Here is a 963,006-nt window from a genome sequence, read left to right on the forward strand (position 1 = left end):
GTGTCTGTTGTTATTTCTCCTCTTTCATTTCTGATTTTGTTTATTTGAGCTTTCTCTCTTTTTTTCTTTGTAAGACTGACTAGGGGTTTGTCAATTTTATTTATCTTCTCAAAGAACAAGCTCTTTGTTTCACTGATCCTTTCTATTGCCTTTTTTGTTTCAATAGCATTTATTTCTGCTCCAATTTTTATTATTTCTCTCCTTCTGCTGACTTTTGGCTTTGTTTATTCTTCTTTCTCTAATTCAGTTAGGTGTAATTTGAGGTTGCTTATTTGGGATTTTTCTTGTTTGTTAAGGTGTGCTTGTATTGTGATGAATTTCCCTCTTAATACACTTTTTGCTGTATCCCATATGAGTTGGTATGGCATGTTATCATTTTCATTTGCCTCCACATATTTTTTTATTTCTTCTTCAGTTTCTTCAATGATCCATTGCTTGTTCAATAGCATATTGTTTACTCTCCACATCTTTGTCCCTTTCTCAGCTTTTTTCTTGTAATTAATTTCTAGCTTTATAGCATTATGATCAGAGAAGATGCTTGTTATTATTTCAATTTTTTAAAATTTATAGAGGCTTGCCTTGTTTCCCAACTTATGGTCTTTCCTTGAGAATGTTCCATGTGCACTTGAGAAGAACGTGTATTCTGCTGGTTTTGGATGGAGTGTTCTATATATGTCTATTAAGTCCAACTATTTTAGCTTTTCATTTAATTCCACTGTTTCCTTGATGATCTTCTGTCTGGATGATCTGTCCAATGACGTGAGTGGGGTGTTGAGGTCCCCTACTATTATTGTGTTATTTTTAATATATTCTTTTGGGTTTGTTAATAGTTGCTTTATGAACTTTGGTTCTCCTGTGTTGGGTGCATAGATATTTATAAGTGTTATTTCTTCTTGATGTAGTATCCCTTTGATCATTATATACTGACCCTCTATGTCTCTCTTTACCTGCCTTATCTTGAAATCCACTTTGTCTGATAGAAGTATTGTGACACCTGCTTTCTTTTGTTTGCCATTAGCTTGGAGTATTGTCTTCCACCCCTTCACTCTGAGCCTGTGTTTGTCATTGGAGCTGAGGTTTGTTTCCTGGGGGCAACAGATTGTTGCATCTTGTTCTTTAATCCATCTTGCCACTCTGTGCCTTTTTATTGGTGAGTTCAATCCGTTTACATTGAGGGTGATTATTGATGCATGAGGGCTTAATGCTGTCATTTTGTCACTTGTTTTCCAGTTTTCCTGCATTACCTTTGTTTCTTGTCCTCTGTGTTTTGGCCTACCCATTGACATCTGCGGTTTCTTATTTCCTTACCTATTTTTTATGTCTCTGTTCTGTTTTTAAGGTTAGTGCCTACCCTGAAGTTTGTATTCAGAATCTCATCTATAACATAGTCCATTTTCTGGTGGCCTTTTATTTCCTTAGCCTAAACTGATTCAGTCCCTTTCCTCTTTCCCTCCTAAGTTATTATTGTCATCTCTTATTCCAACTTGTCTTGTGAGTTTGTGGTTAAAGTGATAAGACTGTCTTTGTTTTTGGTGTTTTCCTTCCCTTTATCCTAACGCTATAGTTGTATATTTGCTATCCTATTCTGATTCTATTTGTCTCCTTACTCTGTGTTTTGTGACCCCTTTCTCCCTTTTTTTCTTTTTTCAGGTATGAGGGCCTTCTTGAGGATTTCTTGGGGGGGGGGGGGTCTTGTGGCTACGAAGTCCCTTAGCTTTTATTTGTCTGGGAAAGATTTAATTTATCCCTCCTATCTGAAGGATATTTTTGCTGGATAGAGTATTCTTGGCTGAAGACTGTTATCTTTTAAGGTTTTGAATATGTCATTCTGATCTCTCCTAGCTTGTAAGGTTTCTGCAGAGAAATCTGCGGAAAGTCTAATAGGGGTTCCTTTGTAGGTTATTTTCTTCTGCCTTGCTGCCCTGAGTATTCTTTCTTTGTCACTCACTTTTGCCAGTTTTACTACTATATGCCTTGCAGTAGGTCTCTTTACATTGACATATCTAGGAGACCTGAAACCTTCCTCCACACATATTTCTCTCTCATTCTCTAGATTTTGGAAGTTCTCTGCTATTATTCCTTTGAGCACACTTTCTGCTCCATTCTCCTTTTCGTCGCCCTCAGGGATTCCAATTATTCTTATATTGCATTTCCTCATTGAGTCGGGTCTTTCTCAGAGATTTTCTTCATTCCTTTTTATTCTTAATTCTCTCTTTTCCTCTGTCTGGAGTCATTCAACCTATCTATCTTCAATTATGCTGCTTTGCTCCTCTATGGCATCTACACAGGCATTCATGGAATCTGTATTCTGTTTTATCTGATCCATTGTATTTTTCATCTCCAGTATTTCTGATTGGTTCTTCTTTATAGTTTCAATCTCTTTTGTGAAGTAACTCCAAAACTCGTTGACTTGTTTCTGTATATTTTCCTTTACCTCACTGAGTTTTTTGACTATAGCTATTCTGAATTCATTTTTGTCTAGTTTACTAATTTCTGAGTCCTCAGGGCATACTTCTGGGTGCTTGTTTTCCCTCTGGTCTGGAGCTTTTATGAATTCCCGGATGCTGGAAGATGGACTGCTCTTCCCCATTGTGATATTGTTTGGTTGTAGTTATAACCCATTGCCACTAGCTGGGGGTCGAGAGCTGCATATGCTGAGCCCTCTGCCTTCAGCCGAGATGGCCGGCACAGTGCGGGTTGGGGGAGCAAGGGGCCTCTTCTCTGGTGTGCAGACTCAGTTTGCTGACCAGCTCTCACTACCCGCTCTCCTGGGGTCTTGGCTTGCTGAGGTCACCCCACATGAAAGCTTTCACCCCATTAGAGGGCTTCCATCTGGGCTGCATGGCCCTGGGAGTCCTGGGTGATCCTGCAGAGGCTTGGCCCCTCCTCCGCTCCTTCCCTCACCCATGGCAGCGATCCCAGTCTCTAGGGGAGGGAGCAAAGATCTCTCTTACCCCGTTCCAGCTCCCCCGAGGGGGGCTCCAGCCTCTCTGCCCTCCATCATTTGGCTGCTGTGACTCTCTGAGGATTTCTGTGCTATTAGGATAATATTTGGTTGGAATATGGTTGTTCTTTTTTGTATGTTGGAGGGGAGAGAGTCCTGGGCAAGCTCACTCCGTCATGATGCTGACATCACCTCCTGCCAGTATTTTATTATTTTTGATGCTATTTTAAGTGGAATTCTTATTTTTCATTTTTGGATTGTCCATTGTTAATGTGTAAGAATATAATTGATTTTTATATGTTGATCTTGTATCCTGCCACTTTACTGGACTTGTTTATTACCTATATATATATGTCTATTTTTGTGTGTGTGGATTCGTTAGGATTTTCTATATACTAGATCATGTCTTATGTAAATATAGTTTTACTTCTTCTTTTCCAATCTAGATGCCTTTCATTCCTTTTCTTGTTTAATTGCCCTGACCAGAGTCCCCAGTCTAATATTGCGTGGGAGTGATGAGAGTAGACATCTTTGTCTTGTTCCTGACCCTAGGGATGAAAGCTTTCCGGGTTCCATTGTGAAGTGTGACATCAGCTGTGGAATTTTCATAGATGCCTCAGTCTACTGATTTGAATGTTAATCTCATCCAGAAACACCCTTACAGACACATCCAGAATAATGTTTGAACAAATGTCTGGGCATTCCATGGTCCAGACAAGTTGATACATAAAATTAACCATCACACCAGTTATCATTGTAACAACAAAGCAATTCAAATATATAAAAAGAAACAAACTAATCATCTTCCTTCCTTCCCTCTTATTTTCCTCACTCACCTTTTCCACAACATTCCCTTCTCCATCCCCAGGTAACCAGTGCTAAAAGCCACTTTTTAAAAAATATCTTTCCACAACTTTCTCTATGCGTTTACAAACACACATTTCTCTCTCTGTGTCTCTTTCATTCACACACACACACACACACACACACACACAAACTTACACACAGGATAACATTGTTTCTTTTCCCCAAAAAAGGAATCATACTGAATTTAGAAGTTTGCATCATGAAAACATTCATTACAACAGGGATGATAAAGAGTATATCTTTCTAGAAAAAGAATTTTGACATACCTCATTTTTCCTATTACATTCTTAGTATATAAAATACTATAACTTAGTTACAGGACACCCAACAGATAAATTCCTAAAAACTTAAAATTAATGAAAAGATTTCCAGATGGTTTTACAGACTCTCCATTCCTTCACCATTCTTAGATCTATGCACCATGTCCTTTCCATAGGATAAAGCAGGCTTTTTGCTTTATTCTTGCATGCTAATATCATCAGCTAATTATAGATAAGAAATTTAAAAACATATTTAATTTCCATGAAGTTCATTTTTTGCCATAATTACTAACAATATGAAGCAGGATCTAAAAATAGATTACCTGAATCAAAAGAATTCCAACTCTAAAAGAAAGCACACAATTAAAAATGATAAGGCTGTATAGTTAATTGTCCTATAGATGTCTAAAACTGATTAGGCATGGGGAAAAAAAATCTTACACCTTGAAAACAATCCCCTACAGCTAGACTTCACTCTCTCTACAAGCATTTCACTTGGCAAAATCCTACCCATCCACAATGCTGAACTCAGCTGTCACATTCTGTGGGATGCTTTCCTTCACCAGCCCTCCCACCACTAAATTAGTCACTTCCACATTGTGCTTCCATGACACTCTACTGATACTGACACTATCCCACTTTATCAGTTGGGTTTGAGTTTCTCTTGTCCTTGAAGTGTCAGCAAAATGTGGGGAAGTTCCATGGTGGTCCCTGCTCCCGTGAGCACACGTGAATAAACACACACACAACTATGCACAAACACTTACACATACGTAGAGCAAGATATGGAACTTATCTGTCAATCCCAATATTTTCTATCTTAATTCCTTCCATTATGCTTTTCCCTTAATTTATATATTTCTGCCTTCCTCAAAATGTATTTGTTCTTTTATAACTTCAGTAGAATGCTTTGTATATCTATTTTTCTTCCTTGTTTAATACAGAAAATATTTAAGGTTTCAAATTTGCTTCTAAGTAAAGTTTTGACAGAAAATTTAAAAATTTTATTATATGTCATTTTAGTTGTCATTACTGTCAAACAATTCTGTAATAGCTTTAATTTCTTCTTTGTGGAAAAAGGTCAAAGAAGAGGATATTTTTAATTATTTGCTTTTTGAGGTTGAAATGGTGGGGTTTTTGAGATTATGCAGTTATTACTCATTTCTGATTTTACTATATTTGGGTCAGAGAACATGGGCTGTACTACTTCTATATCTGGAATTCAATGTTTTGTCTGTAATCTATTTTGAGAGCCATTTAGAAATAGGTGACAAACTAAAAAGTTGGAAAATTTGATCCAGCAATTCCACACCTAAAATTTAGGTGTGAATGTAACTGAAACAATTCACAAAAATGAGTCTACAAGGATATTTATCCCAATGTTCTTTATTATAATAAAATTGGAACTCTTCTAAATATCTCACAATAGGAAACTGATTAAGTAAAGTATGATGCATTCATACTAAGGCACATACATGTAGTCATTAATGAAGATAATATAGATGAATATTTGCTAAGAGGGAAAAGTCACAATTTGTTCAAAAAATACAAGTTACACAACAATTAAAGTATAATCCTTTAAAAATATTTATGCATTTCTTTTTTATTGTTTGCTTCTTTATTTTTTATTATCTCTCCCATTTTAGTTTTTTTATTTTTAATTTTTCAGCTTTATTGAGGTATAACTGACAAATAAAATTGTAATATATTTAAAGTGTACAACATGGTAATTTGATATACATATACACTGTGAAAGGATCCCCACAATTGAGTTATTTAACACATCTGTCACCTTAAGTATTAACATTTTTTTTTTTTTTGGTGAGAACACAAGTTCTACTTTCTTAGCAAATTTCAATTATACAATACAGTGTTATCAACTATAGTCATGTTACACCTTAGCTCTTCAGACCTTATTTATTTTATAGTGAAAATTTTGTACACTTTTACCAACCCCTCCCCAGTTCCCCACCCCTCAGCCCCTGGCTACTGCCATTCTACTCTCTGTTTCTATGAATTTGATTTTTTTTTAAAGATTCCATAGTGTTGTCTTTCTCCCTCTGGTTTATTTCACTTAGCATAATTGCCTCAAGGTTGACCTATGTTGTTACAAATGGAAGGATTTCCTTCCTTAAGGCTGAATAAATATTCCATTGCATATACATACTACTTTTTTTTATCCATTCATCTATCAACAGACACTTAGGTTGTTTCCATACCTTGGCTGTTATGAATAATGCTGCAATGAACATTTGAATACGGATATCTCTTTGAGGTCATGATTTCATTTCCTTTGGATTTGTACCGAAAAATGGGATTGCTGGATCATACAATAGTTCTATTTTTAATTTCTTGAGGAACCTCCATACTGTTTTCCATAGTGGCTGCACCAGTTAACATTCCCACCAACGGTGCACAAGGGTTCCCCTTCCTCCACATCCTTGCCAGCATTTGGTATCTCTTGTCTTTTTGGTAATAGCCATTCTAACAGGTGTGAGGTGATATCTCACTGTGGTTTTGATTTGCACTTCCTTGATGATTAGTGATGTTCAGCACTTTTTCACGTACCTGTTGGCCATTTGTATGTCTTCTTTGGAAAAATGTCTATTGAGATCTTTGCCCATTTTTTAATTGGGTTATTTGATTTTTTGCTGAGTTGTATGAGTTACTTGTATATTTTGGATATTAACCCCTTATGGGATACATGGTTTGCAAATATTTTCTCCCATTCCTTAGGTTTCCTTTTCATTTTCTTGTTGATTTCCTTTGCTGTGCAGAAGCTTTTTAGCTTGACGTAGTCCCACTTGTTTATTTTTGCTTTAGCTGCCTTTGATTTGATGTCAAACCCAAAAAAGGATTGCCAAGACAGATATCAAGGAGCTTACCCCCTATGTTTTCTTCTTGGAGTTTTATGGTTTCAGGTCTTACATTTAAGTCTTTAACCTGTTTTGCGTTGATTTTTTTGTATGGTTTAAGATAGGGGTCCAGTTTCATTCTTTTGCTTGAGGTTGTCATTTTCCCAACACCACTTCCTGAAGAGACTGCAGTTTTTTCTTCTTTCTCAAGATTGCTTTGGTTATTTGGGGTCTTTTATGGTTCCATAGAACTTTTAGGATTTTTTTTCTATTTTTGTGAAAAATGCTATTGGAATTTTGATGGGGAATGCATTGAATCTGTAGATCACTTTGGGTAGTATGGATGTTTTAACAATATTAATTCTTTCAATCCATGAACACGGAATATCTTTCCATTTATTTGTGTCTTCTTCCATTTCTTTCATTAGTGATTTATATCTTTCAGTGTATAGATTTTCACCTCCTTGGTTAAATTTGTTCCTAAGTATCGCATCCTTCTTGATGCTATTGTAAATGGGACTGTTTTCTTAATTTCTCTTTCTGCTAGTTCGTTGTGTGTATAGAAATGCAAACTATTTTTGTATATTGATTTTATATCCTGAAACTTTACTGAATTCATTTATTCATTCTAACAGTTTTTTGGTGGAGTCTTTAGAGTTTCTTGTATATAATACCCTGTCACCAGCAAACAGAGACAATTTTACTTCTTCCTTTCTGATTTGGATGCCTTTTATTCCTTTTTCTTGAATAATTTTTAATTGTGTTAAGTATTTATCTCTAGCCTCTTAGCTTGGGGCTGCCCTTATACATTCTGCTCAGTAATGCAGGACCTGGGAGGCTGAAAACAACATCTCCCTGATGCTTGTGCAGGCTGGGACACCACCAACCAGGGAGCACTGGCGGGAGACTGGAAGGCAGGAGGGCTGTTTTCCAGCCTCTGCGGGCCTCCCTCCAGATGTCTTTAGGCCCCAGCCCCAGGGTGCCCTGTCAGGATCCAAAGCACTAGCTGTGAGGTTGCCCCTTGTCTAAGGTCCAATGCCAACCAAGAGGCATCCCTTCAAGCAGGGTTGCCAGGAGTCCTGTATTTAATGATTGTGTCCTGTGTCCCATACTGACACTGAGGACATTGTCACAGGGAAGTATAATTAAAGAAAGATGTAGGGAATTTACATAGTTATCATTTATTTCACATAAAGAATGAATAATTTTTTAGTATAAATGTGTCCCATGTGATATTTTTATTTCAATGTATGTATACATAAGCAATTAGAAATCATTCCAATTTAACTGGATTTCCTGTTTGTTAGCCCTTTTTTTTTTTGCTTGTTTGTTTTTTGTTGCTGATGGTAGTGATGATGGCGGTGGTGGTGGTGGTGATAGCGGTAGTGGTGGTGCTATGTGTGTATGTGTGCTACATCTGAAAACACTGCCTTCAAGGCTCTGAGCATCTGCTGTGAGTTACCTTTTCCGAGATCTGAGCACCAGCTGTGAGGCGTCCCCTCTCAAAGGTCTTGACCTTAGACATCTGAGCATGTGACCCACAGGGGGCCATCACAGCACCAGCCAGTGGTAGCCCCTCTTTCCAGCTCCTCTGTTCTGTAAACTTCTTTTTCCACTTTGTTTCCAGAGCCCTAGGGTGGTAGCTGCTTCTGGCAGTCCTCATTTCTAGATTACCTCAGTATTCTTTCTTTGCTCTTTCAGCCTTCCCACATATGTCTAACAATTTCTTTATTAAATCTCCTCTTTTGAAATATGTAGTATGGTTTCTGTTTGCCCAAAGTACTCCAATACATTGCTCAACCATGTGTTATTCCAACAAAAGGGTGTCCTCTTCCTGCTTACATTTTCCTCTGTGACTGCTCCTGGACTTCTGGGCGCCTAGTTGCTCAGCCAAGGCAGAGGGTAATACGGCAGCATGCAACTCATAAAGAGTTGAAGGCAGCTGAACCAACCAGGCTTATAGAGGCCATCAGGTCATCATTGGACAGAATGGGAGAGTAGGCCAAGAGCATGAGCTTTTTCAGCAACAGTGGCTGCTATATGTGTGGAAATAATTTCCAGCTGGGCATTCTGTCCTTTTGTGTGTTGGGTTCAAGTATAGATTCAGTGGGCTGTCACAGATAGACATGAAGGCCATATTAGTCAGCTGTTTTCCTCTAGATTTTGTCACTCCATAACTATTTCCACAGGGGGTGCCCCATATTGGTGTACCTTTATTAATTCAGTCTTTAGGGACGCAATGGCCTGACCAAATTGCTAGGTCACTAGTGATGTTTCTGTGTGTGTGTCAGCCATAGAAATATCTCAGATTACCTGCTCAGATCTCCTGCTACAGGTAGCACAATTGACTGACAATGCCAGTTTGCTGACCACCACTCTTCTACATCAGTCACACTTCCTCTGGGACACTTCCAGCCTGTGACTGACCATTATGGAGTATTAGTGCAGGCCAATGCTGTGGTTCTCTGGACTACTCTAATGGGGAGCTTTGGCTCAAGGATTCTCCATCAGCCTGGCTGAGACAGTCTCAGAGCTGCAATCTAGTCTGAGATTCTTCCTGCCCAATCTTCCTTCCTTCACCTTTTCTCTTCCCAACTGTCAGACCTGCATCATGGTCTGAACTCTCCTCACCTACTCTTACTCCTTCCCTTTTATCCTCACAGGCCCCACCTCCCAGCCTGGTACATTTCTCATGAATCTAATCCTATCTTGAGATTTGTTCTTGGAGGATCTTAACTGACACACTGTTTTAAGGTTGGGTTCCATCAGTCTTGGAGCAGTGTATCCTACAGCCAAAGAAGTACGGCCACCTGTTTAGCACGTCTAGTGCTGTAGGCCTCAGCAATTTACGGCTGTGGCACTCCATGGGATTTACCCACCTCAGAAGCAAGCTGTTTCATCAGTGAACCATGCTTTTTAGTCACATGTAAGTCTTGTCAAAGAGGCCCTCAGTGAGCTAACAGCGTAGGTTTAACAGTAGGCGGGTCTCTCTGTGTCTAATGTCTAATGTTAACTAAGGTATCAGGAACTAGGCGTGGGCCTTGGTTGGAGGTACTATTTCCATATAGCTACAGAACTCTCTGGGTATTTCAGTTCAGACAGTTCAGGACCCAAGGTAAGTTGAGAATGTCAGGTGGCAGAGTTATTTTCCTTTCAGTAACATTCTCTTCTTCCAAAATGGGTTATTTCAGGATTGGCAACAGAAAGAAGTCCATGTAGGCCTGGCTGACAAGAAAGTGGAGTCTCATTTCCAAAGTCTCCAATCCACCGTGAGATTGAACACTGAGATTTGTAATTCCCCAGATCTGAGGAGAGAGGAGGCTCTAGGACAAGGTTTGCTTTCAAAGCTCCTTGCCACAGGCATGCCCTCCTCAAATGTGGTTGATTATCTGGTATATAAAGTCTGTAGTAAAATTACTAGGTATGAATAGTGTTGGTTCCAAAATAGGCTAATCAAAAGTTGGGCCTCCATTCCTATCACTATCTGCTAGCCACACAGGAAGCTCCCAAGAAGGTCACATGAGTGGCAGAATCATTTCTTCTTCTTTTTTTCTCTTTCATAGCTTTATTGAGGTATAATTGATATACAAAAAAAATTGCACATATTTAATGTATACATTTTGATGAGTTTGGACATATACATACTCCCATGATACCATCACCACACTCAAAATAGTAAACATATCCATCACCTCCAAAAGTTTCCAAGCCAATCTATTATGGTCAACTTTTCCAAGAGGGGGTGCAATGGAATGCATGCAATACACTCAGTGCTTGTATCACCAATATAATGAAGGTTTGGCCCAAAGTAGCAGTTCTCACTATTTTAGCATTAGTTCAACTCACTAACAATGTACCACTGGGGAGTGTATAACAGTACTGCTTTCTTGGTTAGGTGAAGGCAAATGATACTGTCAATGCAAATAATCCATAACCAATCTATAAACCAAATTTGGGGTGAGTTTATTATGAGCCAGATCTGAGGACTAGCCCAGGTCCTTCCTTCCCCAAGGAAGGAAGGGCACCAAAGTAGTGGGATGTACAGAGTAGTTATATACTGTCAAATAGCATGTATCACATATGATTGGCATGTCCCTTTTACAATGGTCATGAGATTGCCTAGCCAGCACAGTGATTCACACAGCAGATAGCAGGTCTGCTGTCTTGAGCTGGGTGGTCACAGATTGGGTGCAACAATCAATCCCTAGCCTAGGGAGAGATGTTGTCCATGAAAATAATCCATGACCAATCTATAAGTGAAAATTTGGGTGACTTTATTCTGAGCCAAAATGTGAGGACCATGGCCCAGGGCCTTCCTTCCCCAAGGAAGAAAGGGCACCAAAGAAGTAGGGTGTACAGAGTGGTTATATACCCTCAAAGAGGATGTTTCACATATGATTGAAATGTCCCTTCTATAATAGTCACAAGACTGCTCTGTCGGCACAGCGATTGATGGACACAGCAGGTAGTAGGTCTGTTGTCTCCAGCTGGGTGGTCAAAGGTGAGCACAGCAATCAGTTCCTAGCCTAAGGAAAGATGCTTATCCTTAAGGAAATGCCAGTGTAGGGGGAAGTTGCATCTTTATCTTAAGGGCCTTTGTTCTTGCCAAAGGAAATGTTTAAAGCAGATATACAATGCATGCTCGATGGCCATGTCAGGCCCTTTTGGGAAAACAACGTCAGGCCAAATTAGGTTTACACCAAATGGCTTCCTCATGTACTCCAATATATCCTATTGCTTGCCAATTATTTATCAGCATCAGTCTGGGTCCTCTAATGAAACAGACAAAACTTTCAAAGGGACACAACTGGACAGAATTCAGTGAGGAGATTACTTACAGAGGTATGAGCAGGATGAGGGACCAAATAAGGGATGCTGAGGTGCCCAGGAATTAGTAACAGAGGGGAGCTGTTTACAACCTTGAAAGAGCAATGGAAGGGAAGAGTGTTACATGTACCTGGAGGAGCCAAAGATATGAAAGAGGGCACCAAAAGAAGCGGTCTCCACAGAGAAACACAGCATGATCAAAACCCCAGCTGGTGGCGATAAGTGCCCTAATTTCTCTTTTCTCTCCCCTTCCCAGTCTCCTGCTAGTGCTTCTCATTGGCTGAACCCAGCCAGAAGCCAGACGACAAGGGATCCCAGGAGAAGGAGTTCATAAGATCAGCCTCCCTGGGCACAGAGCAGAGCACAGGTCAGAGGCTGATTTTTCCCTTCTTCCTGGAGAGTAACCCCCACCCCGCCCCAGAAAGAAAAAAAGCATTAGCCCAACCAAGCCTGTATTCCAAGTGTCACTGGTTGAGCCACTCCTGTGATGTCTGTCATGCACAGGAACAACGGTGGACAAACTGACCTCTTTAAGCCTCAAAAGGACACAGCAAGACTCCAAACTCCAATGCTTCCCCCACCCAAAGGCCATTGAATTGGTGGATGGTGTTATTTGGTACCTCCTGGCCTCTTTTACACCTTGTATGAAAATACTGCATTTTCTCTGCCCCTGGTAGGAGTTATTGCTTCAAGGATGCAATATTGGCAAGCTTTGGGATTACAAGCCATTCTTGCCCACACCCTCAGTATTTGCCACTTTAGAAACAACCAACAGAGGACACTTTCAATGTACACAATGGGCAGGTCCACTCACCATGCACCCAGAAGGTTCATATCAATTATACAGGCTGCAGGAAAACAAGAAGCATGTTCCAGACAAAAGAAAACAACAGATAAACAAACATTTGTTTAGCAAATTCAGGAATATTTAAAGTCTCGCCTAAGGGCAGAGCAGGGACCCGAGTCCCAGAACCTAGTTTGTATGACTGCTGGAACTGTGTCTTTCCCTGTCTTACATCCATCCCAAGTTTTTCATCAGCCACTGGTTCGTCTGTGTTTTTGCTCCGTGGGAGCAGCCAAATCCAGTCCAGATTTTTGCATCAACCCATCAGGCTGGCTGCCTTTCTGAGCTGCCTGGCAGCCCCTAATCTCCACACATCCCTCTGATTGTATCTTTCTCCCTGCTTTCTTCTGAACTTTCCTGGGCTTTGCTGATGCAGGCCTCCTGTTGACCAATCACCAGTGGCCTTTAAGCCCCGGGTTTTTCTTTGGGTGACAGGCAATTGCCTGGGGGAATTGGTGTCTCGCAGTTCTACCCTGGTCCTCCCACCCCCTCATCTCCTGGGCTCCCAGATGCCCAGGCTGTCTCACCACAACTAGGAGAGCTGACCCCTTGAGAATCTGCTGAGAATGTTTCCCACCTCTGGGAGGCCCAATTGGACAAGGCCATGTCCAAAAACACTTAGCATGAGACTAAGTCGAGTGTGAGTGTCATGCAGCTACGCCTCAAGGGCCCAGGACACACAGCACCAATGCCAGGCAGCATAAATACAAAGTGTTGAGGGGGCTACAGGCAGAGAAGGAGAAGCGGGCACATAAGCCTCTCTCCCCATCTCTGACCCCATCCCAGCTCTTAGCTTTCATTGTCCCACTGAGAGGTGCACCTCGGCTGGGCAGAAGACTGCTCCATTAGGGTTTGGCCAGGAGGCAGGAGCAGGAAAAAGAGGCAAGTTTAGGCCTGAGCCTTTATTGGGGTTTCTACCGGGAAGGCAGGGCAAACAGCTTAGGATTGTCTAGTTTAAACAACACGTGGTGGGCTTTGGGTTATTGGGGTGTTTTCTGTGGCCTCGTTAACTGGCCCTGGGATGATTTAGGGCAGAGGAACTAGGAGGTTGGTGTGTGAGAGTTAGATAAAGGGGGCGGTTGCCTTGCATAAGAGAGGGCGCTCCCAAGGAAGGTGTTTGCTTTCTTCAGGAATTAGCTAGTGTAGGGAAGAAGACATTTCCTCTGCCCACTCTGGGCCCTTCTAAGTGGACAACGAATTAAATTCACATGAGACACAATAACAGGAGAAAATTAAACAAAGCTTGATAACACGTACACATGGGAGAGGCTCAGGAAAACTGAGCAACTCAGCAACTGGCCGAGGCTCCCTGTTTAAGTATCTTCAGCTACAGTCAAGGGGGACGTTTGGGGTAGTGGTTTGGGGCTTCAAAGGGGAGGAAGGCAACCCACATGGAAATGGAAAAGCAAATGTTTGGTAAAGAGAACTTTGATAAGAGTGGGCTTAGCAGGAATCCTTCCAGTCTACTGGAACCCAGAGTCATCTATGGTGATGACCTGTCCTGGGGACAGACCTTTATTTTAAATTTCTTTTAGGCAGTTGGGGGGAAACGTCAAATGTTCTTGCTTAGTTTGAGCCTTTATTATCTTCAGCTCGAAATAATCCGCATACCACAGTGGCTCATCTTGGGGCAGCCTGCCCTGAACCCCATCACTAGCTCAGAGGGCAGTCTTTCCCCTGCCAGCAAGATTTTCAGGATGTCAAAACATCATAAGACACAGAAAATAAAATACATGATTAATACAGTGGGGGAGGAATTATAAATCTTAGACAAAACCACTAATTTAAGGCATTAATGGTATTGTGAAGTGAGGAAACAGTGGTGTTTTGGGGGTGTTGCAGAGGGGTATCATTTCCGCTTTTCCAAATGGTTGGGAGGAAACTTTCTCCAGGGTGTGGAAAAGTTTGGAAAACAGTGATGGGTGTACGTATGGGTTTGAGAAATTAACATTTATTGAATAGCTAGACACTTTAATAAAGCTTCATTACCATCCATAAACCACCTTAGGGGAGGGATGGTTTTTAGAGATGAGTAAACAGGCTCACAGATTTTAGGCACAGTTCACTAATCTACCCTCTCACTTCTAGGCAAGTCAATGATAGATGTGTGAAGTTCAGATTGACTGGACTCCCCAGTGCCCCTTAAACCATACTGCCTCTGGAAAAGCAACAGAAAAGAAGAAATCAGGTAAGTGATGCATTCCCTAGCTCACAGTCCATGCCGCTTCTCCCATCCCCACTTTACTCCCACCTTGACAAAACTAAAGAGCAGCCAGCATTGTGCCTCAGTGACGTCCACTGGGGCTCTCAGCTCATCCTTTCACACCAGGAGTACTTAATCCTGTTGACAAAAATAATCCATAACCAATCTATAAGTGAAAATTTGGGTGAGTTTATTCTGAGCTAAAATGTGAGGACCATGGCTCAAGGCCTTCCTTCCCCAAGGAAGAAAGGGCACCAAAGAAGTGGGGTGTACAGAGTAGTTATATACCTCCCAAGAGGATGTTTCACATGTGATTGAAATGCCCCTTTTACAATAGTCACGTGACTGCTCTGTCAGCACAGTGACTGATGGACACAGCAGGTAGTAGGTCTGCTGTCTCAGTGGACACAGCACAGCAGGGTGGCAGGTCTGTTGTCTTGAGCAGGGTGGTCAAAGGTGAGCACAGCAATCAGTTCCTAGCCTAGGGAAAGATGCTTATCCTTAAGGAAATGCCAATATGGGGGGAAGTTGTACCTTTATCTTAAGGGCCTTTGTTCTTATCTTTGGGACATAGCAAATGTTTAAAGCAGATATACAATGCATGCTCGATGGCCACGTCAGGCCCTTTTGGAAAAACAACGTCAGGCCAAATTAGGTTTACACCAAATGGCTTCCTCATGTATTCCAATACATACTATTGCTTGTCACTTCTATTTGTCATTTTCCCCTTTTGATCTATAATCTTTTGATAGAAAGCATTGGTGATCAAATATTGTCCCTTGGTGCCAGGGTGGTTGCTGCCTGCCCTGGGTCCATCATGTCCCTCGGTGCTAGGCTTTTATCTCATTTATTTGCCCAGTTGTCCACGTTGGGGGGAAACTGTGGACAAGCAGAGAGGTATATATACTAACAGAGGAAGAATTTCATATGTTATATAATTTTCAATTAATTTAGGTTGTTGCACAAACATTGTATATGTGCTTTTCTATGACACTTCACATCTACATTGCATATGATCATAGAACAAGTACAGTAACAATGATAATAATTCAACATATTTGAAAACATTGGCTTAAAATGATTTTTTAGGCATAGTTCCTATCAGGAAAAGGAATTTGCCCAGGGTTATAAGATAGACCAACCATCTGGAGTCACCAAGCAACCATTACTCTAGTTTGTATGCCAGTCTTACAACACTGAGTAAAGAAAACAAGGAGTTTGAATATTATGACTAGTACAAGAACTCCAAGAAGTAATAGAAATAGGAATTGCAATCCAGATTGAAAAAGGGAACCAATAACGGAAGGGAGCCAACCAAACAAATCAAACTGGGTGTAGGATCGAATAAAGCATCCACCTGTTCTTTCATGTGCTTTAACAGAGATGACACATTGGAAGATTCATCATGTATAAAAGCACAGCATTCAGTCTGAATGATTGTATATGCACCACCTTGGGATGCAGTAAGCCCTTCTGTTTTGAAGGACACCCTTTCTCATTAAAGACATTTCAGTATTTAATAAGGCTATTCCTGCCTGACTATCCTTAAGGGCTTGTTGAGTAAATTTACTCAGGGCTTCCATATGTGGTAATGACATCTTTTAGCCCTAAAGAAGGAGCACATATAGCCACTTGGTGGCCATGCCATTGGAACACTGAACCAGCCCATCTGGCCTTAAAGAGAGGGAGGTTGGCAACAGGTTTTAACTCAGCCTGACTCCTTCCCTGCTTTTAAAGGAAACTCAGGGTGCAGTGTTTTAGCCATCAAGGCGGTAGCCAAGGCCAAAGATTTGTTCCACATAACCACTGAGTTCTATCAGGAGTCACTCAATAAATGCCTGGCCTTCAAGGCCAGTCTGTTCCAAATTAATCACTTTAAGTATGATAGTATTCCAAACAAATTATAAAATAGGTATACAGTTTAAGCCTAACAAAGTTTTAAACGATGAGAGATATGGTTGGGAATACAGGCCTGGTCCGGAGTCTTGGGACAGCTGTCTACAACAGATGCCGTCTTCTCCTCCGGGGTTGGTCCTTTTCAACAGGCCTGCAAAGAGTCTTTTATTTGATGTCTCTTTCAATAAATAAATTCTCCAGGTTATAGTCCATGATCCTTAAGTTCTAGGAGTTCCCTGTGAAAGAATCAGCTACCAATATTTTATATCTTTTAAGCACCTCAATGAGACCATGACAACAATGTAATATCTCCCTTAAGCAAAGCTGGTTCATATATTTCTTCATCTAATTTCATAGGCTGTTTTATTATTATTTCAAAAGGAGACAGCCGATGTTTACAAAAAGTATAGATCTAAGATTAAGGAGAACTAGCATAAGAGCTTTTGGCTGTGAGAGAGTAAATGCTTCTTAAAGCTTGTCAGTTAAGTTTTGGTTGTGCCATTAGTTCTTTCCACCAATCGTGAGGATTGAGGATGACAAGTGCAGTGGAAATGTTGCATTATTGGCCAAATATTACAAATAGATTTAACGAGTTCCCCAGTCACTGTGTAACTTGGTAGGAATTCCTCCAACAGGAATTATCCTTTTCAATAATAATCTCCCTAAAGCCATCACTCTTCTGCAAGGAAAAGGCTCAACATAATGTGAGAACATACAGATCATTACAAGATATATTTATCCTTTGGATGGTGGCATTTGGACGAAATCCAATTGTCATACCTCAAAGGGTCCCTTAGGAAGGGGAAAGTGGCCTCGTGACTCATGAAGTAGCTTCTCTGGATTATACTTTGGGTATATACCACAAGTACAGGCTATAGGAACCACTGTGGGAGAAAGTTTCCAACAGTATTGTTTTTCCCTTTGGTTGCAACCTCTCTCTCTATATATATTTTTCTTCTGTGGTGATTTCTTGAGCCTGTGAAAGGAAATCTTTTACTGGGTTAGCAGAGTTAATAGAAAGGCATTCTTGAGACTGGACAGCATATCCAGCTTGATAACATCCTTGCTCATCATTTAAGTAAGACCCATTTGTAAACCAAATTAAGTAATAGAATGCAGTCATGGTCTTCTCCCCTTGTGATGTTGGAAGCAAGGTAGCAGGGTTAAAATAGTGAATAATATTTACCTACACAATATAATATAACCTAAGAAAATTTATCATCATTTACTTGACAATGCTTCCTATGCAATTTAGCATACCAAGCAAGCCTAATTAGTATCCTTTATAGGAAGAGAGAACAAATGTCTTTGAGAAGTCCCACGGGCCCTCTGAAAGTTCTCAAAGAATGTCAAATAAAGACTTCATTTAGGATATGAATTATTGGGAGCTTGTCAAAAATATCAAAAGATTTTAAAACACTTATTTAAACAAGATCAAGAGTTTGCTGATCTTGTCATCTTGAAATAAGGGTCACTGAAACAATGCTTCATAATAACATTTAATCAAAGTGACAACAGAAACAGCAAAAAAAAAAAACGTTAATAGAGAGACCTCTGTCTTTTTGCACATAGGAAATTATCTTAACAACACATCAATCTTCTGTCCTTTAGGTAAACTTACTCAGAAGGAAAAACCTTTTATAACCTCTTTATCAAGAGCAGACTAAGAGTTTAAGAAAATTATCCTTTTAAGAGAGAAAGCCAAATTCTAATTTTTGTAAGTTTACTTTTTCATATTAAAACTCATTTACTTAATTAGATTCATTTAAATCTTAGCCAGCTTAACCATGTATAAAATTCCTCAGGGTTTTACTTCCACCAACTTTCTGTAACTTTCTTTTACATTCAGAATTTGTCCAATGTCTTTCTTTTTCCTTCCTAGTACTTTAGGACAAATTTATCTTTCTTAACCAACCAAACAAAATATTTTCATTCTTTATAACTTCTTTACTGAAAACTTACATCTTACTTTTCTTGAATAGAAATATGTTTTCTTATTAACTTCTAGTAGCTTTAATTACATATATTAGAATTCTTTAACCTTTAGAAACTTTAATTTTTAGTGAAAATTAAGAAGTAATTATAAACTTTCTTTAGCATTTTGTGGCTTGGCAAATTTATAAATACCTTTTATAGTTTCTAGAAACATGTTACTTCATAACTCAAGACATGTTTACCAATAGACCTAAACACCTTTTAGTTTTTCTGGTAATAAAAAGCCAAAAGTAGATAAACTTACATTTAGTAATTCATGTCCCATACTCTATCTTAGTTAGAGATGATCTAAATACTTAATGAATCTTTATCATTTAAATTAACCTAGCAAAACTTCAAAGTTTCAAGTTACCAAAGAGATTTTGGAAGCTATTTTAAGTACATACACCATGACACATAATTATTGTTAAAAGTTCACCCACCATTCATCTTTTTCACATCTATTCAGTTACTTGTTCCCAATAATCATTTAGATTGCCTATAAGGCTTCATGAGACATTAGACAAAATTAGCCATCATTTTAACTTATTATTTTTGTTAACCAGTTTTGTAAGAGGTAACACCAGCTTATCTGACCAATAAACATAGAATAAAGCTGCATGTCTGTATGACACCCAATGCTGATAGCTTTGTGCACATGCCTGTTTTAATAAAACCAACAAACTTAAACAAGCTTTTATTTACCAAAAATGACTTCATCTCACATTAACTTGAAAGACATTTGGATTAGTTCTATGTAGAAAAACCTTTTGTAAGTGCTTACTTTTAAGTCAATGGAATAGAGCTCTTTAGAAATTGTACCATCCGGAGGTTAAATACCACACATTTGTAACATACATATAGACACACGTACACAGACAGATACAACAAAGCTTTTCCTTAAATTTCTGAGTTAGGTGTTCTCATGGCAGACCACAGCAGAAAACTTGTTTTCCCAGTTTTTTCCTCTTTCGTTCTTTCTTTTGGCCTTAGCAATCTGGCTTGGGAATATCCCCTTTTGTTAAGCAATTGCAGTCACAGCACGAAACCAACCAGAGTTCGGAAGAGAGGCTGCCCATTCAGGAACTGATTGGGTGTTTTAGATGCTCAGTTTCCCACTTCTATTTTAATTGTTTTGCTACAAAGTCCGAACAACTTCTAAGTACAGTGTAACGGGTCAGAAAAGGTGCTGCTTGTGTGTTACTCACTACAGAAAGGTCGTAAATGCTCTCTTACCTGCCTTGGTTTCTCCCTCTGGCAGTCTAAAACTGCCATGGGGGCCCAGAGCATGGGTGACCAGCCCATTGTGCTTCCCTGGATGAGCCTGTAATTAATTACTGTGAACGAGAGTGGCGTTCCCTATGGGACCACTGCACATCATGGGGATTGATCCTCTGACACTCCCGCTGAGGTCTTCAGTCACCTAAGGATGCCTTTGGGCAGAAAAGGCCGGGAGGAGCTGGTGTCCCTTTTCTTCAGAGCTGAATACATTCAGTCTCTCATTTCCCTATCAAGCAATTTGTTCAGACTTTATAAACACAATTCTTTCCAATTTAAAGCCAAATTTAAAGGTCAGCCTGCCCATTCACTCCCAAGTTCTTCTAGGCTCCTCTGGCCTAGGAATTCCTCCTTGGTTCCTCTTACCTAGGGTATGTACTGGTACCCCTTAAGACACCTAGTCTTAAGACCTTAACCAGCTCATATAAACTCTTGGACCATCAACTTAAAATAAGGAGCTGCAGGTTTCAGGAGAACTCACCAGGGTCACCTGAAGAATGCAGTGATCCGGGGAGCTCAGTGGGCCCCTGTTGGTACCGAATGCTGGTTCAGTGTAGATTCCAGGTGTTCTCCAGTAGATTTCTCTGAAATCCTGCTGTGACTACACCAAGAAATGTCAATGAAAATAATCCATAATCAATCTATAAATGAAAATTTGGGTGACTTTACTCTGAGCAAAAATGTGAGGACCATGGCCCAGGGCCTTCATTCCCCAAGGAAGAAAGGGCACCAAAGAAGCGGGGTGTACAGAGTGGTTATATACCCTCAAAGAGGATGTTTCACATATGATTGAAATTCCCTTTTACAACAGTCTCAAGACTGCTCTGTTGGCACAGCGATTGATGGACACAGCAGGTAGTAGCTTTGTTGTCTTGGTGGATACAGCAGGGTGGCAAGTCTGTCCTCTTGAGCTGGGTAGTCAAAGGTGAGCACAGCAACCACTTCCTAGCCTAGAGAAAGATGCTTATCCTTAAGGAAATGCCAACCTGGGGGAAGTTGTACCTTTATCTTAAGGCCATTTGTTCTTGTCTTTGAGACATAGCAAATGTTTAAAGCAGATATACAATGCATGCTCAATGGCCACGTCAGGCCCTTTTGGAAAAACAAAGTCACGCCAAATTACGTTTACACCAAATGTCTTCCTCATTTACTCCAATATATCCTATCGCTTGCCATTTCTATTTGTCAATCCTCCTAGATTAAACTTTGGGGGTAAAAAAAATCTATTTACTATTCTCTTTGTATTGCTTTACTGAGCTGAAAAACAACCTGATGACTAAACTAAGTGAGAGCAGCTGACCCTTAGATCCAGACCCTGTGCACTTTTTACTTGGGGAGGGGGTCAAAATTGCGCCCTCTACCATCATTTCCCCAGTTTAGGAGAAGAGCCTTCCTCTGGCCCATTCCCAACTGGGCGCCTACAGAGTGCACAAGGCTCGGAGCCGCCCTGCTACGTGCAAGGGACACGCGAGGCAAGGGAGCCTGAAGCTGGGAAATGTGGGGTTGCTAATCGGAAATCAAAGAGAAGCGGTGGATTTGAGGGCCAAGGGCGGAAAGCACTCAGTGTGAGATTTGGGGCCAGGCTTCGAGGACATCGGGTGTAATATTTTGCATGAGGAGCTGGAAGGCCCAGGCAGAAGATCTGGGAACAAAGACTGGAAGGGGTCTGGGCTGGAGAGGTTTAGCGGCCGCAAAAAGAGCAAGAAGCTCGAGACACCCGAGGGGGAGCGAGCGCGGTGCGGCGAGCCCGGATCAGACACGGAGGACTCCGACCGCGCCGGCGCTGGCCCGGGGAGCGAGCGGGGCCTCCGGAGCCGTGCCCCACCCCTCGGCCCGCCCTGTGGGCGGGGCTCCCTGGCGGTTACAGAGCAAACCTGCGCGAGCGGCTCCGGCGGCGGCGGCGGCGGCGGCGGCGGCGCGGGCCGGGCGAGGCCGGGACGGTGGGCGAGGCCTCCGGAGCCGCCCTGTGGGCGGAGTGTCGGGGGCGGGGCCGGGACGGGGGGCGGGGCCTCAGGAGCCGCCCTGTGGGCGGAGTGTCGGGGGCGGGGCCGCGGGGGCGGGGCGAGGCAAGGCCTGGTCCCGGCCAGGCAAAATGGCGGCCGTGGAGGCCGAGTCGGCGCCGCTGACCCTAGAGTCGCTGCCCACCGACCCCCTGCTCCTCATCCTGTCCTTCCTGGACTACCGGGACCTAATCAAGTAATGGCACGCCGCGAGGGCAGGGGCGGGGTCACCGGGCGGGGAGGCAGAGGGACGGAGGCCCGGCTCGCCGACAGGACCCGCGCTCGCCTCAGCCGGGCCGCCCGCGCCGGGGCGAGACGCGCGGAGGGCCCGCCTGGAGGTCGCCCCGTCCAGGGCCCGGGCCTACGGGGCGCCGAGGCGCGCTCCAGGCCTCGGCAAGACCGGGTTGCCAGCGGGGAGCTCCGGCGGCCGCCGCCCCGGGGGAGCCGCTGTGCGGGCCGAGGCTTCTCCCTGCCGGGCCCGGGCTGCGGAGTCGGGCGCCCGAGAAAAGGAGCCAGCGCCCCTCGAGCCCCGGCGCGCCCTCCGCGGCGCCGACCTCAGGCGGGGCGGCTCGGCTCGGCTAGCGCTCGTCCGCACGGCGGCGTGTCGCGTTCGCAGTTCGGTCCTGACTTCCGGTGGTGCGGGCCGGGGGACCGTCTTCTCTCCTGTCCGCGTCGGGCTCCCGCGATGCCGGCGTCTGTTCCAAAAATAGACAGCGGTTGCTGGTCAGGGTGGTTATGTGCCGCGTTCCTTCAGCGCCTGGGACTGTCCGGGCTGGGGGAAGAAATGGCGCTGTTTACACCCTTGACAGCCAGTGGCCTGGCTCTGTCTTTCCTGTGCCACCATGTATCATTGCAGAGGAGGCGAAGGAGCCTCTTCAGGATGGGCAGGCCACATGGTTTCGTTCTGTATTTTTGGATTAACTGTTGGGTTCTAGCCGTTTACTGATTGTGCCCTGGGTTATCAGGGATCCTTTTAGAAATAGTCTTTTTGGAATTCCTGGTAGCTGGTGGTCGGCCTAGCTAAGTGGTGATAGAGGGATAACTCTAGTTTCCGGCTGCTCTCTATGTTAGTACCTGTAACACTTATTTTTCCAGAAAGTAAATTTTTCTCTACTCAGGCTTGTACTAAAGCAGAAGAATAAAGTTTATTTTTCCTTTGGAAAAGTCTATTCCAGCTGCAGAATGTTTTCATCTGAAATATTCTGTTGCTGTAGCCTCTTAGAAATCTAACACACACACACACACACACATCCTTTTGATCTGTGGGCTACGTTGCTACAGAATGATCTTTCTACGACAGATCTGGCTGTCATTCTCCTTAAAAACTTAGAATGCCCCTTGTTTACAGACTATACCCTGAACTCCTGGGAACATAGAAGGCCCTTATCACTTGGCACAGCCCACTCTAGCCAAGTCAGACCTCTGCCAGCAGACCACACACTTGTGGTTTTTTGTTCTGTGGCTTAAGCTCTTGACCTCCCTGGAGTGCCTTTCCCCCCTCTTCTCAACCTGACAAGATGGAATTCCTTTAGGACCCCCTCCCCTGAATCCTCTCCCTTCTTCCTTCCTTTGCAGAGTGTATTTACCATGCCAGATTGATTGTTCACTTTTTAAATGTAAAGCCTATCTTGTTTATCTTTGTATTCATTATTTATTCAACAGATTTTGTTTTGTTGAGCAACTTTTTTTTACCAGTCTGTGAAATGTTGGGGATACAAGGTGAATAAGACAGATAAGGCCTGTCTTGTGGAGCTTACAGTCTTAGTAGGCAAGATGGAAAACAGACAAGTGCATGGTTACAAGAGATGCTGTGTGCTATGAAGGAAGTGGACCAACTACTCTGTTAAGGAATGAGAGGGAGGGACAGTTAATTCACCTTGGAAGGAGGTGCCATATACGAAGGATGGTATGGAGCAGTTCTGGCAGAGGGAACAGTGTGCTCAGAAGCTGATTAGACAGTAACATGGCCTGCTATAGGAGGCCATGAAGAGCTGGAAGACTGGTGTTGCAGGAGGTAGGGAGTGACTCACAGGCCTAGTGGCCTGAGAAGAGACTCGTGAGATCAGGCAGGACTTTGCAAGCCAAGCCAAAGTGAAGAGACCAGGTTTTATTTTAAATGCTTTAGGTTGTAATCAAAGTTTTAAACAGAAGTGGCATGATTCCTCCATAAATGTTTGTGGAAGTGAACTGAGTTGAATACTGTGTTAGGGTTCTTGAGAGAAGCGGAAGCAATGGGGGCGTGTGTATGAGTATGACTTAGTGTAAGGTATTGGCTCATGAACCATGGAGGTTGAGAAGTCCTCCAATCTGCCGTCTGCAAGCTGGAGACACAAGATGCTGCTGGTACAGTCTGAAGGGCTGAGAGCTGAGAGCCACTGGTGTAGATGCCAGTCTAGCTCTGAAGGCCTGAGAACCAGGAACACCAAGGGCAGGAGAAGATCAACGTCTCAGCTAGTAGTTAGGCAGAGAGCAAATTCAACTTTTCCTCTGCCTTTTTGTTCTATTTAGGCCCTCAGTGGATTGGATGATACCCACCCACGTTGGGGAAGGTCATCTGACTTACTTAGTCCGCCAATTCAGATGCTAATCTTTTCCAAAAACATACGGACACACCCAGAAATAATGTTTAACCAACTTTCTGGGCATCTGAGGCCCAGGCAACTTGACATATAAAATTAACCATCACAAATACTGTCAAATCTTATCCACAAAAGAGTTGCCAGGTACTGCAACTTCTTTCCTATGCTATACAGCCCAGTGTTGCCAAGTGTCCTGCCCGTTGCTGAGCTCTGACGTTTTGGGTACATATTTGCCCAACTGGCTTGGATTGGATTGGATTCATCTGTTGGGGTCATTGTGCGATACCATCTGCATAGTTTGAATCTCCTCCACTCCACAGTGATTTCCTGTGTTCCGTTCATGCCTCACTCTCACTGTGTATCAGAATTACATGTGGCCCTTTTTAAACATCCACTTGCCTTTGGTATAGATCTTACCCCAAGCCCAGTGAGTCGGTCTCTAAAACAGTAGTTCTCATCCTAGATGTGCATCAGAATCACCCATGGGTGCTTATTCCAGAGATTCTTTTATGTTGTTTAACTCTTGGGACAGTGGAGAGAGAGGGATCAAGAAAAGAGAGAATGGACTCTGAATTCACAAAACTGGTGAGATTCCTGTGTTTGCAGATGTTAGTTTGGGCATCTCCTGGTTTGGCAGAAAACGATGAGGATGATGTTTCTGTGTAAAATCTAAAAATCAAACACTATTTTGTTCACCATCAGTTGATTTTTAACATGCCCCACTCATGGCCTTGACAAAGCCCATGTGTTTAAGATTCCCTCAATTGATTAACTATTGCCCAAGTGAGAGCTCTGAATAACTGCTTTCTGTAACTTGTGAGTCCTCTTCTGAAAGGAGAGAAATCCATTTTCCTAATCTTATGTTTGTTCTTTTTGAAACTGAATTATGTAGGGTAGGATTTACAGCATCGGAGCACTATTGTATTAGATATCTCTGTATAATCAGGAGAGTGTTTCTAAAATTCCATGTTTTTGAGCAGTTGATGCTAACTTGAATACCATGGATATTGAATCAGAACTGTTATGGATCTGATACCTTTTATAGGTGGGCTCTCCAGTAGTTGCTATAGATAAAAAGTGTTTTGGGCTGCAATATTTCTTTTCTTTAAGAAAAAATTAGAGCAAAACCCAAAAAAAGCCCTGTGTATTTAATATCAGATGTCTCACAGATCTTAAAAAACAAAAGAAAAACCAGTTTTTTAAACCTGAATAGAATTTCTTCTTGTAAGTAGAAATGATTACTGTCCCAGTAGTAAATGTAGGAAAGGTCTTTGATTTGAAATTCACTCCAGTGGTTTATATATTTTATAGACTTTCATATGAAAATTGCAATTTTAGAGGTTTGGGGTTTATTTGTGAACTCAGTTAAGATTTTACTACTCAACAAGGTACTTATACTAGCTAACATATTAAACAGGTTTTAGAAAATAGTGTTTTACAGTTATCAGGGTAGAAAGTAGAAAATAAGAAAAGCAAAAGGAATAAAACGGAACTATTTTCACCTTTATTTTTAAATTGGTTTCGTGTTTTCTTTTATATTAATTATGACTCTGGTTATTGCCAGTTGTTGCTATGTCAGTCGAAGACTTAGCCAGCTATCAAGCCATGATCCACTATGGAGAAGACATTGCAAAAAATACTGGCTGATATCTGAGTGAGTATTTGGGAACTATGTATTCTTGAAATTCAGCCCTTGGCTTTCTTCCATAACACTAGTCTGTCCTGATTTTCCTCTCTAACCCTTGTCTCTTTATCTCCTCTGATGGCTCTTCTTGTGCCTGCCAGTAAACGGTGGTGTCTCCAAGCTTCTGTCCTTTGCCCATTGCTCTTCTCCCTCTGTGAATTCTGCATGCACTGTTGCGGTTTATAGTGACTACTTGTATGCTCCTAACTCCCAAACCTGAATGTCCATCCCTGGCATCCCCACTGAGCTCTAGATGTGTTTGCACAGCTGTCTGCTGGACCTTTCCATTGGATGACCCACAAGCGTTCACTGAATTCAGTAAATCTTAATAAATTTGACAAAATAAAAGTGTAGATGACAGAAGGTGGGAGTTGGGAAAGGTGAAAGATAAGGGTAGGATTGCTAAGATCTTTTTCTTAGATTGAGAGGAGTCAGATAGTGACTGAAGTTAGTACAGTAAGAAGCAGAGGTTTAAGTATATTATCTAAAGTGCAAGCTACTCAGTAGAAGTAAAAATTAGTAACAGAGCTATCAAACATTGGAAGAAGGAAGAATAGGGAAGAGGGAATTCTAAGTATTCCTATATCCTGATCTTTTGCTTTGGGGTATCAGTGGATAGAAGTAAAATTGATAAATCAAGAACTAGAGGCATAAACATTTGGAATTATAGAGATAACTTTCAGAAGTAACTAAAGTTTCCTTTGAGGGGTTGGGCTTAGAATTGGAGACTAGTTTTTCATCATAAAATCTTTGGTATTTTTTGGTTTTGATAATATGTATATATATTATTTAGATTAATAAAAAGATACTTCCCTTCCACCACCACCCCCCCACAAAAAAACTACCCTGAATTGTTCTTTTCCCCATGCCTAAACATGATCCTCTTGCATTCCTAGTTTTCATGGCAGTCCCATCCACCAGGCATCCAAGCCAGAAACGGAAATCATCCTGGATCTCTCGCTTTCTCTCCCTCCATTCATTCAATTACCAAGCCTTTCTGATTTTAGCCTCTGTTTATTTCATGAATCTTCCTGCTCATTTCATCTAGCTACCACATTAGTTCAGTTCATCATCTCCTACCAAGACGACTGCAGAATGTTCCTAACTCATCTCTATGCCTCTGGTTTACACCCCTCCCAAACGACAACCACAGTTCTGCTCTTTCCACTCCCCTGTTAAAACCCTTCAGTGGCTCTCAATTCCCTACAGGATAAGGTCCAACTCCTTAGTATGTTCCCGTAAGGCCCTTTGTAGCTGCCTTATCCTGTGTCACTTCTGACTCTTAAATGTACACTTCATTGTTTCTCCCTGGTTTGACTATACATTTTTTGAAGGCAAAAAATGTGCCTTATTTTTAATGTCCTTAGTAGCTAAGTAAACACTCAGTAAATGTGGAATTGTACCAAATAGAAATGTTGAATCGTGTGATTACTTTGATCCTATAGAATTCTCTGGCTAATCCAATGTAGATAAATAAGATTAATATTATTATATTATTAGATTCTATATATTCTCTAAAATAGAACAACTACATACATGTTTTAAAATTTTATGATTGGTGTGTTTTTAGGAGTAAGTTGAAATTCATTCCCCATATACTATTCATATTATATTTTATTAAGGATTAGAAAACTTAGAAAGAAAATAAGTAGAAAGTAAGAAAATAAGTGACTCATAGTCCCACTATGCCAGCAATAACTCTTGTTAAATTTTTCGATGTATTACTTTTTGCTATCTAGTCTTCATTTGTGGCTAAAATAAATGAAAAGGAAGGCAAAAGTAACAACAAATTCCCAATAAAGTATGTTGGTAAGTGTCTAAAATATATGCTAATGTATTTTATAAAAATATACGGTATATTCATTTCAAAACATTTTTAATCTCAATGTTTTAATCTATTTAGGGAAGAGAAAACACAGAAGAATCAGTGTTGGAAATCTCTCTTCATTGATACTTACTCTGATGTAGGAAGATACATTGACCACTTTGCTGCTATTAAAAAGGCCTGGGATGATCTCAAGAAATATTTGGAACCCAGATGTCCTCGGATGGTTTTATCTCTGAAAGGTACTGGGAAAGCAGGGTCTCGCTTCCCCATTTTAGTTACTATAGTATAAATAGGTTAAATAACTTTGGGTCTCTATCATCTATGCTAGTCTGTACTAATCCAACATTATCCGTAAGTCACCATTCACATCTGAATGGTGTGAATCAGGAAGTAGAAAGCCTGTATTGCTAAAAGCACCCTTGCTCTGGTGCTTGCCCTCGTTTTGTCTACCTCAGGACCTACATGATTACTTATTAGAAGGGAAAGCAGAAATCTTTCTATCCTTATATTTGTTTTATATAAAGAAATTAGTAATGCTAAGATTGCTTGAGGATGACTCCTGTGATTTCTTTTAAAATAATTTTTTTTTTTAATTGAAAATCTGCCTGTTCTATCACCCCTCTTTCCTATTTTCGGTACATGTAAATGTTTGTTTGATGGTCTAATATTTGGAGAGACCAGATATTAAAGACCCAGGTCTTTAAGAGTGTAACAGCAGCAAAATAGAGTAAGGGGAACTTTCAGCCCTCTTTTCACGTTTACAGAATAGTGAAAACTAAGATTTGAACTGAGGTCTATTTGACCCCGGAATCCGCTCTTTCTACTACACTATTGTTGTCCAATTTGGAGAAGAAATATTAACAAGCTATTTCCCATCAAGTTGATTTGTTCATTTATGCCCAAGAAAGTACATAAATAGATTGTAAATATATTGCTACTTATCTGCTTTAGCTTCTAAATTTTTTCAAATTTCTCCACTAAAAGGAATTTTACACATTTGGTTTTGCTAAGCTGAAATTGGGATCATTTCTTCTCAAATGTATTCCTTTTGAACTAAGGTCTCTTTTGAAACAGCATTCTTTTTAAATTTTGTATTTGCACTGTGACTTCCCATGCAAATAGGAATTTCACACAAATCACGATTGCATGACCAGGTGCTTAAAACTGAATTGCTAGGAAGTAGAAGAAAGAATGGTAGATAGAGTAGAGCTTTGGGGGGAAGTACCCTTGATTAGTATTTTTGATAGCTTTTTTTCTTGTAAGAAAAGAATAATATTACCCACTTGGTATGTGTGGTTCAATAATTTCAAGAGGAAAATAATTCTGAGAATAAGTATTTGGTGGTGATAAGTAAAATAGGTAAGGGTTTACAATAGCTATAATTTATTAAACACAAAGCTAGGCACTAAGCTAAGCATTTTGTATTATTCCATTTAATTTGCCAAAATCCTATTAGGTGGGTAATTACTTTTCTCATTTTATAGGGGTGCTACCTAAGGCATGAAAAGCTAAGTAAGTTGTTTGCCATCGCAATGCAGAAGGCAAAGCCTTTTGTGAATAGAGGGCTGACACCAGAGCTATGGTCTTACCAGCAGTTGCAGGGAGAGAAGACCTATCTTACTTTGTTTAGAATGTCTGAGGACTCTCAGAGTTAGTCCAATATTAGGACATCTGGAATATGAGAATGTAGATGTGGTTCTCCTTTTAGGCACAGAGCTACTAAGAAAGGAAGAAACTAAGGATATGTAGCAGCTTCTTCCATTCTTTTTCTTTTCTCTTTTTTTTTGCACTCCATTTGGTATTCCCAGGCTCCTTGCTCACCGTTCTTTACCTAGTGGTTGGAGGTGAGGTCGTCAGAGTATTCCTTGATAGTCCCTCTTTTAGTCCCAGGTATCAGTTCACTGGGGGCTTTGCCATGAGTTGGAATAGGGTAAAGGCTCTTTGACGTTTAGAATGCTGGGGATTCTAGGAACACTAGGCCTATGAGTTTTAGGACTGAGTCAGGAACCTAGCTACTCAGCTATGGGCCACAGTCCCTGACTCAATTTCAAGGTTATAGAGATTGCAGATAGAAAGGAAATTCAGAAAGCAAATAGGCATTGGGCTTGGGGAAATTTTTACAAAGTACATTAAAATTATAGCACATTAATATATCTTCTACCAAACTATCTAATGGCATATATCATTGTATCTTCAAATTTCATATTTACTTGATGTGTTGGCTTAGAATTTTAGAGTTGAAAGGGAGCTGAGAGATTATTTAGTTGGCAAACTTTTTTTTAAATGAGCAGATAGGAAATATTTTGGTCTTTGAGGGACAAATGCTCTTTGTCACAACTATTCAACTCTGCTGTTGTTGTGGGAAAGCAGCTATAGATAATGCATAAACAAATGGGTGTGTCAGTGTTCCAAGAAAACCTGATTTACAGAAACAGGTGGCAGGCCAAGATTGGACCTCTGGGCTTTAGTTTGCTGACCCCTGATTTATACTTGCCCTCTCATTTTACAAGTAAAACAGCAGGCTCCGAGAGTTTAGGTGACTTATGTAAGATTCCATAACTAGTAAGTGACAGAGATGGAGCTATAATCTAGGTTTCTTAGCTCACAGTAATGTTTTCACTGCTTCCTGAGATAAGCAGGCCAGAGGGCACAGAAAATAAATGAACATTTCTTGAGTGCCAGTAAATAACTTCATTAAGCACATGAAGCTTATGTAATCCTCACTGTAATTCAGGTAGGTGGTATTAGCCTCCATTTCGCAAATGAGGACACAGGATTAAAGAGGTGAAATAACGTGCCAGAGATCACACAGCCAGTAAGTGGTGGAACTGAGTTTGCATCCAGTCTGTTTGGCTCCCAAATTCTGTTACAGTAGGATACCTTGCTACACCTTGATTTTCCTGTATTGTACACATATTATTTCCTTGTATTTCTCTTTTGCCAGGTTTGTTTGTTGTTGTTTTATCTTTTTTTTGTTCTAGCTATCTCCAAGAAATTCTTGGTTTCTTAATGTCCTATATTAAATGTCTAACATGTATCACTAACTATACAGATGTTAGTTTCCCTCCTTATCCAACTTCTGGTTTAGGCAGGTATTCAGCTTGTTTTCTTTTGTACTAAACTTTAATAATAAGCTTGTTGTTTTGAGTAATTTTAGATTATAGGAAAGTTGCACAGATAGTAGAGAGAGTTCCTGTACCCCCTCACCTGATACCACTGTCCCCTAATGTATTTCCCTGGGGGACATTTGTCAAAATTGAAGTCTCCATTGGCACGTTACTATTAACTAAACTCCCGACTTTATTTAGAATTCACCAGATTTTCCAATTAATGTCCTTTTTCAATTCCTGTATCCAATCCAGAATACCACATTGCATTTAGTTGTTGTGTCTCCTTACTGTCCTCTGGTCTGTGGCAGTTTCTCAGTCTTTCCTTATTTTTCATGACCTTGACAGTTGAGGGAATACTGGTGAAGTATTTTGTAGAATGTGCCTCAAACTGACTTTGAAGTACTAATGATTAGACTGGAGTAATGGGTTTTTAGAATGATTACCACAGAGATAAAGTGCCCCTCTCATGACATCATATCTGGGGGTATGTGATATCCACGTGCTGTCACTAGTGATGTTAACTGATGTACAGAAATGTGTGTAGATCCTAAGTGTACAACTCGGTGAATTATCACAACATGAACACGTCCATTATAACACCCTCCAGGTCAAGAAGTAGAATAGTTATCTGTACCTAGAGCCCTCCCTCTTTCTCAGAGGTAACCACTATCCTGATTGCTAATGCCACTGAGTTTTCTCTCTTTTTGAACTTTAAATTGCATGGTTAAGTATGTATTTTGTGTGATTATTTCTATTTTGTTTGTGAGATTCAGCTGTATTGTGTAACAGTAGTTGGTTCATTTTTGTTGCAGTATAGTACTCCATTAAATGAATAGACCACATTTTATAGATTCATTCTACTGTTGATGGATATTTGGGTTATTTATAGTTTTTGGTTATTACAAATAATCCTGTAAATCGTTTTTGGTGTACATATGAGTACATCAATTTCTATTGGGTAAATATCCAGCATTTAGTTTGCTGGTTTGTAGAGTATGCTTATATTAAATTTCAAAAGATACTATTAATTTTCCAAAGTCATTCAAGTGCTTTCTATTCCTACCAGCACTTTAATGTTGTCATTCTTTTTATTTCAGCCTTTCTAGTGAGTGCGTAGTAGTGGTTTTGTTTTGTATTTCCCTGAGGATATAGAACAATGACAGTTTTATTTCTAGCTTTCCAATCCTTATATGTCATCTATTTCTTTTTCTTGCTTTATTGCATTGGCTAGGGCCTTCAGTACAATGTTGGATAGAAATGATAGTAAACATCCTTGTCTTTCTGAGCACAGAGAGAAAGCTTTCAACATTTCTCCTTTAAAGATGATGTTTGCTGTGGGTTTTTTGTGGATACTCTTTATCAAATTGAAGAAAGTCACTTCTGATCCTAGTTTGGGAAGAGGATTTTTTTGTGTTTTAAATGGGTAGTTGAATTTTTCTCAAATGACTTTCCAGCCTTCTGATTATCATGTGATGTTTCTACTTCATTCTGTTAATGCGCTGAATTACATTGTTTGATTTTCTGAATGTTAAACAACTTTGCATTCCTGGAATAAACTTAATTTGGTTGTAATATATTATCCGCTTTATATATTGTTGGATTTGATTTGTTGGTATTTGATTGGGCTTTTTACATCTGTGTTCATGAGAGGGTTTGGCCTGTAATTCTCCTTTCTTGCAATGTTCTTGTCAGGTTTTGGTATCAAGATGATGCTGGCCTTGTAAAACAAGTTGGGAAGTGTTGCCTCTTTTTCTGTTCCCTGGAAGATTTATGTAAGCTTGGTCTTATTTCTTGCATAACTGATTAGTGGAATGCACCAGTGAAGCCTTTTAATCCTGGAGTTTTCATTGTGGGAAGGTTTTAAATTAAGGTTTCAATTTCTTTATTAAATATAAGACTATTCAGATTTTCTACTCATGTCAATTTTTACAAGTTGTGTTTTTCTGGGAAATATTCACTTCATCTGCATTTTCCAATTTATTGTGACAAAGTTTTTCATAATAGCCTCTTATCTTTGTAAAGCTTGTTGTATATGTAGTGATTTCACCTTTCCATTTCTGATATTTGTGGTTTCTCTCTTATTCTTGATCATTCTTGCTGGGTGGAGGCTAATCAATTTTATTAGTTTCTTCAAAGAATTGACTTCTGCCTTTGTCAATCTTCTCTATATTTGTTTCTTATTTCTTATTTCATTAATTTCTCTGATTTCTTCTCTTTGAATTTACTTACTATGGCTTTTTTCCTGGCTTGAGATAATTACTTAGATCATAAATTTTCAGCCTGTCTTGTTTTCTTCGAATGCATTTAGGGCTCTAAATTTCCCTCTAAAAATAGCTTTAGCTTTATCCCATGTATTTTTGTTAACATGCAGTTCAAAATATTTTTTGACTTCTTTTGATGTCTTCTTTGACCCTTGGGTTATATGGAAATGTATTGCTTTGGGGCTTTTTTATAGTCTTTTTCACATAATTTATGTAGGCATACCTCGGAGATATTGTGGTTCAGTTCCAGACCACTGCAATAAAGCACATATTGCAATAAAGCAAGTCACACAAATTTTTTGGTTTCCCAGTGCATGTAAAAGTTACATTTATACTATACTGTAGTCTGTTAAGTGTGTAATAGCATTATGTCTAAAAAAAATGTACATATCTTAATTTTAAAATACTTTATTGCTTAAAAATGGCATGAAGTGAGCAAATGCTGCTGGAAAAATGGTGCAAATAGACTTGCTTGACACAGGTTGCCACAAATCTTTAATTTGTATAATGTACAATAAAGCAAAGCATAATACAACGAGGTCTGCCTGTATTTTAATTCTGCTGTCATCAGAAAATACATAGTTCAGTCATTTAAAATTTGTTGTGATTTGTCCTGTGGTCCAGCATATAATCTATCTTGGTAAATGGTTCATGTACACTTAAAAGAATGTGTATTCTGCCATTATTGGATTCAGTACTATATATATAATTAGGCAAAAATTGTTCATCTTCTTCAAATCTTCGGCACTCTTACTGATTTTTTTTGTCTGCTTGTTCTGTTAGTTACTGAGAGAGGTATGTTAAAATTTCTCACTGTGGTAGACAGAATTCTGAGATAGCTCAGAAAATTCCCACCCTCACTGTACATCCATGGTATAATAATAGCCTCCCCAAGAGAAAGGAATAAAAGGAATCAAACAGGCAAGAAAGAAGTGAAACTCTTGCAGACAACATGATTTTATAAAAAGAAAACCCTAAAGAATCCATCGGAAAACTGTTAGAAATAATCAACAACTACAGCAAAGTTGCAGGGTACAAAATCAACTTACAAAAATCAGTTGCATTTCTATAATAATGAACTAACAGAAAGAGAAGTCAAGAATACAATCCCATTTACAGTTGCAACAAAAAGAGTAAAATACCTAGGAATAAATTTAACCAAGGAGGTGAAGGACCTATACAATGAAAGCTGTAAGACATTGCTGAAAGAAATTGATGACAACATAAAGAAATGGAAAGATATTCCATGCACATGGATTAGAAGAATAAACATAGTTAAAATGTCCATACTACCTAAAGCAATGTACAGATTCACTGCAATCCCAATCAGAATCCCAATGACATTCTTCATGGAAATAGAACAAAGAATCCTAAAATTCATGTGGGGCAACAAAAGACCGGAATAGCCAAAGCAATCCTGAGAAAAAAGAACAAAGCTGGAGGCATGAAAGTCCCTGACTTCAAAATATACACAAAGCCATAGTAATCAAAATAGCATGGTACTGGTACAAAAACACACACACAGATCCATGGAACGGAATTGAAAGCCCAGAAATAAGACCGTACATCTACAGACAGCTAATCTTCAACAAAGGAGCCAAGAACATACAATGGAGAAAGGAGAGTCTCTTCAATAAATGGTGCTGGGAAAACTGGACAGCCACATGCATAAGAATGAAAGTAGACCATTATCTTTCTCCATACACAAAAACAGACTCAAAATGGACCAAAGACTTGAAAGTAAGACCTGGAACCATAAAACTGCTGGAAGAAAATATAGGCAGTATATGTACATTTATACTGTGTGGTAGGATAGGGTAAGTTAGAGAGATTCTAAACATGAGTGTCTCTCCTGTTGGCCTTGAATAAGCAAGCTGGCATGTTGTGGAGAGGACCAAGGATAGAGAATAGCAGGTGCTTTCTACGAGCTGAGGGCCTCAGTTCTGTTACTGCAAGGAACTGAATTCTGCCAACAACCATTGATCTTGGAAGAGGACCTGAAGCATAAGATGACATAGCAGCTCCACTTGACATCATGATTTCAGCCTTGTGAGCCCTGAGCAGAGGATCCAATTCAGTCATGTCCAGACTTCTGACCTACAGAAACTGTGAAATAATAAATGAATATTGTTTTAAACTGCTAATATTTCAGGAATCAAAACCTAATACATCTCGTGGCCAAGTGGTTAAGTTCATGCACTCCACTTCGGTGGCCCAGGGTTTCGCTGGTTCAGATCCTGGGCGCAGATATAGCACCACTCCTCAGGCCATGTTGAGGCGGCGTCCCACATAGCACAGTCAGAGGCACTCCAACTAGAATACACAACTATGTACTCAGGGGCTTTGGGGAGAAGAAAACAAAAAAAGGAAGATTGACAATAAGTTTAAAAAAAAAAAGTAATAATACACTCCTATGACTGTAGATACATCTTTTTTCCATTTTGGTTCTGTCATTTAAAAAAATATATTTTGAAGCTGTTACTAAGTGCACAAAATTAGAATTATAATATCTGTGTAGTGAATTTAACCTTTTTGCCATATTAAAAGTTATCCATTACCTCTAATAATGCTGTTTGCCTTAAAGTCTGTTTTGTGTGATTTTAGTAGAGCTGTCCTAGCTTTGTTTTCTGAATCTTCATCTTTAGATATGTTTCTTATATGTGACAGTGTTCTGTTTTTTATCTGGTCAGTCAGCCTGTGTTTTAATTAAATTTAGCTTATTTATATGTAATGTAATTATGTATTTGAGTTTAAATATACCACCCATAAATAAGGCATATTTGTTTGGTATTATATAAAATGTATTTGGTATTAGATGATATTATATATAGATACCATAAATGTATGGTATATAAATATCATCATGTTTCTATTCATATTTTATTTGTCGCTCCTGAGCAGGTGTTCCTCTTTTGCATTCTTCTTAATTACCTTTTATTCCATACCCCTCTTTTAGTGATTACCCTAGAGATTAAAATAGACATCTTTGACTTAATTAAAGTCTTTTGTAAATTAGTATTTTTACCGCTTCTTGGACAATGAAAGAAACTTAGAATACCTTAATCACCTGCCTCCTGCCTTTTTTATTATAGTTTTTGTGATTAATTTTATTATGGTGTTGTGATCAATTTCCAACACAGTTTATGTCCCCTGGAAATATTATTATTTTATATATTCAACTTTATCTTAGATTTATCTTTTCTGGCTCCTCTTCATTTCTTGCTGTGTCTTTATGCTTCCATCTGTGATCATTTTTCTTCTGCCTTAAGAATTCCTTTTAGTACTTTTTTTAATTAGGGGCTACTATGGCTGAATTTTTTTTTCTAGAAATATATTTATTTCCTCTTCACTTTCAAAGTATATATTCACAGGATATAGAATCCTAGTCAGAAGTTATTCAGCACTTTGAAGATACCATTCTTCTGGCGTCTGTTGTTTCTGTTGAGAATTTAGCTGTCAATGTTCTCGTTCCTTTCAAGGTGATTAAGTACCCTCTCCGCGTCTCTGGCTGCTTTTAAGATTTCTCTTTGTCTTTGATTTTCAGCAATTTTCTAATGATATGTCTAAATATGATTTTCTTTGTAATTATTCTCTATGGGGTCTACAGTGTTTCTTGAATCTGTGGTTTGATGTTTTCATCAATTTTGGAAAATTCTCTTAGCCTTGTAGTACTGCTAAAAACTTTGCTCAGTTTCTTGGCCTCTCAGCCTAATGTTTGCTTTCAGAATTGGCAATTGCCTCAAAGACAAGGTGGCTCCAAAGGCCTGGCTCATCTCTCAGCTTCCCTGTTCTTCTGGATACCTCCAGTTCTCTGTCTTTGAGGTTCAAAAGCCTTGAAACCATTTTTCTGTTGTTCAGTTTTTCTAGTTGTTCTCAGTGAGAGTTTGGTCCAACAACCTGGTGGGCCATTGCTGGAAATGGATTTCTTCTCTTGGTATTTGGAGTTACTTCCTGCTTTTTAAAGTTAGAATATATAGCAAGCGTACAGATATGCAAAATGGAATTCAAGTTAATGGCTTTCTCACAACATGAGCCTACACGTATGTCCTGTATTTCCCATTAGGAGACTACAGTAAGACTCTTGAACAGGATCAGTTTTGAGAACTTCTGGGGAGTTTTTTTAAATAAAGACGTGTGTGTATATTAGATTAAGAAAAATAAGATATACCCTAAAGTTTGCATTGTAATGTGAAAAATTATTGTGGATCTCATAGGTGCCTACCTTTCCATATTTTACTTACTGCCAGCGTTTTTTCCCTGTTGAGAGGAAACTGAAGAATTTGCTTGCTCACTGCTTCAAATGTCAGGGCCAATCTACAGTGATGTGATGTTTCTCTGAATTTTCAGTTCATTTCCCTATATTCCAGCCATACATTTTGGACAGAATTCACTTGCTCTGATTGTTTCATTCCTTAGCAGATAGATTGTAGTTCTTCTTAGATTTAAGGCTTATTGTTTCTTTATGATTTGCTTTCCTTGTGCATTTGCAGAGGGTGCTCGAGAGGAAGACTTAGATGCTGTGGAAGCTCAGATTGGTTGCAAGCTTCCTGATGACTATCGATGTTCATATCGTATCCACAATGGGCAGAAGTTAGTGGTTCCCGGGTAAGATGATCACTGTTTTGGTTATTTTTAATGATACAAGTTATTTTCTAGAATGAAAATAAACAAATCGTATTTGTAGGTACTCTTAACTGATTAGAGTATAGGAATTCCTTCTTCCTCCTTGTAGCAATCTGTAAGACAAAAATCTATAGCTTGAATTTGATTTTACTAAAATAAATGTCTTGTAAAAATATTTCCACCAACACATCCTTGTAGTTAAAATGAAGTCTTGTTGTGGTGGGGGCTACAGGACATAAGTTAGTTGTGTGTGTGAGTATATTTTAATTAAAATTGTTCATAACCCTTGAAATATTTATCGTATTCCAGGCCAGGTAAATTGTTTTGAAGAGCTTGATGCAAATTCTGTTACCTTACATGTAAAAAGTAATAATTTGTTCAGCGCTGCATACACTAAAGAAAATATAGTTTTGTCCTTTTCAAGCTCAGCTTATAATTGAATGGCCTATTTTAAACTTAATCTTTTAAAAGATGAAGTATTCATTGTGGAACATTTTGGTAAAAGCAGACCATGCAGTAACTGCAAAATTCACTCACAGATTTAAAAGCTGTACACTTTGAATGGATCTACTCCTTTTGTACTTTTATGAAATTAAGCTATTTCAGAGACATTGCACTGGTGAAATAAGAATTTAGGAAGAATTTTGCGTTGTTCTTATTGGAACCTGGTGTCCCTTTGCGGAGAAACATATGAGGCTCTGTTATCATTTTAGATCAGGGCTGAGCAAGAACAGCAAGGCTCAGAGGTAATCATGCTGAGATTACAAGGTGTAGTATTCAGAATCAAATGTTGGGCAGTTAGGATTAGATAAACCTAAATTATTGGCTGCTTTTTTCTAGTCTGTTTTCTGTCGTACTGAAACTTGACAAAATTGAAAAACTTTCATATTTCAAGAGCAAACAGAAGAGAACTTTATTAAAAAGAGTTGCTCAGAACTGATATGACAAATAGGTCATGAATTTCACCCCAGGGATTTTTTTCTATCCACAGCCCAAACAGTGAGGTTTAAGGTCAGAATCTCATCAATGACTGGCCCCTGTATTGCTCCCGTGTGTGTACAGTGAGATGAATTTAGACCCTCACATCCCACGTTTATGAGAATTTGGACAAGGTTTAGGCTGATGTACATTTATATTGTCTGGTAGGATGGGGTAAGCTGAAGGTTGTATCAAAGTAAAGCTATCGGAATCTACCCCTTTAGACATCAAATTAGTCATACACATATATGTAGCAAAACACTGGCAAATCAGTAAATCATGGCAAGATAGATTCTTGAAAGCAATAAAAGTTTTTCTTTTAAAAAGGCTCACATTTAGACATTTTAGGCAGTTAGGCTTTTAATTTAAATCAGAATCTTTCCACTCAAGAACTTGAAGTTAATACAAAGAAATTGTAGTCTCTTTGGTACTCTTGGTTTAGAATTGACATGTTAATCAGTCTTTATAAAGTCAGTGTGAAATTATTATTCATCAAAAAGATGAAGCACAGCTGTTTGGTGCTGCAATTGATAAAATTTTTGAGTCTGTGTTCTCCTCAGGTTGTTGGGAAGCATGGCGCTGTCTAATCACTATCGTTCTGAGGATTTGTTAGACGTCGATACGGCTGCTGGAGGCTTCCAGCAGAGACAGGGACTGAAGTACTGCCTCCCTTTGACTTTCTGCATACATACTGGTTTGAGTCAGTACATAGCAGTAGAAGCCGCAGAGGGCCGAAACAAAAATGAAGTTTTCTACCAATGTCCAGTAAGTAGGAAGTGTGTTTTGTGTGGCCTTAAGATGTGGTTTGATGAGTGTATAAATGTGTGCATTAGGAATTTTCAGGGTTGTAGAATAGGTATAGAACATTATGCAGTTTAATGATAGACCCATCTAACTAGAGGGCTGATACTCGGACATAATGGCATGGAATGCCCAAAGACAATTTTACCAGTGGACAAGCAGTGCAAACTATTATACCTACAGAGGGAAAGCTGTGGTTTGTGTTAAGGCATTTTAAATATAAGGAAAACTAATGAGCTTTTGTTGAAGTAATTAATTGTAAGATATATTTCTAACTTAAAACATTTAGCTTGTAAACATTTGATTCAAGTTCTGAGTGCAGTAGTAACTTTTTAAACTCTTTCTTCACTAGGTATTTGAGTTAGCCAAAAACGTAGATCCTTTTTAGGAGGTTTTTGTTATGATTTTAATGTAATCACACAAACTGTGGTATTTGGTTTCATAGTTGTTTCTTCATTCTCAGTAATCCCTCAGTGGCAGAACTTCTGCTCTCCTATTTGCCTGGGTGTGAACTTTTAACTTAAAAGAGGAATTTAAAATAGGAAATACCTTTTATAGTTACCTGAGACATAAGACTCCATATGACATTTAAAATATTTAAAGAGCTTTCATAGCTTTTAATGTTTTTCTAAGCATTTTCACTTCTTTTATCTGATTTTTGACTTGATACCTCTGTAAGAGGATGGATGGTGGCTTAGTCTCTCCATTTACCAAGAGAAGTCGCTACCCTAGAACTGTTCAGGTCTCTTGACTGTGAATCCAAAGCCCTTTCTTCTAGGATATAGGACATATATCTTTTTACCTTAACTTCCTAATTGTTCTCTTGAAGGATAATTTTTTAGTTTATTATAAAAGTAATAGCATTATGTAAGTTTTAACTGTCGCTGAGAAGTGCCTGGCATTCTTTAAGGACTTTACAGAAAGACCCTAAATATAGAAAGCCTAAGAACAGGAACTGAAAAGTGTGAGGAATGTCCAGGTATTGGTTAGAGCACTGAAGTTAGTTGTACCTCTTTTGCTTTGTTCCAGGCAGGGATACAGACCATGAAGAATGAGAAATTAAGTAAAATGTATTTTTTTTAATTACAATATTCTTTTTTTCACCTAGGACCAAATGGCTCGGAACCCAGCTGCTATTGACATGTTTATTATAGGTAGGAGAAAAAGTTGTCTTCTTCCTGGTCAAAAAAGTTAAGTTGGTAAAAACTTTTCAGTTACTTGATCAGTTGGCAGTTTTATACTTGTATTTCTTAAGGCTTGCTGGTTTATAAAGTATGCATCTAGGCTCCCATTAGAATAGCCCTGTGCTTTGTGTGAATTCAGTTTGTATTTGGGAAAAGCCATGCCCTGTACAATCTTGTGCTCTTAGGACTCTGCTGTAGAATTGTGAAATGTATAGAATTTCTCTGAGGTTGTATATCGTTCCCTTACACACACATGCATTTTCCATCAATCATATTAATATATAATTAGCAATATAGATAGATGAAACAACTTCAAGCTTTTTCTCTCGGTGCCAATGCTATAGTAAAATACTGATAAGTCACACTAGAGGCCTTAAGCAGCAGTCTTCAGAGACCAGTGTAAACTGGGCTTCATCAACTCTTGGCACAGCTTGTTTTTCTTGGCCTTAAAAGGGTATTTCTCGGGATTTTGAGAAGAATTCAGTTTGCGTGTAAGTGCAGCTCACCCTTCTGCTATTCATCCAGTCTTGTTTTGCTTAGGTTTTGCTCACTTTAGAGAAGCTTCCTGACTCTCCATTCTGCTTTTTAAAGGCATTTCTGGCCCATATTAAAGATCCCTGTAAACCTATTAATAAACAGTGAAGGGACCTTGCATTTTATTATATCTCCTGAGTGCAACCTTGAGCAGAGTATAAGCCTCCATTTGTTCCATGCTGTGGTACGTTCCAGGGTTGTGGTATACTTTACAATATTAAGAAGCTCTTGCCCCTGTGTAGTAAGTTGTAAGAAATTTTTAAACCTAGTCCCTAGCTTTCAGCTCACCCTGATCCATGTGGTCTTTGGTTTCTAAGTTGAGCATCCACTGGGGGTGATGCCCTGCTCTTTGGCACCTTTGTGTGGCACACACTTTCAGAGAGGATTGTCATGGCTCTCGTCCAGTGGTGCTACTAATTCATACACTGAAGGCTGCCTGAGCTCTATGGTAGGGGCCCCCTAGGCTCTATAAGTTTCTTTTCTTAGTTTGGTGCTGGTCTGATGTGATGTGGAAGACCCCACCACTACAGCAGAGTGCTAAGACCTAACAATACTATTCTAGTAGCTGGGATTTCTCCTAGAATGAAAGAACAAAGCAAAAGATTTGAGATGCACTGAGAAGAGATGAGGTGGGAGGTTAGCGCTGGGAGGAAAGATGGGAAAGCAGCTTCCTTTAAGCTACCTTAATAAAACCCCAATGCTATCGAGAAACTCCAAGATATGGGCTTACTTTAAAAGGTAAACTTCCTTAGAACGTGTAAGTTACATCTTGATTCAGCTAAGTTTGACTTTCTTGGATTTTTGGTAAAACACAGGATGGAATCTCCTAGTGTTCAGTGGATTATTAATAGATATTTAAGAAAACCGGAATCTTTGTTCAGGTAAGTTTAATAGTAAAGGCTGCATAAAAAATTTTGTCCTCATTTTAAAGAACACACTTTGGTATGTATTGTAATAAAGTAAGGTACATTAAAATACACCATGCCAATTTTTTATTAAGTAAACCATAAGAAATTTATCTCTTCTTGTGTAACATTTATTCCATGAAATATACAAAATGATTTTTTAAAACTCTACAGGGAAATTAACTAATTCTAAAAACATAAAATTGGACTGTCTATGAATTTTAATGACATTATTCACGTGGCTCCTTACTATCTTGCTCAATGTGGATAGATGATTAGTGATCATTTGAATACAACAGCATTTAATAAATAAAGGGTCAGAATGAGCCATTAATAGACGTTGAGAAAAGAACCAATTGCTGTAGTTTACCTTCTCTCAGGATGCCTTTAAAATTTTAAAGCTGTATGCCCTCAGATCCAAACTCAAATTGTATCTACTATCATTCCCTAAATAGAATAATAAGCAAATACTATAAATTAGCATCTCACATTCAGTGTAGCAGAGTGCAGAAACTGGGTTAATAGAAACAAGATTACAAAGAAATTCGTTGAATAACTTTGATTATACGTATAGGCACCAAGATCTATTAACAATAGCTAAAGGGGGTCTGAGAAAATTGGTTTGTACTACCTAGAAGGGGCAAGCATAATTCGTGTAAATGCTTATTATTGATCCAGTCGATGGATGTATGGTTTGGACTGGTCTTGGAGCGGTCACCGAGAATAGGGAACCACTCTGCATTTGAATTTGCAGTGGTGCAGCTAGACTACTTGGGGATTGGCCTGATGCCCAGCACTCTACAGTGCCATACCGCTGTTAGATGTCCACACTGAGCCTGGCTTCTGCCAGGATTCTGTGTATGAGTCAGGGTATACCTGGACCAGGAGGTACCCTGATTATCTGAGGATAGGCACTGATATTTTTCCTGTAGTTTCTTCCTAGACATAAGTGTATCTCTTTTGTTCAATATATTCTAGAAATTATAGGAAGAAGGCTTTTCATTCTTGTACCAGAACAAAATAAAGTTTAAAAATCTATTATTTAATTATAAGTGTAAAAAGTAGTTTGAAGGTAGTTGGAGGATTACCTAGCAAGGTAGCTGGAAATAGATGGATAGAATTGAGTATAGGAATTAACCTGATAAGGGATTAGTAGAATTGAGAATAGAAATTAACCTGATAAAGGATTAGTAGAATTATATCCATAAATGTTTCTAGTTTTGGTCTCACATCTTAAGCATAAATTATCATTGTTTCCTTATTTCCTGTATAGAGTGTACAAAAACTATTTGTCCTTTTCTTTTTCTTTTTTCCCCTCTTCCTGGTTTATAGGTGCTACTTTTACTGACTGGTTTACTTCTTATGTCAACAATGTTGTATCAGGTGGCTTCCCTATCATCAGAGACCAAATTTTCAGGTATTTCACTTGGGACTTTTTGGATTTAAATGATTATAAATCAGAAAAAACCATCAGTTACAGATTATAGAGGTCAAGTTTCCAAGAAGGTTAATAATAGAATCTTTCATTATCTTAATTAAATCTCACTATTTTATTCTCACTTTAAAACTGCATCCAAACACTTGAACAGCTGGTATTTTTCTTATCTTGAAGAATTGAGAGAGAAAAAACTGATTTTGACTTAGAAGTTATGGCTTTATAGTATAGTTTCTTTTTATATATAGTTTCTTTTTGAGGGGGAAAAAAAGCTGTTTGCCAGTTAATAGATTTATTATGAATAGCAAGTCAGTAACTGTTAACTCCTGGCTAATATAACTTACTATCTCTAAGTCAAACATGCAGGTATTATAGATAGTATTAGAGGTAATATTTTGGCTCACAGTAGCCTGGTTCGCAGAAATGATAGATCAGTTATACATTAGAGGCCTCTAGAATAACATACTAACGCATTTTATTGATAGGATATTGCTGGGTGTTCAGATGTCCCAAAAGTTTCCTTAGCTCTGAAGACTGAGATAAGTTCTTTTTAGTTTCCAAGTTAATTACTGAATCGTTATCTGAACCACTGATTATTGAACTTTGACTGCTATCATTACTGATCCAGAGTCTTCAAGGTTTTCTAGTTTGTAATTTCTAGTTTTCTTCTAAGCTTAATAGGACTATACCTTTATATTATGATTTAAATTTTTAAATCAATTATTTAAATTTAAATTTTTGATCATAAAGTATAAGCTATTTTGCATTGTACCTGTAAATCTTTTATCTTACAAAATTGAAGTTAGTTAATTAAAACATGTTTAACGTTTTAAATTACCTAGATATATTCATGATCCAGAGTGTGTAGCAACAACTGGGGATATTACAGTTTCAGTTTCCACATCGTTTCTGCCAGAACTTAGCTCTGTCCATCCACCCCACTATTTCTTCACATACCGAATCAGGTGAGAATTGTAAATGGGGTCACCCTTCAGTAACAGTGGGATGTAGCCTGTGGATGTGTTGTTATTGCCCCATCAGATGTGACATATAAAACACATTTGGAAAGGCAGCTTCTTACTAAAGTGTGGAGGAAGGTGGATAACAAAAAGTTCTCAGTAATATAGTGTTTGTAAAATACCTTGAGTTTATATTAACCTCTAAGTTATCTAAGTTATTTCCTGCAAACATACTGTGTTTAAAGTATTGTGCCAGGTACTTTACAAGGTGGGCCACTAAGTTGTAATCATCATGAAAGCTCTATGTTAGAGTTGTAATGCAGTCTTAGAAGCTATCAGATTGCCCAAGATAAAACCATGCATTCCAAGTTTCATCTGGCCTGTCTATATTCAATTAAAAGTCTAATACATATTTATTGAGTACTGCCTCTATATCAGACATTGTGTTAAGCATTGGATTTAGTTAAATAAAAAACAAATTTTAAATTCACTTTAATTAGAAGTCCTCTGTGATAACTCATTGCCTTAAGGGATTCAGGATACTTTGTTTTTAGATATATTTTTATATATTTTATATGTTATACATATTTTTTAAATATATATCCATATTGGAAGTATTTTGGTAATGTATACTTACCAGGAAGCATCCTAGGATTTTATTATTATAAGCAGTCTCTGATATGTCCAATTACACATGTACAAATATTTGTTGTTTTAATTGTTTAATTCAGATTCTGCCTAGGATTAAGACATGCTTAAAATAAGAACACCTTCATGTGCTTATAGGGTACTCAAAATGAAAATAGGAGACAGCAAGATTCTTAAAGAAAGGGAGGACATAATAGTATTGGGAAATAGAGTCAAGGTAGTCAGTAACTGACTAGTGGCATTTTGCTTTGTACTTTCTAGAAGTTAATGGAAAAAAGGGAAATGAGTTGCATAGCCTTGTAGTGAAAAAAGACCATGAGTGTTTTAGAACAGAAGTTTTTCACAGCACTATATTCTAGAAAGCGTTTCCCACACTCATTTTCACTTGAACAGCAAAAGACTGTTGTCACCATTGTGTTTGTGAATTTTTATATTGCCCTTTCCATTGTTGATTCTCACTGAAAGTCAAGTGTGTAAATTGAGTGAAAGCATTTCTGTTGGGGAGTCAAGCTAATCAAGCCAATATCTTTGAGAACTTACAGAAAATAGATGATTAACACAGACTTTGGGTTGGACTTCTTAATTGCCTTTGGAAATTCCTTTCATAGTCTTAGCCCAGATACTATAGCTCTTAAGCAAAAGAAACAGATTTGTGTCTCTCCCGGTCCCTTCCCTTCCCCAGGATTGAGATGTCAAAGGATGCACTTCCAGAGAAGGCCTGTCAGTTGGACAGTCGCTATTGGAGAATAACAAATGCTAAAGGGGACGTGGAAGAAGTCCAAGGACCTGGAGTAGTCGGTATGTGATCCAAGATTTGGTTTTATATATCACTTGCCTCTAAGACATTTTGGAGATCGTTTATGTGATACACAGCTTGGAAAATGCATGATGCATGGTGCAGTCTTAGTGGATAAGACTGTACCTTTCAATAGCTGTGTTTACCATGTGAAAGATATCATAGATTCTGGGCTTCTAACTATAATACTTTGCTTCTTAAATATAATGTGTAAAAGTCATTACTCCGTTAGTTTAGTACCTTAAACATGAACTTTTCTAAAATTACAGCAATCTTAATTATTCAGGGATTGATTTACCACCCTGTGGATCACCTGGGTTCCTTGCTTTTCTTTCTTAAGTTCTTTATTTTTTTTAGTTGGATAATTTTCCTTAACATATTCTGTAGGGTTACAAGGCATAGGGCAGAAAGAGAAAATAAATTTCATATTAGTCATCTTTTTGAAATTTGGGGGGAATTGTTAATAGCCCAGATTTTTATTCCTGGATTTCAGTCATCTTTAGCTCTGATTACCATTGACATTCAGCTTTTTTAAAAATTATGATTATCTTAAGTTTCTGAACCCTCAGATTCTTCAGTTTTTGTATGTATGCTTCAGGAAAATATATTGTTTAAGCTATGTACGTCTGTTGTCAGTCCTAAGCATATCAGAATTTGGTTTAAAGTTGTTCTAATTCATTGCCACGAATAGACTTATGTTCTACGTGTTTATTTAAGGAATTTTTCCTGGATATATTTGAGGATCTAATGCTGAGCAGTTTTATGAAAGCTGTAATTCTGTTTCTCTTTCGTCCCTTGGTGTAAGACCTCTCCCCTGTGACTGCCATCTTGTCTGGGCTAAATGCTGAGGATGCATCGTCAGAGTTTTATGTTTTAGTCTCCTGCTGCTTTTCAACATTTAGAGTGCCCTTATCTCTGGACTGGTGTCCAACTGTGACACTTTTTTTTTTAAAAGATTGGCACCTGAGCTAACATCTGTTGCCAGTCTTCTTTTTTCTTTCCTTCTTCTTCTCCCCATAGCCCCCTCAGTACATAGTTATATATTCTAGTTGTGAGTGCCTCTGATTGTGCTATGTGGGACGCCGCCTCAGCGTGGCCTGATGAGCGGTACTGCGTCCGTACCCGGGATCCAAACCGGCAAAACCCTGGGCCGCCAAAGCAGAGTGCATGAACTTAACCCTTGGCCACAGGGCCAGCCTCCAACTGTGACACTTTTTATTATTCATGTCTTAAGGATGGTGTCTTCCATGCCTCAAAGTATTTTGAAAAAGAAAATATTCCTGTTTTGTTTTGTTTTAGTAGATATTCTCTCCCCTACACACATACTGTACAAAATTAGGAGAATATTAAAAAAAAAAAGTCAAGGGGCTGGCCCCGTGGCCGAGTGGTTGGGTTTGCGCGCTCCGCTGCAGGCGGCCCAGTGTTTCGTTGGTTCGAATCCTGGGCGCGGACATGGCACTGCTCGTCGGACCACGCTGGGGCAGTGTCCCACATGCCACAGCTGGAGGAACCCACAACGAAGAATGCACAGCTGTGTACCGGGGGGCTTTGGGGAGAAAAAGGAAAAAATAAAATCTTAAAAAAAAAAAAAAATTATTATAAAAAAACAAAAGTCAAGAGGAATAAAATACTCACTTATAATACTATCACTCTTAACATTTTGTTATATTTCCTTTTAGATTTTTTTTCTGATTGGGCATAGTTTGCATAATACCATAGAGGACCTGTCTTATTTGCTATAGTGAAGAACTAAATTTTATACTTTGGTTTGTTGTTACTGTTTTCTCCACAGGTGAATTTCCAATCATCAGCCCAGGTCGGGTGTATGAATATACAAGTTGTACCACATTTTCTACAACGTCAGGATATATGGAAGGATATTATACCTTCCATTTTCTTTACTTTAAAGACAAGATCTTTAATGTCGCCATTCCCCGATTCCATATGGCATGTCCGACATTCAGGGTGTCTATAGCCCGATTGGTGAGTTAAATTTTCCTCTAGGGCTGATTTACACGATTTTGTTGAATCTACTCCACGGAGGGACATTATTAATTAGCTAGACAAATGGTTTATAAATGGTTCCAGAGACCCCAAGTTTCTGAGGAAGTATCATGGGGAGCCATGTGAATATGTTGGGGGAGATGGACAATAAGTAAGCTAGACCCCACACACTTCAGTCAGAGTAACTCTGCTATTATCTGTTTTCTGTTTCTTTTTAATAGTTGTCATTTTTTTGAGCAGTTTTAGATTCACAGAAAATTGAGCAGAAGGTACAGAGATTTCCCAAATACTTCCTGTCCCCATGCATGCATAGACTCCCCCGTTATCAGTATCTCCCACCAAAGTGATACCTTTCTTACAAGTGATGAATCTACATTGACTCATCATAATCATCCAAAGTCCATAGTTTACATTAGGTTGACTCTTGGTGTTGTACATTTTGTGGGTTTGGACAAAGGTATGATGACATGTATCCACCATTATAGTATCATAGAGAGTAGTTACTGGTTTTAAAGGTTCAGCCTCTTTTCCATAGTTTCCAAAAACAGTTCTGTGGCCTAATGAGAAACATCACAGTTGACCAGTAAGAATAGGCTTTATTTTATTTCATTAAGGCTGGGAAAACAATTTCTTACAGTCTTTTTGCTGAAACTCCCAATTTTGTAAAATAATACAAATACCCTATAGAGTTCATTACAAAGAGGATTTAATGGGTAGACCTGTACTTTAGTAGTCTCTCTTTGAGATCATTTCCTAAGTCAAGTAGGTATATTTTTAAAATCTTGCTCTTAGGGTTACCTTATGACAAATGTAGCAGTACCCCAATCTTAGAGGCTATAAAATGACGGAAAAATGACTATAAAATGACTAAAGAGAACTATGAAACTCCAGTTATATAATAGGAATAAAATATGAATTTGGTACCCAGAATGTAATTGAATCCTAGGCACCAAATGTTCAGAAAGTGTCCTCTGACTCCTGGGATGACCCTGATGGGTGGGTCTAAAATAAGTCTGGGAAGATGGACTGATCTTAATCTGACCTAGAGTTGACACATTCCCAGCTCCAGTTTAGAAAGACTTGAGGCCATTGTGTTTGTGGTGTGTCTGGTGAAAAGGATCTACAGTCCAGGTTTGGAAGTGAAGTTAAGCTTCCCTTCCAGTGGGGGAATGCTTTCTACTGCATATTTCCGGTACTAGGAATCTGCTACTTCCTGTAACAGTCTTCCATTTTTCACTAACCAAGTTTCTGTAGGAGATCGGTATCATCTTACCCTTAGATGTGTGATGCAATTATCAGGGAACCCATCTGGGGCTGGAGTTCTCTTTGTGGGAAAGTTTTGAAATATGAATTTAATTTCTTTAATATTCATATTTTCTTCTTGTTTCACTTTTGTTAATTTGTATCTTTCAAGGAAAATGTTGAATTTATTGGCATGAATTCCTTCACAGTGTTCCCTTTATCCTTTTAATGCCTACAAGAACTATAGTCATATTGTCCTCTTTTGTTCTTCGTTTTGGTAATTTATATCTTCCCTTTTGTTGAGCTGGGGGGTTTCATTTAAAGAAACAACTTCTGGTTTCACTGATTTTTCTCTGTTTTCTCATTTCCTATTTCATTGATTTCTGCGGTCATCTTTATTTCTCTCTTCCTAGTTACTTGGGGTGTCATTTGCTTTTTTCCTAGCTTCTTAAGGTAGAAGTTGAGACCTTTCTTCTCTCTAAGCACTGTTTTAGCTGCATTGTACAAATTTTGATGTGTTGTGTTTTCATTAACATTTAGTTCAAAATAGTCTCAGATTTCCCTTGTAATTTAATTTTGACCTATGACTTTTCTAGAAATGTGTTAATTTCCAAACATGAGATTTTCCAGTTAACTTTTGGTTAGTGATTTCTAATTTTCTTAGGGTTAGAGAACTCAGTCTAATTTCAATCCTTTTAAACGTTTTATGGACCAGTATCATGGTCTGTCTTGGTAAATAATCCTTGTACATTTGAAAAGAATGTGTATTCTGTATTTGGGGGATTATTCTATAAATGACAGGTCAAATTGGTTGACTGTTTTTCAAGTCTTCTATAAATTTACTGACTTTTTTTTTTGTCTTTGTTCTCAGAAAGATGATTGTTGAAATCTCCAACTGTAATTACAGTTTTGTCGATTTCTCTTTTTAATTCTGTCCGATTTCCTACATGTATTTGAAGCTCTGTAATTATATGCAAATATACTTAGGATTGTTATGTCTTTTTAATGAAGTGCTTCTTTTATTGTCATGAAATCTCTATCTCTGATAATATTCCTTGTCCTAAAGTTGCTAATGTTCCTGACCTAAAGTATAAAGAATGTTGAAGTTTGTTTAGACAGACCGTTAAGGTACTGTTGGATCAGCGTGATACTGTTGAGGCCTGTTTTTATTGTTTGTTAGGATGGGTATAAAGTAGTTATTACTTAAGGAGTAGTTCTCAAACTTTTTGGTCTCATGACACCCTGAAGCTCTTAAAAGTTATAGAGGAATCCAAAGAACTCTTGCTTATGTGGGTTGTATCGATATTTATCATGTTAGAAATTAAAACTGAGACATTTTATAACATTTACTTATTCCTTTTTTAAAGTTTTAAAATTTATAATTTTAAATTACAATAATAAACTCATTACATGTTCAACCCTCTCTTACTTATGTTCTTACTTATTGAGAGTTTTAGTTTCCTCCTAACCACAAATAAGCATATAAAATCTTGACCTGCCTTGTGTAAAATGTTTTCTCTCTCAGGGATGAGCACTCAATAAAAAGAAATGAGAATTCTGGAATTTTTTCTAATCAACATGAAGAGGCAATGGGCATTGTGTTTGTATTGTGCTGTATCTGTATTGTACCTCTCCTGTTTAAATATTTGCTTTCTTGGTAAGGAAGCTGAATTGTTCTTTTTTGGCCTCTAACCATGTGATAATCATTGTACCTAATGCTTCCTTTTGTTTTATACTTTGAATGCCACTATTAAATACACTGTAGGTTGGTCTGAAGCCGTGTCTCAGCCTAGGTGGTTTGCTGTTTGCTTTGGGGCACTGAGAGGCTCCTGCTGCTGCTGCTTTCCCATGCTTCTCTGTGCGCCTCCCTCCATCTCTGGTTGGGTGTGGAGACTTCTGTCCAAGGGCACTGGCAGGCTCCCTCTTTAGCCACACTGATTTCTTTCACAGTTTTTCTTCTTCATTAAGATAATTGATAATCATACAACCTGGTTTAATGTTTTAGAATTTCCTAAGCCTTACCCATCTCCTCTGTTTGGACCTTCTACTGAATTATAGTCTTCATTCCTTAGATTAAAAAAAAAATCAAAAGATAAAAATAATGGAATATCTTATGTCATATTTATGTATATTTTCTCTGTTGTTATTGTTATAATAAATCCTAAGTGACACTTCCTTTGACAAATCCTAAACGACAGTTCTTTTCTCACATTAATTAATCTGCTTGCTCAACACATATTTACTGAGTACTTACCAGGTGGTGGGGAAAATGCACAAACAATACCATCAAAATCTCCCTTTGCTTTCAGGAATAGCCTGCAGCATGACAACTACAGTTAACAACACTGTATTGCACATTTGAAAGTTGCTAAGAGATTAAAGCTTCTAAGTTTTCATCAGAAGAAAAGAATTCTGTAACTGTGTGGTGATGGATATTAACTAGACTTAGTGTGGTGGTCATTTTGTAATAGATACAAATATCAAATCATTATGTTATACACCTGAAACTAATATCATGCCATATGCCAGTTACACTTCAATAAAAAAAAAGAAGAAAGTTGAGATAAAACAAAATCTCTGCCTTGGAATTTACATTCTAGTTGGAAGAGACAAAGTGTAGCAAATAAACACTGTATTTATGTCAAGTAGTAAGAAGTGCTCTGGAGAAAAATCAGAGTAAAGGGAATAAGAAGTATCCTATTGGGTTGTTCTGATATAAAGATGTTTCAGGGAAGGCCTCAATGACACCACAATTGAGACTTGAAAGAAGTAGAAGAAGCCAGGTGGATATGTGGGAGAAGGCTGTTCCAGGCAAAAGAATAGCAGGTACAGAGGCTCTGAAGCACGAATGTGCTTGGTCTGTTTGAAGAGCTGCAAGGAGGCCAGTGTAGCTGAGTACCATGACCAGGGGAGAGTGGTTAGAGATGAGATCAGAGGGGTCAGGGGTTAATGGACGTGTAATCCCATAAAAACCTTGTGGAAGGACTTTTGCTGACATCACATCCCAAGTTTCCCAAAACTTTCCATGTTACCAGCTAGGTCCTCCTTGCTGTTCAGAACTCTGTTCAATGCAGCAACTCCTCCCACTGAGTCTTCAAATGTATGAAAGAGAACATTGACAGCAGAGTGAGTCAAGACTTGATCAGACACTGTTTAAGCAGAATTAAAGTTTCCACAAGAGGTTCAGCATCACTACTGCCTTGAGAGCCTTCAACAAGTCAATTTCACAGTAGAGGCTACCAATGGCGGTTGAATTGAAATGATGTGTCTTTATAGTAGGAGCTCAATGGAAATCTATTAGCCCTCTTGTTGACAGTACATAAAAGTTACCAGTAGAGGTCATACCTTATTACTCTTTCACATCCTCTTTTCTGTAAGCATATAGATTAATAGATAATTGTTACTTAACACACTAATATGATAAATTCAGTAAAATTATGTATTGGGTTGTTAGGAATGATCTGTTTGCTCCCTTGTATGAATTATCAACTACCATGTAAAAAATAAATACTGTATTAATGAAATATATTTACCATTAAGACTACATTGACCATTTTTTATGCTTTTTTTGGTGAGGAAGATTGGCCTAACATCTGAGCTAACATCTGTTGCCAATCTTCCTTTTTATCTTTTTTCCTCCCTAAAGCCCAGTGCAGAGTTGTATATCCTAGTTCTAAGTCATTCTGGTTCTTCTTGTGGGACGACACCACAGCATGGCTCCATGAGCAGTATGTAGGTCTGTGCCCAGGATCCAAACTGGCGAACCCTGGGCTGCTGAAGCAGAACATGTGAACTTAACCACTTGGCCACGGGACCAGCCCCACATTGAGCATTGAGCATTTTTAAACATGTGATAGAATATACTCTCTAGAATCTTGCATTAGCATGTGCATTATGAAAATGCACTGTTCAGATCTATAAAAATTCATATTTGGCATGTCCAGTTGTTTAGATAAATGAGAATTTGCATTAAGTATAAAAAACTGATGAAGTTCTTATCAAAAGATTGTTTTCTCTTTCAAGGAAATGGGTCCTGATGAATATGAAGAGATGGAAGAGGAAGAAGAAGAGGAGGAGGAAGAAGACAATGATGATGATTCGGCAGATATGGATGAATCCGATGAAGATGATGAGGAAGAGAGACGGAGGAGAGTCTTTGATGTTCCCATTCGCAGACGCCGTTGCTCTCGCCTTTTTTAGCAAGCCTCTGCTGACGGAAGCACAGGGATGAATCCAGTTTGTTAAATAGATTTCTCAATAATGTAAATAACTAACTTGTTCTCAGCATATAGCAGGAAAGTTAGCATGAAACGTTGTTCGGGGCCCTGGGTTCTATGTGACACTACATTAGGAACTGGATGGTTTTGATTTGCTGTGTTTTTGAGGTAGAGGAGGAAATAAATGGGAAACTTTTTTTTCTCTTCTAGAAGTCATGGGGGAGTAGTTCTTTAGCTATGGATCAGATATTTCTTTGTTTTAAAATATTTTATACTTATAAAAATATGGAAATGGGAGGGAATTGTTTGGAATAAGGATTTAAAATGTAGCAGAAATACCTACACGAGGATAGAGAGAAACTCTGACTGATTCTGTGAAAAGACCTCTTGCAGTTGTGAGTTATTTAGAAATAAACAGAATTGGTAATTAGGTCAGTCCATTTAGTGATTCCTATATATTTTGTACTTGCAGGGAACTAATTGATTAAATAGCTTGAATGCTAGTTGTTTGTCCTTTCTTAGACAATTTGTCCTTGAATTTGAAGTCTTTATCATTACGACCTGGACCTCACATTTAGTCTTTAATTCTCCCAACCTTTAATTTAAAGTCTTCAGCACTATAACCTTTATCATATTGTTGTTCACAGATGCATCATTTTTGAAATGTAGTGTGTAAAAGTATGTATGGCCTTGTTTATTAACAAAAGCTTCTTCACAATGTCTCATGTAGTCTAAATTTGTAAATACTGCTTCTGTTTTGTTTCTCCTTTATACATTTGACTGTCTAACTTTGTGATAAGTGATGTGAATTTTATGTTAAGTATGTCTTCCTGAAACATGGATTTTTTTGTAATTAATTGAGAGTTTGGAATGAAATCTTCCCAATGTCAAAAACTCACATTTTAAAAACAAACTTTGGTTCCGATGCTGTATTGTGTGTAATTGCCTATTTTCCGTAAACTCATATGAAGAAGCCTTTGCTCTTAAGACTGAAGATGAGATTGAAACTCGTTGGCCTGTTGCCTGTTTAGTCATTTCCTGGCTTTGACTATACCCTGTCCTGTGTTCCACCTTCTGTTTTCCCCAGGAACAGTTCTTTTGTAGGGAAACTGTAGGAAGAGGGAGGTGCAAACAGGGTTAGTCAGCTGCCATCAGGGACCGCGAAGGCAAACTCACCCTTTCAAGCTGGCACATGTCAAAATGTTCTGAAATGGACTGAGAGATTTTCCTGCTTATCTTTTTTAATAGAGTGTTATCAGGGTACCAAATCCTTCTATTATGCCTGTCTCTCTCTTTTTTTTAAATCAACCCACTGATTTTTTGAAAAACAAACTTTCCTAATAAAACAATTTAAAACTAGTTAATGTTGGAAGTTAAAGCTGGGCCCAGGAATTCTTGCCATTTTTGGTATCTTTCTCTTTTCTGGAGGTCCTCTTCTCTCTCTCAGGTCCCAGAGTACCGATGCTGCCTCACATCTCCCTGCAGCTCCATCCAGTCCTTCCTCCTCAGGATGCTTCAGGCTGGCTTATCCTCTCATCAAAATCCACATTCTCTTAGAATAGTGAATGAATAACCTCTATTTCAGACCAGGGTGTGATTGATTAGTGATGTTTTATTTCAATGGCAAGAATGTGTATGCACACACAAAAGGGATCTAACAGATGGTCAGACTCTGCTTTTGGTGGAGTGAAGGCCATTTCTGGCTCTGAGGTCCCTTGAAAACACCATTTATCTTTTACTCATTTGTCCAGGATGAGACAGGTACCTAAATAAACAATGGCTTAAATAGCTTAGGGGTTATTTTTCTCTCATGAAAAGTCAGAGGTAACTAGTTCAGGGCTGATATGGTGGCCCAATAGTGTCAACATCTCAGACTCCTTCCATCTTCCTGTTCTGTCATCCTTAGCACGAGACTTTAACCTTAAAGGTCACCTCATGGTTGCAAGATGGCAGCTGCAGTCATATTGTATTCTGGGAAGGATGTTGAGAAAAGGAAAAAATTAAATAGAAAGTCAAACATAAGGCTGGAGAGGTAAACTAGCCAGCTTTCCAGCAGTGGTGTGGAGGATGGGCAGAGAAGGGGCAAGGCAGGCAGGAATTAGCCTGGTGTGAAGGAGTTGTAACAGCCCAAGGAAGACATGCTACAGGCCTGAATGAGGGCAGCAGTAGTAGGAGTAGAGTGAAGAGGGGATGAAATTGAGCTAAATGATAAAGTAGGCAGGAGATGGTGACTAGATGTGAGGGAGTGGAAGAAATCCAAGTTGATTCCTTGGTTTCTGGGTTCATTTATGAAAAAATAACTGCAGGAAACACCTTTGAACAATGGAGATGAATTCAGATTTGGACACATTTTAAGTTCAAGATGTCTGTAGGACATTTAGGTGGAGATGTCCGGCAATCAGTTGGGTATGAATATGAAGATCGAGGGAGTGGTCAGGACTGGAGAATAAAGATTGGCAAGTCATCTGCAAACATATATATCCCCAAGGTAAAGTGGATGTGCCACAGTCACCCGGGGAGCACACATAGCCGTGGTTCTCCGTCCAACCCTGCAACACCAGATTATGAGTGGTTAGGGGAAAAGATGAGAAGATGGTGTAAAAAGACCAGGCAGGGTTCTGCTCTGCTGTACATAGGGTCGCTAGGAGTCAGAATCACCTGGATGGCACTAACAACGAAGTGGAAAAGAAGCTCAAGACTGAAAGGTCAAGGAACTGGAAGCAAAACCAGAAGAGAATGATGTCTCAGAATCCAAGAGAGCTTCAAGCAGGGAACAGCTAATAGGATGCGTATAAGATAACGCATGTGAAAGAGCTCTGTAAAGAAGCCATCATAGGAAATACACTTGTTAGCTGTTTTAAGCAGACACACTTTAATCACAGCAAGTCCTTCTGATTTGAGACTCCCATCTGTACAGAGGAAAACCAAGATTTGGGCACCACCAAATGAGACTCATTCCCTGACATCCCCAAGCCATCAGAGGATCATGCTAGCAGGCACTTGTCATAACAGTTATCATATGATTTCTCCTCCTTGAATTTTATCCTATTCATTCTTCCCCTCCCGAGTCAGTGTAAGCAGTCCTGAGATGCAAGACCTTCTTATCCTGATACTCACAGGCTTATGGTCCCCCACGGAGGTCAACCTCTTGGAGAAAAACATATACTTTTGGCTTATTCCTCATGCGCCTTTCCATGGTGCTCTCCATTTGCGGAAGATTTGCCCTGAGCTAATATCCATGCCAACCTTCCTCCATTTTTTTAGTATGTGGGCCACCAGCACAGCATGGCCGCTAACAGAGCAGTGTAGGTCTGCGCCCAGAACCCAACCGGGCCTCCAAAGAAGAGTGGGCTGAATGTGACCACTAGGCCACTGCAGCTGGCCCTCCATGGCACTCTTAAAGCTGGTCTGCAGCAGACGGGACAGTGTCCAAGTGATAAAGGGGAACTTCAGATTACATCTTTACATAAAAATAATGGCGGCTCTGGTGCCAGACTGGCCAATGTAAGCTTTTAAACCCATAACAGAGTTTTATCTTGGTTCCAAACAAGTCACAAGCCATGGGTGTGTCTGTGGCTTAAGAGCAGAAAGGAGCCTCCTGCTGCAGCAGGAGTGCACAACTTGACCGGCCAGGTGGGAGCTTGGCATGGGCACAAAAAAGTTTTGAAAAACATTTTAATATAATTTATTTAAAAAATAAAGGAAAATCACAAGTCTTGGAGTTTCATATTGTTTTTGTTTCCCATAACAAACCGGAGGAGGACACCATAAACTTCCGTTGTCGAGGTTTTAAAGGTCTTACCTACTTCTGGCCACAGGTCTTCTTCCGAGCCTGGCCCGGGCAGAGTGGCCTCGCGCGCAGGGGCCACCCGGCTCCCTAACCAGGGCCCAGGGCTCGGGCACGTGCCCGCCCTGGTGACCTCGGGCGGAGACGACGGCGTGGGGCGAGGCCGAGCCTGGAAGGACCCGGCCCACAGTTCGGGGGGGTTCGGGGGTCGGAGCCCGCAGCCCCACGCCCAGCCCCGCCCAGCTGCGCCGCTGCCCTGGTTTCCGACGGAGAAACGGGGAGCGCCGCTCCTCCCAAACACCCCGAATTCCGCAGGCCGCGCCCTCCGTTCCCTCAGGAACCCGGACCTCCTTGACTTACCACGTGGTTACCTCCGATAAATCACCCTAACTGAAAATATCCTAAACTGAAAATGCATTTAATACGCCTAGCAGCCCGGACATCCCAGCTTAGCCTCCCCTGCCTTAATCTGCTCAGAGCCCTGACGTGTCTACAGCGGGGCAGTCATCGCTCGCAAAGCCTATTTTAGTATAAAATGCCAAGTATCTCATGTAATTTATTGAATACTGTACTGACAATGAAACACAGAGTGGCTGTCAGTGTGTCACTCATTCACCCTCGTGGTGACCCCAGTGATGTGGGCTGCTCCTGCCCAGCATCAGGGGACAGCTTGGCATGTGCTGCATCCCGCTGGTCCACGGAGAGAGCAGAATTCAAATTCCAGGTGCAACTTCTCTGAGCGCGGCAGGCCTCGGCACCATCGTCAGGACATCTGTCTTTTTCCTAGAGGTCTAAATTATGAACTTTAAAAAGCAGGGCCTGGTTGGAACTTTGACATTTTGTGTCCAATTTTGGTGTGAAGTTTTGTCTTCTTGGGCTGGAGGGGCCGCACTCTTCCCCAAGTCTGACAGCTGACTTTTGAAGAAACCTTACCTTGTGGTTTGTGCTGTTCAAGGAGAAGGAGGCTCTGCAGGCACCTGGAAGTGTGCCAGGTAACAGACTCCATTTCCTCTTTCTCTGACACCAGCAGCCTCAGGAAAATGGCTTCTCCTTGACAAATAGAAATGGCAAGCAATAGGATATATTGGAGTATATGAGGAAGCCATTTGGTGTAAACCTAATTCGGCCTGACTTTGTTTTCCCAAAAGGGCCTGACTGTGGCCGTTGAGCACACATTGTATATCTGCTTTAAAACATTTACTATGGCAAGAACAAATGGCCTGAAGATAAAGGTGCAACTTCCCCCCACATTAGCATTTCCTTAGGGATAAGCATCTTTCCTTAGGCTAGGAACTGACTGCTGCACTCACCTTTGACCACCCAGCTCAGAGACAACAGACCTGCCACCCTGCTGTGTCCACCGAGACAGCAGACCTCCCTGCTGTGTCCATCAATCGCCGTGCCAACAGAGCAGTCTTGTGACTATTGTAAAAGGGACATTTCAATCATATGTGAAATATCCTGTTTGGGGGTATATAACCACTCTGTGCACCCCACTTCTTTGGTGCTCTTTCTCCCTTTGGGAAGAAAGGCCCCGGGCCATGGTCCTCAGATTTTAGCTCAGAATAAACTCTCCCAAGTTTTCATTTATAGATTGGTTATGGATTATTTTCATCGACACCTGGTAGTGGGAACCCACAGTGAGCAGAACTGCTCTGTGACTCACCTGCAGTATTGTGTGACTTCCGAGACTGGGGTCTCCTCTCCGCCCTCGCAGTCCGTTTGTGAAGCAGTGAATGGACCCAGTGCACCACCAGAAGGCTCTAACTCAGAGGCTCCTAGGGTTTTCCTCCTGACCAGCACTTTCCTTCCTTCCTGTAGTACCCCATGTCCATTTTGAAAGAGCATCCTGCTGTGATCAGCTGATCCTTTTAAAAATCATGCTCTTACTTGGTGGTGACTTTGCTAAAGAGGTCAGGGGCCGCACCTGAGACCTGGCTGTGCACCTCTCTCAGCTGCATAATTCTCCTTCATTCTAAACAAAGCAGCCCGTAGTTTCGACAAACTCAGAGACACAGCCCACACCATATAAAGTTAGCTTGTGATGACAGACCCTTTTTGAAAAGGAGGGAGAGACTGCAAACACAGGAGAGGTGACCCAAAGATTACTGTGTGTTCAATTGTCAGGGAAATGTCTCTTTCCTACCACCTTGCCCTACCTTATCTAGCTTAATGTGTGTATTGGTGATGTGTCTGTGGGTGACTTTGCCCTGGGATCTACCTAGAATAAGCACAGTTTGAAGCTTGGCGTGCTTGAAGAGAAGTGCCAAATTCACGTTGTCTTGTCAAGTTCCTGTGACCCAATGTAGCGGTCCAGGGCCGGGACTTTGGCGTCAGACCAGGCTGTGACTCTTGGCTCTGCTGTTTACTGGCTGGGTAGTCAGAAACAAGCTATTTAACCTCATTTTCTTGGTGAAATAGTAGGCCTGACTTCATCGGGTGTTAGGACTACATGAGATAATTCATGGAAAGGGCTCCATTTGCCTCCTGATATTTGGAGAACAAATGGTGGCTGTTAATATTTCGGGCACCCTGGTGACCCCACGGCAACTTACTCCCAGTTCTCCAGGGAAGGCACACAGAGCTCAGAATGTTGATTGAGGAAGGTGGCAAAATTTCCCCAAATGTGGTTCTTTACTCTGGTGGGAAATATATCACCCCAAGGCAGGTAGGGAGTTGCCCCACTGTGGACCAAATATGCCTGAAGCTTGAGGTGTCTGTATTTTCAGAGCAGAAACAAGAAACTGTTGAACCTTGCTGTAAGGAAAGCATTGCATCATGCTGAGTGGCTTGGAAGATAAAAGCCCAAGTGAAAGGGATTTGAGGGTGAGGAGAGCAGGGGTGTGATGGAATTCATCTTGGACAGCAGGGACGAGCTCTTGAAAAGAAGTGCATTAAAAATTTTGAGCCAGCTCTTGAAGAACCTCAGCTGGACTCTCACAAGCCAAGCCAAGCCCAGAGCTGCTGGAGGCTTTCTAAGGGGAGGACGTTTTTACCGATGCCCCATGTCTTTGTGAAATATCTTTGTTAAACCAATAAGTGTGTAACCTCAAAGGGCAGGGCCGTGAGTAGGCTCTTTGAGGAGAGGCCCTCTTTGGTGAGCTAGGGACCTGGTGTCCTGGAACAAAATGCAGAGAAGGCCCTGTAGAGGAAGCTGCAGACCTATGTGGTTTAGAGAGTTCTGGGAGATTGTCTCTGGCAGCGGGACCTCAAGGTGGCTGGGAGGGGCTGTTCATTATGATGATGTCTTTCTGTTTGTCTCTCCCTGCTGATGTAATTACTTCTCTGAACTCAGTGACTGATCTCTGTCTAGGCAGCTCAGTGTGTCTAGGCAGCCATGTGCGTCCAAGGTGATAAGAAGGCAGAAGTCCAGGTCCCGGACACCCCTAGCCACAGGGTAACGTTAAGGTACTTGTGAGTTACCCGCCCCTGGTGAATGAAAGCAAGATCCACCCAGTGAGGCTCTGCAAGTGACCTGTTGCCTTGGGACAGGTAACTTCATCCCCTGGGGCCTCCATTAACCTCCTATAAAATGGGAACATTGGTTTTAATTTTGAGGACACTTCTAGCTTTAAAGTTCAGCAGCCTCTAAGGCCCTAGGCTCCCAGGAGCAGGAGCTATCCTCCCGGGCATCTGTAAATCTCGTGGAAATCCTGCTGGCGTAAAATCTCTTCCCTGGTAGCCTCAGCTTAACTCACTTATTTCAGAAGCTGAACTCACAAGAAGCCTGTCTGCCAGAGCGGTTAGCTGTGACTAAGAGCTGAGCCCCGGGTTTAAACGCTGCTCTGCCGCGTCCCAGTTCCGACACTGGCGCACATGCTAGTTTTCTATTGCTGCTGAAACAGGTCGCCACCAACTGAACGACTTAACACAGAGAACTTTATTAATCCTACAGTTCCGTTGGTCAGCAGTCTGACGTGGCTTCAGGGGTCAAATCAAGGTGGCAGCCGGGCTGTCCTCCTTGCTGGAGGCTCTGTGGGAGAATCCCTTTCCTTGCTCATTCAGGTTTTTGGCAAAACACGATCCTTGTGATGGGAAGACTGAGGTCCCATTTCCTCAGTGTCAGTTGAGGACCATTCTTGGCTTCGAGAGGGCACCTGTTTGCCTCGGCTGCGACCCCCTTCCTCTGTCTTCAAAATCAGCATGGTGGGCCCAGTCCATCTCACTCTGCGCGTCTCTGTCGCAGACTCTGCTGCCTTCCTCTTCCTCTGCAAGCCCCTGTGTGAATACATCGGGCCCACTGGGTAACGCAGAATAGTCTCTGTGCCCTTAATCTCATCTACAGAGTCACTCGCCATGTACGGTTGCCTGTACTCACAGCACCTGGGATTAGGACATGGCATCCTTAAAGGAAAGAGGTGCCCCTTATTCTTCCTACCGCAGCTGCTCCTCATCCCTCAGTTTCCTCTTCTGATAAATGGAGGCAGAGATTACATTTACTTTACAGCATGGTATGAAGATGAAATACAGGTGGCGTGTCAGAAGCACCTGGCATAGCAACTAGCCATAGTATTTGCTCACTAAGTGGAAGTGGATGCAGAAACAAGGGCCAGCCTCATGGCTGGCATTCAGGGACTATGGTCCCAGTGTAACTAAATGGGCCCCTAAAAGGAAAAGAGGCCTCTAATTATTTCATCAGAACTAACAGCTGCTTTACAGCCCTGTTGGGAGAAACATTTCCAAGCCTTCTAAAGGAGCCTCTGCCCTGTCCCAGGTCCCCCTGATCCGTGCTTCTCAGTGTGGGCCTGGTTACACATGCAGATTCTCGGGCCCTACCTCAGACCTGCTGCATCAGAACGTCTGGGGTGGAGCCCAGTGCTCTGTGTTTAGCACCTCTCCCGTGACTCTGATGCCCACTGAAGCTTAAGAGCCAGTCCTGTCTTTCCAGTCTTTAGCACTAGTTGGTGTCCACCTCACTAGATTGTGAGGCTCTTCAGAGGGGACCTCGCCTGGCTCAGCAGTTGGCAGCCCCACGCCCAGCACGGCCCCTGCCTGCGGTGGTTCACACATGGTGCTTGTGGAGATGGCTGGGGGTAGGCATTGAGGCTGAAGCTATTCTGAAATAGAAACATGCCCACCAGTGAATTCCTTAAGTTTATTTAAGTTATGTCATGAAATAATTGGTATGTTAAATGCTTTATGTTCAGATTTTTTTGGCTTATTTAGCTAGCTAGCTAGACAGGTAGAGAGAGGTAGATAGATGTTTGGGGGACTGGTTGCGGTTTGTGGGTGGACAGTAACATGTCTTTCTTTCCTACCTAGAATCATGAAATCCAGGCTCGCACTATCTATAAATTTGTTCCTCAAAACATTTTCAAGAACTTGATCGGGGATGCCTGTATTTCTAAATCACCTTGTGGCTTTTTAACTTCCCCTTACATCTCAGGCGGATGGCAAGGAATGTGTAATTGTCAGGTTGGTTTAATGGTAGAACAGGAGTCTTCAGGGCTTCAGAGGGCTTTTGTTTTAACCCCTTGCTGCCCACTGCAGGACTCTTTCTCAACATCTCTCATCTGTGCTGTCTCCTCTCTGAACATTTCCAAGTGATGGGGCGATTTGCACATTTCACGAGGCGACTTGCATTCCAGAGGTGCTGGCGCTTTGCACAGTGCCTGGCACATGGCGGGGAGAGGGGGCCCACTTTAGGGAGCCAAGAATGCCTCCCTCCTTGACTCTCATGCTGTCTTCGGAGATTACACAGAATAACCTCTTCCTTCCTGCCCCAGTGGCCCTATGTGAAGACAGTAACTGTCTCTGACTATACTTTTTCAAATAGAATAGCCCTGGTTTCTTCAACCATTTCTCCCAGCTTCTACAACTGTTTATTTTGCCATCATGATAACTGGAAGAAATTCATAAATCTGGCACCCAGAAGTAAAGATATTATTTCCCAGTTGGGAGTGAGCCCAGGACAGAGTACCCTGGACTGTGTGTGCCTTTGTCTGCTTGCTTTTCCTTAAACTGCCACGTGACGTTGTAGTCGATAGTGAACTTTAAACCCTCAGATCTTATTTTTATGTTTTATCATTCTATAACATTATTACCACTGCACAAATTAGGAATCAAAGTAAAATGTTGACTGTTTTAAGGTTATATAAATTGGCTGCAAAGGGGCGTTAGAACACAGGTCTCTCTCAGGACCACTAGAAAATCTCCCCAGCCTCGTTTTTACAAATGCAGGGTGGGACTAAAATAACTATTTTCAGACAGACTTAGGAGAATATACATACATGAAACATCTTTTACCTCAAAGTAGCCAATTTTGAGAGGTGGTGTGTATTTTTTATATCTAATCAGGTTGAGTAGTAGAAAAATAAAAAGTTAAGAAACTGCAAGTGAAATGATACTTAAATACATTAAAATAGTCTTCTGTCATGTTGAGAGCTCTTTCTATAAAAATGTTCATTGTCACGAAAATATATTTAAGGGGGCTGGCCCATGGCCTAGTGATTAAGTTCATGTGCTCCACTTCAGTGGCCTGGGTTTGCAGGTTCGGATCCCAGAAGCAGACCTACACCACTCATCAGTCATACTATGGTGGCAATGCACATACAGAATAGAGGAAGATTGGCACAGATGTTAGCTCAGGGCTAACCTTCTTCAAGCAAAAAAAGAGGAAGATTGGCAACAGATGTTAGCTCAGAGCCACTCTTCCTCAGCAAAAACAAGAGAGAAAGAAAGAAAGAAAGTAAAGAACATATATTTAAGCATAAATAAGCTGCTCATAATTCTACCATTCTGTTAACCACGTGTTCCAGAATGTTCAGAAATGTTGATACAGTACTCTAAGCATTTTTTGTATGTGTGTATGTATGTACATGTATTTTTTTTAAGAAAAATTAATAAAATTATAGCTACTTTTAAATTGGCTTTTTCTTAATCCATTGTGAACAGCCTTCCGTGTCTGTTATTCTTCATGGCTACATCATTCCCCACCATGGAATTGTACCAAAATTTACTTACCTTCTTGTTGGAGATGTATGTTGCCAAGTTTTCACTCTTTTAAAATGCTTATAAATCCTTGACTGTTTACTTATTTCTGTGATGAAAAGCCTATAAGGAGCACCTCTAAAGGAATTCCCTTCAGAGTCAACTGCAGAGCCACCCAAGGAAATCTGTCTGTCTTTCCTAAGGCTGACTTTGGGCTGTTATACAAGCTCCAGCATTTTCCAGTAGGCTCGCCCATCTTGCTCTGTGGACCTTTTTCAGAATGACTTTGGGCTGTTTCCAATAATTAAATCCACAGTGTCAGTGAGCCCTGATATGTTTAGAGAACAGTTAGAGTGGGGGCCTTCTGGTGACCTTGCATGTGAGTGTTTGGTTTGAGTGGATTGGAAAAGTCGTGGCAGTCCCTTTGATTTGTCCACCATCTGGTCTACCCTTGACTTCCAGTGTCATTTGTGTTTAAAATGGAGGGTGTTTTCGACCAGGAGGAAGAGTTTCAAACCATGAGTTTCAGTTTGTTTCTTTTCAAATTCTAAAACAGATTTGCCAAAAGATAGAGGATAGATGACTACTAATGTAATGTATGGATTTTTCCTGATATTTCTGATTATAAAAAGGGGTTTGGTTCATTATAGAATATTTGGGGAAAATATGGCAAAAAGTGAGGAGTTCTGGGAGCTGCCTGCCTCCTGTGTAGGGGCCTCAGATCAGGGCCTGCCTCTCCCTTTCCACTTGCATCAGCTCTCAGACCCAGGCCCTGTCTAACTTGAGTGTGTAAATCATCCTTTCTTCCCAGAAACCTCTGGGCGAAAGGAACCAAGCAGGCTGCCAGGCTGGGGCCTGGCTCACGCTGCCTGTGGAGACAGCTGTCAGTCCCTTCCCTTCACTCGTCTGGCTCCAGGCAGAGGGTGTCGCAGGGTGCTCAGAGTGCCAGCAGGAGGGCCCGGGGCCTCTTCCTGATCTACCAGGGTACAGAGACCTCAGTTCTCAATCTCTCAGAGTTAGGGAACAAGAAGAAAGTTCCCTGGAGAGTCAGGTGCTCAAACCCAGAGGGTCGACAAGCCTGTCTGATTTAGGGCAGGAGTCTGTGTGTGGCCGGGCGAGGGGGCCAGAGTGAGGTAGGAAGGGGTAACATCCACCACTTTCCCGTGACAGACTGTCCAGCACATACTCGTTTTACTTCACCTCATTCCTACAGTGCCAGGAAGCACCTGTGCACCTGCCTTTGTCACAGGTGAGAAAGTGAGGAAGCACCTGTGCACCTGCCTTTGTCACAGGTGAGAAAGTGAGGAAGCACCTGTGCACCTGCCTTTGTCACAGGTGAGAAAGTGAGGAAGCACCTGTGCACCTGCCTTTGTCACAGGTGAGACGATGAGGAGCAGCTGCCGAGGCAGAGCCACACCTACACCAAGTCTTCGCCCCTCCAGGGTCCACGCTCTTAGTCACTGCCTTGAGCAGTGGCCCGTCCTCTCCTTGCAGGGTGTCTGTGGGCAGCTAACCCCCCAGGAGGGTTAACACAGACACAGGGACATTGCTAGGCTGTCTGTTCAGAAGAAGCCAGCTGGAAGTGGGGGTTACTCAACTGCAGCAAGGCTAGGCCTTTCCTTCCTGGGTCCCGCTTGTCAGAAAGTCACCATCTTTTCCCCCAGGCGTGAGTCACTCCAGGCTTTCTCCTGTGGGCAATACTTGACCCTGCCCTTTCTGCTTCTCAACCCTCCCTGACCTTCATCAGCCAGTTCCTGAGCAGCAGATAACCTTCAAAGATGAAATAGGACATTCCTAACCTAGAGGAGGGTGAGGCCCACCCACCAAGAGCCCCATCTGTCTGCCAGGCAGGGGTCCTGGCCCGTGGGGTTCGGGAGAATAGTATGTGGAGCATCTTGGTTTGGAGGAGCTCTTGCCTCCTTGCTTCAGAATGGATTCAGGGACAGGGGGCAGTGGGCCAGGTAGCAGTCTTCTTAGATCTTCTGCTCATGGTTTGGACTTAGGTGAGTAAAAACCTCCATGGGGGTCTCCCCGTGGCCAAGTGGTTAAGTTTGCGTGCTCCGCTTCGGCAGCCCAGGGTTCACAGTTTCGGGTCCTGGGTGCGGACATGGCACCATTCATCAAGCCACGCTGTGGTGGCATCCCACAAAGAAGAACTAGAAGGACCTACAATTAGAATAATACAACTATGTACTGGGGCCTTGGGGAGGAAAAAAAAAAAAAGAAGATTGGCAACAGATGTTAGCTCAGGGCCAATCTTCCTCACCAAAAAGCATACCTTAAAAAAAAAAAAAAACGGGATAACTAAAATGTCGAGTTAAAAAAAAACCCCAAACCTCCCTGTGCCTTGGCTTCCTTAGCAGGTAAAAGGAGGCTGGAGGCGCTTCAGCCTCCCCCTCTTCTCCCCTGATGCTCACTGCTACACATCGAGGCATTAATGCAGTGGGAACTGGTCATCAAAGTTGCCTGGACCCCTCTTTACCTCCGCAGAGTGAACAAGGAGGTGTCCTCATCACACTTGCTAAGGGGAAGCCTGAGCTTCCAGGCCCGCTAAGCCTTTGCCTCCTGTTCTGCTGCTGAGTGCACGCCAGTGCCCCCAGAGTCACCCCTTTCTCTGACACACTTGGTGACTTGGCCCTCGAGGCCTGCTCAGCCAGCAGCTTGGGGTGGGGCCATCAGAGTAGGAGTAGTAGCGGCTGTAGGAAGTCCTTTTCTTATGTTCTCATTTGGCTGCAGAACATTCCTGGGGAAGACGGTGCTGTCTCCACTGCACAGGAGTGAGCCCAAGCTTGGAGGGACTGATTTAGTCCAGGGCACATGGCGACTGTGGGTGAGAGCTGGGGCTGCCCGGGCACAGTTGCCTCAGGGCCCAGCTGCCTGGATGTCCCACAGCTGCCTTCTCACGGGGACTGGCAGCATCTCTTCAGTAAGCTGAGGTCTCAGGGCAGGAGGGGCCCAGGCACTGCCCCACCTGAGAGCACCCCTGGGTTCGTGACCCTGGGTTCTAGCCTGGTAGGTGTCATGCTTTCTTGGCCTGCTGTCTCTGTCTCCGTGTTTCCTGAAGCCTCCTGGCCTCCCCGCTCCCGGTTTCTGAGACACCCGGCAGTAGTTTCTTGGTTCCTGAAGACCCTTTGTGTCCCTCCTTCCAGGCTCTGTGACAATCACAATGGGAAGCAAAGGAAGGTTCGTCCTGCTCGGGCTCCTGCTCATCCTGGGTGTCCTTTGCCGTTCAGGTGAGTGGGCCAGAGGGCTGTGGATCGGGACCATCTAGGCCACCTCGCCCACAAACTTCCTTTTTTTCAGGCCTCAGGAAGACTGAGCTGATGCCTCAGGCCTGGCTTTGGCTCTGTGCTTCCAGTGTTACAGGTGCAGTTAGCTGACAGCTCCTTCCTGAGTTACAGCCCATCCTGGGTCAAAGAGCTGCTTTTCAGGGTGAGGAGGGCACACTCGGCAACTTGAGTTTCACCTCACTCACCACAAGCTGCTGGACTCTCCCTGAATGCTGTCTGTAGAGTGCTGAGCTCAGTACTTCTGCCTGGGGCTCTCCATTGTGCTGACAAGGATGCTGATGACCACAGGCGTAGCGGCAGAAGCTGGTGCTTACAGCTTTTATGCGCCGATCGCCATCCTAAGCATCTCACGTGTATTTACTTATTTAATCCTCACATCAACCCTAAGGAGTAGGTACTCTTTTTTTATTACCATGTTGCAAATGATGAGACCAAGCCCCAAAGAAATTAAATAACTTGTCAAATATCACACAGAAGTGGTCCAGTTGGAATCTGAACCCAGACAGCCCGTCCCTGGTGTCTGCTCTTAACTCCTTCCCTGGGCTCCTCTTGGCCCCCGAGGGAGCTGTGTGTTCCTGAGTGTCACCTCTGCAGAACACGAGCACCCATGTGACTTGCCAAGTGTCATTTTCTGCCTGTGTCATGTTGGTGCTATGAATTTTTATTTTGTGGGGAGACAAAAGGAAGGAGCAAAGCAATGAGCAATAAAAAAGATAGCTGCCATGTGGAGCACGTCTTCTGCATTAGTAGCTGCCACGTAATTGAATGCTTATTATGTGCTAGGGAAACCCCACCTTATTTAATCCTTCCAGCCATCGCAGGAGGGGTCAGTGCTATTATGCCCATTTTATAGTTGAGGAAACTGGAAGAAAGAAACTAGACCAAGGACACATTTGAATACCCTCTCCCTTTCCGAGAAAAAAGAGAAGGTGGGCTCCCCGCCCGCCCCATCTCTGCTGATTCTGGCCAGTCGGCTGAAATGTGGGTCACCTATGTTACGACGCGGCTTTGCTGTCTCAGTGCTTCGACCCAGAGAGTTTCCTGCCATTAGTGTAGCCTGTTTCTACTCAATTCCTGGCGGTCTGCATCTGTTTACGGAGCAGGCTTGAGTTTGGGTTCATCAGCTGTTCTGTGACCAGTCTCGGGTGCACTTCAGCCCTTCCTCAGAGAGTCAGAGTGTGAAGCAGATCCCCTCCACCCTGGCTTAGTAGCTAGAAAAACAACAGTCACTGCTGACTTCTTGCTTGCCCCTGACCTGGATCCCCCCACAACTGGTGCTGTTTCCTTCTCTTTCCCATTCGGGACGATTGGAAGAACGCCATGGTTAAGCCAAGCTTGGGTTTCAGAACTGGCAGCCTGGGTTGCCATCCAAGCTCCCTCCCTTAGTAGTTCTGTGACTTTGGACAAGTTAGTTAATGTCTTCATCTTAGTTTTCTCTTGAAAAATGGGGATGGAGACCATGAGCCTACCTCTTGTAACAAGTCTATGAAGACTGAAAGCCTAGCACAGAGATGCACAGATATGGGGACACTGAATGAACCTGCGAGCTATGGCTGTTTCTGCCCCACAGAAGTTCAAGACGTGACCTTTGGTTCCTCTGTCTAAAGATTTGTCAGGACGCCAAATGAGCTCCGGCTCCAGCCAGGAGAAAATGCACTCCTGTGGCAACCTTTCCAAAGGGCCTCACAGACAGCCAGGCTGGAACAGCACCCCCTCTTCCGTGCTCTCCTCTCACGCATGTGTACACACATCTGGAGCAGGGACGAGGCTGTAGAATTTGCCTCTTTGTCCCTTCTTATTCTGGCTCCCCTCTCACGCAGACATGGCAAATGCTGGCAGGAGGAGAAGAGGCAGGGGCCAACCGAGCCCTGTCCCCAGGGAGGGGCTGACTCCGGCTCTGTGTTTGCAGCACTGTGGGTGTCTTTGGGAGAGTCACTGCACCTCTCCGGGCGTCTGCCTTGTCCTTTGTCTGCAGGGTAGGATTTTGGACTGATGTCTCAAGGGTTCGTCTATTAATCACGACCTGTAATGAGACTGTGTGCATTTTGCCTTTGGAAATGCCTTTTCACAGAGATGGGCACTGCCAAACACTGATCACTGGCCCATGAGAATGTGATTTAATAGAGAATATTCATTGCTGGGAAGGCATTGGTAGGATTCTGTTAGATTATCCTCTTGATAGTTTCCTTTTCATGCATCATTACATTGCAGATTAATCACTTCCAGGTGAAGGTAGAGAAAGCTTTTTGAAATATGGAAGTTACCTTTGCACTTGCACCGGGGCCCAAAAAATACCACAGGAACTGTAGTTTGAGCTTGGAAAATGTATCTGCTGTCGATGTATGTGGAAACGGCCACATGCTGTGCAGTACAGGCTCCTGCCCCCTGCTCATGGAGATGGTGGGCTTTCCTCCACTGCCAGGAGGGCGAGTCAGTGCTGTCTAGCAGGTCCTGACGGGCGTTCTTGCGATTCTAGGTCACAGCCTGGAGTGCTACTCATGTATCAATCCAGTTATATCCTGCGATATCAACATGACTTGTTCATATAATTTCGACGCATGTATCTTGGTCAAAGCCGGTAAGAGCCTCCCCCTTGCCTCCCCTCTAAGTTTAACGGGATGGTGAGAGCCTGGGAAAAGATGCATGACCCTCTCATTCTCAGTGGACTTGTAGTTAATAAGTCAGAGCTACCATTTCATAGCACTGGTTGCACGTGGCACTAAGCATTCGCCATGCATTTTTAACTTCACACTTCCCACCTACAATTTAGGGTAATCTTTTATTCTCGTTTGATAAATGAGGAAACTTGAGGTTCAGATTAAGCAAGAGACTAAGGTCAAGTAACCAACTCAGGGTCTTACGTGGGAATCCGTCTAATTCCAATGCTTGTGCTCGCTCCAGCTGCGCTGGCTCCCTCGCAGACTTCTGAGCACCTGAGCTTGTGGCTGGGAGGCAGGGATGAAGAAAGGAGGCGATTATGATGATGACAGAAGCCTGTTCAGCTATCACAAAGGACTTCATTTATACCTGTGTCTTATCCCGGGGGTACTCAATGCAGACAGAATCCTGAGGGGACTCGAGCTGAGGTCAAAGGGCAAGCAGGCAGGAAGGGGCCTGGAGGGAAAGGCGTTCCTGGGAGAGGCAACAGCAGGTTCCCGGCCCTCATGGCCTGGGTGGGGGGGGACACGCTAACATCGTCATGTTCTGTCGGATCTGCTTTTTCCAAATTGGTTAGACTGTGGAATCTCCATCTCCATAAATCCCATTAAAATAGGATTTAGGAAATGGTGGACAGAGGAGAGAAACCAGCGAAGCCTTGCCCTCGTCTTGCTGGGTGTGGCTCTGGATGGAATCCACGTGTGGGAATGATGCTGGTGAGCGAGGCTGTTTCAGGACCTCCTCAGTGGATGTGGTAAAACCCCAGACTTACAGCTCTAGCAGATAAAACTAAGAACACCCTTGAAGATATTTCACTCTAGTACCCTCTCCCACAAGCTCTCCCATATCAACAAACGAATGCTGAACATACAGGCAAGTGCATAAAGGCTTGGGAGACCCACAGGCTCCAAACAACCTGAGCGAAAGGAGGAGAAGGTTAATTTCCCCAGAAAGGAGAAATCCCTCAATAAGTAAGGACAAACTAGAGTTATCTTGTCTAAAAAATAGTAGTGTCTGATAATTTGATATAAATTCCTAGAATGCAGCTGAATTCCAAGCCCTACATTTGAGATCCTTGATCCTGTGGGGACAGTTCCTCTGCCACAACTAGAGGACCACATTAATGTGTTGTTAATGTAGAAAGTGTAGTGAGGCTCCAGAGAGAATGTTGTCACGCTCTCCACAAATATTTGAGCACCAATTACATGTGAGCACAGAGCCCTGGTTCCTAACCTTGCTCATCTGCGTCTCTTGGACCCCCACTACAAAAAGTATAGTTTCCAAATGAGAGAATAGAGGTGATAACACGTGTTGAAGAAGTATTAGATGAGCAATTAGGAGCTCTGCGCTCTGGGCTCTGTCCCGCCACCAGTAGGTTCTTTCTGCCTGTTTTTATTTATGAAGTGTCTGTGTTGGATGGTAGCGATGGGGAGAGGGAAAGAGGGAAGGAGACTAGAGCCAAAATCTTTTTTTCCGGCTCTCAAATCCCATTGTTTCTATCAGAATTATTAAACTTTTATTTTAATTTGTTCCAACTTTACTGAAGTATAATTGACTAATAAAAAGCGTATCTATTTAAAGAGTATAGCATGATGATTTGATACACATACATTCTGAACTGATTACCATAATCACTCTAATTAACATCTCCATCACCTCACATAGTTACCTTTTTTAATGTGATAGGAACACTTGAGATCTACTCTCTCAGCAAATTTTAAGTATACAATACAGCATTTTTAGCTATAGTCACCAAGCTGTACATTACGTCCCCAGAACTTACTTATTCATCTTATAAGGAATTATTAAGTTTTAAAAACGATTAATGCAAACAAGAAGACACCCCTATTAGAATGACCAAAATCCAAAACACTGACACCACCAAATGCTGACAAGGATGCAAAGCAACAAGAGTTCTCATTCACTGCTGGTGGGAACGCAAAACGGTGCAGTTTGGCAGTTTCCTAAAAAACTAAACACACTCTAACCATACATCCAGTGATTATGCTCCTTGGTATTTATCCAAATGAGTTGAAAACTTATGTCCACACAAAAACCACCCAGATGTTTACAGCAGCTTTATTCATAACTGCCAAAACTTGGAAGCAACCAAGACGTCCTTCAGTAGGTGAACGGATGGATAAACTGTGGAACATCGACAATGGACTAAAAGGAAATGAGCTATCAAGCCATGAAAAGACAGGGCAACCTTGAATACCTATTACTAAGTGAAAGGAACCAGTCTGAAAAGGCTACATACTGTATCATTCCCACTATATGACACTGTGGAAAAGGCACAACTATGGAGACAGTAATAAGGTCAGTGGTTCAGGGGCTGAGGGAGGAGGGATGCGTAGACGGGGCACAGGCTTTTAGGGCAGTGAAACTCCTCTGTGTGAGGTTGTAATGGTGCATACATGTGTGAAACCCCATAAAATGTTCAACACCTAGAGTGAACCCCAGTGTAAACCATGGGCTTTGGGGGATGATGATGAATCCGTGTAGACTCATCACTTGTAGGAAATGTTCCACACTGGTGAATAAAATCTATTTTTTAAAAAGGAAATATGAATTTTAAATATTTTTCTTATTCTCATGAATATAAGTCCCGAAACTTCAGCTAGACATGTGAAAACAGCAGTTTTTAAAATACAGACACTCTGACCTTACAGTCAGGCAGATATTAACAGAGCATCTCAGTCCCCCTCCAGCTCTGATGGACCTCGCCTGGGAGAGGCAGGGCACACTGTCATAATCATGAGTCAGGGGCCAGGCACTGCCTCAGAGAAATCATTTAACTACTCTGGCCACATTTTCCCCCTGGTTGTTGAATGGGAATAGCCATCTCTTGGAGCCAGTGGAGCAGTTAGAGGAGAAAATGGATGTGATAGTGCTGGGCAGATTACACCTGGAAGAGAGACACGGGGTATGTGTTAATTCAGCCACTATTTACTGGCGTGCTGGCCAGGTCCTGGAAGTACACAGCATGTACCTAGAATCTGGCAGAAGCCTCTGATGACAGTGCCAAGCGATCATTGCTGTCATGGCCCTCTGGATAAGGGGCACACTTACGGCTGCCTAGGACAGTTGGGGACTGTTGCTTGGTCAAGGTAGACTCAAGCCAAACCTTCAGAGAGAGTGGGGAGGATGTGCCAAGCAGAGAGAGAAGCTCCAACATTCCAGCGACTGTTTGGGGGGTTCTGATAGCAGCCTTGATGGGACGCTCACCATCATACGGTTGATATGCAAATAAGATGATTCAGGTAAAGCGCTTGGCTCACTGCAGGACACAGAGTAAGTGACTAATTAGAAGCAATTATTAATAAATTACTCTCTGCTCTCCCCAAGCTGTTAGGCTTCCATAATTAAAATTCTGGTAGCTTTAATGCCTTCCTGATTCCAATGCCTGATTAGTTAGCATTACACGAAGCAGGAACTCGTCCTATTCCCCAGCAATCCTCTGTACAGTAGGAGAAGCATCCACTGAAATACTCATGACCAAGCAAGTAGAGCCATGGGAACACTCTCTCTGACCTCTGCCACTGGACTGAACTTCGGTAAAACCCGGTGCAAACACCTATCCCCTCGAAGTGGGTGGGAGGGGTAAACCTGCAGTTAGGAACTTACAAGTTCTGTTCCAAGCTATACATGAAATTGAATAAATTAGTTATAAACCTTAAATAAGAAAATAGGCATCTGTATTTTTCTCTTTCCAGCACAGAAAATAAGAAAATCATTCCAGGGTAAGGACATACCTTCTCTATTTTTAAACCTCGAGCGTCTAGCATGCAATCTTGGCACATGGATAGTTATTTTTAGAGGGAAAATCTACCATAACTCCTCTCTCTCAACTAACATTTTCTTTTTAACTTAATATAATTTTTCTAAATATTAAAAAACAACTATAAGATACTTGGCATATATGTTTTGGGCCTTTATTTTCCTATGTGTGCAAAAACTGGGGCCATAATGGCATGTTCTTTTGGAAACTTTTCCTGTGTTACTAATTAGTCCAATGATTTTTTTTCTTTTTTTGAGTGAGGAAGATTGGTTCTGACCTTATATCTATTGCCGATCTTCCTCTTTTTGCTTGAGGAAGATTGTCCCTGAGCTAACATCTGTGCCAATCTTCTTCTGAGTTCTATGTGTGACACCTGCCACAGCATGGCTTCATGAGTGGTGTGTAGGTCCACACCCAGGATCCAAACCTGTGAACCCCAGGCTGCCGAAGCGGAGGGTGCGAACTTAGCCACTCTGCCACTGGGCTGGGCCCTAGTCCAGTGACTTTTAAATGAAGTTTAAAATATTTTAAAAATAAATGTATCTGATGGCTTTTTAAAAAAATCTCAATCCATGCAGAAATGTATAAATGGAAAATAGTCCTCTGAGAAGGTGACACTGTTAAATTACTTGGGAATCTTTCCAGAGAAAACGAATGCACTTACCACACACATACTAATCACCCCTTTTTCCCTCTTCTCTCCCCGCTTCCCCTCTGGTAACCACCAATCCAACCTCTGTCTCTATGTGTTTGTTTGTTGTTTTTATCTTCTACTTATGAGTGAGATCATATGGTATATGACTTTCTCCCTCTGACTTATTTCACTCAGCCTAATACCCTCAAGGTCCATCCATGTTTTCAAAAATGGCTGGATTTCATCATTTCTTATGGCTGAGTAGTATTGCATTGTGTATATATATCACATCTTCTTTATCCGTTTGTCCCTTCTTGGGCACCTAGGTTGCTTCCAAGTCTTGGCTATTGTGAATAATACGGCAATGAACACAGGGGTGCATATATATATTTACGCATTTGTGTTTTCATGTTCTTTGGATAAATACCCAGCAGCGGAATAGCTGGATTGCATGATAGTTCTATTCTTAATTTTCTGAGGAAACTCCATACTGTTTTCCAAAGCGGCTGCACCAGTTTGCACTCCCACCAGCAGTGTACTAGGGTTCCCTTCTCTCCACATCCTCTCCAACACTTCTTGTTTCCTGTCGTGTTAATTATAGTTGTCTTGTTAATTGTAGTTTTGATTTGTGATTCCCTGATAATTAGTGATGCTGAACATCTTTTCATGTGCCTTTTGGCCATCTGTATATCTTCTTTGGAGAAATGTCTGTTCAGATCTTTTACCCATTTTTTAATTGGGTTGTTAGTTTTTTTGTTGTTGAGATGTATGAGTTCTTTATATATTTTGGATATTAACCACTTATCAGATATATGGTTTGAAAATATCTTCTCCCAATTGTTTAGGTTGTCTTTTCATTTTGTTGATGGTTTTCCTTTGCTGTGCAGAAGCTTTTTAGTTTGATGTAGTCCCATTTGTTCATTTTTTTCTTTTCTTTCCCTTGCCTGGTCAGACATGGTACTTGAAAATATGCTGCTAAGACCGATGTCAAAGAGCGTACTGCCTATGTTTTCTTCTAGACGGTTCATGGTTTCAGGTCTTACATTCAAATCCTTAACACATTTTGAGTTAATTTTTGTGTATGGCATGAGATAATGGTCTACTTCATTCCTTTGCTTGTGGCTGTCCAGTTTTTCCAACACCATTTATTGAAGAGACTTTCCTTTCTCCATTTTATGTTCTTGGCTCCTTTGTCGAAAATTAGCTGTCCATAGATGTGTGGATTTATTTCTCGGCTCTCAATTCTGTTCCATCGATCTATGTGTCTGTTTTTGTACCAGTACCATGCTGTTTTGATTACTATGGCTTTGTAGTATATTTTGAAATCAGGGAGTACGATACCTCCAACTTCTTATTTTTTGTTACAATTGTTAATGGGATCATATTCTTAATTTCTCTTTCTGCTACTTCGTGGTTGGTGTATAGAAACAGAACTGATTTTCGTATGTTGAGTTTGTATCTTGCAACTTTATGGTATTCATTTATTATTTATAAAAGTTCTTCAGTGAATTCTTCAGGGTTTTCTATATGCAAAATCATGTCACCTGCAAAAAGCAACAGTTTCTCTCTTCCTTTCTAATTTGGATCGCTTTTACTCCTTTTTCTCGCCTGATTGCTCTGGCTAGGAGTTCCAGCACTATGTTAAATAAGAGTGGGGAAAGTGGACATCCTTGTCTGGTTCCCGTTCTTAGAGGCGTGGCTTTCAGTTTTTCTCCATTGAGAATGATATTAGCTGTGGGTTTGTCATATATGGCCTTTATTATGTTGAACTATTTTCCTTCGGTACCCACTTTATTCAGAATTTTTATCATAAATGGATGCTGTATCTTGTCAGATGCTTTCTCTGCATCTATTGAGCTGATCATGTGATTTTCATTCTTCATTTTGTTAATGTGATGTATCACGTTGATTGATTTGTGGATGTTGAACCATCCCTGCATCCCTGGAAAAAATCCCACTTGATCATGATGTATGATCTTTTTAAAGTATTGTTGTATTCGATTTGCTAGTATTTAGTTGAAGATTTTTGCATCAATGTTCATCAGTAATATTGGCCTGTAGTTTTCTTTTTGTGTGTTGTCCTTGTCTGGTTTTGGTATCAGGGTAATTTTGGCTTCACAGAATGAATTAAGAAGCCTTCCCTCCTCTTCAATTTTTGGGAGAGTTGGAGAAGGATAGGTATTAAGCCTTCTTTGAATGTTTGGTAGAATTCACCAAGGAAACCATCTGGTCCTGGACTTTTATTTTTGGAAGGTTTTTGATGACTGTTTCAATCTTCCTACCGGTGGTTGGTCTATTCAAATTCTCTGTTTCTTCTTGATTCAGTTTTAGAAGGTTGTATGATTCTAAGAATTTATCCTTTCTTCTAGATTATGCAATTCGTTGGTATATAGCTATTTGTAGTATTCTCTTATAATCTTTTGTATTTCTGGGGTGTCTGTTATAATTTCTCCTCTTTCATTTCTGACTTTATTTATTTGAGCCTTTATTTTTTTCTTGGTGAGTCTGGCTAAAGGTTTGTCAATTTTATCTTTTCCAAGAACCAGCTCTTAGTTTCATTGATTTTTAAAAAATGTTTAATGTCTCTTTTTCATTTATTTCTGCTCTGATTTTTTATTATTTCCTTCCTTCTACTGATTTGGGGCTTTGTTTGTTCTTCTTTTTCCAGTTCCTTTACATGCACTCTTAGATTGTTTATTTGAGATTTTTCTTGAGGTAGGCCTGTATTGCTAAAAACTTCCCTCTTAGAACTGCTTTTGCTCTATCCCATAAATTTTGGCATGTCATATTTTCATTTTCATTTGTCTCCAGGTATTTTTTGCTTTCTCCTTTAATTTCTTTGTTGACTCAGTCATTGTTCAGTACCATTTTATTTAGTCTCCACATATTTGGGGCTTTTCTGATTTTTTTCCTGTAGTTGATTTCTGGTTCTATACCACTGTGGTCAGAAAGGATCTGATCTTCTTAAATTTACTTTTTGATCTTAAATTTATTGAGACTTGTTTTGTGGCCTAATATGTGATCTATCCTGGAGAATGTTCCATGTGCATTTGAAAAGAATGTGTATTTTGTTGTTTTTGGATGGAATGTTCTATATATATCTACTAAGTCTGGTCTCATGTATCATTTAAGGCCAGTGTTTCCATTTTGCTCTTCTGTTTGGGTGATCTATCCATTGGTGTTAGCAGAGTGTTAAAGTCCCCTACTACCATTGTGTTACTGTCTATTTCTCCTTTTATGTCTGTTAATAATTGCTTTATATATTTAGGTGCTCCTATGTTGGGCGCATAGATATTTACAATTATTATATCCTCTTGTTGGATTGTTCCCTTTATCATTATGTAGTGCCCTTCTTTGTCACTTGTTACAGTTTTTGTTTTAAAGTCTATTTTGTCTGATGTAAGTATCGCTACCCCAGCTTTCTTTTCTTTGACATTTGCATGGAGTATCTTCTTCCATCCCTTCACTTTTAGTTTGTGAGTGTCTTGAGGTCTGCAGTGTGTCTCTTGTATGCAGCATATATATGGGTCTTGTTTTCTTATCCAATTGGCCACCCTATGGTATTTGGCTGGAGCACTTAGTCCATTGACATATTTAACATAGCAATTGATGTGAATGTTCTTAATGCCATTTTGTTACTTTTTTCTGGGTGTTTTAGTACTTCCTCTCCATTCCTTTCTTCTTTTCTTGCTCTCTTCCCTTGTGGTTTGATAGTTTTATTTAGTATTATGTTTGGTTTTCTTTCTCTTAATTTTTTGTGTATTTATTATAGGTTTCTGGTTTGTGATTACCATCATCTATAATAACCTATGTATATAGCAATCTATATTAAGTTGATGGTCTCTTTAGTTTGACCTCTTGCTAAAAGCTCTAATTTTAGTACTTTTGTCTTTTGACCTTCATATTATCTTCATAGGTGGTTGACCTGCTACCTTTACTGTATTTTTGCTTTTACCAGTGATTTTATTGTTTTATATATATATTATTTTCTTATTCCTATTTGTGGTCTTCCCTTTTCCATTTAAATAAGACTCTTTAGCATTTCTCGTAAGACTGATTTCTTGGTGATAAACTCCTTTAGTTTTGCTTGTCTTGGAAGCTCTTTCTCTCTCCTTCCATTCTGAATGATAACCTTGCTGGTTAGAGTATTCTCAGCTGTAGGTTTTTTCCTTTCAACACTTTAAATATATCATGCCACTCCCTTCTAGGCTGTAAGGTTTCTGCTAAGAAATCAGCTGATAGCCATATGGGGTTTCCTTTGTATGTAACTTATTGCCTTTCTCTTGCGGCTTTTAGGATTCTCTCTTTATCTTTAAATTTGCACATTTTAATTATAATGTGTCTTGGTTTGGGCCTCTTTGGGTTTATCTTGTTTGGTACTCTCCGTGCTTCCTGTCTGTTTCCTTCCTTAGGTTAGGAAAGTTTTCAGCTAGATACAATCAGAGAATAGATTCTCTGCCCCATTGTCTCTCTCTTCTCCTTCTGGGATACCTATAATACAAATGTTAGTTCCTTTGATGTTGTCCCAGAGGTCCCTTAGATTATTCTCATTCTTTGTAATTCTTTTTTCTTTTATCTGTTCAGCTTGGGTGATTTCTCTAGTCTTTTTTCCAGTTTGCTGATCCATTCTTCTGTATCATCTACTTGACTATTGAGTCCCTCTAGTGAATTTTTAATTTCCAGTATTGTGTTCTTCACTTCTGATTGATTCTTTTTTTATATTTTCCAGTTCTTTGTTGATGTTCTCACTGAGTTCATCCATTCTTCTCCCAAGATCAATGAGCATCCTTATGACTATTAGTTTGTATTCTTTGTCAGGTAGATTGTTTATCTCCCTTTCATTTATTTCTTTTTCTGAGGTTTAGTCCTATTCCCTGACTTGGAACATCTTCCTTTGTCTCCTAATTTTGCCCCTTTTTCTGTGCTAATATCTATGTACTGGGTGGGTCAGCTATATCTCTTGATCTTGGAGAGATGACCTTATGTAAGAGATGCCTTATGAGGCCCAGCAGTGTGCTCCCCTCTTGTCACCAGTTCCAAATGTTCCAGGAGTGCATTTTCAAATTTTGTGAGGAACTGCCAGACTTTTCCAAAGTATCTGCACCATTTTACCTTCACACCAGCAATGAATGAGGGCTCCAGTTTCTCCATATCCTTGCCAACATGTTATTTTCCAGTTTCTTGATTATAGCCATCCTAGTGCGTATGAAATAATCTTCATTGTGATTTGTATTCTCCTAATGACTAATGATATTGAGCATCTTTTTGTACACTTATTGGCCATTTGTATATCTTCTTTGGAGAAATATCAACACTGTTTGCCCATTTTTTATTTTATTTTATTTTATTTTATTTTTGGGGGTTTTTTTGGTTTGTTTGTTTTTGTTTTGTTTTGTTTTTGAGGAAGATTAGCCCTGAGCTAACTGCTGCCAATCCTCTTTTTGTTGAGGGATACTGGCCCTGAGCCAACATCCGTGCCCATCTTCCTCTACTTTATATGTGGGATGCCTACCACAGCATGGTGTGCCAAGCGGTGCCATGTCCACACCCAGGAACTGAACCGGCAAACCCCAGGCTGCCAAAGCAGAACGTGCTCACTTAACTGTTGTGTCACATTTTTCAATTAGGTTGTCTTTTTATTGTTGAGTTGTAAGAGTGTGTTATATATTCTGGATACTAGACTCTTATCAGATTTATGATTTGCAAGCATTTTCTCCCTTTTCGTGCATTGTGTTTTTATTTTTTTTTTTCTTGCAGGGGAAGATTTGCCCTAAGCTAATATCTGTTGCCAATCTTCCTCCTTTTTTCTTCTCCTCTCCCTACCTTAAACCCCAGTACATAGTTGTGTATAGTTGTAAGTTCTTCTGGTATTTCTATATGAGCCATTGCCACAGCATGGCAACTGACAGATGAGTGCTGAGGTTCTGTGCCTGGGAACTGAACCTGGGCCACTGAAGCAAAGCATGCCGAACTTTAACTGCTGGGCCATCAGGGTTGGCTGTCTTTTCATTTATTTTTTGATAGTGTCCTTTGAAGCAAAGAAGTTTTTAATTTTGATGAAGTTCAATTTATCTATTTTTCTGCATTTTTTTTTTAAACTCAGACTCTTTCCACATCAGCATGCACAGGCCTTATCTGCATAGACTTCCATTGTATGTAACTCTACCATAATTTCTTCAAATGATTTTTATTAATGGACTATTTGTCTTTTTGTCTTTTAGTTTCTTGATGTTAAGATATTACTATAGGGCCCATTCTTGAGCACATATCTTCTCCCCTTTTAGAAGTAACTTCATAGAGTAAATTCTAGAAGTGAGATCTGAATCACAGGGGGCATATGTTTGAAAATCTTGGTAAATCTCTAAAACATCAGTATGATTGCCTATTGTCTCCCATACGCACACAACTGTACTGACTCTGATGAGACTTTGGTTTTATGGCAAAGTTCCCCTCAGAGCTGTATTATCTTTTTCTTCATTGCTTCCCTTGACAACCCAACTGGGAGGCACGTTATTGCCCTGAGGTCTTCACTTCCACAGGATAAGTTCCGAGAAGTAGACCTGAGGGTTCTGAGGCAGCTACAGAGCTTTAGCCACTTGCTTGCTTATGGTTGCATGTCTCCCCCACAGAGGTAGGAAGACATTACTACCAGTGTTGGAGGATGGAAGACTGCGAGTGGGACTACATTTCCAGTGCCTTAGGGGAGACCAAGCTGACATACGAATGCTGCCAGAAGGACCTGTGTAACACGGAGAAGGAGGAGAGCGATACAAGCCACTTGTCTGGGAGAACAACTCTGCTGGCAACCCCACTGCTGGCAGCAGCCTGGAGCCTTTGTCTCTAACTCAGCACTGGAGGGCTTCTCTGGAACTCCCTGTTTCTTATAAATAAGATAGTCCTTATTTCCTTTGGTGCTGCGTTCCAAAGGCTTTATATTTTCCATCTGCATCCTGTTGGGAAAGACTGAAACTAGCTTGAGCAGCTTGGATAAGACAGGAGGGGCTCAGAGACTTTGAAGACCAGTCCTGTTTGCAGAGAAGACTCGTTCAAGGGAGAAGGTTAAGAGTGAAGCACACATGCTTTGAGCTAGGTTGTATGCTTCTTCCTCTGCTCTTTGCGGTGACAGCTTGAGTGGATTCTCTGCATCCTCAGTTGTTTCCCCGATTCTTGGTGTGGTTAGACAGGATATAATCAGTGATTTTTGGGAGTGGGGCAGGGAAGTTCTTTTCAACAGTCTCGCTCACAGGGAATGCTCTCATCCTCCCCCCTCATGGCCCCTGTGTTGCTGGGTAGGAACAATGAAGTTCCAGATGTGGCTGTCATCAGGGGCAATGAGATTCTCAATGCAGAGAGGCTGGAGTGACTGTCGTACTCTCAGCTGGAAGGTGTCTGGCAGCGAAGGAGGGAAGCTCTCCAGACAGCAGGGCATGGAAACACAGGGCTGTCTGTAGAGAAGTACCAGGGGCTGAAATCTGAGTTTCCCTCTGTCCCTAAATTTTATACTGGCTTTGCTATCTTTCACTAGAAAAACTTAACAGCATAAATTAATGATACATTAAACAGTCCCTCCCCTTTTTTAGTGGAATGGTAGGATAGCTCAGCTTTGTAACAAACAGTTAAAGACTGAGCTCTTATATGTTACGTGTAACTGGCAGTATTAAGTGTACTTAATTTAAATGTTACCGGTGGGGAGACTCTGCCTGTGTGCATGTGTGATGTACGAATGCCATGGGAAGAGCCTTTGGGGTTGCAGTCTGAGACCTCCAAATGCCCACATGAACAGCAGCTGGTCTGCAGGGATGTTTGACCTGCTGACATCCAGCTTGCTGCCTCCCAGCTAACTGGGCACAGACTGTGTAAAACACATTTGCAAGGGCTATTAGCATGATCACAAGTGTTGAGGCTTTCAGAAGCTCTACCAGTTTCCTAAAAAGTGACTCACCTTTTCAGGAGAGTAGAATTTTGCCTTTTTATTGTGGGTGTTGGTAAATAATCCTCAAGATCTGGTTGACTTAATGACATTTGTATTCTTATAATGTCAGCTGTATTTAATGGCATAGCCTGACTTTTGCAGATGAAAGTGGAATTTCTTGATTAACATTACTTTAAAACCCCTTGCTCATGCAATCTCTTAGACAAACTGGGATGAATGATGCCTTTTTGAAAATAAAATCTCATCAAATGAATGTGTGTGGTTATTGACCACAAGGATAACAGCATATGCAGCATGCCAATGGTAGCAACGAAGGAAGATGTCTTGGTCCAGACCAGTTTCCTCTGTGGATGCTATTACTTGAACATAGACAAATAGAGGCTTCCTCATCAAACCTAGCATTACCTGGTGCTCTGTGTTCCCTGTTGGTTCAATGTTTTTCCTTACATCATCTTTAAGTTCCAAGACAAAATCCTAGGTGTGACCCTGTCCTCAATAGGACTTTCTCTGCCCAAGGAAGTATTGACAATGTCCACAGTCGCTGGCAGAGCAAAGCAGTGCATTTCATATTGGGCTTTTTAGTTCGAAGGAACAAGAGCCAATTTTGACTCACTTAAACAGAAAATAAATTTTGAGGAACTTTGATAGGGGAATTCAACCAGACTACAAAATGCCAGGTCTTAGGCAGTTCCAGAAGTCTCTGTCAAGATTCAGATTCCAAGGTGAGACTGTCTGACTGCCATCTTGGGTCCTGTGCCACTTTTGGGCCAGAGTACATTGAGAAAGGGGTCATTCTCTAAAGCAGAATCTGGGTGCTGCTAAATGGGGAGATGGGGAGAGGGCTGCTAGGAGTTGAAATCAGCAAGAGTCATATAAATGACCTTAAGCTTCAAGGTTTCTTTCTGCACAAAGTTGCTATGACTCATGCTGTAGACTGTGGGTTGGGTTTCTGGACCCAAAGGTGATACTGCAAAGGCCAGATGAGTGGAGAGTCAGCAGCCTTCATGTGACTTTACAGGAAATTTCATATTGGGTTCAGTATTGGGAGGTGGTAACCCCATTGGATCTTCTCTTTTCGGGGATGAGCTATGGATGCAAGGTACCCCCAGTGGGTGGGTCAGTGGAACTCATAATTTGATTGTCCAACTTAGTCTTGGAAGTACTGAGCTTCCAGCTATGAGTATATTCCCCTGTGTCCTTGCAGTCAGCTCTGTGACTCAACATCAGGCAGTGTGTATCCTGATAAAATACAAGCCTGGCCAGCACACATGTTTTGGACTCTGAGCCTCCTAAGAGTGTGCGCCATGCTTTATATGTCTGGATCTTCAGAGGTGGCGTGAGTTATCCTGCACATCATAAGTCCCTTGTCAGTGTTCAAAGACTACTAGCTCACATTGATTTTGTTGCTGGCAAACAGACCTGAACCGGTGTTAGCAGTTCTCTCTAAGGATTCTTGATATGCTAAGAAGGCACAGAGGCAGTACAGACCTGACATTCACTGGATTGAGGGGTTCCTTCTGGTAAGAGATTCCAGGCTCTGATTTTACATGTATTTTCATCAGTAGTATCATCATCTCACTTTGCTTAAGAGGAAACTACATTTGGAGAAGTTAGCTTAACTGCCCACGGTCACCAAGGAAATATATTGGCAAGTCCAGGATTCACACTCAACTCCCCAAGTGGGCCCCTCGGCCACTGCCCATTTTGCACACTCCTTTGCACACTCCTTTGATGTACTTCCATCTGACTTTGGAAGGAAGCCCGGAACGAGACTCAGGTGATTTTTTGTTTGAAGATAGTGATTCCTACCTTTTCTTAGAACACAAGAAGGACAGTAGTTTTTTACTGGACAGTTAGGTTACCCAACAGTGTGAGCTTCACAGAACCTAGCCTTTCTGGAAACAGGAAATAATTTCAGAACACTGCGTTTGCCACAGTCTGTTTCCAAAAGCCCACTGCTTCCCGTAAATACTTTATTTCAGAAGAGTAGCAGTTAAGTGCGTGGATTTTGTAGTTGGGAACCTGGGTTCAGATCCTGTCTCCCCCACTAACTGACTAGGTCTCTGGACAAGTTTTTTGAACCTCTTTGAGCTCTGGCTTCTGCATCTACCTCAAAGAACTGTGAGGCTCGAGGTCACGCATTTGTGAAGTTTGGCAGGTAGGACGTGGGCACAAGTCCAGGGTGGTTACAGCTACAGGGGTCTAAGACTCTACAGTGACCCACATAGCTTTGGGTGAAACCCAATGGCTTCAACATAAGTAGAAACTGACCAGAGATCTTTCTAAATTACTTATAGGATTATTCACCATAAAATTTTTATTTATCTAAACTAAAGCTTCCTCTTTATACCCACTTATATTATTTAGGAGTAAGATAAATGATCACAAGACTTAACTTCTGGTGGGTGAGGATGTTCTCCTTTTCCCGGCGGCTATGGAGGCCTAGAGCCTCTGGGAGGGGAGAGTGACAGTATACACCCTGCAGAGGGCAAGTGCCTTGAACTGGAAACTCAAGGTTCCAATACTGTGCAGTGGAAAGCTGCTTTTCTGTGATCAGTTTCCCTTGGGTTGCTGTGCTTCCCATCCTGGCTGTTATTGGCTATATGCAAGTCAACAAACCCCAGTATGTCGATCCCATGTGCAATCAATGCTCATGGTGGCTCATCTAACCCCACTCAATCTGGCTGTGGTGTTTGCAGATTGTACATCAGGCAGCCTAGAGTGTCGATACTGATAAGATGTGGGGTCTTTACTGGAACGTAAGCAGCTGTCATGTGTTGGTGTGATACAGTGCTGTGACCAGAGCTAGAACTTAGCATTATAATTCATAAACTCTGTTAGTGTAGAAAAAATAGAACCTGGCACTAGATTCTTCCACAGAGAGTTTAGTGGTCACAACTTGAGGGCTCACTGTGTGCCTGCACTATCGTAAGTACTATCTATGTACAAGCTCACTTCACCTTTGCCAGTAACAGTGAATGGGTATTGTCTATACCCAAACCCATCAGAGTGTCTTCAAATTCCAGTCCAGGCCCATTCACCGACCAGGACAGGCAGCCCAGGCAGCTCTGCCCTGGGATCCGATAAGGTCTGTCCATGCCACAGATGCCTCTGCCCCTTCCCATTTCTTGAACTAGTTTGAGAAAATTTCCATTCTTTGCAACCAAACGTCCCTGACCAAGGTAACTACTAGTGTAAAGGACTAACTGACAATTGCTAACTAAACCACCCTTCTTAGGAGCTATAAGCAGCAGTTAAAAAACACTGAGGACTGGAATGGAAATAATGAATACATGATGTGAATACAGTAGCTTTGAGATTTTTTTTTTATTTAGGTTTACAATAAAATCTAACCACATCAGACCTTTACTTTAAATGCATACATTTGCAGCATAGTTGTAAAGGTCCTTTTTCATGCTTCTGTCACTGACTGGCTCTGAGGCCTCGAGCATACGACCTCATCACTCTGGGCCTCAACGTCATCATCAGTTGTAACGAGGGTACCTACCGGAAGGGACATTTGACTTGTAGCCAGTCGGCATCTGTTCCCCCTCCCTTCTGGTAACAGAACCATAATTTCCTTTTGGGGAACTACTTCTGCCCTTTAAGTACAGTCTTGGTGTGCCTGTTAATAAAGGCGACCTGCCCTCCTCTAGCCAAAAAGTGAGCATGTTTTCTCCTGGAATTTAAGTCTTGAACGGAGTTAGGCAAGGACTGAAAAAAATTTTTTGGTTGAAGCTGTGAGTGTCTCAGGAAGGCTACAAGTAACAAACAACTCATCTTTGAGTAGCTAAATCAGACAGAGTTCGGTCTTCTCACATAAACAGTCTGGAAGTCAGCAGCTGCTGGCATTGGTTCAGCTGTTCAACAATGTCTGGGCTGGTTTATTCATGATATTCATGGTCTTTCCCTCATGATCACAAAATGACTGCAGAAGTTCCAGTGTTGCATCCAGGTTCAAGGCGGGAAGAGGAGATGAAGGGAAAGCTTCAGTTGTTTCTGTCCTTCTTATAAGGAAAGTAAAATCTTTCCCAGAAAGCTCCCTTTGATCTTCTGGTCATATCTTCCAGCTGGAACTGTGTCTCATGGCCTCCCCAGCTGAAAGGGAGACTGGCAAAGCTCGGATTTAGTTTTTCTGGCCTATAGGGGACCGCAGCAAGGGAAAAAAGTTAAAAATAGTAATTGAGAATAGCAAGCCGAAGGCATCTGCCACCCCAGTGGCCACACTGAAGAGGCTATTGATTCCTTTCCATTACCTGGATCCCGAAAGTTGTCCTGGTCTCTGCACCTTCTAACCCTAATTCTTAAGCTTTCAATCCAGAAGCTATTGCATAGCCCTCTGTATAAATGCTCAGTATCAGCCTCTGTTGCTTGTGAACAGAAAATTCTGACAGACCGATCCTAAGTGTGACTGTCAGGACAATATGAGAACACACTATAGTAAGGGGGCACTCATTGGCAGCCACCCTTATTTCGCCCAAGGCGGCACTGCTAGCTGGTGCTGGCTGATGGGACTGGACTCGGCTCTCTCATCCTCCGAGGCCCTGCACTCTCCATTCCACTAAGCCGCCTCTCCGGCTGCAGTTTATTAAAAATGGACCCACTCTGCAGGTGCACAGGAGCACATCCACCACGGGAAACAGAAGTCAGGGCAGGCCTGCGGTGGCTCAGAAACTCTGAAACAGTGGGTGTTGTGAAGGGATGTGGGAACGCCTGGGCCCCCAGGGCAGACTAACACAATAGTTAATTCAGAGGAGTAACAAAGAAAAGACTGTTCCGTGCTTCCCCAAAGTAGCCAGACCCTTGAATTGTGGCACAAACAACATCCAGTTAGGGCTGGCCCCCTGCCATGAGGAGGATGGGAGACCGGAAGCCACAAAGGTGGCCTTGCCCTGAGAGGCCGAGGGAGGGAGGGGTGATGAGGGGAGCAGTGGAGACGGCCTGCCTGCCTGCAACGCCAGCTTAGTGCTAAGAGCCCAGGACCTCAGGCGAGTTTCTGAACCTCGTATGTCTCAGTGCCCTCATCTGGAAAATGGGGATAATAGCACCCACTGCTTAGGGTTGTTAGAAAAATGGAATGAATTAAGACGAGTGCCTGGCCCACAGTAGCATCTACTTATGTGTTTACCATCACTGTCCTCAGCAGGACGACAGGTAATCAGCTTCTAGGGTAGAAGAGCTTGCCAAATGGTCTGGAGTGGGTTTGGTTTTCTGGGAGGGACCCTTGCTCCGTTTTCCTCATAAATTCACCAGGGCTTAATGGTGCATTTAAGGAATCCATGTATCAGTGTAGAATAATCATAGCCAAGCTTCACTGAGCACCCACCATGTGCCCCAAGTACTGCTTATCCATGTTTTATCAAATACATCAACCCTGTGAAGTAGATATTGTCTTCATTTTATTGATCAGAAAACTGAGGTTCAGAGAGCTGACATGAGTTTCCCAGAGTCACAAAGAGTCCTGGATTCAAACTCGACACTTGTATTAATCTGTTCAGGCTGCTATAACAAAAATACCATAGATTGTTATTAAACAACATTTATTTCTCCCAGTTGTGAAGACTGGGAGGTCCAAGATGAAGGCTCCAGTACGTTTGGTGTCTGGTGAGAACCTGCTTTCTGGCTGATAGCCACCTTCTTGCTGTGTCCTCACGTGGCAGAAGGGGCGAGGGAGCTCTCTGGGGCCTCTTTCCTAAGGGCACTAATCCTATTCACAGGGGCTCTGTCCTCATGCCGTAATCACCTCCCAAAGGCCCCCACTTCCTAATACCCTCACGTTGCAGGTTAGGATTTCAACATATGAACTGGTGGATACACAAACTCCATATACACTCCATAACAATTCTGTTGTGTTCCAAGCCACAAGCACTACAAGTCCCTAAATGCCATCTGGAGTCAAGGCAGTCAGGCAGGCAAATCATGACACACCCCTAAGGAGGCTGAGAACCTGGCTAAGATGTGGTCGGCGGCAGTGTGTCTAGACACAGAGCTAAAGGGATGGAGGGGACATGGGGCTCCTGGGGAGCCCCTCCAGAAGAGGCTCTCTGTACCATCTCCAGCAGCCCGACGCCTGAGGGAACCAGGCAAACAACACCCCAGGTTCTCCCAGGACTTTCTGGCTACAGAGGGCTGTGGCAATGGAAATTATAAACCCAACTGGTGGGAGGCAGCCTAGGTTAAATAGAGAGTTTAAGTCGGAGCATCGGGAGGAACTTCCACCCCACTGTGTCATATTGCTTAAGATGACACTCCTGGCCCCTCTGTTCCTGAAAGTGGAGGACTGCCCTGATTGGCGAGTTCGAAGAAAGGACCAGAAAGAAGAAGGTCCTTGACCTGCTCTTCACAGTGCCAGTCAAGCCCTTTCCCTGTGGACAAGGGCTGTGGTCTTCCCACTGGGCCTTGTGCTGAGTGGGTAAGCTCAGTTCAGAAGTGTGATATTAGCAAGCCCAGCTGGCTACCAGACCTAAAGCAACATCCTCCAACTGACTTTCAACCTACAGAAACAGAAACCAGTTTAAGAGGCAAAGCATTTATTTGGGATCAAAGAATTGCAATTCAAGGAGCACAGATTCAGGTAGAAATCCAAACAGTGTCCCGATTACAAGCGAGGGGCTTAGGGTTTTTATGGGAAGAAGGGAGGATGATATGAGTTGTATTAAGGAAGAGTTCATTGGTAATGCTTGAGGTAAGGCTAGGTTTGTACTTCATAGACTGGCTTGAGATTCAGTCATCAGGCAAAAAGCTAGACTTGTACTTCATTGATTGGTTAGCAATCCAGTCATCAACAAAGTCCAGTTCCAACAGTTCTTACAGACAGGATAGTCTTGTCCTTACTGACTTCTTGGAATGTTGGCGGTTTGGTCCAGTTTGGAAGATAAAGAAAATAAGACGTTCAAAGCAATTCCCCTGAAATGGCTGCTCTGGCTCTATTTTAATACGGCTCCAGTCATCTCATCTTTCACATGTTACCCTTTTGATCAAGATCTTTCTCCGAAACATCACTGATTGAACCCTGAAAGGCATTGCTGATCGACTATCAGAAAGCATTGCTGATCAGTCATCAAAGCATCATTGGTCCCTCATCACCAGAAAGGCTCATTCCTCATTTGTCACGTCCCACATAGGAGGGCAAGTGGTTTTCTTAGGAGCCTTAGGCCACATTTGAGCAACAAGAGCTCCAGAGCAGAGGAAATCTCTGCCATCAGGTTCTTTGAGAGGTAAACATCTCCTGCGGTTCCTTGAAGTTTCTCATGTGAAGTCTCACAAGCCCTAGCAATCATTTCAGAGTGCTGAGTGACCACTATCCGAGAGGTGTTTTTATAACATTGAGCTGTGCAGAGGACACAAAATTTTACAACAATGAGAATTCCTATAATAACAAACAAGATGCTACGTACAAATTGGGGAATAGAACTGAACCAGGAGGAAATTCCTGAGGGCTGCAAGCTAAAGAGATGGAAGAAGCACAAGATGTCAGTGGGCACTGCATTTAAACATTTGGCTTGTGCACAAATTCAGTCCGGTTCTGTCCCTACCATGCCAGAGGTGTTCACCAAAGTGAAACGAGGTAGTTACAACAATTACAAGTGTTACCTCTTAAGTCTCTGGAGATTTGATGGGTTAGGGGGAAAGTTCTAGACACTTAGCACAATGAATTAGGGGACAAACAGTGGACAGATTGGTAATTAAATGTACTAAAGGATTCTCTAGATTCATGCACAGAATGAGGCTTCATGACAAACCCAAAAGTTAGAAAGATTTCCCCCTTTTGTAATAGATTGGGAGATGCAGAAGAAGAGTATTGTCTTTCCAAGAAAGAGAGAGAGAAAATAAGGTCAGAAGCAACAGTGAGTAAAAGGTGTACAGGCCTGGTTCAGTCATCTGGGGAAAGCTCTCTGCCTCAGATGTGCCTGCTTCTCTTCCTAGTCAATTTGATTTGGAGGACTCCGGCATTTGTAGAGGACCAGATGTCAGGTGGAGCCTTCTTTAGATGTGAAATGTACCACCAAGGTTCAATGCCTTCTAGTTCTGCAGCAGTGTCAGCGGTCAGGAGCACTTGGTAATGCCCTTTCCAATGGGGCTCAAGGGCTGTCCTTCTCTGATGATGCTTCCAGACTATCCAGTCAACAGACTCTAGACTGTGACCAACAAGATCCTTTAAATTGGAATCTGGGAAAGCTGCTTTAACCTATAGATGATAGGCTTGAGTATAAGACGTTAGAGACTTACAGTAGCTGGTCATACTAGCATAAGACAACAGGGGGTCACCAGAAAGTTGTGTACCAGCAGACACTGACCTGCCAGTGACCATCCCATGTGGAGTCCACGTTTTCCAGAGAGGTTACTGTGAATGGTTGGCAAGACCAAAAGCAATACCTTAGGCCAGGGAGTCCAGTATATAGGTATTTAACAAAACCTCAAAGACAATTAACAGGACTAGAATCCAAAATCTATAAAGATGCAACATAATTTTTCTCTTCACAATTACTCTCATTTTTTTAACCAAAGATAATCACAGTAAAACTAATTTGTTTATATTTAAAACTTGGCCTGTTTACTTCTATAAATGAAAATAAGAATACTCACTGAGAGTTTCTGAATTCTGGAGGGATCAGGCAGGGAGAAAAAGTAAATGTTTCATCTTTGTTCACAGAGGTATATCTTACTAAATTGTAGATAGTTTAAGACAACATGTTTTAAATCTGGAAAACAAAACACTAGAGCATCCTTCTCAGTTCGTGTAGTTCTGTGTAATTAATGCTGGTTCTTGACCTTTTGTTAGCAGTTTTATGAAGCCATCAGTCTCTCCATTAGAATGCTGTAATTTCTTACCCAGTTCAGATTTATGATCTGAAAGTTTACTGGAAACCTGTATTCTAGAGTAAGTGTCAGAGTCCTTTCCATAAATGTCTCTGAGGATGAAACATTTTCACAAAAGCATCAAAACACTTAAGTGGCATGGTTATAGATCTGGTTACAATGCAATTGACAAGGAAATTTGGTTATTTCTGTGACATATAACATTTTAAGATAATAACTAGAATTATAAATGATAATATTATACCAGGACATGTTAGAATTTTTTAAATTTCCAGTAATTTATAAAGCATTTATATTAATAATATTCACCTATACAACATAACCTAGAAAGATTTATCATCATTTATTTGGCAACTCTTCTCATGCAATTTAACATACCAAAGAAGCCTAATTAATTTAATATTTCCCCTTTTATAAGAAGAGAGAACAAACTCTTTGAGAAGTTCCAGGGATCCGCTGGAAATTCTCAGTTACTTTCAGGTCAAAAGAAAGACTTCATGCAGGACACAAAATCAATGTACAAAAATTGGTTGCATTTCTATACACTAACAACAAAGTTGCAGAAAGAGAAATTAAGAATACAATCCAATTTACAATTGCAACAAAAATAATAAAATGCCTAGGAATAAACTTAACCAAAGAGGTGAAAGATCTGTACACTTAAAACTATAAAACATTGTTGAAAGAAATAAAAGAAGACACAAAGAAATGGAAAGATATTTCATGCTCTTGGAATGGAAGAATTAACATCGTTAAAATGTCCATACCTCCTAAAGCAATCTATAGATTCAATGCAATCCCTATCAAAATTCCAACAACATTTTTCTCAAAAATAGAACAAAGAATCCTAAAATTTATATGGAACAAGAAAAGACCCCGAATAGACAAAGGATTCCTGAGAAAAAAGAACAAAGCTGGAGGTATCACACTCCCTGATTTCAAAATATACTACAAACCATAGTAATCAAAACAGCATAGTAGTGGCACAAAAACAGACACACAGATCAATGGAACAGAATCAAGAGCCCAGAAATAAACCCACACACTTATGGACAGCTAATATTTGACAAGGGAGCCAAGAGTACGATGGAGAAAGGAAATTCTCTTCAATAAATGGTGTTGGGAAAACTGGACAGCCACATGCAAAAGAATGAAGGCAGACCATTACCTTACACCATGGACAAAAATCAACTCAAAATGGATTAAAGACTTGAATGTAAGACCCAAAACCATGAAACTTCTAGAAGAAAACATAGGCAGTGCCCTCTTTGACATTGGCCTTAGCAGCATATTTTCAAGTACCATGTCTGACCAGGCAAGGGAAAGAAAAGAAAAAATGAACAAATGGGACTACATCAAACTAAAAAGCTTCTGCACAGCAAAGGAAACCATCAACAAAATGAAAGATAACCTAACAATTAGGAGAAGATATTTGCAAACCATATATCAGATAAGGGGTTAATATCCAAAATATACAAAGAACTCATACAGCTGAACAACAAGAAAACCAACAATCCAATTAAAAAATGGGCAAAGGACCTGAACAGAGATTTCTCCAAAAAAGATATACGCATGGCCAAAAGGCATATGAAAAGATGCTCAACATCTTTAGCTATCAGGGAAATGTAAGTCAAAACTACAATGAGGTATCACCTCACTCTGGTCAGAATGGCTATAATTAACAAGACAGGAAACTCCAAATGTTGGAGAGGATGTGGAGAGAAGGGAACCCTTGCATACTGCTGGTGGGAGTGCAAACTGGGGCAGCCACTATGGAAAGCAGTATGGAGTATCCTCAGAAAATTAAGAATAGATCTCCCGTATGATCCAGCTATCCCACTGCTGGGTATTTATCCAAAGAACTTGAAAACACAAAGGCATAAAGATACTTTCACCCCTATGTTCATTGCAGCATTATTCTCAATAGCCAAGACTTGGCAGCCAGCTAGGTGCCCATCAAGGGACAAATGGATAAAGAAGATGTGGTATTTATACATGATGGATTACTACTCAGCTATAAGAAATGATGAACTCTGGCCATTTGTGGCAACATGGATGGGCTTTGAGGGTATTATGCTGAGTGAAATAAGTCAGAGGGAGAAAGTCAAATACTGTATGATCTCACTCATAAGTAGAAGACAAAAACAACAACAAACAAACACATAGCAACAGAGATTGGATTGGCGGTTACCATAGGGGATGGGGGGAGGGCAAAAGGGGCAATTAGGTTCACATGTGAGGGGATGGACTATAATTAGTTTTTGGGTGGTGAACATGATGTAACCTACACTGAATTCAAAATATCTTATGATGTACATCCAAAAAATAAAAAGAAAGATTTCATTTAGAATTTGAATTTTGGGGAACTTTGTAAAAAATATCAAAAAATTTTAAAACATTTGGTCAAATAGAATCATAGGTCACTGTGAAACAATGCTTAGTTATTCATTTAGCCACAGTGACAACAGAAGATGTTAAAGGCAAACATAGAGAGTTAAATAGTTAAAAAGAAAAAATCACCTTACCTCTCATTAGAGAGACCTCAGCATTTTGAACATAGGAAATTATTTTGCCTAAACAAAATTTCTTCCTTTTAGGTAGACTTACTCAAAAATAAAGATGGGGCTGGCTTTGTGGCCAAGTGGTTAAGTTTGCGCGCTCTGCTGCAGTGGCCCAGGGTTCAGATCCTGGGCGCGGACATGGCACCACTCGTCAGGCCATGTTGAGATGGCGTCCCACATCCCACAACTAGAGGGACCTGCAACTAAGATATAAAACTATGTATAGGGGGTTTGGGAAGATAAAGCAGAAAAAAAAGAAAGAAGAAGATTGGCAATAGTTGTTAGCACAGGTACCAATCTTTAAAAAAAGAAAGAAAGAAAGAAAGCAAAACCTTTCATAATCTCTTTATCAAGAGCAGACTAAAAGTCCAAGGAAATTATCCTTTCAAGAGAGAGAAAAACAAATTCTAATTTTGCACCAGCTTACTTTTGATATTAAAACTTACTTAATTAACTTCATTTCAATCTTAGCCAACTTTTCTGTGCACAAAACTCTTTTCTCAGGGTTCCTCTTCCACAAACCTTCTATAACTTTCTTTTTTACATCCAGAATTTGTTCTTTCCTCTTCCCCATAACCAGTTTTACTTTAGGACAAATTTACTCTCTTAACAAAACAAACAAAAATATCTCCATTCCTTATACTTTCTTTGCTGAAAACATACATCTTACTTTCCTTGTATACAGAGATGTTTCCCCTATTAATTTTTAGTAGCTTTAATCACATATATTAATTTAGAATTCTTATCCCTTAGAAGGCTTAAATTTTAGCAAAAACTAAGAAGTAAGCAATTATGAGCTGTCTTTAACATTAGCATTCTATGGATTGGCAGACTTATAAATACTTTCTAGAAATACGGCCTTTCTCATAGAAAATTTCTCAGCATGACACAAAACACATTTAATAATAACCCCAAATATTTTAACTTTCTCTGTAATAAGAAGTCAAAAATAGATGAACCTATGTTTAGTAATTAATGTATAATATTTTATCTTATTTGGAAATAATCTAGATACTCAATAAATTTCAACCACTTAATTTAGCAAAACTCTAAGGTTTCAAGTTACCAAAACATTTCGAAGATATTTTTAAGTACATATACCAGATGTTAAAAAGTTCACCTAAAAACTCTTTAATCTTACTTACATCTCTTTAGTTTACTTGTTCCCAATAATTATGTTAAATATTATATTATGAAGTTTACTAAAACTTCGTGGGTCATTAGACAAAGTCAGGCATCAATTTTTTGCTGCCAAATTTTGTAACAGAGATAACATAAATTTGTTTGGTTCTGATAAAAGTAGATAGAACAAAAGTTTTACATTTAGTGCTTACAATTCTAAAGATAACAAACTTAAATTAGCTTTAATACTGAATATTTTCCTAGATCATGTGATCCTGAAATTCATTTGGGTTAACTTCTATAATATTTAGAAATAATTTATATAAGTGCTTATTTTAAGCCAACTAAACAGAGCTCTTTTAGAAATTATACCATCTAGAGGTAGAGAAATATCATATATATATATATATAGCACACACATATATAGACAAACGTTCATAGATACCCCATAGCTACCATGAATCAAGTACAGTAATACAAAGCTCACCAGTTATGAAAGAATAAGTGAATCCAAATTTTGTTTCTGCAGATGGAATAAATTAAGGTTATCTGCTTAGATGGCTAAAACTTTTTTCTACATTAGTAGAGAAGACGCTTAAGAGGGTAGATTTTGGAAAAGAGGGCTTCTATACAGATTGACTCTTTTTGTTTTTGTTATCTTTAGTCTCAGATGGTGATGGTCTAGTTAACAGTTCCCAGGGAGGTTACAAGCTTTTTGAGACAAATAAGGGAGGCTTTGGGGATTGGTGAAAGGGATGGGTGGAATCTGAACTGCCTCTAGAGACTCATTTCCAGTTTTGCAAAGATCTGTAAGATAAGGACAGTTGCTCTCAATTCCTCAGAAACTGGGTTGTAACTTAAGTGATATCATAGGTTGATCTACCCATCCGACTAAATCATCTCTTATTTACTTCTTTCCTTATGGGTACACAGGTTTATTTTAACTTAGGGAAGAAGGCCGATGAAAAAAGTCCTATCAGGCTCTGAATATCAGCTTCCAAGCTGGCAAAGTTCCTGATCATAAATTACTAAATCCTTTCAAATATCTTGTCAGGTTTCAGCCTGGACAAACAGTAAATATGTCTGACAGTATTAACCCATTATTTTTTTAATTTTAGTTTCCCCTTGACTATTTAAGGGATTATGTAGAAGTTACCAGAAAATCTCTCAGAGTCCCATTACCTCTGGGAGGCCTTCCTACGGGCCCTCTTTCACAGGTAGATATGAGGGTGTCTGCAAAGCCATCAACTTAACAGACTAGTGTGCAGTCTTTCTTTTGGGTAAATTTTACATCTTGACTTTTCATTAGCTTTTTGCAATGAAACTTTCAATAAGGCTGTTTGGGGATTTTGAAGCCTTTGCCTTTAAGTGCACTTCTTAAATGACCTTATATAATTGTAACGTTCCTTCTAATGCACAATGTAATTCTCCTGAGGCTGGAGGCAGTTTGGTAGAACCCTAGTCGCAAATGGAGTTCAATCCACATTCCTGTCCAGCCATATCTGACTACAAATGGAGTGCAACCTGCATTTCTGTTCAACCATATTTTGGGGCCCCCCACCTGATGGTTACCAAGCCAAGCTCTCAGAACATGAAACAAACTTAGTAAGAGTTTGATGTTCTTTGTAAATATTTACAGCTTCCGAGACCATAGCTTTAAGCAGGTGTGTTGGAAGATGGCACACTTGACTCCTTTGAAATTAAAGATTGCATTTAATTTGTCTGGTGCGTGGTTCTCAAATCTAGTGTGCAAAAAGACAAGTTTGGAAGCTCAATGGAGCCCCAAAGTGGCCACTGTAATTTTAAATCATCTTTAGTATTATTGGTCCACTGGAACAAAAATTTACAAGAGGAAGGACCATGGTTCTTAAACCTAAAACCAGCTGGGGTTCCTGAGGGAGGAACTTCTCAGGGAAACTTTAAGAATGAAGTCCCATGGTAAAGAAAAGTACGCAACTTAGAATGACAATAGGGTTTTTTATATGCACATTAACAGAGTTAGCTAAGCCTTGGGTCTCTTGGAGCCAAACTAATATGTAGAGGAGTGTGCAGTGGAGTTGGGGATTGTGTGATGTTTTTACAGTGTAACTCCTTGCACAGAAGTTTCCTTAAGGTTGGCAGGTGACCTAGGTGTCCATCTACCCCATTCGGTGACCAACTTATCCTATCATGGGAGGCTTCTTGCGGCAGTGAGCACTCTAATGGCTCTTCAATGCTCAACTCGTGTCCACCAATTTTGTGACTTTCACTTCCAAGCTGTCCCTTAGCAATAGCTTTAGCCTCATGTGCATATCAACCCACAGCAAAGTTTGTCTAAGCAGAAATTTTTACCAAGAGAATCCCTTCCAAAATTCAAAGTACTCACATATCAACCGAGGGAATCCTCTCCTGCAGCAAAATCACATCAGCACTGGAACCACTGCTTGCTTGAGAGAAACCTCTACTGCAAAGATGAAAGCCACTGCACCAATCCCAAAGAAAGACACTGACCTCAACCAAAGGGAAGGAGGTCCGAACCTGAGAGGTCCCACACTTGGAGGAGTTGTCCATGGAAGCAGCTGAGCACACAATGGGGCTTGTGTTGGTACCGAACTGGTTTCCAGGGGACACCGGTCTTCGAAGTTGAGATCACTTTAGGTCCCCCATCAATCTACAAAAACAGAAACCAGTTTAAGAGGCAAAGCATTTATTTGGGGTCAAAGGATTGCAATTCAGGGAGCACAGATTCGGGTAGAAACCCAAATAGTGTCCCAATTACAAGAGAAGGGCTTAGGGTTTTTATGGGAAAAAAGGTGGATGAGATGAGCTGTATTAAAGAAGAGTTCATAGGTGCTGGATGAGGGGAGGCTGGGTTTGTGCCTCACAGGTTGGCCTGAGGTTTGGTCATGAGGCAAACGGCTAGACTTGTACTTCATTGATTGGTTAGCAATTCAGTCATCAGCAAAGTCCAGTTCCAACAGTTCTTACAGACAGGATAGTCTTGTCCTTACTGACTTCTTAGAATGTTGGCGGTTTGGTCCAGTTTGGAAGATAAAAAAAACAAGACATTCAAGGCAATTCCTCTGAAATGGCTGCTCTGGCTCTATTTTAACAAGGCTCCAGTCGTGTCATCCTTCACATGACCTTTATCAGCAAAGAAGGACTCGTGTGTGTGTCTCTCTCAGTTGCTTCCAAATGCAGGCAGGGAGCAGGGGTGCTGAGAATTGAATCATTCAAGCCCCAAAAGTATGCCACTTAATGGGGAATCTGATTGGAGAGGCAGGTCATACAAGAGCTTTAGAGCCCATGTAGGAAATGTTCCATTTAAAATGGATGCAAGCCTGCTCTGTCTTTTCATCACCAACTTGAATTTCCCTGACATTTGTTTGCAGAAATTAACTGTAGGGTTTTGCCTTAACCACCATGGTTTGTTATTACCCTGTATGGACTTCATCTCTAGGCTGGGGTTTATCTCAGTGTTTGTTCACTGTGGCACCTGAGTTTTCCTGTGGTTGTTAAAGGAAACGACCTCTTTTCTAACCCACCTATAACTTCAAAATTGTGTTATAATTAAGCCATTGAGTATAAAATCTGTTCAGATTATCTTGGTGTTAAGGAAGAAAATCTGTAAGCCTTTTCTCCTTGAATGGATATATACAAGTAAAAACTTGTGATTATACTGCACCGTTTGAAAAACATAACGCAAAATCTCTTTCCCTTCTAAGGATCTTCAACATGTAATAACAAAAACTAACATTTGCTGAGCATCTACTATGGCCAGGTACCCAAACTGTCTCATTTAATCTTGCCAATCCAAGCAAGTACGTACCATTACTATCCCCAGTATACAGATGAAAAACTGAGATTCAGAAAGGTTCACTCACACAGCCAAGTACACAGTGGATCCAGGCCTTGGTCCCAGGTCTGAGTTCCAAATCCTGGCTCTTACTACTGCTATAGTTCTCTAATGGTGGAAACAATTTTCCTTTACTATCTTAGGTTTAGGGGCCGGGCCATGCCAATTAAACTGACAAAAGACAGATTCACAGGAGACAAGATGTATTATGCACACACCTGGGGCCCCCAGAAAAGAAGTGAAAACCCAAAGAAGTGGTTAGGCTTGAGAGCTTATGAACCATTTTAACAAAGGGTGATAAATTGTGGACAAGTGACAAGACGAAGGAAAAAGGCTTTGAGCTTCTATGGGTTGTAAATTGTGGGAAGGTAAGTATATGGGGGAAACTGACAGAAGATAAGGGTTGTTTAGTAAGGTTTGTTATGCAGACTCAAGCAGTGCCATCTCCAGATGAGTCATCTCCTTTTCCTGGTATAGGGGAGGGGAGGTGGGACACCGTCACAAAGAGAAATTTATGTTACCGTGACAAGGGGAAACGCACGCCCTGCTTTTGGGCAGAAAGGGGAAGGACAGAGTTCCTTCTGTGTCTGCTGTTTCTCCAGTTGCCTTCAACTTAAAACAATCCTTATGCCAAAATGGCATATTTTCAGTGGTATATTCTGATCCCCTTCAGTTCCCACAACACATAACACCTGCTTTAGTATGTTTTAAAACATAACAATATTTTTAAAGTTCCAAGACATTTGTTGAATCGTATTACATGCCCAGCATTACAGGACCCTCGGGCTGGATCCTTGCCCTCCAGGAACGCACAGCTAAGTGTGAGAAGAAAAATCTTCTCAGCTTCAGACAAGCCCCTTAGTGGGGATAGCTGCCCCTACACTTGGAAAGAGTTTCTAAGTCCACAAGTGCTTCACACACACCGTTCTGTCTTCTGTCTGATCATCACAACCATATGAGGTAGCCTGGTTCTCTTATCTCTATTTTACAAAAAACCATCTTACAGGTCAAGCAACTTGCCCAAAGCTTGGACATCTGACTCCGCTTTGCTGCTACACACACACACATACGCATGTGCGCACACACACCCCTATACGCAGTAGTCTCCCCTTATCCATGGTTTCACTTTCAGCAGTTTCAGTTACCCACAGTCAACCACAGACCAAAAATATTAAATGGAAAATTCCAGAAATAATTCATCAGTTTTAAATTACACCCCATTCTGAGTAGTATGATGAAATCTCTAGCTGTCTTGCTCGGTCCTGCCCAGGACGTGAGTCATTCCTTTGTCCAGTGTATCCGTGATGTACACGATACCCATCCATTAGTCACTTAGTAGCCCTCTTGATTACCAGATGAACTGTCACACTTTCACAGTGATCATGTTCAAGCAACCCTTATTTTACTTAATAATGGCCCCAAGCAGAAGAGTAGTGATGCTGACAATTCAGATATGCCAAAGAGAAGCCGTAAAGCACTTCCTTTAAGTGAAAAGGTGAAAGTCCTTGAGTGAATAATAAAAGAAAATAGTCACACACTGAGGTTGCTAAGATCTACAGTAACCTTTATTACAGTATATTGTTATCTCTTACTGTGCCTAATTTATAAATTGAACTTTATCATAGGTATGCATATAAAAGAAAAAGCATAGTGTATGGTTTGGTACTGTCTGTGGTTTCAGGCATCCACTGGGGGTCTTGGAACTTATCCCCCTAACATAACAGGGGGCTACTGTATAGGACAGGTAGATAGCCATATATAGATAGCATTTGCTAGCAAAGCTGGTCCTGACTCAGATCTTGACTGGCCAATAACGTAAACTGGCCCCCACCTATCTTTGTTCATTCCGTCAACCTCAAAAATAAACAGCCAGGTATTTTACCAGTGAAATGGGTAGCCAAAGGATTACAATTTGGGATATGCAAGCTTTGCATGCTTTGGCAGACCATAGGCAAATCCAATAATCAAAGAAGAAGGTTATTTTATGGGGAAAAGGAGGAAATTCAGAAGGGTTGTTTCGAAGGAAAGTCCATTGGAGAAAAGCAAGGTTCACAGTGGTGATGGTTTCCCATTGGCTGAGTTGCTGGGGTAGTCAATTTCTATCTGAGATGCAACATACATTTCTTCCTGTAATCAAGGATCCTTCCCTGCCGACTTCTTTCTGTTGGGGTCTGTAATTGACTGTCTTTCCTATAATTGACCTTGAGTGGTACTGTGTGGGAGCTCCCCCTGAAATGAGGTTTCCTTTACTAATTTTCACGATTACACCAATGATCATTAGGTGAGGTCTTTCCACGGAAATTTACCTCCCCTCACTCTAGGACTAACACAGACTACTCATGTAAACTTGCTGGGCATGTCCCTGGGACAGTACGTCCTCACTCAGAGAACAGGTGAGCTACTTAAAGTGGGTTCAGCAGGATTTCCTTTTGATGGTTAGTTTTCTTGCCTATTAGCTCCTGCTAATGAATGTGTTTGTAAGAGAACCAAACTGCATTTCACGGAAGATAGTCTGCTTCAGATCTATTACAAACCAATGCCAGCGTCCTTTTTTCCAGAATCTTCCACATCACTGGGAAATTTGGCAGAAGCATGGGTTGGCTCTAACTTCCGTTCCCAATCAACCCTCTTCTCTTTTGCCTGCCTCCCATTGTAGAGGATGAAAAGTCAGACACTCATTTCTCTAGACTTCTTTGCAGCGAGGGGTGACAAGGGAAGTCTGCTGGGGCAGGGGACAGGTTTGTAGGAATTACTTTTTTTCTCTCCATAAAAAGAGAGGCAGACTGAAGGAAGTTTTCTCCTGCGGTTCTGGCCAGGTCCCTGCTTCCTGCTTTTGGATGAGGTTATGATGAGATCTAAGAGCTGGAGCCAGGCTGGTGGAACCCAGGGGCAGTGGGAGGAGTCAAGGGCGGGACCAGCTCGGAGGCTAGAGGACCAGGGTGAGGTGAGGATGCTGCCGTCGAAGGGGCGGGGCGATCGCCTGGCGTAGCAGAAACCCCGGGCTCGTGCCCCCACCCCCGCCGCGGGCCTTTCACTCCAGGGGCGGGGCCCGCCGGCCTTTAGAACCCGCGCGCTTGGGCGGGGCCGGCCGAAGGGTGGGGCGCGCTCCCTCGGGGCGGGGCGGGTGGAACCTCGGAACCCCGGCGACTGCGCGGTGGGCGCGGGCTCCCGGCGCGGGGTTCCTCCCACGCAGCCTCCCATTCAAAAGATGCCGAAGGGGCGGCGCGGCAGCCAGAGCCCCACGATGAGCCAGCGGCCGGCCCCGCCCCTCTACTTCCCGTCCCTCTACGACCGCGGCGTCTCTTCGTCCCCGCTCAGCGACTTCAACATCTGGAAGAAGCTCTTCGTGCCGCTGAAGGCGGGCGGGGCACCAGCGGGCGGGGCGGCGGGGGGTCGGGCCCTGCCCCAGGCGGCCCCGGCCCCAGTGCCCCCGCCGCCGCCCGGCCTGGGCCCCCGCAGGGAGCGCCCCTGCCCCCCGCCCTGGCCCTCCGGCCTGGCCTCCATCCCCTACGAGCCTCTGCGCTTCTTCTACTCGCCGCCGCCGGGGCCCGAGGTGGCTGCCTCTGCTCTGGCCCCAGGCCCCACGACCCCTGGGCTGGCTTCTGCCTCCCACCCCGAGGAGCTGTGTGAGCTGGAGATCCGGATTAAGGAGCTGGAGCTGCTCACCATCACTGGGGACGGTTTCGACTCCCAGCGCTGTGCGTGACCTTGCTGAGCCCCCCCTGCCCTCCGCAGCCCACCCTCAGCCTGCCTTGGCTCCCTCCTTGGCCCCATGCCCCTCTTATCCCCTCCCCACAGTGTGGCCTCGGGCTCAGAGTCTAGCCCCTGGAAGTCCCAGATCCCAAGTGGATTCCCCCAGAACTCAGACTTCCCCATCCTGGATCTCAGCAACTCCTTCCTGCACAATAAATCCGAATCACGGACTGTTTGGTCCCACCATCCATGCTCCCTCCGTCCTCAGCCCTTTGGGTAATCTGGACTCAGCCTCCAAACCTGGAACTCCATCCACCACAACCCCATCCTGAACATGCCCCCTTCCTGCACAGCACTGCTCCCAACCGTGGGGCCTCCCACCAGACAGCCCCTATCACTGAAGGCCCGAGGCTTAGTGCTTACCTTAAACTGGGTCCTCCACGAAAGGAGGTGGAAGTAGGTCAGTCAGGATCAACCGGAGTGTCTAGGAGGAGGTGGGACTTGTGCAAGACCCAGGAGGCCCCAGGATGCTCGGTGAGGGGCTTGGGTGCCTCCACTCCTCAGCGCTGGAAGGTAGCCTCCCGGTGACCCTGGCTCTGCCCTGAGAGCCCTCTCACCAGGGTCCTGGCCTCTGCAGTCTTGGAACCTGGACCAGGGCAGATCAAGTGTGCTGATGTAGGCAGGATTCTTCTGGGATGCAAGCCGACTGACTCCTCCCTGTTGGAGAGTGAAATTGTTAGATCTGATTCTGCTCGCAGAAGGACCTATTGAACTGGAGAATGTTCAGTAGCCATAAGCTGTTCCGCAGACTTTGTCTTTGTTCTGGCTAAGGTCAGCAATTGACCACTGGAGGAGGCAGATGGTTCTGGAAAGACCATCCCTGCTAGTGTATAAAACAGGTTAAATTGACCCCCTGCCACACAGGGAAGGAGAGCGACCTAAATGCTTAGGTCCATGGTCCATAGGAATGGTCCCCAGTCCCGGTACCCAGTAATGTCCCCTTCCTCACAGCCATGGGAAGAAAACAAACCCTAGAAAACGCAGACTTTTCTAAGTCCTGGATTTCTATTCTCCACTTAAATGTGTTTTGGCTGTTAGGGTTTTTTGCCCATCTTGGATCATCATGGGTCTGGGGCTCATGCAGGGAGCACACAATCGCTTCCCAAAGCTTGCTTTGGAAGTGTTAGAAAAGGCCCTTATCTCTACCACAGCTAAGTTTGTTTTGCTCTCCTGCAGATAAATTCTTGAAGGCGCTGAAAGATGAGAAGTTACAAGGACTGAAGACCAGGCAGCCTGCAAAGAAGCCGGCCTCTCTCTCCTGAGGAGCTGCCCCCCAGAGCCTGGGCAGCCACCTCCTTCAGTGTTAGTGCTTAGACAATGTGTCCCGGTTGTTGTCATTTCAAAGATGGTTATTTTCTGTTCTGAATTTACTGCTGTTCTCCTTGCTCCCAGCATGGACTCCACATACAATGCCCACTTGAGTGGGAGGCTCCTGGAACCTGTCCTCTGTGTGCCGCTGCTGGGGGGCTCTCTTCTGGGATCTGGAAGCTGCTGCCCAGCTGGCATTCAGGGGCTCCAAAGACGAGGGAAGGGGACCCGAACACTGCCAAGTCAGGAGAGAATTGGGAATAACCAAGGGCAATATATATTTGGTTCTGTTTCCTGCTCAGAGAGGCACTTTGAGGCCTGGAACAATGGGTTGGTTTGTTTTCAAACACCTTTAGTCCCTGAAAGTGTTTTATTTTTTTAATGGTTTTGGACTACAAAACTCTTTTGATAATCTGATCAAAGCCATGGTCCTTCCTGGAAATTTATATATTCAGGAAATTTTTATTGACACTTTCCTAGGCTCTTGGGATTGGGAATGGAGGAGACACAGAAAATAAATAGTATAAATAAGTAAATCATAATATGATATCCTAGAAGCTGAAATGCTAAGGGGAAAATAAAAAGCGGATGGTGAGGCTGGTCAGGAGGCTCGGAGGAAAGCAGAGTGGCATTTCAAATAGGGTTTCTTGAAGAGGTAACATTTAACCAAGGTTTGAAGGAGGTTGACTATGTTAGCTACGTGGCACCCTGGGGGAATGTTCCAGGCAGAAGGGCCAGTGCACAGGCTGAAGGTGGGAGCATGTTAGGGTGTTTGAGGGTCAGCAAAGAGCCCAGCTGGCTGGAGCAGGAGGAGTGGGGGGAGAGGGGTAGGGATGAGTACAGAGAGGGCCATCCAGTGGGGCCTTGAAGCCACAGGAAGGGCTCCGGGCTGTACTCTGAGAGGGTGGGGAGCAGTTGGTTAGAGGGCCTTCAGAATCTGCTTGTGCTGCTGGGTTGAGAATAGACTAAGGAAGGAAGCAGGGAAAGCAGTTGGGAGGCTGTCATAATTAATAATCCAGCTGAACAAGAAGCCACAGCACAGCTGCCGCTCCTTGCCAGGTGAGAGGCAACTATGGGGCACCCGCCCCTATGATCACAACCCCGCTGCCCGGTGCTGGCTCTGTGGCAAGGAGGAGGAGCCAGAGCACAGTGACACAAGCACTCAAAGGATCTCAGGAAACAAATCTTCAATCAAGTATGACATTCTGATGCTTGGCGTCTAAACTTCCTCGTGCCCTCACTCTGCCAGCAGCAAGTGTAGAGCATAGCCAAAGAATTTGTGAAGTTTGGGCTTCTTGCAAAGCAGAATGAAAAGGAGTGACCAGCGATCAGGTGTCTTAGAAGCCAAGTGAAGAAGGTGCTCAGCTCTGACAAGTTGTGCTGATGGGCCAAGGAAGATGAGCCTGAGAATTCACTCTTGGGCTCAGTGCCATGGGTTTAGTGGTGGTGATCTTGTCAGAAGCACTTTGGATTCAGTGATGGAGTTAATGCCTGATGGAGTAGCTTTAAGAGAATGAGAGGAGATGAACTGGAGAAAGTGGGTGCAGATGACTCTTCAGAGGAGTTTAGCTATCAGGGAGAGCAGAGAACTAGAGCAGCAGACTTGAGAGAAGAGTTTATTAAGATGGGAGAAACGATGGCATGTTTGTCGTCTGATGGGGAATGACCCAGTAGAGGGAGAAAAAGTGATGATGTAGAAGAGAAACAAGCAATTGCTGGAATGGTGTCCTTCAGTGGCTGAGAGGGGTGAGATCTAGTTTACAGTAGAGGGATTGGCTTTAGATGGGAGCAGAGATGGTTCATCCGTAATAACAGAAGGTAACATCTGTGTTGTGAGGGTGCAGGTGCTGCTACTTGGGTAAATGGCGTGGTGGGCGCCCTGGAAGTTGCATACACATGCCCTGAAGTTTGTGCTGCCACCTCCAGCTTGAGGACACAAATGCACATGCTTGCAAGGCCCACTGGAGACCCTGGAAGTGAGAGCAGGGAGGAGGTGAGTGCAGGAACCAGGTGGAGAATGGCAAGCTGCACAGCTCATGCCTGACCACAAGGGCAGCTGATACCCAGTTCCAGTTGCTTGTTGCCCACGCGGGAGTATGACCACAGTGTCATGTGAGAGCTCCTATATGCTTGCCCAATAAAATAATGGCTGAACAGTCCTGTAGAGTTTGCAGTCTCTGCTCTTCCCATAGGCGTCCTCCCACCCTGGGCAGGGACTCCAGGCCCGTCTCCTCTTCCCAGGAAGAAGCCAGATTCCTGTTGTCCTAGGTTGGTTGTTACTAAAGAAGTTCCCTTGTTCTCCCAGAAAGCTTCAGGCTAGCAAGGCCAGCAAGGGGGCTGGAGAATTTTAATAAGAATAACTGAGAATAAGCCAGGCATCTCCTGGCACAGAGTCCAGATGGAGACGGAGATATCAGTGGGGGCCTGTTTCTTATTCCCTCCCCAGAGTCCTCCCCAGAGCCTGCACTCCCCCCACCAGTCCATGCTCATAAAATTGGACACCTGTGAAGTGCACATGGTGTGCTGGGCACAGAGGGAGGCAGTGGACATGAACAATCTCCTTTAATTCTCATACCACCTTCTGAAACAGATACTACCCTTAGCATGGTTTACAAACGAGGGAACAGAAGCTCCAAGAGGTGAAGTGACTTACCCACAGTCACAGGGCTAGGGAACAGCAGAGCCAGAGCTGGAACTGGCACCTCTCATGGTGCTCCTGCACTCTTCTGCTGGTGAGGCACAGATATGGGGGAAGCCCTAGGAGAGCCGTCAAAAGCAACATCTGGCTCAACACTGGTCTGGCACAATTTGGGAGTTGACTGGGTCATTTTCCACAACCTCTCAAGTGAGAGTGAGATTGACAGTATTATGGTACTACAGCCAAGGTCCCAGGCGTGCCCACGCCCAGCCCTGTCACCTGTCCCATCGTCCATGGCTTTGGTCACATGTCCTAGTATCAGGAGAGTGGGGGAGGTGGGTCATGTGATTGTCAGCCCCTCTAGAACAAAATGGAGTGGAAGAGGCTGTTCCCCAAAGAAAAGGATGCTTGGCAGATGAAAACAAGAGGGGTCCTGATGGAGAGAACACCATATGCAAGGAATAATGGATAAACATAGGGCATACTGGGGCTGGTTGGAGTCGCTCGTGAGCCAATTGTTAGATTCTCAGGAATTTTGTAAACTGGTTGTTAAATACAGCCATTACTAAAAATTAAACTATGTCAACTTACAGTTAAATTATATTTAAAACTAAGGTAATCAGTACTCAAACTCCACCATTCCTAATTATTTTGGTACATTTTACGATTGCCTGTGCTCTTGAGGTTATGTCTATTGTGTCATTTATGGTGGAAATACTTTATAATGGTGTGCTAGTGTGCATTACGTCCTAATAATGTCATGTTGGTATCTTGAAATTGGCCATGATGAGGGTGTTTACACCATGGAAATTGACAAATGTACAAATCCGGGCTGTTCCTGCCCACCCCCTCCACCAATGGTTGGTTGGTAGACATTTACTAGCACACCCCCAGATAAACGGGAGCCACAGCTCTGCTTGTTTGTAGCCGAGCTAACGGGAGGGCTGCTTTGAGCACCCAGAGTGGGGCTGCGGTGCAACGGTTCGACTGCCCTCAGTTATGGCGCGGGAGAGGTGGCGGAAATGAACCTGGCCGAGCCTGCCCTCGAAGGCTCCAGATGTGTCTTGGGGAGCACGTGTGTGTTGACTTTTACAATGTGGTAAGTCTTCCCCCGGTAACATGGGACCCAAGGAATGCCCTGAACCTTGACCCATCAGGTCAGCCACTTCTGCTTTCAGGAATTTAGGGTCGGGCGTGGACAGAGGTCACAGCCTGTGGTTTACTGCTTTAAGGCAGATGGAACGTGAAACCTGAGAGAGCACAAGACCAGCTATTTCTATCAGGGCTCCTTCCCCACAGAGCTGCCGGTCCTGAGAGAAACAGACATGTCAAGTGCGTTGGAAAAACCTCCCACTCCCTTATGCACGTCATCTGCGCCCCACTCTGTGGCCAACGGAGGCAGGTCGAATCCAGGGCCTGCAGGGGCCTGGCTTCTCGGAAGAGAAGGAGGAGAGATCTTGTCAACAATTTAAAACTTTTTGACTCATTGGAGGTGAGCACCCCATCGTCGGTGCCTCACGGCACGCTGGCCTTTTCCTTTCAACAGTGTCTTGATTCTGTCACCAGCAGACATGTGGCCTTTTGAAAGCTGCCTAGCCTCTCTGAGCCAGTTTGCTCATCTGTGAATGAAGGCACTACTCTCACAGGACGGTTGGGTTGGGGGACAACAAATAAGCTGATCGATATGAAAGAGCCCCAGTTGGGAGTCATTATTCTTCCTTCACAGTCCACCTAGGACACAGCCCTTCCTGCTGAACTTCGCTCCAGGGAGTGGTGGTGGCCACAGGATGTGAGCTGGAGGGAGGCCAAGCTGCAGGGAGGGAGAAGCCTGGAGTCTGTGGGCCCACACGGGTGCCGGGGCCAGGCGCAACTGGGAGGCAATCTGAGGAAGATGGTGATTCTCTTCCAGAAAGGCCACGCACCCTCCTCCCAGGCGGCACCCTCCACGTGCGATGAGGCTGACGGCCTGGCCTCTCATGGGCAGTGCCCCCAGAGAGGACTCTGGTCCTCACCAGTCCTTTCACCCCACCCACACCAGAGCGCCAGCACAAGGAGGAGTCTGTGCCATCGCTGGAGGAAAGGCAATGAGGAAGGGATCAGGAAAAGAATCAATGACACAAAGCCAGGAAATCACCTACTCCAGGGGCTCTTCTGGTTGGGGGAACAGAAGGCCACTCAAACTAGCTTACTTAAATAACAAGAGTGGCTGACAGTGGAGTTCTGTGGTTACAAGCAATAGAAACTAAGGTAAGAGAAATAAGAAAAGGAGGCATCCAGGTCTTTAGAAGGAAAGGAGTGAGGGGCCGCCGCTGGGAAACTCAGTCCAACTACTGCTCCTTGGAGGGAAAATGTGGCTGGCTCATCTGGGCTCCGTGTTGGGGAGGGTTGGCAGGGTCCTTTGACTGCAGCCGCACCAGATCCTCTTGGAACTGGGAACGGCTGCAGACCCAGACACTGAAGGTCCCTGCAGGGGCCTCATGCCAATTGGCACCAGGGTCCAGAAGCCACCTGGAGCCCAGGCTGCTGCCCTCCCAGCTTTGTCTTGCTCCACACACCGGCTGCACCCTCCTGTATTCTCCAGTCAGCTTCCTCATAACCCAGCTACTCAGTGACCCCCAGGAGCCACATCGGAGTCCATGTCCACATGGTCGCCCACAGTGAGCTCTTTCCCAGTTCCAGTTCCTAAGAGAAGAATGAGAGCGGCTTATCAGCTGGCTTTGAGTTACAAGTTGGGGGAGAGGAGAGGCAGAGCAGTAAAGGTCACAGACCCGATGAGTCAACTGGTGCCTGAGGGAGGACTGCTCTGGAAGGGACCCCAGGCAGGCAGGCAGTGGTTGCTAGCCATGCTAATGCACAGACAGAAAACCACTAACCCTTCTGTATCCTTGAGAAGGAGCTAAGGCTCCCATTCCTCTTCGGAGCTCAGAAATCATGAGAAGGGGGAAGTGAATGGCTGAGTGGGCATCCTTCTCCATTCCTGAAGCTTACCTCCCTGGGGTCCCAGCTTTGAGATTTATTCTCAAGCCATATGACCTACTTTCAGTTTGCCCAAAATCTCATGGGCTCTATCACCTCTGGGCCTTTGCTTTTGCTGTTCCCTCTTCTGGAACACTCTTCTTCACCCTTTGCTAACTAACATAGCTTCATTGCGTGAAGTCTCTGAAGTGGCACCCAATAAATTCCACCCATCCCAGCCTCCAAGGCTCCAAGTAAATTGAGAAATAAGACAAGGTTGGAAGATAGAGAATGAAAATCCTTATTCCTTATTCCTCATAGAAGCCAGTTTGGAGCATGAAGCTTGAGTGTGAGAGCCCGGTGGACTTGGAATTAGGCAGTCCTGCAGAGGTTGTCCCAGGTCACACTGGAGGAGCAGCGGAGAACGCTTGCTCCTGCAGGTGGCTCTCTCTAAAGAGGATGAAGGGCAGGCTGGGGTCACGCGTGCCCAGTTTCTTCTTCCCCAAGCTGCAAATCACATTAAGTCCTTCTCCCTGCCTGGGAACTGAGTGAGCAAAGGGGCAGAGAGAGGATGCACCTGCCATTGGAAAGAAACCAAAGCTGAGAAATGCTCCCCTCCCAACAGCTTGGATATCAACCTCCTCCAGGAAGCCTTCCCTGTGCTCTGCACCCAGGCTGGCTTACACGCCCCTTTTCTGAGCTCCCTGAGCCCTGCACCCAGCCTGGCTTACACGCCCACTTTCTGAGTTCCCTGAGCCCTGCACCCAGCCTGGCTTACACACCCCTGTTCTGAGCTCCCTGTGCTCTGCACACCCCCTCCCCTGGCACTCACCACCTAGATAATGATCACCCACCTCCCTAGCCCCACTCTGACCTCCTGGAAGGCAAGGGCTATGTCATCAACACCCTCAGCAGAGGTGTGCGCAAAGTTGACACTCCTCAGGGGCTTGGTGAGCACGCTGATGGCTGTGGACAGAGAGGGAAACCCAGCCCTCAGTCTCTTGCTCTGACTCAGAGTTCGGCCCATCGAAACATCAGTTTGCACAAAATCATAACAAAGGATGATCTAGATGTAACATCCTGGGGCCCTTCTGGGCCACGTGCCTATTGATGACAGGTTAGAGGGCACGAGATGCGTCCTGAGTTCACCAAGATCTAGGGACAGCTCTTAGCGATCCCCTCTTATCTGAGAGGCAGCATATAATGCTTAAGAGTGCTGGCTCTGGCCCACACTGCCTGGGCCAGATCCCAGCACACATCTGCTGTGTGGTTTTGGGAAAATTACTTAACCTCTCTGTACTTTAGTTTCCTCATCTGTACAATGAGGAACTTCATAGGTTGCTATGAAGTTTAAGTAAGTTAATATATATGAAGTGCTCGGAACAAGGCCTAGCTCAAGCAAGCACTCAATAAATGTTAGCATTCCATCTATCCACAAACTCCCTCGGGACTGTTAATCTCATCTCAGAGGTCATCTGAATGTAGTACGAACAGTCCGCCCCTCTGAAAACAGGGTCATAACTTAGGTCTGCATTCATTGACTCATTTGTTCATTTATTTATTCGTCTAATCGTTCTTTCAATAAAGCAGACTCAACTTCTCTGAGCCCTTTTTCTCATCTGGAAAATGCGCACAATAACGCCCTGCCTGGGCTTGTTCGAGGCAGCTGAGACCGGGGCGTGTGAGCTGCTCTCGCCGACACCAGCCCAGCAGTAGCTGGAAGGCTCTGCGGGGCAGGTCTGCGTGCGCTTCCGTCGCCAGCACCGAGTCCGCCCGCTTCTCTCGGGCTGGGATCCACTAGGTGGCAGCGCGGACTCGGCGGTGGGAGGACGCAGCCCTCCTTCTAGTCCTCTCACACCGGGGCTGACACTGTTCAGCACGTTCAGGATTGTCCAGGGGGAATCCAATTCGGAAGCCTGCAGGGAGGAGGAGAGCCCGCAGCCCTCGAGGCCCTCGGCGCAGAAATCGACCCGGCGCCGCGCCGGCCCTCCCGGGGCTGCAGGGCGCTGCCTGCGCGCCACGCCGTCCTCACACAGGGACACGCTCCTTTCAGAACCAGCTCAAGGGGGACAGTGCGGTTCATAGGAGCAGAAGAAGCTGGTCTGAACTCATCCGCACATGTTATCTGAATTGGTCCGCTCGGGCTGCCGTAACAAAATCCCACCGCCGGGGCCCTTAAACAGCGGGCGTTTATTTCTCACAGTTCTGAGCTGGGAGTCCAACATCAAGGTGCTGGCAGGTTCAGCTCCCGGTGAGGGCTCTCTTCCTAGCTTGGAGGGGGCCACCTTCTTGCTGTGTCCAGAAGGCAGAGAGAGCCCTCTGGGGTCTCCTTTTCCTCTTAGAGGGGCACTGATTCCATCAGGAGGGCCCCACCCTCATGACCTCCCAAAGGCCCTACTTCCAAATGCCAACACACTGGGGGTTAGGGTTTCAACATAGGAAGATATATGGCTATATATTCATCTTATCACATACTTACATAGTTATATATACTTATCTATGGACTATTGTCTATCTGTCTACTTAGTAACTTACTGTTATTCATTAATGGCTGGATGCCCTAGATCTACGTTGTCTGACAGGACTTTCTCCGGTGACAGAGATGTTGTCGATTTGTGCTGTTTACTATGGAAGCCATTAGCCAAATGTGGCAATTGAGACTTGATATGTGGCTAGTACAGCTGAGGAAATGAATTTTTAATTTTATCTTATTGCGAAAATTGGGGGTTTAATGTAGGCTTGTTTCCAGAGTTCAGTGATGCGGGAGCAGGTAAAAATGGTATCTCTTTATAAACGAAGAAAGTAAGGTGCAAAGTAGTGAAGCCATTGCCTGAGGTGACACCGTGGGTCAGCAACTGAGCCTGATGGCTCCTCCCAGGTGGCAGCTCCTTTCTCTGTGTAAGCCTCCAGGATTCTAGGTTCCCTTCTTGTCCCTCCTGGAGATCACTTGGGAAGAGTCACAGGGCAATGAGGACAGGCCCCTTGTCCAACATGTGACATGTGAATCTGCGTGAGTGTGTGCATATGCGTGTGTGTGACAGACCTCTGGCAGAGAGAAAGGCTGTGACCCTCTGCAGGGGAAAGAGGGTATTGTGTAAATCTGAATTGTTCACTGCACCCTTCCCCATCCATCCCAAAGAAAAAGTTTATTTTAGGTGCACTTCAAGGATTGATGTCATTTTATAGTTTGTCTTAGGAAACGAGCAAAGATGCTCTGATGGGAACACTGAAAGATGTCCTGGAGTCTGAGTATAAGAGAGGCCATGGGGTGTGGAGTGTCTGCTATAACATCCACCCGTGCCAGCTCTTGACAACCAGTTGTTGAGGGATTGCTCCGTGCCAGCTCCATGCTCTGCTCTCTACACACATTAATATCTGCAGTGCCTCCCCCCACGAGGAAGGCATCCTCACCCCCATTTTACAGGGGACCAAGCTGCTCCAAAGGCTGAGCACCTAAACTCTTAGCTCATTTTTGGGTGACTGTTTTCCAACTATTCTGTTCCGTGTTCCCCTTCAGCCCGCCTCCTCAGGCGGCTCAGGAGAGTGTTTGTGAGGGCTGACGTCATAACCGCAGGGAGTCTGGGCCACAGGATAAGCACGAGCACGTCTTCTCCTGCTTCCAGCACAGGCGAACTCCACTTCAACAACAGTGTCCCTGAGCAGGTACCAGAGGAGTCTCACAGAGTTTCCCAAACAGACTCTTCTTTTCCACTGACTTACCGTGTGATTCTGTAATGAGCTTCACTTCACACTCACAGAGCTGACAATCCTGGCCACCAGAACTTTAAATGCACCAAGCCCAGGCCTTTTGCAAGGAGCTGCTTGCTGGGACCAAGGTTGTGTGCCCTGGAAGAGTCTTGGTTGCTCAGAAGAATGACTCCCAGGAGTGATGGGGCTGTAACCAAAAGAATATGTGGCGTCTGTGGGAGATGACAACTGGTGCCAACTACTCTCACCTTGGCCAGGCAACGGAGGGCTTCCCTTTCACAGCACCATCCACCTCTCTTTGGTGTCCTGAGCTCGCCCTCTGTTCTGGGGGCTTATGGGTATCCTGGGCTGTTGAAAAGGGAGTTTGTCCACAGTGGAGGGCTGGAACAGGCTGAGCATAGGAGTCACTCCTTCTAGGTGGTCAGTGGGTAATGCATCTTCTCTGGCTAGATAGTGAGTTCCACTATGCTAGAAGTATTCAAGCAGAGACTAATAAATAACAATAATCCATCATGCTTGTAGAGTGCACGCAGTTGTAATCTGTAGTCATTCCTTCCAGCTCTGCAGTCAGTCACTTCATTGACTAGATCTGTGGAACTTGGTAAAAGAAATCATAACTAAACTGGAGTCGAGAAGGCCATTAGGGGGAGCTCTCACACCCTATCACATCCTCAATTACACTAACAGGTTGCTTGCATCTTGAGCAGGAACTAAAACTACTTTACTACTAAAGGAAGACTTCTCTCCCCACCCAGCAGCAGCCCAGCCAATGAGGAATGCCACAGCCCAGCCAATGAGGAACGCCACAGCCCAGCCAATGAGGAACGCCACAGCCCAGCCAATGAGGAACGCCACAGCCCAGCCAATGAGAAACGCCACAGCCCAGCCAATGAGGAACGCCGCAGCCCAGCCAATGAGGAACGCCGCAGCCCAGCCAATGAGGAACGCCACAGCCCAGCCAATGAGGAACGCCACAGCCCAGCCAATGAGGAACGCCACAGCCCAGCCAATGAGGAACGCCACAGCCCAGCCAATGAGGAACGCCGCAGCCCAGCCAATGAGGAATGCCACAGCCCAGCCAATGAGGAATGCCGCAGCCCAGCCAATGAGGAACGCCACAGCCCAGCCAATGAGGAACGCCACAGCCCAGCCAATGAGGAATGCCACAGCTCAGCCAATGAGAAACGTGGCAGCCCAGCCAATGAGAAATGCCGCAGCCGAGCCAATGAGAAACGCCACAGCCCAGCCAATGAGGAATGCCACAGCTCAGCCAATGAGAAACGTGGCAGCCCAGCCAATGAGAAATGCCGCAGCCCAGCTAATGAGAAATGCCATAGCTCAGCCAATGAGGAATGCCACAGCCCAGCCAATGAGAAATGCCGCAGCCCAGCCAATGAGAAATGCTGCAGCCCAGCCAATGAGAAGCCGTTGCCGCCCTGAACTGCTGCTCTCCCCAATGGCCTTTCCTTTAGAACAGCCCCCCCCTGCTCCCCGTTTTTCTCTATAGAAGCAGCTCTCCTCCTGCTTTTCTGGATTTGCCTCTGGTTTGCCCGTAGCATGCATGTCCTGAATTGCAGTTCTTTCGGCTGTTCCCAAATAAACTCATTTTGAGGATAAAAATAACAGGCAAATTTGCTTTTAAGTTGACAGATCTTATCTTCATTTCAGATTAGCTCAGAGAAGGGACATGACTTGCCCAAAGTAACACAACTAGAATGTGGTAAAGGTGAGGTTCAAATCTGGGTCTGGACAACCCCAAATCCTAAGACGGAGATCCTTTTAAAGTGCGGTAACAGTGGTCATGACATCAATTCGGAGCTACAGTAAAACGTTTCAAGCCCCAGACTGAAAAGATTTTGGTGCCCACTCACCTCATATGTAGTTTGAAATCAAGACAATCAATTCCCCCACTCCTACCCCATGGTGGCTACATTGCTTTTCTTCCTAAATATCAAATTATATTTAAAACCTCTCCATCTATCCTCCTTCTTTATCTCCCCCACCTCATTTTGAAAACCTGCCTAACTGAAGCCTTAATTTTGCTTAATCTTTGACCAGGTAAGCCAGCATCCTGTAACAGCGTATAGCGTTTATCCTGTATTGATTGCAGGGTGCAAAGCTGGATAACTTCCCCACTAGGATCTCTTCTAACTCTGAGAGTTTGGAGTCCTATAATTTGAAAAACAGCAAGATACATCAGTTCATCACATGGTGATTTCTAATATCCTCAGAATTTTTAAATGCTTGTTAAAGTCTTTTCCTTATAGGGAATGGGGAAGTATTAAGTAAGAGAAAAGACAAAATGTGAACACACATATCCACTAACACCTTGGAAAGAAAATTGCCAGTAAGACAATGTATTTTATTTCATAGGCAAATTTGTCAAGAAAAAAAATACAATTTCAACTAAGCTAAACAGACTAAGGCAGCAAAGAAATGGTATCCCTGCAAAGCTCTACCTGGTTCCCCTGTTTAGATGTGCTCCACAGATAGAGCACAATATTCCAGAGGTGGAATAAAAGCCAAAAACCATTCATTAATAATCCAGTGCAGTCTGAGTGGCACTTTATTGATATGAAAAATGCAAAATGAGAGTGTTCAGTGGACTGTGGTTTCATTCATAAAGTATATGGTTCCTAAAATTTTCATCTGGATTACATAGTGCAGTCCCCCGATCGGCCATTCCTTTCCTTATGCATCAGGCTCCTGATTTCATTGGGCGGTGACAGCTCTGAAACTTGGGTTTGTAACGCTTGTTGAATCTTGGTAGTTGGCAGTTTTGTTCTCTATCCCTGTGGGGATACGGTGAGCACCTTATTAACTGGAGGAGGAAAACTGTGTAGCATAATCAGAAGATGCAACTGCAGACTCTGTCCTCTTCTAAACCTAAAAGTTTCCAGAAAGAAGGGGACTTCGGTTTTCACTTGGCTGGCTCTCAAGAGAGAGAAAAGGCACTGAACAAATGGTGAGCGCTTCACATGTTGGGCTTTGTGTGTATCCGTCTTCCCAGACGATGAGCTCTGCGAGGGGCAGGCACTGTGTCCTGCTCGCTGCTGAGTCTCATGGCCTGGCGCCGTGTCTGGTGCACAGAGGTGCTCAGGGAATGTTTGCTCAGCCAGTGAAGGATTGAACGGATGCTATGTGAAGCTTCTATCAGTGATTCCTGTACAATTCCAGTTAAAGGAAAGATGAATGTTCATCAGGATAAAACCACATGCACACATGCATGCCCCTGGCAGAGACAGCGCTGCAGCCCTTCTCCAGGCCTCTGTCTGCTCAGTCACGGCATCTGGTTTCTGGTCTCGGTCTTGGGTTCTCTTTTACCTGGACCCATTCTAAAGAGTTAGTCCCTGGGGCACAGAAGGCTTGTTTGGGACCTACCATTTTAGAGACAAAACCTTAAATTAAAGAGAAGATCTTTCAGTCCTCCAAGCCACCAAATATTAATCCAAGAAGCAACTCAGTCAATTTGGCAGCCTTTGTTTTCAGTCTTAAGATTACCCAGGCCCTTTCTCTTGGTGCTGCCAAAACTTGACCTAGAAAATGGACTTTTCCAGGAGCACGCAAACAGCCTCCACCTTTGCCTCCACGAATGCTAGCAGAGTAGGATGAAGCATGAGAAATCCAGTCCAACATCTGGCTGACTGGTAGACCCTGTGTCCCAAATCCAGCTGTTTCAAATGTCCCATAGAGAAGACGTCTGGGTGGAGCCTGATTTTTGCACTAGTTGTGTTGGCATCGCTGGGCCTGTGGCCTCAAGGAGTATGGTTTACTCCGGCCCTGTGGGCCTCCCAAAGGCCTGCAGCCACCAAAGGCTGGGTGACAGAGTGGGCACCAGGGGCAAAAGCAAGCTGTTCAATATGTTCAGTGAAGACCCATCAGAGTCCAGAGCAAGCTCATGTAGCCCATTTCAGAGACCAGGTAACCTGAGTGCTTTTCCCTTCAGGAGTTTGCCAGAGCTCTTTGGCTTGGAGGAGAGGTTGGTAGTGGAACTGCTATGTCAATAAAACTTTTATTTTGATTCAAATGAATCAGATGGCCTCTCCCTAAATGTGGGTTTGTCCATGTGCAAACACAAACACTGAAACGTTGTTAAAATGAAGTGCCCAACTGCGCAAACCAGATTTCTGTCATAACCATACCTCCAAGAAGTCATAGAGAGACTCAAAGCAATCATGTTCCCCACTAACCATCTGTGTACATTTCATAGGTAATCAACCACTGGCATCACTCTCGCTAGTGTTTCTGTTACCTGGTTCTACAATCCTACCTGGGCACTTTGCTGGCTTCCAGTGGCCAGCAGAGCTCACAGGCTATACGCATGACATTGACTCAGAGAAGTATAGAGATCGTCCTTTGGAATAAGTTTGCTGTCCTATTTCTGATGGGGACCCATCAGGGAGGCCCGGGTTTGCCGTGTGTCTTTGCCAGCTCCCTGGGTCTGTGTCTGTCTGCCATTCCTGGACTGAAGTAGGCGTCACCACTTCCTTTCACTTGACAGTTTCATTTGTCCTGAAAGCTAAGAGCAGCCAGAGTTCAGGAGAAAAGAAAAAGAAAATGGAGGCGTAGGGAACCCCTCAGTTCCTGGGCCCACTGGTCCTATTCTCTGCAAAGGTCTCCACCCCAGGGTGAGCCCCAGAAAAGCATTTTCTGGTGGCTCCAAGTTTATTCCTCACCACTGCAGCAAGACAGTGGCTTTAGGGGTGTCTTTTGTGCATATTTGAGCCCTCTTTACAGAGGGGCAGAGAGAGGAGTAAGAAGTTGCTCCTTCAGTCTCTTCAGTACCTTCTGAGCACTTGCAGTCAGCTTCAGCAGATTCAGCTCCAGTGAGAAGCCACACTGTATTGCCACCCAAGTCTCAATGGATCCACAAAAGCCCCAGGGTCGTGGCTCTCCGTTATGGAGTAGGGACCTCCCAGAAACAGTCAGAGTTGGGGTTTGTTTGTCGATTTTTGTTCCAGGAGACAGACTTTCTTTCCTACCCTCTAAATCTCCTTGGCCTCAAGGCCATTTCTTACTCAGTATTCTGCTTTCTTAGACCTCTGCTTTTAATACACCCCCTTATGGACTCTCTGAGACTTGACCATTAAGTTTCAGCATCTGCTGCTAACAGACTCTGTTTGTAAGTATTTCCTACAGAGTCCAGTTGGTCTAGCCCCATGTGCCAAGCCACATTTTTTGTACCTGGTCAGCCTACGAATTTGTAGCTCCTAGGTTGGATGTCTCTTCTGTCCAATCAGCTTAGGCCAGAGGCAGAGTATGGAGCATAGTACATGTTCTCTGGTTAGGGCTGAACACAAGGCAAGCATCATAATTGCTGGACTAGCCCAGAATGGGAGAGGTAGGTGGTCTTGGGAGTTTGTGTCCTATATCAATGTCATCCCTGGGAGCCACTGACCTGGATGGGACTTCTTCATGCTCTGAGAAGGGCATATGAGCAGACATTGGCTTATTCTGCCTTGGGACACCATCTGTCCCAACAATACAGTCATGGATAGGCTTCTCTGGGGCCTATGGATAGCCAAGGGTGAGCTCTTTTTGGCTGATGAGCTCATGCTCCAGGTTGGGACAGCTTCTGAGACCACAAGGGGTCTGCCAGCCCCGCAAGTGTTCTTTAACAACCCGCTGTGGGTACTGCTGTGCAGCGGGGCTGTGAAGGGGATACCATCTCACCACCTGGAAGAGGCAGAATGAGAAGCAGGCAGTTTTTGGGGTATGAAAGGCTTTGTCATTTTATTCTACAATAAAAAATTCCAACAGCATATGAACACTCTGTTCTTGGCAGAGGCCAAGGATGTACAAAGTTAATTGGAAAGTGAAGCACTAAGTGACAAAAGCTACAGTCAAAGCTCCTGCTCAGTACTTGTCTTTGCCCAGAGCGTCTAACGTGCTCAGTGGGAGTCACCAGTCTGGGTTTTCCAGCTAGAGTGAAGCACGCACACAAGTGCTTCCACAGCCTCCAAACCACTGACAACAGCAAACACAGCTCCAGATGAGGCTGGCTTTTTGGGCAGTTCCAAACTTAAGAATGCCTTTATTTTTTTATTTTATAGAACAAATTAGTTCAGTGGATGGGAGAAGCTAAAATATTTTGCTAGATAAAACTGAATTATGAAGCTAAGACTTTAGTAAGAATACCTTCAAATATACTTTTCAAAGCATTATTAGAGACGTGATGCCACATGCTCCTCACAACCACAGGGAGGCAGGCAGGACAGACTCACAGGAGAGGGACTGGGGACTGGTTTAAAGTGAGTTGCTCAAGGCCTTGACTAGTTATGCCTTTTTCAAAATTTCCAGACCAAGCCAGCCCCATGGCCTAGTGGTTAAATTCGGCGTCCTTTGCTTCAGTGGCCTGGGTTTTGTTCCCGGGCGGGGACTTACACCACTCGTTTGTCAGTGGCTATGCTGTGGCCACGGTTCACATACAAACAGAGGAAGATTGGCAGTGGATGTTAGCTCAGGGCAACTCTTCCTCAGCAAAAAAATAAAAGAAAAATTTCCAGACCAATGAAACTCCCCTGATTTTCTTTGGTATAAACTTCTCTCCTCAGTTTGTGTGTGGGTTGGGGATGAGTTTAGACATAAGGTAGAGATGGGGGGAATAAGGCCACAGTTAATTTATGTAAAATACATTGATGGCCTCCCTCTATAATTTAAACAAGTCTGGTCAAGGTCAGAGAATGAAAATAATCAGTTTCTAGATTTCATTACATAATGGCTTTCACTAAAGTGTGGGTTTGACCTATGAGGACAAATTCTGCCACATTACAGATTTCCCTATATTTGAAACCTGCCTAATCCAAGCAACCTAATATCTTCTAAAAGAACTTGTTTCTGGCACTTTTAATTCTATTTCCTAAATAGCCCTTTTCAGAAACACCCTACATTTTAGCATTTATCACAGGCTGGGATTCTGTAACAGTTCACTTTAAGAAATCAAGAGACCTTTTAATTCTCAGGACACTAACATTATACTTGGAAGAGTAGGGCCACAATAAATCAATTTCACTTGAAACCAGTTTTGTTTCCAAAGACTGTTAGAGGCTCAGCAGCTTTCTCACCCATGCAGGTGCATGGCACTGAGCTACACCCAGAGTACCTAGCTGAGATAACGCATTTCAATTTACAAGTGTTTATTGTTTGCTGAGCAAGACGTTGTGCTAACTGGGCCTTGGTCATAAATCACTTCCTAGACCCAGCAGCGGCATCGATGGTACTGGTGTTGGAGTGGGAAAAGGTTGGGGCAGGTCTGGCCTGCCCTCCAGAGTTCCAAGCACACACGACCTTATCTGGTGCAAGTCAGAGGTGTCCTCCCCTCTCTGTGGCAGGGTCCATAGGGATTGCTCCCCTGCTGGCTGCTTCCTAGGAGTGCTGGTTAATTCCAGTCCATAGCAGGTTCCTTTTGAAGGTCCTGCCTGCTCATGCTCCCCGCTCTGGGTACTAGCCCCTCACAAAAGCCCTCACTGAAAGGGTGAGTTCCGAGGGTCATGCTTGTACTACATGACCTTGCCTCCCTGGTTACAGCTGTTTGGACAGCCACCTGGTGGCTCATCCACAGGTAGACAAACTGGACCAGTCAGATTCTCAAGAATTTGCCGTAAGGGGCACAGAGATGGTGGTCAGTGAGGGATGGGTACCAAAGAGGAATGGTTGTGGGGAGTGGGTACTGAGGTGGGTTCTCAGCTACATATACTCTAATGAGAAAACAGAGAAAGCTTAGGAGGCCAAGGGAAGGAAAGAACTTAGAAGAAATGCAGAGAGAAACAGAGATAAGAGTTCATGTGGGGCGAGAATGTGAGAAAGAGCAAGAGCGAGGACAGCTGTCTCCATCCCGTTCCCCACGGGAGCTGTTTTGTTTCTACGAAATGGCCTCTGTCTCTCAGTCAACCCCTAAACCAGAGCCAGTGGGAAGGGCTTCAAGTCCACGCAGAGTCAGACCACCTGCAAGGCTGGCTAAAGGGCAGGATTTAATGCCTAACACTTGGACCCGAGCCAGTCACTGCTCCCAGCTAAACCACTATCCTTCCCCAAGAGTGTTTGGCTGTCTTTTGTGAAAAAGTCCAAACTATTTTCTGGTGTGTGATAGAAGGAATAGATTAAGTTTAAATTCTGTTCTCAAACTTTTAAAATAGTATCTGTTATTTTATTCATTGAACTTTGAGTGCCTTGTGTTATATAGAAAAAAAGCAGCTTATTTATCTGTAATCAATATTGGAATCTTTTAATCCCTGTCTCTAATTTCTGCCTGTTAGAGAAGCATTTCTGATAGTCAGATATGTAAATTCCTCTCCTCCTCCATCTGTACTTTCTCTCAGAGTTTTTTTTTTTAGTCACAAATCTAACAACTTGCTATCCATTCTTCCCTTAAGATTGCTCAGAAATTACATGCCCTTCTGCTGAATTCTTAAATTAACAAACGCACAGTATCATTTATCCCAGGACCACAGAATTGATTCTTACATAATCCAGCCTGTTTTAGTCAGCTCAGGCCGCCATAACAAAGAGCCATAGACTGGGTGGCTTATAAACAACAGAAATTTATTTCTCACAGTTCTGGAGGCTGGCAGTCCGAGATCAGGTGCCAGCGTGGTTGGGTTCTGGTGAGGCTCTCTTGTGGGTTGCAGACTGCTGACTTATTATTTTATCCTCACACGGCAGAAAAGAAGGCAAGAGCGCTCTCTGGGGTCCCTTTTATAAAGGCACTAACCCCAACCATGAAGGCTCCCCTCATGACCTAAGCACCTCTCAAGTTCCCACCTCCTAATATCATCACCTTGGGGGTTAGGATTTCAACACATGCATTGGAGGGGGACGCAAACATTCAGTGCATAGTACACCCTGAAAGAGGCAACTTCCTGCTCCACAGGCAACAACTGCTGTCTCAGATCACAGGTACCAGAACACACAAAAGACTGTTAATTTCCTGCATCAACAGATTGCACCTCCACGCCCCAATGCAGAGAGCATGGAATCTGCTGCCTCACAACGACAGGCTGTCCTGGCCTCCCTCCCTGCCTGGATCCTGCAGCTTGAACAGCAGTGGAGAACACCATCCGCTTGATGGTAATCTCTAGAAAAAGCCAAACTGCATTTCTTTTCCTGAATGCAGAAAACTTACATCAAAACTAGTTCTGAAAAATGTTTATTATGCCACAAATGCATTGTCCTCTATATACTTTATCTGAAGTTCTTTATATATTCAATCATCTTTTTTCTTCACAAGAACATAGAGAACCCCTCATATGACCTTTGTCTACTTTTTAAACTTCCAGTACGGTTCAAGAAATGTGTGACGGACAAGCATGCAGGCAGCATGGTGACACCTGCTGGAGCATGATCCTTGGGCAGGTCACTCCACTTCTCTGAACTTTCACTCCATTCTCCAAGGTTGCCAAGGTCCTTTGTGGCTTCTTCAGCTGTCTGGAGGGTCGTGAGGATGCAGAACCTCTGGGATTTCATGGAACTCTACTTTCCCTTCCATGAGGCTCCTTGGACCCTCTGCCTTTTCTCAGAGTCAGCTGTCCGGGTATCTGCCACCTCCATAAGCTCAGGAGGCTCTTTCAGAGAAAAGACCACATCTTATTCACAGAAAAATCAAACCATGGTGGCTATCTCCCCATTGGTGGGAAAACATGAACAGATTGATTTCTTTTCAGCTTAAGGTTCTCTTCCCAGATACTCTCCTTAAACCTGTGGTGTCTGGTTTAAAGGAGTATCTGATTTGTTTCTCCATCTTCTTAGCAAGCTGGAGCTGTACCACTGCCTCCTGTAGGCTCATTCTCTCTAAGTCACTGAAACATCCAAGCTCAGACATTGTCTTTGAAGCACATATATTTTAATTACACTAAGGTCTTGAAACTTCATTTTCACGTAAAGTATTTCCAGGCGTTTACCAAGCAGACAAACTACTGGGTTGAGATCATTGCACTGATGAAGATTAATAGTACTGATAAGGCGGGACAATGTAGCTGACTTTATCGGACTCATATCATTTGCATGGAAAGGCTGAGTTTCTTTGGCTCTTTGTTCATTCAAGTGCATACCTATTTGGATAGACTTAGGCATTGTGTTAATCTGTCAATAAAATCTTGCACTGTCCACAGTGTTTTGCAAGCTGATCTAGGTTTTGGACTATGACAACTGGCCATTGGTAGAAATATACCATATATACACATGGAAATTACAAAAATACTTTTTATTTATAGCTGATTTTTTTCTTAAGTAACAAAAAACTAACACTATGAAAGATCAACCAGCATACCAAAAGGATACTACCTAATATCATCCAAACAAGAGACCAGTTTGGGGACTCCATGACACATCATCTCTGGAACATTCCTGAAAGGGCTGTTTGCCACTGGGAAATAAAAACAGCTTCTTGGAAAAGTCTGTGCTTTGACAGTTTGCATCTCCCATTCTAATCACTTCCATTCCTACTCTTCGCTCAGGCTTTAAATTTCTACCTTCTTCTCTCAGTAAAGACCAAAGAAACTCAGGAGGAGAATGGAAAGATGGGCTCAGAGGAAATGGAGGCAGCTGAAGCCAGACAGATCATGGGTGAAGGCAGCACAGGACCTTGCTCTCCAACAGACACCACTCAAGCCCCCAACACTGCGCACAGCTCCCAAAGCTGGGGAGGAACCAGAGTGTCCCCTCCCCTGGGGCTACCGGAAGGCAGCAGCTGTTTTGCTTTTGCATTGACAGTTCGCGGCTGGGGCCTCAGGGTTTTGAGGCCATGTCCACCCCCACGCCACGCCCACCATGGTGATGGGCAACACCACGGTCACAAGGTCAGCAGCTGTGTCATTTCAGCAAACGTTCTCTGTGTCCATTAACTACGGGGAGTGGGGAGGGAGGGGACCGGCGAACTCCATACACATTTTAAAATGTTATTTACATTTAAACATAAATCAATAGATTTTCTACATTCAGAAGCTTCTATAAACAGAGGCCTCAGCCTGGGGAGGCTGTGGATCCACCATGCCTGCTTCCAAGAGGCATCAATTACCATCTCCTTTTGTATCACTCAGCAGCACAAGCTGGACATCATTGTTGAAGAGACAGATTTTCTTGTAAACGTCGATGCATCTATTATCCCCCCAAAGAGAGAAGCTTCGTTTTCAGGCCACCTCCATTGCAGGGCAAAGAAAAACCTCCACAAATACCTGTTTGTCTTTTGTAGGGTCCTAAAAGCACTGCGCGCTGATCCTCTTTCAGTTGGAGGGTACTCTACAGCGCCTTCCAAACCTGCCAACACGAGCCCACCATTCCCTCTCATCTTGTCTCTTTCCGGGCCTTTGTTTAATTAATGAAAGAAAAAAGAGTTAGGACTATTTATAAGTGCGGGCACTGCCAGTATTGACTTTCATCCAATTCATTTGACTTTGAATATGAACTTTTAAAAGAAAAGGACTCAAGTTTCTTGGCTGGAGTCGGTGCCTCCCTTGCAGACTGGAGGTGGTTTTAACAGTTGCAGTCAGAGCTGGAGAAGGGCGAGTCCAGGCTGCAGCTCCATCGCACGCTTGCACTGCCCTCAACACACAAACAGTTAACGTGCAGAGGTCACCGCAGACAGAACTCTGTGCTCCCCATCCTGGTGTTTTATTAAAATGTGGCAGTGGACAGGAGTCTTCAGATGAGACAGCCTCTCGTGACTAAGGCTCCATAGGGAAACACGCCCACAGTTCAAACATTTAACACAACAGAATATCAAACGGATGGTCCCATGCAGCGACTTCTTGACCTGCAATCAGTTGAACAAGCCAAGAGGCATGTCATTCAAGATCTTTCCTGTTTCCCAGAAGCCCTACTGTTCACCTTTTCAGAAACTGAGGGTGAGACAGACTCATACATTGTCTGTGTCTCAAGTCCTGACACATTAGGCTTGAGAAACCCGCAGATGGCTTCCTCAGAGTGTGGAATTCCCTCAGGGCGAAGGCGTCAGACCTGGAACTCAAACATGTCTGTCTGTTTCTTGGCCAACTTGGCCACTTCTTCCCGGATGGCCTTCACGAGGGCCGCCGTGGAGATGTTGGTGAGTGGCGTCTCGGACGGGTCATTCTCTGCCAGGCTCTGCTGTGAGGCGGCCGCTGAGGGCGTCGGGGCCTGCTCCAGGCTGGGGTGCAGGCCGGTCGGCTGGCTGTACTGGCGGGGCAGCCTGGAGGGCGAGTTCTGCTGATACCGTGAGCGGGGGTAGGCCTCAATGTACCCTGGGAGGGGGACCTGCAGGGGAGGTCGGAGGAGAAGAGAACGGGGTTAGGAAGAGGCTCAAGCCACCGGACACACTTGATACTGGAAGCAGGAAGGCACTGAGGACAAGGAAAGAGATTCAGAAGAAAATGGAGGCCACGTACCATACAGTGCAGATACAGTCCCTGGATATGCTAGTTGGGTGATTAAATGGGGTTTCAAACCTTGCTGCCAACAGTTGGAACATCCCTGAGTCCACATCTGAACCCACCCGGCCAGCTTTCGAACGTAAGCACAGCTTAGCGAACAGTGTTGTTCTCTGTTGCCCTCAGGGGACTCAGGGGTTGACTGTTGACATGATCGCTGACCCTGAATGAGCCCTGGGCTGACGGCTTCCCACATGTGATCATATTTCACTCTCCAAGCAACAGCCTAGGAGCTATGTATTATTATTCTTATCTCACAGAAGAGGGAACTGAAGCAAAGAGTGCCACAGTCTCAGGTGACACAGGTAACAAGCCGCTGAGACACACTTCAAGCAGCTGTCTCCAAGGGCTGGGAGTCAGCCGCTGCACTAGAACATTTTCCATCTGGAATACAATCTTGGTTTCTCGAAAAATTCTTCTCTTTTCTTTAAAAGTGTAAGATGCACAGTTCTATGCTTAAATACACGGACACTTCTAGCACTAAAGACAGGTCACTGATTTGGGATTCGGGGTTGACTTTCCCAGAGAAACAGCACCACATGTGGGGATGCTGTCCTGGGTCGTCCACAAAGGCCTCTCTCTCCCAGAATGCGGGCAGGCGCGCTGCGGGATGAGTGCCCTGGAGCACACAGGATAAGCACAGGGTGCTGCAGCGAACGGGGCAGGCGGGTGGCGGGGAGGGCAGTTGGGTGGCTTTGGGGGACAAGCAGCTTCACTGGGTCTGGAAGGCTGTGGCCAGGGAGACCAGGTGGGAGGGTGTTCCAGGCGGGCGGAGGGAGGGAAGCAAACGCAAGGTCATGGGGTGCCTAGAGGATGGTGCACCCTGGGAGGCTGGGTGAGTTGGCTCCTACTAGAGAGGGTATGTGGGGTGTGGGAGAAGCTCAGGAAAGACAGACAGGCAGGGCCAGATCAGAAAGCTGCTGAATGCCAGGCTTCAGAGTTAGGTTTTCCATGGCACACTTCTGAGGACTGGAGCATGATCCCATTCCCTACGAGGTGCTCCCCTGGGCCTGGTAAGGGTGCAGTGGGATGGGCCTGGGTGATGATGCAGAAACTTTGTATGGGCGAATGTGTAGGAAGCAAGCAGCCCAAACCTCTCCCCGCCAGATGTTCCAACAACCCCTCCGGAGGGGACAGGTTTCTGAGACACAGCCCCGAGGGGCGCCAGGCAGAGAGAGGGAGGTCTGTATTCTAGAAAGGAGGCTCTGGAGGTGAGCCCTCAGGAGGGCGCGAGGAGATGGCTTCTGAGGATGCTGCAAGAGGCCAGGTGAGAGCTGGCGAGGACCCGTGAGAGGGAGGAAGGAATGAGATGGACGTCCCAAGTCTGGGCTTTATTTCCCCACAAGACCTGGTGAAGAAAGACCAACTGGCAGACAGGTGCTCATGGTGGGTCCCTGCCCACGAGGGCTGGCATATTTCACCTCATCGTAGAGGAAAACCACAGCTGGACTGTCCGAGTCCTTGGGCCTCAAGCGCTGGGAATACCCAGGTGATTGGGGTAACAGAGAGCCAAGGCCGGGACGTAGGACTTGCAGGTCAGGTCTCAGCTCAAACTTCCCTTCTGCCGGGAGACGCTCCCCAGCCCTGTCTCAGCAGGGCCCCCTGTGAGGGCCTCTGTGCATCTTCCCCAGCGTAACAGCCACCACTCGGATGTCATCGCCTGTCTCAGGCCATCGAGTTCCTGATGGCAGAACTGGGTGTCACTCGCCTAGTGCCGTGCAGCAGTGCCCAGAACTGCACACGGCACACAGTAGGGAGCCTCTCAGAGCCCAGGGCTCTGAAGAGCACGGTCTGAAATTGTCGAAGGCTGACGAGCCAGTGCCATCTGTTTGTGAGGGAAGCGACCACGTCTGCTTTCCCAGCATTTCAAGCTCAGCTGGAGCTGAGAGTCTGTGTCCAGCTCGGAGACCCCCCAGCTCTGCGGCCTCCAGCATCTTGGTGCTGGTGCTGGGACAGGCCAGGGACACGCGGCTCCCCTGGAGAGGCTGCAGGGCAATATGCAGAGAAGACGAGAAGCTCCCCCTCCCTACGGGGGACGCAGGCTGGAGCCATCACATCTTGCCAGCTAAAATCCAGGGCTGGTAAACAGCACTCCCTCCCCAGCCAGTGCCCATGGCAGGCATCACCTACAGACCACAGCACACTTTCCTGCTGGGCCTGGAAGCCCCTCCAACCGGCTCCATCCAGCACCACGGATGTCACCTCTCTGTCAACCCAGTCCCAGGTGATTTATCCAAGCCAGCTGCTTACATCTGAATACCCGGGATCAGGAAGGTCAGACACCCAAAGGAGCTGGGGCTCCTCCTCCTCACACGGGTGCGGAGGGTGCGCAATATCTCTGCCTGATGGAGGCTGCAGCAATCACCTTCCTCTTCAAAACAACCAATAGGAAACTAGCTTGCCCTCACACTGAGAGGACAAGCCCAGAATGACAGAGGCATCCTGTCGGGAAGGTGAGCTGTTGATTTGCTGGGTTCCTTCTCCTTCATATTTAAGGCAATACGAACCCAACGGCATCTGGATGTTGCCATAAGCCTGGCTAAGCTCTCGTCTGTAAGTGTCTTGAGGACAAGAGCCAGGGTTTGGGGAAATACCTCTGCTGACTCCTCAGAATACCCAGGGGGCTCTGCACCCAGAGGGTGAGCCCACACAGCTGCAGGTTTCCTGCCTCATTAGCACAAGTTAACTATCATCCACTTTCTGAAAAGTACACGTTGTGTTTAGACTTGAGTGGAATTAAGGAGTCAAATGAGCCCTGCCCTGATCAGCTCACACCAGTGATTTCAGCCGTCTAGATGGCTGAGCACAGCAAAGGGCACACAGCGGCCGTGGACAGCCCCCAGGCACCAAGAGGCCACACGAAGACAGCAGACCGATGGCAGGGCCCGCTGCTGCACTCCGGGGCTGACCTGTTCCAGCTCGGCAAACAACTCTGAGGATGTCAGACCACCTCATGTGCAGATGACAGCATATCAGGAAAAGCATATTTAGGGTGAGTATATCTCTGGAAGTGGGGACACTAACAGCAATATAAAGTGCCTGCTGGGAGCAAGCTCAGGGAAAGAAAAACCACACTGAGCCTTGTAATAACTCCAAACGCTATAGTAGTTTGGAGACGTTTGAGGTAGGTGCAATACTCCGACACAATGTCAGGACCCATCTCACAAGTGTCACGTTAGCATAGCGAGCCATAACGATGATACTGAATTATGTGTTAAGGACAAATTAAATTATGTTCCTCTTTTAAAGAAGGAGAGGAGAAGGATATAACTGACTCCAGAATTTTACTTATTTTTTTGCTGAGGAAGATTTGCCCTGAGCTAACATCTGTGCCAATCTTCCTCTATTTTGTATGTGGGATGCCACCACAGCATGGCTGCCGACAAGTGGTGTAGGTTCACACCTGGGATCCAAACCTGGGCTGCCGAAGCCAAGCGTGTCAAACTTAACCACCAGGCCATGGGGCTGGCCCCAATTCCACAATTTTTTTAAGGCAAGATGGCATATATTTTCAAATATTTTGGAAATTAAAGGGGTAAGCTGTGATCATCAGCAAAATTAATACATGTAGGATAGTTTTACCCCTGATGGTGTTGCTTAGATGTGACAGCACTGCAATAAGAATAGACACAAAAGCTAAGGTTGAGTTGAACTTGTAGGAATAGAAAGTATGGACCCCAGGGGTTTGGACAGAAAGAAAGATGATCCAGGTCTTGGGTGTCAACATGTTTCCTAAATCTAGGATGTGTTCCAAATGCTAAGACCAAACCCTAACACGGCAGACAGTACCAGGCCCCCTGTCTCAGCCTGCCTTTCTTATCCACGATGGACAATCTCATATCAAGAGCAGGGCAGCCCACTCCGGAGCCTTCACTGTGCTATTCTCGTTTGCGTGGTTTTTTCACTTAGCAGCCCTTAACCGGTGACTCAGAGGCAGGTTTGGGTGTGAACATCTGGGTCCACTGAGTTGCTGCCCTCTTTGGTCCAGGCTGAGCCAGGTCCACTGTGCCATATACTCCTACTTGTAATGAAGGAAGAAACCAGGGGCCAACGCAAGGCAGTGGTCGGGTAGAAGTCAGGCAGAAAGCCTCAGGATCCACCTGTGAGGTCATCCAGTTTGGGGGGTGAAGACTTCGTTTTCTGGTATTTCATCTAAAATGTTTACAGAATTTTAAAGCCAAAAAACACTCCAAATTTAGTAAAGGCTTTGGAGCCATCCAGACGCAGGTTTGAATTCTGGGCTTAGTGCCTTGCTAAAGCAGTGTGGCTTTAGACAAGCCATGTCACCGGCCGAGGCTTCCTTCTCCTCATCTGAGAAGGGGTGCATCCCGGGAACAACACCCACCCGACAGGATGTTGTGAAGACTGAATAAGATGACATAAATAAAACATTCAACATGGTGTCTGGTACATAGAAACACTCAAAAGATGGTAGTAGTTATTATAAAAATGTATTTGGTTAAGGTCAGCCTGCTAGGAGGAGGTAGAACCTGGACTAGAAGAGAGGTCTCAGGCTCCTCTGTCAAAGGACACCCGGCCTTGCCACATGGCTCCTGAAGTTGCAGGGGCTGAGATCACAGCACTCTCAGTGCTGGCCTCCCTGAAACTCGTCAAGCAGGTGGAGTGGTGAGGGAGTCAGCAGGGTCTCACCGAATCGGCCCACTGGCTTGGCAGCTCACTCTCCCCTGCATAGGACATCCAGGCCTGGCTCCTGTAGGACGGAGGAGGAGTCGGGATGAAGTAGCCGGTGAAGCCAGGTCTGTTGGCAGCCGGGATGGCGAACACTGCCGGCACCGTATTACCTGGCATGGAGGTGGATAGGTGAGATTAGGACAGCGCCCTGCCCACGGCCGACATCTGCACAAGGGCTGGGGGGTGAGGGGTGGGAAGCCAGCACTGGGGGAGGGGGAGGGGGAGGCAGCCACGTCCACCTGCAGCCCAGGCCCTGCTCACCTGCCCAGTCAGTAACAAGGCAACATGTGCTGTGACTCAGACCTAGCTTTCCAGAGAAGTGGTAACTCAACTCCCCTCACTCAGCCCTCTCGAAGTCTCTCATCCCCATTCCAACACCCCTGGCCTCTGGCAAGAGGAAAGGAGACCCTGTGTTCAGGTGTTTCCCTCCCAGGAGGATGAGTATTTTCAAAAAGCCAAGAAAAGGAGCCAAAAGGAGTGGATCCACTGTGGAACTCCTGTGAGGTGGGACACAGTGAGGGCTTTAATAAGTGTTGACACATGGGTGCTTGCAGTTTAAGCCGAAAAGGTATGGTTTGAATAAACTAAAAAACCAATTAGGGCATGTACACACCTCAATGTTCGCTTCAGTATTGCTTGTAAAATAGCAAAAAATTGCAAACTACCAATACCTCCCTCACCAGGGGAAAGGATAAACTGTGGCTTATAGTAGAATAGAAAACCGTGCGGCAGTTTAAAGGCGTGAACTAGATCTCTGCATGGAGCAACCTGCAGAAGTCTTGAAAACGCTGAGTCAAGAAAATAAAGTGCAGAAGGAAATGTATAGCTTGACATCACTTATGTAAATTTAAAACACATAAAGCATTAATATATACTGTTGTATATACATACATGTGTAGCAAAAAGTTAATAGGCACGACTCGAGGACCGTGATTACCTCTGGGGAGAAGGGGAATGCGATGGGGATGGACAGCTGTATCTGTAATGCTTTAAAGGTATTTGTAACTTAAAAAAACCCTGAAGTCTTGCAAAATGTCAACATATACCTCGACTGTAATATATCTTAATATTTTGCCAGATTTCAGATCTTTATAAGAAATAAAGCAGTAGCTTTTCTAGCAGGGCTCTTGAGGTCAAGGGGGACCCGCAAATGCAGCGGCTCTGACTGCATAGGGTGGAGGTGAGGTAGAGTGTGGATTTGGGGTGCAGGGCTGGGCCCATCCCCGCGGCTCCCTCTAGCTGTCCCCTTTGGCCCACCTGAGTAATTTAAAGCCGACTGGTCCAGCTGGGCCACGGACACGGGGCCTCGGGACACCTGCGTGAAGGCGGCGCTGTCATGCAGCTGGGCGGGCTCGGCCCCCACGGCCTCGGCCATCCTGGTCTTGCTGCCCACGTCCGAGGTGGACCTGCGCAGGGCACAGGGTTGCATCAGGGACCAGGTCCCCGCACGCGCCACCTGGGGACGCATGGCCTCCAAGCCCCCCGAGGGTGGAGGGGTCCTCAGGCCTGCATTCACCCCAGATAACAAAGGGGCCACGTGCCCAACTTGTAGCAGCCGGCCACCATGGTGGACAAGCTGGAACCACTTTAAGATATTCAAGGTCAGTGCTCCTCTGAGGGTGGCTCTTGCGTCCCTGGGGAGTATAACACTTAATTTCCACATAGAAATAAGCCAAGTAATTATCGCTGGGTGTGAGCTGGGGGTGGTTGACCTGGGAGGTGATGACATCATGATCAGCCAACGAGAAAGCTCTGTCTGGAGCGTGGTCGCTCCCCCTGCTGACACCAGGACTGGTGACCCCGCGAGGGCTGGGGACCATGGTCCCTGCTGCTATTGGCAGAGAGCAAGAGCAGGGCCCCAGCACTTTCTGGGCATTATGAATGAGAGACACAATTTTTCTTTTTTTGGTCTCAAGGTAAGCAGAAAATCCAGCCCATTTAACCATCATGTTTCCACTTAGTGCTCAGAAGGCCACATAAGAAGGGGGCAGCCTGTGCTGGGTGGCACCAGCCTCTCCCCTGTTATAAAGGGTACTGGCCAGTGTCTCTTCCCTGTCACAGAGGGACCTCAGGCCCTCCTAAAATTAAAATGGAGGAAAACTAAAGCAGCCACAGCAGGTGGCAGGCTGCCAGCCCACAGGGCCACCCCTCTGAGCAGAAGAGGGGCTGTCACAGTAAAAGTAGAATAGAGCCACAGCAAGGGGCCCAGATGGGGAGGCAGAGGTGTGTGTTCTAGCCCCTTCCCCTCTCTGAGCCTCAGTTTCCTCATCTGTAAAATGAAATGGGAGGATGACCCCATCTCAAAGGTCTAATGCTCTGGGTTTAGATGGAGGCCAGTGACCTCCTGATACTTGGCAAGGATGACAGATGGTGCAGAAGGACATGGGAGGGGACTGACAGTTGAGAGAAGAAGTGAAATAGATGCTGGCCTTTAGCCAATCTGCGGCAAACGGCTAATGTGACGTTCCTCCCATCCAGACCCATTAGAGCAACTGAGAAGCCCCTGCCCCTCCCCAGGGCGGGTAAACACAGAGGGTGTGAGGATCTGACCATACACGGGGGGTGCTGGATGCTCAGGAGTTGGGGGGGGGGTCTCCCTTCCTTTCTCCATCCTACCTCCTCCTCCCGCCTTCTCCCTCCCACAGCTCTGGCTTCCCCTGGCTCCCCACATGCTCTTCCAGGCATCTGCTACTCAGCCAGAAAACTCTTCCCAGGGAACCTTCTGGGTTCTGCCCTATACACTCAGCCCCCTTTGAGGAATCCCACAGCCTTTGAGACCGTTTAGGCCACTGCCCTCATTTTACAGATAAGGAAACAGGGACCAGACAGGGGAGCCAGCTTGCCTGGAGTTACACAGCAGGTTTCTGGCAGGTTGGATGGAACCCTGGTCTGCTGCTTCCCATCCACCCTGAGTTGGCCTGAGGTCAAGAGGTGGTGTCTATAGTAGCTTGGCATTCTGACCGCTGGAAATGAGGGCAGGGTCGTTTCTGAGGGCAACTCATCTTTCTTCACCATTTTCAGAAAGTCTAGACCTGTGGTCTACAGACAGGTTGTGACCCAAATGTTGTGGGGAGGCTGGGGTAGGAGGGCTGGGGCAGCGGGCACAGCTGTTTCTCCCAGCCGGGACACGCCAACTCTCCCAGTGCTCACGGCTTTTGTGTTTCTTGTGTATCTTTATTTAAAATGTGTGCTTTTGGTATCATTGCAGAGCAAAGAGAATGCTGAGCATTTGCTCACACTTGGCATATCTGATTCACGTGCTTTCAGCCTCCCCATCTTGGAAGTCAAGAGTTGGGGTGGGTGCCCAGACACACTACTCCCTGGCCTCTCGGACACCACCCTGTTATAGCAAAGGGACTTCTGGGTGCACCCACACGGCAGGAGGCACCCAGACTTGAGGTAGTCATTGCAGTGGCCCGAGCTGGAGTGACTTTTAGATGTTCATGGTCAGGATACAGGGCTCTCAGTAGATGGGGAAGTCCACCTTGGGTCTCTTCAACTGTGAGTTCTACAGGGCTTTCTATTTAAAATGACAAGAAAGTTGGTCAACTCTCTGAGGCCCCCACCTCCTTCATGGTACTCGGGGTGCCCCAGGCACATGGTTGTCTGTCCAGGTGATGCAGCCTGTGGGGTGGGGCACGAAGGAAGTCTGTCAGATCAGGGTACACTGGACCAAATCCTTCCAAAATATCCCAAACAAGGCAAAGAAAGGAATGTGTTACCGCCTGAGAGAAGCAACCGCGACAGGGCCAGTCCGGGGAGGTACAGGAGGAGGGGGAGAGCCCACGACCATTTCAGGAAGCTGGGAAAACCTGTAGGCCTGTGAAAGAGACAAGCAAATGGGGGGGGGGGGGGGGAGATGGGTTAAAACTCAGAGTTGATCAACACACAGGCTCTTCCTAACGAAAAGGAAGCAAACTTCCGAGAGTCAGACTTTCCTTCCCCCTTCAAACTTGGCCCTTCGATCTTCCTAACATGTTCCCAGCTGCGTCTGCTCTCTCATCTCCCATCACTGGCCCCTCTGCTTGGCCACTGCAGCCACAGTCCTTCAACTGTTGTTAGGCACACCAAGCTCTCTCCTGCCTCCGGCCTTCGGACAAACTGTTCCTTTCCCTGGGACGCTTTCCCCTGAGATGTCCCCAGGGCTCCCTCCTTTACTTCATCCATCCAGCCCCAGATTCCCTAGAGCCCCATGTTATCTGTCTCCATATCCTGCGCTATTTTTCATCATGGCAATTGTTACTTTGGTATTTTATTATATCAATGCCTGCTTATTATCTGCCACCTGCTAGACTGCAATGAGGCAGGGGCTTGGTTGTCAGCTACGTCCTCCTCAGGCCTGGAACAGCGCCTGGTATGTCACAGATGATCGATAAATATGAGAGGAATGAATGAATGAATTATTGGTTGCATTTCATGGAAAGCAGGTCTGGTGGGGGAAAGCAGTGGATCTGAAGTCAGGAGTTATGGGCGGAGGGCCTGCTTTGCTGATGAATAGACTTTCTGTCCCTAAGCAAGTCAGGTGACCTCTCTGGGCCTCAGTGTCCTCTTCTGAAATGGGGCAAGGATGCCTTGCTCAGAGGGGTGCTAAGAAGACCTGGCAATTCAGTATACGTGTAAGTATCTTGCAATCTATTCAAAGATAACACATTGGAACTGTTACAAAAGTGAAGACTTTAACCAACACATGAGGGGATAAGAGGAAAACGGTCAGAGACAGGACCAGAGAGCCAGGCCAGAGCCTTCTTTAGCTAGAAAAAATCTATACATGCTCTCTGGGAAGGCAAAGTTTAACTTGTGCTTCTCATTCATCTTTTTCTTTAGGTATCATGGCCTACCGATCTCTCGAGGAACAAGATGACAGGACTTTAAACCCAAAGGCAACAGGATAAAAAGCAGCAGTAGAGGGATTCCATAAATAGGATCCTTTAAACAGAATGAGGTTTCTCCCTCCTGCATCTGGCAGACCACACACTTGTAAGGGCTAACCCACTACATAACTAGATCCTGGATGAAGCATACCTTTTCATGCACTGGGGGAATTGCAAGATGTAAGGGAAATCTCAAAACCCCCCCACAAGCCCCACCCCACCACCCCACCCCCACCCCACACACCTCAGCAAACTAAATAAAACCATGAGCTGAAACCAGAGGTGGAACTAATGAGGAGTAAGCAAAGGGGGTGGGGTTGCCTGGAAGACAAATGCCATATTGGCCATCAATCAAGAGATCAAGCCTGGGATGGGGCAAGGCGAGGCAGGTGAACCCGAGACTCACTCACTGCCAGCCTGGAAGGGGCTGACAGTGGTCCTCCAGGCAGGAGGAGGCTGGTAGCGCTCAGGCGGAAGTGACTGTGGGTCCTCTTTGGGGGGAATATCTCTAAAGTAGGCTCTCGCGATCAGCACAGACTAAGATGAAGCAACCAGGAGCTCATAATCAAAGACCAGAAAACATGCATGAAAGTCAGAAAAAACAAACAACAGATTTAGACCTTTAGGGACTTGAGAGTTTGAAATTTCCAGATACAAAGCAGAACATAACAACAGAATAAATGTTTTTTAAAAAAAATTGACCAGACAGAGATACTATCAGGAATGATCTGGTAGATTTGAAAAAGAACAAACAGGACTTTTAGAAATGAAATGGAATTACTGAAACAGAACACTCAACATAGGTGAATTAAGTAACAGATTTGTCACAGATGAAGAGAGAGTTTATTAAAAACTAGAAAATGGAACTGAAGAAATTACTAAGAAGGAACGACTAAGAATTTTCCAGAATTGATAAAATCAATAAATTAATTGTTTTAGGAAGTACAATATATTCCAAGCAGAATAAGTAAAATAAAGAGAAGCCTAGACACCTTGTACGAAATGATAAAATATCAAAGCCAAAGAGAAGATCTTAACAGCAGCCAGAGAGAAAAGGCACTTGCAAAGGGATGGCAATTAGACTGGCAGATGACTTCTCAATAGCACCTGGAAGATCACAGAATGTGAAGTGCTCAGAGAAAATAACTATCAGCCTACAAGTATACCAGCAATACTAACTTTCCAGAACAAGAATGAAAGAAATCATTTGCCCAGATCTAGAGGTACCAACTACATCAATACGAAAAGCAGCACTACCATTCTGCATTTCCCCTTTGAGCATCAGTAGACTACGGATGCTAAGGGAGTATTTGGGGAGCCAAATCTTAAGCTCCAGTAGACCCTGAGCTCCTTGGGGTTCAGCAACCATCTCGTCCTGGTACTCCTACCTTACCAAGCAAAATGCTTTACACCCAGCAGTGCTAACTGACCATTTGCTGAATGAATGCTGAGTGAACCAGGAGCCAGGAGACCCCAGGCTCTCATCTTGATTCAGCCATTCATTCTCTGTGGACATGTCATTCAGTCTCTGCACCTCATTTTTTTGTTTTCTGTTTTCCTTGTGAAATAAGGCATTGGAGTAGCACACTGGCTTCCAAACAAACATTTCTCTAGCCATGAAACAATTTTGACGTAACCCAAATACATGACCAGATTAAAGCAGAGCTTCTCTGGTTGAAGCTGGGCGGGAGGGCAGCCCTCCCTTGCTTACCTACATGATGACACCCTGGGAACATCCCTGAACCGTAAGGTTTTGCAGAGAATTTGAAAATCATTGTCCTGGATGTCCTTCCAGCTTTGCATTCCATTATCATCAATAAACCAACAAGTAAGGACATGCCTTTCCCAAAATAGAGAAAGGGTTCATAGCCCTTCTTCTCTCTTCCGGCCTCTCACGGCACTCAGTAGAGGAGACAGACAACCTATTTTATCCCTGGTTCCTGGAAGGCTTATTCTGTGGTGAGCACAGTTTTCTAGCTAAGACAAAGCTTTCTATGCCTGTGTCTGCGCTGTAGCAGTTCACCAAAAGAGTTGATTAAAAGTTCTGAACTCTGGACAAGTATCAAACCAATTCCTTTCTTTGGAAGATTTTTCCAGGTACAAAACAAGACTGCACAGGAGATGAGCTCCTTTTGGGCTATAGCCTCAGGGCCCTGGGGCAGCCACAGGGGCTATAGACAAAGCAAAAAGGCAGCTTGTGCCCTGTGTTCGAGGGCTGAGGGAACCACACACAGTGTCTTCCTTCCTCCCCTGTGCAGGTTCCTCATGGTTCAAAGTCCTCCTGGTTTCGCCTTCTGGCTCCTTTCTCTTGTATTTGGAACCTGGGTTTCTGCTGGCTGCTTTGTGACTGGGATCCCACTGGAAGCCATTGCTCAAAACAGTTGCCTGGTTCCAAGTACCCAGTTCCAGGATAGTGGCTGCGAGCTGTCCAGCTTGGGGCCCAAGGACACCATCTTTTGGGATCCCTGCCCTCTGGCTAGGAAAGAGTTCAGAGACTAAGAACTGAAGGCAGTCTCTGTAAGCAGGTCTCAGATCTCTGAGGTGGAAAGAGCCAGGGTGTGACTAGAGGAGGACACTCTGGGCTCAGAAGTTGGGTTGTAAAGCAGAAGGAAAGAAGGTGGCCAGAGTTTTTTCAAAGTTCCAGTCCTGGTGTCCCTGGGTAGGGGTGAGGGGGGTGGGTCAGGGCCATCCTCTCTACCAATCCCAGTGGAGAATGGGCCCAAGTGAGACCCACTGTGTGCTGGTCCCTCCTTGTGCATGTGCATCCTTCAAGGAGGAGGAATCTGGTCAAGACCAACTTCAAAGGTAGCACCACAGAGGCAATAGGTCAAAGGGGGCAGCCTGAGGCTGAAGGAGCAGGTCGGGGGTCTCAGGCTTTGCCTTGGGGGAGGAAGGAGAATTGGCAGGACAATTCTTCCACGCTCATTGAAGGCCCTGTGCAGGGCCAGCAAGTCAGCCCTAGGTCAGAGTGGGGGCGCCCATGTTTCCATTCCTGCTGACATTCCTGAGAATGCTGCTCCAGTCAGAACACGCGTCCACTCAAGGCCACATGTAGCTATAAATAACTTTGCATCCCAGGGAAGGAAGTAGAATCTTCCAGAAGGATAGCTCTTATTTAGTTGAAAACAGTTCTTATTTAGCTAAAAACAGTTGCTTGGTAATTGAAAACTAATCCCGTGTTGAAAACCCAGTGCTTATCTTGATCTGTCAGGTCACCAAGAGCTACTGTTGACAGAGCAATACTGGAGGCTTCTGGGGCCTCGGGAATCATAGAAGCTTCAAGCTGGAAAGAGAGCAGGAGACACTGAGACCATACCCCTTACCTTAAGAGAGGGGGGTACTGAGCCCAGAGAGATAAACTGACTTGTCCAGAATCACACAGCTAGTTAGGGACACTGTCTCGCGACTCTGAGCTAAGTGTGGTGTGGCCCAGAGGGCATGGGTTTGGAGTCAGACAAAACTGAATTTGAATCCTGGCTTTGATCCTTACCAGCTGCTTGACCTCAAGCAACTTATCTTCTCTGTGCCTGCTTTCTCAGGTGATGAAAGGAACAGTATCATACCCCCACTCAAAGTCTGTGTGAAAGAATCATTTTGTGTGCCAGTGTAATGGCTGGCATACAACACAGATGCTCCATAAGTGACATTCCCTTCCTTCTCAGACAGGTAATATTTTGATATAGTCCTTGTAGTAACCAAGGCTTTCCCCCAGCACAGTTCCTTAAATCCAGGGCCTTCCCCCACCCCAAGCAGTGGAGGCACCCCACCTTCCTGCCCCAGGAAAGGAAGGCCACAGCCACTGAAGATGGCCCACTGATGGTCTGAGACGGGCCTCTGGGTCCTGCTTCACTCTAGGGGGCCGGGGAGGGGGATAAATATGAGGAAGCTGCTAGAGAGGACAGAGGGCCAGGGGTGTGTGTGTGTGTCTGCATGAGAGAGAGACAAAGGGAGAGGGAGACAGAGAGGAGAGACAGAGAGAGAGAGAGACAGACAGACAGACAGAGACAGGGAGAGAATGAGCACGTCAAGCCTGGGAAGGGGGAGGGGTCTGGAGAGGGCTTGTATGCGGGAGGACAAGGACACAGCTGTGCTCTACCTGGACTAACACGTGGAGACCAGATGGAAACAAGGGCTGCTTGGGGATGCCAGCCAGAGTCTTTAGATGAGGACAAACTGGGACCAGCACTGAAGCTTGTCTCCAGCCCCTCCCCATGCTTTTCACCAGGCATGTAGCCCCCACCCCCAAAAGAAGCTTAACCCAGGGATAGGGAGGGACACCCTGAACTGACCAAGACTGAACTTTTGGTTCATGGAGAAGATTATGTGTCTTGCACACCTGAGCTTGGGATAAGTATTCTCTAGACTTCCTCTCCTCCTTCCCTCTCTCCCTTCCCATGCAGCCTTCTTGTATAAACTAGTTTTTACTCATTTGAATGATTTGTCTAAGCTTAGAGGGGTATGCATTTGCCAGATGTTGGGTACTCAGTTGGTTTTCAAAGCCGATTTCTCAGGCAGTCCAGAGGTGAAGATCCCCACGCCCAGGCTGGCCCAGGTATGAAAGAGTGACCTACCTTCAAGGACTCCTGAGAGCTGGCTCATCCTCACCCACAGTGCCTGGGGCAGACCTTCTGGTGTTCCAGCTTCGCCAAACTGCCGATGACTTTTGTGCAACCAGAGGCAGAGGGAGCCCAATAATAATTGAATTTCCCACCCACCTGGCCAGATGGGAGCTCAGAGCAGATTCTAATGTATTTGGAGAAACACAAGAAATGTAACATTTCTTGAACCTAAGCATTGCGGTGGATGCAAACTCATACCCGCTATGTCTGCATATCTCATCATTAACAAAGGTTTAGGGAGGGGACTTTTTGTTTTGTTTTGTTTTTGAGAGGAGAGGAGGAAAAGAGACGGTAAAATTCTTAATTTCGTCCTAATAGTCTCCCTTACAAAGGGCAGTGAGAGGAATGGACGAAATCCCTGCAGACTAGGCAAGCTTCCTTATGAGGCCACACCTGAGGTTGGGAGATTGGAGCTCTCATCAGAGCCTGGAGGACATGCCCACGGCTCAGCTGGCCGGGCAGGAAAGCCCGTGGCTTGGAAGCTGACAGCTCTCGGGTCCAACCTCAGTCCCGCCCTGCCCGGCTGTGTAACCTTGGGCAAGCTTCTTTCCTTCTCCAGGCGTCGGTTTCCTCACTGAGTACAAGGAGATAGTAACACTGACCCCACAGCATGGTTGGTGGATTAGAAGAAAGAATGTCCACGTAGCACTGAGCTTGGCGTCTGGGACACAGTGGGAGCTCGCTAGATGGCAGCTGCTGTTGCTGTTATTACTATTACTGTCAGCTCCACACGTAAAGCCTCTAGTGGGGAGATGCTTTCCCTCTGCCCCCTTCCTCGGAATCCCCGACTCTGACACCAACAGGAAAGCTGTAGGATGTTTTCATTCCACCTGACACAGACCTACTACAGCTGCTAGCAAAACTGGACGGGTCATTCGGTGTTGAGTCCAATATCTTCACAGATTCAAGGGGTAAAATAGGATCAAGAGTCTCCTGAATTGCGCTGCAGAAATCCCAGGCTGCCGGCGGCCCCTGTCCTGTCATATGGACGCCAGCAGCCTGGCCGAGTGCATTCAGCTGCCCCATGGCAGAGCGCGACGTGCTTCCTTTCTGAAGCCGAAAAGTAATCATAGTTATCACTCTAAACTGCCACTTTTTCTGTTGATTTCCACATTATAATAGCACAAGGGGGGTTGGCAAGAACTTAGGTTAAGAATCATAATTTCTACTGCGCATCGTTACCTATTTTCTCCTTTCATAAAAATATGGCCCACGTGTTGTTGGCAAAAGGAAACCTTTGTAACAAAAGAACTGCCTTTGATATTCTTCTGGTTTGATGCCCATCTCTCTGTTGTATTATTTCTCAAGTCCTCCATTTGTTGCTGGCCTCATTTATTTATTTATTTATTTATTTATTTTCAGTGAGGAAGATTGGCCCTGAGCTAACATCTATAGCAGTCTTCCTCTATTTTGTACATAGGATGCTGCCACAGCGTGGCCTGATGAGAAGCGTGTAGTCCATGCCTGGGATCTGAACCTGTGAACCCCGGGCCGCCAAAGCAGTGTGTGAACTTAACCACTACATGACTGGGCCAGCCCCTGTGGCCTCATTTTTAAAGTATATAATGTTGATGTTTTTGCCCTTCCTGGTACAATTGCCAACCCTGAATTACAACAAACATACCATCTAAATTTTTATATGTCCCAAATGAAAGTTTTCGATGGCTTTGTTAAATTGAGGCATAATGGATTGGTTGTGGCATCTTCTTGCCTGTCCTTGGAAGACTCATCCTGGTTGTTTAGGTTTTTCTCTGTGAAACCCAGATCCCTTCACAGATTCCCAGAATCTAGCCTCTATACAGAGGGGTCTGTTTGTTCTGGAGGATCGTCTTGAAAGAAGTGAAGTTTCTCTGGGCTCTGGAGCATGCTCTTAAAAGAATGTAACAGAGCAGGAGGAAGAGAAGATGCTCAGAACTGTCAGGGAAAGGGACAGAACCAGTGGGGGAAAATGAAATGAGTCTCACTTCCTTTCAATGAGAAGGAGAATTTTTTATAGTAATGACTACCATCTATCGACTAATTCGATGTGCTGGGCACCAGATGAAGCCCTCTGACGAACGTCAGCTACCAGGGACTGGAGCCGCGAGGTGCCAGACAGGTGCTGAGGATTTTACATGGATTCTCATTTCTTCCTCACAGCAGCCCTGTTATCGCAACCACTTTATGGCTGAAGATTCTAAGACTCAGACTTATAGTCAGTGGCTGAGGTCACTTAGTGGCTGAGCACCACTGAACTGTGGGCTGAGGGGAAATCCAGGGCTGTGGCCAATGCACAAGATCAGGAAGGACGAGCCTGTGAAACTGAGTTGGTGTGAATCAACGTAGAATGGATCCAGGCAGCTTTTCCCAGGGACAGACACTTGAGAGGTGCTGATGAGTGTAGTGAGACTAGGGTGTCGTCTCAAGCTCAGAGAGAAAATCCCTTCTTCCCCCATAAAGTGGGTATCAATTTAATGGGCAATTAATAGAAAAGCGTAATTGTGGAAACTATAACATGAGTGTCATGGGAAAGTATTTTAAGGTGACAGATTTCTACTAATTGCCTATTAAATTGGTACCCTGATGGCAGAGGCAAACTCATCTTCCTGAGATCTGGGCATAGCCCCAAAGTTTCCTATTTTAGCTTAAAAATTATATTAAGAATTTTGCATTGCATTCCATCCATATCTCAGAAAATAGGATGCAAAAACGATTTCCCGTGTTCACCCTATTTCCTTTATTGACCACACTCTCTGGGTTTGTGTGTCACAGACGGAGAAAGATGACTTCCTTCTGATAACGTCTTACTTTCCCCAAATTTACTTCTACTTAATGAAAGACCATGATGACCAGCAAATGTAAGTGCTCTGGCCCAGGTGACCATCTGGCTTCTCACTGCAGGGTTGTAAGCTAGTGTTCATAAGAATAAAGCACCGTTGTGAGCTTAATCGGCATGCGTCAGACTCCCGGGGTCTGACCACTGTGGAGTGAATGCACAAAATGTAAATTCTGTACCTGCCAACCTATGGACACAGCCTTGCTGTGCTGATGACCCCACCTAAGCACAGCTGCCCCTGCACCAGAGGTTCAATGTGAAATAAACTTCCATATCTCCAGCTAAAGCTTAATCCACAGGGAAAGGTTAGGCTACAGACTGACACTGAAAGAGAGGGTACCGACAGAGAGAGGCTGAGCGGACCAGGAGCAATGTCAAGGGGAGCCATCCCAATGACATGGACGGGGGATCTGGAGCAAAGGAGAACAGTAAGGAAATTCACAATAGTGTGCACACTATGCAGTTATGCAGCATAACAGCAATTCATTAAGTGCCTGTGTCACATGGACTTTGGGGGGCGGCGGTATGAAGTTATCACAAGGCTTGACAAGCCCCGAGGTGTCCCAAATAGTCTACTGCAAATGAAGGGAATAATACAATGGAGAGGCAATGTACCAAAGCACAAGGCCAAACGGCATGCTGGTTAAGAGCACGGGCTCAGGCGCCAGGCTGCCTGGCCTGCGGCCCCAGCTCTGCCCCTTCCTGGCTGTGTGACTTGAACAAGCTGTGTAACCCCAGTTTCCTTATCTATAAAGTAGGGATAAAATATGTACCCTCTCAGAGGCTTGCAGCGAGGGCTAAATAAGTAAGCTAACATACACCTGACACCTGGATCAGTACCAACAACAGTGAGACAAGAAACGTCGGCTTTAATTACATAATTACATAGCACCATGGGGAGACGGCATGGACCACTGCAACGGTGGGATCTGTACATGCACAAAGCATTGTCTATTATGGCCTATGGCTTATAAAACTAGGTCCACCTTTTCAATAAGATATATATAGATGCTACAGTGATGAACGAAATGCAAACTAATTAAAATTGTTGTTTAAATCATGGAAGCTTTCAGTCACTGGGTGCCTTCTCAGATACTGAGGTGCAATCGCCACTAATGAAACGGTCACAACTGATGCTCCCGTGGCGTGGACCGTGTGCGTGGCACTCTTCTTGTACCTCACTCATATCTACCTGTTTAATCTTCACAACGACCTAGGAAGTAGGCTATTTTTCTTTATTTTACCTGCAGAGAATTGTAGTAATGTCCCCATTACAAGGCCAGTGAGCAGTAGGGCTGAGATTTCAAGTCCAGCCACCCGCTCCGGAGCCTCTGCTCTGAACCACCAGGAGACACTCCCCAACATACGGCTCTGTGATGAGTTTTGACATTAAAATGGTGGGTGGGAAACCACCAGTGCATGAAGAATGAGGTCAGCCCTTCACAGGAGGCACAGTGGGAAAGGAGCTTCACTCTGAAATGTGTTGTGGTTGGACGTAAGGGCTTCCGGTGCGCCTGGGCCCAGAGGACTGAGAGGCTTAGGCCTCGGATCATGGGTGGAAGATGCCATGAGAGCCCAGCAAAGTTTGTCTCCAAACCGCAAGGAGGCTCATCACTGGAAGCCCCGCTCTGAGACCCTGCGGGATGCCCCGGACAGGCTGACCAAGGATGGCCAGTGGCGGCGTGTCTGACTTACCGGCCGGGGCAGACTGTACTGGTACATTTCTGGGCGATAGGTTGGCACCCACTGCACCCCCGCCCTGGGCCGCGTCATGGTCCCTGGAGCGCTGGTCACCACCTCCGAGTAGGGCGGGTGCTGCGCGGAGCCGTAGACGTCCTGGTGCCGGCTCTGGCCCGCGTGGCCCGCGGACGCCAGGCTGAAGGCCTCCTCCAGCAGCATGTGCATCTGCTGCCTGACCTCGTCGATGGAGGGCTGGGAGCTGAGTGTGGAGGTCTCCGAGTGGCCTTTCATCTGCCTCGACCTGGCGTAGCCCCGGGGCTCATTAACTCTGTCGATGTTGGTTTCCTCTATGATTTCAGGCTCCGTCTGTGGGATCAAACAAATGCCCATTGATTTGTTAATTAACTTTCCTTCCCATTAATATTGTCTGCAATTGACTCTAAATTGTTCAGCTTGGATGGGTGATGTTCGATGTATGTGCTCATTATGTTATATCCTAGGGGCCCTATCCAGGATTTCACGCAACGGGCTAGTCAGCTAGCATTACAGGAGGAAGGCCACCTTCCAGCTCTCCATGCACACCTCAGTTCTCTGCAGCTTAAGCAATGCGGGGGCTTTGCTAAAGGGCGTAATGATCATGAGAAATGGCTCTTCATGGACGACATTAGTGGTATTCTCTGAAACCTCTTAGAGACATTCTCCACCTTTCTGCCTTTTAGGTAAAAGAATTTAGCACACCCTGCCGTCTACACTCCAGACTGCAGACTGACTCTCGATGGTCCCGTGTCCACCACTGGGAATTGCTGGTTGTCTCATGCCCGTCATCAGAGAGAGTAACAAAATTCTGCCTCTGCATCACTGATCTGAGTGTGCTGCACACTGAATTAGAAGCTCAGGGAAGGGCCCAGCAGTCTGTCCTTTAACAAGCCCTCCAGGAGATTCTGATGCCAGCTCGAGGTTGAGACCCACTAATGTAGAATGTTCTCCTGCCTTCCTCCTGTGAACCTTTCATTCAGGGAGTGGCTGCAGTACCTAAGCAGGTAGAGAGCTTCCAGAGCAGGCTGCATGGACTGTCTTACGTGTGCCTGCTAATGAACGCTTCCTTAATAAGTCTGCACGTGTGGAAGACGCTGCCATGAGACTTGCTTTTGTGATAACCTGATAGTGAGGCTGTGGGAGAGCAGGTAATCCGCATCCACTTCAAGTGTGTCCGTGGCTACCATCGTCTGCTGAAAGAACTCACGAATCTATGAGAATACACTGGCAAAGATCAGTTTGCCACCATGTTCTCCATCCATTACGTAAGTAACACACTGTCACTTTAGAACAATTAGAAAATACAAATAAGGAACAGGAAAAAGAAATCCAAAAATCTGTTAACATTTGGTGTACTTATCCCAGTCCCGGACCTGTCTGAGCGTGCGTGCACCCTCCAGCACGCCCACATGCCCATTTAGAAAGACTGACGCGTTGATAGTCTGGTTCCCAGTGCTTGTTATTAGTTTACCCAGAGTGAATATTCTCCTGTCTGGGCTCCACAACTGAACAGCTGTGTGACCTTGGGCAAAGTCTTAGCGTAGGTTCCCCCCAAAAGTAGAGCCTGAGACATATGTTTATATACAGATCATTTATTTTGGAAAATAATTCCAGGGAACAGGAGTGGGGGCTGAGGATAAGTAAATTGGGGAAGGAAGAAAAGCCAATCAAAGGAGGGGTACTAAATTAGAGACTGCTGTGGGCCAGTGAGGCTTGATCCCGCTGGGGACCCTCCAGGGAACTATGGTAGAATGTGCTTTAGGATCGTGTAATGAAGTTTTATCCCCCAGCCCTCGTCCCTCGTGAGTCAAGGGCTGCTCCAGAGACTGTCCTTGCACTCTGAGGTCTGTGCAGGTGCCAGAGGGCAGAAGGGCCTCCCACAGGTGTCCCGTGGAACAGAAGCAGAGAAGTCTTAGGGACTGTGACACAGTGAAGGTGCTGCTGCCCAGGGCACATGCTGCAGCAACAGCCGGAAAGAAAAAGGACAGGGCAGAAAAGAGGTTTCAACCAGGAAAGTTACTTAACTTTTCGATGGTCCGGTTTCCTCATCTGTAAAATGAGGATAATAAGACCTGCCTCCAAAGGCTTTATAAGGATTAAATAAGTGGATACATCTAAAGAGTTCCAAACAATAGCACATGGTGAAAACGCAACAGCAGTAGCTGCTGTCACTATCATCATCCTCATTGTTATTACTTGTGCTCATTCAACCACATGGATTTCTCACATAATTACGCTGCCTAAAACACTGGGAATCTAAGATGGAGCACAGCCAGAAAGCATCATCAGGGAACTCACTCATGAAGGGAAGCCCTTCCCTCCTTAAAACCTATTCACAAAAGTCAGAACTTTGTTATTTTTCATATTTTAAAATTTTATTTACTTTTCTTTAGTATTAAATTGGTACATGTACATTAGAGAGAAAATCAAAAATACAGAAAGCACAAGAAAGAAAGTAGACATTTCCTATAGCTTTATCACCCGGAGTTAGGGCTTGGCTATGGTAAAGACCAGAAGACGAGGTTCTCTCTCAACCTTCACTAGATTAATCAGCAAACAGTGGCAGTAAGCAGTCTAGAATACTATTTTTATGTTAACGCCAGCAAGGATAGATTATGGAGTAGAATGCAAAATTACCTCTGCGGTAATAAAAAAAGACCTCAAAGACATTTCATGCCTGGGTGCACACCCCCAAACCCTGGGCTGGGGGATGCCCCGGGGCTCTTGCGCATTGGGGTTCTTTAGGGAAAGGCTTGAGGTGGCTCTCTAGGGTAGTGAATGCAACTTTTGAAAGACGTTTTCTTCACAATGCATAGAACATCCTGAACAGAACTGCAAAGCCTGAGGGGACTTCAGGGGACAATCTGATTCAAGCTCTATTTTATAGGTGAGGAGGTGGAGGCAGAGGGAATGACTTACCCAAAGTCACCCAGAGGGGCAGTGGCAGAGCCTTGCTCCCCCAGCTCCTGTTCCTTGCATGTCCTGCTGCACCACATTGCCTCTGACATTTCCTCGTCATTGCTGGTTCCTACCCACACACGGCCCTCCCTCCCTACATCCCCAGGCTCCCTAAGTAATGGATGCTTAAAGCAAAGCTACTCCCAGGTGGAAGATTATCGGCACTGCACCCGCTATGATTTTTCCCACCCGTGAGCCACGCTATGCATTTCCATCATACTGGGAGATCTGTTATTATGTGAATTCATAATTGTGCCTCAAGCAGAGCAAAACTACACTTCTTAAAACAACATCCCACTCTCCCACTGGGCCAGGAGGCCTGGGGCAGGGCTGGGCGGGTTGGGGAGCTCTCAGGAAGGTTGGTGGGGAGGTGCTGTCTGCACCAGGAGGGTGGAGACTCGTTCTCTAGGCTCCCACTGCATCCGCCCGATGACGCCCCAGCAGGCACAAGCCCTGCTTCCCCCGGGTGTGCATGCTGCATGGGAGAGAGCGGCTCCCTTTCCCCGGGAGGCCCAGAGTCCTAACCCAAGGCTGACCTCCACGGGCTTGCTCAGGCCTCCTTCTAAAGAACTCCTGTTCTCCCACCGTTCTCACTCGGCTTTTCAGTCTCTCAACATCTACAGATGGAAACGCGACAAACTCTCATTCTTCCCTGGGCCCCCTCCTCACACTTGTATTTGCTTATTTAATGTCTCTCTTGCCCAAGTCTGGATGCTCCCTCAGCCCATCTCACCTCTGTCTCTCATGAGCTTAGTACAAGGCACCTGGCACTCAATAAAACTTAGTGAAATTGAATGAAAATACAAAAGTTCGTCTAATTGCCCATGCGGTGGAATTTGAGGTTAAGACAAAGGGCCCACAATCCCTAAAAATCTCCTCCAATGCTAATGAGCTGCATGACTAAGTCACATTAACTCCCTGAGACTCGGGCTCCCCATCCGTAAAATGGGACAGTTGAACTATGGTCTGGGAAGTCCCTTCTGGTTCTCACGTTTACTGTTTCTTGAACTCTGTCTGCTCTAGGAGGGCCCAGATTCCTCCACCACCATCATTCTTGGGGGAACCTGATGTCTACTCATGAAGGGAATCCCCCCGCCCTCTCCACCTTAAAACACATGAGCAGTGATACATTGGTTCTTTTACTTAACAGATATTATGGACTTCAACCCTGTGGCAGGCCCTGGGTTGCGAGTTGTGAATACAACAATTAATAAGATAGTGACCCAGCCCTCAAGGAGCTCCCAGTCTGTGGGAGGAGACAAAGCACAACGGCAGCATTGGTTACTCTCTCACCTGCCACACACTGTTCTAAGTGCTTTAGATACATTCACTCTTTTCCTTACAATAACCTACGAGGTAACAACTATGATTATCCTTATTTTACAGACAAAGAAACTGAGGCACTGAGAGATCAAATATGTTGCCCATTATTGGCGGAGCTGGGTTTTGAACCCAGACAATCTGATTCCAGCACCCAAGCTCTTCCCCCTGTACATATACACACAGATCTATTACCAGAGCACAGATATGGGCTCTGACAGAGGGATGAACAGACATCTGTGACCAGGAGGACAGACTATAAACTAGTTATTGAGATAATCTACCTCAGAGATCGCCATAGGGATGAAAAGTATCCATATGTAAATACAAAGTGCTCAGAAGAATGTCTAGCACAAAACATTTAATAGATGTTAGCTGCCTTCACTATTGTTATTTGCCTTCTCCCACAGACAGGGAGCTCCTTTAGAGCTGGGTCAGCGTCTTATCATTATATCCACAGCCTGCAATCCAGGGCCCAGCCCAAAGCTGAAACCAGTAATTGTCTATTAAGTGAAAGAACTTCACCAGCAGGTGCTCAGGTCTGCTTGAGGACCTGTGACATGCCAGCCCTGTGCTGGGTTTTCCATGTGTTATCTCACCATCCCCGAAGGCCATATGGTTGTACCTATTTTCCAGACAAGGTATACAATGTCTACTGGCTTAACTTGCCCCAAGTCCTTCTCCCTAACTTGCATGTTTCTGAAAATGTCTTTCGCTTTTATTTGACCAAAAGGGAGAGACAGGAGCAAAGACGAGCCTCCCAGAGTTGGCTGATGGCTGGCCTGGGTGCCACGGCAGGGCCGTAGCTGGGACAGGGAAGGTACTGCTAAATCTCTCTGACTTGGAGTTTACCATACTTGTTCCTTCAATCTCATGCTCCTGAGAAGCACTGGGGAACTATTTTTTTTTAACTATTTTTATAAATTAATGAAGATATACTTCAATAAAAATTCTAAAAAATTAATCAGGGAATATCTGTTCATGGTAGGAAATTAGAAAACAACAGATAAGCAAAAGGAAAAAAATTACAACCCACTCTCATCCCACCACCAGAAGTCACCACTGCCAACACTGTGACCTCACATGTCCCGCCAGACGTTCCCTATGCAGATGGAATAGGACGAAGGCCACAAATGCTGGAGCACAGCCAATGCTCTGCCCCTGCTCCCACCCTCGCCCACCTCCACCCCAGGCTACCAGAGAGAATGCTGGCTTGGCATATGGCAGCGTCTCCCTCATCCCCTTCTGAGGAGGACCCCCCATCGCCCCACAGATGCTCTGGCTCTGGTGATGGAGAACAGGAAGTGCGGGAGGGAGTGTGGCGGCAGGACGTCTTACTGGGATTTTGGAGAGAGGTGCAGAAGTGGCTACGGCATGTGAATGGGGGAGGAATTAAGGGAATTTTAAAACTATTACTGGACATGATATAATAGCCTTCATGTATATGAAAATATGAGTAAAAGAGTAGAGCATTTTAAACTTACTTTGTTGACATAGATCCTCTCAGACTGAGCCACGTGGGTCATGGTTTTATAAACAGAACACACACACACATTTATGTATGCATATAGTATAAGCACACATATGTAAGGTTTTTATAAAATGAGATTATATTACATATAATATTTTAAAACATTTTTTATAGCAATGTTGTAAATAAATGTCTCTGCCAATAAATATATGTATCACAGAGAATAACTTTAAATGACTTCATAGCATTCTGCTATACGGAGTTTTCAAACTATAGTTAACAGTCCACTATTTTAGGCAAACCACCAATATCTTACTATAGAAACAAATAAGTATTCTTATGATTAAAACTCTGTATATAACCATGGGTTCATTCCTAGGTTAAATTCCCAGAAGTGGAATTACTGGGTTAGAGGACATGTATATGTTTAAGATTCTGGACACTTATGGTATATCATAACTCAGCAGCAAAAGCCACAGGTATTTAGAAGAAATTAAGGCCATTCCTTCTCCACATCTGCACACCTAGGCCCTGGAGTGTGCGGTGCCCCGGGGAGCAGGCCCAGCAGTCCTGCACACCAGGACTCCCCACACTGGGGTGCAGTGTCCACGTGACTTCACCTTCGCTTTGAAACACCACCGGAACAAACTGGAAGGAAGTGACAGCCCTTCTGGGAACCCCAAATATCTTCTTTTCTGGAAAATATTCCAACACAGCTCAGTCTTATTGCCTAGTCCTGGAGTACATTCCGTAGTCCTAAGACTTCATCAAAATTAAAAACTAGCTTTTTATCAGACAAATAATGAAAAGAGAAGCTACAGATCAGGAGAAACTACTAGGATTTGTATCCAGAATTCCTACAAATGAATCACAGAAAGACAAACAATCAAATTTAAAAATTGAGGAAAATGCTTGAATAGATACCACAGAATAAGAAGATACCTAAGTGCCCAATAAACACGGGAAAAAGTGTTCAACTTCATCAGGGATTAGGGAAATGGCAACACTTCACATCCACGGAATGGCTAAAATTAACAAGATTAATGACAACAAGTGTTGGCAAGGTTGAGTAGAACTGGAACTGTCACACTGCTGGTGGGAGAGAAAAAGAGCACACATACTTTGTAAACTCGTTTGCAGTTTCTTAAAAAGTTAAACGATACCCACCCTATGATTCAGAAATTCTGCCCCTACGTATTCATCCAAGATAAATAAAAACATATTGTCTTAGTTTGTTCAGGCTTCCAGGAGAAAATACCACAGACTGGGAAGCTTATAAACAACAGGAATTTATTTCTCACAGTTCTGGAGGCTGGAAGTCCAAGATCAGGTGCCAGTCCCGCTGGGTGAGGGCCCTCTTCTGGGTTGCAGACCTCTCACTACGTTCTCACTTGGAGGAAGGGCCGAGGGAGCTCTGTGGAGTCTCTTTTATCAGGGCACTAATCCCATCCATGGGCTCCATCCTCACGACCTAATCAGCTCCCAAGGCCCCACCTCCTGATAGCACCACATTGGGGGTTAGGACTTAACACACGAATTTGGGGGGGCCATAAACATTCAGATCATAGCACATATGTTCACAAAATATTTAAGTGGAAATGTCTATAATAGTTTTTTCCTAATAGCTGCAAACTGGAAACAACCCAAATGTGCAGCAATAGGATGATGGATGACAAATAGTGGTCTGTTTATACAACGGAATACTACTCAGTAATAAAAAATATAAACTACTGATACATGCAACAACATAGATAAATTCTGAGTAAAAGACGTCAGACACAACAGAGTACATACTGAATAATTCTGGTTGAATAAAGTCAAGAGTACGTAAAACTATCATGACAGATATCAGAAGAGTGGCTGCCAGTTGGGGAGGATGCTGAGGACTGACTGAAAGGAGGAATGAGGGAACTTTCTGGAAGTGATGCAAATATTCTATATTTTGGTTGGATTGGTGGTTACAAGAGTACACACGGTTGTCAAAGCTCATCCAGTTGTACACTAAAGACCTACACATTTTATCATGCACAAATTTTGCCTTAATAAAACAAACAAAGTGGGCTCGTCAACATAGCTAGTTTGATGGGGATGGTCAGAGAAGGCCTCTCTGAAGAGATGACATTTTTGGAGCCTGAAGGAGGAGGGATTGGCCATGTGAAGGCAACAGGAAGCTTATGAAAAAGTCCTGAGATGGGGAAGAGCTTATTTTACTTGAGAAAGAGAAAGGTGGACTGTTATGGGCTCAATAGTGTCCCCACATCAAATACGTATACCACAGTTCTAAGTCCCAGGGCCTTAGAATGCAACTGTATTTGGAGAAGGGGTCTTCACCAAAGTAATTAAGTTAAAATGAAGTCATCAGAGTGGGCCCTAATTCAACTTGACTGGCGTTCTTACAAGAAGAGGAAACTTGGACACAGGCACGGGAAGAAGGAAGACGATGTGAAGACGGGGAGAAGCCGACCGTCTAGGAGCCGAGGAGAGAGGCCTGGAAGAGGTCTTCCCCTCCTGCCCCCCGAAGGAACCCACCCTGCCCACACGGGAAGTTTGATCTCAGACTTCTAGTCTTCAGAACTGTGAGAAAATAAGTTTCAGTTGTTTCCAATCATCAGGCCTGCGGTGCTTTGTTTCAGCAGCCCGAGCTGACTAACACACGGGCTGTGTGGCTGAAGATCCGTGTGTCAGGGACTGGAGAGCAGGCAGGGGCCAGGGCACAGAGGGTCTTGAAGGCCATGGTAAGGAGGCTAGACTGTTTCCAAGGGCAATAGAAAGCTCCTGAAGAGCTGGAGGCAGGGAGAAGCGTGACTGGGATTCACGGGAGGCCAGGTAGAAGGCTCTTGCAGGAGTCCAAGCGAGAGAAGACGGTAGGCGTTGGAGTAGAGTGATTATGGGCAAAGAAGATGTGGATGAGTTCACGATCTACTTTAGAAAAGAGCTGACAGGACTCACTGAGAGATGAGATGTGGGGATGAAGGAGAGGAAGGAGTCAAAGCTGAGACCTTTTACCAAGAAGGGGCATCCCGCTACAGGGGTCTCCTTGATCAACATCCCTGAGCTCCCCAAGCATGGGTTCCTCTAGGCCCTTCCACTTGCTGTTCCTTCTGCCCAAAAGCTCTTCCCAGGGGTTGGCCTGGCTGGCTCCCTCATTTCAGGCCTCTGCTCAAAAGCCCCTTCTCCAGAGAGCCCTAACCCGGCCAACCTATGAAGAGCACCTCCTGTTATTCTCCATTGCCTTCCCTGCTTTATGTTCCTCCGCAGCGTTTCTGACCTTGAGCTGTTCATCCAGGTCCTCAGGCATTGATGACCTGCCCCCCTTCTGGAACAGAAGCCCCACGAGGGCAGGGACTTTCTTTGCTACGTTTCCTGCTGCCTCCAGAATGGCAAACAGTAGGACTTTAATAAATACTTGTTGAATGAATGAACGGAAATTCATCTTAAAAGAGAGGCTGGAGAATTTCTGCTCACAAGTCTTCATCAGTAAAAGACATTTCCATGTGTCTAAAATGAATGAGATGATCTATTTAGAATGGAGGTGAAGAGGAGAGATGAAGGGCTCCGAAGGCCGTTTATTCCAGCCTTTCTTGAGTCATGAGCTCCAAAGTAGATAGATGTCTTACAAGCCCACACTGTCCAGGACACACAAGTGCGTGCAACATCACTTTGCCTCACCCAGCACTTCACTTCTGGAACACAAGAATTTGAAGGCTCTCTCTAGAATTCACCCCAAGGCCCAGATTACAACTCAGCGCAGATCACAGCTCCATCCAGCAAGGAGAACAGATTCTGAAAAGAATCTGCACCTTCACAGCAAGGGCCCAAAGACCAAGTGGGGGTTTCAGCAAGATACATTTCTGGGTCATCTGGTCATGACGCATTGATCTGGCTCCACGTCCATTTTTCTCTCCACCAAACAGGGTCCTTTGCACAACGCAAACAAGGCTGCCTCCCCCAATTAATGCCCGCCCTGCCTGTAGCAGCCCCACTGCAGGGGCTGCCTGCCACAGAGGAAGCAGAGACACGTTTACAAAGCTGCTTCTGGGAACCAGACTTCAGGAGTTTTCACGTCCCCTTGTGGGAGAAGATCACCAGGGCGTGGGGGCAATCTTCCTCCTGAGCCAAGATCTCAGAAGAGTCTCTGACAATAAACGGAGACTGGTACCCACCAGAATAGGTAGGTAGGTATAGGTAGACGGCCTCAAAATAATGATGTGATGACTTCTCTTCTGAAACAGGTGTGCAAATGGAATTTTCTTAAATTTCAGCAAAATTTCAAATTTCACTCTGGTTGCCTTCCAAAGGATGACCCAGAATCACTTCAAAGCTACAGGGCTATGAACACAGGCTGCTGCTTCTGTGGTTTAGATGAGTAGAAAAGACATTATAGGGTGTCTCCTGGATTTCTACGCAAAGAGGGACAGCCTTTTTCTTGTTACTCTTCCAAAGAGTGTCCCATGGTTACACAGAGATGATGGGGATGAACAGCCAAGGACAAAAGAAGGTGCTTCGAGGCCCTCAGTAAATGGACCAATCTCAGCAGTACTCGCTGCTCCCAAAGCAAAACCTCTTCGTCCTGGAGCAGGAGTCTTGGGCAGCGGCTCCATCCTCTTGTCTTTCTCCCCCGTAACAGCTGCTTTCCAAAGAACAGTGGAAATTCAACCGCAGAGCCAGTCACCAGATCCCATTTACCGAGTGACAGCCACTGGCCCCCCTGTGTTTGGCAAAGTGTGACCTTACAGGTCACCTTTGGAAGTCTGGCCTGTGTTGGGGCCGGGGGGAAGGTCTTGGGCGCCCTTTACAAAGCCCTTCTCCAGCCCCATCATGCTGAAGAGAAACACCCTTTGAAGAATACAATCTTCTTGTTGGTGTGTAATAAAATTCATAGCAGTGAGGGCTGTCTGAAGTGCTGGAAAGGAAAAGAAACAGAAAAGAGCATCCCACTCTCCCTCACAGTGCCTGTCAGCCCTGATTGCAACAGCTCCCGTGCTTTACCTGCACGAACTCGTTAATTCTCACAACAACCCCACAAGGCGGGGACCCTCGGTAGCCCCATTTTACAGATGGGGAAACTAAGCACAGACAGGTGAAGGAACTAGCTCAGATCCCCTGGCTAGTAAGAAGCTGAGCTGCAATCTGAAGGCAGCCTGGCTCCAGAGGCCATGAGCATGACCATCACACAGCACTTCTTATGAACACCGAGAACAGCTTACGAGCCAGTCGATGAATTAAAAACACCTTTTAAAAAGGAATCAACCTGAACACACACAGTGTAAACACAGAAGAACGGCTTTTTCTCACGGGAAGCTATTCTGCTTCTGGTTGTTGAGGTGCGTCCTCAGCTGCTTTTCCTCATCTTCTCAGCTGAGCCGGCACTGCAGGCAGCGAGGAGACTGCAAGCTGACACGATTCCATGACAAGACAGGCTCTCCCCACCACTGACTCACATCTGCTCTTTCTCCTTTCAGCTCTTGAAAATCCCAGACTCACAAAATCCCTCTTTGCCACTGTCTGCCTCCCACACAACCTCTGACTATAGCCAGGATTTCCCAAGCTCGTGTGAACAGTGGTCATTGGCCCATCACCTCCTTATCCTTCTCTTTATGGAGGGCCAACCAACAATGAAAGGCTGAAAATGGCGGAAGGAGTGACGGGGGTTTTGCTCCTTAAGAAGCCCAACTACGAGTATTCCTCAGGTAGTGGGTCCTGTGACAGACTCAGCATACAGCCACTCCTCGCCTGTGTCTCAGCCAGGGGTCTAGAGGCACTAAGCTGCCCCAGCTCCATTGGTGAGGTCCCACTGGGTAAGTCAATCAATGTAAGCCTCCCTACCCATCCCCATTGCTAAAGTGACTGATATAGGGGTGGGCACTTGACCTATGGCGGCTCAGTTAGGGTAAAATCCACAAAGTTTGTTCCATGGTTGGGAAAAGAGAAATTCTCTGTTGCATTGGTCAACGCAGGATGCAGATGTGAGGGCTGAGGCCACTGCAGCCATTTCCCACCAGAGACCACCAACCTGTGCATGAAGGTGCTGTGTGGAGGAGGACAGCGCTGCATAATGCAGAGAAACGGACTGGAGCCCCAATAAACCCTGCCCGACATACTGCACCCAATACAGTCCCTTAATGATTTCAGACAGTTTAAGTTAGGTTGCGTTTTCTGCTATTTTAGCTAAAGCACCCTATGATGATATGTGACATCCTATGATAACCACCATTTAGTCTAAACTTCAGATATACATTTGTCTACAGTTTTGATAAGCCAGTCAAATCAAACGTTTACATGGCTCAGAGTTATAAATCTGCCCCGTATTTTCAAGTCTCAGCTCAGGAGTCACTTCTTTGGTCAACAAACTTGTTTGTTCATTTGCTCAACAAACAGAGACCCTGCATCTCCGAGTGCTGAGGTTTCCAGGATGAATAAAACATGATTCTTGCCCTTGAGAAGTCGAATGGGGGAAACCACACAGGTAAACCCACAGATGGAAGACAGGGAGTGAGGGCTTTGATGGAGCAAGTCCCAGGTGCCACCGGAACACAAAGGACAGGCATCTAGGGTAGACCCAAGGGATGAGATCGAGGAAAAGATTCTGGGGGAGACATGTTTTTTTTCCCTAAAGATTTTATTTTTTTCCTTTTTCTCCCAAAGCCCCCCGGTACATAGTTGTGTATTTTTAGTTGTGCGTCCTTCTAGTTGTGGCATGTGGGATGCCACCTCAGCTTGGCTTGATGAGCCATGCCATGTCCGCACCCAGGATCCGAACCAGCGAACCCTCGGGCTGCCAAAGTGGAGCGCGAGAACTTAACCACTCTGCCACTGGCCGGCCCATGGGGGAGACATGTTTAAACTGAGTTCTGAAAGCACTGCCTGGATAAGTGGCTCTCAACTAGGAGCAGGTTTTCCCCCACGGGACATTTGGCAATGTCTGGAGACATTTTGGGTTGTCACAACTGGAAGGTGCTACTGGTTGCTAGTGGGTAGAGGCCAGGGATGCTGCTAAACATCCTACAATACACAGGACAGTCCTCCATACAAAGAATTATCCAGCCCCAAACGCCAACAGTGCTGAGGGTGAGAAACCTTGGCCTGCGTGGAGCAGGTGGGAAGGGAGGGATGAGCACGTGCAAAGACACAGAGATCTGAAACCCCATGACAAGTCTGGGAAGGGTGTGTAGGCTGGAGCCATGGGTGGATTAAGGAGTAGTGTGCATCAGCTAGAAGGGCTTTCCCAGGCCAGCCAGAGCAGATGAGTCCTGAGCCAGAAGCTCAGAGTTTGAGTCTTATCCCCAAAGCCAGGGGGAACTACTGAAGGATTTTAAACAAGGGTGTGTGTTTTAGAATGATTCCTCGGGCAGCTGTTTGGCATCTTCAGCAGTGGTGAGTAATGGGGACTAGGTGGGCAGCGGCTAAGAGACAGACAGCAACAGACCTTCAGGAGGACTCCCTGCTCCCATGCCAGTTCGCTGGCACAGCATGTTGCACGTGTCTCTACCTGTCTCCTCCACTAGCCTGGAGAAGCACCTGGGGCAAGCACTAGAGCTAACCCATCTCTCTCTTCTCCAGAAAGCATCACACAGGTGGTACAGTGGACTCCCATGTGGAGCTTGGATGGCATTAGATGCCAGCAGAGAAGGTAAAGGTCACGTAGAGTAAAACCTTTGAAGATCCCTTAAATTGTCCAAGTAGTATAGCATACGTGGCCCATGTATACAACCTTGTGGAATAATGTATAAAAAGAAATATATAATCTGAAATGTACAATATGAGCAAAAGAGATGCAAAAGCTAATTTTTTACAATATTTAAATGATTTTTTCCTTTGTCTTTCAGAGTCTGTATAGCTGACACACATGATGCAATGGTTGCGCTCAGCAAATGTTTGCCAGAGGAAATGAAATGCGAAGCAATTCCCAAGGACTGTTCTCACTTTTCCACTTGCCTCCAGCTCCTACAGGGGTTCAGAGGCTACAGGCAGGCCCAGGAGCGCCAGGGTTGGGAGGAACCAGTGTGGCGAGGACACTGTGCTGTGCTGCTCAGGACTGTGGGACTTATTCTGCCCCCGCTGGGCACACTGTGAGCTGCTAGCCCTGAGCTGTCAACTGGGAATTGCCCTTGCTCTCCTGGGCATTGGCGGGAGTCGGCAATGCCAATTCTCTCGCTGGCAACTGTCCTTGGCTAAAGAGAGCTGCTTCCCCCCAGGACACCCAGTGACTGGTCAATGCTGGAGTACAGAAGCCCAGGTGCTTCACACAATCTGGGGACAACTCCAAGGGGCTGTGTGAGCTACAGGGCTCCCCATGCGGTCAGCTGAGGCGTGGTAGTATCTGCACCATAGCCCAACTTTTAGCTCTGCCCAACCCTTCCTTTCCCCTGCAGACGTCCATCCCAAGAGCATGCTGGGGACCACAGCGTGCAACAAGTGGCTACCTAGTCAAGAAGCTAGGAGGTCTCAATGTCCAGGAGAAGCAGGAGAGCAGGTAGGTGCCACGAACAGGAGCAGGCAGTGTCCAGAGCACAGGGAATCAGAGAGAATGAGCAGGCAGATGGCACTTGAGCCTCACAATGGAAGAGAGTCGTCTGTCTCCTGCCCACTGGGCAACTGACTGCAGGGGAGGGAAGTCCTGGGCCTGCAGGGATGCCTGGCTCCCAGTGAAGTCACTAGGCCATCCTGAAACCTGGCGTGCTCCTCTCAAACCTACCAAGAGTCCACCTCCTGTCCCCCACTTGCCATGTGGCCTCCATCTTTGGGATTCACAAGTATCTTTCTGGGCAGCCACCAGCCTGGTGAGATGTGGATTAACCATAGGCTCCCTTCACCACCCAATCCTCAACCTCTTTGATCAGGGAGCCTGATTTCCCATGATCAGACATTTCCCTAGGATTAAAAGCCCCTATGAAAATACAATGTGCTATAAATTAACTTCGGATAACACATCAAGCCAGGGTTAATAGCTTAAACTATCTGGCAGAGGTAGGAAAAAGAAATGGAGGGCTGAGATGGCGACACCAGGTGAGACAGTTCTAGGTAGGAGGCTAAGGGGGTGATGGTGGTGGGGCGGGATCCACACAAGAGCACCCAGCACCACAGCAGGTTGCCTCTGAGGTGTAGGACAAAATCCCCAAATCCAAACATTTGCTTCCCAATGAAACCAAGAGTTGGCTGGACCTTACCTGGGATCATCATGCAGTGCCAGGGCATTCCCGTGCCTTCCTTGGTCTCCCACAATTATGCTGAAGCCATAAGATGCTCGGGGAGGGGCAGGAAGTGGGGGAGCAGGAGGGACTCTCACTAATAATATAGGATTTGCAAATTTACGTAGAGGGCCAGACTTGCTATCACAGGCAGTCGGGGGCTTTCCAGGCCATATTTCATTCTCCTGCAAATCGAACCCATCGAAACAACCGTTCTGAGTCTTTGGCCTCCTTCCAGTAACCACTGCTCACCTTGAACAAAGGCAGCTGGCTGCACTGCCGCTGAGAGAGGCCAGCAAACAAATACCCCATGACACAACAAGCCAGGCTTCGGCAGGGGCGGGGCTGTGCTGGGAGCGATGCTTCAGCCTCCCCTTTGCTGACTGTCCTCCACTAGTTCCCCGTCTGCTTCTCAGATGCTTCCTGCCTGGGAATCCTCTCATCCTGCTTTTACCTGGTGCCCGGGGTGGGGTGGTGGGCCGGGACTGGCAGCCTCTCTGCAGCGCGCATGCCGCGGTGCCCAGGCTGCCTGGCTAACACACGCTTCCCGGCCCTCCAGGAGGCAGCGACTGCGCCCAAGACCTAGGCTCTGTCAGTCAGATACCCTAGTGTGCACTTTGCACCGAAGAAGTGAGGCAGGCCTGTCCTCCTGCTCCTCAGCAGTTCCAGCTGCTCCCCGACATTCCTGCCGGGACAGAGCGGCAGCCCCTCCTCCAGCCGGCCCTGCAGTTTGGTTCTGTCTTTCCTGGAAAACTCCTCCAGCACCCCGATGATTTGGGGAGCACCTCATTCCTCGTAGTCATTTTTCATCTGTTTAAAATGGCTTGATGTTTTGCTTCTGGCAGCGGAGTCTCGCCTGCTACAGTACCGTTTCAGTGGATCTGCTTATCCTTCTCAGTTGTAAAATGACTTGGTTTCCGCCAATATTTGCTACCATTTCCTGGAAGAAGAGTGCCCCTGGAGCGAGAACTGATGACTGTGCCGGCTACAGCAGGCCTCCCCCTCGCCTCTTCTGAGATGCATCAATGCATCAGTCAGCCTTCAGAACATTTTCAAGCCCAGTGGCCACATTGAGGGTCTACCATGCATGCTGCCCATGCATTCATGGACATGCATGCATGCATGCGGGGTGGAAGCTCAGACAAGGCGCTGGAGAGAAGCCTAGGGAAGCAGCTCACCCAGGCCTCTGCTTTTGAGAGGTCAGCACTCATTTTCAAAGTCATAATTCGAACAATCCCTTTCAGAGTCTCCGTCACAGCCAAGGCACAAGCTGACCCGGTTCCTGGAGCAGACTTGTAAACGCCAAACACGAATCAAGGCTGAGGAGGAACGTCTTTATTTCTGAGGAATGGCTTGATTATTACTTGCCCTTTGAGGGCAAAGTCTGACCCATTATACACACATGGGGTTGATAATTGGGCTAATATAGGAAAAATTCCATAAAGACATGGGTCTTTATTTTGCCTGAGACTTCATATTTGGGGCATTTTCTATTCCCTTCCTCACTGTTTCATTATCTTCTGTATGACTTTCATTCGGAAAATAACATTTTAAAAATACTTTGAGGGGCTGGCCTCGTAGCCGAGTGGTTAAGTTCGTGCGCTCCACTTCAGCGGCCCAGGGTTTCGCCGGTTTGGATCCTGGGCGCGGACATGGCACCGCTTATCAGGCCATGCTGAGGCAGCGTCCCACATGCCACAGCTAGACGGACCCACAACTAAAAATACACAACTATGTGCCGGGGGACTTTGGGGAGAAGAAGAAAAAGAAGAAAAAAAGAAGATTGGCAACAGATGTTAGCTCAGGGCCAATCTTTAAAAAAAAAAACAACTTTGAAATAGACATATTTTTGCTTTTAAATATTAGGCTGACATATCTTTTCTACCCACTTTATGCACTGGGAGGGATTAATCTCAACACTAAAGTGAGTTTAATGACATGGTCTGGTCTTACAGGAGTGATCAATTTTGGACACCTTTCTAAAATCACACCTTCTTCCAAAAGGGCTGCCTCTTCCCAGGAAACTACCACTCACATGAGCCACAGCCACTGCCAGGAGTGTGTGAGTCCGTCAGCTGTCAGAGTGACCAAAAGGTTGAGAATTGTTGCTGCAAACACAGTGATTCCCAAACCCTGTGGAGCTAAGAGCCTCTCTTCTGCGGGCCCTGACACCTCCTCTCCCGAAGCAATCCCGGCTGCCGTCAGTCCTGGGCTAAGACTGGGCTGTGGAACGTGTGCTCCTTTGCTTATGTACTCATTCATTTATTTTTACATGCAGGCTTTTCTGTTGAGACTCTGAAACAGTCAACTTGTGAAAAATTCACGATTACATCAATCTCCCAATGCCTCTGTTTCTACCATATCACGGAGCAGTTCCCCCGGGGGCTTCCGTAGTCTGGCAGAAATGACTGGAAATTTTGGCCTGGCTTCAAGATCCCCAGACCCAGTAGGAAGAATGACATGTTTCCAACGGAGTGACCTATTCACTGCTGGGCTAATGGGTTCTTTTGCCAGGAGTGCCTGGGCATTTTTGGAAAATCAAGAGTTGAGAAAATAAATGCGTTGTTTAAAACTATGACTCTCTTCTTTCTCTACCGTATCTGTTGGTCCATATTTTCCTTGTGTGAGATTTCCACGCAAGAAATCTTGTGAGACCTGACATCTAGCCTCTCTGAGAGACCAGAAATACAGGACACGTATTACGTTATGTGAAGACAGATGTATAGTGGTGGGTGCACTGGAGTCAGGGAGTCAAATTACGTAACTGCTCTGTGCCTTGGTTTCCTCATCTATACAATGAGCATAATGAGAGGACCTACCAACTGGTGACTATGCAAATTCAATTCGACAACACACATAACAAAACCAGAACAGGACCTCGTCTATAGTGTGCAGTCAGTAAATGACAGCTACTTGTCACGTGACTAGAATAAAAGGCACAGGAAGAGACACAGGAAGCAATTTTATTCTTACAGTCAACAGTCTAAAGTCTTAAAATTGTTCCCAAGATGATCATCTTCTCTTAAGGAAACTCATATTTGCTTATGTTTTTAAGATCGTGTGCACTTCTCAAAGGAAAGTATATTTAAAGAAAATCTATTAGAATGAAGTAGGCTCCCCCTAAAGTAATCTGTAATTAGAATATTTATACACGTCTGTGAGAGGTGAGCAGCCTCCTTTTAAAAACCCTCTCTCTCCTTCTACTGTTCAGGGTGATTTACTAACACAACATTCCAAAAGTGGTGAGTGAGTATGACAAGTCACGGCATGGTTAAAAAAATCTGCAATGTGCCCTTTTCAAGACTAATAGGGAAACCTGTGGCCTATTTCCTCAAACTGTAAAAACGTCTGTGCCTAGAATCTCACAAGAAATCTATTCATACCAATCTTGAAATAAATTAAGAATCTCATCATACCTCAGGTATGCCGGAGCAGAAGAGAAAGTTCCCCAAACTACAAGCATCCGGGAAGAATATTCTCTAGTGGTGGAGAGATTAATCAGAAAACTCAAATGCCTGATTTTTAACCACAGGCCGATTATCAAATTGATGACCAAGTTTGGTATAAGAAATATTTCTATGAGGAAAAAAATTAACATTGAATAATTTCACCTGGAGGAAAAAAAATTTGCCCAAAGCATCTCAAATTTTATAAAACTAAACTATCAAATTGTTTTATATGAAAAAGGAAAAAGAAATAAAAGATAAGGCTATTACCACCAACACAATCAAGTTTAAATGAAAGGAAGGTAATTAGAAATTCAAATTAGGTAGAGTCTCTCTGTTTTTAATTGGACCATTAAAAATCCCACTTTAAGCTTTCATGGCAAACAATGACCAATCCTTAGGGGGAAAAACATCTCCTTGCTTCCAATTAGCATAGTATAGCAAAGAAACTGGCTGTCATTCAAATTACAACCTCAGAAATTATAACAAAAGTTTATCCAGACATGTTCAAATCATAACTCTTGTTACAAAAATGTTTTTATTTGTAATTAGAGAAACATTTTAGGAGAATGGGAAAGAAACTTTTTGTTTTTTGTGAGGAAGATTGGTCCTCAGCTAACATCTGTTGCCCATCTTCCTCTATTTTACATGGGATGCTGCCACAGCGTGGTTTGACGAGTGGTGCCTAGGTCTGCGCCGGGGATCTGAACTTGTGAGCCCTGGGCCGCCAAAGTGGAACACGTGACCTTAACCACTAGGCCACCAGGCTGGCCCCGGAAAGAAACATTCTTCATAAAACCTAAATGTATATTCAAGACCATTTGAAATTCTGGGGCAGGGTAAGCATTATGGACACCTCAGCATAGTATCCTTCATGGGTGCAGCTACATGTGACAGGATGTAAACAACTTTGCAGGAGGCACCAAATCGTAACTCATCATTTGGGGACGTCTGGTGGGTTTAGAAGAGTCCTGTGGTTTAGAGGCATCACTGCACGTTAAGCGTGTGCTTCATCATGTGAAATCACCGAATCGCTCTGTGGGACATCTCATTGTTTCCATGGCATATTGAGGAGTTATGAAACCAGGAACAAATCCAACTTCTCAACATTGCTATGGATTGAAAAGAAGCCTGCGTTCTAAGGCATTCTAACCCACAGCCATGGTTCCTACTGAGCTTCTAAGGACAGACGGAAAAAAATTAAGGATATTTAGAATCGCTGTTGAGTTTCAGGTCAATAATGTACTATTCATAAAATGGTTCCATTTAGAAATCAAGATCCTTTTAGCAGTAATTTGTCCCTCTGACAATTCCAAGTAGTCTTACTCTGCAAAACAGGTAATCAGGAATAATAAAATAGAAAACACTTTAGCACATTCTTAAATTCCACAAATATATAGTAAACTGAAACACTGTGGGATGCTCTATCCCTTTGTTTTCGGGGGAAAGCAAAGCTGGCATTCACCTTGGCCACCAGGGACTTACGTCGTATCCGCTGTTCCGGATCCCACGCCGGGGTCGCTCCCGAGTCACCAGAAGGTCCATCTCCGTTTCCCCCGGACTCGGGCTATTCAGAGACTGCCGGCTTCGGGAGACAGAGTTCTTCATCTGTTGCCTGAAGAAAATTCAACAACTGTTACGATGCAGCAATGCCCTGACAGATGGAATTCTCCACTGATCCAAACTGCAAGCAGCCAATGAGGGATTTGGGTTTGCCGTGCAAATCTCAGAATTGATGGCATTGTTCCCCGCCATCAGGGACCACGGAAATAGTGGAATAAAGATTTTTTTCTTTCCAGATGCTGTAACCATTTGGCTGAATTGTAAATGCTCTTTTCATATGGAAAGTAGGTAACCATAATCAATTGCAACCCTGAACCTCATCTAAAGTTCTGCTGACGGCAAGGCCAGGGGTTCTCCTTTGACCCCCTAAGACAGCTAACACTGGAGGAACAAACTTGCTCTTGTCGACTATTGACTCGGCAGCCTCCGGTACCTTGTAATCTTCCTGATTCCCACAGAGGGTTCCATGATGTGTTAATAAGCCCTGTGGCCAATGAGCAGCTTAATACTGTGGCTGCTCACAGACTTTCTCTTCTACCTTCACCACAGTGGATTCACTTCGGGGCTAAGAAGCCACAAAGCAAGAGGCAATTTGGGGCTCATCTGTTATTCTGTCCACTCGTCCGTTCATCCGTCCTTTGATCCATCCAATATCGACTGAGTGCCTACTATGCACCAAGCACTGTGGAGGATGACAAGGACCCACAGTGAGCAGGAGAGACATGGCCCTGCTCTCCTGGAGCTCACATCCTAGTGAGGGAGACAGACAAGTATGTGATAATTTCAGAGAGTGATAAGTGATATGAAGGAAAAGAGATATGACAGAGGTGACGAGGATGGGGGATGACTTTAGATCGATGGTCAGGGAAGGCCACTTTAGAGAGGTGACACTGTAGCTGAGACCTAAACAGAGCCAGCCACATGCTGGTCTGGACACAGAGCATGTCAGGCCCAGAGAGGAGCACATTCAAAGACTCCACTCAGGTCCCTCAGGAAATGCATACTTTTGTCACCACTGTCTTGTTTCCACTTGCCACTAGAGGAATCTTTTTGAGGAGGGAGAAAGAAACAGCAACACAGTGGGGGTTGTGGCTGTGGTTTTCTCCATCACCAGAGAGGACTCTTTTGAGTGGGGAGTGAGGCCAAGCAGGGCTGGTGACCCACAGGATCCTGCAGAATGATAAAGATGGGATAAAATCACTGGCTACCTCTCTCTTGTCCAGCAAGTTTCTCTCTGTAAATAACCTGCATTTCAGAGCAGCTATCTTCAGAGAACTCCCCAAACATCACCTATTTTATGTCTTGGTTCTAAGAGTCAACCCATTCATGGGTTAAAGGCAAAGAAGAGGTTATATTACTTATTCCTAGTGACTCTGTGGGAATCCAGAAACCTGGCAGGTACACATACTTTTCACGGTCACACACCCAGTTAGTCACAGCATTACAGTCACACACTGTTAGCCTAGAACAGACACTGGATTTCCTAAGGCAAAACACTACCCTTGAAATCAGCCTCAGGATAAAACAGACACTGAGACCTACTCCGTCACCATGAAGAGCTCACTCCTGTTTGTTTCTGTGCTCTCTGCTTGCCTGGTATCCATGATAACCCTCCTTTGGTAAGAGCACCATGATGTTCTTTGGGGGCTACCCTTCCTCCAGGGCTTGGCACGTGACTCAGGCTGGACAGTCACAGCCTCAAGGATTGGTCAATGCACCAGAGCCGCAATGATTGGTCAGAAGGTAGGCGCCTGAGTTGGTCCAATGAGACTGAATCTCAGGGCTTTTGCCAGAGCAACCAGGAAAGAGGCCTTCTCTTGGCATTGAGGCTTCTAAGAAGATAGGATATAAGCCTGGAGTTGCTGGCAGCCAGTTTGCCACTATGAGGCAAGAGCCCAAAGAGAGCGAGATAAATATGGAAGATACTATACAAACCCTTGGATCTAGTCATGCCTGAAGCCTCGACCTTTCGGTAATGTTCAATGATAAATTCCCTTTTTCTCTAACCAGTGTGTGCTGGATTTCCATCATTTGCAACCAAAAAGATTCTGACTCATATAGGAGCTTAAACCTAACAGTATAAGCTTCCTTTAGGAATGGAGCGCAACCTTGTGAGAGAGTCTGTTCTGAGTGATTCACACTTCAAGCCAGACCCCAAAGAATTCTCACCCTTGACCTAATTACAAATCATTTTTTGAAAAAGCAGACTGCACAGCTGTCCTGAGGTTGCCAATTAGCCCATTTAGAAAAGATTTATTAATAAAGGTGGTGGGGGAGTAAACACTAGGATTAGCAATTGACATCTAAGTGGGTTATTTTGGAAGTATCAGAAATACAACAGTGAGACTGTGAGACTGTGTAAGCCCTGTCAAGAATCATGACTGTGGGTGAGAGCTTAGAGCCTGGAGTGCACGCCTGTCTCCTTGTCCATCAGAGACAACGTTCCAACAGGATGCAAAGCTCAAAGTCTGCTGTTTAACGTGGATCTCAACTGACCAACATGTGCCTGGTGTGCAAGCAACCACTTAGAAATAAATCAAGCTCTCAGGTAGAGACATTACGTATTTTAATCAGAGTTCCATTAGGTATATTCATTTCTTGTTGGCTTTTTGCTATATTCTTTAAAACTTAATAAATTTTAAAACTTTCAAATTTGAAAAGTAAGTTTTTTACCCCTGAAAATATTGCTGGGTAGATAATGACAAATTTTATTTGGGCTTTTAGGGGCTTTTTACTCCCACTATAGGTTAAGAAAGCAATTCCCAAACTGTGTTCTGTGGAACCCTAGGGTTCCATAAAGATGGAATGGAGCCACTGAGAAGGAGGAAGAGGCCTCGTTTCCAGAAGAGCAACTTTGTCTTTAGGAGTTACGGCCGTAGGCTGGGCTCTCCAGTTTACTTGGGAGAGGGTTCCAGGATGCATAAGTTGGGAAGTGGGAAACTGAGGGAGGGAACGGAAGGAGGCCAATAAAGGGTGTGCTACAGAGCAGAGTAGTGTTTGGGGAAATAGGGCTCAAACTCACTGGAGGAGTACGGCAGACAGGTGTTTTCCCACATAATGGTCTGATTTTATGAAGATACAGCAAGACAAATAATCAGGAGACGCCCGCCAACAAAAAGAAAGCATGTTATACTCACAGATCCTGAGAGGAAGGGGTGCACCATGCCACAGAGCCACGAGGGAAGCACCAGGTTGGTCACCAGGCAGTGGGAGCAAGGGGGAAATGTGGGCAAGAGCCTTTATTGTGGTTTCCGTGGGAAGGAACGGGCAGGGCATGGTCAGCAGGCTTGGGATTGGGTTGTAGGAGAATTTCGCAGACTCTGGGGCACAGGGCAGTCCCTAGTTGTCTGGTACCTGGCCCTCAGGTGGTTAGGGCAGGGGGACGAGGGCCCAGAGTGTGAGAGCCCATGTAAAGGAAGTGGCTGGGGTGTGGCGCTGGCCTGTTTGGGTCCCATATGAAAGGTGCACTTGCAGGGGAGCCCTTTACTGTCTCTAGGAACTGGTGGCCCAGTCCTGGGAGGGACAGCTTCCTCGGGGTCAGCGAGGCCCCAGACATCAAATCATCAAACAGGGAATCTAGAAAATGTGATTATTACACAGCACAGCTTACACCTCGGAGCTCTCTCGTGGGGTGTTTATCCATCAGTTCCCATCTGTCACTGACTGAGGCTGCTCCAGAACGTCAAGCACCTGACACTTCTGCTCAGAGGCCACCAGGAAAAAGCCCTCAAGGCGGAGTCAGAGATGTCTGCAGTAAGCAGGACGCAGCTGCCCTCCACAGGAGCCGTGGGAGCCGAGGGTCCAGGCAGCCTCTGACAGTGTCGGCCTTTATATTATATACTTTGTATTTCTAGGTAAGAGTTGATAACATAAAAACAGGGGTGTTCTTCTGACCCTCAAGAAAAAATCTGTGAAAACTCTTAAAACATATGGGGATAAGTCAACATTTGGAATCTAAACTTTGTCTTTGATTTAATTTAGGTCTCAGGGGAAATTCTGGTTACTGATGCCAGCTCTGGACCAGAGAATGATGCCCTCACGTGTGCCTCGCGGTGCAAGGTCACCGAGAGCAGAAGCTCTGGAGAGTCGAACTGGCGGCAGCACACAGCAGGCTCTCTCTCCCCCGAGCTCACAGGTGGGCGCGGCAGCAGCCTCCGCAGCGCTGATAAGAACAGCACCTCAGTGCTCACTGCCTCCTGCCACGCTCCTTCTCTGTTAATCCTCCTCTCCACCCCACCTCCTGCTGATCTGGCCTCCATTCCTACGCCCACCTCATCCGGTTTGTGGGTATCCGTATTTTTCCCTTAACTGATCAAAAAAAATTTTAATATTATTTTTGGTGCTTTAGAATCATTCAGTCATTTCTTCAACAGATATTTACTGAGAATGGACTACACACTCACAGCATCAGCAGGTTGTCAGAGGGCCTTAAGAATCTGGCCCAAAGATATGCCCAGCTGTGGAGACGCATCTCTACAGGAAAAGCCTGTGCTCATTCTCCTTTCAGAAAGACTTAACTAAAATTTTTATTTATTCCTCCAATAACTTCCAAGCTGCACGTGATCTCTGACCCATTTTCCGAGTGTCAGCAGGGAACCTGGGAAAACAAGTCCCCTCATCAGTCTATCAGTCACCAACCCTGACGTGAAGAGCCAAAAGCTCAGAGGAAAAGCACCAGAATGCCCAGCCTCCCAGAAATCCCAATCTTTTCTTCTCTTTTTTCCACAGTTATCAACTTGGTGACACATACATTGTGACCCGTGTCACAGGGTGACGTTAGATCAACAGCTTGCCACACCCACCAGGCCTCAACAGAAGCATGGCAAATGAAGCGCTGGCTGCAATTCCCCCTTCTCTCTATTGAAAATAAATTATGTCCATTCATAAAGTTTAGCCCCATCTCCTGGTTTGACTTTGTGGCTTCCATCCACACCTGTCACATAGTCATTATTGCTTTTAATAAATCCCCACTCGGGCCAGGAACTGCCCTGTTTCTCCCCATGTGCGCAGGGCGCCTCTGCCAGGGCTGCAGGGCAGAGCACTAGCAGGCTCAGAGCCAAGGGGCTGTCACCAAGGAGAATGTGTATCTAAAGAGATGGTCTCAAACCATGAAAATGCTTCTGAGCAAGTGCTTCGGGGTGGGGAGGAAAAGAAGGAAGACGGGCACATCTAGCTTTGCTAACCGCTACCCCTTCACCCGGAAGGTGAGGTCACTCTGCTTAGTTAGCAACAAAGCTTCAAGGATGCCAATTCAAACCACGGGGCTGAGCCCCCGTTTTAGACTGTCACAGCCCATCACATTTCAAACACCCATTGCACTTGTGAGTAACAAACTTTTGGGGTGGTTATCTTTCTCTCCCATCAGACCTTAAGTTCCACAAGAGCAGTGACTGGGCTGTGATGTCCACCGTCAACGTCGACCGAGTTGAATGCGTGAATGAGAAGCAGCACAGGTGACTGTGAGAGCACCAGCACGGCACACACGCCTGACACGGAGTGGGCGATGGTAAACGTCAGCTCAACGAGCACAGCTACAGCAATGGACCCGCACGGAGCCCAGGAGGCCTTGGGGGAGCCCTCGCTGGAGCGGACTGAGAAGGGGAGGTGGCACACTGGCATTCCTGTGCAAGAGCCACTGAACAACTGAATCCTACCATGTCCCTTGATCTGGAAGTTGCATAACCAGGCAGGTGATAATTACATTTTTACCCAGCTCTGAAACAGCTACTGGTTTGAAAACATCGTTTAAGCTAAGGGCCAATTATGGTTGTTTACTCAAGTATTTTTTTAACGGCTTCAACTTTTTTCTCTTCCAGACTCATGAGGGAGCACCGGCTCGCACAGACCAGCATGGTCCAGAGGAGCAGCCTGCGAAGATCAGCCCTGAGGTCACAGGAAAGGACGGGGACCGCATCACGGGTACACCTCCGCCACATGCTGCTAACGGTACGGGACCCTCGGAGCACCCCTCGGAGACCGCACCTGCTTCTAGACTCAGCGAACGGGGCACAGAGGCCTGGGTCTGGGTCCAAAACGTGCTCGAGCTCCTTGGGGGATTTCTCGTACATCTTCTTTCTCTCCGGCTGAGCTCTGCTCGTCTCCGCCAGGGGGAAGTCGTAGTAGCCCTTCCTCTTGGCCTTGAGGCGCAGCTTGTTCCGATAGTGCTCGATGTCGGACTTCTGCTTCAGGGCTTTGTCCACCTGGGGAGAGAGAGAGGCTCAGGCCACCCCCGAACACGCACGCTGACAGTGGGAAGCTTGCACCAAGGGTCACAACTCCTGGAAAAGCCATCCTAGGCTTCACCCCGTCCTTGAGCCAGCCAGACCCACCTGTGCCCCCTTCCATGACCAGCCCACAACAGTGGGCCACAAACCGCGTGCAGCCCGGCCCTCCCTGAGTCAACTGAGACCTTCCATCAGGGCTTCCTTCCTGCTCGTCCACCCGAGTCTGCTCAGGCGGAGGCCTGACTCCATGCTTAGCTTTGTCGGGTGGGCCTTAATCCCGCCTAAACCCTTTCAGTTCTCCCATGTGGGAGCCTCTGACTGGGCAGGCCAGCTGGTTTTGGTGCCCCGACTCCAGCTCCAGCCCTGAGGAACCCCACGCCTCCGCTGGCTATTTAGCTGTGCCCAGCTGGTAAGACAGCCAGTTCCTGCAGAGGCTGAGTTGGGATTGATGGAGTGGGAAGGGGAGCCTCCAGACAGCCTGCTCCTGAGGTCTCTCCACTCTCTCACCTGCATTTGAGAGCTTATTTCTGTCAATCTTTAACTTTCTTGAGAGACAGGTAATTTTGAACCCTTGTATGGCCACTAATGGCAACCGGTTCTGGTTCTATAGGACAAAGCCAGTCTGGTCTGATAGAAAGGAACATGGCCAACATACCTGCTGGTCTGTCAAAGAAAGAAGCAGACGACTATGCTAAATAGATAAACAATGAGGATGCCACATCCACGAAGGGAGCTGCACAGTGAAATCTGCCTGCTACTTACTGGACGAGAGGGAGAAACACTACTGCTGTTTGTAATCAGCCGACTAGATTAACAGAACCATGTGTAGTGTTGTTGTTATGTTTTCTTTAAAGTAATTTCCTGTAATTCATAAAAGAAAAATTCACCCAGTGATAAGATATATAGCAACCTACAGTATGAGGCCAAAGTTTCGCTAACACAAGGCTGCATCTTAGATGCTTTATTTTTACAGCATTGGGAGAAACATAAACTGGGGGACATCTTTTTTTCTAACTTTTTCAAAGAGCTCCCCAACCCGGGCCCTAATGATATTTTTAAGCTGATAGCATTTCGCAAGTCTTCATACTTCCCTCACTCTGCTTGCCATTGAGGAAACTAGCAGAGAAGAAGCTGGCATGACATCTTCTGAGCCAGGAATCCCATTTCTGGAATCTCTCCCAAAGCAACATTCCAAGAGAGGTTCAAAGTGTGAGATGAAAGTTAACATCACCAGCAATCAGACATATCAGGATCGATCCCTTCCTGAGGCAGCGGCCACAAAAGGTCACACGGCTCCACAGTTACGCCAGAAACGTCAGCCTCGATCCAACCGCAAGGAAGCATCAGACAAGCCCGAACTGAGGGACATTCTCCATAGTCACTGTCAATCCTCTTCAAAAGAGTAATGATCATGAAAGACCAAGGAGGGTCACAAAGAATGTCTAAGGGACTGTCCCAGCCTGGAGGAGACTCAGGAGACAAGAAAATGCCATGTGGGATCCAGGACTGGATCCTGGAACAGGAAAAGGACATTAGCAGGAAAACCAGTGAAATTGAAATTAGGTCTGTAGATCAGTCAGTAGTGTGGTACCAATGTCCACTTCTTGGGTTTGATCGTTATTCTCTGGTATTTAAGCTGGTAACTTAGGGTTAGTGAGGTGAAGAGCATATGGGAACTCTTCTATTGCTGCAACCCTTCTGCAAGTCTAAACTTCTTTCAAAATAAAAAGTTTTTAAAAGTAACGTGAAATTATTCATTGTAGTGTTATTTATAATAGCCAAAACCAAAACTAAAACCAAAAAACACCTGGAAGGTTTGAACAACGGGAGATTAGTTTTCCAATCAATGGTATCCCTACTCAACCACGTCATTGACAACGACCTTCAGAAAGACAAGAACACACCAATGCTTCCGACACAAGATGTAAGCCTGCATATGATGAGATTCTCAGTACACGTGGGTTTGATCAAGAGCTTGAAGAGAAGGTGCAAAAACCAGATGATGTGTTAGGGTAGTGAAATTAGAGTGAGCTTTCCCTTAACGTCTGCACTTTCTATGTTGTTATTATGCTTTCTTTAAAATAATCTTTCAAAGAATTTTCCTGAACTCATAAAAGGAAAATTCATGGCTTCAGGGGTGCTTCTTAAACAAGCCACCCCTAAGAGAAGAGGGAAGAAAACTGTAAGATAATCCACCCTAAACGCCACAAAGCAGCAAGAGACAGAGAGCAGGTGGCACTCTTCTCCAACCCAAATGCCAGCAAGGGCCACTGCTCAACTACCAGCATGTGGTGAGCACCCACTCCCGACAGGGAAAATGCTTGTCTCTTCTCCTTCTGTGACAGGGTGGCAGGCCTGGCAAAAAAGGGAGTGGTATGTTGAATTTAGCCAAGATCTGGGTTCTGTCCCCAAGACATTCCTATCACCAAACTGGGATGAAAAGACCCAGGCACGGTAGCCATCATCTGAGTCTGTGCTGGCAGAGGGTCCTATCCAGAGCAGTTACTAGTGCATGAGTGAAAACACCAGAGGCCTCTAATCACTGGGTTGGCATGTCTGGTGGCAGAATTGTGCCTAAGGAAAGATTCAGTGGGTGTGATAACAGGTTCCCAAATTATACAGCCAAGCAGCATCAAGTCCATGATGAACGAATCCTTGCTCATTGACTGACTAATTGATAATAACAAGAACGTGTACACAATAAGTGTGCTAGGCGCTGTTCTAAGTCTTTTATGTATATTACATCACTTGAGCCTCACAATAGCCCATTTTACAGACGGGAGTACTGAGCACAGAGAAATGAACTAACCTGCCCCAAATCACACCAACAGGAAGTAGAAGAGCTGGGATTCAAATCCTGGCAGCATGGCTGAGAGTCCATACTCTTTTAAGCACATTGATATTTTTCTTTTCTTTGTTTTTTTGGGGGGATGATAATTTATCGGACTAAACATAAGATTAAAAAATTCTCATCAGCATTAAATACCCTATAAAATTCTCTGGAAGTATTTGAAAGCCTTTCTGAAACTAAGAAGAAGTACATTTGAAAAGAAGTTCTCTTTTTTCTCTTGCCATGGACTATGGAGTTCTAAAAACACCAATAAAAACACAATTTTGATATGCATTCATATCAAAATAAGACTTTTAGTTTGGACTATATCTACACTACCTTTAAGGGTATATTATACCTCAATAAGAGAACAAAATCTGCCCTTGTGAGGGTTAAGCCACCTCTCCAGCTGAAAGACCACAACAAAAAGTATATTTAAAATTTGGGCATGTTAACCATTATGATTTGATTAGCAACTCAACCTTTTTTAACTTAGGTATAATTGGCATATAACATTATATTAGTTTCAGGTGTACGACGTAAGGATTCGATATTTGTACACACTGAGAAATGACGACCACAGTAAGTCTAGTTACCACCTAGCACAATGCTGTTTTTCACTGATGGGTGACAGTAAGTCAGAGAGGGGGAGGGAACACTGGACAGGGAGCTGGGGGGCCTGAACATCATGCTGCCACCATGCCTGCAGTGTGACTTTGAGCAAGCCACTTGACCTCTCTGGCTTCAGCTTCTTTGTCTGAAAAATGAGGAGTTTGGCACAGATGTGCTCTGTAAGTCTACAACCAGTGAAGTTCTTCTTAAGAACTGACGAACCTCAACCCGTCACACCTTTAGGCCAGTTCAGTCCTTTTGTCCAGAAAGAAGAGGAGCTTCCTGAATCAGGTTTGTAAAAGGCCTTCATCCAAGGCCTGGATGGGGGGATGAGGACAAGCCCCTCATGTCCGTTTACAATGGCCAGGTGTACAAGGCCATGGCATGTTCCTTGAGGTGTGGTGGGAAAAGACTTTAAAACTTTGGAATTCTCCCACCCATTGCAGGTACCGATAGCAGAGTATAAACAAATGAAATGAACAATCGACACGACAGCTTGACAAGAGAGAAAAATTCGAGTAAGTATGTGTGTGCGCACACATGCAATGCAAGTGTTCACGTGCGGGTTCCATATGCACGTTCTTAAAGGTTCACAAACATCTTCAGCCCACCGACCATTCCGAAGATGGAGGAATGGCAGATAAGTGTTACCCAACTTGCTCTCCTGCTCTCCTGTAACTGCCACTATCTATCTATCTACCCATCTATCTATCCATCCATCCATCCATCCTTCTGTTTTTCTTTGGTGAAATCATCATTCTCCAGTGTATGTTACACATTTTTTTCACACTCTTAGGAGAATTGATTAACATCATGATATTCACTGATATCCTCCTGGAAGCAGACAAAGGGCTATTTCAAGCCAGCGAAAAGGAGCAAAGTCATTTGAAAGCTCATATAGTGGGCTACGTCCCTGTCCCCATGACAGTATCTTCTCTAGTTCCCCATCAGTTCCAGCCCCTCCCATGCCCACAACTGACAATCCATAATGAACAGTTTAAGAGTGGTATCAAGAAAGGCAGACAGCTGTGCTTGTGACAGGACGGGGAGGTAGAATTTCTGATACTTCCCTTCATAACCATTGTTTTTAAAAAGCCCCCTCTGGGCTCTCTAACAAAGGTGAAAAAATGCCCCCAAAGCATCATCCAACAAACTCGCTGAGGGCGACTTGTGTTCTGACTCATTCCACGAAGGCCTGCTCATGCAGAGGTGAGAATGACCGCTGCACCCTCTACTCTGGAGCCCTCTGGACCGCCCTGCCCCAGTGTTCCCAGGGCCTGCTCCTCAGTCCAGAGTCCCCGAGGTCTGGCTGCACCAGCTCTCCCAGCCCTGGGGCCTCCGGCGCTCACCTCCCCATTGAGGACTGCTGCCTCCTGGTTCCTGTCCGAAGAGGGGTGCACCACAGGGAGGGCTGTGGGCTTTATAGCAATGAGCTGCACAGATCCAGAAGACGTGTCAAAGGGCTCGGCAGCCGCCTTGCCGGAGTTGTCAAAAAGAACTGCTCCTTCCTCTTCATCGCTTGCTGGCACTAAAGCACAAGAGAAACACACAGATTGTATGGTCACAGGGGAGCCGCACGACCACGGGGAGATTTACGTAAGGCTCACAGCCCAGGTCAGTACTTCACTCAAAATGACCTCAGGAACAGCAGTGTCTGGTTCTGTGCTAGGACTCACTGTTGGCGAATTTCTTTTAAATTTAAGATCAAACTATTCATCCCTCCATTGCATGATCAATGAGTAAGAAAGAATTTTAAAGGTTTGAATTTAAACAGTAAAAACCATTTTTTCCAAACTGACAAAATGCTTTTGAAAAAAATAAATTTTTTCTCTATGTTTGAGTTGGAGATGGGAAAGGCACAATTTGGCCAAACCCGGCAACCATTCTTAAAATACGGGAATCAACAGAATAGCGGCATTCAGCTCAGTCTCTGCCACCACAGCTACTCATTTTTGCGTGATGTTGAGGTAACAAGTCTTCCCTGCTCAACTCGCCACAGGAAGTGCTGCTGACACTTGACTCTTTTTCTTTCTAAAGGCTGCTTCTCCAATGAGTTGGGTTTTAGTTTCTTTCATTTGTCTAAAACAAAAGAAAGCTAAGAAATAACACCCAGAGAAATGAATTTAGCTGCAGACAACTCCCCTAGCCAAAGAGAGTGATTTCCACCTACACTCTTTTAGACGAATTCTCCTCAGACAGATCATTCGGCTGTGGGCGCTGAAAGACACCGGCCCGCCTTGCGCTCCATCACTCAGCAGACGGAAGTGCCAGGGCCAGTGGTGTCTTGCTGATTTACTTGTTCTTAAAGCACAGTCCCATTAAGTGACTATAAGAGTGACAGCTTGTTGAGCACAGCTCGGTGAGAGAGAAATTAAGCCTGTTCAAACAACTAACCCAGTAGGCAATTTAGGAGCAAAATAGGTGTTATATAGAAAATGAATGGAATAGAAGTATACTCATCTTTCCTCCTGTCTGCTCAAAAGATTGGGATTTCTTTAAATTATCAAGAAACACATAGTTTGTATCATTCTGTCACTTATCATAAAGATTATCAGAAGATTTGTCAAATTAAGCCGAGTAAATTGTTATCGTACAAAGTGGCTAAAACACCTCAGAGTCTACCAATGGGTTACAATTAGAGTATTTTTTTGTTCTGTGGTCTTATTTGCAAATAGCAGGCCACCAAGCAGCCAGTGACAGAGGAGAATCTCTATTCAGACATGTTAAGCAGATGCACATATCTTTCTAGAGTGGAGTTTTGCTGGGTAACGTTCGCCTGGCCCCCAGTATCTCCCACCTGACATCTGCTATGAAAGCCACCTACGGTAGCCGCCTCCAAGATGGCCCCCAGTATCAGTAACTCTTCCTGCTGTTCACAGCCACAATGAATGGGACTGACCTGTGTAACCAACAGGACATTGCAAAAATGTTAGTGTGTTACTTCCAAGGCTGGGTCTTAAAAAAAATTGGCAACAGACGTTAGTTTAGGGTGAATCTTCCTCAGCAAAACAAAAATGAAAACAAACATCATGGCTTCTAGATTGCTCTTTCTTAGATTACTTACTCAGGGGAAAGCCAGCTGCCATGTTATGAGGACACTCAAGCAGCCGTATGGAGGGGTCCCTGGGGCAAGAAACTGAGACTCCTGCCAACAGCTATGTGAGTGAGCCACCTTGTAAGTGGGTTCTGTAGGACCGGTCAAGCCTCTAGACAACTACAGCCCAGGCCAACATCCTCTTCTTCTTCTTCTTTTTTTGTGGGTAAGATTGGCCCTGAGCCAAAATCTGTTGCCAATCTTCCTCATTTTTTGCTTGAGGAAGACTGTCCCTGAGCTAGTCCTCCTGTATTTTGTATGTGGGATGCTGCCACAGCATGGCTTGATGAGTGGTGTGTAGGTCCATGCCCAGGACCCAAACCTGCAAAGCCCAGGCAGCTGAAGCAGAGCATACAAACTTAACCATTACACTACCGGGCCAGCCCCAGGCCAACATCTTGACTGAGATCTCATGAGATACTCTTCAGCCAGAACCACTCACTAAGCCACTCCTGAACTGCTGACCCACAGACATTCTGTAAGATAATAAATGTAGGCTGTCATTTTGGTTGCTAGGTTTTGGGGTAATTTGTTACACAGTGATAAGTAACCAATACACCTCCTGAACAGCCTGCCTCATCCGCGCTTCCACGCTTGTCCTCCCACCCCAAATCCACACTCCACCAGCAGCCAGGGTGGATCATCTTTTCAAAAGGTGACCGGATCACAGTACTCCTCCAATCAGAACCCTCTGAGGGCTTCACCTCTCTCAGAAGAAAACCAGAGTCTTTACCACTGCTGACAAGGTCCTGTGTGATCTGGCCAGCCACCTTGCTGAGCTCACTTCCTGCCTCTCCCCTCATTCCCTCTGCTCCAGCTAGAACAGCCTCTTGAACGCACCAGGCTTGTTCCCGCCTCCTTTACTGCTTCTGAGCTGTGACACCCTTCCCCTCACTCTGTGGACAGGGTAAGGGGGGCATAACTCTAACGGGACAGCAAAAGGACACCCTGGAAATTGTAGAAACTACAGTTCTTTTTCATCCTGACTCTCAAAAAAGTCATATTCAGATTTGCACAATAATTCCCACAGGATCGTTTAAGAGAAAAATAATTAGTTATCCTCCTCTCAAAAAAGACTGTATGGAAAAATATATTAAAGGTGTTACATTAAAATGTCGTGTGAGTCCAGCAGGTTCATGGGAATATTTAACATGTAATTAGTATCCAAAGACAAAAGCACGGGAGAATGCTGAAGGAAAGGGCCACAGTTAAGCTGAGGAAGCGTCTTAGGTCCATCATTACAGTCCATGCCACGAAACAACCATCCCATATCTAGTTGTGTCTTATCTGCGTTTCTTTTTTTTACATTTAAGAAGTGGTTTTATTTATTTTTTATTTTTGTATGAGGTATAACTGACTTAAAACATTATATTATTTTCAGGTGTATAACGTAATGATTCAATATTTGTATATATTACGAAATGATCACCAGAAGTCTAGTTAATATCCATCACCACATATAGTTACAAATTTGTTTCTTGTGATGAAAACTTGTAAGATCTACTCTCTTAGCAACTTTCAAATATGCAGCACAGTCTTATTAACTGCAGCTGCCAGGCTGCACAGCATGTCAGTTTTAGCTTCTGTAAGCCAGCCTGGCAAGGGAGAGTTCATTTCTTCACATTTGACCTGGCACGGGGAGAAACCCCCCGTTTGAGGCAGAAAACGCTCTTAAACACAAGGCACTCTTTCTTGCTGGAACCTTTATTAAAGCTCAAAGACAAACAATCTGCAACCAGAACCACTGCCCTCTGGTGTCGCCTATCGAGTAATGAGCAAGTCTTCACTCTGGGAAGGCAAAGAAAGAGTGAAAATGGAACTTGTTTCTGAGCTAATACCTTTGACAAGTCCTCAAGGGCTCCTGCTAAGAAAGAAGTAATTCGCTCCTGAAACTCTCTGCTTCTTGCCCTCCTGCCTCACCTGCCCCAGAGATGAGGCGCCAGCCCTGCCTAGACGGGAGCCCCACCTGGGGTGCCTCCAGGACCGAGAGTGGTGGGTTTGCTCCTACAGGACTGAAGATGCAAACACAGATTATGTTCTCACCTTGAACTCAGTTTAAACTCTTTTCTGGAAAACACTCTTTCTAAGGTGACATTGGCTTGGTTCAGAAGTTTAAGTGTCCGTATTTGGTTGAGAAGATGCCAGACTGTTTTGCTTTCAAAATCCTAGCTCTCACACCTATCTTTCCCACTTAGATTTAAACATCATCTTGAAACAGAGTCTAAAATCGCCTCACAGCCACAATAACGTATGAAGCCACTGAGCCACAAGGACCCACACCAGCCATGTTGCTAGGGACAGTGTCTTTTCCTTTTAAAGTTCTTATTTTCACAAAAGTGGAAAATTAGAAGCCACAGACACAAGAACCTGGTGACAAACAGGAACAGCTTTAGAACAACAGCCTGATGCACTAATTAGCTTATTAGTCAACCTCAGTAACCCTAACCTCTAGAATGGATACGGAGCCATAAAACAACAGTATCTGAATATTCCATAGCTGGAGAACAATCTATTCTCAGAGGCCACATCCACACAATGAAGTGCTTTTTGCAAGCTGACAGTGTGATGGAAACACACCTTTCAGTTTTCTCCACAATTCCATTGTGTTATTTTCTTCCTTCCTTCCTTTGGTTCATCTTCGATTTCAACAAAACACATTGTTGATTTTTTTTGTGAACTCTAACCGAGTACTATGACACAGTGGAGCCCTCTGATAAAAAGGACGAGTGTGGGGGCCACTGAAGGACTGTCCCAGAATTCTGATGGGATTCATCATCCGGTGAATTTTACATTAAACAAGTTGGTCCCATCATTTCTATCTGAAAAATTCAAACTGAAACGTCACTAAATGGGAACTTGTGGTGAAACAGAAGCAACTAACCCTGAAAACTCACTGGTTTTACTTTTGGCAAAAATAAAAGGCAACGAAGCACAGTAATCTGGAGAAAGGATGGCGTTTTAGCAAAACAAACACATTTAAACCTCCACCTGGTACAGTAATTGCATTTTATTCATGCACCCAGCTGTTGTTATTTCTGAACCTGATATTTAAATAATCAAAGTGACCTAAACAGAATAAGGAGGTGGGCAGAGACGGGGGAGGAACAAGAACGGGCAGGTCAGCGGGAACATTTAGAGCCGGCCAGTGTCTCACCGGCCCGCGTGGGGAGGGGGTCTGGGGCTGGCTCTGCCCCCTCCTCTTCTACAGATTATGTACGGGGGAAGAGGAAAGGCATCGTCTTGTAAACGTGTATTTACTGACAGAGGAGTCTGTATATCGCACATTTTTAAGCAAGAAAAAGGGCACAGAACAATACGTGCATTGCAATACGACAAAAAACAAAGATGTGTGTGTGTTGTATGCACAGTACAAATGTCTGAGAAAGACACACACTGAGCTATTCAAGGTTGTGTGAGGACTGGGTGGGTGACGGGGCATCTCGGGGACAGTGGACTTTGACTTGACTTTATACATTTCCAGGAAGTATAGAAATGAAGGAAGGCGAGGGAGCAGGAGGAGTAGGCGGGGCATCTTGGTCGGGTAGGGCTGGCAGTCACAGCACTTACTTAAAACAGCTCTCCCCTAGGGCCTTCCAGTGTTGTCTCACTCTCTGCCCAATCTCCCTTAGCACTTTGCTCTGGGAAGAAAGAGAAGACAGAGCTCCTCTGGCCTTCTGGGAGCTGGCCTGGCAGAGAGCCGATGGCAGGATTTCTGCTGGTCCCAGGTAGGGGAGGTATTCCAGGAAAACCCCACATCTCGTCCCCTGGTTCTAGTGAAGCACATTCTCTGTGTTCCAGGGCGTGGGCAATTCAGGAGAAGAAAAAACTCAAGAATCAAACTGGTGTGACAGTTTAAACAAGGGCTTTATATAACAGCTAGAAATGTGAGCAGGACCACATTTTCCCTGCAGAAGACAAAGCTGTTGTGCCAGTCTTTCTTTTGGTCAGAAAAAAGAGATAAGTAAGTGACATTTGAAAACAAAAGAGTGCTCTTATGCTAGCTTCAAGAAAAGTCCCTGAACCATCCTTCATCAGATTCCTTTAGAAGGAAGCACGGTTAACCAGAGGGCCAGAGTGTTTGCCTCTTCACCTGGCATTTCTACAGGACTCCATCCATAATCCCCTAAAATCCACAAGGAATTTTCCCTGATCTGACTGGCAGCACTGGGTACTTCAACTGGGACCCCTGTCAGCCAGCATCATGCTCAGAAGGACCGAGTGGAGATGAGCTTCAGAACAAAGGATGGATCAGAAGGAGCAGGCTGCACAATGGTGTCTGACAACAACGTGCAATCTATAGTTGGTGCCGCAGTACAATAAGGTAACTCCAATGACTTACAAACAGACCCGACACCAACCCTTTACAGGGAGGGAGAGAAACTAAACAGTTAAGTTTCCCTGAGAATAAAGGCAGAAGCTTAGGCTGATTTTTATGATGACAGATTTATTACTGTGTTGTTTTTCCTGGGAGAGGTGGATTTCCAATATTTGGACTCACTGGCATAGACCTACCCACTGAAACTTATCAGGGGAGTCAGGGCAAGAAAATGAGGAGACCGTCCAAGAGAGCATCATTTCAGAGACCTGCCGCCCTAGTGGACCTGATGCTAGAAATCACATCAATTAACCCAAGAATTAGAAAAATGTCTAACCAAACATCAGTTCATTCATAGGGTTTTTCTTAGGCACTGCACAATTCCGTAAGAACAGGGGGCAGAGGGCATGAGACAGAATAATTCAGGGCAGAGGGTAAGGTGATACAACGAGAGGTAGGCAGGAGACTCCCGGTCTTTGGGGGTACAACAGAAGAACTGAGAGTTAAAGTACACTGACGTGGGTGAGTGTGCGCACGTGCATGTGTGTGATGGGCCCGGGGTGGTGCTTGGCAGGGGAGGCGCCTCACCATTTCTCTTCCGTGCCTCCTCCTTCGCCACTTTCTGCTGTGCCATCACAGTCTCGGGTGAGCGCCCCCCGGAGCTGGGCTTTCCTGATTCGCTGCTGCTGGCAGAGCCGTTCTCACTGGGCGACCTGCTGGAGTAACCATAGCAACAAGGAGCCGGTAAGTTTCGGCTGGAGCAGCCTCCTCTCAAGGTTATTTTATTTGCACAGTTTATGTCTATAGCCTTCCATTCTGGTTTTATCCACAAAGAAGAAAGGATACAGGAAAGAAAACAAGTCCACACTGCGGCACAGGTTCAGCAGCGGGCTGTTCTGAAGTGTGTTAGTAGCGCTGAGCTCTGCAGAGAGGTTCACGGGGCAGAGCCCTCAGTTCCCATCTCTCCCTCATTACCCTAGGGACCATGGAGACAGCAGCCATCGCATTTGTAAGCATGCCCTCTTTCTAAAGCACAGACCGTGGCTAGTGGCAGAGTGTCTGATTCACATGGCGTCTTCAGGAACATGCACGAAAGACAGTTCTCTTCAGCTGTTCTCTTCACAGAATATACCTTGACTACTAAAGGTTCAGTCACTCTGCCATTGAGTTCTTCTCTCTGCCTCTCTCTCTCTCTCTCTCTCTCTGACACACACACACACACACACACATGTGCACACTTTCTTTAACTGTGCTGTTAACTGCTTACATCTGAAACTACCAATTTCAGCTATCCATTCCTTCAGGAGATACTTTTTGTGCACCTGCTCTGTGCCAGGCCTGGTGCCAGGTATACCAGTGTGGAGGGATAAGATGACACCACCCATGCTCTCCAAGAGCTCCCAGACAGGACCACCCACCATGTGCCAAGGACCGTGCTGCACACTTTCAAAACTGTTAACGAATCAGCATCACGCCCACTGACTCAGACTGTCAGTCTTGTTTAGAAAGTGTGCAATGTGAGGCTCAAGGAGGTGGCGTGCTTTGTCCAGGGCAGAGTTGGGAAGTGGCAAATCAGCCCTGGAAGCCAGGGCTCACCCTGCAGGTAGGAGCTTTCCCCATGCGCCAGAGCACCTTGCTCTACCGTCCCTTGTGGGGCCCTCTTGGGCCAGGCCTTTCACAGGCCAACCCACAGGGCCCTCTCTCCTTCTCTCAGGCCAGACTCTAGTCTTCCAGAAATAACTCTGTGGAAACATGGGCTCTGGAAAGTGCCTGCTGGGGTCTGTGTTCCCTTGGGCCTCAGACTCGCCAGCCTGGGGTGGGCTGGCATAAAGGCCTTCTGCTCTCCCGCTGTGGGAGGCAATCAGGACCAAGACCCAGACGCCTCATCAAACCCCTTCTTCTTCTGTTGTCAGTTGTCCAAATTCATGGCAACCGGCCCCTACGACGGACAACTGACGGGAATACAATGCAGCACTTGGCCAGGAAGCACGCAGTTTCTTCAGTGGAAGCCGTGCGTCCTTGCGGATGATCCTTTTCTTCCCCCTCCCCCTTCTCCCTCTTCATCCTCTGCGAATTCTCCATTCTGTCTACTTTAGTGCCCTGTAGCACCCTAAAATCATGAACAATGAAAGCACCCACTCACAACCACAGCAATCAGCCAGGAACCTCCAGGGAACACTAAAGCCGGGGGGGACGGTCCTTGCCAAAGGTCCACAGACAAGTAGAAGCTTGGGAAATGCTGTTTATGGCATTCCTTCTTTGGATATTCCTAATGCATATTAGCAGACAAAGGCTCTGATCTTTCCTATCATAAAGGGACTTTAATCCAGCATTTTCCAATTTACTTGGCCACAAATCTCTTTCACCATAAAACCCTTTAACCTCCTATAAAACCAGTAACCTCCAAGAAAACTAGCAAGGCATTAATTTATTGACTGTAAGTTACTGACCAATAACTACGTGATCAAAGTGCTGGGTGTGCAAGTACACGTACACAGAGAAGACACAGGCCCTTTGATTGTTTTCAGAATCCCATAGCTAACGGCACTTGCTTTTCCAACTGGCTTTATTGGGACAAAGAAGCTTCCGTTGAGGTCCAGAAAGAAAGGAAATGGAAAGCCTTCTTGTAACCTATTTCACATCCATAAAACACTGAATGGTTTCTGCAGCATTTGCACACCTTTCCCTCATTTGATCCTGAAGCAATTTTCTGGCTATTCCTCTCACTCCAAGGAAAGGTGTAAATGAGACATTTCTCGAGAGAAAACCCAAAGCTACTTTACTCTTTGCATCAGACTTATGTTTACACGGAGTCATCAACTCAAAAATTCTGATCAAAACAGAGAGTGAGATAGGTGTGTATATGTGTCCACTCACGTGACAGTAACAAAAATGTTTCCGAAAGCAAGAAAGTGTCACCCGTGAGGTTGCAGTTTTAGGCTGTTGAACTCAATAGGCCCCATTCTGAGATACATGGGTGTCCACGGAGGCTGGAAGAACAATCTTGCAGGTGGGATTAATCCAATGCTGACCCGTTATGAATAATTGCTGCATTCGAATACCCATGCAAACAGCTGTCCCCATGAGGTTGATTCTCTCCTCACCCATTAACCGCAGTTGCGGGCCAACAAAATAGCATCACCCAGAGCCTTGGCTAGAGGAAAAGGACCCACAACACCCATCTGGTTGTCGCTAAGTGGCTGAATCCTCAGATTTCAGTTTTAAAACAACTTTTAAAAATTGAGATATTTTAATGACCACCAAATCACTGGTTTTCCTTATTTCTCACTTGCAAAACTTTCTGGATCATCTAACAGGTCCATTCTGAGAGATCATGCAGTCCACATTTAGCAGAAATGAGGAAGCTGATGTGGCAAGGTGGGGACGCCAGAAACAAAGATGCATAATGGGTTTGCTCTTGGGTTTGGCACCTTAAAATCCTCCCAAATGATCAGAGACTCCTGTGGTCAGCTGAACTTGAACAGAGGTGAGGTTTCTCCCACAGTTTTGGCAATGATATAGCCAGCCTTTAGTAAAATTATATTTATATGGTAAAATTGTGAAGCAAATGTAGAAATCATTCAGCAGTGTAGACATTGTTTTCTTTATCTATATTTGTTTCATAAACTATTATTTCTTAATAAAAATCTGGGGGTAAGTAATTGAATTTGATTAGCAGGAGTAGACCCCCTGCTAATCAAGAAGACAGCAGCAAACAGGACACAGGCAGAGACTTGAGAAGCACTTGCACTTTGGGCTTGTTTTCTCCCTGCCCTGGGAGCCCTGTAACCACCTGTGAGAAAGCCAGGGCTGGCCCACTGGAGAGGAGAGACCACATGCCAAGTGGCCTCAGTTACCTGGCCACCCCAGACAAGACTGTCATCAACAAGCAGCCCAGCTCACCTACCACCTGACTGCAGGTGCACCAGCGAGCCCACCCGAGATGAGCCGAGCCCAGCTCAGACCAGAAGAACCACTCAGCTGAGCTCAGCCCAAACTGCTGACCCAGCAAAAATCATGAGCTAAAGAAGTGGTTGCTTTAGGTTGCTAAGCTTTGGAGTGGTTTGTTACAGAGCAATAGATAAGAAATCCACACGCCCTCAACCTTCTTTCCTACACAAGCCAAATGCAACCCAGCTTCTCTGTACCTCTGTCTGAGGCACCAAGAGCTCCTGGGAAAAAAACAGGCTTGAAGCTTGACTCCAACACAAAACTGGTGTAATTGACAGGGACAACCCTTCCTTCCTCCTCCAACGACTCCTTTCTCTTCGCTTCTTGGATTCCACTCTTGCTTTGCGCTCCTCACGCCTTTCTTCCTGATGCTCTTCAGTCTCCTTTGCTGATTCTTTTTCGTCATCCAGACCTCTAATCATTGTGGTGTCCCAGGGGTCAGTTCTGGGATCTCATCTCTTCTCTATATTCTCCTGGGTGACCCCATCCAGTCTCACTTTTAAATAACTGGACACTAACAACTCCTACATTTATATTTCTACCCTGGTCCTCTCCTCTGAACTCCAGACTCGTATGGTTAGCTGAGTTCTCAACATCTCCACTTGCATGTCTAATGGGCATCTCAACATGCCCACATCCAGACTCTTGATGGTCCCCTGCAAACTCTTCTCCTCCAGTCTTCCCAACACAACAAACAGTAAATTCATCCCTCTCTATTTCCATACCCCACAGCAATCTATCAGCAAATCTTGTCAGCACTTCTTTCACAATCTCTAGAATCCGTCGCTTCTCACACCACCACCATGGTCTACACCGCCACCCCACCTGTACTGCTGTGGGAGCCTCCTAACAGTCTCCCTGTTTCTAGCTGCTTCTCTACAGTCTGTTTTCCACACAGCAGCAAAGTGAGCCTCAAAAACTGCAAGTCACATCATGTCACGGTTCTTCTCAAAACCCTGCAATGATTTCTACTCTGCATTCAAAATATAGTTCCAAGTCCTGACTTTGGTCTATAGCGCCTGACATGGTCAACTTCAAGTGACTTCGCTGACTCTTCTGCCACCACTGTCCTCCCTAGTTCACAGCAGGCTCTTTGACCTTCTTGCTCTTATTTACGTATGTCAAGAAGTTTCCTCCTCGGGCTTTGCACATACTGTTCATCTGCTTGGAACATTCTTCCCCTAGATAGTCTTGAGGCTCACACATCAGGTCAATCAGGTCTTCTCAAATGTCACTTTATCAGAGATGCCTCCCCTGACTTCCTGCTAAAATAGCGTCATGTGCCCCTCTGCACCTCTCTGTCCCCTTAGCATGCTTTGGTTTCCTTCTTCATACTCGTCACCACCTGACCTACTATATATCTGTTTCTCTGTTTGTTTATTGTCTCTCTCTCCTCATCAGACTGTCAGCACCATGAAAATAGGAACTTTGTCTTGTTCACTGCCGTATCCCCAGTGTCTGGTAAACAGTAAACAATCAAGAAATATCTGTTAGGTGAACGGAGGGAAAGAGGGAAGGACGTAGGGAGGACATAACTTTTCCAGCCTCCATTGTGGCCACAAGCAAGGGAAAAGGGGCTTGGCAATGGGAGTTGGTTTGGCCAGCCAACAGGGCTTGTCACGGGATCCATTACCTCTTTCTAAGGCTACTGCAAAGTCCTTATAGCAAGTCTCCTGGCCGCTAGCTAACCTCTCCCACCTATCATCCCCATTGCTACTGGAGTAGTCTTTCTAAAATACAGACTGGACATCACTATCTTCTTGAAGAACTTTTCGTGGCTTCCCATTGCTAGAGAATAAAAGTCAAATTCCCTGGCTTGGCAGTTAAGACCCTCCACAATTTTAATCTATCTTCTGGGTTCATCCTTCACTACATCACAACCAATGTGAACTCTAATCTCCAGGGATGCTCACTGTTAAGTAAGCATGGCTGTCCCCTGGCTCTTTCAGACTGGACGCCTTTATCTCTTCCTAGCTATGACATCCCGCTCACACTTCAAGGCCCAGCTAAAACACAACCTTCTCAGAGCAATGTCAGCATGATGGCAGAGTGAGCTCTCCCGGTAAACTCTCCCCTCTAAGATACAATGAAAGGACATTCATATTCCAACAGAGGACACCCACACAACACAAAAGACGTCTGAGATGCTCACACAGCCACATGTTGGATGGTGGAGGAGCTGGAGACCCCCACACCCCTGAGGAAGTGGATCAAGGTAAGAGAATGCTTCTCTTGCTCACGGAAGGACAGTAACCCAGGGATTACGTGCAGCCACAGGGAGGACAGCCGGGAGGGAGCAGTGGCCCTCCGAGGGAAGACCATAGATCCCTGAAGTCCCCACAGCCCAGAGAAAAGCCCATCACAGAGAGGACTAGCTATCGCAGGGGTATCTGCATCAAGCCAACTCCCCCGGAGAGCAGATAGACAGGGCAGAGTGAGAAACCCCCACAACTGCGCAGGAGAAGAAAGCACCCCTCCCCCCCACCTGCTGGCCCAGTGCCCCAGCCCAGCACCTTGGAGCTGTCCCCATGGTTCACAGCAGGCTCAGAATATGCAGCTCTTAACCCCCACCTAGTGACAAAAGGTGGAAGTGGCAATCAAATACCACCACAATGCAGAAGCACAAATCTATACCATCTAGCAGTATGTAAAAATAGATTAAATCTCCAGACCAGAAGGAAAATGACAAGTACCCAGAAATCAATCCTGAAGACACAGACCTCTATAACCTAAATGATAGAGAATTAAAAATAGCTATCATCAAAAAACTCAACAACTTTAAAGAGAATACAAATAGACAATTCAACGAGTTTAGTAGCTGCTTCACAAGAGATTAAAACTATAAAGAGGAAACAAGCAGAAATACTGGAGATGAAAAACACAATGGATGAGATGAAGCAGAATATAGATTCCCTGAAAAATAGAGCTGATATCATGGAGGAATGAATCAGCATGATCGAGGACAGAAATTTAGAAATGCTTCAGATGGAGGAGGGGAAAGAACTAAGACTAAAAAGAAATGAAGAAAGTCTCTGAGAATTATCTGACTTAATTAGGAAATGCAACGTAAGGATTATAGGTATTCAAGAGGGAGAAGAGAAGAAGAATGGAGGAGAAAGCTTGTTCAAAGAAATAACGGAGAACGCCCCAAACTTGGGGAAGGAGATGGAAATTCACATGAAAGAGGCCATCAGATCTCCTAACTTTGTCAATGCAAAAAGACCTGCTGAAAGGCATACAGTAGTAAAGCTGGCAAAAGTCAATGACAAAGAAAATATACTATGGGCAGTAAGGCAGAAGAAAATAACTTATAAAGCAACCCCTATCAGGCTTTCAGCAGATTTCTCAGCAGAAACTTTACAGGCTAAGAGAGAGTAGAATGATATATTCAAATCTTTGAAAGACAAAAACTTTCAGCCAAGAATACTCTATCCAGCAAAAATATCCTTCAGATATGATGGAGAAATACAAACGTTCCCAGATAAACAAAAGCTAAGGGAGTTCATCGCCACAAGACCCACTCTACAAGAAATCCTCAAGGAGACCCTCATACCTGAAAAAAAAAGAAGAAAGGTGTTATAAAGCCTTGAATAAGGAGATAAATAGGTAGACAAAATCAGAAAATTGGAGCTACCCAGCAGACCAGGTTAGCAAACACTCACGTAAAACATTAGAGATAAAGGGAAGGAAAACACCAAAAACAAAGACAATCTTGTCATTTTAACCACAAACTCACAACACAAGATGGAATAAGATGTAACAAAACCAACTTAGGAGGGGAAGACAAGAGGGACTGAGCAGGCTTAGTCTAAGGAGGTAAGAGGCCATCAGAAAATGGACTATCTCATCTATGAGATTTTGCATACAAACCTCATGGTAACCACTAAACAAAAAAGTAGATCAGAGTCACAAATAATAAATCAGGAGAAAACTAAGAAATCCAGCATAAAAAACTACCTAACTGAATTGGTAGTCCGAAATACACAGGATGAGAAACAAAGGAAATGCGGGAGAACTGGAAAACGAGTGATAAGATGGCAGCACTAAGCCCTCACATATCAATAATCACTTTAAATGTAAATGGACTGAACTCTCCAATAAAAAGACACAGAGAGGCGAGATGGACTAAAGAACAAGACCCAACAATAAGCTGCCTCCAGGAAACACATCTCAGCTCCAGTGACAAACACAGGCTCAGAGTGAAGGGGTGGCTAATGGCAAACAAAAGAAAGCAGGTGTTGCCATACTTACATCAGACAAAGCAGACTTCAAGATAAGACAGGTAAAGAGAGACAAAGAGGGGCAGTGTATAATATCAAAGGGACACTCCACCAAGGCAACATAGCACTTATAAATATCTATGCACCCAACACAGGAGCACCAAAGTTCATAAAGCAACTATTAACAAACCTAAAAGAAGACATTAATGATAACACAGTAATAGTAGGAGATCTCAACACTCCGTTTACATCAATGGATAGATCATCCAGACAGAAAATCAACAAGAAAACAGTGGAATTAAATGAAAAAGCTAGAGTAGTTTGACTTAATAGACATATATAGAACATTCCATCCAAAAACAGCAGAATACACGTTTTCTCGAGTGTGTGTGGAACATTCTCAAGGATAGACCATATGTTGGGAAACAAGGCAAGCCTTAATAAATTTAAGAAGATTGAAATAACAAGCATCTTTTCTGCCCACAATGCTATGAAACTAGAAAGTAACAACAAGAAAAAAGCTGAGAAACGGACAAAGATGTAGAGACTAAACAACAGGCTACTGAACAACCAATGGATGATTGAAGAAATTAAAGGAGAAATCAAAAAACACCTGGAGACAAATAAAAATGAAAACAATCCCATACCAACTCATATGAGATACAGCAAAAGTGGTCCTAAGAGGGAAATTCATTGCAATACAGGCTCACCTTAACAAACAAGAAAAATCCCCAATAAGCAATCTCAAACTACACATAATTGAATTATAAAAAGAAGAACAAACAAAGCCCAAAGTCAGCAGAAGAAGAAAAATAATAAAAATCAGAGCAGAAATAAATGCAATTGAAACAAAAAAGATGGTAGAAAGGATCAATGAAACAAGGAGCTGGTTCTTTGAGAAGATAAATGAAACTGACAAACCCCTAGCCAGACTTACAAAGAAAAAAAGAGAGAAAGCTCAGATAAATAAAATTAGAAATGAAAGAGGAGAAATCACAATGGATACCACAGAAATACAAACAATTATAAGAGAATACTATGAAAAGCTATATGCCAACAAATTGGATAATCTAGAAGAAATGGATAAATTCTTAGACTCTTACAAGCTCCCAAAACTGAATCAATAAGAAACAGATAATCTGAATAGAGCAATCACAAGGAAAGAGATTGAAACAGTAATCAAAAACATCCCAAAAAACAAAAGGCCAGGACCAGACGACTTCCCTGGTGAATTCTATCAAACATTCAAAGAGGATTTAATAGCTATCCTTCTCAAGCTATTCCAAAGATTTAGGGGAGATGGAACGCTTCCTAACGCATTCTACAAGGCCAACATCACCCTGATACCAAAGCCTAACAAGGACAACACAAAAAAGGAAAACTATAGGCCAATATCGGTGATGAACATAGATGCAAAAATTCTCAACAAAATATTGGCAACCTGAATACAGCAATACATCAAAAAGATCATACATCATGATCAAGTGAGATTTATACCAGGGACACAGGGATGGTTCAACATCTGCAAATCAATCAATGTGATATAACACATTAACAAAATAAAGAATAAAAACCACATGATCATCTCAATAGACACAGAGAAAACATTTGACAAGATCCAACAGCCATTTATGATAAAAACTCTTAACAAAATGGGGGTAGAAGGAAATTACCTCAACATAATAAAGGCCATGTATGACAAACCCACAGCCAACATCATACTCAATGGGGCAAAACTGAATGCCATCCCTCTGAGAACAGGAAGAAGACAAGAATACCCGCTATCACTACTCTTATTCAACATAGTACTGAAGGTTTTGGCCAGACAAATTAGGAAAGAAAAAGGAATCCAAAAGGAAACGAAGAAGTAAAACTCTTGCTGTTTGCAGACGACATGATCTTATACATAGAAAACTCTAAAGAATCCATTGGAAAACCATTAGAAATAATCAACAACTACATTAAAGTTGCAGGATACAAAATCAACTTAGAAAAATCAGTTGCATTTCTATAGTCAAATAATGAACTAACAGAACAAGGACTCAAGAATACAATCCCACTTACAACTGCAACACAAAGAATAAAATATCTAGGAACAAATTTAACCGAGGAGGTGAAAGACCTATACAATGAAAAGTATAAGACACTATTCAAAGAAATCGATGATGACATAAAGAAATGGAAAGATATTCCATGCACATGGATCCGAAGAATAAACATAGTTAAAACGCCCATACTACCCAAAGCAATCTACAGATTCAATGCAATCCCGATCCGAATCCCAATGAAATAGAACAAAGAATCCTAAAATTCATATGGGGCAACAAAAGACCCTGAATAGCTAAAGCAATCCTGAGAAAACAAAGCTGGAGGCATCACAATCCCTGACTTCAAAACGTACTACAAAGCCACAGTGATCAAAACAGCATGTTGCTGGTACAAAAACAGACACACAGATCAACGGAACAGAATTGAAAGCCCAGAAATAAAACTACACATCTATGGACAGCTAATCTTCCACAAAGGGGTTAAGAATGCACAATGGAGAAAAGATAGTCTCTTCAGTAAATGGTGTTGGGAAAACTGGCAGCGACATGCAAAATAATGAAAGTAGACCACTATCTTTCTGCATACACAAATATTAACTCAAATTGGATCAAAGACTTGAAGGTAAGACTTGAAACCATAAAACTTCTGGAAGAAAACATAGGTAGTATACTCTTTGACATCAATCTTAAAAGGATCTTATTGAATACCATGTCTTCTCAGAGAAGGGAAATAAAAGAAAAAATAAACAAGTGGGACTTCAAACTAAGGAGCTTACGCAAGGCAAAGGAAACCAGGATCAAAACAAAAAGACAATCCACCAACTGGGAGAAAATAATTGCAAATCATACATCTGACAAGGGGTTAATCTCCATAATATATAAAGAACTCACACAACTGAACAACAAAAAAACAAATAACCTCAAAAAATGGGCAGAGGAGATGAACAGACATTTCTGCAAAGAAGATATACATATGGGCAACAGGCACACGAAAAGATGTTCAACATCACTAATCATCAGAGAAACACAAATCAAAACTACACTAAGATAACACTTTACACCTGTTAGAATGACTATAATCACTAAGACAAAAAACAACAAATGTTGGAGAGGATGTGGAGAAGAGGGAACCCTCATTCACTGATGGTGGGAATGCAAACTGGTACAGCCACTATGGAAAACAGTATGGAGATTCCTTAAAAAACTAAAAATAGAGGGGCTGGCCCCGTGGCCAAGTGGTTAAGTTTGCGCGCTCTGCTGCAGGCGGCCCAGTGTTTCGTTGGTTCGAATCCTGGGGGCGGACATGGCACTGCTCATCAAACCACGCTGAGGCAGCGTCCCACATGCCACAACTAGAAGGACCCACAATGAAGAATATACAACTATGTACTGGGGGGCTTTGGGGAGAAAAAGGAAAAAAATAAAATCTTTAAAAAAGAAAAACTAAAAATAGAAATACCACACGACCCATCTATCCCACGACTGGGTATCTATCCAAAGAACTTGAAATCAACAATTCACAGAGATTTATGCGCCCCTATGTTCATTTCAGCACTCTTCACAATAGCCAAGATGTGGAAGCCACCCAAGTGCCCAGCGACTGATGACTGGACAAAGAAGATGTAGTATATACATACAATGGAGTACTACCCAGCCATAAAAGACAAAATTGTCCCATTTGCAACAACATGGATGGACCTTGAGGCTATGATGTTAAGCAAAATAAGCCAGACAGAGAAAGACAAAAACCGTATGATTTCACTCATATGTGGAAGATAAACAAACACACAGACAAAGAGAAGAGATCAGTGGTTACCAGCACTTATGTGGTGACAGACAAGAAATAATGTACAACTAAAATCTCACAATGTTATAAACTATTATGATCTCAATTAAAAAACAAAAACCACAAGCCCCCATGACACTCTCCCTCATCAGAGTCCCGTTCTTCTCCTCTCTCTCCCACCACACTTCGCCCGGGCTCCCTGTGGGCACCAGCATGTCCTGCGTGGTATTCCAGCTATTTCTCTCTCTGTCTTTCCATCATGAGATCCCTGGAGTCAGGAATCATTGTAAACCTTTTTATAATCCTCCCAAGGCCTGTCGAAGTGCTCTGCTTATAGTAAAAACTCAATAAATGACTTTCGTACCAGAACCATAAACTACTGAAAAATTACCAGACAAAATACAACCATAATGAACCAAAGGCACTGCTTTCACGATAACTTAGAGAATACAAGAGTGACGTCAGTGCCAAATTTGTTATAATAAACGGAAGAGACAAATTTCTCCTGTTGCAGCTGATCAGCAATATAAACCCTACAAAGGGCGTCTCACGAGAAACAGCCATTGTGATTCTTGTCTTCTCCCTTAGTCTCCTTTTCAAATAGTCAAAACGAGCATGAAGGGGAATCTTTAAAGGGAACAGTGGAATTAACACGAGGGCTTCGGCTGCTCCCGGCATCAGTGATGCCCCGGCTGACATGCACAGGCAGCAGTTGGCCCAGGCCTACCTCTTTCTGGTTTCAGTGGACTTGGCCGTCTTGATGGTGCTTCCGTCCTGGGCAACGTCCCTTTCCTGAGAGGCAGGAGCGTCTCTAATGGGCAGTGGGAGGACCACAGTTTCCTGAGTCACAGGGACGACCTCCTCGTCTGCCCCTTGCTGGCCCAGGTGCTGCTTGGCATAATCAAAGCCTTGCACAGGCTACAAAGAGGAAACAGATTTGCAGTCATATTTCTGGCAAAGTGTGACTCGAATGACGGCTTTTAGAGAAGACGGGCGGGAAAGTGCACGTGGCAGGACCATACTTAGCTTTCGGAAGAACAAGAGTTAACTCACATCTCCATCCTAATTTCTGTCTCTGCAAAAGCAGAATCCGTGTTAATTCCACCTAGCCATAGGATCTCCACAGATAAGATTTACTCAGAAAATTGAACAGTGTAAACAAGATGCAAATACATTTTTGAGAACAAACTTCTATCAAGAACTTTCTTTTCTTTTTCTCTTCTTTTTCAAGGATTTTAGATCACTAATTTTAAGTCACTGGATACTGCTTATTAGAAACTCGTAACTGCTATGTTAAACAGGTCCTGGATCATCTCTTGCCTGGAACTATTTTGTCATCCCTTAACTCCACGCTCACATAGCTTTATGTGTAACAAGAGGTATGTGACTTTGCCAAAACACTTGAACTCTGAACCTCAACTTTCTCATCTGAGAAATGAAGATAACCGTATCTTCTTTTCCCCACCGCCCTGTCTTAAAGGGAGTCACAGATCTGAAAGCAGAGGGAGAGGAACAGGCCACCACCTGTGAGACAGTATAGCCATTAATAATAAAACGGAGTTCCAGGAAGCACTCTTTAATCCAGACGCCACCCTGAAGCCGGCTAGCTCTCCTATAATTCATTACTGGGAAATTAACAAGGCTTTTATTGTACACCTCTGAAATCCCAGTGAACAGGGCAGCTGCAAGCAAAACCCAACAGACATCTATCAGTGGGGCAATAAAAACCAGGAGGCGTCTTCAAACAATTCCCGGGAGCATCTCTATTCTGCTTTACCCCCCAGCGCAGCACAAGACAGAGGTGAGGCAGGAAAAGGGGGGTGAAGAGAAGCAGCTCCAGAAGCAGACAGCCTGGGTTCAGACCCTGCCTCCACCACTTATCAGTTATGCAATTCTCTGCACGTGGGTCTCCTCACCTGTAAAAAGGAGATATCATCATGTAAACAGGATCAAATGTGCATGTATGTGAGAGTGATATTTAACCTCCTCAAAGGGATGCTGTGTGGATTAAGTAAGCAACTTCAAGTCCAGCATTCAGCTAACCTGGCACAGGGTAAGTGCTCCATCCATATGGGTTAACATGGTTTCCTTCCTACTAATCATAGTCCAGGCAAAACGGACGTCAGTGATTCTCTTCAAGAAAATTTGGAGATGAAACCCAAGCTCCACCATTTGGGTTCTATCAAAACTTGATAGGCTCCAAAGCACCTCCTTCAGCGGCGCTTTTAGTTCAGAAGTGTGACAGGAAGCCTCCTGCCAGACGCAACAGTCCAGGACTGTGGGCCGACCCTCCAGATCTCACTGCCGAGGCTCAGGAAAGGGGGAGTTTTATTGCTGAACCCAGCAGGGCTCCCTTATTTCAAGCAGTCTGTAGCTTTGCCATGGACGGTTCCCCCAGGCCCCTGGGAGGCTCACTCTGGGCACTGTGGTCACCACTGCCTCTTCTCTGAGCGCTGACCCTGACCCCATGGTAAGTGACGTTCCATGCGGCATCTGGGAACGTGTTTCTGAAATAGCGTCTGTTCATTTCCCTCCCCTAACGTGGTGAAGTAGAATGGCGCCTTCGGTAGATGACTAGATAATGTTCCTAGAATACCGAATCGTCTGCTCCTCCCACAACCAACTGGTCACCAAATGATTCAACTGAAATGTTTTTAGAAGCTGATCTTTTCTCTCCAGGCCCACTGTTTAATTGACTCCTGCCTTGGTCTTACTGCTTCCATTGGGTTCCTTTCCAGGCCCAGCCTTGACAAGCCTCCAAACTGGTCCCCCTTAAAACTACGTCAGGTCCTGTCACTCCCTCACTAAAAACGTTTCATGGCACCCACACTCTTTGGCAAGGCACTCGAGGCCTTCACATTCTGGCTGAACCCACGTGCCCAGCCTCGCCTCTTGTTGGTCCTGACAAGGGACTGGGAAATGCCATACCCGAGCCCCCCTCATCCTATTCAGTTTTGTTCCAGCCAGTTACTGAGCACTGGCCTGTGCCTGGACTGTGGCGGGTGCTGGACACACAGCTGAAGGAGAACCGCCCCCAGCCTCCAGGAGCTCACGGTCTCAGCTCCATCTGATACGACCGTCCAGACCGAACACATTACACCACTACGACCGTTCATCCTCACTGTAGTTCAAGGAGCAAGGGACGGCTACAATTCCCACTTTAAAGATGAAGAGCTGAGGTTTGGAGAGGTTAAGAACCCCAGGCTCACACAGCTGGTCTCTGGTGGAGCCAGGATCTGAACCCAGGACCGCGCAACCCGGAGCCAGAATGTCTAAGCAGCACTGGAGGATTCTTCCTGCGGCCTCGCCCCCCTGATGCAGCTGGCAGTCTTGATTGGGTGTCCCCACCACATCTGGCCAGGCCCCATGCAGAGACCCCTGGCCTGTCTGTGAGGAACTGGGAGTCTCCAACAGCAGCGAAGACTTCTAGGAACCTAGTGAGGGGCATGCTGGCTCTGCCCGCCCGCACACTCCCACACTCTCTGGACTGGGCCCTTCACCCTCGCACTGCGCCAGGGTCATCTGCTGGATGCCTTGGGGGACTGATGACGGGTGAGCAGAAAGAGAGACATTAGGGAATGACAAGCTCAGAAGGTGGCCACTGTTATTAGATTAATAATAACAATCTCTACATATGTTCAGGACTAACAGCCTGCAAAACAGACACCTCATTTCATCCTCACCAGGACCCTGTGAGGTAAGCAGGGCAAACATCAGAGTCTTCATTTTACAGGTAAGAAAACAAAAGCTCAGAGAGGTTCAGTGACTTGCCCAAAGTCACACAGCTAAGTGGTGAAAGACTCAAGACTAGCACCTCACTCTTCTGACTGACAGGGTGGTGGTTTTTTAACCTTCAAGTTGAAAACCACCCGAGATTAACTAATTGCCCATTGGACACACACTAGTGACCCCTGACACCATTAATACAACATCACAAAGTGTCTACAGAGTTATTTTAATGAGTTTTGTAAAATTATCAAATCAAAATAATCTCCAATAATTTCAAAAGTAGACACATTACCCAGATCTTTTAAGAAGAAAGCATGCATAATAATAAAGGCCAACTTGTATATAATATATTGTATTGAAGCCAACTTGTATATGATTTATTATGCACCAGGTACAACTCAAAGTAATTTACATGACTCACTTAATCCTCACAACGACCTATAACTGAGTCCTCTTATCCCCGCTTCACAGATGGGAAATTGAAGCACACAGAGGTCAAGTACAGGTCATACAGACAGTATGTGAGAAAGAGGAACCACGTGGGCATCTCAGGGGCGACTGGCCTGTCCTGAGCAGACTGCAGGCCCCAGCTTCGTCCTGCACCTGGACGTGGCCCTAACTTCTTCTAACAAGGGCGCTTGTTCCAGGGAGCCACACTCTCTTCAATTATATGAAGGAAAAAACTGGGAAAAGACTGGGAGCCCAGTGACAAAGAGTAAAGACGAGTGAACTAGGAAGAAACGGGGTGACAAGACATGGTACCTGGCCTGCCTCCTGCGTTGATCCTTTTCACAACATTCTACGTGCAGAAGCCCAGCCCAAACTGTGGCAGCAGGTTACGCCTGTGGCACCTAGCCTCTGAAGAACCCTGGCCTCAGCTCCCAGGACAGCCACATCCACCAGCTCTTAGCATGTCATCTATCACTGAGTCTCGGGGGGCAACCCCAGGAACGTCCTCTGGCTCTGCAGCCTGCATTCCACAGATGCGGCAATGACCCTGGAGACCAGGATGCCATCCTCTCGGCCTCTGGATTGGTGGCAAAGGCTGCCTTTCACCCCGCTTCACCCCTTGTCATTAAACGCACTCTGCCCCCACGCACAGATTGTGAGACGGGCTGCAGGCGGCTCTCTCCTCTTGGACACTGCAGCGTCCCTGGGTTGCCATGCAGAAGGACAGCAGTAGGAAAGAGGCAGTTCCACCCTCTGGTTTCCCGTGACGAAAGGGCTGTGGGAATCAGGGCACGAAGCCCAGCCTCACTGAGGGAGAAAACCACCAGCAGCACCGCACACAATGCTTCAATCATCTCGTGGAATGCAAACTTGCTCGATTTTCCACATCAGCCAGGTGTCTCTCCAAGCACCATGCACCGGGCAGGGACAGGAAAGGGCCTAGGAAAACCCACAAACATTAATCTGTTCCAGCCAGAAGCTTTCAAGCCAGACGGATGCTGAAACCATGTGCTGCCCAACTTCTCCTGGCAAATTAATAAAACTTTGGCTTAATCTCTAACACAAAGATGGCATTTACAACCTCAGTATGGCATGCTTTGCATTCCTGGACTCGGCTGCAATTAGACTCCAGTAATTACTTTTCTGTCTGAAAGGCTCAGGTTGTAACTAAGCTAAGCAGGGCTGGTGACCCACAGGATCCTGCAGAATGATAAAGATGGGATAAAATCACTGGCTACCTCTCATAGAAATGAAGCACCTCTTCCTGGAACCGCGTCACTGCTCACCGCCTGGGCACTCACCAACACCGCGCGGTGCCTGGGAAGTGGGTGCCTTCGTGTCAACAGACACACAACAACATTCTTTAGGGTTGGGCTCTTCAGCCTGTCTAATCAAGCTGCAGCTTTCCAACAGATGAATCAGTTCAATAAACAACGAACTCATTTGATTTCTTTCTCTGAAGTGAGGTGTGCTCACCCAGGAAGAACCAGGCAGGTGTGCCCCAGCAAGGACAATCTCCACGACATGCACTCCCACGGATAGGAAATTCCACTCGGTTCCATCCCCACGCAGGTAGACACAGCTCGGAAGGTCAGAGCTGGAAAAGGACTATACCTGCCAAATGTCAGGGTTCGGGAGGGTGCAGGAAGCAGAAAGAGCCCAAAGACTCAGATGTGGCCTGGGTAGCCCCTCTGTGGCTAGTTATTGACTTTGGACAAGTCCCGCTGTCTCTCTTTCCTTTGGGTTTCTGAGCAATGAAATGAAAATAATAAATCCCGCCTTGACGATGACCTACCTCATATGGCGGCTCTGACGAGCAAACGAGGCGGCAGACCCAGAAGAGCCTGGCAGATCGCGAGGCGTTATCTAAACCTCGGCACCACAGGTCATCACGCTTCCCTCAGGGAGTATCATGAGGGAGCGACGTCACTGGAAACCTAGCCTTTGGAATGTCCTCAGCCCATCCCCCTCCCAGGCCGGAGGTGGCTGCCGTGGACGTGTAGAGGCTGTGGAGACGGACGGGGCTCCCAGCCAGGCTTCAGCGGAGCCGCTGAACGGGGGTGTGACGGCTGCCCGACCAAGGCCCTGCAGCTTGCCCATCACGGCAGCCCTTGCAGATGAGCCATTCTGGCCAACGGAAGAAGGGACATTGTGAGGGTCTAATGTGCCCAGAAGAGGCCTGCAGTCGGGGCCAAGAGACTGGCTCCCCCGCCAGTTCTGCTCCTCACTAACTGTGAGCCTGAAAGAGGCCTGCAGCAGGGGCCAAGAGGCTGGCTCTCCCACCAGTTCTGCTCCTCACTAACTGTGAGCCTGAAAGAGGCCTGCAGCAGGGGCCAAGAGGCTGGCTCTCCCACCAGTTCTGCTCCTCACTAACTGTGAGCCTGAAAGAGTGACTTCTCTGTAAAAGGAGCTGTCAGCTTGGACGACCCTAAAGCCCCTTTCAGGTCTATCTAGCTCCTAGTTGTCTGTGCCTCAGTTTCCTCATCTGTAAAATAATGCACTCTCCCCAAGGCTGCTGTGAGGACTGAGTGAGAGGCTATCTGTAAAGCACTTACGGCAGAGTGAGCATGAGGTAGGCATCAGCCAGCAGGTCCTGACTATGAAAACAGAGGCTGCACGACAATGTGGGACACTCAACGCCACTAAACTGTGCACTTACAAAGGGTCAAGATGCAAGTTTTATGTTACGTATATTTTACCGTAATTTTTAAAAAGTCCAAATAAATTAAGGGTCTCCTTCAAAATGAGGGCTGGTGAGGATGTTTCTGACGGTAAGTGCAACGGCCTCAAAAGCCAAGAGAGGAAAGGCCTGGCCCCCGCTCCTCCCCTCACCGCTTCCCGAACCTTTGCTCGCTGAGGCAGGTTCATCACGGTGTCTGGCTTGAAGTCGCTCTTGTTTTTCCGGCAGAGCACAGCCGTGATGATGATGATGATGACCGTGACCACGGCGATGGGCGCCAGCACCGCAGCAATGATCCACAGGTTGTTGGGCGGATTCTTCACCACGGCTGTGGGAAAGAGCCAGAAGGAAGCACATGACAAGGAGCACTGGTAAGGGGAAAGCAGTCAGGACATAAGTCCCCAGTCCCAAGTCCTGAGCCTGTTACGGGGCTTGGGATCAGAAAGGCTCTTGCCTTGGGCAAGTTACTCAAGGTTTCTGAGTTTCCGTTTCCTCCTCTGTAAAATGGGGCTATCATTCTGTGGGCAGCAGAGAGACAAGGGATGTGTGGGGCCTTGGTGTGGCCCTACTAGGTGCCCAATAAATGCTGGCCTTCACTACTGGGAAGAGGAGGAGGAGGAGGATGGATCGTATGGATTTTCCTCACTGGGATGTCCGTGAGTCAAAGGAAAAGAAGAGAGAAGAAATCTGAGGATTAGAGCGGTGCTAGAGTCAGGAGACCAAGGCCACAGAGATTAAAGAGCCACTAAATATTGCAGTAAAGTCATCCTCTGAGTGAGAAATCACTAAACCGTAACCGAGTAGACGCATTCCCCCACCCCCAACCAAGCGGCTGGGTGGGGAAGTTTGGAAATGCCTCAGTCTAATCACAAGGGCCAGGCTGTTCTCAGGGCTGGAGTCAAGAGCAGCCTAAGCGACGGTCAGTAGGAAGAACATGTTCTTAGAACAGTAGGTGCCTCCAGCGGGGAGGGGCTGGAATTAATTAACCTGCAAAGGGCAACAGGTGATGGTCACACTCTACATCATGAGAGGGATCAGGGTTACACAGGTGCACACATTGTCAAAACTCATCAAATGGGATACATAAGATCCGTACATTTCACTGTATGCAAATTTTACCTTAAAACACCATAAACAAATACTGAACTCTAGGCAACGATACGCATGCTGAAGTGTTTAGGGTTGAAGTCTACTGATGTTTGCAACTTGCTTTGAAATGCATCAAAAAATAAGATGGATTGATGGATGAAGGGATAGAGAGATGAACAGATATGTGATAACGAAAATATAGTAAAAGGCTAATTGTGGAATCTAAGTGGTGGGAACATGGGTGTTCACTGTACAATTCTTTCAACTTTTTGTTAAGTTGGGTTAGGAAGATGTAAGAAAAAAAAGCTCTCGATATGAGATGAATGAGTCTCCCCCAGGATCACTGGCGAGGCAGCTTGGAAAACAGTCCCATCAAAGGACCAATGTGCTCTTAGAACTGGAGTAAAAAAAACAGTAACCAAAGCAATTGTCTGCAGGAAGAAAGAGTTACTGGGAAGGAGTAGGGTCTGCAGGAAATGTAGAAAGAGAACCACAGGGCAGGCAAAGACTCAGCCCTGCCAGGGGACAGGCCCAACTGGCAGACGTGGGTAACCTGATGGACGGCAGGTCTACCCTGGTGGACGCGATGGCTGCAACCAGGTGTTCCAGGTTGGTGACGGCGTCCGTTAACACCACCCAGGTTCTCTCCTCCCGCACTCCCCAGATGACCTCACAGACCAGTGGCTGTAAACACCATCTGTGCTGATGATGGTCACCTGAATGGCTCCCGCAGGACCTCCACCCTGACTCTACATCCCTATGTCCAACCGCCAACTCTAATCTCCAATTGGACAGTTCAAAGATGCTCAGTCCAATACGTTCAGAACCCAACTCTCAATTTCCCCCAGAACCTTTTCTTCCTGTGATATTCTCCACTCCAATAAACGGCAACTCCTTCCTTCCAGTTGCTCAGGCCAGTAACTTGGCCATCAATGCTGACCCTTCTCTTTTACTCTCACCCAACATCCTAATCATTAACAAGCCCTGTCATCTCCATCACTTTCCATCACGGCTGCTCCCACTGTGACCCAAGCTACCCACATCTCACCTGAATTCCTGCGATGGCCTTCTACCTTGCACCTGACTCCTATAGTCTACTTGTGACACACCAGCTGGAGTGATCCCTTAAGAACCCAGATCACAACACTCCTCTGCTCAAAACCCTTGGGAGGCTCTGAACCCACTCAGAGTAAGAGCCGGAGTCCCTATAATTTCTATGAGACCCTAAGGGATCTGCCCCTCTGACCACCTCAGTCATTTCTCTGGCCTTATAGCCCTCTGCTCCTCCTTTAACTCACTCACTTCCAGCCTACTGGCCTCCTACTGTGTTTCCAATATGCTGGACATGCTCCTGCCTCAGGGCCTTTGCACTGGCTTATTCCTCCATCTAGAATACTCTTCACCTACATGCCCACACGGCTTCCTCCCTCACTTGCCACAGGGCTCTGCACAAGTGTCACCATATCTGTGAGGCCTTCCCTGGACAATATAAAATAACAGCCTCTGACCTGGCACTCTCCATCCTGCTCATCCTACTTAATTCTCCTCTAAAGCAGTGCTTCTCTGACTTCAATGTGCACACCTGGGGATCTTGTTCAGATGCGGACTCTGATTCTGCGGGTCGAGATGGGGCCTCAGATTCTGTGCTTCTGCCCAGCTCCTGGGGTGGGGGGGACATGCAGCAGGCTCCAGGCCACCCTGGAGTGGCGAGGCTCTAAGGCACTTATCACCATCTGACGTGACACACGGTATGTACTTGTTCATCCTCTGTCACTCCTGCCCCTGCAGAGAATGGACACTCTGGGAGGCCAGGGAATGTTGTCTCTTGTTCACTGCTGCATCCACAGGCCTAGCATAGGGCCTTGCACACAGTAGGTGCTCAATTAAAAGCTGAATGCTATGCATTGCTTAACGATGGACAGGGATACGTTCTGAGAAATGCGTTGTCAGGCGATTTCCTTGTTGTGTGAATGAACATCATGGAGTGTGCTTACACAAACCTGGATGGTACAGCCTCCTACACACCTCAGCTAGATGGGACTAAGCTTATGGGACCACCATCGTATGTGTGCTCTATCGTGGACCAAAACGTCATCATGTGGCACATGACTGCACAAATGAACCAGCATTATGGCTGTTGCAATTTGGCTCCCCATAAAGGTTTCCACACAGGAGAGAGTAACGGAGAAGCCCCATCTCTGGTAGTTCTAGTCAATATTTTAAATTAACATACTGCCAATCTGGTTTATATAGCAATCTCTTGTAAGTCTGGTTAGCATAAGTTAGTCCTCCTGATCCTGCTGAATTCTTGGGGCCGGCAGACTCACAAAGTTGAGGACCAGACTCTGGAATATAAAGACCCCACTGGGAAGTGCTGCCTGGTGAGGACCTGCCTGAGGAGCCAGCTAGTCTCTCTCTGCCTTCAACCCCCCGTGACTTTTCTGGCCCCTTCCATCAGTCAGCACTTCATCTGGAGCAGTATTAGTACAAAATAACTCCTTTTCCATAATTTTTATCAATTGGTGTTTAATCGCATTATTAACTTCTGAAAACAGCTCATTAGGTAATGTGCCTCTGTTGACATTAAACATTTAATTGCTGCTGCTTTTAGTAATTTGGTATTTATACGTGAGTTTTATGCCATTAACATTTTTTAAGGCTTAGAGCTTCTGTAGAAAATAGCAATATGCCTCTTTTTGGCATTGCTGTTCTATCCTGATGGAGAAAAATGTAGAGTGTAACAGAACAAGATACTCTAAATATACGATTTTTTTCATTAGCAAGTATGAAATATTTCCACGTGTTCTGCTTCTCCTCAGCTTTATTGTTTGGTGCACGGGTTCCTCCCGGGGGAAGGAGGTAAAGTCCCTTCTCTTCTGTTTAAATGGGGAGAGAACAGATTTATCTTATGCCCATTAATAAAGTCGTTTAACAGTCAAAGAGACAGTCAAGTCAGGTCAGCTGACGTCATCCAGACCCGATATGTTCACTGGCATAATAATCCGAAACTACAAAGTCATGTAGGGAGGTGAAAGGAATGAATGGTTATTTAACTTGCAAGCATTTCAGTTGAGGAAGGACAGAAAAGGGGCCAGCAGGTTCCGGGAGTTCCCCGTGTGCTGGGCCTGGGGTAGGCCCTTTGCCCAGTATCATTCTTATCCCCAATTTGCAGATGAGCAAACAGCCCCAGGGGAGGTGAGATGTTTTTATGAAAAGTCCTTTCTCTGAAGTGCAAGCTTAAGTCAGTTCCTAGTTAACACATACGAATGGAAGCGTGGGTGCAAGAACACACACACACACGCATACACACACACGTATTTGTCAGACGGAATGAAGTCAAAGGGTCCACAGAATCTAAATTCAGAATATTCTCATGTGAAGCAAATGCTGAAAGGAGGAGGAATCCATTGAAAACACATTTCCAGCTCATTTTTGCAGCTGTCAAAACATCAAAGTTCGTAACGCGTATGAGTGGAGGCAGGCAGGGTCTAGCCTGGGTACCAGCAGTTGCTCAGTGCTCAGTCCACGTCACTGTCCTGCCCAAGCCCCTCAGGGCTCCCATCCCACCTGTGGGCAGCACGTGGGGATCCAGTGATGGGGGCCCCTCATCTGCACCTCTGACCTCATCGCCACCACTCTCCTCCATCAGTGACCTCCTCGCTGCGTCTCAAACCCTCCCCCTCCGCCTGGAACCTTGTCCCCAGATATCCTCGGGTGGTCCGTCAAAGGCTACTTCCTCAAAGATCCTCTTCTTGACCCCCAACAATTGAAAATTGCAGCCATTATCTCCTTGACGTCCCCCAGTCCTCCCCGCCTAATGTTTCCCCACGGCACTTACTAGCACCTAGCACACTGCCTAGTTATCTTGTTTACTGGACCTGCCCCCTCAGGAATGGAAGCTGCACACGGCGGGGGTCTGTCTGCTTTGCTCTCTGCTGTAGCTGCTGGACCTCCAGCGCCCGCAACAGTGCCAGGCGCATAGAAGGGGCTCAAAAATACCTGCTGAAATAACGAACGAGCATGAGTTCCCCTCATCAAAGAGCCCGTCTATCGCTTCTGCTAGTGGCGTTTTTTGAGATAAGTGTCTGATGGCCATGCAAGGTAAACCAATTCCTGCTCTGGTCCGCTTCTGCCTGGGGAGGGTCCTCCTGCTCATCCGCTGGATAACCACTCTGCAAGGCCTCTCATCCAGACCCCGCCAACGGAGCAGATGAAAACCTCCGCTAGAAGCGCAGTCGCCTTCTTTAGGAGTCGTTGCTGGCCCGCTGCCCAGAAGGCGCCGTGGGTCAGGAGGGCACTGCAGGAGGGCACTGCACACCGGCCCTGGAGCTGGGCACGCGGAAATCACGAGGACACACGGAACGCTAACACTCTCCCTTCAGAGGAAGAAGATGATTGTTCAGCGCTGTGACTCTATTCACAGTGCTCACCCTAGATTCACATTGCACGCTGCTTTCAAAACAATTAGGAGAAAACTGGATCCTCTCTTCACTGGCCTCGGCATTCTCCTGATCCGACCCCGGGAGAGAGGCGTTTCTCTACTCCCTCCCCGGACACTCGAAGTTTCCCAAACCTGCACCTACAGCGTTCTCACAATCTACAGTGTGAACTCTCCTGAGATCCAAGCTTGAATTCCCAAAAACCTTCCTAGCCTCAGCCCTCGAGATGCCAGCAACACCGCGACCCCCACTGCACCCTTAGTTCAGTACCACCTCAGGCGCAACACGGCCCAGACTGAATACATTCTCTTCTCCCTTCTAAAATGCTGCTCCTGTCGACCCCCTTTCTATCCTCATTAACAGCACCCTATTCTCTGTGTTATCTGGGTTCTTAGCCTTCAAGCCACCTTTCCTTCTTCACGCCCTCTCTCCGTCAGTCCTTCTACCTCGTGGATAAACGAGACATTCAGCTGCCGCTTCCCGGGCGCCCCAGGGTTGTGCCAAGCCCTTGACACACGATAATGACCTCTTGTAAGGCTCCAAGTAGCTCTATTAGGTCAGTGTTTTTATAGTACCATTTTACAGACAAGGAATACGAAGGTCAGAGAGGGTCATTAATTTGTCTCCAAGCTCCACAGCTGGAAAGTAGAAGAGCAGGGATGTGAATCCAGGTCCATCTCATTTCAGAGGCTCTGCTCTCACCTGCTTTGCTATGGTGACTTCTAACTGTGTGCCTCACTCAGGGCCTGGCAGAGGCATTTAGCAAAGGTCAGTCCTCTCCCTTCACAAGAACAGTGCCAGGCAGTAGCTGGAGCTGGATAGTCAAAGATGAATGAGATGGGGTACCTGCTTTGAAAGAGCTCATGAGGGGGACAGAGAGAAAACAGTTTGTTTGCCCACATGGTAAGGGCAATGGAAGCCCCTGGAACTAAGGCACCCACACCCCTGTGCTCTGCTTTCTCTCCCGGGGCAAAAGGATGAGCTGTCCCCGCTCCTGGCTGAGTGTGACCCCTGACTTGTGCCACTCCCTCATCCACTCAAGGACTTCACTCTTACAGTTCTCACGTCTCTCTTCAGCATTGTCAGTTTCTCCCTCTCTATTACAGTGAGCGAGTGACATTCAAACACGCCCCCCATCTCCCACGTGCCCCCAGCAACTGCACCATTCATCTTCTCCCCTTTGCTGTCACCACTTCCCCACCCCATCCTCTCCCCAGTCCAGTCCAGCCAAGCTGTCTCCTCACCTGTTCCTGGAAACCACTCCTGCCAAGGTCACCAACAACCTCCATTTTACCAAATTCAGTCAGTCTCCATCCTCACAGTACTTCGCCTCTCAAGAAGTAAGTCGATGCAGTAGCTCCCTCCCTTCCAGAACATTCACTTCTTTCGCTTATTTACAGACCCGGCTCTCCTGGGTTCCTCCCATCTCCCCACTGCTCCTCAGCGCCTTCTGCTGGTTGCAGTTCTTCCCTCATGGATTCCCCAGCGATACTCATGGCTCTTCTGCTTAATCTCACCCACTCCCTTAGCTCTCAGTGTCACCTCTGTTGATGACTCCTCAGTTTACATCTCCTGGGCTCTACAGGAGTGTCTAAGACATCTCAAACCTAACATGTCTAAAACCAAACTCTCAGTTCCATCTCCCCCATTCTCACTCCAGCTCCACTGAACCTCTCTATCTTTTGCATCTTCTGCATCTTGACAGATGACACCACAACCAGCACTCAAGCAAACATCTAGGAGTCACCCTCGAGTCTTCTGGCCCTCACCTCCTCCTGCCACACACAGAGTCCATTGTCTCGTCCCATCAGCTCTGTCTCCACAAATATCCCACATCCATCCACTTCTCTGAGTCCCCCGTCTAAACCTTCGCCTCTCGCCTGGGCACCTGCCACAGTTTCCACTCCTGTCTTCCACAATGTATTTCCTACCTGGAGAGAGGGAGAAAGAGCTGAAAATGGAACCCTGGGGAGCCCTCAGAAAGACGGTGCAGCAATACCAGTGAAGCAAGTAGCAGACCTGACCAGCGATGGGGCCAGAGCCCACAGGGAGGAGGGAGAAAGGCGCAAAGGGAGAGAATCTGAGTTAAAAATGGCATTTCAAAGATGAGATTGCAGAGGGTGACCATCACTTCCAGGGAAAGGCATGTCTGTGAGGATGTGCTGGCCGAGTGGAAGTGAAGCCACAACAACACGGAAGCCCGACTGCCCCCCGCCCCAGACAAAGGCAGAAGATGAGGAGGAGAGGAAAACTATGAGCCAGGTGTCAGGTTCGTAAGGAGTGTGGATACCAACTAGGAAATCAACAGGAAATGACCGCCCATGCCCTGTATGCTCAGCATGTTATCAAATCTTTCTTCCTCACAATCTGTCACCTTCATCACCTCCCCTCTCCCTCACTCTCTTTACAGCCTTGCTTGGGTCCCCAACACCTGGGCCACCAGAGCCTCCTCACCAGTCCTGCCTCCTCCTGTCCTGGACACTGCTGATAGATTAACCTCCCAAATCATGGGTAGTTCCAATACTACTACTCCCTGCTCGGAAATCTTCAGTCGCTCCCACAGCCCATCACATCACGCACAGCCTCCTCCCTCTGCCATCCCAGGCCTGCATCTCCCAAGGAGTCCCCCTTTCTGACCCCATCAACTCCTCCTCATGTTTCAGTCTGAACCCCTTGCTTTTCAAGCACACCTGGTACTTCTCACCTCCATTCTTTTTCTCATACTGCTCTGTCCTTCCAGAATATACACCTTCCTCTCCCTCTGTTGAAATCTTAGCATGTAGTACAGTTCAGAACACACATTTGGAGTCAGACAGATCCAGATTCAGATTTTGGCAAACTAGGCACCAGTTCTGCGATACCAAGCAAGTTACTTAAGTTTTCCAAGCCTTGGTTTCTTCATCTGTAATTTGGAGCTGAATGAAGTTGCCCAATGAGAGGAGAAAGTGAGAAAGTCTATGTAAAGAAATGAGCATATTAGCTGCCTCAGGGGAGGATATTCAGAGGCAGTTATTATTTTCACTACCCTTTCCTGTCCACTCTTCCAGACGCCCCTGCAGAGCAAGCTCTCCCTGCGCTGACTGGGCACCACATCGCCTCCTCACGGCACCGGCCCGTGGTCCACTCCTTCCCATCTGCACGGGCTCCCTCTCTGCTCCTGAAAGCCAGGGACCAAGTCTTGCCCACTCTGCATGTCCTCCAGCACCAAGCACTGTTCATATAGGTCTCTATAAATGCTTACTGAATCTACTCGTCTTTAACTCCCCAGCAGACAAATATAATCTGAGTTATGGTGATTTTTCCAGCTGTTCACTGGACTACACTGAGGAGGAAGAGCGGGTAGGACTCGGGGAAAATAATGTCATGATCCTCATCCTAACGTCCAAAACACACCCCTTAACCAAAGTCTATCAATTCAAAGAACACAGGAACAGCTGACTGATTTAAGAACCTTCTAGAACAAAATGTTTAGCTTTGGGTCTATTAATATCAGTTTGGGGAATCACTTTGATTTGCAGGAAACATTTAATGTTGGTAAAAATAGTGAATGGAAAGACTATGCCCTTACGGTCAGCTTGCAGAAGGACGACATGATGCAGGGTCAAGGCCATCCTTTGGGAGTCAATGGTGCTCAGGATCTTGGCAGCTGCGGTCCCCAGCAATGGCTTCCCGTTGTACAAGGTGTAGTAAGTCAGCTCCACTGGGTCCTTGGGTCCCGGAACCCGCTGCATCTTCACCATCTGTCAGAGCAAGAGAGGCTGTGTCACGGGCATCTTGCACAGAGCCTGCAATCACATGGGCAATCAGCAGGCTCCCTCCTGCCTGCTGACGCCTCCGTGGCTACATGGGCCCACAACAGCTATTCTAGACATCAACCTTCATGTACCTTCCTATCACCAACATCTCAAGATGCCCTGTGATCACTGGAGGGGGAGGCAGGGAGGAGAAAAAGATTTTGAAAATATGAACATCTGGAAAAACAGTTTGAGGCTGGAGAAGAGAATGCTGAAATGGTGATGTCTTCCAGCCTCCAGAGAACTCTGGCCTCATTTGAAAATAGGCCTCCACATTAATTCAGGGCATGTTAGGTTATTCTCAAACAAGATTTCTAATTTCAATTCCCGCAACTGTCAGAGAGGGAAAAAAATGAACTTATACGTCTGCAATTGAAAAGATCTCTAATAAAGGCAGTACTTGGAGACCCAAAGTTCTTTTTCTAAAAAAACCTTTGTTGCTTTCTCTCATTGTACAAGTTATATGCATTCACTACAGAAAATTTGAAAATACAGAAAGTCATCAAGAAGTGAAATAAAATGAAAACAATTTGTAATCCCTTCACTACAAACTAATTACTATTATCATTTTGGAGTATTTACTTCTATTGTTTGTTTCCCCACAAAAGCCTTTTATTTATTATTTTACAAAATAATTTTCATACACTATATATAGTATCATATTTTGCTATTTTTACTTGCATCCAGAAATGGCCTTAAATATAACAAAAGCATAAATGTTAGTTTCTACACAGCATTTCAGTGCACACCTCACAAACTTATTTAGCAAATCCTTTATTGTCAAACACTTACATTGTTACTCATTTTTGAGTATTATAACTAACAATTGATAACCATCATAAATACATAAAATGTAAATTTTAATACCCACATAATGTTCATACTGTATGCATGACTCATAAACTTAACTAACCCTTCATTTTTTAAGTTGTTGTCAACTTTTCACTATGACAATCAACAACTGATAAACATTATAGTATAGTGTAGTATAGTATTTTATAAAGTGTATATTATAGACTATGTGTCATATGATACTAAAGATATTACAAAACTGTTTATAGTAGCATTGTTCATAATGGCAAAAAACCAAAAACTCCAAAAGTCACAAAGAGTAGAATGGATAAAGGAGTTATGGTAGAGTCACACAATGAAATATTATAGGGTAGTTTAAGTGAACTATGGTTATTTATGTCAATATGGTGAACACAAAAGCCTGATGTTGAGCAAAAGAAACAAATCACAGAATATAAAATTCAAAAACAGGCAAAACTAAATGATGTATTGTTTAGGGATACACATGTGGATGGTGAAATCTATACAGAAAATACAGGCATGATTTAATACAAAATCCAAAAGCACACTCAACTCTGATGGAAAGGAAGGCAGTATGCATACTCAGAGAAGACACAGAAAAGGCTTCTGGGGTAAGGTAAGGGTAACGTTCTTTCCCTTTGGGTTGTGGGTTCCTTTTATTAGTGCTCTTTAGAACACATATTTTTACACTCCTTTGTTCATATGCTATATATAACAATTAAAAATAGATATTACTACAACCCAATAAGAAATGAGTTTTTAAAAGAACCTGACCAGACACTTCACAAAGGAAGATATCTAAATAGCCAATAAGCACAGGAAAATTCAAATTAAAACCACAAGGCACCACTATCACCCACCAGAATGCCCAAAGTGAGAAGGGCTGACAACACCACGTGCTGATGAGGACGTGAAGCAAGGGAACTCCACATCCGGCTGGTGGCGTGGAAAACGGTACACTTGGGAAAAAGGTCTGGCAGTTTCTCACAGAACTAACATACACCAACCCTACGAACAAGCAATTCCACTCCTACATAACCAAGAGAAATGAAAGCATATGGCCGTAAAAAGCCTTGTAGAAGAATGTTCATAGCAGCTCTGTTTATAATAGCTAAAAACTGGAACAAGCCCAGGTGTCCATCAACTGAAGAATGGACAAACTGTAGGGTATTCACACAAGGGAATAAGATTCTGCAATAAAAAGGAATTAACTACTGAATAACACAAAATGGACGAATCTCAAAAACACTACACTGAGTGAAAAAAGCTTCATATGAAAGAGAATATATAGAATAAAGGATTCCATTTATATGAGGTTCCAGAACAGTCCAAACTAATCTGTGGTACGGAAATGATATATGTTATCAAATATAAAACAGTATTAAAGTACATTGTTAATTGTAGAATCTAGATAGTGAGTACATGGGTGTTAGCTGTATAGTTTTTTTCAACTTTTCTGTGAGTTTGAAAATATTCATAATAAAACGTTGGGGAAATGTAGATATTACTAAAAACAAGGGTCTTGTGGACATTCGAATTTGGAAACCAGCAGGTTGAACAAAACTAAGATTTCTTTACTCAGGTCTTGTTAGAGGCTTTGAAAGATTCTTGGGAATCTTCAAGCCGGGGCTACAGGCTGCAGCCTCGCCCAAAGTGACCTGGGCAGAACCGCTTCGCCTCAGGGCACCTTATGGGGCCACTCTGCAGACACTCTCTGAGAAACACTGCTTCCACCCTTCCATCTTGGTGTGCAGCTCTGCCTCTTCGAAATGAATTTGCTGTGTTTGAAAGTGCCCAGGTCACTGCATCCTCCTCAACACTGGACGGGACCATTTTACTAAGCTTTGGAAGGTGAAAATGGCATTACTTTGATGACAAGTGAGTTAAACGTTTAAAAACGTTCATTGGTCATATATATTTCTTCTTTGAACTCAATTTCTCAGATATATCCACTAGAGAAATATCTTTAAATTCTAGACATCTAAATCTCCATATTCATGAAGGCAGCTCATCTTTTAAAATTATTTGATCCTAGAAGAAAGGCCTCTGGGTGGAAGGATGACGGAAGCTTTGTAGACTGAATTTTACTTGGGAAACTTGGGCGTGTCCTTCCTGCCCGCAGTGGGAGAGGAGGTCAGGAGAGGCAACAACCAGCCACGAGTGAATGAATTCACACATCTAACAACTTCACTCAATTTCAATTTAATAGCAAATTCTTCTTACCCAGATTTCTCCAAGGTAATGTCAGAAGGTGATCTACAGCCTCCGCGAATTAGGGATTTGCAGAAATAAACCCCTACTTGCTTCCCTCAGACTTTCCTGGTGACTCTGGGGGCCAAGCACACTGAGTCCTCAGAAGAAATGAGAGAGAGAACATCTCACTGGGCCCTTTCAACACACAGAATGTGTTAGATTTCCTAGGTTTATGAATAACACCGGGATCGTAGGGTGGTTCTTTCTCCTCCTTCAGCTAAGGCAAGTCCCGTTTCACTGTCCTCTGAGTCCAGCAACTTCCTTTCTGTTATTTGGAGAAGCCTGAATTATAGGGCTCACATGGACCCCACAGACGGGAATTCACAAACCTGGAATGTGAAATTAACCATCGCTTTTCCTCTTGATGAGGCTATCACAGACCAGAGAGACTTTTAGAAGCAAAACCTTCCAATAGAACCAAGGCCCAAAGTCACCAACTGTGAATGGGAGCCTGGAGCCCCCTCAGGGGCACAATGCTGACTCACTCAGGAAGGTGCGTTCCAGAAGATGAGTTGTTTGCACTTCTTTTTTTAAAAGATAAAAAAGATCTGTTGCTAGTCGTCTTCTTTTTTTTTCCTTCTTCTCCCCAAAGCCCCACAGTAACAGTTGTATACTCTAGTTGTAGGGCCTTCTGACTGTGCTATGTGGGATGCCGCCTCAGCTTGGCTTAGATGAACAGTGCTAGGTCCACGCCCAGGATCCGAACTGGTGAAACCCTGGGCCGCCGAAGTGGAGCACACAAACTTAACCACTCGGCCATGGAGCAGCCCCCGTTTGCACTTTCAAGATTGCCTGGGGACATGATCTGCAGGCAGATTGTGGTAACGTCCGTAATTTCCTTTAAGACGCTTCCTTGTAGGCAGTGTGATACTATGCACGTGTGTTTGGGTGAAGTTACACCCTAGATGTGGTCAATCGCCAATGAAGAGCTCACACCCCAGGGGCACCAGGCTGGATTCCAATTAGGAGGCCCACCTTCTAGAGAGAGTGACCAGGAGCATGCCTGTAATTTCATATCTCGCAAACAGAGCTTTGCCAATTAGCATAACAAACATTAGAAATGGGTTCTCATTGGTGAAATTAGTGGTATTCAACATATGTGGATTGGCTAAAACACACTAGAGACTCTCACTTTTGCTTGAACTGGATAAGGAACCTAGAGAGGCTGAGAGCCCCCACCTGGGGGACGGCTACTGTCTAGAAACAGACTCTAAGAAGAGTTGAGTGCTTGTAATTTATTTGTGAGGTACAAGGCACTGACAGGAGGATGAAGAGGTGACACAGGGGTGTGAAGGGAGCTAACGAGGGGCACATCAACAATCCAGTTACCACAGTGGGCAACTGAAGCTTAATCCTGTGGGAAAGCTCTGGAAATGATCTAAAACAGACATTTCAGAACTCTCCTAGCCAAGGGGCAAGGGAACTGGGGTATTTATAACCCCCACTGGTTAAGTCACAGGCACTTCTGGCCAGCCGTGGTACAGGCAAAGTGGGTTCTGGCATCTCAAGGGCAGTCCTCCAACATCGATTCCGAGGCGGCTGCTGGAAGTTCACTGTCATTCACAGAAAGGGTACGGGGGTTTGGGCAGAGCACCAACGGAGTCTGCTAGAGCTCCCAGCCCAAATCCCTGCGTGGTCGTGTGTCCGTTACAAACTCAGAGGGCTCTGTTGGTTAGAGCAGACTAAACGAGGCCTGAGAAGGCCTGAAAGCAGTGAGAGCTGGGACCTCATCGAGCCTACAGCCTAGGCTGGTGACTAGTTCGTGCCTGCAGACTGATAACTTCTTGTTTAATAAACATCTGTGTGTGTGAAGAATCTGTTCCCAGACCCCCTTTCCTTACAATCTAGTAGTGACTCTGTCGGGGGGTAGCTAACTCTCACCCTCCTTCAGGATTTTGATGGTTATGACCACCCATCCTCCCAAACCTAAGAGCCGTGTTGATTAAACAGCTCTGGCAGTTTGCACCACGGCTGCTCCTCTGCACACAGCACGATTCACTCAGTCTCAGGACGCACATTCCCACACATTTATCAGAAGACCCAGTGGCTTCACCCACACCCACCTGCACAGTGTAGCTTCCCAGGGTGGTGGCCCGTTTAAACCGCCGGCCTTGTTGCTGGGACATCATGAACAGCTGGGCCAGGCGCTGCTCCATGACCCGGGCGAAGCTCTGGTTGTGCATGCCCACCAGCGAACTGTCCACGCCCTGCAGCACTGTGGAAACAGAAGGCAGAGGGCTGCTCAGAGGACAGCCTCCCTACTGACTCAGAAGCCACAACCACCACCGGGCACTGAAGGACACCAGGCCTACCTCATGTCAGGGCCTGGCCCTTCTTCCCTCACTTACCTTACAGCAGCCCCAGGAGGCTGGAATCACTATCTACATGATACGGATGCTAGAAAGGTTAAGTGACTTGTCCAAGGTCACACAGCTGCTAAATACAAAGTCAGGGTTCACACCCAAGCCTGTGTGGCTCCAGAGCCTGCGCTCTCTCCTCCATGAGCTGTGACGTGTCTAACGCTGCTGGATTAGATCAAACCTTGCTGAAGATGGGATGTGTTGTTAAGAGTCCATGTGGGAACAGAGCATAGCTGCGGTTCCTGGCTCAGGGCTACCTTTATTTTATTTCTCCTTCTCAACGGCTTTGCTGAAGTCTCTGAGCTCATCCTGCAACCCAGACCCTCACACCTGGGCAAACCACCTGCTCCATGTCCTCACCCCTCCCTCCTCTGTGGGTCCTTTTGGGACCCACTCCTGGGGCTGCCCAGGGCCTCTCTGGAACTCTCCCACTTGAAAGCAGGACAGCGTAAGAGAGAGTGGGCTCTCAGCACTGGCACAGGCCATCTGTGGGACGTTAGGCAAACCACTGGCTCCCTGAGTCCTGTCCTCCTATCTGAAAAGGGAACAAGAAAGTCTACATCACAGCAAACGTGTTCCTAATGGGCTCTAAGGCTGAGAAGAAACAAGATGTCTAAAGCAGCTTAGCCCGGTGCCTGGTGGTGGAAGGTGAATGGAATTCCTCTCTTCCCACCCCTCCTCCACCACTGCACTTTGTCTACACCCAGGGCTATCTGTGGTCAGCAGGTGAGGTATTAATGGTGGAATTCCAGGCAAAGGCTAGCGCATGGAGGAGGATTTTAATGAACGCTACGGCCATCCGAGGATTACCATGGTCACTTACCATGGGGGCAACCGCCTTTCGCTGTCTATCCCAAAAGTCCAGTCCTTTCTCCAAGTCCCTTGGGAAGCACACTTCACCCCAAACACACAAACACTGCCTTCCAACATCATCCCTGAAATGAAAAATGCTAAAAACAATTCTCATCTTCCTAAAGGGACCACAGCTACATGGGCTGAGAATGTAATACAGGATTTTTCATTTGGTAAAGGGTGTTCTACCACAGTCCAGCCAAGGACCATTAATACCACCCATCTACCAGAATATGGAAACAGCTCGGATGAAAAGAATGTGCTGTTGTTATGATCACATTCCATACAGTGCCAGATCAAGCAACTGATGACAACAAGAGATAGAGAATGCTGTTTAAACCGATCAAGGGAGAAATAAAACCCACAGCAGAGTCTCAGAAATTACTTCCTTGAAGCCATAAATGCCAAGTAATCCCCATGGAGAGTATATAGCAGCTCTCCTTTTAGGGCCCTTGTGAGGGACTCTCAGCTCATCTGTCAGCAGCATTCCTGCAAACAAAGATAAAACTCTCCTGTGCTGTCCCCCCCCACGGCAGGTCCCAGAGAGGCCCCTCACAACCCTCCTGACATCACCTCCCTCGTGGCTCCAGAGAGTAGAGCCCACGTCCTTGCTGGTTCAAAGACCAGCTGCTGAAGGATCACCCTAAGTCGGCCTCTCCTGACCACTAGATGATAGAGGGGGGCACAGGACAGTCGAGGAGCGTCACCTTGGGGTACTTTATGGGAATCCCAGTGAGAATTAAGGGCCGACATGGAAGAAAGGGAACAGTGAAAGGCTCCAGGTGATGACAAAGTTCTGGAAATAGTGGTGACAACTGATAGCACTGTGAATGTACTTAATGCTACTGAATTGTACACTTAAAAATGGTTAAAATGGTAAATTGCCTATTACATGTATTCTACCACAATTTCAAAAATTGAAGGAAAAAAACCCTCACGTAAGGGCAGGAGGCTGTGGGCACCTGCCGCAGAGTCACAGCCCCATGTGCCTCATCACCCTACCTGCAAAGAGGATGTGTCCTTCTTAACAGGCAGCTGGGGGAGCTCTGGGGCTGGCACTAGGGGCCTGAGTTTGAATCCTGGCTCCCTCTTACTGAGTGTTCTTGGGCAAGTCACTTATTTCTTCTGAGCCCCTTATCTGAAAACACAGGGATCGTAACCCACTCCTTATTGTGTCCTTGTGAGGAACAAATACTGTATAAAAAGTGCTTCCAGCAGAGTGCCATAAGGCACTTGAGAGGATGCCCACAGTGGCAGCTGCCGTTGTTGCTCACATGTGCCCCCTTCTTTGCTAGACACACCCTGACTAGAGGGAGAAACCCCACGGAGAATATAGAATGTGTTGCAGGTCTGTGGCTCCTCGCCTGACACCTGAGAAGAGCAGCAGGCCCCAGGCTCCGGGCCCTCTCCGCCTGCCTGGAAGGGAGTGGTAAGGAACGTGTGCTCATGTCTCTCACAGCCACACAGAAAGTGGCACCGTAAGGGAGCTGGGACCCTGGCACAGGTGCCCAGGAGGAGAGCAGCCTCTTCGCACACCAGCCGGGGCCCCGGCCGCCCACCCTTGGCCATCACTGACTCAGCTTAGGGGAGGTGGGCAGGTCCCCAGTTGTGTTCAAAGGAACTTTGTCCAGAAGCTTGGGTGGTTGTTACATCACCGGTTTCTTATTCCTTCTTTATTCACAATTGCACTGGGCTCTAAACTTCCAACGATCAGGCCTGGTCAGCCTCCACGTATTCAAGCTGAACTGTTTTATTCATGGTTGAAGCCCACATATTCAGAGCCAAAAGAACCTGAATGCTCAGTTCAGATGTTCTCATTCTAAAGGTGACAGCGTGACACCCAGAGAGCCTGAACGACCTGCTCAAGGACACACCAGGTTAGTATGTAGCAAAGCTGAGACCAGAAGAAATTGTGGGATTGCTGGGCCTGGGGGATTTTGAGTCTGGTGGGTGAAATAAAGACAGATGAGTAACTCTAAGACGGGCGCTCGCCTGTGTCAGGCAGCAATACAAAGTGTGCGCATCTCTATCCTGCCTCACTCACACAACCAGGTTCCAGGACCCACGGGTAGCAAGGTGGCCCCTGGATTCTCCATAAAGAGGGACAGCAGGAGTCACCCTAAACCAGTGATTTCTCACCAAAGAGGGACCCACACTCAGGGAGGGGAGAAGTGTACAGTGTGCAAAAACATATTTAATATAAGTTTAGTTGGAAAACAGATGAGAACATGTCAGGGTTTTATAATACAATCTACAGAAAGGAAAGCTGCTCCAAATCCTCTTGGCTGCTAGCAATGAGCAGAAGACCAGGTGCTGTGATGAAGGTCTGGGAGGAACAGGCAGAGGGCTTATTCAAGGGGCTGTGGCTTTGAACAGACTGAACAAAGCTCTCTCCACCTCTCACTTCCCAATCTCCTATCCCTTCTGGAAGCAATAGCAAAAGCTGGGGGTGGCTGCCAGTGGGTGTAGAAAGTGGTCAGGAGCCAAAGGGAAGGGAGGAGGGTCATCCTGAGACGTGGTTCCTGCCCGGCCAAAGCACTAACCAACTGATCCAACGAGCCCCAAGCACACGGCCAGAGGCCACTGTTGACTCAGATGACCAAGAGCGCTAACAGCCCTAACAAGGGAGGGTTGCACAGGAGAGCAGGGAGGGCCTTAAGTCCCAGGAGAATCCTGAAAACAAGACCACGTGTGGAGCTTTTTATTACGGTTACGTTTCTAAGACACAGGCAGGACAAGATACAGGGACAGGAGGAAAGGATGAAAGAGGAGGTCGTCGAGGACAGCCGTGTTTCAGAGGGGATTTGTTACCGTTTCATGTAACCCTTCAAGTTGACAGAAGGGGAGAGATGTCTGCAAGTTAAAAAGCCGCATTCCTGGTGGAGGAAACGTGATTTTGTAAATGTTACATGTTGGCTGGTTTCAAAAATGTGTGGTGGCTTAGCATTGTCTCTCAGGCATAAACTAGTGGGGTTTTTTCCTTTTTAAACATATTTCTTGTTTAAAAAGAAAAAAAAACAAAAAAACCCACATCTCTTTAGTTTGCCTTCTTAGCAAGTAAAATAACCTCTGCCTATCCACGGCTCCGCAGAGAGACAGAAATGCAGTTTTTTGCAGCTGAGCAGAGGCTGCGAGCAGGCTGGCTCCTGAGCCAGGACTAGAGGCAGCAGCCCACCTGCTGCTTTTTTGGGATGGCGGGTGAGGGAGGAGACGGGGAGGGAAGGAGGAAGAAGGGAGGTTTCAGACGGGGCTGCTAGCCCAAGCCCATCTCCCACGACCTGCAGGATCTTCCGCCTTGTGATGAGCTGCATGTGTCCCCCCACGAGCTGCAGGCATCCCCCCCAAATCCACATGTTGGAGTCCTCACCCCAAGGACCTCAGAATGTGACCATATTTGGAGATAGGGCCTTAAAAGAGGTAATTAAGGTAAAATGAGGTCATTAGGGTGGGCCCTAATCCTGTATGACTGGTATCCTTATAAGAAGAGGACACTGGCATAGAGACACGTGAGGACATGGCGAGAAGATGGCTGTCGACAAGCCAAAGAGAGAGGCCTCAGGAGAAACCACCCCCGCCCACACTTTGGTGTTGGACTTCCAGCCTCCAGAAGTGTGAGGAGTCTAATTCCTGCTGTCGAAGCCCCCAGTCTGTGGTGCTGTTACGGCAGGCGAGCAAACTAACATGGTCCCCCTCCAGTGCCTCCCCTTTACAGCTGGGCTGGCCACTTTTTCTCCTACAAACATCTATCTTCTCTTTTTGCTCCAAACCCTTGCTTCTCTGATTTCCAGAGCTACTGTCTGGCTTCTGAAAAACACAAACAAGAACTTTTTTTGCTGTTTCATAAAGCTCAGCTGGGAAATGTCAAGGAGAAAGAAGAAAATGCCACCAAAACACCCTTTACTTCCCTCTGCCCTCACTCTCAGGACACCCTGGGCTGCACCAGGACGAGTGTGGGTGTGGGCCTTGTGCCGGGGAGAGAGAAAGGCATGCCCAGCATTCCTCTGACTTTCACTGGGGTTTCAGAGGGCAGTACAGAAAGCCCTCCTTAAACAGAGAGACAGCCACTCACAGGGACATGCCCCAGATGTCCGCAGGTTAACGCTGTCCCTTCTGATGGGTCCAGAGGCCACTGGATGGGACTCTCCAGGTAGGTGCTGTGACTTGTTTATTTAATATTCATCTCCAGTGTGATGTCTTTTCTTATCTCAGCTTATCCACCCACTTCTGGTCCTGTGGAATAACTCCTTGGCTTATAAGACAGGACCCAAGAAAAGACACTAATCCTATCACTGAAGGGCAGGCAGTTTTAAAAAACAAACCAACCTGTTAGGGTGAAAGGGGAAATAAAATATGAGATTACCTGTAATCACCCAGTAGTCTCTGGTTGTTTCCGATGTGTCAAGGTTGGGATATTCCAGTGCTGAAACAAACAAGAAACACGCCAAATTACTTTCACAGGTTTTCTGTGTAAATACTCTAAGGGGAATTGGACAGAGTGACAAAATAGCAAGCAGCTAAATACTGCTTTATCATCTTGGGACATACGGGCCAAAGCTATCTTGCTATTCAAAAACCAAAGGCTCAGGAAAGGGCTGACATTCAGACGACGTCTTCCAGGGTTGGGGGTCTCTGCTCTTCCAGTTTCTCCATCAAAACCTTCTCAAGTGGAGCATCTTCATTATCAAGACCTGCAGCTGGAAACTGCCCTAACTACAGCTTTCTCTTTAAAAATTATCCAACCATTGCTAGTATTTTTAGGAATAATGATCTCTTGAACAGATTTTGCCAAAGTCAAGGACTCAGTTTAGCAGCCGAAAGCTTGTAACGAACAGTCATTTCCTTACAGGTGCGGTGAGCATCAGAGTTAACACATGTAAAGGGTTTTGCCTGGGGCCTGGCTCACAGTAAGTGCTCAATAAATCTTAGTCCTTATCATTGTCATTATCAGAATATCAAGATGATGAGAGAAAATAAATTCTTCACATGCTGCCATGTGACATAACGTCATCTTTTGTGACATCATCTTTTCCATAAAATCCAGAGTCATCTTTCCTTACTACATGGAAATTCTCAAAAGCTTGCCATTAAATCAATGTTCAAAAAAATTTTGAGCGGCTGTGATGTGCTCAGTACATTCACACACATCATCTCATTTATTTACAATATCAAAAGCAACCATAGACGGAAACACAAATGAGATTCTAATGTGCTAAAAAAAAAAAAAAGCTTGCCTTGTGACCTCAAGAAACGTCCCCATGATCAAAATCAAGAGCACAAATCTTTACTTCCTTTTGGCTACCAGGGAAGTGTTGGGTACAAAATGTAGGCTGCTATCTTCAAAGGCTACGCCCGCTGCATGGTAAAGAGGGTCATGCAACTGAAGCATTAGAAGAAGATGAGGCCACAGGACTAGGGGACTTCATCAAGCGAAGTCACGATGCTGGTTGCAGATGAGCTGCATCATGATGTCTACGGCCGGGGCACGGGCTGAAGGCCAGGGAACACCTGCCGATGGCAGAAGCGGAGGAAACATAGCAACCCAGATTGCCCTGAGGGCAGACGCCCTCCCGGGCGGGACTGCAGGCCCAGAAGGAAGACTGCTTGGGTTCACACCCAGGTTCCATGTCTCCCCAGCTATGGAAGACTGGGAGTCTCTTGGAGCTTCAGTTTTCTCATCTGCAAAAACGGGGCTAATTTTGCACCTACCTTACAGGGTGGTTGTGAGGATTAAATGAGATAAGGGATATTTGAAGAGTAAAGGCACTTAAGTGTTTTTTTTTCAATGTGCAATAAACTTATCATCATTTCAATCCCCATTTACCACAAATTTCACTTGTTCTTTTATGACAAAAGAGTTAGTACGCGGCCTGGCACAATAGATGTTTGTTAAATGGGGAAAGGCCCTGGGAAAAATGGCAGAATCCCTGCACGGCATGGACATACTCACGTTCAGCAATGGTGAGCGGCGGGTAGGTGAGGTAGAACCCCACCAGCTCAGCCGAGAGCTGCCGGAGGAGGCTGCTGGCCACGGTGCCGTTGAGGATGGAGCTGCGGTTGCCCACCACATACACCAGGGTGACTGTCTGGGAGGCGTTGGATGTGCTCACAATCTGAATGGACACAGGAGGGAAGGGAGGGGAGACATGCCAGATAAGACGAGGGTCTGTTTCATGGAGGCCAGGGGAGAAGTTTCAGCAGAAGTCGAGGGTAGGAATGAAAGCAAGGAGGGAAAAGAGCAAGGAAGAGACAAGATTAACAACAGCCGTCATTTACTGATTGCTCCCTATGTGCCAGGCATCGTTATCTCATTTAATCCTCACCACAACCCTAGGAGGTGTATCCAGTTATGACTCCCTTTTACAAAGGAGGAAACTGACGCCCAGAATGATCAAGGGACTTCCCCAAGGTCACACAGCTAATAAGTGATGGAGCCAGGGTTCCAATCCAGGCAGCCTGGCTTCAGGTTTTAACCAGTGCATGGATCTTTTCCAGTGCCTAAAATGTCTCAGGTTACTTTCATGCTTCTGAAAATGTGAAATAGAGCATAGGAATGTTAAACTTAAGGAGAGCTAAACTGTTCAGACAGAGAACGCTTGAGTCAAACTTCTGGGGAATTTTAAAGTTGAAAGAACAGGCATATACACAGCTGATCACCACCCCAGTAAAGGACAGAGTGACTGAACCTAACGACAAAAGGAATTCGGAGATATAAAATAACTTCTTTAGAGAGCGATGACATTTCCTTGCAGTCTCCTAATTCAATATAGAATATGTAAATACTACTATGAGATGATGTGGTTTTCTTCTTGCATTTTGTCCAAGTCGGTTTTTTATTTACCGGAAAATGAGGTTCCCTGGGTCAATGTATGGATAAGAATATCCCACAGATGCTATTTGAAAAACAGATACAGAGGAAGGCATTCAACTTGGCGAGACAGTCTCTGTTGGGTTCCGGGCCAGGTGTCTGCCCCTCCCCCCTCTCCAGAATCGCTTGCACCCCCTCCCATGTCCTGCTCAGTGTCCCTGAGGCAGACCCTGTGCACCACCTCAGTGGGCTCCTTTGACCTCTGGCTTCAGCTAAAAGGAGGCTGGGAGGATGTGAGAGAGAGGGAGGACAGTGAAACCAGAGTTTTGGTGTCCAGGACTCCATCCCTGTGGGGACACAGTTCCTGTCAGCCATCTCTGGCTTCTGGCTTCCTATAACTGCTCCCACCTCTTACAGCCTTGGGAACCGCACTATCCCTGTGGTTCCCCCAGAGCCTGCCCACGCTTCTGCAAAGGGTCTGTGTTATTGGTCTTTCCTCCAATTACCATCATTTGAATGTGCCTTCTCTTCCTACAGGGACCTGACTGACACCCCGTCTTTCGCAGACCTTTGTGTGTTCAGACATAAATACCCCTGCAATTTTCCTTTTAAGTCTTATTTTTAAGAAGACTGCCATAAGAAGAGCTTCTTCACATTATTTCCTACTTTTTCCCATTAGTGGAATTTCCTTTTTAATTCTCTAACACAGAGCCTACAGTCCATGATTAATAACATACTGAGTCAATGTTTCTGGTCAACTCTTACTCTCCTCTCTGAAGTATTTTTGGAATATGGTTGAGCCACGGGTATTCAGGTCTCTTTTCCAGGGTATCAAAAAGAAAGGTGCTTCTCTCTAACAATTCAAAAGACCTCACTATAGTGCCCCCAAACAAATAATAACTAAAATAACTTTTCAACCTTTATCACGAACATTCTATCTTTTGTTTTTCAACAAAACTAAATCCCACTGTAGCAAGAAGCCTACAGAGCTTGCCGTATGGAGACCTCTATACACACTACACCCGTCCAGGTGAGGGATGGGAACCTCTATACACATTACACCCGACCAGGTGAGGAATGGGAACCTCTATACACAGTACATCTGTCCAGGTGAGGGATAGGAACTTCTATACACAGTACACCCGTCCAGGTGAGGGATGGGGACCTCTATACACACTACACCCATCCAGGTGAGGGATGGGGACCTCTATACACACTACACCCGACGAGGTGAGGGATAGGAACTTCTATACACAGTACACCTGTCCAGGTGAGGGATGGGAACTTCTATACACAGTACACCTGTCCAGGTGAGGGATGGGGACCTCTATACACACTACACCCGACGAGGTGAGGGATGGGAACTTCTATACACAGTACACCCGTCCAGGTGAGGGATGGGGACCTCTATACACACTACACCCGACCAGGTGAGGGATGGGGACCTCTATACACACTACACCCGTCCAGGTGAGGGATGGGGACCTCTATACACACTACACCCGACCAGGTGAGGGATGGGAACTTCTATACACAGTACACCCGACGAGGTGAGGGATGGGGACCTCTATACACACTACACCCATCCAGGTGAGGGATGGGGACCTCTATACACACTACACCCGTCCAGGTGAGGGATGGGAACTTCTATACACAGTACACCTGTCCAGGTGAGGGATGGGGACCTCTATACACACTACACCCGACCAGGTGAGGGATGGGGACCTCTATACACACTACACCCGTCCAGGTGAGGGATGGGGACCTCTATACACACTACACCTGTCCAGGTGAGGGATGGGAACTTCTATACACAGTACACCTGTCCAGGTGAGGGATGGGGACCTCTATACACACTACACCCGACCAGGTGAGGGATGGGGACCTCTATACACACTACACCCGACGAGGTGAGGGATGGGAACTTCTATACACAGTACACCTGTCCAGGTGAGGGATGGGGACCTCTATACACACTACACCCGACCAGGTGAGGGATGGGGACCTCTATACACACTACACCCGTCCAGGTGAGGGATGGGAACTTCTATACGCAGTACACCCGTCCAGGTGAGGGATGGGGACCTCTATACACACTACACCCGACCAGGTGAGGGATGGGGACCTCTATACACACTACACCCGTCCAGGTGAGGGATGGGGACCTCTATACACACTACACCCGACGAGGTGAGGGATGGGAACTTCTATACACAGTACACCTGTCCAGGTGAGGGATGGGGACCTCTATACACTCTACACCTGACCAGGTGAGGTACACTTTTTCTTCTTTAATTGTGGTAAAATACACAAAAATTTTACCATTTTAAGTGCACAGTTCAGTGGCTGTAAGTGCATTCACACCGTTGTGCCACCATAACCACTATCCATCTCCAGGACGTTTAATCATCCCTGACGAAAACTCTGAACCTACCAAACAACAACTCTCCACTCCTCCCTCCCCAGCCCCTGGCAACCACCATCCACTTTCTGTCTCTATGAATTTGACAAAACTAAATACCTTTTTTAAGTGGAATCATACAGTATTTGTCCTTTTATGACTGGCTTATTTCACTTAGCATAATGTCCCCAAGGTTCATCCATGTTGTAGCCTGTGTCAGAATGTCTCCTTTTTGAAGGATGAATAAATTCCATTGCATGTACATACACATTTACTTATCCATTCATCTGTGGATGGTCACTTGGGTTGCTTCCACCTTTTGGCTGTTGTGAATAGTGCTGCTCTGAGCATGAGTGTACAAAGATCTGTTCAAGTCCCTTCTTCCCATTCTTTTGGGTATATACCCAGAAATAGAATTGCTGGATCATATGGTAATTCTACATTTAATTTTTTCAGGAACCACCATACTGTTTTCCACAGCAGCTGCACCACTGGAGGTGCCCAAAGGTTCCAATTTCTCCACATCCTTACCAATACTGGTTATTTTCCATTTTCTATCACAGCCATCCTAATATATGTGAAGTGGTATCTCGTGGTTTTGATTTGAATTTCTCTAAAGATTAGTCATGTAGAGCATCTTTTCTCTTATTGGTCATTTGCATATATCTTTGGAGAAATGTCTATTCAAGATCTTTGCCCATTTCTTAATTGGGTTATTTGTTTTCTTTGTCTTTTTGGTTTTTTAAGATTTTTTAATTTGATTTTTGTTTCTGAGTTGTAGGAGTTCTTTACATATTCTAGATATTAACCCCTTATCAGATATACGATTTGCAAATATTTTCTCCCATTCTGTGTGTTGCCTTATGATTCTGTCCTTTGATCCACAAAAGTTTTCAATTTTGATGAAGTCCAGTTTATCTATTTTTTTCTTCTGTTGCCCATACTTTTGGCATATATCCAACAAATCATTGCCAAATTCAACATCATGACACTTTTCTCCTCTATTTTCTTCTAAGAGTCCTACAGGTTTAGCTCTTACATTTTGGTCTTTGATCCATTTTGAGTTAATTCTTGTATATGGTATTAGGTAAGGGTTCAACTTCATTATTTTGCTTGTGGATATCCAGTTTTCCCAGTACCACTGGTTAAAAAGACTGTCCCTTCCCCATTAAATGGTCTTGGTACTCTTGTCAAAAATCATTTGACCATATAAGTGAGGGTTTTTTTCTGGGCTCTCTGTTCTGTTCCATTGGTCTGGATGACTGTCTTAATGCCCTTACAATGCTGTTTTGATTATGGTAGCTTTGTATTAAGTTTTGAAATCAGGAAGCGTGAGACCTCCAAATTTGTCCTTCTTTTTCGAGATTGTTTTGGCTATTCGGGGTCCCTTGAAATTCCATATGAATTTTAGAATGGATTTTTCTATCTCTGGAAAAGACTGCCACCAGGATTTTGATAGGAATTGCATTGAATCTGTAGATCATTCTTGGTAATGTTGACATCTTAACAATACTAAGTCTCCCAACTCATGAGCACAGAATGTTCTTCCATTTACCTGTGTCATCTCTAATATACTCGTTTTTTTATAGCTAAGAAAAGTGTGACCATTCTTGGTGGCTGCTTAGCACTAGCTCAATAAATAAGAAGAGGTCCACAGGCCTGAGATCAAGGTCATGTCATTGTTCCCTGAAGGTCGTCCCCTGTCCCCAGCAGAAGCAGCCCCTGCAGGGGCACTTTCCCATCACCCCTTTACTCTGGACTCCTGCAGCTTCTGACCTCATCTCTCACTTCCCACTCACCCATGACATGCTTCATTTAGCTAATCAGACCTCTGAGGCTGACGAAATGGAAAGTCATTGTTTTGCCTACCTAGCATCCATTCTCCCTTCTGCTCTGACAGCACCACGATTCTCCTTGGGGAAACGCCTCTTCTCTCCCATCAGTTCACGTGCTTTGGGGAGGGCTGCCCCACCTAAGTTCCAGGAGTAGGCATCTGAGCCAGGCCTAGCAGATTGGGACATTTCATCTCCTTGGTCACAATTACCAGTCCAGAAATGGGCAAATGATTTAAGTGGGTCCAATGAGAGGTAATCCCAGGATTTTGACTGGAATGACACAAAGAAGGTACTTTGGTTCCACGGGACTGTGAACAATAAGGATGAGGCAAACCTGGAGGTGCCAGGGGCCACCCCATGGGGCCTGAGGATGATGCCAGTCCAAGGCAAGGCAAGCCAAGAGATGAAGAGAGACTTTCATGGAGAAGCCATGTAGGCACCTGGATTCAACTGTGCCTGAAGTAAATAAGCTGTGAATCTGTCAGTTACATGAGCCAATCACTTCCTCTTTTTGCTTAAGCTGTGTGAGCTTCAATTCTGTCCCTTACAATGAAAACAGTCCTAATTGAGTCCACTGTAATCTAGCCCCTAATAGTGATGCTATACAAACAAAAAAACTAGTAAGTCACTTTTTCAACAGCTCTCTAAACAAATTAATTAAATATTCACATGGTCTTATTCCACAAAGGATCCTGGGTGCCCAACAAATTATATTTAATACAACAAAATGGAAAGTAATTAATTAAAAAACAAGGACCTGGAAAAACAGATGAAAGACAACCCCAGGGGGATGGTTAGCAGGTGGGTATCATCTATGCATGACATAGGGGCTAGAGGGTTACAAAGTCCAGGCAACAAATCTGGTTCTGGGCTTCCTGTCAGCCAAGGCAAAAAAGAGAAATAAGGTTAATAAAACAATTCTCCCAATTATCCATTCATTCCAAGAGCTGCTGAAATGTTCAAGAGCATCTAAAATCTACTGAGATGCAATCTTTGAATTGCCTGTTATAGTTTTTTTCTAAGGAAGGTTTGTTACTTGCTTTACAAAGTTCCACCTCGTGGCCCATGACTGTGACACAGCACAAGGGCGGCTCCCCAGGGCCGAGGGCAGCTTATTGATCTGGGTGTCCTTCCCAGGGCCTGATAAATAGCAGGCGCTCAATAAGTCTATGCTTCCGGAACACAATTACAGCATACTCTGCTGCCAAGCTCCAACGAGACCTGTGCACCTGTGAAGATCACAGATCCAATCAGAAAGAAGATCTCGGACAAGGGAGCTGAGTCATACTCCCCACATGAACCTTATGTCTGTGAAATGTTTCAAGATCTTAGTTTACTATGAACCCAATCTTAAGGAGATACTTCCATGTGCACTTTGCATGAATCTAGAAAAGGAAAACTGCTCAAATTAAATTGCATGCTTTCTACATCATATTCGCTTTGCTGATAATTCACTTATGCTAACCGTCAATTTTAAAACCACTGGGTTTAACTGCAAAGGTTTTAGTTCTGTAAAAACAGAGACATTAGATAGTACACTTAATTTTAGAGAAATTTAGGGGCTGGAGGAGTATATCATTAAGAAGCATCTGTCTTTAGTGGGATGTTATCTATATAATTGCAAACAATGGGTCTGAGAAAGGCTTTTGGGGGCGCAGGTCTACTATAAGCCCAGGAAGCTGAAATACAGTGCACCAGAAGTGAGAATTCCTGGGAAAGAACTCATGTGTTTGCCATGTTTCATAGTACAGCATAGTGGGTAAGACTATGGGCTTTGCTTCAAGTCCTTGTTCCATTCTTTACCAACCATGTGACCTTCTGGAAGTTTCTGAACGTCTCCCTCAGTTCCCTCTTCTGTGAGATGGTGCTAATACCTCAGAGGGGTGTCTTGGCTGTTATGCAGCAAAACATCTGTAAAACACTTAGCACAGTCCTGACACACAGAAAGCCCTAAATATATATACACAGCGTGTGTGTGTGTGTGTGTGTGTGTGTGTGTGTTTAAAGTAAGGTGATTGCTCATGTGACTGTCTGGAAAATAACTCAATGCAAATCGCAGAACAGGCAAATCTTGGTGAGTTTAATTATTTAGAACTGATCATCTTAGAGTAGACATTGGGCATATATAGCATACCTAGTTCAATTTTTAAAATAATAAATGTGTCCAGAAGACCTGAGGAAGCTTCACATTTTATACTTATTTAAATATAAAATCCCAAACCACAGCAGGTGATAGTGACACAGCATCCTTCCTGTCATGGCCATCCCCCAGACATCCTCACCAGGAGGGACTGACTTGACTTCGTTGTCCCAGAGTGGCACCTCTGTCTACATCATATGCCTGAAGAGCATCAGGCAGCTGTGAAACGGGGAACGAAGTCGCTTCTTGCCCACACTTGCATTGCGGTTGGCCTCCATCAGCCACACGGCTGAAGTGCCCTCCTCCTCACCTGAATCGTCAGGTTGCTGTTGGTGTTTAGGACTTTCCTCTCGGCATCCTGGAAAGCCTTCTGCAGCCTCTGTTCCATTGTCTGAGCGAATCTGCAGGACTGTATGTTGTCAGACTGGCTCACAAACTGCAGCACTGGAAGGAGAGGAATGACAGCGCTCACCACAGTTCTGTGACCTGGCTCCTTGGCCTTAACAGCAGTCATGATATGAAACAACACAATTTTAGGTAAGAGAAATCAGGCAAATAAGGACAGACAGGTTTGGCTGTAGTTTTGAAAGTGGCTCTTAAAATGATTTATAACAAAATAATTAAAAGCACGACTGAACCTGAGATTCCCTCCGATGCAAAGGATTTTGTGGTGTCATTCAATCGGGATTTGTGGACATCTGCTCCAAGACTGATAAAAATACCCTAAGACAGACATGTCTTCTATTTCTTTGGAGGGAAAAATCTACTGAAATGCATTACTACGTTGACTGAGCCTTTCAATTCCAATGGTTTCTCCACTCTTGTGGTTTGGAAACCACAAGATCAGAAACACCAAAGAGCTTGAAAGAAAGACGCCAAGGCCTAAGCTCTGAGATGCTGATTCAGGTAAGTGGAACACGTTGCTCCAGGGCACAGATTTTGTGAATGCTCAACTCTCATCAGTATCCACTGGTAATACAGAAAAAACACAAAGTACAGTATTTGGTGCTTATAAAGTACTAATTATATAAACTTGGAAGGAAGACTTCTGTGAAGGAATATTTCTAATAAATCCAAGGTTGGAAGAGTCTAGGCTGATGTGCAGGGAACTCACATTTTTGGTTAGCAGGGTCCTTTGAGGAAGGTGCACAGGGACGTTAAGAGATGACGGAGCAGCTAGCAATGGAGTTTTTAAACAAGTGTGCTCCTCGAACATCCCTGATCCCAGAACAGACAGGAGCCCTCTCTTTCTGAGTTACTTGCCTGTTTTCAGCTGGAAGTAGCCTGCGGGCTGGGGGTTCCACGGGGAGGCGAGCCCTGCCACAGACTGCAGGTTTGGGGTGTGCTGCTTCAGATCTGCAGTGACGTTGCTGACCCCATAAACACCCAGCACTGCGATCACTGCGGCAGGCAAGTACACCAGCCTCCCTTTGGTAGCATAATAACCAACGGTGATGTTATGAGAATGTTCCAGAATGTCCACCTACAAGACAAATGGACCCACAGAACTCAGTGTTTATTTCCACAGTACGTTAAGCTCTTCTTGGTGTTTCTTAGAACTACAAATGTTATTTAGCATGGCTTGGCAATAGGATGTTCTCATTCAACAAATATTCTAACAATCCTATAAAGCATAGTGGATTGGCAAGTCTCAAAATATCAGAATACAATTTATATCGAACCTACAATTGTATACAAAATACAATTTATATCGGAATAGAATTAAATCTGTGGTCTCTATTTGGATTCCTTAAGCGCCCCTGTATAACCCTGTGAGCACCAAGCATCACTCAAGGAGGTGACAGGAGACGGTGGCAAGAGAGAGTTCCAGGGAACAGAATGCTGGGGAAAACAGCTTTATTATATTTCTCATCTTTTACGAAGATTAAAAGGCAGAACTGCTGGGCTAAGTGGGGGTACTTTCAGGAAAGGGGTCATGGAGCAAATGAGGTGAATTCCTCTCTCTAGAGGCTGAGTGAAGAATTGTTCAGACTTAACTCCATCCTTGGTTTGTGAGTTGGTTGGAGGCCAAGGCGGGATGGGCTGTAGAGAGTTTCTCTTTCAGTTGAGTCCTAAGGGATGCTGATAATCTGAGTTCTTTCTGACACAGCTGGAAGATTCTGAAGCTTTTCATTTTATTCTTATTTTGTTTTGCTCTCTTGGTGTTTTACATTAATAGTTCAGGGTGTTTTAAATACCCACTTCCCCCCTCTTACTCTTGAATCTCCATTACGAGTGGCACGAGTATTTGCCAAAGACACCAAGACCACTGGTTCTCCAACAGGCTGGATATTCTTTTGGCTCCTCCACACTGTGTGCTCTCCACAACTTTGTCTCCTACAGGTGATGTTCAGACGACTTTAGGTGAAACAAGAGATACTTCTGGAAGGAACGTGGACAGCACACTACTCCATTCCAATCCTTCTGCACGCCTCAAGGAGCAAGTCTCAGTTTGGGGATTATTTCAACACCTCTCTCATCCAGCCTGGGTGTCTAGTGGTTAAGATCCAGCGCTCTCACCACCTTGGCCCAGGTTTTTCCCCAGCTCAGGGACCCACACCACCTGTCTGTCGGGTGTCACACCATGGCGGCTGTCACACTGTGGTGGCTGTGTGTGGCTGTGATGCTGAAAGCTCTGCCACCAGGATTTCAAACTCCAGCAGTGTCACCCATGGTGGACAGGTTTCAGTGGAGCTTCCAGACTAAGAAAGACTAGGAAGAAGGACCTGACCACTCACTCGTGGAAAAATTGGCCATGAAAACTCTGTGAATAGCAGCAGAGCATTGTCCGATAGAGTGCTGGAAGGTGAGAGGATGGTGCAGCAAGACCTGGACAGGGTTCTGCTCCATTGTACACAGGGTCACTAGAAGTTGGAATTGACTCAATGGCACTAAAAAAAAAAATCTTGCTAATTGTATTTTAAACAAACAAACAAAGGGACACCAAGCTCAGCCATAGAGCCTCCTGCAAGGAACAATGTCTAGCTTAAATTTAACAAGATGTTCCTATTATTCTCATTTTTATGATTACTTTTTACTTGTGGCAAATAATCCTGATTTCCATTTAGGATGGCAATATCAAATATCCTTTCTAAAGAAATGTATTGAAGTTTAAAAAATGAGCTAATTTTTAAAAAACTAATATGTACTAACTGTCACAGTGGTCTGCGATGATATGCAGAAAAGGCAAAAACTGTGAAGGTAGTTTGCAAATGACCAAAGTTTAGTGAAAACTATCAGGCAACCAAATGGGAACATGCACACTTTCGACTTTCAAATAACGTTTCTGGTGCAGAAACCACAGATGCTTCTCATGGGATGCATTTCTTTCTTTCTTTTTTTTCCCTCAGAATTATATAAAAGAGGCTGACAGTGACCAATGAACTAGGTTCCCAAACCTCATTCCTTTTCTTGGGGGTGTGGGGACCACTAAGCTGCAGGCAGCTGGAGAACAAAGCTTCAAGGGAAGAGACAGAGCAACATTGCTAAGTGGGGCAGAGGGTCGTCCACTGGCTGCCAATCGCATTTACTGCTTTAAAACTTGGAGTCAAACCAAAAGAGCACAAAGCAAGGCCTCCATCGCGTGGACGATGCTAGCCATCGAAATCGGCTAGCAGTCATTAAACAGTACTTGGCATTAAAGCATTTGGAGAGAAAAAATGTTTACTTCCCCATCTGCGGCTGGCAATTTAAGCAAAGCTGGATTCAATTTACAAGTCAGAATAATTTTTAAATGTCCAGAAATAAATCACCAACTCTTTACAACGCTTAGGAAGAGAAAGGGAAAAGCAATGGGTGGTTTCTGGAGAATTACACTAACAATACTAAATACATTCCCCAAACAACAGGCTAAAGAGACAATTTAAAACAGTATATCCAGGCTTTAAAAAGAAAAAACATAGACATAAGGCCATTAGCCTCAATTTTCCGTCTCAAAATGTGACCTTTTTCTGCAGCCACCATGCATTAGCTATTAGCCAAAATGAGCAAGATCCTCCTTCTGGCCAGTGTGACTATGGAACCCAGGGAGGAGGAGAACGATCTGAAACCTACTTGGGACCCAGGAGGAAGACGTGCAGGGACTGGCTGATTACAAAACCAAGGGTCTTACGTGAGCCGAGACGTCACCCTGGTGGAAGGCCTTCCGCAAGGCCTGCGTGAGCCCTTTGGCTATATTGAGCTTTAAGGTTTCACTGCTCTGCACTCTCCTTTGGGTCAGAAAGAGAACTGTGGGGAGAAGAGAAGCGCGGCAATCAGCTGAGGCCACAGACCTTCCAATCACCCAGCCCCACCACCACCTTCTGCAGCTTCTGAGCGAAGCTGCTGAGCGCAGGTCCACCAACAACAGGGGGCCCTGGGGAAGCAGCTCTGTTGGGCCCACTCAAGGCCTAAGGAAAGAAGGCCTGGCCATTTGGGTGGCCCTAGTGGAGAGAGAGCTAGAATGCTGGTGGCACTTCATTTCTGACCAATGCTGCCTCTGACTTTGGAAGTTGGGCTCAGCGGTGCCTGCCCTGAGGGTCTGCATGCAAGGACATTCCCTAGGCAGCATTCCCAGAGGGCCTACCTAAGTGCAGGCCCTGAGCAGGTGCTGTGGCCTAAACAGCCCAGAATCAGGAAGGTGCAGTCCCCACCCCACAAGTGGGACAGAGACAGGGTTGGAGACCTGAGACAGAGAAGAGGCATCTGCGATTGCAGGTGATGGCGCTATTGGAGGGGAAGCCTAAGATGCTGCTGGAGGCCCCAGGAGAAGCATCCAGTCCCGACCTGGGCAAAGGGGTGGGGATCAGGGAAGGCTTCCTGGAGGAACTGAGCTTCCGCTGAGTCCTGAAGGATAATGGGAGTGAGCTGGCTAAGGTGGGAGGGACTGCCCCACCCACACCCACCAGAGGAAAGACAGTGCCAAACAGAGCGGAGGGAAGTGACTATTTCAGAACACAAGCTTAGGCTTGGTCCTGGGGCGACAGGAAGTGAAGGGTTTTAAGCAAAGGCATGCATTTCAGAAGGTTCCCTTGACTGCAGACTGGAGAACAGATTGGAGGGGGGAGTCCGGAGGCAGAGAGATAAATCTGGCTGTTGTTGCAGAAATTTAGGTGAGCGACGATGACAGTGTGAACGAGGGAAGAGGCGGTGGGGGTGGAGAGAAGGGGCACCTTCTCTCAGGAGGCAGAACTGAAAGGAACTGGTGACTGACTGGGGGTGGCTTGGGGTGAGGGGCTTGTGAAGAAGGGGCGGGGAGGATGTTCCAGACTTCTGCACCTAGCGGCTGGGGCCATCCGCCCCTCAGAGGAGGAAGCACAGATCTGGAGGGAGAGGAGGGGGAGTGGAAAACCAGATGGTATAATTTCTTGAGAAATAGAAAGAGACACTGTACTTTCTGCGATGCCTAGTTTCACAATTTCCCGTTTTAGAGTAGGCTATGTCTTGAGATATAATTTCACTTAATTCTTGGTGGGGTGAAGAGGAAGGCAGGATGCGAGCATCCAAGGCTGGCATGCTGTTTCCAGTAACGTGTCTAACGCTCTTCACGGCACACTGCCACGCGGCCCGAGCGCCATCCGTTTGGCCTGCCTGTTGCACTGGGAGGGGGGCTGCAAAGACAGCACCCAGCACCCAACTTTGTCAAGAAGGTCTCCTTGTTTTAAGACCAAAGGAGATCCCAGGCACCCACAGAGAGTACCGCGGCTGTACCTTTAGTATCTGCTGATTGAGAAAATATGAGACAAAAAGCCTTTCTGATTTCTGTGGTACCTCCCAAGATTTTGTATTTTACTAATCACATCCTTCACTCATGTGGGACATCACTGACTTGCTCTACAGGCAAAATTCGGTGTGCATTTGCTTTCTCAGAGTCACTGGCAGAACAGGTTTGCCAGGGCCTCTGATACCAGGACTGATCCCAGGACTAAAATCTGTGTCCCTTAACACTCTTTCCTCTGCTCCGTCACTGCATGAAGATCAGGGGTTCTCAGCCTCGGCATGGCTGGCACTTTGGGCTGGATTACTCTTTGTTGTGAGACTGTCCTGTGCCCTGCAGGATGTTTAGCAGCCTCCCTGGTCTCCGTCTCACTAGATGCCAGGTGCACCCTCCTTGTCCTCCAAGTTGTAGACACCCAAAAACGTCTCCAGACACGGCCAAACATCCCCAAGGGGGTGGGGAGGGCAGGGAGCAAGAGCACCCCTGGTGAGAATCACTGGTCTCAAAGAAATCTAATACTTCTTTTTCTCTGAGGCGGGGATGAGCTTGCTGCTCTTCAGTAAAATCAGGACGGCGGACTCTTACCTGTCTTCACCAGGAGCTTGCTGGACATCTGACACTCCAGGTTGGACACCACTCTGCCTGTCGTGACCACAGCAGTCGACACGGCGGGACGAGCAGCATCTGTGTTTTCTGCTGGCACAGGTGGCAGCCGCGTCGCCCTCACGGGTGCGGTAATGGACGTCAAGGCCGCTGGGCCTGTCAGCGGGCGTGTGGTGGACGCCCTGGGACTGTCTGGCTGGGCGGGGGTTGGGAGGCCTATGTGCATGGCTTGTGGTTTCCTGGGGAGGTGTGTTGTGGACAGGAGGCCAAAGGCAGTGCCCACATCCCCCTGCATGGCTGTGTGAGCACTCACAGGGGGTGCCGTTCTGGCAGACATGTAGGCTGCTGTGAACAAGAAGGCTGGATGGGCTGCCCCCAGTGTCACCTTTGGGCCAGATGCTGCAGTGTTGGTGACATTTTTAGCTAGAGCAGTGGTCAAACTGCTCTTGACTAATCCTGAGGCCACAGCTGAAGAGCTGCCGCCAGTACCCTTAGCAACTAGAGCTGCAGACATGGCCGGTGGGCTTGGTTTCCTCCAAAACAAGGTGGCTGCTGCTGCTGCTGTTGGTTCTGCCTTGGACGACACTGAGGAGTCCACTGCAAAGAGAGAAAAAGCAAAGTCTGTCATTGGCCCACAGTGCACAGGTCCCTTGTCATGGTGATGAATGGATGTAACTTATGGGTTTGCTCGGGTGAAAAGTCTCTGTGTTCTTGAATTTAGGCAAAACAGCCTTAGGCTCATTAAGTTGATTAACCATAATGAGAATGCCACTTATAGCAAAGCTACAGTTGGTAATAAGGACGCTTGAATTGTAAATACTTTCCAAAAAATCAACTCAGCAGAGAATCAAGGACATGCCTAGTGGGGCTGCTAACTCAGTCTCCATCCTGAAAGGGTGTGCCTGCTCCTTCTGAGCAAAGCGGGGTGCCTGTGTTGAGCTTGAAGATGCTTTGGCCATTGAAGCAGCCACACCTGTTTTTGAGTGCCAGGAAACAAACTACCTGCATTAGTGGCTGCACCTGTCCATTTCTCAGGGTGCTGAGAAGCCAGCAGTACTTTGGATGGGGTCCTGAATAAGGCGCTGGTTGAGAGAGGAGGAGACTCAGCAGCAGAGAGGTATCTCAGGATACTCTGGAATGGTGTGGAAGCATTTATCACAGGAGATGGATGGATGTCACTGGGAATTTGGGAATTTGTATCTATTCCACTGGAAAGCATGTCCTGCAAGCTAGCTGTGGAACTTAGACTTGCAGAAGTCAACAAGAGAGGCTGTGCTGGATGGGCAGGCAGCTGCAGGTGGTGGTGAGACACAGACCGTTGACTTGTAGATGGGTAATCTTCAACCTCAGCTGTTTGGAAATCTCCCAAATGGTTGTTATTGTTTATGGACAAGAAGTCTGTGTGGTTCCCAACCACAGCAACATCTGACTGTTGAAAGGGTTGGTTGGAGCTTGTGCCAAGGACGGGATCCCGAATGCCAAAGGCTTCTGCAGGTGGTAGATGCCCAGTGGTATCTTTGACAGCTTGAGATTTGATTGTACTGGCAGCTGACGTTAAACCGCTGGCAGCAGTAGTTGAAGCTGAATGAGTTTTCCAACTTGTGGAGTTAATTACGTGCTCATTTAAGTCATAATTCATTTGCTGCAGCAGGCCATACATTGTTGGTTCTGTGGGAAGGGATCCCGTTTCTGGAGAAAGAGAACTCCAGAAAACATCTATGATGGCTGTCTTTGTCCCGTCTCCTGTTGCTGAGAAATCATAGACCTCGCCAGAGGAGGGAAATGCTGTCACCTGTTTGGAAGCTGAAACTGGCAACTCAGAATGGCCCATCGCAGCTGTGAGAGTCTCTGGCTTGGTGCTGGAAAAGCTGGGAGATGGGGAAACAGTCTGGGAGGATCGTACAGAGGGGATGGAAGGTGGAGGTAATTGTGAAGGAAGGAGAAGCGTTCTTGGTGTTGTAACGACAGTCGATGGAACGTGATCAATGCTAAAAGTAGAAGTGAGTCTATTTACAGTGTGAAGACTGGGAATCTCCTTACTTAGATGCATCTGGAGAGCAACTGTCAAATTTGCCTCTTCATTTTTCTTTAGAACAGCTGTCAGGCCCTCTTCTTTGTGCGGGGGAAAAGTCCAAGCTGAAGGAAGAAGACCAGGAAATTTGCTTGAGAGCAGGAAGTCTGTAGCTGCAGCAGGAGGGATCCGGCGTCGCCCTCCTCTTGAGGAGTTGGCATTCGGGGCACGGCAGAGGGGGAGGCATGATTCTGTGCCTGCTGGAGGAGAGCCCGCGTGGCGGGAGGGTCTGCTGCCCAGCTGTCTGACAGCGGTGCAGGAACCGCCCCGGAAAGGCTGGCTTGCCCTTGGCTGGACGTGGTGAGAGGCGGAGAGAAAGGCACCACAGGGGAAAATGAGTGTCCTGCCGAAAGGGTGGGCCCTTCGGAATTCTCAGGAGCTGGGGACAGGAGTGGGGGCTTAGCAGAGTTGTCTGCAGTAGCAGGCACTGGCTTTCTGCTGGTCCTTTCTACTGCTGCAGACCCCACAGTCTGGGAAAGTGAAGGCCTGGCCTCTCGGATGGCTGCTGCTGCTCCATTCCTGAAAGCTGGCAAAGACACCCGTGTGTGCACTCTTTCAGCCACCTCAGCTTCCACTGGCGGGGCGGCTGCAGGACTGGAGGCGACTTTCAACACTGACCAGGAGGGGGTTTCACCCGGAAGCTGAAGACGTCCAGGCCGCAGGGGAGGGGGAGACAGATGGGCCAGCTGTGCCTCGGAGCTCAAAATCTCACATGTGGGGGAGCCTGCTGAGTGAGGACGCTCTGTGGGGAACGGCTCAGAGTACTGCTCTGTGGAGGATCCAGACAGACCTAGACGAGGCATGCCTAGCGAATGCCGGGCATTTCTGGACGGAGCATGGCTCATTTTCTCGGCAGATGGGCTTAAGGGATTAGCTCTGCTTTGACTTGAAGAGGAGTTAGTCAGGGCTGTTTGGGGGAATAAAGGCACTTTGGTGGGTCGCTCTGCTGGCTTAGAAAAGATGATGGAATGAGGTGAGACTGGAGCCAATGGGGAGGATGAAGCTGAGGGGAGCAGTGGGAGAACGTCTGACCTTGGGGAACGCTGTTTTGAAATGAAAGGAGTCCCTACCCACACTGGCTGAGAGAGGAGGACAGCGCTCAAGGCTGACACTGATGGGAGAGTGGACAACCCGGGGAGCATGCTGGTGTGGGGCAAACCTGACACGGCAGCTGCTTCTTTTCCCCCTTGAGGTCCTGGCTGGGCCAAAGACTCAGAGGAATCCTTGGGAGGCTTGAGGGAGGTGCTGTGTCCACTTCCTTGGTATGAGGGAGAAGGGAAGTCCCCGTGAGCCCTGGCTCTGCGCTGGGTCCCGGGCTCAGGTGCTCGGGTGAGCAGCAGCACGCTGGCGTTGTCAGGGGACGGTCCCAGCGCACTCCTGATCCTGTCCACTGCCGAGGAAGACTGGACTTCTGAGAAAGGCCATGTTGGTGACATCGGTAACAATTTCCCGTGAGGAAATGGCTCTGGGGTGGGGGTGACAGTGGCCTGTAGATTGTCTGTCCCTGTGAAACAAAAGATCAACCAGTCAGGCCTCAGATAACCGTTAAGTACCTGCTGTGGGAGGTCCTGGAGAGAAGGGGGAACAAGAGAGGGCCACGCGCTCAGACCTCACGGAACTTCTACCCCAGCACAGAAGACTCATTAACACACTCAAACAATGAGTTCAGTGATGATGACACGCAAACGCTGCAGCTAACCTCCAGGGCAGGGCTGGCGAGGAGTCTCTGAGGGATGGATGGTTAAGCAAAGACGGGGAAGACACCTTGTGTTTTAAATCGTTTTTCTGTACCACCCACAAGGGTTGCACTGTGAAAGCCACAGTCTGCATCAAAGAGGAACGTATCTTCCTGCCATGGCCAGCGACACCAAAATACACCTCATCCAAGAACCCAAAGTGGAGAATAAAAGGACTGTGTGTCTGAGGGAGATGTCTATTCAGGACCCGAAGGCATCTCAAGCAGAATGACTGGGGTCACCTATGTCTAGAAGATGGCACCCAGGAGACAAATTTATCTTGCTGGATTTAAAAGGATTTCTGACACTATCATTCATGCCATTCAAATAGCAAAGGGGATGTCTTTCAGATTAGGCTATTTCTGAAAGAAGAACTATTCACATCCCACCCAGGACTAGAGTCGCTGCTCACAAGGCCTGGTGGTGCTGAGAGCACCTGCAGAGATACAGACTGTTGAAGCTACAGTGAGAAACTGTGGGCAGAAAGGCAAGTGGACAGGACACAAAGTGGCGACCCCACCGGAAAGGAGGCAAGGGAACAACTGGTCAGAAAGCTGGAAATTTCACACTCAAGAAGAGAAACAGGAGCTGGCCCAGTGGTGTAGCGGTTAAGTCTGGCTCACTCTGCTTTGGCAGCCCAGGATTCACAGGTTGGAATCCTGGGCGTGGACCACTCGTCAGCCATGCTGTGGCAGCAACCCACATATAAAGTAGAGGAAGACTGGCACAGACGTTAGCTCAGGGCTAATCTTCCTCAAGCAGAAAAACAAAAAAAATCAAGAAAGATTGGCAACAGATATTAGCTCAGGGCTAATCTTCCTCACCAAAAAAAAAAAAAAAAAAGGAAGAAGAAGAAGAGAAACCACCACCTGCCTACTGATTCTCTGGTGTCCCTTCCCATGGTTCTGTGGTGTGGATGGTGTTGATGACCCCAGAGGTGGCTAGACGCCCTTAAATAATAATTCAAATTAAAAAGAAAGAAAAAGTACTTCTAGAACTTTCTACATTACTAGCTAAAAACATTAGAACCATCTGACAGAAACAAACAAGCCAAGAGTTTGAAGTCAGAAAATCTGGTTTGAAGTGGAGTACGGGGATGGAGGTGAAGATGGGTGAACGCACAGGAGCAAATCCGGATTCTAGAACAACCATTCTGGCTATGGGGTGAAGAATAGACTGGAAAGGGCAAGAGTGGATGACAGGAGGCCAGTGAGGAGACACCCACAGTGGTCCAGGCATGGGATGAAAGGAAAGTGGTAAAGAGGAGTTGAGCCATGGTAGCAGACTGAAATAGATCATCCTTCATGGTCCCTTTCAATTTTCAGAGTTCAGGATAATGCTTGTGTTTGTCCATGTTTAATGGCTGCAAATTCTCCTATATGCCTCCCGCTGAGAGGCGAGGGGTGTGTGCCCTCCCCTTGAACCTGAGCAGGCTTGAGACTGTTCAACCAATTAGACTCTGGCAGAAGTAACGCCATCGTCATGAAAGGCCAGGCAGCTTTCACTTGGTTTCTTGGAAGGCCTGCTCTCCATATGCTCCCTCCTGGAACCCAGCCTCCACTCTGTGAGCAGCCCAAGCCACATGGAGAAGCCACGTGTCAGCACTCCAGTCAAAAGTCCCAGCCGAGCCAAGCTTCCCAGTCAGCCCAGCCCAGGCAGCAGACAGCGAAGGAAGAGGCCTCTGGATAATTCGAGCCCCCAACCATTTGAAGCACCCCGGCTGTCTGGGTCTTCCCTCCTGAGCTCCCAGTCATCATGAAGCAGAGACAAGCAATCCCCACTGCGCTCTGTCTGAATCCCCGAACCCATGAGCATAACACAATGACAACACTGAGCCTGGGGAGTCTGCAGCGCAGCAGTGGTGACCGGCACAGGACAGGGCTGGGTGCCTCACTTCTGGGAAGTGAGTCTCTATAGCTTTAATTAGATTCTCAAAAGGATTCAGAAGAAGAAAAACAGTTAAGAACTCTTAATTTCAATGAAAACTTCTGTTTTATATGCAAGATTTAAAAATTATGTCAATGCTAATAAATAAAATATATCTATATTAATTAAAGTTGTGTCATAGAAGGGATAAGAAGGAAAGAAAAATTTTGAGGAGGGAAATGAGTGGTAGATGGTATTTATTAAGAAGAAAGTGAAGGTAATTGGGAGAAGCAAGGCAAAACCGAATTACAGAGAGCTTAAAACACACTCGAAGGAAAGCAATGAAGTAGAAGTTGATATAGGTGGTGTCTTGCACGGATGCTGAGGTATCCCCATGATCTTTGTCTCTTGGTAGTAACATCTTGGTGTGACCCTCTCCTCGAGTATGAGCAGAACCTGAGACTTGCTTCTAACGAGCAGAACATGGTAAAGGTGATGGCACGTCGCTCCTGTGCCTGTATCATCTTATCTAAGACTATCCCGCTGGCAGACTTGCTCTCCATCAAGGAGAGCCACACTGGGAAAGCCCACGTGGCAAAGATCTGTGGGTGGCTTCTAGAACTGCAGGCAGTCTCTAGGAACTACAAGTGGCTGCTCAGAGCTGAGAGTGGCCTCCAGCTGACAGCCAGCGAGAAGCCAGGGCCTTCAATACAGCAGCCACAAGGACATGAGTTCTGCCAACAACCTGAGTAAACTCGGAAGTGGATCCTTCCCAGGCACGCCTTCAGATGAGAACATGGCCCAGCTGCAGTGACGACTGCCACCTTGTGAGCCCTTGTGCAGAGGACCCTTGTGCAGAGAAGCTGCGCCCAACCTCTCGACCCTGAAAACTGAGATAGTAAGTGTATGTTGTTTTAAGATGTGAAGATAGCAACAGAAAACTAGTGCAGGTAGGAAGGACGGGGCTGTGGAAGCTGTATGGCGAAGCAGGAGTGCAGGAGGAAGGATGGAGCACAAGGCACCACAGCTGAAGAGTAGCAAGAGGGATGGTCAGAAGTGGCCATCAGGATAGGAAGAAAGTAGCAGAAGTTACTATGTTTGTTTGGAACATCACAGAGAACAAGCCGTGAAATTAAAACTCTAACACAGCACCTGGGACTCAGAGGAAGTTATCTAAAGAGAGAAACAAAGCCACAGAGGCAAACAGCAGACACATTAGAATGTTGCTATCAAACAGGTTGGACTCTTCTGTTTAAATCCGTTTTTTTCAAGGAAAAAACCCCCCACACCATTCTAATCAAATTACTGAGTTCTTGTTTTTCTCAATGAACTCCCATTGACTCTCCAATCTCTTCCCCCCCCCCCCAAAAACCCATAACTTTCTTCTACTTAGAATGACATGGATTATTCTTTGCTAACAAATACGGTAACGGTCTTCAAAAGATGCAAGAAAGCACATAAGTCCCACACACTAGAGAGGGAGACGAAAGACAGCGGAGTTTTCCTGCACACCCCCAGCCTGGCTATCCTTTCATTACAAATATCACCCACTCCAGGGACAAGAAGACAAGGTCTTCTCTTAGAAGACCGTGTTTCCCACAAAGGGACAGGTCATCTAAAGAATCTGAAAGGGAAGTAGCTTAAATAGTAAGGAGGTTTAAGGAGGCTCGGAGTGAAGAAAGATAGGGAGCAGATCCACACTTATGCTGGAAATGAGTGAAAGCAGGCAAGCTGAAGACCCTCAAAATAATGGAGACAAGTTAAAATGAGTCACCTCTTCCCTTCTCAAAGAAACAAGAACAGATAGTCATACAAACCCTCCTCAACAGACAGTTGACACACGTACTTAAACTAGGCTTGTTTGAGCCAGGTTTAAATAAAACTTCTCGGAGCTTCAGGAAGGTGGTAAGTCGCTCCCATCAGAACAGCACACTTAATAACAGCCTGAACAGATACGCACAAACGGGGACTATCGAATGCTTCTGCTGCCTGCTGAGTCTGCACAGAGTCCCATGAGAGCTCAACTCAGCCTTGAACCAAGAGGCAGGAAGCAGATCCACAGAGTAAGACATGAAGAGCTGAGACAGTGCTCGGCCAGGTTAGGATGCATAGAGTCTGTCACTGACTAGTGTCAAACACGGGGAGAAGTCTGTCCCTGGTTTCCCCAGGCCTTGGCGGCCACACAGCAACCCGGCAGCCTGAGGACGGCTGGGCCAGGCCTCCTTGCCCGAGGCACTCTGGGAACCCCGCCAGCAGCCACCCAGGGCCACCTCACGGAAGCCCAGAGGGACGCCAGGCTCCCCTGCCGCCTTCTCTCCACCCCGAGCCTCTCTTCAGTCCCTAGGGCGGTGTCAGTCCCCTGCTCATGGCTGTTTTCATCCCAGACCCCAAGTAAAGACCCTCCTTTTCCAAGCCATCAGCCTGCGCCTGAAGGCGTGTCTGCTTCAGGTCAGAGGGCCTCCAGGCTGCCCTGGATTGCTCCCCGATGCCTCCAAGTCCTCTCCAGCGCAGCTGTCCCTGCGGCCCCTCTCAGCAGGGTTGGACCCTTCCTTGCTGCTGGAGACCCCCGGCGAGGACAGGACAGCGTCCAGGCAACCTCGGGGAGGTGCGCGTTGTGTCACTGCCCACCAGCAGGCACGCTTCATCGCAGCCCTGGAAGGAAAGCAAACCTCCTCGCCAACAGCTCTTAAATGTAGGAAACGAATGCAACCAATTCATAAACATTAATAATTATCCCAAAATCCTCTTCCTTGTATGTCAGAGAAAAATATCTGCAGCTTTCTACCAGTCCCCAGAGTCAGACCACCTGGATTCAAATCCCACTCCTCCACTTGCTAGAAGTGTGACCTGGGACAAATTACTTAACCTCTCTGTCCCTCAGGCTCCTCCCTTGTAAAATGGGGACAATTACAGTACCTACCTCATGGTACCAAGACAAGGGCCGTGCAATTGGTTTTAAGAATTAAAATGAGGTGATGCACGTAAAGCACTTAGAACAGTGCGGGGCACACAGCGCCCAAAAATGCTAGCTAGTATTGGTATCGTGATGGTTATCATTATGTGTCCAGCCCAGCGTAGGTGTGGATGTACTCAGAGCACCCAGGTACTGCTTAGAACCGAGAAACGCCTGCAGATCATGCCTTGTCACAATCTCACACGTCTGCGGAACCCCTTAGAGTTTGCAAAATACTTTCACACCCTCGTCCTGCCTGTTCCTCACAGTACCTGTGAGGAAGAAGATAAAGGTTATGATCCCCACTTCATGATGAGGAACCCAGGGCCCAGGGAGGTCCAGTGCTGGCTTGGCCAGGATCACGCTGAGAGTTACCCTGTAGCCACGTATGATGCAAGCCCCTTGACCTCAGATCCAAGGCTCTCTATTCCACGCTGGAAGGAATAGGTCTTGCTCCATCCTCAGGTCTGGGGTGGGCTCCGTCCTCCCAGAGGGACCCCAACACACAGGAGACCACACAGTAGCTGCTTCTCTCTTCTGAGTTTGTTGATGAACTCCCTCTTTGGTGCTGCTTGGGCAAACATCACCCAGTGCAGCTCTAACTCACCGAGACCTGCGAGGCTTTGACTCCCAGAAGGCCAGAAGGTGGGGGGGGTTAAACACCATGCCATGCTGAAGCACCTGCTAAACACCCCCGCGCCCAGCAGTTCTGAAGTTTGGCGCCTGTACCTTCTTGCCTAAGACGGCTTCTCCCGGGACTTTTTAAAATGAAATGCGCCAGTTAACAGAATCAAATGGCTCTTCCTTGAAGTGATGCCAGCAAACAGAAGGTTCTGCTTACTGTCGAAGCATTTAACTTTCAAAGATCTTTCACAACTGTTTTCTTTTTTTAGAAAAAAGTTTATTGCTTTCAAATCCTTTGTGAAACAGGTTTAAAAGTAAAGTTGATTTTTCTCCTATTTTAACAGGATATAATTTCACTTTCATTTTTTAAAAGCTTGGTTTACATGATCATTACAGAAAATTTGGAAAAGTAGAACGAAAAGAAAGAGAATCTCATGCCTCCCTCAGCCGTCTCCACATGCACATCCCCCCACATCGAGAAAACCAGGATCCCGCTGGGGCAAATTGACCTCCGGACTGCATTCTAGGAAAGCTTTGACTTGCTCGCTTTTCAGACCTGTGAGCACACTGCAAGTGCAACTTTGCACCTGCTTTCTCTCTTTAACATTATATTAAAGCATTTTTCCATATTGGATAAGGCTGCATATTATTTCCACTAAGATGTGGTATTATAATTTGTTTAACCATAACCCCCCAACTGTTAAGATATAGGTTGTTTACAAATTTTCAGTATTGTAAATAAGGCTTCATCACCTCCTTCCAATTTTGTCGTCACAATCCCCGTGCAGCAGGTGGGACAGACACAGTGACCTCCCCTTATGAAGTAGGACCCTCGCACAGAGACCATCTGCACAAAGAAAGTACATCTGCAGGATTCTTTCCTCCCCTCACCCTGGCATCCTTCGGACCCTCTGGATGGGGTCATTCATAAGTTTAAAAACTTCATCCCACAAGATGGCCTACACTCAACCACAGAAAACACAAGCAGCCACCAACAACTGACCTTCCCAACCAGGACAATCCTATTAGCAAACCTTTCCAAATTTTCAGATTAGGTTTTACTCTTCATTCTAATAGCCCAAGAGGAGTTGAAAGCCTGGAGACACGGGATTCTGTACTAAAGAAAAGCGGCAACAGGGGCTTGGGGAGGGGCCAGAAGGGCCAGAAACAGGCGTTACCAGGCTTCTCGTCATGCGGAGAGGTTTCACTGTGAACCCTTCTAAGTGACAGTCCCATGACTAAGATGTCACTGTTCCCAAGTTCTATGGAGTACTTTTCCCTTTCTGCTTAGTATCATAGCTGATTACTCTCTTATTTGCTCAATCACTTAACATCTATCCCACAAACATATACTGAATGCTTTATCTGATAGTCACTCCCTTACCAAGTTAGCAAACCGAACCCTCCCTGGGAAGGTGTTCCTAGGTCCCAATTCAGAGTGTGGGTCTGGAGGTGGGGCAGCCGGTTCAGAGCCTGACGGCCTTGTCCCAACTGTGTGAACTTAGGCAAGTGCCCTACCTCTCTGTGCCTGTTTCCTTCTTTCTGAGATGAGGAGAGTAATAATCGCCGTCTGAGGCTTAAAGACAACAATCCGCATAGAGTATTTGGAACACATCCCGGGACACAGTCAGCAGCCAATACATGTTACTTATCATGATTATCATCAAAGTGCACAAAATCTAATTAAGAGGTTTCCGAGTCATATCTTTTTTCTAAACCATGATAAAAACAAATTCTTACATTCCCACTTGTGGTAAACTTATTCTATCTTCCTGGGAAGAGTTCACATTTCTTACAACGACTCTCTTTTCTTCAACCGTCGTTCTCCAGTGAGCACCTGGGCAGCCCAGCTGGCTTTCTTAGCATCGGTCAGACCACTGAGCTTCGCATTAGAGCTTCCCCTGAAGTCTGCCGATTCCCACGGTTACGCATGCGGTTTGGGAGATGACTTATTCAGCACAGTTGCAAAGTGAACACTTTCCCATTAAGATTCCTTACAAATCTAACTACAAGTATAGCTGAGACTCTGAGAGGAGAGAGCAGAGACAGAACAAGAGTTTCTCATACATATATGCTCATATTATACATATATATATACCCACACACACACACACACACACATATATGAGAATAATTTCAGAACCAAAATTAATCCAGAAATGCAAAACCTAAACAAATTAACATAATAAAAGGACCCACTTTTGAAAAAGACACTAGGCCTGGATATTCAGCTGTGCACTAGCTAACTCAAAAAAATAGGTAATTCTAATGTTTTAAACTAATTCAGGCCTTCAAAATATACGAAAACATCTCCTAATTTGTTTTATGAAACCAGTATTGCTTTAATATCAAAATCCAAATAGAGATACATTAAACAAATAAACAATGATCAAAAACACGTAAATGAATACTGGACAGCCAAGCAAAACTGTGTGTGTGTGTGTGTGTTGGGGGAGATTGCAATAAAAAACAGAAACCTACGTACACTCCAGGACCACATTTGTGCAATTACATAAAAATTACCCATGTGTGTGTATATATATAAAATAAATTATTTAATGTGTAAATTATTAATCAATAAATAATAAAAATGTTGTAAAGTCTGTGGCAGTCAACACAAACACATATACAAGCACATGCACAAAAGATACACACACAAGAGGAGCATGTAAGACTTTTCACTGCATTTAAGGACCAGACGGCACAATCCTAGGCCAAGCTCTAGACTCAGTGTCTTCCTCAAGTTCACATTTGCAGCCCCAACCTTCTTGCACCACCTACATTGTTGCTTATGATAGGCAGAGACCTTCCCATTCATTCTGCATCTCGGAGGATATTTTGTTAGATTGAAAAGAAAATAATCCTGTATTAGAGACATCCAGACAAACTGACATTCTCCGAAACTGCGAATAAGCGAACATAAGCATGTCCAACATCTGTTCCAGTAAACACGAGTCTCATGAGATGATTTGAGGCGAAAAAGATTTGTATTCAAAACAGCTCAGGGAATCTCTTATGGGAGATTCCCAGTAAAGACAAGTACACTAAAGTCTCTGAAAAGCTCTGTGATAAACGGAAGTACTGAGTAATCTAGAAAATACCAAACTAGTTGACTGCGGAACTCTTTCTTCTTTTTCTTTTTTGCACGATACCAGTAATATCCCAAGGAACCATGGCTCTGAAGAACACCTTGAGGGAATTCTAGCTTAAGATCACTCCAGAGTTGGAAGGTTTTGCCCCGGAGCAATTTCAGACGCAGAGGAAAACCAAAGAAGAAATGACGGGTGGACCAAGCCCTCGTGGAATCAGAAACCAAATTCTTCATCATCATCTAGCTGGTAAGTCCCGCTCCTGCGTGCTCGTTTCCCAGTATGCGTTACCAGACTCGTTCACGAACTCCTCTACAGATGCGCATCACTTGAGATGGCAGCAGGTGAGCCCCAGGGAACCTGACAAGAGCTGTGGCAGATGAGGAGGACCAGCGTCATTATACTGACCGGCTCTAACGCCTTCTTGGGGCACTAAGTTAATTTACGCAAAATGGTAATATCACTAACTTGATCATTTTTCCCCCCTGACTGGAGACATGAGGAAAATGCCCTGGAAAGGCTGTGCCATGCTTCACAGACACTGATGTTCTTCCCACGATTAGGTCCTAAAACCTGCAGGTATCTGTGCGGGGGCCCAAGAAGCCAAACATGTTGCCAGTGTTAATAACAAATATTACTAACTCTTAATTCATATTAATTGGTGACTGATTTAGGCATAAGTTTTACTACAGAAGTCTGACTTCATTACTATGAACATCACTATTGCAGGATTTGTTAATTCAGATTCTTATAAAAAGAAATTATCAAGCTTCTCTATTAGGACTGAATAATGATTAAACTAATTGCCACTAAGACAAAAAAAGATGCAACTTAGTCTAAGTAGACAATTTTCAAACCCTATTAGAAGCACCAAAACTCAACAAGAGAGCCAAGATGTTCAAATCATTGTTATTTATAGTTGATTTGCTTTACTGTTTACATATGTGGTCATATCAAGATAGCCTTTATTTTTAAAATTCTATAATTTAGACATTTCTAACTGAGACTACGTTTTCTCTCTTTTGGTATAAAATAGTAAGATCTATCTATATTAAGTTTAAACTTATTCCATCAACAAAAGTTCCATTTCTATCTTCCAAGGCCTCAGCTTACCAAGTGATAACCAAAACCACTAGACATAATTTTTCAGTATTGACAACAGATTTTCCTTTATCCTTCCAGTCTCCTCCAGGCCAGTCTGTGACTAGCGACAGCGTCTTGAGATGTCTGACCAAAACGAGGGGCGCCCACAAGAGGGAACTGAATGCTGGTGCTCTCTTCACTTGGCCTTCCTGGCACAGACGCCACTGACTGGGGAGAAGCCAGGACAGACGGCACACCAACTGATGGGAGTCAGGGAGGAGATGCCGTGTGCGTCTGCCTAACTGCCACATCCTTGAAGGGCCAGAGTCCACAGCAAAAGCATCCTACCATAGACATGAAACTTATCCTTTCCACATCCATCCAGTAAATCTGCTGAGGACCTGCTGCACGCCGGACAAGAGCATCTACTTAGTGTCTCCTGTAGCCCAGCATTCCTCTAAGTATGGACAAATAGTAACACATTCAATCCTCACAACACTCTATCAGGAAGATGCTTGTGATGGTTGACTGTGTGTCAATTTGACTGGGCCATGGGGGGCCCAGATGAAACAATATTTCTGGGTGTGTCTGGGAGGGTGTGTCTGGATGAGACTTGCATTTGGATTGGTGGACTCAGCACCGTGGACTGCCCTCTCCAAGGTGGGCGGCCTCCTCCAATCCCTTCAGGGATTACACAGAACAAACATCTGAGCGAGAGAGGATCTGTTCCCCTCCCACCTGTTGAGCTAGGACATGTGTCTCCTCCTGCCCCTGCACGGGGATTACACCACGGGCTCCCCTGCTTCTCAGGTCTTCAGATTTGGGCTGGAACTACAACACGGGTTTTCCAGGGTCTCCAGCTTGCCAGCTGCAGACAGTGGGACTTCTCAGCCTCCATAATCACGTGAGCCCAATCCTCACAATAAATCTCCTTTTGTGTGTGTATATATATCCCAGGCAGTGTGGCCCCAGAGACCATGTTCTTAACCACAGCTATATCCTGCCTTGATATAGAGCAGCACATAAGATGAGGCCCCACACCCCAACATGTATTCTTTAAGGAACTTGAAAAAGGCCCACCTTTCAAAGATCTCACTTTTTAAAAACAAATCGCTTAGCACAAGACTTCCAAACGCTAGTCCAAACTCCAATCCAATGCCTGGTTTTCACCCAACCAAGATGAAACAAGAGATATAGCTATAATTGTGTGTGTGTGTGTGTGCACGCGCGTTGTCACCAACTTTCTTGGTCTACAGTACAAGCCTCCATTTTTAGTGTCAAAATTCCTTTCTGTTCTAAATTATAATGACAGCAGGTGTAACCATTGTTTTGTTCATGCCCTTACTTGACAAAATTAAAAGTTAGCAAATCTAAACTGGGCTTCCAAAGTTCTTTTTACTAGTCCGTGAGCTCTCCAAGTCTGAAAATCAGTGATCTACTTTTTTTGAAGCAGACCTGAAGTTTCCTTTCATAGGGAAGTACCACTGAAACAGGCATTTCACACTTGTCACTGATGGAGTGGGGGAGCTGGGAGGAAATGTGAGCAGGGTCTGACCTCAGAGCAGGAGCAGCGGCCTCCACAGAACATTCTGACTCTAAGGGTTGGGAGGGGCCAGTCTGGACGACCAAGGCAAAACTCTCCCGTCCTCTGATGGCCCCAAAAGAAAGAGGAGCTCTCCTGAGATGAAGAGTTTATCCAGCTGGTTTTCCACACCTCCTGCTCCAGTACCATTATAAATGCACAGCTTGTTGAAGTTAAAAACACACACTATTATCCTCAAGATAAATAACAGACAATTCCAACTTCTACTCTGCATTGTTGACACTATTATTTCCACAGTAAATAATTGTTAGAGGCATTACTAGTGAAACAGTGGCATGAATTGTTGACTTCTTACAAATACCAAGAGAAATTAAATGTTTCTTGTGGCACTTGGTTGGGTTGTTAATTACTTGTAATTGAGCCTGAAATCCTGGCTCTTTTCAAAAATAAAAATAGTGACAAACATATGTCACTGTCGCATATAGAAATCAACATTTCTATTACATAGCCTTCATTAAAATCTATTTTCTCTCAAACTGGATTGAAATATTAAATAATTTAACCCTAAATCTCTTTGAGTAGGGTGAATTTGTTACGTTTTTATTCAGAATTCTGAGACTTTAACTGGTTATTTTTCATGCCAACCTCTATCATGTAATTCCCATTTTCAAACACCCAGTCTATTTAAGAATAGAAAAAGCACTACACATGTGGAAAAAAAGTAATTTAAATCAGTGCCAAAAGAACTATTGGGAAAAAATGAAATTTAATAAAAAAAGGTAAAGATTATTTTATAGCTTTAACTGCAACTTTAGAGCATTTTAACAGTGCTGAACAATGTAACTGACTTTATAATATCAAAACAGGTAGAAAGCAAAAGAATAACTTTATTCTGTGAATCCAAAAGTCAGAGATCTTCACAGCGCCTCAACTACAGCCACTAACTACGTACAGGACAAAGTCAGAGCCCAGACTGCTTGAAAAGCAATTAACAGAACAGATTAACGCAAAGCAGTCTCCAATACGTAGTCGGCTCTGCTGGGAGTCCATCCATCTCAGTGAACTCAAAGATAAAACGAGCATCATGGAAAGCTCGTGCTTGCCGAGGGAGCAGACACCTCAGGCGCAGGCCAGGAGACACGGGTCTGACCGCGGCTCTCCCGCCTGCTCCCTTTTAGACGTGAAGCAAATCACTGTGCCCAACTGGGGCCAGGTTCCTCTTCTGTCACATGAGACAGTAAAATGTAGTCATCTGTAAAAGCCCATTAATTATGGCATGAGTTAAACCAAAAAATCGTTTTTTAAATAGTTCTATCACCCTAGACACAGTTTAATCTTGCTCAACAAAAATTTTCTTTGCTCTAAAACCGCTCCTCTACCATCCAGCAATTTATAAAAGCCCCAGACCAGAAGGAAAACAATAAAAACATAGAATTAAGTCCTGAGGACTTGGAATTAGGTAAACTAAGTGATAATGAGTTCAGAGCAGCTATAATCAAAAAACTCAATGAGGTAGAGAGAAAGACAGAGAAACAAGCCAAGTTCTGGAGTTACTTCACAAAAGAGATTGAAATCATAAAGAAGAATCAAACAGAATTACTTGTGATGAAAAACACAATGGACCAGATAAAACAGAATACGGATTCCCTGAATGCCCGTGTAGACAACATAGAGGAGAAAATTAGCATAATCAAGGACAGACAGGCTGAATGGCGCCAGACAGAGGAAGAAAGAGAACTAAGAATTTTAAAAAATGAGGAAAATCTCCGAGAGATAATGGATTCAATGAGGAGTAAGAACATAAGGATTATAGGAATTCCTGAGAATATGGAAAAGGAAAATGGAGCAGAAAGTGTGCTTAACGAAATTATTGAAGAGAACTTCCCAAATCTAGGGATCGACAGAGAAATATGTGTAGAGGAGGGTTTTAGATCTCCTAGATTTGTCAATGTAAAAAGAGCTACCCCACGGCACATAGTAGTAAAGTTGGCAAAAAGGAAAGATAAGGAAAGAATACTCAGGGAAGTAAGAAAAAAAACGAGAATAACCTGTAAAGGAGCCCCTATCAGACTGTCAGCGGATTTCTCTACAGAAACCCTACAAGCTAGGAGAGAATGGAGTGACATATTCAAAGCTTTAAAGGATAAAAATCTTCAGCCAAGAATACTCTATCCAGCAAGAATTTCCTTCATATATGAGGTAGAAATTAAATCTTTTCCAGACAAACAAAAGTTAAGGGAATTTGTAACTAAAAGCCCTCCATTACAAGAAATCCTCAAGAAGGCTCTCATACCTGAAAAAAGAAAAAAGGGAGAAAGGGGACACAATACACAGACTAGGGAGATCGATGGATAGAACCAGAACAGGATAGCAAATATTCAATTATAGCATTAGGGTAAAGGTAAGGAAACTACCAAAACAAGGATGATCTTAGCACTCTAACTACCAATTAATAAGACGAGTTGGAATAAAAAAAATGAAAATAATTATTTAGGAGGGGAAGAGCAAAGGGTCTAAATCAGTACTGGTCAAGTAAGTAAGAGACCACCAGAGAATAGACTATATTATACACGAGATTCTAAATACAAACTTCAAGGTAGACACTAAAATAAAGTACTGAACAGAGTCATAAATCATAAATAAGGAAAAATCTAAGAAACCCAGAATAAGAAATTGCAGTATTAAATGGGTAGTCTAAAGCAAACAGGAAAAGAAACACAGGAAAACAAGATAATGAGCGACAGATTAACAGCATTAAGTCCACATGCATCAATAATCACTCTCAATGTGAACAGATTGAACTCTCCAACAAAAAGACACAGAGTGGCAAAATGGATTAAAGAACAAGATCCAACAATTTGTTGCCTCCAGGAAACACACCCCAGCCCCAAGGACAAACACAGACTCAGGGTGAAGGGGTGGAGGACAATACTTCAAGCAAATAGCAAGGAAAAAAAGGCAGGTGTTGCAATTCTCATATCAGACCAAGTGGATTTCAAAATAAGAGAGGTAAAGAGAGACACAGAGGGACAATATATAATGATCAAAGGGACACTTCATCAAGAAGAAATAACGCTTATAAATATCTATGCACCCAACACAGGAGCACCAAGATTCATAAAGCAACTATTAACAGACCTAAAGGAAGATGTTAGAAACAACACAATAATAGTAGGGAACCTCAACACCCCACTCACATCAATGGACAGATCATCCAGACAGAAAATCAACAAGGAAATAGTGGAGCTAAATGAAAAACTGGAACAATTGGACTTAATAGACATATATAGATCACTTCACCCTGAAAGAGCTGAATACACATTCTTCTCAAGTGCACATGGAACCTTCTCTAGGATAGACCATATGTTGGGAAACAAGGCAAGCCTCTACAAATTTAAAAAAATTGAAATAATAACAAGCATCTTCTCAGATCATAGTGCTATAAGGCTAGAAATTAATTACAAGAATAAAGCTGAGAAAGGCACAAAGATGTGGAGACTAAACAACACACTACTGAACAAGCAATGGATCATTGAAGAAATTAAAGAAGAAATAAAAAAATACCTGGAAACAAATGAAAATGATAGCATGCCATACCAACTCATATGGGATACAGCAAAAGCTGTATTAAGAGGAAAATTCATCGCAATACAGGCACATCTTAACAAACAAGAAAAATCCCAAATAAGCAACCTTAAAGCACACCTAACTGAACTAGAGAAAAAAGAAAAAATGAAGCCCAAAGTCAGCAGAAGGAGAGAAATAATAAAAATCAGAGCAGAAATAAATACTATTGAAATGAAAAAGGCAGTAGAAAGGGTCAATGAGACATAGAGCTGGTTTTTTGAGAAGATAAATAAAATTGACAAACCACTAGCCAGACTTACAAAGAAAAAAAGGGAGAAAGCTCAAATAAACAAAATCAGAAATGAGCGAGGAGAAATAACAACAGACTCTGCAGAAATACAACAGATTATAAGAGAATACTACAAAAAACTATATGCCAACAGAATGGATAACCTAGAGGAAATGGATAAATTCTTGGACTCCTACAATCTCCCAAAGCTCACTCAAGAAGAGGCAGACAATTTGAACAGACAAATCACAAGGAAAGAGACTGAAACAGCAATCAAAAACATCCCAAAGAATAAAACCCCAGGACCAGATGGCTTTCCTGGGGAATTCTACCAAACTTTCAGAGAGGATTTACTACCTATCCTTTTCAAGCTATTCCAAAAAATTAGGGAAGATGGAACACTTCCTAACACATTCTATGAGGCCAACATCACACTGATACCAAAACCTGACAAGGACACCATGAAAAAAGAGAACTACAGGCCAATATCACTGATGAACATAGATGCAAAAATTCTAAACAAAATTTTGGCAACCAGAATTCAGCAATTCATCAAAAGAATCATACATCAGGATCAGGTGGGATTCATACCAGGGACACAGGGATGGTTCAACATCCGCAAATCAATCAACGTGATACACCACATCAACAAACTGAGGAATAAAAACCACATGATCATCTCAATAGATGCAGAAAAGGCATTTGACAAGATCCAACAGCCATTTATGATAAAAACTCTGAACAAAATGGGCATAGAAGGAAACTACCTCAACATAATAAAGGCCATATACGACAAACCCATAGCCAACATCATACTCAATGGGCAAAAACTGAACCCCATCCCCCTGAAAACAGGAACGAGACAAGGATGCCCTCTATCACCACTCTTATTTAACATAGTACTGGAGGTCCTGGCCAGAGCAATCAGGCAAGAAAAAAGAATAAAAGGAATCTAAACAGGGAGGGAAGAAGTGAAACTCTCGCTGTTTGCAGACGACATGATCTTATATATAGAAAACCCAAAGAATCCATTGGAAAACTGTTAGAAGTAAACAACTACAGCAAAGTTGCAGGGTATAAAATCAATTTGCATAAATCAGTAGCATTTCTATACTCCAGTAATGAACCAACAGAAAAAGAACTCAAGAACACAATACCATTCACAATCGCAAGAAAAAGAATAAAATACCTTGGGGTAAATTTAACTAAGGAAGTGAAGGACCTATATAATGAAAATTACAAGGCCTTTCTGAGAGAATTGGATATGACATAAGGAGATGGAAAGACATTCCATGCACATGGATTGGAAGAATAAACATAGTTAAAATGTCCGTTCTACCTAAAGCAATCTACAGATTCAATGCTATCCCAATCAGAATCCCAATGACATTCTTTACAGAATTAGAACAAAGAATCCTAAAATTCATATGGGGCAACAAAAGACCCCGAATTTCTAAAGCAATCCTGAGAAAAAAGAACAAAACGGGAGGCATCACAATCCCTGACTTCAAAACATACTACAAAGCTACAGTAATCAAAACAGCATGGTACTGGTACAAAAACAGGTGCACAGATCAATGGAACAGAATTGAAAGCCCAGAAATAAAACCACACATCTATGGTCAGCTAATCTTCGACAAAGGAGCTGAGGGCATACAATGGAGAAAAGAAAGTCTTTTCAACAAATGGTGCTGGGAAAACTGGAAAGCCACATGTAAAAGAATGAAAATTGACCATTCTTTTTCACCATTCACCAAAATAAACTCAAAACAGATCAAAGACCTAAAGCTGAGACCTGAAACCATAAGGCTTCTGGAAGAAAATGTAGGCAGTACACTCTTTGACATCAGTATTAAAAGGATCTTTTTGGACACCATGCCTTCTCAGAGAAGGGAAACAATAGAAAAAATAAACAAATGGGACTTCATCAGATTAAAGAGCTTCTTCAAGACAAATGAAAACAGGATTGAAACAAAAAAACAACCCACTAACTGGGAAAAAATATTTGCAAGTCATATATCTGACAAAGACTTAATATCCATAATATATAAAGAACTCTCACAACTCAACAACAAAACATCAAACAACCCAATCAAAAAATGGGCTGGAGACATGAACAGACATTTCTCCAAAGAAGATATACGGATGGCCAAGAGGCACATGAAAAGATGCTCATCATCGCTGATCATCAGGGAAATGCAAATCAAAACTACACTAAGATATCACCTTACACCAGTTAGAATGACAAAAATATCTAAAACTAATAGCAACAAATTTGGAGAGGTTGCGGAGAAAAAGGAACCCTCATAAACTGCTGGTGGGAATGCAAACTGGTGCAGCCACTATGGAAAACAGCATGGAGATTCCTCAAAAAATTAAAAATAGAACTACCATACGATCCAGCCATCCCACTACTGGGTATTTATCCAAAGAGCTTGAAGTCAGCAATCCCAAAAGTCCTGTGCGTCCCAATGTTTCCTGGAGACACTTGTCATTCTATATCGAGTACTTTACTAGGGAAGTGATACAAAACAGGACGGCAAGTTTGGCACACATACTTGCCAAAACAGACAACGCTGATTTGAAGAGAGAGAAGAATGAAACAGATAGAAGGAGCTGTAGGTGCAAAAGACAATGTAAACTCAAGAAGGCTAAGTTAGAGATTAGCTGCTCCAGTTCCACCTTTCAGGGGGCCTCAGCTACGCTCCAATCACTGGGTTCCATGAGATACCCTCGCAGACATTCCGAAATACAAGCTTTTTTACCTCAACTAGCTGAGGGGGGTGCTGTTCCCTACAAGCAAATATCACCCTTGGCTAAGTCAGCTGACCCCTGGCTGGCTTTGCATTTCTGTGAACATAGAATACTGCTGTCGGGGAGGAGGGATGAGAATGGTCTCCTGTGAGGGGTCAAATGTTCTGAGAAAATCCAAATTAGTATGCTAACCTTTCCAATAATACACTGCCTTTTATCCACCAAGTAAGGCAGTTAGGCAATGAATCAAATTAAACAAGATATCAGCTACTTAAAATCTACTCTGATGATTAGCTTCATACATGAATGTGAAACAAGTTTATGTTATTTATTTATTACCGTGCATTTCATGCACAACAACCTTAGATTTGGGCCTGCAAAATCCTGAAAACACAGCATCCATTTGCTATTCACAAATTACTAAAAATCCCAGATGGTAAAGCCTTTTAAATCTAGCGCAGGAAAAATCAGTGTCTGTCTCCTGAGCAAGATCCCAGGGCTGTAAAACAGGCTGGTGGTGTACAAAGAGCTCATAAAACTGAGTAAACAAAGCACCAGCAGGCGCTGAGGCAAAGCACATTGAAAGACTGCTCTCAAGCCTCGTGGACGAGCGAAACCATGCAAAGTCGGGAGAAATGAATGCTTTCAAAAGAGAAGGACTTTTTGTAGGGATTGGATTTGCTCTGAAGTCCTTCAAATCTTGCACAGAAAATGGGAATGTTGAGGGAAAACCCTGTGGAGACGTCACCAAGGCCAGCACTGGTCTGTGCACATCTGTAAGACTCCTGCAGTTTGCAGAGTTGATCAGCCTGTAGCTCCCACCACACATTCTGGGAAACTAATTCTCCAAACTAAATTCTTCATTGTTTCAGATTTTTCCAGTGATCTTGCATAAAATACCACTATAGTTTTACTGAGTTTATTCTTCCTTTAGTTTACTCCAAACCAATGTCTAATGTTTAATCTCTAAAGAGAAAAACCTCATGCTTTCCCAGGTTGTCAATCTTTAAGTAAACCAAGTGCCTCAAAAGAGATATCTAGAACAGCAAAGGGCACTTACGTAGCTCACACTGCAACATAACTCAGTCTTTCTAAGCGAGGTGCCCTTGCAACTGGTGCTGAAAGAGCGGTCGCTTCATCTCCCTTTGCCATTTACCTTCTGGAATGTCTGTCCAGATACCTTAGATTAGGCTATGAATAAAATAATATGCTAAGTATTCTTTTTTTGGGGGGGGGGGGAAGATTAGTCCTGAGCTAACATCTGCTGCCAATCCTCCTCTTTTTGCTGAGGAAGACTGGCCTTGGGCTAACATCTGTGCCCATCTTCTTCTACTTTATATGAGGGACACCTGCCACAGCATGGCTTGCCAAGCAGTGCCATGTCCGCACCCCAGATCCAAACTGGAGAACCCCGTGCTGCCAAAGCGGAACATGTGAACTTAACTGATGTGCCGCCAGGCGGCCCCATAAGTAAAATAACATGGAAGAGTCGAGCCGTCTTGACTTTCATGTTGAGACTGCAGAGGGTCTTGTACAAGGTAAATGACCAATAAATAGTCACCATTTTGTCCAGCTGTAGAAGACACCTTTGGAGCATCTGTCCGGCACACAGCCCCTTCTCTCCCAAACGCCCCCTCCTGAAAACATGCGGTTGGTTCACTACCTGTCCCCCCATTGCTGACTGGCCGAAGAGTGAACACCTGCTCCAGGGTGAGCCAATCACTTCTGGCCTCACAGCAATCAGGTCATCTCTGGGCCACAGAGCACTTCACTTAGCTGTGTGTGGGACACTGAGTTCTGTGCTGCCATTTCAGGTTGGCTATTTGTCCCACGAACCCAGAGAAAGTTCTCAGATAAACATAAAAGAGCAGACGAGAGAGAAGCAGACATGAGAGAACTTGGGGGTAGAAGAAAGGAGGAGAGAGAGACAGAGACAGACGATAGAAACAGAGAGGGCGAGCCCTGGAGCTGCTGGCTCTTCTCTCACCAAGCCCAGCTGCACTCTCCCTTCTGGGGTTCCATGATACACCCCTGAAGGGTTCCCTGACAACCCCCATCTCTCAGCTAGTGTGTGTTCCTGGCGACCAAGGACGCCGACCACGCAAACCTTTTGTATGATAGCAAACCACGCCATGCCCCCACTGTGAGGGAAAATGTCTAACTCTCCAGTGGAAAACTCCACTTCTCCACCAGGGGATTCTCCTTTGAGTTGGAAAATATTTATTTTCATTTTATCCCATTTTTGCATCTATTTGTGAACAGTTCAGTACAGTCCCAAACACCTCATAACATTTTCAAATTCACTTTTTCTTGAAGACATTTGATGAGACTTTACTATAAATCTAGAGCAGAGATTCCCAGCTGACACTTCTGACCGCAGTGTGGGGAGGGCCCAGGAGAAGGTGCTGCTGATGCCCCTGTCCCGCACCTCCTGCGGTCAACCGCAGCACACCATCAAGAGGGCACGGGGAGGGGCCGGAGCCAACACGCGACACCAACAAACGCCACCTGCGCTCAGATTTCTCGGCCCTGTGCAAGTTTCTCTTGGCTTTCTCTTCTCTCTTCAGTCTCAGTGGGTATGAACATGAGCCTTGGGATCTGCCAGACCCAGGCGAAAATCCCAGCTCTGCACTTACTCACTGTGTGACTTGGGCAAGCTGTTTTACCTCTCTCTCAGTCTCAGTCTCCTCGCTCATGAACTCCCTTCCTCACACAGTCGATGGAAGGACTACAGGAGACAGTGCACTAACAGGGTTAGAATAGTGCCAAGCACACAGTAACCATTAAAACTAACTGACTGTGCTTTGCAGGTATGTGTGACCACGTGACTAAGTTCTCACCAATGGAATGTAAACAAAAGTAATGCTCTATTTCTTACAGAGAAAATGCTGTGCCTCCACTCCTTCCCACCCTCCCTTTGGGTTGGAGCGTAAGGAACTGGTAAGCCAGCTTCCACCGTATGAACAAGGGACATATCCTGGGAAACAGCTAAGCAGCAGGAGGAAAGAACTCGGGTCTCTAGAAGGCTTCAAGCAGGAGAATCACCTCCTTTCTTTGGAATAGTTACGAGACAGAAATAAACTAGATTGTCTGAAAAGAAGTTGGCTACTATATTTATTAATCATTACCACAACTGCAGCAACAAAGGTAAATATTTTAAGAAAATGCTGACGAAATTCTAAAGTCTAACTGTGTTTATATAAAAAAAGTGAGCCCACAGCATACTTATTATCCATGTCCATTAAATTGTCAAACATCCAGTCACTCTGAGAAAGATGTCAGGACATCTGCACTTGCTATCTTGTCTATTTTTAAAACTAAATCTGATCATCTTTTAATGAAGATTTCTTGCAATTATATAATCAACTAAACAACCTAGCCACTGAAATTTTACCTGATTATCTATTGTGTTAAAAATCAGAATATTCTGCATGTCTTCTCAGGGAAACAACAGAAAGAACAAACAAATGGGACTTCATCAAACTAAAGAGCTTCTTCAAGGCAAGGGAAAACAGGATTGAAACAAAAAAACAACCCACTAATTGGGGAAAAATATTTGCAAGTCATATATCCGACAAAGAGTTAATCTCCATAATACATAAAGAACTCACACAACTCAACAACAAAAAATCAAACAACCCAATCAAAAAATGGGCAGGAGACATGAACAGACATTTCTCCAAAGAAGACATACGGATGGCCAATAGGTATATGAAAAGATGTTCATCATCACTGATCATCAGGGAAATGTAAATCAAAACTACACTAAGATATCACCTTACCCCCATTAGAATGGCAAAAATAACCAAAACAAAAAGTAACAAGTGTTGGAGAGGTTGTGGAGAAAAAGGATCCCTCGTACACTGCTGGTGGGAAGGAAAACTGGTGCAACCACTATGGAAGACAGTGTGGAGATTTCTCAAAAAGTTAAAAATAGAAATACCATATGACCCAGCCATCCCACTACTGGGTATCTATCCAAAGAACTTGAAGTCAGCAATTCCAAAAGTCCCATGCACCCCTATGTTCATTGCAGTATTATTCACAATAGCCAAGTCATGGAAGCAACCTGAGTGCCCATCAACTGATGATTGGATAAAGAAGATATGGTATATATACACAATGGAATACTACTCAACCAAAAAAAGAATAAAATCATTCCATTCACAACAACATGGATGGACCCTGAGGGAATTATGTTAAGTGAAATAAGCCAGACAGAGAAGGACAATCTCTGTATGACTCTACTCATATGAGGAATTTAAACATGTAGACAAAGAGAACAGATTAGTGGCTACCAGGGGAAAGGGAAGGGTGGGGGGTGGACACAAAGGGTGAAGGAGTGCATCTACAACACGACTGACAATAACGTACAACTGAAATTTCATGATTGTAAACTATCATAAATCAATTAAAAAAATCAGAATACTCTGAGATAGTCATATACCTATAGCAGTACTTTATCAACGCTATCCAGGAGAAATGGCTAACCAGCTTGTGAAAAAGCCCCAAGGCACATTTCTTACTCAGAAGCTCTCTAGATAAGTGATCATTCTCAACCTAATAGCAGCGAACAGTTACTGTACACAGACTTGCACTGCGCCATTGGCCTGAGCCTTTCACATGGATTCCTTCATTCAATCCTCACAGCAATGCGAAGGTAGAGACTCTTAATATCCCATCTTACAGGTAGGAAAGCTGAATCTCAGAGAGCTGAGGTTACTAACCTAAGCTAGAGAGGGTAACAAGGCATTTGACCTTGCGCAGTTCACTCCAGAGCTTATGTCCTCGGCACATGATATACAGGCAAAGGGATTCCACCCACAGGCTGTGCAGAACAGCCAACACCAGTGTATCCGGGATGTAGATTCTACAGTCATCCATCCTGGGTGCCAAGGCTTCGCGTTCTGCGGTAGGGATGACCAGAGAGCTGGAATTCCCCTGGGCTCCCGGGAACTCCACATTGGATGGAAGTGCACACAGGAGCTCAGCAAGGTTGTGCGAACGATTCCCTGACTAATGGACCCTCCAACAGTCTCCTCCAACGTCTTCCAGATGGAAATTTTGCACCTTTCCCAAAGACATTAATCCCACTGAGGGCCAGCTCCTCAGGGTGTTTGACAGGTTACCTCATGAATTCTCCCAACAACACTTGGAGTAAGACGTCACCATCCCCGTGGATCAGTCAGACTTCCACGGCAGGAAGCCGGGAGAAGCAGGAGGAGGCTGAGGAGGGATGATAAACGGCTGAGGGGATTTGCTGGGAGGCCTGCAGACGCAGCGTCCAGAGGCGGGGCTTCCAGGGACAAGCCCACAGCCCCACCCAGGAGCCCGGACGCTGCAGAAACGCACACAGCCGCACCTGTGCTGGCCCGGAGACAGGCAGTCGCGCCAGGTGGCCACTGCTTCTGGGATCCCCAGGGTCTCTGACTGGCTGACTCTAGCTCGCACCCAGAACCTACCCGTACGGAGTCACGGAAAAGTAACTCTGAACTTTCCCGTTTCTGAGGCTTAGGCAGGCACACATGGAAAGCGGGCGGAGGAAATGGGGTTTCCGATGGTGACTTGCCTAAGTGGGACGTGAACTCAGTGTCTGTGACTCTTGAGCCCCTACTCTTTCCACAGCACCACGCTGCCCCCACCTGCTTCCCCTCCTGTTTGTTTCCCTGTCTTGGTGGTTCTCACACCCAGCTTCACATCTGGGCACGGCCACCCGACACCTCGTGAGTCAGACTCTCCAGGGCCCGCGTGATCCACCCTTGAAGGCGCGCCACAGAGACCCTGAGCGACAGCCAATCTGGGAACCCTCACACTTGCTTCATCTTCTTTCTTGGCCCTCAGGAGCTCAGGGCCATCACGCCCCCACGTGAAGCATGTCGGCCTCCCTCTCCTCTCTGGCTATGTCCACGTCCTGTCCTTTGCTCTCACGGCTGCCTGACCCAATTCTAGAAGTCCTCGTCTTTCTGGTGAGCATCTCAGAAGCCTGAGTCCAGTATTGGTGTCCCTAAAATCTGGCTACTTTAGAGACAAACAGTCCTGGGATTCTAGAAATACGCCATTCTCCACTGTCCCAGTCAATCCCTGCAATGTACACTAATAAAAGCTCCTTCTGCAGTTTCTTGGCCCAATTGTGATCGTCAATTTGCCATAAGCAGTCAATTTCCAAAGCCTCCCTCAAAATCCACTCTTATTTGATGCTGCGTCTAGAACTGTCCTCTGTATAAACATGGCACCAGCACAGGAATTTCCGAAGCAGAGAAATGAGTCCCCCAGGTGCTAGCAGGGGAATACAGAACTTCCTGGCGGGGAGTCACTTCCTCTTGCCTCCAGATTCTGAGGATGATCAGAGCGACATTACTGAGGGCAGCCCAGGATGGCAGCGGTGGCTACAGTCACTCCTAACACGAGTCACCCCACGTCCTGGCTATAAATTCCAGCAGCAGCAGGTGTGGCTCCAAAGGAACAGCTTCTGCAATTAAAAAAGTGACATTTTAATGGATTATGCAGATCAGCTCAGGCTCTAAATCATGTCCCTCCTGACTTAGATGAGAGCAAGAGCACAGGCCACGCAAGAAGAGACAGCATAAACACTATGAAAGTTTCACCCCCCGTGACCTTCCTATACGCCACTGACAGCGGAACATCAACCTTCACTTCCAGAAAGGCCCTTTCTGCCGCCTAACAAAGGCAACAGTCCATCCTTGTAACAACATGTGAGCTTGCTTGACTTTGTGCTTCTTGAACATCACAGATGTTATCTGATGTGGTCCCATTGTTACTGGAAATAAAATAGCTGTCCTTTTTGGTAATGGAGCAAGAAATGAGAATAAAAGGGGAGCCAGGGCCAGGCTCCCTGGAGGTGAAACGCACACACAGAAGCTACAGTGGGGCTCAGAAGCTCGCTTTGCTATTTCTGCTTGCAAATCATGCAGGGTAGGCTTGGCCTTTCCTGCTACAGCTAAGAAAACAAGGAAGGAGTCCCTGTCCGTAAAGACTGAGGAAGACAGAAGTGCCAAGTCATTACAAACACAATGCAGTGGCATGGAAAATACTGGAAGAACAATGGAAACCAAGTAGTCAGGGACTCTGCACTGGACAGTCACAGTCACAGAGAAGGTGGCATAACCCGCTGGTCTCAATTCAGAGAACAAGCCACCCCTCAGTTGTCAAAGAGTTGAACTCTCCCAAAGAGACGATAGAATCAAAGAGCTGAATGGAAGCTGTCTGCCTCAGTCTTCTCATTTTACACACGAAGCAATGGGAGCCAGAAGCTAAAGGACTTGTGCAAGACCACACAGTGTTACACATGGAATAGTGCCCCCCAATTCATGCTGCAGCCCTAATCCCCAGTGTGACCGTATTTGGAGATATGGCCCTCCCCACGGAGGTAATTAACGCTAAGTGAGACTTTAAGGATGGGGCCCTAATCCAGTAGGACTGCCGTCCTTAGAAGAAGAAGAAACACCAGGGATGTGCACACACAGGAGAGGCCACGGGAGGACACTGTGAGAAGGCAGCCGTCTGCAAGCCGAGGAGAGAGGCTTCAGGAGAAACCAACCCTGCCAACACCTTGATCTTGGACTTCCAGCCTCCAGATCTGTAAGACAAAACATTTCTGTTGTTTCAGCCCCCTGGTCTATGGTATTCTGTTATGGCAGCCAAACAGACCAATACACACAGCAAGGAAGTTGGCTGGCCCACAGCAAAGCCCAGGCTGCCCCTTTCTTGGAACGCTGCTCTTTCCCTTCCTCATTCAGCGAACAGATCTCAAAGAGATTGGCAAGATGGTGGTGGGAAATATCTGTGTGCACAGTAAAGATACCTATTCTTCATGTCACTGTGACACAGGGCGATTAATGAACGACTAAATGAAGAGCCGGCTAAGAGCAAGTGTGGTGGAGATGGAGGGGAAGGATACGAGCGACATCTGGGTAATGGAGGAAAGCATCTGGCCCAAAGCCTCGGGGAGGCAGAACAAGGACAATGAACCCGAGTCGACACTCAGGTGTAATTCCTCAGCTCCAACACTCTGTACATTATACTGTAGTCATTAACTTTTCACTTGTCCTCTTTTATCTGCAAGGAGCCAAGCAGAGCAATTCATTTCTCCTCCTCTCCTTGCCTCTGCTTCCTTTGGAGGTTAAGCGTCTGCCAGGCAGTGAAGTGGGAAGTGTGCGGGAAGAGCAGAGGCCAGTGCCTGGGGCTCCTCACTCCAGAAGCCACCAGGCCTTAATGGTCACATGTTAGTAGCATGCTGCAGTGGACAATGCAGAGGCTGGAAAACCAAAAGCTAGACTTCCCAGATGCCCTTGCAGCTGGGGTTTTGTGTGTGAATTAAGTTCCGGCAAGTAGATGCATTACACGAGAGGGTGAGCTGGAGTGAGTCACGTGCAGAGGAAGGCGGGGTGCAGCACACCCATTCTGCTGCCGTGAACAGTGCCCACAGCAGCGTAATTCTTGAACCATCAGCCAGGGTAAGAGCTTCATGACTATGCAGAGGTCCAGTTCTTCAGATGGTTTTGGAAGTTATTCCTGAAAGTTCAGCCTGGAGTCTATTCTTTAGCCCTCCCAATGACTCAGCAAGCTAATTTAGTACTAACACTTACAATAAATCTCACTTCTGCATAAACTAGCTGGAGTGGATTTAACTGTCTGCAACTAAACCCTAACAGACAATACAATGAGATTTTGCTTTGAAGGAGCCCTGGTTTGTGCCACCAGTTGAAGAAGAGGAACTAAGAGTTTAGTACTTACTCTGATCTAGGTATTATACAATCACACCATTCAATCCTCACAAATATCTTGGAAAGTAGGCATAACTAAATCCCTTTCACAAATAAGGACTTAGGTCACACAGCTGGTAAGCTACTGCCAGGGGTCAGACTGAGAAGTGAAAACTGTCTACACCCACACAGCTGTCTACACTAATGTGACTAGTCAGCTGACTTCACTGACAGTTGGAATTTACTATTCCACTGTCTTCATCAATATGACTTTGCTCTTCCAGGAAACTCTTGGCCAGGAAGATAAAAGCGGGAAGTAACTTTATTATTCATTTCAGGGACTTCCCAAAAACCTACTTAAAATTGCCCCATTTTTCAATGGGTAGCATCAAATGACTACTGATACTCCAAGCCCCTCTGAAACTCCTGCCTTGCTGTGTCCACTAATCTTAAACTATTATATTTTGATCCTCGCCCAATCCTAATCAAGAGGCCCCCAAAACCTCATAAACATCCCAATTTTACTCTCCGCACTCTGAGACACTCAGATTCCATCAAGATGGTGTTCACCTGACTGAAGGAAGCAATAAGCTCAGCCTTGTCTTAGCTGCAGGTAATCTGGTGGTATTTGGGGGAGCCAGCATTCAACAAGACCCAAATCTCCTTGTGTTCTCTCCACTATGCCTTACTGCCAAACCTGCAATTGGGTATTTTCCCTAGAAATCAAGCTGCTCTGGGGTTGGGAACAGAACACTGAACAGGGCTGGACCCATTCCTTCCAAGGGCCCCTAACCCTTGGGAGGCTCTTCCCAAGCATCACGCCCACCGTGCTCCACTGCTCTCTCTCTGGGCACTGGCCTGGGGGAGGAGGGGCTCCCGCAACAACTGGACTTGGGCATGGGTAGATGTAGGAAAGCAGAACTCCAATCTCAAGATAAGTCTCATTTCAGAGACTCTTCAAACATTTTCCTTCTTCCAATGGGCCCAAATCTGGGTGTTTTCATAGTTTGGATGTAGCAGGAAGGGTGATGAAGCAACCCGTCGGCTCCGCAGAATATCAGATGGTTTTCTAATGCCAGCGCCCTGCAGCCCCATCATGTGCTGTGAATCAAATCCAGATGAACTGAGGCTGCATTGAGGGGGTAATGTGAGGAGACAGTACTCACACGGCTGCGTCCAGCCTTGACTCTACAGCTCACGAAGCACCCTTCTATGCAGTTCTGTCGCTGGACGTCACATCAACCCAGCTGGTCCTCACTTTACAAATAGGGAAACTGAGTGTCCCCTTCTCCTTAAATGGCCAGCTTATAAATGGCAGGGCCAAGACCCATCCCAGTTTCCTAACTTCAGATACAGAGCTCTTTCCAGAACACATCCACCATTGAGCGGGGGAGCAGAAAATGAGCAAACATTATTAGAGTTGGATTGCCTCGGTTCAAATCCTGACACTGCCACTTTTAAGCTGTTACATTTCTTAACTCTCTCTGCCACAATTTCCTCATCTGTAAAATGCAGATAATAACAGAACTCACAGGGTTGCTGTTTTGCTAAAATTATGTGTCATATTCCATATATAATGTACCCTAAATAATGCCTAGCACATGGTAGTTGCTCAATAAATATAAGCTATTATTATTGTGGAGGTCAAACATTAGAATCTTTCACTTTGCCACTGAAATATTTTGTAGTCTTGGGATCATATTCCCAGATGGCAAAAATCTGGCCATTAAAAAAAAACCCAGAACTGTAGCTACAGGTGGGAAGGATCCAAGAGAAGACGCCTCTTCACTAATTGTTACAAATATTGCTGCATTAACCTCCTAGAGAGCACAGATGGTGAGAGAAAGGAACTGTCCCCGCTGGTTTGCTCAGACCTGAAACAACAGGAGGACGAGGAGACACAACAGGTGAAGGCTCCATTTGATGAAGTGGGAACAGCCGACAAGCGGAGGGAGACAGGGGAGGGGTGCAGAGCGGATGCGGGAAGTGCCCAGATTTACAATTTGCTAAATTTACCACAGATTTGGAATACAGTGTAAATGAAGCATGGGAGTGTCACATCACAGGGCTAGGAGGGAAGGTTGTGCTGGCAGCAGAACGTCGAGCTGGCTGGCAAGAGGAGAGAGACAGAGTTCACAGCTGCAGAGTCTGAACCTTCGCTGACTAAGCTCAGATATCAGGCATTCGCCCAAGGTTCTCCTGACAACAACGAATGAACTTGAACGAGCAGAACCTTCACTTCAGAGAGTTTTGTGCATGGGGTGCTTTGTTCTTTGTAATTTGAGTACTTAGGAGGGAATGGCAGAGAGATGTGAGGATGTGTGACAGAAGGACAGGGCTCAGACTTCGATTCCTGTGCTCTATGATTAGACCTTGACTCCACCACTTGTGAGCCATTTTGAAGCAACTTAACCCTCTGGGCCTTGTTTCAATAATCTGTAATGATTCCTATTTGACAGGCTTCCTATGAAAATGAAACGAAATAACACATGTAAAGTGGTTCACGTCGTGCTCTGTCTAGAGCAGGCAGCAAATGATGGTGATGGTGAAGATGGAAGATAGCAGAAAACTTCTGAAATCAGAAGGGGAAAACTTACATGATTAGGGAGACTTCAAAATAATCCTTTAGGCAGTTTTGAAGGCAGAACTTTTGCGAATGTTCTTTGAGCTGAAGAATGGAAGTTGCTGTACTCTGTGACGGTGCCTGCTGCGTATCAGAGCAGCAAGCCAAGACTCAGTGAGAACAAGTAAACCATTGAAGGGCTACATTCACAGAACTTACAGGGGAGGAAAGCTGGGAACAAACACTGAAACCACTATTGAAATCAACCAGTGTAAGCCCTGCCGTATCTGACACTGTCCGATGACTTGTGGTGGCCGAGAGAGGAACTCCCAGGAAAAGGAACCCTCAGGAATAAAGTTACAAATACACTCAGAAACATTTCACTTTATATGATAGGCATATTGTGGAAGGTGTAGGTTATCAATATAATTGTAGCAAATAGATTCACATTGTAAAGGTACTAAGTCACTTATTTAAAAGAATCTCGAGGTGTATTCCTTTGTAAAAGGAAAGGGAAGAAGTAGAACCACTTTGTAAAACTATTTGACTGTCTGACAGAGTCTATCAAAGCTGAAAATATGCATCTCCTATGACCCAGCAATCCCACTCTAAAAATATACCCAAGAAAAATACGTACATATACAGTAGAAATGCTGATATATGTTCACCAAAAGACATGTCACAGAATGAAAATTAGCAGGAAAATTCATAATAGATAAGAGAGAAACCACTCAAATTCCCATTAAGAGCCAGATGGGTTAATAATTCTAATATATCCATACAATGGAATATTATATAGCAATGAGGATGAAAGAATCACAATGACGCATACCAACATAGATGAATCTCACAAACATAATGTTGAGCAAAAGAATCCAGACACAAAAGAGGAAGTGCTCTATAGGCCCATTTACAAAAATTTCAAAAACAGTCAGAACTTATCCATGGTGGGGTGACACACTGCTTAGAAGAGAGCATAGGGATATTCAGGTGGGCTGGTAATGTTCTGTTTCTTGATCCAGGTGCTGGTTACATAGGTGTGTTCATCTGCAAAACTTCATCACACTATATACCTAGAGTTTGTGCATTTTTCTATTGTGTATGTTATACTCCATACAAAGTTTGCATTAAAAAAGGAGAGCTCAACTAGCATTTACTATGGCTAGGAACTTTATCTGCATAATCTCATTTAACCTTGACAGACAACTGTATGAGGTTAAGTGTTATCCCCATTTTAAGACACAAGATGGCCAAGGTTCTAAGATTATTACTTTTTCAAGGTCAGAGAACTCACAAGTGGTAAATCTGAGGTTTAGACTCAGGTCTCACTGACTTAGAAGCTCATGTTCTTTCCATGAGACCACATTATATTCCACGAAGCATGCTGTGGTAAGAAAAATAACTATTTCTTTCATATATCTGTATCTGGCATTTTTTTGTTAGCTTTCTTTAACATTTAAAGTGATTAACATCAAAGGATTAAAGGACTAAAGGATTAACATCTAAAGGATTAACATCTAAATCCTATTAGTTGTCATTTTTTGTGTGATATTGTAAATAAAATACTAAAACTCCATGACAAATGGCACCCAATGAGACAAGCTCTATGGTCAACTTGAGAAACTGGAAAGGGCTACAGAGGAGTGGTACCCGAAGACAGACCAGGGAGGATCAGATTCAGACATCAACAAGTTTCCTTCACACAGAGGGAAAATGGATGATCTACAGAAGCGTTAAAAGCTTTCAATGCAAAACTTTCCATAAACCAAACTGATAGCCTTTCTCCTTGTCTCTGAAGTTCCTCTCAGAAACTGAAGGTGGTAACACAAAAATCCCTGATTAAAACTGACTTCTCATGAGTGACGGGATGTAGCTCTGTCCAGAAGCTAGAGGAGCAGAATCTCATTAGGAATCAGGCCTCAGCAATAGAACCACTGGTGTAGCAAGAGGAAGAAATGAAGATTGATTCATGAAGTCCAGAAGGTTAAGCTCTGCAAAAGCAAGATGCAAAGTTCTGCGTGAGCTTCTCGGAAAGTCCTCCCTCTCCCGAGGTTCTGAGATCTTTCTCTGACTGTGTGCTTAATGAGGCTCCCTCTCTTATCTTTTCTTCTCATATCATCTTCCTCTCTTCCTCATCACTGGCTTCTGGGATCTCAGATTCTCAGGTGGGCTCTGAAACCAGAGGATCTGGGCTCAAATCTCAGCTTTATCACTGATTTACCACGTGACCTTGGGCAAGTACTTTACGTTCTCGTGCCTCAGACATCTCATCTAAAAAATGGAGAAGGTGATAATAGGAGCCACATCATGGAGTTGCTGTAGTCATTAAATGGTTTAATACAGGTAAGATATTCAGAATAGTGCCTGTACACAGCACTAAGTAAATGTTAGCAGTTGTTAGTATCATCAATTACATACAACATTCTCCATACATAAAACTCCCAAGAAAAGAAAGAATTTTCTTTCTTTTTTTTCAAAGATTTTATTTTTTCCTTTGTCTCCCCAAAGTCCCCCGGTACATAGTTGTATATCCTCCGTTGTGTGTGGGTCCTTCTAGTTGTGGCATGTGGGACGCTGCCTCAGCGTGGTTTGATGAGCAGTGCCATGTCCGCGCCCAGGATTCGAACCAACGAAACACTGGGCCGCCTGCAGCAGAGTGCGCGAACTTAACCACTCAGCCACGGGGCCAGCCCCAAGAATTTTCTGTCTTGATAACTGCCGATTATTTTCTTCATAGTACTTAGTATCTCAAATTATTTATATTTATTTGTTTGTCTTCAGTCTTCTCCCACAAAAATGCTATCTCCATGACAACAGTGAACTCACCCTTTTTGCTAACTACTCTATAACTGGTTGCCAAGTACAATCCCTGGGACACAGAAGGCTCAACAAACATTACTAGAATAAATGAACCACAATTACAAGTCTCCCTCATTATCTAAATTATTTCAATCTCTGAGAGTAAAGAGCAAATTGGTACAGTGAGAGATACTGTGTTATGCAAATGTTTGATTCCTGATTTTCTGATAGCACCAGTAGCAAGAGTTGGGAGAGCAGGGGGTTTATCTGAAAATATATTTGTAGCTATTTGATTCCTGAGTTGGAATGACAAAAGATGTCCATATTTGAAAAGAATAGCAAACGAAGGCCTCACTTTTTCATCCCTGGAAATTTCTGCAAGCAAACAGGCCTTTCCAACAGCTTCTGTCCATTTTCTCTCTGTGTCCCTGCTCCCTCCTTTGTACCACTCCTTATCCTGACACTTGGAGCATAATCCCTGGGAGAGAGAGGACAGCGACGATTCAGCACCAAGGACAGCAGCACTTGGGCTGGAGGCATTTTATGGTTCAGAATACGAGGAATGCAGACGTTTGGAGTTAAGGAAGACGCTCATATAAATCCCTTTATTTTGCTATGACCTGCATTGACTTTTAAAGGAGAATAATTCACGTGGTCTTTGTTTGCTTTATTGATGTGGAATGAATTTGACTAAGTTTTGAGTGCCTTTATGTGCCAGTTACTGTGTTGGGGGCTTTATATATACTTTCTCTCATTTAATCCTCCTATCAACACTATGAGAGCACTGGACTTAGAGCCAGAAAGCTCTACATTTAAATCTTAACTCCATCTTGGGAAGTTACTTCACCCTGCTAAGCCTCTTTTCTACCTATAAAATAGAAATAGTATCTCCTATCAGTCTGGAAAAGCCAGTCTAAAACTCCTATTTATAAGAAGTATCTGTCATCCTATCTGTAAGATTGGGATAATAACTGAGTACTGTTGGCTGAGTGGGAGAAAGGGGGGACACAGTGCTAATGTATGAATGAATGTGCCAAATTTGTGAGATAGTGAGAAGATTACCAGGGAAGGGTGAAGGATGGGACACAGAGGGTTGAATATGTGGGTGGGGAAGAGAAAGAGCCAGGTTTCAGAGGGTGTTGAAAGCCAAACCAAAAACTTCAGATACATCAAAAGCCTTGGAGAACTTCTCTAATGGCCAGGACCATGCTTTCCATTTCTTTCTTACCCCCAACAGTAGCTATCATAGGGCTGGCAATAATAAGTGCTTAATAAATGCACATTCATCAAACGAATGGTTTTGATGAAGCTTAGAGAGCAGCTAATGGCCTGGGTGGCAACCAAAAATATTACAATCTGCTGCAGCTACAAGTTAGATCTAACGAGGAAGTGGAAGCGAGATAACTCTGAGATCCTACAAGTTGGTCCAAAAACTAACTGCACAAAACCAAATGGAGAGACCAGGATGTTCGCTCTGGTTTCAGGGAACAGTAAGCCTCTGCACATAACATCCTCTTCACTCATTCAATCAACAACTATTTACTGAGCATCTATTATGAGCCAGACACTGTGCTCAATAAACCACAGGGCTAGGATAGACATGGCCTTAAATAAAGCAGACATTCTAGAGTGGGAATACAGAACCCCTTTCCCCCAAAAAACACCCAAATAAATAAACTATAAGCATCCCTCATCACTTAAACCTCAGAGAGTTTGGATACGAGTCTGGATAGTGAGGGATACCACCCAGTACATTAGCTGTTCTCTGAGCTTCATCAAAAGAGTAATAATAGTTCAGATGCTATGGATTTATTTCATAAGTAATTAAATCTACTCAGTTCCTGAGTTTGGATAGAGAAGTCTACTTACTGAAATAAGCTGGATAGAGACAACAGCCAAGAGGCTAACATGGGGGAAAAGAAATGAGGATCTTTTCTATGCAGAATATTAAGTGGGAGTTTCTCTTTTAATTGCTCAGTGCAGTGGTCCAGAAAAGAAAAACAAGCAAAAAAGGCTCTAAGTGTTCATATTTGAATCCAAAGAGCTATGAGCTTTAGGGTCAACCACTACATTTCCTCACAGGGCTCTTGAGAGTCATGAGGGTGAAGAATCAGCCCTCCTACGTCCCTACCCTCACAGGTTAATTTAAGAAGAGGACTAGGGGCTGTGAGTGGGTCTTGCAGGGAGTGTACTGTGTGTGCAGAGTCCATCCCCTCCCATCGCCCCCTTTGCAGGAAGGGAATGAGCACTTTCTCACTGTGGCAGATCACCTCCAAAGATGGCTGCCAACAATTCCTCCCCTCCCTGTATGCACATGCTCCATCAAGATGTGGACTCTCTTTCCCTTCCCCTGAATCTGGGCTGGGCTTGTAATTGTTTTGACTAATAAAATGTCATGGAAGAAGTGTTCCAGGACTTCTGAGTCCAGGCTTTAAAAGCCCTGGCAGCTTCTGTTTTCTCCCTGGGAAGAAGCCAGCTGCCATGTAAGAAGTCCAAGCACCCTGAGACTTCCATGCTATGAGGAAGCCTAGCAATGTGGAGAGGCCACGCAGAGGAGAACTGAGAAACCCAAATATACGGTCCCAGTCGAGCTATCCAAGCTGTTTAAGTCATCTCAGACTAGTCATCTCCACCGTGACCTGAGGAATGGGATACATCAAAAGGGTATAAAAGGTCCAGTCAGCTGGATGCTGAGTAAGGTAAGCCCCACATCATATTCCAACTACAGCACAAGCCACCATTGAAAATTCTCCTCTCAAGGTAGCCATGGGTTCAATCTTGACAGAAAAGATTGAAAAGGGGAAAGAGGAGAGAGTGGGTTTGGGGTAGGTCCTGTGGGGTGGTGGTGGAGACAGAGCGTATGGGGAAGCTCCCTGGAGGGCCCCTAGACAACACTAACATGTTTCACGTCATTCCCAGTCCCATTAACAAGAGTAACTTATGGGGTTAAAATTAATCCTTATTGACCAGAAGTCCACACTATGCTGAATGCTTTCCACATACGATCTCATTTAATCCTCAGAAAGGATGCCATAAGATCCCCATTATTGGCATCTCTGTTCCATAGGTAAGGAGACCAAGGCTCTGAGAGTTTACGTGACTTCTCCAGGATCACACTGACAGCAAATGACAAAACTGGGATTTGCGTTCAGGCCAGTCTGACACCGTAGCTCAAATGAACATCACGATCTGGCAACTGTAGTGCAACAGCTGTTACTCCAATCACATATTTAAGTTCTAACGTACTTTTATTTTGTGTGACACACTTATTCAACACAAACTTCATTAGTAATTTTGAAGAAAGATTAAGAAAATATCAAATGTATCTGTACTGACAGAATACTGCCTTGTTATGTTGTATTCTTTTTATATTTTAATTTTTCAAAATTTATTTTTGTAAGGTAAATGGGAAAAAAAAGGAAAGTCTTAATAAGTAGGTTGCAACCCTCCATCCTTAGAGATACTAAGGAAAAACAAAATGAAGAAAGAAGATGTTTAAAAAGTGCTTTGGAGTTTTTACTTGAGACTGCAATAAAGATTCTAATTCTTTTTTGATTATTTTGCAGGACCAAGAGTGTTTCTTTGAAAGTGACATCATACCTAAATGTGGCCACAGACAAGTGGGCTTTATATGGGCTGCAACAATGGCTTTTTAGTTTTCTCAAAAAGCATGTCAGGGCCTGGCCCCATGGCCAAGTAGTTAAGTTTGCACGCTCCACTTCGGTGGCCCAGGGTTTCACACATTTGGATCCTGGGCACGGACATGGCATGGCTCATCAGGTCATGCTGAGATGGCGTCCCACATAGCACAACCAGAAGCACTCACAACTAGAATATACAACTATGTCCTAGGGGACTTTGGGGAGAAGAAAAAAAAGAGGAAGATTGGCAACAGATGTTAGCTCAGGGGCCAATCTTGGAAAAAAAAAAGAATGTCACTTGCTTATTAATAAAGTTATATATTTAGGTGTGGCAATTTAAGTTACTCTTTGAATGTTGGGGCAGCATATTCGGCTTTACCTCAGGATTGACTGTTACCCACTTTGTGCTGGGCAGAATTCTAAGTGCTGGAGACACAACAATGAAGTTTTTTAGAAGTCCCTGCTCTCAGGACATTTAGGTTCTATTGGGGAAAAACAGTTGCACAAGACACAAAAGTGGTAAGTTCTATAAAGGAGAGAAAGTAGATGATGTGCTGAAGAGTGCCAGGCCACCTGAGATTGAGGAGTCAGGGAAAGCCTCTCAGAAGAGGTAACACTAGAGCTAAAATCTGAGTGTCAAGCAGTGGCCATGGAAAGATTTGGGGGAAGAGATTACAGGCAAAGCGAACACCAACTGCAAGGGTTCTGGGGTCAGAATGAGGCTGGTGTGTTTAAGGGATGGGAGGAAAGCTACTGTGGCTGGAACATGAGATGCAAAGGGAAGAGTTACACAAGGCAGGATTAGAAAGGAGGCAGGCATTAGTCATAGTGCCTTATGGTCACTATAATGAATTTGGGTTTTGTTTTCTTGAGATGGGACACTATTAGAGGCTTTTAAATGAGAGAGCAATATAATCTGAGTTTGGTATCTAAAAGACCCCTCGGCCTTACTTGTGAAGAATGAGCTGCAGTGTTGGGCGCACCAAGGCAAGAGTGGAAGCAGGACAACCCGTCAGGAAGTTATTCCCATGACAGCAGCGTTCACGACAAATGAACACAAGGAGCGGCAGTGGAGATGCTGACAAAGGAATGGAATTAGAAGCCATCTATACTGAGATCGAAAGAACGCATCTGGGGATACAACTCAGAAGCTGTGCTTTGGGCAGGTTAAGCTGAGCTGGGGATTAACTGGGAAGCAAGGTGGCAGGCAGGGTGCTGGCACTGCATCACTGGCTGCCACTGGTGCCCCCTATGCTGCCGTCCAACCCAAAGATCCTGGGATCCTAAGCCCCTACCTCACGGATGTTGTAAGCAAGTCCAGTAACTTCAGGGGTTGTTTGTCTATGGGTGAAAGAAGACCTGACCTTTTTAAAGTGACAATTGTGAAGCTGGGTACTTGAGGGTTACTGTAAATATTCCATAAGAACACGGTTACCCTTTGACCTTGTTCCCAACACAGCCACAGATGAAAAGACGTTAGTACCCATGTAAATCCAAGACGATAACCTCAGTCCCCATTACCTGTATTTGCTGAGCCCAAATGCTGGCTTCACAGTCCATGCACAATTATAGCTTGCTAATTTGCTGTTTTTCTGTCTAGCCAGAGGGGTGACTCAATGGTCATAAGGATTTATGAGCTTCTTTTGCAGAAGAAAAAGAATGCCTTTAAGGAAGTTACAACACCTGGATGACCCAACCTCAGCTGCCAGCGACACCAAGAAGTCTAGGGGCTCAAGGTCTTATCCAAAGTGAAAGAAACATGGACTTCTCCTTTGTTTCCCAGAAACTCGATACCCCAAGCCCCTGAACCCTACAAAGACCCTCTGCTTTCTTCTTTTGTTAAGGCAGATCTGAGAGAACCTGCTCTTCTGCCTTCTTGTTTTGGCCAATTCGAATAAACCTTTCTGTGTCTCCAAGCACCACCGTTTCAGTGATTGGCTTCTACTGCACATGGGGCACAGACTTGAGGTTTAGAGGTTTGGTATCAATTGCATCCTAACTTCTGACCTCTGAAAGTGGCCTAAGAAGGCCACTAATACTCCTGACAACAATCCCCAAGGACTAGATGTATGTGAATCTTTTTACAACAGAGCATAGTTCTCCTTTCTTTGAACTTAATAAAGAACACATTTATTTCCTATCAAGATCGCTCTGCTTCAGTATTTGACTACTATTAAAAGTGATGTGAGGGCCGGCCCAGTGGTGCAGTGGTTAAGTTCACATGCTCCGCTTTGGCAGCCCATGGTTCCTCGGTTCGGATCCACAATGTGGACCTATGCACCGATTGTCAAGCCATGCTGTGGCAGATGTCCCACATATAAAATAGATGAAGATGGGCATGGATGTTAGCTTAGGGTCAATCTTCCTCAGCAAAAAGAGGAGGATTGGGGGCAGACATTAGCTCAGGGCTAATCTTCCTAAAAAAAAAGAAAGAAAAAAAAAGTGATATGACTATAAATGCAGATAAATTATTCACAGCATGGCCCACCATGTTACACATCCTTCCTTCTCCCAGGAAAGCTTCATGGGATGAGAAAGGTGAAACTCAGCAGTGCACTGGGGAGAAGCAACATGCCAAAGTGGCTCCTTTCCAGATTTGCAACACAATCAAAATGCAACCTGGTTTTTGGAAAAATTTCCATTTTCACTGGCCACTTATCACCCTCATTCTCCAAAACACAATTTCCTCTCTGTGATGCCAACTGGAAAATCTAAGGCACTTAGAAACTCTTTGAAGGTCCAGAAAGCACTTCTATTGCCAACCACCTTTGAAGAGAGCCTGCAAAGGCCCCGATTTACACGTGTTTCTGCCAGTAAGGAGCTATTTGGCTACATATTAATTTATCTCTAGCGGGTCTAGAGAAGGAAAAGAGGACATGTTGATACTGAGAGTGTCCTTTTGCACAAGCCCTCCAGGGATTCTTAAAATTTTCCTAATACCATGCAAATCCCCAGTCTTTGTGTTGGTGGAATAACAGGCTTATCTTCCATGAGTGGATTTGGCTTTTCCATTAGGAAAGGAAGAATATTTGTTGGGTTTAAGCTAACAAATCCATTAGTTTTGGGTTTCTTGGCAAGGTGGCTTACTTGAATTGGGTTCAGAATAAAGCACATCCATACATTTTTTAAAAAATTTTAATATCAGAGGTCACCCGTTACAAGGAAAAAAACACACAGATTAATTTAAATCTGAGGAGTTGAAGGAAGGCTTTTAGGAACTCAGACTCAACAAGAAAGGGAGCGAATTAAGTGTGGAAACCAGGCAGGTCTGGAGGCTCCAGAAGCAGCCTCTTTGGCAGTGGTTCTCACCCTGGCTGCACCCTGCAATCATCGGGGGAGATTTTAAAGCTTTTAAAGAATATTGATGTCTTGCCTCCATCCTATGAGATTCTGATCTAATTGGCCTGGGATGGGACTGCTCCTGTTGGAGAGCTGCTGTTAGAAACGACTGCTCTCAACCCAGGTGCCCATCAAGGGGCGAACAGATAAAGAAGTTGTGATATATATACACAATGGAGTACTACTCAGCCATAAGAAATGATGAAATCCAGCCATTTGTGACAACATGGATGGACCTTGAGGGTATTAGGCTGAGTGAAAAAAGTCAGAGGGAGAAAGTCAAATACCATATGATCTCACTCATAAGTAGAAGATAAAAACAACGACAAACACATAGCAACGGAGATTGGATTGGTGGTTACCAGAGGGGAAGGGGGGGCAGGCAAAAGGGGTGATTAGGCTCACATGTGAGGGGATGGACTATAATTAGTTTTTGGGTGGTGAACATGATGTAACCTACACTGAATTCAAAATATCTTATGATGTACATCTGAAAGCTATATAATGTTATAATCCAATATTAGTGCAATAAAATAAAAAATTTTTTAAAATAAAAAAAAAAGAAATGACTGCTCTCTAATCATCTTCAGTCCCGTAGTCAATGGGCTCAAGACTGAAATCCTGGGGAGGGAGGTGCTATCGGCCTCGTTCAACCACAAGCCTGCCCCTCGGTTAGGGCAAGGCAGGGCTCCTGGTCACCAGCCCGGCCGGACTGTGGCATCGGGGAAGATGTATTTCCCAAAGGAGACTGAGGTGCTGTTAGGAGAGCAAATGGGGGTTAAACAGCCAAACTGTCAAAATGACAATTCTCCATCATCTTTTTTCCTGATATAAAGGCATAATTTAATTGTTACACAAACCCATGGAAAACAGTCCCCATGAGTCTGGAATTTTGTGTTTTACCTAGATCATCCTTTCCAACAGGGCAGGAACTCAGAGAGACAGATGATGCCCCCTAGCATCGCAGGAACGTGTGCAGTCAAGTTCACCATCCTAGACGCAGCTCAGATGAAAAACTCACCACTGCTGCAACGAGTCCAGCCCCAGCAGAGGGACCAAGACGCTCTGTGCTCACCTCCACGAACTGGAGGCGCGGGTCAGACAGTGAGGACTCTTGTTCTTTCTATCTTTAAATTAGAAATTATGACAACTGCATGGATTCCCACCAAAAGAAAACACTTTGTTTTCCTGACGATGAACAAAAGTTGCATCATCTCCTCTCCCGCCTCTGCGTTATTACTGCAAATACTCATGTTAACCAAGCTGAAAAACAGTTACTCCAACTGCACTGAAAACTACCCACCGCGATGACTGGTATTCGTCTGACGGCAGTGCTGCAGGCAGACACAGTAATGACACAGGACGTGAGACAGCTTTTGATAGGAAACATTGTACCCATGCCTGGGACAATAAAATCTAATACCGCTAAAGAAGCGGAACTAACACAGTGACCTGTGCGGCACAATTACCACAGCTGTTGACATCTCTGATTGTCTCTGAGATTGTTTCAGCATTTGAAAGGAAGCCAGGCTTTCCCTGAGCAGCTCAAACAACATGAGGTAGAACCAAGCCCAAGACCAGCACCATGTGAAATTCCATTTGGGGCCAGATGAGAGACAGAAAAAGAGAGAGAGAGAACCTCTTTAAATCCTGCTGCATGTTAGCCATACCTTAGTCTTCATATCTCTTCTCTTCAGGGTCCAAAGATACCCTGAACGCACTGAAGTGAAGTGCAGAATTGTGTCTCTCTGGGCAGAAGCACCAGAAGTTCCTCTGATTATTTTTTTTTTTTTGAGCAAGATTAGCGCTGAGCTAACTACTACCAATCCTCCTCTTTTTGCTGAGGAAGACTGGCCCTGAGCTAACATCTGTGCCCATCTTCCTCTACTTTATATGTGGGACACCTACCACAGCATGGGCTGTCAAGTGGTGCCATGTCTTCACCCAGGATCCAAACTGACGAACCCCGGGCCACCCGGAGTGGAACATGCGCACTTAACCACTGCGCCACCGGGCTGGCCCCAGGCCCTCCGATTTTTGAGAGGTTTGGTGACCCACAACAAGGCTTAGCCCCACAGCTCTACACTAAGTTTCCCTTTTCCTCCTGCCTGTTCTGACTCCCTTCCTAGGCCTCACCCTCTACACGTAGGTCTTGTCTCTGAGTCACGTGAACTTCTGACAGAAACCAGATCCAGCACTTGATGCTGTGTCCTCTTTCCCTTCTCAGTGGTCTGTCACCGGTCAGAATCAGAGGGACCAGTGGCCTCAGATAACCTCACGGGCCCCCCACTTGAGGGGAGGAGTGTCTTTAGAAAGTGGGTTGACACCATCCTGTCTTCAGACAGCAATGGCCCTCAGAGATTCTGATTCCTTAGAGAAAAACAGGTTTTTGTGTAGAAAAGTAAAATGTGAAAAGTGTTTTGTTGGGGAAGGACGAGAACTTTAGGGTTTTTTCCTTTTAGTTTGGGCCTCAAAAGTACTCCCAGATTCAAAACTGGCATATACAAGAAAATAGCCCAATAGGAGCTGCACTCAGTCAATCTTGGCTGGTTGGAGTGTTATACGTTGTACATTCCAGATCCTTCTTCCCACGCCCCCCACATTAACGTTACCCCTGCAAGTTCCTGTGTAGCCCTTTACTCTTTGGTCTTGCATCCTATTATTGCACCGTATGAACAGTGAAGGAACCCAAAGGATCAAAAGCCCCGTGGGACCTGCTGATGGCCAGCTCACAGTTTTCACGCGGCATCCTACGGGGTGGGAAGTAACACTGACGGTCCCTCAGAGCAGGATTCCATGGAGCCTCTCTCCACGCCTCCACTTGTAGTCATTAGTCTCTACTCAAAACACAGGGATCTAACAACTATCATGGACCAGGCACTAAGCCAGACACAAAGATGTCAAGTACAAATGGTCAGCTCTCAAGAAACTCAGAATCTACTTGAGACCTATCCCCCGGCTACAGTACAACATAACAAGTGAAGGGACAGCTGGGAACACAGCGCTTCAGTAAACTGAGGAGGGAGCAGCCTGGCTCTATTTGCTAGACCAGATCTTTGCTATTCAAAATGTGGTGGATGAGGGCGGCCATCCCCCCGGGGCTGTTAGAAATGCAGACTCTCAGGCCGCACCCTGGACCTGCTGAAGTGGAATCTGCAGTTTAATAAGAGCCCAGGTGATGTATGGACACACTGGAGTTTGAAAAGCTCTGTGTTAAATGTCAACGAAGGCAGGCACCTGAGGCCCCGCTGATGTCCCTAACTGCAGCTGCAAGCAGAACGTGCCAGGAATAATCAGGGGAAAACACTTTCCAAGCTTGGAGGCATCTGGATGCAGGAATCAGAAAAAGCTGGCTAATTAGAAGTAAATTAAGTAGTTCTATCACCTCCCACCCCAGGCTCGCCTCTTCATGGCCTGGGCCTTCGATAAGATAGACGGATGACAGCCGGCGCTCCCCAACCTTCTGAGCTGCCTGCTCACTCGAGTCCTGTGTTGTACTATTAACGGCAGAGGCGGGACTGGAACCTCACTCTAGTGCCTTGCCCTAGGGAGACGGAAAACTTGTAGAGGGTTATGAATACTGACTCGAGAGGCAGAGAGACCTGGGTTTGAGTTCAGGCTTTGCCACTTATCATCTGTGTGTACGTCTTTGAGCAAGTCAATTGATTTCTCTTAATGTTTCTCAAATTCTACATCTGTAAGAAATAGTACTTATCAGAAAGGGTGTGATGAGAATTTATTGAGAACTGTTTATAAATTGTCTAGATCCTTGAGCGCCCGGCAGATAGGAAGAATCAAGTCCTCACCTTCATTGCCGCCTGGACTGTAGGGGAGCGAGAAATGAGCTCACATTGTGTGAAGTCCGGTTTCAGGTGTATCTGTCCCGGGAGCTCCCGCCACTTCCCCACGGCCACCAGCCCAGCACTCGATTTCTCAGTTTACTTCACAGGGTTGTCGTGAGGATTTAACAACACAATGAATGTGGGAGTGCGTTATAAACTGCAAAGTGCTGTGCTAATGTTTAGAGAGATTGGAAAAAACACCAGATCTACAGTCAGGACCGAGTTCAAACCCAAGCGCTGAGGCGCACAAACTCCACAACCTGGGAGAGCCTAGTCACACTCTCCGAGCTGCTCGAGCAAAGGGAGATAAGAATGATATTCCCAGGACCCGCCAATAGTCGTGAAGTTCACACGCTCCGCTTCAGCAGCCTGGGGTTCACGGGTACGGATCCCCGGCACAGACCTACACACGCTGTGCCAGGCGTCCCACGTACAAAATAGGGGAAGACTGGCAACAGATGTTAGCTCATGGCCAATCTTCCACACCAAAAAAAAACTACTTCCCAGGGCTGTTAGAGAGATAAGATGGGTTCTTACAAGTGAATGCATCACAGAAATAAAAGCTGTTATTCTAGAGGCAACACGATTTAATGGTTAAGAATTACTTTTCCTGAGTTCAAACCTCTGATCTGCTACATCCTGGTTAGTAACCTTAGGCAAGTTAACTAACGTTTATGTGCCTCAATTTCCATATCCGTAAAATTGAAAGAATAGTAGAATCTACCTCATATGTTTGTTGTGAGTATTCAGTGAATGGATATGCATTGAGCTCCTCAAACAGCATCTGGTACGTAGCAAGCAATTAATAAACATTGATAACTATTAATATGAAATAAGACATAAGAATTATAACCTTCAATTGCCAAAAATTTCCTGCTTTTCCCATTTTGGCCTCTCTTCCCATTAAAACATACAGTATTTGATGAATATAAATATTTCTGACAACTAAAATAAACTCAGTTCTTTTGCCATCCTTTAATATTTGTTCTTCAAGAAAGTTGAGGGAGAACATACCTGTAGATGGACCATCTCACATTCAGGAATTATCCACAGAGCAGAGCAGGGGAATGTAAACAATTATGACATCAGTATAACTCATTTTCCTAACACTCTCTTTGCGTTTGAGCACCACAAACATCACAGACTCAGCACCACAGGAGCGGGGCAGCAGAAAAATGCACATTTACCAACCAGATTTAGAGTTGGAAAGATTCTAAAATTCGAAGCCTTTGTTTCACCAATGAGAAAGCTGAGATTCCAAGACTGTAGGTGTTTTGGCCAAGATCACAGCTAATTCTGAGAGGATGGATCAGGATCAAAACTCTCAACGCCCACTTCTGGACCACTCCATGGTCCTGCCTGCAGGGGCAGCAAGGAGCAGACCAGACGCAAGGGGAAGGAAAAAGAAGAAAAGCTCGGAAAGATGACTCTAGATTTAATTTCCAAAATTTCAACTACACGTAAGACAGAGTTCTTACTCATCAGCAGGCTCCCTAGCCGACCCTGGTCAACTGTGGATTCTAACACACCTGATTTTGGGTTTTCAACTTCAGACCATCACATCAGTCTTTCTCGTAGTCTAGGGGTCCTCAACCCTGGCTGGACATTAGTGCCACATGAGAAAACTTTCAAAAAATACTGATGCCTGGGCCCCACCCCAAATTAATTAAGTCAGGATCTCTGAGGATGGGACTTAAGTATCACTTTTTTTAAAGTTCCCAAGTGATTCTAAAATGCATTCGTGGTTACAAACCAACGCTCCAGCTCATGGACTTGAGGACAAGGACAAAAGAAAAGCTTCCGAAACTGAAATTCGAGAGCTGTGCTAGAACACCCCATTCCCCAAAGCTCCATGGCATTCACTCAGTCATTCAGTAAACATTCAAGAGCTTCTGTGTGCTAGCTGCTAAGGATACAAAAGCAAAAGACCATGGTCCCTGCCTCCAGGGCTCACCATCTAGCAAACTGCCCCCGTGTAGCGGCCTGGACCTCTTAGTCAGTATGTATCACCTTCCCACCATGCAGCCCTGCCCCTCCAAATCAATCTCCGTGGTCCTTAAGAGTCTTGAGGATGATCTACAGCCAGGGCTGAGAAAAGAGACAGTCAATAACCTTCTCAAATGACTCTGTCCTTGCTGGAACCTGACCCCAAAACTTTGACATCTAGCAAAAACCCAGCCTTTTCAATACTAGATGTTATCTTTTCCCCATTAGTGGGCCTCTTAGAGGTCAACGCAGAGTGAAGAAACGCAATTTATTTATGACTGAGCGCACAATCAATTACTATGGAGATCCATGTAATACTTCTTGAGATCATCGTGTGCAGGCTTTGTTGAAAATGCTTAAAGTCACTTGCTTTCACGGCTCCACAAAGCGTTCGATGGCAATATAGTGGTTCCAATGAATCAAACCGTTAGGAACTGATGGGCTGAAGTCAGTCTCGAGTAGAACCAGACTGAGAGCGCCTGCTCCCGCAGCAGAAATCAGGCTTCTGGGACACACTTCACCACCACCCAGAACTGAGGTTTGCAGTTATTCACAGATTCTTTTTTTTTTTTACTCTGGAAAGACCTTGACATTTGAAAGATGTTAAAAGAATTGCTAGACATAGCAACAATTCAAAGGATAATCTGTCCTTCGTAAGATGACAAAGTAAAAAGCTGTTATGGTGTCTCTACTGTCAAAGATCCTCTATGAGCCTTTACTAACAGGTTGTTTTGAGGATAATATCACTTATTACAGAGACTTAATTAAATTAATTATACAGAGTGTAATTTCACACATAAAGTAAATGCGTAGGTAAATTTTTTTTAACAAGTCGAGTAGCAGCATCTCCAGGGGATTCCCTCCGAACCAAATCTGCCAAAATAAAAACAGTCAAATGTCTTAAACCAACAGAAATAATAATAAAACCAATAATAACAAAACCAATCTTAAAAGACACAGATCCTCAAAAGCTTTATGGACTCCAAAGGGCAAGTTGGGAAGACGACCAAATCCTCCCCCTTTGGTCCCAGTGTTCAGTGGGCGGGCTGCGCGAGGACAGGGAGCCCTTAGGTAAGAGGATGGGAGGCACCAAGGCTCCAGCAGCAAAGTAAGCCCCAACTTGGGCCATAAGGTTCAAGGTGCTGAGCTGTGAGTGGCAAAGAAAGAAGCCACGTCTATGCTGGGCCAACAACAGCTGTCAAAGTCAGCAGGTAAAGAAAGCCTTCCGACCTAAGGAGATGAGAAAGGGACCCAAGCATCCTGGGATCAAATGGAGCGGGGAGGAGTTCACCCTAAAAACGGCCCTGATGAGGAGAGCAGCTTGGTGCTTGCAGAAGGCCAGCAGGAGCATGGTGCCTGGCTACTTCATTTAAGGGGCCGGCACCGGGAACGAGCGGTTAAGTTCGCGCGCTCCGCCTCAGCGGCCCAGGGTTTCACTGGTTCTGATCCTGGGCATGGACATGGCACTGCTCGTCAAGCCATGCTGACGCAGCATCCCACATGCCACAACTAGAAGGATGTGCAACTGAAAAAAACATACAACTATGTACTGGGGGCACTTCAGGGAGAAAGAGGAAAAAAATAAAATCTTTAAAGATGCAGGAATAAACAAACTATCAAAGAAGATTAGGCAGTGAAGGAAAGATACCAAAGTAAATTTATAAACTCTAGAGTGGGACTGAAAAAAAGGGAGTGGGAGTAAGACACAACACTGTTACAACGTTGTGATATTGTGATTTACAGTAAGAAATATATATTTGTTCCACTGTTCCTGGCACAGAGCTCCTAAAAACCTTTGAAATTTCTTAAGTGATAAGAGACATAAAGGTGTCTTTTGTTACGGTGATGAGGGGACTTTTGCTCCTCACCTAAGGATAGGGGTGGCTGCCAGGAGAACCAACCAGGTGATTAGAGGGTTGGAACTTTCAGTCCCAATCCCCTGACCTCCAGGGAGAGAAGAGGGGTTGGAGGTTGAATAAATCCCCAAAGGCCAATATTTTAATCAATCTTGCTTATGTAATGAGGCCTTTGTAAAAACCTAAAAGAACAGTGTTCAGAGAGCTTCTGCACTGGTGAACCAGAATGCTTCCACGTGCCACCATGCTGGGCCCCAAACTCCAGAACAGGGTCAGAAGCTCCTCTGTTCGGGACCTGGCCCTATCAATCTCTTCATCTGGCTGTCGATTCATATCCTTTAATATCCTTTGCAATAAACTAGTACTCTAGTGAGTAAACGGGTTTCCTGAGTTCTGTGAGCCATTCTAGCAAACAACTGAACCCAAAGGGGGGGGGGGGGTGTTGGAACCTCTTGATGAGGATCAAGGCTGCCCCAGGAAGAGAAGCCCAAGGTGTCCTGCCCTCCACACTGATCTATATCATCCTCCAGGAAGCACAGGACGTCCTGACCTGATCCAACCTGATTCGTATCCAAAGTTATACACGATCACGCGATAACAAGACCCCGCCTGCACTGATACGATTTTAACGACTTTTTTACATAACCTTCCCCTTGTCTTGTAAAGAAATAACTCACATACCTATGCCTTAAAAATTTAGCCCTACCCTCAACCCATGTTTGCAGCTCTTCACTGCCCATGGGTCCTGTCCCCATGCTACTCCATGCTATTCCCTGAATACTACCTGGCTTTGAGAGTCCAAGGAATCTTTCTTTCGATCCTCAGCTTACTGAGCCCACATCAGGCTGATGTATATGCAGTCAGTCAGAAGTATAGGTGACAACCTGGACTTGCAACTGGCGTCTGGAGCAGAGGCAGTCTTGTGGGACTGAGCCCTTAACCTGTGGAATCTGATGCTATCTCCAGGTAGGCAGTGTCAGAACTGAGCTGAATTGTAGGACACCCAGCTGGTGTCAGAGATTTGCTTGGTGGTAGGGGTGAAAACACACACATTGTAATTGATGTCAGAATTCTTAAACGGAGAACATATAGAACCACAGAAAACCTAATTTACAGCTTTCCCACACTAGCAGACTGTAACAACAGAGCTGCAGCTCGTATTTATAGTACACTCACCTCTGTCAGGCACTGTGCAAGCCTTATAAGTAGATAATCTCACTCTCACACCTCTGTGGAGAGGGTGGTCATGACTCCCATCAAGCAACTGGAGAGGCCAGCTTACACGGGACTAAAGAACTGGCCGAAGTCATCCTGACTGTAAGTGAGGGACCAGCTGTTAGAGCCCAGGAGGTCTGGCTCCAGAGCCCTTGCTCACAACACACCACTCTGCCTCCAACACAGAGGAAACAGTCATAACCAGAGGCAGAAAGAAGATACACACCACGTGACACTGGCCCCAGGGAAAAAAGGAAAACGAAGGCAGAGACGCTGAGGTCCTAAGAGAACGGCCGTGAACGACAATCTCCATGGAGACACCAATCAACAGAGTGGCCGAGTTAGGCTCAGGATTGAAGTCACAGAGAAGTCTGGAGACCCGTACTTAACAGCTTTCTACACTTGAAATTCAAAGACAAGATCTATGAGCTGCCCCAAAAATTTAGAGTTAAGGTTGAATAACAATAACTTTAGGATTCCACCTTTCACACTTAGGAAAAGAAAGAGTCTGGAAGGATCTACCCAAAATGAAGCACATGCAGCCCTCACAGCACAGACAGTACCTGACCAGGAAGAATATTTTCCAGACCCAAAGACCAAGAAACAAATGGCCAAGCTCATCCCTTGGTTGGAAAGATAACCACCAGAGAGAGAGGAGGCCCAGGAGCAGAAAAGAGCCTGTCCTGCTTCCTTGCCTGTCTGGCCCAGTCGGACACCAGGTGGGGTGCATTCTGCCTTCACTCGTCTTTCTCACCCCCTGTCAGTGTCATGCCCCGCATTCTAGATCAGCCATTCTCTCCAGGTGAATGTCTCCAACTCCTGAATAGTTTGCCCACCCCATCACCCCCAAAGTCATTCTACTCAAGGCCGGCATATTCATCTTCCCAAAGGGCACCCCTGAATGTAGGATTCTCCGCTGAGTGACTTCCAATCCCCTTGTCCACTCCTCAAAGGAGATTTTCGTTCCTACTGGACTCAGCAGAATTTCTCCAAACCACTTACTGTATAAAGGGCCTCATATTCTAAATGATGCTGTTAACTAGGTTAGTCTAGGAAGTAAAGGCCCTGACTCCCCAACCTGACAAAGACGCCACCAGAAGCAAGGGATGGAGCGGGCAGGAGGAGGGGGGAAGGGGAGGGGAAAAGAGAGGAGGGCAGAGGAGGCAAGGAGAAGAAAGGGGAATAGAGAGGAAGGCAGGAAAGAGGACAACGGGGGGACAAGGAATAAAGGGAAAAGGTAGCTGGATAGCAGTTTCTCTCTCAGGAAAACATCAGGAAAATACTGAACATCTAAAGTCATTAGCAGTCAAGCAGAGTCTGTCCCAGTCATATAAATCTAGTACAAATAAACTATTTTTAAATGTAGCATATTCAAAGCAAGAAAGTCCTTAGATACAAATAACTATTAAATATGTATCAAGAAATAACTCTGAAATTCAGCATTAATTTTTAATTGATTTCACTTTAAAAATCATGCACAATTTCTGTCTTAGCCTAGTGGCAAGGATAAGCGTATTTATTATGAAGCATTAGTTTTACACCCATTGGAAACAAAACAGCAATGGCCCATTGTTACCATCTCTTTTTAACCTAACTTTAGAAATATTAGCCCATAACTATTCAAGAAAATAATAAAGTGCAAAGATGGTGAAGAAAAAAAAATAAAGTATCACTATTTCCAGATGACATGTTTACATTCCTAGAAAATGATATAACCAGAAAATGACTTGCTCAAAATTGAGGATATAAAATAAGTTCACAAAAATCAATAACTTTTACTTATACTACTGCCACACAGCTTCAAAATAAAGTCAGGGGAAAACGCTATTTGCAATAGCAATACACAACGTAAAATACCTGCATTATCGTCTAACTTGAGACGCACAAAACTTAAAGAAAGTTGTAAAGCTCTATGAAGAGAAATAAAGAACACTTGAACAAATGGAGTGATGCTCAAAGAGTAAATTTCCAGCCACCTCTGACAGAAAGAGGAGAAGGCAGGGGAACTGGGCATTATGGGGGACACGGCATGAGCCCCCCCGCTGGGAAGGGACAGTTAAGGGCACAGAGCTGGTTCAGGGGATAAAGATCAAACCACGTTCCAACAGTGACTTATAAATTAATCCACTACCTATTAAGACCATTGGAACGCTTTCTAGAACAAGACAGGTACATAGTAAAACTCATCTGGAGAAATAAGGAATAACAGAGACTTTTTTTTTAAAGAAAGGAGGGTGAGTCCACCCTAACAAATTGTAAACTATAAAGCTGCGGTTATCAAAACTGTATGGAGCTATAAAGCATCACTGGGCCGACATACACTTCAGAAATGTAACTCAAACTATTAAGGGAATGTAATAACTGACATATTAGAAGCAATACGAAAGTAGAGAAAAGAGCTATTGTTAAATGCCAACTCGAAGATGACGTACTGTACCGTAGGTGCTGGGGATACAAAATGACAAATTTCAAACAGGGCAACAAATTATGTATTAAAACTATCTGAATTATGTTAGAAGTGAAAAGTGAAGATGAAAGAATGGTCTTACTATTAAAGAAATAAAATAGAAAAGATCAATGGGTTTGAAAAATAAATAAGAATGGGGAAAACGACAAACATAACTGATAAGACTTCCACTATTCAAAATAGTATATGTAGAGAACTGACATAAATATACACAAAAAGCCCAGATCCTACTTATTAAGTGGTCCAGAGAAGATGGCCCACTTAATCCAAAGGAAATCTAAACAGGAAAAAACAAAAATAAGGAGAAATGTACCATCTCTAGCCATTAAAGCAAAACAAACTCAAACAACTATAAGCCATCGTTGAACACATTAAACTAAAATAAAAACAAATGAGAAAAATCAATGCCAGTGCAGTTATAAGGGGAAAAAAGTAAGTTGCTGATGGCAGATTTAGTGGAGGATGGTGATGGCGCCATGACCTTTAGTAGCAGCAAAGGTGGGTTCCTCTCCCACATAGCATCCTTCTGGTGGGAGTGGCACACGGCTGCCAGGGAAGAGAGCCATAAGCATTCTAGCCTCAGCAAACAGTGGCCACCCCATTGCAGAGTCTGGCACGTGGGGACTAGGTGGTCATGGGAAATAGTAGAACCAGTAACTTTCAAATGAGCCACATGGACTTGGGCAACAAGCATGTTGTGGCATTCAAGAAGACTGAAAACGAGAGACCCTTCCACAAAATTTACAGGTAACTTTGTTACAAACTTAGGGGTAAAAACAACACCCCAAACATAGAGTTCCCATATGACCCCCGAAAAAAACACTTCTAGGTACGTACCAAAGAGAAATGAAAACACAGATGCACACAAAACCTTGCATACAAATGTTCATAGCAGCATTATTCATGATAACCAAACGGTGGAAATAACCCAAATGTCCCTCAACTGGTGAATGGGTAAATAAAGTGAAGGATATCCATGCAATGGAATATTACTCAGTCATAAAAAGTAATGGAGTTCTGATATATCCTACAACATGGATGGATCTCGCAAACATTCTGCTAAGTGAAAGAAGCCAGTCACAAAGGACTACATATTGCATGATTCCATTTATTAAATGTCCAGAATAAGCAAATCCATAGAGACAGAAAGTAAATTGGTAGTCGTGTAGGACTGGAAGGGTGGAGGGACTGCTAGTAAGTACAGGATTTCTTCTTAATGAAAATGTTCTAAAATTGTGATGGTTGCATAACTCTGTGAATAGACTAAAAGTCACAGAATTATAGACTTTCAAGAGTGAATTGTATATGAATTATATCTCAATAAAGTTTGTTTTTTTAAAAAAAACCATACACACCATTAATATTGACCTCCCTCCAACTCTGATAAGTAGAGGCTTGCAGCCAAATTTAACTTGATTTAGGAAATAAGCCAACAGGATATTTCTTGTAGCCCAATCTTTGGGAACAAGCTCCTGCCTGCACACGACAGCTTTTAAATGGGTGCCCTGGCCCCATTCTCAGCCTCCCCGCTCCCCTCCTCACGTGGCCCTGACAGCTCTATCGTCCCTTCTCTCTTCCTCTTTTAAAGTTACTTTAACTCCTGTCAAAACGGGACCAGTATCAGTCCCTGTTTTCCCGCCCAACTATCCTGCTAAAAAACACACATCTCGATTCGACTTCCCCAGCTAGGGTCACACTCTTATCAACCAGAGGAAACGTTTGCGAATCACAAGATGTCTCTTTGACGCCAAGATGACTGAAAACCGCCTCTCAGCCCCCAACACTGTCTTCATTTCAGATTCGCCAATTTTCCTTTTAAGTTTCTCACTGATTTTCCATTCTATTCCTGGCACTTCCTACCCTTTCTCTCTGGCTCAGCCATTCAAGGACCAGCTTGTCATCTGTGCTGCCCGGGCCTCCCGCTCCCTGCTGCCTTACTTTCAGTCGAAGATTTATTTTCACTCTTCACCAACCTTTCTCAACCTGGACGTCCCCCAACCCCACCCCCAACAAACCATTTGTAAATCCCTCATTTTGGCTTTCCTCCTTAATGCTGGCCAATCACAGATCCTCGAGGAAAGGCCAGGTGGCGGCTCCCAGGTGGTCTGTGTGCGGCTTGCACGCCCTCTGGCCCTGCCTCAGAGCCTCCCCAGTCGCCACAGGCACAGCTGATGGCTCCTACCCCAAGGTCCCCCAGCCCCCCAGACCCAAGGAGGCCAATTCACAGAAGGCTCCCACTCCCACGCCCTTGGCCACGCCTCTTCTCCACAAGAACAAAGGCAAAGAGGACAAAGGCATCAGAAGGACGTTGGAAAAGAAAACTGAAATTCTGCAGATCTGTGTATACCCCACATCACGTCCTTAACTGCCCTGGGTTCAAATACTGGCTCCAGCATTTACCAACGGGGCCACTTTAAGGGGCCACATGCTTAGCCTCTCAAGTCTCAGTTCCTCATTTGTGAAAAGGAGGATAACATGGTGAGGACTAAACGAGATAGTCCAAGTAAAGGGCTTGGACTGTGGTCATTCTATCAGTCCATACAAAGCAAAATCATGGATTACTCTTCACATGAAGGACAATATAGAAATCAGATGGGAAAAATGCCATTTCTATTTAGAACCTGCTCTTTACAAGGACAGAAATGGACGACTCCCCATCCACCCCCTTGTTGCTATGCAGCCTTCTGCAGCCGGAGCCCATTAGCTCGGAAAATCTGCTCCATGTGGTTATAAGAGCTCTGCAAAGCCTGGAAAACCTCTTTCTCTCTGTTCCTCCTCTCAACCAGTTCAGGCTAATCTGTGTTTTTCCCAAGACAAAACTGCAGAAACCCTCGCTCTGCGGCTGCAGAGCCCATCATGCCTGTCGGGCAGGAACAAAACGTGCCTCTCCCGGAGCCCTGTCAGCTCGGCCCTGTGGCAGCTGCAGGCCTGCAGGCAGCAGGGCAGTGACACCACGTCACCAGAGAGAGAGAGGTCAGCGGAACCTGCCCGCCTCGGAAGACGACGACTTCAGTCTTGTCGGAGTTATTTCCCCTTCTGAGCCCTTTTATCGTAAGGGAGTAAATCCCAGAGGAAAACTCATGCCTTGCTCTTCTATGTTATTTACTTACTTGCTTGTGACAAGCCAACACCCTCTCTGGCTGGACCTTGACCTGCTGTCCAAATGTGGTCCACGCGTGTTACCTGCAGTTCACAGGCTTCCACACCACGCACTACTTTAGCAGAGCAGCTGCCCTGTGCCCCTGGGGCTGTTCCCTGGTTCCACGAACTTAGACAAAGCCGAAATATGTTCCTACAGTGACACGTGTGTGTGCACACATTCGTGCATTCAGCAAACGTATGTTATGCACTACTGTGGGTCAGGCACTGTCCTGGGCAAAAGGAGTATAAAGACAAATAGCACAGTCCTTGAGGGGCTCAAGCTTCTGGCAGGTGTGGGAGCGAGCAGGAAACTGACAATCCTGGGAGGGCAGGACGTGCTCAGCCTGAGCAATCTAAAGGGATCACCAAATAAGAGGATCTCCTCTGGCCTCCAGGGGATCCCGAAGCAAGTGTCACCTTAATGCGGCTCAAAAAGTGAGGAGGAGTTAGCCAAAGAGAATTGTGTGTGCGTGTGTGTGTCCCTGGGCACCCACACAGCCAACTCCCCCACCAATTATTCACCATGGTGCCTCTCTAAAAACCCTACATTAAACATCTTACATCTTGAAATTTATTGTGTTCCATCCCATTGGGCAGAAGGTCAGAGAGAACATTTCTGTGAGTCATACTTTACTGCATTGCTACATCTTGTTAAAAGTACATTCACATTCTCTGAGATGTCAGAGACACGCTCCCCAGCTCCCCTTCCAGTGCACCTGGCGTGAGGGGGCCATTCCACCCAGGGGACACATTTCATCCCTTGGGCTCAGGTCCCACAAGGAGGCTGTAGGGAGACTCCTTAGGAAAGTAGCTGACTCTGCTCACTTCTTAGCTGATGTGGCCTCATTGTCCCTGCCTTTGGCCTGGTTGCTGACCCCCAGCTGCTGCTAGGACTTCAGCCTGGGACCCCAGCCCTCGGGGCTCAAGTCTACTGGCTTGAGATCTGGAATCTGCATTCATTCATTCCTTCATTCATTCACTCAATCACTTACTAACTGAGCTCCCACTCTGTGCCTAGCACTGTTCCCGGTGCCAGGGACACAGAGTCGAACCAGACACACAGGTCTGCGCTCATAGAACCTGCATTCTCATGGAAGAGACACATAATTGATAAGCCAACAAGGAAATCAATGAGAGTTTTCACATAGTGATAAGTTCTATGAGAAAGCACAGACAAAACCAGGCAACGCATTTCAAAGTGACATTGGGAGAGTTATTTTTAATCGGGTGCACAAGAAAGGCTTTGCTAAGGCAACGTCTGAGCTGAGAGCTGAACCAGGAGCAGGAGCCAGCCAGGCAGAGATGGCACGGGGAGGACAGGGAGGTGCCAGCAGGCCACCGTGTGGAGTCTGGATTTCACTATAAGTACAATGGGAATCCATTGGAGAGTTTAAGCAAAAGGCTGACGGGATCTGACTCATGTTTTTAAAAGATCATTGCATTGAAAGTGCTCTGGATCCCGGCCCTATGGTATCTACCTGTTTCTCCTTTTCTTGGATAACCTCTCTGAATGTGACTTTTGGTTCACTAAACTCGAGGTTCTCGCTAGTCCAGCATCTGGCCCAGCCTCTCTGCTGTCCCAAGGGAGAGAGGAAGGGGAGGCTCCTCAGTGAGCACCTCATGACGATTCACTCATCTAGTGCCTTGCTCTCTAATCAGCATGGTCTGCGTGCTCATTAGCTGAGTCCCCTGACTGCACGGTAATCTCTCTGAACAAAACTGCAGATTCTTGTTCCCCTTAAAGCCACCAGCTTGGCAGCTTGCCAATTTCAGCACAGTAACAGATTTCCTGAGTGGCATTCAAACTTGCCACCTCTCCCAAGGCTGTCACTCGGACCAGTTGGGTGGTGTTTCCCCGCTTTGAAAGACCCCGTGGGTGATCCACAGCAAACCTTCTCAACCAGGGATGGGCACATCTGGGGAGTCTCTGAAGGTTACAGATGTGCCCGGACCCACCCCAGATTTAATGAATCACAGGCTGGAGACGGGGAAGGGAATCCGTACCTTTTTAAAGTTCCCCTGGCAATTCTGATACGCACCTCTGCTTAAAATGCACTCGACTGGAGGGAGCTAGGCTGTATGTACAAGATCACCCTGCAAATTCTTTTTCTGAACAAGACTAAGTAAAAAATAAATAAATATGCATCCATACACTAACAGCCACGGAACAAAAGAGGCGAGACTGCCTCCTGCATATACGGGTCAGGGCTACACGGAGGAGGAGGAGAGGAAAGAGAACCGGGAGTCAGCGGTCACGTGGCCCTGAGCCTGCTCGGAACATCACTGCAGAAGGAGCCGCGCCCGCGTCTTCACCCTGGCGCTCTGATGCTCGCAGCTGCACAGCAGCAGCCAGCAGACCCGCATGCGCAGGGTTTTCAACACCACGTGCCCCTAAGAGGCCTCTTCCGCTAGACTTCCAATTCCCTGGGATAGTCCCCTGAAATCTTCAAATGTTACAGTGCTCCTAAATTTAAAAAAAGGCTATAGCACCAAGTAATTAGAATTTCTACCCCATTCCTTACACTAGCGTTGACGAGGACGACAGCCCCTGACACCCCGGGGCTAGACCAGAACAGCAGGCCCGGAACGAGCAGGGCAGCCGTTTCACCGCCAGGCGTTCCGAGACCTGCTCGGGCCGCGTCCACGCGGCGCGCACCCGGCGGCACTGCCCGCAGGCGGCCCCGGCCCCGTGGCGGCTCGGCCGTCCTCTCCTGGGCGCATGCGCGAGCTGGGCCGCACGGGCACTGTGGGGCACAGGAGGCTGCCTCAGCTTCGGGCCCCGTCCCTCAAGCTGCGCTGGGCAGGGTGCCGGCAGGCAAAACAGGGATGTGAGTACACGCAGGGCGGAATGCGACCAGCGCCACGTGGTGAAGGCCGGGGGCTCTGGAGCACCTGCGGCCAAGCCTCCCATCGGGGCTCCTAAGGCTCCGGGAACAGCTCTGTCAGGGCTCCCCAGCAGGGCCAGGATGTGGCCAGGAAAGCACAGGAAAAGTTATTCTAGGTAGAGATTATATCGTCAGCCAGGATGGGAGAATGAGGCGAGGTTCAGGGAATGGGGGTAATCTGTTCTGACCAGAACCATGCATGGGTGGGAGACCAAATGGGTGGAGAGCCTTGAAAGCCACGATCAGAAGTGGGGACTGATGAGGATTTTAGGCTGGTTACTTTTAAAAGTGCAAATGAGAAGCAGGCTCCAAGGAGCAGGATTTGCTTGCCCTTTGTTGGGAAACATTTACATTTGTAAGGGAAACCCCCATCTGTAAAGATGCCTCCCTCTCTGTGCCAGGAAGAAGGGAGGTGACCTTATCTCTAGAAACTCTTAACCAATGCCAAAGGCAAGAACTTAAGTTGGTTACTGTCTGGCAACCTCATGTAACTGACTCCCCCCACAACATCCTCCTTTGTCTTTAGCTGAAGATAATATTTAAGCGGTGACTTCCGCCATTTACTCAATCTGGTTTGATTCTTATTTAAAAGTTGTGGGACCACCCAATGGCCAGACCCCACCTGCACTGATACCATTTTAACTTTTTTTCATATTCTTTCCTTTGTCTTGTAAAGAGATGGCTCACATACCTAAGCCTTAAATTTAGCCTTACTCTCCACCCATGTTTGCAGCAGCAGCACCTCTTCCTGCCCGTGGGCCCTGTCCCCATGCAGCAGCTCTGTCTGCTCATGGGTCCTGTCCCCATGCCAGCAGTAGTAGCAGCAGCAACATGCTGGCACCAGCTCTGCCTGCCCGTGGGTCCTGTCCCCATGCCGGCAGCAGCAGCAGCTCCTCTTGCCTGTGGGTCCTGTCCCCATGGTATTCTCTAAATAAAAGAGCACTACTGCCAGACCTTGAGAGTCCAAGAAATCTTTCTTTCGACTTCTCAGTTCACTGACCCCACATCAGGGACCACGTTCTTTAGACAGAGAGAACTGCAGACCGCTGCTGGCCAAAGGAGAGAGACGATGAAACAGGCCGTGAGAAGATAACCATATTGTGGCCACTTTAAACTGTCGATAGTTCCTCTCACCAATGAACCTTCACACAGGCTTTTCTCTCTTCCTCCCTTCAAGGCCAGGATGATCCCTGTGCAGCCTGTAAGACTGGCCGTGGGCATCACCTCCTCCAGGAAATATCCCCCGTTCTCCCAAGATGGGGTCAGGGGCCCCTCCGCCATGCTTCCTCAGCACTTACTACCCTGTATTGGCATTTCGGTTGCTCCTTGCCTTTCCCACTAGATGGAGGCCCCTTGAAGGCAGGCTCTGTGGTCACTCAGCTTTGATTTCCCCAAATCCTTGATTTCTTGGCATGTAACACGTGCTCAATAAGTGCTTGATGGATCACGGTGAACAAGCATCAGAAAAGCCCCCAAAGGCATTCCACCCGCAGCCCGCAGGTCCGAACGTGGGTGCAGTTGTCTCACTTGTTTCTTGTTCTCCCAACAAGCATTTCTGGTGGCCCTATTCATCCCCTGCACCGTGCTCCAGGTGTGGTAATTACAGGGTGTCTGCCTCCAAAGGCAGCCCTGCTCTTGCTCATGGTCACATATTGGAATCTGAAGGCCCTGAGCCCCACGTCCCGCGGAGCCTCGTGACCCTAAAGCCAGCCTTACTGGGAGCAAAGTGTTGTCAGCAAGTCCGGAGAAGGATGTGGGTCTCCATCTGGGAGCACAGGCCTCCGGGCAGGCAGACGCGCCATAGTGACCCCAGCAGAGCCAACCAGAGAACACTCACGTCGCTTCACAGCCCGGGAAACTCGGGTACACTGTGAACTGTGGTGCAAAATGTGCTTAGAATTTTAAGATTAAAAGTAGGAGATGTGAAAGAACTTCTAGTATTAGAACACTCTGATTTTGGCTAGGCACATGGCCCTTAGAATTTACTTCCTAGTCCCCTTTGTTTAACCATATGACTAAGATTCAGTCAATTAAATATAGGTGGAAGTGTTGTCTGTCACTCCCAGGAAGTGTCCTAAAAGGGAACATGCACCCTGTCTTTGTCTCTTTCTTTTTCCTGCTGAAAGGAGTGTAGATGTGATAGAGAGAGCTCAGGCAGCCATGCTGGATCATGAGGTGGTACTCTAGTGCAGCAGAGCAGCAGAGCCTGCATTCCAGCCTGGGCTGCCTAACTCTGGACTTTTTACACAAGAAAACAAAACCTTGTATGTTTAAGCCCCTGTCTAGCAGCTTTCACGAAAATGGTCAAGGGGCTCTGATAAAGAACCCAAGGGTTCACAGACTCACACAATGTTGGACCCAGGAGGAACCTCAGATATCTGGGTCCCCTTCCCGCCTGCACCATCGCCCAAGCCAGATTTGCACCTGCCTAACAAACTCCCTGTTGGGGGCCTCTGCTGAGTCGCGAGCGATGATGAGGATTTTTAGGCCGGTTAATTTTAAAACTACAGATGAGAAGCAGGCTCCGAGGAGTGGAATTTGCTTGTCTGTTTGTTGGGAAACATTTACATTTCTAAGGGAAACGTCTATCTGTGAAGATGCCTCCCTCTCTGTGCCAGGAAGAAGGGAGATGACCTTATCTCTAGAAACTCTTAACCAATGCCAAAGGCAAGAACTTAAGTTGGTTACTGTCTGGCAACGTCATGTAACTGGTCACACCCCACCCCCACCCCCACCCCCGCCCCCGCCCCCGCCAAATCCTCCTTTGTCTTTAGCTGAGGATAATATTCAAGCGGTGACTTCTGCCATTTACTCAATCCAGTTTGATTCTTATCTAAAAGTTGTGAGACCGCCAAATGGCCGGACCCTACAGGCACTGATACCATTTTAACTTTTTTATACATTCTTTGTCTTGTAAAGAGATAACTCACATACCTATGCCTTAAATTTAGCTCTAACCCTCAACTTGGGGCAGCAGAAGCGGCAGCAGCAACATGCCGGCAGCAGCTCTGCCTGCCCATGGGTCCTGTCCCCATGCCAGCGGCAGCAGCAGCAGCTCCCCATGCCAGCAGCATCTCTGACTGCCCGTGGGTCCTGTCCCCATGCTATTCTATTGTCTAAGTAAAAGAGCACTACTGCCAGATCTTAAGAGTCTAAGAAATCTTTCTTTCAACTCCTCGGCTCACCGACCCCGCATCAGCGAGATGCCTGGCATGATTGCACAACTTACAGAACCAGCCAAGTGGCTCAGAGTGCCACCAAGGGTGACACGGGGGAGGACCGAGAAGGCCCACCCAGCTGCAGGTGCTCGAGACAGGGGAGCCTGGCGTCACGGGTCTGAGGATGGTCGCACAAGTCTTGAAAAGGGCTTGCAGCATCCCTAGGCCATGAAAAGTTGGGGGGTGACAGTGTTGTTCAGAGACATCTCACTCAGAATGCGAGAAGCCTGCTGAGACACTGTGCTTCCACGGACACCCGAGTGTCGCACGGCAGCAGCACTGCACTCCTTCCCTCTGCCCTCAGCCAGCTGCCAGCCCTGCCCCCTCCTCCTGCAGCCAGAGTCTGGAGTGAAACTGGCACTCTAGAATTAAAAACTTCCCTCATGGACAAAAAATAGCCAAAACAAGCTTTATTTTTCATTTATTTATTTTTTACTGCAGCAACATTAGTTTATGATATTATGTAAATTTCAGGTGTACATCATCACACTTCAGTTTCTGTGTAGATTACATCATGTTCACCACCCAAAACTAATTACAGTCCATCACCACACACATGTGCCTAACTACCCCTTTTGCCCACCCTGCACTCCTTCTCCCCTCTGGTAACCACCAATCCAAACTCTGTCTCTGTGTGTTTGTTTGTCATTGTTTTTATCTTCTATTTATGAGTGAGATCATATGGTATTTTGACTTTCTCCCTCTGACTTACTTCACTTAGCATAATACCCTCAAGGTCCATCCATGTTGTCACAAATGGCCGGATTTCATAATTTCCTATGGCTGAGTAGTATTCCATTGTGTATATATACCGCATCTTCTTTATCCATTCGCCCCTTCATGGGCATCTAGGTTGCTTCCAAGTCTTGGCTATTGTGAATAATGCTGCACTGAACATAGGGGTGCATGTATCTTTATGCATTCGTGTTTTCACGTTCTTTGGATAAATACCCAGCAGTGGAATAGCTGGATCCTCTGGTGGTTCTATTCTTAATTTTCTGAGGAAACTCCATACTACTTTCCATAGTGGCTGCACCAGTTTGCACTCCCACCAGCAGTGTATGAGGGTTCGCTTCTCTCCACATCCTCTCCAACACTTGTTGTTTCCTGTCTTGTTAATTACAGCCATTCTGACGGGAATGAGGTGATACCTCATTGTAGTTTTGATTTGCATTTCCCTGATAGTTAATGATGTTGAGCATCCTTTCATGTGCCTGTTGGCCATCTGTATATCTTCTTTGGAGAAATGTCTGTTCAGATCTTTTGCCCATTTTTTTAATTGCATTGTGAGTCTCTTTGTTGTTGAGATGTATGAGTTCTTTGTATATTTTGGATATTAACCCATTATCAGATATGTGGTTTGCAAATATCTTCTCCCAATTGTTAGGCTGTCTTTGTTTTTTTGATAGTTTCCTTTGCTGTGCAGAAGCTTTTTAGTTTGATGTAGCCCCATTTGTTTATTTTTTCTATTGTTTCCCTTGCCCAGTCAGACATGGTACTCAAAAATATGGTGCTAAGACCGATGTCAAAGAGCATACTGCCTATGTTTTCGTCTAGAAGCAAGACAATCTTTAAAAAAAAGTCAGCCCGATGGCATAGTGGTTAAGTTTGTGCAGTCCACCTCAGCAGTCCAGGGTTTGAAAGTTCAGATCCCAGGCGTGGACCCACACACCACTCACCAAGCTGTGCTGCGGCGGCATCCCACATACAAAGTAGAGGAAGATTAGCACAGAGTTTAGCTCAGGGTGAATTTTCCTCAGCAAAAAGAAAAAAGAAAGAAAAAGTGAGCTTATTAACCTATGAAAAGATGTAGAGGAAAAACATGCATGTTACTAAGTGAAAGAAGCTAAAACGAAAAGGTTACATACTGTACGATTCCAGTCATGTGACATTCTGGAAAAGACAAAACTATGGAGACAGTAAAAACATCAGTGGTTGCCAAGAGCTAGGAGGGCAAGAAGGATGAATAGCTGGAATATGGAAGACTTTAGGGCAGTGAAACAATTCTGTATGATAGATACTATCATGGTGGATACATGTCTTTACACATTTGTCAAACCTACAGAATGTACACCACCAAGAGTGGACCCAAACATAAACTGTGGACTTTGAGTGATAATGATGTTCAACGCAGGTTCATCAGTTGTAACAAATGTGCCACCTGGTGCAGGATGTTGATGGCTGGGGGCTCTGTGTGTTTAGCGGCAGGGGTACACAGGAACTCTCCTACTTTCCATTCAATTTTGCTGTGAACTTCAATTGCTCTAAAAGATAAAATCTATTTTTTTTTTATTTTAATGGGCAAGAGATTTGAATAGACATTTCTCCAAAGATAATTTACAAATGGTCAATAAGCACATGAAAAGATGCTGTATATTATTAGCCACTTAGGGAAAGGCAAATGGAAACCACAATGAGATACCACTTCATATCCACTAGGATGGATATGAAATAAAAAAGACAGACAATAGCAAGTGTTGATGAGGATGTAGAGAAATTGCAACCTTCATACACTGTTGGTGGGAAAGTAAAATGGTGCTTTTGGAAACTTCGGGAAAACAGTTTGGCAGTTCCTCAAATGAATAACATAGAATTGCCATATGACCCAGCAATTCCACTCCTAGAGAAAATTAAAAACATATGTTTTCACAAAACCTTGTATGTGAATGTTCATAGCAGGATTATTCACAATAGCCAAAAAGTGGAAACAGCCCAGGTGTCCATCAACTATAAATGGATAAACAAAATGTGTTATGTGCACACACAGAATATTATCCAACAATAAAAAGGGAACAAAGAATTGATATTTGCTAAAACATGGATAAACTTTGAAAATATCGTGCTAAGTAAGAGAAGCTACACATGAAAGGCCCCATATTATATGATTCCATTCACAAAAAATGTCCAGAATAGGCAAGGCCACAGAAACAGAGTAGATTCGTGGATTTCCAGGACTGGGAGGAAGGAGATGGGAGTGACCACGAATGGGTGTGGGGTTATTGTGGGCATGATGAAAGTATTTTAAAGGAGATAGTGTTGATGTTTAGACAATTCTGTGAATATCTAAACACCACTGAACTGTACACTTTAAATGAGTGAACTTTACGATACGCAAGTTCTATCTCAATAAAGCTGTTACTTAAGAAACAAAAACAAACAAAAAAAGTCCACTTGAGGCCCACTTCTGCCCAGACCCCACGCAGCCCAGAGCACATTGCTGTTCCCTCTCTCAGCATTCACTTCTTCTACCTTCCTGGGGACATTTTAAAAACTTTTTGTTGATGTTCATACAACATTTTAAAAAGAAAATAAGCTCAGTATCTTCATTCCACCCAGGACTAGGGAGCAATAAAGTATACTCAGAAATTATGATGGTGCAGAAACCAGAATTATAATCATGTAATGCCATATTTCAGCCGAGAAAAGTTGATTACAATATATATTTTTAAAGCAGTGCTGAGAATGCTAATTAACACAAAATTTAATCTTCTCACTGTATACATGATATTTTCTCCCAAATTTTATTAATAACGTATATTTCTCACCAGTACCTACAAGAGGAACAACATATAGGATGGGAAACAAAAGCAGAACAGAAGGAGACTAGCGCCCTGTCAACATGGATCATCCCAGGTAACGTGACGCGATGGACCTGCGGACACAGCTGTGTCCCAGGTCTGGGGTGACAGCCTCCAGGCAGGTGCCACAGCAGATGCCAGCTGGGCGACTGTAACACTCCTGGCCAGGGCCTGGGAATTCCCCAGGACTACAGTGAATTGAAACGAATTTCTTTTTGGTAACTTTTTCAAAATTTGTGACACCCTTAGAGATAACTGGAGCCATCCCGGGGTGTCGACAGCTACACAAAAACTTTGGTGCCATGGAAATTACTGACAGGAGGAAAATATGAACGCGTATACCCTTGTGAAACTTCCAAGCGTGCCAGGCTCAGTTCTCTTTGGAGAGCCGAGCGTGATACTTGCCAATCGATCTGTTTTAGGATCCAAATGGCTTTGCTCAAACTGCAAGAGCCCCACTGGACAGAAAAAGCTGTGGCACTTAAAACATGATTAAAAACTGCCTGCTATTTATAATGATGGAGAAATGTCACTGAGAATTAAATGTTTTGCCAGTGGAAAACGTGGCTGTCTGGAAAAGGCTGTAGAAACACGCAGGGAATTAACAACAGGGTGCTGGGAGCACTCAATGGTACTCCAAGGGAGCTCAAAAGACAAGTTTTTTGTTTTGGGTTTTTTGGGTTTTTTCTTTTTAACTGCAAATTTTTTCCCCTTCTCATTCACCTGAGATTGTATGAGACAAGCATGCCAGACTCCAGGTGTTATCCCTGGCTTGCTGCAGACGGTCACCATTTTTCTTCCTCTGAACTCTCAAAATAAAGCCAGCATCTCTACCTCACAACAGCTTTTCACTAAAGCTGATCTAGAAATTAAAAACTGAACTGACTACACTGCCCAGACAGAGAAAGCAACGAAGAAAACACCTGCATGGCAATGCTGTTCCCCGATGTGCAGGATTCTGCTCTGTGTCCAGATAACCAGGGTGTTCGTGGCAAACTACTCAACCAGCAGCCAAGACCCCTCGACAAGGTCTTTACCAGCCTCTCCTTCTCCCACGTGGAATGGCAACTCCAGCCCAGCAAACCTACTAACCTGCTGGTGGCCGCGCCATGTTCCCCGGAGCCCTCTGCTTTGTCCCCACCATGGGTTTAAGGAGCACTGACCACCCCTTTTTTCCTCCTTCCAACCCTAGGATGACCTTCCATCTGCTCATGGTCACCCTCTCTGCTGGAAGAGCTTTTCATTAAAAATGCTTCCCTTGTGGGGCCGGCCCAGTGGTGCAGCAGTTAAGGTCCCACGTTCCACTTCAGTGGCCCAGGGTTCGCCAGTTTGGATCCCTGGTGCGGACATGGCATCACTTGGCAGGCTGTGCAGTGGCAGGCATCCCACATATAAAGTAGAGGAAGATGGGCACGGATGTTAGCTCAGGGCCAGTCTTCCTCAGCAAAAAGAGGAGGATTGGCAACAGATGTTAGCTCAGGGTTAACCTTCCTCAAAAAAAAAGAAAAAAGAAATGTCTCCATTGTTTCATTAGCGAATGTGTGCTTGTGTTCTGTTCCTACTTATTAATCACAAAAGGCTCCATTACAGAACAAAAGACACCAGCATTCTCAACTCAGTAAACTTTAATCCGCCTTTCCCACTTCTCATCTCGTCCTCTGACTGCCACTGCTTCTCCAACTTCCCACTTGTGCTCTCATGTGTTTGCACATCAGATGCAGGTCACCAACCCAGCCATGTGTATTAGTCAGGCTCTCCAGAAAACAGAACCAACAAGGTATATACATTTATATTTATTTAAATATTGTATGCATTTATATAATTTATCATTCATTTAAATATATTTATATATTATATTATTTATATACATAAGAGATTTATTATAAGGAACTGGCTTCCATGACTCTGGAGGCTGAAAAGTCCCGTGCTCCGCTGTCCATGAACTGGAGGCCCAGGAAAGCTGGTGGTCCCGTTCCAGGGCCCGAGAGCCAGAGAGCTGACAGTGTAGATGCCGGACCGAGTCCGAAGGCCTGAGAAGCAGCAGCGCCAAGGGCAGGAGACAGTCGATGCCCCAGCCCAGTCAGGCAGAGAGAATCCTCCCTTCCTCCACCTTTCTGTTCTATTCAGGCCCTCAACAGGTTGGACGAGGCCCACCCACAATGGGGTGGCATTACTCAGTCCACGAATTCAAATGCTAATCTCTTCCAGAAACACCCTCACAAACACAGAACAATGTTCCCCTGCGTCTCTGGGGCACCCGTCATCCAGTCAAGTTGACACATAAAATTAACTAACAGACTGTGAAAAAATATAAGAAAAAAGCTATATTGGCATACAAATTTATGATCCACTCACTCAACAATGTTTATTAAGCTCCTACTATGCGCCAGTTCATCAAGTGTAAGGAAGAGTCCTTAGAGACCAAGGCCAAGATTCTCCACACCCTCGTATTCCCAACTACTCTGTACGGGTGTGAAAGCTGCACAGGGAAGAAGGCAGATGGGACGAAATAGATTCGTTTGTTGGAAGAGAGTTCAGTGGATACCATGGACCTCCAGCAAGAACAACAAATGGGTCTTAGAGAAAATTAGGCCTGAACTATCGCTCGAGGCAAAAATGATAAAACTAAGGTTTGCCTACTTCAGGCACATTACGAGAAGGCAGGAATCTCTGGAAAAGACAACAATGCTGGGAAAGGAGAAGGCAGCAGGAACAGAGGAAGACCAGACAGGAGATGGTTTGACTCCACAAAGGAAGCCACAGGCCTGCGTCTACAGGAGCTGAGCAGGGCTGCTGAGGCCAGGACACGGTGAACAGCACTCATTCACAGGTCGCCAGAAGTCGGAGCCGACAAGACAGCACATAACAATGTGCCAGTCAGTGTGCCAGCTGCTGAGGACTCAACAGAGAAGAAGATCAAGCTTCTGGCACTTACAGGAGACAGACGAGTCTACAGGAGGTTGTAAAACTACGTGATAACTGCCCTGACTGGGTCATGCATGCAGGGATGGGAAGATGGAGCAGGAGCCCATGACCACGGTTCTGGCGTCAGGGAATGCTCCCTATAGGAAATGACAGTGAGGAAGGCAAGAAGGCCAAGCGGGAGATAGGAGTGGGGGTTGGGCGTGTTCTAGGCGGGGAGAACACCTGGGGCAAACGGCCAGCGCTCAGAGACAGGTAGCAGGTTCTTAGATTTCTTAGATCTGCAAGTTTGGTAGAGCTGGATCAAAGACTCTGGGCTGGAGGAAGATGCAGGGTTAAGAAGTCTGGACTGTATCCTGAGAGCATCACAGAAATCCCAGAGAGCTGAATCAAGCACTTCAAGGTGGAGGGAGATGCAGGGCCAATCAAGACGGGGCTAGTAAGCCTTGCTAAGAAGTCTGGACTCTATCTTGGGGCCATCAAGAGCCATCAGAGAGTTTTAAGCAGGAAAGTGATATAAGCAGATAAGCATCTGGAAAATCACCCTGGCTGCAGTGTAGAGAATGAATTTAAAGACACATGGCAGGTTGGGGAGATGAGAACGTTAACTTTTTTGAGCAGGTAAATAATGCTTTTCAAGGGAAAAAAGTGCAGGGGGCCCCAAGCAGCCTGTACGCATGCACACACGCAAAGGGCTCTGCAGTCATGCATATCTACAGTGTATCTCCGCCGGCTTGTCTGTGTCCTCCGCGGGGATGGAAGGGGTGAGACTGAGTCTCATCTGTCTTTGTATCTCCAGGGCCCAGCACAGTGCCTGACACAGAGCAGGCAATTAACAAATGTTTGTTGGTTGACTGAATGACTGAGTGCCTCAATGAGCGGATGAAAATAGGAAGGAGCAAATGACAGAGGAGAAGGGCCTTGGGCAGTCTTCATGGAAAGTGAAGGGCTGCACAAGGTAGGCACTAGGCAAACATATCTCCCCGCTTTCCAGTTGTCTGGCCCCCTCCCACCTGGCACCAGCACAGCGTTCCAGAAACACAGCACAGGAGAGACCTATGAAGCAGAGGTTCCCGGCCTGCACCTGCAGCAAGGTCGAAGACGACTTTTAAAAAAGTCCTCGTTAATAATGGGCAGCCTTCGCCAACCCGCATTCCAGCAGCCACTGAGCCACTAAATCGCAGGAGTTTAAAACAATTACTTAGGGAGCAAAGAAGGTAAAGCATTTAGGAAAGGTGTCAGAGAGAGAAATGCAAAATAACATAAAACAGTCTTTCCTAATCACGTTCTATGGAGTAGAAAGAGGTTCGGACTGTCTGTGACCAATAATCATCAACCAGAAAAACAATCATTGATGTCAACCAAGGCAATTTTTCAAAGGTGTCCCTAGGATTAGCCTGACAACAGAGAGTCGCCATTTCTTCTGGCACAAGAACATGTGGGGATGGACGGGACTCCTCTCTTGCCCAAGAGGCTGGTATTCATTCTGGGTGGTTTAAATTGGTGGTAGTTATAATGGATGCATCTTGCAACACTATCGACTTTTTCTTTTTGCAATTCATTTACATTGGCTTTCAAAAGGCACTAACAAAAAAATGAATAAAATTGAAATAAAGGCAGAGAACAGTTGAGAGGAGAAAGGCGGACGAGCCAACAACAGGGACGATTGTGGTTCCTGGACTGAGTGTGAAGAAAGGTCACGACCTTCACGACATCGTGTGCGGAGCGACGTGTATGTGTTACCTCGTGTAGCTCTTATAATAACCCGTTGAGAGAGAGACCATATTTCAATGAATACAAGGCATCATTAAGAAAGGAAAAGCGGCCAATTGAGCCATGACAAAACACTTTGCTTTCAGAAATGTTAGAATACAAAGAAAATGTATGGCTGGAAATCAACGGAACACAGCATTACCATTTGCATTGTATAGGTCAGGCAAGTGAAACAAAGGAAAGTTAAGAAATTTGCTCAGGGTGTCTGGTCAGTATGTGGAAGAATCCAATTTTGAACCCAAGAAGTCTGACACCAAGGAGCTCAGGCCCCTTCTCACTGAACACACTGTTTCTCTACTGCTGAGCTTCCTGGCAGCCATGGCAAAGGCAGACGCAGGTTGAATTATGTAATTCTTACTATTTGAAAAGAAACCCACTAGCTTCTCAGGGAAGCCAAAGCTTTTCCTAGTACAAAACTGAGAGAAAAATTTCTTAGAGATATTACATAAGGGGTACATTGCAGGTAATTTTGTTAAAACCTTCAAAAACAATTAGAAGGCTAATATAAAAACAGCTTAATGAAAACAATTTTCCATGGATAAGGTCATGTGGTCAAGAATGACACCTTCTCATGGTCTACTACCACCCACAGATGGAACTAATGTATCCAGAGAAGTAGAGAATATGCTCCTTAAATCATCTTCCCTGAATATCATTGTTCTCCATCCAGTTTGTACCGAGAGCTGGTCTATTAGACAGGTCACGATACTCTCCAGCAAAGGCCTGAGCGAAGAACTCTGCCGACTGATAAATTCTGCCCATAGCGGGACCCATTTATGAATTAGGAATTGCCTAGCCACTAAACGACTCAGACGTGCTTTGGGATTCGGCACACGCCGTCCTCTCCTCCAGAGGCTCTCCCCAGCCTTGGCTGCAGCGCCAGAGAGCCTCAGCGGGGCTGAGCCAGCAGAAGGAAGCCGAGACTTGCTTCAGCATCGGGTCCTGAGGAAGCTTGCAATTCTGCAGTTGACTGCCTGGACCTAACCCTCACTCACTGGCCGATCCCACACAAGTTGAGATGTCTTGATGCCTTAATTTCTACATCTGCAAAATGAAGATCATAATGATATCTGCCTCCCAGGGCTGTTGTAAAAACATAATGAGCCGGTTCATTTCAAAGACTTAAGATGTCTGGCACACGGCGAGTACTCTATAAATGTTGGCTGATTTTTTTTTGTTTGCTTTTTCTCCCCAAATCCCCCCAGTACATAGTTGTAGATTTTAGTTGTGGGTCCTTCTAGTTGTGGCATGCGGGACACCCCTCAGCATGGTCTGACAAGGGGTGCCATGACCACACCCAGGATCCGAACAGGCAAATCCCAGGCCACTGAAGTGGAGCGCACGAAGTTAGCCACTCGGCCACGGGGCCGGCCCCTGATTTTATTATTTGGATAGTTCTTTTTTTAAAATAGATAATTTATTTAGCAGTAGTAACACTTGGGCCCTTTGGGAGCACGGGCTGCACAGGCGTGAATCACTTCGTTATTCAAGCATAAGCTAGAATTAAATGCCTGGGGCCGAAGAGCAATCAGGAGGCAGAGGAAACACCTACCAGCCCCACAGCAACGGTGCGGACGCCTGCGTGCTGAGCGAGCAGCCTGGCACACGCAAAGACCCCAAGTTCAGAGTCAGGCATCTGCTCCAATCCCAGCTCAGCATTCACCTGCTGTGCAGCCTCAGGCAGGCTGGTGAACGTCTTTGTACCCCATTTACAAAAATGCAGATGCTACCACCGACTGCACAGGGATGTTGAAACAACTGAAAGTAATGCCTGAAGAGTGCCTGGCACACAGTCGCAAAGAAAAATCCATTTCTTATAAAAACATGATGTAGAACTGATGACTCTTTAGAGATAAGAAATTTTGTATATACAGAGGAAAGATCAACTCCCCAACTCAATTTTAATGGTTTTTTTTTTGTGTGTGTGTGAGGAAGACTGTCCCTGAGCTAACATCTGTGCCAATTTTCCTCTATCTTGTATGTGGGACACTGCCACAACATGGCTTGATGAGTGGTGTGTAGGTCCATGCCCGGGATCCAAACCCGTGAACTCCAAGTTGCCAAAGTGGAGTGTGGGAACCCAACCACTACGCCACTGGGCCAGCCCCAATGCTTTTTTTTTTTTTTTGAGGAAGGTTAGCCCTGAGCTAACACTTGCTGCCAGTCCTCCTCTTTTTGCTTCTGAGCAAGACTGGCCCTGAGCTAACATCCGTGCCCATCTTCCTCTACTTTATATGTGGGATGCCTGCCACAGCATGGCTTGCCAAGCGGTGCCAAGTCCGCACTCAGGATCTGAACCGGTGAACCCCGGGCTGCCGAAGCGGAACCTACGCACTTAACTGCTGTGCCACCGGGCCGGCCCATCAAACCTGTTTTTAAATACCCCAGCAAAGCAATTTCACTGCAGAAAAATCAGAAAATAGAGATTAAATAAAAGGAAGAAAATTAGTCTCCCATAATCCCACTGTGCAAAGATAACTACACATGGCATTTTGGTGTTTACTCTTCCGGAATGTTTTTCTCTGCATATAAGCATGTACGTGCAAATCCACTTTCAATAATCCACACAGCAAAGACCAGGAACCCCATTTCCCTCAGGATCGTCTCTGCCTGCTCCAATCTTTGCAAGAACAAAATGTAAATCCTTAAGAGGGCTTTTTGTTGATTTATTTACTTAGCAGGAGCACACAGGTAAGGGAATTACTTTTAATTAAACATACTATCCCAAGGCTTACAACTGCCCCAATATGTATAAATCTCCCTGCGACCAACAATATGTAACTGAGTACCAGGCAGCAAATAACACACACATTCGCAATATTCATGAACTTGAGCAAGCTAATGACAAGATTGAACGTGGCAGCCCTCAAATCACTCCAGGTCTGTAAGCCAATAGATGGCTCCAAGACACCGGGAACCCATTAACTCACCCCTCACATACATACACACAACCGTGTGAGCTTCACAAACAGAATCTCTTTTCCATCCCGCATCCCATCCCCCAAGGCCAGGCAGCTGCCCTGGGCTGCGCTGTGTGTGGAGCATTTCAAAATCAGGTGTGCGCATGCTCACATCTCCCTCTGCCCCCCACCTCATCTCAGTCTTTGCACTCCCACCCCGCCCAGCAAGAGGTACTCCTGAAAAGCCAATTTTCTAATTCCTCTCCTGTGGAGCCGAGGTCCCTCCCTGAGGCCAGTGAGCACTTAGGATTAACTGTCGTTTGCCTGTTTGAGTGGTATAGAGAGCCCCGTGCACGGCAGCAACAGGCAGGGAGTGCTCATGCATTTTAATCACTTTATTTGAAAGGAATTGCTCTCATGAGTAGGGAGAGTGGGGAGGACATACGTGATATGCTGTGGGTTGCTAAGGGAGAGAAGAAATAAAGATAAAAGGAGCAGGTGGGGTGAGGGCAATTTCTACAAGCCCAACAAAAGAAAGGACTGACGGATAGCACTGATGGAGGCCATGAATCAGAATCGGTTTTCCATTTCCTCCAGGACACTGGCTTTTCAACTCCTCACCCCTTTTATAGTGACAAATAAAAAGCAATATGTCATGCTGCTAATAGGACACTGTTGCACCAAGCAAACCCTCCTGGGCTGAGCATGATGAGACAGGACTTATGTCAGACGGAGCACAGCCAAGTGGCCAGAGGCAATGTGACATTAGATGGCAGATCTGTCACATAAGGCTCCAGACGCATGTGATCATTTCCAAAGGAGCTGACACAAACCCCCTTCAGAGAGCCCTGCCGTGGCCACCTCCTCTCCCCAACACACACACGCGCAAGCACACATGTACACACGTGCACACACATGGAGGAAGGAGCCCTCTGAAGGGGTGGAGTCGGAGAACAGACACAAATGAATACAGATGTGAATCCCTCCTCCAAGAAGGTTAGAAATAGCTGTGTCTGAGCTAAATGGGTGAAGCCCAGCATCCTTCCACACTATTATCAAGTCAGGCTGCTGTGAAGTTGAAAAGGACTCTCCACCAGCACCCAAATGCCCACATTTATCAATGCAGTCCATTTAAAAAGCCCATCTCATAGCAGCCGGTAACTGCAATCAAAATTGGGGGATTGAGGATTACAAAAGCAGCGTAGGTAATAAACACGTTGTTTAAAACCTTGAAATTCCTCACTTGCCACTCCTCCCACCCCAGCTATCACTTTCAGGCGCCACCACTTCCCAGATCTTAAGTCTTGTGCTCTCAAGCTTAACACTGTCGATTCTGCGTGTTCCCTGAATCTTCTCATGGGGAGCAAAGCAAGAGCCCAGTGGCACCTCAAGCTCTCACTGGCCTCAGCAGGAAAGTGACACCTGTCACTGATCAGCACAATCATGAGTGGAAAACACACCTGGGTAGGAGCCACCTGCCCTTTTTCTTCTTAGCGCTCCCTCTGTCTCAGACATCGCTACTCTGCACATGACTGGTCCTGCAAACACAGCCAACCGTGAGGCTGCCAACCAGGGATAACTCTCAAGTCCCGCTCTGTGCCAGGCACCATGTGTCAGCATCCAAGACAGGCCCCTCTGACACAGCTCCCCCGGGGCCCTCATCTCCCTAGTGCAGCCGGCCTTACTCCGCCAAACCGAGCCTTCCTGTAGCTGCAGGTTTCACCGAAACACACCTGATTCTTGGATCTCTTCCTAATGAGGATTCTTTTCTCATTAATCTAGAGCATCTTCTATCCCCTGTGACCTGAAGCCATCAATCACCCACATTAATGTGCTCACCTTCAGCCCCACTCCTAACAACTGGAGGCCTTGGGAGCAGAGTCCAAATGGAGGCCCACATGCCATAAACGTAAATATCTCAAAGTTAGAAATCAAGCTGACAAATTATTTAAAAAGGTATGTTCTAGCCCATCTTGATATTGGTTCCTTCCTAATGGCCCAGCAGGCCAGCTTCAAATGCAGAATTCTCACTCCGACCCGGCTCGGTCCCCAGCCAGCCCCACCATCTTTTCTCACCTCCAGCTCCATCCCACCTCACAAGTGGCCTCGTGCTAATGGAAATGCTAGGCTGTACATACAAATCCTTCTACCTCAGTCACCTCAACCGGTTACTTCTTATGTCTATAGGTACACACACTGGTGTCATAGTCTGTCCTTGGGAGGAGGGGATGAGGCCACACAGGCCACGGAGGCAGACGTGGACAGGAAATTCCTGGGTCCTGAGTACCAGAGCACGTCACACATTCCAGACTCCAGAAAGGAGGGCATGAGCTCTGGGTGGGCCTGGTCCCTTGGCCCTGCATATCCCCTGCCCCATGGAGATATACAGATGGAGGAGGGCCAGGGCCCGAGGGGGATCCCTATTGCCTGGGCCTAAACATGGTACCACTCATCTTTGTAGGCATATCCTATTCCTCTTCCAAAACCTAGTTCAGAAGAGCTCACCACCTCCAGGAAGTCTTCCCTGACCACCCTACCCACAATCCAGTAGGTTCAACGAATACTTCTTAAATGAATGCTATGGAAACACCCAGATGAGCAATGGATTACCTGTAATACAGACTGAACTTGTGTTTATGTCTTTTCTCCCAACAGAAACTTAGATCCTTGTGAGCAGTGGCCATGTTAAAGTGAACTCCTGGGCTCATTACCAAGTATTTGGGAATCAGGGTTCACAGTGAGAAGCCTGTTGAACTAGGCCTCCTCTTGGCTGACAGGTCCACATGCTTTTATAAGAGGATGTTAAAGGCCACTTATTCTGTGTCTCAGAGTTTCTGAGGTTCCAAAGGCAAAACCATTCAACAAATGCCAAGAACCCTCATATCTGGGACCATCCAGTGCCAAGAACTGCACTGCCAGTCCTGCCAGCTTGAGCCCCAGCCACCCACCTCCAGGCTCTAGGAGAGACAGGGAAGAATTCACTGGGAAGACAAAGATCCTTTCTGTGGAGAGTCGCCAATGTGCTGTATTTCAACATACCCCCACCCCCGAGAGAGGGCACTGAAGTTCTTTCCTCACTTGGAAAAATGAGAAGCCTCAGCAATGGGGGTCCCAGAGAACCCTCAAAAGTACCTTTCAATGAACCAGCAACTGTGCATCTGCCAACGCAGAAGGCCCTGTATCAAACTACTGTATCAGGTAAAATCGTTCCTCATCCTTGATTCTTGCCATTCCTCCCCACCCCCTAAACCCCCTCACCACAGCAGCTTAGGGAAGGACGAGGGGAGCAAGAAGTGGAGATGAAACGAGTACACATCTGTCCTCCCCATGCCCGTTCCCAGACCAAGGAGGCCTGAGCTGGGGGTGGGGAGAAGTTTTAAACTGGGTGAATGTTTTAAATTGGACTTTTTAAAACAATTTTTAACTGAATTTTGATATTACATTGGATGGACACTGTTAATACATGGGAAAGGAGACTATTTGCTTATTATCTGAGAGTGGCCAGAACTAAGCTAAGGAATTGAAAGGGACAGGTATAAGAAAGAGCAAAGAGGGCTGGCCCCGTGGCCTAGTGGTTAAGTGTGGCGTGCTCCACTTCCATGGCCCGGGTTCAGTTCCTGTACCTACACCACTGGTCAGCAGCCATGCTGTGGCAGCGGCCCACATACAAAAGAGAGGAAGATGGGCACAGAAGTTAGCTCAGGGCAAATCTTCCTCAGCAAGTAAAAAGGAGAGAGAAGGTGTTTCCTACATGTGCCTGACCAAGTTCAGCATGTTCAATAAACCAGTATGTTTTCATCAAGTCATATGCATAAAATAGCTAGGTTGCTAATGGCATGCATGGACCGTTCCAACACTCTCATGACCGCCACCTCCAACACAGCATCAGCTGCCCTTGAGGGAAAAATAAATTAGGTCACTGACTTGCATTTTCTAAGATGGAGAAAGTCATTTTGTTCCCTGCTCAAATTATAAGTTACCTATTAAACTGATTTTAGTTTCTCCTCATTTTAAATCCACATACATTGTGAAGACTATCAACCAGCTGAAGAAGAGTCCTGTTGGCCAGTAATCAAATACTTTATCTTCCCTGTAATTCACTGGTCTTCCACTTTTCCTGAGAGAGGTCTTCTTTATCACGACCATCACTCCCAGACTGGACCACTGGTGAGCTGGTAAATATTTCCTCCTCAGGTAATTTAAGACATGATAGTGTTTCAGCTGAACATATTTGTTAAGAAGGAACATTTTTGCTCTCTAAAATCTGTTTAGAAGACTAGGTTGAGATTTTTTCCCTACTGCTTCCAACATGTATCTTGCAGAATGAACTCTGAAAAAAATGAAGGTAAGTACATCAATCACTTAGCATGAATTAACCAAGAGCCTTGTGACCTCTATGATTTTTCCAGAACACTCTGTACCTTTAGATAAAAGGCTTATAGAAGCATCACATTTCAAATAACTTTTCTGGCTGCCCCTAAAACTATGCAGAAGCATCACACCCATGAAATCATTTCAGATACAGCATTCTTCTGACTATGATTCTAACAGAACCAAACCTAACTGGAATTTCACTATGAAGTTAATTCAGGTACTCAAACAGCAAAGCAAACAAGAGACTAATACTGACAAGTGTCTATACGATGGCTTTAACCCCCACACAAAGCTTGCTTCCTCCTGACTTTCTAAGGCAACGATGTCCAAAAGAATTTCCTTTTCGGATGGAAATATTTTCTATCTGTGCTGTCCAATATAGTAGCCATTAGCCACAAGTAGCTGGTGGGCACTTGAAATGTGGCCAGTGCAACCGAGGCACTGAATTCTTCAGTTTCTGCAGGCATATGTGACTGTGGCCAGCACTGGACAGCACAGCTATATAGCATTTATCATTGCTGGCAATCCAGAGAATTCCCTGGGAGGAGTCCTTGAGGCTAACCAAGCTTTCTGGAAAACTAAGTAGCACTCATAAAACCTTTGCTTTGCCAAAGGGTTTTCAGACTTTTTTTTTAAGCAGCAATTCCTTTTCATCTTATTTCTCTTTTCTTTTCAAAAGATATTTCTTCTATGACAATACCACTACTTTAGACAAGAGGAAGGATGTCTTTCTAAACTGGTTTAAGAAAAAAAAATACAGTACACTCATATACCTTCTTAAACAGCATCCACTGAGCATAACTTAATCTCTCCTGCAGGCCTCAGGGTCGGCGTCGTGAACCCAGGCTATCAGACTCCGGAGAAACACATCAATTACTATAATACACCTTAATGCAATGAAACCCTCAGGGTGGGCTCGGCAGGGCTATTTAAACGCACCCCATGCACAGATTTTTATACCTTCCTGTCACATCTGTTGCCTACCTATTAATGTCAAGCCCTATTACTGCCAGTGTCTGCCTATATTTATTTATTGCCTACCTTGTTGCAAGAAGGTAGCTGCCTGAGTCAGTGGTAGCCTCTTTTTCCATCTCATTTGTTGCCTCGGTTGCTAACACTGGGACACTAGAAATGGAGTTAGTTACAATTGTTTGAAAGTAAGAATAGTTAGTGCACAATGGAGGGTCTGCAGAGTTCTCAGCAAACTTCCCTTTGACTGCCGGCCCTTCTTTACATCCAGTTCATCAGCGCCGGGCCTCTCGTGCTCCGTCTTCGCTCCAGGCAGAGACCGTGCACGACAGCTGCTTGCAGACAGTCGGGTCTTAGTTTTCCGTTGAAAGGGATCTTATTCTTGCCCTTAATTGTTATTTAACTTTTTATTCAGTATTACTTGTTTCCCCAAATAGAATATAAACATTTTGGTAACAGGAGTACAAACCCAGGAAGGAGGGGAGGGAAGAACATGCCATTCTCATTTGTATTCTCCATACCATTTCGCCTGGCAGCATTCACCTAGAAAGGATCAACTGCATGTGGAATGAACTAATACTGTGTTTTATTTTTGAGTTTATTTTCATATAGATTAAGAATAATAAAAGTGGTTTTCAAAGTAAACATTACTCAAAGCAGATACTGCAGATGCTCAACAATGATTAACTATTAATATTTCTAAGCTATTTTTATCTGATTTGTTAGGAATTTAAGTTGAAACTTAATCTCCTTGGTCATATGCAATTATATTCATGATATTATCAGATGCCTGTCACCTCTAACAACTCCTGCTTTTTGAGCTAAAAAAAGTGACCCAGAAAGATTCTACAATTCCCTAAACAAAACAGAATTAGGGGCCGGCCCAGTGGCGTAGTGGTTAAGTTCACAAGTTCCGCTTCTCAGGCAGCCCGGGGTTCGCCAGTTCGGATCCCGGGTGCGGACACAGCACCGCTTGGCAAACACCATGCTGTGGTAGGCATCCCACGTATAAAATAGAGGAAGATGGGCATGGATGTTAGCTCAGGGCCAGTCTTCCTCAGCAAAAAGAGGAAGATTGGCAGTAGTTAGCTCAGGGCTGATCTTCCTCAAAAAAAAAAAAAACAGAATTAAACTAGTGAAATTCCAGAAATGAACCCAATAAAATACTCTGGGAGCAGCTCCCCAACATCTCCAAGGATGGGGAACAACTACACCTCTGATTTTAGATATCGAATTTCTACTAATGTGGCCTAGGAGTGAGTCAGCTCTTTCAGCCAGCAGTGTCATATGGATGATGCACACCTGAACTTACCATCGACTAGAAGCTCCCTGCGCCACAATCTTACTATAATAACCATTACTCCAAGTCCCTTCCCTCGCCAGTCATCCTAAGATGTGGAAGAAGCTGAAACTAAAATCCTTTCCAGAAAAATTCAGGGACCCCCCCCCATCCTTGCAGACGTTCTCTCCAGAAATAATATGATTCCTCCACAAAATCTCAAATTCTCACAACTCTGCGATTCATTGACACGCTCAGTGTCTCATTCTCTTCATCAATCCTATTTGCAAGGATCCAGCTTCGAGCTGAAAGAGCAGAGCTCTTTCAGTGGAGCAGTGGAGAAGGCATGCAGCTTCCCGGGAAACAGCCAAAGTCACCACAAGAATCTTAAAAGCGCGAGTCTGGCTGGAAAGACTCCTTTCCAAGCTTAAGCAGGAGTACATTCTGGCCAAGTCTGAGACACCAGAACAGGCACTAGGAAGCATTCAGGAAAAGCTCTTGCTTCCTAAAAAGATTAGAGAGAGCCCTTCCCCACCACCTACCTCACTCATCCCAGACCCCAAGTCCTTGCAAAGGAGGAAGATCCACCGAGAAAAAAAGACCCTCAGAGACAGGAGAGAGGCTCTCAGAGAAACGCCCAACGGGCTGAACTCTGGGCGAGAGGTAAAGCCAGCTCGTGAACAGCAGTCACCACCGGGAGAAAGATGGACCAACATTCCCAGCCACAGTGGGGGCAGCTACCATGGGCATCTCCAGCTTTCACCTGCCTCCTGGACATGAGGAGAAGGGCAGGACGATGAAGAGATTATCAAGGGTAAACGAAGACTCTTTTTAAAGTCTGTGGGTTTGGGGGCTTTTATTTCCCTTTGAATAGAGTATCTCCTCTCTTACTGGAATCTTGACAGCACAGCATATCTATAGCATAGATATATAGATAGCATAGCTACTTAGAAGGAGCCTAGCACAATGGGGAAAACATTGGTCTCTGGAGGCAAGCAGACTGGGGTCCAAATTCTAGCCATGTGATCTTGGCCAGATTAGTTGATTTTTCAGCCTCAGTTTCTTCATCTGATAATGTGAGAGAATTCGAGGTAAATGTACGTAAAATGCCTAGGATGTAGGAGGGACTCAATAAACGATAGCTAGGTGCTCTTGAACTCCAGAGGAGCCCCAGCAACACTAAAAGAGCAGAAGGAAAGCAGGGGCTGGCTGTATGGAGACTTGTCCACAGAGAAGGGAGGTCTTGGATTTTGAGTTTTTTTCAGATTGTCCAATTCAGTTCTCTGGGTTGGGACAATTTCTGGAGGTAACTCAGTCTCCTTCCACTGAAACAGACTAACTGGTGGAGAAGGGCGGTGATGAGGTCTCACAGGTGTGACACTCTGTCTTCTTCCAGGCAAAAGCAGGGCAACAGTCCTCCAACAGCCCCTCCGCCACCAAGCAGACACAGTAACGTGGAGTAAAGACTGAGCAGAATTTAGCGACATTTATGCATGATGATAAATTTGCCACAGTGTGTGCTATAAATAGAAATAACGTAGGGGAAATGGCCATACGTTAGAGAAACTTCAGCAAAATAAACACGTTTCTTTATGTTTCTATGGATGCTTATATGCAGGTTGGTTGTTTATGTTGACCTCTTCTAAACAGTTAAGAGCCCATAACACTTTATGCCTTCCCTGGGGGAATTTTCACCTCCGACTTTGTAAAATCTATTTGTATGTGGGTCCCATCTGCCCATCTAAAGTTATGAATTCCCTGAGGGAAAATTCATGTCTTCTTTTTTGAATCCTCAGTGAATTGCACACAGTAGGCCCTCATAAAGACAACTGTTGGAAAGAAATTTAATGAGATCTACAAGCCTAAGGGTTTGAGTGTGTGCGTGTTTTTAAAAACTATATTGTTTTTAAACCAGCAGGAGTGGCTTACATGAGGTGGTGGGTGCACTGGGCTCAGGGAATGTGTGGCCCATGAAGCATAAATGGAGACAGGAAGGCTAGAAGGAAAGGGCGTGGGTTTGGAGGCCAGGCCCAAGGGCTCCTCAGATTTGCTTGTGGGAATGGCCAGCCATGAGGAAGGAGTCATGGCAAGCCACAGCTACGCCGCCAACGAGATTAAGAAATTCTCGGAAATCCGGCTGCCCATCACAGTTGAGGTCCAGTTTCTTCATCATGTGGTCAAGGACATCCGGGTCCCGTTCTTGGTGGAGGCAGCTGATTCAGTATTTATGAAGTTTAGGAACTCCCTATTGGAGAGCCTACAATTGCTATCATCCTGTCCAGCACACTTCTGGAAAACAGAAATCAGGAAGTCAACGCACCGCTCAGTCTCTGTAGGGCTGGAGATTTTTGCCAATGTTGGAGATGAGCAAAGAATAGCAAGCTGCAACCGAGGAATGGCACAGGGAGCTCTCCTGAGGGGTTCCCCAGGATGGTTTCTCTGCTCACACCTGGACTGAAAGCCCACACTTGCCCATTTTCATCCCAAGGGGTTGGGTATCAGGGGATTTCCTTATATTCGTCTTTCTTCATCTTTAAGATAAAGAAGTTTTTGACGTTTTGACTTGATGAGGTATCCAGTTATCCGACTCACTGAGTAATCTCTGAAACCCTCATCTAAGGAAGAGCATACGTTTATGCCATGTCACCATAAGGCACTGAAGCAGCTTTGCAAATAGCTATTTGCTCAAGACGCACAGTGATATATGGCTAGTGGGTTGGCTGGAAGGCTGATTTCATCTATTTTTGTCACTTGTGTGTGCTTTCTGCAGGAATCAGAGCCTGGGAGCTGAAAATTCGTGAGCTGCTCAAATATTTAGGGTCTATTTTCAAGGATGTCTTATTTTGCTCAAACCTGTTACCTTCTTTTTCTTCCAGAGTTGGACTTCATCGGACACATCACAGAAGCATCTGTTTACCCTGGGCCAGGCAGAGGTAGTGTGCCCACAAACCTCCTGATGTTTGTGATTTTAGTAGGAGGAGGATGCAACCGTGAGGTCAGAGGGGATGGTCAGGAGATAGAATCTCAAAAATACCAGCCAAAAGGTATATCGGCAGACACTGCCAGGGCAAAACTGGGCTTGGTAGCTTCACAGGCCCGATTACCAACAACAGAGAGCCACAGAAATACAGTTGTTTCTGGACTTGCTTGACGGGAACTAAGAGTTACGGGGTGGGAATACACGTCTCCTCTTTGGCAGCCTGACCCAGCCTTGGATGACCCCAGTGGTCTCATCTGCTTGGCTCTACCTCACCCCAGGCAACTTGTAGTTAAATGAGAATCCTCCTCTGCCATCTGAAGCCATCACTCAATCCACCGTTATTGACATCAAAAAGCGAGCTCCGAAGAGGAAAAGGAGTGAGGAATCAGGATCCACTTTGCAAAAAGAATGCCTAGAGATCCACAAATGTTGAAAAGCAAATTTTCCAGAAGGTTTCTTGGTTTTAAACCCACTAGATAATAATAATACATGTTCATTATTGACATTTTGGGGAAAAAACAAAAAGTAGAAGGAAGAAAAATACCCATAATCCCACTGCCCAGAGACAATTACTATTAACTTTTTATTCCAATTTAGGATCAAACTTGAGTTCCACTTTTTCAGTAGAACCAAAAAGTAATTGCCTCTGTAACATAATGAAGGTTTATTCTTTGAGACTGAACAATTACATTGCTAAGTGTGAGTAGATGTGCATAAGAAGAAAAAACTCAAGTGAGTTACTAAGAAAGAAAATGGGCACCAGAGAAAATTCTGGGGTCCAAGTTGCTTCTTTTGAAATGCTTTTCAAAGGTGTTAATACTTTCAGATTACCTGAACATGGCTGCCCTGAGGAGAATCTCATAAACACAGTACCTGGAAATCTATGAAGGTGTGATTGTGCCTCTGAGCACGTGTTTGCTGAAGTTCATGCACAAGGGACAAGCAGGGGCCACATGGAAGCACCTTCGGGTGTGCCAACACTCCTGCTCTGAAGAAGACTGGGGAAATAGTAACCTAGAAAGATCTCAAGTTGGTCCTAGAGGACAGTAGTACACACAATATCTGATTCAACTAACCCTCGTCAAAACATCCTGCAAGCTTCTTTACTGCAAAATATCCTAACTATGGCTCTATCTAGGAGCAGTCTGACATAAAAATATCTTCAAGTCAACAGAGATGCCAAAAAATCCAGCTCATGTCAAGTCTATAGGGAAAACTAAATGTATGGCCACCGCAGCAAGGAAGTACATTCTAAAAGAGAAATGCATAGAGTATTGAGGGTAAAAGTCTCTGATTGGAAGGACATGCAGCTCTGATATTCGTGTCTCATTTACAGCCACAGCACAAGAACTTCCATCAACTAGTGGAGTTTTAAGTCTATCTGCAAAGGATGCTTCCTCTGACATGGTTTTTTAAAAATGAATTATTATATAAAAGCCACTGCTGGAAGAAGCTTTTCTTATTTTGTAAATATACTTTTAGTTTCACAAACTACCTAGAGAGAGACAAGCATCATGTAGAACTGAGACCATGCTCTCATATATCTCCATTCCTTTGCTCACATGATCTCTGTCTCGAACGCTCATCCTCAGCTCATCCAGCTGGCAAGCTCAATTCATACAGCAAGTGTTCTGCAAAATCGTCTCTAACCACCTCCTTTCCCCACCTCTGGAAGAGCTGGTCATTTCCTCCGTCCCAGTTGCCACAGCACCCCCTGCATACTTCTGTCAGCTCGCTTCACTCATTTATTCAACCACATTTTCACTGCGCCCCTCATACATGCCAGCATTATTCCAGGCACTGGGGGCATAATGATGTAAACACAGACAAAGTCCCTGGAGTTTATATTCTTGGAGTTTATATTCTAAATGAACACAGGCAATAAACATAAAATACAATACAATGCCAAGCAGTGGTTAGTGCTATGAAGAAACAGTAAAGCAGAATACACTAAAATTGTGTGTGTGAGCACGAAACAGAGACTGTGCTGGCCATCTTCTTAAGAGACAACTTGTCATATGGTCCAAATACAATTAATATTGATTAGTTGGATGGATGGACGGACAGACGGAGAAATGGATGGACAGACAGATGGACATATGCATAGGCATCCCAAACACCACAAAGGTATTTTACAGAGCAAATCCTTACAGAATATGAAATAATTTTCTTTCATTTGTGAGTGTAAGTGCAGCTGTCACCATTTGTCCCTACTGTCATCACATCATTCTCATACAGGCAGGTCAGTGCTGGCATCACCGCCACATTTACCTTCTGTCCGTCCCCACCAGAGCCTTTGCTCCACGCCAACAGATGTACTTGAAGCTTCCAGGGTATACAATGCTCTTTCTTGCCTCTGTGCCTTTCCCCCTGCAGTTCCTTCTGCCCCAGATACCCCCTTTCCTCACACACAAAGCCGCAGTTCTTTGTTTCCTCAAAACTGAGCTCAAGCTTCACCTCCTCCTTTCCGGACAAGACTGGGCTGCCACAAGAAGCTCCCTGTGGTAGATCTCCACCACTGCACTTTTTCTATCATTACATGTCTTCCTCCCCAACTGTGATAGCCAGCCTCCAAGACAGTCCACAAGGACCCCCAACTCCTGGTACCCAAGCCTGTGTATGATCCCCTCAACTCCCTGTACTGAATCAGGGTTGAGCTGTGCCACTGATAGAACATAGCAGAAGTGATGGTGTTTGGCTTCTGAGGCTAGGTCATAAAAGGCGTCACAGTTTCTGGCTTGGCCTCGTGGGTCAATTGCTCTGAGGAAAGCCAGATGCCATATTGTGAGGACACTCAAGCAGTGCCATGCAGACGCCCATGTGGAGAAGATCCCTCAGAAATGCATCCTCCAGCCCCAGTGAAGCCTTCAGATGACTGCAGTGCTGGCCCGCATATTGGCTATAACCTCCTGAGATACCCCAAGCAGAACCACACAGCCAAGCCGAGCCTGAATTCCTGACCCAGAGAAACTGTGAGAGATATGCAACGTCTACCATGGTTTCAAGCCACTACCTGTTGGGAAATTTTTTACAAAGAAAAAGATAACTACTACACCAACCAACGGCTCAGTTCTTTGAGGAGAGGAATTATGTCCCTGCCCCCCAGTACCTACAGCAGTGCCTAGCACAGAGCAGGAGCTCCAAAAATGTTCAATGAATCAATTAATGGTTTTAAAAAAAACTGACATTTATTGAATCCTGATGACGCCAAGCACTGTCCTAAGCACTTTACACGTGTTATCTTATTTAATCTTATGAAATAGGTGCTACTATCCCCATATTAACAATGAGAAAACTGAAGCACAAAGAGATTAAACAACTAGCTCAAGGTCATAGGGGTGGCAAGTAATGAAGCCAGGATGTGAACCCAGGAATCTCAATCCAATATATCATTCTTAACCATTATGCAGAATTACTTTTTCGTGATCAGCTACTTAGGGAAGAAGACCTATCTAATTCATCTCTGTATCCCTCATGGGACACAATGCCTCAACAATAAATATGGAGTAAATGCATGAATGAATAAATGAATGAGCATGACCAGACATCCCATTCACACTTGATTACAAATCTTTTCAATAACTGACTCAAATTATTTCTTACAGAGGCTAGATATTAATCAACTTGTGTGTTCCTTCTGGATTAAAGTCAAATTCTAAATACAAACTGAATTTCATTCTTGAAAGGCACTGTAAAATTTCACGGAACAACTGCTGTTACCTAACTTCTCTCTGATTCTCTCCCACCTACTGCTCCCACTGTTCTGCTGGCTTTGTCTCCTTGCCAGCAACCACCTCCACAAGGGAGGTTTGGGGGTAAAATTAGGGACACCAAGGAATGGTGCCTTCACCAGATTCAGGCTTTCCTGGTTCCCTTCATCACCTCCACCCTCCCCTTGGCCCCCATCCAGCTGAGAACCACCAGGACATGGGTCTGGCGGTGCTACCAGCCCTGCTATAGGAAGACTCAGAGGCCACTACTCTAGACTCCACTGCTGGCAGCATCAAGAGTGACTCATTCTTTCACCATTAGTTGTTGGCCTCCTCTGCACCAGGCACTGTGTGAAACAAATGCCTCTAGGAGCTCACAGACCAAATCGAGGAGGGGAGAGCATAACTACAAAGATTGTGTGTTGTGTAAGGAAGAGACCGAGCCCTGGGAGGACACAGGAGGGCAGGGGGAAACCCTGAACCAGAGGCCTCACCACCTGTATCCTGAATTCAATACCCGTTGGTCTTATTTGCAGTAACCCTAATGGTTGAGAATTTCTTCTTGGTGCACAGAGTGGTGTGTTAGTTAGTGAAATACATTATTTGACAAGCTTAATTAGTACATATTCTTTGCATGCTTTCATTTCATTTTATTATCAATAGCTGCTAGAAACAAGGACAGTTCGCTTTTTAATGGATTAATGAGAACTGCTAATATGTGCACATGGCAAAACATTTAAACAATACAAGTAGATATACAACGAAAAGCCAGTCTCCTCGTCACCCTCCAGACCTCAAGTTCCCTTCCCAGAAATAATCATCGTTACCAGTTAGGGGCGCCTCTTTCCAGAAATATTCATGCTTTATCAACAGACACATTTTTACAAGTGAGAACACACAGTGCACTCACCCATACCTTTCCTTTTCTGTTAATGACAAATCTTAGCGTTCACTCCAGAAGAGCACATATATCTTTATTCTTTCTAATGCTGCATAGGATTTTATTATATGAATATAACATAAAATGAACCAATCCTCTAAGTATGTGTAATTGGATTGTTTCCACTGATTTGAAGCAGTTCAGTGTTTTCTTTGATATTGAAAAGAACAATGAAAACACAATATTTCATTCTATTATGGTGGTTAATAAACAAACCACAGCTTTCCAAGATAAATTGATTCTGTTTATTTTCCCTTCTTTTCGTTTGTTTTCGGAGGTCATCTTTAACATTCAAGGTCAATAACCCTAGGTAGCACTGATCTTGTCTAATTTCTTATGTTACTGGAAAGCCTATGGGTACAAAACTGAGAACCCAGGTTCTTCTCCAGGGTACCATGTTGTTACCATAGCAGAAGTGCTTTACTCAGATATACATGGTGAGATCGCGGACTTCCTGCGCTTCTGTAGAGCTGGGACCAGCTCTGTTTCCTCTTTTAAGAAATTAAGGAAATCAGACATACCGGAAACTACTTTTTTTTGCATCAAGAATAGAGATTAATTTAAATATATCACAGGGGTTAATAATCTAGAACCTCTTCAGGGTCTGTGAATAAAGCTGTATTTCAACATATTTGGCTTCCGTTTCAATTCTGTGGATTTTAAGCACTAAAATCATCTTCCTGAGAAGGGCCCAGAAACTTCACCAGACTGCCAACACGGCCCCTGGTGCCGAAAAGGGTAAGACTCTCTGACTACTAGTGAATTAAAATCAACTTGGGGAGCACCAAACAATGTCAACTACTTTGAAACCGCAGCATCTCACCAACTCCCCACTTGCACCCCTGGGCGTTTCCGGGCTCCTCATCAGAGGAGCTGTTTCTGCATCAGGGCAAAGAGGCTCAGCAAACCAAACTCACTTACTGGGCTCTTGACTTCACATGTTGAGACACTTTTATAAAAGCAGATTTCTCTCAAACAGCATTTGCCCCTAAAGCAGATCCCTGGAGGATCCATATCTCTTGCATCAACTTTACCATTGAACGTGTTGATCATATCATTGTTCAAGAAAAAAACATTTTCAGCTTTTTCTTCTCTCTCCATGCTTCCAATTTAAAAAGGTAGAGATCAGTTGGAATGCTTGAAGGGACTAATTATTTTTTACTCCTTTATCTGTCTATATCACTGATAAAAATGAAGCAAAACATTGTGTTAATGAAAACAGGGCTTTAAATGTAGTTAACTGCTGAAAAGAGCTGTTGTATTTGTGCCCTATAAGATTGCTCCCAGCTTGTCCTGAAAACATTGCTTCAATCTCATATGTATCTTCACACATCACATCACGTGAGGACAAGTTCTGTAGTTGGATGTGAGTGCTGTCTGACTCTGAGCCCAAATTCAAGGGTTCCTCTCCCTGCTGTCTTATCACTGAGTTAACCAATCACATAATAATGAGGTGTTTTTCTTCAACTCCCACAGCATAATGGGTAGATTAATCTTACAACAAAGTGATGGGGTGATAAAAATACACAAATACACGAAGAGCTACAAGACCAAATCCCTCGCCTGGGTCACTGTGAAGATCTGTTTGTTTATTTAGTTAATTAGTTAATTATTTGGCGAGGAAGATGGGCCCTGGCTAACATCTGCGCCAGACAGGCTGGATGAGCAGTATGTAGGTCCACACCCAGGACCTGAAGCTGCGAACCCCAGGCCACCAAAGCAGAGCGCACAAACTTCACCACCACACCACCAGGCCGACCCCTACTATGAATATTTTAAAAGATGATAGCATTCAACACCATCTGAAATTACGTTGCATCTTGCTTATTTGTTTCCTCTCTCCACTCCCACCTAAACGTAAACACTGTGAGGGATTGGATCTTACTGTCTTGTCATTCACCACCATATTCCAAAATAGTGCCTATACCCTCTGTTTCTGCAACTAGATGAGTGGAGGAGCTTCTAATACAAATCATTTAAAGAAAAGGATTTTAAAAACTTTTTAATTTGTTTGAAAACATGGCTGAGGTTGCGATAAAGGAAAACAGCTGGAAGTCAGAAACTAGAAGAAAGTGTATTTGACTGTGAAATGCACAGCTGGCATTTGCCCCAAGGACATCTGCTGACCCATGAGACTGCTTTAGTGTGGGGACTTGAGGACAAAGCCTGGGGCCTGATCATGGCCATAGGTCAGACCAAATAGCCCTTTCCAAAATGCCACAATCCCAAATGGAAACGATCTCAGAGAATGAGGCAGAAATAACCCTGTCCTTTAGAAGGAGATTTACTATTTTGGTCTTGGGTCTTAGTGAGGCAGAAAAAGAAGAAAAAAGGTCTCTCCTGAGGATTCCCAACCAAAAGCTCACACTCACATAGCTTTAGGGACAGAACTCACACTGCCAGTGTGGCTTGGAAAATAATCACCACCACCACTGAGCTGGAAATGTGACTACAGCAGCCCGCAGCTGGCATCACCCCACGACGGCAACAGTGCAAATCTTTCTCTCTGGAGAAAGGCACTTCAAACACAGGCTCTAATAATTCCCACAGAAAAATTTTCAAGAAACATAAATTCACAATAAAAAACCATGCAACTTAGTAAGAGTATACAAGTCCCTGTGAGTGAAAGTCATCATGAAACTGAAGACAGTACAATGATCAGGGACAGAATATAAAAGTTCAATCTATGTAAAGAAATAACAGAGGAGATAAAAGATATAATGAAGACAAATGAGTAAATAATTTGTAAAAAGACAGCATTTATGAACCTAAGAGACAGACTTGAAGAAATTGCCCAGAATTCAGCACAGAGAGACAAAAGTTAAAAGACACCAAAGATGTTACGTGCTATTGAGCACAGAGTAAGAAGCTTTAACATCCAGATTTCCAGAAAGGAAAAAAATAAGGAGACTGAGGCAAAGGCAATATTCAAAGAAATAAGAGCTAAGAATTTTTTAAATTAATTGAAGACATGAATTCTCAGATTTAAGAAGTACAATAAATCCCAAACAGAATAAAAAGAAATCAATATCTACACACTGAAAATTTCAACATTTAGTGAAATTAAAGAAATCAAAACCAAGAAGCGACTAAAAGTAGTCAGAAAGACAAGACAAAGACTGAGCTGACTTCTCAGCATCAAAATGAAAGTAAAATTTCATCTTCAAAGAGTTGAGAGAACATAACTGTCAATCTAGGATAAGCCAAACGGTCTCCCAAGGCAACGGTGAGATAAAGGCATTTTCAGGCAAACAAAAATAGATGAGGTCATTACTCACAGATCCTCACTAAAGGAATTTTAAAGGAATGTACTCAGAGAGGAAGAAAGTGACTCGGAAGGAAGATCTGAGCATCAGAAGGGATATTTAAGCAGTTCAGTATAAATGCTGACAGCTGGACAAGGCTTCGCTCCTTGAGTCCACCCTGGTTGAGTTTTGAGACTTGTCCAAACTCTGCTAGTTAGGAAGGGAAACTAGCTGGGGGCTTATTACTCACAAAGGGGTAAACTGGACACGACGAACCGTGAATTGTTCAAATAAGAAATGTTGCATATAACTTACTCTCTCATTTTCATGCAAACTGTCATTGCTGTAATTTAATACAACTACTCCACAGTATAAGAGAATTCTATATGTAAATGAAATCGAACTCTTCAGGGTAAACAGCAAAAAAAATTTTCAAGGGAATGGAAATTTCACCAAATCCTTTGTGAGAGATTATTATTAGCCCTCCTTCTGAAAACGTCTTGTTCCATAATTTCTACCTTCTGTTTGAATCTCCGTCTGAGTCTCTCTTGCTCACAAATGAACGGCACATGATGATTTGGATTTCCTGGGCCCACAAACTAAATCATCAAGACTGTCCTCCTCAGGGTTAGGATCCAGTTCATACAGTAGGGAGACAGAGTGGAGGAGTCACAAACATGGCCGGTTCAGAGAAGGACGGCATGGAGTTCTTCTCAGCTCTAAATCATCAACTGACCAGAACGTGTCCAGAAAGGACCAAAGTCACCAGCATATGCCGGATATGGTGGGCTTGTCCAAAACAAGAATTGCAGTTCTGAGAGCCCCAAGTACATCTTCAAGGACCTTCAAACCCGTGCACTTTGATTACAGAGGAGCTGCAAGGGAAAAGTCAATAGGGAAGAACTCTTCTGACCCCATAACCGTGCTTTCAGGAGATGCAGCAAAGTGACGCGTCCCTTTGACAAAAAGGAGAGACTCGCACACCTGGGTCCCTGAGCGATGTTTTTGGAACTGAATCCCATCAAAAAGTTCAAATGACAGTAATTCTAAAAAGTTACATGGAATTGAATAACTGGTGTCACGGGTTCCTCTTTAACGAACAGCCTTTTTAAGGCATGGAAGGCACAGGCGCCCCTGCATCCCTGCCTTTCCTCGGCCTGGGCGTGCTGGCCAGCAGACCTCTGGGCAGGCCCTGGGGCCTCTGGGGGACGCAGCCGCCCTCCACTATCACCTACCCACAGAGCTGAGCTCTCTCCAGTCTTGGGTCCCACCAGCTGAAGCTTCCAGATCCTTTCAAGGCAGTTCCAGCAAAAGCAAAGAAAAGATCTAGGTTCAAAGATGTTGTGCTGTTATACTCCAGGCACAAGGTAAGGAGAAACCGGGGTAAAAACGAGGAATGGACATTAAGTCTGTGTCTAAACCGGTCGCCAGCTTAACAACTTTGATTCAACAGCCCAGTCAGTTCAGTGAAGCCACCAGCCAATGGAGTCAGTAAACTACCAGCTTCACAGATCTTACCCCGAAAGGACCAGGAATCTGACTCGATTAACCAGACCTACTAGCTCTCTTGAAATAGTGTAGCTCCGTCTCAAATGATGCATGTGAAACAATTCTCTGTCCAAAAGAAAATTAAGAAAAGAAAAAATATCTGTCCAGGGTGACGCCAACAGTGCAAAGTGGCCTGGACCCGCCAGACAGGGGAAGACAGGTGGTGGCGGGACAGCCCGGCAGGCCGGGTGCAGAGAAGGACTCCAGACTGCAAACTAGGAACCAGGGACAAGGCCCCTTCATCCAGTCTGGGCACACACACAGCTGGTAAGGGGCTCTCCATCCACAACTGGCCCAGAGCAGCAGGACGACTCCCAGCTGACCCACCAGCAGGGACAAGAATCATAATCAATAGTCTGATGCGGTCACTATGGGTGCAGGAGCTGGGTGGCCTCACCAGCAGGAGGTTGGGGAGCTTGCAATAGGTCTTACTTTCCAAAGGGTTACTATGTGCCATGTACTGGACAGGCATTTCTCATCCTTACAACCAGCCTGTAAGGTACAAAGTATAATTCCCAGCTTATAAATGAGGAAAGGCTCAGGAGGTGATGCAATGTGTCTCTTTGGTAAGCAGCAGAGCCAAGATTCAAACCCAGAACTGTCTGCTTCGAGGCCCACGGTTTCTATGACGACAGCTCCTGGGCCAGGGCTGTCCAATCTCCATCAGAGCTGCCTGCCAGCCATCACGCTGCTTGAATAAAAACACCTTTTCTCTTCCGGCGTCTTCTCATAACTCATTTTTTCTTTTCTGATCTTGGCTAAGAGGAGGTAAAAGCCTTGTTTCCATTCACATCCACAAAAGGCCACAACCCCAGAGTAAATCCACTTTGTCAAGCCAATCCATTTTAAAATAATGTATATATATGAGAGTGCTCTAAAGAGTTTAAAGTGCTTCAGAAATGGAAGGTAGTGTTATTAAATAATTACCATACTCACTCATGCAGGCCAACTCATCTGAGAATATTTTAGGACTGGAATATTATAGACACAAATTATAATGCTGATAAGGCGAGACAGCTGGAACTACCGCATTGAGTGCTGAAGTCAACAATTCAGGTGTATAACTAAAAGTTAACTTTTTTCCTTTCACAAGTAAAATGTCCATTACACAGAGGATACCCCATGTTGGAGTGAAGGGCTCCTGAGGCTGCGCCAGGTGCCAGGAGATACGGGTTCAAGCCCAGCTCTCCCTCTAACTGGTCAGCTGCGCTTGCACACCACCCTGGACCCCTCGCTCCCCTCCTCTCCGACCCTTCCTCCCCATCTCACTTTCCTCCTCTCAAAGGTAACCAATTAAGAATGCGGATCTGGGGAGCCAGAGTGCCTGGGTTTGTGTCCTGCCGCCACCATTAGCAGCGTGTGACCCTGGACAAGTTAACTCACCATTTCCAACCTCCACTTCCTCATCTCTACAGAGGATACAACAGTACCCACCTGTGATAGTTAATTTCATGTGTCAACTGGACTGGGCCATAGGGCGCCCAGGTATTTGACTAAACATTGCTCTGGGTGTGTCTGTCAGGGTGTTTCTGGACCAGACTGACATTTGAATCAGCAGACTGACGAAAGATGGCCCTCCCCCTGCTGGTGGCCTCCCTCACCTTCAAAGGCCTGAACAGAATAAAAGGCTGAGCGGGAAAGAGTCTGCTCTCTCCGCCTGACTGTATTCAAGCTGGGACACTGGCCTCCTCCTGCCTCCGGACTCGGACCCACTGGGAGTAAACCATCCGCTCTCCTGCATCGCGAGCCTGCTGACTGCAGATCTTGGACTACTCAGCCTCCATAATCATGTGAGTCAATTCCTTACAATAAATCTCTAGATACAGATACAGGTATGGGTAAAGGTTGTGAAAACTAATAGAAGGCAATTTCATTTAAAATGGAGTCAGGAGGCCAGAGCAGGAGCTTCCGCACAGTACTGCTCACAGCACCGCTCAAAGACAATTACAGGACAGATAGTCAATTACAGACCCCAACAGAAGTCCTCAACAGGAAAGAATCACTAATTACAGGGAGAAATGTACACTGCATCCCAAACAGAAACTGACTATCCCAGTAACTCAGCCAATAAGAAACCGTCACCACCCCAAACTCTTGCTTTTCTCCAATGGACTTTCATTCAGAACCACCCCTCCAATTTCCTCCTTTTTCCCTAGAAAGTAACATTCTTCTCCCTTGGTTGTTGGATTTGCCTATGGTTCACCATAGCATATACATCCTGAATTGCAATTTTTTGGCTGTTCCCAAATAAACTCATTTTGCTGGTAAAATAACTGGCTGTTATTTCTAAGGTTGACATATATGGTGTCTGATGTGGGATCTGAAGGAGGTGACCCCCGAGAGAGGAGGAACCCTGGAACCAACAAGCCCCTGTGCTCCTCGCTTCCGTGAGTCTCCTCTCGGATTCCGAGTTCTGCTCCCTCTATGTTCTGAGCTCTCTGACTTTATTTGGGATCTGGAGAGGCTTGTGCTCTCAGGGGAGTGACTTTGTCCTCCCAGGTCAAGGCTCTGTCCTGGGCTCCAGCGTCGTCCTTGCTGAGCACTCAGGGGTTTTCCGAGGGGAGCACAGCTCCTTTTGGGACTCAGGCTTGCTGAGAATCCAGTTTTCTTTGGTTTTCAGATTCCTTTTGGAATCAGGGCTGGGAATCCAGCAACTCTCTTTTGTTTTTAGATTCCTCTGGGGATGAGGGCCAGGACTCTAGAAACTTGCTTGGGTTTTCAGAGGATATTTCAGAAATGGGTCCCAGTCATCTAAATGTTCTGAGGGAAACCCTCCTTCAGAGTCCTTGGCTGGGTTTATGTTTAAGAACTTTGGGCCCCTACATGAGCATTTTTAACTAAGTGGGCCAAAGAGACCAAAGCAGCCTGGAATTGGCCATTATCCGGAACTTTTGATATCCCCAAATTTGCTTTTCCTAAAACCAAATTGGAAGACCATGGCTCTAAAATTAAGAAAAACAAATGGTATGTGTATTTTAATTACTACGTAGAGGCTTCTAAATGTGCACACAACTCTAAAATTGCCTCACCACAAGATACTATATCTAAACTAGCCAAAATAACTAAAAAACTGAGGGAGAACAAAATGGCTTCTGAGGCCTCTCTTTCCCCTCCTCCATTTTCTTTGTCTTATGCTCAGGCCCCACTGACAGCACTATCTCCCTCCTTTCCTTCTGCACTGCTTCTGGTGCTGAAGCTTTGATCATCGGACCAAGTAATCTGAACTTAGTCCATCTGCCAGAAACACAATTTTGAATCAACTATTCCTTTGAACTCTGTACCTGAGATATGGCTGAAATTTTTAAAACAAAAGCTATAAGGTTTCTGTGTCTATCTATATGTTATGTATGTCCGTGACATTTTTCTACCTCCCAATGGTATTGCTAAGATTGCTTTGTAAAGAGCTCTTTTTAATTGGCTTGAAGTTAAGGGTTCATAAATTAAGTATTCCTAAACTTCAGAAATATAGCAGAAATTAACCCAAACGTTTTCAAGTTTATATAACCCAGGATTAATCTTTAGTAAGGAAAAGCTAGCTTAAGGTTGTTGGTTTAATTTAAACAGGCTTATCTTTAGAGTTATCAATGCTGACTATAATGCAGACATACAATTTTCATTCTACCTAGGTTTATTAAGCTCATGTTATCTCTGCTCAAAATTTGTCAGCAAGAAAGTAACTTAAGATGATGTTGGCCATCTAATGTCAAATCCAAGCATGACTTTTAAAAGCAAGTAATTTAAAGAAATGTAGATAAGATCAAAGTTTATACTAAGCTAAACTAAATAATGGGTGGTCATTGAATGTCTAAATCATTTCCAAATGGGATGAACATTAATTACTTTTGGCTTCCTATCACAGAGAAACTACAGATATTTGCGTCCATTGGTAAACATGTTTTATGCCACACTGAGAAATTTTCTAGGAAAAAAGGCACATGCTCCTAGAAATTTATAAAAGGTATTTATAATAGTTCACCAAGCCACAGAATGCTAAAATAGCTCACAATTGCTTACTTCTTAGTTTTTCACTAGGAATTAAGGATTCTAAGGATTAAGAATTCTAATCAATATACATAATAATAAGGGAAACATCTCTGTGTGCAAGGAAAGTAGGATGTGTGTTTTGATAAAAGAAGGTATAAAAAAAGAATGGAAATGTATTCTGTTGAGGGAAAAAGTAATTTTGTCCTGAGGAGAAACTGGTTATTTTGGAATGGGAAAGAAAAAAACATACGACAAAAATCTAAATCTAAAAGGAAAGTGCAGAAGGTTTTTGGAAAGGAATCTTGAGAGAGGAATTTTAATGTGTGGTCAAGCTGGCTAAGATTAAAATGATGCTAAAATAAGCTGATGCAAAATTAAAAATTGGTTTTCTTCTCTGTGGAAAGAACAAGGTTTTCTTGGGCAATTGGTCTACCTTTGACAACAGATTGTGAAAGCTTCTTTAGCTTTAAGTAATACGCCTAGAAAACAGAGATTTTGTTTTATCCAATAATTTCCTGTGTTATTTCTATCAGATCTTTAATTAATTAAGAGAACAGAGTCTTCTTCGTATTAAAGGAGTTAGGTTTTGCTTACAACCATGTAATCTTGTACATTTGCCTTTGAAACCTTTTATTTTTACTTTGGCCAAAAAGATACTTAAGTATTATCTCATAACGATCTGTGGTCCTATTTGATCAAGTGTTCAAACCTCTCAATATTTTTGACAAGCTTCCTCAAATATTCAAATTCTAAATGAAGTTGTTTTAACCTAGATATAACTTTGGGATTTTCCACAGGGCAGCTGGGACATCACTAAAGATTTGCTCCCTCCCCTCACAAAAAGTGATATATTACACCAATTAGGCTTATTTGGTATATAAAATTACATGAGAAGCACGGCCAATTAAGCAAGAGCAAACCTTTTTAGGTTACATTGTATGGGTGACTGTTACTAAAAAGCGTTCTAGAAATTACATAAAATTCCTAAACATCTGAAATGTCCTAATATAATATTATTACCTGTAATTCTAGTTACTATCTAAAATGTATGTCACAAAAATACCCAAATTTCCTTGTCAATTGCATTTACCCACTGCCTTTTTTTTTTTGTCTTTTGTCAGTTACAGACAGTTATTGATTTACGCTCATACTTTTACAAATATGTTTCATTTTCAGAGACATTCACGGAAAAGACTTTGACAAGTACTCTGGAATCCAGGTGTTGATAACTTTAAGATCAGAACTCTGAACTGGGTGGGAATTTCTGGAACTTGACTGGAGGACAGATTGCTTTGATGTTTTCTTTTCCAGATGTCAAGGACCCCTTTTGCTCCTCTCCTTTAAGCTAACTATAACTTACAGCAATGTGGGAAAGTTTGTATCTGCGATAAGGATTGAAACATTTATCTTTTTATCTCTACCTGATCCCTCCAGAATTCAGAAACTCTCAAGTATTCCTTCCTTGACAATCTATGTATTTGTACGGCTTCAATGAAGGTCTATTCTCCTTGGAACAGGACACAATTGGAAATATTGGCTACATTACCAAGGCTTTGACTAGAATGTCATATTCAAGAAAGATGTACATAGACTCAGAAATGACCAGAGAGCTTTAAGGAACTGCTTGGAAAAATCAGTCTAGGAACTTTTTTACAAAGTTCCAGCAAGGCAATCTTAAAAAAGAGCTTATCTGGTCAGTCACTATTTTTACTGCATTTATATAAATAATCAGGCGAAGTTTATAACAAAAACATTAGCTTTACCATGATTATCTTTAATAAAAATCGAGGTGATTGTGGAGTGAGAAATTATGTTTGCACCTTTGTACATATTAAATTCTAGTCCTATTAATTGTCTTTAAGGTTTTGTAACCTTAAAGACCTGTAAGCTGGACTGGATCCTAAATTTTTCTCATCTCCTAAAATGTTTGGCTACAATACTCCAAACTAACATTTCTCAATTTTAATGCCCTTGAAATCTCCTTGGAAGGGACTATACCAGGCCGTCGTCACTACCAGACGGCAGCCAGACTTCAGGGACTCAAGCCTTGGGTACACATCTCACAGCTAAAAAAGGCTCCACCTGACATCTGGTCCTGAACAAACACTGGGGACATCCCAATCAAATGTACTAGGAAGAGAAGCAGCCGACATGTGAGGCAGAGAGCTTGCCCAAGGTGTCCAGACCAGGCCTGTGTACTTTTCTTCACTGTCATCTCTCACTTTGTTTTCTCCCTTCTTTCTAAGGAAGGATAATGCCTTTGTCTGTATTTCCCAATCCCTTGCAAAGGGGGAAACCTCTCTGATTGGTGGATTTGCCATGAGAAACCTTGATCCGTTCAGGACAATAATGACCTCTTTCTTCACCTTATAAGTAATTTCACTGGAATTGCGGATGCCATTGTATGTTTAAATTGTTCTGCAGGCCTAGTTTATAATGTCAGGATACTAAGCCCACCTAATTTTGTTTCTTGCTTTAATTTAACCCAACCTTGAGAGGGAAAGACAAGATGTTATGAATATTTGTAAGATAAATTCTGTAGGACAGCCAACATCAATAGGATCATTTGTACATACCCACATATTTAGGCAACCACTTGACAGGCAGCAACACAATATCTGAGCCTTTGTTACATGGTGGCAATGCCTCTATGCCAGTGAGTGAGTCCACAGACACTGTCACTTGTGCAGGAGCCTTATGGACACCCTGTGGTTACATTTTCACATGTGGAGGCGCCAACAACAGCCTTTATGCTTGGGCATCTCATGCACCGACAGCTGGAGAACACAAGGACAGTGTGCCCTTGCCATATACCACCCTGTCCTCCCTGCATAATCAATCGAGAAGCCTCTCATTGCTCGTTCCACTAAATTCCTATAATCACCTCAAATGAAAACTTCCAGGACTGTGCATGATTCTGGCTTTCCCTCTATAGGAAGAGCTTTCTTCCCGTGGATCAGAGTGAGTGCCAACAAACGATCAGGAATCTCTCCCTAACACTGGAAGAGTGGCTGAGTCCACAGCCAAAGCGGCTGCAACCCAACAATGGTCACAACGCATTGTCCAGGGTGGTTTTAGATATGTGCAGCTCTTGATTACCTGCTTGCTGAGCCACAGGGTGTCTGTGCAGCAACAAACGCCTCCTGTGCATATAGATAAATGCCTCTGGGGGAGTACAGACCCAATTACATAGAATTAGAGAGCAAGTACATTGGCTGCAACAAATTTCACCCAATAACCCAGATTTTTGATTTATTCAGCTGGTAGCCCTCAGGTCTGGGCTCCTGTTTTAGAACTATCATACAAACTGGGCTTGTTGATTTGTTCTTTTTTTTCTCTTAAAGATTGGCACCTGAGCCAACAACTGTTGCCAATCTTCTTTTCTTTTTTTTTTCCTTCTTCTCCCCTCCTCGCCCCCACCCCCCAGTACATAGTTGTAGATTCTAGTTGTGGGTGCCTCTGGTTGTGGCATGTGGGACACTGCCTCAGCGTGGCCTGATGAGCAGTGCCATGTCCACGCCCAGGATCCAAACCGGCGAAACCCTGGGCCACCAAAGGGGAGTGCACGAACTTAATCACTTGGCCATGGGGCCGGCCCCTGTTGATTTGTTCTTAATCCTGCTTTGCATACTTGTTGTTAAACTCTGTACTTAAATTGCCTGTTTAACCTTTATAAACATAAGTACCTAATAAGGTGACGTTAGCTCAACAATTTGAAGTGATTTCTGATGCTTATGACCTCAGACAACCACAGACTTTGAATAAGAGATCCCTGAGAGTTCCCCCCATGACCTTCATTGTTCCTCAAATGTGGCCTAAAGAACAACCACTACAAACTTTTCCTCCAACGTGGGACATGACAACCACAATTCCTTCCTAGTACCAAGGGACAAAACCACTTTTCACACAGAACTTGCCTCTTGTTCAGGGATGCTTTTGGAGAAATATCTTGATCAAAAGGGAAAAATGTGAAAATTGATGATAAAGGAAAAACATTTAAAATGAAGTCAGGAGGCCAGAGGAGGAGCTCCCACACTGTACCACTCAAGACCAATTACAGGAAGGATAGTCAATTACAGACCCCAACAGAAGTCCTCAACAGGAAATAGTTCTCAATTACAGGAAGAAACATATATAGCATCCCAAACAAAAATCAACTACCCATGCAACCCAGCCAATGAGAAACCATCACAACCCTGAACTCTTGCTTTACTCCAATGGTCTTCCATCCTCCTTTTTCTCTGTGGAATAACATTCCTCTCCCTTGTGTGCTGGAGTCACCTGGATGCACATCCCAAATCGCAATTCTTTGGCTATTCCCAAATAAACTCATTTTGCTGGTAAAATAACTGGCTATTTTATTTTTAAGGTTGGCAAGGTACAAGTATAGATAGAGAGAGATACACAGATAGGTGTGCATCCTGTTGGTTCTGCTTCTCTGGAGATCCAGACTAATACATTACCTGAGAGTTACTTCGGAATTAAATTACACTATATTGTTAAGACTGAGCCAGCACATTGTAAAACCTCAATAAATATTATATTTGGCCACTAGATATTTAACATGATAGTCCCGTGAGGCTAATTAAAAGAAGCATAAAATGTGTAGAAGCAAAAGATTTTTTAAAAAGCCACAGAATTGTAAAATTTTAGGTTACTTCATCTGCGACCACAAGTTTCTTCATTTTCATTTCTAGAATATGTGTGTGATTTACAGAGACACTGTAACTATGGTGACATCTCTGAAAAACTACAAAAAAAGAACTGAATCCAGGGTCTAAATTACAGCCCCTTTTGCTTCCTCATCTTTGGTTTTATCACCTCTTTCTAAAGCAAATGTCTGTCTCGTCCCTATTCGGGTGGGCTTCAAACTTGCTGAACTTAATTAGAGCAAGTCAAGACACTAATTCCAGACATTAGTACTCAGAGCTAATTAGCCAGATACAAGGCAATTCTCCTCACGTTTAAGAAGTCTTAAGATGAGAACCTCCACCATTTTGGCAAGCTGCTCGGTTTGCCTGGGCCTCTCCCATGTATACATGCTATGAAGCTTTGTTTAATTTTCTCCTGTTTTTCTGTCTCACGCAAATTTAATTCCTTGTCTGGCCAGAAGGACCCAGAGAGGGCAGAGGAGATGTCTTCCTCCCCTACAGTTTGGCAACTTGAATGGGATAAAATTTCCCTGGCTGGACACTGCTCACTCCTGGACTGCTGCAGCTGAGAGATCCTGGACCCCTGACAAGAGCCAGGAAGAGGCAAGAGCTCTTACCACGCCAGTCTCCTGGATCTCTGCTGCAGGGTCTAATGGAAGCAAGAGTCATGAGGTTTTTTGCTTTTCTAAATTTAGACTGGCAGGAGAAAACGTTGGTGGGGTTGTCCAGCTATGTCCACTTTCAGGGGAGTTTGTCATAAGGGGTCCCAATGGCTTTCATAAGGGGCCTTTGTGGTCTCAATCTTCATTGCTTGCTGTGCAATGAAGGTCTTTGTTTTCTCAGACTATTTTTGGGAGTGAATTTTCTGGATCTCTTTTGGGGACGCCTCTTGCATCCATGGTTAAGCTTATTGGTGTGAGTCACTGTTAAGATCCTACTCATCAATTTGGCCAGACGATGGATCATTTAAATTGGGAAAACTTCTAAATTGGGGGGAAAACACTTTGTGAGAGCTCTCATCATAATTTTTACTGGTAGCTATGAAAAGGCCAAATTAAAAAGGAAACACACACACAAAATAACGACTAGCCTTAAGGCCCTAACTCGGGCTGCAACTGAAGTGAGAAAATACAAAAGTGTAAGTGTTGATAAGATTACAAAGGCTGGAATGCTTGAGCTGATTTTATATAAAGAGGTTACATCACCTTTGCCTGAGTATGTTTTAAAATGTATATATATTTGTGGATATCAGATCCTAGTTCTGTTAATTGTCTTTGAGGTTTTTGCTACCTGTGAACTGGACTGGATCCTGAATTCTTCTAGTCTCCTGAAATGTCTGGCTATAAATCTCCAAACTAACATTTTCAATTTTTTCCCTCATTTTCATTTGGAATCATTGAGAACTGAACCTGCTCTTTTTCCTGAAGCCTTGCAAACTGAAGCTGAACAACGTGATATAAACTTAAGAGAGATTCATGTCTGTTGCTGTGTAAGCTGTAAGCCACTCAGAAAGATACTTGAATGCCCGATGACATCATCAGAGACACTTCAAGCTGCAAAAGGCGCTTCGACTCTGACATCTAGAAATCTTGACTGGCTACCCCCTGGGCTCCAACCAATTTGCTCCAACCATTAACCTTGTTTCTCTTTTTGTTTCCATAGAAATACCTCTTATTAAACACCTGATTGCTTGCTTCCACAATATAGACCTAACTTTGGGAGCCCACCTGCATCAACGCCTTCTAAAATAAATCAATTACCAGGACTGAGAAATGTGTTCAGTGAGATGAAACAATCTACCACTCAGCTTCTAGACTATGAAACTTCTTAAAGTTTCAAAGGACTGTGAAACTTAAAAGTTTCAAAGGCAGGAACGTGGAGGATCGGAATTGGCCACCCCAAGATATGTCTCTTTGGCATGAGGATTTTCTTGGGCTGGTTACTTTTAAAAACTGCAGACATGAGAGAAACTCTGAAAAGCAGAAGTTACCCTTTGTAAGAGACATTTACATTGTAAAGGAAATCTCCACCTGTAAAGGTGTCTCCCTCTCTGTCCCAGGAAGAAGGGGGGACGACCGTATCTCCAGAAACTCTCATCAACGTGGAAGGCAGGGACTTAAATCTGCATAATAACTTTACTCTTGTTTACCGTGTTTTTCTGGTGATCTCCTGTAACTGACCCCTCCCACCCCCAACATCCTCCTTTGTCTTTAGCTGAAGACAGTATTTAAGATGAGAACTTCCACCATTTTGGCGAGTTGCTCAGTTTTCCTGAGTCTCTCCCATGTATACATGTGATAAAGCTTTGTTTGATTTTCTCCTGTTAAAAAAAAAAGACAGTAATCCTCAGACATTAGCACTCAGAGTTAATCAGCCAGATACAATGCAATTCTTCCTACTGCGCAAATCTGAAAACACCCTGGGAAAGCTGAACGGACGGGGCACAGCACTCTGTGCTTAGGAGAGCAGCTGAAATTCAAAGATCTGGGGCTTTTCCAAGTAATCTTTGATTTTCCAAGTTTCCAGAAATAGCACAGTCTTTCTTTTGACCATTTCTAGGAAATAAAATACCAAACCACCACTTACACTGCGGGCTGACATCGTTCTTCTATCTTTCCAAAATCGAAAGATGACACGGGCAGTTCATCAGAGCAGCTTTCTTCTGGGATCGCTGATCACACAAGCTGCTTTATACATTATGGTAGCTTTCAAATTAAATACCCAAATGGAATCTTTTTTTTTAAATCTATTTGCCACAAACTATTTGAACTACTTAAGGAACCTTTCCAAGGATGTCCATATTGTTTGTGAGCTGAGATCACGGAGATGGGGGAAAAGGTACTTTGAGTTTCATTCAGAATCCCAGCAGCTTTATGGAGAATAAAACTATCATTGTGCCCAGAAAGCACTAAACAAAAATTTTCCATTTATGAAACCCACTGGGACTGCATTCTCAGACATATTTTCAAAGAAAATTCATTGAAGCTGAACCCTAATTATCAGTCATCATGAGGCAGGGTCAAGTGAAATGAGATTTCCCTGGTACTACTTCAAAGTTTCAGTCAACAAATATTAACTGGCTGCCTGTTTTGCGAACAGGGTGGTGCTACGGGTTTGGGTGCACAGTGGTAAATAAAGCAGCAATGGCCCAGCTCTCTGAGAGCTGCTTCTGATGGGTCAAGGCAAGTGTGGTTCTAGACCCTGACAGAGGCTGCCTAGGGGACCCTGAGGATGCTGACATCCCAGAAGGCACAGCAGCGATCATCGGGGAATTGAGACAAAAGCAGACAAAGGGCAGGCTGGACGGTTTCAGGCTCTAGGAGGAAGTGCTTCCATGTTACACCACACTTTGCTTACAGACATAAAACTACACAAAGATACTCCAATGAAAAACCACTTTTCCAAATCAAAGAAGAAATAATTGGCCAGATCTTATCTAATGAGTTATCAAAGTACACCCTCAGGATAAGTTCAGGCCTGTGGGATGTACAGCTTTCCTACATGCTGAGGTGTTTCATTAGTTAAGAGGAAAAGACTCAGGTTACATAACATTCACCCCACCTACATCAACCCAAACACGACTCATTGCAAATAAGAGTCTGTTCTAGCATTTCCAAAAATACTTTGTGAAAAATAGGCCCTGTGGGTAAAAAAAAGGAAAAAGAAAGAAAGAAAAGGAAAGGAGACGGGGGGAATATTGCAAAAATATCCTCTCCTTAGAGATTTATAATGAACACTAGCACATACAAACCAGAAGAAGTCCCGAGCATCTATGCTGTTGAATCGGCCCAGTGGGAGACACTGGGACTAAAACAGTGAAGAAAGAAACAAAGTCCTTGCTTGCAGGGAGTTGACATTCTAACAGGGGACACCAAGCGATAAATAAGTGCTAGGGAGAAAAATAAAGCAGAGTAAGGGAGCTCAAAAGAGGGAGGAGGGCACTGCTATTTTATATAGGGTGGTCCACAGAAACCTCACTGACCAAGTGACATTTGGGCAGAGACAGGAAAGGAGAAAGCCATGTGGCTTTCAGGAGGAAGAGCACTCCAGGCAGATGAAGCAGCATATGCAAAGGCCCTGAGGCAGGAGTGTGTTTTGCAGGTTTCAGGCACAGCAAAGAAGCCAGCATTGGCTGGAGTGACATGAGCAAGGGGGCAGTGATAGGAGACAAGATGGAAGGGGAAGCAGGGCTAAATCAAATAGAGATTTTAGGTCAAACTTTGAGTGAAATGAGATGCACCTGGAGGTTTCAGAACAGAGCTGTAACATGGTCTGACTCACAATTTAGCTGCTGCGTTTCACCCAGAATGGGGTGGGGGGGGGGGGCACAGGGAGAAGCAGGGGGCCCACCCAGTAGGCTACTTCAGCATTCCAGCTGACAAGTGATGGTGGCTTGGATCTGGGCAGCTACAGCACAGGCTCTGAGACACGATCAGTGTCTGGACACATTATGAAGGCAGAGCCAGGCGGAGGAGGAGAAAGAGAGGTCAAGGACAACTCCAAGGTTTGTGGCATGAACAACTGGAAGAACGGGGTCACCCAGGGAAGTGGAGACAGACAGAGAAGAGGTCTGAAAGCCGAGCCCTGAGGAGGTTTAACGTTTAGAGGTCATGAAGATGAGGCGGGACCAGCAAAGGATGCTGAAACGAACGAAGAAATAATGGTATCTGGGAAGCCAAGTGAAAACAGCCTCTAAAGCAGCAAGGAGTGATCCCTCCTTTCATGCTGCTGTGAGGGGCCACCCCGTGGCCGAGTGGCTGAGCTCGCACACCCCACTTCTGCGGCCCAGGGTTTCACCGGTTTGGATCCTGGGCGCGGACATGGCACCGCTCATCAGGCCACACTGAGGCGGCGTCCCACACGTCACAACCAGAGGCACTCACAACTAGGATATACAACTATGTACTGGGGGGCTTTGGGGAGAAGAAGCAAAAAAAAAAGATTGGGCACAGTTGTTCGCTCAGATGCCCATCTCTAAAAAAAAATGCTGCTGTGAGACAATAAACTAAGCATCACTGGATCTGACAAAGTGGGAAGTCATGTGACCTTGATAAGAGCAACTCTGTGGAAGGATAAGGAGGAAAACCTGATGAGAGTAGATTCAGGAAAGAATGGGAAACTCAACAACGTTTCAATTTTTCATCGCCCAATGAAAAAATGGGCAAAGCCTTGAACAGACATTTCTGCAAAGAGAGAGAAATGGCCACCAAGCACATGAAAAGATGTTCAGTATCATCGGCCTTTAGGGAAATGCAAATCAAAACCATAATGCGGTACCACTTCACATCTACTAGGCAGGCTGGGGCTCTGGGAAAAAAAGCAGGAAATATCAAATATGGGTGAGGATACAAGGAAACTGGAACACTTGCCTTTTGCTGGTGGTAACGTAAATGGTCCAGCCAGTTTTTCCCAGCCTCCAAAGAGTGTGGCAGTTCCTCAAAAAATGAGACACGGGCCGGACCGGTGGCACAGCGGTTAAGTGTACGCATTCCACTTCGGTGGCCCAGGGTTCGCCAGTTTGGATCCCGGGTGCGGACATGGCACCGCTTGGCAGGCCATGCTGTGGTAGGCGTCCCACATATAAAGTAGAGGAAGATGGGCATGGATGTTAGCTCAGGGCCAGTCTTCCTCAGCAAAAAGAGGAGGATTGGCAGCAGATGTTAGCTCAGGGCTAACCTTCCTCCAAAAAAAAAAAAAGAGAGACACAGAATTACCATATGATCTAGCAATTCCACTCCCAGGGGTATGCCTGAATGTATTGAAAACAGATACTCAAACAAATACCTCCCTATGAATGTTCATAGCAGCACTGTTCACACCAGCCAAAAGGTGGAAACAACCCAGACATCCGTCAATGGATAAATGGAGAAAGAACACGTGCTGTGCACATGCAATGAGGTATCACTGAGCAATAAAAAGGAATGAAATTCTGACGTGTTCCTATAACATGGATGAACCCTGAAAACATTATGGTAAGTGAAATAAGGTCAACATGTTATATGACTCCATTTATATAAAATAGACAAAATAGGTAAATCCTATAGAGACAGAAAACATTTGTGGCTGCCGGAGACCGGCACGAGGGGAGGATAGAGGGTGACTGCTGGACCGTCCGGGAGGTGGGAGGCTCCTTTCGGGTTGAGGAAAGGGTTTGGAACCAGATAGAGGTGGCGGTTGCACATTGTGATTGCAGAACATTCTCCGGGATTGTAGACTTTAACATTAAAATGCTTAGTTTTACATTAAGCAAATTTCACTTCAATTTTAAAAAAGAGAGAACGGGAAGACAGGAACCAGAGGCAGTCCTCAGACAACCTTTCACGGAGGCCAGGACAAGGCGGGGGCGAGCGCGGCGCTGCACGGGGCGGCCCAGGGGGCAGCTTCCAACGGGAGGCGGGTCCACACGCCCGCCGGCCCGGGAGGGAGGAGGCAGGCGGCCGCCGGTCTGAGCTCCTGCACAGGGACCCAACGGCCTTGGGGGACGCGGGCGGGTGGGCACGCAGTGGTGGGTTCCGGTGGAGCCGTCTCTGGGACCCTTGTTCTTCCTGGGAGATGCGGCGCTGGCCGGCAGGAGGGGACGGCAGGGCGCAGGAGGCAGAAGCTGGAGACCAGTGAGCCTGCTGTCTGGTTTTCTTGAGCCACATTCAGCTGCCCAGGTGAAGCTGGAGAGCTGTTTACATTTATTTATCCCTAAATTCCCCTAAGCATATTTGTCCACAGAAACCTAGGAACAGCCCCAAAGAGCTTACATAAAATACTAGTCTATGCTTAAACAGATAATAGGGGATAGGAAAACACTGGGACCCCTAATTCCTCTTTTGCCTCCAGCGTAGGAAAAATGATCATGGAGGGGCCAAGTCTGGAGGCCTGGCGGGAGCTCCGGGTGAGAGGAAAGGGGAGCAGAACAGCACAGCGTCAGAGCCCGAGCTCTGCAGATTCCGACTCCGGCTGAGTGACCTTGGACAAACGAATCTCTCAGACGCATCATAAAGCAGAGGAACCAACATCAAGGGCGTGAGCAGAGTAACGATGATAAGCATTTAGCACTCAGTTTCGAGCATGTAACAGGCATCCATCCACCTAAGGAGGTGATCGTCATGAGGACTCAGTCAGCTCTGCCCAAACAAGCGAGTATAAGACACCACCACAGCACCCCACTGCACCCCACAGCACCCCACCGCACCCCACCACACCCCACAGCACGGCCACAGCACCCCACAGCACCCCACTGCACCCCACAGCACCCCACAGCACCCCACCACACCCCACAGCACGGCCACAGCACCCCACAGCACCCCACCGCATCCCAGAGCACCGCCACAGCACCCCACAGCACCGCCACAGCACCCCACAGCACCCCACAGCACCGCCACTGCACCCCACCGCATCCCACAGCACCCCACAGCACCTCCACAACAGCCCACCGCATCCCACAGCACCCCACCGCATCCCACAGCACTGCCACAGCACCGCCATAGCACCCCACAGCACTACCACAGCACCCCACTGCACCCCACAGCACGGCCACAGCACCCCACCGCATCCCACAGCACCGCCACAGCACCGCCATAGCACCCCACCGCATCCCACAGCACCCCACCTCATCCCACAGCACTGCCACAGCACCGCCATAGCACCCCACAGCACTACCACAGCACCCCACCGCATCCCACAGCACCGCCACAGCACCCCACAGCACCGCCATAGCACCCCACAGCACTACCACAGCACCCCACTGCACCCCACAGCACAGCCACAGCACCCCACAGCACCGCCACTGCACCCCACAGCACCCCACCACACCCCACAGCACGGCCACAGCACCCCACAGCACCGCCACTGCACCCCACAGCACCGCCACAGCACGCCACAACACCCCACAGCACCGCCACAGCACCCCACAGCACCCTCACAGCACCCCACAGCACAGCACGCCACAGCACCCCACAGCACCCCACAGCACCGCAACAGCACCCCACAGCACCGCCACAGTACCCTACAGCACCGCCACAGCACCCCACCGCATCCCACAGCACCGCCACAGCACCCCACAGCACCGCCATAGCACCCCACAGCACTACCACAGCACCCCACTGCACCCCACAGCACCCCACAGCACCGCAACAGCACCTCACAGCACCCTCACAGCACCCCACAGCACGCCACAGCACCCCACAGCACCCTCACAGCACCCTACAGCACCGCCACAACACCCCACAGCACCCCACAGCACCCTCACAGCACCCCACAGCACCGCCACAGTACCCTACAGCACCGCCAGCTCCAGGCACCCGCCCCCTGGCGCCGGGAGGGCCTCCTGGATCTCAGAGTTAACACCCCTCGCTCTCAGCCTACAGTCAGGAACCTCACCGGTCAAGATAGAACTTGATTGCTTCAGCTCGAGAGTAAACTGGTGTTTCTAGCTCCCAAGTTCCTCTGCAACAAATGATGCCCCTGCACCTCCTATAAAACAGCACATTCCACGACAGCTGCCGTGGTTCCAAGCATCATGTTTTTAACTTTTGAAATAGTTTTAGACTTACAAAAAATTCCAAAAACAGTACAGAGAGCTCAGTACCCTTCAGCCAGCTTCCTCCAAGGTCAACATCTTATATAATCATGATACAACTGCCCAAACCAGGAAAATCACGCTGGTCACTTGCTCTGAACTACTCCACAGACCTTCCTTGACTGTTGCCGGCTTGGCCTCTAACGTTCTTTTCTCGCTGCGTGTGGCTGTTGAGTCTCCCCAGCCTCACCAAGCCGTGACAGTTCCTCAGTGTTTGTGTTCACAACCTTGACATCAGTAAAGAGAACTGGGCAGGGATTGTCTAGAATGTCCCTCAATTCAGGTTTGTCTGACGCTTCCTCACGATTAGAGTGAGGCTGTGCGCTTCTGGTACGAGTCTCCCAGAGGTGCTGCTCTGCCCTTCTCCATGCATCGGAGGAGCGGCCCCTGTCAACGCGCCGCCTCCCTGTGGCAGCCACCTTCGATCATTTGGCTAAGGTGGTGTCCGCTGGGCTTCTCCACCCATATCATATTTGATGCAGAGTGAAACAGAACTCCAGCCTTTCCCTGATTGGAATGGAAATACGTGGATGTTTTCATCCACATTCCAGCATCTGTACCCCAATAAATGTAATCGTTCTCAGTACTCAAACTGTTCAGTTTGGTTTCTTTCTTTTAATCATATTCTAGATTATTTTATCCCCAAATAGGAGAAGAAGAATTTTAGTTACACCCCCAGCCCACAGCACGTGCCCCTGGCTCGCTCATCCACGTCCAGAATCCTTCACCACCTCGGTGCCCCCACGTCCCATCTGAGAACTCTGGCATCAAAGTACCGATGAGAAAGAGCAAAGCCCATGAGGAGCGCTGCCTCCAGGCTCTTTCCATGCATCATCTGTTTCTCACAACCTGGAAGCTGCATGTTATCGGCCCCAATTGAGAAGACGAGGAAAGCTCAGAGAGTTTAAGTACTTTGCCCCATATCATAAAACTAGTATGTGCTAGAGCAGAAATTCAAACCCAAGGCCGTCTGATGCTCAGCCTCCCAACACAGCACTGCGCTGCGGTGTGACGTCTGATCACCACCGGAGGGAGACAGCTTCCCTGGGGCCCAACCCCCAAACACTAACAAAAACGTGCAGTCCCATCCTAATGACAATTACTCCTCATACGGCACATATGGGGTCCTTCCCCAAATGGTCTCTTTTTAAATTTCACAACAGCTGTGAGATGGGTAGTACGTACTCCATTTCACAGAGTCAGAAAGAGCAAAGAGCATGCCCAGCGTCACCCACGTGCGCATGAGGGCAGAGGCAGGACCTGAATGCAGGATCCAGTCCAAATGGCCTTCCCACTCCCACGGCTGCACACGATGTCTCTCCTATATGTTTATATCATCCCAATTCAAAGCTTATGTTCCAGAAAGAAATGCCACGACAGATCATTCTTATAAGCCCGTTTCTTTAATGAAAGCTACAGTACAAAGCACACACTCTATCTGTCAGAGAAACCAGCATTAGCAAGAAGATCCCCTGACACACCAGGTGACACAGAAACACTTCCAGCGCCTGCCCTTCATTTGCTGCAAATAGCAGAGAGTGAGCCAACCAAGGGACCAAGAGTTCCCTAACTGACACATTTCTAAAATAGGCCTTGAGGACCAAGAGGAAGTGCTGTTTGCGAGAAACAGAGAGATGGTTCTCTCCTGCTCTAGGTAATAACACGTGTCACACTTTAAAAAGTGCCCGCAGATCAATTAACTTAGCTTGACTCTCAAAAGTTCCTTGAGCCAGAGTTAGATCACGCATTAAAATCCCCACCCTACAAGTGAAGCAGACGACACGGAGAGTTCAAGATCTGACACCTGGACAGGGACTCAGTGGAGATTTCGTTCCCTCCTCGCAGGCCCCGCCTCCCTGCCTCCCTGCCTGCGCTGTCCTCCGGGGCCCTGCAGACCCCCAGTCTCTGCACGAGAGGAGTCAGGTTTTCCCCAGACCCTGATACAGAGTCCAAGAGGGCAGCACTTCCCCCAGACTCATCTCCCACCCGCTCCCCGTCCTGAGCCCACAGACATCCAGGATTCTGCAGAAGCAGAGGGGCTCTGGGTGGTTCCCGGGGAGCACCGGGTATTGAAAGCTTGAATGAAGCTCATCATTTTCCTGGTTGAATCTCTTCTGTTTGTCTTATCAGTAACCAGAGCAGGGTATGTATTTCCACATGGAATAAAACACCAAACCAGAAAAGGAACGGTGTCAACTTCACCCACAGGTAAACAAATCACATTTACATCAGTGGACTAATATTTATTGAGCACTCACCATAAGCCAGGTACATGGGCGACCGATACGGTGAATAGAAGAGAGTCTCGGCCATCCAAGAGCCTACAGTCAGTAGGGCTATAATCCCACACTCAACAGCCATAGGGGTAGTGCTGTTTCGTGTAACATGCCACTGGGCTTTCAACACTTAACAACTTTGAGAAGTCATAAGCTTTTCTTATTTTTTTCCTTGTTTTTCATGGCAGCATCCACTGACCTACAACTCACAATGAGCCACGTGTGCCAAATATTGTAAATCCAACACAGAAAGAGAAGGAGGTGGGAGGGGGTAAAAAGGGCATCTTACAATTGATCAAAATATAAGGAGACACTGGCATCTCATTTTTAAGTCCAGGATCACATCCAGCTGGGGGGTCAGGGAAAATCTCAAGGGCTGTAGCTTCTGAGAAGACTGAGAGGAACGGAAGAATCCGGGCAGGTGCACAGGTGTGGGAGGGCACTCCTAGTGCAGCGGGGGCCCAAGCAAAGCAACATAGGGCCAAGAAAAGGGCAAAACACACCCTAGAAACTCAGAGTGGAAGGCATCTGGGAAGTACACACAGGGCCATGTGGGTTACTGTATGTGTGCCCAGAGTGGCCTGGCATGCTGAGGAACCATCCTGTGCCCCCGGGATTCTGGGGATCTGCAGGGACAGACGGCTCGTGATGCCATCTGAGAATCAGCAGGAAAGGGTTAAGATGAGAGACCTGGCAGAAGAGGAGGCCAAGCATGGCTCTGAACACGGACCTCAGGGGGCTGGGATGGCACGGAGAAGTGCCATGCCATAGCCACGATCTGAATTTCACCCGGAGAGTGTGACTCTCAAGGTGCAGCCCCCACCCAGACTAGCAGTAGCAGCGTCACCAGGAGCTTGTTAGAAATGAAATTCTCAAATCCACTGAATCAGAAACTCTGCAGTGGGATCCAACAGTCTGCGTTTTGGCGGGGGGGGGGGGGGGGGTTTAAGGAAGACTGGCCCTGAGCTAACATCCGTGCCCAGCCTCCTCTACTTTAGGTGTGGGACACCTGCCACAGCATGGCTTGCCAAGCAGTGTGTAGGTCTGCACCCAGGATCCGAACCGGCGAAGCCCAGGCTGCCCAAGCTGAGCACGCGGCCTCAACTGCACACCAGGCCCGCCCCAACAATCTGCATTTTAACAAGCCCTCCGGGAATTCTAATGCCTGCTCATGTCTGAAAAGCACCACTCTGAGCCCACAGTGGCGATGGTGTGTGACAGCCACAATGGTGCTACAAGTCCCACCAACCCCGTTCCCAGCTAAACTCACATTCACACTGTTGTTATTCAGCCCTTCCCTAAAACCTGGAGGATGGGCTGCAAATCAGCATGTATTTGAATGACTTACCAATCTGCCTTATAAACCACTAACATTTAATGCTTGAGCAAGGGTCTGCATGTATTAAAATGAAAGCGTCAGTCAGTCCTTCCCAAACTTTCACGTGCACGTGAAGCACCTAAAGGTCTTCAAAGTGCACATTCTAACCCACGGGACTCTGCTACTGGTGCACAGCTCGTACTGCAAGTAGCAGGAAACTGCAGGATTCCAGAGGTCTAAAAGCCCCTGTAGTGGGACATCATCACGCCACCAGCTGGGCTTTCCTCTCAGATCTGGTCCCCCCACCGCCCAGGGGGCTCTACAGCAGCCCCTCTGCCCACTTCCTCCCTAACTCCCCTTCCTCTTGGCCGGCCTCCCAGTCAACACCTCCATCGGTACAGTCCCTGAGGGACGAGGGGGCCTTCCTGCGCCCGTAACGGACCTCCTTGGGGACTGTGGCGGGCAGCAGGAGCTGGCTCATTTGTTTGCCAAGCTATCTATCCATTATTTAAAACATAAACTACTAGGGGGCTGGCCCTGTGGCCGAGTGGTTGGGTTCGCGCGCTCCGCAGCAGGCGGCCCAGTGTTTCATTGGTTCGAATCCTGGGCGCGGACATGGCACTGCTCATCAAACCACGATGAGGCAGCGTCCCACATGCCACAACTAGAAGGACCCACAACGAAGAATATACAACTATGTACCAGGGGGCTTTGGGGAGAAAAAAGAAAAAATAAAATCTTTAAAAAAAACCATAAACTACTAGCTTTAGCTTCATCTGAGGCTGCAAATCAACAGTCATTCCTCAGGGCTAGAGATAACCCGTCACCCTCCCGCGAGCTCCATCACAAGAGAAGAGTCAAAATCTCAGCTGGGACCACCGCATTAACTCAAGGAAAAGGTGGGGCCTGCAGACAGCGCACGTCCAACAGTGCGGGCGGGTCTCACCCCGACACATGCTGCACCGTCAGCCTGCTCCACGAGCTCATCAGATACTCCGTGGTCAGGAGACGCGCATGCTAACAACACTGCAGAGCCGCAGCTCAAGACTTCGCCGTAAATACTTATTAACCACAACCATCAAGGCACAGCGTCTCTTTACTTCAGGACCCATTTTCTGGTTTTCCCTACCGGGCAGGTCAATCCCCACTCTCTCCAACCCTCCCTAAGAAGGTTCTTCTCACATCAAACCGTTTTATGAAAATCCACATGACCTCTTTAGAACAGTTCAACTAAAATTAATAAAAGATTTCTGAGACACAAACCAGGGTTCTTAACATTTGAGTTCCCTGAGCAGCTTTGTGGATGCTCCTTCTGTGCACGAGATCATAAAATGATGATTTAATCACTGGGGGGTATTTATCACAAATAGTGTCAGATGACGTACTGTAACATTTGTGCCGCTAAAAGCCCTAGTGTGCAATATAAAGAGACGCTCAGGTGTTCTGGACCAATTATCGACCCGGCTCCAGTGTTTATTACAGGGAGGCTTAACATTATAATTGGTTCTCTTTGAAGACTTCCTGTTGAAAAAAAGAAAGCCATTCAACAAATTATATTTAATGTGTGTACTCAAAAAAGGACGAAAAAAACAGCAGCATCCTGATGGCTCTCTAATGAAGGATGGTGAAAAATGTAAGGAACAATAAATCTGACTATAAGGAAAAGCTGAGGGAAAAGACACCAAGAATAGAAACACTTTGTGCCTTCAAAATGGATTCCAGACCCACCAACACATCCGCAGTGTGAGCAGAAACCATCAAGTATAAGATTGGCTAATAAAAATTTCAAGGTATGAGTATAATTAGATTGCTATCCTCCAAACCCATTACTCAATTCTCATAAGCTTGCCACTCAACACTGGAGCAATAATAATTTTTTTAACGTTGGCCATTTTTATTTCGATGTTGAGAGGAAACTGTAACTGAAAATCACAAAGACATGCAGGGAGAGCTTCTGACATGGAAGATAAGAGACCCGAATTCTAGTCTCAGACTGTCATAGAGTCAACAATGGAAGCAGGACGGGTGGGCGCATGACCATACGGGTTTCCATGTGGAACGCCTGGGCAGTCATCTCCCTCGGCCTCCACGCAGCACGGCCCACCTCTCAGCTGCCTGACTAAGGGCCTCCACATGACTCCCCTAAGTGCCCGGTGCACACCCCCACAACCTCCAGCCCAGCACTCCTGGACCCAGGCACAGCAGAGGCCCAAAAGCCAGTTAAACTTTCCAGGAGGACAGAGCCTTGCCTGCTTCTCCGCTAGCATATCTGACGCCAGTGCCCAAGCACGACCCGAGCGCTGGTGTGAACTCAGCATCCCCAAAGGAACGATGAGATTCCACAAACCTCTCAGTACAGAAAGCCACAGGGAAAAGTCTGAGTGAGGTCATGGGGCTGTGTCTGCTCAGTTATTCAACAGACATTAATTGAAAGCCTATTTTGGACGCTGGGACGTACCAGCAAACAGAACAGTCTGCCTTCACGGAGCGGATATTCTAGCTGGGAAGGCAGACAACGAGCCAATACTACGATGTCAGGGGGAGAGCATCAGGCAGAGGAAAGCAAAGCCAGGTGGGGGAGGCGGGGCTCCCCAGAGGAGGGTGCTTACAGCAGGAGATCGGTGAGCATCTGAGCAGAAGCCTGAGGATGGAAGAAATGCAGTTGCAAGACAATATAGGAAAAACACACCAGGCAGAGGGAACAGCAAATGCAAAGAGCCTGCACGGAGGCCAGAGGCAGAGACAGGGGCAGAGACAAAGGATGTGGCTGCAGGTGGGGGGCACATAAAGTACACGATGTTTTCCAAACTAGGGGTCACACCCACTCATGAGTCACAAAATCAATTTATCAAGTCACAAGCAGCACCTTTAAAAACAAAATAGAACGGGATAAAATAGAAAGTACCAGTGTGCACTGCCTGTAGTAAGGCTAAACACTGGCGAAACTTTGCTGACGTGGGGGGTGCTCACGCACGTGTTTGCATCTGTGCTGTGATGCGATGTAAAATGTGCTTCTCGCAGTGACTTATAATGAAAAAGTTTGAAAACTATGAATGTAGCACTTTACAAATCTGTGCTGTCCAATACGCTATCCATGAGCCACAGGCTGTATAATTTACCAAAAATTAAACAAAATGTAAAATTCACTTCCTCAGGCGTACTAGACACACTTCGAGCAGACGTGAAACATTTCCATCAGAACGCAGAAGGTTCTCTCAGAGAGCTCGGTTACAGACGGTTCTCTCTCGGAGTTAGTGACCCTCTCATGTCACCTAACAGAATTCCAAGTGTGTCCCGGATAATCAGATGAACGGGTTTTCTGAATAGAAGGCTCTGCATTTATATTGTCTCAAAATCCAGCTGGTATCCAGCTGGAGATAAAACCCAAACATACTGGAAATCCCCCTCGTGCCTACCAGCCGTGCACATGGGCTGGGAAGAGCCAGTCTGCCTCGGTTTCCTTCTCCAGAAAGTAACTACCAACAAATAACCACCCATCGTTTGTTGTGAACTATAAGAACTTACTAGGGAAAAAACTACAAAATTTGCGGAATCCTGAAGGAGAGAACTTCAGGAATGGGCAGCTAATCGTGGCACAATAGTGTGATTTTTAAAAATTCAATTCCTGGCCCCGAGCAGGGGCTGAAAGCAAATCCAGCGACGGCGTAATCCTCCTGCATGGGGCGCTGATGATCATCAACCAGTGTTATCGCCCAAAGTCGGGCAGCCGGGGAAGGCAGCGACACAGCACGCAGAGGGCTTTCAGGGACCTAACGCAGGGGAGGTCCTCACCCTGTGGGGCCTGCTGCTGCTTGAAAGGAGTCTTTTAAACACTGCGGAATTGTCAGTGCTTGCGGCTCCTTCACCTTGGCTCTCTCCCACGCCAACGATGGAAAGCAAGAAGCCTCTGGATGCGAGGGTCCCGTCTCGGGCTTTGAGTAGCTGGGTAGGTTAGAAAGGCACAACGCCTGTGCCAGCATAAGCAGTGTGGGCCAGGGAGAGAGGACAGGGACGTGGCTGTTCCCCTGGGGGGGATGCTGCTCCCCCTTAGACCCAGAAGGAGCAATGCTCGCCTCCTGTCCACAACTTCCACCACAGCAGGACCGTGGCCCCCTTCCAGCTGCAACCTGGATGACGTCCTTGCCTTCTGGGTCCAGGTGTAGGCGGGGAGAGAATGATCCCCTGTGAGCACGTAACCCAAAGATAGCATATCCATACATTCGGAAGCCAAATTCAGAACAGGAAGTCTGACACCTAAGACTGAGAGTAGGGCAGGTGTTTGAAATTGAGACTGTCTGCAAAAACCCACCAGGGATGGGCACCATATTCATGCAAGCCAGCTGCATATCGTGAAACCCAGTGTCTAACACAGTGCCCAGAACATGGTGGCACTCAACCAAGATTTCTGAATGAGTAAATGAATGAATGATTAAACATGACACGTATAATGCCCCGCACTGACCTAACACGGCTATGACTTCATTTGTCTCCCTGAATCAGAGCAGGACGCAGGGAAGGTGGACTTGGCTTGCCCAATATTTCCACCAGTCTTATCAATAATGCACAGAGGAAAGGGACCATAAAGGAAAAGATTCATTGATTTGGCTATATTAAATGTCAGATGTCAAAAAACAACATAAAAATTAAAAGGCAAATAATAAATTGGGAAAAATCCCTGTAACATATGATGAAGACAATATAAAGACTCTATAAAGAGGTCTTAAAATCAGTAGGAAAAGATTATAGCACCTCAATAGAAAAATGGGCAACAGACTCTTCACACACACAAACAACTAATAAACACATGAAAAAACAAAGGTGAACCTCTCTTCTAGTAATCAGAGAAACGCACATTAAAACAACAAGAGAATACCATTTCAGCTGTCAAAGTGGCAAACGTCTTCTGTTGCTGTTTTGCTTTTTAATGACAGTACCCAACATCGGTAAAGGCAAGCAGCAATGGGGTCCCTCTTACACTGTTCATACATTCATGCAAAATAACTTGACAACATGTGCCAAAAGCCTTCAAAATGTGCACCCTCCTGGGGCTGGCCTGGTGGCGTAGTGGTTAAGTTTGCTCCACTTCAGCGGCCCAGGGTTTGCAGGTTCGGATCCCAGGTATGGACCTACACACCACTCCTGAAGCCATGCTGTAGCAGCGTCCCACATAAAATAGAGGAAGACTGCCACAGATGTTAGCTTAGCAACAATCTTCCTCAAGCAAAAAGATGTTATTAGCTCAGAGCCAATCTTCCTCACAAAAAAGAAAAAAGAAAAAAAATTGTGCACCCTTCTGATCTAGTCACTCTATTTCAGTAATTTATTTATTCTAAGGAAATAATCAGAGACATAACCAATGATTGATGTGAAAGATATTCATCAGATATTTACAGTAGGGGAAAACAGAAGTCACCTATAAATCCATCAATAGAAGGGCTGTTAAGTGAACTGTGTTACTAGCCTATAACAGAAACTATGCATCATCTTTTTAAAAGTCTATTTACAATATTCACAATAGCCAAGAGTAAGAAGCTACCCAAATGTCCATTGACTGAAGAGTGGATAAAGAAATGTGGTCTACACACAATGGAATATTCCTCAGCCTCTAAAAGGAAGGAAGTCCTGTCAGACGCCACAACGTGGATGGACCTTAAGGGTCATTGCTAAGTGAAATAAGCCAGACACACAATGACAAGTCCTGGAGGAGTCCCCTTACATGCAGTATGCTAAGCACAGCCAAATTCACAGAGACAGAGAGGGGACAGCTGTTCCAGGGCTGGGCAGGGGAACGGGGAGCTGTTTATTGAGCAGTTTCAGATTCGCACGATGAGAAAGTTCTGGAGAGCTGTTTCACAACAATGTGAATATACTTAACACTAGCGAACCGAACACTTAAAAATGGCTAAGATGATAAATTTTACGTTATGTGTCTTTCACCGTAATTTTTAAAACTCCTTTTACAAGATTATTTAATGACCACGGATTATTCACTTCATAAATTACTATACTATACAATATACTTCATGCTAAATCCACACTGTTTTGCCTAATTTTTGTGTGATTCTGAAGGCATGTGAGGACGCTGCAGAATTCATTTGTAATGATGATCACCATAACTAAATTACAATTTTAATAGACTTCTAGGCTTTTATGCTACTTGGAACTGGCTATTAATAAAAATACTATGTAGTAGATTTACTGAATTAAAAAATTATAATGTCACAAATGCTTTGCCAATGGCTATCTCAGAGTTTTCCAGGGAATTCCAAATATTCTGTTTCCAGAGATAACCAGATCCTGGAGAGTCTGTGTCCTCACACAGAAATCCTCTGTCAGACCCCTGCTCTGATTTTCTTTTCGTAAATGCAACCCCTAACTAGAGGCCGTGGGCACGTTCAAGTGCTCTCACTCCACAACCAGGCAGTCCGACAGGCAGTTCTGCGAGGAGGTGCCAGCGTCTGGGCCTCGGCATGCACAGGAGGGCACGCCAGTGGTGCCTGGAGATAAACTGCTAAATTTTTCATGATAATTGTCACTTTCTTTGTTTCTCCAGTGTCTGAAACAGTGCCTGGCCTGTAAATAAGGATAGATTATAATTTATCCAATAAATAAGTGAAGCTAATTAATTAATTAATTATATAGCTGGTACTAGAATATAAAATAAAAAGACCAAAGTCATAAGAAGTTTTAAATATTCATATATTATGTTAAATGATAGCATAACAATCCTAACTGAGCACTGTTAAGGGAACATATCTTCTCCTAGAATTAATTATTCTAAATCCACACCCAACACAAGTCATGTTCCCTAGACCACTCGCTCTGCAGAATGTTAATAGGTATTCTTCATAAAAGGATTCTATGTTCAAATAAGTTTGGGAAATTTGGGGTAAACAAAGTAAAATTGGTTTCTCTCCCACCCAACTTCTCAAGCTTTAGAAAGTGAAGGTGAATTCCTCGTCTTCAGGAAGGGTGCGTCCAGTGCAGCCTTTCCCTAAGCCATCTGAAGAGGCAACGCTTTGAAATGGGGACTCTCGTGGGAGTCAGCTGTGGAAACTTATTCCTGCTCCCCCTTGGAGCGCCTTCCATTACACCAGCACGACATGTTACCTGGCAGTGGAGTGCGTGGTTAAGATTACAGCTGGAACAGACTACCTGGGGGCAAACCCTGTCACTGTCACTTACTAACTCGGGCAAGTTGTGTAACCTCTCTGTGTCTCAGTTTCCGTGTTTGTAAAAAGCAGAGAGTAACAGCATCTATCTCACAGCAGATCACTGTGCAGAAATGTCTGATCAGGGCGCCAGCCCCGTGGCCTAGTGGTTGAGTTTGCGCACTCCACTGTGGTGGCCCAGGGTTTCACTGATTCGGATCCTGGGCACGGACATGGCACCGCTCATCAAGCCATGCAGAGGCAGTGTCCCACGTGCCACAACAAGAAGGACCCACAACTGGGAAATACAACTATGTCCTGGGGGGCTTTGGGGAGAAAAAGAAGAAGAAAAAAAGAAATGTTTGTACAAATATTTGATCCGTTTACATAATTAAATAAATTAAGAAATCACAAGAACAAGTCAAACAGACATTAACAGATTTGGGAACAAACACAACTGATCCTCCCCTGGTTGGAGAAGGTATCAGCTTACTAACCATGGGCCACCAGTCACGGAGCAAATGACCAGCACTGAGCAACGCGGGGTCTGTGAAGAAGCCCTTTGCTCTTCACCGTCCGACACCAAGGACTAACACTAAAGCTAGGCAGCGCTCAGGACCACCATTTCGTGCCCCAGGGTAGAACTAACCACCTTCCCAGCATAGTCTAGTCCACACGGTCTTCTTTATAGCAAGTCTGTACGGGTGTTAGTAATTCGTGGAACGCCAATATACATGGCAAGATTTAGCCAGTATTCTTAGTCTGCAAAACAAGCCCGAAGAACAATACATGCAATTCTTTTTTACAATCGGGTATCTGTACACCAGGAGTTACTCATATAATAACTCAAGAAGACAAGCTTCCAAAAGATACTGGACACAATCTTGGACAAACATAGAGATTTTTCTTCCTGTGTAGTTCATATAAAATATTCATGTAAGAAACAGAACATTAGCTGATTTAAACATCATCATTTTTATTGGCTATAACACAGGCTTAGAAACATTTAATACTAATGGAAAGTAAATGCTTTGCCTTTAAGATGTTTCCTACCCTGACCTTTAAACATTAATATAACTAGAAGCACCACAAAACAGAAATGAGAATGTATCACCTACACAGTGCTACGTTTCAGAACTGCAATTGCAGTACAAAGATGCTTCACCTTCAAGGTCAGAAAGGACAAGCCATCCCGTGCACAGCTAGAAGAGAAGGCAGTGCTGAACCACAAGAACGCTGTAAGAACGCTGCCCCCACCAAAGAGGCAAGAGGGGACTCCAATGGAGGACATCCCACATGCCGTGTGTCCAACAAAGTGTCGTCTCCGGCTGATTTCCCAGGAGTCCTCGGCGACACTCAACCTGTGCTTGAGGACGACAGTGACCCCTCCTTCACCCCAAGCAGCGTTCCCGGAGACGGGGGCACACCGAACGCCCTCGACAGCACTAGGAGAGCTCACTCTTTAAAAGGAAAGCTCATGCCACAAGTAGGAGGACCCACAACTAAAAATATACAACTATGTACTGGGGGGGTTGGGGAGAAAAAGCAGGGGAAAAAAAAAAAAGACTAGCAACAGTTGTTAGCTCAGGTGCCTATCTTTAAAAAAAAAAAAAAGCATAAAGCTTCTAGGGAATAAAAGAGCATTTAAAAAAAATTTTTTTTAATAAATAAATAAATAAAGGGAAAGCTATAACAAACTCTCCCTTGACATTTAAAAAGTTACCTGCACTTGGGTCCCTGCCATTTGAATTTCAAAGATCAGAAGAACAAAAAATTAAATGTAAGTAAAAATCAAAACAAAACAAATAAGGTTGAGCAATGAAGCGAGAGTTTCCGATTTTTAATTTTGCAAATAAGGGCATTTTAAAAATTAAAACCACCACCACCACCACAAAAACCCGACTATCCACTAGCAGAGACTCACAACCCTGGCCGCACAAGACAGTCACCTTGAGCGCCGACCGCACGCCAGTACCAGGCCCGCCCCGGGATGCTGATCAGTTGGCTGAGGTGGACCAGCACTCAGATGTTTCTAAAAGCTCCCCAAGGGGCTCTATTGTGCAGCCAGGGTCGAAAACCATCATCGTTTCATGAAAAAAAGGGCATTTTAAAACCAAAAAAGTAAGGCTATAATCTCAGATTACGGAATGGTTATTAAAAGTAAATAAAATTAGGCTTATGCGAAACACACTACAATAACTTTGTATTTCTCGTCTCACCCCTAACAACCTCGACTGAAGAGCTCGTGGGCCAGCCTTTGGGAACCTCTGGTTTAGCCTAACAGCCTGCACTTCCCCACCCCTCACTCCATGGTGACCCCTTACAGCCTGTCTTGTGTCCTCTCCACTCCACTAAAGCAGCCCTTTCGAAGCTCAGAAAGGAATCTCATGGAGCCAAATGCAATCACTTTTCCTCGTTTCTCCTGCCACCACAGCCTTTCACAGAGTGGGCTAGTCCCGCCTTCTTGACACTGTCTTTCCAGCCTTCAAATGGCTTAGTCTGCCAAACAATTCATCATCCTCCAAATACACCTTGCAAGTCCTTGCTTCTAGTTTTGCTCATGCTGCTTCCTTGTCCTGGACACAAATCCTACATCTACTCCAAGGACAAGGTCAAAGGCTGCCGACTCCTACATCCATCTGTGTTCCATGCAAGGGTCCACAGGGAACTCAGTAGAATTTAAATTGCAGTATTAACTTCAATGGGGGAGATAAGGTCACAAACTGAAAAGCCAACATCAAGGTCAAAATCCTCGAAGACTGAAAGCCTTGGAAAGCAGAGCATGAGATGGACTGAGGCAGGTGTTTGAGACCCAAGATGGTAGACAACATCCATTCTAGTAAGAAACCCACAATAAGAACTAATCCAGGTACTACCTCCAACCTGCTTGTGATGATAGCTACCTTTTTGTGAGGTGACTTCCTAGGCACTGCCTAAGAACATGGAAATCATTATCTTATTTAACCCTCATAACAACTCCATGAGGCACGTATTCCTGTCCCCATCTGCAAATGCAGCATCCAGCAGCAGGGCAGTTAAGAGACTTGTCCAAGAGCACCCAGCTTTAATGGCAGAGCCAGCATGTGAGCCCAGCCCTTTGCAAGTCCAGAGCCTGTGAGACATCTCTCCACTATAATTCCTCATCTCCTTTCACGTAACTTCTCTAAGTCTGAGCTTCCTTTCCAGCACTCTGAGAGCACTGGCCACAGTGATCCCGATGGTCCACACTCCAAATCTAACACTCCACAGTTCTATGAAAAAGGAGAGGTCAACAGAAGGAAAGACACAGCAGAGGGCCAGGAACAAAGAGAAAGAAAAGAAAGCAAAATGGCCATAATACACACAGAGGCACAGGAGAAAAGACAAATGGCCCTTGTGGCCCCGCTGCCCCAGACTCCCTTGGGTTTTTCTGGCTGTTTTAAGTCTCTTTCCTAGTCTGAAATGGATGTAAGGTAACTTGATACTATATTGAGTTTTCCTTCCAAATCTCATCCCAAAATGCCCTGAGGACTTAGAGAAAACCACTACTGAAATAAAAGTATAGGGAAAGAAACAAGAAGTGAGAACACACTAGAAAAGCAAGCTTTGGGGTTTTATTTTAAATTGAGAAAGAGGACTATGATAATGATCAAATGAAGTCAAAAGAGATGTTTTCCAAAGAAAGAGAGTAAATGAGCAACACGAACAGAAAGGAAAAAGCAAGTCGAGTGACTTTGGTTTAGCAACTGATCTTTACTGATTGTCCTTCACCTTCTTAGCTGATTCTGGGAAAATTCACAACCCAAATGTGTGACATCAGAGCTTACCCTTAGTGAAATGAGTGGATTCACAAAAACGTCAGTGAAGCACAAAGGAGGAGGGAAATATTTTGGAAAAGAATGCTAGCTTCTTTAATCACCAGGAACACCAGCAAGAAAAACAAGAACTCGATGGAAACTTCAGGATGGTAAAAGTTGTCCTTTTACTTTCCTACAAAAAGCCCTTCAGAGAACAATAATTATGAACCACGGCCTTTCTGACCTCTGATGAAGAATTCTGCAAAGCCATCAACCAATACTTTAGTACACTAGGACCTTAAAAAGTCTGGGGTTTCACAAGAGTCAGCGGCATTCACGCTATCTGGTTTCAACGAGGGAGGCACAGTTTTGAGACTCTTTCCAAGCTTCACAAACCCCTTCCAGAAAAAGGAAAAAAAATAAATGAACACAGAGGCTATCATACCTGCCTCCCAACCCCCCAGCAGCAGCCACATTTTATCTAAACTCTTACTGTTGTATTGTCTTAAAAGAAGAAAAACGTTCCCACACAAGCAGCTTTTGGCCTTTTGTAGAGTCCAGTGTAAGGGCAGGATACCTAACCTCAAGGACCGTGTCAGAGGTGAGGCAACCAACCCCCCAACAGAGGAAAATCTGTGTCACCTTGGACATGTAGAGTTGGGACGCAGGGATGCTGAAAAACATGCTCACACAAGGTATCTGTGTGCAGAAAACTCTCCTAAAGGTGTAGGATGTTCTAAAATACACACACACACACACACACACACAGAGATTTAGATATATAGATTTATATATATGTATAGATTCACATTTGGAAGACATTCGAAACCACTGAATCCAATTTTGCAGATGGGGAAACAGAAGGCGAGGGCCTGGCCCAAAGCCCAGGCCGCACACCTGCTAAGGGGTGAAGTCCTGCACCTCACTTCCAGCTCAGAGTCTGGTTCTCTACTCCCCATTGCCCCCCAGACCAGTTATTTATTAAAATAACTTCCCTCCTAACTCTAAAATGTATGAGCTCAGTTATTCTACATTTTAGAAAAGAAGGTGCTACAAAAGACACTTTCTGAACTTTATATTTTGTATACAACAAATACTTGTTCCTTACTTCAGAAGAGTAGAATTCATTGACTTTTTTTTCCCTAGAAAGTACATAATTAAGTAATGGTGAAATTTCTATCATCTTAGCCCTTAAGAAGGGAAGTACTGGGCCAGCCCCTTGGCCTAGTGGTAGAGTTTGGTGCACTCCACTTCGGTGGCCCAGGTTCACAGGTTCAGGTCCCAGGTGTGGACCTACACACCACTCACCAGCCATGCTGTGGCAGCGTCCCACATACAAAATAGAGGAAGACTGGCACAGATGTTAGCTCAGCGACAATCTTGCTCAGGAAAAAAGAAAAGGAGAAGGAGGAGGGGGTAGAGAGGAGGGGGGGTAGAGGAGGAGGCGAAAGAGGAGGAGCAGGAGGAGAAGAAGAAGAAGAAGGAAACTATCTTGTTTAGGAGGGAAAAAAAACAATGAGCTTCTTGGGCTTGGAAGGTGAGACCCGCACAGGCAAGGATCACTGAGAGTAAGAAGTGACCAAAGACAGCTCAACAGCTCAAGTGACGAGGAGTTTGGGGAGAAAGAGCAGAGAGAAGAGAGAGGGATGGGACCAGAAGGCTGGGGGTTTTAGGGTTGGCCAGGGAATCTGTGAGAACCAGAACACAGCATGAAGTTTTTAAAGCTATTTGCTCTGCTGTAGTGAAAATCCTTCGGACTCCCCAACCCTCATTAAAGTCTTCTTAGCAAAACCAACAAAAGCAAAAATAAACAAGTGGGTCTACATCAAACTAGGCAGCTTCTGCACAGCAAAGGAAACCATCAACAAAATGAAAAAGCCACCTACGGAATGGGAGAAGATATTTGTAAATCATATAACTAATAAGGGGTTAATATAAACTCATACAACTCAATAGCAAAAAAAACAAACTGTTTTCAAAATGGACAGAGGACATTTTTCCAAAGAAGACATACAATCGGCCAACAGATACACGAAAAGGTGCTTAACATCACTAATAACAGGGAAATGCAAATCAAAATCACAATCAGATATCACCTCAAACCTGTCAGAATGGCTGTCATCAAAAAGACAAGAGACGACAAGTGTTGGCAAGGATGTGGAGAAAAGCAAACCCTTGTGCACTGTTGATGGGAATGTTAACTGGTGCAGTCACTATGGAAAACAGCATGGAGGTGCCTCAAAAAATTAAAAATAGAAATGCCATAGGATCCAGCAAGTCCACTTCTGGGTATCTACCCAAAGGAGACAAAATCACTATCTCAAAGAGACCTCTGCCCCCAGCTCACTGCAGCCTTATTCACGATGGCCAAGACAGGGAAGGCACCCAAGTGCCCATCAGTGAGTGAACGGATAGAGAAGATGTGCTGTCTATCTACAGTGGAATATCATTCAGCCATAAAAAAGAAGGAAATTCCACTGTTTGAGACAACATGGATGGAGCTTGAGGGCATTATGCTAAGTGAACATTATGCTAACTCAGACAGAGAAGACAAACGCTGTATGATCTCACTTATAAGTGGAATCTAAAAAAAAACCCACAGAAAGAACAGATGGTGGTTGTCAGAGTCAGAGGGGTTGCGGGGTTGGCTAAACGGACAAAGGTGGTCAAAAGGTACAAACTTTCAGTTCTAAGATCAATAAGTTTGGGGGATGTAATGTAAAAAAAATAAAAATTTAAAAAAAGCCTTCTGTATACTCATAATGCTTAGTTCAAGTGGGTTGTTTGAAGAAATTAAGAAAAAGGACTGGACCCCACATTATCCAGACAGACGTGTTGGAAAGCGTGGAGAGCCAGTAACCTGAGCGCCTTCAGCGGAAGCAGAAGCTCAAAGGCAGAAGTGAGCGTAAGGAGCCTCCGCAGAATGTGCCAGAATCTCAGAGCAGTAGCTCCGACCAGCAGGCAAGAGGGGGCTGGAGCCCATCCGAGTAGGGCTCTGGGGGCAAGAAGAGCTCAGCTGACACCTGGGTATATGAAAGCAAACGTTAACCAAAGAGTTATCAAAAAAAAAAAAGAAAAGAAAAGAAAAGAATTCTAAGAAGCAGCAACAGGAGCTGTGTCTAGGAAGGTGCCGTGAGCTTTCCAATCAGATCTGTGAAGCAACACCCGGTCAGGTGATCCCCTCAGGGCAGCGTGCGGGAGGCACCTGAAGATAGGAGCGGGCAGGAGAGCACGTGTCAGGCCCCCCAGCATCTCGGGCCCCGGGGAGCTTTGCTGAAGGGTGCACCTTTCTCTGCCAGATTGCAACACAGCATCAGCAAGGGCAAGGGTGCACCCCAGCACCCCATCTACAGCCACCTGTCTGGGAGAGCTGCAAGGTCATACGATTTGGACCAAAGATCATTCGAAAACAGAGACAACCAAATGAAAAGCCAACGGGTCCCGCAGCTGCCCCTCTCTGCCATGCACACCCGAGCTGCCGTGTGGCCTGCGCACGCGGGAAGCAGAAGTGGGAGTCCGCAGGAGCCCCTCTCCTCCAGCCACTCTGAGAGCGAGCCAAGCAAATTAAAGCGACACTCAGGTACTAACAGACATGCGAGCAACGGGGGGCACCGAGGTCGTGGGACTCTGGATTATGTTTTCCCTCTTCTCTGCATGCCAGTTTTGGGGTGAGCGACATGGTTTTGCTATATTCACATACCAAAAAAATATATAATAAAATTGTAATTGTGTTACCGAACTAAGAAACAGGCAGGCTCATCACAATGGTCATTTTTCATTCTATGACTGCTGGAGTAATGAGTTAGTTTTGCTCCGACCGCCGCCGGAATCACTCAAAGGATTGCGTCATGGGGGGATGACAGCCCGGGAGAGACCAGGCCCCTCCCCTCAGCAGCGCTGCGGGCCTGCCAATGGAGGGCGGCCCTCCCAGAGGAACCAGCTCCTAATAATCCTTCTGAAAACAAAACGCATAAGGAGATAACAGAAACCAGAGGATACTGAATCTGGAAAATTTTTTTGTTAATTTACTATGACAGTTTCATCTGAATCCTGTTATTCAAAAACACTGTTTAAATAATTTTGTGCTCAAAATCATTTGGGTCATCTCATAACGTCTTTTCTGTTATCTCCCTATAAACCCCCTCTACAAGCCTACTTTAAGAGTCTCTATTATACGTATTTCGGCATCAATGCCTTTATGATATTTACTCTATTTTCGCCAATGCTTTGGCGTTACTCTATTTTCATTCCTCCTTCTTCTCTGGATTGAAAGACCACGAGGGCAAGTATATTTATTCTCTTCACTGCTATCTTCTTCATTCCTAGTACCAAGGGCAGTTGAATAAATGACTTGAAATCAATCAAAAGAGAAAAAGGTTTCTGGGTTGTTACTTTATCTGACTTTAAATGAAGCTTTTCATAAATCTCCCAACACCAGGTAAATCCGTGTTTCCTGGCGCCTCACCCAGCTTCCCGCGTGTGCAAGAGATGTAATGGGTCCATTTCACCCTCCCAGAGAGTCTGCAAATATTAACTTCATTTCACAGCAATGCAGGACACGTCAGAGAGCTGACACAAAGGGCCCACATTCAAATAATCACCACTGATTTCCATGCTTGTGAGCGTGAAACTGGCAATGTGAAATCCCACTGAAAACCAAGTATCTACATGGGTGGGTATGAAATCTGTTTTCCTCGGGCCCTTTGGAAAACTGGGTACTAAGGAAGTTCCTCTCTCATAGAAATATGCAGCTATAGTACGCTAAGTTTAAATATACAATCTTAAAGACTTATAGAGCCCCTGAGGGCAGTGTTTTTCAAAGTAGGCTGTGATCCATTAGTAGGTCATGAAATCAATTGAGTGGGTCAGGACCAGCTTGGAAGGAAAAGGAAGAGACGGAAGAAGGAAAGAAAGGTAGGGAAAAGAAGAGAGGAAGGGAGGGGAAGAGGGAAGAGGGTAGTGGAAAGTATTATTTCCTGGCACTTTTTTTTCAGTTGTGGTGTGTGTCTCTGTATCTGTCTGTGTGTATGTCTGTGTGTGTGTGTGTGTTGGGTCAAAAATGTAAAACGTAGTTCTTATTGTGCATTGCCATCAAAATGATTTAGAAAAGAATACTCTAGGGGTTGTGGAGGCCTAGAATTGGCCACCCCAAGATATGTCTCTCTGGCATGAGGATTATTTAGGGCTGGTTACTTTTAATAAACTGCAGACAGGAAAGAAACTCTGAAAAGCAGAGTTTACTTACCCTTTGTTAAGAGACATTTACATTTGTAAGGTAAATCTCCATCTGTAAAGGTGTCTCCCTCTCTGTACCAGGAAGAAGGGGGGGTGACCTCATCTCTAGAAACTCTTAATCAATGCCAAAGGCAAGGACTTAAATCTGCATTTGTTTATTGTGCTTGTGTGGTAACCTCCTATAACTGACTCCCCCCACCCCCAACATCCTCCTTTGTCGTTAGCCAAAGATGATATTTAACGTGGTGGCTTCAGCCATTTTGGCGGGTTGCTCAGCTTGCCTGGGCCTCTCCCATGTATACATGTTATAAAGCTTTGTTTAATTTTCTCCTGTTATTCTGTCTCATGTGAATTTAATTCGTTCTCTGGCCAGAAGAACCCACAGCAGGTAGAGGAAATGTCTTCCTCCCCTACAGGGTTAATAGACCCTGATCCAAATGATTATGGATGAAATTGTCATCTTATTTGGTTGCCAAAATCCTCAGAAAAGAATATTGCCTCCTGGGTGAGTTTTAACTGGAAGTGGGATATGCGCCAAGACAGAGGTGTGAAGCCGAATGCCAAGTGTGAGGTTCTCCAAGAAATTAAGCTCTGTGGGCACAGGTACAAGGATTGCAGTGGGGCCCTTGCAGCTAGAGGAAACCCAACTTCATGCCACAAACCAAAGGCCACCAACTCAATGATGCAGGAGTCAGATGGGTGACATAAATGAGTGAAGCACACCTGGAAGGGTGGGTCTGTGACTAAAGGGAGAGGCACATTGTCTCTCCATGGATCCAGCTGCTGCCCTGGGGGAATGCAGGAGCCAGGAGGCCAGGGCTTCTGGTCTTCAAAGATAAGCCAGAAATCTGGAGATTTTATGTGAAATTTACTGATTTTTAATATAGGCAAGTAAAGCCAAAAGAAAACTGTTTTTAAACATGGTGCAGGGTTACACTGTGAGTGAAATAAAATGTATTTGTGGGCTAGATACGGTTTTCAGCCTTAGGCTGAGGAAGCAGATTTGCTTTATGATTTAGAAAGATCTACAGAGGACAGATGGAGGCGGGAGGGAGGAGGGGGACCAGAGAGGAGGCTACAGAAACCATTCAGGAGGGAGGTCACAGGGGCCTGAGTCGGATACAAGAGATAGTAAGGAGACAGAACTGACAGGGCCAATCAGACATGCAGGGCTGAAAGAGACGACAGCGTCCAGGACGACTCTGGCTTCTGGCTTGCGTGGCCAAGCAGACAGAGACTCAGTTCACCAAAACTGGGAACACAGCAGGAGGCCCAGGCCGGGAGGTCAGGCTGGGAAACAGCTGCGTCTGAGAGCGCCTAACTGGAAGTGTCCACGAGAGAGAAGAACCTGGCTGGAGCGCAGCAGAAACTACGCTGGAGATGCATCACTGTCAGTCTCCTACACCTCAATGTGGCGAAGCCAGAAGACAAGAAGGCTAGACAGAACCTTGGGGCCCACCCACATTTAAAGGGTGAACAGACAAAGAAGGTGCTACAAAAGTCATCGACTGAGAAGCGGGGCTGGTGGGCTGGACACAGGTTAGCAGGCTCAGGAGGGCCACGGCATTCGGGAGGGCCCTTTAGGGGGATGGGAAGCGGCACTGACCGGGAATCCACACCATCCTGATGTGGCCTGCACTGATGGCAGCATTGGCACGGAGACAAAGAACTCAAGCGGCGTCAAATGCGGAATAAACGAGGCCAGTGCCCTGAAAGTCAGAAGGTGACAGCAACAAGGAGGGGGAGGCAGAAATCTCAATGGAAGAGGAGGCTTAGTAGGAGGGAAGAAGAACAAAGGCAGCAGGAGAAGCAGAAAAATTCAAAGGAACTTCTCACCCACACATTCTAGGTAGCGGCAGAGAACAAGCAACCTCATTGCAGAACCCAAAATACTACCTACGAGCCCCAAAATACCATTCCTGTTCTCCCTATATCTTCCTCCTCTTCCACGTACAATCTTCTCTCCCCTTCCCCTTCCCAATGACGCCCAGGGCACTGCCTGGCCAGGGAGTGGTGGACAGGAGACAGCAGACTCAGGCTCCGGGCCTGACTCCGTCATGAACCAGCTGAGCGACCACAAGCCAGCCCTCTAATCTCTGCGTGCCTGGAGTTACTCACCTAAATGGGGTTTATGATATCCCTTTTCTTCACCCCTGGTTGGCTATTTAGAAAAATATGAGAGGCAAAGCAGGAAAGTGTTTGAAAGGGCAATTTTATTCCACAGTCCTATTGGTGGTGCTTAAAGCTAAAGAGATGCCAAATCCTAAAATGAAACTTCAACATTATTGGTTACTGAATTTGACCAAATGATTCTTCTCTGAGCCTCAATATCGTTATCTGTAAAATGAGGGAGGTGAATTAAATGATCATTACCTGTCTACCAAGCATTCATTTTGCTTGTTTGCTGCTTCTGAGGGATTCCCCCTGTGCTCCAGTGCCTAGTGGCATTGCTTTAACCAAGATCTCCTACTGAGCCTCAGCCTACTGTATTACAGATATTTACGACTGTGCCCTAACACCTACCAGTCTGGACAGATAACTGGCTTCCTGCAAATGTTTGGTGACTAGGGGAGTGCTGACGGTCACTCAGATGTGGTTAGCAGCCACCCTGAGAACAGGCTGGACAAGAGCAATGGGGAGTCTTCAGGTCAAGGAGAACACACACCTGGCCCAGAGCAGGCCCTCGACAATTACTGCTGAACAGGCTAGCGCTTTACGAAATCTACTAGAAATTGTCAACTGAGTGAATAGATGCAGGAAATTCTCAGCACCCATCTCAGACCCAGTTCTCTGGTATGTGAATTCCATTAAAGGTAGCTGGAAACCAAAACATTGTTTTCAATATTGCCAGCATGAGGAATGTAGTGGTCACTGAGGGCCGGGAAAATGACAAGCCCCCAAGACAAATTCATAACTCACCAAGCTCAAGGGGCAAATTCAGAACCATATCCCACAGCATCTAAATTTTGTTTAGATGTGGCCACAGTGTGACTCAGGCCTGTGCAATTTTTAAGGGCTGAAACAAGACCAGAAGCACAACCGATTCAATCGGTATGTGTGAGTTTTGAAGAATTCCATACAATTCTTGAGAAGTCCTGCCAATGTACTTGAATTTTAAGCACTTCGGGGGTCAAAATACAATCTAGTCAATTCTCATTCTCCCCAATAATAAGACCTTAAACATAAATGTCATTTAGTGCCTATGTGAAATGTGCAATGAGGAGACACAGCCTGGGTGTCCTCATGGCCACAGCCACTCTCACCCCGCTCCGTGGCCAGGGTGCACTGCAGAAACGGCAGATGTAGGAGGCCCCTGAGAAGCATCGAGTACGTGCCTGGCAGGTCAAACGGCTTCTCTCATCCTCAGGCCTGGGACGTGGCCCACTGGGCTGGGCAGAGAAGGAGCAGGTGGAATCATGGAGAGCATTTATCATGGCAGTAGACAGAGCATAGGCCGTGGGTTCGGAGGGACGGGTCCCACATTATTACGCGCTGTGGTCCCGGGAAAGTTGCACCGTCTCTCTAAGCCTCAGCTTCCCCATCTGTAAAACGGGATAATCACAGTCACATGGCATAAAACGGCTGTGAAGATTAAACACCCTAACAAGCACGCCAGGCAGCCAGCACGTGTCGGGAACACGGTAAGTGCTGAGAGGGTAAGTGGAAACTAGGATTTTCACTGTAACATACATGTCACGGAGTGGCTCAGAAAAGATATTCTACAGTTTCGGGCAATTCAAATAAGCGCAGTTGAAAGATATTTTATTCCACAATTTCTACTGTGTGTCGTGGTAAGAATATATTTCGGAAGCAAAATGCCAACGTCTCTTTTAAAGATTCTGTTGCTGGACTGTGATTCTCTAAGACCTGCTCTGGTGAAAATCAACAATTCAAAAGCTCCCAGAGCACCCCCAGCACCATCCTAGGTCCGGGGTCCCAGGTCACAGACCCTCAGCAACCGCTGCTCTTTCAGACACGTTCTTAGCATTAGGGACCCACCAGCCCCTTCCTACTGTAAGTCAGAGTACAGTGAACACTGAATTTGACAGCCCAATCCATGCAGAATAAAAATGAGATAAATTGCTCTAATATTTATTCTCCGTATCCCGTATTTTGCACCTGGTACTTCACCTTCCATATTCAACTAGCTATTTTCCCACAATCATGTCCTCGTGCATATTCCTTAAAAGCACTGTTGACACCACTCTGGAAATCTCCCAGCACTGGCTGTACTGAGCACACCGGGCATGTTCTGGAAATATCTGATTGGTTTATTTCTACATATTTGCAAATATCATTGACTCTTAAAGATGTGCTGTATCTAAAAGGCCAGAAACCAACAAGAATGTCAAAATAAATGAAGTTACATCAAAATTACAGAAACTATTTTTCTATTAGTTAATACTAAATTCAGAACAGATTATTAAACATCCTTTTTAAAGATGCTTGAGATAAGCAACTAACTAGTGAGGAATCAAAAGTCAGTTTCCTATCAGCCTGAATGGCGTTAGTTCTTTCCAACAGGGGCCGGCTCTACAGAACTGTGAGCCAAAAAGCTGAGCCCACAGGCACATGAGCCACAACATCCTCCTTCCTTCTTCATCTTTGTCACTCTGAATTCACCACACTGAGTGAATACAATCTGGAACCATTTCCAAGATTTAGGAAAAAAGGTGGGCACAGGTGACTCAAAAGAGATCTCCTCCATTAGCAGGCAAAGCCAAAACAAACCCTGGGGACGGGGAGAACAGATGGCCGGTGGGCAGTGGATGGAGCCGGGGGATTCAGAACACGGCTCTCTGGTGGTACTCACCACGGGAGACGCGTGTTGGAGGAGGTGATGGTCAGCTCACCAGATGGCCAGCTCGCCGTCGGGAATCTCAGCCACCATGGAAGTTGGTGACTTGTGAGAATCTGACCTCACCTAAGCACAGAAATCTGACAGAGGATCAAAACTGCATCTTCTGCAACCCTTGGGCTTCATGAGAACAGAATCTTGAAAAAGTAAAGATGTGTGAATTATCCTCCAATAGTTCTTCTTTGCTTGCAAATGGTTCTCCGTCCTCCCCTGCCCCGCCCAAATCTTAGGCTATTAGAAACCCTGACTGGAGCTGACGCAGCTGAAAATCCCTAACGGGAGAGTCACCGAGGGGACATAACTGACCCCTAAATCTTTAACTCAGACTACATATGAAACGCAAAAACTGCCCATAATGTGTGAGCTAGGAACCTGGATCTAAACATTCGGAAACCGTGATGGATTAAGGTTACAATTACATTTGTAAAAAACACAGAAAAAAAAAGGATGAAAGGAAAGACACCAATCCTAAGAATGGCTGTGTTGGGATTATGGGTGATTTTTCTCTTCTAACTTGGCTACCAACGGAAGAAGAGTGAACAGATAACCCAATGAAAGCAATCGTAGAGACCAGCCACGGCCAAGGACTAGTGGGTAGTTAGTTTGTCTGTCTGTCTTTACCTCCCAATTCGTGTTCTGAAGCTTGTGCCACCTGTGACTCATCTGTGGGTTCAACCACACCCGACAGGACGAGGCCACTGATCACACACCAGGACGTCCCAGCAACGTCCAAGTGCTGAAAGTTCCCACACTTAAGTCCCTCTTCTTATCTCATCACAGACGGGTAAAGAGGAGCGTGACCCCTTCCCTGGGGTAGAGAGGATGTGGGCATTATTGACATTATTATTTAATAGCCGACCACCAAACCAGAGAAAAATCTACAGGGCTGAGGCATTAACGTAAGGAATCTGTGAGTGATTTTTCCTCCTTTCAAAACTTTCCTTCAATTAGTAAAACCCTGCCTTGTGATATATTTTTTTAAAGAGGAGAAAAATGTTTTAACTTTTAAAGAAATTATGATGAAATTTAGGAGACGGGAGAAGGACTAAAACAAGCATTAGTTCATTACTGGAAACTTTTAAAAGAAAGAAAGGAAAAAGGAAGTGAGTGCTATTGGGAAGTTAAAGAGAGCAGACAGCGTGCGAGGGTTTGACTGCTGCACGTGTTGCCTGCTCTGCGCTCTGCGGCTAGAGTCACTCGTCAAACCTTTCCCCACTCTCCAGTCCTCCCTCCGATTAACCAGCTCGGAGAGATTCTCCCAGCACACCCCACACTCATCCCTTCCTCCCACAATACTTCTCTGAATGTCTCAATGATCGACTTGTTTTGGTTAAGCGTTTATACATCTATTTTGCTACACTTTGCCATCTTCCTATAGACAGTTTTGACAAAAGGGATTCAAGCAGAGTCTGGGAGAAACAGAGAGATGTGCCGCTGGGCTGCTGCCCCCTCAGCAGCCCCTTCCATAAATGGAAGGTGGATTTCCAACGGCCTGGCGCCACCTCAGAGGATGTACTGCACGCAAAGGGAATTACACTTCCTGCTGCCCAGAATGCTGGTGCCGTCACCTTACAAGGCGACAGGTGAGTCTCCAGGCGATGCGGCTCCATGATAACTAGCAACGATGCAGGGCCAGGGGTAACAAGATATGGAGGATTTTACTTTATTCCTATGGGGAAAGAAAAAATACAATCAATGCCTTCCAGTTACCTCAAACCTACCCCCAGATAAATCAGAGTCACAACAGTAACAACAAAAAATTGCTTCAAATGTACCACAATCAAAACTCAAACTGTAGGAAAACCATCAGGCCTCTGCCCTCCATGCTGTGTGCCGCTCGAAGACGTGAAAAGGACTTTTAAAAGTGACACTAACTTTTTTCACAAACAAAAGACAGCAGATCGTGATCCACTTGAAGTGCAATTGAGTACAATGTAATCGAATTTGTAACATACAGGAAGGAAAATCTCACTTTAAGTGGCAACTATTTTTCTTCCAAAATTAGAGGCTGAAGACAGCTGATTTTTCACCCTAGCAATTAGCCGATAAAGAAATATATTAAATTTTCTCATCAAGATATAAATGGAAGGGAGCCCCAGAAAAATACTGAAAATGGGAGAAAAGAGAAAAAGAAAATCATTTTCACATTTCCCCTTCCTTCTAATCCCGCAGCCACCATCACCATCCAAATCTTACAGCCACCCCACCCTCACCGGGCAGCGCCCAGCCTACTCACAGAATTAAGTACATAACAAGCACTTAGGAAATGGTTACCGTCTACCCAGGGCAGAAGGGGGATTCATTCACACCACCACCAGAGGCCTGTTGAACACCTGCTGTGTGCCAGGCACTGAGTCACCAGCAGTGACCACAACAGATTAAGGCCCTGTCCTGCTGGAGCTGACAGCATAGTAGTGACTTGACCCCAGGTTTCCTTATCTTCAGGAACTGCAAATTCAAATGCCTCCAGGGGGCAAAACACATAAAAGAAATGAGTTGGGTCAGATACTACCTGGCCGTTCACCAAACCTGCTTTCCCTCCTTTCGGGGCCCTCCTTTCGGGAGGATGCAGACAAGCCCAGCAGCCTTCGAAGCCACAGACTGAAGACGGCAAAACTTCCAAGGGAGGATCCGGGATCCCTGAATCACTGCTCGGTGGAGAGCTCCCCGCCGGTCAGGAACACTCATTTGGTCTCCGCGTGAGTGAGAAACAGAACTCCATGGCTCTGAGCCATTACACACTTGGGGCTGGACTGTTACCACAGTAAACCCATCTCAGCCAACACGGGGCTGAAGTGGGACAGCTGGGGGCTGTGACTGACGCCTGTCTGAAGCAGGTACCACTACTCAGCTTCAGGCAACGGTTGCCACACAGGACTGTGGGACCAGGGTGATCGATCTTCTGATTTTTCTAAGAGAATCTGAAAATCCTGATCTTTATAGAAGAGCTCCTGACTTTTAAATGATTTTTTTGTTTGACAAGTGTTTAATTTTTGAAAACACGTCTGGGTTGTGACCCTGCACCCCATTCCACCACCAGCACTATGCCACTCATAAATATGTGTTGGCGGAATGGTCAAGAAAAGTTTTAAGACCAGAAGTAGTATAACAGTATTTTATAAGTATAGTCAGAACATACCAACAAATCCTACTGCTTCCTTTATAGACACCATAATCTATTATGTATGTGTGAGACCCATGCTAAGACAAAGGACATGATCCCAGCCTTTAAGATGGTGGCTCTCAGACTTTAGGGGCTGTCTGCACACTGTCCTACCCCAGAACTTAGGCCGACTCCACAGGGACCCCATCTGCTGGCAGTCTAAGCAGCTCAGCCTCCTGCCCCCAAAGCACTGGCTGCTGGCTTCCAGCTCAGGAGGCAGCATCTCCCTTGTTCTCAGTGCCGGCTTGACTTTCGGAGGACAATCTTCCGTCTTGCTCTGAGCAGGGGGTCTCACTAGTCACTCAGCTCAGTTTCTTCTCATAGACATGGCTGTGACAGTACGTGTCCTTAGTTACAATGAAAACCGTTTTCGCACACAGATCATAGTTGTTGTGAAACTGTGGGGGTTTCCAGGCCCCCAGTGTACCTGGGACAAGCTTCTGAGAACTGCTCTAATGAGCTCACAGTGTGACGGAGGAGACAGGTCAGCAGCCCAATGAGGATGGTGCGGAGGGTGGGAACTGGGAAGATGGCATCTAACTCCGGTGGCAGAGGACAGAGGGGGTCCAGGAAAAGCCACCTGAAGGAAGCGTAGATGTTAACGAGCAGACAGGGCTGGAGAGGGCTTCCCAGGCAGAAAGAATAAAATACAAGGGGCAGGAAAGGGCTTTTGGGGAACTCTGAGTCTGGCTGTGGTGGCAGGTATGAGTTGGAGGCGGCTCATTCATAAAGGACCCAGACTGCTAAGTAGGGAAGTTGAATGAGTTACGGGGAGCAACTGAAGGGTTGGGTAGATTTATGTTTTATAAAAATCTCTGGCTGGAAGAGGAGACTAGCTGGAAGGGGCTAAGATTAGAGGGAGGGTGGTCCGTTACAAGGCGTGGCTTTGACAAGAACACAGGCCGGATACAGGAAGGGTCTGAAATACGGCAGTAGAGACAGAAAAGGGACAGAATTATAAGGGTGCTCAGAAACACAATTAGCAAGATTTAGTGGCCAACTAGATGAAGAGAAGGAGAAAAAGAAAAGAATCTAGAATGATTCTCAAGTTTCTGGCTCCACCAAATAGGTGGCAGTCATACTCACTGAAACAGTAAATACAGACGAGGAGCTAGACGCCGGGGGAGACGAGCTCACACTGATGGAGAAATGCTGAGTTTTCAGGAGCCATGGGTAGAGATGTCCGATAAAGAGATGGACATACAAGTCTCATCCTCAGGAGAGAGCAGAGCCTTCTGCATCATGGGTCCTTGGCCGGTCGTGAATCCATGAGTTTGGATGAGGCTACCCTGGAACAGTCTATAAATGACAGAGCCAAGCGGATGCGACAGCTGCCCCGGGATTAAGCAACCAGGCAGTCACTGGTGACTCCTGCTGGATCCCTCTCAGGGCGGAGCGGTGGTAGAAGGAAGGTTAGTTAAGGAGCGAAGAAGGAATGAAACGTCAGCAGTCAGAATAGAGGAAAGAGCAGGTGAGACCTAGATGTACAGGGCATCTTTATTTAGTAACTATTATTGCCCAAGCAGGCAGACAGGTGAGGGAGAAAAACCATGTGAGGAATTTGAAGATCTGTGTAGGACTTATAATGCAAATTAGGGTTCTCCTGAAATTTGGAAGCTCCATGCCAACAGTATTTAATTTTAGCTATGATTCCAGAACGTCCAGTCCACGTCTCCTCTCCATCCAGCTCAAATGGATAACTGATGTCAAGGTCACTCTTTTACTGAAAACCAACCAAGGGCTTGCTATCCCTCTGAGACGGAGGCACAAGTCCGTGGCCTCTCCTGTGTGCTGTCCTGCTACTTGTCCTGCCCAGTCCACCACTCTCCCTTCCCTCACTTCCTGCCCACCAAACACACCTGCCTTCTCTCTGGTTCTGGAATAAACCGCACTCCTTCCCACCACAGAGGACAGTATCCACTTTTCCCTTTGCCCCAAATCCATGCCTGCTTATCTCCCATTCATCCTTCTGACATTGGCTCAAACATCACCTCCTCAGGAAAGCCTCACCTAACCATCCTCCTCCTCACTCACCCAGCCTGGGAATTATATACTCATTCCACTGAGGAGCTGACCAACGTCTCCCCGACATGGGCCAATGTCTGTCTCCTCCCCCCTCTACTCCTTGCACCCAGCATAGGGCCTGCCACATACCAGCTGCTCAATAAATATTATCTGAATTAACACCTATAAAGAAAAGCCCATTTAAAAACAACAGGCATCATTAGTTAAGACTATATGGTACAAAAACTAAACCGTAGTTAAAAAGAACCAACCGTGATGCCTGGGAGGTGGAGGGTGGGAGGCGAGTAGGGAAGGGAATGTCTGGAGAGGGGCAAGAGGGACCTAACTGTCTGGGGGCGGTCACGTCCTAGATCTTGACAGGGATTTGGGTCACACAGGTTTACTTGTGTATTTCTCTGTATGTAAATCGTATCTCAAAAAAAAAATCCATAAACAAAGATTGAACTCTAATTAATGGCATTCACACCGCAGTGCTTAGCGGTGAAGTGGACTGATGTCTGCAACTCACTATGAACACATCACAATAAGATGAACTGATGATGGAGAGAGGGACACAAAGATAAATGATAAAGCAAACAGAGCAAAATTTAACTTGTACTATCTAGTTGGTAGGTATATGGCTGTTTACTGTACAGAAATTTCAACTCTTCTGTGTATTTGAAAATTTAACAAAATGAGAGGAAAATGCCTGAAAGGTATATCTGAAAATATATTTACACTGTGGCCAGGTCTGCTTCCATCCCATCTTCACCACTCAACAGGCAATGTGCCCTTAGGCAAGTCAGTTTCATAGATGTTCTGTTCTCTCAATCTTAGCTTCCCTCAAGCAAAATGGGCAAGACCTATCTCAGCATCATTATGGGGATTAAAGAAGATGAAAATCTGATCCACTGACTAGGACAATAGTAGCTGTTTCATAAATGTTAGTCCTCTTATCCAGAAGTCAACACGTTTACAAACTAGGATCAATCTCCAATGAAACATAAAAGAAGAATCTTGTAAAATTTTTCTCTCACTACATCTCCAGGGAAATTAAAAGAAAAGACTGTGCTATTTTTATAGGTAAAGACACTGACCTTCCATCAGTGGGACACTTGGAATTCCATGTCTAAGGAGAGACCTACACTGTCAACACTTTCTCACTGGGTCTCCCAGTGGCCACCACCACTTTGTGAGAGCTGGTGAGGGTCAGGGATGTAGTTACATCAGGCAGAAAGATGGGGAACGGCGGCAACACTGTAAGTGATACACCGAAGCCAAGACAACCAGTCTCCCTCCCAGACATCAGAGGGAAAAGAGCCAACCAGACGGCCTCGAGATCTGTGAAGGCGTCTGACGCCTCGGGAGGTAGTCCCAAGACTGTCCTGGCTTTTAGCATAATTACATGAACTGAGAGATGGCCTTATGATCATAAATAAAAGGCTCCCATCAAGGCTTGTAGTGTGTATTCCACTGAAAGACGTCTAATAGGCCGCCGCGTGGATCTCACATCTCTAGGTCCGTAAGGCGGAAGAAAGGAGTCTGTTAAGGAAGGACAGCACCAAACGAGGGGGAGGTGCTGACATCTGGAAGCAATGAAAAATTACACTATCACACCATTCAGTGCCAGACAATAAAATCAATGCCCCCCAAGAAAATGAGGTCTGATACCTTAAAATCAGTGAAAGGTTAATTATACATCACAAGTGAGACATTACAAGTAAAGGAATTGTGATTTTTTAAAAAGCAACTCGTGCCTACTAGATTGCAGTCTTCAAGCTATTTCAGGCTGCGTGTGCTAACCCTAACTTTCGCCCTCTCTTCCACGAAATCTTCTCCCATTTACATAACTATAAACCCACCCAGCCTATTAAGCCTAAACTTCACACCCCTTGGAGACACCCTGCTCTTACTGTGTAAGCTGCCTTGAATCTAGTCCATAGATGGATGGGATCATATTGGCGCTGAGCCGACTGGGCATCTCTCCTCCCAACTCCACTGTCACATTAATAGTTTGAGATCAGGCATAGAGAGAGTATTTATACCATGGAAACCGGCCAATGCTATACATCAGGCTACTTGTTGTCCTTGTTTTGCCTAGAGCCAGCTTACCAGCACGTGAACCTGTTTTACTGCCAGGAGTGTGGAGACAAATTTGGGGAAGCCTGCCCTACTCACATCACCTACTTAAAACTGCTCTCTACCGAAGGCTGAGGGAAGGAAGGCGGACCTAGGGAGTCACTTGGGTGCCATGGGCCATCTCCTCTAGCCTCCACTGGTCAGATGACAGGCAGACTCCTCACTCCACTGGGTGCCATGGGCCTTCTGCTCTGGCCTCCACTGGTCAGATGACAGGCAGACTCCTCACTCTATTGGCTAGACCATGGCAGACTGATTTTCCCTCCTGGGAAATACAGACCTGGGACAGAGACCAGATGGCGGGCACTTAAACCAAAAATTCTTGCTAACTCTGGTGCCAGTGAGCACCACAGCAAGCAAAAGCCCCCATCTGGTTTAGTTATGAGGAAACCCAGGAGCTCCAGGTGGGCAGAGAAAGCCAGTCTGCAGAAAGAGGCAGAGGACGGATCCAGCCTGCAGGGCAGGAGAGGCAAGAGGCCAGGGTCCATGAGACACAAGGCCAGGACCCTCAGCCTCTGCCTGAGGAGAAAGGCAGCATAACCAAGCACTGCGACGGCTGCGAATCAAACTGCCTGGGTTCAAATCTTGCCTCTGACGCTCACCCGTGTGACACTGGATGAGTTACTGTGGCTACTCTGTGCCCCAGTCCCCTATCTGAAACATGGGCTTCACAACAGAACCCACTTCACAGGGCTGTTGTGAGAATAAATGAGCTGATAAAAGTAGTAAATGCTCAAAAATGTTAGCTATTATTTCTATCAATTAATTATAGTGTCCTCATGGCCCAGATAGATTTCATCCCTATGCTGAATATGTCACGTGAGATTCCCCCATGGCCTGGAGCCCCACGCTTGAGCTAGTTTTAGTTGAGTAGTTGGATAATCTGTCCCCTAAGTCAAAGAAGAATATAAAAATCCCTGGACCACAGTGTGACCTTTAGCAGATTACTTCCTCAACCCTCTCTTGATATGAGATTCAAATAAGAAGAGAGTGCAAACTTCAACAACTGTGAAGTGCTGAACCAAACACTGGGGACTGTTATCCCTGTAAGGAAAAGTAAACATGCTACACTAGCCATCAGGATGGAAAAACACTTGTTTAAAATGTCATGTTTATTGCTTGACTAGAGACAATAAATCATTCTCCATCCCACTGAAAAAAGGGTTAGCTTCCGTTAGAATCCAGCTTCCTGGATTCACCAGGTTGAGCTGTGCGCTCACCTCTGGGAGTAACGAGATAACAAGAAACTGCCAAAGACAGCCGTACGGCCCTGATTTTTTAACACACTTCCATCCAGCTTAATTATATTCAAAATGATGCCTGTAATCCAGATCCTTCTATTCTTTTCAAAACAAAGACTCATTATTTGATAATGGAGTCTGTAGGTTTAGAGATATTTTTGCTCAGCTCTTTTCGACAAGGATTTATAAGATGCATGATTAATTTCAATACATTTTCTTCTCAGACTTCACTTTCTTCAGCCTTCCTTGGTTCGCTCTTGGTGTTTGGCAAATAAAAAGACAAATGACAGAGGGGCAGCATTCATTACCAGAGACAGAGGCAGAGAGCTGGGGAGTCCTGGCTTCATTCTGGCACTTAATTCCACATTTCACATGGAAAGAGTCAAGTTAGAAATATCCTAGACCTTCCTATTTACTGGTACTGCATAAATACCAAAGCCGTTTTGTGTTTCTGACGTAAGGAGATTTTGTTTCCAGCTAAGAATAGATTTAACATATATAAATCAAAATCAAAATCAAATTCCCCTCTTGTGATCAGAATGCATCAGGCAAAGTCTCGCCTGAGTGGACAGCTGGCAGGTACAGCAACAACCTTGGGCTCGATGCTCGAGGCAGCTACCTGGCCTTATTTACATCCACATTAGGGGGGCTATTCTCATTCTATTTGGGGTTTGAGGGTACATGATTATCCTTAAACATCTATGGAAATATTTTCCAGAGAAGGAAGCCAAGGAGTAGAGGAAGTAGGAGGAATGGTCTAAGGAGATATTTTAACTCTGTAAGTTTGAATCTAATCTGTGGTTTTAAAACTGTTTTCTCTTAAAGTAAAGCATTTTCTATGTTTCAGGGAGAAGTTCAAATTCTCTTATGACAAAATTTACTTAGCATGGAAAGTGGGCCACGATACAGCGTTAAGTGGAAAAGGTAAGGTACTAAATATCACACCCTTTATCTCTTAAAAAAATTAAGTGAGGATATATATACATAAATATTTGTATGAAAAATGGTCTGGAAGGACCCACCATACTTTCTTGACAGCACAACGCTAGGAAACAGCAATGGAGCCAACAGGCCCTTTGGATTTTATTGCATATACTGTGTATTACTCTAATTTAATAAAGTATATATTACTTTTATAATTTTTAAAAAGCCAATGAAGATTAAAAATAAGTCAATATTTATCTGGGCTTCAAGTGGAACCATGACAGCAAAGAGGGGAAACCCTTCCCTTTTCAGAACGATAGTCCTTGTCATTAGCTTGTCATTAGCTTGCCGCTAAGGCAGGAAGAGGTAAGAGATGCAGTTGGTCCAACCTACCAGCACATCTGCTAGGCGCTCATCAACGGGGAATGCCCAGGGGAATGGGGAAGAAGGGAAGATCTTGAGGCTCTTATTCACAGATGAAAAAACCAAAGCTCTGAAAAGTGAAGAGAGTTAATAAATAGCCAGCAGTCAGCTAGAGGTGACCTGTCTCTTAAACACGTCCAACACGATTTCCCCTCACCCAGACTATTCGCCCTAAAACTTAAACCAAACCTGTGTCCTAATGTCTAGGAAGTGCCCACTGTTAGCCCTGAGAATGAGGGAATGGCTACTAGAGGTATCCGATACTTTTTATTTTACTAGAGAAACCCTTGAGCAATCTTCAATCTCATCTATCAGACCACACACCAACCTTAAGGGAGAATAATACCAATTTTACCCAAACACTTCCATGAAATGGAAGAGAGAACACTTCCCTACTATCCTATAGACCAGCGTTACCCTATTCCAAAACCACACAAAACAACCCAGGAAAACAGAGCAACATGCCAATATTCTTGATGAGCATAAGACTTTAAAAATTCCTAACAAAAAGACTAGAAAATCAGGCCCAGTTGGAACACATACATGACTAGACTGGAGTTTATCCCAGGAAGACAAGGTTGGTTCAACATTCTAAACTCAACTAACGTCTTTTTACAGATTAGAAAAGAAACACTTTGTAACGATTTCAATAGTTAGCGAGAATTCATTTAACAAAATTCAATACCCATTCATTTTAAAAATTCAAAACAAACTAGGTGTAGAAGGGAACTTCCTCAACCTGATAAAGGGCCTCTACAAAAAAGCAAAAACAAAACTACAACTAACATCATACTTAATAGTGAAAGACTGAATGTTTTCCCCCAAGACTAAGACCAAAGCAAGGATGCCCATTCCCCCCATTCCTCTTCAACAATGCACTTGAAGTTCTAGTCAGTGCAATACAGCAAGAAAAAGAAATAAAAGGTATACAGACTTGAAATAAAACTGTCTATTCATAGATAACATGATTTTCTACTTAGAAAAATCCCAAAGATTCTACAAAATCTACTAGAACTCAAGTGAGTTTAGAAGGGTCACATGATAAAAGGTTAATAGTTTTAAAATCATATTTCTATATACTAACAGAGAAATTTTTAAAGTACTGTTTACTAAAGCATTGAAAAACATGAAATACATACGTACAAAATCCATATGCTAAAAACCTCAAAACAGTGATGAAAGAAAAGAGAAAATACCTAAATAAATGGAGAGAGAGATGTTTATGGATCAAAAAATTCAATACTGTTAAGATGTCAGTATTCTCCAATTGATCTAGATTCAATGAAATCCCAATCAAAATCCCAGCCAGCTTTTTTTATAGAGACTGACGAGAAGATACTAAGATCTACATGGAAGAGCACAAGACAGAACATCCAAAAAGATTTTGAAAAAGAAGGAAAAAATTAGAGGGTTCCCACTACTTGCATTCAAGACTCACTATAAAGCTAGAGCAGTGAAACTCATCTGCGAGCGGTTTTACCCCCAGGGAACACTTAGTGGTGACTGGAGACATTCTGGCTGTTGCAACTGGGAGGGCGAGGGTGCTACTGGCATCTACTGGGCAGAAGCCAGGAATGCTGACAAACATCCTACAATGCACAGGACAGTCCCACACAACAAAGAATTCTCCAGCCCAAAATGTCAAGAGTGCAAGGTTAAGAAATCCTGAGCTACAGAAATCAAGAGAGTGCTGTGTTGGCATAAGGAAAGAAGCACAGGTCAATGGAGCACACTCAAGTCCAGAAATAAACCCGTACATATTCGGTACCAAGATAATTCAACGGAGCAAGGACAGCTCTTCAATAAATGGTGCTGGAACAATTAAACGTCCTTATGAAAAAGGCACTAACCTTGCCCTTACCCTGCACCACATACAAAAATTACCAGGAAACAGACCACAGACCTAAAAGTAAAAATAAAACCATAAAGCTTCTAGAAGACATCACAGATGTTTGTGACCCTGGGTTAGGGAAACATTTCTATCCTAGGACACAAAAAGTCCAAACCTTAAATTTAAAAGTTGATAAACTGCAGTTAATCAAAATTTAAAATTTCTGTTCTTGGGAAAACACTGTTAATAAAATGAAAAGACAAGCCACAGACTGGAAGACAATATTTGCAAAAAACATATTTGATAAAGGACTTGTATCCAGAATAAATAAAGAAAGCTCAAAATTCCATAGTAAGAAAACAAGCAATCCAATTTTTTAAATGGGCAAAAGACTTTAACAGCGGCTTCAAAGCAGAGATATAGACGACAAGCAGGAAAATGAAAAGATACGCAACAATAACATCATTGGTAATTAGAGACTCACAAACAAAAACTATGATGAGACACCACTAAACAACTACGGGAATAGCTGAAATTTAAATTTTAAAAAAAATTTGACAAAATCACGTGCCAGTGAGGATATGGTGGAGCAACGAGAACTCTCATACGTGGCTGACGGGAGACACAACTGAACAGCTGCTGTGGGAAAGGACTGGGCAGTTTCTTACAAGGTTAAACACAAACCTAAAGTAGGACCCAGAAATCCCACTCCTACATATTTACCCAAAAGAATGAAAACGGCCCAAAGATTTTTATGCCAAAAACTGGAAATAATGCAAATATTTATCAAGTGGAGCACCGCAGGAACAGGCAAGCCAACCGGCGGGGTGGGGCACTGCACGGCAGCAAAAAGAACAGACGGAGAGACGCACGTGCAAGAATCTGCTTGATTCTCAACAGCCTTGCGCTAAACCAAAGAAGCCAGACACACAATGTTCCCTACTCTGTGACACCATTTCTCTGAGCCTCAGGGAAAAGCCAGATTACAGGGACACAGAATCGCCTGGTGCCTGTCAGGGACGGCTGTGGGGGGAGCAGACTGACTGCGTGCGCAGGGGCAGGAGGCAATCTCTGCAGGTGACAGAAACTTTCCACATCTGGATTGCGGTGGTGGAGCCATGACCGTATACTTCTGTCAAAATACATCACGCGCTACACCTAAAAAGGGTGAATTTTGCTGCATGTAAATTATATCTCCAACTTGACTTAAAAAAAGAAAAAAAGTGGTGGCTTCTGGGTGTGTTCTCTCCATACAGCATGACATTTCAAAAATCTGAATTAGCTGGTGACATTCGAAAACAAGAGTTTAAATAAAGATCCAGCGTCTCTTGAGAAGTCCAAACTTTGGTGCCTGAGCCTTGCTCCCTCACAGGCTGCGGCTGAGCACACATGCCTCTCGGGACGAGGCCGAGGCCAGCCCTCCTGTGCGCCACGTCGCTCCCCAGCGCCGGGACCCAGCTCCTGGAGGTGCTGCACCAATGTGCCGCTCCTTCCACTGAGGAAGGGCTTCCTGTCCTCGGCTATGGGCTGCTTGGGGGCAGCAGCCGGCCTAGCTTGCTCTGCTCCAAACCTCCAGTACCTCGTGAAGAGTTTGGCCTGGCACATGCCGGGTGCTTGATAAATGTTGCCAAATCAAAGTGACTCATTTGCCCCCCTCCCAGTAGCTACAAGAGCTGACGCTTACAAGACCCAGATTGCTAACTGCTCCCCTGGTCCTGGAGTCCCCAAAGACCAGCCACCCCGTGGCCTAGAATAACATGTCCCTCTGTGTATTTAGAAATCCCCTGTAATATGTGGTCAAGCAACGAAAATGTCTTAGGGTCATTCCAACTATTCATTTTTGTCTGAAAAAGAGTAGAATTGTTGTTTGTTGTGAAAAAGAAAAAGAAAGAAAACCACAGTATGGGTTTTAATGAAAACGAAAAAGGGAGTGTGCCCATTCATTCTGAATACTCTCAGATCATACTCCAGTAACAGAACACTTGAGATAAGCAGGCTTCTGAGAGACTCTCTGGGTGTCATCAGAATTTCAGTCTCTCCAAGTTTCCACAGTGATGACCGGTTTCAGGGAAAGGTGTGGGGCAGGGAGGGGACAGCTGACTTCTGTTGGATGTCATTAAAAGTACAACGTTACCGTTCCCAAAATCTTCTTTACTTTGTGTGCAGGATGGAAGGAAGGGGAGGCAAGGTTTGGGACACCTTGCAAGCATCTTTGAAGCGCAAATAAATAATTAATACCAAGAGAAAATGGTGTAAATATATTCTGTTGGATTGTCTATATTTGGGGGAAAAAAACCCAAATCAAACACTCTTGTCATACATCGTTAATGTTAAAAATAAGAAAGTACAAACATACTGTAATGCAGCCCATCTTAACCCTCTCTTGACCCCCCGCCCGTTACTCTGCTTTCCTCTAGAGAAAGACTCTGACAGAGTTCCCTCTCTCTCTTTCTGACTTCTCTTCCTTTCTCTCCTGAACCCGCTGCGGTTAAGACTTCTGTCCCTCTGCTCTCAGGGCCGCTACAAACCTGCACATCTCCAAACCCAGCACCCACTGCGAGTCCCATGCAGCTTTCTCAGGCTTTCTTGCTGGTCCCCTTCTCCCTGGACCCCTAAGGGCTGCAGGTCCCAGGGCTCATGGCTCAGATCACCCCTCTTCTCTGTACTCACTCTCCAACCAGTTCTATGCCGATGGCTCTCAAATTTCTCTCTCTGGACCCAGAATCTGCCTGGAATCCCAGGCTGCTTCGTCCAACTGGCTATCTGACATCTCCACTCAGATGTTTCATAAACATTTCAAGCTTAACATACCCCAAACCAAATCTTTACTTCCTCCCCAACCCTGAGCCTCCTACAACCTTCCCCACGTCAATTAATGGTAACTTGACTTTCCCAGTTGCTTGAGCCAAATATGGGTCCCTCCCTTTCTCTCCTACCCCACCCTCCACCCCATCAGAAAATTCTATTAGCTCTATATTCAAAGGATGTCCAAACCCTAACCACTTCTCAGGCCGCCTAAGCCATCCTACCCGGCCTCCCTTTTCCACCCTTGACTTCACAGTCTTTTCTCCCCACAGCAGCCAGGGAGTCAGATTATGTCACCTCTTGCAGAATCCCACTCAAAATAAAATACCAAGTCCTCACCAAGCCAAAGAGTTCCACATGATCTGGCCCCAGCTCCTCTCTGGCATCATTTCTCACCACTCTCCTGCTGTCCATTCAGTTCCACGTGGCCTCCCTGCTATTCCTTAACCATCCCAAACACAGTCTCTCCTCAAGGCCGCTGCACTTCCTTTCCTCTCTGCCTAGGACATCTTCCCCCTGATATCCACTTTCAGGTATCTACTCAAACATCATCTCATCGTGGTGACCTTCCCATGCCACTCAGTATACACGATCACGCGTGTGAGGGCACACACGCCTGCAGTCACCAGCTTCTTGCTGTCCCCTTACCCTGATTATTTTTCTTACCACCATCCAACTTATATTTATTTGTTTATTGTCACTTGCTACTCAAAGCGGGGTCACAAGCCATCAGCATCAGCATCACCCCCGTGCTTGTTGGAAATGCAGAACCTGGGCCAGCCCAGGGGCGCAGCGGTTAAATTCGTGCACTCCACTTTGGCAGCCTGGGGTTCACCGGTTCAGATCCCAGGCGTGGACCTACACACTGCTTATCAAGCCATGCTGTGGCAGGCGTCCCACATGTAAAGCAGAAGAAGATGGGCACAGACACTAGCTCAGGGCTAATCTTCCAAAAAAAAAAAAAAAAAAGAAAGAAATGCAGAGCCTCAGGCCTTATCTCAGACTTCCTGGATCAACATGTGCAGGTTAACAGGATCTTCAAATGATTACATGCACAGTGCAGCTTGGAAAGCAGTGGGCTAGTTCCTAATTGTCATGAGAATGGGAGCTGGTTTTCACTCATTCCTGTAACCTCAGAAAGCTGGACATTCAAAATATACTGAATGCGTGAATGCACAAACGAACTCTTGCACCTGTTTCAAATGGAACTCCACGTTTATGATGTGCACCAGGCTGGAGAGGGGCAAGAAAGATGTCCCAGGTCAAAGTTCTCTCCCCATATATTGTGCTAAGTTAGAGATTCCATGGTATCAGCAAACCCCTCCTTTAAGACGCAAATATATGCCCCAAATAAAGCAGTCATTCACAACTTACTGTGCATTACTGAAATGAGACGATCAGTCTAACATCCAACAGAATCAGCCAAACTGAGGGAAGAGGAGTGAAAGCAGGCTGCAAATGTCCTAAGTGCTACTCTGCGCTGGGCACTGTAACGGGCAAGAGGGAAACAGATGACGCAGGAACTTCCAGGTGGCGGGAGAAGCAGAGGACCCTTCAAGGAGGGCCGAGAGGGGGAGCGCCCCGTCTCCTCCTGCCAGCATCCTGTGCTCTGGCCACAAAGAACCCCTGACTTTCCCTCTGCCTGAAATGCTACCACCAATCTTGCGGACACCTATTCACCCTTCCAAGCCCCGCTCTTCCAGAATTAACTAACTGTCCCGTCATTTTCTTAGCTCTGATCACACAGGGGTCCGAGGTGCGCATCACCGTCTTCTGGAGGGGTTCCTACAAACTGCCTGATGGCCACCTCTGTGTCCCCACCCCAGCACAGCGCCTGGGCACAGTAAACGTTCAGTCAATTTCTGCTAGTTTGTAAGAATGGCCAGCACTCACTGAGAATTTACAATGAACGTACCAGGTACTGTTTTAAACACTTTTTTTTTTTAACGGAAGATTAGCCCTGAGCTAACTGCTGCCAATCCTCCTCTTTTTGCTGAGGAAGACTGGCCCTGAGCTAACATCCATGCCCATCTTCCTCTACTTTATATGTGGGATGCCTACCACAGCATGGAGTGCCAAGCGGTGCCATGTCCGCACCTGGGATCCAAACTGGCGAACCCCGGGCCGCCGAAGCGGAACGTGCGCACTTAACCGCTGCGCCACCGGGCTGGCCCCAAAATACTTGTGATATATTAACTCATTTAATCCTCACAACAACCCAATGAGATTGGAGCTATTACTATCCCCTTTTTACAGATCAGAGAACCGCGGCCCAGAGAGACAAGGTCAGAGAGGAATGAGCATACCTGCACCTACCAGGCACACAGTCAACGTTTCCGACGCGAGCTGACGGGATGGGCAGTGAAGAAGAGCAGGAAGGCACACTTGAACGTTCGCGGTCTGCCTGGAGCCCCGAGGGCACAGGGGCACAGAGGGTGTCAGAGCTCAGTGCCTCGCCCAGGAAGGAAGGCATCTCCCCCACCAACCTCCACACTCAAAGCAGAAGGCACCGCCTGGAGCAGGCCCCGGAGATGGAAGTTAGGAGAGGCAGTGTGCGCGGGGACACGGAGGGCAGCAGCCCTCCCTTCCCCATTCCTCAGGAATGTTAACACAAAACAACTGGGGCGGAGAGAGGGGAGGCAGCCGGGGAACACGCTGCAGGAGCTCCAGGGCGCCAAGGTTCACAACAACTGCTACAGCATTTTCCTGAAACAAATCTATTTTTACCTATTTTACAACCGAGGCAAATGTCTGGCTTAGAAAACAAGGAGCAGCAAGGACACAAGCTCCACGCCTGCAGCAGGGGCCCTGCCAGCAGATCTTAACATCACAGCGTGGGCTTCCCACAGCTCGGCCTCAGACACCTGCAGTCGGGCCCCCAGACAAAGTCCAAAACCAGGTTGTCTGTTGAAAGTCGAAATCCCAGGAAAGTGCCATCCATTCTCCTGCATCCCTGCAGACATTCCTCACACAGACCCCTCGGGAGGCCCTGCAGCTGGTCCAGGACCCACCTACCTTGCGGGGAAGCTGCCTCAAGTGGGAACCGGAGAGCAAAGCACAGCAGGATGGAGGGAAGAACGGAGGCCAGGGTGGGGCCCTTCCAGGGAGAGAAAAAAGTCAGGACACGGAATCAGCCGCAAGCCCACAGGACACCAGGGAGCCAGTGGTGGACTCTGGATCCACAGGTGAGCCGGACCTCAGGCAAGTGGTCATCAAGGGTGACAGCAGAAAGGGCACCCAAAGAGCACAGAGCAAGCAACAAGTCACTCCAACGAGAGGGGGTACGACAGAGGACCTTGGGGAGCAACATGAAGTTTAATGATTTTTACCATCATGTTAACCAAAGCCTCCTTCTTAGGGGTCCCCATGATCAGCACACTAAGAGAGTAAAGAAAAGGACGCCAGAGCTAAAACCAGAAGAGACAGATGAGAAGTTCCCCGAGCCAGGCTCTGGCAGTCGGAAAGAAGAGCCAAGTCAAGTCACGGAGGGTCAGAAGAGTCAGTGTACAGAGCTCGGAGGGAGACGGAAATCCAAAACTGAGCAGAGGAAATCATCTGACATCAGCTGAACAGGCACAGTACATAAAACCCAAATTGTTGAACAGTTTTTGGTGTCTGCACTCTAGTGAACAACGTCCAAAGGCTAATAACTCATAAACAGTTTACAAAACTGTCAAGGATCTGATTCATTTTAAATAAAACTTCGAAGCATGTTTCTGATCCAATGACATGTCTCTGACTCAGGTCTTACCTTTTAATCATTACACCAAATATCACTGAAACTGCCAGAGGCATAGCAATTGGGGCTAACATTCTTCAGAGGTTTTCTGGGGTCTCAGGCACACATCCAAAGATTACCAAACTTTGTAACCACTATAATCACAACAGAAAATTCCTGGACAGAAACTTGCACACACAGACGCCACATGCCAGTGACCAGTGACTCCAAAGAAAATGGGCTTTGAATTAAGCTGTTGCAAACAGGAAATATTTTTAACCTGAAACTCTCTTATCTAAAAACAGTGTGAGCTCCTTCATAATTAGGAAATTTAATCTAATTTTGGGTGGAAGTGGCACACTGAAAAAAAAGCAGTCCCCATTAGTCCTTGCTAAAAACCACCCAACTACAGGATCATACTGGCGGAAGGGAGAGCTATATTCCTTGATAAATGAAATGTACCCAGAGCGCAGAGTTCATCACACACAAAAGCCTGCCCTTCACGAGTGCCACAGGGATCCTTCTTATTTCACAGACAATTGCTGACTGCACAGTAAGTTCTGAAGCACATCGCTGAATAATCCCCCAAATAGTTACAACAGATTTCTCAAAATCGTCCAAGGAATTACAGAAATCTATTTCCTGAGGATTCTTGGGAGTGTAAGAGCCAAGCGTGATTATTTTTAACTAACCTCCTGCAAACAGTGGATTCTATACATGATCAGTGCCCGGATCCCCTTGCAAGATGCAAGCAATTGTTTTAGATTCCCCTATCCCAATAGAAAAGAGGTCTCCAGTCAACACAGAAGGAGAAACGCTATTTGGGAAGCCAAAACGGGAACTGCCTAAAACTCGGGCCATTTCATGCAGTTAAAACAAAGTGGACACCCAACAGGGAGCCCAAAATACGGGGGACGTCGCCAGCCTGAAATGCGTCCTACTAAACACACCAAGTCTTTATCTAAATGAAGTGCGCCTGCAGGACCAGCAGGAAGGATCCGCGACTGTCCCTAAAGAAGCAGCGAATGCCCCTCTTCTTACTTGCCCGCCCAGCGGCGCCTTCCCGGGAGAAGACCCCTGACAGCTCGCCTGCCGCTGCAGCAGCCAAGGGCGGAGAAAACCCAGCGCCGGCGCCGCGACGCCCTCTCCATCCCCCGCCACCCCGCCAGGTGCGGCCCCGACGGGCGGCCCCGCTCCTCCAGAAACCCCCGCGGGCGCGAAGCCGCCGCCAAGTGCTTACCCGGGTCGGCCAGGCAGTGCCTGGGGAGGGCGGCCAGCAGCAGGAGTCCCAGCAGCAGCAGCGGCGGCGGCGGCGCATCCCGGGACGCGGCGGCCCGGGGGCCCCTCACGCCGGCCCGGCCGAGCCCACGCGCCCCCGGCCGGCCCCCGCGCCCCCGCGCCGCCGGCCCGGCTCCCCTCGGGCCCCGGGGCTGCGCCTGCTGCCGAGCCATGGGTGCGCCTCACACATCCAGGCCGCTGCCTCGCTCCGCACCGCGCCGGGGAGCCCAGCTCTCGGCGCCCCGGTCCCCACCGGGCATCTCCGGCCTGCGGGCTCCCGGAGCCGCGGCGTCACCCGCGCAGGGGCCGGGGCCGCGAGGAGGTGCGGCGGGAGCGGGCCGGGCTTCCCACGGTGCCTGTCGCCGCGCGCCCGCGCGCCCGGGCGGCGAGGGCGGCACGGGCCCGCCTGGGCCCCCTCCCCGCGGCCGGTTCGTGCAGACGGAGGGGCCGACGCCGCGGGGCGCGCTCGGGACCCTCCCTCCAGCCGCCCGCCGCCGCCTCTCCGGCCCGCTCCGCTCGCTCGGGCTCGGGCTCCCGCGCCAAGCGTGGCTGCAGCTCAGAGCGGCGCCTCATTGACAAAGGCGGCACGTAGCCGCCCGGGCGGGCGAGGGAGGCGAGGCCGGCGCGCGCGCGCATCCCCGCGCGGAGCCACCGCGCGCCCCCCGCTCCGCGCGCCCGGCCGGCCCCCCGCCCGCGAGGGGGACCCCTCGCGGCCGTTCTCGCGCCGCGGAGGTCCGGATTGAGCGGGGGGTGGGTTGGGGGGAATGGGAGGTGGGCTCCCCTCTCTCTCATTTCCCGTCCAGTCGAGATTGGTAGGAGAGGTGGTCCGACCCCGAAAAGAGGAGCAAAATGGTCTTGGTCAACGTGCAAAAGAGACCAGACGCTCTCCAGCCTGGATTTCGGAAAGCCCGTTGCAGATGGGCGGGCGCGCCTTGTGCCGTTGGTTCACGGCTTCCCTGAGGGGCCGGCGGACCCCTGCGTGCCCGTTTTACCCGAGGAGCTGAAGCGACTGTGGCCCAGTTGCAATAACACACTGGACTAAAACGCAGGACAAATGTTTACGGCAGCCATACTACGTGCAAAGCAGTGCCCTGCGCATTGGGGACAGCAGGGGCAAGTCTTTTCATAAAAGTCCCTTCTGGCAAATAGGAAAATCAGGCAGTCACTACCCAGTGGGACAAAAGGCTCCCGAGGCAGCCGAATTGGCCTCTTGCTCTTCCACTTGTCCAGCTAGAAGGCCTTAAGCAAGTCACCTGGATCAGAGCTTCCTGTGTCCCCCCGTCAGGAAATGTTTACTGAGGGCCCACGCTTGCCAGCTACCGCGCCGGGCGCCGGGGATCTAGTGGTGAGCCAGCCGCACGCTCTGTCATTCACCAATACTCACGGACTGCCTGTTGTGTGTCAGGCACTGCTCTAGACACTGAGGACAACAGCCACCAAGTCCCTGCCCTCCCCGAGCTGGTGTTCTAGTGGAAGGACACTGGCAGTAAGCAAATAATTAACATATATGTCAGCCGTGGTAAATGCCACGGAGAAAAATCAGTGTAGAAGCATGAAAAGTGGGCAGGGCTGTGGCAGTGTTAGAGAGGGTGGAGGAAGGCCTTGCCAAGAAGGCGACCCTTGGGCAAAGACCTGGAGGAGGTGAGGGCGGCAGCCTTGGAGGAAAAGCATTCCAGAGAAGGGGACAGCAAGGGCGGTGGCAGCAGAGCCTGCCTGCCGTGCTCCAGGTGCAGCAAGACAGCCAGGGGTCTGAGGAGAGTTCAGTCTCACCGACTGCGCGACTGTGGGACAGAAGTAACACCATCGCTCATCTAAAACACACATTCTTTCACCTATAACTTCTCAGGAGTCAGATGGGTCTCATAATGCATCCAAGACTTGTTGAAATAGACTAAAGCCTTCTTGGGGTTATCATTTAAGCTTGCTGTTAAGTTAAATTAGCTCTACTGTTTTTAAGAAACTTGCAATCTAGTTGAGGCAATGAAACAACTCAAAAAAAACAGTTTGAGACACTAGAGAAAGCCAGTCCACGGCCATGATTTGGGCAGCATCACAAGACAGGAGAAATGGTCTTGGCAGCAAGCAGTGATCCCAGGGGTGGGGTGGGGAGGGGAGACGATGGCAGGCCATCCAGGCAAAGCCAGACTGACAGAAAGGCGGGTTGGGAGCAGCTCAGGGGCTCAGGAGCAGGGAGCTCCGAGAGAGAAGAGGCCTGGAGCGAGGCGGGAAAATGCATGCTTGGAGCCCTGGGGCCACTCGCTTGGAGCCAAGAACTCTATGAGGGAGAAGTGGGAGGGAAGGAAGGAATACTGGGACCGACTTGTGCAAGGCTGGTACACATTTGGGCTTTTCCCCAGAGGACGGGGAGGGAGGGAAGGAAGTCCCTCGGGAGCAGCAGTCCTGTGCAGGGCTCAGAGCTAGGAGCCGAGGACACAGAGCGGGGGGCTGAGGAGGCACAGATGCTCCCGCAGTCCCAGCCCCTCCACCCCCCCCCCCCCCCCGCACCCAGTCCCTTCTCGCACTTGGACCACTGTCGTGTTGACAGAATGGAGACTGAGCCTGAAACCGAGGACGCGGGAGAGGCCTGCTTCACGCGGGAAGGGACGGAAGGCTGCTGGCCTAAGAGATGGAAAAGATCGGGCAGCAGAGAGGCTGTGAAGCATGAGGCGACACTCCCCCAGGCCGGTTCCCTATGAGCATTTAGAGAGAGTAGGGAGGGGTTCAGGGGAAAATAGCCATGGGGTTGAAAGAGAGAAAATGCGGGTCTCAAAAGGGTTTCCTCTGTGTTGTAAATGAGATTTTCCTTCAACATTACTTACCAGACTTAGACAAAATATAAACTACTTTTCAGTGCTTTTGGTTGTTAGACCCGTGTTTCCTTGAATTTTTCTCCCCCAGGAGGCCAGCCTCAGGAAGCCGGCTGTCCAGTGAGGGGCAGACACAGAGCAGTGACTTCAGGGCACGTGGTGAGGGGCGGCAGAGCCTTATGCCTGTGGGTGAAGGGGCTCTTCCTGCCTGGAGGAGGAGGCGAGGTGCAAGAAGGTGACGTCTGAGGTTGGAGCGTGCCAGGCACAGCCAACAGCAAGGTGGAAAGGGACGAAAGCTTGCGGCACGTTGCAAGGAAGTGTAGAGATCTGGTGAGAGAGGCTCAGAGGGCACTCGGGAGACGCTGCTTCACTGCAGGAGCCATAAGTTGGAGGCAGATGTGGAGAGGCTAAGTTTGTACCTTCTCCTCGCCCAGCAGGAACACTCCGGAAAGGTTTTCTGCTGGAGCAGGCAGCTTGCTGAGATTCCCGTCCTGGAGAGATGAGCGAGTGTACAGACAGAAACTGGACTACTTAGCCTCAAATGCAGGTGCTGCCATCCACCAGCTATATATCTTTGGGCAAATCTCAGAGTGTCCATCTATGTCACCTTAACACTGGAAATGGTGAGAGAACCCGCCTCCCTGGGCTGTTGCAAGGATTGATTGGATACATGTCAAGCATTTAGAAATATACTTGACACACCGTAAGCACTCAGTCTAATCTATTTTCTATTATATGACAATTGCAACCCTCTTACCATAAACCCTTTTGTTAATTTTATTCTATTTAAACTAGGGCTGGGGTCAGCCCCATGGCATAGCAGTTAAGTTGAATGCACTCCACTTCGGGCGGCCTAGGGGTTCATGGGTTCAGATCCCAGGTGTGGACCTACACTGCTCATCAGCCTTGCTGTGGTGGTGACCCACATATAAAGTGGAGGAAGACTGGCACAGACGTTAGCTCAAAAACAGAAGAAAAAAAAAAAATAAACCAGGGCTTTGGGACTTTCCCTATATGTGAACTTATTGCTACATAGCTTTAGAAAGTGAGCCTTTTGTGCAAAGCGTTTTGTAAAGCGGAGCAGGGCTCGGCGTGGGAGGTGGTTTTAGTCCCTCAACTGCCATCTCTGCCACTGTGACGAGGGGAAAGGCCTCTGTTTCCTTCCTCCTGCACTGAGAGACACTTCTCCTCTAGTCCTAGTCTCTGTTCCTGAGCCTCCGTGCTGTGCACAGCCTGGACTGACCCTGAAGGCCTTCCTTCGGGTGCCCTGGACTGTGGGCAAGGCCCTGCCCCTCCTTGCTCAGTACTTGGTTGAGTGACGAGACGAGCAAGCGCACAATGTGCCACACCCGGCAGGTGCTGTCAGAGGCAGGTGGAGGGTGCTGAGGACACACGCTGAGGGAGCACTGAGAGAGGAGCAGGAGAGGCAAGCAAGGGACACCTGCCACATCCAGGAGGCACAGCGTGTCCTTATGAACAGCGGCGGCTACAGTGCCATGGCAGGTATTCAGGCAGCCTAAAGTTCTCCAAAAAAGGCAGAAATTTAAAATGAAAATCTAAACATGGTTTTCCTTGCTTTCGGTGCCCTCGAGAAAACCCTTCCCATGACGGCGTCCTGTGGGCTGGAGTATTTCCCAGGCCTTTTCGCATCTCCTGTCCTGCCCTAGGAGCCGGGCTTCACAGCCTGCGGGGCCCTGCAGACAGGAGCTGCCCTGGAGGCGAGGAGAGGCATTGAATTGACAGGCGGAGGGCACGCGAGCACTTTGGGAGACTTTTAAAGCAGAGCAGGTGGTGTGCTCAGATGTGTGTTTCCGGAGGATCACTCTGGCTGTGTGTCAAATGGACTAGAAGAGGAATGAGACGAGAGAGAGGAGGCCCACGAAGAGGCTGTTGCAGAATTGCAGGTCATCTTGGTTTCCTCTTTCCCCCGTCTCTCAACCTGCTCTTCTTTTTTTGTTTTGAGGAAGATAAGGCCTGAGCTAACATCTGTGCCCATCTTCCTCTACTTTTTTTTTTTTGTAAGATTTTTTTTCCTTTTTCTCCCCAAAGCCCCCTGGTACATAGTTGTATATTCTTCATTGTGGGTCCTTCTAGTTGTGGCATGTGGGACGCTGCCTCAGTGTGGTTTGATGAGCGGTGCCATGTCTGCGCCCAGGATTCGAACCAACGAAACACTGGGCCGCCTGCAGCGGAGCGCGCGAACTTAACCACTCGGCCACGGGGCCAGCCCCCATCTTCCTCTACTTTATATGTGGGACGCCTACCACAGCATGGCGTGCCAAGCGGTGCCATGTCTGCACCCGGGATCCGAACCTGCGAACCCCGGGCCACTGAAGCAGAACGTACTTAACCGCTGCACCACCGAGCCGGTCCCACAAACCTGTTTTTCTGAAAGAGGTTTCCCAAGCTCGCTCCAAGGCCCAGCACAAGAAGCCCAGCAAGGCGGGGCCAGCAGCCACCAGGACCACCCTGGGTGCCCAGGGGCAAACTGATCACAATGTTTGTTGATTTGAACTGTTCTTCCGTTGAGGACATTTCAACTCCCCAGGTTCTGGCTAATTCTCTCCAAATCCTCCAGTAGGAAGAGGCAATTACCTTTTAACCATCAAGTGTTAATTTGTCTTCTTAATGTTTCTGTTGCTCCAAGGACGCCAGCTCGTTTTTACCGCATCACTTTGCCTTCAAGTTCCAGGTGAGCTGTGTTCAGCCCTTTTCTCAGGTTCTGCAGGGGGACACTAGCACTGGCCATTGGAAATCTCAGTGATCTGCAACTGGGTTCCAGTCCTAATGCTGTCACCTAATAACTGGTGACCTCGGGAAAATTCTTAAACTTCCCGTACTTCAGTGTCCCTCTTTTAGAAAACCGGAGGAATCTACCCAAGAGAAATAGAAACGTGTGTCCACACAAATACTTCTATACAAACATTTGTAGCAGCATTATTCACAGTAGCCAAAAAGCGGAAATAACCCAAATGTCCATCAACTGGTGAAGAGACAGATTGTACTACAACAGTATTCATCGATAAAAGGGAACGAAGTTCTGACACATGCTACAGCGTGCATGAACCTTGAAAATATTATGCTAAATGAAAGAAGTCAGTCACAAAAGGCCACAGATTTATATGACATGTCCAGAAAAAGCAAACTCAAAGAGACTGAGTGTAGCACTGTGGTTGCCTGGGGTGGGGGAAGGATATTGACAGTGATGGACTGTAAATGGCCACAAGGTTTCTTTTTAGGGCGATAGAAACATTCTAAAATTAGATCATGATGATGGATATATAACTCTGTAAATATACAAAAGCTCATTGAATGTAGACTTCAAATGAGTGAATTTTGTGTTACATAAATCACATCTTAATAAAGCTGTTCAAAAAAACTGGGCCTGGCACAAAGATTTCTTGAAATCTGTGATATTATTCTTATATAAAGTTTTTTCTCAAGCACATGAAATATTTATATTTAAAGTTTCATTTTAAAGTTCTATCATTTTTGAAGATCTATTAGAAGTGTAATATAAACAACATATGTTCTAAACAAGGATAGCCCACTAGCAAAAAATGCCAGCTCCTCCAACCAACCAATGGCCCTTTTCATTTGCCAGAAACTTCTATTTTATTAGGAAGTCCAACCAAATGCATCTTCAGACCAGATGAAACTGTCACCCCTTAGAGGCAACATGTACAATAATAATAGCATCTTCCATTCCTAAGTATCTGTTATGTGCCTGAGTGTAGACACTTTGTGTACGTTAACCCAACCATGTCTATCATTTCTTCACAATGTCTGATTTAATCTTTACTCCTTCGTTCGTTCAAGAAAACTTTATTGTGCTGCATGGGGCGACGAAGATGAGTGAGACAAATCCATTTCCCTCAGGTCTCAGGATATAGCAATGGAGAAATAAAATGATAAAATAATTATTTATGCCGTGGGTGAAAATGACATAAGGAAGGAAACATTGAACCTCTCCCTGGGTCAGGGAAGGCTGACAGAGAAGGTGACACTTGAGCTGGGACATGACAGGCACACAAGATGGGGCAAGAGAGAGGGCGTTTGAGCGATGCCAAGTATGGAATTGTGGATCAACAGTTCCCTTCAAACGAGACCAAGGAGGTGACGTGGCTGTTTAGTATGAGGAAGAAAGCAACAGGACGTTCTGTCAGCGAGGCAGGCAAGGGACATGCCATAGAGAATTCCATGTCCTAAGAGATTTGGACATTACGCTTAAAGTGACGATCAAGATGTTAAAGCAGGCTAGCAACCAATGGCCGCTCCAGCGTCTCCACCTGAGGAGCGCTGGGGACACTGGTCAAGCATTCGCCTTGAAACTGGAGCTGAGAGGCAGGACTCTGCGTCCACTTAGACGCGTGTTGACTTGCACACCCCCCTTGCCCAAGCACCTCCTTGTCATCTCCACTGCCACGATCTTCAGCAGAACTGAACTTTAATAAGATCATCCAGCAAGTGACAAAGACGCTGGTTAGGGTTGGGAGAGCAGGGTGGACTGGAGGCGAGGAAGTCAGATGAGAGCGTTAGTTTGGACAAGGTCCCAGGCCTGAACCAAGGCAGAGCAGTGCGGACGGTGAGGAGGAGGCAGGAGGGATCCTGAAGTGGATCTGACAGGGCGACTCATGACAGGAGGGCGAGTGGGAGGAACTGAGGACAACAGTCAGCTCTGGTTTGGGGTGAATGAGGCTGCCATTTAATTTACCAAGATCTGGGAATATAAGAAAAGGAGGTTTGGGAGAAAAGAAAACAAGAGTTAGAAAGGGCATCCAGCTGGAGATGTCCTTTGGGCCCATGTTTCACAAATTTCAATGTGCACACGAATGTGGAGATCTTGTTAAAATGAAGATTCTGATTAGGTAGGTCTGGGCTCACCCAAGAGCCTGCATTTCTAAAAAGCTCCCAAATGCTGCTGATCCCGATTGACAGACCACACTTGGGGTAAGAAGACACTAGGCCATTGAACACAGGGCTTACATCTGATCTCAATAAATGAACTTTTAAAAAGTCAAGTCCCTGAGCTTTGGTAGTTTTAGAGAAGCTATTCCTGCCTCCTTACAAGGAAAACCAAAACCCAGCTTTGTTGCTACTCTTTACTTCCCCAGCCATTACTGTGCGATGTGGTGTCTTCCTGTTCTGCTTTCCCTCCTCATTGACATTAGGCTTGGCCATGTGACTTTTTTTGGCTGATGTTATATGCCAATAGTGACAGTGTGCCAGTTCCATTCATAGGGTTTAAGAAACATTGCAAAGTTCAATTCTGCATCTTTTCTCTCTTCCATTAGGAGAACATGTCCGACATTATTACTCCTTCAGTCTAGATACAAAAATGAAGAAGGCTCATGGACTACACATGGCCTGTAGCCAGGAGCAGGGCCACCACCAGCCTGGGACCAACATACAACAGGAGGGAGAGAGAAGCCTGTGTCATTTTCAGCTACTGAGATTTGGGGTCATTTGTTACTGCAGTGTAACCTAGCAAAAGCTAACTAATGGATTCTCTTTGCTATTAATGAAAGAAATAAGGCTTGGGAGGAAACAGAAGAGCTAAAATAAATGTATTTTTTTTGAAGTTGTTAAGTTTTCTAATCTATCCTCTTATGGATAACAAGAAGATAAAGAATTAGGGTGTAGGCTCATTGTAACCATTAAGATTATTGGAATGCAAATTATCAGGAGCATGTAAAAAACATCAACCTTGGAATGATAGCTCTGGCTATGCCATTCTTCTTGTGAACTTGAATAAGTCACAGCCTCTCTGCTGTTCACATAAATGAGGAAAGTGGAAGGACTAAATGTTTTGCAGGGTTTTGAAAGTTTGTACCAGTTTATGAGAGTTGATTGTTAACCTTTCAGGAATTTTGTGAACCAGTTGTGAAACACATTATTAAAAATCGAATTACATAAAGTTACGATTAAATTTTATTAAAAACAAAGGTAATGATTACAAGCAGCGCTCACCTTACACGGTTTGGATGGGCACGAATTTGAGTCACCACAGTTGAGTTAAATAACACGAGTGTGCCAACAACATGGCTCTAGCTTCAGTTAGCAGAGCGCACTCACCGGGAGTGACCGCGTCAAGTGCAAATTTCACTGCTGGCTCTGCAGTCCCTCACTCACCAGGGAAATAACAGGGGCACGTCAGGGTCAGAGACCAGTCACATGACTTCTTTCAAAGACGGCTGGATTACCGCTCATCTGTCAATCAGTTTACACAAACAGCAAAACATGTAGCTGTGTCGTCACCTCCTTGTCTTCCAGAGATAAACCTGGATGACATTTTACAGAAATGGATAACGAAAAGAGGGAATTGGCCAACAAAGATGAAGGTGCGGCAAAAAAATGAAAAGTGATAATGCTGGAAGTCAAATGTAAATGCAGTTGTAGAAGAAACAGCTGACCACGGGGATGCTGACACCCACTGTCTGAGAGACTGCACGCATAGCGCCAGCGGAACTTCATGAAGGCAGGCGCATCGGCATAAACGAGCAAAGTGGTTGTGACAAAAGGATGAAGGTATCTCAGAGAGGAAGTGATGCCAGCAAAAAAACTCACATTAGAGGAATTCTCAGAGTATTTCACAACATCCATAGGACAAAGGATAAAATGCTGGAAGCTGATCCAGAATTAGAAAGGAGTACGACAATTTGCCAAGGTCCAGAAAAGATGCCTCGTAAGCTACACAACGAGAGGAAGGCAAGCACCGTTTAAACTACTCTTGATAACAGCTTGACAAAGAAAGAAAACACTTTAATTTTCAAAGTTTCTATTGTTTTAAATTAATGTACTATATAAATATTAGCCTTACCATTTTTTTCATTCCCTATGTACATTTATAACAAACAGTAAAAGTTTTTAATGCTTTAACAAAAAATATTGAAGGTCATGGAACAATTGTAATTTTTCCCATTGATTATTAAGATTGCCTTGCATGGTTTCAGCTTGCATGGTCATTTTTACGGTCTCCTACTACTGTCCAAAGTGAGGACTGCTTGTTCTCAAAACTTACCACTTTCTAATTACTTTACACTTTACTATTACCTGTGCTCTTGAAGTTATTTATGTCTATTGTATCTACACAGTGGAAATACTATATAATGGGGCACATCTCTTCCCAACTTGACGCTGAGTAACACCACGTAGCTGCTTCAATTGTCTATGGTGGGAGCATTTATACCACGGAAATTGGCAAACCCTACAAATCAGGGTTTGGTTTATTGTTTTGTTGATTTTCTAAACTTAAGTGATGGAGAAAATGTTAATGCAGTTAAAAGTGTGAATGTCTGTAGCTGTACGTTGTAGACAGCACAAAAAAATGGAGGGAAGACATATTCTTCCAATATTTGAATACTACCATCAGATTGAGCAAAGAATTCACTTGTTGTTGATGAACCCAGTGAAGTTCCAAGATATGTCTTTGTTGTTTCACTTTGGTCTTAAATGTAAAAGTAAATAACAATGAACAGTCAGGTCAGAACTACCCCTGTTCATCAATAACATAAGTAACTTCTTTGCTAAAACAGATAGTAACCAAGCATTTCTTCAAATGCTTGTCAAACTGTGGGTGAATTAGAACCATAGGTTGTCTGTAGATACAAGAGTTTGGCGAACTCCCTGTAAACATTCTATGAGAATCAACTGGGTATATGGAATTTATAATACAAAGTCCTGTATAGTTTATTATTTGTAAGTTGTGTGCTACACATTCTTTATGTTAATAAAATTTAATAACAAACTGATGTACATACACACGCCTACAGCCCCAGCCTCCTGCCCCCACCCCAGCTGGCTGTCAAACACGGACCAGCACTGGGTTTAGAGAATGCAGTGAGGGGACGTCCACAAGCTCTAGGGTCAAACAGGGCCTTGCATTTCAGCACTGCCTCTTTCTGTGTTATCTGAAGTAAATTACTGAGCCTTTCTAAGCCTTCCCCTTCTTCTGCAAAGTAGAAAAATAAAACACACAAGGACTTTGGCACAGGAAGGGGCTGTTGCGAGGAGGCTAATGCACGTACAAGGCTCTGCGGCAGCACGGGTGCTGAAGGTCTGGGACTCTTTTCCGTCCCCTTCCAGCTGCCAAATCCTCTCAGCGTGATTTCCTTTGCTGGAGACGAAACGATCCACACATTTTGAACTACAAACCAGGTCTACATGGCAGCAGAGGAATGCATGGATGAATGGACGTCTTCCTTTGATTCCGTGACAAACCAACCAGTCTAAGTAGTAATTTAAGGATTCGCTGAGACCTGGAATACTTTCTCACTTTTTCAAAATCTATTTACAAACATTAGAAACTTCTCACATTAAGCATGTTACCAATGTTCACGGGACATGGCCCGCACTGCTCCTATTTCTACTTTATTTTCTTTAAAGTTGTTACGGGACCCAACGTGAAGAGAAAATTTTTAGAGAGCTCTCTCGCCCCCTGCTGGCCATACTACAATACAGCAGCACGTACTGTAAGGAATGGAATTACCAACGTCAAAACTGAAAGGAAATTCAAAGAATAACTATTCTAGCAAACTGGCTACCCACAAACCAACTCTGGCCGGCAGACAGCTTGTGTTTGGCCTACACCTTATCTAAAACAAATTTTCTTAAAGAACTCTAAGTTACCAATATTTCACCAACGTCCATATTTCCATGTTTTCTCAAAAAACCAGAAGTTGGTACACACTGGGTCTGCCTCCTACATGCACTTGCTGCTCTGTCTGGACAGGGCTGGACCCTCCTCTTTGCCACAGTCCCCACCACTCTGCCTCCCTTACTCACGTCGTCTGCCCAGTCCCCGCTGCTTCTCCGTTTGCAGCCCCAGGCTCCCTCAATTTACCAGTGAGTAAACTGAAGCCCAAACGTGCTCAATATCACACCACCTAATTAAGAGCAAAGCAGATAATTTGGGCCTCCTAAATTCCATTTAACAAAAGTTTGTCAATTTCATTCATTTAACTTATTTAGCAAATGTTTTAGTCTCTACTATGGTCAAGCACATAGTAACTGCCAAAGATGCGGAGCATACAAGATAAAAGTGGCCTTTGTATTCAGTTTAGTTAAGGGAAAAGCAGACAGGTTACAAGAAACATGATGAAAGGGATGACAGAAAGGATCGGGGACTACGGTGATGCAGGAGCAGTTCCTGCTCTCACCTCATTGCCTCGTTCAAGCTCATCGTCATCATGAATGTGACACAAACAGTTCTAAGATTTACTAAGTAATGCCTGCAAACCCTGTGGTCCACCTTTGTTCAACACTCATTGGGCACAAGCGCTAAATGTTGGGGAAACAGCCGTACACAAGGCATTTATCAGGCCACTTCTTCCATGCATGCCCTCTAAACAATCACTCATCTTCTCCCTGTCCACCTGCAATCAGTGTGCAAGGCTGACAGGGAGCCAAGATCAGCAACAGCCACAAGACAGTTAAGGAGGTAGGCGGTCGTTGCTGGCAACGGCCATCCCTCTGCAGAAACAGGAGTCAGATAAAGCTTGAGTGACGGGATGCGGGATTGAACTGAAGCTCAGAGCGGAGCAGAGCTGACCTTGGTCAGCAACACTGGTGACACCATAAGTGGACAGCCCTACAAAGAGAAAGCAAGCACCTGTGCATCAGATAGAAACTTGACTCAAATTGGGTCTTTTGAAACCTGGGCTCTTTGGAGAAACAGCCAATTCCTGATCCGAAACAGGAAAAATACAAAGTGAGCCTAAGACACATTTTTCAGCCAGAAAACAAGCAAACATTCAGAGACTAACGTGGTGATATTAAAGGATTCACGAGTCTTGAAGGTAATTAATTAGTAATTATAACTTATTGAATGAACAAAGATCCCTAAATCCATGACCGTGAGAGAGAGAGAGAACGCGAGCGAACACAGGGAGAAAGCCAGAAAGCCTTTCATTACAGAAAGAGCCAGGGAATGGAGGAGGAACGATACAATCGAAAAATCACCATTTCGCAAACTTCATTGTAGCAATTGATTCAGACAATCATCACTGGGTGCTAAAGATACTGAGTGAAATGTCACTACGCTGCCGCAGGACCACGCCACAGACGACGCGGAGAGGTGCGCTGGTCACGCTTTATCCCAGTGTCGTCACTGATCATGGACAACCCGACATTTTGTGCCTCTTGACACGAAGCAATAAGGACTCAACTACTCCCATAATTCTTGAAAAGCAACAAATTTTGAATCTAATCAAGCCATTAGACCCAACTTGTACTTTACAGAAAATACGGAGAGAGGAATCAGTTAGCATGACGAAACAAATTCAGAAGGTAGGATATTCTAGGTTTAACACTTCAAACGTTATTTTATATATATATAAAATATACATAAACATATATACACACACACACATATATATAAAAGACAGAGGATGGTTATGAATTAAAAGCAGTCAAAGGAACACATAACCAAATGGGTACATCTTGATCGGCTTCTGGGGACAGGAGGAGCTTAAAAGACATTCTTGGAACAATTGGGAAAACTTGAACATGGACTGGAAATTAGATGTTATAAAATTGTTAACTTTGCAAGGTGTTATAAGATTTTGTGGTGACCAGAAGAATATAGGGGCCGGCCCAGTGGCACAGTGGTTAAGTCCACGCGTTCCTCTTCCGTGGCCCGGGGTTCACGGGTTGGGATCCCAGTTGCGGATATGGCACTGCTTGGCACACCACGCTGTGGTAGGTGTCCCACATATAAAGTAGAGGAAGATGGGCACGGATGTTAGCTCAGGGCCAGTCTTCCTCAGCAAAAAGAGGAGGATTGGCAGCAGATGTTAGCTCAGGGCTAATCTTTCTCAAAAAAAAAAAAAAAAGAATACAATTATTCTTACAGACACATGCTTAAGTATTTAGGGGCCAAGTGTCATGACTATTTACAAATGGTTTGATTAAAAAAATTAGATATTAGTAAATATTTATTTTTTATTTTGGTGAGGAAGATTAGCCCTGAGCTAACATCTGGGCCAATCCTCCTCTGTTTTGTATGTGGGACACCGCCACAGCATGGCCCGATGAGTGCTGTGTAGATACGCACCCAGGATGCAAACCTGCAAACCCTGGGATGCAGAGCACACAAACTTAACCACTACACCACCAGGCCAGTCCTGAGAGAGAGAGTTAATGTGGCAAAAGTTAACTGGTTGGTGAGTCTAGCTGAAGGTTATATATGTGTTCATTGCACTAATTTTTTTCCTGTTTGTATTTTTTTAAATAAAAAATTGGTTTAAAGTAAGTATAAAAATTCAATGTGATAAGGAAAAGAAGTGAGTTCTTTGGATTCCACATGGTCACTTAGGAAACAAGCAATGATTAGAATAAAGCTGATCACCTCTAAATTTCACATTTTGGCATTCAAAATGTTTCCGAAGTTTGAAAAACACACACAATGCTCATATTATAAATTGAAATATAAAATATCAGGATCTAAAACAGCTTATATTATTTTAATTATCTGAACACTTAGATTTTTATGAGTTTTTTAAAATCTGTTTTTCTGCATTTGCCAAGTATATTGTAATCATGCATTATTTTTACAATGGAAAAATATGAAACGTTAACATCATATTTTTCTATTTCAAATAACCAAACTTCTAATTAGGCAAAAGTATACTTACTCAGTAAGATAAAACGATGTCATTAAAATGAAAAGTTGACGCAAAAATTAACATGAAGTGAGCCACAGACCTAATGAAAGCTAAAACCGTAAATCTCCTAGCAGAGAACAGAGAAGAAAGTCTTCGTAACTTAGGGGTGGGCAAAAATTACTTAGGACACAAAAGCACAAACCATAAAAGTAAATATTAATAAAGTGGACTTCATCAAAATTCAAAATTTTGATCTTCCAAACACCCTGTAAAGAAAATGAAATGACAAGTCACAAACTGGAAGGAAATATTTGCCATAAAAGCATCCTGACAAAGGCCTGGCATCCGCCGCCTCTCAACACCCTTCTATCTGGCCGGCCAGCGCACACCCTGCCCTGCGACCCTTTCCCGCGATAGCCAGGCCATCAGGTGTGCCGCTCTTGGTCCTCCGTGGCCCCCAGGGCGCATGCGACTGCATCTCAGCTCCTGTCTCCGACAACAGGCCTGAGGCCCAGCCCTCTAGTTACCCCTTCCAGTCCCTGCCCAACTCCACTCTTCTCTGCCTCCAAGGCACGTTCCTGTTCTGCCCGGATTAGAAGCACAGTGCTGACCTAGGGCCTTGCCCTGCTGCTCCCTCTGCCAGATCCTCTTCGCCTGTGGGGCTGACGACCATTCTCCTTGTCACAACTCCAATGTCACCTACTCCCTGTCAGGCGTCTCTGAAACGCCCCCCTCCAGTCCTTAATCATTAGGACACTCTGTTGTCTTCATTCTACTGACCCTATCTGAACTTGTTTACTCTAAATCTTTCCCTCCTTAAGCCTTCTGCTCTGCCCAGTGATGCGGGCCCTGCACACAGTGCTCTGGACGTGGCAGCTGCTCCACGAACGCGAGGGACTCGGGACAAGCCCGCTATGCGCCAGGCACTGCGCTAGGTACGGGGGAACAGTTTGTGTGCATTGCTCAAAGGCTTTTTTCATCTCTTTAGCTGAATACTTTTTAGTATTCTCAAGAGGCCAATTTACTTTGAAGTAAATTGCAAAATCTGGATTTCATCTACATGTAGAATCAGTGCTTTGGGCTAAATGAAAATGTTCATATTATTTTGAACAACTCACACCCACAAGAATGACTAAAATGAAAGAAAGAAAAAATACAGCACGCGCGGATGGAACTCTCATCCACTGCTGCTGAGCGCACGCTAACCTAACCACCTTGGATACTGTCTGCAGGATCTAGCAGTGTGAAATGTGTGGAACCTACAGCCCAGCAACCCCACACCTACACATACACTCAAAGGAAAGGGACCCGTGTGCTCGCAAGGTATGAACAAAAACGTTCACAGCAGCTCTATTCATAACAACGCAAACAGGTAAACTGTTATAAATGCACACAAAGGAATACTATACAGCAGGGAGGGTAAATGAACCAGAGCGACTTATACAACATGGGTGGAGCTCGCAAATAAAATGCTGGACAAAAGAAACCAGACAGAGTGCACGTATGTTACCCTTCCATTAGAAGTTCCCTGAGAGACTGAGAATGTCCATCCTCACTGCTGTGTTCTGATGGAGCCTCCCCAGTGTTCCTGCTGATGCTCCTCTCCAGTCAGATCCCTGGAGTGTGAGGTAGTATTTGAGGACATAACCTACATCAGCCTAGTATGACCACATTCTTTCAGTCTTTTTTTTTTTGCTGAGTAAGATTTGCCTGAGCTAACATCTCTTGCCAATGTTCCTCTACGTTCTGCCTGTGGGTCACCACCACAGCATGGCTGCTGACAAGTGGGGCAGGTGCACGCCTGGGAACCGAACCTGGGCCACAAAGTGGAGCATGCGGAACTTAACCACTAGGCCACCAGGGCTGGCCTGTCAAAGTCTCTGGTTTTATATCTTAGAAATTCATGTGAATTCCCTATTCTTCAACTATGCATACTGAACAGAAATATTTACCTCAAAAATATTCAAGATGTGGGTCTGGCCCCGTGGCCAAGTGGTTAAGTTTGCGCACTCCGCTCCAGGCGGCCCAGTGTTTCGTTGGTTCGAATCCTGGCGCGGACATGGCACTGCTCATCAAACCACACTGAGGCGGCGTCCCACATGCCACAGCTAGAAGGACCCACAACGAAGAATATACAACTATGTACTGGGGGGCTTTGGGGAGAAAAAGGAAAAAAAAAAAATATTCACAATGTGCCAGCCTGCTGGCATAGTAGTCAAGTTCGCACACTCTGCTTCGTCAGCCTGTGGTTTGCAGGATCAGATCCCGGGCACGAACCTACACATTGCTCATCATGTCACACTGTGGTGGCACCCCACATAAAATAGAGGAGGATTGGCACAGATGTTAGCTGAATGACAATCTTCCTCAAGCAAAAAGAAGATGAGCAACAGATGTTAGCTCAGGGCCAACCTTCCTCACACACGCACACAAAAATTCAAGAAAACAATATTCACATCCCAATCAGAATCCCAATGACATTCTTTACAGAATTAGAACACAGAATCCTAAAATTCATATGGGGCAACAAAAGACCCCGAATTTCTAAAGCAATCCTGAGAAAAAAGAACAAAACGGGAGGCATCACAATCCCTGACTTCAAAACACACTACAAAGCTACAGTAATCACAACAGCATGGTACTGGTACAAAAACAGGTGCACAGATCAATGGAACAGAATTGAAAGCCCAGAAATAAAACCACACATCTATGGACAGCTAATCTTTGACAAAGGAGCTGAGGGCATACAATGGAGAAAAGAAAGTCTCTTTAACAAATGGTGCTGGGAAAACTGGAAAGCCACATGTAAAAGAATGAAAATTGACCATTCTTTTTCACCATTCACCAAAATAAACTCAAAATGGATCAAAGACCTAAAGGTGAGACCTGAAACCATAAGGCTTCTGGAAGAAAACGTAGGCAGTACACTCTTTGACATCAGTATTAAAAGGATCATTTTGGACACCATGCCTTCTCAGAGAAGGGAAACAATAGAAAGAATAAACAAATGGGACTTCATCAGACTAAAGAGCTTCTTCAAGGCAAAAGAAAAGAGGATTGAAACAAAAAAACAACCCACTAACTGGGAAAAAATATTTGCAAGTCATATATCTGACAAAGGCTTAATATCCATAATATATAAAGAACTCTCGCAACTCAACAACAAAACATCAAACAACCCAATCAAAAAATGGGCTGGAGACATGAACAGACATTTCTCCAAAGAAGATATACGGATGGCCAATAGGCACATGAAAAGATGCTCATCACCGCTGATCATCAGGGAAACGCAAATCAAAACTACACTAAGATATCACCTTACACACATTAGAATGACAAAAATATCTAAAACTAATAGTAACAAATGTTGGAGAGGTTGTGGAGAAAAAGGAACCCTCATACACTGCAGGTGGGAATGCAAACTGGTGCAGCCACTATGGAAAACAGTATGGAGATTACTCGAAAAATTAAAAATAGAACTACCATACGATCCAGCCATCCCACTACTGGGTATTTATCCAAAGAGCTTGAAGTCAGCAATCCCAAAAGTCCTGTGCACCCCAATGTTTATTGCAGCATTATTTACAATAGCCAAGACGTGGAAGCAACCTAAGTGCCCATCAACAGATGAATGGATAAAGAAGATGTGGTACATATATACAATGGAATACTACTCAGCTGTAAAACAGAACAAAATCATTCCATCTGCAATAACATGGATGGACCTGGAGGGAATTATGTTAAGTGAAATAAGCCAGCTAGAGAAGGATAATCTGTGTATGACTCCACTCATATGAGGAATTTAAAATTATGGACTAAGAACAGTTTAGTGGCTACCAGGGGAAAGGTGGGGTGGGGGGTGGGCACAAAGGGTGAAGTGGTGCACCTACAACATGACTGACAAACATTAATGTACAACTGAAATTTCACAAGATTGTAACCTATCATTAACTCAATAAAAAAAAAAAAAAGAAAACAATATTCAAGGGAAAAGGGCCATGGTTCTCAGGTGGCTGCAGGACTTCTGGCTCACTGCCTCAGACTTCAGTTCAGAAAGAACTGGTGGGAAGCAGGTCAGTTACGGTCAGCTGGCCTGGTTCCCGTCTCAGATTCACCACTCATTAGCACTATGACTTTGGCAACTCACCTAGAGCTTCTGAGCCTATTTCCTCATTTACGTAATGGAGAGAATACCTGTCTCACAGGGGGTTCTGAGGATTAAATGAGATGACACAAGTTAGGTACTCAATGCTACTAACATTTTCATTCCCTGCCTTGTACGCAGAACTGGGGTGGAAGAACGCTCAACAAGCTGTTTGCTGCAATATATATATTTTAATTCAAAGTGAATCGACAATAATACACCATAAATTTTTATTTTGACACTCACCAAAATAGTCACCTGGAAAACCCGCTTTTTGTGACAAAGTACAGAAGGCTTGGTCACATTTAAATCACTGAGAACTAGAGAGAAATACTATCGCAAACCGTAATAGACATTACATCCATAAAAATTTTCCCAGTCCTTATTGTAATATTGCACAGTGCAATTGCTACATGGCAAACTAGTGTAGCATAGAAGGAAAAGCAAAAACAAACCAAAGAAAGAAAGCCACGAGTCTAACATTGTTAACAGTTAACAGTTCAAACTTAGTAATCAACTATCGTTGGACTCGTTAAAACAAACCTCCTACACCTTGCAGTGTATGATTTAACTTTTACTTAACACAAACTAAGTTGAAAATTAGTAGTAGAGATTTTAAAAATGAAAAGGTTTTGCTACTATAGTAACATATTTAGTTAAATACCCTGAAGAAAAAGAAAACTAAACATTAGGATATTTGACAAAAAATAATAATTTGCAAATTAAAATAGTATGCAAATATGCAACTAGGAAGTCATGCAGTGTTTTATTTAAGAAAACATTAAAATCAAATAAAACTGATAAAAAGGATTTTAAAGAGGGTATAAATCCAGATTCTTCTGTCAATATGTGAAATTTAGACTTTAGCAGGATTTTGAAAATTTTTATTTTTAAACACATAAAAAGCCCATGATTAGAATCAGTTAAGGACAGTGTACTTAACTGGGGTAAGCTCTTATCAAATAGTACTATTATATTACGAAAACAGTGAAGTTTACCATTTACTGTCAATTTAACAAGGCCATCTCAGTCTTCGAACTGAAATACAGTAAATACGACACGTCAGGGGAGTACACAAGGCTCCAAACTAAAGGAAAACTGCGCCAGTTTTGTACCTGTTGTCAAATGAACACCAATCAACCCTTTGCACGTGGTGTTTCTGAAACACCTGCTGCCAGCATTTAACTCTTTTCCAAGAAATGTCAAGATGCCGTCATCTGCTGGACCATGTCGATAAAATCAGAAGGCTGTGGAGGGCAGCAAGTTTCCTCAAATAGCAACTCCATAAATTTGCTATCTGTAAATAATCCTTTAAATTAATCTTAGGCTACTCCTTTTTCATGTGTAATATACATATATTTCTATTTATATAAAATGCACAGAATTGATTACTAAAAACACTGAAACTTGTGGGGAAAATTAAGTCCTTCATTTTCAGTGTGACTTAAAAACGTGCTGCTGGTTTTATTTAATGATCTAATACTGTAATTTTTAAAATCAATCTCAGGCACATTTATTTCATTGGCGATTATTAAATAAAACACTGCCTGTGTTAATGGAGCAAAGAAAAGTTTACCCATTATTAGCTCATCATCAATGCTGTCCAAGAGCTGCACTAGTGGTATGCAATTTATCTGTCAAAGAAATGCTGTCAATCCAAAACATCTGGAGAGTTTTACCCTCAAATGATTTCTTCTACTGTTTATTCCAGTAAATGCTGTAAGATTATATTCCAGATTTTTTAAGGAAAAAAAGTTAAGTCAAGCCTGCAAGATACAGTTTTCTCAATTGTCTACAATGCCAGTATGAAAATAAAAAATTAAGTTACATTGATACATCCAAGTTTTTTATATGCAGTGATGAGCACAAACATTAATAGATAAAATACTGATGCAAATAACACACCCCAAAATAACATATGCAATTATTTTCCATCATTTACAATACAGTAGTTACAATGACACTCCAAACAGAAGAGCAAAGTAAAAAAATCAAAACCCCAAATTCTAGTTCATGTAATTAGACTTATACAGAAATTAGAAGGCTAAATAACAACTAGTCACCTAATTTCACAGCTATCTGAGTGGCAATCTTATATAGCAGCTTATCTATGATACATTCAAGATAAATGATACAATGTATTATTCGCCCATAAGCTAAAACACAGCCAGTTTAATACCTTTTCTTAAATTCCACTCTATACTACAATATACTTGAGGTCTATGCAAAAAGTAGCTACCTTTTATAGAGGAAATGGATGATTAAGTCTTTGGTGCTGTAAAAGCAACTTCATTTAAACATCACCACCACCAAAAAAGAAAAAAGAATAAGAAGGGAAAAACCCAAGACATACCTCCTAGGAGAAAAAGCATGTAATTTCTGTCCCTGACGGAATGTATTAAATAAGCAAACACCACCACCAAGCAAAACGAGTCCTACAACGGAAAATACTCCAAAAGAACCCAAACCCGCTCACATGCATAAATGAAGAATTGCACACAAATAACTCACATCTTTTCAAGCTTCAATAGTAAATATTCTGCTACTATTTATTAAATACTGCATGGTGTGCCCAAGCTAAGATGAAACCACATCATGAATCAATGAGTATTTTGCATTTTCTTTCATTATCTACTCAAAGTCATGCCTACTGCACCTCTAAACATTGTATAAATCCAATTATATAGCAAACACTCCCCAAAGAAACGTAGATTGTATTGCAGTTTCACTCGACAATATATAAAATGCTGTGCTGTGACAGCCATCAACTATCCATTAGATACTGAATCAATTTTTCGTAAGCACTACTAACTGCTTGCTTTCTTGAAGCTAGATCATTCTGGATATCAGACAGCAGAATTCAGCAATAGCAAACATGCTGCCCTCTTAGTAAGGAGAAAACAGCTATGACCTGAAATCATACCACACAAAACCAAAAATGAACACTACTCTATCAAAAGAAAACCCAAGAGCAGGTCTGAATTTAAGTGCTGCAGTCCTCAACATTTATAGATAGGAAATAACATTAACAACCTCAAATATTTAAGGCACTATGTGTGGGAACGGTTTACAATGTAGCTGAGATTATTAGAACAACATTTAAGAGCAAAGTCTAGGCAACGTTTTGCCCATGCAAAGACACATGCAAATGTAAAGAACAATAGCTCAATTTCTTAGGTAAGTGACCCAACATTTACACACTAAGACACAGATAATACAATTCACTTGTATGCTGTAATTCTGACACATGTGCATCTGTTGCTCTAAGTCTGTACACAGAATGGCTTCCCAAACACGGACGTGTCTTGCACTAGTTAGAAGGCAATTTTATAAAAAATAGCAGGAGCAAAACTGGACTTCTGCTCCCATAAGTCACCTGTCTAGAGTTACTACGTAAGAAGATAACATGACTAAAGACAAGTTATACCAAATGTGCAAAACACATTAAAAGTGAGTTTTTTTAAAGCTCAAAGTTGTTTAAATTGCACCCAAGTCTACATGATTCAAAAATAATTTTCTTGTGCCATGGCTAATATTATTAAATACCATGTTTTTACTTTTAATCAAATGTTTAAATCATTGAGCTTCCTCAATATACTCTTTTTGAGTTTTCACATATATGGATACTGGCTGAGTTTTGTTGGACTCAATGGAAATCCAGTATATGCAGGTGAGGCTGTAATGTAAGAATGTGGTGGGAAGATTGGTTTGTACTGAGTCTGATGAATAGTTGGGGATGGTAACAGACGGGGATTTATGCCCATCGGAACTTGGTGAACTATGCCACTGGGATGGGAGATATTATAACTTGGATGCTGTAACACAGGTCTTGAGGTACACGGAGAGGCTAAGAGGTGGGCCACTGGCGCAGCACTACTGAGGGCAGCTGACGATGGGTATGGAAGCAGAGTAGGCTGTCCCCCAAGGTGCGTGTTCCCAGCCAGATGGGCATGCACAGTTGTGTGACTGGGACTTCCATGAGAGAAAGTGAACGGGTTACTGGTAACACTTGTGGGGATATACGCTTGCTGTCTTCGATGCCCAAAGTTTCCATTCCACTCCTGATGCCCAGATCCGAAGTGCTGAACCTAACCAAAAAAAAACCCAAAAAACAAAAAAAGGAATGAATATTTTGTAAGTTAAAAAGAAAGGAAGAAAGGGAAATACAATATACTCTGTGACTGATATAACCCAGACGATCTCTCAGATCTTAGCTTATACTAAATATAGAGAAGAGAAAAATAAGAATTTTATATAAATTAGTATTAACATTTTAATATTCATGACTACATGTCATTATAATACTAACACTGCCACTACCACTGCCAGTATCCCCATCCCCACCACTACTAACAGCTACCATTTGTGGAGCACTTATCATATGTAATGCTAACACTTCACGGACACGATGTTACTTAATTCCAAAACGACCCCGCAATCCAGCAATTATTTCCACTAACTGTGGTCCAGATTTGTTGAAGAGACCCGGCCAAGGTCATATACAGAGCATTTGGCAAAACCAGGACTTGAAGCAGGTCTGACTCCCAATACCTGTGATCTTTTCTTTCCCCAAGTGAAACACAAGTGGTGAGCCCAGTGCTGAACAGATGGAAAGTACTCAGCAAGGTCTCTCTCACCATCACCACCACTAACACCTAACAAAGGGAGCCATCAGTCCATTAGCGTGCATTCTGATTTAAAGGGTCTAAGATACAAACACAATAAAAAATTATTTAAGAGAATCTAAGAGCCTAACCTTTCTGAAGAATTCAGGTTCTAGGATCGTCTGCTTACTTATCCTATTGTTAGGCCAATTACTCTTTAGTCACTTGGGATAACGAAAAGGGATACAATTATTAAGACTGCATAATTTCAGAATCGTTTCTTCCCCCCAAGTGAAAAACTGCTGGATCTGAATCCCAAAGACTCTCATAAACTCACAGACATACCTGACTGAAGTTCAAAGGCTGCTGCTGGAATGCTGATGTCAGTTTTTGCTGACGATTACCCGCTGTGGAAGGCTGGTTTAATCTTCCAGGAGCAGATCGTCCTTTTATTAATGGCTGGCATATAGAATCTGGCAACGAACAAAATATAAAAGAGTTGATGTTTTTTCCTTCTCATATAAAAATTAGAAGGGTCTTAAGACATTATACACAACAGTGACTTGAGAACCTTAAAATGAAATAAAAAGAAAAGAGATCTCATGGTTTCCAAGCACTGAATGATACCTGGAGAGATTTATTTTGTACAATATATTCGGCAAGGTCAAGTTGGAAATTCAGAGATGACTTTTGGCAATGCTGTTCTCTGATGTTCCCAAATGAAGACCTTTTAAGAAACAATCAGAAACAGGGAGGACTCGGTTTACCTGTATTTGCCATATGCTCTTCAGCATTTAATCCATTTTCTAGTCCCAGTGGTGGCACCGCAACAGTACAGACAGCTGGTTTGGTTTCTGCGGCAGTTCCCAGTTCTGCGTTTCGAGACGTGTCCTCCACAAAACTGCGCTCTGCAAATGGACTGTCACGTCCCGAGGAGTCGGACGGTGGAGAGCCATCCACAGTATCGCAGCCACTTTCCTGCTCTTCATCTGACATGCTACAAGAGAGTATTTTTATGAATAATATGTTTTTCAACACTAAATCTAAAGTTAAATAATATCTAGGCTCCAGTAAATTGATGAGAATCTTATTCAGTTATTTCATATCTAATTATAACTTCTTCCTTATCCAGTAACATTTTTTCATAGATTTTTCTAGACTCTCACATTAATTCTCTCTTCAGACTGCTAACCCTAATTCTGTCCTGTTTAGGAACATCCTTTTGGCACTTAATTTTCTCTCTTTTCCCTGCCCACTTGATCCTTAGTAGCAGTCATAAAATTCCACTTTATAAATCCCAGAAAACTTCATCAAAACACTACAAAAGCAGTACTGTTGATAATTTAAATGAAATATACATAAGCATGTGACTTGGATATTTCAGAGTAAATTCTAATGTACCTAGGACATGTCTTGAGCAGTAATCTGGGTCCTCTTAACTGACCTGTTATCTGAAAGGTCTTCTCATTGTCTGAAGGCCTAACCAGAGTCTCGTATTTCTCTTCTCTTCCTGACTCTCTCAGGCCCTGACACTCTCTCTCTCCCTTTGGGATTTCTATGGCATTTATTATCTGTTTTAATCATTCATCTCATACTTAACAATTTGAAGTATCTTTTCATATGTATATTTTTAGTTATACACATTTATATATATACAAATTTTATACATATGTGTACACTTATGTAAATGTATGTATATGTCAACTTCCAAACCACGTTACAAGAAATTTATAAGAAGATGTATTAAATCTTTGTAGGGGCTGGGCCCGTGGCTGAGTGGTTAAGTTCAAGCGCTCTGCTTCAGCGGCCCAGGGTTTCGTCAGTTCGGATCCTGGGCACGGACATGGCATCACTCATCAGGCCATGCTGAGGCGGCGTCCCACATGCCACAACTAGAAGGACCCACAACTAAAATATGCAACTATGTACGGGGGGGATTTCAGGAGAAGGAGGAAAGAAAGATTGGCCACAGATGTTAGCTCAGGTGCCAATCTTTAAAAAACAAAAAAAAAACCCCTTCTTTGTATCTTCCACAGAGCTTTGGTTATAGTATTCAATACTATATTTCCTGATTAAGGAAAAAAGAGAAGATAAATATACAGAATTAAAGCAAAAATTTTTCAAATTTTGTTTACGCTAAAAACAGAATTTCTAAAAGCTGGTTAGCAGAAGCTCACTGATTTTGTGACAATACAGGTCCTTGGCCAAAAAAAAGTAGGCAAGGAAAACTGGATGAAACCATGCAAATCAATCATCAATTAGAGAAAAAAATCATTGTGGATACCCTCCTGACAGTGAGTCAACATTCTTTTTGTATTTTGCTGAAGTATATGTTCTTATTCCAGATTTAAGTAACAATGGTAGTCTGTGGAGCTGAATTTTGAGAATGTGGCTTTTTCACCCTTTCAAAAACAAACGATTCTTTAAAAATCATTTTAGAACCTCAATTTTTCATATAGATCTGTTCTATAACAATAAAGAAAATTATTACTTAAAACCTGAGTTTATAAAAAGTGATCTAATTCAAAACTTATGTTTAAGAGAGAAGCCACTGTGGTGATCTGGCAGGTATGTATTAATTTAAACCACAACGAAAGAGATCACAGTGGACTTTAGCGCACTGCCCCTCTACAAGCACCGAAGCCTCACCTGCTTGGTCTCCTGCAAGGGGACGGGCTGGGCCGCCCCGAGGAGCTGCTGCTCAGAGTGCTGTCGGGGCTGCTTAAGGAGCACATGCGGCCGACGTTCAAAGTGCTCTGGCACGCTTCACAATCCACACTGCCTTTACAGCTGCGGAGGGAGGGGGCAGCATGAGTCAAAACGAGGAGATACTCCCCAAGTAGCTAAAGTTTACACTCTCTAATTAAGGACATGAAACAATTGATAGTGACCTGCATGGACAAAATCTAGAGCTTACAAATACAAGAAAATGCTACAGGAATCATGTGAAATATTATTCAGGAAGTTTACTCCAAGGGACAGTGACAGGCAGCAGTAAGTCACAGCTGTTCCCACCATGCCAGGGGCACCACCAGAGCAGCTGAGGGTGCAGCACAAACACAGGGAGCCGCGCTGGCACTCACTCTCTGAGCGCATGTCTCTGTGCCGGCTCCTCCTCGTCAGTGTCGCTGCTGATGGTGATCACGCTGACTGCCGGGCTCGGGGAGTCGGCGATGACGATGGTCTGTCGCTGTCTGTCTGGAACCGAGGAGTCAGAGTCCTGCCTGACGGGCGTCTCACAACAATGTCTCGCCTCTCCTTCTGAGCTATGATTGTCCTGTGTTTCTACACAACTCACTTCCTCGACATCTTTCCCATTTACTATCTTTGGAGAAATAAATGCTGAATGTGGGGCATTGGTATTCTGCAATGAATTACTCCTGCAATCAAAGGAATACTGTGTCATTTCTACAATCAAGATACGTAGCTGACATTTTTCTAAGACAGCTTGTTAAAATAGTGAGAACCTTCACTTGTTCAAGATCATGTCCATACCATACAGATCATGAGCTTCATGAAATATAAAATATTACCTCTAGAAATGTACATACATTCAAATGGTCATTTTTTGGTAAATGTGACATCTGAGTGTCTGAAATTATCTAAAATTATAGGTAGATAATAAATCAAAACAGCAATAAAGATAATCTTACCAACTGAAAGCATTTATTTCCTCTCTTCCTGGCTCCCATTCCATTAGTTTTACCAAAATACCTCTGAGAAATTGAGAAGGGAGCTGGCTTCGTGTTTGTAATAAAGCCACCACAGAGGTCATTTTGAATACAACAGAGTGACCCTTTAGAGTACATGCAAAATGTATTTTAAAGATCAACTCTCAAAATGCAGAGGAAAGTTAAAATATCAACACCAACCTGTTCTGGCACAGTTTATTTTTCTTGGTGGCGGCAGGCTGAGGCCAGACCACATGGGCAATGCCCACGCTAATAGGCTGAGGAGCTGACAAAGTTATCTGGTTGGTGAGAAGAGGCTGTGGCATCACTGAGCTGTACGGATTGCTGTGTGAAATCATCTTCCTACGGAGAAAGTTTAGAAAAACTGAATCCCTTCTTTACCAAGGTCGATTTTGCAAACTATTCACCAAGAAGTACTTTTGTTTTTAACTCACCCCCAGTCTCCAAGCCTCTGCGAACCAGCCACCCCCTCTGACGTCAGTGTCGTAGCAGCAGGAGCCAGGGGTGCTACCTGCTGCCAGGCAGGGACCAGCATCTGCTGTGCTCTACCAGACCATGTCTGCTCAGCAGAAACAAACAAAACCAATTAGCTACAAGTAATTCATCATTACCACATTTTAAAATCACAAATATACTAAACTAACAATCATCTAATAATCATAAATGTTAAAGTCAACAACGTACAAAGGATTGAATTCCCACTCAGGTCATTTTCATTGTTTCCAACAGCACAGATGGATCCACGCCCCAACTTGAGTAAGGAGCACAGTACCCATGCAAACACAATGCATTATTACTAACCTGAGAAAGAGCCCCTGCTCGGATCTGCAGTGGCTGCACAGCGGGGGCCTGAGTCACAAGTGGGACTGCATTGTCTACCCTTATTGAATAGCTAGTGGGTTTACCATGCGTGGCAGGGATACCTGTGAAACAGAAAAGCACAGCTCTCAAATAAAGGAAAAACATTTTCTCCGAGTTAACTTATAAAACTCTTTTAAATTTAAAGAACTGCTAAAATTCTGATTAAGATTATAAAACCACCCCCTATGTAAATGTTCACAACATTAACAAAGCAATCTATTAGAAAAAGGGAGGTACTTTCTATCTAGCTTCTGATACATCATTCTAAAAACTGTTCTAAAGCTATTCTTTCTACTGTTTCAAAATGCATACCACAAAGTTGAATCATTTATTTTTCTTGACACTTCCCATTCCTTTTAAAAGTCTGCTATTGTAGCTTTATTTTCCTTTTCAAATAGTTATGCCACTATGATGGAGGACATGGAAAGGTGAGGCCGGCTCAACAGGCTGACACTCTAGCAAGTAAATGTCCATCTTTTCATACAAACTTTTAGCTATGCTTAGTATTCTCTTCTTTAAAAAACTGTAACTGGTTCTTACACTTTTGGCAGCAAAGGGGGAATGTATCACAGTTTCACACTTCAGTGGCCAGGATGGTTTATGACTCAAGAAAATTCAGGATGGCATACTCATGTCAACCTCCAAAGGAAAACCAAAAATAAACCTTTCTGCCTAATATGATGATACAACTAATAAGCTTTGGCCAATGTGGCTTAATCTAGTAGTATTCCTAATAGACAGGCTGCAACTTCAGGACAAACACACTCCATTTTGTTCACCCACCAGAAAAATCAGAAAGCAGCATTACCAGCCACGTTAATCCTGTTAATGTTAGTATTTCTAAGTCATACATTAGAAAAGCACTCTGCAAATATTGTCTTATGATATTCAACTTTTAGACAGTAAAGTAGTATCACCCCAACTTTGAGGTTTGACTAGTAAGATTTTGGGGGCATTCCCCAAGATCAGAAAGCTCAGTTACTGGAATAAATTCACTACATCATAACTCCAGTCTATTGTGGCAGTTACTTTCAATGGGGGCTGGCAGAGTATTCAAATATTCAGTTTTTCAATAAAAGTGATCTTAGGTGCTTCTGGTCAGCCATAAGAGGAAAATACTACCGTTGTTTTCTTCTCCTATTGAAAAATAACCTTACAGTTTTTATTGCACTAATACATTTTAACTGTTAATCCTAAGGAGAATGTTATCTTTGCTGTATTTATCTTCCTCACAGAGGCTTTGATCCTACTGCCAGGGTGTTCCACCCTGTGGTCTTCACCTAAAGAGCAAGATACAAATTTAAGTTTAACAAAGATCTACAGGTTATTTTCTGAAAACTGATCTTATCCCTTCCAAAACGTATATCTTATTGGAAATTCTCCAAGAAACAGCATACAAGCACAGCCGGGCCGTGTAAGCATATTATAGCAATAGACAATCTCAACCGAGAAAAAAGCAGAATTCACTGTGACAAGGATGAAAGGACAGAGTGAATTCTCGAACCCCCAAAAAATCACGCTGCCCTTAAATTCTCCCCATAATCAATGCCTTAAGATGAGAAGAATTCTATTATCTTCTCTCCTCATGAGGTCTAATTTTTTAATCAAACTCAACAGTGGGTTAAGATCTCAATTTTCTATATAGTCATCAGGTCAGCTAAAACTTTATCTTTGTTTGATTAATTTGCTTCAATACCTGGAGAACAGGGCATAAAAAGCTTAAAGATCGTTCTAGTACAAAAGAGGAGGATTTTGCTGGAATGCATTTGATTCCAAAATAGCAGTTTTCATCCGGAGATGATAAATAACTAGCTTTTCAGATTGCCAAATAATGTTAAATGCTGGTTTAATATAGATTCAGATTCATTAAATAAAACTTGGCTAAGCTGTCTTTACTTTAACAAGGCACAATATAGTAATATGCATCTAGACCTAAGGATTCTATCAATAATATATAAAGTATATGAAATACATGACAAATCTAGACAGTTATAGCCCCAAAATAAAAACTGCAAAGGGAAAGGGAATAGACATAAAATTTATTTTAAAACACAAACTACAATGGCACCACATAAACTGCTGCCCAATACTCATTTAAAAATGTTCCTTCAAAGTGGATTGCCACATTACGAGATTGGGATTTTCTACAGAGGCGCTAAGATGGATTAGAGGGAAAGCTTTCATTTCACAGCAGCCGGTGCACTAAGACAAGAAACGACGAAACGACATATTTACAGAGCTGCCTTCCCTTCTGCTGAAACTGTGCCCGTTACACACGCTAAAAATGTCTCGTCTTGTCTCACTACTGACTCTGACTCGAAAGTATGTTCCCAACATATAATGGGTAACGAGCATGCAAGTGTCTCCTCCCCTTTCTGTTAGCCTTCTTGAGAGCCACTCACACAGTTAACACGTGTTCAGAAAGGTTACTAACCTCTTATTAATTATAAGTCACATAAAAAGATAAAAGATCAGTCTAACCTCATTGCAGGTTTTAGGAGTGGTACTCGATGGTGTTTGGAAATCTGTCTCATGAGCCTCAAGCTTTTTGCTACAAATAGAAGGCAGGCTCTGAAAAAAACCAGCTATTCCAAATCTTGACGAAATATATCACACACTGGAGGTGGGTGACCCTCAAACTGAGTTTGGTACATGGGAGAGATTATGAGACCCTAAGAATCTATTTGTTGAAACAGATTAAAAACTCATGTAAGTGAAAATGCATTTGTCAAGACAGCACTTACATGATAACTGATTGAAAAACAAAAAAGAATTTTTTTTTAAAGATTTTGTTTTTCCTTCTTCTCCCCAAAGCCCCCCAGTACATGGCTGTATATTCTAGTTGTGCGTCCTTCTAGCTATGGCATGGGGGACACCACATCAGCGTGACCTGATGAGCAGTGCCAGGTCCACACCCAGCATCCAAACCAGCAAAACCCAGGGTCGCTGAAGCAGAGCATGCGAACCCAACAACTTGGCCACAGGGCCGGTCCAAAAGCATCAGTCTTGCATGCCCAAATATTTAGAAGTAAAATGCCTACCACTTACTATCAAATCGTGTATGTATGTCTAGACAGACAAAGAAAATGAGATGAAATGTCAACATTTGTTGAATCCAGGGTAGAAAGCAGCATAATATTCTCTGAACTTCTCTATTTGAAATTTTAAAATTTTTATAATAAACAGTCGAGGAGAAACAAAGAAAGAAACACAGCAGCATCTTTGAGAGTGCTGGCAATGCGTGATGCGGGTATTTTTATTATGGAGACCAGCCATGGTCACTGTCACAGATACTCAGAGCCACCCCTGGACCACAATTTCATCTTGAGAATCTACCAGCTAAGTTATCGTTTTTCCTATTTTTAGCGCTACAAACCAAAACTCAATATGTAAAAAAGATGAAAGTAAAGCTATCTTGGTAGAACAAAAGTGGCTAAAGAGTTGACATGTTTTCACATCTCTAATTACCAGCCAATCAAGTTAACAAACATATTCATGGTGCTTTGTTAGGCACTGTGGGATACACTAAAATAAAATTTTTTAAAAGTTGCTTAAATCCTTAAATCAAATAAAATATTCAAATAACCTTCAGAATCCAGAAATACTAGATCTGGAAATGACCAAAATAGCCTCTATTCAGTATGTTTCTTCGAGCAAGGCTGAAGCCGGCTAACAGACCTGCCCAGGACGGCACAGCCAACAGCAGACACAGGACTGAGCCCAGTGCCCTGACTCGGCACCCACTGTCAGCACCACGTTTCAGCCACCGCAGGCCCCATCTGTAACCAACTTCTTGCTTTATGATGTACTAGATGTTAAAGCCTAGTGAGGACAAAACGCTGGGAAAGGACTTAGGAAGTAGAGTGTATTCTGATTATTCCAGTTGCAGAGCTTGCTGCTACTGCCCTCTAAGAAGCACTAACAAATTCCCCAGTTTGAGAATTGTATTCTGCCACCCATCTCACTTGAGGATTTAATTTGCTATTTTTATCTAAATAAGGGACATAATTTAATTTAATCAAAATCAATCCTTTTTTTTTTTTTTAAAGAAAAAAAGTTAGGCTATGGGTAAAGAGTAGGAGTATAAGATTTGGGGCCACAACTCTCCTGACCAAAATTTAAAGAAGTGAGCTCTCAGTCACTGTAACGTCTAATACTGATACACAGGTAGCATCTACTTACCTGAACACCTGGAGCAGTGACACCACAACAGGACAACCCATAGCTTCCCAAGCTCATTAATTTCTACTAGAGGCATTTTATCACGTTACACTCTACAGGAAATACAATTATCATATGACCCATTTTTGTTAATGAGGATTAGAATGGAGATCTAGTTAAGAAATGAGTGTCACTGGTCTAAAGGCTACTGATTAGCTTAAATTAAATTTAAATGAAGCATTAAATGTAGCAAAAGCTATATAGTATGTTTAATGACTAGATGCTGAAATTTGATTAAAAATAATGCATGCCTAAATTCAAAGTGTAATTTAAATGAAAGAATACCTTGAATAGCGGGGGGACAGATAATCAGTGTCTGATGAAAAGCATCACCACAACCAAAATGAGCAGTTCCAGCCTGCAGAGGAATTCCATGGTGCACAACCGAATGAGCAGATGTGGTTAAGGCCTGAAAAGGGCAACGTCCATGGCATTATACAGAGCAGTGTTCTAACTGCTACCTACATGCTTCACAAACAGAATTCACAAGCATTTCATAAAATCATAATTCCACGATAAAAATGGACCCAGAAACTGATTTCACTGAACTCTACTTTTTGGAGAGTTGTGGCATTGAAGACAGGTGGAGAATACTGAGAGAATGAAAGATGAAAGGAAAAAAGTGAATTTGAGGAGATATGTTCCAACTGTCACCCTGAAATGTTAGAGCTGTACCAGACTGGCCACAGTAGGACCTCACCAGCACTTACCTCCTAACTGCTGACACGAGATTTCCATATAAGTCAAAAGCAAAATGAGCAATCATAAAGAAAAAAAAAAACAAAAAACAAAGAGTAGAAATTATTAAATACTGTAAATTCTTACCTGATTTCTTAATGTGCCAATTTTAGTAAAATTTGCTGTCAGATTAGCAGTACTGCTTGAAGCAACTGGTCTTAAAAGTGAAGCTTTATTGTGATTATTTGTGTCACATAAATTTGGGTGGGACTTACAAATATCCATAATATGAAAACAGGACTTTACACTGCAAAAAAAGGAAAAGGCAACTGTAATATGATTTTAAACATTTTGAGTAGTTTAAAATTAACGTACATTAATAAAATTTAAAAATTATTTCCAAAAGAAAACATTCTATGACTTACACCTAATCTGCTTATTTCCAATACTATTTCTACTAGGAAATCCTAAAAAAGATCGAATTTTAAAGCAAGTAAAAGTATATCTTATACTGCAATATTTTTTAAGACATCAAAACCAATAGTAAGCAATTTTTGGTCAGCTCACCATAATTTTATGACCCATACCCTTTTTCCTGAATTTCTGTATCTCCATATCCCTAAATTAATGTTACCAAGTATGTGGTTATCATGTTATTTTCAAAGTGCTTATATATGGGAACCATGAGATATTTTTAAGGGTGGGGGGAGGAACAGGGATAGTAGCTGGGTTTTACAGAAACACCAATTTTGCCGGTGACCCACAACAATGCTTATGGGTTTGTCCTCAGACCTTCTTCATTCAGTCTTTTTAAAAAATATTTAAAGAAGCTGTTTTCAGTCAATTACTTTACTCCTTTCAGCCTATAAAAAAGAGGTCTGGGGTTCAAAGAATTCAAAAGATTTGCCCACGGTAACTCTGATAAGGCCTTCTCAATTTGAGCATATATTCTTCTCTACTAAACTGTAAAAAAAACCTATTTCCTTTCCTTCCACAATGCAGAGAAGAAAGAATAGGGAACAGGAAAGCAAAATGGTGCAAAGGGAAACTGAAAACAAAGTTTGCAGGACTCAAAAGAAGGAGGGAGGCCAGCCCGGTGGTGCAGTGGTTACGCTTCGGTGGCCTGGGGTTTGCCAGTTCAGATCCTGGGTGTGGACCCATGCACCGTTTGTCAAGCCACATATAAAGGCATCCCACATATAAAGAAGAGGAAGATGGGCACGGATGTCAGCTCAGGGCCAGTCTTCCTCAGAAAAAAAAAAAAAAAGAGGAGGATTGGTGGCAGATTTTAGCTCAGGGATAATCTTCCCCCAAAAAAAGAAAAAAAAGAGGGAGGAAGAGTGCTGCCATTTCCTTTTACTATATATATGCCTGGTTATTAAGGTAAGAATGTCGTATAAAAACAAAATCACCCAGTCATTCTCAATACGGTATTTTGGGAAGAGAATAATGGAATGCAATTCAGATGCACTCTAGCTCTACGTCTAGTTACCAGCGAACTTGGCCAAATTAGCTTAACCTCTTTTGACTCAGTTTACTTATATTTAATGAAGAAATCAAATCATTTTTCTAATACACTGATTTTCTATAAGTCATATTATTATTTCTCCAGAATCATTTTTAAAGATTTTGAAATAACATACTGGTTGCTATGAGGGAAATCTAGAAGATGTTTCATATTAACAAAAGGATGGTTCAAAGTCTCAGCTGGAGTAATTCTGAAATCTGCATCAATTAACAACATTTTCTTCAACAGACCAACAAATTCTCTTCTATCAGCTTTCTCAGCCAAAAGATCACTTCCTTCTAAATCCATCACTGTGTTCACCTGTGAAATCAAAATTTTAAGTCATCAAACAAAAATAAGCCATGGATGGTAGTATATGTTAAAGCTTCACAGTTAACACAAAATACCACAACAGACAAAAGAACAAAGAACTACAATTATTTTGAAATAAAAAAGAACAACTGAACTTAAAAAATCTTCAAAATAATGAGACACCAAATAGCATTCAAAGCTGGAAAAGAATTTTTTTTTTCTCCTTTTACTTGAGGAAGATTGTCCCTGAGCTAACATCTATGCCCATCTTCCTCTATTTTGTATGTGGGTCGCTGCCACAGCATGGTTTGATGAGCAGCGTGCAGGTCCGCACCTGGGATCTGAACTCATGAACCCTGGGCCGCCAAAGAGGGGCATGTGAACTTAAGGCCACTGGGCCAGCCCCAAAAAGAATTTTTTTAATTAAACAAAAATACATTTCCAACAAGATATAAGGAAAAGAAATTTGTTTGCTAGGATTTTTTGCTTTTAAAGAAAATACTTTTTGCTCAAGAGCAGTATAGTGTAAATTAAATATTTGATAAAGACATGTAATTTAGTTCCTGAAAGGTTGAAACCTTAGAATGAATTTCCTTTGAAAAGATTAAAGACAGCAAGCACTCTATAGTCATTTAGAAAACGATTAGCACGTTTTGGCATCCTTGGCATGCAAGTCTGCCACCTTCAGCATGCAGGCCTGACGAACGCAGCTGCAGTACTCACATGCACTATGTCGTCCAGACTGCTGAATATGTACTTTCTGGCTTCTTTAGACTTCATTCCTGTCTCTGCCTCGTGCTCTTCCAGTGTCTTATTGAATATATCAAAGCAGGAAAATAATATATTATTATTCATCATTTCTGAATTCTTTATTTCTTGAATTCTGGCACATCAGTCTAATATATTAAATATTCGAAGACAAGTAGTAGTTTCAAAAGAATAACTATCAAAAATGTATTTTTTAGAAGCACAAAAAAATGAGAAGATCTTGGTTCAGGTCAAAAATAGTACATATAACAAACTCCTTAAACAAAATAACTAATTATAAAGTTAATCACTGAGGTTTACCAACACCCCCCTCAAAGATCCTAGGAATAAGTCAGGTACTCGGCTGACAGTCAGCGGTTAGACTTAGCCCCTGCCCTGTAGAGCTAAGAATGTAGATGCAGGTAGAGAAGATGAAACATACAACATAAAAGTGAGAATATACACACAAAACTTTAAAAACCATTTGATGAGTTAATAATTATGTTGCCAGGTTAGGGAATGAGCTAAGTAACTCAGACAGGGCTTTCCCTGTTAAATAAAAAAAAGAGGGAGGGTAAAAAATGAAAATTCTTTTGAATTTTGAAGGAAGACATGCAATAAAATTAAAATAGGCATAGAGGGTATCGTCCACACTCATGAGGCATCTTAGAAAACTGTTTTTCTAAATACTTTGTAATTACCTTTAATCTCCAACCAGAATGAGAAATATCTGTTTCTCTGCAAAAAAATCTTGTGGATTTCGTACCCACATTTAACAACTGTTCTCCTGGTAAACCTTGAGTCTGAGAAATGTAACGAATCTGAAAAATAATTTACAGAACAAAAACATTTATTCTTTCATGCAACAGATATTAATTGAACACCTACTATATATCAGACACTAAGACAGATGTTAGGTCAAGAATTCACTGATGCAGTCTGTGCCCTCAAGAAATTCACAGTCTAGTGGGGGAACACACAAGTAAACTATTATAATACAGTGTTAAAAGCACCATAACAGGGGCCAGCCCGGTGGCGCAGTGGTTAAGTTTGCACGTTCCGCTTCGGCAGCCGGGGGTTCACCGGTTCGTATCCCAGGTGCAGACATGCCACCACTTGTCGAGCCATACTGTGGCAGGCGTCCCACATATAAAGTAGAGGAAGATGGGCACAGATGTTAGCTCAGGGCCAGTCTTCCTCAGCAAGGAGAGGAGGATTGGCAGTAGATGTTAGCTCAGGACTAATGTTCCTCAAAAAAAATAAACTAAGAAAATAAAAAATAAAAGCACCATAATAAATGCATACTTTGTGGAAAGACAGAGAAGGAACACCTAAAATAATTGTAGTCACATAAAGTTCCAGAAGAGGCTATGTTCAAGTTGGGTCTTAAAGGATAAACAAGAGTTCCTCAGCCCTAGAGGAGTGGGGAAAACCTGATCTATTATGATTTATGTTAAGGCTGTAATACATGAATAAATATGGAAAACCAAGAGAAAATCCCTAGACATTCACAGAGACTGGAAGCACAGAGGTTGGCTAAGGGAGAAACGGGAAGAGATGAAACCGAACTAGCAGGCAGAGGACTTTATCAATAGGTTAGGAAGTTTGGATTTTACTCTAGGAGGGAATAATGGGAAACCAGTGGAGAAATCCAGACAGAAAACTGACAAGTTACACTTCTAAAGCGATGTCTAAGAACGTTGAGAGGAAAAGGCCAGGGGAGAGCTGAGCGGGCCTGAACGGAGAGACTGAGGAGGGACAGAGAGAAAGCAGTGGATTCAAGAGAGACAGCCTGATGGAGACTTGGTGATTCTGACTGCGGGAGCAGTGGAGGGCCGTCTGTGTCACGGCAGAGGCATGGCTGAGTCAGTGGAGGAGGAGCTCTCGGGAGTATACAGAACCGCTCCATCCTCAGGGCCTGAGCTTGGTGTCCTTCTGTTTGAACGCTCCTCCCCATGCATCTGAACGCTCATCTTCCACTTCTTCAACTCTCAGCTCCAACGTCACCTTGCTCAGGGGGCCTTCCATGACCCACCAATAAATAACAACAGCTCTCTCCTCCTCAGCTACCCCATCTGCCTTACTCTCACGTTTTTCTCCAACATGCTTTTACCATCTGATACTCTGTACATTTGCTTTCTATTTTCTTACCCTGCTCCCCCTTTGAATGAAAGTTTCATGGAGGGAAGGACTTTATTTTGTTGACTTAGATATGCACCCAGGACAATGGCTGGTACCCAGCAGGCCCTCAAACTTCTGTTCCCCAACTTAATAACCGGGCAGCACAGGGAGTAAACAGAGGCTAACCTCCTCCAGACTGGGTTTGAGAACACAGGGCTCCTTTTGTTTCAAACCTTACGGACTCTGCTGTAGCAGTCAGCCCATCCTCTCTTGTGTCTTCTATTTCCTCCTCTATGAGATCCTTCCCCTCAATCCACAAAAACGCTTAATATCTTCTATCCTCAAAAAGAATCTTCTTTAACTATTTAAAACTCTTTCTTTTCTCACTCAGTTAAGAGTCTTAAAATAGCAGCCTATATTTTGCTTCCCATTCTCACTTCAGCACACTACAATGTGAATTTTCCTATCACTCCCACGATATGGTACTAAGCTAAGGAATGGCCTTTAATGACTGACACATTCGATAACACATATTAACCCTTATCTTCCTCTGACACTATTGGCTATTACCTCTCTACTAGAAACTCTGTTCCTTGCATTTCCACAGCATCACTCTTTTCTAGTTCTTCTCCTGCTCTTGACACTCTTTCCCTTCCCCTCTCCACCTGTTCTATGACGTGTTCCAGAGCTTTCCCTGTCCTTTCCCTCTATAAGCCCCACACACCCACAGTTTCATCTCTAAATCTGTATCCAACTATTTATCTCCACTCTGGTTATAGATCCAACTTACTGAAACTCTCCACTTGGCTACACTTTAGGTACCTGCCTCAGGGTGAACATATCCTAACCTCATTTTCCCTCATATCTGTTAATCCTCAGGTGTTTCTCCCTTTGATGAACAGCAACACCAACCACCCAAATCAGAAACCTGACATTTATGCCAGACAAGCACCTCTCCCTCATTCCCTTTCCCCCAACACCCAAAACCCTCACAATTTTACTCATTAGTATCTTTCCTAACTGCCCCTCCTCTCCATCCCTACGTCAGGTCTTCTTCAATTCTGTTATATAATTTCAAAACCCCCAAGCTACTGCCTGCCTCCCTAATGACCCCATCCTCTCACACCCAATTCATTTTTCACACAGCTAACAGCCATTTTGGTAAAATGTAAATCTGATCGTTACTCCTTGCATAAAATTACTTTATTGCCTATGAGATCAATTCCAAATCTCTAATCCTGGCGTACAGGCCCTCCAGCTTCATCTCTGCCCTGTTCTTCACGTGCTCCTCTGCTCCAGGCCCACCTAGCACCGTGCTCAACTTCACATGGGCTCATTCCTCTTTCCCAGATTGCTCTCTAACTCCTGTTCACCAAGGTCCCTGTGCCCCGCCTCACTTCACCAAATCCCCGTGACAAACTTTTACTATTCCTCCTTCAAGACTCAATTCAAGAACTTCTCCTGGGGCTGGACTGGTTGCGTAGTGGCTAAGTTCGCAGGCGCTGCTTCAGCAGCCTGGGGTTTGCGGGTTCAGGAGCAGACCTAGCACCTCTCGTCAAGCCACGCTGTGGCTGCAACCCACATAAAATAGAGAAAGACTGCCACAGATGATAGCTCAGCGACAATCTTCCTCACAAAACAAAACTTCTCCTCAGTCAAGCTGTGCCTAACGATCCCAAACAAGGGTGACCACTTCTCTGTGCCACCATCACACCTAGAACATAATAATTTTGGTGCCTTTATAACACTATGTAACAATTATTTTTTACATGTTTGTTTTCCCCACTAGACTATGAGCCTCCTGACAACAGTCTATGTTTATTTTACAAGGAATGATCACTAAAATCTCCACCTTACTAATTAGTTTCATTTCATTAAAGTGCAGTGCCTTCCCCTCATCCACATCCCCGAGGTGGCTGAGTTCCTTGTTCTATGGAAACAGAAAATGAAGAGAAAAGTACTAAGAGCTCAGGACCTAGATGTTACATCAGTCTCTTGAGTGGCAGGAAAGGCATTCGACAATTCAATTTCAACAAATACACAAAGAGCATTTATCATGCGTCAGATGCTAAGGATATGCAGATGAATAAAATATGGTGCCAATCTTCAAAAGCATATAAAAGCAGAACAGATAAATATTTAAGCACATAATCTGCAATTAAGCCCAGAAGTGCCACTGTGAAGAAGAAAACAAGGTGCCAGAAGAGTAGAGGACAGAGCAATTAGCGTCTCTAAGAAACTGGGACGGCACTGAAAGCAGCAAAGCAAGCGGCAGGTGAATCTGTCAGTGCATTTGGTCACAACGCCCACCCGGTCTTTCGAAGAGGAACTGTCCCATCTGTAAGCCTGATACATGAAGGGACCCACCCTTGGCCCCCCGCCCCCAGTGGATGAAGGGTGGGGATCAGACTCAGAAGCATTACTGCATAAATTCACTTTGTGAACTCAAGTAGAAATAAGCCAAGCAAATCAGATTTACAATGTCAGGAATGGGGACTAAGAAATGCCAACTACTGTGGGGGGACGAGCGGAAGGATTATGATGTGGAGCCGGAGTCCAATGGCCATGTTAACCTAACCACAGCTGAGGGTGAGCAGATCCTGAGTAGCAAGTTGGGGTCAGAACACACGAAAGCACCTGAAGAGCAGCTGAGGTACACGGAAGACCCGGCATCGGATGAGGGTCTATGGCGCCTGCCAGTTCCGCTAAGTCTGCCCTCAAAAGCCAAAGCACCTCCGATTCCAGGCTGCACCCGATCCAGCCGTATCACAGCTCCATTTGTGGATTTTTGTGCAAGTCCACAGATAAAAAAGTGAACTTTTACTTAAGGCAGCTTCAGAAGGCCTCTCTGCATGTGAACAGCCTGACAAAACAGTGTCCTTTAAAGACTCCCACCCGCTGCCCCGGAGTGGAAACAGTAGACTTCATTGCTCCTGCATAAGACGTGATTTGAAATTATGAAGGATAATAACTTGAATATAAACTCAGACTTTTTGCTGTTCTGGATAAGATTCTATCTAAACTCCAACAAACATTTTGCAAGAACAATCAACATTTACCAAATAAATTATTCTCCCTCCCTCCACAAAAATATTACAATTCCCTATAATGTTTTTATATTTCCCTGGTAAACCTAGTTAAATCCTGCACATGGAACACTAAGACGACAGTAGACCTGCCCTTAAGACAGGAAGGGGTCCCGCACACCACCACTTCACAGGGCCCTCCTTTAACACACACTAAACACACTTGTGGACAAAGGGAAATGAAATGCATGGACGAGAAACATGGCCTGTGAGAAATTCTCAACATGGTCAGTCCCTCGTTATGGAATCCAAAATTCAAAAAGGAAATTGCCTTGGAACAGCTTTAAGAGATGATAAAGATGATTAAAGGGCTGGAATACTAACCCCATAATGAAGAATTAAAATAATCTGAATATTTTCTCCTGGCTTTTAAGTATATAACAATTATAGGTCTACTATTAGAAGGTTAAATAAAGGTTGAACATAAGACATACCAACAACAGTTAAGAAAGAGATAACTTACAATATATTTCATAGGAAGTCTTTACTGTTATAAATGTCCCATGTGCACTTGAGAAGTGGGTATCCTGCAGTTCTGTGTGTAGTACTGGGTGCAGCGTGCTATACCTGTGTCATTGGGTCAACTTGGTTAATCGTGTTCAAACTATATTCTCACTGATTCCTTTCTATCTACTTGCTTTATCAATTACTCAAAGAAAGGTGCGAAAATCACCTATTATGATTGTGGGTTTATCTATTTCTATTTTTGCTTCTGTCAATTTTAGATTTATATTATTCTGAAGCTACTACTAGAGGTATAAAATACAGAATTGTGATGTGTTTATACTGAACTGAATTTTCCAAATTGGTTGAGCTTCCCCTCTTTACAAATATTACTGATTTATTTGTAATAAAGAACACTCCTGTTGTTAAAAGGAATGTTATAAACAAAAGCAAAACAGAAAGAAAAGAAGATCTTGTACAACATACTTTCTGAGAAATAAATATTTGTACAAAATGTCATCACAGGACAAAATGATAAACTAGCATAGGCGGCTGGCTCCCTCCCTACAAGTCACATCTGGAGACAGAATACTAACGAAGCTGAGGAATCTGAGAAGCAAACAACGAGACTGTGAAAACCCTCTTGGAGTGCCAGCAGACTGACAGTGGGGGGTGGGAGTGGCGTCTGGGAGAGGACCGGAGACTGAGGACGGACAAGAGCAGGGCTGGGTCGGGCCCTCTCAGCTGGGCCGCTCTCCTCACACCGGCTGGAGAGTCTTATCCTGAGGTAGAGCAGAGGCATCCACTGCTAACAGCATGGCTCCTGGGTTCATGCTGCCTGTGCTGGGGTTTTGGGCAAGTTATTTAACTTCCCCGCACCTTCCTCATCTGTAAAACAGAGGCACTAGCAGCATGTACCTCATACGGATGTTGTGAGCATCAAATAAGTTAACGTCCAGTGTTAATCAGAACAGTTCCTGGCACATAGAAGAACTCAGTATTAATTCGTAACATTACCACGGCCCACTGTAATGCAAAAAATAAGTTAAAAAATAAAACAGCAACAACATCCCAATTGGGCGCCCAAGTGATTAGGGCAGCTGAAGTCTGGAAGAGGAGCAGATGACAGAAAGGTCGACTCTGCTGGCGCCCCTTTCTCATCCTAATCAGATGATCATAGTCCAGGGAGCTGGGGAAATCTATGAAACTCAACCACATTAATAAATAGACTAAAGCAAAAAAACAAAAAAGAATACTTATGTGAACACTTTAATAGATGCAGAAAAGCATTTGAGAGTCCAAAATTAATTTAGCGTTTAAAAAAATGCTCAGAAAATTAGGTATAGAAGGGAGCTCCTTTATCTTGAAAACAGACATAAATCAAAACCTATATAGCAAATATCATATTTGAAAATGAATATAAAGTCTAAGATTGGAAGCAAAACAATGATATGCTCACACCATCACTCCTATTTATTTGCATTCATGCATTTTGGAGAATAATTTTTACAACACTGAACTGATAACTGTGCAACTACTGATGCTCTGTGTAATAGCTTTTTTCAATTACTATACCCCTTTGGAATTAAAGTAATATACATTCTGAAAATACTGCTAATCTGGATCGGATAACACCTGTTTCCAGTTTGTTTTAAAAAGCATCTATTAATGACTTTAGAAACACAGTTTTGGTCAGGGCTTTGTCTTAAATTATCATTGTGACATCTGACATGTCATTTCATTTTCCTGGGCCTTGGTTTCCTCCTTTATAAAATGGGCAGGGGCACTAACTAGATAATCTATAAGGTCCTCTTCAGTACTAACATCAGTTGTCCAAGAATAGAAGTGTAAAGTCCAAATCCGCAGTACGACAGCAAATGGACGTGAAGTTGCCACTAGATGGTGTCCTGCTCCAGGGTGTCACACGGGTCACAAACCACAGTCTACAGAGCCAAAGGTGTTCTCACATTTGACGGCAACCTCAGTACTTCAGCAGCTAAGAGCTTATGGGTTCTCCAAGGAGATCACTAACTCTTTCAAAACTAGCAATAGTCTAGCATCTGCATCAAGGTTAGTGGTTGGGGAAAAGCTGAAGGAATCCAGGATATACGGAAAATTCTACAGAAACTATCTTTTAAGCAGTACACTGAACAATGCAAATCAAAACTACACTAAGGCATCACCTTAAATCCATTAAAATGGCTATAATCACCAAGACAAAAAATAACAAATGTTGGAGAGGATGTGGCGAAGAGGGAACCCTCATTCACTGCTGGTGGGAAGGCAAACTGGTGCAGCCACTGTGGTAAACAGTATGAAGATTCCTCAAAAAATTAAAAATAGAAATACCATACAACCCAGCTATCCCACTACTGGGTATCTATCCAAAGAACTTGAAATCAACAATTCAAAGAGACTAATGCACCCCTATGTTCATTGCAGCATTATTCACAACAGCCAAGATGTGGAAGCAACCTAAGTGCCCATCCACTGATGACTGGACAAAGAAGATGTGGTATATATATACAATGGAGTACTACTCAGCCAGAAAAAAGACAAAATCGTCCCATTCACAACAACATGGATGGATGTTTAGTGAAATAAGCCAGACAGAGAAAGACAAATATCATATGATTTCACTCATATGTAGAAGATAAACACATGGAAAAAGAGAAAAGTTCAGTGGTTACCAGGGGGAAGGGGGTTGGGAGGTGGAAAAGGGGGTGAATGGGAGCACTTATATGGTAACAGACAGACAATAACGTGCAAGTGAATTTTCACAATGTTGTAAACTATTATGACCTCAATTGAAAAAAAAAAAAAAGAGGTATGCTGAACATGGAGGGGAAGGTAGAGAACACAGGACAACTAGTCTGAGAAGCCTTATGGTAGAAAGTCAATGGAAGAAGATAAGAGATTAAAGTTAATGATGACATCTAATGTTACCTAAATGTTCTATTTTTTCATGCTTAAAAGCTAAATGTCATTTAAATGAATATTATATTTATCCACTATAAGCCAATTATAGAAAGACAAAATGAAGGTAACCATTTTGTTAATTTTGACTAACATTTTCCACTAAAATAGCTGAATATGTATATATCTCTCTAATAAAGGAGATGCTATGAAACTCTTCCAAATAATAGTAAATAAGATAACAATTACTCCAAAAAAGAATCTTGGTATTAAAAACCAAGAAAATAGCAAACCACATTGTCTAATACCTTAGAGAGGTTAATAAACGTACCTGAAAACTATCATGAAAAGTGTTTAATGAAGTGATTTGCTAGATTCTACTGAGAATCATCTAGATAATGTTAAACTAGACTTTAGCACCATTCAAAAACAGCTAAAAATACTAAAGAGGGTTCAGGTGGCTGAGGTACTTAAGACCAACAATGGTTGCTGGTCTACGACCAGGAGTTACGATGCCTTTAGCCCTTGGAGAGGCTGACATTTCACCCATCGTCACAGTCTGCCACCTGAGTGGAGCGCTATTATTCAAATGACACAGTCCAGCCCTTTATATGGCTATACTATAAAAATGATAAAAGAAATTCTCTTAAGAGTTTCACAAAACTGGTTTTGGGGCCTGTGGATTGTAATTTTGTTTATGAAACTTACCTCAGTTGTTATAAAAGTTTTTAAAAACCAAATACAGTTCTGAGATCTTGAATTTAAATTCCCTAAGATCCCAGGTTTTGCCATTTTATTTTTAAAAGATTTTCACATGTATTTGTATACCTGGGGGAATGCATTCCTACAAATCCACTATTTTTCTTTACATTCAACTGGTTCTACTAGATTATCGCGAAGTTCTGTTACCTGGTCATACTCCAGGGCTCCTGGGTAGAGCGGCCATCCCAGGAATAATTCCGCAATCACGCATCCCAGTGACCACATGTCTATGGCTTCACAAAATGGCAATCCCAATATGATCTCTGGCGCTCTGAAATGTAACAACCAAAAAAAACAAAACAGAGTGGTTTTCATCTGACATCCTGAGAAAAGTTAGTAAAATGACAAAGAAATCACCTTCTATTTATAGTAACTCTTCACTGTCAGAGCTCTTTTAAACCAAGCCATATCCTGAATTAATCTTTAAAAAGTGCTATGAGTACAACATCGCTATGATAAAATCTCTATACTTAATCCTTATGGAGTCTTATTAACACACATTAAAAAAAGGAGAAACTGTAGATCTTGTTTTTGAGACTATAGATTAGAAATAGCACACTAAAAAGAGAACTGGCAAACTGCTGAATACATGCACCATGACATCAAGAGACTGAAAAGCAGACACCGAGAGAGAGGCCAAAACAAAACCAAACCCCCGAAGGCTAAAGCAGATCCAGACCTAGATATTCCTCCAGAACACAATAAATATTCACATAATTAGACCCAGTTCAGTGTACTCTGCTTGAAAACACAGAAAAGTAGGGGATACATCAAAATAATTAAAAAGCATTTTAGCACTTCAAGAGCTTTGATAATTTGGAAAATGTATTCCATGAAAGATAACATTCCCAGATAGATTATGTTGCTGCTTAACATGACTTTTTCAACCTTCTAAGAGATACTTCACATATAGCTATGTAATTCCAAAGTAAGTCACACATAGTGATCCTAAACAGTCCCAAATTTACAGAGAAGTTGTAAGAACAGTACAATGAATTTTTTTTTCCTGAACCATTTGAGAGTAATTTGCCAATTAACCGCGTACTTTGTATTTCCTACAAACAAGAATATTCTCCTACATAACACAATACAATCATCAAAATCAGGAAATGAACACTAATACACCTCCACCCTCGAAGCCTTAGGCTCCAAGTCAGGACAATTATACCAGTAACGTCCTTTCCAGCAAAAGGATCCAGTTTAGAATCGCGCACTGCATTTAGTTGTCATATCCCTTTCAGTCTTTTTCAAAAAGGAATAGTTGCTCAAGTCTTTCTTGATTTCCATGACCTTGGCATAAGATACTCCAGGCCCGTTACTTGTAGAATGGCCCCCACTGTGGGTTTGTCTGATGTTTCCTCATGTTAGATCTGGGTTATAAACCTTTGGGAGGAAAATTACAGAGTGATGTTTTTCTCATTGTGTGCTACCAGGTGGCATACAATTCCGATTTGTTCCACTGCTGATCATGTTCACTGTGATTACTTGATTAGCATGGTGTCTGCTAGATATCGTCAGTAGCAGCTCCTCCCTTCTCTGTGGTTTCAATTTGAGACTACATGAATAATCCAGTCCTCATCAAACTTTCAATTTATTCATTTATTTACCTATGTGAGTACAGATTAATGGATTCTTATTTTTATTCAATGCTTTATAACCCATTATTATTGTTATATATTTTGATACTCTAATCTTCCCAGACTTGACCAGCTGAACCCCCTCAATGAGCTTTGGGTCCTAATTACTATTGGGATGGCACTGTTGCCAGGCTCTCTCAACATACATTTCATAAACAGTTACAGAATACAAGCTTTCTGCTAGTTTCTTCAACTGAGACTGCTGACTGTCATTATCTCCTAAGGCAGTGGTTCTCAATCTTGGCTGCACATTACAATCACTTGGTCCTGGCCACACCTTATACCTGTCAACGAAAATAATCCATAACCAATCTATAAATGAAAATTTGGGTGAGTTTATTCTGAGCCAAAATGTGAAGACCATGGCCCGGGGCCTTCCTTCCTCAAGGAAGGAAGGGCACCAAAGAAGTGGGTGTACAGAGTGGTTATATACCCTCAAAGAGGATGTTTCACATATGATTGAAATGTCCCTTTTACAATAGTCACAAGACAGCGACTGATGGACACAGCAGGTAGTAGGTCTGCTGTCTCAGTGGACACAGCACAGCAGGGTGGCAGGTCTGTTGTCTCAAGCTGGGTGGTCACAGGTGAGCACAACAATCAGTTGCTAACCTGGGGAAAGATGCTTATCCTTAAAGAAATGCCAATGGCGGGGGAAGCTGCACCTTTATCTTATGGGCATTTGTTCTTGTCTTTGGGACATAGCAAATGCTTAAGCAGATATACAATGCATGTTTGATGGCCACGTCAGGCCCTTTTGGAAAAAACAAAGTCAGGCCGAATTAGATTTACATCAAATGGCTTCCCATATACTCCAATATATCCTATTGCTTGCCATTTCTACTTGTCATACCAATTAAATCAGAAACTCTGGGGATGAAACTTAGGCATCAGTACGTTTTAAAGCTCCCAGGATGATTCCAATACATGGCCAAAGCTGAGAACCAAAGCCCCAGCCTCGAGTAGTGAGACCAAGCGGCAGACTAGCCATCTCCTCCCTACAGATCTTCTCATCAGAGTAGCTCAAGGGGGAAGAAACAAGCTGTCTTCTACCACAGATCTGGGATCTGTCCAGTGACTCTTCTCCTCCTGGACATGTCTGCTATAATTAATACATGAGATTCAACAGGACTCAATCAACACACAAGCATTTGTTAAAAACAAGTAAGAGCCATGGGGAGATGCTATGCGACATAAAAGATTTTTAAAACATAGTAATAAAAGACTTTCATTCTTCTGAAAAAATACTTAATAAGCGTTTGTATAGAAGTATACACATGAATTATATTCAGATATAATCAAACACTGAATTGTGTTGTAGAAAAAGGAAAAAGTTACACTAACTTATTGTGGGGGCTTGGAATTGGCCACCCCAAGATATGTCTCTTTGGCATGAAGATTGTTTGGGGCTGGTTACTTTTAATAAACTGCCGACAGGAAAGCAACTCTGAAAAGTAGAGTTTACTTACCCTTCGTTAAGAAACATTTACATTGTAAAGGAAATCACCATCTGTAAAGGTGTCTCCCTCTCTGTAACAGGAAGAAGGGGGGATGACCTTATCTCTAGAAACTCTTAATCAATGCCAAAGGCAAGGACTTAAATCTGCATATTGTTTACTGTACTTGTGTGGTAATCTCCCATGATCTCTCCCCCTCCACCCCCAACATCTTCCTTTGTCTTTAGCTGAAGATGATATTTAAGGGGGGGGCTTCAGCCATTTTGGCGAGTTGCTCAGCTTGCCTGGGCCTCTCCCATGTATACGTGCTATAAAGCTTTGTTTAATTTTCTCCTGTTATTCTGTCTCATGTGAATTTAATTCGTTCTCCGGCCAGAAGAACCCACAGTGGGTAGAGGAAATGTCTTCCTCCCCTACATTATCAAGCTTATGTACTCACAATATCATACAAAAGACAGAGGGAGATCTTAGTGTTTTTTTCCTCACTATTGTAAATGCAGAACCTAGCAGAGAATATGCACTCAGTAAACATCTCTCAGATAACTCATTCCAACACAGGTTGGTTGGGTCACGCAAAGGAGAATATCAGAGTGAAAGGTGGGTTTGACCTAGGCCTTGAAGAACAGAAGTCTAGGCAAAAAGAAAGAGAAATGGGCACAAGAGTTGTAAAGGTATTTATTAACCTTTAATAAAAAAGATACAAAGCAAAGGGGCAGTCACAGTTTCAACAGTGTGGAGTACACAGGGACTCACCTGGGCACCTGATGGTGCACTGACACGAACCTACAGAATCATTAACACAGAGCTGAAGCTGTGTAAGAGCTTTAAAGTTATTTTGAAACATTTAATATAAAAAATTCATGGGATTTGAAATTGGCTGCTGTAGAAAACTTCAACATCAATCTGGCAATGAAAGAAAAGTAACAGAATGATAGTGCCTAGGATACACAATTTAAAGAGACTGATATTACTTGAAATCTGGTTAACAATAAGAAAAGAGTTTCTGTCAATTGGACAAAGAGCGATGAATTCTTTCTGTCATTTGCTACTATTTAATGAATGAGCCAAACATAAAATCTAAGAAACAAAAGTTATATTCATGCAAGCAAACTAAAATTTCTCATTTTAAAATATGAAAAGATTTTAACTGCAAGTTTTATACAACTTCATTATGTATTACTGCATCAGTTCAGATCCTCTACGAAGCAGATTAGATGTGCAAGGAATTTCTTGGGGGGAAACACCTGTGACGGGTACAGGGCGAGGAAGCAGGACTAAGTGAAGAGAGCCTCAGACCGTGAGCAGTTCTGGCATCAGTGAACAAAGAGGGAAAGGAACAAGCAAGCAGAGAGAACCTCTGACTGCAGTGCTGTTCTGAGAAAGTCCTGCCTGGGCCACATGACCTGCCAGACGAGTTTCCCACCAGGCAAGAACAGCCCAGCAGACGCGTGGCCTCTGCCTGAGCACTGACACACACCTGAAGGTGCAACAGCTGAAGGCGCTCAGTCAACCACGCTCCCTGCAGGAGGTGCTCCTGAAGGGGAATCAGAGCCCACAATTCCTTGGCTGCCACAACTATCTTTCCAAAAGCTTCTGTACTTTATCTTATTTTATAATACACATATATGATAAAGGAAATGCAATAAACGTCTTTACCAAGTCCCATTCAAACGTGCCCAAATTCTCTCCAGTTTAACCTAGTACACCATAAAATATTTTCATTTCCTATGTGTCTCATCACTTTGAAAGCTTGGGAAGAAATACCTTAAGGCCTTTACAATCTAGATGAAACTGTCAGAGGAGGCAGAGTTCTACCAGCCAGTCTTACAATACAATAAACTTTAAAAATTAAATTATTCAGGGGCTGGCCTGGCGGCACAGCGGTTAAGTTCGCACGTTCCACTTCGGCGGCCCGGGGTTCACCAGTTCAGATCCCGGGTGCAGACATGGCACCGCTTGGAAAGCCATGCTGTGGTAGGCATCCCACATATAAAGCAGAGGAAGATGGGCATGGATGTTAGCTCAGGGCCAGTCTTCCTCAGCAAAAAGAGGAGGACTAGCGGCAGATGTTAGCTCAGAGCTAATCTTCCTCAGAAAAAAATTAAATTACGCATGAAAGAATAATATATCTATCTGTCGGTAAAGAATAAAGCTTAGTTTTCTGGTTATACCTTAATTGACTCTGAAATTCTTCTTCTGGGCTAAACATACTTTTGTATAAAAATGATCATAGCAAGGACTCTAACTTGTGGACCGCTCTTAAATCTTCTGTTCTACTCCTAAAGGAAATTCTCCCACTTCTTTTTCACCACTTTAACTCTTTTCTGAGCTCCTACAGTGTGGCAGAATAGAGCACAGAAGAGGCACCAATTGTACTTTCGTGGAACAGGCACGGCTCACACGGAATGTCTGCTGAATGCAGGAGACGACCACACCTGCTGTGTGCCCGCTATGAACATTAACTTGCAATCAGAAGGCAAGTGTCAAACCCACAAACTTGAAAATTTAGGTCATGTGGCAACAAAGGCTGTCTACCTAAAATGCCATATTTTTCTTTTTTCTTTTTGCCATGTGCTTTTAATTAAATTTACCAATATTCATTAAGACCAAATCCTTTCTACTTCTCTAAAACCTTGAAACACTGACATAAAATATAGGGTAAAGTGGGTAAGCTGGAAAAAAAATTTTTAAGTGGGAAAACTGAACTCTGGATGGTTTGTGGGACTTTTGCTAGGGTACTAGAAGAGAATGTTGGCAGTAGATGCTGCAAATAAGAACACAGTGAAACGCTACCACCCAGAAAAGAAGTTGACTATGAATGGAACATTTTATTTGCTTCATTTCATTGTTTTTTACAGTCATGTGCTGCATAACAACATTCTGATCAACAACAGACCACATACACAACAGTGGTCCCATAAGCTTAGCACCCAATAGCCAAGGTGTGCAGCAGGCTGGGCCATCTAGGTTTGTGTGAGCACGCTCCCTGATGTGCAACACAACCATCAAATTGCCGAATGACGCAGTTCTCAGAACATAACCCCGTTCTTTTTTTTTTTAAGAGAGATTTTATTTATTTATTTATATTTTTCCTTTTTCTCCCCAAAGCCCGTCCCCCCCCCCAGTACATAGTTATACATTATTAGTTGTGAGTCCTTCTAGTTGTGGCATGTGGGATGCCACCTGAGCATGGCCTGATGAGCGGTGCCATGTCCACGCCCAGGATCTGAACCCGCGAGACCCTGGGCCACTGAAGTGGAGCGCAAGAACTTAACCACTTGGCCATGGGGCCGGCCCCATGTAACCCTGTTAAGTGATGGATGGCTGTACTTTTTTAAGTTGAAAATTCAATTACTGGCAGAAGAATTCAATTAACAGCCCTGTTAGGAAAAAGGGTGTCCTAGTTCAGGAGCTCACGATATCTAGTTCTAGTCACAATTATATTCTTATAGAGGCAGATGCTTTGGGGGATCACTACAAATGCCGTTAAACTATGAACACGTGATAATTTATGGCCATGAAGAAAATGCTGATCATAATATGGTTCCTAACTTAAAAAACTAACAGTTAGGCCAACGTGAACATCTAAGCTGCCCAACAGTTCATCTCCCATTCGAGTTACTAAGCTAAGATAATGCTGATATATTTCAGCTTCTTGTGAGTCTGGCGACAAAACCACCCAGGTCTGGTCAAGTTGAGGACTCTGATCAAATAAGTTCTGAAATGACAAAGCTAAGGGCCAGAAGCTGAAGATTCTGTGGGGTAATGTCACTCAGCAAGACTGAGCGGCACAGCCATCCAGGCTTCTAAGTGATGATACTCCTACCCAAGTGTACATCTACATGCTTTCCTTTTTTTTTGAGGAGGATTAGCCCTGAGCTAACATCCACCACTAATCCTCCTCTTTTTGCTGAGGAAGACTGGCCCTGAGCTAACATCCATGCCCATTTCCCTCTACTTTATATGTGGGACACCTGCCACAGCATGGCTTGATGAGCGGTGCCATGTCTGCACCTGGGATCCAAACCAGGGAACCCCGGGCTGTCAAAGCAGAGCATGCAAACTTAACCGCTGCGCCACCAAGCTGGTCCCTCTACTTTTGACAGTAAGAAGATACCAGAGAAAGGCAGCACAGACTTGGAAAAGGCAATATAAGTGGTAAACTCAATAAAGATAAACAGACTAAAATCAGAACAGTCTTCTCCGAGGCAGAGAAAGATGTAGAAAGTTTTAAGTTTTATTAAAGTATAGTTTTATTAAGTTTTATTAACTTAATAGTTTTATTAAGATATAATTCATATACCATACAATTCACCCATTTAAATGGTACAATTCAATGGTTTTAGTATATCATGGAATTGTGCAACCACCATCACAACCAATCTAAAAGAAAATAAGAACCTTTTGCCCATATACTGGTGATGCAATATAAAGGAGCATGGATCACGGATGCAATTCCCTTTGGATAAATTTTCTAGGAACTTTATGCTGTACTGGTACTAAAAAATTGGGAAATCTACAGAAAAGCTCTGGGAAGACAAATCTTGGAGGACTCTGGTAAGGAGGCACTGATCGCAAATAACGAAAATCATCTAAATAGAGCTAGATTTTAAACACTCAAGAGGAGACACCTAGCTTTCCCTCTAATTGCAGGTAACTTTCCTGAGCCTCAGTATTTTCATTTTTAAAATGGGGTTTTACTGACCTTACATACTTGGAAGATTATCTAAAGGACTAAGTAAAACAATGTGCATAAAATGTACAACAGCACATACATCCCCCCGATTTATTCAAATCCTACCATCCTAATTCACACCTCCTCTCTTCTCAAACCACCTCCTCCTCCCCCATTCTCATTCCCAACTGTTGTCCCTGCATCCTACATTACTGAAAAAAAGAGAGATAATTCAAAAGAAACTTCCACATTCTCACCACCCATCCACTAGCCCACTTGCATGTGTCAGCGCGTCTATCCGAGGCACCCATGCTCACTTACTGAAGTACAGGGCATCACTCCACCAATTTCCCACTCTGTCATCACCAGTCTCAATGTACGTGTGTGTCTCTCTCTCTAGGACCATCCCACATCTCCCATCTTGGAAAAAAAGAAAACGAAAAAACTCTTGTTTATACACTTTCCTTCAGCCATCTCTCCTTTCTCTGTTCCCCTGGACACCAGTCCTCCTTGGAAGCATTGTTAAGAAAAGCTGCCTGCAAATCCAGCCATGTCTTAAGCTCACTCTAATCAGACTTTCGTTAGCCCATCATTCCACCAAAACAGCCTGTCAAGGTCACCATCAGCCACTGCCTTGAGACATCCTCACTTACCTGACTCGCAGCATTTGACAAGCCGGTTACACGCTCCTGCTTTAAACGCTGTCTGCACTGGACCTCTAGGACGCCACTCTTTGTTCTCCACTTTACCTCCCTAGCACTCCCTTCCCAGATTCCTTTCTAGTTCCATCTCACTTCCACAAGCTCTCCATTCCGGAGTGCCCCTAGGCTCAGTCCTTGGATATCTATCTTCTCCAGCAACATACATTCCCTTCGGTAGTCTCCTCCACTCAGTTGTGAATACCACCTCTATTCTTAAGACTCCCAAATGCGTATCTCCAACCCAGACCTCTCTAATTAACTCCAGACCTACATATCCAACTGTCTGCTCAACAGCTCTTCTTGAGTGTCCATAGATATCTCAAGCTGAATGTCTTCAGAAAGAACTCCCAAGTCCCCCACCTCGCTCCTCCCTCACCTTTCCTCACCGCAGGAGATGACAACTCTATCCTTCTGGTTTCTCAGACCCATAATCCGGGAGAATCAAATCTGACTCTTCTCTTTCTCTCACTTCCCACATCTTTCAGCAAATCCCACTGACTCTATCTTCAGAATAGATCCAGAATGTGACCATGTGCTCCACGTTTACTGCTATCACACTGATCTAAGCCGCCATCACCTCTCATCTGGATGATTTCAAGAGCTTCCTAACTCTTCCTCTCGCTTCTGCCTGTCCTCTGTCGTCTGCTCTCAACCAGGCAGCCAGAGGGATCCAGGTAATTCACAAGTCAGACCAGCCAGTCTTCTCTTCAAAGTCTCCGTAACAGCTTCCCATCTCAGATACCATCAAGTTCCTTACAAGAGCCAACAAGGTCACACACGATTCAGCCCTTTCCTACATCTAATCTTTCCTACCATTATCCCACTTTCTTGCTCTGATCCACCCACACTGGTCTCCTTCCTCTTTCTAACCACAGTTCCTGCCTCAAAACCTTTGTACTAATCTAGAAGAAGGTCCCAGGCAGAGGAAACATCTGAACTCTTACTTTGCATTTCTGCTCAAAGAACATCACATTAGAAAGGCCTCCCCTGGCCCTCCCCCCAACACCTACATGTAACCCCCCCTCCTTCAGCCTGCTTTACTGTTCTCTACAGCACTTGTCACCAAGTGATGCACGTTTGCTTATTATCCGTTTTCCCCTCCCGCACTAGAATATAAATTCCATGAAGGCGGGAACTTTAACACTTCAAGGCTATATTCCCCGCACTGAGAACACTGCCTGGCCACATCCATTCATTGGGGAATGCTAAGAATACCTTTGTTAAACCAAATACACGAGCCAAACAGGTATCAAACCAAGAGACTTTTTACATGTTAGCCACTTTGCATTTGGGACAACTGAAATGTTCTGACTACATAATAAAAACAAATACCATTTACTGAGCTTTAACAATGGACCAGGCATCACAGAAATAACTTTTAATGCATTATCTCATTTAAAGAAAATGTTCTAAAAACAGATTTCTGCATTGTTCTTCTGCTCCAAAAACGAAAATGCTGGTAAACAAAATGTTCCACGTAAAACAGAAGAATCCCTCAGTCGAGTACAGCCAGCCCACAGAATCATGAGAAATAATCTATCATTGTTTCTGAAGCAACTCAGTTTTGGAGTTGTCACACAGCAACAGATACCTGATGCACTGCCCGAGGCTCCCTGAAAAGCAATGCCACTGAGACTCCGACAGCTTTTCTCTAGACCACCTCATCAGAAAGCACAAAATCTTGTGACCGAAACACAGATAGCCAAACCAAGAGAAAACCTAGAAACTGACACTAAAGTCATTTCTAGCAACTCAATTAAAGTTATCCTCTAGTTTTATTTTCCACAGAATAGGAAAATACTAACTGATCTAAGTTTTCTAATAGTTCCATAACATGAAAAAATGTCTGTTATGCGCCTTTTTAATTTACTGGTCTTTGGCTTTCTAGGATAATTATAAGAAAAAAAATATTCTTCTTTCATTTTTTAAACCAAATTTTCACTCTGTATAAATCTTTTAAAAAACACATAATAACAGCAGTAATATCAGGTAGTTATAACCCTATGAACCAGGCAAGCTCTAAGCACTTTAGAAATATTAACCTACTTGATATTCATACCAGTCCTTTTAGTAGATTAAGAAACAGACACAAGGATAAGTACCTAGCCTAAGCGTCACACAGCTAGAACGCGGTATAGCTGGGATTCAAAGCCAGGTTTTATGGCTTCAGAATCGATACCTTTTTTTTTTTTTTTTGAGGAAGATTAGCCCTGAGCTAACATCTGATGCCAATCCTCCTCTCTTTGCTGAGGAAGGCTGGCCCTGAGCTAATATCCCTGCCCATCTTCCTCTATTTTATATGTGGAATGCCTATCACAGCGTGGCTTGACAAGCAGTGCCATGTCCGCACCCGGGATCCAAATGAGCAAACCCCAGGCCGCCGAGAAGCAGAACGTGCGCACTTAATCACTGCGCCAGCAGGCCGGCCCGGATACTTTTTAAGTACTACACCTTAAAATAAATGATCCCTAGAATTATGAAAACTATCAAGACTTTTCTCTTACTGGAAGTTCTCCCACTCAGATACTATACTTATCATTAACATGTTCTTCTTTTCTCTCTAAACACATCACCTTTGATTTTAAGACTAACCAGAAAATGTGAAATATAAATATACTTACATTAAAACTGTACTCGACATTTTACTAAGCCCTTTTCCTGATCTTTAAGTATTTACTCATCTTAACTATAAATAATCTTTCACATGAAATACACAGACTTCTGCTAGATACCTCTTAGCTAAAATAAGGCTCTTATTTTGGCAGATACTGGGTTCCTAAAAAAGACTATCACATCCTTCACAGAGGCAATTAGGAAATGAGCTCAACAGTGGACGTGACCATCTCCTAGCCAGTAGGTGTCATTCTCCATAAACACCAATTCAACATCATGCACTCAATAAATTCTTACAAGTCAAAACCCTATACTTAACAAAGACAGCAAAGACCTAAAGTGGTTATAAAATGCAGGCACTGACAAACATGTGTTTGCACAAGCACGGCAAATCTAGCAAAGGAAACACACCCAAGTTTTATCAGCAATTATGTCTGAGAAATCAACCCGGCCAGGAGGAAGGAAAAGTATACATTTCCACAATACTTAACTGTTTCTAAAAGAAGCATCTCATACTATATAACAAAAGACTAACGTTAAATATTGTTAGCCACCTAGATTTTATAGGAATTTCAAGTTTTCTTCTAATATTATCATCATCAAATTAGACTACACCATCAGTGTTAAGTGAATGTATTTTATTTCCGTTTATCATAAGGAACAATTTCTGATGTGGGAGTGCCCTGCCTCAGGAGGGAAGGAGTACTGAGGTGTCCCTTCCAGGCTCCATCACGGTGTGAGGGACATGAGGAGGAGACTCTTCCAGGCACATCAGGGAACTTCAAGAATCCTTCTAAGTTGTGATACAACTAAAATTTATGAAAGCATGGAAGAACATTTCTACAACTGGAACTTCAACAGAGGGATGACTGTTAAAAATATACTAGTGAGTTACTTACAGCTTAATAGCACTCTTTTCAATATTCTGCAGAATGGTGCTTTTTTTTAAAACAACCAAGAAAACCTCAACACTCTAGAAAGGCAAATAGATTTCAAAAGAGACAACCAGGGGTTGGCCCCGTGGTCTAGTGGTTAAGTTTGGCACGCTCCACTTCAGCAGCCCAGGCTTGGTTCACAGGTGGAAACCTACACTACTTGTCAGCCATGCTGTGGCGGGGATCCACACACAAAGTAGAGGAAGATGGGCACAGATGAGAGCTCCACGACAATCTTCCTCAAGCCAAAAGAGGAAGACTGGCAACAGATCTTAACTCAATGCCAATCTTCCTCAGGAAAAAAAATGAGAGAGAGACAACCACTTCTGGAAATATTTTTAAGTTATGAATGTTTATATTTAATATGATAAGAAATGTGTTGCTATAGGCAATAAAATCATTACAGAATACTGGATATTCACACAGACTGGATACTCACAGTACATACAACTATTCAATAACATGCTGAAATGTAACCAAAGTACAGGCGCTCAGAAAAGACACTCGTGCAAATACAGCTTGAGTCGTAGGCTAAAAATATCTCAATTAAAAAAATCCTTATTGCAAGGCCACTTAATCTTTTAAGTATGCAGCACAATGATCCAGAGCAAAGCAGCAAGTACAAAGAACGGCAGTAATAATAAATATTTTCAAAACCTAGTGAATTCTAAACCTGAGAAGTGGGGGACAGGAGACAGCAAAGATCTATTAATATTCACTACCAATATGCCAAATGCATAGCTTAGAGCCCAATGGCCCAAAAATGGGTACACTGATAATTTACATATCTGTGACTGATAAATAGCTAGTATTTCATAAAAACAGGAGTCAAATTTATTTCATTTATAGACAGCATGATGTAGTTCATGTTTTATCTATCAAGAACAGTTGCAAGAGCACTCAAAGTTCTCACGTCGGAAGAGGAAACTGCGAGAAAACTGTCATTGACATGCATCAAAAGAGAGCAGCTAAGGAGCTGAAGCGGCAGGGTAACAGGAAAAGGATCTGCAGAAAACAAACGAAAACCTGTCAGCAACTGAGGCTGAACGTGTCTGTTTCTTTATACATTGGTTTATGTACTACTGGATGTAGAAAGATCAACGTCTGATTATCACAGCCCACATACATGAACCATATTATTAATATCTTATATTTGTATTGCATTTGTATTTTACAACCCTTTCAAATATTTCATTCTATGAGGTAACAAGATAAATGTTGTTATCCCTATTAAACAGGTGATTGATTAGGAAGGAAGTGCAAAACAACCCAGGATTTCTTAAATTTATTTGACTATGACATATATTTAAATATAATGTATCATCAATAAATGCCAATAGAAGCTCATAATCTATTAAGGTGTGTTTAAACTAAGTCAGACAACAAAAAATATTCAATTGCAATAAATGATTCAATTTTGTAACTTTATAATTATTGAAATTAACAAAAAAAAGTCTATTGAGCTCTTGTTAAGAGTCAGACTCTGTGCTCCAGGCTTCATGTTCATTAGCTCACTAAACCCTAACAGGATCCTGAGGAGGTACTGTGTTAGCCCACTCGACAGGAGAAAACTGGAGCACAGGCCACTTCTCTGGGCCTCTCAGTGAGCCAGCGGCCGGGCTTATGAACAAACCAAGCTTCTCAACACCAGGCAGATAACTGTTTTCATTTTACGAACTATTGCAAATGCGTCATTTAATCAGAGCAGAAGACACCTATGAGATAACAAGCAGGTACAAGATGAGGCGTTGATTCAAGCGAGCTCTCACGTTACAGCCTGGTGGCACTGTGGAGCACACCATTTCTTAAAGGCAAATAATCGTTTAATAGCTAGGCAAATATATTACTATTTTTCTCATACTTTTTTTTCCTTGTAACTTTTTATGTTGACCTACTTTCACACTTATAGATAAGTTGCAAAAACAGTACAAAGAATTCTTATATAATCTCAACCATATTTCCCAAATACTAACATTTTACCACATTTGTATTATCCTCTCTTTTATATAGACAAATATAGTTTTCATCAATTGTTTGAGAGTTAAGTTGCAGACACTGTATCCCTTTACCCTTAAATACGTCATTCAGCATGTACTTTCTAAAAACAAGAAGAGATTTGTCAAAATCAGAAAATTGACATTAATGATACTATTATTCAGATTTGCCAATGTCTCAATTATGCCTTCCTTTATAAGAAACAAAATTTTTAAAAAATAAATAAATCCCAGACCCATGTCTCTTTAGTTTCCTTTATCTGGAATAGCTCCTCAGTACTTTTGTGGTTTTCATTTTTGAAGAATACGGATCAGTTATTTTGTAGAATTTCTCTCAATTTGTGTTTGTTTAATGTCTCCTGACAAGAAGGTTCGGATTCTCTCTTTCCAGCAGGAATGCCACAGGGGTGATGCTACCTTACACTTAATTCATAAAAGCATGTATCAGAAAACATATTACTACCATCAATTTTTTCAGGGAATATCTACTAATACTCCTCAGAATAGATTGCTATGTGCTGGTATACTCAATGACTACAGATTTGGAGTAACAGAGAAGCGAATTCAAACTCTAGCTCTGGCATACAAAGCTCTAGGCATGTTATCGACACCACTGCCACGTCAGTTCATTCATTTGTAAACAAGGGATATGCTTGCCTTTCCAGATTATTGTGACAAAACCAGATAAAATACTTGGCACATAATTAATCTCCTTTTCCCCCAAAAAGCACCTGAAGTTGAGTGCTTGAGTGATTTCGCCAAGGTCACAGCATCAATAGATAGTGGTACCAAAACAAAAGCTTAGGTTTCACCTGTAAATCTTGTGAGAAATAAAATGTGCCCTCTACAAACAGTGCTGTTAATATTTACGTACATGTCTTATCTTCTCTCTTAAGACGAACGTAAGGTCCTTAAGATCAGGAGCAGCCTCCCACTTGGTTTTACACCGTACACAGCCCCTGGCAGAGTATTTACAAACTGAAGTCAATCCTTGAAGATGTATTCAATGAACACAAATATTCATTTGGACACAATGCTCCCCAAAATACATCCCATTTTAATAGTCATTCTAAATGAAGCTCTCAGATATTTGATAACCTACAAAATAGCCAACTACATTAAGCAACTTCTGTACCTGGGGCTGTAAGGGAATACAAAAGTATGAAACACCCACACATACATTTCCCCCCACATACCTGAGCGGGCATAATTTCCTACCAAAACCATTAATCCCAACAATTAACCATTCTAAAGAATTGCCAGGAATCACTGAGAAGCTTTTAAATGTACTGAATTATATTCTCCCTAATAAAAGAAAACGGAAGGGTACTTAACTAGCTGGTATCAGACTAATATCCCCGGCGAGAAAATCTGTAAGAGTTGGATAAAACACACACACAAATACAGCTGTGTGTATCACCTCTGGGCGATAACATGTCAGTGTGGGTTCATCAACTGTGACAGACACGCCACTGTGGCATGGATGTCGGTGGTGGGGAGGTTGAGTGTGGGAGCAGGCGGCAGATGGGAACTCTGCACTTTCTGCTGAGTTTTGCTGTGAACCTACAACAGCTCTAAGAAATAAAGTCTACTAGAAACAAAAGCTGTGTAAAGTCATCAGAGAGCAGACAAGACAGCTAGGACTTGAGGGCACAAAATCCCAGAGCCAAGAGAAAACTTATCGTTAAAGTGAGCCTTCCTTTTTCGTGAGGCAGCCACCAGCTGACAGCGAGGCACAGAGGCTGAACAGAGAGCAGTGGCCTAGAGCCTGCAGCTGCACCACCGGGGCTGGGAAAACAAAACCTGGAAGTCAGAACCTGCCAAAGAAGAGGGGCCTTGGCAGATCCTCCAGGCTTTTCAACTGAAACCACTAAGGGCTACATCACAGAACAGGGCAAACTGAGACCAGCCTCACTTGGAAGAACAGGCGATCACCACCTGGCTTCCAGAACACACAGGAACTCCCTCTGGAGGAAGGTATCCAGAGTTCCTAGCAGAGCAGTGTCCCACAGAACATTCTGCAAGGCTGGAACTGTTCTCTATCTGTACGAGTCCACACACAGCTACTGAGCAGCTGAGGTGATGCTAAGGCAACTGAGGAAATGAATTTCATTTAAATGTGAAACCTAAATAGCCGGGAGTGATTAGGGCGGCCATGACGAACAGCACAGCTCACGAAACGTTTCATACCCAAGATCCCAGGCCAAAGAAACAAACAAACAAAAAGTTGCCAGCCTAACAGGAAATACAAGCAAACGCAAAGAAACATGGAGGAAAACTCACCAAGGGCAGCCCCACGGCCATACAGCCATTCAAGGTACAACAGGGGCATCAAAACGACGACAGAAAACTCAAATCGACTTTTTAAAACAAAAAATTCTTGATTTCTAAATACCATTCCCCGACTAAAAGGAACTCAGGCTCCTTGGAGAAATGGCTGGTTCCAGGACGGAGGCAGGGAAAGCATAAGGTGGGCCTGAAATCTTCTTGTGCCAGAAAAATTACTCAGCAATAAGAAGAAACAACCTACTGATGGAAGCAAAAATATCAAAATCATGAAATCATTATGCTGAGGGAACAACCCTTAGACAAGAGAGCAGCGCTGTGTCCCAGCACCCACAGGACGTCTCGAACAGGAAACTGCAGTGTGGGGAAACTCCCATCGGGAGGTCCGGGCGGAAGGGGTGTGAGGGAACTCTCTGGGGTCACGGTCATGTTCTAGATCTTGATAGAGCTTGGGTTACATAGGTGTATGCATGTGTCAAAACTCACTGAATGGTATACCTAAGATCTGTGCATTTCACTATCCATAAAATTCACTTCCAAAAAAAGAACCATAAATAAATAATCAGCTATTTCATGATAGACGTGCTTAAGTGCTTAGTGGTATACTGCCCTGATGTCTGCAACCTACTGTGAATTACCTCATAAAGCAAAGATGGAATATAAACGGACAGAGGGCATCCACGATAAAGTCGATGCAGCAAAGTGCTAACTGCAGAACCCAGGTGGTGGCTATGTGCACGTTGACGTGCAATCCTTTCAAGTTATTTGCAAGTTTGAAAAATCTCACAGTAAAATATTGAGGGGGGATTAAACACAGGACAGGCAGAATTACACACACACCCCCTTAGACACATCCGAGTCGAGTGCTTAAGCCAAACCCAAGGGAAAAACCCTAAATGCGGGAGGTGGGGGGAGGACACACCGTTACCAAAGGAGCCAATTTTCTATGCAAATCATGGAAGCCAGGATGAAAAGAATAACATCTTTAAAGTACCGAAAGAAAATAACTCCCAAAGCATACCCAGGGGAAAATATACTTCAAACATGAACGTGTTTTTTGCAGAACTGACACATTCTAAAATTTATCTCGAAGTGCAAAGGACCAGAAACAGTCCTTTGAAGAACAAGCAGGAGGACTTATACTGACAACTATGATAATGACACTGTGATACTCGTGCAACAATAGACAAAATAATGAAAAGAACAAAATACAGAGTCCAAAAGCGGACCCGCACATAAGGTCACTTGATTTTGACAAAGTTGTCAGTGTTGTGCTGTGGGTAATCAATGGTGCTCAGTAAGGCATATCCACGTGAGGAAAAATGTACCTTAATCTTTACCTCATACCACACACAAAAATCAATTGCAGATGGATGGCAGATGTAAATGTGAAAGGCAAAACATAAAGGTTTTAAAAGAAAACATAGGAAAATATCTTCATAACCTTAGAGTAGGTGAAGATTTCTTAAATAGGACACATATGGTGTTGATCATAAAGGAAAATTTTGAAAAATAAAAGTAGTACATTAAAACAAGACCATGTAATAATTAGCCCATGCATTCACCTAAATCAGCTTCAGGAGAATGAAAAAGCAAGCCACAGAATGGAAGAAGATATTTCTCCAAAAGGTTTCATGTTGAGAATATATACTTTAAAAACCACGAATGAACAGAAAGCCAGGCAAATAGAAAACTAGGCAAAAGAAAATTCACAAAATAGAACATCCAAATAGTCAACAAACTTGACTTGGGTAGTGGTTATGTGGGTTAGTTCACATTGTAATTTACCAAGCTGTAAACTTGACTTGGGTAGTGGTTATGTGGGTTAGTTCACATTGTAATTTACCAAGCTGTAAACTTGACTTGGGTAGTGGTTGTGTGGGTTAGCTCACATTGTAATTTACCAAGCTGTAACTTGACTTGGGTAGTGGTTGTGTGGGTTAGTTCACATTGTAATTTACCAAGCTGTAAACTTGACTTGGGTAGTGGTTGTGTGGGTTAGTTCACATTGTAACTTACCAAGCTGTAACTTGACTTGGGTAGTGGTTGTGTGGGTTAGTTCACACTGTAATTTACCAAGCTGTAAACTTGACTTGGGTAGTGGTTGTGTGGGTTAGTTCACACTGTAATTTACCAAGCTGTAAACTTGACTTGGGTAGTGGTTGTGTGGGTTAGTTCACACTGTAATTTACCAAGCTGTAAACTTAAAGCGCGTGCACGTTCTGCTATCTTATTAATCATTATTAACACAAACTCAACTACGTTTTGTAAGCTTTCAAAGGTTCTGCTCTGAGGAGTAACAGCAGCACACGGACCCAGTGCAGGCCACCAGGAAACAACTATGGACACTCCCTATCATCTTGTCACCACTGTCTAATTTCCCTTTAAACCATGCCACTCTTTTTTCATAGCTTCTGCTTACAAGCGTATACAACGTTCCAAGACTGTATGAAGTGCTTGGCTGCGCTATGGAGCTGAACCTTCACGAGAACCTTTGAGGTGGCTATAACCATCATTATTGTGCAGATAAGTACACCAGGCTCAGAAAGCTTAAAGAGCTTGCTCAACGTGACACATAAGTGGCAGAACCAGAATTATGAATCTCTGAATAAATACAGTAATATAATTTGTTACTTGGCATTATTTAACACCAACATAGATAGAAGTATATTATTTCATTTGTTTTTGTTACTTAAAACTCTATCCTTCTTTGAAAATATTTCGTATTTAATGCCTCATATGAATCACTGGAAAGTACAAAGTTTTCTTACAAGCCCTAAAAAGGAATACTATCATATCCAAATACTAACATGTTTAGAATCTTGTTATTAACTCAGTGACACACTCTGAAGGAGTTATGTGTTAATGAAAAGCAACTTAAAGCAAACAAAATCTTTGAAAGATTCAACACGTACTTCTGTCGTTACGTAGCTTTACCACCACATTATTGAAATATAAATTCTCCCTATGAGTTTATTCCTTCTAAATGCTTCTAAAAGTATTTTGTTTGAAAATGATACCCTGTTTTCAGGTGACTTTTACAGTCATTGATCGCCAAGTTCTACGATTATGTTTTACCATTTACAAAGAAGCTATATCCTTAGCTTCAAAGATTAATTTTATTACTATTACTTTGTTATTACTCAAAATCAAATACACCCATATTACATACATGTAAAAATTAAGAGGTATTTATAAATGTTAATATGCTAATTCTCACTTAAGTATATTGGATTTCAGTTGCTTCTTCTATAAAGTAAGTTAGACTAAATGTCTGTGTAGATGTTTCCAGCTCTACAAGTACTTGATTCTACTTTACAACATCCTTAATACAAATGTTTTATCTTTACAAACTGTTGATGAGTAATTTGCTTTGAGGAAGGAAAAGAAAGACCATACTTGCAATGCCAGGGAGCACTCTGCCACGACAGGCAACAGCTCTACCACAGGGAGAGCGGGCACTGGGGGCTCCCGACTGAAGAACAGAGAGCCAGGGCTCCTGTTACCAGTGGGTGTATGTAAAACCTGTTCAAAGTTACCAAATGCTTCCTAAGCACAGCAACACTCTGCTCACACATTTTTAAACTCTTCTAATTCTTTTTTGATTACTGTGTGAGCTCTTTCCAATTGTTCAGAACTATTTCAAGGCCAAGGACATGCCAAAATCTTGATGTCTCTGCAATCAGGTTTCCAAAAGGTCACTGGTTTGTGACATTTCCTGATAAGTACATTCATATTAGGAACTGAAGGGGTAAGAAAGAGCAAAGGAGTAAAAAATCTTCTAGTATGTGTGTGCGGGCACATGTCTGTGATCTCTTAAACTGGTCCATGACGCATCTCTAACAATGCAGGATAAACTGGAAGAGGCAGAGACTACAGGTTAAAAAATGAATTACTAATCTAACTCCAAACCAGAACAGGGCAGTGAGAAGAGGGTGGCCAGATTTACACAGAAGAATGTTTCCCAGGTGAAATCAATAGGATCTGGTCACACAATGATTAGATATATAGAGGGAAACAGCCAGGCCAAAGAACTCAAACTTTCCAACACTAAGTAACCGGGAAACGGTTCCTTTACTAACTTTGAAATGTACCATGGGAGGATGAGAAGACTGGGAGAAAGATAAGCCATCTGAACATGAGTTAGCAACATCCAGAGACCACGCAGGGAGAGAGCTGGAAACAGAAATGAGGTGTTCAAAGGAGGTCCAGGCCACAGGACGGCATCTGAAAGTTCACCACATTAAACACACAAACATGCTGCAGTCATGGGACAGAAAGATCCCAGCCAGACAGCGGCAGTGAACTAGGATGTATTCATTGAAGAGGCAAGGAAAAGGACACGGACGTTCGTCCGAAGTGAGAGAAGAATCTTGAGGGTGCAGCGTTGAGGAAGCCAGCAGAGAAAGCTCCGATAAAACAAAGCACTAACAGCACTGAATGAGACAGGTTCATTCAGATGTGGGCTTAAGAAAAATCCATCAAATTTGGCAATTAATAAACAAGTCATCAGTACCCTTCAGGAGGAGAGGGACAACCCCTGGAAAAGGAGCACAGTAAAGCAGAGAAGCAGAACTGAGCTCAAAATGCAGCTCTGCGATTGATTAGCTGGGTGTCATTACGCCAGTTGTTTAACATACCTGAATCGCAAATTCCCCAGCTGTAAAACAAAGATACTATGTCTACCTAGCATGGTTGTTACAGGGTAGAGGGTAATTAAGAAAAGTTTCTAACACAGCAGCTGGTACTAAGCAGTCAATAAATGCTATTATTATATGAACTCTGTTTATACTCCCATTCCCTACATAAAGGAGTGTCTACCAGTAAACCATACAACAGAGACAGACAAAACTGTTTTTTAATGTAGTATAGAGTGATGAAAAATTAAAACTTGATTTTGTTTTTTGCTTATTTAAAGCCAACAACTTGAAAGACTAAAAATATCCTTGTGATGAAAAGAATGTGAAGAAAGGGGCATTTTCACACACTATTGATGAGATTATAAATGGGAAAAATACATTTCTGGAAGGAAACCTGGCAGTGCCCATCAGCGAAGTGTACATATCCTTCGACCCAACAATTCTCCTTCTAGAATTGTTGTGAAAACGTATCTGTCAGTGTCCAAAGACACACGAGAAGCTTCCCTGTGGCATTACCAGTGGCAGCAACCCACATATCAAAGTATAGGAAGACTGGCACAGATGTTAGCTCAGAGCTAATCCTCCTCAGCAAAAAAAAAAAGTAGAAAACAAATGAAATATATATCAGAGGATTATTTAATTAAAGTACAAACTCTATTATAAATAATTATAAAACAGAGCCACAACATAAAGGGGGAAACTTTTTCTGTTTTACTTCATAGCTGTCTTTACTATTCAAATTTTTCTGACAGTGAGCATTCATTACTTTTATAATTTAAAAAACATTAAATCAAATGATTTTTAGTTTAGCACACTAGTTTTAGATAAATACATTGAAAAGTTTTTGTAGTTCAGTGTTTTCTCACAAAAGAAACATTTGTTCATTTTAATGTCAACGTTTGGCACACGTTAGATTCTCTCTCTCAAGAAATACAATCTGGGGCTGGCCCCGTGGCCGAGTGGGTAAGTTTGCGCACTCCGCTGCAGGCGGCCAAGTGTTTCGTTGGTTCGAATCCTGGGCGCGGACATGGCACTGCTCATCAAACTATGCTGAGGCAGCGTCCCACATGCCACAACTAGAAGGACCCACAACGAAGAATATACAACTATGTACCGGGGGGCTTTGGGGAGAAAAAGGAAAAAAATGAAATAAAATAAAAAAAGAAAGAAATACAATCTAGCCACACCCGATGATGCCTACGTTATTCCCGGGCCACTGCACTGGCTCTCCTCGCAGGAGCAGGCACCGGCTACCAGCACCCAGGGTGTGGGTTCCATTCACGAGAATGTGCTGAGCACTTAAACAGACAGGCTCGTGCACGCCCAAGTGTGAGGCCAGGCGGACATCTAGGCCGTGTCATCATTCACTCTATGAGAGCACGCTCAGTGACCACCTGCACCTTCAAAACAATGCCACACGGCACAGGGAGACTAATAACCTTTCACACTACAAGCTTTTAACCAACATAATAAAAAACTCACACAAGTCTTTTTAATCTATGAATAACTATTTAAGTTATAAGTAATTCTAGAATATAGTCATTCAAACCTGACATAAAATGAGAAATCAGCACAGTTTATATGGCATTACATTTATTACACATTTTACAGCTACAATCTACAGAATTAACTTAACAAACTCACTTTGTGACCAAGCTCTTACACATGTTTTTGCCCTATGTCTGACTGATACTATTTGGCAATTATATATTATCTTATAACCTAATATCGTACCTATAAGGGAAGAGGATCATAGTAACTCGGACCTTAACCTATTAATGTGCAAACATACAAAGTTAAGCAGACTCCTCACAAGTCACATATACTAATTAGTATCACATATAATCGATTGGTAACAGAATCAGGATTAAAATTCAGAGCTCCTCGTCTGCTGGTTCTACCTAAATTCTATCACATCATTCATGGTGCTGCTTCTTCATATTACTGAAATCACGTACTGAATCATAAGCAGTCATTTTTCATTATAAAAAGAAATAAGGAATGAGAGGAGTTAATTTGGGAGAATGAAGTCTGGACTCCTTAAAATGCGGGCAATGATTATATGGGAAACGCCATATTATTTTTCAATTCATCTCAGGAAGGAGGGAGGGAGGGAAATTAGAAGTTACTAGTGCCTAGGCCTGGAGGAATCACCCAACTTTGGGACTGAAAGAGGCCTCAGATGGCCTTTAGAAGGTCTAATACTTAGACCATGCAGATTGATTCCAAAGCTATTTCCAAATGAACAGAATTTACTACACGGCAAAGCAGTCCTATTTTCTCTCCTCTCTCTCCTTCTGAGGAGTTTGGTTCCTTAGGGACCTAAGAGACTTTGTCTAAGATCTAGCCCGAGGCACAGAGCCCACGGACAAGCCCACGGCTCTAACCAAGATACTGACACGCTTGGCTTTAATACTGTAGGGTTTTAAATTGAGAGAGATTTACGTTTCTCACATAAGACAAAATACACGGACCTAATCCACATGCCAACCAACTTCTTATGGTTAGTTGAATCACTTATTTTATGTGAATCTGGGTGAGCGTATGTTAGATTTCTGGTTACCAAAGGGGAAATCTTTTAACAATGAAAGATGCCCGAAAACAAAATGGGTTACTTTACGTAATTCTCAATATTTTCCCACCAATATAGACTTAAAGAAAAAACTGAATGGAGAAGAGTAAACTCATGGACCTAGAAAAGTGCCTGATTCTATTTTTTGCCTCTATTTAAAAAAAAAAGTGTTTATTTCTTTAAGTTTAAGATCACTAAAAAAGTGACATCACACAAAGATCTACTCTACTTATCCCATTATATCAAATATCTCCCCACCGTAAGTAACCACGGGTATAAGCAGGACCTAGTTTTAGAAGGAAGTCCCCTGTGCTTACTGAAAAGAATTGAGGGTGAGGCAGGACAAATAAAACGGTTAACACTACTAAATATAATGCATGCACAGGTAGAGTTACATCAGAAAACATCAAAAGTCTGTTCCAAAAACATTAAGCTTATGGACACAGAGATGGATTGGTGGCTGCCAGGGGACAAGGGGTGGGCGAAACGGGAGAAGGGGGTCAAAAGTCGCATGCTTCCACAGTTGTAAAATGAGTTCAGTCATGGAGATGTGATGTGCAGCGTGGTGACTAAAGTTACTAACACTGTATTGCATATTTGAAAGTTGCTAAGTGAGTAGATCTTAAAAGTTCTCACCACAAGAAAAAAAATCCTGTAACTATGTGTGGTGATGGATGTTAACGAGACCCACTGCGATCATTTCTCAATATACACAAACATCAAATCATTATGTTATACACCTGAAACTAAAATGTTATATGTCAATTATACATCAGTAAAAAAAATTCTCAGTGTGACATCAAATTTGGGGGGAAATGATATTGGAAAAAAACCCCTCAAAGGACCCCAGACAAAACATTTTTGAAAGGAACAAAGTTGGAGGGCTCATACTTCCTAATTTTGAAACTTATTAAAAAGCTACAATAATCAAAACAGTGTGGTACCAGTATACAGACAGATAAATAGACCAAGAGAATAGAATATAGAGCCCAGAAATAAACCATTGAGTACATGGTCAAATGATCTTCGACACGGGGACTGAGACCACTCAACGGGGAAAGGACAGTCTCTGCAACAAATGGTGTTGAAAAAAACAGATATCCACAAGCAAAAAAGAATGAAGCTGGATCCATATATTAACAACATATACCAAAATTAACTCAAAATAGATTAAGCAGCTAATGTTAAGATCTAAGACTACAAAGCTCTTAGGAAAAAACAGGGGAAAAGCTTTAGAACATTGGATTTGGCAATGATATTTTTGGTATGACACAAAAAGCACAGGCAACAAAAGCAAAAAAAGACAAATGGGACTACGTCAAACTCTACAAGTTTTGTGCATCAAAGGACATAATCAACAGAGTGAAAAGGCAACCTACAGAATGGGAGAAAATACCTGCAAGTCATATAACTGATAAGGGGTTAATATCCAGACTATATAAAGAACTGCTACAACTCAACAACAAAAAAATCAAACAACCTGATTTAAAAATGGGCTAGGGGCTGGCCCCGTGGCCGAGTGGTTAAGTTCGCGCGCTCTGCTGCAGGCGGTCCAGTGTCGCATTGGTTCAAATCCTGGGCGCGGACATGGCACTGCTCATCAAACCACGCTGAGGCAGCGTCCCACATGCCACAACTAGAAGGACCCACAACGAAGAATATACAACTATGCACTGGGGGGCTTTGAGGAGAAAAAGGAAATAAATAAAATCTTTAAAAATGGGCTAAACACTTGAATAGACATTTCTCTAAAGATGATATCAAATGGCCAACAAGCACATGAGAAGATGTTCAACATGATTAATTAGAGAAATGCAAATCAAAACCAAAATGAGATATCGCTTCACACCCATTAGGATGGAGACTATAAAAATAAACAGAAAAAAACAAGTGCTGAAGAGGATGTGGAAAAACTGAAATCCTGCTGGGACTGTGCAATCGTCAACAGCTATGGAAAGGAGGACAAAGGCTCTTTCAGAAATAGAAGGACCACGGGACTCAGCAATCCCACACCTGGGTACCTATCCCAAAGACCTGAAAAGAGGGTCTTGAAGAGATATTTGTACACTGTATAGACAGCAGCACTATTCACAGTAGCCAAGAGGTGGGAGCAACCCAAACGTCCACCGACGGAAGAACGGAAACACAAAATGTGGTCTATACACAGACATTAAAAAGGAAGGAGCAGTCTGACACAGGCTACAACACGGATGAACCTTGAGGACATTAAGCTAAGTGAAATACGCCAGTCACAAAAAGACAAGCACGGTATAATTCTACTTATATGAGGTATTTAAAGCGGTTAAATTCATAGAAACAGAAAGTGGAATGGTGGTTACCAGGGGCTGGGAAGAGGAAGAAAAAGAAAGTTGTTGTTTAATGGGTGTAGCATTTCAGATTTGTTCTGGAGGTCCGTTTCATAACAACGTGAACATACTTAACACTGCTAAACGGTACACTTAGCAGTTAAGACGGTAAATATTACATTATGTGTTTTTCACAACGAAAAAATTCCCTATTAAAAATAATCTTGGCTACCAAATTGTTAGCTCAAGATTATAATACAGTTTACGAATTAGTCCTATTTGTTTTTCCAACATATAGAGAGCAGTAAGGACAAAATGTTTCCAGAGGGAAATACATAAAGAAAAGGGTTAGCTGAGTATAAAAATGCTCTAATATCATGTAGCAATATTTAGAAAGATAATTAATATTCCTTTCTAAATATTAACAAAACAATGTCCAAAACTATAATTCAATGAAATAATTTGAAATCAAAATCTAAAAGGTTATTTTAAAAATTCCCATCAATATTGAAGGTTACCATTTTTCACCTATTGAAAATAAAAGATTGTCTAAAACTAAGTAAAAAGTAAAGAAGGAAAGAGGAGTTAATTAAAATTTGGAAAGCATTTTAGCCAGTCCCCTTGATGTGAAAGTATCTGAATGAAACTAAAGGAAGTTAGTCACAGTTGCAACTAAATAAATTAATACCAAAAGGCGTCATGAAACCTTAGTACACTAAAGACATAAGAGATCAAATTTCAATTCTACTTAACCAAACAAACATTCTGAATCTTACAGTTTGACGTTTACATCCACCTAAAACCCTGCTTTTGACAAAAGCATGCCCTAGGAAACTACCAGTATCCCATGGATTCAGATTCCTGAACACTCAGACCTATGGGAACTGTTGCTAGCATTTAGTTTTAAAGTATTTAAGACCTGATGATATTTATTTACTTTATTACAGAAAACTTCAAAGACACACAGTAGAACCACCATCTGCCAATCACCCAGCTTTAAAAATTACAAGTAAATCCACAAAAAGTCTGTCTAAAATTATCATAATGGCTCCCCATTAGGTGGTAGCAAGACAATCTCAGACATATACTTTCATTTATAAATACTTCAACATATAACTCTAAGAAATACTTTTAAAAAATAACCACAATGCCATTATCACACATAAAAAAATCAATAATTCCCTAAATATCAACTGACATCTAAATTTTCTTTATTTCCTTATAAATGTCTCTTTACAGTTATCTGTTCAATTAGTATCTAAACAGAATTCACACATGAAATTTCTATTTAGTTTCACAGAATAAGACTGATCTACAGAAACTTACACTGAAAAAAATGTCCACAGATACAGTTAATCAAAAGCAAATTGCAAAACAGAATGTATTCTCTGATCCTATTTCTATTTCAATATTCCTCCTAATACACGATAAGAAAAAGTGGTCATTTCTAGAGGATAAACACTACCCACTGACTTGGGGGGGTTATAAAACAAATCAGCCTAAAATAATTTAACTTAAAAAGAAAATGTCGTGATTTTGCTTTAAAAAATTTTAAAGGCTGTATTTCACTTCCTCTGATTCAGGCAGTCATGTCTAAAGTACAGCTAGTAGGGGGTTTTCTAGGTTCCTCCATTTCCCTTGTTAGTTTTTAATGCAGAGCTTCCACATGTGTCAAATATACATTTAAGAGTATAGTACAAGTAGACTCCAAATCATCATATTTCCATCTGACAAATGAGAAAACCAAGGCCATGGAAGTCAGGTGTTTGTCTAAATTCACACACAATTTAACAACAAATATCATCCACCATAACAAAGCATCTATCCCCTCAGAAACAAAGAAAAAAAATCTTAGTGAAAAGCAAAATAACCATATTCATACCAAAATGTACCTCAAATCCAGCCGTTTCTTTCTACTGCCACTGCCTCTTCTCTGTGGATTACTTAACGCCTCCGTCCTCATGGCCTTCCTCCTCCTTTCATTCTTGTCCCCTCCTCCAAACAGCAGCCAGAGTGATAAAACACACACCATGTTGAGGCCACCCTCAACCTCACGTCACACTGCGCTCCCCCTCTCCCCTGGCCTGCGTCTCACTTGGCAGGCTTTCAGGGTCTTCACCTCACCAAGCTCGCTCCAACCAGAGCCTTCATACATGCTCTTTCCTCTACCCGGGGCTCTCATCCCACCCACGCTGGATGGCAGGTGCCCTCAGGTCTGAGTGCAATACATCACGTCCTCAGAGCTTTTCCCACACCCGCCCAATCTAAAGCAGGTCCCTCTGACTGCTTAGCTATTTGGAAAGAAGAACACTAGACCCCACCTCACACCAACTACAAGAATAAAGTCAAAATGGATTAGAGACCTAAACACTAAAAATGTAACTCAACATGTACTAGAAGAAAGAGTGAACGGCTCTTTAAACTTGGCGTGGGGAAAGGCTTTCTAACTATGACTTAAAATCCAGAGGCAATGAAAGAAGATTGATAAAACTAACCACAAGAAAAATTTTTACAAGGCAAAAACAACACATTAAAACATCAGAAGATGAATGACAAAATGTATCACAAATAACGGGGTAAATATCCCTCATATACAAAAGAAATCTTGAAACTTGACCGACAAAGGACCGAACTCTTGATAGAAAAAATGGGCAAAAGACAAGAACAGGCAATTCACACACACACACTACAATTTTAAAATGACCCTTAAACGTGAGATGTTTAACTTTACTCATAAGAGACATGCAAATTAAAACTACAAATAGGGGGCCGGCCCCATGGCCGAGTGGTTAAGTTCACGCACTCCGCTTCAGCAGCCCAGGGTTCGGATCCTGGCCATGGACATGGCACCGCTCATTAGGCCACGTTGAGGTGGCGTCCCACATGTCACAACTAGAGGATCCACAACTAGAGTATACAACTACGTACTGGGGGGATTTGGGGAGAAAAAAGCAGGGGAAAAAAAAAAAGATTGGCAACAGTTGTTAGCTCAGGTGCCAATCTTTTAAAAGAAAAACTACACAGAAACTACCATTTGATTGATAAATTTATTTATTTATTTTTTTAGGAAGGTTAGCCCTGAGCTAATATCTGCTGCCAATCCTCCTCTTTTTGCTGAGGAAGACTGGCCCTGAGCTAACATTCACACCCATGTTCCTCTACTTTATATGTGGGACGCCTACCACAGCATGGCCTGCCAAGCAGTGCCATGTCTGCACCCAGGATCCGAACCAGTGAACCCTGGGCTGCCAAAGCAGAATGTGCACACTTAACTGCTGTGCCACTGGGCCGGCCCCATGATTGGTACATTTTTTTTTTAAATGACAACATACTCTGTTGACAAGGCTACAGAGAAACAGGCACTATCATACACTGCTGGTGAGAAGGCAAATTGGTGCAGTGCTAATGAGAGGAATTGGGCAATATTTAACAAAACTATATATGCATTACCTCTCGACTAAATAATTCCACTTCTGGAAATTTACTGTGAAGATACAACTCCAACAATACAAAAATACATATGCACAAAGTTATTCTTCAAGATTGTTTCTAATTGGGAAACACTATGTCAATGATTAGGAAAGTGGCCGAATAAACAACGGAAATCCACACAATGCAGTATTCAGCAGTAAAAGGGGGAAGATCTCTATGAACTGACATGAAGAGATTGCCAGGAAACACTGTTAAGGGAAAACAGTCAGTGCTAACAGGTATCTATAGCATGTTATCGCTCCTGTAAGAAGGGGAATTGAGAAAATAGACAATTTATCTGCTCACTTGTACTACCCTACCCGGCCACACACACACACACACAGAATAAAACAAAAACTAATGATAATGGTTACCAAAAGGGGTGGGCAGGAATGAAGGGGACAGGACTGGGGGGGGGTGGTGACACTTCTCAGATAAACTTTTAGTATAGTTCTGATCTTCACAACCATGTTAATTGTTTCACATAGTCAAATAAACAAGCAAGGACATGGAGGGCCCAAAATGGAATACAAAGAAATGAACTTTATACTTCAAATAAATAACAATCACACTGAAGGGGGATTACTGGGGAACGCGGTATGCAGACCCCATGCTCCAAGTCTGAGGCTACAGAACAGAAGAACCGTAAAGAAGTGCTGCACGCTGCTGAGTAAATTAGCAGTGGTATGGATTAGCAATTCCAAAACTACTTTAAGTTTATTCTAGAACTGCGCAAATAAGCACTATACATTGTGGACAATGAGAGCTAAGATTCTCAGTATCAGAGAAGGGATTATAAATAAATAGAGGAAGAAGGATAGAATGAACTCTGAAGTTTCATAACTGGATTATCAGTATAATTCATGGTTTTAATATATAAACACATAGAAATACACACACTGACACACATAAGACAAACATATACTTTCTAGCTTTGCCACTCAAAGGGTCTAAAAGCAATAACATCCTAGTACCAATGAGTGCATCTGGTATTAGCATCCAGATCTTATTTTCTGAATACCATTCTCCAATAAAAAGAATCACAGTTCCTTACAGAAACAGCTGGTACCAGGGAGGGGGTAGGAAAAGTACCAAGTAACCCAGAAATATCTTGTAGTACCATAAAGTAAGCACTCAAGGAAGGACGGGGCCACGTTAAAGGGATACAGGAAAAAGCTTCAAGAGGCTCTAACTGGACAGTTTTGGAGAACTGTGCAGTAAAACAAATAATGACAAGTAACAGATTATAACCCATTGAATATGAATCCATGAGTCTACACAGAAACAAACAAACAAAAATATTAAGTGAAGGAAAGATCTTCCTTATAGAAGAATTCCTTTCAGAGGAATCATGGAAATAGAAAATCATCATTTTGCAACCCCACATTTATAATTGTTTAGGGCCATATCCACTAATAGATGCTAAAATTGGTCTGTGAAAATAAGATGAGAAAGTCTATGGGCATAGTCTCAAAGTATCTCACCAAGAGATACTTATTAATTACAAAGAAAAACACAACCTTACAGTAGAAAAATCCAGCAGTCACCACCTCAACCAAGTTAACGTTACCAGCAACAGGACAAATTGACATCATGTGCCTCCTAGGATGTGAAGACATAACATCATTTCTGTGCAGTTACTCCAAAAACACATAAGCTGAAAACACTGGACAAACCCAAAATGAGGAACATTCTACAAAATAACTGGCCAGTACTCTTTAAAAGTGTCAGGGTCATGAAAGGCAAAGAAAGACTAAAGAACTACTCCAGATTAGAGGACACTGAAGAGGCAGACACAGTAAGCAAACAGTATGCGACCCTGGATTGAATCGTGAGCTGGAAAAAGGTCATTAGTGAGCCCAACTGGCAAAATGTGAATAAGGTCTATAAATAAGATACTGGTACTGAATTGATTTTAATTTACTCAAATCAAATAGTATTTTGAGCAGTTCAAACATCAAATCAATAACACTGAATTAATGGTACCTGACGATTCTGAACACTGCAGTAGGTTCTGCAAGGGAGCACCCTGATGCTGAGGAGACACACGCTGAAGCAGTGAGAGGGAAAGGGGCTACAAGTGTGCAACTCTCAAGCATTTTAAGAAAAAAAGTGTTGTGTGTGTGTGTGTGTGTGTGTACCTACATAGAGAAAGACTGACTGATAAAATTAGGGTGGTAAAAAGTCTAAATTTGAAACATTTGAAGAATCTGGGTGAAGGGTATACAGGAATTCTTTGTACTATTTTTGCAAATTTTTGTATGTCTAGAATTATCTCAAAATAAAAAGTTAAAAATAAAAACAGTAAGTCCATCCTGTTACTGTGTCTCCCTGTTCCTGTCCACCAGAGCACTTTACTTTTCCGGTTGTCTGCTCACCAGATTGTGAGCACCACAGTGTAGAGTCTATATTTCTGCTCCTCAAAGCATAACCAACACCCAGAACAATACTTTACACTTTATAGGCACTAAATATTACGAATGAAAGACAATACTCAAGGACATATTACAGTTTTCTATTCATATAGGTGATACAATTTTCACTGATACAATTTTAAGAGGTCTCCATCAACTGATAAATGGACACAGGAGATGTGGTGTATCTATCCAATGAAATACTATTTGGCAACAAAAAGAAATGAAGTACTGACACACGCCACAACATGGATGCACCCTGAAAACATTATGCTAAGTGAAAAAAAGCCAGTCAAAAAGGATCACATATTGTATGATTACATTTATATGGCATGTTCAGACTATGCAAATCTATAGAGATAGAAAGTAGACTTCTGGTTGCCTAGGGATGGGGAGACTGGGGAAAGACGGGCAGAAGGTGTGCAGGGGAGTTCTTTCGGGGTAAGGAAAATGTTCTAAAATTGATTATGGTGATGATGCACAACTATGAATATACTAAAAGCCATTAAATTGCACACTTTAAATGGGTAAAGTTCATGGTATGTGAATGATATCTCAATAAAGCAGTTTAAAAATAAACATTAAGAGCTCTGCCAAAAAAACTTTTTGAAGCCCGTATGTAGTAAAGCAACTTAACGTCTGCAGATTGCCACAACGTATGGCACTGAAAAGCACTTCATTTTAGACATCTGGAACCTTCTATTACAACTTCTGTTCAAACTAAACCCTGCTGACAACCTGTATTTGTCAAATAAAGATTCCCAAATAAAAACAACTGTTTTTATGATAGAGAAGAAATTTCCAGCAATTGCAGCCCAATACTGAGCTCATGAGGTAAGAATGGGCTAGCGAGAGAGAATGCTCTTTGAGACTAGTCCATCCTAACTCCCTTCTGCTTCCAAGGCTTGTACAGGGATCATCTCCCCCTAGAAGCCCTCTCTGAACCCTCACATTAGACTAAGTGCTCTCCTCTGGACCCCCAAAGCATCCTGCACCCACCTTGAGCCTAGCACTTTTGAGACAAAGTATTTTTCTCCTCTGTTAAATGAGGAAACGTTTTAATCACCTCTGTATCCCTCGTACCTAGCACAGTGCCAGCACACAAAAACAGCTCCACAAAAATTGAGTTAAACTTGCAGTATGAATTTGGACCTGACTTGTATCAGCCTCAGTTCTCTACTTATTAAACAGGAATTCCCTCAACTGTCTCACCAAACTCACAGGGATGAGATAGGAGAAACTAGGAAACAGACATAACGCAGTTGAAAAAGTGACACAGGACACACATCCGGTCTTCCATCGTTATAAAGCACCCCGTGTAAACCATCAGTTATTATTCTATGGGTCCTTCTATGTACCTTAATTTTGTTACAGGAACTTTGCCTTTGATACTTTGGGGTTAAAAAGGCACAAGGGGGGCTGGCCCCGTGGCCGAGTGGTTAAGTTCGCGCGCTCCGCTGCAGGCGGCCCAGTGTTTCATTGGTTCGAATCCTGGGCGCGGACATGGCACTGCTCATCAAACCACGCTGAGGCAGCGTCCCACATGCCACAACTAGAAGGACCCACAACGAAGAATATACAACTATGTACCAGGGGGCTTTGAGGAGAAAAAGGAAAAAATAAAATCTTTGGGAAAAAAAAAAAAAGGCATAAGGGTTGGGAATGCCCTAAACAAAAACTGATAAAAGCCTATATTAATTGTTTACCATTATGTACCTTTCTGTCAACTATTACAGGGAAAATAAAAAGCATTTTTTACTTCAACAATTAATGCTAAATTACTCAGTAAAGTAGCAAAGAATATAACTGCTACACAGGTTACTTTACAGCCTACTTTCCTGCCTCTATGTTCTGAAATGACTCAGAACCACAGGCTAAAATTCTGTATTTAAAAAAAAGAAAAAGATATTCATGACCTGAATGCTGCCACCACACCTCATAAATACAGCACCTTGTGCTGCTAAAACGGTTTATGCATTCAAGAGCCCTACGTGTTCTTGACAGAAACCATACTCGAGCAGCTCAATTTAGAACATGCTGACCTTGAGCAAATCAATGCCCTGAGCATGTAATTCTGGCTTGCATCACCACAGGCGCTAGGCAGCCTCACCATCTATAGTCGTCCACAACTGCTGGCCACTGTCCCCTGTCTATTTTAAGATATCGCTACTACATTTCTGTGCTGCACAGTTCAAAGAAACTGAGTAACACATGAACCTATGTCTAAGCACAAATCGTTTACCTTGGAACTCAGGGGGTGTGTTCTTACTGTGTCTAGCTCAAAAATATTTAATTTGGTAAGTTTCCACTTCCTGCTTCCATTTTTTAAATACAACATATTTTTAACAAAGAGTAAAAATCAAGTGTAAGACACTTTTGCTTACTGCCTAATCAAATTTATAAGTAAACTTAGTCAAAAATTAACTCAGAATTGGCAAAGTTCCAAATATAAACTACAAGCAAATACTGAAGAACAATGGTTGCCTGCTATTTTCATATAAAATTACACTAGATATTAAAACAGTACTTGGTTAAGGACTACACTATATTTTCACAAGCTATCTTAATATTTACTAACCCTTCTAACTCTTGGATCTGACAGAAGGCCCATTTTTAATTTTTTTTAACCAAGCAACATCAGCTACAATGCTAGTAGTAGTCTTTGTTTACAAATAAGAGCCCTATTTTTTTCTCTAAACAGAACATGTAATTTAGCAGTTATATAGCTTCCAAAATTCAGATAAATTATTCACTTGAAATTTATACATTAAAAACAAATTAAAAACTACTAATTGTACTTAGCAATTACTCACAAATTTTTTAATTTCATTCCCAACAGAGGCTAATATTTGTGCAAAGGCCTAATGCTAGAAACCACTATCATAAAATATGTAGTATTTTAGATTACTTTTTAAAGGATTTCCTTTACTTTCTTGAAACAATTAATAAACAGATAATCTCAAGTATAGAAAATAAAGTTTTTTTTCACTTCATCCAAAAAATTTCAAATAAAGGACAAGGAGTCTAGGTGTCACACAGAGCTAAATCTGACAGCAGAATACTGCAGAGCCCAGATAAAATGAAGTCATTGACTAGAAGTGAACTAAATATAGAGCCCCAGCAGCTGGGGCTCGGGGGTTTATATAATGTGCCAGCTGATGATGGAAAGCTCTTGAGACAGAACCCACAGAGCACAAAGAGAAGGGGGGAAAAGCACTGTTCTTCTCATGCCATTAAATAAGATTTTTAAATAATTTTTCCAGAAAAAAATTAACTGAAAGCTAATCTTGTATTCCATTAAACTGAAAAAAAAAATTGTCAGGAGCACAGAGACTCAAATAAATCTAATTATATGAGATATTAAGTAAGACTCATTATCCTGCTACAACTATAACACCTTTTAAACCATCTAAAAGGTTTTGAGAATGGTATCTAGGACTCTAATCTAAAAATCACACAATCAGGAATATACTAAAGGGTAAATGAGGCTACATTTCTAATTTCTAATACATATTTTAATGAACTTAATTACTGCTTAGTGACATAAACGTGGGGTTCCTACTGATGACCTACGAACGGAGGGCACATATTTGGAGCTGCTTCTTGTGCAGTGAATTCTCCTCCATCTTGTCCCGGGGACTAAGGCTCGCAGGAAGCTAGCCGGGGTGAGGGGTGTAATGCAAAGGCAGATGCGACACCAGGGTACGATGACTCCTTGTTGGGCCTAAATCTACACCCCTTGTGTTCTAACAATAAACAGCATGTGTCCATCTATTTACTAACTTATTACTGGCCAATACTGGCGGACCCCGTATCCGCCCACTGTGTGGCAGCTCACGGGGCTCAAGTCCACCAAGACCATAAATTCACTTAGGCTGAAATGAAAAGAATTCCTCAAATTATTAAACTATGAATTCAAACATATTTATACATTCAAAAGATACTGTTAATCATGACACTGCAGCACTTTATCAATATTTACATGGCAATTATTTTCTTCTTTAAATTTCACCCACAGCACCAACACTGCAACGGCGCTACCTACAGCACACAGGCAGAGAGAGCACAAAACCAGTTATGAAAAGCGGCCTGGGCATTTGTAGCAGCTGTGCAGTGTGTTTGAATCTTAAAATAACTAAGCAGAATAACTTTCTGAATTCTTACATCTAACTTTTCTAAATGTTCAGTTGCGTCTGATTATGTCTTTAATAAACTAGTTTTCTTGAGAGCTGAAATGCCCAAAGATATATAGAGAAATTACTATAAACCCTTTCCCAACATTTAAAGCCTTCTGTTTGATCATCCTTATCACCTATCCTTCCTTAAGGACTACTAACAACAAAAATACCACAAGTCTTTGACATGGAACTTGGCAGTAGAGATTTCTATTGTGTTTGGGCAGATTTCATGTCTAAATTTTTAAAGTCTTTTTAAAATCTCAAACCTAAGTTGATCTTGTCTTGATTATTTATCCGAAGCAGTGTTTTTCACCACAGATACATACAAAATTTTTTCATTTAGCAGAAATTCATTTATTAAATAACCCAAAAAGTCGCTGTCCCCTACCTGTAGTATCGAGATTGCAGATACGTTGAACAAACAGTCTTTGATACGTGGCTGGCTGACCCAAAGTCTATTACTTTAACTCTGTACGGCTGCCGAACAGGATCCACCAACATAATATTCTCTGGTTTGAGGTCAGCGTGGATTAAACCAAGACTTTTCAATTTTTTCAGTGCAGTGGCCACTTGTTGAAGAATGGGTCGAATTACTTTTAGTGGCAGGGGACTGAACTTATTTTGTTTCAGAAAGTCATACAAGTTTTGTTCCAGCATCTCAAAGACTAAACAGGTATGGTTCCGGTGCTGAAAGCATTCGTAAGCTCGTACAAAGTTATACTCATCGGCATTTTCAGTACTGAGCCTTGCTAATATGCTCACTTCTATTTGACCTTGACGTGCATAAGAAGGGTGATTCTTCAAAATTTTGATTGCTACAATTTCATTTGTCCCTCTTTTCCAGCATTTGACTACCTGGCCAAAAGTGCCTCGACCCAGAAAATCGAGGACTTCGTAAGTATTTTTCAGGGAGCACAAGACTTCATGCTGCACTAACTGGTAGTCGCCCTCTCCACTGGTGCAATTTGGCTTTGTTCCCGTAGTGGCTGTCACAAGTGTCACTGGATTTCCCATGCTGGTCTGCAACATTGCAGGAAGTACGGACAGCTCGTCAACAATCTGCATCGCGCTGCCGTGGTGATCCAGCTCCTCACTCTTGCGCTTCAATCCACATCTCGGGGGGCCTTCCAGGAAGCCGAGCCTGTGCTGCCACGCCCCAGCGGGAAGTGCCTCCACGGGAGCTCGCTGCGCCGGAGCTGCTAGGACCTTGGTAGCACCTGTGGTGTTTTTTAAAACAACAGCACTTGTCTGCAACGAAAAGTGGTGTCCTCGAGGTCTGTTAAATGGGATCTTTGTCTGAAAAGCACTACCCTTCGTGGGAGGATGAGAATTTCCAACGTTTCCACCATTCAGATAGGTCCGTGGATAGTTTCTTTCCTGGAATACACAACTGCTTGGCTCTACTTTGAGTTTCTTCACACTACAAAAGGCACTTGACTGAGTTTGATAAACATACGGGGGGTAGACCAAGACTTGTGAGGCCATACCTGTGAAAGAAAAAGAAAAAAAGGAACATATTAACTACATCTCAGGAGGAAAACTTTTAAGGGTCAAATCCGTAATTTCTAAAAATAATTAAATTTCATTAAGATTTTTTTCTCTTAGAAAACAGGATTGAAACAAAAAAACAGCTCACTAATTGGGAAAAGATATTTACAAGCCACTTATCCGACAAAGGGTTAATCTCCATAATATACAAAGAACTCACACTGCTTAACAACAAAAAAACAAACAACCCGATCAAAAAATGGGCAGAGGACATGAACAGACATTTCTCAAAAGAAGATATGAATATGGCCAATAGACACATGAAAAGATGTTCATCATCGCTAATCATCAGGGAAATGCAAATCAAAACTACACTAAGATATCACCTTACACCCGTTAGATTGGCAAAAACATCCAAAACCAAGAACGACAAATGTTGGAGAGATTGTGGAGAAAGAGGAACCCTCATACACTGTTGGTGGGAATGCAAACTGGTACAGCCACTATGGAAAACAGTATGGAGATTTCTCAAAAAGTTAAAAATAGAAATACCCTATGACCCAGCCATCCCATTACTGGGTATCTATCCTAAGAACCTGATATCAGATATCTCAAGAGTCCGTTGCACCCCTATGTTCATCGCAGCATTATTTACAATAGCCAAGACGTGGAACCAGCCTACATGCCCAGAAACTGATGATTGGATAAAGAAGATGTGGTATATATACACAATGGAATACTACTCAGCCATAAAAAAAGACAAAATTGGCCCATTCACAACAACGTGGATGGACCTCGAGGGCATTATGTTAAGCGAAATAAGTCAGTCAGAGAAAGACGAACTCTATATGACTCCACTCATAGGTGGAAATTAGTATATTGAGAAGGAGATCTGATCGGTGGTTACCAGGGAAAAGGGGGGGTGGGGGGAGGGTACGGAGGGGGAAGTGGTGTACCCACAACATGACTAACAAAAATGTACAACTGAAATCTCACAAGGTTGTAATCTATCATAACATTAATAAAAAAAAAAAAAAAGGTTTTTTTCTCTTGGAGAAGAAAAGCATTTTCAATATCTCTGTTCTAGTTAATTAGTGTTTCAGTTATTTTGAGTGTTGCGTAAAAGGCTGGGAATAAGAACTGAGTTCATTCATTTAATCAATAAATATTTACGGAGCAGCTACAATGGCCAAGACATGCCCTCGAAATTGTACCAATCATTTTTCCCCGAAAGGAATAAATACAGATCCTGAAACTGCATTCGTTTGGCATAAGTAAAGCATTCTACCACCAAACCATCATTTATGAACCAACGACAACGAAAGAAAATACAGTACTACATAAATATACTCATGTTCCTTAAATCTAAAGCCAAGAATTGCCTCAGAAAAAAAACTCAATTGCAAAAATAAGTATATAAACCAGACACAGGTCCCTGCACAACGTCCTCCTGCACAGCCTTTACATCCAGGTCAGAGCGATGCCTACCTTCTGGGGAAGTCTTTCCTGGGACACACCCACTCACCACTCCCCCCAGGCAGGGCTGGGCATTCAGTGCTCTCACAGGAGCCTCTGTATTTTTCTAATGAGCATTCACGATGTTACACTACACTGCGACTGTCAGCGTATGCATCCGGCTTTCACACTAGATCTGAAACAAGATGCCAGGATACAGAGTTGTTGTTCTTTAAATAATGTTAGGTGACTGAATTAACTTCAAAATATTTCTGTTCTCCATAATGTAAAAATCTGTATTGTATTAACCAGGCAACTCTTCTACTATTTTAATAAATCACCAAACATCAATTCTTTGACTCAAAAACAACAAATTTGCATCACGCTATATAATACATAACATTTAAAATAATAAGACCTACCACCTACTAAGCACTCATGGTGCAACGGTTTAATGAACGCTTCATTTGGAATCTTTCATTTAGTCATATTACTATCTTCCCAATTTGCTGTTAAGAAAACTAAAGCTCAGAAGGACTAGGTAACTGGCCCGAGGTCACAGAGCTAGGGTATAGTAACAGGAACAGGAAAATACACTGCCCTTCAGATAAAAGGCATAACTTTAATGCCTCCTTCAACTTCCTAAACGCTTCTTGTTAACGACTGCCACATTCCTAAAGTGACTTGGCTTTGGTAAGAAAGCAGCTACAAAACCTCATTAGACAAATTGAGATTTGATGTCCATTGTGTAACAGAAAATTGTAAATTGAAATCCTGCCATTCCAAACCATTTCATCCATTTTCTTAAAATCTTCTTGGCATCACCTTTACTCAGGAGGTTTCAAAACTCCACTCCACCAATTTATCATCCTTTTAAGGAGGCAAACCCACACTGAAGATTCCTTCTAAACACATCAAACTCACCACTAAGTCACTTAATACTGTTTGTGATGCTCCCCAATCTTATCTCCAACAATTTAACATTAGCACGATTCTCCAAAATTCAAACCACTTCTGTGACCCAGACCCACAGAAACAGACTCAGAAATGATGAAACTCACAGATAAGAATTTCTAAAACAGCTATTATAAATATACTAGTGGACTTAAAGAAAAGTATTAACATAGACATGAAGAGCATTTTAAAAATGGAACTGGTGGGGAGGGCACAAAGGGTGAAGTGGTGCACCTACAACATGACTGACAATAATGTACAACTGAAATTTCACAAGGTTGTAAACGATCATAATCTTAATAAAAAGTGAAAAAAAAAAAAAATGGAACTGGTGAGCCTGGAGAACCCCGCACACCATACACAGATGGTGAGGAGGAAACGCGGCAATATCTCACAAAACTGCCAGCGGGGATGTTCTCTGACCTGGAACCAGGCAATCAGCTCCAGTGCAAGATCCACGCAGCACTGTGCAAACACACATGTGCTGGAAATAACCTCAACACCATCCAAAAGACATGGGGTAAATACACCTCCATACAAAGACCAACTATATATAGGCTTTAAGAAAACCAAAACCATCTACTTACCCTGTAATGGCCTCATGCCCAAGATAATATTGTTACATGTAAAAAGCAAGATTCAGAAAAATGTGTACTTTGTAAGTTACTACCATGTGTGTTTGATAAGGGAGAATTATGTATGTATATATTTGCATGTACACTGGATATCTGTACATACACAAAGACATTCTTTGCCTTAGAGGAGAGTAACAAGAATACTGGAGGCAATGAGAAAGACATGCTTTTCCCTGTACATCATTTTTACCACATTAATTTTTATCATGTAATTACCTGTTCAAAAAAACTTTCTGAACCATTTGGGAACCTATTAAGATAGATACGTTCTGGGCGGTCCTTTCTACTTACTAGATGGGATGCTGCCCGATTCCTGAATCATTGAATAAAGCCAATTAGATCTTTAAACCAAAAAAATATACATTTATATATATATATAATTTTCGTATTTAGAGGTGAAATAATATATCTAGGATTTGCTTCAAAATAATACAGAGAGTGGATGGGGATATGGATAAAATGAGATTAGCCATAAATTGTTCATTATAAGAGTTTGACAGTGAGTAAAAAGGAGTTAATTATACTATCTTGTCTACTTTTGAATATGTTTATATTTTTCCTTAATAAAAAGTTAAATAAATAAACATACATTTGAACTCCACCCAGGAAGAGTCTGATGCAGCAGGTCTGTGCTAAAGTCCAGGCATCTGTATATGTACCAGCTCCCAAGGCCATGTAGAGTCAAGCTAACCTCTGACACCAACGATCCAATCTGGACAAAATCCTGGGCAAATTCAAGTCCTACCAATTCAGGGCACTCAAGTCTGAGAAATCAGGATGAAGTCCTAGGGAAGAGAATGCACACCACTCAAAACCAATCCACGCCATGTTAAATTAAGGTGTCACGTGGACAACAGCTGAGATCCAGATAAACAACCTAGAGAGAGTGGAGAAACTACTTCATTTTCTGAGTCCTGCTACTCCTACCTTTTCTTTCCCAACATGCCAAGCTCGAAGGCAAACAATTAACCCAAGGGCCCAAACCAGAGTCAACTAAAGGATGCTCAGAAAAAGGGAGTACCCTCACCAACCACTGTGCTCTGTGGGACCAATCTCAAAGGTGACTTTAAAACATAAACAGGAACAGGAATGTCACTTAATCCACACGGCACCCGAGGAGAAAGGGGTGAGGGCAGATAGGTCTAACAGACCACAAAGAAGGAACTCTAAGTCACCAGTCAGCTTGGCCACTGTGACTCCCTGCCATATCCAGGTCTTAAGTCTTTCCCTTCTCCCACCTCCATCAGATAAACTCATGACCCGACAGGGTGACTTCTACTCAGTGTTTATGGACTTTATAGAGGACAGCATTTCCAGGAGCTGCTGAAGTCCGTGGAGTCCCAACCTCGACTCGGTGCAACACTGTTTCCTACTATTTCTCACTGCAGTACATACTATGTTCTACCTTTGCAGCTGTATTATTCATGACTTTGCCATTGGTTCTTATCAAGCTCTGGAATACCACCCCTTTGTGGCTGGGCCACCTACTAAACATCACTCGGAGGACAAGGAAGATTTGTCAGAGCAACCAGTAAGCTTCAGTTCCCCAAGCGTAATGCTCTCAGGCACATTAACTTTGATTAATAGGCCTTATTTTTCCAATCCTCTAAAAAACTTTAAGACCCATCTGAATTCTATCCAAATTCTTCACAACCTTTCACAACTACCAAAACAGCAACATAACAAATATTGACAATTACAAGCATGAGTCTGACCACTCCTAACCATATAAACAACTGTCTATTGTCCTCTCCCCCAGCCCCTGGCAGCCCCATTCTACACTCACTCTATGAATTTAACTACTCTAGGCACCTCACATAAGTGAAATTATACAATATCTGTTCTTTTGTGACTGGCTTACTTCACTTAGCATAATGTCTTCAAGGTTCATCCATGTTGCAGCACATGTCAGAATTTCCTTCCTTTTTAAGGCTAAGCGATATTCCATTGTATGTATATGCCATATTTTGTTTATCCATTCAGCCATTGAAAGATATGTGGGTGGCTTCCACTTTCTGACTGTTGTGAATAATGCTGCTGTGAACAGAGATGTACAAATATCTCTTTAAGATCCTGCTTTCAATTCTTTTGTGTATATACCCAGAAGCGGAATAACTGGATTATATGGTAATTCTATTTTTAATTTGAGGAATCATTCTATTGTTTTCCATAGTAGCTATGCTGTTAATATTCCAACCAGGAGCGCACAGGGGTTCCAATTTCTTCACATCCTCACCAACACTCATTTTCTTTGTTCTCCTTTTTTATAATATCCATCCTAACAGGTGCAAAGTGGTATCTCATTGTGGTTTTCAAATTTCCATTTTTAAATCTAATTCTTTCTTTATCAATACTGGTTGCACTAACACCTAGAGCTTGATGTCATCAGTAGCTATAACAAGCAAACTTCCTTTTTTTTCATTTGCGTTACTGATAAATATTAAATCCTACACTTAAGACTAAGTTCTACAGAAACCCATATATAGCTGAGCTTTCCCAAATGATGACTGAATAAGCCCCAGTTCTTTCAGACTGTCACAGGACAATACAGAAATTATTAAATTACTAAAAGCATCAAGTTTAAATTAAGATACAAATATGAAAACGTGATCAGCATTAAGACTTCTAAAGATCTAGAAGAATACATGAAAATTACAAGTAAAACAAAAGCCTTTTAAAAACATAGAAGAGATTTTTTTTACCTAAAGAGAAGCTCAAGGCACTAAAAGATTACCTCATTATAAACAGGGATAAAAGACCAAAACATTAAATTTGTAGCCAAAATTCTACAATTAAAAAAAAAACTAGCAATATAACAAACAAAAAAAGTTACCTCAATGAAAATTACCTTCAGGAATATTTTCATTCAACTGGAAGTAAGCAAACAGCTACACTAGACCAAAGCAAACCTTTGATTCTGCTGACAAACAACCCTGCGTTCAGATTTCTTTTCTGAACACACCTATCAACTCTGTTTTCAGGATATATGAAAATAAGTAGACACAAATGCAGCTCACTTTCAAAAATGAACTTTCTATCACTCTTTAAAGGGAGAGACAGAATGGAATAGGAAATGAAAAACAGTTAAGACGGCTGTACCAGGTGAAATGTACCAATGCACCCTTAAGCGGACAGCCTCAAAGCTAACAGGGCTGGAGGACCGTCCCATGTAAGACAGTAACGCTAATTTAGTACTGTCCTGTGTCAAACGTAAGCTCACTGATGAACGATGCGTTTTTAAGTCAAATTACACAAATATACGTCATAGACTCTCATTGTCTTTCGGCATTCTGTAATCAGCACCAGGGACACAAAGGACTGAAACGTACCACGTGAAAGTCAGTGAGCACACCAACACCGTGACACAAACACAAGAGCAGGTGCTCCTCGAGCCACCCTCCTCTGGTCTCTACCTGGATCCAGTCGTCTCTCAGAGCCCTCTCTTTCCCTCCCTCATCTCAGTGAAAGCCCGAGCTCCGACCTGCTCCTAACAGCACAATACTTCACATCCTGTCCTCAAAATACTATGCGTCTCTCCCTCTGACCGACCATCTCTCTCCGATTATCTCTCACCACACTAGCTCCCAATATTCTTTGCTAAATTCTAGCTCCTCTCCTTCTAGTAAAACAGATTCAAACTCAACACTTCTCTTATGTAACACAAAAGGTATTTTTAAAAAGGCTTAGCAGCAAAAGAATCCAAAATTCTCCATCTGAATACAGTGGCTCTCAGTCCTTGTCCTGACACATCTCAGGTGTGACGAACGGAGAAGGGAACCACCGTAGGGGAGACAGTACTCAACAGAAAACTGTGTCCAAAGTAAAAGCACGTTAGGGAAGGTGGTCTTCACCAAACCATTTTTATGTGCAAACGAGTAACTAACTCACTCATTTCAAGAAAGGAGCCTTGCGCATCACTATTATGACTTTCCACATGGCAGAATACCTTTTTGAAGACAACAGGATCAACCCACCTCACCTAAGTAGTGGCCAAAGGGAAACTGTGCTGTTGTTAAATGACTTCTGCATTCCTCACAAAGTCTAGCAGAGTTAAATGAATAAAGCTTCAAGCTATTCTATAGCCTCACATCTTTTCAAACTTATATTTTATAGTATATTGCAAACATCAGCTTTATCACAACTCTAATTTTTGTACAAAAGATTACATCTGGTTTCACAAGGTCTGAGAAAGAGATCACAGGAGATATAACAAAGTCTTCAAGGTAACAATATTGTCTATAATCTAGTTTCATGTAAATAATAGATTATTTCAGCTTGGTATATCCATAGAGTTAAAGATTTTGCTTTCATGAATATACTTAGAAAGAAAGTTACACCTTTTCCACTTTTAAAATATTTTCAGACACATGAATATTTTCAGGCACCAAGAATATTAAGACATCAATAAAGTCTGATTCGGAATCGTTTTTATGATTATTTGTAACTGGACACCACATAACAACCAATATGAGAACTTCATTTCTGTTTCAGCTGTTGTTCAAATATTGAAAATTAGTCAACATTTTACAGAGGGATAAAAGAACGTTTTTCTTAAGAGCTTTAAAACCGAAAGCTGGGGCCAGCCCCGTGGCCGAGTCGTTAAGTTCGCGTGCTCTGCTTTGGTGACCCAGGGTTTCACTGGTTCGAATCCTGGGCACCGACACGGCACTGTTCCTCAGGCCACGCTGAGGTGGCATCCCACACACCACTACTAGAGGGACCTACAACTAAAGTTACACAACTATGTACTGGGGGGCTTTGGGAGAAAAAGGAAAAATAAAATCTTTAAAAAAAAAAAAAAAACTCTGAAAACTAAGGTATCAGAATGCAGAGAAGAACGTTAAAAACACACATCACACTACTACTTTAATTACACAGAGACTGATGAAAGCCATGAATTAGCTACTTGTTATTGTAATGCCACTTTGACCATTTTATTTTGCATTATCTTATAAACATAATGTTTTCATTAAATTAATATTAACTTGTTGTATGTGCTTTTAAAAAATCGTATAGCAGCCCCTGAAATAAGTATGGTGATACCACAGATGGAAACCTTTTGCCAAAAACTGTACTATTTGGGCTGAAGCTTAAACTTCTGCTAACTGACCTAATTTTCAAATTATTTTTCAAATTATAAATGAGTTAATAATCTATGAATGTTATGTCAAGTTCACTTTTTTTAATGGCTTATAGCTCCATTCACTGTGAATATTATCAAATAATATCTTAACATTATTTTAATTCTACCTTTACTATATTACATCTGACAACAGATGGTTAGCCTAGTTCTCAGAGTTATAAGTTTGAAGTTTAAGGATTCAGTCACTTGGGGGAAAAGAAAACAAAGTGTAGGTTCCTTCATTAGTACCCAGACTCTAACATGTGACAAAAAAATACATAGGAACCTATCAGTGGTTTTCCTGACAACGTCAAGGAAACAGACCGTATTTTACAGAAGAAATGAAAGAACTTTAATTAATTTAATCCAATGGAAAACTTTTTACAAATTGTCTTCATTTGTAAATTCAAATTTTCAGGTACTATTTTTTAAATAATCAAGTTAAGTTACCCAAAATTTACTCACTCCTGCATTCTTCTTTAATGTACACACTACACAGGTGGAGCAGTCTGCAGCTCCTTCACACGTCCCACGGACAGAACAGGGACTACCTGCTCCACCTCGGTGTGGCTACACCTCACCCTACCCCGTCCAAAAAGACAGATCTTCACCACCTTATTTTTTTAAAAACTGTCTCCAGTGAGTGATTTCCCAAATTTGTATCACATATTGACCACGTGTGAATTTATCCTGAAAAGTTTACAATGCTGTACCTTTCCCTCATCACGTTTAAACAATTCCACACCCACATGTTCTCATTATTCTCCAACTGAAGTGCTAGCATTTCCTTCAAGAGGATAAATACAAAAGAGGCAAAAACATCTTCACTAATTATAGCTATTTCCACCTTTCCATTCCAAAGACTAAAAAAAAACAAACGAATCTGTAAATGTCTCATAACACGAAGCCTACACAGATCTACATTTTTTCATCCTTCTTGGTTTAAAATTGTTACATTTTTAACAAATCATAAACCTCTGAAAAACAAGATACAAAAAGCACAAACTATAAAAGATTAGAAAATTTGACTTTATTAAAATTTAAATTTGTATTCATTTATCAAATACTATTAGAAATAAAGATTAAGTCAGAGATATGGAGAAGATATTGGCAACACACAACTGACAAACATCTAAAGAAATTATACTGTGTTTGGCAAAAATCAGTAGAAAAATGGGTAAAAGATATAAAAGGGCAATTCACAGAAAAGGAAATACAACCCAAAAAACTCATTAAAAAATTCCCAACCTCACTAGTAATAAGGAAAATGCTAATTAAAACTAGAGTAAGGTGCCATTTTATACCCATCAGACTGACAACAGTAGGACAACACACAGCCCTGAGGAGGAGCAGGGAACAGAGACTCCCCAGAGTGGGGTAAAAGCAGGACCCCCATGGAGGGCACCTGAAAGTGCACAGTACGTCCCCCAGCAGTTCTTCTCCCGGCAGATGTCACGCCCAGAGAAACGCTCCTGTACAACTAAGGAAAACAGGTCCAACAGTGTTCATGCTGCAGTGTGCGCAGTAACAAAATTCTTAAGTAACTGTCAGAAACAGAAATGAGAAAGGGCGGCTTTGCACACAATACAACACACACAAGACAAGTGTGGCCTATACCACAATATCATATTTATGTACCAAGAAAAAACACCAATTATAAGGGTAAAATATCACTGATTTTAAGATGCATCACAATTTCAAAGATGTTAAAATGTCGGAGAAACTATGCATGGTACAATTAATGAAGTGTAGCAAAATGAATTAACTGAAATTACACATATCAACATGGATAAATCCCAAAACAGCAATGTGGAACGAAAAGCAAGTTTGCAGAAGAGCACGTGTCATTCATTATGAAGTAAACAGACAAACCTATATTGTATTCTTGATACATTAAGTATGTGGCAAAAGTATAAAAATATTCATAGAAATGATAAACATGCTGGAAAGAAAGGAAAAAAGGAGGGACTTCAACTATATGAATGGATTCCTGTTGCACCCGGGATGGCAGCTGCGTAGGAACTGAGTCTATTACCACTATCTACACTTTCATAGCCTAAACTTATATTAATTTTTAAGTGAAGAGGGGAACAAAATCTACTAGACAACAGAATAACTTCTTTAATTAACTGTATTCTTAAAAGATAAAAAATAACCATTTTAGATATGTTTATTAGCTTATTCAATTAGCCATACCGTATTTCATCCCATTTTTCTTTTAATTTTAAAAATTTTCTTTCAGGGCCCGGCCCAGGGGCACAGCAGTTAAGTGTGCACATTCCACTTTGGCGGCCTGGGGTTCATCAGTTTGGATCCCAGGTGTGGACATGGCACCGCTTGGCAAAGCCATGCTGTGGCAGGCGTCCCACATATAAAGTAGAAGAAGATGGGCACAGATGTTAGCTCAGGGCCAGTCTTCCTCAGCAAAGAGAGGAAGATTGGCAGCAGTTAGCAGGGCTAATGTTCCTCCAAAAAAAAAAAAAAAAATTTCTTTCAATTCAAATCAAGTAAAGATATTTAGGAGCAGGAAGATGTAGTGATAAACAAAACATGTTTTTTCATCAATGAGCTCCTTCTAGCAAGAGGCAAACACATGTATACACATAACTACACCACCAATGAGGGCAGTAACATACGGATGTGCAAGGCATGCAGGTAGCAAAGAACAGGGGATAATTAACGTACAACTTGAAGGAGCACAAGAGAATTCAGTAAGAAGTTAACCTACAAGCTAAATTTCGAAGGATGGAGGGAAAAAGTCTGCTATGTAGGAGAGGCTATAACACACAGTACGAGCCAACAGCACATACAAGCGCAGGGACTAATGAAAAATACGACATATTGGCTTTATTTGGCTAGAAAAGAAGCCCACAAATTATAGCTGACCAAATCTGACCCAGTCTATTTCTGTATGGTCCACAAGCTAAGAAAGGTTTTTACATTTTTAAAGGGTTTTTTTTAAGTATGCAACAGAGACCATATGTGGCTTGCAAAGCCTAAACCATCTGCCATCTAGCCCTTTAAGAAAGTCTGCCAACCTCCACACTAGAACACAACTTGCCAGTGGAAAGGGCAGCAGAAGAGAAAGACAATCCTTGAGAAGAAAGACAACCTTAAAAAGAAAGAGCATAGACCATGAAGAACCTCGTCTTCCACGCTAAGGAGCTAAGGGTAATGGAGCATCTCTGAAAGGTTTTAAACAGAAAATCAATACAATCATATTTGTATTTTAGAGATTACTCAGGCAAAATTGTGAAGGATAAACTAGAAAGGAACAATAATGGAAAATATAGATGAAAGACTACTGTAATAGTCCAGTAACATGGATCAGAGCCCGAGCAAAGGCAGTAAGAAGGGAATGTAGCTGGGAGAACTGATTACCAATAGCTAGAGGGAGAGCTCCAGAACTTCATGAGTGAAGGAAGGAAGGAACTGACACAACCATGTTTCTGGTGTGAAAAACTGATAGCTAAATGAAAACAGTTTAAGAAAAAATAACGGGCCAGCAGGTGGCACAGTGGTTAAGTGCGCATGTTCTGCTTCGGTGGCCTGGGGTTCGCCGGTTCAGATACTGGGTATGGACATGGCACTGCTTGATAGGCCATGCTGTGGCAGGCATCCACATATAAAGTAGAGGAAGATGGGCATGGATGTTAGCTCAGGGCCAGTCTTCCTCAGCAAAAAGAGGAGGATTGGCGGCAGATGTTAGCTCGGGGCTACTCCTCCTGAAAAAAAAAAAAAAAAAAACACACACACAAAGAGAGTTGAGAGGAAAATTTGAACTCAATTTTAGACATGCTTAGTTTGAGGTGTTTTGTGACCTAGCCAAAGTTCCCTTAAATGTAGAATCGTAAAGGCAGGCCTATATTCAGGGAGTTTACTTCCGAATTTATCCCAAATAAACTTATCCTAGGGAGCAAAAGTAAAGGACACAAAAACTAAGTCAGGAAAGAGGGAAAAGCAATTAATAAATGTAAAGGAATGATGGAATTAAAAATTCACCATTTGGCAACAATCATCATCAAGATCGAGATAATTATAAACAAGAATTACTACAAAGGATGCAAAAACTAGTGGGTGAAAGTTTAAAGAATAACAGGATATTACTGTTGGGAGACAATTCACCACGGGTCTCTCATGTTTCTCTGTCTTACAAACAAGGACAGTGCCTGCCTTTGTTCTGGAGTCTCTTTTCAAGGATATTTGTATACTGAACATCCTCAGAAGATAGAGATAGCAGGCACATGGTAGTAAATCTGGCAAAAGTCAATGACAAAGAAAAAATATTAAGGTCAGCAAGGCAGAAGAAAATAACTAACAAAGGAACCCCTATCAGGCTTCCAGTGGACTTCTCAGCAGAAACCTTACAGGCTGGAAGATAGTGAAAAGACAGAGTCAAATCTTTGAAAGACAAAAACTATCGGACAAGAATACTCTATCCAGTGAAAATATCCTTCAGATATGACGGAGAAATAAAAACTTTCCCAGATAAACAAAAGCTAAGGGAGTTCATTGTCATAAGACACCCTCTCCCATAAGACATCCTCAAGAATTTCATACCTGGAAAAAAAAATAGGAAGGGGGCTACAAAACCCTAAGCAAGGAGACAAAAAGGTGGGCAAAATCAGAAAATTGCAGCTCGCTATCAGAACAAGTTAGTAAATACTTAATTATAATATTAACATAAACGGAAGGAAAATACCCAAGTAAATATAATCTCGTCACTTTAACCACAATCTCATAACAGAAGATGGAATAAAGTGTGACAATAACAACTTACAAGGGGAAGAAAAGGGAATGGAATTGGCTTAGTCTAAGGAAATTAGAGAATATCAGAAAGTGGAGAACTTCATCTACAAGATCTTTTTATACAAACCTAATGGTAATCAGTCGATAAATAATTAGAAGAGAGACACAAATGATAAATAAGAACAAAACTATGAAAACCATCATAAAAAACTACCTAACTGAATTGGTAGTCTGTAAATACACGGGATGAGAAACAAAGGAAATGCAGAAGAACTGGAAAACGAGTGATAAGATGGCAGCATTAAGCCCTCATTTATCAATAATCACTCTAAATGTAAATGGACTGAACTCTTCAATCAAAAGACAGTGTAGCAGGATGGATCAAAAACCAAGACCCAACAACATGCTGCCTCCAAAAAAGACATCTCAGCTCCAAAGACAAACGGGCAGAGTAAAGGGATGGAAGATTACCTCCAAGCTAATGGAGAACAAAAGAAAGCAGGTGTTGCCATACTTACATCACACAAAGTAGACTTCCAGATAAAACAGGTAAACACAGATGAGAAGGGGCAATATCTAATGATAAAAGGGACAATCCACGAAGAAGACATAACTCTTAAAAATATTTATGCACCCAACACAGGAGCACCGAAGTATATAAAGCAACTGTTGAATGACATCAGCAACATGATGGCGTGAGTCACCCGGGACTCTCTCCCCTCCAAATTACAACCAAAAAGAGCAACTGCTTTCCAACCAAAAAAAAAAAAAAACATAAACACAGAAATCGTCAGAGACCCACAGGAGCCAAACGACGGAGGGCAGAGAGGCTGGAGCAGCCCTCAGAGGAGCTGGAACGGGGTAGGAGAGAACTTCGCTCCCTCCCCTACAGACTGGGATCACTGCCACAGGTGTGGGAAGGAGCAGGGGAGGGGCCATGCATCTGGGGATCATCCAGGACTCCCACCGCCAGTGCAGCAGAAACACGGTAATGGGAGAAAGCTTCTGAATGCGGGGAACCCATCAAGCCAGGGCCCTGGGAGACCAGAGAGCAAGACCTGGGCCGAATCCAGGTCTGCGTCCAAGAGAAAGTGTCCCTCCTCCCCCAACCCATGCTGCATGCCACCATCGCAGCTGAAGGTGGAGGGCTCAGAACACACAGCTCTCGACTCACCTAGTGGTGACAGGCTGTAACTTCAACCGAATAACAGCATCATGGGCAAAAACCGCTCCTCTACCATCCAGCAATTTATAAAAGCTCCAGTCCACAAGGAAAACAATAAAAATACAGAAGCATATCCTGAGGACTTGGAAATAGATAAACTAACTGAAGATGAGTTCAGAGTAGCTATCATCAAAAAGCTCAATGAGGTAAAGTGAAATATAGAGAAACGAGTCAACGAGTTCTGCAGTTACTTCACAAAAGACATTGAAATTATAAAGAAGAATCAATCAGAAATACTAGACGCGAAAAATACAATGGATCAAATAAAACAGAATACAGATTCCCTGAATACCTGTGTAGACACCATAGAAGAGCAAATCAGCATAATCGAAGACAGACAGGCTGAATGGCTCCAAACAGAGGAAGAAAGAGAACTACAAATTTAAAGAACTGAAGAAAATCTCTGAGAAATTGCTGACTCAATGAAAAAATGCAACTTAAGAATCATCGGTACTCCTGAGGGCGTGGAAAAGGAAAATGAAGCAGAAAATATGCTCAACGAAATAAGGCAAGAGAACTTCCCAAATCTAGGGATTGAGAAAGAAATGTGTGTGGAGGAAGCTTTCAGATCTCCTGGATTTGGCAATGTAAAAAGACCTACTCCAATGCATATAGTAGTAAAAATGGCATAAATGAATGACAAAGAAAGAATACTCAGGGCAGCAAGGCAGAAGAATGTAACCTACAAAGGAACCCCTATGAGACTTTCAGCGGATTTCTCCACAGAAGCCTTACAAGCTAGGAGAGATTGGAGTGACATATTCAAAACTTTAAAGGATAAAAATCTTCAGCCAAGAATACTCTATCCAGCCAAAATATCCTTCAGATAGGAGGGAGAAATTAAATCTTTTCCAGACAAACAAAAGCTAAGGGACTTCGTAGTCACAAGACCTCCCCTACAAGAAATCCTCAAGAAGGCTCTCATACCTGAAAAAAGGAAAAAGTGAGAAAGGGGTCACAAAACACAGAATAGGGAGACAAATACACAGAATCAGGATAGGGTAGCAAATATTCAACTATAGCATTAGGATAAAGGGAAGGAAATCACCAAAGCAAAGACAGTCTTATCACTCTAACCACAAACTCACAAGACAAGTTGGAATAAGAGATGAAAACAATAATTTAGGAGGGGAGGATGAAAGGGACTGAAACAGTCTAGGCTAAGGAAGTAAGAGATCACCAGAAAATGGACTATGTTATACACGAGACTCTGAATACAAACTCAGGGTAGCCACTAAACTAAAAAACACAACAGGGACACAAAACATAAATAAGGAAAAATCTAAGAAACCCAGCATAAGAAATTGCAGAAGTCAATGGGTAGGCTAAAACACACAGGACGAGAAACAAAGGAAACACAGGAAAACCGGAAACCCAAGAACAGAATGACAGTATTAAGCCCTCATGCATCAATACTCACCCTCAATGTAAACGGATTGGACGCTGCAATAAAAAGGCACAGAGTGGCAAGACGGATTAAAGAAAAAGATCCAAGAATCTGTTGCCCCCAGGAAACATACCTCAGCTCCAAGGACAAACACAGGCTCAGAGTGAAGGGGTGGAAGACAATACTCCAAGCTAATAGCAAACAAAAGAAAGCAGGTGTCACAATACGTATATCACACAAAACAGAGTTCAACATAAGGCAGGTAAAGAGCGACACAGAGGGACAATATATAATGATCAAAGGGACACTTCATCAAGAAGAAATAACGCTTATAAATATCAATGCACCCAACACAGGAGCACCAAAGTTCATAAAGCAACTATTAACAAACCTAAAAGAAGATATCAAAAATAACACAATAATAGTAGGGGACCTCAACACCCCACTCACATCAATGGACAGATCATCCAGACAGAAAATCAACAAAGAAACAGTGGAGCTAAATGAAAAGCTAAAACAGTTGGACTTAATAGACATATATAGAACACTCCACCCAAAACAGCAGAATACACCTTCTCAAGCGTGCATGGAACATCCTCAAGGATAGACCATATGTTGGGAAACAAGGCAAGCCTCTATAAATTTTAAAAAATTGAAATAATAACAAGCATCTTCTCTGATTATAATGCTATAAAGCTAGAAATTAATTACAAGAAAAAAGCTGAGAAAGGCACAAGGATGTGGAGACTAAACAATATGCTATTGAACAAGCAATGGATCATTTTAGAAATTAAAGAAGAAATCAAAAAATACCTGGAGACAAATGAAAATGATAACATGCCATACCAACGCATACGGAAAACAGCAAAAGCTGTATTAAGAGGAAAATTCATTGCAATACAGGAACATCTTAACAAACAAGAAAAATCCCAAATAAGCAATCTTAAACTACACCTAACTGAATTGGAGAAAGAAGAACAAAGCCTAAAGTCAGCATAAGGAGAGAAATAATAAAAATCAGAGCAGAAATAAATACTATTCAAACAAAACAGGCAGTAGAAAGGATCAATGAAACAAAGAGCTGTTTCTTTGAGAAGATAAATAAGACTGACAAAACCCTAGACAGATTTACAAAGAAAAAGAGAGAGAAAGCTCAAATAAACAAAATCAGAAATGAAAGAGGAGAAATAACAACAGACTATGCAGAAATACAACGAATTATAAGAGAATACTACGAAAAACTCTATGCCAGCAAAATGGATAACCTAGAGGAAATGGATAAATTCTTGGACTCCTACAATCTCCCATAGCTTAGTCAACAAGAAGCAGACAATTTGAACAGACCAATCACAAGGAAAGAGACTGAAATAGCAATCAACAGCATCCCGAAGACTAAAACCCCAGGACCAGATGGAATGCCTGGGGAATTCTACCAAACTTTCAGAGAGGATTTAATACCTATCCTTTTCAAGCTATTCCAAAAAATTAGGGAGGATGGAACACTTCCTAACACATTCTAGGAGGCCAACATCACGCTGATACCAAAGCCTGACAAGGACAGCACGAAAAAGGAGAACTACAAGCCAATATCACTGATGAACATAGATGCAAAAATCCTCATCAAAGTTTTGGCAACCCAAATTCAGCAATTCATCAAAAGGATCATACAGCATGATCAAGTGGGATTCATACCAGGGACACAGGGATGGTTCAACATCCACAAATCAATCAACGTGATACACCACATCAACAAACTGAGGAATAAAAACCACATGATCATCTCAATAGATGCAGAGAAAGCATTTCACAAGATGCAACAGCCATTTATGATAAAAACCCTGAACAAAATGGGGATAAAAGGGAACTACCTCAACATAATAAAGGCCATATATGACAAACCCATAGCCAACATCATACTCAGTGGGCAAAAACTGAGTGCCATCCCCCTGAAGACAGGAACGAGACAAGGATGCCTCTATCACCACTCTTATTCAACATAGTACTGGAGGTTTTGGCCAGAGCAATTAGGCAAGAAAAAGGAATAAAAGGAATCCAAATAGGGAGGGAAGAAGTGAAACTCTTGCTGTTTGCAGACGACATGATCTTATATATAGAAAACCCCAAAGAATCCACTGGAAACCTTTTAGAAGTAATCAACAAACAGCGAAGTTGCAGGGTAGAAAATCAATAGCATTTCTTTTTTTTCTTTTTTTTTTTTTTAAAGACTGGCACCTGAGCTAACAACTGTTGCCAATTTTTTTTTTATCTGCTTTATCCCCCCCCAAACCACCCCCCATACATAGTTGTATATCTTACTTGTGGGTCCCTCTAGTTGTGGCATGTGGGACACCACCTCAACGTGACCTAGCGAGCAGTGCCATGTCGACGCCCAGGATCTGAACCCTGGGCCACCACGGCAGAGCACGCGAACTTAAACACTCGGTCACGGGGCCGGCCCCAGTAGCATTTCTATGCTCTAATAACAAACTAACAGAATAAGAACTCAAGAACACAATACCATTCACAACCGCAACAAAAAGAATAAAATACCTCAGGGTGAATTCAACTAAGGATGTGAAAGACTTACACAATGAAAATTACAAGGCTTTTCTGAAAGAAATGGATGACGACATAAAGAGATGGAAAGACATCCCATGTACATGGATTGGAAAAATAAACATAGTTAAAATGTCCATTCTACCTAAAGCAATCTACAGAGTCAACACCATCCCAATCCAAATCCCAATGACATTCATCACGGAAACAGAACAAAGAATCCTCAAATTCATATGGAGGAACGAAAGACCCCAAATTGCTAATGCAATTCTGAGAAAAAAAAAAGAATAAAGCTGGAGGCATCACAATTCCAGACTTCAAAATATATTACAAGGCCATAGTGATTAAAACGACATGGTACTGGTACAAAACAGTACATGGCTCAGTGGAACAGAACTGAAAGCCCAGAAATAAAACCCCACATCTACGGACAGCTATTCTTCAACAAAGGTGCCAAGAACATACCTTGGAGAAAGGAAAGTCTCTTCAACAAATGGTGCTGGGAAAACTGAACAGCCACATGCAGAAGAATGAAAGCAGACCATCATCTTTCACCATACACAAAAATAGACTCAAAATGGATCCAAGACTTGAAGGTAAGACCTGAAACCATAAAACTCCTAGAAGAAAACACAGGCAGTATACTCTTTGAAACTGGTCTTAAAAGGATCTTTTCGAATACCAGGTCTACTCAGAAAAGGGAAACAGAAGAAAAAGTAAACAAGTGGGACTGCATCAGACTAAAGAGCTTCTGCAAGGCAAAGGAAACCAGGATCAAAATGAAAAGACAACCCACCAACTGGGAGAAAAGATTTGCAAATCATATATCCTACAAGGGGTTAATCTCCATAATATAAAAAGAACTCACACAACTGAACAAAAAAACAAACAAACAACCCATATAACCCAGCTATCCCACGGCTGGGTATCTACCCAAACAACTTGAAATTAACAACCCAAAGTAACATATGTAACCCTATGTTCATTGCAGCACTATGCACAAGAGCCAAGACATGGAAACACTTCAAGTGCTCATCCACTGATGACTGGATAAAGAAGATGTGGTATATACTTGCAATGTAATACTACTCAGCCAGAAAAAAAAGACAAAATCATCTCATTTGCAACAACATGGATGGATCTGGAAAGAATGATGCTAAGTGAAATAAGCTAGACTGAGAAAGACAAACACCATATGATTTCACTCATGTGGAATATAAACAAACACATGGACAAAACAGTTTACTGGTTACCAGGGGAAGGGGAGGGAGCACAGGGGGTGAAGGGGAGCACCTATGTGGTGACAGACAAGAAACAATGTACAACAGAAATCTCACAATAATGTAAACTATTATGAAAAGAAATTAAAAATGGAAATACCATATGACACAGCTATCCCACTTCTGGTATTTATCCAAAGAACTTAAAATCAACAATTCAAAGAGACTCATGCACCCCTATGTTCACTGCAGCATTATTCACTATAGCCAAGACGTGGAAGCAACCCAAGTGCCCAATGACTGATGAGTGGATAAAGAAGATGTAGTATATATATACAATGGAATACTACTCAGCCATTAAAAAAAGACAAAAATCATCCTATTCACAACAACATGGATGGACCTTGAGGGTATGATGTTAAGTGAAATAAGCCAGACAGAGAAAGACAAACAACATACCATACAACAACACATACTTCACTCATATGTGGAAGACAAACAAACGGACAAAGAGAACAGTTTAATGGTTACCAGGGTAAAGGAATTGGGGGGGCACAAAGGGTGAAGGGGTGCATTTATATGGTGACTGACAAATAATAATGTACAACCAAAGTTTCACAATGTTATAAACTATTATGACCTCCATAAAAAAATAAAAGATGAAGAAGAAACACATTACATCCTTAACACACTACTCTCCTTAATACCACTGGCCTTATTTTAGAGAAAAGGGTACAAACCAGATTTTTTAGTACATGCCAATGAAAGAAGGAAAATCTACTGTAAAGAATTTAATGTACTCAATTCATTTCACTCAATAAACGTTTCAGAATTTTAAAAAGAGACAAAATAACGTGTCCAAGACAGGCTACACTGGAAGATAAGTTTTTCTTGTGAACAGTAAGTGGGTTTAACTCTCTTCATTGGCAATTTAAATATTAATATTTTAAACACCAATATCATTAACAGGTTATTACCAGTATTCTATCCAGGAAATTAATTACACTAAAAATTTCACAAAAGGGGCTGACCCCGTGGCCGAGTGGTTGGGTTCCCACACTCCGCTTCGGCGGCCCAGGGTTTCACAGGTTCAGATCCTGGGCACAGAAGCGGCACCGCTGGGCGGGCCATGTTGGGGTGGCGTCCCACATGCCACAACTAGAAGGACCCACAACCAGGGTATGCAACTATGCACTGGGGAGATTTGGGGAGAAAAAGCAGGAAAAAAAAAACAAGATTGGCAACAGTTGTTAGCTCAGGTGTCAATCTAAAAAACAAAAAGAAAGAAAGAAATTTCACATAAAAAACAACTTCACATAAATGACCCACCACATATTGAAAAGCTTCATAAAATAAACCTGCTGTCCGAGGTGCCCACAAAGCATGTGTGCGAATGCAGTGCAGTCTGGGCGTCTTCCAGCAGCGCTGTGAACAAAGCATCTAGGGAATGTGTTGACTATGACACAAACCAGCACAGGAAACAACAAGCCTCATCTGACTTAGCAAAACACTCCAACTTTTGGGACAGAAAATGGCCCGTTGGACGTTTCAAAGCTGCGAGAAATTACCCTGCCAGTACAAATCTTTACTTCAGAAAGGCTAGAAAAGACAATTAAAAACAGTACTTAAGCATCTAATTCTCTAGATTTTTCTAAGCTATATAAAATCAAAACTCAGAAATGGAAACCCTGACAGAAAAGCTGACTAAAGATACAGGCTCACCTGAAGCGCTCTCTTCCTTGAAGCAGACTTGAACAATTTCATTTACATTCATCATACAATGTCTACCAACCCCAACAGCTACCAACAAATCGTGAGGACAAGTCAAGTCGTCTCCCTGAACAGAAAGCCAGATGACACACCTTCCACCTTACAGCAAAGCTGTTGCAAAAGAATCATCCTGAAACTTTTATTTCTTATAAAAAACCCATATTACCAACTTTTAGGCAAACATAAATATGAAATACTAAAGACTACGAAGACAAAGTCAAATGCTTCTTACCACAACACATCCTAACTGATCTCGCTCTGAAACAACCGCTCCGACCAACAGAGCAAACTGAATCCCAGATTAATAATTTGATCAAATGTCCACTGCTGACAAAGCGATATACAGGAAAAACTGCTGACAAGGTTTTTGTAAGAGAGAACACTTCCAAGTTATAAATGAACACTTACAGAATCAAAGTTCAAGTTCTACAAAACTTTTCAAAATTATGGGCTATCCTAAATGAACTCTAAGATTCTCATTTCGCATTTCCAATTGTACAACATCCTACACTCATAACTGAAAGAGAACTATCACTCCAGAGTAACATACATCATAAAAATTAAAAGTCCGAAAACCAGTGAAGTTAGAAGAGTAGCTGCCCCCACACACCCCCACACAAGTAACAGTTTTGCATTTGTAAGAGCTGAAAAGACAAATATTTGCAGTGCATAAACCTGATAATAGTGCTTTTAGTTTTGAAAAACCTTTATGAAAAACATTTTAGGGCTTGAAAAAATAAACTGGAACAAAAAAGTCAACTACTTGTTCTTTCCAAATTCTGTTAAAATACTATATGGTTTTGATAGTGCCCTACACGGTTAAATTCAAACTTTTGGATTTTCCTAAACTTATGTTCTCTCTCTCCTTATGTTTCAGTTGCCAGATATGCCACTTTATATAAATGCCCCATTTTAGGAATTTAGTGAAGTACCTTCAAAAACCTTTCTAATGTAGAAACACTCTATCTTTTAAGTTTCAAATTTTCACTGTCATCTTTATTTTCTGAACTGCGGATGGCCTTCCACAATGGCTTCAGGAAATCCTGTGCTTCAGGAAACTACGGTATCTAGTCAGACACAACAGAAGGAACAGAACCCAGAATACCTTAAGAAAAATACAGATCTCCTTCTTGTTCTCATGACAAATTTGAGGAAGGGGACAGGGCAGAGATTTGCAACAGATCTTCTTAGGAAAGCCAGGACACTCTAACGAACAATGTAGTGCATGAGGACCTAGAGAGCAAGGCAAGCACACACCTCCTCCAGAGCGTGCTCTCCAAGACAAGGCGCTGATTCCTGGAGATCTGCTGCAGCTGTTCTCTGTGGCTCTGACAACCTCTAATCATTAACTTTTTAAAGTTACACACTGTTGGGTTGCTTGTAACAAGCTGTACACTAAAAGTGCACATTTGTACAGACTTAGCAAGGGTCACATAAATATTTCTTTCTTCTACAAGTTCCAAAGAAACACTGAAAATTTTTTTAAGTTAGTGTAAAAAGCCACACTGCCTTACATGATACTGAAAATTATATCTATCAGAATTATAGTGATAGAAAAACTTAGATTTATCTGTCTAAAGCGACTGTTTGAAATGCCATCAATATATACTAAGATAAAAAGTTGATTCCAAAAGTTTAATTCAGTTTGAAGTTGCCCCTAAACAATGGCTAACAGCTTCTAAGTTCAAACTTAAGGCTGGTTACTGATCCTGTGGAATAAAATAAAGAAAAATACACTAAATCATTTGCCTGAAAACAACCACGAAGTACTTACAGTTTACTGCTGAGAAATTTATTCTCAGATAATAACTAAAAGCTTCCTATTGGGCAAAACTGACCTCTTGGCATTTTTTAGGCATTTGCACGAGAAGGTAGATAGAATCTCAGATAGGAAAGCAATGATTATATATTAATTATACATGAGGAATATATCAAAGTTACTTTAAAACAAGGTTGACACTTAAAATGTTATTTAGTCACAGAAGCCTCACAAGTTGAAAGAGTAAAAACTATCACTAGGTCATTATCATTACCTGGAATCAGACTGCAAGAATGAGTAGACTAGAGTAACGTGAATTTAACATGTTTTGCCATAAAAACATGAAAAGATACACACTGTTCATTCCAGGAAGAGGGAGACTTTCAGTATGGAAATCATTTTTAAATTATTCAATTACTATAAATTACAAAACACTCAGGAAAAAAACATTTCCTTCCAGTCATTCTAGTGTACATTTTATTGTATGTTTCTAATCATAATAGATGTATAATTTGATATGCCAATTTGTTCTCTTTAGGGTATCTTAACTATTATTTTGAATAGCAGCATAATATTCTATCATATGTGAATTTTATAATTTGCTGGTCTGCTTTTTTTCCAATTTTTTCACTATATTTATATAAAGTTTTAATGAACATTTTCATATAAATAACTTTTGCACATTCTTAGTTTTCTTAGTATTGGGTTTCCAATAGAAATGAGTGAAGATACGAAAGAGGAAATACAAAAAAAGGAACATATTTGGAAATAAGATAATCACTCAGTTTGAGCTACCTGTAGGGGAAAAATATGGAGATCAATAGCTCAAAAGATGAGCTGAAAGCTCAGAAATGAGTGGGGTCCTCCACCAATGCAATTACCTGGAGGAAGGTAGACGTAAGCTATGAATGAAAGAAAACTACCAGAGAGCCTAGTGGCAGTGATCTCACCAGAGTGGCCAGAGCTATACTGCCAAGGGCTGAGACGTGAACAGAAGGCTGAATAGAGGCTAGAGTCCACATTTAAGATGTCTGGAGGAAACAGAAAAGTGAAGATGGAAGAGGCACAATTAAAAGATGGCTGCTTCAGATCCCAGATGCCTGGCCATTTTAAAAGGCTGAAGAAAAAGGGCCAAAAAAAAAAATGGAACTTTAAGTTATTGGACAGACTCAAGATGTTGACAAACACAGTTCGGGACGAAATCCACAATACAGAATAGGAGGTACTCCTGGAGAGAAGGAGACGTTTCTTTTCTTGAGAGAGGAGTGAAAACACAGAGTGTGTACTGGTGGAAGTTACATTCCGAGGCAGAGGGCTGGGCATCTGGAGAAGTTCCCACCTCCTGACCTCCACGTAGGAGGAGAATTAAAGAGGTGGGGGGAGGAGGGTTTTGAGCAGTCAAGTGTGTACAGGACACACTCACGAGCGCTCAGTCAGGTACCCGTCAAGGACTCAACACAGATGCTACACTTTGACCAAAGGATACAGCGAGAGTACAGCACACCCACATCGGACTACTTCTATAATAATGTATTTGATTGCCAGTCTATCAGGCACTTTAGGGGATATAAAAATCTTTAAGACATGGTCTCTGACCTGAAGGAACAGTTCAGCTACTTGCCACCAAAGTGGAGCACACTGGACTTAACCACTACGCCATGGGGCCAGCCCCCAAATACTATTTCATATTTTTAAATGTAACCTTTCCCCAAAATCTAATGTATTAAGTTACTTTCTAATAGGTTATAAATTGAGGTATTTCACTTTCTTCCAATCAGATTAACGAGGAACAATTTCAAGCTGGGTATACCTTCAGATGTGAGCCACTTTAAAGAGATTTTCCAAGTTACAGAGCACCGACTAGGGTACTGTCAGGAAGGCCAGGCTCAGACAGGGCAACTCACAAGGCAAACATCCCAACTATTTTCTACGCAACAGCTACTGGCAAACCTTTCTGTTACAGTCCCTACACCGAGTTAAGTTTCCAGACAGAATTCAATTTTAAATACACATGTATAAAAGATGAAAATGTCACCAAACTGTCACATTTCCTAAGAATATACCATATACAAAAATATATATTGTATACAATTAAAATAGGGTCAATGCAACACAGTACTCGCCCTTTGCATGACTCTGCTTTAAGAACCCCAATATACTTTTGATTTACATATGTTAAGTACATAATAATATCCCTTCGGTATAGTGATTTCAAAGACTGGCACCTGAGCTAACAGCTGTTGACAATCTTCTTTTTTTCTCTTTTCTTCTTCTTCTTCTCCCCAAAGCCCCCCAGTACATAGTTGTATATTCTAGTGTGAGTGCCTCTGGGTGTGGCATGTGGGATGCCGGCTCAAATGGCCTGACGAGCGGTGCCATGTCCACTCCCAGGATCGGAACCGGTGAAACCCCAGGCTGCTGAAGCGGAGCGCGAGCACTTGACCACCCACCACTGGGCCAGCCCCTCAGTTATTCTCTTTCTCATCCAAACTAAACTGCACGCCTTTATTTTGGTTAGACAAACGACAACCTTACATAAGAGGATTTCACTTAAGTTAGCTAATATATGAACTATAATTCCATTTGATTAATCATTTTATTCTGAAATAAGATTGTTTTAAATTTTCATTAAAACAAACAGGTAAAATTTAAAATATGAATTGTATGAGTCAATACTTACCAAAGATGATTTTTATAAGGTATTAAGCTAATAAGCAAACTTCAAAAACAATTATAAGGAAATATGTGTATATATATAAACAAATATATATATGCAAAATAGGTCATGATTTTATTTTCCTTCCCTATTTGTTACTGAAGAAAAAGTTTGTAATATTTATAAAATGAAAGTCAGATTAGCTGTCTCCTGTCCTACATTTCAAGTGAAATATGAGCAAAAAAGTAAAACTAAAGACTCAGTTCTCTAAACACCTGCATTTGAAATTAAAAGATACTGTGCAAGAGCCAAACACAAACCCAGAATCCACAGTAGAGGCAGCAGCACCCTCGGACAGCAGGGAAACGCACAAACGCAGGCAGACACGTCTTCTTTGCTCGTCTCTCAGTGCACATTGTGCATGTGGTCCAGGAAGAGCGTGATCCACTGCCACGCGCTTGTCCCAAAGAATTAACACATCCCACCCACCAAACCCTGAGAAGCATCATTGCTTTCCCAAATTTCATTCTGTTCAGAAGCTTTACTTGGCTTTCATTTGCTGCCATCCATAGTCTATTCTTAAATGTCACAAAAGCATAATAAGCCATCATTTTGCAAAGGACTAGCTAATTTCTTAAAGTTTGAGAAATGACAATGTAGATTTGTGCCCTAAATGTTTCACAGCACAGTCTGTAGCTGTAGACTGTTTCAGAACCTCAGATTCAGGGCTGGCCCGTGGCCAAGTGGCTGGGTTTGCGTGCTCCGCTGCAGCAGCCCAGGGTTTCTTCAGTTCGGATCCTGGGCTTGGACATGGCAGCGCTCATCAGGCCATGCTGAGGTGGCATCCCACACGCCACAACAAGAGGGACCCACAACTAAAAAATATACAACTATGTACCTGGGGGCTTTGGGGAAAAAGAGGAAAAATAAAATCTTTAAAAAAAAAAAAAGAACCTCAGATTCAATGAATTAAAAGTAAATTAAAATGTTACATTCTACCCCAAAAAGTGCACAACCTAAGAATGTTAACTAAGACGTCTCAAAGATTGAGGACCAGCAGAACACTGCCCATTTCACCCCAGAACCACACAAGTTTTCTTTGTTTCCAAACCAACTTGACAGCTACATGCATTTGAGAGAGTCAAAATAGCACAGGTGTCCTGAGCCCTCCAATCGGCTTGTGGCCCAAGGGTCAAAGTGAAATCATCTCTGGAAGCAAGATATGATCACTGTTTACAAATTCCCACAGCAGCAGATTCACCATAGGGTGCAGCGCAAATAAAGAGAAAAAGCTGTTCTACAGAAGCGAGAAGATACAAGGGAGGGTGGGTAGAAAGGGGCTCAGTGGCCTCTTCCTGGGCAGTCACGGCAAGAAAAAGGATTAAGAAACAACAGGTCTTCAAAGGACACTCAACAGAAGCCAAAACAACCACCCAACCACCTGCAAGAACCCTCCCAGCAAAAAGCAGCCAATGTATGCTCAGGGCCTTGTTCTTTCACCAGAGAGAGGACTCCAGTCCACTGAGAGAGGGTCCATGTGAGACAAAGTTACAAACAAAGACAACTGAGTTCTGCATTCAACCCCTCTCCCCAGAGCACCCTTCACACCACGCAGCTAACGCGGGCATCTTTTCAAGGTTAGCTCCTTTTAGATTGTGCTCTCAAGCTGCTACCATGGCCAGACCATTCCCTCCAGCAGCCACAGAAGACACAAGACAAATGGAATCTCTTCACTGCTGAGCTGATTCATCTGGAGACCCAGATTAAAGATTCAATTATGAACATTTCTCAAGACATCCATACTTTATCATAACTTTTTATTTACACTTCTTTGTACTTTCCGTAAAAGTCTTAGCAACTAAGCTGGTGGAAACCAGCCCTTCAAGTTCCCTCCCACACATGAGGTAGCTTTACTCTTTTCCCTACCTACAGACTACTATTTCAATAGTAAACGATGTTTGTCACAAGAAAACTAGATGGAAAGGAACGGATCACCATTCAGGACAAATATATAGCCACCACGTGAAGTGACTGACACACACCTGACTACAGCCGCGTGTGTTCTGGGTTATGTTTCCATAACAAAGTGCACGTCAGCGTGGCTGGAGTTCTAAAGCATCAGCACAGGAAGGACCAGACTCCCCAACACCAGTCTCTAAAGTGAAAAACTACTTTAGATTTACTGGATTGCTTGGCAATCGTACTTAGAAAAAGCTAACTTTATCCAGAGCTAGAAAACGCTTGGTAACGGCCACATATCTTAGACTCTGCTTGGGTACGCAGTGATCACATTTCTAGCCTCGTACATCACACAGCACTTCAAGAAATGGTTTATCTTCTAAAATTCCTTCCTTATGCTCTCTTTACTGAGCAGCTATAGTTATCTTCTCCCTTCGGGGCATTTTTGTTCTGTAATCTATAACATCTTTGGAAACTGCAATCCAGAGTCCTACTTTGAAAGCATGGGACTGAGCCTTTACTGCCCACTTGCGATCTGCCATCTTTATGACACACAAGTACAAACTCCAAGAGCAACTCAATTCTAGGAAGAAAAGATGCTGAGAAAGTCCATCGTATCTCATTTTTAGAATTTTACAAATGCACCTTAAAGTTTTAGGACAGAATACAAAATGAGGAAGTCTAGCTAGGCTTTACCAAGCTATCAGGATAAGCTTTAAAAAAAACTGTTGTTTTACTAACACCTGTTTACCTAAAGACAGGTCTTAAAGGTAAAGGATATTGATACCTTCAGATAAAAGAAGAGTCTATCTTGCTTATCATTAATCAAAAATTACAGCAATACATATGAGCCCCTTTCCCCAGACTAGAAAATAATCCAAGTCAAAATTACTAGGCAACACTCAAAATAAACAATCTTAAGAAATGTGAACCCACAACTAGAATATACAACTATGTACTGGGGGGATCTGGAGAGAAAAAGCAGGGGAAAAGAAATCTAAACAGGCTATATTTAAATTATTCTTCTTAGACAGTGTTTTCCAACTCACACACACATACAAATATTAAAGAAAATTTACAGTATTTAGCTAATTTTACCTACTACTTGCTCAAAGCTCTCTTCATTCATAGCACGGGACCTTGCACTTGGTGGACATTTAAATACGTACTAAATAAAAAAGTTTTCATACACATTTTATCATTTTATCTGCCGTAATAAAATTTCACTTATTTGTGGTCAGAGTCTGTGATCGAGCTACAAAAAAATAAAGCATACTAACCAGATTAAAAATCAAATATTTTTGAACCCAATATTGTTCTTATCTAACTTAAAATACAAAACTGCAACTGATACACTGCAGAGATACTTGTACTGTCTCCACGGAAACTGGTTACAAGTTGCCCCAAAATGCTTCTGTTTTGTTTTGTGTTGAGAACGCAGTGAAGCACAGCATCACAGCTACAGGCTACACAGCACACAACCTATAACTTTCATTGTGATTTTGTCACTACACCCTATTTAATCTCAATAGAGGCTGCAACAAATTACATGTTTAAAGTGCTCAGAAGTATTAAATTATACTTTAGAAGAAATGTCTCTAGGAAGTCAGGTTCAATTTCAATATGTTATCACTCTATCTAACTTATTAACTATTTAAGACCGCAGCATTATATATCTAAAGTCGTATAGTTTACCAAACCTACAAGACTCTCGTTGCATTATTAAACAGGTAACAGTCAGAATATAGACAAATGAAATTTTTAGGCCTTTAAATAACTGCATTACAGGGTTGGAAACATTTTCTGAGCAAGTTATTTTCTGCAAAAGTTTCAGTGTTTACACTATTTTATCTTTTTAAAATTGTAAAATACTTTGTTTAATTTATGAGTAATAAGCAACAAAGTAGGGGGGAAGTTGAAGAATTTCAAGTTATATAAATGTTTTTGGTAAACCAAATACTTTTTTTTAATTTCTAAAATGTAATAATTGGCTAGTCAAATGCAGCCAAGTTTTATATTTTCTATCAAATCTTAAAGACAAAATTCTTGGTAAGCCGTACGTAATAAAATATAATTTATAATAAATGGCTACAAAATTTTAAAGCAGGGGAGTCACATATTCGGTTCCTCTGATTATTTCAATATCTATCAAATCTAAACAATCTTTCTCCAATTAGAAAAGATCCTCCAGCATTAACAATTATGCAAAATGAAAAAGAACTTATCTGACCACCCCTGGCAAACCTTTATTTTCAATGTGACCAACAGTCAGACTGAAGAACCAGCCTTTGACAACTTAGATCCTTACCCAAGAGGAAGTAAGGCTCAAAAGGGCAAAGGACAAAGTCCGTCTCCCTTCCTCTTCTCTAAATCTCCACTTCCTCTCAGTGTAACCTGTTCGTTTAAATAACAAAATGACAAAGCAGCAAAGAAAGTGCAACACGAAGTGTATGTGGAAACCTAATCTTTAAAAGAAGAAACGTTTATCTCAGAAGGTAAAAATGGACTGTGTAGCAAATATCAGAGAAGTGTGGGATTTAATTCAGTTTCAAAAACCTAGACTCAGACACTATGTGTACCATAGTTTTATTTTTAAGGATCTCTAGAAACTAAAATTATTCCTATAATCAAACTCATTTAATAGCAATAATATATTCTATGCTCTTTGCACTTCTGACTTCAAGTTAGGCCTGAGATTTAACTGTACAGAAAGTTTATCTTCTCTAAATTCTTTTTTTTTTAAGATTTTATTTTTTTCCCTTTTTCTCCCCAAAGCCCCCAGGTACATAGTTGTATATGTTTAGTTGTGGCATGTGGGACGCCACCCCAGGGTGGCTTGTGAGTAGTGCCATGTCCGCCTCCAGGATCCAAACCTGCGAAACCCTGGATGGCCAAAGCAGAGCGTGGGAACTCAGCCACTCTGGCTGCAAGCTGACCCAATCTTCTCTAAATTCTTAAAGAAAAGTCTTTTATATTGAAGAAACAAAAGACAAAGAGATAGGGAGGCAAGGGGAAGAAAAAGAATTTTAAAACTCGATCAAGGATGATAAACAGATTTCACCAGACTGATCGTTTAGTAGGTATCACGGCATGTTCTTAATCTTTCCCCCAAGCTACCACAAAACTTGAACATTTAAGTCAAAACACATTTCTAAGTCTCCCAAACCCAATTAAACCAACTTCTTCCCCAACTACAGCCCAGCTTCCTCTACCCTACCTGTCCCACAACCTTCCCTCCACTCAGTCTCCTGCAGGAAGGAAAAATTCTCACTCTTAGAAAACTAGAGAAACTACCTGGGTCAAAGTAACAAAATAGATTTAAGGTAAAAAATATTGCCCTTGGTTTGTTTTTCAAAGACTTTCTGTTGGAAAAAGTCAGCTTTCTAAAGTACTGACTACTAAATATAAGACAAAATAAATCAGTTTAATGACTTAACTGTCCCCAAACCACAAATGCCACCCTAAAAACACAGTATTTCCAATCCTCATCCAGCTCTTTCATTTCCACCCAGGAGGAAGAGCAGCGGCTCTGGGTGCACAGGATCCCAGTGGTGCACCTCAGAACCACGGCAACAGGCGGCCTTCACGCAGCGACACAGCCCAAGTTCCAACTGACAACAGCCTGACCTGCTAGATAGGTCAAGGTCTAACTGGACAAACATTTAGGTAAAATGTTTAACATACATCCTCCAAATATGTATTTTAGCTTGGTCCTAACAGTGATTAAGATAAGTTCCACAACAACAGCTATGACAAAGCGTCAGAAGCAGCACACTAATATTAAGTTGTTTTTCCCACAAAGCACTCTTAATTATACCAACCCAACCAAAAGAAGTGGACTATATTTCCTTAAGTCGGCCGCATAAGTGCTCTGGCTATCCTAAAAACCTCCACTGATTCAAAACTTATACTCCAAATACATGTCCCTCTCCAACTTACAAGTGCTTAAGGGTAACAGGCAAGATATACTTGCTAAGCAGCTGGATCCAGAACCAGTAAGGACATTTAAAATAATTTCTTTAGACTTACATTTGTATCATATAAAAGAGCTGTCTATGACAAAGCTGTCAACAAGTTGTGTGGGGGGAGAGGGGCACCTTTAAAAAACTAATGACAGACTCTCCATTTGAACAAAGTTCCAACAGTTTGTCTTCAGATGTAACTTCCGAGTTAAACATACCACATTGGAAGCTTCAACTTCAGATATTAGGAAATTAGGACAGCCACAAACCCAGAAATTTTACATCAACATTTCTTTTGGCAGCAACAATATAATTATACAGCAAGTTATTTTGTATCCTCTAATAGTTAAGAGGCAAGAATAACTCTGGCAGGATATTTTAAATACGGAGAGTTTCAAAGTTCCTTAAATCTACATATTGCCATGAACAAGTTTTCATCTCCAAACTTAAACATAAAGCTGCCATGGAAATTACATTTTTTATGCCTTTGAATTAACCCCCAGTAATGCAGTTCTAATCTACCATACCACCACCCCTGGTGAACTGCCACAATGAGACCAGCACGTTAAGAAAGTCAACTTCAAAATCACCAGAATAAGACATTCTAACATTCAAATGGAAAATGACATGCACACCAGTACTCCATCAATGGACCTGAAACAGGTTCCGGAAACAGTATTCCGAAATTTACATTTTCCCCTGCTTCCCTCCCACAGATATGCCTTCAGTGCTCTTGTAGTATCAAATATTTAAAACAAAAGCTCAATCCAGAACTTCATTTGACAGCTGTTGCTATTTTAAGTTGCAAGAAAAAAAAGGCTTTCAATACCCTGCATTAAACAAATACTTATTTATGCGTCGGGCCATACCAGCTACAGCGACCCACCTCTGTAATTTACACCTTATTTTATGGTATTCCATGACAGAACACCCAAAACATTAAAGTAGTATGATCTGAAGCTTCTTTTCAAGCATGTTTACAGGAAGAATTACCTCATAAAAAACCATCCACTTTTATGTGACTCTCAAACTCCATGCCCAGAAGCTAATGACTAGTTTATAAGCAAGATAATGACTAGTTCAATGGAAACAGCATTATGACAATAAGCTCAGACTGGCTCACCATGTTATGATCTGCTTGCCTAATATGTATGTTTAGCTACTGTAGTCAGCAATGTCCAAATATAAATTTGAAACATTTAATGGTTGGTTCTGTTCTAGATTTTAAGTTCATCCTACCTTTTCAAAACATAGTTTTAATGTAAGGCTGTCCACATTTCTTATTTTTTTAAGAAAACATATTCCCTAGAGTAGAAAAAAAAGAGTTAAGGAACAAATTAAATTGTTATTCAATTTCCTATAAGCACACACACACAAAAAATCCAATGTCCAAAATCTCAAATATTTCAGCACACCTCTACCTTAACAGAAATTCAAAACCAATAAGTTTCAAAACTAAAAGGAAAATAAACTTCAAACAGGTTGGGCATTACATTCCATAAATAAGAGTTCCCTACACTGTGAATGTACCCATAAATATACCAATAAATACCCTGTTGACTTAAAAGTGAAGAACTTCACTTGCATCCCAATTACTGGTACGTGGCATGAAGGCATAAGGCAACCAGCAAAACTACAAAAAGTATTTTTTAGAAAAGTCAATCATACAAAATCGCCCCCTTCACAACAACACGGATGGACCCGGAGGGCATTAAGCGGCTCTGATCTCACTCGCACATGGAAGAGAAACGCGCACAGTGCAGCGTCCCCGGGGCGCGGGGCTGGGGGTGGGCGGAGGCGGCGAGGGGGGCGCCTTGATACTGATACCGGGACTGACAAACGGGAAGAACGCACAGCTGCAATCTCACAACGTTATCAACTCTTATGAGCTCGATAAAACAAAAACCAGCTCGCCGCATTTTGTTTACTTAAACGCTAAGTTTAATCCTGACCTATCAAAACCCTCAGCCTGGAAAATTAGCACCGCGCTTGCAAACGCCAGCAGAATCCGGACGCATGCCACACGGCGAGGCGCGCTCAGTTTCCGAAAAATTACACGAGAAACGCAGGATGACGTCAAATATCTCAGCTGGGGAACCAACCCACCCACCCATCCTGCTCCGAAGTTTTCATCCAAAATTCGATCAAAAATGGAACCTCTGAAAATTTTAAAGCGCCCCGCAATTAAAACTTCGAGGTAAACTGGAAGGGGACGAACGTGAAAATTTCCACTTCGGGCAGCTGCAGCTAACAAGCAAATACCTAAAATAGGAAGGAGAAACCGCCGCCGCCGCCGCTCTCCCAACCCCCGGGGGCCCAGCTGACGGCGGCGCCCGACAGGTGGAGACCGACGACCCGGCCCGCGCCCGCGGCGCCCGCCGCCCGCCTTCCGCGGGCCTCCCGGAGCCGGCGCGCCGCGTGGGTCCCGACGGGCGGGCGCGCGCAGGGCCCGCGGCCGAAACCCAACTTCGGCGGCCGGGAAGGGCCGTTGCGCAACGCCGGCCGGGCGCCGCTCCCCGCAGGCCGCGCCGCCGCGCAGGGGCCCCGCGCAGCCGCATGTCCGGGCCCGGGCTCCGAGCGAGGCCTGCGCGCGCCGGGCCGCGGGCTCGCGGGGCGCAAGGGGCGCGGCCGGGCCGGGCAGGGCGCGGGCGGCGGAGGGGACGCGGCCCGGAGGCCGAGGGGCCCGCGCGCTGAGCCCTTACCTTCTAGGGGCCCGCGCTCTCCCCGCCGCGGGCGGCCGCAGCCCTGGGCATGTCCGTGCGCGCGGGGCCGTGCCGGGGACGCGAGCCAGGCGCTCAGCAGGCGGCACCGCCCAGCCCGGGCTCAGCCCCTCTCCGCGGCCGCTGCCATCTTGTCCCGGCGGCTGAGAGGAAACGGCCGGACGCCCTCCCCCGCCCGCTGCCGCGGCTGCTCTGGCTGCCGAGCGCCGGGCCCGTCTGCCTCATCTTCCTGCCCGGGGCGCGGGTGGGGACGGCGGCTCCGACGGCTCGGCTACGGGCGGCGCGCGGCGCGGGGCGCGGGGCGGAGGCGGCCCATGCCCGACCGCGGCCGCGAGGGGGGGCGCGGGCACGGCGCGCAGGCGGCGACGGCGGCAGGCCCGGCTCTCGGCTCGCCGCCCGCCGGCAGGCGTCACCCGCCCGCTGCGCCGGCCCCGGCCCCGCCCCGCCCCGCGCCGCCGCCCGCCCCGCCTCCGCGCCGCCGCCCCGCGCCCGCCCCGCCTCCGCGCCGCCGCCCGCCCCGCCTCGGCCCGCCCGGCCGCTCCCTGTGGCTCCGCGCCCGCCGGCCCCGGCCCCGCCCCGCGCCCCCCGGCGCCCCGCCGCTGCTCCGGGCCGCGCTCCAGGCCCGGTCCGCCCGAGATGTGGGTTTAAAAAAGGTCCTCGCCCCGGGAACGGCTGGGAACGCGGAAGCGGGATTTCACGGGCCTTCCGGAGCCGGTCATCACAGTGTCCCCTTCCACCGCTTTAGAATCTGTCTCTTGGCTGCTTTTTTTAAAGGTCCAAAAATAAGGAAAGGGGAAACGCTCACTGCCCGTGAACCATCCCGGTCTAAAACAGGTCCTCCCCACACCCCGACCCCCACCCCGAGGAGTCGCGGGAACTGTAAATCAGGTTCAAGGACGGGGCAAAGGCCCTCTCGGAAATTCTCCAAGAGCATCTCTCTAGTCCAAACCCCGTAAACGTGAAGTTCACCCACCTCCGCGTTGGTGATTCTGCATCGAGTTAGTCCACTCCTGGAGACTAGGAAATCAACAGAATGGCCCATCTCGGACCACGGAATCATAGAATCATAGGACTGGAGAGATAAAGGAAACTGAAAGATCCTCGGTGGAAAGTCTTAAGCTAGGACACGGGTTCGAAGACATTTAGGTGGCGTGCCCGAGGTTATACAGCAAAGCCCTGGCATTCGCCCCCTCTCCTTTTCCCCAGGAAACAACCGACCTTCTGAGTACCTCTCATTCAGAGTTAAGTTTTTTAGATATACGTTTCCTCTCTTTCCTTTTGTTCTGAGTTAACGTTTAACCTTTGGGAAACAGCTTTCTCTGAGGTTAAAAGCGCCCTTTCTTTGTTCCCTCCATAATCTTCCCTGGGAGGACAGACTACGACGTCTGTGTTTATCCCCAGACATTTTCTGTGGCAGTAAGAGGGGCAGTGAGAAGGGAGTGGCAAATGGCTGCATATTTGATACCACACATTTATTCCCTACCGCTTTTCAAACTGGGAGAGGAGTATTCTGGAGGAGGCCTTTAAAAGAGAAAAGGATAGTATGCCCTGAGGCAGTTGGAAATAACTTTTTCGAATGACAGTTGTCTTCAAGTTAGGGAGGATAACCAGTTACAAAGGCCTCCAAAGTGGAAAAACAAAAGAATGACTGTCTCTCAGAGAGAGAGCAGCATATTAGCCGTTCCTTTTTACTAGTATTTAGTTACTTTTGATTTTTTTAAAAAAAAGCAAGAGTTAAAGGAACCAAAAAAGGATAAAAACATTACTCAAAGGAGAAAGTTACAACAATTGAAAACATCTACCAGCGAGTCAGGGAAAATATTCCACTAGAACATCAAACTTTCAGAATTTTTGCAAAACATTTCTCTAGGTCCCCTCCAATGGGACACTGGCATTCTCCCTACTTGTGGCATTGCTACATCTGTGAAAAAGGTGAAAAGGGAGGATTTTTTTTTTTCCTTTCTATCCCTGACATTGGTACTCACTACATTATAAATTCCAAGAGGGGATTCTGTCGTCATTTTTTTTTTACTACTACATGGCCAGTGCCTAAGACACTGCCTAATAGTAAGTCCTTAGTAAATGTTGCTAAATAAGTAAATGTACACTATTAATTCCAATTCTCCTCCACTTTATACCTATTGTCTAGTAACTCGCCTTTCCAATCCATTCTGAACACCAACATCCAGATAAGTTTTCAAAGCCCCCGATTTAGCCATTTTATGAAATTTGTTTAAAAATGGGAAACTTCTCAGTGTTAAATTCTTTTTAAAAATACAGACAATTGGAGTTAAGTGCACACATTCCGCTTTGGCAGCCCGGGGTTCACCAGTTCAGATCCTGAGGGCGGACACGGCACCACTTGGCAAGCCATGGTGTGGCAGGCGTCCCACATATAAAGTAGAGAAAGATGGGCATGGATATTAGCTCAGGGCCAGTCTTCCTCAGCAAAAAGAGGAGTATTGGCAGCAATTAGCTCAGGGCTAATCTTCCTCAAAAGAGTAAATAAATAAAAATACAGACCACTAAATTGTATATTAAAAAAGTTAATTATGCATCAAAAGATAATAATCTTTTCACTCAAAAATATTACTTAGGGAGGTGAGCCTGTATTGCGATGAATTTCCCTCTTAGAACTGCTTTTGCTGCATCCCAAATGATTTGGTGTGTCGTGTTCTCATTTTCATTTGTCTCCAGATAATATTTGATTTCTTCTTTAATTTCTTCAATGATCCATTGTTTGTTCAGAAGCGTGTTGTTTAGTCTCCACATTTTTGCACCCTTTTATGCTTTTTTCTTGTAGTTGATTTCTAGTTTCACAGCATTATGATCAGAAAAGATGCTTGATATTATTTCAACTCTCTTGTATTTATTGATGTTTGCTTTGGTTCCCAAAATATGGTCAACCCTTGAGAATGTTCCATGTGCACTTGAGAAGAATGTGTAACCTGCTGTTTTTGGATGAAGTGTTCTATATATATCTATTAAGTCCATCTGGTCTAATTTTTCATTTAATTCTATTATTTCCTTGTTGATTTTCTGTCTGGATGTTCTGTCCATTGGTGTTAATGGTGTGTTGAGGTCCCCTACTATTATTGTATTGTTGTTGATGTCTTCTTTTAGTTCTATTAAGAGTTGCTTTACAAATTTTGGTGCTCCTGTGTTGGGTGCATATATATTTATAAGTGTTATGTCTTCTTGGTGGAGAGTCCCTTTTATCATTATATACTGTCCCTCTTTGTCTTTCTTTATCTGTTTTGCTTTGAAATCTACCTTGTCTGATATTAGTATAGCGACACCTGCTTTCTTTTGTTCATTATTAGCTTGGAGTATTGTTCTCCATCCCTTCACTCTGAGTCTGTGTTTGTCTTTGGGGCTGAGGTGTGTTTCCTGGAGGCAGCATATTGTTGGATCTTGTTCTTTGATCCATCCTGCCACTCTGTGTCTTTTGATTGGAGAGTTCAATCTATTTACATTTAGAGTGATTATTGAGATGTGGGGGCCTACTGATGCCATTTTATGTCTTGTTATCTGGTTTTCTTCAATTTCCTTTGTTTCTCGTCCCATGGTTTAATCTGTTCTGATGAAGAGCTGCTACTCTCTGTTGTTGTCCTTCTACTTATCTCCTCAGCTCTTCGTTTTGTAGCCCCTTTCCTTTTTTGGATTTTTCAGGAATGAGGGTTTTCCTGAGGATTTCCTGAAGAGGAGGTTTTGTGGCAATGAACTCCCTTAATTTTTGTTTATCTGGGAAAGTTTTTATTTCTCCATCGTATTTGAAGGATATTTTCGCTGGGTAGAGAATTCTCGGCTGTAGATTTTTGTCCTTCAGATTTTTGAATATATCATTCCACTCTCTTCTAGCCTGTAAAGTTTCTGCTGAGAAATCTGCTGATAGCCTGATGGGGGTTCCTTTGTAGGGTAGTTTCTTTTGCCTGGCTGTCCTTAGTATTTTCTCCTTGTCGTTGACTTTTGCTAGCTTCACTACTATATGCCGTGGGGTTGGTCTTCTTGCATTGATAAAGTTTGGAGATCTGTTGGCTTCTGTCACCTGAAGATCCATCTCTCTCACCAGATTTGGGAAGTTCTCAGCCATTATTTCTTTGAATAGGCTTTCTGCCCCTTTCTCCTTCTCTTCTCCCTCTGGTATACCTATAATCCTTACGTTGCATCTCCTAATTGTGTCTGATAATTCTCAGAGAGTTTCTTCATTTCTTTCTAGTCTTACTTCTCTCTCCTCGTCTGCCTGCAGCATTTCTATATTGCCATCTTCCAAATTGCTAATTCTTTCCTCCAAATTATCGGCCCTACTGTTCAGTGCATCTAGATTTTTCTTGATCTCTAGGAATGGTTCAACATCTGCAAGTCAATCAACGTGATATACTACATCAACAAAATGAAAAACAAAAACCACATGATCATCTCAATAGATGCAGAGAAAGCATTCGACAAGATCCAACACCCATTTATGATAAAAACCCTCAATAAAATGGGTATAGAAGGAAAGTACCTCAACATAATAAAGGCCATATATGACAGACCCACAGCCAACATCATACTCAATGGACAAAAACTGAAAGCCATCCCTCTGAGGACAGGAACAAGACAAGGGTGCCCACTTTCACCACTCCTATTCAACATAGTACTGGAGGTGCTGGCCAGAGCAATTCGGCAGGAAAAAGAAATAAAAGGAATCCAAATAGGTAACGAAGAAGTAAAACTCTCGCTGTTTGCAGACAACATGATCTTATATATAGAAAACCCCAAAGACTCCATAGAAAAACTATTAGAAATAATCAACAACTACAGCAAAGTAGCAGGGTATAAAATTAACGTACATAAATCAGTAGCATTTCTATACACTAACAATGAACTAACAGAAAAAGAACTCAAGAACTCAATCCCATTCACAATCGCAACAAAAAGAATAAAATACCTTGGGATAAACTTAACCAAGGAAGTGAAGGATCTATACAATGAAAACTACAAGACTTTCTTGAAAGAAATTGACGACAACATAAAGAGATGGAAAGACATTCCATGCACATGGATTGGAAGAATAAACATAGTTAAAATGTCCATACTACCTAAAGCAATCTACAGATTCAATGCTATCCCAATCAGAATCCCAAGAACATTCTTCACAGAAATTGAACAAAGAATCCTAAAATTCATATGGGACAACAAAAGACCGCGAATTGCTAAAGCAATCCTGAGCAAGAAAAACAAAGCCAGCAGAATCACAATCCCCGATTTCAAAACATACTACAAAGCTACAGTGATCAAAACAGCATGGTACTGGTACAAAAACAGGTCCACAGATCAATGGAACAGAATTGAAAGCCCAGAGATAAAACCACACATCTATGGACAGCTAATCTTCGACAAAGGAGCAGAGGGCCTACAATGGAGAAAAGAAAGTCTCTTCAACAAATGGTGCTGGGAAAACTGGACAGCCACATGCAAAAGATTGAAAATTGACCATTCTTTTTCACCATTCACCAAAATAAATTCAAAATGGATCAAAGACCTAAAGATTAGGCCTGAAACAATAAGTCTTCTGGAAGAGAATATAGGCAGTACACTCTTTGACATCAGTTTCAAAAGAATCTTTTCGGACACTATAACTCCTCAGTTGAGGGAAACAATAGAAAGAATAAACAAATGGGACTTCATCAGGCTAAAGAGCTTCTTCAAGGCAAGGGAAAACAGGATTGAAACAAAAAAACAGCTCACTAATTGGGAAAAAATATTTACAAGCCACTTATCTGACAAAGGGTTAATCTCCATAATATACAAAGAACTCACACTGCTTAACAACAAAAAAACAAACAACCCGATCAAAAAATGGGCAGAGGACATGAACAGACATTTCTCAAAAGAAGATATGAATATGGCCAATAGACACATGAAAAGATGTTCATCATCGCTAATCCTCAGGGAAATGCAAATCAAAACTACACTAAGATATCACCTTACACCCATTAGATTGGCAAAAACATCCAAAACCAAGAGCGACAAATGTTGGAGAGGTTGTGGAGAAAAAGGAACCCTCATACACTGTTGGTGGGAATGCAAACTGGTACAGCCACTATGGAAAACAGTATGGAGATTTCTCAAAAAGTTAAAAATAGAAATACCCTATGACCCAGCCATCCCATTACTGGGTATCTATCCTAAGAACCTGAAATCAGAAATCTCAAGAGTCCGTTGCACCCCTATGTTCATCGCAGCATTATTTACAATAGCCAAGACGTGGAGCCAACCTAAATGCCCAGAAACTGATGATTGGATAAAGAAGATGTGGTATATATACACAATGGAATACTACTCAGCCATAAAAAAGACAAAATTGGCCCATTCACAGCAACGTGGATGGACCTCGAGGGTATTATGTTAAGCGAAATAAGCCAGTCAGAGAAAGACAAACTCTATATGACTCCACTCATAGGTGGAAGTTAGTATATTGATAAGGAGATCTGATCGGTGGTTACCAGGGAAAAGGGGGGGTGGGGGGAGGGCACAAAGGGGGAAGTGGTGTACCCACAACATGAGTAACAAAAATGTACAACTGAAATCTCACAAGGTTGTAATCTATCAAAACATTAATAAAAAATATATATATATATATATCACTTAGGGCCAGCCCAGTGGCATAGTGGTTAAGTTTGTCCACTCCACTTCAGTGGCCCAGGATTTGCTGGTTCAGATCCCAGGCGTGGACCTGCACACTGCCCATCAAGCCATGCTGTGGCAGTGTCCCACATACAAGATAGAGGAAGATTGGCACAGATGTTAGCTCAGGGCCAACTTCCTCATATATATATATATTATATATATATTACTTAAATGCTGTGTACCAGGCACTGTGCTGTGGTCTGAGGATACAGTGGTGAATAGGAAGACACCTGTGAGCTTATACTCTCTCTAGAAAGTTGGCTATTGAACAAATAGTTAATTATAACATGAGTAAGCATTATAAAAAAGGGAAGTACAGTGCACAATGAGGGGCTAGAACAGGAGGACGTAATCAAAGGGCATAGTGGGGAAGTCACAGAAAGCCGGGTTCTTTCCTCATGCTCCAGGACTCCGCTAACCCCTCACTTCCTCGGAGAGGAACCGCCTACTCGTCTGACTAAGCTAAATTCCCATATTTCTTTCCTTTGTAGCATTTTTCTCAGTTGCCATCGTATATTTATTTTCTGGTTGTTTGAGCACTGTTTATGTCGTCCACTAATCTGAAGGCTCCACGGAAGCAGAGAGCACATCTTTTTTGTTCTCCATTGTATCCCCAGCACTGAAAGAGTGATGCACAGCAGGTGATCAACAGGACCAGCCACATGTGGGGCCCCTTGTTCAAAATTATTGCAGATTTCAAGATGGTGACAGAAGAGGATTAAAGCAATCACAGGACTTTCTGAGCACAGACCTGTATGCAACTGCAGAGGTTGAGTGAATGAATGAAAGTTGGGATCTAAAGAACGTGCAGGAGTGAACCCAAACAAAGGCAGAAGACAAGAAATATGCAAAGGCCATGTAGAAAAGGGCAATAGAGAGTAGAATTTGAAAAACTGAAAGATAGTTTTTAGTCACAGTGAGAGGCTAAAGCGAGATGGAGGAGAGTATAGGAGAAGTGAGGGCCGGATTGGGATTTAGGACCTCATTCTTGCCAGCAAAGGAAGCTGCTGAAGGGTCTAAGGAGGGGCACAACAGGATGCAAGAAACTATTGGCTTTGCGTGTGGGAACCATCTATTTTCCTTATTTCTACTTTTCTGTATTTTCCAAATTTCCCTTCCAATAACTTCCAATCTCATTCAGAGTGAAAGCTAAAAGCCTTACAATGAACCTGTCGGGGCCTGGATTTGGCCACCCCAAGATATGTCTTTTTGGCATGATGATTATTTCAGGCTAGTTACTTTGCAGACAGGAAAGCAACTGAAAAGTAAATTTACTTACCCTTTGTAAGAGATATTTACATTGTAAAGGAACTCTCCATCTGTAAAGATATCTCCCTCTCTCCCAGGAATAAGGGGAGATGACCTTGTCTCTAGAAATTCTTAATCAATGGGGAAGGCAAGGACTTAAATCTGCATTTGTTTATTGTGCTTGTCTGGTAACCTCCTGTAACTGACTCCCTGCCCCCAACATCCTCCTTTGTCTTTAGATATATGATATTTGGGGTGGTGGTTTCCGCCATTTTGGCAGGTTGCTTGGCTGGCCTGGGCCTCTCCCATGCATGCATTGATGGGTAAAGATGGCAAGCAGTGGGATGTGTTGGAGTACATGAGGAAGTCAATTGGTGTAAACCTAATTCAGCCTGACCTTGTCTTTCCAAAAGGGCCTGACCAAGGCATGCATTGAGCATGCATTGTATATCTGCTTTAGAGATTCCCTATGGCAAGAACAAAGGCCCTTGAGATAAAGGTGCAACTTCCCTCCCCCTCCCAATGTTGGCATTTCCTGAAGGATTAGCATCTTTCCTTAGGTTAGGAACTGATTGCTGTGCTCACCTGTGACCACCCAGCTCGAGACAATAGACTTGCCTCCTGCTACACCCTCCAAGACAGCAGACCCACTATCAGCTGTGTCCATCAAGCACTGTGCTGACAGGGAAATCTTGTGACTATTGTGGGAGGGACATTTCAATCATATGTGAAACATCCTGTTTGGGGGTATATAACCACTCTGTGCACCCCACTTCTTCAGTGCCCTTTCTTCCTTTGAGAAGAAAGGCCCTGGGCCATGGTCCTCATAAAGCTTTGTTTAATTTTCTCTTGCTATTCTGTCTCATGTGAATTTAATTCGTTCTCCAGCCAGATGAACCCAGAGAAGGCAGAGGAAATGTCTTCCTCCCCTACAAACCTAAAATGATCTGTGAGATCCTACAGAGAACTGACCCACAAGGAATTCACCTCTACTTTTTGCCTCCTTACTCCAGCCACTCCCTCCTCAGGTATGGGGACACCACCACCACCACCACCACCCCTGGGCCTGGAACACCCCCTGAGTATCTCCTTTTCAGGTCCTTACTCAAACGTTAACCTTCTCAATGAAGACTTCCTCTGTAGTAACCACCTGTACTGTCAATGAAAATAAGCCACACCCAATCTATAAATGAAAATTAGGGTGAGATTATTCTGATCCAAAATGTGAGGACCATGGCCCAGGGCCTTCCTTCCCAAACAAAGGAAAGGCATCAAAGAAGTGGGGTGTACAGAGCGGTTATATCCCCTCAAAGAGCATATTTCACATATGATTGAAATGTCCCTTTTACAACAGTCACAAGACCGCTCTGTCAGCACAGCGATTGATGGACACAGCAGTTAGTAGGTCTGCTGCCTTGAGGGACACAGCAGGAAGCAGGTCTGTTGTCTCAAGCTGGGCGATCACAGGTGAGTGCAGCAATCAGCTCCTAACCTAGGAAGAGATGCTTATCCTTAAGGAAATGCCATGTCGGGGGAAGTTGCACCTTTATCTTAAGGGCATTTGTTCTTGCCATAGGAAATGTTTAAAGCAGATATACAGTGCATGCTGAATGGCCATGTCAGGCCCTTTTGGAAAAACAAAGTCAGGCCAAATGAGGTTTACACCAAATGGCTTCCTCATATACTCCAATATATCCTATTGCTTGCCATTTCTATTTGTCAGTAGGTACACATAAACTCCCTACTTTTATCTTTGTCTTTCTCCTTAGGACTTACCACCATCTAAGATGCTGCAGTACAGATTTTATCCCCCACCCCCACCCCTCATCAGAAAGTAAGGTTCCTGAGGGCAGCAATGTTTGTCTGTTTTGTTGGCTGCTCTGTCCCCAGAGCCAAGATCACAGCCTGGCATACAAAAATAACAAGACATATGTCTTATTTGTAAAGTGAAAGAATGAATTTCCTGTGTAAGCAGTATGAAACCCTCCATGAACTCAGACAGCATTACAATGGTTTGAGACCACCTAGACGTGAACTCTAAGACGTCTCTCTTAGGTCTTTCCACAACCCCCACACCCAAAACTTCCTCCATCCAAAGGAGGCCAGTCCTCCTCGAACTTAGCTTGTGCTCGTCACTGCCCTTGTTCAACAGGGAGGTATCAATAGGGAGAAATGGCCCTCCACAGCCCTGGAGATGTTGCTGATGCTTCTCCAAAGGAAAATCTTGGGGGCCGGCCGGGTGGCACAGCAGTTAAGTGTGCACGTTCCACTTCTCAGCAGCCCAGCGTTCGCTGGTTCAGATCCCAGGTGCAGACATGGCACCGCTTGGCAAAAGCCATGCTGTGGTAGGCATCCCACATATAAAGTAGAGGAAGATAGGCACAGATGTTAGCTCAGGGCCAGTCTTCCTCAGCAAAAAGAGGAGGATTGGCAGTAGTTTGCTCAGGGCTAATCTTCCTCAAAAAAAGAGAGAAGAAAACCTTGGAATTTGGTTACAGAGCCTGAGTCATCAACCCACACTCCCCTTCCTCAAGGAAGTTTGGGGTTTGTGGTCCTTGTTGACGTTGCTTTCCTCCAGACCCTAGGTATCCTTTCAAATCTTTGGCATCCTCCCTCCCAGGAGGTCCTGGCCTCCTTATGCAAATAATTTACCTTCTCCCTAGAGATCTCCTCCCTAGAGATACCTGGTCCTCAGGGAGAGGCGGCTGGAAAGGAAAACACATTTGGGAGTGTCTCACTCCTACCTTCATTTGCGTAACTGAAAGGCCCACTCAAATAACTCTGCAGCTCAAAGATTGCTTTCTCTTACTTTAAAAAAAGAAACTGTTCCCACTGGATTCATGCAGATAAAATAATCTCATCTTAATCTGAAAGCTCGGTATTACAGTCAGCAGAAAGCAAAAATCTCATATAGTGAAATTCATCCTTGAAAATGATCCAGATTGCTAGATTAGTGTAGCGTACATTGTATACAACCTTGTACAATAATATGGACATATAAATGATCTGCTACTTGTAGATTGTCATAAAGTCAATTTTTCACGTTTCCTCTCTTAGAGCACTTCAGAAATTTTATGAAGTGTCAACGAAAATAATCCATAACCAATCTATAAATGAAAATTTGGGTGAGTTTATTCTGAGCTGAAATCTGAGGACCATGGCCGGGGGCCTTTCTTCCCAAAGGAAGAAAGGGCACCAAAGAAGTGAGGTGTACAGAGTGGTTATATACCCCCAAGCAGGACGTTTCACATATGATTGAAATGTCCCTCCCACAAGAGTCACAAGATTGCCCTGTCAGCACAGCACTTGATGGACACAGCTGATAGTGGGTCTGCTATCTTGGAGGGTGTAGCAGGAGGCAAGTCTATTGTCTCGAGCTGGGTGGTCACAGGTGAGCACAGCAATCAGTTCCTAACCTAAGGAAAGATGCTTAATCCTTAAGGAAATGCCAACATTGGGAGGGGAAGGGAAGTTGCACTTTTATCTCAAGGGCCTTTGTTCTTGCCATAGGGAATCTCTAAAGCAGATATACAATGCATGCTCAACAGCCACGGTCAGGCCCTTTTGGAAAGACAAGGTCAGGCCGAATTAGGTTTATACCAAATGGCTTCCTCATATTCTCCAGTATATCCTATTGCTTGACATTTTTATTTGTCAGAAGGTTATAACTTCACTTTTCCAGTTTCATCATCTTCTTAAGACAGAATCGAGTAACCACTCCCTTTGTTACAGTTTTTCTAAAGCCCTCAGTCACATCTTTCATTTCTTCCTCCAGGATGGTGGACACTCATCTGACACCTGAATGATGTCTCTGTGGCTGGAGAACCTTAGAATATTTCCATAGGTTTTGCCAAAATGCAAGTCTCTCTTTCAGGTCTGATTGGACCCGTTGCCCACAGGCATCGGCTTGTGGAGGGGAAGGCCTGCCAGTGCCCACTCTGTTTACCTTGTTCTCTCTCTCCAGAGCTTCTGGAGTTGAATTCTGGGAAGTTAAATGTAGTTAGGATGCAAGATAATAGACTAGATTAGTTTTCATATTAGAAAAAATGTTTAAACTAAGGAAATGCAAAACAGGTAAATAAAATAAACCATCCATCTTGGTTTCATCTTGACATTTCCTTGCTCTCAAACTTTCAGACTTTCACCTACTAAAAATGTACGTATTTCTCAGCTTGGCTGTTGAGGCACTTTATAGTTGGACTCCATAAAACCTTCTTAGCCATTTTTTCTATATGCCCTCTGATCCCATCAAAGTGTGTTTTTCACTTCCCCAAGAATAACCTCTATTTTTCCATGTTCATACTGTTTCTGTCATCAGTATTGCCATCCCTCATTGAAATTCCACCTATCCTTCAAAGTCAAAATTAAATATCCGCTTCTCCAAAAAGCTTTGATTGAACATACCATCCCTGAGTGATATTCACGCAATTCATGCACCTCGCAAATATTTTTTAGGTCCTACCATATGCCAGGCAATGTTCTGAATGTTTTTATTTAATAACTCAAGGATAACTATTACTATATTCATTTTACAGATAAAGAAATTGAAGCACAGTTATACAATAAATAATGGAGTTGAATCTGTGCCCCAGCTGTGTGTCCTTAAGCACCTACCCAAAATCAAAGATTTTCACTAAATGTATTCTTTTTTTTAAATTAATTTAATTTAATTTATTTATCTTCTGAGGAAGATTAGCCCTGAGCTAACATCTGCTCCCAATCTTCCTCTTTTTGCTGAGGAAGACTGGCCCTGAGCTAACATCCGTGACCATCTTCCTCCACTTTATATGCGGGACGCCTGCCACAGCGTGACTTGCCAAGCGGTGCCATGTCCACACCCAGGATCCGAATTGGCCAACCCCGGGCTGCTCATGCAGAACATGTGAACTTAACCGCTGAGCCACCGGGCCAGCCCCTAAATGTATTCTTGAAAATGCTTTTATAAAACATGCAGTCATAAAAGAGATCGTAATTCCCCTTGGGAAGAGTTCAAATTGAGGATTGCGTTCCTGACAGGTCTCAGCATCAAATCATGGATATGACACACCTTAAGCTCTAGAAGGAAAGCAGAATTTTATACTACTCTAAAATGATACATAAAGAAGAGGCATCCGAGCTCATCACGTCCCAATTCTCCTTTTACAGATGAGGGAACGAGATTCAGGTAAGGGTTTCATTCCTTACCCAAGACCATGCCGCTTCAGCACTCTTGCCTCAGTCATCCTATCTGATTCATCAAAATGACTTGTCTGTATTCCCAAAACTCCTTGATTTGTCCCCAAATTCCTTCTTCCTCTCTTTATACCTGAAGTAAGGAAACAGTCCCATCCATCTATATTCAGTATTGCCTGCCTGACTCCAAGTAGAAAATTATCCATCCCTCCTTTCTGGGCTCATGTGCCATAGTGGAATGTGTAAGGAGGTATGCAAGGATCATCCAGGAGAAACTGTGCTCACTGAACGCAAGTGGGGTGTTCAATCTCACACAGCCGTGTAACAACTACAAGAAAAGTCCTGCCTGCAAACACAAATTCCTCTGGGTTAGTGAAATTTCAGGCAGTTAAGAAGAAATTCTCTGGGTGAGGGTCTGTCCTCATAACACATCACAATGTGCTCCGCCTGTGTGTCAGTCCAGCTCTGCTAGGGGACAGGGAATAGGGCACTGCTCCAGGGCACCGTGTGGGGAAGCAGGGCAATGACCTGAGGATGGCCGTGCCTTTAAGACTTCCACAGCAGACAATAGAGTGGGTCTAGGTGAGGTTGTGAGGTCTGGATTGGTGCGCTCCTTTCTTCCTTGGTGCTTTTTTCCTTCCTGGTTGTGATGCCCTTGTATTACATTCCCCCTACACACTTGGTCTTCTCTCTCTTGTCTTCCAACATTGCTTTCAAATTGTTTCCGATGATGTTCTGGCTGCCACAAGCGCCCCTGGTGACACTCCTATTCCTGTCTAGCATCCAGAGATCCTTAATGTCAAACTTACCTCTTCTTTCTTTCATCAAAATACCCATTACCCAGGTAAATTCAAGTTTAATCTTATGAAAAGTATGCTATTTAAAACATACTTTTTAATTTTATGTTTCAAAATAGCCAGAGCAGCCAATGGCCATACGAAGCCTTTACTGGAATTAGAAAAGGCACTTCTCATGATGCTTTGCTTCCGTCTGTCAGAAAATTGTCTCAATATTTCAATTTTGTTCAGGCAATACACTTTTCTGCCATATGCCTGGAAAGCATCATAATAAACAGACAAATCTGTGGTGTGTGCCGTGCGAATCATGCCACCCCCACGAAGCAGCCCCAGTGATACAGCCTTTCTTTTTGTCCTTTGCCCCTCCATGGAAGTGTGGAAGGAGACCGGACACGGAGGAATCAGCAGACTGCTCAGGGGAGGAGCGACTTTGGAATACGTCATAGCTCCCCAAGTCTGCCTCATCTTTGAGCAACAATGCCTACCTTGCAAAGAAGCCAAGGGTTCAGTGAGCTGGCTTATGCAAACCCAATTACGGTAGGATCAACGTAAAGGTTAGATGAATCGAAGTGTTAGGAATGTCTAATTAGGGGCCGGCCCCGTGGCCAAGTGGTTGAGTTCTCGCACTTGGCTTCGGTGGCCCAGGATTTCACCGGTTCGAATCGTGGGTGCAGACATGACGGTTAGATGAATCGAAGTGTTAAGAATGTCTAATTAGTAAAATTTCAGATTAATTGGAGATCTTCAGGGTTGCACTGCTCGGTCCATGTCCCCTTGGAGGTCAGCCCCAGCAGTCAGGGAGAGACGGGGAGGTTTAAGCCACAAGAAGAAACGTTAGCCTTCCCTCCAGAGTCCCCTTCTCTGCTTCCCCTTCCCTTTTCTCCTGGAAGAAGGAATCAGTCGCTCTCAAGCTGAAAACTCTGTTCTCACTTATCCTGCATCCAGTTTTCTGTCTGGACCATCCTTTTTAGTTTTTGCTCCACTTTGAAAGGGACCGTTTTCCCTGGGAGAAGAGCATTGTCTTGCCCTAAATGCAGAATTCCAAAGGCTATCCTGGGGGTTTGCCCCAACTAGAAAATTGAGAAGCTCAGCTGTCCGGATTCCTCTCAGTTAATAACCCAATTTCAACTGAAATTTCTGCTCAGACTAAGTTCACATTTCGTCTATCCCCAACTGACCCCAAAAACGCCTCAATTGCCTTCAGCAAATATAAGTAGTGTTATTTTTGTCACCTACTCACTACCCTTATGTCTAAATTACCATGTAGCACAAAGATTGTGTATGTTATTAAATATGGAGGAGATTAATGCTGTGGTGCCTCTTGTTTGTTTCTTAAAACACTGAACACTGTTCAAGTATTTTCATCTCCATAGTTTGTTTTTTATACGGCACGGGCCTCTGCTCACATCTTTGAAAAAATGGAGGAAACATTATTCCTAAAATTGCTTTTGGGACTAATGCAGCAATATAATTTTCTTTACTAGTAGGGAAAAACATATTGGCAAAAAGAAAAAAAGATGGCAGGGGGGATCATTAAAGGGCCTATCAGATTATGAGGGAAGCAATCCAATGTGAAAGCAAAAAGTGAAAACGATATATGTTTTTTGTAGAGTCCGATTAGTTCATGTTGCGGTAAAATTAAATGAAATGTGCAACAAAACCTAAAGCAGCTTTCTTTTTTAATCAGCATACTGAGAGTTACAGTGTAAAGGTCATTTTTGATCTGCGTCAGACTACAGAATTTCATTTAAAATGAAGAAGATCATTCATTCTTTGCATGACAAACGGTAGAATATTTCAAAACTGTGTAGAGGAAAATCTACTGTGTTTATATATAGTTTACTTTATTTAAAATGTAAATTATATAATGAACTAAAATAATATTAATGTAGTTCTTATATAATTGATATCATAGGAAATCATATATCACACATAAATCATCTAGATTGAGAAAAAATAATTCAGTTGCTTAACAATTATATACTAGGTTCTGAGGCTGAAGATACACTTCTTGAAATATCTGAAAAACCAAATAAATTTGTTTTATAAAATCTGCAAAAGGATAAATACATTTATGATTGCCCTTGTGTTTATCAATTTATTACTTTTCTGGGTCTTTTTTTTTATTCGGTTAATGATAGGTTACAATCTTGTGAAATTTCAGTTGTACATTATTGTCTGTCAGTCCTGTTGTAGGTGCACCACTTCACCCTTTGTGCCCACCCCCTACCCCACCTTTCCCCTGCTAGCCACTAATCTGTTCTCTTTGTCCACATGTTTAAATTCCTCATGTGAGTGGAGTCATACAGAGATTGTCCTTCTCTGTCTGGCTTATTTCACTTAAGATAATTCCCTCAAGGTCCATCCTGGTTGTTGCAAATGGGACGATTTTGTTCTTTTTTATGGCTGAGTAGTATTCCATTGTATATATATATATACACCACTTCTTTTGTATCCAATCATCTGTTGATGGGCACTTAGGTTGCTTCCAAGACTTGGCTATTGTAAATAATGCTGCAATGAGCATTGGGGTGCATGGGACTTTTGGAATTGCTGACTTCAAGTTCTTTGGATGGATACCCAGTAGTGGGATAGCTGGATCGTATGGCAGTTATGTATTACTTGCAAATATTTTTTCCCAGTTAGTGAGTTGTTTTTTTTGTTTCAATCCTGTTTTCCCTTGCCTTGAAGAAGCTCTTTAGTCTGAGGAAGTCCCATCTGTTTATTCTTTCTATTGTTTCCCTTGTCTGAGAAGACATGGTGTCCGAAAAGATCCTTTTGATACTGATGTCAAAGAGTGTACTGCCTACGTTTTCTTCTAGAAGCCTTATGGTTTCAGGTCTCAGCTTCAGGTCTTTGATACATTTTGAGTTTATTTTGGTGAATGGTGAAAAAGAATGGTCAATTTTCCTTCTTTTACGTGTGGCTTTCCAGTTTTCCCAGCACCATTTGTTGAAGAGACTTTCTTTTCTCCATTGTATGCCCTCAGCTCCTTTGTCAAAAATTAGCTGTCCATAGATGTGTGGATCTATTTCTGGGCTTTCAATTCTGTTCCATTGATCTGTGCACCTGTTTTTGTATCAGTACCATGCTGTTGTGATTACTGTAGCTTTGTGGTATGTTTTGAAGTCAGCGATTGTGATGTCTCCAGCTGTGTTCTTTTTTCTCAGGATTGCTTTAGCAATTCAGGGTCTTTGGTTGCCCCATATGAATTTTAGGATTCTTTGTTCAATTTCTGTAAAGAATGTCATTGGGATTCTGATTGGGATGGTGTTGAATCTGTAGATTGCTTTAGGTAGAATGGACATTTTAACTATGTTTATTCTTCCAATCCATGTGCATGGAATGTCTTTCCATCTCTTTATGTCGTCATCCATTTCTTTCAGAAAAGCCTTGTAATTTTCATTGTATAAGTCTTTCACATCCTTAGTTAAATTCACCCCGAAGTATTTTATTCTTTTTCTTGCGATTGTGAATGGTATTGTGTTCTTGAGCTCTTTTTCTGTTAGTTCGTTATTAAAGTATAGAAATGCTACTGATTTCTGTAAGTTGATTTTATACTCTGCAACTTTGCTGTAGTTCTCGATTACTTCTAAAAGTTTTCCAATGGATTCTTTGGGGGTTTCTATATATAAGATCATGTCGTCTGCAAACAGCGAGAGTTTCACTTCTTCCCTCCCTATTTGGATTCCTTTTATTCCTTTCTCTTGCCTAATTGCTCTGGCCAAAACCTCCAGTACTATGTTGAACAAGAGTGGTGATAGAGGGCATCCTTGTCTCGTTTCTGTTTTCAGGGGGATGGCACTCAGTTTTTGCTCATTGAGTATGATGTTGGCTGTGGGTTTGTTAAATATGGCCTTTATTATGTTGAGGTAGTTCCCGTCTATCCCTATTTTGTTAAGAGTTTTTATCATAAATGGCTGTTGGGTCTTGTCAAATGCTTTCTCTGCATCTATTGAGATGATCATGTGGTTTTTATTCCTCAGTTTGTTGATGTGGTGTATCACGTTGATTGATTTGTGGATGTTGAACCATCCCTGTGTCCCTGGTATGAATCCAACTTGATCATGATGTATGATCCTTTTGATGAATTGCTGTATTTGGGTTGCCAAAATTTTGTTGAGGATTTTTGCATCTATGTTCATCAGTGATATTGGCTTATAGTTCTCCTTTTTCGTGCTGTCCTTCTCAGGCTTTGGTATCAGCGTGATGTTGGCCTCCTAGAACGTGTTAGGAAGTGTTCCATCCTCCCTAATTTTTTGGAATAGCTTGAAAACGATAGGTATTAAATCCTCTCTGAAAGTTTGGTAGAATGCCTCAGGAAAGCCATCTGGTCGTGGGGTTTTATTGTTTGGGAGGCTTTTGATTGCCGTTTCAATCTCTTTCTTTGTGATTGGTCTTTGCAAATTGTCTGCTTATTCTTGACTAAGCTTTGGGAGACTGTAGGAGTCCAAGAATTTATCCATTTCCTCTAGGTTATCCATTTTGCTGGCATATAGTTTTTCGTAGTATTTTCTTATAATCCATTGTATTTCTGCAGAGTCTGTTGTTATTTCTCCTCTTTCATTTCTGATTTTGTTTATTTGAGCTTTCTCTCTGTTTTTCTTTGTAAGTCTGGCTAGGGTTTTGTCAATTTTATTTATCTTCTCAAAGAAACAGCTCTTTGTTTCATTGATCCTTTCTACTGCCTTTTTTGTTTCAATAGCATTTATTTCTGCTCTGATTTCTATTATTTCTCTCCTTATGCTGACTTTCGGCTTTGTTTGTTCTCCTTTCTCTAATTCAGTTAGGTGTAGTTTAAGATTACTGATTTGGGATTTTTCTTGTTTGTTAAGGTGTGCCTGTATTGTGATGAATTTTCCTCTTAATACAGTTTTTGCTGTATCCCATATGAGTTGGTATGGCATGTTATCATTTTCATTTGTCTCCAGGTATTTTTTGATTTCTTCTTTAATTTCTTCAATGAGCCATTGCTTGTTCAATAGCATATTGTTTAGTCTCCATATCCTTGTGCCTTTCTCAGCTTTTTTCTTGTAATTAATTTCTAGCTGTATAGCATTATGGTCAGAGAAGATGCTTTTTTTTTTTTAATTTATTTTTTTATTTTTTTTATTTTTTCCTTTTTCTCCCCAAAGCCCCCCCGTACATAGTTGTGTATTCTTCGTTGTGGGTTCTTCTAGTTGTGGCATGTGGGACGCTGCCTCAGCGTGGTCTGACGAGCAGTGCCATGTCCGCACCCAGGATTCGAACCAACGAAACACTGGGCCGCCTGCAGCGCAGCGCGGGAACTTAACCACTCGGCCACGGGACCAGCCACAGAAGATGCTTTTTATTATTTCAATTTTTTTTTTAATTTGTAGAGGCTTGCCTTGTTTCCCAAGATATGGTCTATCCTTGAGGATGTTCCATGCGTGCTTGAGAAGAATGTGTATTCTGCTGTTTTTGGATGGAGTGTTCTATATATGTCTATTAAGTCCAACTGCTTTAGCTTTTCGTTTAGCTCCACTGTTTCTTTGTTGATTTTCTGTCTGGATGATCTGTCCATTGATGTGAGTGGGGAGTTGAGGTCCCCTACTATTATTGTGTTATTTTTGATACCTTCTTTTAGGTTTGTTAATAGTTGCTTTATGAACTTTGGTGCTCCTGTGTTGGGTGCATTGATATTTATAAGCGTTATTTCTTCTTGATGAAGTGTCCCTTTGATCATTATATATTAGCCCTCTATGTCTCTCTTTACCTGCCTTACCTTGAAGTCTGTTTTGTCTGATATAAGCATTGCAACACCTGCTTTCTTTTGTTTGCTATTAGCTTGGAGTATTGTCTTCCAGACCTTCACTCTGAGCCTGGGTTTGTCCTTGGAGCTGAGGTGTGTTTCCTGGGGGCAACAGATTGTTGGATCTTGTTCTTTAATCCATTTTGCTACTCTGTGTCTTTTTATTGGAGAGTTCAATCCGTTTACATTGAGGGTGATTATTGATGCATGAGGGCTTACTGCTGTCGTTCTGTTGCTCGTTTTCCGGTTTTCCTGTGTTTCCTTTGTTTCTCGTCCTGTGTGTTTTAGCCTACTGATTGACTTCTGCAATTTCTTATGCTGGGTTTCTTAGATTTTTCCTTATTTATGTTTTGTGTCTCTGTTCAGTTCTTTAGTTTAGTGGCTACCCTGAAGTTTGTATTCAGAATCTCGTGTATAACATAGTCCATTTTCTGGTGGTCTCTTACTTCCTTAGCCTAGACTGTTTCAGTCCCTTTCCTCCTCCCCTCCTAAATTATTATTTTCATCTCTCATTCCAACTTGTCTTGTGAGTTTGTGGTTAGAGTGATAAGATTGTCTTTGCTTTGGTGATTTCCTTCCCTTCATCTTAATGCTACAGTTGAATATTTGCCATCCTATTCTGATTCTATCTATTTGTCTCCCTACTCTGTGTTTTGTGACCCCTTTCTCATTTTTTCCTTTTTTCAGGTATGAGAGCCTTCTTGAGGATTTCTTGTAGGGGAGGTCTTGTGACTACGAAGTCCCTTAGCTTTTGTTTGTCTGGAAAAGATTTAATTTCTCCCTCCTATCTGAAGGATATTTTGGCTGGATAGAGTATTCTTGGCTGAAGATTTTTATCCTTTAAAGTTTTGAATATGTCACTCCAATCTCTCCTAGCTTGTAAGCTTTATGTAGAGAAATCAGCTGAAAGTCTCTTAGGGGTTCCTTTGTAGGTTATTTTCTTCTGCCTTGCTGCCCTGAGTATTCTTTCTTTGCCATTCATTTTTGCCATGTTTACTACTATATGCCCTGGAATAGGTCTTTTTACATTCACAAATCTAGGAGATCTGAAAACTTCCTCCACACACATTTCTCTCTCAATCCCTAGATTTGGGAAGTTGTCTTGTATTATTTTGTTGAGCATACTTTCTGCTCCATTTTCCTTTTCCATGCCATCAGGAATTCCAATGATTCTTAAGTTGCATTTTCTCATTGAGTCAGCAATTTCTCAGAGATTTTCTTCAGTTTTTTTAATTCTTAGTTCTCTTTCTTCCTCTGTCTGGAGTCATTCAGGCTGTCTATCTTCGATTATGCTAATTTGCTCCTCTATAGTGTCTACATGGGCATTCAGGGAATCCATATTCTGTTTTATCTGATCCATTGTATTTTTCATCTCTAGTATTTCTGATTGATTCTTCTTTATAATTTCAATCTCTTTTGTGAAGTAACTCCGGAACTTGTTGACTTGTTTCTCTATATTTCCCTTTACCTCACTGAATATTTTGATGATAGCTATTTTGAACTCATCTTCACTTAGTTTACCTATTTCCAAGTCCTCAGGACTTAATTCTGTGTTTTTATTGTTTTCCTTCTGGTCTGGAGCTTTTATAAATTGCTGGACGGTAGAGGAGCGGTTTTTGCGCGTGATGCTATTATTTGGTTGCAGTTACAGCCTGTCGCCACTAGATGAGGAGTGAGAGTCACACGTTCTGAGCCCCCTGCCTTCAGCCGTGATGGTGGTGCACAGCATGGCTTGGGGGAGTAGTGGCACTTTCTCTCACATGCCAACCTGGATTCGGATCAGCTCTCGCTCTCTGGTTTCCTGGGGCCCTGGCTTGCTGGGGTTCCCCCATGTGAAAGCTTTCCCCCATTAGAGGGTTTCCGCTGCATGGATGGTGGGAGTCCTGGACGATCCCCAGATGCGCAACCCCTCCCCTGCTCCTTCCCTCACCCTCAGCAGCAATCCCTGTCTCTAGGGGAGGGAGCAAAGTTCTCTCCTACCCGGTTCCAACTCCTCTGAGGGTGGCTCCAGCCTCTCCACCCTCTGTTGTTTGGCTGCTGTGGGTCTCTGACGATTTCTATTAGGATTTTTTTTTTTTTTGGTTGGAAAGCAGTTGCTCTTTTTGGTTGTAATTTGGAGGGGAGAGAGTCCCGGGTGAGCTCACGCTGCCACGTTGCTGACGTCTCTCTATAAATTTATTTCTTGCCCCCAAAACATTTAAGGTAAAAATTTAAGCCCCATGGTCATATCCTGATGATAGTAATGTACTTCTATTATTGAATAAAAGAGATAAGTCATGGGCTACTCTAATATCATCAGAAAAAGTTAGAATCTATAGCACATGTTTATGAGTATATTATTTCTTATGTCTGTGGCATTATCTTCAACCAACTTAGAGATTCCTGTAATACCTTGTGCTCTGGGGTTTTATGAGCTGGGATCACAAATTAGAAAACATGGAGGCATTTGAAATCTCCTCGCTCAGAGCTGGTGTCCACTGTAGCATCAGATCAGCTTTCACCTACACAACTGATCCTTAATGTCTCTGTGCCTTGTTTCCTCATCTATAAAATGGAGACAATTGAATGATGCACACCTCATCAGGTTGTTCTGAGAATTAAATGTGTAAATGGCTGTAAAGTGCTTGGACCAGGTCTTGGCACAGAATAAGAATTGATAAATGTTGGCTGCCAGCCCCCTCGTCAATCTTGTTGCTTGTGCTCTTGCCCACCTAGAGTCCATTCTCCACACGGCAACCAGAGTGATTGCTTAAGGTATAACCTCAATTTATACATCCTCACATTCAACAAATATTAATTGATCACTGTATCAGTTTAAAATATATGTCCATAAATTCTTTGATACTCCTTGCTTCAAGAAGTAGACCCTAGTTCCCCTCCCTTTGATTGTAGGTTGGATTTACTGACTTGTTTTTAACGAATAGAATGAGTGGGAATAATAGTGTGCAATTTCAGACACTAGGTCATAAAAAGGTACTGTGACTTTCACCTGCTATGTTGAGAGCAGCCCTGTGGGCCAACAGCCGCATGCATAGTTTGGAAGCAGACCCTCTAGCCTCAGTCAAGCTTTCAGAGGACTGCAGCCTGGCCAACATTTGACTGCAACCCCTGAAAGACCTTGAGCCACAAACACCCAGCTTAGCCCCTCCTGAACTCCTGATCCATAGAAACTGTGAGAAAATTAATACTCGCTTGGGTTTTGGTTTTGAGGAAAATTAGCCCTGAGCTAACATCCACCTGTTTTGCTGAGGAAGATTGGCCCTGAGCTAACATCTGTGCCCATCTCCCTGTATTTTATATGTGGGATGCCTGCCACACTATGGCTTGATAAATGGTGTGTAGATCCCTGTCCAGGATCTGAACAGGTGAACCCCAGGCTGCTGAAGCAGAGCATGCGAACTTAACCGCTGTGCCACCAGGCTGGCCCTAATACTTGCTGTTTTAAACCACTAAGTTTTGGGGTAATATGTTCCATGGCAATAGATAACTAATAAAATCACCCACTATGGGCTAGACAATGTTCTATGCACTGGGTATTATACAATGATGTACAGAAAAGACAAAATTCATGCCCTCATGTGGCATTTACATTCTAGTGAGGTTGAAAGAATATAAACAAATAAAGAAATAAAGTCAGGTAGCAATAAGTGCTCTGAAGAAAAGTAAAGCAAGAGAAAGATATAGAGTATGCCTGGAGGTTGGAGAGGACAGAGTGGTGAGGGTCGGGATGGAGCATGGTTAGGTAGGAGGCACAAGGAGATGGCTTTAAACAGAGACCTACATGATGTGAAGAAGGGAGCCACGTCATTTGTGGAGGGATAGTGTTCTTGTTTTATTTTGTTTTTTCTGGGCTGACCAAATGAGAAATGTAAAGACCAAAAGGCAGAAAAGAGATGACACATTTCAGGAAGAGCCAGAAGGCCTGTGTGGCCAGGAGGAGGGTCAGGGGAGAAGTAAGATATGTGAGTAGTCAGGAGGCCATGTCGCTCTCCTGCTGGAACCCAGCCCAAAGGCAACCCCATGAAGTGGGAGTAACACCCATACTCCTTCTCAAGGGCCGTAGGCCTAGCTCTCTGAATTCCTCCTCTCTCAGAGACCCCTCAAGTACTGCAACCTGTCACCTGACCTTCAGCTAGCATTTCTCACCCCCTAGAAATAGCTTGTGCATTTGCTGACATACTTGTTGATTCTGTCTCTTCCTACTAGGGTGTAAGTTCCACCAGAACAGTAGGCTCCCATAAAACCTTGTTGAATGGAAGAAAAGAGGATACTCCTGCAAGACATGGCAACAAAATCATGGCCTGACACACTCTACTACAAGGGTTTGCAGTAAGTAACCTCTGAACAGAAGAGCAACTCAGCTCCCACAGAGGGTGGGCAGCCTGGAGCCATGGATACCAGAATCTGATAGTTTGAGTAGACACGCACAGGCTTACAGGGTCCCCAAAGTTCTGTGTTCGGCTCCAGGCTGATACATTTTCCTCTTGTTAGTCCAAAATCAAGATGGAAATGCACATATCTATCAGGATATAATGGCAGAATTCTTTTTCTTAAAATGATGTAATTTATTACATTTTAAATATTAGGATAATATATTAAAAGTTATTAAAAGCTTTCAGACAGAGCAAAATTCAAATCTAGTCCTTTGCTTCCTATGTGACCTTGGGCAAGCTACTTAATCTCTGTGAACTTCAATTTCTTCATCGAGAGCCAAGGAGATAACAATGCCTACCTCATAGAATTGTTGTAAGAATTCAACTAGATACTAGGAAATAAGAAATGTTAAGGGGCCGGCCCGGTGGCACAGCGGTTAAGTCCACACGTTCTGCTTCAGCTGCCCAGGGTCCACCGGTTTGGATCCCAGGTGCGGAAATGGCGCTGCTCATCCTGCCGTGCTGTGGTAGGCGTCCCACATATAAAGTAGAGGAAGATGGGCATGGATGCTAGCTCAGGGCCAGTCTTCCTCAGCAAAAAGAGGAGAATTGGCAGCAGATGTTAGCTCAGGGCTGGTCTTACTCAAAAATAAATAAATAAATAAGAAAGAAATGCTGAAAAATAAAAACAAAAATAAAACTGGCATTGATGAGGGGTATGTCCAAGGAGTATGGGAGAGAACTGGAACAGCTCCCAATGGCCAAATATGGAACATTTTGAGCAACCAAATAAATAAAAAGGTACTGAACTGTACCCCAAAGTATAAAATAAACACACGTGAGTCTACACTGATGTAAATGATTGAATAGATAAATAAATGGGAGAGAAGAGACACATCTCCCATACAGAAGAATTTCAAACAATGTCCATAGACTCTCCAGGCAGCCTGGTGGTCTGGTGGTTAGGCTCCAGTGCTCTCACCGCCTGGCCGGGCTCTTTCCCCCAGGCAGGGACCCACACCCATCTGTCGGCTGTCACACTGTGGTGGCTGCGTGTGGCTGTGATGCTGAGAGCTCTGCCACCAGGATTTCAAATTCCAGCAGGGTCCCCCATGGCGGACAGGTTTCAGTGGAGCTTCCAGACTAGACAGACTAGGAAGAAGGACCTGGCCACCCACTTCCGAAAAAATCGGCTGTGAGAACCCTGTGAACAGCGCGGAGCCCTGTCTGACAGCGCCGGCAGCCTCAGCTCGGCGGCCCACGGGGCGCTAGGAGTCGGAACGGTCAGAATCCGGTTGTTGCCTTAAGTGTGGACCGCACATAGCGACTTCCTTCCAAGGGGAGACAGGGTGCAGGGGGTGGAGGGTGGGAGGGTGAAGGGGAGAGTTACTTTACAGTAGAGAAACCTAACACATGCTGTCTCAGCCAAGTGAACAGGGTCAACACTACCCTTGAGATAATATGTTATCTCTGGGTTTCCCTCCCCAAAATCCATAATACCAGTCATAATCATGAGGAAAAACATCAGACAAGTACCAACAGAGGTGCATCCTACAAAATAAATTGACCAGTACTCCTTAAAAGTTTCAAGGTCATCAAAACAAGGAAAGTCTGAGAAACTATCATGGTCAAGAACCAAAGAAGACATGACAAGTAAATGTACTGTGGGATCCTGGAACAGAAAAGGACATCAGGCAAAACTAAGGAAATCAGAATAAACCATGTACCTTATCATTGTGGCAATTGTATGATACTAATATAAAATAATTATAAGGGAAACTGGGTGTGGGATATATGAGAACTTTCTGTATGGTGTTCTTAATTTTTCTGTAAATCTAAAGCTGTTCTAAAAAATAAAGTCTATTTATAATAATTCATGTAGAAAATGTATGCAGAAAATTTATGGGGCCGGCCCCATGGCCAAATGGTCGAGTTTGCATGCTCCAGTTCGGCGGCCAGGGGTTTTGCCCATTCAGATCCCAGGCATGGACATGGCACCACTCATCAGGCCACACTGAGGCGGCGTCCCACACAGCACAACCAGAAGGACATACAACTAGGATATACAACTACGTACTGGGGGGGCTTTGGGGAGAAGAAGCAGAAAAAAAGAAAAGAAAATTTATATAAAAGTCTTGAGCACAGTGCTTACTATTGATCATAGATGCTGTAGTTGGTCTAATCTTAGCCATCATGCCATCATGATAGTAAGACCATCATTATTTTATGAGCCAGCAAGAAAGAAAAACTGCTGCCAATTAAACTATGACACATACCTTCAGAACAGTTCTGTGAGATGAATGCAGTGGTCATGCCAGCCTCCTGTTGCTTTGAAATATATTCATCAATTTTGAGAAATTCGGCATGTTCTCTAGCTCTCACTTGCATTGCTCGGCTGATGATAGGCAATCCTCTTGCATACATCTTGGTAATAAATTCAAACACAACTTCCTTATTTATGAGCTTCCTACTTTCTTCCATCTCATAAAGAATTTGATCATTCCTTTCCAAAAAAATAAAAAGATGCAATTAGCACAGTTATTTCCTGAATGACAAATATTCACTTCACTAAAAATCAAATTTATGTCCTGCTGCTCTGTTCTGTGCCTTTCTGCATAAACAATAAATTTTTGTTACAATGAAAAATATTAGTGCCATCTTTCCCCAAACATTTTAAACAGCGATTAAACTCAACACCTATAGCACCCACAATGCACATAACTGAATTAAAGCGATGACAATTCGAACAATTGCCACCAAGCTCACAATGACAACTAGGCAAAGACAACAAGCTCACAATGACAACTAGGCAAAGACAACAAGCTCACAATGACAACCAGGCAAAGACAACAAGCTCACAATGACAAGCAGGCAAAGACAACAAGCTCACAATGACAACCAGGCAAAGACAACAAGGTCACAATGACAACCAGGCAAAGACAGCAAGGTCACAATGACAACTAGGCAAAGACAGCAAGGTCACAATGACAACCAGGCAAAGACAACAAGGTCACAATGACAACCAGGCAAAGACAGCAAGGTCACAATGACAAGTAGGCAAACACAACAAGGTCACAATGACAACTAGGCAAAGACAACAAGCTCACAATGACAACCAGGCAAAGACAACAAGCTCACAATGACAACCAGGCAAAGACAGCAAGGTCACAATGACAACCAGGCAAAGACAGCAAGGTCACAATGACAACCAGGCAAAGACAGCAAGGTCACAATGACAACCAGGCAAAGACAACAAGGTCACAATGACAACCAGGCAAAGACAGCAAGGTCACAATGACAAGTAGGCAAAGACAACAAGGTCACAATGACAACTAGGCAAAGACAACAAGCTCACAATGACAACCAGGCAAAGACAGCAAGGTCACAATGACAACCAGGCAAAGACAGCAAGGTCACAATGACAACCAGGCAAAGACAGCAAGGTCACAATGACAACCAGGCAAAGACAGCAAGGTCACAATGACAACCAGGCAAAGACAACAAGGTCACAATGACAACCAGGCAAAGACAACAAGCTCACAATGACAAGTAGGCAAAGACAACAAGCTCACAATGACAACCAGGCAAAGACAACAAGCTCACAATGACAACTAGGCAAAGACAACACGGTCACAAATGCTGGCTGGCAATGGTAGCGCTAAATGTCACGGATTGTAAAATACAAGCGGCATCCCGGATTCAAAACTGTTACAGTGTGGAAATGAAATGTATGTCTTAGAGTTGGGATTAGTCACTGTGGTCCAGCACATGATGGAAACACTGCAGGATTAGAAAGAATAAGACACATCTGTTTTTATTTACAGAGAAAGATATCTAAGACATATTGTTTTAAAATGACCTTTATTGTTACAAATGACCTGTTTCTGTAAAATAAAAAATATCATCTTAATGTTTACATATACTCAAATACACACACACCTGATTGTTAATACTGACTATTGCTAAGAATTAGGGCTTCAGTGCGCTTGAACTTGCTGTTTTGTTTAGATTTATAAACATAAACATGTTTCACTCACATAACTAGTAAAACATACAAACAATCAGGAAAAAAAGAACTTCATGTTAAATCTCTGAATAAAGTTAATGATTATCCTCTGGTAAAATTTCTTCATTTACAAAATGTTTAGAAGGGGCCGGCCTGGTGGCATGACAGTTAAGTCCATGCGCTCTGCTTCAGTAGCCCAGGGTTCCCCAGTTCGGATTTCGAGAGTGGACCTACACACCACTCATCAAGCCATGCTGTAGCAGTGACCCTCATACAAAATAGGGGAACGCTGGCACAGATGTTAACTCAGGGCCAATCTTCCTCAGCAAAAAATAAAAAATGTTTTTAAGCAAAAAGTTAATTGTACCAGAAACAGTTCTAGATGGTTTCCCATAAATTCTCTTAACTAAGAACAACAAATAAAAGCTGCTTAACCATTTATCACAGATATTGTGAGGGAAATTCCAACATAGAATAGAATTTTGAACTAGATCTATGGTCAATTTTTTTAGTACAGTTATGATACAAATGATGATAAGCTACTATTAAGTATCTAAAAGAGTGTACTAATGTGAACTCATCTTTAAACAGCATTTTAGGAAAAACCATGCTCCTATAAAAATATTCTTATTAATGAATCCTAGCTCAAGGATTTAAAGAATAGAAAAATACTTACTATCACTTTTCATTTAAAGGAAATAAGTTAATCAATGACTAAAGGAGAGGAAATGTGCTCGGTTGAACCAGGTGTGTTCACTCCAGTTCAGCCTCTCTCTCTCACTCACAAATGTTTAAAGAATGAATTGACTTTCATACTGATTCTCTGAAATCCTCTATCACATTACTTCTACACACTCCCACCACAGATGCACACGGGCATCCACGTGTGCTTACACACATACAAGCTGCTCATTCCCGCTGTTAGAACAGTACCTGCCTGGAGCTATCATTCCAAGTCATGTGGGCTCCACGCTAAGCAAATTAGGAAGTGCTGCTTTTCCTGTATTTGCAAAGCAAACCCAACATTTTTATAACACAGCCTAACGCTGTTTCAACTTTTGAAATGAGGAAACAGATGACAAGCTTAAGGAAATTCTAGGCTAGATATTTATAAGTTCCAAAGATATCACAATTGTACTTCTCTTTAAAACAAGCCTTTTCTTTTCTTTTCTTTTCTTTTTTAAAGATTGGCACCTGAGCTAACATCTGTTGCTAATCTTCTTTTTTTCCTTCTTCTTCTTCTTCTCCCTAAAGCCCCCCAGTACACAGCTGTAGATTTTAGTTGTGGGTGCCTCTGGTTGTGCTATGTGGGACACTGCCCCAACATGGCCTGATGAGCGGTGCCGTGTCCGCACCCAGGATCCGAACCAGTGAAACCCTGGGCCGCTGAAGCAGAGCTCACGAACCCAAACACTCACCCATGGGCCGGCCCCTAACACAAACCTTTTCTAAAGAAGAATTATGACTAATTAAGTGTGAGTGCCTGAGCATATGCAGGAAATCTGATAAAAATCCAACAAATTAGGCAACAGTCCAGAAAATCTCTTGGGGGTTATGTTCCTTGCAAGTAGATAAACATCTTTCTGAAGGTTAGTGTTCTTTAAAGAGTTCTCCTGAAGTGGCATCATAGGAAGATGGCAGCATTTAATAGGTGACATCTTTGCTATTCTTTTCTTGTTGAAATTAAAAATATTCCGAAAAATAAAGGAAATTAATTTGTAAACACTGAGTGTAGAAGGGTTACAATTTTTTTATCCTGAATCATAAGATCAAAAATAAACTCCTTAGATATTATTTAGTTTGCTACAACAAAAGTTTGCTTTAAGATTTTGCAGATCACAACTGCTGTAATGCCAAAAAAGTGTCTACAGCTCAGCAGGTTTTAACTTCTTATGGAATGTTACAGAGTAGTTCTATCTGCTCTTGAAATCCTGGGTTGCATGACAGCTTTGCATCTGTCTGTGGGAATTATGTTACAAAAGGCCCAGCTTTGCTTATGTTTCACTTTGTTTCTATATTTTCAAGTCCTTGATGTAACATGGTGTTAAGATTGGCATTCAGGAAAAAGACAAATTACTGAAAACGACAAAGTATCAAGTAGAAAAGAAGTTTGCTCACAAAGTGGGAAATATGAAAAGGATTATTTTATTTCATAGGACCACCACTGTAAAAATTTTAGTATATCCTTACAGGTAGTAATTCACTGTACTATAAAGGAAAATATATCAAATAAGGAAATTTCAACTGATAATTCTCACCTGACATGTACACAATTTCCTCTTTCCCTTATACTATGTACATTCATAAAAAGAAATTGAAAACTTAATATAGAAAGATTCCAACCCACTTTTAACCTGAAGTTTTAAAGATTAGGGACTTATGCCCAAAAGGCTAGCTTCATTTATATGAATATACAACTCCTACAAATCATTAAAAAAAAGACCAACCTGATATCCAAAAAAAGACGTAGGTATTTATCCTACAGATATGCTCATACATTTGCGAAATAATACACGTATTAGTATATTCTCTGCACCCTTGTTTATAATACCAAAAGACTAGGAACCATCCAGATGTCCATCAATAGGAACTCAGATAAATTATGGCATATCAGTACAATGGAATACTGTGTGGCCATTAAAATAAAAATGAGCAGATTTCTATGTACTAATCACCAAGCTATACTGTGAAAAAAAGCAAGGTCTAGAACAATGTAGAGAACATGCTCCCATAAGTGTGGAAGATAGAGATTTACGGCTATGTGTATGTACGCAAATACTTATACTATCTCTGAAAGAACGAACAAGAAACTAGTAACTGTGCTCCTTCCAGAAAACGACCCCGGTGAATAAGGACCAGAGGAAGAAAGGACACTTACTTTTCACTGTATACTCTTTTCTATCTTTGGAAGCAACAGCTAAAACGGATATGGCTTTGATTTCCCAGAAGATTGGTGACACTGAGTTGAGGATTGTGGAGGACACTGCCAGCTCCAATTCCCTTTCACGTGAGAATCCCGCTGAGCTGGAAAGGCGGGATGAGCAGCAACTGACGGCTTGGAGAGGACCAGGCGTGTCTCCCAGAACCTGGGCAGTTTCCATGTCACCTTTGTGGAACTCTTCCCTCTCATTTTTCAGTATTTTTTACTTCTTAGAAAAGCTCTTACCCTCTATCCCACTCCAAGAAATGTGCTCCTTTAATTTGTAGTGTAAAAGAGGGATGCTCCAAATTTTAAAATTGTAAAACCCATTTTAAGTCAATATTTCATGCAGAATAAATTTAATGTTCAACATACATGTATTTTATAAGTTCATCTACATTTGTATTTATTTTTATCAAGTCAATCAAGGGGAACAATGAAGCCATATTGATGAAGGTGAAAAATAGAAATCAGAAATTACGTATAATCATCTGTCTTTTATCTGTCTATGCCTCCAATTCTTTGTGTGTGTGTGTGTGTATGTGTGTGAGGAAGACTGGCCCTGAGCTAACATCTGTGCCAATCTTCCTCAATTTTGTATGTGAGACACCACCTCAGCATGGCTTGATGGGCAGTGTGTAGGTCCGCACCTGGGATCTGAACCCATGAACCCTGGGCTGCCGAAGTGGAACATGTGAACTTAACCACTACGCCACTGGGCTAGCCCGGTCCAATTCATTTTTATACTTTGGTTGTACAGTATCACAATACTTCTCAACATATAAATATATAGTTACAAGGAGTAATAGGTTTTTGTTGGTTCTTTTGAACAGCATGCCTTGGAACTTTGAGTTGCTCTTTAATTAAACTCTTTCAGAAATGCAAAGATTTATGATAAGAAGTTTGTTTCAAAATTGCATCACTAATAACATCTAACAATTGTTTTATATTATAGAAATCAGATGAGAAACATCCAAAACTTACAATCATAATGGACTCTATCTATAATAAGCTATTATCATGAGATGATGACAGATGATGCTTTGCATTACAAATTGATTTTTTTTTTTGAGGAAGATTAGCCCTGAGCTAACATCTGCTGCCAATCCTCCTCTTTTTTCTGAGGAAGACTGGCCCTGAGCTAACATCCATGCCCATCTACTTTATATGTGGGACGCCTGCCACAGCATGCCTTGCCAAGTGGTGCCATGTCCGCACCCAGGATTTGAACCGGCAAACCCTAGGCCGCCAAAGCGGAACATACGAACTTCACCGCTGGGCCACCAGGCCGGCCCCTACAAATTGATTTTTACCCAAAGCAAATGAAAAACCAGAACCAGAGTCAGAAAGCATGAAGCAAGTCATCTGAATCAAAGGGTAGCATATTAGCTTATAAGCCACACATCTTTTGGCAAAGAAAAATGCGAAATTTAGCAGAAATAATGTTGGTGTCTTATTAGTTGACAGAAGCAACTTGACTAAGATGGAATTCTATTTTATCATGTTTGATACAATGCATATTGTGTCATCCATGGAGTTGCACTGCTCAGAGATCCTTTCAAGAGAGAACTTGCTGGAGAGTGCAATCAGCTGATAATCTCCAGCTGCAGCCCCTTTGGGATCTGTCACAGCATCCAAACCCTGGGAAAACTCTCCCCAGGCAGCTCTCGGCCAATGACCGAGCATGGCTCCGGGCCTGCAGCCTGGCCATCTCTGCCCCACACAGGCAATCTTCAAATTGCCGTTCTCTCTTAGAAGAGCCGCACTGTAGCCCAAAGCTCTTCCTCTTCAATTCTGGGTTCTTCCCTGGCTCCTCTCACAGGTGTGAGACCTTCATCACAGACTGACTTCTCCTGTTCTCTCCCCTTTGTCTTTCATAGGCCTTATCCCTGATAAATCTCTTGCATTTCTAATTCTGTCTCAATGTTTGCTTCCCAGGGTACACGAACTGACATATGTATATTAAAAATACTTTCACTATCTTTATAATACATTTTAATTACTTATATCAAACACATAATCTGCACTCATCTCTTTTTTATTTTCTTGTTTGGGCTTTGCAAATGTTGCCACTTTTTTTTTTTTTAAAGATTGGCACCTGAGCTAACAACTGTCGCCAATCTTCTTTTTTTTTAAATTGCTTTTTCTCCCCAAATCCCCCCAGTACATAGTTGTATATTTTAGTTGTGGGTCCTTCTAGTTGTGGCATGTGGGATGCCACCTCAGCATGGCCTGACAAGCGGTGCCATGACCGCACCCAGGATCCAAACCGGCAAAACCCTGGGCCCCCGAAGCCGAGTGCGCAAACTTAACCACTTGGCCACGGGGCCGGCCCCCAAATGTTGCCACTTTTATACAGCCACAGTGATATGTTTATTTCCTTTCTGTCACTTAATTTATTAAAAGGATGCTGCCTGTAAGCATTTGCAATTTGAAGAACCATTTCCCAAATAGTCCATTCCATTTTAGCGTTACTATGTGGTTCTTTTCTTGGCAAAAGATACCTAAAACACTATACCATTCTTCATCATAAAAGTGATACAGCCAAGACATCCAATTAGCAGAAAGCTTTTGCACATTTGAGGCAACAGCCCAATTTGTTGAAACAATTGCTTACTGTAAATTCAAAATCTTTATTACTGTTTTTTAAAATGTTGGAGAAATTTGCAAAGATGGCTTTTTTATTGGTTGGTTGTGAATTCCACATTCTAAAACTGTCAAATATTTAAGATTCAACTCAAAGTGAAAATCAGTAATTAAACCAATTTAGTAAACATTTATCAGGACTGCTTACAAGGCTCCACTTAACATAGAAATTTCTAGCTCTTGTCAGAAGCACAAATGTTCAGACACTGAGGCATTGCTGTGAGATCGATCTGCCCATCATGTGTGTTGTAACTTCAATACACGTCTCCCAAAAGGGACCTCACAGAGCTTTCAAAGCAAGAGAGAGGAAAAGTGACGTCGTTCTTTCAGTGGTACCCTACCACAAACTCATAGATGTTTTATCTGAGTTGTTTTCCTCACTCTTGAAAATAGGCTGCTTGCAACAGAGGTGTGAGGTTGCGTTTCTCTGTGTCAACTTCAAGTTCACATTTAGGAAGGCTTTCTGCCATCAGAATATGTTGTGCAAATTAACAATAGATTTCTAAGCTGCAAATACATTTTAACAGATCTCAATTTTGCCTAGGTTTCTTTTTTCCCACTCATAGGTGCTTTGCAAAAGTGATGGTTACTCCCATGATTCACTGGGGGTAAAATAATTTATCAGAGTTGACATTTGGAAGAGAATTTTTAGAACATAGTGTTCTCGGTTTTCAACATCTTGAGTACTCCTAGAAATAGACAGACTTTCCAGTAAAATGCTGAAGGGAAGCAATTGTAGATTCCCTATTACAATTGTTTTCTTAAATTAGGTAAATGTTATGTAGCCAGACCATAAAGGAATAGGACGTGAGCCGGCCCAGTGGCATAGTGGTTAAGTTTGCATGCTCCACTTTGGTGGCCCAGAGTTCACCAGTTCAGATCCCAGGTGTGGACCTATGCCCCATTCATCAAGCCACGCTGAGGCAGGTGTCCCACATATAAAGTGGAGGAAGATGGGCACCGATGTTAGCTCAGGGCCAATCTTCCTTAGCAAAAAGAGGAGGATTGGTGGCAGATGTTAGCTCAGGGGTAATCTTCCTCAAAAAAAAAAAAAAAAAAAAAAAGGAATGGGACAAGGGCCAGAAAAGTTGTGATGAGCAGAAAGTGTATGAGGCACTGCTTGGGGAGGGAAAACGTCACAAGAGTAGGACTCACAGTGGTTCTGGGATGGTTCTGGAAGCTGTACGAACTCACTGGGAAACTCAAATAGGGCAAAGTGTGTTTTTAAAAAGCTGAAGCTTTCTGACAAAAGTTGTGGCAATATGTTTTCCACTTCTCAACTTGTGTGGCCTGATCCTAGGAACCACATTTGAGGACACATGTTATTTTCCCACTTCGTAGGCAATTTGGTGATTGAGAAGGTAACAATATCTAGTGGCGTCCCAGAAGGGCCCGGAGGGGTTCACGCGCCTCCCTGGGTTACTCAGGTCCTTGGGAGAATGTGACTTAGTCTCCTAATTTGAACACAAAGAAGGCTGAAGTCAGCGTGAATGGTGGTCAGAGGTATTTTTCTGCTTTGGATTCCTATGTCTCTTTTTGAAATTGAAGGTTGATAGTATGTTACTGTCTGCTGAACAGTGAACAGAACTTTCTAACAATATCCTCATTGGTTTTGAACATCCATAATTCTGATGTGAAGCCTGGTACTAGAAGACCATATATACTCTCTTCAGGCATATAACAGACACAAGTTTTTGATACAGATGAATGAAGAAAGGCATATCCACCTGGAGAAGGCATTAGTAGCTAGTAAATTAGTTTGTTCTTCAGATCTAAAAGAATTGTAGTTAAGCACTTACCATTTAATTATATTTTTTCTAATTAGATTATCATTTATAAAGAAATTATACATTTTAAACAAATATGAATATTTTGTATAAACAAAATAATTAAAATGGTTTTATACGAATGACACCTAAGAAATTCTCAAATAAAAAAATGTTTCATCAAAGTTGCTTCTGTTTTACAGAAGGTCCTATGTTCTCACCATTCCTCAATCTGTCAAGCCCAGTGCCAGTTCTCCTTGCCCATGATATCCCCTCCAAGGACTTCAAACACAAATTCATCCTGAACGGCTCTTAGCTTAGCATATAATTATTTCAGTGCAAGTCGGTTTAAGATTTCAGACTCTTTGGAAACTGAAACCATTTTTCCTTGCGCCTCAGTCAAAGTTTAATACAATGTTGGGCACATTTTCATAAGATTGACTTCGTGACAGAGACACTGTGCTAAGTATTATATAATAACCATCCTCACAACTACTTTCTAAGGGTAGATTTAGAAATTAGGAAACTGAGGCACAGAGAGTTGACTTCACAACACAGTGTGCAGGTGGAGAGGCCAGGGCTTCAGACACGATAGCTGGAAGCCAGAGCACAAGGCTACAGAAGGGTGAATACTGGTGGCTGGAAAGAAAAAAATAAAGGGTGCTTTGTTCTATTCTGAATGAAAATTATGTTTACTCAAACTAGAAACCTTTAAAGAATGAGATTTTTTTTTTAAAAAAAGATTTTATTTTTCCTTTTTCTCCCCAAAGCCCCCTGGTACATAGTTGTATATGTTCTAGTTGTGGCATGTGGGATGCCGCCTCAGTATGGCCTGATGAGCGGTGCCATGTCCATGCCCAGGATCTGAACCAGCAAAACCCTGGGCCGCCGAGGCAGAGGGAGTGAACTTAACCACTCGGCCACAGGGCCGGCCCCCAAGAATGAGATCTTTGAATAATGAATACAAATAAAATATTCTCTAAATCAGACAATTACACAGAATTTTATTGGTGAGAATATAGGAAACTAGGCCTAAATAAGTGTTTTGAAAACTTGTATTTATTAATAGTAGTAGAAGGTAAAGTCATATCCTGGACTCTATAGAACTTTTTTTGGCTAGAAATCACTACTAAATGAGAGAGAAATAACTTTTACGTTCAAATACTGTAAAGCTAAGTGCCTAAACTGATCTTCTTTTCCAGAGTGTTTGTGAGAACTTAAATAAGATGGTATTGTAATTCCATGCATGTAGTTACACTGTGGTTATCGGTGGAAAGGGTAAACAAGCATGACCCAGTATTGCATATTTCCAGAAGTTTGTTTCTGCAACAAATTTCCATCACGTTCTATTTTTATCTGAAGCTCAGGGAATCAGGACCGGGAAACATGTCTCTAAGGACACATATCAGAGGAAGTTTTTCTAAAGTCAGCAAGTACTTATTGTCTTTTGCGAGCCAAGCGCTGTACTAGGCACTTTGGGCATTGCAAAATAAGCCTAAAACCTAATATTGTGTTAAACAAAAAGAAGCAGAAACTTAATGGTTCCCCAAATCCAAGTTCCCTTTTCATCAGATGCCTCCCGTGTTATGGAGTTTCCCTAAATGTATATATTTGTTGTGGCGGTCACCACAGGCCAGTGAGAAAATGGAGTAAAAGATGAGGTCCCATGATGGCTTAGAGTTCTAACTAGAATGGAGAGTCACCTACAGTTGAATATATACAGCGTGTGACTTTAAAACACTTCCGAGGACAAATTCCATGAAATATGTAACTTGAGAACTTTAAGTAGCCCTGCCTATGTGCTATCTTTGAGTCCTCCACACTTTTTTCAAAAAAAACTCGAAAACAAAAGGTAATTGCACAACTTTGTGGTTTGATAGAAAACATTATGCATGGTTTTAAAATTCTCTCTTCCTCATTTCTTCCTTTTTTCCCTTTCTTTACATTTATAATACCTTCTCAGTAAAACTGAGGGTAGCTTATATTCTAGTCTAGCACTAATGCGAAGTTCAGTGTAAAACTCTGCCCTCAGACAATTGTTAAACTCTTGCGGCCACATCAGGAGCTGTGGGGAGGGTTCAAGCTTTCACTGAAACTCAGCATTTGTGACATCAGCCCCTCCCAATAGTATACTCATTCATTTTTGTATCTTTGTTAAATATTTACAAGTACTTAATAATGCTTTACGCCTCTGGTTATATGAACACAATACAAGAAAGTTCTGTTGAACCCAGTACTTAAAAATTCCCAAACACCTATGAAGAAAAGGTTAGACAAAGTAAACAAAAAAACACCCCAAATTGGTAACTACACTTAGCTCTGAGGAGGCTGCCTGACTCTTTCAGAGTACATTCTGTAGACAGAAGCAACATTGCAACAACGTAGCTCTGCAGTGGGAGCTAATGTGAAAAATTATCCTTCAAAATCTTTTCAACTCAGCAGTCCAGAAGTACTGTTCACGACAAGCAGCTCTTTAAAGTTTAGTCATTTCAAGTTAAGTCCTTTTTCTTCCAAGGTAAAGCTTGACTTTTTTTTTTTTCCTTCAAGAGTTTCAAACAATAGAGAAGTTTACAGAGTAACATCTTAAGGTCCCTTTTCCCTCTTCACTCCTACTCCATTTCATAAGTCCCTCCTGAAAACTAACCACAGTTAATAGTTTAATATGTATCTTTTCAGTTCTTTCTCTATTTATACATAGGCACACAAACTTTTTTTACTTGTTTTTTTCTTCACATATTCTATTGAATAATTTGAAATTTATAGGAAACTTGCCAGCACAGTATAAAGAATTTCCCCCCCTGAATCCTTAGAGAGTAAGATGCTAACATAATGCCCCATCGCTGGTCCCTGATACTTAAGTGTGGATTTCTTACAAAGAAGGAGATTCCAAATAACCACAACACAACCATCAGAAAAAGGATATTAGTGTTGATACAGTGCCACTGTCTAATCCGCAGGCCCCATTCACGTTCCGTCAGTTGTCCTAATAATGGTCTTTATTGCCAAAGGATCCATTTCTGAGCCACGTGTTGTCATTTAGTTATGTCTTATTAGTCCCCTTTAGCCTGAAACAGTTCCTTAACCTTTCTTGGATTTTCATAATTGTGATACTTTTGAAAATTATAGTACAGTTAATTGTAGAATATCCCTCAAACTGTGTTTTTGTATGTTCCCTCCTGAGCAGGTTCAGCATCTGCATCTTTGGTGGGAATATGACTGAAGTAATGCCATATTCTGCTTGTTCCAACCTTCCGGGGGGCACACAATTTCGATTTTCCCATTGTTGGTGACATTCACTGTGGTTACTTGACAAAGGTGGTGTCTGCTAGATACTCTACTGTGGAGTTATTCTTGTCCCCTTTGTAATAAACTTCCTGTAGTAGTTTTTTAAAACTAAATAAATTTCTCATTCCTTGTCAAATTCTCAATTTATTCATTTACTTATAACAATATGAACTCAGTTTCCATTTTATTCAATGGTTTATAACCTGTTGCTATTTTTTTATAATGTTGCAGCTTCTTTTTTTTTTTAACTTTTTATTAAGATTATGATAGTTTACAACCTTGTGAAATTTCAGTTGTACATTATCGTTAGTCACGTTGTAAGTGCACCACTTCACCCTTTGTGCCCTCCCCCCACCCCCCCCTTCCCCCTGGTAACCACCAATCACTTCTCTTTGTCTATATGTTTAACTTCCACCTATGAGTGGAGTAATACAGAGTTTGTCTTTCTCTATCTGGCTTATTTCACTTAACATAATTCCCTCAAGGTCCATCCACGTTGTTGTGAATGGGACGATTTTATCCTTTTTTATGGCTGAGTAGTATTCCATTGTATACATATACCATATCTTCTTTATCCAATCATCAGTTGATGGGCACTTAGGTTGCTTCCACATCTCAGCTATTGTAAATAATGCTGCGATGAACAGAGGGGTGCATGGGACTTTTGGAACTGCTGATTTCAAGTTCTTTGGACAGATACCATGTAGTGGGATGGCTGGGTCATAAGGTATTTCTATTTTTAATTTTTTGAGAAATCTCCATACTGTTTTCCATAGTGGCTGTACCAGTTTGCATTCTACCAGCAGTGTATGAGGGTTCCTTTTTCTCTACAACCTCTCCAACGTTTGTTACTATTTGTTTCAGTTATTTTTGCCATTCTAATTGGTGTAAGATGATATCTTAGCGTACTTTTGATTTGCATTTCCCTGATGCACAGCAATGATGAACATCTTTTCATGTGCCTATTGGCCATCTGTGTATCTTCTTTGGAGAAATGTCTGTTCACATCTCCTGCCCACTTTTTGATCAGGTTGTTTGATTTTTTGTTGTTGAGTTGTGTGAGTTCTTTATATATTATGGATAGTAAACCTTTGTCAGATGTATTACTTGCAAATATTTTTTCTCAATTGGTGGGTTTTTTTTGTTTCAATCCTGTTTTCACTTGCCTTAAAGAAGATGTTTAGTCTGATGAAGTCCCATTTGTTTATTCTTTCTATTGTTTCTCTTGTCTGAGAAGATATGGTATCCGAAAAGATCCTTTTGATACTGATATCAAAGAGTGTACTGCCTACGTTTTCTTCTAGAAGCCTTATGGTTTCAGGTCTCAGCTTTAGGTCTTTGATCCATTTTGAGTTTATTTTGGTGAATGGTGAAAAAGAATGGTCAATTTTCCTTCTTTACATGTGGCTTTCCAGTTTTCCCAGCACCATTTGTTGAAGAGAATTTCTTTTCTCCATTGTATGCCCTCAGCTCCTTTGTTGAAGATTAGCTGTCCATAGATGTGTGGATCTATTTCTGGGCTTTCAATTCTGTTCCATTGATCTGTGGACCTGTTTTTGTACCAGAACCATGCTGTTTGGATTACTTTAGCTTTGTAGTATGTTTTGAAGTCAGCGATTGTGATGCCTCCAGCTGTGTTCTTTTTTCTCAGGATTGCTTTAGCAATTTGGGGTCTTTTGTTGCCCCATATGAATTTTAGGATTCTTTGTTCAATTTCTGTAAAGAATGTCATTGGGATTCTGATTGGGATGGTGTTGAATCTGTAGATTGCTTTAGGTAGTATGGACATTTTAACTATGTTTATTCTTCCAATCCATGTGCATGGAATATCTTTCCATCTCTTTATGTCATCATCAATTTCTTTCAGGAAAGTCTTGTAGTTTTCATTGTATAAGTCTTTCACTTCCTTGGTTAAATTTGCACCATGGAACTTTATTCTTTTTGTTGTGATTGTGAATGGGGTTGTGTTCTTGAGCTCTTTTCTGTTAGTTTGTTGTTAGAGTATAGAAATGCTACTGATTTATGTATGTTGATTTTATACCCTGCAACTTTGCTGTAGCTGTTGATTATTTCTAATAGTTTTCCAACGGATTCTTTGGGGGTTTCTATATATAAGATTGTGTCATCTGCAAACAGCGAGAGTTTCACTTCTTCCCTCCCTATTTGGATTCCTTATATTTCTTTTTCCTGCCAAATTGCTCCCAGTACTATGTTGAATAAGAGTCGTGAGAGTGGACACCCTTGTCTTGTTCCTGTTCTCAGAGGGATGGCTTTCAGTTTTTCCCCATTGAGTATGATGTTGGCTGTGGGTTTGTCATATATGGCCTTTATTATGTTGAGGTATTTTCCTTGTATACCCATTTTGTTGGGAGTTTTTATCATAAATGGATGTTGGATCTTGTCGAATGCTTTCTCTGCATCTATTGAGATGATCATGTGGTTTTTGTTTCTCATTTTGTTAATGTGGTGTATCACGTTGATTGACTTGTGGATGTTGAACAATCCCTGTGTCCCTGGTATAAATCGCACTTGATCATGGTGTATAATCTTTTGAATTTATTGCTGTATTCTGTTTGCCAAAATTTTGTTGAGGATTTTGCATCTATGTTCATCAGTGATATTGGCCTGTAGTTTTCCTTCTTTGTGTTGTCCTTCTCAGGTTTGGGGATCAGAGTGATGTTGACTTCATAGAATGTGTTAGGGAGTGCTCCATCTTCCTCAATTTTCTGGAACAGTTAGAAGGATAGGTATTAAATCTTTAAATGTTTGGTAGAATTCTCCAGAGAAGCCATCTGGTCCTGGACTTTTATTTTTGGGGAGGTTTTTGATTACTGTTTCAATTTCTTTACTTGTAATTGGTCTATTCAGATTCTCTATTTCTTCCTGCTTCAGTTTTGGGAGGTTGTGAGAGTCTAAAAATTTATCCATTTCTTCTAGGTTGTCCAATTTGCTGGCATATAGTTTTTCATAGTATTCTCTTATGATCTTTTGTATTTCTGTGGTATCTGTTGTGATTTCTCCTCTCTCATTTCTAATTTTATTTATTCAAGTCTTCTTTCTTTTTTTCTTAGTGAGTCTATCTAAGGGTTTGTCAATTTTGTTTATTTTTTCAGAGAACCAACTCTTTGTTTCACTGATCCTTTCTACTGTCTTTTTTGTTTCAATATCGTTTATTTCTGCTCTAGTTTTTATTATTTCCCTCCTTCTACTGATTTTGGGCTTTGTTTGTTCTTCTTTTTCTAATTCTGTTAGGTGTTGTTTGAGATTGCTTATGTGAGTTTTTTCTTGTTTACTGAGGTGAGCCTGTATTGCAATGAATTTCCCTCTTAGGACTGCTTTTGCTGCATCCCAAATGAGTTGGTATGGCGTGTTTTCAATTTCATTTGTCTCCAGATAATATTTGATTTCTTCTTTAATTTCTTCAATAATCCATTTTTTTAGTAGCATCTTGTTTAGTCTCCACATTTTTGCCCCTTTCCCAGCTTTATTCTTGTAGTTGATTTCTAGTTTCATAGCATTGTGATCAGAAAAGATGCTTGATGTTATTTCAGCCCTCTTGAATTTGTTGAGACTTGCTTTGTTTCCCCAGATATGGTCTATCCTCGAGAATGTTCCATGTGCACTTGAGAAGAATGTGTAACCTGCTGTTTTTGGATGGAGTGTTCTATATATATCTATTAAGTCCATCTGGTCTAATTTTTCATTTAATTCTATAATTTCCTTGTTGACTTTCTGTCTGGATGATCCATCCATTGGTGTTAATGGTGTGTTGAGATCCCCTACTATTATTGTATTGTTGTTGATGTCTCCTTTTAGTTTTGTTAACAGTTGCTTTACAAATTTTGGTGCTCCTGTGTTGGGTGCGTATATATTTATAAGTGTTATGTCTTCTTGGTGGAGTGTCCCTTTTACCATTATAAACTGCCCCTCTTTGTCTTTCTTTATCTGTTTTGCTTTTAAGTCTACTTTCTCTGATATAAATATGGTGACACCTGCTTTCTTACATTCATTATTAGCTTGGAGGATCATCTTCCATACCTTCACTCTGAATCTGTGTTTGTCTTTGGGGCTGAGGTGTGTTTCCTGGAGGCAGCATATTGTTGGGTCTTGTTCTTTAATCCATCCTGCCACTGTGTCTTTTGATTGCAGAGTTCAACCCATTTACATTTAGAGTGATTATTGAATTGTGGGTGCCTAATGCTGACATTTTATCGCTTGTTTTCCGGTTCCCTTGCATTTCCTTTGTTTCTCGCCCCATGATTTTTGGACTACTCATTCAGGTAGGTAGATTTCTATATTGGCTTTCTTCTTTGTTGCAATTTGTGTCTTTATTCTTGTTATTTGTTTAGTGGTTACCATATGGTTTGTATAAAACATCTCATAGATGAGATAGTCCATTTTCTGATAGCCTCTTATTTCCTTAGATTAAGACCTTCCATCATTTTTCTCTTCCCCTTCTAGGTTGTTATTGTCAGATTTTTTTTCTTCCTTCTTGTGTTGTAAGTTTGTGGTTAAAATGACAAGATTATATTTATTCTTGGTGTTTCCCTTCCTTTTACCTTTAATGTTATACTTAACTTTTGCTAACCTATTCTGATGGACAGCTGCAACTTTCTGATTTTGTCTTTCTGCTTAACTCCCTTGCTCTGGGTTTTGTAACCCTTTTCCTTTTTTTGATTTTTCAGGTATGAGGGTCCTCCTGAGCATTTCTTGTAGGAGAGGTCTTGTGGCAATGAAGTCCCTTAACTTGTTTATGTGGGAAAGTTTTTATTTCTCCATCAATCTGAAGGATATTTTCACTGGATAAAGTATTCTTGGCTGTGAATTTTTGCCCTTCAGAGTTTTGAATATATCATTCCACTCTCTTCTAGCCTGTAAGGTATCTGCTGAGAAATCTGCTGACAACCTTATGGGGCTTCCTTTGTAGGTTATTTTCTTCTGCCTTGCTGCCCTTAGTATTTTCTCTTTGTCATTGACTTTTGCAAGCTTCACTACTATATGCCTTGGGGTTGGTCTTTTTACATTGATAAAGCTTGGAGATCTATTGGCTTCTGTCACATGGAGTTCCATCTCTCTCCCCAGGTTTGGAAAGTTCTCAGCCGTTATTTCTTTAAACAGGATTTCTGCCCCCTTCTCCTTCTCTTCTCCCTCTGGGATACCTATAATCCTTATCTTGAATTTCCTAATTGAGTCGGATAATTCTCGGAGAGTTTCTTCATTTCTTTTTAGTCTTAGTTCTCTCTCCTCCTCTATCTCCAGCATTTCTATATTCCTATCCTCCAAATTGCTAATTCTGTCCTCCATATTATTGACCCTACTGTTCAGAGAGTCCAGATTTTTCTTAATCTCCTCCATTGTGTTCTTCATCTCCAATATTTCTGATTGGTTCTTCTTTATAGTATCAAGCTCTTTTGTGACATAGCTCCTGAACTCATTGAGTTGTCTATCTGTGTTCTCTTTTAACTCATTGAGTTTTTTAATGATGGCTGTTTTGAATCATTGTCATTTAGGTTACAGATTTCATTGTCGTTGGGGCTGTTTTCTGGGTACTTGTCATTTTCCTCCTGTTCTGGGGATTTACTATATTTTTTCATATTGCTTGATGGCGTGGATTCGTGCCTCCACATACTTCCACCTGCTTCTACTGGAGCGTGGAGGTGGGGAGCAGATGTTTAATCTGCACCCACCAGGATCCCTGTCAGCTGTTGCTGACCAGACCTGTGCCCCTCGTCATAGTCACAGTGGTCCTGTGCGGTCTCTCGTCAGCTGTGGGGACAATCGCAAAGGGGGCCTCAGATTGCTGGTGCCTACTGTCGCAGACCACCTAGACGTGCTCCCTCCTTGGGGTCTGCAGCAATGTTATAGGCTTTCCCAGTGGCTGGGAGTAGGTTCACCTAGATTCACAGCTCTGCCACCGTCAGGGCCTGTAAGCTCTCACTTGTCCACTATGGGCCACAGCAGAGCTATGGGTATCTACTGCGGTCTGTGATTAGCTCACCTAGCTGTGCTACTTCTGCCTCAGGGCCTTCCAGCCTTGTGATTGCCAAGTGGGCCCTCTCCACTAATCCTGTGCAGAGGCTTTCCCTGCAGCTGCTGTGGGACTGTGATTTTCCCCCTGGACCATGGAGCAGGGCTGCTGGGGCTCCAACTTGCCCCCACCCACTCACACGGGCTCACTGGGTGTCCCTTGCCCCTCTGGGACACAGCTGGAGTCCGTGAGTCAGAGGCGGCTGGCGGGCTGCTGCCCCACCTGGTATCCTCCTGCCCTGGGGCCTCCCAGCGTTCTGCATGCTGGGTGGGGCCTCTCCGCTAACACCGAGTAGAGGCTTTCCCTGTGGCTGCTGTGGGACCGTGGATTTTCCCACTGGGCTTAGGGGAAATCGCTGGGGGCTAAGGTAGGGCTGTAGTCACCTGTTTCCACTGCCGCTCTGCCAATGGGCACACACACCCACCCTTGGTGTGTGGCGATGCTATGAGTGTGTCCGCTGGAAGAAAGTCACTAGCGGGTACTAGGCTGTCCAGGGGTCGGGGGTCAGAGAGTTTTCCCCTGTCTCCACCTCCTCCTGGGGGAAAGTCTGTCCACCTTCCGATGTATAGCAGTACGGGTCTCTCAGGTGTCCCGAGATGCTGTGTGGATATCCTTTGTTGACCAATGAATGTCCAATTAGTTGTAGATTTCAAGGGGGAGAGACAAAGAAAACTGCTCACTCTGCCATGTTGCTGACATCACTTGCCTTGCTGCTATTATTATTTTCACTTAGATGCTTAATTTTTCCCAATTTGGCCCGTGGGAGCCCATTCACACCAGCTTCAGGGTCTTTCTGACATGTCTCCATCATTCTTTGAGCCCTTCCTTGCTCTCTAACGTAATACAGCCAGGCACCTCTTTTACTTCCTCTGCACCAGATCTACAACCAGCCATTTCTTCAAAAAATGCTGATTCCTTTTCCTGGAGAATGGTATTTAGAAGCCAAGATCTGGGCACTAGGTGTGCTCATTGCTTGTGGACATTGCTGCTCCTATGTCCTCTCAGTAGACAGAGCTAGGAAATATACAGATGTATATACGTAGCTACACACATTTACATATAGTGTATTTAGAAACTTATCTATCTACATTGAAATCCTTGAGTTCATACTGATGCTGCCAGTTCCAGAGGTTTCATCTTTGTTTTCTCCCTTTCCATGTTTGTAATTCCCTTTCTGACGTGAGAAATCTGGCTGCCATTTCCTCAGTGCATTTATTTATCGAATAAATCTCCGTTTATGCAGCCAACTTTCCATCCCTTTTCCTGTGTGGATACTGTCCCTCCCTGCTGTGCCTCTGACACCCTGACACACAGACGCCCTCTTCATTCTCTTTAGTTTCCGTCACTCAGACAGATGTCCCATTCCTATTATTTTACTGTTTTCTATTTGTTGCCTTTGTTCTTTCTTTTTCTCTTTTTTCTGCCTTCTCTGGTTTTAATTTAACATTGTGTATGATTCCATTTTATCTCTTGTCATATCAATTATACTCTTTAAAAAAAATTTTAGTGGTTGCCCTAGAGTTTCCAATATACATTTTTAACTAATGTAAGTCTACTTTAAAAGCACTCTGTTCTGTTTCGTGTGTAGTGCAGATACCTTATAACAGCATGTTCCCAACTCTTCCTCCTGTCCCTTGTGACATTGTTGCCATTCATGTCACTCATCCACGTGCTATAACCACTCAACACATTGTTACTTTCATTGCTTTAAACCAGTAGTTGCCTTTCAAAATCAATGAGGAATAAGAAAAATATTTTATTTTACTGTCATTTATTCCTTCTCCAATGCTTTTCCTTACTTTATGTAGATCTAAATTTCTGGGGGGTCTGGCCCGGTGGCACAGCAGTTAAGTTTGCACATCCTGCTTCAGCGGCCCTGGGTTCACCAGTTTGGATCCCAGGTGTGGACCTATGCACCACTTGTCAAGCCGTGCTGTGGCAGGTGTCCCCCATATAAAGTAGAGGAAGATGGGCACGGATGTTAGCTCAGGGCTAATCTTCCTCAAAAAATTAATTAATTAATTTCTGACCTATATAATTTTCCTTTTGCCTGAAAAATTTCTTTGTAGGGCAGGTCTTCTTGCAATGAATTCCCTCAGCTTTTGTTTGTTTGAGAAAATCTTTATTTCTCCATCACTTTTAAGGGATAATTTCGCTGGATGTTATCACCAAATTATTCACTATATTTACTAGGTTGGTAGGTTTTTTCTTCTTTCAATAATTAAATATTTCACCCCACTCTATTCTTGCCTACATGGTTTCTGATGAAAACTCCACTGTAATTCTACAGGTAAGGTGATTTCCCCCGCTCCAGCCCACCTTGGCTTCTTTCAAGATCTTTCTCTGTCTTTGGTCTCCTGCAGGTTGAATATGATATGCCGAGGCATGATTGTTGCTCCTCTTACTTAGCTCCAAGCCCTGCAAGAGGCCTCCTCTCTGTGTAGACAGTTTGCTTCGGCTCTGACACCTGGTGCTAGGCCACTCCTGAACACAGAAGCCCTGCCTCCCCACACTGGGTTGCCCGCCCTGCATGGACAACCTCCCAGCCCAGTTGGGCTCCAACATCCCACTTTAGGCTGCTCCTCTGCACCTTCCTTGGGCTCTGACACCCCACACAAGGCCACTCCTATAAGTGGACGCCCTCCTTCCTCAGTTGGGTCCTGTCACCTTGCCTCAGGCCTTCCTCTGAGGAGATGCCTTCTTCACCACACTTGGGCTTAGCTGCTCCCCACCAGGCCACACTTCCACATGGATGCCCTCTCCCCCATCTGGCAGGAAGATCTCAGAAGGGGTGCAGTTTTTTCCTGCCTCATCTTGTCTGGTGGCTCCTGATTTCACTCTGTCCCTTTACCAATGAAGTTAATTAGATTGCTTGATTAAAGTGAGGTCTGTCAGGCTTCTCCACTATAAACTTATTCTTTTCCTCCAAATAATTAGTAAGTATTTTGTGGATACTATGTAAATGTCTCATTCCTCATCAAACTTGCAATTTATCCAACGATGTATATCAGTATAGACTTACAGTTTTGTATTTTACTCAATAGGTATAATCTGTTACTTTCATTGTTTATTTTGATGCTCAAATTCCTCCAGACATGGCCAGTGGGAGCTCCTTCAAGCTGGCTTCTGCATCCTTTGACACATCCCCAGCATCCTCTGACTACTTTCTTTCTTTCTGACACAATAAAACATCCTAAGATTATGATGTACTTTCCCTGTGCCAGACCTAGAACAGTCATTCTTTAAGGAGCCCTGATTCTTTTAATGGAGGATGGTATTTAAAAATTAGGATCTGGGGCCCAGCCCAGTCATGCTATGGCAAGCATACCACATATAAAGTAGAGGAAGATGGGCACAGATGTTAGCTCAGGGCCAGTCTTCCTCAGGAAAAAAAAAAAAAAAAGGAGGATTAGCAGCAGATGTTAGCTGAGGGCTAATTTTCCTCCAAAAGAAAAAAAACTAGGATCTGGTCACTAGGCATGCTCACTGCTATTGACGTGTCACTGCTCCTAGGTTCTCTCAGTGGATGGAGCTGGGCAATATATCTATGCATGTGTGTGTGTGTGTGTGTGTGTGTGTGTACACATTTACATCTATATCTAGTTCTCTCATCTATCTATAATATATATACATTATAATTTATTGAGATATAATATAACAGAAAATTCACCATTTTAAAGTGTACAGTTCAGCGGCTTTTACTATATTCTTTACATTGTGCAACCATTACTACTATCTATTCTATTTTCAGAACATGTATATATTTCAATATATATAACATATAACACATCAGTTGAATATGATTTAATTCAACTGTATATATAAGGTATAATATGGAGGCCCAACTAAGGGACTTGAGCATCCATGGGGGTTCCTGGGACTAGGCCCTCGCAGGTAACGAGGTAGGACCGTATATTGAAAACCATGAGTTCACGCTGATACTAAAACTCCAACCCAATAGCACAGGATTTATTCTAGACTTCTTGCTTTTTATATTTGTACTTCCCTTTTCTAATAGCAACAAATCTTTTCCCCCTATCCTCAGTATAATTATTTTAGGAGCCTCCTGTAGGTAACCAATCCCTGACTCTGCCACCGCTTCCTCCCCCGTGCAGAAGCTCTCTTACCCTGCTTAGCTTTGACTCCCCAACTAGAGCACCCCAAGCAGACACTGTCTCCACCTGCCCAGGCTCCAGCACCCACCATGGTCTGGCAGCCACGGCTCCCCTGCCTCGGCCATGCACAGGTGCCACCTTGTTTAGCTCCACCTAACAGTTTCAGGACTGCATGGAGCAGGGGAGGAGGAGGGGAGAGGAAGAGCGATGATTGGGGATTTAACCACTGATTTTGGGTGGTTCGTCAGCTAACGTTGTTGTGGCCTGAATAAACTTATGTCCTGGCTTCTGCTTTTCCTGTTCTCACAATGTTACCTCGAGGCATAACCAACAAAGTCTGAACCAGCTTGTCTGGTTTTTACTCCAGTATCCAACTTTGGCCTTGCCTCTCTTCACCCTTAAAGAGGAAAGGGATTAGATATCCAGTTAATCACCAAAGCCAGTTAATTCTACCTCTTAAATATCTTTGAACAGCTAACCTGGCCAGGGAAGTAGGGGTGGTGCCAGATTAAATCATGGATTATCTGCTGGTGCATAAAAAGGGCTGCAGTCAGACCTAAGACTAGAACATCCGAACGAGAGAGTAAGGATATAAAGAGGAGAATATGAGTCTTTGAATTATAAAATGATTTTTAAAATCAATTCTCGGTGTAAGTAACAAAAAGATTATGTTGGAGCATTCGCCATACCTAGCAGCAAGTGAGTCCTAACTCAGGCTAAAACTTAACTGTAACATAGACATCCAGTAGGCTAGAAAAACAAGCTAAACACATCTACAGGTCGAGTTTTGTTAGAACGACATTAGGACATGTATTTTGTAAATTACTCTAGTTTCATGTGTTTGGTTTTATTCTTTGTTTTCTTTTTACTTATGAAAAAATCCAACCTTTGGCATTGTAAATTGGTACAACCCTTTCACAATCTGGCATTATATATTGAGAGTTATAAAAATGTTGATACTTTTGACCTAGTAATTCTGCTCTTGGCAATATAATCCATGAGGAAAAAAATTGGAAATGCCTGAGATTGCAGCTCTGGTTAAAAGAGTGCCACTCAGGGCCGGCCCCATGGCTGAGTGGTTACGTTTGTGTGCTCTGCTTTGTGGTCCATGGTTTTGCCAGTTCAGATCCCAGGCACAGACATGGCACCGCTCATCAGGTCACGCTGAGGTGGTGTTCCACACAGCACAGCCAGAGGCACTCACAACTAGGATATACAACTATGTACTGAGGGGGCTTTGGGGAGAAGAAGCAAAAAAAAGAATGCTAGTCAACAAACAGTCTAAATGAGCAACGATAGCAAGAGGAATGAGTAAATATGGATTATTTTGCAACCACTACAAATTGTAAATGTGGAAATTATATAGCAACTTGGAAAACAGCTTATGGGACAATGTTACTTGAAATAACCAGATGCATATGTACATATACACCATGATTCAAGTATTTTAAATTATGTTTTCAAAATAAGACAAAAAGGAAGATTATGAGGCTTTTATTTCTTTGAAAATTTTGCTCTGATGTTGTACTATTTTGTTTGTGTTATAAATAAAAGTCAAGGTGGAATAATGGAAAACTCAACTTTAGTTTAGCTGAACAAAGGGATAGAACGGTTAAACTACAAGTCAGAGTGCTCTCAGAGGTAAGTGATGAAAATTATCATCATCATTGTAGTTAACGTTTTTGAGCATTTACCACTTTCAGGCACTGAATTAAAGCCTTTTACAATTTGTATCCCTAGTCAAGACCTATCTATAAAACTACAGAACTGTATAGCCAACTACCTACTTGACCTCTCTTCCTTGATGTCTTACAGGCGTCTCAAACCTAGCATGCCTGGATGAACCTTCTGATGTTCCTTCCAACCCGGCTCCGCCTGCAGTCTTGCCCATCGCACTTGACAGCAACTCCATCCTTCCAATCGCTCAGAACAAAACCCTGGGAGTCATACATCCAGCCTATCAGGACATGCTGCCATTCTACCTTAAAAATACGTCTCGAGTGCGAACACTTCTCACCTCCTCCACTGCTGCCCCTCTGGTCCAAACCATCTTATTGTGCCCAGATGACTACAGTGGGCACCTAATGGATCTCCCTGCTTCCACACTTGCCCCTCCTCAGTCTATTCTCAGCACATGGAAAACCTATCGGATCACCTCTCTCCTCTGCTCGAAACCCTCCCAAATATCCCTATCGTGCTCAGAATAAAAGAAGTCCTAACAATGGCCAATGAGGCTCTGCCTCCTCTGTGCTCCCCTCACTTCTCTGACCTCATCTCCTGCTAGGCTCCCTTTTGATCCCTTCACCCGGCGACAGACACAATAACACCCTGATGTTCACACAAATACCACTCATTCTCCTGCCTTAGGACTTTTGTCTTAGGACATCGGTCTCCTCTGCTTGGAATTCTCTTCGCCCATGTGTCCACAAGGCTCACTCCTCCCCTTCCCTCAAATCTTTGCTCACATGTCAGCTTCTCCACAAGCCCACCCCGTCCATCCTGCAGCACTGTAGCCTGTCCTCACCCTCCCAATATGCCAGATCTCCCTTACTCTGTTTCTCTATAGCAATCATCTTCAGACACGCTACATACTTTACTAAGTCTATTGTGTATTGCTTATATCCCTCTGTTCAAATGTAAGCTCCATGAGGGCGGAGATAGTTGGTTTTTTTCAGTGTCTGTAGATGAAGGATTTAACCACACTGCTGCCATGTGGCAGAGCTGGGAATAGTCCTGAAGGCATATTCTGGAGTCACTATGCTATACTACTACAACTATTCCCGCTGAGCCTCTTGGGAGAAAAAGTAAAGCTGGAAAGAATACAATAAGCATGAGCTGCAGACGTTAAACCTTCCTGCCTAGAGCGTGGGCTCCTGAGCCCTAGTCATTTAGTCCTCATGCTGGTTCCTTCCGGAGTTCTTGTTGAATCCAATCAATTACACAAAATGGAAGTTGAGTGTGATGAACTAAGGGAACAAAACTCAGCAAGTCATCGGAGCTTCAGTCTTTTCTGGAGCACAGAGCCCTCCTTGACTGGGAAGACAATCCTGCCTTTCTCTTCAGGTAGAGCGTCTGAGGACATTAGATACCAACAGCCATTCACTAGGACCACTGAGCCTGCCTCTTTCATGGAAGCCGCAAATGTCAGCTACCACTGTCCCCATCTCCTCCTCTGCAGATAAGGAGGGCACGGGGAAGTACCCAACGCTGGTTACGGCACCGGCTAGGAAGTTTGTTGAGGGATCGCTAAAAAAGATTTGTTCTCCTGATAAAAAGGGACTTATAAAGAGAAATTGCCCTTTTCTTGCCTTTAGACACAATTGTTTGCGGACATTAGTCCTGCAGCTGAGGCAGCCACCTCGTTACCATAGGAAGACAGCCTAGAGGTGAAAAACCAACATACTGCAGATGGCAGAGCTCAGAAAAACGGAAAGATCGTGAGTTCCCCATGTCATCTGTGAGTTACTGCATCAACCTTGGAATCACCGTGTCTCAAACTTCTTGCTATATGACAACATAACAAGACAATATCTCCTTACTATTTAAGCTAGTCGTCCTCAACCAGGGGTTGTACTACACAACTAGGGGCAGTTGGAAACGTGTGGGGCAATTTTGACTTATTCAGTGACTGGGTAGAGGTGGCAGCATTGAATGTCTGGAGGCAAAGGATGCTACACAGCCTCCAGTGGGTGAGAGTCCTGCCCACATACCAATAGGCTGTTTAGAAACACTGTTGTAAGCAAACTTTAGTTAGGTATTCTGTTTTCTACAGCTGAAAGTATACCAACTAATGTCATTCCACAGCATTAAAACTTTATCACATTTTTACAGAACAACATGTATCTTGAGTACTAAATATTAAATGGATGATATTTAATGTTAGCAGCTTCAAGATCACTAAAAGTTTTGTTGAAATGGCTTAGAAAATACTGTGGACTGATGAAAATTATAATAAATGAATGGGCTCCAAAGTAAACATGTACACACCAAAATATCCTTTCTGTGCACACTCAAATGTACTTTATAAAAACACATGTTTTGGAAGTCACTAAAGAAAGTGTAAAAGACATTTTGCTCCCAGCCCCACCAGAATACAGGCTCAGACCTTTTTGTCTTCAGAACTCTGACTTTAGAAACCATTATTGCTTTAAAAAAAAATCTAATCTCCCCTCTTAAAGCCAGTCAATTGATTTCTTTGGTTTTAAAACTATGTTTATTGCCTAAAATGTTTTTGTCTTTATTTATTTATAAAAGCATTTTCCCCAAAATATTAAATGAGCACATTCTTATTGTAAAAGATGCAAATAAAAGACTAATATACAGAATAAAATATAAAAACCACTCTTTATCTACATTCAAATCCCACTTTCCTCTCCATAGAAAAATCTCCCTCAATAGTTTGGGGTGAATTCTATATATGTACTTAGATACATATACATTCAAAAAACTTTTTCTTTTGTAATAATTTTCTTCTCCTTACTGTATCTTCAAGGTTCTTTTTTTTTTTTTTTAGAGATTTTATTTTTCCTTTTTCTTTTCAAAGCCCCCTTGTACATAGTTGTATATTTTAGTTGTGAGTCCTTCTAGTTGTGGCATGTGGGACGCCGCCTCAGCGTGGCTTGGTGAGTGGTGCCATGTCTGTGCCCAGGATTCAAACTGGTGAAACTCTGAGCCACTGAAGCAGAGCTCGCTAACTTAACCACTCAGCCACAGGGCCAGCCCGTAGCTTCAAGATTCTTTGCAGGTTAATACATAGAGGACTAGAGCCGGCGGTGGCACAGTGGTTAAGTTCACACGTTCCGCTTCTTGGCAGCCCGGGGTTCACTGGTTCGGATCCCAGGTGCGGACATGGCACTGCTTGGCTAAGCCATGCTGTGGCAGCTGTCCCACATATAAAGCAGAGGAAGATGGGCACGGATGTTAGCTCAGGGCCAGTCTTCCTCAGCAAAAAGAGGAGGATTGGCAGTAGTTAGCTCAGGGTTAATCTTACTAAAAAAATAATAATAATACATAGAGACCTAGTGGATTCATTTGTAACTACACTTTACTGTTAGTACAGATTACCATAATTTATTCACCCACTGAAAGACAGATAATTTCCAGTTTTTTTGTTATTTCAAAATGGTAAAGCAATGAGTATCTTTACACACACATCTTTGTGCATTTGAGCATTTCTTTCTTTTTTTTTTGAAAGATTTTATTTTTCCTTTTTCTCCCCAAAGCCGCCTGGTATATAGTTGTGTATTTTTATTTGTGGGTCCTTCTAGTTGTGGCATGTGGGACGTCGCCTCAGCATGGCCTGATGAGCGATGCCATGTCCACGCCCAGGATCTGAACCCTCAAAACCCTGGGCAGCCGAAGCAGAGCGTGCGAACTTAATCACTTGGCCACAGGGCCGGCCCTGTGTAGTAGCTCTTTGTGTTTTGTGGATATTGATCTTTTATTATACATGTTCCTAATATTTTTTCCTAATCTCTCCTTGTCTCACCTGTTTTAAAAATTTATTTATTGTGAGTTTTGTCATACAAGTGCTTATTAAAACTACTCATTCTGGGGCCAGCCCAGTGGCACAGTGGTTAGGTTCACACATTCCACTTTGGGGACCTGGGGTTCGACGGTTCAGATCCTGGGTGCGGACATGGCACCACTTGGCAAGTCGTGCTGTGGTAGGCGTCCCACATATAGAGTGGAGGAAGATGGGCACGGATGTTAGCTCAGTGCCAGTCTTCCTCAGCAAAAAAGAGGAGGATTGGCAGCACATGTTAGCTCAGGGCTAATCTTCCTAAAAAAGAAAGAAGAAAGAATATTCTTTCTATTTTTAAATGATATTTTTCTGCTTACGGGAAATTAAAAAATACAGAAAAAGTATAATGAATGAAATAAAATCATTCTTAATTCAACTGACCCAGAGGGAATTGCTGCTAACATTTGGTGTGTTTCTTTTCAGTTTTCCTCTATGTCTCTCTGTATAGTCATTTATGTGCTCTCTATATTCATATATATGTTCATCTATATTTTCATATATATTCTTAATTGGGATAATTCTCTATGTACACCATTGATTATCTTTTTTATTTTTAAATTTTCAAAAAAATTATTTTTAATTGTGGCAAAATATACACACAAAATTTACCATCTTAACCATTTAAGTGTATAGATCATTAATGTTAAGTACCTTCACATTGTTGTGCAACCAACCTCCAGAACTTTTTTCATATTGCAAATCCGAAACTCCATATTCATTAAACAATAACTCTTCATTCTCCCCTCCCCTCAGGCCCTGGCAACCACCATTCTACTCTATGAATTTGGCTCCTCTGGGTACCTCTGTAAGTGGAATCGTACAGTATTTATCCTTTTGTGACTGGAGTATTTCTCTCAGCGTAATGTCCTCAAGGTTCATCCACGTTGCAACCTGTGTCAGAATTTCCTTCTTTTTTAGGTTAATAGTATTTCGCTACAAGTGTACACCACATTTTCTTTATCCATCATCCATCAATGGACACTTGAGCTGCTTCCACCTTTTGACTATTGTGAATAATGCTGCTGTGAACGTGGAGGTACAAATACCTCTTCAAGATCCTGCTTTCAATTCTTTTCTGTACATACTCAGAAGTGGAATTGCTGGATCAGATAGTAACTCTATTTTTAATTTTTTGAGGAATTACCATCCTGTTTTTCACGGCGGCAGCACCATTTTATATTCCCACTAGCCATGCACAATGGTTCCAATTTGTCCACATCCTTGCTACCACTTGTTATTTTCTTTCTTCTTCTTCTTATATCCATCCCAAGAGTTGTGAGGTGCTATCTCACTGTGGCTTAGATTTGCATTTTATTAATGATTAGTGATGTTACACATCTTTTCATGTGCTTGTTGGCTATTTGTATACCTTTGAAGAAATGTCTATGCAAGTCCTTTGCCCATTTTTTAATTGAGTTATTTGTTTTTTTGTTGTGGCTGAGTTGTAAGAGTTCTACACATATACTGAATACTCTGTTGATTATATCCCTTTGATGCATAGAAATTTTTAATTTTGATGTAGTCCAATTTATCTCTATTTATTTTTTTCCCCTGTACTTTTGGTTTTATAGCCAACAAATCATTGCCAAACTCAACGTCATGAAGTTTTTCCCCTATATTTTCTCTTAAGAGTTTAATAGTTTTAGCTCTTCATTTAGGTCCGCAATCCATTTTGAGCTGATTTTTTTATACGGTGTGAAATAAGGACCCAACGTCATTCTTTTGCATGTGAATATCCAGTTTTCTAAGCATCATTTGTTGAAAATTATCCTTTCCTTATTTAATAGTGTTGGCAACCTTGCTGAAAATCATTTGACCATATATGATAGGGTTTATTTCTGGGCTCTCTACTCTATTCCATTGGTCTACATGTCTGTCTTTATGCCAGTACCACATTGTTTTGATTACTGTGGCTTTGTAATAAGCTTTGAAATCAGGAAGTGTAAGACCTCCAACTTTGTTCTTCTTTTTCAAGATTGTTTCAGCTATTTGACATCCTTTAAGATTCTATATGAATTTTAGGGTGATTTTTCAACTTCAGCAAAAAATGCCATTGAGATGTTGATAGAGATCCCATTAAATCTGTAGATCAAATTGGGGCAAGAAGGCGGTACTGCATCGACCACTGCATCCATTGCATGTGGACTGGCTGATCCTAAAAAGACTTTGGGTGACCAATCTCTCTTCAGCCAAGGGCAATTTCTGGAGAGGGCCCAGCTAAGGCTATCATCTGCCAATGCTCTTACAGCTGAGGAAGTGAGTGTTTTCAGTCCTAAAGGAGGGAGTCCGAGTAGTATGCCCTGACTTAAAGACTTAAAAAAAACACACTGATTTATATAAGTTAGAGGGTCATTTTTCTCTCTCTCAACAGCCCAAAAGTAGATAGGTCCAGCAGAAAGCAGAATGGTGCTTGCCAGAAGCTGGTGGAAGGGGAGGATGGGGAGGTGTTGTATAAAGGGTACAGAGTTTTGGTTTTGCACGATGAAGAGTTTTGTGAATGGATAGTAGTGATGGTTGCACAACAATACGAATGTACTTAACACCACTTCAGTGTACGCTTAAAAATGGTTAAGATGGTGTTTTCTTTTTGGAGGAAGGTTAGCCCTAAGCTAACATCCACCACCAATCCTCCAATGTTTTTTTGCTGAGGAAGATTCGCCCTGAGCTAACATCCATGCCCATCTTCCTCTACTTTATGTGTGGGATGCCTGCCACAGCATGGCTTGATGAGAGTACATAGGACTTACCCGGGATCTATACTGGTGAACCCCGGGCCACCAAAGTGGAACATGTGAACTTAACTGCTATGCCACCAGGCTGGCCCCATAAGATGGTAAGTTTTATGTTATGTGTATTTTACTACAATAAAAAAACCGGGGGAAAAAAAGTAGGTAGCTGTCAGGATAGTTCAGCTCCCGACAGTCAAGGGCTCTGAGCCCTTCCATCCCTTGGCTCTCCTAGCTTCTCGGTAGCTCTTCTCAAACTTTATTTTTTTTAAATATGAGATTTTAAAATTTATTTAATTTATTTTTTGCTGAGGCAGATTCACCCTGAGCTAACATTTGTTGCCAAACTTCCTCTTTTTTGATGTGAGCCACCACGGGAGCATATGGCCACTGACAGACAAGTGGTGTAGGCCGCCTTCCCAGGCCACTGAAGTGGAGTGTGCTGAACTTAACCACTCGGCCACCAGGGATGGCTCCCCAAACTCTAATATAAATGTGAATCACCAGGGCGTTTGTTAAACTGCAGACTCTGATTAAGTACTCTGGGGTGGGGCCTATTTTAACAAGTTCCTTCTAACAAGTCCTGATGCTGATACTACTAGTAGCAAGATGCCAGGGCACTGTTTTTGTCTGAATGGTGTGGGTTGTATCACTGTCGGGACTGACTTCCAGCTCAAGAGAAGGGAGAAGAGAGGAAGTGAAGAATGAGCAGTTCCTTTAAAGCAAGTGAGTTGGAAGCTGCACGTATCACCTCTGTTCCTGGTCCACTGGTAAGAATTTAGTCACGAGGCCACACTGAGCTGTAAGTCTATTACTGCAGAAGACAGGCAAGCAGATTTTGGAGGATGACGAACAGTCTTCCAGGGATCTCATTCTAGATCTCAGTTTCTTCATCTCTTGAATCAGGGTCTTTGCACCTCTAATATTCTGGGGTTTTGTGACAGCAAATGTCCTCAACTGTATAAACCTGGATTCCGTGTTGATTTGTTGCTTTCTTGTAATGTGACAGGAAAAGATTTTGTTTTTAGACAAAGAAGACTTTTTATTTTGTTTACTACTCGCTTTTTTCTAATGAAAGCGCATTACTAGATGAACAGGTTTCATCTAAAGGATTTCATCATTGTGAAGACACAAACTGAAGAAACCAGCAGAGAGCTGAGCAGCACCGCAGGAGAAAAAGGAGAGATCTAGGAGTTTGGAGGGGAGACCCCAAGGGCTGTAAAGCTGAGTGTAACCACGCAGGCCTGATGAGCTGCCTGTAAAAAGGGTTAGAAGCGGAGAAGGCATCTGGTACTCAGAGATGAACTCGCAGGGAGAACAGAACTGGTTCACGGGGTTTGTTATTAAATTTTACTGTGTGTCGTATGACGTAACCGCCAATGCATCTTCTGTACAAAATCTTTCCTCCAGTGCCTTGTAGAATGGGTTTTGAGATAGAAAAAGAAGTGCTTGGTTCTACTGTAAGGGATGAACAAGGGTTGTCACAGGGCTACGTAATGCAGTAGATACTCTCATTTATCTTCAACACTTGCTTTAAAATAAAAAAAGAAGAAAACAACACACCCACACACACAAATACAGGCAGGGTTTCTGCACCCAGAAGGCTGACTGGAGGATGTTTCCACTGGGATGACTTCTTATGAGGGCCTCAGCTTCCATGTCCATGAATTAAGGAATAGTTGAATAATAATGTTTAAGTTTCCTTCCAATTTTACACTTCTATGACTCAAAATCAGATGTTAAACAGAATTTGAGTAAAACTGACTCAACCATAATTTATCAGTTTGGTAGTACTATGAAGGCAGAAATAAGCAGTGGGGAATTGACACAACATAATTTATTCCAGCAAAACACATAATTAAGATATATAGAAAATGAAAGACAAAGGCCTTTCTTGGCTTGGAAATCTATAGCATTGCACCAATTCTTCACTTTGTGCCTTGAGTTATAATTTTGCTTTTGAAAAACAAACATTGTTCTTTAGTGTGTTTTTGCTCTGACTTTACAAGAGGAAGGGTCTTACAAAAGATTATTATATATACACAATAGGTAACAAACACACATGGTACGAAATTTTAAAAGCACAAGAGGGGGCCGGCCTCATGGCCAAGTGGTTGAGTTTGCATGCTCCAATTCGGCAGCCCAGGGTTTCGCCTGTTCGAATCCTGGGCGCGGACATGACACTGCTCATCAGGCCATGCTGAGGCGGCGTCCCATGCCACAACTGGAAGGATTCACAGCTAAAAATATACAACTATGTACCGGGGGGCTTTGGGAAGAAAAAGGAAAAATAAAATCTTAAAAAATAAATAAATAAAAATACAAGAGGCTAGGAGTGATATCAGCATCAAGGGGCAGTGAGTTTCCCAGCAATCTCTCCCCTCCACCAGACAATGAAGAAGACATTCACACTCCAACACAGGACATCCAAACATGACACAAAGACATCTGAGAGACCCACATGGCCATATGATGGAGGGCAGAGAGGCTGGAGCCCCCTCGGGGGAGGTAGAACAGGGTAACAGAAAACCTCACTCCCTCCCCAAAGACTGGGGTCTGGGACTTCAGGAGGCCTCTGTGAGGGAAGGAACAGGGGAGGGGATGTTCATTGTTGGGAACATCAAAGACCCCTGAGGAGCCTCGCTGCCTAGGGGAAAGCCCCTACTGAGGTGAAAGCTAATGTGGGGGTGGGGAGGGACCCTCATCAGGCCAACACCCCAGAGAGCAGATGGCAAGGGCAGAGCGAGAAAACCCCGAGAGCACACAGAAGAAACACCCCTCCCTCTACCCCCCCAGCCCAGCTCCAGCACCCAGCATCTCAGTGGAACTCAGACGGCTCAGAATATGCAGCTCTTGACCCTCACCCAGTGGCAACAGGCTGTAACTGTGACCAAATAATACCACGATGCGCAAAAACAGAGCCACACCCTCTAGCAGTATCAAAAATTATATTAAATCTCCAGACCAGAGAGAAAATGACAAGTACCCAGATATCAGTCCTGAGGACACAGAAATATGTATTCTAAATGACAGAGAATTCAAAATAGCTATCATCAAAAAACTCAAGTTAAAAGAGAATGTAGAGAACAATTCAATGAGTTCAGGAGCCACATCACAAGAGAGATTGAAACTATAAAGAAGAATCAGTTAGAAATATTAGAGATGAAAGACACAATGGAAGAGATAAAACAAAATACGGATTCCCTGAATGCTCAAGTGGACACCATAGAGGAGTGAATCAGCATAATCAAGGAGAGACATGTTGAAATGCTTCAGATAGAGGAAAGAGAAAACTAAGACTAAAAAGAAATGAAGAAAGCCTCTGAGAAGTATCTGACTCAATTAGGAAATGCAATATGAAACGTATAGGTATTCCAGTGTGAGAAGAGAAGGAGAATGGAGCAGAAAGCATGTTCAAAGAAATAATAGCAGAGAACTTCCCAAACCTAGGGAAGATGATGGAAATCCATGTGGAAGAAGCTATCAGATCTCCTAAATATGTCAATGTAAAAAGACCTACTGCAAGGCATATAGTAGTAAAACTGGCAAAAGTGAATGACAATGAAAAAATACTAAGGGCAGCAAAGCAGAGGAAAATAACCTACAAAGGAACCTCTATCAGGCTTTCAGCAGCTTTCTCTGCAGAAACCTTACAGGCTAGGAGAGACCAGAATGACATATTCAAATCTTTGAAGGACAAACATTTTCAGCCAAGAATAGTCTATCCAGTGAAAATATCCTTCAGATATGATGAAGTAATAAAAACTTTCCTAGATAAACAAAAGCTAAGGGAATTCATAGCCATGAGACCGCCCCTGCAAGAAATCCTCAAGAAGGCCCTCATACTTGAAAGAAAAAAGGGAGAAAGCAGTTACAAAGCTTGGAGTGAGGTGATAAATAGGTAGACAAAAATCTGAAAATTGTAGCTATACATCAGAATAGGCTAGCAAATACTCAAGAATAGCATTAAAGATAAAGGGAAGGAAAACAACAAAAACAAAGATAATCTTGTCATTTTAATCACAAACTCACAACAAAAGATGGAATAAGATGTGAGAAAAACAACGTAGGAGGGGAAGAGGAAAGGGACTGAATCAGTTCAGTCTAAGGAAACAAGAGGCCATCAGAAAACGGACTATCTTTTCTATGAGATTTTGACTACAAACCTCATGGTAACACTAAACAAAAAAAAGCATAACAGAGACACAAAAAATAAATAAGGAGAAAACAAAGAAACACAACATAAAAAAACACAAGTACAAAAACAGGTGCACAGATCAATAGAACAGAACTGAGAGCCCAGAAATAAAACTGCACATCTATGGACAGCTAATCTTTAACAAAGGTGCCAAGAACATACAATGGAGAAAAGACAGTCTCTTCAATAAATCATGTTGGGAAAACTGGACAGCCACATGCAAAAGAATGAAAGTAGACCATTATCTCACGCCATACACAAAAATAAACTCAAAATGATCAAAGACTTGAAGATAAGTCCTGAAACCATAAAACTCCTGGAAGATAATAGAGGTAGCACATTCTTTGACATTAAACTTAAAAGGATCTTTTCGAATACCATATCTTCTCAGACAAGGGAAACAAAAGAAAAAAATAAACAAGTGGGACTTCATCACACTAAAGAGCTTCTGCAAGGCAAAAGAAACTAGGATCAAAACCAAAAGACAATCCACCAAATGGGAGAAAATATTTGCAAATCACATATCCAACGAGAGGTTAATCTCCGTAACATATAAGGAATTCACACAACTGAACAACAAAAAAACAGCTCAATCAAAAAATGCGCAGAGGATATGAACAGACATTTTTCCAAAGAAGATATACAGATGGCCAATAAACACATGAAAAGATGTTCAACATCACTAATCATCAGGGAAATGCAAATTGAAATGACATTAAGATACCACCTTACACCTGTTAAAATGGCTATAATCACTAAGCCTAAAAATAACAAATGTTGGAGAGGGTGTGAGGAAAGGGAACCCTCATACACTGCTGGTAGGAATGCAAACTGGTGCAGCCACTGTGGAAAACAATATGCAGATTCCTAAAAAACTAAAAATAGAAATACCATATGACCCAGCTATCCCAGTACTGGGTATCTACACAAACAATTTGAAATCAACAGTCCAAAATAACACATGCACCCCTATGTTCATTGCAGCACTATTCACAATAGCGAAGACATGGAAGCAATCCAAGTGCCCATCGACTGATGATTGGATAAAGATGTGGTACGTATATACAATGGAATATTACTCAGCCAGAAAAACAGACAAAATCATCCCATTTGCAACAACATGGATGGACCTGGAGGGAATTATGCTAAGTGAAATAAGCCAGAGAGAGAAAGACAAACACCAGATGATTTCACTCATATGAGGAAGATTAACAAACACATGGACAGAGAAAACAGTTCAGTGGTTACCAGGGGAAGGGGGGTGGGGGGTGGGCACAGGGGGTGAGGAAAGCACTTGTGTGGTGACAGACAAGAAATAATGTACAACTGAAATTTCACAATGATGTAAACTATTATGAACTCAATAAAAAAATTAAAAAAGAAAAACCAAATCTAACCAAACAAAAAAGTCTTTGGAATATTTTAAAAAGGTTTCAAGACCATCATGGGGTCATATACAATTTTTTGATGTGTGGGACACTGGGAGGACTAAAATCATCATGGCAACATCATTGAAAATGGAAGCTGATGGTCCCACCCTCATCTGATGAGATGCGAAGAAAGAGCCCACCAGACCTTTTATGCTTGACACCCTCTACAAGTTGCCACTCTGGTTTAGAGCTGAAAAATCCCCACTACCTGGGAGAGTGGGAAGACAAGAAGATAGTCTCTCGGCTTACTAAGGTGAATCAAAACCTCCCCAATGGAAACATTTTAAAACGTGATGGTTAGGTTCTGAAGTGCTGACAGCAAAATTACAGTTTAAATAGGTTTGGTGGTCTGAAGACACAGTGACTTACCATTTCTCATTTTTGGGACCAAACTCATTTTCATGTCAGGAAATTCCTCGATTGGAAGATTTAATGAGAGGAAAAGTTAATATTAACCATGGAAGAGATTTTCCTATTCATTTACCTGCCTGGCTTGTATTCTTAGATTTATACATGTATAAATTTATGCATGCCCTTTCTAAGGTATGAGTACTTGTATGAGCTCTCAAGCCATGAAAAGACATAGAGGAACCTTAAATGCATATTACCAAGTAAAAGAAGCCAATCTGAAAATGCTGCATACTGCGCAAGCCCAACTATATAAACATTCTAGGAAAGGCAAAATTATGGAGACAGTAAAAATACCAGTGGTTGCCAGGGGTTGAGGGGAGGGAGGGATGAAGAGGCAGAGCCCAGTGGATTTTTAGGGCAGTGAAAATACCTGGTACGATACTATAGTGGTGGATACGTGTCACTATACATTTGTCCAAACTCAGAAAACGTACCACACCAAGAGTGAACTCTACTATAAAAATGAAGACTTTGGGTGATGACGTGTCAATGTAGGCTCATCAGTTGTAACAAATGTACCACTCTGGTGGGGATGTTAATAATGGAGGAGGTATGCACGTGTGCAGGCAATGGGTATATGGGAAATCTCTGTACTTTCCCCTCAATTTTGCTGTGAACCTAAAACCACTCTACAAAATAAAGTCTACTAAAAAAAAGTACAAGGGGCTACACAGGGAAGTGTACCTCTCAGTATCCCCCTCCTAGCGCCACATCCCCTGCAGGCAAGAACCTGTTTCTTGGGTATCTTTGAAGAGGATGTTGTAATGAGACCCTTTCTGTCTTTGTAGCCTCAAAGGTTGGGAGAAAAGAGTAGATACTACATCCACTCACATTCCAAAGAGAGTGGCTGCCTTCCAAACAGGACGTACAACGGCAAGAATCAAAACCAGGCTTTGTGAACCGTGGCCAATCTGGAAAGTATGAAAGCCGTGATGTTGAAGTCACCAGAGGGGGATATTCTTTGGAGAGGATTGTGTTATTCCTGTCTGCTTTCCTCATGCCCATGGGGGTTAGGAGGATGGTGTTTCCCCTTACCTTAAACCAAAAAAAAGCCTTCAATAAGACCACTTCTAAGGCTGAGCTTGAAAGCATCTCTCAGAGTTTGGGGGAAATGGTGGAAGGGTGTCTGATGCACACCTGGGAAATCTAAGGCGAGAAGCTATGGCTTTAGGACCAAAGAGGCAGAATGGAGAGGTCACACTTCCCTGGGAATGAGTTGCACTGACGCAAGGACCAAGTGGATTCATGGGCAAAAACTAGATTGAAATTGGTCTAAAACAACATCACCCAATTTGGCTGTCCAGAGGGCCATGAGACCCTAAGAGTGTGAGTGTGTGTGTGTGTGTGACCACAGACACCCAAGGGCTGAGGGTTAGGTGTGTAAGCGGCCTGCTGGAGAAAAGCATCAACCACATCACAGGAGTTGCAGTCGGATCCCCTAGCTGGGGCATCTCTGAGAAAACCACAGAAGAGGTCAGGAAACAGGACGAGAACTGCAGCTCCTAGAAGGCCCCCAGAACTAGAATCACCTGTTTGTCAGTCAGGTATGACCTTTGCTACCTCTTACTTCTCCCTCTTCTGTCAACCGTGGAGGAGCCAGGGGAGCTCAGAGGAGGAGGGTGAGGCAGGAGACCAAGGCTGCGTCGTGGGGAAGTGTCGGCCCATCCCTTCCTCATGCTGAACCCAGAACTGAGCCAGAAGGAGCAGCTCTGGTGACACAGGGGTTTGGAGTTTCAGTTATTTCATTGGACTGTGTTCAATTACAAAAATGAAACTATTATTGGAAATAACAGTGTTGAGAGGACTTAATTTTCTTTGAGTGACCAAAAAAGTTATGCTCTTGCACAAGATTTCCTCCAAGGTTGAAGGGAATAGGGAAGGCAAAGACTTGTTTCCTTCCTGTTTTTTACTGACCTGTTCTCGAGTGTGACCCACTGGACAGATTGTTACAAAAGCCTATACATGGATGCTCCTTGCACTGCTTCACACTTTCCTTTTTTATCATAACACAGCTGGGTGGCTGTTCCATATTAGTGCACATAAATTTACCGCATTCTTTTAAACAGCTGCATCGTAGGCCATTTTAAGGATGTACAGTGGCTTATTTTAACTGTTCCGTTTTAGGGTGTTGTCAATATAGTGATGTCTTAATCTGTAAAGAAAAATGTGAACAAAATTAAAAAAACACTTGAATGCTTCTACTCTACTTAAATAAACACACTTTATAAGTATCTCTTTATTTTATGTGAAATATATTTCCATTTTAGAGGAACTTTGTTAAAAAAAAAGACCCTCCTTGCTAAGCTTCAGAGTAATTCACATCACACTTAACCATCTACTAGATAAGGGTTATTAGAAATTGGAAGCTGAAACTGAAAGCATTCAATATTAAGTAAAGCAATTACAACTAAATTAAATTCATTCTGGAACTTGGCTGAGCCACATAGAAACATTTTCCACCTGTTTCAAGTTATAATATTTTAATACTACCTAGGAGAGTCAAAGGAGATCAGTTATTTATTTTGAAATCACTTTTTGTCTTTTTAACAGTTCTGTGCTTATTATGTTGGACACTGTTCTAAGTTCATTACTAATGATAACTCACTTAATCCTGATAACAACCTAGGAAGTAAGTATTGTCTTTATACCCAGTTTACAGATGAAGAAACTGAGGCCCAGAGAAGCTAAGTAACTTGGCCAAGTCACATAGCTAGAAAGTGGCAGAGCAAGGATTTGAAGGCAGGAAGCCTGGCTCCAGGGTTCACGATGATAGTCACTACCCCACGCTGTCCCCTGCACACTGACCACAAGTCTGTGACATCACTGCCAGGAGCAAGACTTACAGAGTGCTTTCTTTCTTTCTTTCTTTCTTTTTTTGAGGAAGATTAGCCCTGAGCTAACATCTGCCACCAATCCTCCTCTTTTTGCTGAAGAAGATTGGCCCTGAGCTAACATCAGTGCCCATCTTCCTTTATTTTATATGTGTGGGACACCTGTCACACAACAGCGGTGTGTTGGTCCACACCCGGGATCCGAACCAGTGAACCCCAGGCTGCCCAAGTGGACCACGCAAACTTAACCACTGTGCCACCGCACTGGCCACCCAGAGTGCTTTCTTAAATCCCAAAAGCATGAAAACACAACTGCACAAAGATACACGCACCCCTATGTTCATCACAGCCTTATCCACAATAGCCAAGACTTGGAAGCAACCTAGGTGCCCATCAATTGACAAATGGATAAAGAAGATGTGGTATATGTATACAATGGAATACTACTTAGCCATAAGAAATGATGAAATCAGGCCATTTGTGACAACATAGATGGACCCTAAGGGCATTATGCTAAGTGAAATAAGTCAGAGGGAGAAAGTCAAATACCAAGTAGAAGATAAAAACAACAACAATCACACAGAGACAAAGATTGGATTGGTGGTAAACAGAGGGGAAGGGGGGAGGGGGAGAGTGACAGGGGTGATCAGGTACGTGTGTGGTGATGGATGGTCATTAGTCTTTGGCAGCCCGGGGTTCACAGGATCAGGTCCTGGGTGCCGACCTGCACACCACTCACGAAGCCACGCTGGGCTTCTAAGTAATGGTTTATTACATATAAGTAGATTTGCCTAATAAATCCTCTGCTTCAGAGCTATCCAGAAGGTGGTATCCAACTCTTTGTTAGGTCACCTCAAGGCACAGTACAGTTTGTTAAGTAATACTAGTTTTCTAAAAAGAAATTAAATGTATTATAGTGGGTTACCAAACTACTGAATACACATGGAGCTACCTTTTAAAAATATTCCTGTCGAAAGGGTCCACATATTTTTTGTTACCAAAAACTCCTCTAACTAGAATTAAAAATAAAACTTTAAGGGATAACTGTTGAAATAAATAAATAATTTGGTAATTCCCTTTTGAAAATAAATGTAAATACTACCTTTTTAGTTGCTTAGTAAAATACTTATTACAAATAAGTTATGCTCAAAGTAAGTGTAGTGTATTAAAATATAGATATTCCTTAAAGATCTCTTTTTCTTGGATAAATTTACCCTCTTGGACAAAAAGACTCCAGAATGTGGCAGGTGGATGGTGCCTGTAGTCTCACAGCCTAAGCAAAACAAACTTAGGAACAGATTTTAAAAAATAGATTAAGTGTTTTCTAAGCTACTGCTTGCCTACATTAGCCAGCTGGAGCCTTTAAATAATTTAATCCCTACAACTGCCAGCTCCAACTGGAAGCCGTAACAGGGCCTGGGCTTACTGAGGCTCCGACAGGTGCGGCCTGACCCCGCCTCCCCGGCTCCCCGGCGGATCTGTGACCGTGTGTGTGGAGGACACGATGTTCTTAACCCAACAGGGCGCTAATCACAGTGATCCAGATGCCTCTTGTCCTGTCTTTCACTATCATAGTACCTAAGACATTCCTCTATTTGTTTTCAGAGAAATACCTAGCACAATGTGTGGCGTATGAGTTTGTTTTCAATGTTGCTTGTCTCAGCAAGATCCCTCTTACTATAGTATAAGTTTTGGAAAGCAAATTAATTAATAATTATTTTCTTCCTATTGTTATTGCTTTTTCTACTCAACTGAATTTTCTATATTAGTGCTTACCGAGTACCACTAGAGTTGCTCAGGTTTTTTTCCTTTTGCACATCTATAAGCGGTATAAGAATGTACTTGTTGCTTATGTATTTAAATATATTTATAGAGAAAATTCAGACATACCTTTTATATAATTGAACTGAAATAAGTTTTCCTATCAAGTTAAATTGAAAATCAAAGAAGAAACGACCATTATCATGCCCTTAGTACTCAACATATTACAATATTATAATAAGATCTTTGCTAGACACGCAGCAAAAAGAAGTTTAAAAACCAATAGCTATCTTGATATCCACATGCAAAATAATCAGTTTGGACCCTTACCTTATACCATATACAAAAGTTAACTCAATGGGGCTGGCCTGGTGTTGTAGCAAGTTCATGCGCTCTACTTCAGCAGCCTGGGGTTTGCTGGTTTGGATCCCAGGCAGGGACCCACACACTGCTTATCAAACCATGGTGTGGCAGGCGTCCCACACATAAAATAGAGGAAGATGGGCACAGATGTTAGCTCAGGGCCAATCTTCCTCAGCAAAAAGAGGAGGATTGGTGGCAGATGTTAGCTTAGGGCTAATCTTCCTCAAAAAAAAAATAAAATAAATTCAAAATGGATTAAAGACCTAAATGTAAGATCTAAAACTACAAAACCCCTAGAAGAAACCATAGAGGAAAATCTTCAGGACACTAGGTTTGGCAATGATTTCTTGGCTATGACGCCAAAAGCATGGGTAACAAAAGCAAAAATAGACAAATGGGACTACATCAAACTTTATAACTTCGTGTATCAAAGGGAACAATCAACAGAGTGAAAAATCAGCTTATAGAAAGGGAGAAAATATTTGCAAATCATATATCTGATAAGAGGTTAATATCCAGAATATATAAAGAACCCTTACAACTTAACAATAATAAAACCAGATAAGCCAATTAAAAAAACGGGCAAAGGACTTGAACAGACATTTCTCCAGAGAAGATATACAAATGGCCAACAAGCATATGAAAAGATACTTAACACTACCAATCACAAGAGACGTGTACTTCAAAACCACAATGAGATATCACCTCGCACCTATTGGGATGGCCACTATCAAAAAACCAAAAAATAAAACATATACAAATAAATATATAATACATATATAAAATAAACATATATAAATAAAACAAAAAATAAAAAATATCCTTGCCAGTATTGGCAAGGATATGGAGAAATTGGAACCCTTATTTACTATTGATGGGAATGTAAAATGCGGGAGCCATTATGGAAAACACTATGGAGGTTTCTCAAAAAATTAAAAATAGATTTATGAATATGAATTACCTATAATTCAGCAATTCCACTTCTGGGCAAATATCCAAAAGAATTCAAAGCAGTATCTCAAAAAGATATTTGCACATCCATTTTTGTTGCAGCGTTATTCACAGTGTCCAAGAGGTAAAAGCAACCCAAAGGTCCAGCTATGAATGAATGGATAAAGAAAATGTGGTATATGCATACAATGGAATATTATGTAGCTTGAAAGAAGGAAATCCTGTTACGTGCTACAACACGGATGAACTTCAAGGACATTATGCTAAGTGAAATAAGCCAGTCACAAAAGCATGAATACTGTATGATTCCAAGTAAATGAGGTACTCAAGTTACCTCATTTTGCAAGATGAAAAAGTTTTAGAAGAGATATGTTGTGAAGAGATATGTTGCACAACACTGTGAATAATACTTAACGCTACTGAATTGCACACTTAAAAATGGTTAAGACAGGGGCCCAGCCCTGTGGCGCAGTGGTTTAAGTTTGCATGTTCTGCTTTGGCAGCCTGGGGTTCACTGGTTCGGATCCCGGGTGTGGACCTACACACCGCTCATCAAGCCATGCTGTGACAGGCGTCCCACATATAAAATAGAGGAAGATGGGCACAGATGTTAGCTCAGGGCCAATCTTCCTCAGCAAAAAAAAGAGGATTGGATTGGTGGTGAATGTCAGCTCAGGGTAATCGTCCTGAAGAAAAAAATGGTTAAGATGGTAAATTTAATGATGTGTTTTTTACCATAATATAAATAAGTAAATAAAGATCAATAGCTGACCTATAGCTGCCTTTCTCGCAAAATTCTTTAACACTTTTTTCTCCCCCCACCAAAGGTTTATAGAATTATTTTTCCAACTTTTTATTTTGTTATACCTAAAAACCAAAACACTTGTAAGAACTGTAAATTGAATACTCATCTAGATTCATTTAATTGTTAACATTTGCCACATATGCTTTCTCTCTCCCTCTCTTCCCTATGTATACACATATATACATGTATAGATGCACACATATACATATATTATTATTTTGCTCAATTATTTACAGGTTAGTGGCAGACATCATGACACTTTACTCCTAAATATTTCAGCCTGTATCTTCCCATAACAAGGATATTCTCCTGCACAGTCTTAACGTAATTATTACACTTGTTAAAGAAAAAAATATTCATGACACATGTCAAAGACACCAAGGCAGACTTTATTCAGGAAAACTACTACAATCGGGTTTTGCAGCAGAGGAGAGAGACTGAGCTCAACTCCAACTCCAACAAAGACAAGTGGGCTTTACAGCCAAGGAGCAGGGTGGGGGTCACGGGATGGAAAATCACTCAGAGGAAGCACCAGGGATAAGGAGATTCGGGCTACACCAACTTACCGGGATTCTTGCTGAAGGCAGGCCAGGGTGATAAGATATGGAGGGTGAGGGATGAGGAATTTGATCAGATATCAAGAGTGGCCAGATCCCATGGGTGGGAGATTCTCCATAAGCTGACCTAGCAGGATTCTTGCTAAAACTGTACTAAACGGGCCAGAGACAGAGGCCAAGGTCAGGGGCAAAGTCAGAGGCTCAGAGGAGCCTGACTCAAGTTCAAAGGAAGGAGTCTTTGTCATATTCAGGAAATTTAACATGGATGCTATATTACTATCTACTATATAGTCCATATTCAAATATCCCCAATTGCCCCAACAACGTCTTTTTTACCTGTTGTATTCTGTTTGGTTTTGATAAAGGACATCCGACGAAGATCACACATCGTGTCTAGTTGTGATGTCTCTTTGGATTCCTTTAATCTACAACAGTTCTCACTCTTTTTTTTTTGTCTTTCATAACACTGACATTTTATTTTTAATAAAGATTGGCACCTGAGCTAACAACTGTTGCCAATCTTCTTTTTTTTCTGCTTTTTATCCCCAAATGCCCCCAGTATGTAGTTGTATATTTCAGCTGTGAGTCCTTCTAGTTGTGGCATGTGGGACGCCGACTCAGCATGGCCTGATGAGTAGTGCGATGTCCGCACCCAGGATCCAAACCGGCAAAACTCTGGGCCGCTGAAGTGGAGCACACAAACTTAACCACTCGGCCATGGGGCTGGCCCCACATTGACATTTTTTGAATCAGGACAATTATTTTGCCAAATGTCAATCAATTTGGACGTCTCTGATGGTTTTCTTGTGAGCACATCTAGGTTAAACACTTGGCAGGATACTACGGTGTTCATTTGTGTCCTTTTCTCTCAGGGATACGCTATAAAGGGTATATATATATATATACTCTGCAGGCTTGGCTGCTCACACTCTGCACATTCCAAAGAAAAGACTGGACCGTCTGACCTGCTCTTGAGAGAACATCTGAGCCCTTGGAATATCCTGCCAGTAGAGGTGTTTTGCAAACCTTGGGCCTTGCATCATCAGTTTGACCAGGTAATTTACGCTACCAATTCACTTTATGGTCAATACTTGTTTTTACAACCCTGAGGCCCTGGGCTATGCCGTACCAGTGTGACCTCTGGAGGTCTGGAGACTGGGTATCTAGGGTCAGTTACATAGGCATGTAACCCAATGTGACAGACCCCCAGTAAAACCCTGGACACCAAGGCTTGGGTCAGCTGCCTCAGTTGGCAACACTTCACACGTATTGTCCCAGGCAGTTACTGGGAGAATTAAGCACTGTCCATGTGACTCTACTAGGAAGACGCTGGGAAGCTCACTCCTGGTTTCTCCTTGGCTTTGCCCTATGCTCCTTCTCACACTGCTGATTTTAATCCATCCGTATCCTTTTTCTTTTTTTTAAGATTGGCACCTGAGCTAACATCTGTTGCCAATCTTTTCTTTTCTTTTTTCTTCTTCTTCTCCCCAAAGCCCCGCACTACATAGTTGTATATTCCAGTTGCAGGTCCTTCTGGTTGTGCTACGTGGGACATCACCTCAGCGTGGCCTAAGCCACAGGATCTGAACTGGTGAAACCCTGGGCCACAGAAGCAGAGCACGTGAACTTAACCACTCGGCCGTGGGGGTGGCTCCTAATCCATTCCTTTTGCTATAACAAACTGTAACTGCAAGAACAACAGCTTTTTTGAGTTTTGTGAGTGCTTCTAGTGATCATCAAACCTGAGGGCATCTTGACATCTTGCTTCATTCTTGGTGTTAACTTTGTTCATTCTGCTGCGTTCCTCTTGAATTTCTCTAATGTGAAGATAACTTTTCCCTTTGTAATTAAAGAGTATTCTGTAGAGGGATACCTTGAGACTGTGTGCTTCTCTTCTTCCCCAATAGTCTTTCACCTAATAGTTTCAGTATTTATTGATGATTCTTGTATGAATCAATTATTACAATGGGGCTATAAAATGGTGATATATTTCTCTATAATAACATGGACTCATAGGTTCTTTTTTGTTAACCAATGAGTTATAAACCATTCCCGTTATTATTTATTTTGATGCTCAAATTGACCAATATTTGACCAGTGAGACCCCTTCAAGCTGGCTCCTGTGTCCCCATGAATTTTTCACACTGCCTTACTTTCTGATACAATAAGATGTTCTGAACTCACCCTGTCTTCCCCTGCCCCAGCCTTGGAATCAACCATTTCTCCAAGTAGCCCTTGTTCCTTTTACTTTCTTTGAATATTAATTCCAGAAAGAGTTATCTACAGCCTCTAGGAGTGATGAATAGCAAACAGTCAAATCTGTCTACTAGGAGGAAAATTTCAGTCTGCTTACAACCTTAAGAGGCCCTGGCTGGAGACGAATCTTTGGATACTTCTTCAGGACATGCATACTATCCTCATTCTCTCACACGAAAAGTAAATGTGTTATGTGTTAACACAATCTGCTCTGTGTCCTATGACCAACACTCTGAGAAAGTGGTCTAACATGTAACAAGATTCCAGAGAAGTCAAATTGTTCTTTTTCTAAGAAGTCAACATCTTCTGACCTTCCAACTGATAATAAATCTGGTCAGAGCAGACTACCAGGGCAGACTACCCCACATCTGCCACTAATGTTTCACTCCAGGGGTTGAGAACCTATTGATCGCGCCTCTTTATAGCAGTGGGACAGCCCATAGTTGGAGTTTGGTTTAATTCTGAATCAAATGGGAATGACTGCAGGGCTTTGAGCAATAAGGTAACAAGCTCTGGTTACATTTTAGCGGGATCACTCTGAAAACTGTCTAGAAAGTAGATGGAAGGGGATATGATAGCGACTAGAAAGCTCTCTGAGTGGCTTACGGCAGAAAGTAGAATTGGTTGAGGGTCCCAGCTGTGGCATTTTGAGGCCCTGCTTCACACTGGCTGCTCTCAGTCCCTGACTGAGCACAGAGATACCAAAGCAGGCCCTCCCCAGGAATCACAGGACTCTTTCGACAGATGACTTTGGTTCAGGGACTTTTCTTAATTGCATAGCAGCCTGGGTCTGTTCCACTCAACCTTCCTTCTCTCCTTTTGGGGTCAAACTTGAATCACAGTCTGACAGCTCTCCTGGCCTCTCCTAATTCCCTTCTCTTTTTCTCCCACACGGGTTTCCATAACAAATTTATTGTACATTTGCTCCTGTCTTAGCATCTGTTTCTTGTAGTGCTGACATGGGGATCAAAGGCAGAAGCAGGGAGGCCAGTCAGAAGGCAATCACAAAGCCCAGGTGAGACGGCTGTAGCTCAGAGCAGGGCTGGGACAGCAGGGTGAAGAGACGTGATCAGATTTGAGAGTTCTTTTTTGAAGAAAGAACTTAGTAGAATTGCTAGTAAAGAGAGATGTAAAAGGGAGAGGTCAAAGATGACTGCATTGTTTTTGGGCTAAGCAAGCGGAAAGATGTAGTTAACCATTTTCTGAGATGGTGAAGCCTGAGAGAAGAGCATGCTTGGAGAACTAGCTCAGAAGCTTGGTTGTGGAGCCATTAAGTTTGAGATACTATTAAATTCCCAAGTGGAAATGTCATATAGGCAATTGGTTTAATAAGCCTGGAGAGCAGAATAGAGGTATTGGCTGAAGAAATAAATTTGGGAGTTAGTATATAGCTGGTATTTGAAGCCATGGAACTGAATTTGATCACCAAGGAAAGGACTGTGATAGAAAATGTCCGAGAACTGAGTCCTGGGGTGTTCTAAATTTGGGAGATAAGGAGTATTCAGCAAAAGAGACAAAGAAGGAAGATCATGCAAGTTTAGAACTGTCCTAACTGCCTGGGGAAATTAACTGGCGACCACTGATCTGTTCTCCATTCCTATAGTGTCCCTTTTCCAGAATGTCACGTACACGGAATCAACTAGTAAGTAGTCTTTTGAGTCTGACTTCTTTCACTAAGCATAATGCATTTGACATCATCCATACTATTCCGTATATCAATAGTTGTTCCTTTTAATTGCTGAATAGTATTTCTTTATGCAGATCTACCACAGTTCATTTACTCAACACCAGTTGATGGACATTTGGTTTGTTTCCAGCCTTTAGAGATTACGAATAAGTCTGCCATAAATATTTGTATATGGTTTTTGTGTGAAAACAATTTTTATTTATCTTGGGGAAAAGATTTATGAGTAGGACTGCTGGGTCATAGGTTAAGTAAGTGCTTAACTTTATAAGACATTGTCAACTGTTTTCAAAAGTTTCAAAAGAATGAAAATCTTTAAATTTTGATGAAGTCCAATTTATCAATTTTTTTATGGATTAAATGTTTTTGGCATCACATCTAAGAACTCTTTGCCTAATCCAAGGTAAAAAAATTTTTTCTCCTTTGCTTTTTTCTAAAAGCTTTATAGTTTTACTTAGGTTTATGATCTGTGTTGAATTAATTTTGTATAAGGTGTGAGGTATAGGTTGAGATTTAGTTTTTAGCATATGGATGTCCAATTGTTCTAATACCAGATGCTGAAAGGCTATCCTTTCTCCGCTGGATTACCTTTACATGTGGTCAAAAATCAGTTCACTGTACTTGTATGGGTCTATTTCTACACATTCTCTTTTGTTCCGTTCATCTACGTATCTGTGCTTTCGTCAATACCAGACTGTCTTGATAGGTCTTCAAATCAGGTAATGTAAGACCTATGACTTTGTTCTTCTTTTTCCTTATAAATTTTAGAATCAGCTCATCAACATACTCAAAAAAATCCTGCTTATATTTCCATTGTAATTGTTTTGAAATACAGATCAATTTGGGGACAATTGACAGATTCATATTTAATAAGTCTAACATTGTCAACGAGCTTCCTGCCATCGTTTTCACAGCTGCATTCTAATGTTTAAAGATCTTTATTATAGGCCAGCCCGTGGCCGAGTGGTTAAGTTCGCGTGCTCTGCTTTGGGGTCCCAGGGTTTCTCCAGTTCAAATCCTGGGCACGGACATGGCACTGCTCATCAAGCTGAGGTGGCATCCTACATGCCACAACTAGAAGGACCCACAACTAAAAATGCACAACTATGTACCAAGAGGCTTTGGAGAGAAAGAAGAAAAATAAAATCTTTAAAAAAAAAAAAGGCCTTTATTAAAGTGAAGCCTAGAATTTATTTATACTTTTTAAGGGAATTTAGTAATTAGGCATTTAAATCCACACTGAGTTTCTGGAAGGCAGAGACTGTATTCTGCTTATTTTTGAATAACAGTGTACAGAAGATTCAAAGTAAAGAATAGGACCTCAATAAAGGCTTGTGGATTAATTATTTAAATATGAGACTTTTAAACAATTCTGATATCCTCAGACATAATGAAAGACTGGGCATATGGAATTTCCATGATGCCAGAGGAAGAAGCAACCAAAAAAGAGCCTTTCTAAAAAGAGCCGTAGTGATGGTCTCTGATGCAAGTAGGAGTAACAGGACAGAAAAAACTATTCTCACACTTTTCACCCATCACAAGACTTAGATTCCCAACATGTCAAGGCAAATTATTTTATAGGTGAGACTCATACAGTGACACATTGTACCTAACTTCTTGCATGTCAATATACACTTACACAAAAATTTGATCCAAAAATGAGAAACTTCTGCTGGAACTGGTTAGGTTTGTTTGTTTTGTCATTTATAAAAACTGCATTTTTTAATTTGGTCTCCATAGTGGATTTCTTTTGAGGATTTGACTTTAGGAGAAAATTAATTACATGATGATGTATTTCGCTAAAACCCCCATATTTTGGATGGTTGTTGAATAATACCATAGCAATCATCATCAACCAATTTTCACATGGCTGTAGGTCAAAGATAGGTATAAAGGATATGTCACGTCCTTTCTGATACACAGATGGTACCAAATTATTTTACCAATTATGTGACCAAGGTAGCCAAAGCCATCATTATTTTCTCTCTGCCATTGTTTGGTTTGATGTGCTTCAAATAAATGATTTTGATGTGAAAAACTAGAGTGCTCAGATTTTTAATCTTTTAAAACCCTTTGTTTCCTTCATTTTAATAAGGCTCTATCAGCAACAAAAGCAAAAATAAACAAATGGGACTATATCAAACTAAAAAACTTCTGCACAGCAAAGGAAACCATCCCAACCTATGGAATGGGAGAAGGTATTTGCAAATCGTATATCTGATAAGGGGTTAATATCCAAAATACATAAAGAACTCATACAACTCAATAGCAAAATAACCCCAAACAATCTGATCAAAAAGTGGGCAGAGAACCTGAATAGACATTTCTCCAAAGATATACAGATAACCAACAGGTAATGAAAGATGCTCAACATCACTAATCATCAGGGAAATGCAAATCAAAACCACAATGAGCTATCACCTCACACCTGTTAGAATGGCTATTACCAAAAAGACAAGAAATAATAAGCGTTGGCAAGGATGTGGAGAAAAAGGAACCTTTGTGTACTGTTGGTGAGAATGTAAATTGGTGCAGCTACTATGGAAAACAGTATGGAGTTTCCTGAAAAAAATTAAAAATAGAACTACCACATGATCCAGCATTCCACTTCTGGTATTTATTTGAAGGAAACGAAAACACTAACTCAAAAATATATCTGTATTCCCATGTTCACTGAAGCATTATTTACAATAGCCAAGACATGGCTATTGATGGATGAATAGATAAAGAAGATATATATACAAAATGGAATATAATTCAGCCCATAAAAAACAAAGGAAATCCTGCCATTTGGGCCAACACGGATGGACCTTGAGGGCATTATGCTAAATGAAACAAGTCAGAGAGAGACAAATATTGTATGATCTCATTTATATGTGGAATCTAAAAAAAAGAATTCATAGAACTGAGTGGCAGTTGCCAGAGGTGGGGGATGGGGGTGGGTGAAAGTAGTCAAAAGGTACAAATTTCCAGTCATAAAATTAAAAAAAAAAAAGCTTTATTTATACATTGATTGACACAGTGAAACACATCTGGGAAATCTCATCACCATTAACATGGATCAATTAATTGTTCATCTAGAATCATTTAGGAATTGTCCATCTGTGTATCTATAGGTAGTGCCTTTCTATATGACTACCAACTAGTGTCTAGACAAAAATGATAACTTTATTAATCCACTGTCGATTAAATGGGCGTTTTAAATTATTTTTCCAAGTATAGTGGTAGATTTGCAGATTATTTTATTCTCTTTTGTTTTGTTTTTTTTGAGGAAGATTAGCCCTGAGCAACATTTGTGCCCATCTTCCTCTATTTTCTATGTGGGACTCCTGCCACAGCACGGCTTGACAGGTGGTGCATAGGCCCGGGCCTGGGATCCAAACTGGTGAACCCCGGGGCTGCCAAAGAGGAGCACGCGAACCTAACTGCTGCGCCACTGGACTGACGCCTATTTTCTTCTCTTTTCAGGCTCCCTTTGGACCCAGAAGACACATTTGTCAGGCAATTGGCTGGGGCTGGTGGTGCACGCTATGATTAAGGAAGCTAGCAGAGATAAATGAGCCAAACTGGGATGAAAATTATGACCTCATCGACAAAGAGTTCCAGCTAACCAGCACAAAGATAATAAATACATACTTTTTGGAGCTTTGCTTTCTCTCTTTTGCACAAGAGTTTTCTGTACAGTCACTGAAGTATGAAGACATTTTATTCTCTCTACACTCCCAGCAGAACTCTTTGTGCCCGGGATAGCACATTCCATCCTCTGTGTACTATCACCAGTAAACAATGAAATGACCATCGTAGAGCCTAAGTACTCACTGCCTCATAGGAGGAATTTATGAGAGGCTTTGGATGAAAGTCACAGAGTATAGTGGTAGTATTGTACTATTGTGCAGGATATTATTACACCAAAGAGTATGAGGCATACATACTTGACTGAGAGTCTTTTGTGGGCCAAAATCATGTCCTGAAAACAGACATGGCATTTTAGATAATGTAAATTTATGGAGATTGTAGATTTTTCTCCTAGAAAATGAATACATCTTTTATGCAATTTACCGGATAAAGGATAATAACGAAACTGGGAAAGCTAAGTTTTAAAATATTCATTATTTTTACGCAACATCAAGTTGTTTTCAGAGTTGGTGAATCTGTCTTTAAAAATTATTTCTATTTCAAATGAATCATTTGGTGACCAAGCTCACATAAAAGGTGCGGGAACACAGAAAAAGAAGGGGAAAGAGGACGTGAATTGATAATTTATCAAAATGTGATGTGTCAGACTTTAGGTTGCAAAGAACAGAAGTTCATTCAGTCTTAAGGAAAAAGGGGGTTAATTGTAAGGACGTGCGTGGTTTAAAGTTGTTAAGTCATTTCATAACCAAGATAATTCTAGGACTGGTTACACCAGTGTCCACGTGGTCTTTCCTTCTCACTCTCTCCTGGTGTCTCTCTTCCTTCAGCTTCACCCTTTCAGGTAGGGCACCCATGACTGGATGGCTTACTTCATCAGTGTGGACTCTATCTAGTGAGTAGATTCTGACTCAGGTGCCCATCCCTGACAAAAGCACTTAGCTTCTCTTAAGAGGCAGTAGGAGGCAGTGTAAACTCTGTGTCATACCAGTTAGTATAGGCCCCACATTTTTAAAAACAAAAAATAGCCTTCTATAAAAATCAAAGTTGTATATACCCAAAGTTTACTACAATGGAAAAAATGTACCCATATACTGAATACAAAAAAGGACTATGTGAAATAAAAACTGTTCTTCAAAGTGGTGAGATTATAATTGGCTTTTTTTTTCTTACTCAGTTTTCGCCAATCTTGTTGTTCTAGGGCTTTGACTAAGAAAGTTTGAAAAATACTTAGAACAATGAATATAATTTAACAATGCCCAGATGGTTTTTTAAACTGATTATCTCCAGTTTGTTTACCTTTCAAATCATTTTAAACTCAAGCAGCACAGTCAGATTAAATTTAGGAAATGTGTAAAAGATGTGTTTAATTAACGTTCTAATTCAAGATGAGTCAACAGTCATTCCAGCCTCATCATGTACGGGGGAGAATTCATTACTTGGAAATGTTCTATAGACTTTAAAAAATAAAACCCCAGATATATTTGTGTCTTCTCATGAGAGCTTTTCAAATATTTTCCCATCCGTCTACATAGCTGTAGTCATGTTCCTGTTAACCTTATTGTAAAATAGATCGAAATATAAAAAGCAGACTGAAACATCAGGAAAATGCAGCTGTGAGGGTGAGGAGGTGGGGTAAGCTTAATGTATTTAGAGCACGTGGGGACATTACATCAAGTACGACATACACCCAACCTTTTTGACCAATTTTAACTGACATGAGTTTAAAATTAAAAATAACTGTAGAAATCTCCTAAGAATTTAAAATATCAAATCAGTCTGTTAAAGAGAGCTTTTGCTTTAATATTGTGATGCTTAATCGATTTTTTCAGATCCCAAATGAAAGATCAATATTAGCTTTCATAGCCAGCAGATACATTTCTGTGTTTAGGATGATGGATCAGGTGGAATCTATAGTTACCAGAGTGCCCAATTACAATGATTGCTCAGCAATTTAACAATCACCATCTATGTTTCTAGTAAAAGTCTCAGGTAAGTTATAAAAACTCAGTTCCTTAATCATGTTGTAAGTATGCTGGACTGTACTCAAGAATTCTGATTAATATTTCTAATTGATTTGCAAAAGTAAGTAATGTTCTTACCAAGTTTAAGTATCAAGCGGAAACTGTATTTGTCTGCCACCTGGGGGATTCAGGGAAACATTGCAAGTGGCAAAATTCATCGTAATAAAATATTACAATATGCGTGTTAATAGCACTATATCTGTCGGGGCCAGCCTGGTGGCGCAGCAGTTAAGTTCGCACATTCCACTTCAGCGGGCCGGGGTTTGCCAGTCCAGATCCCAGGTGTGGACATGGCACCACTTGTCAAGCCATGCTGTGGTAGGCATCCCACATATAAAGTAGAGGAAGATGGACAGAGATGTTAGCTCCGGACCAGTCTTCCTCAGCAAAAAGAGGAAGATTGGTGGCAAATGTTAGCTCAGGGCTAATCTTCCTCAAAAAAAATTAAAAAATAAATAAAAATACATAAAAAAGAGTACTATATTTGTCTTTATGAATGATGTGCACTGATACATATATTTACATAATTGTGTCCAACGAGGGAGTGGCAAAATCAAGAAACCTGTATTCTGGACGCCAAGTGATGAAAATGTTTCAGAAGGGAGGGGTTGGCTTAATCAAATATTGCTGGTGGATCAAACACAATGAAGAGGACTAAAGACTGACCACTGTGTTTGGCAACTGGGAGGTCACAGGTGAACAGGACAAGAACTGTTTCTGGATGTTTGATGGTTTTTATTGTCATTATGAGCGTATCTTTGCATTTATGACATTTTCTAATGCAGCACGGGTGGAGCACAGGGAATTATTCATTTTTGAAAGCTGTTCTTCCATGTGGCCACCTTACTGTGCTGTATTACTGTAACTAACGGTTTGTCAGTTGATTTACTTATATTTTTTAGGTATAAAATCATATTGTTTTGAAAATATTGACAGATTTGTCTTGCTTTCCAAGATTTATCCTGCATTTGGCATCAGCTAGGACATCCAGTGCACTGTGAAGCAGCAGAAATGAAGGCCATTACTGTAATTGAAAACGATTTGTTGTAGATTTCTGGGAAATATTCCTTATCAAGTAGAGAATTTTCCTTCTATTCCTAGTTTGATAGAGATTCTCCTTTTCTTAAACCATAAATGAGTGTGGAATTATCAAATAATTTTTAACAAATACCAGATGATAATGATTTTTTTAAAATTGTTAATATGACAATATATTCATTAATAGATATCCTAATGTTAATCAATATTTATGGATACATCTAACTATCCTGTATTTTACATTTTCTTTTAAGCTTGGTGCTGTTTTTGATTTGCCAATTTTGATTTTGGATTCTTACAATTTTGTTCATAAGTAAAATTGGCCTTAGGATTTGTTATGAAGTGCCAACCTTGTACAATTTTGGTATCAGAATTATTTTCAACTCTAAAATCATGTTGGGAGTTAATGAAAGGAATGAACTAAATAAATTCTAAAAATGTTAAATAACAATTGTAACACAGGACAAATTCCAAAACTCTAGTTGATGATTTACACATTTCAAGTGATAGTTAAAACAAAATTTTGACTGCTTTTTAATTCACTCAAAAGTACTCTATCAGAGAGTAGATATAATCTGGTAGAAGAGATAAAATATAAATGCAAATATCACACAAGGCAGTCCCTGAGGATGCTATAAGGAGTTTAGAGGTGGAGATTATTTATGGCTTGGTCAATTTGGTAAGGTATCAGGTAAGAACATCTGGCAGAGGGCAAATATGTGCAACTTATATCACAGACGGCTAATCTCCCTTCTGTATAAAGAGCACCTAGAAACTGAGAGGAAAGGAACTAACAACCAATAGCATAATGGGCAAATGCCAGGAATAGAGACCTCATAGGACAATACAAATGGTCTTTAATGTATTAAAATTTTCTCAACTTCACTTATAATAAAAGAAATGCAAAACAAAACTTTACTGTGGTAACACTTCTCACTTCTCAGATCGGCAAAAATCCAAAAGTTTGACAACATACTCTGTGCAGCAGGACTGCGGGGGAAATGGGCGCTGTGACATTGGGGATGAGAGTGGAAAACGGGATAAGCTAACAAAATCATAAATATCTAATGTCTGTCAAAATGACAAATGTCTTTACCCTTTGGCTCAACTATCCCACTTCTTAGAATCTATGCTGAAGACACCTCCACAAATAGAAACTATATATGCACATTGTTAATCATTGGGGCATTATTTCTAGTAGCAAAAGATTGGAACAACCTACCTGTCTATCAACAGGGGATGAGTGGAGCAAAGGATGGTACATCCATACACTGGAGTCCTATGCATACAACCAAGCTCACCGGTCCATTTTAAAGATTTTATTTTTCCTTTTTCTCCCCAAAGCCCTCTGGTACATAGTTGTGTATTTTTAGTTGTGGGTCCTTCCAGTTGTGCATGTGGGATGTCGCCTCAGCATGGCTTGATGAGCAGTGCCATGGCTGCGCCCAGGATCTGAACCGACAAAAGCCTGGGCTGCCAAAGTGGAGTGCGCGAACTTAACCACTCAGCCACCGGCCAGCCCCTGACTGGCCCTTTTAAATCCATAACCAGAAACCTCAGCGGGACCCTACAGATTGCCAGGCAATCTTATTATCTGTCTCTAGTCAACTCACCCACACACCCCTCCATATGATCTTTTCATACCTTCTCCTCTCTCCTCAAACTCTCAAGTCCTCACTCCCAAACTTCTTCTCAGCTGGTGATCTTGATTCCTAGGAGAAAATGGAGGCGATCACAAGGGAGCTTCCAAAGACTCTTCTCACCACACCAGCATGTCCCTGCATCTGCACTCACACCCTCTACTCTTCGTCTGTTGAATTGTTTATGGTTCTACCTCAGGCCAGTCCCTCCTCTGTAGGCATGACATTCAAACTCCTTCGCCTAGCTTACTCCAGAACCTCTCCCTTTTATCTCTTACATTTTACTTGCTACTGTATCATTCCAGTTAGAAGATAAATAAATTCTGGAGATGTAATGTATACCATGATGACTATAGGTAACATAACTGTATTGTATATTTGAAAGACACTAAGAGAGTAGATCTTAAAAGTTCTCATCACAAGAAAAGAATTGTAACTTATGTGTGCTGATGAATAACTAGACTTATCGTGGTGATCATTTTACAATATATACATACATCAAATCATTATGTTGTACACCTAAAACTAACAAATGTTATATGTCAGAAAAAAAGGGTCTGGAAGAAATATGCTTTGGCTAGGCCATAAAAGAAGGGGAAGTGGTTGCTAATGGAGTGGCAGAGAGGATGAAGAAAATAAGGCAGCGGAGCCTGCCTGGTGGGGAGCAGTTAAGTTTCCATGTTCCGCTTCGGCGGCCCGGGGTTCGCCAGTTCAGATCCCAGGTGCGGACATGGCACCGCTTGTCCAGCGTTGCTGTGGCAGGTGTCCCACATATAAAGTTGAGGAAGATGGGCATGGCTGTTAGCTCAGGGCAGGTCTTCTTCAGCAAAAGAGGACTGGTGGCAGATGTTAGCTCAGAGCTAATCTTCCCTCCCGCCCAAAAAAAAGAAAAAGGAAGAAAATAAGGTGGACAGAAGCAGAGTCTATAGGGGAGTCAGCCTAATAAGACTGCTGACAAAGTAATTTAAAAAGGAAATTCTTATGGGCTCTTGTCCTTCACAAGGCAGAATGTACCAACAAAGCAAGATACAGAGATTGAGCTTTTTGTCCCCCACAATGAGTTCTGGCTACTTACTAAAAGCTATCTGTACAAAACAAAGAAACATTTCTCTTGACTCACTGTCCTAACAACTACTGTCTCCGTCTCCTTTTTCTTGCTTCATTTTGCAGGAAAATCCCTTCAAAGACTTGCTCTCTAATTCCTCTCCTCCCAATCTTTCTTAAACCCACTCTGTCAGGTACTTGCCCCCAGAACTCCTTCAAAACTGTTGTGGTCAAGGTCACCAATAACCTCCACATTGCTAAATCCAATGGTCAATTCTCAATCTTCATCCTACTTGAACTAGCTGCTATACTGACACAGTCGATCAATTCTTTTTCCCTGACAAACTTTCTTCACGTAGCTTCTAGGACAACACATTCTGTTACTTGTAGTTTACTGAAACACACTGAATTTATGAAAGTCTGTGAATTCCAAAATGATATCCAAAAAAGAAAAACTCAGGAAAAATTCATTTGTCACCATTTGAAACACATATTATTAATTCATCTCCTTACTTAAAATTGGATAAAGGAGAAAAATTAAGCCTTTAACCTACTTTCTAATAAACTAAATAGTCCCACTTCATTAGAGAAAACTCTTCAAAAGAATGTTAGTAATTAAATGTAAAAGCAATTATATAATTAGAAAACGATAATAAAGAACTTCTAATTAAATTAGAAACTTAAAGATTATCAGTTTGTATAAGAAACGTGAATAACTGATGAAGAACTTAACATGTTTCTGGTTATAAAGAACATCATACAGATTACTTTCTAGTGGCAAGATGAAAATAATATAACAGTACAAATGTTGGAATCAGACTATGTCCACCATAATCCAATATTAAGTTTTATCTTACTTAATGGACTCTAACCACAACTTTCCAGGAAACTCATGGGAGGACATCATGGGGAAACAATGAGACAAATCCATAAAGTGGAACATTCTAAAACACCACTGGCTTATTCTCTTCAACAAATCAGTGTTGAGAATAAAGGAACCATCCTAGATTAAAACAGACATAAAGAACAGAAAAACCAATCACAATGTGTGGTTCTGGATTGACTCCTGATTTAAGCAAACTAGGTGTGAACAAAATTTTGGAACAATTAGAAAAATTTGAATATGTGCTGGATGAAAGATGATGTTAAGGAATTATTAATCTAACTAGATGTGGTAGTGTTACATTGGGTAGGTAGGAAAATGTTCTTAATTTTTAAAAGATGCAGGGACATCTCATCAAGATGGTGGCATAGGCAGACTCTGAACTCATCTCCTCCCACAAACACAACCAGGTTACAACTATTCTTGTAAAAATTACCCTGGAGAGAAAACTGAAAACTGGATAAAAAGAACCCCCACAACAAGGGACAGTCCTGACTGAGGTGGAAGAGGCAGAAATTCCTCCTGGTGAGAAAAAAGCCACCTTTGCGAGCCACGGAACTTCACAGCCAGACAGACGGGAGCCACCCTAAGGTACGCAACCCTCCCTGGAAAAGTGGGGACCTTAGTGGGGGCACATTACTGCTATAAGCATCCTTCAGACTCAGCACAACAGAGACGAGTGTCCTACTCTCTGGCTTCGCTGGCTATTGACTTCAGTGGGGAATACCCCCAGAAAAGCTATCAGAAAAAGCCAAAAAAACCCTGTTCTTAAAGAACCCATGTACAAATTCACACATCTCTGAGAGCAACCCAAAATCACCAAGAAGAAAGCTGCGTAGTCCTTTGGTGAAAGGGAACTCACCCAATAGGCTCTGGGTGCATCTCAGTGAGAGGTGAGGCCTCTCCAGACACTGAGACACTGGTGGTGGACAATGTCATGACCTAGTACAGGCGTGCTGACACAGACACTGGCAGATGCCATTGAAATTCTTCCCCTGGCCCATTAGCCCAGGGATCTGCCACATCCACTAGAGTACAGATTTAATACAGTTCAGCCAGGGCAGGCAGCCGCCCTAGGGACCAGCCCCCACCCAAGAGCAAGCCCCCAGGCAACCTGTCAGCCTGCATAGACTGAGTACCATGATACTCTACCGGCAGGCGACTGTGTCTGCTTCTGTGGGGCAGAGCCTATGTGAGGACCAGGTGAACTGTGGGGGGCATTGGTGGACAGGTGGGGGCCTCTGCAGTGGGGTGTCAGGGTATGCTCCAGGGAAGTGTGCATGGACAAGGGCTGTGTTGACTGTGTGTGTGGACCTGTGGAGGGGTGGGGTTTATCAGTGGCAGAAGACCTGTGCTTCACAAACAGCCACAAGGAGGATCAGCCCCACCTTCCAAAGCCTGAAACAATTGGGTGCTTCCCTCCCTGGGGCCAGCCCCACTCAACTACAACTCTGAGAGAGCTGCTAACAGCCTTGCAGGCCTGAGGCCTAGAGCAACTGTAAGCCCCTGGGCCTAGCAATCAGCTACACCAGGTACCTACTCAATTAACAGGAAAACTGCAACAGGAGTGTGCTATTAAACCTTGTAGCCAATGGTGCTGAGGCTCCCCAAACCCGATTTACAAATGCCTGGCCAGGGAAGGGAAGACTAGACTCCCTGAGTACCTGCATTAAGCACAACCCTGCCACAGCAGAAAGACAAAGTAGCCCACACAGGGGTCACTCTTGGATCATTTGGACTGGTGACAAGAGGGAAGCACACAGCTGGGCCTCAAAAGACATCTCTTACATAAGGCCACTTCTCAAAGAACAGAAGACATAGCCAACTCACCTAATATGTAGACGTAAGCACAGAGAAAGAGGCATAATGGGGAGACAAAGGAATATGTTCCAAGCAAGAGAACAGGACAAAACCCCAGAAAAAGAACTAAATGAAACAGAAATAAGCAATCTATTGAACAAAAAGTTCAAGCAAAAATTCATAAGGATGCTCACTGATACTGGGAGAAGACTGGATGAACACAGTGAAGACATCAACAAAGAACTGGAAAGTGTAAAAAAAAAACCAATCAGAAATGAAGAATACAACACTGGAAATGAAAAATTCACTAGAGGGACTCAATATCAGAGTAGATGATACAGAAGAACAGATCAGCAAGCTGGAAGAAAAACTAGAGGAAATTACCCACACTGAACAGATAAAAGAAAAAGAATTAGACAGAGTGAGAACAGTCTAAGGGAACTCTGGGTCAATATCAAGCTCACTAACATTTGTATTACAGGAGTCCCAGAAGGAGAAGAGAGAGACAAAGGGGCAGAGAATCTATTTGAAGAAATAATAGCTGAAAACTTTCCTAACCTAAGGAAGGAAACAGCCATTCAGGTACAGGAAGCTCAGAGAGCTCCAAACAAGACAAACCCAAAGAGGCCCACACCAAGACACATTATAATTAAAATGTCCAAAATTAAGATAAAGAGAGAATCCTAAAAGCAGCAAGAGAAAGGCAACAAGTGACATACAAATGAAAGCCCATAAGGCTATTGGCAGACTTCTCAGCCAAAACCCTACAGACTAGAAGGGAGTGGCATGACATATTTAAAGTGCTGAAAGGAAAAAACCTACAGCCAAGAATGCTCTATCCATCAAGGTTGTCATTCAGAATAGAAGGAGAGATAAAGATCTTCCCAGACAAGCAACAATTAAAGGAGTTTATCATCAAGAAACCAGTTCTACAAGAAATGCTGAACAGACTTATTTAAGTGGGAAAGAGAAGACCACAAATAGGGATAAGAAAATTATATACATATATAAAAAAATGCAATAAAATCACTGGTAAAGGCAAAACTATAATAGAAGTAGCAGATCAACCACCCATGAAGATAATACGAAGGTTAAAAGACAAAATTACTAAAATTACCTATTTCGGTGATAAGAGGGTAATGGATAGACACATACAAAATAAGAGGTTAGATGATATGATTTCAAAAACATAAAATGTGGGAGGAGGGGAGTAAAAGAGTAGAGCTTTTAGAAAGAAGTTAAGCTAAAGAGACTATCGACTCAATATAGATTCCTATATACGTAGAATGTTATGTAGGAATCTTGTGGTAATCACAAACCAGAAACCTATAAGTAAAAAGATAAGAGGAAAAAAATCAAACATATTACTAACAAAAGCCATCAAATACAAGGGAAGAGAGCAAGAGAAGAAGAAAGGAACAGAGAAGAACTACTAAAACACCCAGCAAAAAAAGTAACAAAATGGCAATAAATACCTATTTATCAATAGCTACTTTAAATGTCAATGGACTAAATGCTCCAATCAAAAGGCATAGCATAGCCGAATGGATAAAAAAACAAGACCCATATATATGCTGCATATAAAAGACACACTCCAGACCTAAAGACACTCACAAACTGGAAGTGAAGGGATGGAAAAAGATACTCCAAGCAATAGCAAAGAAAAGGAATCTGGGGTAGCAATACTTACATTTGACAAAACAGACTAAAGCAAAAACTGTAACAAGAGACAAAGAACGGCACTACACAATGATAAAGGGAACAATCCAACAAGAGGACATAACACTTGTAAATATCTATGCACCCAACATAGGAGCACCGAAATATATAAAGCAATTATTAATAGACATAAGAAGAAAAATAGACAGGACAGTAATACAATAATAGTAGAGGACTTTAACACTCCACTTACACCAATGGATGGATCGTTCAAACAGAAGATCAATAAGGAAACAGTGGCCTTAAATGACACATTGGACCAGATGGACTTAGATATATACAATACATTCCATCAAAAAACCACAGAACAGGGCTGGCCTGGTGGCGCAGCAGTTAAGTGTACACGTTCCATTTCAGAAGCCCGGGGTTTGCCGGTTCGTACCCCGGGTGCAGACATGGCACCGCTTGGCAAGCCATGCTGTGGCAGGCATCCCACATATAAAGTAGAGGAAGACGGGCACAGATATTAGCTCAGGGCCAGTCTTCCACAGCAAAAAGAGGAGGATTGGCAGCAGTTAGCTCAGGGCTAATCTTCATCAAAAAAAAAAAAAAGAAAGAAAGAAAAGAAAAGAACAGAAAAGAAAAAAAACCTGCAGAACACATGCTTTTCAAATGCACATGGAACATTCTCCAGGACTGATCACATGTTAGGCCACAAAACAAGTCTCAATAAATTTAAGAAGAGAGAAATAATACCAAGCATCTTTTCTGACCACAACAGTATGAAACTAGAAATCAACTACAGGAAGAAAACCAGAGAAGCCACAAAAATGTGGAGATTAAACAAAATGAACAATGATTGGGCCAATGAAGAAATCAGAGGAGAAATAAAAAAATACATGGAGACAAATGAAAATGAAAATACAACATGGCAAAATCTATGGGAAACAGCAAAAGTGGTTCTAAGAGGGAAATTTATAGTTATTCAGGCCTACCTCACAAACAAGAAAAACCACAAATAAACAATCTAACAGTGCACTTAAAGGAACTGGAAAAAGAACAACAAATGAAGCCCCAAATCAGCAAAAGAAAGGACATAATAAAAATCAGAGCAGAAATAAACAAAATAGAGACTAAAAAAAATAGAAAAAATTAATGAAACCAAGAGCTGGTTCTTTGAAAAGTTAAACAAAATTGACAAACCTTTAGCTGGACTCACCAAGAAAAAAAGAGAGAAGGCTCAAATAAACAAAATCAGAAATGAAAGAGGAGAAATTACAACGGACACCTCAGAAATACAAAAGATTATAAGAGAATACTATGAAAGGCTATATGCCAATAAATTGGATAATCTATAAGAAATGGATAAATTCTTAGAATCATAAAACCTTCCAAAATTGGATCAAGAAGAAGCAGAGAATTTGAATAGATCAGTCACCAGTAAGGAGATTGAAACAGTAATCAAAAACCTCCCCCAAAATAAAAGTCCAGGTCCAGATGGCTTCCTTGGTGAATTCTACCAAACAGTCAAAGAAGATTTAATACCTATCCTTCTGAAACTGTGTCAAAAAATTGAAGAGGAGGGGAAGCTTCTTAATTCATTCTATGAGGCCAACATTACCCTGACACCAAAACCAGACAAGGACAAAACAAAAAAAGGAAATTATAGGCCAATATCACTGATGAATATCAATGCAAAAATCCTCAACAAAATACTAGCAAATCAACTATAACAGTACATTAAAAAGATCATACACCATGAACAAGTGAGTTTCATTCCAGGGATCCAGGGATGGTTCAACATCCACAAATCTATCAACGTGATACATCACATTAACAAAATGAAGAATAAAAATCACACGATTATCTCAATAGATGCAGAGAAAGCACTGGACAAGATACAGCATCCATTTATGATAAAAAATCTAAATAAAATAGGTATAGAAGGAAAATACCTCAACATAATAAAGGCCATATATGACAAACCCACAGCAAATATCATTCTCAATGGAGAAAAACTGAAAGCTATCCCTCTAAGAACAGGAACCAGACAAGGATGCCCACTGTCACCACTCTTATTTAACATAGTATTGGAAGGCCCAGCCAGAGCAATCAGGCAAGAAAAAGAAATAAAAGGGATCCACACTGGAAAGGAAGAAGTAAAACTGTCATTATTTGCAAATGACATGATTTTATATTTAGAAAACCCTAAAGAATCCACTAAAAAACTTTGAGAAATAATAAATGAATACAGTCAAGTCGCAGGATACAAAATCAACACACAAAAATTAGCTGTGTTTCTACACTATAACAACAAAGTAGCAGAAAGAGAAATTAAGAATATAACCCCATTTACAATGGAAAAAAAGACTAAAATATCTAGGAATAAACTGAACCAAAGAGGTGAAAGATCTGTACACCGAAAACTATAAAACATTGCTGAAAGAAATTGAAGAAGACACAAAGAAATGGAAAGATATTCTGTGCTCTTGGATTGGAAAAATTAACATCATTAAAATGTCCATACTTCCTAGAGCAATCTATAGATTCAATGCAATCCCTATAAAAGTTCCAACAACATCTTTCACAGAAATAGAACAAAGAATCTTAAAATGTATATGGAACAACAAAAGACCCTGAATAGCCAAAGGATTCCTGAGGAAAAAGAAGAAAGCTGGCAGTATCACACTCCCTGATTTCAATTATACTACAAAGCTATAGTAACCAAAGCAGCATGGTACCGGCACAAAAACAAACACACAGATCAATGGAACAGAATCGAGATCCCAGAAATAAACTTACACATATACGGATAGCTAGTCTTTGACAGGGAGCCAAGAGCATACAATGGAGACAGGAGTCTCTCTTCAATAAATGGTGTTGGGAAAACTGGACAGCCACATGCAAAAGAATGAAAGTAGACCATTATCTTACAGTAAAAATCAACTCAAAATGGATTAAAGACTTGAATGCAAGATCTGAAACCATGAAACTTCTAGAAGAAAACATAGCCAGTATGCTCTTTGACATAGGTCTTAGCAGCACATTTTCAAGTACCATGTCTGACTGGGCAATGGAAACAAAAGAAAAACTAAATGGGACTACATGAAACTAAAAACTTCTGCACAGCAAAGGAAACCATCAACAAAATGAAAAGACAACCTAACAATTGAGGGAAGATACTTGCAAGCCATATATCTGATAAGGGGTTAATATTCAAAATATACAAAGAACTTATACGTCTCAAGAAGAAAAAAACCCAACAAACCAATTAAAACATGGGCAAAAGATCTGAACAGAGATTTCTCCAAAGAAGATATACAGATGGCCAACAGGCATGTAAAAGATGTTCAACATCATTAACTATTAGGGAAATGCAAGTCAAAACCACAATAAGATATCACCTCATTCCCGTCAGAATGGCTATAATTAACAAGACAAGAAACAACAAATGTTGGAGAGGATGTGGAGAGAAGCGAACCCTCGTACACTGCTGGTGGGAGTGCAAACTGGTGCAGCCGCTATGGAAAACAGTATGGAGTTTCCTCAGAAAATTAAGAACAGATCTACCATATGACCCAGCTATTCCACTGCTGGGTATTTATCCAAAGAACTTGAAAACACGAATGCATAAAGGTACATGCACCCTTATGTTCATCAGAGCATTATTCATAATAGCCAAGACTTGGAAGCAACCTAGGTGCCCACCAAGGGACGAATGGACAAAGAAGTTGTGATATATATACACAATGGAATACTACTCAGCCATAAGAAATGATGAAATCCAGCCGTTTGTGACAACATGTATGGACCTTGAGGGTATTAGGCTGAGTGAAAAAAGTCAGAGGGAGAAAGTCAAATACCATATGATCTCACTCATAAGTAGAAGATAAAAACAATGACAAACAAACACATAGCAACAGAGATTGGATTGGTGGTTACCAGAGGGGAAGGGGGAAGTGGGGAGGGCAAAAGAGGTGATTAGGCACAAATGTGTGGAGATGGATGGTAATTAGTCTTTGGGTGGTGAACATGATGTGATCTACACAGAATTTGAAATATATTACGATGTACGCCTGAAAGTTATAAAACGTTATAATCCAATGTTACTGCAATAAAAAATAAAATAAAATATGCAAAACATAGCATTCAGGGGCAAAATGTCATACTGTCATTAATTTATTTTAAACTCCTCTTTCATTAAAAATTACTTTCTGAAAATAAAACTTGCATTTGGAAGAAGATAAAATTGGACTCATACTGGCTGTTATACACCAGCATAAACTCTAAATGGATCATAGAACCAAATGTAGTTGCCTACATTTGCCCATTGGGACATACTTATATAAACAATTATTATTATTATTGTTAGATTGGCACCTGAGCTAACATCTGCTGCCAATCTTCTTCCTTTTTTCCCTCTTTCTTCTTCTCCCCAATGCCCCCAAGTACATAGTTGTATATTCTAGTTGTACGTCCTTCCGGCTCTGCCATGTGGGACGCCACATCAGCATGGCTTGATGAGTGCTGGGTAGGTCCGTGCCCAGGATCTGAACTGGCGAAACCCTGGAGGAAGTAAGCCACTCAGCCATGGGGCCAGCCCCTAAAAAAATTATTTCTTGTTTATATGAAATTCAAATTTAACTGATTGTGCTGTATTTTTATTTGTCAATGCTGACAACTCTACAAGGAAAAAAGAAAACCATTGAAATAGTTCTAAAATCACGGATGAATTTATTACCTGGGAATGGAGAAAGCCCTTCTATCTTGGTCTCAAGATCCAGAGCGATAAAAGATTGATAAATTTACTACATAACAATTACAAAACATTTTTTTCACATGACACAAAAAAATACCAACCTCTTCCCCCGCCCCAAAACACATAAGCACAATTTAAAGATAAATGAGAAATAGGGATGAAATATTTGCAACCTATATAACACCTGAAGAGTTAATCTCTATAATACCGAGTACTCTTAAAAATCAAGACAATGAAGATGAAAAATAAATAGAAAAATGGGCAAAAAGACATGAACAGACAGTTCAGAGTAAAAGACAATGACCCTAACATCTATGAAAAGGTCACAGTTTCACTTGTACTAAAAGAAATGTGAATAAAACTATACTGAGATACCACTACTTACCTATCAGACTGGCAAAAACCCAAGTTTGACAATACACTGCTGAAGAAGCTGTGGGAAAAAGAAATGCACTGATTTCGGGGTGTAAAATGGCACAATTCCCACGGAAGGAAGTTTGGTAAGATCTAATAAAATACATGTCTATTTACCCTTTGATTCAGCAATCCCACTTTTAGGAACGTATCCTGAGGATATATATCCGTAAATATAAAACAACATATGCACAAGATCATTTGTTGAGCAGTATTTGTATAGCAAAGAATTGGAAACAACACAGATATCCATCAACAGGGTTGGGTAAGCTTTGGTACATCCATACAGTGAAGTACTATGCAAATGTTAAAAAAAAGATTGAAGAAAATCTTTATTTTCATCATTTCACTCCCTACTTTATTGGTGGGGAGTGACATCCACAATATACTAAGTGAAAAAAGTGCACAATAATGTACCTTTTATGAAAGAAATAAGGTGAAATATATGCATTGCTTATTCTTGCAAAAAAGAAACCCTAGAAAGATTAAACTGGAAACTAATAAAAATGGTTCCCTATAGAGGATGGGAACGAGGTTAGGCAGGCGGAGGGGGTAGAGATTGAAGTGAAACTTGCCTGAGGATAACTTTTTATACAGTTTTGATTTTTGAGCAAATAATGGGGTTTTTATATTTAAAAATAAAGTACATCTAAAAAAGCAAACATTAAAATTGAAAACAAATGGAAAATTGAACTCAACTATATGTCAAATTGCTCATGTAAACTAAGAGATAAGAACTATTTAATTGACTTTTTTGTACAAGGCCTTCTGACTGAACATCCTTAATATAACATAAGCTAAGGACAAAAAGAACTTTAAAGAAATCTTAAACCTCACTTGGCAAATGTATTGTTATTGATATTGTAGTATTGGTATTCTAATTTAGAAACTTTTAAATATATTTTGTATTAACCAAGATTTTCAGTCTAAGAGAAAAGAGATACAAATGTAAAATCAATAAAGAAAAAAATGTTAAATTTGAATTGGAAATCAATATATGAACTCATAATTTAAAAAATGTATTTCCTGTCTCTGAACACTGAACAGGCCTAGAAGCAGTGACATCCAGTAGAAAAGACAACATGCATTGCCCACATCTTGGTTCTAATTACTATTCCCAAACTGAAGGAACCAGGATATCTGAGACTGAATCCAAGTGTGTGACAAGGAATGTACAGGTCTGTGACAGGGAAAGGACGTAAGTGGGTCTGGGACATCCTGTGCCAATAGGCCAGGAAGTTGTCCAAGACTAACGGCATCATGTCAAAAAGACATAGGTTCCCCTCATCCCGTATGAAGGGACTCATACTGGCCCCAAAAGAATGACGATTACAATTGATTGAAACAACTTAATTCTGAAAAAACTCATAAATCCATAATGATACTCAAAAAGAGAAAGCCAGGAAAAAAATTCATTTTTCACTACTTGAAGCTTAATATTAACGCTTGAAGTTTAATATTAAACTCTCTACTGTGAAAATTGGTCGTTAAAGAGAAAAAATTAAGCATTTAACCTGGTTTTTAAAGGTTAATGGGGAACAGTTCTTTTTCACAGAAGAGCTTTCTGTTGATGCAGAAGGAATAATAGAATTACAAAATTATTATTTAATCACTAAGTATCTCATTGTTATTTCAGGAAAGATTCATCAATAGATGACCAAACCATGGTGAAAATTTGCTGGGGAGCAGGAAATTGACACGGTGCTCAAGTCTTACTCTGCGACTACTTGTTAACTACAAAAAGTGAAATGTCCCTAATGAGAGATCCGATGGTCTCCACCTTAAACAAGTGATCACTCTTAGCGTCAAATTAGGAGTTCGATGTTTCTCCCGATGTGGTACAAAATGAAGGACATAGCTCTATCAATGACATATTCTGGCCAAAATGTTTAACCTGAATCTAAGCACTCCCTGAGCACACTTTGGATGTATCCAGAATACGGAACATTCCTCGACACAACTGGCTAGCTCTCTTAAAAAATTCACAAAGAATAAAAAGATGAGTGGAGAATAAGAGATATCACAACAAAATGCAAGGCTTGAAACTGGACTGGATTCTGACTTGTAAAGACCTCCTCTAAAGACAATCTTGGGATACCTGGGAAAATTCAAATGTGGACCGAATAGTAAATATTAGGAAATTATGATGATAATGGTACTGTAGATACGAAGAATGTCATTTTGAGAAAACACAAACTAATTTCTTTTGGGATGAAGTGTCATGATGTCTGCAATTTACTTTTAAATTATTTTGCAAAAATACAAACTATATCAATACATACATACGAAGCAAACATGCGAAAATGTTAGTCACTAGATCAAGGTGCTGGGTATACAGCACAGTTATCTATTGTATTACACTCAATTTTTTTTTGAGGAAGATCAACACTGAGCTAACATCTGCTGCCGATCCCCCCCTTTCTGCTGAGGAAGACTGGCCCTGAGCTAACACCCTGCCCATCTTCCTCTACTTCACATGTGGGATGCCACCACAGCATGGCTTGCCAGGCGGTACCACCTGCGACCCATGATCTAAACCCACGAGCCCTGGGCCCCCCTCCTAAGCGGAACCGCTGAGCCACCAGGCCGGCCCCTATTCTTTGAATTTTTATCTCTTAAGATTTTTTTCATAAAAAAATATTGGGAAAAAATGGCCTGTGAATCAAACTTTGAAGAATAGAATATGAAAACTATTCTTAAAGACTGTTCTTACATTAGTTCATCATAGGCAAACTCAAACAGGTAAAAAACTAAAACTTATGTTACAATCTAGAAATTACTTTTAATGTTCGAGGTACTATGTGTATATTATACATACACTGCACATTCTACTTAATGCACACTATTTTGGGTTCTGTTTTTTCACTTGACACCGTCATGGATGTTTTTTCCGTCAGTAATAACGTTAGCACCAGTTGCCGACTGCACATTACATCGTAGAGAGACAGCTAGTCCTCCAGGGTTGGAGGGCGCGGTGAACACGTGTTAACACACACCTGCCCTGCGCCTGACCGCCCGGGGAATTCACGCTGCCGACGGGCGGAGGGGACCACCGAGCAGAGGCGCGGGCGGGTCGGCGGGGGGCGCGGCGGGCAGGCGGGGTCGCCGCCGGAACGAAGACCTGGGGAGCCGTTCCTGCTCTGTCTGCAGCCGCGCCGGCCGCTGTCCCAGCGCCTTTCCCGCGTACCTCACTGCGGCTGCAGGCGCTACGGAAGCGAGGCTCGGAGCCTGTCACCCGCCCGAGGCCACCGCCCGCGAGGGAAGCCCGGCTCCCGCGGGCCGCCTCCGCCGCGCAGGCGCGCTTCCGCGTGGGCGCGTCTGCCCTCCCGGCCCACGCGGCGTCGAAGGCGTCCGCGGAGGCCGCGCCAGACTCGGCGGGTCCCTCATCTCCCACACACGGGCGTCGTTCGCGCAGCGCTGCTCCCTAGCGGGCCATGTGCCTGAGCCGAACCGACGGGTGGCCACGGGAGCAGCGGACTCAGGCTCCGCCGCCAGACGATGAAGCCCCAGAAGGCGCGCGGGCCTCCGGGCGGAACAGCTTCGTCCTCCCGCCGGCGGCAGCCAGCTCAGCGACAGCCTCTTCCGCCCAGCGCCGTGACGTGCGCGCTCGCCTCGGGCCCGCCCCGGGGAGCTCTGTGCTTCTGCGCGTCCGAGTAACCGGCGAGGTGCACTCAGCTCCGCCCACTGCCCCGGAAGTGAATGTAGAAGCCACACCTCCCTCTTCGGCCGGCAGGGGCGCAGCCATTTTAATTCATATCTGAGTGGGCGGTGGCGATTCGTGTTGGCGGTCTGGCTCCGCTGGGCAGGGCTAACTTTACTGGTTTGGGAGTGGGTTTTAGTTTAAATTTTCTTTTCTAGCTTCGCATCGCGGGCCAGGTCGCACGTTTTAATCAGCTGAGGCCATGTCAGGAGACGGAGCCACGGAGCAGGTGAGGAAGGAGAGTGGTGGGGCCTCGTGGCGACCTCTTCCCTCCGTCTCCCTTGGTCCGAGGACTGCAGCCGTGTTCGCCTGAGAAAGGAGTCAGGGGTCTCGAGAACCGCAGGCCCGCGTGCACAGGGGCCGTGGGAGTGGGGAACAAGATCTGACCGGGGTTTAAAGTTCTCTCTGGACTTCTCTGGCTTAGGCGCCAGTAGGAACAAATACTTGGTTTAGACAATAGCCGGGGAGCGCTTCCCGTTTAGGTTCGTGGCGCTGCTCCGGTGCGACGCCTGCCTTTGATACCGTTTTGATGTTAGGGTGGGTAGGAATTCATTATTTTAACGTGGACTCGCTGTTTTCGAAAAACTTGACAGTGTTCCCTCTCCAGTATGTGCGGTACTCAGAAGTAGGTTACTAGTTGGAAAAATAATCTGCGATGCAACTCATTTGGAGAAATAGATTGTCAGAGCGAAGGAAGGAGGCTGGAAGTATAGCATGGTTATGCTGGGATTTGGGCATTTTGTGGCTTTCTCCCGCTTCCTTCTTTCTCTCTCTTATATCCACCTTTCATTTTCGGTTTTCCAGCGATGCACATATTGCAGAATTTGATAAATCGGAAATGAGAAGTCTGTTTTGGCCACTGTAGATAAAAGCATCTTTTTTAATATTGGGTGTAAGCGACATTTAAGTATTTTAAAATTCAGATTTTTAGATAAACGATTTGTTTCCTTTGCTCTTTATTCAGAATTTTGTAGGATAGTATTTACCTTTTAGTTTGAAAGAGGAAGCTGATATGTTAAAAGGTATCATTCAGTTTGTTTTTCGATGTAAGTCGTGGTATGTTTAGGTAAATAGTTTTTAAAATGGAGGTCTGCTAGACTGCAGAGTCTCAGTTTCTTGAAATTTCCCGTTGCCGTAGCAACGAAATACACTAAGGTTTTCGTTTTTCAAGTCCCCGGCTTGTAACGTGGAGGCTGGTCTTGGAGGTTGACAGAGATGAGGCAAAACGAGCGTTCCTATTGAGTAGTCTGGGTGACTAAATTTCATCATGTCTGTAGAGTTTGGCTGAACTAGATTTTGTGTTTGCTCGTCCTTTGATTTCAGTTCTGAAATCCTCGCAGTGTTTACGTTTTACATGCCGTTAGGATAGTCAAAAATGCAAAATCTTAAAATTATTATATCAAATCTGTTTATGTATACATACCCTTTTTCTTTTTCTGGGCTCTTATTTTGTCATCTGAAAATCGAAGAGGAGTAATGTACTGAGGTTTCATTGAAAGTTTCTGCAATTCTTTGTTAATTCTTAAATTTAAATTGTAAAGACACTGAAATGTTGCCACGACCTTGAATATTTCAGAATTGTGGCATTTTAAACGAGAGAGCAGGTAGTGAAAACTTTCAGAGCTAAAAGTTTTACAGTGCAAAATTTAGAGAAAAGTTGAAAGAAAAGTGCAATGACACCTACAGTACAATTCTTCACTTACAATCAACAGTTGTTAAACGTTTTGCTATATTTGCTTTCTCCATATATATGTATGTGAAACTAAGTTGACACATATTTCAGTATTCTCTTATATACAGACGTTAATTCCGTTATGTATAACCATAATACCATTTTCCCACTTAAGAAAATTAATAGCAGTCCTGTATCATTTCTAAAATCCAGTCCATATTCAAATTTCCCTGATTGTCCCAAGAATGTGATTCATACAGTTTTGTATTTTTTAAAATCAGAATCTAATCTAGGTTTACATTGCATCATTTGATTGTCTCATGAATAGTTGCTCCAGATTTTTCTCCCCTAGGGTAGTGTCTGTTTGAAGAATCCAGGACAGTTTTCCTGTTGAACTTATTTTCTGGGTTCATTTGATTTGTGTATGTGTGGTGTCATTTAACTTGTCCCTTCGTCTTCTGTATTTCCTGAAAACTTTATGGTTATGTGTAAGCTCAGAGCTTTGATAATACTTGGCTTAAATATTTTTGGATAGAATACTTTGTAACATTGCATCCAAAGGCACTTCATGCTAGGTTGTTCCACTCTTTGTGATGGTTAAGTTTGATCACTTGATGAGGGTGATCACTGTGGATCTCTTCATTGTAAAGAATTATTTCCCTTTTTGCAGTTGGTAATCTGTGGATTGACAGTGTATTCCTCTATAACCTTTCGCCTAGTTATTTATCATCAATTGGTAATCCTTTAATAAATCAGTTATTACATTGGAGGTGACAAATGGTGGTTTTAAAAAAATTCTGTTATTCTGTCTCTATTTACTGGCTCATGTTTTTCTGTGAAGAAGAAATTTCCTGGTTTTTTTCCCTTTTCTTTTTCCTTTTTAAAGATTATTACTGTGGACTCATGAGTTTCTTGTATTTTAGTTTAAAATCAGCTATAGCTGTTTTTCTTTTGATGCTCAGCGTATCCCAGCCTTTACAATGGCTCCTGGATCTTTTTTCTGTCAGTCTAAAAACACATTTTTTGACGTCTGATTGCCAACAGAGTCATCTTCATATTGTCTTTTCTTTAACTTTGTAATGATACATTTCAAAGATGCCAAAAAATAGAGCTTCAACTCATGGTTAATCTTGTTTGCTCTGCACTTTCACTTGCTCTCCCCACCCCTGTTACTTTGAGGCATATCCCAGATATTCAACTTTAAATGAAATGGTAATTAAGTGATACTTCAGAGTGACGTAATTAAAATGTGAATCAACTACCTTGCTTGATGTATAGACAAGAGTCAATGAAAATTTAGCAGAAAAGAGAGTGCCTAAAATGACCTGAAACGATGGACAAGAAAAAGAGACTAAACAAAATTGGAGAATAATAAGAAAAAAGTTAAAACCGCTCTGAATCATGGATTTACTTTGGAAAGATTCCAGGGGATGGGATGGGCAAAGAATCCTACAACATATAAGGTGTGGATTTCTTTTAGGTTTAGTATTGAAGCTCAAAAAAATAGTTTGTTAAATAAACCTGATACTATCTTCTATTTGTTACTCAAAAATATGGATGGTCATTTCCTTCTTGGTACTGCATCTCTAGCTTTGTGCCCTTTGAAAGAGGGAAATGATTATAGACAAGCAAAATCACTGCTAAGGTTTATTGAATTTTTTCTTTACTCTTGTAAGGAGGTTCCATTTTGCATTTAGAGAGCTATTTAAATTACCTTGCGCTGTTCCTGGGTATTCTCCTGGGGCTTCGTGTGTACTGTTCTAGCCAGTTCACCCTGACAAACTATTGTCAGTATAGCTGTTTGCCCTCTAACCAAAGCACGTCTGGTTCCTGTGTAGAATTATGGCTCTGTTTTTATCCTGTGTATTTTTTTTTTATTGCTGCTTCAACTTTTGATCATCTTGTTTCTTAGCTCCATTTCTCTTGTGCTACCCCTACACATTTAGTAGGCTAGTTAGAGTTCCTCCTCTGGGTCTGAACTTGAGTTGAAGGGGCTGCCTTATTTATTCATCATTACATCTTAAAAACTTAGGAAATACTGTTTTGATACTTTAAGGTGTTCAGTAAGTGAATGGATGAATTTTGTGTCTAGGCTATATGCAATATGTTACAAGTTCTGAAAGAATTTAGTCTTTTCGGGAGGCAGGTGCATAAATAATACAAAGTAAAATATTTTGGGCGTAAGAGGGGATGGTTTCTAAAGTTTTGTTGGGTAAGAAGAGGGAGAGAAATGTGTTCAACCAAGTCAATTCATATGAACCTTTAAGTCCCTAAAATTTTGTTTGCACACTGTCTGTTAGAAATAAGACTTCACTTTTTAAATAATCTGTAGCCTATCATACACTTTTTAAACACTCATAGAATTAGGAAGGCGTAAAATGTAAACTAAATGATTCTCACTTTGGAAAAATTGCATGACTTGAATAAGTGCAAATTAATTGCCTATAGTTCTTAAGAAAAGGGCCGTAAGTCATTGTTTTGCTTTTGGTGAAAAATAAGTTTGGGAAAATATAGAAAATATGAAAAATATGTGTTTTTTTTAAAGATTTTTAAAATGTTTCCTTTTTCTCCCCAAAGCCCCCTGGTACATAGTTGTGTATTTTTAGTTGTGGGTCCCTCCAACTGTGGCACGCGGGGATGCCTCCCCAGCATGGCCTGATGAGCGGTGCCATGTCCGCGCCCAGGATTCGAACCGGCGAAACCCTGGGCCGCCGAAGCGGAGCGTGCAAACTTAACCACTCGGCCATGGGGTTGGCCCCGAAAAATATGTGTTGTTTTATATACTTATTAATGAGGGAAGAAAGACGAAACACAGTGACGAAACCTGAATCCTGGCTTATTTCATTGGCTAGCCATCAGTACTTACTAGTTGTTAGGAGGTGACAGTAGTGCCAAACAATTTTCAAGCCCAAGTGGATGTGTGTTGGGGTTAGGAAGAGGGAGGGAAAGGGCCGAGTACGTGTGTTAGATGATGTGTCCTCTGGGCCCAATTGTTTTATCTATTTTTAACAAAATCTTTCTGTAATAGCCTTTCCTACTTTTCCCCCTCCCATTTTATGTGATATTTAGTATAACAGTTTTGGGCAGGCAAATTTGATTTGATCTTTATTGTTAATATTTCTTGAGAAAACTGGACTGTGTAGAATATTTGGCAATAATTGTTCCTAATAGAGATAAATATATTTAGTATAGTATTTGCAGTTTTCTTAATGTTTTAGCAAAAAACCGGAAATGGCTTAGGTGTGATGTCACTTTATTTTTAAGGAAACACAATATTTGGAAAAATGTATTTACAGAACAGATGGATTAGGTACTGTTTCTCAAAATGGAGTTAATGTCCATTGCATCATCATCACATAGGTGCTTTGTGAAAGTATGGGTGCCTACACCCCAGTTTCAGACGCACTGTGACAGATGCTGTGAGAGAGGCTGAGAGTCTTTGCCAGAGACAAGTATCGCGGGTGATTTTTGTGTAAATGAAAGCTTGCAGACCACTTAGGGGTACCTGGACCTTAAAAGTTGTTTTTGAATACGTTCTTTGTAAAATAAATGGAGAAAAAAAATTGCAGATTATTTGAGCACGCTTAGGGTTTTGATAGTATTTTACTAGCTTTCCTCCTCTACTGTGTTTAGTCATTAGCCTTAATAGTGGAAAACGCTCATTACAAAACCAGATATGAGCCTCATCTCTGCGTGTTCTGTTGGTCATGGTCAAGAGCTTATTTAGGTTTCAGTCCTTTTACTTACCACTTACTCCCTACTCTTGACATTTATCACTTGGATTAAACTTTCACTGATCTTTATTTTAACTTAATTTCTGTATGACTTCTAGCATAACACCCTCCCCATTTACCACAAAAATAGGCAGCTATTTGGAGGAAGGGAACTACCTTTTTTTCTGTCCAAGTTTTACTTCGCTGGTGGGAATGGGAAGAGGAAATTAGATTATTTTATTCTTTCAATGATTAATGTAATGGTGCCTGTCACTTCTCCACCCCCCTCCAGCAGTTTACAACCCCCATTGTAGATTAAGATGCCATGTAGAAAGAAAGCCGTTTGCAGTTTCAGTAAAGCTTAACTCACAGTTTTCCAGAGGCTGCATGACATGTCCACAATTACATGAAAAGGCTGTTAAAAATGCTGCTCCCTTTTCCAGCTATATAACTGTAGTTATGTAGTCATATACTTCATCCAAAACTGTGTTGTTGTAGATTGAAAGCAGAAGTGGATGATGTCTTCTCTTCAGCTAGATATTAAAGAGATCACAAAAATGTAGAACAGTGCCATTGTTTTCACTAATTATTTATTTGTTTTGGAAAATATTTTAAAATTGAGGAGTTTATTATTTTAAAATGAGTTAAATACTTAAAATTTCTAATTTCTAATATGATAATGTTGATAGATGTAACCCACATTTTTAGGAAATCTCTTTGGTTCCTTAGTTTTTAAGAGTGTAGAACGATTCTTTACAAAAAGTTTGAGAGCCATTAAAATAGTGCGGTGCTGTGAGGCCGACGTCATTAGTTCTGTTTCTGAGTTAGCTTCACGTAACAAACAAAAGGTTAAACATGAAAAGTGAAGACAACCCGCTGAACGGGAGAAAATTTTTGTAAATTATATATTTGATAAGGGACTTGTATCTATAACATATAAAGGACTATTGCAATTCAGTAATAAAAGATAACCCTATTAAAAATGGGCAAAGAATCTGTATAGAAATTTCTCCAAAGGTAGGCACATGGCCAATAAGAACATGAAGAAATGCTCAGCTTCATTAGCCATCAGGGAAATGCAGATCAAAACCACAGTGCGGTACCACTTAACACCCTCTAGGATGGTTATAGTCGTCAAAAAGACACGTAACAACAAGTGTTGGTGAGGATGTGGAGAAATTGAAACCCTCATACACTGCTGGTGGGAACGTAAAATGGTATAATTGCTTCGTTAAACAGCCTGACAGTTCTTCAAAATGTTAAACATAGAATTTCCACGTTACCTAGCAGTTTCACTTCTAGATATCTACCTAAGAGAAAAGAAAACACAAAATGAACTCCACTCAGAAACTGGAAACCAGGGCAGGCCCCATGGCGGAGAGCTTAAGTTTTCGCGCTCCGCTTCTGTGGCCCAGAGTTTTGCTGGTTCTGATCCTGGGCGCAGACATGGCACCACTCATCAGGGGGTGCTGAAGCAGCATCCCACATAGCACAACCAGAGGCACACACAACTAGAATAAACCACTATGTATTGGGGGGCTTTAGGGAGAAGAAGAACAAAAAAGATTGGCAACAGATATTAGTTCAGGTGCCAATCTTTAAACAAAGAAAATTGGAAACTAACCAAATGTCCATCAATTGATGAATGTGGGATATCCATACAATGGAATATTATTTGGCAGTAGAAAGGAAAGTACTGACATATGATAAAACATGAACCTTGAGAACACGTAAAGTGAAAGCCAGAAACAAAAGAACGTGTATTATGTGATATTTACATGAAATGCCTGCACATTAATGGAGACAGAAGGTAGGTTGGTGGTTGCCTAGGGCTAGGGACTGGGAAATGGGAATGACTGTTAATGGATACGGGTTTCTTTTTGGGGCAATAAAATGTTTTAAAATGTATTGTGGTGGTTGCACAACTCGGAATATACTAAGACCATTGAATTGTGTACTTTCAGTGGGTGAATTGTATGGTGTGTGATTGTTTCAATAAAGCCCTCACCAAAAAAGAAATTGAAAAGGTCAGACATGTAATGGATTTACCCTACTTCCATACTTTCAGCCAATTATGCACATGTTGTTATTCACAGACAAAATACGTTCATTGATATTTAGTGATGCACTCCTACTAGAAAACAATTCATAGAGCAGATGCTGGAGATAGTTCCTCGTAGCATTTTCTCCCTTTATAAAAAAAAGTACATCATCTAGTTCACATCTTTTTCCTGATTTTTATACCCATTTGAAATAGTATATGTTGGTGTGTATCTCTGTATACTCCATACAGATGTATTATTTTTCTGGTTTTTAAAATTGTGCATGTCAAAGTTGTTCGCAAAGTCCTGCTAATATCATTGGTAATGGGCATGCCTTGGGAAGTAGTCCAGCATTTCTTCTCATTTGATTTGGAGTCCCATCCTGCTTCCCATTAACACCTTCTAAAGAATGGTAATAGGATTATAGCTTATTCCAAAGGCAAAAGCTGGATTTTGAAAGAGTTTCTTATAGTAATGTGTTTTGGGACGTCTAAGCATGGGGCAGCTGTTCTTTTGCTGTTACTAAGCAGAATTCTGACCTCATTCCATTACAAATGGGCACAGGAAACTTGCCGAAAGTTTTCTTAAAGTGACCTATTCCTCTAATCTGGGAACAGATTCAAGAAATAATACAACTCCGTTTCTTATGGAGGTCCAGTCTCCTTGTGGATTCTGGAAAGCTGTTCAATTTTCCTTTGTCCTGTAGCAGTATGGTAACTAGGCCAGAAAACAAAACTGTTACAGTGTTTGCTACCCAACTGGTTTATAGCTGTGACGATGAACGACTGTTTATTGTGGGAATTAAATGTGTCCATAACTACCGAAGTAACTCCTGGCCATTTTGGTTAACTTCCATTGTTCATTAATGCAGTTGATGGAGAAGTATCCATATAGATTGTTTTATGAACACTGAACTACATCCTTGGGCAGAGGAAGATATTTAGGGATGTAACAGATTCTGAAAAGAGCTCAGTGGTGGTTCTGCCAGATTCTAACTGGATTTTGGGCAGGTTGTGTAGTTTAATTATATTTCTTATTGTGAAATGGGGTTATTAATTATTTAACAAGGAGTAATCATTAATGCCTGACATAGTAGATGCTCAACAAATGTTTTTTTACATCTGCTCTCCAGCATCCTTTGCATGAGTTCTTAGATCCCTGGTAACCCCTTCCCTTAGCTGTCTGTGGATAAAATTTTAGAGCTTCCATGAATTCGGTTGGGGAAAATAAAACTCTTTAATTTCATTAATCTCTAACTGAAATTTGAGCCTTTCTTTCTATTATAAATGTAGGCAGGAAACCACAGCAGCACTGTTAGCAACAGCTCTGACTGGAACATAAATTCAAAATATTGTTGCAGTAATCACTAGACTTGCCACTAGATCCGTTACTATATAAAACTTCGTTTAAAAATATTTCAGTAATTCTGTTTCAGTATACTTGGTTTCCTTGGAAATCCCTCATAGTTTATTTTGTATATTTAAGAACGTTATTCTGAGAAAGGGCTCATGGGATTCACTAGACTGCAGGAAGGTTCTGTGGTACCAAAAAAAGGTTAGGTACCGTGGAGAGCCTGCACGTTAGAATCACCTGGAGAGTTTTAAAAAAATAGTGATGGTCAAGGCCCATTCCTAGAGATTCTGATTTAATTGATCTGGGGTGGAGCTTGAGCATCTTTTTAAATTCCCTTTCCTCCAGGTGATTGTAGTGTGCTGCCAGGGTTGAGAATCACTAAAGGAGTGGCTTTTTAATATTTAGTACAGAGAAATTTATACTTTTTGGCTGTGATTATGCTGGTCAAATATTAGATGCTATTTTCTGAGTTTCTCTGTTGGTTAATTTACAGCAAGTGGATCTTGAGTTATTTGCCCTCCCATCAGACTGCTTTGAAACACTATTAGCATTGATTAAAGCAATTCAGGTATAGATAAGCTGTTTAGTTCCTGATTGAAAGTTGCTGTAGCAGATTTACTTCTTATTTTATGATTGTTTTATAGTCAGTATCTTATGAACTAAGATCTTAGTTTATTTTAAAATATTTTTAAAGTTTTTTTCCAAGAAGTAAACCCTTTGAAAGAAGTCTTTCTTTCATCCTTTTTCTTTTTCCCCCCCTCCCCAAAGCCCCAGTGCGTGGCTCTATATCCTAGATGTAAGTGAAAGAAGTCTTTATTTTGTTGTACCCCAAGTGCCCCTTGAACATTGTTTGGCACATACTGGACACTGAGCAAATATTTCTCAGGTGAATGGTAAAAATTCAATAGCCTAAGAGTATACAATGTAGAGTAAGTGTATGTCGGGTGTGTCTCTCTCCCTCCCCAGCCCGTCTGCTTTTTTTTTTAAGCCAGTATTGTGGAGATTGTTCTATGTTGATATGTATAGACCTGCCCTGCCTTGTTCGGCGTGTTTTTAGTGATAGTTCTATAATTTATTTACTCAGTTCTTTTGTACATGATTATTTAAATTATTTCTAGTCTTAGGCAACAACAAACAACCTAGTAGCTGACTATTCTTCAGTATATATCTTTGTGCACTTGTGCAGTAGGACGTTGCCAGAAATGGAATTCAGGGTCAGACATTCGTATTAAATTTTGGTCAGTTTACTATTTGCCCCTGCCAACAATGTGAGGATGTTTTCACCTGCCCTTTCCAGTGCAGTGTTAATTCTAAAACCTTCCATCGCTGTCTTACCGTTTACACTTGTTTCTTTTGAGTGTTTAAAGTTCATTGTTACTTCTCTTCCTACTAACTGTTGAATACTTTGCCCGTTTTCTTTTTGAGTTGCTGGTCTTGACTGAACTTTATATTAATAAATTTTGTACTTTGCCATATGTGTTAGGCGTGTTGTTTGTCTTTGATTATACTTTTCTCATGCACATAAACTTCATGAATTAAGTTTACTCTTTTCAAAGGCTTCTGAAGAGCCTTTCCTGTGCAAAGATACATTTCAGCATGTTTTTCTCTCATTCGTTCTTGTGTTTTTTATTTAAAAAATTTTTTATTGTGGTAACATTGCTTAATAACATGAATTTCGAGTGTACATCATCATGTGTTTTTTTTTTTAAAGATTTTATTTTTTTTTCCTTTTTCTCTCCAAAGCCCCCCGGTACATAGTTGTATATTCTTCGTTGTGGGTCCTTCTAGTTGTGGCATGTGGGATGCTGCCTCAGCGTGGTTTGATGAGCAGTGCCATGTCCGCGCCCAGGATTCGAACCAATGAAACACTGGGCCGCCTGCAGCAGAGTGCGCGAACTTAACCACTCGGCCACGGGGCCAGCCCCCTCATGTGTTTTGTTTTTAATGTTTAAATCTTTGATCTAGCTGAAACTTACTTTGGTGCAAAGGGTAAAATAACAATTGAACTTTATTTTGATAAAGTTGACATTTCAGTTATTCTAACAGATGACTATATGGTTATTCTAATACTATACATTGAATAATTCACCATTCTGATTTGAAATGCCACCTTTTTTTTTTTTACAATGTCATTTTTTTAATTGAGTTAATGATAGGTTACAATCTTGTGAAATTTCAGTTGTACAATAATGTTTGTCATTCGTGTTGTAGGTGCACCACTTCACATTTTGTGCCCACCCCCCACCCCACCTTTCCCCTGGTAGCCACTAATCTGTTCTCTTTGTCCACATTTTTAAATTCCTCATATGAGTGGAGTCATACACAGATTATCCTTCTCTAGCTGGCTTATTTCACTTAACATAATTCCTCAAGGTCCATCCATGTTATTGCAAATGGAATGATTTTGTTCTGTTTTACAGCTGAGTAGTATTCCGTTGTATATATGTACCACATCTTCTTTATCCATTCATCTGTTTATGGGCACTTAGGTTGCTTCCATGTCTTGGCTATTGTAAATAATGCTGCAGTGAACATTGGGGTGCATAGGACTTTTGGGATTGCTGACTTCAAGCTCTTTGGATAAATACCCAGTAGTGGGATGGCTGGATCGTATGGTAGTTCTATTTTTAATTTTTTGAGGAATCTCCATGCTGTTTTCCATAGTGGCTGCACCAGTTTGCATTCCCACCAGCACTGTATGAGGGCTCCTTTTTCTCCACAACCTCTCCAACATTTGTTACTATTAGTTTTAGATATTTTTGTCATTCTAATGGGTGTAAGGTGATATCTTAGTGTAGTTTTGATTTGCATTTCCCTGATGATCAGCGATGATGAGCATCTTTTCATGTGCCTATTGACCATCCGTATATCTTCTTTGGAGAAATGTCTGTTCATGTCTCCTGCCCATTTTTTGATCGGGTTGTTTGATTTTTTGTTGTTGAATTGTAAAATGCCACTTTATTACTTGCTAATTTTCCATATGTTGTTCTCTTTCTGAAACATCCTGATCTAGTGATTCGTTTGTCACCATGAGCAAACTGTTTACTCTGTCATTTCATGTTTTAATATGTGGGTGGGGCCAGTAGCCTCTTAAACATTTACAGTTTTAGTTTCTTGAGCAAGCTGTTTATAAAGCTCTTGTATATTAGTAAAATATCATAACTTTGATACAAAATTTCATTAGTCTTTTAAAACATGTTTTTCTTTCTAAATATATGTATACTTATCAGTGGTAGAAACTAACGTATTCCAAAGAAAAAAGTATATTTCTCCCAGGTAATTTTTTTTCCTAAAGAGATGACTTAAAATTTTTTTTCCCAACTGGTGTTTTAACAGAATTGTTCTGTGAGAGATTAATTGCCACTAACAAAAGGGAGAAAAAGAAAGATCTAAGGAGCAGTGCTTCCCTCTCTTTCCTCTCTTGAATATGATTCCTCTGTATTGCTGTATTATAGATTTCAAGTCCTGCAAAAAGGCAAAACAAAACTTTGTATAAAATAATATTTATCTGACTTGTTTGTGTGTCACTTTCTTTTTGTGGTACACATAGTATTCTGAATAACAATTTGAGAAGTAATTGTATTTATGCATAGATGCTAGGTACTATGTTAGGTATTAATTTTCTTAAGATTACATTTCTATAGTAAAAAAAAACTACCTTATTAAAGGGTTTAGACAATACTCAAAGATGGAAAGGGAGAGAAAAATCACCTGTACTTACACCACTCATCACCCAAATGTGACCACTAAATATTTCAGTACAATTTTTTAAAACTCATAGAGTTTTCATTATGCTGTGTGTACAGTTTGTGAATCATGTTTTTAAAACTTTTACATCAAAATAAAATTTTCATGTCATTTCATGCTTTTTCTTTGTGTCAGGATGAATGCTCTATAGCAGTGTTTCTCACTTGGTCCAGGGACCCTGGGAGTTCCTAAGACTTTCCAGAGGGGTTATGAGTTCTGACTGTTTCGTATTAAATTTAAGACATTATTTGCCTTTTTCACTCTTAATCTCTCATGAGAGTACAGTGGAATTTTTACATGATGTGATGTGACAGCAGATTGAATGCACAAGCAGATATGAAAGTCCAGCTATATTTTTTAAGTCAGATGTTAAACAGATTTGCAAATATGTAAAACAAGGATATTCTCACTGAATTTTTTAATAATTATTTTTCATAAAAATGTTATTCATGTTAACATGTAAATAATTTTATTGTTATTTATATATAAATGAGTAAATATTTAACGTTTTCTCAGTTTTAGTTTCTAATATGGTAAATATTGAAATAATCGACATAAACAAAAGCTCTTTGGCATATTCAACTTTTAAGAGTATAAATGGGGTCCTGGGACCACAAAGTTTGAGAACTGCTGCTCTATAGTATTTAATTAAAAAGATGGGTTTATTTAAATTTAAAATGTCTTTTAAAAGTATGTGATCACTTGATGTGATTCTATAAAGTGACTTATGATAACATAGGATATGTAGATTACAGAAAATACAAATCTCTTTTAGAAGAGAACATTTTTATGCTTTGTATTGTCATATTGCATTTGAGACTGATATATTGTACTTGAATTAAATTAGGAATGAGATTTTTTAAACAGTAACTTCAGTTCCTTATTTTTCCCCCCCAGGCAGCTGAGTATGTCCCAGAGAAGGTGAAGAAAGCCGAAAAGAAATTAGAAGAGAATCCATATGACCTTGACGCTTGGAGCATTCTCATTCGAGAGGCACAGGTTTAGTGATATAGGATTACATTTCCTTCTCTATGGGTCCAATCACACTACTTGGTTCTGCAGTAAATAGTATTTTCATAATCCTAACATTGTAAATGCTCTTTATTGGTTTTCACTTTTAGAATCAACCTATAGACAAAGCACGGAAGACTTACGAACGCCTTGTTGCTCAGTTCCCCAGTTCTGGCAGATTCTGGAAACTGTACATTGAAGCAGAGGTTAATATTTTATTTTATTTTTTCTTATATAGCATCTAATGGGAATTGCAGCATACACTATAGTGATAGAAAACAAGTTAGGAACATAGATAGCACAACTAGGACAAGGAGGATTAAATGTTTCTTGCCTTTATTTTGTAAAATAGGTATGAAGGAGTAATTAAAATGAATTTTTGAAATTTGGGTCTTTACAAGCTGATGATTGTTGCATTTTGGAGTTGCAACAACATTAAAACAGTTTCAATGGTATTGGAGTGCTTTAGCCTTTTATTTACTTGTCATGTGTCAATTTATTGCCTCCTGTGTCATTTATTTAGAGCTCATTTTTCTTTTTATTCCTACTTACAAACTAATATGAATGGTATTATAAGAAAATACAGAAATGTTAACTTAGTTTCATAGAGTATTTTGAGTGTCTCTGGTGAAATGAAACAGGTGAAAAATTATTTCAGATTTTAATTTTGTGAAAATATGTGGATTGTCAATAAATGTAAGCACTTCAATAATTTAAAGAAAAGTTTTTCTGTAGGATAAAGTTTACATTATACAGGAATTAAGCTAATGTGTCTCAAACCTTTGTAATCATAATTTACCCAATGCTGCTTTGATTTTTTTTTCTTCTTGCTTTCTAACTGTGTTGAAAATTGAAGTGAGGCATATTTATTTTAAAGAGTAAGGGCCTCATTTTTTATTATGATTAGAAGGGAAATAGTCATTTTTGAAGACTGGAATTAGCAGTCAAGATGATAATAAAGCCTTAATGTATTGATAACACTTGGCATCAAGTAATCATTTTTCAGGTTGTAAATTAATGGGATGGAAGGGGTGAGATGGGAATAATTGATATCCACATTAAGTGCAAATGATATCCAGTTCTTTTTATAACTTATTTATAGTACTAATGAAGTATTCTTTCTTTGAATATTAATTTTATAATATAAATTCTCAACATAAGTACACTGCAGCCTCATCATAGCATTTTCCACAATAGCTGAAATTTGATAATATGTGGGTCTGTTTGGACCTGTTCAAAGGGCTTTAGTCATCAGCGGTACTGAACAGACTTCACAACACAGTGTCACCTGTGATGTGTCCCCTCAGAATGGACCCAACCAACGGCAGATTTAAATTGAGGCTACAGTGTACTCATTATATTTGTGCTGTAGTTTATATTTTATTACTTGGGGAAGGGAGAATTACTGGACAATAGCAGGAACATTGTATGGGTGTTAAATTTTTTGTGTGTGGTTGTGTATGTGGTATGTGTGTTTGTGTGTTTGTATGTGTAAGAGAGACTGTACCTTATGTGGAGTCTGATTGTGGTTTTGGCTCAAGACCATATTCTTAAGGTTTCATCACTTAACCTTTGGGACCATTTCTTTCCTTAATATATTTAATCATCAGAGTAGACTGGCACGAAATTTACCAGGTGAGTGAATAGGCGTGTCTGAAGTGTGCTGAAGCCAGTGCTGCTTCGTAGTACTCATTAAAGCAAGGAACCTGGATCACCTGTACTTGGCCTGCATTCTAGTTTGACTTTTTAAACACATTAGCTTATATGGAAACTCATCAGAAATGAGCGTAATTGGTACATAATAGTTTTTGTATAATGAAGTAGTACTTTCTGAGTTTTAGAAATTTGTGTTTCTCAAATATTCAAGCATTATTCATGCATTTCGTTATACCATAAATTAAGCTGAAATTGCCAATTAGATATAGTCCATTCTGTGAGTATAAAGACAGTTGCATCTGTTTGTACCATTTTCTAGTTAAAAATATGAACTGCATTCTAAAAAAGAATTCTCAGACCAGATGTTATTCCAAGGGGGTGAAAGTTGTCTGAATAACCGGCCCGTTTCATGTTATTTCAGAGCTGCTATCAATTCCTTGATTTATTTAGTTGGTTATGTTTGCAGTTACTTCACACAAACACACACAAATATGAATATGTATAAAACGTCTTTTGAGAAAAAATGATAAAGAAATATATGTGCATTTTGTAAAATTTATTTTTCTAATTTAGGAAATAAGATGTTAAATTGCATGCTGATTACAGAAATGCGTATCCTGAGCTGTGTTTTTCCTGATTGCTCTTTATTTTTCTATTTTCACGTTTTTGTACTTTATTTAGCCTATGAAAGGCTAAAACTTTCTTTGGTCATGTCACCCAGTGTGGCCTTTAATATTTCTGGAGAAGACACACCTATTTATAATACATTAAGATCTGAAGTCATAATAAGAATGTCTTTACATTAAAAGTAATGCTAACAGTGTTTACATAATATCCTGTATACACTCTCAAGAAAATAAAGTTTTGTTAATACATTTGTTGTAACTCAGTACTTCGGTGGGAAAATTGCAATGTTTCATTTATTTATGTTCAGCTAAACCAATGTGTATGAGTCCAAACACATTTAGTTCCTTGCTACTAGGAAATACTTACATCTTTAATAACAAAAGGTAATTTGCTTCCCCAGAGAAATTTGTAAATCCTATTTAAGAAGAAATTGACAAAAAAAACAGATTTTTTGTTTGTTTTTTTGCTTTAAACTTGAAACAGCAATTGCAAATTAGAGCATATTTTACATAAATTTTGTTAAGTTAATGACAAGTAATTTTTGTTAAGTTAATTTTTAGTAATTGCCAATATATCTGCTTTTCTCATATCAGTGAGCATTTAGCAATACCGTATATGTATAGTAGAACCTAGCTACTGTATAAAAGTTGAACTTTAAAATGTCATTCTTAATTCATTACCCACTTTTATTTGCTAAAGCAAAGAAATTGTTGGAGGTAAAATTTTCTTGTTCTAATGAAAGGGCATGACCAACATCTCTGTATTTATAATATAATTATATAATTTCAAGAATTAGGCCAAATTAATTTAGTGTTCTTTATATTATATATGAGATCACATTTTGCCTCAAGTGCGAGACATATATTGCTTTACTCTTGAATTCCAAAACTGCTACTTTACATGAGTTAATATCATAAGAGCTAACAATCGTATGACTATTAAAGTGATATAGTTATCAAGTGTAGAGACTAAAGATAATTGTTACGGTATGAAAATATTTTTGCTGCTGCTTAGTTTTAAAATAAAGGAAACATTTTAATACATCTATAGCCTTTTAGTTGATACACAGATTTCTTGAATCTGCAGAATAGTATGTTTTGAGTTTAAGAAATGTGAGTTTTTAAACACTAGAGAGTTAAATGGAATAGCCAATCAGAGCCTCAATGTTCTTTAAGGAACCACTTTTTAGAGTGGTGAGAAGGGTCACTAAGTATCACAAGATTGAGAAAATTTATAGTTTTGCCATATTCTTTAAGTTGTTTTTCCCCTTTTTGGTTTCTGTAGCTTTTCATGTAGCTAGTTAATCACTGATAGCACGTAAGCTACAATATCTTAGGAGTATTTTGTTTTGAATTGGGTCACATTCACAAAAAATTTCCTACAAAAGGGTAATGTTTTTTTTGGTAGCTGAAGGAGAAATGAAGACGGTAATGCTGCTGATAATAGCAACAATGTATCTTGCTGTCTGTGAAAGCTGGAATTCTTTAATAAAAGTGTATAGAGAGTTGATTCCTTTTTAAAAAAAAATCATAAAATGTCAATCCTTTTCTTATACATAATGGGTTGTAACGTCTAACGTCTACATTTCAATTTTTCAAAATAACCTTTCTACTTGGGAAAAATAACTTAAAAATATCTTTCTTCTTGGAAAATGGAAGTGAACTCAGGATGGAACATGAGTGACCTAAATTGAAATAAACTTTTCCACTGTCAATACTGTTTTAATGCCTCTAAGTAGCAGTTTAAACTACTGTATTATAATGTTTTGTATATATTGAGCAATGTGATTTTTAAATACAGATAAAATTATTGCATTATTATGTAGAATATAATTTCAATACTTCAGCTTGCAACTTTTTTTTTTTTAATCTGTACTCTTTCCTTATAGATCTGCTCTTTTCCTGTTTGTAATAAATGTTGGTCCATGTCTGTGTGATTATTCAGATTATACTCTAAAACGCAATATGCTTTTTAATCTATAGTCTCTTAAATGCATGTATAAATGTAGTGTAGGGGTGTAAAAGACCACAGGAGTTATTTACAAACACAGAACTGAGTGATCAAATATCTGAAAGTGCTTTGAATAATTACATACTATTTTAAAAACAAAGGAAATATTTGCATGCTTTCTATTGTAAGTAGTAAACTTCTGTTTTAGGTTTTATTGAAATATCTTATCCCATCCATTTTCCCTTCTATTATTGAGCCATAACTGTTTAGGTGTTGTTACTTCTACTAACATGGTCTGTACATTTTTTCCTTCTGGCCTTTTCTCCTCACTCAAGGCATTACATAATAAAACTATTTGCAAAAGGACATAGTTAATTTAGATAAATTGTCTTTAAAAAAATCTTTTCTATTTTTTATGTCTTATAGGTAATTATTTATGTGACACATAGCCATTTCTTTTCAAGCAAAACCTTATACTAATTGACCTGATTGATTGCCTTTATATTTCTCATCTTTATAAAGCAAAATTAGTCTTTGCAGTCACTGATAAACATTGAAAAAAAATGGTCCTCTTTTTCCCTCTGCAAAGACTTCTGGATTTTTAACCCAGCTTCTTTATATTCTATTTTTGTGTGTGTAATAAGAGTTATGGTATATTCTGAAAATGTAGAACAGGCATCTGTAAGCAGATTTGAATAAAAAGTACATACATTCTCAAATATGTTGTGAAACAAAAAGGGATATTTGAGCGTGCATTTGAAGTTTCTGTCTGGGTTGTGATTTACCCTGAATTTCTTGGGCATTTATGGAGAGACATAATATCTAAAACTTAGTTTTTAAAAATTATTGGGGATTGTAGTCAGTAAGATCTTAGGAGATTGAGTGTGTGACTTTCTACCCCTATCTTAAGAGGTATTAATTGAAGATATACATGACATCCATGAATAAACACAAACATTCTTAAGCCCTTAATCTTACAGGGTGAGAAACCGTGTTTGGACATAGAACTAGCCCTAACACAGAAAGGCATTTTAAGGATGCTGTACATTTTTAGGATGCTCTACATTTTTGATTCTAACTTGAGCATAGGGAACCAGGTGGCAGTTAATTGACTTTAAAACAGACAAAAACCAAACAGCCCTCTTAACATCAAAGACTCAAATATTTTTTAATAGGTTCATTTTTTATGTTGTTTGGTATGCTTTCAACTTGCAAACAGCTGTTCCTTTTGAATGAGTCTGGTTCAAGGCACTTCCAAGAAATGAAAATATGTAAAATAATGCTAATATCTTATTAAAAGCTGGACTTCTGTGGACAAGAATTTATTTGCTTGTAAGTAAATTTTTTTTTTTTAAGATTTTATTTTTCCTTTTTTTCCCCAAAGCCCCCTGGTACATAGTTGTATATTTTTAGTTGTGGGTCCTTGTAGTTGTGGCATGTGGGACGCCGCCTCAGCATGGCTTGATGAGCCATGCCATGGCCGCGCCCAGGATCCGAACTGGCAAAACCCTGGGATGCGAAAGTGGAGTGCGCGAACTTAACCACTCGGCCATGGGGCCAGCCCCAATAATTTTCTTTTTAAACTTTAATTTTTCTTACTAAGCAGTTTTGCTCTTAGCAACTTTGGAGTAGAAAACAGTTCCTTAGTGTAATGGTGCAATAAACTGAAGTCTGTAGAATCCCCACATATTCAGAATTCACAGCAATTTCAACAAAATGGTGAATATTCTTTGAATACGACTTGTTGGAAAACTAAATGGCTTTTCTAAGGCTCAGGGAAGCATAACTTGGGGTAAGTTTTACCATTTTGTATGCTAGGAGACCTTCAAAGAAAAATTTTCTATTTGGAAATGTTAAGTGATAGTTCTGAAAACGAAGAATCTGATGTCAAAGGCAGGATTGAAATGTAGTTTTGGAAAAATACTTGTTGACATGTAATAAGGCCCAAAAATAACTAAATCCCAAAGCTATTTTTAATGTTCCTAATACTTTTATACATGTGATAAAACATGTTGAATTACAACCCTTCTTTTTAAGTGCAAAATTTTAGCTCTAGCATACACAGATAACGTTATTGTAAGTCTATGTGTAAAGATTCCTGTACGGGAAAAGTTTTTTTTCTCTTCTAGTTTTATTGAGATGTAACTAACATGTAGGATTGTATACATTTAAAGTGTACAACATAATGATTCAGTATAGTTTGCATTGTGAAATGATTACCACAATGCTTAGTTAACATCCATTACCTCATATAGAACCAAGGGAAATGGTCTTTTATGGGGACATTTTGGTAACTTTTTCATAGTGAATTTGAAGGAAAAAAGTGTTAACTATTTCGTGATGATGGCCTTGAATTTTAATTCAACAAACTATGAATAAGCAAATATTACGTATTTAAAGCCAAAGTGGACGTTAAGTTTAAATCAGAAGTTTAGAGCTGGAAGATAAGATGAATTAGTTTAGCCCCTATTTTATACATGAGTAAAATAAATCAAGAGGCCAGAGTTTATGACTTGCACTGCTTTAGGATCACCTGGGAAGCTTTTTTTTTTTCAATTAGCATACTGTATTACTGACTCGATCTGCAAAAGATGTACGTATGGAATCTGTTACTGCTAGGTGTTTGTGGCAGCTAGTTTTGGAAATTGAGGCTTTAGAGAGGGCCGTACTTGAATCTTATTGCTATATTTCATGCCTTGAAGAATACTCTATACTTGCTGGACTATAAAGTAATTAGTCTCCTGGTTTATTGTTTTGACTACACCATGTTGTGATTTCTCGATCAGTATAGGATTGATTGAGAAGTAATCATTGAGGCACCTACTGAGTGTTTCATAGTAGTCTTGACTGTGACTATTTCTTAGAACTGCAGTCAGGGTTAGGGTTGTTAATGAACATTGACACTTTCTTTTTAGGAAGATTAGCCCTGAGCTAACATCTGCTGTCAGTCCTCCTCTTTTTGCTGAGGAAGACTGGCCCTGAGCTAACATCCGTGCCCATCTTCCTCTGCTTTATATGTGGGATGCCTACCACAGCCTGGCGTGCCAAGCGGTGCCATGTCCACATTCAGGATCCGAACTGGGGAACCCCAGGGCCTCGGAAGCGGAATGTGTGAACTTAACCGCTGGGCCACTGGGCGGCCCCGAACATTGATAGTTTTTTACTTGCTGATATTATTCCTGGGTTTGAAACCCAGTTTTCTGGCTCCATATTTTTTTTTTTTTAAACAGTATAATCATGTCAGTGCCAGACTAAGAAAGAGACAGCTTCTAAGGAAGGTCCCATGTGTTAAGAAAGGGCCGCTTAAGCTGGAGAAGGTGGCTTAAACCATCACTGCAGCTCGTTTTGATGCCCAGCTCTCTGCTGCAGGAGTGTCTAAACATGAAGAACACATCTTCATGGTTTCAGGTTGATAGCTGACACCGCTCATTTACTTAGTACTGAGTCTGTATATGTGAGAACTTCTCATTCTTTTAGGGGGTGGGGAATGGAGTGTTCTCACAAAGAGCTAGTCATTATTTCTAGCTATTTCTGTAGTCAAGTTTTGATCCATTTCTGAATTTTTCACTATGTAGATGAGTGCAGTGTTTCTCAGCCATCGTAAACTCATGTCCCCTTGTTTTAAAAAAAGTAGTGGTTTTTGATAGTTTTTAAGTCAAATGTGATTTTTTAATGGCAATTTTAATATTTCCATTTAATGTCTTTCAGAGAGTTGGCTCTTACCAGCTATAATTGAGACTTTCAGCACCAGTGATGTTTGTATAAGTGCTCGAGTCGTATCTAAATTTCATAAAACTTAAAAGTGACATTACCTCAACAAAATATCTCCTGCACGTGTGGGCCTTGTCGTAGGAGGAGACGTAAAAGTATTGGAGGGAAGATTGTAACAAAATAACTGTTTCCTGTGTTATCTGTACATTTAATGCTCTCATTCACCGTTTCCTTTGATTATCAGTTTTCACCATTGTGTAATAGTTAAGTGAATTTTTTATGGTTTTGTGGTTCTCTTAATTTGGATATGTTAGTAAGTGAAAAAATGCTTAAAACATTCATTATTTAGATTATCATTGTTTAGAGTTGAAAATTCAAATTGTATACCAATCACTGGCAATCACATGGTTTAATCTGCTTTGTTATGGGTTGAATAGTAAGTCAGCATTGCTTTTACAGGTTATAAACTGACATCTTTATAATTTAAGTAATTTCCATAATGCATTTTTAACTTTTTATGTTGAAAATATTTTAAACTTACAAGAAAAGTTGCAAGAACAGGGCCCATCCCCGTGGCCGAGTGGTTAAAGTTCTGCGCCTTCTGCTTCAGTGGCCCGGGTTTGTGGGTTCAGTTGCCAAGTGCACATCTACTCCACGCACCAGCCACACTGTGGAGGTGGCCCACATACAGAAAATAGAGGAGGATTGGCAAAGATGTTAGCTCAGGGTGAATCAGCAAAAAAAGAAAAAGAAAAAGTTGCAAGAACAATGCAAGGAACTCCCATATATACACTTTACCTTGATTGACTGGTTTTCAGTGTATGCTTATGCTTTATTTTTCCTGAACCATAGGAGATTTGGTTGCATACATCATAACCTTTAATACTTCAAGTGTATTTCCTCACAACAAAGATATTCTCATATATAAACACTTAGGAAATTCAGGAAACTAAACATTAATAGATTTTTAATCTGCAGCCGTGTTCCATTTTCATTGTTCTAGTAATGCCCTTTCCAGCAGTTTTCTTTTAATTAGTGTCTAATCCAAGATTGTTACATATGGTTGTCATTCCTCTTTAATCTCCTCTGATGTTGAACAGTTCCTCAGCCTTAATTTAAGTTTGGTGTTTTCCTCACTAGATTCAGGAATCTTTATATGCATTTTAGCTGAAAAGCTACAAATGGCCTTATGTCCTCACTGACATCCAGAGGCACATGCTTTTTGTTTACTCCTTATTGGTGATGTCAGTGGGGACCATTTTCTCCACTGTGTAGTCACTGTTTTCCTCTTGTCGTTAGTAAAATAATGGGGAGATACTTTGAGACACTGTAAAAATCCTATCACTCATTTAACAACCACCCTCTCCATTTTGAATCTATTAATCAATAGATTAATGTGTGTGCCTGAATCAGTGATATTTTTCCAACAAATTAGTGTTTTTCAGCATGTTTATTATTAAGAATACATGATCCCCACTAATGCTTGTTTCTTTGAGAACTGTTGGAAAGTACTAACTTCTCCCTCCCTCCCTCACGTTCTTTTTCATTTTAACAGTTTACTAGTAAGTCTACCTAGAAGAGATGATGATTTAGAGGATTAGAGTGGTTTCTAATCACAGCAGTTTCCCAAATATAAAATCCTATAGTCTGTCAGCAAGACCTTAAAATTCTGTCATGAATCTGGGGAAGATGACAAAATTTGCTTCCTCATTTGGTTATATAGAAACTTCAGTAGTTTTATGTTTTCCTAAGAACCACTCCACTGTAGGCTACTGGAAATATCTTTAGTGACTTACTTAATCGTTGAACAGATGGGAAATTACTTCAAATAAGAGCTTTTTAAAATCCTGAGATCTTTGGCTTTAAACTAGGTTAGAGGGCTTGCCTGGTGGTTAAGGTCAGCACCCTCTGCCTTGGCGGCTCAGGTTCGGTTCCCAGGCATGAACCTCCACCACTGGTGTCTCAGTGGCTGTGCTGTGGCAGCGGCTCACATACAGAAAGAGGAAGATCGGCAGCAGGTGTTGGATCAGGGTGAATCTTCCTCAGCGAGAAAAAAAAGAAAATAGGTTAAAAAGAGAATCAAAAAGATTATCCAGATAAATATTTTTGTTTGAAAATGCTATGTTTTTAAAGTATTTGTTTAATTTCTAAGTTGTTTAAAGCACAAATTAGAAAGTTAGCACTTGAAAGGAAATAATTTCTCTATTAACGATTAAAGATTACTTTAAACCATGCATGTGGTATTCCCCAAAAATCAAGCTGTTTGATTGTAAATTTGAATTTCCTGAGTTCACAGGGTGGTTGTGAGATTTACCTTTAAAAGACTTGCAAGTCTAAAAAAGTTATTTGTACGTGTCTGTGACTTACTCTTTCATAGTTAGGGTGGCTATTTGCCATGCGCCTCAACTGCAGGGTCAGGATTCTTGTTATCTGTGTTACTAAAACAGTGGCCTGGTCGCTTTTGATAGTGTGGAAAAGATATGTTTAAAGAATTGTTACTTTATTTAAAGAAATGCAGGAATTTGCAGGTTACTCTATAAAGGATAGTATGGAGGAATAGGAAGGAGAAAGAATTTGGAATCTGGTGACCTTGGATTTTGTGTTTATAGCTCTTTTATTGAATTAGTGACCTTAAACAAGCCATTCAGTCTCTTTTTTCCCCTTCCCAATTTTTTATTATGAAAACTTTGAAAGAGAAGTTGCAAGAATGGTATGAATATTATAGTAAATAGACACTTTCCACCTTAACTCAATGTTATGTTTTTCCATACATGCTTTATCTCTGTTTATGTAAACAATATTGTCCTACATAAGCACAATACCATGACCACACTGAGAAGGAACAGTAATGTTCTAATATAATATCCAGCTCATGTTTACATTTTTCCAACTGTCTTAGATTCATATTTCTAAAATTCCCTGTTTCTGTCATGGATGAAATTATTTGAATTTTATGTCCTTATAATGTTCCTTTTTCTGGGGTGCCTTGTGTTTAAGTGCCAGTTTACCACACAGATTTCATACTATTTCTTGCTCTTGTCCCCTCCCCATCTGAACAGGGAAACTAATGTGAATTCAAGTGTTGTTTCCCGTAATCTGTAAATCATGACATAAATGGAAAAGTTCCATTAACTATTCTAGACAAGAGTTGTCTTTAGAATTGCTGGAATGTTGGGAAGTGGCGTGGGAGTTTTTTATATTTTTATTACTGAGAGGCAACTTATTTTATTTTGAATTTAAATATATTTGCATTGAATTAAAATTTTTGTGGATCTTGCTCAAAATATGGGTGGAATTGTATGAAAATTCTTAAAAGTAAGCAGGTGTTTTCAATTATGTTGCCTTTTAAGTGTAGATCTACAAAAGTACTAAATTTCATGGAAAACAGTGTTCTCTGTGGCCGTTATATAAGGAGGAGTATGTGAGAAGGACATTTTTGGAGGTGAAATATTTTCTAGAATAGATTTTTAGAGGTTAAAAGTCTGTATTTACAAGTTCCACTCTTGGTTTTCAGTTGTCTGTTTTTCATGTGATTTCCCTTATTCTGATTGCCTGCCTCCACAGTAATGGCTCAAATTTACTAGGCCTTCAATGTATTCCCGGCCCCCTATGCAGTGCTTTACGTGGGACAGCTGACTAATTGCAGTAGCTCTTGAGGTAGGTATGTGTTAGCTCCCATTTTTTTCAGATGTTCTGTTTTTATGAGATTTAAAGGACTTAAATAGCTTCCCTAAAATCAACAAAATTAAAGTTTGAGCTACTCTGAGAAGAGAGTGGGGAAGCTGGGGGCTTGTCCTCAGGTATTCTGATTCCTGGGTCTGGGCTCCCAGACACTAACCACTATGCTAAGGAATCTAAGGAACTTCAATACAGTGCAGGTGTAGAAATAGCTGTAGAGTGGGTTCATAGCTGACTCCTTTTTTCTTTGCTCGAGAGTTTCTTGCATTATGTAGCTATTAGGATTTGGGGGTACATTTGACGATTATACATAATATTATAGATATTATTATACATAATCTATGTATAGCTATTCACAACCATATAAAATTGCTACCAATCTTTTTAGAAGGTGGCATGGTACAGTAACTTTAATGCAACCTCATCATGTGGTAAAATTTTAGCTCTAAAATTCTACTTGGCTATTCTGTGTATCTTTTCCCTTCACAGTTCTTAAAATTTTTGGCAGTATGAACTTGGGTCTAATTTCAAATAGCAGAAAGGATTCTGAAAACAAAAGTGACAGGTCTTAGTAATTTATAAGAACATGTTCTTTACAGCTTCAAATACCTGTTTACATTCAACGTTCATGTGAGAACAATGGATTTTACCTTCTGTTTCTGATTTAGCAATTAGTTTTATTGGGAGGCAATTTTCTTAAATAAAGGCCAAAATTTAGAATTTAGGTAAAGGCTTAGGTTCGTGTTTGCATATTTGCTCACTAAATAGTTATCTTTATGATTTTTTTTCCATAGAAGTGAAGCCTTGCAAAATAAGTTTTCTGACAGGATAGTCTGTTCTTTATTGTGATTTTTTTTTTTGAGGGGAGATAATTAAGATATTTGAACTTGACATAAAACTTCATGAAAAAATAAAAACTAAAGATGGAAGTCAGAAGTCTAGCTCTCTTTAAAAAAAAGGTGTGCAAGAGGATCTTGACTCCTATAGTTAATGGGGAAATCACATTTATTGAAACTGGACCAACATTTCCAGTTACTTGTGATTTGTGGTTTGTGGTTTATCAGACTTAGAAATTCAAGAAATAGTTTTTGAGCACATCTCTGGTTTATGTCATTGAAAGCTGAAATACCTTCATGCAGCTTACTGTTACTGCTCAGTTGATCCTGAACAAACCATTACAGTGTTATGTCAAAATGTGCAATTCTAAGTTTGCCACAATCGAAAAACTAGAAATTTAGCATATTCAGTGATACTTATTCTAAGATGCTTTTTGGACAGGAAGAAAAGGATAAGCTGTAGTTTAACTTTTAGGAGATTTTGTGTAGATTAAAATATGCAGAATTTTGATAGCAAACCCTTTTGGCAAATAATTTTATATGTAGAGCCCTTAAAAGTACTCCAAGACCGTGGAAGTTTAGTGGAATGAAGGCGTACAGATGCCTATTGATATATTTCCCTGGGTTATATTCAGATAAAATTGCCCAAAGTGTTAGACTAGTTTTCATTAGTGCAATTGACTGTTGAATTTACAGGTTCTCAGAAAAGCCATCTGGTACACTTTCAGGCCCCACACCATCTGTATATTTTCATACGTTTTTATGTGGCTGTAGGCAAAAAGTATGTGAAAATATTTCAGATTCTTGCTTTCACTTTATATATCAGGGAAAGACGGGAGAATTAGCTGTCAAATATCTACTGAGGAAACACATGCTAGATGTTTAAATGCTGTGGACACCTCTGAACAAATTTAGTTTGTTATAGGAGACAGTTAGAATACTGGTTCTAGGTGCTTTGATAGAGAAAACGGGGAGAGTGGGAGGGTTGGGTCGAGGAAATCCTCTAGAAGAAGAAGACTTCTGAACTGGCCTGAAGTGAGCACAGAATCCCTGGCAAAGAACTGCTAGTGCTGAGGCCTCAACAAAGAAGAGAAAATATCCTTTATTTGAGGAGCTGACACAGCTTGATAGTTTCTAAGCTGCGTTTTGCTTCTAGTCCTTCCTAGTATTTTAAACAGGTGACTTGTGACTATTACATGAAATTTTTCTTAATTCCAGAAAAACACAAGCTCGATAGTTAATCTAGAATTGAAGCTAAGCTTTTAGGAAATAGAACTGGAGAAAAAGCATGAACATCTGAAATTTTGTAATGGCTAAGGTAATGTGATTGTGATTTTGCTGTAGGAAAATAGGTCGAGATATAATTCTAAGCCCTTGTTTTAACTCACATGCATAAATTTAGAAGTTAACTGAGTGGAAGTTTTCTTTTCAGTTTTAAAAGAAAAATTGCATATTGGTTAGAAATTTCCTTTGGATTTCACTAATTTTTACTTTGTATTTGAATCTTAAGAAACTAGTAGAATTAAGAAGCTGTGAAACCTTTTATTTCCTTTAATAGTCTTAATATCGTTTGAGGAAAATGTGACATTAATTGACCAGACTATTCATTTTGGGGGAGGAGAAGTTTTTTGTTAGGGGAGATCTTTTTTTTGGTGAGAAAGATGGGCCTTGAGCTAACATCCATTGCCAATTGTCTTTGTTCTCCCCAAAGCCCCGGCACATAGTTGTATATCCTGGTTGTGAGTCCTTTCAGTTCTTCAAGATGGGATTCCGCCACAGTGTGGCTTGATGAGCGGTGCGATGGTCCTCACCCAGGAGCCAAATCAGCGAACCCTGGGCTGCCCAGGCGGAGCACATGAACCTAACTACGATGCTGCCGGGCTGGCCCCAGATTAGTTATTTTTTTATAGATAGATAAAACTTGAGCAATTGCTTCAAACAATTTGATTCCTAGGAAAATTTCACCATGAGTAAAATCTGTTTTTACTAAATGCTGGTCCTAGGATACCACATTGTCACTGTTTAGATTATCCAATAGCATACAGTTTCCAGAATGACTTGACACAAGAAGAAAATGGTCGCTTGTTTGTTACATGAATTTTATTAATGTAAAACATTTATGAAACTTTATTCTCTTATTTGGTTAAATATGTAAGTTAATATGCAAGTGTGTACTAACAGGGATGGTTATACAAAAGGGACAAAGAATAACTGAGATTAAAAAATACCACTTATAAGTATATAAGTACTTTTATCGATTCTAGTATCAAAGATTGAAACTTAGTTTTGAACAAAACCCTGAAACTAAAAGTCCTTATGTGAATACTTTTGGAGTACTTAAGGACTGGCTAAAATTAAGAAAAGTGAAGCCATAAGAACTGGTTTCCAAACATCTATTTGACAAAAAAAAAAGTTGGTAAATCTATGTCAGTCTCTACATTTTCTTTTCAGATTTTTGTAAAGTCCAAAAATCTGTTAGGGAGAGAGTATGGCAATATGTTAAATTTGATATGATGAAGGAAGGATTAAGAATTGTGCTGAGGGCCGGCTCAGTGCCATAGTGGTTGGCCCGCTCTGCTTTGGTAGTCCAGGGTTTGCAGGTTCAGATCCCCAGTGCAGACCCAGCACCGCTCGTCAAGCCACTCTGTGACAGCATCCCACATGAAGTAGAGGAAGATTGGCACAGATGTCAGCTCAGAGTCAATCTTCCTCACTCAAAAAAAGAATTGTGTTGATGTGATAATAATATTGTATATTTTTAGAAAGACAGTGGTATTACATGAAATGCAGTGTTTTCATAGCACTAACAGTAGTTGAGAATTATAATGGAACTTTGACCATTGAATAGTGGGTTCTGGGTCTTGATTGGGTTTGGCTACTTTCTGGATCTTCAAAAACAAAAACCACGGTTCTAGTCCAAGTACAAATTGGATATAATAAAGTAATCATACATTTTTAATGAATTTATATCTATAAAGCCTAACATTTTTAAATGTTTAAAAATCATTTAGGGCCGGCCCGGTGGCACAGCAGTTAAGTGTGCATCTTCCGCTTCTTGGTAGCCTGGGGTTCACTGGTTTGGATCCCTGGTGCGGACATGGCACCGCTTGGCACACCATGCTGTGGTGGCGTCCCACATATAAAGTAGAGGAAGATGCGCATGGATGTTAGCTCAGGGCCAGGCTTCCTCAGCAAAAAGAGGAGGACTGGCAGTAGTTAGCTCAGGGCTAGTCTTCCTCAAAAAAAAAAAAAAAAAAAAGAATCATTTATTTCTTAGTCAAATACAGATATGTTGATTAAATAATTACTTTTAATAGGAAATTAGTATAAGGAGTAAATCCTAGGACACTAACTTAAGTATAAAAGTTTGTGCTTGATGTCTACATGGTAGATAATTCACAGTCTCTTCAGTCACACTGGGCTCCTTAAACATTCCAGACACATTTCCACCTCAAGGCTTTTCTTTACATTAGCTGTTTTATCTGCTCGAAAGATATTTATCCAGATAGCTGCTTGACAAAATCCTTTGCATTCTTCAAATCTTTTCAAAAGTGTTAGCGGCTGAGTGAGATCTGCTGTGACTACACCATTTACAATTGTCCCACCCATTCCCAGCGCCTCAGAACTCGTCCTGTCCTCAGGTTTTCACCGTTCACACTTAGCATCTCCTAGTGTACTGAACAGTTTCTTATGCTTATAGTCTGTCTGTTGTGCATTGGTAGGTTTCAGGAACCTAGAACAATGCTTGGCAGACAGAGACACTCCTAAGTGATTTGTTGGCTGAAAAGTCGACCGTGGGGAAACTGTGTTACTCATGTTATTTTACAACTTGAATTTTAATTCGTAAGAATTAGAGTCTGATATCAATTGATAACAAAATCTATTATTTTTGGTAAAATTATAAGTGGTCAATACTTTTACTGTTAACATAGTTTTAAAAAAATCTGTCTCTAAAAGGTTTTTCTAAAAATAGAAAGAGGGGCGGGCCTGGTGGCGCAGCCATCAAGTTCACAGTTTCGCTTCTCAGCAGCCCAGGGTTCGGATCCTGGCTGCGGACACGGCACCGGTTGGGAAAAGCCGTGCTGTGGTGGCATTCCACATATAAAAGGGAGGAAGATGCGCATGGATGTTAGCTCAGGACTAGTCTTCCTCAGCAAAAAGAGGAGGATTGGCAGTAGTTAGTGCAGGGCTAATCTTCCTCAAAAAAACAAAACAAAGTGTTCTTTTGAATTGTCTAACACCCTCAGATACTTAAGTATCTTAGAATAAGCTTCATTGACGTTGACTTTTTTTTTCTTAAAGGTTTTATTTTTCCTTTTTTTCCCCAAAGTGCCCCCAGCACATAGTTGTATATTTTTAGTTGTGTGACCTTCTAGTTGTGGCGTGTGGGATGCCACCTCAGCACGGCCCGATGAGCCATGTCCGTGCCCAGGATCCAAACCAGGGAAACCTTGGGCCGCCGAAGCGGAGCACACAAACTTAACCACTTGGCCACCGGGCCTGCCACTAGAATTTCCTTGATGTATGACATAAGAGAAAAGTTTTTGTGGAATTGCCCAATTTAAAGGGCAGTATTTATTAACCTAGCATTTTGAGGTACCTTTTTAAAAAAAGTTTGCTTGTGATTCTGAAATTCATTCAGACATCTTAAAAACTTGATATAGAAGATAAATGAAAGTTTTAGGCATATATATTAGAGAAAAATTTTTGAGACATTTGTGTATATGAGAGATAAAAAGTTGAGTTTTCACCTGTTGATTTATCAAATTCCACAGGTTGTTTTGTTAAATTAGTAAAGCATAAACATTCTAATTCTTCCCACCCCTTTTCATGACTTTGACTAATGTACATGTGCACAATGCCAATATTGATGAGTGCAAATTCATTAAGACATCTAGATATTGAAAAATATGTGAGTTTCTCTTTAAATCCATAAACTTAACTTGATATAGATTTAATTTTAAAAATAGATGAATTATTCTAGCTTTTATCTTAAAAAACAAAGCAGAATTCCGGGTTAAATATTGATCATGTCACTTTTCGTCCTCGTGGCTTTCACCCAAACTTCACTTACTTAGGCATATCAAACATTAAAAGGTAAACTCAAATTGCTGGACTCATGAAGTATTTTTTTAACCTTTGAAATTTAGTGTTTCAGTGAACATTAGATTTTAAAGTTTTTAGTTGCTTTTCAAGATAGTTTGCATACAAAATTTTTCCTAATCTCTTTGAAAGCTAGACGTTAATAAAATATATTGAAGAAGATTTGGGTAATATGGTAAGCTCGGTTACTCAGATCAGCTCTCTCAGTGGAAACAAGGCTGCTGGACCAAATTTTTAAAATGTCTTTAAAAGCATTGGAGAACTGACAGCATAGTAAAGAATTAACCAGGCCAAAACCTAATTGCGATACAAACACAAAAAACAAAAATAGGAACACTGGGAGATAAGAAGAGTATCTAAACTGTTTTTACCATGAAAGCCTTTGCCAAATGGGGAGAACTTCGGCTGCTTTTTGAATGTTCTTGGAGCTTAGGCAGCAGAAGTCAAAGCCTGAGGCCTGCCCAACAGGACATCCTCTCTCTTTAAAGCTGTGTGCAGGCAATACTCAGGGTGAAAGTGACCCAGAAGCAAATCTATGCTACCTGCCTAACTTTGGGAGACTGAGGGAAGTTGCTGTGATCCTGAGCAGAGTGGAATGGGCAAGTCCACTCTGAGGTGTTACAACAGTGAGTTGGCCCTTACATGGATTTGTAGTCCAAATAAACATCACTTGGGTGGTTCAAAAAAACATTTGAACCATGAATGTAGGATGGACTCAACCTAAGTTATGCTCCTAGATGCCTGATAAGCTTACTCAAATCCTGTCTGGAGGAATGCACCTTGATCCTAAGCCACAAAAGAATCTCCACAAACATTTTTTCCAAGGAAAAGGAGTTTAATTATTAAAAACTAAGTATATAAGGAAACCACATACAACAGAAACAGATCTGCAGACTTTAAGAACTAGAATTAACATTGAATTAGGTTAATAAGAGGTTAGACACAGGTGAAGAGAGAATTGGAGAACTGAAGAAATCCAGATTGGCGCTTAAAGAGATAATGAAAAAATATGAAAAAGAGTTAAGAACCACAAAGGATAGAGTGAAAATGTGTCTAACTGAAGTTCCAGAAGTAGAGGAGAGATGTGGGCAGAAGCAAAATTTGAAGAGAGAAATACTAAGAATTTTCCAGAATGATTGAAGAACTCAATCAAAGATTCAGGATGTTCAGTGAATCCCAAACAGGAAATAAAAAAAAATTCCCCACCTAGGCACATGAGAATAAAACTATAGAAAACTAAAGACAACATCACAGAAGCAGCTGAATACAGACAAATGACCTTCAAAAGAATGGCAGTTAGAATGACAACTAACCAACAGCAACAATGGAAGCCAGAAGACAGTGGACTTGCCTCTTCAATTTGCTGACAGAAAATAGCTGTCAAAGTTCTATACCCAGGAAAAAATCTTCACAGGGTGAAAACATTCTGGGCAAGGTTAACAAAATAACATTGTTCAAGTTACAGATATATTTTTGGACCTTTCCAATTATACTATATAACTTCCTAAAACTGAAAGAAATATATATATTTTAAAGAATATCCTTATTCATTTAGTTAGTATCCATCCATCAGGTTACTTTTTTTTTTTAATGTTTTGTGTTTTGTTTTTGCTGAGGAAGACTGGCCCTGAGCAAACATCCGTGACCATCTTCCTCTACTTTATATGTGGGATGCCTGCCACAGCATGGCTTGCCAAGCGGTGCCATGTCTGCACCCGGGATCCAAACTGGCGAACCCCAGGCTGCCACATCGGAACGTGTGAACTTAACTGCTGCACCACCAGGCCGGCCCCTAAATCAGTTAAAGTTTTATGGCAGTACCTCTGTACCTTGTTTCATCAGCTTCTGTTAAGGTTGATTGTTTTCTTTTAAAAGTGCTTAAATTCTTCTAGGTGTTTAGAAGTTGCACAAGTAATCTTTTGCCTTAAAGAAGTGTTGTTAAGTAGTTTAACAATATTATACATCTAATTTCTGTGTGCATAATACATATCCTATTTCTTTTTTTTCTTTTTTTTTTTTTGAGGAAGATTAGCCCTCAGCTAACTGCTGCCAATCCTCCTCTTTTTGCTGAGGAAGACTGGCCCTGAGCTAAGATCTGTGCCCATCTTCCTCCACTTTTTATACGTGGTACGCCTGCCATAGTTTGGCTTGACAAGCGGTTCCACGTCAGCACCTGGGATCCGAACCAGGAACCCTGGGCTGCCAAAGTGGAACATGGGAACTTAACTGTTGCACCACTGGGCCGGTCCCCATATCCTATTTCTTTAGTACATGTTTAGCGTATTTGGAATGTTTGTTTTGAGAATTAGTGGTGAGATACACAAGAGAAGTCAAAGAAGGTTATGTATCATCTAAATACTTTTAAAATATTCTTTTGGAAAATAAAAGTTTCAACAATCTAAAACACAGAAGAGACCTACAGTGAAGTCTTCTTTCTGCCTGTCCTTGAGCCATCCAGTTCCCTCTCCAGTGACAAGTGTTAAGCTTATGGTCTTTTACGTGAATAATTACTTCTTATGTTCTGTTTTGCACTTCGCTTTTTTTCTTGTTTGCTTCACATTGTAAATTTTAGACGTCTGTCTCTTTTACATGTACTTAGTATTCCATCTTTTGTTTAACCTATCTCCTACTGAAGGACATTTACATTCTTCTCAAACTTGTTTTGTTACAAACATTACTGCATTGAATATCTGTGTACATGTCATTTCCGTTTGTGTGAGTATATCCTAGATGAGGAATTGCTGGATCAGAGAGTGTCTGGAATTTTGTGAATTTTCTCTATCCAAATAACCTTTCAAAGAGGTTGTAACAATTTAAAACCCCATTGACAATCCTCAAGAGAGCGCACTTCCTCACATCCTCTTTGCTCCTTATGTCACTACACTTTTTAATCTTTCTCAGGATTCATAGGTGAAAAATTACATAATCTCAGTGTGGTTTTGATTTGCATTTCTCTTATGAATGAGATTGAGCGTGTTTTCATGTATTTAAAAACCCTTTGGGTTTCTTTTTCTGAAACCTGATATTCTTACCCCATTTTTCTGTTTTGTTTTTTCTCATTTGCAGGAACACTATACATTAGGGGAGTTAAGGGAAACGTTTAACTTCAGCTTGATTTTCTATTTAGAAGTTCAAGTAATTTTGATATGACATTTAAATAGTATGTTATCTTTATTGCTTATGTTGTTTTTCTCAATGACAGATTGGAAGGAAGGATAAATATGCTCTGAGATGAAAGACCAATATTTTCCTTTGTTGTTTTGGTGTTCTTGACTTGCTTTAAGTATTTTTCTTTTAAATACATGTTTTGTTCTTAGATTTTCATTGAGTTGATCACACTTAATTTCCCATTTAAATCTTATGTTTGCAAATTATTTTTCTCATACATGTCTTGAGCTTTTGTATTTTTACAACTCAACATCAGAAAGACACGAGAGGTCTTGAATCCCTAAATGTAATAATAATCATTTTAAGTAGATTTTGTAAGGGTATATTTCTGTTGTTAGTTGTATTATTTTTTTTCCTTAAATGTATTGCTTATAAAACATTTGTGAAGAAAAATCTTGATTCACAGTACAAATTTTCTTGAGCTATTCAGTAAGGTCATTGAAAATCGTGGGAATCCAAATCATGAAGGCATTTTTCAAGAATCATAGAGATTCCTGTGAAGTGCATTTTATGTGTAAAGATTATATTTATACTATTTACTTAACATTAATTTTAAAATTAGTTTTCCCAATGGTGAGGTTATTAAACCCTCATAAAATCTGGTTTTCCAACAACACTCCCTCCTATCCAACAATGTAGCTCAACTGTGGCAATTTGGAAGCCCATCTGTAGAGCATTTTGCGCCTGATTTGTGTATGTATTGTGAGATGATGAGGGGATGTGGGGAGAGGAACAGAACAACGTTCTTGTCCCTGTCTCTCTGTCCTTCAGGGTTAGGTAGCCATTGGGAAAGGGCTGTCAGGGCTCAGCTTCTGTGGGAAATGGAGCATTAGGAAGCTGTTAGTTTCCTATTGCTTTTTACATGTCACATTTTTTGATAATCTGAGCATTCCACTAACCTGCTACATAAATCCTGGACAAAATTAGACCTATATGTTAGAGCCCACTAGTAAGAATGACATGTGTTTCTTAGATTACAGGAGCCTTCTTCCAGATGTCATTTACAGGCTAAAGTATCACCATCTTGACCCAGAGCTTGCTACTCAGGTTTTTTCCTCTTCAGCTTTCTTTACGTTTCAGTGATGATCCGATGAGGGCCTCTTTTTCATAGCAGAACTTCCAGTATAATCTTTATTTCATTCTTGTCTACTAAAACCTTAATGGCAGTATTTCTTATAGAATTTGAACTTAATTCTTTACTTTTGGTGGTATCACTTTGGAAAATGTCACAAACATATATTTGGAAGAGATAAAATATAAAATACAAACCAAGCATTTTAAACTATATAAATTAAATTCCAGAGAAAATAGGGCATGCTTTTGTTAAACCTTTAAATATGGCCCTTTTTGGAGAAATGTACTTAAGTATGTATTAGATTACTTTATAAACATTCTGGAGATAAATATTTAAAATTTCAAAGTAGGACTTAACCTATTAAAATAGACCCAAAATTTTAATTTTAGAACATGTCTATCATAGAGGAAGAAGATTCATATCTCAATCTTATTTCTTGATTCTTCTGGAACTTAATATTTTTTACCTGATTTTTTACTTGGCTTTTAATACAGATAATTTGTTGACTGTGTCTACCTATTTAAACTTCCACTTGCAAAATCCCAATTTCTCATCTTTTAGATGGCTGTTTGAAGCGGTGTTACATGGGAAATACAAACCGCGTATTCATTCAAGAGAATGAAAAATTGATTTGGGTGTTCACATTGGATTATCTAAACCATGTGAAAATCTACTTTCAAAATCCATATTAGAATTTTAATCAGTCCTTATCCATTTTGTGAAATTATTTTATTCTGAATTGACGGACAGTATAATACCTAGTGCTCTTTCTAAACCTTTTTATTGAAGTGAGGGTTTTTAGTTAATGTTTTAACAAGAATTACAGAACTCATAATGAGCTTTCTATATGTTTTCATTTTTATATTGCCGTTGATAGTATATTCCACAAATTAACTTTGAATGAATATGTAATCCATGTTCATAGATTTTTATCCACATTAATTTAGCAGCTATTTATTGAATGCTACATGTTAGGCCCATTCCGGGTACTCTGAAATAAACTGATAAAGTGCCTTTGTAGGATTTTTTTATGATGTTAACTCAACTTGTTTTCAAATGAGTCAATGGAATAATACCCAGATGGAGTATTGAAAAAATACAGTTATTATAGTAGGCTTCCATAAACAGTTGTCACTGAAGGTAAATATGCGGTGAATAAAGACTTTGGAATTAAATGGTTCAATTTTAAAAGGCAAGCTTAATAAAGTACTATCAAATCAGTGGAAGTTGAAAGAAAAGAAACGACTGAGGAAAAGCAGAACTTGTGATTGTTTAAAGTGGAAAGTAAAACTTTTGTATTTTTCTTATTTAAAAGTATATTTATTGCAGGCAAATTAGAAAAGTATAAGTGTAAAGGGAAAAAAAATCCATATTCCTACCACCTTTCACCACTGTTAGCTTTTTTAGATATAGCTATCTATAAAATCTTGAAACTTTTTTGTAACTTATGTTTTCAGATAGTAGCATATGTTTGTTAGTATCATTATACAAAATCACCTTCAAATATGCTGAAGCAGAGCATCCTAGATATGTGCTGCTTTCCCAGTCCTCTGTCGTTGTGCATTCATGTTCCAGCTTTTTGTTTTAAAGAAACTAACATAAATATAATTTTACTTAGGTATCTTTACACATTTATAATCATTTCTTTAGACCTTTTAGAATTGGTATTTCACTATCAAAAGTTGCTGGCATGATCTTTCAAACTGAGCTAGCTAATGATTTTTTTTAAATTTACTTTCAGAATTTTAGTAAAAATGACCACTGTATAGTTTGTCCAAGAGTAGAGAGAAAGTTTAAATATACGATTTTAGTGAAAAAGATGATTAGAAGATTATTTCATAAAGATTTTTTAAAAAGGAACATGGAATTGGGCCATTTCAGTAACAAAATAGAAATAAGCTATGCATACATGATTGAGAAAACCAGAACTGGGTCATAATACAAACGTTGATTCTATTTTCTTGGATAAAATGATAAAAAGGACGTCAAAGGCAGAGTTGCAGAACGTAATTATAATAATTTCTGATCTAAAATTGAGTATTTGAATACTAGCATTGATAAAAGCATAATATTTTAGTCTGGGAAATGCACTGTAAGTTTGTAGAGTGAGAAACTAGATTCCACATTCAAGACTCTTGTGTTGATAGGGAAATGCTGGAAAAGTAGGCAAGTTGCTCACAAAGTAGAGAAATGTAATCCACTGAAATTGTCTCCACTTCATTGTAGAAGCTTAATCCTGATTTTGAAAAGTGATTTTAAGAAAGGCTAGATGAAGCATTGTTCATGATACTAGATATCTAGTTTAAATGTTTGATTCAGCAGTGTAAAAATGTGTGTACAGTTAGTAACAAGGAAATGCACAGAAAAGTTTGATGCCATTGAAAATTAGGCAAGTGAAATGGTATTCTGATAAGAATCTATCAAAATAGGAAGAAAATTGTTTTGATTAGTGAAATTAGAATAATCTACAGATGAGTGACTAAAATAAGGCTTTTGTCCAATGATAATTCAATCGTTAATTTTTTTAAAATAGCAGTTCTCAAATTGTAGTGGTTCTTGCTTCTCAAATTGAGAAGTATAGTGAGAGGTGAAAGAATTGTAAAGAGTTTTAAGTAAATGGCTTTCCACCCCAGAAATTTTCCTCTTCACACATTAAAAAAAATTTTGTGTGACTATACTAATGGGAGATTAACTCAGAAATGAGAGTGGAGTGAGATATTTCCTAAGGCAATATTCATGTAGTAATCCTAGAGAAATTATATTAGGGAATAATATAATAATTTTAAGTTCACCTGGAAGGATTTTCATTTTATTAAGAGAACAATTCATAAAAGCTTAAAATTAAGGTAGCAGGGTAGAAAAGACTATACATTGATGTGAAAGAAATAAACTGATGTTAGACCTTTGGGGGGAGTGAGTCAGCACATCTACTTGAGCCCCGCTCTGGCTGTGCACTGCAGAATTGATCCTGTTTTTGAGATCAGTGGCTTATATACTTGGTCCCTGACATTCTTGACAGCTTGAGGATCTCAAACAGTTGTACACATGTCTTGTTCTCAGTTTTGATTTGCTGTTTAGAAAGAAGATCTGTGCCGTACATCAGTTTGGAGGGAGTGATGGAGGAGGTGGTGCAGTGGAGCTGGAGAAGGAAAACCAATTGAGTTATGAAGATTAGTGATTTTGATACTTCAGACCAAATTACTCACTTTCTTAAAGAGTAAGGTATCCTCTATTTTCCCTACTCAAAATTTGCAGATTAGTTGTTTTTGAAAAGTAATTTTCGGCATGGTGTTGACAAAGAGTATTGGAAGCAAAGAGTTTAGCCATTTATAAAGTGAAACAGTTGTGTCTATAGATCTCAAGTGATGGTTCCTGACCCTATACATTGAGGCAAAATCAAATTTAGGTTAAAAATTTTACCTTTGACAGTCTTGGCTGAATTTTGCCTGATTTACCTAGCAATTATTTAATTTTTTAGCTTTGTAGGCCTGTCTGAGAATTTTAGAGCATTTAAAAATGATTTTAAAATGGAGATATTTATAACCAGAGAAAAATACCAATTAATTACTCAGAAGAGGAATTTATTGCCGCAAGTCAGCTATGATTTTCTTTCCTTTTTCTTAAAAAACGAAAACCCAGCTCTCTTCACTGCTGTGAAATTGTGTTATAGAAATAAAATATATTATGGAAATATGTAACGGAGACAGAAAAATTATGTTAGTTCTCCCAGTGCTAACAGTTTTGGCTCACAGACTTGTGTGCATTTCTCCTGAGTTGATGTCTCTTGCACACTAGATATACAGATGGTGAGAGAGACACGAGAGTTGGGGGAGGGGGAGATGGATAGATAAATATACCAAATATGTATATATTTTTTTAAATTCCACTTTTAAAAATAATATATTGCAGACATTTCCATTCAGTATTATAAATGTACATCATTGCTTTGAAAGTTTTATTATGTATGTATAACCCATTCCATTGTTTAGACAAAGCATAATTTATTTAATCATGCTGCCTTTGGTCATTTGGGTTTCCACATTTTCCGAATTACAAGCATTCTTTGAATGAACATCCTCATACATGTATCTTGCTGAAGAACAGTATAGTGTAGTGGCTGAGAGCGCAGTTGTGCAATCTGGGCAAGTTACTAAACCTGCCTGGGCCTCACTTTTCTCATCTTTAATAAGTAGTAAATAATAGTACCTGAGTGTGTTCTAAGGATTGAATCAGTTAATACATATAAACTCTTAGAGTAGTGCTTACGTAGATTAGGTATTTAATAAACATTGTTACCATTAGCATTTTGTCATTGATTTCAACTTCTAAATTTGTAAGAGATAAGCAATAACTTTCATATTGCCAGGTCCACTGATCTCTTTTCCACCCTCATTCCTTTTGACCTGTGGCATATCTGCCATCCACCATCTACCAGGTCTCTTTCTTAAAATGTTCTCCTTTGGCTTCTTAGATGTGATTTATCCTTTTCTCTTATCTCAAGTACTCTTTGGGGTTCTATTCCTTTTCTCAGCGTGCTAATGGATATTTTTGAGAAATTAATCTTTGCTTGACTGTATATTCTCTGCTTCAGAGAATATACTTAATGCCTTAGGTGTATTATATGCTCTAGCTATATATAAAAAAAATTTATAAACAGATGACTCAAATACACATCTTTAATCTCACTTAGTTGAAAACCAATACCTTATCTCCTAACTTCAAACCGTTTCTACCTGAGTTACTTATGTTCATCTCATGTTGTCAAATCAAAAGTAAACTTTACTGTACAGCAACTATCATAACATTTTTCATTTTTATTCTGATGAAAAAATACCTCTGTTTTTCCCTCTATATGACTGGTTTTCTCTCCGTGTTCTCCCACTTAAAGATGACAGCAACAGCCTCTTAGCTGTTGTCTCTGCTAGTGCCTGCCAGCCTCACCCCGCCGGCACTGAATCCACCTCTGTCTTCCCCTCCTCCACGCCCCTACTGAGAAGCCATAGTTTCTGAACTTGATTATTGGGTGCAGTTCAATTCTTTGTATATCAGATTTAAACCCTGCTTGGCTTTTTAGGCCCTCTGTAATGGACCTCCACCACAATTAGCCAACTATTTTCCTAATAATGTATTCTTTCTTGTGTGGATGTCTTCACTATTTCTTGTGTGAAGAAAGGAAACTCATGTTATTTCATTGACTTTCACAAACCTTTTTTCTCATTAATGGCCTGGATTCCATCTGCTCAGTAAAACTTTCCTTGATAACTTATTTGCATGGAGCTCCTTTTCCTCTGAATTTTATAGGACATAGGGCATATATAAAATAATTTAAATTTTGTCCTCTGTTCTTTCCAATAATTACTCTTGTGTTTCCAACTAGATTATAAGCTGTTTAATAGAGTCCAGGTCCATATTCCCATATGCACTTGGTAAATTCTAAGCACACACTACAAATATTTTTAGTTGGTTCAGAAAAGTGGAAGATTAATACCTAATTTGTTTAGTACAAAAAATTAAACTAAATGTAAACTTAATCTAGAAGTGAAGATAATCATTTTTGCATAGCACATTTTAATTTCAATCATAATGAGACTATAACTGGTCAGTACTTTCCACTCATATTTAAGAAATATGTTATTTCTCTGACACACTTAAGTGCTTGGAGGAACTGAAAATTTATGGGACATCAACAGGTTTTAGTCAATCTGTTAAATCTAAATTTGTTTATATGTAAATGTAGGCATACATATGTAACTACATTTAATAGGAATATTATAGAAATAGTACAATATATTGTAGGAAAAATTAGGAAGTACAGATAAGCAAAAATTAAAACTACCTATTTCTTTATTTACTTGACTCCCTCGCTAAAATATAACTCCGTGAGTTATAAAACTTAGTTTAACCCACTGTTGTACCTCCAGTGCTAGAAAAGAGCATGCCACATAAGCACACAATTATTTGTGGAATAAAAGATTTGCAGATACCCCTTTCCTGATATTTTTACTTTAAATTTAGGACTGAGCGGTAGAAAGGACAATGTTCACAGCTGCTCCAGCAACTTAAAAATCTGTTGGTAGATCTTAAAGTGCCATTCTTCAATGTTTTCCAAATTCCTTAAAACTACTTATATTCTGTACTCTTCCAAGACATATTTTTCAGGGTATAATGGATTGGAGAGCAGCAGCAAAGAGTAGTGAAAAAGAGTAAATGAGTGGAAGTTGGGTTTTATATTTAGGATTCCATTTTCTTTCAGATTTCAGGACTGGAGCTAAGTTCTTTGGATAATTAAGAAGACAAGCAGAATCAGGCAGCTTCTGCAGCTCAAACTCAATTTAAATTGTCTTAAATTCCACAGAAGTGCAGGTGCTATACTTTAGAGTAGAAAAGATGTAGAGAACAAATTAGGAATGTGGGTTTTGCAGTTAATCCTTTTATTCATCACGTTTGTCGTGAACAACCGCCACGTAGGCTCGCCTGACTTGGGCCCTAGCCCTGCCTCCGCTGTGCAGCCCAGGAGTATCTTAAACACAAGCCCCGACTTGTTCCAAATGGCTGTGAGAATGGAAACCCATGCAAAGTATTTAGAGACTTACCTTTTCCTTAGATTGTTTTGCTTGTTTCCTTTCTTCTGTAGAGTTATCAGTTGGGTTCACTTGTCACATATGTTTTTGAACCATTTAAAATTATACAGTTACTTATTAATGATTCTTATAATTGATGATTTAAAAAACATGAAAAAATTTCTGTTGGGGATTTTACCCCCCAAGGTATATTATAAGAAAAAACCCTGAATTTTAGGAAATCAGCCAAAATTCCGTTAACATGTAGAGGTTTGTTTCTCTGATAAGAAAAATGATAGTTTTGTAGGCATTTACACCAACATTTTATAAAGTGTTGCATGAAATATGAAAAATATGCCTAACACTAGTTACAAAAAACTTATTTTTAAACAATTAAATAGTGTGGCTTCTTTAAGTCCACATATAAAAATGTTCCAGGTAAGGGGCTTAGCTAATCTGCACTCTTAAAGATGGATGTTACCACAGTTATTCAAAGGTTTATTAGACTTTTTTACTTCTGACAAGCTTTACATTACTTATTTACAAAATTAAATAATCTGCTGTAAGTGATCATTAGTTCCAATAATTGCCCAGAGGACAGTTTTAGTTCCCAAAGATAGAAGGTGAGTTAGTGCTTGGGAAATGATTGTGGGTTAACGAAGGACTGGGAGTGGGAGGTGTTCAGAAGCGTCCGGAACAAACTGTGTTTACTCAGTATGTTGTACTTGTTTGACTCTCCCTCAAAGAACCACTCATTTGAATTTAATTAAATTTCATGTTTATTCTTGATAGTATTCCAATTATCTTCCCACCTTATGAAATAATAATAATTAAGAAGTTGACAATTAAAAATTTTTATTCCTTTTCCTCCACAGCAACTTTTCATATGTTGGTAAAATTTAGATAATTCATCAAAAAAGTAATATTGCATTGTATGATCAATTTTTCTGATACACAGTAGATATATCAGAAGGATAAGTATTAAAAATTATTCTAATTTTTTTCTTGTAATGATTTTTTAAATTATGAAATAATGTAATAACATTATAGAAGTTTTGAAAAACAATCATTCCATCCATTGTTCATATTTTGGTATATTTCAAACCACTTTTAAAAATCTTCATATTAGGGGCTGGCTTCGTGGCCGAGTGGTTAAGTTCCCGCGCTCCGCTGCAGCAGCCCAGGGTTCGGATCTTGGGCGCGGACATGGCACCACTCGTCAGGCCACGTTGAGGCGGTGTCCCACATCCCACAACTAGAAGGACCTGCAACTAAGATATACTACTATGTACTGGGGGGTGTTGGGAAATAAAGCAGGAAAAAAAAAAAGATTGGCAACAGTTGTCAGCCCAGGTGCCAATCCTTAAAAAAAAAAAAAAAGGAAGATTGACAACAGTTGTTAGCCTAGGTGCCAATCTTTAAAAAAAAAAAAATCTTCATATTAGAGGGGCCGCCCGGTGGCCGAGTGGTTAGGTTTGCGCACTCCACTTCGGCAGCCCAGGGTTTCGCGGTTTAGATCCTGGGTGCGGACCTAGCACTGCTCATCAAGCCATGCTGAGGCAACATCCCATATGCCACAACTAGAAGGACTCACAACTAAAAAAAAATACGACTATGTACCGGGGGACTTTGGAGAGAAAAAGGAAAAATAAAAATCTTAAAAAAAAATCTTCACACTAGAATAACTTGGAATTACTGTTGAAAACTGAAATCTACACTTTTAGCAATCACCTCAGATGATTGTTTGCACATTAAAAGTTTGAGAACTGAAGACTAAAGATAGTTTTTTAAGAGTTCCTGTCATTTAAAATTACATAGCATTACTTTTAATAGATATGAGCAAGTTTTTAGTAAGCTTTGCAAAATTATGTGTACGTATGTAACAAGCTTTAAATGGAGGCATTTTCTATTGGTTAATGACAAGGATCTGTGAATCTCTGATGTCGAAACAATACAAAATTCAAAGCAGTGTCAAGAATTTTTTTTCTTTATTTTTAAAATTTAAACCAAACTTTGGTTATCAGGTAGATTCCTGTACAGACATACATAACTTTGCTCAATATATTTAATAATATTTAACTTATAGATAAGATGTTTTCGTATAAGTACTAGTAAACAATACCTAGGATAATAATCTTTTAAAGAAGAAAATGAGACTAGTAGTGGGATGACCAAAGGCAGAGTGTCCGTATGCTGTTGTGCTGGTTTCACCAGTAATGGGATTTGCATATGACCTGCAGTATAACCTTTGCTTTTCTCTCAAATGGGGCTAATTATAACAACATTGCTCTTTCTCACTACTTGGTTTTCATAGCTTTGTTTAGAGACGATGTAATGAAAAGTTTATATTCCTTAGGTTCATAATTTTGTTTTGTGATTTTTAAGCACCTGGAATGTTTAGGTGCTTTATATTCTTTTCAGTTTTTGAAAATCTGTTTGTGGTAGATGTTATTATTCCCGTTTTATAAGTGGGGAGCACTGATGCTGGGAGAGATTCAGTAGTTAATACAAGATGATCAAATTCCTTTCATTTTATCACACTACTTCAAAGCAGGTTGATATTTTTTGAAATCGAATCATCTTTAAACAATAATGAGATTTTCGCTGCTTGGGTAATGCCACAGGTGCAGGCTCTATAGAGGGGCTGTCAGAGAATATTTATTAGTTGAACTAATGAATGACAATTCAGTGGCCATATAGTCAAGGCCAGAGTCTTCCTATATTAGTCAAAAGTGTCTTTTTCTACATAAATGTGTTGAACTAATACCAATCAAAGCAATAAATAATTGATGAGTCCAAGATACAGGACCAATTCATGCAGGGGGAAAAACATAAAATTTTTTTGGTTTATATTTCTTACACATATATAGACATAATTTTTACTGAAATGCATAAATGAAATCATATACATGAAGCACAGTGTTTTTTCTTGTCTGTATTCCTCTCTCCACCCATAGAACTCTGCCCCCATAACTGTTAACAACTTTGTGTGTATTCCATATTTTCTCCATGCTTATAAAATTGTATACAAATATATATATGTAGAAATAAGATTTATTTTTGATCATTGTTTTACAAAAATGGTTTATATTATACGTTCTTTTTTCATTGAATAAAATCTTGTGGAAATTCTCCCAAAGTACCTCTTATAGCGCAAATTAATTTTATATGGGTATATATTGTTCCATTATGTGGATGCACTGTAATTTATTAAATTATTTCCCTGTTGGCAGACATTTATTTTGTTACCTGTTTTTGCTGCTGCAAAGTTTGCAGTAAATAACTTTGTACAAACCCCTTTATAGTATCCTGGTGCTTTTATTTTTATGGAGTAGATCCCAGGAGTAGAATCCTGAGTCAAAAGGTATGTGTTTTCTGAATAGCTTTGGCCAATGGCTTTCCATAAAGGCCGTATTTCCTCCAGCAATGTGTGAAATCCTTTTTCCTCATATTGCTTCAGTAGTGTTAATACCCTTTTAAGCTTTTACCATTCTGATTGGTATAAAGGTCTATCTATTATTTTAATTTGTTTTTCCCATTTTGGAAGTTTGTACGTGTTGCTATATTATTTTTAACCATTTGCATTTTCTCTTCTGGGAATTGCCAGCATTCTTTGCCAGTTTTCCCAATGAGTAGTTTTGGTTTTTCTGGCCAGCTGTAAGAATAATATATAATCCATCATCTGCATTTGGGAAGCTGAGGACTTGAACTTGTCTTATTTCACTGCCCTTCTCAACTCAACCTCTTTGCCTCTACTGAGCCAAGCAGCTGGATGCAAGGAACCACAAGTTATATGGCAGTCTCAAAGCGGAGGGCTGGTGGAGAGCCTAGGGTAAGGAGTAAGAAACTGACCCATAGAAATACTTGGAATCCCTCAGCTGCCGTTCTACGCCAAAGGAGTGTTGACTTCAGCCTGGCCTCCAGGAAACCAAAAAGCAGAACAGACAGGCTGAATCCTTCCTACTCTTGAGCAAAGATTTCTTTCTAGTTCTTTGTCGGGACTACCAACAGCCTATTTGCTGTCTGCACCCTTCCATGGCTGTTATGGTCGAGGAGGGGTCAACTACTACTCTATGAGGAAACTGCCAAACTGAGCTTCATGAATAGACAGAAAATTAACTGCACATCTAAGTATGCAACAACAAGAAAGGAATGTAAACGAAAATGGACAGGCCCCTAACAAAGCTGGTAGAGGAGAGAGAGAACTTGAACAAAATGATGTAAACACAGCAATATGAAAAGTGCAGTATTAAAAAAAACTCTCTGGAGCCAAAAACCATTATTTTTGAACCAACTACAGCAATAGGTCAAATGGAGGAGAACGGTAACATGGAGACTTAAATTAGTGGCCTGGAGAATCTAGTGAAAGAAATATTTTTAAACCTAGAGCAAAAATTCAAAGAAAGCATAAAAATAACGGATTTTAAGGATAGAGCAAGGAGACATTCTGTGTATAATAGGAGTTCTAAAAGGAAAAAAAGAAACGGAAGAGGGGCAATACTTTTAGAAAGAAGAAAATTGCTGAGGTGAGAAAGACTTGAGTCTGTAGCGTCAAAGGGCATGGGCGGAACTCGTGGTAATCATAACACATGGCAATTACTGAGTGGTCACTCTGCCAGGCAGTGTTCTAATGGCTTCAAATTTATTAACTCATTGAGTCCTTACAGCAGCCCTATAAAATAGGTACTGTTATCTCCCTTATTCCGATGAGGAAGAAAGAGTCAAGTGGATACCCAAGAGGTCAGACTCCAGAGCCTTGACTAAACTGCCTCAAAGAGGAAAGACCTGTTAAAACTTAGGAACTCTGAAGATCAAGGGGAAATCTTCCAAGTTCCAGAGAGAAAGAGCAAGTTAGCAGCAAAAGAAAAAGACTGTTACCAGAGTTCTCACCTGCAGCACCGTAAGCTAGACAGCAGTGAGAAAATTTATATATGCCTCTCAGGGAAAGGGCTGCAAGCCAAGGTCTCTGTAACCGTCAAGTTGTTCACCTGTCAGGGTCAAACAACGGTGTGCTGGTATATCACTTCTGAGCAACCAACCCCACCTGCCATTTGATGGAAACACTCGAAGGGAAATGGAATGATATTTAACCTTTGTTTTTGCACCAGCCACTCCTCCTGCCTGGAGTAACTCCTCCCTTTCTTTACCAGTCTAACCTCTCAGCCTTAACATCTTAACTTTTTCCAGGAAATCTTCTGCAGCTCCCCAAGTCTGAGTTTTATGCTCCCATAGCACCCTGTACTTCCCCCATCTTGGCACTTATTTTCCCCATAAAATTGTAAGTTCTCTGAGGACAGAAGCAGACTGTGCATGTTTTGTTCACTGTGGGAGCCCTGGTGCCTAGCACAGTGCCTGGAATATAGTAGATTGACTGAGTGACTAAAATTTATGTGTGGTCGAAATTGCTGCTCTACTCAGATTCTTCTAGTAGTAGCTATTCAGGGAGAGTAAAACTTTGTTTGTTTTCAGTGGATACTTAAAGCCTTATTCAAGTGTACCTTGTATATATTTCTGTATTCATCTTGTGACTGTTCTACAAAGTTTTAAATTCACAAAATTTTAGCATAAATGAGTGTATGAAAATCTATCCATATAGAGTCACTTTACATAAGGCATATTTACAATGCATATTGTCCATGTTGGGTTCAAACTGCTATTATTTGTTATTTTTGGAAGGCAAAATTAATAGGAAAGTGTAGAGATGAATTTGCAAGATTAGTAAAAAAATTCAGAGATAGTGTTTTAGTACTCTAAGAAGAATGATGTTAATCCTATATTTTTCTCTGTTTCTCTTCAGATTAAAGCTAAAAATTATGACAAGGTTGAAAAGGTGAGTCCTCTTCAATATGCTTTGAATTTTATGCTGAAGTTTAACTTAAGACTTCCAATATATAAGGCAAATATTGTAAAATGTTAATAATTATTGAATCTAGGTAGTGATTATATAGGAGTTCATTGTACTTATTCAACTTTTTTGTATGCTTGAAAATGTTCATAATAAAAATTTTGGAGAAGAAAAACTAATTTTACTCTACTGACCAAAATCATGAGAATGGTTTTGATTATCTAAACTGAAAATAAGAGAGAGCTGTTATTTGCATTTATTTATAAGAAGACAAATTCATGAAAGGAGCTTCATTTGTTTTTTTAATATTCCATTTCACCCATGTACATGTGAAATTTATTTAAGGTGAATTCTAATAATATTTTCTTGTATTTACAGCTATTTCAGAGATGCCTTATGAAGGTTTTGCACATTGATTTATGGAAGTGTTATCTTTCATATGTCCGAGAAACCAAGGGTAAACTGCCAAGTTACAAGTAAGTTATATCAGAATCTTAAGAATGCAGGTTATCTTTAGGCACACAGGCAATTCTGCATAAACTCACACCTTTTCTTAACTCCAGGGAGGAAGAGACTTAAGGATTTGAAAAGTCAAGAGTCTCTGAGAAGTCAGTAAAACTAAGAAAAAAGTGCCTCAGAGAAAGCCACTGGCATTAGTCTTATTCTGGAGAATTTAATCATCAAAGCCCCTCTTCTATATTGAAACACTATACATTTGCAATACCAAATCGCTTTGTTGGCTTGTTGTCAAAGTTGCTAAAAAGCATCTTATTACTTGTCATGGCTCCACTCTTGGCAGGTTACAATGCAGTGTGCTAAAGTATTCCGAGGCGTTTTTGGCAATTCTGTTCTTGTGCCTCTGCCTCCCCTGTGACTTTCACCCACCTATCCATCTGCTGAATCTAAATAGTGGGCCTTCTCAAATGCTGTCTTTGTGTATAACAAACAGGCAAGTTATTTCTATACTAGAATTTTATCTTACTTTTCCTCGTTATCCTTTGTTGTCTTATTGAAGAGGAAGTTCTTTCTCCCTAGATTTTACTACAGAGCTAATAGATCTTCAAACATAACCTACCTCCTTAATCAGAGAACCTGACAGTTCCACGTTTGAATCTGATACATACAAGATTAGGCAAGTTAAAGGACATAAAGATAAGTAAAACATGGGCCTTATCTTTGATATACCCACAAGCAGTGGGCAAAGGAAACAAAATGTAAATTAACGATGTTGACAAGTTAAACACAAAAGAACCACTTTCTTCATATACTTGCAAAGACGCTTTACATTTTTCTCTATACAAAAGGTTCAAATGCTGTTCTGATCATGATCAGGTGTAATGATTATGTTTCAGTTGTAGATACATTTTAATAACAAATACAGTTTAAAGAAACGTGTCTTTCACATTTATTTCAGAGAAAAAATGGCTCAAGCGTATGACTTTGCACTGGATAAAATTGGAATGGAAATTATGTCTTATCAGGTAGAATTAAAATTTTTTTTTTAAGATTTTATTTTTCCTTTTTTTCCCCAAAGCCCCCCGGTACGTAGTTGTGTGTTTTTAGTTGTGGGTCCTTCTAGTTGTGGCATGTGGGATGCTGCCTCAGCATGGCTTGATGAGCGGTGCCATGTCCGTGCCCAGGATCCCAACTGGCAAAACCCTGGGCTGCCAAAGCGGAGCATGCGGACTTAACCACTCGGCAACAGGGCTGGCCCTGAGAATTAAAACTTTTTAATAGATACACAATGAATTTGAAAATATTAAGAAACGTACTAACATTTTATTTTATTTCTTAGATTTGGGTGGATTACATCAATTTCCTAAAAGGCGTGTAAGTAGTTTTATAGTTTTTTTTTTTCGGTGTGACCAGTTGACTTAGCTATAATATAATTGATGGCATTTCTTATCTGATGCCAGGGAAGCTGTTGGATCTTACGCAGAAAATCAGAGAATAACAGCTGTCCGAAGAGTTTATCAACGAGGTTGTGTTAATCCAATGATCAACATTGAACAACTCTGGAGAGACTATAACAAGTATGAAGAGGTAACTTAGGCCAGAGTATTTTATTATTACAACCAAGCCATTTAATTTTTAGGCATTGTGGATTTGTGGATTCTAGCCTTTCTAGTGTCTGGTACCTGAATATCAGTGTTGCACATGTCTGTTTTTATATTGGTTGTAATGAAAGAACCACTCCTAATGTTTTTGCAAGGTTTTGAGAGTCTCGTATTACTGTTGAGTTATTTTTTAGGGAATACTCTGGGAGGATTACAATTCTTACAAGACCATTTGTATTCCACGTTGAACCATATGTGCACAATCGTGCACACACATTGCCATTGATCCCTTCTGAAGTGGTACCTTTTTAGAATTGTTTTCCAGCGGCAATCATCAGTTGCAGCACACCTCTTTCACCTCGTTACAGTGATGTGATTATTGGTTGTGTTTGTGAGATGTGGGGCTGCAGTCCAAGACCCTTGTCTCGTTGGCTTATGCTTTAACCAACTGACCTAATAAGCCCATAGCTCTAAATACACACGTCAAATAAGCTCTGTCATTGGAAGAAAGCTCCTCATATGTCCATTGTATTTTAGAAGAACTATGTAGGGTATTAAAACTGTTTCCTCACAGGCATGAGCGATGGTTCTCAAACATTTGGATCTTGAGATTTTAAAAATTATTGAAGACCACAAGGAACTTTTAATTATAATGTGGCTTTTATCTATCAATATTTAGCATATTGGAATTAAAACTGAGAAATTTTAAGATATTTATTTATTAATTCATTTAAAGTTTATAATAATAAACTCCTTACCTTTTAACATAAATAGCATTAAAACAAACTGTATTTTCCAAAACAAGAAAAAATTTAGTGAGAAGCATGGCATCGATTTATATTTCTGCAAATTTCTTTAATATCTAGCTTATTAGAAGATAGCTAGATTTTCATATCTGCTTCTAAATTCAATCTATTACAATATTGAACGTCATGTAGCCTCTGAAAACTCCACTGTATTTTTGTGAGAGAGGCAAATAATGTATTAGTATTGTACGAAAATTGTTTTGATCTCGTGGATCCCCTGAAAGGGTCTTGGGGATCAGGAATCCTTGGACTACACTTTGAGAACTGCTCAGCATGAGTGAATGTTTATGTCTCCTTGGTACCTCTGTGCTTATTTTTAAAGTTACACAGACCCAGTTAAAAACCGGCTTTTAGAGCTAAGCTATGGCTGTTCACCCAGATGAATCTGCACATCATTCTTTATTAGTGGAATTGACTCTTTCCAAATCATGGCCTGTCTTTAGAAATTCCTGATGTGTGGACACTTACCACCAGCTCATAACAGACGTAAGCAGATCCTGCTTGATCTCTGAAGCATAGAATGTGATTGAACTTTTATTCTACCAGCCAAAAAATCTTTTAAAATAAAAAACTTAAAGTAATTTAGTAAATGAATAAATTAAATGTATTGTGCTAATATTAAAATATAGTTAATTTTAAAATAATATACATTTTTCTTTTTTTTAGGGTATTAATATTCATTTAGCTAAAAAAATGATTGAAGATCGGAGTAGAGATTACATGAATGCTAGGCGTGTAGCTAAGGTATGGAATTCCATCAGGCCACTTATTTTAAAAGATTTTATTTTTCCTTTTTCTCCCCAAAGTCCCCCGGCACATAGTTGTGTATTTTTAGTTGTGGGTCCGTCTAGCTGTGGCATGTGGGACGCTGCCTCAGCATGGCCTGATGAGCAGTGCCATGTCCGTGCCCAGGATCCGAACTGGCGAAACCCCAGGCCGCTGAAGCAGAGTGCACGAACCCAAGCGCTTGGCCACGGGGCCGGGCCCCAGGCCACTTATTTTAATCGTTATTATGAGTATGTTACTTACATAAGAGCTTTTTCTATCCGGTATCACTCTTGATCTTTTCAATCATTAGCAATCTTAATTAATGACAATTAATTGCATTGTCTGAGCAGATGATATATTTGAAATGAAATACCTCTTTACGGATATGTTAAAGGACAAAATAGAATAAATCATGTGTGGAAGAAATTATTTTTTAAAATACAGACACAAAGGTTGTAGAGACAAGATCCTACCTAGAACTGAGGACGTAGTTCTTATCCTTCCCTCCTGTCTGCTCACAGATGTCTGAGTGCTGTACTCCTCTGTGGTCTGATCACACAGCTCTCAGGGACAGATCTTTGTCTTACGTGCGTAACTTTCCATTCATTTACACTGTTAAAAGTTAGGGAAAATAGCCTCGTAATACAAACTACTGAAATTTAAAAAGACACATAGTTTCTCCAAAGTGGCAGTAATGATGCCACCAGATCATCAGTCATGTTGATCTGTCGACTCCTCTGTCCTGGAGAGTGACCTTCTAGATCACCTGCAGAGGGCCCAGGCGTGTTCTGTTCACTCAGTCCTGGGAACCTGCTCTTGGCTGAGTAATTCTCTGTTATTTTTCTCCTTGCTCTTAAATATTTTAGATTATATTAACAAAATGGTCTTTGGAAAAAATAGGCATTTTGAGCAAAGTATTCCAAACTGATCACCTCCATCCTGTGTATCAGAGTTGTTCCTAGACTCCTCACAGAATTCTAAATGCTTCTTGTCTAGGAATATGAGACAGTAATGAAAGGTTTGGACCGCAATGCTCCCTCGGTGCCTCCTCAGAATACTCCTCAAGAAGCTCAGCAGGTAGATATGTGGAAGAAATACATACAGTGGGAAAAGAGCAACCCTCTTCGTACAGAAGATCAGACCCTTATAACAAAAAGAGGTAACAAGATTAACCTTCCTGGGACTCCAGTTACATGTATGTTAGGCTACTTGACGTTATCCCATAGGTTACTGAGGCTGTTTTTCACCTGTAGTCTTTTTTTCTCTATGTTCTTCAGATTCAATAATTTCTATTGATCTATCTCCGTGTTCACTCACCTTTGTTTTATCATATCCAGTCTGCTGTTAAGCCCATCCAGTGAATTCTTCATTTCAGAGATTATACGTTTCAGTTCTGTAAATTTGCATTCTAGAAATTTTTGTATTTCGTATAGTTCCTTTTTTATATTTTCCTTTTTGTAGTTTCCGTTTCTCTGTTGAGAATCCATGTCCATTACCATCTTTTTCTTTATATCCTTGAAAATATTTGTAACAGTAGTTATAAATCCTTGTCGCTAATTCTAGCATCTGGGCTATTTCTCTCAACTATGGGTCATATTTTCCTGTTTTGTTACAAGTCTAGACATTTAAAAATTTTCTTTTGGACAGTGTACAGATGTACAAGTGATACTTTTTAAAGGCTGGATTCTGTCATCTTCCTCTGAAGAAAGTGGAGTTTTATTTTAGCAGAGAATTAAATTACTGGCAGGTCACCTGGACTTGCGGAGGCTTGGTTTTTATTTATTTATTTATTTATTTTTTGAGGAAGATCAGCCCTGAGCTAACATCTGCTGCCAATCCTCCTTTTTTTGCTGAGGAAGACTGGCCCTGAGCTAACATCTGTGCCCATCTTCCTCTACTTTACATGTGGAACACCTACCACAGCATGGCTTGCCTAGCAGTGCCGTGTCCACACCCGGGATTCGAACCGGCGAAGCCCGGGCTGCCAAAGCAGAACATGTGCACTTAACCGTTTCGTCACTGGGCTGGCCCAAGGCTTGGTTTTACACTGTTAGGATGGGTCTGTTTTAGTTTTGCCCTTAATGTCGGAGTAAATCTCTTAGTCCTGGGACATAGTCTTTACTCCCAAGACATAATAGAAAATTTAAGGTGTTTACCCAGACCCTCTTCCTTGATGGGACTCAGATTCTACACTTGGTTTCCCTTACACTGGGCACCCACTGAGCCATCTGTTCAGCTCTTTCAGTCTTCACTTTTGCTTTCCACTTGAGCTCTTTGCATTTCCTGTGTGTGTATATTTTAGGGGTCAGCTAATGATTTGAGGGCATTCATGCCCACATTTTCAGGCTCCACCCTCTATGGCTCCCCCTTTTTTCAGAATTTTCCCCCTTAATTTCCAGCTTCTCTCACAGCCCAGAATTCCATGTTACTTGCCTCAAGCCAGTAAGAGCTCAGCATTTGACTTGAGTTCTAGCTATCCCAGAACGGTACACACAGGGGTGTGCCCTAGAGGGGAAAAGCCATGTTAAGTATGGATCTTACCCAGTGTGGTTCCGATGTTTTCAGGGCTCAGTCCTCTTTGGTTTCTGTTTCTTTTGGTCATTCTCTGATGCATTATAGTTGCTTTTTGTATTTTTTAGTTTATGATTTTTATTTTCAGGAGAGTTAGTCTGATACAAACTACTCTGCCACTGCCAGAACTAGTATTTGGAGCTTTTAAAAATCCCTCAATTGTGCCTTTCTCCCTCACCTATAGTCCTTTGCAGATACCGTTTCCTTTGCCTACACTATTTTTGTGTCTACTCCTATCCTTCCTGCACTCCATTTACTCTCTCATCTGACCAGCTTCTCTCCCTTCTCAGATTCTGCTTTAGATGTCAATTCCTTAGTGAAGCCTTTCTTGAGTCCCTCAACTATGTTCAGTCCTGCTGCTGTAAGCTTCAAGAGTACGCTGTGCTTTCCTTGTCATAATACTTATTTTTTCTAATTGCTTTCTTCATATCGGTCTTCCCAGTATACTGCAGACTCCTGGAGTATAGGAAGTCTTATTCACTGATGCAGTCACAAGGTCTTTCACATTCCCTAGCATGTAGTTAGTGCTCAATAAATATTAATTTATAAATGATGGATGGATGGGGCTTGGGTGGTTGATGGTGCCAGCAATCACTAAAGCTTTTTATTTCTAATTACCATTCATTGTTGAGGATCTTGTGTTAGCCTAATATTTTCATTGTGGTACCTGTATTGACAGTTTTGTAAATGATATTTATTTTAATTGAGTGTTGTGGATGTCTTCCTTTAGTTATGTTTGCTTATGAACAGTGCCTGCTTGTGCTGGGCCATCACCCTGATATTTGGTATGAAGCCGCCCAGTATCTTGAGCAGTCAAGTAAGCTGCTCGCAGAGAAGGGGGTGAGTGCTCCTTTTCCCCTGTCAGTCTTTTCATGGTTTTTTATGGCAATAATTTGCAAAAAATATAACACCGTATTTTGGTAATAAAGTTTAAGTGTTGAAACTTTTAATCTTATGTCACTATGAATCTTAGTGACACTCCTATATGATTAGACTACTTAGAATAAAATACAATAGCTGTTTTTTAATGTATTAAAGTGATGAATCATTTAGAGTACTTGTATTACTTGTATGATTCTTCTGTTAAAATAGTGGAAGAAGTCTTTGAAATTTTTTTTAGAATCCAGAAATGCATGTGTCTGTATGTATATATGTAGGTATATTTTATTCTCTTTCAGCTATATTAAAATTATTGAGAGTGACCTCTTCTTGTTTTTTCTCCTAGGATATGAATAATGCCAAATTATTTAGTGATGAAGCTGCTAATATATATGAAAGAGCCATAAGCACTTTATTAAAGAAGAATATGCTTCTTTATTTTGCATACGCAGATTATGAAGAGGTGAGTAAAAATATCTAGAACTTTCTTATAATTGGATTTTTTACTGCAGGACTGAATTTTTTTCTGGTTGCTTCTTTGCCAGGCATAATGTTTTTGGTAGATGGAGGTGATGCAAAATGAACTGTTATTAGTCCTTAGCTCATTATATATTTATGTTCAAAGCAGATGCCATTGTGGGGTGCAGCCTCTGGACTCCTCAGAGCTCACATCCTGCTTGCTTATGAGTGTCTCTTTATCTCCGCTTCTTCTCTACCACCTTAGAGTCGCATGAAGTATGAGAAAGTTCACAGTATATATAACAGACTTCTGGCAATTGAGGATATTGACCCCACCTTGGTGAGCAACTTTACAAATCTCTTTTCCACCTTTGTAGTCTGCTTTAACAACAAAAAGAATTAATTTACATACAGTAAAATTCACTGTTTTTGTTGTATAGTTCTATGAATTTTGACCAATGGCATCAAGTCATGGGACTACCATCACAATTAAGATACAAAACACTTCAATCACTGCACAAAAATTCCATCATGTGACCCTTTGCAGTCATCCCTTCCCTCTCTCCCAACTCCTGGCAATTACTGCCCTGTTGTCTGCTCAATTTTAAATGCAGCAGTATCAAACAGATACAGTGGGGCTTGTTCTAACATTTTCCGCAGGATAATAGTTTGTAGCCATTTATGCCACATAACTGTTGCTTAATAAATATTTCTTTTTAAATAAAGGGAGGCAGGAGAGACCAACATCCTGGGAAGAGATTGGACAGGAACTCACTTTGCCCCTAATTCTGCCCTGTAATAGTGGTTTTGGAAGCCCTAAATTTCTTCATAGTGCAGTGGAGATTTTCAAGTGGGAGGGGAAGAGTACAGGCCATTGTGTGGGGTCTAGACCCTTTGCCTCAAGTCAACAACAGCTATACTGCTTTTTTGTTTGTTTATATTGGGATTCCACTGCAGATTGCTTGCATTTATTAGTTATTTTAAAGTTAATTTTGCAAACCACTCTGTGCTATGCGCTGTGCTGGATTCCTGCAGTAGAATGAAAAGTTAGATAAAATTCCTTTCCTCCAGGAACCCAGTTCGTTCATCCATCCATCCCGTCTGTCAAAACTGGGTAACACAGTTTCACATCACAACTGGGCAAATCAGGACCCTACTCATAGTCCAGAGACATTTGTTCACTGAAAAACTATTGCATCCTCTCCATGTGCTGGACACTCAGCGGGTGCTGAGTATAAAATGGCTCGTAAATCGTGTATCAATAATGTGATATTATTTGGTCTTTGGAAAATCAAGTAGTAGGCTTTTAAGGCAATGAACTAAGAAAATGTGAAGTTAGGGGCCCGCCAAGTGGCGCAGCGGTTAAGTTCACACATTCCACTTCAGTGGCCTGGGCTTCGCCCGTTTGGATCCCAGGTGCGGACATGGCACCGCATGGCACGCCATGCTGTGGTAGGCGTCCCACATATGAAGTAGAGGAAGATGGGCATGGATGTTAGCTCAGGGCCAGTCTTCCTCAGCAAAAAGAGGAGGATTGGCAGCAGTTAGCTCAGGGCTGATCTTCCTCAAAAAAAAAAAAAAGAAGAAAATGTGAAGTTAGATTGTTAAACATGCTTATATTAGACCAAACCTTGAGTTTTCCAGGTGTTGACATTCATTAATGGAGTGTTTTCCAGTAATTTCACTTTTAATCCCCATTTAAAATTTAATTTGCATGTTCTGGAATTAGATAGTGGTGATGATTGCACAACCTTGTGAATATACTAAAAACCATTGAATTGTATACTTTAAAGGGTGAATTTTGTGATATGTGAATGATATGTCAATTTAAAAAAATTAAGTTGCAAGTATCTTTAATACAAGCAAAAAGCTGTATTGCAGATAAATAGTGTAATATCTATAATCTTACTTTCTGATTTCTTGGGTACAGGAACATTTTAGGATAGGAATAAGATGAGCCTGTGTTGGATGCTACAGGGATCACATTCTGCCTAATCTGTAGAAAAATAATTTTTTTGCATAGGTGTATATCCAATATATGAAATTTGCAAGGAGAGCAGAAGGTATCAAATCTGGAAGAATGATATTTAAAAAAGCAAGAGAAGATGCCAGAACCCGCCACCATGTCTATGTTACTGCAGCACTCATGGAATATTACTGTAGTAAGGTAAGTACTGAAATAAAATATAAAAATAGAATAATTTTCTTCGTCTGAGCTACATTCATGAAAAGAAAGGTAGTCCTGGTTTCTGTCATTAAGCTTTAATTGCTCCATATCAGAAGAGAAGTCTAAGTGTATCTGTGTAAAGTTACATGGAGCATCATCTGAATCCCTATGCCGGCTAATTTATGCCTTGTTAAACTCCGTATTTCTGAATCTAAACCCCCTTGAATGGTTTTTAGCTCAGCAGTTTCTACTTAGCATGATTTTAATTTCCATTTTAGTTCTTAAAGTTCCTTGTCATATTTAGGTTTGGTTTTAATATTCTTTTGAGTATCTGGAAATCAGTACTTTCCTCTCTTTACTTTTAGGACAAATCTGTTGCCTTTAAGATTTTTGAGCTGGGGCTAAAGAAATATGGAGACATTCCAGAATATGTCCTGGCCTATATTGACTATCTTTCTCACCTCAATGGTAAGCAGATTCTGGATCTGTAATTGTTACTTAATATTTAACCATCAATGTCATTCTCTGAAATTAATGTTGCTGGGTTTTTTTCCTCCTTGAAGATGTTATAATTCTGTCATCACACCAGAACCAGGCATTTGATAGGCACTCAAGAAATATTTAGGGTCTATCAACCATGAATTTGTGTTTATTGGGTAATGGTAGATGCCTTTTGACTGCAGAATGGTCTTTAACATATCATCAGTAAAGTGCTATCGGTAGTAGGATAAATGCGCAAATTCAGAGGTTGAGAGACACAGTTATTCATGCTCATCTCTGGTAACTCTGGGCAAGTCACCTCCTGTTTCCTGGGGGTCAGGGGAAACAGTTAACAAAAATCTCTAGCCACCAAAACTCAAAGATGCCCAAGTAGTAAAGTAAAATGCTTTGAGGCTACTGGGGAAGAGATATCAAAAAGAAACATTATGAGTGTCTTTATTTTTACTTCCCTATTATGTTATAATAATCACAACGGCCGTCCTTTACTGAGTTCCTGCCTTGGACCAGGCCCTTGAACTAGGGGTTCATATACACAGCACGTGTGCACATATGTGTCGGTCTCATTTAGTCTAGCTATCCACAGTACAGGGTGTGTAATTCCTTGACTAAAAATGATCTGGTATAAAAATTGGTTTAAGAAAGAAATATACAATTATGTGCCATGTAAATGATTATAGAATTAAATATGACAGGTATATATCAATGATTCTTATGGTATTTTAGAAAAATAGAGCATTTTATATATCTAAATAGTAGAAAAGAATAAAACTTAAATACGATTTTATATTTTAGCTTAGTGATTCTACAGTCTGGAAAAAGACATCTCCAACAAGTGAGACAGTGGAGCCTTTAATTAAAAAGAAATTTTCTTGTGTGAAATTAATGTTTCTCACCAATTTTCAATTATTTTGCTTGACTTTTTAGAATAGTTGCTAGTATTATAATATTTGCTACTCTACAAATGAGGATGATGTCTGATCTCAGCATTGTCTTACAAAATCAGTGTCTTGCATGGTTTGTTCATTTGCTCATCTGTCTACCCATCTATCCATCATTTATTCAGTACCGTCTGGTTCCTGGGGCTTGGGAGTGCAAAGGTAGCTAGGACTCCTTTCTTCCCCTTAGAGCATTCGCACGGGGGAGTCAGCTGTGCAAACATGACTGCATCGCCACTTGGTGCTTAATTGTAGCGTGAGTTCTGGGGCTAGGTGTATAATCTCGTTTCAGATTTCTCCTCTGCAGAATGGTCATAATAAGAGTACCTTTCATAGGATTGTTGAGAGGATTAAATGAGTTTTTGCATGTGTTTGATTTATATATGGAATGTGGTAATTCCATAATTCTATAAATTCTATAAATGTTAACTGTTTATTATGATGATGGCAATCATGAAAAAAATGTGCTAAATGCTATAGTAGAGCCCTGAGTGAAGTACTTTGGAAGTGCAGAGAGGAGAGTGTAATTTAAGTTCTAGAGCTGTGCTGTGCTATTACTGTAGCCACGAGACTACTAAGCGTTGAGCACTTGAAAGATGCCTAGGTGAAAATGAGATGTGGTGTAAGTGTAAAGTACATGGCAGATTTCAAAGAGTTAGTGCAAAAGGGAATGTAAAATATCTTAATAATTTTTCATATTGATTACATGTTGAAATGATAATTTAGATGTATTAGAATAAATAAAATGTTATAATTAATTTTACCTGTTTTTACTCTTTTCAATGTGGCTAGCAGAAAATTTAAATTACATACGTGGCTTGCATTATGTTTCTGTTAGACAGAACTGTTCTAGAGGGCGTCGTAGAGAAGGGGACGTGAGGTGGGCCTTGAAGGGTGAACGGTAGTTAGCCAGGTAACGAAACAGGAAAATGCATTCCAGGCAGAGAGCATAGCATGCAACAGGCAGTGGAAGGTTGTGTGGAATGGTAAAAAAGGTCTGGAGCAAAGCTTGGAATAAAGCAAAAGGAATAAAATGTAAGATTTACTTAACATTTTTTAAAGTACAGTATGTTAAGTTGAAGATGAAAGCCGTGAATGTGGTGTCATCTTCTTTGGTTTAGTACGTTTAATCTCTTGTTTTACTTTGCATTTGGACGTGTAGTAAAACTGAATAACTACCCTGAGGCAATACAAATCAACCATTCTGCTGGATGTTTTTGTAAACAACTCTGTTGAGGTATAATTTATATCCCATAAATGCATCCATTTTAAACATACAATTCAATGATTGTTAGTAAGTTTACTGCTGGATTCTTAAACTTTACTAGATCCTTTAGAGCTTAGCAAGAAGGGTTACTTTTCCCCTTCCAGCTACAGAGGGCCTTCCAAGACTCAAATTTCAGTATACCTCTGGTGCCATTCTTAATTCACTTGCTACTTGCATATTCATCTACCAATCTAGATATTACCGTACCTCTATGAGAGTTTAAAATAGCTACGTACAGAGTAGTCTTGGTGCTGCCAAGTGAGAAGGCCAGCTCTATATAAATTGCAGCTTGCCATCCTTCACATTTGGTGTATTTAAAAGTACCAGGAGTCTGACGCTTCTAATGTCAGCAGACATGTACTTTTCATTATTCTTTAGAGGCAAATTATGTTCAGATAGCACACAGTTACAAATTGTTGGCCTTTACAGCTGCAGTATTCTATAGAAGAGAGCTGAACTCTAGGCAGGCTTCTAGAGAGAGCGCTATTACTCAGTCAGTGAAGAACTCACTGAATGCTTGTGAACCTCAACTTTCTTCATCTATAAAAATTGGTGTTATAGGGGCCGGCCTGGTGGCGCAGCAGTTAAGTGTGCGTGTTCTGCTTCGGCGGCCCGGGATTCGCTGGTTCGGATCCCGATGCAGACGTGGCACCACTTGGCAGGCCGTGCTGTGGTAGGCATCCCACATGTAAAGTGGAGGAGGATGGGCACAGATGTTAGCTCGGAGCCAGTCTTCCTCAGCAAAAAGAGGAGGATTGGCGGCAGATGTTAGCTCAGGGCTAATCTTCCTCAAAAAGAAAAAAAAATTGGTGTTATTATAGTTACCTTTCTGCACAGGATTTTTGTGAGGATTAAATGAGATAATGCATGTGCAAAAACACTGTTGAACTGTAAAACTGAAGTTTTTAAATATTTACAATCTTTTTAAATATTCTAGAGGACAACAATACCCGAGTTTTGTTTGAACGAGTGTTAACGTCTGGAAGCCTTCCTCCTGAGAAGTCTGGGTAAGCCGTGTGAAACTCTTTGGTCAGCCTCCAAGGGCGGCTTGAATACTCGATTGTGATCTGTGGGATGAACGCTTGCTTGTTGAGAATAAGTTTCAGGAGAAATTTCCCTTGCCTCTTGAAGCTTAATTTACAAAAATGTCTGCCAGCAATACTTTCATATGTGTTTAAAATTAAAAAAAAAAAATAGTGTACTGATTAGAATTGTTTTGAGAAATGCATTAGCAATTTATTATCAAATATTTTAACATATCTTTCTACTTTACTATATCCCTAGAAATTGATATGAACAAATTAGAGAAGAGTTCTGAAATTTTTACCTCCCTTACTCAGAGCAAAGACTCTTACGTATTGAAGGTTTGTTTGACGCGTCATGTGGCAGATTGATGGTTCTGAGTGTCAGCTTCCCCAGAGGAGTGACACGGTGCAGTGCGCGGTGGGAATCCTAAGGCTCTGGAGTCTGGGCTTCAGATCCCAGCTCAGCCAGCTACCCCTTGGGCAGGTTTCATGACCTCACCAGTCCTTACTTTCTCATGAAGCAAGAAGAATGTCTACCAGTGTGGGATGTTTGTGGCAGTCCTATACCTGGTGTACAGTAGGCACTCAGTGTATTATGTTAGTACAAAGGTGCGTAGTGACATTTACGTAAGTAGAGTCTCAGCATTAATTTTGGTTGTTAGAACAGTGGTGAGGTACAAATTTGTCCCCACTGATCCATATTAATGGGAAAAAATAGAGAGCAATCATGGTAGATTTTGGAATATATTTTTGTTCATACATTGAGTAAAGAAATGTATTCTGTTATAATTCATGCCACTCCACAAAATGGTGAAACCACATTATTCAGGAGAAATTGGAAATCTTTCTAGGTTCCTTTTTCAGCTCTTCCACCTAGAGTTTACCCTCTCTAGGGTAAATATCTCTTTTATTGACACAAAGGATAGGAAGGTATGCTAAATAAGTAAAACTCTAAAAAGGGCTTAAATACAGAAGTATTTAGGGTGAAGTGTTATAATGTCTATAATTTACTTTCAAATTCTTAAACAAAAACAAGATGAAGCAAAAATGGCAAAAATATTAATAATGGGTATTCATTATACTATTCTATTTTTCTGTAGTTTGGAAATTTTTATAATAAAAAATAGATTTTTATAATTAAAAAAAAGAGAGAGGGAACTTAAGGCATTTTTGTAAATGGACTCCCTACCCCAAACACAGAATAATTAAGTATTGATTATATGTGTTTTCTTACAGAGAAATCTGGGCCCGATTTCTAGCTTTTGAAAGTAATATTGGTGATCTAGCAAGTATACTCAAAGTGGAGAAAAGACGGTTTACAGCATTCAAAGAAGAGTATGAAGGCAAAGAAACAGCTTTACTGGTAGACAGATACAAGTTCATGGACTTGTATCCTTGCTCTGCCAGTGAACTAAAAGCACTTGGTTATAAGGTATGTACTTACGATCAAGATGTGTGTAGTGTCCTTATTTTTGAATATTTTAGAATATTTTGAATATTTTAGAATAGTTCAAGGATAAACTTCACACTAAAGTAAACTCTGAAATAGAAATTAACGTAGCTTTAGAATAGATTTGTAGAAAACAAGAAGAAAGTTCAGGGGTTTTCCTTGGGTCTATGAAACATTGACTGTCAAAAGTACTTAACAGTGGGGCCAGCCTGGTGGCATAGCGGTTAAGTTTGGCGGCCCAGGGTTTGTGGGTTTGTATCCCGGGTGCAGGCCTCCACCACTCACCAGACATGCTGTGGCAGTGACCCACATACCAAATAGAGGAAGACTGGCACAGATGTTAGCTCAGGGCCAGTCTTCCTCTCACACACACACACACAAAATACTGAGCAAAATGAGAATTAAAATGAGATTTAACAAATGGTTTCATTCTTTCCCGGAAATTGTCAGTGCCTTATATCTTATGTCTGGTGGGCAGATGGAGGCAGTGAGGAGGGAAGAAAAACAAAAGAAAATCTGAATGTCATCTGAGGTATTACAGTTTTTGGTAATAGTTCTTAAAACTGATGAATGTGTTTTGACAGATCTTAAACCAAATGTAGTTCATGTTACATATTTTGTAGATCTAATGAAGAAATGTTACAGCTTGTTAAATCCATAAAGTTCTTTGAAGGATTTGTATCTTCCAAACAGGACTCCTTCAGTGGACCCCTTGAGGGATGAGCTTGTCTAGGAACGGAGCTCCTCTGGGGAGACACCGAGTCGTTAGGAAACACAGCTGTTGCCTGAGCCCACTCAGGCCAGGGCGGAGGATTGTTTGTGCATTCCCAGAAATAGCCCCTGCTGAGAAGACCATTATTCTATCATTTCTTGATTTTTCGGTGTCCTGTGAACAAAAACAAAGATGGAAGGGGAAGCTATATCCACGAGAGTCCTGTGTTGGTCCTTTTAAGCCAGCCAGCAGGAGGACGCTCCTGACCATCATTCTCCACTTCCTCTCTGCCCTCTTTTGGCCTGGGTCTCGCTGGTCTGGTGTGTGAACCAGATTAAATGTTTGAGAGAAATTACCCATAATTGAACTTCAGACCTTTCCGTTAATGGAAGCGCCAATTCCCAGATTCCTATTCTGGACTCAGGGGCTGCTCAGGGATGAGCAGATTCTGCTTCCAGTTTAACTACTTTTCAATGGAAAGCCAAAGACACTTAAGACTATGTGTAATTATTAGAAAAGGCTATTTCTAATGGAAATAAGATGACAATGGAAATTAAGGAAGTTAATGAGGGTAAAGATCTTACTATTTCCAAGTAGAACTACTTCTTGGATATGAATTTTCCATCTTGTATTTCTGTTTCTACTCTTCTGTTTATTTGGGAAGGATTAATGTGCTTCTGTGCGTGTACATGTGAGAGAGGGAAAGAGAGAAAAAGCGATTCCCAGTGGGTCTGCTCCTTTAGATTTGCCACCAACTGCATTTGATGTCACCGGCTGCACGTGAGCACGTTTTGAGGAAGTAAAATTGCCCTCATGCCTCTTGCTGGTGGCAAAGGGGCTCTGCTGGTTCTCTTCAGATGGAGTGACATAGCTGCCTGTCGTGGAGGAACTTCTCCGGGGTAGGGCCTCGGGTAGTAGTGGCCACGTTGCTCCCTTTGACCCATCTCAGCCCTGGCGGGGCACTGCTGGTGTGCTGAGAAGACGAGAGGGGTTCGAGGTCAGAGAGGCCTCTACTTCGTAGCTATATGACATTGGAAATATCAGAACCTCTGAGCTTCAGTCCCTCCCATAAAATGGAGATGTTACTATTTGCCTCATCAAAGAGGGAATAAATGGCTAAAATTGCCTGGCAAATAGTGGCTGCTCAATAAATGTTCCTTCTCCCTTGTAACAGTATGTGAGGAGTAATTTTTCTTTTCATTAGCAAAATCTCACTAACTAGTGTAAGTGATGATAAACTTTATTTCAGCTTTCATGAAGCAGGATCTCACTTAATGCAGCTTCTTAAAGAAACTGATAAATGTTTAATTCTGGTGGAAGGGGGTGTCATAAAAGTATCTAAAATTTCAAATTTTCTTCCAAATTACCGCATTCTCTACCTGGTGCCCAGTGTTATATATTTACCCAGAAAAGCTTGTGTCTCTTCTACAAATGGCTACACCGAGTCTAATGTTCGCACCTGGGGTTGGGGAAAGTTTATGAAACACCAAGTCTTTAGAGACTTTTGGCTCCACTTGTTGAATATGTAACAATCTTTACCATCATCAAGTTCTTGCTTATTCTTCTCATTCTCTCTTTCTGTGACTTTAAGTAGTTATTCACAGAGTGTCCTCGAGATTGTAGAATTGCACAATTATACTCTGTAAGTCCCTTTTTCAGGTCTAGGATTCTTCTGTTCTGCATTTTCAGGATGTCTCCCGTGCTAAGCTGGCGGCTATCATTCCAGACCCAGTTGTAGCTCCTTCCATAGTGCCTGTTCTGAAGGACGAAGTGGACAGAAAACCAGAGTACCCTAAGCCGGACACTCAGCAGATGATTCCATTTCAGCCACGACATTTAGCACGTAAGCCACGACTTCAGACCCAGTTCTAAGACCTCAGTGTGTTTGTTGATTTAAATCCAGAGGTGTGGGGACAAAGTAATGTGACCTGTCAACTGTAGATTAATTATTAGACTTCAGGTCGCTATGACCAGTGAGTTGTCTGTAATCTTTGAACCAACATGAGTTAAAAATGTCTAACAAAAGGCAAGGAAGACTCCACGACCCCCACTCCAGGAAGCTCCCAGGAGCGCTGCCCTGTGCGGAGCACCTGCGCCCGGGGCAGCGCCCTCCGCGGTGGGCTTTGCTGTCATTCACACAGCTAACGGGTAGTAGCCCCTCCAGGTCCCGTGGGAACAAGGCCCTCGGCATTAAATGTGCTGCTGCCTAACTGACCGAACGGATTGCTGAGCGGACGACCTGTGAGGCCAGCCCCGGCCTCTGACGAGAGCTGGCTGGCTCGGCCCGGGGGTCCCCGCGCGGCGGCCCGGGGTCGAGGCTGCCCTGCGGGCTCCACGAGCGGGGCGAACGGGAAAGAGCAGGGGCGGCCAGCGGGCCCGGAGCAAAGCCGCCCGGACGCGGGGCGCCTTTACGTGCACGGTGCCGCTGGAGCGCTGCCGTGTGTGCGGCGCCTCCGTCCACCGCTGCCTTCTGTTCTCTTTCAGCGCCGGGCCTGCACCCCGTTCCGGGGGGAGTGTTCCCCGTGCCGCCTGCGGCCGTCGTGCTAATGAAGCTCCTCCCGCCTCCTATCTGCTTCCAGGTTTGCTCACTCTTTTCATGATAGACACCTGCTCTCTGGGTTATAGTTATTGTGTGCTTTTTCTCCTCTATCCTGGGAAATCTAAAGTAGTGCTATTTTAACTTGCCAGATTACTGCAGATTATAATTTATTTCTATCAAAATAGGGTCCTTTTGTACAAGTGGATGAATTGATGGAAATTTTCCGACGATGCAAGATACCAAATAGTAAGTGATGAAAGCTCCATTTTTAAAGCGGAGTTCACATTGTTGTCTCCTAGGCAGGAGAGAGTTATTCTTCGCCAGTGAAGTTTCCCAAACCAGCCAGCCTGCAGACGTGCAGTGAAACCCAGGAGTGATCCACACAAGAGGGATCCTCTTTGGTGCAAAGAGGCTTGTTGGTGTTCCAGTTCCACCAAGTGAAATGTCGTAAAAGCCACTGTCAGACTTGGCTTATGAAAGTAATTAAACAGCAGCTCTTGTCTTTTCCTTTAATTATTTAGTATCAGTGGTACTATCCCATGCTTTGCTAATGGTAGGCTATGAAATTAGAAAGTCTCCACAACAGAACATGCAGGTTCTTTCATAGCAGCCTAACTAACGTCCTGCCGCGCGTCTCCTTTGTGTCCGCAGCCGTGGAGGAGGCTGTGAGGATCATCACCGGCGGAGCCCCCGAGCTGGCTGTCGAGGGCAACGGCCCTGTGGAAAGCAACGCAGTCCTCACCAAGGCTGTCAAAAGGCCCAACGAGGACTCAGACGAGGACGAAGAAAAGGGAGCGGTGGTCCCCCCTGTGCATGACATTTACAGAGCGCGGCAGCAGAAGCGGATTCGGTAAGGCCGGCTCAAGGCCACGTCTGAGAGGGAAGGACCCAGGATTCCCTTTTTGCCTCTTAAGTCCTATGTTTAAAAGAGACGATGCTTTGTTACAAGCTTCTTGGAAACAAAGTTGTATTGTCATTGGTGCCTCTATCATATGGTTCTTGAGAAAAAAACAAACCAACCTGTGTGAATTTTAGAACATGGAACAGACCTATGCTCTAAGCAGAATTAGGTTTTCAAAAATGTGAGAACAGTACAAAACGGCAGAACCACATTTTGTTCCCTCTTCAAGGGTGTCTTGTATGTGCCGCTTGAAGACCTGTGAGCTTTCAACAGTTTTATTTTAAAAACTGGATGGCTGATGATTGTAAAGCATTTTATCACATTTTCTGAAAACAGTTCTCGGTTTGCTTATGTAGAGTCCTGCCTTATTGTTTGTTTTTATTTATGGCAGAATGTATGGAATCTGTTTTGTAGTTTAAAATTTTAAAACAATCCTTTAAAAAATAAAAGGATCTCAAAAACATCATCCTCCTTCTGTGGCTTTCATTCAGAATTTATTTAAAATAGCTACTTATTTTATGTTATTCAGCCAATACCATTTAAAATACAGGTCAACGACACAAGGAAAAGTCATCTTGTATTGACCGCATGCACATTTGACTGTGTGCTCTTCTCTGGGCTTGTCTGCTGTTATTTAAAAACATGAGGGATCCATTTTTAAGAGGCAAATTAAACATTTTAGAAATCCTCAAATATGAATGCATTTTGCCCCCATTAAATCAGGGACAGATTTGAGATATTTTCTTAAAATTTCAGATATTTCTCTTAAAAGCGGCGTTAACTGCGGGAATTCCTTTAGCCACCTGCTGTCTTGTCACATATTTCAAAAAGCACTCAGTGCTCAGGAACATTTCTTTCAGAGCTAAAACATAAACAGCATTAAATTACAGCCAATTAATCAAATCCTAGTTAGACTGAGGAAACACTTATGCAGCTTAAGTCCAAAGAATTAAGTTTTGCTCTTTGTTAGCAACATTACCTCTTCTTGACCCATTTCTAGAAAAACTACTACACAGAAAACTAGTTGAGATCTAAGGGTTGTGATTCAGAATAAATAAAAATAAGGAAGGAAAAAGAAAGGAAAAGTATTATGGTTATAAGGAAACTTTCGTACACAATTTAGAATCTGAATTCAAACGTGATTAAATATGAATTTTACATTTTAAAATCAGCTTCAAATATTTCTGTAAAATTCTTATAATGAAAAAAGGTTATCTTGAATCATTTTCATATATAAATTTTTATGTAGCAAGGTTATATTTACATAAGTTGGTCATAAGCATGTCTCCCCTGCATTTTTCCATTGAAGCGAAAATTCCCTCAAAACAAAGTCAGCTGGCTCTAATTCAGATTTTGTGATCCTCTCAAGTGTCATTTTCAAGCTGGGTGGCTTTTTTTATGTCATGGTTATTAACAAAACAATCCGAAGGCGCAAGTAGTGCCGTCTAGCATAGACTGTGAAATAGGAATGGAATCGTCCCTGAAATGCCATCTTTGAGCAGTGTTTTGGAGAAGACAAAATGATTTCAAATACCTGTAAATGGTAATCGTTTCCCATAAACAACAAGACAAAGCCACGTGGATGTGCATGAAGAGTCTTTTTTTTAGCATTGTAATAAAGAGAAGACACACACCCTACCCACCTTGGTGACGGTGCTACAAAGCACTGTCACGGCCATGATGTGCATTATAATTGCTCCTACTGCATTTATTTCTAAGACATTTTTCCCCTAGAAATTATCTGACCTTTAAACATAAAAAGGATTATTTCTTGTTAGAAGAAAACATTTTCTAATGTTCTGCTAAAGATATATATGAATTTTTAGGTTTTTTTTTTTAAAGATTTAATTTTTCCTTTTTCTCCCAAAGCCCCCAGGTACATAGTTGTGTGTTTTTAGTTGTGAGTCCTTCTAGTTGGTGGCATGTGAGACGCCACCTCAGCTTGGTTTGATGAGCAGTGCAATGTCCGTGCCCAGGATTCGAACCAGCGAAACCCTGGGCCACCAAAGCAGAGTGCGTGAACTTAACCACTTAGCCACGGGGCCAGCCCTGAATTTTTAGTTTTTAATGATTCTGAATATTTGATAATTCCTTTGTAAGCACAGCTGAACAAGTAGCGTGATGTTAGAAATCTGATCTTACTTTTGGAAATAGAACATGTAGACTCCAATATATCTGTACTGCTGGACCAAGGGAAATTCCCAAAAGATATTCAAATTTTTCCTTTTTATAAAACAATGTCAGCACCTCCACCATGATTCTACAACTGGATAAAATTTAAGGACTCTAAGTCTTTCCTAAACAAAAATTAGTCAAACACTCTGGTCTTGAGCACTGAATTTTAAAAGAGGTTATATTTATGTTGCCACACTCAGGAAAGTAAAAGGGTATAGCCACCTAGTAAATATAAAAACTGAGCAACCAAACTGTACCACTGGAAAAGAATGAAAAAGTACACCTCTTTGGTCAATGGTTATGAATTTATTTGGTCATTTTATAACCCTCTATTGGCCTACACTTAATATGTAAAACTAAGAGTTCATTTACACAACAGAAAAAGCATAATTACCTTGTTCAGGAATTTTGTTTTTTCCATTTCAACTCCCAAAGGAGCGCCACTAAAGTTGGTGTTCTTCCTTGACAGCGACATTCAGCAAGTAAAGTTAGCTTTTATTTAATAAAAATTTCAGAAGTCTTGAGAGAGAATTCATACCAAGTAACAAAACTCAGGTACTATGTTACTAATTAAAAATCTTAAATATTCAACAGAAGTGTCAGCTTACCAAACTTTGGGAATAAAAGTCAAGAAAAACAATTCAGCAGTTTACTAAATTTTCTTCCCGTCTGAGCCCTGACCAAGTTGTGCCACAAGTGGAAGGAAGACAGTACTTTAAAAAGCAGAGGCAACGGGAATGAGACAGACAGGAATCCCAGAGCAGCAGTACTCCAATTTCAATTTCAGAAGTTGCACTTAAAGGTTCTCAATGTTCAGTTCAGGTAAAACAACAGTAAAAATGCTGAAATCGGACTATTGCTGCTAACTCCAGACACGTCCGATTTCACGACTAAGTCAGTGAGGCCCATCAGCCCGGCTAGAGATTGTCCTGGTTCTCGGGTTCAGGAGGCAATCTAGTCAGGTATGACAGAAACCCACATCGGCACAGTTTTAAGGAACATTCTGCTGAAAGTATTGGGGAACATTTGATAAGTTAATAGAGCTTATGGGGCTTAAAGGCCTTCCCCTCCCCCACACCATGAAGTTACTGTGAATACTATGAATACAAAAGGCTATCCATTAAAATAGTTATATAACACAAAGTCCAATATAAATACACAATTGCAGACATCGTTGTAGTTCTTTATTTAGTTTTCAATGAGACAGGGCCTTTAAATGTGCTTCACAGTCTGTCATCCACTACCATTCAGCCATCCGTCTATCTGTTCAGACAGGCATCATTTAGTTCAAATAATACAGAGGTGGAGATGGGGAGAAATCACTGGGGTAGAGGTGGACATGGGGAGAGAAGAAAAGGTAAGAGATGAGGAAAGAAGGTAACTGTCTTAGGACAGGACAGGAGGAAAACCTTCCCTGCGGTTCTGTAACGTGCCCGCTGGAGGACGGCTGGACGCCAGCAGTCGACTGTGTCACGGTAACAGATGTGCACCTACTGGTTGAGGCTTCCATGCTCTTCTTTGCTGTCAAAGCAAGTGATACTCCTTCCCATGGACAAAGCATTCCAATATCCATGATCAAATCTAATCCTCACAGGAGTGTGAGTAGTGTTCCCATTTTACAGATGAAGATGCCGAGCCCCAAGGGAGACTGACTGGCCCACCATCAGACCACCTGCAGAGGAAAGACTCAAACCCAGACCTCCCTCCAAATCAGCTTTGTGCACAATCCTGTGCAGTCCACTTATGTTACTCAAGTCAGATTCATCACAGAACGTCAGCATTAGACAGGAGCCGACAGGCCGAGTGTAGGCCTTCCATTTTATAGGTTGGGGAGGGGTCCTGATCTGCCCGAGCTAGCATGTAACAGAAAGGGGATCAGAACTCTGGCTTCTTGACAGTTCCCAGTCTTTCCACTCTACCATCCTGCCTCTAAATGAAAAGAAATACAAATGTAATACATACAAATGAGGGCATGCCAAGAGCTCACTGCAAATCAAACGGCAAACACCTCTGCCTTTGGAACTCACCAGGAAAGCTGGTGGCAGCAGCATCTCTATGCCCAGGAAAGTTAGGGCTTTGGAGAAATGAAAATAAGCACAGCCAGAACACAGCTGCTGAGGAATCCGTTCGGAACCAGGAGCCAGGACGGGCACAGTGTATGCCTGCTATGCCGAACTTACGAATCACTTTCTTCACAGAGAACAGCTCTTAGACCCCTGTCCACTGCAGTTAATCGGCCAGACATCGTATCAGTGTGGTTCTTATCTGAAGCATACCTATAGTTGGGTTATGTGGTTACATAAACAATCACATTTTACAGCTTGCTTTAAAAGTAATGAGATTTTTTTTAAAAAACACCTAGACCGAGAATCCACCCACCCAGCCACCCACCAAAGGACAAAGTAGCAGGTACTGCTCTTCCTTCCTTCGTGAGACTATCAGATAAACCCGAGACTTGCTGATAAGACCTCTCAGGCGCCCGTTCTGTCCACTCAGTGAAGCCCTCCTGCCGAATAAACTTGGCACTTCCATAAAAGACACTTGTTTCCACAAAACTGTTAGGCAGGAAATCGTGACAAACACAATCAGTACGCAGTATATAGAACCAACTCAATTCTAAAGGATAATCTGTACCCCAAAGGGTATCCTGTTTTGGAGGGAGAGCTGCTGGAGGAGTGACAGTACGTGCTTGATCAACATTTCCTGAGTGACTAAATGAACAAATGCATTTTCGCGGCCCTTAGTGCAATCCCATGAGATTCCAGGAGGAAAATTAGCTCACTTATCGTCAACGAGCAGCAACAAAATGATTCAATATGAATACTGTAATCCTGGACTTTGCCCCTTCGCTCTGGGCTCCACCTCGCCCAGCGGACGCAAGGCGTTGGGGCCCCGGCTCCCGGGAGGCGCCCCGTTACACGGGCGTCACCCTTCCCAACCGTCCGAACTCAACCACGTCGGCTCAGGAGCCCGCGAGGGAAAGACCTCGCAAGAGTGAGCTCTTCCAGAGGCAGGAACAAGGAAGGCGCGCGAGATCGGCGCGCACCTGTCCACCCGGGGCGCAGCTCCCCTCCCGGGTCCTCGGGTCCTCGGGTCCTGGGGGCGGCACGCGTCACCGCCCCAGCCCTGCAGCCTCGTGAGCGCGCCGCTCCGGACGCCGCCGTGCTCCTCACAAGCTCTACTCCCTGAACGGAACCGGGAGATCCGTCCTGGGGTCCGACTCCTGACCACCTGGCGCTGCCAACGCCCTGACTGCAAGGCACACCCCCGAGCGGTGTGCAGCGCACTTGGAGAAACCGCACTCCCCCCAAAGGAACCTGCTCCCCTCTGAAGCCTGGCGTCACCACCCAGCCCAGAGGCGCGGGGTCCTCGGACGCAGTGAGGGCGCCTGCGGGACCCCAGCCCCTGCTGTTCTGGGGGCGGAAGGTCCCTGTCTAAACACTCGCGCGCATGGTTCATCTTCTCAACAGATCAGGTCATCTGTGAGACCCAACTACCGTTTCAGTCACAGGACATGTCAGGAATTCTGGTCACTGAAGTTCCTTGAAAACTACTGAAAACCCGGGGGTTTTCAAGGACTTCCCTATCCAAGAAATAAGTAAGTTTACACTATTTTATCTGGAAACAATTAAGTCTAATTCTGGAATCCTAATCCAATCAACACATCTGTGTATTGTAGAAGAGCAAATTTTTCAGTACTAATTCCAAACATTTGTTTTCTTTTATATTATACTAACATTAAAATTTTTTTGATGAGGAAGATTGGCCCTAAGCTAACAGCGGTTACCAATCTTCCTCTTTTTTTTCTCCCCAAAGCCCCAGTACACAGTTGTATACCCTACTCATGGTCCTTCTAGCTCTTCTCTGTGGGACGCCACCTCAGCATGGATTCATGAGCAGTGCCATGTCGGCACCCAGGATCCAAACCGATGAACACCGGGCTGCCAAAGCGGAGCGCATGAACTTAACCACTTGGCCATCGGGCCAGCCCCTAACATATATTTTTTAAAAGTTTTTCTCCTCCTTAACTTTCAAGGCTTAAAAGTCAAAGAATTCCCTTTCTCTCGATCGCCTAAGTCCTAACTGTTATCATCCAGGCTCAGGACTAATTCTGAGTAAAAGAATAAGGTATTCCGAATCACGCAACTCTCCTCGAGAACAAAAGCGCTCTGGGGCTCTGGCTGGACCGGGAAGGGGGCAGGAAGTCGGGGGAAAGGCAGTAAGACTATGCAAGCCCATTCCAAGGAAAGACCTGGACGGAGGCGGAGGGGCCGTGTGTGAGGGACAGGAGTCTAAGCACGTCCTGCTCATGGCTCCGCTTCTTCCCTCTTGGGGCTGTCAGACACTCTTGGGGGTCAGAAAGAACCACTCCCTGAAGGCAGAGAGAGGCCCCAGGCCTGGGAGAGACAGGCGGCTGCAGTCCTGACACAGCGGGGTGCAGACACGGGCAGCCCACCCCAAAAGCTGAGGCCACCTGTGAAACCCGACACAAGACAAACTGCTTTGATGTGTAAACCTGCGCTCGTAAACACTAACCCTCAAAAGAGAAGTCAGCGCGTTTCTCAACAAGTCTTTTCAACAGTGATGAGCAATATTCTTCCTTTTGGAATTGGTGCTGTTAAACAGAAATGTACTAAATAGCCATTTTCCGAAGCGACGTTAGAGGTGAGACAGGCATCTGAGCGGGTGGGTCACAAGGCGCTGCAAGGAGCACGTGTGCTAGGGTCCCACGAGGATCTTCCTGAGAGTCGCGTCGTAGTAGGGACTGAAGACCATCTTGTTATAGTTGACCAGGCGAACGAACTTAACAGCAAGCTCCTCCAGCTCTTTGTGAACTGGACCCAATCCCCCAGGGACGGTGGGCAATGGTTTCTGATGACCTGAGGCAAGGCAGGTTTCCAAGAAGGTCAGGATTCGGGCATCTGTGGTAGAAGAGAAAGCAGGTGGTTGTTTCTTGTTCAGGGTGACTTCACAAACTTCTGCGTCTGCTTCGGTTTTGAGCTGAAACATCACCTTTTCGGGAGTCTTCCCTGACCACCCCCTAGACCACATACCTGCCTGCCCCTACACTTGTGAACATTCGCCCATTTGTGTGTCCCCTCCCTCTCGGGATGGTGGTTCACAAGGGCAGGAACCACACGCATCTCGGTCATCATTCTCTCCCCAGCGCCCAGCACAGTGCCCAGCCTGTGCCCCACCCTGGGAAAAGCTCCAAATACCAGTGGGAAGCCAGAACGAGCGTATGAACGCATCGGGGAATGAGAGTGCCGAGGGGCTCTGCTCTCAGAGGAGCCAGACGTACGGAGGCCACCTCCGCCGCTGCTGAAGCCCACGTCCAGTGGGGGACGGGTAAAGCAGCAACCGCAAGCTCGAGAGACGATTCCAGCACCACTGGCTCTGGATCCGCCTTTCCTCACTCGGCCCACAAGCAAGAAGGCTGAGCTCCCTTCTTTCACGCCTACAGTGGGAACATGGAGTCGGGCATCTGCAACCCCGTCCACCTCCGGGGACGCTGCAGGCTGATGCTGCTCAGCCATTGCCCTCGGCCATGCCTTTGCACTCTGCTGCGCATCCTCATCAGCCAAAGAAGAGTGCGTGTGAGCGACCCTTCCTGCGGGGTGTCTTACAAAAACAACAGGGACAGTATATTGAATGGGCTTTTTCAAACGATGTGCCCACCTCCTACCCTGGGGGATCTTCTCAGGTCAAATGACTTACACCCTCTGGAACCCGGTAACACATAACAGAGAAACTGTTGACCACAGGAGTCTGATCACCCCTGTTCCAGCGTTAGCTTTGTTTTCTAAGGTCCCTAGAGCCGGAAGCCTCACCCAGAAGTGGAGCTTCTGGCAGCATCCTGCCCGAGGGCTGGGTTTACCCATGTCTATAACTGGCCGTTACTAAACAGCAAGATGCAGGACAAGGAGCAGCCCGATAGCCAGAGGTCTCTCTGCAGGCACCGCCCAGGCTCTGCCAAGGGTGAGAAGAGGGCTCTTGACGATCCGGGGGCTGCGCACCTGCCTGAGGCCCCTCCAGAGGGACCCCCAGAGGAAATTGCAGCCCACTTGCCTCTGGGATGAAAGAACGGAACTTTTAAAAACCACTGATCCTTGTAACTCTCTTTTCGTAAATTACTTAATAATAATAGAAACAGTCAGTATTAGAAACAGGCCTACGTGACTAGCCCAGCCCTTCTACTCCAACCTGAAATCTAATCACCATGGATAATGCAGCTTGTGCCTGAAGCCTGCTAATTTTTCATTATAATCCTGCATCACATAACAATGTTTCAGTCAACAACAGACCACATATATGACGGTGGCCCCAGAAGACGAGCATGGAGGTCTGTGTGACGCACTGTGACGTCTGCAAGACAACAAAACCGCCAAACGCTGCCTTTCTCAGGACGCATCCCCATCGTTAAGCAACACCTGACTGTGTTACGTGCTGAACGCCTATCTGGTTTCATACGAAGTTGAAGAAAGACTTCAAAATTAATTAAATTACACTAAAGATAAACCTGAATTTTTAAGATTAGATAAACATTGTATTCCTTGATCAACTAGTGAGCAGAAGTTTCACGGGGCCACTGCTGTGACGATGGGAAGTAACGGCTGACAGCCGAGGACTCTCCTCAGGAACAGCTACTCCCCCGAGTGCTCTCTACGTGCTGCCGCACAGGCCTGCCGTCCTCAGCAACCTCGTGAGGTTGCTGGTACCGTCCCTGTTGAGAGATGAGGAAACTCCAGTGTCAGGTCACTTGCCTCGCTACCCCACAAACCTCTGTAGGGAAGCCCTGCGTGCCTCCTGCGCTCTTACCACTGCTGACACCAGTGTGGGGGCTTCCCACACCAAGCAATCCTCTGTGACACCAGCTGGGTGTCCTACCGTCGTGCTGAATTCCAACACTACCTGGAAAGGGCGTCAGACCCCACAGGTGCAGGGCCCGGCCCAGCAGACTGTCCCCACTTCAGATGCCAGTCACAAGTAGGAGGTCCCCAGGTTACCACAACTTCTGCCCGACTTGGCTACAAGCTGGAGGTTCTCATCATCTCCTCTCCCTCACAGAGCTCAAAGAAATAGTTCTGTTTAGTTATAAAATAAAGGATGTGATAAGGGATACAGATGAACAGCCACAGGAAGACATACACACAGGGTGAGGTCTGGGAGAGCCCCTTCGAGTGGGGGTGCAGCACCCCCCTTATGTGGAGGTGTTCCCCACCTAGCAGCTCTCCAACCCTGGACTTCTGGGGTCATCACGTCGGCATTTCCAGTCCCTCCCCCTCTCTGGAGGGTCGGGGGGCCTGAAAGTTCCAAGCTTGGTCTTTCCTGCAACAAGCCCCTGTCCTGAAGTCAGTCGGGCGTCCACCCAGAGTCACCTCACTGAACAAAAGGAACTCCTATGACCCAGGAAATTCCAAAGGACCTAGAAGCTCTGTGTCAGGAACCAGGTTAAGGACCAAATACAGGGGCTGGCCCAGTGGCGCAGTGGTTAAGTGCGCACGTTCCACTTCAGGGGCCCGGGGTTCACCGGTTCGGATCCCGGGTGCGGACATGGCACTGCTTGGCAAGCCATGCTGCGGCAGGCGTCCCACGTATAAAGTAGAGGAAGATAGGCATGCATGTTAGCTCAGGGCCAGTCTTCCTCAGCAAAAAGAGGAGGATTGGCAGTGGATATTAGCTCAGGGCTAATCTTCCTCAAAAAAAACAAAAACAAACAAACAAACAAAAAACAAGGACCAAATACGAGAACAAAAGATGCTGGTGGTGTTCTGTCCCTCAGGACAACACAAGGGTTTTAGGAGCCCTGTGCCAGGAGCTGCGGGCAGAGACCCACGCGTGTATTTGCTGTGATCTCACAGTGTGGGAGCGAGGGTCCAAAGCCAGTTCCCTCAGAATGATGGCGGCTGCCGGCCACTCGTCCAAACCTTTGGGGGACCCAAACTGCAACATGGCGATCAATCACTCTCACCTCACTCATCAGCACTCCTACCCATCAAAACCCTTCCAGATTTCTTCAGAGGGCCTGCCTGCCAGCCCACCTGAGGGCACAGCCCTGCTCCCTGTCTTCCCCCAAACATACCCACGATCCTGCGGACGGGGTCGTCGGGACTGGCCACAGCCTGGATCTGGCCCTTGAGCGCGGTCTCCTGGTCTGCAGTGAGGGGGCTGAACCCACACAGGGAAAGGCGGCTGCTCACCTCCACGCAGACTTTCTCCCCGATGGCAGTCAGGGCATCCTCCAGGTGGAAGGAGCTGGAGAGAGAAGGGAAAGGAGAAACCAGGGGAGCCAGGACCTGTGAACGAAGCCCACGCCTGCCCAGCTCCACACCCGCACCAAGAGGCACAGACCAGTACAGGGAGTGCTCTGTGCAGGGAGATTCGCCTCCTCCCTCCTGGCCTCTCAGGCTGGGACCCCTGGCTCAGGGCACTCTCTGTCTCTCTTTCTCTCCGCTAGAAGGGATGGGGGGAAGGGGAGGGCTCAGACTATCCCAGGACCAACGACCCAAAACCCCACTTCTTACTAGGATCTATGTGGTGAAAGAAGCCTGGAACTGACTTATAAACACCTTGAACACCTCTGGAGCAACATGCCAGAAATCAGAAATCGTGTAGCTGTGAGACGGCAGAGGGAGAGACACTTTTAGTCGGATACCATTTTGTCCCTTTTAATTTTGGAAACATGTCAGTGTATCAACTACTTTAAAAGAATAAATAAAATTGAAATCCAAAAGTCAAGAAAATCAGCACCCCAATTTCCCAGGGACCCCAGGCTCTCCAGAGCATCTGTGGGGGCCCTCCTGCTGTGGGGATTCCGGGAGAAGGCAACTGCCTCTGTCTGGGGTCGATGTCTTTTGTGCAGTAGAATAGGTGGATGCGAACATGCCAGCCCGGGCCTCACTGCTGGTCCTGACTCTGTGCCAGGCCCTGACCACCTGGCGGACAGGGCAGAGCAGGGCTGGTCGCCTTGGGCAGCGCTGCATGGGCCCCCAGCAGTCGCTGTGACAGAGCAGTTCCACTGCAGGGTGACTGAGGCGAAGCCCAGGACTAGACCTGTGCAAGGGCCTCAGCTCAGCAAACACCCTCCCGGCCTAAGGCCTGACTCTGCAGCTCTGGTCACAGCAGGTAGACACACCCACACAGCGATGGATACGTGCCATGTGGACACACCCCTCACTGCCATGGACACACGCACACTTCATGTAACTCAGCAGTACAATTCCCCCATTTGGTAAGGATGAGAATGTTTGGGACATTCCCCTTGAAGATTCCTCTGAAGTGGACCTTGTCAGATACAGTGCTTACTTAGAAACATCCAAACACATTCAATATTCCCTAAACCACATAAGTAGCTAATCTGATGTTGCCGCAGGAGCAGTTACAGCAGCCGGCCTCACACAAGCGTGGATTAGTGCTGGTTGATAAAGTGACCCATTTCACCCAGCGTAAATGTCTATGACGAATGTGCAAAGGCAAGGAATCTTCAACCACAGAGTCTGCCTTTTGTATCTGTGGGTTCCACATCTGCAAATTCAACCAACCTCTGATGGCAAGACCTACAATGGTTCTGCCTGTACTGAACACGTACCGACTTTTTCTTGTCATTATTCTCTAAACAATACAGTGTAACAACTATTTACATAGCATTTACATTGTATTAGGTATTATGAGTAATCTAGAGGAGAACATGGGCAGATTATATGCAAATACTACTCCATTTTATATAAGAGACTTGAGCATCCCCAGATTTTGGTACCTGCAGGGGGCCCTCGAACCAATCCCCCGGGGGGATGCCAAAGATGACTGTACACGCAACTCTGAGACCACAGCTTGTTTCTTACATGATCTTTCCCTCGGGACGTGTTGTCCAAACTGTTAGTTGGTTGTGAAAGCAATTCCGTGGGTAGCAACCAATGTAGACATATATTTTTAATGGAATGAGAATAGAATAGAAACACTGGGATGTATTAAGCATAGTCAGGGTAAGTTTCACTTTGTGAAGTTTTTTACTTCAGTTACATATGTGTCTAAGTGTGTACTAGATCACAACAAAAAATGAATTTTTTGCTAAGGATCCTGGTCACAAATATTTGGAGGTCACTATCCTACAGCCTCGTGAGCCCTAGAGCTGATTCCAACTTTGACTGTACGGCCCTGAGTCAATTCCACCACGGTGAAGAAAGCTGGAGGGCAAGGTTTCCTTTCAGTTCCTAGAGAGCGGCCCAAGATTCTGCCCTTCACTAGGAGACCCCCGTTGCAGCCTGCTTCTGCCACCCGCTGCCTCCCATCCATCCAGCCCACTGCTCTCAGCCACTTACGGCAGATGCATATCTGTTAGCAGAATCTGCACAGTCATCTTGAGCTTCTCGGCAAAGTCGGCCTGGCTGGAGACTCCCGGGGCTGCCATGCTGAACGTGACCAGCAACACGGCCCCCAGGATGGTCAGATGCTCCAGCTGCAGCTGGAGTTCTTGGAAGCGAGCCTGGTCCATCAAAACCGTCTGTAATAAACACCACAGAAATCATCCCTGAGCTGTAGATGTGGCTGGCCAGCAGAAGGCAGGGGGCCATAGCCCCACACCCCCCCCCAAGTTTCCTTAGGATTTTCTAGTCATTTCAGAGCTATTGGGGAGTCATGTGAACTCTCCTTCCATCTCAGAGCCCTTTCATCCTTAGAAAGGCTACAGTAGAGCATGCTCATTAAGAACATGAGACAGGGCCGGCCCCGTGGCCTGGCAGTTAAGTTCAGTATGCTCCACTTTAGGGGCCTGGGTTCTCAGTTCTGTTCTGGGCGCAGACCTACAACACTTGGCAGCCATGCTGTGGTGGTGACCCACATACAAAAACATAGAGGAAGACTGCGACAGATGTTAGTTCAGGGCAAGTCTTCGTCAGCAAACAAAACAAAACAAAACTAAACCATGAGACAGACAGGATGTGAATCCAGATTCCATCATTCAATAGCTGCATAACCTCAGGCAAGTTTCTTCAATTTTCTGAGCCTCATGCAAAACAGGGTTTCCTACTTCACAGGGCTGCTGTAAAGATGCAAAAAGACCATGTATATAAAGTGGCTGGTGGAGCCAACACTCAATAAACAAGAAGTTCTATCATCAGAGAGGGAAGAGTGATCCCTGTCTAAGTTAGGGTACAGGGTTAGGGTACAGCATTAGGGTGACCAACTCCTCCCAGTTTGTCCTGATTTTAAAACTGAAACTCCCAAATCCTGTGACAAACCAGACAGCAGTCGCCCCACCCAGAGTGAGCCCAGGAGGGAGGTGGGGAGAGTCCTGAGCACAGAGCCAGCGATCATCCCCCTCGGCACCCTGCACCAAGCAGGCTCTCGAGAACTGGGAAGTGAGTAAGAAAAATAAATAGTAGCTAGAAAAAGTAGGAAGGACAGAAAACAACCCAAAGCCACTAGAAAGCAGTCCATGAGTGAATTTCCACAGCTGCATCCCCACGTGAAAGACACCCCGGGGTCCACAGGCCAAAGTCGCCTGGTGGGGAGGAGGGACCGAGTTTTTACAGGTTAATCAAATAAACTTTCAGGACTTCTTCCGATACGAAACCAACATGCTAAAACCAAGACATTAACAATTTGGGGTCTTAGCTTAGGATTCTTCTCGGGAAGTAAATCTACCTTTGAAGACCCAGCCTCCTCTACTGTTCAACGAAGATGCTTCAACAGACCCATCCTCAGCCTCTCGTGACTTCACTTTGCGACAGGCCGCCCCTCGCTCTGCGGCCTCCCCGCAGCATCCGCACTTGAGTCTGGGATGCCAACAAGGTCCAAGTACCCATTCCGAGCAGCTATGAAAACACGGGCTCCCCCGGCTGTTCTTTAAGAGACACGTCAGGCTGAGCGGGCCCTCCAGCGGAGGAGGGAGCACACCACTCTCCAGGAAGGAACCATCCCACCGCCCGCTGCATCACCCCCTTCAGAGCCTCCTCCGGCACAGAACCGGGAACTCCGGCAAGAGGTGCCATCTTATGCGTATAACAACGTCTTGAAAAGAAAAACAAGGAACTCAGATGAGAAAGACGTTTAGAGACGTAGCAGGACCTGAGGCGAGAGGAGAGAAGCCCGAGTCCCCTCCAAAGAGAGGGGAGTCTGCACACCAGCCCAGCTCCTTGCAGACAAAACGGGGGGCTCCCCTGTGAGTCCGGGCCGTTAGAAGCCATTACTGTGAAAAACATAAAAAGAAAAAATATTGCTCTGCACGGAAGGGGAAGAAGTTTCTTCAGATAGAACCGAAAAGTAGCTCACTGCCGTGGTTTTCATCAAAACACACAAAAACAGCAGAGTAACTCAGCCGCACAAACAGGAGGCCCCACACCTGCCGGGGGACCGGAACCGGCGCGGCGGCTGAGGCGGCAGCGTGGCAGCCCCTCACCGCGCTCTCGGGCTCCACGAGGCCCGGCGGCTCTCCTCCCGGGCACACGCCGAGCGCACCGGAAACGCCCGAGCAAACCGGAAACACACGGCCGCACAGAGACCTGCACGCACGCGGCCAGAGCAGCAACTCACAGGAGCCAGAAGCGGAAACCGCCCGAACGTCCTCAGTGAGGAAGGAACAGAGCGAAGGCGGGCGGCCACGCGACGGACGGTCACTCAGCCTGAAAGACACGCGGACACAGCCGCAGCGGGGACGGGCCTCGAGGACGCCGTGCCAAGTGAAGTCAGCCAGGCACAAAGGGCAGGACTGACGCTGGCACTCACGTGCGGCCCCAGCAGGGAGACTCGCGCAGGCGGACGTGGGGCCGCGCTGGGAGCGGGGAAGAGGAGCTGGTGTTGGAGGAGCTTCAGTTCACGAACACAGAAAGTTCTGGAGACGACGGTGGCCACGGCTGCACGCCCAGGCGCACGTGCCTAACGCCACTGAACCGCGGGCTTAAAACGGTGAACTCTGGGGCGGGCCGGGCAGAGGAGCGGTTCAGTGCACAGGTTCCCATTGGGCGGCCCGGGTTCGCCGGTTCGGATCCCGTGTGCACACATGGCACCGCTTGGCACGCCATGCTGTGGTGGCGTCCCACATGTAAAGTAGAGGAAGACGAGCACGGATGTGAGCTCAGGGCCAGTCTTCCTCAGCAAAAAGAGAAAGACTGGCAGCAGATGTTACCTCAGGACTAATCTTCCTCAAAAAAAAAAAAAAAAGGTGAACATGCATATTTTACCACAACAACAAAAAAAGGAACGAAGCACTGACACACGCTACAACATGGACGAACATTCTGTGCAGTGAAAGCAGCCAGACACAAACGGCCAACGCTGTAGGACTCCATCTGTATAAACACCCAGAACAGGCAGACCCACCAAGACCGACAGCAGCGGGTCCAGGGCTGGGGGAGGGGAACGGTTCTGTGCGGGCCGTGAAAATGCTCTGAAAACGGTCGCCCGATTCTGGGAACGCACGAAAACCAGTGAATCACCGAGGTTAAAGGGGCGGTTTCCTGGTGTGTGAACCACACCGTAACGAAAGCTTTCTCTTTAAAGTCGGGCCGCACCCCAGGAACGGCGGCGGCGGCACCTACCTCGGGGAACGGCCTCCGCAGGTGGTCCCACCGCAGGAGCCGCAGGTACGCGCGATCCTGCACGGCCGCCGCGTCCGGCACCGGCACCGGCGCGTCCCCAGAGCCCGCGGCGGCGCCCCCGGCCGGCAGGGCGCGTCCACACGTCCGATCCGCGAGGTCGCCGGCGGCTTCTTCCAGCCACTGCGTGACGAAGTCCAGCGCGTCTGTGGGGACGAGGCCGAGTGTTACCAGGACGGCCCGGGAGGGGCCCTGGGCGGCGCCGCGCCCACACCCCGCGCTGCGCCTCCCCGCTGAGCGCCCGCGGCCCCTCAGGCCCCGTCTGAAGGCGACGCTCTCCACAGAGAAGCCGGCAGCACGTGCTCGGCTGCCGCGAGGGGCGCGGACCAACGCGAGGGAGCACGAGGCACCGGCGCCGCCCGAGCTCCGAGGTCTCGCGGGAGGTGGCCCGGAGCCCCGCGGGGCCCGCCGTCGCCCCTCGTCTCCTGAGCGGAGCGGCGCCCGGGGCCCCGGAGACGAGAGGCGCGAGGCGGCCCCCTCAGACCTGGAGGCGCGGCGGCTCCGCCGGCGGGGCCCCAAATCCAGGGCGGCCGAGGGCGCGGCGGCGCTCCGGCTGAGGGGCACGCAGCCCGCCGGCTCGGGACCGCGGCTTCGGCGCCGTCACCACCGCGACCCTAGGGGGCTGGGGGCCGAGGACGCGTCCGCGCGGGCAGCGCCCCCTCGCCGGGCCCTCAGCCTCCGAGCCCAGCCGGCCCAGGCCGGGGCGATGCTGGCGGGGAGGGAGCCGCGGGGTCAGTCAGTTCGGGTCACAAATCTCTCAAAATCACTTCCGCATCTGAGGAACGGGGTTGGGAACGGCGCCGAGCTCCGGCCGCGCCTGAGGCCGACCCGCCGGCCGCGGGACGAACGGCCGGAGACCGCCCCGCGCCCGCGCCCGCCGAAGCGGAGCCAGGGTCGCCGGGAAGCGAGCGTCCTTCCGCTTCCAGTCCCTGTTTCCTCGCAGTCACCTGAGAGGTTCCTAAAGAGGAGACTTTCTCTGGGTATGAAATCAGAAGATTTCTGCATACAGAGCGAAGAAAAGTGCAATTTCTTGATGCACTTGACAGGGAACAAAAAAGTGAATCAAAGTCACAAGTTGTCATGATTTTACAATCAAGGCCAACCATATAATTCACGTCAAACTCCTGATTTCATTGAAAACCCATTTAACTTAGGATTTCTTCACTCTTTTAAATTTCTATTCTTTGAAAATAAAGATTGGCACCTGAGCTCACGTCTGTGGCCAATCTTTTTCTTCTTCTTCTCCCCACAGCCCCCCAGTGCACAGTTGTATGTGCTAGTTGTGAGTGCCACCTCGCCTCAGCGTGGCCTGATGAGGGTGCCGTGTCCACTGCGGGACCCGAACCCGCCAACCCTGGGCCGCGAAGCGGAGCGGGTGAACTCAACCACTCGGCCACGGGCCGGCCCCTTAAATTTCTATTCTTATATCCTGTTTATATTTCTCTTGCTTCTCGATTAAGTTTTCTCTTCAAGTCCTAATGTTTTGGAGTTTTCTGTCTTCAAATTAGACTATTCTCATACTAAATTTTAGTTTTGTTTTGAAAACAATACCGTTTGCAACAGGCTACAGCAACTAAAATGAGCAGACACAGACCGCGAGAAAGCACCATGGGCGCGAACGTACTGGGCTGCTTCTCCAGAAGCTCTTGGAACTTCTTCCTTTCATATTCGACCGACTGCTGCATGAGGTGCGGCCGAATGCTGCTCACGGCGAAGTTGGCCATGTCCACCTTCATGAGGCCCAGCACAGAGAACATCGCCCTGAGGGACAGGGAGAGAAAAGGGTTTAGAACGGGCGCCTGGGAGTAAACACTGTGTTAAAGGAAAGAGGGGACTGACTTGAGATCATCATCTCATCTCAGAAAGGGGAGCAAGAAAAGCTAGAGAAATCCTGAGAAGTAGATTAAGAAAAATTTAGAGAACACAGAAACTTAAACAACGGTTTGGAAAACTGTAAATGTTCACGTTGCTTTCTGGCCCCGCTCCTCCACCCCTGGTCCCCAAGCAGACACAGCCCCAAAGGCTGCCGAGACCAGAGCGCATTCCTGGGCTCCGGGTCAGCCCTCGCACAGCCACAGAGGAGGGACAGAGCCCAGGGCCTGGGGTGCAGGGCGGAGAGCTTCCCACCCCGTCCCCAGTCGCACAGAAGTCAATTCACTTCCCCAGGAAAGAAAGAACATTAGCTCTCCTTTCTCCTCTCCTCTCCTCTCCTCTCCTCCGGGCTCTCCTAGTGTCAGGGTTGCGTTCTGCATTCTGGTTCTGGCGGCACAGTTGCTAGTTCACACTCGGAACGTACCCAGTGGGCAGACCGGACCCTGCCGAGGGTGTCTGCCGTCCTGCCTGTCACATACCACGACTACTCTCTCCAGGCCAGCAGCTGCTAACTGGCCTACCTGCAGGAGGTGGTTAAGAACCCAAGGGACAGGGTTAGGTGTGGCCCTGCACAGAAGCAGGAACAGGATCAAACGGTGTCCAAGTCCCCGGACGCCCTCTGGGACTGACTGACCACTGTGACAGAATACGCTCCCCTGCACGTAAGGGACTTCCTATGGGAAAGCACGGCAGGCTGAGGAACAGCTCAGGGCCCTCCCCCTCCCATCTGTCCGCCTCCCGCACACGCGGGAAAGCCCATCTTTCCTGAGGGCATTCTGTCTCTCCTTTGAGCATTCTCAACAGCTCCCTAAATCCACATACAGAAAACCAGAGACACTGGAAACCACCAACCGGGGTACCACTGACTGGAAGGAACCCACAAACATGGTCTGTGCTCACAGGATTCCTTACTTCTCTGAAAACTCAAAAGATCTGGCCCTGCAGGCCCACGTGCCATCACGGCCACAATCAGCTGGCACTAGGCCGCCACTGCCGCCTCCTCTCCACGGGCGTGTGCCCCAGTCCACCAGGCGCCCCAGTGCCCCCTCTTTACAACAGGAATTTGAGTCGGGTTGAGTTTGCTACCAGCCATTTCCCCAGAGGACCCTCTTCCCAGGAATTCCTCATGTATCCTCGCTGGATTAAAGCTTTTACTGACTATTTCATATCTAATGTCTAGCACCATGCATAGCACATAAGAGGTGCTCAGTAAGAGCTTGCTAAATGAAGGAACAAATGAAAACTATTTTTAGGAGGGCTTTTCAATGCTCTGTCCAAACTCTGAGGTATACACTGCAGGGCATTTCTGTATGCAATGAACATTGATATCATAATGATATCAAGAAAGCTGGAAATGAAAGAGACTTTTTTTGCCTATAAAACTTTTGTAAAGCAAGTTGGTAACGTGCAATGAGTCTTAAGACTGTTCATGATCCTCTGACACAGTAAACCCATTTTAAGAACCTAGCTGTTTTTTCTTCTTCTCCCCAAAGCCCCCCAGTATATAGTTGTATATCTAGTTGTAGGTCCCTCTGCTTGTGCTACGTGGGACGCTGCCTGAGCACGGCCTGATGAGTGGTGCCATGTCCGCGCCCAGGATCAGAACGGGTGAAACCCTGGGCTGCCAAAGCAGAGCGTGGGAACTTAACCACTTGGCCACAGGGCTGGCCCCTTGAGAAGCTAGCTTTAGGAAATAACCTAAAATACACAAAAAAACTGCAGGATTAAACAGTATATAATTATACATAATCTAATTGTCCACCTTAACAGAGAAATAATTAATTATATCTATGCAAATGAAGATTTTGCAACCACTGAAAATGCTTATGGGGAATTGAAAGAAATCACAAGTTGGTTATCGTGAAAATAATAATGGGAAACCTCATCTACGATGGAGTCCAGAGGCAGTGGGGGGGGAGCTCCCATGGACTCCAGATCAATTACAGGAAAGACAGTCAATTACAGACCCCAACAGAAGTCCTCAACAGGAAAGAATTGTTAATTACAGGAAGAAATGTACATTGCACCCCAAACAGAAATCAACGACCGCAGCAACTCAGCCAATGAGAAATCATCACAACCCTGAACTCTGGCTTTTCTCCAATGGACTTTTGTTCAAAATAACCCCTCCCAAATTCTTCCTTTTTCCCTATAAAATAACGTTCTTCCTCTTTTATTGCTGGATTTGCTTATGGTCTGCCATAGCATGGCACATCCTGAATTGCGATTCTTTGCCTAATCCCGAATAAACTCATTTTGCTGGTAAAATAACTGGCTGTTTTGTTTCTAAGGCTGACATTATAAAAGGGCAATGCAAGAGAGCCCTGTGGTGTTGGAACTGTTCAGTATCTTGAATGTGGTAATGGATACACCAACTTAGGTGATAAAACTGTATAAAAGTTAATCTACTACACACACCAATTGTACAAATAAAACAGGAAATCTAAACAGATCAGTGGATTGTATCAATGTCAATATCTTCGTTGTGATATACTACAGTTTTGTGAAATGCCCCCACGGGCGGAAACTGGATGAAGTGTACTGTTATTTCTTACAACTCCATGTGAATATACAATTACCTCAATGACACTTTCAATTAAAAAATAAGTGAAATGATTGGGATATAGTGTTAGCAAAGAAAGCCAGGCCTGCAATGCACACCAGGAGGTCTCCTTCAGTTCAACTGGACGTGCAGACTCACGAGACGACCAGCAGCCACAGGCCTGGCATCGTCTGTTCAGTTTGCCGACAGGGCAGCAGCAAGCAGTCCTCTTCAAGAGCAGACACCGCAGACGTGAGGGCGCACCTGGCCCAGAGGCCTCCTGTCCCGATGTATTTGGCAACAGCTCTATGGCTCAGCTTCCAGGGTCTCCAAGGAGGCATGCCCAGTTACCCCAGTCATCCCACTCCTAGTGCAAAGCACGGTGTCCCACCCAGTATTTACAGTTCATCATCATTCCTTTCAGTTCAGTTGCAGTTTACCAATTAGAGGTCATTTTCCCCATAAGCAATGTTGCCTACTAGCATTTTGATATATAACGTCTTTACCTGTTCACAGGAAACAGTGTGAAGCAGTTAACTAAAAGTCTACATTCTCAAGCAGTATCATGTCAATCCTTTGCCCATGTTGGCATAAAAATTATCTAAATTTCATCAAAATTATATATATTTAAAAATAAACATTCAAAAGACTAAATGAAGTGAAAATGGTCTATATGTTAGTTCATAGGATTATATTAATGTTAAATTTCTTGAATGTCTTGGTTGTGTTTTGATTATGTAGGAGAATGTCCACATTCTTAGGAGGTACTTGCTGAAATATTTAAGGGTGAAATGTCACAAAGTCTGCCATTAACCCTCAGAAGGTTCACAGGGAAAAGTATACACATATGAGTACATACTCACATATATGTAAAAAGATAAAGCAAATTGACAGAATGTTAAAAACTGGTAGATCTATGTAAAGGATCTATGAGTGTTGATTGTGCTGTTTTTGCAACTTTATGTAGGTTTGGAATCTTTCAAATAAAATATTATGGGAAACAAAACTAAAAAAATACATATGAATATAACAGCAATCGTGTCTTTGGATGGTGAAATTATGGGTGGATTTTCTCCTTTCTACTTTTCTGTATTTTACAAAATGTTTGCTTTTTAAATTTTTCTTTTAACGCACGAATATGTACACTCGAGAAGTTTCAACTTGGAGACAGGCTTTGTCTTTTAGGTGCACTGAAGGCAATTAACACAATTCCCATACCTGAAAAGGGGCACTATTTCCTTAATGTCCTTGAGTTTGTTTACTTCCTCATCTCGAGCAGGTGCACACAGTGTACCCATCATGCCAATGATGAATTCTGCCAGCTTGGAAATGTCTAGGGCCCCATGCTCTGCCTCCTGCTGTATCAGATCCAGATCCAAGACTTCTCTTATCTGGTTTCTCAGTCTGGTGTGACCAGGCAGCAAGAAAGATAAGAGAGTCTGCAAGAGAGCACAGGCAATTTAATCAAAGGTTCTTAGTCAGACATCATTTTTGATTATATGTAAAGGAATTTAAAACTATCCAAATTAAGGGCTCACCAATTGTTACTGTAATGTTATACATACTTTAACCTCTTATTCAACAAATCTACAGAAAAACATGTTTACAAATCATTTACACTAGCTATTTAAGCTCCAGGTAGCAATCAACTGGACACAAGAACAAAAAACTGTTAAAAGTGAGAAAAGGAGGGGCTGGCCCCGTGGCCGAGTGGTTAAGTTCGCGCGCTCCGCTGCAGGCGGCCCAGTGTTTCGTTCGTTCGAATCCTGGGCGCGGACATGGCACTGCTCATCAAACCACACTGAGGGAGCGTCCCACATGCCACAACTAGAAGGACCCACAACAAAGAATATACAACTATGTACCGGGGGACTTTGGGGAGAAAAAGGAAAAAATAAAATCTTTGGAAAAAAAAAAAGTGAGAAAAGGAAAACACATGAATTACTGTGAACCACCCACAGATGCCGATGTCTGGGACATACCGCTTCTCCGATACTCTTTCTAGAGGCACTGCGGAAGCAGCCCTGGCCTTCTCTGTCCCACAGACTGAGTCAGTTTTTGGCCATTATAAATTGAAAATGTCCATACCTACTAAAAATTTTATAAATCATTTATATTTTGTAAAATATTTTGTTTAAAGAAATTTTTTTCTTTAAATAATTATGTTTTTAAAAATATGAACCTTTTCTTCATTTACAAGAGTAATGTCTTCAGGTTATCACAGCTCATTTGGAATTTTAAAAAGGGCATTAAGCCAAAAATACTCTACACTGAGATTTGGGCAAGTAATTTAACTTCCCAATCCTTTGATTTCTTTAAAGTCTTCAGCACAGAGACACAGAGAGGTTGCGTAAAGACTCCTGACACAGCAGGCCAGCGGCACACTGTGCTCTGCCCTCACCTCTTTGATCTCTCCAAGCAGTTTGATGGCGTGGTCATAGGCTGGGGGGTCTTCACTTAGCTGGACACTCAGGCAATCCCAAAAAGCCTTATGGACAATATCCTTTACCCTCTTCTCCAAGCTGGAGGCAAATGAGACAAACAAACAAAAAAAGCAAAAACATCTGAGTCTCAAGTCACTTTCAAAAAGCAGAAATTTCATGGGTTTTGGATGAGAAATTTTTAAAATAATTTGGATGAAGGAAAGATTTCCCAGACATACTTAAGCCAATCACATACATTATTTTTAGTTAGTGATTTATTTCAATAAGTATCTCATTGAAAAGTGTAACTTTCAACTAATGCGACAGACATTAGTCAGTGCCATATGATAAAAACAATCTTGCAAAGTTCAGAGCTGTTAATTTTCCCCTGATACCAGCAAGTTTCCTAAGGTATTTATGATTAAGCAGTTTAAGATGATAGCTCAGCATGTATATAGGGTTGCAGGACTTTATCTCCTAAAAATATCCTATTCCCATGTGATATATGGGACAACTGTTAATTAGGTACCAAACTATAACAACTTACTTATAACATCTCATTAAAACTAGTCTTTATGTTATGAGAGCAAAACAAATAGTTCTTTATTATTAATGTGAAAAAGTACTATCTTTGAAGAACATATAAAAAATGTTTGCAAAGTCCTACTAAAAAGCCTCGTGTGGTAGACACCATAGCTTGCCCACCCAGCAGCCACTCCTCCTTTGTTAACAGAGTCCCACTGTTTCTCATGGCACTTTCACAATTATAATAGGCAATGTTTTTTCTTTCTTATCACAATCCATTTTAAAAGGTACACCTTATAATCAATAGAATTTTAGATTCAGTATGATGCGTGGCAGCTGCTAGGGATACAGAGAATGACGCACAGTCCTTGTCTTTGTAGTTTACAGTCTGGTGAAGAATACAATTAAACTGACAACCACAGTACAGTGTGGTAGTTACAACGAAGACATGAATGAAACACACAATGAAGACACAAGATGAGGCCGCGAAATCCCAGGGAGTAGGAAGAACCTGACAGAAAACATTTCTACAGGAGATTTCCAGACCTTTTATTTACATTTTGAAGGATCAGTGTCCCCAGATCCACTTTCAAACTCTAATAATTCCTAATATAAGAAATACTTTTCAGCAACAGCATACAAAAGGAAAAATACACGTGAACATACTGACATCAAATGAAGAAAACACTGCCAGAACTGAGGAGCGGGAGTGCCCCCTAACAAGATGACTCAGCAGCCACTGACCTGTCTTCTGGTAACTCAACGGGTTTAATCCGAAAGTTGCCGTTTACGACAATTTCATGGGCGAGAGCCATGTTCGTGACTCCTTTCGCTGTCTCCACAAGTTCTTCCACCGTCACAAATCGAGGAGGGCTAGCTGCAACAAAAACCCAACGTAAGAGATTGCTTCTCTGGATTAGAGCTTCTGTTACAACGGGGAGAAGGCAGTGGTTTTAGTACCAGCTAATACTGTCAGTCAGCCTCCATTTATGCAAATGTTCTGGCAATTTCAAACAACAGAATTTTACCTATTTCATATTCATGCTTTCTTTTAACCCAGAATCCTAAAAGCAGAGATCATTTACAATACTCAAAACATCAGTTTTTCACTAAGACTGGTCAATGGAAGACGATTACAATAAACTGAGACTTAGGAAAACTTTAAGTTCCAGACTATCAACTTACCCACAAGCTGAGGGTTTATCTTCTAATCCCTTTGCCTCCTGTCTGTCCCAAAGGAACAAAAGGAGACGCCAGATCTAAGGGCTCCTTCTGCTCCCATCACAGCTGACCTTTTGCTCCACGCTAGCCTGTGCCACGAATGAATCCCCCACATTAAGACAGCCCTGAGAGCTTTGGGGCGCCAGGCGCTATTTACACAACGCTAAAGCCACCACCCTGTCTGGAATTCTAAGACACAATGTGAGAGTTCTGCAGCTGACCAGTGAACAAAGCAGAGGGTGGGGGACACAGAATTTTGTAGAGTGAAGGCCACAGAATCAAAAACTTAAAGTCGCCTCTGCTTTCTCCTTTCCAGTGCCCTGGTTTCCAAGTCCAGACTCGACTTCTCTACCAGCGGCTGCCAGAGCCTCCTAACTGGTCTCCGTTCTCTTTCTTTTGATCAAGCTTGAAATTTATCTGCCAGAAAGAAAGTGCTCATATTCCCCAGGTGTTCTGAGCCAAGGAACAAAGAGTAATTCCTATTCTTAAAAAGTCTGATTAAGTATGTGTGTTTTTTGTATACCAATTATACCTCCATAAAGCTGTTGGGTTTTTTTTTTTTTGAGGACGATTAGCCTTGAGCTAACTGCTGCCAATCCTCCTCTTTTTGCTGAGGAAGACTGGCCCTGGCTAATATCTGTGCCCATCTTCCTCCACTTTATATGTGGGACGCCACCACAGCATGATGTGCCAAGCGGTGCCATGTCTGCCCCCGGGATCTGAACTGGTGAACCCCGGGCTGCGGAACGTCTGCACTTAACTGCTGTGCCACTGGGCCGGCCCCAGGTCTACACATTCTAAATAGATGCTTCCAGTCACACGAGTGGATGGACACTTACGGAGGGCAGATGGCAAATGTGACCCCAACAGCTCCTGTCGAGGCAGTGGGTAAAGCTGACCCACAGAAGTTATACGCTGTGTGGAAACTTCATCTTCCTTACTCAACTGCAAGCTGCGTGAGGACAGAGACCACGTGGGATGTGCCTGGTTCACTGCTGGGCCCCTGATGCACAGTCTGCACCCAGCAACAGTGGCTAGTAACACTCAACAACTGACTGACGGAAGACAGGGACCCGCAATTCAAAGTCTAGTCATAGCTTTAGAAATGCTGGAGCTCAGTGTCATCCATTTATCTAAGGATGACTGTGATCTACTAATAAACTCACAAGGATTTTATGGAATAAACCAAAATGCTAAATGGGAAATATTACCTGGAATAGCAATTGATGATTTTCATCTGAATACAGCACTTTTACTGGTCAATGAGATGATTAAATGCTAGAGCAGAAGGTGCTTTGTGAGCAGAGAATTAAAGCATACAGAAATAGAGGATCTCAGAGGAAACATTATTGAGTTAGAGTTCCTGATCCTTCCTCTAAGGATCTCTCTGTTTAAAGAACAGATTACCTTTTAGAATTAAATCACCACCTCAGATTAGGAGAGGGTTTTTCTCCACACCATTAAGCCCTTTTCAGATACCAGTCAGCGGTCCTACAATTCAACTCCACTCTGACACCATCTATCAGGAAATAGGGTCAGACCCCACAGGTTAAGGGCTCAGCCCCACAAGACTGCCCTCAATTCAGATGCCAGTCACAAGTCCAGGTTGTCACCTGAGCTTCTGACCAACTGGCTATAGACTGGAGGTGCCCATGACCTCCTCCTTGGGTTCGATTAATCTGCTAGACCAGCTTGCAGAATTCAGAGAAACATTTTACCTACTAAATTCCTGGTTTATTATAAAAGGATGTAACTCAGGACCAGCCAGATGGAAGAGGTGCCCAGGGCGAGGTCTGGGGAAAGGGCGCAGAGCTCCCAGGCCCCCTCCCAGCGCCTCCGCGTGTTCACCACTTTGGAAGCTCTCTGAACCCCACCCTTTTGGGTTCTCGTGGAGGCTTCATCACACAGGCATTTTTGATTAAATCCTTGGCCACTGGTGACTGAGTCCACCTTCAGCCCCTCTCCTCTCCCTGAGGTCCGAGTGGGACTAAAATTCTAACCCTTGAATCACATGGTTGGGTCCCCTGGCGAGTCCCCTTCCTCAGGTTACCCAGGGGCTTTCCAAAAGTCACTTCATTAACATATTAAGAAATACCTTTATAGTTCTCATTACTTAGGAAATTCCAACAGTTTTAGGAGTTTGGTGCCAGAAATGGGATGAAAACCAAATATATATTTATTATAAATCACAATATCATAGTTACCAATAGCAATTCTACTGTTAAAATATTACCCTGTGGGGCTGGCCCTGTGTTGTAGTGGTTAAGTCCAGCACACTCTGCTTCAGCAGCCTGAGTTCGAGGGTTCAGACCCCAGGTGTGGAACTACACCACTGGTCAAACCATGCTCTGGTGGCATCTCACATACAAAATAGAAGAAGATTGGCACAAGTGTTAGCTCAGGGCAAAACTTTCTCAAGTAAAAAAAAAAAAAAGAGGAAAATTGGCAACAGATGTTAGCTCAGAGTGAATCTTCCTTACCAAAAAAAAAAAAATTACTCTGTATTATAACTTGCAAGACTAAAGGTTATCCTTTTACTATTTACATTTTAATTTGTTTAATTCCAGATGTGATTTTGGAGTTACTTTAAACTCAGCAGCTATACATGTACACAGTTTGGAGGAAACGTCCCATTTTGTAAATTCTTATTTACATTCTATGTGTCCAGTCATGCCTCCCGACCTAGTCCCCAGACTATGGGGTCTTAGCTTTACCACTGGGCCCACAGTCCCCTACCTCCCTACAAGGAGAAGGAGCAGGAAAGACCGAGGAATATTTTAGCGCACTGATTTTAAGCCTCACTTCGGTGTGCACCTCTATGAGAATTTAACAAAAGCTTCCATGACCTTCTTCCTAGAAAAACGCATATACACCCAGATGTTGATACACTTTTTTTGGCTGTTCCTGGATTCCCTAAAACTTGATTTCGGGTCCCAGGATAAGTATTCTTGCCTTAAGGATATAACGACATACAATTTCAGGTATCATAGTCTAGGGCTGGCTTGCATTAATTTGGACTCATGGCATCAGAATACCAGGATGTGAAGGGCAAGGCCATCCATCAAAGAATGACTGAGATCTAAACCAAAGGTCCTCCTTTATCAGAAATTGTAGATGGTAAAACTACCGTGTTAGTCATGCACATCCACATTAGGGCAAGCAGTCTTGGTGTCTTCAAATGCAACAGATGACATGTTAGTAGCAGTATTTTTAACAACTAATGTTTATCAAGCATTTACAATGTGCCAAGCACTGTTCTAAATGCTTTACATGAATTCATTTAATCTTTACATCCACTCGAAGAGATAAGTGTATTTTCCTCATTTTAAAAATGAGAAAATAGAAGCTTTCTAACCATACATGTGGGAGACCAGGCCTATCACATGCCCGGCAGCCTGTTACTAACAGCACAATTTCACTGAGTAGTGTAAATCTGTGTTATAATAAACCACAATAAAAGGGGGTCTGCTGATGTTTGCTATAAGAATACTATGTCGACTAATAAATTACCCCAGAAAGGCTTTAATCATTTTAAAAGAAACACACCTCAAACCCAAAAATGTTTGTACTTCTTCCAAATGTAAAGCATTACTGATCATCCGCACTTTAAAGAGATAACATCAACCCTGACATTCTCAGACTATGACACTCTGAAAAGTTTAATTTTTGGACTCACTTCAAAAAGGCTAAGTATTCTTAACAGACGACGAGTCGGGGCACTGCCGGGAATACATGCAGAAACGGCCGCCCTTGCACGGGCGAGGCCTGCCTGTGCCAGGGAGCTGAAATGACTTCCTCGCCCGCTTTCAGCAAAGCGAACCCTCAACCTCGTGGGCACTAAGCCCCAGGCAGTGAAGTCAGGGTGTGGGGAACTCGCTCACATTCAAAAATTGCTTTTTTTTTTTTAACCTACACAAGCACAGTCCTGGCTGGAACCTGCCTCAGACTTTTCAAACACTTTTAATTAAAAGTGCAATTTGCACTCCGCCCTCCTACTTCTCGGAACCCTTCAGAGAAACTGGAAAGTCACAGACTGCTGGGACACACGCACATTCTGGACATTCTGGACATACTCTAAAATTTTAATTTCTCACGGATTTGAAAACCCACAAGTGACTGGGTTGCTAGCTGAGAAACTGTTGGTCTTCTCAAATGCTAATTATTGGCAGTATCCTCATATTACTGGAACCCAGCCCAGGGCCCCCTGTACAAGGAAGCCTCATAAAAATCTCATCTGAAACAACGTTGCTTCTGGCCACAGTCAGGTTTGCTTACAGGGAGGTCTCTGTGCTCCTTGGGTGCTGGCAGAGCCCGACTTTATTTTTTTCTGTAAAGCTCCTTCAGAACTTTCCACAGCATCTTCAAGGCCTTGCTCAGAATCATTTGATTTTGACTTTCCTGCTTCATTTATATTGGACTTGTCAAGGTTTTCAGACATTCTCAATTAAGTTTATTCACTTTCCTAGGAAAGAAAAAAAAATGAACTGAAGCGCTCCAGCTCTGTCATTACCCAGCAGGGTGACTCACGGCGAATCCATTAATCTCTCTGGTTTCAGTTTTCTCATCTGCAAAAGAAATGGGCTTGCTAAGATCTTATCCAGCTATAACATTCTACTTCAGTGATTCAACAGGCATCTGTCAAATGACACTGATCCTCCATCAAATTGCGAACCTGCACCTGAGATGGAGAGTAGCGAGTCTAAGTGTCTGCCCACTCCTGAGGACCACGAGGACCGTGCATGAGCACACGGGCCGCGGACTGGTAGGAGAGAACACCGCTAACTGCCCGCTTCTATTTTAACCAAAGGATGATTCAATTCTTCTGTTCTTTACTTTCATTCCTGAAAGCGGATAGGAAAACTCTTTGGAAATAATGCTTTTAATCAGGCTTCCAAGTGAAGACGCTAGGCTGAGGGGCTGGTTCCCTGGCCCTATTACGTGGATGAGATCCCTGGGATGACAGACAGAAGACAGAATTTTAAGAAGAATGTGTGGGGCAAATATCTTTATTAACTCCTTGCCAGTCAGCAGGAAAAGATGGTAAGACAGAGAGTTGCACACAATCACAATACATGTGGCTGGGAGGGGTTTTAACTTTTTTAGCTGCTGATTAGAATAGGAATAAAGTTGTTTCCAATTAAGGGAGAAGACAATGTTTCCGTATTTACAATACTGAAGAGTGAGCATTTGTACTATTAGCACTTGAAGCCTACAAAACATTTTCATAAAAACTAATTAGATTTCATTACACACCTGGAAGGTAATCCATGGATTAAAGGAAACGTCAACTGCTTTTGGGAGGTTTGGCAGACTCGCTTCTGCACATTAGACAGATGAGAAGAATCGCTTGATATTATTATCTGAAACTTCAGATACCTCCATTAAATAAAATTTAGTTACTGGAATTGATATTTTCAGCCTGTATTATGGTGGGAAGGCTGCTTTAATATCGTGCCCCTTTACCTTCCAACATCCCACTCCAGACACCCATCTCCTCTCTGTCCTAAATCCTATTTGGCTCTGGAAATGCTCCAAGATCCAAAAAATAACATTACCAGTATATTCTATGAGCAAGGACAAATAAAAACACCTCTAATTTCATCCTCCTCACGTGCTAGGAATGAGCTCAGAAAGGATGAAGTAACTCACCCTGCAGAGGGAGGAGGAAAGGCAGGATCTCCAGGTCTCTAGGGCTCAGCTCAGCAAACTAAAGCCATCCTTTTAAGATCTGGCTGAAGCCCCAAACTCACCAGTGTTTCCACCTTTCTCTGAACCCCTGTAGGGCTGGTGAGCAGACATCTGGCATCCATCACTGCCTTAAATCCAACTCAAAATATGATTATTTAAATAGGGAAAGAAAAATGAGAAGGAACGGTCCAGAGGGGGAGACAGGCATGCTTACAAGGACAGAGAGTGAGACTTAAGCCTTCACAGCAGCATGAAATCACTCAGGGAATAGAGCGGACGGAGAAACTAACTCTGCCTGGAAGGAGGCTGGGATAACCTACCCGGAAAAGGTGACATTTGAGCTGGTCTTTTTGAAAAGAGCAGGATTGCACGCAATTAAAAAATGCCTGGAGGGAGAGAGGAGCTGACAACGGGGGCATTTCACTCAAATGGCACAAGTGAAGGCAGATGAAAATAAGCAGAAAAACAAGTGGCAGGTGACGAAGATGGAAAGACGGGTTGGGGCCAGATCGTAAAATTGCTAGTTTTTCTTTTTTTTTTTAAACCCTCCACCTAGATTTTTAACTTCTTAAGGGCCAAGAAAAACCATATTCGCCACAAATGCTCCACACGTATAAGTCTATCCCCCAGATCCCCATTAAGTGTTTATTGACAGCTGTGTCACCCCTGTGATGTCAGTATATGTGGGAGGGCTGGGCGTCGGCCTCAGACATACCTGGGTTTCAATTTGGGTTCTTTCCTAGCTGTGAAACTTCACTTTCCCCATCTGTAAAATGCAGCTACCTGCTCTTCGCTTTGGGGGAAGTTTAAACGACAGAGAGCGCCTAACAACAGCTAGCACACAACGGGCTTCCCATAAACGGCAGCTACCACTGTAGGGCGACAGGACGCAGCGAGAACCATGCAATTGCTTACGATGCGCTCAGTCATTCATTCAACGATCACCCGCCTGCTGTGCCGCGACAGGGAAGCGAGGCAGGAGCTCCTCGCGCTCGCGGCGAAGACCGTCTCTCCGCGCTGCACCGGCCCGCGCCGGACACGAGAGCCTCCCAGCAAAGAGGTCTCTCCCTCCGCAACAGGAAGGGGCTCTGCGCCCCGACGCTCAGGGCCGCGCACCGGCAGGTCCGGGCTCCGCTGTCAACAACTGTTCGGGCGGCGGCGGGGCCGACGGGGCGCGCCCGAGCACGGTCTCGAGCCGGGTCAGCGCCGCCCTACGCCGCGGCCCCCGCCGGGCCTGCTCCGAGCACCGCCAGACCCACCGACCGGGAGAGGCCGCGAGACGCCCGGGACGGCCTCCCTCCTGCGCGCGCGCGCCCGCCCGCACCTGCCAGGGCCGTGCGCCCTCCCGCCGCGCGGGGACCGGGCGGGGATCGGGCGCTCCTCCCGCGCGGCGGGGTCGGGGGCGGCGCCGTGTCTCGGTGCCAGCACGGGGACGCGCGGCGAGGGGGCGGGGGGATGGCGCCGTGTCTCCGTGCGGGGACGGGGACGCGCGGCGGGGGGCAGGGGGGCGGTGCCGTGTCTCAGTGCGGGGACGGGGACGCGCGGCGGGCGGGGAGGTTGGGGGGCGGCGCCGTGTTTCCGTGCGCACAGGCCGGCGGCGGGGAGGGACGCGAGTGGGGCGGCGCGGAGCGTGCCAGGCGCAGGAAGGGCTGCGCTGCTGGACCGCGGCCGCTGGCACTTTTAAACGCTGCCTCGCGTTTCGCAGCGGCGCAGTCGGCTCCGGGCGCCGTTGGCTGCCGAGGTCACACCCACCACCCGGGCGGCCGCGCCTCCCTGCAGCGGCCCACGCCCGCTTCGGTTTGGGCGGTCCCTCTGATCCCAGTGACGGCCGCGGTGTCCCCGGAGCAGCGAGGCGCCAGCCCCGAGAGCAGGGGCGGCGGGTCCGCAGGAGGGACCCTCCAGCTCGGGGTCGCGCGAGCCTGGCCCGGCCGCCGACTGCGCTCACGCCTGCCTGCTGCGCCCGGAGCGCCGCGCTCGCCTCCTGGCGCGGGGAGACGCAAACGGCGCGAGAGGAATGGCTTTTGTGCCTAATTTCAAAAAATAACGGGCACGTGACTCTTCACTGTTCATTTGTAAAAATGCTTTAAGACTGAGCTTAAACCATGTCTGCCTTAAACAAAATGAAGGTAACGATCACGTCTCCCCCCTTTAGCCTATAAAACTTGTTCATTTAAATAACTAGAACAAAACAAGATGGAGCGGGAGGAACGCGCTCAAACACCTCTTCTAAATAAACACGTGGGCAGTCATTCCCAAAGTACTGAAAGCTGAGCGCAGCACAGCACCCTCAAACCATTCACCAACTAGGGCATTAAAGTAAAAATGTCTCCTTAAACGCACACAGTTCTCAGATACAGATTCACTTTAGGAGGAAAAAACCCTTAAGATACTCAACTGGAACCAAGATTCACGAAGAAAACATTCCGTTCTCACTCCTGAGTCCAGACTAAGGTGCCCTGGAGTTTCCAGGTGAGTGGTTCTCGACTCTGACCACACCTGAGACTCTCCTGGGGGCGGTGGTGCTGAAACTGCCTTCTGGAACTTGGGGGGGTGGGGTGGGGTGGTACCAGGCAAAAGCTTTTAAGGTGCCCAGGTGTCAGTAGGGCTGAAGACCTCCCTAATCAGATCCACGCCCACCTCCACACTCTAGTGAGAGTCCCTTCCTTGAAGGATTGATAGAACTTATATGTGGAGGTGACAATACCAAAACCCTGATTTGACTTGGAATGGCTTACTTGTAATCTTTTGATATATTTTGAATTGTTTCCTTTAAATATTAAAAACATATTGACGTAGGTTCCAGTCTGGTTTCTGCCCGCAAGGACTGGGAACTCAGACTCCCTCAGGGTAAAGGGAGGTCACTGCAAGGGCACACAGGGTTTGGAAGAAGGCTGGCAGCTGCTCTAGAGGCGAGCACTAGGCGAGCGTCCCGGCAGGACCCCCAGGACCCTCTCATCACACCTGCCGCTCGCTGCGGTCTACCTCACTCCTCTCTCTGCACCACAGACCGCTGCCTCCATTTTCTTAGTTGTTGTTTCCTCATAATGCAGACTTTTCTACATAGAATTTGATTGGCCAAGTTGATTTTTGTGCAGTTTCATTTGCCTTCACGTAGGCTGTCCTTGGATCAGTGCTTAGCCCTCGTCTCAGGGTGGTGGCGAGGCTCACAGTCACCCAGGCATCGGGTGGCTGGGTCCCCAAGAGGGCATCATGGATGAGTGAATGAGGGCACACAGCAAACAAGGGTGACAGTTCCGGTGATGCAGGAGGGTTGCCCAAGGCATTCAGGGGAGCACCGAACCTGGAGTTTAAAACTTGACAGTGCTTGCAGTAAACATGCCCCATTTTTTTCTTAAAACTTTATTCTATTCTTGCTTATGAAGTTTGAGGTAAACTGTGGCTTTACTAGATTTCTCCTGAAATTATCATTCTCTTAGAAAGTTGCTTCTTCCAAGACCATGAATATAACTAGGCAGTTAGTTCTGCCTTCCCCGGAAGGAGAGGTGTTAGTTTTGGTTGCCAAATAATCATGCTGTTTGATTTTTTGCAAAAAAAAAAGGTTGAAAATCAGATAGCACACACACAGTTGCTCTGCCAACTATAGTCTCATCACACTTTCAGTAGTTTCTGAAAAACTTCCTCACACTTAAATCATCAGCTATCTTCTCTTTCAACTGAGTAAAGAGAGCTGCTTTCCCTTCATGCCAATGCAACAAACAAAAATTGAAGTTGTTCCCTGCTTTATTAGAATTGGTATGGTAGATATATTACAGATATGAGTCCTCAAGTTTCTCCCATTTGAAGACCAGTCGGTATCAGTTACATCTCAGAAAATAAGAGATGACTGACATGCTAGCATATTGGTGCATCCTTCAGTTTTCCCTACCTCTCATTAAAAGTCTAAGTTTAAACAGATAAAGTTGAGTCTCATTTTCATCTTTTGGCTTTATTATTGTAAGGATGAACAATTTCAAATTGTATTATATTGCTTGTTTATTTACCAAATACATCTTGACAGTGCAGTAGTTCCAAAATAATCATTAACTTGGATAAAAAGTTGTTGAAGACTTTAGATCTAATGACCAATTTACAAGAAATACAGGACACAGGGGAACATGATAAAGGACAGCACAGGCTTGCAATCAGCAAAATCTAGACTCCGGGAAACTCAAGAACAAATGACCAGGTTTATTCAACAACAGAGAGAGAGACAGAAGGAAGAGGAGGAGAGTGGATAGAGGATAAAGAGAAGAACCTATCGATTAAGAGAGACTTAGGAAGCACACTAACCAATTGAAATTTATGGACCTTATTTGGATCCCTATTTGAATAAACTGTCAAAAGCATTTGAGATCAGAAAATTTGAACACTGACTGCATATTTGATGATATTTAAGGAATTGTGGGTTTGTGTGTGATTATGTTTTTAATGTCCTTATCTTTTTGCCATAGATACTGACATTTTATAGATGAAGTGATATGAGTCTGAAATTTGCTGGAGTGGTAGCAAGGAATGGGTGGGGATATCGATTAAATAGACAAGATTGGCCATGAGTTGACAACTGCTGAAACTGGATGATGAGCACATGGGAGTTCATTATTCTATTCTCTCCATTTGTATGTATGTTTGAAATTGTCCACAATAAGCTTTAAAAGATGTTGAAGTTTTCAAAAGCATTAGGATAGTTCAATTTCTGACTTGTCTGTAGTTTACTTTATCAAAAGAGCCTACATTTCTATCTTTTATCTTTAAGGAGTACCTTTCAAGGTACAAACCACACTCCTATTAACTTGTAATTACAGCCTTCCTGTTTAATACCTTCTTATGTAAACACTGCAATGCCTATCATTTAAATTCCTATGATGTTCTGTAAAGTATTGTGCACAATAATGATGAATCAGCTCACCTAAGAGAGGTCAATACTTAACAGCAATACACCAGCTAATACTCAGTTTCAGACACGAAAGGTTATACAAAAAAAGTTTATTAAGTACAATTTCATCTTTAGAAGAACATCTAAGATTAAAAATGTGATTTGGACCTTCAGGATACATAATTTATTCTTAAAATACACAAGTTATATACAGACATTAGAAACTCAGTTTCCAAAATATTCAATAAAGATATCTGGGTGACACTTATAGAACTGACCTAGCAATTTTTTCTTCTCTTTGGCAGACAGTTTTGAATCTTCATCAATCGTTTTTAGTAAATTCAGAAGCTCATCCTTGGTTGTCTTCCGTGTGTGGTCTGAATAATCACTTTGATCAATTCTCTGGCAATAAATATATCCTTAAAGTTTAAAAGTAAAAAAGTTCAGTTAATGAATCTATTTCTCAGATTTACCAGATTTCTGAGGAATCTATTCCTCAATGCACTAAAGCACTGCTGGCTTTCCAAGCCTGAGGGGACCGTTTGTAGAATTTAGTTGAAATTCAAGTGCAACTACTTATAGCAAAACACTTCCAAATAGGGGCTGGCCCTGTGGCCGAGTGGTTAAGTTTGCGTGCTCCGCTGCAGGCGGCCCAGTGTTTCGTTGGTTCGAATCCTGGGTGCGGACATGGCACTGCTCATCAAACCACGCTGAGGCAGCATCCCACATGCCACAACTAGAAGGACCCACAACGAAGAATATACAACTATGTACGGGGGGCTTTGGGGATAAAAAGGAAAAAATAAAATCTTTAAAAAAAAAAAAAGGAGTAAAAAAAAAACCAAAAAACTTCCAAATAAAAACTAGGAATTTATCTTCGGAAGATCATGAAAATCGTATTTCTCAGATTACCTGTGTCTCTATTTGGATCTCTTCCCTTCTGAATGGCCATGAGCTTAACACTGACAATTTTATGTAGTGTTCCAGGAATCTGAAAAAAACGAAGGGATATGGGACATTATTCAAATGCATTTTAATCTAGTGATCTGTAAATTACATAAGCTCAACTTAAGGACTTTCAGAGTTTTACCTTAAAAACATCTTTTTGATGATCCATTAAAAACAGTACCAGAAGATCAGTTTTGCCTTTGGATAAATTTTTGTTGTCAACAATAGCTTTTGAGAATATCCTTTTCACAACCATTCGGTTGTCGCTCTATAAAAATGAAACAAAACACGCCCAATAGTATATATTGAAAAGACTAAGTTTAATATAAAAAAAATGCTAAATATTAATAGCTATTATCCATTTCAGCATACTTGATGCTGACAATGGAATAATTTGACACGTGGGTCCTATAAGTATTAAGGAAACTGAATACAATTAACATTTAGACAAAACACTTACTTCTTTACGTAATTTAAATTCAGAAGGGTGTGCTGCCACAGCCATGAAATACAGCAGTCTTCTGAATTCTTCTCTATTTTGGGAATCCAAAAGCTTTAGAAAGAGCTGAGTAGCTTCTAAGGCTATTTCAGTCTTCCCATTCACTTCAGCCAAAAGAAAAAAACTGCTTTTAATTTTCACCAAATAACTGTATTAATGGGATCAAAATTCAAGTTAAAGCTTAAGCTAAACAGTAAACTTATTCAAAGCTATTTTCAAAAGGAAAACAAAAAGACTAGAAATTACCAGTATCATCAAAGCAGCCTATCCTCAAATTGGCAGCTAATACCCTAAGTCCTGGTCATACAATAGTCTTAGGATGTTAACTCTAACTCTTGGCTTTGTAAATAAATCCCTGGCCTATGTTTTTCATTAATTCAATACAGTTTGAGGGTACACTATGTGTACAGTACTGATGTACCCCACTCTACCTGAGAAAAAGAGAGAGGATTCTCTGAAACCCCCAATTTGTTTTCAACAACCCATAGGGACCAGTCTGTCTCACTGGCAGGGGGACCGAGAAGAGTGTGTGCCCTTCTGAAGAGGCTCCAGGGCGAACGGTGCTGCTGCTGCGGATGCTTTCTCAAGAAGGGAACTGCTCCCTGTGCTCAGTAAGGTCCCGAACGAGCACAGCATCCTCCTGAGGCCACCAGAGGCTCCTGCCCGAGGGCAGAGCCTGACGGGCCCCTTCCAGACGAGCCCGGCAAGTTCTGGAGCAAACACACTTTCCACGGGTTATTGCAGACCCCCTCCCAGCTTGAAGTAGTAGGATTTTGGTTCATTTTGAGAACAATGAACTTTTTCCTGTTTCCTCCAAAAGACAACTCTCATATCCCGGAAGACCTCACTTACCCAAGAGTTCTGCGATTCCATTGTGAACGTCGCATAAGTGAAGTAACAGAGGCTCCCTCCTGCTGTAGTGTCTGCCGATGGCCTCAAACAGAAGTTCTTTCACAAGGTCTGTGCTGTTGGGTTGCTCAGGAAAGTTTCTGCTTATGTTCACCACCGTCTGGTCTGGAAGGTATTCCAGACAGTCGATTGCTGCAGAGAGCCACTCATCTTCCCTGTGGGGGGAAAAGAACTATTGAAAAAAGCAAAGAACAACAGACAGACACAGAGCACTTAATTTACTAGCCATTTCAAGTTGGCCACCAGGATAAATTTCTACACACTTAGATAAAAATACATGTAAGTTCTTTTTACACATAAAAACAAAAGAGAAGCTGTCCACTACATTACAGAGCTGAAAAGGACATAAAAATTTAAAATTCTACTCTTTAAATTTACAGTGGAGGCCCAGAAGCTCTAAGTTCCTTGCTCAGGGTCCCAGGCAGGACTAGATCCCAGATCAGACCCTAGACTGGTATTGTTCTGGGAACAGCGTTGCTTACTTCAGAGCTCTGTGTAGGATCTATCATCTCTCACTCTGGCTAGGAGAGAATAGAGGGAGATAAGGTAGGGTTTCAAAATAATTCAGTATCAATTACAATTTCTAATAAAATGCCAGCTGGGTAACCTCAGAAAAATGCTACATTTCAAGAAATAAAATGAATTTTAATATTCAATTTGTCAATATGTATAGTTTTTTTAAAAACCCGATTGTGTGCTCTGCTGCTGTGGGCTCAGGACAACCAATTCTGCCCCAGGTAGGGGCGTGATCTCGGCAGGCACTTCGCCTCTCTGGGCATCAGCTTCCTCAAGCTTCTAAGATGTGGCTAGATGATCTTTAAGATCACTTCTACACAATCTCTGATTCTGTATTTAAAATTTAAGGTAATTGTAAAATGTTTTCAAATGTTCCTTTAGATTATAGAAATGTAATTTAAATTCTTGTAGAATGATAAGATTCCTATTATATATGCAGAGTTCAATAACTAGTATATTGGTATTAACTTTTCCACGTCAGGTTTTAAGCTACCTTTTGACAAGTTATAAGGAATATAGAACTCTTCCTTAAGGAAAAAACATCATAATTCCCTTAGCACCTGAAGTTAAGCCGTCAAACCTTAAGATTTATATTCAGAAGAATGGTAGTCAGAGGTGAGAGAACAAGAGTTACTTTCATTATATTTCTTTAATAAAACTAGTTAATTACAATACATATTTAATAGGCATTCTAGAGGAGTATAAAAGCATTTGTAGTCAAAGGATTCTAAGAATTTGCCAAATCTGTTAATTTTGTTCCAGGTCCCTTTGAAGACCAGACAGCCCTCCACTTTAACAAGGACAAGAAGATGGAGCATAATCATCTTCTTCACTTGATGTGCAAGTAAGTTATATGTGAAACAAAAATGACTATGAAAATAATGGCATTTAAATATCTTTTTCTAATTTTGATCAAGGTAGTTTTGTTCTTCACTTTCCAAAATACTGATAATTATCAACTGACAATACATATCTGACCCTAGGGACAGAAGAATTTTCAAAAGATTATCTTAAAACCATTATCTATAATCTTCCTAAAAACACACTCAAATTATTTCATGTATTTCCACATACTGAGAGTCACCATAAGCCTTGAGAATCTGCCGGTCCAGACAGTTACTGTTGTTGACCAAATCAGGCTGCCCCATGGGCTGTGGGACTTGGGGGATAACCTCTTGCGGTTTGAGTAAGGAGTCAAGAAATGGAAGGTCTATAAGTTGTAGCAGACGCCCAACTGTTTCCTCTTGCCATACTTCATTAATAACTATACAGGAAAAATGACAAGGTGAAAAGTAACGATTAGTAGTTACTAAATGCTCACTAGCATATATGTCTAGGCAGGTCTAAGTTAATAAGTTTGTGGGCGCGCCCCGCCCCCCCCCCCCGCAAAAAAAAGAAAGGGGAGAGAGAGAGAGAGTTAACCTTATGAAGTGCTTTCTTATAATGAAGAAAACAATTCAAGATTTGTTTAAAATGTAGGAGATTAGACCTTGGACAACAGGAATTCTTTTCATTCTTGTGCTGCAAAAAGCAATACGGCAGAGAGAAGAGATCAAGTCATCTAACATGTTAATAAGGACTTTGGAAGAAAGAATGATTCATTCAATCTGAAAACTGGTTTGAAACTATTGGGTGCAGATTATTCCACTCAGGCTTTCCACAAGTGGGCTGGGGAGGGAAGGTGGAAATCAGTCATTAAGTTACATTCCATTGCCACAGGCAAGGAAGAGCACAAGAATTCTGTTAATGTTTTAATGTAATTTTCAAATTTTTATTTAACCTAATAAAATCTTAGGGAAAGAAATATCTGAGAGCACATTTTAAATAAAAAACCTGCATGCAAAACATTTCAGATTTGAACCTCTGCCAGCTGACAGGACAAAAGTCAGTGTTCAAGAATTGCAACACTGATCTATTTGTTAAAGATAATGGACCTCTGTTAAAACTTAATAGAAACAGCTTTAATACACAGTGTGCTCTTTCTTTGTGCTTTGAATATTTAAATTATAATAAAGGCTGAGACTGAAAATCTTAAGTCACTGCATGTGAAGCTAGTCTCCTCCTCCTCGCCTGCGCGCTCTCCAGCTTACCGCGGGGAGATAGGGCCGCAGACACGCTGACCTGAGGCGAGCAGGCCGGCTTTAGACTCAGGTTTTCCCACAGATCCTCCAAGCTCGCTGATTTGATATCCGATGACTTACATAATGGATCTGCATACCTACAATTAATTTATTTCATAAATTAATGTTTATTAGTAAGCCCACAGAAATATTTTAGTTTTTGAGAGCTAGGAGTTTCTAGAAAGTTTATGTATTTCAGAGCAAAAACACAACAAATGCAAATTCTAAGAGTAGAATAAAATACAGAAACATCCCACCCTCTTTCTCAAGCCTAAATAATCATACTCTAAATAAATTTTCTTTTGAACATTTAGATTTAAGTAATTCAATGACTAAAGTTTTAGTTTCCAATTTTAAAACGTCATCAAACATAGTCAAGCTTCATTATGCTTACTGTTTTGTCACTTTTCTCTATTTCTGGGGCATTCTTTGCTGGACAGTGCTCATCATTTTCCAAGTGGAGACCTACAGTCCTTCATCCACAATTCTGAAACCCAAAAAGCTTTGAAAAATCTAAAGTTTCTTCAGAACTCCTGTGACGACAAAAGCTGTCCTGAGACCATCACGGCCTTTATTTATCCCAGCTGGTAGGAGTATTGTCTTTACTGTAGAAATATTAGTGTTTGATTACCAGATGCTGCCCCAGATCCCTCCAGGGCGTTATCTCATACAGATGCACAAAACCACCTTTCTAACGTCTCCCAAGTTCCAAATTCCTAAACACACCTGGTCCCAAGGGCTTCAGGAAAAGCGTGTGGACCCGCATCTGGAAAGTGCTGACTGTGCCCTGCATTGGCCTCAGATTTCCTTCCTATATACACAGCTGAGTTTTATCATGTTTTAAATACAGAGTTTTAAAAATGTTTGAAAGTCAAGGCACTAAAACTCGGACTTTGGTCAGATCTGAATAAGAGCTTCCATTACACGGTCACGTCTACACAGTCTATAGCTGAGGGGAATAAAAAAGCGTTTTTCATGACAAGTAACTCAGTTCATTATGTACGTACCACCTACATCCATGTCAATCACTGGGTTCTACAATCCCGTCCCCCAGTCTCCCTTTAAATGACCCCCTCTTCTCCACCACTGCTGCTTGCTTTCTTCACCCCCATCTGCAGACTGTATCATTGCAGCAGATTCTTAACTCCCCATCAGGCTGACCACACAGCTGCCAGGATGATCTTTCTAAAATACAATCTCATCATGTGCCAGTCTTGCCGTGGCCTCCCCACGCCTGTCCGATCAGGTGCAAACTCCTGAGCACGTCCTATGAAACCCTCAGTGTGCTGGCCCCTCGCGTCTTTCATCCTCACATCTGCTGCCTCCACCTGCTCTGTTCTCAGACCACTCTGTGTAAACTCTCTAACATTTTTTACACTATCATTGGAACGTGAAGCAGAAAAATCAAAGTTTGTTGGTTGTTTCTACTAAATATAAAATATGAACAAACAAGAATCCTGAGATACCAAATCAACAAAAGTTCACCGTACTTTATCAAATTTACCCACAGACCCAGATTTTCACCTAATTCACTGTTTCAAAAGTAACACAAAGCCAGTCAGCACCTTATTAAAAAGTAGACAAAGTCCTGCCACGCCCCCCACGATGAGTGACATCATCCACTCACCTGGAGGGTGAGCACAGTGCGTTCTCTTTGCCTAACTGACTGTCTTGGTTAGCGATCGTTGTGAATCTATAAAGGCTGCAACTACTGTCTTCAAATGTGGGTTTTTTGTCTTTTCCAAAGACTCTGGTCGGAACGGCTTCAAATACTCTGTAGTCCATAAGTGCCTGACACACGCGCACCACTTTGGCCCGAGGAATGTCTACATCACCAAAGTATTTATTCTGAGTTAGGTGAGAAAAGATGACATCCACAGCTTCTGAGCCAACGAAGCAGTCATTGTGTCTCTTCAAATGGTGCCTTCGTCTCTTCACCTCCACTTGTGTCTGCAGAGTGTTTATGATGCTGCTCCATACATATGTGGCTCCAAAGGGCTTCTGGGCCACACTGAAACCTGGAACAGGAAAAACTGCAGGGTAACCATGTTCACTTCAAATAAAGTCTAAGCAATCCTTAAGCAAAAAGTGGCAATTTCCAAAGTTATTAATAAGGAACAATTATGAGGACAGTCTGTTGCTGAAATATTAAATTATTAGTAGCAATTCATTTAAAAATTTAGTGCCTACTATAAGCTAAACACTGCTCTGTGTGCTAGGATACAACAGTGAGTAAAATGAAGTCCCCGTTCTCATGCACTTAACAGTTTGTGGGAAGATACAGACAACACGTATGTGTGAGATCAGTGCTAAGAAGAAAAATGAAGGCAGGTAAGCAAGAGAATGGTGTTTCAGATGGGACGTCAGGAAAGACCTCTGCCAAGGTGATGTCTGAGCAGAAGCCTCAGGAAACCGGCAAGCAAGCTGTGCAGACAGCTGGGGGAAGAGCAGAGAGCAGGAAGAGCTAAGGCCCTGAGGACGGAGTGTGCTCTGCCAGGAGAACAGGAAGGACGCCAGCAGGGCCTGGCTGGCTGACCAAGGGAGAGGATGCGGGAAGTGAGGTCAGAGAGGAGTGGAGATGGGGTGTGAGGTGGGGGGTGCAGATCAGGTGGGACCTCGCGGCAGTTACCAGTTATGTGCAAGGAACTCTATGAAGTGCCTTACATAAATGATCTACTCTTCATAATCTTCAACCCTATGAGGCAGATATCATCTCTATTTGAGAGATGGAAAATAGACTGACAGGTTAAATGTAACTTCCAGACATCACACTGTAAGAGGTGGTACCGGGATTTGGCTCATGGTCTACCTAATTTCAAAGCATTTATCAGTCAGACAGATACAGGTATAGTTATAGATACACACACACACAATGGTTGTTGGAATAAAATAATATTGTTAAGGCTTCCTAACATGCAGGCTTGTGCATTAAGTACTTGTAAGCAGGGTAAATGAAGTCTGGCTCCTGTCCAGTAGAGTTTACAGTCTACTGCAAAGACAGGAAAAGCAGACACAAAGCAAGATTTTAGCCAAACAGAAAAGAAAGAAAACATGCTTTCAAAGATTTCTTATAATATTTTTCCTCAGTGTAACAAATTGGTATTTGGCAAAACTATAAAGAAAGAGAAAAAATTAAAAGGAGAGAAAATGGACCTTAGGTTAGCAAGCTGATGGAGCCAGGCCTGGCTGATCGTCAGCGTGCTGGCTGGCTCCCTCTTTTGACAGACACAGAACGTGCCTTTCTGTGGGTGACACTTTTCAGTGAGCCTCTGAACATTCAGTGCTCCTGACTTTTTAAGCCTCCGTTTTTGTTAAGTATATTACTACCTTTATTTTTAGGATATTTTGGCAGAGAAGTTGAAAACATATCACTTCCCTTAAGTTAGTCTAAAAAGGAAAACAATATTCATCAGTACAACGGTAAGAAATAAGGGGATTGTAATTAAAGACATCGCTACTTAAAATTACCTTCCTGACTTTTGAGATAAAATAGAATGTCTAAGATGAAAGCAAAGATAAGTTCCTGAAGGACATTACAACTCCACTCAATGCACTGATCATAAATTTTAAGTGGGTCATTTGGAATTCATCTTTTGTGTTGCAATAAATATAAGAAGTATAGTGAACCATTACACCATATTCACTTATAGTGTAATTTCATAGCTACTAGAAAATGTAGCTTACCGTGAAAATTACTAACACATACGCACACACACGAAGCCCTTTACTGTTTATTTCCAATACCAAAAGTAGATGGATAATTTACTATATGCCCATTATTAAGATGTTAGTTTAAAATGATCAGCAAGATTGTTTTTAATTATCAAAATTATATTTTAAAATTCAAGATATTTCATAATCCCATACCAAACTAAGAAGGAAAAATTGATGCCAGTTTTCCAAATATCTTTGAGCAGCTTTAAGAATTGAATTATGGAGAATCAACTAGATAAATCAAGCCGGAACGAGACTGACCTCTGGCACAGTACTGAGTCTCCACTGAATAGGGCCAGAATCAGGCAACTGATGGAATCTAAAAATATGTCCAGGTCACTCCCGGTGTCCAGAACTCAGGAGTTGCTGTGATGTTTCCAGACACAATGACTAAATAAAAGGAGTGTGAGTTAATATTCTTAACTTCCTAAAATACCAGATATTATAGCTCAGATTTAAATCAATTTAATGTCTGCTCTTTAGTCTTTTTTAAAAATCTTCATTGTATTAATAATAGCTAACATTTGAGTACTTAAAATACGACAAGCTCTGCCTTCTCTCATTTAATCCTGATAAACCTCTCTGAAATAGTCATTAATAATCCTAATTTGAGGAAACTGAGGCTCAATGAATTAAACAAACTTGCCCTCAGTTGCACAGCTAGTAAACATAGACTAGCTGTTCCTAGTCCTTAAATATAAGTGTACTGAAAGGCAGCCAGCAGGCAGTTTCAGCATTAACCTCTCAGTGATGATATGGAATAAGTGAGAGAGCTTTAAACGAGCCAATGAGATTAGAAGAAACAAACAACTTTAAGATCTGTGAACCCTTAACTAAGCTACTGAAAAACACTTAGTAGTCACTACTCCTAAAATAAAGGAAGATACCATAAATTCTAGATTATATACTAGCCACAGTCCACAGGGGTAAGAGAGGAAAGGAAAATAAGCAAGATTCAAACTTGTAGAGGTGAGAGCGCTTTTTAAGTACCAGTGAAACAGACTTCTGGGCTTGTGATAATGTTAAATATGAAACCCATACGTCCTAACAGTTGATTGACAAGTAGGTTAGCATAAAAACCCTAAAAGATAAGGCCGAATAAGTTACTAATTTGTGACCAGTAAGCAGCTGAAGGGGGTAAGAGGGAGGGGATTCACAGCCCCAGTGATGTGGAAACGGCTAAGAACAGATTTCCCCACAGTAACTTGATGCTTAAATATGGGAAATCCGGAAGTTTTGCAGGTTGGATAACACAGTATGAAAGATTAAAGAACAGCTTAGAGCAGGACAGAGGCACCTGTGAGGCACACAGTGTTTCCAGAGTCCTCCAGGCATTGGACACTCCAGCCCTTTGAGGTCCCTCTGTTCTCACTGACCATTAACTCCCAACCATCGCATTGTGGGATACTTCCCCTCAAGCAGCACCACCCACAGACCCAAACTAGCCCATGTTCATACAGATACTTTAACACATAACATACCCTGGACTTGATAAGTCAGTGTGCCAAAACCCACACCAGGATAACTTGTTCTCTTCATGCTGACTTCACCAGTTGAACACAGATCCCCCACATGCTGGTCTGAACTTACTTCTCATCATCTAAGAGCTGAGATGAATACTGGTAGAGCAGGCCATGGCCCAGTAAGATGAATTACTGTGCTTTCTAAACAGGATTCAAGAGACCAGAAGGACACAATGAACGCTTTGTAAGTCTAGCCAGCAGAATTTAAGCTTCAGCCTGTCCTCAACCTCAGTTGCATAGGAGCTGGACAATTCTTTAACACTCATCACTACCTGCATCTCGAGGCTTCCTCATTGACATTTGGTCAAGCGTGTTCTGAAAGCATCATGACCAAAGGATCAGAGAGTGTGGAGAGCAGCTGGATAACCCTGGATAAGAGAATTAACCTCTATTGTTGGTTTCTTCATTTACTGATATGAGAGTTAAACACTATGTTTCAGGTTGGTTTCTGGTCTAAACTGCTGATTACAGGATTTTAGAGACTGAAATTATACCTCTCTCCATTTAGATGTGGACACCGGACACCAAATAAAATATAGTAAGAAATGAAGCCTGGGAGCAAATTTGACCCTTTCAGGTCAGAAGCCTTGGGGAAGGTGGCCCAAGGAGAGGCTCAGGCATCGTTTGAAACTACACCCACAGCATGCCACATGTGCCCTTAAGCACCTCATAAATCTAGGCTAGTTAACATTCATTTTTCAAGCAGTCTCACCTTTATTTGCTTGAAAACAATAGCTATTTTTCAAAAGCAAAGACCTGCCTTTTGTGTGTATTTGAAGTCTGCCCAAAAAAGTTTACCAGCAATAAAAAAATTAAACTTCTAACATGGAACTCTGATATATACATTTGTAATACTACTAATAATCATCTTCATGTCTAAAAATGCACACTAAGTAATCAAGTCATTACACTAATAACTCTCTAAAAATCAAGGCATAATGCAGACATGTCAAGAAATTACATTTACTCAGCAGTTACAAGGGGACCATCAGCATCAACTGTGACCTGTGCAGTGAGCATCCAGCACAGCCCAGCCGGGAAAGCCTATCTAAGGGCAAAACAATTCTGTCCTCACTTCTAATAACGAGGTCATAGTAACTTCTCAGAAGATCGACATACACGTTATAAAACTGGATCCCAGAGTGAGGGAAACGTACACACAGAACTACTGACACAGGCTACTTCTACAGGAACATGCAACAGCTGTATTTTCATTCTCAGGCACTAGACTGGCCCCTCCAAGAAAAAGAATCCAGATAGCTCCTGTTAGGCAGTTTTCCACAAAACTTGAAGAAACAGTGAGCTAGTGCCTTCTCTCTTTCAAATTTCCTTATAGTTTGCAGAAATTCAAATCATTTAACTGCCTTATGCCTCACGTAATGCAGTTTACTATTCAGTACTTGTTAGTTGTAGATTATTGCAAATACTAAAAATTTCTGAAGAAAGGTTAATGCAGTGGTCCTTAGTGGACGATTCTACTCCCCACTGGACATCTGGCAATGTCTGGAGACACTTTTGGTTGTGACAAGCAAGGGGTGGAGGTGCTCTGGCATGTAGTGAGTAGAGGGGCCAGGGATGCTGCTAAACATCCTGCAGTGCACAGCCCAGCCCCCCAACAAAGAAAACGCCAGCAGCGCCCAAGGTCAGCAGCCCTGGGTGAAGTGAATACTGTTCAGACTGGAAACTTGTGTGAATGCGGCAGGCACAGTGCTCGGTTCTGTGAAGACGAACAGTAAGACAAGAGCGTGGGCTGTGGGGTCCCGGAGACCGGGTTCCACGCTTGGCTCCATCATTTACTCAGAACGCAGTCTGGGGCAAAGTGCCTAACCTTCTGTTGCAAAACAGAGCGAATTCCACTTCTCTGTTACTCTGGGATCATAGGAGACAATACATTAACATGGCTGGCACAGGACCCAGCAATGAACAGACGTGCAAGAAAAACGGGGAAACTGCCACAATCTAGAACTGCCTGAGGAGACGCGGACTCGGTGTAGCGTAATACCTGGGAAGGGGTCTTGGAACAGAGAAGGGACATGAGGCAAAACGCAGGAAATCTGAGTCAAGCATGGCCTTTAGTTACTAATAACGTGTCAATGTTGGATTGTTGGGACACATGTACTATACTAATGTAAGATGTTAATAATAAGGGAAACTGAGTGAAGGGCATAAGGAAACTATGTACTAATTCTGTGACTTTTTGTAAATCTAAATCTATTCTAAAATTGTAGAAGTTCATTTAAAAAGTAAAAAGGGAGGGTATCTTTCTTGCTCTTCCTTCCTCTGCACTGAGGACACAGTCGTCACCCTCGAAGACTTTACCCTTCACCTGTTCATACCACCGGGGTGACAATGTGGAGCTTGGAACAGGATTCAGTCAATCAAAGACCACGAGCAGATGAGAAGGCAAGGGTGACACACACCAGAGGATTTAACTCTTCATAAGAAAATAACAAATATATGAATCCTAAATCATTTAAGATTCAAGAGAATTTAAGAATTTTTTTCAAAAGAGGTTTTAAAACATTACTCAACAGAATTGTCAAGACAAAGGAAAAGGAGGGGCTGGCCTGGTGGTGTCATGGTTAAGTTTACATACACTGCTTTGGTGGCCCAGGGTTTGTGGGTTCGGATCCCGGGCGTGGACCTACACACTGCTCATCAAGCCATGCTGTGCTGGCATCCTACATACAAAATAGAGGAAGACTGACACAGATGTTAGCTCAGTGACAATCTTCCTCACCAAAAAAAAAAAAAATTAAAAAATAAAGGAAAATGAGTAGGACATTAAAAACATCATGAAAATAGATAAATGTCGAGAACTGTGTTTTGGGTGTTAAAACTAGGCAGCTCCAACTGAGTGGGAAAGACTTCCCATACATGCATACCAACATTGCAACACTCTTAGTGCTTATTTGTTTTGGGAGTCCAAAGTTTGTTTTTGTCTTACATGGCACTAGAGATGTCATGCTGAAGACTGAGATTGCCTCTGAAAGAAGGCTGCAGGCAGGTGAAGTAGGTAAAATAAATCTCTACTAACAAGAACAACTTTAAAATATGTTAAGAGAACTATTAACAAAGTAGGCACGGGCCCCTGCTTGAATTCATGGAGATTAATGAGACAGCATATGGGAAGTACCTTGAGCTCCCTGGAAAGGTGACACCAGGTGAATTCAAAGAATCAGGTTACAGTATACAGGGATAACAGGATAACATACCACTTTCTTGTTTATCTAGAATAAAAGTCAAATGTCTTCGAAGGGCTTGCTGAAGATTAGCACATAGACTTTACTTTTTCTGCATAAATCAGGTCCCTGGTGGTTGCAGGCCCTTTAATGTATGGAAAAGTTACTGGTAGATAGAGAAACAGAAGTACAGAGCTGCTGCCGGAGCACCCGGATAGGGAATGGCAAGGAACCCAGACCCGGAGGCTCCTGGAACTGCGCTCACTAGGACGGTGCCAAGGCAGCTACATGGTGGAAGAGGGATTAACAAATGCCAGCAGGTAGGGTTCCAACCGCAGCAAGCAAAAGAAATGAGGGGAGGCGGGGGGCCCTTCTCTGCTCACTCACCTCGGGTGCAGGACCCAGGGCTTCTCCTCGGGTTCAAATCCACTAACCAGCACTCAACTCTTCCCTCCCAGAGTCACTGACTTTGTTTTGAACACACATTCCCTCACATCGTCCAAGAACCTGTTCACAACGCCTGAAGCTCAGAAGTGGCATTTCAGCTGTTAGAGAAGACAGGTGCCATGATTTTAATCAGGGAAAATTTGGGAATTTCTTTCACTCAGAAAGTGAGCCTAAAGATTTCTCCAGACTATTTCCAATATCACTTGACTTTAAATTCCCAAATGATGTATTTCCCTTCTCTTCACAATGTAAAACAAGGAGAAATTCTGAACATGGCCATCATGTGCTTGTCTGAATCCTTCTAATTGAAGCAGAAACGGTCAACGTTATGACAGTTCTTAGAAAAGTATAAATGAAAAATAGTTCTCATCACAATTTATCATTAGCATTTTGAAGATTACAAGGGGCATTACTAATTGTTAAGTCAAACACAAGACTGGGGCCACTGAGATGCACCCATTTGACCTGAGTCAATTCACTGACCACTGTCACCTTGAGGAAGAAGTCACAGTGTCACTGTTTTACAAATGAAAGACTTCATCATCTAGAGAACCAACTCCTCTAACACCCCACACTGCGGCTACACAAAGGGTGAAAGTTGTAAATTATTTAAAACGAAAAGCAAAAGCCAGGTGTTACCTAAATATCTTAATTATACTTACTGAGTTATAGATACGCTAGAATCAGAATTTTAGAACTGATCATCCAATCCATTCATTTGCTTGGACATTTAAAGAAACCAAAATGCTATGCAAACTACCCCCAAAGATACGATGAAGCTGGTGGCAGAACACACCAACGTGTCTCCTAAGACCACGTAACCGTTAAAAAAACCCAACACCTCCCATTCACCGAAATACTGCTTATCCAGAAAGCGTAATTAATAAACACTTTTTATGCCAAGTTCCTGCCGGTAATACAACAGAAACTTCTCCCTCCCGGGAAGAGTCCGGAGCATAACGTGGGCAAGAGAGGCCCTGGGCCCGGCCGCACCGTGGGGTCCAGGTCTGGCTGAGACGGGGGCAGAGGGGCCCTGGCACCGCAGCCACGCGGAGCCTGTCCGGGGCCCCGCTCACGGCGCCCGGCCCGCGGCGCGCGCTCCAGCTCAGGCCCCGCACGGCGGGCGGCCGCCCAGCCAGCGCGCCCGCCCGACCCGCCCGCACGGCGGGGGCGCCGACCAAAAGCAGCGGCTGCGCGGGGCTCGCGGAGCCGGCCGTCCCGGGGTCCCCGGGCCGCGCGCCCCGCCCGCCCGCCCCGGACCGGGTCCTCAGCGCCTACCGGGAGGTCTCTGCGCCGGGCTGTGGCGGGCCGCGAGGTCCAGCGCCGCCGCCTTCTGCCGCACGGTGGCCATGGCCGCAGCCGCCGCCCGCCAGCTCCTCCGCCGCCGCACCGCCGAGGGCGCGCTAGCCCCGCGGCCGCCGGTTAACCGGCCCGGGACGGGCGGGGCTCCGCCAGGCCCCGCCCCCACGGCACGCCCCGCTCAGGCCGGCCACGCCTCCACCCACGTCCGCCCCGCCCCCGCCCACGACAAGCCACGCCTCCACCCAGGTCCGTCCCGCCCCCGCCCACGGCCGGCCACGCCTGCTCCCAGGCCTGTTCCGCCCCGCCCACAAGCCACGCCTCCACCCAGGGCCGTGCCGCCCCGCCCACAACAAGCCACGCCTGCTCCCAGGCCTGTTCCGCCCCGCCCACAAGCCACGCCTCCACCAGGGCCCGTGCCGCCACGCCCACAACAAGCCACGCCCCCACCCGGGCTCGTGCCGCCCCGCCCACAACAAGCCACGCCTCCACCAGGGCCCGTGCCGCCACGCCCACAACAAGCCACGCCTCCACCCAGGCCCGTGCCGCCCCGCTCACGACAAGCCACGCCCCCACCGAGGTCCGCCCCGCCCCCGCCCCGGCCGGCCACACCCCCGCCCGTGGCCAGGCTGCCGCGCTCAGCACGCGATGGTCACGTGTCCGCTGGGCGGAGGGTCTCCTACCTCTTGCAGCCGAGGAAGAGACTTGGACCCCGCACGCCGGGAGCACGTGGTCGGCCCCTGTGCTAGTGTCATTGGTGGCGAGTGTTCCAGCGCGATAGGCCCTGCGTCTGCACCCACCCCACGACGGCCCGCGCCCAGCCCCCGGCGCCAGGGTCATCGCCGTGGCTCAGACCAGCTGGGTGCAAACCGCATCCCGACCCCAGAGATTAGCTCTGGGCTTCAGGGGCCTCAGCTGTGACCGTGAGGTAGCGTTAGTGCCCACTTCATGGGGTTTGTTATGCAGATTACACGATTACATGTTCAGAATCTTAGGAGTCGGGTCTGAAACATTTAAAATTGTGTCACGGTGACAAATGCATCGAGATTTTCACGCTGTAAAGAACAAACAAATCTTTATCTGGCCCAGGAGAGCAATGTCCAGAGGTCACAGGAGGGTAGCTGGCTGGCCTTGGGGCTGGTTGCCGCCTCCAAAGTTACTGGGTCACGTGGTCGGGAGAAGCGTTTGCTCGGGAAGGTGAGTGAGGGCTGTTAATGGGCAGTGGAGACCAGGAATCCAGGGTTACAGTGCTAGGGTACCTCTGAAAAGATGAGTGATCTAAGAGAACGATAATTCAGTTGCCAGATTTTTTTCAAATCTGGGAATTTTGCAATCATTTTAAACCTTTTAAGTAGGATGTCTTAGGAGGAGGTTATAAGTTACAATGGTATTTAAGTGGGAGCTCGTTACTTAACTTATTGGAAGATGCTCCTACATGTGGTTGTTTCAGAGAATACATACTAAGAAGAATACATATATGTGGTTGTTTCAAAAAATAAGAAGCTGTGACCCCAGGGACCCAAGTTTAGTGGGTGAGACACTGGCAATTGCTGTTCCTAAGGTTTAGAAAAGGTTGCCAAAGGGTTTTTTTTATGTGCTCTCTCCCCCTAGTGGTGGTAAAACCTGGCCTCACTTCTCTTCAAGGAATTTTCTTTGTGATTTCTCAATTGATTATTGCACACAAGAGATAAGATACAACTGAGGACCAGTTTCAGGCACCCAGTCCAGTAGACTCCTTAACTATAGTCTGTCCCAGCCTGCATAACTGAGTGAACGCACAAGTCCATCCTCACTACTTGGGAGAAAAAGAGCTCGTCCAAGGTCTGTCCAAACAGACTTTGACAAACACTAATGTTGGGCCTTTCGAAAAAGGCAGGCGACCTCAGGGACCATTTTGACAATTTATATAACATTTCAAAGAATTTTTACCAGCTTGTGCTGTATTTGCCTATCTCACCTGAAATGCCGTTATTTCCCCTTTCCTGCCTCACCACAGTCGGTACACCCTGGGGCCCAACTCAAATCCCACCTTCTTCACTGACAGGTGTTTCCAGATTACCCTGATGTATTCCTTCTCTGACCACCAACCACACTTACCAAGTACATTGCCATTTAGCGGCACCCCTCCCCCCCATAGATACTATCTAATTATTTCAGCATACACATCTTGATTACCTAACAAAATTGGAAAATTGTCCGGGGCAGGGAGTTTATTTTAACCTTTCAGGTTTCTTTCAGTAGCTGTAGTGTTGGACACATGGTAGATGTCTTGATTATCTTCATCAAAATACAGAGCTTTAAAAAACATCAGCTTCATACTTTTTAAAGGACCTCTAGTGAAAAACACTTCATAAAATATTCTTCTCCTATCTAGCAAGTATCACAATCAGTTTATGACATGAAAGGAGAATTCTTCCATCCCTGTCTGATTAGTCTGTGTAGTGCTGCACTGCCTGCAGACTTTCCTTTCTTTTCTGTACTGTAAAACTACCAGCAGCATGCACCCAGGTTGTAATTTTTGCAGTTTATCTTTTTTTTCCCACGTACAGAGCACTTTAAAATCACTTTCACTGATTATTTCTCAAAAAGTGTGTCAGGCCAGTATTCTGTTTAGCATAGGGGAAAACTTCACTTGATCTAACCTTGTCTAAGCCAGTCAAGAGGTGGGAAACAGAACGGAAGTTTGTGATTCGATAATCTGTTCTGGTGTAATCCTAGATCCACACACAAACAGCCTACCCCAGACAACCAACCCACACTTCCAGTTTCTCTAGCAATGTCAGTCAGTAATGAGTAAAAATCTTTTGGAGGTTGTTTTTGGTATTAAGGTGGCAATTTAGTGCCATCTTTTCATTCTTAAAACATTGAGAGTGTAATTTTTAAATTTCCACCTCAAATTTTGGCTAAATCAAATTTTAGGCTCATGTCTTAACCAAGGCTCACCCTACCAAAAATTGCTTTAGTAGACTGTTTGTGTTCAGGAAATTTGTCCCTCTCAGATTCACTCCCATTTTTGGTGCGAAGTGGTGGGGGAAACGAGGAGGAAGGCACTGAAAACAGAAGGAAATTAAAAATTTTCTGGGGGCCGGCCTGGTGGTACAGCGATTAAGTGCACACGTTCCGCTTTGGCCACTCAGGGTTTGCTGGTTCGGATCCCGGGTGCGGACATGGCACCGCTTGCACCACTTGGCAAGCCATGCTGTGGTAGGCGTCCCACATATAAAGCAGAGGAAGATGGGCACAGATGTTAGCTCAGGGCCAGTCTTCCTCAGCAAAAGGAGGAGGATTGGCAGCAGTTAGCTCAGGGCTAATCTTCCTCAAAAAAAATAAAAACCTTTTCTGGAAAGGGTCTGAGACATGGTTTATAAGTTTGGTATAAACCGAAGTTAGCAAGTTACCTTTCCCGGAGGTCTTCCCATTTTAATCTTAATTTTTAATAATAGGGTACAGCCAGACTGTCCTCCATTAAAGGAATTTTGAGTAATAACACATTACATGGTGGACATATTTGGGGGACAAAGGAGCCTTGATATGAGACAGCCATGAGGCTCACCTGCTAAATGATGATTGGATATTACAGGAAAAAAAGGTTTATAATTTCTCTCTCTTTCTTTATTTTATATACTTGTTTGTTTATTCATTTAGGCTCTTACTAGCCTAAGACTTACTAGCGTAAAGATTAAATATACGCCATGCTGAAAATATCCTCTTCTGTTCCTTAAGAAGAAGATTTTTCTCAGAGGCAGTTTGCATTATTTGTATACATTAACGTCAGTTCAAATGAGTGTATTTCAACAGATTTGAATCCATCCTCTCATAATTTTGAAGAAAATAATTAGATTTCCGGGTCTTTATAGTGGCCTTTTAGAGGGGATCAAAGACCCTGGGTCTATGAGGACTTTAAATATACTCTAAAAATCACATTCTAAAAATTGTTTTTACTAATAATGGTTTCTACCACTCTACACTTCTAAAAATTGCAGATCCCTGTCCTCTACCCCACTTTTTCATTTCCTGCTTGTGGGGTGGTGTCCCTGAGAATCTCCATCATTTAAAAAAAATTTTTTTTAATCTTTTGAGGAAGATTAGCCCTGTGCTAACATCTGCTGCCAATCCTCCTCTTTTTGCTGAGGAAGACTGGCCCTGAGCTAACATCCGTGCCCATCTTCCTCTACCTTATATGTGGGACGCCTAACACAGCATGGCTTGCCAAGTGGGGCCATGTCCACACCCGGGATCCGAACTGGTGAACCCCAGCCCCTGAAGCAGAACATGCGAACTAAACCACTGTGCCACCGTGCCAGCCCCTCCATCGTTTTTTAAAATACACAAATCATCATTTTTAACATGCACCCCTGATAACTGTAATGCAGCATGTCAGAGAACCACATTTTGAGAAGTGCTCCTCTGACGCCTCCTGAAGGCTCCTTTGACCTGCCAGGACTTGTTTCCTGGGTGCGAGGCCAAGAGAGCAGGGGTTTTTCCGTCTCACTGCTGTACCCTCAGCACTGAGTTCAGAACCTGCTTCATAGTTGGCTCTCAAAAATTTTTGTGAATACCTGAAGAAATGAAATATTTCAGATACGGTAAGTGTCAAGCAAAAAAAAACATTCCAAATATACAATTTTCTGTATACGTAAGTATACCTGATATAATCGTGTATCCTAAGTTTTTTTTAAAAAGAAGCATAAAAATTTTAGTGTAAACTTCCGTACAATTTTACTTGGATATTTAAATCATAGAAGACTGAGGAATAAATTGGTATTAATAATCAATTGCCCTTCATGTGATCTCAAATACAGGACTTTTAAAGTTTATTTATTAGTTAGAGGCTGTGGGTGCTATGAAAGTGTTGGCATCATCATGTTTACCATGAGCATTTTGTGGAAATATTCCAGTTACCTACAGCCCACCCTCTTTGCTCTTTGTATAAACCATAAGTCAGCAATGAGCCTTCTCATGGAGCAGTAGAATACATAAGCCATGCTTTTACTCTTTCATTCTATATAAGCTTCAATTAATTAAAACATATATATCGTGACCAATATTTAGAACATAATAATGTCTGTAGTAAAGTTGTGTGACTATTTTGGGCTGGTAAACTAATAAATAGAGATAAACTATGATTGTCCTGATTCTGTCCCCAGAAGTTGGCTGAGATTGACTGTTTTTCTCTTTTACAAATAGCTTCTTCCCCCCTCCCCCCACCAAATGGATATAGCTTTATTTATCTTCTGAAGTAATATGTGCAAAGTCCAAAAAATTACCATAGAATGTTTAAAGCTACAAAATTTTTCCAATTCATAAGCATTTAATTTCTCTAATTAAAAAAGAAGTTACTGGCCGCAAAATATAAAGAAAATACAAAGCTGAGGACTTGGCTTCCAGAACATGACACTGAGTCTCTCCTGTCTCGCTGGTTGTTACTCCTTGGGCTCCTTTCCTCTAGGATCTCCTCTTCTCTCTGTCTATGTTCAAGTGTCCCCGGGGCTCAGTCCTTCATTCTCTTCTCTATTATTCACTCCCACATCCAGTCTCATGTTTTTAAAAACTATTTGAAGATTCCAAAAATTATATCTCTAAACATCTTGTTAAAACCTCAGCCTCATTTATCCTTCTGCCCACTCTGCATCCCCACTTGCATGTCTAGTAGGCATCCCGGATGTAGCATGTCCGAAACCAGACTCCAGATCTTCCCCCGCCGCTTCTGCTCCCCACGAGCTTCCTCCAGCTCGGGTAATGGCAACTCCAACTCTCTGGCAGCTCCGGCCAGACATCTTGGAGTCATCCTTGACTCCTGTCTTTCTCTCATATCCCGCACCAGTTCATGAGGAAATCTATTGGTTCTGTTTTCAAAATATATCCCGGCCTTTTACACGTGGGCAGCGTGTTTCAGTTGGACGGCTGCCCTAAAGTCTTGTGACTTATCTTTCTTGTGACTCTTTATTCCTCTGAATTAGGGGTTGATAGTCAGATTCTGCCAAGATCTCTTCTACAAACACACCTTGGAGCTATTGCAGGTTCAGTTCCAGACCATCACAATAAAGTGAATGTTGCAAAAAAGCGAGTCACACACATGTTTTGGTTTCTCAGTGCATATAAAAGCTATACTATACTGTAGTCTACTGAGTGTGCAATAGCATTATGTCTAAAAAACAATGTATGTACCTTAATTACAAAATACTTTACTGCTTAAAAAATGCTAACGATCATCTAAGCCTTCAGCAAGTTGTAAACTTTTCACTGGTAGAGGGTTTTGCCTCAATGTTGATGGCCGCTGACTGATCAGGGTGGTGGTTGCTGCAGGATGGGGTGGCTGTGGCAATTTCTTAAAGTAAGACAATGAAGTTGCCTCATCGATTCACTCTTCCTTTCATGATCGATGTGTCTGTAGCATACGATGCTGTTTGAGAGCATTTTACCCACAGTAGAACTTCTTCCAACTTAGAGTCAAACCTCTCAAACCCTGGCACTGCTTTATCAACTAAGTTTATGAAATATTCCAAGTTCTTTGTTGTCTTCACAGCATTTTCACCAGTTTCCGTCTTAAGAAACCACTTTCTTTGCTCATCCATAAGAAGCAATTCCTCATCTGTTAAAGTTTTATCATGAGATTGCAGCAACTCAGTCACATCTTCAGGCTCTATTTCTAATTCTGGTTCTCTTACAATTTCCACCACATCGACAATTACTGTCTCCACTGAAGTCTTGAGCCCCTCAAAGGCATCCATGAGGGTTGGAATCAACTTCTTCCAAACTCCTGTTAGTGTTGATATTTTGACTTCTTCCCAAGAATCATGAATGTTCTTTTTTTCCTCTCTCCATAGACCCAGTACATAGTTGTATACTCTGGTTCTAGGTCCTTCTACTTCTTCTATGTGAGTCGCCACCACAGCAACTCAAGCGGTGTGGTTCCACGCCTGGGAACTGAACCTGGGCTGCTGAAGCGGAGCGTGCTGAACTTTAACAACTAGGCCATCAGGGCTGGCTCCATGAGTGTTCTTCATGGCATCTAGAATGGTGAATCCTTTCCAGAAGGTGAAAACCTTTCCAGAAGCTTTTCAATTTACTTTGCCTAGACCCATCAGAAGAGTCACTGCCTATGGCAGCTACAGCCTTATGAAATGTATTTCTTAAATAATAAGACTTGAAAGTCAGAATTACTTCTTGATCCATGGGCAGCAGAGTTAAGTTAGTTAAGTTAGCAGGCGTGAAAACAACATTAATCATGTTGTCCATCTCCATCAGAGCGCTTGGGTGACCAGGTGCATTGTCAATGAGCAGTAATATTTTGAAAGGAGTCTTTATTTCTGAGTAGTAGGTCTCAACAGTGGACTGAAGATATTCAGCCAATCACGTTGTAAATAGCTATGCTCTCATGCAGGCTTTGTTGTTCATTTATAGAGCACAGGCAGAGGAGATTTAGCATAATTCTTAAGGGCCCTAGGATTTTTGGAATGGTAAATGAGCGTTGGTCTCCACTTAAAGTCCCCAGCTGCATTAGCCCCTCATGAGAGAGTCCGCCTGCCCTTTGAAGCTTTGAAGCCAGGCAGTGACTTCTCCCTAGCCATGAAAGTCCTAGATGGCATCTTCCTTTCATATAAGGCTTTTCATCTACATTGAAAATCTGTTGTTTGGTGTAGCCGCCCGCATGAATTGTCTGTGCTCGATCTTCTGGAGATCTTGCCACAGCTTCTCCATCAGCACCTGCTGCTTCACCGTGTTCTTTTGTGTTGTGGAGACAGCTTCTTTCCTTAAACCTCATTGACCAACCTCTGCTGGCTTTAAACTTTTCTTCTGCAGCTTCCTCACCCCTCTCAGCCTTCAGAGAATTGAAGAGAGTCAGGGCCTTGCTCTGGATTAGGCTGTGGCTTATGGGAATGTTGCGGCTGGTTTGATCTTCTGCCTAGACACTAAAACTTTCTCCACATCAGCAACAAGGCTGTTTCACATTCTTGTCATTTGTGTGTTCACGATAGCACTTCTAATTTCCTTCAGGAACTTTTCCTTTGCATTCATAACTTGCCTAATTGTTTGGTACAAGAGGCCCAGCTTTTGGCCTGTCTTGACTTTTGACCACCCACAACATTTATTGATTGTTTGCCATCTTTTATGGTTGTGGTTCATGGTGCCTCAAAACAATGACAATAATAACATCAAAGATCATTGATTACAGATCACCATAACAAATATAATAATGCCGAAAAGTTTGAAATATTGTGAGAATTACCAAAATGTGACATAAAGATGTGAAGTGAGCAAATGCTGTTAGAAAAATGGCACTGAGGAGCTGGCCCCGTGGCCGAGTGGTTAAGTTTGCGTGCTCCGCTGCAGGCGGCCTAGTGTTTCGTTGGTTCGAATCCTGGGTGCAGACATGGCACTGCTCATCAAACCACGCTGAGGCGGCATCCCACATGCCACAACTACATGGACCCACAACAAAGAATATACAACTATGTACCGGGGACTTTGGGGAGAAAAAGGAAAAAATAAAATCTTGAAAAAAAAAAAATGAAAGAAAAATGGCACCGATAGACTTGCTCAATGCAAGATTGCCATAAACCTTCAATTTGTAAAAAATGGAATATCTGTGAAGCACAATAAAGCAAAGCACAATAAAATGAAGTGTGCCTGTGCGTATTTACCATACCGACATCCTGCTCTCTTTGGAAGAGGGGTTGAATGTCATCTCTGGTGTCTTTCTCCACTCTCGCCTCGTTCAGCGCTCCGTTCAGCAGGATTTTTTGGGGGGGGGGTTTGGAGCATTTGGGTCATACCTACTTATTGATGCAGACTTTTTCCTTGTTTTAAGTCTGTTTCTCCTTTTCAGTTGTGGCTTGGCAGGAGCCAGTTATGAATTGGTGCTTGGAAGTCCCAAAGAGCATATAATGTAATGGTTACCACTAGAAGGTGTACAAAAATTTTCCATCTCTTCTGCACTCGGAAATAAGCCACCTAAATTATTTCAGGATGCAGTCAGACTTGGGGACTGCTGGAATCGATGGTCAGTGGGGCTTATAATTAGAATTTGGAGGAAAGGTGAAACCTTGTGCTAACTACAAATGTACCTGAGAGACGTTAAGCAGCATCCTCAATTGATCACCACTTAGCTGCTTTTTTCTGGTAGTTCATTTTTTTTCAAAAGCAAGAGACATTACCCAAAATATCAGGATACTGCAGATGCCCAGAAACACCTGAGGGTGTTTCAAATTAGATTTCTTTCCTTGTAATTTTCTAGTGTTTCAAGGGAACCATTCTTTCTAGGATTCGATGTCTACTACCATAATTTCATTAGATCTTAATTATGGGATGTAATCATTTATTCATTAAAAAAATATTTGTTGATCTCTTGTCATGTACCAATATGAGAGGTGGATCCAGGTTCTACGAGGCCTGAAAGTTGTTGCAAATCTGTGGGCCTTCTTTTAAAAAAAACGAAGGAAGAAAAGGGGGAGGAGGAGGGGGAGGAGGGAGAGGGGGAAGAAGGAGGGGGAGGAGGAGGAGGAGGAGGGGAGAGAGGAAAGAGGGGGAGGAAGAAGGAAAGGGGGAGGAGGAGGCAGGGGGAGAAGGAGGGGAGGGGGAGGAGGAGGGGGAGGAAGGAGGAGGGGGAGGAGGGGAGGAGGAGGGGAGAGAGGAAAGAGGGGGAGGAAGAAGGAAAGGGGGAGGAGGAGGCAGGGGGAGAAGGAGGGGAGGGGGAGGAGGAGGGGGGGAGGAGGAGGGGGAGGGGAGGAGGGGGGAGGAGGAGGGGGAGGAGGAGGAGGGGAGAGAGGAGGAGGGGAGAGAGGAAAGAGAGGAAAGAGGGGGAGGAGGGGGAGGAGGAGGGGAGAGGGAGGAGGAGGGGGAGGAGGGGGAGGAGGGGGTGAAGGAAAGGGAGAGGGAGGGAGAAAAGGAGGGGGAGGGAGAGGAAGCGGCTACGAGAAGCGCTTATGATCCCAACCTGGGAGAGGACAGGAGTTGTGTTTGCAGCAGTTAGAATAGAAATAATTGCACATTGTAGAACATTTGCAATTAAACAAGTGTATAAAGAAAGATCCCACCAGCCAGAAGTTATCACTATTAACATTTGAGGCATTTTTTAATGTTTTTAAAAATAATGCATAGATTTTATATATTTGAGATCATGCTGTATATAAAATTTTCTATTTGTGTATTTTGCTTAATGCTAAAACATACTAAAAACCTTTTATATACATTTTTATAGGCTACCTACTCTTTTATCACATAAATATACCAAAATTCCCTTCACCATTCCATTATAAAATTCATAGTTTTATTCTAATTGAAACTATTTTTAAACACCTTCATTCATGGCAACTCTTATATTTAGCGTTTTGTGACATTTAGATGCATATTACTTTTAGTTTACATTTCTTTGGGACATTGACTGAAATATTTGATAAGGCTTTTAGAAATAAAGGGTGATTTGAAAGTATGAAACCAGGCATGCTTCTTATTTTTTTAGCTAAGGCCTTGCAATTGTTAGTAGTAATAAGACTCTCACAAATGGCATAAATATTAACTAAGGTAGCCTAATAGAAGTAAATATTAAAAGGAAACTTATAAATTAGGACTTAGACAACTTTGGATTGGAACTGAGATTTTGCTTCTTTTGTAAACCTTGTTTTCTGGTGTATGTGTCATGAGGCTGTAAGTGAAGCCTCCATATAATGTGATTCTTCATAATTAAGTTAACATTTGTTGGGAAGAACTTCCAGAATGGCAGAGTAAGGACTTCCAAAACTCTGCTCCTCTATCAAGCAGTGAGACTGCCAGCGATAATTATCTAGTTCAGCTTTTTCAGAACTCTAGAAAGTATCCAGAGCCTTGTAACATCCTGAGGACTGTTTGTTCAAGAAAAATGGCCGAATGTCAGAACAGTGAGATTTGTAGTGTTTAATTTGCTCTATTCCCATCCTCCTCTCCCCGGCTCTGCAGTAGCCTCAAGACCTAGCGCTGTTGGAACTACGGTATTTGTGAAAAACAGCAGCCTAGCAGCGGGATGGGGCAGAACAGGCTGGAGCTCCTCAAAAAGTCCCATCCCCTGAGAATTGTCACTACTTGACCTGCATATCAGCTCTCTGAAAAGCTACATTCACAAGGCTTTTCTTTATTTTACTTGATTCAGGGCTTTCTCAGTGAGGAAAGCCTAATACCCAGGATATTTGTTGAAAATAATCAATGGCAGTTGTCTAATAGTAGAGCTACCTGAGATGGTGATATTACTTGGAGCAAACAAGAGGCTGGCCAAACACTTACAAGGAAAATCTGGGGAATGAGATGTTGATGGGGGCTTTGAAAAACTCTGATATATTCTGGGGATATAGAAGGCCATGTGCATGTACATGCTGTGCACACATCCAGAAAAAGACCTGAGAAAGCTCTGATCTCTTTTTAGCCTCTGCAGATCAGGAAGTGAGGACTAAGGAAGGGTTATAAACTACCAGAGCATTGGAGGCATGTCCCAACACACATAGAGACACTTGGCAAAGGGTAGGAGACTCATTGGTTCAAGGTCTTTTAGGAAATCTCTGTCCAATCATTAGCTAATCATTAAGCAAACTGAGCAGAGACTTCAGTGACCACACATGACAAAATTTACAACCTTTACAGAATGAGTCCTGAAAGTCACTAAACAAATAAACAATAGCAATACAACAACAAACAGCAATAACAACAAAACCTGAGGGTGTGGGGACCCAGATTTCCAGAGTTGCCACAGTATAGTATTTACAATATATATTTATCAATAAAAAATTGAGACATGAGAAGAAACAGGAAAGTATGGCTGATACACATGATAAAAAGCATCAACATGAACTGACCCTGAGGAAGCCCACTGTTGTCAATTTACCAGACAAAGACTTAAAATCAGCCATTATAAATATGTTCACAGAACTAAAATAAAACATGTTTAAAGAATTAAAGGAATGTATGAGAACAATGTCTCACCAAACACAGAATATCAATAAAGGGATAGAAATTACAAAACAGAGTTGCAAAGTATAGTAACTGAAGTGAAAAATTCACTAGAGGAGCTCAACAGCACGTTTGAGCTGGGGAAAAAAGAATCAGCTGACTTGAAGATAGATTAATTGAAATTATCCAGTCTGAGGAAGAGAAAAAGAAAAGAAAGAATAAAGTGAGCAGTCTCAGAGACTGGTGGTACACCACCAAGCATATGAACATACCCATAACGGGATTGCCAGAAAGAGACAGAGATAGAAAGGAGCAGGAAGAATATTTGAAGAACTAATGACGAAAAAATTCCCTAAATTTGATAAAATCTGAATCAACACATTCAAAAAGCTCAACCAACTACAACAGGATAAAGTCCAAGAAATCCAAACCTAGAGACATCATTGTCAAACTGTCAGAAGTCAAGACAAAAGGAGATTCTTGAAAACAGCAAGAGAAAAATGACTCATTACATAAAGGTGATGCTCAATTCAGTTAACAGATGACTTCTCACCAGAAATCATGAAGTGCAGAAGGATGACATATTTCAAAGTGCTGATAGAAAAAGACCGTCAGCTAAGAGTTCTATATCCAGCAAAATGGTCCTTCAAAAATGAAGGAGAAATTAAGACATTCCTAGACAAACAAAAATTGAGAGAATTTGTCACTAGCAGAATTGTCTTCCAAGAAACGCTAAAAGAAGTCTATGAGGCTGAGATGAAATGATACTAGACAGTAATCCAAATCCACACAAATAAACAAAAAGCAGCAGAAAAGTAAATATTTGGGTAAGTATAAAAGACAATATGACTATATTATTGTTTCTAATTCTTTTATTCTCCTGACTTAAATAGACAACTGCATAAAGCAATAGTTATAAAACTGTATCGATGGGCTTTTAATGTATAAAGATAGAATTTATATGACAATAATAACACAAAGGAAGGGGAGGGGAACAGAGCTATACTAGAGCCAAAATTTTGTATATTATTTAAATTAAATTGGTATTCATCTGAACTAGATTATTTTACATTAAGCTGTCAGTTATAATCCCCAGAGCACTGCTAAGAAAATAACAACAACAAAAAAAAACTAAAACAACAAAGGGAATTAAGATGGTGCACTAGGAGGTATCTATTTAACACAAAAGAAGGCAATAATGGAGAAATGGAGGAACAAAGAAGACATACAACATTCAGAAAACAAATAGCAAAATGGCAGAAAGAAATCCTACTTTATCAGTAATGACAAAACATTACTGGCAGAGGAAATAGCCTAAGTAAAAGCATGAAAAGATACTAAAAATTGCATACGCAGCAGTAAAAAGCTCTGTGTGGCCACAGTGTAGGGTCCCTAGGGTGGAGATGGGAGAGCTGAAGGGAGATTAAGTGAGGGATATAAGGTAGGCTGTGTCACGAGGGTCTTTGGTGATCAGGAAGCCAAATTCTGGTGATAGTGTAGAGCTGAGATTGAAGGGTTAAGAATCTGGGGGTAAGGAGACCAGTGAAGCCATGAAAGAGACAGATGGTGAGGACCTGGTCTAAAATAGTGAGGTTAGTCTTTACTTAAAGAGAAGTAGAGGGGGGAAAAAAGGAAAAATTTAACAGATTTCTTCCTTCCTTCTGTTTGTATTTCTTGAGCACTCTGCTAGTGAACGTGTATTGTGCTTAGTGAATGTACAGCATGGTGGACAATTACTTGTGGTCAGAGGAGAAAAGGAAAGAGTCAAAGACGATTCCTGGCACTTCCTGCGTGGCCAACTGGATAGTGAGGGTATCTACACTTTGTAAATCAAGGGCAAAGAATTAGAGGGAATCTTCTAAGAATTCAACTTATATGTCAATATATCAAACTCAAGACCTTTTGTGAATGATGTGATTAGCTAAGGGTGATAGGAACAGACCGCAGTTTTTGTTTTCTAAATATTTGTTTAGATTTCAAATTCTGGGAGAACACACATGTTATAAAATTTACCCTCTTAACCATTTTTAAGTGTGTAGTATAGTAGTGTTAACTATATTCATATCGTTGTGTAACAGATTTCTAGAACTTTTCAACTTTGCAAAACTGAAACTCTATACCCACCAAACAACTACTCCCCATTTCCTTCTACTCCCAGCCCCAATAACCACCGTTCTATTTTCTGTTTCTATAATTTTGACTACTCTAGATATCTCATATAAGTGGAATCATACAGTATTTTTCCTTTTGTGACTGGCTTATTTCACTCACCAAAATGTTCTCAAGGTTCATCCATGTTGAAGCATATGACAGGATTTCCTTCTTTTTAAAGGCTGAATAATATTCCATCATAGGTATGTACCACGTTTTCATTATCCACTCATCTGTCAATGGATATTTGGGCTACTTCCACTTCTTGACTATTGTGAATAATATCGCAACGAACATGAGTATGCAAATAGCTCTTCTTGACTCTGGTTTCAATTCTTTTGGATATATGTTAAGAAGTAGGATTACTGGATTATACAGTAATTCTAATGTTTCTCCCCATGTTAGGAAAAACATGCTAATTTAAAACAATACTTGTTGGTGAGGATATGGAGAAACTGGAATCCTCATGCATTGCTGATGGAAATGTAAAATAGTGCAATCACTTTGGAAAATAATTTGGCAGTTCCTCAAAAACTGCCATGACTCAGCAATTCTAGTCCAAGAATGTACTCAAGAGGATTGAAAGCACATGTCCACCAAAAACTTGTATACAGAGGTTCATAGCAGCATTGTTTATAATAGCTAAAAAGTGAAAGCAACTCAGACATTCATGAACTGATGAATGGATAAGCAAAATGTGATATATCTGTACAATGGAATATTATTCAGCCAAAGAAAGAAATGAAGTACTGATAGATGCTACACCATGGATGAATTTTGAAAATGTTATGCTAAGTAAAAGAAGCCAGACACAAAAGGCCGTATATATTATATCATTCCATTTATATGAAATGTCCAGAACAGGCAAAGCCGTAGAGACAGAAAGTAGATGAGCCAGGGCATGAGGGAACGGGGTAATGGTTATGAGGTTTCTTTGGGGTGATAAAAACCTTCTGGAATTACATAGTGGTGATGGTTGCACAGCCTTGTGAACATACTAAAAATTACTGAATTGTATACTTTAAGGGTGAATTTTTTCGTATGTGAATTATATCTTAACAAAAAACAATACTTTATGAGCTTCTTGTCTTAAATGCACAGCAACAATGTTGCATAGTGAAAACTTTGAAATATGTGTGCTCAATATAGTGATATGTGAGAGATGACTTTGAGGCATATGTATTTATTGCAAAATTTTGATCACCTGTATTTTGTTATGTAAGATTTCTAATATGAAGAATTGGATAATCATTAGTATAACCTATATCTCCCAGGATATGTATGTGTTATTTTTGATAACACTTCCTGTCATAGATTATCAAATTTAATGCTAGGTACTTATCATCTGAACAAACGTTGTTCACAGAGTTTGTCCAGTTGTGTCTACCATTGAATTAGGGCCTTGAATTTATTTTAGTTGAGACAATGAGCTTTGCAGTCACAAGACTTGCATTAAATCCTAGCTCCACCACATAGCTTTGGATTAAATACTTAATTTCTGTAGCTTTCTTGTCTATAAAATAGGATAATAACAGTACCTACCTCACAGGTCTGTCATGAAGATTAAATGAGATATTAGATATTTAAGCATTATTAAAGTGTATGTTTAGTAAACTAATTGTTTAGCACATAATGTGTTTAATAAATTTAATTCTTCTTTCTGTTGTATTATGTACCTCCAGTTTTTTAAAGGGCCCATGATGAATGGCCCAAGTATCTAGAATAAATAATTTGTATTTCCACTACTAGTTAATAATAAATCTTAGCTTATCTTCATCTTAATTTTTATTGCTTTGTAAATCTCAAAAGCAGAGCACCTCACACATGGCGGGTTATCTCACCCTCTGCTTAATAAACTAGGTGATGAATTATAAATATTGTTTTCCAGTTAGCTAGAAAATAAAATTGTTTGTAATGAATGGGATTTGGGAGGTAATGTATTAATACACAGTGAATTAATAGCAAATTACACCCACTAGGCAAATAATCTACTTTCTTTAATAAAACGCATACACTCACAGCACTCAGGGGATGAATCTTAATAACAAACTAACTAGGTAAACATTGGGTGGGTTGTCAGGTTGTGACTTCAAAGTTCAGAACAAGCAGTTCTAAATCTGATGACAAAACCTTTCTTTTATTAAAAGAACTGGACACAATGTAGTTAGTAAATCACGTTGCTATACTCTCAATAGATAATAAAAACCTAATCATGCCAACATGTGTATTGGAGTAATGCTTAATTCCCAGTTGAAGGAAGGAGGTTTTGATATTCTCTGATTTAAAAAAAACAGACTCTGTTTCTATTAAGATTAATATTTATCGCACAACCAGAGGCACTCACAACTAGAATACACAACTATGTATGGGGGGGTGCTTTGGGGAGAAGAATAAAAAAAATAAAAAAAGGAAGATTGGCAACAGTTGTTAGCTCAGGTGCCAATCTTTAAAAAAAAGATTAATATTTACAAATACTACATATATTTGTTAAAAAATGGAACATGAAAAGAGAACAAAGAGACAATAAAAGGTAGTAGGAGAATATATTTCCTGTTATTTTATGCATATAATGCTTGTGAAAAGCCTAATCTGGGCCAGCCCTGGGTGCCTGCTGGTTAGCTTCAGTGTGCTCTGCTTTGGCTGCCCAGTTTCAGTTCCAGGCACGGACCTGCACCACTTGTCTACCAGTGGCCATGCTGTGGTGGCGGCTCATGTACAAAATAGAGGAAGATTGACCACAGATGTTAGCTCAGGGTGAATCTTCCCCAGTTAAAAAAAAAAAAAACCTGTTCTAAATTTTAAAAATTATTATTTTTGTTATGTTTTACCACATGCAAACATGGTACAAAGACTCTTACACATAGCAAATATAGATCATTGCATTTTATGCATAAAAACATATATTTAAAAATTTTAACAGCTGGAGATTGACTTCTGGCACCATCATGTGAGGAGCTCCATTGATCGACTCACCAGTAAACCTGGTGAGTTATTTCCCAGAAACAATCATTTAAAGCTTCTAGAAATGGTCCTAAGCACAAACAACAAATGAAGAAGCATTTATTCAAGACAATGTATGAAAACTGGGTAAGAAAGGCGAGTCTGTGGTATTGAACCAAGACTACCTCCTCCTCCTTCCTCCCAAATCAGCACAGCAGAGGCTGCACTCCAGATGCTGCAGGGCGCCCGCCCCTGGCGACCGGGGTGAGGACTTTCTTTCCTGAGTGTCAGCATTTCTCATCCTGCCCTCAAACACCCGTTTTGAGGCTAAGTCCTGGGCAAGTATGATTGAGAGGTCGGGACTTCCTTCTTCTGCCCAGCCCCAACTCCTGGAACGGATGCTCTACCTTGGGTGTGACATGCTGCAAATATTGGGACCCTGCTCGTCCTTGCCCTGGCTCATAAAAAACAGTGGTTCCATGCCAGCAGTGGCAAGCCAAGAGGACCCCACACAACTGTCCCCCTACAATGAAGACTCAGTTCCTAGAGTGGAGATGTTATTCAGAGAGAAGCTTTCCATCGTGCCCCATCTAACTTCAAAGCCCTGGCTAGAGATTTTGCCTGGCAGGAGAAGCAAGTCATAAAAAAGATAACTACTAATCTCTTCCCAAAGGAACTGACTTCATTTTGCAACAGAGCGTGCAGAAGATCAAGCCTAAGAACAGTGCAGGTTGTGGTGAAAAGCGATGAGGAAGAGATTTAAGATACAAGCTAAACTGTAGCCTGGCTCGTTTTCAGAAGAGAACCAGAAATAAGACAGCTGGGAGGGCCCTCCTGGGTTCAGAACAAATATCAAACACTGACCTCAGAAACAGTTCCTTCAAATGAGCCTTGATTGGATTAATTTGTAGAGCAATTTATGCTCAGGCCATTGCTGAAAACAATAGAGCAATCAGCCAGAAATGAGTGAAGTTTAACCCCTGGGTGTGGTCAAGGACAGCAAGGAAGACAGTCCCACCCAAAGCTACTGTCGTCCCAGGTGGCATGCCAGAGCTGCTCTTCCCTGAGTGGCAGCACCAGAGGCTCCACACTGTATGTTGGGGAGAGTAGGAAGAGAGACTTCACTGAAATAATCCAGACAGCACTAAGCAAACAAGCAAATAAGGAGTCCCAGAAAGGGGGGACCAATACTCAGAGTTACTACAAGTTACAATATATTATCCAAAACACCCAGTATCCAACAAAAACTTAAGACAAATGCAAAGACACAGGATAGTATGACCCATACTCCAGGAAAAAAGTAGGTAACAGGAGTTGTCTATGAGGGTGACCAGATATCGGATTTATCAGAAAAAGACTTCAAAGAAGCTGTTATGAGTGGGTTCACAGAATTGAAGGAAGCCACAATGAAAGAAGTAAAGAAAGGTACAGTAATGTTGCTTCAAATATTAATAAAAAGAAATTATGAAAAAAGAAACGGGAACTCTGAAGTTGAAAAGTACAATAAATAAACTCATGAGGGGGGCACAACAGTGCCTTGAACTGGCAGAAGAAGGAGTAAGTAAACCTGAGGACACGTCAACGGAGGTTATGCAAACTGAAGAACAGAGAGGAAAAAAGAGTAAAGAGAAGTGAGGAGAGCCTCAGAGACATGTGGGACACAATCAGCACACCAACATACATGTAATGGGAGTACCAGAAGGAGAGGGGAGAGAGAAAAGAGCAGGAAAAAATACTTGAATAAATAATAGAGAAAACTCCCCAAATTTATTGAAAAACAATAACCAAAACTAGACGAGGACGTCACGGGGAAAAAAGTACTACAGACTAATATCTTTTAGGAATATGGGTGCAAAAATCCTCACGGACATGCTAACAAAATGTATCCTGGACCCAAAAAAAGAACTATATGTCATGAACAACTAGGATTTATCTGAGAAATGCAAGATTAGTTTAACATTTGAAAACCAATTAATGTAATAAATCACATCAATAGAACAAAAACCAAAAATCACATTATCATCTCGATAGATGCAGAAAAAACATTTGACAAAATCCAGCACTCTTTCGTGATAAAAAACTCTCAGCAAACTAGGAATAGAAGGGACTACTTCAACCTGACAAAGGGCATCTACAAAAAACCCAAGGCTTATATAGCTAATGGTGAAAGACTGGATGCTTCCCTCTAATATCAGAGACAAGACAAGGAAGTCCACTCCTTTTCAACATTGCACTACGTGTTCCAGCCAGAGCAATTAGGCAACAAGATGGAATAAAAGAATCCAGATTGTAAAGGAAGAAATAAAACTATCTCTATTTGTGTATGACATGATCTTGTACATAGAAAATCTCAAGGAATCCATTAAAAAACTATTAGAACTAATAAAGTTCACAAGTTTACAGGGTACAAGCCAATATACAAAAGTGAATTCAAGTTATCTATCTTTTCTTGAATGAGCTCTGATAGTTTCTGTTCAAGGAATTTGTGCATTTCATCTAAGTTGTCAAATTTATAGGCATAAAGTTAACCATGATAATTTCCCTATTATCATTTCAATATCTATAGGATCTGTAGTGTTGCCTTCACTCTCACTCCTAATATTGGTCAGCTCTCTCTCTTTTTCCTCTGATTTTTGGGGCATGAGTTTCATCAATTTTATTTTTCTTCTCAAAGAACTTGGTTTTGTTTTCCTTGATTTATTTTATTATTCATTTTCTATTTTATAATTTCTGCTATTATTTTTTTTTTCTGTTTACCTTGGGATTTATTTGCTCTTTTTCTAATTTCTTAAGAGGGAAGCTTAGGTCATCAATTTTAAGGTTTTCTGCTTTTCTGATGTAAGTGTTAAATGCTATAAAATTTCCTGTAAGCACTGTGTTAGCTGCATTTGACACATTTTGATGTTATCTTTCTAATTCAGTTGAAAATATTCTCTATTCTTTGATCACTTCTTTGGCTAGGGGTTGTTTAAAGGTATGTTTAACTTAAAAATATTTGGGATTTTCCTGCTATTTTTCTATTTTACAGTTTAATTTTATCGTAATCAGACAATGAATGTACCATTTGCCATCTGTTTTCTACCTGTTACGTCTGTCCTATCTGTTCTTTGTACCTTTTTCCTCTTTTTTTGGTCTGCTTTTGGATTAATTAATTTTATAATTCAATTTTATCTCCTTTGTTGGCTTATTAGTCATAGGTCTTTATGTGTGTGTGTGTATAGTTGCTTTAGCATTTAAAATCTCTGACTGCTATGTAGAGAATGGACAGAGAGAAAGCAAGATGGGAAGGGAGAAGATAGCTATTCACAGGTCACTGTTGTCCTGGCAGCCTAGGTGATTCGGATCAAGAAAATGACAGTGGAAGAAAGAAATGGGAAAAAGTAAGATTTCTTTAGGAACTGACACGATATTACTCCCTTTGTGAAGTTCAAAGACTATGACTCAGTGGCAAAAGACATCGACCCCTATGCTAAGTGAGTTTCATTGTGAACCCTGAAAACCCTATTGCAGATGAGAGGAGTGTATATAAACTGTGTTCTTGCATCTGGATAGACCAGAGGGATAATTTTTAAGCCAATCAGTGAGGAATATTTGCAGCGCTGGCTTTCTACTTTGTTATGCCATAGTTGACGCCTCAGGGGTTGTTACGGACTCAGTGTTTTTTCTCCCCAAATTCCTGCGTCAAAGCCCTAACCCTCAGTGTGGTAGTATTTGGAGATGGAGCCTTCAAGAGGTAATTAGAGTTAAATGAGATCATGAGTGTGGCCAGCATGTTGAGATTAGTGCCCTTATAAGACATAGCGGAGAGCTTGCTGTCTCTGCCGCTTGAGTACACAGCAAGAAGACAGCTGTCTGCAAGCCAGGAAGAGAGTCCTCATGGGCAACTGACTCTACTGGACCTTGATCAGGGAGTTCTTGCCTCCAGGACTGTGAGGAAGTAATTTTCTGTTGCTTCAGCCACCTAGCCTGTTGTACTTTGCTCCAGCAGCTAAGAGACTGGTGCTCAGTGACCAGTCACAGCGATGGCCTCTCATCCTTCTCATTTGGATGGCAGAGTGTTGGCTCATGAGCAGCATGGGCATACTAAAAAAAGGCAAGTTTTTGTTTTGCCATGCCTTGTGAATGGTGCTTTAATACATAATGTTTTCAATAGTAAGTTGTTTGCAAACTCCAATGATAACGTTAACGCATTTTGCTTTAGCGTTGTCTGTGAAAAACTTTAACTTCCTGACTTCTATTTAAGTCAAATAACATTATCTTATAAACTCAATGGAGGAGTGGCATTGAAAAGACCTTCTACAGATTGGCCCATTAACGGTTTTTAAGTTATTGATAAAGAGGCTATGTAAACAAGATTAATTTGAAAAATTCACTCTAAAGCCAGGTTCTTTCTGTTACGCTGTTGCTGGTGATTTGAATTCTCCTGCTTCACTGCTTAGAAACACCTGCTCTCTGATGATAGTCCATTCACTTCCATAGATTAAATGGAAATTAAATATAAGAATTAAGAGAATGGACTCTGGTCTGTTGAGAAGTAATACAGTGAGAACTAGAGAGTGACATGCAAAAGATGAGTACTATAAGAGATGTTTTCTTTTAGAGATAGAAAGAGAAGGCAGGAGATGGACCACTGACAATATGGCTCTTTGAATTGCTTAGAGGCCAGCTTGAAAACACTTTAAACTGAGTCCAAATAAACTCTCATTTATATATTCACCCATCTACTCAACACATACCTATTGGTGCCTATTGTGTACAAGACTTTGTGCTATTGGAGATAGAGAGAGGACGGCTGTGTGGCTACAGGCCTTGAGTACTTCATAACTGGTGATGTCAGACACGTTTCTAATTAATCTTACACTAGTGTCACAAGATGTCATAAGAGCTGATAGGGTGTGTGCATAAAATAGTTGCTTCATGATTTTGAGAAAGTCTTGCAAGTTAGTACATAGTAAACGATGCAGCAAGGCCTTTCCATGCTTACTCTTCTGCTGTACCTCTCTTTGGGCGCTGCCAAACTGAACCAGTGGGCATTTCTCCCCATTCCAGTCTCTCTACCTAGAATCAAAGAATATTAATAGCTTAAGACTTTGTTTCTTACATCACTTTCAGGATGAGAACACTGATCCAGATTAAGTCTCATATGACACGCCTGAAAATAGAGCTAGTTTAGTGGCAGAACTGAAGCAGAAACCATTCTGCTGAAAACAAACTAAATATTATGCCGTCTTCCTCATCCAGTTCTGTTCCAAAGTCCTCCGGACCTCTGAAGCTTGGCTTAATCATTACTGCCTCCAGAAAGCCTCGCCTGACCATCCCCAAGTAAATGAACTCTCCCCCGAGACTACTTCGCTCACAATGAGTGCATCTAACAGAAACATTCACTGATGTTTACGAGGACTTTCTTCCCTGGAGAGTCTCCAGCCGAAAAGACCAAGGAATGTAAAGTCCTGGCCGCTGGGCTCTCTCTGCATATGAGGACAAAATGTAAAAAGTGACGGCCACTGTGTTTCACTTTTTCATAAAATACCAGCAATTTTTGTATTATACAAACTCTTGGTACTTTCATTTTCTTCTAATGTTGCAAGTCCTATTGCTCTCTAAGCTCATTAATGCCTTTATTGCAAAATCCAATGAATACTTTCCTGTTTTTACCTTTTTAATGCTCCCTGTAACTTTCCTTTCATGTATCCAGTTGGTCATCAAATATTTAATGAGACCAGATACTGCACTACATGCTCGGAATGCGGTAGTGAGCAAACACATGTGGGTCCTCTCATCAGGAGATGATAACATGGAGCACAAGAGAGAGACCACCCATCAAGAAACCACAACAAAGTGTGGTAAATGCTGCATGGGAGGAGTCACCGGACATCTAATCTGATCCAGGTGGTTAAAACCTAATCTGTTTCGAGACAAGCGATGTTAAAACGAAAAGTGAAGAATTTAGAGACGAAGGAAGAATAGTTTAGCAGAGGGAATGTGAGGGGCTGGAGGCAAGAAAAAAGAGACACGTTTGAGGGGTTTAAAGAAGCTCTCTGACTGGGCCGCGGTGTGGGGAGAGGGCCGGAGATAAGGAGGGACATTTCATAAAGGGCTTTGTAAACTGTGATAGAGTTTGGGTTAAAGGCAATGAAAAGCCACAGAAAGGTTGTGAAGAGGGAAAGGACAGGAAAAAGATAATTCTGGCTTCAATTTAGGGAAAACATTTCTATCACGTCCATTATTTTGTATTCTATGTCTTAAATGATTTTCATGGTTGCCTTACTACAAATACTTTAAGCAACTAAATTAAAAGAACATTTATATTTGATTTGGGTTAAAACAATAAACTCTCCATACATCAGAGGTGAGCTATATGTAAAACATAAGTTATTTTTGCAAAGCAATTTCCTGACTCTTGATTAGCATCACAAAATAGATAAGATTTAACAATAGATTAATAGGTAATTGTATCTTTTGATTTGAAACCAGTCGGCTTTAAATTATTCATGCTAACTGAAGAGCAGATATATACATAACCTAAAGTGATCAATAATCCAGATTGTTTCTATTTCACTGTGGAGTGTGCTTTTTACTTTTCATTTAAATGTGAGTATCTCTGAAATCCAGGAATTTCACACCAAGAAATAAGCCAATTCATACTACCTAATCTTGTGAGCCATTCCCATGTTGGGAACAACAAATCGGTTAATCAAGTGCTAGCTTAGTAAGAAATTTATTTTCATGAATCAGAAAATTATTGCAGTGTTGAACACATCCTCATTTATAAAGCTAAACTAACTCTGGTACTGAGTGAATATTCTGCATAACCCTGAAGCAAATCTGTGTAAATAAAAAGGATTACCTCAAGATGGAATTCATAATAGAAATTCTATATATAACTAAATAAGATTTACTGAAAGTAATGAAAAGTGTAATACAGATGCATCAAACAATGAGAACTGCAACATTTTCTTGGGAAAAATACAACTACTAGTGAAATAAAATGTACAGTTGAATACTTTTCCAAAGGAAAAACAGTATAAAGGAAAATACTTTTCTTTGAGATGGGAAAAATAGTATGTCATTGTTTTTTTGACACAATTTATTCTGACACAAAAAAGCAGTTGTAGAATTGCACCAATTCCGCATCCAGTTTCCTAAACCTGTTAAGAGTAAAAGGAGTTCATAAAGCACAAAGCAGTTTCTGAATTTCATATTTTAAACTGATGATATTCTCATAGAGAATGTCACATTGTACCAGCTCTGTTTTCACGATGTAAACAGAAAGCTTTTTTAGGCTCAGTAGTATTCCATTGTATATATATACACCACATCTTCTTTATCCATTCCTCAGTTGATGGGCACTTGAGTTGCTTCTATGTCTCGGCTATAGTGAATAATGCTGCAATGAATATAGGGGTGCATAAGTCTCTTTCAATTGTTGATTTCAAGTTCTTTGGATAAATACCCAGTAGTGGGATAGCTGGGTCATATGGTATTTCTGTTTTTAATTTTTTGAGAAGTCTCTATGCTATTTTCCACAGTGGCTGCACCAGTTTGCATTTCCACCAGCAGCGTATGAGGGTTCCCTTTTCTCCACATCTTCTCCAACATTTGTTGTTTTTTTGTCTTGCTGATTATAACCATTCTAATGGGTGTAAGGTGATATCTCAGTGTAGTTTTGATTTGCATTTCTCTGATGATTAGTGATGTTGGGCATCTTTTCATGTGTTTATTGGCCATCTGTGTATTTTCTTTGGAAAAATGTATGTTCATATCCTCTGCCCATTTTTTGATCGGGTTGTGTGTTCTTTTACTGTTCAGTTGTGTGAGTTCCCTATGTATTATGGAGATTAACCCCTAGTCAGATATATGATTTGCAAATATTTTCTCCCAGTTGGTGAATTGTCTTTTTGTTTTGATTTTGGTTTCTTTTGCCTTGCAGAAGCTCTTTAGTCTGATGAACTCCTACTTGTTTATTTTTTCTTTTGTTTCCCTTGTCTGAGAAGACACGGTATTTGAAAAGATCCTTTTTAGTTCGATGTCAAAGAGTATACTACATATATTATCTTCCAAGAATTTTATAGTTTCAGGACATATCTTCAAGTCTTTGATCCATTTTGAGTTTATTTTAGTGTATGGCATGAGATAATGGTCTACCTTCATCCTTTTGCATGTGGTGTCCTGTTTTCCCAACACCATTGATTGAAGAGACCGTCTTTTCTCCATTGTATGTTCTTGGCAACTTTGTCGAAGATTAGCTTTTCATAGATGTGTAGTTTTATTTCTGGGCTTTCAATTCTGTTCCATTGATCTGTGTGTCTGTTTTTGTACCAGTACCATGCTGTTTTGATTACTGTAGCTTTGTAGTATATTTTGAAGTCAGAGACTTTCATGCCTCCAGCTTTGTTCTTTTTTCTCAGGATTGCTTTAGCAATTCGGGGTCTTTTGTTGCCCCATATTAATTTTAGGATTCTTTGTTCTATTTCTGTGAAGAATATTATTGGGATTCTGATTGGGATTGCGCTGAATCTGTAGATTGCTCTAGGTAGTATGGGCATTTTAACTGTGTTTATTCTTCTAATCCATGAGCGTGGAATATCTCCCATTTCTTTATCTCATCATCGATTTCTTTCAATAATGTCTTATAGTTTTCATTGTATGGGTCTTTCACCTCCTTGGTTAAATTTACTCCTGGATATTTTATTCTTTTTGTTGTGATTGTAAATTAGATTGTGTTCTTGAGTTCTCTTTCTGCTAGTTATTAGAGTATAGAAATGTGACTGATTTTTGTAAGTTGATTTTGTGCCCTGCAGCTTTGCTGTAGTTGTTGATTATTTCTGATAGTTTTCTGATGGATTCTTTAGGGTTTTCTATATATAAAATCACATCATCTGTAAACAGCAAGAATTTCACTTCTTCCTTGCTAGTTTGTATACATTTTATTTCTTTTTCTTGCCTAATTGCTCTGGCCAAAACCTCCAGTACCATGTTGGATAAGAGTGGTGATAGTGGGCATCCTTGTCTTGTTCCTGTTCTCAGAGGGATGGCTTTCAGTTTTTGCCCATTGAGTATGATGTTGGCTGTGGGTTTGTCATATATGGCCTTTATTATGTTGAGGTACTTTCCTTGTATACCCATTTTGTCAAGAGTTTTTATCATAAATGGATGTTGGATCTTGTCAAATGCTTTCTCAGCATCTATTGAGATGATTATATGGTTTTTATTCCTCATTTTGTTAATGTGGTGTATCAAATTGATTTATTTGCAGATGTTGAACCATCCCTTTTTCACACTTGATCATGGTGTATGATCCTTTTAATGTATTGCTATATTCGGTTTGTCAGTATTTTGTTGAGGATTTTTGCATTTATGTTCATCACTGATATTAGCCTGTAATTTTCCTTCCTTGTGTTGTCCTTTACTGGCTTTGGGATCAGGGTGATGTTGCCCTTGTAAAATGTGTTAGAAAGTGTTCCATCTTCTTCAATTTTTTGGAATAGTTTGAGAAGGATAGGTACTAAATCTTCTTTGAATGTTTGGTAGAATTCTCCAGAGAGGCCATCTGGTCTTGGACTTTTATTTTTTGAGAGGTTTTTGATTACTGTTCAATCTCTTTACTCGTGATTGGTCTATTCACATTCTCTATTTCTTCTTGATTCAGTTTTTGGAGGTTGTATGAGTCTAAGAATTTATCCATTTCTTCTAGATTGTCAAATTTGTTGCATACAGTCTTTCATAATGTTCTCTTATAATCCTTCATATTTCTGTGGTATCCATTGTAAGTTTTCCTCTTTCATTTCTAATTTTATTTATTTGAAACTTCTCTCTTTCTTTCTTAGTGAGTCTGGCTAAGAGTTTGTCAATTTTGATTGTGTTCACCAAGAATCAGCTCTTATTATCATTGATACTTTCTACTTTTTTTGTTTCAATTTCATTTATTTCTGCTCTAGTTTTTATTATTTCCCTCCTTCTGCTGACTTTGGACTTTGTTCTTCTTTTTCCAGTTCTGTTAGGTGTAGTTTAAGATTGCTTATTTGAGGTTTTTCTTGTTTATTAAAGTGAGCCTGTATTGATATGAATTTCCCTCTTAGGACTACTTTTGCTGCATCCCATATGAGTTGTTATGGGATGTTTTCATTTTCATTTGTCTCGAGATATTTTTTGATTTTTCCTTTTATTTATTCATTGATCCATTGGTTGTTAAGTAGCATGTTGGTTAGTCTCCACATATTTGTCACTTTCCCAGCTTTATTCTTGCAGTTGACTTCTAGTTTCACAGCATCATGGTCGGAAAAGATGCTTGATATGATTTCAATGTTATTAAATTTATTAGGCTTACCTTGTTTCCCAACATATGGTCTATCTTTGAGAGTGTTCCCTGTGCACTTGAGAAGAAGGTGTATTCTGCTGCTTCTGGATATAGTGTTCTATATTTATCAATTATGTCCATCTGGTCTAGTTTTTCAACTATTCCCTTGTTGACTTTCTCTCTGGATGATCTATCCATTGATTTAAGTGAGGCGTTGAGGTCCTCTACTATTATCGTGTTGCTGCTAATGTCTCCTTTTAGGTCTATTAATAGATGCTATTAATATTGCTATATGTACTTTGGTGCTCCTGTATTAGGTTCATATATATTTATAAGTGTTATGCCCTCTTGGTGGAGTCTCCCTTTTATCCCTTTTATGTACTGCCCCTCTTTGTCTCTCATTGCCTTTTTTACCTTGAAGTCCACTTTGTCTGATGTAAGTATGCAACACTTGCTTTCTTTTGTTTGCCATTAGCTTGAAGTATCATCTTCCATCCCTTCACTTGGAGCCTGTGTTTGTCTTTAGAGCTGATACGTTTCCTGGAGGCAGCATAATGTGTTGGGTCTTGGTTTTTAATCCATCCAGCCATTCTGTGTCTTTTGATTAGAGAATTCAACCCATTTACATTTAGAATGATTATTGATATATGAGGGCGTAATGCTGCCATTTTATCACCTGTTTTCTGGTTGTCCTGTATTTCCCTTGTTTCTCATCCTGTGTATTTCTGACTGCCAATTCAGTTTGGTGATTATGATGGTTTTCTCAGTTTTGTCTTTATTTATCATTTGTGTCTCTGTTCTGATTTTTTATTTTGTGGTTATCATGAGGTTTGTATAAAAGATCTCATAGATGAGATAGTCTGTTTTCTGATAGCCTCTTATTTCCTTAGTCTAAGGAGGTTCCATCCCTTTCCTACTTCCTAACTAAGTTATTGTTGTCACAACTTATTCTGTTTTGTGTTGTGAGTTTGTGATTAAAATAAGGCGATTATAGTTATTTTTGATGCTTTCATTCCCTTATCTTTAATGTTGTAATTGTTTTGCTAACCTGTTCTGTTAGAGGGCTGCAATTTTCTGATTTTGTCTGTCTGTTTATCTCCTTTCTCAAGGCTTTGTAAACCCTGTCTTTTTTTTCAGGTATGAGGGCCTTCTTGATCATTTCTTGTAGGGAGCATCTTGTGATGATGAACTCCCTCAGCATTTGTCTATTTGGAAAAGTTTTTATTTCCCCGTTGTATCTGAAGGATGGTTTCACTGGATAGAGTATTCTTGGCTGAAAGTTTTTTCTCTCAGGATTTTGAATATATCATTCCACTCTTTCCAAGCCTGTAAGGTTTCTGCTGAGGAATCCACTGAAAGCCTAATAGGGATTCCTTTGTAGGTTATTTTTTTCTGCTTTGCTGCTCCTAATATTGTTTCTTTGTCATTGACTTTTGCCAGTTTTACTAATATAGGCCTTGGAGAAGATCTTTTTACATTGGTGTAGTTTGGAGAACTCCTAAATGTATTAGGTTCATTTACATGTAATTCCAGCTCCTTCCCCTGGTTTGGGAAGTTCTCAGCTATTATTTCTCTGGACAAACTCTCTGCTCCTTTCTCCCTCTGTTCTCCCTCTGGAATACCTAGAATCCTTATGTTGTATTTCCTAATTGAGTCAGATATTTCTCAGAGAATTTCTTCATTTCTTCTTAGTCTTAGTTCTCTCTCCTCCTCCATCTGAAGCATTTCTATATTTGTGTCCTCTAAATTGCTAATTCTGTCCTCTATAATATCAGCTCTGTTTTTTAAGGATTCTAGATTTTTCTTTATCTCATTCATTCTGTTTTTCATCTCCAACATTTTCTGATTGTTTTTTAAAATAGTTTCCATCTCTTTTGTGAAGAATTCTCTGTCTGTTCATTAATTTTATTCCTGATTTCATTGAACTGTCTTTCTGAGTTTTCTTGTAACTCATTGAATTCTTTATGATGACTATTTTGAATTCTCTATCATTTAGATTGTAAATTTCTGTGACTTCAGGATTCATTTCTCAGTACCTATTTTTTCCTTCTGGTCTGGAGTGTTGATATATTTCCTCATGCTGTTTGATTGGGTGGACTTTTGCTGTCATATAGTGGTAGTATCTTGTTGGAGATTCCACCTGCCTTGATTGGGGGTGGGCAAGAGCTGTGTCCTCTGAGCCCACTGCAATCCCTGGCAGCTGTGTATGTCTGTTGCAAGCTGTCCTGACATGGCCTGTCTTGTTTGTCTGCTGGCTGCTGCTGCGTTATACTCTTAGGCACAGGCACATTTGCAGGGATCCCTTGCTCTGGCTGACTGGCTGAGCTGGTGTGCCAGGTGGGAGGGGGAGGGGGTGCTTTCTTTCACACACGCAATCCTGCACACTTCCACCCTGCACTCACTGTCTGCCCACCAGGCCTGCTCAGCTTGTTGGAGATGCCTCCATGATTGCTTAGCTGCCTCAGTGTGGAGCATTCCCATGGGCTGGGAGGCAACTCCAAGAGTGAAAGCATTCCCATGGAGGGCTGCCTTTTCACCCTTCTCCTCTCAGAGTTCTGCACTGGCTGCTGCATGAGGTCCCATGCCATAGATCACTGTTGCTTGAGAGGGAGAGGAGATCCTCTTACCTCCTTCCACTGCCTCCTGGAGGGTCCAGCACCTCTACCTTCAGATGTATGGCTGCATAGGTCTCTCAGAGTTCTCTTGTACTGTGTGAATGTCATCTGTTGGTATATGAATGTCCTTTTCATTGTATCTTAGTGGGGAGACACTAAGGGCAGACCTCACTCTGCTACAATGCTTAGGTCACTCTCAAAAATCAAATTTTTGTTGGGTGAAAATTTCATAAAACTGAGAATGACTTTCATAAATTTTCCTACCTATAATGCTTAAGACTGTGATTTCCACTGAGTTTGCTAATAAATCATCTGAAGGAAATATCTTTTTTTAAAAGATTTTAATTTATTTTTTATTTTTTCTTCTCTCAAAAGCCCCCCAGTACATAGTTGTATATTCTAGTCGTGGCATGTGGGACTCTGCCTCAGCATGGCTTGATCAGCGGTGCTAGTCCCCACCCAGGATCTGGACCAGCAATACCCTGGGCTGCCAAAGCAGAGTGCGTGAACCTAACCAGCTGTCCACAGGGCTGGCCCCTGAAGGAAATATCTTGAATGAGATTCAAAAGAAGTCTCTTAGTTATCATTCAGCATGATATCTATTTTTTTCATATGAGGGAAAAGTAGCTCATCTAAAACAAGATAAAAATTTATTCTAACAAGATAAACTATCAACACAAAAACTTTTTAAAATCCAAATTTTCTTAAAATGTTAATATATAAAGGCATTAAGTGTATTGGGTTTGTCGACGAAAATAGCCCATAACCAATCTATAAATGAAAATTTGGGTGAGTTTATTCTGAGCTGAAATCTGAGGACCACGGCCCGGGGCCTTTCTTCCCAAAGGAAGAAAGGGCACCAAAGAAGTGAGGTATACAGAGTGGTTATATACCCCCACACAGGATGTTTCACATACGATTGAAATGTCCCTCCCACAATAGTCACAAGATTGCCCTGTCAGCACAGCACTTGATGGACACAGCAGGTGGTGGGTCTGCTCTCTCGGAGGGTGGAGGGCAGAGGGCGTAGCAGGAGGCAAGTCTATTGTCTTGAGCTGGGTGGTCACAGGTGAGTGCAGCAATCAGTTTCTAGCCTAAGGAAAAATGCTTAATCCTTAAAGAAATTCCAATGTTGGGAGGGGGAGGGAAGATGCACCTTTATCTCAAAGGCCTTTGCTCTTGCCATAAGGAATATCTAAAGCAGATATACAATGCATGCTCAAGGGCTGCGGTCAGGCCCTTTTGGAAAAACAAGGTCAGGCCGAATTAGGTTTATACCAAATGGCTTCCTCATATTCTCCAATACATGCTATTGCTTGCCATTTTTATTTGTCAGGTTATGTAAAGTTTTGCCTTTAAAATATTGGACATGGAGCTTTCTGAACAAAAGCTCGTGTGAAAAATAGGTTTACAATAGCCAAGTGAGAAAGAAACCATGCAGTATGATGACAGGATGAAAAATCCTGTGTTCTAACTCTGTGTCTACACTTAGAATTGACTGATGGCACTATGTGACCAGTGAGCACTTGCCTCATTTCTCCAGACCTCACTTACCACCTGAACAATAATAGTATTACAAAATATGAACTTATCTAACATTATAAAATTTTATAAAATATTGAGTATGATATTCTGGATTCACTGTAGTTTGGGGCAAAGAAAAAGTAGGGGAAGAAAAATTGTCAAAATCCAGTTTGAAAAACACAAGGGAAGGATCAAAATGATCGTTTCAGAAAAGGGTGGACTAACGTAGGACGGGGATCCCACCAAAGCTTTATGCTTTCTTTTTTACCCCCTGAAACGTTTCGCTCTTTTAGGACAAACACATTCAGAGTGTAAGTTAATTACTTTTGGTGCTGTATTAATTATTTTAGTTTACTAGATAGTTTCTTAATTTATCAGTATAATACCATTTTACAACACTAATTACCTTTACTGAGCTTTCTGAAAGTGTATATGTAATCCTCTGAATCTGGTTACTGATTTCATAGCTGAATAACACGATTCTTTATGTATTCGGAATACAAATACAAGCTCAGTGAACAAGCACAAGAACACCTCCTCTCATGGAATAAAAAGTCCTTAGTGAGCAACGCTTTCTAAGTCACTACAACACACTGATAGTTTTTCTTTATCTTTCTAGTAATGATTAAATTTATTCAAATACTACAAGAATTTACATTTCACAAAAACAAGTTTTAAACATTTGTGAATTATTTTTAAATATAACCATTAGAATCTTTCTCCCAGTGGCGGTGGCAGATGACCCTCCTTAGACTAGCTGAACTACAGCAGGGGGACACAGCTGGGACCCCCAGGGTGCACGGGGCCACCTCCTCCCATTCTGATGAGAAGGAGAATTTTGTGATCCATTTCCTGGGGCCCCCTGAAGGCCACGATGGAGAGCACAACCTCCCATCTCCCTCACACCTTTTCCCCAGCCCCTATTTCCCTCTTTGGAGGCACCATATTTTTGTTGTTAATGGTAAATGCTGCGTTTCAATGTTATGTTAAATGCCTGTTTCTTTCTCAGCCTGAGGGTGGTGGTGTGGTTCTCTGGCTCCCTGCGCTCGTGGATATGAGATCCAGAATGTCACAGTCCTCCTCAAATTTAGAAACCTTGTGGGTCGTATATGTGGAGAAGGGAGAAGTGCCAGCCCCCTCCCTGGCTATGAAGCACACCCCCAGACCCCCTCACTCAGAGGACAGGGTCAGTGCAGTGTGGTCCATACATGGGTGCATCTTCCATTTATGGAAGCTAACAAAAAATCTGTCCAGAGGTCGGCCCCATGGCCGAGTGGTTAAGTTTGCGCGCTCTGATTCGGCGGCCCAGGGTTTCGCTGGTTCGGATCCTGGGCGCAGACATGGCACCACTTGTCAGGCCACCTTGAGGCGGCGTCCCACATGCCACAGCTAGAAGGACCCACAACTAAAAATACACAACTATGTGCTGGAGGTATTTGGGGAGAAAAAAGCAGAAAAAAAAAATCTGTCTGGTTGACAGCCATACCATGCAGCTCAATGCCATCTCCCCCGACTCACAGTGCTCTGCAAACCCCTCTTGGTGATTTGGACAGTTTCCCTCATCACTATGAGAGAGGCATGCCAGGGTGTTCCAGAGCCCCGGGGACGACGTTCATGTGACTTCCATCTGCTAAGACAGGAGAATCTCTGAATGGGAAACCTGAGTCTGAAACATTGCCTTTTGCTTGGCTTGGCTTAGGATTTGTCCTTAAATTACAAGACTTGACCGTTCTTGTGAATGCTGCCCCCTTGGTTTAGGTGCATCTGGAAGAATTACCAGGATACTGGCCTTTCCTTCAGCATTGAGGAGACCAACGAGGACGCCCCTCGACTCGCCAACCTGCCCCTGGGTTTCGATGTCTACCAGGCCTGTCCCGGTGACCCCAAGACCTTGGATAGCAACCTGTTTTGTCTCTCTGGAGGGAATCAGACTCTCCCTAACTACAAGCGCCCGACTACAGCAAATCCGTGGCCACTGTTACAGGAACAACTTCAGCACTGTCAGCCGAGGTCGGAACCCTTCTGGAGCTCTCCAGAAGCCCCCAGGTAAGAGGGTCTGAATCCAGGAGAGAGAGATTCTGGTCTTCCCCCATGCCTTTCTCTCAGCCAATCACAGGGAAAGGCAGAGCTCTACGTAAGTCCTCCCAGGGACATCCTCCGATGGGGAGTTTGTTAACTGGGTTGGGAAGGAAGACCACGGTGAAGAAGAAGTGCCGTTGAAACATTGAGACTCAGCCCAGAGTCATGCTCAAGGCCAAGGCATCCGCCCCACAGCTCCTGGGAATATTGGCTGAGGACAGCTCACAGCTCTTTCCCTCACAGGACATTCCCACAGCCTAGGGAAGCGCCTAACCAGAGGATGCAGCCCTCTCCAGGGACAGCCAGGGGCCCATGCCTGGCAGATAAGGGAATAAGAAGCCTGGCCCCCTTGTCTCAATTTGGGACAACACCAAAGGGCCGTCCCAGCTCCAGAGATCCCTGAGGGTTGGCTGAGACCCAGTGGCAACAGTCTTGTGCTTCAGCTTCTCCTGCGACCATCTCTGCGTTGCTAACTTCCTTCCCATAGGGATCTCTCTCCAGAACACTTCCATCCACTTTCCACATGCAATACTCCCCGTCAGAGTCAGAGTCTCTCGGCAGGGCCCCGATCTGTGACCAGCAGCCGTCAGGAGACATGACTTCTGACCACAGCAACATGAGAATCAGCAACTTCTGTTCTGGGAGAAGTACCTTTTAGACAATCTGAGAGGGTAGGTCATTGTAATCTCCAGGATAACTTAGGGAATTCTTGGTAATAAATTAAATGCAACGATTAAGAAATCCGTGACTAAAGATGTATTTCTCCACAGATTTACATCAAACATTGGTCGCCGGGGTGAAGGGACCCCTGCTTCCCAAGTCTCGTTGGGCAAGGCGGATGGAGACCACAATCTTTTTGATCTACCATCTGAAACTCATGCCTCCTTCCATTGCCACCAAAGGACACAAAGAGCACCTATGGTCTTACACATCCTCTTTTATTTTTTGGCTTAAAAGTGATGCCATTGGTCAGAAGTAGCCACACGTCCTCTCTAAAACCAAGAGGTCTAGGAAGCATAGTCTTCTGTGCGCCAGAATGAAATGAGAACTAGCTGCTGTCTAGCACACTCTCCCTCTCACATAGAGAATTCACTTGCCCTCTTTCCCCTTGAGGACATCCCAAGACCCACTAAACTCAGGATCCCTAGCTGATCCTTGGGCTAATGGAACAAAGACTTCAGTGGTCACACGTGACAAAAAATACAGAACTTACAGGATTGGATCAGAATATCCCCTAAAGAAACTAACACCATCTACTGCAATCAGCAGCAACGAGAAATGCTGGGGATGGGGAGAACCTGATTGCCCATGTCATAATATTCCAAACGTGAAGTTTTCTGCAAAAACTTGCAGGGCATACACAGAGACAAAGAAGGATGGCTCGTACATAGGAAAAATCAATGAACAGAAGGGGCCCCTGAGGAAGCCCTCAGGGTGACCGCAGAAAGCTTCCTCTGGTTGTTGCTGTTTGCATTCCTGTGTTGAGACTCCGTCTTCATGAGCTTGCAGCAGGGATGCGTTGAGCACCTTCTGTTTCACGGTCAAGACAGAGTCAGAGGCCCTGGATACTGGAAACTGATTTGTCTGTTTTCTTCTTTCTTTGTCCATGACTGTGTCTACTGCTGCATCTTGATTTACAAGCAAAACCTGGGAAACCTACCAAGACAAGTGTGTTTTGGCTTATCCAGGAATAATACAGAAAATATTGCTGTCATTTTTGCTGAAGAAACTCAATTTTGTGGAGTTAATTTCAACCTCAGTGCAAATTTTGTTTTAAAAAAAAATTAAACAGAATTATCATATGACCTGGCACTTCCACTCCTACATATTACCCCCCAAAATTGAACACAGGTGTTCAACCCAAAATTTGTATAGGAATATTCACAGCAGCACTGTGCATAAAAGTCCAAGGGGACTTTCAACTTTCAAGTCCATCAACTGATAATGGGAAAGACAAAAAGTGGTACATCCATGCAATGGAATATGAATCAGCCATTAACAGAAGTGAATTAAACATTATTCTAGTGAAAGAAGCCAGACACAAAAGGAGAGATATTTATGATTCTATTGCTGTGAAATGTCCAGAATAGGCAGATTAATAGATAAAGAGTACATTCCCAGTTGCCAGAGGCTGGTTCAGGGTGGAGTGCGGAGTGACTGCTTAATTGGTACGGGGCTTCCTTTGGGATGTTGAAAGTGTTCTAGCATAGACAGTGGTGATGATTGTACGGCACTGGGAATGTCCTAAAACCCACTGAATTGTACCCTTAAATGATGCGGGGTCGGTGAGCCGAGGAGTCGAAAGAGAGATTTCTTAGACTCTCAAGATCTGGCAGTAGTGCTCTTTTATTTAGAGAATAGTGTGGAATAGCATGGGGACAGGACCCATGGGCGGTCAGAGCTCCTGCTGCAGCCCTGAGTTGAGGGTTAGGGCTAATTTTATAAGGCATGGGTACGTGACTTATTTTTACTGGGAAAAAAAGAAAAGATGATGTAAAAAGTCATTAAATGATTTCAGTGCAGATGGGGTCTGGTTATTGTGCGGTCATATAACTTTTAGATACGAATCTGGCCATATAGATCGGCATGCAGGTGAGGATGCCCTGGGCTTCTCTCCCTGGGGCAGCCCTAATTCATACCATAAAAAAAGTCCACTGGGTCATATAGTTTGGCATGTAGGCCAGGTCACCTTGGGTTTCTCTAGCTGGGGCAGCCTTAATCCACATCATTTAACACAGTGAATTTTATCCCATGTGAATTTTACCTTAATTTAAGAAAACAATCCAGAGTTCAGTATCTCCCACCACGGAGTGTCAAGAGCCGCTGTGGCTCAAGGATGAAAAGGCTCTATCAACATCCTCGTTGCTAGTCCAGGAGCGGTAGATTTTAATTTTCTCTCCTAGAGTGTTCCCTCCATTGTCACAAGACAATCACATTCTTGGCCAAAAATGTCCAAATATGGTAAGAGAAAATATGCCCTGTTGCAGTCCTTTACTATACAGGCCTTTCCTTCCGGAAGCCCCAAGGGCCCTTTCTGGGGCAGGGTTGCAACAAAGCCGGTGACTAAGCCACACCTTGAGCAGTGACATGTTTGTATTCGATTCCTTCCCCACTGTTCTTACAAAACAATGTTCTTACGGTTCAAATTCAAACAGACTCACCCGGGACTCTCACAGGGCTGTCCTGCCTGAGTGTCCCACAGCCCCATTCCCAAAGGAATCTGGACTTCCACTTGGGTAGGAAGTCCCTCTTTGCACATTCCTAGGAAGATTAGAGAAAACCTTGATGTTGTTTTCACTTCCCACCAGGCCATGAGTATCTTTGAATTTTGCCTTTTTCTGAACCTGGGGCCCCCATAATGACAGTCTTGAAACTCCCTTTAATATAAGAGAAAGAACCATCAGTGTCTTTTGGATGTCCGCAGGCTTCTCAGAGCATGTCTCTGCATGTATGCTGTGTCCAAACCGGGGAAGGGTGAGTTTCCCCTAGAACGTTTCCCGCCGTATCAGGGACAGGTGAAGCCTCAGGCTGTTTAGAGGGAGTGTCACACAGCCCTGGCTTGGGGTGCTTCCCAGTTCTGACCCGCATGACCTTGAGAAGGCCTTTGGCATGCCTGAGCCTCTGTTCTCATCTCTGTAGCGGGGCTGGCTGTGGAGGTTCCCTGGGACACGGGCTCTTCACACTGGGAGGTCTGGTTCCTCAGCTGACACACGGCCTCGAGGGAGCTCAGTGTAGAACCCTTCGCCCGCCCAAACTCGCACTGTACTTTGAAAGCCCGGAACCTCGTTCAGTGTGGGAGCTCCTGTCCCTCCTCTTGCACACGTCCCTGAGGGTCCAGACTGCCTTGTCTTTGGAACATCTTTCGATTTCCAGAGGCTGGTACAATGCTTTGATAAATAAATGACAAGCAATAGGCTATATTGGAGTATATGAGGAAGACATTTGGTGTAAAACGAAATCAACCTGAACTCGTTTTTGCAAAAGGGCCTGAGGTAGCAGCCGTTGAGCATTCATTATTTTTCTGCTTTAAGCATTTGCTATGTCCCAAAGACTAGAATAATGCCCTTAAAGATAAGCATGTAACTCCTCCCACGTTGGCATTTCCTTAAGGATAAGCATCCCTCCCTAGGCTAGGGACTGACTGCTGATCTGCTGTGCTCACCTGTGACCACCCGGCTCAAGACTACAGACCTGCCACCTGCTGTGTTCATCAATTGCTGCTTGAACTGCTGTGCAGGCGAGGCAGTCTCGTGACTGTTGTGAAAGGGACATTCCACTCATCTGTGAAACATCTGCACACCCCACTTCTTCGGAGTGCTCCATTCCTTTGTGAAAGGACTCTCCCAGGCTATACGGCCCTCAGATCTGGCTCATAATAAACTCACCCCAACTTTGATTTAGAGATTGGTTATAGACTATTTGCATGGACAATACATATGTACATAGACTGTACACATAAGGACAGGAAAAGTGTTTTATTATAAATACATAGATATGTGTAAAGGAGCATAAATAATTTGTATTATGTATGAATTTTATCTATTATACATGTAGCATAATATATTGTCAGATATATATATATATATATATATATATATATATATACATAAAATACTTCAATAAAAAGTTAATAAAAGAGGGGCCAGCCCGGTGGCACAGCGGTTAGGTTTGCACATTTCGTTTCTCAGCAGCCTGGGGTTCGCCGGTTCGGATCCCGGGTGCGGACATGGCACCGCTTGGCAAAAAGCCACGCTGTGTTAGGCATCCCACATATAAAGTAGAGGAAGATGGGCATGGATGTTAGCTCAGGGCCGGTCTTCCTCAGAAAAAAAGAGGATGATTGGCAGTAGTTAGCTCAGGGCTAATCTTCCTCAAAAAAAAAAGTTAATAAAACAAACGAGAGAGTAGCCTAACAAACGTTCTCCTCCTCTCCTTGCCCTCCCCTCTCTCCCACTCAATGCTTCTCCTCCCTTGCAATCTGCCTTCATGCCAACCCTCAGAGGTCACGGATCCAGTGGCCCCTGCTAGATCTCAGCTTCCTCACCACGTACTGTCACCGTGCTCTCCTGACATCTTCTCCTGATAATCCTGGTTGTCCTCCACTTCTTGGTCTTGCCGATACTGTTATCTCTCCTTGGGATGCTTTTCTTCTCCGTCTCTGCCTGCTAACATTCTGCCTCCTCGTCAAGATTTAACTCAATTAACACCTCCTCCTGGATGTCTTCCCCAGAGGCCCCAATTCTGCAACCTCTGTGCTCACTCGGCACTTTTTGGATAACTTCGGAGTAGAACTCTTTTCATTCATTCAACAAACGAACGCCCATTAGGCACCGGGGGCTGGGGTGCTACTTTCTGCCCTGGATTAGTTATTGGTAATAGTTACTTTTGCTATTTGAATTGTAAGAAACATAGACTTATTCAGGATTTTACTGGGGGTGTGTAATGGGAATTTCTTATCACCTTGCCATCTAACAATTTGTCTTCTGGAATAGAAAATATTAATGGATTCCATTGTTCCTGAGCAAAGTATGCCAGAGGTCATGTTACCCTTTTCTAGTCAGATGCCTGTGAGTTTGCACTGAGGAATTATAACTATTATGTGTAAAGCTCCCTACCCCCACCCCACTGACGGTCTTTGTGTTCAGGGATCCTGCTGGCTCATCCCTAATTTTAGGGAGAGGTTCTTTCCTTTGATGGTTTGCCATGGCCTACCCCCTCCCCGACTCCCACTCCCTGGATGGTCAATGACTTTAGCCCCTAGGGGACCAAGGACAGCACTGCCCTCAGTCCTGGGGCGAGTGAAGAAAGCCCTGAGCTCCCAGGCTGACTTGCCAGGGTGGGCCCAGTTCTGTAGAAGTTGAATTGTAGGTGTGTCCCCCTGTCCTGTTTTTCCACCCGCAATATGAACGAGCAACACCAGGTTGAGCTCCAAGAGTGTTTTTATAATTGGAATTTTTCTCCTTTGGCAGAAGATTGAAAGCAATGAGAATAAAATGTAAGTGGAATTGGGATCGGGGCAGTGACATGTAATTATTTCAGTTGGGCACTGCACACGTGCTCCTCACCTAAAAGGGTGCCATTCACATCGAGGCACCGTTATTGTTCTGAAAATGTTTGTGTGTTTATTGTTTGTTGCAAAGATGGGTGACGTGTGTTTATTACAACTTTCCAGCAGATGGCAGTAAAGTGTTGTGTTTTAAGAGGTTTAATGTATTTTGTTCTGCTTCCATGCACAAAGGACAAATGAGTCAATAACTGACACCAACAACAGATCTGACGTCATCTAAAAATATTTCTGCTTCTAGACAAGAAAATGCTTTTCTGACTGATATGCTGATAGGTGAGTATGCAAAATTTTTAAAAATCCCCAGTGTTATTAGTGCACCAGCTAATTTAATGTTCCATATTGCATTTCACATCATCTGCTGTTTATTTGCTGTACCCAAAAGGTATTGCTTAGTTTTCAGTGTAAATCTACCAGAACTTTCGTTATTAGACAAATCACTGTCAAACCACATTTGTTCAAATAATCCACAAAATAAATTACATGCACACAAATTAGAGATTTCTATTTAATGCTCTGGTAATCACGTAATGACAATTGCTTCTTATGGATATTCTGTTAGTGAGAATATTAACACCTGACAATATTTAGCAGTTTGCTAATTGTATATTTTGTATGTTATATATGTGTAAGTTCTAAGACAAAATACTAATTACTGCTTTTTTGCTGAGATACTACGAAAGAGTTTTTAAAATTAGTTTCAGAATCAGAAAACAGAAGAAAATGAGAAAGGATAATTTCGATTATTGCATACAGTTTTGGAGGAGTTAGAGAGGATGGGAGTGCAGAGACCGCCGGGTTAGGATGTAAACTCATCATCAGTATTTGTCAAGCATAATTGATTAATTCTGAGAAAAAGTGGAAGAGAAAAAGAAACAGTAAACTGGATTTTTTTTCTTTTTTTGCCTATCTAGGTACCTGCTATTTGAATATTAAGAACACCCTCGTTGAAATTTGTCTAACTTATGTAAGAAATTTAACTTTTCATTATTTTCATCAAATTTCATCATTTTATCAACTTTAACTATCGTCAGTACAGGTACGAAGTTTTCAGAAATTATTTATCCATAAATTCTCACTAATGATCAAAACACCCACAATATTCTATCTCAATGATTTCTGTGTTTTATCTGCATTGCCAATTCTTCAAGGATAGAAAAAAATATCAACCGAAGAATGAATGAGAGCAAAGGCTGGCAGTATTTATCACAGATAACTATAAACAGAAGGTAGAGTGTACTTCTGCCATAGTGTTCTGAATTCAAAGTTGAAATATGATTTGAGAGATATGTATTGAGAGAGATGCAGACAAACAGATGCTATGAAAATGAGAAACAACATTGAGAGCACATACTATGCATGATCCAGCTTCTGGCAAAGCAACATCTGGGAGAAGATTATCCAGGAAGCTATGAGTGCACTGATGAGAATCATCTTCCTTTGGCAGAAACATACAAAATTTGATAACCTAATGGCACATTGATTACCAAATAATACTACATGCTTTTCAGGCATGAAATATAAAATCAAATAATTAAAGTTATAGCAGATGCAATGAATAAACTACTTTTGAAAAAGGGAAGAAATGCAGATATTATTACATTATTTTAGATACAACCATGTGGAACAGATAATGTTATTAGGTTTGTGGATTTAAAAAAGTCAACACTTCATATGTGAATGTTTGGACAGAAGGGGTTGTCCAGGAGATGACAAGACAAAAGAAAGCATATACATATTTTCAGAAGACTGCTTACAAAACTGAATCTAAAGAAAAATTGAATACAGCAAGGTCACAAGTATGTGTGGAGAACATAATGGATTGCTACAGAGTGTCCTCGAAAAAAATTCTAGGGCATTCTGTATTTTTTGTTTTGCATCTTCTTCACATTTGACATGAATGATGCAGCAAAAATCTACTTAGACAGTACTGAATTTTTTACATCATCCAAGAAATTATATAAGTAGTCTTTTTGCTTCAACCAAATGTTGGAGTATATTGAAAATGCATTTACGGAACATAAAATTGAAAATCATTGTTGAATATGAGATGGGAAAATGGAGTAGATGCCATCCCGCTACTAAAACTTAATTAGACGGAGGATGTAATGCATATTAATGATATGAAAAAAGACATAGATTCTAAAATACAAGTCAAAAGTATACTTTTGAAAATAACCTCTTTAAAACTCATCGCTCAATACTAATTTGGAGTGAGGGTAAAACTAATGTTATAAGCAAATTTAGATGGGAACCAAAAGTCAGTGTATACCATTCCCTTGCAAGCATATAATGGGCTAAGAAAGGCTTTCAAGAAAAATTAATTTATGATAGTTACAAAAAGATATTACTGCTGCTAAATGAATTGGAATTTCTTGACATTGATCCCGACGTCTCCGGTGTAAAAATACTGGACAGGGGAGGAAGATTCATTTCAAATGTTATTTCCACAATCAATCCACCTTTGATCCAAAATCTGTTTCTATTTTTTTCTATATTGGTAACAATAATATTATCCTTAAAAGAAAAGTTTATATTGTTGAAAGAACATCATGGCCTTTTCAGTGTCCTATATCAGTACTTCTCAAATTTTCATGTGAGTACGGAGTTTCTGGGGGTCTTATGAAAATGCAAAATTCGGATTCATTAGTCTTGCAGTGAGACCTGAGACTCTGCCTTCCTAACAAGCTCCTGGTGGTGCCCGATGCCGGGGACCTGGAGTAGCAAGGTTCTGGGTATCTCATGTGATTTGAAGAATTACCATCAATATGGAGTACCAACGCACCAAAGCTGGGCAAAAATGTACAACTGAAATTGGCTGATGAGCTTATTAAAGAGTTTTATACATCATTCATCAATGTGTAAAGAATTAAAAATCTAATATTCTCCCACCAAAATATCGCAATGTTTTTGTGACAATAATTTACCATATCAATTTCCAAATGACTTTGAAACTTTCAAGGAAAAATTACTTTTGTTAATATCAATATCAGTGAAGAATGTGGTGTCTCAAAATTAAATATGTTAAAACCAATGTAAAGTCCACAAAGCTGTAAGAAAAACTACCAACTTGGTGATCGTTTCTATAAAATATGAGCTATAGAAAGAAGTAAGCGTTAAAACTGTCAAAAAGAATTATTTCTACCAAAGCAGTATGTCTGCCTATTTTATAACAAGTTATTAGATCCAAGTAACTTTAAGTTCCTAATATTATAATCAAACATTTGAATTTTCCATTATTTTATAATGACTCATTTACCTGTGTAATTTGTATAGAATTGCTGCTTTTCTGAAGTAATTATTGAGAAATCATTAATATAACTTTTTTAAGTTGAGGAAGGAGTAGCTTTTTCAAATTTGTGTAAAATGGCATGTGGGCTGGTGGTAGCCCTGGTTTCGGTAGTGTACTTAATAAGGAATACAATGACCCATGAAACCCATTTGCCTGATCTCAGGACTTTGGAAGCTGAAATTCCTGTCTCGTGTGATTAAAAGAATCAAAGTGTAATCTGGCCCCCAAATAGATTGTTATAAGGGTGCCCACGACACTAAGGAAAATGAGATTCTTAGCCATAGGTCAGTCTCCCAGACGCCCAGGAAGACCAACCACCAAGGCCTCATGGGAGAAACAGAAATTATGGGCCTGCACGGAGCAGAGCCCTGGAATCAGAAGCTGGTCCAGAGTCTGAGGCAGCTCCAGCCACCAGCTTTCTTTCTCCCTCTTTCAGCAGTCTGTTCAAGGGACTCGTGCTTCCCCTCCTCCTGCCTCTTTCTCTCCTTCTTCTGCCCTTGCTACTTTCTCTGTGTGGGTCAAGTCAAGGGAGAGAATCTGACGGGACTAGCATGGTCACTGTTGGTCCTGCTGCACCAGCTCCTTACCTGGAAGCCCGGGCTTGTGCTTCGAGGCCCGCTTGTGGCTGCTCTTCTGAGCAGGGGCCGGGAGGCCCTTGCTTTCAGAATGGGGGCTCATGGGCTGACTGTGTAGTGAACCTTCTGAAAACAGTCCTTCTGTTTAAAAACCACCCTTGATGGAAATTTTCTTTATAGACAGCATTTATTTTCCTGTATATTATAGTAGTACATGTTTATTTTAGGAAATATAGAAAAAGGTAAAGATGAGAAAATAAAATAATCACTGTTCATTTTGATGTCTTTTCTTCTAGTTAAATATGTATGTGTGTGTATATCTATATGCATATATAAAACATATATAAGATTTGGGATTATACAACATATATTTTTTTTGTTTATGTTATGAGATTTTTCCTAGGTTATAAAAAAATCTCCAAAAACACCCTTGCTAATGGCTCCCTCATATTCCAACAAGAGATGGGCCATCGTCAGCTGCTTCACTATTGCAGGACAGATGTTAATTTTAACCAGACCTCATCCGTATGAAAATGTTGGTGGGACAGCTGTGGGGACAGTTCAGTGCGTCTGCTTTGGGGCTGACTGAGGCAGAACAGCTGGTTTCTGTCTCAAGGTCGGCTATGGCAGCCTGGACTCCATCTGCACGAACGGAAGCTCAGAGTGCCGGACGACCTGGCCTGGGGACTTTTTGCACGTATTTATGGGAAGGAGTTGGTGGTAAGCAGTTACAGGATTAGAGAGCTGGCTGAAGGGCTGCACCTGGAGGCAGTCTGGCGTGCTGAGTCACAACAGGAGCCCGGGAGTCGTATCAATGAGTCATGTGTCATGATGCTCTTTCCAAGCAAGCTGCCAAAATTGGCAGGAGCCTTCAGTGTGCTGTCGATGTGTCTGGAATTCAGATGACTTGATTCTGAGATACAGGGACAATAGGAAGCAAGGACTACCTTGAGAGGATGGCAGAGACAGCTGCTGCAACCCGTCCTCGTGGAAGACGGTGCACTGACAGCTCGTCTCCACTGCTGTCCTCCCTGAGGGCTCTATCCTGCCTCGTTGCTGTTGCCCTTACTCAAGGGCATTAAATTAAAAAGTAATGCAACTGGTAATTCTTTTTATTTTTTCCCCTAGTCCAGGCAGTGAAGAATGGGGAAAGTGAAATAAAAACCTAGACTGAAACTGATATGTCTCTTAAGAAAAATGATGCTGACATTGGAAACAGCTCAGGAGAGCACATTTGAATATCGAGTCCATTGCCACATATAGCATCACTTGCTTCTTCTTCTTCTAAATTTGTCTTTGTTGGCTGAACACGCTAATATTTTCCCGAGGTAGGAGAGCTGAGAGGACTCCCTCAGTCCAGCGGGAGCTCAGGGGAGCTGGGTCCTGTTATCTTTCGAATCACAGGCATTTTGCTTGTGCTGATTGTCATTTCCATTAGGGGGACCCATAAGCAGATTCTGGCTTTATTTGCCCAAATGTAGCCCTCACACTACCTCTTATAGTAGAGTATTTAGCTTTTTGGAAGCATTTTTAAAAAGCCTTTTTATCCATGGCCTAGCATTCTGGAGAAGAACCCTGGACAGAGACTGAGTGATTGTCATGGCTCCAGGCTTGCTACTGTGGCTTTCTTTCTCTGGATCTCCTTTTCTCCATCTAGAAAAGGAAAGCACTCGTCTTTCCTGCCAGGTCCCCAATTCCCTGATTCTGTCATTTCATTTGACAATTTATTACTAATAGTAGCATTGACAAAGTTCCCAGCTGTCTGGACTCCACACTTCCTACAAAAATCACGCTCCTTTAAGATGAATTTGGCAAATTTAACATTTTGGCTGTTCTTTATTAATGTAATAATTAGCTCGCAGAATGTGAGCATGTATATAGTAATTGCAACCATTTACGTGGCATTTTCTGTGATAGGCAGTGCTCTAACACTTCATTTATTTTCACAACAACCTTGTGAAGTAGGTAGATTGGTAGGAAGTATTATTCCAATTTTACAATTGTAAGAAATAATTTGTAACATACCTTGTTTCTGCTACAGAAGTACTTTGGATAGTCAAAAAGGGATAATGAATGGATAAAAATTCATCAACAACGTGTCCCCAGATCCAGCCTTGCTCCTGGATTCATGAATTTAGGGTCAACATTAAGACATTAAGCCAGTGTTTAGATAGCAAAGATGAATTCAGCAGCAGTATTTGTTCACTATGTTGAAAGCCATCCAGGAATGCAGTCAGGGATCCACACTGAGGGTTCCCGCTGACTTATAGGTCTCTGGCTAAAGGGTTAGTATTGCAACGGGCCAGCAATGAGACCGTTATTCCTCCCTCATTAGCAGTTGCTTTGTTTGCAGTATTTCTCCTGGAGCAGAGCCTCTAGTGTGTTGGGGACCCAGTGTGCCTGGACGGGGTTACAGCTGGGTCCCTTGGAAAGGCTATTGGCCACATACAGATTCCTCCCATTCCTGCAGCATCTATTGTATACGTGCAGGATGTGGAAATAATCAGGAAGCTCTGGGAGAGAATTTATTCTCTTTTCTACTTGTTAACAGGAATGAGAATTCAACCAAAAAGTCCCTTTCAGTTCAAGGTCAGGAAGTCCTCATGGAACAAAATAAGAGAAAATCATTTACAAACCAGAATAGCCACAAAATAATCCAGAGACATGCCTATTCCAAGAAAATGAAATCACATTTCATTAGGGTCTCCCTCTCTCCTGAGCAAGGTAAACTATACTTCTCACATCCAAAAATATTTTTATCGACTGGAAGTTATGGAATAGGTCAGCTCCCCTCTGGCGTTTACTGCTACCATCTTGAGTTACCATGAGAGCACGGTGGCCCAGAGACGGTGCTGGGGGAGTCCACTCATTCCGGCCTCCTTTGTTCACACAGTCTAGGGAACCAGGTCCTCAGCCTTGCAAGTCCACACGTGCGATCTTGTCAGTGTCCCAGAGACGATGGGACACGAGAGGGCAACTCATACTAACCAAATCCATGCGAGATTAAACTATAGCTAAGAATGTCATTTGACCATTCTGAAATCAAATGACCCAGGGAAGGGGACACTATTAAGGCCGCTCTCCCTATAGGGAAACTCTCTGGAAGCCATAGCAGAAGGTTGTTGAGTGAGCACAAAGGCTGTTAAGAAGGCTGTTGAGGGAGTCGGGACAAAGACAAAAGGCTTAGAAAGTGTCCTTGAGCTGGTGGTTGAATTTCGTGTCATGCGCTGTGCAAAGTGCTGTGCGTACATTATTTAATGTGGTCCTCATAACAATTTGTAATATTCTGTCATTACCCTCACATTACACCTGAGGAAACTGAGAACCAGAGAAGCTAATGAAACTCCCCAATGTTACACAGCTATCATGTATGGTCAAAGGGCACAGAAAATTGTTTGTTCATATATTGCTAGCCCTGCCCATTGAGAGACCATGTCTACTTTTTAAAAGTCAGCTTTATTGAGGTATAATTTACATATGAGCAAATTCACCAATTTTAAGCGTCCAATTCAACCATCTTTAACAAATGTACAGTCGTGTGACGATGACCCCAGTCATGATATAGAACACTTATGCCATCCCGACAGTTCCTCATGCCCCTCCAAAGGGAGGCCATGCCTCTCACCCAATCCCCAGCTCCGGCATCCACTGATTTGTTCACGTCCGTGTAGTTTTCCCTTCTCTAGAACTTCATGTAAAGGTAATAGTACAATACGGAATTTTTGTGTCTGGCATCTCTCACTTAGTGAATGCTTTTTGAGCTCCATTCATGTTGTATATATCAGTAGGTTTTTATTTTGCCTTTTTATTGCTGAGTAGTCTTCCATTTGTCTATCTTCTTTAGTCAAGTGTCTATTCAAATCTCTTGCCCATTTTATTTGTCGTCTATTATTGAGTTGTAAGAGGTCTTCATATATTCAGGATACAAGTCCTTTATTAGACATGTGTTTTGCAAGTATTTTCTACCAGTCTGTACCTTGTCTTTCCATTTTCTTTTCTGTTTTTTTTTTTTTTTTGTGAGGAAGGTTGGTTTGCCCTGAGCTAACATCCATTGCCAATCGTCCTTTTTTTTTTTTGCTTAAGGAAGATTGTCCCTGAGCTAACATCTGTGCCAATCTTCCTCTCCTCTGCATGTGGAACACCTCCACAGCATGGGTGATGAGTGGAGTAAGTCCTCACCCTGGATCTGAACCTGTGAACCCCGGCCACTGAAGCAGAGTGCCTGGAACTTTAACCATTTGGCCTTGGGGCTGGCCCCCACCCTTTCGTTTTCTTAAGGGTATATTTGAAAGAGCAAAATTTTAAAATTCTGATAATGTCCATTTTATGATTTATGCTGTTTATCTTGTATCTAAGAAATCATTGCCTACCCCAAGATTGCAAGAGTTTCTCTAGTTTTCTTATAGACGTTTATAGTTTTACAGGTTACATTTAGGTCTCTGATTTCTTTTGAGTTAGCTTTCTGCATAGTGTGAAGGATTGAGATTTATCTTTGTTTTTTTCTTTTTTTTAGGAAGATTAGCCCACAGCTAACATCTGCCTCCAATCCTCCTCTTTTTGCTGAGGAAGACTGGCCCTGAGCTAACATCTGTGCCCATCTTCCTCTATTTTATACGTGGGATGCCTGCCACAGCGTGGACTGACAAGCGCTGTGTGGGTCCACACCTGGGATCTGAGCTGGAAAACCCCGGGCTGCCCAAGCAGAGCACACGAACTTAACCACCATGCCACCAGGCCAGCCCTATTTTTTTTGCATATAGATTTCCAATTATTCTAACACCATTTGAATTACCCTATTGAATGACCTTGTCTTGTCAAAAATCAGTTGGCCACACATGTGAGTCTATTTCTGGACTATCTATTTTGTTCCGTTGTCAATTCTTACGCCAATATCACACCGTCTTGATTAGGTAGTAGGTGAGCCTTCCAAATTTGTTCTTTTTCAAAATTATTTTATACGGAGATCTTTGCATTCCATGCAAATTTTAGAATTAGCTTGTCAATTTGTACCCCTAAAACTCTTCCTGGGATCTTGATTGGGATTGTGTTGAATCTATAGATTAATTTGGGGAGAACTGACATCTTAACAATATTAAATCTTCGGATCCATGAACCTGGTCTTGCCCTTCCTTCATCTCAGTCGTCTTTAATTATTCTCAGCAATGGTTGGCAGCTGTCAGTGCACAGGTTTGGGACATTTTGTTAAATCTATCCCTAAGTATTAAATATTCTCATGATATTTTAGATACTATTTAAACATTTTTCAGTTTCTGATTGTTCAGTGCTGGTACATGTATTTGTATTCTGTTCCCTTCTAAACTCACTCATGAGTTCTGGTTGGCTGTTTTTGGAGACTCCTTCAGATTTTCTACATAAACAATCATTCTGTTTATGAAAAGAGAATTTTAATTCTTCTTTTCTGATCCATGTGATTTCTGTTCCTTTTTTCTTGCCTTACTACACTGATTAGAATCTTCAGTACAACGTTGAATAGAAGTTGTGAGAGTAGGCATCCTTGACTTGTTCCTAAACTTAAATTGAAAGTATTCAGTATTTCACATTATGTATGATTTTAACTGTGAGTTTGGGGGGTTTTTTTTGAGGAAGATCAGTCCTGAGCTAACATCTGCTGCCAATCCTCCTCTTTTTTCTGAGGAAGACTGGCCCTGAGCTGACATCCGTGCCCATCTTCCTCTACTTTATATGTGGGACGCCTGCCACAGCATGGCTTGCCAAGCGGTGTGTAGGTCCACACCTGGGATCCGGGCCGGTGAACCCCAGCCTGCTGAAGCAGAGTGTGCAAACTCAACTGCTGCACCACTGGGCTGGCCCCTTAACTGTGAGTTTTTATACATGCTCTTTATCAGGTTGAGGAAGTCCCCTTCCATTCCTAGTTGACTGAAACTTTTTATCATGAATGTGGTGGTAGATTTTGTCAAATGCCTTTTCAATCGACTGATGGCTTGTGTGGTCTGTTTCATACGGAAAATTACATTGATGGGTATTCAAATATTGAACCAGCTTTGTGCTCCTGGGATGAACTCCAGTTGGTCATGATGTTTTATGCCTTTTACATATTACTGGATTAGATTTGCTAACCCTTTGCTACAGATTGTTGTGTCTATATTGATGAGGGATATTGGTCTGTAGTATTTTTTTTGTAATGTCTCTGTCTAGTTTTGATATCAGGCCTCATAAAATGTGTTGGAAGTGTTCTCTGCTCTTTTGTTTTCTGGAAGTATTTGTGTAGAATTGGTATTATTTCTTGCATAAATATTTGGTAAAATTTACTAGAGAAGCCAACTGGGCCTGGTGTTTTCTTTGTGAGAAGGTTTTTGTACTATGAATTGAGTTTCTTATTAGAAATAGGAGTGTTTGGGTTATCTCTTGCGTCTTAAGTGAGCTTTGGTACTGTATGACTTACAAGAAATTTCATCTAAGATGTCTAATTGTTGGCAGAAAGCTGTTCATAAAGTTTCTACTCTCTTTGTAAGGCCTTTAGGATTTCTGGTTATGTTGCTTCTTTCATTCCTGATACTGGTAATTTATATCTTCTCTCTATTTTCTTCATCATTTTAGATAGAGCCTTATGAACTTTATCAATCTTTTCACATATCCAGTTTTCCGAACTTCCTTTTCTATACTCTCCAAACATAAGTAAAACGTTGAACAGAAAGCGGTGGTGTGGGGAGGGTTGTGTACTAACCATCCTTCCCCCAGCTTCTTAAAGAATAACATATTTTTGTAACAGTCAAGACGGAGTAGAACTGTTACAGATATTTCTGATCACTGATCTGAGCTTTGTAGTCAGGTTCTATTTATTCTGCAATGGTTCGGAAATTTCAGTATCTAATGGTCAATTTTAAATTTCTAGACTACCTAATATTGGGTTGATTAAGTTTTCTTTATTCCTTATGTTTCCTCTACTGTTTGGAAACTATACATTCAATTCATATTCTTTTAGGTTTGTTCTGAAGTTTCTCAGGAGTCCAGGGTTCATCAATGCCTCTCTTCTCCTGAATAACACAAGGACCTCAGCATTCTTTAACTCTCATCAGCCTTCCTTGCCTTACGTGATCCTGAGGCTTGGTAATTTAGTTCCTTCTTTTCATTTTAATTCTGAATGTCACTATTTTTATTGTTTTATAAGATCAATGCCTGTTTAGATCTGCCCATAAATTTACCAGTTTCTTCAAAGGTCATTGCTTCTTACATCCCATTCATTCCTTTCCTTTTTCCTTTGAGAAGTTCCTTCCGTGAGAAATCATGAGTGGTAAGCTCTCTCTCTGTTTCTTGTCTGAAAATGCCTTTACTTTGTCCTCAGTCTTGAGTGTAGTTTAGCAGGGTATGAGGTCTTCCGTCTCTCAGCAATGTGAAGGTGTTATTCCGTTTTTCTGGCTTCTGTAGCTACTTCTGTGACGCCTCCTGTCACTCTATCGTTATCCCCCTTGCAGTCTACTTTGTTCTCTCTGGCACTTCAGATTTCTGTGTTTGGCATTCTGCAGTTTTACTACAATGTGTGTTCATATGATTTATGTTGTACATTCAGTGAGGAACTAGTTGTGCGACGCTTAATTTTATGTGTCAATTTGGCTGGGCCACAGTGCCCAGATGTTTGGTCAAACATCATTCTAGATATTTCTGTGAAGGTATTTTTGGAGAGAGATTTTACCTTTAAATCAGTAGACTTCAGGTAAAGCAGATTGCCCTGCATAAGGTGAGTGGCCTCATCTAATCAGCTGAAGACGTTAATAGAACCAAGACTGACCTCCCTGAGCGAGAAGGAATCCTGCCCGCTGACCGCCTTCGGACTCAAACTGCGCCTCTTCCCGGGTCTCTAGCCTGCCAGCCTTCCTGAAGGTTTTGTTCTTGCCAAGCATCCACAGTCACATGAGCCAATGCCCTAAAATAACTCAATGTCTCCCTCTGTATACATATATGCGTATACACACACACACACACACACCACATCCTGCTGGTTCTGTTTCTCTGGAGAACCCTGACTAACGCTGACTGTCATGTCTCTGGCATGTGAAATTTCGTGCATATGCTCTAATCAATTCTGGACGTTTATCAGCCATTCTCTCTTCTAATATTTCTTCTCCCCTCCCCACTCTGCCCATTCTCTCTAGTCTTTCCTTTGGGAACTCCTAGTAGATAAATGTTGAAATTTCTCATTCTAACCTCCACTTTTCTTAATCTCGCTCTTGGTAATTTTCTTAACTCTCTCTACTGGCTCACTCGTTCTTTATTCAGCTGTCTCAAATGTTTAACCCATACGTTGAGTTTTTCATTTTTGTTCTTTTGTTTTTATTTCCTGAAAACAGGAAGCTATTTGATTCCTGTTCAAATTTGCCTTATTTAAAAAAAAATAGAGGGGCCGGCCCTGTGGCCGAGTGGTTAAGTTCGCGTGTGCTGCTTCCTGGCCCAGCATTGCACGGGTTCGGATCCTGGGTGCGGACATGGCACCACTCGTCAGGCCACGTTGAGGTGGCATCCCGCATAGCACAACCAGAAGGACTCACAACTAAAAATATACAACTATGTACTGGGGGGCTTTGGGGAGAAAAAGCAAAAGAAAAGAAGAAGAAGATTGGCAACAGTTGTTAGCTCAGGTGCCAATCTTTAAAAAAAAAAAAGAAGGGGCAGGCCCGGTGGTGCAGTGGTAAAGTTCACACGCTCCGCTTCTCAGCGGCCTGGGGTTCGCCGGTCCCAATCCCAAGTGTGGACATGGCACCGTTTAGCACGCCATGCTGTGGTAGGCGTCCCACATATAAAGTAGAGGAAGATGGGCACGGATGTTAGCTCAGAGCCAGTCTTCCTCAGCAAAAAGTGGAGGATTGGCAGTAGTTAGCTCAGGGCTAATCTTCCTCAAAAAAAATAAATAAATAAAATTTTAAAAAATTAAAAAAAAGAAAATATAGAGAATTGTTCTTTTGTTAGATTTCAATTCTTAATATCTTTAATCAATTTTTAACATAATTGTTTTATATTCTCTTTTGAACTGTTTTTCTATTAACTGGAGTTCTTGGCGTCTCTGTGTGTCGTATTTTCTGACGGCTGCTCACGGGACGAGTGTTGCTATCCTCACGTATTGTGCATTTTGTTTATTTATTTTGTCTGTTTGTTTATTTTAAGCTCATCTTGAGTGAGACTTCCTTTTTCCGTGGACATTCCTCATGGCCAGGTTGCAAGTCTGTCTCTGCAGAGACGGTTTGTGTCCGCCTCTCCCTGGTGAGCAGGGACTCACTGGCCCCGTGTAAATTCTCATTGAATTCCCTGGGCTGTGCGTTTTTATTGTAAGTTCAGGATCTGTACAAGCAGTGGGCCTGAGGTTTCGAGTTCTCAGGGGAAACTTTCGTCTTCTTTCATCCAGAATCCAGGCAGAGATCCCAGCCTTCCTTGACATCTCTCTGTGCTGCGAATAGAGTTTTTTCCTGTCCACCCTTTGACTGTGGGTGTGGCCCTTTGCTGTCTCTGCTTTTATGTAGATTTCTTGCTTCCAACCTCCCACTTCACAACAATCCTCATCTCTTATCCCTGCCTGAAACCAGACTGTGGTGGCCGGTCACTCCCCAGGGCATCTCAGGGTCAGCTTTATGCAATTTTTCTCACCTCCATTTATTTCTGGACATAATTTTTTTATGTTTTTTTTTCCTGCAGCTCAATTTTTCATTTAAATATTTTTGGATCAATTTTATTTAGCATTACTAGGTGTGGTAGGTTATCTTAGCTGCCACCTTGCCCAAACATAGCATTCTTCAGTTTAGATTTGACTTGCTCTTCACATATGTCTGGATCTGACGCATCTCACCTCCCTCGTTTAGTAACGCTGGGTGGACTCCTCATCGGGCACCTTGGTTTCACTATAAGCCATGACAGACAGAATCAGAAGATCACATTCTTTTCTGATAATCCCAAGTCCACAGCAGTTAAGATCAGGTATCTTTTTTTCTTCAATCACCAGGGAAGGAAAAAAAGATTTTGTCTACATTCAAATAAAATTTTTCTTTTCTCGGTAGTTCGTTTCCTCTGATCACACTAAGCAAGTAAAATCTTAGAGAATACAGCAAATTGTTTGCAACAAACACCGTGAAGACAATGTTTCTTTAACAAAAAATGATGCTCAAGATGATTAAGAAATCCTTATCAGTAGCAAAAATAATAAAACAAACAACTGCTTTTTTAGTTCCTGCTAAGTAATTTAGCTGCCTCCGAAATGGATCTTGAACGTGTTGACTTTCCCCCACCCTCATTGCGAACGCCCTCCCAAGAGTCCGTCGTCTCTCATTCGGTTTATGCAATGTCCTCCCACCTCCTCTCAATAACAAGCGTGTTTAATAACAATGATGATAATAAAAACGCTGTTAAGAATCAGAATTTTATTGCTGGAAAATTATAGGAAAACTGTAAGAGACAGTTAATTCACTGAGTAAGAGGTTGGACTGGATAATTTCAAAATCCTTTTTCCACTCTAAAATTGCATTATTCTGATTAGTGCTTTTCAAATCTTCTGTGGAGTAGAACCACGCGTGGTTTGTCTGTTTGTTTTTTTTTTAATTTTCAATCCATCATGGATTGATACTTTGGTAAAATACAATAAAAAGTGAATGACTGGAAAAATTAAAAATTTAAAGGGTATACAAAATAAAGGCCCAATTTTTTTTTTTCACGAGATTCAAGAGACATAAGCTTACTCCTTCAAATCGCTGTAATTGCTTCTAAATGTGTTGTTTTTTTTTTTTTGAGGAAGATTAGCTCTGAGCTAACATCTGCTGCCAATCCTCCTCTTTTTGCTGAGGAAGACTGGCCCTGAGCTAACATCCATGCCCATCTTCCTCCATTTTATATGTGGGACGCCTGCCACAGCATGGCTTGCCAAGTGGTGCCATGTCCACACCCGGGATCTGAACCGGCGAACCCCGGGGCACCCAAGTGGAACGTGCACACTTAACCACTGCGCCACTGGGCCAGCCCCACTAAATGTGTTTTAATTATAGTTTGTTGCATTACAAATTATTCCAAAGTTCAGCGGCTTAAAACAATAATTATTTACCTTACATAATTTCTGTGGGTCAGAAATTCAGGAGCAGCTTAGTTGACTGATTTGGGTTTAGGAATCTCCTGTGAGTTTCCATTCAAAGTGTAGGCCAGGGCTGCAGTCATCTGAAGACTTGGCCGAGACTAGAAGATCTGCTTTCAAGGTGGCTCCTTCATATGATCGACAAATGAGTGCTGCCTGACGGACCACAGGGACCTCCCCATAGAGCTGTCTGAGCATCTTCATGGCACAGCGGCTGGTTTTCTCTAGAGCAATTGATCCAAGAGACAGCATGGTGGAAATCACAAAGTCTTTTATGACCTAACCTTGGAAGTTTTCTATCATTTCTGCAATATCCTATTGGCTAGACAGGTCAGTGCTATTTGATGTGAATGGAGACTAAGCTGGGAGGCAAGAATCATTGAGGGCATCTTGGAGACTGGCTATTCCAAACACTTACTTCCAGTTTCCATACTTAGCGGTCTATAAACCACATTTTGTGTAGCGAATTTCTATAGGTAATCTACAAGTTCCTCATTGTGGAAATGAGGAAACTGAGGTCTACCTAGAAACACACCCCTAATTAGAGACAAAATCAGGTTTCCAAATTCCGTTTCCGTGCTCTATCATATTACATTGCCGTCATATCTATTTTACCTACTATGTTATCTAAGGGAGGGATTTACCCTGAGCTGCCCATTAAGTAACGAGAATGAGTGGGTGAGGTGGAAAGGCCGTAAAGCACAGAAGCTGTTGCTGTGTGTTTTCTTACGACTACCCCAAGGTCATCTTCAAGGTCATCAAATAGGATAATTCAGGGAGCCCAGTTCAAAGGCTGCACAAGGTGACAATGGAAATTGACTTGATTTAGCTTCAAAGATTCTATTAACTGAGAGAAATGATGATTTTTCTGGGAGAATTAATCCACAGATAATGGTAGAGAACGGAGTGACGTCAGTGCTTTGAAACTTCCTTGAATTCAGTTCTCAGATCTCCATACAAAACACGATAGCTCAGACTCCTGGTCCTACGATACACACGTTTCAGAACCAGATGATTAAATCTTGATCCTAATTACAAAGGAAATGCAGAATTTGGAGTAAACTCATTTCATCAGGTTAAGAAATAACCTGCTTCAGAAACTGGCTCTGAGTGAACCCCCGTCAACACATTGTTCACTTCCTGTGTGTGTGTCTGAGGGAAAGGCTTGCTTGAGACACGCTCTTGATTTCTATGGTCAAAGGTATGTTAACATTGTGACTAACGAACAGTAGTAGATCACTGGCTTCTAACCTATATTTTTTCCTCTCTTTATCACTCTTATTCTTCTCTTAATTGAACCAAAAGCCCCAAACAAGAAGTCAAGATTCCTGTGTTTCTAAAAAAAACTTTTTATTTGTAAATACTACCAAAATTATAAGAAAGTTGCCAGAATAAAAATAATGCACCTGTATATCTTTTACCTAGATTCGTTTGTTAACTTTTTCACTCAATTTGCTTTACCATTTATTCTCTCTCTGCACACACACACACACGTAAATTTTTTCTCAATCATTTGAGAATAAGTTACACACATCACGACCTTTGACTCCTAAATATTTCAGTGTATATTTCCTAATAATAGGGATATTCTCTTACATAACTACAGCATGGTGATCACCTCAGTAGATTTAACATTTGTGCAATACTCTGAACTAATCTGCCCGTTTATATTCCGATTTTATCGATTTGCCCAATGACGTCCTGCATAGTGTTTTTCCCTCTGGTCCTAGATCCAGCAGAGAGCCAGGTATTGGATCTGATTGTCAGGTCTCCTTAGCTTTCTTTAATCTGGAACATTCCCACAGCCTTTCTTTGTCTTTTATGACATTGACATTTTTGAGAATAGAGTCCGTCCCTCCTTTTTAAAATACAATGTTCATCATTTTGAGTTTGCCTAATAATTTGTCTCATAGCTAGATTTGAGTGACGCAGTCTGAGCTGGAATATGAAACAAGTGATGTTGTGTCCCTGACAGAGTGTCACATCTGGGGCACACAGTGTCCATCCGCCCCTCCATGGGTCACCTGGTCAAGGTGTCATCATTTCTCCACTGTGTAATTATTGGTTTCCCCTCTTGCAACTAATAAGCAATATATGGAAGCACTTTAAGACCATTAAAGCATTCTGCTCTTTCTTTGCTGAAATTTAGCAACTATTGATGATTCTTGCTCGATTCTATCATCTTACTATGGTAGTTGCAAAATAATGATTTTCCAACTTCCACACTCTCTTCACATTTGCCACTTGGCATGCAAAGTTCTGTCAGCAAAAGCCCTGCCCTCTCCCCTGTTTATTGATTGTTGGTGTGAGCTCATGAATTCTTCTGTTTCCACCAATGGTTTATAACTCATTACTGTCCTTAATTATTTTCATAGTCAAGTTGTCCAGATTTGGCCATTGATAGACCCTTCAATCTGGCTTCTTTGTCCATGTGGCACACCTGCATCATCGTGTTTTGAACACTTCCTTACTTGCTGGTATAATAAGATGTCCTAGGCCCATCTTGTACCTCCCTTGCTCCCTCTCCTCACCCCCTCGGAGATTCCTGGGTTTTGATTTTGATTTGCCACTCAGTCTCAAAATTGCGAAAAACCTCATCTTCCCTATTTATTTACTCACCAGCCCTGGCCCCTTTCCAGCTAAAGCCCACCACTACCAACCCCACCACCAGCACCCTCCCCCCCAACACCACCACCATCCCCACTACCACCACCACCACCACCACCACCACCACCACCATCCCCACCACCACCACTACCATCCTCACCAACACCACCACCACCACCACCACCATCCCCACAACCACCACTACCATCCCCACCACCACCACCACCACCACCATCCCCACAACCACCACTACCATCCCCACCACCACCACCACCATCACCATCACCACCATCACCATCCTCACCAACACCACCACCACCACCACCACCATCCCCACCACCACCACTACTATCCTCACCAACACCACCACCACCACCACCACCATCCCCACCACCACCACTACCATCCCCACCACCACCACCACCACCACGACCACCATCCCCACCACTACCACTACCATCCTCACCAACACCACCACCACCACCACCACCATCCCCACTACCACCACCACCACCACCACCACCATCACCATCACCACCACCCCCACCACCATCCCCACCAGCATCCCCACCACCACCACCACCATCCCCACCACCATCCCCACCATCCCCACCACCACCCCCACCCCCACCACCACCACCACCACCACCACCATCCCCACCAGCATCCCCACCACCACCACCACCACCACGACCACCATGAAAACTGGGCTCACCTGACTACTTGCTCTGCAGGGTCAAGGTCTCTGAGTCTTTGCTCTTGTCCATGTCACCTTCTTCCCAGTCTAGGGTCATTTCAAATGTCATTTCCCCTTTATTGCAGACAGCTATCTGGGCTGATTTAATTGTTCCCTATCTGTGTTTCCATAGCACTTTTTACATATCTTTATTACAGTGCTGATCTCATATTATTGTGCTTTGGTTACATTTCTGGCTAGACTGTACTCAAATATTTTCAAATAACCTGGGGAGAAAGATATTAATTTCCCCTATTTTGCAGAAGAGAATCCTGAGGTTCAGAGAGGTGAGCCTGAGAGAGAGGCAACAGCACAGGTGAAGGCCCTTGGCTACAGTCTGCTTCTGACATTCTTTGTCGGACCTCAGGCAAGTTACTAAACCTGTCTGTGCTTCAGTTTCCTGGTAGTAAAATGCGTTTGATAATAAATAGAAACTGCCCCATAAGGCTGTTGTGTGGATTAAAGGAGTTAATATTTGTAAAGCAGCTAGAATAGCGCCCGGCACGTGGTGAGTGCTATGTAAAGTTTGTTAAGTAGAGTCACGTCTTTGCAATTCAAGCCCAAGTCTGCCGATGATAAAGTTCCTGGCCACAGCTCTATTTTAACTTTGTAGAAGTCCGTGTTTCCGTGCGCAGCAGTGGTTCTATTAGAGGCAGCAATAAAAGGAAGCTGCTCCAGGACACGAGACATTAGTGAAGTGAGAGGAAGAAAAATGTGCCAGCAAACTGCTGAATTAAGACACGGACCAGGGGAGCGAGCAGGTGCTGGGTTCTCCTGACTCTGGGTCGAAGGCACCTGGGTTACACACTCAGGCAAGGACCCCCAGGCTAGACCCTGGGAGCTGGCCTCTCAAGAAGTCTCTTCACATGTCCTTCCTCTCAAGTCAGTTGTGGGTTAGACATTTGGGACCTTCGGGTGACTTGCCACAAGGACTCTGCTGCCTGTGCATTCACAATTCGGCAAGATGTGCCATTGGCAAATGGAAAATGTTAATAACGGCTTCATTGAGATGGTGAAGTATTGGCTGAGCTCTGGAATTTGATGTGTGTAGTAATACCACAGGGATCTAGAATGAAGTTTACATTTCCAAAGCAAGAAGCATTTTTATTTTTACCTAATACTGCTCAGAAGATAGCTGCATAGTTAAAATCTACCATTATTGTTATTACTGTAATTAGTGCTGATATGGTTGAAAACGGTGGATTGAATTGTCATTGATCTGGTAGATGACAACTGTTAGCTGAGTGACAAAATTATGTAAAAGTGTTCCATTTAGGGACCTACCTGTGGGAAGGTTACTCAGTGACTAACCTTTGTCTCAAATTTTAACATCTTAGAGCCCATGATCTGCCTAACCGGAGGGTATTTGGGAAGAGCCATTCTCAGACTCGAGCATGAGGAAAATCATCTTCAGGGCTGGTTAAAACACGGATTGCTGAACCCCAGTCCCAGAGTTTCTGATTCACTCTGTCTGGGGTAGAGGCCATGAATCTTCCCTTTCAAGAAGTTCTCAAGTGATACTGGTACTGCTGGTTCAGGGACCACAATTTGAGAACCACATCCCCTTTGCTGATTTAGAACAAAAATCCCCTCACTGGCAGCACCTTACCACCACCTGAGTTGAGATGCAATATAATTAGATGTTTTAAAAATAGGCCACATTAAGCAGTCAAATTTCCCAGCCACTTTTAGCTTTTTACAGAAGAAAGTCATCGCTTTAATTATTTCTCCTCTAGAAGGAGAAAAGAAACAAATCTTAGGGATGGAGGTTTTAAAAGAATATCCTAGTTAATTAACGGTGGCATTAGATTCATGTTTCTGACGTCTTGGTAATGAAACACCTTAAGACTTCTTGGTGCGTGCCAGTCTTGTTATGAAACAACCGAGAAGCACACCCATCCAGGTTGGTCTTTCATTGGGACAGTCTTGAACCAGCGAGCTGAGGTGGAGGCCAGCAGGGGGTGCTCTGAGCCAGGTCCCTGTGGCCGGGACGGAGGGGGCTGCTCTAAATCCTGCTGGCGAGGTCCTCTGGACTGCTTGCCATAAAACACCCCAAGACACACGTCTTGGAAAATCGAAGTGTCAAGCTCAGCATCTTTGCCACATTTCAAACTAGGTAATTACCTTCTCTCCCAAAGGGAGTCTGTTTTATGTATTTGTGTCCTTTCTAGGTTACAGGTCTCCCAAAGGCAGTGATCTTGCCTTCCCTTCATTCCACACGATGCTGAAGGGAGACTCACATTTACAATAGCAATTTAATTATTCTACATCCCTCTCAGCTGCATGATGACCCGTGACATAACTGTTAGTCATACAGACATGTGCCTGCGTCGTATAAACTCTAGCAATAAACGGAAGTTCTTATGTGACCTAAGAGTAAATTGCTTATTTACTTCTCCTTTACAATGGAAAAAGCCATTTTCCTGCCATCCCAAATTGTAAGTTATTATCAAACAAACAACACTGCATTTTAGTCTGTCGTTTTTATTGTCTGCAGAGTTTTTTTTAACTACACACAACAAATACTTTGACATAATCTAAGATAATAAAATAGTTGAACAACTTTTCTTTAGATTTACATTTGTATAGAAACAATCTGTGGAGCTCCACACCTCAAAACTAAGGTGTCTAAAAAGAGTGACTCATGAGCATTGCTTTAAATAATTGTTTAGCTAAAAGTTGCAGTTTCCATTATCAACTGAAATGTGTCTCCATGCATTTCCCTTGGGTCCAAGGCTGAAGGCCTTGAGAAGGCGGCCAGGAAAAAAAGGACATCCACTCTCCTCTCTGTGCTTCCCTTGTGTGGAAGACAGTGACCGGAACAGGGTTGTCATAAAAGCCAGGAAGAAAAGAAATCAAACGCACATCTCTAGATTTCAAGGGTCGAAGTCCTAACAGGCTGTCCACAACACTCCCTATGTGCAGACGCGGCTCCATCATGGCGGCACAGCACCTGCTCACACCCCAGGTTACCAACCACGCCAGTTACTAAGGAGAGGCTGTGGCCATTGGCCATAAGTTCTTCCTAAAGGCCAGTCATTTTGTCAGATTTAAGTCTCGTCCTTTGTATTGTCACTTGGATGCTGTGTCTTTGTGCCCAATTAGGGTCTACCATCCCCTCAGATATGCCTCATCCACCCTCACATCCCCAAAGTGCTTAAGAGTGAAGACCCCACGGAGACAGCGACTTCAGGGAGACTCCTCTGCAAAGAGGTGGGGGCTCTAGCCTATATCATTCCGTTGATCTTAGTCCACTCGTAGATGTCCTGCTCACATACTATGTCGGAGTTGATGAGGAGGTACCTGTCACCCACACAGAAATGCTTCTGACAGGCGGCACATTTGAAGCATTCCAGGTGGTACACCTTGTCTTTCACCCGCATCGTCATCTCGTAGGCACGGATCCGCTTATCACAGGATGCACAGAGACCATCTTGGCCAAAAAGCCTGGGGAAAAAAGAAAGGAAAGCTAAGAAGACAGTGGCAGAGACAATACTGGAAGAAAGGGCTTGAGGAAGGGTTCCCGAAAGCAGGCTGAATTCCCAAGAAGTCAGGAAGCAAGGAGGAGCTGGGTCCAGACAGACGGACTCATAGAGTCTTTCCTAGAAGGGAGAGGGTACCCCGGGATGAAACCACAATCCGAGGCACTTGTGTCTGGCACAACTCATCTGTTTTTGGAGCTCTCCCTGCCTGCAGCAACCTCTCTCCACACGGCTGGGCTGCCCCGGGCGCCCCCTCTGGGGAAGAGCCACAGCTGAAGCGCTGTGAGTTAAGAGGTCAGGCATGTACTGTGTGCTCCCCTTTAGATGAGGAGCTGGAGGAACCCCCTGGGGCCCTTTCAGAGGGAACAGACCAGGGATGCGAAAAAATGGGCATCTTTGTGAGACTCCCAAATTTTTTGTAATAGCCACTAATTCCACCCATGGGGAGGGGTGGTCTTGAATTTCTCCATAAACTACAAAGGCCATTTCTGCATGATTGTTTGCTGGGGCCCCAGTTTCTGGAAGACGGAGGGAGTTCAACAGAAAATGCGTGCTGCAGCTGCTCATGCATCAGAGGTCTGGAAACAAAGAGTGTCTCTCCACGCTGAATGAAGATCTTAATTCAAGATCCCCGCGGCCCCCTTGGCATGAATCTCAGGGGAAACTTCTCTTCTGACATTGAAGGCAAGATGCTTCTAAGTCCCAGTTGATCGGCCACTTACTTCAAGCAATATTCAGTGTCGAGATGCACATGCAGCACAATGGAGCCGAGTGCAGTGGTTCTCAAAGTGTGGTCCTGGGAGCAGCAGCATTTGCATCACCTGGGACCTTGTTAGAAATGCACATTCTCAGGCCCCCTGGTCGAGACACTCAGAGTGAGGCCCAGCAGTCTGTGTGTCAATGAGAATCAAACTTCCAGGCGATTCTGATGCAGGCTGAAGTTTGAGGATCAGCTTGCAAGAGTGGAATAACACAAGTATTGGAGTCAGAAGACCTAGATTCAGTCCAGGACTAGCCCTGAGTGCCTGAGTGACCTCGAGAGACCTCTGATTCCTCTGAGCTGGTGACATAGCCGTGATCCTAACATCTCCCACGCTCGGTTGTTAGAAGGATCGAACGGAGCCCGTCAAAGCACCAACAGTCAAGAGCTAAGCCAACACTGGTGGTGTTTTGACACATCTCGGGGGTGTTCCCAACTGTGCCAGTCTTCCTACAGGAAGTCATTGTCCCACGTGCCTGACAACACGCATGTTAGCAGATCCTTTCCACATCAGACCTCAGGACCCTTTCAGGTAGATGCTTGTTCCCACTGGAAGTTCTCATTAGCTTCAGAACAGCAGAGGATCAACGGGGACATTCTGAGAGGTTGTAGGGGAGCCGAGGGCAGCTGACAAATCTTGAAACATTTGGGCAAAATTAATGGAATCAAGGAGATGTGGTCTGTGGGCAGAGAGCTCGTTGTGAGAGCCAGGGCCAGCTATTTCCCTCTGAATCTCACTCTCCATCTGAAGATCTCCGACTGTTTTCAAGGCACCACCAGGGATCAAATTCACGACTGGGGGAGAACATTTATCCCAACGTAGCAGATGGGAGATCTGTGGGGAACTGCCACCTTGGAGGTCATGGCATGGAAAGAGTTCTGATTCCCTGACTGTTCAGTGAGTCGAATTTGGGCCTGAGGACGGATAAACAACTCCCCAAACAGCGCGCGTGGAATGCAGCCATTGCCTGGGGCGGTGAGCCTTACGAAGGAGAGCGGTTATTAAAGGGAAGTCGGGGGTAAATTACAACACACATCAGGCAGCTAACGGAGGGAAGGAGAAAGGACTAATACTTGGGAGACAAGCTCAGGTCCGGTGTCACCTCTAGCTAGCCAGGTACCCCGGAGCAAATGACATCCTGTCTCCCGGCTTCCGGTCTTAAGCCGTGACACGGACGCTGAAACAGGAGGCCTCTGCAGCCCCTTCACCTCCAGGATTCTGAGATCTGACTTAGAGTAAATAAACCAGGACTCGAGGTCTGCCTTGAGTATCCTCCTCTCGCACCAAGAATTGCTGCCTTAGGCTGGACATCCTGAAGCAGATCCTGAGGTGAGGATATGAGGATGTGTTCTCAGGGGAAACCAGGGGGGCAGCAAGGGAAGCAGAAGGGGAGGGGAGGAAAGCCAGCAAAGTTGGCATCTCAGGCCAAGACCTTAGAGGGAGCTCCGGCCTGACCACCCTGGGACTCAGTCCAGGGGACCTGAACTCCAGGTCAGGTGGCAAGGCTTTGGTGCTCGGGCAGTGCCTGTCACAAGTTGGGGCCCCTGGGCGTCTGGGGGAGGGGCATGATGCCAGCCCTAATGGAGCAGATGCTGGCTGTTGAAAGTAAAACCACTGGGCGTGGGGGGACACTGCACACAAAAATTGCTAAAGAGGGGTCCAAGGCGATCCAGGCCAGGCACCGACGTGAACAGCTGCTGTTAGGTTTCCAACAACACAACGCCACAACTGCAGGGTTTAGCTTCTGCATGGGGGTCTCATGAATATTTGAGGCTAAATGTGTGAAAAGGCCTGTAACAGGCAAGTCGGCCACCGGAAGTCCTCAGGAGAAGGACTTAGCGTGGGGAGAAAAGGACAAAACCCCATCACAGCACCCATTCGGTCACCCCTCCAACTTGCCTTTTTAAAGACACTGCCAGATACGTTAAGAACGCAAGTAAACAGGTCCATGACTAAAGGGCCATCCTGAAGCAGAAAATGATTTTTCTCCTCTGTCAAGAGGTGTCGCATCTTAAGCTTTCTCCTGCCCATTTTAATAACAATAATATAAATATTAAAGGATGGCTGGAAACGCCGCACTCACCCAGAGTTAATTAACATGTTGCCTAGGAATGTAGCAGGGGAAGAACTATTTCATGTCACCAAGACACAAGTTAATTAACATTGGGTTCTCCCAGACTATTTTTTTCTCTCCTGTTTAAAAATGGAAAAGATTAACAAGCCCAGGCAGCCCCGGGTTTATTCCTGGATGTTACATAAAACCGTAGAGATGGGGAGAAGCTGGGCCCTTTGACCGGCCTCTATCTGCACTTCATTTAATAAGATTCCAATGACTTGACAGGGACGGAGTCAGGGGCCCAGTGGGAATCATGCACCCGGCTGATTGTCTGCACTGCCTTGGCAAACTGGCAGCAAGCAAAATCAGGTCTTTCTTTATGCTGGTTCTGTTTTCTCCTAACTTAATAAAAAAAAATGACCAAAATTATAATCACAGTCATTGAAACTTATTTCTCTCTTCTTATTTTCTCGGAACCACCAAATTTGTAAGGACTTGATCAAGGAATTTTGTGTAAAAAAAGCTTATTCTGTCAGTCTCTGGGTAAACAGATAAGCTTCCTTCACCGTGGAATTGCCTGCAGTTTTTCCTTTTTTTTTTTTTTAGTGTAAAATGCTCTGAGGGCAGGTTTGGGAGGAGGAGCCCGCCTGGCAGCCACGGGCACTGGAGTCTGAACAAGCATCACTGGGTTGGGTGGTCCTCATGTAGCAGGGCTGCATGCTCCACAGACAGGAAGGCGGCAGAAAGCTGACAGCTGCACAGTTGAGCAGATCTGACAGTAGAGGGCACAGAGTTACCCCCACAGCAGCTAATATGAAACTGGATATGCTGGAATATTCTGAGCAAACGAACTCGTTAGGTGACGGAAAATTCACACGGCCCACAGTGGGATGCAGAGTGTCAGAGATGTCCTCAGGGCCTGCCTCCCTGGGCGCTGTAGAGTTCCTATTTTGCCCTCCTATCTCTTTGTTCATCAGATAGGAAAAGACAAGGGTTGGTTACAGGAGAGCTGACATCTGTCTGACACTCCCGCACCAAGCACTTCACACGTATTCCCACAGCGACTCCACCCTCCTCCTTGGAAGTAGGTGCCATTATTATCCCCATTTTACAGAGGAGGACATTGAGGTTGACGAAGGTGAAGTGACTTGCCCATGGTCACAGAGCTAGAGGGCAGAGTGCTGGAACTCAAACCTACAACTGACCCCACGGCCTTGGCCCTGCGACAGTCAAATGCTTAGAGCGCCAGAGCGAGAACATGCTCTCTATTTTTAAATTTCTCATTGCATAACATCAAGGCCATGCAAAAGGACATTTACAACCTATATGTATGTTTAGAAGCATTAGATGAGCTCCTAAGACCCTCTAACTTCTAACCTACAGCACTCCCAGTTCCTCTGGCCGGCCCGCAAAATCCTCCCTAACGCTGTCCCCGAGCCTGCCTTCCAGGGGGAACCACTATTCTGAATTTTGCATTAATCATTCTCTTGCCTTTAAAATATTAGTATTTTACCATGTACAGATGCATCCCTGAGAACATGCTTCTCAAACAGGAAGAGACGCCAACTCCTCCTCTGCACGGGACAGCCGGGACCCAGCACTGCTGCCGGACCTCCCCCAGCAGGGACAGGCGCTGGGGAGACAGAGCCAGCCCCAGGCTTCTGCGGACCGCCCTTGCTGCAGGGACCCGGGGCGCGGGGTACCTGAGGTAGTCTCGGCGGCACAGCTTCCGGCCCAGCTTGTAGTAGAGGCGCCGCCCCACCTCGCCCAGCCGGCACCCGCACAGGTCGCAGCTCAGGCAGTCCTCGTGCCAGTACTGGTCGATGGCCTTCAGGAAGTAGCGGTCCCCGATGTTCTGCTGGCAGCCTCCGCATGTCAGCAGGGACGGGGGGATCTGCAGCACCTCGTCCACTGGCTCCCTGGAAAGGAGGCCAAGCATTAGGACAACCTGGTTTCGAGGAGGCAGCACTGGGGTCAGCAAGCACTCGGGGCCATCAGGGAAGCCCACTCAACGGCATGGTGGTGATATAAGGAGAAAGGAACGGACAACTAAGGCCAGACTGCAGAGAGGCCCAGCAGCCTTTGGCCAGGGCAGGAGAGAGCTGGACCTCATACCCTCGAGCCCGAGGCCATAAGAAGCAAAGGCAGGACACCAGGAGCCAGCCAAGGCCCCTCCCAGCTCCATTCCCTCACCTCTGCTCTCTTCTTCCCCACGCTCTCTTCCTGCTCTCCGCTCCATCTCCACTTTTCTTCCTCTCTTTCCTCCCCACACCCCCCTACCCAGGACCCAAGGGTGCTGCTGACCCCAGAGGGGGTGCTTGGGACTAAAGGAGCCACTTGCTGCCAGGATGGCCAACTACCTGGAGGGCTAAAAGTCTGCAAATTCCCTGTGGAATCTACACTCCATCCTACCTCAAGCTCTTCCCAAAGCCACAAAAGCAGAGGCGAGGAAGAAAGAAGAAAGTGACCAAACATTATTTTAGGTTGCTTTCTCTTTCCAAAATAAAAATTTCATCAGGATATAATAGGAATTCTCATTATTTAATTTTATTTTTTTAGAGCAATTCCTCATCCCATCCTTGTTACCGAACAAATCCTTGGAGAAATAGCCCAGGTGCGAAGGCCACTGTTATAAAGGACATCAAAAAGACCTTTCTGCACGTGAACATTTTACAAGAGCAAAACTGATTTGGATAAAGTTAGTTTAGGAAAGAAAATGAGGAGGAGGCAGCGATTATTTTCACGAGAGTGGAAGGCCAGTAAACAGACTCTGCAACCCCACCCGGGCAATTGTTAATAGTGAGCACACGATACACCTTCTCTCATAAGAAGTCCTACAGCATCTCCAGTTCACTGTGCTTAACTGGAATCTGAACATTTTGGTTTTACCGTTTTAAAGTAAACAACTTTATTTGTCAAAAGAAAATAAAGGGAGTGGAAGAACGATTCCAGCACCGAAGGGGAACAGGAAAAACCTAACACCTGTTGATTTGTAACAATTAACAAGTGCCCTTTTGAGCCTTACTCAAACACAAATCTATCTTTAAAAAATCTGTTATGTTTTTTAAAATGGACCTGCTTCCAACCGTGAAATTCCCAAAGGGAGTTTCCCCCTCAGTACCTTGAGGGTATACATCTGTGTTTCCTATTTCTAGCTGACACTAAGTCACCAGGTGACCATGTGTCCTGACTGAACTGTGCCCACAGAGCTCAGCCCCCATTGCACTCAGGGATGATGAGGCTCAGGTACCAGTGCTGACAACACAGTCTGACAGCTTCAGGGGACTCTGTCTGTAAAGTGCGCACCTCCCTATGGATATTTAGGAACACTAAAACCAAGCCCACACTTTGTAGGTCGAGAATAAGGGTCCTTGATGAGATTACCTCCTTTTAGAACAAGGAAATGTGGAACCCAAGCCAGTTTTCTTTTAAAAACTTAAGACTTTAAATAGTTTTTTAAGAATTCACTGAAGCCTGATTCCCTTCTCTTTGTTCCCACAGGTTACACATAAGGACTCCACTCTCCCTTCTGAAAATAATATACCCAGCATTTTCATGTGCATTGACTCAGAACAGAATCTCTTCTCTTTCCACAGCCCACGGTCTTACTTCGGGCTTCTGAACACACTTGTGGAACCTCAACACTGCTGGATACCCTGATGCTGATGCTGCCAGCCAACTGTGAAAGAGGAGAATTTGCACTTAGCTTGTGCAAAACTACCTGGAATTAAAATGAACTGCTCTTGCTACTCACAGAGAGGCAGTAAGGTAAGGGCCACTGATGGCATGGTAGAGGAAATCTCCCAGTTCAAGAATTCTGGCTGTCTTTCTGTCTAACGTTTCCTTTGCATGTGCCTAGGCAAGCTTCATCTGTAATTTGGAGATGCTGATGGGACTGACCCAAGTTGGCTTTGAGTAAGTACACAGTGAAGCGTCTGGTAGGATAGTGGTCTGCTGTAGAAATGCTAGCAAAAGAGCTATTGTGATGGCCTGAGATGAGATAGGAAGGGCCAGGGTAAGATACCGGTTCCCTCTACCTTTCCATAATTAATGATAATATCACATTATCTTTGGTGGATGTTCCCAGCCAATAACTGAGTGGGATTCCCCCTCAAATTAATATTTTATACTCTCCTAGAGCCTATCTCAATATTACACCTGAATGCACTTCAGCCTGGTTTCTGGGATGATTTCTTGACAATTTCCAAGAAACACAGGAAAAAAAAAAGTGCTGCAGTAATTTCTCAACTGGCTGGTCCATCATCAATTAGAGCCTGTCTTCACTGGGCAAACAGTGGATTGAGGGATGGAGTCGATGAGCATCCTTCGGCAGGTGCCTGCTGTGTTACGTGGTTAGGATGTTTCAATATTCTAATCTCAGTGAAAAAGCACAAACTTTGAAAAGAGCAAACTTCCTTCAGGGAACCGAAACCTCCAGATTTATCTTCTAATAAAAAGATTAGCGACTAAGTTCTGCTGATTGAAAAGGCATTAGGCACCTACCAAAGGCAATTCATCCAACTTACTCTTTTATTGTATTATATGGTCTCGCCCAGGCTCTGAAAACTCAGGGCTAAGTTGTAATTCTAGGTTTATAAAAAAAAAAAGGTGAGCAAACCAAATCCAGTGTTTGCATAGATACACACTTTTTAAAAGGAGTGTTATTCTTCTCCTGAGAATTTAAGGAAGCTGGTTTTTTGTTAGCACAAACCTAGCTGCTTATAGAACTGGTGTCTGAAGCTTCGAGACTGAATAGTGATGTTTATGTTCTCATTGGCTCACGGTGCTTCCTGTGTTTTATGAGAACATGCTGAGTTTTTATGCTGGTAACTGAGGGTAAAACCCAGGTATCTAAACACCTCAGAAGGCTGAAATGGGGAGGGGGGGGGGACTTCAATCAAGAAAGCACAATTCTTTCAAGCAGGAAAAGAAAAGAAAAGAAAACAAATGGCTCTTAAAAGCACAAATGGACAAGTCATTAACCAGCTCCTTTGGTCTGTGTAACAAATCCCTTCAAAGGATTAGATGGAGACTTCAAAGGAATAAAAATTTTCAAAACCAGACAGCTAATGAATCTTAAAAGGGCATTTGCGCTGACGGGAAAAATGATATCTTAAACAACCCTTCTCCCCACGCTGACACTAAAGCAGGGTTGGAGGGACAGGCTGCGAACGGGGGACACTTCAAACCCGTAAGAGGGTCGGAAAATAAACGCGGCCCATGCTCATTAAGAGCGCCCATTCCTTGACCCGACCCCTTCTGAGACTGTGATAAAAGCCAGGAGACTCGCTCCCCAGAAGGATTCCCCCCCCCCCCCCCCCCCGCAAGGAATGGTGCACTGACTTTCCAGCTTCGCAGGCCCCCAGCGGCGGGCCCGAGGCGAGGGGTGCGGGCATCCAGATTAACCCCCGAGTGACCTGCTCTCAAGTGTCCGGAGGCCAGAGCGGCTCCGAGTGGACGCCCGCACCCCTCACTCGCCCGTCCCCGGCGCTGCTGGCAGCCGCTCCACCTGCGGACCAGACCGGGACGAGGGCCGTCGGGGGCTCGAGAGGCCTCTGCTTGGCATGTCCCCCTCTTCCAGGACCAAGTGGACAAAGAGAAAGGGGACCGAGAGGAGCGAGAGGGGAGAAGGGAGCGGCAGAAAGCCCCAAACGCGCTGGGGACCGCACCTGCGCGCCTCCGAGCTCCCCCCGCGCCCGCTCCCGCGTAAACTTCGCGGCCTGCGGCGGCTCCGGGAGCGTCCCGGGTCCCGGGAGGGGCCCGCAGGGGCGCCGGGCCGACCCCTGTCCCCGCCGCCCGCCGCCCAGCCCCGCTCCGGTCCCCAGGAGTCACCCGCGAGGAAGGGGGAGCCCCGCGCGCGGCAGAGGGAGCCAAGGGCACGCGGCGGGCGCGCACCTGGAGCCCTCCCGCCGCCCACCCGGCCACCCGGCCACCCCGCCGCCGGGGCGCGAGGCCGCGGACCCCCAGGGCGGCAGGGGCGGGGGCGCCGCACTTACTCAGACGGGTCCAGGCTCTTCCTCTCGATGGCCGAGGACATTGGGGAGGGAGGTGGCGTGCCAGGCGGCGCGGGCGCTCCCTTTGTGGCGCGGGGCCGGCCGGCGGCCGGGGCTCGGACCCCCTCGGGTGCTCGGGCGCCGCCGCCGCTCCCGCGCCGCCTCTTGCTCCGGCGCCCCGGCGGCGAGCTCGGCCCTCGGCGCTCAAGGACAGTCACCGCGCTCCCTTCAAACGCCAGAGAGAGAGAGCGAATCACCGCGCGGCCGGCGCGCCGCGGCCGGGGCGGGGACGGGGGACCGGGACCGGGGCGCAGCCTGGCCCCCGCGGCCGCCGCGCTGCCCGCCGCGCTCGGGACTCAACCTTCCATCCCGGTCCCGCCGCCGCCCGTCCGGCTCGGCCCGCGCGCTGTCGCCGCCGGGGATGCGCGCACCTCCGGCCGGGGTCGCGGCGCGGGCTCGCGGGCGGGCGGGGGGCGGCGGCCCGGGGGCGGGGAGGGGACCGCGCCTCTCCTCGGCTCCCCGCTCTCTCGGGAAGGTCTATTTTCGCTCAGCTTCCCTCTGTCTCTGGTTTCATTTCCTTTTTCCTGATCACGATTCAAATACAATAGAAGGAAATCACATTTAAAGAGACAGCTGCCCGGTCCCCCCTCCCCCCCCCCCTTTTTTTTTTTTTTTTACGGGGCTCCTGGGGATTAGCAATACAAACAGCAGCACTGTCAGGACGGACTTGGCTTCTTAAAGGGGCCAGCGTCCGGGACGTGGAGACGCGCGCAGGGAGCACCTCTCCTTGGAGAGGCGGCCGGGGGCTTCTATGTCATCCCTTAGGGCTTCCCCTCTTCGGCGTTTCCCTTTTGGTTACTGAGACTGAAAGTAACCAGCGGGCTGCTCCAGGAAGAAAGAAAAGACAAGAATGTGAAATCGGCACATACAGTAAAGCGAGCGTTCCGAGGGGCTTCCGCGCCGGTCGGGGGTTCGAGGTCCCAGGTCCGCGGTCAGGGCGCGCGGGGACGGCCGGACGGCGCGGCTCTGCTGGCGGTGGGCTGCGCCCGCGTCCGCGCTGCAGGGAGGCGCCCCGGGCTGTGCGAGCCGGGCGCGCGGGCTGGGTCCGCCTGAGCAGCGCCGGGGGCAGCTAATCCCCGAGGGAGGGTGGCTGGGAGGGACCACGCGGTCTGTTGGCGGCAGAATTCCCTCCCTCAGCATCTTTCAAAAACTGGACTCCTGCGGTTAAACTGGCCCCCCGTGAAGGGTCAGAAATACTCTGTGCAGAGAAATGCGCCTTCCCAATGGTCAAGAGCAATTCTCGGGAGACTGTTTTGCTCTGCCTCGGGGCCAGAGGAAGCAGCCAGACTTGATTCTGGAGTTCAGGTTTCCCCTCCAACAACAAGGGCAAATTCTAGCAAGAGGGAGGAGTGTGGAGGGGAGAGGAGGAGGCCAGCCGGCTGCCCTTCTGGGGAGAAAAATGTTGGGTCCCTAAGGGCCTTGTCGGAGGCCCTTGAAAATGACTGAAATTATTATGAAAGGCCTCCTTGCTCGTGATGCCAGTCACAAGTCTCCCACAGCGGAGTCGACCAAGTGCTTTCAGGATCCACAGTTAGATGTGAACAGTCTGGATCACGGCCTTAGACAGTTGATCCCATGGTAAAGACGGCACTGACGGCTCGGCCCTGAGAGATGGGGGGTGAGGTCGGAAGCCACTCCCCGGACACTTGTGCCCCCTGTTCAGAGCCAGTCCTACTGACTTTTCACACGTATGAGCAGGCTGCACTGCTGTCTGCATGCTCTTGTCATTTTCTTGTCTCTGCGTCCTTCAAGGTTTGGGTCTCTAGTGGAGAGAGTTCCAATGTCTCTCCGTGTGTGTGTCAAAGGGAGCCTTAAGAGCAGCTTTGGATCCAAGGCCTTCAGTATACAAAAAGACGTTCTCCTGAGCAGACTCTTGCTTTTAATTAGAGGAAGAGAAGCCCCAGAATTTTCAGGCAAGCCTAAATGAGATGATGAACACATAACCCACCACTCTACCATCAGAAGTGAAAATAGCCATGGAGGTTGTGGTTAGCAGTTTACCTGTTGACAACCAGCTGGCATGGCGGTTCAATGCCAGGACTCTGGAATGGACTGTCTGGGTTTGACTTAGCCCTTACTTAGCCCGCATGGCCTAGGACAGTGACTTACTCTGGGGAGGCAGCATTCGGCAGGGGCTCTGGGGCCCCGGCCTGCATTCCAGCTCACTGCCCTGGGCTGGCAGCAAGCATCTCAACTCCCAGCATTCTCCTCCGTACGATGGGGATGCCAGAACCGAGTGCACGCAGACGGGGAGCGTGCAGGCCGGGCGGGGCACTTGCAGTGGGGTGGGGCTAGTAATGGACGTGAGAGGACATGCATGGAAAGACTCGGCATATATTCAACCCTCATAAATGACGGCTGCCATGTTACAGCAGGAGACCTCCATGGGAGAATTTAAAAAGAGCTTGAAATTAAACTTAAAGGCGAAATGGGGGTTTAAAATAAGAATTCCCCACCCAAATTGAAAAATGATACCCTGTTTTTAGAAAGCGAACAGATCAGGGTCCCTTCACCTCACCTCCTGTTGCTCCTCGTCAAGCACGTGAGCATCTTCCATCCTGATTCCGCCATCTTGGTGACCAGATGACATCTTTGCATCTGCTTGCTTTCCTTACACCTGGTGAGCTGCTACTTTGCTTGCAACAGTGTTATATTGCATTCAGTTGTTACAATAAATATATTTTTGGGTTCCAGGAGGTAACCTCTGAATGGCCAATATTTGGGCATAAAGTTTCCTTTTAATAATATGCTTCTGTTTTGACCCAAGTGTGTAAAGAAAGAGCAATTACAGCTTACGACTTTGGGTCAGTTTCTTATCTTTCACAACTCTGTGGGGAGAACTTCCTTAGAGAAAGTGAATATTTGAAATGGTATCTTAAGATTTCAATTTCACACACAGTGGTTGTGAGAAATAACTGACTACCGATGGGATTTCATTTCTATTCGATGAGCAATTAAATTGCTCAAATTTAAGTTTAACATTCAGAATCAAATCTCAAAGTGCGTTTTTATTATGAATAGTTGTAAAGCAATCCTGACCTTATTGTAGCCTTCCATAGCAACCGTCTGCCTTCCGCAGAGGAGAGTCAGTGACTGTGGGCCACTGGAACGTGTCAAATGTTTCTTGAGAGCTGGGCAAATCTGTATTTGATTCCTACCAGTGGGACTGCAATTCAATTCCTTCGCCCCGTCTCCCCACTCCTTGAAAATCTTAAATACCCTAAAATTTAGAAAGTTTCCAGGTTTTTCTTCCTGAATGTGAATGTCAAAGGAAGACTGAGTCAGTCTGCGTGATGAATCCGACCCCAGGTGGATTACTCTGTCCTTCTGGCATTTTCTATTCTCTTTGCTTATTACATTTACAATAGTTTTCTAGGGAAGAGCAGTTTCAAGTGACTAAAGCTACATTTCTTTACTAAAATGGACTTCTGATAGAAAGGAAAATGCAAATGACATTGGGAAAATGCCAAGAATGACAATTTACCTCTTTGATTTTTTTCCAACCATTAGAAGCCAAGTTGCATCATATGCATGTAAGTTGTGATATTCATATATAGGAACAGGAGTAAAGATTTGTCTTAACATGGCTTCACTTCTCATGCAAAATTCATTAAACTACTCAATTTTCCCAGGCATCTGGCTCCCAAAGTAATTCAGAACATTTCAGGACCACTTGATGTATATATTTTCACAGAATGTTAGAGCTATAGTAACCTTAGTGATAAATAAACCAGGTTTCCTATACAGTAGAAAAGATCTCAAAAATATCTTTAAAAAAATCTATATCAACTGAGTTTAGGAGAATGAGCATAGGTGTAAGACAGACATAACTCAGCTATTCACTAGCTGTGTGATTTGGGGGAAGTTACTTCACCTCTCTGATCCTCAGTCTCTCTATCTGTCAAATGGAGGTGAGAGTAACTAGAGTGAGACAGCTGGGATGTCTGCTCACCTCACAGGGGTTTTGAGAGGATTCAGTAGGATAACGTGCTTAAAAGCTTTGCTCAGTGATGGTGCGCACAAACGCTCAGAAAGAGAGCTGCAGTTACTACCCCGTCTCTCCGAAGGCATCACCGCTGTGTCAGGAAGCAACACTCTCCCAGCTCATCAGGACATCCGCCAAGGCACGCTGGGCCTGAGTGCTGAGAAAGCTCTGCGCGCCTCAGCTCGGGGAGCCCACAGTTTCAAGCAGAAATGCAGGAGTGCGCCCATTCAGGTCCTGAGGGGGCTGTGGCAGATTCACTGCTACCCTGCGACATTCCTGCCCTGGCTCATCCTTTCCTCCCCTCATCTACACCACCCCCCCACAACCTAGACAGCGGCAGAGGCCGGAGGAGCTGCCCCAGACGCCACAGTCCCAGCCACAGTGAGGCCTTAGGAGGGTAAGTTCACGGCTTGTCCTGGCGGAAGGGGCCTCAGAAATGTGGTTTTCCAGCTGGATCCTCGGAGCCATGGGGGTTCTCAGGGGCCGCTCCAGCCACAGCAGCTCCACACTTACTGCCCCAGGCGCGCTGCTCCCCGCTGGCTCTGGACCTTGGCTAGCGCATCTGTGAGGTGGGCCTGTTCTGAGTGCGTGTCTCATGGAGCTGCTATAAAGAGTGTGAAGGGAGATGGACGAGGTGCTCGGAAAGGACGCTGACACACAAGCAGCTTCCGTGGAAGTTGCACATTTGCAGAGAGATTCTAGCTTTAAATATTTGACCGCCCATTGATAATTCAGATCCCCTTTAGTGGACAAGGGACATGAGACGTAGGGCCAACACTGCTTCTTCCACCTCTGCCACATCGAACTCTCTCCCACCTTCTCTCTTGGGTACTGAACCCTGAACTTAGTTGCTCCTCCAAGTTCAAGGGGGAGTCAGAGCTGGGTGAGCCGGCATGCTGAGCTGTCCTTCTGCTGTGCTCTCTGTTTGTGGAATCCATCGTTTCTCTTTAGCTACTCAGGCAGCCCCATCTGAGTGACACGCCACAGTGCCTGGGACCCTGGAACAGCACGTTTGAAATCCAAGCTCCTGACTGTGGCCTGGAAGGCTTTGTGCTATCTGCCGCTGCTGCTCTCCTCTGTCACGACCCCTCACTCTCTCTGCTCGAACCACACTGACCTTTCTTCTGTTCCCTAAAACAAACCAAGCCCGCTCCTTTTGGAGGGCTTTTGCACTTGTTCTGTTATCTGCCTGAGATGCTCTTCCTCTAGATCATGCGATGGCTCCCATGTACTTCATTTGAGTCTCCGTTCAAATGTTTTATCCTCCTAAGAGCTTTTTTAAAATTCCACTTCTCATCATTCTCCATCCCTTTATCCTGCTTTATTTTTCTTCCTAGTATCATCATTACTTCCACTTTGCTTCATATGTATTTGTAGTTTTCTGTGTGCTTTGTTTTGACCTTTTTTGGAGCTTTCATGGAGAATGTAGACTCTATGAGGATAGAAATTCTTTACGATGTCTTCTTAGTTGTGTCTTCAGGACCTGCAATGTGCCTAGCACACGCTAGGCCCTCAGTACGTATTCCCTGAATGAATGAGTGTACAAACAGCAGCCTCGCTCTCCTTGGTCAAAGCACCTCTTACTGTGCCCTCTGGGTGCAAGTCGAGAAGGAACGTGAAGACCCCAGTCTTCCTTGAGCATCACTTTGGGGAGAAGATAAGAGCCCAGATACCATTCAGATTGGGGCCCAAGAGTTTGCTTTGGGAAAGAGAACTGGGTCTTGGCTCCTAGGAACACTCAGACACAAGTGGTGTCAGGAGGCAAGAGGGCCACTCTGTGATTGTCCATGGCACGCATCCCGTGCCACGCGGAGATGTGGCTGCACTGAACCAGTGTGTAGAGCGCAGTCAAGCATGCCGGGAAAGGCACAAGCTTTGGAGAGGGACAGGCTGATGTTTTAGTCCTGGCTCTCTTACCTCAGTGGTTTTAAGCAAATTATCTGACAGCTCTGAGCCTCAGTTCTGTCACATGTGAAATGGGGATAATTATATCTTCAACACAGAGCGGCAGGAATAAAATGAAATCATGCATGTCAAATGCTCAGCACGGTGTGCAATGGATGGCAGCTATTATTAGAACTAATTAAGCCAAGAGAACCTCAGAGGATAGCCATCCAGGGCAGGCCTTCCAAAGCTGAACAGAGGTGAACAATTGGTGTTCTGCCACAATGAGGGCTCAGCCGAACGAAGCAGGGCGAGGTCAGCTTCCTTGCCTGGGGGCCTCTTGCCTTATCTTGCCTGCCCTGGTGACCCCCATGGGACAGGTAGGTTACGCTTGCAGACACCCGGCCCAGCCTCATGCTCATGAAGGTGACATAAAGAGATGGCATCAGGGGCCTGTCCTGGCCACTGGCTCTTCAGAGTTGGGGGTCTCTGGTGTGAGACATCGCACTCTGGACCATCCGGGAAAGGGCCGGGCTGTTGCTGGGGCGGCTGTGTTTTCCAGCACTCGTGTCTGGCTGAGGGCAATGAGCCTGGCACGGAAAGGTGACTCTGACCTTCCTGACGACACTTGTCTTCCTGAGCGCCAACCTCAGCGGAAAGGAGTCTCGTCTGTGATGCTCCCCGGAAACGCCCTTTGCTGAGTGAGGTATCCTTCAGCGAAAACCGGGGAAAACGCTCCCTGCTCCTTTCTGCCAGTTTTCTCTGCTTCCCTTCAGCGGCCTCTCATGCATCTGACTGCCAAGCTAACCTATTTGGATGAAATACTGTTTCCTTCACTGTTACCACCCCGCTTAAGAATTTGCAAGGGCTCCCTATTGCCTGTGACCATCAGCAAGTGGCTTAACCTTTTGGAACTTCAATGCTGTCACTTTTATAGAGGGAAGGGGTGGGCTGAAGGTTAGAGCTGCAATGTGTGTGATCCTGTCCTTCTAGCAGATTGAGACCAAACTCCCTCGCTTCCATTAAAGGCGCCCTGTGAGTCCACCCGTGCCCTGAACGGGGTTTATGTCCCATGCTCCTGGGGTCCGAATCTTCCCGTCCAGCCAGCCTGCTCCTCCTTGATCTCAGACACCTGCATGGACCCATATTCTGGGCATTGTCTTATTCTGTTCTTTCTGTCTGGAATGTCTGCTTTGTCTGTTTCAAAACTTTGGTGCTGGAATAGTAGAGTGGTTACGAACACAGGCTTTGGAGATAAATAAACCTGGATTCGAGTCTCTGCTTCACAACTTACTATCTAGGTAATTAATCTTAGGCAAATCTCTGAGCTTCAGTGCTCTCGACAATAAAGCAGAAACAATGATAAATACAGGGGTGGGAGGAGTCTCTGAGATGATGTATGCAGCAGGCAGAGCACGGTGAGCAGCACACAGTAAGTGCTCAGTACGTGGCAGTTGTAACAACAGTAGGTTGCTGCGCTTAGTACAAATTCCTCCCCAGCCCTCTCTGCCTCTCCACATCGTGTCCATCAGCCCACACCCAGCTCGACCCGTCTTTACCAGAAGGCTTCTCTGTCCTCTGCAGCTCACAGTGGCGGATCCCTTCCCTAGCCCTCGCAGCTCGTGGCTCTGGGTCAGGTGCTCGTGAGACCGACTCGCAGAGCCATGATGTCATGGGTATGCAGCATCTTGCCCTCTCAGAAGTGCCTTCCATTCTTGGAGAAGAGAAGCCATGATTTTCATCTCCATTAGCTCCCAGGGTACTGATATAAATTTGGAGATACTCAATAATTCCTTTTGAATTAAAAGTTTCAAATATCACATCAATGTTATCAATTTCCCAACTCCTAGATTCACATTGACATTCCAAGTCCTGAGGGTCTTTACAATGGGGAGGAAGGTCCCCCAGAATCAGGATTGAGGATGGCCCATGCATTGTCAGTTCGCACTCCCCTTAAAATCCTGGTAACTAAAACCATAAAACTCTTAGAGGGAAACATAGGGGAAAACTACACGACGTTGGATTTGGCAATGATTTCTTGAATATGACATCCAAAGCACAGGCTACAAAATTAAAAATGGATAAACTGGATTACATTAAAGTTAAAAACTTCTGTGCATCAAAGGACACTATCAACAGTAAAAGGCAACCCATGGAATGGGAGGAAATATTTGTGAATCATATATCTGATAAGAGGTTAATATCCAGCATATATAAAGAACTCCTACAATTCAACAACAGCAAAAAACAAACAACCTAATTAAAAAGTGGGCAAAGGACTTGAATAGACATTTCTCCAAAGAAGATATACAAGTGGCCAATAAGTACATGGAAAGGTGTTCAATATCACTAATCATTATAGAAATGCAAATCAAAACCACAATGAAGCACCATTTCACACCCATTAGGATGGCTATTATCACCGAAGTAGAACATGACAAGTGTTGCAAAGACGTGGAGAAATTGGGACTCTTATTCACTGTTGGTGGGAACGTAAAATGGTGCAGCTGCTGTAGAACACAGTATGTAGATGCCTCAAAAAATTAAAAATAGAATTGCTATATGATCCAAAGATTCCACTTCTGGGTATATCCCCAAAAGGATGGAAAGCAGGCACTCAGACGCATATTTGTACACTGATGGTCATTGCACCGTTATTCAGAATAGCCAAAAGGTGGAAGCGTCCTGAGCGTCCATTAACAAAAGAATGGATTTTAAAAATAGTGTAGTATATGGAGACAAGGGGGCACTATTCAGGCTTAAAAAGAAAAGAAATTCTGATACATACTACAACATGGATGAAACTTGGAGACACGATGCTGAGTGAAAGAAGGACAAATACTCTATGATTCCGCTCCCGTGCGCTCCCCAGAGCAGTGAAAGTCAGAGAGACGGAGAGCAGAACGGTGGGTGCCAGGGGCTGTGGGGGGAGACAGTTCTTGTTCCATGAATACAGTGTTTCAGTTTGAGAAATGAGAAAGTTCTGGAGATGGATGGTGGTGATGGTTGTACAGCAATGTGAATGTGCTTAATGCCGTTCGACTGTACCCTTGGGAGTGGTAAAATGGTAAATTTTATGTTATGTATATTTTGCCATATGCAAAAACAAACAAGTGGTGAAAGTCAAAGACTGTTCCCCAGGCGCACATCTGTGCCAACATGCAGAATTTTCCCCGCCATTTCAGGGGCTCACAACCTTCTCAGGCTCATCCACAGCCCCATTTAACAAGCCCAGTGTTATGGTGAAGCCAGTGGCATGAGCTCTGAGTCATTCTTCAGGTCTGCCCACTAAGGCCTCTGTCAGCAGTGCGACTCCCTGACTGCCCGCTGACCTGTGTGAGTCCCCCTGGCTCCGAGCACAGGAGAAAAGGCTTGTTATTCTGTAAAGCCACATCTTAAAGGAACTCGATGCTCTTACAGAGATCCGCCTGCCCTCTCCTCCCAGAGTCTGCGAGGTGGGTGGAGCAGGCGTAGGCTCCATTTTGGGTGGTGGTGGGGGCTGGGTGTCTCATGTAAGCAGGGCATCTTTAATGCCCCTTCTGGCCACAGCCCCTTTCCAAAGGCCCTGAGGCTACTTGTGGGCCAGTCGTCTCTCTCACACTTTCATGCTACATTGCTTCCCGTCATATTGCAGGAGGCCACCTTGGGTCATATCTCGCAGAAGAAGAGCTATTAAAAATATTCCATTTGTATTTCCTCATGGCCTCCATCTGGAAATATCTTTTATCTAGAGCGACTTCTGCAAAGTGAACTGCGTCTTGCAGGAGGTCCTGGTAGGTTTGTGCTGGCTTCTCCATCAGTGGCTCGTTTCCATCCTACCTTCACGAGGGGTGGGGAATCGTGACTTGGTATCAGAAACAGGACTGGCATGGAATGGCAGCGAGTCTGTCGGCCCTGAGGCATCTTTTCAACCCTGAAAACACCCACTTGGAGGGCAAGGGGGCAATCCGGAAGATTATTATACACATTGTCTCTCAGCTCAAATGTGACTTCTTCAGGGAGGCTCCTCCGACACCCCCTGCACCGGCCCGGCATGAGATTAGGATCCACCATTATAAGTTCCCACTCCCAGTTTGGGTCACAATTTGTCAGTTTATAGTTTGTGACTGTTAAGCATTGTCTGGCTCCCCGAAGACTGCAGGCTCCTTCTGCTCAGAATCGAACCCAAGAGCTTAGCCCGGTATCTAGCATGTAGTAAGTGCCCAGTAAATATTTATTGAAGGGATGAATGAATGAATGAATGAATGAAACCCATCTTACCTGCCTCTCCACCGGTTACTTCAAGTCCAGGTTGAAAAATATCTTCTTTTCGGAACTGTTGTTGCTGAAAGAAAACGAGAGGAGCTCTCTGGTAGGTAGCCAGAAGTAGAATGGAGAGAGAGAAGAAAAGAGTCCTTTATCTCCAGTTGGAGAAGTGTTCCCACAGGTCCTTGATAAAGCGGGGGCCAGCACCCGGGGCCTCTGATACCGTGAGTTTCCCGATAGCGTGGCCGGGCGGGGCAGGTGGAGCTGCTCTGGCATCAGGGCAAAGCGATGGATTCTAACGGTTTCTTCACTGGTTCAAAAGGCTGCTTCCTGCCCAGTTTTTTTTTTCTTTGTTATGTACCAGCTCAGCTTATAAATGTGACAGAGTGGCCGCTGCTCCAAATGTGCCGGGCCAGTGGGTCAGGGGCTGTCCTATACCTCATGGGCTTTCAGCAGATGCTCCAGCTGATCTAGGATGGCCAGTGTTCTGTCTGTGCCTCACACTCTGCAAATCTCATGTCCCTGGGGGGCTCAGCAGCCCCCTCCCCGGCCCGGACTAGAGAGGGCAAGTAGCCAGGCTCCCATTCAACCAGACAGGAAATTAGGCCAAAGCCTGACCAGAGAGCTGTAGGATATCTACTCAATGGACTCCAGCATTCCTGCCCACAAGAAGGTCTTTTGAGAATTTATTTTTCGAGAGGAAGAGTTTCATTAGGCAAAAATCAACTCAGGGGCCACATGAATCACCTCGGAAGTGGCACTTGGTGGCTCCGTCTTTTAAGTAATTCAGAGAAAAGATGACAGGAATAGATGAGCCTATTGTGGCAAGGAACACCTACCTTTTACTGAGCACATGCTATGTGCCAGGCATTTTATATGTTTTGTCTTATTTAATCCTAATGCCAACCTTCTAAGTCAGTAGAAGTGTTATTACAATTTTACAGATAAGGAAACTGAGGGTCAGAGAAGTTCAGTAACTCGCCCAGCATCACACAGCTACAGAAGTGTAGGAAATGGGGTTTGAACCGAGGTCTTCTGACTCTTAATCACCATGTCAGTGTTTCCAAAATTTCCTGCATTTGCTTGTTAACAACATGTTTTCTTAGACCCACACCAAATCTTCTGAATCGAAATTTCCAGGGGCCTCAAAAGTCTTTCCCTGGACGCCCCACCTGAAGTAGGCTCCTCTGCGGGCACTGACACACCACTCTTCCTGTTCATCACCGTGCTTCTCACTACCTGATATTTTCTTTTTTTTTTTTTTTAAAGATTTTATTTTTTCCTTTTTCTCCCCAAAGCCCCCCGGTACGTAGTTGTGTATTCTTTGTTGTGGGTTCTTCTAGTTGTGGCATGTGGGACGCTGCCTCAGCGTGGTCTGATGAGCAGTGCCATGTCCGCGCCCAGGATTCGAACTAACGAAACACTGGGCCGCCTGCAGCGGAGCACGCGAACTTAACCACTCGGCCACGGGGCCAGCCCCTCACTACCTGATATTTTCTTATTTACGTATGTGCTTAATGTCTTTCTTCCCTACTTAGTGACAAGTTCCATAAGCACAGGGTTCTCTCTGCAGAATACCAAGTGGAGGTGGAACCTAGTAAGTACTCAATACGTATTTACTGAATAAACCAGTATATTTTGTCCAAAGCACTGGTTAGAAGGGTTCTGAGTCTGGACCCGTTCTAGGGGGAAGAGAATCGCGACTGAATTCTAGTGTCTTCCAAGGCCGTGGGACGGGGAAATGTTGGCATGTATGCCATGTATTTGCCATCCAGAGAAAGAAACTCAATCCCAAGAAATTGAAGTGCAAGATGACACAGCAAGTCTGTGGGAGAGCCAGGTCTGACGTGGTTGTACCTTCAGGGACCTTTATCTCTTACTTGGGAAGTCAGGATGAACACATACATAGCGGAGAACGAACACGTGGTCCGCCGCACAGTGCTGACTGAAAACGCAGTGAGACTGGATTAAGGGGAAGTCGGCGAGGGAGCAGGTATGGAAGGCTTTCTGGAGGAAGCAGAACTGAGTTGTCCCTTGGTGAGTAAATACCTGGAATTTCCTTTGAGTCGGACTTGTACTCGAGCTTTACCTAGAGTGGAGTGTCTTTTTTGTTTTTTGTCCTTACGACACCCCAAGGAAGTAAATAATGTGATAGTAATTTTATGGATGAGGAAACTGAGTCACAGAAAGGCTAAGGAATTTGTTTCAGGTCACAGGGCTACTGAAGACTGAGTCAGGATTAACCGCCAGTGATTTCAGAGCCAGTTCTCTGAATCGGCCCAGTGGCCAGAGCAGGTGTGGCTGGCAGGAGACAGCGTGAGCAGGGCTCTGGGTGTGGAGTCAGGAAGTGGGGGACGTTCTGGGGTAGGACTGGAGTAAGGACAGGTTCAGATTTCCTTTCGCTGGACTCCAGTTGGTCCAACTTGGCAACCAGTTCGCCAAACACACCACACCTGAGTCGTGTCGCAAGTAACTCAAAGATTTATTACTGACTCAGGTATTGGCAAAGTGAGGGGAGTGTCTGGGTGGGGGGCCCACCAATAAGGGGGCTCCCTGACATCTGCAGGGACAGAGCGCCTGGTCCCGGGGACGTAGATACAGGACAGGAGCCCACCTGTTGAAAAATGAGGCAGTGGGGGCGCAGATTAGTTCCAGGTGGTCTGTTCCAGTGGGGTCAGGCTGGGGAGGGGCAATCAAAAAGGGGCAGGGTGGGTTCCCTTGCACGTGACCTACTAGGTGTAACAGAAGTGAGCCCCCTCACTGGGCTTCTGCTGGTTTCTTGCCTGGAGGGTGTCAAAAGTTTGGCCAAATGTCATTTTGCTGAGAGCTGATTTTTGCACCCCACTCAATTTTTCCAAAATTCACCACTGCCACTCAGTTCACCAGGCCAAGACTCTTGTTAGTGTACTTGTCTGTAGGCTCTCCCAATTTCACACAGCCAGCTCAGCATGTGAAGTCCAATTGCTGGCAGAAGGGCCCCTGGGACAAGGGCCCCCGACTGCTGGGACACCCAGGTCCTAGGGAGTTCAGGGTAGCTGACGTGAAGTTTGGTTTTGGTGTGGTGGCTCCTCTGTCGGGCTATTTGGGTCACTTTGCCTGTGTTATTTATCCGCGTGCAGCAGGGAGTTCCTTTGAGGGCACATACTCCTGGGCAGCTAGCAGATCTCTGGAGCTAGTCTGTGACCTGCCCCCGCACAGTCAGGGATTTGTGCCCCTTAGTGAAAGCCTCATGTACTGCCCCTGTTTATGACCTGCTGTCCATGTCACAAGGTTCGGACAGAACCATGGACATTTCCTCTGTTGCATTTGCTATTTTCCTTGTGTAATCATATCGTGAGCCCTTAGTCCCCTCCTCCAGCCCCAAATGTCACTCTTACGTGTTGAGCAATGGGTAGGAAAATGGCTCATCACTTGGACCTGGGAAAATGCTAAGACGGTTGTCAGAGTGAGTGAGTGTGCAGTGAATTCAGGAAGCTGGGCCAGCAGGAAGGGTTCATCTAGGGGAGTGGCACAGGCATGTGCATTTGGATAGATGCATGATCTGGACTCTTGGGCCGGGGACCAACTGGATAACATCAATCAATGTCCTGTCCATCAGGTCCTGGAGGGGACAGGGCAAGACCTAGGGGCCTAGACGGGTAGCATTGGTATTGGTGGTTTTGTGGGCCTTTTTCATGAGCTTAGTGTCATCCAGCATGGGGTGACTAAGGGGGTGGCTTGCTCATGGGGGCAAAGTGCACCCAACGTTGTGTGAGGTCCAGCCATTCGGATGTGGCCTTGACCGTGTGTTCATACAGGTCAGCCTGGGGATAGCCTTAAGGAGTAGGTTTGCATTGGGAGGTCTGAGAGGGGAAGTTTTAGCCACAGTGGGAATGTGGTTTATTGTGCCCAGTGAGGAGGATGGGGAGGAGAGAGTTGTAACTTTGGAGGCCTGTCTGGTGTGCACCTCTTTCAATTATAGTATGTACTGAGCAGGGATCCCCTGAGGGGAAGATGCCTGTGCTCTGGCAGGGGGCACCTTGGTAGATAATGTGGGTAACTGGGTAGTCATCCTCTGAGATGCAGTCGTTGTCTGGGCTGTGGTCCCAATGTGCAATGTGGTGGTTGGCTCCCTGGGCCAGTACCACTCTTGAGCCAGGCCCAGGTCATGGAATCATAGGCTGATATTGGGAAGGCTGTCACAAAGATGCGCAAGGTAGGAGGCTTGCTTGAGTGGGCAGCCCACTGGGCATCATAACGATGGCAAAGGTTGTCTGCAGGGGGCACTGAGAGTGCAGGACCACATTCCTTTCTGGTTTTCCTGATGGCTGCTTAGGATAACGTCATCTGCCTGGCCTATGGTGTTGTGGAAGAAGAGTCATACACTCCAGATAGGGAGGACACAGCGGGTGCCATATTGCCCAGGTGTCCTGGCACTGAGTAGGAGAATACGTCCCAGAAAACACCATCAGCCAATCAGGCATAGCCAGCTGGTGAGGACCTAAATGTTCCACACTACATGGTTTAGGCTCCACAAGAGCATTCAGGGCTGCCAGCTCATAGTGCCAGGAGGCACGTGGATCCCACAGCTGTGAGTAGCTGTCCTTGCTTCAGTATCATGTGGGAGCAATAGATAGCCTCAGGCATGCTATTTTCAGAATGTTGGTGTTGGGGACCAGGATCTCTTTTGCTTTTCTCCAAGACCCACATGGTGGAAGGTGCCAGTCCAAGTACCAATACTTCCGTGTGAGAAGGGCCCCAAATGAACAAGCCTTTAAATCGATGGTAAGTTTCACCATGGGGAGCATATTAAGGGATGGTGGTGTCTGCTCTCCAGGCTGGTACAAATGTAAAGCCAGGGATTTTGCTGTTCTGTCTCTGGCCAGCAGGTCCCAGCTTATTATCTACCTTCGGTCCAGGCACCAATCCTTTGTGGATTGAGCTCAGACTGAAAAAGGAGACGGAATGGAGGATCGGGGCAGCTTGTAGCAGGCAGTCAGGTGTGGGAATCCACGTCTTGGAGCCTGGATCTCCTGTCAGAGCCAGGAAAGACAAAATGAGGGCATTTCATTATGGGTGGGGTCCACAGGGGCAGGTATGAAGGGCGATAAGAGCAGTGAAAGGAAACACCAGTGCCTTTCAGAGAAGACCCATTATCGTGTGGTCTGTGGTAGCACGGTGGGAGGGGGAGCCAGCAATGGACAGTGTACAGGTCCTCCGTGGTTGGGGCATCCTGGGTGGCCCAGGGAATCTGGGGTCAGGGCCCGTGGTAATCGATTTGTCATTGGGAGAGCGGCTATGCTCCTCAGTCATTCTGCTGCAGGGCCCTTTTGGGACATTGAAACTGACACTCTGGGAGTGACACGTTGCACCCAACTCTTTCTCCACAAGTGTTCAGTAATTCTGGGAGAGCAGTACATGGTGGAAAAAGTAAATGCAGCATCATATTGGGGAGGCTTTGAGTGGCAGCCTCCAAGAATATGGATTCGAGGAGCCGTTAGTCCTTTGAAGAGTCGTGAGCGGGGAAGGACGTGACTGGAGTTGTGTTTGGGCTGGATTGGGGCGGGAGAGGCAGGAGGTGGGGCTGCTGTTCAAGGAGCTTTGGCATCAGTGAAGGGTTGAGGAAAAGCGGTGTGGGGCGGAGGGAATGACTGGCCGGCAAGGGCAGGACAGTCCCTGAGTGACTGGGCAAGCCCTGTCCACAGGAAGCAAGGGAGGACAGCCGAGGCAACCCCAGAACCACCTACTGCAGCCCCCATGGGGTGGGGCCACCCACTCATCCGCACGGTCAGTCTGCAGGCACCAGTGCTGGCCTCCGGCCTCCACCCCATCCACGCGTCCGTGTTATCTCACTCATCCACACAGTCAGTCTGCAGGCACCAGCGCTGGCCTCCAGCCTCCGCCCCGTCCGCAGAGGCATTCTCCACGCAGCTGCCAGAGGGGTTCTCTTATGCCTACGTCCGATCATCTCACTCGCCTGCGTGGATTCCTCAACGCGCTCCTCCGTGCCCAGAGTCAGAGCCAAGGTCCTCACGGCCCCATGTCTAGCCCTGGTATCTCTCGGTCCTCTCCTCTCTCCCCCGCTTCGGCCCTCAGCCCCTTTGTTATCCTCCATACTCTAGCTTCAGGTCTCTGCTCTTTTCCTCTCTCTGGAACATTCTCCCCCAGACGTTGGTCCTCCTTATTGGAAAGGCCTTTCTTCAGCACCTGAGTAAGGCGCTGACCACCCTGACCTTCCCTCCCTCAGTGTCACTTTTCTCCACGGCACGTCACCCTCCACATCCTCTGTGTTCCCTGGCTCGCTTGCTCAGTGTCTCTCTCTCCCTCGCTCGTGTGGAGTCAGCTGTTCCAGCAAGAGCAATGTTTGTGTTGCTCACATCTGTGTGTCTCCAGGCCCTGCCGTGTAGTGGGGGCCCAAAGAGTCCTTACTGAATAGGTGAATAGTGTGCGTTATTATTCTGATTCGATGAAAGGGGAAACTGAGGCTCAGAAGGGGTCAGCAACTTGTCCAGACAGGACGGTCAGCAGTTGCCAAAGCCAGGGTTCAAGCCCAGAAAAGTCTGACCACAAAGACTGCTCTTGTCCTCCATGCTAACATACTCCTGAGGAATTTTTGACCTTTGTCGCTGAGAAGATGGGTCCTTAGTAAACAGAAATGGGGAACTTCTGGAGAAGGCCAGTTTGGGGTGATGATGGGGAAAGATGACAAATTCATTCTGAACTCTGCTCTCCTTTGAGTCCAGTTGGACAGTCCACAGCAGACACTTGAGCATTTCTTTTGCGCCAGGCGCTGTGCTAGACACTAAGGATTTAAAAATAAACAAGACCCGGTCCCCTCTCGAGGAGCTCACCATCTAGGGGTGAAGTGTCCAGGACACACTTACTGAATTCATGGAGCAGGAGCTGACCACCAGCCTGAGCAGAGCATGGAGATGGGCGTGCGGCCAGATCCCCGGGCCAGGCACGGGCTGAGAAGCAGCATCTCTTGGTCCTGTTCATCTGTTCAAAAGGGTCACTCAACTCTTAGCTGTGCCAGATGAAGTGGGGACGTCAGCAACAGAGAAACGGGTCGGACAAGGGCCTACCCTCAGGAGCTCAAGAACAGGAGCAGACAAACACTTCACTCTTATTCATTCACTCGCCAGCTAGAAAATGTGTGCCTACCATGAGCCAAACCCCCCCGCCTCTGGGTATGAAACATGAAGAAAGTTGGCCCTATCACCATACTCAAGGAGCTCACAACTAGTGGCAAGTAATTCTATGGTATTATTATTACTAGCATTAACAACAATGATGGCTAACAAGGGCTAAGTGCCAGCCCCTGTTGAAGCGCTTCCATGATTTATTTCGTTTATTCCTCACGATGACCCAGGGTTACCCCTACCTTACAGATGAGGAAACCGTGGCTGCCATCTGCCCAAAGTCTGTGATTTTCTTGGAGTACAAAGGAGAATGTAAGTAACTGTGCTGATAAAGTCAGGAAAAGCTGTATGAACATGGACCTCTTCAGGCGGGACCTAAGGAAGGATGGGTTTTCTCTAAGAGGAACCTGGACCAATGAAAGCATGATATCTGCTTTGAAGGGCACTTGTGAGAAGCCAATAAGATAAGATATATAAAACCCTAGCATAGGCACTGGCACAAAGTGGGGACTCTCGAATGATCGCTCGTCTGTGGGAGGAGGAAGGTGTGACCACTCTCCTGACGCACCCTGGTTTTTTAAAGACATCCTTCAAGTTATGGCCTCCTTGAGGGCCAAGGCCTCTCAGAGGCACTCCATTACAGTCCTTGCCCCAAATTCAGTATTGGAATGTGTTTAAACACTCTAGCAAGGACAGTGGGCCCCACCTCTTCATTGTGTAAGGTTGTTGTGCAAACACACACACACACACAGTTGCTGGGGAGATCACAGTAAACAACAGCCTCTCTTTTGGAGCAAAATAACTGAGTGGTCTCCCTTTGTGGCTGGGGTGGAGGAACAAATCAGATGGGTAAATTAGCAGTCCCTGAAGACATCAGCAACCACCCTGCTCACACAGAGAGCCTGACTCACCATGAGGCCTCTCCAACTCACAGCCTGTGAATAGAAGCTCTTCCTCCCTCTGAGAGGGAAGCCAGTGTGTCCAGAACACCATGGGGGAAGCTTGAAGGCTCTCACCCCTTTCAGGATAGTTTTATTTTAAAAGACAAATTTAATTACCACCTCTTCTGGCTCCTTGAAGAAGAAGAAAAGCATCCCCTGGCAACACTCCATTCACTGGAGAGTTAATCCCGCCCACTCATGCTGCAGTCCTGGTGGCTCCCCCACCAGGTCCATGCTGCCTGCCCCGGGACACCTTCTCAGCTAATTACCCTGCTTCGCACCTTTTCCTTCTTGGGAGGCCCTGGCGCCCTAGCGCCTGGTGTCACCTGCAGGCCTTGAGGACAGCAGAGCCCATTCCGCCGCCTGGAGCTGTGAGGGCATCTCCTTCTTTCTTCTGCCCAAGGCCAGTTGCCATTCTCTGAGGGTGCTGCAAACCCCTGGTTCAGGGGGCTGGGCCTGCCGGTGGCCCGGGGGTCTCTCTGATGAGCGGAGCCTTCGCACTTGCAGGGAGCTCTCACAAGTGTGGAAGCCCTCAGTCTTCAGGGGAGGTCCTCGGTGCTGCGCCAGACAGCAAGCGCTGGATAGCCCAAAGCCTAACTCAGACCCTCATTCTCTGGCTCAGAGAGTGGAGAAGACGCATGAGCCACAGCTTCGAACCAGCTCTGACAGCCCCTCCAATTCCCAGAAGCCATCCCCGACCCTGTTCACTCACAGCTCCCTCTCCCTCCCACGGCTCCTCCCTTTGAACTGCTCGCTGCACCATCAGCCAGGAAGTATTTACTTTTCCTTCTTGCTCAGTGCAGCACTATATTACTCTACTAAAGGGATGCTGCAGGCTGTACCGGAAAGTCCAGAGGCTCACACAGACCTGGATTTGAATCCTACTTCAGCTGCTTATTAGCCAGACAAACTTAGACGAGGTCTGCGGCTCTCAGCACCCTCATTTCTAAAACAGGGACAACGGCACCCACCCTGTAGGGTTGTTGAGTGGATTAAGCGAGATAATGCAAGCAGAGAGCTTACACAAGTGCTGTATTGCATAACACAGGCAGCACTGTCTTACTCAGCAATAATTTCAGTGTGTGGATTTGCTTATCTCTTAATCAGATGTTCAATTCTAGCTTGGTTCTTCTTTTGAACCCCTCAGGGCCTGGAGCAGTTGTAGGCCTACAGAAGTCACAAGTAGTTTGTTCTTTATTAGCTGGATGTAAGAGACTCCTGTCCCTCCTTTTCCTTGTCTTCACCACAAGGCTCTTATCAGCTATTCTCTGGCCCTGCCTCTCTGATCCTGGGCTCCAGGCTCTCCCTTCCTTGTACCCTACCCGCTAGTGAGCTCCCTGACTCCTGAAGTCCTGGTCTGCCCACTATTGTTGCCATCCCCTAAAATGGTGGCTTCCCATGCGGGCCTTGTCTGCTGGCTGCCTCCTCCTGCCTGCATTGTCTGTCTGCTAGGCGAGGCTCTATGCCAGGGTGACAGCTCGCCAGGCCTCACCCCCGAGTCTCTTCCAAGCATTAGCAGCCCACCAGGGTCCAAAGATGTCTTTCATAGCTGATCTCTGCGGCACCTCCTACCTTCCAATTAGGAGCGTGTCAGTACCCCGGCCATCACTCTTCCTGCGGCCGCTGACAACGTGGACGTCCACTGAGGCTGCTCCGGGAGAGGGAAGTAAAATTATTTCGGTGGTGGAGGTGGTGCTGAGCATACGAGTTGGAACCTAGGGGAATCTGAACCTGGTCCAGCCTCCTCGTTCTGCAAGGAGGTGTGTCATCCTCTGTGATGAGGATAAACGAACACATGTGAATCCAAAAGGCCAAGGACGCTTTCAGCTGGCAGATTCTCTTTCTCACTGCCTGCTGATGTCCAGTCCGTTTCTTTCTCTTGCACATGCAAACAAAAAAGTTAGCGGGTGACTAATCTTTCGTCATCTTTTCTCTCCTTTACTTCTGTGGCTGAAAACAAATTTATACCAGAAAAAAGAGAAGTCTGATCCATTTGTCCTCCCACTTCTTGCCTCTCTAAATCTTAGGATCATGGCGAGGTTCTCTCAAATTTGGGGAACTGGAGCTGATGAAGGAAGTATGACACAATCTAACATTTTTCTTATCTGGCAGTGCGGTCTAGTGGTTTGCACAGGGGCTCTGTGCGTCGGAAGTCTGGCTTTCTATTTCTGGGGCTTAAGGGAAATCATGTAACAACAGTCTTTGCAGCCCCACTTGCGCTTGCTTTCTCTTTCTCGGGTTCCTGAAGGAGCTGGGTTTGGGGAGGCGTGGCCAAGGCAGTCAGCAGTTCAACCAGGAAGGGAGTGGCCCCTCCTTCTGCCCCTGCTTCAGCCCGGGCTGAGGCTGTGAGGGTCAGTGGTGAAGGGACGAAAGATAATCCAGAGAAATGCAAAGTGCGGGTGATGAGCAGGAGGTGGTTTGGGCTCGAGAGTATGAAGATGCAGCGATGACTGACTCAACCACATCAAACTAAACCTTTTCTCCCGCGACGCCCTGAGAGCCTGATATCTTGAGCGCTCTCAAGGGTGGAGATTTTCATCAGCTGGGGCGCACCCTGTGCCTGGAAAAGGAGGTGGGAAGGAGTTACTCTTGCTTTGCCCTCCAGGGAGCTAGTCCAGAAGTGGGGAAATCGGGAACTTCCTTGATCTGAAGCAGGGGAGAGAGGGAGAAAGATCCAAAGGGGCAAGAAATTTCATGAAACCGGAAAGGGACAAAAAGAAGAGGCAGGTATTCAGATTAGATCTTCGGAGGACAGAGCACTACAGTGACACTCTGTCTTCAGCACTGGCTACGACAGTTCCCGCAGCAGCTGGGGAGAGACCTCCTGAGGAGGTGTCTGTCGAAGCAGCCTAGCAAACGCAGAAGCACAAATCTCCCAGGAGTTCCCGCGCACCCCAGACTTTAAAGTACACAGAACAGCCTAGAAATCGACAGAAAACTTTCAGCATTTGATTGATCAAATGATCCTACTGTTACTGTTCGAGGGTTGAGGCTGTATCTAGAAAGAACAGGGCCAGTTGGGGAAAACGAGTCATTTCACCTGCCATTTCCTTCCTCATTTCTACCCCGCTGATCTTTAGGTCTCAATTCCTGCTACTGTAGTTGTTGTTTTAACAACCAGAAAGCTCTGAGAGCCTCTGTTCTATCTTTAGAGTGAGACCCTGCAGAAGGTTCTGGGCTGAGCCTTGCCCTAGGCGATCAGGCGGCCTTTGCCATGGGCTGACTATTGCTTTGGCGTTCTGAGGGCTTTCTCTCTACCGGGGTGGTTCAAACAGTGTGTTTTCCAGGTTAATTGTATGTGCAGTCTGCAGAGTCTCAGACCATGGTGGGAACATGGTGTTTATGAGGTCCCAGTGGTAACACACAGAGAAGGCTGACTTCTAGTGTGTGACTAGTGGGTGACACGGGATGCTTTAAAGAAAAACAAAGCAACCCAAAACAATTTCTCTGGAGGGGCCACACTAAGAAACGGACACCAGCTTTGTAGTTAGAAAAACCTGGATCTGAACTCCGTCTCGGCCCCTTACTAACTTTCTCCACCTCCACTTTTCATCTCTACATGGGGATTAGAAAACCCTCTCCAGGCTCTTCTGAGGATTTAATAAGACATACAATTGGTGTAACTTCTGGCACATAGTGAGTTGTAAATTATTCCCCCTCTGTCCCAAAGCGCATCCTGAGACAATTTTTAGATATTAAAAAAGGATTTTCACTGTGGAGATTTCTCTCCAGCCTCTTGATGTTTATGGAGAAAAAGCTTTCAACTGACAAAGGCTATCAAAGTGGCAGAGCCCATTTCAGGACAGTGATCAAGGCCAGCAGTGCCCTGCTGTCAAGCGGAGCCAGGCAAATGCAAAAGTAGGACCCGCACTGCGGTAACAGACGGCAGCAAAGAGCGGAGCTCCGCTCGCATTTTCTTTCCAATGTGTCACTATCTTTATGTAACAGACAAGGTAGCTGAAGCTGGTCCAGACATGTCAGAACCAGTCTGGAGGAGCAATGGGGCACCCTCCCACCCCAGGACCTAATTACCTGCAGGACCAAGCTCCTGTCCCGAGGAGAGGCAGAGTGGAGGTGCATTTGTCTTATTCATTGTCAAGGACACCGGGTAACAGTGGATGGAGGGCAGCGGTGTTTCTGAGGACAGCTGTGGCACCCCCAGTGGAATCCTAGAACAAGAGAACTATAATACGGGAGGGAGTGAAAACTGGATCAAGATTTATTCACTGAAATATCTGTGGGACAGCACGACACAAGGCCCTGGGGCAGCTGCTTGGCTGTGAGCAAAGATGGCACTGGTGACATTAGAAGATGGTACCTGGAGGGCCAGTTTCAGCTGCCTTGGCTTTGGGTAGCACCTCTCAATTTTTTTTTTTTTTTTGGCTGATTTCCTACCTAATGAAGTTGAGATTTGTTTAGTTTTCACTTGGGGGAAATAAAAATATTAATATTTTATAGACCACATCCGGAAAAATATAAAACCGATGCTCTGACTCAGTACTCCAAATTAGAGCAATCTCACATTTACAAAAAACAGATTATAACAGATGTAGATATCAGTATTTTGTCAGAATTCATCAATATTAATTTGAAAAGATTATGTACTGAAGCAATAACATGTATAAGAGACCTGTGCCCAATTTTAAGAGCATTCCCTGACTCACACGTTCATTCATTCATTCATTCATTCAACAAGTTTACTGAATGCTTATTATGTGCTGAGTTGGACAGCGATGTGTTTGGTGCAGAGATCAGTGCCCTCAATGCAGGTGAGTCCACAAAAAACATTCCTGGGGATTTGCTCCCAAAACTACCCGGGGGGAGGGAGGGGAGGTGGGAGGGGAGCATGGTGATGGGTTTGGAGCCCTCACAAAGCAGGAAGCAGCGGGGGCAATCACATCCTGCCTGGTTACCATCTCTGTGACCCTGTGTTCATCTGCTGGCTTGTGGGTCTGGGACCCACGACGCTCATCTGTAAAATGAATTGGCTCAACCAACTGATCGCCGAGAGCTACAGTTAGTTTCAGCTTCTAAGAGTTGAAACTCTAAGTCCTTATAATAAGCAAGAAGGAACTACAAACAAGATGTTTTAAAAGCAGCTTCTATGACTCTGGGATCCAGTTTGATGGCTTTGGATGATCAGCTTCTGGAATGCTCCGCATCTCTCCCTCCCTCGCCACTGGTGCTCTTTGCAGCAGGACCAGGCACGACTTCACTTCAGGCCCAGAAACGATAGCTAGTCTGGATTTCAAAGCGAATTTGTCTGGTTTTTAAGTATAGGCAAATAATTCAAACATTTTCTAAACTCTGCATGGGCCGACATCGTGTACATTAAAAAAAAAAATCGGCAGACTAACCAACCAATCAATGGCAATCAGTTTGCAAACTTTGATTTTTCTTTTCTTTCTTTTTTTTTTTTTGTGAGGAAGATTAGCCCTGAGCTAACTACTGCCAGTCCTCCTCTTTTTGCTGAGGAAGCCTGGCCCTGAGCTAACATTGTGCCCATCTTCCTCTACTTTATATGTGGGACACCTACCACAGCATGGTGTGCCAAGCAGTGCCATGTCCGCACCTGGGATCCGGGCCGGCATACCCCGGGCTACCGAGAAGCAGAACGTGCGAACTTAACCACTGCGCCACCGGGTCGGCCCCTGATTTTTCTTATTAGCACTGGGTTAAGTCAGGAGAACTGAGATCCAGTCATAAATGCCTCTGACATGTGTGTGGCCTTGAGCAGGTCATCACACTTCTCTAGGACCCAAACTTCCTCATCTTACACTGAGATTTTAGAACTCAGTGGTTCTTCCAAGTCTGAGAGTCTGTGCCTGTGTATGAGGCAGGATATCTTGAATGGGTGTGTTGGCTCACGAATATGTCACTCTTGTGCATTCAAGACTAGAAAGCGTGTCTGTGTCCTTTTGGTGGGGAGGCGAGGAGGTTCTGATGCCTCACCTTTCCTCTTCCTCCTCTTCGATTAGAAACAACTGAGAAATAGACCAGGAAGCCAAGTGGGAATTAAGCTATGAAATAAGCTTTATTGCTGGTGCAGCTGAATAACGATGGTCCTTTTAACCTGTGGCCGACATAGGAGCCGCCTCTTACCTCCTCCCAAGTTCAGGCCAATAGACCTGCTTGTCGACAGTTAGGCTGCGGAAGAGAGCCGCACACCGACGGCCAGGTGGAGAACCCAGGCTCCTCAGCTCACTCGTGGGAGCACTGCCGGGTTAACAGCCAGCACCTGCGCCCCCCACCTGGCCGTGCCCAGGTGCACTCACCTGGCCCAGCAGCTCCAGGAAGCAGGAGCAGAGAGGAAACCTGACCACCTGCAGACAGACCCCTGAGAGCAGAAACTTGAGAGAAAGAAGAGCTGCTGCTAGCCCACACGACGCCTTTGTAAGAATTAGAAAAAGCCGCCCCTGGGGTCGACCCTGTGGCCGAGTGGTTAAGTTCTCTTCCTCCGCTTCAGCGGCCCAGGGTTTCACGGGTTCGGATCCTGGGCATGGACACGGGACGGCTCGTCAGGCCATGGTGAGGCAGCATCCCGCATGCCACAGCTGGAAGGACCCACAACTATAATCTACAACTAGGTACGGGGGGCTTTGGGGAGAAAAAGAAAAAATAAAATCTAAAAAAAAACAAAAAGAAAAAGCTGCCCCTTGCTCTAAGACACAGCCACCTCAGGCTGCATGGCTTAGCAAGCAGGAAACAGGCTGTATGCCAGCCACACTCATCTACTCGGCTGCACAATTGCAGCAATGGTCTGCATGGGAGCTCCCATTTCATGGCTGAGGATAGGGCTGCAAGTGTGTGGAACCCTCTGTACACACTGGAGCTCACGGTCATGAGTTCTGTGGCTGCACCGTCCAATATGGTAGCCACTAGCCACAGGTAGCTATTTAAACTTACATTAAGATTAAATAAAATGTAAACAAAACTAAAAATTGTGTCTGTCGATCATACTAGCTTCATGTTAAAGGCTCCTTAGCCACCTGTGGCCAGTGGCTACTCTGTTGGACCGTGCAAATGTAGACCATTCTTGGATAGCATTGTTCTGTGGGGTCACTTCCAGTTACATTAGTCACTCCTAAGCCTCTACCAGCTCACCTTTGCACCCCCACTCTTGCCCCTCCCCACCATGGACCACATTCGCCAGCCCTGCAGGCCGTTGGTGGTGTGCCCCGTGTTCTGGGTCATATCCACTCACCCACACCTCCTGTTCCTACAGTCGCCTGTTTGTAAAATGTCCCTCCTCGACCAATAACTGCCCATCCAATAAAATCCTGCTCACTCTCCGAGGCCCAGATCATGGGCCATTCCCTGTGTCCTCAGGTGGACACCGTTTTCTCCTGCGAGCTCGCAAAGCCGCATTCTCTCATAGCACCTGTAGTGCTGCTTCTAATCGGGCGTGTCCTGCCTCGTCTCTCTGCTCGCTGGCTGTGTGCCCTGGGGGGCAGGCTCCTGCAGTTCATCTCTGTGGCTCAGGCCCTGGGTGAGAAAGCCCCTGAAACGGCGTCTCCGGAAGGACGCATCTTGAGAACTCTCCCAAGGGCTCTGGCGGACAGTCGTGTGATCATGGTTTGGATACAAGGCTTCGAGCTCTGCAGGCAGCATTTGCATTCACCTTCCAGGGCCTCAGAGTGCAGCTGGATGGGCACCGCATCCCCCAGCTCCCGGAGGAGGAGACAGAGGCTCAGAGATGGGCAGTTATCCAAGATGACTCAGCTAGAAATGGCAGAGCGACGTTTCGATGGAGGTCTTCCGGCCTCCAGAGCCCACATCCTGGGATGCCTCTCGTTTGAGGGGGTGTCTGTGGACACGGCCTGGCAGGCCGCCTTTGCTCACTTCAGGCAGGAGCTAGGATCGGGACGCCCAGTTAGGCAGAGGGCTCAGGGCAGCTACACACAGTCACACGCCCCTCCTCCACCCCTCCGCCACGGGGAAGACTTGTCCCTGGGAGGCTGTCACGGGCTTCATGCCTCTGGACAGGGCTGGGCCAGGCCACGGAGCCCCACTGTTCAGTCCTTCCCCATGCCTGCCGTGTGTTGCTCCCTGCTAACTTGACTTTGGCTGGGAGGGAGGGGACCTGCGTCCCCGACTTTCCCTTTTGCCTCAGCTTCACGTCAGATGCTCATATCTCCCTTCCATCCCCAGAGCCACCATTCCCACAGGAGGCCTACGGGAGCTGTGCAGTTTAGGATGACATAAAAAATACTGCCTTCCTGCGAGAGGTTTGAGTGTCGTAACTAACTCTGGGCATCTTATTATTGAAGCCCTTCCTGCCTGGGGAGAGAGATTTTGTACTCAAAGCTCATTAAAAAGGGTGGGTACACTGGGGGAAGGAAGCCCAGGTTGTTAGGCAGAGCCTGTACTCCCAGCTCCCCACAGGTTTCCAGGGGCAACACTGAGGGGCAACGGCAGCAGCTGTCAAAGCACAAGTTTCTGACCTCCCACCACGATCGCCTTGGTTTTCTCTTTCTCTGTCCTTTCCCTCTTTCCTCTGCTCTCTCTTTTTTTATTTTTGGTAAGGAAGATTGGCCCTGAGCTAACATCTGTTGCTCATCTTCCTCTTTTTGCTTGAGGAAGATTGTTGCTGTCTTAACATCTGTGCCAGTCCTCTATTTTGTATGTGGGATGCCGCCACAGTATGGCTTGATAAGCAGCCCTAGGTCCACACTCAGGATCCAAACCTGAGAACCCTGGGCCGCTGAAGTACAGTGTGCAAACTTAACCACCACGCCACCCGCTCAGCTCCCCCTCTTTCCTCTTCTAATTCTCAAGTTCTTGTTTTTCACTTTCTCTCACTTCTACATCTGCCTTAAGTCTCCCAGTGAGGCCCCCGGGCATTGTGTGGCCCCACTGGAGGCACTTTGCCCAGAAAATACTTTGACGTGGTCTCTGAGTTCCAGCTGACCCCCTCTCCCCTACCTTCCAACCCACCGTAAACTTCTCTGTTTAGTGCTTTGAGGTCCAGATTCTATGACTACAAAGGGGTTGAACTGTGAGCTGAGATACACACAGGGGAAGAGAAACACCTGCACGTAAGGAGCCAGGTCAGCTGCCTCCTGGCGGACCACCTTTCTCTCTAGTTCTGCCCGCCCAGCTTCAGACCTCCCACGCTTGTTATTCTGACCTTGGCAACCTGCTTCTGAGAGCTGGAGCTCCTGGTCCGAGATGCCCTGGTGTGGCACTGGCAGATTCTGAGACCCTCCTGCCTGGCCCTGGTGCGGCGTCGGTTTCAGTTCAGCACTTTGCACCTGAGACTATTCCCCGCTGTTTAAGTCTTTCTAGGAGCCAAGCCTCTTCTAAAACTAAGCACTGTAATGTAGAGGTCAAGGGCACAGACCCTAGTGTCAGATGACTTGTGTTTGAACCCTAGTTCTCGTCACTGGCTAGTTGTGTAGCTGTGCACATGTGATTTTTCCTTTCCATGCCTCCGTTCTCCTACCATAAAACATGGCAGCATAATGCCCATGTGACAGAGGTGTTGTCAGAGCTGACGCCATGAGACGTGTCAAGGGCTTCCTGCAGTGCCTAGGACATAGAAAATGCTGACTAAATATCAGCCATTATCATTTTCTTTATTTTCCAAATAAGAAACAATTCATTCGTTTCCAAATGAGAAACTAATTTTTTCCCTTCTTCCTGAGATCTGAAAGTTTCTTCAAGATGATTTTCGTGAAGAACTAATCATTGAAGGATCCCAGATTCCCCCGAGATGCACGATGGGGGCCCTGCCCATGTAGGATGGCTTCTATTGCCTGTGGGGACCCCAAAATACCTCTGTTTTCTTCCAAGTAGCCCAGCACTCAGGATGTTTTCTGCTGGTCTTCAGGCCTGGACACTAATTAGCTGCAGACTCATCTGCATTAAAAGTGATTTCATTTTCAGATCCACAAACAGCACCAGGCTTCCCACCTTATGAGGCCGGAGAAGGGTCACAAGGTCAGAGCTCCAGCACAATTCTAGAGAAAGTTCCCCTGGCCCAAGAAAGTTCAGGGGATACTTGACCGCCCGTCTCTAGGCTGCTGGATCCGCAGTCCTCACAACCTATAGGCCGAGAGAGTATAGAGAGGACTCAGCTGCAAAGCCGGGATGGTTGTGTGAGCAAATGGGACTGAACTCAGGAGAAGGGGAAGTCAGGAACAAGAAGGTGAGGGAGGGGCGTGGAGGGGCGTGGCCTGGGGGGCGTGGCGTGGCAGCAGCTTGGTGTGGGTTGCTTTTACGGGCCAGACTTGAAAGTGTTGCGTGTAATTCCTCCTTCCGTTGGCTGGAATTCAGTCGTGTGGCCTAGCTCAATGCGAGGGGCCTGGAGAATGTAGTCTGTCTGTGAGCCAAGAGGAGAGGAAACAAGTAGCCCTCCGTCCCTGCTCCTGCCTGTGATGTTTCTTTTCTGCATTCTGAATGCACTTTGACCTTGCAATTTCCTTTTTAGTTTTTTCTTGTGTCTTCGCAATGTCCAGTAGATTTGGGACTATAAGACCCACCCTAGAGAAGCTAATTATTTCCTCCTTGTACATTCAGGGGGATACTCGAAATGCATTTGTTGAATGGCTAAGTGAACTCAAGGTAAAAGGAATGGAGATGTTAAAGTGGATGTGTGATCCGTTCACTCGGCTTCCGCCTACCCTGTTATCAATGAGAAATTGATAACAATTGGCATGAATTTTCCTCACTGTGAGCTGAGAGGCTGTCTACCATTACACAGAGTAGAACCTTTCCCCTCTAAATATTTAGAAACATTTTCACTATAACAGAACAGGTTTGGATTTGTTTTTTAAATTATACAGCGGTTTCCTCACTTCCGTAATTAATTATAGAAGTCACTTGTTGGCTCCATGTCACTGAGGCTTAAAGGTAGAAACTGGGTTGATTTCCACATAACTATTGGAATAAAAAAGGCAGAGCCTGAGCCCGGAGCCCGGAGCCCACTGCGGCGGGCGGAACTGGCAAGTTTTTCCATAGCCAGATTTGCCTTGACCCCAGGGGAGAACCTATAGACAGCAACGCTTCTCGCTAGCTGTTCCCATGATGCTGTCGATCCCATTGTAGGACCAACAATTAATTATAACAATATGACAGACATGATCCGTGCAGGCCTCCCTTCCTGCTCTTAACTCCATAAAGCCCCCTGCTGCCTGGGCAGTAGTTGGGGGTGGGGGTGGGGGGGTGTGCTTAAAATGACCCTATTAAAATTACGCATAAAATACACACATGAAAAACTCTGAAAGGAAAACATCAAAATAACGAAAGGAGCTGTTTAAGAGCAGCGATATTAATGGGAGATGTGTCTTTTACTTTACTCTTTCTAAAATAACTGCATTGTGGTTTTATTACTAAATAATTAAAATTAACATCATTAATTCAACATAAAAAATTTAAGAACTTTTATTATTCCTTCAACGTTTTTGAGCGCCTCCTGTGTGCCGGTTCCATCCTGGGTGCTGAGAGTACAGGGTGAGTAAGACACAGCTTGTCTCTCATGGGGCTGGAGACAGGCCATAAACACGCAGTTACAGAGATTTATTAATTCATGTATTCAACGAATATTTATTGAGCACCTTCTATGTGCCGAAAACGTTTCTCGGCACTAACTGGGGTCAGCAGGGACCCAGCAGGCAGACATCCTCACCTTCATGGAGCTTATTTATTTCTAATTAGAATGAGTGTCATGAGGGAAACTACAGGAGACCTGCCTAGACTGAAAGGTCAGAGATGACGTCCCCAAGGAAGTGACATAATCTTAAGTGCCTCATATAACATAGGGCTTTATTTTGCACCCAGGACTGAAAGAGCTTCCCCGGACGGGGCAGGAGCCTCCCTAGGTGACTAAATTCTGGCGGATGCTCCCCGCTGAGGGCTGACTCTCAGGTCCGTCTGCGGCAGAGGGCAGCCTGGGGCGGGTGGTGCCCCAGCTGCAGGCGGGCAGGGAGCAGGGGATCTGAACCAGGTTTGCATCCATAGTCACGGTCCATTCGTGCCCCAGTGCATTGTGTCTGGGAAGTCCTGCTACGGAAAAAACAAGGCCATCCTTCCGGAGTAGCAGACAGTAACTAATGGGCCTTCCTTTCCCAGACAGGAAAACTGGAGCAGAGAAAACAAACTCAGCCTGAGAGGGAGGGGCCTCTGCTTTGCCCGGCAGGAGAAAGCCAGAGCTGGATTTCTGGTTTGCACCTTCGACCGCAGAGCTCTGGGCCACCAGCTTAGACTGCTGAATGCACATCACACCTGGGTCCGCTTGGAAATGGCCGAAGGCACTTAAATGGAACGACCAACCTTTGTCCTCAGCCCCGAAACCACAGGTAAGTATTTAGGTCTGTGTTGTATCAATCATGCCTCCCACCGGCACCAGGAAAAACGCCGTGAAGCAAGTCAACTTTCCAGTGACAAGGAAGTCACTCTCCTAATCCGCTGTCACTGGACAATCGGGTTGACAAAAACCATTAAATTTTCTGAGATTAGAAATTCACTGTCAGAGGGAGCTGTGTATAGAGTTTTCCACTCCATTACACCCAGGACAATAGCCAGAGGCCAAGTGACAGGAAAAGGCTGGGGCTTTTGAAAGTTTCCTGTGTCCTTGGGTGGAGGGAAATAAATTAACAAGTGCCTCCCTTTTGTAGGACATGGGATATATGTTATCTCATTAATCAATGCAACAGCCTATGAGGACGGCGTTTAACAGAAGAATAAGCTGGGGCTCAGCAGGGTGGGGGTCACAATCTAAGATCACCTGGCTGTTAATGTGAGACGAGGTTGAGATCAGAATCCCTGGGCCAGAGGGGTCTAAAGGCTAGTGACCTACTTTCTTCTAGGCAGAAATGCGCTTCAGCCATCCTCGAACCCATTTCCCTCTGAAAGATACCCCGGTTCTGTATCAAGGGGCAGCAGGCTGGCGTGGTGGTGACTGTGGCAGATGCACATCCACACGTCCATGCGTCTGTGCGTCAGCTCTGCCTCTCACTGTGTGACTTGGGGCAAGTTCCTTCACCTCTCTAAGCCTCTTCCTCCCCCTTTTATTCATGAGGAGATAATAACCTAAAGACACCCATCCCTCCATCCCTTACGGGCTCCGAGGATTAAATGAGACCACACACATAAAGCATTTAGCATACTGCCTGACATAGGGCAGATGCTGAAAAAAGGAGTCAGTCGGTATAGGAAGTGGCTTTTTAACTTATGTTTTTACTATAAGTTTATATAACCACACTACTGAAGGTTTGGAAAATGGAAAAAAGAAAACAATCACACATATTCATAACTACTATCATTATTTGGGTATATTCCTTCCAGAATTTTTTCCAATGCATCTATTTCTTTCCCCCACAGGTAGGATTTTTTTTTTTTGCAGCATTGTGTCATGTTCTTTTTCACTTAGCATTATATTGAAATCATTTATTCATGTTGCTACAGTCTTTTTTAAATAACTGTACAATATTCCATCCTGTGGATGTGCCATAACTTATTTATTCGTCCCTCCATTGCCTGACATCGAAGTTGTTTTCAGTTTTCCCCTATTATAAGGAATGGAGTGTGGACATTTCCGTGCACACAGTGTTTATACATACCTCTCTCTGAACATTTACCACATTGGATTGCAATGACCCCTTTATGTGGCTGTCTCCTGTAAGGAGAATGGAAGCTTCTGTAAGGTAGGAGCAGGTTTCCTTATCATCATACCTCCAGCATGTAGCTCTGACACTGAGTCTGAATGTTTGTTGAGTCAAAAACTTTTCCCCTGTTTGGAGAGGTTTTGGGTATTTCTTTAAGATAGATTTCCAGAAATGGAATTAGTGGGTTAAAGTATATGTCCTTTTGGTTGGGTGGGGGGGGAGAGAAAGGGTTCAATGACTGGAGTGTTACTAAACTGCTCCCCAAAGAGGTCGTGCTAATCGGCCCTGCAGCTGGTCAGCAGTGGCTTTCCACTGTCCACTAACTTTGTGTTTTTGTGAACAACTTAAGGGGAAAAACTTCTAGGGCCAAAAATAGTTGAAACACTGTTGAAGAAGAGATGAGGTGGAATGACTTACTTTGCCAGATTTCAACACTTATAAAGCTATAATAATAACTAAGTGTATGTGGTATTAGCACAAGGATAGACAACTAGACCAGTGAAATAGAACAGACCCATGTGTATACACAGGTATTTGCTTTATGACAAAAGTATCCTCAAAGAACAGTGTGAAAAGGGTGGTCTTTCAATACGTGCTGTTGGAAAAATAAAATAGCCGTAAAATGGAATTAGACCCGTACCTCACATCATGCACTAAAAGTCAATTTCAGATAAACTAATACCTAAATGTGAAAGGTAAAATAATAAAGCTTTTGAAAGATAATGCTGGACAATATCTTCATGATCTCAAGATAGGGAAAGTTTTCTTAACACACAAAAAAGTTTGGTAAGTTTGACTACATTAAAATGAAAAACTCCTATACATTAAAAAACACCATCATAAGGTGAAAAGGCAAGCCCTTTTCAAAAGGGAGAAAATACTTACAATGCATATCAATGACAAAGGAATTGTTTCCAGAATATGTAGAGAAAAAGACAGGTAACCCAATAGAAAAAGGGGCAAAAGATTGGAACAGGCATTTCCTAAAGTAGAAATCCAAACAGCCAATAAACACTTGAAAATGTGCTGAACATCTAGTAAGAATCGGGAAGATTTAAATTAAAACCACAATGGGATACCACCCAATAGATTGGTTAAAATTTAAAATCTAACAAAATGAAAAGTTGGTAAGAATGTGGAGCCAAAAGAACTTTCATCCGTTGAACTTACATCTATGAAAATGTAAAGTGGTACAACCACCTTAGAAACTGGCATTGGTGTGGCTGTTTGCCAATAAAACTTTATTTATGGACATTGAAATTTGAGTTTCATATAATTTTCATCATAAAATATCATTCTTCTTTGGATTTTTTGTCAACCATTTAAAAATGTAAAAAATGTTCTTAGCTCGAGGACCACACAAAAGCAGATGGTGGGCCAGGTTTGGCCCATGGGCCATCGTTGGCCACCTCTGCTCTCTAGTACCAGTCCAGGGTGGTCCAGGGATCAGCAGCGTCATTATTACCTAACAATTTGTTGGAAATGAAAATGTATGGACACCAACCTAAACTTACTGAATCAGACTCTTTAGGGAGAAGACCAGGAATCTGCATTTTAACAAGCTTTCCAGCTATTTTCATTTACCCTGAAGTTTGAGAACGATGGCTGTGGAGGAACTCGTGTGTATGTGCACATGCAGGTATGCACAAGAATGTTCAAAGCAGTATCATCTGTAATAATCTCAAACTGAAAGCATCTCAAATGTCCACGAACCATAAAATGTCTAAAAGCAGTAAAATAGGTAAGTGGAATGACGTTCAGGAATGAAAATGAACAAACTAAAGTCTTATGCAGTATAGATTAATATTGAAAAAATAATGTTGGGCACAACAAACAAATCCAGACACAAAAGAATATGGACTCAGATTCTGTACAACAAATTAAGTTCACAAATAGACAAACTAATCATACCATTTTGGGGTGAATACTTAAGTGACAAGACAGCAAAGTGAGGCAAGGAGGCTATACTCCTTAGAGTCAGGATCGTTATCTTTGGGGGGAAAGAGGGTGTTGTGGGAAGGGGCACCTGAGAGGCTTCTGGGGGACTGGCAGGGGCCTTTTTCGTGATCTGGGTGATTGTGACGTATGTATTCACTTTATGATAATTTGTTAAAGTATACAATAAAAAATTAAAAAGAAAAATACCTGCTGGAAATGGAGACTTTCGGAGCTAGCCCTGTGGATGGAAGCTGCCAGATCCACTTCACACCTTGACTTCCCGCTTGGCAGCCCACCCACTGCATGTTGCAAATTTATAGGCCAATGGAGCCCAGATGGTTTCCTGTGATAGCTGCTGGGGCATAATAATGAATGCACGTCTCCCCACACGGTCCTGAATGCGCTTTGGCAGGATTTTTACGGCAGGCCGTAAAACCCTGTTTCAAAGTCCCTCACTGTCTCAGCGACTTGGCCAGACCGTGATTGAGCCACACTCCCTCTTGTTACAGGCAGCCCCTCATCCTTGTCCCACATGGAATCCTTGAGAGCTGGCTTTCTCTCATGGTCCTACGAGGCCGTTTGATTGATTGTTACTAATAATCATTGCATTTCAGAAACCCCAATTCCTGTGCTCACAGCTGAAACTTCCTCTTTGCACTAATTGGAAAAGCATCCTCTGGGGAATGGGGCATCTTTATTGAGTCAGTCTTTGGCAATGACTATATCGACTGGGAAGATGAAGTTTACAGCAGGGAGGGGAAGGTTCTGAAACCCTCCCGATGCTCTGGTCCTGGGCCTGAGTCCAAGAAAGTAGGCTGACCTGCCCCATATCCAGACCTCCATCTGGAGAAACAGGGGGTCACATTAGGGAAGGGCAGGTCAGAAAGGCTGGGGTCAGTCCAGGAGTCTAAGAGCCATCCCAGCTAATGGTCTCTATGTTTCTTCCCCTTCTCCCTCATGAGCAGTAGTCCTGAATAGTAACTGCGTAATTAAAACTACATTTCCCAGGCTCCCGTGTGGTGAGCTATGGTCATGTGACCAAATTCTGACTAATGAGATTGCAAGCAGAAGATGTATACGGAACTTCCAGGATGGGTCCTTGAAGAAAGCGTGCCTGTCCTTCTCTGTCCTCCCCTTCCTTGCTTTTGTCTGGAATGTGTCTGAGCATTAGCAGCCATTTTGTACACCGAGGCGACTTTGGAAATGGAGTCCATGCCAACAGATAGAGAAGCACTATGCTGGGCCTGGACTAACTTCCTGGACTTTTTGCAAAAGACAAATAAACTATCTTGTTTAAGCCACTGCCTTGGGAGATTATCTGTCACTTGTAGTTGAACCCAGTCTTAACTGATATAATAGCATTTTTTATAAGAGTAAAGAAGTGGAAACAACCTCAGTGACCCATAAGAAGAGACTGGGTAAAGTCCTTTGCTCATTCATCACATTTTTTTTATTGAGTTCATAATAGTTTATATCACTGTGAAATTTCAGTTGTACATTATTTCTTGTCCGTCACCATATAGGTGCTCCCCTTCACCCCTTCTGCCCACCCCTCAACCCCCTTCCCCTGGTAACCACTGATCTGTTCTCTTTGTTTCTGTATTTGTTTGTATTCCACACATGAGTGAAATCATCTGGTGTTTGTCTTTCTCAATCTGGCTTATTTCACTTAGCATAATTCCCTCCAGGTCCATCCATGTTGCTGCAAATGGGATGATTTTGTCTTTTTTATGGCTGAGTAGTATTCCATTGCATATGTATACCACATCTTCTTTATCCAATCATCAGTTGATGGGCACTTGGATTGCTTCCATGTCTTGGGTATTGTCATTCTTCACATTTTTAATGAGTGCCTACCACATGCCTGGCTCTGAGGTAGGCATGGCGAATATGGTGGTAAAAAAAGATGTTGTCTCTACCCTCAAGAACTTTGTTAGAAGAGGCAGCAGGAGGCATCAATAAATGGACAACTAAAATATAGCTTAATTAGTGGAACCATAGAGGCTAAGTAGTTTAAAAAAATATTTCAACATGATGGGAAAAATATTCATGACATATTACTAAAATCAGCAGGTTATTAAAGATCATGCACCGTGAGTCCAATTTGTAAAATAGCATACATATTTGCATGGAGAAAAATCAAAACTGATGTATACTTTATCTGAACACCTTGGACAACACTGGCATTTAGCAGGCGAATAATAAATAGTTAATGAATGAGGGAATCTATTTCAGGGTGGAGGGATTATTTTTTTCCTCTGTATTTTTATATATTTTCCAAATGTTCCCCCCAAAATATGTATTACTCTCATAATAAGGAAAAATATCACCATTAAGAAACAACGTGAATTATGAAGTTGAGGATCAAGACAAAATGTGTAGATAGTGATTTTTGTTAGAAGACAAAGAAGTTGTGCTAACGGTCTCAAAAAGAAACTCCAGTGTGAGGTCCAGGTTTGGCCTCCCCTCAGGGGAGCACACTGGAAGGGGCCGCTCCCTGGCCCAGGCCCTCCCTGGGAGCCAGCCGGGAAGTTTGCCCAGGGCTTTGTTCTACAGTTTAGTGGGGCAGGGCCCACTGCAGCCAAGCCATTAAACACTAGCCCTACCACTTCTCTCCCCGAGGCTCCTCTGCTGGGCCTCTGGCCCCACCATTAAAGCAGCTGTGTTGTTTTGTAGAGGCTAATTAACTCCATGCTGTATGAAGCCAGACGCTAATTGGCCCACTCACTTAATCAACTTTAATGTCTCTCTTCTGGTGGACCCGGCTGCTGTTTTTGGTTCCCCTGATCATCAATAAACACTGATTCAGGGGAGTGCCAAGGACAGCCTCTGCTGGGCACATGCAGCCCTGACCCCATCACCCACCATGGGAGGTGCAGAAGCTCACTTTGACCCTCGGTGAGCTCAGTGGAGAGACTCTTAAGTTCATGATCACGGTGCATCTTGGGACCTGAGCTTATTGCTTCTCTTCCAAACATTGCACGATGAAATGAGTCATCAGATGGTTGGTTCCTCAAGAGAATTGGCCTCATCTCTGTCTGTTGCTGACACACATTTAAGGCTCTAAAACCTAACTAACTTACACAACTCCCGCAACTCCATTTCACGGAGTGTTTCTCTGTAGCAGATGCTGTGTTGAGCCCTTTCCAATGCAGCACGGACGGAATACGGCTCAGGGTAAATAAGCAATACATATTTTTAGTTGAATGAAGAAGAAACACCACTCTTATCCCCACTTGTCAGATGAGGAAACTGAGACAATAATGTTTACATCTGTGATTGAAAGGACATACACGCTTATTTCAATCATAGTCCTATAAGCTTAGGACCAAGAATTATTATAGTCCCCATTTTGGGGAGAACTGGAGACTTTCAGAAAGAAAAATGACTTTCCTAAGGTCACAAAGTGTGGTAGACAGAATAATGCACCCTCCACCCCAAAAGTCTAGTTCCCAGACCTATCAATGTCTTACCTTACATGGCCAAAGGACTTTGCTGATGTGATTAAGTTAGGATACAGAGATGTGAAGATTATCCTGGATTATCTAGGTGAGCCTAATATAATCACAGGGGTCTTAAAAGGGGAGGCAGGAGGCTCAGAGTCAGAGAGAGAAGACGTAAGAACAGTGGCAGAGGTCAGACAGAAGAGAAGATGCTACACTCCTGGCTTTGAAGATGGAGGGAGAGCCCACAAGCCAAGGAATGCAAATAGCCTCCAGAAGCCGGAAAAGGTAAGGAAATGGATTCTCTCCTGCAGCCTCGAGGAGGAAGGCAGCCCTGCCAACACCTTGATTTTAGACTTCTGACGTCCAGAACTATAGGAGAACAAACTTGTGTTGTTTTAAGCCACTAAATTTGTGGTAACTTGTTACAGCAGCTGTAGGAAACTGACACACCATCAAAGTTAAAGGACCTGAATTAGGCATCATGCACGAAGTCTCTTTGGCTGAATGGACAAGATTTACCCATACCTAATCTGTACATGGTGATTTGCACTCCATTCTCCCATAATATGAGGATAACTGTGTGTGTGAGGCTCTTGGCCTGGCTTCTCCTTCCAGCCCAACATACCCTCTGCCTCCTTCCCAGTCATTCCACACTTCTTTGCCCTTCTTTTACTTTGTCTTCTTCCTGAAGCATCTAAAACCCAGCTGCACAATATAGCTCCTCTGGGAACCATGGTTCTATCTCTATCTGAAGATCAGCTTGACCAGGGCAGAATGAGTCACAGAGCCTGGTGGGAGCCTGGTGTCCAGGAGACGGGAGAACAGAAAGGACCTGCTCTTGCATTTGAATTCCACCCGCCCCACTTACTTCCAGTGTGCTTCCCTTTCACCTCCTATTAAAATGGTTGTTGTGGGGCCAGCCCAGTGACATAATGGTTAAGTTTGCATACTCCACTTGAGCAGCCCAGGGTTCTCGGGTTCGGATCCCAAGTATAGACCTACATACTACTCGTCAGCCATGCTGTGGCTGCATCCCACATACAAGACAGAGGAAGATTGGCACAGATATTAGCTCAGGGCCAATCTTCCTCACAAAAAGACAAAAGTTGTGAGAATGACATGAAAGAACCCACGTGAGATGCTTAGGACAATACCTGGCAATGACAAATACTCAGCAGATGTTGGCAATCATAACCCCGACACAAACTGAACTCCTGGCTGGCAGAACCCTGAGGCCTGCTCCTCAGAGGTCTAAGGATCTAGGGCAGGGCAGTGGTTCTCAAACTGTAGCATGCGTGAGAGTCACCTGAAAGGCAATGGGCCCCTCTTCTGTAGTTTCTGGTTCGGCAGGTCTGGGGTGGGACCTGAGAATCTGCGTGTCTAACACATCTCAGGCAACAGGGTGTAGCTGCCTCGGGGTCCGCACTGTGAGAACCAAGATCGAAAGCACAGACGTGAGGATCGTGCCTTCTACACTATTTTTTCCTAGTGCCCAGGACAACGCCTGGCATATGACAGGCATGCAACCAATATTTGTGGAATGAAGACATTTTTCCCACTGTCTCCCTGAGGCTTTAAATGTCCAGAAGCTAGCCTCCCTCCTAAAAGCGTTCCATTCTCCATCTTTTTTATCGCCATCATATTCACCACACCTCGGCGCACGCAGCCTCCTCTTCACAGACTGCCTGTTTTCCCCTTGGATACCCTCCATTTCCCCAGCGAGCGTCTCTCCCCTGGATCTCAACTTTTTCCATTAACTCCATACTCTGCACAGCCTGTTCCAGGACATCAAACTTTAATTTAAACAGAAAATAATCAATAAGCTTAGCAAATTGCCCATAGCAACCTCTGCTGAGTGAATCAAAGGGTTTCAGAGGTAATTTAAAGGGTGTCCTCACTCATCGCTCAAGGTAAAGCTTAGCACTTTGACAGGAACCCTTTTCCACCCAGCCCAGAAAGCTCTGGACGGAAATGGCAGAGAAAAGACTTAGGTTCTGGGGTTGGAGGAGGTTGGACCAGGAAGGAAGGGTCTGTCTTTCAGGATTAAAAGCTTCTAAGAAAAAAAACACTGACGTTTGATATTGAACCCAGTGTGAGTAAGGGTTTCTTTGGTTATAGGCAACAGAAAAAGAACAGAAAAGCTCTGGATAACTTCAGAAAATAAACATATGGTCACACTATAAGGCGTCATTGAAGAGAAAGGCTGAATATCTGGGTCTCAGAAGTGTTCGAAACCAGGGCTGCTCTGTTGATGGTGCTGTTTGGGGATGCAACTGTGCTGTTTTCTGTCTTCTTGTCTCGATTCAGGATTCATATTCCAAGAGAGCATCTGAGCAGCCTCACTGGGCCCCGTGCCCCGCCCTGGCCTGGGAGGATGGGGTACCCTGATGGACAGTCCCACCATGACAGTTAGCGGGGCGAGAGGGCTGGTTCTCCAAAGGAATACCAAGATAGAGCAACTGAAGGGGGGAATGGCGAGGCTGGCCTGGCAAAAACGTGTTTCTACTACAGAAGTTTTCTGGTGGTTTTGACGTATTTTCTTCAAATGAGAGCAGACCATCTAGCAGTACTTATGAATATTTATGAAATCCTGGGGCCTGTGCAGGACTTTCAGGAGCCATCGAGCACATGTCTGGTTATCTACCCAAGCCAGAGAGCTGTCAATCATTTTCGGAGACTCTCCCTAGATCCTTCTGAGAAGATTGTCCAACTTCTAAATCCTTACAAACAAGACATTCTTCTCTCTATCCAGAGTGATGTTAAATAATTGGTAACTGGTATGCCTTGGGTATGCACTAATCAAGACTATCACAGCTGTAAAGAACCCATGAGACCAAACTGATTAGTGCTGGCTGGCCATCAGTCTGGGATCTCCTTAACCTAGTGGGCATCGAAAGCCTGTTCTGCTCTGCACAGCGGATGCCTCGAACAGGTCCTCAATCCTTGGGGAAGTATTGGGGTCTTCTTTCCTGAGTTTCACAGACCCATGGCTTTGTCAGGGACTCCAGAATTTAGTGTGGCAACTGTACGATGGATGCAGACTTCTTCACAGAGCTGCAGCTCAGTGCCATCCAAGCTGCTGCTTTCTCCTGCCTGAGTTCAAAACCCAGCCCTACTACCTACCAGCTCTGTGGGCCTGAGCAGACGATTTACCCTCTCTGAGCCTACCTTTTCATTTGTTAAAGGAGATAATAGGCCTTGCCTCATAAAGGTTGTTGTAAGAATTACATGAATTAAAGCTTATAAGGTGCTTAGTTATGCCTGGTTCATAACTGGCACTCAACAAAAGCTGGCTGTTGTTATTGTATTATTAATATTTATCTTCTGAAAACATCAGGGCCCAGGATCCTTGGAAACCAATGTGTTCAACTTCTTCCTTGGCCAGAAGGGATCCTGAGGCCCTGGGAGGGAAGGCCATGTACCAGTGGGTGGAGCGCCTTGACTGACCCAGCCTGTGGCAGTTGAATGGGTGACATTTGGGCATACAGTGGCCGTGTCGACCCCATGTATAGACCAAGCAGGTAGGGACCCACAGGAGTGATGTTGGAGGCCTGGAACACCTGATGCTGGAACCTGCCTCACCGTTGGCTGTGAACTGTGCCCAGCTGTGCCAGCACCTCCCCCACCCCTGGGAGGTTTAGCGGGGAAGGCAAAGTGGGGAGTGAAAGACCCCAGTGATGAAGAGTTGGAGAACCTGGGTTTGTCCATAACTAGGCTTTATGCCAGCCCCATCGCGATGGGAGTCACTGGCATTTCTGACTGCCTTTATTCATCTCAAAGTATTTTTATATACCCTATCATTTCATTTAATCTCCACTCCACCCTGTGAGCTAGTTATTATTATTAGTCCATTTGAAAAATGAGACAGAGGTTAAATGACTTGTACTTTATCCTTTAAAAAATTTTTTTATTATGGAAATTTTCAAACATGCGTAAAAGAAAAAGAAAATAAGATCACAAACCTCCATTTATCTATTCACAGCTTCAGCAATTGTGAACATATGGCCTTTCTTGTTTTATCTGTATTCCCCCACCACGGTCTTTATCCTCCTCCGCTATAAAGCGTATTCCAGACATTATATCATTTCATCCATAAACATATCTCTAAATGATAGGACTCCTTTTTAAAGACAGCCACAGGACTAGAATTCTTTTAGATCATCAAGTAGCTGTTGCTCTTTTATGGTTCTTACATAATATCTTAATTGTTTTCTTAGCACAGTAATAATTATTTTTTCACTCAACATAGTATCATAAACATTTTACCCTGTCATTAAATATTCTTCTAAAATGTAACATGTAAACATGCATGGTATTAATGAATCAATTAATTTATTGAGCCAATCATGTTTTTCGATACTTACATTATTTCCAAGTTTTTACTATTAAAGAGTGCTTCCAATAGACACCTGTGGTAGACTCTAGGTGTCTCCGAATATCCCCCTCCCCCTTAGTCTTTAGAATAGAGCCCCGATTTTACTTGGTGTGACAAAAGATAAGCTAAAAAATATCATTTCCCAGCTTCTCTTGCAATTAACTGGGGCCAAGTGGACATGTGTCAGCCAGTGAGATCTAAGTAGAAATGTAGATGGGAACTCTGGGAAGGCTGCTTGGAGGAAGCCGCCTCAGCTGGGAAGTGCTCTGTTCTCCCTCCTTCTCTTCCTTTCTGCTTCCTGCAACTCAGGCAGAGAGGCTGGTGGTCCAGCACCATCTTGAACTATTAGAGTGGAAGCCGCACTCTGAGGTGGTAGAGCGGGATAGAAGCCTGGATCTCTGAGGACCCCAGAGTCAGAGGCTTCTCTACCTCTATACCTCCTTTATGTGACAGAGTAATAAATGTCTCCTTTATTTAGGCTACGGTAAGAGTTTATCGTTTAGTGGGACAGGAGAGCAGAGTGATGAGAAGGCCTCGAGGCCCTCACCCAGAACAGCAGTGACATGCTGTGGCCAGAGCAGACTCACGGAGCAAAGAGGGGCAGGTCTGAGGCTGGAGAGGAGTCTCGCAGGCCACGGTGAAAACTTCTGTTCTAGGCGTGATGTGTGCCTGCTGACGGCACGAACCGCGTGGAGATGTTACAGGCGGGTTACATGGCATTGCTCACCACAGCACTTGCCACCCTGCGAGCATTTAATACGCAGTAGTTATCATTACGGTTGTTGTTATACACAGTTTGGATAGTTGAAAAAGAATGGGACCAGGAGCGGGAAAAATAGGGCTCCACTATTGGTTTTGGAAGTTACCAATCTTAAGACGCTAGCCAAGTATCTTTGCTTCTTGTGATCTCGGTTTTGTCATATGTAAAATGGAGATGTAGAAAATGCAAGGCCAGGTAAATGACACCCAAATTTATGATAGCCTCAGAAACCCCTAATCAAATGGAGTATTTAATGAGAAGTCAGACATGCCCTAAAGACAAAAGAGGAGTGACTGGGGGCAGAAGAAGGCATGGGGTCCCGAATACTATCGCTACCTGCAGGCCTTCTCTTCCTCCCCATGGTGGCCCTCAGGGAGCTTCTCAAAGCGCTGTTTAAAAACCTCTGGCACCATTAGTCATTAGGGAAATGCAAGTAAAAACCACAGTAAGGCAGAACACAGAGCATTGTTAGGGCAGTTAAACTATTCTGCATGAAACTACAATGATGGGTACATGTCATTGCACATTTGTCAAAACCCATAAAATAAACAACATGAAGAGTGTTTCCATAATGGAAACTATGGGCCCAGGATGATAAGGATGAGTCAGTGTCCGTTTGTCGAATGTAAGAAATGTACCACTGTGGGGGGGATGTTGATAGTGGGCAAGGTTGTACCTCTATGGGCACGGGGGTAAATGGGAACTCTCTGGACTTTCCCCTGAATTTTGCTATGAACCTAAAACCACTCTAAACAATAAAGTTTATTAGTTTAAAAGACATTAAAAAAAAAAACCACAATGAGATACTACTTCACACCCACTAGGTGGCTACAATTTAAAAAAACAAAACAAAGCAAATGATGGAAAATAACAGGAGTGGGCAAGGATATGGAAAAATCGTTTGGAACCCTCGTACTTTGCTGGTGGAAGTGTAAAACGGTTCAGCCACTTTGGCAAATAGATCCACCATTCTTCAAAAAGTTAAACATAGAATTACCATATGACCCAGAAATTCTACTCCTAGGCATATACATATAAGAATTGAAAACAAATATTCAAACAGAAACTTGTACGGCAATGTTCATAGCATCACAATTCACAACAGCCCAAAGGCAGAACAACCTGAATGTCCATCAACAGATGAACAGGTAAATAAAATGTGGTGTACATATACAATGGAATATTACTCAGCAATAGAAAGAAATGAAGGAGTGATACATGCTACAGCGTGGATGAACATCAAAAACGGTGTGCTCAGTCAAAGAAACCTGACACAAAGGTCACACACTGCGTGATCCATTTCTATGGAACAGCCAGAATAGGCAAATCCAGAGATGGAAAGCAGATGGGTGGTTACCAGGAGCTAGGGGAGGGGGCAATGGGGAGTGACTGCTAAGTGGGGACGGGGTTTCCTTTGGAGTGATGAGAACGTTTGGAACTAGACAGAGGAGATGGTTGCACAGCACTGTGAATGTACTAAACGCCTCTGAATCATACACTTACAATGGTTAATTTTATGGTATGTGAATTTTACCTCAATTTAAAAAAAAATCACACTGGGAGATCTCTAAATTCTTTCCAGTTCCAATGCTCTGCCATCCTGTCCCATTGCCACTTATTAGCTGCAGGAGGGTTGTAATGTTGAAGTGGCTTGGTGCACACCGGTACCCATGAAGAGTACCCCAGTTTATTTTGGCCACTAGCCCTTATTACCATTATCCCCCAAGCCCTGAGTAGGGCCCTGAGGGAATAGGGATCCAGTAAAGGTCAGTTCTAAAAGGGCAGAGTACAGAAAGGGCCAGAGCACGAAACAGACTAGGTATGAGTACGGCCCGTCAGCAGGGGAGGGGCCGATGGGAACCATAACCGGAGGCCCCTGAAATTTACCAGCCTCCATCTCTGGGCACGACAGGGCCAATTATACAGTTGGAAAGCTAAGTAGTGCATTATTCCTAGTCCAGGCCAAAAGGCTGGGCTCTCCATTGCCTACAAAGATTAAGAGAAAAGACCCTCCTGGGCTCCAAGAGGGGTCTGTGGAGCAACTGGTAGAGAACTCTAGACCGTGCTTTCCAGCATGTCCAACAACTAGCCACACACAGCTGTTGAGCGCTTGAAATGTGTCTAGTCTGAGTTGAGATGTGCTAAAGTATAACATACACCTCAGGCTTTGAAGATTTAGTATGAACGTAAAATACCTCATAATCATTTTATATTAATTATATGTTAATATGTTAGGTATATTGGGTCAAATAAATATATTATTAAAATTAAATTCACCTGTTTCTTTTTACTTTTTTGTGTGGCTGCTAGAAATTGTAAAATTACACACGTGGCTTGCATTATACTTCCCTTGGACAGCTCTGCTCTGGAGCGTTGCATTAGTCCTCTGGGGCAGAGGTGGCGCTGTCCAGGGTCTCTCGGCAGGGGCTACCCAGCCCAAGGCACCGTCTGGGAATTAAGCTTCCCAAATGGTTGCCAGGAAATGTGGGTGCGTCTTGTCCCAAGACAGCACAACAGACAGAATCTGTTAAGCAAGGTAAATGTTGCTTACAGCCTGGAGACGGGTGCATCCAAAGCTTAGTCTTTGTAAGCACTCCGTTTTCTCCCAAGGGTTGTGTGGCCGTCGGCGTAGTCGGTGGGGGAGGAAGAACCCCCAGGCCTTCCCCAACATCCCAACATGTCTCCCAGAGTCCCAGAGGGGAGATGGGATAATTTTCAAAATCACTTGAACTTGGCCAGGAAAATTGTGAAATGTTTATTCTGTGGCAGAGTAAAAACTGCACATTTTCTGTAAAGATAGAAAATAAGAACAAAGACCCAAATAGCCAGTTCCTTGCATCGCCATTTTAGTCACAGTCTGCCTGTGCTTTTGGCTGTGTTGCAAAATGAAATAAATCCCTTTATAATCCCTCACACTGGCTCCAAAAAAGTATTTTAACAAACATGGAGCAGACCCTTTGGGCATTTCTTCCTATAAATGCTCATCTCCACTCAAACCTCTTTTTTTTATTACATCCTTTTACAAAATGGTGGACTGAAATGATTCTGGTGCAGGTTATGTCAGATGGGAATGAGGATGAGGGCACTGTGGGCAGTGGTCCAAACAGAAATCCCCCTCACATGCTCAGCAGCCTCCCCAGACGCTCCGGAATCCTCCCGGATCACTCACCCTCACTGGTTTCTTCTTCCACCCAACACATGGAATTTCCCATTTTCTGCCTGGCAACCTTCTCTTGTGTTGTCACTTAATACTTCATAGCATGTAGGGTCTTTGAGCAGAGTGACACTTCCCCTTAACCCCCACTCCTATACCTAGCTCCCTATGACTTCACATAACATTCGATAAATGTTTGTTGAATGACTGGGTGAAGTTGAATCCGATGCTTGCCAACTCTGATAAAATAGAGGAAATCAATGTCAGCTTTTCCAGCTAGAGAGAGAAACAGGGCGGCTATGTAAAATGATCTGAAGGAGAAGCTGCATCCAGCACTTTGTTTCAGGTCTCTGAGGAGGCTACTGTAACAATGGACTATAAATACAGGGTGACTTCTCCCTCTGTAAGGAAGCAATTCTAACAGTGGTCTGGAACAGCCAAGAAACTCCAGCTGCATCTCCTCAAGTATATACACAGGTGTGCTGTGTGGAATGAAATCCACTTAACTTGATTTTATGGACGGTGATTCATGCAAACCCAGTTCCAAACTGCTCAGCACGGCTCAGTTAAATAAATCACAGCAAGAGTAAGCCAGCCAGCAGTAAAGGCAAAAGACAGAAAGTAAACCTGAGGTTGAGGATGGAAATTTCAGGAGTGCCTGGTGTGCCAGGCCCATCTTTCTTCTGGGGGCTCTGAAGGGACCTTAGCAATCTTCAAGGTCAAGGCCCTGATTTGACTGATGGGGAGACAGAGGCCCAGGGAAGATTGAGTCCATGTCCGAGTTTATTTAAAGAGTAACTGGCAGAGTCAGGGCTCCTGGGCCCTACTCAGAGCGTTTTTTCATCTCAGGCTTCTGGATGTCTGGTTTACGGCCACAGCACCAGGCACACCCAAGAGACTCCATAAATATGTGCTGAATTAACAAACGACTGAATCTGCTGGGCTGGGGATAACAAGAGTCAGCCTGATGGTCAGAGAAGGGGAGAAAAATCTAAGATGTTGTTGTTAGCGCTGTGGAGTGGATTCCGATTCCTAGTGACCCTGTGTGCAGCAGAGCAGAACTCCGCGTGGTCCTTTGCGCCCTCCTCTCAGCTTCCGGCGCTCTATCACACAAGGCTCCACTGCTCTTCACAGGGTTTTCATGGCCAGTTTTTTTGAAAGTGGGTGGCCAGGTCCTTCCTCCTAGTCTGTCTTAGTCTGGAAGCTCCGCTGAAACCTGTCCTCCATGGGTGACCCTGCTGGTATCTGAAATCCCAGTGGCACAGCTTTCAGCATCACAGCAACACGCAGCCAACACAGTGTGACAACCGACAGATCGGTGGTGTGGCTCCCTGACTGGGAAATGAACCCCTGGACACGGCGGTGAGAGAACTGAATCTTAACCACTAGACCCCCGGGGCTGGCTGGTCTGAGAAGGTGGCTCTCTAGAATAAGTACCTATGTGTTTAGAGATGGACAAGTGCCGCTCTAAGCAGCGCTCCCTAGATCCTCAAGCTCCAGCTCCCACCTGGGGAGACACAACCAGCCCAACCTTTTGGCTTTCCTCTCTGTTGCATGTGACAGGTCTGCCTCAGGGCTCCGATCTCTCTGGCACTCCCTGAGGGCCTTCAGGGATAACGAAGGTACCACTGCCCAAGGGGGGAGATGCCTCAGTGGGGATGTTTGCCTCATTAACCCCTTAGCACCCCCTGGCACTGAGCACACAATAGGACTATAGTGACATCCTGGGGGTTCTGCATCCTTGTAATAAATTATCCATGACCTTTTTTTCTAAGCTAGCTTGAATTGTGTTTTTGTTCCTTGCAAACAAAAGATTCTTACACAAAATAAAAGATCTTAGTAACTGGCACAATGAATAGATAAATTTAAGGTATGGTAGTTTTAAAACATGGCTGCAAATTCTTTGTATGGGACAACTGTCCCTTCAAAAAATGAGGTCTGTGTCCCCTCCGCTTGACTCTGGGCAGACTTGTGACTGTCATAACCAATAGAGTGTAAGAGATGGGAAGGTCCATACACGTTCCAAGGACAGCTCATCACAGCCAGGTGGCTTTCCTCACTTGGGGAGCACTGAGCCACCACATAGAAAGTCTCACTACCGTGGAGCCATCATCCTGTGGACAGGCTACATGCTGAGCCCAACCCAGCCCACGCACCAGGGATGTGAACCAAGAAGATTCCAGATGACTCCAGCTCCTGCCATTCAAGTCTTCCCAGATCCCAGACATCCACAAGCAATGACAAGCCACCCCACCGTGGCTTCTCTAAATTCCTGACCTGCAGAATACATGAACAGAGAAAGAAGGGTGGGGGTTTATGTCACTGAGTTTGGGACAGTTTGTTACATGACAATAAATCACTGAAACAGAAGTGTAGAAAGGAATCAGAAGGAAGGCCAAGAGGATGGAGCGTTGTTTAGCTGGTGTACACAAAGGGGACCATGGAACGCCAGCACCAATCTGGAGACAGGGGAGGCTGGGGGCCCTGGGGCAGGGACAGGTGTTGGCAGAGGTTTGTTGCAGAGAAACATTGTCTCCTTTGGCCAACGCCTGGGTCGCCTCTGGAGGAGGCCGTCTCTGTGAGATGAGGAGGCTGACCTAGGGAAGAACCACCCTGCCCTTTGAACGTGCAAAGATCACAGCTTGCTTTCTCAGCCACGTGTCAGCGGCAGAAGGAGCACGAGCATCAGATGGGATACACTCAGGTACAGCTTGACCTCAGCACAGAAAAATGTCAAGCTGCTGCATCAGATGGGAGCGGAGGCATTGTGGTCTCTCAAATGCTCCCATCGCTGAAACCTGGACTCTTGGGGAGGCAAAGGACAGAAATCCAACTCAGCTAGTGTAACCAGCACATGAACAATGTGACATGTAGCTTGTGATCAAAATGCAACTTGAGGGGCCGGCTCCGTGGCCAAGTGGTTAAGTTCCCTTGCTCTGCTTTGTTGGCCCAGCGTTTCACCCATTTGGATCCGGGGCAGGACATGGCACCGCTCATCAGGCCATGTTGAGGCAGCGTCCCACATGCCACAACTAGAAGGACCCACAACTAAAATATACAACTATGTACTGGGGGAATTTGGGGAGAAAAAATCAAAACCAAAACAAACAAAAAAGATTGGCAACAGTTGTTCACTCAGGTGCCAATCTTTAAAAAACAAAATGCAACTTGACTTCTCTCAGTCCCTTTAAGCTTTATTCAGTAGAGGGTTATGGCACCGCACTCTCCCTGGGTGGCCCAGTAGTGCACTGCAGCTGTTAGAGTGAAACAGTGCTACCCTGACCCTCTTCTCATACACTCCTGGAGCATCGTTCTCACATGCTTCAGTAAATAGAGACCTTCTTAGGCAGCAGCTTGACATTTTTCTGTGCTGAGGCCAAGCTGTACCTGAGTGTATCCAGCATTTCATGACCTACTGGCTAGTATTCCACCCATTTGACGTAGCCATCATAGTATGTATTATCTCTCACCACAATCGTGCTGCAGAACAACCACAAAACTTCAGTGGCACATGGCACTCAACATTCTGTTCATGAGTCTACGGGGCGGCTGGGCGCTTCACCTGGGCTTCGCGGGATTGTTCAGGCATCTACACTCAACTGCAGGTTGGCTTAGGAGGCCTGGCTGACCCAGGCTGGGCTGGGCGCTCCCATATCTAGGGCCTTGACTGGCTTTGCTCCCCAGGTCTCATCCCCCTTCAAATGAGCCCAGGCTTGTTCCTGTGTTGAAGGGCAGAGGAGCAAGAGGCAGAGTGAAAGCAAGCGAGGCCCAGGCTTGGGCCAGCATGTCATCACCTCCACCACATTCTACTGGCCAAAAAAGTCACGAGATCAACTCCTGCCCAAGGGCCAGGGAACTAACTTCACTCCTCAATGGAAGGAGCTGGAAAAGGCAAATTGCAAAAGGCAGGGATACAGAGAGAGGTGAGGAATTAGAGCCGTTTCTGAAACGAGTCTATCTATAGCGTTTGCTACTCAGCAGCAAAAACATTTTATGCATAAAATTCAGCAACGTGGCTAGGAAAGGACTGTAGCACACCAGCGCACCAAAGTACACTGGTTGAGAACTATTGGTATAATGGTTGAGAATTGGGACTATAGGGTCAGACTGCTGGATTCTAACTCCTACTCTACCACTTACTGTATGACCTTGGGCAAGGTACTTAATATTTCTAAGCCTCAGTTTCCTCACCTCAAAAATGGGCACAATAATAGCATCCATATCTTAAAGTTATGAAGATTAAATGGTAACACCTATTATAAAGTGTCTAACACAGTGCTTGTCATTTAATAAGCGCTCAATAAATAATAATAATAATCATTATTGTTATTAGTCTCATAATAAGGAGCCAAAGCAGGAGAGGGCCACCTGGATACAGCCTGACACCAGTGTCACTCTCACTTCATTTAGCTCACCCTCAGGAAGGCCACTAAGTTTTGGTAAAGGTGGAGGCCAGACTAAGAAAAGGAAAAAAGAAATAGGAAGAATCCATGCTCATATCTCATATTAATTAATTAATTCGTTATGTGTCCCCATGTGCTCTCCAATTTGCCTGCAAAGTACCATAGTTTTGAAGTGTGTTTGGAGGGAAGCAAACACTGCCTGAGTGGAAAGGGGCGTGAGCTCCTTTTGACACGCCCACATCACCCAGCACAGCTGCAGGTCCACCACAGGGGTCAACAATTCCTTGTTGATTGAATCAGAGCTGAAGGAAGGAGAAGTTTTGGCAGCCTCCTCTCCCATTAAAGTATCATTTTCCACATTTTGACCATTTGGTTCTTCCACTTCTGTCTTACTCTAAAGCCAATCATGAATAAACATACGAAAAAGTGCTCAATCCCAATAATAGGCAAGGACAAGCAAATCAAAACTACACTGAGATGCCACTACACATCTGCCAAAATAAGAAGAGCGACAACTCCAAGTGTTGATGAGGAAGCGGTGCAGGGGCAACTTACACACGCCACTTTGAAAACGGTTTAGCTGAAGCTATAAAAATCAAATATGCACACCAACTATGTGTATGATCCAACAGTTCACTTGTAGTTGACACTCAACAGAAACGGGTGTGCATATGCACTAAAAGACACACACAGGAATGGTCACGGCAGCATTTTTCAGAATAGCCACAGACTGGAAATAACCTAAATGTCCATTTAGAGTAAAATTGACAACTTGTGATATATTTATACCGTGGAATACTCCAGAGTGATGAAAATGAAGGAGGTACAGCTACAAGCAACAAAAAAAAGCAGCCAGATATAAAAATACACACACGGCCCCACTCATATACACACACATATAGTTCCATTTATATAAAGTTTACACACATAAAACTGAACTACAGTTTTACAAGTCAGGATAGTTCCCTGTGGGGAAGACGGAGGGAGCAGTGAGTGCAAAGGCATATGCAGGAGGCTCCTGGGTGCTGACAATGATCTACTCTGGACCTGGACGGTAGTCTCATGGTACCGGCTTTACGGTAGCTCATCGAGCTGTGTACTTAATAACTTGTGTACTTTTCATGCATATGTGATATCCGTTGCAATAAAATGTTTTAATAAAATAAATTTAAAATAGCTCATAAAACAAGACATGGCTTTACAGCACTTTCTAGGAGTTACTGCCTAACACACTGAGGTTGACTGTCTTCTGTGATTCCTCAGGGGACATGAGGCTGTCCCTCTGAGAGTGGCCAGAATCCCCAGGAGCCTTGGGATGAGGCATAAACAATAGGCATGGCCCAGCTCCTGATGGCAGAGCCTCATCTGGGAGCAACCTCAGACTAGCAGAAACCCCAGTTGGAGAATTTCTGTCAGGAGCCCAACAAGGTGGGAGACCCGCCCCATGGGCCTGCTGGCTCCTGGGAGCCCCTCCCTCTGCCCGCCTTGGAGATAGGCAAGCACTGAAGCTAACACAGCCCCTCCCAGCCCCCACTGAAGGAGCTGTTTGTTTCCAAAGGCCTGGTGAACAACGAACCATAAGCTAGGGAGAGGAAATTACACAATGGATGTTGAAATGTGGGCTTGTTGAAAAGTTGTCACTCGAGTAATGAATGTCCTATTTCCTGTTTTTTCGCTGAAAGTTAAATGCTGGGCATAATTAGCTAGCAAAAAAGCAAGCTTGGCAGCAGAACAAAAATAGCACATTTTGGGAGGCTGGGCCAATTAAAATTGTTTATGCAGCCATTTAGCAATATTTTTCTCCAAACTATTATGACCAGGAAATATGCAGCCTGAGACGGTAAGGCAAGTTCTTCAGAAGAAGAATGGCCCCCATACTGTCCTTTAAACAGACTGCTGTTCTCGTGGGATTTTATAATAAGAATGAGCACTTCCATCCTCCTCAACTCCCTGGGCCCCCTCGGGATCTTTTTTTTCGTAAGATGGGCACCTGAGCTAACAACTGTTGCCAATCTTCCTTTTTTTTTTCCTTCTCTTCTCCCCAAAGCCCCCCATATATACATAGTTGTATATCCTAGTTGTGAGTGCCTCTGGTTGTGCTACGTGGGACGTCGCCTCAACATGGCCTGATGAGCGGTGCCATGTCCGCGCCCAGGTTCCAAACCACAGAAACTATGGGCCGCCAAAGTGGAGTGCGCGAACTCAACCACTCGGCCACGGGGCCGGCCCCTCCTTGGCATCTTGAGAACAGCATCACTCACCCTCTGTGGCAGGCAGCTGCTGACGAGGCCCTGTAACCTGCTATTGTTAAGATTAGCCAAGCTCCTTTATGTGTTAGAGGCCAGCGGCCACGGAGTTAGCTGTCTAATGCAGTAATTTAAATCATCTGGCTGATGCTGTAATCAGACCTAACGTATGAAACATTGTTGCCAATAACTGGACAGGCTGGCTGGTGTCAGGATTAGTTGCTAGAACTCAGAAAAATTGCCCTTGGCAAAGTTTGTCAGGACTCCCACTCATCCTCTCTGCCCTCCTGACTCTGTCCCCGCCCCTGACGGTCCCCCACCTCAAGTAGGCAGGCTGCATCTCTCCTCTCTGCCCTCCCCACTCCGTCCCCGCTCCTGACGGTCCTCTACCTCAAGTACGCAGGTTGCATCTTTCTTTCCCTCTCCAGCCTCCCTGTCAAGACAGGCTTTCAGATCCTTCCTTTACAGCAAGGTGTAATGGACTGATAACAGCTTTCAGTGTTGGGGGTCAGCATCCCTAAAATTTCACTCAAAGGAAATAGTCCATTGTACCTCACTTACCAGGTTAGCCCACTTGGCTGAACCCCTCTGTCGGCTGACAGGAGAGTCAAGAACTTTGAGGATCTGCCCTCGGCTGTCAGCACTGCCCCCAGCAGCCCCAGCACGGTCTCTCTGAGCCTGGCCACCTGCTCCCCCTGAGTTCAGGGCGGCAGTTCACAGGCAGCTTCCCAGCCCCGAGGCCCCGAGGTGAGCAGCCCTTAGCCAGGAGGCTGGCGCTGTAAAGCCTGCTGTCCTTGCTGGATCGGACGTGGGTGTTCACACAGCAGAAGAGCCCTCTCTCTCCTTCCTGGTCACACTCTTTCCTTTCATTCGTTCATTAGTTCATATGTAGGTAGTACTTCTAAAGTACATATGAATCAGGGGCTGCCCCGTGGCCGAGCGGTTGAGATCGCGCGCTCCGCTGCGGCGGCCCAGGGTTTCACTGGTTCAGATCCTGGGCGTGGACCTGGCACCGCCGAGGCGGTGTCCCACGTGCCACAACTAGAAGGACACACAACTAAAGCTTCGGGGAGAAGGAGGAAAAGTAAAATCTTTTAAAAAATAAAATATATATGAATCAAAAATAATCATTGAGCTCGATATTAAGAGCTCTCCTTGGCTTGACCCCAGCCTCCCTGTCTCACCTTTTCTCTGACTTGTCGTTTTCCTGAGCTTGCTGGGACCTTCTTTCCTCAGAAGCATGTGCTGTACTTTCCCACTTTTGTGCTTTGTGCAGACTCTGCCCTCTGCCTGGACTCCTTCTTCTGCCTGTGTCCAAACCCCGCCATCATATAAGGCCAACCTGAGCCCCTCTTACCCGTGAAGCCATCTCTGACCAGCAGGGCCTCCCACGCATCTGAACTCCTCCAGCATTTACCCCCTCGACCTGCACATGGCCTGCTGTCTAGACTTGCCTTTGCCACGTCCTGTATTGCTACTGAACATTTTCTCTTTGGGGAGAAAGTACAGCATCGGGTTGGCCTCCCTCCCACCATCCTGTGGGTATTAGAGTTCGGAGGGGACCTCTAGCCAGCTGTTTCCAGGTCAGAACTAAATGAAGTTCCTGACAATGGACCCACTCCTGGGTCCCCACAGGAATTTCCTGTCAACACCCCGCCCTCTGCCTTCCATTTCCTCTCCTCCCAGCCTCACCTCTGAATCATGAATTCCCCTGCTGGCCCTTCCATTCTTTCTCCCCTCCATTTACAAGGCTTCAGATAAGACCAGTTTATGAGATCGGCTCTGCAGACCCACAGTGGCTCCAGCAGACCATTCTTCTTCTACAGGCAGATGTGGTACAGTGGCTGTGACCCTTTGCAATTAGCCAACCAGTGACCTTGAAAGGTCATCAGCTCCCTGTCATTCATTCAATCAGTAAATATTTTCTGAGTGTACACTGTTTGCCAAGCCCTGTGCTGGGCCCCAAGGAGCCCTCCTTCAAGGAGCCCTCCTTCAAGGAGCTGGCAGTGCAGAAGCCGATGCAGGCGCGTCAACAAGCGGTCACGTACACATCCTGTATGAGGGAGCCGGGAGAGGCTCCAGGGGCCCTGCAGCTGGAGCGCTGTTCTGCTGAACGCCTGCTGGGACCAGGGTCCACAATGCTCTTCTGTAGCTCTTTCCAGAGGTGCAAGCTCTTCCCCTACCGTTTACCCAAGGCTTCAAAAGTCTCAACTTGTTCCCATTACCTGCTAAACTGAGCAACAGTCTTAAAAAAGAGCTGTCACAACATTTGGCAGGTTCTTCGTGCATTTCAAGACAATAATTAGGCCATGCCGCCAGCATTCCACGGAGGCTTTAACTCTGCCGAGCGTTTAAAACTACGCTACGAAAGCACTAATTCAAGCACTAGTGGTCCTAGCTGTCACTTACTGAACATGTGTGCAGTGCCAGGCACTTCCCACAGGCCTGCGGAGAGACCTGAAGGCCAGCGGGGCTGAACCGCCGCACCCTGGGTCATTAGCACCTCCTTTGGGCCCACTTCCCCAGATGTCTGTGCACCTAGTGAACTTCCATAATTTCTGCCTGACCTGCACCCATCTCTCCTCTCCTAGAATCATCACTCACCTTTGTGAGGGACACACCATCTGGGTGCCCACCTCCTTTGGTCAAAACCTAGTGACCCAAACTAGACCCGACTGACATTCTTGCTCCTGACCCCAAATCTGAGCAGCCTGGTGGTCTCGTCAGCCTCCCCGCCGAGTGCTGACGGGGCTTCCCATCAGGCCCCGCGCAGCTCACGTTCACCACAGCTGATTTCTGTCGCTTGCAACCAAAGAACTGTGATCAAAACTGCTGTGCATTACAACCTGGTAGTCTTATCGCTCTTTTGTTCCGGAGAGAGCAAGCCGGTGCTGTCTGGAACTTGACACTACGCTCGACACTCTGTTGAAGGAGGAGCGGCCTGGGTGCCCGGCGGGTGTGGGCCCTGGGCCATTCGAGAAAGGACCTGCCTGACAGACAGCAGACGTGCCAAATGAGCGCCTCAGGGCAGCGAGCGTTGGTGAACACTCTTGATTCTAGGTCCGCTGATGGTGCAGGCCGGGACGCCGGCGTGGCAGCCCCGCCTCGCCCGGTGCACTGCCACGCCGCCAAGCCAGGCCTGTTTCCTGTGTCAGCAGGCATGTGGGAGACTATTGAGGAAGCACCTTATGAGGAACTGAGCTCAGTGTCACTGGGGAGACGGTGGCAATTAGCCTGATGGAGGCCACGGAGCAGCCCTGCCCCTGGTCAGGGCCAGAAGAAATTGGTAGGAAGGCTCTTAACCGACAGGCCAGCTCAGGCCCTAGTGCGGGGAGAGCCCTGAGCAACGCTGCTGCTCCCTCTCCTCTGACCGGGAAGGTCCCCACCCCTTCTAGTGGTCTTGTGATTGGCTCTCTACACATGCACTTGCTGTGGACGCCTGTCCGCTCTACCCACCCTGATTACAAAGGCGACAGTGACCCGCCCCATTTATTAAGCCAGACAGGCGTGTGGGTAAGGGCTTACGCTTTGGAGACTGGCGTGTCTGGGAAAAACGGGTGAATAACAGACACTGTCTTTCCCTCTGGGTCTCTTGAGTGAGAGGAAGCTATGAGTGAGGGTGTGAGGGGCCTTATTTTGAAGCAACTCTCACAAAAATCTTATCACTTCTCTCCCCTCCCGTTCCAAATACATCTGATGTGAAGGGAACGGATATGGCCTGTAAGCTGGGAGAACCATTTCCTGCTCTACAAGAGTTTACTGTGTGACCTCAGAAAAATTCCTTTGCCTTTCTGAGCTTTGGTTTTCTCAACTATAAAATGAGGCAATTAGCAGATGATCCCTGAGTTAGTCCAGATCCTCTAAGTAGCAGATACAAAGGGGGGGTTGAATGTGCAAGGATGTTATGAGGAGAAATGCCTGGGAGAGAAAACACGGAGGAAGCTGAGCAAGGCGGGGAGACCCTCAGACCACAGTGCAAGTCTGACTCTGAGTCAAGAAGAGAGAGAATGGAGGTTAAGTGGAAGCATCTCAGACTGCCCTAAATCTAAGGAAGGTTCAGCAAGCCCATCAGGGAGTCCTTGGGCCAAAGGCAGCTGTCAGGGGAGTCCAGGGTCTCCTAGGAATAGATCTGCCTTAGCGCCTTTGCCGTCCTCTGTCATCTGGGAGCTGCCCGTGCGTCAACGCAGCGACGGATGTCAGAGCAAGCAGCTGGGGCCTCCTGCACTTGAAAATCTGCAAGGGGCATTCTTTTGGCCACGATAATCTCTAAGCACCCTGTATGCCCTGATACCAGCGTTCTAAGAACCCTGGAGATAGGCCAGCAGACCAAGACCCATGTCAGCCTGGGGGTCTGGCTGGGCGCTGCCCGGCGGGCTGACCTCCTGACGCGCCTGTGCATAGCAGCTGTACTGGGGCACGCCCTCATGGCCAAGTTGGCAGGATGTTTGTGTTCACCTGACACGCTGGGATCAAATGCTTCCTGCCTCTCCTATTTCTGGCCTTGCTTTGGTCTTCAGAGAGGGCAGTGGAGGGCTCCAGTTCCCTGCTGTCGCTGTTGTTTGAAGGAAAGCCAAACCAAAGACGCCCTCCACCGCTCATGCCTGACCCGCCTTTCCTGGAGCCTCCGTGCACAGCCACATGCCGGAAGCGGCGCGCCTTGGAGTTCAGGACATGTCTGGGCTCAGAATAACCCGGATCTGAGCTTCTGTCCCGCCACTTCCTGGCTGTGTAACCTGGGCAAAGGACCACCTTGGTGAGCCTCGGCATTCTCAGCTACAGAAGGGGGATGCTGGTACCTACCTCTCAGGGTCACTGTGAGGATTAAATAAGAGGAGGCACACAGCATGTGCTCAAGAAACGACTGTGATTAGTGGTGGCACGACTGGACACCTACAGTCAGCACCGCCGCTGTGGCCTTCAATTTCATCTTCTGGTGAGAGACCCCAGGGTCTCAGAAATTTCTCCCGTCCTCTCAAGAAGCATACAGACTAGGACAAGAACACGTGGAAAGCTACACTGAGATCAGCAGCGAGGCTGTGCGGCTGGCTTGGGGAAGTCCGTCACTATCAGAGCTGTCTTGTTCCTTTCAAGACTTCTGCAGGACTTCCCTTTCCTGTCTGTACAGCGGGTCTCCTGGGTCCACGGACAATGTCTTAGACCCAACACCGTAATGCGTGGAGATGGTGCTCCTGGCACGATGGCAGTCCATCCCAAGCACTGACAGAGCTGCAGAGAGCAGAGCCGGTTGGGAGGGAGGGTGCACAAAACAGGAGGAAGAGGCGGGCTGCCAAGGCCAGGTGATAAAGGGCCCCGTCAATCATATTAAGGAATTAGACTTCATCTTGAGGGCCACCGGGGTGTCCCTGATGGGCTGCACGTTGGAGAGCGATGTAGTCAGATCCGTCTGCTGGCTCCAGAGCAACTTACCCAGGTACCCCTTCCCTGGGGAAGGCCCGTCCCTCGGAGAGGAAAGTACGAAGAGAAGCAAGCGGAACTGCACCATCCCTTAGAAGCACGGCCTGCTCAAACTTCCCGGACCTGCCACCACCGCCACTCCACAGGACAAAGGCCCTGCGGCCAGCGGGGGAGGAGCCTCGCCGATTGTTCACAGTCCCCTTCCCAAGGGGCCAGGCGCTGACGTGTTTTCTCTCGATAGCACTGGCTCCTTCTGAGCAATAGGGCTTCCTGTCTGATCGGAGGGCAATTCCCGCACCTCCAAAGAAAATGCTTTAAACAAACCCAGTTTTAGCCCTCCGTGATAACACAGGCCCCGAGTTTGAGGAAGAGTGGGCACTTAGGACCCCAGTAACCAGAATGGGGTTTCCGGGTCTGTTGGGTAAAAGATTCCAGTGGCCGAAGGAGACCTTTCCCCAGGCGATCTGGGCCCCCACCCCAGCCTGGGCCTGGAGCATCTGGCTTTCCTGCTCCCCAGGCCCCTGGCATCTGGGGCCAGGGGCCTGCAAAGAACAAGGCCCAGGTCTGGTCTAGGGGGACAAGCCCAAGCTGCTCAGGTCAAACGTGGCACCCCTTGGTCTGTTTACTTTAGGGGTCTTGAGAAAATCTGAATGAAGACAAATTGTCACTCAACAGCCATCAGTAAAAACTGCATTTTTTCCCATCTTGGGAGAATTTAAAAGCTGAAAATTCCGCCCCTAAATGAGCATCCCTCCCAGAGACCATTCGTGTCTTAACTGTGTCCTTTCCAGCGTCTGCTGGCACATCCTCACTCCTTGCTGGCTATTTTAAGATGGAGAGAAGGATAAGAAGTGGGCAGTTGTACTAATTAGCACTTATATGGCGCTCGCAGTGTGCCAGCTGCTGCTCTAAGCACTTTACACACACTTAGTCAGGTAATTCTCCCAACTACCCTATGAAATAGCTACTATTATTATTCCCAGTTTTGAATGAGATAACTGGGGCACAGAGAAGTTGAGAAACTTTCCAAAGGTCACACAGCTGATACACGGCAGGGCCAGACTCTGAACCCAGGCAGTCCAGCCTGCAGGTTCTGTGCTTGTAACCACTATGCAAAGTACCTCTCAAAACTGTCATCATCTCCCCAAATCCCTGGCCTTCTCCTGTGTCTAACCCTGTCTCCATCCTTAGTTCTGCCCGGAGGTTCCCCTGAGCCTACAGGTTCCCTGAGGGCAGGAATAGTAATCTTATTCATCCTTACCTCTGTGGCACTCAGCACCTAATTGATGCTCAAAAGATTTGTTGCATGAAGATTAGGATGTACTGAGCCATGACCAGAGGGCCTTCGCCTCCAAGGCTTCCTGAGCCCGTTGCTACTCTCCAGGCTGTCGTCATTCGTCATGTGCTCATGACTGTCCTCACGGGTGGACAGTCTGTCCTGGGGGCACTGTGAGGTCCTCTGGTCTTCCTTACAGGAAGCTCCTCCAAAGCAGCTGCCAGGCTGTATCATTTTCTGGTGTTTTATCCCACTTTCCTCCATACTAGGTGTGGTGGCCAAATAATGGCTCCCTCGAAACGTCCAGATTCTCATCCCCAGAACCCGGGGCTATGTTACATCATACAGCGAGGGCGAATCAAGTTTACAGATGGAATTAAGGTTCTAATTAGCTGACCTGGAGATGGGGAGGGTATTCTGGGCGACCCAGGTGGGCCCAGCGCAATCACAAGCCCTTCTAGTGAGAGTCGGAGCCAAGTCTGAAGATGCTGCGCTGCCGGCTTTGAAGATGGAGGGAGGGGAGCGCCCGCCAGGGAATTCAGGCAGGCTCTAGGCTCCCTCCAGAGCCTCTGGAAGCAGTGCAGCCATTTCAGGCTTCTGACCTCCAGAAGGGAAAGATAACGCACTGGCGTTGTTTTCAGCCATTAACCTCGTGGTGCTTTGTTACAGCAGCCACGAGAAACAAATGCACCGGGACTGAGCACGCAGTGGTGGACACAACAGCCGTGGTGTCCGCCCTTCAGGGCTCGCTGGACGTGGCCCCGTCTGGGGCCCTGGGTCTGGCTGGCAGCCGCTCAGCACCTCGGGTCCCAGCAGCGTTTCTGGGGCCGTGGGAGCGCCGTCCTTTCCGGAGCCCAGAGCCTGCGGCTGGTGCTGGCCGCTCTCCTCGGCCTTCGCGGCTCGCCGACTGCGGCTGCCACTGATGGGGCATCTCCGTCAGGGACCGCGCGCAGTGTTCTGCATGCGCCCCAAATCGCATCCTGACCGCAGCGCTCCGAGAGAGGTATTTTCATCCCCATTGCCCAGATGAATAAACTGAGCTCTGAGAGGAGAAGAGACCGTCCTAAGAGTGCACGGTGAGGAAGCTGCTGGCGTGGACCCAGGAGCCGGGCTCCGGGGCGGGGGCGCTGCGGCCACGTGCGCGGGGCGCCCGGCGGGAGGGGCGCGGGCCGCTCGGAGGGGGGGCTCTGGCCCCCTGGCCGGCCGGCCTCCCCAGCCTCCCCCACTGTGGGGGCTGCGTGTCCACGTGAGGGCCGCTGGGTCCGGCCTTCAGTGGCCTGTTGCTTTGGGGGCCGAGGGAGAGGGGAGGCGTTCTTAGCGACAACGACAGCAATAATAATGACAGCTGGTATTTGTTAGGTGCTTACAAACATTAAAGTAATCCCATTTAACCCTCACAATAATCATTTGGGGTAGATTCTCTAATCATCACCACTTTACAAATGGGGAAACTGAGGCTCAAAAGGAGGACTTCCCAAGGTCACACAAGCCAGTGAACATCAAGCCTGGTCTTCCCGTTTCCAAGGCAGGAGTGGGGGACACACAATTGAGATCATCAGCAAGGGTTCCTGTGGTCATTACCTAAAAAAGAAACGTGGGGAGGGGCGGCCTCTGCCTGCCCCCCGTTCCTCCGAGCGCCCTGCTCCGACGGGGCTCCGGTGCCCCTGCTGGGGAAGCTGGCTGTGGGGCGCGGGCTCTCTGGGCAGCAAAGCGTGTGTGTCTGTGGGGCGAGCTGCACTATCGCACTCAAGCGAGTGGGGAGGAAGTGACTCAGTCATCAAAGGCCTGGTCTTCCTCGGGGAACCGTCCCTAATCACAATTAGCCCGCTACAATAATACCATTTCAGAGAGACTGTGAGCCGGGGCACTGTGTGGCCATGTAAACTGCTTCCTGTATCTGCCAACCCCAACAGCATTCGGCAATTAATCGACTCCAGCGAGGCCTCCCGCTCCGATAAGGCCGGCAGCGCCGCTGGCTGTCGTTCCCGCGAGGAGCCCTCCTGCCGCGGTCACTCTGTCCTCCCCGGCGGGCCCGGGGGCCGGGAGGCGGAGCGCCGCGCACGTTCTGCTTGGTTTTGACATTTCCTGGAGATGGAAATTATTTTCGTTCTCCTGCTAAACAAAAGTCATGACTATCCAGGGCCCCCCAGGACCCTGGTGGAGACCTGATGACTTGGGGTTGAGCAGGACCCCCTGCAGCCTAGAACAGGGCCGTGCAGACAAGGAGGCGTTTCCTAAGGCAGTGCGGGGGAAGAAGTTAGAGGAACTTAATATGGTCTGACCTCTAGATCATACCAGGGCGCGGGGATTTTAAGAGCCTCAGATCGCTATAAAAGATGACTTTGCAGGGCATAGAGAAATGCCTTAGGAATGCCCTAGCCCCACATAAATTCTTTGTGCTTCTGCGGATGCACTCGGGAGGCAAAGTTTCACAGTTCCAGGGCCTCCTTGGATCTCTGAGTGCTGGTGGTTTGACAAATGACGGCACCGAGGCCCTGCTGCCCAGAGCCGCCCCGTGCAGCGGGTGGGAGCGCGGTAGACGCCTGGGAGGCAGGCTGTGCGGCCCCTGTGGAGACAGTGGAGCTTCCTCCAAAAGCTGAAAATAGAACTACCCTGGATCCAGCAATTCCACTTCTGGGCATTTATCTGAAGGAAATGAAAACACAAACTGGAAAAGATATATGCACCCCTCCACCCCCTCAAACCCCTCCCACCGCCTCACCCTGTTCACTGCAGCCTTGTTCACAAGACCCAAGCAACCTAAGTGCCCATTGATGGATAAATGGATAAAGAAATGTACATGTATATATATATATATGTATATACACAATGGACTATTATTCAGTAATAAAAAAGGGAAATCTTGCCATTTGTGACAATGTGTATGGACCTCGAGGGCATTATGCTGAGGTGAGTCAGAGAAAGACAAACACCAGACGATATGACTTATATGTGCAATCTAAAACAAACAAACAAAATACAAAAAAAACCCCAAACGCATAGATACAGACAACAGATTGATGGTTGTCAGAGGTAGGGCAGGGGGAGGTGGGTGAAATGGGTGAAGGTGGTCAAAAGGTACAAGCTTCTAGTTATCAAATAAATAAGTCCTGGAGATGTAATGCACGGCTTGGCAATTCGAGGTTCTAACACTGGATCATATGTTTGAAAGTTGCTAAGAGAGTACATGTTAAAAGCACTCATCACAAGAAAAAACATTTTGTGTGGTGTGGTGATGGATGTCAACTGGACTTATTGTGGTGATCATTTTGTAATATATACAAATATTAAATCGTTATATTGTATACCTGAAACTAATACAATGTTATATGTCAGTTACATCTCAATAAAAAAAAGAAAAAGAAAAAGAATAAACCACAGCTCTTCCCAGTTTTCTGTTTTCTTTTTGGTGACCAGCGCCCTTGTTTCTTGTCAGTGGGCGGGGGACACTCATTTCCTTGCAAAGGATCAAGCGTCTACATTCTCTGGGGAAAAGGTGACTAATTGGTTTGACTCGTTTTAGACCCTTAAGCCAAATTCCCACCAAGTGAGAAGTCATGGCTGGTCAAGTGGAAGGTGTGAGCTGACTCTCTTCTCAGGGGAGTGACTTCACAGCTTGCTTGCTCTGCTCCTCCCAAGAACGATGCAAATGAAGGCAGAGGCATTTCTGCCTGAGCAAGGCCCTAAGAAGCTCTGGGGAGGAGGGAGTGAGGCGAGAGGATGTGGGTGTTTTAAAATTGGCTCTCATTTTGCAGCAAGACTCTCTCTCTATCTCTCTGTCTCTCTCTCCCTCTCTCTCTCCCTCTCTTGGTGATTTGCAAATTGTACTCAAATGCAGTAATTTGCCCCAATTAGGGCATTTTGTGGTGTTAGAGTTGAGGTTCATTCTGATGAACTTCTTGGGAGGGAGAAATCTCTTTTTTATGCTCTAACAGAAAGGCGTGGGGAGAGAGAGGAGGCAGAGTGAGGAAGGTCCTATGGCAGGATGGGTAATACGTTGGCTGTCAGGATTTGAGTCCCAGCTCTGCATTTCCTAGCTGTGCATCCTTGGGCAAATTGCTTAACATCCCTGTGTCAGTCTCCTTGTCTCTAACAGGGTGATAATTACAGGACTCAAGGCCCAAGACTGTTGTGAGGATTAAGTGACCAGGCACACAAATTCGTTAGTTCAGCCCTTGGGGCACACAGGCGCTCAGTACACACGTATGGAGATACTGATGGCTTTTCAGTTTTTTGTCACATTAGGTTATCCCTCTGCTCCGCTCTCAGCGTGCAGACCTTCCTCGGGACAGCAGGCCGGTGAAACACCCCTCATTACATGGTAGAAAGGACTGTGTGACCCCTGCCCGGGCCTGTCTTGGACACCTCCAGGAACAGAGGACTCATGACCCGACTAGGCGGCCCATTTCATTTTCAGAAAGTTCTGGTTGATGGACTCTCATAGAGTCAAAGGCTATCTCTCTGGGGCCATCACTTGGTTCTCGCTGTGCTCTTCAGAACTGTAGGAAATTACGTCTGATCTTTGTTCTGTGTGGGAACTCTTCAAACACTTCAAGAGGGTTGGCACACCCCTTCTGAGAGGTCTCCACCCAGGAGGCTCGAGAGTCTTTTGTGAGGCTGGTCACTCTCATTGGAACCTGTCCCCCACTCGTCACTTTCTCTCTGTAGGGAGGGTGAGATCCAAGAAACCAGGAGACTCATTCAGTTAGCAGGAAATGTGTCTTTTGTTTTGAAGGGACCCTCTACACCTACGGAGTCGTGTCTTTTGTTTTGAAGAGGACTCTCCACGCCTATGGGCCCACAAGGGTTGGAGGGGCTAACTGATGCTTGGCGCTTCTGGACACCAAGTGCCCCACGACGTCCCGTGGCTGTTGGAGCATTTCCTTCACCAGAAGTGCTGGAAGTAGCTTTAATGGAAAGGTGACAGGGCCCCTCAGAAGTGAGGCTGGGGCTCAGCCTCCCCAAGGCCAGGCAGCAGGTTGTGCCAGATAACAACTGGAGAGCGGCATCAAGGAACCACAGGAAGCCCAGCACTGATGTCTGGGGGACATGTTGTGTGAGCATCTGGGATCTGGGGAAGGGACACTACAGTCTTTGATGCACTTGATTGGGACCCAGGAGCCCTCCCCCTCCCTCCTTTCCATGCAACAGTTAGCGGCTTCGGAAGATAATACTGGGTCTCAACTCGGTCAGTTCAAAGTGGGTGGCTGACTTTGACTTTCGCGTTAGCTGCTCCCTAATGAGGATTTCTCTCTGAATCCCTTGGTCCAAGGTCATATTGAACGATCATTACTATTACGCACATTTCAGCCTTAAGTCACTTTGTCCAGTGTTTTGCATTGTCTGGGAAAAACTCACTGTTTGCCTTTATTCTCACACTAATACCACACTTACAGCACTTCTGACACCAGACATGTGGGTTTATTCCCACAGCGACCAATTCTCTGACACCAGCCAGGAGTCCTACAATTCAATTCAATTCTGACACTGTCTGCCTGGAGTTAGTGTCAAGTCCCACAAGTTAGGGACTCAGTCCTACAAGACTGTCCCCACTTCAGACGCCGGTCGCCAAGTCCCACGTTGTCCCTGGTACTTATGACTGACTGGCTATGAGTTGGGGTTCCCAGACTCCCTCTTCAGGTTTGATAATCTGCAAGAATGGCTCACAGAACTCAAGGAAACACTTATGTTTACTGGTTTATTATATAATAAAGAATATGATAAAGGATACAGAGGAATAGCCAGATGAAGAGATACATAAGGCAAGGTCTGGAAGGGTCCTGAGCACAAGAGCTGCTGTCACTGTGGAGCTCAGGTGCGCCACCCTCCCTGTCCGTGGATGTGTTCAGAGCCTGAAAGCTCTTTGAACCCTGTACTTTTGGGATTTTTACGGAGGCTTCATCTCGTAGGCATGATGGATCATTAGCTCAATCTCCAGCCAGACCCTTCCTGGAGGACAGGGGATGAGGCTGAAAGTTACAAGCTTCTAATCATGGCTTGGTCTTGCTGGTGACCAGCCCCCATCAAGGAGCGCATCAAGAGTCGCCCTAGTAGAACAGAAGACATTCCTATAACCCTGGCGCTCCTAGGGACTTAGGAGCTCTGTGTCAGAAACTGGGATCAAAGAGCAAATATTAGAACAAAAGACGCTCCTAGTGCTCTTATCCCTTAGAAAATTACAAGGGTTTTAGGAGCTCTGTGTTAGGAACCAGGGGCAGAGACCCATGTATATAGAGTCTATTATTTCACATGCATCCTGGGCCCTTAGAAAGCATCCGCCCATTCATCCATCTGTCCATTCATCCGTCCATCCATCCATCTGTCCATCCATCCATCTGTCCATTCATGCATCCATCCATCCATCCATCCATCTGTCCATCCATCCATCCGTCCATTCATCCATCCGTCCATTCATCCATCCATCCATCCATCCATCAGCCCATTCATCCATCCGTCCATTCATCCGTCCATCCATCCATCCGTCCATCCATCCATCCGTCCATCCATCCATCCGTCCATTCATGCATCCATCCATCCATCCATCCATCCATCCATCTATCCATCCATCCATTCATCCATCCATCCATTCATCCGTCCATTCATCCATCCACTCAACAACCTGTTTCTGAGTTCCAGTTATGTGCCAAGCACCTTGGTAGGCATGGAGTTATAATGGTGAGCAAAACCAGACAGGTTCCTCCCTGGCAGAGCTTAAGGTCTAAGTGGCAGAGACAGATATCAATTAAATAATTATTCAAATGTACACAGAACAACAAACCAATGGAAATACCATAAAGAAAAGAAGCCTAGTTCTGAAGGAGCTACTCATGAAGGATCTCGTCTAGGACTGTGGGTATCAGAGGAGGCCTCACTGAGAACGTCCCAAGGACAGCATGTGTGTCTGGTTTACTCTCCACCCTCACGCTTCCCAGGGGCCCAGCACAGTCCTCAGCACATAGTAGGTGCTTCATAAATATTTGTGGATGCAGGAGTGTATCTATGAGCTGACTGTATTGCCCTTGATTAAAGTAATAAACTGAGTGGAGTGTGATATCTGTGTAGTTCTGTAGAGTTTATAGAATGCTTTCACATGTGTAAGTTTTTGATCCTTGAACACCCTTGGGTAACGGAGAAGGTGGTATCATTCTCCATGTCTGATGGGTGACAGCACTGCCCGTTCACATCAGCTGGGAGAAGGACGGTGGGGAAAGCTCGTTCTCAGGTCCCACGTCCTGGGTCAGGCTCTGCCCCTTGTCAGCTGTGAGGAGCCTGTGAAGAAACACGGAGGACAATGTCTTTGCTATATTAGTCCCTGGCCTGGTGCCCTCCTGAACTGAGGTTCACACTGGGGGTCTCAAAGGGATGACTACTTGGGGCTTTCTTAAGGGCCTGTGAGAACAGGGATTGCTGTGGCCCAGGTGAATAAATTCTGAACCAATGTCAGCTTCCCAGGAAGAGGGATGTAGGGTCTTCAACTCACTGCAAAAATCTCTTTAAACTCAACAATTCAACAAATATTTTTTCCATGTTTACTAGTTAAAGGCACTGCACTGGTATAAACATGCTTTCCTATCTTAGTAAGAGGAATCACCTTCCAGAAATCTCTGTTTTGATAAAATTAATATCCACAGCGACCAATTATTGAGCCCTCGTGATATGTCAGTCACGGTGCTAAGTACTTTCCTTGTATTTAATTCTCAAAACACACTGTGAAGGGTAGAATTACGATTCCACCCCCACTGTGATGGTTAATTTTATGTGTCAACTCGACTGGGCCACAGGACACCCAGATATTTGGTCAAACATTATTCTGGATATATCTGTGGAAATATATATATATATATATATATATATATATATATATATACATATAAATATATAATCCTTTTTTTTTTTTTTTGGGTGAGGAAGACTGGCCCTGAACCAACATCTGTGCCAGTCTTCCTCTATTTTATATGTGGGTTGCTGCCACAGCATGGCTTGATGAGTGGTGCATAGATCTGTGCCTGGGATCCGAACCTGCAAACCCCAGGCCACCAAAGCAGAGTGCATGAACTTAACCACTATGCCATGGGGCCGGCCCCTCTGAGGATATTTTGAATAAGATGAACATTTGAGTTGATTGGCTAAGGAAAGCAGGTGGCCCTCCTGAATGTGGGTGGGCCTCATCCAATCAGTCAAAGGCCTGAACAGAACAAAAGACTGACTTTCCATGAGCAACAGGGCATCCCTCCTGCCTGGCTGCCTTCAAGCTGGGACAGTGGTTGTCTCCAGCCTTACGACTGGAAACACGCCCTCAGCTCTGTGGGGTCTCCAGCTTGCTGAATGCAGATCTTGGGGTTTGTCAGCCTCCATAATCACGGGAACCTCGTCCTCATAGTCAATCTCTTTCATATATATGTGTGTATTCATATATATATATATATATGCTGTAGTGTACAGAGGATGTGTGTGTGTGAGTGTGTGTATATCCACAAGCACACACATCCTGTCGGTTCTGTTTCCCTGGACACACCTGACTAATATATCCCCCTTTACAGATAATGAAGTGACACTCCAGCCCTTCCTGTTAACATGTCCCAGACTCAGCCCATCGTCTTCCCTCCGTACCCCACACCCCTGGGATCTGAAATCAAGCATCCTTGTGTCCTCCCTACTTCCCCTTTATCTCCTGGGTCTGAAGACTCCCTGTTTGTGAACTCTCTGGGTCCACCTCCCTCTCTTCATTCCTGCTGCTGGTACTCACTGCCAGACCCTCACTTCTCCCATCTGGATGGAGGTGATACGGCCTGAGGGCTTTCCATAGCTCAGACCCCCTATCTGCATACAGCCGAGATCTTCCCCAAAACTCAGCCCAGCTCCTCCCCAGGCCCCTTTAGTCATCAGTGGCTTTAGACACAAGGCCCAGGGCCTGTAACCTTTTGGGGGGTCCCAGGAGAAAGTTTTAAGCCTAAAAAATATGTTTTAACAGACAACAAAGTATGAAAAAAAGGATTGAAATGAATAAATGTTCAGAAAATTAATTTGTTAAACTCTGTATCTATAAAAATTGCATCTCAAGTGAAAATAATTTGGGGGTTAGTTTTTTTCACTTTGCGGCATCTCATCTGCTTCTTCTATAGGACAAAACATAAACGTTTAGTGTGGTACGGTCTGCCTGGGTCCTATAAAGCTCTTCCTCTCTCCTCCTCATCCCAAGAGTGTCCTGCGTCTACACTTACAGGCATCTCCCCTCGCATACCGAGCCCCTGCTCTTTTGTGCTCACCTCTGGTATTCAGTGCCCTCCATAATCCAGTCCCTCCTGAACCTTCATTCATTCATTCAACAAACTCAATGGACTCATGTTTATTCAACCGAACCAGTTGTCACCATTGATATTCTAAGTTAGGCCTGGTTCTAAGGGGAATAGAGCACTAAACAAGTCAGAGGCGGTTCCTCCTCTCCAGAAACTTACACTAGATGGCATGGTTTGGGGGTAGCTGGTGGACTGGAGCAAATAAGCAATTAAACAGATAATAATAAACTGTCAGCTTTATTTGAAGAAAAATAAGTGAGCATAAGGAAGCTGAACGTGTCTGGAGTGCAGGTGCTCTGTTTAGACAGGATGGCTAGAGAAGGCCTCTCTGAGGAAGCCACATTAAAGCAGAGACGTGAATTAAGTGAGGGGGCCAGCCAGTCCAAGGTCTGATGGGAGAGCATCCCAGGCAAAGAGAACAGCCAGTGCAAAGGCCCTGAGGTAGGCATGGGCTTGGTGGGTGGAAGGAAAGGCAAGAAGGACCAGGCAGCTGCAGCCAAATGAACAAGGCGAGAGTGCTAGGAGTGAAGGTCAAAGAGATGGGATGGAGTCGACAGAATGTGGAGGACTTTGTCAAGACTCAATTCCTTTGCGTTCCGGTAAGTTCCTTCAGCAGCTCAATTAGCAAATGCTGCCATTGTGTGGGAGGCACTGAATGGCTGACCGGCTCATTAAGCAGCCACTGCAGTTTGCAGAACACCATCGGGCATCACGGATCCACCCACAGCTCCCTCAGACAGACATCTCCATGGGCAGGGCCAGCCTGGCACAAATTCCCTCACTCACCGGCCGCCACCCGTCAAGCCCAGCAGTGGCCTTCTTGGCCCCCTCGCTCTGCGGCTGGGAGTCCCACCTGTCGCCCACCAGTTTCGTCTTCGATGCCGTTGCCCCGTTCTTGTCTGACTACACAGCTGTGGGCTTGATGGGTTTTGCCTTGACTGGTGCGGCCGTGGACAGACCGGACAGGGTGATTCGCCTTCTTGGTAATGTTCTGACTCAGTGTTCGTGGGCCTTAAACGCAGCAGGAGTTAACTGAGCGCGACGCGATGGGTGCTCTCCCAGTTTAGAAGGCTGTGGTGGGTTGTAAATATCTTTCCCATGATGGAACTTGTCTGTTGCGAAGTGTTGGGGGTTGGGGGGCAGTAGCTAAACTTGGCCAGTGAATTCTTAGTGACCATCCCAGGGGTCAGGCACCACTCAGGCTCTGGTAGAGCTATGAATGAAATACACCAAATCCTTTTGGTAGAAACTTCTATGCGGGAGGGGGAGCAGAGCTGAACAGCCAACAAACAGCTAAACAATACATGACCCAGGTTCAGGGAGTGAGAAACAGCACAGGGGAAATGAAACAAAATGCGCGGGTGGCTGGAGGGGGCAGGGGTGCACAATACCTTAGACTGGGGGTGCCTAAGGGCGGCCTCTTCGAGGAGATGGCTTCTGAGATGAGGCCTGAACAAGGCCAAGAATCAGCCGTGAGTTTCCAGCACACACAGCAGAAAGTACAAAGGCAGAGGGTAGGAAGGGCTCAGTCTTCGGTGGAAAAAGGGCGACTGGCGCCCAGCCGGGCTGTGTCAAGTCCAGCGGCCCAGGTAAGAGGCTTGGGCTTCACGTGCAATCGGGGTGCACGGGAGGAGCTCGCAGCAAGGGAGGGATGCGCTTAGGGTTCCACACAGGCCGCTCTGGCTCCCAGGTGAAAGCCATGCGTGGTCAGCCCTTACGTTTGCACAATGCTGTTCCATTTACAAAGACCTTCCTTGTGGGCAATCTCATCAGCATCACAGTACTGAGTGAGATGAACAGGATGCTTCCTGTTTTATAGATGAAAACTGAGGCTCAGAATGGTTTAAGTGACTAAGGCTGGTAAAATAACCGGCAAGTGGTGGGTATGTAAACTGGTGCAGCCAGTACGGAATACAGTATGGAGATTCCTCAAAAAATTAAAAATAGAACTACCATATGACCCAGCTATTCCACTTCTGGGTATCTATCCAAAGAAGATGAAAACACTAATTCGAAAAGATTTATGCACCCCTACATTCATCACAGCATTATTCCCAGTAGCTAGGACGTGGAAGCAACCCAAGTGTCCTTCAAATGATGAATGGACAAAGAAGATGTGGTCTATGTATACAATGGAATACTACTCAGCCATAAAAAACAACAAAATCGCGCCGCTTGTGACAACATGGATGGACCTTGAGGGTATTATGCTGAGCGAAATAAGTCAGACAGAGAAACACAAATATGGTATGATTTCACTCAAATGTGGAAGATAAACACATAGATAAGGGGAACAGATTGGCAGGGGGAAGGGGTAAAGGGCACATGTGTATGGTGACAGATGGCAGCTAGAGTTTTGGTGGTGAACACGAGGAGTCTACAGAGAAGTCGAAACACGATGATAGGCACCTAAAATTTACACAATGTTATAAACCAGTGCTACTTCAATAAAAACAGATGAGGAAGCAAATAAACAAACAAATAAACAACCAGCAAGTGACAGGACTCAGTTGAAAGTACTTCGGGCAGAATCTGCTTCTTAGGAGCTCCCGGCGCTGGGGTGAGAGGAACCCGGTCCGCAGCACAGCCCAGATGCGTGCAGCCACCGGCACGGGCCACCTGCTTGCTCCCTCTCCTGGAGCTCCTCCCAACTCCTTTTTCCTTCCACCTACTCACCCCCTCCCAACAGCTCGAGCCAGAGGAGACTTCCGTCCGGGTAACCACCCCCCGATGCACAGAGGACGCTCAGTTACAGTTGTGTGCTATGTCCCTGTACTTTGTCTCCTGACCATACTCTGCAGATGCCCATGCCCCAGTTTTGTTGGTATCCACAGCCACACACTTGATTCCTGTGCCAGAGCTAAGCCCGGAATGAGCGCTCAATAGGAACAGAATTCTCAGTTGAACTAGGGTTCCCATATCCCAAGCGATTTCATCTGCCAGGCTCTGAGTTACTGGTATTTTCCAAAATTTGTTTAATTCTACTAGCAACCATCTTTGGGAAAGGTACTCTTATCTTCATTTCACATGTGAGGCTCAGAGATGTTAGTGAGCCTGTGCCCTCGGGCTCTGCCGCACCGCCTTCCTCTGGGAGACAGGGCGCCTCTGCCCTTCCAGCCTTGAGGTCTGAACCTTTGTGTGAAAAGTTGGAGTCTGAAAACAAACCAAATGTTTTCTGCTGCAAACACACGGAGGAGCCTTGCAAAACTCCGGGAGATGAGCCATAGATCCATTGGTCCCTCCATCACCAGTCCGTCTCAGCAACCACCTTCCCCTCTGGTTTATGCCAAGTCTGTAGGAAAGCATAGGTGTGTCCTACAGATTGGTGGGTGTGGTAGGAGGAGGAGTGTGTGAATGAGGGCTGGCTTGCTTCACCCTGCCCTGCTCTTCCTGAATCAACCCCTTTGCACCTCCGGAAAGGTGCAAGTTATAAAAAAAGTTTTATAAAAGCAGACCCTTGACTAGCTTCTCTCCTTGTCACTGCTCCTCGTCACCCATTGCTGGCCCTGGAAAAGCAGCTGTGAATCCGTTAGGGCTGGTCACCCTAGGACGGCAAACTGTATTTCAGAAAGTCACACTCAGATGTGCAGTCTGTTGCTCGTCTGGCTCAGTGGTGCCAGGTGAAGCAGAGATGGCCACAGCTGGGGTGCAGCGAACGACATTGAAGAAGCACGCGGCTGCCTTCCTTCTGCCCTACAGCTTGACAGCTTCCTTAACCTCAGCCTCGGTTCCTTCCTGTGTTTAATAGGACAGGATTTCCCTTTTCCCTCACCTTCTCCAATGCAAAGCCTCTGGTATGGAAGTGGTCTTTAGCAGGAAAATTAAAAGATTAAGACTTTGTTAATAATAACATTTTTTGTGTGTTTTTTGTTTTGTTTTGATAATAACATATCAGAATGAGACCATGATGGGCAGAGGTGGGTAACATTAGCAAGAGACAAGATTGTTGGTCTTGTGGACACTCCACTCTAGACTCACACAGGTAAAGCAGGGGCCACAAACTAAAGAGCCCAGAAGGACCTGGCAGGTAATAACACAGATGAGCAGAATCAGAGGGAGGGTATATCCGCACAGTCGGGACAGGGGCCCTGAGGACCAGAGCTCCAGACTTGTCAAAAGGCGGGCACAACTCAGCCCCGAGCAGTTGTTGCCATCTGGGAACACAGGTTCAGCACTGATAAATCACTCCACTTTTCAAGAAAAGCCAGAAATTCTTATTTTTATGCAAAATCTTATTTTTAAACATTACCTACTATGTCAACTTTTTGAAAGCAATGTGGGTCAACGAAACATGTGTCAAGGGGAAATACTTGTCTTCTGGAGGATTCCTCCTGAGAAGAGACATCTAGAAGAGTAACGCCTAGCCCCTCCCCACTCTCCCCTCATTCCTTTCCTGGAGGGAAAAGTAACTCACTTGATTAATGGGTTTGGAAAAAGGAACTGGGCGTTCACAACCCATGCCTTCCTCTCCCTTTCCTGTTCGAGCTACCTGCCCATGGGGTTCTGCCCTGATGAAGGGAAGCCTACCCCAGACCAGCATGGGTAAGCCTCTCGCTCTGGGATTCTGTATGAGGAACTCGATTTGCCCACCGCCATCAGCCATATTCTCCGGTATCCACTTTCCATTAAGGGGATGCATTAAGCCATCAGCTTGCTCTCTGGTGTCTTCTCAGTCGGCTCACAGCTCGGGCAGAGAAAAGCAGCCCTGTTTAGTGGGTCTACTGCAAGACTCCAAGGTCAGGTCTGGTCCCAGATCACAGCTTTGCTCCATCTGACTACAAACCAAATCTTTGGATGTAGAAGTAGGGCCTGCTATATCCCACCAGGGCAAAGGCAGGGGTCATGCTTAGAACTGTGAGGGTCTCCTGGTGATCCGCCAGGATGGAGCTCAGAGAGATGGGGTAGAGAAGACCAGGGGGTTGCGGGAGGTAAGAGAAGAGGGAGGGGAGCAGCAAAGTGAGGGTGGCCTAGGTGCCCCTCAGAAGAGGACACCATGCGGACCGGAGGGCTCGGTGGGAAAACGCAAGACTATTTTGCACTATCCTCTGACTACCCTTCATGCCCAGGATCGCTAACAGTAAGGCTGTTTTCTTTCAGGTAATGGTCTGTACTTCCACACCCTTCTTAGGAGTAACACGGGAATAGCAACATCTCCCGTGCCTCCTTCACAAGGTTGAAAGGATCAAATGAGTTATCTTTGGAGAATCTGCCCACAAGACCCTGTTATCTGTATCATCAACGATATAACTCAAGATGCCAAGAAGAGTCAAACCTACTTATTCTGAAACTCACTTTCTAAAACCCCAGAGCACTAAAATCAGATGTTGTTTTCTTGAGCGTGATTTAACAGCCATCGGGAACAAACAAAACTAATAACTAGAAAAAAATTTTAAATAGCAAAGTAAACCATTTTGAGGCTCATTCATTGAACACTTATTGAGCATTTACTCTGTGCCCATCCCTGGTCTGTGAACTGGGCCTGCAAAGTTGAATAGGTACATACTCTGAAAAAAGAGAGTTTATAATAGTGGCAATTTCCGGCAATTCAATGTTCTGTGTTTTTGTTTTGTCTTATTTTAACTGAAAGTACATTTTTAAAGAATGTTTGGGAATGATAGCCCTACAATGAAATATATTTTGTTTCACTTCCTTTAACCATTATTTTAAGACAGCACTGACCTTCTGACCAGAAGCAAAATTCTGGCCTTTCTAAATATCCCATATTGGCTGGGCTTAATGGGTTTTCAAAATAAATGGATTGGATTTCTCAACCTGTCAAAATACAGAGCACAAGGGCTTTTTTGAACTCGAGAGGCCTGCTCTGAGCGCAGATTCAGAGTCCACCGTCTGAGCAGGGGAGCTCAGAGCCAGCTTATCAGCAACCTGTTATTTTTGATGGAAGCAGAGGTGACCACAACAAAGAAATGAGCTCAGGGAGGTCAAACTAACTTAAACATGATGTCACCCAGGGCGATCAAGGCATCAGATGCCTCAGACTCTCTCAGAAGGGAATTGTAGAGGATTTTAACCCAGGCATAAACCTAAGCCCCACCTGACAGCTCCTGCAGGGCCGTTGTTGGGAGGGGTTCAGGAAGGGGGTGGCGCTCCTGGGAAGATGGTCCCAGATGCCCGTGGCTAATGAATAAGTACAGGGTTAGCTATAAAATGATGGGCTGTGTTGTCATTAATAGTGGAAGGATTTTCTATTTTCTAGCTGTGTGACCCCAGACAAGATGTCAGTTTTCCCATCTGTGAAATGGGGCTGGTCACAGTACTGACTTCACGGAGCTGTCAAGATGGTCAAATATAATACCCAGGCAGAATACCTCCTCTGCAGAACTTTTGGAAGCCCACACTCACTCCTCCGAACAAGCTTTGTGATCATTCCGTGGTCTCTTGGAGGTCAAGAGCGGCTCCTTGTATATTAAGAAATGCCAAAACTGGTTCTAACGGAAATTGTGAAGTTTTAATGGTCAACTCCTGTTGGGGCCTTTTTGTGACTATATGCCGAATCTCGTTTAGAGACAGCACGTAGGGTGGAATTTGAGACCTTTTGTGAGGCCATTGCAAAATGACCCCCCCCACTTCAGCCCCACTCCAGGCCCTGCTCTCTCTCCTGGTACAGGAGAGGGCTCTAGGAGGGGTTAAGCTTGGCTCCTCCTGCCTTCTCCTCCCTCTCTTACACTCTGTGTAACTTTTAAGCACCTGATCCTACAGCGTGGGGAAAAGGGAAAGGGAGGATCCCAGAGGCCATTTACCATGTGGAGGGACAGCAGGGCCCTCAGCAAGAGGGGCTTCCTCTGCAGGAAGTGTTTTTATCTCACAACTACCAAGGGGAAAGGGAAATCTTTCCAGAGTATGTTTTTCCCTCAAGGCCACAGGATTTAAACCTCCCTGCCACCCAGCCACTGCTCTGAACGAATTATAGGGGCCGATCATTCTGTGAGCATGGGCTGGCTCTGTTGGAACACACTCTATGGAGCTCTTCTGCACGTTTCTCCAAGGCAGGGTGGGGGGCTCTTGTCAAGGTCAGCCAGAAGCATCATATATGAATTAGCACGGACCCAGAGTCTTCATAAAAGGGGTAGGGGACAGACAAGGACAAGAAGGGAAGTGAAAATCTGATTTATCTTCTATTAATTTCTGAGTTCACCTTAGCACATTTTTTTAGCTTTGCTGAAAACGCTGGCTACCTGTTGTCCAGCCTCGCCCCTGTACCTAGGCCAGGCCACTCTGCCTACACGCCACACGCCAGGAGAAGCAAGTAGCAGACCCTCCTGTTTCCTAGTGGGAAAATAGGATTCTCGTTTGATTCCCAACTGGCTCTGACTCCAGTCCTATTTCCACCTGGCTCCTGACTCCTGGCTTTTCCTTCTGTCTAAAGAGGAAGGGAGGGAGAAAGCCAATCACTAACTCCACCTGGCCACACCGACAGCTCACCCGAGACACCTGCCGAGTGGGTTTGGAGATCAGAGGACACCTATCAGAAGGAGGCACATGACAGTCCAGCTCCTACTGTGCCGTGTAGGGGTGCAGGAACCCATCAGGATAATTTCGCATTTCCGTTTTGCCGGCTCCAGGTTCTAGCGGATCATTCAGTGGACATCAAGGGCTGTCCCTGGTGTTGGGAATTACAAGATAGAAGGGTTTCTCAGTCAGGATGTGAAATAAATTGTGCAACAAATGCCCACGGACAAAAGGGATGCCTATCAGCACGAGGCCAGTAAACGACCTGGGAGCTACAATGGCACAAACCAGAGAGGGTTGATGTTGCCAGGGCACGCACTGCTAACTGCTACTGTGACTGTGAGCCAGGGAGCAACGTTTGTAGCACATCGAACCAGAAAAGGACAGTCCCTGGTGTTCCCAGGTTTGTCTTCTTTTCATTCTTTATTATCCCCGTCACGTTGGCCTTCACCACTAATATTATCATCATTGTCAAACATTTTTATCATCATTCCTTGGCTAGGCACAGTCTCTCACAATTTACAGAGAACGTCTGCATCTGCTATGACAATTTGATCATCACGGTAACTGTTTGAAGTGGGTAAGGCAGTATTGGTGCCCCCTTTTTCCCCATGTGTAAACTAAAGCTTAGAGAAGGTAAATAGCGGACTCTAAGTCATACTCAGGTTCAGATTTCTTGTAAGTACTGTCAATTTACAACACTACAACTCTACTCTTAGGATGTGAAGATGATATCAAAACATTTAACTGATAAGGCATGGGTACTGACTGGTCAAGACAGACTCTAGCCATAAACAATGGACAGATGTGGTCATTCTGGTTCATACAGCTGAATGTCTCCAAGATGTTTGACCTGGGGCCACTGCTCTAAACACCACAACATTGCGTCTTTTGGTCCAGCCTTCTCTACCATTTCACATGAGTTCTTCTGTTCCCAAATAAGACAGCAACATGAGGCACTGAGAGGTGAGATGGTGGAGTTGTTACAATAAAGAGGCAGCTTTCAGTCTTGCTTTCTTTAACTATTTTGAAATAAGTCAGTGGGGGAAAGAGTTTGGGTGAGGTGGGAGGGCATGGAAGCTGTTACATGGGTTTGTGGCCTGAAGGAAGTCAACACTCTTCAGAGCTGGAAGATTTTCAGACCAAATCTTTAGGGTGACCTGAGGGAATCACATGGCTTTAGACAGAAGGAAAAGCCAGGAGTCAGGAGCCAGGTGGAAATAGGACTGGAGTCGGAGCCAGCTGGGAATCAAACGAGAATCCTATTTTCCCACTAGGAAACAGGAGGGTCTGCTACTTGCTTCTCCTGGTGTGTGGCATGTAGGCAGAGTGGCCTGGCCTAGGTACAGGGGTGACGCTGGACAACAGGTAGTCAGCATTTTCAGCAAAGCTAAAAAAATGTGCTAAGGTGAACTTAGAAATTAATAGAAGACATCAGATTTTCACTTTCTCAGAGGCTACTCTATTTCCCATTAAAGATTGTTACTCATTCTATTTTTATACTTAGTTTTATCAACTCTTCCTATTTTTTTAAAAGGATCTTTTTTATTTCAAAAGTAAGACATGTTCACAGTTAGAAAAAAATTAACATAGATAAGCAAAAAAAAGAAAAGGAAAATTAAAATCACCTCTGATCTCTCTATCCGGAAATAATATGGCTCAGTGTGTGGATACGCACCCTTCCAGACATTGTCCCGTGCATACAACTATCATTGTTATTGTGACAATTTGCAAATATTTAGTTGTTTTATGCCTAATGTTTTCTCTACCTACCGTTCTTGAAGTTTCCGGACGTTATCTTCGTTTCACAGTGTGGACTTAGTACCAGGACTCTGAACATATTTTATTGCGTGGGTCCCTTGTTGAGATCGTAGAATCAGAGGCAGAACAACATTTATTAGGAATATCCAAGCACAGGACTCAGAAACAAATCGCTCGTGCCTGAGCAGCCTTCTGTGATTTCCAAGTGGCCGCGTGACACACGGAGCCCAGCGGAGCCATGGATCACTTCTACATAAACAGCAAGAACAATTCTTGATTTATATCTTTGTATTTTCTGCCTTGTTCTTGCAGAAAAGTTGGTAAAGGCTGATTAGACTGTTATACCTACTTTTTTTAGAAGATAGAAGATAGGAGAAAATATTACTGCCATGAAAGAAGGGGTAAACCCAGAGGAAAATCTGTTTTTTAAAAATCTGGGACTTGTCAGCATGATACACAGCTCTGAAGATTAGAGCAAAGCAAAACAAATGTGTGAGTTATTTCCTGGATCAAAAGTTTCCATCATCTTTTGGGCTCACTTCGTAGGCATTTGGCTATCTGTAAGTGATAAGTAAGATGGCCAACCCAGAGCATGAGGCTTCCAGGCGTGATGGCCTTTGACCACGCCTCTGGCCACAGCCTTCATCACTAGAACGTCCACCAGCGGGACAGCAGAGCTTACCGTTCCGATGAAGGTGTGTGCCTTTTTTATGATTATAATCCTGCTGAAGTGACGGGAAGCAGAAATGTGGGCAGAGACATGTCACCAAATGAAGGGCCTCAGGGCCTCCATTTAAGGAGGGACTCATCTACAGGAAACAATTCTGCAGGATTTTTGACAACACATATTATTACTATGTGATTGCTTCTCGTAGAGTTTCTACACAAAAGGTGCTTGGCTAATTAAATTTTGTACACTGTAGGGTTGTAACAGTTTCGGCATCTACTAGTTTTGAATTTTTTGACATTTTAAGCACAGCATACTCAAGTCTTATTTGCTTTTTAAAAGTACGACTGATCAACTCCCTCATCTTTATTGAAACTTACTTGCCCAGGACTCAAGTTTCTGTTGAGAAAGTTTCAGAAAAAAAGTGTTGTAGGCTAGAAAGCTGAATCCCAACACTGATTCTTATATGCTAAAAGCATGAAGAGGAAGGAAAAGAAAACAAAAAAAAAAAAGCAAAAATAAATGTTCTACTCCCTAATGCCATATTCCATGAAAACAGGAAATGGAAGAAAATCCAGGCAAAATGTGATGAAAGACGGAGGTGATAGAATTGGCAAAAGCAGGAAAGGATGCTGGCAATGGAAGAAACATCTATAATGCTCATTCTTTCATTTTCTTTCTTAAAACAAATATTTACTGGGCACTTGTTATGTGCCAGACACTGTGCTAGGTGTGGGGATGAAGGTAAGTTAGACATGGTCCTGGCCCTCACGGGGCTTAAGTGACGGGGAGGGGGGGGGCAAGAAACAAGAAGCAGATAAACAGAGCGAAATAGCCTTTATTCATTACAGTTAAAACAAGACAACAGGCCCAAATGGGTTTGCCTATGCTGAGCCCCACTTCACCAAACTGAGGCGTAATTACAGTCCCTTCCTCACTGGCGCCAATGTTCTGCGGGAGACCCCTTTCAGCCACCCGCTCACTCCTTCTTTCAACTTTGCTGGTGACTTACTGTCCATTAGGTCCTCTGCTAGGCCCTGGGAATACGGAAACGAAGGCAGAGTTCCTCCCCTCAAGAAACGCAGGGTCCACCGGGGAGAGGAGGCATTTGAAGGAACAACTTCAGCACGTCCTTGGTGGCAAGTGCTGTCACAGGGACATGGGAGGACAATGGAACCACTCAGCTGAACAACTGAATTTTCAACTGGGCACTCTGGAGCCAGTCAGTTTGGCCGTGTTCATGTTGCATAGTGACCACTAGAACACAAAGAGTAAAAGAATTCTAAAAAGAATACCTCCATCACCTGGTCTAAATGTTATAACTCTAAGAATGCAGCCCAGGACTGTAATTAATTTCTTCAGTAGATGGCTAACTTAAAAAAACCAAAAACCAAAGAAACCCCTGAAGTGCTATTAGGCCTATCCTGTGCAAATGAAATAAAAACAGACAGACAGGGAGCTGGATAAACATTTTGCATCTCTTCCCCCGTGGTGACTCTCTCCCATTTCAGTCCAGCAGAGCACTCAGAGACAGCCCCGGGCCAGGAGCAAGGCTCAGATTCCCAGTTCTGCTGCTTCTATAGGCAGGACCTACCTCACAGATCTGTTGGAGGGAGACAGGGGCACGAAAAAGAACAAGGAAGGATTGAGGGCCGGCCTGCGGCCAAGTGGTGAAGTTCGCAGGCTTTTCACCTGCAGTCTGGGGTTCAACAGTTTGGATCTTGGGCGCCGACCTACACGCTGCTCGTCAAGCCATGCTGTGGCGGGTCCCACACAGAAGAACTGGAATGACGTACAACCAGAATATGCAACCACGCACTGGGGATTTGGGGAGCGAAAAAGAAAAAGAATAAGGAAGGAAATTATCTGGCATTTTGCCTTCCCCATAGTTGGTGCTCAATAAATGCGAGTGATATTGATTCTCGGCTTATTGGTTCATCAAGATTTTTTAAGACCTTGTGTCCAGCATGCAGTGCGTGAGGCTGCCCCTCAGCTTCAAGTCAACGGCAAACTTGCCAATGTGACTTCCGGTCTTCAACCATCCATTCCCAACTCCGTTCCTCATCTGTGTCTGGCCCCCTCCAGCTCAAGCTTTGCTTGGCCCAAGCGTCAGCCTCTCGGAAGGCTGAGGAGCCGGGCATCACCACCTGGAGGACAGCATGAGAATCTGGGGGAGAAAACCATTTCGTGGCCCGGAGAAACTACCTCAGCTGTTTTGTGCTGGCGCTAATGAGGCCAAGTTCACAGGTTCATCCCCAAAGGGGCCAATTACCTTCAAGCCGAGACACTTTGGAGCTCAGCCCTCGCCTCTAACCTCGGCCCCCAGTTCACACGGGGCAGCTGTTGGTTAGAAAGTGGGTTCATCCATCCAATCCCATTTTTCATAAGCTCTTTAAAAACCCAACTGTAAGGCCGTGCGGAACCAGCGAAGGTGAGCGGACTGGCCCCTTCCTGCCTCCCCCAGGGCTCCTAAGCCGTCGCAGTTGCGAGACTGGGTGGCCCCATTGGGCCCCGCTGGGTTGGGAAACGCTGATCTAGTGGAGTCAGGCGGGCTGTGTATGGTGGGGGGGGGCGTCTCAGGGCTCCCCGCTGCCGACGTGGCTGTTCATTCCACAAGAAGGAAATGGACTGTGCAGTGTTCCCCAGATTTTCCAGGTCACAGGGGTCCCCCCCTTTTCAAAAGGCAGCAGCGTTGTGGACGTGCCGGCCCCGGGTATGGCTGCGGCCGCTGAACATCTGTTGTGAGAAGCGGCTCATCCACGGGAAGAAAGCCCCAGTCTACTGCTGGGTTCAAAAAAAGCAGACTGTGGAACAGTCTCGCATTTTGAAAAGATAGAATAAAGATGCACATACACTTGGGAGGAAAAAAACCGGGAACACGGAAACCAAAATGTTAACACTAGTGATGTTTCAGTGGCGTGTTTGGTGTTTTTCTGTGTTCTTTACATTGAATATACATGTGAATTTTAGAATAAACACCACCAAGCACATGTTCTAGGAGGGTATACCATCTCCACAAGACTATGACTACGCAAAACTAGCAGGAGCTAGCAGTTACTGGAGGCCAAGGGCTGGCGCAGGAATTAACTGGCAGGTCTCATTCAGAGTACGCAGAGACCACATGAGATGAGGTACCACTTTTCACCCCAATTTAAAGATGGAAAATTAAAGAAACAGGGAAATAAACCCAGTGGAACCAGAATTTGAACCCAGTTCATCTCTCTTCACTGTCTCCCCCACTGCCCCCAACACACACACACGCACGCACGAGAGATGACACTGTTCCTCTGAGAGAGGCCACTAGACACGGCAATGAGGCTGCTCTGCCACATGGCTAGTACCTGCCATTTATTAAATGTTCACTCGTGCCAAGAATTATTCTAAGTGCTTTGATATGTATAAACCCGTAAACTGAGTAACAGCTGGGCTCTCCTAGCCCGTCAAGTTCTGCCTTCTGCAGGATCGTTGGGCCATATTGCTCTCTTCTTCTCTCTCTCTCACTGGCCACTAGAAACCCCAAAACTATTTATTGAAGCGCCTAAACTGTTCATTGAGCAGAGCAATTCGGCCCTCCCCAGTTTTTCTAGCCAGATTCAGCTCCAGTTCCACTGTGGTGTATCTGAAGACCATTTATATGCTCTGTTACACAGCAGACGTCCTACCCACCCACGTGCTGGTGCTCTCTTGCTCTCTCCTCCCTCTCTGGGGAAGGGCGCAGAGGAAAAATGTACTTCTTCACTGATAGGAAGCATGCCTCCCTCCCTGAAAAGGCAGAAATGTCTGTAGTCAGTTTGGGTTTACTTTTCATTACTTACATATTATTGACGTAAGTTCTTTTATTAATTCCGTTTTATGGATGAGCAAATGGAGGTCAGGTAACTTGCCCGAGGCTGCAGTGCAGGTACGTGGCTGGACCTCTCTTTGAACCAGGCCTGTCCAACTCCACATGTCACTGAGGTTTAGAGGCGAACGGGGACGCTCAGAGCCGCAAGACACAGAAAGTCCCTTGAAGGCGCAGCATTTACCCCGCGCCAGGCTGACTCAGTTTCTTCAATGTGAGTGAGAACACGCTGGTTAGAAGACATCTCGATCGAAGCAAGCACACATTTCTTCACCCTCAGATCAAGAAACCTGGTCCCGCAAACCAGTTAGGAAGGATTTCTTGAACAGGCTGCCTCACTGACAGCGCTCTGAGAGAAAATCTCTCCTTGTGCTCTGCCCCACCCCCACTCCTGTTTCCTCCTTAGGGGCCAGGCAATCACCCACATTCAAAAATTACTCCATGATGTTTAAAATTTTTTAATTATGGGAGATCTTTTCCTTTGCCCTTCTTGGATGTCGGGGGAGATGGTTCCTAGATGCTTCCCTCAGCAGGTGGCACCTTTACCCCAGCCGGAGATCCCAGGCTCCTGCAAAGTTGGACAAACCAGTTTTTTGTCCTTCCTCTGCCTTCTAGGTGAGCTTACAGCTGAATTTCCCCACCAGCTGGGCCTTAAAGGGCAAGCAGGGCTCAGGGCAGAAGGCATCACAAAGCAATCTTGGGCAGTATGCGTTCTTCATTACATCTGAAAAATGCCACCAGCATCTTTGACCAAAGGCTTCTGCCGCTTGACTTCAACATCTTGTGATGTAGCTGGAATGTGAGAAATGGGGCTGAGGGTTGACTGGGGTCCAAAAATAAATATTTTCTATTGCCATGAAGCAGTTATAGTCACAAGTGAAATGCCAGCCACTTGGAAAAGCTATCAAACCCACCCATGCAGTCGGGTACGATCGTCATCCAGAGCACTTCTTAGATGCCTGGTGTTTGAAGCACAGTGCAGAGCGACTTAAGCAGACACAACCTATTTCATGAGACATTTCCAAGGCAGGTCACATGTCTCTGATGCTGGCAGTGAAACTGGCTCAGACAGATGCCAAAGAGCCCCTCTCAGAGGCAGCCTGATGTATTATAATAAGAACTAACGTTTATTGGGCCCCTTCCATTTTCCAGGTCCATGCTACATGTCTCACATAATCTTCAGAGCAACCTTTGAAGGTGGGGTTGTTACCCCCATTTTACAGATGAAGAAACACAGGCTCCTAGGTGCTAAGTAACCACCCCAAGATGATACGGCTAGTAAATGATGAGGTGGAATTCCACCCAAGCCCCCTGACCCCATAGTTTATACCTAGATGATGTGTGTGGAGTGGCTCCAGAGTAAGTTCTGGAGTTGGGGAGCCCTGGATTCAAATTTCTGGCTTTATTACTCAATTGGACCAGGTATATAACCTCTCTAAACTTTAGTCACCTCATTTGCAAAACGTGGGGATGCTAATGCCGAGCTTGCAGGGAAGTAAATAAAGAAATACTCTTGTAACCAGATTGCATCCAAAGACTCACATGGATCAGCCCCAGAAGCAGATCCTTTTTAAATGCATCGCAGGAGGGAAAAGACTCCTATGTCAATAATTCTTGTTTTGCTTCATTTATAAAACCTCTAGCCCATGGTAGGCAGTCAATAAGTTGTAGCTACTATAATTCTTTTTTATATACTTTAAGTTATATCTTTAAATAACTAACCCAATTAATCTACAGTCATGTGCTGCATAACAACGTTTTGGTCAACAGCGGACCACGCATACCACGGTGGTCCCATAAGTTTAGCACCACGTAGCCTAGGTGTGTGGTAGGCTCTACCATCTGGGTTTGTGTAAGTGCACTCTGTGACGTTTGCGCAATGATGAAATCACCTAACGCATTTCTCAGAACGTGTCCCCTTACCCTATTGGTAACCGACACATAACCGTAACTGAAATGCTGCTTAAATCAACCTACTTCTCTACCCCCTCCTCACTTTTTAAAAAACTCTAACCTTTTCTGTTCATTTGTACTAAAACAGAATGAGATATGTGGCAGAAGCCCCAACTTAGCAATGCCAAGCTGTCTTCCCTCAAAATTTTAGATTGATCTGTATGCATTTAGAAATCTGAATAAAGAAATGCCCAGCACCCGGGGTCTCCTGGCCCAGAAGTCATGAGGGGAGGCCCACCCACCAGCCTGGGTTGAGTACCAGCACAACCTCAGAGCTGGGGAGGACAGAGAGATATTGGACACAGATCTTCCACGGGCCCAGCTCATGGGAATCGTGTCTGATTGGACCCAGTGGTCCTGCTTCTTCCTTGACCCAAGACTTTTCCTGTGTTAAGATTCTTGTCTTACTCTAATTTATCATCCACACAGCAGCCAGAGTGGTCATCAGAGTATGCCAAATTCCCTTCCCTGTCCAAAAACTTCTAATAGCTTCCCATTGTGTTGATAAAAATCCAAACTCTTTACTATAGCTTACAATCCTACATGACATTGCCCCTGCCTACCTCTCTCAGCTCATTTCCTTCCACCTCTGACTTCTTCACTACACTCTACCTACAATGACCTTCAAACGTCATTTCTGCCTCAGGACCTTTGCGCTTGCTATTCCTCCTGCCTAGAATACAACCTTAGCTAAAATAGCCTCCCTAGGAACTCTATCACGCTATCCTATGCTATCTTTCTGCATAGCTCTTACCAGCATGGAAAATTAGCTTACTGGAATTTAAGCTCCTAGGATCAGGAATAGTAGCTGGTGAATAATAGGTACCACCGGTCTCCACCCTCATCCTCCTGGCTTCCAGTCCCTGCTCCACACCTTGGATTCAGCACAGCTTCTGCCTGCCTTGGCTTGGCAACCCATCTGGCTTGCACTGTCTGGCTTTCTGCTCTCAGCTCCCCATTTGATCTTGGTTCAGCAGTGTCCTTGGATTTCAGCATCACTCAAAGCTTTGCTTGATAAACGTTTCCTCTGCCACCCTGAGCCCCAGGCCCATTTCTCCGTGAAGAGGGTTCTGCCCTTGTCCGCTAGCCCTTGTGGGAGCAGCAGTCTACGCTGGCTCTCATGTCTATAGAAAGCCTTCGAAGCATCTAAAGCAGAAACTGAAACTCAGAGCACTCCAAGGGAGGCCAGATTTCTTCTTGGTGAGTTTCTACACGCCAGGCAGCCCAAACCACTGGGCTATCTAGAAGAGTGGACAGTCAGGCTGTGGCTGTAGTTTGCGTGACCCGAGAAATTGTCTGGCCCTGGAACAGTGCTTCCATCTCATCCTGGTGGTGGCAGGAGAAAACCTGCCACACCTGGTGTCACACAGTGATTCCCTGCGACACACAGAGAGCAACAGTAACAAGCCACTACCTCTACCATCATGTACTGCGCTCCATGTTCATGTAGGTGTCAGGTACTTTGTGTTCATGATCCCACTTAATTTTCACAACAAAATCAAGACAGATGATGACCCTCATGTAACAGATGATAAAATGAAGCCTCAGAGACAGGCAAAATGATGTTCTCAAGCTCATATAACAAGTGAGTAGGAGTGTCTGAATTTCTGACTCCAGAGCCCATGCTTATAATCCATACCCTCTAAGCATGGGTCTCTTCGTGCACACACACACACAGACACATGCACTCCACCACAAACTACATACTCAAGACCTAGCGTTCATCTCTTGTTCATCATCCACATAGCACAGGGTGATCCTTAGTGGATGGTCAGCACATTTTTGTAAATGTATTCCTAACACTATTGCATTCGTATTATAATTTATGTAGCCTAGAATTAATAGATCAATATAATACACATTGCCATAAGACACCACTGCTTTCCTATTCCCTGCTATTGGCCATTTGGACTATTTCCAATTTTTAATTTTAATGGGCAGTGCAGTTATTTGCTCTTACTGGAACATGAAATGGGAATGAGAAATAGAAAGTGAACCTAATGAGAGAAAAATAACATTCTGCATCTTTCATGAGACTATTTAGGGTGAATCCAATTAAGTAATATACTAATTACACAAAGCAGAGAAACAATTCTGGTATTATGATGATAGAATTACCAGCCTTTTCTAGTAAACCTAAATACCACAATTTTCACGAGAAAAGCACTCATGTTTAATATATTGTACCCTCCTATCTAAGCAGATCCAACATTTTTTTCAAGAGTAAGTATCAGTCTACAAACAGAAACAACAAAATTCTATAATTCAGAGGAAAAAAATGTGGCTATCTTTTAGCAGACTGAATTTGGTTAATAATGTACCAGAAGTGTTAAAATATATGTATATAACCCTTTAGGTCTGCGGTTTCTGGTTCAGATCTTTCAGCTCCATTCCAGAGTACCCTGCTGGACGGCTCTCAGGTGCTCTCTAGCGACGAGAGGAAGAGTCGTTTGGTGCCCGAGGCGCATTGTCACCTGTCCCTGTCGTGCACGCCTGAAAGTAATCACAACTCACACTTCTAGGTTTACATGAGGGATATAGGCATCATGGTGATTCTTTAAAGAAACACTTTATGTATTTACAGTCACTCCTAATGGCCAAGTTTACTTTTAGATTTATTAATATTAATAGGTTTTTGGCCTGTCAGTTTGTTTGGTATAACTGCTACTGGAAATTTCCCTTTTCCCGCTCTCTTTTAAAACATGAGTAAAAAATTAATATGATAGTTTTAATCATCTCAAATAGGTCATTAAATATCTTTTCAAAGAATCGATAGGTATGTTGAAAAATACATTCATTTTCGCACAAATGCAAAGAACTTAAAAAGGAACAATACAACCCAGTAGTAATTTCTGCTTTAAGGAGACCTCAAACTGACACAGGCAGAGAAGGCCAACATTTTCCAAAACGTGCTTCGAGAGATACTAGTTCCCTGACGTGTCAATGGGGGGAGAGGGGGCACGCTCAGCTGAGAGACCTTTCAGAAGATTAACTCACTCCCCTGGCTCTGTTTCCATGCTCAGCTCACAAATTGCTGCTCATTTGCCTTTCTGTGCTGCTTGCTCCCGGGAAGAGAACGCAGCAGGCAGGTGACACAGCTTTCAGTCAGCTTTACAGCTCAGCTTCTCACCATGAATTCAAATGTCGGCATTCATATTTACGTGGACACACGTTTGCGTGTGCTCCTGTATGCATATAGTTGTTTATTTTGCTAGCTAGTTAGTGAATATGATCACAGAAAACATACCAAACTCTTTTTTTTCTGCTTTTTCTCCCCAAATCCCCCCAGTACATAGTCGTATATTACTAGCTGTGAGTCCTTCCAGTTGTGGCGTGTGGGACGCCGCCTCAGGCCTCAACGTGGTCTGATGAGGGTGCCATGTCCGCGCCCAGCATCCGAACCAGTGAAACCCTGGGCCCCCGAAGTGGAGCACGTGAACTTAACCACTCGGCCACGGGGCCGGCTCCCAAACTCTTAACAGTGCTTTTTTTTGGTGGAGGGGAAGGGGGTGTGCCAACGGATTTCACTTTCAAAGCTATACTTCCTCGAATGTTTGAAATCTTTACAATGGGTATGTTTAACTTTTTAAATCAGAAATATACTATATATGTGTATAAATATATATACGTATGTGTGCACACACATTAATTGTCATATTCAGTTGTAGAATTTAAGCGGTAAAACCCATCTCCCCAAATGTGTTTCTCCAGCCCCCACTTGTCCAGACTAATCCAGTCTCTCCAAGCACAGCCCGCCCACCCACCTTAGTGTCTTCAAAACGGTGCGCGTTTGCTTGTGTCCAAAAGACAAGACCTGGCTGGATGCTCTTGCCCGGCTCCTGGAGCTGAGGCTTAGAGCGCCCCCTTGAGGCTTAAGGACTCCGCTGTGCTTCCCAGCTCTGGCGGTTTCACGTGTAACCTGCAAGGTGACTGGTGCCAGAGCTGAAACCTGGACAGCCCCTTGAGACCGTCTTGTCACTGCTGGTGGGGTTGTTCCGCCTGGCAACCTTCAGTGTAAAAACAGTTCCTCTCACTGAAAAATATCAAGGTCATCCTTACTAGACTCTGGACTTCTGCTTGCTCTCAATTCCTCTCCTTCTCTTCCTCCCTCTCTCTCTCTTTCTCTCCACACACACCCAACCAGAGCCCAATACTGCAAGTACACCCCCAAATATAGCCGCACTCTCAGGGGGCTGGCAGAATCAAGTTTCTGCATGAGTAGAATGAAGACCAGACCCCAAGTCAAGATGAACTCACCAGAATAAACACCATCCCATGGGGCTCCGTCTGGGAGCCGGGCGAATTCCCCTACGACACCCTCTCTGTCTCGTTGTGCGTCTTCTTCAAAGTGAAACAAGAACCTGGTCTGCCGGGTGTGATAATGAGCTAACATTTATTGAACACCTAATACATGCCAGGAACTGGTCTCTGCGCTTTATTTTTATGTATTATCTCATTTAAGCCTCACAGCAACCCTCCGAAATACTGTCAGTGCAAATAATCAATAACCAGTCTATAGAAAAGAAAGATGGAGTGACATTTATTGATATTTATTGAGCCAATGCTGAGAACTATCCCAGAAGTGTTCTCTTCCCCAGGGAAGTACGCTCTCTGGGGAACCGTGGTTCACAGCACGGTTATATATTGTTTCAGAACAAAGAATGTACGGCAAGCCTGACAAGAATACAATTTTTTCCCCCAAAGTCTCAAGGAGATGTTTTGCTGCAGTTTAGTACATACATAGCCAGTCAACTTGACCTTGTTTCTCCGAGAAGAAAAACTTATCTTCAAAGAAATACTGCTATTGGTGTCAGAGAAAGGGAGAAAGTCTTTAGTCTATTTATCTGTCTTTAAAGAGGGCATTCTTTGCTCTGCCAAAATGTTTGAAGCAGAGGGGCGGTGCATGTTTGGTGGGTCATAAGTCAGGTTGCTCTGGGAAAAACAAGTTTCAGGCTGAATCAGATTAAAACCAGAACGGCTTCCCCATATACTGCAATATATGAAAACTTCTTATTATTTTTATCTGTATGTACTATTCTTCCCCTCATTTTATAGACGAGAAGACTGGAGTTCAGAGAGCTTAAATAACTGGTCCAGGTGACACTACATGAATGCTTAGCTTCTGGCAAGAAAGGGGCATGAAACTCAGATGAGATAATTCTGTTGTAAGCGTTTAACAAGGGCTCTGCGGTCAGCCCCAAGATGGGCTGCCCCCCGCCTTTTGCACTAAGATGAGGGTACTGGAATGGGGAGAGGGCCACGGGCTGTCGCTGCTAGAGGGAAATGTGGTGCGTCATCCAAGAGCATCAATTTTCCTTCCAGGTTTTTTTGGGGAAGTGTTATTTTATGGTAAGTTCAATGCATATATTAAGAAGTGTAATGCAAACTTTTTGTATTTTTAAAATACAAAAAGATAAAATAAAACTAAAACCCACCCTGTGGTAAAGGGCCACTCACTGAATCCTCCAGGGAGAGGCTTCCACGCTTTAGAGCACATGCTTGTCACCCACGGGCGGGGCCGGCCCCCTGGGACTGAGGCCTGTGTGGTCCCACCCATCGTTGGTTTAACGCTCTGCTGCTGCCATCTTGAAATTCTTACTAATTTTTAAACGAGGGGCTTTGGTTTCATTTTGCACTGGACACTGCAAATTCTCTGACTGGTCCTGCCTGGAGATCTTGTTAAAATGCAGCTTCTGGTTTGGCACATCTCGGGCAAGGCTAGGCTTCTGCAGTTCTGACAAAGTCCCAGGTAACGCCTGCTGTTGGTCCAAGTACCACACTCTGGGTAGCGAGACCCAGCCTTTTACTCTAGTCTGCAGGTTGTAGCGCTCTACTGGGGAAGTCTGAGAAGGGGTGGGGAAGGAAGGCAGTGAGTCATAGCAGTCGAAATCTTAGTCGTGAAAAGCATAGAGGCCGGCCCCATGGCTGAGTGGTTAAGTTCGCCCCACCACTGCAGCGGCCCAGGGTTTTGCCGGTTCGGATCCTGGGCGCCGACATGGCGCCGCTCATCAGGCCACGTTGAGGTGGCATCCCACGTACTACAACTAGAAGGGCCCACAACTAAAATATATACAACTATACACTGGAGGATTTGGGGAGAAAAAGCAGAAAGAAAAAAAAAAGATTTGCAACAGTTCTTAGTTCAGGTGCCAATCTTTAAAAAAAAAATAAGAAAAAGAAAAGCATTGGTCTTTACTGCCACTTACTCCATAAAATTCCACAAATTACACATCCTTATGCTCAGTTTTCCCATCTGCAGGTGGGAATGCCAACAATCACCTCAGAGGACAGTTGTGAGGATTAAATGTTTAATCCTTAATGCAATTAAATGCAAAGCATATCACAGTCCAAGTGTTCGACAAATGCTATTTTAATGCTCTAAATGGCAACTTAGCATAAAACCACGATGGAAAAGAAAACATGCAAGAAGTCTCTTTCTTCATGCTACCAACCACCCCCACTTTCCCTTGAACCCAGGACAGTGCTCCTGGAGGAAACAATTGTGTTAAGGAAACATCCTAGGACCTGCTCATTATGCACGGGAACCTGCTTTGCTCACACCATGAGAAGCACGATCAGTAACGAGAGCTGTAAATGCTGTGTGAGCCTGCTAGGGCTGTGTAACAAAGTACCACAAACCAGGGGGCTTGAACAACAGAAATTTATTTCCTTGGTTCTGGAGGCCAGAAGTCCAAGACGGCAGGGTTGGTTTCTCCAAGGCCTCCCTCCTTGGCTGTAAAGGGCCATCATCTCCCTTTCATCTTCCCCTGGTCTTCCCTCTGTGAGTGTCTGTGTCCAATGTCCTCTTCTGATAAGGACCCCAGTCAGATTTGATTGGGACCCACTCATATGACCTCATTTTACCTTAATCACATCTTTAAGGCCTCTAACTCCAAATACAGTCACATTCTGAGGTAGTGCGGGCTGGACTTTAACACTCTGATTTGGGGGGACATAATTCAGAACCTTAGCAGATATGGAGAACAAAACCAAACAGAAATAACATGTCAGTGGGTCCATATGCAACTCATTCTCGATTTCAGCATTCACTGCACTGTATCTGTTTCTGAGCCCCAAGGAACCCGTGACCCGCAAGGGGGTCCTGTCACCCTGAGCCGCCCGCGCCAATAGAAGGAGACTGGGTTTGGACTAGCAGAGCAGAAATTTATTCACTGACCGATGAACGGAGGAGGCAGAGCTAGAGCTCTCAACGCCTTCTCCCCAAGGGCAGGTGAGCAGGGTTCTTATGGGATGGGGAAGCGGGGAGGGGTCACCGGGTCGTGGCTCCGGGCTGGGGCACGTGGGGCATGCGCGAGCTTCCCTTCTTGCACAGGGCGCCCCATCGCCGTCTTGGACCTTCTGGTTTGGACGGGTTCTGCGGTTTGGCCATCGGGCAACGTACTGCCTTGGATCCTGTAAGCAAGCATGACTTAAAAACCAAGTGTTAGACATGGAAAGCGTTGTAGGGACTTCCCTGGGTGACGTATCCTTTATTCTCAGGTGAATATTATCCACGGAGACTGAGAAGCTCTTCCATGGCTGGAAGGCAGCACGCGTGAGGGGCCTTCAGTCCGACAGAGCTGGCTTTGAATCTCTGCACTGACCACGAAAAACCTGAGCCTTAGCATTCTTTCCTCTAAAATGAGGGTCACAATGATGCCTACCTCATAGGATTATCGTGAAGAGTAAATGAGGCAACAAATGTGTAGCAGATCTTTTCTTCCGTATTCAGCAAAAGGAACCACCGGCAGCTTGGTCTTCAGCGTCTTCCCCACCGCAGCACACTTCTAGTGGGCCTGACATTGAACGGAGCGAAGGCCGCTCCTCGGATGCAGGGCCCTGAGAATTGGAGTCAGGGAGATACACGGAGGTGAATGTGGGCAACCCAGGAAAGGATCCACCGTAGGAGAAAGGCGACGGATCGGCTCGAATCAAAAGATGTGGAACTTAGGGTCAGCCTGGGCCATGAAGCCAGAAAGGAGCGTAAGACGGGGACTCTGGGTCCTTGAGGTGCTTGATGCTGTAATTGCTTCTGCCTGTCGCCCAAGGCCGGTATAGTTTAAGAACAATCACCCTGGAGGCTCAGCTCGATTAGGAGTGACAAGGGGCCTCTGAACTGAGCACACCCCGGAGGCAGCCCTTCCCTTGAAAACCTGTGGGGAAGGAGCTGGGCCGGTGAACCGAGGCCGGGCCGCTGCAGCGCTCCAAGCAAGGGCCGGGCGGCAGGTCAGCGCGGCGGCCAAGGCCTTGCGAAGCTCGGGAGGAGCTGGGTCCCCTCCGCACGACCCGAGCAGCCTGGCTGCTGCGGACGCGGTCCGCGGGGGAATAAAGAGAGAGCCGGGGCTCGGGCTGTGCGCCCCTCAGGGAGGGTAGCCCCGGGGCACAGGCTGTCCTGAGAACCGCCCCTCCCCTGAAGGAAGTTCTCCTCCGGCAGCTGCGGCTCCCAGAGGAGCAGAGACCCGGCCCAACTCCTGTGCCTCGGCCACTGGCCGCCCTGGGCAGCCGCCGCCGCACCCGGGGCCCTCACCACGCGCGTCCGCTGAGATGGGACCAAACCCATCTGCCCTTCTGGCCGCAGGACGCACGCCGGGGCTCCCGGCTCCAGGACGCCAGGGGACATGGGGACGGCAGGTGGGGCACCCCGGCAGGTGGGGCCTCCCGCGGTTGCCAGGTGAGTGTAGCGACAGAAAGAGGGCACTCTCTAGCACTTAGGAGCGTCTCTAAGGCACAGTCAGTGCCTTTTAAAAAATGGCAGTTGCAGGGCTGGCCCCCGCCGACCCCGCGGACAGAGGGGACGGCACGGACGGGAGCTCGGGGTTCATCTTTCTGAAAAAAAAAAAAGTAGTTATTATCGTGGGAAAGGTAATTACTAACATAATCTCCCCCCTCCCCCGCTGTTTTCTTCGCACAAAGTGGAACGAAGAGGAATTTCTCCCCACCAGCAGAGGAATGAAACTCTACCCTCAACCTTAAAGGATCGAGGACGGGATGGAAAGCCCCGGAGGACCCCTTTCTCCTTCCTGCCAGCTCCTTCTGCCCCTGCCGCCTCCGTGGCAGTCGCCTTCTAGAGCGATAACCGCGGCACCCCAGCTGTGGGAAGGCATGGAAACGCTGCTCGTGCTTCGAGACTCAGGCGAGCCCCCTCCTGGGCGGGGAAGCCTCCTCCCGGGCCGCGAGGCCTCCTCCAGCACCCTCCGCCTCGGAGGAGGGACCTCGCCGTTGCCAGGACGCGGCGGCCCCGGCACCTGCGCCGTCTCCTGGGTCTCTTGGCCCCCAGCGCCTGCATTAGCGCCTGGCACACGGCGCTGCGCTGCGCGTGTCCACTCCAGAACGTCCACCCTGAAGGAGGAGGGTCCCAGCCTGCGCTGAACTGGGGGGCAGAGGGTGGGGGCCGCTCGTCCCAGGAACGGAGTTGAGCCAGAGCGGCCTAAGGGGCACCGGCAACGCAGCCCAGGAGGAGATGGGCGTCCTGTGCTCAGCCAGGAAAGTGTCCCTGGCATGCAGGCTGCCAGCGGGACCAACGGGAGGTAGAAACGCCCTGAGGATGGAAGCGCCGAGGAGACGTGGAGGGCTGGGAGAGGGCGGAGAAGGCGAAATTCCGATCAGTGTGCCGCCCTTGAAATAGGTCAGGACAAGAGATTCCGCGCCGAGACTGGGCGAGGAGAGGCGCAAGTCCTGTTTTTAAGGTCACGGCTGGAGAATGGGGCGAGGGGGCTTGCGGAACTGCACAGCGAAGACGCACACGTCCGCGCACAGCTCCTCTCCACCGACTCAGGGAGGCAGCAAAGGAACGCGTCCAGAACGGATGCCTTGCAATCACACTTTTGACCTTTTAAACTGCTAAATTGCAGACATCATTCCGTTTAAAAGCAATATGGAGTGATAGCCAAGCAGACCTGGGTTCAGATCCCAGCTCTTCCACTTATTAGCTGAGTGAATTTAGATGACTCACTTCAGGTCTCTGAGCTTCAAAATGTCTTGCAAATGAAGGGTATTAAAGCCTTCCTCAGAGGACTAATGAGGCAAATCTAAGACAATGTATGTAAAGTGCTGAACACAGTGTCTGACACAGGGAGACACACTGCCAGTTCCATCCTTGGGCTGATTCTCTCTTTCCAGGGCCAGACAGAGATGTGTTTCTCAGATGTTTCTTTCTGATCAATCTACACTGCACCAGATCTTAACGTGACTTATTTTTTACATGGGGGTGGGGGGGTTGAGTGCTCAATACGATTGCACAACCCAAAATTAGTACAGACACCCTCTTTCAGGGACTGCAGGAGGTCATGTGGGTCTTGCCAGCTTTTGAACTATATTCTTCCCCTTTCTCTCATCTGTCACCTGGTGGATGCAATCTGTGACATTTTATTTTCCTGTTCCTTCACCATTGAGTGATGAGGCAGTAATCATTGCTGCAGGAGCATTTACTCAGCCAAGCTATTTCACCAGCCTTACACCCTCAAATATACTCTTTGTTCTCCAACTGGAAATTGGGCTGTCTTTCATGAACAGAGATGACTCTTCACCTTCAATGGGCAAATTTTCTTACAATAACAACGGCTTGTGAGCTGTCCACAAACTGTTTCACTTAGGATCTCAGCCTTACTGGTAAGAAACATGATGGGAGAACTGACCAGTAGGCTGGAAATGTGTGCAATTACAATCCAACCTTAGCCGTAAAACTGTCCTGTATCAAAGAATGGAGAGGTGGACATATAGACTGAAATGTCAAGTAAGAAATCTCAAGGATGGCTCTTTTTATATGATAACCATCTTACACAGGGAAGGACGGAGTGGCCTCTATGTCATATCATTAATCTACTCTCATACGTCACCTATCATTTGTCACTCCTCTACAGTAATAACGAGATTCTGTAAACACACTGGAGATAAAAATAAAGCACATAAGGAGTCAATTTTCAATTTAGGTCCAAAACTAAGGGCAAAACACCCATTTTATCCATTTTACTATTGAGAGATACCCAATAACACTCTTTGTGTCTTAAAGCTGGTCATGAAAAAGTTACCCATACAGTGAAGTAGGCAGCATTTCCCAGTGAATTCATGTCTACACATGCTTCGTTTCTCAATGCAAGTGGCTTCTAGATGGATTTTGCCACCCACTAGATATACAACCTTAGGCAACTCACTTAACCTCCCTGAGCCTCAGTTTTCTTGTCTATAAATTAGGAAAACTAGGGGCCGGCCAGGTGGTGCAGCGGTTAAGTTCACACATTCTGCTTCAGCGGCCCAGGGTTTGCCAGTTCAGATCCCAGGCGTGGACCTACGCACCGCTCATCAAGCCATTGCTGTGGCAGGCATCCCACATATAAAATAGAGGAAGATGGGCATGGATGTTAGCTCAGGGCCAGTGTTCCTCAGCAAAAGGAGGAGGATTGGTGGCAGATGTTAGCTCAGGGCTAATCTTCCTCAAAAAAAAAAAATTGGGAAAAATAATAATAATTAAAAGGAGAGGGCAGTTTACAAAAAATGGTAGAACTCTAATACTAAATAACAAATAGTTGGAAGATAGGTGATTGCAGTTAAAATATTTTAAAGCCGTTATATTGTTTCAGAGGAAGATAAAGCTATTGACTAACTTTAAACTTTGTAAAGATAGTTATCCCTTTTATTGAGTAACTGACATAAGAATGAAAATAGAATACATAACTTTCAAATGAGTAGAAGAGAAAAGCAGAGGAAACAGAAAACCCAGTCGACTCAATGGAAGGCAGGACTGAGCGAAGGGAGATAATCGAGCAGGGCAGGAAGAGCCAAAGTAGGAGGGTAGGAACAATCCCACAGGCATCAATAATAACAATAAATGGAAAAGGGTTCAGTTCACCAGCTGGAAGGCAGAGACCTCCCGATTTTAAAGAAGAAGAACAATGCACTATTTGCTGTTTACAAGACACACCATTTAAAAAGGATACAGACCATCTAACTAAATACACTGAAATGACCTACCTCTCAGACAGAAACTACCTGAAGGAAATCTGACATGGCTACATTATTATCACATAAAATGGACTCCAAAAATTTAAAACGCATCACTAGAAGGTGTTTATGGAATGATAAAATGAGTAATTTACAGACAGTTATAAACATTTCCAGACTTATATGTACCTACTAACATGGCCTCAAAATACTTATAGCAGAAATGGACAGAATTACAGAAAGAAATTGACAATTCCCCATTATAGATGGGAAATTTTAATGTACTGCTTTCAGAAACTGATAAAGAAGACAAAAGAAAATTATTAACAATGCTTGGAATGTGAAAAAATTTAATCAAATGACTTATATAAAACTTTGTGCTTATTAAGGGCCAGCCCAGTGTCACAGTGGTTAAGTTCATACGTTCCACTTCGGGGGCCTGGGATTCACTGGTTTGGATCCTGGGTGCGAACATGGCACTGCTTGGCAAGCCATGCTGTGGTAGGCGTCCCACATATAAAGTGGAGGAAGATGGGCACAGATGCTAGCTCAGGGCCAGTCTTCCTCAGCAAAAAGAGAAGGATTGAGAGCAGATGTTAGCTCAGGGCTGATCTTCCTCAAAAACACACACAAAAAACAGAAACAAAAAAACTTTGTGCTTAAGATGTTAGCTTAGGGACAATCTGCCTCACCAAAAACAAACAAACAAAGAAGCAAAGGAAATTCTGTGCTTAATAGTTCAATATAATACATTCTTTTCAAGTACACACGAAACATTTACCAACACAGGTCCCAGCCTATGCTGCAGAGAAGTCTCAACAAATACAAAATAATTTATATCATTCAAACTACATTATCTGTCTAAAATACAATGAAATTAAGAATCCTTTAGCAAAAACGTAAGCAATCACCCCGTTATACTGTACCTCTAATATAGTTAGAAAAATTAAAACATTTTTATAAATAAATACATTGATTAAGAAATCACAATAAAATTATTAAATATTTAGGACAAAATTACAACGAAAGAACTGTCGTACAGCTAACGCAGTTTTTGAAGAGAAATTTACGACCTTAATGCATGTATTAGAAAAAAAGATTGAAAATTAATTTATCATGCAACTAAAGAAAGTACAAAAAGAACCAAAGAATTTGTGCTCAAAAAAGGGGAAAAAAGAAGACCAAGGATAGGTACAGAAATTAACGCAACAGAAAATAAGGGAAGAAGACAGGGTCAACAGTACCAAAACTCGTGTTTTGAAAAGATTAATATACTAGACAATCCTCTAGCGGGATCCATTAAAATAAAAAGAGAAGACATAAATGATATCAGGAAGGAAAAGGGGTATAGAATTAGAATAAATTTAAAACTAGTAAGAAAATATCATAATCAACTTTAGGCCAAGACATTTGCAATGTGGAAGAAATGAGCAGGTTTTTTTGCAAACTATAAATCACCAAAATTGAGTCAAGAAGAAATAGAAAACTTCAGTGGACTTTATAGTCAATAAAGAAATTGAATCAGTAATTTAAAAATCTACCCATGATAAAACAATGTGAAATTATTTTTTAGTGGACAGATTGATAAAAATCAAAACATCTGACAATGCAGAAAGTTGTCAAGGATGAAAGGAAATGGGAATTCTCAAACTCAGATGATGGAAATGCAAATTGGTACAACCTCTTGGGAGAGCAATTGGCAGTGTCTTCTAAAATTGTAGTTCTGCACATATCCTATGACCTAGCAATTCTACTTCCAGGAATTTGCACTAGAAAAAGTCCAGCACATGTCTACAAGAACAGTGTGCAACACTGGTCATTGCAGTATCTTTCAAAACGGTGCAAAAAAGAAAGTTATGTAAATTTCTTTCAGTAGGAAACTAGATAAGTAACATATGTATGTGTATACGCATACAGCAAAAAGAGACACTCTAGTAGGTGAAATAAATGAACTTAGATACATGTTTCAACAAAGATAAATCTTAGAAACAAAACACTGAAAAAGCAAGTTGCAAACAACAGCAGGCAAACACCCAGAGACAGGGATTGGACTGGTGGTTACCAGAGGGGAAGCGGGGAGGCAGGAGGGCGAAAGGGGTGATTAGGCACCTGTGTGTGGTGATGGATGGTAATTAGTCTTTGGGTGGTGAACATGATGCAATCTACACAGAAACTGAAATATAATGATGGACACCCGAAATTTATATAATGTTATAAACCAATGCTACTGCCAAAAAAACCCAACTAGGATTCCAAAGGGAAAACAAACAAACACAAATCTGAATCTGAAAAAAAAAAAATCAATCAATTAAAAAAAAGACTAATTGAAAAAAAAAAGCAAGTTGCAAAAGGATACATATAGTAAGATATTGTGTCAAAGTTTTAGGAACACAGAACAATAGTATCCATTGCAGATTCCAGGTAGAGAGATAGATAGATACAGACAATTTAAAAACCTGGATGCCATGATTCAGATCAATTTAAGGATCGTGGGTTCTCTGGGGAAGGAGGGGGGAAATGGGATGGGAAGATATTCAATCATATCTGTAACATTTTATTTCTTTAAGGAAAAATAAATGTAAATGTGTCAAGTCTGGGCAGTGTTCATGGATGTCTCTATATGTGTATTTCTCTTGTATGCTTGAAATGTTTGTGACATTTAAAAAAAAATGGAGAAAATAGTACCTGCTCTGTCTTCTCCTAAAAACACCACAGGATATTTTTCAAATGTTCTGTAAACAATGAGCTTTATACGAATGTGAATGTGTGTCCTCTTCCGCTGTCCTGAGAGTGGGCGTCTCCTTGTGTGGCAGAGCCTGAGGCCCAGGCAGGGAGCCAAGCCAAGCCTCTCCCCTGTGGCCCCACAAGGTCGTGTTAAGATCATTTCCAAGAGGGAATGCTGGCTAGAGCCCAAAGGGCATGTTGAAATGGGTACAGTGAGAAGTGTGGAGGGCCCGAATCTGGAGTTAAGAAATGGAATCAGAAGGAGGAAAAACGTACTCAGAAGATGACAGCAAGGGCCCGGGGACCTAACCAGGCAGAAAGGGGAATGCTGAAACAAATCCTAGAGCTGAAGGCTGAGGTCCCCGGCAGGTTTTCACATGGGTGGGTCAGCCCTTTGTGAAGAAAGGAATAGAGAGGGTGTACAGTCATTATCACGTCTGTTAGACATGTGGCCTTGCAGTTCTGCAGGCTTGGTTTCACTTGTTTAGGCAGCTTCTTTGTTGATGCTCTTGCTTCTGAGACTCAGGCTGCGTTTCTCACGTGTTGGTTAGGTTTGGACGTGCGTTGTGGAGTAAAAACGGTTGTATGCGCCATTAGTTACGAGCGTGAGCTCTAGGGTTGAAGAGACAAGAGTTTGAATCCCGGCTCGAGGACTTACTAGATGGGTGCTCTCGGAAAAGTTGCTTAACTTCCCTGAGCCTTGATGTTTTCACCTGTAAGATGAAGCTGGTGAAGGGGCCTGCTCCACAGGGATGAAAGGAGTCCAGCAGCAGGTACTCTAGGCACGAAACACTTAATGAGTGTTGCCCATTTTCTGTAAAAAAAAAAAAAAGTAATTAAATCGTGGTTCTACGAATACCGTCAGTCACCTAAAAGCAACAATGTATTTCACCACATGTAGACCTTTTTCTTATTCCAGAGTAGTGTCAGGAGAGGTAACACTAATTACCCAATTAACAAAAAGCACCTGGTCCTTTCCGGGGCCAGTCCCTTTGCAAACAACGCGTGCTGTTTCCAGGCAGCAGGGCCCCTGTCCTCTGCTGATAGTTACAGCAGATCCCTCAGCCTTGTCAAACCAGTCCGATCAGGACACCTGGCTTCAAATAATCACCTTTAGTTCCCACTCCAGCCAGGTCTATGAACTGAGGTGACCGAGGAAGTTGTTAAAAAAAAAAAAAAAAAAGAGAGAGAGAAGAAAGAAAAGAAAAAAATTAAGAGAAAATATATCCTGGAACTAGATCTGATGGTTGCACAGTATTATGACTGTATTGAATGTCACCAGTGGTAAATTTATGTTATGTGTATTTTACCACAATAAAGAAAGAGAGAGAATAATGCAAGGCTAACCCTTGAGAGCCACAGACTCATCCACCAGACACAAAACTGGACTACGATTCCAGCAAAGACCAGAAGAGACAAGTAGTCTCTTTATGAATTGTCAGAGATGCATAAAAGATAGCAATATATCGTGCCTAACAGATAAAAGTATTTCATATCATATGAGTGACCTTTAGCTTCTCAAGGTGAACTCACCCCCGATCTGCATGACCTCTAAGGAGCCCTGCGTACAGTCTGAGCCCAGCTCCGTGGGAGTAAGCAGGACGTTCCGGGTTCCAGGGGCCCACCCTCTCGCTGTGGTCGTGGTCGTGCACTTCTTCCTCCATCAAAGTTGTCTGGTGTAAGACTTTCCTAAGAATGGCATAAAATTTACCAACTGTTCTTTTCTTTTCCCCAAATTAAAGTCAGGCATCTTTTTTCTTTTTTTTTTTTTGCTTCATATGTTTAAAAAGGAAATAAAAATGTGCTAATTAGAAGGCTTCTGACATAGAAAATCTTTTGCTGTATGTTAAAGAGTTTCCAGTCCAATCTCACCAGCACCCCAGTACAGGTCTTCCTTGCTATCTGAAAGTTCGCTTTACGTGGCTTCACTTTTACGAAAGACCTACATTAGTACCTATTTTTGCTAACCAAAAGAAACCCGAAGAGGATTTTTGCTTTTGCGAAAGAAGGCAAAAAGCAAAAAATAGCATTTGGCAAATGTTTTGCAGTGAGCTGCTATAGAGGCCAAGCAGTCAAGCGTACTGTCGTATCTCAAGCCTCCACATCAGCCACATCGGCCATGGCTGATGAGGAACCTTGACCTTTGACAGGGAGGCAGGCAGACAGGAGAAGGCGGACACGTTAGTGACCTGCCTGCCCTGATGGATTCAGACGATGACGAGATGGTAATAGATAACCCTCTTCCTCTCTCTCCTGTACCTCCCACCACCCCAAACTCCGAGGACTCAGCCTAACCCCATCATCACCACCACCACCTCTCAGCCTTCCTGTGTGCGCGATGTCTTCCAGATTCCGGTAAGTGAAACCAGCCCGTACATAGTTTATATCTGCTTTCTAGGTTGTGTATCATCATTCCTGCTTTTACTATATGTTAGTGTTATTTTTGGTTTTATGTGTTATTTAGTATGTCTTGGTAGGTTATTTTTGGGGTCTGGTAATGCTCAAAAATTTTTCCCAGATGAATTAATGGTAACTGCTTCTTGACTTTATGCTGTTTCAGCTTAGAAAACGTTTCATAGGAACCTCTACTCCTGGCGAGGGAAGCTGTCATGCACGAGTCATTTACTGAAGGCTTGAGCTGTGCCCAGCACTGTGCTAAGCCCATCGCGAATGTTATCAGATTTAATCTTCACAGCAATCCTATGATGGCAGGCGCTACTAGCATCCACGTTTTGCAGGTGGTGGATCTGAGGCTTGGAGATAATAAGCAACTTTCCCAAAGTTACGTGGCTAATAAGTGGCAGACCCACTCTGGTGGAACAGAGAGGCCATAGCGCGAGTCAAGAGCTCAGGACTTGGAGTCCGACCACCCTGAGTTCTCATCCTGGCTCTGCCACTTATTAGCAAATGCCACCTCTTGCTCTGCTTCGCTCTGGGCTGGCTTTGCTCTCAAGCAGGCTCTTTCCACGTGACAGCTAAGATGGCCCCGGCTACTCCGGGTTTGCGTGATTCTTGGCATCTGTGCTTCCCAGGAGAATAGGTGTGATAATTGTCCCGGGATGGGCCCTGTGGTAGGTCCCCTGTACAATGGTCACCAACAAGTCTTCCCTTTCCTGTGTGAGCACACCACTTCTCCATCAAGAGGTGGAGTCCATTTCCTCTCTTCTTGAATCTGAGATGGTTTTCTTTGACCAGTACAATGTGATAGAAGTGACATTCTTGGACTTCTGAGCCCAGGCCTTTAAAAGACTGGCAGCCTCTGCTTTCACTGCCATAAAAAAGTCCCGGCTAGACCCCTGGAGAAAGGCCACATGGGGAGGTCCTGCAGGATGAGAAGCCACATGGAAGGAGGCCTGTGGAGGAGCATTGAGGCACCTCAGCTGAAGGTCATCCGTCATCACCGCCACAGACCTTCCAGCTGGGCTTGAATGCAGCCGCCTAAGTAAGCCCAGCCGACACCACACGGGGCGGAAGAACGCCCAGTCAACCCACAGAACCAGGGGAATAAGTTGCTGTTGTTGAAAGTTGCCTAGTTTGGGGATGGATGGTTATGCAGTAATTGGCTTGGTGTGGGTGACATCACATGCCCAGGAGCGCATGGGCCTGTGTCAGAAAGGTGTGCTTTATCTGTGTCCTCCCTCAAACCCTCAGTGGCTGCCCAGAGAAATGCTCGGCAGATGGAAAAACCTGTGTCCACTTGCTTCCTGTGGGTTTATATTAATGTTGTGGAAAGAGCAAGGAGTTTGGGGTCCAAATACCTGGATTTGAACATCTGGGTCTCCCTCTTTCCCGTGAGCCACCAAGGACAAGACATATCGCCTCTCTGTGTCTTTCTAAAAACGAGAAATCATCTTACTCTTTCACACAAGGTTCTTTTGTGGAGATGAAGTGAGGTTTATTCCGCAAACATTTACTGAGCTCTCCCAACAGACCCAACACTACCCGTTACGTTGTCAGCTCTTTGAGAACAAGCCCCTGTACTGTCGCTTTTTCTAAAGTTCCAAAAACATACACTGAATGAATGAAGTATGACAGATCCTAGTGCAAAAAGATGAATGCAGAATTTATTTCTGAAAAGGTCAAAGTTAACGGTAAAGAATGTGTACAAAACTACAAAGTGGTATGCAAAATTTCATGATTATTATGTAACCTTTTAAATCAGTGGTTCACTAATTCCTCCATTAGATTTATTAACTCTTCCCACCTCACTCCCTAGAGGATTTGCAGAAGCTTAAAAAAAAATCATCAACTATAAAAGGATAAAATATAGCTGGGAAAATTAAGGCAAAGGGAAAAGAAAGGTGGGAACAGTGATTTATTAATGTATAAATTGCAATATACTTTGACTTTTTTTATGCCGAGGTATACTGCATTGTTCTTGTTGCAATGTTGATTGTTTTTAAGCTGGCATCTCCACTTAAGATAATTAATCTATAACTAGGAGCAAGATTTCTAGAAGCAATAAGCTCTGTTCTATTAGCCACCTGTAGTTTTGCCATAAACAGATCCATTCACATTTCACTGTACATTTCAACTGATTTCAGCTGGTAGGAAAGGTCCTGGAAAAACCACCGCTCCTCCCCTCGGCTTAAGTTGGCCAGCTGTCTAGAGATGTAACCACTGTAGATACAGTGATCAGGTGGGAAGCAGTGAAGACTAGTAGGTAAAAACTAGATGGCAGTTAGTTAGTGACTAAAACCAAGCTTCAGACCCCTGGCTCTATCACTTACTAGATACTGACCTTGCACAGGTCACATTCCTAAGCCTCAGTTTCCCTATCAGTAAAAGGGGTGAGTAATAGTACTTGCAACAGAAGGTGGTTGTGAGAATTAAGTGAGATAATCCACATGGCATGTGGTAAATGTTCCTAAATGTTAGCTATGTTGGTTGTCTCCACTGTAGTGGAGAGAGGGTGGACTGTGGGAGGGAGAGGGTCTCTGGTCCTTGGGCAGCTGTCGTTTTACTCTATTTCTGAGTAAGTGGGTATTAATTAGGACACTCTAGTAGCAAGATGCATGGAGGTAATACCCGCAGTTTGAAAATTATTAATGTGCTTTTATAGTTAGTCAGAGCACGTGATCTTCATCCTGGTCTTCCTGAAGCATCTTTCTGCCTTGGGAGATTAAAAGCATTACAGAGAAGTGCAAAGTGGGAATCCAGCTTCTGGTACTCAAAAATAGGGTTTTTCTGCACCACTCTAGCTTTGCAAGTCAGACAAGAGGATTGCATATTTTCCTTTACCTCCATCTTTATCAAGGTCTAGCTTGAAGATTACACTAAGAAGGGAGGAAAGCCTACCCCTTCTTGGCCCCAGAAGTACTGTAGGAGGAAAGAGAAGGAGAAGGAGGTAGACCAAGTGACTAAACGTGGGCCCAGTTCTCCATCTCGGGGCTTCAGCAAAGGTCTTCTGCCCTGTTGTCTGTTTGGGTCTCTGGGAAGGAGAGCCCTTGATGGCTGCTCTAAAGCCTCTAGAAGAGCAGTCACATTATATCCATTAAGTTTGGTAGCTCAGTCAGGCAAGGCATCTTGAAGTTTAGGTTATCTGAGCTGTTCTCAAGCACTGAGGGGCTGCCATAAGCCTGCCATGATGGACCTCCCCATTCCACAAGCTGGTGGGACACTGGTGGGAGTGGACCACCGGCTAGGGGCCAGACAGAGGATGAGGCAGAGGCTCAGGGGTCTGCAGGCAGGGACGACGGGAGGAGGCCAAGACAGTTCTACACTGACCACATCCTCCCTTTTAACCCTCCATCATCCCCTAATAAAGCTGTAGAAAGAAGTCTGTGCTGGGTGACCTTGGACAGACCCCTTAAGCCCTCTGGGCATCCAGCTCCTCGTCTGTAAAATGAAGAGGCAGGTGGGATCACCCTCCAAAGCTTCCTCCAGTCAGGGAATTCTACGATTCAAATCAATGTCAAACCTTCTCCTAATGCATACAATTTGTAATATTAAGACAACCTAATTAAAGTCACAGCAAACCTGGTACCCCAAGAGTTTCAACAGAGTTATAAGGCCTCATATTTAATGAATTCCAGACAGACCACCTCTCACCAAAATGTCCTCTATTATTATATTCAAGTAAAAGATTAAACAGCACAAAAAAACTTCTGTTATGAATTTCAAGATCAGATATTAAAACTCTTATTCCTTACTACCCAGCAATAAAATGGAATGAAGTATTAATACATGCAACAACATGGATGAGTCTCAAAATAATTATTCTGAGTGAAGGAAGCCAGTCATAAAGGGGTCCATACTGCATGATTCCATTTGTATAAAACTTTCTGTCTGTAATGATTGAAGGCAGATCAGTGGTTGCTTGGGAGGGGGGTCACAGGGAGGACGACAAAGGGGCAGGAGGAAACTTTTGGGGGTGATGGATATGTTCACTGTCTTGATTTTTGGTGATGGTTTCACGAGTGTACGTATATGTCAAAACTTAGGAAACTGTACATTTGAAATATGTGCAGTTTACTGTAGCCATTTATACTTCAATAAATCTATCCTTTAAAAGATTAAATTTTTAAAAGTAAAAGAAACTTTATGTATTCCTTCGTTTGTCAACTTCAGTAGGAAATACACACTGCAATAAAAGCTTTAACTCCTAGCTATTAAATATGAGAAAAAAGAAAAGAGTAAAAGAGAGCATATATATATATAAATATAAACATGTATATATTGTATGTAATTATTTGGACTCCAAATAAGGCCTTCCCCCTCAGTGGTCACAACATTGAAATCTGATTGGCTAGACTTGACTAGAAAGTGGTCATTCCACAAAGTAACAAAATATGAAAGGATAAGATGCCACACATTCTTAAAGTATACGTGGTTCAAGACACTCAAACTTCAAGGATTTAAGAAATAATATAGTCATTTGTTTAGGTTTTGCTCTATCAGCACTTGAGATGCTTTTTACTTCCTTCTGGATGCTCTGCCTGCGACTGAAGTGTGCTGTTACCAGCAAACAGCTGTGTCCCAGTTACAGCCACCAGGTATAAAGGACAGGTCTTCCCCTCGGGTGTGGTTAACTGAGAGAAAGCAGCAGCAATGAGCACTCACCTTTAAAAGACAGAATGAAAACTCAAAATTGATGTTTATCAATATTGGTTAAGTTCATCTGTCTTAATTTTAAAAACAGTTTTAGAAATCAATATAGAAGTACAATTTGATTCTTTCCCTGCAAATTCCTGTTGTTATACCTTTTGGGCCTTTTCTTTGGAAAGGAAAGCTTTTAAGAAGGAAGCATTGCAACTCGGAGAGAGCAGGAGGAAAGTGTATCAGAGTGGCCCCAAACAAAAGTCTCTTGTGCCGGAGAAGTCTGTGGATTTGAAAAGATTAGCGGAAGACTAGCTCAATTCATGTAATGGCACACATGTTCTTAGTAAGAATTCAAAACGCTTTCGGTTTTCAGGGTGCTAAGCTGGTGTGCAACAAGATTCAGGCTATATCCATTAGACTCTGCTTGTCTAAATTTGACTTTTTTCCTTTACAGGCAGTGAGATTTTCAAAGCTGAGTTTCAGGGCACATGGTGACTGAACTTTTGTGGGGATGGGTTGACAATTCCAGCTGTATTTCAAATTCATGGAAGGATGCCTTCATTCTGGAGTAGTTGCAAACTTAAACTCACAGGGTCAGTGACTATCCGTGTCTCATCATTCTCTCATTATATGAATAGCAATGCAGACTGAGGCCAGAACACCAGCAAGGGAGATGAGTCTGCTGGAAAACAGATGAGGTAGAGAAAACACTAAAATCATTCTGTTTGGCATGGTGGATGGGAACCTCTGGGGGGACCAGGACAATGTGTTTGTAGTGGACTTTCCTTCCCTAGTATAATGACCCCCGGGTTTTACTTTGAGGGCAGCACCCCTCGCCCATCATCAGCCTTGTGGTTTGGGTGCGACTGACCCCAGCTCCAATTCTAGGATGGGCTGTAATTGGCTTTAATAGGCCCCTTGGTCACCATGGTCTTTCCAAAACAGGGACACAATGCAGTCTAAGTCAGCTAGATGCAAGGAGGTACTGGACATCTAGGGGGAGAAAGTTTCCCTTCCCCTCAGTGGGAGCATCACAAGAGACTCTCTTTCCCTGAAGAGTGGTTCTAAGGGCTGGAGGCCTGATCTTCTTGGTGGGCATTTTATCACCAAGAGTAGGGGGCCCAGAGCTGCCACCGCTTCACATTGTGGGGAATAAAGCCAGCCCAGCAGAGGGCAGAGAAAAAATATGGAGAGAAGCAAGTCCTTGGTGGAAGTCACTTGAGCTATTGGATCCAAACATACCTGAAGTCAGATATCACTGTACTTTCAGTTAAATAAGCCAATAAGCTCCTTTTATTGCTCAAATGAATTTTCTATGACTTGAAACATCAGGAGTCTTAACTAATCACTAACCATTTTATAAGGATTGTGGACAGCCCTAGAAAATGCCCAAGATGAAAGTGGTTAAAATGGTAAATTGTATGTTATGTGTACTTTACCATAATTTTTAAAAAATGTGGCAACATCTAGAAGAAAAGAATATGCCCAAGCTCATGATCTGGAGCTTCTGCGTTTCCCTAAGGTCCTGGAGATGTCACCCAATTGTCCAAAGCCTGCCTCTGCGTGGTCCTCTAAGAAGGCTGCTGTTCTGCAGATCTGTATGGACATCCCACCTGGATGGCAGCAGCTTTTATTCTTTTATGATTCCCAGACCCTTTGGGCCCTGGGAAAAAAGCAAGAGCTGACTCTCAGTTGGCTGCTTATTCCGTGCAGGTACTGTGCTGAGTAGTTTATGAGTATCATCTAATTTTCTTTTAGTAGCTACTATTCTTATTATCATGCCCATTTTATAAATGGAAAACTGAGGGTTAGAAGAGTTAGGAAGCTTGCCCACTCTCACCCAGGTAGCAAGGGACGGGCCTGGGTCTCGAACTCTTTCAAGGCCACGGTGAAGGGAAAAGACTCCCCCTAATAAATGTTAGTTATCAGTAGAAGAAGCCAGAGAGGCTGGTCCAAAGTCTCCGAGGCATAGAGAGACTCCAGCCAATGTTCCCTCCTCTCCAGGCAACAAAAGCAGAAAAACAAACATCGGTTAGCAGCACACGTACTTCCGCATCAATTATATGAAACCCCAGGATCATTTATTCTGATTAGAAATTTCCTGACCAGCTCTACTTTGGGGAAGAAAAGAACTGAAATTTTTTGTGCTTTTGCTACTTTTGGACAGTGAATGTATGTGCTAGATTGTGGTCAGGGAAGAAGATAGGCGTGGGTGAGGACAAGAGCTGGAAAGGGAGGCTCAAGAGAAACTTGAAGGGTCCTGAGTGACTTGCTAAGGTTGTGGCTTTTGAGCAGGTAGTGACCTGGACAATCACCCTAAGGACAAGCGTGAATCTGAGATGTGGCATGAGTTGGCTCCAAGGAGATGGACTGGGAATGCCCCCAAGTCTAAACTAGGCAGATTCTGCAGCAGAGAACGGGCAGAGGCTGGTGTCCAGATTTCCAAGTCTGGTAGGAATGCACTATCGGAAGGTCCAGGCTGAGATCGATGTCCAAATGTTCAGTCCAGGAAAAAGAGCAAGCAGGAATTGCTGCTGAAGTTGTGGGGAAACCTGGGCACAAGGAAATCTTAATGGCACCTAACACTTGAGTGATTACTTGGTGTCTGGCGCCATGCAAGCTTTGCTTATATGACCTCATTTAATCCTTATCTGTGAGGTAGATAGAGATGGAGCAAGAGAAGGTTAGGAAGCCAGTTAACTCAGCAGGATCCCCTGTCTGTCTGGCTATACACATCTGGTCCTTGATGCAGTCTCTCTGGCAAGGAGCTGAGATAAGACCTTGGGACAGAAGCTTGAGACTCTGCCTGGTTCTCAGCTGCTCAGAGTAAGCCGGACTCTGGAGGTCCTCACAACCGCAAAAGCAAAACTGATTCTCTGAGCAGCCAGAAAAGAATTGCTGAGCCGTATCACAGCCAATTACCATAAATGATAATGGCTTTGAAATTTTCCATGTCTTGCATGACATGTAGACAAATGGATTCATTCAACAAACACGTGCTGATAGTCTACTCTGTTGGGTACTGTCCTAGGAGCTAGGAATAGAAACAGGACACAGCCCGTCTTCAAGGAGCTTATAGTCTACTGGAGAAAATAAAACACTATTGCTAAGTGCTAAAATAGAGGGATGTGAATAATTCTGCCAAAGAAACTTCAAAAAGATAATATTGAGCCAGCCCTGATGGCATAGCGGTTAAAGTTGAGTGTCCTCCGCTTCGGCAGCCTGTGTTTGGTTCCCGGCCACGGAACCACACTGCCTATCTGTCAGTAGCCATGCTGTGGCAGCAGCTCACATGGAAGAACAGAGGACTTACACTACACATAACTATGTACAGTGGCTTGGGGGTGGCATGGCAGGAGGAAGAAAAAAGGAGGAAGATTGGTAACAGATGATAGCTTTGGGCAAAACTTCCCCTGCAAAAAAAAAAATCAGGCTCTAAAAAAAAGATAATATTGGAGCTGGGTCATGAAGGATAAGTAGGAATTCTTCAAGGACATTACAGGAAGGCAAGATTCTAGGCAGAGGAACTGGGGTCTGTAAGAGTGTGCAAGAATGCAGTCTGCCTACAGATCAGCATCACAGTGCCCCAGTTCGCAAGGCCAGGGTATAGGGTACTTCAAGAAGGATTTGGCCAGCCTGGTGGCACAGCATTTAAGTTCGCACGTTCTGCTTCAGCGGCCTAGGGCTTGCAAGTTCGGATCCCGGGTGTGGACATGGCACTGCGTGGCAAGCCATGCTGTGGTAGGTGTCCCATATATAAAGTAGAGGAAGATGGGCACGGATGTTAGCTCAGGGCCAGTCTTCCTCAGCAAAAAGAGGAGGATTGGCAGCAGTTAGCTCAGGGCTAATCTTCCTCAAAAAAAAAAAAAAAAAGAAGAAGAAGAAAAGAAGGATTTGGTGGAGTGGGCAGTATGGAGGAAGTAAAACTCCAGGACAATTCGGATGTCAAAAGGGCATTACAGTGCAATATATTTGTTTACTTTTTTTGAGTTGGCTGAGAGGGAAGATAGCAGGGTATAAGTTATGACTTGTTCCAAGGTATATCTGGGGGTAACCAGGGGAGAGAAACCATATGGTAATTACAGCAGAGAATGTCTCATACAAAGAATGATTAAGTATAACAGGGTTTGGAGTAACAAAGGATTGGCTAGTAAGAAGTAAAGAGAACTCTAAAGAATGTGAAGAGGCTCCATGGCCCTTAAAGTTGAGATCCAAACCCTGTTGGAGAGGACATGGCCACAGCTCACTGGATAGCAGACAAGTCGCCCTGCTGCTCCATCGGTAGAACTTACCAGAACTCTCCTCTCAGGAGTGCACACCACTATGACACTGCGTGAGAGGGGACCAGTGAACCTGGCTGCTGGTTCACCCTGCGCTGCGGGGCAGGACACGGAGCAGGAGCCGGGCCCCGGGGAAGTCACAGAGCTGCAGGAGCCTGGGGTGGAGGAAGCCCCTCAGGAACACAAATGTACACTGCAGGAACCAAGAAATCTACAGTCCTTTTCTCCAGCTCCTTCCACTGACAAAGCTTCAGTGTCAGCTGGCAAAGGACAAATATTTAAAGGCCCAGACCCATTTTCACAGAACAAGCTGGAGGGTTGAATTTGGAGCTGCTGAAGACACTTCTAACTGACACACTCTGACGGACTTATTTCAAAACTAAATTCATAGCTTTAAAGTCTTGTATTTAATAAAATCTTTAATAGTGGGTAAAAATCTGCCACGTAGTTCAGGGTCCTGGCAGATTTGCCCCAGCACACCCCACTCACTAATATTACCTTTCTGTTATAACATTGGGGAAAGTTATTTCAATTTGTATTTGTGATTACAAGTGGCGCCATGTTCCTTATTTCTAAATGGTGTTTACAAACAGGGGCGCTGGAGTTGATAAATCTGTGTTCAGCCTGGGTGTGGCCGCTGCTAACTGTGTGACCTCAAGGAAGCCACTTGACTGATTCCAGCCTCAGTGTCCTCATCTGCAAAATGCAGGTAATACCTACTTTGTGAGGTTGTGGTAACAATTCACTGAGATAGTATATTTAAATTTCTTAACCCAATGCACATGAATATTATCAAACTGCTAATAATAGCAGCTCAAAGAATGATAGGTACTAAAATAATAACACAAACATAATTTACTACGTGCCAGACATAACAATGGGCTTAAAACATTATTCACCCAATAGCATATATCAATCCTTATTAATTAAATCTTGGAATTTGGGAAAGAGGTTGGTCACAAACGTCACGGAGTTATATCAATATGGCAGTGAGAACGCATCACTCTTCTCTGTCGTAGGGAAATGCCTTAACTGTGTGGCAGTCATAGCACCATTTCGTCCCTCCAGCACCATGCTATCATAGAAGAGGGTCTTCACTAGACTCTGATTTCTTTTTTTCTTTTTTTCTTTTTTTGAGGAAGATCAGCCCTCAGCTAACTGCTGCCAATCCTCCTCTTTTTGCTGAGGAAGACTGGCCCTGAGCTAACATCCGCGCCCATCTTCCTCTACTTTATATGTGGGATGCCTACCACAGCATGGCTTGCCAAGCGGTGCCATGTCCACACCTGGGATCCGAACTGGCGAACCCTGGGCTGCTGAAGCAGAACGTGCACACTTAACTGCTGTGCCACCAGGCCTGCCCCTAGACTCTGATTTCTTCAGGCATAAGACTGTTTTGTCATTTTTCTTTCCCCTCCAGACTTTTATTTTTTTATTTCTGTTTTTAAATTTTTTTTAAAGATTGGTCCTGAGCTAACATCTCTTGCCAATCTTATTTTTTACTTTTTCTTCTCCCCAAAGCCCCCCAGTACATAGTTGTATATTCTAGTTGCAGGTCTTTCTGGTTCTGCGATGCAGGGTGCTGCCTCAGCGTGGCCTGATGAGCAGTAATAGGTCTGTGCCCAGGATCCAAACCAGTGAAACCCTGGGCCGCCAAAGCAGAGCGCAGACACTTAGCCACTCCACCACGGGCAGGCCTGACTCCAGACTTCTAAAAATTATGTGTTTTGCATATAATAGGCACTGAGATCACAATGGAATGTTCCTATTTTATCATTAGTCTTTCCTTATTCGTGCATATCTTGAAATTCTTGCAAACTCCTTGTGAAGTTTCATAAGAAACAAAAAGGTTTACCAATCCTGTTTTACAGAAGAGGATCCTGAGACTGGAGTGAGCTTCCTGCCTAAGGTCACACAGCTAGTTCATGGACAGGCCCAGGACTAGAACTGAAGTTTCGTTTATCTATCAGTCATTTGTCGGATACTGACTAGGGACCATGCTGGGCTCCAGAGTTCCACAATGAAGCACACAGCCTTTGCTTTCAAAGAGCTGAGGGTATACTGGATGGTGGGGGTAGGCGGTGGGGGCAAGTAAAAATAATCCAGTGAGTCCAAGCAGTGTGGCGAGTGGACCACAGGGAATGTGGGCTGACATTGAGCTAACGCTCCAGCATGGCTGGCGTGATGGTCCAAACACCGAAATATTTTTATACCGTTGATCAATAGTCACCTCCTCTGCTACCCTCTCCCAGACATCCCCATGATCCAGAAACTAAAGGATTAATGCACGAGTGTCCAGAATCTGTTCCAGTTCTTGGGACCAGCCTCTGTTCTGATTGGTCATGCCCACAGTAGAGCCAGGGACATGCACTGAAAGTTAAGGTACGATAGAGTACAGCCCAGGAGAGGAAGCTAATTCAGAACAAAAGGTTAAAAAAAAAATTTCAACTGGACAGAGGCCTTTTTGCTAACTAGAACATATTATAGAAAATCTGTGAAATACATATATAGTCATGTAAGATGACACCATGCGGTAAATTGAGTGAAGGGTACATAGGACCTTGCTGTATGATTTTTGCAATTTCCTGTGAATCTTTAATTATTTCAAAATAAAAAGATTTTTTTCTAAGGTGAAGGAAGCCTATCCATCTACGTTGGTATTGTTAATTACAAAGATATTCAATATGCTACTACAAATAGAATTCTGCTGGTGCTTAATTAAAACACAAAAATTTTAATGACAAAAAAAGATTAAGTCTAAAATAGATCTGAACTATTCCACCTCACCAGTTCTGAATACAATGTAGGTCATATCTCTGAATAGTCAAATACAAGGGACTTGGACTTACAGAAAGTCCCTTCTTCTGAGGTTCTGTTCACAGACGCCCTTTCTCCTCCACACCTGTGGGGCCGTCTGCACACTGTCACCCCGGAAACTCAGACCACCTGGGCAGTCCTAGGCAATGCTGACTCACTGCTCCCATCAACACTTCCCCTGATAATTACTTGGAGAGCTTAGTCAGGAAAGTTCTAGAATCCACCACTTGCCCAACCTAGAAGTATTTGCTCTAAGCAGAGACACAGTCGTGCCCCTTAAATTCTCCAGAAGGAAAGGCAGACCCCACCACGCAGATGAGGCTGTCACAACAGTCCACAGTACGCTGCCTACTCTCTGAACAGTCTAATTGAAATCACCAAAATTTTAGAAAGCCATTTCTCGTCTCCTTCAAAGGCTGGCTAAAGGCAAGCTCTATTTGCATTACTAAGCCAAACACAAAAATCTCTGTAGCATCAGCAAGCAGATTTAAGGTGAGCTGCGGAGCTTTCTTGGAGGTCAGTGGGTGAATGCACCTTATATAGAAATAAATCAAGAAACTATTGTGGTGAGTTTCCCAAATCCAAGAAGTCAGCTCCAAAGGCAACTCCAGAAACTGAAACAAATGACAGCTCCTTTGGATAAAAAATTTACACACCACACGCACACACATCCCTACATGCACCCGTGTGCACACACGTTTACATATTTTATTCTTCGATTTTTCTTACTTTTTATATTATTTTTTTGAGTTCTTCTTACCTCGTAAGATAATAAAATAGATCACCTACAAATAGAAAGCACAAATAAATGTAATTAAATTTTAGGAATATGTCTTTTCACCCTCCTTTTGGTACACGGAAATACTCACAAACACACACATATATTTTGCTGTAGGGCCGTCACTATATGACTGTTGAAAATCACACACTAGACGACATCCATGGAATGCCCCACCTGCCAGAGTGAGGAAGGAGGACCCACAAGAACTTAGCAGATTAAATTCTCCCAAATCACTAGTTCCCAATTTACGAATGTAGTAATTAAGGCCATTAAATATTTTAAGCAAATTTGCATTATATCTATCCCTACCCCCAATCACTTGAAATAATTTACATGAAAGACTTAAACTCTTGTTTGCAAAATCTTTTTAAGCACTTAAGCAATTCTTGTAAATGTAATGAATCAAACTCATTAATGTAGTAGATCAGCTTCTCTTACAAAAAGTCTGTTAAAAATTATCTTACATCCTTTAGCTTGAAATTACAAGTCTAAAATAAATAATATATTTCAGATAAGATAAGCTACTCTGCCTGATTCTCTAATATACCAGGTCCTCTTCAACATCAGACACTGTCTGTCAGGATACCTGCTAGGTCATGCCACAGTAACAAACAATTCCAAAAACCTCAGTGACTTAAATCAACTTGATTTCTCACTTTATATGTGTTTACTCTGTGTCAGCTGGGAGCCAGGCTGATGAAGAAGCCACTAAATGGAGGATTGCTGGTGGCAGAAGGAAAGAGAGAAAGTGGCAAATTGTGTACTAGTTCTTAAAGCTTTCACTCTAAAGCGACACTTTTCTTTTCTTTTCTTTTCTTTTGCTGGGGAAGATTTGCCCTGAGGTAACATCTGTTGCCAATGTCCCTCTTTTTTTCATGTGACCCGCCACCACAGCATGGCCATTGACAGGTGAGTGGTGTGGTTCCATGCCCAGGAACCAAACGTGGGCCGCCGAAGCAGAGCATGCCAAACTTTAATCACTGGGCCATAGGGGCTGGCCTTGACACAGTTATTTCTGCTCATGTTTCCTTGGCTAAACAAGTTATGTGGCCAGCCCTGACTCCAAGGAGGCAGGAAAGTACAATCTACCACATTCCTCTGCTCATCAAGTGAACAGCTAGAAATACTTCATCAGAAGAGCACTAATGGCTGTCTCGCATGCTCTCAATAGGAAACGGACATGCGACCCTGATGATTAAAAACATAACACTAAACTTAACTTATTGTTATTAGTCTAACTTACTCAGAGGTGTGCTGGACAAGCCAGCCTGTACCAGCGTGTTAGAGCGGATTGTCACAGTTTCAGGAAATTTGCAAGCCAGTCGTTAAACAGTCATTATTAAAAATTAAATTATATAAATTTACCATTAAATAAATTATATTTAAAGCAAAAGTCATAAATACTCAAACTCATTATTTTCAAATTATTTTACTACATTCTACTATTACCTATGTTCTTGAGATGGTATCTATTATCTGTGTATCTATTGCATCCATAGCGGTAGAAGCAACTTTCAATGGTCTTCTACAGCGCATGTCTTCTCAACTCTGCCTTCAGTGACATCTCCTTGTTAGCTCACAGTGGGCCACGGTGGGAGTATTCACGGAAATGAGCAAACACTAAAAATTGGGGTTTGATTTATTCTTTTGTTGACTGTCTAGACTGAGGAAAGTGGTGGATAAAACGTTAATAATACAGTTTAAACTTAAAAGTCTGTTACTACTACATCGGGAATCGCACAAAAGATTGAGGAAATATTCTTCCAGTATTTAACAGTCACTATCTCGGGGCCGGCCCCGTGGCCGAGTGGTGAAGTTCACGTGCTCTGCTTCAGCGGCCCAGGGTTTCTCTGGTTCGGATCCTGGGTGCAGACACGGCACCGCTCATCAAGCCATGCTGAGGCGGAGTCCCACATGCCACAACTAGAAGGACCCACAACTAAGAATACACAACTATGTACTGACGGGGGCTTTGGGGAGAAAAAGGAAAAATAAAATCTTAAAAAAATAAAAAAAAATAAAACCATTATCTCGTTCAGTAAAGAAGTCAATCATGTCATTGATAAACAAGTGAAGACCCAACAGATGTCTTCATTGTTTCACTTTCATCTTACGGTCAGTGTAAAAGAGAATATTAACCAACAGTCAGAACTACACTTGTTGATCAGCTGCAACCATTGGTTGGCTGTGGATGTAAGATTTAGGCAAAAATCAGCAAAAGCACTTTGTGACAATCAATTGCTATATAGAATTTAAAATAAAAAATATTATGTATTTTATTCGTATGTTGTGTGCTATTCCTCTTTTATAGCAATAAAATGTAAAATAAACACACATATGATGTATGTTTGTAACATACACACCGGTGTATGCATGCACGCACACACTTTTCCCACAGAGACCTGGTTGTGGGTCATTCACCAGCACCACTGGGCTCACCTCATTTCAATATATCTTACTGGAGTTGTAATCTTCTGGAAAAGATCAAGCCCTCAATCTTTTTACTCCGAAGTTGGAAGTTACTGAAACCTGCCAGGATGGACTTGGGTGACCCTTACAAAGTGCCTGTGATAGGAAATATCAAAAAATCACCATGCAAAACTGCCCATGAGGAGAGAAAGATCCTGGACCAGTGGGCTCTCTTCTGCATCATGCAAAGGAAAATGAAGTTCCCGAGCCTAGGAGGGGCCCTGACTCAGCCCTCAAGGCCAGGCTTCTAGAGAATGACGGTGTTGATGAGGCTGAGGAGTTGTGGCCTAGAGAATTCAGGGTGATCTTGAAGACCACCAGCCCCAGTCCTGAGTCTGCCCTGCCAGCGTTTTGGTGGATCCAGCCCCAGGGCAATGGGGTGGAGCAGAAATTTCTCTTCACAGCACAAGCTTCAGCTAAGGGAGCAGGCAGCATCCAGGTGCAGCTGTCGAAACTTCAGGCTCCAGCGGTTCAGTGTGACTTCCGGCGCCAAAGGTTCAGAAGCCGAGCTGTGCTTCTGTCCCAAGTCCCAGAAGGCTTGTTCTCCACTTGGAAAGTGGAGTTTTAGCGTCAGATGAGATTTGTTTTCTAGAGAAGTAGCAGAAGCTTAGTTAAAAAGGAAGAGGGGAGGGGGAAAGAGAAAGAAGAGGAGGAGAAGGGCAAAGTAGGACATTAAGTTGGGTCCCACTCTCGCACCACGGCAAAGGGCAGGACAGTCACCCTTGAAAGAGAGGTGGAATGGGAGTGAGGTTCTCACGTAGACAGATCCTGGTAGGCTGTCAATGGGCAACGTCCCACTGTACAAAGAGTTTGCCACCAAAGCCAGAGATGGAGAGACAAAGGTAGAGAATGCTTCCTAAAGGAAGGAGGTACTTTCAAATGTGCAGTCTTCTTAAATAACTGTTTTCTTGCCCTCTGAAGCTTACGCCCAATAAGACAATGTGTCAGTTACTCTGCCCTAAACTGTAGCTCCCGATCTTAGTGAAGTCATTCAAGCTCTCTGAGCCTCCGTTCTCCTGTGTTGGTAAAATTAACACCCACCTTGCTGGGTCATCGTGCAGATTAAACGAGAATGCAGATGAAGAGCTTGGCATGTGGTGAGCGGTCAATAAACGGTAGTTGTTGTTAGCTCTCCTTAGGCCTTCAATCGGACCTCAACCAGCAGTGCCTCACACTGGGGGTTTTTAAGACTAAGAAAGTATTCAACTTTACTTAGGGTTTATTTCTTTAATTTTTTTCTCTAAAATTAGTAATCGCTTCATTAATGATTTCTACAGAAAAGTTACTGCAGATGTTTGATGAGAGTAGGTTACCTGGGACCTGGGGAAGACAATCCAGCGTGACGTGGGGTCCTAAACAGGCCATCACTCATCCTGTTTAAGTTGCCTAGATTTCCGGCGTAGTATGCAGAAGGAAAGCAGCAGCCTCTGAAGCACCACGCAAAGCAAACTTATAAAGACGGGTGTATTTTGGGGGAAAAAGTGCCCCTGGTGGGTCTGATGTGTGCTCATAAATATTTATTTGAATGAATGCATTTCCGTTCCCTACACCCCACAGTGGAGAACCTCTGGGAGGATATTCCAATTCTGCTGCCAAGCTGTGCTCTCTTGCCCTGATTCCCATTAACGTTAGCATGCCCAGAGGGAACATGGCACAACACTTTGAGACCTTCTAAGGACCTACCAGACAGATATTTCACGTCCTGATAGATCCCTGGCTCTGAGGGCTTGCTCTGCCCTCATCCCGAGCCAGGGTACCTGCAGGTATTTACGAGTGGCCCCACTTTGTTCCCACAGCCAATTAAAGGGAAGGGCCCAATATAAATCCAGTCTCATCTTGAGAAGTAACGGGAGTGGGATTAGTTTTGCTCCTTTTATGGAGACTAATAGGCTAAGTTAGCATAACTTTGGGTCATTAGCCTCCTCTGAGATCCTATAAAGTTCACCTTTAGGACACTGATGCCAGTGGGAGCCCCACCTGTGACCCTCGGAGGTTGGGCTCTGACTCAGAACGCCGCTCCTTTCTTGACCGTAGTTCCCACACTCTGTTCAGACTGAACTTCCAGCTTAATTCTGACTCACACTCCAGTGTTTCTGCCTGAAAGGACACATGTGACTTCTCCGTCTACTAGCAGGCTGGCAGCACATGATGGCCAGGAGTGATTCATGGACATGTGTAATTTTCCCTGAGAGATTCACAAATGTTAGGAGAGAGGGAAAGCTGAGAGATGCCTTACCATCTTCAAATGAGCCAAGTTGGGGCTGGGAGCTTCGAGTCTGCAATTAAGGCTCAAAGACCTTCCCAGAATTCAAGCCAAGTATCAAGAAGATGACACTTAGGTGAGTATCCCAAATTTCAGTTCTCCATTCCTCCCTAAATATTTTCAGGGAAAATCCTGGAAACCGTTTGAATCCCTGCTGGTCAATTAGGTAAAGTCTTAGAGCATGAACATTAGGGTTACTGGTGTAATTGTGACTTTATTTTACAATCTGGCTTGTGAAGTCTGAGACCTAAGATTTACTGGCAGCTGTAAGTCATTGTTGTTCTGATCAAGCGTCTATGCCCGGCAGTCCTTGGTTGCTTCCAGCACTTCCCCTTCTTAGTGGAACCAGATGCCTGATTAGATCACTGCCTAGACTTCATGATCCGAACCCCAACAATTCCACTGGGATCCAGCATTAGGCAGGCTTCTAATCCCACTGGACTCAGTATAAATATCCCTCAGTTCACAAGGTAGCATTGCTCTGTGCTAGGCTTCTGAAAGTGATGCTCCGTAGGAAAGACTTCTGCACTCCATAGTATATTCTCTGGCACTGAGCTGACATGATTTGAATTAAGACCAGACCTTCACACCACCCCCAAGCTGAATGTACTAAAGCTACTGGTTTCAAGCCCTCTGTCCATTAGTCCAGAACCTGACATCCTCCAGGAGATGGTTGGGACTAATCCACTCTGTACTCTCATCGCTATTTTCATTGCCCCATTAGTCACTGGGCTTCTCCTATATCCATGGTCTGAAAGTGTGGTCCTTGCAGCAGAGCATCCCTCTCACTTGGGAACTTGTAACGCAAATTCTCAGGCCCCACCCTGGAACTACTCAGTCAGAAACCCTGGGAGTGGGGCACAGCAACGTGTGTTTTAACAAGCCCTCCCTGTGATTGTGATGCACGTTAAAGCTTGAAAACGACTGCACTGGCCCATCATCACCTTAACACTCCACATTTCCTTTTCCTGAATCAGTTCCCCACCATTCTAATGCACCCCGACCCCCAGCTCTCTGGACGTACCCTCTGGAGTACCTGCTCTGTGATCAGCAAATTCCCCTATATCCTCCACACCTTCCAGGAAGTCTCTCCACACCTCCTTGCATTAACCAAAACCCTCTCTCTCCTAGAGCCGCCCTCTGCAGTGGTGGCTCTGTACGCACATCTATTCACTACAGGACAGGTCCCTGTCCTCCCTTCTCTTCATCACTACTTCTAGACCACTTGTACCTGCCCTCTTGCAAAAACTCCCAGCCCTTTGAGACCCCTGCCCTGTGGTTACATCCCCACTCCCCTTTGAGACCCCTGCCCTGTGGTTACATCCCCACTCCCCTTTGAGACCCCTGCCCTGTGGTCACATCACCCCTCCCCTTTGAGACCCCTGCCCTGTGGTCACATCACCCCTCCCCTTTGAGACCCCTGCCCTGTGGTTACATCCCCCCTCCCCTTTGAGACCCCTGCCCTGTGGTTACATCCCCCCTCCCCTTTGAGACCCATGCCCTGTGGTTCCATCCCCCCTCCCCTTTGAGACCCCTGCCCTGCGGTTCCATCACCCCTCCCCTTTGAGACCCCTGCCCTGTGGTCACATCCCCCCTCCCCTTTGAGACCCCTGCCCTGTGGTCACATCACCCCTCCCCTTTGAGGCCCCTGCCCTGCGGTTACATCACCCCTCCCCCCTCATTATTCAAGTCTTTCATACCAGGCTCATGCTGGGTCACTTCAAAGCCCACAGTAATGGCTGGCACCCAAGCTTCTCAATTTCTCGACTAACTCCCGCATCTCCGATGGCCTTCCCCTTTGTCCTCTACCGTGGACTCCCACAGTTACACACAGACCTGCGCCCCTTGACACCGCCCTCCTCCCAGTCACAAGTGCAGTCACCCCAGTCCCCAACCACAGATGCCTGCAGTACACTTTGCTTAATCAGCTGTTCCCATTATGACCATTCTCTGACCTCTCTGGGATACCTAGTTCCAAAAGTTGCCCTCTAACTCTCTTCACACAGTCATCTCCTTGATTCCTTACCCAGCTTTGATTGGATGGTCTGTCATTTCGATCGGTCTTTTACAAATATCTTCAGTTACTTTGTCCTTCTGACCTTTAGTCACTACTCTATCAAAACCCAATCATGGTTGACAACAACCATCAATAATTCAGGTAGAGAAGAAGCATCAACTTTGGGACAGGAGCTTTTACAGGCACCAAAGATACAAAATGGGCAAGACAGCTCATGGCTCTGGCCTTGTGGAGTTTATACCCTGTGGGGGAGGGAGGGTGTCAGAAAATAGGCATATAGATATTTCATGTTTGTCAGGTCATGATAAGTGCTTTGAGGAAAAATAAAGCCAGGAAAGGGAACAGAAAGTAACTGGGGTGGGGTGGGGTGGTGGTGCTATTTTAGATGCAATGGTCTGGGGAGTCATCACTGAGGGGGCGACTTTTGAGTAAAGACCTGAAAGGAGTGAGAACCAAGGCGTGTGGCCCTCTGGGGTGGCAGGGTAGGGGGGACTTCAGAGATCAGCAGGTGCAAAGATCCTGGGGTGGAAGTATGCTTTGCCTATCAGAGGAAGAACAAAGTGACAGCATGACTGGAATGCAGAGAGTGGTAGAAAGGTTGGAAAGATATCCAGATGCCACATCATGAAGGCCTTATGGACCCAAATGAGGTCTTGGGCCTTTGTTCCAAAGAAGCCATTGAAGAGTTTTAAGCAGCTAATTGAAATGTCTGACTTTCCTTTGAAGAAAACACTTTGGGTACTTTGTGGAAAATATGCTGTGGGGTGGGCACAGATGGAGCTGGAACACAGCGAGGGCAATTCTGCTGGGGTCCAATGGCGAGATGAAGATGGCCCGCCAGGGAGGTGACCAGACGCGCTCTGCACTTTCTCTGCAAGTGTGGTCCCTGAACCAGTGTCACTCATATCGACTGGAAACTTCTGACGCGAATTCTCAGGCCCCACCCCACTTATTCACCTATACTTATTAAACCTCTGATCCCTTAAGTCTCCTCTCACTCTCGGCAAATAACCCTCACCTCCTACTTCACAGGAAACATAGCCCATCATGCAAGAATATATCTATCCAGAAAATGATTTCCTTCCAGTCTATTTCTACTAAAGAGGTATCCTTCCTTCTAACTGTGGCCTCTCCCTCTGTCTGTGCTTGCCATTCACGCATGCTCAAGTCTCAGCCAACATATTAAAAACAAATAACTAATTTTCCCCGCCTCCACCTCCCGCCGTCACTCTGTCTGTCCCAAAGCAAGCATCTTAGAAGAACTGCCCACATTCACTTCCTCTACCCCTCAATCACCCTCCCCTCCCCAACCCACTTGAACCTGGCTTTGGCTCCCACCAGCCCACTGAAAGATCTCTCATTGGGGTCCCAAATGGTCTCTTGCTGCTAAAACCATAGAATCATTCACCCAGGTCACACAAGCATACTTCATGTCAAGTTGTTGGAATACTTTTGTACCAGTTCTGTAAAGAGATGCCGCCCCAACCACCCCCCAATATCTCCTCCCTGCGCCGTCCCAGACCCTCCCACAGCGCCCCATCATCTCGTAACTGCAGGGCTAACGCCAGGCACAGCAAGGGGCCTGCTCACCCAATCCCATAGCAGCCTAACATCCTTCTGACTGGTTGGTGCCCACCCCATACCAGTTGTTAAATATTTTTAGTATAACCCTTCTCAGCTAAAATCAAAAGATTCTCCAGTCTCCATCTTTACTGTTCAGAATCACTTAACACAGGCAACTACTTGAATCAGTCTCTCCTTTGATTTCTGTGATACCAAACTCTCCTGGTTTTCTTCCTGCACTTCTCAGTGTCCTGCACGGAGTTTCCCCATTGACATACCTTCAAATGTTGCTGTTGTCCTAGGTTCTCTTCTCTTTGCTTTAATCTCAATAGATCTCACTAATTCTCACTTCTTGGCTTCAAACACCATCTATATGTGAATGAATCCCACATTAAATGTTTAACCAAGACCTCTCCTCTGAACTCCAGAACTGACTCAAATATCTGCTTAGCAAGCAAATCATTTTGATGTCTCACAACCCTACAAATGTAACATGTATGATATTGAACTTTCCATCTGTTAGCTCCCCATCTCGTCCTTCTGCAGAGACGGTTTCACCATCCACCCAGATGCACAAGTCAGAAACCTAGGAGTCATCTGTGACTCCTCTCTCTCCTTCACCACCCATTCATATTCAATCAATTACCATATTCCATTTAGTCTACCTCTAACATATATGTAATATACATTAAACCCATTCAGTTCCCTCCACATCCCCCACTAATTTCTGGTTCTAGCCACCATCACCTCCCGCCTCACTGATTACAGTGGCCTTTTGTATTCCTGCATTCATAGTTGCCTCTCTCCTGTCTATTTTCTATAAAGCAGCCAGAGTGATCGTTTAAAAATGCAAATCTGATTAAACCAATATATCCTGTTTCATTCCCTGGGGTTCAAAATTAGGTCACATTCCTCTTAATGTTCAAATCAGATGACTTGGAGCCTTCGACTTGTCTCCCTTGTGTGATAACTTTGGATTCCAAAGGTTCAGATTCTGTTAATAAATGGAACTGGAGCCTCTGCTCCTATTCTCTCTGACTGCTGTGATTGTCAGTAAAACACCAGACTCTGCTGGTCCTCTGTCCTTGGGTAGTCCTTATCCCTTGCTGTATGATCTGCAGTGACCAGGCAAAGATATCCACCAAATAGCCCAGGGTCATCCTTATTCAGGGAGAGAAAGTGTTTTGATGATCTAGGCCCAACAGTGCTTCAGTTCTGGAAGTAGAGAGAAAAAAATCTTTCTTTCCAAGTGTTATATTCAACTATGATGGCTCAATTCCATGGTTGACCTGGGACCCAAATGTTAAAGCTCTTTCCTTACACAGCTCTTTGAGTTCATACACATGGATAAGGAGTGCCGGTGGGTGTTACAATCTGCTTTTATTTCCCAAGGCAAAGCCTTAATGCCTTTGTGAATGAGTGCATGAACATCGATTTGTTCCTGCCCAAGTCTACTCACGCAGCACACAGGCCCACTTGCAAAGGGTACCACCAGAGGCAGCAGCCTGCACCCCAACACTAATCAGGATGCACTGGAAGCCTAAGGAGTTAGAACGTGGTCTGCTTCTTTCTAAGAAAGAAGCTTATTTTTAACCAATACATCCCTGACACTCTAGTGCCTGTCTTTGGTAGGTGGGCTGACCACTTACTCAAGCTAGACACACAGGAAATCCCAGAAGCTATCTTCCCCCTCAACCTTCACATCTAATCAGCCCCAATCCTTGACAATGCTACCTATGAATATCCTTAGAATTCAGCTCTGGCCTATCTTAGCTCAAGTCCTTATCTGTTCTTTTACCATTTTAATCAGTTCCTACAGGTTGCCCTGGCTAACTTCCATATTACACTCACTGATCTTTCTCAAATATAAATCTGATCCCGCCTCTGTTCTGTTTAAAGCTCTTGAATTAATCCCCACTGTCTATTGTGAGGATAAGATTCTTAATCTGAGATGCATGAAGCAGGAGTCAACGCATGGGCCAGAGGAACTGAGAATTGTATGCAGAATTTATATGTGTGTTTTTCCAATAAGATGGCCCATAATTTTAATCCCAACTTCAAGGAAATATATTTCCACAGAAAGGCTAAGACCTACAGTTCAAGCTCAAGCTGTTTGCTGGGATGAAAGGGATTTTCATGACCTGGTCACTGCTTACCAGGCCAGTCTTACCGTCTGCATCTCCCTCCCTGCCATGCTTCCCCACCGGACACTCCAACAGTACAGAACTGCTTATGATTCCTAAAACACACCATACAGTTTTACAATTTGATGCCTCAATGTGCCTTTGAGCATGCTGCTCCCTCTGCCTGCAGTGCCTTTCCTCTTTCCTTCACCCACTTTTGTCTGCTTGTAAAAATCATCTTTCAAAATCCAGCTCTGGCAACATCTCCAGAGAGCATTTTCTGACTCCCTTACATAAGAGGTAACCACTCCCACTTAGGAACCACCTCTTTTCCTTGTACAGGCTTCTAGTTTTGCCCACAAAAACCTGAAATATTCTGAAGAGACATTTTTACTGAAGTATAACATACTTACAGAAGTGTGCAAACTGCAGCAACTCAATGATTTTTACAAAGTGAATACGCCTGCGTAACTACCACTCTGATCAAGAAACAGAAGACTGTCAGGACTCCAAAGGCTCCTCTTGTGCTTCCTCTCAGTCATTACTTTAAAAGTAACACTATTCTGATTTCTTGTCCCATAGATTAGTTTGCCCATTTTTCAAAGTCCCATACTCTTTTGTATCTAGCTTTCTTGATTCAACATATGTGTGTTATATTCATCCATATTGTTGCTAGCAGCAGTGGTTTGTTAATTTTCACTGCTGTATGGTATTCCATGATACTAATAAGCCAATTATTTGTCCTCTTCTACTATTGGACATTTGAGTTGTTTCCATTTTGGGCTACTGAGAACAATGCTTCTATGAACATTCTTGTCCATGTCTTTCAGTGACCATATATATGCACTTCTATTGGGTATATATCTAAAAGTAGAATTTCTCGGTTATAGGATATGTGAATACTCAGCTTTAGGAGATACTGCCAAACACTGTTCTAAAGTGTGAGTCTGTTTACACTCCCATGAATAGCATGAGAGTTTCAGCTGCTCTACATTCTCCTCATTACTTGTCCGTGTCAGTTTTTAAGCTTTAGTGGGGCCGGCCCGGTGGCACAGTGGTTAAGTTCACACATTCCACTTCGGTGGCCTGGGGTTCGCCGGTTCAGATCCCGGGTGTGGACGTGCACCGCTTGGCAGGCCATGCTGTGGAAGGCATCCCACATATAAAGTAGAGGAAGATGGGCACGGATGTTAGCTCAGGGCCAGCCTTCCTCATCAAAAAGAGGAGGATTGGTGGCAGATGTTAGCTCAGGGCTGATCTTCCACAAAAAAAAAAACAAAAAAAAACGCTTTAGCTACTTTGGTGACTGTGAGGTGGTACCTCACTGAGGCACATCACACTGAATTTTACTTCTTTATATATATATCTACCCTTTTCAACACTGATTTCCTCCAGTCACGAGACTACATCTTATTCAGCATTGTGTAGCAACATGTACAGTGCCTGGCACACCCAACAGACTAGGGAAGTGTTTGTTGAGTGAACAGAATGTCAGAGAAAAAATAAGGGGCCGAGAAGTCTTCCTAATGCTAAAAGCGAGCTTTTTAGGTAAGTGACTGTCTATCCTGCCTACCTTTAACTCGAGTCCTAATCATCAGACACGTTTGAGTGTCAACCCACTGCCAATATTATTCTTCTGGTACTTTCTCAAGGACTCCCTAGCTAGGTGCTTCTAGCGTTGACTGGCAATGTAGACACCAGAGCTGAGACAATCCTAACCATAAAGTTAAGAGGGACCTTGAAATATAACTGTATTTCTTCTGCCTTCCGGCAAAATCCCATCTAAGCCACCCAAAGCAGGGAAAAAGCTAATCCTTGTTTACAGACACCCAGCGACGCAGATCAAAGCCATGATGAAATACTGCTTCTCATCGAGATACACTTCATGAGACATTAGAACGGCTATAATCAAAAAGGAGAACAACCAGTGCTGGTGAGGATGTGGAGAAACTGGCAGCTTCACACAGCCGGCAGGAGTGTGAAATGGTTCAGCTGCTTTGGAAAACAGTTTGGCACTTGTTCAAAAGTTAAACATAGAGTTACGTTATGACCTGGAAATTCTACTCTAGGTATATACCCACAGAATTTAAAACATATGTTCACATAAAAACTTGTACATGAGTGTTCATAGCAGCATTATTTATAATACCCAAAAAGTGGAAACAACCCAAATGTTGATGTGATGAATGGACAAACTATTGTATATCCACACAATGGAATATTATTCAGCCATAGAAAGGAATGAAGTACATGCTACAGCATGGATGAATCTTGAAAATATTATGCTAAGTGAAATAAGCCAGACACAAAGGCCACATATTGTATGGTTCCATCTACATAAAATGACTAGAAGAGGCAAATCCATAGAGACAGAAATTAGATCAGTGGTAGCCAGGAGCTGGGGGAAGGGATAAATGGAAGTGACTGCTAATGGGTACATGTTACTTTCTGGGGTGATAAAAATGTACTGAAATTAGATAATGGTGGTGGTTGCATTGCTCTGTGAATATACTAAAAACCACTGAATTGTATATTTTACAAGGATGAATTTTATGGTATGTAAATTATATCTCAATAAAGCTGTTATACAACACGCTGAACTTTTGTTTTACTTTTTAGCATAATTTACTTCTTATCTAAATTATTTACGATAAACTTGTATTACCCCTGCAATTTTAAAAAAAAGGTTTTAAAAGTACATTTAATGTGATTTGTATTTTTTTCCTGTGAAAAGTTTGCACAAACCTATTTCTTGTCACATGATCACCTCTTCTCTTTCTCTCGTCAAACCAACTTGCCCCGTCCTAAAGAACTGGCCTCTTTCTTCTTTAGGTAGATGTTAGCACCGCATTCAGGAGAAGCAGCATCTCCAGCTCTGACTCCAAAGAAAGCCAAGGAACACGGGTCTTGCAGCAGGACAGGACTGCCAGAGGCACGCGGTCTAGACAAGAAGGGCCTGGAGAAAAGTCTCCTCTGGAAGCAGCGTCTTAATGGAGTGTGACTACCCTGTGCGATATCCTCTGCGATCATCTCCTCTGCTACTCTCCTGAAGAGGAAAATTCAAAATAAAAAGCTGCATAAACATGATATTATAGTATACTACAGTTCCTTTATAACTTTTGATAAATTTCTTCTTCCCCTTAGTTTATTTTCTTGCTCCAATAGTTTCAAAATTCTTTTTAAATTCCTCTAATCATGTGCTTCTCAAAATGTGGTTCCCAGACTAGCAGCATTGACATCATCAGAGGACTTGTTAGAAGCATGACCTATCAGCCACCCCAGATTACACAATCTGACACTTGGCGGGCTGCCTGGCCAGCGGTGAGGTTACAAGCCCTCCAGGGGATTCTGAAGCACCTCAAGTTTTAACACCACTGCTCTAACCATCCTCCCTTTTCTTAGCCATGACCTTTTTAAGTATAATATGTATTAGTAGGGGCTACAAATTTGCTGAGTCGCCTTCCTTTCCCTTACTCTAACCTTCCAGTCACCACTCTGCTTGGATTCTTTCCTCAGCAAATTTCTCTCAACATTTTCTCTCCCATCTTGGAATGCCACTGCTCCTTCCTAGATCAGCGACTGGAGTTTGCGGTCCTTTTCCATCTATCTGGCAATTGTCAACACGCCCTACTTAAGACATCCTCACAGCACTTCCTGGGGAGAGAGATAAGAGAATACCATGAAAAGAGGAATTTTTGTTTGAACATTTATGGTACTTATTTTTGTGAAAATAAGTGGACTCTTTCTGTGGAGCAGAGATTCACAAACTTGAATGTGCAAAAAGGAGTTTGATTTTTAAAATACATAGTATTCCTAGGTATCAGATCCTGGGACATAGATGCAGTGTCTGGGGTGGAATCCGGGAATCTTCATTCCACAAGTGCCCCGGGTGATGTTGAAGGTGGTGCCCTTGCCCCGCTGAGAAACACCCCAGAAAGGATGAGACAGGGTGGGGTGGGGCTTCCACACTTCTCCCTTCTGCAAAGTCTACACTCACTGGAAATCTCTACAAGAAAAAAAAAATAAGTAAGACAGGACCGACACCTTTCCGTAGCATTTTTCACGTCTTCAATTGAGCTTGTTAGTGCTTAAGAGATCTTTAAACCAAGCTCTTAGACTCTCAGGATAAATGTTATTAACACCTAAAGGGTGACCCCCTGATGTGGGGGAGTGGCACTGTCAGGTGTGAAAGTTATTCCTGAAATAATACAGACCTGACCAGCTGTAGAAGCAATCCTGAATAAGCTGGTTACCCTGTACTTAGCTTCTCCCAGGATGTAACTTTGAGATACATAAAGTTTTATTCCTTCTAAAACTTGTGGAGCTGTTGTCACTTTGAAGGAAATTCTTTTTCTCAGAAGACCATTGTTCACAGTGGGTTGCATGTATTCGTGGGAGAAATGAATATATATAGTATATATTGGCTGAAAAAGACCATGAATGCGCATCAGTGCCGAGATGCAGAGTTTAGTGTGACATCCTTCCACACTTTCTTTCTAAAGACACTTTTTTTGTGTGTGTTTTTGCCTGTGTCATCTCACTACTGTCACTTGCAAGGTGCTGAATCAAATGAATACCTTTTTGGTCTCATAAAATAGAACACAGTTTCCCACCTTCAGCATTATTGGCGTTTTGGCCTGGATAAGTCTGTGCTGTCCTGTGCATTGCAGGATGTTTGGAAGCATCCTTGGCCTCCACCCACTAGATGCCTGAGCACCTCCCTGCCAAGTTGTGACAACTTAAGAACACCTCCAGACATTGCCAAACGTCCTGGCAGTGGTGCAAAATCACTACAGGTGGAGAACCACTGAAATAGAAACACGAAGTTAAGAGAATGCACAGTTCACATAAGTAACTATGGAGCATTTTAACGCCTGTGCTCAAAGTTATGTTTGCTTATATGTTGAAAGCAGTGCATGGCTTCTAAGAGTGTTCAATAAGAAACAACAGTAATTTGTGAAACCTGAAAAACTATTCCGGACTTTTTCTACCTCTACAAAATATAAAGCTGTATTTCTAAGCGTAATATTACAATTAAGAAAAGGCAGACATAAGAAAACGTAAGTGGAAAAGAATGCCACTTCAGCTGATGACCACAATGTAACAGGGCAAAGGGGCAGCATGGACCGATAGGTTAATACAGTAGGCAATATTTATTGACAAAACATTTGTGCCAGGCATATTACTACTTCAGAGGATACAGAGATGAAATCCAAACAACTGATTTCTTCCCTTTAAAAGCTCAGAGTCTAATGCTGGCTCATGGACACAGACAATTATGGGATTAATTATCATAAAAAGGCAGTAATGGAAAATTATGATACAAATGTCTGCTGCTGACTTGTAGTAAAACAACCGGAAGAGAAGAGCCTTAGCTGTGTGAGCAGTGAAGTCCACAGCTAGGCTGGGCTTCCCGCTGTTACCCTGGCAGAGAGGCAGTTAAGGTAATTCAGATGGAAGTTCCCCTCTTTTGCTAGAAACATGCTTGACATTAGTTTATCGGGTGATTCAAGTTGAAGCAGCTTAACTATTTTGCCACAATTATCAGGATAAGTAGTTCAATTATTCATTCACTCGCCTGTGGAGACTTCAGAGTGCTGTGGTCTCATGAATTAAACAAGTGAACGTCAGAAGTCTTGGGAGATTGCTGTTATTAAAACATATTAATATTGGCTATACCTTAAAACCAAGGTTTTTGGAGAAAGCATTTTTCATTTATAGATGTACTCTGCTCTCCCACTGGTTTTCTGGGAAAAACCTTTAATTTTCCTATTTATTCAGTGATACAATGACCCCAAGCCACTGCATGGCTTTGGATTAGAAAAAAAGGTAAAAAAAAAAAAAAGAGGACAGGAAAGTATTAAAAATTCACATAAATATAGCTTCAGTCCCCTTTTGTCAGGTAGGAAATAGACAAATTTTGATTGCTGGGACCATGGCATTCGACTGGGCAGGAAGTCAGACTAAAGACACTGTTTTGCCTGAAATTCATTGGTTTTCCTGGAGCAAGTGCTGACCTGAACGATTGCAAGAAAGTCACAACACCACGGAAATGGGATGGGATGACATATTGTAGGAAGTGAGCGCACCACAGCTATGTATGCTTCAATGCATGTTCCCCAAACGTTTCTGGTTCACTTAGCTTCCTACTAGGGATCTGATAGGACAGCATCTCTTGGTTGCCTGGCATCATGTGACTCTGTCTGGCCAATGAGGTGTGGGTGCACGTGACGCAAACCCACCTGTCTGGAGTATTTAACTGACTACTACTTGAGATACTCCCAAGTTCTTTTTTCTTACAGCAAGCTAATCATCAACGCTTGAGCTTGCTTTCTCCATCAGCCTGAATCTAGCAAATGACTACTCTGAGTAGGGCCCTCCTGCTGAGCCATGATGGATGTTTTAAGCCAGGGATTGGCAAACTACTTCTGTAAAGTATGAGATAGTATTTTAGGTTTTGCACACCATGCTGTCTCTGTCACGACTACTCAACTCTGCTCTGCTGTGGCAGGAAAGTGGCCATAGAAAATATGTACATGAATGGATGTGGCTGTGTCCCAAAAAACTTTATTTACAAAAACAGTGGGAGGGCCACGTGGCCCTAGGACTGTAGTCTGCAGATCCCTGTTTGAAGTCACAGAGCTTTCGGGACTGTTACTGCAGCATAACCCAGCCTATCTGGATACACAGACGGCTGCGAGATGGACCCCAACTGAGAATCTGCTGTCTGTGTTGTCATCTATCCTGCTCCCTCTCAACAATCTTTCTTTTTTCCTTGAAGAAAAGCCTAATTTAGCTGAACACGAGTCTTCATGCTTTGGTAACTACTACTGTGCAATGAGCCAAGGAAACGCAGAAGTGGCCTCTCCTCCTCACGCCTTACCACAAGCCCTCTTCAGCTCAAACCTGAATCATCAGGGGCCTCCAGGTCATTGGTTCTCACGCTTTAGCTCCCATCAGTCTCACCCCGAGGACATGTTAAAACAGAGTGCGGGACTCCACCCTGAGGCTTCTGATGCTGTAGGTCTGCGGAAAATTTGTCTGGTAGAGTATTTCATGTGTGATCTTAAAGACATTGGTCAAGTTCTAAGGCATAAAGCAGTGATTTTTTTCCCCCCAAACTTCAGCGTGTATACAAATTAGCCGAGGATCTTGTTAAAATGCAGTGGGCAGAGCGTGGCGCCTGAGATTCCGACAGTGACAGCGGGCAGGCTGAGTGCACTAAGAGCTGCAAGCAGCTAAAGGAGCATGCCCTCCTCTCTGCCTCTCGGCTCAGCGGGTGTTCAGTGCAGTGCTCAGCATAGCTCTGGGGCTTCCGTCTAGAACCACCTTGGGTCAGCTTTGACCTCTCCCACACGTAACACACAACTGATAAGCAAATCCTTTTGGTTCTACCACCACAGTGTATGAAGCACTCAACCACTTGTCACTCCCTTCATGGTAACACCCCGACCTTGGCCACCACCATCTCTGGGCTGGAACATTTCAACAGCCTCCTAACTGGGCTCGCGGCTTCTGCTCTTGCCCCACCCTTCCCCTCACCTCTAATACACACTTACTGTAAATTCTTATAGAGCAGCAAGAGGATTTCTCTAAGATGCAGATTGACCATACTCCTCCTCTGCTTTAAACTATGCGTGCTGTGACTCCCCATTTCACTCAGCGGAAGCCAAAGTTCTTCCATTGGCCTCGGAGGCCTTACAAGACTGGCCCCCTTTCATGTCTGGACCTCACCCTACCCTTTGCTCTCGCCACTGTGGCTTCCTTGCTGGTCCTTGAACCCGCCAAGCACACTCCCATCTCAGATCCTTGCGCTCGGTGCTCCTTCCACCTGGAAAATTCTTCCTCCCAGATAGCTGCTTGGCCTTCCTTCCTCACTTCCTTCAGGCTTGGCTCAGGTCAGGCTTTTCCTGACCATCCTGTTTTCTTCTCCACCACTTCACTATCTGACGTGTAGTCTCTTATCTTTGCCCCATTTAGAATGTGAGCTCCACGAAGACAGAGGTTTTTGATTTGTTCACAATCCCTGGCCCTAGAGAGTTCCTAACACATAGTAAGAGCCTCAAGAAATACTTGAACGACTAGATAAGGGACTTGGCAGCTGATGGGGACACGAGGCGGCCGGAGGCTGCCTCCTCCCGCTCCGCAGGACACACTGTTGCCGATCAGTAGCACTCACTTTATTCCCCAGGAACAGTGGGTTTGGTATCCCTTCTTCTAAATCCCCTTTCTATGGAGTTCAAATTATACATCGGTCATTTACTGCTTTCACACAACATTCCGCTGCATTTTCCACTGATTATACATTTCTGTCCAGCGCTTGGTTTATTTTCTGTTCACTGTCCACACCCACCCCGCCCCTAGGTTAATGACAAGGCGGGAAGAATTCTCTCGGAGCAAAAAATATTCTGTTTTGTATTTCATTCAACATTCACTTAAAACCTTTAGGTAAATCTAAAACAAAAGGAAAAGAAAGCCCAATTCGTAACGCTCAGGCCTCTTGGATAAATGTCACCTCAAGGTAGCTGAAGGCTGTTTTCACACGAGTCCGGAGCTTTAGGACTCCTAACAGGCCAGCCCTCTGGCCCCGGCCCCGCGCGCGCCCCAGGGACCCCCGGCCGCCGGCCCTTCCCCGGGGCGCCCCGCCCCGCCGGCCGCTTGACACCTATTGTCCCCGCTGGGACGTCTAGCCACTTCGCCTGAAAGACCCTCGCTTCGATTTGCCTCAAAACTCCAGACGCCGCGCCCGCAGCCTCCCCAGGGCCGCCCGACTTGCGCCGAGCCGCCGCCCCCGGGGCAGGGCAGGGCCGGGCCGGGCGAGGAGGCCGCCCTCCCCGCAGGCGTTCGCGCCGGGCAGCCCGCGCGGCCGCGAAGGCCCCCGCCCCGCCCCTGCGCCCGCGGCCGGCCGCGCGGCCCCGCCCGCCGCCCTCGCCGCGGCTCTCGGGGCAGCCGCACAGGGCGGAGCGCGCCGCCACGCCGGCGCCCTCGGCCTCCTCTCGGGACCGCCAGCGGCCTCCGCGCGCGCACGGTGATCGCCGCCGGCCGAGGCGCTCGAGGGTCGGAGGGCCGCCGTCGCGAGTCCGTCCCTGCGGGCGGCGCGCGGCCTCGCGCCCCCCTCCCCGCCCTCTCCAGGCCCCCGCCCCGCCCCGCCCCCGAAGGCGACCGCGCGGCCTCCAGAGGCCGTTGCGCTGGCCGTTGGCGGCCGGACGGCGAGGCCCCGCCCCGCGAGCCTGGGCGCCGGGGGCTGGCGGGCGGGCGCGGAGCCGGGCGGGGGCGCGCGTCCGTCCCTTCCTGCCCCGCGGCGCGCGCCGCCGCCCCCGCCCCGCCCCCGCCGCGCGCGCAGCCGCCCTCCCGCCGCGCGTTTTGTCCCGCGTCTCGCCCCGTCCGCCGCCTGACCGGCCGTCTCGTCCTTCCTCCCGTTCTCCCTCGGCTCGCTCGCGTCTCAAGATGCCCTCGGCCACCAGCCACGGCGGGAGCGGCAGCAGGTCGTCCGGGCCGCCCCCCGCGGCGGGCTCCGGCGGCGAGGCGGGGGCCGGGGCCGCGGCGCCGGCCGCCCAGCACCCCGCGAGCGGCACGGGCGCCGTGCAGACGGAGGCCATGAAGCAGATCCTCGGCGTGATCGACAAGAAGCTCCGGAACCTGGAGAAGAAGAAGGTGCGGGGGGTGCCCGGGCCCGGCTCTCCCGCCCCTCCCGCCCCGCGCGGCCCGGAAAGCGGGCCCGCGGACGTGCCGTCAGCTGACCGGCCCTGGGCCTCGGCCTCGGCGCGCCGTGCCGCCGCCTGCCCGAGCCGCGCGCGGCCCCCTCCCCTGCCGGGGCGCCCGGGCGGCAGAGGCCCGCGGCCTGGCCCTGCGCGGGGGCCGCTCCGCGCCCGGCTCCCTCCTCGCCCCGGGGCACCAGTGTCGCCTTCGGGACCCCGCAGCCCCTCTGAGGGGCCTCGGCCGCCCCCCGCCCCCGCCCGCGGGGCGCCCCTGCGGGTCCCTCTTTGTTCGATTGTCTGGGTGTCCCCGAGCCGCACGCCCGGCCCGGCCCCGAGCAGAGTGTCCGCCGCGGCCGTCCGGCCCTGGGGGGCCCTCGAGGGGGCCGGGGGCGCCGGGCGCGGCGGGGCGGTGGGGGTGGGGGCGGCCGGGCGCGGGCGCGGGCACGTGGGGCGGCGAACATGGCGGCGGCGGGCAGGGCGCGCGCGGAGCCGCATTGTGAGCACAAAGCGAAAGCGGGGGCGGCGGCCGGCAGCCCCCCCGGAGCCGCCGCGCCGCAGCCCTTCCGCTCCGACGTCGGCCGGCCGCGGTCGCCCGGGAGGCCTGGCGGCGGGCCGGCCTTTTGTTGGGCGCTCTGGGCGCCGGCTCCGCTCGCGGGGACACGTGTGTGCGCGCGTGTGTGTATGTGTGCGTGTGTGTGTGCGGACACGCACGGGGCGGGGGGCTCGGCGGCGAGCGCAGCCTGCGCCGAGGGTGCGGGGGGGAAAGGGAGACGCATCAGCAGCACAAAATCGGGGCGATTGCATGTGTGATTAGTATGCACACTTTTGCCTTATACCTTAAAAAGGAAAATAAGTTTTCTACGGTAACTTTTGCTTGTCTGTCTCTAGTAAAATATATTTACTATAGTGTCTTTTAATTTTGGGGAAGTCCTTTAGAATGTTTACAGTATTTAGCCAGCCACCGAATAGTACTACTGAAGAGGTTGAAATAGTAACTGTTTGGCTAAAATTTGGGCTGTGGGGGATAACTCGAAGAAAACTGATGACATTTACGCCGTAATTATCTTAATTGCTTTTTTAATGGTTTATTTTACATTTTAGGAGAGTTTTAAAACATTTTTCTGTCTCCTGTATTGGGAATTTTACTTGAGTTTCTTGGACTTTTTTTGAAGTTGAGAGATGCACTAATCTTGGATTTCTACTTTTTGCCCATCTTTTATTTTGAAAAGCAAGTCTGGTTTATTATAAATGATTGAAATAGATTTATCAACATCAACAAAGCAACAAAAGTATTTTAATTGTAAAGTAGCTACATTCAAATACGTAATAGAATAAACACGCCCTAAGGCCAGTCTCTTTTGGTTCTGAGTCGCCCATCTGATTTAGTTTTTCCCACTCTGAAATTGAGACTTAGATATCTTTAAAACATTTCAATGCAATAAACAATCCTGTCAATCTGGGTGATGCTTGAATGATTTAATTTTCAGAATTCCTAGGAAATCTTTGTTTTCTTCTAGGATAGGAATCAGAAGATAAATATTAATGATATAGTATTTTACATATAGGCATCTTAATAGGGATATTTATATTTTAATGACAAGAGTAATTTTTCAAGGGCATTAATATGAAGTCAGACATTGATTAGCAGTCAGCTTAGTTGTGAGGTGATTGTTAGATTCTAGTGTTCGAGTGTATTTGAAAAAAGTAGAAATGTAGTTTACAAGCCCCTTTAGGGCCTGAACCGTGGTGGGTCTCTCCTGTGTATAGGGTTGTGTTACTATATGTTGCCTCCCTGCCCCCCCATCGTAGAGGAGAAAGTCATGTAATTATTACGAAGATGGTAGACTAGACTAGTAAGTACTGAAAAATTCCCTTGTAATGATGGAGATTTAACAAACTACACAAAGTAGCAAATGTATTTTCATATTTTTTTTCTGTCTTAGTGTTTTGGGTGCTAGGTAGTAGAAAGGTCAAATTACAGTTAAGTGAGCCTTTTTGATAACTCACACTGAGCTACCTACTTTTAAATAGTTACATTGGCAGTACTGACGTTGTGTCTTAGTTACTGTTAAAACTGTAAGTTTTACTTTTTGAGAAACTTGAGAGGCATTTGAATTTTTCTCTAAGCACATCTGGCTTCTAGTTTAAATGGAAATTTTTTTCTGTCTAGATGACTTACTGTATAAACATTTAATTTTGAGTCGTTTTTCAGTAGGGAGTGAGCATTTCTAATACACCTGAAATAGGATTTACTTTACAAATCAGTTTTGAACCTTTTTAGAAATCCTTATGGAGTAAAGTGAGCTATTTGTAACTGGATTTCTTTTTGCTTCAGTCCACTTAGCAACTGATATTTGAGCTGTATTTCAGACCTGTTCATGGGAGTCTTCAGACAAAATGCCTTTTTCCATGGATTCTGAAATCAAGTATCCTGACAGAAATTACTACTAGATATGTATTATCAGTTACATTGAGACACAGAATTGAAATAATTTTACTGCGCTTCATTTAAGAAACAAAGTTATTTGTTAATTTTCTAATAAGCCAAGCACTTAGAGGACAGCTAAGCATCTGTAAAGTGAGAATGCATGCTTCACATTGATGAAATATGATCGTATTATGTAATGCAATTAAATGGCCTGGTATTTTTTGAAATTTGGGCTTATAAAGATTACATGAGCATTTAGCAAAGAGGATAAACACAGGTATAGTAAGAATCAACTGTAAAGCTCCATTAACAAATCCTTAACTGATTAAACTTATGAGTAATGACGAATTGAGTGATTGCCTGGTTTTCTTCTTCAGTTCATTGGTACAGAACTGGGCCCTAGGCTATGCAAGATGATATTTTGAAACGAAGTCTTAATTTTAACTGAAGAGGGAGCTTATTTATATGGTAAGATATAATCGGTTTTGATGTAGAAGAAAGGGTGTTTTAATAGATGACATTTAAAGTTGTTAGATTCTTTGTAAATACACTAGGGTTAGACACTAGTGACTGCGATAGGTGAAAGATTAACCAGTGTTCTCTTTCAAAACAGCCTGACAGCTTTTTAACCAATATGTGACCAGAAATGATGACCAAAGTCTACTATTTTTCATACTGCTCCCTAAAGTTTTTTCTTTATATCATTACTGTTAGCATTATTCTGAAAAAGGATAATGTTTCTTTCCAGAGCATTGCAGTGTGCTTCCAGTTAGAATTTTCATTGCAGAATTTCTTTTAAGTATTTTGAAATAAAAACATTGTTTATAAGTAAAATGTTTCTTAGGGCTAACATCTGAAGTTTTTCTTGACCGTTAAGATCTCCGATGTGCTGTCTTCTCCATTGGTTACATGAACTATCCCTCTGCAATGCAGAGTGCAAGATTACTTTGTTTTGTGTTCACCTCGTCACAGGGAAAAAAGCATTTATAATGCTTTAATTTTTTTCCCTCTGCCTGCCTTAGTGTGGGGTGTAGGGGGGGAGAGATGTAGCAAAGTATTTAAAATTTGAATTTAAAAAGAAAAAGATGTGAATATCCTCGTGATAACACAGGTACCTTTTTCTGGGATCAGAGTAGAATCCTAAGTATTATAATGAGAATGGATTGTTTTAACCTTGCCTCATTATTCTACTCTAGGATAATTCTCATGTGGCACATATTTCTATCAGAATACATTTTGTATGACTTAGAGATTAAGGAAACCATTTGTTATAATTTTATGTAATTAATTTCCTACCTTACATGTAGAACAGATGAAGATAAAGATGTTTTGTTAAAAAAATTAGTAAATACTTGGAAAAGGTTATATTTACTACAATAAAATCTAAGATTTTTTGAGATCTTAAATCCATCTTAGAATTAGTCCAATTCGTTTTATAGAAGAGAAAATTGAGATGCTTACGTAAAATGACCTGGGTTGGAATGGGTGTGAATGCCAAGGTCTCTTGTAATGTTTAATGGGGGTGATTAGAATTTGTAATGCTCTGCAACGTTAGTGTAATTTTTCCTGTTGAAGCTTATCTTGTAGAACCAAATAATACCTTTTACGTCAAGTCCTTTAATTGCTTTTTCTTTTTTTTTTTGAGGAAGATTAGCCCTGAGCTAACATCTGCCACCAATCCTCTTTTTGCTGAGGAAGACTGGCCCTGAGCTAACGTCTGTGCCCATCTTCCTCTACTTTATATGTGGGACGCCTACTACAGCGTGGCTTGATGAGTGGTGCTTAGGTCCCCGCCAGGGATCTGAAACTGGTGAACCCCGGGCCGCTGAAGCAGAGCATGTGAACCCAACTGCTGCACCACAAGGCTGGCCCTCAAATCCTTTAATCCTTTATTACAGTTTCTCTATTTTAAAAAAGCTGAAAGCAGAAGAAAAAAGCTTTTGTTTCTTTATTGTTAGATCTTTATTAATGTCTCCTTGTTAAATTGTGTTTGTAGGCTGTCCAGGTAGTGGGGTCCTGAGATTAGCAGTACTACAGGTAAAGTCCCATTGTATCAGGTTTCATTGGGACATCCATATTGTTGTAATGAATTGAACTTTCAAACTCTGAAGATTCTCTTTATGTTAGGGTGAGCTCCATATGCACACATGCCAGTCTCTACTCAAGCTTGGTCTGTTATTGACTAGAAAATTTGGGAAAAGCTTTACCAGTCAGAGAAATAGGAGCCTTTCCATGTGTTAGCCTTTCCATGTTAATTCTTGTATTAAGCTTCTGGATATTTTTTAGTACTTGCTCCCTTTTTCTTGGGGAGATGAATGGTGTGTGTGCAGTAGAGAAGAATGCGAGGAGTAGCAGAAGAGAAATTCCTCCTGAGCTGGAGTTGTAAATTGCTTGACTCCTGCTCTTGTGTCGCTCCCGGCTGTCCCGGTGCTTTTGCTGCACAGACTGTGAGTGTGAAGCACTGGAAGGAGACTTGGTTGGGCACGTGCAGAGTTCCTGTGTCCCGGGAAAGGGGAGCTTGGGCTGCTTGGCCGTGTGGGTCGGAGCAGTCTGCTTCCTCTAACTTCCTGTCCCACCTGTTGTCTGTTCACTTCCTCGGCATGTTTATATTGCCTCGTGTTCTTACCTTACTGTGTTTTTTAAAATAGGTAGTAAGCTTCTTGGGTGCAGAGACTGTTAATAACGTTATTCTGTGCCGTTTGAATGGTGTATGCTAAATAAGTATTTGCTGTTTTGACTAAATCGTTCATAGAGATAGTAGCTTCATCACCCAAACTCTGTTAAAATAGATAAATCTGTGAGGGGAAAAATGGTTTTTGAGCAGAGCTGTTTACTTGCAGTGTTTTTTATTGAAGTGGAATTTTTCCTGAAGGATTTTATTTTTTTTTAAGTGAGCAGAGTTGACGAGTAGGCAAGTAGAACTTTACTTTAAAATCTAGATAGTGTAAGCAAGATTTGTGAATAGTCTTAGGAAGGAGGACGTAGAAAATTCTTGGTATTTGAACCGTTGTAAATTGTTAGAAATTTCATTGTATTTGCTTGATACTGTTATCCGAACATTGAAGTAACTGAAATATACTTGAATCATTGGAGAAAAGCCTTTTGGTCTCCGTTTTAAGTGAATTACAATTCACATCTTTTTACATTGAACTCCCAATGGAGTGTATAAATCATTCACTTGTTCCAACTCATCCTAACGAGGAGTTTGGTTAAAGCAACTGACGGTTTAAAAGACACTCATTAAGATTATCAGTGACCATTTATTTTTCAAACGCACAAGCTTTAGTCTTTTTTAAGAATATAATTCGGGGGTCCTGCCATGACCTAGTGGTTAAGTTTGGCACACTGGCTTTCCCGGCCTGGGTTTGTTCCCGGGTGTGAACCTATACACCTTGTTGGTGGCCATGCTGTGGTGGTGACCCACATACAAAATAGAGGAAGACTGGTACAGGTGTTAGCTCCAAGCGAATCTTCCGTAGGCAAAAAGAGGAATCTGGGCAGCAGATGTTAGCTTAGGGCCAGTCTTCTTCAGCACACACACACAAAGAATATAACTCAAAATAGATGATGCTGGAACTCTTTAACGTGATGCTTTTTCATTTTCCTACTGCTGTCAGCTGCTTCAGTCATTTGACTTACCTGCATAATTACAGCCATGGACAAGGAATAAGGTTTTTTTTTTTTTTTTTACAGGATTATCTCCTATCTTTTGCTTTTCAGTTGGACAAAAGTCTTGTCAAATTAAACTCCTGGTTACTCGTGTCTGCTTGAAAAATTATCTTATAATGGGATCTTAGATAACATCTAATTTAGCTTCCTTTTACTATTGTTAGTGTTCAGAAATCCTGCATTCTTGACAGGTATTTATTCAGCTGCTTTAATCATTCTTCTAGGGCCTGGTGTACTGCTCATTTTTCAATGAAAGTATTTCATTTTTTGTCGCCTCTTAAGTTCTTGATGTTAGAGTTATGCTCACTTCCACTCCCACTATTTAATACTTATTTTGTTTTCTGGAATAACTCAGATTTCTGCTATGTGAGAAGGCTTCCAGCATTTGAAGATAGCTTTTAGGCATCATTTATGGATGGTACTATATGTTCTCTCTACCCTCCTTTTAAAAATTAGGAAACCTTTGTTTCTTATTATCTTTCTTATCTTCTCTGAGTTTTACTAGCAACTAATTCTCAGTTCAGTTGGTAGAGGGTGCATGGAGACAGTCAGCTGCCTACCACTATGTGGGCAAAGTCAGAACTGGTGTTTCTATGCAATGAACAGAGAATGTAGGGATTGCGGACTTGAAAGGATATCTAGAAAGGCCACTGAAGATTACAGAAACTTGAGAGGAAAAGAAATCTTTATCTTTTGTTTTTGTTTGTCTTTCTGAAGGATTTTGCAGTACGGTAAAAGTGATTTATTTGGCCTGAAGACATAAAGTATAGCTAGGAGCTGTTAGTACTTTTGATATTTTAGGCTTCATTTTTAAGTATTCTGTCCCAGTTTGGAGATCATTTTCTTAATTGTGACCAGGAGTTCCATAGTTCCCGGTTAGCCAAATTAGTTTTTTCAGTTGTTGTCTCCTCCTAATCTTTTTTCTTTGACTACTTAGAATTGTCTAGTTGAGTAATTTTTGGTTTTTTGAAGTCTCTCGTCTCTTTTGCTATATCTTTTTAATGGTATAATTTAAAAAATATTTTCTTCGGTTTGTTTATAGAATTTGGATAGAACAGTAAGGAAGGACAGCTCAGGACAGCTATTTTGGATCTTCATCTTCTGGCACCCTTTTGCACTGTCCTGACTTTTTAGAAAGCATTTTAATAGAGGAACTTTGGTGGTGGTGCAGACACCTTTAGGAAGCAGGGAAGATCTGGGTGTGCTGTGATTGAGCAATGTCGTAATACTCTGCAGAAAGGAAAGAGGAACACACAGCAGCGGGGCGGGAATGAAATGCAGCAACGGCTGGAATCCAGTGTGGCCTTGTAAAGTGGGGAGGTATTGAAGCACAAATGATTTTTCTGGGATTTATGACCTTTGGCAAGTTATCTGATTGCCCTGTCTTTCAGTTTCCAGTTAGGTGAAATATGATTCATAATAGTGCCTACCTGATAGGATTAGGTAAGATACTTTAAATTTGAATGTCTGTCACAGAGTGCTTACTGTCAACTCTTCTAAGCAACAGAAAAACAGGAGATAAGTGGGACTGGGCAGCACTGGTTGGAGTCAGTATTTCTCAGTACCAAGTGACTGCGTAGTCTGGATGCTTACTGGGGGTAGTCGCAGCTCTATCCCATGATGTCCATTCAGAGACTCTGGGTCTGAGAAATGGCCTGGTTTTCATCTTGCTCATGTGGTGCTATAAATGAATTTTTAGTATACTCGGGACACTCAGTAGTTGAAAAAGGAAACCTAAATAGAATTTCAAGATAGGTATTTCAAGATAGAATCTAAGAGGGCAGGTTTTTTTTAATTGATATTGTGGTAGGCTTTTGATGAAGATATCTTTTTATGCGAGGAAAACAGCTCCATTCTCCAGAAAAAAATACTCACGTGGATGATATGAGTAGTTGGCCAATTTGTCTTTACTGCTGCTGTGTGTTGGGCAGCCTTGTTGTAGCCTAGGGAAGAAAAAAGCTGTGTTTGGAGCCCTTTTTGCTCCTATCTTTGCCTCTCTGTCTTTCTTGGAGTTAATATTGGATCAGTCAGTGTGATAAACAAGTCCTTATTTATATATTGATTATTTCATGCTGCACATTTTAACCCCACATGGGTAATTTTTCTATTTGGACTTAATTTAAGCAATTTGAATAGGATGTGACAATAGGAATGAAGGCAGTTAAGCTAGTGTCATTTGTCTCTGAGTTGTCTGTTCTTTCAAAGATTAGGCAAATTGTAGTACTGCTGGGATTCAGCGCAAATCCACATCTTTTTCCTTATCTCCGACAGCTTCCCTCCTTTTGAAAAGTAGAAAATTAGACCTATTGATTGTCCTGAGAGGTTTTCTGTTTGTAGTGCAAATTTTGGTGTCTGCTCCTGAGTTTATCTGTAAAGTCCCCTCGCGCTTTCAGAGCTTTGGCTAACAGTGCAGGGTTTAATAGAAGTGCTGCTTATGAACGGAAGGTGCTAACCCTTCACTGTTCAGGTCATAAATGGATCTTATGCACATGATTACTAGGTTAAATAGATTTATAAACTGGTCCAGAAAACAGCAAGGTTTCTAAGTTGTTAAAAGCTGAAATTGTAAGCAACCTATTTCCAGATTGAGGCTGCCATATCATGGTTTCTGGGGTCACAATTTGTATCGTGTTTGATTCAGAGTAATTTATTTTTACATTCTACTGGACTCACTGTTGCAAGGGAATTACAATGTTTTTGATCTAGGTGAGTGTTTCTCAAACTTTAAGCATGCATCCAAATCACTCAGGACTCAATTAAAACACAGACTGCTTGGTCCCATCCCCAGAGTCTCTGATTCAGTAGTTCTGGGGTGGTGCCTGAGAATTCACATTTCTAGCAAGTTCCTAGGTGATGCTGATATTGCTGGTTTGGGGACCACACTTTGAGAAGCACTGACTTAGACCAACATAGGGTCTCTTCTATGTAGAGATCTGATTCTATATATTATATATATCATATACATGTATATAATAGTCCCTTCAGTTTAGATTCCACGATGATAGTCCTGTTCGCCCAAGCAGCCTGGAGATCCTGTATTATACTGATATAGAAAAAGCTCATGCCCTTCATTGTAGAACAGTTTTTTTTTAATTGTCATTCTGCAGTCATTTATTAGTAAGTTTTGATATTTCCTCAAATGAGGGCTGTTAGGAACTTTGAGCAGACCCAGGGTCTTGCTTGTCTGAAGCCTGGGCAAGGATAGGGGTAGGATATTTATGGCAGTAGTGTAGAAAGGGCTAACAGCTTTAGAGGAGCAAGTGCAAACTTAGGACGAACTTGTGTTGTCTTCTGGTTAGAACAACGTTTCAGAAAAGACCTGTGGGGGCCACGTGGCCGCGTGGTTAAGTTCACATGCTCTGCTTCGGCGGCCCAGGGTTTTTGCTAGTTTGGATCCTGGGCGTGGACCTAGCACCACTCATCAAGTCGTGGCTGAGCTGGCGTCCCACATGCCACAGCTAGAAGAATCCACAACTAAAACACACAACTGTGTACCGGGGATGCTTCAGGGAAAAGAAGGAAAAATTGAAAAAAAAAAAAAAAAGACCTGTAGTTTCCATTCTGCCAATCCTCCTCTTTTTGCTCAGGAAGGCTGGCCCTGAGCTAACATCCGTGCCCATCTTCCTCTGCTTTATATGTGGGATGCCTACCACAGCATGGCTTCATGAGTGGTGCCATGTCCGCTTCTGGGATCCCAACTGGCAAACCCCTGGCAGCTGAAGCGGAACATGCGAACTTAACCACTGCACCACCAGGCTGGCCCCTGATTAACTATATTTTTTGATTGGATCCATATAGATGTGTTAATTCAGCTAACTGGAACTTTGGTCTGCTTTTTGAAAATCCCCTGTTGAAAGATCTTTGAGATTTTTCAGTTACATCGTGACTTTCTTACACATTTCTTCCCTCAGAGTAAGCTGTCGTTTCTTGGGTTAGTAGCACTCCTCCCTTTAAAAGTCATAGCTCTTAAATTATTATGGATTGAAAAACTAGAAACATGTTACAGTAATATAAAATCAAAGTTAATGAGATGTGTGTTTTAATAAAATGCGTAAATCTTTATTTTGGCTGCACAGAGGTCTTTCTGCACACGTTTTGGTGACAGTATTCCCTGAAGATGTGTACTATGAAGCTGAGCTTCACAAAGTAGCTGCTTTCTCTTCATTTTCCTTTTAACCTTGTTCCAGTTAACTGCTGTGTGACAGATTGCTCCGAAACTTGGATGATTTTTTTATGCAGGTGGATTCTGCCTGTCAGGGGTTCAGCCAGGGCACACAGTGGCGTTGGCATCTTAGCTTCGTGATGCCTGGGGCCTCAGCTAGGAAGACTAAGGCTTGTTCACTCACGAGTCTGATGCCTGGGCTAGGATGACTGTAACACTGGAATTACTGACCAGCATTCTTATATAAGATGTCTCTCCATGGATTGGCTTCCTTGTAGCATGGCAACCTCAGGGTTATTGGACTTCTTAGATGATGTCTCAGGGCTCCCAGTAGAAGTGCTTTTAGTGCCCAGCAGGCACAGCAGAGATGCACTGCTGTCTTGACTTAGCCTTGGAAGTCAAACAGGATCCCTTCTACTGTGCTTCATTGGTTAAAGCCCACTCGATACAGTGGCAGGGGAATTGGACTGGTTCTTCGTGGGGGGTGCCAGAGTCACATGTAGAGTGGCATGTAGGACTGTGGATGATGGACCACCTTTGGAAAGTGTCATCTGCTGTGCATGTTGGGTTGGATGAATACTGATTTTGTTACCGTGTAGAAAATTGGAGCTTTTTTACTGTAAGATAGCTTGTCCTACCATAGGGTGGTATAGATTCATACTTTAGGATTACTATAGGTGAAAGTCCTGACAATATGCTGAAATCTGTCAATCTTAACATCTTTTATATAGCATGAAATTTTAATTTTTTATTATATCAACTATATATGTTCATTTCAGAATATCTAAGTGTACAAAATAAAAGGAACAAAGTTCCACTTATAATTCTGCCACTCAGGTACCATTCTTAACATTTAAAAAAATCTTCATTTTTATATATATATATATATATATATATAGGCATTTTTTAGGAATTTAATTTGACATCCATTTTGATTATCATATCTTTTAAGTTTTCAAGACATTAAATGATAAAGTTAAGCTAGGTATATAAGACTCCATCCTATAAGGGATATGTAGTATGCTCAGTGTGTATTATTTTCTAGCTTTAGCAATAATGTCCTTGAAAAATGTACAATACCATAAAAAGGGAAGGTAATAAATGCCCGCTATAAGCTAATAGCAGTTTTTCTTTTGCCTGGTAGCTAGTTCAGACTTTTGACTGTACTAGCACTAAATTTTAGGCCCTCCTTGTGTTTATATATCTTTTACTATCTGTAAATGTAGGAGGAATTCTGACTCTAATACTATTATTGTATCCTAAGTTGTAATTAAAAGCAAATCTTTAGTTGTTTTGTTTCTTAAAAGAAAAGTAGCCTACCCTTTTAAAAAAGTGAACGAACTGTCTGTCCTTCCTCAGAGTGTTCTGAGGCAGTTAAGCACATCTTCTGCACCGGGGGTTCGTCCTGCCAGATGAGTGTAAAAACTTACTTTTCAACCAGTGGGCTGAATTTTATACCTGTTTAGCTGGAGGCTTAATTGATCGTGTGAAGTAGTTCACTAAGAAGAAAATTGGATACTTTGTCAGCCTTTAATGTTTTAATGATTATCTTGGTTTATTTACCTCCAGTAGAACTAATGAATTGTGATAGACTTTTAAATTTAGGATAGAATGGTTATGCAAGTTGACTAATGTTTCTGGTACACAGAAAATGGATCATCTGACCTAAACCAACTTATTAACATTGCTTTTAAACTTGTTTCTGTGTCTCTGAACGCGTTTTATTAGAACCTTACTTTGTCTTTTGTTTCTTGGCTAATTTTTTTTATTACTAAGGGTGAGAAACTATGTATGTTCATAATTATTGTGATTATTTAAAATTTCCCCGTTAATTTAGATTTCTACTTATTCCTTCTCCTCTGACCCTGAAAACAATAACTGAATTCTTGACCATGTTGCATTACCTGAATATCTTTTTTGGGAATTCTTATCTAATAGTAGTAGCTGGGGAAACTTCCAACGTTTTCATCTTGGCAAAAAAAAAAAATCACCTTAAACCAGAGGTTAATTTTCTACCCCTACTCTCACACATTTAATTCCATCTGTGAGAAGAATCACCATAGGTAGTGTGATAGCTTGAAGTATTGAATATCAGCTTGTTCAGGAGAAAGGGATGAGGCACGTCAAAGACAGTACGCACATGGGTTTATTCAGGAAAAATACACTCTTTTTATATCACTGATTCACATGCGTTCTTTGGTAGGGGGAAGGGAGGGAGTGACAAATTTTAACACGTTATAAAATGTTTGATATGCTCACTTGGGTATAAGCAGGATCCTAACCAAATTGTGGCCCTCACCCACATGGGTAGGAACCGTATGCCTGGGCCATCTGATGGATAGCTTTTTGGAGAAACCTAAAGAATAAGTAATGTTGTGTCACTGGCTTATAAATATTTGGTATCATTCGAGTATTTAAATTCATTTTTTAGCTCACTATTAATTTTAACTAAGTTTTATGTACTAACTTAAACTGGAGTATATCTAAAAAGTCTATTTAAGGCAAGATGTGAGACAAACTTAGAGGACTTGTGGGTTTTGTTATTTAGCATGGTTAAGCTGGTATGCACTTTCAAAATGGAATATAATTCTTTCTTTTAGGGCAAGCTCGATGATTACCAAGAGCGAATGAACAAAGGAGAAAGGCTTAATCAGGATCAGCTGGTAACGATACTACATTTTATTACAGATTTTATGCTGCTGTTTTTAATAATAAAATTAATTTTGTGCTTCCTTGTGTCTCCAGTAAAGTTGGGTTCTGTCTTTGTTATTTTAGGATGCTGTGTCTAAGTACCAGGAAGTCACAAATAACTTGGAGTTTGCGAAAGAATTGCAGAGGAGTTTCATGGCGTTGAGTCAGGATGTAAGTAAAAGACAGTGTATATGTTTGTGAAATTTCAAAAATAAGGCATGCAGAAAATCTTGGTTTTTTGGGTTTTAGTCCTTGCGTAGCCATTGATAAGTTCTCTGCAGGGTGAGAGGGTTGGATCCAGTTGTATTTAAGATGCTTTCCAATTCTGTAAAGTTTAATGTAATAGCTGAAAGATACCTTTTAAAAGGACTGAGTTTTGGATATGACAAACATGTATAGTAGTTACCCTAAAGATCTCATTGGTTTAAAAAATTAGCTGTGCAAATAGACATAAATGTGGTATGCATTTATTTTCTATGTGTTCCTTTATGTCTAATGATGTTCCTAAAATTCCATTGACTATCAAAAAATAAAGAGACTTGTTCATATATTGCTAACTAACCTCTCTGTTAAGGGTCTTAAGGGATGTGGCAAACTGAACCTTGCTCTTGTGTCAACCCTTGATCCAACAGAGTGGTGCGTTTTTCCCAAATATCTTTTGCTGTGACAATCCATTGGGAACAGGACAAAAAGTTAAATACAAGCAAAGTCAAATAATTTTTTGGAAGTTGAGACCAGAAAGTTAATATCTTTCTGAATTACTGTTAGCTTATTTGGAAAAAGGCTAACAACATTGAGATACTAAGTTGCCTCTGATTTGGTCAAATGAGTAAACAAAACTATGAGAGGCAATGCGGTATAGAGATTAAAAGTTCTGATTCTGGAACCAGACTGCCTGGTTTGAATCCTGATTCCACTGCTGTTACTTAATAGTTGTATGACTTTGAGCTGTGTAACTTCTTTATTCCAGTATCAGCCAGGGGTTTCCAAAGAAACTGAAGTAGAAGGGTAGAGAGAAGAAGGGGAGGGTGGGGAGAGGGAGCCTCTCACACTGCTTCTAGTTTTCTAATCTGGGAAATGGAGATAATAGTGCCTACCTCATCGTAGGGTTGTGCTTATTACAGTATTGGATGTATAATTAATGTATTTCATGCACTTAATATTATTATTGCTTATTAAATTTAGTGAAAGGTGGAAAATATGGATGATATCCCTCAAAGTGGAGTAAAGGAAATTTACACCCAACTGGAGATTTGTTTCACTTAGCTGAGGTCAGAACCTCTGGATTGATGAACTCTGCCCACTTTTTTTCTAATTAAAAAAAAAACTGTGGGTCATAGAAGTAGTATTGACATACAATTTAATATAGAATCTATTTCTATAGAATCTATCACTGTGTAAATGAAAATACTTGTATCCTCCTTGGCTTCTGTTTTAACACTAGTATTTTCAGGAACTTTTTACCACTCATTTAACCTCACTGGCGGTCTTTTTATTTAACTCTGATCCTTTGTTGTATTTCCGCAATTATTAAACATCTTTTTTGTTTTGCATCCAAAAGCTTCTTTAACATAACTCTTCATATTCTTCCCTAATGGAACTGCTCATTTCATCCAAAATGGCTTTCTTATTTTATTTCTTTTGCTTTCTTGACTTTTCACATTCCTGCCTCTCTTCTTATAATGTTCTCTGCCTCTGGCTGCCTATAAAGACCTTTCTACCCTAAAATAGCACCCCCCTGCCCCATAAAATTGAAAGCACTCATATATCTCAGGAGCAGATGCAACTTTCTCCTTGAAAGCTTCCTTGACTGCCCTAGCTTAGATCTCTTTCTGTTCATGTGTACCACACTTGCCACTTGCTGCTAAGATACTGTTTACTCTGCTGCCCTCTCTGCCCTGCTCGATTTGTCTTAGTATTTCAGCCTTCATCATTCCTTCCAGGTCTCCCTCCCTGTCTCCCCTTTATTATACGTTTCATACATCCTTATTTTGGTTTTCTCTGTCTCAATTTATCTTAGTGAGGCTCGAGAGAAGGGAGAAGGTGGGAAGGAAAACACTGACATGGATCTTGGAAAGACTGACCTTTCTTTAAAAGACTGACTTTTCTTTGATGCCGAGCTAATGCTAGATGATGAGAAAAGAGAAAGAGTTGAGTGTGGCTGATGTCCTTCCTTCAGCCCTCCTGGAGAAGAAAAGGGAAGTGGGAGGGAAAGAATAGTGGGAAAGATAGCTTCATAATTAGCTTTTCTCTGTCTTTTACTGCCACTGTCTTTCTCTGCCAGCATCCTCAAATATAAAAGAAGTCGGTTTTAGTCGCTATTTTCAGTTGTTGCAAGCTTTTATAGCACCAGCAGTGGGTTGTTGGGGTGAGGGCAGTGGTGGGTTTTGGCATCTCCTTGTGAGTCAGTAGTAGGTACTTAAAGTTAGAACTTAGGCCATTTTTCTGTGGAGGACATAGATATAGGTAAGTTTTTTTTATTGTTGCTTTGGTTGGGTTATATTTTAGATTGAATCAGGGCCTTAATTAAATACAATTTGTATGCTTTTTATTATGGGAAATTTCAAAACTAAAGGAAAGACTATGAAGAACCCTCGTCTATGCACACTCGGCTTCTGCAGTTGTCTCACGGGTGACTGTCCTTCCTGCGTCACCCACACCTCCTCCCTTGCTCCCTGTCTGCTTGGCTATTTTGAAGCAAGTCACAAATATGTCATTTCATCGGTAACATTTCTGTAGTATGATACCTTTTAGAGAAAGATGTATTCTGAATTTCTAATAACTGCTTTGAAACAGATGATGTGTTAAGCTGTTTGTAAGTGGGGAATAATCCTTTTGTGTAGTGGGGTCACATCCAACTCATTGAGTGAAATATGTCTTATTTACATTGGACCTGAAATTGAACTGAAGGAGTTTTGTAAAACTCATTTTCGTGTCTTATATTTATATTCTTTTGCAGATTCAGAAAACAATAAAGAAGACGGCACGTCGGGAGCAGCTTATGAGAGAAGAAGCTGAACAGAAACGTTTAAAAACTGTACTTGAGCTGCAGTATGTTTTGGACAAATTGGGAGATGAAGAAGTGCGAACTGACCTGAAACAAGGTTTGAATGGAGTGCCAATACTCTCTGAAGAAGAGTTGTCGCTGTTGGATGAGTTCTACAAATTAGCAGACCCTGTACGGGACATGAGCTTGAGGTAAGTGGTGTCTGATAGTAGAAACTTCTAAGTGTTGCTTTGAGAACTGAACGGTGATTAATCAGCTGTTTGATTATCATTACAAGGTTGAATGAGCAGTATGAGCATGCCTCCATTCACCTGTGGGACTTGCTGGAAGGGAAGGAAAAATCTGTCTGTGGAACAACCTGTGAGTATCACTGACAGCTTCTGGTTTTGTAACTGAGAGTCCTTAAAAATTATTTGCCTGTTTAAAAGGGATGTTAACTGGGGCCGGTCCCATAGCCTAGTGGTTGAGTTCTGCGCACTCTGCTTCCTGGGTTTGTGGGTTCGGACCCCAGGCAGGGACCTGCACCACTCGTGAGCCATGCTCTGGTGGTGATCCACGTATAAAGTAGAGGAGGAGTGATACAGATGTTAGCTCAGGGCTAAGCTTTCTCAGTTAAAAAAAAGTAACGTTGATTGAAGAAATTTTAGAACTGTATAAATGACATCCACTGTTTACCTTTTGGTTTATTTCCTTTTGTGTCTTTTTCCCCCTTATTTATTTATTTATTTTTTTTTTTGAGGAAGATTAGCCCTGAGCTAACATCCGCCACCAATCCTCCTCTTTTTTTCTGAGGAAGACTGGCCCGAGCTGACATCCGTGCCCATCTTCCTCTACTTTGTATGTGGGACGCCTACCACAGCATGGCTTGATAGGCGGTGCCATGTCCACACCAGGATCAGAACCAGCAAACCCCGGGCCGCCAAAGTGGAGTGTGTGAACTTAAGTGCTGCACCACCGGGCCGGGCCCGTGTCTTGTCTTTTTTTTGCATTGTGTGTGTGTGAGTGTATGTGTAAGTCAAAACACCGGCAACAAACGACCAAAAATCTGTAAAGGCAGGAGTCCTAACTTAACATGGCTGTTTATAACTTAGCCTGCTTGAGGCAGACAGCTTAACACCAAATTGAATTTCCAGAGTTTCTGTACTAGATAGGGACTGGTTTTTCCTTATGGCTGAACTTTAGTGAGAAACATTTACTGCACCTTATCCATTCTACTCACGGCTGTTGCCTTAGTCTTTCTTTAGTTTTTTCTCAGACTTCTGTTAATTTGGGGTCATTGATTTTTGTGTGTGTGTATTTTTAAAAAGCTGATATCTACTCCAGTTTTCTATACATGAGCTCCTTAACTTTAAATATACAACTGTATGTTGATTTAAAAGAAAAAAAAGGACATGGAAGTTTGACCACCTCAGTAAATTAGGAATTTTGGGTCTTAACCCCTTAATAAATTAGGGAATAGTTTCTTGTTTGCTGCTTACAAAGTTGATTTATTGAAGTAGATTTTTGAACATATTACGGTAAAAATATCTGTATTTATATGTTGTTTTTACCTATTTGGTTGAAAAGAAATTAAATTGGGTTATAAGCTGTAATTGGCAAAACTGTATGATGCAATTTGGAGTGTCTTTGCTTTAAGGGAAATGGGTAAATCAAATATGAGGAACCAGTCCTTTGGTATCTTTTCATGTAAGAACTCATTTTCTTGGTTTAACTTGTAGTATTGCCTGTACTTCCTTGTAAAAAACAAAATCCTTTTGGCTTGATTTTAGTTCTGCTACAAATACGTACTGAATTCACCACTAGACATTTGGAAAGTAGTTGGTGTATTTATGAACTTGTTAGCTTAAAACAGTAGTTTTAGGTCGAGCCTGATGAGATTTCCTGAGCGTTGTGGGAGAGTAACGAGGTTGGCCCTCTGCGCTCCTGCTTGTTTGGGGGTGGTTTCTCCCTAGTCTTGTTCCCGCACCTTAGCAGTCTACTGTAGCTGATGGAGAGGGGCTGGCGCACTCACACTGGCGCTCCTACGTGCATGCAGTTCTCAGGCGTAAGTTTTTGAGAGCAAGTAGTTCCGAGTCATGAGCCTTTGAAGCATGGGAAGGAAAACTCATGACCTGTTCGGCATTCAAAAGGTGGTGGTTAATAGAATGGTTTTTACGATACTTGGATATAATGTGATCCCTGAAGTTTTACTTTTCTGTGCAGTGACAGGGAATGGCCTTACTCTGCATCTACTTTACAAGGCCGGGAAATGGAGATTAACTCCTGACACACACCTTTGCCCTCATCCCACCCCCCTTATGTCCTAGTGCACCAAATTTTGACAGTTTAATTTGTCTTTTAAGTGTTGTTTGATTTTTGTCTACTTCCCTTTATTTTCCACTCTTCTGCCTTTGTCTTGTCTCCTGCAGTCTCTTAACGGAATCTACCTCCATCTCTCTAAAATCTTGTAATGGCTTCATTTTAATTATGTTTTATATACATTCGTCCTTAATTTCAGAACCTTGCATAGTCTGGTGCTTAGCAGTCTCTCCAGCCTCATCTTTCCTTATGCTTTTTCTTATTCTCTATGCTCAGCCACAGTGCGTACTTTCATTTTCTTGTGTTTGGCACCAGGAAAGCCTCTTGTGGTCTCTTCCTGACTAGGTCCAATTCATTGCACCTCTGTGTAGTGCTTTTCACAGATGTAATTCTACTGTTTTTGTGAGTTTTTGATTACTCTTATGGACTGTATGCTTAGGGAAGGAAGATAGTCTTTTACATACCTTTTTGCAGCCCTAGTGTCTAGCAACGTTGCCTAACATATAGTTAGGTGATAAATAAATACTTAGTGAATGAATTAATAGTTGTCAGGTTTTTTTGTGTCTTTCTTTTTGGTGAGGACGATTGGCCCTTAGCCATCTTCTGTTTCCAGTCTTCCTCTTTTTTTTTTTCCTCCCCAAAGCCCCAGCACATAGTTGTATATCCTAGTTGTAAGTCATTCCAGTTCTACAGTGTGGGACGCCGCCATAGCACAATGAGCTATGTGTAGGTCCATGCCCAGCATCTGAACTGGCAAACCCTGGGCCACTGAAGCAGTGTGCGAACTTAACCACTGCACTATGGGGCCAGCCCCAAATTTTTTTGAACTGTCTTAAAATACATAAAGTTTTTTTTTTTTTTAAGGTTGGCTCTGAGCTAACCTTTGTAGCTCATCTTTTTTTCCCTTCTTCTTCTCCCCATAGCCCGCCAGTACATAGTTGTATCTTCTAGTTGTAGGTCCTTCTGGTTGTGCTGTGTGGGATGCCACCTCAGCACGGCCTGATAAGCGGCACCAGGTCTGTGCCCGGAATCCCAACTGGTGAAACCCTGGGCCACCGAAGCGGAGTGCACAGACTTGACCACTCGGCCATGGGGCAGCCCATGCATAAAGTTTAGTACCTATAGGTGGTTCTTGTTCTGTGTCGTTCTGTAATAAATTTCTGTTCTTGGTGGAATTGAATGCTTTGTATGTGTTTTAGTAACAGTTGGTGAGGTTTTTCCTTAGCAGAGTATTTTATAGAATGTTGAGTCTTACTCCACTTGGGCATCCTCAGATGGTCTAACAGCATAATTCATACCTGTTCTTAGATAAAGCTCTGAGGGAAATTGTTGAGCGTGTTTTCCAGTCCAACTACTTTGACAGCACCCACAACCACCAGAATGGGCTCTGTGAGGAGGAAGAGGCGACCTCAGCTCCAGCAGCTGAAGACCAGGGAGCTGAAGCTGGTGAGTACTCCAGTGGAGAGGAGCTTTTAGTGTAGCTCCTGGTGTTTTCCTTTCCTTTGCCACAGGTTCAAGCTGTACGTTTAATTAGTTATATGTGTACGCTGAGATTTTTAAAGAACCTTTAAGCATGACAAAGTATGAAGACAAAGCACATGAAGAGTAATTCCCGAGGGTTAAACATCAGTCATTTATATTAACCTTACTGGTCTTGATCACTGGAACAAACTGCTGTTTCTCTTGCTGCAGTTTTGTTGGACTGAAGTGTGGATGAGGGGCACATGTTGTAAGGCTTTTCAAATAGATTTTTGGCTAACATGCCCAGATTTATTGCTGTTTACCCTACTAGTATATGAGGTGAATAGTATGAGGTGTTTTATTATGATGGCGAGGTTCTAACTCCATAATCTTGAACCATAAATTCCTCAATGGCAAGGGATCTTTACTAATTAACTTTAACACCTAGCAAAACACTAATATGTAGGTAAGCACGCACTTTGAGTACTTTTATGATCAGTTGATGAATAAAATTCCGAGTACAATTGGAAGCATTGTTAGAGCATAAATTTAGAAACAGGTAAAAAGCATGGATTCTAGAATCAGATTACCTGGATTAAAATCTTGGCTCAACACTTACTAGCTATGTAACTTTAGGTGAGTTACTGCACTTCTCTGTACCTCAGCTCCTCCATTTAGAAAGTGGTGTGTGAAGTGTACACAGTGCCCGGCAGGCACATGGTAATGAGCACTTTACATAGGTGTTAGCTCCTAGGATGAAACTAGAGGGGAAGATTGCACAGGTGGAATTCATGGTTGCAGATCAACATAATGCAGTCTTTTTTTCCCCTCTTACCACTTGTACTGAGTAGGTTAAAATGGAGAGTAAGATTTTAATATGTATGCTGCTTTATAATATTGCTTCTGAAAATAGACGTTTTAATTTAATAGCTCTTTATTGGCATGATGGCACATCCAGAATAACTCCTATTGAAACTAAAATAGTTTATTCTGGAATTAATGGTAAAAAAGACAGTTTCTCAATATATTATTGTAAGAATGATAAAATATAGAAACTTACTGTTAATTATAACTTTGTAAATAAATTCAGACTATATAATGGTGAACTGTTCACTTACTTGGAGTTTAAATGAATCGTTAAAAATAATTTCTTATGCTCTTTTGTATCATTTTTTAACCTCTTAGAACCTGAGCCAGCAGAAGAATACACTGAACAAAGTGAAGTTGAATCAACAGAGGTATGATTTTTATTTAATGCTAGCTTTCCCTTTCTGCCTTTCAAACAGCCGTCTCAGACGTTCGCTTTGTCTTGCAGTATGTAAATAGACAGTTTATGGCAGAAGCGCAGTTCAGTGGTGAGAAGGAGCAGGTGGATGAGTGGACAGTCGAGACGGTCGAGGTAAGAGCACTGTCAGCAGGGTTGATGGCTTTCGTCTTTGATTGTAATTTTTCTCTCTCCTGAGAACAAATTAAGATTTTTAGTCTTTTGCATCGTGAGTACCTTTAGTGTAATAATAAATTGGTTACACAAGACTGTTAGGTTTAAAAGGTGATTTGTTTATCCCTGTGGATGTTTATTAGACTGACTTCTTGGCTGATCCAGTTACAAAAAGTTATACAAATATCTGTGTGTAACAACTTAGGGCTGGTGTTCAAGACATGATTTGTCTGTTATGATCAGGATGCTCTATAAACATCTGGGCTCCCACGTGGATAGCCTTCAGAAAGGCCCGCCTTACCTTACGGGGGATGTGTTTGAGTGTCCTCTTAGACTCTTCCTTCACCCTAGTGCTGCTGGGTTACCAGGCTGTGTGATCTCAGTATTGCTAATAAAGGAAATAAGGTTGTGCCTTGCCCAGGCTTAAAAGTCAGATAAGAATATATGTATGTATATGATGTAATAGAAATTAGATTTCGCAGCAGAGCAGGGAATTATTACAAACAATAATCAGGAGAAATTACTAGAGCTACGAAAAAGACAGGTAGGGTGAGCTTTGGCTCTTGTAGCAGTTGAGATGAGGTGACAGAGCTTGGTCTCTGCCTGTGGTCCTGACAGAGAGAACGGAATGGTGAGAACTTAAGGCTTGATGATCATGAAATAGCCAACATTTCTTGACTGCTGACTATGTATCAGGTACTGAGATAGATAGATGTTTGATATAGATAGATGGATTTACTTGATATAGAAGGCTTAGCAGTTAAAGCAAAACACATTATTTTAGGAAGTAAACAGGTAGTTTTTCTGAAAGTAGTTTATAAAGTAAGTTTTAAATGCTATATAGTGATCCTGTGGAATTGAGAACACTGAGGAAGTGGTAGCATTGATCAGAATGTTACATTTGACATAATTGTGTTCCGTTTGAGTAGCTTTATTGAAGTCTACTATTCTGTTTACAGTATAGATGGCGTATGTAGTTGGGGGACCCATCCTGATGGTAATGAATGGAGCTCTTTCATTCTGCTCCCTTCCCCTCGTTCCACTTTAGGTGGTAAATTCACTCCAGCAGCAACCTCAGGCTGCATCTCCTTCAGTACCGGAGCCCCACTCTTTGACTCCAGTGGCTCAGGCAGATCCCCTTGTGAGAAGACAGCGAGTACAGGACCTTATGGCGCAAATGCAGGGGCCCTATAATTTCATACAGGTAGGTGCAGTTTAGTCAAACAGTATAACAGACGGTTTAAGTATTTACATTATTTAACTTAATCCCATTATTCCCTCTTAACTTGTAGGATTCAATGCTGGATTTTGAAAATCAGACACTTGATCCTGCCATTGTATCTGCACAGCCTATGAATCCAGCACAGAATATGGACATGCCCCAGCTGGTTTGCCCTCCAGGTTAGTAGCGGTACATTTTTATGTGAGAAATAAACTATAAGGCCACCGCTTTCAGGTTTTGTATAGTTTGTGAAATTTGTTTTCCCTTTTAATGCTTGCTTAACTTTTGGATCTTGTATCTTCTCATTTGACAAGAAACATTGTTTTTCCTAGAATGTGAACAATAGCTGTAGTTCCCTAGCGGTTTCCTTTTTTTGGGTAACTTTTCTTGGCATGTAAACATACAGAGGTGCATGCAAATGTGCAGTGTGATGAGTGGCCACAAACTGAGCACACCAGCACCCAGCTGTGGAGTGCTACTGCTACCCCAGAAGCCTGCTTGCGCTCCCTTCTGTCTAGTTACCCTCTCCCCAGCCCCATGGTAACCACTGCTGACTTGTAAAACTATAGACCAGTTTTGCCTGCTTCTGTAATTTATGTAAATGAAATTTTACTTAGCTTTTTAAATTTCAGAATTAATCTAGCAGTAAAAATAATAGAGATATCTTTCTCTGAAGGATGCCTACAGCTTTCTAGGAGAATTTCTGAACATTTTATTACTTAAGTAGAAATGAGATGTAACAGCGAAGTGGGTAAGGGAGTGTTTAAGAGGAAAGAGGAAGAGAGAGACGAGAAGACAGTTGAAGTTTCAAACTTTTACTAGTCTTACAACCATTATATGAAACAGAAGCACTAAACAGAGTTGGCGCCTTGTATTGGGGTGAGTGGACCATCTCTCCAGGACCGTTAGTAATTTTGAGTCTGTTTTGTTCCCCAGAACATGTTAGTGTTAAGGGCACAGAATTGGAACTATATAAAGTGACATATTTAATGGTTTATAATCTTAAATGTCATAAAAGGAGTTGCTGAGTAAAAGCATGTTTAATGACACAGTTAATTTGGTAAGTTAGTTAGGATTTCTCCAAAGTAAAAGGAGCTCAGATCTCTGTCACGTCTCTACCAACAGTTAGAAAATAGGTTAGTGTTATGCCTTTTAGAAAGGAATCAAAGTTGTTAGTGTTCATTTTCTAAGTTCTACCAGAGGAAGAGAAATTCAATTTTCTTAGCTGGTAAGTTGTGCCAAAGTTAACACGTAAAGCACTGATGTAACCTGTAGAGCGTTTAGATACTCAGGTAATGCTGAGTCCATCAGATTCTCTAGTGAACACGGGTGATTTCTAAATGACTAACCAAAGATCCTGCATTTTTGATATGTGTTTAACCATGGTTGGGGAGGGGAGTGGAAGGATGGTGGGCATTGGCAATAACCAAATCGAATATAGCCTGTTTAAAGGTATTTTTATGTATTTTTTCCTGTGGAAACATTGGAAGTTATATAGAAAGTTGATGATGTTAAAATATTACTGAATATTATCCATCTAAGGTCTTGAGTAAGAGTATTGCTACTGTACAGTTACTGCTTTTAAAAGGCTCTTTTTCATGGATGACACTAGCATTGTTCTTACCTGTTCTGCTTGCCGCACCTCTTTGTTAGTACTTTCTCACTGACATCTTACTTTACCTTTGCAAAAAACATAATGAAACCATTGTGAGAGTTGACGACTAATGACTACCAGTAAACCAAAAGGCTCACCTGAAAGCTGAAATCCTACCTATACTTCCCAATTTATTTTCCTGATCACTAAAAAGTTGATTGAGGATTTGGCTATAGAAATTCGCCTTTAGCAGCCAAGTAAAAGGTATTTAGACATCTCTGAAGAAATTTGATTTTGGATGACTAATTTTTTGTCAATTTTGCAGTTCATGCTGAATCTAGACTTGCTCAACCTAATCAAGTTCCTGTACAACCAGAAGCTACACAGGTAAGAGAGGCAAAAAGTGTTTTTTCAGGCTTTTTTTAATCAGTTCATGGGTCTTTTTCTTAGCTTGTGAAAGTCAGGTATGAATTTGCTCTGTGTCCAAGTCTGGTATGGGTAGCTGTCAGCCTTTATTTCCATGTTTACATTTATTGTGCTTTTGATGACTTAAAAAAATTTTTTTTGTTTAATAAAATAATTTTGTTTAATATTTTGTTTAATAAAAATAAAAATTCTTGTTTTTATGGTAGTTTATTATAGTGAAGGAAGAAGCTTTTTTTTTTTTAAAGATTTTATTTTTTCCTTTTTCTCCCCAAAGCCCCCCGTACATAGTTGTGTATTCTTTGTTGTGGGTTCTTCTAGTTGTGGCATGTGGGACGCTGCCTCAGCGTGGTCTGATGAGCAGTGCCATGTCCTCGCCCAGGTTTCGAACTAACGAAACACTGGGCCGCCTGCTGCGGAGTGCGCGAACTTAACCACTCCGCCACAGGGCCAGCCCCAAGGAAGAAGCTTTTTTGTTTGAACTGATTAGAATTTGAGAAGGCAGTTTAGATGTCGTAATTGTAAAACTTAGTGCAGATATTGCTATCTTGAAAGCGTTTGTGGGAAATTTCATAACTGGACTAGGGTTCATTTAACTTTGAGCTTTAACAATCTCTGTATTTTTACAGTTGTTAGGTTTTATGGTCTTTAACAAGAATGTCTGTTTCGTAGCCCTGTCTGTGTTCGAGTTTGGTGATAACAGAAAGAAGCTTTGATGTCTTTACTTTTGCGTAGGTTCCTTTGGTTTCATCCACAAGTGAGGGGTATACAGCATCTCAGCCCTTGTACCAGCCTTCTCATGCTACAGAGCAACGACCGCAAAAGGAACCGACTGACCAGATGCAGGCAAGTTCTGTTACCAGGTCGTATAAACTCGGTGAGGCCTGTCTTCATGAATTTGGCAGAGGTCAATTTCTGCTAATACAGTGACTCTTCTTGTTGGACCTGATGCGTGCACTACAGTGTCTTTATTTCATGACGCAGTTGAGTTTGTTACTATACATAAGGGTAGTAGACTTGGCAAAGTTTAGTTTACCGCTAAATTACACCTGTTCACTTTGTGTTTAGGCAACAATCTCTTTAAATACAGACCAGACTACAGCATCATCATCCCTTCCTGCTGCTTCTCAGCCTCAGGTGTTCCAGGCTGGGACAAGCAAACCTTTACACAGCAGTGGGATCAATGTAAATGCAGCGCCATTCCAGTCCATGCAAACGGTAAGCACATTAACTGAGCTAACGTTGAGTGCCGAGCGCACGCTGTTGTCATGCTCGGGTCTCAGCAGGAAGGCTTCGTGTGGCTGTGCTTGAGTCTGCATCTGCCCTTACCGTAGCGTGTATCTAACCGAGCAGAACTCTGATTTTTCCTGCTCCTGGAGATAAATTTGAGCCTTAGGAGTTAATGTGCCCACAATTTCCTTGTTTTGTACTTTATCCTTTTGATTTGATTGACAAAATTTTAGACATGCAGAAGAGTAGACTAATATGACATCCATGTATAAAAATCATTACCCAGATTTAATAGTTGTTTCCATCTTGCCGTATTTGCTTCATCTTTTGTTTTACTGAAGTGTCTCAAAGTAAATTTCAGAGGTTATGGTACTTCACTCTGGTTCTTCAGTAAGCATCTCTCAATTGCAGAATTTCTAGAAAATGATGGTAATGAAAATCCTGTGATGGGATACAGCTAAATCAGCGCTCACAGGAAAGTTCAGAGTTAAATACTTGAAATATCAACTTGATTAAAATACCAATAAAAATAAATGATTTAAACATTCAACTTGAAGTTCATAGAATTAATTTCTATAAGTGATTGTTGTATCAGGGGTTTGCGTCTTTTAAAAATATTCCGTTTATAATAGCATGTAAGGCTGCTGATTGTCTGTCTTTTCAGGTTTTTGATCCCCACTCGGCTTTAAGTGCTACGTAGTAGATAGATATTTTTTTCCACGTTGAAGTGCATTAATTGAGAGGTTTTTTTGTATGCGTGTGATGTTCAAGACTTCTCTAATGCTCTTTTATTTACGTTTGCAGTAAAACCAGCATGGAGAGCTGCCATGTTAAAACTAGGGAAATCACTAGCATAAAGGGATGAACTCGTCATTTGCTTTATTTACTTACAGGTGTTCAACATGAATGCCCCGGTTCCTCCTGTTAATGAACCAGAAACTTTAAAACAGCAAAATCAGTACCAGGCCAGCTATAACCAGAGCTTTTCCAGTCCGCCTCACCAAGTAGAGCAGACAGAGCTTCCGCAAGAGCAGCTTCAGACGGGTAGGAAGACCGGTGCCCTCCTTGGCCCTTTGCTTTCCAGTGCAGCTGCTGACGCCATGTAGGACAGTTCTGGCTGCAGAGTGGCAGCATCCAAGGATGTCTGCTTGTAGCAATAGACCTTAGGAATTTCTCCTTGCTGATTCTGAGTTGAGTCCCTATTTCCCGTTTATGAATTATGTGCAGTTTTTGGAAGCCTTATACCCATTTTCCTTTAGTCAGTGAGCTTTTATCATATCCTGTTTCGTTATATGATTTTAGTGGAATTAAACTTGTTACTTGACTTAGGATTAGCTTTGCTTTTAATTGCCATTTGATTGAAGCCTGCTGGCTTGATACCTGATAGCAAGTCAGTTGTGCAGAGTTAAGAAGCAGTAGGATTTGTTGTGGCTGCATTTGGTGGACTTAGGTTGAAACAAAATTCTTGTTGGCAAGTAAGGTCATAATTTGGCCAGTTACCATACTTGTCACAATAATAATGTAGATAGAGATATTTTAGATTTCTTATATTTGTAAGACATGAAATATCTTTTTTAGGTCTTTGGTTATTTAATTCCTAGGTGTTTAATTGGAATCCCACAACAAACTAGCAAATCTTGCTGAAATCATAGGAGTAATACTTTTAATTTTACCAGATTAATTTAACTAACTGAATTTTTTAAATTGTCTGATTTCTTGATAGACCTGGATCAACACTATAGATTTTTCAGTACTAAATTCTTACGTATCCTTGCAGTATTCAGCATCACTAATCAGTAGGGAGGTTGAATCAACCATAATCTGATAGAAATTTGTCCATTATGTTATCTGTGCTCAGCTTCTGAAACGTAAAACTGGGCTTCTGGCTCTTAGGCTCCTTTCATTCTTTCATTGCCATGTCCTCAGGAGTTTGTTGTGGAGCAGGTATATTTGGGGCCTTTAGACATTGTCCTGACATGCTTGCTATTTTGCTGGTTTTTTCAGGTGGTATGATAAAATTAAAAGTAATCACTGTGTATCATTTGACTTGGTTAATTTTCTCTTTGTGCCAGTTGATTTTCAGCTGTCTTGCTTCTACTCAGCTTTATTGACTGACTGTGAAACATTTGAGCTAGATAACAAAAGGTTATCTTTCTTTACCATTTAAAATATACATTATTTATAAAAATTTCACAATATTTACAGATATTTTGAATAAAAAAATAAAATCAGCCCATACGCTTGTTTAAACACCGCCACACTACCACGCCAACCCAGGCGGCCAGCAGCTCTTATGTGGACTGTTGCACTTGTCTCCTAACTTGCCTCCATTGACTCTTGCTTTACCCCAGACAGTAGCCAGAGTGATTGTTTTAAAATGTAAACGGATGTCTCTTTGCTGTTCATAACCTTCCAGTGGCTTCCCATTATATTTAGAAAAGAAATTGAAAGTGCTTACCTTGGTTTACAAGATCCTATATGAGCTGGCCCCTGCCTTGATCCTCTTGTATAATTTTCTTCCTTATGTCCCCCATATCAGCCACAAACACAGCAAGTTCTCTCCTCTCTGGGGACTTCTACGCTTTCTTTCCTTTTTGCCCAAAACTTCCTTCCACTGATGTTTGCATGGTTTGCTTCTTGACTTCTGTTGGGTCTATGCTCATGTACCACCTCTGAGACGTCCCTTCATCACGTTGTCCAAATAGAGCACACTCACTCCGGTCACTCGTTTATCCTACTTTGGTTTTGTCCTTGGCACTTATTACCCAACAGGATATGGTGTTTTTACTTGTATGTATATCTTATTCACTTGTTATCTCTCATTATTAAAACTGCCATATGGGCAAGGATTACATGTTGACAACCGATACATCCCATATGTCCAGGACTGTGCCTGGCATGTTGAGGGCACTCTGATACTTGTTGAACAAATCAGCGTGCCCCATCATTCCAGAAACTTTGCTTGAATTTGAATTAGTGTCTAGTTAAGAACAACATGAAAAAGGGTCTGGCAAGGATCTTTGCTATTTTTTATGGACCAGAGTTTATGCTTTACAAACACTTAAATAGGAATTCTGGTATTTTTAAATAAAGATTATGCTTTGTTCTGGTTGGAGTTTCTTAGAGTGAGATTTGATCAAGATTAATAAAATTCTTATTGATAAAAAGTGAGTTGAAAATTCAGTTCTTGTGACTATTTTCTACATGCATATGAATGATTCTTTCTAGCTAGAAAATTTTAATTGTACTTACGATATTTTCTTGTAATTTTAAATTTTGGGAATGTAGTGAAAGGTAATCTCTGTAGAAGGATCACATGGTGAGTAGTGTATTTGGTCCATTGACAGTTCAGAAAGGAGCCCTGACCCCTTCTCTTCTAGGCGTTCTCCAGCTTTTTCATTGCAAAATAGCCTTCTGAGAGCTCGTCCATGTTTGGGGTTTCTTGAGGATATAAAATAGGTCAGGTAAAGATTTTCAGAAGTCACACCACCTTTTCTCTCTGCCCAAACATGGGAGATTTGGCTGGCTAGAGGCTGCTGACTCTTTGTTCCTGGAGTGTGGGCCTGCCTTTAGTCAAACCTTCCTTACCTCCGAAAGGTACTGTTAGCACCTCCTTTTTCCTGCCCTGTGAATTGGGGAAATGCCAGAAATGTACCTCAGTCCTTGATTTTTAAAGGTTTCTAGATTTCTAGACTTCTCCCCATTGTGGAACGAGAGGGGTGCAAGGTAGTGTGGGCCTTTTAGAACCTTCCCTTCGCTTCCGTGGGTCGAGTGCCAATGTGAGTGCCATTAACTGTCTTCTAAATTGGCTGTACTTAAGAGTACTTGAAATGGAATTAGGCAGTAAGGGGCCGGCGGGGTGTAAGTTGAAGGCTCTGCAGATTTATCTTTGTGATTGACTGACTGTTCCACCACATAGCTGCTTAGCTGTGGGAGAGCATGGTTTTGCGTGTTTCAGTAAGTATCGAGGGAAATTTAGAAGAGTAAGGAAGCTTCTACCACTAAGGAGCTTTACAATGAAAAGAAATGATTAAATGGTACAAAATGGTAGTTGCACTGTTTCAGTATGTACGATCGTTTGAATTATCGTGGGTCTCCATAGGCAGATGCCTCTCAGAAGATGTTTAATAGTATAGCCTTTCTAAGGTTTGGAATTGTTGTTGGAGAGTTTTATTCCCCTTAGCTTAATATGTGGTAGGAGAAAGGGACTTGATTAATGTGTGGTTTTCCCTATTGTTCATATGAAAATTTATTTAAACATAGAATTAAACTTTGAGGAGACTGTGTAAGACCCTTCTCAAACCAGAAGCATGTGGGAGAACAGATTGTGATGAGCTGTGTATACGTGTGTATACATATGTATGTGTATGTTTTTGTTACAGTGGTTGGTACTTACCATGCTTCCCAAGACCAGCCCCATCAAGTGACCGGTAACCACCAGCAGCCTCCCCAGCAGAACACTGGGTTTCCACGTAGCAGTCAGCCCTATTACAACAGTCGTGGTGTGTCTCGTGGAGGCTCCCGTGGTGCTAGAGGCTTGATGAATGGATACAGGGGCCCTGCCAATGGATTCAGAGGTAAAAAAAAAAAAAAGCAAGTTCATTTTCTTTTCTGATTTGTAAACTATATAGGAATATGTCATATGGTTTTTGGGAAGGACATGTCTCTCTCTGTATTAGCCTCTTATGTACAATTTAAACATTTTTAGTATATTTTGATAAAGTGATTTAAATTGAAAAAATTGGGAATGAGTTTTTTTGTATCAAGTCCACGTCTACCACTGTCCTCTGGTGGATAATTGCCCTGTATATATTATCAGACCTTATGGGGATTTTTGTGTGTGTGTGTGTGTGTGTAATGCATGAATGGGTGAAAATTTCCTGATTCAGGGCAGTTAATACTTAAGAAATTTATAAACAGATTGGATCAGGGTAGGATATTAGAAATTAGTTTGACTAGGGGCCACCTGTGTGGCTGAGTGGTTAAGTTGGCGCACTCTGCTTTGGCGGCCCAGGGGGTTTCACTGGTTTGGATCCTGGGCGTGGATGTGCCACCGCTCATCAGGCCACGCTGAGGCGGCATTCCACGTGCCACAACCAGAGGGAACTACAACTCGAATATACAGCTGTGTATTGGGGGGCTTTGGGGAGAAGAAGAAAAAAAAAGATTGGCAACAGATGTTAGCTCAGGTGCCAATCTTTGAAAAAAAGATGGAATAACCAGCATGGCTAACAGTTTTTCAGTTGTTCCCTTGGTCGTTAGTAAGAAAGGAAAAATTCCTTGTGAAGATAAGAAAATGATTTATTTTCTTGTCCTAAATTTTAGGAGGATATGATGGTTACCGCCCTTCGTTCTCTAACACTCCAAACAGCGGTTACACACAGTCTCAGTTCAGTGCTCCCCGGGACTACTCTGGCTATCAGCGGGTAGGTACAGTTACTGTAAAATCCAAACCTGACCTCAGTGCACCATTGAGAGGGACTGGTGTAGTTGCTTGATGGACTTAACCAACTAATTTGGGGCTAATTTTGTACCTTTGCACAAGGTACTTTATTTTGGAAAATGATGACTTGCTTTTCTTAGCACTAAATATAGGTACTCATTTAATAGTCTGTTTAAAAACTATGATTTTTAAGAGCAGAGAACTCTGTCTCATTCAGTGTTCTTGAGAATAATAGAAGTACAACAATTACAGAATGACTTTCGGCTATGATGTGTTGAAAGGTCTGAAAGAATAAGGAAGAATTCTGTATTCTGCACAAGTTAAACTGTAAGGATAGAGGTAGCTGGGTAAGCATTAAAAAAAATTACCTTTTCTTCTGTTCAGTACTAACTAGCTTGTCTTTTAGGATGGATATCAGCAGAATTTCAAGCGAGGCTCTGGGCAGAGTGGACCCCGGGGAGCCCCACGAGGTAATATTTTGTGGTGGTGATCCTAGCTCCTAAGTGGAGCTTCTGTTCTGGCCTTGGAAGAGCTGTTCGTAGTCTGCATGTAGGGTACACGTTAGGAACACATCGATCATTTCCAGACTTGTTGCTAGGGATTAAATGAAATGCTCTGTTTCTAAAACTGATCTTGAACCCAAATTTAATTTTTTGAATGACTTTCCCTGTTACAGTATAAACTGTCTTGAAAACTAGACTATTTCTCCTCCTCAGAAAAAGTGTTTTTCCAACTGCAAATTATTTTTCAGGTCCCAAAACCTGCTAAATGTTTTTAGGAAGTACTTACTGAAACATTTTTGTAAGACATTTTTGGAATGAGATTGAACATTTATATAAATTTATTATTCTTTCATTTTTGAAACATGCATATTATATTTTAGGACCAGAAACCCTTTAATGGCCAGATAAGCCATAGTTACATTTAGAGAACCATTTAGAAGTGATAGAACTAATTGAAATTTCAATGCCCTTTGGGCCACTAACAAGTGATATAAATATGAAATTATTTAAATTCGTAAGTAACTTATTGAACTGTACTTAAAGATTACAGGTCTTAAGAGTTTTTGGTTTTCTGTGTCTATTACTTCAGGAAAACTACTTCCTATTTGGGCAGGAAGTCAACCTAAGTAACAATTAGAGGTAGCATTTCATGTGATCTGAAGTTCTAAATGGTTCTCTGATTAGAAGGAAGTTAAATCAAGTAGGTTTGCTCTAGATATTGGCCAAAACGTGTATAAAATGTATATTAAGGAGGAATTACAAAGTACTTTGATTTCAATGCTAGTGGAAACTGGCCAGCACAAAGGTGCGTTTCTTTTTAAATTAGTGGATCACTTGGAAATTACTGACTTGAAGTATCAAAGGGTATTTGCATGTGAATGTGGGTTATGTTCTTTCTCACCTTGTAGCATATTCTATGAAAGTTGAGTTGACTGGTAGCTAAAAATCTGTTTTAACAGCATGTAAAAAGTTATTTTATCTGTTATAAGTCATTATACAATTTTGAATGTTATGTAGTTTCTTTTTAACAGTTTAGGTAATAAGGTCTGTTTCTCATTCTGGTGCTTTTATTAATTTTGATAGTTTGATGTTACTTACTCCTGAAATGTAAGCTAGAGTGTACACTAGAATGTAAGCTCCATGAGAGCAGGTACCTTGTCTGTCTTCACTGCTGTATCTATTTACGACGCCTGCTGACAGTGCCTGGCACAGAGTAGGCACTCAATAAATACTTGTTGAATGAATGAATGAATGAGTACTGGTGGAATACTCCATTAGCTCTACTCTTCTTTTAGCTAGAGAACATGAGCAAATTTGCGCATGACAACTTCCAGGGCAGGGGAAACTTGAACACTGAAGAATTGACCTCTTAAACCTAATAATGTGGTGGCAAGCTGTCCATATGCTTCTTGACTTCAGATGAAAATCTGCTTGAAGGCAAAACAAATAATATTTGAAAGAAAAACCAAATGCCATTTTTGTCTTCTAGGTCGTGGAGGGCCCCCAAGACCCAACAGAGGGATGCCGCAAATGAACACTCAGCAAGTGAATTAATCTGATTCACAGGATTATCTTTAATCGCCAAAACACACTGGCCAGTGTACCATAATATGTTACCAGAAGAGTTATTATCTATTTGTTCTCCCTTTCAGGAAACTTATTGTAAAGGGACTGTTTTCATCCCATAAAGACAGGACTACAGTTGTCAGCTTTATATTACCTGGATATGGAAGGAAACTATTTTTACTCTGCATGTTCTGTCCTAAGCGTCATCTTGAGCCTTGCACATGATACTCAGATTCCTTTCCCTTGCTTAGGAGTAAAACATAATATACTTTATGGGGTGATAATATCTCCATAGTTATTTGAAGTGGCTTGGAAAAAGCAAGATTGACTTTTGACATTGGATAAAATCTACAAATCAGCCCTAGAGTTTCATGGTCATTCACAAAACTAAAATATTTCCCTTGAAAGGAAGATGGAAGGACTGGAGTGTGGTTTGGCAGAACAACTGCATTTCACAGCTTTTCCTATTAAATTGGAGCACTGAATGTTAAATGCATACCAAATTATGCATGGGCCCTTAATCACACATACATGGCTACCAGCTTTGACACAGCACTATTCATCCTCTGGCCAAACGACTGTGGTTAAAAATACATGTAAATTGCTTTTTAACAGCTGATACTGTAAAAGACTATGCCAAAATGCAAAATTAGGCTTTCATTGGCACTTTTCGAAAAATATGCAACAAATTTGGGATGTAATCTGGATGGCCGCTTCTGTACTTAATGTGAAGTATTAGATACCTTTTTGAACACTTAACAGTTTCTTCGACAATGACTTTTGTAAGGATTGGTAGTATATATCATTCCTGATGACATACATTGTCTGTTGCTAATCCTTGGATCTTGCTGTATTGTCACCTAAATTGGTACAGGTACTGATGAAAATCTCTCATGGATAAACCTAACACTCTTCGTCACATGTTTTTCCTGCAGCCTGAAGGTTTTTAAAAGGAAAAGATATCAAATGCCTGCTGCTACCACCCTTTTAAATTGCTATCTTTTGAAAAGCACCAGTATGTGTTTTTAGATTGATTTCCCTATTTTAGGGAAATGACAGTCAGTAGTTTCAGTTCTGATGGTATAAGCAAAGCAAATAAAACGTGTTTATAAAAGTTGTATCTTGAAACACTGGTGTTCAACAGCTAGCAGCTTCTGTGGTTCACCCCCTGCCTTGTTAGTGTTACCCATTTATGGTTATCTCCAGCAGCAATTTCTCTAGTACTTGCACTTACCTTTTGTCTAACTCTAATTGAATTCTCCCTCTATCCTGGAGGCATTTGTATTCAAAGTGGTGATTCCTTCCCTCTGATGCGCAGGGAGAGCCACAGGTTGGATGCAGATGGAGAGTTGAGGAATTCATGTACTATGTTGAAATTTGTGCTAGCAGTTTGAGCACTAGTTCTCTGTGCCTACGAACTTAATGCTGCTTGTCGTATCCCACTTTGAATTCATGGAGAATTAATTCCACCTATTAAGCAAAGGCTAGTAAGTTAATGGTATATTCTGTGCAGAAATTGAATTTTGTTTTCTGTCTTTAGCTAAGGAACTTTTCCAGTAGGTGCTCAGCTACTTAAAAAACAAAACTGTTATCAAACATTGATGGTCAGACAACTGGAGTTTTGCTGGTTTTGTAACCTACTAAAATGGATAGGCTGTTGAACATTCCACATCCAAAAGTTTTGTAGGGTGGTGGGGAAGGGAGGGATGGGATCCTCAATGTTTCTTTTAAAATAAAGGAAGTTCTTGACTTTTCTCATGTGTGGTTGTGGTACATCATATTGGAAGGGTTATCTGTTTACTTTGCAAATGAGTATTCTTTTCTAGCACCTCCCCTTGTGTGCTTTAAATGAGATCTGCCTGGGATGTACCACAACCATATGTTAGCTGTTTTTAGGGGATAGGTAAAAGATTCGTGTTTTACTGGGTAATCCCTAGAGGATGTATGCTTGCAGTTCGATATATAAAACTAAATTTGCTATCTGTGTAGAAAATAATTTCATGACATTTAAAATCAAAATTGAAGTAAATAAGTTCTTTCTACAGTGATCTCTATGAATCAGTTCAGCGATGGGAGGGGGAGAAACGCTTTCTAGGTTCCAACTTCCATGCATCAGTGCAGAAGTGAGTGTAAAAGTGTTAGTGCTTTGATTATATCTTGATGTGTTTTTAAAAGAATAGTTTGTTTTTTTTTGAAATACTACAATTTTTTTTGGCAGTCTACCATTGTAATCTAAATGTAAAGCTTTTATGCCTCAATTCAGACTATATATTTTTTTTTTTTTTTTTTTTTTTTTTTTTTTTTTTTTAAGATTTTATTTTTTCCCTTTTTCTCCCCAAAGCCCCCGGTACATAGTTGTATATTCTTCGTTGTGGGTTCTTCTAGTTGTGGTATGTGGGACGCTGCCTCAGCGTGGTCTGATGAGCAGTGCCATGTCCGCGCCCAGGATTCGAACCAACGAAACACTGGGCCGCCTGCAGCGGAGCGCGCGAACTTAACCACTCGGCCACGGGGCCAGCCCCTCAGACTATATTTTTTAAAGGAGTGCCTCACTATGGGGCAGAGAACTTTTTGAAACGTCTCATTAAGATCTGAGTCTTGGTACGAAGTGTTTTGTATAATATGTGAATACTTGTTCTACCTGCAGAAGGCTTTTTGTTTGGTACGTTGTATATTTTAGCACAGTTGCAAGAAAATGATTGTCACACGTGTCACTGTAGCTTCTGGGTATAGCAAGACTCCACATATAAAGTACTTTTGTAAATGCACAATATCAGTCATCTCACGTGGATAATGAGACTTCTATTTTAAAGCTTTAAGGTAGGATATCATTGATTACCTTGGTTAGGGCAAGTTGTGTTTCCAGATTCAAATATCCCTAAAGAATGTGGAATAGTTTTTCTGATCATTGTATCTTGATATTAAAACAAATATCCTTTAAGTATTTTTAATCAGTTAGCTTCTACAGTTCTTTTGTCTCCTATATATGCAACTCTGTTATGTGGGAGACTTTTCCACTTAGAGGAGACATGGGAATGTGTGTTTATTCTCCGTAGGCTCATTAACTGAGGTGCTCTGTTGACAACCAATTCATAAAATGTCGAAGGTAGTTGTAGTCAGCCTCCTCAAGTGTCTTAGGAAATTGGTGGTGTTCATTGTATTTTCAATAATATATCTAACGGGGCAATGGGATGCAGGTAAGCACTGAGTTCAAACCCTTCATTTCATCTTTAAGCTCCTGAATCCCCATCCCAGTTGAGTTCTTGCTAAGCCCTGTAAATTTTATTGATGGTCGGTTATATTTAAAAGACTCAGTGTTGCCCTTGATCCTTTCCCTTCTATAAAGAGTTGACAGGGAGGGAAAACGAAAGTAAATTAAGGCACGTCTCTATACTTTTTCCCATTTTGAAGTCTACAGAAATACTGGAAAAGACTAGTGGATGTTTTAAATTACATTAGATTAAATCATATTAAAACCTGATTCCTTATTGTCCTTGACTGAAGTCTGCGTTAGTTGTATATGCCACCCAGCAGAGCTCTAAGTGAAGAAGTGATGCTGCCTGTGAGTGGAGAGGAAAAAGCTTGAAGAAATCTCTGCTAGCATTGTCTTCTAAGGCTAGACTACTGCATTCTCTTAGTCAGGATTTTAATAATCTGACTGTTATGTTATATTAAGCTGTTATGAAGCCTAACCCAGTCCCATGCAGAAGACTGGCTTTTTGAGTATTGGTAGTGAAAGACGACCTGGTCTGGCAAAGGCCTTTTTTAGTGTTGTCTCTTATTTGTAAGTGCTAGTTTTCTTTAAGTACTGTGTTAACATTAGGGAGCCACTGAAGTATGGCTTCATTCAGCAAATTGGGGCATCCTTTGCCAGGCATCATGCCAAGCACTAAGCATTCAGTAGTGACAAAATCACTTGTGATTCCTGCTTTCATTGAACAGTCTCCTCAAAGGTACAGACATGGTGACACTGAAGTATAGCAGTTAACCATGACGAAGCAACGTGGTTGGTGATAGATACTAAGGCCATGACTGATAGCGTGTGACCTAGTCAAAATGATCAGGAATTGCTTTGTTGAATAATTGAACCAAGACTTAATGGATGCGGGGTAGTAAACTAGGCAAAGAAGGGGAGAGAAGAGCATGTCCAAAGGTGCAGTCTCCAGTGCCTGTGTGGCTCAAGTGGAAAGAGCACTGATTTAGCAGAGTTAGAGGCTGAGGAAACAGGTAAGGGGCACTGTGGATGGCTTCACGGTTATATTCCATGTTACGTATTGTCTCTTCAGAACACTTGGAAACTTGAAGATTTTTAAGCTGTGTGTATGAGGGGCGGGTGTGAGCGGGTCACCTATAAAGGACAGTGGGTCACCTAATAAAATTGCCATTTAAAGAACGCTCAGTGCAGTGTTGAGAACAAAATATATGGGGCAAGAAGAGATGGCTGTTGGAGTAGCCCGGGTAAGAAATGGTTACAACATAACTAAAGTGGAGGGTGGGAGTGAGTGGATTCTGCGTGTGTCCTCTCACTGGCCACTGCTCAGCATCCTTTCTGGAGTTCTCCAGGCCTGTCAGACTTCATCTCTAGCTAAGATTCTTCCCTGGGTGATCTCATCCACTCTCATGACTGGCGACTGTCAGCATTTTAGTCCCTCTTAAACATCTCCAGGCCCCAGAGTCCTGGACACAAACTGATAGTATCGCTTTGAATGTCATGAGTATTCCCAATTGACCTCTTGATTGGGCTACATTCATCCTGTTGCTCGGGGCAAATACCTTGGATATCATCTTGGATTTCTTTTCACACTGTCTGGTCTGTAGGCAAATCCACCTGTTACACCGTGAACGTACATCCTGGGTCATCCGGCACTTGTGACCACCACTGCCCGCTTGGAGCAGGTGGCTGCAGTAGCTTAGAATCGGTCTCCCCGCTTGCTCTCCTACGGTATAATCTTTTTCACAGCAGCTGGAACGAGCCTTTCAGAAAGAGGAGAGTGCAAATCGCGTTTTGACACTTCCCTGTTCCCCGCACTCCCCTGGCTTCCCATCAGAGTTAAATTCTAAATCTGCGGCCCACGTGCCCTTCCTTACCTCACGTGATTTCCTTCTGTTTTCTTTGCTAATTGTACTCTGGCCACACTGGCTGCTTTGCCAAGATTTTTCCCATTTCCGAGTCTTGGTGTGTGACGTCTTCAACATGGGAAGGCTTTTCACACACATATTCTTAAGGCTGATTCTTTCTAAATCAGGTGTTTGCTCCAGTATCTGCCTCAGAGGCCTTCCCTGTCCACCTCTAAAGCAGTACCCTTAGTCCCTTTTTACTCACTGGCTACTTTTTTCTTAGTAGCTCTTAAAACTTACCTAAAATTACGTGTTTCACGAGAGACAGCAACGCTTTGGTCACTTTATCCCTCGTGTCTGGCATATTGACAGTTTGTTCAGTGAAATACGAAAGAGTTGGATGATGGGAGCCGGCTGTGGTCTAGTTAAGTTCGGTGCCACGGTCCCAGGTTTTGGCCTGTACCGCTCGTGGGCAGACGCAGTGGCAGCGACCCGCATGCAAAATAAAGGAAGACTGCCACAGATGTTAGCTCAGGACCAATCTTCCTGAGCAAAAACAAAAGGAAAAACGATAATGGATGTTGGACTAGATGGGCAGTGGTGCTAATTACATTAGACTTGGAGGTGTCCTCGTTTGGGAGTGGTGAGGAGTTTCAGGGAGGGAAGGAAATTGGGAATGAATTCGGCTGCAGACGTTCTGAATTTGAGGTGTCCGAGAAGACACGTCAGGCAAGCAGCTGGATTTGTTTGCCTGAAGTTCAACTATGTGACCCGGAGACAAAAGTGTAAGAGGACGTGCGGGTGGCTCGCGCAGTCCGGTGCTCGGGCGAGGTCGCCTGGGAGCTGGGGGTGCGGTGGGGGCGGGCGGGGGAAGGAGCAGAGCCCCGGGTGCTGTTCGAAGAGGCCTGGGCACCTGCGCTGGCGGCGGGTACCAGGTCCTGACTGCGGGCGTGGGGTGCCGGTGCGATCCTCGTCCTGGCGTCCCAACGGCAAGGGGCTTAAC

At 43.5% G+C, this 963,006-nt stretch overlaps 10 protein-coding genes and 4 long non-coding RNA genes across 34 annotated transcripts; 5 read left to right on the forward strand and 9 right to left on the reverse strand.

Moving 5' to 3' along the window:
- Positions 1-21,945: 21,945 nt before the first annotated feature.
- Positions 21,946-54,661, forward strand: FBXO3 (F-box protein 3). The gene is made up of 11 exons (XM_044749884.2): positions 21,946-22,144; positions 26,092-26,181; positions 28,115-28,278; positions 37,901-38,015; positions 39,572-39,776; positions 40,921-40,966; positions 43,768-43,852; positions 44,713-44,835; positions 46,160-46,275; positions 48,066-48,256; positions 53,543-54,661. Exons 1-11 carry the CDS (start codon positions 22,041-22,043, stop codon positions 53,717-53,719), a joined length of 1,416 nt encoding a protein of 471 aa, XP_044605819.1. The 5' UTR covers positions 21,946-22,040; the 3' UTR covers positions 53,720-54,661.
- Positions 54,662-67,619: 12,958 nt separating this feature from the next.
- Positions 67,620-81,660, forward strand: CD59 (CD59 molecule (CD59 blood group)). The gene is made up of 3 exons (XM_014839534.3): positions 67,620-67,686; positions 70,220-70,321; positions 81,446-81,660. The coding sequence occupies exons 1-3, from the start codon at positions 67,620-67,622 to the stop codon at positions 81,658-81,660; spliced, it is 384 nt and encodes a 127-aa protein (XP_014695020.2).
- Positions 81,661-102,224: 20,564 nt separating this feature from the next.
- On the forward strand, positions 102,225-106,294 carry C17H11orf91 (chromosome 17 C11orf91 homolog). The gene is made up of 2 exons (XM_014839460.3): positions 102,225-102,785; positions 104,017-106,294. The coding sequence occupies exons 1-2, from the start codon at positions 102,296-102,298 to the stop codon at positions 104,100-104,102; spliced, it is 576 nt and encodes a 191-aa protein (XP_014694946.3). The 5' UTR covers positions 102,225-102,295; the 3' UTR covers positions 104,103-106,294.
- A 16,878-nt stretch (positions 106,295-123,172) lies between these two features.
- Positions 123,173-390,647, reverse strand: KIAA1549L (KIAA1549 like). 2 transcript variants are annotated; one of them, XM_044750163.2, is made up of 21 exons: positions 390,300-390,647; positions 238,755-239,099; positions 235,507-236,121; positions 233,338-233,453; positions 230,490-230,709; positions 229,537-229,670; positions 221,993-222,155; positions 220,406-220,465; positions 214,897-215,048; positions 209,542-209,713; positions 200,610-200,773; positions 194,314-194,504; positions 182,170-182,294; positions 175,522-175,700; positions 170,489-170,706; positions 164,429-164,558; positions 144,540-144,890; positions 134,262-134,359; positions 131,797-131,945; positions 130,498-130,649; positions 123,173-125,674 (listed from the first exon to the last, which is right to left on the reverse strand). In XM_044750163.2, exons 1-21 carry the CDS (start codon positions 390,508-390,510, stop codon positions 125,393-125,395), a joined length of 4,227 nt encoding a protein of 1,408 aa, XP_044606098.2. In that variant the 5' UTR covers positions 390,511-390,647; the 3' UTR covers positions 123,173-125,392. The 2 variants fall into 2 exon arrangements, with proteins under 2 accessions (XP_044606098.2, XP_044606097.2); XM_044750162.2 differs by having other exon boundaries at positions 182,170-182,297.
- Positions 390,648-409,062: 18,415 nt separating this feature from the next.
- HIPK3 (homeodomain interacting protein kinase 3) lies at positions 409,063-571,583 on the reverse strand. 4 transcript variants are annotated; one of them, XM_044750017.2, is made up of 17 exons: positions 571,346-571,583; positions 532,653-532,879; positions 471,110-472,208; positions 434,990-435,113; positions 426,215-426,334; positions 425,490-425,576; positions 424,591-424,775; positions 423,095-423,254; positions 422,555-422,678; positions 417,989-418,110; positions 417,622-417,746; positions 417,368-417,529; positions 416,579-416,875; positions 416,145-416,285; positions 414,263-414,492; positions 413,841-413,968; positions 409,063-412,979 (listed from the first exon to the last, which is right to left on the reverse strand). In XM_044750017.2, the coding sequence occupies exons 2-17, from the start codon at positions 532,855-532,857 to the stop codon at positions 412,503-412,505; spliced, it is 3,786 nt and encodes a 1,261-aa protein (XP_044605952.1). In that variant the 5' UTR covers positions 532,858-532,879; positions 571,346-571,583; the 3' UTR covers positions 409,063-412,502. The 4 variants fall into 4 exon arrangements, with proteins under 4 accessions (XP_044605952.1, XP_044605953.1, XP_070343602.1 ...); XM_044750018.2 differs by lacking the exons at positions 532,653-532,879; positions 571,346-571,583 and adding an exon at positions 506,321-506,658; XM_070487501.1 differs by lacking the exons at positions 532,653-532,879; positions 571,346-571,583 and adding an exon at positions 505,881-506,017.
- A 3,774-nt stretch (positions 571,584-575,357) lies between these two features.
- On the reverse strand, positions 575,358-603,107 carry LOC139040737 (uncharacterized). 2 transcript variants are annotated; one of them, XR_011495004.1, is made up of 4 exons: positions 602,530-603,107; positions 599,505-599,552; positions 588,979-589,046; positions 575,358-575,484 (listed from the first exon to the last, which is right to left on the reverse strand). It is a non-coding gene; the product is annotated as an uncharacterized lncRNA (long non-coding RNA). The 2 variants fall into 2 exon arrangements; XR_011495005.1 differs by lacking the exon at positions 599,505-599,552.
- A 109-nt stretch (positions 603,108-603,216) lies between these two features.
- Positions 603,217-670,480, forward strand: CSTF3 (cleavage stimulation factor subunit 3). The gene is made up of 21 exons (XM_014851073.3): positions 603,217-603,462; positions 616,658-616,759; positions 616,882-616,977; positions 650,933-650,965; positions 651,359-651,456; positions 652,395-652,461; positions 652,776-652,810; positions 652,897-653,023; positions 654,510-654,587; positions 655,608-655,770; positions 657,913-658,022; positions 658,408-658,524; positions 658,786-658,860; positions 660,544-660,687; positions 661,053-661,155; positions 664,328-664,397; positions 665,652-665,847; positions 668,267-668,420; positions 669,062-669,156; positions 669,302-669,362; positions 669,768-670,480. Exons 1-21 carry the CDS (start codon positions 603,436-603,438, stop codon positions 669,968-669,970), a joined length of 2,154 nt encoding a protein of 717 aa, XP_014706559.1. The 5' UTR covers positions 603,217-603,435; the 3' UTR covers positions 669,971-670,480.
- Positions 670,481-675,813: 5,333 nt separating this feature from the next.
- TCP11L1 (t-complex 11 like 1) lies at positions 675,814-701,540 on the reverse strand. Of its 8 annotated transcripts, none has more exons than XM_070487502.1 (11): positions 700,971-701,351; positions 698,643-698,829; positions 696,601-696,725; positions 693,891-694,023; positions 692,600-692,720; positions 691,417-691,637; positions 687,409-687,545; positions 685,728-685,930; positions 682,512-682,693; positions 680,276-680,448; positions 675,814-677,114 (listed from the first exon to the last, which is right to left on the reverse strand). In XM_070487502.1, exons 4-11 carry the CDS (start codon positions 693,959-693,961, stop codon positions 676,912-676,914), a joined length of 1,311 nt encoding a protein of 436 aa, XP_070343603.1. In that variant the 5' UTR covers positions 693,962-694,023; positions 696,601-696,725; positions 698,643-698,829; positions 700,971-701,351; the 3' UTR covers positions 675,814-676,911. The 8 variants fall into 8 exon arrangements, with proteins under 8 accessions (XP_070343603.1, XP_044605984.1, XP_044605985.1 ...); XM_044750049.2 differs by lacking the exon at positions 696,601-696,725 and adding an exon at positions 699,621-699,685 and having other exon boundaries at positions 700,971-701,319; XM_044750050.2 differs by lacking the exons at positions 696,601-696,725; positions 700,971-701,351 and adding exons at positions 699,621-699,685; positions 700,771-700,822.
- Positions 701,541-705,023: 3,483 nt separating this feature from the next.
- Positions 705,024-720,236, reverse strand: DEPDC7 (DEP domain containing 7). 4 transcript variants are annotated; one of them, XM_070487505.1, is made up of 11 exons: positions 720,065-720,183; positions 715,116-715,298; positions 713,896-714,024; positions 711,548-711,938; positions 709,891-710,018; positions 708,875-709,064; positions 707,228-707,439; positions 706,337-706,479; positions 706,019-706,144; positions 705,841-705,919; positions 705,024-705,347 (listed from the first exon to the last, which is right to left on the reverse strand). In XM_070487505.1, the coding sequence occupies exons 4-11, from the start codon at positions 711,703-711,705 to the stop codon at positions 705,154-705,156; spliced, it is 1,230 nt and encodes a 409-aa protein (XP_070343606.1). In that variant the 5' UTR covers positions 711,706-711,938; positions 713,896-714,024; positions 715,116-715,298; positions 720,065-720,183; the 3' UTR covers positions 705,024-705,153. The 4 variants fall into 4 exon arrangements, with proteins under 4 accessions (XP_070343606.1, XP_070343604.1, XP_070343605.1 ...); XM_070487503.1 differs by lacking the exon at positions 713,896-714,024 and having other exon boundaries at positions 720,065-720,224; XM_070487504.1 differs by lacking the exon at positions 715,116-715,298 and having other exon boundaries at positions 720,065-720,215.
- A 60,192-nt stretch (positions 720,237-780,428) lies between these two features.
- LMO2 (LIM domain only 2) lies at positions 780,429-791,367 on the reverse strand. Of its 3 annotated transcripts, none has more exons than XM_044750144.2 (4): positions 791,186-791,367; positions 790,260-790,482; positions 785,967-786,182; positions 780,429-781,411 (listed from the first exon to the last, which is right to left on the reverse strand). In XM_044750144.2, the coding sequence occupies exons 2-4, from the start codon at positions 790,298-790,300 to the stop codon at positions 781,192-781,194; spliced, it is 477 nt and encodes a 158-aa protein (XP_044606079.1). In that variant the 5' UTR covers positions 790,301-790,482; positions 791,186-791,367; the 3' UTR covers positions 780,429-781,191. The 3 variants fall into 3 exon arrangements, with proteins under 3 accessions (XP_044606079.1, XP_044606080.1, XP_070343607.1); XM_044750145.2 differs by lacking the exon at positions 791,186-791,367 and adding an exon at positions 790,618-790,839; XM_070487506.1 differs by lacking the exon at positions 791,186-791,367 and adding an exon at positions 790,688-790,832.
- An 11,528-nt stretch (positions 791,368-802,895) lies between these two features.
- Positions 802,896-807,421, reverse strand: LOC139040738 (uncharacterized). Its single transcript, XR_011495006.1, has 3 exons — positions 807,294-807,421; positions 805,318-805,442; positions 802,896-803,044 (listed from the first exon to the last, which is right to left on the reverse strand). It is a non-coding gene; the product is annotated as an uncharacterized lncRNA (long non-coding RNA).
- Positions 807,422-880,468: 73,047 nt separating this feature from the next.
- LOC106837505 (uncharacterized) lies at positions 880,469-885,018 on the reverse strand. Of its 2 annotated transcripts, none has more exons than XR_011494969.1 (4): positions 883,059-885,018; positions 882,625-882,923; positions 881,762-881,936; positions 880,469-881,510 (listed from the first exon to the last, which is right to left on the reverse strand). It is a non-coding gene; the product is annotated as an uncharacterized lncRNA (long non-coding RNA). The 2 variants fall into 2 exon arrangements; XR_011494968.1 differs by having other exon boundaries at positions 880,470-881,510; positions 883,066-884,991.
- A 31,695-nt stretch (positions 885,019-916,713) lies between these two features.
- On the reverse strand, positions 916,714-919,460 carry LOC106837502 (uncharacterized). The gene is made up of 2 exons (XR_006515226.2): positions 917,593-919,460; positions 916,714-917,158 (listed from the first exon to the last, which is right to left on the reverse strand). It is a non-coding gene; the product is annotated as an uncharacterized lncRNA (long non-coding RNA).
- Positions 919,461-923,368: 3,908 nt separating this feature from the next.
- Positions 923,369-958,699, forward strand: CAPRIN1 (cell cycle associated protein 1). Of its 3 annotated transcripts, XM_070487507.1 has the most exons (20): positions 924,261-924,306; positions 926,146-926,236; positions 926,577-926,706; positions 936,670-936,732; positions 936,845-936,931; positions 939,720-939,958; positions 940,045-940,127; positions 943,374-943,511; positions 944,712-944,764; positions 944,842-944,925; positions 946,013-946,168; positions 946,257-946,365; positions 948,106-948,167; positions 948,939-949,049; positions 949,272-949,421; positions 950,327-950,477; positions 953,816-954,010; positions 954,759-954,859; positions 955,283-955,346; positions 956,869-958,699. In XM_070487507.1, exons 3-20 carry the CDS (start codon positions 926,704-926,706, stop codon positions 956,931-956,933), a joined length of 1,914 nt encoding a protein of 637 aa, XP_070343608.1. In that variant the 5' UTR covers positions 924,261-924,306; positions 926,146-926,236; positions 926,577-926,703; the 3' UTR covers positions 956,934-958,699. The 3 variants fall into 3 exon arrangements, with proteins under 3 accessions (XP_044606539.1, XP_070343609.1, XP_070343608.1); XM_070487508.1 differs by lacking the exon at positions 926,146-926,236 and having other exon boundaries at positions 924,259-924,306; positions 926,616-926,706; XM_044750604.2 differs by lacking the exons at positions 924,261-924,306; positions 926,146-926,236; positions 926,577-926,706 and adding an exon at positions 923,369-923,766.
- Positions 958,700-963,006: the final 4,307 nt, after the last annotated feature.

Source organism: Equus asinus, chromosome 17 (genome assembly GCF_041296235.1).
Source record: "Equus asinus isolate D_3611 breed Donkey chromosome 17, EquAss-T2T_v2, whole genome shotgun sequence".
Lineage (NCBI taxonomy): Eukaryota > Metazoa > Chordata > Mammalia > Perissodactyla > Equidae > Equus > Equus asinus.

Bases quoted from the DNA above. Each gene is read 5' to 3' on its own strand.
- CD59 (XM_014839534.3), top strand. From the start codon at position 67,620: ATGGGAAGCAAAGGAAGGTTCGTCCTGCTCGGGCTCCTGCTCATCCTG. The intron at 67,687-70,219 runs GTGAGTGGGCCA...TTGCGATTCTAG, and splicing joins GGGTGTCCTTTGCCGTTCAG to GTCACAGCCTGGAGTGCTAC. The intron at 70,322-81,445 runs GTAAGAGCCTCC...TCTCCCCCACAG, and splicing joins ATGTATCTTGGTCAAAGCCG to AGGTAGGAAGACATTACTAC.
- HIPK3 (XM_044750017.2), bottom strand. From the start codon at position 532,857: ATGGAAGAAAGTAGGAAGCTCATAAATAAGGAAGTTGTGTTTGAATTT. The intron at 472,209-532,652 runs GTATGTGTCATA...TTTCTTTCACAG, and splicing joins CTCACAGAACTGTTCTGAAG to GTATGGCCTCACAAGTCTTG. The intron at 416,876-417,367 runs GTTGGTGTTGAT...CTTTGATTGCAG, and splicing joins AATAAACTGTGCCAGAACAG to GAGTAATTCATTGCAGAATA.
- CSTF3 (XM_014851073.3), top strand. From the start codon at position 603,436: ATGTCAGGAGACGGAGCCACGGAGCAG. The intron at 650,966-651,358 runs GTGAGTCCTCTT...TTGTATTTACAG, and splicing joins ATTATGACAAGGTTGAAAAG to CTATTTCAGAGATGCCTTAT. The intron at 660,688-661,052 runs GTAAGTACTGAA...CTTTACTTTTAG, and splicing joins TGGAATATTACTGTAGTAAG to GACAAATCTGTTGCCTTTAA.
- CAPRIN1 (XM_044750604.2), top strand. From the start codon at position 923,560: ATGCCCTCGGCCACCAGCCACGGCGGGAGCGGCAGCAGGTCGTCCGGG. The intron at 936,932-939,719 runs GTAAGTAAAAGA...ATTCTTTTGCAG, and splicing joins TCATGGCGTTGAGTCAGGAT to ATTCAGAAAACAATAAAGAA. The intron at 944,765-944,841 runs GTATGATTTTTA...TTTGTCTTGCAG, and splicing joins GTGAAGTTGAATCAACAGAG to TATGTAAATAGACAGTTTAT.
- KIAA1549L (XM_044750162.2), bottom strand. From the start codon at position 390,510: ATGGCTCGGCAGCAGGCGCAGCCCCGGGGCCCGAGGGGAGCCGGGCCG. The intron at 236,122-238,754 runs GTTTGCCCCACA...CTCTCTTTGCAG, and splicing joins AGAAGCAGCTGCCGTGTCAG to TGGACTCCTCAGTGTCGTCC. The intron at 233,454-235,506 runs GTAAGAGTCCGC...TTCTCCCCACAG, and splicing joins CAAGCTCCTGGTGAAGACAG to TTCTCTTTCTGACCCAAAGG.
- C17H11orf91 (XM_014839460.3), top strand. From the start codon at position 102,296: ATGCCGAAGGGGCGGCGCGGCAGCCAGAGCCCCACGATGAGCCAGCGG. The intron at 102,786-104,016 runs GTGCGTGACCTT...GCTCTCCTGCAG, and splicing joins CGGTTTCGACTCCCAGCGCT to ATAAATTCTTGAAGGCGCTG.
- FBXO3 (XM_044749884.2), top strand. From the start codon at position 22,041: ATGGCGGCCGTGGAGGCCGAGTCGGCGCCGCTGACCCTAGAGTCGCTG. The intron at 38,016-39,571 runs GTAAGATGATCA...TGTTCTCCTCAG, and splicing joins CAGAAGTTAGTGGTTCCCGG to GTTGTTGGGAAGCATGGCGC. The intron at 44,836-46,159 runs GTGAGAATTGTA...TCCCTTCCCCAG, and splicing joins TTCTTCACATACCGAATCAG to GATTGAGATGTCAAAGGATG.
- LMO2 (XM_044750145.2), bottom strand. The intron at 786,183-790,259 runs GTAAGTGCGGCG...CCTCCTTTCCAG, and splicing joins AAGAGCCTGGACCCGTCTGA to GGAGCCAGTGGACGAGGTGC. The intron at 781,412-785,966 runs GTACCCCGCGCC...TTTTTTCCCCAG, and splicing joins TGCCGCCGAGACTACCTCAG to GCTTTTTGGCCAAGATGGTC.
- TCP11L1 (XM_044750051.2), bottom strand. From the start codon at position 698,805: ATGTCTGAAAACCTTGACAAGTCCAATATAAATGAAGCAGGAAAGTCA. The intron at 694,024-698,642 runs GTAAGCAAACCT...TTTTTGTTGCAG, and splicing joins AGGAGCACAGAGACCTCCCT to CTAGCCCTCCTCGATTTGTG. The intron at 677,115-680,275 runs GTATGTTTGGGG...CTTCTACCACAG, and splicing joins CCCCGTCCGCAGGATCGTGG to ATGCCCGAATCCTGACCTTC.
- DEPDC7 (XM_044750194.2), bottom strand. From the start codon at position 720,137: ATGGCCACCGTGCGGCAGAAGGCGGCGGCGCTGGACCTCGCGGCCCGC. The intron at 710,019-711,547 runs GTGAGTGGATGA...AATTAATTGTAG, and splicing joins GCACTGTGCTCACCCTCCAG to GTATGCAGATCCATTATGTA. The intron at 705,348-705,840 runs GTAATCTGAGAA...TTAAACTTTAAG, and splicing joins AGATCCAAATAGAGACACAG to GATATATTTATTGCCAGAGA.